Source organism: Bufo bufo, chromosome 1 (assembly GCF_905171765.1).
Source record: "Bufo bufo chromosome 1, aBufBuf1.1, whole genome shotgun sequence".
NCBI lineage: Eukaryota > Metazoa > Chordata > Amphibia > Anura > Bufonidae > Bufo > Bufo bufo.
In genome coordinates this window covers 599523637-600677069 of record NC_053389.1, presented here as the reverse complement: position 1 = coordinate 600677069, position 1153433 = coordinate 599523637, and the positions used below count along the sequence as shown (strand labels likewise).

At 43.9% G+C, this 1153433-nt stretch overlaps 3 protein-coding genes and 2 long non-coding RNA genes across 6 annotated transcripts; 3 read left to right on the top strand and 2 right to left on the bottom strand.

Annotated features, from left to right (window-relative positions):
• Nucleotides 1-68994: 68994 nt before the first annotated feature.
• Nucleotides 68995-69940, bottom strand: LOC120985503. Its single transcript, XR_005775527.1, has 3 exons — nucleotides 69880-69940; nucleotides 69685-69796; nucleotides 68995-69021 (listed from the first exon to the last, which is right to left on the bottom strand). It is a non-coding gene; the product is annotated as an uncharacterized LOC120985503 (long non-coding RNA).
• Nucleotides 69941-84477: 14537 nt separating this feature from the next.
• Nucleotides 84478-85271, top strand: LOC120985492. The gene is made up of 3 exons (XR_005775516.1): nucleotides 84478-84515; nucleotides 84844-84913; nucleotides 85215-85271. It is a non-coding gene; the product is annotated as an uncharacterized LOC120985492 (long non-coding RNA).
• A 173750-nt stretch (nucleotides 85272-259021) lies between these two features.
• Nucleotides 259022-260362, top strand: LOC120986072 (the record flags this gene model as incomplete). The annotated part of the gene is made up of 2 exons (XM_040414395.1): nucleotides 259022-259992; nucleotides 260278-260362. Coding segments are annotated over 2 exons (1056 nt in total), but the record flags the coding sequence as incomplete, so codon positions are not given.
• Nucleotides 260363-305252: 44890 nt separating this feature from the next.
• SND1 (staphylococcal nuclease and tudor domain containing 1) lies at nucleotides 305253-932869 on the top strand. Of its 2 annotated transcripts, none has more exons than XM_040413516.1 (24): nucleotides 305253-305449; nucleotides 321144-321293; nucleotides 349749-349869; nucleotides 351433-351511; nucleotides 358568-358731; nucleotides 364598-364689; nucleotides 366500-366658; nucleotides 366776-366882; nucleotides 370632-370722; nucleotides 394489-394602; nucleotides 459982-460071; nucleotides 510203-510303; nucleotides 558938-559048; nucleotides 585471-585543; nucleotides 628113-628254; nucleotides 714620-714729; nucleotides 819060-819248; nucleotides 876435-876576; nucleotides 919068-919191; nucleotides 923142-923211; nucleotides 927372-927485; nucleotides 927570-927773; nucleotides 932098-932142; nucleotides 932348-932869. In XM_040413516.1, exons 1-24 carry the CDS (start codon nucleotides 305384-305386, stop codon nucleotides 932411-932413), a joined length of 2724 nt encoding a protein of 907 aa, XP_040269450.1. In that variant the 5' UTR covers nucleotides 305253-305383; the 3' UTR covers nucleotides 932414-932869. The 2 variants fall into 2 exon arrangements, with proteins under 2 accessions (XP_040269450.1, XP_040269449.1); XM_040413515.1 differs by having other exon boundaries at nucleotides 459979-460071.
• On the bottom strand, nucleotides 757821-761090 carry LRRC4 (leucine rich repeat containing 4). The gene has a single exon (XM_040413518.1). It carries the CDS (start codon nucleotides 759744-759746, stop codon nucleotides 757821-757823), a length of 1926 nt encoding a protein of 641 aa, XP_040269452.1. The 5' UTR covers nucleotides 759747-761090.
• Nucleotides 932870-1153433: the final 220564 nt, after the last annotated feature.

The following is a 1153433-nucleotide window of genomic DNA, read 5'->3' as shown; positions in this document are numbered from 1 at the left end:
ATGTTCTCATCACGGGCATCTATGCCCCTTTTGATGCAACCCATTATCTTAGTGGCCTTGGCAGCAGCTGCCTGACACTGGTTTTTGCAGCTTAGTTTGCTGTTTATTAAAATTCCTAGATCCTTTTCCATGTCAGTGTTACCGAGTGTTTTACCATTTAGTATGTACAGGTGACTTGCATTATTCATTCCCATGTGCATAACTTTACATTTGTCAGTGTTAAACCTCATCTGCCACTTATCTGCCCAAGCCTCCAGTCTATCCAGATCGCTCTGTAGTAGTATACTGTCCTCTTCAGTGTTAATTACTTTACACAGTTTAGTGTCATCTGCGAAAATTGATATTTTACTATGCAAGCCTTCTACAAGATCATTAATAAATATATTGAAGAGAATAGGGCCCAATACTGACCCCTGAGGTACTCCACTAGTGACAGTGACCCAATCTGAGTATGTACCGTTAATAACCACCCTCTGTTTTCTATCATTGAGCCAGTTACTTACCCACTTACAGACGTTTTCTCCCAGTCCGAGCATTCTCATTTTATATACTAACCTTTTATGTGGTACAGTGTCAAATGCTTTGGAGAAGTCCAGATACACGACATCCATTGATTCGCCGCTGTCAAGTCTAGAACTTACCTCCTCATAGAAATTGATTAAATTAGTTTGGCATGACCGATCCCTCACGAAGCCATGCTGATATGGCGTTATTTGCTTATTTCCGTTAAGATGCTCTAAGATAGCATCTCTCAGAAAACCTTCAAACAGTTTACCCACAACAGATGTTAAACTTACCGGCCTATAGTTTCCAGGCTCTGTTTGTGGACCCTTTTTGAATATTGGCACCACATTTGCCATGCGCCAATCCTGTGGGACATTCCCTGTCAGTATAGAGTCTGCAAATATCAGAAATAAGGGTCTGGCTATGACATTACTTAATTCCCTTAGGATACGGGGGTGTATGCCATCCGGTCCTGGCGATTTGTCTATTTTAATCTTTTTAAGTCGCTGTTGTACTTCTTCCTGGGTCAGACAGGACACTTTTAATGGGGAATTTATTTCAACATTCAGCATTTCATCTGACAGTTTATTTTCCTCAGTGAATACATTGGAGAAAAAAATATTTAACAGCTTTGCTTTCTCCTCGTCGCTCTCTGCGACTCCCGCCTTATTACTCTTTAAAGGGCCGACACCTTCAGATTTATACTTTTTAACATTTATATAATTGAAGAACATTTTAGGGTTAGTTTTACTCTCTTTGGCAATTAATCTCTTTACATGTTCTGTTTTTTTCCTTATAGTTTTTCAGTGCTTCCGTGCTACCCTCCTGTTTTAGTGTTTTATATGCTTTCTTTTTGTCATTTATTGCTTTCTTTACAGTTCTGTTTATCCACATTGGTTTCTTTTTGTTCCTTAACCTTTTATTCCCATACGGTATGTACCTCTCACAATGAGCTTTTAGGATGCTTTTAAAGATGTCCCATTTTGTGGCTGTATTTTTATTTGTGAGGACTTTATCCCATTTAGTTAGGCCTATGGCCTCTCTTAGTTGGCTAAATTTAGCTTTTTTGAAGTTAGGTATTTTTGTTCCTCCCTGTAGAAACGCTCTTTTGAATGATAATTGGAAGGTTATTACTTTATGGTCACTATTTCCCAGGTGTCCCCCAACCTGCACGTCTGTTGTTCTGTCAGGTCAATTGGTTAATACTAAGTCCAGTATGGCCGTCCCTCTAGTCGGATCCTGAACCAGTTGGGAGAGATAATTGTCTTTGGTTATTGCCAAGAATCTGTTTCCTTTATGAGATATACAAGTTTCAGTTTCCCAGTCTATATCTGGGTAGTTGAAGTCCCCCATAATAACCACCTCATTATGATTTGCCGCCTTGTCTATCTCATTTAGTAGTAGATTTTCTGTTTATAGTAAACTCCTATTAGTAATTTATTGTTGTTTTTAGCTCCATATATCGCTACCCACAGTGACTCCACATGTTCATGTCCCTCACTTATATCTTCCTGGAGTGTGGGCTTTAGACAGGACTTTACATAAAGGCAGACCCCTCCCCCTCTCCAGATTTGACAATCCTTTCTAAACAGACTGTAACCTTGTACATTAACTGCCCAGTCATAGCTATCATCCAGCCATGTCTCAGTTATTCCCACTATGTCATAGTCCTCCTCACACATCACTAATTCCAGTTCACCAGTTTTATTAGTCAGGCTTCTGGCATTAGTATACATACATTTGAGAGGTTTATGTATATTTTTTACCCTACACCTTTCCTTCTGAACTGTTCTAGTCCCTCCTTCCATTCCTCCCCCAGTCCCACTACCTTGAGTGATTTCACTATGGAGGTATGTGGGAGCTTGGCTGTAAGTTATATCTTAGCACATCTCAGACCGTGTTCACACTCCATAGGTAGTCTGGTGGAAGGAACCCATGCCACACTGAGATACCTTGACGGTGGTGCAAAAGGGCTCCGATGTGTTCCTGACTGGAATACATTGGCTAAAGTCTCAGCTCTTAACATCACCTTGAGGGATTAGCCAGAGTTGTCAGTTGCATATCATTGTGGTGCACCTTTCGCAGTGATTTATGTATTTTTATATTTGCATCCCCACACTATTTAATCTTGTGTAGGATGCCATTCTGGTGCATGTGGTCCGCTGCCGACATCCTCGATTGTATGCATTTTTGCTAGGGACTGCCGTTAGCAACGGATCACATGCGGAGGAATTGCTCCCCCGGCGATAGGCTGAGGATCATCCCCCAGTCTGTCCTTGTCTACTCATCCCAGCAGGTGCCATGATGTCACTGGGACCTGCTAGGGAGAGCGGGATCAGGAGAACGAGACTAGATGAGTATTACTCTGAGTATTTCTATTTTATTTACTCACTGGGGGCCTTCACTAATATTAGGGGGAGCACTACTGTGAGGATGGATTAATGGGGTATAACTACTGTGTGGGGGCACTAGAAAGGCATAAATACTGAGTGAGTGGGGGTCTTGGCAAGTGTGGGTGGTCTCGACTAGCTATAAGAGGGTAAGTTGCAGGGTAAGTTGCTTGGGGGGATGGGGAACCCTTTTCTAGTTACACCCCTGATCCTTGATGTATTTTGTAGCATGCTACATAAATAAAAGGAAGGAATAAATATGAATAAAAGAAAATGAAGGGAATAAAAGATGGTGTTTCTATGGATGAAAACAGCATATGTCCACAAATTTATGGTTACTATGAAAATAAAATAATATTCATATAAAGGCAAGGTATGCCTGGCAGATTGAGATAATATGAGACTATGAATTTAATCATTTGTACACTGTTTCCTATCATTCTGCAAAGTACTCCGTGTCCTGTGCCAGATTGAGTTTCATGATGTACTAAATTCTCATAGCATAGCAGAGAACCGCAAGATGCTTATTCATGTACTTTCAAAGAAAATGTTGTAATGCCTGTTCACATACTGTAGTTGCTAAATTGTCAAAACTATTCTCACTAATGGGTGCTAATGGGCAGTAATTGTGGCGGTAATTGTCTTTTTAATTTTTAATTAGATTGCAAACGTTTCATGGATTGTTTGATCTTGATGGCTAAACTATAGTCATATATACATAGGTCAGGACGATTCGCGAACGCGATCAAATGTTCGCGAACCACAAGTTCGCGGCGGGCCCCATTCACTTTATTGGAAGGCGAACCTGAAAAACCATCAGGTCATATTTGCAGCCAGCAAATATTTACTATAAGTGCACAAATCGTCCCATAACATGGACAGTGACATACCAGAGGGGGATCAATGGCAAAAATTCCCACAAAAAATATGTATTTTAATCAGGGGCCATTTTTATGCGTCTTAGGCTACTTTCACACTCGCGTTTCTGGGTACGCTTGTGAGATCCGATTCAGGGCTCTCACAAGCGGCTCAAACGGATTAGTTCAGCCCCAATGCATTCTGAATGGATAAGGATCCGTTCAGAATGCATCAATTTGGCTGCGTTTGGTCTCCCGTGCGTTTTTTAGATGGTCACTAAAACGCAGCTTGCAACGTTTTGGTGAACGTCTGACGATGCGGAGCTAATCGGATCCGTCATTACTTACAATGTAAGTCAATGGGGACGGATCCGTTTTTCACTGACACAAAATGGTGCAATTGAAAACTGATCCGTCCCCCATTGACTTTCAATGTAAGTCAAGACGGGTCCGTTTTGACTTAGACTTTTTTTTAATGAATAATGCAAACGGATCTGTGCAGATACAAGACGGATCCGCACCAAACACGAGTGTGAAAGTAGCCTTAAAGGGAAACTCTCAAAAATGTACCCTGCTGGAGCCTAGAATTTTTTTATTTTAGGCCACAGGAGTACAGGCACCACACATTAGGCATTTACCAGACAGAAAACATCAAGTGATTATGTGGCTGGAGGTATATTAGACGGTCAGTGGATAACAATTTTACTGCAGGCCAGTGGAGTACAGGCCCCAAAAATTAGGCATTCACCGGACAGAAAACATCAAGTGATTATGTGGCTGGAGGAATATTAGACGGACATTGGATATCAATTTTATTGCAGGCCAGTGGACTACAAGCCCCAAAATGTATTCATTCACCGTACAGAAAAGAACAAGTGATTAAGTGGCTGAAGGTATATTAGACGGTTAATGGATATCAATTTTAATGCAGGCCAGTGAACTACAGGCCCCAAATATTATTAATTCACCAGACAGAAAACATCAAGTAATTATGTGGCTGGAGGTATATTAGACGGTCATTGGATATCAATTTTACGGCAGGCCAGTGGACTACAGGCCCCAAAAATTATTCATTCACCGTACAGAAAAAAACACTTAATAATGTGGCTGGAGGTACATTAGGTGGTCACCATATAACAATTTTACTGTGGGCCAGTTAGATTACAGGCCCCAAAAATTATGCATTCACCGTACAGAAAAGAACAAGTGATTATGTGGCTGGAGGTACATTAGGCGGTCACCGTATAACTATTTTACTGTTGGCCAGTTAGATTACAGGCCCCGAAAATTATGCATTCACCGTACAGAAAAGATCAAGTGATTATGTGGCTGGAGGTACATTAGGCGGTCACCGTATAACAATTTTACTGTTGGCCAGTTTTATTAAAGGCCCCAAAAATTATTAATTCACCGTACAGAAAAGATCAAGTCATTATGTTGCTGGAGGTATATTAGTACAGGGTGGGCCATTTATATGGATACACCTTAATAAAATGGGAATGGTTGGTGATATTAACTTCCTGTTTGTGGCACATTAGTATATGTGAGGGGGGAAACTTTTCAAGATGGGTGGTGACCATGGCGGCCATTTTGAAGTCGGCCATTTTGAATCCAACTTTTGTTTTTTCAATAGGAAGAGGGTCATGTGACACATCAAACTTATTGGGAATTTCACAAGAAAAACAATGGTGTGCTTGGTTTTAACGTAACTTTATTCTTTCATGAGTTATTTACAAGTTTCTGACCACTTATAAAATGTGTTCAATGTGCTGCCCATTGTGTTGGATTGTCAATGCAACCCTCTTCTCCCATTCTTCACACACTGATAGCAACACCGCAGGAGAAATGCTAGCACAGGCTTCCAGTATCCGTAGTTTCAGGTGCTGCACATCTCGTATCTTCACAGCATAGACGATTGCCTTCAGATGATACGAGATGTGCAGCACCTGAAACTACGGATACTGGAAGCCTGTGCTAGCATTTCTCGTGCGGTGTTGCATTCTATTAAGGTGTATCTATATAAATGGCCCACCCTGTATATCAATTTTACTGGAGTCCAGTGGAGTACAGGCCCCAAACATTAGGCATTTACCGGACAGAAAACATCAAGTGATTATGTGACTGGAGGTATATTAGACGGTCATTGGATACCAATTTTACTGCAGGCCAGTACAAATACATGCAGAAAATACAAATGTGATAGCACTCTGCATCCAGCATTCTGCCCTGCCTCCATGCTGGATGAGGCATTGGTGTACATTTTGGTGAAAGCGTAATAAGCCACTCACCACGTCAAGGTCGCCTCTATTGAGTGGTCCCTAACACTAGTTCCTACCTGTTTATGGGCCATGACAGTACAAATACATGTCAAATACATATGTTTAAAATAACAAAAAAAAAATATTGGATTAAAAACATGGCTAACAAAATCTGCAATGAGCAGGACCGTGGTACGGTTACACTGACGCCAAATTATGAAGTGGGTCAGGATATGGGTATAATAGTCTATAGTTTGTTCGTGACGCCAATTGCAGCGTGCGCAGGGTACTGTCACAGGGCCCTTTAAAGGTGTTATACCTCATGTCTCAGGTTAGGAATGCCAGAGTGCTGTAATGTCTCTGTATGGTAGTAGTAATTGTGTCAACGGTGTCTCCTACCTGGGGACAGCTGGACTCCTGGATCCTGGCTCACTAGCAATAAATTGAGTGTTTTGATAGTAGGAGTAATAGAGGAATTTGCAGCAGAAATTGAGATCCAGACCTTTGGTAAAGTTCAAACTTGTCTTTACTGAGGGTAACTTTCATCCAAGCAAGGTACAGCTTTTGTCTTAGGTCCCAGCAGGTATTGGCAATGGTTGGCAGGAATTTATCTTCTGCTCTAACAACCTGGAGCATGCAGGAAAGGACGTCTGCTTGTTAGCTCTATACTGTGGCAGGAATTTGGCTTTTGCACTTTCTATCTTCTGCTGTATGGGGACTGACTAGCTGAGAAGGAATATGGCTTCTCCTGGGTCTCTGGAACTTGACTCACAGTTATCTTCTCAGGGATGCTTTCTTCCTGGAACTGGAGTTTGTCTGCTTGCTTCATCCAGCTGAGGCTGCAGGGCTCAGGCTGTGGATTTGATCAATGTCTCAGCCGAGACAAGATCCTGGCTTTCTTCCCTATATCTGGGAGCTCCTAACACACACAGCCGTCCCCAAGAGGGGTGGCTGGCACACTGCCTCTAACTTCCTTCCCTCCCCATGCTGCAGGATATGTGCGCAGCCCACTCTGCTCACAGAGGGGGAGCTAAGCTGGAATGAACTATTCCAGCTTAGAAATACTAAACTGAACCTAAGTCCTTACCAGACCGTTGCTGCTATCTGCTGGTGAACATGAAAAATGACAACAATAATTCGATTTAACAAGATTTATGCACATCTGTGAATGACATAATGTAAAATTACATCAGATGACTAGGTTAAGGCTAGGAGATTGTAGCGGGGTAAAAGAGTTTAGTAACACAACTCTGGGGTGTTACATTCTCCCTTTGTTCGAGTTAAGCCGCCCTCGGCTTATGCTTAGGAGGGGAGGAACCAACTCTGGGGTACCCAATTAAATACAAAGTGCTGCATGTATTACATATAAGGACAAACAAAGACTAACACATAACAGCTACTCTAGGTTCCTGCCCGCATGAGTAGGGTGTCCTAAGTAACAGTTTTCCTCTCGGTATAACCAGTGAACCAAACGATCTGCACTAAGCACTCACTACTGACTGACTTTGAAGTGTTCCGGATCCTAACTCTGTAGTCCCACCATTATGTAGTGAAATGCCCGCAAATGGAAGGGTGGCTTTATCCTGTATTCCCTTCCCTGCACCAAAGTAAAAATATAAGGCTTATAGCACGATCACTATGGTGACTATGGGTAGCTAAAATGGCACTAAGGCTTGAGGTACCATGCCTTAGGCAAAGGCGCAGAAGGGGAGGTATTAGCGTCTCCATGCACTTCTGGCAGTCACAGGAAGAGGGTATGATAATCCCATGAAACTCCTGGAAGACACCTCAGGATGGGAGCAATCCTGAACAAATAACAAACGGGAAGGAGGGGTCAAAAACTCCTCTAACCATTCCCGAAGCAGCGGGGTTACCTGTGTAGTTACTAGACCTGCCGGGACTTACCACTTGGTCCTACCCTGGGTACCTATGGGTATATAACACCGGGTGTAGGCCATTAGTATTAAGCGTCTAGATAGGCAGTCCATTTAAAGGGGGGGGGGGAGAGACAAGAGCTGTAAAGCAAGGCACACAAGAGTAAGTTGCTACATATCTGGTTAAGTGCAAAAGTAAGTGCAATTTTACAGTAAGTGCAATAAGGTCACATTGCGACACCTATAAAAGAATACACACAATGGGCATATAATACTTGAACATTACATAACACGTAAACATTTAGACAAAATTAGTGCAAGAATATCACATAGAGATCACAAAGAGCTCAGGTATACGTTTGAGTTTTTTCGTTGGGTGCAAGCTTTTAACGTTGCATAACCTGTAAAACAGTGCAAATATATTATGCATTTGTTAGTGTAATAATAATAAGCTCAAATATAGCTTGAGTCCTTTTTCTTTTGAAGTGCTTTAAAGTTGAATCCTCTGGAAACAAAAGTCACTATGTTAGAGCATCTAAACGGAAATAAGCAAATAACGCCATATCAGCATGGCTTCATGAGGGATCGGTCATGCCAAACTAATTTAATCAGTTTCTATGAGAAGGTAAGTTCTAGACTTGACAGCGGCGAATCAATGGATGTCGTATATCTGGACTTCTCCAAAACATTTGACACTGTACCACATAAAAGGTTAGTATATAAAATGAGAATGCTCGGACTGGGAGAAAACGTCTGTATGTGGGTAAGTAACTGGCTGAGGGATAGAAAACAGAAGGTGATTATTAGTGGTACACACTCAGATTGGGTCACTGTCACTAGTGGAGTACCTCAGGGGTCAGTATTGGGCCCTATTCTCTTCAATATATTTATTAATGATCTTGTAGAAGGCTTGCATAGTAAAATATCAATTTTCGCAGATGACACTAAACTGTGTAAAGTAATTAACACTGAAGAGGACAGTATACTACTACAGAGCGATCTGGATAGACTGGAGGCTTGGGCAGATAAGTGGCAGATGAGATTTAACACTGACAAATGTAAAGTTATGCACATGGGAAGGAATAATGCAAGTCACCCGTACATACTAAATGGTAAAACACTCGGTAACACTGACATGGAAAAGGATCTAGGAATTTTAATAAACAGCAAACTAAGCTGCAAAAACCAGTGTCAGGCAGCTGCTGCCAAGGCCCATAAGATAATGGGTTGCATCAAAAGGGGCATAGATGCCCGTGATGAGAACATAGTCCTACCACTTTACAAATCATTAGTCAGACCACACATGGAGTACTGTGTACAGTTCTGGGCTCCTGTGAACAAGGCAGACATAGCAGAGCTGGAGAGGGTCCAGAGGAGGGCAACTAAAGTAATAACTGGAATGGGGCAACTACAGTACCCTGAAAGATTATCAAAATTAGGGTTATTCACTTTAGAAAAAAGACGATTGAGGGGAGATCTAATTACTATGTATAAATATATCAGGGGTCAGTACAGAGATCTATCCCATCATCTATTTATCCCCAGGACTGTAACGAGGGGACATCCTCTGCATCTGGAGGAAAGAAGGTTTGTACACAAACATAGAAGAGGATTCTTTACGGTAAGAGCAGTGAGACTATGGTACTCTCTGCCTGAGGAGGTGGTGATGGTGAGTACAATAAAGGAATTCAAGAGGGGCCTGGATGTATTTCTGGAGTGTAATAATATTACAGGCTATAGCTACTAGAGTGGGGTCGTTGATCCAGGGAGTTATTATGATTGCCTGATTGGAGTCGGGAAGGAATTTTTTATTCCCCTAAAGTGAGGAAAATTGGCTTCTACCTCACAGGGTTTTTTTTTTTGCCTTCCTCTGGATCAACTTGCAGGATGACAGGCCGAACTGGATGGACAAATGTCTTTTTTCGGCCTTATGTACTATGTTACTATGTTACTATGTTACTTGTGATCCAATGGGAATAATAGAGTTAATTGTAATCCAATAAAAATTGTATAAAATAGCATATAAAACACGTATAAAAGCAGCATAATGAGAGCCATAGTTTAATAAGGCTATCAAGTAACCTGAGAAAGGGGATAAAATTATGTAAACTTGGACATAAGGGGTTAAAGTAGTTGGGGGGAGTCCTCACAAGGGTGGCCATCCAGCTGAGGCTGTACCTAGTGGCAACGGAGTAAAACACAAGTGGCCAACAGTCCCTCAGTTTTCAGGACCAGTCCACACTGTGGCTCCCAATAGTCCTTTATTTTTAGAAAGGAGAATTTTTAGAGAAGGACGTCCAGGTCCTCCTCGCTGCTGGAGCTACTAAATCTCATTAGAGGGCGCTCCTGCTTCTGGTAGCTCAAGGTTGCAGCAGTAGTGGTGTGCCACTGCCCTCTTGTGGTGTCTTTTGGAATTGACCGAGCAGTCAGCCTGGCAAAGGCTGCAGTGACCTGCTGCAGACCGGGATCCCTAGCAGGTGCAGAGGTGGTTAATACCTCCGGCTGAAGGGGCTCTGGCAGGCAAACTGAGGGTGCCTGGGGCAGCTTCCGGGGCAGTACGTATGGCTGCACCCTGGGGTTCAATGTCAGCACAGAATTATTAATCTGGCCCACCCGTAGTGTTGGTGGCGCGGCCAGGTCAGGGATGAGGGGCTCCGGTTCTGGCCGGTGCTGTTCTTTGAAGTGCATCCTTCCATCTGGGGCCTCCTGAAGGTAGCGTACTCTCCCTGCAGAGCCTGGGTCCTCCTGCCAGGTCTCTGGGGTCAAAGCAGGGGACAATGGTTTGGCCAGTAAGGTCACACCGGAGGCGAAAGGGCCTTGGATGGAGCGCATGGGGGTATATTCCACCTGATCCCCCACGTACAGGTTGTGACGAACCTGGGGCAAGTAGGAGCACTTGACAGAATGGTGGCCCACAAATATTTCTTCCCCACTGTAATTGTCTTGCAGGAATCCAACTCCTCTCTCTACTAAGAACCAGAGTTCGGGTCACCTGGCCGGGGGTCATCTAACACTTGCTGCATCTCCTCTCTCACTTGGTACAGGGCATGAGGGTGGAGCCCAGAGGGAGGAGTCTTCACTCCCTTGGCTCACATTGCAAAGTTCTTGGTGGGCAGACTTGAGAGTTCCCGCTTCTAGGGGGGTGTATTCGGCATTTTCGCGCTCTTGAGAGGGCGTTCTTGAGTTTTCCCACTTCTTCAGGGCATGGAGAAGCGGCGCCATTACATGAATATGGAAAATTAACACTTTGAGTGCTGGTGCGCACTATGTAGCGCTTTCTGGCACAGCAATTAAGTCAATAAAGTCAATTTTTAGGGTTTTGCACAATCCTCAGGCCTTGTAGCAGTGTTAAACATGCAATTTGATCCTTTTAAGGCACACAATTCGATCCGGTCCTGTTGGCACACAGTTGGGTCTGGTTTTGGCAGGGATAGGCACACAATTCGATCCGATCCTGTTATGGCACACACTTCTATCCTGTTCCAGTGACCCCAAATTTGTAATGAGCAGGACTGTGGTACGGTTACACTGACGCCAAATTATGCAGTGGGTCAGGATATGGGTATATTAGTCTATAGTTTGTTTGTGACGCCAATTGCAGCGTGTGCAGGGTACTGTCACAGGGCCCTTTAAAGGTGTTATAACGCACGTCTCAGGTTAGGAATGCCAGAGTACTGTAATGTCTCTGTATGGTAGCAATAATTGTGTCAACTGTGTCTCCTACCTGGGTACGGCTGGACTCCTGGATCCTGGCTCACTAGCAATAAATTGAGTGTAGTGATAGTAGGAGTAATAGAGGAATTTGCAGCAGAAATTGAGATCCAGACCTTTGGTAAAGTTCAAACTTGTCTTTACTGAGGGTAACTTTCATCCAAGCAAGGTACAGCTTTTGTCTTAGGTCCCAGCAGGTATTGGCAATGGTTGGGAGGAATTTATCTTCTGCTCTAACAACCTGGAGCTTGCAGGAAAGGACGTCTGCTTGTTAGCTCTATACTGTGGCAGGAATTTGGTTTCTGCATTTTCAATCTTCTGCTGTATGGGGACTGACTAGCTGATGAGGAATATGGCTTCTCCTGGGTCTCTGGAACTTGACTCACAGTTATCTTCTCAGGGATGCTTTCTTCCTGGAACTGGAGTTTGTCTGCTTGCTTCATCCAGCTGAGGCTGTAGGGCTCAGGCTGGGGATTTGATCAATGTCTCAGCCGAGACAAGATCCTGGCTTTCTTCCCTATATCTGGGAGCTCCTAACACACACAGCCGTCCCCAAGAGGGGTGGCTGGCACACTGCCTCTAACTTCCTTCCCTCCCCATGCTGCAGGATGTGGGCGCAGCCCACTCTGCTCACAGAGGGGGAGCTAAGCTGGAATGAAGTCCTTACTAACACATTGCTGCCACTTGCTGGTGAACATGGAAAATTACAGCAATTATTGGAGTTAACAAGGTTTTATGCACATCTGTGAAGATATAATGTAAAATTACATCAGATGACAAAGTTAAAGCTTTTAACAGATTGTAGCAGGGTAGAAGAGTTTTGTAACACAACTCTGGGGTGTTACACATATACAAGGTGGAGTTCCAGCACGTCGGGCAGTTACAAATCAGACGTCTGATGGGCAAGTGGTGTCGCCGCTGAATGTCAGCAAGGTGAGCCATGGCTGTGTATGATCTTCTAAAATGGCCAGGAAAATCCTGGCCTGCTGCAAGATGCCCTGGACCCCGGGGTATTTGGCAACAAATCACTGCACGACTAAGTTCAGGACGTGTGCCATGCATGGCACGTGTGTAATTTTGCCCTGTTTCAGCACGCTCAGCAGATTGGCACCGTTGTGGCCCACCACTTTACAAACTGTCAAATTGAGCGTGGTTAGCCACTGATTGGCCTATGACCGCAAAGCTGAAAGCAGTGCAGGACCGGTGTGGCTCTTGGCTTCCAGGCACAACAGCCGCAGCACAGTATGGCAACATCTCACCTGGCACGTCGACTAGGTTCTGGGGGGGTGCAGGTGAAGAGGCAGTAGCAGTGGAAAAGGAGGAGTCAGCCGAGGAGGAGACTGAGGATGGAGTAGGAGGAGAAGAAGAGGCAGGCCTGCAAGCAATCCGTGACGGTAACACCAAATCCACACAGGTGCCACAGATTGCATACTTGACAGCCATCAGAAGGTTCACCCAGTGGGCAGTAAAAGTTATGTACCTTCCCTGCCCGTGTTTGCTAGAACACGTGTCTGTGGTCATATGTATCTTGGCACCGACACTGTGTGCCAGAGATACATTCACTTGCCGCTGAACATGGCCATATAGCTCTGGGATGCCCTTCTGGGAGAAATATTTCCTTCCGGGCCAAGGACCTTCCATTGCGGTGTGCCAATGGCCAGAAATTTTCTAAAGGCCTCCGAGTCCACCAGTTTATATGGCAGTAGTTGGCGGGCTAGCAGTTCCAACAAGCTGGCGGTCAGTCGTTGGGCAAGAGGGTTATCCGGAGTCATGAACTTTTTACGTTCGAACATTTGGGCCACGGAAGCCTGCCTTTTGCCAGATGAACGCGACGACGGCATGGTGGAAGGTGGAGGACAAATGGGAGGAGAGACGTGAAGCACCAGGAGTGTGGCTTTGTGGGTTCTGACAGTGTTGCTCCCACTGGGCTCGGTGATGGGTGGCCAGGTGCCTTCTTAAGGCGGTCGACCCTAGCTGAGTGTTGGGCTTACCGCGACTTATGCGTTGACAGCACAGGCTGCATATAGCCACACTATTGTCAGCAGCTGACACGTTAAAAAAGCCCACACTGCGGAGCCATGTGCCAGTATCCTGGGAGAGCAAGATGTGACCGTGCATGGTGGAAGGCTCGTTCCAGATACATTTGCAGTCTGCTTTTTGCCTCCTGTGTACTACCAGTTCTGCCTGCTTCTCCTCCTTCTATCTGCTGCTCAGTCTCTCCCTCTGAACTCCCCTCCTCTTCTTCTCTTGTGGGCACCCACGTGACGTCCATCGACACGTCATCATCGCCACCTTCACAACCACTGACATTAGAGATCTCGAAGTAGGCAGCAACAGCGGAGACCACCCTCCTTGGGCTGATCTGGGTACTGTCGTCAGACTGCTGGGTGGCGGCCGTTGCTACCTCCTCTTCCTCATCCCATGCCAAAAATGGCTGCGCATCGGTAAGGTCTGGGAATGGATGGGAAAATAATTCCTCTGACTCGAGTGGAGGGGCTATGGTGGTGGTGGTGCACACAGCAGAGAGTGAGGAGGGTGCTGAAACAGAGGATGAGGAGGGTGCAGAAGCAGAAGGCTGAGTGAGCCACTCAGCCAGCTCTGGTGCGTCCTTTGACGTAATCCCATGCACCTTCTCCAACTTTCTACTTAGGCTCTGGCCTGGTGCACCTGCCCGACCCCTACCACTCCTGCGGAATGGCCTGCCTCTTCCTCTGCCTGTCATTTTCAAAATGACCCTGTGACTAAGTCCCTATAGAAGACCAGTATTTGTTGAAGCAGGTATATAGAACCCCTTTAAGATTATTTGCTGGAAACAGGTATATCAAACCTCTTAATCATTTTTTTGGGGGGCAACAGGTATATCACACCAGATGCAATTAGTTGTTCCACTGTCGTTTGTCCCTCTGTATAGCTGCGGTATCTCAGCAGAACCACACACAACTGTTGCACAATACAAATGCACTATATGGAAATTATATTATAGGTATATCACACCGCTGCCTAAATCAGTCTTTTGGGGGGGCAACTGGTATATCACACCAGTTGCAATTAATTATTCCAATAGCGTTTGTCCCTCTGTATAGTTGCAGTATTGCAGCAGAACCGCACACAACTGCAGCACAATACAAATGCACTATAATATACTCAATGACTCTTTGAGGCACAATTGCTGCGTGGTGTGAATTACCACTGTTGTGGTAAATAATAATAGTTGTAATCCACTCGCATCAAAGTTTGTGTAAGGAAAAAGGTGAATCCCTTCTCTCAGCCCCAGTCAGAGAGAGACACCAATGTTACCATCTTGATAGAAAATTATGAGCAACTCCCTCCGCCCTGCTCAGTCTGCTCACCTTTTATTTACTAACAAAAGGTGTAAAAGGGGCTGGCACAAGACAAGGATACAGGAAGTTATAACATGCAGGAAGTGATGTCAAAGGACAGGGCGGGGCAGTCAATGTGGCTAGGCAGACAATGCACACGCCCCATCCCTGTATAAGGAAGGATGAGTCATGTCCATTGTCTGATCAGCCAGGTGGCCGCCCACCCCCCATCACTGTCAGCATGGACCTCATTCAATACTGCTCAAAGGTGATCAGTATCTAATAAAGATCATTCTACTGGTTCCCATAGGTTTGAAATTATCTGCGAGACATTGCTACAGCTATTGTCAGTATACGGTACTAGTATACCGACAAGGCATATATGCATGTCCTAAAAGCAGATATGTCTCCAAGCCAATGAGAAGGTTTTCATATTGACGGTTTTGCCACTGGTCCTGATTCAGCCAAAGTACCCTCTGCTAGAGCGCTCCTTGGCTAAATCAGAAACAGGGAAACAGACACACATCCTAAAGTAAAATGTCCGCATAATAAAATTTCCACAACACCACCAACACCGCAAGGTGACTTTTTGCTTGTTTATGACTGCTTGTTTTGTCACTTGCCTAAAGGATGATGGCTGACATGGGGGGCTGATCTGAGGCATTGGAGGTCTGATCTGAGGTCTGATTAACATTGGGGGTCTGATTGCTGGTCTGACCTGAGGTGCAATGGAAAATATTTTTTTCTTATTATCCTCCTCTAAAACCTAGGCACGTCTTATGGGCCGGTGCGTCTTAGAGGGCTAAAATACGGTCCTCAAGCCAGCAATTGTCTGAAGCAGAGAGAAGATACCAGGACCACACAGAGGAGAAGCCAGCGACTGCAGACGGGACCAGGGCCAGGTGAGCTGCGAGGGGGGGGGCGCCAAAATGTAGCTTCGCTTGTGTTGGCAAAAATCCTTGCAACGGCCCTGATAAAGCCTATGCACTAAGTGAAAGGGCTGCCAAAAACTACAAGGAACCGGCGCTCCAATACACCTTTTGTTACATATAAAAGAGGGCATCATACACATAGAATGTGTCGGCAGATAAGAACCATTTGGCCCATCTAGTCTGCCCAATATACTGAATACTATGAATGCCCTTGAAAAATTATCATTAATGGCCTGCTGGTGACCCTCAAAAACATTAGGCGCAAGGGCCTGCTGATCTGACCTTCTAAAATATCAGGAGTGAGGGCCTGCTGCTGAGCTGACCCTCTAAAACATTAGGGGCGAGGGCCTGCTGGTTAGCTGACGCTCTAAAACATTATATGCGAGTGCCTACAGATGAGAAGACGCTGTAAAACATTATATGCGAGTGCCTGCAGATGAGCAGACGCTGTAAAACATTATATGCGAGTGCCTGCAGATGAGCAGACACTCTCAAACATTATATGCGAGTGCCTGCAGATGAGCAGACGCTCTCAAACATTATATGCGAGTGCCTGCAGGTGAGCAGACGCTCTCAAACATTATATGCGAGTGCCTGCAGATGAGCAGATGCTCTCAAACATTATATGCGAGTGCCTGCAGATGAGCAGACGCTCTCAAACATTATATGCGAGTGCCTGCAGATGAGCAGATGCTCTCAAACATTATATGCGAGTGCCTGCAGATGAGCAGACACTGTAAAACATTATATGCGAGTGCCTGCAGATGAGCAGACGCTCTCAAACATTATATGCGAGTGCCTGCAGATGAGCAGACGCTCTCAAACATTATATGTGAGTGCCTGGAGATGAGCAGACGCTCTAAATCATTATATGCGAGTGCCTGCAGATGAGCAGACGCTGTAAAACATTATATGCGAGTGCCTGCAGATGAGCAGACGCTCTCAAACATTATATGCGAGTGCCTGCAGATGAGCAGACGCTCTCAAACATTATATGCGAGTGCCTGCAGATGAGCAGACACTGTAAAACATTATATGCGAGTGCCTGCAGATGAGCAGACGCTCTCAAACATTATATGCGAGTGCCTGCAGATGAGCAGACGCTCTCAAACATTATATGTGAGTGCCTGGAGATAAGCAGACGCTCTAAATCATTATATGTGAGTGCCTGCAGATGAGCAGACACTGTAAAACATTATATGCGAGTGCCTGCAGATGAGCTGACGCTCTAAAACATTATATGTGAGTGCCTGCAGATGAGCAGACGCGCTAAAATAAATTTTAGTTGAGGGCCTGCAGTTGAGCAGACCCAGTAAAAAAAATTAGAGTAGAGGGAATATATACAATCTTGATGAGGAGGAGGAGCAGAAAACAAGATTCAACCATACACTCTTTTGGTGGTGGAAAAGGGAATACACTACAGTAGATTGAGTAAATTATTAATGATATCTGAGTCAACCTGTCAGCATTGCCAGTGGACAAGCGGATACCAGTGGCGTAGGGATCGCCATAGCAACCATAGCAGTTGGTATGGGAGCCCTACGCCACTAGGGGGCTTGTCCGACCGCATTCATTTATTATTTTTTTTATTAACACTACACAGGCAGCCAGGAGGTGGCGTAACTACCGGGGAAGCAGCTGCTTCGGGGCCGACAGTTTATTTTCAAGTTAGTTAAATATCGATGTCTTAATGTTCAGGCCCCCTCGCTAATGTGATCTAATCTTACTGTATTCTAAAGTCTCCTGATGTGTCCCTCCAATGTATGAGTGTATCAGAGGCAAAGCATTTACCCTCACAGCCATAAAGGAGGCATTGCAACTGATTGAAAAAATTTGACACTTCTACTGTTATAGCTGGCTAAGTGTACATCTATACACATGACAGCTGCCCCAACACACCCAGCACTGCTATATTTTTATATGACAGCTATCCCAGCACACTCAGCTCTGCTATATCTCTATATATGAGCAGCTGTCATGTGTATAGATGTACACTTAGCCAGCTATAACAGTAGAAGTCTCATAATTTTTCAGTCAGCAGCAAGGCATCTCTTATGGTCTTGAGGTTAGATGCTCTGCCTCTGATACAGAAGGTCGTGGGTTCGAATCCCAGCAGAAACCTTTTCTGAAATACAAGCACTGGACATACAGGGCGGGACACAGGAAGAGGCTGCATTGCATCGCTGACATGGAGGTAAGTAAAAGTGTTTATTTTTTTTTTTTTTTAATACCCGACTGTTACTGCCATGGGGGGAGAGGGGGGCACTTGATACTGGCACATGGGGGGAGGGGGGTTGGCACCTGACCTGATACTGGCACCTGGGGGGGGGGGGGGGGTTGGCACCTGATACTGGCACATGAGGGGGGGGGGAGAGGCACCTGATACTGTGGATGGCACTGTTTAGGGGAGGGGGATCTGTGTATGGCACTATTTCGGGGAGGGGGATCTGTTGATGGCACTATTTAGGGGAGGGGGATCTGTGGATGGCACTATTTAGTGCAGGGGGGATCTGTGGATGGCACTATTTAGCGGAGGGGGATCTGTGGATGGCACTATTTAGGGGAGGGTGATCTGTGGATGGCACTATTTAGGGGAGGGGGGATCTGTGGATGGCACTATTTAGGGGAGGGGGATCTGTGGATGGCACTATTTAGGGGAGGGGGATCTGTGGATGGCACTATTTAGGGGAGGGGGGATCTGTGGATGGCACTATTTAGGGGAGGGGGGATCTGTGGATGCACTATTTAGGGGAGGGGGATCTGTGGATGGCACTATTTAGGGGAGGGGGGATCTGTGGATGGCACTATTTAGGGGAGGGGGGATCTGTTGATGGCACTATTTAGGGGAGAGGGATCTGTGGATGGCACTATTTAGGGGAGGGGGGATCTGTGGATGGCACTATTTAGGGGAGAGGGATCTGTGGATGGCACTATTTAGGGGAGGGGGAATCTGTGGATCACACTATTTAGGGGAGGGGGGATCTGTGGATGGCACTATTTAGGGGAGGGGGGATCTGTTGATGGCACTATTTAGGGGAGGGGGATCTGTTGATGGCATTATTTAGGGGAGGGGGATCTGTGGATGGCACTATTTAGGGGAGGGGGGATCTGTGGATGGCACTGTTTAGGGGAGAGGGATCTGTGGATGGCACTGTTTAGGGGAGGGGGATCTGTGGATGGCACTATTTAGGGGAGAGGGATCTGTGGATGGCACTATTTAGGGGAGGGGGATCTGTGGATGGCACTATTTAGGGGAGAGGGATCTGTGGATGGCACTATTTAGGGGAGGGGGATCTGTGGATGGCACTATTTAGGGGAGAGGGATCTGTGGATGGCACTATTTAGGGGAGGGGGATCTGTGGATGGCACTATTTAGGAGAGAGGGATCTGTGGATGGCACTATTTAGGGGAGAGGGATCTGTGGATGGCACTATTTAGGGGAGGGGGATCTGTGGATGGCACTATTTAGGGGAGAGGGATCTGTGGATGGCACTATTTAGGGGAGGGGGGATCTGTGTATGGCACTATTTAGGGGAGGGGGATCTGTGGATGGCACTATTTAGGGGAGAGGGATCTGTGGATGGCACTATTTAGGGGAGGGGGGATCTGTGTATGGCACTATTTAGGGGAGAGGGATCTGTGGATGGCACTATTTAGGGGAGGGGGAATCTGTGGATCGCACTATTTAGGGGAGGGGGGATCTGTGGATGGCACTATTTAGGGGAGGGGGGATCTGTTGATGGCACTATTTAGGGGAGGGGGATCTGTTGATGGCATTATTTAGGGGAGGGGGATCTGTGGATGGCACTATTTAGGGGAGGGGGGATCTGTGGATGGCACTGTTTAGGGGAGAGGGATCTGTGGATGGCACTGTTTAGGGGAGGGGGATCTGTGGATGGCACTATTTAGGGGAGAGGGATCTGTGGATGGCACTATTTAGGGGAGGGGGATCTGTGGATGGCACTATTTAGGGGAGAGGGATCTGTGGATGGCACTATTTAGGGGAGGGGGGATCTGTGTATGGCACTATTTAGGGGAGGGGGATCTGTGGATGGCACTATTTAGGGGAGAGGGATCTGTGGATGGCACTATTTAGGGGAGGGGGGATCTGTGTATGGCACTATTTAGGGGAGGGGGATCTGTGGATGGCACTATTTAGGGGAGGGGGGATCTGTGTATGGCACTATTTAGGGGAGGGGGGATCTGTTGATGGCACTATTTAGGGGAGGGGGATCTGTGGATGGCACTATTTAGGGGAGGGGGATCTGTGGATGGCACAGAGGGGGGGGGCCCATAATTTTTTTTTGCTATGGGGCCCATGCATTTCTAGCTACGCCCCTGGCGGATACGCTTAAAAAAATACACGCTCAGACAAAACCCTGGCGGCAGGGCAGGCCAGCACCTCCAAGGCGTAGAGCGCAAGTTCGTGCCACGTGTCCAGCTTGGACACCCAGTAGTTGTAAGGCACTGAGGGATCATTTCGGACGCTGACACAGTCTGCTATGTATTCCTTCACCATCTTCCAAAACTTTTCCCTCCTTGTACCACTAGGCCGTGCTTCAGGGTGAGGTTGCATGGCGGGGTGTCATGAAAGTGTCCCATGCCTTGGAGAGTGTTGCCCTGGCTTTGTTGGAACTGCTGTGTGGTCCCATTGTCTCCCTTCCCCGTTTACCTAAAGAAGTACGGACTCTGCCGCCGGTTTTGTCAGATGGAAAATTCTGGAGCAATCTCCGAACAAATTCCTGTGGTGGAGAGGACGAGTAAAATGGTGCAATACCAGAAGGTATGAGAGATGAGATGTTCTCTTTGTATGTTCTCACCTAGTAATCCGTGTTCTCTAAAATGCGTATAACGCGAGGGTCGCGGGAAAGGCAGCCTAACATGAATTCAGCCATGTGTGCCAGAGTACCAATAGGCAAGACGACGAATGTCGACATCAGGATGACTCTCCATCTCCTCCCTCCTCCTCTTCTGCCCATCCACACTGAACAGATTGAATTAAAGTTCCATGGGTACTACCCTCTGTAGCAGAGGCAACTGTCTCCAGCTCCTCCTCCTCTTCATGGTCCAATTCGTGCTGAGAAGACGAACTGTGGGTGGTCTGGGTATCACCCTCTGTGATGTCCTCCCCCATTTCCTCGTCTGCCACATTCAGAGCATCGTCCTTAATTGTGAGCAGCGATTGTTTGAGTAGACACAGCAGTGGGATGGTTACGCTGATAATAGCGTTATTGCCACTAACCATATGTATACCCAAAACTGACAAATCAGGACAGCAATTTGTGTAATATAGAATAACAAGTTTTTATTAAACATATACTTATTTAAAACATTTATAGAAATCCATATATATTAGCAGCATTAGTCACACAGGAATAATATCCACAGATCTGTCACTTATAATACATATAACTAGCAATTAGTCTCCCAGGCTGTGGGTAACAATAAATCCCAGCCCTCAGTTATTACATAAAGTGCATAGTGCCACAAAATGCAAATCACATACAGGAGAGGAATGCAGTAAAAAATACAGACCAAGACAGTCCTGGATCCCAACACTTGTTTCGCAGTCGCTTTCTCAAGGGATAAAGTTTGAGTAGACACAGCAGTGGGATGGTTACGCTGATAATAGCGTTATTGCCACTAACCATATGTGTGTATTCATCAAAGTTTTTTAAAACCTCACAGAGGTCTGACATCAATGCCTACTCCTCGCTTGTGAATAGTGGCAGTTGACTTGAAAGGCGACGACCATGTTACAGCTGGTATTCCACAACTGCCCTCTGCTGCTCACAAAGCCTGGCCAACATGTAGAACGTAGAGTTCCTCACAGTGCACAACAGTCGGTGAGCTGGAAGCCGCAAGCGTTGCTGCAGCGTTGACAGAGCGGCTGAAGCTGTGGACGACTTGCGGAAATGGGCACACACGCGGCGCGCCTTCACTAGTAGCTCTGGCAAATTGGGGTATGTTTTTATAAACTGCTGAACCACTAAGTTTAAGACGTGGGCTAGGCATGGGATGTGTGTCAGGTTGCCAAGCTCCAAAGCCGCCACCAAGTAACGGCCATTGTCAGACACCAAAGCTCTGCGGCGGTGTGCTGTTTGTCCCCTAAGCAGATCAGCTTCAGCACGTCCTGTTGACGCTTACCCACAGCAGTGCTACACTGCTTCCAGCTAGCGACTAATGGCTGACTGGTACTGGAGGTGGAAGAGGAGGAGGATGAGGCAGAGGAGGAGAAGTAGGGGTTGGAGCCAGTAACATAGCTGCTGGCGGAGACCCTGATGGACGTAGGGCCCGCAATCCTGGGCATGGGTAGCACCTGTGCCATGCCAGGGTACGACTCACTCCAGGCCTCCACCACATTCACCCAGTGTGCGGTCAGGGAAATGTAGCGTCCCTGGCCACCAGCACTTGTCCATGTGTCCGTGGTTAAGTGGATTTTCCCAGTAACTGCATTGGTCAGGGCACGGGTGATGTTCTGGGACACATGCTGGTGTAAGACGGGCACGGCCCACCGTGAAAAATAGTGGCGGCTGGGGACTGCATACCGAGGGACGGCAGCCGACATCAGGCTGCGGAAGGCCTCAGTGTCTACAAGCCTAAATGGCAACATTTCAAGGGCCAGAAATTTTGAAAGTTGACAGTTTAGTGCTATGGCCTGTGGGTTGGCTTTTGCGCTTGCGTTCAAATGACTGTGTTATGGACATTTGGACACTGCGCTGGGACAGGGAAGTGGATGTTGTTGCTGATGGTTGATGCAAAGGTCCAGGTGCAGGGCGAGAGGCATCCGGGCCTGCATTTTGAACAGCACGTAACACAGGGGAAGAGGAGGCAGTGGTGTGACCTGCAGACCCAGATTGTGGACCCAGGCGTTCGTCCCACTTATTAGGGTGCTTGGATGCCATGTGGCGGATCATGCTGGTGTTGGTGAGGTCGCTAGTGTTCACGCCCTGGCTAGTTTTGGTATGATACAGGTTGAAAACTACCACTCTTTTGTCCTCTGCACTTTCCTCAAAAAAGCGCCATACTGTGGAACACCTACCCCTTGGCAAGGTTGATTTATGCATGGAGGTGCTCGGTGTAACGGCCTGTTTTGTGTGGGCCGACTTCTCCCTTTTGCAACCCCACTGCCTCTTCCAGCCGGTGCTGCGGATCCCTCCCCCTCTGTACTGCTGTCCTCGCTCGGCTTTTCACCTTCCCATGTTGGGTCAGTGACCTCATCGTCAACCACCTCCTCTTCCACTTCCTCACTCTGCTCATCCTCCTGACTTGACCTAACCACAACCTCAGTGATTGACAACTGTGTCTCATCATCATCCACCTCGTGAACGAATGATTGCCATTCACCACCGTCATCTTCTTGAGACTGTGAAGGCTCAAGAGGTTGGGAATCAGGGCACAATATCTCAGGTACCTCTTCAAGCGTGCTGGGCGCGAGGGCCAAATGTAATAGTGGCGCTGGAAAGAGCTCCTCAGAATATCCGAGTGTGGGATCACTCGTTTGGCAAGCCTCTCCATGGTGGGAGGAAGGATGATCTGAGTGAGGATTCGGTTGACCAGACTCTTGGCTACAGAGAGTGGACTTAGTGGAAGAGAGGGTGGTGCTTAACTGACTGGAAGCATTATCTTCAGCAATCCAACCGACCAACTGTTCGCACTGGTCCGGCTTGGACAGTGTTGTCGTGCGCCGCCCAGCTAAGGTGGACATGAAGCTGGGTACGGTTTTCTTAATTTTTTTTTTGTGGGGCACTGGCAGCAGGCACAGTTTCATTGCGCCCAGTGCCACAGCCTCTGCGTGAACCATCAGCATCACGCCCACTTCCCAGTCCCTTAGTGCTCGCCTTCTTCATATTTATGGATTTGTTACTGATTGTGACGCAGTTTTTTTTACTGTCCACAAAACACAGTTTTCAGATGCAGTACAGTATATGACACAGAACAGCACAGATTGTAGACACTATTTTAGCCACAGATTATTGGAATCTGCAGTACAGACACTATATTATTCCTAATATATGGCCCCAACAACCACTGATGGTGTTCAAATGAAGAGCACTGAGATTAACAGATTAAACCGCAGACAGCAAAAATGGGTTCAGTTTCTGGGAAATATATAGATTTTTTTTTTTTATTCACCTTTTTCCCAAGATAAGGCCCTCAAAACCACAGACGATGTTCAAATGCAGAACACTGAGATTAACGGATTAAACCGCAGACAGCAAAAATGTGTTCAGATTCAGTAAAATAAGTATATATTTTTTTTCACTTTTTCCTAAAATAAGGCCCTGAAAACCACAGACGGTGTTCAAATGCATAGTACTGAGATTAACGGATTAAACTGCAGACAGCAAAAATGTGTTTAGATTCTGGGAAATATGTATATCTTTTTTTTCACTTTTTCCTAAAATAAGGCCCTGAAAACCACAGACGGTGTTCAAATGCAGAGCACTGAGATTAACGGATTAAACCGCAGACAGGAAAAATGTGTTCAGATTCTGGGAAATATGTATATATTTTTTTCACTTTTTCCCAAGATAAGGCCCTGAAAACCACAGACGGAGTTCAAATGCAGAGCACTGAGATTAACGGATTAAACCGCAGACAGCAAAAATGTGTTCAGATTCTGGGAAATATGTACCATATTTTTCGCCCTATAAGACGCACCGGCCCATAAGACGCACCTAGGTTTTTGAGGAGAAAAATAAGGAAAAAAAAAATTGAACCAAATGGTGTGCTTTTGGTGGGTTTTGAACTAATGGTGGTCTGTGGATGACACTATTATGGGGGATCTGTGGATGACGCACTGTTATGGGGATCTGTGGATGACACACTGTTATGGGGGTCTGTGGATGGCACTATTATGGGGGCATCTGTGGATGACACTGTTATGGGGGCATCTGGGGATGGCACTGTTTTGGGGGCATCTGGGGATGGCACTATTATGGGGGCATCTGAGGATGGCACTATTATGGGGGCATCTGAGGATGGCACTATTATGGGGGCATCTGGTAATGGCACTGTTATGGGGGCATCTGGGAATGGCATGACACTGCTATGGGGGGATCTGTGGATGACACATAGCATCTTATGCTATGTGTCATCCTCAAATCCCCCCATAACGGTGTCCCTGTGTAGTGAATCACCCCCAATACAGGGGGTGGGGGTCGGCATCTTGTTTTGTAATGGCAGCGGGGCCCGGTGCAGTCACTGTATTCTACTACACCGGGCCCCGCTCACTGTGGTAATCATATAGGCAATGTTAAACTGTAAATTCATGTAAATTCATCTCCAGTCCAGGCTGTAGTATGGTACTTACTACTAACTTCCATAGCAGGCATGAGGCCGGGCGAGCGGGCGGGAGCCGGCAGTGTAACTCACTATGTCACGCGCCTGCTCCGCCTGCTTCATTCATAAAGTGGGCGGAACAGGCGCGTGACGTAGTGAGTTATGCTGCTGGCTCCCGCCCGCTCGTCCTCCTGCCTGCTATGGAAGTTAGTAGTAAGTACCGTACTACAGCCTGGATTGGAGATGAATTAACATTGCCTATATGATTACTACAGTGAGCGGGGCCCGGTGTAGTAGAATACAGTTACTGCACCGGGCCCCGCTGCCATTACAAAACAAGATGCCGGCCCCCAGTCCCTCCTCCCTCCTGCTGATACACACGCCGGCTGCGCTGTGCAGCAGGGCGGCAGCGATGTATCAGTGTAAAAGACGCAGTGCTATTTTCCCCCCACTTTTGGGCGGGGGGGGGAGTGCGTCTTTTGTGAGATTCTGGGAAATATGTATATATATATATTTTTTTTAACTTTTTCCCAGTATATGGCCCTAACAACCACTGACTGTGTTCAAATGCAGAGCACTGAGATTAACAGATTAAACCGAAGACAGCAAAAATGTGGTCAGTAGAGATGTCGCGAACATAAATTTTTAGTTCGCGAACGGCGAACACAAATTTTCGCAAATGTTCGCGAACGGACGAACCGGGTGAACCGCCATAGACTTCAATAGGCAGGCGAATTTTAAAACCCACAAGGACTCTTTCTGGCCACAATAGTGATGGAAAAGTTGTTTCAAGGGGACTAACACCTGGACTGTGGCATGCCGGAGGGGGATCCATGGCAAAACTCCCATGGAAAATTACATAGTTGACGCAGAGTCTGGTTTTAATCCTTAAAGGGCATAAATCACCTAACATTCCTAAATTGTTTGGAATAACGTGCTTTAAAACATCAGGTATGATGTTGTATCGATCAGGTAGTGTAAGGGTTACGGCCGCTTCACAGTGACAGACCAAACTCCCCGTTTAACGCACCGCAAACAACCGCAAACAGTCCATTTGCACAACCGCAAACTCCCCATTTGCACAAAGTTGGATACCAAGCTAGCCATGTCCCGTTCCTTGTCCTCACTGATGTCATTGAAGGTCTCTTCCTCCACCCAGCCACGTACAACACCAAGGGTCCCCGAAAGGTGACAACAAGCCCCCTGGGACGCCTGCTGTGGTTGGTCTTCCACCTCCTCAAAGCCACCTTCCTCCTCTGACTCCTCTTCTTCAGACTCCTCTCTCTGCATTGCCTCTCTCTGCGTTATTATAAGGTGTGTTATGTTGTTCTATTCTTATCAGTTTAATCCCTGTTACGTCCCCTATCAGGTGACGTGTATATGGCATTGATTTTAGGAACGGGAAGATGGAAAAAGATGCTTGGTCGGTCCTCCTTCTTCAAATTTGGGGCACTGCGCGTGCAATCTAATGTGCCACCAGATAGTTGTGGTGTGTTATGTTGTTCTATTCTTATCAGTTTAATCCCTGTTACGTCCCCTATCAGGGGACGTGTATATAGCATTGATTTTAGGAACGGGGAGATGGAAAAAGATGCTTGGTCGGTCCTCCTACTTCAAATTTGGGGCACTGCGTGTGCAATCTACTGTGCCACCAGATAGTTGTGGTGTGTTATGTTGTTCTATTCTTATCAGTTTAATCCCTGTTACGTCCCCTATCAGGGGACGTGTATGGAATAGATTTTAGACAACCGCAAAGAGTTGTCAATAGTTGACACACTCATGACATAAATTTTATACCTCTATGCGTCAATCTTGGTGTAGTTATGACTGTGCTCGTGCGCACGTTTGGGAGATTGCAGGCGATGGGGGTTTTACAAAGCCTATGGTCGTGCTGAGGTAGTTCAGTGACAGTTAAGTGACCCAGAAAACAATGATTCTGCAGTGTGGGCCCATTGTTGGCCTAGTAGGCTTTAATGATCACCTTAGATGATCACAAAGAAAATGTATGTTTTTTCTATGCAAAATTATCCAGCCGTTCCCTTTTGGTCTGTTCACAATGAAGCAACGACCTTATCATCTGGGGTGTGCCAACATTGCCATTGCCAACACACTCATAGAGGTGGTCGCTTCATTGTGATACGCAAGCCTCTTCACCACGACAAGGTAGCGACCACGAAGGGGAATTGACACATGTATGTGCCTTTTTTTTTGTTTGGTTTTTGAAGCCACAGTGCAGCACCAGAGGCCAGAAAAATTAGGCATGTACACATGCCTGAAAAATTAGGTATTGTCATCCGGCCAGAAAAATTGCTGTTTGTTTCCCAGGCAGAAAGTGCCCTAAAACATTGCGACTTGAACCCTAGTTGGTGGCGGATAAGTCACTCAAGTCATCCGGCATTCAGAGATAAAATACAGCAGCGTGTGGACCATTTTTAGCCCAAGGCAGCTCATTTGATCAGGCCTTTTTTAGTTGAATGTATCGCCAACTGTCAGTCCCTTCGGGATTCATCCCTCATTCATCTTAATAAAGGTGAGGTAATCTAGACTTTTTTGACCTAGGCGACTTCTCTTCTCAGTGACAATACCTCCTGCTGCACTGAAGGTCCTTTCTGACAGGACACTTGAAGCGGGGCAGGCCAGAAGTTCTATCGCAAATTGGGATAGCTCAGGCCACAGGTCAAGCCTGCACACCCAGTAGTCAAGGGGTTCATCGCTCCTCAGAGTGTCGATATCTGCAGTTAAGGCGAGGTAGTCTGCTACCTGTCGGTCGAGTCGTTCTCTGAGGGTGGACCCGAAGGACTGTGGCGATGCGTAGGACTTAAAAAGCTCTGCATGTCCTCCATCAACAACACGTCTGTAAAGCATCCTGTCCTTGCCGGCGTGGTCGTGGGAGGAGGAGGATTACTTTCACCTCTTCCCCTGTTAGATTCCCCTTGTGCTGTGACATCACCCTCATAAGCAGTGTAAAGCATACTTTTTAATTTATTTTGGAACTGCTGGATCCTTTCCGACTTGCGGTAATTCGGTAACATTTCAGGCACTTTCTGCTTATACCGGGGGTCTAGTAGCGTGGACACCCAGTACAGGTCGTTCTCCTTCAGTCTTTTTATACGAGGGTCCCTCAACAGGCACGACAGCATGAAAGACCCCATTTGCACAAGGTTGGATGCCGAGCTACTCATGTCCCGTTCCTCGTCCTCAGTGATCTCACTGAAGGTATGTTCTTCCCCCCAGCCACGTACAACACCAAGGGTACCAGATAGGTGACAACGAGCACCCTGGGATGCCTGTTGTGGTTGGTCTTCCTCCTCCTCCGCAAAGCCACATTCCTCCTCTGACTCCTCTTCCTCACACTCCACTTTCAGCGTTGCCGCAGGTCCAGCAAGCGATGCTGATAAGGCTGTTTCTGGTGGTGATGGTGACCACAACTCTTCCTCTTCCTCTTCACGCTCATCTATGGCCTGATCCACCACTCTTCGCAGGGCACGCTCCTGGAAGAAAACAAAGAAAACAAATGGTATGATGTTGCTGATGGTGCCTTCGGTGCGACTGACTAGGTTTGTCACCTCCTCAAAAGGACGCATGAGCCTACAGGCATTGCGCATGAGCGTCCAGTAACGTGGCAAAAAAATTCCCAGCTCCGCAGAGGCTGTCCTAGCACCCCAGTCATACAAATACTCGTTGACGGCTTTTTCTTGTTGGAGCAGGCGGTCGAACATTAGGAGTGTTGAATTCCATCGTGTCGGGCTGTCGCAAATCAAGCGCCTCACTGGCATGTTGTTTCGCCGCTGGATATCTGGAAAGTGCGCCATGGCCGTGTAGGAACGCCTGAAATGGCCACACACCTTCCTGGCCTGCTTCTGGACGTCCTGTAAGCCTGGGTACTTATGCACAAAGCGTTGTACGATCAGATTACACACATGTGCCATGCACGGCACATGTGTCAACTTTCCCAAATTCAATGCCGCCAACTAATTGCTTCCGTTGTCACACACCACTTTGCCGATCTCCAGTTGGTGCGGAGTCAGCCACTGATCCACCTGTGCGTTCAGGGCGGACAGGAGTGCTGGTCCGGTGTGACTCTCTGCTTTCAGGCAAGTCAACCCCAAGACGGCGTGACACTGCCGTATCCGGGATGTGGAATAGCCCTTGGGGAGCTGGGGGGGTGCCGTTGATGTGGAGCAAGATGCAGCAGCAGAAGAGGACTCAGCCGAGGAGGTTATGGAAGAGGATGGAATAGGAGGAGTAGAGGAGGTGGCAGCAGGCCTGCCTGCAAGTCGTGGCGGTGTCACCAACTCCTCTGCAGAGCCACGCATTCCATGCTTGGCAGCCGTCAGCAGGTTTACCCAATGCGAATTGTAGGTGATATACCTGCCCTGACCGTGCATTGCAGATCAGGTATCAGTGGTCAGATGGACCCTTGCCCCAACACTGTGTGCCAGACATGCCATTACTTCCTTTTGCACAATCGAGTACAGGTTGGGGATTGCCTTTTGTGCAAAGAAATTTTGGCCGGGTACCTTCCACTGCGGTGTCCCAATAGCTAAAATTTTTTGGAACACCTCAGACTCCACCAGCTTGTATGGTAAAAGCTGGCGGGCTAAGTGTTCAGACAAGCCAGCTGTCAGACGCCGGGCAAGGGGGTGACTTTGTGACATTGGCTTCTTACGCTCAAACATGTCCTTGACAGACACCTGACTGTGGGCAGATGAGCAGGAACTGCTCAAGGCGAGAGACGGAGTGGCGGATGGTTGAGAGGGGGCAAGGAGGACAGCAGTGGTTGACGTGGCTGAAGATGCTGGACCAAGAGGAGGATGGCGGCTTTGAGTTTGTGTGCTGCTTGTACTCATGTGTTGATCCCATAGGCGTTTGTGAGGTGCGATCATGTGCCTTCGCAAAGCAGTTGTACCTAGGTGGGTGTTGGACTTCCCACGACTCAGTTTCTTTTGGCACAGGTTGCAAATGGCATCGCTGTTGTCAGAGGCAGACACACACAAAAAAATGCCACACTGCTGAGCTCTGCAATGACGGCATTCTGGTGGTGGCAACAGCATGCGTAGATTGGCGTGCTGTCTGGCTGACCCCGGGTGCCGATGCATGCTGTGTGACTGTGCCACTAGCTCCTTGCAACGACCTCCCACTGCTTCCAATTCGTCTCCTCCTCCTCTCTGTCTCCCCATCCGAACTTTCCCCCTGTTCTTCTTCTCTTCTAGCGGGCACCCACGTGACATCCACGGACACATCATCATCATCAACCGCTTCACTTGTATCTGACAACTCAGCAAAGGAAGCAGCAGCGGGTACAACATCATCATCATTACACCGTACTTCCATGTGTGTAATGCTGCCTGACTGAGACATATACCCGTTATCTACATCCTTTGGCAATAAGGGTTGCGCATCACTCATTTCTTCCAACTGATGTGTAAATAATTCCTCTGACAGATCAAGTGAAGCGGCTGTGGTGCTAGTGTTGGTGGTGGCGGCAGGCGGGCGAGTGGTAACTTGAGAGGTGCCCGAAGCTAAGCTGGAGGAGGATGGTGTGTCAAGGTTCCGAGCGGAAGCTGTAGAAGATTGGGTGTCCTGTGTTAGCCAGTCAACTATGTCCTCAGAACTTTTCGAGTTCAGGGTACGTGGCCTCTGAACACTGGGCATTATTCTAGGGCCAAAGGGAATCACAGCACCACGACCACGACGTAAGTTGTACTTAAGTTGTACTATGCGTGCAAGCTACTGTTACACCAGTTATGAGTGGCACTGTGCACTGGCAGAAGTTGGCAGAGTAGACGCTGTAGGCCTGACACACATGCTTGCAGACAACTAACTGCTATTCAATCTATTACAGTCAAAATTTTATTTTATTTTTAAATGTGCACCACTGTTACACCAGATATGAGTTGCACTGTTGTGACACTGTGCCCTTGCAGGCCCTGAAACGCACACTTGTGAAGGAAAATGACTGCTATTATTTCAGTCCAAAAAGTTTTTTTTTTTTTTTTTTATGCAAGCTATTGTGACACCAGATATGAGTGGTGGCACTGGGCAAGTGGGCACAGTATACGCTGTGAGCCTGACACACACGCTGGCAGGCAGGCAACTGCAATTAGATTACACAGGGAAAAAAAAAGAAGCAGACTGATGTTCTAGCCCTAAAAAGGGCTTTTTGGGGTGCTGTCCTTACAGCAGAGATCAGATGAGTCCTTCAGGACTGTAGTGGACACTGAATGCACTAGCCTAGCTATCGATTTCCCTATTAAATCAGCAGCAGCTACACTGTCCCTCCTCTCACTAAGAATGCAGCTTCCAAATGAATCTAAAATGGATGCTGTCCAGGAGGTGGGAGGGTCTGGGAGGGAGGGTCTGCTGCTGATTGGCTGGAATGTGTCTGCTGACTGTGAGGTACAGGGTCAAAGTTTACTCAATGATGACGAATAGGGGGCGGACTGAACATCGCATATGTTCGCCCGCCGCGGCGAACGCGAACAAGCTATGTTCGCCGGGAACTATTCGCCGGCGAACTATTCGGGACATCTCTAGTGGTAAGATTCTGGGAAATCTGTATATATAGATTTATTTATTTTTTCCACTTTTTCCCAATATATGGCCCTGAAAACTAAAGATGGTGTTCAAATGCAGAGCACTGAGATTAACGGATTAAACTGCAGACAGCAAAAATGTGGTCAGATTCTGGGAAATATATGTAAATTCTAAAAAAAAAATAAAAAAATGGAACTTTGCACTTTCAAATTGCTGCCAACACACAAAAGAACTTTTGGGTCTTTGAAACGTCTTCAAAATGAGTAATTTGCGATCAAATTCTCCTTAGACTCTCTGTCCTTTCCTAACAGCAGCTCTCCCTGACTCGCAATGAGCCGAACCCGCGTGACCGGGTCTATATAGCACCCGATGACGCGTTCCAGCCAGCCAATCACTGTAATGCCAGTAGAAAACATGGCTACTGGCATTACAGTGATGGCAATACTTACCTGCACGTTTACTGGCTGCTTAGCAGGCGCCAAACGTGCAGAGAGGAGACTCAAGCATGGCGCTCGAGCACATGTGGTACTCGGCCGAGTACCGCCATGTGCCGAGCATAGCGATGTTCATCACTAATCACGTGATTTGGTAAGCTCCGATCATGTGACCGTGCGGTCATGTGACACAAGACATCACCGCTACAGAGTAAATCCAGGCAGAGATTGCCACAGTAGCGTTCATGTGACCAATGTTTCTCCGTCACATGATCTACACATCTCCAGCCCACATTCACAAAGCACACATGACAAATCACATGTCATACATATCTAAAATATATATATATTTTTTTATATTAAATATATTTTATTTTGCAAGTAGTAGATCTACAGTATTCCATTTTGGTGTCACAAAACATTAATACATGTAGTTATACAGTGATACTTAGTGTCATCATATACCAAATCTTTTAACCCCCCCTTCCCTCCCTCCAACCCCCCCCTTTTTTTTTTTCCGCGGAGCTACTGTCTTTACACCTAGTTTGGTCATTTCAGGTTGCCCCATATCCGCATCCAAGTTGCCTTTTTTCCTGCTGTTTGGGCAAGGATACATTCATATTGCTTAACCCTGTTCATCCGTTCCATCCACTCCTGAAAATTAGGGTATTCAGAAGTGCCCCAATACTTTACAATTAATATTTTGGCCAACGCAATGCCCGGAGCCAGAGTGTCTGCTCAGTTTTATTTTGGTCTATCTCTGGGAATACACCCAGGATAGCATAGTTAATGCAAGCCTCATATTTCATGGGGGAACTGTCCCGCAATTTCCAGAATATTTTAGTCCAGTACTCTGTTATCCCTGGGCATTCCCAAAGTACATGTATATAGTCTCCTCTATCTTTATTACATTTATAACAGTTCTGTTTCCTATCGTTGTAGATGGTATGTAAAAAGGATGGTGTATAATAGAGACGAAGTATAATTTTCAAAAGGATCCATGCATGGGCCGCGGAGACCATCGATCTTTTAATATTTCTATACACCGCGTTCCACGGGATAGGTTCCCCATTCTGCAGGTCCTTTTCCCATTTAGCCTCACTTCTAAATATAATTGTTTTAGTGTATTCATATTTTAATTTTGCATAAATGTGTGATATGGAAGTGTTAGAGGTCATATCATAACAGAAATCTAAAAAGGTGTTCCTTACAATATTTAAGTAATTCTTATTCTCCGTGTAGTGAATAGCGTGTCGTAATTGTTCATATCTGAATTTATCAATAAATCCTAATTTAATTTCAGGTAGGATTTTATTTAAAGGCTTAAGCTGTCCTTTATGAAACACTTGTGCAATAAGGCATATCCCATATTTTTCCCAATATTCAACATCACCCATTAACATAACTTGTGATAAATGTGTATTCCCCCACAGTGGGGTATAGTGAACTGCCTGGGTTACTCCAACCATATATCTAAGTTGTTGCCAAATGTACCCGAGCATCCTACCGAACGGGTTCATTATTATTTTCTTCTCCATGGTGCCCGTTTCGAGAATGTGAAAGAGATCCTCCCAGGGTCTACAGTGCTCCCCATAAATAAGCCGAATGCATTTATTCTTTCGATTCCTCACGCACCATCTCAATTGGGCGGCTATATATTATCCCTTTAGAAAAGGAACGGAGAGTCCGCCCTCTTCTTTGTATAGATAATGTATCTTAATTCTGACTCGTTTGCGCCCCCATATTAGTTCGTTAAAGAGGGACTCTAACTTATTGAAGAATTTATCTTCTATCGTTATTGGGCTAGCATTGAATACATATAATAACATTGGAAGCAACGTCATTTTTATAAGTGCTATGCGATTGATTTGTGACAGGGGGAGTTTAAGCCATGTTCTAATTTTTTCCTTAACTCTATCTATTATTGGAAGTATGTTCAGTTTCGTATAATTTTCCAATTTGGTCCCTATCTGGATACCCAGATATAATAGAGAATCTGCTGGGGTCAGTATACTAACTCGGAGATTGTGACCAGGTGGAACCGGACGTTTTAATGGCAAGAATTTTGATTTCTCCCAATTTATCTCATATCCTGATAGGTACCCAAATTCATCAAGACTATCCATAACCCTGGGCAAATTCATGTATCCTCTCCCCAGGAATAGTAACATGTCGTCCGCATAGAGACTGATTTTATCGTCCTCTCCCTCACACCCAAAACCGGGTATTTCCCCATCTGCTCGAATCTTACACGCCATTGGCTCCAGAAACAGCGAGAAGAGCAAGGGGGAAAGGGGACAGCCCTGGCGTGTTCCGCGTGTCAAGGGGAAAGGGGCAGAGTGCGCACCATTAATTCGGACCCTAGATACTGGGTTTTGATACAAAATGCGAACCCATTTAGAGAAGTATTCGCCTATTTTAACCCGTGACATTACTCTCCAAAGGAAGGACCACTCCACCCTGTCGAAGGCCTTAGCGGCATCCAAGGACAGGATGGAGCAGTCCTCCCCATCCCCCATCTGAACATTCAGAAAGGCCCTCCTTACATTATCCTGTATATTCCTTTTCGGAATAAACCCGGTTTGATCCGCGTGGATGACTTTGTGGATAACTGTTTTTAATCTGTTTGCTAACAGTTTGGCCAGGATTTTATAATCTGTGTTTAACAGAGAGATGGGGCGATAAGATGCAACTGACAGCGGGTCTTTCCCTTTTTTAGGGATCAATGTGATGGTTGCTTCCATCCATGAGGGGGGAAGAGAACCCATTGTCCAGGATTGATTTAATACCTCCAACATTTGAGGAAAGATCATTCCCCCATGTTTTCGGTATATTTCAAATGGAAAACCGTCCATCCCTGGGGAGGTATTGCCCTTAATGGTTTGCAACGTGGTTTGTAGCTCATTCAGTTGAATAGGTCTGTTCAGCCAGTCAATATCTTGTTGATCGAATTCAGGAATCTTGATGTTATCTAAATATTGATCTATTTTTTCTCCCTGGTTTTGGGGCCCGGCTTTATATAGCATTGAGAAATATTGGGTAAACTCCCTTAGAATATCGTCGGGATCTCGTATAATGGTTCCCGCCTCAGTCCTAATTCCGGTTATATTATTACTCCCCCTTTGATTCTCTACTATCATAGATACCAGTCTGCTTGGTTTCCCGGACTCGCTAAAGGTTCTCAACCCAGAGAAGAACATTTTATTTTGTGCTTTTTTAAATAGGTATTGTTTATATTCATCTTGTATTTTTTTTAATTGATGTTGTTTTTCTGGGGTACATATCTAAAATATTTAATATCAATCTCGCCACTCCTGTCATAATTAACCTCTTAGTATTTAGAAACAAGGAAGATATAATAGTTAATAGATATAAGTAGATCAATAATGGGTATCAAATTTTAATTAATAAACTAATGATCATAGGGTCATCCACCTCTGGTCACATTAACTCATGCGTCCCAGATGTATCTGAAGGCCGCACAGGTTGTTCAGTGTCCGTGCCCAGACATCGAATCCAACCGTGCCTGACACTCCCCATGTCACTCTGAAGACATAGAATATGTGAAGATGGAAGTCATTAGGACGAGTCCAATTCCCAACAATCGAACTGTATGACCCCGACCCACATCTCCCACCAAAAAAAGGGGCAAACATAGTATGTCCCAGGTCACAAATCTGGGACCCTGGTCCACCTCTGTGTATACCCCACATCATATAAATGTATATAATCTGCTAAAACCCATATTGAAGACTACCATATAGCATAATAATGCCGTATACAATTAATAAGTGTCCATCACAAGGGGAAAAGAAGACAAAAAATGGCAGATCAATTAAGTAATTCAATCCATCTGTATTAATAATAGTTGATGTAGAGAATCCTCATGAGTATCAAGGATCCATGCCGGTCTTTGTCTCTTGAGGTTCAATATTCTTTTTATTCTGCAAGAGATCACAAACGTAAAAACCAGAAGCAAGAAGACGCAAAAGAGGAAAAATGTGGACAACAAACAGTGGTAAATATCTCATCTCACATGAAAAATTGAGTGTTCTGTCCAAAAGCTTAAGTTTTTATCCCAATCAAAAAACGGATTGGTTGCAACTCGAGATAGATTTGCATAAGTTCTTCAGGAGACTAAAATTTAAGGCTTGGTTTATGTCACAAACTAAAGAAGTGGACTGTACAAATAGGACTGAGCTAAGATTATCTGTTTTTGACTTATAGCGTATGGTACCATTGATCTGTTTGTAGAAGCTGTAATGAGAGATATCAATGTTTTGAAAACAGGTGATACTGGGGATTTACAACACCCAAATATAACTAGGGTTGAGAGGGAAGCACTTATGGCTCTTGTCGATGACCACGACCTCACCATCAAGTCTGCTGACAAGGGTGGTGCGGTCGTGGTCATGGACACAAGCCACTATGTTGATGAAGCAATGAGACAATTGAATGATAGGCAGGTTTACAAGAAATTGACATATGACCGCAAGTGGGAAATAGAAAAATGTTTAAAGGGTTTGCTTGATAAAGGAATATGGGGAGGTTTTATTGACGATAAGTTGAAATTATTTTTGACAGTCGTATATCCCAGAACACCAGTTCTATATTTGACAAATCCACCTGGGAGACCAATTGTCTCTGCCAGGGACTCCCTGTTTAGTAATGTTTCCATATTCCTGGACAAGGTGTTAGGCAAGATTGCAATTTCAGCTAAATCTTATATCAGGGACACTTCTGACTTCTTAGTTAAAGTCAGGGATACACAAATGCCTTCTGGGGCTATACTGGTGTCCTTGGATATTGTGAGCCTCTATACCAGCATTAAACACAAGCTTGGGCTTAGAGCAGTTAAACACTTTCAGATTCAGAATATACACTGGAATGTCAAAGTTTTTTGCTCAATTTACTTCAAGCTGTTTTGATCACCAATTATTTCCTATTTGGAGATGATTTTTACATGCAAATGAGGGGAACTGCAGTGGGTTCGAATGTGGCACCGACTTATGCCAATTTGACTGTTTCTTACATGGAGGAGATGTCTGTCTGTGTCCTACCACTTTGACCATATGCTGAGATGGTGAAGATACATAAACGACATCTTCTTCATTTGGACATATACTGAAAATGAGCTCTTGGAGTTTTTTCTTCCCTCAATTCCATTGATGAGGATATTCAATTTACGATTCATTATTCGAAAGAGTTACAATACGAGATACATTTCTTAGATACTAAAATCACCTTAAAAAATCAGGAAATAGAAAGTAATATATATGTGAAACCATTTTTTACACCAACAAAGCAAGTCTGAGTTAAAAATAACGAAAATATATCTTTATTATTTCATAATGATTAACATCTCAATATTAAAATGGTTGGTGATACAAACACATACAAGGCTAACATTGCCCTAGCAGGGAATACATGCTAATGGATAAATATAAACATATTGCTGGACAATTAATCCACCTAGATATACATGCATATTTAATTAGGACCAAAATAAAGTGCAAAAGTGCATATGATCGTTTCACATATATATCATATTGCAGCCCACGCATAGTCAAATAGCATCCACATGTACGATCCTACAAAAATATACATTCATATTATGTTAGAACCAGAGTAAAGTGCAAAGTGCATATTCTGATTTCACATATAAATTCTATTATGGCCCACACAGAATCAAACAACATTCCATATGTATGATCATACCTAAAAATCTGCCTCCTCCTCTTTGCCCTATAGACAGTTTCTAAGGGCAAAACAAATTGTAAGTGATCTAGACCAACTCAATCAAACATTGAATAAAATGAAAGGTTATTTTGAGGAAAGGGGATGCCCAATAAGCATCCTGAATGCACACATAAGGAAAATGGATGAACAAAATGGTGAGCAACTTTTAACAACAAAGAAATTGTCTAAAAATTGGACTAATAGAATACCATTGGTTATTACATATACACATAATAGCTATAGGGTGAGGAATATCATTAACCAGCACTGGTCCATTTTAAAATTGTTAAAGTGGATGAATTTAAAACTCTACCTCTCATGTCCTACAGACGGCCCACAAACCTAAAAAAAAATTGGTATGTGCGGATGTTGGCCCTTTTAAAAAAATTGGACAGAGCTTTTTGAATACTCCAAAAATAGGATGTTACCCATGTTTAAACTGTATCAACTGTAAATATATCTGTAAGGGTGGTGTCTTTATACATCCGGCTACTGGTAATAAATACAAGATTAATTCTTACTTGACATGTAACACCACACATGTCATCTATGTGTTGTGGTGTCCTTGTTTATTGCTATACGTTAGAGAAACAACATTAGATTTTAAAACTCGGTTCAATCAGCACAGATACACAATTCGTAAAAAACAAATGAATCTACCAGTCTCTAAACATTTCACAGAAGCTGGCCACAGTGAAAAAGATATAAAATGGATGCTCATAGATCATATCCTGATTTCATGTAGAGGTGGAAATAAGGTGTTATTTTTTAAAAAGCGGGAAATCCACTGGATTCTGAAACTTAATTCACTTAAACCAGTGGGACTTAATGTCGAGTTTAGGCCATGAATATGTGCATGAGCTGGGTTCTTCTTGCATGAATTTTTTCTGTCTCATTGTCCTAGAATTATATGTAGGGTGCAACCTTATATTAAATGTACATTTTGTGATCTCTTGCAGAATAAAAAGAATATTGAACACCAAGAGACAAAGACCAGCATGGATCCTTGATACTCATGAGGATTCTCTACATCAACTATTATAAATACAGATGGATTGAATTATTTAATTTATCTGCCATTTTTGTCTTTTTTCCCCCTTGTGATAGACACTTATTAAATGTATACGGCATTATTATGCTATATGATAATCTTCAATATGGGTTTTAGCAGAATATATACATTTATACGATGTGGGCTATACACGAATGTGGACCAGGGTCCCAGATTTGTGACCTGGGACACACTATGTTTGCCCCTTTTTTGGCGGGAGATGTGGGTCAGGGTGATGCAGTTCGATTGTTGGGAATTGGACTGGTCCTAAGGACTTCCATCTTCACATATTCTATGTCTTCAGAGTGACATGGGGAGTGGCAGGCACGGTTGGATTCGATGTCTGGGCACGGACACTGAACAACCTGTGCGGCCTTCAGATACATCTGGGATGCATGAGTTAATGTGACCAGAGGTGGATGACCCTAAGACCATTAGTTTATTAATCAGAATTTGATACCCATTATTGATCTACTTATATCTATTAACTATTATATCTTCCTTGTTTCTAAATACTAAGGGGTTAATTATGACAGGAGTGGTGAAATTGATATTAAATATTTTAGATATGTATGTCATGTGTGCTCTGTGAATGTGGGCTGGAGATGTGTAGATCATGTGACGGAGAAACATTGGTCACATGAACGCTACTGTGGCAATCTCTGCCTGGATTTACTCTGTAGCGGTGATGTCTCGTGTCACATGACAGCACGGACACATGATCGGAGCTTATCAAATCACGTGATGCGTTCCACTGAGAGCGGAATCTGCAATGCACACACCGCGCATGCGCAGTTAGCGATACACCACGCCAAGTACCTCATGGAGACCAGTGATCCTATCCAGGTTATTGTTGTTCAATTTAAACTTTTTAATCATGATTTTAATCTACACCTGCACACTTATTAATCAATTGATATGCACTTCATTATGAATTATGTTATTTATATGAAGTATTCATTTTTACTCATAGAATTTTACCCACTATCATGTTTACCTCCTAAATTAATTTGTCAATATTTATATTATCATGTATTTTATGTATTTATGGACACTATGAATGGATTTTTATACACAATTGTGTTAATTGAATGATATTGATCACCCTATTTATATGCTTCATGCACCCACTATGTGTATCACTGCTTGAGAAAGGTTCCAGTGTGTGGACCAAAACGTTGCTATTGGTGAATAAATCTACACTTTTTTTTTTACTAAAAAAGGAGGTGGATAAGGGTTTACATATATAAATATATACATATATATATTGTGACAGGACCAGAGGGAAAGTGGTAGAAGGAGTCTACATTTCACCTAGGTTCCTGTCCTATACATTCTAAAAAAGCAGCCAGGGAATTGACAGCAAGGAAAACTAGGTTTTCTCTTTGCAAGGGTTTTGTTAAAACCTGGTTAGAAGGGCCTGGCTGCTTGGAGCAGGGAGAGTTGGGTGGGTCCCTGCTCCAATTAGCCACTCCAGGTATTCAGGGTAACTGTGGCTAATCACCTTGGAACCTGAGTGTGCTATAAAAGGGCAAACAGCTCACTAGCTGATCTCTCTGCTCCTGGGAAGAACCCTGCTGGGTGAGTGAAAAAACAACAGTGTGTTTTGTTGATGGAGCTGGGCACAAGGCTCAGTTTCATGTAGTTAGGGACTACTGCCTGTCTAGAAGTAGTGGCCAGACGGCCAGGTATTTCACTTGTTTTAAACTGTTTTGTTTAATTCTTTTTTCTGCAAAAGTCAATAAAACTGGCTGAGGCCAGTTGCACCATACTTGCTTGGACTGGACTGTGCTTTGTGCCTATAGCGCCCGTCTATCCCAGGAGACGGCGGTCCCGTGAGCCAATCCCGCTACAATATATATATATATATATATATATATATATATATTACACTGCTCAAAAAAATAAAGGGAACACAAAAATAACACATCCTAGATCTGAATTAATTAAATATTCTTCTGAAATACTTTGTTCTTTACATAGTTGAATGTGCTGACAACAAAATCACACAAAAATTTAAAATGGAAATCAAATTTTTCAACCCATGGAGGTCTGGATTTGGAGTCACACTCAAAATTAAAGTGGAAAAACACACTACAGGCTGATCCAACTTTGATGTAATGTCCTTAAAACAAGTCAAAATGAGGCTCAGTAGTGTGTGTGGCCTCCACTTGCCTGTATTACCTCCCTACAACGCCTGTGCATGCTCCTGGTGAGGTGGCGGACGGTCTCCTGAAGGATCTCCTCCCAGACCTGGACTAAAGCATCTGCCAACTCCTGGACAGTCTGTGGTGCAACGTGACGTTGGTGGATAGAGCGAGACATGATGTCCCAGATGTGCTCAATTGGATTCAGGTCTGGGGAACGGGTGGGCCAGTTCATAGCATCAATGCCTTCGTCTTACAGGAACTGCTGACACACTTCAGCCACATGAGGTCTAGCATTGTCTTGCATTAGGAGGAACCCAGGGACAACCGCACCAGCATATGGTCTCACAAGGGGTCTGAGGATCTCATCTCTGTACCTAATGGCAGTCAGGCTACCTCTGGCGAGCACATGGAGGGCTGTGCGGCCCTCCAAAGAAATGCCACCCCACACCATTACTGACCCAATGCCAAACCGGTCATGCTGGAGGATGTTGCAGGCAGCAGAACGTTCTCCACGGCGTCTCCAGACTCTGTCACGTCTGTCACATGTGCTCAGTGTGAACCTGCTTTCATCTGTGAAGAGCACAGGGCGCCAGTGGCGAATTTGCCAATCTTGGTGTTCTCTGGCAAATGCCAAACGTCCTGCACGGTGTTGGGCTGTAAGCACAACCCCCACCTGTGGACGTTGGGCCCTCATATCACCCTCATGGAGTCTTTTTCTGACCGTTTGGGCAGACACATGCACATTTGTGGCCTGCTGGAGGTCATTTTGCAGGGCTCTGGCAATGCTCCTCCTGTTCCTCCTTGCACAAAGGCAGAGGTAGCGGTCCTGCTGCTGGGTTGTTGCCCTCCTACGGCCTCCTCCACGTCTCCTTATGTACTGGCCTGTCTCCTGGTAGCGCCTCCATGCTCTGGACACTACGCTGACAGACACAGCAAACCTTCTTGCCACAGCTTGCATTGATGTGCCATCCTGGATAAGCTGCACTACCTGAGCCACTTGTGTGGGTTGTAGACTCCATCTCATGCTACCACTAGAGTGAAAGCACCGCCAGCATTCAAAAGTGACCAAAAATCAGCCAGGAAGCATAGGAACTGAGAAGTGGTCTGTGATCACCACTTCTTTATTGGGGGTGTCTTGCTAATTGCCTATAATTTCCACCTGTTGTCTATCCCATTTTCATAACAGCATGTGAAATTGATTGTCACTCAGTGTTGCTTCCTAAGTGGACAGTTTGATTTCACAGAAGTGTGATTGACTTGGAGTTACATTGTGTTGTTAAAGTGTTCCCTTTATTTTTTTGAGCAGTGTATATTCAGTACAGACCAAAAGTTTGGACACACCTTCTCATTCAAAGAGTTTTCTTTATTTTCATGACTATGAAGGCATCAAAACTATGAATTAACACATGTGGAATTATATACATAACAAACAAGTGTGAAACAACTGAAAATATGTCATATTCTAGGTTCTTCAAAGTAGCCACCTTTTGCTTTGATTACTGCTTTGCACACTCTTGGCATTCTCTTAATGAAATGGTCTTCCAACAGTCTTGAAGGAGTTCCCAGAGATGCTTAGCACTTGTTGACCCTTTTGCCTTCACTCTGTGGTCCAGATCACCCCAAACCATCTCGATTGGGTTCAGGTCCGGTGACTGTGGAGGCCAGGTCATCTGGCGCAGCACCCCATCACTCTCCTTCATGGTCAAATAGCCCTTACTTTCAAAGTTTTCCCAATTTTTTGTCTGACTGACTGACCTTCATTTCTTAAAGTAATGATGGCCACTCGTTTTTCTTTGCTTAGCTGCTTTTTTCTTGCCATAATACAAATTCTAACAGTCTATTCAGTAGGACTATCAGCTGTGTATCCACCTGACTTCTCCTCAATGCAACTGATGGTCCCAACCCCATTTATAAGGCAAGAAATCCCACTTATTAAACCTGACAGGGCACACCTGTGAAGTGAAAACCATTTCGGGGGACTACCTCTTGAAGCTCATCAAGAGAATGCCAAGAGTGTGCAAAGCAGTAATGAAAGCAAAAGGTGGCTACTTTGAAGAACCTAGAATATGACAGATTTTCAGTTGTTTCACACTTGTTTGTTATGTATATAATTCCACAAGTGTTAATTCATAGTTTTGATGCCTTCAGTGTGAATCTACAATTTTCATAGTCATGAAAATAAAGAAAACTCTTTGAATGAGAAGGTGTGTCCAAACCTTTGGTCTGTACTGTATATATAGTATTGAGTCTTGGAGTACCGCACTCCTGTTGGGTTCACTGGTGCGTGCAAGGACTTATTCAGTCGTACTATAATAGTAAGAAGATTGCAGCACACAGTTTTTCTTGTTGCTATTAAGTTTTAATTTTCCCCCAAATTTTTTTCATCACATAATTAGAGTTCCGGTGCACTAATCACAGCTATGGGCATAGAAGAAAACGACCAGACGTTTCGGCCTTTCACGGCCTTCCTCAGTGGTCTTAAATTTTTTGTGCTGTGTGTCAGGGGTTCTGCGCCGGATGCTAAGCATCCGGCGCAGAACCCCTGACACACAGCACAAAAGATTTAAGACCACTGAGGAAGGCCGTGAAAGGCCGAAACGTCTGGTCGTTTTCTTCTATGCCCATAGCTGTGATTAGTGCACCGGAACTCTAATTATGTGATGAAAAAAATTTGGGGGAAAATTAAAACTTAATAGCAACAAGAAAAACTGTGTACTGTATATATACACTGCCCATCCCAAAATAAAGTCGCCACCAAAAATATTTTGTTGGACAGCCTTTAGCTTTGATTACGGCACGCATTTCCTTTGGCATTGTTTCAATAAGCTTCTGCAATGTCACAAGATTTATTTCCAACCAGTGTTGCATTAATTTTTCACTAAGATCTTGCATTGATGATGGTAAAGCCTTCTCCAGCACATCCCAAAGATTCTCAATGGGGTTAAGGTCTGGACTCTGTGGTGGCCAATCCATGTGTGAAAATGATGGCTCCCTGAACCACTCTTTCAAAATTTTAGCCCGATGAATCCTGGCATTGTAATCTTGGAATATGCCCGTGCCATCAGGGAAGAAAAAATCCATTGATGGAATAACCTGGTCATTCAGTATGTTCAGGTAGTCAGCTGACCTCATTCTTGGAGCACATACTGTTGCTGAACCTAGACCTGACCAACTGCAGCAACCCCAGATCATAGCACTGCCCCCACAGGCTTGTACAGTAGGCACTAGGCATGATGGGTGCATTACTTCATCTGCCTCTCTTCTTACCCTGATGCGCCCATCACTCTGGAACAGAGTAAATCTGGACTCATCAGACCACATGACATTCTTCCATTGCTCCAGAGTCCAATCTTTATGCTTCCTAGCAAATTGAAGCCTTTTTTTCTGGGTTGCCTCACTGATTAGTGGTTTTCTTATGGCTACACAGCTGTTCAATCCCAATCCCTTGAGTTCCCTTCGCATTGTGCATGTGGAAATGCTCTTGCTTTCACTATTAAACATAGCCCTGAGTTCTACTGTTGGTTTTCTTCGATTTGATTTCACCAAACGTTTAAGTGATCGCCGATTACGATCATTCAGGATTGTTTTCCCGCCACATTTCTTCCTCGAATACGATGGGTCCCCACTATCCTTCCAGTTTTTAATAATGCGTTGGACCAGTTCTTAACCCAATTTTAGTCGTTTCTGCATCTCCTTAGATGTTTTCTCTGCTTGATGCATGCCAATGATTTGATCCTTCTCAAACAGACTAACATCTTTTCCACAACCATGAGATGTGTCTTTTAAGAAATGAGAAGCAACTCATTGCACCAGTTGGGGTTAAATAACTTATTTCCAGCTGAAAGATAATCGCCCATGCAGTAATTATCCAATAGGAGGCTCATAACTATTTTCTTAGTTAAATCCAGGTGGCGACTTTTTTTTTGGACAGGCAGTATATATAAATATATATATATATATATATATATATATAGAGAGAGGAAAAGTCAAGGCAGCACTCCTAGTAAAGTTGGTTGGGTGCCAGCGGCGACAACACCTTGCCAAGGTGTACAATATAGAAGAAAGAAAGACACCGCAGCACATCCGTTGAAGTGAAAAAAGTGGGACCCTTTATTCACCTGTGCGACGTTTCAGTCCGCTTACTGGGACCATTTTCAAGCATTGCTTGAAATGGTCCCAGTAAGCGGACTGAAACGTCGCACAGGTGAATAAAGGGTCCCACTTTTTTCACTTCAACGGATGTGCTGCGGTGTCTTTCTTTCTTCTATATATATATATATATATATTTATTTCTTTTTTTGCTGTGATATGGTATGTCTTATATGGCATATTTAATGTTATCTATTTATTATGGGATGTCCTCCCAGAGGGGAATTTTACATAACGGTATCTGTGAAGATCTTTTATGTAGTTTAGGATTAAGGAAGCTTTGGGTTACCAGGAAACCATGGCTCCAATTGTATAATATAGGCAATTGACTGTTGTCGGGTGGATAGAAGAAGCTGTGAATGGTAATCATGTAATGGGAATGTTTGAATAGTATTTTACATTTCTTAATTTTTCTATAACAATCAGGTCTTAATTTCGCAAATAAACTATTTTACATTTACATAGTTACTTAGGAGTGAAAATAGTTCCATCAAGTTCAGCTTTTCAAAAACCAAAGTGTTTCCTACAGATAAGAAAAATGCAACCTTTGTAGGCTATTTTGCATCACAGGGGGAATACAATCACCCCACAGAGGCAGTAGGATAATCTTATTGGCTCAAGTTAACATTGTTCACCCTACACACTCCTTATTAAGAACATTCACTACCTTTATTCATGAAATAAGTCATTGCATTTGAGATTACGGTCGTATAGTATTATCACCAATGTTTTTGCATGAATTAGAATTAAAATAAACAGTAAAAACTAAAACCTAATAACTATGAAACCGCTGGTGATATACAATTAAAAACTGGAGAAGATTTAGTAATTATTATAATAATATTAGCTTTTCCCTGTGCAGCATTGACCACATTCTTCATCACTACCACAATTGGTAAACTAATGATACACGGGTTCCACTTCCTTTTTACTACACATTTGAAAATGTTGAAATAAGTGGAGCAAGGGTTTCATAAATATACAATTTAGCCCAAATTCCATATTTTTTTAAATCTATTTATGCAAGAAGACTGCCATTAACACATTGATAAATCTGCCCAATTGTATGTATAAGATGTTAGTGCTGTAAGCTAATAAGCTGTGTACACAAGAGGAAAAATACAAATTCCCCATGTACATAATAGGCTTTCCAGTGTTTACAAAAACCATAATCAATGTCTATAAATATGTAATTTTAGTAACCATTTGCCAAACATAATAGCTAGATGATATGTGAACTTCTAAATGGGTTGAACTGTATCTTCCATTAATAAGATATCATGTATTCCCCATCAAAAACTGAGTTATAATCAAGAATTACATAATTTAAGGGATCCAATCATAGTGGAGAGCATCACAGCCAGGGAGAAGGCAAGCTTTTTTTTTTCTCCCTGCCTGTGGACACTCTCCGCTGTGATTGGATCGCGGCAAAGCCAAGGAGAAGGAGACACCCTTTGAGAACCCTGGCAATCTCCTCCCTGTACCGATGCTGAGTATTAGCATACTGAGCGCGAAAACTTCAGGAGGGCGCAGCAGTGATTTAAAAAAAAAAAGGTGGCAGCATCAGTGGGAGGTACCCCACAAATACAGGTATTTAGCTCCTATAAGTAAAACAGACGAAAGGTCCTCTTTAAGGTAGTTTCCCATCCAAGTAGAAAAAGGTTGGTGCAGCACTTTATACAACTATAGCTACTTTGCTGCAGTATAATTTATCAGATAAGAATTATCTTTATCAGATAACAATGGTATTTACAGCTCTTTCCTGCCTATAAACAATATTTTATATGTACAGCTTTTGAGAACTATTTTTTTTTCTTTTGTCCTAAGAAAATGGCAAACTAGATATTATTTTTGCAAAAGCTGACAGAAGATCATCGGTGTCCAAGACTAAAGAATAACACATGAAAATTTATTATTGGAGAATGTTACACTAATCCAATTGTTTTTTATAACTTTCCTATAGATCACTACAAAATACAATTTAACTGTCTCTTTTCATAAATCAATAGAGCATGTGAATATGCAAAACATTGTGATATAACTTATTAAGGTAAAAAGGCATCGTCTTTACCATCTAACAGCCTTTCCCAGTCTGCAAACTATATGAAATGTTCAGAAACATTTAAGTCAGAATTTTGATAGACTTCTGAAACATAAGAGGGGACATGATTAAAGGGGTTTCTATCACTTCGTATGCCATAATTAGCTGTCAGACACTAGCGATCCGCTAGTGATCTGCACTTGCCAACCATCCTAATATAAGAGCTTTTTGGGCAGACCGTTTTGCTAAAAAAATCACTTTAATAAATATGCTAATGAGCCTCTAGGTGCTATGTGGGCATCATTAGCACCTAGAGGCTCCGTCAACCTTCATACACAGCCACCGCCCAGCGCGTCCCTCCAGCCCGCCCATCTCCTGATGGAATGCGATCCTCCGTGTGACGCAACGGACGAATTCTCGCTGCATGCGCCGTGCGCGGCTGTATTTGGCGCAGTGCGCAGAGAATGTCTGACCACTTCCCTGCTCAGACATCTCCACTGCGCCTGTTCTTGGAGCACTATGACGTCATCGGCGCAGGCGCAGTGGAGATATCTGAGCAGGGAAGCGGTCAGACATTCTCTGCGCATGCGCCGAACTACAGCCGCGCACGGGCGCAAGCGCGAGAATTTGTCCGCTGCGTCACACGGCGGATTGCATTCTCAGGAGAGGGGCGGGCTGGAGGGACGCGCTGGGCGGTGGCTGAGTATGAAGGTAGACGGGAGCCTCTAGGTGCTAATGACGCCCACATAGCACCTAGAGGCTCAATAGCCATATTATAAAAGTTATTTTTTTAGCACAACGGCTGCCCTAAAAGCTGATATAGTAGGATGGTTGGCCAGAGCAGACACTAGCGGATCGCTAGTGTATGAGAGCTAATTATGGCATACAAAGTGATAGAAACCCTTTAACCTATATACACTGTAAATACACTGCTCAAAAAAATAAAGGGAACACTTAAACAAACACAATGTAACTCCAAGTCCAATCACAACTTCTGTGAAATCAACTGTCCACTTACGGAAGGCAACACTGAGTGACAATCAATTTCACATGCTGTTGTGCAAATGGGATAGACAACGATGGAAATTCTAGGCAATTAGAAAGACCCCCCTCAATAAAGGAAGGTTCTGCAGGTGGTGCCCACAGACCACTTCTCAGTTCCTATGCTTCCTGGCTGATGTTTTGGTCACTTTTGAATGATGGCGGGTGCTTTCACTCTAGTGGTAGCATGAGACGGAGTCTACAACCCACACAAGTGGCTCAGGTAGTGCAGCTTATCCAGGATGGCACATCAATGCGAGCTGTGGCAAGAAGGTTTGCTGTGTCTGTCAGCGTTTTGTCCAGAGCATGGAGGCGCTATCAGGAGACAGGCCAGTACATCAGGAGACGTGGAGGAGGCCGTAGGAGGGCAACAACCCCAGCAGCAGGCCGCTACCTCTGCCTTTGTGCAAGGAGGACAGGAGGAGCACCTGCCAGAGCCCTGCAAAATGACCTCCAGCAAGGCCACAAATGTGCATGTGTCTGCTCAAAACGATCAAAAACAGACTCCAAGAGGGTGATATGAGGGCCCGACGTCCACAAAGTGGGGGTTTTGCATACAGCCCAACATCGTGCAGGACGTTTTGGCATTTGCCAGAGAACACCAAGATTGGCAAATTCGCCCACTGGCGCCCTGTGCTCTTCACAGATGAAAGCAGGTTCACACTTAGCACAAGTGACAGACGTGACAGAGTCTGGAGACGCCGTGGAGAACGTATCTGCCTGCCTGCAACATCCTCCAGCATGACCGGTATGGCATTGGGTCAGTAATGGTGTGGGTGTCACGGCTGAGGATGGGGGAAATCCTCAGCCGTGTGAGCCGGTGATGTTTCGGCTGCTTGGCCATGAAGACAGGATTAGGAGCAGGTCACCTCCTAAGGCATCCCTAACCTGACCCTAGCATCCTAGCTGCATGGGCCAACCTTGATGGTAGGGGAGGGCCCATGCTCCGGAACCTAAAAGTCCCTGCTAGCCCTCAAGATGACCCTCACCTAGGAGCTAAGTTAAGACAAGCCCACTCCTCCTAGACAACGGAGGAGCAGGAGTCTCAACGGCCAAGCTGCAGGAAAAGGGGAGACATAAACAGCTCTATGGATATGGCAGGTGAACAAAGAGTTCCACCTACCTGCCACAGCCTTGCTGACTGGATCCCTGTGTTAGCAGGGTGCAGATCACAAGCGCATCCCTACACAGGGACCCAGATCCATAGCTGCACAAAATCACATATAAAAATCACACGGACATCACACATAACTGGAATAAACTAAAGCACAATATGGTTATGACATAAAGGTTTATGACCACAGGGGTGGCTCTTACTGGCAGGTAATAAATACATGAGGCTGCTCTCAGCTAAGCATGGCTGAAGCAACCTGAAGGCCTGCAAAAGCAGTGAGGCTTTATAGGCCAAGAAGCCACACCCCACAGTCGGACACACCCAGTGATCACACACACTAGGAAGGGGATTAACCCTTCCAACACCAGGGAAGGGAAAACACCACTTAAAGGGAACGTGCACACAATAACATAAAACACAGTGCACACATCCACACATCACACACAAAACCGCATGCGCAGCGTAGCGAGCTGCATGGCACAGCTCAGCCTGCTACGCTGCCACATACATACTGTTGCCAGCGGCAACCACAGGTGAGGCCAATACCACAGCCCTCACCTGTGATTGAACACCAATGAAAACCGCTGACAACCGCATGCGGTTCAGGAGTCACGGTCATAGCCATGGCCGTGACACTCCCACCCCTCAAAGCCCCCCCACCAAAAAAAGACACGTGAGGGACTCAGACAAGGGGATAGGAGAAGGGGACGTCCACTCTCAGTGCCGGTTCTAAAAAGGGGTCGCTGTCAGCTGCATCTCTCCCGGCTCACCTAGCCAGTCCGACGAGGACTGCAGCCCCGCACCAGCAACAAAGAGAAAAGAACCACTGAGAGATGGACGAGGGGACTCTCCACTCACGACCCCACTCCAGTCGCTGCCAGCAGACACCCCTAACCAGCACGCAGCTGGACTACTTACGGAGTGCTGCCAGCAAACGACCAGAGATGGGAACATGGAGAGGGACGAGGGATCCCCAACACGGACACGGAAGGTGAGGTGGCGGGGAATACGCCACCAAACCGTCCGTTAACGGAGAACCCCAGGAACGCTCTCCCTCCGGAGAACGCGCATGCAGGCCACAAGGATATGGCACTGCAATGCTGCACCCCTCTTTCGAAGGTGTGCAACTCGCACACCAAACAAACACCCTAGTGCTATAAAATCAGGGGGACGCCAAACGAGGCAACGGTGAAGGGAAGGCGGGGAAACGCCACTCACCGCGCCGTCAGAGGCGAAACCCCCAGAACGCTCTCCCTCCGAAGAGCGCGCATGTAACCTTCGCAGAGGGCGGTACATGCTTCCCCTCTTTCGAGGGGATGCATTACTCCCCACCCCTCAAGACCCCTCCCAACAACCAAAAGGGGAAAGTTGGTGAGGCATAACAAACAAGGGAGGGGTGGGGGAGGGGAAAGACAAACAAAAAGGGGACACCAACACGGACCAACGGTGAGCTGGGAATGCCACTCACCGCGCCGTAAATGGTGAAAGCCCCATAACGCTCTCCCTCGAGAGAACGCGCATAGCACCCACCCGTAGACAGCAGTGCATGCTTTACCCTCTTTCGAGGGAGCGCCACGTAAGAAGCGACTGTGGTCATACTGTCACGGCTGAGGATGGGGGAAATCCTCAGCCGTGTGGAGCCCGGTGATGTTTCGGCTGCTTGGCCATGAAGACAGGATTAGGGAGCAGGTCACCTCTAAGGCATCCCTAACCTGACCCTAGCTCCTAGCTGCATGGGCCAACCTTGATGGTAGGAGGGCCATGCTCCGGAACCTAAAAGTCCCCTGCTAGCCTCAAGATGACCCTCACCTAGGAGCTAAGTAAGACAAGCCCCACTCCTCCTAGACACGGAGAGCAGGAGTCTCACGGCCAAGCTGCAGGAAAAGGGGGAGGACATAAACAGCTCTATGGATATGGCAGGTGAACAAAGAGTTCCACCTACCTGCCACAGCCTTGCTGACTGGATCCCTGTGTTAGCAGGGTGCAGATCACCAAGCGCATCCCTACCACAGGGACCCAGATCCATAGCTGCACAAAATCACATATAAAACATCACACGGACATCACACATAACTGGAAATAACTAAAGCACAAATAAGGTTATGACATAAAGGTTTATGACCACAGGGGGTGGCTCTTACTGGCAGGTAATAAATACATGAGGCTGCTCTCAGCTAAGCATGGCTGAAGCAACCTGAAGGCCTGCAAAAGCAGTGAGGCTTTATAGGCCAAGAAGCCACACCCACAGTCGGACACCCCAGTGATCACACACACTAGGAAGGGGATTAACCCTTCCAACACCAGGAAGGAGAAAACACCACTTAAAGGGAACGTGCACACAATAACAAAAAAACACAGTGCAACACTTCCACACATCACACACAAAACCGCATGCGCAGCGTAGCGAGCTGCATGGCACAGCTCAGCCTGCTACGCTGCCACATACATACTGTTGCCAGCGGCAACCACAGGTGAGGCCAATACCACAGCCCTCACCTGTGATTGAACACCAATGAAAACCGCTGACAAACCGCATGCGGTTCAGGAGTCAACGGTCATAGCCATGGCCGTGACAGTGGGGTGGCATTTCTTTGGAGGACCGCACAGCCCTCCATGTGCTCGCCAGAGGTAGCCTGACTGCCATTAGGTACTAAGATGAGATCCTCAGACCCCTTGTGAGACCATATGCTGGTGCGGTTTGCCATGGGTTCCTCCTAATGCAAGACAATGCTAGACCTCATGTGGCTGGAGTGTGTCAGCAGTTCCTGCAAGACAAAGGCATTGATAGTATGGACTGGCCCGCCCGTTCCCCAGACCTGAATCCAATTGAGCACATCTGGGACATCATGTCTCACTCTATCCACCAACGTCACGTTGCACCACAGACTGTCCAGGAGTTGGCAGATGCTTTAGTCCAGGTCTGGGAGGAGATAGTGTGTTTTTCCACTTTAATTGTGACTCCAAATCCAGACCTCCATGGGTTGAAAAATTTGATTTCCATTTTTTTATTTTTGTGTGATTTTGTTGTCAGCACATTCAACTATGTAAAGAACAAAGTATTTCAGAAGAATATTTAAATAACTCAGATCTAGGATGTGTTATTTTTGTGTTCCCTTTATCTTTTTGAGCAGTGTATATAAATGGCCCACACACAAATATGGTGAAAAACTGTTCCAAATAAAATTCCCTCAAAAGGGGGCACTGCCTTCGCTTGGAGAAGAAAAAGTTAGTTCAGTCCCCAGTCAACAAGGCTTCTTTATTGTAGAAATGTGAAAATCATGGCAGTTAAACAGGGCAGGAAACAGAGATGCTATGTGAGCTACTCAAACAAACTTAAACACAGCACAGGTATGCAGGAGCGCACCAACAGGGGGAAGGGGGCGTCTAACGTGTCTGGACCCCAGCTAGACCCCAAAAAAAAAAGATTCCATTATGGGCGCACGGCCAATTAGGTGAGGCGATCTCCTTGGGCGGCGTGGGCCCTCAATCTAAGTTGGGGGGCGGTGGCAGGCATCTCTATATTCATCTGTATCGCCTTCTCAGGACAGCGATGCAGATGGACGCTGGGCAGAGTAGGGGAGAGGTTGTCTCCTTTCCCTGTTCCTATAATAGGCTGCAGACACTAGTGTCTCCAGCCTTCAGAGGCTGGCACAGGTGGCATACAGTGCCGGACACAGGCCGGAGAGGCCTGCATCGTATCGCTGACAGCCACATAGAGGTAAGTTTTAGTTCTTTTTTTTTAGTTGGCACAATGCAGGAGAGAAGAAACTATGGGGGCATCTAGGGGCATTAAGAAGGGGCATTTTTCCTGGAAAATTATAGGGGGCACTATGTGGGAGAGGAGCAACTATAGGGGCATTTGCTGGGGGCACCGAGAAGGGGCATTTTTTTACTGGCACATATATGTGGGAACTATGAGAAAGGGGGAGAGGAGCACTATAGGGGCATCTGTGGGGGTATAAGCAGGGGTATTTTATATTGGCACAATATGGGGGCACTATGGGGAAGGGGGAAAGGAGCACGATAGGAGCATCTGCTTGGGGCTCTAAGAAGGGGTATTTTATACTGCCACATCTACTGGGGGGCACTATATAGGGGAATTTCATATTGGGACACCGTATATGGGGGGGTACTATGGGGAAGGAAGAAAGAGGAGCACTAAGGGGTCAATCTACTGGGGGCACTATATAGGAGCATATTTATCCTGGCACATTACGGGGCACTATAAGGAAGGGAAAGAGGCGCCACTATGGGGCATTTACTGGGGGCATTATATGGGTTTGTTTTATATTGGCATACATTATGGAGACTCTATGTGGACATTAGCTCAACTGTGGGCACTGAGAGGGGGTATTTTTTGTACTGCCACACAGAACGGAGGCATTTTTGTACTAGTTCAAATAATTAAGGGGACTTTTTTGCACTGGCATACATTTTAACACCTGAAGGACACAGCCTTTATTCACCTTAAGGACCAGCCATTTTTTGCAAATCTGACCAGTGTCACTTTAAGTGGTGATAACTTTAAAACGCTTTGACTTATCCAGGCCATTCTGAGATTGTTTTTTCGTCACATATTGTACTTCATGACACTGGTAAAATAGAGTAAAAAAATAAACTTTTTTATTTATAAAAAAAAATACCCAAAATTTGCCAAAAATTTTGAAAAAATTAGCAAATTTCCAAGTTTTAATTTCTCTACTTCTATAATACATAGTAATACCTACAAAAATAGTTATTACTTTACATTCCCCATATGTCTTACTTCATGTTAGGATTATTTTGGGAATGACATTTTATTTTTGGGGGACGTTACAAGGCTTAGAAGTTTAGAAGTAAATCTTGGAATTTTTCTGAAATTTTCAAAACCAACTTTTTAAGAACCAGTTCAGGTCCGAAGTCACTTTGTGAGGCTTACATAATAGAAACCACCCAAAAATGGACCCCATTCTAGAAACTACACCCCTCAAGGTATTCAAAACTGATTTTACAAACATTGTTAACCTTTAGGTGTTCCACAATAATTAATGGAAAATAGAGATACAATTTAAAAATGTAATTTTTTGGGCAGAATTTTCATTTTAATATTTTTTTTCCAGTTACAAAGCAAGGGTTAAAGCCAAACAAAAACTCAATATTTATGGCCTGATTCTGTAGTTTACAGAAACACCCCATATGTGGTTGTAAACCGCTGTACGGGCACACGGCAGGGCGCGAAGGAAAGGAATGCCATACGGTTTTTTGAAGGCAGATTTTGCTAGACTGTTTTTTTTTTTACACCATGTCCATTTGAAGCCCCCTGAAGCACCCATAGAGTAGAAACTCCCATAATAAGTGACCCCATCTAAGAAACTACACCCTCAAGGTATTCAAAACTGATATTTACAAACGTCGTTAACCCTATAGGTGTTCCACAAAGAATTAATGGAAATAGAGATACAATTTCAAAATTTCACTTTTTTTGGCCAAAGATTTTTCATTTTAATATTTTTTTTCCAATTACAAAGCAGCCAAGCGAAACTCACTAATTTATGGCCCTGATTCTGTAGTTTACAGAAACACCCCTATGTGGTCGTAAACTGCTGTACGGGCACACGGCAGAGCACAGAAGGAAAGGAATGCCATAGGTTTTTGGAAGGCAGATTTTTGCTGGACTGGTTTTTTGACACATGTCCCATTTGAAGCCCCCTGATGCACCCCTAGAGAGAAACCTCCAAAAAAGTGACCCATTTTAGAAAACTAGAACGGGATAGGAAGTTTTTGTTGTACTAGTTTAGGTACACATGATTTTGGTTGCTGTATATTATCAATTACATTTTTGTAAGGCATGGTAACAGAAATAGCTGTTTTGGCAAGTTTTTTTTTTTTTGTTATTTACAACATTCATCTGACAGGTTAGATCATGTGTATTTTTATAGGGCAGGTTGTCATGGACGCGGCGATACCTAATATGTATACAATTTTTTTAGTTATGTAAGTTTTACACAATGATTTCATTTTTGAAACAAAAATAATAATGTTTAGTGTCTCCATAGTTTGAGAGCATAGTTTTTTCATTTTTGGGCGATTATCTTAGCTAGGGTCTCATTTTTGCGGGATGAGATGACGGTTTGATTGGCAGTATTTTGTGGTGCATATGACTTTTTTGATCACGCTTGCAATTACACTTTTTTACACCGTTTTTATTTTTAATTTTTACGGTTTTCACCTGAGGGGTTAGGTCATGTGATATTTTTATAGAGCCGGTCGATACGGATGCGGCGATACCTAATATGTATACTTTTATTTATGTAAGTTTTACACAATATAAATCATTTTTTAAACAAAAAAAAAAATCATGTTTTAGTGTCTCCATATCTGAGAGCCATAGTTTTTTCAGTTTTGGGCCTTATCTTGGGTAGGGTGTTTATTTTGCGGGATAAGATGACGGTTTGATTGGCACTATTTTGGGGTGCATATGACTTTTTGATCGCTTTCTATTCACATTTTGTGATGTAAGGTGACAAAAAATTGTTTATTTAGCACAGTTTTTATTTTTTATTTTTAACGGTGTTCATCTGAGGGTTAGGTCAGTGATATTTTTATAGAGCCGGTCCGATATGGACGCGGCGATACCTAATATGTATACTTTTTTTTTATTTATGTAAGTTTTACACAATAATATAATTTTTTTAACAACAAAAAAAACATCAGGTTTTAGTGTCTCCATATTCTAGAGCCATAGTTATTTCAGGCTGCAAATGGGGCAGGAGGCTTCAGCCTGGTGAGAACGGCCGAGGGGGGCAGCAGGCCATGGGGCGGGTGGCAGATGGTGGGGGGAACCACAGATTACGAGCAGGATCCAAGAGGGAGGAGAGGGGGTGAAGGCTTCTGGCTGTAGCCTGCTGTTGTCTATTATATATTGTAAAGCAGGCAGTGCAGCCAGGGCAGGCCCTCCTCTCTCTGTATGATGTGTACAGCCGTGGCTCCTCCACCCGACCTACACACCTTAATATCGTGCAGCTCCTCAAAAATATAATTTCAGCTGTATAGTGTTGTTGGGAGTGGCCTATTATATATGGGATGGGCTTATAACAATGGGCAGGCGCCTAACATTTTGCATTTTGTTTTCTTTTGGACCCCCCAGAGACAAAATGTCTGGGTGCTTTCCTGCAGGTATGTTACAGTATTGTTTCACACAGTTTTTTTTTTTTGCTACGGTTATTGTTACAGCTGTCTACTTTTAAAATGAACCACAACTTCCCCCTTCTCTCCACATAATTTCCCTCCCTCCTTCCCTCACCCATTTCAGTTCACATACACTTTTTTACCAACATACATCAACCTGTCCATCTTCCTCCATGGTGCAGCATAAAAAACACCCATACAAATCATTCAACCACTGTTGTCTCTTTCTGTTCTGTTACTATCTGCAGGGGATATATGTTATGAAACCCTGGGCCTTCCTCTATTGCCAATTTCAGCTTCTCATCTGCCACACATAGAAACCCAGAAAATCTCATTAATATTTTACTATTCATTTTCTCCAGTCTCTTTTAACTGTGCGCTCTGGAATGCATGGTTAGTTTGTAACAAACTCCCCACAATCATGACTTCTTCCTCTCACACTCTCTGAACCTGTTGGCCCTTACAGAAACCCTGGCTTCAACACTCTGACACTGCTTCCACTGCCGCCATATCTTATGGTTGACTTCACTTCTCCCATACCCCCAGACCTGATGACAGACATGTGGAGGAGTAGGCATACTACTTTCTCCACAATGCACGATTTCAGGTCATTAACCCTGTTACCTCTCTCACATTCCACTCTTTTGAAATCCATACAATCAGACTCTTCCACCCATTTCCCCTGCGAGTTGCAGTTGTCTATTGTCCCTAGCTCCACCACCAATTCCTGAATCACTTTGCTGCTTGGTTTCCTCACTTCCTATCTTCTTGAATCACCAACTCTTATGGGTGATTTTTAATATCCCCATTGATGATCCTATCTCCCCATAAGCCTCTTACTTTCTTTCTATAACCTCCTCTCTTGGCCTATCACAACTGACTTCCTCGCAAGCACGAACAGGGCAATACATCTAAATCTAGTCTTCTTCCTCACTGCCTCAGTCCTCAAACTTTAGTAACTCATTCTTCCCACTTTCTGACCACAATCTTCTTTCATTTACTATTAAGACGTCTGCTCTTCTCATGACAATTCTACTTTTCACATTTATATAAATCTACACACCATTAACTGCCAGCAACTTATTGACACCCCAAAGTTAGCTCTTACCCCAATCTCTTCCCTCTCCAGTCCAGACTGGCTGACAACCATTACAATCATACCCTCCAAAACACCCTAGATGAAGCAGCTCCAATATCAATCCGACCCTCCCGACCAAGAACACAGCAACCCTGGCACACACCTGAAACACGTTTTCTCCGGCGGTGCTCCAGATGTGCAGAACGCTTATGAAGAAAATTGTGAATATCAGCAGACTTCCTCCATATAAAATGTATGCTTAAAACATACAATTCGGCCCTCAACACTGCCAAACAGAAGTATTCCACCATTCTCACTCTCAAATACCAAAAACGACTCTTTGACACTTTTCATTCCTTCTAAGCCCTAAAGTTCAGAACCCGTCACTGACCACTGATGTCAAGCCACTTACTTCAGAGATAATATTAGCAATATCAGGAGAGAAATTTTCTCCAAGTCCACAACCAATTTCAATCCTCCTCCCTCCCCACTTCCACATGCTCTCTCTCCTCTTTTGACCTTATAACAGATTAAGAAGTCTCCAGGCATCTGTCTTCTTCTCTACCCACGACCTGCAGCAGTGATCCTATTCCCTCACCTTTCTTCAGTCCCTCTCCCCAGCTATCATCACCTTACCTCAATACAATATTTAACCACTCTCTCTTCTGGTATCTTTTTGTCCTCTTTCAAACATTCTGTTATAACCCCACTACTAAAAAAATCTCTTGACCCGACCTGTGCTGCCAACTACCGACCTGTTTCTTTTTTTTTTTTAACAAATTTTATTGGCAGAAAATGACATATTGTACATGAGTTGACATGTCTCATCATTACATATCCAATTTCACCAGATTGTTCGATAGAAAGACATTAGCAATATAGACAATCATTTTCTCCATTTTTGTTATTTTTATGCGCTGAACACGCCCCTCCCCCAAAATCAAAATAAAAACTATATCCCCAACTATGGAAATTAGCTCCTTATGGCTTATCGTGTGAGTCTCCTGTTGCATAAACCTGAATTCCATAACTCACTCCTCTATCTCATCCTTCTTGCCACTCACTGTCTAGCCTTCCAAGCGTACCCTTTGTTTTTCTATAAGAGATACCACTGAGTGCCCAGGAACGGGGCTACCAGCTCCTTTATCTCGTCATGGGGTAAGTTATCTTAACAATGAAGCTTCTCCATTTGTTGAAGAAATTCTTTGTGGCTCTAACTTTACATTGTTCTGTGTCTAACCTTTCCATGTACATTAACTGTTTTGCTATACCCAACACTTCCTCCAACATGGGCACCGAAGGATACAGCCAATGTCTCAAAATACTTTTCTTTACTGACAATAACATTACATGTATCCCCTTGATTCCATCACCTGCGAGGAATTCCGTCTGGATCCATCGGGATATAATGAAAGATACATTGTTGAGGAGAGAGATCCAATCCAACATTCCAAATCTCTTTGATCTGATTTACTACTTCATTCCATAGTTGGGATAAGGACGGACACTCCCAGAGGCCATGGAGAAGATTAGCCTAAGGCCTCTTCACACTTGCGTTGTTGGGATCCCGGCATGCACTTCCGTTGCCGGAGGTGCCTGCCGGATCCGTAACAACGCAAGTGTACTGAAAGCATTTGAAGACGGAACCGTCTCCAAATGCGTTCAGTGTTACTATGGCAGCCAGGACGCTATTAAAGTCCTGGTTGCCATAGTAGGAGCGGGGAGGCGGGGGAGCGGTATACTTACAGTCCGTGCGGCTCCCCGGGCGCTCCAGAATGACGTCAGAGCGCCCCATGCGCATGGATGACGTGATCCATGTGATCACATGATCCATGAGCTTGGGGCGCCCTGACGTCACTCTGGAGCGCCCGGGGAGCCGCACGGACGGTAAGTATGCTGCTCCCCGCTCCCACTACACTTACCAAGGCTGTCAGGACTTTAGCGTCCCGGCAGCCATGGTAAACTATTCAGAAAAAGCTAAACGGTCGGGTCCGGCAATGCGCCGAAACGACGTTTAGCTTAAGGCCGGATCCGGATCAATGCCTTTCAATGGGCATTGATCCCGGATCCGGCCTTGCGGCAAGTCTTCAGGATTTTTGGCCGGAGCAAAAAGCGCAGCATGCTGCGGTATTTTCTCCGGCCAAAAAACGTCCGTACCGGAACTGAAGACATCCTGATGCATCCTGAACGGATTTCTCTCCATTCAGAATGCATTAGGATAATCCTGATCAGTATTCTTCCGGCATAGAGTTCCGTCGTCGGGGCTCTATGCCGGAAGACAATAACGCAAGTGTGAAAGAGCCCTTAGGTAGCTGACATTTTGGACATGCTCTGAGATAATGTGCCGGAGCATCCTTGTAAGATAGATCAAAAGCATATGTTGCCTTATGAAGGATCTTGAACTGCATCTCTCTCCAATCTTCGCAGGTCACAGCCTGTCTCACTCCTCTAGCCCCGCCCTCAACTTTGCTGTCAATGAATCATCTTAAGTTCCATACCGACCTGTTTCTAACCTCCCCTTCAGCTCTATATTCCATGAACGTCTCGTCTACTCTCACTTAATAAGCTATCTGTCATGCCCTGCTCAGGTTTATGTGCGGAGGTCTGCCAGATTAGCAGCACGTGTGTAGTTTTTTTGTTTGTTTTGGGGTTTGGAGTTGAGCTGTTTCCACCTTCCTTTAGGTGCACTGGGTGGGGTCGTTTGTGTGAGTTTAAATTACGCCCCTTCCAGTGTCTGTGCGGGTTATAGCTTCTATCTTGCTCTGAGGAAAGGTGGAGTTGCTGTTTCTGCTCAGCTACAAGATAAGTTGTTTTTTGTCTTCCTTTTTGTGTGTTCTGTCTAGGCTGTTAGAGAGACACCTGCCTCCTCCAGGTCCGGAGGAAGCAGACTGCCTCTTTCCCCCCTTTCCACCATCTTAGGGACTTTAGGGAATCTACAGCCTTAGGCACAGGGGCACATTGATTCCCACCTTTCAGGTTTGAACCTGGGCACAGAAGTCCAGGGAGAGCTGGTAGGGAATTGTCAGGAGGTGACCTTTATTTCCAGCTTCTGGCCTAGACGCTTGTTTTGTGGATTTCCTGTTGTTTTGTATCTTGTATCCTACCCAGCGTGACATTATAACCCGCCAATACCTAGACTGGCAATTTCTCAGCTGCTTTCAGATGGAGTCAATTGATGCGTTAAGTTGATCGCATGCAGGGATTATCCCTAAGGTTTCTGATTTGCGTAATTCTGTCGCACGGTGTCAGAATACTCTGGCATTAGGTGGATAGGAGGAAGTCAAATTTATGGGGAGCCTAGAGTTGCTCTCCCGATAGATTTTAAGGGGGTGTGGATGACTTATCCGCTTTAGAGAGTCATGCAAGCTTTATTTTGGCTGCGGCTGTCTTCCATCTGGTCATGAGAATCAGAGAGTAGGGATAATCATATCCCTGCTTAAAGGGGACACGCATCCTCTGCCTTTTCTCTGCCAACCGGTCTCTGGCTCACTGGTCGGTGGATGAATTTTTAAAGCCTTGGGATTAATTTATGATGACCCAGATCGGGTCCGATTAGTGATGAGCGGGAGGTGCTATATTCGATTCGCGATATTTTGCGAATATTCGATTGAATATTCGTCTTATATTCGTCTAAATCGAATATTCGTCATTATGCTATTTATCGCGAATATATTCGATTTAATTAATCGCGTATCGTGATTTTGTGTATTTTACGATTATTCGCCATATTGCTATATATTCTTGTTTTAGAATATGACTAGGGATGAGCGAACCCGAACTGTATAGTTCGGGTTCGTACCAAATTTTTGGGGTGTCCGTGACACGGACCCGAACATTTTCGTAAAGTCCGGGTTCGGTGTTCGGCGCTTTCTTGGCGCTTTTTGAAAGGCTGCAAAGCAGCAAATCAACAAGCGTCATACTACTTGCCCAAGAGGCCATCACAGCCATGCCTACTATTGGCATGGCTGTGATTGGCCAGTGCACCATGTGACCCAGCCTCTATTTAAGCTGGAGTCACGTAGCGCCGCACATGTGGTTATTTTGTGCTATATCCTACATCAGCTGCAGGCTGAGCCTGTGTCACCGAAGTGCATTTAACCATCAACAGTCTGGTTATTTTTTGGCCATATACTACATCAGCTGCAGGCTGAGCCTGTGTCACCCAAGTGCATTTAAACCATCAACAGTGTGGTTATTTTTTGGCCATATATTACATCAGGGGCAAGTTGAGCCTGTACCCAGCGCCTAAAAATAGACCTGACATTTCTATTCAACCAAATCTGCACAGTTTTAGCTGGTCAAGTTATTTGTAGTGACCGTAAAAGCAGACTTTTTGTTCTGGGTTGAAAAAGCATTCCCAAATTGCCCATTCTGAAAATTACTAGTTTGTGGTATTTGAGGCCTACTTGAAATCTATCCCAAAAAGAAAATCTTACATTGAAGGTATTGATAGTGTCATTCAGAAAAACCTAAGACACACGCTAGCGTGCTGATAGAAGTGTCATTCTGTGATTAAACCTATAACTGTCACACAGCGCAAAAAAAAAACAGGTCTCACATCTCTATTCAACCAAATCTGCACAGTTTTAGCTGGTCAAGTTATTTGTAGTGACCGTAAAAGCAGACTTTTTGTTCTGGGTTGAAAAAGCATTCCCAAATTTGCCATTCTCAAAATTGTGGTGACGGGAACAATGAGGAAAACATCTAATAAGGGACGCGGACGTGGACGTGGACATGTCGTGGTGGGTGTTAGTGGACCCTCTGGTGCTGGGAGAGGACGTGGCCGTTCTGCCACAGCCACACGTCCTAGTGAACCAACTACTCAGGTCCCAGTAGCCAGCAGAATTTACAGCGATATTTGGTGGGGCCCAATGCCGTTCTAAGGATGGTAAGGCCTGAGCAGGTACAGGCATTAGTCAATTGGGGTGGCCGACAGTGGATCTAGCACGTTCACATTATCTCCCACCCAGTCTTCTGCAAAAGCGCACAGATGGGCATGAAAACCAAGCCCATCGTCTGTCACATCACCCCCATGCATATCAGGGAAACTGTCGAGCCTCAAGTTATGCAGCAGTCTCTTATGCTGTTTGAGACTCTGCTGCCAGGGTTTCCCAAGGGCATCCACCTAGCTCTTCCCCAGGGGTGGAAGAGATAGAATGCACTAACGCACAACCACTTATTTTTCTGATGATGAGGACATGGGAATACCACCTCAGCACGTCTCTGATGATGACGAAACACAGGTGCCAACTGCTGCGTCTTTCTGCAGTGTGCAGACTGAACAGGAGGTCAGGGATCAAGACTGGGTTGGAAGACGATGCAGGGGACGAGGAGGTCCTAGACCCCACATGGAATGAAGGTCGTGCCACTGACGTTCACAGTTCGGAGGAAGAGGCAGTGGTGAGACCGAGCCAACAGCGTAGCAAAAGAGGGAGCAGTGGGCAAAATCAGAACACCCGCCGCCAAGAGACTCCGCCTGCTACTGACCGCCGCCATCTGGGACCGAGCACTCCCAAAGGCAGCTTCAGGAGTTCCTGGCATGGCCACTTCTTCAAACAATGTGCTGACGACAAGACCCGAGTGGTTTGCACGCTGTGCATCAGAGCCTGAAGCGAGGCATTAACGTTCTGAACTTAGCACAACCTGCATGACCAGGCACCTGCATGCAAAGCATGAACTGCAGTGGAGTAAACCCCTTAAAAACAAGGAAGTCACTCAGGCTCCCCCTGCTACCTCTTCTGCTGCTGCCGCCTCGGCCTCTTCTGCTGCTGCCGCCTCGGCCTCTTCCTCCGCCTCTGAGGAACGTTTGGCACCTGCCGCCCCAGCAAACATGGATGTACCACCAACACCACCACCTGCGTCACCAGCATCTCAACCATGTCACACGGCAGCGTTCAGCTCTCCATCTCACAAACATTTGAGAGAAAGCGTAAATTCTCACCTACCCCATCCTCGATCCCTGCCCTGAATGCCAGCATTTCTAAACTACTGGCCTATGAAAAGCTGTCATTTAGGCTGGTGGACACACACAGCTTCAAACAGCTCATGTCACTTGCTGTCCCACAGTATGTTTGTTCCCAGCCGCCACTACTTCCCAAAGAGCCGTGCCTTCCCGCACAAACAAGTGTCCGATAAAATCAAGTGTGCACTTGCGCAACGCCATCTGTGGCAAGGTCCACCTAACCACAGATACGTGGACCAGTAAGCACGGCCAGGACGCTATATCTCCCTAACTGCACACTGGGTAAATGTAGTGGCGGCTGGGCCCCAGGGCGGAGAGCTAATTGGCGCACGTCCTTTCCGCCGCCAAGGATCGCAGGGCAACATTCTTTGCCTCCTGTCTCCTCCTCCTCCTACTCAGCTTCCTCCTCCTCTTCTTCCACCTGCTTCATCCAGTCAGCCACACACCTTCACCACCAACTTCAGCACAGCACGGGGTAAACGTCAGCTAGGCCATTCTGAAACTCATATGTTTGGGGGACAGCCCCACACCGCACAGAGTTGTGGCGGGGTATAGAACAACAGACCGACGAGTGGTTGCTGCCGTGAGCCTCAAGCCCGCCTGGTGGTGTGCGATAATGGGCGAAATCTCGTTGCAGCTCTGGGACTAAGCCGGTTTGACGCACATCCCTTGCCTGGCGCATGTGCGTGAATTTGGTGGTGCAGAAGTTTCATTTCGCAACTACCCCGACATGTCAGAGCTGCTGCATAAAGTGCGGGCCGTCTGTTCACAGGCTCCGGCGTTCACACCCTGCCGCTGCTCAGCCTGGCTGCGCTACAGCGTAACGTTCGGCCTTCCCGCTCACCGCCTCATATGCGACGGTGGCCCACCAGGTGGAACTCCAACTTGCATTATGCTGGACAGGCTGTGCGAGCAGCAGCAGGCCATAGTGAGTTTCAGCTGCAGCACGCACGGGTCAGTCGCACTGCGATCAGACACACTTCACCACCAATGACTGGGCCTCCATGCAGACCTGTGTGCCCTGTTGCGCTGTTTCGAGTACTCCACCACATGGCCAGTGGCGATGACGCCGTATCAGCGTTACAATACCACTTCTATGTCTCCTTGAGAAAAGCACTTAGGGCGAGATGGAAGAGGAGGTGCCCAGGAGGAAGAGGGGGTCTTTTTAGCACTTTTCAGGCCACCTCTCGAAGTGACTCAGAGGGAGGTTTTTTGCAACACCAGAGGCCAGGTACAAATGTGGCCAGACAGGGCCCACTAGAGGAGGACGAGGATGAGAGGAGGTGGGAGGAGGATGAGGATGAAGCATGTTCACAGCGGGGTGGCACCCAAAGCAGCTCGGCCCATCACTGGTGCGTGGCTGGGGGGAAACACAGGACGATGACGATAACGCCTCCCACAGAGGACAGCTTGTCCTTACCTCTGGGCAGCCTGGCACACATGAGCGACTACATGCTGCAGTGCCTGCGCAACGACAGCAGAGTTGCCCACATTTTAACGTGTGCGGACTACTGGGTTGCCACCCTGCTGGATCCCCGGTAGCAAAGACAATGTGCCCACCTTACTTCCCTACACTGGAGCGTGAGAGGAAGATGCGCGAGTACAAGCGCACGTTGGTAGACGCGCTACTGAGAGCATTCCCAAATGTCACAGGGGGAACCAGTGGAAGCCCAAGGCGAAGGCAGAGGAGGACAAGAGGTCGCCAACGCAGCTGTGGTCACGCCCATCTCCTCTGAGGGCAGGGTTAGCATGGCAGAGATGTGGAAAAGTTTGTTAGCAGGAGGAGATGTGAAAACGTGTTAGCAGGAGGCAACATTTCACTAACATGGTGGAACAGTACCTGGCACACCCCTCCACGTACTGACTGATGGTTCGGCCCCATTCAACTTCTGGGTCTCCAAATTGTCCACGTGGCCAGAGCTTGCCTTTTATGCCTTGGAGGTGCTGGCCTGCCCGGCGGCCAGCGTTTTGTCTGAACGTGTATTCAGCACGGCAGGGGGGCGTCATATAGACAAACGCAGCCGCCTGTCTACAGCCAATGTGGACAAGCTGACGTCATAAAAATGACCAGGCATGGATCCCACAGGACCTGTCCATCCCTTGTGCAGATTAGATATTACTACCTCCCCTTAACAATATATTATTCTCTCCAGGGCACTTCCTCATTCATACTATTTTTAATTTCATTTTACCATTATATTGCGGGGCAACCCAAAGTTGAATGAACCTCTCCTCTGCTGGGGCCGGGGCCTAAATGTGTGACAGTGGCCTGTTCCAGTGGTGGGTGACGTGAAGCCTGATTCTCTGCTATGACATGAATACAGATTCTGCGCTGACATAAGGCCAGATTCTCTGTTACGGGACCGCTCTCCTCTGCCTGGGTGCCTGGGCCTAAATGTGTGACAGTGGCCTGTTCCAGTGGTGGGTGACGTGAAGCCTGATTCTCTGCTATGACATGAATACAGATTCTGCGCTGACATAAGGCCAGATTCTCTGTTACGGGACCGCTCTCCTCTGTCTGAGTGCCGGGGCCTAAATGTGTGACAGTGGCCTGTTCCAGTGGTGGGTGACGTGAAGCCTGATTCTCTGCTATGACATGAAGACAGATTCTGCGCTGACATAAGGCCAGATTCTCTGTTACGGGACCGCTCTCCTCTGTCTGGGTGCCGGGGCCTAAATGTGTGACAGTGGCCTGTTCCAGTTTTTGGATGACGTGAAGCCTGATTCTCTGCTATGACATGAAGACAGATTCTGTGCTGACATAAGGCCAGATTCTCTGCTATGGCATGAAGAGACTGATTCTGTGCTGACATGAAGCCAGATTCTTTGCTATGGCATGAAGAGACTGATTCTCTGCTGACGTGAAGCCAGATTTCTCTACTATGGGACCTCTGTCCAATTGATATTGGTTCATATTTTTTTTTTAATTTTAACTTTAATTCATTTCCCTATCCCACATTTGTTTGCAGGGGATTTACCTACATGTTGCTGCCTTTTGCAGCCCTCTAGCTCTTTCCTGGGCTGTTTTACAGCCTTTTTAGTGCCCAAAAGTTCGGGTCCCATTGACTTCAATGGGTTCGGGTTCAGACGAAGTTCGGTCGGGTTCGATCCCGAACCCGAACATTTACGGGAAGTTCGGCCGAACTTCTCGAACCCGAACATCCAGGTGTTCGCACAACTCTAAATATGACGAATATGACGAATATTCTAAAAAAACAAAGTTATAGCAATATAGCGAATATTCGTAAAAATACACATATAGAATGAAATTTCACTAAGTAGTGCCATAACAAAAAAAAATTGTCAATTTTTTTTGTCTCTTTCTGAATCAGAAAGAGACTAAAAAAGTAGACAAAAAAAAATTATAGCACTAATTTGTGAAATTTCAGTCTATGTCTAATTTGCGAATATTCGCTATGTTGCTAAATATTCTTGTCTTACAATATGACGTATATTCTAAAAAACAAATATATAGCACTATATCACATATATTCGTTTTTTAGAATATTATATTTTTCCCCGCCAATTAGTACAGTTATTGCCTTAGGCATACTCCTCCCCGTCACCATGGGGAACGCCTGGTGGTTAGAATATACCATCGGATCTGAGTTAGATCGTGAAAACTCAGATCCGATGGTATATTCTAACCACCAGGCGTTCCCATGGTGATGGGGGACCTTGAAGTTAGAATATACTGCCAGGGGCGCTGTGATCCGCGCAATTAACCCCTCAGTGCGGGTTAATTGCCGGATCACAGCGCCTGTGTGCCCTCCTCCCAAGTATTAAAATAATTGGTGGCCAGTGCGCCCCTCACCCCTCTCCAGTATTAAAATAATTGGTGGCAGTGGCCACAGGGGGTCCCCCTCCCCCCCCTGGCAGTGGCCACAGGGTCTCTTCTCCAACCCCCCCCCCCCCCTCGTCATTGGTGCAGCAGGCAGTTCCGATCGAGTCCCAGCGTAATGGCCGGGCTTCGATCAGTTACCATGGCAGCCAGGACGCTACAGAAGTCCTGGCTGCACTGATTAGTTAATCACTCAGCAGCATTTACTTACCTGCGGGGCTCTCCTCCTTCTGAGAACTCACAGGTCTATGCAACGCATTGCTGAAGCATATGCGGCGCATAGACCTGTGAGTTCTAAGAAGGAGGAGAGCCCCGCAGGTAAGTAAATGCTGCTGAGTGAAACTGCCTGCTGCCACCAATGACGGGGGGGGGGGGGGGGGGCAGGAAGGTGGACCATGTGGCCACTGCCAGGGAGAGAGGGGGACCCTGTGGCCACTGCCACCCATGATTTTAATACTGGGGGGAGGGGGGTTAGGGTGCACTGGCCACCAATTATTTTAATACTGGGGAGGTGGGGGGGGGGGGGGGGCACACAGGTCGCTGTGATCAGCGCAATTAAACCCGCACCTGAGGGGTTAATTGCGTGATCACAGCGCCTGGCGGTATATTCTAACTTCAAGCGTCCCCGTCACCATGGGAACGCCTGGTGGTTAGAATATACCATCGGATCTGAGTTAGATCGTGAAAACTCAGATCCGATGGTATATTCTAACTACCAGGCGTTCTCATGATGACAGGGACGCTTGTCGGGGAGGAGTATGCCGAAGGGCAATAACTGTACTAATTGGGGGGGGGGGAAGGAGAAAGAATATTCTATAAAACAAATATATGTGATATAGTGCTATATATTAGTTTTTAGAATATTCGTCATTTTTTACCATCTAAACTCTTGATTCCTCCCTGTTTCTTGCTTGTGGGCCAATGAGTCATTGGCCCACAAGCATTTTAAGCAGGAAGGAATCATGTGTTCGGATGGAGAAAATGACGAATATTCGATATAACGAATATATAGCACTATATTCGCGAATTATCGAAGTTGCGATATTCACGATTAATATTCGCTAAGGCGAATATTCGCGCTCAACACTAAGATCCAGCACCAGAACCAAGCTCATCACATACTGAGCACAATGAGCCCCCTGAATATAAAAGTGCACACACAATGCCCCCCATTAATCAGTGTCCATATAGATCAGAGCCACATAATGTGCTCCCAATTACAGTATGCAGTTGAACAGGAAGACTCAGGAAAACTCTGCTCGAACAGAGACGGTGGTGTCAGCACGCGACAGAGAGGTAAGTACTGAGGAACCCATCTTGCCTACACAGGTCAGAAAGCTGCTGGATTTTCAGAAAAGGTCAGAGAACCCCTTTAGTGTAAATCAACATCCATGTAATAAATGATTATCAGAACCAGGCTTGTCTAGGGTTTTCTATTCCTTTTATTACAGAACTTCTGCACTGTGGTCATTTCCAGGAAAATAAAAGTAGAATTGAAGCTACTAAGGTGATTCCGCAGGTGGAGGTTACTGGGATAATGCTGAAGACATTGCTCTAGTTAGTAGACTCCATGGAACTCTTCTTTCCTATAAGACAGAAGACACATAAACCCATTCCTCTCTGCTGGTTCTGGCACATCAGTCTGACCGTGTAGGCTGACCCTTAGGCTACATTCACACGTCAGTATTTTTCTATAATCCGATTTTCTGTCCGTTTTTTGCGGATCCGTTGTTCCTGAAAATGTTTCCGTATGTCATCCGTATGTCATCCGTTTTTTGCGGATCCGCAAAAAACGGAAACATGTATAAATTTCAATAAGCAAATAAGTTGTTTTGGATTTCTTAAAAAAATAAAATTTAAATGTCATTTCCAGGACGGATTCCGTATAAAACGGATGACATACGGAATGACATCCGTATGTCATCCGTTTTTTGCGGATACATTGACTTTGTATTGTACCAGGATCCGATTTTTCAGGAAGAGAATAGGACATGTTTTATATTTAAATGGACATGCGGAACGTAACAACGGAAACGGACAGCACACATTGTGCTGTCCGATTTTTTCCAGGACCCATTGAAAATGAATGGGTCCAGATCTGGTCCAGATCTGTTCCTGAAAAAACGGAACAGATCAGGAAAGAAAAAACGGACGTGTGATTGGACCCTTACCATTATGTTTCTTCTATGTACATCAGACCTAACACATAGACATTGAGGTCTATCTGAATAAGAAATGCAGGTTATTACCGGTTTTGTGTCACTGGGTCGATGGAAATGCTTGTAAAGTCCATTTTCAGTTTCTTGTAGGCCATGAACTGCAGGGCTCCATCTGATGTTCCCAGCAGGCCTGGTACAAACCCTACAGATATAAGACATAAAGGTTACTGATGGTAAAGCCTGACATCTATGATGATTGTAGGACATTATAGAGACACTGATTACCTTGTGCAGGAATTTCTTCCTGCCCATACATTGTAGTAAGAGCATGGAACATTTCCTTTTATCATGAAGGGTCAACACCAGCATTGTACTGAAGAACAAGACAAGTAAAAAAGGGTTAAGGCATTTGCATGAAAGAAATGATGCAAGAAATGAGTCTCACAAGGAACATACCCAAGACAACAATTATGGTCTGAACAGTGTAAGTATAGCGGTGCAGTGGTTAACACTTGTACCTTGTTGGCCTGTGGCCATAGGTGAAAACTGTGTGGCAGATTTGTTGCACATGATAGACTTATATCTTCCATTCATCTACTCACATCAATGGAACTGATTTGACCTATAAAATACCGCAGTACGAGGCACACTCACTCTGTATGTACAGTGGGATGCGAAAGTTTGGGCAACCTTGTTAATCGTCATGATTTTCCTGTATAAATCGTTGGCTGTTACGATAAAAAATGTCAGTTAAATATCATATAGGAGACACACACAGTGATATTTCAGAAGTGAAATGAAGTTTATTGGAATTACAGAAAGTGTGGCTATAATTGTTTAAACAAAATTAGGCAGGTGCATAAATTTGGGCACTGTTTGTCATTTTATTGATTCCAAAACCTTTAGAACTAATTATTGGAACTCAAATTGGCTTGGTAAGCTCAGTGACCCCTGACCTACATACACAGGTGAATCCAATTATGAGAAAGAGTATTCAAGTTTCCCTCCTCTTTTAATTTCCTCTGAAGAGTAGCAACATGGGGGTCTCAAAAACAACTCTCAAATGACCTGAAGACAAAGATTGTTCACCATCATGGTTTAAGGGAAGGATACAGAAAGCTGTCTCAGAGATTTGAGCTGTCTGTTACCACAGTTAGGAACATATTGAGGAAATGGAAGACCACAGGCTCAGTTCAAGTTAAGGCTCGAAGTGGCAGACCAAGAAAAATCTCGGATAGACAGAAGCGACGAATGGTGAGAACAGTCAGAGTCAACCCACAGACCAGCACCAAAGACCTACAACATCATCTTGCTGCAGATGGAGTCACTGTGCATCATTCAACCATTCGGCGCACTTTGCACAAGGAGATGCTGTATGCGAGAGTGATGCAGAGGAAGCCTTTTCTCCGCCCACAGCACAAAAAGTGCCGCTTGAGGTGGGCTAAAGCACATTTGGACAAGCCAGCTTCATTTTGAATAAGGTGCTGGTGGACTGATGAAACTAAAATTGAGTTATTTGGCCATAACAAGGGGCGTTATGCATGGAGGGAAAAGAACACAGCATTCCAAGAAAAACACCTGCTACCTACAGTAAAATATGGTGGTGGTTCCATCATGCTGTGGGGCTGTGTGGCCAGTGCAGGGGACTGGGAATCTTGTCAAAGTTAGGGACGCATGGATTCCACTCAGTATCAGCAGATTCTGGAGACCAATGTCCAAGAATCAGTGACAAAGCTGAAGCTGCGCTGGGGCTGGATCTTTCAACAAGACAACGACCCTAACACTGCTCAAAATCCACTAAGACATTTATGCAGAGGAACAAGTACAACGTTCTGGAATGGCCATCTCAGTCCCCAGACCTGAATATAATTGAAAAATCTGTGGTGTGACTTAAAGAGAGCTGTCCATGCTCGGAAGCCTTCAAACCTGAATGAACTAAAGATGTTTTGTAAAGAGGAAAGGTCCAAAATATCTTCAACCAGAATCCAGACTCTCATGGGAACCTACAGAAGCGTTTAGGAGGCTGTAATTTCTGCAAAAAAAGGATCTACTAAATATTGATTTCATTTCTTTTTTGTGGTGCCCAAATTTATGCACCTGCCTAATTTTGTTTAAACAATTATAGCACACTTTCTGTAAATCCAATAAACTTCATTTCACTTGTCAGATATCACTGTGTGTGTCTCCTATATGATATATTTAACAGACATTTTTTATCGTAACAACCAACGATTTATACAGGAAAATCATGACGATTAACAAGGTTGCCCAAACTTTCGCATCCCACTGTATGGCGCTCGGTCTGAATACACAATGCAGGGGGTGCTGCGCTCTAGTGAATATAGCAGCCCACGCAGGGGTCAAGTCCTGAGAAAAAAAAGTGTGGGAAATCACCCAAGATCCACTGCCACCCCGACCCCTTCCCCCCAAAAAACAAAAATATATATATATTTCACAGAAAATTCAGTGCAACATAAAACGTAAACAAAAACTGGAATTTGCGCTATATGTCTGTTCAGACATAATTAGTCTCTTTCATATTATAAGCTCCCCTTATATATTATTTACTTACAGTTCTGAAGACTCAGGGGTGCTGGCAGGCTTGGCCTCAGGGGTGCTGGCTGGCTTGAACTCAGAGGTGCTGGCTGGCTTGGCTTGGCCTCAGGGGTGCTGACAGGATTTGCCTCAGGGGGGCTGGCTAGCTTTGCCTCAGGGGTACTGACAGGCTTGGCCTCAGGGGTGCTGACAGGCTGTCACGGATGAGAGTGGGGGAAACCCTCATCCGTGCGATGTTATAGGAATAGGAAGCTGCTAGGCCAGGACAAAAGAATTAGGGAGAAGGTCACCTCCTAACGCGTCCCTAACTCTGACCCTGACTCCTAACTGTATGAGCCAACCCAGATGGTAGGAGGGCTCATACTCAGGAACCTCGGGTCCCTACTAGCCCTCAAGAGATCCCTGGACTAGGAGTAGGGTAAGACGACCTGTTCCTCCTAGACACGGAGGAACAGGAGTCTAAACTGGCCAAGCTGCAAGGAATGGGAAACATCAAACAGCATAAGGATATGGCAGGCGAGTGAAACACTTCCACACCTACCTGCCACAGACACACTGACTGGAACCAGTGCTCAAATGCTGTTGTCCACACCAAACACAAAAGGACACAGCACACAACATAACTCACACAGGAAACCAGATCCATAGCTGCAATAGGGTGAAACCCCACACAGACAAATCATAACATCAGTACATATATTTTATGACCACAAGGGTGGCCCTCACTGGACAGATGGTATAAGACCAGGAGGATGACTCCAGCATAATGCATGGCTGGAGTACCCCTCAGCTTCAGGTCTCAGCAGAGGCTAAATAGCCCAAGTAGCCACACCCACACAGACACACACTGGAAAGGGAATTAACCCCTCCAATACCAGACAGGGTAGTGAAGCCACTTAAATGGGAAGTGCACACACACATAAACCCCGTGCACACCAAACAGGGAAAGTGCACACATATAACACAAGTTGCCATAGGCAACCGCATGCATAGACAGTGAGCAGCCCAGCAACAAGCTCAGGCTGCTACACTGCCAACAACACCATGTTGCCAGCGGCAACCACACGTGAGACAATATACAAACTGCCCTCACCTGCGGTAGACAACGAACCTAACCACTGGCAACTGCATGCGGCTCAAAGAGTCACGACCATAGGCCGTGACACTCCCAGCCTTCAAAGCCCCCCTACCAAAAAAAAAAAAGGAAACTAGTGAAGAACTCAAAACAGGGATGGGAGAAAGGAAAAAGTAGGAGAATCAGCGTCAGTGCATACGAGTCTCCCCAGGACTGCTGCCAGCCCCTGGAGCAACACCCCGGAACCAGGGCGCCGACTGCCAGCCTCTGGAGCAACACACAGGAACCAGAGACCAGCAAACAAACAGCCCGGAGAGACCACACTGAACACTGCGTCACTCTCCACTCACGTTCCCACTCCAGTCGCTGCCAACAGCCACTCCTAACCAGCACACAGCCGGAACACCCACGGAATGCTGCCAGCAGACGACCAGAGATAGGGACATAGAGAGGGACAAGGGATCACCAACACGGACACGGAAGGCAAGGTGGCGGGGAATAAGCCACCAACCGTGCCGTTAAAGGCGAACCCCATAACGCTCTCCCTCCGGACAACGCGCATGTATGCCGAAATGCTGGCAATACATGCTGCACCCTCTTTCGAAGGTAAACCACGCAAGGAGCCATTGTGGTCATACTGTCACGCATGAGAGTGGGGAAAACCCTCATCCATGCGATGTTTTAGGAATAGGAAGCTGCTAGGCCAGGACAACAGAATTAGGGAGCAGGTCACCTCCTAACGCGTCCCTAACTCTGACCCTGACTCCTAACTGTATGAGCCAACCCAGATGGTAGGAGGGCTCATACTCAGGAACCTCGGGTCCCTACTAGCCCTCAAGAGATCCCTGGACTAGGACCAGGGTAAGACGACCTGTTCCTCCTAGACACGGAGGAACAGGAGTCTAAATTGGATAGGCTGCAAGGAACGGGAAACATCAAACAGCATAAGGATATGGCAGGCGAGTGAAACACTTCCACACCTACCTGCCACAGACACACTGACTGGAACCAGTGCTCAAATGCTGTTGTCCACACCAAACACAAAAGGACACAGCACACAACATAACTCACACAGGAAACCAGATCCATAGCTGCAATAGGGTGAAACCCCACACAGACAAATCTTAACATCAGTACATATATTTTATGACCACAAGGGTGGCCCTCACTGGACAGATGGTATAAGACCAGGAGGATGACTCCAGCATAATGCATGGCTGGAGTACCCCTCAGCTTCAGGTCTCAGCAGAGGCTAAATAGCCCAAGTAGCCACACCCACACAGACACACACTGGAAAGGGAATTAACCCCTCCAATACCAGACAGGGTAGTGAAACCACTTAAAGGGGAAGTGCACACACACATAAACCCCGTGCACACCAAACAGGGAAAGTGCACACACACATATAACACAAGTTGCCATAGGCAACCGCATGCATAGACAGTGAGCAGCCCAGCAACAAGCTCAGGCTGCTACACTGCCAACAACACCATGTTGCCAGCGGCAACCACATGTGAGACAATATACAAACTGCCCTCACCTGCGGTACACAACGAACCTAATCACTGGCAACTGCATGCGGCTCAAAGAGTCACGACCATAGGCCGTGACACTGGCTTGCCCTGAGGGGTGCTGGCTGGTTTGGCCTCAGGGGTGCTGGCTGGTTTGGCCTCAGGGGTGCTGGCAGGCTTGGCCTCAGGGGTGCTGACAGGCTTGGCCTCAGGGCTGCTGGCAGGCTTGGCCTCAGGGCTGCTGGCAGGCTTGTCCTCAGGGGTGCTGGCAGGCTTGGCCTCAGGGGTGCTGGCAGACTTGGCTTCAGGGGTGCTGGCAGGCTTGGCCGGGCAGAAGGAGTGTGGGAGACTGTGAGGCCTTTTTTCTCCAAGCTGCTCTGGAAAAAAAATATTTTTCATTACACCTCAGGTCAGACCACCAATCAGACCCCCGATGTTAATCAGACCTCAGCTAACAGCCCAAATACGATCCCCAAAGTTAATAAGACCCTAATAAGACCTCAGATCACACCTCAGCTCAGACCCCAATATGAATGACCCCCAATCAGATCTCAGTAAGAGCCCCATGCGCCATAGCAGCCCCCAGTAGCCTCATAGCAGCCCCCAGTAGCCTTAAAGCAGCCCCCAGTAGCCTCATAGCAGCCCCCAGTGCCTCTCACCAGCTCCCAGTGCCTCTCCATCAGCCCCCAGTGCCTCTCTATCAGCCCCCAATGCCTCTCACCAGCCCCCAGTGCCTCTCCATCAGCCCCAATGCCTCTCACCAGCCCCCAGTGCCTCTCCATCATCCCCCAGTGCCTCTAACCAGCACCCAGTGCCTCTCCATCAGCCCCCAGTGCCTCTCACCAGCCCCCAGTGCCTCTCCATTAGCCCCCAGTGCCTCTCCATCAGCTCCTAGTGCCTCTCACCACCGGCCCCCCAGTGCCTCTCCATCAGCCCCCAGGCCCCCCAGTCAGTGCCTCTCCATCAGTCCCCAGTCAGTGCATTGGTGGGCAGTGCCCTCCCCGGTATTAAAATCATTGGTGGGAAGTGCGCCCCCCCTTCCCCGGTATTAAAATATTAAATTCATTGGTTGGCAGTGCCCCCTCTCCCCACCCCCCCCCCCCCGTATTAAAATCATTGGTGGGCAGTGCACTCTCCCCGTATTAAAATCATTGGTGGGCAGTGCACCCTCCCCGGTATTAAAATCATTGGTGGGCAGTGTGCCCCCCCCATCATTGGTGGCAGCGGAAGTTCTGATCGGAGTCCCAGCAGTGTAATGCTGGGGCTCCAATCGGTTACCATGGCAGCCAGGACGCTACTGAAGTCCTGTCTGGCTGCCATGGTCAGTTAGTCAGCAGTGTAATGCTGTAATGCTGGGGCTCCGATCGGTTACGCTACTGAAGTCCTGTCTGCCATGGCCAGTTACTCTGCAGCATTATACTTACATGCTCTGTGGCCGCCCGGTGCTCCTTCTTCTTGTAACTCACAGGTCTGTGCGGCGCATTGCTTATGCTTATAGCAATGCGCCACACAGACCTGTGAGTTACAAGAAGAAGGAGCAACTGGGCGGCCACAGAGCATGTAAGTATAATGCTGCAGAGTAACTGGCCATGGCAGACAGGACTTCAGTAGCGTAACCGATCGGAGCCCCAGCATTACAGCATTACACTGCTGGGACTCCGATCGGAACTGCCGCTGCCACGAATGATTGGGGGGGGGGGGCGCACTGCCCACCAATGATTTTAATACTGGGAAGGGCGGGGGGAGGGCGCACTGCCCACCAATGATTTTAATACTAGGTAGGGCAGGGGGAGGGCGCACTGCCCACCAATGATTTTAATACCGGGGAGGGGGGGGAGGGCGCACTGCCCACCAATGATGCAGCGTCCCCATCACCATGGGAACGCCTCGGATGTAGATTATCCGATCCGAAAACTCCGATCTGATGGTATATTTTAACTTCAAGCATTACCTACAGAGGACCAGAAAGCGGTGAGTACAAAACCTTCACCGCTTCCTGGTACTTTTGCCCGGCGTTAAAGATGGGCGGCCCTGAAAGGGAACCGCGTTCCTGCTATGAAAAAAGTGCAGGAACGCTGTTCCCACACGTTCCCGCAGGACTCGAGTTCTGAGCCCACGTTATGGATCACAGAGGCTACGCTCCCCACAGCCTACAATGGAGAGGCAGCTGGCAATGGAAAGGCCGGGTATCTCAGGTTATGGGGAGTACCTCCTCGATGATCCAGTGAACATGGGGCATGGCTCGTCCATGCCATAGGTGGGATCCCGCACCATAAATGTATATGATGGAAATACCCCTTTAAGCTCTATTCCATCATTTTACTGGGATTCTTATAGTAATAGCACTACAAAATGTATGACTAGAGTACAATGGAGGGAAAGCAGGCTGACAATCAATGTGACCACTTTTATAGCACCCAGCAAGGTTGTCACCCCAGGTTTTCATGCACTGATGCAACCCACCCCATCTGGTACTGCTGAATAACTAAATGAGTTTACCTTTAGAAGCCTTGGAAAGATGAGTATCATCTACTGTAGGAACAGCAATGGCCGCCAAATGAAACAGCAGAGCAGATTTATATCTAATGACAGGTCACCACATCTTCAGTCCAGTCCTGTCTTGGGGTGGGAGTTGGGTGACAGAAGCCCCTGCCTTTCTCCAATCAGATGAGAATATAAAGATATTAGTGTTTTTATGTAATGTTCACTTACAAGAAGTAAAGCCTCACCTCACAGATTTGGGGTAAGCCCCTAAGTCTCTGCCTTAATTTACTAACAGGAGCAGAGATCTTGAAAATGGTGAGAAACTTCACTACAAAGCATATTTGAAAGCTACATGTGGTATCATTAAATTGTTAGGGGTACTACAACCCCCAGCTTGCCCAGCATATATTTACATAAACATTACATAGAGGCAGTAATGGATCATATAAGCACTGTGGTTGTACCTGTAAAGCAGATCTTAACCAGGTCCTGCGGGTAGTCCCTGCTGAGGCCGGCCATCAGGTTCTCGTACTGGCCATTTCTGAAGAGCTGTCTCACTATTGTGACCGGGGAGGAGGTGGGCAGTGCTGGCTCAACAGCTGGTCCGGATAAGGTGGCCATGTGGATGTCCTGATGTTGGCACTGTACACATATTACATCTAGGGCCCGTAGGCTTGAAATGCAGCCCTGGCACACAGATACCATAGTGCAACACAACATTCTTGCCCATTGGTGCCGGACAAACACCACATTACAGTACAGAATATTTCCCCAGAAGTGCCAAACACCACAGTCCAGCAACATTGTACTCCCTCCAGACCCTCCCCTATTTCCCAAAGCTTTTTCCCCCTCCCCTACTGGGGGAAATGATGAGATGGGGGAACTGATGGAAATGGGGAAAACTAATGGCATGGAGGGAATTGATGGAACTGGGAGGATCTGATGGCACTGGTGGGAACTGATGGCACTGGGGTCAGATGGCATGGGGGGGGAATTGATAGCACTGGGGACAGATGGCATGGGGAGGCTGATGTCAATGGGGATGGATGTTATGGAGGGGCTGATGGCACAGGGGACGGATGGCACGGTGGGGCTGATGGCATGGGGGACTGATAACATAGGGGGGGTTGATGGCACTAGGAATTTATTGCATGGGGAGACTGATGGCATGGTGGACTGATGAGAGTATTTTATTATGAAACAAATCGATAACTGCAGCGCTACCCCATTTCAACCCCTCCACTACTGGCCGAAGCATTTCCCACCCCTCCCTCATTGGCCGAAGTATTTCCGCCTTCCCACCCCTCCCCCATTGGCCGAAGTATTTCCCCCTTCCCACCCCTCCCCCATTGGCCGAAGTATTTCCCCCTTCCCACCCCTCCCCCATTGGCCGAAGTATTTCCCCCTTCCACCCCTCCCCCATTGGCCGAAGTATTTCCCCCTTCCCACCCCTCCCCCATTGGCCAAAGTATTTCCCCCTTCCCACCCCTCCCCCATTGGCCGAAGTATTTCCCCCTTCCCACCCCTCCCCCATTGGCCAAAGTATTTCCCCCTTCCCACCCCTCCCCCATTGGCCGAAGTATTTCCCCCTTCCCACCCCTCCCCCATTGGCCGAAGTATTTCCCCTTTTCCACCCCTCCCCCATTGGCCGAAGCATTTCCTCCTTTCCACCCCTCCCCCATTGGCTGAAGCATTTGCCCTTTCCACCCCTCCCCCATTGGCCGAAACATTTCCCCTTCCCACCCCTCCCCCATTGGCCGAAGCATTTTCCCCTTCCCACCCCTCCCCCATTGGCCATTTCCCTGTTCCCACGGGCATCTGACTTTTTACCTTACCACTCCTCCCCTACTGAGATCAGAATTTACCCCCTTCTCACTGACATCAGAACTGTCCCCCTCACACCCCTCCCACACTGACAGCAGCACTGTCCTTCTTCCCACTTCTCCACCGCTGACAGCAACACTTTCCTCCTTCCCACCCCTTTCCCGCTGACAGAGGCATTTCCTACATCTTACCTCTCCCCCACTAACAGCAACAGTCTTCTCCAAAGTACCCCTCCCCACTGTCAGCAGGACTCTCCCCATTTTCCCCCTTCCTAAACTAGCAGAAGCAGAGATGATGGAGGTGAAAGGGAGATTTTCAGGTCCTTTAGTTCTTGACGCCATAGAAACTGCAATGGTTTATGGCAGGCGGCCCCCTGACTGACCAGCCCACTGGGAATCTGTCACGTGGGGGAAATTACAAGTCCAAGCTGGGTTAATGGCCTAAGTCTCTGCCTGCCAGCAAAACCGGTGCTGCCATTACCCATGTGAACTATGGTCAGGAAGCAAATCTATTCTGAGTAAACTAGAGTAAATATGCATGTAGTATGCAGACCATTCAATTCCAGTCCAGGGATAGAAGAGCCCACCATAGTTCTGTCCTTTATGGTTAAGGTGTGCAGAAATCCCAGTATATAAGGCACTGAAAGGGATCTACCCAGAGGTAAGGCCGGGAGAGAGGCAGACTGTCCTGCAGTCATTTACAGTAAGGTACCAAATCGGCAGGCAGAAGAGTAGTCAAAAACAGTCAGGGTCAGGGCAGGCAGCAAGCAATCGTAGTCCAAAAACAGGCCGCGGTCAGGGCAGGCAGCAAACAATCATAGTCTAAAAAAACAGGCCGAGGTCAGGGCAGGCAGCAAGCAATCATAGTCTAAAAAACAGGCCGAGGTCGGGGCAGGCAGCACACAATCACAGTCCAAAAACAGTCCGGGGTCAGGGCAGGCGGCAGTAAAAACACAGTCCATTAGTCAAGCCAAGGTCAAAACCGAAAAGTCAATCCGAAAAGCAGCTGTGCGCTAAGATGGTACTCACGCTCTGCAGGGGACTCCACCACTACATTTTTTTGAGGCAGAAGGAGATTTTCCCGTGGTATTCCCGGTAGTGGAAGATGACATCACGGGTAAAGGTGTACCTGAGATATTCTCCCTCATGCGTCACATAGGAGTCCCGCACATCCACCAATGGTCTGGTCAGCATGGCTATCATGTTCTTCCGAGACGCATAACTGACAGGGAGCCATTGTGGGAAGTTATTCAGCTGTCTCGCAGTGACCTTAATACGCGGTGGTAAGGCGTCAGGCACACTGCGGACTCTAGATGTTCCTGCTGCTCCTCTCGGGGATGGTGTTTTCCCGGCAGATGGTCTACTGGCCCATGAGGGATAGGTCTGCTCCTCACCTGGTGTTATGGTGGGCTGTGGTACCCGATGTTCCTCTGTCTCTACTTCTGCCGCACAGGTGTTATCGGCAGGTGGTGGTGCCGGAGGTAGTGGGGGTCCTCCTTGCAGTCGAAGGTATCGGCCAGGTTCCTCCTGTCTAGGTATTTCAAACAGTGTTTTAAAATCTGGCACGATACCTTCTAATCCAGCTGTAAGATGGTTATAGCCAGGTCTTCTTGGCTTCCGGCTGTACGGGGGCCTCCGGGAAGGATGGAGATGTCTCCGGGCTGGAGTTTTCCTCCAGCCCCCGTAGCAGCCATTTGGCTGCCTCTCCCACAACACACCTAGAAAAAGTGTGAGGGGTGGGGGGGGCAGACAAACAAAAAAAAAAAAAACCGCAAAAAAATATAAATAAAGGGAAATAAGCAAATCGCTCGCTCTGCACAAGTCTCAACAGCTCCTCTCTCCACGAACCTCAACTCACTCTGACCGTTAGGACAGTTGGAGGTCTCCAGGGCAACGCGTCTATGATGTCATGCTCGGCAACGGGAGCTAATGCAGGGAAACGGTGGTGTTGCCCATGGCAACCAAAGCCATCCTAGCTGTGTAGGCTAGAAAATAGTAATCTGTATGGATTGTTATGGAGCATAGTGTAGATTTTCAGAAACTGAACCTAATGTAGGAGGGCATGCTGGGATCTGTAGTGCATATGAACTGTGCTGATGACAGTTGTAATGTAAAATAACGGTGATTTTCTTCCAGTGAGGGGGATGGGAGAGAAGTGCTGGTCTTGTCCTTAATATGGCCACAGAACCAGCACTACTTCCAGCTGTGACTCGGGCGCTGTCAGTGAGGAGGAGGCAGAGTACTGCACCTCCATGCTGTCCCCTCCTCCTCTGAGATCCGCAGGACAGGCACACCATTTGCCAGTACTGCCTCTTGTTTTCTATTGGCTGCAGCCTCCTATGACACGTGCTGCCAGCCAATGACAGGGATCCTGGACTAGATGTTGGGCACACCCCCCTGTGTATTAGTCACAGGGACAGGCCCCGCCCACCAGCACGGAGCTTTTCTGGATCAGGCTGGCTGCTTGTGAATACAGCCCGAGCTCTGCAGTCTGCACTGACAGGGAAGGAGGGCAGAGGGACCTGGTGTCTGACTGTTCTCTGCCCCCTGGAGCTGCTGGGACAGGGGGTAATGGCCCCTTCTTCTCCACACTGCCTGCCAGGCCTGCTGTTCCTCTGCTGCTCCAACAGGTTAAATAGTATGTAATGTAGTGGTACAGGTGACAGCATGGGGATGGGTGGAGTAGTGACAGCAGGGGGATAGGAGGAGTAGTGACATCAGGGGGGAGGAACAGTGATACAGGTGACAGTAGCAGGATCGGAGTAGTAGTGGTACAGGTGACAGAAGAGGGATGGGAGGAGTAGTGGTACAGGTGACAGCAGGGGGATGGGAGTAGTAGTGATATAGGTGACAGTAGAGGGATGGGAGTAGTAGTGATACAGATGACAGCAGAGGGATGGGAGTAGTAGTGGCAGGGCCGGCCTTAGGTGTCCAGGCGCCCTGTGCGAGCTAACCTTGTGGCGCCCCCCCCCCCCCCCCAAAAAAAAAAACACTGCTTGTTGCTGGCATCATGGCATAGGCTGGCTGACTATCCAACCAAGTAGTTACCAGCCCACACACCCCAAAGGCCGGTGTAATGTCATACTTCCCTACTTCGTGAGATTTCCCTACCCTCGTCACTTCCGGTCGCACCGGACATGACGTGAGGAGGTGTGCAGCGCCGCGCAGGCGCACAACGTCAGGTTAGGGAAGTTTCACAGCAGAGTGCGCATGCGCCAGGAGTCTCGCCGGCGGTTAGGGAAGGGAAAAATTACGTACGGGCCAGTGCTTTTTCCCTACCCTAACCGCCGGCGAGGCTCCCAGCGCATGCGCACTCTGCTGTGAAATTTCCCTAACCCATCGTTGTGCGCAGTGCGCCCCCCCCAGTATAATAAACATTGGTGGCACAGTGTGCCCCCCCAACACCCCAGTATAATAAACATTGGTGGCGCAGTGCGCCCCCCCAACACCCCAGTATAATAAACATTGGCGCAGTGCGCCCCCCCAACACCCCAGTATAATAAACATTGGCACAGTGCGCCCCCCCCACACCCCAGTATAATAAACATTGGCGCAGTGCGCCCCCCCAACACCCCAGTATAATAAACATTGGTGGCGCAGTGCGCCCCCCCAACACCCCAGTATAATAAACATTGGCGCAGTGCGCCCCCCCTCAATATAATAAGCATTGGTGGCGCAGTGCGCCCCCCCCTCAATATAATAAACATTGGTGGCGCAGTGCGCCCCCCCTCAATATAATAAACATTGGTGGCGCAGTGCGCCCCCCCTCAATATAATAAACATTGGTGGCGCAGTGGGCAGTGCCAATGAGGGTTAAAAAATAAAAAAATAATTAACTCACCTCCTCCAATTGATCGTCTTCTGTTCTTTCTTCATGACCTGTCAAAGGACCTGTGGTGACATCACTGTGCTCATCACATGATACATCACATGATCCATCACCATGGTAATGGGTCATGTGATGAGCTCAGTGACGTCACCACAGGTCCTGAAGAAAGACCGGCAGCTACACGATCAACTGGAGGAGGTGAGTTAATTTTTTTTAATTATTTTTTAACCCTCATTGGCACTTCCCACTGAGCCACCAATGTTTCTTATACTGGGGGGGCGCACTGAGCCACCAATTATGTTTGTTTCTTATACTGGGGTGTTGGGGGGAGGGGGGGCACTGTGCCACCAACGTTTCTTATACAAATACAGGAGGCGGGTGCTGGAATCAAATAGCCGGCACCCGACCTCTGTGACAGGGAGCTGCGATCAGCGGCAGTTAACCCCTCAGGTACCGCACCTGAAGGGTTAACTCAACTGCAGCTGATCGCAGCTCCCTGTCACAGAGGTCGGGTGCCGGCTATTTGATTCCGGCACCCGCCTCCTGTATTTGTATTCAGGTCAGTTTTCTTCATTGGTGGCGCAGTGGCCACAGCCCCTCCCCTCCTCCTCCTCCTGTCTCTCTTCTTATTGGCAGCGGCGGGGGCAGCAGGCAGGTCAGACAGGGGAGGGGGAGATGGAGGGGGCGCCCCGAGGGAGAACACAAGTACAGCCTCGCCTGCCGCAGATTACATTGCGAGCTGTCGGCCGCCCAGCGCCCCTGTTACTATGGCGCCCTGTGCGGCCGCACAGCCCGCACACCCCAAAGGCCGGCCCTGAGTAGTGGTACAGGTGACAGCAGAGGAATGAGAGGAGTCGAGACAGCAGGGGGATGGGAGTATCAGGGGGTGGGAGTAGTAGTGATACAGGTTGACAGTAGCAGGATGGGAGTAGTAGTGGTACAGGTGACAGAAGAGGGATGGGAGGAGTAGTGGTACAGGTGACAGCAGAGGGAGGAGCGGAGTAGTGGTACAAATGACAGCAAGGGAATGTGAGTAGTAGTGATACAGGTGATAGCAAAGGGATGGGAGTAGTAGTGGGACAGGTGACAGAAGGGGATGGGAGTAGTAGTGGTACAGGTGACAGCAGAGGGATGGGGGGAATAGTGGTACAGTTGATAGTAGAGGGATGGGAGGAGTAGTGACACAGATGATGGGAGTAGTAGTGGTACAGGTGACAGCAGAGGGATGGGAGGAGTAGTGACAGTTGATAGTAGAGGGATGGGAGGAGTAGTGACACAGATGATGGGAGTAGTAGTGGTACAGGTGACAGCAGAGGAATGCGAGGAGTAGTGGTACAGGTGACATCAGGGGATGAGAGTAGTAGTGACACAGATGACAGCAAAGGGATGGGAGTAGTAGTGACACAGGTGACAGTAGAGAAATGGTAGGAGTAGTTACAGCAAAGGTATGGGAGTAGTAGTGGTACAGGTGACAGAAGAGGGATGGGAGAAGTAGTGGTACAGGTGACAGCAGAGGGATAGGAGGAGTAGTGGTACAGTTGACAACAGAGGAATGAGAGGAGTAGTAGTACAGGTGACATTAGGGGGATGAGAGTAGTAGTGATACAGATGACAGCAGAGGGATGGGAGTAGTAGTGACACAGGTGACAGTAGAGAAATGGTAGGAGTAGTTACAGCAAAGGTATGGGAGTAGTAGTGGTACAGGTGACAGAAGAGGGATGGGAGAAGTAGTGGTACAGGTGACAGAAGAGGGATGGGAGTAGTAGTGGTACAGGTGACAGCAGAGGGATGGGAGGAGTAGTGGTACAGTTGACAGCAGAGGAATGCGAGGAGTAGTGGTACAGGTGACATCAGGGGATGAGAGTAGTAGTGATACAGATGACAGTAGAGGGATGGGAGTAGTAGTGACACAGGTGACAGAGAAATGGTAGGAGTAGTTACAGCAAAGGTATGGGAGTAGTAGTGGTACAGGTGACAGAAGAGGGATGGGAGAAGTACTGGTACAGGTGACAGCAGAGGGATGGGAGTAGTAGTGACACAGGTGACAGCAGAGGAATGGGAGGGGTAGTTACAGCACAGGGATGGGCGTAGTAGTGGTACAGGTGACATCAGGGGGGTGGGAGTAGTAGTGATACAGGTGACAGTAGCAGGATGGGAGTAGTAGTGGTACAGGTGACAGAATAGGGATGGGAGAAGGAGTGACAAGGATGATGGGATGGTAGAAGTAATGATACAGGTGCAAGAAGAGGGATGGGAGGAGTAATGGTACAGATGACAGGTGACAGAAGAGGGATGGGAGTGGTACAGGTGACAGAAGAGGCATGGGAGTAGTAGTGGTACAGGTGACAGCAGAGGGATGGGAGTAGTAGTGACACAGGTGACAGCAGAGGAATGGGAGGGGTAGTTACAGCACAGGGATGGGCGTAGTAGTGGTACAGGTGACAGCAGGGGGGTGAGAGTAGTAGTAATACAGCTGACAGCAGAGGGATGGGAGTAGTAGTGGTACAGGTGACAGAATAGGGATGGGAGAAGGAGTGACAAGGATGATGGGATGGTAGAAGTAGTGATACAGGTGAAAGAAGAGGGATGGGAGGAGTAATGGTACAGATGACAGCAGAGGAATGGGAGGAGTAGTTACAGCACGGGGATGGGAGTAGCAGTGGTACAGGTGACATCAGGGGTATGGGAGTAGTAGTGATACAGGTGACAGTAGCAGGATGGGTGTAGTAGTGGTACAGGTGACAGCAGGGGGGTGGGAGTAGTAGTGATACAGGTGACAGCAGAGGGATGGGAGTAGTAGTGGTACAGGTGACATCAGAGGAATGAGAGGAGTAGTAGTACAGGTGACATTAGGGGGATGAGAGTAGTAGTGATACAGATGACAGCAGAGGGATGGGAGTAGTAGTGACACAGGTGACAGTAGAGAAATGGTAGGAGTAGTTACAGCAAAGGTATGGGAGTAGTAGTGGTACAGGTGACAGCAGGGGGGTGGGAGTAGTAGTGATACAGGTGACAGCAGAGGGATGGGAGTAGTAGTGGTACAAGTGACAGCAGAGGGATGGGAGTAGTAGTGACACTGGTGACAGCAGAGGGATGGGAGTAGTAGTGACACTGGTGCCAGTAGAGGGATGGGAGGAGTAGTGACACAGTTGACAGCAGAGGGAGGGGAGTAGTAGTGACTGCGGAGGGATGGGAGTAGTAGTGACAGTTGACATTAGAGGGATGGGAGTAGTAGTGACACAGGTAACAACAGAGGGATGGAAGTAGTAGTGACACTGGTGACAGCAGAGGGATGGGAGGAGTAGTGACACTGGTGACAGAAGGGGGATTGGAGTAGTAATGACACCTAATGGGATGGGAATAGCAGTGACTCAGGTGACAGCAGCATGATGAGAGAAGTAGTGGTACAGGTGACAAGAATGGGAGTAGTAGTGACTGGATAAAAGTAGTAGTGATGTGACAGCAGAGAGATGGGAGTAGTAGTGGAATAGGCGACTGCAGAGGAATGGGTCGAGTAGTGACTGAGGTGACAGTGATGGGAGTAGTAGTGACACAGGTGACAGTGACAAGAAGGGAGTAATGCTGGCACCGGTGACAACAGAGGGATGGAAGTAGTAATGACAGTGATGGGTTTAGAGTAGTAGTGACACTTTTGATGGATAGGAGTAGTAGTGGTACAGATGATAGGATGAGGTTAGTAGTGACACAGGTGACAGGATGGGAGTAGTAGTGACACCAGTGACAACAGAGGGATGGGAGTAGTAGTGACAGTGATGAGTTGGGAGTAGTAGTGGCACAGGTGACAGTAAAAGGATGGGAATAGCAGTGACACAGGTGACAGTAGAGGGATGGGAGTAGTAGTGACACAGGTGACAGGATTGGAAGTAGTAGTGACACATATGACAGTGAGAGGATGGGAGTAGTAGTGTCACTGATTACAACAGAGGGATGGAAGTGGTAGTGACAGGTGACAATGATGGGTTGGTAGTAGTAGTGGCAGGTGACAATAGAGTAATGGGAGTACCACTGACACAGGTGACAGTGATAGGATGGGAGTATTAGTGGCACAGGTAATAGCAGAATGATGGGAGTAGTGATGGGAAAGGATTAGTAGTGGCAGGGGTGATAGAAATGGGATGGGAGTAGTAGTGACACAGCTGACAGCAGAGAGATGAGAGTGATAGTGACTGAGGTGATGGGATAGGATTAGTAGTGGCACAGCTGATAGCAGGGGGGCAGTACTGGGGGAGGCAGATAGAATATTAATTGTGAAATAGTAGCAGGCACTTCTCTCCTTGTTCATTAGATCAGTTGTTTTATGTTCCAGCTTTATTTTCCTACTTATGTTGATGGTTTATTTTACATAATTTACTTATTTTACATGTACGGCCCAGGGCGGGTCTTAGCTCCCGCTCACAAACGCAGCAGGTACATTAGCTAGGGTTACCACCAGTCCAGTATTTCACCAACCAAGCTGGTATTTTCCTCTGCCAGGCAGTGCTGGTATTTTTTTTTTTTACCAACAATAATAATTGGCTGTATTTTCTGGCCTGCACTAGTATCTGGTCAGATCACATAGTGGGCCCCATTATAATAGTGATCAATTTGTATGTATATCTCCAGTAATGCAGGCTGAGGACTGCTGTGCAGGAGTAGTTGATGCTGCCCAGCGGTCCGCGTTCTGGCGAGGTTACGTTAAAAAGACCCTTGGAAGCCATCACCCGACCATAATCCTGCCCTCCACCTCCACACTGCTCCTCTTCTGCAGCCTCCAAATAGGAAGGTAAGCGACCAATCTGCGTGTGTCTATATATGCCTATGTATGTGTATAAATATATGTGTATATATATATATATATATATATTACAGTCCAGACCAAAAGTTTGGACACACCTTCTCATTCAAAGAGTTTTCTTTATTTTCATGACTAAGAAAATTGTAGATTCACACTGAAGGCATCAAAACTATGAATTAACACATGTGGAATTATATACACATAACAAACAAGTGTGAAACAACTGAAAATATGTCATATTCTAAGTTCTTCAAAGTAGCCACCTTTTGCTTGGATTACTGCTTTGCACACTCTTGGCATTCTCTTGATGAGCTTCAAGAGGTAGTCCCCTGAAATGGTTTTCACTTCACAGGTGTGCCCTGTCAGGTTTAATAAGTGGGATTTCTTGCCTTATAAATGGGGTTGGGACCATCAGTTGCGTTGAGGAGAAGTCAGGTGGACACACAGCTGATAGTCCTACTGAATAGACTGTTAGAATTTGTATTATGGCAAGAAAAAAGCAGCTAACTAAAGAAAAACAAGTGGCCATCATTACTTTAAGAAATGAAGGTCAGTCAGTCAGCCGAAAAATTGGGAAAACTTTGAAAGTAAGGGCTATTTGACCATGAAGGAGAGTGATGGGGTGCTGCGCCAGATGACCTGGCCTCCACAGTCACCGGACCTGAACCCAATCGAGATGGTTAGGGGTGAGCTGGACCGCAGAGTGAAGGCAAAAGGGCCAACAAGTGCTAAGCATCTCTGGGAACTCCTTCAAGACTGTTGGAAGACCATTTCAGGGGACTACCTCTTGAAGCTCATCAAGAGAATGCCAAGAGTGTGCAAAGCAGTAATCAAAGCAAAAGGTGGCTACTTTGAAGAACCTAGAATATGACATATTTTCAGTTGTTTCACACTTGTTTGTTATGTATATAATTCCACATGTGTTAATTCATAGTTTTGATGCCTTCATAGTCATGAAAATTAAGAAAACTCTTTGAATGAGAAGGTGTGTCCAAACTTCTGGTCTGTACTGTATATATATATATATATATATATATATATGTGTGTTTATGTGTGTATATATATATATATATATATATATATATGTATATAAAATTTGTGTCTGTATATGCATATAGGTATCTATTGTCTATATATGAACATAGGAAGACAGGCACTCTATATGAGGTCACCAGCCGATATCAACAAAGGACAAGGGATAGTGTGTATATGATAAAAACTATATTTATTTGGGTAGTAATAAAAACGTTATCAATATAGGTCACTCCCAATGTACAGGGAGAGGAGTGGGTGGTGTAAAATAGATGAATGGATAAATGAATAAAGAAAAATAATGTGAAAATGTGATGATAAAACACCCTGTATTGGGCTATAAGTCCAGAATCATGGTATGTAGAACTTTAAATATTAGACAAATATAGTCAATAGTCTGAGATGGATTCAGTTGATTAAAATAAGTAAAAAGTTAGTACAAAGATCTAAATTGTGACAGGTTTAAATGGATATATCAGCAGCATTCCAGATCCGATGTATATGTATACACAGCTATGCAAAAGTTATTTTCAGCGAACCTGTGCCTGGTGGCGACCCACCTAAAATTGTCTATCTGGTCGCTGTTACCTTTCTGGAGGATCGTCGGTTCTTCTATGAGGGTGTCTCCGCACAGGATTCTCTGTGTGCTGTGGATGCTTAGTGCGGTTATGGATAGACTGGGCCGGCAGCACGGTTGCAGATGGATGCGATGCCTATGAATGTATTTGTCTATAAATAACTATTATATTGTTCTGACTATAAGACGCACTTTTTCACCATAAAAGTGGGGGAAAATGGCAGTGCGTCTTATACAGCGAATGCTAATGTCTACTTCCATAATGGAAGCTGTCATTAGTATGCAGGTGGTGCAGGGAGCAGCGAATACAGTGCTGTGCTGGCCAGATGTTGCACTCCATTTTTTTCCAGAACATTAGAAATGCTCCTCTTATCATTTTTGAGGAGTATTTTTAGCCAAGTAGGAGTACGAAAGTTGTAGTAATTCGAATACATAATATGTAGGCCTACATAATGTTATGGACCTGTTCACGTCTGCGTTGAAAGCTACGTTCGTGGCTGTGTTGCAGATTCTGTTAAAAAGACCGGACAAAAAAGTCTTGCATGCAGGACTTTTTTTTCTGCTAGAAAGACAAGATCCCAGACGGAAACTGAACGGACTCTATCATAGTCAGTGAAGTCTGTTCGGCTCCATTATGTGCTTTCGTTGTTTTGCTGACCTAACGGAGGAGAATGACAAAAATAAATAGCCGTGGTGTGAACGTGCCCTAAGAGGTTGGTATTCATGCAGGGGAACCATCACTAGTAAAAAAACATGTCTCCCCTCCGTACAGCCCCCTCCAACATATAATCCCATGTAAATAACTTATCCCCTCTTGTCAACTTCTCCAACATGCTGTACAGTCCCACGTAAATAACATCTCTCCAATCCTGTCAGCTTCTCCAACATACAGTCCCATGTAAATAAGTACCCCCTCCCTCTAGCTCCTCCAACATACAGTCCCATGTGAATAACCTCTGCCCTCCAGTCAGCTTCTCCAACATACAATCCCATGTAAATAACATTGCTGCCCTATCCAGCATAGGATTAGTAAGCCCCTGGGGGTCTGGAGTGAATGCACAGCAAGCTATTATAGCCAAGTGATAAAGTACAGTCCAAAATGGTGTATCTTCCCTGTACTTTATCACTTGGCTATAATAGCCTCTCTGCATTCACTCCCCCCTCCCTCTCCCCCAGGGGTTTAGAGACCCCAGACAGGTCCCCTTCCCAACATTAAAAAGTAACTACAGTTTTATGAAACTTTTGATATGTCATAGAGACATATCAAAAGTGTTGATGGTGGGGCTGCAGCTATCGACTATTTTTGTAATCGAGTATTCTATCGACTGATCCAACGATTAATCGAGAACTCTAATAACAAAAAATTTATTAAAAGAACATTTTTCTTTATAAAAACTCATCATCTTCCCACGTGCCATCAGCTGCCCCCCCCCCCCCGTCCCATCAGGTTCCCCCATGCCATCAGCTTCCACCCAGTGCCATCAGCTGCCCCCTCAGTGCCATCATCTGCCCCCCCCCAGTGCCACCAGGCTCCCCCTAGTGACATCAAGCTGCTCCCCAGTGCCATCAGCTTCCACAGAGTGCCATCAGCTGCCCCCAGTGCCATCAGGCCCCCTCTAGTACCATCAGGATCCCCCTAGTGCCATCAGGCTCCCCCTAGTGCCATCAGGCTCCCCCTAGTGCCATCAGCTGCCCGTCAGTGCCATTAGCTGCCCCCTCAGTGCCATCGGCTGCCCCCCAGTGCCACCAGCTTGCCCCCAATGCCATCAGGTGCCACCAGCTTGCCCCCCAGTGCCATCAGCTGCCCCCCAGTGCCATCAGGTTCCCCCCAGTGTCACCAGCTTGCCCCTCGGTGCCACCAGCTTGCCAGTCAGTGCCAACAGCTGCCCCCTCAGGCCCTCCAGCTGCCCCCTCAGGCCCACCAGCTGCCCCCTCAGTGCCACCAGCTTGCCCCTCAATGCCACCAGCTTTCCCCTCAATGCCACCAGCTGTCCGCTCAGTGCCATCAACTGATGCTGCAAATTTGAGTGGCAATTGTGTAGGGGGGGAATGGTAAGCGCGATGCTGAATCCTTGCCCCGGGTGCAGGAAAGCCTAGCTACACCTCTGCAGTAAGGTCCCAGCAGTCATGTGATTACTGAGGACTAGGAATCTGCATGAGCTGCTGGGCCTTAGCAGACCCAGATGAGCTCTGCTGTGAGGTTGTAAAGCCCTATACGACTTCTCTGAGGGCTGTATTCTCCCTGTAACTGGGGCTACTATGTCAGCCTCAGCTACAGGTAAAATCAGCAATAAATAAATAAAAAAATGTAATGGTAGAGGGGGTTTCCGGCATTTTACTACTGATGTCCTCTCCTCAGGATAGGTCATCAGTATTTGATTGGTGGGGGTCCGACAACAGGGACCCCTGCCGATCAGCTGTTTGAGAGGGCCCCTTTGAGTGCCGCAGCCTTCTCACAACTTTTCCCAGGCCATGTTCGTCGGTCAAGTGGCCTAGGCGCAGCTCAACCCCATTAAAGTGAATGGGGCTGAGCGTGATACCGAGCACAGCCTCTATAAAATGTACGGCGGTGTGATTGGTAAGCTGCGAGAAGGCTGCGGCTCTCACAGGAGCACCGGGGGCCTACTAAAACAGCTGATCTTTGGGGTCCTGGTGTCGGACTCCCAAGATCAGATACTGATGACCTATCCTGAGGATAGGTCCTCAGTAGTAAAATGTCGGAAAACCCTTTTAAATGTTCCCCAAAAGTTGTGTATGACCTTATTGGGGGCACAAGGTGTAAAAAAAAGTTCTGTTACACATTGTGCTAAAAATGTTAAAACATGCTATTTTTCCCCTAAAACAAAAAAGTGCAAAATGTATTTAAATCACCAAAGCAAAAAAAAAAAATGATAATACATTTTTGCTTTTAAAGATGATGCATGTACTGGAAAAAAAATGGAAAATGCACCTGGTCAGGAAGGAGGGTAAATGGCCTGATCTTGAACTGGTTAAATAAGTTTTTTTGATTTTACCAAATTAATATTCTGTCACACTTTTTCCTAAATTATGTCCATAGACTGTTGAGAAAGTATAATGGCTCTCTGTGCCAGGTGAGAAATAGGACCTGCAAATTATTTTAGCTTTCTTTTGTCCTCTTACCTTCTGTACTAGTTTGTAACTGGTCTTGTTCATGCTTATTGCATTTGTTTTGTATTATGTATGTATATCCCTCTTCATATGTACAGAGCCATGGAATGAATGGCGCTCTAATAATAAATAATAATCCTAATCTGTACTCCCTATCACCAGCTGTGTCCCCAAAGTTTATTTTCCTCCTTGGAATTTCATATAAGTCAGGAAAAGAACGCTCACAATCTTTTCTGTAGTAAAAGACTGGTTTTCTTACACTCTAGACTGATAGGCTGAGTTCACACGAGCGGATGCCGTGCGTGGCATCCGCTCCGTGAAAGAGTGCCAAGACCCGATGCAGACTGCAGAGGCACGGAGCATTAACATGACTGATAATGCTCCGTGCCTCTGCAGTCTGCATCGGGTCTTGGCACTCTTTCACGGAGCGGATGCCACGCACGGCATCCGCTCGTGTGAACTCAGCCATAAAGTGTTCCCTACAGATCTCAAGTAGATTGACTACAGAGCTTGGTTAACCATTCATTTCTATTCAACTGGTGTTGTCATTCTTTAGATGTCTCACCCGTTAGTCCTGAAAGACACAAAGAGAGGAAATAACTTGCTTCTACAGTGTCTGTGCATAATGCAATGTGTGATAGAAAAAAAACAAAAAATAACAGAAGTCTCTCTCAGGACTATTCCATAAAACGTGTTAATGGATATCTCCACCCAAATGAAAAAAGTGACTTTAGGTGTAGCTAGATGAATGTAATAAAATAACCAAATATTACTCACTTTCAGCTCTCTGGCCCTCCGTTCTTAACCCCTTCACGACTGCAATCCGTATATATACGTGATAGTTGCACATGCCCCGTGCAGCTACCACGTATATAAACGTTCTGGCAGCTCTTTAATCCAAGCGCTGCAAAGCGATTGGATTAAAGCTTCTGGCCCTGCCCTGCTGCTGTCACGGACAGCATACAGTGCAGTAATGCCGGCAAGGGACCAATCAGAGTGGCCCCTTGCCGGCAATCGATCCGATTGGTTAGTCTGTGCAGACTAACCAATCGGATCGAGGCAGTGTTAAAATGCTGGTTTCAGGCTCTGATCTGCGCTCTGCAGATCAGAGCCTGAAATCAGGTAAGGGCTCTTTCACACTTGCGTTGTCCGGATCAGTCGTGTACTCCATTTGCCGGAAGTGCCCGCCGGATCCGTAACACCGAAAGTGAACTGAAACCATTTGAAGACTGATCCGTCTTCAAAATGCGTTCAGTGTTACTATGGCAGCCAGGACGCTATTAAAGTCCTGGTTGCCATAGTAGTAGTGGGGAGCGGGGGAGCAGTATACTTACCGTACGTGCGGCTCCCGGGGCGCTCCAGAATTACGTCAGAGCGCCCCATGCGCATGGATGACGTGATCCATGCGATCACGTCATCCATGCGCGTGGGGCGCCCTGACGTCACTCTGAAGCGCCCCGGGAGCCGCACGGACGGTAAGTATACTGCTCCCCCGCTCCCCACTACACTTTACCATGGCAAACAGGACTTTAGCGTCCTGGCAGCCATGGTAACCATTCAGAAAAAGCTAAACGTCGGATCCGGTAATGCGCCGAAACGACGTTTAGCTTAAGGCCTTTCAATGGGCATTAATTCCGGATCCGGCCTTGCGGCAAGTGTTCAGGATTTTTGGCCGGAGCAAAAAGCGCAGCATGCTGCGGTATTTTCTCCGGCCAAAAAACGTTTCGGTCCTGAACTGAATACATCCTGATGCATCCTGAACGGATTTCTCTCCATTCAGAATGCATTAGGATAAAACTGATCAGGATTCTTCCGGCATAGAGCCCCGACGACGGAACTCTATGCCGGAAAAGAACAACGCAAGTGAGAAAGAGCCCTAATGTGTCCTGAAGCCCCCGATCTGTGCCCCCTTCTTGAAGCCCCCGATCTGTGCCCCCTTCTTGTCCTTGTCCTTCTTCTTATCCTGCCCCCGATGCGGTCCGCCCCCTCCTGCCCCGATCTGTAATTTGTAAAATGCTGCCCCCCCTCCCCCCTTTCCAGCGCTGCCCCCGATCGATCCCCCTTCTGTGTGCGATGGCGGCGGCTCCATTCCTGAGCCGCCACCATCAGCAGCGTGTGTCAGCTCTATGCTGACACTGCTGTAACCCCGTAGATGCCGCAGTAGCGGCATCCATGGGGTTAATAGACAGAGGGGGCTCCCTCTCTCAACCAACCGGACGCTTTGCAAAGGCATCCGGTTGCCATGGCATAGGCGTCCGGTGCTGCCACCTACAGGGCATCTGATTGTATTATACTTTGCAATGCAAGAGCATTGCAAAGTATAGTACAACCATCAGCCCCACTGGATCTTCAAGATCCAAGAGGGAACTGATAAAAAAAAATTGAAAATAATAAAAGTAAAAATAAATAAATAAAAATGTAAAAAATAAATTGCCTTTTCGTATAAAACAAAAAAAAAAACACACATTAGGTGTCACCGCGTCCGTAACGACCATCTCTATAAATATATCACATCATCAACCCCGTCCAATAAACACCATAAAAAATAAAAAACGGTGTAAAAAAATAAGCCATTTTTGTCACCTTACATCACAAAAAGTGCAACACCAAGCGATCAAAAAGGTGTATATACCCCAAAATAGTACCAATCAAACCGTTACCTCATCCCGCAAAAAATGAGCTCATATTTAAGACAATCGCCCAAAAAATAAAAAAGCTATGGCTCTCAGACTATGGAGACACTAAAAGAAAATTTTTGGGGTTTCAGAAATGCTATTATTGTGTAAAACTTAAATAAATAAGAAAAAGTATACATATTGGGTATTGCCACGTCCGTAACGATCTGCTCTATAAAACTGTAACATGACCTAACCCCTCAGATGAACGCTGTAAAAAAAACTAAAAAAAAAAACTGTTCCAAAACAGCCAATTTTTTGGCCACCTTGCCCCATAAAGTGTAATCAAAAAATCATATGTACCCAAAAATGGTACCAATAAAAACCTCAACTCTTTCTGCAAAAAACGAGCCCCTGCACAAGACGATCGGTAGAAAAATAAAAACATATGGCGTTCAGAAAACCAATCCAGCAAAATCTGCCTTCAAAAAACCATACGGTGTACCTTTCCTTCTGCGCCCTGCCGTGCGCCCTTATATCATTTTACGACCACATGTGGGGTGTTTCTGTAAACCGCTGAATCAGAGTAATAAATATTGAGTTTTGTTTGGCTGTTAACCCTTAATGTGTTAAAGAAAAAAATGTAATAAAATAGAAAATCTGCTAAAAAAGTGAAATTTTGAAATTTCATCTCCATTTTCCTTTAATTCTTGTGGAACACCTAAAGGGTTAACAATGTTTGTAAAATTGGTTTTAAGTAACTTGAGGGGTGTAGTTTCTACAATGGGGTCATTTTTGGGGGGTTTCCACTATGTAAGCCCCACAAAGTGACTTCAGACCTGAACTAGTCCTTAAAAAGTGGGTTTTGGAAATTTTCTTAAAAATTTTAAGAATTGCTTCTAAACTTCTAAGCCTTGTAACGTCCTAAAAAAATTAAATAACATTTCCAAAATGATGCCAACATAAAGTAGACATATGGGTAATGTTATGTAATAAATATTTTATGAGGTATCACTTGCTGTTTTAGAAGCAGAGAAATTGAAATTTAGAAAATTGCAAATCTTTAAAAAATTTTGGTAAATTTGGGATTTTTTATTAAATAAAGGTGATATATATTGACTCAAATTTATGACTGTCATGAAGTACAATGTGTCACGAGAAAACAATTTCAGAATGGCTTGGATAAGTAAAAGTGTTCCAAAGCTATTACCACATAAAGTGACGCATGTCAGATTTGTAAATTTTGACCTGGAAACTGGGGCATCAATGACCTTTGGTCATGAAAGGGTTAAGGATACCTTATCTGGGGCCCTTTGAATACAAGTAATAGAGAATTGTTTGCATATTATATGAACTCTAATACAACTGAGATGCACTAGTGTTAGGTACAGGACAAGCGTTTGACATTCTTTTGGACAACCTTAGATGTCCACCGAGGAGGATAACTTTTCTCCATCGTGTGTAAGCAACAAGAAATAAAATATACCACATATACCAAATATAGAAACCAGTAAAATATACACTGCTCAAAAAAATAAAGGGAACACAAAAATAACACATCCTAGATCTGAATTAATTAAATATTCTTCTGAAATACTTTGTTCTTTACATAGTTGAATGTGCTGACAACAAAATCACACAAAAATAAAAAAATGGAAATCAAATTTTTCAGCCCATGGAGGTCTGGATTTGGAGTCACCCTCAAAATTAAAGTGGAAAAACACACTACAGGCTGATCCAACTTTGATGTAATGTCCTTAAAAAAAGTCAAAATGAGGCTCAGTAGTGTGTGTGGCCTCCACGTGCCTGTATGACCTCCCTACAACGCCTGTGCATGCTCCTGATGAGGTGGCGGACGGTCTCCTGAGGGATCTCCTCCCAGACCTGGACTAAAGCATCTGCCAACTCCTGGACAGTCTGTGGTGCAACGTGACGTTGGTGGATAGAGCGAGACATGATGTCCCAGATGTGCTCAATTGGATTCAGGTCTGGGGAACGGGCGGGCCAGTCTATAGCATCAATGCCTTTGTCTTGCAGGAACTGCTGACACACTCCAGCCACATGAGGTCTAGCATTATCTTGCATTAGGAGGAACCCAGGGCCAACCGCACCAGTATATGGTCTCACAAGGGGTCTGAGGATCTCATCTCGGTACCTAATGGCAGTCAGGCTACCTCTGGCGAGCACATGGAGGGCTGTGCGGCCCTCCAAAGAAATGCCACCCCACACCATTACTGACCCAATGCCAAACCGGTCATGCTGGAGGATGTTGCAGGCAGCAGAACGTTCTCCACGGCGTCTCCAGACTCTGTCACGTCTGTCACATGTGCTCAGTGTGAACCTGCTTTCATCTGTGAAGAGCACAGGGCGCCAGTGGCGAATTTGCCAATATTGGTGTTCTCTGGAAAATGCCAAACGTCCTGCACGGTGTTGGGCTGTAAGCACAACCCCCACCTGTGGACGTCGGGCCCTCATATCACCCTCATGGAGTCTGTTTCTGACCGTTTGAGCAGACACATGAACATTTGTGGCCTGCTGGAGGTCATTTTGCAGGGCTCTGGCAGTGCTCCTCCTGTTCCTCCTTGCACAAAGGCGGAGGTAGCGGTCCTGCTGCTGAGTTGTTTCCCTCCTACGGCCTCCTCCAGGTCTCCTGATGTACTGGCCTGTCTCTTGGTAGCGCCTCCATGCTCTGGACACTACGTTCACAGACACAGCAAACCTTCTTGCCACAGCTCGCATTGATGTGCCATCCTGGATAAGCTGCACTACCTGAGCCACTTGTGTGGGTTGTAGACTCCGTCTCATGCTACCACTAGAGTGAAAGCACCGCCAGCATTCAAAAGTGACCAAAACATCAGCCAGGAAGCATAGGAACTGAGAAGTGATCTGTGGTCACCACCTGCAGAACCACTCCTTTATTGGGGGTGTCTTGCTAATTGCCCATAATTTCCACCTGTTGTCTATCCCATTTGCACAACATCATGTGAAATTGATTGTCACTCAGTGTTGCTTCCTAAGTGGACAGTTTGATTTCACAGAAGTGTGATTGACTTGGAGTTACATTGTGTTGTTTAAGTGTTCCCTTTATTTTTTTGAGCAGTGTATTTTCTAATGTATATTGTAATCAAAGGTGTAACATGTAAACATGGGGCCCTATAGCAAAACTTGAAATGAGGCCCTACTCCACCATGACCACCTTTAGCAGTCCACAATATGGAAAGTTTAATGTTTATTTTGCTCTCCCCAGATATAATGCACACAGTGATGTCACAGTAAGAGGATAACGCTCATAGTGAAGTCACTGTAAGGGGATAATGCTCAAAGTGATGTCACAGTACTGGGATAGCGCACAGAAAGGGTGATGTCACAGAAAGGGTGGTATGACAGTACAGGGATAATGATCACAGTGATGTCACAGTAAGGGAATGATGCTCACACTAGTGTCACAACAGAAGGATAATGCATACAGTGATGTCGCAGTAAAAAGATAATGCTCACAACTATGTCACTGTAGGGGTATATTGCACACAGTGATATCACAGTAGATGGATAATGCCCACAATGATATCGTAGTATGGGAATAGTGCTCACAATGATATCACAGTAAGGAATTAATGGTCGTAATAGTGGAGTAATGTTCACAGTGATGTCACAATACAGGGATAATGCACACAGTGATATCAGAATAGAGGGACAATGTTCACAGTGTTGTTATAGTACAGGGATAATGCACACAGTGATGTCACAATAGTGGTATAATGCTCACAGTAGTCACAATACAGAGATAATGCACACAGTGACATCAGAATAGAGGGACAATGTGCATAGTAATGTCACACTACAGGGATCGTCTACTTTGTAATGTTCAGCACAAGGATTATAAAAACATTAAAGATTACTACAATATCAAAGATTTATACACAACATGATATGGTAAAGGAAAAAATCTCTAATGATGTGATGTGCTGGTATACTGTACACATGATATTGTACTACATGAATAATGAAAAAAGTGCTGCCGCAGAAATGGATAATGCACATGGCAGCATTCAGTTTTACACACCCCCTTGCTTAGGGTACTTTCACACTAGCGTTATTCTTTTCCGGTATTGAGTTCCGTCCTAGGGGCTCTATACCGTAAAAGAACTGATCAGTTTTATCCTAATGCATTCTGAATGGAGAGAAATCCGTTCAGGATGCATCAGGCTGTCTTTAGTTCAGTCACTTTTACAGTCTTTGGACGGAGAAAATACCGCAGCATGCTGCAGTATTTTCTCCGGCCAAAATTCCGGAACACTTGCCTGAATGCCGGATTTCCATTGAAATGTATTAATGCTGGATCCGGTATCAAGTGTTCCGGTAAAACGAATCCGGTTTCCAGGCAGACCTTTAAAAATGTCAAAAATAATAAATACCGGATCCGTTTTTCCGGATGACACCGGAAAAACGGATCTGGTACTGCAATGCATTTGTCAGTCTGCAAATGACATGCGTTTCCATACAGGTTTCCTGATCAGACAGGCAGTTCAGGCAACGGAACTGCCTGCCGGAATCAAACAATACCTAAGGGTACTTTCACACTTGCGTTTTTCTTTTCCGGCACAGAGTTCCGTCCTAGGGGCGTTATACCGGAAAATAACTTTTATCCTAATGCATTCTGAATGGAGAGAAATCCGTTCAGGATGCATCAGGATGTCTTCAGTTAAGGCCTCTTTCACACGGGCGTGTGCGCCCCGTTGCCGTATTGCGGACCGCATTTGTGGATGCGCAATACATGGGTGCCGTTCCGTGGGCATTCCGCATCACGGATGCGGACCCATTCACTTCAATGGGTCCGCAGATGCGGAATGGTGCGGAACGGAAGCACGGAGCGGAACCCTACGGAAGCACTATGGAGTGCTTCCGTGGGGTTTTGTCCCGTACTTCCGTTCGGCAAAAAGATAGAACATGTCCTATCTTTTTGCGGAACGGCCGGGTCTGCGATCCGCTGTGACTGCCCCACGGACTGTGCTCGTGTATTGCGGCCTGCATTTTGCGGGCCGCAGCACGACCACGGGGCGCACACGCCCGTGTGAAAGAGGCCTAAGTCTCTTTCCGTCCAAAATTCCGGAACACTTACCGGAATGATGGATCCGGCATTTTTTTCCATTGAAATGCATTAATGCCGGCCCAGATCCATTTTTGTGGTCTGCACATGCTCACACTGCTAAAAATTTGAAAAAAATAAATGCCGGATCCATTTTTCCGGATGACACCGGAGAGACGGATCTGGCATTTCAATGCATTTGTCATACGGATCAGGATCCTGATCCGTCTGACAAATGCCATCAGTTTGCATACGTTTTGACGGATCCGGCAGGCAGTTCCGACGATTGAACTGCCTGCCGGAATCCTCTGCCGCAAGTGTGAAAGTACCCTTAGACATTAAAAAACTGCACCATTTGAGTGGAAACGGGCCCCCTTAGAAGTTGGGCCCCAAAGCAGGAGCTATGCCTCCTACCTGGTAGTTCCGCCCATGGTTGTCATATAGATGACAAATTCTTCAGGAACTTGTTCTGTCTGTTGTTCAGGGTCTCTCCTGAATCAATATGATGTGCCCTCTCTTTACCCTATGGAGGTTATATCATCCTAGTCTTGGTCAAATACAGCAAGAACAAGTAGGTGATGGTATAAAGGTAGGTACTAGGTACACACCACTATAACTATAAAAATAACCAGGTAGCAGAGCGGCTATGCGTACTGTGCATGCCACGCAATGTGGCAGAGACGGCCTGAGGCAGAAAACTGCCTTGAGAGTGGCAAGGAAAGTTTATTGCAGTACTCATGGTTAAAGGGGTTGTTTAAGAAGGAAAACGGACAACACATGCGATCCGCCTGCAATGTGGGGCGCTCACACGTACTTTCTACGCATCCATCCAATCATTTACATGTTTGCCTTCCTGCATTAAAGGGAACCTGCCATCTGCCTGCAGCACTACCTGAGAAGTACCGCTAACACTGACTCTAAATCGCCATTTGAGGGCTCAAGCATACGGCCGTTGCCGTTTTTGCAGTCTGCAAATTGCAGATCCACAAAACACAGATACCGGCGCGCGTGCATTCCGCGGAAAAGAATGTCCTGGCCTCTATAGAACAGTCCTATCCTTTTCCGTAAAAGGGACAAGAATAGGACATGTCCTATTTTTTTGCGGGGGGACGGAACAGACGTGCGGACAGCACACATCATTTGGGTCCCATTGAAGTGAACGGGTCCACATCTGACCCGAGAAAATGCAGATCGGATGCAGACCAAAAATATGTTTGTGTGCCGAAGCCCTTGTATATACTACCACCCATTCCAGCTGCAAGCTGCCGCTGTAATATATTGACAGGACTCATGAGCTGCACGTACATAATGGATCTCATGAGTCCTGTCAATATAATACAGAGGCAGTTTGCGGTGGCACAGAGGAGGAATGGATGGGGGGCAAATATACACATCCGAAGTAGCGATCCAGCGTCAATGCCAGCAGAACTACTCATATAGTACTGAAGTTAATAGAGCTCCAGGAAGGTATCCCTCAATCTTATATTAAAGGGGGACGTACAAGATGAGAGAACTAGGTCTGCTTCCTTTCCCAGAAACAGCGCCACTCTTGTCCATGGGTTGTGTCTGGTATTGCAGCTCAGCCACTGTGAATTGCATTAGGTTGAACAGCATTATCAGACACAGCACATGGACAAGAGTGGTGGCATGACTCTAGCTTTCAGAGGATGGGGGCCCCATAGCAAAGATAAAAACTACCGGTAGGTCCCTTTCAGGTTCTACTTGACCCCACCACACTACTAATTAACCAGAACTCATGGCTCTGGTACCCCTGTCCCTGTTTCATACCTCAAGCACATTTTCTGCTTCACTTTTTGTTTTCAGCACCTGTGAATGGGGATGAGATATCATTTTCCAGTGTTATTTAGGCAGGGTTCTGAATCTCCTTAAAGAGACCAGTCCTGTATGGAAACTTACTGGAAGTGCTCCATGGGAAAATAATATGCAATGAGGTATCTCCCAAGAAAGAGAACCATCTCGCCAGCGCCACCCTTCTGTATGTAGGGTTAAAGCATGCACTGCGTAATCATCCAAGTGTAAGTGGCTCCCTTACTAACAAGCTTTAGGATTTGACAACGGAATATAGCCAAGCCAGATATTCATCCATAGACAGCCGTTTCGGGGTGATTGCCCCTCATCAATACAGAGTAGGATTCTGGCTGACAGTGTGCTGCTTCCAAGGCATCCAGAATCCTACTCCATCCTGACGAGTGGCAAGCACCCCGAAACTGCTGTTTACGGATGGATATCTGGCCTGGTTATATTTAGTGATGAGCGGCAGGGGTCATATTCCAATTCGCGATATTTCGCGAATATTTCGTAGAATATTCGTAGAATATTTGCAAATTCGAATATTCGTTATATTCTACGATTTTTTTTTACTCAAAAAATCTGCAAGGTAATGATCGTGTAATATGCGATATTTCGTGTTTGAATTTTCGAATTTTTATTGCAAATTTTTCAACTTTTAGACAAATAATATTATAGATAAATTGAATTAGAGTTAGTGACTTTTAAAAATACCTTTAATCATGATAGTGCGGGTATAGGTATGTATACACTGCGTGCAGAATTATTAGGCAAATGAGTATTTTGACCACATCATCCTCTTTATGCATGTTGTCTTACTCCAAGCTGTATAGGCTCGAAAGCCTACTACCAATTAAGCATATTAGGTGATGTGCATCTCTGTAATGAGAAGGGGTGTGGTCTAATGACATCAACACCCTATATTAGGTGTGCATAATTATTAGGCAACTTCCTTTCCTTTGGCAAAATGGGTCAAAAGAAGGACTTGACAGGCTCAGAAAAGTCAAAAATAGTGAGATATCTTGCAGAGGGATGCAGCACTCTTAAAATTGCAAAGCTTCTGAAGCGTGATCATTGAACAATCAAGCGTTTCATTCAAAATAGTCAACAGGGTCGCATGAAGCGTGTGGAAAAACCAAGGCTCAAAATAACTGCCCATGAACTGAGAAAAGTCAAGCGTGCAGCTGCCAAGATGCCACTTGCCACCAGTTTGGCCATATTTCAGAGCTGCAACATCACTGGAGTGCCCAAAAGCACAAGGTGTGCAATACTCACAGACATGGCCAAGGTAAGAAAGGCTGAAAGACGACCACCACTGAACAAGACACACAAGCTGAAACGTCAAGACTGGGCCAAGAAATATCTCAAGACTGATTTTTCTAAGGTTTTATGGACTGATGAAATGAGAGTGAGTCTTGATGGGCCAGATGGATGGGCCCGTGGCTGGATTGGTAAAGGGCAGAGAGCTCCAGTCCGGCTCAGACGCCAGCAAGGTGGAGGTGGAGTACTGGTTTGGGCTGGTATCATCAAAGATGAGCTTGTGGGGCCTTTTCGGGTTGAGGATGGAGTCAAGCTCAACTCCCAGTCCTACTGCCAGTTTCTGGAAGACACCTTCTTCAAGCAGTGGTACAGGAAGAAGTCTGCATCCTTCAAGAAAAACATGATTTTCATGCAGGACAATGCTCCATCACACGCGTCCAAATACTCCACAGCGTGGCTGGCAAGAAAGGGTATAAAAGAAGAAAATCTAATGACATGGCCTCCTTGTTCACCTGATCTGAACCCCATTGAGAACCTGTGGTCCATCATCAAATGTGAGATTTACAAGGAGGGAAAACAGTACACCTCTCTGAACAGTGTCTGGGAGGCTGTGGTTGCTGCTGCACGCAATGTTGATGGTGAACAGATCAAAACACTGACAGAATCCATGGATGGCAGGCTTTTGAGTGTCCTTGCAAAGAAAGGTGGCTATATTGGTCACTGATTTGTTTTTGTTTTGTTTTTGAATGTCAGAAATGTATATTTGTGAATGTTGAGATGTTATATTGGTTTCACTGGTAAAAATAAATAATTGAAATGGGTATATATTTGTTTTTTGTTAAGTTGCCTAATAATTATGCACAGTAATAGTCACCTGCACACACAGATATCCCCCTAAAATAGCTAAAACTAAAAACAAACTAAAAGCTACTTCCAAAAATATTCAGCTTTGATATTAATGAGTTTTTTGGATTCATTGAGAACATGGTTGTTGTTCAATAATAAAATTAATCCTCAAAAATACAACTTGCCTAATAATTCTGCACTCCCTGTATACCAACATTGTGTACTACAAATAGACAAAAATAATTTTTTGAAAGGGGAGTAGTGACCCCAACAAAAAAAATATACTTTCAAAGGTGACGAGATAAATCAGCCTAAAGGTTCGAGACCAAAAGAGCAGGGTCTAAAAGAGGGCAGGGCAGACGAAAGCTTAGGCTACTTTCACACTAGCGTTCGGGTGTCCGCTCGTGAGCTCCGTTTGAAGGGGCTCACAAGCGGCACCGAACGCAGGCGTCCAGCCCTAATGCATTCTCAGTGGAGGCGGATCCACTGAGAATGCATCCGCCTGCCAGCGCTCAGCCTCCGCTCCGCTCAGTGAGCGGACACCTGAACGCTGCTTGCAGCGTTCGGGTGTCCGCCTGGCCGTGCGGAGGCGAGCGGATCCGTCCAGACTTATAATGGAAGTCAATGGGGACGGATCCGCTTGAAGATGACACCATATGGCTCAATCTTCAAGCGGATCCGTCCCCCATTGACTTTCAATGTAAAGTCTGAACGGATCCGCTCAGGCTACTTTCAGACTTAGAAATTTTTCTAAGTTATAATGCAGACGGATCCGTTCTGAACGGATGCAAACGTCTGCATTATAGGAGCGGATCCGTCTGATGAAACATCAGACAGACCCGCTCCGAACGCTAGTGTGAAAGTAGCCTTACCCTACATGCCCTAGACACTGCTTAGCCCAGGGTGACCCCCTGATGGTGGAGGCTCCCTGTTCCCGAACCTATTGCTATCCAGTCCCTACACACACCCTAATCAGGGAAAAAGGATGATACAGAAATATTAACAAAAAATAATAATTAATAAATGGAGAATGGACGGTGGTCCAGATAAAATGTACGCCACCAACCCTCTCAAGACTGATACACAAACCTCGACGCGTTTCACCTGAGACTCGTCATGCTATCAGTAGGTAGGTATGTAGTTGGAATAAATCCAAATGTCAAACAAAGATGATATATAAGAAAGATACTTAGCTAAAAAGGCCCGGTAAAGGAAGGCACAGGTTGTTTGGTTGCCAGGATGGAAATATACAAAGTCCATCAATGATACATGTTTTGATGCAGGCCGATTTCCCACAAGAACCTGGTCCGGGCCCAGCTAAAGAATATTATAGCACTATATTAGCTAAATTGCTCTATATTCGTTTTTTTTTTCCGAATATTCGCTATATTGCTATAACTTCGTTTTTTCGAATATTCGGAATATTCTAAAACAAGAATATATAGCAATATAGAGAATATTTGAAAAAAACGAATATAGAGCAATTTAGCTAATATAGTGCTATAATCTTCTTTGTCTAATAGTTGTAATTTTTTTCTCATCTGAAATTCAGATTGGAAAAAAATGACAACTATAAAAAAAAGATTATAGCACTATATTAGCTAAATTGCTCTATATTCGTTTTTTTTCCGAATATTCGCTATATTGCTAAAACAAGAATATATAGCAATATAGCGAATATTCGAAAAAAAAGAATATAGAGCAAAATTCGCAAACACTACTACTCCTAAAGTCAAGTATATTGCAGCCTTCTTATTGGCCCACAAGCTAGAAGCAGGGAGGGATCATGTGTACTGATTAAAAAAAATATATATTCGAAATTCCGAATATATATCACTATATTCAAAATATTTGCGAATTTTCAAAGTACCTATATTCGCGATAAAAATTTGAAATTCGAATATTCGTGATCAACACTAGTCTCGATGGCGGAATCAAAGTTGCGTAACTTATTACAAGGAGAACATACTGCAGAGGCGTACTGCGTTGAGTTTAGGAGATGGGCTACGGAGTCTGAGTGGAATGACCCCGTGCTACGTAGTCAGTTTTGTCAGGGGTTGTCTGAGAGATTGAAAGATGCCCTCGCTTTTCATGAGTTTTCGGATACATTGGAGAATGCTATGTCTTTAGCAGTACGGTTAGATAGACCCATTAGAGAGAGGTGTAAGGTTCCTTCCGCGTGAGGGATACCTTCTGTGAGTGGTTTCGTCTTACCGGTTCCCCAGGGTAATATGACATGTAATTCTGGGGTAGGGGAGGAAGCCATGCAGCTGGGTCAGGTGTCTTTCCGTTCTGGTAATAGGAACTTTAGGAGGTTGCATAAGCTATGTTATTACTGTGGAGAAAGTGGTCATTTTGTTTATGCTTGTCCTTTTGTTAAACCGCATGTTGATGATAAAGAACCACAAAGAGGTTTACATAAAGAAAAAAAAAGAACATCCCTGACTCTTGGTAGTGTGAATAGAGTGTCGGAGCAAGCAGGTATGCAATGTCCCTGCAATACTCGTTTTCTCCTTCCAGCTATGGTGGCGCTAGACTCAAGAAAATTTTATTTTGAAGTATTCATTGACTGTGGTGCTGGGGTAAACCTTATTGATTTTCTTTTTCTTCAAAATCTGGGCTTAAGTACTTGCACTTTAGAAAGAGAGATTCCGGTGTTCGCAATTGATTCTTCTCCTCTTTCTCAAAGGAGTCTCACTCATATTGCTCATGGTATTTAGTTAAGGGTGGGTGATTCACATGTTGAGATCATTTCTTGTTTTGTCATGAAGGACTTGCCTGCTCCTATGGTCTTAGGTTTACCGTGGTTGATAAAACATAACCCAACTATCGATTGGCAGGCAAGGCAGATCATTGGTTGGAGTTAATTTTGTTCGGACAATTGTCTTAGTGCGTCTATCTCAGGTGTGTCTACTACGGTTCTTCTACCTCAGTATCTCTCAGATTTTGCGGATGTCTTTTCAGAGGGTGGGGCTCAGGAGTTGCCTCCTCATCGTGAATATGATTGTCTGGTTAATCTCATCCCAGGAGCTAAGTTGCCAAAGTCTCGGCTATACAATTTTTCTCAACCCGAAAGAGAGGTCATGTGGAAGTATATTGCCGAGAGTTTGGCAAAGGGTCATATTAGGCCATCTAAGTCTCCGGTCGCAGTTGGTTTATTCTTTGTAAAGAAAAAGGATGGATCGCTTAGACCCTGTCTGGATTTCTGGGAATTGAACCGCATTACGGTCCGTGATCCGTATCCCCTTCCTTTGATTTCTGACCTTTTTGATCAAATTGTTGGAGCCAAGGTGTTCTCCAAGTTATATTTAAGAGGGGCCTACAATCTGATCAGAATCAAGGAGGGGGATGAGTGGAAAATGGCCTTCAACACGCACGAGGGTCATTTCGAGAATCTGGTTATGCCTTTTGGGTTAACTAACGCGCCAGCAGTGTTTCAGCGATTTGTCAATGACATTTTCCATCATCTTGTGGGAAGGTTCATTGTAATTTACTTGGATGACATACTAATTTACTCTCCTGATCTGAAGACCGATCAGGATCACGTGAGACAGGTTTTGTCGATCCTTCTGGAGAATAGATTATATGCTAAATTGGAGAAATGTGTGTTTTCTGTCAGGAGCTTCCGTTTCTGGGATATCTGCTTTCTGACTCTGGTTTTCGTATGGACCCCGAAAAGGTCCGGGCTGTTCTGGAATGGGACCGACCTGAGAATCAGAAAGCTTTGATGCGGTTTTTGGGGTTTACCAATTATTATAGAAAATTTATCTTGAACTACTCTACCATTGTAAAACCTTTGACCGATATGACTAGGAAAGGCGTCGACTTCTCTGTCTGGTCGGATGAGGCATTGCAGGCCTTTTCGGCTATTAAGGAATGTTTTGCGTCTGCTCCCATTCTCATGCAGCCCGATGTGGCTCAGCCATTCGTGGTGGAGGTGGATGCATCAGAGGTGGGGGTTGGTGCAGTGTTGTCGCATGGTTCATCTCCTGGCAAATGGCGTCCGTGTGCTTTTTTTTCCAAGAAGCTCTCGGTCGCCGAGAGGAATTATGATGTAGGAGATAGGGAATTGCTGGCCATCAAATTGGCCTTTGAGGAATGGCATCACTGGTAGGAGGGGGCGTCTCATCCCGTTACGGTATATACTGATCATAAGAATTTGGCTTACCTGCAATCTGCCAAGCGTCTGAATCCTAGACAGGCTAGATGGTCACCGTTCTTTACTAGGTTCAATTTTGGGGTTACTTTTCGCCCGGGGGTTAAAAACATCAAGGCAGATGCATTGTCTCGTAGTTTTTCTGGGGGAAGTGATTCAGAGGATCCTGCTCCGATTTTGGCTGATGGGGTGGTCGTCTCCGCTCTGTACCCCAAGTTGGAGATGGAGGTGTTGGGAGCCCAGGAGAGGGCTCCTGATTCTTGTCCCCCAGGGAGGTTGTTCCTGCTGGACTGTGATACAAGGTATTCAAGGAACACCACGATACTGTCCTTGCTGGACATCCTGATGGCAAGTCCACCTTTGATCTTATTTCCCGGAGGTTCTGGTGGCCCGGGTTACGTAAAAGTGTTGAGGACTACGTAGCAGCTTGTGAGACCTGTGCACGGTCAAAGGTTGCTCACACTCGACCTTCTGGTACACTTCTTCCTTTGTGTATTCCATCTCGTCCTTGGACGCACTTGTCTATGGACTTTGTTACTGATCTGCCGAGTTCCTCCAGGAAAACTGTGATTTTGGTGGTTGTGGACCGTTTTAGTAAAATGGCTCACTTTGTATCGTTAGCTAGTCTGCCCAATGCTAAGACTCTTGCTCAGGTTTTTGTTGATAACATCGTTAAATTACATGGCATTCCCTCGGATGTGGTTTCTGATAGGGGCACACAGTTTGTTTCCAGGTTTTCGAGGGCATTCTGCTCTCGTCTTGGTATTCAACTTTCGTTCTCTTCGGCTTTTCATCCGCAATCGAATGGGCAGACAGAGTTTACTAACCAAAACCTGGAGACCTACTTGAGGTGTTTTGTGGCTGAGAGCCAGGAGGACTGGTCCTCATTCTTATCCCTAGCAGAGTTTGCCTTGAATAACCGTAGGCAGGAGTCCACGGGTAAGTCACCATTTTTTGGCGCATACGGTTTTCATCCTCAGTTTGGTACCTTTTCTGGGACTGGTTCCTCTGGGATGCCAGAGGAGGAGAGATTTTCTTCTGCCTTGTCTTCTATTTGGCGGAGGATCCAAGTGAATTTGGAGAAGATGGGTGAGAGATATAAGCGAATCGCTGACAGGAGACGTATGACTGGTCCGGACCTGTGTGTGGGTGATCTGGTGTGGTTATCTACTAAAAATATTAAACTGAGAGTACCATCTTGGAGACTGGGTCCAAGATTTATTGGACTTTACAAAATATCTGCGGTTGTCAATCCAGTGGCGTTTCGTCTGGATCTTCCGCAGACCTGGAGGATCCATGATGTGTTCCACAGGTCTTTACTGAAGAAATATGTGAAACCGGTGGAACCATCGCCATTGCCTCCTCCCCCTGTTCTGGTTGATGGCAATTTAGGGTTCGAGATCTCTAGGGTTCTCGACTCACGTGTTCTTCGGGGTTCCCTTCAGTATCTGGTACACTGGAGGGGATACGGCCCCGAGTAGAGGATGTGGGTTCCGGCTGGGGATGTTAGTGCCAGCCGACTGGTGAGGGCCTTTCACAGGGCCCACCCGGATAAAGTTGGGCCGGGGTGTCCGGAGGTCACCCGTAGAAGGGAAGGTACTGTCATGCCCTCCTCAGGTTATGTGCGGAGGTCTGCCAGGTTAGCAGCACGTGTGTAGTTTTTCTTGTTTGTTTGGGTTTGGAGTTGAGCTGTATCCGACTTCCTTTAGGTGCACTGGGTGGGGGTCATTTGTGCGAGTTTAAATTACGCCCCTTCCCAGTGTCCTGTGCGGGTTATAGCTTCTATCTTGCTCTGAGGAAAGGTGGTGTTGCTGTTTCTGCTCAGCTACAAGATACGTTGGTTTTTGTCTTCCTTTTTGTGTGTTCTGTCTAGGCTGCCTCTTTCCACCATCTTAGGGACTTCAGGGAATCTACAGCCTTAGGCACGGGGGCACATTTATTCCCACCTTTCGGGTTTGAACCTGGGCACAGAAGTCCAGAGAGAGCTGGTAGGGAATTGTCAGGAGGTGACCTTTATTCCCAGCTTCTGGCCTAGACGCTTGTTTTGTGGTTTTCTGTGTGTTTTGTATCTTGTATCCTACCCAGTATGACACTATCTCTCTGCAAACTCTCTTGACCCCTTACAATCTGCCTTTCACCCTCTCCACTCTACAGAAACTGCCCTTACAAAAGTGTCTAATGATCTCCTGATAGCAAAAAGGAATGGCGATTATTCTCTACTGATTCTTCTGGATCTCTCTGCATTGTTTGATATACCGTAGACTACAAACTCCTCCTCACCATGCTCCACTCAATTGGCCTTAAGGGCACTGCTCTCTCCTGATTCTCTTTCTATCTCTCTGGCTACTCCTTTAGTGTGTCATTTGCTGGCTCTACTTCATCTCCTCTTCCACTTGCTGTTGGCGTTCCTCAGGGTTCAGTCCAAGGTCCTCTATTCTTCTTCCTCTACTCACCCTCCATCGGACACACTATCAGTAGATTTGGCTTTCAGTACCATCTCTATGCTGATGACACCCAACTTTACACTTCAACCCCTGACATCACCCGTGCTTTACTCCAAAACACCAGTAATTGTCTGGCAGCTGTCTTTAACATTGTGTCCACTCTGTATCTAAAACTGAACCTCTCACAAACTGAACTTCTTGTCTTTCCCCCATCTACTAACCCACCTAAACTTGATATTTAAATTTCGGTCTGTGGCACTATCATAACTCCTGGGCAACAAGCCAGCTATCTTGGGGTCATGTTTGGGATCTTTCCTTTGCTGCACCTCAAGAATATCTTTAGAAGCTGACATTTTCTTACAGTGGAATCAACCAAAACTCTTGTTGTTGTTTTGATACATTCTCATCTGGACTACTGCAACTCATTACTAATCGATCTTCCTCTCACTAAACTCTCCCCCCCTTCAGTCTGTCCTATATGCAGCAGTCACACACTGTGCTGCCTGCCCCAACCTTTGGACTGTTTTCCGGAGTGAACATACTATGCCTGCCCTGATCTGAGTTCGTTAATGGACTACAATTCTGCTTGTCCCCTTGGTGCTAGGCATCTGTGTCTCTTGACCTGCCTGGGTTAGCTGTCACTGAACAGAGACTACTACAACAGGTAGCAGCCTAGTGGTTCCCCTGCAAAGGAGTCCAGATCCCTGTTCAGGGGTTAAAGGCTGAAGACCAGGTAGTCACTCTGATAATGCACTTATAAATAACCTCAAGCCAAATCTGTTCAGTGAAACAGTGGGTCCATACCTATTTTATGACACTGCTTCCCATTGTTTTCAGTGGGAGGCAGTAACTGATGCCTCTTTTTAGTGCACTAAATAAACAGTGTCCTGCCGTGTCTTTCCTTGTCCATCTTACTGGAAACAGCCCTGAGACTTTGGTGGGTGGCCACACACTGATCATCCCCATTAAATAAAGATAATCACCATGTACAACTGCAGCAGAAGCCAATGTTGCAACCTGAGGCACAGTCAAAATACTTGTTGGATTTTTCCTGTGAGTATTTTACCAGTATGAATATACCCAAAGGACTTATGTATCTATCAGGTTTCCATTTTTTATATTGAATAAAATAGAAAAGCAAACGTTGCTATGCTCCCCATGCAAAAGGAACCTGATGGTAAACAGGGTAAACAGATCCATACTTATACATAAAATGTGGAAGGTTAGTATTTATATATATATATATATATATATATATATATATATATATATATATTTTAAGGAAAGAGGGGTGATTTGAACTTTTTTTTTTTTATATATTTGTAAAAACTTTTTTTGCACTTTTTTTAAGTCACCTTGGGTGACAATAACTGCCAATCATTCGATTGCCCATTGTATTCAGTGATGGCTAAATAGCCATCAATGAAGACTTCATTTGCACTATATCAATACAAGGCTGCAACCTAGTGGCCTGTATTGGTATATACATCTAATTGACTCTGAAGCCTGCTTGAGGCTTCGGTCAATTAGCTCAAGGTAACAGGTTCCGGTCTGCCCAGATGCCTTATGGCTGATAGCATACATGTACTGCGGGTCTCTGCCATTTAAAATAGCAGAAACCCCGCGACTAAAGTGCCCGCTGCACGCGCGAGTAAGGTGCCCGTTGCACGCACGAGTGGGCGCCATGTTTAGGGATCGGACCCATGATATACAGCTACGTTATGGGTCCTTAAAGGGTTAATTCTTAATCTGTATTGTGTTGGGCAGAGACCAGACAGCTTTTCAGCTTCACTGCGGTGTCAGTTTACAGCTACTGCAGTCCATACAGGTATATGGAGAGGGAGGAGGAGCAGGAGGGGGCAGCTGCAAAGACAGGAAGAGGCAGAGACACAGAGATGCTATTGCAGCTTCTAGTATGTGTTTACTGTCTGACCCCAGTGCTGTAATCACAGCAACACTGCTCAGTAAGGCCTCATGCACACGACTGTATTTTTTTGCGGTCCGCAAAAACTGGTTCCGTTTTTTCGTGATCGTTTTTTCGTCCGTGGGTCTTCCTTGATTTTTGGAGGATCCACGGACATGAAAAAAAAGTCGTTTTGGTGTCCGCCTGGCCGTGCGGAGCCAAACGGATCCGTCCTGAATTACAATGCAAGTCAATGGGGACGGATCCGTTTGACGTTGACACAATAAGGTGCAATTTCAAACTGATCCGTCCCCCATTGACTTTCAATGTAAAGTCAGGAGTTAATATACCATCGGATCGGAGTTTTCTCCAATCCGATGGTATATTTTAACTTGAAGCGTCCCCATCACCATGGGAACGCCTCTACGTTAGAATATACTGTCGGATAGGAGTTAGATCTGAAACTCAAATCCGACAGTATATTCTAACACAGAGGCGTTCCCATGGTGATGGGGACGCTTCAGGTTAGAATACACTAAAAGAACTGTGTACATGACTGCCCCCTGCTGCCTGGTAGGTGCTGCCAGGCAGCAGGGGGCAGCCCCCCCCCCTTGTAGTTAACACATTGGTGGCCAGTGCGGCCCCCCCTCTCCCCTGTAGTTAACTCATTGGTGGCCAGTGGGCCCCCCCCTCCCCTGTAGTTAACTCGTTGGTGGCCAGTGGGCCCCCCTCCCTCCCCTGTAGTTAACTTGTTGGTGGCCAGTGGGCCCCCCCTCCCTCCCCTGTAGTTAACTCGTTGGTGGCCAGTGGGCCCTCTCCCCTCCCTCCCCCTCCTAATTAAAATCTCCCCCCCATCATTGGTGGCAGCGGAGAGTACCGATCGGAGTCCCAGTTTAATCGCTGGGGCTCCGATCGGTAACCATGGCAACCAGGACGCTACTGCAATCCCGGTTGCCATGGTTACTTAGCAATTTGTAGAAGCATTATACTTACCTGCGAGCTCCGATGTCTGCGTTCGGCCGGGAGCTCCTCCTACTGGTAAGTGACAGGTCATTAAGCAATGCGTCACTTACCAGTAGGAGGAGCTCCCGGCCGGACGCAGACATCGGAGCTCGCAGGTAAGTATAATGCTTCTACAAATTGCTAAGTGACCATGGCAACCGGGACTGTAGTAGCGGTTGGCCACCAATGAGTTAACTACAGGGGAGGGAGGGGGGGCCGCCAGACTGGCCACCAATGTGTTAACTACAGGGGGGGGGCTGCCCCCTGCTGCCTGGCAGCACCTGCCAGGCAGCAGGGGGCAGTTATGTACACAGTTCTTTTAGTATATTCAAACCTGAAGCGTCCCCATCACCATGGGAACGCCTCTGTGTTAGAATATACTGTCGGTTCTGAGTTTTTACGAAGTGAAAACTCAGCTCTGAAAAAGCTTTTATGCAGACGGATCTTCGGATCCGTCTGTATAAAAGTAACCTACGGCCACGGATCACGGACACGGATGCCAATCTTGTGTGCATCCGTGTTCTTCCACGGACCCATTGACTTGAATGGGTCCGTGAACCGTTGTCCGTCAAAAAAATAGGACAGGTTATATTTTTTCGATGGACAGGATACACGGATCACGGTCTCGGCTGCAAAACGGTGCATTTTCCGATTTTTCCACAGACCCATTGAAAGTCAATGGGTCCGCAAAAAAAAAACGGAAAACGGCACAACGGCCACGGATGCACACAACGGTCGTGTGCATGAGGCCTAATGCTGTTTAATGGCCTCCTTGCAGCTGCATCTCAGCATGTGTTACAAAAAGCTAGGGGAACAGGATCTCTTTTTCTCTCTGTGTGCTGTTCATTGAGACATCACAGCAGCTAGTTAAGGGACAAATAACAATTTGAGATGGAGCCTGCAGAGGGAAACTGGTGAAAAATACAGAATATAGGTCATGTAAGCCACATATAGTGTTATTCCTCATGTACACACATATTAGGTTAGGCTAATTTCACACTTGCGGCAAAGTGATCCGGCAAGCAGTTCCGTCGCATGCAAACGGACAGCATTTGTAGACGGATCCGGATGCGGATCAGTCTTACAAATGCATTGCAAGAACGGATCAGTCTCTCTGGATGTCATCCAGAGAAACTGATCAGTTATATATTTTTTTCACATTTTTACCGGTCTGCGCATGCACAGACCGGAAGGACGGATCTGGCATTGCAGTATTTTTAATGCCGGATCCGGCCCTAATACATTTCAATGGAAAATAATGCAGGGATCAACTGATCCGGATCCGGAGATAATACCGCAGCATGCGTCCAAAATGCTGTTCAGTGACTGAACTGAAGACATCCTGATGCATCCTGAATATATTTCTCTCCATTCAGAATGCATGGGGATAAAACTGATCAGTTCTTTTCCGGTATTGAGCCCCTATGATGGAACTCAGTGACGGAAAAGAAAAACGCTAGTGTGAAGTACCCTTATTCTGAAAATTTGCCTGAAATGACAGGCGTGCTTTCAGTCTGTTTTTTTGTGGTTCACATGAAAGGCTAGAATAGACTGGTTTCTTTATTGTCCACAGTATTCTTGAAAGCCAATATGAAATGAGATAGCTACCAATGAATTATCTGTTACTTTTCTATATTGTCCAGCCATGCCAATTCTGATCTTTGTCTTACAGACACATATTTCCAGGTTTTTTATCTTTGCGTTTTTAAGTGCTTATGTACTGCACGTCTTGCCTGGTGGATCCTTTGTTATTAAAAAAGCAGTAAACCTGAAGAACAAAGTAAAATGAAGGAAGTGTTTCTAATAAAAAAAATAAAACATGCCAATATCATCCACACATACAGTGCATTCGGAAAGCCTTCAAACCCTTTCCCTTTTTTCCTATTTTGTTAATTTGCAGCTAATATAAAACAAAATATATATATATATATATATATATATATATATATATATAAAAATATAGTGTATCCAAAGAATAGGCAGCACTCCAAATGTGGTAAAAGGTGATGACCTGTTTATTCTCAGGCAACGTTTCAGCCCACACACTGGGGCCTTTGTCAAGCAATTACAATAGTGTCTCACATGGGTATAAATACGCGAATCTAGTCATGTGATAAAAGTGAGTCATTTAACTATTCAGTGATCAGTGATTCCAACTTTGAAGCAACACATATGTCCTCCCTTAGAATTCACAATTATCAAGTGTAGGACCAAACAGACTTGAAAGAGACCGGATTAGATAGTGGCACAAGCGTAGCATAAGACAAACCATCCTAGTCAGGACAATCGATCAAACGCAGATGTCTCTGCAGGTGACAAGACACGCTAGTGTCCCATCCCTGGTGGTAAACATCAACACCGTCCACATACAAACCGATCCCAAATGCCAAGTCCCTAAAGGTCTTGTACTAGAAAAACCGGGACCGGTTTGTATGTCGACGATGTTGATGTTTACCATCAGGGTACTCTTGTGCCACTATCTAGTCCGGTCTCTTTCAAGTCTGTTTGGTCCTACACTTGATAATTGTGAATTCTAAGGGAGGACATATCTGTGCAAAGATGTCACGAGGGTATCAAGAGCCACGTCTGACTCCGTTATACCCGGGGTCAGGAGGTCGCAGCGGGTGGCTGCGCGCTCTATATCTAAAGATCACGTTGTTTCTTAGTGATTGTTTTCTGTGTTTGCCTTGCTATCCTTTTTGTCTCAATCAGGGATCCATAGCTTCTCCTCCTCAGCTGTTTCTTGTCTGCCACTCCCAACCTCCTTATATTCTCCCCTCACTCTTCTCTAGTTGCCAGTTATAGAGCTTCCTGCCTGGACATCTATACTGACCCACTGGAGTTGTGAATCCTGGTTGTCGTTCCAGAGTGCTACCCTCCGGATCCCTGTTGGGCTTCTTGTTGTCTCCTGTTGTCGCCCACCTGGGATTATATGTTGAGTTTGTATTGTCTGTCTTTCCCTTGGTGTTTTCCTTCAGAGCTAGTGGTGCGGACTAGTGTTCCCACCGCCCTGTTCACTATCTAGGGCTCAGCTTAGGGAAAGCCAGGGCTTTAGGCACGTGATCGGCGTACGGGTGAGGAACCCGTCTAGGGACGTCAGGGCAGCCAGGTGCCAGCCGCTAGGTGAGTCAGGGGTCACCACCTTCCCTCTCACTTGGGCAGGGCCTTCCTTGTTCCCTCCCTCTGTGTCACGTATGTGATAGTCACACCGACCGTGATAAAAGATGTGGATTCATTGTCATTTTGGAGAAGGCTTATCAATAAATTGCAGTCTTTGGGCTTGGACTCCCATATTGTTGAATGGATTAGGCAGTGGCTGAGGGACAGACAACAGAGGGTTGTACTCAATGGAGTATATTCAGACCAAGGTCTTGTTACCAGTGGGGTACCTCAGGGATCTGTTCTGGGACCTATATTGTTTAATATCTTTATCAGCGAAATTGCAGAAGGCCTCGCTGGTAAGGTGTGTGTCTTTTTGCTGATGACACAAAGATTTGTAACAAGGTTGATGTTCCTGGAGGGATACACCAAATGGAAAAGGATTTAGGAAAACTAGAGGAATGGTCAAAAATCTGGCAACTAAAATGTAATGTTGATAAGTGCAAGATAATGCACCTGGGGCGTAAAAACCCAAGAGCAGAATATAAAATCAGTGATACAGTTCTAACCTCAGTATCTGAGGAAAGGGATTTAGGGGTCATTATTTCAGAAGACTTAAAGGTAGGCAGACAATGTCATAGAGCAGCAGGAAATGCTAGCAGAATGCTTGGGTGTATAGGGAGAGGCATTACCAGTAGAAAGAGGGAGGTGCTCATGCCGCTCTACAGAGCAATAGTGAGACCTCATTTGGAGTATTGTGCTCAGTACTGGAGACCATATCTCCAGAAGGATATTGATACTTTGGAGAGAGTTCAGAGAAGAGCTACTAAACTGGTACATGGATTGCAGGATAAAACTTACCAGGAAAGATTAAAGGACCTTAACATGTATAGCTTGGAAGAAAGACGAGACAGAGGGGATATGATAGAAACTTTTAAATACATAAAGGGAATCAACAAGGTAAAAGAGGAGAGAATATTTAAAAGAAGAAAAACTGCTACAAGAGGACATAGTTTTAAATTAGAGGGGCACAATTTTAAAAGTAATATCAGGAAGTATTACTTTACTGAGAGAGTAGTGGATGCATGGAATAGCCTTCCTGCAGAAGTGGTAGCTGCAAATACAGTAAAGGAGTTTAAGCATGCATGGGATAGGCATAAGGCCATCCTTCATATAAGATAGGGCCAGGGGCTATTCATAGTATTCAGTATATTGGGCAGACTAGATGGGCCAAATGGTTCTTATCTGCCGACACATTCTATGTTTCTGTCAGGTAGTCACACGTTGTGATGACAAAGGCAAAAAAACTCTCCCTTTTTGAACATGGTCGGGTTGTTGAACTGCATAAGCAGGGTCTCTCACAGCGCGCCATCGCTGCTGAGGTGGGAGGCAGTAAGACAGTCATTTGGAATTCCTTAAATGATCCTAAGGGTTATGGAACAAAAAAGTCAAGTGGAAGACCCAAAAAAATTTCATCAGCACTGAGCCGGAGGATCCAATTGGCTGTCCGTCAAGACACTGGACGATCCTCGACCCAAATTAAGGCCCTTACTGGTGCTGACTGCAGCCCCATAACCATCAGACGGCATCTGAGACTGAAGGGCTTCAAAAACAAAAAACCTCTTTAAAGACCTCGTCTCCTTGAACGCCACAGAACTGCTCGTTTGGACTTTGCAAGAGAGCACCAAACATGGGACATTCAAAGGTGGAAGAAAGTTTTATTCCATGATGAGAAAAATTTTAACCTTGATGGTCCTGATGGTTTCCAACGTTACTGGCATGACAAGCAGATCCCACCTGAGATGTTTTCTACGCGCCACAGTGGAGGGGGCGCCATCAGGGCTGGTGCAAGGATTTTTGCCACCCTAGGCAAAAGCTAATTTTGCTGCCCCCTTGACTCCACCCATTGACCACACACCCTTTCCCGCCCCTTTCCCCACCCCTTTTTCAGCCACCAATTGCATGCAACATTTAACTATGGTCGTGTACCCTGTGCCAGTCTATGGTCATGTACCCTGTGCCAGTCTGACTATGGTCGCGTACCCTGTGCCAGTCTGACTATGGTCATGTATATATAATATCCAGCCATTGTCTGCCACCTAGTACCATCCCAGTGATGCCAATCACTCTGCGCTGTTCAGCAGGTTGGCACACCAAACACGAGCAGTGCCACCTATTCACTGCCAGGCGCCATTCAGCCACTGTCTGAAATCCTGTGCCACCAGGACAACATAAAACAGTATGCTGCCTTGTGCCCTCTGCCAGTCTGGCACTGTCCTGCACCCTGTACCATTCATAGCCCTTTAGACAGTCTTTGCCACCTATTAGGCTCCATGTGCCACTGCTGGGCACCCTGTGCCAGTCAGAATCTATGGCCCCTAGTCAAGCAGCAGGTGTGCCCTGACCCCTGTACACAAGTGTGTGCCACCCTGCTGTCACTGTCCTGCAGCCTCTGACACCCTAGTGCAGGTTGTCAGAGTGCGGTTGCCAGGGGTGCTCACCAGGTTCTGCTCCTCGCTGTGCTCCAGGTCCACATTGCCTTGGCTCTTGCCAAGATCATGTGTCTTTGGCGCGTGATCCCGCGAGACCCACCTCTGGAGGTCACTGGTCTCGCGGGATTGCGCGCCCGAAGTCAGGGCCGGTGCAAGTATTTTTGTCAACAGAAGCAAATGTACATTTTGCCCCCCCCCCATCATTTCACATTTCTCCCCCTCATGATTCATGTCCATTTCTTGCCCCCCCCCCCATCATTTCACATTTCTGCCCCTCATGATTCATGTCCATTTCTTGCCCCCCCATGTGCTAATATCATAGTGCCATCCTCTCCCCCTGCCCCCTAATGTGCCAGTATCAAGTGCCTCTCTCCTCCCCCCTCCATGTGCCAGTATCATGGCACCCAAACCCCCCTCTCCCCCGTGGAAGTAAAGTAACAGTCCGGTATTTAAAAAAAAAAAAAAAAACACTTTCGAACTCACAACCTTTCACATTAGAGGCAAGGCATTTACCCACACAGCTATAAAAGCAGTGTAGCCAGTTACTTAAAAAAAAAAAGTTAAGTAGCAGTCCAGTATTTAAGAAAAAAAAAAAAAAACACTTTCAGAAAAGTTTCTCCAGGGATTTGAACTCACAACCTTTACACATCAGAGCAAGGGATTTACCCTCACAGCTATGAGAGCTGTATAAATAGATACTTAAAAAAATAAATAAAAATAAGACTTCTACTGTAGATAACTTTGATAGTGTACATCCATACACATGACAGTTGCCCCAGTACACTGTGTATGGATGTAGCAGAGCTGGGTGTGTTGGGGCAGCTAACATGTGTATGGATGTACACTAGGTATCAAAGTTACCTACAGTAGAAGTCTTATATATATATATATATATATTTTTTTTTTTTAAAGCAACTGGTAATACAGCTTTCATAGCTGTGAGGGTAAATGCCTTGCCTCTGATGTGTAAAGGTTGTGAGTTTGAATCCCAGGAGAAACTTTTCTGAAAGAAAGCCTAAATGAGATTTAAATACACCAGGGTCTCGTAGCTGTGTGTCAGCTGCGTGCCGCTCTCTCTGCCCGAAGTGAACAAACTCATCGCAGCGCATCCGGCCGGCAAGTACAGGAACAGAAGGAGATGATGACAAGTAGGGGGAAGGGTGCGGCCGGCGCCCCCAGGCAGAGTGCGCGCTACGCGGTTGCCTACTCTGCTTATGGGTGGCGCCGGCCCTGGGCGCCATGATGGTCTGGGGTGCTTTTTCCTTCAGTGGAACAATGGAGCTTCAGGAAGTGCAGGGGCGTCAAACGGCCGCTGGCTATGTCCAGATGTTGCAGAGAGCATGCCTCATGACTGAGGGCCCTCGTCTGTGTGGTAACAACTGGGTTTTTCAACAGGACAACGGACTTCTTCCAGGAGAATAACATCACTCTTTTGGCCCATCCTGCGTGGTCCCCTGATCTAAAACCAATTGAGAACCTTTGGGGATGGATGGCAAGGGAAGTGCGGCCGTCTTCACCACTTGGAGAAATGTTCCCACTCACCTCATGGAAAAGCTTGCATCAAGCATGCCGAAACAAATTTTTGATGTGATAAACAATAACGGCGGAGCTACTCATTACTGAGTTCATGTTTGGAAGTTAGATTTCAGTTTTGAGGGGGGTTTAGTTTTTTTTTTGGAGGTGTGGTCCTAAACATTTGATCAGCTGAAAAACAGCCTGTTTCAGTTTATTCGTTGTTTTCATTAAATTGAATGCTCCAAAAATGTTTTGTCTCACTCCCATTTCTTTTTGTTGCATGTTGAAGCTCTACTTGGAACCTTGTTAAGATCCAGCCAACATAGGTTGCGCATGCGCAGAGCAAGGGTCATCTACCGGCGGCCATCATGGAAGATGGCAAAGTACGGGCGCCAGAGGAAATCTCTCATGTAGCTGTGTATAATAAATGAGGAATAACTGGATAGCCATATAATGAATGAGGAATGACTGGATAGCCATATATAAATCGATGAGCTATACCCAATTACAGAGGAACCATATATACATTTAGGTAGGTGGGACAAGTGCACCGCAACACATTTGCATTGTACTTTAAATCAATAATAGACGATAGGTCACCTATATGAGACACATAAGTTATAGGTGCTGGGGGTCATAGCAGATGGACCGTGGAACGTGCTTGGCGGATGTCTCCACGCCAGGGCCGGCCTTTGGGATGTGTGAGCTGTGCGGCCGCTCAGGGCGCCATGGCACCAGGGGCGCCCGATGGCCAGGGCCGGACTGTGCCGACAACGAGGAGGCTCCTTGGCCGGTGTAGCGACTGCCACAAACACCGGCCTTCTCTCACCTCCCGGCAGCGCCCTTACTACTTTATAGATGCCCTGCCTGTGTCACAACTTGCACGCTTCTCATTTACGAGATTCGAATCCGACAAATCCCAGGCATAGTCAACTGTATTGCCATCCTCAGGAGAGGGAGAGATGTGTCTGCTGGGATTCCCCACAACCTTCTGTATCAGAGGCAAAGCACTTACCCACACAGCTATAAGAGCTGCATAGCCACTGACTGAAAAAATATGAGACTTCTACTGTAGACTCTGTTATAGCTGTAATAGCCAGTGTACATCCATACACATGAAAGCTGCCCCAACACACCCAGCACTGCTATATCTCTATATGACAGCTGCCCCAGCACACTCAGCTCTACTATATCTCTATATATGACAGCTGCCCCAGCACACCCAGCTCTGCTACATCTATACACATGACAGCTGCCCCTGCACACTCAGCTCTGCTATATCTATATATCTCTAAGTATTACTATACAGTAGATAGATAGAGATATAGCAGTGCTGAGTGTGCTGGGGCAGCTGTCATGTGTATAGATGTAGCAGAGCTGGGTGTGCTGGGGCAGCTGTCATGTGTATAGATGTAGCAGAGCTGGGTGTGCTGGGGCAGCTGTCATGTGTATAGATGTAGCAGAGCTGGGTGTGCTGGGACAGCTATCATATATAGAGATATAGCAGAGCTGAGTGCGCTGGGGCAGCTGTCATGTATGGATGTACACTAGCTATCAAAGCTATAAACGAGTCTACAGTAGAAGTCTCAGATTTTTTCAGTCAGTGGCTATGCAGCTCTTATAGCTGTGTGGTTAAGTGCCTTGCCTCTGATACAGAAGGTCATGGGGGGGGGAAGGTGGCACTATGATACTGGGACATGGGGGGGGGAGAGGCACTTGATACTGGGGGAGATGGCACTTTTCTGAAATACAGGCCAAATTAGAATACACAAGCACTGACTCCATATATGGACATGGAAGTAAGTATAAAAGTGTTGTTTTTTTTTTAAATACCCGACTGTTACTGCCACATGGGGGGAGCGGGAGGCACTTGATACTGGCACATGGGGGGGGAGGGGGGTTGGCACCTGATACTGGCACATGGGGGGGTTGGCACTATGATACTGGCACATGGGGGGAAGGAGAGAGGCACTTGATACTGGCACATGGGGGGAGGAGAGAGGCACTAGATACTGGCACATTGGGAGAGTGGGGGTTGGCACTATGATACTGGCACATATGGGGGGGGTGGGAAGGAGAGAGGCACTTAATACTGGCACATTGGGGGGGGGAGATGGCACTATGATACTGGCACATGGGGGGAGAGAGGCACTTGATACTGGCACATTGGGGGGGAGATGTCACTATGATCCTGGCACATGGGGGGGGGAGAGAGGCACTTGATACTGGCACTTTGTTTTGTGGGGGGGGGATGGCACTATGATACTGAGACATGGGGGGGGGGAAGAGGCCTTGATACTGGCACTTTTTTTGGGGGGGGGGAGATGGCACTATGATACTGGGGGGAGAGAGGCACTTGATACTGGCACATGGGGGGGTATGGCACTTGATACTGGCACATGGGGGGTGGGAAGGAGAGAGGCACTTGATACTGGCACATGGGGGGGGAGATGGCACTATGATACTGGCACATTGGGGGGAGAGATGGCACTATGATACTGGGACATGTGGGGGGGAGGAGAGAGGCACTTGATACTGGCACATGATGGGGGGCATCTATGGGGACACTTACTGGCACATTATTGGGGGGCATTATGGGGGTCCCTTTTTACTGGCACATTATAAGGCCCTTAATCATACCCAGTGTTACCCATAGCCAGTCTCCTGTTCCCATTAATCATACCCTGTCACCTTTGCCCAGTCCCCTGCCCTTCTTAATCATACCCAGTGTCACCCTTACCCAGTCCCCTGCCCCCTCAATTAGACCCTGCCCCCCTTAATCATACCCAGTGTCACCCATAGCCAGTCCCCTGCCCCCCTTAATCATACCCTCGAGAAGAATAAGACCGGCACTCGCTCTGATGAATAATCTTGTAGATTTATTCAGTCACATATTACATTATAGTGATGCGTTTCAGCAACTAAGTGCTTTCATCAGACTGTATGTAAACATCTTACAGCTAGCTCTTGTATATATACTAAATAAAGACAAAGGAAATGGCATCACATTGTTTCATTAGACTCCTCCCATAGCTGAATCTCTGCGGAGTGTACGTGAATCAACACAGGTGAATTGTGTTCTCTGAAACATCTAGTTTCGCTATAGAGAAAAGTAAAAGGAAAACATAATTACAGGTAATCGCATCACATGAAACCACTGACATTATAATCTCGATTTAGGCCTTTTGGATCCATGGTTTGTAATCGATGGATCCAATATGCCTCTCTTTTTAGGAGCAATTTATTTCTATCACCGCCACGTCAAGGTAATGTAACACCTTCTATGACCTGATAGCGTAATTGTGATATAGTAGTGCCTTTTCATTTATATGATATGTACTAGTATTGAGTAACTACTGGATGAACAGAGGAGTCGAGTTGAGGGTCCACAAGATGTTAAATCCATTCAATCACCACGGATTCCACTGGTGGTTAAATACCACCCTTGGATCCAAAGGGTAAAAAGTATAGTCAATAAACATTGGCAGGTAGTTTCGAGATCCTATCCCCAAATTGACGAATTTCAGAGACCCCTGATGATGTGCTTTAAAAGAGCAGAAAATCTGCGTGACAAGATTATTAGGGCAGATATAGGCAGTAACAAGAGTAGCCCTAGACAGATTACATTATCCACCCCCAGACAGGGCACATTCCCATGCTTGAATTGTGTGAATTGTTCGAGTGTCATTAAGGGTGGTTACTTCTCACACCCACATTCTGGCGAACAAATCCCTATCAGAGGGGTATGCACTTGCGATAGTCGATTTGTAATATATATTCTCAAATGCCCCTGTGGTTTATTATATGTGGGGGAAACCTCCATGAGAAATAAAGATCGATTAAGTAAACATAAATCGACAATTAGAAAAGAGAATTTGTTACTCCCACTACCGTATCATTTCCATCAAAAGGGACATACTATATCACAATTACGCTATCAGGTCATAGAAGGTGTTACATTACCTCGACGCGGCGGTGATAGAAATAAATTGCTCTTAAAAAGAGAGGCATATTGGATCCATCGGTTACAAACCATGGATCCAAAAGGCCTAAATCGAGATTATAATGTCAGTGGTTTCATGTGATGCGATTACCTGTAATTATGTTTTCCTTTTACTTTTCTCTATAGCGAAACCAGATGTTTCAGAGAACACAATTCACCTGTGTTGATTCACGTACACTCCGCAGAGATTCAGCTGTGGGAAGAGTCTAATGAAACAATGTGACGCGATTTCCTTTGTCTTTATTTAGTATATATACCAGAGCTAGCTGTAAGATGTTTACATACAGTCTGATGAAAGCACTTAGTTGCTGAAACACGTCACTATGATGTAATATGTGACTGAATAAATCTACAGAGCGAGTGCCGGTCTTATTTTTCTCGAATTATCTATTGGGATTCCTGCCTGCAGACACGTGCACCGCCAAATCTTTGAGCAGTGCCGACCTTATTTGGATTAATCATACCCTGTCATCTTTACCCAGTCCCCTGCCCGCCTTAATCATACCCAGTGTCAACCAAAGCCAGTCCCCTGCCCCTTAATCATACCTAGTGTCACCCTTATCCAGTCCCCTGCCCCATTAATCATACCCAGTGCCTGTCACCCTTAATTTAAGGGGGGCAGGGTCTAATTGAGGGGGCAGGGGACTAGGTAAGGGTGACACCTGGTATGATTAAGAAGAGCAGGGGACTGGGTAAAGGTGACAGGGTATGATTAAGGGGGGCAGGGGACTGGCTCTGGGTGACACTGGGTATGATTAAGGGGGGCAGGAGACTGGCTATGGGTGACACTGGGTATGATTGTACTTTACCTTGGTAAAATTACTACATTGAGCACATGAGAGACATGGATATGTGCCTCTTTTAGGAGAGCCTGTGATGATGGTCTGAATACTGTTGTCCTTACTAGTCCCAAGGTCCGATTTGACAAGCATATCCCTGATATTTTTAGCCCTCTTATAGGACATCAGTGGCATTTCATGAAAAATATTGGGGAAATTGCTAGTCAGGATGTGCCAATGTTTGTACACAATCTTTTTAATATCCATACTCTGATGGGAGAATGTTGTAACACACGGGATACGTTTCTGAATTGATTTTTTAGTTAGTGGTTTAGGCGTCAGCAAATTACCTCTTGGCATGTCTGCTACTTTATGAGTGTGTTTACGAAGAATTTGGGCAGGGAAACCCCTCGCAAGGAACTATGGATGGGTCTGAAACAATACGCTTATCTCTCATCAATTGTGATAACGACCGAATGAGGCCCGGGGGATGAAAGCTGTTAAACCTAAGTGGACTATTTTTGTCCGTCGGTTTTGTGTATAGGTCTGTTGTAATAATGTTGTCTCTTACCTTGAGGCAGACATCCAGGAAGGAGATTTCCGACCGACTGAAGCTTAGAGAGAGAGAGATGGAGGAAACGCTGGAATTAATAGCCTGATGGAAGGCGAGTAGGTCTTCCTGTGTACCCTGCCAGATGCAAAACACATCGTCAATGTATCGAACCCAACAAAAAGCATATTCATTGAACTAACATGGGGATGGACCACTTTTTCCTCATAAAAGTTAATGTAAATAACAGCAAACGTGGGCGCTACATTACAGCCCATCGCTGTCCCGGCTATTTGTAAATAAAATTGATCCTCAAACAGGAAGTAATTCCGTTTGAGGACAAAGGATAATAGGGACAAAATTAATTCTTGTTCAATTATAGAGAATTCCGCCTGCTGTTGTAGGGAAATTTTGACACACTCAATACCTGCATCCGTGGGGATGTTGGTATACAGACTGGTTACGTCCATAGTGACTAAAAAGGGGTCATTACTGTCACGGAACCATGAACCAGACGTACAACAAGAGATAAGTGAAAATAAGAAGGCTTTATTGAAAATAAAGCTGTAAAGCAAAAGTCCAAACGAATGGTGAAACCGAAGCAGAGTCTTTGAGAGGCCAGAGATCAGGAACCAGAAGGGTAGTCAGACGAAGCCAGGATCAGGAACCAGCAGGGTAGTCAGACGAAGCCAGGATCAGGAACCAGCAGGGTAGTCAGACGAAACCAGGATCAGGAACCAGAAGCAGCAGCAGTCTTAGAAGCATGTGAACACAGGAGGACCAAGCAAGGAACTGAAGCCACAGACCTCCTATATATATGAGCTAGGCATCCAGCTCCTCCCAGTGGGAAGGAGGAGCCGCAGGGTGGAAGGCTACAAGAAACCCAGAAACCAAGATGGCCGCCAGCACATGTCAAACGAAGGAGAACAGCAAGAAGGTAAGACCATGACAGTACCTCCCCCTCAAGGGCCCCTCCTCCGCGGAGCAAAAAACGGTTTCTGAGGGAAGCGTGCCTGGAAGGCTCGGAGCAAGGCAGGAGCATAGACATCTGCGGAGGGAACCCAGGAACGCTCCTCTGGACCATAACCACGCCAATGGACCAAAAACTGCACCCGACCGCGGACCAGGCGTGAGTCCAGGATATTGCTCACCTCATACTCCTCATGATTGCCCACTCGGACCGGACGAGGCCGAGGAATCGAGGAAGTGAAACGATTACACACCAGTGGCTTCAACAGGGAGACATGAAACACGTTAGAGATCCGCATGCCAGGAGGAAGCGCAAGGGCATAGGCTACCGGGTTTACCCTGCGAAGCACTCGGAAGGGACCAACAAAGCGAGGCGCCAGCTTGGGAGTGGGCACTCGAAGGTTGAGGTTGCGGGTGGACAACCATACACGGTCTCCGACCTGGTAGGAAGGAGCAGGCGCTCGTCTGCAATCAGCCTGGAGTCTCTGGCGCTGCGCAGAGGCCTCAAGGGACTTCTGGATCTGTACCCAAGAAGCACGTAGGACGGAAAGGTGATCCTCCACCGCCGGAATATCCTGGGGAGAGAATACCTCCGGTAACACGGCAGGTTGGAACCCATAATTGGCCATGAAGGGAGACGTCCCAGAGGAAGAGTTCACCGCCGTGTTCCTGGCAAACTCAGCCCAAGGCAGAAGGTCAACCCAATTGTCTTGGTGATCGGAGACATAGCAACGAAGGAATTGCTCCAAGGCCTGATTGGATCGTTCTGCGGCCCCATTGGACTGAGGGTGGTAGGCCGAGGAGAAGGAGAGATGAATCCCCAACTGGGAGCAAAAGGCGCGCCAGAACCTGGACACAAACTGACTCCCCCGATCCGACACAATCTCCTTGGGCAAACCGTGCAACCGGAAGACCTCCCTGGCAAAAATCGTGGCCAACTCTTGTGCAGAGGGTAACTTCTTGAGAGGAACACAGTGGCACATTTTGGAAAACCGATCCACAATCATGAGAATGACCGTATGGCCTCGGGATGCAGGGAGGTCCACAATGAAATCCATCCCCAGGTGTGACCATGGGCGCTCCCCGGTGGCTATGGGTTGCAGAAGGCAAGACTTACTCTGGGCACAAACGGAGCATGCCGCTACATATGCGGCGATGTCGGAACGTAGGGAAGGCCACCAGAACAGACGTGAAACAGCCCAGGACAGCTGATTCTTTCCAGGATGCCCCGCGGTCTTGGAGTTATGGTAGGTTCGCAACAACCGAGTGCGCAACTCCTCAGGCACAAAACATCTGCCGTTGGGTCTCCCAGAGGGAGCACCAGATTGAGCCGCCAAAATCTGCTCACCCAGGGGAGAGGTCAGGCTGGTGCGAATGGCGGCCAGGATCTGATTCGGAGGTATGACCGAAGTCGGAATCGACTCCTCCCTGGACAGCTCGGAGTACTGCCGTGATAGGGCATCCGCCCTGATGTTCTTGGAACCGGGTAGGTAGGAGACCACGTAATTAAAACGTGACAAGAACAGAGCCCATCTGGCCTGACGTGGTGTCAATCTCTTGGCCTCAGAAAGGTAGGTCAGATTCTTATGGTCCGTCAGGATGAGAACCGGAACCACCGAACCCTCGAGCAAGTGCCTCCATTCTTTAAGGGCCTGCACGATGGCCAATAACTCCCTGTCACCAATCTGATAGTTGCACTCCGCGGAAGACAGTTTCCGGGAGTAAAACCCACAAGGAAGCAGAGGACCCTCTGGTGTTCTACGCTGAGACAGAAGGGCGCCTACTCCCGTCTCAGACGCATCCACCTCGAGGACAAAGGGCAACCCAGGGTTGGGATGCGACAGAATCGGAGCCGACACAAAAGCGGACTTTAGGGCCTCAAAAGCTCGGATGGCCTCGAGCGGCCAGACCTGGGAATTACTGCCCTTCCTGGTCAGATCCGTGAGAGGCTTGGCCAGCATGGAAAAGTCCCTGATGAACTTCCGATAATAATTGGCGAAGCCCAAAAAGCGCTGCAGGGAACGAAGACCACTGGGCTGGGGCCACTGTAAGACAGCCGAAACCTTCTCAGGATCCATGGAGAACCCCTCAGCGGAAATGATGTAACCTAAGAAGGTTACCTGGGATCGGTGAAATTCGCATTTCTCAAGCTTACCGAACAGCTTGTTCTCTCGTAACCGTTGCAACACTCGTCTGACATCCAGAATGTGGGCCTCCATGGATTCAGAATATACCAAGATGTCATCCAAATAGACCACCACACACTGCTGCAACAGGTCACGGAAAACATCGTTGACGAATTCCTGAAAGACTGCGGGCGCATTGCACAACCCAAAGGGCATAACCAAGGATTCATAATGACCGGTCCTGGTGTTAAACGCGGTCTTCCACTCATCGCCCGCCTTGATCCTTACCAGGTTATATGCCGCCCTCAGGTCGAGTTTGGTAAAGACATTGGCCCCTTTAAGGCGATCGAACAGCTCGGAAATCAAGGGTATCGGGTAAGCGTTCTTGATCGTGATGCGATTGAGACCCCTGTAATCGATGCAAGGCCTCAACTCACCGCCCTTCTTTTTCACAAAAAAAAATCCAGCCCCTGCCGGGGACGAGGATTTGCGAATGTGTCCGCGTGAAAGCGCCTCCCTCACATACTCCTCCATGGCCTCATTCTCCGCTACCGACAGTGGATAGACTTTGCCACGAGGAGGAACGGCACCAGGTTGTAACTCTATGGCACAATCGTATGGGCGGTGCGGAGGTAGGGCAACCGCGCGCACCTTATCGAATACATCCCGGTACTCCTCGTATTCAGGAGGCAACAGAGAGTCCGAGGAAGTACACAGCAACTTGACAGACCCATGGATGCAACTAGCCCCACACTGCGGTGACCACGAGAGGATCTCGGCCGATCTCCAATCGAAAGTCGGATTATGCTTCTGGAGCCAGGGGTACCCCAAGACCACCGAGTAGTGTGGAGACGAAATAACCTGGAGACAGACCGACTCTCTGTGAACGGCACCAATGGCTATCCCCACTGGAAGGGTCTCATGAGTCACGTGTGACGACAGAAGGGGTTTGCCGTCTATCGTCTCAAGAGCCAGTGGGGAACCTCGAGCCTGCAGAGGAATGGAATTGGCGGCAGCGAACACACTATCAATGAACAAACCACCAGCACCAGAGTCCACCAACGCCTGGGTCGTCACCGAGCCCCCGACCCAGGAGAGGACAACAGTGATCAGTGGTTTGTCAACACGGGAAACCGGGGACGAGGAGACTCCACCCAAGATCTGCCCCCGACAGGATCTCAGGTACGAGCGTTTCCCGGACGGTTCGGACATGTCAACCGAAAATGCCCACCGAGACCACAGTACATGCATCGACCCTCGCGTCTCCGGAGTACCCTCTCCCCCCCGGACAGGCGAGCAAACCCCAGCTGCATGGGTTCACCCCCAGACAAGTCATCCCCAGGAGGCGTGGGAGGAGAGGGAAGCACGGGTGGGACAGCAAACGTAGGCGCCAATCTGTTAGAAGACCTCCGCAGGCTCTCCTTAAAGGAAGGTCTCTCCCTGAGTCTGGTGTCAATCAAAATCAGGAAAGAAATAAGAGACTCGAGCTCCACTGGTAGGTCCTTAGCTGCAACCTCATCCTTCAAGGCATCCGAGAGACCATGAGAGAAAGCAGCGACCAGAGCCTCATTATTCCAGCCCACCTCTGCTGCCAGGGTACGAAACTCAATGGCGTATTCAGCTACGGATCGTGAACCCTGTCTGATGGACATAAGGAGCTTCGCAGCAGAGGCAGCACGAGCCGGCACATCGAATACCTTCCGAAGAGAAGCAACAAAACCGGAAAACTCGGCAACCACCGGATTGTTGTTCTCCCATAAAGGGCTGGCCCAGGCCAAGGCCTTGTCCGAGAGCAGCGAGATCAAGAAGCCCACCTTTGATCTCTCAGTAGGAAAGGCATGTGGCAGCAACTCGAAATAAATGCCCACCTGGTTAAGGAAACCTCGGCACTGAGTTGGCTCTCCCCCAAAGCGCTGTGGAAGAGGGGCAGAACCGGTCATACCCCGAAACACCGCAGGCGCAACAACAGGTGTCGGGGTAGACTCTGGCGCAACAACCGGAGCGGCAGTGGGAGCGACAACCGACCCATCGGCAACGGGAGCGAAATGAGCCGTGCGTTCAAGCAGGGTTTGCAACGCCACAGCGAACCGACCCAACAGGTGATCCTGCTGATCAAGTCTGGCAACCAGCATGGGTAGCGAGGATGGCCCTGTACCGTCAGAACTCATGGCTTGGTCCTAATGTCACGGAACCATGAACCAGACGTACAACAAGAGATAAGTGAAAATAAGAAGGCTTTATTGAAAATAAAGCTGTAAAGCAAAAGTCCAAACGAATGGTGAAACCGAAGCAGAGTCTTTGAGAGGCCAGAGATCAGGAACCAGAAGGGTAGTCAGACGAAGCCAGGATCAGGAACCAGCAGGGTAGTCAGACGAAGCCAGGATCAGGAACCAGCAGGGTAGTCAGACGAAACCAGGATCAGGAACCAGAAGCAGCAGCAGTCTTAGAAGCATGTGAACACAGGAGGACCAAGCAAGGAACTGAAGCCACAGACCTCCTATATATATGAGCTAGGCATCCAGCTCCTCCCAGTGGGAAGGAGGAGCCGCAGGGTGGAAGGCTACAAGAAACCCAGAAACCAAGATGGCCGCCAGCACATGTCAAACGAAGGAGAACAGCAAGAAGGTAAGACCATGACAATTACCTCCTAAGTTAACCTTTTGGATTTTCTTGAGAAAATCCGTTGTATCCTGGATAAAAGATTTTCCATTTTGGGCATAGGGTCTGAGGAGGTTATCAAGCATTTTGGCTGCTGATTGGAACACCGAGTAGCATCCTAAAACCATAGGCCTACCGAGGGGGAGGGGGGGGGGTGTTTCCCTGTTTTTATGGACCTTAAGTAGGGTATAAGTTACAGGTATACGGGGATGTTGTGGAGTCAAATATTCCACCATCTTTGTGGTAAGAATTCCATTTTTATGAGCATTCCCTACAATCTCGGATAACTCAATGAGGAACTCCCTGGTGGGATCAGGATCTAGGGGTAAATAGGTCAAGGTAAAGGCTCTTAGGAGATAATAGCGGGGTAGTGGAGTGTAGTAGCAAGACTCTGGGGTGTTATATATAGTTTTCCAATATCAATCTGCACTCAATACTCCCTAATGAGAAAGTTTCAAACAGAATTTTAGAAATTTTGCAAATTTATTAAAAAGAATAATTGAAAATTTTGCATGGGCATAGGTACTCTCAGACCCTTTGCTATGGGGAGAAGGGCCTTAGTAAGAGAGGTGACCAAGAACCCTGTGGTCACTCAGGCTGAACACCAAAGATCCTGTGTGAAGATGGGAGAAACTTCCAGAAGGTCAACCATCACTGCAACACTTCACTAATCTGGGCCTTATGGCAGGGTGCCCAGAACAAAGCCTCTCCTCAGTAAAAGACACATGAAAGCCTACCTGGAGTTTGCAAAAAAAGGACTCTCAGACTTTGAGAAACAAGATTCTTTTGTTTGATGAAACCAAGATTGAAAATTTTGGCCTGAACTCTAAGCCTCGTGTCTGAAGGAAATCATGCACTGCTCCTCACCAATGCTATCCCTACAATGAAGCAAGGTGGTGGCAGCATCATTCTGTGAAGGTGTTTTTCAGCAACTGAGACAGGGATACCAGTCATGGTTGAGGGGATAATGAATGGAGCAAAGAACAGAGATATTCTTAATGAAAAACTGCACTAGAGTGTTGTGGACCTCAGAGTGGGGCAAAGGTTCACCTTCCAACAAGATAAGATAAGATGCCTTTATTGTCACTGTACAATACAATGTACAATACAATGAAATGTTGTTTGGAGCAATCCTAGATGCCATGGACAGAGGAACAAGAACTGACATTTAAACTAAAGCATTACACTAGAAAAAAACAAAACATTGCACTAGAAAGCATTACTATTCACAGTTCACAGCATATATACACTCACCTAAAGAATTATTAGGAACACCATACTAATACGGTGTTGGACCCCCTTTTGCCTTCAGAACTGCCTTAATTCTACGTGGCATTGATTCAACAAGGTGCTGATAGCATTCTTTAGAAATGTTGGCCCATATTGATAGGATAGCATCTTGCAGTTGATGGAGATTTGAGGGATGCACATCCAGGGCACGAAGCTCCCGTTCCACCACATCCCAAAGATGCTCTATTGGGTTGAGATCTGGTGACTGTGGGGGCCATTTTAGTACAGTGAACTCATTGTCATGTTCAAGAAACCAATTTGAAATGATTCGAGCTTTGTGACATGGTGCATTAGCCTGCTGGAAGTAGCCATCAGAGGATGGGTACATGGTGGTCATGAAGGGATGGACATGGTCAGAAACAATGCTCAGGTAGCCCGTGGCATTTAAACTATGCCCAATTGGCACTAAGGGGCCTAAAGTGTGCCCAGAAAACATCCCCCACACCATTACACCACCACCACCAGCCTGCACAGTGGTAACAAGGCATGATGGATACATGTTCTCATTCTGTTTAAGCAAATTCGGACTCTACCTTTTGAATGTCTCAACAGAAATCGAGACTCATCAGACCAGGCAACATTTTTCCAGTCTTCAACAGTCCCATTTTGGTGAGCTTGTGCAAATTGTAGCCTCTTTTTCCTATTTGTAATGGAGATGAGTGGTACCCGGTGGGGTCTTCTGCTGTTGTAGCCCATCTGCCTCAAGGTTGTGCGTGTTGTGGCTTCACAAATGCTTTGCTGCATACCTTGGTTGTAACGAGTGGTTATTTCAGTCAACGTTGCTCTTCTATCAGCTTGAATCAGTCGGCCCATTCTCCTCTGACCTCTAGCATCCACAAGGCATTTTTGCCCACAGGACTGCCGCATACTGGATGTTTTTCCCTTTTCACACCATTCTTTGTAAACCCTAGAAATGGTTGTGCATGAAAATCCCAGTAACTGAGCAGATTGTGAAATACTCAGACCGGCCCGTCTGGCAACAACAACCATGCCACGCTCAAAATTGCTTAAATCACCTTTCTTTCCCATTCTGACATTCAGTTTGGAGTTCAGGAGATTGTCTTGACCAGGACCACACCCCTAAATGCATTGAAGCAACTGCCATGTGATTGGTTGCCTAGATAATTGCATTAATGAGAAATAGAACAGGTGTTCCTAATAATTCTTTAGGTGAGTGTATATAGCAAGAGCAAAGTAAGAAGTGCTTATGAGTATATATACACACTGATCAGACACCACTGCAGACAAGAGGTCATCATGGGTTCATGAATGTAGCAGTCACTTTCAGTCTGTGATAGTTTCTATCCTAGGAAGGGGCAATAGTCTCTGAGCATTTAGGAGACTGATTGCTTTGGGGTAAAAGCTGTTCTTCAGCCTAGTGGTGCGGGCATGTAGGGCTCTAAGACGCCTACCGGAGGGTAGGGGAATGAAAAGGCTGTGGCCGGGGTGAGTTGGATCCCCGCAGATAATTTTTGCCCTGTTTCTGCAGCGAGCAGTGAAGATGTCATCCAGTGATGGTAACTGAGTACCAGTGATTCTGCCAGCCATTCTGATGATGCGCTTGAGGGTCTTCTTGTCCTCAGAAGAGCAGCCGGAGTACCACACTGTAATGCAGTATGTGATAACAGATTCTATGGTGGACCTGTAAAAATTGACTAGCAGCTGTTTTGGGAGTTGTGCTTTCTTCAGACTCCTCAGAAAATAAAGCCTCTGAAGGCCTTTTTTGGTAATTTCTGTTGTGTTTTTTATCCATGACAGGTCCTGACTAATATTAACTCCCAAGAATCTGAAACTTTGAACTATCTCCACGTTTCCACCATTAATGCTAATGGGATGGTGTCCATTTCATTTCTTCTTCCTAAAATCCAGAATTAGCTCCTTTGTTTTCTTGGTATTGAGTATGAGGTTATTGTTCTTACTCCATCTCTCTAGGTTCTCAATCTCTTTCCTATAGGCTGTTTCATCATTGTTGGAGATCAGGCCTATCACGGTCGTGTCATCTGCAAATTTTATAATGGTATTGGTATTGTGAATAGGTTTACAGTCATTTGTGAAGAGGGAGTAAAGGAGAGGGCTCAACACACAGCCTTGCGGTACCCCAGTGTTTAGTGTTAAGGATGAAGAAAAGTGCTTGCCCATGCGTATGACTTGTGGTCTTTTTGTAAGAAAATCTAGTATCCAGTTGCACAGGTGTGAGCTGAGACCCAAGTTGTTCAGTTTCGTTGCCAACTTATTGGGAGGGATGGTGTTAAAGGCGGAGCTGTAATCAATGAACAGCATCCGCGCATAGCTGTCTCTCTGCTCCAGGTGTGACAGCGCAGTGTGAAGGGTAAGTGAGACAGCATCCTCAGTTGACCTATGTGCTCTGTATTCAAACTGGTATTGGTCCATGGAGGTGCAGATCTTGCTCTTCATGTGCATGAGGACAAGTTGTTCAAAGCACTTCATAGCAATAGGAGTGAGAGCCACCGGGCGATAATCACTTAACAAGACAATGACCCTACGCACATAGCCAAGACAACAGTGGCTTAGGGACAACTCTGTGAATGTCCTGGAGTGGCCCATCCAGATAGTGATGTCCGGTTCATGAACGAATCGTTCATTTGAATCGATTCATTTCAGTGAACCGGAGGAGTCGATTCATTTGAATGATCCGATCCGTTTGAAACGGCTCTTCTACACAGACAATGAATGCAGACGCTCAGCTCACCACCTCACGCTGGCAGCAGGAGCCTGAGGGCGGGACTGGGGAGGAGTCAGTAATATGATCTTAGAGTGGAAGAGCTGCTTCTGCCAGCCCCGCCCCTCCCCGCCCACCAACCAATCACCGACCAGAGCTGAGGGGGCGAGGCCAGCACAGCACACTGCAGCTCTGACTCGAGTCCTCGGAGCCGTCTGTACAGGGAGTCTAAAGGAATCGAATGAGTCACAAGAATCTAAAGATCCGACTCAGTCAGTGACTCATTCGATTCAAGAGCCGAGAGTCACTAGAACAGGTTACATTACACTGAGGCTGTCGGCTCTTGTTGCAGCAGTGATAAGGTTAAGGGACAGGAGCAGAGATAAGAGAAGGGACAGATGACAGAGTTTAGATTATAGGTTGAATTAAATTAACCCTTTAGAATCAAATTGACTTCTCAAGAGATATATATGTTAAAGGCATCTCATTCAGTAGCTATATAACTAAGGGTGGGTTTACATGAGATGCCTTTAACATATATATCTCCTGAGAAGCCAATTTGATTCTAAAGGGTTAATGTAATTCATCCTGTAATCTAAACTGTGTCATCTGTCCCTTCTCTTATCTCTGCTCCTTATCACTGCTGCAACAAGAGCCGACAGCCTCAGTGTAATGTAACCTGTTCTAGTGACTCTCGGCTCTTGAATCGAATGAGTCACTGACTGAGTCGGATCTTTAGATTCTTGTGACTCATTCGATTCCTTTAGACTCCCTGTACAGACGGCTCCGAGGACTCGAGTCAGATCTGCTAGTGTGCTGTGCTGGCCTCGCCCCCTCAGCTCTGGTCGGTGATTGGTTGGTGGGCGGGGAGGGGCGGGGCTAGCACTTACGAGTCAGCTCAGCAGTCTGACTCACCAAGTGAACCGAAGATCCGATTCATGAATCGGTTCATTTGAATGAGCTGATTCAAATGAACCGATTCACCTAAAAGAGCCGAACTTCCCATCACTACATCCAGAGCCTCGACTTGATCCCAATTGAACATCTCTTGATAGAGCTGAAAATCGCTGTCCATCGGCGGTCCACATCCATGACAGAGCTTGAGAAGATTTGCAGAGAAGAATGGCAGAAAATACCCAAATCTAGAGGTGCAAACCTTGTAAAAGGTCCAAATATTTATGTTAATGCAATATTTTAGTTTTTCCTTTTCAATAAATTATCAAAGATTTTGTTTTTCCTGTTTAACTATGGGGTATTGAATGCTGAATGAAGGGAATTTTTTTTATTTTTTTTGTATTTTAGCACAAAAAAACATAACAAAATGTGAGAAAAGTGAGAGTATGAAGTTTTTCCGAATGCATTGTATGTATATAAAAATATCAGAATTTGGTGTATGTAAAATATAGTACTGATCACGTGCAATATATTTTCTGGACTACCTATTAATAATTTTACAGGAAAACACTACAGTCAGTCTTTCCCCAACCTGAAAATAGATCACATTTAACTTCATGGACTATAGATCACAGTACCTGTGTTTCCTACGTCATTACCTTATGAACAATAAGCCCAGTTTAAGGTATTATCAAAGACAGAATAGCAAGTTCACAGTATAACAAGTATACAGTATAAACATTTTATCTGGTCAGTGATTAGTCTACATTCATACTAGCCTTTTTGTTTTCCGCTATTGAGTTCCGTCACAGGGGCTCAATACCGGGAAAAAACTGATCAGTTTTATCCTAATGCATTCTGAATGGAGAGCATTCCGTTCAGTATGTATTAAGATGTCTTCAGTTCAGTCCCTTTTATGTTTTTGGCCGGAGAAAATACAGCAGCACGCTGCAGATTTCTCTCCGGCCCAAAATCCTGAACACTTGCCAGAATGCCGGATCCGGCATTATTTTCCGATTGAAATGCATTAATGCTGGATCCGGCCCCAAGGGTTCCGGAAAAACAGATCTGGTTTTGATGTCTGTGCAGACCTTTAAAACTGTGAAAACGATAAATACTGGATCAGTTTTTCAGGATGACAACCGGAAAGACGGATCCAGTATTGCAATGCATTTGTCAGATGATCCGTCTGACAAATGCATCTGTTTGCGTCCGGATTGCCGGATCCAGCAGGCAGTTCCAGCGACGGAACTGCCTTCCAGAATCCTCTGCCGCATGTGTGAAAGTACCCTAAAATAAAATGGTAGAAGTGCAAGATTACGCCAGATTAGTGAAGACAGCACTTCTTTTGGGACCCTTGTTGGGAGCCCAGATATAGATGTGGATTTGACTCCACAGCATTCTTTCACTCTTCTAAATTGATAAGTTATACTCATCAAACCACCGGTTTATATACTCCTCAACATTAAAACTGCAAGACCAAGAAGGTATAGTTGTTGAAATATGGAAATCACAGGATTGATAGACATATTAATGACATGCCAGAGATAAAAAAAAATGGAAACAAAATATTTAAAACTTTCAATTTATTCAGTATTGTGTATGAGCGCCAAAAATACCTGCACTTACACACCTTGGCATTCTATCAATGATGTTATTAACCCCTTGGCGTCCTTCACCTTACATGTACAAAGGAAGTTGCCACTTTAAAGATGGCACCTGCTCAGTTAGCACAATAGCCACCAGGTTTCTGCTGTCTCAAACTAGCTGATCGCATACATTTAACCCTTCAGATGCCATGGTCGATTGTGACCACAGCATCTGTCCGGAGGAGGGATCTGCCCATAACAACGTTCCCCTGCTGAGATTAGGGAACCTGTTAGGCTGGGTTCACACGGGCGAGATTTCCGCGCGGGTGCAATGCGTGAGGTGAACGCATTGCACCTGCACTGAATCCAGACCAATTCATTTCTATGGGGCTGTACACATGAGCGGTGATTTTCATGCATCACTTGCCTGAAAATCGCAGCATGCTCTATATTGTGCGTTATCACGCAACGCAGGAGCCATAGAAGTGAATGGGGCTGAGTGAAAATCGCAAGCATCCGCAAGCAAGTGCGGATGCGGTGCGATTTTCACGCATGATTGCTAAGATGACAGTCTATTCACGGTATTATTTTCCCTTATAGCATGGTTATAAGGGAAAATAATTGCATTCTTTTATACAGAATGCTTAGTAGAAGGTCAATTGAGGGTTAATAAATAATAAAAAAAATTAACTCACCTCCTCCTCTTGATCGCGTAGTTGCCGATCTCTTCTTACTTCTTTAATCATGAGCTGCCAGCTAAAGGACCTGTGGTGACGTCACATCACATGGTCCAATCACATGGTCCGTCACCCTGGTGATGGACCATGTGATTGGACCATGTGATGAGCTCAGTGACGTCACCACAGTGTCACGGATGGTGTTGCAGAAAGCTGGAACTTATAAATAAACATCCGACTGGCTTGATCCCAAACTAAGGAGCATATGGGTGAGCCCTATAAAACCCCTAGAGCTCTCCCTGACTGCTATGCCCATGCAAAGATCTTTAGCGTAGACGATTGCATGTCCACGTACCTTATACTGTCTGACACCTGAAAACCCTATAATAGTGAGGGGACACGACCACCGGCTCCCTGCACTTAATACGGACGGAGTCAGGGTCACCTACAATCAAGCCAGCAAGTAAACACAAATAAAGGAAACAGACTTATCTGAGGAATCAGGAGCATCCAGCAGTGAACAACTCATCCAGGAAGAAGTATAAACCTCAAAGTGAGGCAGTATGGGAGGGAATATAAAGGGAGACAATCAGTGCAAATAGATGACAGCTGGGAGAAGGAAAGGAGATGACAAAGTGAAACCAAAACAAAGAACTTCATGCAAGAGGTAGCGAAGAACGTATAACAGACCTTCTCACAGAGCTGGCGGTGACACAGGTCCTTTGACAGGTCCTGAAGAAAGAACAGGAGACCGGCAGCTACGCGATCAATTGGAGGAGGTGAGTTAATATATTTTTTAACCCTCAATTGACCTTGTACTAAGCATTCTGCATTAAAGAATTCTATTATTTTCCCTTATATTATATTATCCCGGGGTAAAGGCTGTTTTGTATGCGGTTGCTATTACAGCATGATTCGCCGAGCGCCTCCCACCACGGCCAGGTCATCTGATCGGGAAACGATCACGTGTTGTTGTCACGTGACCCGATCAGCTGATGAGATGACGTCAATGGGCGGAGAATGGGCGGAACAGGACGGCTTTTTAAATGAGCCGGCGAACTCACCCTCGTTGCAGCTGCCATACGCGGAATGCCGAGGCGTGACACCCGCACCCCTCTGTGAACAGTTGGTGTATCACGACTGTACAGATAAGTACCTTGCTGACTGCATGTGCTCAAACATTATCGCTGTACAAGCGCTTTCTGGCACATAGCATTGAACGGCTTTTGAATATCATCTGGTGGGTGATAATACACCAGCAAAGCTGATCCAATGCTCAAGAGACAGCTTCTTCAGTTTCTCTGAGTGCAATTCAGGTCATTTGTATTGTCTTATACCTGGACTTTATTTAAACTGGTGGTCTATCTGTTATACTATGCTTTATGAGTGACTTTTGAACAGATAGTCACTTTATTATTTTTGATGATTGATGAATTAAACTAGCGACCTTCAAACAGGTGGTCACTGGTTAGTTTGAATGCTTTTTAACCAAAATGATTCTAGAACCAGCTACTTGATAACCTTTGAGTCTATGACCCTGAATATAGGCGGTCGTAGGGGGGTTTTTTGAGTCCTTTTTGGTGAAAAGACAATATTTCTGTGTATCATTAGTGTGGCTATTGCTCTGGATACTTGAGAGCTACCTTTTACAGAAATTGATACATTGGACTGAACTTGTGACATCTACAATTCAGTCAAATTTGTGACCAGTACATTTAAAGGTTGTAGTCCCCTGAAGATTTGCTAACCTTCAAGGAAACGCGTCGGGACATTCTTTATCAACTTGGGACCCACTATTGATCCCTGAGCACTGTACCTATATAGCTTATTCATCGCAATTATATAGGTTGTCTCAAATATATATATTTTTTATTTTTTATATATTTTTTGTTTGTCAGTCTTTATATACTGCCCTCCTTTTTCTGATTTAGTTTGCTGTCCTCTAGAAATAGGGACCACACTCTATCTCTCGGACAAAGCTGGGCAGTCCATGTCTAGGTAGGGCTATCCAGGGTTAGTGATAGATGTATAGTGTGTTGAGGAGTTAGGATAAGGGACATCTAGGGCTGTGACCCAGCAGTGTGTCCCTCTTACTACGCATCCTCTCTTCTCAGCCTATCATTATATCTGTCCCTTCCTCCTTTTTGGTCCATTTTCCTCTCTCTAAATTGGCATGCCAACGGAGAGTTGTATGCAATATCCCAATTGCACTCAGTCTAGAATTATTATTTTTTTCTATATATCAAGGGCCCATTATTTAAACTTTTGATATAATTAAATGTTAAGTATTAATAAAGCTACCCATATTGTGAATATTCTTTTGGACTTTAGGGTTTAGCCCACTTTAATAGTATCGGTCTGACCAAAACCCTTATCTTGGTTGTGTCAATTGATATTATTTTCCCTTATAACCATGTAATAAGGGAAAATAATTACATCTACACACCATCTAACCCAAACCTGACCTTCAGTGAAGAAGTTCGGGTCTGGTTACCACATTCAGTTTTTTATCACACGCGTGCAAAACGCATTGCACCCGCGCGATAAAAACTGAACAACGGAACGCAATCGCAGTCAAAACTGACTGAAATTGCATACCTACTCATGAGGGTTTGCCACAATACACCCGGGACGCATCCGGATCCAAAACGTGACGCCCGTGTGAACCCAGCCTTAGATTACAGTAAAGCCTCTTTCACACGAGCGTGACGGATTAGGTCCGGATGCGTTCAGGATGGGTTCAGTGAAACTCGCACCATTTTGCAGGCAAGTTCAGTCAGTTGTGTCTGCGATTGTGTTCAGTTTTTTTCCTCGTGGGTGCAATGCGTTTTGATGTGTTTTTCACGCGCGTGATAAAAAAACTGAAGGTTTACAAACAACATCTCCTAGCAACCATCAGTGAAAAATGCATTGGATCCGCACTTGCTTCCAGATGCAATGCGTTTTTCACTGAAGCACCATTCACTTCTATGGGGCCAGGGCTGCGTGAAAAACGCAGAATATAGAACATGCTGCGTTTTTCACGCAATGCACAAGTGAATAAAGTATTGCATCCGGTTTTTAACGCATGTTACTTAGCAACAGTTGAAGGTAGATTCCACAGGAAGTGAGCATTTTCAGTGTCTGCCTCATACAGTCAGGTCCATAAATATTGGGACATCGACGCAATTCTAACATTTTTGGCTCTATACACCACCACAATGGATTTGAAATGAAACGAACAAGATGCAGACGGTCAGCTTTAATTTGAGGGTATTTACATACAAATCAGGTGAACGGTGCAGGAATTACAACAGTTTGCATATGTGCCTCCCACTTGTTAAGGAACCAAAAGTAATGGGACAGAATAATAATCATAAATCAAACTTTCACTTTTTAATACTTGGTTGCAAATCCTTTGCAGTCAATTACAGCCTGAAGTTTGAAACGCATAGACATCACCAGAAGCTGGGTTTCATCCCTGGTGATGCTCTGCCAGGCCTCTACTGCAACTTTCTTCAGTTCCTGCTTGTTCTTGGGATATTTTCCCTTCAGTTTTGTCATCAGCAAGTGAAATGCATGCTCAATCGGATTCAGCTCAGGTGATTGACTTGGCCATTGCATAACATTCCACTTCTTTCAATTCTGAAGCATTTGGCTGAATATGAGCAGATAATATTGCCCGAAACACTTCAGAATTCATCCTGCTGCTTTTGTCAGCAGGCACATCATCAATAAATAGAAGAGAACCAGTTCCATTGGCAGTCATACATGCCCACGCCATGACACTACCACCACCATGCTTCACTGAGGAGGTGGTATGCTTAGGATCATGAGCAGTTCCTTTCCTTCTCCATGCTCTTCTCTTTTCATCACTCTGGTACAAGTTGATCTTGGTCTCATCTGTCCATAGTATGTTGTTCCAGAACTGTGAAGGCTTTTTTAGATGTCGTTTGGCAAATTCTAATCTGGCTTTCCTGTTTTTGAGGCTCACCAATGTTTTACATCTTGTGGTGAACCCTCTGTATTCACTCTGGTGAAGTCTTCTCTTGATTGTTGACTTTGACACACATACACCTACCTCCTGGAGAGTGTTATTGATCTGGCCAACTGTTGTGAAAGGTGTTTTATTCACCAACGAAAGAATTCTTTGGTCATCCACCACTATTGTTTTCCGTGGTCTTCCGGGTCTTTTGGTGTTGCTGAGCTCACTGGTGCGTTTCTTATTTTTAAGAATGTTCCAAACAGTTGTTTTGGCCATGCCTAATGTTTTTGCGATCTCTCTGATGGGTTTGTTTAGTTTTTTCAGCCTAATGATGGCTTGCTTCACTGATAGTGACAGCTCTTTGGATCTCATCTTGAGAGTTGACAGCAACAGATTCCAAATGCAAATAGCACACTTGAAATGAACTCTGGACCTTTTATCTGCTCATTGTATTTGAGATAATGAGGGAATAACACACACCTGGCCATGGAACAGCTGAGAAGCCAATTGTCCCATTACTTTTGGTTCCTTAACAAGTGGGAGGCACATATGCAAACTGTTGTAATTACTACACCGTTCACCTGATTTGGATGTAAATACTCTCAAATTAAAGCTGACAGTCTGCCGTTAAAGCACATCTTGTTCATTTCATTTCAAATCCAATGTGGTGGTGTATAGAGCCAAAAATTTTATAATTGTGTTGATGTCCCAATATTTATGTACCTGACTGTACTACCTGTGTGGAGCTGTTTTCTTGGAGGTATTGCTGCCCTTGCTGAGCGCCATACAACTTGCCAAGGCAAGCCAGCAAGCCTCTGGATGTTGAGAAGCTGATCGTGGTGGTCCAGGAGAGGCCCTGCCTTTGGGACAGCAGGTCTGGCGACTACCATGACCGATATAAAGATGCCGCCTGGGAGAAAATAGCATAGGAGGTGTTCTCCAGTGTTTGGTCCTGAACCAAAGCGTATTACTTTAAGTAAGTGCACTGTCCATATATATATATACTCACATGTGTAGCCAAACTTCAGCGTCCCATGTCGAGTACTGCGTAGGCGCCGGCGTACATCCTAGGTAAGCAAGATTCCCTCACGTCCCGCGCATGCGCACCGCACTGGATATGTCTGTTTGTGAGGTAATCAGTCACTGCGCATGACCAGTAAATTGGGATCTGACGTTGTTGTAATCCTGTGACCATAGTAACCATTATCGTGTGCGGCAAATGAAAACAAAAATCATATGAGACCGGAGGGTGTCAATAACGGGACACACACTAAGCATCAACTTAAGTGTATTAACCCCGTCGAGATAGGGGATCAGGGGCAAGCCATTGTACCTGTTCCCAACCACTACATCCCCGATGACACATGAATATAAATAAGGGGATAGTGCATGGTCGTGAATGCTCCACACCGGTGCGCACAACCCAATTAGGGTGTAAGCCCCTGTGCGGAACCGAGGACAGGGGCACCTTAGTGTCATCTCTCCTCCGCTCCCTCAACCATCGACCAATACACGTCCCCTCAGCCAAGTTCACATAACATTGCCATACCACACAATGGAAAATTATATATCAATGTCAAATCCCCTTGTCCTCTGGTCAATTGCATATTTTTAATATAAAGACAATGGGCCAGATTTATCATTACTCTGACAGCTCACTCCACTTTCACATATGGCTAAAGTAAGTTTTAGCCAAGTCAGATTTATGATCGGCCCTTTAAGACTGTAATAAATGTGGTTTGACGGTAGCAGTTTATCCGTCAGTAAGCAGCTTTACAAAAGTCGCACATTCTATTAAAAAGTCTCATAAGATAAGCATGGTCCTCACTGGAGTGAAATTGCGCATTTTTTTGCGACTTTTTAAATAGTCCCAATAGTAAATCTGTCTAGAGATTCATTTACATAAGAAAACACGCCCACTTTCAGAAAACTGGCGAGCATAGTGCAGAGCAGAAAAAGTCGCAAATTTGTGCGCAGTTTTAGCATTTGCGCATTTTTTTGCGACTTTTTCACTCCATTATTCTGACTTGAGCTAATGATAAATCTGGCCCAATAAATATAAGTAGAATAAAAAAAAACTTGCATGGGTACATAATCACATGGAGGTTTCATGTCAGGCGATGTCCTCATGATCAAGACAATGGGTTTATCACACTCCGGTAACACAGGCAACCCCAGTTATAATTCACTGGGTAAGCTGAAGGTCCAGCACCACAAAACATAAACCAAAATAAACACCTGCCCGTCTGGGCTCCGGCTAAGGCCTCATGCACACGACCATTGTGTGCATCCGCGTCCGTGGTTCCGTTTTCCGTTTTTTTTCGCTGACCCATTGACTTTCAATGGGTCCGTGGAAAAATCTGAAAATGCACCGTTTGGCAGCCGCATCCGTGATCCGTGTTTCCTGGCCGTGAAAAAAATAGGACCTGTCCTATTTTTTTCACGGTCAACGGTTCGCGGACCCATTCAAGTCAATGGGTCCGTGAAAAATCACGGATGCACACAAGATTGTCATCCACGTCCGTGATCCGTGTCTGTTTTTTGACTTAGATTTTTTTTTTTAATTTTTCATGTCCGTGGATCCTCCAAAAATCAAGGAAGACCCACGGAAGAAAAAACGGACACGGAACAACGGAAACCGTTTTTGCGGACCGCAAAAAAAAACGTCCGTGTGCATGAGGCCTAATACAGTGAAGTTCCTAACTCACCTATTGAACACAGTTCACACAGAGAACTCGGCTTCTCTAGCCAGCAGGGCAGCCAGCTTCCCAGACTTCCTCCAGGCATCACTCCCTCCCTCCTGACAGCCTGGACTGTGCTTTATTTCCCCTTGACGATCCCAGCTGTTCCAATAAAATCCAGCCCATAAACTTAACATAACTGTCTCAGCAACCTACACATTGCTGAGACCATTTTAATCTTCTGGATTTTATTTACCTCACCCAGTTGAGGAAGCTGGGTGGGATATACACCCCTTCCAGGACTTTACCATACACTTTTCTGTTCACCTTACCACATATCCCCCCCCCCCCCCCTTCTTCTCCAGAGCGGAGGTCTGGATATTTTTAGCCAACAAGCAGTGTATCCTGGACAAAGCATCTGCGTTCCCCTGTAATTTCCAAGGCCTATGTTCAACCTTGAAATAAAAATTTTGCAGGGAGAGAAACCACCTGGTCACTTTTGCGTTTTTCTCCCTGTTTTGTTTCATCCAAGTTAAAGGAGCATGATCTGTTACCAATGTGTAAATAGAATGAAGTGGCTCACTGCTGTTAGCGGGTGGTACGGTGCTGCAAACTAAAACTGAGGACACCCCACCTCAATGTGAAAAATATACAAGAAAATGATGGAAGTGAGCACTCACTCTATGGCAATTACTCAGATTTATTGGTTAAAAATAATGTTAAAATGCAATACAATTTATAAGAACAATGATAATAAAATTATATAATTAAATGGTCAACCATATAAATGACACTTATGGAAATGCCGCACACATCATATATGGAGGATTTAATCACTATGCATAGATGGTACTCCAATGGTGGCCTGGTGAACGAATAAATATATATAATAGTGCAAAACCTAATCAATAGTGAATAACTCCAGTGATACAAGGTGATTAGTAATATAACACATATATATTTGTCCCTGTGGTCAGGGTAATGAAATAATAATGTCCATAAAGTGAAAAAAGTGAGTCAAAAAATATATAGACTTGTAAAAAAGAAAAAAGGGAGGGGACATCCGTTGGAGCCCTGCACAGACGTATACGTTGGTATATTGAAAATCCTTCCTATGCCAAATATCCGGATCGATGTGTTAGTTCATATACTGAAACCGCATCAAAACACTTTAACCGCTGGTTATATCCAACTGTCAAATAATTGGTGTGTACATAGCAGATATCCGGATCGGTGTGTTAGTTCGTATACTGAAACCCCATCAAACACTATAGCCGTTGATTGTGTTTAACTGTTAAATAGTTGGTGCATATAAACAGTCTGTAGTATCAACTCGGCTCTTAGTTCTGAAGAAATAGGTTATCTTACCTCCTGTGGTATTCTATCAGAGGATCTCTTCCTTAGTACGCTGCAGGACATGTGCTGGAGACGCTGCTCCGTCTTCACAGCTGGCAAACTCTGACAATCTAGCCGAATCTCGCGATGTTACGAGTGGGACTTCCGTCCGGTCTCTCAGATATTCAAGGCGATTCAATTGTTACAAAGTTGCTTTCTTCGGTTTGATGGTTCCTCTTTATAGCATGGCCATGCAAAAGTTCCTTCAATGGAGGTTTTAGCAGAGTGTCTGATTGTACAGACGCGTTTCGGGATAATTCCAATCCCTTCCTCAGTGGTTATATGTGGCACTCCTAACCTCCTCCTTTTTAAACGTTGACCAAGTCCTCTATAAGTCCCGGTTAAATGATCCAGAATTGGGATGTTTTTGTTAAATTTCACCATGATGCGGTTATATTGCGTTTTTGTTGCGTTTTTTTTTTTGTTATTGATGCGTTTTTATTTGCATTTTGTTCTATTCATTGCGATCAATGCCCCTGTGTCAAGGGAACTTGGTAAAAATATGTACAAAATTATACAATATTAAAATTTCAATAAAAATATATGAAAATTTGCTGTATCATAACAACAAATGCAAATAAATGTGCCTGCATAAAATAGTACAAGGATCCAGTATAATCAATATCGATGTTGTTGTGTAGACATGGGGTGGGTTGGATTGGGCGGGGGTCCCAAACCAGAGGGCGGGTCCCAGCGCCGATAAACAGCCAAGCTTGGGACCCGCCATCGGGGATGGGGCCCCGGCCTTATAGGAAACCAAACAACTCCATGTCTGAATTCAGTCCGAATGGTAGTAAGGATCCGAATTCATAAATCTGTGTCACGACCGCTATCCCAGCAGCAGTCGTGTCGCACCAGACGGAGGGGAAGGGGGACCCTTATCTACGGATGGGAAATAGAATGGCCACCCCTGACTAACCCTAAGCTGGCACCTGTCTGCCCTGATACCCTAGACGGGGTGTGAACCCGTGAGGCGAGCAGGATGCCTAAACCCTCAGTCGCCCTAACAAGACTGGACTGGGGAAAGGCCGATGGGAGCGCTAGTCACCATCACTCACGTCTAGGAAAACAACAGGGGAAGACAGCAACAAACAAACAACAGCAGAGATAGACTTATCCAGTCACGAGCAGAGAAGGCGATCCCAAACACGACAGTCCACGCTGGACAAGAGCTCCACAGCAACACCATCAAACGATCTCCTTCCAAGGTCAGAGTAGCACTGGAAGTAAGGACTATATCTGGCAATGACTGCAAGTGAAAGTGAAACTAATATAGTAGCTGGGAGTGGCAGACAGGACTCACCTGAGAAGGATGCCTACAAACTCCCAGTCAGGACAAAAAGGTTCACAAGGCAAAACCCAGATGACATACCCTGAACCACGGAGCAAACTCACAAGCTATCGCGAGTAGCAAGTCGCTGCGACCTTCTCCTCCCAGACCTGTCTGGATCAGTCACAGTCGTGACAGCGGATCACAGCCCCCTGTAAGAGATCGGGTGCTGCCAGGCAGCAGGGGGCAGTTATGTACACAGTTCTTAGTATATTCTAACTTGAAGCGTCCCCATCACCATGGGAACGCCTCTGTGTTAGAATATACTGTCGGATCTGAGTTTTCACGATTGTGAAAACTCAGATCTGAAAAAAGCTGTTATGCAGACGGATCCGTTCTGAACGGATGCAAGCGTTTGCATTATAGGTGAAGATCCGTCTGTGCAGATACCAGACGGATCCGCACCTAACGCAAGTGTGAAAGTAGCCTTACTCTCCATTCAGAATGCATGGGGATATGCCTGATCAGTTATTTTCCGGTATAGAGCCCCTGTGACAGAACTCTATGCCGGAAAAGAAAAACGCTAGTGTGAAAGTACCATTAAAGGCTATGTACACCTTTGGGGGCAATTTTTTTTTTATTATTAACGCATTGTACCCCTTTTCAGCTAAAAATATTCTTTAGATTGGTCTTTAATAAAAAATATGGCTTCTTTTGTTCTGTACAGAGCTAAGATGCTCTAGTAGCAGCCTTTGGTTTTTCTGTCTTTTCAGTCAGACCAGGAGCAGATGGACTTCTTATCTCTGCTCTCTGACATTATAAACACTCATTATAGCTCAGTTCTTATCTTACTGATAAGAATGTGGCTTAAATAAGTGGTTATGACCTCTTAGTTTAGAAAAAAGGTTTATTAGATGGCCGGCACAAAGTGAAAGTGAAAGTACCAGTCACACAGCTAAAAAAACGTTAACCCTTTGTGACAGAACAGCTCAATATTTTTAATAAAGGCCATTTAAAAAAATATATATTCATAGCCAAAATTGAGTAACATGCAATAATTTAAAACATTGCCTTCGAAGGTGTACATAGCCTTTAAAGGAGTTCTCCAAGACTTATACAGTATACTGATGTAGTGGCTGTTACTGAGACGTGGTTCAATGGGAGTAATGACTGGGATATAACAATACCAGGGTTCTCTCTATACAGGAAAGACAGAAGGCAAGAAGGGGGAGGGGTGGCCCTGTATGTGAAAGATAGCATAAAATCAAATTTGATACAAGTTAGCAAGAACAATTTAGAGTCAATTTGGGTTACCTTGCAGCTTGATAATCATAAGATAACTCATGTAGGTGTGATATATAGACCACCTAGCCAAGTCAAAGAATTCGATGACCTGCTAGTTGAGGAAATAGCTAAAATGACATTGAAGGGGGAAGTTATCATTATGGGAGACTTCAATCTTCCTGATGTAAACTGGAAAACCAAAATAGCTAGTTCTGCCAGGAGTACAGATATTCTAAATTCCCTACTGGGATTATCTCTACAGCAAGTAGTTGAGGAGCCAACCCGGAAGGAGACCATTTTAGATTTAGTATTCACAAATGGGAATTTGGTATCTGATATTACTGTAGGGGAAAGCTTGGGATCTAGTGATCACCAGTCAGTGTGCTTTACTATAAGTACAGTGATGAGTCACACCACACAAAAACAAAAGTTTTAGATTTTATAAAAACGGACTTTTCTAAAATTAGATTAGTGGTATACGAGTCCCTATCAGATTGGAACAGTTTCATTGGAGTCCATGAGAAATGGGACTACTTAAAAGTGGCACTATTGAAGGCAACAGAAAATTGCATTAGGATTGTCAGTAAAAGCAAAAAAAGGAAGAGACCACTGTGGTACTCAGCAGAAGTGGCCAAAATCATTAAAAACAAAAAGATAGCATTTAGGAATTATAAAAAAAAAAAAAAAACGAGGATGACAGGCAAATTTATAAGATTAGACAGAGAGAGGCCAAACAAGTTATAAGAGCTTCTAAAGCACAGGCAGAAGAGAAATTAGCTCATTCAGGGAAAAAAGGCGATAAGGCATTCTTCAGATACATAAATGAAAAAAGGAAACTAAAACAAGGAATTACAAAATTAAAAACAAAAGAAGGAAGGTATATGGAAGAAGATAAAGAACTAGCTGACTGCCTCAATGAATACTTCTGTTCAGTTTTTACAAAGGAAAATGAAGGAAAAGGACCTCAGTTAGGAAAGAAGACTAATGAATATATTGATGCATGTGTCTTTACAGAGGAAGAGGTTCTAAGTCAGCTGTCTAAAATTAATACAAATAAGTCACAGGGGCCTGATGGGATACACCTAAAAGCTATTAAAAGAGCTCAGCGGTGAACTAGCAAAACCATTAACAGATTTATTTAACCAATCACTGGCAACAGGAGTCGTCCCAGAAGATTGGAAATGAGCAAATGTTGTGCCCATTCACAAGAAAGGTAGTAGGGAGGAATCGGGCAACTATAGGCCAGTAAGCCTGACATCAATAGTGAGGAAATTAATGGAAACCATACTTAAGGAGAGGATTGTGGAACATCTAAAATCCCATGGATTTAAAGATGAAAAACAGCATGGGTTTACTTCAGGGAGATCATGCCAAACTAATCTTATTGATTTATTTGATTGGGTGACTAAAATAATAGATGGCGGAGGTGCAGTAGACTTTGCTTATCTAGACTTTAGTAAGGCTTTTTAAACTGTCCCACATAGAAGGCTTATCAATAAATTGCAGTCTTTGGGCTTGGACTCCCATATTGTTGAATGGATTAGGCAGTGGCTGAGGGACAGACAACAGAGGGTTGTAGTCAATGGAGTATATTCAGACCATGGTCTTGTTACCAGTGGGGTACCTCAGGGATCTGTTCTGGGACACATATTGTTTAATATCTTTATCAGCGAAATTTCAGAAGGCCTCGATGGTAAGGTGTGTCTTTTTGCTGATGACACAAAGATTTGTAACAGGGTTGATGTTCCTGGAGGGATACACCAAATGGGAAAGGATTTAGGAAAACTAGAGGAATGGTCAAAAATCTGGCAACTAAAATTAAATGTTGATAAGTGCAAGATAATGCACCTGGGGCGTAAAAACCCAAGAGCAGAATATAAAATCAGTGATACAGTCCTAACCTCAGTATCTGAGGAAAGGGATTTAGGGGTCATTATTTCAGAAGACTAAAAGGTAGGCAAGCAATGTCATAGAGCAGCAGGAAATGCTAGCAGAATGCTTGGGTGTATAGGGAGAGGCATTACCAGTAGAAAGAGGGAGGTGCTTATGCCGCTCTACAGAGCACTAGTGAGACCTCATTTGGAGTATTGTGCGCAGTACTGGAGACCATATCTACAGAAGGATATTGATACTTTGAAGAGAGTTCAGAGAAGAGCTACTAAACTAGTACATGGATTGCAGGATAAAACTTACCAGGAAAGATTAAAGGACCTTAACATGTATAGCTTGGAAGAAAGACGAGACAGAGGGGATATGATAGAAACTTTTAAATACATAAAGGGAATCAACAAGGTAAAAGAGGAGAGAATATTTAAAAGAAGAAAAACTGCTACAAGAGGACATAGTTTTACATTAGAGGGGCAAAGGTTTAAAAGTAATATCAGGAAGTATTACTTTACTGAGAGAGTAGTGGATGCATGGAATAGCCTTCCTGCAGAAGTGGTAGCTGCAAATACAGTGAAGGAGTTTAAGCATGCATGGGATAAGCATAAGGCCATCCTTCATATAAGATAGGGCAAGGGGCTATTCATAGTATTCAGTATATTGGGCAGACTAGATGGGCCAAATGGTTCTTATCTGCCGACACATTCTATGTTTCTATGTTTCTATCCTCTGAATAGGTAATCAGGATCTAATTGGTGGAGGTCCAACACTTGGGGCCCCCACCGATCAGCTGTTTGAGAAGCCAGCAACACTTGCTGCTTTTCCCTAGGCCAAGTGATGACAAGTTCATCGGTCACATGGCCTAGGTGCAGCTCAGCCCTATGGAAGTGAATGGAGTTCCACTGCAATACCAAGTACAGCCTCTGTACAATGTACAGTGCTTTTCTTGGTGAGATAACAGAAGGCTGCGGCCAGGGGCGTAAAGATCGCGGTCGCAGAGGGCGTGACCAGCGAGGAGAGGGGGCCCACTGCAATCACATGTAATGGGAGTGCTCTGACGGGGCCCAGCATGAAGTACAGTGACAATACCGGGCCCCATCAGAGCGCTCTTCAAACATGTATAATATGCGCCCCAGGCGCAGAGACAAGAGGGGGAACAGAGGCAGGGGGGCACAGAGGCAAGGGGGGCGCGCACGCACTCGGCAGTTCTTGTCACTGCCGGGTTGTTGTCTCCAGAGTGAAGCAGGGAGCCCTCTCGGCCTCCAGCACAGCCAGCAGTGCGATGTGAGTGTGGGAGCACGTCATCAGGGAAGAATGTAAGTACCGTATTTTTCGCCCCATAAGACGCACTCCCCCCCCCCCCCCAAATGGGGGAAAAATGCCCCTGCGTCTTAATGGGGCGAATGCTGACATTTTTACATCGCTGGCTGCGATGTATGCGAGAGCGGGGAGGGACTGGGAGGAGTAGCTGGGGGCCGGCAATAGCGGCGGGGCGGTGCAGACACTGCAGTCCGGCCCCGCTGCTCCAGTGCTGCACTATACAAATATAAAATGTCTCATTTAATTAAAAGTGATTGCACATGCCCCACCCCCCACTCCTAATATTACCGTACATCCTAACCGTTTCTGTAGAATGCAGGCAGGCCGGGCGGGCGGCAGCGTAACTCCCTGATGTCACGTGCCTGCGTTGTACAGAAGCTGTTAGGATGTACGGTAATATTAGGAGTGAGGGGACATGTGTAATCACTTTTAATTGAATGAGACATTTTATATTTGTATACTGCAGCACTGGAGCGGCGGGGGGATCTGTGGATGACAGTTTTATGGGAAACATCTGTGGATGGCACTGTTAAGGGGTGGGGGGTCTGTGGATGGCACTGTTATGGGCTGGGGGTCTGTGGATGGCACTGTTATGGGCTGGGGGGTCTGTGGATGGCACATATATAACAGTGCCACCCACAGATCCCCCATAACAGTGCCATCCACAGATCCCCCCTGTAACATTGACATCCACAGATCCCCCCTGTAACAGTGATATCCACAGATCCCCCCTGTAACAGTGACATCCACAGATCCCCCCTGTAACAGTGCCAGCCACAGATCCCCCCTGTAACAGTGCCAGCCACAGATCCCCCTGTAACAGTGCCAGCCACAGATCCCCCCCCTGTAACAGTGCCAGCCACAGATCCCCCCTGTAACAGTGCCAGCCACAGATCCCCCCTGTAACAGTGTCAGCCACAGATCCCCCCCATAACAGTGTCCTTCACAGATCCCCCCATAACAGGGCGTCATCCACAGATCCCCCCATAACAGTGCGTCATCCACAGATCCCCCCATAACAGTGCGTCATCCACAGATCCCCCCATAACAGTGCGTCATCCACAGATCCCCCATAACAGTGTCACCCCCAGATCCCCCCATAACAGTGTCCTTCACAGATCCCCCCCATAACAGTGTCATCCACAGATCCCCAGTAATAGTGCCATCCACAGACCACCATTAGTTCCAAACCCACCAAAAGCACACCTTTTGGTTAAAACATTATTTTTTTCTTATTTTCCTCCCAAAAAACCTAGGTGCGTCTTATGGGCCAGTGCGTCTTATAGGGCGAAAAATACGGTATGTGTTTTTTTGTTTTTTTTTTCCATAAAGCTGCAGACTGGAGGCAAAAGGGGGGCAACCACTAGAGTGAGTGGGCACAAAAGTGGGCATCTTTACTGAGGGGGAACCTAATCTGGAATAACTATTGTGAGGGGGCACCTAATCTGGCATAACTACTTTGAGGGGGCACTAATCTGGCATAACTACTGTGAGGGGGCACATATGTGGGCATAACTACTGTGAGGGGGCACATATGTGGGCATAACTACTGTGAGGGGGCACATATGTGGGCAAACTACTATCAGGGGGCACATATGTGGGCTAACTACTGTGAGGGGGGCACATAATCTAGCTTAACTACTGTGAGGGGGCACATAATCTAGCATAACTACTGTGAGGGGGCACATAATCTAGCATAACTACTGTGAGGGGGCACATAATCTGGCATAACTACTGTGAGCAGGGCATATATCTGGACATAACCACTGTATGGGGGGAACATAATCTGGCATACCTACTGTGAGGGGCACATATATGGCCATAACTACTGTGAGGGGGCACATATCTGGCATAACTATTGTGAGGGGGCACATATCTGAGCACAACTACTGTGAGAGGACACATATCTGGCATAACTACTGTGTGGGGGCACATATTTGGCCATAACCACCGTGAGGGGGCACATATCTGGCATAACTACCATGAGGGGGCACATATCTGGGCATAACTACTGTGAGGGGGCACATATCTGGCAATAACTACTGTGAGAGGGCACATATTAGGACATAACTACTGTGAGGGGGCACATATCTGGGCATAACTACAGTGAGGGGGCACAAAAGTAGGCATTGCTACTGTGACAGGAACAAAGGTGGGCATAACTGCTGTGAGGGGCCACAAGGTGGGCTTCATTACTGTGAGGGGCCACAATGTGGGCATTAGTACTGTGTGGTAGCACTTAGGGGAAATGTCCTAGATTACCCTGCTATACATTGGCATAGCTCAGTCTTACATACCAGCACAGCGCCCCCTGCTGGTGATTTCACAGGGGAAGTCAACATCCCTTCCTTATGTGATTATTCTTTTTTTCTCTATCACCACAGGGACCTTGTTCTGGATCTAGTGGACATCACACTGATGCCAACGACACCCTGGATGAGGTAGGACCAGATTTTATTAGTTCGGACTGGGTGAGTGTAACCATGCATTGGGCTTAGTGTAAAAAAAATTGCCGCCTCTTTGTATAAATTGGGATGGGGGGCCTGATCAAAAATTTGCACTGGTGCCCATAACACTCTAGTTTCACCACTGGCTGCAGTGCTCACACAGGTGATCGGCACGGGTGTCAGATCTCCAATGATCAGATACTGATGACATATTCAGGGGATAGGTCATTAGTATTTAAGTATCGGAGAACCATACGGGGAGGCGCTGCGGCATGACGTAAGCAAACGGGCGTGCAGCGGTCCCCCCCCGCCTCCAACGCCGGTTCCGGCCCCTGATGCAGCACGGGCAATGCTGCTGCTGAGCTGCCCAACCCCCTGCTGAGACACCGACGCACTTGCCGGGCTTGCCGGACCGACTCCTTGCCGTGCTGGACGCTGCCGCTTTGTTCGCCGAGTTGGCGTCGGAAGTCCGTGGTTCACATCTGCTCCAGGCTGATCCAGGTTGTATTGAAAACGGCTGCCCCTGCTGGCTTGTCACTCTATGTTGAGCAGTCTCCTGAGGTCCCGCTCGTTCAGAGTAGAAAAATTGTACTGTGAGTGGACGTCCTTTCCATCCCTCTATTCTTGAGAGCCCTGTCGGCTTTGAGCTGTATACTGAGATGTATACTGAGAACGGGTGTCTGTTCACCGCCCTATCTGTCTCACCTGCCTTGTCTGCTGAGCTGTTCTGAAGATGCAGGGAGCTGTTTGATCTGGAAAGGTCGCTTCCTTACCCCACTGTTGCTGCTGTTCTATCTGCCTGCTGTTTCACCCCACGCTGCTTCATCTGCTAGTTGTTCTATTTGATCCACCAGTGGAGTCACCCTGAAAAGTTGGGGGTACAGTTGTGGGGTTCTGCCCTGGGTGCCGTACCAGTACCAGCGCAGCCTCTGTTTTATTGCCGGACACCATACTGTCATGTTCTGATATTGCTCTGTCACCCCTCTGAACCCCTGAATCTACGAGCTCCAGGTGGCCATGTCGGTCTAACATCTAGTCACCCTGAAAAGTTGTGGGGGTCGTACAGTTGTGGGGTTCTGCCCTGGGTGCCGTACCAGCGCAGCCTCTGTTTTATTGCTGGACACCATACTGTCATGCTTTGATACTGCTTTGTTACCTCTCTGACCCCTGAATCTACGAGCTCCAGGTGGCCATGTCGGTCTAACATCTAGTGAGTAAGTGAAGGCCGCTGAATAACGTAGGCGGACCACGCCGAAGACACCTGGAGAATCCGACTCAGAAGTCATCCATGATCCAGGAAACTAGGAAATCAAGAAACAGGGAGATCAAGGATACGTAAGACCCTCTGTTTTATTTCCCTGTGCCATAAGACATTCATGACTGTTTGTTTAGAAATACAGAGATTCGCGTAATATAAACCCTGAAAGCAATCGTGCAAGAGGAGGAAGGGGGGAGGGGGAAAAAAAAATAAAAAAAATAAATAAATTCAAAACAAAAAAATAACAAAATGGCTCCTAAACTACCTAACAGAAAGTCCACGGGAACATCCTCACCAAAAGGGGGCGCAGTAAGGACGCAGTTAGACAAATATCTCAAATCCCCACCCGCATTAACTAAGACAAGGAGTAATCAGAAACAAACACTGCAGATGGAGGATCATGAAGAGAATGAAAATCCACTAAACAGGGCAGGAGAAAACAGGGCATTAGAAGCAGATAGCCAGATGAGCAATATTGATCTTAAATTAGCGGGTATACTGGAGGCAGTCAAAACAACTAATCAATCATTAAGTACCCTGACAACGACGGTGGCAGCAGTGCAGAGTGACATCTCAGTAATCCGAGACGACTTAAACAAAATGAGGCAACGTATAAAAGAGTATGAAACGTTGACTACAGAACTGCAAAAAGAATCCAGTCAGATAAAAAAAAGGATAGAAACAGTAGAAAACGATAATAAGGCACTGAAAGAAAAAATGGCGGATTTGGAGGACAGATCTCGGAGAGATAATCTCAAACTAGTGGGTTTCCCGGAAGGAGCAGAGAGAGACGACCCCACAGGTTTCATTCAAAAATGGTTGTTAGACCATGTAACAGCCACAGAAGCAGCTGTAACACTTATAGTGGAGAGAGCACATCGCATCCCAATAAGGCTACTTTCACACTTGCGTTGTTCTTTTCCGGCATAGAGTTCCGTCACAGGGGCTCTATACCGGAAAAGAACTGATCAGGTATGTCCCCATGCATTCTGAATGGAGAGTAATCCGTTCAGTTTGCATCAGTATGTCTTCAGTTCAGTCGTTTTGACTGATCAGGCAAAAGAGAAAACCGTAGCATGCTACGGTTTTATCTCCGGCTAAAAAAACTGAAGACTTGCCTGAATGCCGGATCAGGCATTTTTTCCCATAGGAATGTATTAGTGCCGGATCCGGCATTCAGAATACCGGAATGCCGGATCCGTCCTTCCGGTATGCGCATGCGCAGACTGAAAAAAAGGTGAAAAAATAAATGCCGGATCCGTTTTTGCCGGATGACACCGGAAAGACGGATCCGGCATTTCAATGCATTTTTTCGACTGATCAGGCATTTTTAAGACTGATCAGGATCCTGATCAGTCTTACTAATGCCATCAGTTAGCATACATTTTGCCTGATCCGGCAGGCAGTTCCGGCGACGGAACTGCTTGCCGGATCTCTCTGCCGCAAGTGTGAAAGTAGCCTAAGAAAACCCCCACCAGGGTCAGCACCAAGGCCATTGTTAATTAAAATGGCTTCCTCAAGAGATCGGGACTATATCCTTCGGTGGAAAAGAGACAGATACAAACGTCGAAATACAACGATGCTAATATAGAAATATACCCAGACTTTTCCAAAGTTACGCAAGATAAAAGAAGAGAATACAAGGATGTTAAAAAGAGATTGATACAAGCTCAACTAAAATACTCCATGATGTATCCCGCGAAATTACGGGTTATCTACAAAGAAACAGTTCAATTCTTCTCCAACCCAAGGGATGCAGTTCATTGGATGGACTCTAAGGGCATAAAATAATTTGCTTGTGGTGTCGTGGGGTGGGGAGCTGGGGAGGTTGACGGCGGAGGGAAGGGGGGGATAGCCTATAGTCAGAGACCTATGAGTCACACTTTGCGACTCGCAGGTCAGCATGGAAGCGGGGTTTGGGGGGGGGGGGGACTTTTTTCCGCGGGGAACCGTCAAGGTATTGAGGGAGCATCGTTGGGGGTGCCCCTGCCCTTCTGCCCAGTGCTGTCCTAAAGATAGGGGGGACTAAAATAAAAAAATTTTAGAAAAAATGTCAAGAATACTTACATGGAACATTCGCGGCTTTGCGGATAAAATTAAGAGATGTGCAGTGTTTGATTTAGTCTCTAGACATTTACCAGCAATAGTGGCCTTGTTAGAAACACACCTTACAGCTGAAAAAGTGACAGCGCTCGGCGGAAGGAGATGGGCCTCTCACGAATATCACTCTTGCTACTCCACATATTCCCGTGGAATTAGCGTTTATGTTCACAGACAGGTAGATTATGTCCCAATAGAACAACTAATTGATCAAGAGGGCCGGTATATTTTTCTTCATTGTCATTGTCATTGGCAGGGGCAGAGGAGAATTATTGCCTTTATATACATTCCACCCCCTTTTACAACAACTGTGTTATGTAAACTGATGGATTATATTTCAGCACGAGAGGAGTGCCCGGTGCTGGTGGTGGGCGACTTCAACTCGGTCATGGACATTAAAATAGATAGGATATCTACTATAACCAATTATGAACCAAATCCTGGCTCAAGCACTCTACTATTCAGAATGTGTAAAGAAATGGCATTGGTAGATATATGGCGATCTCTCTATGGAAATAAGCAAGTATTCTCCTGCTTTAGCAAGACATATAGGTCCATGTCGCGAGTTGATCTGGCCCTCGCCAGCCCTGGGCTCATTAATAGGGTTAAAAAAATGAATTATGAACGTCACGGTGTCTCTGACCATTGCCCGGTTATGGTAACATTGGATAGCCATAATAAGTTAAACAAAAACAGAATTTTTAAACTCAACCCCCACTGGATGACATTAATAAGGGATGTGGATAAGATTGACGAAGAAATAAAGCTCTTTTGGAGTGATAACGTTAATTCAACACACATTCACATGGTTTGGGACTCGCTGAAGGCATACCTCCGGGGTATATATTCACACCAAATTAGGAAACAGAAAAACGTCTTCGCCCAAAGTCAAAAAGAACTAGAAGGTACGCTCGATCAGTTAATGAACGAGATTACCCATGTAAACACCCTAGAAAAACAACTCCAATTAAAAAAAGTGCAAGATGAATATAAACAATATCTATATAAAAAAGCACAGAATAAAATGTTTTTTTCGGGGTTGAGAACCTTCAGCGAGTCCAGCAAACCAAGTAGACTGTTATCCATAATAGTAAAAAATCAAAGGGGAAGCAACAACATTACGGGAATTAGGACAGAGTCAGGAAACATTTTACGAGACCCTGACGATATCCTAAGGGAATTTACCCAATATTTCTCGATGCTATACCAAGCCGGGTCTAAAAATCTGTGAGGAAAAATAGATCAATACCTAGACAACATTAAGATTCCTGAATTTGACCAACAAGATATTGATTGGTTGAATAGACCTATCCAACTGACCGAGCTACAAACTACGTTGCAATCCATTAGGGGTAATACGTCCCCAGGGTTGGACGGTTTTCCATTTGAAGTATACCGAAAACATAAAGGAATCATCCTTCCCCAAATGTTGGAGGTATTAAACGAATCATGGATAATGGGCTCCCTACCCCCCTCATGGATGGAAGCAACCATCACATTAATCCCCAAAAAAGGGAAAGACCCGTTGTCAGTTACATCTTATCGTCCCATCTCTCTGTTGAACACAGATTATAAAATCCTTGCCAAACTGTTAGCCAACAGATTAAAATCAGTTATTCACAAAGTTGTTCATGCGGACCAAACCGGGTTTATCCCCAAAAGGAATATACAGGACAACGTAAGGAGGGCCTTCTTGAACGTCCAGATGGGGGATGGGTAAGACTGCTCCATCCTGTCCCTGGACGCGGCTAAGGCCTTCGACAGGGTGGAGTGGCCTTTCCTCTGGAGAGAGATGTCACGGGTGAAAATAGGCTAATACTTCTCCAGATGGGTTCGCATTCTATATCAAAACCCGGTATCCAGGGTCCGAGTCAATGGTGAATATTCTGTTCCTTTCCCCTTGACCAGGGGAACGCGTCAAGGATGCCCCCTCTCCCCCCTGCTCTTCTCTTTGTTTTTGGAGCCAATGGCATGTAAAATCAGAGCAGATGGGGAAATACCGGGTTTTGGGTGTCAGGGAGAAGCTGAAAAAATAAGTCTCTATGCGGACGATACGTTACTTTTTTTGGGGAGAGGGCATAAGAATTTGCCCAAGGTTATGGAAAGCTTGGACGAATTTGGACGCCTATCTGGATAGGAGATAAATTGGGAAAAATCTAAATTTCTCCCATTAAGACGTCCGGTTCCGCCCGGTCATAATTTTCGGGTTAGCATACTGACCCCAGCAGACTCCTTAACATATCTGGGCATCCAGATTGGGACCAAACTGGAACACTACACGAAATTAAATATACTCCCAATAATAGATAAAGTTAAAGGGAAAATCAGAACATTGCTAAAACTTCCCCTGTCACAAATCAACCGCATAGCTCTTATAAAAATGACGTTATTACCAATGTTACTATATGTACTTAATGCTAGCCCAATAACGATAGAAGATACGTTTTTTAATAATCTAGAGACCCTCTTTAATGAACTAATATGGGGGCGCAAACGAGTTAGAATTAAGATACAATATTTGTATAAAGAAGAGGGCGGAATCTCCGTCCCTTTTCTAAAAGGATATTATGTAGCTGCACAAGTGAGATGGTGTGTGAGGAATCGAAGGAACAAATGTATTCGGCCTATTTTTGGGGAGTACTGTAGACCCTGGGAGGATCTTTTCCACATTCTCAAATCCGTTTTTTTTTAGAAGAAAACAATATTAAATCCATTTAGCAGAATGCTTGGGTATATTTGGCAACAAGTTAGACATATGGTTGGAGTATCCCAAGCAGTTCAGTATACCCCATTGTGGGGGAATGCACACTTACCACAAGTTATGCAACTGGGTGATGTTGAATACTGGGAAAAATATGGGATACACTTAATTGCACAGGTGTTTCATGGAGGACAGATTAAGCCCTTAAACGAAATCTTACCCGACACCACATTAGGATTTATTGATAAATTCCGATATGAACAACTACGACACGCTATACACTATACGGAAAACAAAAATTATCTAAATATTGTACGGAACACTTTTTTAGATTCTTGTCAAGACATGACATTTAACACTTCTATATCTCACATCTATGCAAAGTTAAAATATGAATACACAAAAATGATCACATTTAGAGGTGAGGCAAAATGGGAAAAAGATCTGCAAAATGGGGAACCCATTTTGTGGAATATTGTTTACAGAAATATTAAAAGATCGTCGGTCTCCCCCGCCCATACATGGATTCTTCGGAAAATCATACACCGTCTCTACTACACACCAGCATTATTGCATACCATTTACAAAGATAGAAAACAGAACTGTTATAAATGTAACCAAAATAGAGGAGACTATAAACATTTGCTGTGGGAATGCCCGGGGATAAAAGATTACTGGATCAAAATATTTCGGAAACTGCAGGACAGTTCCCCCATGAAATACGAAGCATGTATTGATTATGTGATCCTGGGTACTCTCCCAGAGACAGATAAAAACAAAAACTGAGCAGATATTTTGGCTCCGGGGCATCGCCATGGCCAAAATAACAATTGTTAAACACTGGGGATCCACGAAATATCCTAATTTTCAGGAATGGATGGAGTGGATGAACAGGGTTAAGCAATATGAATACATTCTCGCCCAAACAGCGGGGAAAAAGGCAGCCTGGTTGCGGATATGGGGTAAATGGAAATGATGACGGTCGCTCCGCGGAAAAAAGGGGGTTGGAGGGAGGGAAGGGAGGGTTAAAAATAAGAGGGAAATTCAGTATAAGATGAGATGATGTACTATTATACTGCTTTGCAATAGCAAATTGGAAGATTGTGGATTTCTACCTTTTGGAAAATAAAAATGCAAAAAAAAAAAAGTATCGGAGAACCATTTTAATCTGTAACAAAAATGACATGATACGTCAAATCTGTTATGTCCTGTGATAGTACACATGTAATTTATTTAATTCAGTCCGGTATTTGCCAATTACAATATGTGGGAAGCATTACTGGATCAGCTAGGAGAAGCATAAGTAAATATATGACAAAGCTAATCCCACAGATAGGAGTTTATCCGGAGCAGCAAAGCACTTTGTTTACACACAGCAAGGTATAACAGGTACGTTCAGAGCTATTATCATTGAAAAGTTACACAAACCTCTACATATGGGGGAATGGGAAGATCTAATTAGATATAGGGAAGCATATGGGATATGGACTCTAACGCCTGTAGGTAGGGACAGACATGGACAGTGAGTGGAACCCAGCCCACTTTCCCTACCTACTTGCAGTTCAAGCCCCCTAGGTAATAAGACCGCAACTGGTCAACAGTCGCTATGCTACTAAGGTGCAGAGACAGACAAACACCAAGAGACAAAAGTTACACACAGGGATAGTAATATGAAAATGGGACAGAAACAGGCGGACAACGCAGTACAAAAATGATAGACAGAGAGTAGTCAAAAGACAAGCCGAGATCAAATACCAGACAGAATGCACAGTACAAATCAAGTGAGACAGAGAGTGGTCCAAAGATAAGACGAGGGCAAAAGCACAAACGAATCCAAATTAATTCAAGAACCAGGCACTGGCATATGGCCAGAAAAGGGTTTAAATAGAGCACCGAGTCCTAGGATCAAAACCTGATAGGTCAAGATTTGGCGCTCCATTATTCAGAACACTAGCACACAGGAATAGAGCAGCTGAGCAATCAACCCACTACTAGTCTCCCTAACCTCTTCAGGACACATGACGTACCGGTACGTCATATTGTCCTGGTACTTAAATCATTGAGCAGGCACCTTGGCTAGATGCGCCGGGGGGTCCTGTCACCCCCCCCCCCCCCCCATGTCGGCAATCGCAGCAAACCGCAGGTCAATTCAGAAACTTCAAATAAGCTTTATTTTAATGTTTAACCCCTCCCGCTGCTGCCCTCTTCGTTATCTGCCGGTGGGCGCAGCGGGGGGGGTGCGGGGAGTGCGGCAGGGAGGGCGGACGGGCAGGCAAGCGATTATCCGCCCGCCCCCTCTCTCAGGATAGCCGAGCGGTTTGCAGAGTGTCAGCAGATTGCTGAAACGCCTAACATGCCATGCGTTTAACCCCTTCCATGCCGAGGTCCGTAAGGACCGCTGTATGGAAAAGGTTAAGAGGTTAAGAGCCCCCCTCCCTCCCCATCACCCACTGCTCTGCAGTCGCAGCGAGTGATGGGTACCATGGCAATCGGACGCCTTCATAGGCGTCCGGCTGTCCATGGTACTGATCAGAGGCTGTCCATGGTGCTGATTAGACTTCTGCTAAAGGCAGAAGTCTAATCAGACTTTGTAAAGTGAAAATACAGTACAGTACACGATATAGTGTACTGTACTGTATTATACAGACATCAGACCCACTGGATCTTCAAGAACCAAGTGGGTCTGGGTCAAAAAAAAGTGGAAAAAAAAGTAAAAATCAAAAAACACATTTATCACTGATTAAAAATGAAAAAAATAAAATTCCCTACACATGTTTGAAATCACCGCGTCTGTAACGACCTGATCTATAAAACGGTCATGTTACTTTACCCGAACGGTGGACGCCATAAAAAAATAAATTAAAAACTATGATGAAATTGAAATTTTGCCCACCTTACTTCCCAAAAAAGGTAATAAAACTGATCAAAAAAGTACCAATCAAACCGTCACCTCATCCCGCAAAAAATGAGACCCTACCTAAGATAATCGCCCAAAAACTGAAAAAACTATGGCTCTCAGAATATGGAGACACTAAAACATGATTTTTTTTGTTTTTGTTTCAAAAATGAAATCATTGTGAAAAACTTACATAAATAAAAAAATAGTATACATATTAGGTATTGCCGCGTCCGTGACAACCTGCTCTATAAAAATATTACATGATCTAACCCCTCAGGTGAATACAGTAAAAAAATAAAAACCGTGTAAAAAAAGCATTTTGTCACCTTACATCACAAAAAGTGTAATAGCAAGCGATCAAAAAGTCATACGCACCCCAAAATAGTGCCAATCAAACAGTCATCTCATCCCGCAAAAATCATACCCTACCCAAGATATTTGCCCAAAAACTGAAAAAACTATGGCTCTCAGACTATGGAGACACTAAAACATGATTTTATTTGTTTCAAAAATGAAATCATTTCGTAAAACTTACATAAATAAAAAAATTGTATACATATTAGGTATCGCCGCATCCGTGACAACCTGCTCTGTAAAAATATTATATGATCTAACCTGTCAGATGAATGTTGAAAATAACAAAAAATAAAAACGGTGCCAAAACAGCTATTTCTTGTTAACTTGCCTCACAAAAAGTGTAATATAGAGCAACCAAAAATCATATGTACCCTAAACTAGTACCAACAATACTGCCACCCTATCCTGTAGTTTCTAAAATGGGGTCACTTTTTGGAATTTGTACTCTAGGGGTGCATCAGGGGGGCTTCAAATGGGACATAGTGTCAAAAAAAACGATCCAGCAAAATCTGCCTTCCAAAACCGTATGGCATTCCTTTCCTTCTGCACCCTTCTGTGTGCCCGTACAGCGGTTTACGACCACATATGGGGTGTTTCTGTAAACTACAGAATCAGAGCCATAAATATTGAGTTTTGTTTGGCTGTTAACCCTTGCTTTGTAACTGGAAAATAATTATTAAAATGGAAAATCTGCCAAAAATGTGAAATTTTGAAATTGTATCTCTGCTTTCCATTAAATCTTGTGGAACACCTAAAGGGTTAACGACATTTGTAAAATCAGTTTTGAATACCTTGAGGGGTGTAGTTTCTTAGATGGGGTCACTTTTATCGACTTTCTTATGGGACATGGTGTCAAAAAAAACAGTCCAGCAAAATCTGCCTTCCAAAAACCATACGGCGCACCTTTCCCTCTACGCCCTACTGTGTGCCCGTACAGTAGTTTACGGCCACATATGGGGTGTTTCTGCAAACTACAGAATCGGGGCAATAAATATAGCATTTTGTTTGGCTGTTAACCCTTGCTTTGTTACTGGAAAAAATTGATTAAAATTGAAAATTTGCAAAAAATTCTAAATTCTGAAATTTTATCACCATTTGCCATTAACTCTTGTGGAACACCTAAAGGGTTAACGACGCTTGTAAAATCAGTTTTGAATACCTTGAGGGGTGTAGTTTCTATTATCATTTTTGGGTGATTTCTATTATGTAAGCCTCACAAAGTGACTTCAGACCTGAGCTGGTCCCTAAAAAGTGGGTTTTTGAAAATTTCAAGATTTGTTTCTAAACTTCTAAGCCTTGTAACATCCCCCAAAAATAAAATATCATTCTCAAATTGATCCAAACATGAAGTAGACATATGGGGAATGTAAAGTAATAACTATTTTTGTAGGTATTACTAGGTATTATAGAAGTAGAGAAATTGAAACTTGGAAATGTGCAATTTTTTAGAAATTTTTGGTAAATTTGGTATTTTTTTATAAATAAAAATGTTTTTTTTAACTTCATTTTACCAGTGTCATGAAGTACAATATGTGACAAAAAAACTATCTCAGATTGGCCTGAATAAGTCAGTGTTAAAGTTATCACCACTTAAAGTGACACTGGTCCAATTTTCAAAAAATGGCCTGGTCCTTAAGGTGAAATAAGGCTGTGTCCCAAAGGGGTTAAGCACACTGCATCCTGTTGCTAAGGAGTAAAATTTGTGACAGACTTTTTATACCAGAGTTCCAAATGGAATATATTACAAAACTGATTTAAGTTATCTATTTTAATTTCTTATTCCTTGAATAGGCAAAAATGTCATTGGTATATGAAAAGTTAATACAATGATCCACCCCTACCAAGTTCTGAAGCTAGAGAGCGGAGGGTATCAAATGGAGGTCTCTTTCATTTCAAAGTATGCTATGGCTAAGAACCAGTGTACATAGGTTCAAGGATAGGATCTACAATAAAAGGTTTTTATATCTTTTTTTTTGCACTTGAATGCTGGAGCTGGAGTTTCCTTTTTCCTAGACTGTTCACAATTATCCACTGCCAAGATGGCATCTCCTGGAACATTATGGAAAACAGCATATCAAGCGGTAACATAATGAAGTATGCTGTGGGGCGTGGCCTGAGAGCGCATGGAGTAGGTCGCACCGCACTGAGCTCCTGCAGATATCCTGACTTTAGAGTGGTAGCAACCCCCTAAATCGCTGATCCTTCCTTACCTGATGGTTGAGAGGCGACAGGAGGGTGCTGTGGTAAATTTCTGAGTGCCGACATGCCGAGGAAGTCCGGTAAAGGGCCGCGATCTGACAGGCCAGAGGTGAGCCGGCATGGTGCCGAGGAAGAAGAGGGGCCGGCCTTACAGCCCAAGCTGAGACAGACTGCGGCCACAAAGCTGAGCAGGTTTGCTCGCACGGATAGCGCTGGGGGAGACTGGGCCGAGGAAAAGGAGATGGACGCTCATACCTCCTCTGGACAGGAGGATGGATCCACTGATGGGGAGGCCCTAGATGCGGTGAATTGGCCGCCATTAACCCCTGCACGGCCGGCAAAAGACGCGGTAGGCCCTAAAGCTGTGGTTGATGCAGAGCCTACTTTAAAAGATATCATGGCCGCTGTGGCCAGTTGTAACAGCACACTGAAGGTGCTTACAGTGCAAGTTAGCAGCTTGAGGTCGGATGTGTCTTTAATTAGGCATGACCTACACAAAATTTCAGAACGCACTTCTGAATTGGAGAAGAGGGTGTCCACCATTGAGGACGTTATTCAGCCTTTGCAAATGGCGGCAAAAACAACTGCTAAAGATATAGCTGCTTTATACGCCAAAACAGATGATCTGGAGAACAGGTCCAGAAGGAATAACCTGCGGATTGTGGGTATGCCAGAGAAGACGGAGGGGGATAATGCCACCGAATTTGTGGAAAAATGGTTGCATCAACTATTTCATGAAAAAGGTCTATCCTCATTATATGCGGTGGAGCGGGCGCACAGAGTCCCCATGCGGCCGCTTCCGCCTGGCAGACCTCCCCGTCCCATACTGGCGAAGATCCTGCATTTTAAAGACCGGGACACTATCCTGCGGCAATCAAGGGACAATGAGGAGATGGTCCTGAATGGGGTTAAAGTGTCCATATTTCCGGATTATTCCAACGAAGTGCAGCGGAGGCGAAGTAGATTTATGGATATAAAGAAAAGGCTGAGAGCTCTACAAGTCCAGTACGCTATGCTGTTTCCTGCTAAACTGTGTGTGGTGGCATTGGGATCCACCAGATTTTTTGAAGATCCGGAGGAGGCGGCGCAGTGGCTGGACGTCCACGAGCGACAATTGAGAAGTGGAGCCCTGGACACTTGAAGGAGGCAGATATATGTTTCTTATGTTCACTTTATATATGCATTTGCACTCTAGGATTGCTTTAAATGTTGCACCAGTTAAGGAGTGTATTATGTAATGCTACCACATGGTAGTTCCTGAGGAGGGAGCAGGCGGTAAAGAAAGTAAAATGTATTTCTCAGATGTGGGGAGGATTCTCTACCTGAGGAAATGTGTTATAAACTGTTATGTTTATTGTAGGTTGGGGGGCAGGTTGCTCTCGGATTGCCCTGTTTTAATGTGTGAAGTGGATACTGAGGGGACAGTGATCCCCAGTTACAGTAACCTGACTACGAGAGGGAGGGAGGGGGGTGGGAGGGCAGGGATAAGGTTGGGGGGAAGGGTTAAGGTCTTGAACTATGAGCGAATGTTGTCTGAGTGGGCTGTGAGATTCAAATATGGTTTGAAGTTTCACCATGTCACAGGTGATTAGAGTCTTAAGTTGGAATGTGAGAGGAATGGCAGATGCACGGAAAAGGCAGTGCATTTTTCAATACTTGGGGCGGTTTCAGCCGGCTTTATGTTGCCTTCAGGAAACGCATTTGACTGGAGAAAATTTACACTGGATGAGTAAAAATTGGGTGATCCATGTGTTACATTCAACTCATTCCTCTCATTCTAGAGGTGTAAGTATGATTGTGCATAGTAGTATTAGGTATGAACATATGCAGGATTGTGTGGACGCGGATGGCAGGTATGTGTGTGTTGTGTGTAAGGTGGATGGAATACAGGTGGTGCTGGTGTCTGTGTATGTGCCTCCACCGTTTGCTTCCCCATTAATAAGAGAGATCATGGGCTTTGTGGCGGACTTCCCTGGGTTGCCGTGGCTATTGGTGGGGGACTTCAATTGCACGTTGAATGACTCCCTAGATAGATGTCGGGTGGAAGGAGCAGGTGGTTCACCGGGGAGTGCGGCTCTCAGGAATATTTTGGGTGAAGTAGGAGTACAGGATGTATGGAGATTGCGTAACCCAGATAAGCGTGAATTCTCGTGTAGATCAGCCACGCACCATTCGCTATCGCGTATAGATTTGGCCCTTGTTAACGACATAATGCTACCACTGGTTAAGGATGTCGTTTATCATCCTCGGTCGTTGTCGGACCATTCTCTGGTGCAGATTGACTTGTGCCTGGGGGTGCTCAGACAGGGACCGAGGCTGTGGAAGTGTAATTCTCATTGGCTGAATGTGTTGGGTGACCTGTCTGGGATTTCTCTGGAAATTAAGGAATTTTTTGATATCAATACAGGGTCGGCTTCGATACCAGGTGTATGGGACGCCATGAAAGCATTCCTGAGGGGAGTTCTGATGAAAGAAATTAACAAACATAAATCCAGATCCAGGGAGGCGGATGTTAAGGCACATGTACTAGTGGCTGAGGCTGAGAGAGAGTTTAGTAGATCCCCCACCACGGTTAGTAGTGAGGCGCTGGCGGTAGCTCAGGAGCAGCTGAGATGTCATTTAGTCCAGGCCGCAGATAGAAAGAGAAGCTTTTATCGTCAGAGATCTTTTGATGAAGGAGAGAAGGTGGGTCATTTGTTGTCGGTGGTCTCGCAGGCCCAGAGGGGCTCCTCTTGCATTCAGGAACTGAAAGATGACATGGGGAACAGTAGCCAGGACACAAAAGGAATATTAGATATTCTAAAAAGCTTTTATGTATCTCTATATACTTCCACTGGATCTAGTTCTGATGAGGCTCTGAATGATTTCCTAGGGGAGGCACAGTTATCGGTGCTGTCAGAAGAGGATAGAGAGAGGCTGGAGGAGCTGATTACACTTGAGGAACTGGAAGCTGCACTTGGGGACATGGCAAGTGGTAAGGCGCCTGGAGCTGATGGTCTCCCAGTAGAGGTATACAAAAAGCTGCAGGGGATATTACTCCCTGAATTACTTAAGGTGTTTGAGCACTCATTGGAGGCAGGTTCGTTACCACATTCGATGCAGGAAGCTATAATTGTGGTTATACCTAAACCTGGAAAGGATCCTAAAATACCGGATTCCTACAGGCCAATTTCACTTCTCACGGCTGATGTTAAGCTCCTGGCGAAGGTGTTGGCGAACAGGCTGTCCAAGGTGATTCTGACCATAGTACACCCGGATCAGACGGGGTTTATGCCAGGGAAATCGACGGCTATTAATCTTCGTAGGCTGTACACTAGTTTAAATATTCCGGCGGATAACAGTGGAGACAGGGCCTTGCTTGCGCTTGATGCCGCTAAGGCGTTTGACAGTGTGGAATGGAGGTATTTGTGGGGGGTCCTGAGAACTATGGGCTTTGGTGAGCGGTTCATTCAGTGGGTACAGGTCCTGTATTCTAGAGCTAATGGAGGGTTGTCAGATTGTTTTCCCCTTGCCAGGGGCTCCAGGCAGGGATGCCCATTGTCGCCCTTATTGTTTGCTCTTGCAATAGAGCCGCTTGCGGCGCATATTCGCTTATCAACAAGTATAGAGGGGTTTAGATACGGCGAGCTGCACAATAAAGTGGCTATGTACGCTGATGATACTCTACTTTTCATGGGCGATACTGGTGCGTCCCTGGATGCGGCCATGGCATTGATTGACAGATTTGGTAGCTTTTCTGGACTTCGGATAAATTGGCAAAAATCCTCTTTGATGCCAATTGATGGGCAGGCCCTGGCAGGCAGACAAGTAGATAGTTTGGTGCCCTGGGTGGATAAATTTAAATATCTGGGATTACATATAACACCGAGGCTATCGGATTTTGAAGAACTTAATCTGTCCCCATTGCTGGCTACTTTTAGGCTTAAAGTGAGGTCATGGTGTAGACTCTTTCTTTCGGTGGTAGGTAGAGTTAACCTTTTAAAAATGGTTATGATGCTCCAGTTGCTATATGTACTGAATAATGCTCCCGTTTGGATCCCTCTGGATAGATTCAAGAAAATTCACTCTATATTTAGAGATCTTACTTGGAAGTATGGACAGGCTAGGATCAAACTGGAGACATTACAGTATTCTAAGTCGGAAGGAGGCCTAGCTGTCCCTAACGCATGGATTTTTTTTTGGGCTTCCCAATGTCAGCATTTTAAGGGATGGATTGATCTACAAGCACCGGACATGACTGGGCAGATATTGCAGCATTGGCTGGGCAGTCGTGACCTCATGGGCATTCTGGAAGGCTCAGGAATGCATGCAGGGAGGGAAAAACTCCCTCTTATTGAACTTATGAAAAAAGTTTGGGCAAAAGTGAAGCAGCTAAGAGGAGTGGGAGGTATTAGTGAACTTTCTCCTATTGGAAAGAACCACTTGTTGCCAGAACTATTTGCCATACCAGGACTTAGGAACTAGGAAACTTATGGAGTGACGAGAATTGGACAATTAATTAAGGACAAGATATGTAAGTCATTTCAAAACCTGCAGCAGGAATTTAATATCCCTAGGGAGTGGTTCTATAAATATCTTCAAATAAGGCATGCCCTTGAGGTCACGTTGCGGAAAGGATGTGAGATAGCTCAAATGGAGGTGGTTCATAAGCTTGTTCTTCCGACAGGGGGAGGAAAAAGAGGGCTGATATCACAGGTGTACGCTCTTTTACTGGAAAAATTCTTAGAGGGATATCCGCTTTCAAGAATGAAAAAATGGGAGGCTGACGTGGGAGATATGTCTAAGGATAAGTGGGAAGATATATTGGAAGGAGTCCCCAAGGTGTCCTTGAGTGAACAGGGCAAACTGTCCCAACTATTTATCATACATAGAGTATACAAAACACTGGTGTTCCTGAAAAAGATAGGAGTGAGAAGTGATGACAAGTGTCCAAAGTGTATGGAAGATGGTGCAGACTTGTTGCATATGCTGTGGTCTTGTCCAGTAGTTGGTAATTATTGGGAGGATGTTAGTAATATGATTAATAGCAAACTGACATTGAAAATTCAAAAAGATCCTAAGGTGTGTATTCTGGGGTATGTGTCTGAGATTGGAGGGACTGAACTGGTTAAGGTAGCTGTGGGGAGATTGCTATATGTGGCCAGGAAACTGATTGCTATGAGGTGGATCCAGGGAAGTCCGCCCACACTGAGTGAGTTTGAACGGAAGGTGCATGACATGCTGATACTTGAAAAAGGGGTGTATGTGAAGAGAGGGTGTCCTCAGAAGTTTGATAAAATGTGGAGTGAATGGTTATCTCATACCCATGTGGTTATATAGGCTCGTGACGGTCAAGACCAGTTGTTAGGGTTGGGGGGGTTAGGGCAGGGTGAGGGGGGGAGGGATGTTGGGAAGGTTAAGATATTGGTAATTCTATGTCTAAAATATTTGTTTTAGCAAGTGTACACGTAATGTATAGATACGTGTTAAAACTGCGTGTTGGTAACTCTATGATTACTGTTGTTCACTGATTCCACACGGTGGATAATGTAAAGAAAGGAAAACACAACGTATTGTTTTATGTTTTACTATGTATTTATTGTTCAATAAAAACGATTTGATTTAAAAAAAATGAAGTATGCTGAGCTGAGCCAAAGGACTGCCCGCAAAAGCTGATTTTATGTGCCGCATAAATGATGCGGGACTGGAAGATGGAGGAATGGGAGCCAGCACAGGAGCAGTGGGGAGCAGTAAATAGTCAATTACTCCTTCAGTTAATAGATAATTACTCTTGGAAAACCCCTTTAAAGAGAACCTGTCACCACAAAATGCAATGCAATCTGCAGGCAGCATACTATAGAGCAGAAGGAGCTGAGCAGATTAATATAGAGTTTTATGGGGAAAAGATTCAGTAAAACCTGTAATTTATACATTTATACTCTGCTTTTTCCACTTCCTGCGATGTTATAAGTGATAGCATTATATGTATAAAGGGTGCATACAGAGATAGCTGTCAGTCACTGATAACCCCTCCTCCGTGGAAAATGCAGAGATATAAAGGTTATAAATTTCAGGTTTTACTGAATCCTTTCCCACAAAAATATATATCAATCTGCTCAGCTTCTCCTGCTCTATAACATGGTGATGTTAGATTGCATTGCATTATGTGGTGACAGATGCTCTTTAAGCCACAAAAAAACGTATAAAGCCACCTTAATAAGTCGTTATTTTTTCATAGTTATATAGTGAATACGGTTAAAAAAAAAAGGCATAAGTTAAGTTCAACCAATGGATGTGGGGATATGAATTCCATGTATGGCGCTTTCACAATATGGTGCACACTCTGCTCACTTTTTCAGTATTTTTTTTTAATATAATGTAAGGTGTGCCAAAAGTCAGCAAATGATTCTACAAAACTCAAGCTCACCTGTGTACCTGAGCTAGTAGATTACCATGCTGTGGATCTTGCGTTTTGCTATGAGTAAGGACGTTTAATTGTCCAAAATACGCCAGAGATTCTAGGGGTGCCATGTCCCCACTTTTTGAACTGCCATGTTCTTATGTATCTTTAAGACCTTAGTGACCACCCATACCCTTTTTACGGCGGTCACTAAAGGGCCTTAGGCAGGGCCATCTTTAATACTGATTGGACCCTGGGCAAGAATTTACTTGGGCCCCCTGGGTTCCGCCTTCCCACACTGTAGCATGCAATCATGCCCTCCACCACAACACACACACAAAAAAAAAAAAAATCCACACACTGTCACGGCGGATAGTATCTCAGATATACACACAACCAAATAAACAAGTGTCTAGGCGAGATGCTGGGGAATGGTCACCTCCTAGCATATCCCTGACTTCTGTCCCTACGCTGCTAAGCCCACATTCAGACCTCTATGGTAGGAATAATGTGTCCTCTTGCCTGGACTGCAAACACCCTAGAATCCCTGAGATGGTGAAAGGGGAGAAGGGGCAGAAGACACACAAACAGCCTAGACCGCAAATAACAAAAACAGAAACCAAACTTATCTGAGCTGGAACAGACAATCCTTCCTTCCTTGAATCCAAGGCCAGACTGAATTCTATAACCCGCGCGGCCCTCTGGGAGTGAAGGCAATTTAAGCCAATGACCCCACCCAGAGCACCTGAAGGAAGGCGGATCCAGCATGATTCCAAAACAAAACAAAACAAATGGTTAGACACGTGCTGCCAATCTGACAGACCTCCGCACACCATCCGAGCAGGGCATGACACACACCTCATAGAGTAGTAAACTTTAATAATGATGAGTGGCCAGTAATGTAAATACTGCCTTCTTTCTGAAAAGGCAGTGCTTACATTAAAAAGCTTGCAGAGACATGCTATAGCCACCAGAACTACTACGTTTAGCTGTTGTGGTTCTGGTGACGATAGTGTCCCTTAATATAGAGGGGGGGGGAAGAATCGGCACAAAAGTATCTAATAAAATGGCTATATAATTATTCAAAAAATTTTAAAAACACAACTTCTGACACAGATATATAGTATTTTGCAGATTATTATTATTTTTTTTACAATGTGCAGATAGTACTGTACTACTAACCCCTCCATCCACCCCTACATACAGGGTAATACAGCACCACATACCTCTTACATCCAGTGACGTCTCCTTTGATGTAGATGTTCTCTTTCCTCATCTTCTCCTTTCAGACCAGACCACCATTTTTCAGCCATTTCTCGTCTCTGCAGTTTGGCAAACAAAATCTTAGCTTACTACTTTTCCATTATCCTCCCATCTTCTGGACAAATCATCCTACCACCCCCAATACTGTGCCGCTGTGCTCCCCATTACTATACTGCAGAAACAGATAAACCCCCTGATAATACTAGTACCACACAGATAATGCCTCCAATAATTATTGGCACACAGTGCCCTAAAATAACTGTGCCCAGCAAATATTGCCCCTGACACTAATAGTGTAAACACAATGTCCCCAAAAAATAATTGTGGTAAGCTGATACTGTGCCAAGGTGTCCCCACAGTAAAAGTGCTCCCATAAGTCCCACCAATAGTAAAAATTATCTGCTATAGCACACATGGTAGTAATAGTGCTCCTACAGTGCCCCCAACATGTCCCCACTGTGCCCCAGAAGTAATAATGCTCCCATAGTGCCCATACTAGTAATCATGTTCCCCATAGACCCCAGTAGTAATAAAGCCCATTATAATGCCCCCCTGTAGTTATAATTCTCCTTATAATGTGACAGTACAAAAAATACCCCATTTTAATACCCTCATTTGAGCTAATGTCCCCATAGTGCCCCCATAATGTGCCAGTATAAAATACCCCTATATAGTGCCCCCAGTAAATGCCCCATAGTGCTCCTCTCCTCCTTCTTCCTAGTGCCCCCCATAATGTGACAGTATAAAATGCCCCATATATAGTGCCCAAGTAGATACCCTCAGTGTCCCCCATAATTTGCAAGTATAAAATACCCCTTCTTAGTGCCCTCCATAGATGAGCCCATAGTACTCCTCTCTCCCCTTCCCCATAGTACCCACCATAATATGCCCCAGTATAAAATACTCCTATACAGAGCCCCCATATAAAATACCCCTTCTCTGTGGCCTCAGTTGAAGCCCACATAGTGTTCCTCTCCCCCTCCCCCATATAAAATACTCCTTCTTTGTGGCCTCAGTAGATGCCCCCATAGTGCCCCCAATAATGTGCCAGTAAGAAGTGCCCCCATAGTGCCACCCAATAATGTGCCAGTAAATAGTGCCTCCATAGATGCCCCCCAATAATGTGCCAGCAACAAGTGCCCCCATAGATGCCCCCCAATCATGTGCCAGTAACAAGTGCCCCCCTATATGCCCCCCAATCATGTGCAAGTAACAAGTACCACCATAGATGCCCACCAATCATGTGCCAGTAGAAAGTACCCCATAGATGCCCCCCAATCATGTGCCAATAACAAGTGCCCCTATAGATGCCCCTCAATCATGTGCCAGTAACAAGTGCCCCATAGATGCCCCCCAATCAGGTGCCGGTAACTGGTGCCCTCCAATCATGTGCCAATAACAGGACCATATAAAAAAAATAAACACTTATGCTTACCTCCATCAGGCTGGCAGCAATGCGATGCAGGCCTCTTCCAGCCTGTGTCCCGCGCTGTATGGCTCAGGTGGCGCGATGACGTCATTGTGCCGCCTGCATCGGCCTATGATAGGTTGCAGGCCTAGTGCCTGTAGCCTATCAGAGGAACGGTGAAGTGAGATGCCTCTCCCACCCCTGCCCCGCCGCAGCACTTCCATTTGTATCGCTGTCCTGAGGACGGCGATACAGATGACTATGGAGATGAGCACTTCCACAATGGAAGCGCTCATCTCCCTGTGTCCTGTCGCCGCCCCCCGCGTCACCAGTGGCCAGCGGAGCTCAAGAAGCAGCTGCCTTGGGCCCCCCAGGAACAACTGGGCCCGGGGCAGCTGCCCCTTTTGCCCCGCGTTAAAGATGGCCCTGGCAGGGGCGGACAGCGAACTTAAAGTGGCCCTGGAAAATAAAAAAGTGGCCCTATGTCCTAGGCAGGTCCAGACTGACAGAAGGCAGGACCAATATAAGTTGGCAGGGCCATCCACACTGTAGAACTGCAGCACAAAATACCACCCAGCAGAATCAAATACACAGTGCAGCACAAAATACTGCTGCCCCCACCGCAGCATTCAACTCTATGACAGTCCTGAGGACGGCAATACAGATGAATGCTGGAGGGCACTTTGTTCTGGCAAACAGGTGCATAAGTACTAGACGTTCTTAGCATTAATTAATGCTGAGAGCATCAGATCGTTATGTACCCGACTGACGACCATGAAGAGGGCTTGGGTGCCCCCCTGGGCATCAGCCCACTGAGAAATTTCCTTGCAGGATACATGGCCAGATCGCCCCTGCCCATGTGGTGATTGGGGGTGTTGTGCTGGGTCAGAGCTGTAGTTCCTATGGAGGGCTGCAGGGGGCAGGGTTCCATAGGATAACAGCAAATAAAGCTTACATTTAGGGCTCATGCACACGATCATATGTATTTTGTGGTCCCCAAAATACGGATCCGCAAAAAATACGGATGACTTCCGTGTGCATTCTGTATTTTGCGGAACGGAACAGCTGGCCGTTCATAGAACAGTACTATCCTTGTCGTAATGCGGACAATAATAGGACATTTTTTATATTTTTGCAGAACGGAAATACGGAAACGGAATGCACACAAAGTAACTTCAGGTTTTTTTTTGCGGACCCAATGAAGTGAATGGTTCCGCATACGGTCCGCTAACAAAACGGAACGAACACGGAAAGAAAATACTTTCATGTGCATGAGCCCTTAGGGATGAGCAAATTTCATATTTTGAAGTTCGCGTGCGGGTTCGTGTGGTGGTATTTACTGAATTGCGTTATGGATTATTTTACCACGGACCATAATACAATTCCATGACGGAATACATAACGGAATTTCGTCATAATAGAAGTCTATGGCCTGCATAACAAATCTATCCGGTTTACATTATGCTGCAGTCCATCACACGAACCCGCACGTGAACTTCAAAATATGAAATTCGCTCATCCCTACTTACATTGCTTGCACTGCACAATACAGTGTAAGCCAAAAACAGTCTGAAGAATGCCCATTTTAGCCTCCTAGGGGGGCTAAAAAGATTGAATTTTTTTAAATGTAAATAAATAAAAAACTATCTGATTGAAAAAAATTAATAATAAATATGAAAAATAACAATAAATTAGATCCTTAGAATTAAAATAAAATAAAAAAAACTATAAAAAACATAAAGATCATAGCTATTGCCGCATCCCAAAATGCCTGAACTACTGAAATTCTAAAATATTTATCCCATATGATGAAACGTGTAACGAAAACTAAAAATCGAAATGACTGGTTCGTCATATTTTTATCGCTTCACTTACCAAAATTTTTTTTTAATATAATGTGATTAAAAAGTCGAATACACTCCAATGGTATCAATAAAAGCTACAGATTGTCCCACAAAAAATTAGCCCCCATAAAGCTCCATAGACATAATTATAAAAAAAGTTATGTTGGTCAGAAAATGGCGATGAAAAGAAAAAATAATTTCATTTCAAAGTTTTTATTTATTCATTTATTTTTTTCAGTATTAAAACACAAGAAAACGATATAAATGTGGTATTGCGGTTATCATTGACCCAGAGAATGAAGGCAATGGTGAGCTTTACTGCATAGGGAATGCCATAGAAATAAAATCACTACCATCGTATGCCATATTAAGTGGTGCCATTAGACAGTACAACTTTTCCCACAAAATGTGCTAATATAGCTATGTGAACGGAAACAAAAATAAATAAATGTATGGCTCTAGGAAAGCAGAGAGAAAAAAATGAAAACGCAAAAACAAAACATTTTCTGAGACTCAAGACATTAAAACTGAAAATAAGGGGTTGTCTCATCACAGACAATGGGGGTATATCGCTAGGTGCGGCTTCCACCGATGGGACCTGCACCTATATCGAAAACGGAGGCCCAAAAGTGGTGGAGGGCGCAGCCACCCTCCATTCATGATCTATGGGGCCACCGAAAATAGCCGAATGCGGGCTCGGCTATTTCTGACGGGCCCACAGAAGTAAATGAGAGCGGTTGCCGGTCATGCGCGGTGCGCTCCCATTCACTTCTATGGGGAACACGCTTGGTGGTGGCCAGACTTGAGTCCTCTAGCCACCACTTTGCGGGGCTCCATTCCTGATATAGGTGCGTTTCCCAGTGGTGCGCCGCAACATGCGACTTCTCCCCACTCACGTCAGGTCTAAAATTGTGCAGATACATATGTATCTGCACATTAAATATTGAGAACCTACGTATTTTGGATCTTCTGGTTGGTGTTTTGCACCGAGGGATGTTCCTTTGCCTTGGCAATTTCCAAATCTTCTTGGGGAATCAGGGAATCCGATAAGAAGAATTACATCCGTGGCTGCAAACCAACTGATCCTGGGATCTATATTAGATCCGATAAGCTTTTTCTAGAGTTGTGCCTAGGGTTAGCACAACTCCTAAAGGTGAGCCTTCCATTTGGAGCAAAATATATATCCCATCTATACGATACTACCCTATGGTGCGCCTTTCTTCTACCAGCAGACATTGCCTGTATTACTGATACTACGTCTAAAATTGTGGGCGGGGAAGGGGACTGGCTGGTGGGCCCGTCTCCTTCACCATTTTCTACGCCTGTTTTAGGCATAGAAAAAGGTCTAAATGTAAGATAGCTCATAAGCTGTCTTACATTTAGAACTGGCGGAGGATCCGCCGAAGTTATGAAGAGGGCTTTATTAAAATGCCAGTTTTAATAAATGTGCCCCATAAGATCATGAAAATGATCTAAAACTGGGAAAGGAGGATCTCTGCTTCTTCCCCCTGTATACCAGGCTGGCTGAAATCATAGCCGACTGAAGGGGGGGCTTACTTCATCTTGCTCTGTCCCTGTATAGCAAGCTAAGCTTTAAAATATAACCTTCATCTAGCTGCAATACAGCCAGAGATAGAGCCTTTAGAAGCCAGGTTTGGAATGCCAAACTGGTTTCTAAAGGCTCTATATCTAGATTGTTTTATCCTCCCCACCTTCCAAGATCTGTAATTTTTTTTTCTTTAATTCACTTAGCCATATGAGTTTGTTTTTTTTTTTTGCAGAACAAGCTGTATTTTTAATGGCACCATTTAATAACTTTTATTGGAAAACAGGAAAAAATGTACAGTATTTGTGCAATAAAATTGGGAAATGTAATTCCACCATGGTTTATTACAACCTTATTCTGCAGATCAGTACAGTTATGGTGATACCAAAGTAGACGGAGGTATGAGAAGTCAGATGGTCGGGATCAGATTAATTTCTGAACCCAGTCATTGCCAGTGTGTGTCTGTTTGATACAGCCGCTTAACCGTCATGGAGTAAAAAGGGTTTTCCAAGATTTTTATAACTGATGACCTATCTCTTGGAAAGGTCATCAGTACCTGATCAGTGGGGTCCCACATACGGGACCCCCCGTTGATCAGTTGTTTGAGAAGGCAGCAGGGCTCCTGTGAGCGCTGATGCCTTCTCTCAGCTCACCAAGCACAGTGCTATACATTGTATACCGACTGTGCTTGGTATCATGCTCGGCCCTATTGATTTGAATGGGGTTGAGCTGCTCCTAAGCCACATGACAGATAAACGTGTTGATATTGGCCTAGGAGCAGTGATGGCTAACCTCCGGCACTCCAGCTGTGGTGAAACTATGACTCCCAGCATGCGCCATTCATTTCTATGGAAGCCAAGCAAGTGTGCATCTTGGGAGTTGTAGTTTTATCACAGCTGGAGTGCCGGAGGTTAGCCATCACAGGCCTAGAGAAAGCTGTGAGAAGGCTGCGGCGCTCATAGGAGAGCCAGTGACTTCTTAAACAGCTGATCGGCGGGGGTCCCCAGGTGTCAGACCCCCACCAATCAGGTACTGATAAAGTTATAAACTCTCGGAAAACACCTTTAATGCTTGTATTGTTAGCTTTAATACAAGACATGACTTAGAGCTCAACCTGCTAGATGTAGCAGGGCTGAAGTTATAATTTTAAGTAATCTCTGCTTTGGACAACCTCTAGTTGTCAGGAAGTTCCCTTCAGTGTTACATTTCTCTGCAGATACACCACAGGGGGAATTAAGCTTTGCACTATACCACCCATTCAAATCTGTCAGGCTGTTACAGCAGCTGTAGAGAGAAATATAAAAATGCTATTGGCATTAGAATATGGCAATACAAAGAAAAAAAAATTTCAAAGTTTTTAAATTTTTTAAAAGCAGTAAAAATAATAAACTATATAAATTTGGTATTACAGTAATCATACTAACCCGAAAAATAGGGTTGTCACTTCTACTGCACAATTAATTGTCATTTTTTCCCCAATTTCATCACACAAAGAATTTTCCCATATGTAAGCTATGTTAAGATAAACAGTGCCATTAAAAAATACAACTTGTCGTACAAAAAACAAGCCCACTTACGGCTGTAAACAGAAAGTGAAAAAAATTGTGTCTCTAGGAAGGCGGGCAAGGGGAAACGAAAATGAAAAATTACAAATAGGCCCTGTCCTGAACAGATTAAAGGGGTTGTGTCATCTCAGACAATGGGGACATATTTATGGCTCAGCTATTTTTGGTGGGCCACTAGGAAGGCTTAGTGATGGGCAGATCTGGCACCTCCAGCCACCACTTTGTCAGCCTCATGTTAGGCTTTGTTTTAGGAACAGGTGCAGGTCCCAGAGGTGGGCAATGGGGGCATATCCTGGAGACGGGAATATCCCTTTAAGTAACAGGTAAATAAGGCTCTGCAGCATGTAGTTGTTTACATGAAGACCTCCCAACTGTCAGACATTCTATCTCTATGGTAACGGACTCGTCCACCAGTAACCGATATATTACATAGTAACAGCAAAACTGCGTCAGTTTATATTCACAAATCTGTGAAGTGAGGAGGACCTAAGAGCCGCCAGTATGACCGAAAGAAGATCATCCAGAACAAATAAAGGGAACCGATACCAGGAATTCGTTTCCAACGGATTATTAAACTTTCTATGGGAAAAAGAGAAAACCCGTAAGTATAAAATAAAGATATAGTACAAACATACAGAAAACTTCCTTTAGGGCACGGCCACACGGTCAGGTTTCCTGATGCAGTTTTGGAAGCCAAAATCAGGAGGGGTCATAAAAGGAGAGAAAGACAGATACAACTTCAATGGGTCTGGTTTTTTTTGCGGACCCATTGAGGTGAATGGTTCCGCATACGGTCTGCCAAAAATAAACGGACACAAAAGGAAAATACGTTCATGTGCATGAGCCCTTAGTAGATATTCTGTATAACCATTAAGATAGAGCTTCCTTATAAGAGTAGAGGACCAAGTGGAAGAATGTCCAAGGCAAATGTTAACCCAAAATTCTGCTCCTATCACTTTCTAAACAGATGAATCTCTTAATATTGTACATTTTCTCCACTTTTAGCTGTCCGTCCAGTTGCACGAATACCCAAAAAAAGAAGAAGAACCCTAAAATATTATCTTGAAAGGGCAGCAAAAATACCCGAGCTTGGAGAACCTGGACTGGAACTAGAGATGGCAGTTTACACTAAGTAAGTGACTATAAAATACCTGCTGCTTCATGTGCGAATTCTCATATCTCTCATCTTAATACGCCTCACCATTCATTGTGTCATCTAAACAGGTTGGAATTTGCCGCCATTCTCGGCCTGGTACCTACAAAAAAGATTGAAGAGGAGAAGCCAGGAGCACCCGACCGGTGAGTTATCCTGAATGATGGCACCAATTTAATTCTTTTAGACTTGTTCAGCTGGGAACAGCCTGCCAAATCCATCACTGCCGGGGGCAACTGTGCGCTGCACTATTGACTATAACGATGACTGGTGGAGATCCGGCCGGGAAAATATGCGGATTAGCGACTGGACAAAGATCGCTGCATATTTGCCAGGTTGAGGCTAAATCCCCAACAGTCTCCATTACAATGGATGGGGCCGGACGGAATTCTGGCAGCGCACGGTTGCGCCCGGCAGTGACGGATCCATCAGGCTGTTTCCAGCCGGAATAGCCTGTGAGATCTGCTTAAAATGCAGATGTGAAACAGGCCTTACAGAGCATAATCCTGAAATCCTAGTTCTTGTCCCTTATTCCTATAGAACTATATAATTCCTATATTCTTTTTCAGTCTGGAAGATCAAAAAGTGGAAGAAAGCGACACAGAGGGAGCCGCATGTATCATCTGCGAGCCTCCCCCTGTGAAAAGACCCAGACTGGACTAATAGGGATGAGGTGAGACAGAGCACCAATGATGTCTTCTGTTCTGTGTCGGGGATGGAAGATGAGGACCCCACTGTACTAGTCCTCTTGGACTGTTACTTGGGGGGATATAGTCCATATTACAACACAGAACACAATCACAAACTCCTCATGTGAACATTAATATGAGGGGATTGCTCCTCTTTAATCACAAGTCACGTCTGATTGGAATCATATAGGAAAATGACATCTAATGTTACAGAGTGTGACAATGACTGACACATCAGAGGGGTCGGGAATGTTATAAAGAATTATAAATATATGTATATATATATCTGCTGTGAATCAAAGGGGTTGTCTGACTTCAGCAAATGGCATTTATCATGTAGAGAAAGTTACTACAAGACACTTACTAATGTATTGTGATTGTCCATATTGCCTCCTTTGCTGGCTTGATTCATTTTTCCATCATATTATACACTGCTTGTTTACAGGTTATGACCGATCTGCAATCCATCAGCTGTGGCTGTGCTTGCAAACTATAACACAAGACGCCGGCGTCTCTGGTTGCTGGGACCATGGGAATGTGCATAGGCTGGAGCTCTTTCCTATAGTGTGCAAGCACAACCACCGCTGCTGTATTGCAGGGTGGTCATAACCCCTGGATATGGGCAGTGTATAATGTGATGGAAAAATGAATCAAGCCAGCAAATGAGGCAATATGGACAATCACAATACGTTAATATGTGGCATGTATTAACTTTGCATAATAAATTTGCTGAAGTGAGACAACTACTAAGTTTTTACTAAGATGTCTTTAAAATGTTTTCTTGTTCCAGGTGGTGACATCCCCCAAAACACCAGGGGAAAGATCACTAGTCACTACCAGTACATCCACAACCAACTACACCTGACCAGTCTTTACCTGACTTGTCACCAGAACTGCCATTATTTTACAACATCTGCCACCAGTTTCAACCATTAGTTTGCTTCAGTCACTGCCAAGTACCACCTGTCATGAGAAGCTACCACCAAATAAGCCCAGCTGCCACTACCACCATCTCCCACCATCGACTATAAGAAACCACCAGATTCTGCCAGCCACCACCAGCCACCCCTGAATACCACAGCCACCATCAGTTTCCTTCAGTCACTGCCAAGTACCACCTGCCATGAGAAGCTACCAGCAAGTATGACCACCTACCACCGTCTCCAACCATCAACTTTAAGAAGCCGCCACGACCGGTCACCACATTCTGCCAGCCGCCACCAGCCACCCAAAATACCAATGCCATCATCAGTTTCCTTCAGTCACCGCCAAGTACAACCTGCCATGAAAAGCTACCACCAAATACAACCAACTGCACTACCACCGTCTATACTATCAACTATAAGAAGCCACCACAACCTGTCACCACATTCTGCCAGCCGCCACCAGCCACCCAAAATACCAATGCCACCATCAGTTTCCTTCAGTCACCGCCAAGTACAACCTGCCATGAAAAGCTACCACCAAATACAACCAACTGCACTACCACCGTCTATACCATCAACTATAAGAAGCCACCACAACCTGTCACCACATTCTGCCAGCCGCCACCTGCCACCCAAAATACCAATGCCACTATCAGTTTCCTTCAGTCACCGCCAAGTACAACCTGCCATGAAAAGCTACCACCAAATACAACCAACTGCACTACCACCGTCTATACTATCAACTATAAGAAGCCACCACGACCTGTCAACATATTCTGCCAGCCGCCACCAGCCAACCAGGAATGCCACAGCCACATCAGTTGATATTACCACTATGCAAAACCTCTCGCCTGCCACCTTTTATTTTATATTTGTTTGTAGTTAGTATTTGTTTTATTGTGTCTTATAATTTTTTTTTTATATATATTTGTATTTATATTTTGTATATAGTGTAAATAAGATATATATTTATTTTTTATATTTTTATTTATATATAATGTAAATATTGCAAATAAGATATCTATTTTCATATATTAATTTTTTATATATTTATTATATATTTTTATTTATATTTTGTATATACTGTAAATATTGTAAATAAGATAAATCTATTTTTATACCAAAGCAAAGGAGTGAGTTGTATTCTTATTACTTTGTAAAGGTTATCTGCCCAGGGGATGTTACCTAATAAAATGTAAGGGCTGTATTAGACAAGTAGATTTTGTACAGATAACGATCGAATAGTTAACTCATTAACGTTCAAAAAAAATCACATTACACAGAGCAATGGTCGTTAAGTCCACCATACACTAAGGCTGGGTTCACACTTGAGCGTTTTACAGCGCGTTCAAACGCGCTGTAAAACGCTCAACACATGAAAACCAATGCTTCCCTATGGCCCTGGTTCTCACTTGAGCGTTTTACAGCGCGTTTGAACGCGCTGAAAAACGCCCTACGCTCAAACAAGTTCTTGAGCTTCTTTGGGGCGTTTTGACGCGCGTTTGCAGCCATAGGACACTGCTGTCAATCACACAAACGCGCGTTGGACAAAAACGCGTGACACAAACGCGCGTTAAACGCGCATATCAAATACGCTCAGGTCTGAACCCAGCCTCATACAACTACAGTCTGCTCTTGTAACGAGCGGGTGACAACTTATTACACACTCAGGTATGCGCTTGATGAAGGAGAATTTTTAACTATGCTGAAAGATCACGATCAGCGAGAGTCATACGATTTTGCAAAGATTGCACTTTTGTGAATGATATGATTTTTCGTTTGATTCTTGCAATGTCTAATACAGGCCTAAATCGAATCAAGATTTCCCTAGTGTAGTAAAGTAGGGAAGGGGTTAATCCCACTAATCCCAATGGTTGTGACTCTTTCCCTTGTGGTCTATGGTAGAAGAATAAGCTAAGGTTTCATTAGGGGTGATTAGAGATGAGCGAATCGATTGTAAATGATCCAAATTCATCTAAAATCTTGAAAAAATTCGGATTCCAGACTGATTAAATTTGTTAGATTCTATTCTGATGAATCAAGTCAGAAGACAGGGAAGACGGGAACTGCCCTTCAAAAAGGGCCGACCCAGCGATTAGCTGTTTTTGGAACTCCCATAGCGGTGAATGGAGGGACGCCACACTTGCACTTTGGAGACAGGAGTGGACACTACATAATCTTCACACAGGATAGACAACATAGGGTCCATTATTATCGATTGAAGTGAATGGTTCTGCATACGGAACGGACTAAAATAGTTGCGTATCTGTTAGTAAATAAGCCCCACTGACTGTGTGAAGAAGGGCTCATGCACAAAGCCATAGTTTCGATCCACATCTGATCCAAGTTTTTTGCGGATCATATGTGGACCCATTGATCTCAAGGGGGCTGCAAAAGATGCGGACACCATACCCATGTGCTGTCCGCATCTGCACATCAATTCCTCGGCCCCCATTTGCGGACAAGGGTAGGACATTTTTACAGAAGTACAAAAAAAAAACATGGTGCCTTGCAATCAGCCAGGATATACGGTATGTTGAAACACATTTAACCCCTTCGGTAATCGCTCTACTCAAAGCTTTATCATAATTTAAGTCATTTTAAGTATAGTTCCTGCTCGTGGGCACCATAGCCATCGGGTCTCTGCTGTTTAAAACAGCAGAGGCCCAGGGCGAATGCCGATCGCAGACATTTTACCCTTTAAATGCCATGGTCATATGTGGCCACAGCATCCATCTAAATGATGAAAACTCTGCAGCACGTGGTTCCAAGCCAGGAACGGCTCACCCATGTGCAGGGGCCAGGGCCGTCTTTAATATTGATTGGACCCTGGGCAAGAATTTACTTGGGCCCCCTGGATCCCGCCTTCCCACACTGTAGCATGCAATCATGCCCTCCACCACAACACACACACAAAAAAACAATCCACACACCTCATAGAGTAGTAAACTTTAATAATGATGAGTGGTCACTACAGGTGTTCCTCGGCAGTAATGTAAATACTGCCTTTCTTTCTGAAAAGGCAGTGTTTACATTAAAAAGCTTGCAGAGACATGCTATAGCCACCAGAACTACTACGTTGAGCTGTTGTGGTTCTGGGGACTATAGTGTCCCTTAATATTGAGGGGAAAAAAAGAATCGGCACAAAAGTATCTAATAAAATTGCTGTATAATCATTCTAAAAATTAAACACAAATATATAGTATTTTGCAGATTACTTTTTTTTTTTTTACAATGTGCAGATAGTACTGTACTACTAACCCCTCCATCCACCCCTACATACAGAGTAAGACAGCGCCACATACCAGAGTAATACAGCGCCACATACCAGTGACGTCTCCTTTGATGTAGATGTTCTCTTTCCTCATCTTCTCCTTTCTGACCAGACCACCATTTTTTAGCGATTTCTCGTCTCTGCATTTTGGCAAACAAAATATTAGCTTACTACTTTTCTATCATCCTCCTATCTTCTGGAGAAATCTTCCTACCACCCCCAATACTGTGCCACTGTGCTCCCCATTACTATACTGCAGAAACAGATAAACCCCCTGATAATACTAGTACCACACAGATAATGCCTCCTTCAATAATTATTGGCACACAGTGGCATCCATAGATGCCCCCACAGTGCCCCCAAATAATGTGCCAGTAAGATGTGCCCCTATAGATGCCCCCCAATCATGTGCAAGTAACAAGTACCCCCATAGATGCCCACCAATCATGTGCCAATAACAAGTACCCCCATAGATGCCCCACAATTATTTGCCAGTAACAAGTGCCCCCATAGATGCCCCCCAATCATGTGCCAGTAGCAAGTACCCCATAGATGCCCCCCAATCATGTGCCAATAACAAGTGCCCCTATAGATGCCCCTCAATCATGTGCCCGTAACAAGTGCCCCATAGATGCCCCCCTATCATGTGCCAGTAGTAGTACCATATAAAAAAAATAAACACTTATGCTTACCTCCATCAGGCTGGCAGCGATGCGATGCAGGCCTCTTCCAGCCTGTGTCCCGCGCTGTATGGCTCAGCACTTCCCCGCCGCAGCACTTCCATTTGTATCGCTGTCCTGAGGACAGCGATACAGATGACTATGGAGATGATCGCTTCCACAATGGAAGCGCTCATCTCCCTGTGCCCTGCCGCCGCCCCCCACGTCACCAGTGGCCAGTGGAGCTCAAGAAGCAGCTGCCTTAGGCCCCCCAGAAGCCACTGTGCCTGGGGCAGCTGCCCCTTTTGCCCCGCGTTAAAGACAGCCCTGGCCTTAGGCTGGGCAGCAGCTTTTTCACGTGAGAGCTGCAGTCCTGCTCTAATAGCGTGACGATACGGGCTGTTAAATGCTTTACATGCCGCTGGCAATGGTGCCTGCCGCATGTAAAGTGCTGACAGAGGGAGCAGACTCCGTCTGTCTCCCATCGGCACCCTGCAAATGCGATCGCAGGGTGTCGATGTGTGTAAAGACAGGCTGGGGTCTGATGTAGGCCCCAAGCCTGCCTTGAGTAATTTACAGCAGACTTTGAATCTCTGGCGCAGCCTGCTGGTTAATGTCAGTATAGCACTGATATTAAAATGCAATGCATGTCCGTAATGACCCAGACTTCATAAATATCATGTAAATTATCTCCTATGGTGAATGCCGTAAAAATAAAAAAGAAATGACAGAATTGCTAATTTATTAGTTGCCACAAAAACAACTTATTAACAAGCGATCAAAAAACATAATTTACTCCAAAATGATACCAATGAAAAAAAGTCATCCCGCAAAAAGCAAGCCCTCACACAACTCCATAGAAAGAAAAATAAAAAAGTTATGGGTCTTGGGATTCGGCAATGCAAAAAGATTTTTTCCTTTTAAATAAAGGGGTTTTATTGCATAAAAGTAGTAAAACGTAAAACAAAAAATGTATTTGGTATCATACTGACCCAGAGAATAAATATATTATGTTATTTAAAACGAAAAATGACATAAAATTTATACCATACAGTATTGCTGTTTTTCCCATCTCCCTCCCAGAAAGAGTTAATAAAAGTTAATCAGAAAGTGATGCGTACACCACAATGGTGCCATTAAAAACTACAAATTGTCCCACAAAAAACAAGCGCTCATACAGCTATATAGCTGAAAAAATAAAAACGTTATAGCTCTTGGAAGGCAACAATGCAAAAAGGAAGAAAAACACTTTGTCAGTAAGGCCCAAAACAGGTAGGTTACAAAAGCTACATCTACACGACGACATTTGTCGCGCGACAATTTTTATAATGGCAGTCTATGGTGTCGCACTGCAACAAGCAACATGCTGCGACTGCGACGCAACAGTCGCAAAAAATCCATTCGAGATGGATTTTTCTGCGACTGTTGCGTCGCAGTCGCAGCATGTTGCAGTGCGACACCATAGACTGCCATTATAAAAATTGTCGCGCGACATTAGTGCTACAAATGTTGCAGTGTAGTTGTGCCCTATCTGTCAAGTCGCGCGACAAATGTCATCGTGTAGACGTATCCTAAAGGCTGCGTTCACATCACCGTTCAGTCTTTCCGTTCTCCTGCTCCATTATAGGAGCAGGAGAACATCAAGGATGGATTCGGCACATAACTGAGCTGAACGCGGCCTACGGACCCCATAGACTATAATGGGGTCTGTTAGGTTAGGAGACAAAAATTGTGCATGCAGGAATTTTGTCTCTGCTTCAAAAATCTTCCTCTGAGCGGAAACCTAATGGACCCTATTATAGTCTATGGGGTCCGTAGGCTCCGTTATGTTCCGATTCCGTCCTTTCCATTCTCCTGCTCCTATAACGGAGCAGGAGAACAGAAAGGCTGAACGGTGATGTAAACTCAGTCTAAGGCCCCTTTCACTCGGGCGAGTATTCCGCGCGGATGCGATGCGTGAGTTGAACGCATTGCACCCGCACTGAATACCGACCCATTCATTTCTATGGGGCTGTGCACATGAGCGGTGATTTTCACGCATCACTTGTGCGTTGCGTGAAAATAGCAGCATGTTCTATATTATGCGTTTTTCACGCAACGCAGGCCCCATAGAAGTGCATGGGGCTGCGTGAAAATCGCAAGCATCCGCAAGCGAGTGCGGATGCGGTGCGATTTTCACGCACGGTTGCTAGGAGACGATCGGGATGGAGACCCGATCATTATTATTTTCCCTTATAACATGGTTATAAGGGAAAATAATAGCATTCTGAATACAGAATGCATAGTAAAATAGCGCTGGAGGGGTTAAAAATAAAATAAAAAATAATTTAACTCACCTTAATCCACTTGCTCGCGCTGCCGGCATCTCGTCTGTCTCCTTCTTTGCTGAACAGGACCTGTGGTAAGCATTCATTCCAGGACCTGTGGTGACGTCACTCCGGTCATCACATGATCCATCACATGATCTTTTACCATGGTGATGGGTCATGTGATGGATCATGTGATGACCAGAGTGACGTCACCACAGTTCCTGGAATAAATGCTCACCACAGGTCCTGTTCAGCAAAGAAGGAGACAGACGAGATGCCGGCAGCGCGAGCAAGTGGATTAAGGTGAGTTAAATTATTTTATTTATTTATTTTAACCCCTCCAGCGCTATTTTACTATGCATTCTGTATTCAGAATGCTATTATTTTCCCTTATAACCATGTTATAAGGGAAAATAATACAATCTACAGAACACCGATCCCAAGCCCGAACTTCTGTGAAGAAGTTCGGGTTTGGGTCCCAAACATGCGCGATTTTTCTCACGCGAGTGCAAAGCGCATTCCAATGTTTTGCACTCGCGCTGAAAAATCGCAGGTGCTCCCGTAACGCACCCGCACATTTTCCCGCAACGCCCGTCTGAAAGAGGCCTAAGAGTACTTTCACACTAGCGTTTTTCTTTTCCGGTGCCAAGTTCCGTCCTAGGGGCTCAAATCCAGAAAATAACTTATCAGTTTTATCCTAATGCATTCTGAATGGAGAGAAATCCGTTCAGGATGCATCAGGATGTCTTCAGTTCAGTCTTTTTGACTGATCAGGCTTTTCAGAAAACCGTAGCAGGTTGTATTCTTACCTCCGGCCAAAAATCCTGAACACTTTGACTGAATGCCGGATCCGGTCTTTTTCCCATTGACTTGCATTAACGCCGGATCCGGCGCCGTGTGTTCAGTCAAACCGGATCCGGCTTTTGCATGTTAAACCCGAAAAATGTGAAAAAAAAAGTTAAAGTTCATAAATGGCGGATCTGTTTTTTCAAATACATTTTTTCATTGTGATCAAAATCCTGATCAGGATTCAAATGTAATCCGTTTTCACACGTTTTTCCGGATCCGGCGGGCAGTTCCGGTGTCGGAATTGAACGCCGGATTTAAACGCTAGTGTGAAAGTAGCCTTAGGGGTTACTAAAGCTGAAAGTTGGATTTTTTTCAGGTGCTGGATCATCTTTATTGGATTGTTTATTCAGCAAATGATTGTCAGAAGTGTACACTAAAAAAGTATACAAACCAAACGTATGGTAAACATTTGCATATGTTTTACACATATTTAGATTTTTTTTTCTCCTTTGGTCTTAATAATTAAGCGGTTACAGTAAGGTTACATGAAATTTTCCATGCTGATTTATCCCACTGGACCTATGAAGGAATCCATAATCTCCTGATCCAGCTCTCAGTTCTAGCTTTCTAGCTCCCAGACTGCTTCACTGGACTTTTGGTGCCTGTCTGTCAATTTCCTGCACGGCCACATGTTATGTGCACTGCTGCAGCCAATGACTGGCCTCAATGGTGACATGTCTCCAAGTGGCCTATATAAATCTGCATAACCCCTTTAAGCCACTGCCTATACTATTATAAAGTAACTTTAATGTATTGCACAAATATGTTTTTCCCATACATAACAGTGGGATATTTTAAAGGGATTGACTCACAGCAAATTGCATTTATGAAGTAGGGCACGTACTAATGTATTGTGATTGTCCATATTGCCTTCTTTGCTGGCTGGAATTTTTCCATCAAATTATACACTGCTTGTATCCAGGGGTGACCGTGCTTGCTCACTATAGGAAAAAGGGCCTTTCTCTGGTAGCTGGGACTGCGGAACTATGCATAGGTTAGTGATTTTTGCTATACTGTACAAGCACCACCACAGCTGCTGGATTGCAGGGTGGTCATAACTCCTGAATACAACAGTCTATAATGTGATGGAAATATGAATCCAGCCAGCAAAGGAAGCAATATGGACAATTACAATACACTAGTAAGTGCCTTGTATTAACTTTCTCAACACAATAAATGCCAGTTGCTGAAGTGAGACGACCCCTTTAAGAATATGTTTCAATTTGTTCCTTCTTTACAGCTTTTGCAGAGTATAATACAAGCTATAGTACATATACACACCCAGTGATTTTTGGTGCATCCTTAGTAGAAAGTGATTGTGAGACCTTTCCCAGCCCAGTGAGTGATTGACAGCCTCCTTCATACTCATGCTGTTGTCAATCACGGACGACTAGCTCATCAGCTAGTTGCCAAAGGACCTACCTTACTGAAAGGGGGTTAACCAAACTGAACAATTGCTTGTCTTCATGTTTAACAGGAAAAGTAATTAATCATTTTGTTTCAGTGTAAGATCATTTCATTAAGTGATCAAGTGGTTACAATTAACCCATATATACGGATTTGTTAAAAATTCTGTCATTTAAAATATTTTAAAAGGGTGTTAATTGATCAGCAGTTAAATGTGGTGTACATATGTCTAGAAACCACACTTATACTATTCAATGTCCACCTGAGAACAGGTAAAAAGACTCATGAATCCTGGTCCCATCTCCCCCACCTGGACAGAATAAAGAATGCAATACATCTGCATCACATTGCTGCTACCTACAGACAGCCCTAGAAAAGCTGCAGTTTAAGGGCTTATGCACATGACCGTGTGCGAGCCATTCTGTGCATTGGGGACCGCAATTTGCGGTCCCCAATGCACGGCAACATCCGTGCGGCGGCCGCAGACAGATCCAGAGTTGAATGGGTCCGTGATCTGTCCGCACCGCAAAAAAGTAGTGCATGCACTACTTGTTTGCGGTGCAGAGGCACGGACAGAAAACCCACGGAAGCACTCCGTAGTGCTTCCGTTCCGTGCCTCTTTTCCGAATCTCCCGGATTGCGGACGCATTGAAGTGCCTGTGTATTGTGGACCTGCCGTATGCGGGCCGCAATATGGCCACGGGAAGCATACGGTCATGTGCATAAGCCCTAAATCTAGGTAAAACTTCTGTTCAGGAGTCTATGGAAACTAACACAATGAACTTTTTTACATCAAAAGAAATATTCAAATACACAGAAAATCTTCACTAAAGCCCAATGTATCCTGCATTATCAATGCTACCAGTTCTGTGTGCTATAGATCTTTACGTTTAGACATGGGACATCCACACATAATGGAAAAAATCTGCATCGAGATGGGATTAAGTGGTGGCCTCAGGTGGCCAGTTTACGGAAACAGAAGCAGAATAAGCTACTCCAGGAGTTACAGAAGTAGCATAGTTTATTCTGATGTGGTTTGCATAGCTTCAATTCAATGCAATGGGAGGTACGGAAACAGCGGAGCACCGGAAACACGACTGTTTCCATAAGCCTGGCCACCAGATTAACAGTGAGATGGGACAACCCTTTTAGTGGTAGAAACTGCTTCAAAACTATTGGGGTTTCCAGTCTCTATATAACTTTGGCGTATCCAGCGCCAGTCTAATTGTAAGCCAGATTCCTTGCTGTCTTACATATAGACCATTTTCCATGCCTAAAACAGGCGTAGAAAATGATGAATGAGACGGGCCTGTCCATCCATCCCCTTCCACTTTTTTAGACCTGGTGTGAGCGAGGAAAAGTCAAAGATTGCAGCACAAATAACCTTTGCAATGCAATCTATGCCAGAAATACGCCTAATGTAGAAGTATTTCTGGATAGTAAAAGACCCCCATTAACTTTCCCACACAGAACTTTGGTGATGCTGTACAGAATTCTGTATGGTTCCCACACAGCAAAAAAAAAGTCCTCAAATATGTTGTTTTGGCTTATCATCAGGTCATTTGTGTAGGACAGGGTGGGTAGGAGCTATTTTATACTTTGCTTTTAAAGGGGTTTTCCAGGAGTTTTATACTGATGACCTATCCTCAGAATAGGTCATCAGTATCTGATTGGTGGGGGACCAACTCCTGGCACAGCTGACAATCAGCTGTTTGAAGAGGCCGCAACACTCCAGTGAGCATCATGGTCTCTTTCTAGGCCAGTGACGTCACATGAATTAGTCCGGTGTCAAGTAGCTATATGAGTGTATGTGTGTGTGCATAAGGATATTGGTCCTGTGGCAATTAGCTATATATGTATCCAAGTACACCAATTCTGTGACAATTAGACATATATGCATATACACATGTACTCAGATATGTTGATCTTGCGGCACTTAGTAATATATATGTATATATACTCAAATGTACTGACTCTATGGTAATCGCTCCTTCCTGACACTATATCCCTAACTTGCATCATGTTCAGCCCAGTGATGTTTTGGTAGTACTTGATCTTTCATATATCTCAATATCACCGGGCTATGTAAACTATAATCCTGTCTGGTCCTCTCTCTTTCTTTCCTTTCTTTTTAGCATTTTTGTTTAATTATGTTATAATGCCAGTGAATTACGTCACACAATCATGTATATCATTATAATAAAATTATGTATAGCATTTCTAGATGAACAGAGCACCACATTTTCTGATTATGGTAGCCTATTCACTATCTAAGATGTAAATCATGTTAATGATTATTTGTACAAATCATGTAAAAAAAATAGTTTTTCTTTTTTTTATTATTTTTGTTATGAAATGTACAGTACAGACAAAAAGTTTGGACACACCTTCTCATTCAAAGAGTTTTCTTTATTTTCATGACTATGAAAATTGTAGATTCACACTGAAGGCATCAAAACTATGAATTAACACATGTGGAATTATATACACATAACAAACAAGTGTGAAACAACTGAAAATATGTCATATTCCCAGTTCTTCAAAGTAGCCACCTTTTGCTTGGATTACTGCTTTGCACACTCTTGGCATTCTCTTGATGAGCTTCAAGAGGTAGTCCCCTGAAATGGTTTTCACTTCACAGGTGTTCCCTGTCAGGTTTAATAAGTGGGATTTCTTGCCTTATAAATGGGGTTGGGACCATCAGTGGCGTTGAGGAGAAGTCAGGTGGATACACAGCTGATAGTCCTACTGAATAGACTGTTAGAATTTGTATTATGGCAAGAAAAAAGCAGCTAAGTAAAGAAAAATGAGTGGCCATCATTACTTTAAGAAATGAAGGTCAGTCAGTCAGCCGAAAAATTGGGAAAACTTTGAAAGTAAGGGCTATTTGACCATGAAGGAGAGTGATGGGGTGCAGCGCCAGATGACCTGGCCTCCACAGTCACCGGACCTGAACCCAATCGAGATGGTTTGGGGTGAGCTGGACCGCAGAGTGAAGTCAAAAGGGCCAACAAGTGCTAAGCATCTCTGGGAACTCCTTCAAGACTGTTGGAAGACCATTTCAGGGGACTACCTCTTGAAGCTCATCAAGAGAATGCCAAGAGTGTGCAAAGCAGTAATCAAAGCAAAAGGTGGCTACTTTGAAGAACCTAGAATACGACATATTTTCTGTTGTTTCACACTTGTTTGTTATGTATATAATTCCACATGTATTAATTCATAGTTTTGATGCCTTCATAGTCATGAAAATAAAGAAAACTCTTTGAATGAGGTGTGTACAAACTTTTGGTCTGTACTGTATCTCTAAGTTTTCGTTAAGTAAATTATGTATAATGATTATGTATTCTGATGGTGTATCTTTATCTTTTTGTAGCTTGAAGGAGGGCACCAAAATTAGGCCCGAAACATTGTAATAAATGTAAGAAATGTACAACTGGTGTTGAAATCTGAATAAATAAAAACTAAACTCTTGAATACCACTCCTTTGGTGTGCTGTCTCAAACTCAATAGGAACGTCACATGAATTTGTCACATGGCCTTTCTGCAGCTCATTCCCATTCAAGTGAATAGGCCTGGCCTGCAATACCAAGCATAGCCACTATACAATGTATGGCACTGTGCTTGTCATGCTGTGAGGAAGCACAGTACTAATCAGAGCTCTGTGGCATATTTAAACAGCTGATCAGTGGGGATGCCGGGTGTCATAAACCCCCCCCCACCCAATGAGAGTGTTAGGCATAGGCCATCTGCCATACCTCCCACTGCCTCACCTGTCATTTCCCCAGCATCTGCCATCCCCACTCTTCCTGCGGGCGCCGGCGCTCTGGAGTCTGGCCGCCAGTGGCGCTGCGAGGTGGGTGCAGGCCGCAGCGGGTGACACCAGTCTGATGGGGTGTAACCTGTCGGACCCAAGTTCCTAACACCACTAGCACCCGCCCCCTTGTACTTGTGTCGCTGATCTGATCCTGTACTTGCCGGCTGCACAGCCATGAGTTCAGTCACTTCGGCGCGCAATCCCGCGAGACCCGTGACGTCCTGAGGTGGGTCTCGGGGGATCACGCGCCGCAGGACGGGATTGTGCGCCAAAGACACTGAACTTAACTGAACTCATGCTCGCGCAGCCGGCAAGTACAGACTCTACAGGATCAGCGACACAAATACGGGGGGGCGGGGGGGGGGGGGGGGAACTACATAATGGAGGGCAGTCTGGGGGCAAAATTAACTTGTGTGGGGGCAAATTACTTAATGGAGGGAAGTGTGGGGGCAAACAACATAATGTGGGGCAGTGTGGGGGGCAAATTACATAATGTGAGGCAGTGTGGGGGCAAATTACATAATGTGAGGCAGTGTGGGGGGAAATTACATAGTGTGAGGCAGTGTGGGGGACAAATTACATAATGTGAGGCAGTGTGGGGGGCAAATTACATAATGTGAGGCAGTGTGGCGGGCAAATTACATAATGTGAGGCAGTGTGGGGGGCAAATTACATAATGTGAGGCAGTGTGGCGGGCAAATTACATAATGTGAGGCAGTGTGGGGGGCAAATTACATAATGTGAGGCAGTGTGGCGGGCAAATTACATAATGTGAGGCAGTGTGGGGGGCAAATTACATAATGTGAGGCAGTGTGGGGGGGAAATTACTTAATGTGGGGCAGTGTAGGGGGCAGTATTACTAATTAGGGCATTCTAGAAGGGAATTACTATTGGTGGGACTATGAGGAGCACTATTACTATGGGGGCACTATTATTTCTTCAGGATAGTATTTGTGGTATTGGGGCCGGGGCACAGCGAGCAGCAGGATAACACTGTCGGGACTGCAGGTTGGGGGATGATGATAGAAAAGTAAGGACACTAAGATGTCTGTGTGTCACACTCTGCAGAGACGAGGCGGCTGAGAGAAGTGTCCGGACCGAATGGAGAAGATGATGACAGAGAAGATCTACATTGGAGGAGACGTCACCTGGGGGCCCTGGACGTGAGAGGTACGTGCTGCTGTATATGTGCAATGCTGCTATTTTATGTTTTGCATATGAGAAAATGTTTACAATTAAAATGTTTTAATTAAATGTTCTATTTTACTATTTTTATTATTTGGTCGAAAGGCTGATTGTGGAGGAGGGGGGGTTGTAACGGGACTGCTGTAGAATATCTAAAATTAGCTGGTCAAGTAAAATGTTGCATGCAACAATCATTAAATAGGTGGCCGACAAAAAAGGGGCTGGTCAAAGGGCGTGGTCAATGGGCGGAGTCAGGGGGCAAAATTAGCTTTTGCCTAGGGTGGCAAAAATCCTTGGACCAGCCCTGCCCAGCTTCTCCTGCCATACTGCCTGCTGCTCCGCCACAGGGGGCAGGCACACATCTGCCAGGCGCATCCTCCATGCTCCATCCCATGCTGGCGTCCCATATGGGTGCATGTCCGCCGCTTTCTGTCATTTATGCATCTAGGAGCATGTGCTTCCTGCCTCCCAGCACGGCCGCAGCTTCTTCTCCTAGGAATTTGCCTGAGCATTGAATTACTAACAGTAATGGCAAAGGTGTTCTGTTCTTATCTCCTGTGTTTGACCCAGCTTGTTTGACCATTCTGTTTCCCTGCCACCTGCACTGACTACTGGATCTGTCTAACCCTGAGCATGTCTGATCCTCTGTTCCGCACTACTATCTGATACCGGCTTCTGACCTCTGGCTTGTCTCTGACCACGCTTCAGCCTCTGAAAATCAACATTATCATCTGCTGTCAACCATATTAGCTAATCCTGTAGGTAGTGGTTCAGTTTCTCTCTTGCTGCATTCTGTCCTGTCTCCTGTGAGTGTGCTGAATAATACCCTAGGGCAGGGGTACTCAAGTACTTTTTGTAAAGGTCCACATTAGGGATGAGCGAATCGACTTTGGATGAAACAGTCGATTCGCATAAAACTTCGTTCTAATACTGTATGGAGCTCCTATTGGCTCAAATGAGCCGAAGTTATTACTTTGCGAAGTCTCGCAAGACTTTGGGAAATAGCAATAACTTTGGCTCATCTGAGCCAATACATTCTAATACTGTACAGTATTAGAACAAAGTTTTATGCGAATCGACTTCGGATGTTTCATCCATAGTTATCCTGGGTCCGCTGTAGGATGAAGGTCCGAGCTGCAAAACAAAACAAAAAAAATATATAAGGAGGGACAACACCATTGGCTTGTAGCACTAATTTTACAATAATCTACACCTCCAAGCCCACCTAATCTCCTTTCTGCCAACCAAACTGTAAGAATGTCCTTTCAGTGCCCCCTAACAATAATGATGCCCATTTAATGCCCCTCAGAAAGTATCATATCCATTTAGTGCGCCACAGAGTATGATACCCCTAAGTTCACCCTCACAGCAGGATTATCCCTTGGTGCCCCCACACATTATGATGCTCCTTAGTGCCCATGGCACATTGCAATGCCTCCTTAGTTCCTCCCCACAGAGTATGAATATCCTAAGTGCCCCCTCATAGTAGTAATGCCCCATCTGTGGCCCTTCACAGTTGTAATAATCCCCATTGTGCCCCCTTCATAGTAATAATCCCCATTGTGCCTCCTTTACAGTAATAATGCCCCTTAATAGTAGTAATGCCCATTGTACCCCCTTAATAGTAGTAATGCTCATTGTGCTCCATTCACAGTAATAATGCCCATTGTACTCCTTCACAGTAATAATACCCTCTGTGCCCCCTCCATAGTAAAAATCCCCATTGTGCCTCCTTAATAGTAGTAATGCCCTCTGTGCTAGTAATGCCCATTGTGCCCCATTTACAGTAATAATGTCCTCTGTGCACTGTGCCCCCTTCAGAGTATTAATGCCCTCTGTGCACTGTGCTCCCTCCAGAGTAGAAATGCTCATTGTGCCCCCTCCAGCGTAAAAATGACCATTGTGCCCCCTTAAAATTAGCAATGCCTATTTTGCCCCCTCCAGAGTAGAAATTCCCATTGTGCCACCTTCACATTTGCAATACCCATTGTGCCCCCTTCAGAGTAGAAATTCCCATTGTGCCCCCTCTAGAGTAGAAATTACCATTGTGCCCCCTCCAGAGTAGAAATGCCCATTGTGCTCCCTTCAGAGTAGAAATGCCCATTGTGCCCCCTCCAGAGTAGAAATGCCCATTGTGCCCCCTCCAGAGTAGAAATGCCCATTGTGCCCCCTCCAGAGTAGAAATGCCCATTGTGCCCCCTCCAGAGTAGAAATGCCCATTGTGTCCCCTCTGTGTTAAAAGAAAAAAAAAACAAAAAAAAAAACATTACCTACTCACCTTGTCCCGTTCCTGAAGCTCACAGTCCTCTCTCCCCTGCAGACACAGATTGCTCTGCAGCACTGTGTGGGCGGAGCTTATACAGATTTCCTGACTGCAGGCTCCGCCCACACAGGCCAGCAGCGCGATCTGTACCTGCAGGCTGAATGGTGGAGCAGGAGAAGTCTTCCTGCTTCACCATTCAGAGTGCCGCTGGCCTGAAAGAAGGGAGGAGAGCGGGGAGCTGAGCAGTGAGTGACAGTACCGCAGCTCCCAGCACTCCAGCAATGATCGCTTCCATCTGTATTGATGGAAGCGCTCATTGCTTCTGGACTCTGGCACCCCCTGAGAGCTGGCACCCGGTAGCATGCAGGGGTCCGGACAGCTGGCAACAGCGGTCTGGATTCAGACCACGGTCCACCAGTTGAGTACCCATGCCATAGGGATTAATGGCTGCCATCCCTTGGTTGACACAGAGAATCCACACTATCTCTAGTTTGACCAGCGGGTCCCACCCACTGGTCCTAACAGAGATATTGATGACCTGTCCTGAGGATAGGTAGGCCATCACTATTGAATTCCTAGATTACCCCATTAACTTTTACATTTTTCCCTTAGGTATGATAGCTCGGGAAAAAGAATTGTCACATCTGCATTGGATGCATTGATGGTCTATCTTCAGGATAGGTGATTAATATCAGATCAGAGGGGGTCTGACTCCCAGCACCCCCACTGATCAGCAGTTTGAAGAGGCCACTATGCTAACCAGAGCTCTGGTGAATGCTGTGGGCCCTCACAGCTCACCAAGCACAGTGCCATACATTGTATAGTTGCTGTGCTTAGTATTGCAGGTCAGCACCATTCACTTGAATGGGAGTGAGCTGCATCTAGGCCACGTGACTGATGTATGGTGATGTCACTGGCTCAGGAAGAGGCCTAAGCGCTCACTGAGCACTGGGGCCCCTTCATACAGCGGATCAGCAGGGGGTAGGACCCCCGCTGATCTGATATGGATGACCTGTCCTGAGGACAAGCCATCAATATAAAATTCCCGGATAACCCCTTTAAAAATGTTTATTACCGTATTTTTCAGCCCATAAGATGCAGTGGTGGTGAAATGCCCCTGTGTCTTATGGGGCGAATACTAATAAAGCGCTTCCATTTTGGAAGCGCTCATTAGTACCGGTGAATGCGGTACTCACCGCTTCCTGATCCTCGGCGGTCTGCTGTGAAGGCTATGCACAGTGTGAGGGTGCGCTGTGACTTCATGCTGTGCGCGCCGGGTCACAGCACAGCTGACGGCAGGAAGACAGAGCGCGCTGGAGGTGAGGAGCGGCGGCGTCCAGGAGCAGGAGAGGTAAGTGGGTTTTTATTTTTTTTGCTCTGTGGCACTGGGAGTCATACTGGGGGCATAATAAATGGCACTGGAGGGATAATAAATGGCACTGGAGGGATAATAATGGGGGCTCATAAATGGCATGGGGGCTCATAATGGGGGCTCATAAATGGCATGGGGGGCTGATCTGAGGTCTTACTGGGGTCTTTTTAACATTGGGGGTATGATCTGAGGTCTGATTAAGGGGCTTATTAACATTGGGGGTCTCATTGTGGCTGTCAGATGAGGTCTGATTAACATTGGGTGTCTGATTTTTACAGGTGCATCATAGAATCTGTTATCACATACTGCATTACAGTGTGGTAATCCGGCTGCTCTTCTGAGGACAAGAAGACCCTCAAGCGCATCATCAGAATGGCTGGCAGAATCACTGGTACTCAGTTACCATCACTGGAGGACATCTTCACTGCTCGCTGCAGCAACAGGGCAAAAATTATCTGCGAGGATCCAACTCACCCCGGCCACAGCCTTTTCATTCCCCTACCCTCTGGTAGGCGTCTTAGATCCCTACATGCCCGCACCACTAGGCTGAAGAACAGCTTTTACCCCAAAGCAATCAGTCTCCTAAATGCTCAGAGACTATTGCCCCTTCCTAGGATAGAAACTACCACAGACTGAAAGTGACTGCTGCATTCATGAACCCATGATGATCTCTTGTCTGCAGTGGTGTCTGATCAGTGTGTATATATACTCATAAGCACTTCCTACTTTGCTCTTGCTATATATATATATATATATATGCTGTGAACTGTGAATAGTAATGCTTTCTAGTGCAATGTTTTGTTTTTTCTAGTGTAATGCTTTAGTTTAAATGTCAGTTCTTGTTCCTCTGTCCATGGCATCTAGGATTGCTCCAAACCACATTTCATTGTATTGTACATTGTATTACATTGTATTGTACAGTGACAATAAAGGCATCTTATCTTATCTGATTGCTGGCCTGATCTGAGATCTAATGAAAAATATTTTTTTTCTTATTGTCCTCCTCTAAAACCTAGGTGCGTCTTATAGGGCGAAAAATACGGAAATACAATTACATTCCTGGTGGAGAGCACAAAAATATTTTCTGCTATGTGTCATACAAGCAGGCTTAGAATTCTCTTCTCTGAATGTCACTTTAAAGACCGCAGACCATGTATTATTCCGATTGTATCCCTAATTTATAATTATCTAAAATGAATGTGTGCGTAATGACTTTGATGTATCTCTTTTATTCATTTTCCTCTTTTCTCTCTGCGTTAAAAGGCTTACTACACAAAAGAAAGGCATTGGCCTTCAAAGGCTATGGACACCTTTGTGCACAAAAAATCAACAAACCCATAATGCAGCCCATAATAAAATTGCACTAGTTTGCTTACTGTTATCAGCTTTGCTTCACATGCACTCAGAAATGTTCTTCTATGAGTTTTGCTCAGTGCTGTCATCTTCTGTGAGGCTCTGTGGGCGTTCCTGTTGATTTCACATGCACCAACACAGCTCTGCTGCCCCACCCACACTACACCCTGTTACATAGCACAGCTCTTGCCCCGCCCCCACATCCTGTTACATAGCACAAGCTCTGATGCCCCGCCCCCACATCCTGTTACATAGCACAGCTAGTTTTGTCCCATGCCCCGAATGTCCTGCCTGCCTGCTAGATACAACTGTATTGCCGTACACAGAACGGCAATACAATTGAATCTAATACACTGGGAAGAGATGAAGGACCTGTGGTGACATCACAGGTCATGTGATCAGCAAAACAGGCTGTGATAGGATGACCTGGATGATGTCACATCATGTGACTGTCACGGCTGAGGATGGGGGAAATCCTCAGCCGTGTGGAGCCCGGTGATGTTACGGCTGCTTGGCCATGTAGACAGGATTAGGGAGCAGGTCACCTCCTAAGGCATCCCTAACCTGACCCTAGCTCCTAGTTACATGGGCCAACCTTGATGGTAGGAGGGCCCATGCTCCGGAACCTAAAAGTCCCTGCTGGCCCTCAAGATGACCCTCACCTAGGAGCTGAGTAAGACAAGCCCACTCCTCCTAGACACGGAGGAGCAGGAGTCTCAACGGCCAAGCTGCAGGAAAAGGGGAGACATAAACAGCTCTATGGATATGGCAGGTGAACTAGAGTTCCACCTACCTGCCACAGCCTTCCTGACTGGATCCCTGTGTTAGCAGGGTGCAGATCATAAACGCATCCCCACACAGGGACCCAGATCCATAGCTGCACAAAGGGAGACATATAAAACATCACACAGACATCACACATAACTGGAAATAACTTAAGCACAATATGGTTATGACATTAAGGTTTATGACCACAGGGGTGGCTCTTACTGGCAGGTAAAAAATACATGAGGCTGCTCTCAGCTAAGCATGGCTGAAGCAACCTGAAGGCCTGCAAAAGCAGTGAGGCTTTATAGGCCAAGAAGCCACACCCCACAGTCGGACACACCCAGTGATCTCACACACACTAGGAAGGGGATTAACCCTTCCAAAACCAGGGAAGGGAAAACACCACTTAAAGGGAACGTGCACACAATAACATAAAACACAGTGCACACATCCACACATCACACACAAAACCGCATGCGCAGCGTAGCGAGCTGCATGGCACAGCTCAGCCTGCTACGCTGCCACATACATACTGTTGCCAGCGGCAACCACAGGTGAGGCCAATACCACAGCCCTCACCTGTGATTGAACACCAATGAAAACCGCTGACAACCGCATGCGGTTCAGGAGTCACGGTCATAGCCATGGCCGTGACACTCCCACCCCTCAAAGCCCCCCCACCAAAAAAAGACACGTGAGGGACTCAGACAAGGGGATAGGAGAAGGGGACGTCCACTCTCAGTGCCGGTTCTAAAAAGGGGTCGCTGTCAGCTGCATCCTCTCCCGGCTCACACTAGCCAGTCCGACGAGGACTGCAGCCCGCACCAGCAACAAAGAGAAAAGAACCACTGAGAGATGGACGAGGGGACTCTCCACTCACGTCCCCACTCCAGTCGCTGCCAGCAGACACTCCTAACCAGCAAGCAGCCGGACCACCTACGGAGTGCTGCCAGCAAACGACCAGAGATGGGAACATGGAGAGGGACGAGGGATCCCCAACACGGACACGGAAGGAAAGGTGGCGGGGAATACGCCACCAACCGTGCCGTTAACGGAGAACCCCCAGGAACGCTCTCCCTCCGGAGAACGCGCATGCAGGCCACATGGATATGGCACTGCATGCTGCACCCTCTTTCGAAGGTATGCATACCGCATACCAGACACACACCACGTGTAATAAAATCAGGGGGACGCCAAACAAGGCAACGGTGAAGAGATAGCGGGGAAACGCCACTCACCGCGCCGTCAGAGGCGAAACCCCCAGAACGCTCTCCCTCCGAAGAGCGCGCATGTACCCCTTCGCAGACGGCGGTACATGCTTCACCCTCTTTCGAGGGAATGCATACTCCCACCCCTCAAAGCCCCTCCCAACAACAAAAGGGGAAAGTGGGTGAGGCATAAGAAACAATGGGAGGGGGGGGGGAGGGGAAAGACAAACAAAAAGGGGACACCAACACGGACAACGGTGAGCTGGGAATGGCGGGGAATGCCACTCACCGCGCCGTAAATGGTGAGCCCCATAACGCTCTCCCTCCGGAGAACGCGCATGCACCCCATCCGCAGATAGCGGTGCACGCTTTACCCTCTTTCGAGGGAGCGCCACGTAAGAGCGACTGTGGTCATACTGTCACGGCTGAGGATGGGGGAAATCCTCAGCCGTGTGGAGCCCGGTGATGTTACGGCTGCTTGGCCATGTAGACAGGATTAGGGAGCAGGTCACCTCCTAAGGCATCCCTAACCTGACCCTAGCTCCTAGTTACATGGGCCAACCTTGATGGTAGGAGGGCCCATGCTCCGGAACCTAAAAGTCCCTGCTGGCCCTCGATGACCCTCACCTAGGAGCTGAGTAAGACAAGCCCACTCCTCCTAGACACGGAGGAGCAGGAGTCTCAACGGCCAAGCTGCAGGAAAAGGGGAGACATAAACAGCTCTATGGATATGGCAGGTGAACTAGAGTTCCACCTACCTGCCACAGCCTTGCTGACTGGATCCCTGTGTTAGCAGGGTGCAGATCATAAACGCATCCCCACACAGGGACCCAGATCCATAGCTGCACAAAGGGAGACATATAAAACATCACACAGACATCACACATAACTGGAAATAACTTAAGCACAATATGGTTATGACATTAAGGTTTATGACCACAGGGGTGGCTCTTACTGGCAGGTAAAAAATACATGAGGCTGCTCTCAGCTAAGCATGGCTGAAGCAACCTGAAGGCCTGCAAAAGCAGTGAGGCTTTATAGGCCAAGAAGCCACACCCCACAGTCGGACACACCCAGTGATCTCACACACACTAGGAAGGGGATTAACCCTTCCAAAACCAGGGAAGGGAAAACACCACTTAAAGGGAACGTGCACACAATAACATAAAACACAGTGCACACATCCACACATCACACACAAAACCGCATGCGCAGCGTAGCGAGCTGCATGGCACAGCTCAGCCTGCTACGCTGCCACATACATACTGTTGCCAGCGGCAACCACAGGTGAGGCCAATACCACAGCCCTCACCTGTGATTGAACACCAATGAAAACCGCTGACAACCACATGCGGTTCAGGAGTCACGGTCATAGCCATGGCCGTGACAGTGACCAGTGCAGGATTGGACCGGAGTGAAGAGGAGAAGGAGCCTAATGGTGATTACTGTACAAGAGAAAAGGTAAGTGAAGGGAGAGGCAGAGCAATGCTGGGAGTTGTAGTTATTTAACCACTTAAGGACCACAGGTTTATACCCCCTAAAGACCAGGCCCTTTTTTACAAATCGGCACTCCACAACTCAATTGTAAAATTTTGCAAAAAAAAACGACATCCATATATAAATTTTGCTCTAAATTTATTGTTCTACATGTCTTTGATAAAAAAAAAATGTTTGGGTAAAAAAAAAAATGGTTTGGGTAAAAGTTATAGCGTTTACAAACTATGGTACAAAAATGTGAATTTCCGCTTTTTGAAGGAGCTCTGACTTTCTGAGCACCTGTCATGTTTCCTGAGGTTCTACAATGGCCAGACAGTACAAACACCCCACAAATGACCCCATTTCGGAAAGTAGACACCCCAAGGTATTCGCTGATGGGCATAGTGAGTTCATAGAACTTTTTATTTTTTGTCACAAGTTAGCGGAAAATGATGATTTTTTTTTATTATTTCTCTAAGTCTCATATTCCACTAACTTGTGACAAAAAATAAAAACTTCCATGAACTCACTATGCCCATCAGCGAATACCTTGGGATGTCTTCTTTCCAAAATGGGGTCACTTGTGGGGTAGTTATACTGCCCTGGCATTCTAGGGGCCCAAATGTGTGGTAAGGAGTTTGAAATCAAATTCTGTAAAAAATGGCTGGTGAAATCCGAAAGGTGCTCTTTGGAATGTGAGCCCCTTTGCCCACCTAGGCTGCAAAAAAGTGTCACACATGTGGTATCTCCGTATTCAGGAGAAGTTGGGGAATGTGTTTTGGGGTGTCATTTTACATATACCCATGCTGGGTGAGAGAAATATCTTGGCAAAAGACAACTTTGTATAAAAAAATGGTAAAAGTTGTCCTTTGCCAAGATATTTCTCTCACCCAGCATGGGTATATGTAAAATGACACCCCAAAACACATTCCCCAACTTCTCCTGAATACGGAGATACCAGATGTGTGACACTTTTTTGCAGCCTAGGTGGGCAAAGGGGCCCATATTCCAAAGAGCACCTTTCGGATTTCACTGGTCATTTTTTACAGAATTTGATTTCAAACTCCTTACCACACATTTGGGCCCCTAGAATGCCAGGGCAATATAACTACCCCACAAGTGACCCCATTTTGGAAAGAAGACACCCCAAGGTATTTGCTGATGGGCATAGTGAGTTCATGGAAGTTTTTATTTTTTGTCACAAGTTAGTGGAATATGAGACTTTGTAAGAAAAAAAAAAAATTATCATTTTCCACTAACTTGTGACAAAAAATAAAAAATTCTAGGAACTCGCCATGCCCCTCACGGAATACCTTGGGGTGTCTTCTTTCCAAAATGGGGTCACTTGTGGGGTAGTTATACTGCCCTGGCATTTTCCAGGGGCCCTAATGTGTGGTAAGTAGGTAAATGACCTGTGAAATCCTAAAGGTGCTTTTTGGAATGTGGGCCCCTTTGCCCACCTAGGCTGCAAAAAAGTGTCACACATGTGGTATCGCCGTATTCAGGAGAAGTTGGGCAATGTGTTTTGGGGTGTCATTTTACATATACCCATGCTGGGTGAGAGAAGTATCTTGGCAAAAGACAACTTTTCCCATTTTTTTTATACAAAGTTGGCATTTGACCAAGATATTTCTCTCACCCAGCATGGGTATATGTAAAATGACACCCCAAAACACATTCCCAAACTTCTCCTGAGTACGGCGATACCAGATGTGTGACACTTTTTTGCAGCCTAGATGCGCAAAGGTGCCCAAAATCCTTTTAGGAGGGCATTTTTAGACATTTGGATACCAGACTTCTTCTCACGCTTTGGGGCCCCTAGAATGCCAGGGCAGTATAAATACCCCACATGTGACCCCATTTTGGAAAGAAGACACCCCAAGGTATTCAATGAGGGGCATGGCGAGTTCATCGAAATTTTTTCTTTTTGGCACAAGTTAGCGGAAATTGATATTTTTTATTTTTTTCTCACAAAGTCTCCCTTTCCGCTAACTTGGGACAAAAATTTCAATCTTTCATGGACTCAATATGCCCCTCACGGAATACCTTGGGGTATCTTCTTTCCGAAATGGGGTCACATGTGGGGTATTTATACTGCCCTGGCATTCTAGGGGCCCTAAAGCGTGAGAAGAAGTCTGGAATATAAATGTCTAAAAAATTTTACGCATTTGGATTCCGTGAGGGGTATGGTGAGTTCATGTGAGATTTTATTTTTTGACACAAGTTAGTGGAATATGAGACTTTGTAAGAAAAAAAAATAATAATTCCGCTAACTTGGGCCAAAAAAATGTCTGAATGGAGCCTTACAGGGGGGTGATCAATGACAGGGGGGTGATCAATGACAGGGGGTTATCAGAGAGTCTATATGGGGTGATCACCCCCCTGTCATTGATCACCCCCCTGTAAGGCTCCATTCAGATGTCCGTATGTGTTTTGCGGATCCGATCCATGTATCCGTGGATCCGTAAAAATCATACGGACATCTGAATGCAGCCTGACGGGGGGGGGTGATCAATGACAGGGGGGGTGATCAATGACAGGGGGGGTGATCAGGGAGTCTATATGGGGTGATCACCCCCCCTGGAAGGCTCCTGGGAGACGCCTGTATGTGTTTTGCGGATCCGATCCATCTATCAGTGGATCCATAAAAATCATGCGGACATCTGAATGGAGCTTTACAGGGGGGTGATCAATGACAGGGGGGTAATCAATGACAGGGGGGTGATCAGGGAGTCTATATGGGGTGATCACCACAGTCATTGATCACGCCCCTGTAAGGCTCCATTCAGACGTCCGTATGCGTTTTGCGGATCCGATCCATCTATCAGTGGATCCGTAAAAATCATGCGGACATCTGAATGGAGCTTTACAGGGGGTTGATAAATGACAGGGGTGTAATAAATGACAGGGGGGTGATCAGGGAGTCTATATGGGGTGATCACCACAGTCATTGATCACGCCCCTGTAAGGCTCCATTCAGACGTCCGTATGCGTTTTGCGGATCCGATCCATCTATCAGTGGATCCGTAAAAATCATGCGGACATCTGAATGGAGCTTTACAGGGGGTTGATCAATGACAGGGGTGTAATCAATGACAGGGCGGTGATCAGGGAGTCTATATGGGGTGATCACCACAGTCATTGATCACGCCCCTGTAAGGCTCCATTCAGACGTCCGTATGCGTTTTGCGGATCCGATCCATCTATCAGTGGATCCGTAAAAATCATGCGGACCGCGGAATGGAGCTTTACAGGGGGTTGATCAATGACAGGGGGGTAATCAATGACAGGGGGGTGATCAGGGAGTCTATATGGGGTGATCATCACAGTCATTGATCACGCCCCTGTAAGGCTCCATTCAGACGTCCGTATGCGTTTTGCGGATCCGATCCATCTATCAGTGGATCCGTAAAAATCATGCGGACATCTGAATGGAGCTTTACAGGGGGGTGATCAATGACAGGGGTGTAATCAATGACAGGGGGGTGATCAGGGAGTCTATATGGGGTGATCACCACAGTCATTGATCACGCCCCTGTAAGGCTCCATTCAGACGTCCGTATGCGTTTTGCGGATCCGATCCATCTATCAGTGGATCCATAAAAATCATGCGGACATCTGAATGGAGCTTTACAGGGGGGTGATCAATGACAGGGGGGTAATCAATGACAGGGGGGTGATCAGGGAGTCTATATGGGGTGATCACCACAGTCATTGATCACGCCCCTGTAAGGCTCCATTCAGACGTCCGTATGCGTTTTGCGGATCCGATCCATCTATCAGTGGATCCGTAAAAATCATGCCGACATCTGAATGGAGCTTTACAGGGGTGTGATCAATGACAGGGGGGTAATCAATGACAGGGGGGTGATCAGGGAGTCTATATGGGGTGATCAGGGGCTAATAAGGGGTTAATAAGTGACGGGGGGGGGTTGTAGTGTAGTGTAGTGGTGCTTGGTGCTACTTTACTGAGCTACCTGTGTCCTCTGGTGGTCGATCCAAACAAAGGGGACCACCAGAGGACCAGGTAGCAGGTATATTAGACGCTGTTATCAAAACAGCGTCTAATATACCTGTTAGGGGTTAAAAAAAACACATCTCCAGCCTGCCAGCGAACGATCGCCGCTGGCAGGCTGGAGATCAACTCTCTTACCTTCCGTTCCTGTGAGCGCGCGCGCCTGTGTGCGCGCGTTCACAGGAAATCTCGGCTCACACGAGATGACGCCAATCGGCGTTAGCGTAGCCTGGGGGAGCCGCCACAATGACGCCTTTCGGCGTTAGCGCGGCGGCAAGTGGTTAACTGGGATGTATGTTAGGGCTGAAGGGAGGGATGTTATTGACATGGAACTGTGTGCTTGAGGTGGCTGGGGGAGGGAGTGATGTTATTTACATGGGACTGTATGTTGAAAGTGGATGGTGGGGGGGATGATGTTTATGTACATGGGACTTAATGTTTAGGTTACGTTCACACTTGCGTTTGGGGATCCGCTTGTGAGATCCGTTTCAAGGCTCTCACAAGCAGCCCCCAAATGCATCAGTTTAACCCAATGCATTCTGAATGGATGCTGATCCATTCAGAATGCATTCGTTCGGCTCCGTACGGCCCCCCTTTCTGTTTTGGAGGCGGACCCCAAAATGCTGCAAGCAGTGTTTTTGTGTCTGCATGGCCTTGCGGAGCCAAACGGATCTGTCCTGACTTACAATGTAAGTCAATGGGGACGGATCCCTTTGCATTGACACAAAATGGTGCAATTGTAAACGGATCCGTCCCCCATTGACTTCCAATGTAAGTCAGGATGGATCCGTATTGGGACTTAGAAATTCAAATCTAATACAAACGAATCGGTCCTGAACGGATGCATTCGTTTGTATTATCGGTGCGGATCCGTCCTGTACAAGTACAGGACAGATCCGCACGAACGCAACTGTGAAAGTAGCCTTAGGGGGTGATGTTTACATGGGATTGTGCGTTGGAGGCGGCTGGGGAGGAGGTGATGTTATTTACATGGGACTGTATGGTGGAGGGAGGATTATAACTGCAGGGGGCACTGCAGATCCAGGGGACATTATAGGCGGTCTTATTACTACTGGGGGCTCTATAGGAGGGTCTTATAGATCCGCCTTTTTTCTACTAAGCGCACTATGGGGGCTTTATTACTACTGAGGGGTCTGTAGGGAGCTTTATTACCACTGGGGGAACAATAGGGGGCCTTATTTCTACTGGGGACTCTGTGAGGGTATTATTAATATGGGAGGGCTCTTCTAATAATGGGGGCATTGTTGAGGAGCATTATCACGGTTGGTGCAGTGTTACTAATAAGGGCATTCTAGAAGGGAATTACTATTGGTGGGACTATGAGGAGCACTATTACTATGGGGGGCAGTAATGTTTCTTCCGGATAGTATTTGGGGGTATTGGGGGGGGGGAGGTTAGGGGCGTAACTAAAGGCTCATGGGCCCCGGTGCAAGAGTTCAGCTTGGGCCCGCCTTCCCTCAGTGCTTTGTGTGTCTTCTTATGCGGCACAAGTGTCTTTGGGCCCCTTCAGGCTCCTGGGCCCGGTAGCGACTGCTACCTCTGCACCCCCTATAGCTACACAACTGTGGGGGGGGGGGGGGGGGGGGGCACAGCAAGCAGCAGGATAACACTGTGGGGACTCCAGTTGGGGGATAATGATAGAATGTGAGGAAGCTAAGATGTCTGTGTGTCACACTCTGCAGAGACGAGGCGGTTGAGAGAAGTTGTCCAGACCGAGTGGAGAAGATGATGAGAGAGAAGATCTGCAGAGAAGATGATGACAGAGAGGAGACATCACCTGGAGGCCCTGGATGTGACAGGTAAGTGCTGCTGTATAGCAAGTACAGCAAAGTGCGGGGGCGGGCAACATATTTATTGGGGCTTGTGTCGCGGATCTTTTGAGACCCTAGCAACGCCCCTGTAGCAGCCACTTACATGTAGGCTGCTGGAACTACAAAGTGACTTGGTAGTAAGATTTCATTCCAATCCACAAGGCGAGTCTTACAGTATGCTACAACCTGTAATCAGCAGATCTATTTCTCACTTTCCATTCTGTATAAAGTCTATTATTTGTAGGCACAATAGATATTTCTGCTGATAACGTTAGTGCAGCGATCTACAGTCAGAACCATGGCGTTATAAGCAGGATATACATCTCATTACTGACAGCTCTCACTACCTGCACTCTCTTCGGAATACAGTATTGTGTGCAGTCCGCACAGTGAGCGCTCACTTTTCCCACACAGATAAGTACAGTGCGACGAGAGTTATCAAAACTGGTGTAAAGTACAACTGGCTTAGTCGCCCATAGCAACCAATCAGATTCCTCCTTTCATTTTCCAATGAAGCTGTGAATGAAAGGTGGAATCTGAATGGTTGCTATGGGCAACTAAGCCAGTTCTACTTTACACCAGTTTGATAAATAACATATATATATATATATATATATATATATATATATATATATGAAAAAAATGACAGCACTGTCAAACACTTTATTCACCGCTGTGGTCGCAATGTTTTCAGCTCATTCAGAGTCTTTTTCCAACCTATGAGCTAAAACATTGCGACTAGTGTTTCAAGTTCGGCGTACAAGGTTCAGGTAATCTAAGAATTCCGTTATGGATTCCGCTACCACGGACCATAAGGGTCCATTCACACGTCCGCAACTGTTTTTTGCGGTGCACAAATTGCGTATCCGCAAAACACGGACACCGGCCATGTGCGTTCCGCATTTTGCGGACCACACATGGCCAGCACTATGAAAGAAATGCCAATTCTTGTCTGTGGCTGCGGACAAGAAGAGGACATGCTCTATATTTTTTTTCGGGGCTGCGGAATGGAAGTGCGACCCCATTGAAAATGAATGGGTCTGCACCCCTTCCGCAAAATTGTGGAACGGATTCGGACATGTGAATGGACCCTTAGTTAGGCATCATGCACACGGCCGTTGTGCGGCGGCCGGGACGGATCGAGACCCATTCAACTTGAATGGGTCTGTGATCTGTCTGCACCGTAGTGCTTCCGTGGGGTTCCGTGCCTCTGTTCCGCACCGCACCTCCAGATTGCGAACCCATTCAAGTGAATGGGTCCGCATCCGTTATGTGGGGAGAACACGGCCGATGCCCGCATATTGGGGACCTGCTGTTTGCGGGCTGCAATACGGCCACGGCCGGGTGCATGAGGCCTCATAATCCGTGGTAGCAGAATCCAAAACGGAATTCTTACATAACCTAAACCTTGTATGCCAAACTTGAAACACAAGTTCGCTCATTCCTAGTTGCGACCACAGGGGTGAATAAAGTGTTTTTCTTTTCACAAATTTTTTGTGAGAGTGCTGCCATTTCTTTTATTCTTATATTGTCCTGGATTTGTTTCCTGATCCATTGGCCTGCACCGCCATATTGATATTTGGCCTGATGTGCTGCCATTGAGATATAGAGATAGATTTTATATATTGTAAGCATCCAAAGGGTGAGGTTATTGATGGTAAGTATGTGTCACTGAGGCTGCTGCTCTCAGTGATGTAAGTCCCGGAGGTAAATGGCAACCAGTGATGTTAGATCGCTGAGTTTGTGGTAGCTGGAATTTGGGTCCGGGATTAGGAGTGACTGAAGAGTTTGGGTGGGAAGGTCACTCCCGTACTCCATCTCCTGTGTTACCACCTCACCCAGCTGGAAGCTAATTTAAAAGACACACTGTCAGTATGTGTTTGGTGTTGGTCTGCAGAGGACTTAGGAGCATTCCTCTCCACAGTGTTCCTGAGAAGGGAAAATACAAGATTCTTCACAAAGGTGACTCCTGTATTTTGCCTTTTTAAAAATTGAACTGTTATATGACACACGAGGGCTGAAGATAAGTGCTTTATGTGACTGAACTTTGATGGGCTGAAGCCAAGCCATCCTGTTGGAACAAATTTGAGTTGTGTTTTTTCCAATAAAACCCTTATGTTGCATCCAATCCTGCCGACTGCCTACCATTTGTACAGCTAATCTCCACAATATATATATATATATATTATAACATAAGCAGCACTGCAGAGCCAAAGTACAATAGGGTGCCAGCAGATGTTGAAGCGATCCAATCTCCAAAAAATTGTAGAAAAAAGAAATATTCCACGGCACTCCAACAGAAGTAAAAATGAATGTGATTTTAATTCACCAATGCAACGTTTCGGTCCACACACTCTAACCTTCCTCAAGCAGTGACAAACATAGTAGGTATAGCATCATATGCACTCACCTAAAGAATTATTAGGAACACCATACTAATACGGTGTTGGACCCCCTTTTGCATTCAGAACTGCCTTAATTCTACGTGGCATTGATTCAACAAGGTGCTGATAGCATTCTTTAGAAATGTTGGCCCATATTGATAGGATAGCATCTTGCAGTTGATGGAGATTTGAGGGATGCACATCCAGGGCACGAAGCTCCCGTTCCACCACATCCCAAAGATGCTCTATTGGGTTGAGATCTGGTGACTGTGGGGGCCATTTTAGTACAGTGAACTCATTGTCATGTTCAAGAAACCAATTTGAAATGATTCGAGCTTTGTGACATGGTGCATTATCCTGCTGGAAGTAGCCATCAGAGGATGGATACATGTTCTCATTCTGTTTACGCCAAATTTGGACTCTACCATTTGAATGTCTCAACAGAAATCGAGACTCATCAGACCAGGCAACATTTTTCCAGTCTTCAACAGTCCAATTTTGGTGAGCTCGTGCAAATTGTAGCCTCTTTTTCCTATTTGTAGTGGAGATGAGTGGTACCCGGTGGGGTCTTCTGCTGTTGTAGCCCATCCGCCTCAAGGTTGTGCGTGTTGTGGCTTCACAAATGCTTTGCTGCATACCTCGGTTGTAACGAGTGGTTATTTCAGTCAACGTTGCTCTTCTATCAGCTTGAATCAGTCGGCCCATTCTCCTCTGACCTCTAGCATCCACAAGGCATTTTCGCCCACAGGACTGCCGCATACTGGATATTTTTCCCTTTTCACACCATTCTTTGTAAACCCTAGAAATGGTTGTGCGTGAAAATCCCAGTAACTGAGCAGATTGTGAAATACTCAGACCGGCCCGTCTGGCACCAACAACCATGCCACGCTCAAAATTGCTTAAATCACCTTTCTTTCCCATTCTGACATTCAGTTTGGAGTTCAGGAGATTGTCTTGACCAGGACCACACCCCTAAATGCATTGAAGCAACTGCCATGTGATTGGTTGCCTAGATAATTGCATTAATGAGAAATAGAACAGATGTTCCTAATAATTCTTTAGGTGAGTGTATATAGGGTGAACAATTTACAGCATGATTAGTGTAATTAAGTAATGTAACGGAACGCCTAGCACCCCGACCGGGTACCTCCGTTGATAGGTGCTCCTAGTGCTTCCAGAGGACTCCAAGCACTCCACTTGACACCGTCAGCACTGCAGACCCCATGAACCGCCGAAGCTTGGTGGAGGTCTCGCCGTCTCCTACCCACCCTGGACCTACGACAAGGCTCCAGGCTCCAGTGGGTGAACCTCTCCTAAATGCAGAGACAGGAACCAGGAACAAGCTCTTACAAGAGCTTATACTCAGGGGAGTATTGTGATATAGCAATCCCCAAGAGTGTAGTTATCCCATTCCCCAAACATGAGCCAAAACTTCATGAAGGTATAAAAACAGGAACTCTCTTTAATTGAACACACAAGCATTGATTTATACACATCTTCCGACAAGGTTACCACCCACAGGGTTTTGTAAAAACAGCCAATCACATGCATTTACAGTATTCAAACCTTCCCAGCAATTGTACACAAAATCCCCTTCCCTCTGTCTGTAACGCAATCAACAAAATACAATGAGCATTGTCTGAGACGCAATTAACTAACACACTGGCATTGTCTGAGACGCAATCAACAAAATACAATTACCAAACGTAATTGGCTAACTTAATCACTCACAGACAGAAAACACACATTTTTCCCCAAAACACAGAAAACACCCCAAAACCCCACATACCCCCATAATGTATACATCCATGGATAGCTCTGATCTGGGTGAACAACATATCCAAAAATCACCCAGATCCGAGCAGGGGTTCCCGAATTCCATAGAAGTCACATTTGGCCTGCCGCAAGCATGGCTTTCCTGCCCAAAACAGTTCCACAGATTTAAGCTGTGCGGCCGGTCTGTCTTCTCCTTCAAAGTTAGTATGGGCCATAATCCTGGGGCAGGAGGCTGGCAAACAGCCCCCTCCAAAACACTGTGGCGAGGTTGGTTTCGCCACAAGTAAAAACATAACTAATAAAACATTCAAACGTAGCATAGTGTCCATAAATGTATATCAATAATGCCATCTTTTATATAGATTCATCTAATGTTTAAAATACATGTGAAATAAATACATAAAATAAATAAAAATATAATTCATACTCAGGTGAAGATAATTCATAATTAGTGCTCAGGTGAGAAGATACGTGATAATTAAAAACATATATCATAAGCCAGTAGTGATTACCTCAGCAGACATGAGGATCTCGGTGTGGACTATGCTTGACTGCGTATGCGCAATGTGTGTTTTCAACTACCGCCCAGGTGGAACACACACGTCGCTTCCTCCTCCGGACGTCATCAATAGAGGCTTCCCAGGGAGTTAAGTGGCATACATAAATCGACATGTTCCAAATCACGCGACCGGAACTCCTGTCATGCAGATCCTGGTGACCACCTGACTTGTAGCAGGCGATACAACACAGCATCCAAAGACAGAGTTCAGTCACATCATCGGATCTGTCAAAAGTTTAGATTGCAAGTCCCTTTGCATTCCTATCTCATGTAGATACCCAATCCCATTAGATCATACCAACAATAAAAAACTAAAGTTATTACTATGGCCAAAAATGTGGAGCGTAGAATCGAAAATGAAAAGATATATTATATGATTAATTTACATAGAAGAGAATAGAACCAACCTCGCTACACCACATAGTGAGTGTGGGAGAAAAGCCGGTGATGACAACAGTGGTAGCCCCAAAGCACACGAGGCATGGGACCCACCACTATCTGTCAAAATACTATCCCATATATATATATGTATCTCTCAGGGCAAAGAGATGAGTATGTCCAAGAATCCACTATGTCAATGGAGTCATTTGACATCAGGTCACACTTCCAATGCGACCCTAATGTCTCTGGGGGTGGCGCTGGTTATCCAATATCTGAAATTAGACAATGGACCCACCAATGGCCACCACTCTCCATATCTGACACTATGTGGGTACGTAGGATACATGTATACCGACCTTGTATTCTCTCCCCAATAGAAACAGGGGTCAGAAGTAGGATTCTACAATGTCCCACATAATTACCAAAGCATCAAGCACAAAAATGCATACTATAATAAATACAGTTATAATGGGAGAGGAAATTAAATAGAGACAAAAAATACATATAGGACCTAAAATATGCCTTTATTTAGAGTAGTTCAGTCTTGATATATATCCTCATGTCTGTAAGGGGTCACCACTGGTCTTCATTGCTCTTCAGTTGTAGCAGCAATGTAACTTCTGTAGAAGAAAAAAAATAAAATTACAAAGGTTGTACCCACACAAAACCACAAGATGATGGTACATGACAGTATTCAAATGTTCCCAATGAGGGATTCATATCTCAAATTCTGTCACGGCGTGGTCTAGGAGGCGGGCACGTCCGGAGCGCGCACGCATCATCAGCGCGTCCAGCGTCGTCCGCGCTCCTGATAATACTATGCACGCCCCCCCGCGCGTCTATGCGCATTCATGAGAATGGTTTTAGGGCTGAGCGCCAAGCTGATCACCCGGCGCTCGGCTGTGTAGTCTGTGTGGAGTCATGTGACGCTGGCCACGTCACATGACCACTCTGGCTCCCTATTTAAACAGGCAGTCTGCTGGCCACAGATTGCCTGTTATTTAGGTTCCACCTGCGACTTTGTCTTTCCTGGCGTACTTACCTCCTGCTGAATTCCTGACGATCCTCTGCCTGCTCCTTGTGTACTTTGCTACTCTCCTGGTATTCTGACCCCGGCTTCCTCCTGACGATCCTCTGCTGACTCCTTTGGTACTTCACGACTCTCCTGGTATTTATGACCCCGGCTTCTCCTGACAATTCTCTGCTTGCTCCATTTGTACTTTGTAGCTTTCCTGGTATTGACTCGGTCCGTTCATGTTCTGTTGTTTGTCTGTCTGTCATCCCTGCACTTATTCCAAGCTAGGGATTGCCGTCCAGTTGTCCCCTGTCTTTAGGACTCGCAAGGCAAGTAGGCAGGGCCAGGAGTAAGGGTGGAGCGCAGTGGTCACTTCCCTCCCCCTGTGTGTGTGTACGCGATCGTTACAAATTCCCTATACATCTCATGTACAAATCTATGTACAGTCGTGGCCAAAAGTTTTGAGAATTACATAAATATTGGAAATTGGAAAAGTTGCTGCTTAAGTTTTTATAATAGCAATTTGCATATACTCCAGAATGTTATGAAGAGTGATCAGATGAATTGCACAGTCCTTCTTTGCCATGAAAATTAACTTAATGCCAAAAAAACCTTTCCACTGCATTTTATTGCTGTGATTAAAGGACCTGCTGAGATCATTTCAGTAATCGTCTTGTTAACTCAGGTGAGAATGTTGACGAGCACAAGGCTGGAGATCATTATGTCAGGCTGATTGGGTTAAAATGGCAGACTTGACATGTTAAAAGGAGGGTGATGCTTGAAATCATTGTTCTTCCATTGTTAACCATGGTGACCTGCAAAGAAACGCGTCCAGCCATCATTGCGTTGCAGAAAAATGGCTTCACAGGCAAGGATATTGTGGCAACTAAGATTGCACCTCAATCAACAATTTATAGGATCATCAAAAACGTCAAGGAAAGAGGTTCAATTCTTGTTAAGAAGGCTTCAGGGCGTCCAAGAAAGTCCAGCAAGCGCCAGGATCGTCTCCTAAAGAGGATTCAGCTGCGGGATCGGAGTGCCACCAGTGCAGAGCTTGCTCAGGAATGGCAGCAGGCAGGTGTGAGCGCATCTGCACGCACAGTGAGGCGAAGACTTTTGGAAGATGGCCTGGTGTTAAGAAGGCCAGCAAAGAAGCCACTTCTCTCCAAAAAAAACATCAGGGACAGATTGATCTTCTGCAGAAAGTATGGTGAATGGACTGCTGAGGACTGCGGCAAAGTCATATTCTCCGATAAAGCCTCTTTCCGATTGTTTGGGGCATCTGGAAAAAGGCTTGTCCGGTGTCACGAGGGTATCAAGAGCCACGTCTGACTCCGTTATACCCGGGGTCAGGAAGTCGCAGCGGGTGGCTGCGCGCTCTATATCTAAAGATCATGGTGTTTCTTAGTTATTGTTTTCTGTGTTTGCCTTGCTATCCTTTTTGTCTCTCTCAGGGATCCGTAGCTTCTCCTCCTCAGCTGTTTCGTGTCTGCCACTCCCTACCTCCTTATATTCTCCCCTCACACTTCTCTAGTTGCCAGTTATAGAGCTTCCTGCCTGGACATCTATACTGACCCACTGGAGTGGTTAATCCTGGTTGTTGTTCCTGTGTGCTACCCTCCGGATCCCTGTTTGGCTTATTGTTGTCTCCTGTTGTCGCCCACCTGGGAATATATGTTAAGTCTGTGTTGTCTGTCCTCCCCTTGGTGTTTTCCCTTAGAGTTAGTGGTGCGGACTAGTGTTCCCATCGCCCTGTTCACTACCTAGGGCTCAGCTCAGGGAAAGCCAGGGCTTTAGGCACGTGATCGGCGTACGGGTGAGGAACCCGTCTAGGGACGTCAGGGCAGCCAGGTGCCAGCCGCCAGGTGAGTCAGGGGTCACCATCTTCCCTCTCACTTGGGCAGGGCCTTCCTCGTTCCCTCCCTCTGTGTCACGTATGTGATAGCCACGCCGACCGTGATATCCGGAGAAGAAAAGGTGAGCGCTACCATCAGTCCTGTGTCATGCCAACAGTAAAGCATCCTGAGACCATTCATGTGTGGGGTTGCTTCTCATCCAAGGGAGTGGGCTCACTCACAATTTTGCCCAAAAACACAGCCATGAATAAAGAATGGTACCAAAACACCTTCCAACAGCAACTTCTTCCAACAATCCAACAACAGTTTGGTGAAGAACAATGCATTTTCCAGCACGATGGAGCACTGTGCCATAAGGCAAAAGTGATAACTAAGTGGCTCGGGGACCAAAACGTTGACATTTTGGATCCATGGCCTGGAAACTCCCCAGATCTTAATCCCATTGAGAACTTGTGGTCAATCCTCAAGAGGCGGGTGGACAAACAAAAACCCACTAATTCTGACAAACTCCAAGAAGTGATTATGAAAGAATGGGTTGCTATCAGTCAGGAATTGGCCCAGAAGTTGATTGAGAGCATGCCCAGTCGAATTGCAGAGGTCCTGAAAAAGAATGGCCAACACTGCAAATACTGACTCTTTGCATAAATGTCATGTAATTGTCGATAAAAGCCTTTGAAACGTATGAAGTGTGTGTAATTATATTTCACTACATCACAGAAACAACTGAAACAAAGATCTAAAAGCAGTTTAGCAGCAAACTTTGTGAAAACTAATATTTGCATCATTCTCAAAACTTTTGGCCACGACTGTACAAATCCATGGTCTGAAATCAACATTCAATCCATTTGATTTTAATGTATTTAATCTAACAATCCACTCTATTTCTCATTTTTTAACCGCCTCCGGACCGCCTAACGCAGGATCGCGTTCCGGAGGCGGCAGCCCTGCACAGAGTCACGCATATACGCGTCATCTCGCGAGACGCGAGATATCCTGTGAACGCTCGCACACAGGCGTGCGCGTTCACAGGATCGGAAGGTAAGCGAGTGGATCTCCAGCCTGCCAGCGGCGATCGTTCGCTGGCAGGCTGGAGATGCGATTTTTTTAACCACTAACAGGTATATTAGACGCTGTTTTGATAACAGCGTCTAATATACCTGCTACCTGGTCCTCTGGTGGTCCCTTTTGTTTGGATCGACCACCAGAGGACACAGGCAGCTCAGTAATAAGTAGCACCAAACACCACTACACTACACCCCTCCTGTCACTTATTAACCCCTTATTAACCCCTGATCACCCCATATAGACTCCCTGATCACCCCCCTGTCATTGATCACCCCCCTGTCATTGATCACCCCCCTGTAAGGCTCCATTCCGACGTCCGTATGTTTTTTACGGATCCACGGATACATGGATCGGATCCGCAAAACACATACGGACGTCTGAATGGAGCCTTATAGGGGGATGATCAATGACAGGGGGGTGATCACCCCATATAGACTCCCTGATCACCCCCCTGTCATTGATCACCCCCCTGTAAGGCTGCATTCCGACGTCCGTATGTTTTTTACGGATCCACAGATACATGGATCGGATCCGCAAAACACATACGGACATCTGAATGGAGCCTTATAAGGGGGTGATCAATGACAGGGGGGTGATCACCCCATATAGACTCCCTGATCACCCCCCTGTAAGGCTCCATTCAGACGTCCGTATGTTTTTTACGGATCCACGGATACATGTATCGGATCCGCAAAACACATAGACGTCTGAATGGAGCCTTACAGGGGGGTGATCACCCCATATAGACTCCCTGATCACCCCCCTGTCATTGATCACCCCCCTGTAAGGCTCCATTCCAACGTCCGTATGTTTTTTACGGATCCACGGATACATGGATCGGATCCGCAAAACACATACGGATGTCTGAATGGAGCCTTATAGGGGGGTGATCAATGACAGGGGGGTGATCACCCCATATAGACTCCGTGATCACCCCCCTGTCATTGATCACCCCCCTGTAAGGCTCCATTCAGACATTTTTTTGGCCCAAGTTAGCGGAATTTTTTTTGTGTTTTGCGGATCCGATCCATGTATCCGTGGATCTGTAAAAAACATACGGACGTCTGAATGGAGCCTTACAGGGGGGTGATCAATGACAGGGGGGTGATCACCCCATATAGACTCCCTGATCACTCCCCTGTCATTGATCACCCCCCTGTAAGGCTCCATTCAGACATTTTTTTGGCCCAAGTTAGCGGAATTTTTATTATTTTATTTTTTTTCTTACAAAGTCTCATATTCCATTTTTAACTTGTGTCAAAAAATAAAATCTCACATGAACTCACCATACCCCTCACGGAATCCAAATGCGTAAAAATTTTTAGACATTTATATTCCAGACTTCTTCTCACGCTTTAGGGCCCCTAAAATGCCAGGGCAGTATAAATACCCCACATGTGACCTCATTTCGGAAAGAAGACACCCCAAGGTATTCTGTGAGGGGCATAGTGAGTCCATGAAAGATTGAAATTTTTGTCCCAAGTTAGCGGAAAGGGAGACTTTGTGAGAAAAAACTAAAAAGAATCAATTTCCGCTAACTTGTGCCAAAAAAAAATAATTTCTATGAACTCGCCATGCCCCTCATTGAATACCTTGGGGTGTCTTCTTTCCAAAATGGGGTCACATGTGGGGTATTTATACTGCCCTGGCATTTTAGGGGCCCTAAAGCGTGAGAAGAAGTCTGGGATTCAAATGTCTAAAAATGCCCTCATAAAAGGAATGTGGGCCCCTTTGCGCATCTAGGCTGCAAAAAAGTGTCACACATGTGGTATTTCCGTACTCAGGAGAAGTTGGGCAATGTGTTTTGGGGTGTCATTTTGCATATACCCATGCTGGGTGAGATAAATATCTTGGTCAAATGCCAACTTTGTATAAAAAATGGGAAAAGTTGTCTTTTGCCGAGATATTTCTCTCAACCAGCATGAGTATATGTAAAAAGACACCCCAAAACACATTGCCCAACTTCTCCTGAGTACGGCGATACCACATGTATGACACTTTTTTGCAGCCTAGATGCGCAAAGGGGCCCAAATTCCTTTTAGGAGGGCATTTTTAGACATTTGGATCCCAGACTTCTTCTCACGCTTTAGGGCCCCTAAAATGCCAGGGCAGTATAAATACCCCACATGTGACCCCATTTTGGAAAGAAGACACCCCAAGGTATTCCGTGAGGGGCATGGCGAGTTCCTAGAATGTTTTATTTTTTGTCACAAGTTAGCGGAAAATGATGATTTATTTATTTTTTATTTTTTTCTTACAAAGTCTCATATTCCACTAACTTGTGACAAAAAATAAAAACTTCCATGAACTCACTATGCCCATCACGAAATACCTTGGGGTGTCTTATTTCCAAAATGGGGTCAATTGTGGGGTAGTTATACTGCCCTGGCATTTTAGGGGCCCGAATGCGTGAGAAGTGGTTTGAAATCAAAATCTGTAAAAAATGGCCGGTGAAATCAGAGAGGTGCTCTTTGGAATGTGGGCCCCTTTGCCCACCTAGGCTGCAAAAAAGTGTCACACATCTGGTATCACCGTACTCAGGAGAAGTTGGGCAATGTGTTTTGGGGTGTCTTTTTACATATACCCATGCTGGGTGAGAGAAATATCTTTGCAAAAGACAACTTTTCCCATTTTTTTTATACAAAGTTGGCATTTGACCGAGATATTTATCTCACCCAGCATGGGTATATGTAAAATAACACCCCAAAACACATTGCCCAACTTCTCCTGAGTACGGCAATACCACATGTGTGACACTTTTTTGCAGCCTAGGTGGGCAAAAGGGCCCACATTCCAAAGAGCACCTTTCGGATTTCACCGGCCATTTTTTACAGATTTTGATTTCAAACTACTTCTCACGCATTCGGAAAATGCCAGGGCAGTATAACTACCCCACAAGTGACCCCATTTTGGAAAGAAGACACCCCCAGGTATTTCGTGATGGGCATAGTGAGTTCATGGAAGTTTTTATTTTTTGTCACAAGTTAGTGGAATATGAGACTTTGTAAGAAAAAAAAAAAATCATCATTTTCTGCTAACTTGTGACAAAAAATAAAAAATTCTAGGAACTCGCCATGCCCCTCACGGAATACCTTGGGGTGTCTTCTTTCCAAAATGGGGTCACTTGTGGGGTAGTTATCCTGCCCTGGCATTCTAGGGGCCCTAATGTGTGGTAAGTAGTTTGAAATCAAAATGTGTAAAAAATTACCTTTGAAATCCTAAAGGTGCTCTTTGGAATGTGGGCCCCTTTGCCCACCTAGGCTGCAAAAAAAGTGTCACACATGTGGTATTGCTGTACTCAGGAGAAGTTGGGCAATGTGTTTTGGGGTGTCATTTTACATATACCCATGCTGGGTGAGATAAATATCTTGGTCAAATGCCAACTTTGTATCAAAAAATGGGAAAAGTTGTCTTTTGCCAAGATATTTCTCTCACCCAGCATGGGTATATGTAAAATGACACCCCAAAAAACATTGCCCAACTTCTCCTGAGTACGGCAATACCAAATGTGTGACACTTTTTTGCAGCCTAGGTGGGCAAAGGGGCACCTTTCGGATTTCACCGGCCATTTTTTACAGATTTTGATTTCAAACTACTTTGCACGCATTTGGGCCCCTAAAATGCCAGGGCAGTATAACTACCCCACAAGTGACCCCATTTTGGAAAGAAAACACTCCAAGGTATTTCGTGATGGGCATAGTGAGTTCATGGAAGTTTTTATTTTTTCTCACAAGTTAGTGGAATATGAGACTTTGTAAGAAAAAAAAAAAAATCATCATTTTCCGCTAACTTGTGACAAAAAATAAAAAGTTCTATGAACTCACTATGCCCATCAGCGAATACCTTAGGGTGTCTACTTTCCGAAATGGGGTCATTTGTGGGGTGTTTGTACTGTCTGGCCATTGTAGAACCTCAGGAAACATGACAGGTGCTCAGAAAGTCAGAGCTGCTTCAAAAAGCGGAAATTCACATTTTTGTACCATAGTTTGTAAACGCTATAACTTTTACCCAAACCATTTTTTTTTACCCAAACATTTTTTTTTTATCAAAGACATGTAGAACAATAAATTTAGAGAAAAATTTATATATGAATGTCGGTTTTTTTTTGCAAAATTTTACAACTGAAAGTGAAAAATGTCATTTTTTTGCAAAAAAATCGTTAAATTTCGATTAATAACAAAAAAAGTTAAAATGACAGCAGCAATGAAATACCACCAAATGAAAGCTCTATTAGTGAGAAGAAAAGGAGGTAAAATTTATTTGGGTGGTAAGTTGCATGACCGAGCAATAAACGGTGAAAGTAGTGTAGTGCAGAAGTGTAAAAAGTGGCCTGGTCATTAAGGGTGTTTAAGCTAAGGGGGCTGAAGTGGTTAAGTGCCAAAATCCTATTCCCTCCTCTACGCGAGGTTGGAATATAGTCAATAATCATACACTTAACATTTTTCTCACAGTGACCTGCTTCTGTAAAATGTTGGGATACTGGTAAATCCATTCGCTTCTTACGGATTGTATATCTATGTTGGTTGAAGCGTGTTTTTAAATCTAATGTAGTTTCCCCTACATATAGTAGATGACATGGACACCATAAAACATATATAATGTATGTAGTGTCACAAGTTAAAAACAAGTTAATTTTATATTTTTTTCTAGTCATCGGATATGTAAAAATGGTTCCTTTACATACATATTTGCAGTTTACACAATTCAAACATGGGTAACCATCCATTTTTGGAGTTCTTAAAAAGGTCTGCCCAGTTTTTCTTCTGAGACCCTATATCTGCACGTACCAAGTTTGTGGGACGTCTATAGGACATAAGAGGTAAGTTTTTAAATCCTTCTACTTTATCTAACCCTGATTTTAAAATAGCCCAATGTTTGTGTATAATATTCCTCACTTGATAGCTGTTATGTGAATACGTAGTAATTAGTGGAATTCTATCCATTATTTTTTTGGGTGATTCTTTTTTTTTTGGGAAGTATTTTTCTGTATGAGTAGATCCTCCCTTTTGTATTACTTTATCCTCTCCCTATGTGTTCCCAAGATGGATTTAGGGTACCCTCTCTCTTTAAAGGAATCCTATCTAAGGCTCGTTCAAGTTGTTCAGGGCAGCTAATAATTTGTTTAGCTCTTAAAAATTGACTAAAGGGCAAAGATTTAATCATTGAATTGGGATGTGCACTATTGAAATGTAATAGTGTATTTCTATCCGTTGGCTTAATGTAAATATTGGTCTCCACTTTTTTGTCACTTTTGTATCCAAAAATTGGATTTCCTGTTTTGAGGATTGTATAGTGAACTTGATGTTTTCATCTATATTGTTCAGAAAGGAAAATAACAACTCCAGATCTGTGTCAGTGCCCGTCCATATGAAGATGTCATCTATGTATCTCCACCACTTCAGTACATAACCAAAGTGGTGGGACACATAGATGCACTCCTCCTGAAGTCAGACAGGAGTCGGTACATGGGAGAGTGGAAAAGACAAGTAGCATGCCTTTGCAAGAAACTAGAGTACCAAAACCTATTGCTCAGGCAACTTCCCACTGAGGAAGGTCCCTTTAATATTCGAAGGTGGCTAGCCATTGGCTGGGAGGACCAAGGTGTGCAGGGGCGGACTGGGAAAAAACTAAAAGTGGCCCCATGTTGTAGGTAGGAAAAACAAGGCAGGGCCAACAGAAGTAGATGGAGCCATCAACACCATAGTGCAGCACAAAATACTGAAGCCACCCGCTGTAGTATTCAACTGTATTACCATCTTATGGACGGTAATACAGTTGAATTCAGGAGGGCACCTGCAGCCACTAGCCAGGTGCATGAGTACTTGATACTCCTAGCATTAATTTATGCTGAGAGAATCAGATCATTATGTACCTGATCGGTAGCAGTAAGGAAAGCTTGGGCAGGCCCCAGGGCATCAGCCCAATGGGAAACTTCCCTGTAGGATACATGGCCATTCCACCCCTGGCGTCAGGTTGTTACTTACCTGGCTGGCGGCTGTGAGGAGGACTCAGGTGGCCGCCAGGGCATCAGCCTACAGGGAAGTTTCCCTGTAGGGTCTATGACCAGTCCATCCTCTAAAGCCAAAGAGAGGGAGCAAGCACATGCCCTACAGGCGAATAGTAAGAGCCAACAGGAAGCAAAAGTAGGAGAAGGACACAGCCACTGTGGACTGGCAGAGCAACATTACAATGATGTCCGCTGGGGTCACCCACTATAGCCAGTCCTTATGGCATGGTTGCTGGGTAAATGTACCAAAATCCCTGATTACAAGAAGTTTCAGCAGTTAGGTTTGTAGCATACATTTAGAACGGTGGCTTTTTTTCACTGGGCAACCCATAACAGGAATATAGCATGTTGATCCTTTATTACTTATGTATCAGTGGTGAAAAGTTATCTGGATATCATACCTTCTTTACCTTAGTCTACATTTTTGTTGTATATGTACAGATTTTTATTTATTTTATCTGAATTATTTGAAATCTGACATTAGAGTCATATGAAGGGCATTTATTAGGGAGTAACTTTTAATAAATAGGTTGTATTTAAAATGTATCCATCTGTGAAATCTACCAGAAAGTGAGAGTGGCAGCCAATATCAGTAAATATCTGCTGAGCCTTGGGCATACATCAACACTAGAACATCCTTTATGTGCTGCTACGATCTCCTGATACCTATCACTATTGTCAGTTACACTCCTCATGGTGCTTCCAAATGTAGCATGAGCTCTTCTATCCAATGGCTTTAGCATTTCATCAGAAACTGCTGGACTCTCCTATCTTCATGCCATGTGCTTGTCTGGTTTTTGTTTTTGCTTTTTGGGGGTGGGGGGATTCACTAGAGCTCAATAAATACAAGCTACTTATAATGAAAATAGGTGAAGCTAACTGTTCCAGCATCATGGATCATGTGCATTGGTGAAGACCAGCATTTTCAGCCTTGGATGACAAACATATGCATTTCTATATGAGACAGTTCAAGTTGAGGAAGGTTATTAGCAATGAACAAAGACATAGCTTTGATGTTGTGAACAAAACACTCCACTTGCTAGTAATTGTATATTCAATTGCTCTGCAAAATGTGAAGCACAATCCTGCAAAATCATTTCTGCATCCTATGATAAGCGTGAGATTTGTCAGAAAACACTTTTGAAAATTCCATTGTTAGGCCTCATGCACACGACTGTTTTTCGGGTCCGCATCCGAGACGCAGTTTTTGCGGCTAGGGTGCTGACCCATTCACTTCAATGGGGCCGCAAAAGATGCGGACAGCACTCTGTGCGCTGTCCACATCCTTTGCTCCGTGGCCCCGCAAAAAAAAAAATAGCATGTCCTATTCTTGTCCGTTTTGCGGACAAGAATAGGCATTTCTACAATGGGCCGCCCGTTCCGCAAATTGCGGAAGGCACACGGGCGGCTTCCGTTTTTTGCGGTCAGCGCGCTCATGTTCCCTCAGCAGTACAGGGGACTTTCTCCATCCCCCTGTGCTGCGCTGCCAATGAGGAGGGGTGGGCGCACTGCGCCACCAATGATGATTAATGTCTAACACAAATACAGGAGGCGGTGCCCAGCCTATATTACAGGAAGCTGCAATCAGCGGCAGTTAACCTCTCAGGTGCGGCACCTGAGGGGTTAACTGCCGCTGATCGCAGCTTCCTCCTATATGGTGAACGCCGTAACAGAAAAAAAAAATCTTAAAAAATGAAAATGCACAGAATATAGGTATAAGTTATTGGCTATTGGCCTGAAAGTTCACAGGTTACGGTATCGGCTCTAAAAAAAATCAATATTGGTCGATCCCTACTTAGGACCCTTTCACATGGGCGAGTTTTCTGCGCAGGTGCAATGCGTGAAGTGAATGCCTAGCACCTGCACTGAATCCTGATCTATTCATTTCAATGGGTCTGTGTACATGAGCGTTGTTGTTCATGCATCAGATCTGCGTTGCGTGAGAATCGCAGCATGTTCTATATTCTGTGTTTTTTCACACAGCCCTGGCCCCATAGAAGTGAATGAGACTTCAGTGAAAAACGCATTGCAATCCGGATGCAGTGCGTTTTTCACTGACGGCTGCTGAGATGTTTGTTAATTTTCAAGTTTTTTTTTCACGTGCGTGAAAAACGCATCAAAACTGATTGCACCTGTGCAGAAAAACTGAAACTCTAAATGCAGGTGCAGACAAAACTGAATGAACTTTCTTGCGAAATGGTGCAAGTTTTACTGAATGCATCCTGAACGTATCCTGACACAATTGGAAATCTCACACGGGCGAGATTTCCGCGCGGGTGCAATGTGTGAGGTGAACGCATTGCACCCACACTGAATCCGGACCCATTCATTTCTATGGGGCTGTGCACATGAGCGGTGATTTGCGTTAAATTCGCAGCATGCTCTATTTTGTGGGTTTTTCATGCAACGCAGGCCAATAGAAGTGAATGGGGCTGCGTGAAAATCGCAAGCATCCGCAAACAAGTGCGGATGCAGTGTGATTTTCACGCATGGTTGCTAGGAGATGATCGGGATGGGACCCGATCATTATTATTTTCCCTTATATCATAGTTATAAGGGAAAATAATAGCATTCTTAATACAGAATGCTTAGTAAAATAGGGCTGGAGGGGTTAAAAAAAAAATATATATAATTTTACTTACCTCATCCACTTGTTCGCGCAGCCCGGCTTCTCTTCTGTCTTCTTCTTTGCTGTCCAGGAGGAAAAGGACCTGTGGTGACATCACTGTGCTCATCACATGGTCCATCACATGATCCATCACCATGGTGATGGATCATGGGACGGACCATGTGATGAGTGCAGTGACGTCACCACAGGTCCTTTTCCTCAAAGAAGAAGAAAGAAGAGAAGCCGGGCTGCGCGAACAAGTGGATTAAGGTGAGTTAAAAAAAAAAAAATTAACCCCTGCATCACTATTTTACTTAGCATTCTGTATTAAGAATGCTATTATTTTCCCTTATAACCATGTTATAAGAGAAAATAAAATCTACACAACACCTAACCCAAACCCGAACTTCTGTTAAGAAGTCCGGGTTCGGGTTTGGGTACCAAACATGCCGATTTTTCTCACGCTCGTGCAAAACGCATTAAAATGTTTTCCACTTGCGCAGAAAAATCGCGCATTTTCCTGCGCCGCACCCGCATCCTATCCAGCCCAAATCCATGATGCCCGTGTGAAAGAGGCCTTAGGGTGTCTTTACTTTCTCCAACTGGAAGCATATGAAAGTAGGATCAGGCATTTGGATTCCAACTTTTATTCTCAAGGGGTATAAGCCACTGACAGAGGTGTCTGGCAGCAGTTCATTCCCCTCTGCTTATTGAGAACACTCCCTATTGAGAACTATCATGTGTATGGGGCAAGCTGGCCATACACATAAGATTATGACTGGCAGATCAATTGGTTGTCAGATAATATATCCCACCATCAACATGCCTGAATAAAAAAGCAGATTAAGCACATACATTTAAAAATACGTTGTAATCAATCAATCAATCATGCCATACACATAGTTTTAGACAAAAATTTCCAATATGACAGAACACATGTGCAGATTTGGTGGAAATTTATTTATAGTGTCTTTTAGAATTTGGGGGAAATGGTGCAAATTGCGTCAAATTTATCACAAAGGTGTAACATGCCTGCTAGGTACGTTAGACAGCATTCTCTTCCCTATACATCTTACAGCTGGTATACGTACACCAATATTTTGTGCTATAAAAAGGTATTAGTCTTACTAACTGAAGTAACCTTAGGAGGATTGCCAGTGTGGTGTACCACCATCAGAAACCTCACAACAGGATCCTTCAAATGTAATTTATTAAAATGTTCAGGTCAATGCATAGTGGATATTGAACTGCCAAGTACACAATATTTCTTTGGTTTATCTTATGATATGAGTTTGCATTGTAAAGTTTGGCGTTTAAAGGGGTTATCCAATTATCCAATCCCCCCCCATGTGCCGGCCGCTCACACAAAATATACTTACCTAGGTCCCCACTATGTGTGCCGCTCCTGGCCCCTGCACTGCCGCTGCTGCTTCTCCCTGTGCGCAGATGAAAACATCCGATGTTGGGGGGGGGGGGAGCAGCCAATGGCAGACGGGGATGGGGACAAGCCTCCAAAGCGTCACCCGCGATGCTAGGGAAGCTCGTCCCCTTCTGCCATTGGCTGCTCCCCCCGACACAGGATGTTTTCATCCGTGTATAGGGAGAAGCAGCAGCGGCAGTGCGGGGTAAGTATATTCCCTGTGAGGGGCCCGAGACATGGGGGGGAAGAGGGGGCGGGGGAGTTTGTGATATTGGATAACCCCTTTAACTTTTATGTAAAGTGCTCCATGTAATATTGCATTCAAATGATCACACCAATCAGGTAAAACTCAGCACTGAATGTTCTATATGCTACAAGAAAATTTAGACTAGCACATTCATGGTCACAGTTGCATATCCATAAAGCAAGCATACAGAGAACTAATAAAAGCATTGCTGCACGTTTCACATGCAAACAATAGAACTGAGAAATAGGGATCATTTTAAATTAAAGTGGTATTATACCTACTATAAATAAAAAAATAGAAGCTCTTTGCGCACATTTTTGATCAAACTTGTGTCGGGCGTCAAGGAGGGTACCCATCTGCGGAAGCCACCTTGATGTCTGGTAGATGGGCCCGACATACATTTGATCAAAAATGTGCGCGAAGAGCTTCTATTTTTTAATTTATAGTAGGTATAATACCACTGCCTCAATGAATACTTCAGTTCACTTTTTATAAAAGAAAATGAAGGAGAAGGACCTAAGTTAGGAAGGAAGACTAATGAATCTTTTGATGCATGTGTCTTTACAGAGGAAGAGGTTCTAAGTCAGCTGTCTAAAACAAAAAAAAAACATTAACAGATTTATTTAACCTATCACTGGTAACAGGAGTCGTCCCAGAAGATTGGAAATTAGCAAATGTTGTGCCCATTCACAAGAAAGGTAGTAGGGAGGAATCGGGCAACTATAGGCCAGTAAGCCTGACATCAATAGTGGGGAAATTAATGGAAATCATACTTAAAGAGAGGATTGTGGAACATCTAAAATCACATGGATTGAAAGATGAAAAACAGCATGGGTTTACTTCAGGGAGATCATGCCAAACTAATCTTATTGATTAGTGACTAAAATAATAGATGGCGGAGGTGCAGTAGACATCGCTTATCTATACTTTAGTAAGGCTTTTGATACTGTCCCACATAGAAGGCTTATCAATAAATTGCAGTCTTTGGGCTTGGACTCCCATATTGTTGAATGGATTAGGCAGTGGCTGAGGGACAGACAACAGAGGGTTGTAGTCAGTGGCGTACATATAGGGGTCGCAGTTGCGACCCCTATATGCGACCCCTATATGCGCTAAAGTAGTTCAGATCCGAATCCGAATGAATCTCTCTTCTAAGTTCTTGCGGTCAGCCGTCAGCGACGGGCAGGAGCGAGCACGGCGTCTGCGTCAATACCGTGAGACCATTGAAATCCTGCGGCAGGTCTCGCGGGAACATGCGCGCGCCTGAACTCGCGCAGCAGACGGGACCCGGACGGGAGAGAGACGGAGAGCGAGGAGACAGTTCACTTCCCTTCCCGTAGTGCAGCGCCGCAGCAGCCGGTAAGGAAAAGCCCTCTGCTCTGCCGACTGCCGTGACTTGGAGTAGTGAGGGCCCCCCCCAGGCTCCTGACTGGGAGGGGGGGGGGGTTAATGAACTGGCAGGAAAAGCCTGCCTCAGCACTGACTAGAGTAGTGAGGGCCCTGGCCTGCGATGACCAGCCCGGTTGTGGGGCGAAAGCTGAATTTATTGATGGGATGGGGGGGGTTTGAGCTGACAGGAAAAGCCTGCCTCAGCACTGACTGGAGTAGTGAGGGTCCTGGGGGCCCTGGCCTGCGACGACCAGCCCGGTTGTGGGGGGGGGGGCTGAATTTATTGATGGGATTGTGGGGGGGGGAGTTTGAGCTGGCAGGAAAAGCCCGCCTCAGCACTGACTGGAGTAGTGAGGGCCCTGGGGGCCCTGGCCTGCGATGACCAGCCCGGTTGTGGGGGGGGGGCAGAATTTATTGACATATAATGTACATACCTCCCAACTCTTACCCCTGGCAATTTGCTCAGAGGTAGAGCTTGGCAGGACAGCAAGATTGGCATTCAAAATCAGACTTTACTGCACAAAGTGGTACTATTGGGACTGGAGGCATGTTGGGTGAATGGTAGGGGAGGTAGTGGGGGTGGGTGCGGCGGCGGGTTGGGGGGGCCCATGGATCAGTTTCGCACCGGGGCCCCATGGATTGTGTGTACGCCACTGGTTGTAGTCAATGGAGTATATTCAGACCATGGTGGCGTAAAAACCCAAGAGCAGAATATAAAATCAGTGATACAGTCCTAACCTCAGTATCTGAGAAAAGGGATTTAGGGGTCATTATTTCAGAAGACTAAAAGGTAGGCAGACAATGTCATAGAGCAGCAGGAAATGCTAGCAGAATGCTTGGGTGTATAGGGAGAGGCATTACCAGTAGAAAGAGGGAGGTGCTCATGCCGCTCTACAGAGCACTAGTGAGACCTCATTTGGAGTATTGTGCGCAGTACTGGAGACCATGGGCCAGATATATCATTAGGCTAAGTCACTTTTCTGGAGTCAAAAAGTCGCAAAAAAATGCGCAAATCAAAATTTTGCGACTTTTTTGCGACTTTTTGAAGGCAAGCGCTAAGCACTCCAGTTTTGAGAAAATGGGCGTTTTGCCTTATGCAAATGATTGGCAAGACAAATTTACTATTGCGACTTTTTAAAAAAGTCGCAAAAAAGTCGCAAAAAAGTCCCAATTTCACTCCAGCGAGGACCATGCTTATCTTATGAGACTTTTTAATAGAACATGCGACTTTTTCATAAAAACGTGCGACTTTTTCATCAAGATGTGCGACTTTTGTAAAGCTGCTTACTGACGGATAAACTGCTACCGTCAAACCACATTTATTATAGTCTTAAAGGGCCGATCATAAATCTGACTTGGCTAAAACTGACTTTAGCCATATGTTAAAGTGGAGTGAGCAGTCAGAGGAATGATAAATCTGGCCCCATATCTCCAGAAGGATATTGATACTTTGGAGAGAGTTCAGAGAAGAGCTACTAAACTAGTACATGGATTGCAGGATAAAACTTACCAGGAAAGATTAAAGGACCTTAACATGTATAGCTTGGAAGAAAGACGAGACAGAGGGGATATGATAGAAACTTTTAAATACATAAAGGGAATCAACAAGGTAAAAGAGGAGAGAATATTTAAAAGAAGAAAAACTGCTACAAGAGGACATAGTTTTAAATTAGAGGGGCAAAGGTTTAAAAGTAATATCAGGAAGTTTTACTTTACTGAGAGAGTAGTGGATGCATGGAATAGCCTTCCTGCAGAAGTGGTAGCTGCAAATACAGTGAAGGAGTTTAAGCATGCATGGGATAGGCATAAGGCCATCCTTCATATAAGATAGGGCCAGGGGCTATCCATAGTATTCAGTAAATTGGGCAGACTAGATGGGCCAAATGGTTCTTATCTACAGACACATTCTTTGTTTCTATGTTTAATTTAGAATGATCCCCATTTCTCAGTTCTATTGTTTGCATGTGAAATGTTGTGCAGCCATGCTTTTATTAGTTCTCTGTTCTATATGCTAGATGGCATTATGCTATGAGATTGTAATCCATTGTAGCACTCTCAGTTTTCATTTTGTGATTGAAGCACAGTTCAAGGTGTAAAAAAAAAAGCCCTTTATGTTCGAGCAAGCCTTTCCTAGTCAGTTATTCAAGTGAATGGAGATGTACTCATCTGCTCTGCTGTGGAATCTCTTACCTGTTCATATCAGATTTCTGTTGAAACCACATTACTTTAAAAATAAACAACGTTTGATACATCATAGCGACATATCTAAGGTTTTGATAAGTGGTGGTCCGAGTGCTGAGACCTCCACCAATCACTAAAATGGGGCAAAAGAAGCACTCATACAGAGAACTGTCTCTCCTCATTGCAGGAGATGGACTCGAGATGGGCTCCTAGACGTTCTTTTGAGACGTTCTGTGTGGGCACTTCTTTCTCCTCATTTTGGCAATTATTGGGAGTCTCAGCAGTTGAACCCACACCAATCAAAACCCACTATGACAAATCAAAAGTTGTTTTTTTTTTAACTTTAATACAGAGACACTTTAAAGTGTACTGTAAGGGATCGCGCTCTCTCAGGGGGTCACAGTCACAGACTTTTTCGCAGACAACCGGATTTAATGTCCAAACTAGTGCTTTATTGTGGCACTTCAGCACAAATATCAAATAAACACCTGCCCGTCTTTGCTCTAACTAATACACAGTAGTTTTCCCTGACTCACCTCTAAGCACAGGATCTCAGGCTCCAAGCCTTAGCAGGTCTTCTCATCAGACACAAGTCCACACTGGAAGGGATCGGCTTCACATAGCCCCGTGGCCCCTCAGCCACATACTGTCCAGCAGCCTCCAGGCTGTGACCACACCAGCACCCTTGGGGGGAGATGGTCCAGAAGTCCTCCCTACTCTGACTGTTCTGCCTCTAGCAGAGAGAGGTTCATTTCAGTTCATGTCCATTTCAAATTCATTCTGCTGCAATTTCTGTATTCCTGTAGTTATTAGTTAGGTAACAGCACCATCTAGCAGTGGTACAAATTTATTGCACCTTGTTTTCTTGTTAATAAAGATTATTGCTTTGTGGGAGGTGCTAGGCATTGTGGGTAGTGCAAGGCATTCTTTGAAGGAGAAGCCCCAGTCTTCAGTCTACATATAGACTACAGGACATCAGCAGAGCTGTTCCATGCAGTTCTCCTTCTTAAACTCCACCATCTTTGTGCAATTATATCTGGTGAGTGAGATCTACCTTGTTTCAGGGACATTGTTATGCAGAGGTGTTTAGTTAGGTATAAGTGTCACTCAGGGAGTTATTTCTGGTAGCTAGACATGCAGTTCAATCTATAGGCAGCCATTTTGGACATATGCTTTCTCTGTCAATGTATTACTGTACATGCTATTCTATATGTTTTACTTACACAAGCCATTTTGTATTATTGTACCAATTCACAATCCTGTTGACCAATAAACAAGTTAGACTACAGAAAACAGTCCTCTTATTCAGACTGCACACTGTGTGAACGTGCATGAAGACAGAACACTGACCGTGCGACCCTCTTTCTGTAGGCATCGCTGGGCCCCCCAACAGCACCCTTGGGGGGAAGATGGTCCAGAAAGCTGAAACGCCTGCAGCTTTCTGGATTTTATTTCTCACCCAGCTGAGGTATCTGGGTGGGATATACACACCTTCCAGCACTCATACCGTACACATCACCACAGTACCTAAACTTTTAAACATTTTGGGGGAGATTTATCAAAACTGATGCCAAAAAAAACTGACTTACTTGCCCCTAGCAACCAATCAGATTCCACTAATCATTTCTCAGAGCTCCTTTGCAAAATGAAAGGCTCACTCTTACTGGTTGTTATGGGCAACTAAGCCATTTTTTCTTTGCACCAGTTTTGATTAATCTCCCCCTTTATTATTTTAAACCGTCACAAATACACTAAAATAATGATTTTTGTAAAATGTTTTATAGTAATTAATTTTACTGTTTTACTAACAAACCTTTCTCCTTTCTGTAGCGCTTGTCACTGTAGTGCATACAGAATCCGTACAATGTACAGTATACTACAATGCGTGCTGCAGTGAGCACAAGACTGGCATGAGCACACATCGCTGTTCCTGCCTGTCCTCGCTCAACTGAAACCTCAGCATAAGGCTCCATTCACACGTCCGCAAAATGGGTCCGCATCCGTTCCGCAATTTTGCGGAACGGGTGAGGACCCATTCATTCTCTATGGGGACGGAATGGATGTGGACAGCACACAGTGTGCTGTCCGCATCCGCATTTGCGGAGCGCGGCCCCGATCTTTGGGTCCGCAGCTCAGCAAAAAGATAGAGCATGTCCTATTCTTGTCCGCAGCTGCGGACAAGAATAGGCATTTCTATAGGGGTGCCGGGCGGGTGTGTTGCGGATCTGCAACACAGCACGGACGTGTGAATGCAGCCTTACACATCTTGCACTGATGTGCTATACCAGGATTTAGTGGCAGATGCAGTGATGTGCTATGCAGAGCTCCAATAAAGCATGGCATAGTTATTAAACGAAAATCGAAAAAAGTTTTAAAAAAATTATTCAAAGTTTAAATCACCCTCCCTTTAAAAATTTTACATACAAAAATATATTAACAATAATAATAATAATAATAATAATAATAATAATAATAAAAAACATCAGGAATCGCTGTGTCTGAAAATGTCTGAACAATTAAAATATATATATTTTTTAAAATTCCTGTCCGGTGAATGCCATAATGGAAAAACAATGAAAAACACACAATTCGCCATTTTTTAGTTTATCTCCCCCCCCCCCCCCCAAAAAAAATTAAGTGATTAAAAAGTCGTAAGTACTACAAAAATAGTACCAATTCAACAACAGTTCATCCTGCAAAAAGCAAGCCCTCATACAGCTTGTGGACGGAAATATAAAAAAGTTATGGCTGTCAGAAATGGTGATGTCAGAAATGTTTTTTTTTTTTTTTAAAGTAGTAAAATAAAAACAAAAAAACGATACAATTTTGGTATCGCCGTATTTTTATCGAGCCACAGAATAAGGACGTCAGGTCAATTTTAGATTCCAGTAAGCACTGTGATGTCAAAACCCCCAAAACTTCTGCGGAATTGTGTGTTTTTTTTTTATTTAACCTCACAAAGAATTTTTTTACGGTTTTCCAATAACAGACATGGTAAATTCAATGGTGTCCTTAAAAAACACAACTTATCCCGCAAACAATAAGCCCTCATATGGCTACATAAACGGAACATTAAAAAAGTTATGGCTATTGGAACATGTATAGGAAAAAATGAAAATGCAAAACCAAAAATAAACCCTGGGTTTAAGGTTTGGGTACATTTCAGGCTACTTTCACACTAGCGTTCGGGTGTCCGCTCGTGCGCTCCGTTTGAAGGGGCTCACGAGCGGCCCCGAACGCATCCGTCTGGCCCTAATGCATTCTCAGTGGAGGCGGAACCACTGAGAATGCATCCGCCTGCCAGCGCTCAGCCTCCGCTCCGCTCAGTGAGCGGACACCTGAACGCTGCTTGCAGCGTTCGGGTGTACGCCTGGCCGTGCGGAGGCGAGCGGATCCGTCCAGACTTACAATGTAAGTCAATGGGGACGGATCCGCTTGAAGATGACACCATATGGCTCAATCTTCAAGCGGATCCGTTCCCCATTGACTTACAATGTAAAGTCTGAACGGATCCGTTCAGGCTACTTTCATACTTAGAAAATTTTCTAAGTTTTAATGCAGACGGATCCGTTCTGAACGGATGCAAACGTCTGCATTATAGGAGCGGATCCGTCTGATGAAACATCAGACGGATCCGCTCCGAACGCTAGTGTGAAAGTAGCCTTAAGGCTGGGTTCACACGGGCGTCACGTTTTGGCTCAGGATGCGTCCCGGGTGCATTGCGGCAAACCCGCGGGAGTAGGGAGTAGGGAATGTGTTTTGCACGCGCGTGATAAAAAACTAAAATGTGGCACCCAGACCCGAACTTCTTCACAGAAGTTCAGGTTTGGGTTCAAGGTTGTGTAGATTTTATTATTTTCCCTTTATAACATGGATTTATTTTTATTTTTTTAACCCCTCCAGCTCTAATTTACTAAGCATTCTGTATTCAGAATGCTATTATTTTCCCTTACAGGCTACTTTCACACTAGCGTTCGGGATTCCGCTTGTGAGTTCCGTTTGAAGGCTCTCACAAGCGACCCCGAACGGATCCGTACAGCCCCAATGCATTCTGAGTGGATGCGGATCCGCTCAGAATGCCTCAGTCTGGCACCGTTTGACCTCTGTTCCGCTCAGCAGACGGACACCCGAACGCAGCTTACAATGTAAGTCAATGGGGACGGATCCGTTTGAAGTTGACACAATATGGTGCAATTTCAAACGGATCCGTCCCCCATTGACTTTCAATGCAAAGTCTGGACGGATCCGTCTGACTAACTTAGAATTTTTTCTGAAAGATAATGCAGACGGATCCGTTCTAAACGGATCCCATCGTTTGCATTATAGGAACGGATCCGTCTGTGCAGACACCAGACGGATCAGCTCCGAACGCAAGTGTGAAAGTAGCTTAACCATGTTATAAGGGAAAATAATAATGATCGGGTCCCCATCCCGATCGTCTCCTAGCAACCATGCGTGAAAATCGCAACACATCTGCACTTGCTTGCGGATGCTTGCGATTTTCACGCAGCCCCATTCACTTCTATGGGGCCTGCGTTGCGTGAAAAACTCACAATAAAGAGCATGCTGCGATTTTCACGCAACGCACAAGTGATGCGTGAAAATCACTTCTCGTGTGCACAGCCCCATAGAAATGAATGGGTCCGGATTCAGTGCGGGTGCAATGCGTTCACCTCACGCATTGCACCCACGCGGAAATCTCGCCCGTGTGAACCCAGCCTAACTGTCTCTCTCCTTATTGAGATGATAAAATAATATATTTGTGGTGCAATTGTGTTTATTGATCACTGTGGGTCAGGAATAGTTGCAGCTAGCCATACTTATTGTACAATGCAATGAATGGCTGTAGAGATTGGACTGGCTGGGGTCACTAGTACAGGCATCACTGATAATTAGTAGCTCTCTGCTCTGGCTCAGATTTTAAATCTATTACCATAATAAAGTGTCCTTTTGTCACCGTATGTTATTTAAAAGAACAATTTATAAGCATTTGGTAAAAGGTTTTAACACCTGGTTAAAGTCGAAGATGCTCCCAGGTCACCAGGAAATCTAGCTCTGAAGAAAGCATCTTGATTTGTGGCAGAAATTGTAGCACACACTTGCCACGCCAAATATATGAAGTTCATGCACCAATATTTTCTCTCATTTACGGCTTGCTAGACATGAGCTTACTTTAGAAAACTTTTTGTCTAGTGCTATTTTGCACCTTTTTTTTTTGCTGAATACGTCCACAGATTTTGGCACAAAAATTAACAATCTTCTAGTATAAAACTCTATGGCACATTGGGGGAGATTTATCAAAACTGGTGCAAAGAAAAACTGTCTTAGTTGCCCATAGCAACCAATTTGATCCTTTCATTTTCCAAAGGCGCTCTGGAAAATGAAAGGTTGCGATTGGTTGCTTTGGGCAACAGACCGTTTTCCTTTGCACCAGTTTTGATACATTTCTTTCATTGTGTCTCATATTTCCTTCACCACTTTCTAAACCAAAATCATAGCTTTACACACATTTACCAATCCAGGTCGGAAATTTGCACAAACTAAAAATGGTGCAGGCACAATGATTGTGATTTATCATAGATGGGTGGTGTATATCGATCTATAATAACCCCGTGCACTGCCGGAGGCTTCTACTGATTTCATAGTTCTTCTACGCCAGAAAATTGTAGTTAAAGAAGATAGATGTGGCGGGGTGCTGGTCTCGACCTCTTCTCGCCCTTCAAATAAACGCTTTTCAGGGAAATGTTGGAGAAACTGAACTTGCGCAAAACATTTTGTGCTACTGGGGTAGAAAAATGTTGCAAACATCCAGTTAGAGACTCTTTCACACCAAAAAATATATGATAAATTAGGCCAAATATTCTGGCACAAGTCTTAAAGGAGTTGTCATAGTTCTGAAAAAAAAAATTAAGCACTGTAAGGCCTCCTGCACACGAATGTGCGCCCTGTGGTCGTGCTGCGGCTTGCAAAATGCGGGCCGCAATGCACGAACACCATCCGTCGGGCAGCCGCGGCGGATTGTGGACCTATTCACTTTAATGGGTCCGTGATCCGGCCGTTCCGCAAAAAGATAGGACATGTTCTATCTCTTTGCAGAACAGAAGTACGGGACGAAACCCCACGGAAGCACTTCGTAGTGCTTCCATAGGGTTCCGTTCCGCACCATTCCGCATCTCTGGATTTGCGGACCCATTGAAGTGAATGGGTCCGCATCCGTGATGCGGAATCCACATGGAACGGTGCCCGTGCACTGTGGATCCGCAAATGCGGTCCGCAATACGGCAACGGGAAACCTACGGTTGTGTGCAGGAGGCCTAAGGGCTCATGCACATGGCCATATCCTGGTTTGCGGTCCACAAATTGCGGGTCTGCAAAACACGGATACTGGCCATGTGCGTTCCGTATTTTGTAGAACGGAGCATCTAGACCGTAATAGACCTGTCCTATCCTTGTCTGTAGTGCGACATGTTCTATATTTTTGTGGATGCCACAGAATGGACATACAGATGCAGACAGCACATGGTTTAAATTTTTTTTTGTCCCATTGAAGTGAATGGGTCCACATCCAACCAGCAAAAAATGTGGATCGGATGCGGACCAAAAATACGTTTGTGTGCATGAGCTCTTAATCTGAAGTTAGCAATATATACATAAGCTAAGCAAGTTTTAGAGAATTTTTTTTTTTCATTTCCCTAGTTCTGTTCTGGCCCTTTGTTGACATGCAGTTGCAGAGCTGTGGGGCTATATACTATAAGAACAATCTTTGAGGTTTTCCTCATAAATATTTGTTGGTGTCAAAAACTGACTTTCCTCTCTCCGTGATCTGCAAAGGGAGTGAATAAAAGTGCTGCCCTGCCAGCAGTCTGATTGCTAAGATACTCATATTGTATGTGTGGGACTACAAGTCCCAGCTGTACAGTACAATGACATTGCTGATACACACAGAATACACCCCCCTACCTGTTCTCGTACAATGCTCTGCAGACACTTCCTCAAAGCCAGCAGAAGAGTACAGAGGAGAGGACTCCTCAGGTCAGCTCTGTGTCTGCAGGGTGAGAAGAGAGGGAGAATCCTGTGCACAGCATTTATCTCCTCAGTGCCTGGAGAGGAGGTAACCTTGCAGCTGCTAACTACCTGAGACAAAACCTCCAACCCAGATTCTGTGCTGCTGATGGTAGAAGGGGTTAAACTTTGCTGAACAGTCCAGTGGGAGGCGAGACACAGGGCAGACAGCTCAACCAGCAGATCGGGCAGTAAAGGGGTCGTGGCCAGCAGATCTTGCAGTGCAGAGGGCGTGACTTGTCACTCCAACCAGCACAGCATTCATAGTGAGGTTGTGTGCACAGAGGCAGACCTGCTCCCTCCTGCTTCCTCAGGCTGGTGCATAGAACGTCATCAGAGCAGGGAAATAAGATGACATCACAAGTCATGAGACACTCAGATAACTAGGAGAACAGGGCCACTGTAGATGAAGAAAGTGAATAGTAAACCCCTTAAATTTGGTTAGTTAGTAACATACAAAGACCAAAATAATTACTTGGACAACCCCTTTTAAAGGCTACTTTCACACTAGCGTTCGGAGCGGATCCGTCTGATGTTTCATCAGACGGATCCGCTCCGATAATGCAGACGTTTGCATCCGTTCAGAACGGATCCGTCTGCATTATTACTTAGAAAATTTTCTAAGTCTGAAAGTAGCCTGAGCGGATCCGTTCAGACTTTACATTGAAAGTCAATGGGGAACGGATCCGCTTGAAGATTGAGCCATATAGTGTCATCTTCAAGCGGATCCGTCCCCATTGACTTACATTGTAAGTGTGGACGGATCCGCTCGCCTCCGCACGGCCAGGCGGACACCCGAACGCTGCAAGCAGCGTTCAGGTGTCCGCTCACTGAGCGGAGCGGAGGCTGAACGCTGGCAGGCGGATGCATTCTCAGTGGATCCGCCTCCACTGAGAATGCATTGGGGCCAGACGGATGCGTTCGGGGCCGCTCGTGAGCCCCTTCAAACGGTGCGCACGAGCGGACACCCGAACGCTAGTGTGAAAGTAACCTAATAAAGCTACCCTACTATGCCTGAACCCTATATTTGTCTAAATACTTGGGAAAAGATCCTGGGGTATACATAAAAATTATCCATAGGACTAAATAGGTCTGTTTCAGTGTTTCTGAAAACTGTGCAGTGACTAAAGCTGGCCATAGACAATAAATATTGTCTGAAACAGCCGACTCCCCACTTATCAGTCATTAATTGGCCATATGGCTAATCAAACACAGACGTCACATAACTAGTCTGAGGTAAAATTAGCTGATCCACATCTAGTTGGACATTGTAAGTGTGAGGCTTTTTTATTCAGCTCCCTGCTGTATCTGATGATATTAAACTATGCGTTACATCTATGGTTGTAAATCTTTGTAACAAGATTGGCTGATTTGTCATCCATCCGTCATCTGGATAAAAACTCAGATTTTTTTTTATCCTCTCTTTACAGTAGTTGTAAACATCATAATTCACTTTTCCTCGCAAAGAGGAATATCTTCAGAAATATATGAACTTTAGCCTCCAGTCCTTGCACTTCTGTCTTCTAGTGAGGCTTGGTAGAATATTGGCCTTGTTTTTACAATACAAATGTATTGCTTTAACTAAGTTAAAGGGGTATTCCCATCTTGGAGATTGGGTGCATATTGCTAGGATATGTCCCCAGTGTCTGATAGGTGCGGGTCTCACCTCTGGGTACTTAGAATGGAGCCTGCAAAGTGCCAGAGGGCGCACAGACGGCCACCCGCTATTCATTTGTATGGGACTGCTAGCGCTCGGCTATTTTCATAAGCCCCATAGAAGTGAATGGAGAAATTCCCAGTCATTTTGATGGGACTTCCGAAAATAGCCGTTCTATGTATAAGTGCATATACCCCCATGTCCAAGATAGGAATAACCCTTTACCATGAAGCACATTATTAAAAATATATCCCTAAGAGCAATCATTAGAGGACCTGTCACTGTATTTCACAAGTAATTTTGTATATATCTTACATTTGATGAGGCTAGTGTAACCAATTGACAATCCATGTCAGAATGACTGTGTAATTCTTTTTGAAATTTTTCAGTCTAATATTATGAGTCCAGCTGGAGATAGAGAGCTCATGAGTCATGTTGTATTCTCAAGCTGAAAATAATTGCCACCCAGGGAGCATGGCGAGCTCCCTTCAGTGTACCTCCTCCCCTCCTGCTGCTGAAATCTCCAACTGCTTAATACAAGCTACACTGAAAGAATTTGTCAGAGGATCTCGGGAGTGAGGAAACTCGAAGGAGATGTACTGTGCATGCGCCAGTTACAAGATCTACAGGGCATGTGCAGGATTACTGGGCCAGGCAAGAGCACAATGAAGATGTGTCACGATACTAGTGGAATACTGCTGGAATCCAATGGCAGGGACGAGGCCTAAACACAGGAGGCACTGGAGTCTTAAACAGGAGGTAGCTGGAATGCAGATGAAGGCAGGGATCCAGACGAGAGGTCAGGGGAAAACCCAGCGAGCGGTCGGCAGGTGTCAAGGAGTAGCAGGGTAAACCGCAAGGAGAAGGAACAAACCAGAGAGCAACAAGTTCCAGGCGAGAGTACTGCACAAGCAGGAGCTAAAACACAATACTCAAGCAATGAGTAAAAGGCTTGAGATACCAGTTTGGCTCAATCATTGCTATGCTCAGCACTTCACAGAGTTCGGCTGAACACCACGTGTGCTCGAGTCAGTGTATTTAAATGTAATTTAGCTTCTATTTCTGAAAAGTTTCTGCTAGGATTTGAACTCCCAACTAGGTACATTAGAAGCAAGGACCTTATCCACTCGGCTATAAAGCTGAATGCTAAACGGTGTCAGAAAAACCTCATAGTAGTTTTTGCTTTAGTGAGTATTCCTATTCAGCAGAAGACTTATTTTATATTTCTGTTCAGGTTAACATGTAGCTGTATAGGGTAGTGGTTAACATCCTTGACTCTAATAACTAAGGTTGGGAGTTCAAATCCCGGCAGAAATATTTCAGAAATAGAGATTAAATTTATATATTTTATATTTTTTTAATAATTGTAAAAAATGTATGGCACAAGATAAATGTGTAATTACAAAAAAAAAATAATACTACTGTTTTTAGCCATAATATATTTACATATATTATAATATATTATAGATTCTAGATATACAATAATATATGTAAATATATTATGACTAAAAACTTATATATAAATGTTTCTGCCGGGATTTGAACTCCCAACCTTGTACATTAGAGGCAACTTATATATAGCCATAATATATTTACATATATTATTATATATTTAGAATATATAATATATTATAATATATGTAAATATATTATGGCTAAAAACATCAGTAGTATATATATTTTTTTGTAATTACACATTTATTTTGTGCCATACATTTTTTACAATTACAAAAAAAATATATAAAATATATAAATTTAATCTCTGTTTCTGCCAGGATTTGAACTCCCAACCTTGTACATTAGAGGCAAGGATGTTGTTAACCACTACACTATACCGCTATATGTATTCCTGCACAGAAATATAAAATAAGTCTTCTGCTGAATAGGAAAACTCACTAAATCAGAAACTACTGAGGTTTTTCTGACACTGTTTAGCATTCAGCTTTATAGCTGAGTTGATAAGGTCCTTGCCTTTAATGTATCAAGGTTGGGAGTTCAAATCCCAGCAGAAAATTTTCAGAAATTAGATTTAAACACACTGGGGTGTCCCCAAGCACTGACTCTATATATGGAGTCAGAGCAGGGACTCCTAAGCCGAACTAGAGTCCCGTCACCCTCCCTTCTTCAGAGCAGGGGGTGCCTGGGGTTCTTCCATTGTGCTCGGGTGCTTGGTAGAACACCCGGGCATTGCGAAGTGTTCTACTCGAGCACACAATGTGCTCGATCAACACTAGCTTGAGAGGTTTATATATGAAAACAGGAAGTAAGATGGCACCTAGCTGAGACACAATCCACCATCTTAACTGAGGAAAAACTTAAGGGCAAGACTGTCTGAACTAAACAGATATAGCAGGGTAATTCCTGTCAGTCAAGGCCTCTCTGTGCACGGAAGTCCTGATTAGCATATCAATTAAAAGTTATTTATCTCTGCAATGTCATTTCAGATTTGGGTGATTAAAATATTGTTTTAATCAGCAGGATCAACCCTACCAGACTGGAAAAGAACAAAGGTTTCAAAGAACAAAGACAACAAAAACTACAATGATAAAAAAAAGCTGAATGAAAGGAAAAACCCACTTGCCCCGGTTGCTACGAGTATACAGTGCCAATAGGGGCAGATTGAGAATTTAAAGTGGCCCTGGAAAAAAACCTAAAATTGGCCACATATTGTAGGCGAGTTCAAATTTACAGAAGATGGGACAACACAAGGAGGTAGGGCCAACACAAGCCAAAAGTCTAGGGAATAAGATCAATGAGCTTGAGGCTATAATGGCATCTGAGAATATAGATGTAGTGGCGGTTACTGAGACGTGGTTCAAGGGGAGTAATGACTGGGATATATCAATACCAGGGTTCTCTCTATACAGGAAAGACAGAGAAGGCAAGAAGGGGGGAGGGGTGGCCCTGTATGTGAAAGATAGCATAAAATCGAATTTGATACAAGTTAGCGAGAACAATTTAGAGTCAGTTTGGGTTACCTTGCAGCTTGATAATCATAAGGTAACTCGTGTAGGTGTTATATATAGACCACCTACCCAAGTCAAAGAATTAGATGATCTACTAGTTGAGGAAATAGCTAAAATGACATTGAAGGGGGAAGTTATCATTATGGGAGACTTCAATCTTCCAGATGTAAACTGGAAAACCAAAATAGCTAGTTCTGCCAAGAGTACAGATGTTCTAAATTCCCTACTGGGATTATCTCTACAGCAAGTAGTGGAGGAGCCAACCTGGAAGGAGGCCATTTTAGATTTAGTATTCACAAATGGGAATTTGGTATCTGATATTACTGTAGGGGAAAGCTTGGGATCTAGTGATCACCAGTCAGTGTGGTTTACTATAAGTACAGTGACTGAGTCACACCACACAAAAACAAAAGTTTTAGATTTTAGAAAAACTGACTTTTCTAAAATTAGATTAGTGGTATACGAGTCCCTATCAGACTGGAACAGTTTCATTGGAGTCCAGGAGAAATGGGACTACTTAAAAGTGGCACTATTGAAGGCAACAGAAGATTGCATTAGGCTTGTCAGTAAAAGCAAAAAAAGGAAGAGACCACTGTGGTACTCAGCAGAAGTGGCCAAAATCATTAAAAACAAAAAGATAGCATTTAGGAATTATAAAAATAAAAAAAACGAGGATGACAGACAAATTTATAAGATTAGGCAGAGAGAGGCCAAACAAGTTATAAGAGCTTCTAAAGCACAGGCAGAAGAGAAATTAGCTCAGTCAGGGGAAAAAAGGCGATAAGGCATTCTTCAGATACATAAATGAAAAAAGGAAACTAAAACAAGGAATTACCAAATTAAAAACTAAAGAAGGAAGGTATATGGAAGAAGATAAAGAACTAGCTGACTGCCTCAATGAATACTTCTGTTCAGTTTTTACAAAGGAAAATAAAGGAGAAGGACCTCAGTTCGGAAAGAAGACTAATGAATCTTTTGACGCATGTGTCTTTACAGAGGAAGAGGTTCTAAGTCAACTGTCTAAAATTAATACAAATAAGTCACAGGGGCCTGATGGGATACACCCAAAGCTATTAAAAGAGCTCAGCGGTGAACTAGCAAAACCATTAACAGATTTATTTAACCAATCACTGGCAACAGGAGTCATCCCAGAAGATTGGAAATTAGCAAATGTTGTGCCCATTCACAAGAAAGGTAGTAGGGAGGAATCGGGCAACTATAGGCCAGTAAGCCTGACATCAATAGTGGGAAAATTAATGGAAACCATACTTAAGGAGAGGATTGTGGACCATTTAAAATCCCATGGATTGAAAGATGAAAAACAGCATGGGTTTACTTCAGGGAGATCATGTCAAACTAATCTTATTGATTTTTTTGATTGGGTGACTAAAATAATAGATGGCGGAGGTGCAGTAGACATCGCTTATCTAGACTTTAGTAAGGCTTTTGATACTGTCCCACATAGAAGGCTTATCAATAAAGTGCAGTCATTGGGCTTGGACTCCCATATTGTTGAATGGATTAGGCAGTGGCTGAGGGACAGGCAACAGAGGGTTGTAGTGAATGGAGTATATTCAGACCAAGGTCTTGTTACCAGTGGGGTACCTCAGGGATCTGTTCTGGGACCCATATTGTTTAATATCTTTATCAGCGAAATTGCAGAAGGCCTCAATAGTAAGGTGTGTCTTTTTGCTGATGACACAAAGATTTGTAACAGGGTTGATGTTCCTGGAGGAATACACCAAATGGAAAAGGACTTAGGAAAACTAGAGGAATGGTCAAAAATCTGGCAACTAAAATTTAATGTTGATAAGTGCAAGATAATGCACCTGGGACGTAAAAACCCAAGAGCAGAATATAAAATCAGTGATACAGTCCTAACCTCAGTATCTGAGGAAAGGGATTTAGGGATCATTATTTCAGAAGACTTAAAGGTAGGCAGACAATGTCACAGAGCAGCAGGAAATGCTAGCAGAATGCTTGGGTGTATAGCAAGAGGAATTACCAGTAGAAAGAGGGAGGTGCTCATGCCGCTCTACAGAGCACTAGTGAGACCTCATTTGGAGTATTGTGCTCAGTACTGGAGACCATATCTGCAGAAGGATAGTGATACTTTGGAGAGAGTTCAGAGAAGAGCTACTAAACTGGTACATGGATTGCAGGATAAAACTTACCAGGAAAGATTAAAGGACCTTAACATGTATAGCTTGGAAGAAAGACGAGACAGAGGGGATATGATAGAAACTTTTAAATACATAAAGGGAATCAACAAGGTAAAAGAGGAAAGAATATTTAACCATTTCCCATCTGGGCCCTTTGCCCCCTTCCTGACCAGGCCAAATTTTGCAAAACTGACATATCTCACTTTATGTGGTAATAACTTTGGAACGCCTTTATTTATCCAAGTCATTCAGAGATTGTTTTCTCGTGACACATTGTACTTCATGATAGTCATAAATTTGAGTCAAAATATTTCACCTTTATTTATGAAAAAATCCCAAATTTACCCAAAAATTGGAAAAATTCGCAATTTTCTAAATTTCAATTTCTCTGCTTTTAAAACAGAAAGTGATACCTCATAAAATATTTATTATTTAACATTCCCCATATGTCTACTTTATGTTGGCATCATTTTGGAAATGTCATTTTATTTTTTTAGGACGTTAGAAGGCTTAGAAGTTTAGAAGCAATTCTTCAAATTTTTAAGAAAATTGCCAAAACCCACTTTTTAAGGACCAGTTCAGGTCTGAAGTCACTTTGTGGGGCCTACATAGTGGATACCCCCATAAATGACCCCATTGTAGAAACTACACCCCTCAAGGTATTCAAAACCGATTTTACAAACTTTGTTAACTCTTTAGGCGTTCCACAAGAATTAAAGGAACATGGAGATCAAATTTTTAAATTTCACTTTTTTGGCAGATTTTCCATTTGAATCAATTTTTTTCTTTAACACATCGATGGTTAACAGCCAAACAAAACTCAATATTTATTACCCAGATTCTGCGGTTTACAGAAACACCCCACATGTGGTCATAAACTGCTGTATGGGCACACGGCAGGGCGCAGAAGAAAAGGAACTCCACATGGTTTTTAGATGCCATGTCCCATTTGAAGCCCCCTGATGCACCCTTACAGTAGAAACTCCCAAGAAGTGACCCCATTTTGGAAACTAGGGGATAAGGTGCCAGTTTTATTAGTACTATTTTTGGGTACATATGATTTTTTGATCATTCATTATAACACTTTATGGGGCAAGGTGACCAAAAAATTGGTTGTTTTAGCACAGTTTCTATTTATTTATTTTTACAGCGTTCACCTGAGGGGTTCAGTCAAGTGACATTTTTATAGAGCAGATTGTTACGGACGTGGCGATACCTAATATGTATACTTTTTCTCATTTATTAAAGTTTTACACAATAATAGCATTTTTGAAACAAAAAAATTATGTTTTAATGTGTCCATGTTCTGAGAGCTATAGTTTTTTTTATTTTTTGAGAGATTTTCTTATGTAGGGGCTCATTTTTTGCGGGATGAGGTGACGGTTTTATTGGTACTATTTTGTGGGACATACGCGTTTTTGATCACTTGGTGTTGCACCTTTTGTGATGCAAGGTGACAAAAATTGCTTGTTTTGACACAGTTTTTTTTTTTTTTTTTTTACGGTGTTCACCCGAGGGGTTAGGTCATGTGATATTTTTATAGAGCTGGTTTTTACGGACGCGGCAATACCTAATATGTATACTTTTTTTTATTTGTTTCACTTTAACACAATAATAGCATTTTTGTAACCAAAAAAATGATGTTTTAGTGTCTCCATGTTCTAAGAGCTATAGTTTTTTTATTTTTTGAGAGATTTTCTTATGTAGGGGCTCATTTTTTGCGGGATGAGGTGACGGTTTTATTGGTACTATTTTGTGGGACATACGCGTTTTTGATCACTTGGTGTTGCACCTTTTGTGATGCAAGGTGACAAAAATTGCTTGTTTTGACACAGTTTTTTTTTTTTTTTTTTTTTTACGGTGTTCACCCGAGGGGTTAGGTCATGTGATATTTTTATAGAGCTGGTTTATACGGATGCGGCGATACCTAATATATATACTTTTTTTTTTTTTACATGTGAAACTTTTTTTTATTTTTTTATTTTCAACCTTTTATTTTTATTTTTTTTATTTTACACTTTTCGTCCCCCATAAGGTCATACAAGACCTCTGGGGGACATTTACTTCCCTTTTTCTTTTTTTTTTCACTGTTGATTTCTCCTGTAACTGGGGCTGACATAGTAGCCCCAGTTACAGGACAAATACACCCCTATAGAGGCTGTACAGCAGCAATCCAGCGCTGTACAGCCTCAGAGCAGGGCTGATCGAGGTCTCTGAGAGACCTCACACAGCTCCTGCACACTCCGGTCACGGCGGTCACATGACCGCCTGGCCGGAACAGGAAGCGCACAGCGCTTCCTTCTCTGCAGACACAGCGCTCGGTGAGCGCTGTGTCTGCAGCGATCGTGAAGGCAGGGACACCTGGGAACTGTCCCTGCCTTGTCTTAGGGTTGCCCTGCTGTCACTGACAGCGGGCAACCCGATCAGCAGCTGCACGATTAGCGTGCAGCTGCTATTTCTGACAGGACGTTTTAAAACGTGCTGTCAGAAATAGACGTCCACCCATAGGACGTTTATAGTCTATGGGCGGACGTGAGGCGGTTAAAAGAAGAAAAACTGCTACAAGAGGACATAGTTTTAAATTAGAGGGGCAAAGGTTTAAAAGTAATATCAGGAAGTATTACTTTACTGAGAGAGTAGTGGATGCATGGAATAGCCTTCCTGCAGAAGTGGTAGCTGCAAATACAGTGAAGGAGTTTAAGCATGCATGGGATAGGCATAAGGCCATCCTTCATATAAGATAGGGCCAGGGGCTATCCATAGTACTCAGTATATTGGGCAGACTAGATGGGCCAAATGGTTCTTATCTGCCGACACATTCTATGTTTCTATGTTTAAAAGTAATCAGGGACAACAGAAGTAGACTGGGCCAGCAATACTGAATACTGAAGTGCAGCACAAAATATCACCCCAGCAAAACCAGATACCACAGTGCAGTATAAAATACTGCCCTATCACCATTCTGAGGACGGTGATACAGTTGAATTCAGGAGGGCACCTGTGGCTGCCCCTTTTTATAGTCCACGCCCTCTATATAAGGGTCATACTTTATTTGGACTCTACAAAGTCCATCTCCATTTTTTACAACTCGTGGCCCCTCTTTTTATAGCCACCCTCTTTTTACAACCCAAACTACACGGAGCAGGGGCACTAGAGAGGGAACCTGGGTATGGGCTCCTTGGGGCAACAACAATGCGTAATAGACAAAACATGGTGAGGGGGCACTTATTTAGGCACAGACATACCTTAACAGTTTGTACTGTACATTGAAGGGGTAACACAGAGAATTAATAGGATAGGCCATCACTAGCTGATTGGCAGGGAGTCCAAAATCCTGCACCCCTTCCTGATCAGCTGTTTGGCAATAGCTCCAGCAACAGACATTTGCGTCAACTCTGTAGTGGCCTGAGCTTATCTCTGCAGTGCTGCTCCAACTGACTGCAATGGGAGCTCAGCTGGAGCTGTCTGCTTCTGGCGCTGGAGCTGTTGCTGAACAGCAACTCAGTGGGAGTGCAGGGTGCTGCCAGTTGAGCTTAGATCATCACTTAATAAGGTGAATAACCCCTTTAAGATAGGTTTATTTTGTGCCAGGATATTGTGCCTGCGCCATTTTTACTTTGCATAAAATGTATGTTTTGGATTGTTAAATGTGCCTAAATATGGCTCCCAGACAGGTTGACCAGCCAGGCTTGGCTGTTCAGCATAGCAACCCTCCTAGAACAGGAATGCACTGGATCCTGGCTGGATAAATTCCTGACACTTACTAATTAAGCTACTGTGCACAACAATGGAGATTAATGGTCCCTTTTACACTGGAAGATGATCTAGCAGATTGTTGGGAAAGGAGCGTTCCTTCCTGACAATCTGCTGATCACTAGTGGAGGAGACCTGTATTTACATGCAGTGATCTCCCCCAGAGTATGAGTAGGATTGATTGCTAATGCTATCGCTCTTCCCCATACTGTCTCGTTGTTTCCTGGCAGCGGATCTTGTTTATATAGCACAATTTGCCACTGGGAAATTATGATCTTTTGTGCCAAATTTATCACAGTGGCTAATACTGGATGATGAAGTTGGTGCATGGTTAGATACCATTGTCTAATAATGCATTTACACTGCCTGACCGAGCAGGCAATTATCAGGAAGGGAATGTTCCTTCCTGATAACTACCTGCTCATCAGTGGTGGAAAGAGCAGCATTTACATGTAGCGATCACCTACACTGTATGGGGTAGTTATTGCTTATACAGATTCTTCATACAGTTCCTCATACATCTTCCTCATACAGATTCATTGAGCAGCAAACTCCTGTTCACACAGCCGATCTGCTGCCCAGAAACGATGATTTATTGTGCTGCATAAAAGATCATTTCACCTGATGAACGTAATTCATCATGTGATCAGCAGCACATTTGCATAGGCTTATTTATCGGGAACAAGCGTTCATACTAACATTTGTAATGCCCCAGAGGTGTATTGCCACCTTCCACACCTCCCCACTGTCTTCTATGGTTAATATAATGTCATCATATATATTGATTTCCAGGTCCTGTATAATGTGCATATTCTTTTCCATGTAAATGTTATGTTCAAGTGTAATATGCCTGGTTCACCAGCAGATGGCGGCAGTAATGGCAGAGCTACCTTGTCTAGAATGGAACCTCTTTCCATGCTTGCTCCCTCAATGGAGGAGTTTTAGTTAGTGAAAGAGCAGTTTAGTTTATCCCCTGCTAAGGGAAGGCTGTGTTCCAGCCAGCAGAGCACCTTCAGCTCTGCTGGACTTAGAGGCCCAAGCTACAAGCCTCAGAAGCCAGGGAGAGAGAGCCCCTCTGGATAAAGATAGATACAGACCAGACTACATAAAGTAAAGTACAGAGGAAAAGAAAGGAAAAGATTCCTATTTAAGCCTGTTAGCACAGCAGAACCAGAGAGCAACAGATGTAGCATAGCCGAGTGTGTTTGCCTGCCAGAATTAACGCCAAAGCCTGCTGGTAACCAAGATAAAGTTGGAAGATTGTTTCCTGATGAAAGTGTATTCAAGTAAAGCGGTTATCAACTCCAACACAAGTCTGGACTCTCTTTATTTCATCACCTCCTTCATCAACTACCCCTTGCGCTGCTTCGGACGACAGCACCTGGGTTCCGGGATATCCAGGTTGGAGCACTGTGACACATGCACAGCCACATCTAAAGGGACATTATGGGCTACCCTTACAGCACTCTGGTATTCCTACACCTGGGTACCACCAACACCATCTACTTAAGGGGACTCCGTTCCTTGTTGCTTCAATGCAACTGGCGTCACAACAAAAAACACTAAGGAGGGACTCCGGCCCCCAGCTGCCCGTTCGTCGCACATTTATTCCTGACAATTGGCCCAACAGTTGGGCCAAGTAAATGCTCCTTAAAGGGGTTTTCTGGTAGGTAAAAGTTATCCCCTATCCTGTCACGAGAACGGGTACGGGGGCCGCACAACAATACTGCCACAGAGTTTTTACGTTATAAATTTTGCGGCTTTTTGGCACAATAGATTTATTGTCTGGGTCAGTACGATTTAAGGGCTCATTCACACGATCATATGAATGGGTCCGCATCCGTTCTGCAATTTTGCTGACAACATCAGTGGTTCCGTTCCGCGGACCTGCAAAAAAATATAGAGCATGTCCTATTCTTGTCTGCAATCGCTGACAAGTATAGGCATTTTCTATATAGCGCGGGCCCTGTGCGTTCCGAAAAATTCTGAGCCAATACATTCTAATACTGTATGGAGCTCCTGCTCCATACAGTATTACTATGGAGTTTTATGCTTCATCCAGTTGATTTGCTTATCCCTGGTGGCCAGCAATAAACTCTCTAAATATTCTCACCAACACAAAGGTAGACCATTTTCAATAATCACCAATAACCTCCATGAAGAAATGTTGGGAGTTCTGTCCACAGGAATGCAACTGTTTGCTGATAAGAACTTGCAGCACGCATGGTTACCGAAGAGAGAACACAATCTTCACCGATAGCGAGATACAGTTTGCTTGGACAGGATGCAGCATCTGACTTAATTCCCATCATAGTAGGTTCTGATGAACAACCCCTTGCTTCCTTTACTTCTGTTTCGGCTGCATACACTGTGACCTGCAAAATACGCATACCTTCAGTGTGCAATCTTCTTTTTTCTCAGTCCCATTGATAGAAATGGCTATTATTGTCCGCAAAACAGACACGACTAGGACATGCTCTATAATTTGCAGGACGGACATACAGATGCGTACAGCACACACAGGGGACATCTGAATACTGTCTGTTTTTTCTTTTTTCCTGCAGCCCCATAGAAATGAATGGATCTGTGTGCGGTTTTTGAAAAATTTAGATCGGATGCAGATTCAAAATATAGTTGTGTGCATGCGGCTTATATAAGTAAAAACAAAAGCTCACATTTACTAATGTCAGAGAACCTAGATTTTGCTGTAAATTGAGCAAAAACGTGGAGCAATTTGGTGCATGTATGTTTAGATAAATTACCTACTCCTATCATCACAGGGGGTGTGGCTTATTGGAAAAGGGGCGTGGCTAACCTAGAAAATGAGCACCACATTTATCATCCAGCCTGAGCCCCTGTGATAAATCTGGTGGAGGTCTAGACAGCCTGTCTAAGCTTACACTGTCTACAGGCTTAGTAAATCCTCCCCAATATTCCTAGAAATAATAATTAACATATGATTTTGCAGGTAGAGATGGGCAGTGACCACAGATATGTCTTTTTACTGACTAAACAAAGACCGCTGGCTTTAATCAATGATTATATGTACCCAAAATGGTGCATTAAAAACTATAACTTGTCCTTCAAAAATTAAGCCATCATACAGGTACCTTGATGGAAAAACTAAAAAGTTATAGCTCTTGGAAAGAGATTATCAAAAAATGTGCGTGGTCACTAAGGGGTTAACTTGTATCTTTATATTTTATCTAGCTCAGGTCTTGCTAAGGCTGGCCATACACATTACATATGTCATTTAATCTGTATGGGGGCTTCACAGCTATCTGGGGAGAAGAGGATTGGGCAGTTGGATTTAAACATGCCTGATCCTTTTGTTCTCAGAGAGATAGGCCACTGCCAGGTGAGTCTGACAGCAGCTTTCTTCTCTCTTCACCCCATTCAGGTCACACAGACACTTGTCCGAGCTGAGCTGATATGTGCATAAGGGGGCTGAAATAGATAGCTGTAGACCAAATGACCGTTCAGCCAACAGCTGTCTAAAGGGGGTGGTCAACTTAACTGCAGCCCAACTTTACAGTTGCAAAAATAAGTATGTGAACCATTTGCAATGATATGGATTTCTGCACAAATTGGTCATAAAATGTGATCTGATCTTCATCTAAGTCACAACAATAGACAATCACAGTCTGCTTAAACTAATAACACACAAAGAATTAAATGTTACCATGTTTTTATTGAACACACCATGTAAACATTCACAGTGCAGGTGGAAAAAGTATGTGAACCCCTAGACTAATGACATCTCCAAAAACTAATTGGAGTGAGGTATCAGCCAACTGGAGTTTAATCAATGAGATGAGATTGGAGGTGTTGGTTACAGCTGCCCTGCCCCATAAAAAACACACACCAGTTCTGGGTTTGCTTTTCACAAGAAGCATTGCCTGATGTGAATGATGCCTCTTACAAAATAGCTCTCAGAAGACCTACAATTAAGAATTGTTGACTTGCATAAAGCTGGAAAGGGTTATAAAAGTATCTCCAAAAGCCTTGCTGTTCATCAGTCCACGGTAAGACAAATTGCCTATAAATGGAGAAAGTTCAGCACTGCTGCTACTCTCCCTAGGAGTGGCCATCCTGTAAAGATGACTGCAAGAGCACAGCGCAGACTGCTCAATGAGGTGAAGAAGAATCCTAGAGTGTCAGCTAAAGACTTACAAAAGTATCTGGCATATGCTAACATCCCTGTTAGCGAATCTATGATACGTAAAACACTAAACAAGAATGGATTTCATGGGAGGATACCACAGAGGAAGCCCCTGCTGTCCAAAAAAACATTGCTGCACATTTACAGTTTGCACAAGAGCATCTTGTCGTGCATTTTCATAAATGTACAATCTTATCTAAAGATATTATAGTCTAAATAGCAATGCCCATTGCCTTTAAGTGTAATCACAGATTGAACCAGAGTCTGATATTTCTCTATAGGATTGAAACAGGCTGAGATGAGGTTATGCTGAGTTCAATTTGGGAACATGTTTGTGGGGACATAGAGTATATTGTCTTTTAAAATTATTGTGAGCAGATGTAGTATATCCATTAATACTATAATGGGCCCTACAGACATGTATCTGTGAGAAACAACAATTTGAATAGCAATGTATTATTTTACTTCATTACAAAATCATTAGGGAAGTCTACTTTGTAGGAAGCATTAGGTGTATGAATGTCCCATTCATGTCTTCATAATTATATTCTATATATTCCTGTGTGGTGTATTTAAATTTGCAACATATCTTAACCAATGACTTATATAATATGTCATCTATGTATAACAGTGTATCGATGTGTGTATATATATATATATATATATATATAATTTAGAATATATATTTTATGCCGTATATATCCCACTGACCATATAGACTTTTAAGGTTTAGAAAAGTATTGGAGTTGCCTTCCTACTAATTGGTTTTCATGAGGAGAGCTAAATATTATTAGCCAGCCATGTAGGCAAGTTAATGAATCCGGATGTTAAGTAAAAGGAACCATTGTCCATTGTCCCTAAGAAGACAGTAGGAGATGGTGACTCCAACATGTCTAGATTAGGGGTAATTAAAATGTCGGGAAGAAACCCTTAATACTGATGTATGTTCAAGAGGTTAATAAGGTCATTATTAGATATTTAGAATTAATGTTGGAATTGTTATGTAGTACAACAGTGCCATCTAGAGGTAAATTGATAATAGTATGGCATTTTCACCAGTGTTCCAAGGGTTAAAATGACATCATTGGTATCTGCATACGAACACACCCATCTTGTCTGATTGGAGATCCCTAATCTAGAAGGGGAGGAATTCTTAGATAACATGGGGTATAAACTATGCATGTAAGAGGTTAGGGGATCTATCTAGCTATCTATCCAGCTATCTACACTCTTCAACTGAAACAACTGCAACTAACAATTTACTTCAACAACAAAAAGAAACTTGGATTAATTTTTGTTCACTGGAAGAGTTTTGAGAACTGATTACACCCGAAACCTGTCCATCCTTGACTTGGTAACGTATGTTATATTTTGCTTGTGATATTATTAAGATATTCCTCTCAGCGTATAGTCAAGTGTTTCCATATTGTGGGAACGTATAGTGTTAATCACCTCCCTAATGCTAGTTGTCCTCTTAGCAAAGATGCATATTGCTAATGGGAGATTAGACATTATCTGAGTAGAGGAAAACTCTGGGAAATTATATTTCCATAGTCTGGTTGCTGAGTGGGATATAATATCATATTAATATCATTTATATTTTTGATTGTCATAGGCTGAGACAGAGTCAAGGGACAACATTTATTGTTCTTGTATTAATCTGTATTTTGTCATGTTATAACCTGTTGGTAAACAGAAAATCCTGAGCTTGTCTTGATGTATTAAGTATTGGTCTGTTTGATAAAGAAATTATCATTTATTTCTTATCATATGTTACTTTTAATAATTCTGTGCTGGTGAGAAAGTGATAGTGGATTATACCACCATCTAGTGGTGGTTTATTGGTACTGCGTCAATTTGTCTATCCATTGATCTTATGTCAGTTTTATATTGGAATTTTACTCATCTATAAATAAATTGTTACATATATTTTGCATAATTGATTGCCCCTTTGTTTTCATTAATTGCATAAATTAAATTTAGAGTCTCAAGATAAAAGAAAGGCGTTTTATGTCCGCCTAGTGGATTTCCTGACTGATTTCCATTTTTTATTATTTTATTAATTTTTATATTTTTATATAAAATATTTATATTTTATATAAAAGATATACCTTGACATATATGGAGGCCCCAGCGAGATCTTGAGATATTTCTATAAATTATTTATGCAAATAGTGAAAAATTCTACACTTCTTCTTAGCTTGTTATTATTATCTGTATTGATTATTACTTATTGATCAGAATAATGAGTGTAACAGGCAGCGGCCCAGGTAATAGCCAGGCTATAGCAGATAGTCCATCTGACCCAGGAAAGATAATATCTAAGGTTATCGGATATGTTTATTCCCGTTTGAAATTAGATAAAAATATAGATGAATGGACTAATGAGCTGCAGGCAAGAGCCTATGAAGAACGTGGGGATATATGGAAGTTAGGTGGCATGGTTGATAGTTACCTGACATATATGGATTTGGCAAATGATAATTCCAAGAGGGACCAACACCTCTTATCTGCATTGCCACCTGTTTTGTATGCATTGTTTGAGGTCAGTACTCTTTCTAAAGATAGGTATGAGTCTATAATGGGTACAAAAAGATACGTATCCAAGATGGAATCAGAACTAAAATCCGCAGAAGCGATGATCAAAGACTTAGAGTACAACCTTAGTCACAGCCATGATGCATACCAAAAGGCAAAAAATGATTTAGAGGATTTATATCGTCAGTATTCCAAAACTAAGCAGACAGATGGATCAGCCCATAATATAGTCAATGCTGAAAGGGACCCATCTAACGCTGTGGGATCTCCTGACCCTCCATGTCTTACTCCCCAACATCCAGACATGTCATCACATGCTCCTAAAGCAGGCCCCATCCAAGACACTCAGCAACCTGAAAGTGTTGGTGTGATAACACAGGAGGCATTAACCCAATTGAACCAGGCATTGCAAACTGTAACCACCTTACTAGGTGCCAGTAATATGGAAGCCCCTAGAAGTGTCTCTCCTCATATTCCCTTGGATAGACATGTTAGGGTTAGGGTTAAATCACCTGTGCAATATGTGTCTCATGAGAGTGGGGAAAGCGCATGTGAGTCTGATAGTGATGTGGGAAAGCATGTATCTTACTCCCTGCCACGCAGACAGATGTTTGCCCACAAAGAGGATCAGGGTCCCAGGCGACCATCATATGCTGAGGTGGTCTCTAGGAAGAAAAATTACCAGTATTCAGAAAAGGATCAAAATTCATCCAGCATAATTAAGTTTTTAAATACCACTGTGTCCAAGTTCTCTAAGAAAGGTTCTTCTCAGATAGCGAATCACTTAGAACTGTATGAATCCACTATGGATTCTTTAAAATTATACTCTGATGCTGACAGAATCAGATTCCTTCCATGGGCATTTGATGATAAATATCGTCATTACTTTACCTCTTTTAGGGAGAGAGGAATTCAAGATTGGCCAAGTGTTTTGCATGAAGTTAAACTGGAATTCGGACCTTACCGAACCATTACTGCTGCAAAACGGGACATATATAAGCTTACATGTAGGCCCAATCAAAGTCCCCGTGAATTCCTCTCTATCCTTAAAAATGCCTATGGGTTAGCATATAGATCCCCAAACTGGGAATCTGAAGAGTTTAAGCAGCTGTTCTATGACGCTATGCCAACCCAGATCAAACTTAGCCTAGCCAGAGATCTGGATATTGAAGCTCCCTTGGATAGGTTGGTGACGGCTGCCACCACGCTGTATAATATCAGTGAATGCCATGAAACAGGTGAGAGAAGATTTAAAAAATCCCCAGAGCAAAATATAGCTGAAGCTAAGGTAAACCCTAGCTTGGGATTTGAAACACAGCCACGTAAGTATTCTCAGTCTACAGGTCCTGTCCAACAAACCCAGCAAACACAGGTAAGACCCAAGCAAACCAAGCCCCAAAATCCCAACGGGTCAGAGGGGGATAATTCTGGTGCTGGGAGGTCTAACTACCGTCCATATTACAATAATGGTCCCCAATATAGGTCCTATTACAATAGGGATTCCCAGGGTTACAGACGCTGGAATAACAGGCCCAGACAACAGAGGGAAGATAGGCAGGAACCCTTAAACTCACCTAGGAGTAGGTCACCCACCAATAATCAGGGCGCCTCACAAAACCAAAATATGCGCAAACCAAACAGGTTTGATCAGCTGGCAGAACAAGTGGCCCAGTTGAATGACATTGTGAGAAAGTTGTCCCAGGTATCCCCAGGAAAACAGCCTGAACCTTTTTTAGGGGCAACTCCAGGTCCCAGCTCAACATCATAAAGCAGATTGGGCCGAGTCCGAACCCAGACCACTGCAAGGCCATTAAGATGGATGTGAAAGAATCTGATGTGATTACTAATACCACTTCTCCTTGCAGTACCCCTGACCCTAAGATTGGGGCCAGGGGGGAGGTGTCTAATATTTTATTTGTCTTACAGTCTAATCGTGTCGATCCCTGCGACCATGCATCTATTCCAGAGTGTGATCCCATCATTCCAGCCTCTTGTCATGAATCAGCTGTAAACTGTGATATAATCCAGTTTTCCCCAAGGGTGGGGGCCGATGCTGCTCCTCCAACTTCTCCTGTGAGACACAGGAATGCAGAGGTCACGAAGCTGCAGAGAGGTCAAACCCTACAGAGGAATCATATGAGTAAACATTCTAATTTCTTGTGTGATTTATTCCAGGTTGACGGCCGATATTTTGTGGAATCATATCTCCAAAATGAACTTATCGGACCAATCAAAAGTTTACTCGACACCGGATCACAAGCCACCATCTTATCATATAGTTATTTCCAAAAGATTATGGATCTGACGACAAAGAAGCCGAGATTAAGATCATTTGATGGCTCTTTGATAAGTGTAGGTGGAGATGCTTTACAGGTAAAAGGTACATCATGGTTGACATTTAGAATTGGCAAAAAGACCATTAGACACCCCACATTGATTGTGGATCTTCCATATGATCGGCTGATCATAGGAATTGACCTTATGAAAAGGTTGAGTACCATAATAGACTTCATTAATGAAGCAGTCTGGACTCAGGTGAAGACACCCATTGCATATGAATTCTCTTGCAATGCACAAACACAACGCAGTTGTCACGTGATTGAAGAGAGGCCTAACTCGATTGAAGTTCATTTCAGGAACAATCAAACGCCGGATGTCACGATCCTAAACAATGGTAAGCCCGAGGAAGCTGTCAACGGTGCCGCTCACATCATTACCATCCAGAGGGACAGAATCGAAAAGGTAACCTTGGATGATGATGTATTAACTATTTCTCTTGAAGGAGGAAATCACAAAGTCGCGGACCTGACCAAACATACTCAATCCATGGTACGGATTGAAAAGGTCAATGACAATTTATTGATTCCCATACAAGTGAACAATATAACCCGGGTGAAATATGCCAAACTGGAACTGAAATCCGAAGCCAGCTACATAAGCCTAGGACTCTTAAAACAGGTCCCCAATCCTAAAATGATTAAAAGTTTCTCTCCACAGGAACAATGGGTTCATGATCTGGATGGAAATTCCCAGAGTCATAATGTGGTTGCAAGATGTCTTTTGTCTATCTCCATCGGAAATAAGACCACGGAACACGTTTTCATCGTGATAAATGGACCACGATACCAAATGTATATAGGTAACGACCTTCTACACAGATTTGCTGTACAGATTGATCTGGTGAATAAAACCTTATGGTCCAGATTACCAGGAGACCCAGAGGGATTCCAGGATGTAGAGCAAGCTTTGAGAGGGGGACAACAGATGCCCTATGCCGTAAGTATTGAGGTTGCTGAAGAGGTTGAAATCCCTGAAGGATGCAAACCGTTTCTTCTCCCCATTCAAGTGAAGAAGGGACAGAAACTGAAGAATGCAGATGCCTTGATCTGTTTATCCAACCGGATGCAACAACTCGGCCTAAAGTTAAAGCCTACTCCCATGATAAACGTCCATCAGGTTCCATTACAGATGGTAGTCCATAATATGATTCCCCATAGCATATCTTTGCAAAAGGACACCGTAATTGGTTTAGCTATGGAATCAGAATACTACACTTTTGGATTCCAGAATGATGTTATTGGACTTATTCCTGATGAATACCTGACGGAAGAACAGGTAGTAGAACAAAGTTTTTCCTCAACCCCTGAGGGGTTATTCAATATACACTCTGTTTATCCTTTCAGCTCTGAAGAAGGTACATGCCACATCGAAGAAACATCATTGGTTTTCAACCATGAGATCGATGAGAGGGAGTACGAATCCTGCCAACAAGGAAAGGATAAGGTACACTACACCCAAAATGACTTAACCAGTGAGCTTGAAGAAGCCTACGAGTTAAGTCAGCCGGAAATCTTTTCAGAATTTCAGGAGCGGGTGGAGGAACAAGTCTCTATAGCTGATGCATGCTCCGATGAGTCAGAGCGTCAACAGCTAAAGGAGCTCTTCACAGAGTTCCAGGACATGTTCGCCAAGGATTCTTATGACTGTGGAGAAACAGACATACATGTTGCAAGGATCCAGACGGATCCAGATGCACCCCCTGTCTTTGTCAAACAATACCGACTTCCGCTGGCGGCTTACGAGTCACTATCGGAAATCGTTAAAAACCTGGAGAGGAGGGGCATTATCCGTCCAATACACAGCTCGTTCAATCATCCGATACTTGGGGTCCTCAAACCCAATGGTCAATTTCGTCTCTGCTCGGACCTAAGACAATTAAACAAACGTGTTTACATGTCCGGATGGCCCGTGCCGTATATTGACCAATGTTTGGCACAAATTCAAGGATCAAAAATCTTCACCGCCCTTGACTGTGCACAAGGATACTGGACAATTAAAATTGACGAGAGGGATCAGTACAAATTGGCCTTCACATTTGGAAAGCAACAATATGCATGGACCCGACTGCCCTTCGGGTACATAAATGCGGGCCATGAATTTGCTGTGTTCATGCATAAGGCAATGCCTGATGCCACTGAACGAGGTACCTTATCCTATGTGGATGACATCCTAATCAAAAGCACAACTTTTGAGGAACACATTGTAGAACTGAGGCATGTACTAACCCAGCTGAGCAAAGCTGGTGTGAAACTTTCTTTTCAGAAGGCTCAATGGTGTCGTGCCAAGGTCAATTTCCTAGGTCACGAAATCACTGCTGATGGAATCAACCCACAGAAGAAGAAGGTGGAAGCAGTGATCAACACCAAGTCACCTACAAATCTCAAGGAGTTGAGATCATTCTTGGGCATGATGAACTATTCACGTAAGTTTATAGATAATTATGCCGAAATTACAAAACCTCTTTTGCAGTTACTGAAGAAAGGAGTAAAATGGGAATGGAGTGAGCGTCATGAGCAAGCTGTGAATGAACTCAAGGCCAAACTTATCCAGGCTCCATGCCTTGCCTATCCAGAAGGGGGAAAACCTTTCTTCGTGGAAACAGGTTTCACTGACAAAAGCATGAGTGCAGTCCTTTTCCAAAAACAGGAAAACTGGAACAGAATCATTGCCTATGCCAGCAAATCCTTGTCACCAGTAGAGGTAAAATTCAATAGCTGTGAGAAAGCCTTACTGTCAACTGTGTGGGCTTTACAATATTTCAGGAGTTTTATCCAAGGTGAAAGAATCATTGTGGAGACTGCACACCAACCGCTGCAATACTTGCAGAGTGATCGGATAAGGGATGGAAATCTGTCAAATAGCAGGATAACCGCCTGGACGATGTCCTTAATGGGATGGCCATTGGAGATCAGGTATAAACAAAATAATAAGAACCCGGTTGCTCAAGGATTAGCTGAACTCCATGATTGTACCAATGCGGAACATCAAGGTGAGTCACAGGAGAATGACTTCCTGGAGGAACAATCATCATCCCCATATAAATCTTACGAAGAGGAGTACTGCAAATCATTACCATGTGTATATGTAGACGGCTGTTCCTTCCATACCGATGTAGGATCCGAACACACGCTGGTTGCAGGTGTCGGAATCGTGTGGAATAATATGTTCCCAGAGATATCCGTTGGATACAAAATTGGTTCCAAAAGCAGCCAGGTTGCAGAGCTTACTGCTGTGTACAAAGCCGTACAAATGGGTATCAAATATGATGTTAAGGAGTTTGTAATCATCACAGATTCTGATTATATTCGTAATAGCTTTGTGGAATATTTCCCCGGATGGAAAAGATCCAACATGATGAGAAGCAACAACAAGCCAGTCAAGCATGGTAAGATGTTTTGTAAGATTGACGAGATGGTTACCACCCACGGTCTTACAATTTACTGGAAAAAGGTAAAGGGTCATTCAAAGTATCCAGGTATGGATAAAGAAGGGAATGACCTAGCAGATTCCCTCGCCAAACAAGCAGCCATTGACGGAGAAGTCTTTGACGTTGATGACCTCATGGGAACTATGCAAGTGGATGCAACGACAAGAAGTCAGGCCCAAAAGGGAACTAAAGCTAATGTGTTGCAATGGAGCCAAGATTCCCCTAGTGAGGATCTCATTGCAGGCCAAAAGGGGGATCCAGTTATTGGTCTCTTTTATAACCACATTCTGGATCCACAGAATTGTCCCATAAATACAGAAGACTGTGATGGTAAGGAGGAGTTACGGATTTTGATGAAGGGTAAGTCCCAATTCTCATTACAGGATGGATTGCTGATAAGGACCTCAAAGAACGGTATCACGCAATGGGTAGTACCCGCAGCGTATCGAGGTCTGATGCTACAACATGCCCATGATGCCCCAACAGCTGGACATCGAGGTGAGAAACTAACATACGAGTTATTACGGGACTACGCTTACTGGCCGCATATGTTACAAGACGTACGAACATATTGTCAAGGATGTCTAATATGCCCTCAATTCCAGCCACAAGGACCCACTCATCGGGCACCACTGATGAAAAGGGGGATGTCCATGCCATGGTCAGACATCCAAATTGATTTCATTGGACCAGTAATCACATCATCAAAAGGCAACAGATACATGTTAACCGTAACTTGTTTGTTCACAAAATGGGTAGAATGTTTGCCGTGCAAAACATGCAGTTCAAGCGTATGTGCATCTCTGCTCATTAACCACATATTCTCCAGGTTTGGTCTTCCCCAACGCATTGAGTCCGATCGTGGAAGTCATTTTACTAGTGAAGTGATGACAAAGATGTGGGAAATACTGGGGGTAAAAAGGAAGCTGCATATAGCTTATCGGCCAGCCTCTAGTGGTGGAGTGGAGCGCTACAACCAATCCATCGTGAACGTTCTAAAAAAATTTGTCAATGAATCTGGTAAGGACTGGGATGTCAAACTACCTTTGGTTCTTATGGCCATCAGGGCCACCCCAAGCGCAGCAACCAAACTTTCTCCCTTCGAGATGATCACAGGAAGGAAGATGGTGTTACCCCAGCATTTATTATACAGGACAACAGATCATAATTTGATAAATGCTACAACATCGCATCAATATGTGGAAAATTTACGCAAGCACTTTCAGCATGCTTTTGCGTTTGCCCAGAAGAATATAGAGAAAGCCGCAGTGAGTGCGAAAACATACTACGATCTGAAAACTACTCAGAAGGAGTATCAAATTTCCGATCAGGTTTATCTCTATAACTTCGCTCGGGATCAAGTGAAGGAGAGAAAATTCTTACCTTCATGGAAAGGACCTTATGTCATTATTGAAAAGTTGTCACCAGTGGTATACAAGATAAAAATCCCTAAGGGGGATGAATTTGTGGAAAAATGGGTGCATATTAATCAATTACGTGTTTGCCATCCTAGCTCATGACTTCGAGAGATAGGAGTCTGAGGAGGAGAGGTAAAGAGATTTTACAGTTCCAGCTAAAGACGGAAATTAGGATTGGTATTGTATGAACAAACGTGTATACTAACCCATTCTCACATGTGTTTCCTCTATAACTAAACATCTCTTAACTAACCTCTAAAACAAGGAACTTGCCCTGTTCAAGAAAAGAACCTATGCCAATCAAAAATATATGATAGCATTAACTCTTTTCTTACAGGATAAAAAGTGAAAGATGCATATATTCATATTTTGTCATACAATATTTTAGGCGCAAGATGCCGACTAAGATCATTGCCATCATCTATGTCATCCTAATCTTGGGGAAAGAATTCCACGCCGAGCCGATTGTTGTGCCAGGTCCTTCATCCGGAATCATGCTGCAGGACACCGCGGGATTCATTCTGACGAACAAGAGGATTTTGTCCCAGAAGATTTACATCAGCCTGGATCCACGCGTCTTCATCGAAAAACAATTCAACGTGTCTGAGATCCTGTCACCGGATATCCAAACCTGGTACCAAACGCATATCGGATATTCCCAAGAACGGATTACGCAAATACTGGAACAAGCGAGAAAGACCTTGACCAGAGAGCAGCTTTCTACGAGTCAAAGACTGAGACGGTTTATTTCTGCCATTGTTGCTGCTATAATCTTTAGCGTAGTGGGCGCTGTCATTGCCACAGGTGTAACAGTTGCCAATTCCATCTCCATTAAAACATTGGAACTGGAGATCGGTTCACTGAAAAGTAACTTATTAAGTATACATGCAGAGATTGAGAATCAAAACAAACATTCATCGAACTTATATCCTGTTTTGCAAGATCTATGGAATGGTTGAGTTTGTTAACCATCCAAACAGTGCGTTGGATAAGATTATTCAAAAAGACTTTAGGTAAACTATGGCTAAAACACCATAGACAAAGTCTGCGCGCCGTGACCCATGAAGAAGACATATGAAAAGTTTTTGACATTCCAAATATATTCTCACTTTGTGGAATATTTTGGAATGAAGGGGGATTTGTCGTGCATTTTCATAAATGTACAATCTTATCTAAAGATATTATAGTCTAAATAGCAATGCCCATTGCCTTTAAGTGTAATCACAGATTGAACCAGAGTCTGATATTTCTCTATAGGATTGAAACAGGCTGAGATGAGGTTATGCTGAGTTCAATTTGGGAACATGTTTGTGGGGACATAGAGTATATTGTCTTTTAAAATTATTGTGAGCAGATGTAGTATATCCATTAATACTATAATGGGCCCTACAGACATGTATCTGTGAGAAACAACAATTTGAATAGCAATGTATTATTTTACTTCATTACAAAATCATTAGGGAAGTCTACTTTGTAGGAAGCATTAGGTGTATGAATGTCCCATTCATGTCTTCATAATTATATTCTATATATTCCTGTGTGGTGTATTTAAATTTGCAACATATCTTAACCAATGACTTATATAATATGTCATCTATGTATAACAGTGTATCGATGTGTGTATATATATATATATATATATATAATTTAGAATATATATTTTATGCCGTATATATCCCACTGACCATATAGACTTTTAAGGTTTAGAAAAGTATTGGAGTTGCCTTCCTACTAATTGGTTTTCATGAGGAGAGCTAAATATTATTAGCCAGCCATGTAGGCAAGTTAATGAATCCGGATGTTAAGTAAAAGGAACCATTGTCCATTGTCCCTAAGAAGACAGTAGGAGATGGTGACTCCAACATGTCTAGATTAGGGGTAATTAAAATGTCGGGAAGAAACCCTTAATACTGATGTATGTTCAAGAGGTTAATAAGGTCATTATTAGATATTTAGAATTAATGTTGGAATTGTTATGTAGTACAACAGTGCCATCTAGAGGTAAATTGATAATAGTATGGCATTTTCACCAGTGTTCCAAGGGTTAAAATGACATCATTGGTATCTGCATACGAACACACCCATCTTGTCTGATTGGAGATCCCTAATCTAGAAGGGGAGGAATTCTTAGATAACATGGGGTATAAACTATGCATGTAAGAGGTTAGGGGATCTATCTAGCTATCTATCCAGCTATCTACACTCTTCAACTGAAACAACTGCAACTAACAATTTACTTCAACAACAAAAAGAAACTTGGATTAATTTTTGTTCACTGGAAGAGTTTTGAGAACTGATTACACCCGAAACCTGTCCATCCTTGACTTGGTAACGTATGTTATATTTTGCTTGTGATATTATTAAGATATTCCTCTCAGCGTATAGTCAAGTGTTTCCATATTGTGGGAACGTATAGTGTTAATCACCTCCCTAATGCTAGTTGTCCTCTTAGCAAAGATGCATATTGCTAATGGGAGATTAGACATTATCTGAGTAGAGGAAAACTCTGGGAAATTATATTTCCATAGTCTGGTTGCTGAGTGGGATATAATATCATATTAATATCATTTATATTTTTGATTGTCATAGGCTGAGACAGAGTCAAGGGACAACATTTATTGTTCTTGTATTAATCTGTATTTTGTCATGTTATAACCTGTTGGTAAACAGAAAATCCTGAGCTTGTCTTGATGTATTAAGTATTGGTCTGTTTGATAAAGAAATTATCATTTATTTCTTATCATATGTTACTTTTAATAATTCTGTGCTGGTGAGAAAGTGATAGTGGATTATACCACCATCTAGTGGTGGTTTATTGGTACTGCGTCAATTTGTCTATCCATTGATCTTATGTCAGTTTTATATTGGAATTTTACTCATTTATAAATAAATTGTTACATATATTTTGCATAATTGATTGCCCCTTTGTTTTCATTAATTGCATAAATTAAATTTAGAGTCTCAAGATAAAAGAAAGGCGTTTTATGTCCGCCTAGTGGATTTCCTGACTGATTTCCATTTTTTATTATTTTATTAATTTTTATATTTTTATATAAAATATTTATATTTTATATAAAAGATATACCTTGACAATCTGGATGTTCCACAGCAGTACTGGCAAAATATTCTGTGGACAGATGAAACCAAAGTTGAGTTGTTTGGAAGAATCACATAACACTATGTGTGGAGAAAAAGAGGCACAGCACACCAACGTCAAAACCTCATCCCAACTGTGAAGTATGGTGGTGGGGGCATCATGGTTTGGGGCTGCTTTGCTGTGTCAGGACCTGGATGGATTGCTATCATCGAAGGAAAAATGAATTCCAAAGTTTATCAAGACATTTTGCAGGAGAACTTAAGGCCATCTGTCCACCAGCTGAAGCTCAACAGAAGATGGGTGTTGCAACAGGACAACGACCCAAAGCATAGAAGTAAAATACTCCTTCTGGAGTGGCCCAGTCAGAGTCCTGACCTCAACCCGATTGAGATGCTGTGGCATGACCTCAAGAAAGCGATTCACACCAGACATCCCAAGAATATTGCTGAACTGAAACAGTTCTGTAAAGAGGAATGGTCAAGAATTATTCCTGACCGTTGCTCACGTCTGATCAGGGGCGTAGCTAAAGGCTCATGGGCCCTGGTGCAAGAGTTTAGCTTGGGCCCCCCATCCCTCATTGCTTTGTGGCCAGGGGCAGGGGAGCACATTGCCTTCCTGCTGCCTGAGGCAAAAATTTTAACTGCACCCCCCACCATGCCAAATTCTTGACCTAATACCTTCCCTCCAGCCAGAGGTGTAACTTGACCAGCATGCACCTTCTATAAAACAGATGTCTTCTCATGTGGTACAAGGGTCTTTGGGCACTGCTACCTCTGCACCCCCTATAGCTACGCCCCTGCGTCTGATCTGCAACTACAGGAAACGTTTGGTTGAAGTTATTGCTGCCAAAAGAGGTTCAACCAGTTATTAAATCCAAGGGTTCACATACTTTTTTCCACCTGCACTGTGAAGGTTTACATGGTAAGTTTTAATAAAAACATGGTAACATTTAATTCTTTGTGTGTTATTAGTTTAAGCAGACTGTGATTGTCTATTGTTGTGACTTAGATGGAGATCAGATCACATTTTATGACCAATTTGTGCAGAAATCCATATCATTCAAAGGGTTCACATACTTTTTCTTGCAACTGTATATAGCCTAGTTCTCCAAGTCTATTATATATGATATATTTTCATCTTATAGGTAATGTTACCATATTTGTGCTGATTTGAGAAAACTTTACATGGAAAGTTCTCACTGCAGTAAAAAAGAACATTGCAATTTATATGACTGAATAAAAAATGTACAGTGTAATGTATATCATACCTCCCATCTTTTAAAAAGTCCAAAGAGTGACACTATCAATGGCGAGCATAACACACAAAAAAATAATTGGAAGCCATGCCTCTAACTGCAGCCAATATACAGTATATCTATATTTGCCTCAATCCTGCCCAGTCCCCTTTGCACCTGACACAGCCTCAGACCATAACCCTAGCCTTAAACACACCTTAGACCCTCTTCACAGTAGCTATTCCCTGTTAATGTCCCCACACATCAGAATGCCCCCTTTAGTGCCCTCACACAGTAGAATGCCCCCTTTAGTAGTCTCACACAGTAGAATGCCCTCTTTAGTGGCCTGACATAGTAGAATGCCCCCTTTAGTGCCCTCACACAGTAGAATGCCCCGTTTAGTGTCCTCACACACAGTAGAATGCTCCCTTTAGTGGTCCCACACAATAGAATGCCCTGTTTAGTGGTGTGACACAGAAGAATGCTCCCTTTAGTGCCCTCATACAGTAGAATTCCCCCTTTAGTGTCCTCATATACAGTATAATGCCCCCTTTAGTGGTCTTACACAGTAGAATGCCCCCTTTAGTGCCCTCACACACAGTAGAATGCCGCCTTTAGTGGTCCCACACAGTAGAATATCCCCTTTAGTGCCTCCACACACAGTGGAATGCCCCCTTTAGTACCCCCACACACAGTAGAATGCCCCCTTAAGTCGCCCAACACAGTAGAATGCCCTCTTTAGTGGCCTGACATAGTAGAATGCCTACTTTAGTACCCTCACACAGTAGAATGCCCCCTTTAGTGCCCTCTCACACAGTAGAATGCCGCCTTTAGTCGTCCCACACAGTAGATATCCCCTTTAGTGCCTCCACACACAGTGGAATGCCCCCTTTAGTACCCCCACACACAGAATGCCCCCTTAAGTCGCCCGACACAGTAGAATGCCCACTTTAGTGCCCCCACACACAGTAGAATGCCCCCTTTAAAAGTCCCACACAGTAAAATACCCCCTCTAGTGCCCCACACAGTAGAATGCCCACTTTAGTGCCCCCACACACAGTAGAATACCCTCTTTAGTGGCCTGACATAGTAGAAAGCCCCCTTTAGTGCCCTCACACAGTGGAATGCCCCCTTTAGTGCCCTCACACACAGTAGAATGCTCCCTTAAGTGGTCCCACACAGTAGAATGCTCTGTTTAGTGGTGTGACACAGTAGAATGCTCCCTTTAGTGCCCTCATACAGTAGAATGCCCCTTTTAGTGCCCTCATATACAGTATAATGCCCCTTTAGTGGTCTCACACAGTAGAATGCCCCCTTTAGTGCCCTCACACACAGTAGAATGCCGCCTTTAGTGGTCCGACACAGTAGAATATCCCCTTTAGTGCCTCCACACACAGTGGAATGCCCCCTTTAGTACCCCCACACACAGTAGAATGCCCCCTTAAGTCGCCCAACACAGTAGAATGCCCTCTTTACAGGGAGTGCAGAATTATTAGGCAAGGTGTATTTTTGAGGATTAATTTTATTATTGAACAACAACCATGTTCTCAATGAACCCAAAAAACTCATTAATATCAAAGCTGAATATTTTTGGAAGTAGTTTTTAGTTTGTTTTTAGTTTTAGCTATTTTAGGGGGATATCTGTGTGTGCAGGTGACTATTACTGTGCATAATTATTAGGCAACTTAACAAAAAACAAATATATACCCATTTCAATTATTTATTTTTACCAGTGAAACCAATATAACATCTCAACATTCACAAATATACATTTCTGACATTCAAAAACAAAACAAAAACAAATCAGTGACCAATATAGCCAACTTTCTTTGCAAGGACACTCAAAAGCCTGCCATCCATGGATTCTGTCAGTGTTTTGATCTGTTCACCATCAACATTGCGTGCAGCAGCAACCACAGCCTCCCAGACACTGTTCAGAGAGGTGTACTGTTTTCCCTCCTTGTAAATCTCACATTTGATGATGGACCACAGGTTCTCAATGGGGTTCAGATCAGGTGAACAAGGAGGCCATGTCATTAGATTTTCTTCTTTTATACCCTTTCTTGCCAGCCACGCTGTGGAGTACTTGGACGCGTGTGATGGAGCATTGTCCTGCATGAAAATCATGTTTTTCTTGAAGGATGCAGACTTCTTCCTGTACCACTGCTTGAAGAAGGTGTCTTCCAGAAACTGGCAGTAGGACTGGGAGTTGAGCTTGACTCCATCCTCAACCCGAAAAGGCCCCACAAGCTCATCTTTGATGATACCAGCCCAAACCAGTACTCCACCTCCACCTTGCTGGCGTCTGAGTCGGACTGGAGCTCTCTGCCCTTTACCAATCCAGCCACGGGCCCATCCATCTGGGCCCATCAAGACTCACTCTCATTTCATCAGTCCATAAAACCTTAGAAAAATCAGTCTTGACGTTTCAGCTTGTGTGTCTTGTTCAGTGGTGGTCGTCTTTCAGCCTTTCTTACCTTGGCCATGTCTCTGAGTATTGCACACCTTGTGCTTTTGGGCACTCCAGTGATGTTGCAGCTCTGAAATATGGCCAAACTGGTGGCAAGTGGCATCTTGGCAGCTGCACGCTTGACTTTTCTCAGTTCATGGGCAGTTATTTTGCGCCTTGGTTTTTCCACACGCTTCTTGTGACCCTGTTGACTATTTTGAATGAAACGCTTGATTGTTCGATGATCACGCTTCAGAAGCTTTGCAATTTTAAGAGTGCTGCATCCCTCTGCAAGATATCTCACTATTTTTGACTTTTCTGAGCCTGTCAAGTCCTTCTTTTGACCCATTTTGCCAAAGGAAAGGAAGTTGCCTAATAATTATGCACACCTAATATAGGGTGTTGATGTCATTAGACCACACCCCTTCTCATTACAGAGATGCACATCACCTAATATGCTTAATTGGTAGTAGGCTTTCGAGCCTATACAGCTTGGAGTAAGACAACATGCATAAAGAGGATGATGTGGTCAAAATACTCATTTGCCTAATAATTCTGCACGCAGTGTAGTGGCCTGACATAGTAGAATGCCCCCTTTAGTGCACTCACACAGAATGCCCCCTTTAGTGCCCTCACACACAGTAGAATGCCGCCTTTAGTGGTCCCACACAGTAGATATCCCCTTTAGTGCCTCCACACACAGTGGAATGCCCCCTTTAGTGCCCTCACACACAGAATGCTCCCTTTAGTTGCCCCACACAGTAGAATGCCCTGTTTAGTGGCGTGACACAGTAGAATGCTCTCTTTAGTGCCCTCATACAGTAGAATGCCCCCTTTAGTGCCCTCATATACAGTATAATGCCCCCTTTAGTGGTCTCACACAGTAGAATGCCCCCTTTAGTGCCCTCACACACAGTAGAATGCTCCCTTTAGTGGCCCCACACAGAATGCCCTGTTCAATGGCCTGACATAGTAGAATGCCCCCTTTAGTACCCCCACACACAGTAGAATGCCCCCTTAAGTCACCCGACACAGTAGAATGCCCACTTTAGTGCCCCCACACAGTAGAATGTTCCCTTTAAAGGTCCCACACAGTAAAATACCCCCTCTAGTGCCCCACACAGTAGAATGCCCACTTTAGTGTCCCCACACACAGTAGAATGCCCTCTTTAAAGGCCCCACACAGTAGATTGCTCCCTTTAGTGCCCCCACACACATTGGAATGCCCCTTTTAGTGGTCCCACACAGTATGCCTCCTTTAGTGCCCTCGTATACAGTAGAATGCCCCCTTTAAAGGCCCCACAGAGTAAAATGCCGCTTTAGTGCCCCCAAACACAGTAGAATGCCCCCTTTAAAAGCCCCACACAGTAAAATGCCCCCTTTAGTGCCCCCACACAAAGTGGAATGTCCCATTTAGTCCCCCCCCACACAGTAGAATGCCCCTTAAGTCACCTGACACAGTAGAATGCCCACTTTAGTTCCCCCACACACAGTAGAATGCCCCTGTCACCGCCAGTTCTGTGAGAAGATCTGGCAGACGTTCTTCTCTACCTCTTGTATGATGTTCTTTGTTTTGGTTTCACTTTCTCATCTCCTTTCCTTCTGCCAGGTGTCACTTATTTCGACTAATCGTCTTCCTTTATAATCCCTCCCATACTGCCTCACTTTGTGGTTTATACTACTTCCTGGATGAGGTGTTCACTGCTGGAGGCTGCTTCTGTTGTTTGTTCAGATACGTCATTTACTTTATTGTGTTTCCTTGCTGGCTTGATTCTAGGTGACCCTGACTCCGTCCGTATTAAGTGCAGGGAGCCGGTGGTCGTGTTCCCTCACTATTATAGGGTTTTCAGGTGTCACACAGTATTAGGTACGCGGGCATGCAATCGTCTACCATACAGACCCTTGCATGTGCATAGCAGTCAGGGAGAGCTCTTAGGGTTTTATAGGGCTCACCTATAAGCTCCTTAGTTTGGGATCAAGCCAGTCGCTCGTTTATTTATATGTTCCAACTATCTGCTAACTTCATCCGTGACAGCCCCCTTTAAAGGCCCCACACAGTAGAATGCCCACTTTAATGCCCACACACACAGTAGAATGCCCACTTTAGTGCCTCCACACACAGTAGAATGCCCACTTTAGTGTCCCCATACACAGTAGAATGCCCCCTTTACTGACAGCCCTTGCATTGAAGATAAAATTTAAAAAAGACACTCACCTTGCACTGTTCCCCCTGCGAATGGTGCTCATCCTGCTCTCTCCACCAGCAGATGCAATGAAGGGATGCCATCCTGCCCGTTGAGGAGAGCACAAGAGCGCAGAGGAATGATGATCATTTCCTTGCCTCAGCACTGTCAGTCAGCCCTGCAAGCATGATGCGATAGCCAGCAGTTGAATGTTGGAGCAGTGAGCGGACAGCTCCATGCTTCCCCATCAGGGTTGCACCTAGCCTTTTTGCTGCCTGAGGCGAAAACTGAAATTATGCCCCTCTCCAATGAAATTTTTTGAACATAACCCCTTTGCCACAATTTTCTGCCTCGCCGGATTTGGGATGGATGGGAGGTATGGTATATATTTTATCTACAACATTTTAATAGCATGGCTACCTACATTATTCTGTGCCAGATGCTTACCTGTGAGCTTCTCTTGGCATGCACTTGGCCCACAGAAACACTTGGGTATATTACAGTACAGGTTAGTTTTGCTGTGCAGAATTCCAGCTATAAGTGGAATATGATTGAGTATAACACTTGCTAGAGCTGCTACTTAAACATGAAAGCTAACATCTAACTACTGCTCCTCATAAGCCTGATGCAGACAAGGAATGCACAAACGTCCAATCATCAATAAATGATTTGAAATGGTAATGGGGGCTTTTTAAAGGGAATGTGTCATCAGAAAATTACCTATTGTTTATATCATATTTTTGCATTTAACATATATATATTTTTTAATTTCTGGTGAGTTTTTGAAAACATTTTTCTTGTCACTATATTTTTAAAAAAAGTATATAATCCTGCAATTTTTGCACTGGCCACTAGGTTTAATAATAGGTCATAATTTCCTGTTCAGTACAGGTAACTTTTCAGTAGTCATTCTCATTATCACTACAGGCACGATCACAATGACAAATAACACCTCTATCTAGATAACACAGAATCATCCATTCACAATAGGTAATATCACAGCTTATCAGCCCCTGCCCCCTCGACAGGTCACAAAGCATGCCTAGGAAACTCTTCCATAGAAGTCAACAGGGTCCCCTCCTGTCCATTGTGTCTACAGCCCTTGCAGCACTCCAAGGCCTCAGTAGGGTAAACTGAATCCCAGTAGCGATCCGGTGTTGGATCCAGGCTCATCATATATGGAGAGAGAAAATCTGCAGCACTCAGTATAGCAATGTTTGCTGCTTGTTGCTGAAATAAAATAACCATTGCTTGAAGTGGACGAGTGCTGCCGATTTTCTCTCTTTTCGTATATATGCTTTCAAAAGACAGGAAGTCTTCGGCTAGATTCACACTAGCGCTGTGAGATCTGGCAGAGAGCAGCTGCCAAGTCTCTCTGGATTCGGCATTGCCAGAAGCCACATCGTTCCCGTTCAGCCCCATTAAACTAGAGATCCACCCACAACCAGCAAATATGCCGAAAAACGGTCGGACAAAAGCTGCTGCGCGCACCTTCCCTGACATGTCTCTTTTAGTAACTTTTTTCTTTCCCCGTGTAGTAAAAATTATAGAGCATCTATTCTTATGATCATATCATGTGCCATTCCTGTATTATTCCTGCTAGAAGTTTACAAATAAATTGCCAGCAGTCTGCAGTAAGGCTAGGTCTACACGATAGTCGCAACTACACTGCAACATGTGTCGCACATTAATGCCGCTTGACAATTTTTAAATTTTTATAATGTTAGTCTATGGTGTCGTACTGCGATATGCTGCGACTGCAACGCTACAGTCGCAGAAAAATCCATCTTGAATGGGGTTTTTTGCGACTGTCGTGTTGCAGTCACAGCAACTGGTAACACCTATCTGTGAGCACCGCGGCCTTCTCTCTGTTTTTCCTAGGCCATCGTTCACATTCCCAAGGAGCAGCACAGCCTCATTCAAGTGAATGGGGCTGAGCTGCGATACCAAGCACAGCCGCTAGTATGGCTCTGTGCTTGGTGAGCTGTGAGACCCCCACCGATCAGATACTAATGAAAAAAATATCAGAAAACCCTTTTAAGGTTGTGAAATCTATTAGGTGCCAAATAGAGTCACTCAAAACTGAGTATTTAGTTTAGTAAGGTCACCTAGAGAGGGACGGAAGCCAGATAACTGGTTAACAAGTAACTGTTCACTGTTTACCTACAGCTCAGCGTGGAAGAAACGCCAATGTACGACTTTGCATCATTTTAGAACTCAATTCAGGTGCAAGAAGAATGAATGACTTGTCTGGTCTTTTACACCTAAAATCTTCTAATTCTGGCAAGTGCTCATTTAAATGTACGTGCATAAAACGGACTACTGCAATTTACCATATTGCATATTAGACTGACCATAGATGTGCTGACCCGGTCCTATAACATGGGTTGCACGCTCCCATTGTATTGCTCCATTAGGTTGCTCTTAGACAGGCAGATGTAGGCATAGAGCTGCACCAAAACACCAAGTTCTGGCGAAAGATATGGTAAATCTATTGGCAGTCTGCCTGCTATACTCCACCTACTTCTCTCAAAGTGACGAGCACAAACTAGTGCATAAATGAGTCTTGCGCCAAAACGCGCAACTTGTACACGCCAGATTCTGATATACAGCCTTCAAACGTGGCATAATACAGCATATGAATAAAGTCTAAAAGGGAAAATCTAAATGACATTTTGACGTAAGTCTGTCTTTGGTCTGTCAGGTTGCGCCAAATGTATGAAATGGCGCGACTGCACGCGTTGCGGATTATGCACGTTTTTATTTTTCCATGGGGATTCTTGTGCGTAAAAACCACAGTACCAGCAAAGAGATTACACAAATCTCATGTACATTTTGCTTCTTTGTTCTATGTGGAAATTGACCTGCCATGTGAATTTAGAAATCTGCAGCAGGTCAATTATGGTTGTGATTTTTGGTGCGGATTTCACATTTTTTCAAATTTTCTTTTGGAAATTCATGTAGATCTTCTGCATGTTTAGGTGACTGTGGCGCACCGCACATATATTTTAAAGTACGCTTGGGGCTTGCCTGGTGTAGAGTTGCAACATTTTTGTGACTCTCATGAATGTCGCTTAAGATAAATGAGATTTAAAAGTGCTCTAATCTGCAAATTTGGATATTATCCAAGCCCCATTTTGAAAGAGGCATGGGGTAGTGCAGGAGTCTGAAAGTCACAAAATTTTGCACAAAATAGTGCATGCGCCAGCACATGTAATGGGCATAATCTGAGCGTTCTGTAACAGGAAATCTCTGGCAAAAGTTTTGCATTATAGTAAAACGATTTATGAAGTGCAATCTACTATACATCTATCATGCTGTTTTCTCCATTCATATGCTAAGTTTTGCTCCATTAGAAGCAGATTGCAGGTTATCAGATAGGTACAGTTCAGATTTTAACTGTGCATCTTTCAGCCAGGCAGCACAAACCACTACTTGTACAGACTCTGGCACCATAGCAAATTTTTAAACGCCCCCCTCCTTGAGCAAATTACTTGCACTTAAACGCCTTTTTCTAAAGATGTAAAAACACAGCATTTTCATATAACTGCCACTTGGGGGAGCTCGGTGCGAAAAGATTATTTCAGCTTCCAGTAAATTTAAACTGCGTAAATTCTTATAAACTGAGCTCCCTCTAGTGGTGGCTGCAGGCAGCCAGCCTTATAATAGAAGGGAAGGAGAATATTTATCAATGTATTTATGCTAGCTGCTATGGTAGACTTGTGGTCCAGTGCCAAGTGCCCCAGATGCCACCAGGAAAATGCCAACTTCTGGCATATGATAAGTGACCCCATCTCTCTATTTCTAGAGGGATGTCATTCAGTGCCTCAATATCATCATGGCGACCACTCTGCCACATGATCCACTACTATGATTATTTTAGGTGATGGGTGACATTCAATGGCCCCATCATCAGAGATACTCTTCCTTCCTACTATAGCTCAGTAATATTGGAAGGGATGGAGCCAGTGTAAAGGTCCACACCCTTGGTGGAGACACTATATCGTCGCAATTGGACGACCAGGTGAGTATTCAATTCAAATTTCTCTTTATTCAAGGTTGACAGCGTGTTTCGGGGCAGATAATACTCCATTTTCAAGTCTAAAAAACATATGTGTATATACAAGCGTGTAATAAGAAATGCGAATACAAAACATTAAAGGCAGCTAAAATGGTTAATAATCATGACAAGAACGAGGATAAGGTTAGTGTTTGATAAGTCTTAGTTGCAAAAAAACTATTCATAATAGTTAATAATTGATTATAGTTAATAATAATAAAGGGAAAAGCAAAAATTGTACAGGTGTTAATATGGATTAAAATATCAATATATAAATAAATAGAGGAATAAATAAATAAATATATATACACATCAGTATGCGGCTAAAATTTAATAGAGGTAATTGCGTTAAAAAAAAATCTGGGGTAAATGCCTAATGTATACCTGAACATACATATATAAATATATAAAGAGCAAAAAGAAGGCAGCACTCCAAGTTGTGATAGAAAAGTGGACGATTTATTCACCCAACCAGTAGCAACGTTTCAGCTCTCTCTATGGAGCCTTTGTCTAGCTGAGTAACATGTGCAAAGTAAGGCTACTTTCACACTAGCGTTCGGAGCGGGTCCGTCTGATGTTTCATCAGACGGATCTGCTCCTATAATGCAGACGTTTGCATCCGTTCAGAACGGATCCGTCTGCCTTATAACTTAGAAAAATTTCTAAGTGTGAAAGTAGCCTGAACGGATCCGTCCAGACTTTACATTGAAAGTCAATGCGGGACGGATCAGTTTGAAGATTGAGCCATATAGTGTCATCTTCAAATGGATCCATCCCCATTGACTTACATTGTAAGTCTGGACGGATCCGCTTGCCTCCGCACGGCCAGGCGGATACCCGAACGCTGCAAGCAGCGTTCAGGTGTCCGCTCGCTGAGCGGAGCGGAGGCTGAACGCTGGCAGACTGATGCATTCTGAGCGGATCCTCGTCCACTCAGAATGCATTAGGGCTGGACGGATGCGTTCGGGGCCGCTTGTGAGCCCCTTCAAACGGAGCTCACAAGCGGAGCCCCGAACGCTAGTGTGAAAGTAGCCTAACATACATAAATAGTGGCAGTGATTAACAAGATTCCAAATTAATTCATAATACAATGAAGTGCAAATGCATAAATAGTACAATCGCATTGGTAATGTAATTCATTTATGTTCAAAGTTTAAATCTGCTAAAACATAAGTGTAATCATAAAAATTCCATAGCATAATTCATACAGTGCAAAGATCATGAAGTGTACATAATTGATATTTAGTGTAAACGTGAACAGGTGCATTAACGTGATACATAAATGAAAAGTCTAATTAAAAACCTTTGAATGGATCAATATTGGCCGAGAAGACATGGTGGAGACTGCTGGCGTCCGGAAGGAGCGTCTGCGCATGCGCCGCTCTGTCTATTATCGCGAGACACATACTACTGATGAGCAGCAATGAAGACCACAACAAAGATGGCCACTATGGAAACATCACATTCGGGCGCATGCGCGTGCCAGCACTGCCGCCCATACAAAATTAACGACACATAAGGTGTCAAAAAGCACCGCAGTAGATAGCAGAAGAAGCTGATCCATACATCAGGGACCAGCGATTCAATGCCGGTCATCAATGGGACATCTATACCAGCAGGAGGGTGCGGCTGCCACACCGCCACCAACCTGCTATCTAGAATAGTCAGCACATCTGCTCCGTGTCACACATTACCACAAAATGAGTGGGGTCCACAATTGTGGATCAACCACACACAGTGGTGGGGAGTGCACGGATTCACTGCATCGGTGATCATAATAGTAAACATGGCAACCACCCGTCTGACAAGATGCCACCCAAGTCCCAATAAGGGGGGGCTGGAGTCGCATCAAGTGCAGACAGGGGCTGTCATTGACCTGCTCAACAAAATATAATGATAAAATTATAGAAAGAGGGATCGCCAACACAGTTCCTCCAGTCTTCACCATATATGTCCATTCCTGGTATATATTCATCATATTATCCTATATAGGGAAAAGGAGAGAGGAAAACCAATTAATATATAGCACATGTTGTTTTTCATATACACAATCCGAGCAAAAGAGGATAAGCATGACCGGTAATTAGACAACCCTAAATTCCACATTTAAGCCCTGTGGCTTCAAAGTACCAAGAGTATAAATCCAATAGAGCTCACGTCTCTTTAGTAGTTTCGTTCGATCACCACCTCGTCTTGAGGCGGATATTTGTTCCAGAATTATAAACCTTAAATCATTTTGTGTATGTTTTGCCTCAGTGAAGTGCTTTGACACAGGAAGATCCATTTTTTGTTTTCCAATCGAATATCGATGTTGATTGAGATGGGTTTTGACGTCCCATGTGGTCTCACCGATGTATAAAAGGTTACAGGGGCAAACCAGCAAATAGACAAAATAGACAACATAAGACGAATCGCATGTTAAATACTGTCTGATTTTAACCCTCTGTCCTGACACCGGGTAAACAAATGAGTCACCTCTCGACATCAACTTGCAATTAACACAATTTTAACACGGGTAACAACCCTTCCTGGTTGACCCAAAATATGTCTCACACGTCTGTCGGACTTCACCAATCTATCACCCAGATTACGGCTGCGTCGATATGAACAAAGGGGTGGGGATTTAAATTCCTCAACCTTCTCAAAATTACTGGTTAAAATTCGCCAATGTTTTTTAATTATGGCAGCAATACTTGCACTATTAATACTGAACTCCGAAACAAATGGGATTCGAGACTGGGACCGTTTGATGTCACCTAGTCCCCCCCTAATGGTCTCTTTGGTAAGAGGTTTGACTCTGTTAACGTGTTCTCGGATAAGTTTTTTTGGATATCCACGTGTTTGGTATTTACACCCCATTTCTTGTAGTCTATCCTCTATTTTTGTCGGGTCTTGCACAATTTTCTTCACTCTAAGGAGCTGACTAAAAGGAAGTGACCTTATCATAGGTTTTGGGTGATGACTCTCAAAATGCAATAAAGTGTTTTTGTCTGTGGGTTTTACATATAAATCCGTCACTAACTTATCATTCTGGATGCTAACCTGAGTGTCCAAAAATTGTATGGTTTCATCAGAATGTGTTTGTGTGAACTTGACACTGGGATCAATGGTATTCAAAAAACTGTGGAAGGCGATGAGGTCTTCGGTGGCGCCGACCCAAATCAGGAAAATGTCGTCGATGTATCGCCACCACCCCAGCACATGGCTGAAGTGGTGGCACACATAGACAAAAGTGGTTGTGTGTGGGAACGCTAAAAAAGACCAGGTAGTTGGCGCCAGAGACCCTTGAATGCAGGTGAGGGATAAAGGTGGATCCCTACGGACCCTATGATGTTGGCACACTTTAATAAGTGTAAGCCCAAAGAATATTTAAAATCACGTATTTTAAAATAAATGCTATCATATGCAAATTGTATAAAGTCACGAATGACCACATAAAAACAAATAAAGGTATAAGAAAATATATATTAATTATATTAAAGATGACTCACTTCACCCAGGAGGGTAATGTGGGATAAAGCTCAAGACACCCACACCACACCTCCTGCGCCTGGGTCGCCTGTAGAGATGTCAGATTTGGATCAAAGCACACTCAGGAGTCTTATCCTTTTTCTTTCTCTTTATTCCGAATTATTCTGAATAATTCAGAGTCAGGATGAACCTTAACAAAGAACTCAAAAATTGTTGACAATCAATACTATATTGTGTCTTGTGCAGGACCTGCTCAATGACCCGTATGCCTAATTCATGTTCTATGGAAGTATATAGGCTTACCACATCGAATGAGGCCAACAGTGCCCCTTTAGGTATAGATAGATCATCAATCTTAGTCAAAAAGTAATTAATATCTCTAATGTGGGATCTTGCTGATAAGGCAAAAGGACATAAGACTTTATCAAGAAAAATGGCTGCTTTACAAAATAATGAATCCATCCCCGAGACGATGGGACGTCCCGGGGGTTGAGTCAGAGACTTATGTATTTTGGGTAAAGTACTGTATATACAAACCGGATTCCAAAAAAGTTGGGACACTATACAAATCGTGAATAAAAACTGAATGCAATGATGTGGAGGTGCCAACTTCTAATATTTTATTCAGAATAGAACATAAATCACGGAACAAAAGTTTAAACTGAGAAAATGTACCATTTTAAGGGAAAAATATGTTGAATCAGAATTTCATGGTGTCAACAAATCCCCAAAAAGTTGGGACAAGGCCATTTTCACCACTGTGTGGCATCTCCCCTTCTTCTTACAACACTCAACAGACGTCTGGGGACAGAGGAGACCAGTTTCTCAAGTCTAGAAATAGGAATGCTCTCCCATTCTTGCCTCTGACTGTTCAATCGTCTTGGGCCTTCTTTGTTGCACCTTCCTCTTTATGATGCGCCAAATGTTCTCTATAGGTGAAAGATCTGGACTGCAGACTGGCCATTTCAGTACCCGGATCCTTCTCCTACGCAGCCATGATGTTGTGATTAATGCAGAATGTGGTCTGGCATTATCTTGTTGAAAAATGCAGGGTCTTCCCTGAAAGAGATGACGTCTGGATGGGAGCATATGTTGTTCTAGCATATATTTTTCTGCATTGATAGTGCCTTTCCAGAAATGCAAGCTGCCCATGCCACACACACTCATACAACCCCATACCATCAGAGATGCAGGCTTCTGAACTGAGCGTTGATTACAACTTGGGTTGTCCTTGTCCTCTTTGGTCCGGATGACATGGCGTCCCAGATTTCCAAAAAGAACTTCGAATCGTGACTCGTCTGACCATATAACAGTCTTCCATTTTGCCACACTCCATTTTAAATGATCCCTGGCCCAGTGAAAACGCCTGAGCTTGTGGATCTTGCTTAGAAATGGCTTCTTCTTTGCACTGTAGAGTTTCAGCTGGCAACGGCGGATGGCACGGTGGATTGTGTTCACTGACAATGGTTTCTGGAAGTATTCCTGAGCCCATTCTGTGATTTCCTTTACAGTAGCATTCCTGTTTGTGGTGCAGTGTCGTTTAAGGGCCGGGAGATCACGGGCATCCAGTATGGTTTTATGGCCTTGACCCTTACGCACAGAGATTGTTCCAGATTGTCACGAGGGTATCAAGAGCCACGTCTGACTCCGTTATACCCGGGGTCAGGAAGTCGCAGCGGGTGGCTGCGCGCTCTATATCTAAAGATCACGTTATTTCTTAGTGATTGTTTTCTGTGTTTGCCTTGCTATCCTTTTTGTCTCTCTCAGGGATCCGTAGCTTCTCCTCCTCAGCTGTTTCTTGTCTGCCACCTCCCTATTCTCCCCTCACACTTCTCTAGTTGCCAGTTATAGAGCTTCCTGCCTGGACATCTATACTGACCCACTGGAGTGGTTAATCCTGGTTGTCGTTCCTGTGTGCTACCCTCCGGATCCCTGTTGGGCTTATTGTTGTCTCCTGTTGTCGCCCACCTGGGAATATATGTTGAGTCTGTGTTGTCTGTCCTCCCCTTGGTGTTTTCCCTTAGAGTTAGTGGTGCGGACTAGTGTTCCCATCGCCCTGTTCACTACCTAGGGCTCAGCTCAGGGAAAGCCAGGGCTTTAGGCACGTGATCGGCGTACAGGTGAGGAACCCGTCTAGGGACGTCAGGGCAGCCAGGTGCCAGCCGCCAGGTGAGTCAGGGGTCACCATCTTCCCTCTCACTTGGGCAGGGCCTTCCTCGTTCCCTCCCTCTGTGTCACGTATGTGATAGCCACGCCGACCGTGATACAGATTCTCTGAATCTTCGGATGATGTTATGCACAGCTGATGATGATAGATGCAAAGTCTTTGCAATTTTTTCGCTGGGTAACACCTTTCTGATATTGCTCCACTATCTTTCTGCGCAACATTGTGGGAATTGGTGATCCTCTACCCATCTTGGCTTCTGAGAGACACTGCCACTCTGAGAAGCTCTTTTTATACCCAATCATGTTGCCAATTGACCTAATTAGTGTTAATTGGTCTTCCAGCTCTTCGTTATGCTCAAATTTACTTTTTCCAGCCTCTTATTGCTACTTGTCCCAACTTTTTGGGGATTTGTTGACACCGTGAAAATTGGAATCAACGTATTGTTCCTTTAAAATGATACATTTACTCGGATTAAGCGTTTGATCTGTCATCTACGTTCTATTACAAATAAAATATTGCCATTTGCCACCTCCACATCATTGCATTCAGTTTTTATTCACAATTTGTTTAGTGTCCCAACTTTTTTGGAATCTGGTTTGTAAAATAGGTGTAGCCGGCTTATCACAGTACAAAAATGAAAAAATATTCTCATCAATTATACCTTTTTCCTTAGCTCCAATCAGTATTTCTTTAAGCTCTCTCAGTAACACAAACTTCGGATCATTGTAAATCCTTTCGTATACCTTAGTATCTGCAAGTTGCTGTCTGATTTCAGCTACATAGGATCTGGTGTCCATGACCACAACCCCACCACCTTTGTCAGCAGACTTGATGGTGAGGTTACGGTCCGAAGCCAGATCTCTAAGTGCCGTCAACTCTGCTGAGGTCATATTAGCGAATATAAGTGGTTGCTGAGATGTTTCCTGTTTGAGACTCTCAATGTCGCGTTTGACTGCGAGACCAAAAGCCTCAATAGCAGGATGATCTATTGCTGGAGTAAAATATAAATATATATATATATATATACACACATACACACGCACAAATTGTATGTGCATGTATGTTAGTGTGAGGAATACCCAAGGGAAACCATAGCACGCTGTTTAAAACCAGATATATTGAAAGAATTCATAAAATAAATATAATTAATATTAATAAAATTAGTTGTTTATTGTTTGGGTTCCAAATGATGATATTTTGTATATAGTATAAAGCGATTGTTAATTGATGGAGTGGGTGAATGTGGCAGGAATGGGGTGTGTGTAGTGTATGGGGAGGGCATGTGTATGATCAGGGCCGGATTAAGAGCATCATGGGCCTGGTGCTGAGGATTTTGCTGGGCCTTTTTATGGAACTGCACTCAGTGTCTTAATTACATATATATTTTATCGATACCATTAAAGTATTTTGTTCCTGCAACTACCCCGTCATTTGGCGTCTATCTTGGCAACATGGAGGGGGACCACGGGAGGGGGACCCTGAGGGTGGGGCACCCTCAGGGCACTATAGTTTCAGGAAAACCGCTTTGTTTTCCTGACACTATAGTGATCATTTAACATGACTATGAAGATTACTGTTTTCTAGCTGCTGTGGACTGTGGACAACAGCAGCTAGAAACAGTAATTTTCATAGAGCTGTGTTATGATTTATGGACACAGCACTCAGCATGCTTAGCCAGTCAGATAGAAGGCTGGCTAAGCATGCTGAGAGCTGTGTCTAAATAACATCACACATTAAAGGGATTCTGTCACCAGGTTTCACCCCTGTCAGCTAAAAATATGCTGATGTTCAGGGCGTCTTCACGATTCCTAATGTGTGCTTATAAATGTCATCTGTGGGCTTATTTAGCTAAAAAACAGCTTTTACTAACCTGTCAGTCAAACAAATAAGGTGCCCAAGGGGATGTTAATGGGTGCAAGATGCCGGCCGCACCCACCGCCGTTCGTGCCCAGCGCCGCCTTTCCGGACTTCTGCGCCGCCTCCTAATCCTCTGTGCTGCCTCTCGCTCTCCCCCCTCCCCCCTCCTCCTGCTGTAAGATCTCGCGCATACAGGGGTTGAGCGAAGTGCCAGCGCATGCGCACTTCGCTGTAAGAAGCCAAATGGAGAAGTCTGCACGGGCGCATCAGGCAGAGCCCTGTGCGCACGCGCGAGAGCTTACAGCAGAAGGAGGGGGGAGGGAGGTAGAGCGAGAGGCGGCACAGAGGATTAGGAGGCGGTGCAGAAGTCCGGAAAGGCGGCGCTGGGCACGAACGGCGGTGGGTGCGGCGGGCATCTTGCACCCATTAACATCCCCTTGGGCACCTTATTTGTTTGACTGACAGGTTAGTAATAGCTGTTTTTTAGCTAAATAAGCCCACAGATGACATTTATAAGCCCACATTAGGAATCGTGAAGACGCCCTGAACATCAGCATATGTTTAGCTGACAGGGGTGAAACCTGGTGACAGAATCCCTTTAAAGAAATTACTGTTTCTAGCTGCTGTGGACTAGCTGTGGACTGTGGACTAGCAGCTAGAAACAGTACTTTCTTTAATGTGTTATGTTATAGAGACTGAGCTCTCAGCATGCTTAGCCAGTCAGTAATTCTCATAGTGCTGTTATGATTTATGGACACAGCTCTCAGCATGCTTAGCCAGCCTTCTATCTGGCTGTGCTTCTTGAGAGTCACAGTCCACAAGCTCAGAAACAGCCTGTGGACTGTGACTCTCAGGATGCAAAGCCAGATAGAAGGCTGGCTAAGCATGCTGAGAGCTGTGTCCATAAATCAGAACAGCACTATGATTGCCCTCCCTTCCAACTGGATGAGTTTATCTGATACCTGCCCTGCTCCAGAAGCTCCTGCTGTCTCGCGGGCTGGTGTGGCTGAGCGCTGTGGGCCGTGTGCTGGTCGAAACTGCTGAGCAGGTTGTACACAGCGCAGCGTGCAGGAGGGATAACCGCGGGCGCACTGAGGTCATATCCAGCAGGCCGGCATTACAGGAACCGCACCAGCTGCTCTGACGTCCTCCCGCCGGATATCCTGTGACGTATATATACGGCGGCAGGACGTCAGAGCAGCTGGTGCTGTTCCTGTAATCCCGCGGCCCGCCGAATATGACCTCAGTAGTGATGGGAAGTTCGGATCTTTCAGATGAATCGGTTCATGAATCAGATCTTCGGTTCACTTGCTGAGTCACTGACTGCTGAACTGACTCGCAAGTGAACCGAAGACTCTAGGTGCCGGTGCGCATGCGCAGATGCTATCCATTCGATTCACTTGCTGCTGCTGACTCAGTCGGCTCTTCAGCTCTCTAATGAGTGAGTCCGGATCAGGAAGAGTGATTGATTATAGTGATAGTGAAGGGAAGCTGAGGCTGACGCCGGACAGGAGGACTCAGGAGCTGTCCCTGTGGTGTGCATTGTTGTCTGTTGTGCATTGTTACCCACAGTGACAACAGTCTGACACTGACAGTAGTACAACCAACCAAGTGAAGTGAAATGTGAATGCAGGGAAAACTATGTGCTGAACTGATAACAGTATTACAGTAACACAGTCACTGGCTGATAATAAAATAGTCCCCACAGTCCCCACTTAACGGAATCCATAAAGGAGATGTGAACCCACCCTTAGTTATATAGCTACTGAATGAGATGCCTTTAACATATATACACTGCTCAAAAAAATAAAGGGAACACTTAAACAACACAATGTAACTCCAAGTCAATCACAATTCTGTGAAATCAAACTGTCCACTTAGGAAGCAACACTGAGTGACAATCAATTTCACATGCTGTTGTGCAAATGGGATAGACAACAGGTGGAAATTATAGGCAATTAGCAAGACACCCCCAATAAAGGAGTGGTTCTGCAGGTGGTGATCACAGACCACTTCTCAGTTCCTATGCTTTCCTGGCTGATGTTTTGGTCACTTTTGAATGCTGGCGGTGCTTTCACTCTAGTGGTAGCATGAGACGGAGTCTACAACCCACACAAGTGGCTCAGGTAGTGCAGCTTATCCAGGATGGCACATCAATGCGAGCTGTGGCAAGAAGGTTTGCTGTGTCTGTCAGCGTAGTGTCCAGAGCATGGAGGCGCTACCAGGAGACAGGCCAGTACATCGGGAGACGTGGAGGAGGCCGTAGGAGGGCAACAACCCAGCCGCAGGACCGCTACCTCCGCCTTTGTGCACGGAGGAACAGGAGGAGCACTGCCAGAGCCCTGCAAAATGACCTCTAGCAGGCTACAAATGTGCATGTGTCTGCTCAAACGGTCAGAAACTGACTCCATGAGGGTGATATGAGGGCCCGACGTCCACAGGTGGGGGTTGTGCTTACAGCCCAACACTGTGCAGGACGTTTGGCATTTGCCAGAGAACACCAAGATTGGCAAATTCGCCATTGGCGCCCTGTGCTCTTCACAGATGAAAGCAGGTTCACACTGAGCACATGTGACAGACGTGACAGAGTCTTGAGACGCCGTGGAGAACGTTCTGCTGCCTGCAACATCCTCCAGCATGACCGGTTTGGCATTGGGTCAGTAATGGTGTGGGGTGGCATTTCTTTGGAGGGCCGCACAGCCCTCCATGTGCTCGCCAGAGGTAGCCTGACTGCCATTAGGTACCGAGATGAGATCCTCAGACCCCTTGTGAGACCATATGCTGGTGCTGTTGGCCCTGGGTTCCTCCTAATGCAAGACAATGCTAGACCTCATGTGGCTGGAGTGTGTCAGCAGTTCCTGCAAGACGAAGGCATTGATGCTATTGACTGGCCCGCCCGTTCCCCAGACCTGAATCCAATTGAGCACATCTGGGACATCATGTCTCGCTCTATCCACCAACGTCACGTTGCACCACAGACTGTCCAGGAGTTGGCAGATGCTTTAGTCCAGGTCTGGGAGGAGATCCCTCAGGAGACCGTCCGTCACCTCATCAGGAGCATGCACAGGCGTTGTAGGGAGGTCATACAGGCACGTGGAGGCCACACACACTACTGAGCCTCATTTTGACTTGTTTTAAGGACATTACATCAAAGTTGGATCAGCCTGTAGTGTGTTTTTCCACTTTAATTTTGAGGGTGACTCCAAATCAAGACCTCCATGGGTTGAAAATTTGATTTCCATTTTATAATTTTTGTGTGATTTTGTTGTCAGCACATTCAACTATGTAAAGAACAAAGTATTTCAGAAGAATATTTAATTAATTCAGATCTAGGATGTGTTATTTTTGTGTTCCCTTTATTTTTTTGAGCAGTGTATATCTCCTGAGAAGCCAATTTGATCCTAAAGGGTTAATTCAACCTGTAATCTAAACTCTGTGTCATCTGTCACTTCTCTTATCTCTCTGCTCCTGTCAAAGGCGTACATAGAAATCACTGGGCCCCATAGCAAGAATCTAAATTGGGCCCCCATTCCCCTTGTATAGCCCCTCCCACTACCCATTCCAGGCCTCTCTCTTTGTTCCATGAACTATGTTCGCTGCTGTTTTATAATTTTTGCCATCAGGGCCGGATTGGGATTACAAAAGAGGTATAATAGATACAGTGTGTACAGATGTATAGTGTATACAGCAGTGTACTGATATGTGAGGAACGTGGTATAATATATGCAGTGTGTTCAGGTATATAGTCTATACAGCGGTGTACTGATATATGAGGTATAAATTACAGCTCGTACCTCACATATCAATCCAATACTGTATATACAATATACCTGTACACACCATCTATTATACCTCGTACCTAACATATCAGTACACTGCTGTATATACAATATATCTATACACACTGCATATATTATACCTCGTACCTCACATATCAGTACACTGCAATATATATTATATATCTGTACATATTGCATCTATAATACTGTTTAATATATGCAGTGTGTGTGTGTGTGTGTGTGTGTATATATATATATAGATGTGAGGCATACAAGGTATAATACTGTAGATGCAGTGTTTATAGAAATATGTGGTCAGTTATGCATTATAGTCACTGTGTGTGTGAAGTACATGAGGTAGTGGTCACTGTACCTGTCTGAAGTATTATACATGAGTGAGCAATGAGTAAAAACAGGGCATGGAGGGGGGGTAAATGATGAAAAGTGGAGGACCTCCTCTTACCAGTCTGTATGGATCAATGCAGAGCTGATTGTGAACTTCTAATACTTGCTGTTAGGGGTTGAAGGACCTGTGATGATGTCATCACAGGTCCTGGCAGATGTACCTTTCAAACCTAGGAACTACACCATTTTTGGTGCAGTTCCTTTGCTAGATTCTGCAGGACCTGTGATGTTGAAGATGATGTCATCACAGGTCCTGACAGATGCCCTGTTCTAACCTGGGAACTACACTTTACACTGTGCAGTTCCCTTACAGGACCTGTGAAGACTCCCTGTACTACTCAGATGACTCAGAGCTGCTAGTGCTTGCCTTGCCTCAGCTCTGATTGGTTGGTGGGTGGGGAGGGGAGGGGCTGGCAGAAGCAGCTTCCACTCTAGGATCATATTACTGACTCCTCCCGAGTCCCTCCCTCAGGCTCCTGCTGCCAGCGTGAGGTGAGCGGCTCTGCATTGTCTGTGTGCTGCTATGTGACGCTGCGCTGTGTACAACAGAGGACTTTTAACCCTCCCGACGGCCTTTTGGCTGGCAGATGGGCCTATTTTATGGTAGGGGCCTGGAGCTGCAGCTCCATCAGCCCCTACGTTAATCCGGCCCTGTGTATGATGGAAAGAGACTAAAGCATAAGAATAGAAACAGGTTTATTGTATACAGAATGCCAATGTTTGATTTTAAGTGTGGTGTTGTGTGCAGACTACAACATAACACAACAACACAATATGACAAGTTGTGTGTTGTGTAATGAATCAGTCAGCACAAGGTGAGGAATGGATAGATTTCTTGAGAGAGGAATGGGTACGGGCTGGGGGCCGAAGATAGGAGGGTAGGGGGGAGCGGTAGATATATTGAATCGACAGGGCGCGCTAAAGTGGGTGAGAAAAATTTATTTATTATGTTTATTCTGCGCATCGTGATACGCACTGGGGGGGGGGGGGGGGGGGAGAACAGTGATATGGTGGAGGAGGCCGGCCGCGGGTGGCGGAGTTCGGGTGCTGGAGGAGAGACTGAATGGTCTTGCATCTTCTCCGCTAAGCAGTGGGAGGCACACCGTGACAGCCGCGCCGCCGTGGTTGAGAATGTCAGTACGGGTGCAGTTGGGGTGATGGGAGTTAAGGGATCTTTCACACTTGCGTTCTTGTCTTCCGGCATAGAGTTCCGTCGTCGGGGCTCTATGCCGGAAGAATCCTGATCAGTTTTATCCTAATGCATTCTGAATGGAGATAAATCCGTTCAGGATGCTTCAGGATGTCTTCAGTTCCGGAACGGAACGTTTTTTGGCCGGAGAAAATACCGCAGCATGCTGCGCTTTTTGCTCCGGCCAAAAATCCGGAACACTTGCCGCAAGGCCGGATCCGGAATTAATGCCCATTGAAAGGCATTGATCCGGATCCGGCCTTAAGCTAAACGTCGTTTCGGCGCATTGCCGGAGCCGACATTTAGCTTTTTCAGAGTGGTTACCATGGCTGCCGGGACGCTAAAGTCCTGGCAGCCATGGTAAAGTGTAGTGGGGAGCGGGGGAGCAGTGTACTTACCGTCCGTGCGGCTCCCGGGGCGCTTCAGAGTGACGTCAGGGCGCCCCAAGCGCATGGATCATGTGATCACATGGATCACGTCATCCATGCGCATGGGGCGCTCTGACGTCACTCTGGAGCGCCCCGGGAGCCGCACGGACGGTAAGTATACTGCTCCCCCGCTCCCCGCTCCTACTATGGCAACCAGGACTTTAATAGCGTCCTGGGTGCCATAGTAACACTGAACGCATTTGGAAGACGGTTCCGTCTTCAAATGCTTTCAGTACACTTGCGTTTTTCCGGATCCGGCGTGTAATTCCGGCAAGTGGAGTACACGCCGGATCCGGACAACGCAAGTGTGAAAGAGGCCTTAGACAGTTAACCCAGGGCTGATGGAAGGAGCAGTGGGGAAAAGTGGGTGATGGAGGTTACCTGTTGTGCTGGTAGCTAATGATCGTAGGTGCGTCCTGCTTCCAATGATGCTGGGCACGATAGCAAGCTGGACGGAGCGCGCCATTTTTTTAAAGGGAACAGGGAAAGTGAACTGAGGTTGATTTATGGTGGGAGGGAGAGGGACATGTACATTGATTTGGCGGATTGGTGACAGTAAGGAGGGGGCTGGTGTGATGGAGGACGTAGGGAGGGGGAAAGTCTTAATGTTAAACGTTCGCCGGTAATGTTACTAATGAAATTGGACTTCCATGATGATATATTTAGGCAGCATTTGCACAAACGGTGGCCAAATTTGTAGCTGCCACAGAGTTTTGGAAAGAGAGACATGAATGGAGTTGTTTTCTTCTTTCTGCGCAATTTGCTGGGATCTAGAATATTCTTGAGTGTACGGGCCCTTCTGAATGTCAATTGTGGCCTAGGTTTTATGTGGTCTTTCAGGAACGGATTTGCCAGCAGGATCGGCCAATGTTTGGTGAGGATGTCTCGTAAGGCTTTTTGGTTTGTGTTATAAGTGGTGATGAATAAGGATCTGAAACCCTCCGCTCTTTGTGGGGCCTCTTGTTTTTTTCTTTTTGGTACTAAGCATTCTTGTTGGGTAAGTTTATTCGCCCTTTCGAATGCTGCATTGATGATGTTGTCAGGGTAACCTTTGTTCAGGAACCGGCGAGTGAGGATATGGCTTTGGGTCATGAAATCTTGGTTGGTGTCGTTTCTTCGGATGCGTTTGAATTGGCTGAAGGGAATATTATTTCTCCACTTTTTGTGGTGTGAGCTTTTGTAATCAAGGTAACTATTCCCATCAACTTTCTTGAAAAACGCTTTTCTTGTTTCAACCAAACCATTTCTGGAGGACAGCGTGAGGTCTATGTATTCGATGCTCGTACCAGAGTGGTTTGCTGTAAAAGAAAGACCGAAAGAGTTGTTGTTGAGATGTCCAGTAAAATCAGTTGCCTCTATGGCGCTACTGTTCCATATGATTAACAGGTCGTCTATATAACGCCTGTAAAAAATGATATTTTGCGGACGTGTGAATGGTGAATGGACCCTTAAAGGAGTTGTCTCATCTCAGACAATGGGGGCAATCACATTTACAACAGGAGTTATAATGTATGGGGGAGAGAGCTGAAAACTGGTTATAATGTACGGGGGGGGGGGGGGGGTAGCCACTGTACGGATCAGTCCTGGAATGTGCAATTATGTGGGTCCTATGGGAAGCTGATATTTCTCATTGAAGTGGGACGTAGTTGACTTGTATGTATGATTTATTTTACGCACTTATATAGTGCTGAAATATTCCACAGCGCTCTACAGATACTGGCATCAAGCTGTCCCCAGTGGGGCTCACAATGTAAGGTCCCTCTCAGTAGGTCTTTGGAGTGTGGGCCAAAACCGGGGAGAACATACCGACTCCATGCAGATGTTGCCCTTGGTCAGATTCATGCTGCCCCACATCAATCTGGTCCAAATCAATTGATCCTACTCTGTTTGGTCGTAGTTAGAGGTTGCCAAGTTGGGTAGCTTTTCTTTTGATTTTTTTATTTGATCTATTGGTGTCCCCAAATCATTTGGGCAAGATTGAAGTTGGAACTTATGTGCACAACCCTGTTCTCATCCAAGATAGGTCAATCATTTAAACCCTGGCCAATCACTTTCAGTGAAGAACAGGCAATCATAATTCACTCCAACTATTGCTCCAGACATTGGTGAATTCCTGGGGGAAATTTGCTTCTAAAACCGCACTAGCCACGGTACTAGGCCCTCATACACCCTGGCCTACCTTCTTATATTGGGTCCTTACCGGCCTTCCAGGTTTCCTCCCCTTCACAGATCTTAATTAAAGACATATTCAGGGATTCAGCCCTTCTACCCTTCAGTGATCTATCGCATATCTCTTCCGACTCCCCAGGTCGCTAGTTCAGATACCTCCAACTCCACAATTTCGTAAGCTCCTTGGCTCCTGGTTCGCAACTATCCGCCCCTCTGACTAACTTTGAAAAACTCTGCACAGCAGCGTCAGGACCTTGTCATGGCATATCTTTGATCTACGGTCTGATTGGTGCCGGGGAGGTAGGGGATGGCACGTTAACCGAACAGTTGAAGGATGTGGGGTTTGTGCCTGGTTGGGAGGGTGAATTAGCAGTTACCATTTCCGCTGAACAATGGAATCACTCCCTTCTGTTCACTCATAAGTCAACGGTTTCTTGCCGCCTACAAGAGTTGAACTATAAAATCCTTACACTGTGGTATAGGACTCCGGTCAAGCTACATCAGTTTTATCCCTCTGTTCCCAATACATGTTGGCGATGCCACGATGCAGTGGGCTCCATGCTCCACATCTGGTGGGGCTGTCCTGGGGTCGCCCCCCTGTGGCAGGATGTTTTTGCTCTATATAACGCTTTGTACCGGACCTCTATATCACCGTCTCCTCAGATAGCTCTACTTTCTATCTATTCGGGTAGAATTCAACTTGTCAAGAAAGGTGCCCTTAGGCTATTTGTGCAGGCTGTGAGACAGATCATACCACGCCAGTGGAAATCAGCAGATAGCCTGCGGAGACTTACTTGGGTCCATGCACTGGACACGGATGGAAGAGCTGAGAGCTGAGGCCCACAATCAGACGCGTTCCTACTCGCAAACATGGGACCCTTGGCTGCAATTCAGAAGCTCTCCTCGATTTCACACTGGTAGTTGTACCTGGTGAGTTCAGGTTTCTTTTTACACATCCCCTTCCCCCCCCCCTGCATTTCCTTCCCTCCCGTTTTCCAGCCCCTTGTCTTGGTCTTATATGTTCAGACTCATCACACTTATTTGCATACTTATGATAGCCATGTTTCCTTTATAATTGGGCACAGGTTATATTGCCCTTTTCCTCACTTGTTATGTGACTTTGTATCTCATTTTCATTTTTGCTTCAATAAATATGATTAAACCATAATTCACTCCAACTATTTAGAACACAAGGCCTAGTAGTCAAGTTTTATAAATACTATAATCACACATAATTGTACCTAGACATTATTTGCTTTAGGGTCTACTGCAAATGTGTCATTTTATAGTCCAAGACAAATCATGACTTTGATGTGACACTACATCGATACAGTTAAGAACGCACTAAAAGTGTGAATCATTAAATATGCCTGTTAGCATACTTCATGCTGTAAATGAGGGTTTACGAGCTCTCCTGACCTGTTACCTGCTTGTAGTTTCAAAACTGTGTACCTTCCTCAATCGGCGGTGCTGCACTGAGTCCTCCAGTGTTATTATTTTCTATATGTCGCCCATTTCCCATTCTAGAATTTGTGGGGACATTAGTCCAAGTACCTAATATGTAACTGTGGCTGTGCATAGCCAAGGGGAGCAGCCACATGCTCCCTGTTCTTAAAGGGGAGTAATCTTCACAGCTCTGATGTTGTCCAATCAGTGTAGATAGAGTCAGAACAGTGATGACCACTACCCTTGAGAACAGAGTGCCACTGATTGTCCCTTATGCATGGCCACAACTGTATATTAGGAATTAAGGGCCCCAATTATTCTGGGGGAGGGGGGGGGGGGGTGTTCATAGAAAGAAAAAACAACGGAGGAGTCAGTGAAGCTCAGTTTTCAAAGTTCAAGAAGTTAAAAAGGTCCTCAAGCTTGATAAAGAAAAAAAAACGGTCGAAACGTCCCACGTCAGTTTTGGTGAATTGAAGATTACGGAGTGCTGCAGTCCCTCTTTTACTTTTTGGAACACATGGGGTGCTAAAGGCTGGTACCCACCACTGCAAGCGCCACCACTAAACCTAGTGCCTTTGCCGTAAGTGCTGCTACAAACACCATTTTTCCCTTTCAGTAGTAAGAATGAGTGATCAGACAGGTCCTCTGATGGATTTAAGACAGAGCAGCCTATACTATATGTGAAAACACATGGGCTGTAGAGGAAAATAATTTCTATATAAAGTCTTATTGGAAATAAACATGTTTAACCTCAAAATAAGTACAATGCAATAATAATAGAGGTGTTCACAGCATTTAAAGGGGCTGAGTGTAGAATATTGATGACCTGTCCTCTGGATAGTTCAATATCTGATCAATAGGATTTGCTATAAATGTTCCAATAGATTAGGATTCTCCCATATCAGTGAGTGGAGATCTAGCTGTGCGCGCACAAGCCCCCCTTTATTTACTGCCACTGGACTTATGAAAATTGCTAAGCCAGCACGGGTTCCAGAGGTGGGACCAGCACTTATTGGACATTGATATGCCATAAATCTCTCAGATGGGCCAAAACGTGACACTGAGATTGCTGGGTTTTGAGAAAAAACACCATGGACCACACCAAAAGTGAGCAAAAAGCTACAGCAATGCTCTGATTGTAATGCATTTTACATTTCACAGTTTCAGGTAACAGCAAGAAAGTTAAAAAAAAAAGCCACAAAAATAAAGCATTTTTCTTAAAAACACCATTTGTTAAACCACCTAGCGTCCATTGTTTAGTACAGTTATTAAATGACAGGACCAAAACTAAGCTAGCATTGCTGTCTTCTGTTACTTATCGTCATGACTTAAAGGGAACCTGTCACCGGGATTTTATGTATAGAGCTGAGGACATGAGTTGCTAGATGGTCGCTAGCACATCCGCAATACCCAGTCCCCATAGCTCTGTGTGCTTTTGTTGTGTAAAAAAACAGATTTGATACATATGCAAATTAACCTGAGATGAGTCCTGTATGTGAGATGAGTCAGGGACAGGACTCATCTCAGGTTAATTTGCATATGTATCAAATCGTTTTTTTACACAATAAAAGCACACAGAGCTATGGGGACTGGGTATTGCGGATGTGCTAGCGGCCATCTAGCAACCCATGTCCTCAGCTCTATGCACAAAATCCCGGTGACAGGTTCCCTTTAAAGAGGTTAGGCAAGTCATAGGTAGATCTAGCGGGGATGCAGGGGGGTGGTGGACCCAGACTCTTTTGCATGTTGAAGTCCACCAAGTGAGGAATTGGGAAAGCACAACTTACAATGCAGGATACTGACACAGTTGAAACTTGTCTTAGGGCAGGGAGTCCCTGCCCCTCACTGTCTTGTAGGCTTATACACTGCTCAAAAAAATAAAGGGAACACAAAAATAACACATCCTAGATCTGAATTAATTAAATATTCTTCTGAAATACTTTGTTCTTTACATAGTTAAATGTGCTGACAACAAAATCACACAAAAATTAAAAAATGGAAATAAAAAATTTTAACCCATGGAGGTCTGGATTTGGAGTCACACTCAAAATTAAAGTGGAAAAACACACTACAGGCTGATCCAACTTTGATGTAATGTCCTTAAAACAAGTCAAAATGAGGCTCAGTAGTGTGTGTGGCCTCCACGTGCCTGTATGACCTCCCTACAACGCCTGTGCATGCTCCTGATGAGGTGGCGGACGGTCTCCTGAGGGATCTCCTCCCAGACCTGGACTCAAGCATCTGCCAACTCCTGGACAGTCTGTGGTGCAACGTGACGTTGATGGATAGAGTGAGACATGATGTCCCAGATGTGCTCAATTGGATTCAGGTCTGGGGAACGGGCGGGCCAGTCCATAGCATCAGTGCCTTCGTATTGCAGGAACTGCTGACACACTCCAACCACATGAGGTCTAGCATTGTCATGCATTAGGCGGAACCCAGGGCCAACCGCACCAGCATATGGTCTCACAAGGGGTCTGAGGATCTCATCTCGGTACCTAATGGCAGTCAGGTTACCTCTGGCGAGCACATGGAGGGCTGTGCGGCCCTCCAAAGAAATGCCACCCCACACCATTACTGACCCAATGCCAAACCGGTCATGCTGGAGGATGTTGCAGGCAGCAGAACGTCACGTCACGTCTGTCACATGTGCTCAGTGTGAACCTGCTTTCATCTGTGAAGAGCACAGGGCGCCAGTGGCGAATTTGCCAATCTCGGTGTTCTCTGGCAAATGCCAAACGTCCTGCATGGTGTTGGGCTGTAAGCACAACCCCCACCTGTGGACGTCGGGCCCTCACATCACCCTCATGGAGTCTGTTTCTGACCGTTTGAGCAGACACATGCACATTTGTGGCCTGCTGTAGGTCATTTTGCAGGGCTCTGGCAGTGCTCCTCCTGTTCCTCCTTGCACAAAGGTGGAGGTAGCGGTCCTGCTGCTGGGTTGTTGCCCTCCTACGGCCTCCTCCACGTCTCCTGATGTACTGGCCTGTCTCCTGGTAGGGCCTCCATGCTCTGGACACTTCGCTGACAGACACAGCAAACCTTCTTGCCACAGCTCGAATTGATGTGCCATCCTGGATAAGCTGCACTACCTGAGCCACTTGTGTGGGTTGTAGACTCCATCTCATGCTACCACTAGAGTGAAAGCACCGCCAGCATTCAAAAGTGACCAAAACATCAGCTAGGAAGCATAGGAACTGAGAAGTGGTCTGTGGTCACCACCTGCAGAGCCACTCCTTTATTGGGGGTGTCTTGCTAATTGCCTATAATTTCCACCTGTTGTCTATCCCATTTGCACAACAGCATGTGAAATTGATTGTCACTCAGTGTTGCTTCCTAAGTGGACAGTTTGATTTCACAGAAGTGTGATTGACTTGGAGTTACATTGTGTTGTTTAAGTGTTCCCTTTATTTTTTTGAGCAGTGTATAAACCTACAATGTTGTTATACAACAAACAACAAAAGAATGCCCAAAATATTCCAAAAATTTAATTTCTTTAATTGTAATAGACATATCATGATTTATAAAATACTAAAAATAACAAAAATAGAGAACCAGCAGAAAGGCGGATGCCTCAATCCACTGGCCTATGCCGCTGTTACCCCCCAAAAGATGGAAGACATGTCAGTTATAACGATGGTGTGTATCAAGGTGATTCCACATGAAGTAGCACTAATAATGCTGCAACTGGTGAGTGGAAAACATATGGTCATCACCCTGGTGCATGACCACCAGACAGGGCTCAACTCAAAATACAGTTGAGAAAAGATAAAGCAGAGGCTAGAATCTAGCAAAAGGGGGAAAAGTTAGACCCTCAAAAAATAACAATTCACAAAACCTTATAATAAAGGGTATAGAGGAGCCCAACAAATAACTACTAATATAAATCAAAGCATACCACAAGACATGATGGGGGGTGAAAAACAGCAGGCACAGGTCAGGATAAGAACCTGGACGCGCGTTTCGCTTCAGCTTCGTCGGGAGGTGAGTAAGAATGTAGCCATATCCACCTATTTATATCTCCCATGGATCCCAAGCACATGTGGTCTCAGTAGAAAATCACAGCAGCTGATGCCTAATATTGAGCGCTTCATACCTGATGATGCACGCCGAGCCCACAATGGCGACGCTGCACTCGTCAGGAGGAGGGTGGAACACACGCTATGCTTTCCAGCCTGCCTCCCAAGGAAGCGTAGCGGCGTCCCCATGTGACCCGGCGCACAGCGCATCACAGCAGAGCGCTGCATCAGCTGATCAAGTAAACAAGATACCACAGTACACGGAATGTATCCAACGCATCCACCCCAGTGGTAGGGAATCATGTATATAGGATCTATATGGGAGATACTGATCGTTCAAAGGACAAGGGTGCATATATAGATGGATATAGATATAAATATTTCCAAAGGGGTAAATGCATCTTTCCATGATCACTGCATAGCGTGCCCAATTACAACATATATATTACATAATTCGACCGAAATATGAGCCCTCAATTGTTCAATCACAATACGAGCTCTAAAATGTTCAATCAAGAAGATAAAAAATACATGATCAGTAAAATATATAGACATGAGAGATACGCAATATAAAGTATACAATGTACACCATACATGACACGATTAGACTACATTGCCTATTTAGACCCCGATGTATAGGAATGAGAAATACATAATAAAAAATATATAATGAGACCCTGATATATAGGAATGAGGAATACATAATAAAAGATATATAATAGGTATAGCTTGCTGCTTTTTCAAGGCTGCTAATCTAGTGCTGGTCTAATCAAGTGCTGATCTGCAAGTGCATTGGAGATATTCAGGAGATACTCAGGAGGTGGATACAATCTAAACAAGTAAGATTTGTTTGTTTAAATCCCCCCCCCACCTCCTCTTTGCAATGGCAGACCTGGTTCTGTGCAGGAATTGTTGTGCTTTTATTTCAGGTTCCACTCTTCAGAGGTTTGGATACTGTCTGATCTGTAGACAGTTCTCCATAATGCAACAGGAAATTACCTTTTTGAAATATGAGATTTGTAAATTAACCATTAAGCAAACTCAGACTGAGAACATTGCAATGCCACTGCCACAGAGGCCCCCTAGAAATGGAAGATTGGTTACTGTAGGTTCTGGTAGACTGAGAGTTGTGGATAGAAGGCATAATTAATTTGCAGCACTTTCAGAGTGCAAGAGCAACATGGCGGATGGCTCAAGCACACTGGGTGAGAAAAACAATCATCTCCCATGCCTAAAGTATGCAAGACTGCAGCCAAAGACAAAAAGGAGAAGGTGAGGACTGATAGTAAGCGGCTGTTGGTGGGCGATTCCATCATAAGAGGTGTGAAGTTTGAGGAGAATGGTGTTGTAAGATGTCTCCCTGGTGCTACCGCTAGCAGGGATAGACGACGGATCCTTAATATTGTTAGGCAAGCAAAACAGGAAAGGGAAGTGGATGTTATTGTCCATCTGGGGACAAACGATCTGGCTTGCAATGAGGTTTCAAAGGTGAAAGAAGCTTTTCACACACTTGGAAAGGATATACGGGAGGTTGCATCAACTGTTTCATTCTCTGCAGTTTTGCCTGTGCATAACCTTCAGCATGACAGGAAGATGCGCATTAAGGAATTCAATGTATGGCTTGGTGAATGGTGTCGGAACCAAGGGTTTGGCTTTGTGTCTCATGTTAGCTCTTGTTGGAATGGAAAAGAACTGTACAAGAAAGATGGTTTGCATCTTTCTCTCAAAGGAACGAATGTCCTCGGTGAACAGTTCCAAGTATTTGCTAAGGAGCATTTAAACTAGGAAAGGGGGGCAAAAGAGTGATAATCCAGCAGTCCGACTGCCCCCCGGAACAATGCCAGAAGATGCCAGTAGCACAAAGGTTAAGAAATGACAAGCTCAGATTTTTATCTACAAATGCTCGCAGTTTAGGGATTAAGATCAATGAACTTGAGGCTATAATGGCATCTGATAATATAGATGTAGTGGCTGTTACTGAGACGTGGTTCAAGGGGAGTAATGACTGGGATATATCAATACCAGGGTTCTCTCTATACAGGAAAGACAGAGAAGGCAAGAAGGGGGAGGGGTGGCCCTGTATGTGAAAGACAGCATAAAATCTAATTTGATACAAGTTAGCGAGAACAATTTAGAGTCAGTTTGGGTTACCTTGCAGCTTGATAATCATAAGGTAACTCGTGTAGGTGTGATATATACACCACCTAGCCAAGTCAAAGAATTAGATGATCTACTAGTTGAGGAAATAGCTAAAATGACATTGAAGGGGGAAGTTATCATTATGGGAGACTTCAATCTTCCTGATGTAAACTGGAAAACCAAAATAGCTAGTTCTGCCAGGAGTACAGATATTCTAAATTCCCTACTGGGATTATCTCTACAGCAAGTAGTTGAGGAGCCAACCCGGAAGGAGGCCATTTTAGATTTAGTATTCACAAATGGGAATTTGGTATATGATATTACTGTAGGGGAAAGCTTGGTATCTAGTGATCACCAGTCAGTGTGGTTTACTATAAGTACAGTGACTGAGTCACACCACACAAAAACAAAAGTTTTAGATTTTAGAAAAACTGACTATTCTAAAATTAGATTAGTGATATACGAGTCCCTATCAGATTGGAACAGTTTCATTGGAGTCCAGGAGAAATGGGACTACTTAAAAGTGGCACTATTGAAGGCAACAGAAAATTGCATTAGGCTTGTCAGTAAAAGCAAAAAAAGGAAAAGACCACTGTGGTACTCAGCAGAAGTGGCCAAAATCATTAAAAACAAAAAGATAGCATTTAGGAATTATAAAAAAAACAAAAACGAGGATGACAGGCTAATTTACAAGATTAGGCAGAGAGAGGCCAAACAAGTTATAAGAGCTTCTAAAGCACAGGCAGAAGAGAAATTAGCTCAGTCAGGGAAAAAAGGCGATAAGGCATTCTTCAGATACATAAATGAAAAAAGGAAACTAAAACAAGGAATTACAAAATTAAAAGCAAAAGAAGGAAGGTATATGGAAGAAGATAAAGAACTAGCTGACTGCCTCAATGAATACTTCTGTTCAGTCTTTACGAAGGAAAATTAAGGAAAAGGTCCTCAGTTAGGAAAGAAGACTAATGAATCTTTTGATGCATGTGTCTTTACAGAGGAAGAGGTTCTAAGTCAGCTGTCTAAAATCAATACAAATAAGTCACAGGGGCCTGATGGGATACACCCAAAGCTATTAAAAGAGCTCAGCGGTGAACTAGCAAAACCATTAACAGATTTATTGAACCAGTCACTGGCAACAGGAGTCGACCCAGAAGATTGGAAATTAGCAAATGTTCTGCCGATTCACAAGAAAGGTAGTAGGGAGGAATTGGGCAACTATAGGCCAGTAAGCCTGACATCAATAGTAGGGAAATTAATGGAAACCATACTTAAGGAGAGGATTGTGGAACATCTCAAATCCCATGGATTGAAAGATGAAAAACAGCATGGGTTTACTTCAGGGAGATCATGTCAAACTAATCTTATTGATTTTTTTGATTGGGTGACTAAAACAATAGATGGCGGAGGTGCAGTAGACATCGCTTATCTAGACTTCAGTAAGGCTTTCGATACTGTCCCACACAGAAGGCTTATCAATAAATTGCAGTCTTTGGGCTTGGACTTCCATATTGTTGAATGGATTAGGCAGTGGCTGAGGGACAGGCAACAGAGGGTTGTAGTCAATGGAGTATATTCAGACCTAGGTCTTGTTACCAGTGGGGTACCTCAGGGATCTGTTCTGGGACCCATATTGTTTAATATCTTTATCAGCGAAATTGCAGAAGGCCTCGATGGTAAGGTGTGTCTTTTTGCTGATGACACAAAGATTTGTGACAGGGTTGATGTTCCTGGAGGGATACACCAAATGGAAAAGGATTTAGGAAAACTAGAGGAATGGTCAAAAATCTGGCAACTAAAATTTAATGTTGATAAGTGCAAGATAATGCACTTGGGGGGTAAAAACCCAAGAGCAGAATATAAAATCAGTGATACAGTCCTAACCTCAGTATCTGAGGAAAGGGATTTAGGGATCATTATTTCAGAAGACTTAAAGGTAGGCAGACAATGTCATAGAGCAGCAGGAAATGCTAGCAGAATGCTTGGGTTTATAGGGAGAGGCATTACCAGTAGAAAGAGGGAGGTGCTCATGCCGCTCTACAGAGCACTAGTGAGACCTCATTTGGAGCATTGTGCTCAGTACTGGAGACCATATCTTCGGAAAGATATTGATACTTTGGAGAGAGTTCAGAGAAGAGTTACTAAACTAGTACATGGATTGCAGGATAAAACTTACCAGGAAAGATTAAAGGACCTTAACATGTATAGCTTGGAAGAAAGACGAGACAGAGGGGATATGATAGAAACTTTTAAATACATAAAGGGAATCAACAAGGTAAAAGAGGAGAGAATATTTAAAAGAAGAAAAACTGCTACAAGAGGACATAGTTTTAAATTAGAGGGGCAAAGGTTTAAAAGTAATATCAGGAAGTATTACTTTACTGAGAGAGTAGTGGATGCATGGAATAGCCTTCCTGCAGAAGTGGTAGCTGCAAATACAGTGAAGGAGTTTAAGCATGCATGGGATAGGCATAAGGCCATCCTTCATATAAGATAGGGCCAGGGGCTATCCATAGTACTCAGTATATTGGGCAGACTAGATGGGCCAAATGGTTCTTATCTGCTGACACATTCTATGTTTCTAAAACAGCATAAATAAGCTACATGATTAAACCCTAATATGATTAAACCCTAAGTGCAGGCCACTTTAGGCCTTGGGGACCATGCACAGGATATCAGTGTGCCGACGCAGGTGAAGTGATGACATCTCTGCATTGCGTCATCTGTGCCAGGACCCTAACTATGCAGACAAGAGGATGTCTCACTGTGCTGATTTGGGGAGGTTGGGGTGAGTATAAGTTAAACTTTTTTTTTTCCTGGGACACAAAGTAAGGGGGCCACATAAGGCCTTATTTCTTATTGAGGGGACATTATGACTTTTATAGGGTCTACTCAGGCACTAATTCTTAAAAGTGAAAATCATGGGGCATTATTACTTTTTAAGAGGGTACTCAGGGAAAATGAATGCCTCGTTTTATGGGGCATTAATACCTTCAAAGAGGCATAAAGGCGGTATTATTACTGTCTATGGGGCTTAATGAGAACACTCTCTAGGGGGTACTATTACTTTCTAGCAGGTAGCAGCAGACTGGGGAGTTTGGGTACCATGGGAAAAGGTAGGGAGGATTCTGGAAAACTTGGGGGGCTAAGGACATCTCTGTTGCAAACTCAACAGATACAAGTCATGGATGGAAGAAGTCATCATGGTAATCAGGGCCAGATGCAAAAGTGAATAACACCAATCAAAGAACATGTTTGTCAACTATAAGTTGCATTTGCTTATACAGTCTGCAAAGCACCTATGTAACAAGAATATCTACCTCTGTATGGGAATAATATTTCACATCATGTGCAGATCTTAATTTGGGGTTCACCCCTTTAAACATAACATTTAAAGGACAGAACAAGTTCACACATTCACTGAGCTACGAATGTGGCGCCACAAAACTTTCCCCAAACAACTCGTCTGGCATCTAGAGCTCTTAGTAGCTCAAGACACACGTGCTGACGTGTCCTTCCTACCAAAGCAACCCGGAAGTACAAGCCCCCAGGAGGCGGGGAACGAGCGTCATCCTGAAACTGCTCTATACCTGCCTTTGTATTTGGCGCATGCGCGGGTCGCGCGGAGGGGGCGGTTCGATAAATAGCGGCTGAACGGCGGCGACACTTTCTCTCAGCCAGTCAGTGTGTGAGGGAAGCAGCAGCAGTTCCCGGCCCGGTCTTTCTTCTGTCCGCTTCGTCGTTCTGTCAGTCACGTCATGGCTTCCTCCGGAGTTCAGAATACGTCAGCGACACCTACCTTGCAGAGAGGCATTGTGAAGATGGTGAGCTAGCCAGAGGACCGGCTCCAGCTGTGGCGACTGTGGGGGGATAGTGGGCTGAGGTGCTCGTCACAGGATGCTGTCCGGGCATGGGAATGTGGCTGCCAGGCGCTGCCCGGGGGGCATTTCCGGCGGTGCTGGCACTGGACGAGCAGAAGTTTCTTGGAGGAAGGAAAGTTGTGTGGAGTTGTGCGCTGCTCGGGCCGGGCGGTCTCCGAGGTACAAAGGACACGGCTTGTTCCCAGCAGCTGGAGGCTGAGCCGCCGCGTGCACTTACTACGGTGACCGGCCTGTGGCCCGCCAGGGAACTACAAGTCCCAGCATGTCCCGAGCAGCTGGTGCGGTCACTGGCAGTGCTGTTAACTCTTGCCCGGTGTCTCTGCCGTGCTGCGCCATAGCTGTGTACATGGCCACTTTGTAGGGTGTGTTGTTGCCATCTTCACAGGCTGGCGGCACATGGAGAGGCTCTTTACTAGCTGGTGGCAGGTGTCCAGGTCCTGAGGGAAGTGATGGTCTTTGTAGTATCTGGACGGCTTCCATTGTAACAGTCAGCACATAGTAACCTTCTTCTGACAGCGCAGGTCATCTGTGGAAGCACAGGCATGGTGACTGGTTATAATGTATGGGGGGGGAGCCCTGGAGACTGGTTATAATGTATGGGGGGGGGGGGGCCCTGGAGACTGGTTATAATGTATGGGGGGGGGGGGAGCCCTGGAGACTGGTTATAATGTATGGGGGGGGGGGAGCCCTGGAGACTGGTTATAATGTATGGGGGGGGGGGAGCCCTGGAGACTGGTTATAATGTATGGGGGGGGGGGAGCCCTGGAGACTGGTTATAATGTATGGGGGGGGGGAGCCCTGGAGACTGGTTATAATGTAGGGTGGGGGGAGCCCTGGAGACTGGTTATAATGTATGGGGGGGGGGGAGCCCTGGAGACTGGTTATAATGTATGGGGGGGGGGGGAGCCCTGGAGACTGGTTATAATGTATGGGGGGGGGGAGCCCTGGAGACTGGTTATAATGTATGGGGGGGGGGGAGCCCTGGAGACTGGTTATAATGTATGGGGGGGGAGCCCTGGAGACTGGTTATAATGTAGGGGGGGGGGAGCCCTGGAGACTGGTTATAATGTAGGGGGGGGGGAGCCCTGGAGACTGGTTATAATGTAGGGGGGGGGAGCCCTGGAGACTGGTTATAATGTATGGGGGGGGGGGAGCCCTGGAGACTGGTTATAATGTATGGGGGGGGGGGGGCCCTGGAGACTGGTTATAATGTATGGGGGGGGGGGAGCCCTGGAGACTGGTTATAATGTATGGGGGGGGGGGGAGCCCTGGAGACTGGTTATAATGTATGGGGGGGAGCCCTGGAGACTGGTTATAATGTATAGGGGGGGGGGGAGCCCTGAAGACTGGTTATAATGCACTGTACGGATCAGTCCTGGAATGTGCAATTATGTGGGTCTTATGGGAAGCTGATATTTCTTCTCATTGAAGTGGGACATAGTTGACTTGTATGTATGATTTATTTTACGCACTTATATAGCGCTGACATATTCCACAGCGCTTTACAGATACTGGCATCAAGCTCACAATGTAAGGTCCCTCTCAGTAGGTCTTTGGAGTGTGGGAGAAAACCGGGGAGAACATACTGACTCCATGCAGATGTTGCCCTTGGTCAGATTCATGCTGCCCACATCAATCTGGTCCAAATCAATTGATCCTACCCTGTTTGGTTGTAGTTAGAGGTTGCCAAGTTGGGTAGCTTTTCTTTTGATTTTTCAAAGGGCTAATGTACAAGATCTACTTTCACATGCAGAGTCTGTCTGCATAAGGTACTTTCACACAAGCGTTTTTCTTTTCCGGTATTCAGTTCCGTCCTAGGGGCTCTATACCGGAAAAGAACTGATTAGTTTTATCCTAATGCATTCTGAATGGAGAGAAATCCGTTCAGGATGCATCAGTTCAGTCCCTCTTATGTTTTTTGGCCGGAGAAAATACAGCAGCATGCTACAGTTTTCTCTCGGGCCGAAAATCCTGAACACTTGCTGGATTCAGCATAATTTCCACTGAAATGTTTTAGTGCCTGATCCAGCATTAAGTCTTCCGGCAAAACGGATTTCCGGTCTGCATATGTGCAGACCTTTAAAAATGCAAAAAAATGAATGCCGGATCTGTTTTCTGGATGACACCGGAGAGACTGAACCGGTATTGAAATGTATTTGTCAGATGGATCCGCATCTTTCTGACAAATGCATCCGTTTGCATCAGCATTGCTAGAATACTCTGCCGCAAGTGTGAAAGTACCCTTACACATAGAATCCACAGTAGGTACTGACCCATTAAAGTCAATGGGGTAGATTTGCCAAAACTGGTGCAAATAAAAACTTAGTGGCCCATTACAACCAGATTTCACCTTTACATTTTCCTCTGGAGTGCTGAAAAATGAAGAGGAATATGGTACCAATGGGCATTTAAACCAGGTTTTATTTTGTGTGAAGGTGGAATGGACATACAGATGTGGACAGCCTCATTGGAATGTGTACATTGGGCTTTAGCATGTGGGTGGTTTCGGTAGTGGACTTGGGTCTGAGCATCTTTTGGTTGCAGGGGCTAGATAATGGGCATCACGTTGTGTGAGGGGATATGTGGATCAGAGCAGCAGTTACCCAGGTTGCAGTGGAATGGTTGCAGCAGATTATTTGCGTAGGTGTTTAACTTGGTTATTTTTTTTTTTTAATGCCCGTCTTAACCCATAGAGGACCCATGCAGTGCATGTACGGTGCAGATGTCCGTGACTTAAGCACCAGCGCCGTACAGGTACGGTTCTGATCGGGCGGATGCAGGACACGCACACCCCTGATCTGCGGCAGGGGTCTGGCAGTAACTGATAGCTGGACCCCTGCTGCATGCACCATCATTGGTGAAATCACAGATGCTGGCGCATTAACCCTTGATGTGCCGTGGTCAGCTCTGACCGTGGCACCTGTCATGTCCTTGCGGGTATCAGAGCTTTCATCGGCCACCGTGCTGCTGTGATGGGGTCCTGATGGCAGGAAAGGCAGCCCGATTCCTTTCTTAGGCATCGTAGCTGCCTTCCGGGAGAGCCTGTAAGATCCAGCCCCCTGGATCTCAGACAAGCAGGCTGTAGTTTTATTAGTCTGTAATACACTTACAGCCAATGCATTACAGAAGTATTGTGATGCTTTGTAAAGGAGATCAGACCCCCCAAAAGTTGAAGTCCCAGAGTGGAATAAAAAAAGTAAAAAAAAAAAATGGTTTTACAAAAGAGAAATTTAAAGTTTCAAGTAAGTGTCCTTTTCACCAAAATAAAGTAAAAATGGAAAATACGGAAGCAGCAATACCCAATATGCATACTTTTCCCTATCGGCTGGCTCTATAAAAATATCAATGACCTAACCCCTCAGGTGAACACCGTCAAAAATAAAATACTGTGCTAAAACAATTGTCACCATACATCACTAAAAGTACAACACCAAGCGATCAAAAACGCGTATGTCCCCCAAGATCATACCAATCTGACCGTCGCCTCATCCTGCAAAGAATGAGAACCTACGACAATCTCCCAAAAATAAAAACGATGGCTCTCAGAATATGGAGACACTAAAACATTATTTGATTGTGTTAATTGTAAAAGAAAATAAATAAAAAAGTAGACGTATTGGGTATCGTTGTCTTTAACAACCTGCTCTATAAAAATACCACGTCACCGAACCCCTCAGATAAACACTGTAAAAAAAAAGAATATAATAAAAACTGTCAAAGCCAAGTGATCAGTCATATACACCCCAAAATAGTGCCAGTCATCTCATCCTGCAAAAAGATACCCTACCTAAGACAATCACCCAGAAAATAAAAAAAACTATGGCTCTGACTATGAAGACACTAAAATGATTTTTTCTTTGTTTCAAAAATATTATTGTATAAAACTTAAATAAATAAAAAAAGTAGACATATTGGGTATTGCCCTCTCCGTGACAACCTGCTCTATAAAAATACCACATGATCTAACCTGTCGAACGTTGTAAATAACAGAAAATAAAAAAGGTACCAAAACGGCTATTGTTACTTTGCCTCACAATAAGGCTACATTCACACGTCAGTATTTTTCTATATCCCGATTTTCGGTCCGTTTTTTGCGGATCCGTTGTTCCTGAAAATGTTTCCGTATGTCATCCGTTTTTTGCGGATCCGCAAAAAACGGAAACATGTATAAATTTCAATAAGCAAATAAAGTTGTTTGGATTTCTTTGAAAAAAAATAAAATATTTAAATGTAATTTCCAGGAACGGAATCCACATAAAACGGATGACATACGTAATGACATCCGAATGTCTTCCGTTTTTTGCGGATCCATTGACTTTGTATTGTACCAGGATCCGAATTTTGCAGAAAAGAATAGGACATGTTTTATATTTAAATGGACATGCGGAACGGAACAACGGAAACGGACAGCACACATTGTGCTGTCCGATTTTTTTATTTTTTTTTCCAGGACCCAATGAAAATGAATGGGTCCAGATCTGTTCTGCAAAAAACGGAACAGATCAGGAAAGAAAAAACGGATGTGTGAATGGACCCTAAGTGTAATAGAGCAACCAAAAATCATATGTACCCTAAAATAGTACTAACAAAACTGCCACCATATCCCGTAGTTTCCAAAATGGGCTCACTTTTTGGGAGTTTCTACTCTAGGGGTGCATTAAGGGGTCTTCAAATGTGACATGGTGTCAAAAAACCAGTCCAGCAAAATCTGCTTTCCAAAAACCATATGCCTTTCCTTCTGTGCCCTGTTGTGTGCCCGTACAGCAGTTTATGACCACATATGGGCAATAAATATTGAGTTTTGTTTGGCTGTTAACCCTTTGTTACTGGAAAAATGGATTAAAATGGAAATCTGTGGTGAAATTCTGAAACTTCATCTCAATTTTCCATTAATTCTTGTGGAACACCTAAAGGGTTAAAGTTTGTAAAATCAGTTTTGAATACCTTGAGGGGTGTAGTTTCTAAAATGGGGTCATTTTTGGGAGGTTTCTATTATGTAAGCCTCACAAAGTGACTTCATAACTGAACTGGTCCTTTAAAAAGCGGGCTTGAAATTTTTCAAAAAATTTCCTTATAAACTTCTAAGTTAACGTCCCCAAAAATAAAATGGCATTCACAAAATGATTCGAACATGAAGTAGATATATGGGGAGTGTAAAGTAATAACTATTTCTGGAGGTATCACTATTATAAAAGAGAAATTGAATTTCAAAATTTTTATAAATATTTTGACAAAAATTTACCATGGTCATGAAGTACAATATGTGACAAGAAAATGATCTCAGAATGGCCTGGATAAGTGATCACCACATAAAGTGACACGTGTCAGATTTGCAAAAAATGGCCTAGTCCTTAAGGTGAAATATGGCTGGGTCCTGAAGGGGTTAACCATTCCAAAAATTATCAGAGAAACCCTTAAATCCCTTTACTTGGAAGTTAGTGTCTGTGACACCAGGCAGACACGGCATCTGTTGCGGTGGTTTAAACATAAGACTTTCGTGGCTGTAAGTGGCATTATCTAATAAGGCTATTTTCACACTAGTGTTGGTGTGATCCGGCAGTTCTGTCGTCGGAGCTGCCTGCCGGATCCGCCGATCAGTGTGACAACTGACAGCATTTGTAGACGGCTCCGGATCAGTCTACAAATGCATTGCAAGAACGGATCCGTCTCTCTGCTTGTCATGCGGATGGACGGATCCGTCTTGCAGTATTTTTCACAGTTTTCCCGGATTCGTCCTTCAGTTGTTTTGCACTGCTGGATCCGGCACTAATGCAAGTCAATAGGAATTAATGCCGGATCCGGCATTCCGGCGACTAATCCGGCCAAAACGCCGGACAGTGACTGAACGGAAGGCATACTGATGCAAACTCAACGGATTTCTATCCATTCAGAATGCATGGGGATATGCCTGATCAGTTCTTTTCCGGCAGAGCCCTTTTGACAGAACTCTATGCCGGAAAAGAATAACGCTAGTGTGAAAGTACCCTAATATCTGCCTTCCTTGAAGATATTGGTAGCTGTTTGAATAGTAATCTGGACCTACTTTAGTTTTACTGAACATGTCCATTGAGTGACAGGTTTAGGGAATGTTCAATCATCAAGCTTCTATTAATGTCCTTCCCGTATGTAATGGTTCTGCTCTGCACTGGGCTGCAATAAGACACTGGCAGCAGATTTTGGGTTATATTGGATGACCATTCTGACATAATGCGTTGTCTGGGTGAAACTGGGAAGTATGTTGCTACAATGTGTCAGCAGCGATCCAGTATTTATATGAAATACCCTTTCTAAGGTATCTTGGAACATCTGTACATGTGGGATATACCTACAAGACTTCAAGCAGAATCATGTATATCCCACATGTGCAGATGTTCCCAGATACATGATTCTGCTTGGTCTTGAAAGTAAGACATTTGTACTGGGTAATTAGAGGTAGTGAAGAATCTCTTCAGCTCATTCTGATGCTATGTGGTTGAATAGTGTGTGTTCCCTTTATTAGGCTACTTTCACACTTGCAGCAGTGTGATCCGGCGGGCAGTTCCGTTGTCTGAACTGCCCACCGGATCTGCCGCTGACTGAAAGCATTTGTGAGACGCATGCGGATCCGTCTCACAAATGCATTGCAAGGACGGATCCGTCTCTCCGCTTGTCATGCGGACAGACGGATCCATCTTGTATATTTTTTCACATTTTTACTGGTCTGCGCAGGCCTGAAGGACAGATCAGGCATGTCTTCAGTTTTTTTTCGCCAAAGATAAAACCGTAACATGCTACGGTTTTATCTTTTGCCTGATCAGTCAAAACGACTGAACTGAAGACAGCCTGAACGGATTACTCTCCATTCAGAATGCATGGGGATATGCCTGATCAGTTCTTTTCCGGTACAGAGCCCCTGTGACAGAACTCTATGCCGGAAAAGAAAACCGCTAGTGTGAAAGTAGCCTTAGCAGAGAGAGGCTGACTAAAGTTATACAAGGGGATTACTTACTAGAAAAGAGAAATATCTGCCTCCATGATCACTGCTTAGGGTGCAAATTCCCCAGTTGAAATCCCTAGACAGGTGTTTCACACATAGTTGTATATAACTCTTTACCCCTTAAGCCCTATTTGACCTTAAGGACCAGGCCATTTTTTGCAAATCTGACCAGTGTCACTAAGTGCTGATAACTTTAAAACGCTTTGATTTAGCCAGGCCATTCTGAGAGTTTTTTCGTCACATATTGTACTTCATGACACTGGTAAAATGAAGTAAAAAAAAAATCATTTTTATTTATAAAAAAATACCAAATTTACCAAAAATTTGTAAAATTTTTTAAATTTCTAAGTTTCTACTTCTCTAATACATAGTAATACCTCCAAAAATAGTTATTACTTTACATTCCACATATGTCTACTTCATGTTTGGATCATTTTGGGAATGATATTTTATTTTTTGGGGATGTTACAAGGCTTAGAAGTTTAGAAGCTAATCTTGAAATTTTTCATAAATTTTCAAAAACCCAATTTTTAGGGATCAGTTCAGGTCTGAAGTCACTTTGCGAGGCTTGCATAACAGAAACCACCTCAAGGTATTCAAAACTGATTTTACAAACTGTTAACCCTTTAGGTGTTCCACAAGAATTAATGGAAAATAGAGATAGAGAGATATAGATATATCTTTCACTTTTTTTGGCAGATTTTCAATTTTAATTTTTTTCTGGTTACAAAGCAAGGGTTAACAGCCAAACCAAGCTCAATATTTATGGCCCTGATTCTGTAGTTTACAGAAACACCCTATATGTGGTCGTAAAACGCTGTACGGGCAGACGCAGGGCGCAGAAGGAAAGGAATGCCATACGGTTTTTGGAAGGCAGGTTTTGCTGGACTGTTTTTTTTTTTTTTGACACCATGTCCCATTTGAAGCCCCCCTGATGCACCTCTAGAGTAGAAACTCCAAAAAAGTGACCCCATTTTAGAAACTACGGGATAGGGTGGCAGTATTGTTGGTACTAGTTTAGGGTACATATGATTTTTGGTTGCTCTATATTACACTTTTTTTGAGACAAGATAACAAGAAATAGCTGTTTTGGCACCGTTTTTATTTTTTATTTACAACATTCATCTGACAGGTTAGATCATGTAATATTTTTATAGACCAGATCGTCACGGATGCGGCGATACCTAAAATGTATACTTTATTTTTTTTATGTAAGTTTTACACAATGATTTCATTTTTGAAACTAAAATTTTTTAGGGGGAAACTTTTTTTTTTTTTTTCACTTTATTTTTTTGTCCCACTTTGGGACTTGAACTTTTGGGGGTATATTCCTTTACAATGCATTCCAATGCTTCTGTATTGGAATGCATTGGCTGTATGAGTAATACTGTGTGTATTACTCATACAGCTTCCGGGGCCTGTATGAGTAATACACACAGTAGGGTGCTGGATCTCACAGGCTCTTCACCGGAAGGCAGCGCAGATGCCTCAGGAAGGCATCGCGCTGCCTTCCATGCCATAGGGTCCCCCCCACAGCCCCATGGGGACCTGATGACACTGCTGCCGCCGCCGCCCGCACCATAAAAAGCCGCAGGTCTGAATTGTCCTGTGGTTTGTGGAGATCGCCGACATGTGGGGGACACGGGACCCCCCCCCCCTGCGCATTTAGCCGAGGTGCCTGCTTAATGATTTGAGCAGGCACCTTGTTCCGATCACCGGGCGGCGGTGATCGGAACAACACATGATGTACCGGTACATCATGTGTCCTTAAGGCAGGGCTTGACAAATTTCCTTGGAATCTAGGAGCCAGCTAAAAAAGTTAGGAGCCAGGCGGAGCCGCGTCATAAAGCCCGCATAGTGCCCCCCCCCCCCCCCCCCACTTCTCCATAGAGCCCCCCCAATAATGCTGTATACCATGTTACATATACCGCCGCTCCGTCCCCGGACCCTATTGACTATAATGGGGACGGGGGTGGAGCTCCGGCGCAGCATGGCAGTTCGCGGTGAGAGGCCGCCGGACTAAAAAGTTGGACATGCAGCACTTTTACCATGCACTGCCGTGCTGCGCCAGAGCTCTGCCCCCATTATAGTCAATGGGGACAGAGCTGCGGTCCAGCGAAACAGCGGAAGGACTGATCCGACAGGGTGAACAGCCTGCCGGATCCATCCTGCCGCAAGTGTGAAAGTACCCTTAGTTCTATAGCTACTGAATGAGACAGAAGAAGGGATGCCTTTAACATATAGATCTCCTTGAGAAGCCAATTTGATCCTAAAGGGTTAATTCACACTGTAATCTGAACTGTGTCCTGTCACTGTCACTTCACTGCTGCAAAAGCATCAGCACAGCCTCAGTGTAAACTGTTCTAGAGTCTGACTGTTCTTTTAACTCAATGAATCGAATGAGTCTCTAAGTCGGATCTTTAGATTCTTTAACTTGTGACTCATTCGATTCATTTCTATTCTAACTCCCTGTACAGACGGCTCAGAGCTGCTAGTGCTTGCCTCAGCTCTGGTTGGTTGGTGGGAGGGGAGGGGCTGGCAGAAGCAGCTTCCACTCTAGGATCAGATTACACTCCTCCCGAGCCCCTCCCCTCCCTGCTGCCAGCGTCTCTGCTATTGTGTGCTGTGACAGAGCTGTTTCACACGGTGCTGCCTCCGGACAGAAGGGCAGCTCCGCACCCATCGCCCGGGCACCTTTGAAAACGGGCTGACAAATACCCAAGCGCCAGGACTAAATTCCTGGTCGCCATGGCGACCTGGCGCCTGGGATTTGTCGAGGCCTGCCTTAAGGGGTTCTGCGTGTTTTTTATTTTATTTTTTTAAATAAACGGATTATCCTATGGATAACATCTGATGAGCGGGGGTCCGTGGCCTTCTCGCTGTTTACCGCAGGCCCAGTGACGTCACGACTAGTATCTATTGGCGGGGCTAAGCTCCATTCAATTGAACAGGCCGTTGATGCTAGTCATGACTTCACTGGGCCTGCGGTAAACAGCGACAAGGCCGTGGTGCTACTGCCAGCGGCGCTGCCTTCATTAACAGCTGTCGGACCCCTGCCGGTCAGATGCCGATCTATCCAGAGGGTAGATCATCATTTAAAAAAACTGGAGAACCCCCTTTAAGGTGTGATCTTTAGGGGTAATGTTTTCCTGGTGGTCTGCCTATTGCTTTTTGAGGTCTAGTTTAGGTGCTGGAATTGAATGTTACATGGAAAAATCAATGATTTAATGTCCTGGCAATCTCTGGATGGAATGGGCTTACATGTTAAGGCTACTTTCACACTTGCGTTCGGGATTCCGCTTGTGAGTTCCGTTTGAAGGCTCTCACAAGCGGCCCCGAACGGATCCGTACAGCCCCAATGCATTCTGAGTGGATGCGGATCTGCTCAGAATGAATCAGTTTGGCAACGTTTGGCCTCCGTTCCGCTCAGCAAGCGGACACCCGAACGAAGCTTGCAGTGTTTTGGTGTCCGCCTGGCTGTGCGGAGCCAAACGGATCCGTCCAGACTTACAATGCAAGTAAATGGGGACGGATCCGTTTGACGTTGATACAATATGGTGCAATTGCAAACGGATCCGTCCCCCATTGACTTTCTATGTAAAGTCAGGAGTCCCTATTAATATACCATCAGATCGGAGTTTTCTCCAATCCAATGGTATATTTTAACTTGAAGCGTCCCATCACCATAGGAACGCCTCTGTTAGAATATACCATCCGATTTGAGTTAGATCGTGAAACTCAGATCCGACAGTATATTTTAACACAGAGGGTTCCCATGGTGATGGGGACGCTTCAAGTTAGAATATACTAAAAGAACTGTGTACATGACTGCCCCCTGCTGCCTGGCAGGTGCTGCCAGGCAGCAGGGGGCAGACCCTCCCCCCCCCCCTCTCCCCTAATTAAAATGACCGACCCCCCCCCCCCCCTCCTATTGGTAAGTGAGAGGTCTGTGCGGCCCATTGCTTATAGCACAGACCTTTCACTTACCAGTAGGAGGAGCACCCGGCCGGACACAGACATCGCAGGTAAGTATAATGCTTCTAAAATTGCTAAGTAATAACTACTGGCCATCTAGGAGTTAAAAACAGGGGGGAGGGGGGGGGCTGGCTGCACTGGCCACCAATGAGTTAAAAACAGGAGGGAAGGGGGGGCTGGTCGCACTGGCCACCAATGAGGTAAATACAGGGGAGGCAGGGGGGTCTGCCTCCTGCTGCCTGGCAGCACCTGCCAGGCAGCAGGGGGCAGTCATGTACACAGTTCTTTTAGTATATTATAACTTGAGGTGTCCCCATCACCATGGGAACGCCTCTGTTAGAATATACTGTCGGATCTGAGTTTTCACAAAGTGAAAAATCAGATCTGCAAAAGTTATGCAGACGGATCCATTCTGAATGGATGAAGCGTTTGCATTATAGGAGCTGATCCGTCTGTACAGACACCAGACGGATCCGCTCCGAACGCAAGTGTGAAAGTAGCCTAACACTTGCCTATCCTGTAGCGGAAATTGGGATGACTTGAACATCAGAATATTCCACTATGAGGACACCTGTACACACGATCAGACATTACATAGTAAGGTACATGCACACAGCAGTGTAGTTTATGTGGACTGCGTTTCCATACCCAAATCCACGTGTAGATTGCCCCAGATGTTGCCCTCTACATTGCACTACAAGTGCATATGAAGAGTTGACGTGCTGTGGAGTTCAGAATCTGCTTCTGCGCAGTGTACATTTTGTAAATCTCATCTACTTGCAGGGGTATATTGGGAACTAAAACTGGCCCATGTTGCGGGTGGGTCCAAATTGAAAGAAGGCAACATAATTGGGCAGGGTAGGAGGGCTTATTGAACCAAATACCATAGTGCAGCACAAAATATTGCCACCTGTGCTACAGTATTCAACTGTAGAGCTGTCATTCAGGATGGCTGCTGGCCAGGTGATGTACCCAGCTTGTGGCTGTGACGAGGGCTTGGGTGGCACTCCTAGGCACTGGCCCACTGGGAATTTTCCTTGTAGGGTCTATGGCCAATCTGGTTTTTACTAGTAAATTTGTGCAGTATTGTCAGGCCAAGTAACTAAGGGTCTTGGAGCACTATAAAGATACCTACTGAAAGGGAGCAATGCAGGAGAAGTAGGAACTGACTTTCTAACATTAGGTCACCCTGTTTGTCATGGATTTTCATTAAAGGGGTTCTCTGGGCTTTTAATATTGATGACCTATCTTCAGAACAGGTCATCGATATCAGATCAGTAGGGGTCTGACGCCCCTGCCGATAAGCTGGTTAAAGGGAAGGCCACGCTGATCTGATATAGAGGATAGGTAATCAATACTAAAATCCTGGAAAACTCTTTAATGATTAACTGATAACATTTTCAGAATTTAGCCCAAGGGGCTGCACTAACCTTCTTAGAGCCCAGCCACTCCCCCTGTGAAGGAGCCCAGCACCGCCTGTGTCCGCCGAATCTCCTCCTTTTTTCAGTTCGATGCTGTAATCTCTCGATGTGCATGCACAGTTCCTTCCCTGATTCGGAGGGAGCAGTTGGTGCCGGGCTCCTTCACAGGGGGTGTGACTGGGCTCCAATAAGGTTAGTACAGCCCCTTGGGCTACTTACCAGGCTAGTTTTACAAATCTATAAAAGCACACAGATATGGGATAAGTATATTGCGGACATGCTAGCGGCGATCTGTCTGCAGCTCTATAGGCTAAAACGAGGTGACAGAATCCCTTTAAGCCAGGAACTGGCTTGAAAGCAGGTCTGCTTCTGCCCTTGGGTGGTGTGGACTTCAGCTTCTGGCTGATTTCCTGAGGCATCTGCCTCTTAGGCCAAATGCACACGATCAGGATTGTGTATGGAAACTCCACCCCATAGGTCATGTACATTGTGTTCTATGAAAACTTTGAAATTCTCATGCACACAATTCGGATTTTCTTAGTGTGTATTTTGACCTACGGTCCGTATTTTAAAATCCGCAGCATGTCAATTTATTTTTCTCCTTTCACTTCAATGGGGAGAGTAAAATCCACATGTGGAAAATCTGCACCAGTTGATGCGAATTGACTGCATGGATTGTTTGCACATAAATCCTGACCAAGGTGCATCTCACGCTAGCGCAAGGCGATCCAGACTGACTTACAGGCAAGCCAATCTTGATAAGTCTTTAATATATTTTTAAACTGGAGTTGGTACATTTCTTCCAACTCCACCAGAAACTAGCTTTGACTCTGACTCAACAGCCCTGAATACAAGAACATCTTAATGGAGTGCAGGTCCTCCCAACAGGGGTAGTGAATCAATGGGCAAATTGTGTAATGCACTAAAAATGGTTCTGTCCCATGGGGGATTTCAGGCTGTAGAAGAGTTCTAAACTAGAACTTCCTGATAGTTGCTAAAAAAAGAGACTAACCGCAGGCATTTTTGTGGCATTTTTGCACAGGGTTTTACCACCAGTTTTCTTCATGGCATGTTCCCTCTATAAAGAAAAGAGATGAGATCTGCACACCCTGGGTAGTGGGTGCTCGTAGAGGACATGCGTCAATTGATTCCTAGGAGAAATCCACGGCACACCATTTTTTCTTCATCAGATAGTGTTTTTAATACAGTGGTTTTTAAATCATTTTTTGGTTCCATCCAAAGCAAGTGACAATGCAATATAATTGGCCAAAAAGTAAAACCCCAACGTTTCGGTCGGCAGTCGACCTTTATCAAGGGATCTGTGGCCTAAGTCGTTTCAAATTGTGCTCTGTTTTTTCGAGAACACAAACGTCACTTGCTTTGGATGGAACAAAATAAGATGTAAAAACCACTATGTATTAAAAACACTATCTGATGAAGAAAAAATGGTGTGCCGTGGATTTCTCCTAGGAGCCCTCTATAAAGAAGGCAACGGCAAAACACTCGGAAGAGCCAAGAGCTACTGCATAGAACACTGCCACTAAAGAAACTAAAAGCCGCCTTAATGTACAGATGTGGCAAATACAAAGACCTGTACGAACTCACCCGGAGGTTGTTTCTGTGCTGCACTCAACTAGAATTGTCTGAGGACAGACTGTTGCACTCCAAGTGTTTGCAGTGTTAATGTCAGGTGCCAGTTGTACCTCTGAGACCTGATCCCTTCTCCAGAAGAGGTGCCCCTGAAATGAAGAGCAGCCTTGTATGCCCAACTACCCTCCATCTGCCCATATGGGAGTTTTGAAAATAGACGACCGCTGGCTCTATTTCTGACCGTCCCACAGCAGTGAATGGACAAGTGGCTGTACATTGGTGGTGTGCTCTCCAGTCACTGCTATGGGACTTGCTAAAATAGCCAATCGAGCTGGCTGGAGAGCAGTCAGCGCATGCAATGTGCTTTATAACTTGGGTGTGCAGGTCTAACCTCTGAGCTGCACCTATGTGACATTGGCATATCCTAGTGATATGCCACTAATATGGGATGGGCCCACCACTTTACTACTGTATTGATTGGAGTGCTATAATTCCATAATATCTGAATTCCCTTTTGATGGGGTTTAGACAGTGGATTTGCAGTGCAATGTGAATCTACAGCAGTTGACGGGATGCTATTTTTGAAGCCCCTCTACGTTACCAGAAACATTTAGTGTGAGAATCAGAGCCCACTGCAGACTTCACCATCTATAACCGCCTGCCAATATTTTTTTTAAAGTGGCCACCGGACACATTATGGAAATACCTCCGAGCGCTTCAGTTTTGCATCATAATGTTGGAAAAAATGTTTAAAAATTCCTTTGTGGCTGCAATTGACCTATTCAGGACCTGAGACGCCCCTCCACAAAATCAATGTTGAGGCTGTACTGGGTTCTGTTTGTCAGGTTTTGTCTACTTCCACAGATCTTCATGTGTTCATAAAATCTACAGTGATGTGTAGTCAACATGAGGACTGGTTAGGTGCCAGGGAGGGATTAGATATGCTCATATCAAATTCTGATACCTTTAGTAGAAGTAGGACCCCTGCTACCCATCTCTGTGCCAATCAAAGTGTGTGTATTAGGCTACTTTCACACTAGCGTTCAGAGCGGGTCCGTCTGATGTCTGCCCAGACAGATCCGCTCATATAATGCAGACTTGGGATCCGTTCAGAACGGATCCGTCTGCATTATATTGAAGAAAAAATTCTAAGTGTGAAAGTAGCTTCAGACTGATCCGTCCAGACTTTACATTGAAAGTCAATGGGGGATGGATCCGTTTGAAAAATGAGCCATATTGTGTCAACTTCAAACAGATCCGTCCCCATTGACTTACATTATAAGTCTGGACGGATCCGTTTGGCTCCGCACGGCCAGGCGAACACCCGAACGCTGCAAGCAGCGTTCAGGTGTCCGCTTGCTGAGCGGAGCGGAGGCTGAACACTGCCAGACTGATGCATTTTGAGCGGATCTGCGTCCACTCAGAATGCAATTAGGGCAGTACGGATGCGTTCGGGGCCGCTTGTGAGCCCCTTCAAACGGAGCTCACAAGCGGACACCCGAACGCTAGTGTGAAAGTATCCTAACTTTGCACAGAAGGGGAAAAATTACTAAACAGGCTATTACACATGCAACTGCCCATCTACTACACCTGATGGGTTACCTATGTCCTTGGCAGTATAGGGGTTTAAGGTGTTGACACATTCACAGGACTCATTATTACTTTTATTTTACAGGTCCTCTCTGGATGTGCCATTACTGTAAGAGGCCAACCACGTGGCGGTCCGCCCCCAGAGCGGAACATCTACCTAAGTAACATTCGTGCTGGAGCTCTTGCACGCAGAGCAGTGGCCTCTCAGCAAGATTCCAAAGATGTCCCTGATGAGGTAGGTTAACTATTGATGAAGGAAGTGACCTTTGGGGCCCAATTGCCTAAAATGTTTTTTTTTTTGAGTATTGTTAAATTTAAGTCTACATGACTACTGGATTACTGGTATTTAAATTCCTGATGCTGCTGGCCAGCTATATAAATCTATCGTCACGGACTATTCTCTCCTCCCATCGTTCACTTGTTAATGCGAAGAAGCTTGACACCTTCCTCTGTATCCTGAGCTTAAAGGGGTAGTCTCATCAATATCTGATCAGTGGGGGTACAACAAGGGTTTAGCCAGCAGAGTGCTGCTTCATTAGGCCTTTTTCGGATGAGCTAGTGTCTCGCCTGAACTTCCAGCACTGCTGGGGTCGCCTAGCATTATATTGCTTTGTGATGCTACAGTATGTAATCCTTACAGTTCTGGAATGTATTAGATGACGCTGACATAATGCTGTCAGTGTTGTGCAATACATTACAGAACTGTAAGGGTTACATAGCATCATTAATCAATATAATGCTATGCGGCCCAGGCAGTGCTGGAACATCAGGCCGGGTGCCTCGCTGTGGGTCCACTGCAAGACACTTGTTTGTCTGAAAGGGGCCTTGTGTGTAATGACTATTACTTGCTCTGTTCACTTGATGGCTGTTGGCCCAACAGGAATTTGAGTGGAGTGAGTACTTGTAATTACACTACGCCACTGCTCCACAGGAGACATTGCACAGTATAATGAACAGGTGCTGCCTCCTCTTGAACCAGCTGATTGGTGGGGGGTCCTGGGTGTTTTTGTCCCCTGTGGATCAGATATTGATGAACTATCCTGAGGATAGGCCATCAATATAAATTCCTGCACAACCCCTTTAATGACACACTCATTTTGAAATAAAGTGGAATAGTCTTAGTGCACCCTCTGTGCCATATCATATACTTGTGTCCATGAGGATGGAGGAAAGGTATGTGAGCTTCTATGCCTTTGCATGTTTCAGTTGTTCCCCACATGGTTACCTTCAATCATTGCTTAAATGGGGCTTTTTCATTTTATGTGAAACTTGTCGCTCCAGACTCATAAGTCCAGAGGGGAAGGGGTTTGAGCATGGAGCCCATATTACATGCCACTATAGTGGTGACTTGTCATTTCATATAAGATGTGCAACTTTTTTTTTTTTTTTGTAGGTATAATGTACTTTAACCCGTTAAGGACACAGCCTTATTTCACCTTAAGGACCAGGTCATTTTTTGCAAATCTGACCAGTGTCATTTTTATAAACAAAAAACTAAATTTACCAAATTTTTTTTTTTTTTAAATTGCAAATTTCCAAGTTTCATCTTCTCTACTTCTATAATGCATAGTAATACCTACAAAAATAGTTATTACTTTACATTCCCCATATGTCTACTTCATGTTTGGATCAATTTGGGAATGATATTTTATTTTTGGGGGATGCTACAAGGCTTAGAAGTTTAGAAGCAAATCTTGAAATTCTCAGAAATGTTCAAAAACCTACTTTTTAGGGACCAGTTCAGGTCTGAAGTCACTTTGTGAGGCTTACATAATAGAAACCACCCAAAAATGACCCCATTCTAGAAACTACACCCCTCAAGGTATTCAAAACAGATTTTACAAATGTCGTTAACTCTTTAGGTGTTCCACAAGAGTTAATGGCAAATGGTGATTAAAATTTCAGAATTTCAATTTTTGGGCAATTTGAAGCCCCCCTGATGCACCCCTAGAGTAGAAACTCCAAAAAAAGTGACCCCATTTTAGAAACTACGGGATAGGGTGACCGTTTTGTTGGTACTAGCTTGGGGTACATATGATTTTTGGTTGCTCTATATCACACTTTTTGTGACGCAAGGTAACAAGAAATAGCTTTTTTGGCACAGTTTTTTTATTTGTTTTTTGCAACATTCATCTGACAGGTTAGATCAGGCATCCTCAAACTGCGGCCCTCCAGCTGTTCCAAAACTACAACTCCCAGCATGCCTGAACAGCCTACAGGTATTAGCCTACAGCAGGGCATTGTGGGAGTTGTAGTTTTACAACAGCTGGAGGGCCGCAGTTTGAGGATGCCTGGGTTAGATCATGTGGTATTTTTATAGAGCAGGTTGTCACGGATGCGGCGATACCTAATATGTATACAATTTTTTATTTTATTTTAATTTATGTAAGTTTTACACAATGATTTCAGTGGGGTGGGGGGGGGGGGGCTGTGGATGGCATTATGATGGGGGGGGGGGGGGGGGCATCTGTGGATGGGACTGTTATGGGGGGGGGAGAGTCTGTGGATGACACATAGCAGTGTCATCCACAGATTCCCCCCCCCCTCCACCATCATAATGCCATCCACAGATCCCCCCCCCCCCCCACCACCATCATAAAGCGCCGTCCACAAATCCCCAACCCCATAACAGTGTGCCGTCCACAAATCCCCAACCCCATAACAGTGCGCCGTCCACAGACCGCCATTAGTTCAAATCCACCAAAAGCACACCTTTTTGGTTAAATTTTTTTTTCTTATTTTCCTCCTCAAAGACCTAGGTGCCTCTTATAGGGTGAAAAGTACAGTACTTTTTTCCCCTCCCTAATGATTGAATGAATCACTGCCTTGGGAAACTTGGTATAGGACCTGCTGGCTAATGTGACAGTGAAGAGGTTGTACACAAGTCTCTAAGCAGAAGTGAGAACTGTTCTGCTCGGGACACCACAGCCATACCCTTATACCAGAGTAGAGGCTCTGAGCACTATGGAGTCGGAGATTGGTTACTACTATGACAAAAGCCTACTACTAAAAGTAAAAGCTTGCAATTGACAGAAATAAAAGCTAGTTTTGTTGGGCTGGTACCAGGAATATAACTTTAATGATGCTCCTTTCCCATGTAACACTACCAGGGGTGCAGAGGTAGCAGTTGCTATTGGGCCCCGGAACCCGAGAGGGCCTGAAGACACCAGTATTATAGAAAGTGCATGCTGGTCAAATGACACCTCTGACTAGAGGGAAGGAGTTAAGTCAAGAATTTGGCATTGTGGTGGTTAAATTTTTCCTCATGCAGCATTATGGCTGTGCTTCCCTGGTGACAAAGCAGTGAGGGAAGGGGGGGCCCAAGCTGAACTCATGCACCAGGGCCCATGAGCATTTAGCTACGCCCCTGAACACTGCCATAGGTAAATCTAAACTTCCCTGGAACCAATGTTGTGCAAATGGTGGATGTCCTCAGGAAAAAATGGGTGACTAAGCAAACTTTCTTTAGCACAGCTGTTAACTTTCCCATCACACTTTTATTTTCTGCTAAACTGATCAATTTTTGCTCATACTTCTTAGAAAAGTGAATGTTTAATGGATACATAGGAGTTCATGGCTTCTATGGAAAAAAAACCAACCAAAAGTGCATTGAGAGAACTTACGATATCCCATTTCTTTAAAAACTACTTCCCTGTTGAGAATGTAAAAAAGTGAAAGCACCCTAAAGCAGCCAAGCCAGGGAATTGTAAAGCTCATCGCAGTCCTGTATAAACATTACGGCTGTCTATGTATCTATAGCGCTTTCAGTGAATGCTGCCTGATGTTTGCTATTAATGGGAGTACAGTGCCCTCTGCTGTTACATTTTGGAATTATAACTGTATATTAAACACTTGTAGGTCACATTTTGTCTGAGATGCTAAAATAAAGTTGTGTTTGAGAAATGGAGGGGCACAACTGCTGGGAGAATGTAGATTTTAAACCTCTGACTTCTCTGCAAAATCCTTTTATTGAGTATGGTGGAGGGGGAAACATTCCTTATCTTTGCCTCCTTTTCTGCATGGGTCAGGAATACAGCCCTTAAAGTGATTGTCACCAGTAAACAACCTATTTAAATCACATTTTTATCTAATGTTTTTAAAGAATTTTTTGGTTTTCAATTTTCCATGTCACCTCTACATTTGAACAAAACATAAAATCCTGCTGTTGTCACACAGGACACTGAGCCTAATAAATGACATTTCATGGTCTGTACGGACCACTTTACTGCAGTTATCTGCTTATCTGTCAGTCTAATGATAGCATGTAGGTGCATAGTTAAGATGGGATCCACCTTGTCAAATCTTATCTATTCTTCCCCTGTACAATGACCTCTGCACAGGTCACAGAGCATGCCTAGAAAACTCTCCCATAGAAGTCACTGAGGTCCCCTCCTGACCATTATGTCTATGGCTATGTGACTGCTGTAAAGCACTGTTATTAATGCTTTCAAAACGGCTCAGGCAAAATGTCAGACCCCCATAATGTTTTTTTACTCCATTTTATCCAAGTGTCTCTTTGCTTATACAGGATATGTTCATATCTCTTGTTGGTATCTACCAACTTTAACCATGTATTAATGCTTGGAACATCTTGTGCAAACCAAGAGCGTCCTCTTTAGGAGTCTTGCCAGGAACATTATCTTAAACAGAAGATTTTTTTTTTTATATTGATGACAACCCACCCTGGGAGGATCCCCTAATACCCAACATTCAACAGTAAAAGGAATCCGCACATTCAGTTTTCTCTCTAGACAGTTTATGAATAGTCCCACAGTATTGTTTCAACTTTAAGCATGACCAAAACATATGCAAATAATCTGCATCAGGAACATCACACCTAGGACAATTAGAATGATTCCTAATACCACATCTTTTAAGCCAGAGAGGAGTAACGTACAGTATGTAAGAAATTAAACTGCACCAAAACGTGATTGAAATGATGAGAAACCAGTTTTAGATCCTGAAGTAGCTTCTCCTGATCCTCCACGTGAGTCATTAAACATTCATTTTGCCAAGCCCTCTGTCCAGGAGACAAAATATCACCAAATCGTGCTATAAGTAAACTTTTATAAAGGGGAGAATCACCATCTTAGGGATACTCTATCTGCCTTCGATAGAGATAAGCGAAGCCAAGTTGTTATTTTAGACCTTAGCTTATTTATCAATGAAATCAAGTTGAGCGGGATAAGATCTTCCACCCTAGGAGAGATTGTAATTCCTAGATACTCAAAAGAGTCAGCAATTTTTAAAGTGTTAATAGGGGCTTCATTTTGGAATGAAAGGTTATCTAAGGGCATACTCCTATTGTCCAAGGGCATGAGGGTAGTTTTTTCCCAGTTCACATCCAGACCTGAAACCTCTCCAAACTGATGTATCGTTTGAATGATGCTCAACTGTGTAGATTGTCTGAACTTAAAACAAAATATCATCTGTATAGAGAGACATTCGGTCTTCAATTCCTAATATCCCAAACCCCAGGATCCTGTCTAACTCTAGCAGCCAAGGGTTTAATATAAATATAAAAAGAGGAGAAAGTGGACATCCCTGGCGAGTGCCTCTAGTCAAAGGAAAACTTCTTGTAAGATGACCATTTATATTCAATCTTGCGGTAGATCTATACAGAAGTTTTATCATATTAGTAAACCTAGGGCCAAAGCCCATCTTATGAAGCGCTCTCCACAGGAACCTCCATTCCACTCTATCGAAGGCCTTTGAGGCGTCTATAGACAAAATAGATTGTGTATCCCCTGCCGGTCGTCTGTATATTAGTAGAGACTATGTACCGTATTTTTCGCTTTATAAGACGCACCTGATGATAAGACGCACCTAGATTTTTGAGGAGGAAAATAATAAAAAAAAAATTTTAACCAAAAGGTGTGCTTTTGGAGGGGTTTTGAACTAATGGTGGTCTGTGGGTGACGCACTGTTATGGGGGGACCTGTGGGTGACGCACTGTTATGGGGGGACCTGTGGGTGACGCACTGTTATGGGGGGACCTGTGGGTGACGCACTGTTATGGGGGGACCTGTGGGTGACGCACTGTTATGGGGGGGACCTGTGGGTGACGCACTGTTATGGGGGGGACCTGTGGGTGACGCACTGTTATGGGGGGGACCTGTGGGTGACGCACTGTTATGGGGGGGACCTGTGGGTGACGCACTGTTATGGGGGGGACCTGTGGGTGACGCACTGTTATGGGGGGGACCTGTGGGTGACGCACTGTTATGGGGGGGACCTGTGGGTGACGCACTGTTATGGGGGGGACCTGTGGGTGACGCACTGTTATGGGGGGGACCTGTGGGTGACGCACTGTTATGGGGGGGACCTGTGGGTGACGCACTGTTATGGGGGGGACCTGTGGGTGACGCACTGTTATGGGGGGGACCTGTGGGTGACGCACTGTTATGGGGGGGACCTGTGGGTGACGCACTACTACGGGGGATGTAGCATCATATATAGCATCTTATGTAATGGGGGTCACTATTCACACAGGGACAATATACTGTGACACATCTGATACTGTGACCAGCATAAGATGATCTTATGCTGGTCACAGTATCATGTGTCACAGTATATTGTCCCTGTGTGAATAGTGACCCCCATTACACCACAGGGCACACAGTAGACTTTATATGTAAAATCTTTTAATGGCTCTGCTTTCTTCTATACCAGTACTCACTATGAAAGCAGCAGTCCGGCCAGCACGTGACGTCACTCACTCAGTCAGTCACGCTCCTGCCAGCTTCATTAATGAAGTGGGAGGAGCATGACCGAGTGAGTGACGTCACGCGCCGGCAGGACCGCTGCTTTCATAGTGAGTACTGGTATAGAAGAAAGCAGAGTGTAATGAAGCCGTTTTCATATGTAAAGTCTATAATCTTCAAGCAGTGTCTCTGCTTTAAACTAGGGCAATCCTCTGTAGTGCAACTCACTATGAAAGCGGCAGGCAGAGCGGCAGCGTAACCTCGCGATTCTCACTCATTAATGCTCCTCCCACTTCCTTCCCATGAATGAGCGAGAATCGTGAGGTTACGCTGCCGCTCTGCCTGCCGCTTTCATAGTGAGTTGCACTACAGAGGATTGCCCTAGTTTAAAGCAGAGACACTGCTTGAAGATTATAGACTTTACATGTGATAATTACCGTGAGTGGGGTCCGATGTATTACAGTACAGTGACTGCATCGGGCCCCGCCGCGAGTGTTGCCAGCCTCCGTCCCCTCCTCCCACCCCTCTGATACATCGCGGCTTGCGATGTATCAGCGTGACCAAAGTAAACATGGCAGTGTTCGCTTTATAAGACGCACTGCCATTTCCCCCCCACTTTTGGGGGGGAAAAAGTGCGTCTTATAAAGCGAAAAATACGGTAAATTGTCATGGGTCCCTTTCTTAGGCATAAAACCTGTTTGGTCTGGGTGTATAATTGAGGTCATAACACTAGATAACCTCATAGCCAAAATCTTAGAAGTTTAACATCTGTATAAAGAGAGGTCTATATGACCCCAAATCATTAGGGTCTTTACCCTTCTTTAATACCAGTGTAATGACTGCCTCGGTCATTGTTTCTGGAAGGGATTCCTCCTTTCTTGAATCGGTGAGTGCAGTCTCCCTATACTTACGATAAAACTCATACGGGAATCCATCCGGTCCAGGAGAGGAGTTCCCTGAACAGGCTTTAATTACATTGTCTATCTCTTGAAGGCCTAGGTCATCTCAAGATGTTCTTTTTGACTATCTGTAAGAACTGGAAGGAAAATAGAATCCAAGTACAAGTCACACATCCTCTGGATGAACACTGATTCATATAATTCAGAAAAGTAATTTGTAAATGTTTCCATAATTCCCTCCTGATCTTCAATAATAGTCCCATCCTTAGCACGAATGCTACGAATCTTTCTTTGGGTCCTGGCTAGCTATTACCCTAGCCAGCATCTTCCCTGGATGCCCTGCCTCAGAAAAATATTTTTGTCCTCTAAACAACCTCTGCCAGATCTGGCAATCTGCATGCAAACAGACAACATTTCTAGACTGATGCGGATGCGGATCAGTCTCTCAAATGCATTGCAAGAACGGATTCGTCTGTCATACTGACAAACGGCTCTGTTTCTATTTTTTTTTTTTCTTTTGTTTTTTAAGGTTTGTGCAGACCGGAAGGACGAATCCGGCATACAGGTAAGTGTTCAGTTTTTTTGGGCTGGAGTTAAAATCGTAGCAAAGACTGAACTGAAGACATGGGGATGAAACTGATCAGTTCTTTTCTGGTATTGAGCCCCTAGGATGGAACTCAATACGGGGGAATGGTAGTGTGAAAGTATATACTTACAATCATTGTTGGGAAAGGCCACGTGCTGAAAATTTCAAAGCTTTATTAATACAGACTCCTCTAACCTTGTCCCAACAAACATCAGCCATGGGTTCTTCTAAGCAGCTACTTAACACTTCAGGAAGTTTTAGCAGACTTTGGCGTTGTGGTACATTGTTCTACTGTTCAGCGACACCTGCACAAATATGGCCTTCATGGAAGAGTCTTCAGAAGAAAACCTCTCCTGTGTCCTCACCACAACATTCAGCATCACAATTTTGCAAAAGAACATCTAAACAAGCCCGGTGCATTTAGGAAAATTCCTGTGGACCGATGCAGTTAAAATGGAACTCTCCAACCATAAAGAAGACTTTTCACCTTCCACTGAGGAAGGGGAAAGGAGATCCCTGAAACGCGTTTGGGCTTTTCAAAGACATCCCTAACAAGTGACCCCCACTGGAAGTTCGTCTACTAATATCCAGAGATACACAAAGAAATTGGAGCACTCCAAAGATAGACCCAGATTTTCAGCCATTCAAACTGGTCAGTACAAGTATGAGTTCACCTCTCGTGATATTACACCCTGATCGTATAACCGGATCTGAGATTTGTGGATAACTATCGAGAGAGACCAGAGACGAACGAACCAGGTGGGACACTAATCACTGAGAACCACGTGAATAAATACTGTGAGTAAAAATCTAAAGGATTGAATATTGGGACTGCAGGATAATCGACATTCACCTGTGAGTAACAACTTGGTGTCCCATTGGATACTTTATTGAATATTTATATCGGACAATTCCGAATATTTGAAAAGGTGCCTTGCATGGATTTTGCATGTTATATTGCATACAAGAAAGGAATGCCAATACTATTATAAGGAATAGACTGACACTTTTAGCTTGCAATATTTTTGCACATTCAGGACGTATGGTCCCTTTCTTTTTGGACTTTTTTTTTTTTTTAGTTTTTTGAAGTTTTAGGTATTTTTAGGGACTGATATTGTCTCCGCTGCAGCGATTGTTACTTTAATATTGTATTGTGATGTTGTATTTTAATATATTTTGCCAATTAAATATTGTGTAACAACACTATTACTATTGCTCTATTTCCATGCGAGGGAGTGCCAGTCTCATACTACATAATTATGGTATTACCTTTGTAGGGTGGCCCCCACTGATGCCATGGGTATATATTTTTTTCCGAACCCCCTTCCCTCCCTGTTCATCTGCTGTGGTCCCCTGTTATTTTGGCGCGCTGTAACTTCACAACAGGGCAGAGATGCAGTCTTCTGCTGTGGGCGTCTCTTCTCACTGGCTGAGTGTGATCCAATCAGAGCGGACCGCTTGCAGTGGCATTAGTGGGGGCTGCCCTCCAAGGTAATACCATAATTGGCCTATGTCTAAACTGATGAAAGCATGGAGTGGATCCATCATGCTTTGGGATTGTTTCAGCCAATGGCATGGGGAACCTTCAGTTAGAGGGAAGAATGGATTCAATGAAATTCCAGCAAATTCTGGAAGCAAACATAACACTAAATGTAAAAAGCTTAAGAGGATGGCTTCTACAAATAGTCAGTGCTTCTAAACACACCTGAAAATACACAATAGACTACCTCAAGGTGCAAGCTGACTGTTTTACCACGGCCCTCAGTCCCCTGATCAGAACATCCTTGAAAATCTGTGGCTAGACCTCAAAAGAGCAGTGCATGCAAGACATCAAGGAATCTCACAGAACAAAGACTTTTGCAAGTAGGAATGGATGAAAATCTCTTAAGAATTAAAACTCTTGGTTGGCTACAAAAGTGTTTACAAGCTGACATTTTTCAAAGGGGTGCTGCTAGGAATTAACAATACAGGATGGTCAAAGTTTTGCTTAAGGGTACTTTCACACTAGCGGTTTTCTTTTCTGGCATAGAGTTCCGTCACAGGGGCTCTGTACCGGAAAATAACTGATCAGGCATATCCCCATGCATTCTGAATGGAGAGTAATCTGTTCAGGATGTCTTCAGTTCAGTCGTTTTGACCAAGGAAAAGATAAAACCGTCGCATGCTACGGTTTTATCTCCGGCAAAAAAAAACTGAAGACTTGCCTGAACGCCGGATCCGGCATTTTTTCCCCATAGGAATGTATTAGTGCCGGATCTGGCATTCAAAATGCCGGATCCGTCCTTCCGGCCTGCGCAGACCGGTAAAAATGTAAAAAAAATACAAGACGGCTCTGTCTGTCCGCATGACAAGCAGAGACAAATCCGTCCTTGCAATGCATTTGTGAGACGGATCCGCATCTGTCTCTCAAATGCTTTCAGTCAGTGCCGGATCTGGCGGGCAGTTCCGATGACGGAGCTGCCCGCCGGATCACACTGCTGCAAGTGTGAAAGTAGCCTAAGCCCCTTTTTTTTTTTTTTTTTTTTTTTTTTTCCTTTTCTATTGTGAAAATTTAAAATATTTAATATTGTTTCTGCTTCAAATGCAAATGGAATTTTTTTGATCAACTCTATGCCTTTTGGAGATCATGTCATCAACAACTTGCTTAACTGTTCACAGTAACTAATTGTGACCATGGGGGGCCCACTGCATGCCACTGCAGCTGACTTCTGTCATCTGAGCTAAAGGGTAACAGCTGACTGGTGGGGGCTGTCAGACCCTTGCTGATTTGATACTGATGATGCATCTTAGTATCTTATGAAATTTCAACCAGTGTTCTGGTCCCAAAAGCTTAAAGGGTTTTTCCAGCAATTGTTAGCTACTGCCTGCAGCCTGCCCCCTAAAACAGAAGATACTGGCTTTAGCAGTGATGTGCTGCTTGCGACCACATCATAACGGAAACTGGTTATAGGTTGACAATGTGGCCATGCACGGTCAGTGCTGTGCAGGTAAGTGAGTTTCCTGATTCAGGCAAGTGGGCATTAGATGAAGTGATTATTGCTGGGCACCCATTTTAAAGAGCCTCCATCTCATGGTTAGCTGCTTTTAAAGACCCCAAGAACACAAACTGTGGATGGTATTTGCCAGGAGCTCTTGATGCAAGATGTCATCCCATAAAGAATAGCTAACAATCTAGCTCTAGTCGAGTGGCAGTGGTTCTCGTAGAGCTATAACCTACTTTTCTGTGTCTCTGGAGCCTTGTAGTAATCACAGCAAAGTCTGCATTTTTGTTAAATGGGTTTTTGTTAACTTTACATTTGTCCCCCTGAATCTTTAGAAATTACAACTGTGACAGCAACTATGTGGTTAGAGGTCACTGAAGTTTGTAGTGGAAATACTGAAGACAAAGTTTTTTGCAATAAAGTCTGTCCCATACAACTGCTTCTCAGTCTGAAACTTAAATGAAATCTTCATGTCTATGTATTGATCTGTGCTGTGATCAGCTATACCCAGCTTTGTGATTCAGAGGCCTATGGGGTCACTTTATGTACTGTTTGTTAACCATTTGTATCAGTTTAGTATAGCTAGACTAGTACAGGGTAATTAGAAAATAACAGTCACAGAAAACACATAGATTTGCGTTCACTATTTAGTGATCCTATGTGATGGCAAGTGCCCTATATAGTGAGATACCCATTCAGTGTACATAAGCATACACGAACAAAGGATAAACTGAGACTAGATGGGTATAGTAGAAAAAAATATACATATACTTTATTAAACAATACATAAAAATCATTATTTAATTGGGTGATATGTCACCTCAGGTGTAGTCCACCTTTTTATTTGATATGATTACATACAAAGAATGGGGCAAGGAGGTCAAAACTCAGCTATACCTCCGCTAAGATTCACAAATGGCTAGAAAAAGTGCAAGTGCATATCTCAAAGCTTGTAACATATATACTTGTAAGACCTGTTTCACATACAGAAAAGTTCTCCACATATATCACAAATTTTCACAATTTAGGCTGATAGACACATGTATCTCCACTGCATCAAATTAGGACATACAGTGGGGGAAATAATTATTTGACCCCTCACTGATTTTGTAAGTTTGTCCAATGACAAAGAAATGAAAAGTCTCAGAACAGTATCATTTCAATGGTAGGTTTATTGTAACAGTGGCAGATAGCACATCAAAAGGAAAATCGAAAAAATAACTTTAAATAAAAGATAGCAACTGATTTGCATTTCATTGAGTGAAATAAGTATTTGAACCCTCTAACAAAAAAAGACTTAATACTTGGTGGAAAAACCCTTGTTTGCAAGCACAGAGGTCAAACGTTTCTTGTAATTGATGACCAAGTTTGCGCACATTTTAGGAGGAATGTTGGTCCACTCCTCTTTGCAGATCATCTCTAAATCCCTAAGGTTTCGAGGCTGTCTCTGTGCAACTCTGAGCTTGAGCTCCCTCCATAGGTTTTCGATTGGATTAAGGTCCGGAGACTGACTAGGCCACTCCATGACCTTAATGTGCTTCTTCTTGAGCCACTCCTTTGTTGCCTTTGCTGTATGTTTTGGGTCATTGTCGTGCTGGAACACCCATCCACGACCCATTTTCAGTTTCCTGGCAGAGGGAAGGAGGTTGTCGCTCAGGATTTCACGATACATGGCTCCGTCCATTTTCCCGTTTATGCGAATAAGTTGTCCTGTGCCCTTAGCAGAAAAACACCCCCAAAGCAAAATGTTTCCACCCCCATGCTTGACGGTGGGGACGGTGTTTTGGGGGTCATAGGCAGCATTTTTCTTCCTCCAAACACAGCGAGTTGAGTTAATGCCAAAGAGCTCTATTTTGGTCTCATCAGACCACAGCACCTTCTCCCAGTCACTCTCTGAATCATTCAGGTGTTCATTGGCAAACTTCAGACGGGCCTGCACATGTGCCTTCCTGAGCAGGGGGACCTTGCGAGCCCTGCAGGATTTTAATCCATTGCGGTGTAATGTGTTTCCAATGGTTTTCTTGGTGACTGTGGTCCCTGCTAATTTGAGGTCATTAACTAACTCCTCCCGTGTAGTTCTAGGATGCTTTTTCACCTTTCTCAGAACCATTGACACCCCACGAGGTGAGATCTTGCGTGGAGCCCCAGAGCGAGGTCGATTGATGGTCATTTTGTGCTCCTTCCATTTTCGAACAATCGCACCAACAGTTGTCACCTTCTCTCCCAGCTTCTTGCTAATGGTTTTGTAGCCCATTCCAGCCTTGTGCAGGTCTACAATTTTGTCTCTGACATCCTTGGACAGCTCTTTGGTCTTTCCCATGTTGGAGAGTTTGGAGTCTGCTTGATTGATTGATTCTGTGGACAGGTGTCTTTTATACAGGTGACTAGTTAAGACAGGTGTCCTTAATGAGGGTGACTAATTGAGTAGAAGTGTCTAACCACTCTGTGGGAGCCAGAACTCTTAATGGTTGGTAGGGGTTCAAATACTTATTTCACTCAATGAAATGCAAATCAGTTGCTATCTTTTATTTAAAGTTATTTTTTCGATTTTCCTTTTGATGTGCTATCTGCCACTGTTACAATAAACCTACCATTGAAATGATACTGTTCTGAGACTTTTCATTTCTTTGTCATTGGACAAACTTACAAAATCAGTGAGGGGTCAAATAATTATTTCCCCCACTGTACATGTGTATAGCGCACAGACCCAGCCCCACATGGGAAAAGGGACTAGTGCCTGAAACGCAGCAAAAAAGTGCATGTTCTCATCTATTATAAAGAGTAGAAACAGTGTCCCATAAGGATGCATGAACGTGCATGTCTCCTCAGGGGCAGATGGAAATAACTACTAGTGCCAAAGTGGAGCAATGCAAGGACACGCACATACAAATATATGCACTCTAGAAAACAATCGAGTGACCATATCTAGATAGAAACAATCAAGATATCAAACAGTTACTAAGATCGATTCCTGCACTAAAAAACATAGCTGAATCAGGCTGCAGAACCATAAGCTGACAAAGCAAAGAGGAGCCTCACACTATAACATTGCATACAGGGGTAGTTTTCATCATACAGTAAAAGTGGAAATATTTTATGGAAGGCATTTTCTAAATGAAAACAGTCTGAGACCCTTTTTGTTTTTTTTGCATTTGTCCACTTCTTGCACATGCAGAAGATCTACTAGCCTGGCCACCAGTGTGCCATGTCTTACAACTCAAGTAGTCCGCCTGGGCCTGTATGTCATTAAAAGCCTTTATGATTTCATGTGAAGAGGAAGACCATGCATGCCAGTCCAGGGATTATATTGGCTGTAATATGGCCCACCATGGTAGGGCAGTTCCAGTTTGTATTAAAAGCTTGCTGAACATGTTTTGCTGTAATATGCTTCTGCCCTGCCTTTCGTTATAAAGGCCCTTTTGTCTTTAATTCTTTACTTGCAAAGTATGCTAGGTCTCCATGATAAGGTTTTAATTCAGTTTTTAGAGCTGAAAACAGAACTGGAAATTGTTAAACATACTATCCTTTGGATGATCGTACCTGGTTTCTCTCCAAAAGCTGCATCAGACTTCCTGAACTGCCTTAAAGGGGTTGTCCACTACTTTACAGCGGATGCCTAGCCTTAAAGGTGTATTCCCATCTCAGACAGTAGAGGCATCGCTAGGATATGTCCCCATTGTCTGATAGGTGTGGGTCCCACTGATGGGACCCGCACTTATATCAATAACAGAGAGGGGAAAATGGTGGCTGAAGGACCCTGGGTTTTCTGTGTTCCGGCCACCACCAAGTGCTCTCCATGTAGTAATGCATGGGAGTGCACCGCGCTTGCGTGGCCACTTCTACTCATTTCTATTGGGCCAAAGGAAATAGCTGGGCACATGCTCAGTGTGCCCTCCATAACTTTTGGGGCTCAGTTTTCAGTGTGGGTTCCACCCCCTATCAGACAATGCCCCCATTGTCTGAGATGGGAAAACCCCTTTAAGATAGCACATCAAGATCTTATCAGTGGGGATTACACACCTGCACCCTGTCAAAAAACTGATTAAGAGAAACTGTGGTGCTGTCCATTGTGCAATGGATGGAGCTTGTAACTGCTGCACTGCCCCATTCGTGTCAGTGGGAATGGCACTGCAATAATCTGCTCTGGCCACTGCATAATAGATGAAGCTGTGTTTTTCTTTTTTTTTTTTTTTTTTTTACTGAAGAGCAGTATCTGGTTTACACCTTCCCAATCAGACATGGAATCTGATGACTCCATCAAGTAGGCCTCACTTTAGTCATGCATTACTTTAAAATATTTGTCTTTACAAAATAAAAAAAGCAAAGCATAGTGATGTACTTCACACCATCTAGCACTCTCTGCCTTCCCTGCCGTCACCATCTCACTTCAGCAGCAGTGTGAGCAGGTAATCAACATGAATACACAATTCAGTGCATTGTGAGTTTCCTAGGAAGGGCAAGAAACTGCTTTACAGAGAATAGGGTCCTCTCTCCTGAAGAATCCTGGAAAACAGGGCATAAGAGCAGTCTTACTAGTGTGGCCCTAGCAATGGGGTATTTATAAGCTATGTACAGCATGCTCTAAATGTTCATTGAATCCCTTCTTATAGGGATGTCAGACTGGTAAAAATATCCAGAACATGGTCCAAAATTTAAATAAAAAAAGCGTCACCATTGCCAGTTAATAATTGCCCTAAACTGTGACTGGATATGTTATCAGCAACTGCTTTGGGGGGTCCAATACGCTTGACTCCTGCCAGTCAGCTGTTTGAGAAGGCATACCCCAGGCCACATGACTGATGATTGTGACATCACTGACCTAAGGTAAGTAGCAAGAAGGCTGTGGCCCTTAAAGCAGTGTCAGGGCCTTCTCAAACAGCTGATCAGCAGGGGTCCCGGGTGTCGAACCTCCACTAATCAGGTATGGATGACCTACCCAGAGGATAGGTCATGAGCGGCAAGCAGTTTGATAACCCATTTAAAGGATAACTAATATTTTTATCAAAAAATCAATTCTACCATATAGTGAGGTACATAGTATTGGGACATAGACAGAATTATAAAATTTGGCTCTATAGACCACCACAATGGATTTGAAATGAACAAGATGTGCTTTAACTGCAGACTGTCAGCTTTAGGCTGGTTTCACACGGGCGTTGCAGGGACATGCGTGATTTTTCCGCGCAAGTGCAAAACATTGTAATGCGTTTTGCACTCGCATGAGAAAAATCGCGCATGTTTGGTACCCGAACTTCTTCACAGAAGTTCGGGCTTTGGATCGGTGCTCTGTAGATTGTATTATTTTCCCTTATAACATGGTTATAAGGGAAAATAATAGCATTCTGAATACAGAATGCATAGTAAAATAGCACTGGAGGGGTTAAAAAAAAATATTTAAAATTAAACTCCCCTTAATCCACTTGCTCGCGCGGCCCGGCATCTCTTCTGTCTTCATCTGTACTGTGAGCAATAGGACCTTTGACATCACTACGCTCATCACATGATCCATCCCCATGGTGATGGATCATGTGATGAACGCAGTGACGTCATCAAAGGTCCTATTGCTCACAGATGAAGACAGAAGAGATGCCGGCTGCGCGAGCAAGTGGATTAAGGGGAGTTGAATTTTTAAATTTTTTTTTTTTTAACCCCTCCAGTGCTATTTTACTATGCATTCTGTATTCAGAATGCTATTATTTTCCCTTATAACCATGTTATAAGGGAAAATAAATAATAATGATCGGGTCTCCCTCACGATCGTCTCCTAGCAACCGTGCGTGAAAATTGCACCGCATCCGCACTTGTGCAGCCCCATTCACTTCTATGTGAAAAACGCAATGCACAAGTGATGTGTGAAAATCGCCGCTCATGCGCACAGCCCCATAGAAATGAATAGGTCAGGATTCAGTGCTGGTGCAATGTGTTCAACTCGCGCATCGCATCCGCGCAGAATACTCGCCCGTGTGAAAGGGGCCTTAAAGGGAACCTGTCAGCGGGATTTTGTGTATAGAGCTGAGGACATTGGTTGCTAGATGGCTGCTAGCACATCCGCAATACCCAGTCCCCATAGCTCTGTGTGCTTTTATTGTGTAAAAAACCAGATTTGATGCATATGCAAATTAACCTCTGAGTCCTGTCCCTGACTTGTCTCACGTACAGGGCTCCTCTCAGGTTAATTTGCATATGTATCAAATCTTTTATTGTGTAAAAAAAAAAAAAAAAGCACATACAGCCATTTGAGGGAATTTACATCCAAATGAGGTGAATGGTGTAGGAATTGCAACAGTTTGCATATGCGCCTCCCACTTGTTAAGGGACCAAAAGTAATGGGACAGAATAATCCTAAATCAAACTTTCACTTTTTAATACTTGGTTGCAAATCCTTTTCAGTCAATTACAGCCTGAAGTCTGGAATGCATAGACATCACCAGACGCTGGGTTTCATCCCTGGTGATGCTCTGCCAGGCCTCTACTGCAACTTTCTTCAGTTCCTGCTTGTTCTTGGGGCATTTTCCCTCCAGTTTTGTCTTCAGCAAGTGAAATGCATGCTCAATCGGATTCAGGTCAGGTTATTGACTTGGCCATTGCATAACATTCCACTTCTTTCCCTTAAACTCTTTGGTTGCTTTTGCAGTATGCTTTGGGTCATTGTCAATCTGCACTGTGAAGCTCCGTCCAATGAGTTCTGAAGCATTTGGCTGAATATGAGCAGATATTACCCAAAACACTTCAGAATTCATCCTTCTGCTTTTGTTAGCAGTCACATCATCAATAAATACAAGAGAACCAGTTCCATTGGCAGCCATACATGCCCACGCCATGACACTACCACCACCATGCTTCACTGATGAGGTGGTATGCTTAGGATCATGAGCAGTTCCTTTCCTTCTCCATACTCTTCTCTTCCCATCACTCTGGTACAAGTTGATCTTGGTCTCATCTGTCCATAGGATGTTCCAGAACTGTGAAGGCTTTTTTTTTTTTAGATGTATGCCACTGCAGCTGGCCTTCCTGTTTTTGAGGGTCACCAACCAACTCTGGTGAAGTCTTCTCTTGATTGTTGACTTTGACACACATACACCTACCTCCTGGAGAGTGTTCTTGATCTGGCCAACTGTTGTGAAGGGTGTTTTCTTCACCAGGGAAAGACTTCTTCGGTCATCCACCACAGTAGTTTTCCGTGGTCTTTTGGTGTTGCTGAGTTCACTGGTGCGTTCCTTAATGTTCCAAACAGTTGTTTTGGCCTAATGTTTTTGCTCTATCTCTCTGATGTTGTGTGTTTTTTGTTTTTTTTTAATTCTATATTTTCAGCCTAATGATGGCTTACTTCACTGATGGTATCAGCTCTTTGGATCTCATCTTGAGAGTTGACAGCAGCAGATTCCAAATGCAAATGGCACACTTGAAATGAACTCTGGACCTTTTATCTGCTCATTTAATTGGTATACTGAGGGAATAACACACACCTGGCCATGGAACAGCTGAGAAGCCAATTGTCCCATTACTTTTGGTCCCTTAACAAGTGGGAGGCACATATGTAAACTGTTGTAATTCCTACACCGTTCACCTGATTTGGATGTAAATACTCTCAAATTAAAGCTTACAGTCTGCAGTTATAGCACATCTTGTTTGTTTCATTTCAAATCCATTGTGGTGGTGTATAGAGCAAAAAAATGTTAGAATTGTGTCCGATGTCCTAATATTTATGGCCCTGACTATGTTACTGCTGCAGCAGCATTATGCATAAAGCAGTCTTTAGTTTCTTCACTTACCACTGTTTTACTTGAGTTTTCCCCTTTTAGTTACCGCTGTTTTGAATCCTACATTATGAGGCTCTTCTCAAGATGGATCCTCTGCCAGTTCTGAGGCCAAAACTGCATTCCCTCAGGTCACATATAAACTTGCTGTAGCCAGCAGCTTCCTGCCAGCCAATCAGATTGGATTACTGAGAGACTGATCCTCACTCTGACGCCTAACGCAGGTATGCAGTGTGAAGGACCGCCCCTCTGTCTTCCTAGCCATAGACGGATGAGCTATAGCAACTGTCTTTTTAAGGGAGCAGTGGAAAGGGACAGGAGACCTTAATGAAAGCTGTTATTATAAGGTAATTACAGATCTTTTGGCAGACTAACTCTGGTATACATGCCTAGCTCTAATAAACTAGCAAATAAAAAATGACCGTTATCCTTTAAGGCTACTTTCACACCTGCGTTAGGTGCAGATCCGTCTTGTATCTGCACAGATGAACCCGCACTTATAATGCAAATGCTTGTATCTGTTCAGAACGGATCCGTTTGCATTACCAGTGAAAACGGATCCGTTCCCATTGACCTACATTGTAAGTCAGGACGGATCAGCTTGGCTCTGCATCATCAGAGCGGAATGGAGGCTGAACGGAGGCAAACTGATGCATTCTGAACGGATCCTTATCCATTCAGAATGCATTGGGGCTAAACTGATCCGTTTTGGGCAGTTTGTGAGAGCCCTGAAACGGATCTCACAAGCAGACCCAGAAACGTCAGTGTGAAAGTAGCCTAAAGGCTGTGTGACTAAGGCTCCATTCACACATCCGCAATTCCATTCTGCATTTTGTGGAACGGCATTGCGGACCCATACATTTCAGTGCGGCCCCGATCCGAAATTGCGGACCAGATCCTGAATAAAATAGAACATGTCCTATTCTTGTCCGCAATAGCGGACAAGAATAGGCATATTTTCTTAGTGCCGGTAATGTGCGGTCCGCAAAATGCGGAACGCACATTGCCGCTGTCCGTGTTTTGCAGATCCGTGAATGGACCCCTAGTCTAATAAAATGATAGACGGGTTATCCCCAGTGATCATGAGAACAGGGAGTGTCCAATGATAAGTGATGGTTCGCATGTGTGACTGCTGTTCCTTTCACTTGCATTGGCTGTCTGAAAAATAAACTTATTAAAGACTGGGATAGAAGATACTTTTAAAGAGGACATGTCACCACAAAATGCAATGCAGTCTGAAAGCCCCATTTTATAGAGCCGGAGAAGCTGAGCAGATTGCTCTATAGTTTTTGTAGGAAAAGATTCAGTAAAACCTGTAATTTATACACTTTTCTCTCTGCTTTTTCTACCTCCTTTGAGCAGCTATTGGTACAGGAGGGAGGAGTTATCAGAGATGGTATCGTGTGTGTATAAGTGAGCATACAGAGATAGCTGTCAGTCACTGATAACCCCTCCCTCCTGTACCGATAGGGCTTTAAATGTAAAAATTTACAAGTTTTTCTGAATCTTTTCCTACAAAAATATACATCTGCTCGGCTCCTTCTGCTGTATAACATGCTGAATGCACTGCATTTTTTTTTAATTTTTATGGCAGGTCCTCTTTAAAAATAATATAAATCTATGTAGGAATAAATGATTATAAATTTTTGACTTAAATGATGTAAAGCTGTTTTCTCGCCCAGTTTCCTTGGGGGACACAGAAGACCTTGGGTATAGCTCATCTCCATAGGAGGCGTGACACTAAGTGAAGACTGTTAAGCCCCTCCTCCACAGCTATACCCTCAGCCTGGAGAGAGAGACTGCCAGTTTTTTGCTTAGTGTCCAAGGAGGCAAGACACTCCCTGGTTTCTCCTTGTTTAAATTTTAGATTTTTACTTTTTTCTTTTCTTTTTGTTCCAGATCATCAGGGATAACAGAGACGCACTAGACCTCTCTGTTCTCCCGGGGTTGAGCTGCGCCAGTGCCGGTCACCCACACTGCTGCCTCCCCCACAGAAGACAAGGTGGATCAGGGCAGCCCAGCTCCCCTACATCCCGCCAGCGCAAGGGTCGCCCGCACGCCAAGTCCCTCTTCCAGCGTCCTGCCACTACGGTGCCAGTAGCTGAATGGGCGACCCTGCTGGAATGGACCGAGGGTGAAGACGGCTGTGATAAGAGAGAGGCTTCTCCAGCCCTACGTCCCTCACCCCCCCTACCCTGGTCTCCTGCGTGCCTGACCCCCATACTGGGCCTCTAGTCCCCTGCTGGATCTATGCTGGCCCCTGGGGGCAATCTCCTTCTGCCCCCCCCCCCCCCCCCCCCTGCTTGGCTCCCATAGACATGCAGCCAGTGGCTGTCTCCACAGCCAGCTACAGAAGCGGCAACATAGTTTATTTCTCTATTGGCACAGGCACCCGGTCTCTGGGTCCCCCCCCCTACATCTCCTACCGGAGTGTTGCTCCAGGCCTGAGGCTCCTGACTGCTGTGGAGTAAGGCCTCGCCTCCGGCCGACATTGGTATTCCGGTGCGGCCGGGCGCTGCAAAAATCTTAGCCCAGGCTCCGTGGCCTGCTAGGCCGCCATTCCGAGCCCCTGACTCGGCCGGCGGGGTGGGCTCCCGCGGCCGGCAAGCCGCCATTCTGGGCCCCTGACTCTTCCGGCCGGCGGGGTGGGCTCCCGCGGCCGGCAAGCCGCCATTCTGGGCCCCTGACTCTTCCGGCCGGCGGGGTGGGCTCCCGCGGCCGGCTTTGGGCTTGACTTGCAGGCCCTGGCCGACCGTCGGTGGGGCTCCGCAAATTTTGGCCCAGGCTTCGCGGCCTGCTGGGCCGCAATTCCGACCGGCCCGCGGGGTGGGCACCCGCGGCCGGTTTGATGCGCCGCTCCGCCTCAGATGCCGGCGGTATATACCGGGCGCCGCAAAATTTAGACCCCGGCTTCACGGCCCACTAGGCCGCAAAATTCCGGCCTCTGGTGGAGGGGGCGGGAACTTCTCCAGGCGCGAATTCTTCCTGCCGGGAGGTTCCTCCGCCCCCAGGGGATCGCAGCGCCGCCCTCCAGGCCGGATCCATGTTAACCCTTTGGGTACAGGCCGGATCCCAATGGGCCTGTATGGCTGGCCCCCCTTTTTCCTGACTACTGTGCCCCTATATGGTGGCCCCCTTTAGCCTCAAAGAGGCTGTGTTTTAAAAAAAAAAAAAAAAAAAAGAAATAATAAAATATATATATATATATATATATATATATATATATATATATATATATATTTCTTTTGGACTGCGCAGGACGCTGCAGCCTCATCAGTACTGCTGCATGTCTGCATGCCCTCTTTCCACAGGCGGCATAGTGTTGCGCTCCCAACCTGCGTCGCTGCTAGGGCATTTCCCCTTTTAGGCGGTTTTCCTGCCCTCTTCCAGGATACGGCGCTGGCCAAGTGCATGCGGCCCTTCCGTAGGCAGCATTCATCATCTCTCCAGTTATGGTGCCTGCCATGTGCATCCCCCCCTCCTAGGCGGGATACTGCACTCTCCCTGGCTGCCGGCTGGCCATGTGCATGACCCCCTTTTAGGCGGAATACTGCACCTTCACCGGATACGGTGCTGGCCATGTGCACGACCCCCTTCCATAGGCGGAATGCTGCACTCTCTATGGATTTGCTGCCGGCCATGTGCACGACCCCCTTCTCTAGGCGGAACGCTGCACTCTCACTGGATTCACTGCCGGCCATGTGCGTGACCCCCTTCCATGGGCGGAACGCAGCGCTCTCACTGGATTAGTTGCCGATCATGTGCATGACCCCCCTTTTTAGGCGGAATACTGCACTCTCACTGGATACGGTACTGGCTATGTGCACGACCCCCTTCCATAGGCGGAACGCTGCACTCTCTCTGATGGGCTATGATGTACTTATGTACTATGTTACTATGCTGCACTCTCACTGGTTTCGCTGCCGGCCATAGGCATGACTCAGGCAGCATACATACATCCCTCTGTCTGTGGTTGTTTTCTCGCAGGTACGTTACTGGCCATGTGCATGTACCCCATACATGGCGGGGTGCTTGCACTCTCGCTGGATCCGCTGTCGGCCATATGCATGACCCCTCTTCCGTGGGCGGTGTACGCACTCTCGCTGGATTCGCTGCCTGCCATGGGCATGCCTTCCTTCCTCAGGTGACATACACACATTCTCACTGACTGTGTTTGTCTCTCACCAGTACGTTGCTGGCCATGTGTATGACTCCCATACATGGCGGGTGCCCGCACTCTCCCTGGATGAGATGCTGGCCATGTGCATTACCCCCCCCTTTTTTTTTTCTGGGCGGCATGCTACACTCTCACTGGATACCTTGCTGGCCATGAGCATGGCCCTCTAACATGGGTGGAACGCTTGCACTCCCATTGGATACGGTGCTGGCCTTGTGCGTGACCACCCCACATTCCATGGGCAGAATTTGGCACGCTCATGAGATTCACGGCTGTCCTTGTATGGCTGTGCTGGACTTGTACATGTCCCCCTTCCATTGGCAGAGTAGTTGCACTCTTGCTAAGTCAGTGTTGGGTGTATTATTGCACACTCACTTAATGCTAGGATAACCCTGTGCATGTTCCCCTTTCACTAGGTGGACCTCCTGCGTTCCTGCTGGATTATAGGGTATGTCCTGCTTCTCTGAAGTAGGTACGGCCTTAGGCATCACTCCCTTTTGGGACCGGCCTTTGCACTCTTGCCGACTGCAGTTTGCCAGATACAATTTCCCCCCTTTCGGGGCGGACTGCTTGCGTTCCATCGCATGCTATACTAGGCTTGTGCATAACTCCCTTGCAGGTTGCACTTTGCAATTACGTACATGCTGTGGCACTCTGTGGCGAGCCCCCTTTTTCGCTGAATTAACCTTTTTGCAGTGAGCGGACGTTCTTGTGCGTTGTTTGGGCCGTGTATGCCTTCTCCTCCTGTAGGTGGGTTGGCCTTCTCACTGCTTACGGGCTGCTCGTACGTATGCCTCATCTGCTTCCTGCGGCATACTTTTGTTTTCTTGGGATACGATGCTTGCCGCAAGCCTTGCACTCCTCTATAAGGAGTTCATTCTGTCCACCTGACCCGGACGGGCTCTACTTGCTCTCTGCTGCACGGAGCTGGGTGGTACTCATTCATTTAGTTGGCCCTTCATCCCAGGGAGTGTTCGTGGTTCCTAGATGCGTGCCCATTCGTCCTTCTGCGGTATTGCTTCCCTGCGCTAGTGGTCACATGGTCGAGAGTGCTGTTGTCTGGAGCGCCCCTCGAATTCTTCGTTGGCTCTGGCAGGACTGCGGTTCCCTTGCCTGCTGCAATTTCCTCCTCTTCGGATGTAGTGTGGTATGAGTCCTTCCTCTTGGCTCCTCTACGCTTCAGTCTGATCTGCTACCAGGTGCGGGCCGCTTTTCTCGGGAAGGTCACCCAAATTCGCTTGGGTGCTCGATTATCCAGGTCGGAGGACCCCCACCTTGGGTTCTTCAGGGTATTCGCCTTCTGCGAGGCGGTGAACCGGGCATCTCACAGTGTAGCAGGGTTCTGCTTTTGAGCTGTCCTATGGCTTCCCTGTTGCCCACTCCTCCGTTTGGTTGGAGGGGGTTATGCCGGCCTCTGTCTCGACTACCTTATCTCGCCGACTCTGTTTGGCTCCCGCTTGGTACAGATCACTCCGATGTGGCTTCTGTCCCGCCAGACTTCAGAGGCTGTTCCTTCACTGTCCTCCCCTCTGGGGAGAGCATGGTTGTTCATGTAGATGGTTCCGGTGTTCCTTTTGGCCTCGTACTGTCTCCCTTGTTCACACTGGCTGTATTAGCTGTGCCTATTTACCGAGTCTACCGCGTTCTGTCCTCCCGCTGAGTGCAGATTGCGTGGTCCATTCTAAGACAATGGTCCTGCTGTAGACTTACCTTCTCGGTAACTTGGGGGGACTACCTTTCGGTCCAGATTGTCCTTTGATCTCCCACACCGGGACTGTAGAACATGGCTAAATCAGCATGGACTTTAGCCTGTCTTGTCCTGGCATCTGGCGGATACTGGGCGGACCCTTTGGTTCCGTTCCGTCTGTCCTTCTGCTCCCCCACTCGGGTGGATACGGGACAACGTTGCTCGGGGGCCGACGGGACCAGTTTTGTCGACTTCTGCCCGTGTTACTGGTCTGCGCCTGATCACATTGGGTTTTCGCCCGCTTGCCAGGCGACTCCAGCGGGTTCGCTACTGTCCGCTCCTGGCTGTATTTCGTCCAGGATCTGTCGTAAGACTTATGTTTTTTTTTTGTCTGGGGTTCTGTGGGAAGCTGTGCATTCCCCACTCTGACTTTTTCTCTCCCCATGGTTCTGTCTTTTTTCCAGTCCGGCCTGGACCTGCGACTGGGGTTCCTTTACTTGAGGTGTCAAGTGTCAGCGCTGTTCTTCCTCTTCCAGCGTTCCCCGGCCCTCTGGGCCGGTCAAGACCTTCTTACTCGAAATGGCTCTTTGGTTCCTCTGTACTGTCCTTCGGTACCGCCCTGGGAACTACATACTGAGCTCTCGGCGCTCCAATCTTTTCCTTGGAGCCGTTACAGAAGTTCTCTCTACCCCGCCTGTCCTGTACGGTTGTGTTTCCGTATCAGTCGTGTCTCTGACGGGTGCCTGAATGGCCCCTTTTTGTTCTGAGCCTTCTGTCTTTTCCCAGGACAGGGCTGTTTCTACATTCCGTTCCTTCCTTCTGAAGGTGGTGTTGCCTTTCGCTTCAACACTTCACCGGTTTGGACGTTGTTTGGGCCTTGCCGGTTTTACTTGGAGATCTCCGACTCTTGTCGACGTTCGGTCTCTTGGGTTTCCTGGAGGTCCGCGCTTAGAGTTGACGGACTCCAGGGTGGTTTTCCTCCGCTTTATCAGATTGGCTATTACTGAGGTTACCGCACCGAGGGCAGGATTCTGCCTTTGCTGTCACCGTTCATTTCACCAGAGCGGTCGGTGCCTCCTGGGCCGGAGGCATTGGGCTTCGGCCATGCATTTGAGCAAGGCGGCCACAGGTCTTCCTTGCACGCTTTACAGAGTTCTACAGGGTGCATACTCTGGCTTCGGCGTATGCTGCCTGGGTCTGCAGGCGGCGGTTCCTTGATGCCTTCGGGTGCTTCGCCTTGGAGCTGTGGTCCCTCCCCTTTTGGACTGCTTTTGAACGTCCCAAGGTCTTCTGTGTCCCCCAAGGAAACTGGGCGAGAAAACGAGATTTTTGTATAACTTACCAGTAAAATCTCTTTCTCGCTCGTTCCTTGGGGGACACAGCACCCACCCATTCATTGTTTTTCTCTACACGGTTTCCGAGTTTGTGTTACCCGTTGGGTAGTTGGCTTGTTGGTTCCTTGTTGGACTTTGCCTTTTCTCACTGCTTGGACACGCAACTGGCAGTCTCTCTCTATCTATCTATCTATCTATCTATCTATCTATCTATCTATCTATCTATCTATCTCTATCTCTCTCTCTCGGCTGAGGGTATAGCTGTGGAGGAGGGGCTTAACAGTCTTCACTTAGTGTCACGCCTCCTATGGAGATGAGCTATACCCAAGGTCTTCTGTGTCCCCCAAGGAAAGAGCGAGAAAGAGATTTTACTGGTAAGTTATACAAAAATCTCGTTTTCCAGCTTTGCATTCATACTTCAGTTAAATGGAGTCTGTCAGCAGTTCTGACTGTGCTAAACATCTGACAGCAGGGGTGGCGGGGAGAGCCTAGTGCTGTCAGCAGTTTAGCAGTCTGAACGATTAAGACCGTTGTTAGGAAGGTGTCACGCACAGCTCTTTGTGGCAGGTTTTTATTTATGTCAAAGCTGGGGAAGGGGATTCAGTAGGAAAGAGAGGCTTTGTCTCAAAACAAAAAACCTGACACTAAAAAGCTGTGTGTGATAACATCCCTAAATATTTTGCACCTGACCATGTAAGTTTAAATGGATGCTGATAAATATTCACAAGTTCTTCCCAGTCTACTTCATAAGTAGCTGATTCAATTGTTACCCCGATCTTTGTTTAGAGCCCTTAGAGTACAGCCTCATGACACCACAGAACTGCATGGCTCTGCAGGCTATAGCGGTATTGGCTCTTAGCGGGTTTATTGCATGATTGATGTAAAAAAAGAAAATTGGACATCATAGTACATGACAGTCTAACAAAGCTAGAAACAACCCTATACCTCACCTAGAACCAGTTGAAAATTTAAACCGTGTTCTTTTCCTAATTTCTCAGTCCAACTCAGTAAGGTGGTCATACAAACAGCAGATGAATTTTCTTGAATAACTCAGTGGATATACTAAAAAACTATTATAAAAAGATACTACTATGGCTTCCTTCGAAGACTTGTCATCTTAGAAAGAACGACGCGCTAACTACAATGCTTACCCTGGCCAAGCTCCTTATCCCACTGCACTGGAAATTGCAGCACCTTCCAACTGTTAATGAATGGTTATCTAAACTGGATCTGAGCTGTAGAATGAATGAACTTTTTAAGTTGGGAACTACATACATATGATAACAACATCTCTCAGATCTGGAACCCCTGGCTGAATTTCAGAGCCTCATCCTCCTAAGCTCGCTCATCACTAACATCACAGTAAGGCCACCTATACTTCCCCCTCAAAAATCTTTTGCCATCCCTCAATAACTTATTGGATCTTTTAGCTAACTTTTTCCTAGAACTCTACCTCCTCAAACTTAGTAGGAACTTCGTAGTTCGGTTTATTCTTTCCTAGATGTTATGACTTGCACTCATCTTAAGAGAGTCTATATTGCCCGATACCAACTTATCAGCCTTATGCCTGTTATTTGAAATAATTTATATGGCCTATTATCATAATGTTTTGCAGGTGGTCGGCCTCTTTTTGTAATGTTTCACCCAAAGTCGATTTGCTCATCCCTAGTCATGACCCACAATGCAAGTCAATGGGAACGGATCTGTTTTCTCTGACGCAATAGAAAACTGATCCGTCCCCCATTGACTTTCAATGGAGTTTGTAAGGAATATCTTATTCTCTTCCCTAACGGTGTGTCCCTTAACACATGATTTCAGTGGCCAGCTTGAATTAAGCCTTACCGGTACCGGGAGAATGAAGAAGATAGACCACATGAACACATGTCTATTTCCAATCCATTCTGGTTTATTCACAGCTGGCAAACAGTTTTAATAGAGGGGGTTGAGCTTCCTTTACATCCAATCATATGTTAGCATTAGTATTTGACCAATAGTATGGTCACACATAAGCTCTGCATTAACATCATAGCTGACTCCTAGTAACAGCATTTGACCAATCAGGTATATACACATAGGCTAGCAAGTACTTGAGTCAGATGTCCTTTTATGGCTAGAAGGCTGTTCATACTTTCAACATGTATGGATTTCATGAAACAGTTTAAGGAAGTGTCTCACATTCCATAGGGGGGAGGGAGGTTTTGTAGTGCACTAACCAAATGTAATACACGTGGCTAAATGAGACAAAATGGAGTCACATATATCCCATCAGAGTTCATGGCTGATCCGTCTTGGGAATGAATCCGTTCAGAACTGATGCAGATGGTTGTATTATCAGTAACTGAAGCGTTTTTGCTGAAGCCTGCCGGATCCAGCAAAAAACGCTAGTGTGAAACTAGCCTTAAACAGATCATACTCCAAAAATTAAAGACCGATACACTTTAACACCGACGTTACAAATAAATGGGCCATGGGCTGCACTGAGGAATATGGGGCACACTACAGTCATATTGCATGCAAATATTTGATATTGTCTCTAGTTTTAACTTAACTTTTTCTTTGTTTCAGCCTTGGGCCTTTCCAGCTCGAGAGTTCCTGAGGAGAAAACTTATTGGAAAAGAAGTCTGCTTCACCATAGATCACAAGATCAATGAGGAAAGATACTATGGGACAGTGTTTTTGGGCAAAGGTATGATTTCTAATGTTTATGGTCATCATTGGAGGACTTGTCACCAGAATTCACTATACAAACTGCATACTAATGAGGCTGGTGTACTTGCTTTAAGTGTCCATGTCAGAATGGCTGTACAATAGTTCTTTGAAAGTTTTTGCACCTGATTTTAAAATGATAATTTTAAGAGCCGTCCTAGAGTGAGCGAGCTCGGTATTCACAGCCAAAATCCATCTCTTTCCACCTAGCATAACGAGCAAGCTGCTTGGTTGCTGTGATCAGTAGTGGCCATGGCCTTGAAGTGAGGGGCCTATGTTACACCACTGAACTTCAATGGCAAGTGGGAGCATAACCATTGCTTCTGCGTCTGCCACGGACAGTCTATTAGCTCCTGATAGTGGCAATGTTTAATAGACTGAGTGAAAAACGACTGTTTGATTTATCTGTCACATGTTCAATTCCCTATATAGGACTAACAATGCTGTATAATAAGAAAATTGTAAGTTAAGCATATCCAGTCAATGCTGGACTGAGTAGTGCAGCAAGATACGGTTTTATGTAGCCTCCCCCCGCCCCCCATGACTGAAACCTTATAGACTCAATTATGGTGAATGCAGAACTATGGGAATCGGCAGCAGATGGGACCATAGCTTTATTCCTCACAAAATGGTGCCCTATTTTTATTTTTTTTGTCATTGAAAAATAAATTTAAGAAAAGCTTAATATTTATCATGCACTATAAACTGCACACAAACAAATTCTAGAATTGCTGTCTTTTTGTTTGTCTCGTAAGAAAAGTAACAAAACCTTCAAAAGGTCATATTAACCTCAAATGGTACAAGTGAACATACTTCTCATCTCGTACTACAATAAACAAAGCCCTTCAACAGTTCCAGTGAAGGAAAATGCATTGCATGCAACATATGCCATTGGGCATCTATGTTCAGGAGAGCCGACCCTGCACATATAGTGTGCTGCTCCTAGTCACCTCCATGTGCATCAGCAACCAGTGAGAGGAGGAGCACACACACCTATATGTACCATCTAATCAAGGCGACTTGTTTGATAGGAGGGGCAAAAGTGCTCAGGAATGCTACTCCCAAGATAAAATAGAAGGTGAAGGTGCCAGTCCCTCAAGTGTATATTACAAATTAATCAAAAATTACAGAAAAAGATACAATTATTTTTTCTTTCTTTCTGTGATTAATTTTATTTTTTGTTACTAAGAGGGTAGTATGTTCTGAAAAACTTTAAGGAAACAGGTTATAAATACTGATGACCTATCCTTGTCAATATCAGATTGGCGATGTCCTGACATTTTTGTAAACGGCAGCCACAAGCACCAGAACTCACAAAATGGAGCCGGAGGCATTTTTAATGGCTGTGCTGGGTTACACAGCGATTACACAGAATGGAGCTGTGTAGTTCTGGTGCCACAGCTAGGAAAAATAACTGATCAACTGCTTGGAGTCAGACCCCTGCTGATCGGATTTTGAAGACCTTATTCCTGTTAACCACCTTTTTAACATCTGGTAGTGAATGTCTGCATTGACTCTTCTATTTTAAATGTTATGTTCCTAGATACTTCGGGTGAGAACATCGCGGAATCGCTACTTGCAGAAGGGCTGGCCTCTCGACGTGAAGGTGCAAGAGCAACAACGTAAGTGCATGTCATTGGTTAGTCTACAATTCGGTTCTTCTTTACTATATCATGGAAAGTATGGAATTCCCAGAAAGGTTATATTTTAACAGTTTCTCCTGAGCAGACACCTTTCAGCATCTGCTGCATAGTGGCTAAGGCATAGACTGTAGATCCAAGAAGCAAGCCATGTGGTTTAAAGACTTGCATTAGGGCTCTTTCACACTTGCGGCAGGACGGATCCGACATGCTATTCACCATGTCGGATCCGTCCTGCCGCTATTTCGCCGTGCCGCCGGACCGCCGCTCCGTCCCCATTGACTATAATGGGGGCAGAGCTCCGGCACAGCACGGCGGTGCACGGCAAAAGCCGCCGGACTAAAGTCCTGCATGTCCGACTTTTTTGTCCGGCGGCTTTCACCGTGCACCGCCGTACTGCGCCGGAGCTCCGCTCCGTCCCCATTATAGTCAATGGGGACGGAGCGGCGGTCCGGCGGCATGTGAACAGCATGTCGGATCTGTCCTGCCGCAAGTGTGAAAGAGCCCTTAAAAAATAAATTATTTTCCAGAAAAAGTATTTTGTTGAAGGTTAATATAGTTTGCCAGTAAAGACAAACATTTGTAATGCTCTTTTCTCAGACTCAAAAGCACAGTGATAGTGATTGTGTGGCTGGCACGATTTCCTGGAAAATAGGTGGCTACCATATAGGTGCATGTCAGCAACACACAATATACACGAGTCAATTTTGCAGGAAACCAATTTGCCTCATTAAATGTGTGTAAAGTATACAAAGGGCTTATCCATCAATTAATATTGATGACCTATCCTCAGGGAATCAATATCAGGTCAGCTGTTAGAAGAGGCTGGGTGCTCTGTGAGAACTGTGGCCTCTTCCTAGGCCGTGTAACATCAGCATACATCAGTCATATAGCCTAGTTGCAGCTCAGCCCTGTAGAAGTGAAATGCGTCTGAGCTGCAATATCAAACACAGCCGCTGTACTAGGGACTGCACTGTGGCTGAAGAGATGCAGGGAGCAGACTGCACTCACCAGAGCTCCGGTCAGCGTGGCGGCTCCCTAGAACAACTGATTAGTGCGGGTGTCAGGACTCTGACCACCGCTGATCTGATAATGATGATGCATGCTGAGGATAGCACCTCAGTCTGTATAGCATTACCTCACCAAATGTAAAATCACCTCAGTCTATTCAGATCTCCCCTTAGCCTTCGGGGGGCTGTGTGGAAGGCTGTAAAACATAGACGAATTAAACTAGGAATCTAGAACATAAATTCTATTACTCAAACTTGGCACCTCTCTGAGATATTTAAAGGGTTTGTCCCACGATAAATATTCAGCAGTTTTCAAACCAGCACCTGGATATCAATACATTTGTAATTGCATGTAATAAAAAAAAATTTGAATTGTCACGAAGATATTCAATAAAATCTATCTCTATAGCGCCACCAGTTTTTCCTTATTTCCTTGTCCTACTCACTGAGAAGGCCGCAGATGCTCAATTTCATCCTTCCACTGCCCCCTGAGCTGTGATAGGGAGAGCTGAGACACGCCCCCTGAGCTGTGATAGGGAGAGCATGGACACGCCCCCTGTACAGCAGCAGAAAATACACTCCCCTTGAGCTGTCAGCTTGATATAAATCTAGCATAATCATAATAAAAATAAATATACAATTTTCCGCAGCGCTTTACAAATTCATAGGGTTCATGTACAAAACAAAACTAACTGGCTAATATACAACTGAAACACTAGGAGTCAGGGCCCTGCTCGCAAGAGCTTACAATCTATGAGGAATTGGGGGTGACACCTAAGGTAGTCGATTGTGAGAAGTAGGATTTTGAGACATTATTGAACTGACAGGAGTGGTGCCGGCCGATCTGGTTTGGGACTACTAGAGGATCGAGTTTAGGCCAGAGGAGTTGGTGGGGGGAGGTTTAGTCGGGGAACGGTCAGTTTAGGTAGCTTGATGAGCCTGCCTGAAAATATGTGTTTTTAGGCACGTTTGAAGGTGGAGAAGTTGTGAATTGACCTAGTATTCCGGGGCAGAGTATTCCAGAGAGTAGGTGCAGCTCGAGAAAAGTCTTGAAGACGCGAGTGAGAGGTACGAATTATGGAGGTTATTAATCTTGGGTCACTAACAGAGAGCACGAGTAGGGTGGTAGATGGAGATGAGGGAGGAGATGTATGGAGGTGCAGCACTGTGGAGGGCTTTGTGGGTGAGAAGTTTGAACTGTATTCTGTGGTGGATGGGCAAACAGTGAAGTGACTGGCACAGACTAGTAGCAGCAGTGCAGCGGTTGGATGGATGGATAGATGAGCCTGGCTGCAGCATTTAGGACAGACTGAAGGGGGGAGAGTTTAGTGAGAGGGAGACCGATTAGTAATGCGTTGCAGTAGTCAAGTCGAGAATGAATCAAGGAAACAACAAGAGTTTTTGCAGTTTCCACCGTAAGAAAAAGGCAGGTGCAGAAATGAATGAATGGGGAGATCTATGGATCCATGTGAAGTACAGGGCTGGTTCTTGCTTTGTTAGAAAGAGATTGTGTACTATATGATGTCTGATTAGTCATGGGATAACCCCTTTGACTTTCCTCACTGCCTCCAAGAATTTGCTATTGGACATTACAGGGAGGAGATATAAATGGAGAACTAAAACTCCCTGCATTTCCAGGCTGCTATTATGTGATTTCGGAGGAAATTACAAGGAGGAGATAAAAAAAATAAAACTAAAATACAACTCCCAGTATGTCCAAGCTGATATTGTGTCCTCATAGGGCATGACAGGGAGAAGCTGTTAGAGAAGGCTACAACTCAAAGCAATTCTGTGGCTGTTGCACTGAATAGTGATTGTGCGTGCAAGGATTGTATGTCGCTATCTTTTCTTGCACACATAACCACTGAGGCCAGTGTGTTATAAAGAACTGGTTCCTGTCACTTCTGGTCCACCGGGGGCTGCGTTGCTAGAACACAAGGCGCTTTGCAATTATTTTTATTTTTTTTCTTAGTTAGGCCTCTTTCACACTTGCGTTGTTGGGATCCGGCATGCACTTCCGTTGCCGGAGGTGCCTGCCGGATCCGTAACAACGCAAGTGTACTGAAAGCATTTGAAGACGGAACCGTCTTCCAAATGCTTTCAGTGTTACTATGGCACCCAGGACGCTATTAAAGTCCTGGCTGCCATAGTAGGAGCGGGGAGCGGGGGAGCGGTATACTTACAGTCCGTGCGGCTCCCCGGGCGCTCCAGAATGACGTCAGAGCGCCCCATGCGCATGGATGACGTGATCCATGTGATCACGTGATCCATGCGCTTGGGGCGCCCTGACGTCACTCTGGAGCGCCCGGGGAGCCGCACGGACGGTAAGTACACTGCTCCCCGCTCCCCACTACACTTTACCATGGCTGCCAGGACTTTAGCGTCCCGGCAGCCATGGTAACTATTCAGAAAAAGCTAAATGTCGGATGCGGCAATGCGCCGAAACGACGTTTAGCTTAAGGCCGGATCCGGATCAATGCCTTTCAATGGGCATTAATTCCGGATCCGGCCTTGCGGCAAGTCTTCAGGATTTTTGGCCGGAGCAAAAAGCGCAGCATGCTGCGGTATTTTCTCCGGCCAAAAAACGTTCCGTACCGGAACTGAAGACATCCTGATGCATCCTGAACGGATTACTCTCCATTCAGAATGCATTAGGATAATCCTGATCAGTATTCTTCCGGCATAGAGTCCCGACGACGGAACTCTATGCCGGAAGACAATAACGCAAGTGTGAAAGAGCCCTTAGACCTGACAACCCCTTTTTAAAGAGGACCCGTCACCTCTCCAGACATGTCTGTTTTAGGAACTACTTGCATTCCCCATGTAATAATTCTGGAGCATCTGTTATGACTCTGTGCCATTCCTCTTTTCCTATTAGTTTGAATCACCAGCAACTTTCTGTAAGGGTCCATTCACACGTCCGCAATTTCGTTCCACATTTTGCGGAACGGAATTGCGGACCCGTTGCGGATCCACACTTCCGGTTCCGCAATTCCAATCCCGAAAAAAAATAGAACATGTCCTATTCTTGTCTGCAATTGCGGACAAGAAAAGGCATTTTCTATGAGAATGCCGGCGATGTGCGGTCCGCAAAATGCGGAACGCACATCGCCGATGTCTGTATTTGTGGATCCGCAAAACACACACTGACGTGTGAATGGATCCTAAAGGTTACAAGTGTGCCCCTGCACAGTCTGACACTGGCAGCACTGATTAAACAGAGTGGGGCACACCCGCTACTGGTAACACCCAGCAGTACCGTTCCTGTAGACTGCTGGCAATTTATTTGTAAACTTCTAGCAGGATTAACAGGAATGGCACAACACATTCATAAGAATAGATGCTGCAGAATGGGTGTTACGTGAGAAATGCAAGTCGTTACTAAGACAGACCTGTCAGGAGAGGGGACGGGTCCTCTGCAGTGGATTGTAGGTATGCAGCACGTTCCTATCTGTTGTGCAATTTTGCAGTGTAAATAGTGGCATCTATGGGCCAAATCTATATATAACACAATTTGCAGGCTAGTTCTGCAGTTTTTTTTGGCATGATTTTATAAAAAAATAAAAATAAATTCAATTTATTTTTAATTACCATAGACTACAACCAAAGTTTACTATGTAAATGCACCCTGATACTTATTGCATTACACGTGGATTTAATATAATTAAGTACGTTGCCATTCTGCATGTTGTACTATAAAGGTTCTGTTTGTTGTATGTAGTGTTTAAACATCTGAACCCCTTTCCAGCATGCAGTTAATTTTGGGCACACCTGACAGGCACATCCCCTTCGCAATATCTGATCTCATATGTATGGCCTGCTTAAAGGGCTTTAATTTTAAGAAACCTTTATCTCTCCAGCTGCCCTAGTCTGTAACAGTTCCTCGGTGGTATGTAGATTTATCCGTCTCATAGGAGCTGGGGAAATACTCCATTAAGCATCTTGTTCCTCATTATGTGCATATCCACAGCCCCATCATTTATCATGCGTGATCCCACGTGGTTGGTGGTATTTGTATAGCTTTGTTCCATGATGAGAGTTGCATGTTAAACATCACCGAGGAATGGACTGTACGGAGCCTAAAGTGCACAGACTTACAATAGTCATTTAATTAGATCTCATTAACCCTCCACGGCTCTGCCATTTAGCTCACAAGTGCTTTTTGCCTTTGGCAAGTTCAGAATCCACTATATTGGTATACAAATGTCAATGATATGTACTTATAAGGGTTTTATCTTGGTGGTAATGAGTAGACATTTTGCTCCAGGAGTGGTTTGAATGAGGGTAGTGTTTCTAATAGGTAGCAGACTAATAATGCAATCATCTAATTATCTTCCCTTGATTTAATCTCTTCAGTGTGAGAATGGCTGTTGGTCTTCTCTGTGTAGGACTTGGGCCTGGTGTTCGGTGGGTTATTAATGTGTCGCTGCTTATATAGCTTCTGACTTAATTATTTTTGCGGAAAGCTTGCACAACTACTTTATGGTTATCTTTTGAGTAATGCAATGTAATTTGGACACAGAACTGTAGGTTTCTGCAAGTATAGTTTGTAAGATTCTCAAGATTGGGAGATTACTTTCTTCCTTCCAAAATGCATTACCGATCCTGGTGGTATCCAAAACACAACAGGTAAATTGGTACCACTGGTGGAGAATGCAATGTTGGACACTGCTCATATGAGGCATTCATGTGCAACGTAGATTGTAATGATTTCTTGTTGTGCTCGTATAGTATGCTTGCATATGTTCTAGTGGGCTGCATTTTGCTATTCCACTTGTAGCCGCATCATTGGTGTTCCTGTACCACTATGATCAGAACAGTCTTTCAAGGGATCACAGTGCAGATGCAGAATGATTTTTTTTTTTTTTTTGTGATTTCATATAAAGCACTGTCGTAGAGCTGAATAGTGAGCATGGGTAAAAGACACCTAGGTTTTAGAGGAGGAAAATAAAAACACTCTGTTCATCAGACCTGAATCCCCTGTGAAGACAAGGTTGACAATCTCTACCTGGGAAAGCAGGGTAGGTAAACCACCAATATGGCCTTTACCAGCTGTTGCCCAACTTTCCCAGACTTTCATCAGACCTCAGATTAGACAAAAAAAATAAAACTTGTCTCTAAGGCCCTATTCACACAACCGTATTTTTGGTCCGCATCAGATCCGCATTTTTTGGGGATAGGATGCAGATCCATTTATTTCAATGGGTCCATAAAAAATGCGGACAGCACACTGTGCTGTCTGCATCTGTATGTCCATTCCGTAGCCCCGCAAAAAAGATAGCATATGCCCTATTGTCTGTTTTGCGGATAAGGGTAGGCATTGTTACAATGGATCCGCAAAAAAAAAGTGGATGCAACATGGACATCATTCGTATTTTTTGCAGACTGTAGAATACATACGGCCAAGTGAATGTAGCCTTACTCTGATCATTGCTGTCTCAGTAAATCCAGAGTTCTTTCTGCAGCGCTGTACTATTACCTGATTCTGTCAGGACACAGCACAGCAAGCGTTAGGCAAAAGACCAGGGAGTGGTGAGTAATACTAGCACTAGCAGCACTACACTCGCCACTCATCGCACCTCATGTTTACTAAAGAGCGCTTCCATAATGGAAACTCTCATTAGTATTCACTTTATAAGAAGCTCTGCCATTTCCTCCCTCTTTTGGGAAAAGGTGCGTCTTATAGAGTGAAGAATACGGTAACTTGAAATTTAATAGCTACTAGATGGCTTTCTCAATTGCTGAGTAGGACTGCCCTCTCTGTAGCAGGGGTGTAAATAGAATGTAGGTTCCCACCAAACTATATCAATCTGCTCAGATCCTCTTGTTCTGTGAAATGCAATCTTCTGATGATGCTATGCTCTGCATGACTGATTCTTCACTTAAAGGGAGAAATGAAGTGCTGCACATTTGATGTTCGACTGAATGACATTTTGAAAACTGTTAAGAAATCTTGTAGGTTACGTTGGTAACGGCTCCTATGTTTCTAGATTACGTTAACTTGTGTGTTTTTTTTTCTCTTTTACAGGCCTGAACAATGCAGGTTGGCAGACATAGAAGAGCAAGCAAGATCTTCAAAGAAAGGAATTTGGAGTGAGGGAGGGGCTGGTTCTCAAACTATCCGGGAAATGAAATACACCATCGAAAACCCTAGGCATTATGTGGATTCATTGCATCAGAAGCCAGTGAATGGTAAGCACAGCTTCTTTTATGCACTTGTGTTCCCTGTTGCACCAACTAATGCCTTATTCACATGCCAGTGTTTTGGTCAGTGATTTCCATCAGTGGTTGTGAGTGAAAACCAGGCGTGGAGCCTCCACAGATTTAAGTTATAAGGGAAAGATCTGCACCTGTTCCGTGTTCAGAACTGTACCTGGTTTTGGCTCCCAAATCACTGACCGAACACTGGTGTGTGAATGCGGCAGCAATGCTTGGGCATCCAGAAGATTGGAAGGAAAGCCCTAATGATGAGCTCCTCTATAATCACCACTACACTGAATGGAAGAATCCATTTAACATCTGTCAACACGTAGCGGAATAGAGACAAATATAAATGGCAGAATTCCGTGTCTTCATTGGATTTTGAAACCTAACTTATTTATACTTCCAACTACAGTGATTCTTTTTTTTTTTTTTTTTATATTTTTTTTTTTGTGTGGGATGAACTATAGTTTATAATGGGTACAATTTTGGGGTGCTTAACATTTTTTGTTACCTTACCTGTGCAAAAAAATGTATAAGTTAACCAAGGCAATTGAGGTGTCGGCATACTGGATACATTTTATATTTAAATCGTTAGGACAGTTAGCTATTTTTTTTTTTTAATAATGTAAAAGGGAAATGGGGTGATATAAGTATTTACTTGCAGCATCTGAGGGGTTAAGTGACTGGAGTTGGTGTTATGTCCTGCACATATATTTGTGTGGAGCAGTTGGCAAGGGGTACATAGGGACACTGTAATTCAAGGGACATGATGAAAAACTGCCTTGTGTATGTTCCCTTACTGACTGGTCCATTTCACTTTTGTGTAAGTGAATGTTCTCCCCCTCCCCTTCTACACTTCCCTGGACTTCAGACTCGGCACTTGTTTGGCGCACAGCTATTTCTTCCAGCTCGTCCCAGTTCAGTGTTTTTTTTTTTAGTAGTGGGGAGAGGGTAGTGAGCTGCAGCCAGACACCCCTGGCGGCTGCTTGTCTACTTTGAAATTCTGAATGCTCATCCTTCTAACATATGATTTTGGGGAATGAGTTGGCATACCCCCTCCTCCCCTCTATACATACTTGAGTATGTTAAGATGGAGCTACAGCCTCTTTAACTATTTTGTTCATTTGGGGCTGGTTAAGAATTAGCATTTAGTTTTGGTTGGAAGGCTTATTTTAAAATGCCGTCTTAAAGCTCTTCTGATGATTCTTGTGAAGGTAACCCAGATTAATACCAGTGTTCAGTGTTTTTTCAAGTGCTGAGATAAAATGAGCTTTACTTAATCCTTGGTGGGGTTTAGTGCCGCTCTGCCTGTAGCGGTGAGATGACGTATATTAATGATTGAGCTCTTAATAGTTTCTGGCGATAGCTGAGCTCCGTGAGTAAAAAGTGTGGTGGCTTGGCTAACATCTACTTTATTAAACTTAATTTTTAGTATATGGTCTGCTCTTTCAGGCAAGTAGACAAGATGCACACTTTTGACAAATGCTAGTTTAAAGGGGGTTGTCTCATCTTGCTGTTACTAGGGTGATCTGAGACACAGCCCCGGTGCTCGCTGTCTGTGCATGGAAACTACTGAAACAGGGTAGCAAAGCAAGCTATGTGGTTTCTCTAACTCAGAAATAACATGGCTTGCTGTGCTACCCTGTTTCCATAGTTAACATGCAACGCAATGGGAGCTACTGAAATGGCACGCGCCAGAGCGCCCTGCTTTTTCCTGGCCAGCTTCTAGACCGGTCTGTCTTGTCTCTCCTTGGTAACGGCGAGATCAGAAAGCCCCTTTTAGGCTTTAAAAAGTTTCCATCTTGGACATGTATGCCAGTTGGGGGCATAGTTCCCTGGTTGCCACTATGCCAGGAAAGTGGCTGGATACATTGTCACTGAGAATAAATTGAAGTCTATAGGGGTTAAATGTTTTAACCCCTTCCTGCTGAATGTGTCCACGTGTTCTATGGTTCCTTTTCACTGGTTCGGCTGAGAGCACATGTGTTCTGTGCTTATGAGGCACCTGACGGCAGCGTTCCTCCCTTAAGAGTGAAGGATCAGTCAGGTTTAAATTCGCAGCTTCTTCAAGGTAGAAACAATGTGAGGATAAAATTTGCTGCTAATTTTAAAATCTGCACCACAGGTCAATTTCCACAGCGGATTTTGCACGCAGCATGTGAATGAGCTTTAAATCTCACTTTGCTGTTACTGTAAAATGCTGTGGATTTTCCACATGCTGTTCTGCTCTGGAAAATCTGCAGGGTTTACATCACATATGGTTGTTTTAATAGAAGTAATGGATCAAGGAACTTGCTCTGCAGAATAGGCTTTGGAAAGCTAGCCCTGTATTACCCTGACTGATGTGCGGGCACTGCAAGTGCTGATGGATGATGCCACTTCCACTGGCTCTCATTTTCACCGGACTAATTGCACAGGTCAGTACAAGCTGAATGTGGGAGAAACGATCGCTGCCACAGTCGTTCCTCCCTTATTTGGTTCTGCTAATTATCATAGTAACATAGTATATAAGGCCGAACAAAGACATTTGTCCATCCTGTTCGGCCTGTTATCCTGCAAGTTGATCCAGAAGAAGGCAAAAAATCCCCTGTGAGGTAGAAGCCAATTTTCCCCACTTAAGGGGGAAAAAAAAATTCCTTCCCGACTCCAATCAGAATAACTCCCTAGATCAACGACCGATCTCTAGTAGCTATATCCTGCAATATTATTACACTCCAGAAATACATCCAGGCCCCTCTTTAACTCTATTAGTGAATCCACCATCACCACCTCCTCAGGCAGAGAGTACCATAGTCTCACTGCTCTTACCGTAAAGAATCCTTTTCCATGTTTGTGCACAAACCTTCTTTCCTCCAAACGCAGAGGATGTCCCCTCGTCACAGTCACAGTCCTGGGGATAAATAGATGATGGGATAGATCTCTGTACTGACCCCTGATACAATTATACATAGTAATTAGATCTCCCCTCAGTCGTCTTTTTTTTCTAAAGTGAATAACCCTAATGTTGATAATCTTTCAGCGTACTGTAGTTACCCCATTCCAGTTATTACATTAGTTGCCCTCCTCTGAACCCTCTCCAGCTCTGCTGTGTCTGCCTTGTTCACAGGGGCCAAGAACTGTACACAGTACTCCGTGTGGTCTGACTAGTGATTTGTAAAATGGTAGGACTATGTTCTCATCACGGGCATCTCTGCTCCTTTTGATGCAACCCATTATCTTATTGGCCTTGGCAGCAGCTGCCTGACACTGGTTTCTACAGCTTAGTTTGCTGTTCACTAAAATTCCTAGATCCTTTTCCATGTCAGTGTTACCGAGTGTTTTACCATTTAGTATGTACGGGTGACTTGCATTATTCCTTCTCATGTGCATAACCTTACATTTGTCAGTGTTAAACCTCATCTGCCACTTCTCTTCCCAAGCCTCCAATCTATCCATACCCATCTGTAGCAGTATACTGTCCTCTTCTGTGTCAATTACTTTACAGAGTTTAGTGTCATCTGCAAAAATTTATATTTTACTGTGCAAGCCTTCTACAAGATTAATAAATATATTGAAGAGTATAGAGCCCTATACTGACCCCTGTGGTACTCCACTAGTGACAGTGACCCAATCTGAGTGTGTACCATTAATAACCACCCTCTGCTTTCTATCACTGAGCCAGTTACTTACCCACAAACGTTTTCTCCCAGTCCAAGCATTCTCCAAAGCATTTGACACTGTACCTCAAAAGATTACTATATAAAATGAGAAGTCCAGATATAAAACACCCATTGATTCACCACTGTCAAGTCTAGAACTTACCTCCTCATAGAAACTGATTAAATTAGTTTGACATGACCAATCTCTCATGAAGCCATGCTGGTATGGCGTTATTTGCTTATTTTCCTTGAGGTACTCCAAGATAGCATCTCTTAGAAAACCTTTAAACCGTTTTACTTACGACAGATGTTAAACTTGCCATCCTATAGTTTCCGGACTCTTTTTGGAGCCTTTTTGAATATTGGCACCACATTTGCTAAGCGCCAATCCTGTGCAACACTCCCTGTCAGTATAGAGTCTGTAAATATCAGAAATAAGGGTCTGGCTCTGACATTACTTAATTCTATTAGGCCTCTTTCACACGGGCGTCGTGTGTGAGGGCCGGATAGGATGCAGGTGCGTCATGGGAAAATGTGCGATTTTTCTGCGCAAGTGCAAAGCGTTTAATGCATTTTGCACGCGTGTGAGAAAAATCGGCATGTTTGGTACCCAGACCCGAACCCGGACTTCTTCACAGATACTTCATAGATTTTATTTTCCCTTTTATAACATGGTCATAAGGGAAAATAATAGCTAAGAATGCTAAGTAAATTAGAGATGGAGGGGTTAAATTTTTTTTTTTTTAATTTAAACTCACCTTATCCACTTGTTCGCGCAGCTAGGCTTCTCTTCTTTCTTCTTCTTTGACCTGGGAGGAAAAGGACCTTTGGTGACATCACTGCGCGCATCACATGGCCCATTACCATGATGATGGATCATGTGATGAGCGTAGTGACGTCACCAAAGGTCCTTTTCCTCCCAGGTGAAAGAGAAGCCTGGCTGCAAGAACAAGTGGATAAGGTGAGTTTAAATTTTATCAAAAAATTTTTTTTAAACCCCTCCATCACTAATTTACTTAGCATTCTGTATTAAGAATGCCATTTTCCCTTATGACCATTTTATAAGGGAAAATAATAAACATCTGGTCCCCATCCTGATCGTCACCTAGCAACCATGCGTGAAAATCGCACCACATCCGCACTTTCTTGCGGATGCTTGCGATTTTCACGCAGCCCCATTCACTTCTATGGGGCCTGCGTTGCGTGAAAACGCACAATATAGAGCATGCTGAGATTTTCACGCAACTCAAGTGATGCGTGAAAATCACCGCTCATGTACACAGCCCCATAGAAATGAATGGGTCCGGATTCAGTGCGGGTGCAATGCGTTCACCTCACGCATTGCACCCACGCGGGAAAACTCGCCTGTGTGAAAGGGGCCTTAGGATACGGGGGTGTGTGCCATCTGGTCCTGGCTATTTGTCTATTTTAATCTTTTTAAGACTCCGCTGTACTTCTTCCTGGGTTAGACAGGGCACTTTTAATGGAGAATTTACTTTTACATTCTGCATTTCATCTGACAGTTTATTTTCCTCAGTGAATACAGTGGAGAAAAAAATATTTAATTGCTTTGATTTTTCCTCATCGCTCTCTGCAACTCCCCTATTACTCGGCAGCAGATTCCTGATTACACGGGGGGATGTGCTGCCGATAATCGGGCATCTTTTGCATGTGATCAAATAAGGCCCAGATGCAAATATAACAAAAATGGCGGAAGCCCCAAACAGCTACTATGCTACTAAAATGTTAAATAGACACGGATCACTCTGTGTAATGACTTTATAGGCTGAGATTCACTTTTTAAATGGAATTGCTGAAATTAATTTTTTGATATTCTAAATTGAGACGCACCTGTATATACGTTGTAAGGCAGTCTACCACACTTTTCTGTGTAGTGAAAATGCTGGAACAGAAAACCAGTCTGAGTCCAAACAACTTCAATCCTCTAAGCTCTTAACTGGTAAAGTGAATGTATCTATCCCAGTATACATTTAATACAGTTTTTTGGTATTCTGATAAATACCCTCAATCAAAAGTCCTGCTGAGGGCTAAAACACGATGTGAATGCAGCCTGTCATTTCAGTCCTACATTTATACACACTGTAGTGACTTGGGAAAACCGCATACACACTAAAGTTCAGAATATGCAAGATGTGAGTGCTCCACAAAATTTTAAATGCTTTGTTAGTTATGAAATATCAATGCTTGTTTTGCAGCCATTATTGAGCATGTTCGAGATGGGAGTGTTGTGCGAGCCCTTCTTCTTCCTGACAACCATATGGTGACTGTCATGTTGTCTGGAATCAAGGTATGAAACACTTAGACCTCACTGCAACAGTTTTTACTAAAGGTTTGACTGAAATCTTATGGTGGATTTAGACAAGTGGATAATCGTTTAGGCTGGTTTCACACTGCCCACACCGCCTTCCGTGAATTGGCCGGACACAAACCGCTGCAGCAGTATTTTTCTGCCGTTCTCAGCATATTTACTGGGTTTTGGTCAGATCTCCGCTGGACCCAATAGCATTGGATCCGCCAGGCTGTTCCCGACCGGAACAGCCTGCCAAATCTGTATATGCTAGTGTGAAACTTAGGCGATTAATGACAGTTGCATTTAAAGCTGATAATCTTTGCATAAAATTGCTGGTAATTTATGTACAGATTCACTCATATGCAATTGTGTACATGACAGAGGATCTTTGTTGTATTTCTACAGCAATGATTTACATGAGACGCCTGTTTTTACGTCATTCACGTCATTGAAAGATCACACTTTACATGACCACAATTCAGTAATGACAAGCGATAATATTCTTTCTCATAAGCTATTTGACAAGTGTTGAAGTGTTTTTCAGTACAGTCGTTCAGTGGCTACATACACTTGCACTACACGATTATCGTCCAACATGAATCATTTACGTTAGAATTGTAACTATCTAATAGTCAATCTGCACATTTTTGTAACAGATATTTGTGAGCAGCTTCAAGCTTATCTACAGCAGTTGCTGAGTAACAAAAATTGGCTTTTCTCTGTAATGAATTACTATATATAATTTTTTATTTTTTTTTAAGCTTTGTGTGCAGAGTTACTGCTGCCTAAAGGTTTTGGGAAGTACGTAACCGTTCATGTAGCGGCAAGAAACTTTACTGGTCTCTAAAAAGAAATAGTTGTGAAGGAAATCTTGTTTGTTACAGGCTGAAGTCTAAAAATGCACTAAGCAATAGTAGTAGTTACATTTCATGAACTTTAGAGAGCCTGTTGTAAATTTTCTTTGTAGGTTGGCTTTAAAGAGGACCCGCCACTCCTGACATGTCTGGTTTAATAGCTACATGCATTCCCCATGTCATAACAATTCTGGAGCCTCTATTCCTATGGCTTTATGTTGTGCCATTACTTTATTATTTCTACAATTTAGTGTGTGTGTGTGTGTGTTAAGGTCTATTCACACGACCGTATTTTCAGTATGCATGTGGGCCCGTTCACTTCAATAGAACTGCAAAAGATGCAGACAGCACTGATCACATCAATATGTCTGCTCCCCGACCCCCAGAAAACATGGAACAATTCTGTTTTGTGGACAAGAATAGGCATTTCTATCATCGGGCAGGGCGTTCCGATCCACAAAATGTGCAATGAACCTGGCCGGTGTCCGTGTTTTGCAGGTCTGCAGTTTGTGGTTTGCAAAAACTGATACGGTCGTGTGAATGCACCCTTAGGGAACCAAAAACCACAGAACAGGAGGAAATGTTGACTATCTCTGAAGGCTTCACTTCTGGTTTTGGCTCACAATAACTGATGGAAATACAGTAACTGACCAAATAACTGAATTATGAATGTGGCTCTGCGGTTGACATAGGATAGCAGATATGCTCCGTTTGAGGATAGACCATATATTATCCTGGACTCGTAGAGCGCCTTGGCTTAACCTCTATAGCAGAGGATACCTGACAGATCCACAGTTATTCTGTAGCTGGGATATTGCTATAGTTATGAAGAATAACTAATTTTATGTAAAATCTTCGTCTAGTTACCACATATTGCTGCATTGTATGAAAGATATGATGGTTTATAATTAAGGATGTGTCTTTTTCTGAAGTCTGTTCTATTTATTTTATAGTGCCCAACATTCAAGAGAAATGCAGAAGGTAAAGAGGTTCCAGAACCCTTTGCTGCAGAAGCAAAGTTTTTTACAGAGTCGCGTTTACTGCAAAGAGATGTACAGATCATTCTAGAGAGCAGCCACAACCAAAATGTTCTTGGCACCATCCTTCATCCGGTATGTAACTTTTTTGGGTGAGGAGGGGGAATACATTTGCATAGATCTTGGGTTAGAGACTTTTAAGTTGTGTTTTTTTTCTAACTATGGCATGAAACTTTCCCTTGCATTCTGCAGAACGGAAATATCACAGAATTGCTTCTGAAAGAAGGTTTTGCCCGTTGTGTTGATTGGTCTATAGCGGTGTATACCCAAGGCTCTGAGAAGCTCCGGGCAGCAGAGCGGTAAGTCTATGTGATCACATTAGGTTACTTTTTTGGTTACTTGGCCAGGTTGTATGGTTTGTGATGGTCTACACGTAAAGTAGGTATAACAAACTCTGTAATCTGATCCTTTTATCCTGTATTCCTCCCTAGGCCATGAACACCTTTGCAGATTTAGTATTTTTTGAATTGTGTGCATTATGGGGAAGGGAGGAATAAATTGCCTTTAATTAAAAATGTTGCTTAATTTTGGCTTCTGCATCTGGCACATCCAAAGTAAGAATAAATTATGGTCCATAAACCCTTGCCCGCATACAGTAGAATGGGGGAAAAAGATGATGGGGGCAACATAGGTGCAGTATAGGTCATTCCATGTCAAGTGGACCAACCTAGAAATCGACCCTCTCCAAATTGAATAAAATTTTGCACAGATGTTCCCTAGGGTCCTAAATAAAATTTTACAAAATTTTTCATCTGGGCTCCAGAGTTTCAGGCAGCTGGTGATGGTCCAGCTGTAATGCACTGCTTGCTGCGTAACCCAACTTTGTCAAGGCACAGTATCTTAATGTACCTATTTTGAATCCGTGCATAAACTTCACTACAAGGAGACATTTTTGGTGGCCTCCTGTCTGACAGGCTGGTGAGCCAGAAACATAAGATTATGTAGTGCTGCTGAGCTTGTTATCCTAATATAACTTTTAGCTATATTTCTATACACATATTCTAATTAATTGTGGGTTGCCATTTTAAATTGGCACATTTATCATCGATCTTGCATTGGACGACTCCACTACTGCCAGTTCAACAGAATTATTGCCAAGGAGCAATTTCCAACAACCAGACAAGATACCAGCCATGGGTGTCCAAGTTTTATTGAAGAAAAACAAAGTAAAAACGCAACATGCATACTAAAATCTCGAAAAATACTGATTTCGCAAGACTTCTCTTCCAATCTTTCTCAAATTTGACAGTTCTGAATTTCCTGTCAATGTTCACCAAAACATCTTGTGAGAAGACATATTGCCTGCCAGATGATGTGGGTGCATCAAGGGAAGCAATGACATGCTCTTCTGGGACCCAGCAAGTGTCTCTGCGGGAAGGCCAGTAAAATGACCTTGCAGGACCATGGGGATGCAAGAAATTGATTAAACCATCATGCTCCTCAATTGAAACTTCACATATATTACCAATCCACCAGGAGTCATCATAGGTGCAAGCTATGTACTGACCAGATGGAAGACAGAACACTTTGAGGACAGATTGACATTCAGGTTCCAGAACACTTGCAATAAATGAGGTTGCATCATTCGAAATTTTGCTAACACAAATATTAGTTGTATCAATGGGTTTGAACTGATGGTGCTCCCTTGTCCCATTAACAGTATGACCCTTGCATCAACATCATCTTAAGGCACCAAACTTTGCAAGGAGACTAAGACTAGGTAGTTTTACTAACCTGCCAAATCAGCCTCCTAGCTTAACTACTTAAAGGGCTTCTGTCACCCCCCCATTGTGCAATTTTCATTAGCCGACATAAGCTATTTGCTAATGTCAGCTGAGTGCAATCATACATGTCCTACCTTTTTGTCTGTGGCTCATTTCTTGTAAAAATCGTACTTTTATAATATGCAAATTTCTTCACTACCAGCAAGTTGGGTGGTTACTTGCTGGTAGCCGCCGCATTCTCGGACTATAAACACGCCCCCTCCTCCACTTGATAGACAGGGCCAGCGAGCGCTCTCCTCCTCCTGCTGGCCCCGCCTGCTGCTGAATTCCTGTGCCGTAACGTTCCTCAATCGGTGCAGGCGTACTTGGTGAAGGACGCGCGCTTGCCAGCTCCTTCCTCAGTGCGCCTGCGCCGATTACCTCGCACTACACCCGGAAGAAAAGACTGCAGATTATCGCTGATGCTGGCAGTCTTCTCTTCCGGGTGTAGTGATGTAATCGGCGCAGGCGCACTGAGGAAGGAGCTCGCAAGCACGCATCCTTCACTCAGTACGCCTGCGCTGATTGAGGAATGTTACGGCGCAGGCGTGGGAATTCAGCAGCAGACTGGGCCAGCGGGAGGAGGAGAGCGCTTGCTAGCCCGGTCTATGAAGTGGAGGAGGGGGCGTGTTTATAGTCCGAGGATGCGGCGGCTACCAACAAGTAGCCGCCCAACTTGCTGGTAGTGAAGAAATTTGCATATTATAAAAGTGCGATCTTTACAAGAAATGAGCCACAGACAAAGGTAGGACATGCATGATTGCACTCAGCTGACATTAGCAAATAGCTAATGTCTGCTAATGAAAATTGCACAATGGGGGGTGACAGAAGCCCTTTAAGATACTGTGCCTTGACAAAGTTACCACTTTGGGTTACGCAGCAAGCAGTGCATTACAGCTGGTCCATCACCAGCTGCCTGGAACTCGGGAACCAACAGAGGCCCAGATGAAACATTTTGTAAGATTTAACTTGGGACCCTAGGAAACATCTGTGCAAAATTTTATTCAATTTGGAGAGGGTCAGATTTCTAGGTTGGTCCACTTGACATGGAATGACCCATATGCTTAATAAATCCAGTGTCACAAATTAGATTATGAATACTTTATTGTAGCTTTGGCTTTTGAGGGTGCAACTGATCAGGAATTTGGCATGCTGTAACATTTGTATGGAAATCGGTTCTTAGTTTTTTCATGTTTGCTGACTGATTATTGTACAGAAGTGTAACCTGCAACATTTTCTTCTGATGCCTATGATTTGTAGACGTCAATAAGTGAGTCATCTGTTTGTTAAAGCTGGTAAAGGTGGCGGCTCGTTGCTGATATTTCTTACTTTATAGTTTCCTTGGAGACTAATGGTACATTTTTAAATTCCAGCTATCCCATAGCGTTGAATGAAGTGGCTGCACAGGCATGACCGATGCTCCATTTAAATGTGGGAGCATTGGGGCCCCTGTTTTCTTCATTGATGGGGTAGCAGTCAGGTCCCTACTGATCTGACATTATCCCTTATTTGCAGGAATTTTTTGGGACAACCGTTTTAAACTGGTCTGTAATGGGGCAGCATATTGTACAATTCCTCAGAGGTCTCCTTTTGCAGAGGATTGGGCAGCAGTATTCCCAACCTTTAGGCCTATTGCACACGACCGTATGTCTTTTTCAGTGTTTTGCGGTCCGTTTTAAACGTTTTTTGTTTCCGTTGTGTTTCCGTTTCCGTTCCGTTTTTCCGTATGGCAAATACAGTATACAGTAATTTCATAGAAAAAATTGGGCTGGGCATAACATTTTCAATAGATGGATCCGCAAAAAACGGAACGGATACGGAAGACATACGGATGCACTTCCGTATGCATTCCGTTTTTTTGCGGACCCATAGACTTTAATGGAGCCACGGAACGTGATTTGCGGCCAAATATAGGACATGTTCTATGTTAAAACGGAAACGGAATGCATACGGAGTACATTCCGTTTTTTTTGCGGACCCATTGAAATCAATGGTTCCGTATACGGACCGCAAAAAACGGCCAGTAAACGGGAAAAAAAAAACGGCCGTGTGAAAGAGGCCTTAGTCCCAACCTTGCATATTAAAGAAGTGATTCTTAAAAGCTACTCTGAACTGAAACCATGTGTCTATAGCCTGCTAAAAATGGAAGAGCTATACAATGGGGCATCTATGATCCGTTGTAAACTGTTTCTAACTTACTAGCCTGTCATTGTAGTCTGCCCTTAAGGAGGGAGAGAGAACTTGTGAGAAATATATTATTAATAATTTTATTTAATTTTCTTTAGTTTTGCTAAAGAACGCAAAGTAAGGATCTGGCGAGACTATGTGGCCCCCACTGCCAATATGGATCAGAAGGACAAACAATTTGTGGCGAAGGTAAGTAGCTTAAAACATAGCCTCATTCCTAGGTGAAGTTGCATTAGTGCTTCCCTCCTGCGTATTTGTTTCAGTACATTGTGTGACTCTTGGTTATGTCTGCCTTTGAGTCAGTGTTTCTTTAATGCAGAGAATTCCCATCTGGATAGAAACCTCTGGGACCAGCTCTTGCCCCAAGAATGGCACCCAACAGTGCATTGCAGTGAATGGAGAGGTGGCAGTGCATACACTGCTCTGTACCTTCACTGCAGTGGGACTTCTGAGCGCGCTTACTTGCCCATTTTTGGAAGTCTCCCTAGGGGTAACTGGAGGCTGCATTTGGACAGCCACCTCACCGATCACTGCAGCATGCAACAGGGTCCTGCTCTTTAGATGGGAGTAACTTCCAAGGTTGGCACCGGCCAACGTTTTTGGCATATTCTGTTTATACATAAATGTCTGGATGGCAATGCACTTTTAACCCTTCAACAGTGTGTATGTAATAAAATTCTGCATATACAAGTCTATTGTCCAGGAGCAAGAAATGTGACTGTTTGCCAGTAGATGGCGCTGTCCACCAAGCCTTTGGTATTTTCAGCTAGCACTGCACCATAAAGGTGCGTGTTCATTTCTAATAAAGTTTCAGTTTCAATTGTAATTCACAGGAAGTGTCAGTCTTGCTTTCTTGAATAGTAAACTAAACCGAGTGGGATGGTAAATGAAGGTTGCGGATTATGTAAACTGTGCATAGAACATTAGTCATCTCCTCATCTTGCGAAAGGAAGTTTTTGCTTTACCTTGCAGAAGTGTGGCTAACGTAATTGCCAGCTAACACAGGGTTTAGCAAATGTCCCAACAGGACTAATTTTGTGGAGCAAGCAGACATTCTGCACACAGTTGCGTTTGATAATAAGCTTAGCGAGTCTCCTCTGTAATAGCGACTGGAAGACTCTTTTTCCACGTTCCCATTTTTTGCTAAGGGTTTTATTTGGCATTTAAAATGTAATGTTCCATACAGACTGCAGAGGAAATTGACACATGTTTTAATGAAGGCATCTCATGACCATCAATTTCCTTGCTCTGAACATTTTGCTGTCATGTGTAAAGCGCCCTGCTTCATCATGGTCTCTTGGCACCTTACAATGGGAGGCTGCATATCTAAATTCAGATCAAAGAGCATAGCAAGGCATTGGTATTAAAGATCTCTGATTAGCCACACCATGAAATATTCCAGCGCTTTATCACACTTCAAATTGTATCCCTCGTGTAGAAGTACCCATTGTATTAGTCTGATGTTGACCGCTTCAGGACCCTGCCGTTTTTCACCTTAAGGACAAGGCCATTTTTAGCTAATCTGACATGTCCCTTTGTGTTAACTTTAAAACGCTTTTACTTATCCAGACCATTCTGAGATAGTTTTCTAGTCACATATTGTACTTCATGACAGTGATATATATTTGTATGTATGTTCCGCGAAAACTCACACAACCATCCATTTCAACCAAACTTGGTATACACATCCCTTGCTACCTGAAAATAAATCTTGCGGGGGTCTCAGATCTCTAGGACGTACTGTTCCTGAGATAAAAAAATAAAATGACCTGCATTATCCAAGCCTGCAAGTCTTTCACTTAAAGGGTTTCTACCACAAGATTTTGACCTATTTAGCTGTCTGACACTAGCGATCTGCTAGGGTCTGCTGTACCTAACCGTGTTCTTGTATTACCTTTTTGTCTGCTGCGGTTAACCTTAAAAACATACTTTTATTGATATGCAAATGAGCCTCTAGGTCCTATGTGGGCGTCTTTTCAGCACCTAGAGGCTCAGTCTACTCACCATGTCTGCCGCCCATCTCGTCCCTCCAGCCCGCCCCTCTCCTCTAGATTGACAACCTACTTCGCTACATCTCGGCCGAATTCTCGCGCCTGCGCCATGCGCTTCTGTATTCGGTGCAGGCGCAGTGACCGTCGGACCTCTCCCTGCGCCGGCATCTTCGGAGGGACGAGATGGGCGGCAGACATGGTGAGTAGACTGAGCCTCTAGGTGCTGAAAAGACTCCCACATAGGACCTAGAGGCTCAGTTGCATATCAATAAAAGTACGTTTTTAAGGTTAACCGCAGCAGACAAAGATAATAGAAGAACACGGTTAGGTACAGCAGACCCTAGCAGATCGCTAGTGTCAGACAGCTAAATAGGTCAAAATCTGGTGGTAGAAACCCTTTAAATCCTAACTGCCATACACACGGTCACATGTCCCTTATCAGCCAATAGAAGCTCTCAGGTCCTACTCCAGGTTGCCATAACAACTTATGACAGGTTTAAGCAGTTCGCAGGTCCTTAAATATAAAGACATATGACGGCACAACTATACTGCTACATGCAAGGGGGGCAGGGGCCACTGTTAGAAGCGCAGTCACTGTTAAAGGGGCGGTCACCGTGAAACTCAATGTTATTTAATATAAAATTACAATAAATATATACCAGAGCAACGCCGGGTCATCAGCTAGTTTTTATTTATAAAAAAAATACATTTACACAAAATGTCAACAAAGTTGCAAATTTACAAATTTACTTTTAAAATGGATAGTAATACCTCCAAAAATAGTTATTACTTTACCAAAAATTTTGGGACGTTAGAAGGCTTAGAAGTTTAGCAGCAAATCTTAATTTCCAAAACCCAAATTTTTAAGGGCCAGTTCAGTTATAAAGTCACTTTGTGGGGCTTACATATTAGAAACCACCCATAAATCGCCCAATTTTACAAACTACACCCGTCAAGCTATTCAAAACTGATTTTACAAACTTTAACCCTTTTAGATGTCCCATGAGAATTAAAGGAAATGGGAATTAAATTTCAAAATTTCATATTTTTTATTTATTTTTTGCAACACATCAAGGGTTAACAGCCAAACAAAACTCAATCTATTACCCTGATTCTGGAATTTACAGAAACGCCCCATATGTGCTCAAAAACTGATGTATGGGCGCACAGCAGGCTTCAGAGTGGAAGGGGCACCTTTATGGCTTTTGGAGAGAGGTTTTAGCTGGAATGGTAATTGGGAGATATGTTGCATATGAAGATACCCCGAGGGGGGGGGGGGGGGGCCCTACAGTGGGAAACCCCCAAAAAGTGGCCCCATTTTGAAAAGCACACCCCTCAAGGAATCTTTCAAGGTGTGTAGTGAGCACTTTGACCTCAAAGGTGTTTCCTTGCCTGATGAATCCTGGCATTGTCATCTTGGAATATGCCTGTGCCATCAGGGAAGAACAAATCCATTGATGGAATAACCTGGTCATTCAGTATGTTCAGATATTTAGCTGACCTCCTTCTTGGAGCACATACTGTTGCTGAACCTAGACCCGACCAACTGCAGTAACCCCAGATCATAGCACTGCCCCCACAGGCTTGTACAGTAGGCACTAGGCATGATGGTTGCATCACTTCATCTGCCTCTCTTCTTACCCTGATGCGCCCATCACTCTGGAACAGGGCAAATCTTGACCACAGACCACCTTCCATTGCTCCAGAGTCCAATCTTTATGCTCCCTAGCAAATTGAAGCCTTTTTTTCTGGTTTTTCTCACTGATTAGTGGTTTTCTTACGGCTACACATCGATTCAGTCCCAATCCCTTGAGTTCCCTTTGCATTGTGCGTGTGTAAATACCTACTGATGGGCTGATCTGAGGTCTGGGGGTACTGATGGGCTGATCTGAGGTCTGGGGGTACTGATGGGCTGATCTGAGGTCTGGGGGTACTGATGGGCTGATCTGAGGTCTGGGGGTACTGATGGGCTGATCTGAGGTCTGGGGGTACTGATGGGCTGATCTGAGGTCTGGGGGTACTGATGGGCTGATCTGAGGTCTGGGGGTACTGATGGGCTGATCTGAGGTCTTATGGGGGCTCTGGGTGGGCTGATCTGAGGTCTTATGGGGGCTCTGGGTGGGCTGATCTGAGGTCTTATGGGGGCTCTGGGTGGGCTGATCTGAGGTCTTATGGGGGCTCTGGGTGGGCTGATCTGAGGTCTTATGGGGGCTCTGGGTGGGCTGATATGAGGTCTGATGAAAAATATTTTATTTTCCTACTCTAAAATCTGGGGTGCGTCTTATAAAGCGAAAAAATACGGTAATCTTACTTTCACTATTAAACATAGCCCTGAGTTCTACTGTTTTTCTTTGATTTTGATTTCACCAAACGTTTAAAGGGAACCTGTCACCAGGATTTTGGGTATAGAGCTGAGGACTTGGGTTGCTAGATGGCCACTAGCAAATCCGCAATACCCAGTCCCCATAGCTCTGTGTGCTTTTATTGTGTAAAAAAACGATTTGATACATATGCAAATTAACCTGAGATGAGTCCTGTACGTGAGATGAGTCAGACCTTGAAAATATGACTCTTTTCTGGTCACACAAGTAAGATATGACTCATGTTAATTTGCATATGTAACAAATCGGGTTTTTTACACAAAAGCACAGAACTATGGGGACTGGATATTGCGGATGTGCTAGCAGCCCATGTCCTCAGATCTATACACAAAATCCAGGTGACAGGTTCCCTTTAAGTGATCTCCGATCACTAACATTCAGGACATTTCTTCCTCAAATACGATGGGTTCCCACTATCCTTCCAGTTTTTAATAATGCGTTGGACAGTTCTTAACCCAATTTTAGTAGTTTCTCCAATCTCCTTAGATGTTTTCTCTGCTTGATGCATGCCAATGATTTGACTCTTCTCAAACAGACTAACATCTTTTCCAAGACCACGAGATGTCTTTTGACATGGTTGTTTAAGAAATGAGAAGCAACTCATTGCACCAGTTGGGGTTACATAACTTGTTGCCAGCTGAAAGATAATCGCCCATGCAGTAATTATCCAATAGGAGTCTCATAACTATTTGCTTAGTTAAATCAAGGTGGAGACAGTGTTTTTTTTTTTTTTTTGTTTTTTTTTTGGGACACGCAGTGCATTGGCTGTCAGCTTTTATGCTGACAGCCTGTCTGTGAGACCCAGCCTAAGGGGCTAGACTCGCAGGCTTCCGTAGAAGGATGGGTATCGGGCTTGCTTTCTCTGCCATTGTTTCCACTGCAGTGGGGGGACCCGATGAAGATGCGGAGGGCACCCGTACCCTCTGCAAACCCTGTGCATGCCACAGTCAGGGGTTATTGCATCGGCATCTGTGTTTTCACTGATTCCGGCGTATGCAGCAGGAGTTTGGCTGTCAGTGACTGCCGGGTCCGTGCCGCTAATCAGCCCGCGGTACATGTACGGTGCTGGTACTTAAGTCACATCCACCAGCGCCATACATGTATGGCAAGGTTTCTCTACAAGTTAAAGAAGCACATAAACTTTACTATTTAATGCCTAATCTTATATTTAGGTGAGATTCTTGGCTTTTATTTTTCTCTACTATATATATTTTTTCCACTATAGTCTGATACAAGTTTAGGGTGCCTACTGGGTTTTGATCACACATTTTGGATGTAACAAAACCTTTTTTTAAAAAAAAATATTTTTTATCGATCACTGCATTCACTTCGTAGGATAAATATTTCTATATTTTTATAGTTTAAATATTTTCAGATACCACAATACTAATTAGGTTTATTTTTATATTTGGGATGGGGAAAGGGAATATTTTTTATTTATTTATTATTATTATTTATTATTATTAAAATTATTTATTAAAATTATTATTATAATTTTTTTAAAGCTTATTTCTATTAGTCCTTATGGGGGACTTGGACATGCGGTCTTTCAACTTATACCATAGACTGCAATAGTTCAGTACTGCAGTTTGTGTATTCTGCAGACCTCCTGTTAATCTGCCAGAGTAAAGGCAATTAAAATAACAGGCCTGGGAGTCTTCCCAAGGCTGCCATAGAAACTCCAAATAAGTGTCCCGTTTAGCACTCATTGAATTAATCAATTTATTACATTGCAGGATACATAACATAAGGGCTGTTGCTGTTTTCAGGAAAAAAATGAGGAACACTTTTTTGGTTCCTTAATTTCCTATTGCCCCTTGTGAAAATTAAAAGTTTGGGGCTAAATCAACATTTTATTAGACATTTTAATTCACTTTCACTGCCAGTGGTTTTTAAGTTCTATGTAATACAGGTTGGGTCAAAGAGCTCACTATACCCCTTAAAAAATTCCTTAAGGGTGTCCTTTCCAAAATTGGGTCATATTTTGGAGGTTTCAACTGTAGAGTACCTTGGGGTCTCTTCAAATGCAACATGGCCCCTGAAAACAATACTAACAAAATCTGCCCTTCAAAAGCCATATGGGGCTCCTTCTTTGTTATGACCACATATGGATTGTTTCTGTAAACTGCAGAATTAGGATAATAAAAGTATTGCGTTGTCTTGCTGGGTTTCTAAAATGGGGTCACTTACTGGTGGTTTCTATTAGGTCAGCCCCTAAACTGGTCCTTTTTAAAATAGTCAGTTTGAGGAAACTTTATTGAAAGTTAAAAAAAATTTCATCTAAAATTATACTCCTATTAATGTCCTAAAAAACACTTACAGAACAATGCAAACATGGAGTAGAGTAAAGTTAATTTTGTGTGGTATTGCTGAATTAAAAGCAGAGAAATTCAGATTTCGAAAATTGCAAATCTTTCCAAATTTTCTTTTTTTTTTTTATAAAGATAAAGCATATCGCCCCAAATTTACCACTTGCACAAAGTACAATGTTTAACAAATTATTTCAGAAACTCTTGGATATAGCTAGTTTAACACTAGCGGCAGGGGATTCCTGCAGGCTTCGGCCTGCAGTACCTTTAGTCCAGCTGCCTCTGTGTGCTGCCTCTGGAATTCCGCCCCGCCCCCATTATAGTGAATGGGGAAGGAACGGCAGTCCGGGGGCACACGTGAACTGGCGGCAGGACGGATCCGACAGGCTGGTCACCTGCCAGAACAGCCTGCCGGAGTCCCCTGCCGCTAGTGTGAAACTAGCCTAAGTAAAGGATTCCAAAGTTAAAACCACATAAATTGACACATCAGATTTGCAAAGTTAGGGGCATGTTTATTGAGACTGGCATTTTGGCACCTTTTTTTTTTTTTTTTCAGCATTCATCTGACAAGGTAGATAATGTGCAATTTTTATAGAGCAGGTTGTTACGGACGCAATGATCTCAAATAGGTCTACTTTCTTTCTTTGTTTTCAGATTTACATAATAAAGCATTTTTGAAAAAAGTGTTTTTTGTGTCCATTTTCTGAACGCCATATTTTTATTTTTCAGCCGATTGTCTTGTGCAGGGGCTTGTTTTTTTGCAGTAAGAGTTGGTTTTTATTGGTACAATTTTTGGGTACATATGATTTTATTAATTTTTTTTGATTATTCATTATTACACTTTGAGGCAAGGTGACCAAAAAATTGGTAATTTTGGCACAGTTTTTATTTTTTTTCCAGCGTTCACCTGAGGGGTTAGGTCATGTGATATTTTTATAGAGCAGATCGTTACGGACATGGCAATACCTAATATGTATACTTTTTTTTTTTTTCTTTAAGTTTTACACAATGACCTTTTTTGAAACCAAGTCTGAGAGCCTTATCTTTATTTTTTGACCGATTTTCTTAGGTAGGATCTCCTTTTTTCTGCGATGAGGTGACTGGTATTATTTTGGGGGGGGGGGCATACGCCTTTTTGATCTCTTGGTGTTGCAATTTTTGTAATGTAAGATGACAAAAAATAGCTTTTCTGGTACTGATGTGTGTATATGTATATGTGTGTGTGTGTGTGTATATATATATATATATATATATATATATATATATATATATATTTACGCTGAGGGGTTAGGGCATGTAGTATTTCTTATAGAGCAGGTTGTTACGGATGTGGCTATCTAATGTGGTGTGTGTGTTTTTTTTTTTTTTTTTTTTTTTTTTTTTTTTTTTTTTTTTACTTGAAACTTTATTTTTTATTAAACACTGCTTTTTATATTTTTTTTCTTAACATTTGGGGGTCTGATCACCCTCTGCAATGCATTACATCTGTATTGTGTGTTTTCACCGATGCCAGCGCATACAGCAGGGGTCCGGCTAATGGGAACAGCCAATCCCCTGCAGCTGATCAGGCGGGTGCAGCTCCTGTACCCTCCCGATCAGTGGGCCGTAATAGTTTGGAGCTGGGGGGACAAGTCACGTGCCATGAGGCGCTGGTTGAGAAGGGGTTAATGAGCCCCTACGTTGGTGGTGGATGGCTGAAGGTATGTAGAGGTGCCGGCCTCTACATAACTTTGGCATATCCACCGCCGATTCTAAATGTAAGACCGCTTCTTAGCTGTCTTACATTTAGACCATTTTCTATGCCTAAACCAGGTGTAGAAAATGATTAATAAGACGGACTGGCCTGCCTGTCCCCTTCACTTCCCATGCCACGCATACTTTTTTAGACCTGGTGTGAGTGGGGAAGAAGTCGCAGAATAGGCAGCAATTTTGTGCCATCTATCTGGTTATAAATGACCCCTTAGTCTATTTGGAAGGTTAAAACTGGTGTCTTGAAGGGTACTCTGTGTGCATTGTTGTATTTGCTGCAGACTCTTAATAGATTAGACTGTCTTGATCGGTCTATTCAGTGACTAGAACTTGTGGGCAAAGTAGTTCCTTGGAACAAGTTCAGTTAAAGGGGTTATCCGAAGTCTAAAATATCCAATCCCCAGGCCCCTTGTATACATTATACTTACCGTACCTGCTCCCTGGCACTTGGGTCGCTCCAGATCCCTGCACGACCGCCCCTGCATCTCATTTTAGCAGCTAGGGAGGCTCTTCCGCGTGGCGGCCTACTATTGGCTGCACTCCCCCAATGCCAGACGTTTTGATCTGCACAACGGGGAGATGCAGCCGTACGGGTATCCGGAGCAGGTAAGTATAATGTATATGAGGGGTCTGAGCATTGGGTGGGTGGGGATTTTTATAATACAAAATAAATTAATCACCAGTCCGCAACAATGCTGTGCTGCAGGTCCGAAAAGTGTTGTGGGGTCAGTCACGCTTTAAACAGGTATGAATATAGAGTTCGGACCGCGCATATCATCAAGGCCAGTATGCAAACAATTTTTCCTTCTTCCTTCTCCCTTTTGAAAGAGAACCAAGGGCTGCAAATATCCTATATATGGATATCCTGCAACTAGGGGTGGGCGATATGGCCTAAAATTTATATTGCGATATAATTTTAAGCATATGCGATACATATTGCGATATATTGTTTTCTATATTGGGGGGGGGGGGGGGGGTGTTTTAAACTTTTTTTTTTTTTTTTTTACTTTTTATTTAATAACTATTAGCCTCCTTAAGGGCTAGAACCCTTGTCATATTCACCCCAATAGAGCTCTATTAGGGTGAATAGGACTTTACACTCTCCCTGCTGCCCTGTGCTTTGTGCACACAACAGCAGGGAGCTGACCATGGCAGCCAGCCTCTCATGTGCCCCCCCCCAGCCTCTCATGTGCCCCCCCCCAGCCTCTCATGTGCCCCCCCCCCAGCCTCTCATGTGCCCCCCCCCCAGCCTCTCATGTGCCCCCCCCCCAGCCTCTCATGTGCCCCCCCCCCCAGCCTCTCATGTGCCCCCCCCCCAGCCTCTCATGTGCCCCCCCCCCAGCCTCTCATGTGCCCCCCCCCCAGCCTCTCATGTGCCCCCCCCCCCCAGCCTCTCATGTGCCCCCCCCAGCCTCTCATGTGCCCCCCCCAGCCTCTCATGTGCCCCCCCCTCAGCCTCTCATGTGCCCCCCCCCCCCCGGTAACTCAAACCCACCCCCCCCTCACTCCCTCCCCAGTATTAATCATTGGTGGCAGTGGCCACAGGGTCCCCCTCCTCCCCCCCCCTAGTTCATTGATGGCAGTGGGCAGTTCCGATCGGAGTCCCAGCAGTGTAATGCTGGGGCTCCGATCGGTTACCATAGCAGCCAGGACGCTACTGAATTCCTGGCTGCCATGGTATGTTAGTGAGCAGCATTATACTCGCGTGCGCCGTGGCCGCCGGGCGCTCCTTCTCATAGGTCTGTGCAGCGCATTGCTAATGCTATAAGCATTAGCAATGCGCCGCACAGACAGAAGGAGCGACCGGCGGCCACGGCGCACATGAGTATAATGCTGCTCACTAACATACCATCGCAGCCAGGACTTCAGTAGCGTCCTGGCTGCTATGGTAACCGATCGGAGCCCCAGCATTACACTGCTGGGACTCCGATCGGAACTGCCCACTGCCATCAATGAACTAGGGGGGGAGGAGGGGGACCCTGTGGGATATGGCCGGCCACAGTCCCTCCCCTCCTCCTCCTACTCTGTCCTCTCCTCATTGGTGTTCAGCGGCAGCCGCGCACAGTGGGGAGGGAGGGACTCCCTCCTTCTCCCTCCACTGTGCCGGCCGGCCGGCTCAGGAGTAAATGGTGCGCGCAGAGAGCGCAATCATATCGCGGTCCGGTGATATAGGCGATATGGCGAAAATCCATATCGTGGCCCAAATTTATATCGCCTATATCGCCTTTACCGCCCACCCCTACCTGCAACTAATAAAAGTTAAGATAGTGTAAGTCTAAACCTACTTATCAATTGAATTTCCTTTCTTGAGCAATGTGTATTGATGGGCCCTATTCAATTCAAGAAGCAGACATCGCAGCATTGCCATTCTGAATCCAGCAGTCTGCAAAGAAGTGCTCGATGCCACTAGACACTTTCTAGGTAGGACTTTAATCTAGCTACTGCACAGAATTTCCTGTACACGTTGAATGGGCGGTAGACAATATCTTAAAAATCCCTTTTTTGTATGACTTGCTGTAACACTTGCTATGATTTACTCCTCGATAGTCATTAATTCCAATTTCTTGTGTGAAACCAGTCATTCTGTGTCTGTGTTCTTGCCTCTCAGTTTATTCAAGCCTGAAAAAAAAGGGGTTTGCTAAATCGCTTGTTAAAAAAAGACAAGTGACTTCTTATTCCCTCCCTAGCATTGCTCAGTTGCTTTTTACTTTGGGCTGTCTTTTATAGTCCTTTTTGGGAGTAATTCCATGTTACTGTTTTATCAGATTTTCAGTAATGATGCTGCTTGTATCATCAAACCATTACAAAGCCCATTATAAGGCAGGTAATGTTGTGTGCAATCTCCTTTGCAAGCTTGTCTATTAACTCCCTTAATATGATCGCCATTTACCTAGCATCTCCTCCTAAAAATAGTTCCTTGTATTTCATTAATTACCAGTGGTAAACCATGTTGGTCAGGTTTTTTTCTCGCAGTAAGGCCTCATGCACACGACAGTATCTTTTTGCGGTCCACAAAAAGCTGTTCCGTTGTTCCGTGATCCGTTTCCGTGTGATACTTGATACTTGGAGGATCACCAGACATGAAAAGTGAAAAGTCAAGTTTGCCTTGCAAATGATAGGAAAAAGCGGACGCGGATAACAATCTTGTGTGCCTCCGTGTTTTTTTTCATGGACCCATTGACTTGAATGGGTCCGCGAAGCGTTGTCCGTGAAAAAAATAGAACAGGTCATATTTTTTTGACTGATTTGAAACACGGATCACTGACGCGGATGACAAACGGTGCATTGTCCGAGTTTTCAACGGACCCATTGAAAGTCAATGGGTCCGCAGGAAAATCATGGAAAACGGAACAACGGACACTGAACACAACAAGGCCTAAGGTCTCATGCACACGACAGTGTTTTTTCAATGTCAGTGATTTGGCTTCAGTGGTCTGTGTCCGATTTTGCTTCAGTTGTATTTCCTTGTCTTCCTTTTTTTTTGTAATTTTATTGCACCAAGGTCTTGTAGAAAAAAAACTGACACGGATGACATACCAGTTGTGCATCAGTTTTTTTTGACGGACCCATTGACTTGAATGGGTCCATCCTCCACGGACAAGAATAGGACCGGTTATATTTTTTTGAAGGACTGGGATCACGGACGCGGAGAAAAAAACGGAGGACTATCAGTTTTTTTTTTTCACAGCTCCATAGAAATTAATGGGACCTCCGGTAAACTGAAAAATGACGAGCGGATGCACACAACGGTCGTGTGCAGGAGGCCTAAATGTGTATTTCCCCCGTAATAGATGTAATTTTTTTTTTTTTACATTGTTCTTTTAGAATATAAAACCTGTGTGCCGCAAGTAATTAACAAATGTGTAGCAAAATGCATCCTGCTGTAGTGTAATTTAGAATTTTGGGCAGGACAATCTGCCATCATTTACTGATTCAGTATATTGCGGAGTACTGAAGTACACGTGCACCACTGCATAATCTTGAATGCACAGGGTTGAGCCTGCACTGTAGAGAACAAATTGGTGACTGACACATGGATATGGAAATGGGGTGTAGTTTGCCAAAATGTTCTAGTTTATTAGCTGCAGCATGTTGTGGGCGCTGTGATCTTGGACCTGTGTGTTTTATTTTTATTTTTTTTAAGCTGTGAGCTGCTAATACCTACCCACTGCAGATAGACAGAATTCTTCCTATGCACAGTAATAAACAAGGCAGCAGTCTGAGAGCAGAAGAGACTTCTTGTAATGAACCACTCCGAATCAGCTGGTATCTATTGCATGAATGTTGCAAACATAAACCTTCAAAAAGTGTGTGTATGTGCCATGTGACTACAGTGCGTGAGTGAAGCGCTTGCTATTACTTTCGTTCCATGGTCTCCCGCCAGCCTGCGCTGCACTGTATCCTGACGTATGCACATAGTCTGGATGTAGCGCACATACATGCGCACTATGACCTGACCCTGTGTGACGTCGGGGGGACAGTGCAGCGTGTGAAGACCGCTGGAGTGTTGGCAGCGCCCCTACAGGAGAGGTAAGTATTGTATTTCACTGGTGCTGGGGACTGATGGCTAGGAGGTAGAGATGGTGACACTGGGGGTGGGGGGGGAGAGAGCCTGATGGCACTGGGAGGGGAAGCTGATGGTGCTGAAGAATGATGGGGGCTGATTTATTTTTTTTATTTTTTTATAAAGGAACATTTTTTATTCCCTTTTTTTATTTTTATTATTAGAATACTTGATTACAAAAATCAGTTAGCTGCAGCCCTAAAATATATATTTATTAGACATACACTCCATCTTTCACTGATACCTGTTTCTAAGGGCTTTAACTTGTGCTCACACCCCCTTCTATGTTGGCAAAAACTGCCCATAGAATATATAGCTACGTAAAATGATTTTGACTGTGGTAAACACTGTTAAAACAGCAGTTTGCTTTACTGTGATTGCTGTGGTTTTGTGGTGGGCTTTGGCCTCAGATTTAATTCTGTGAGGTCCTGTCTGACCACAGATCTACGGGCTTGTCTTTACCTGGCAGGAACTTGCAGCATAATGAATCACTTGTGCTGTAAGTTTAGGTCAATCAGTGGTCCCTCCAGGTAAGGTCAAGTTCACATTTCAGTTATTTTGATCCGTTATTGCGCACCAAAACCAGGTTTGGGTCAAAAACACAGAACAGGTGCAGATCTTTCTATTACACCTGATCTCTGTGAAGGCTTCCCTACTGGTTTTGGCTCACGATAACTGATGGAAATAACTAAAGTGTGAGCCTAAAAGCTCATTCAGACAGCCATATGTTTTTTGTTCCGCATTTAATTTCAATGGGGCTGCAAAAGATGCGGACAGCACACAGTGTGTTGTCAGCATCCGTTCTGTTCCACGGCCCCACAAAAAATATAGAACATGTCTTATTGTCCGCAATTGCGGACAAGAATAGGCATTTTCTATTAGAGTGATGGCCATGTGTGGCTTGCAAATTGCGCAACGCACACGGGCAGGTATCTGTGTTTTGCGGACTGCAAAACGCATACGGCAGTCTGAGCCCTTATGCAGCTGTTGCATGAAGTGCATTTCCTGGACTAAACATGCTTATGTGAAACCAGCCTTACTTATGGAGTTTGCCATAGACTTCGCCTTTTTGAGAAGTAAACCTAAACAGAAGACATGCTGAGGATTTGCAATATCTGGATTTCAACATGTATGATCTTGTAATTTTTAAAGGAATTCTCCCCAAGCAACCTGTTTCTCATGTGTAGAAGTCATGTATTGTCTCCACTTGCAGAGCTGCCTTTAAATCCTCTTGGACACGATCGTGTGTCCCCTGTGGCCATATTGCGGCCCGCAATACACTGGATACCGGCCGTGTGCATTCCGCATCACGGATGCGGACCCAGTCATTTGGGAGTACTTTTACTACGGAGTGCTTTCGAGGGGTTCCGTTCCGTGCTTCTGTTCCTCAAAAAGATATGACAAGTTCTATCTTTTTGCAGAACGGATGGATCGCGAGCCGCATGTGGCTGCGATCCGCATGTGGCTGTCCCATGGTCTGTGCCCGTGCATTGTGGACGTTCGTGTGCAAGAGGCCTAAGAGAAATATGTGGCAGAGGTGTCTGGCAAACAAATCTCTAATTATTGAGAGCACATGCATGTGTATGAGGGAGGGGGGCTGAGAGCAATAGCTGTTGGCTACATGTATGAACACATCTAGAGCTCATTAAGGTGGTCGATGGTCAGGACAGACAGCTCATGGAATGAACACTGACCCATTAAAGTCAACGGGTCACTTCCCATGTGCATGGACCTATAGAAGAAAAATCATAGCTTGTATCATTAGCTCAGATAATCATCCCCCCCCCCCCCCCCCCCCCCTCAAGGTTCATTCACTTAAGTGAGTGGATCTGCAAGGAAAACATAGGACACAAACCTCATCTGCACCTGTGTTCCCGTCTGTGAGTTTAACATCAGTTATCTGAACAAACCTTAAAGGGGTTTTCTGGGTTCAGGGCTGAGCCTGGGTCTCAGCGGGTTATTTATAGACTACATATTAGTGGAGCGTTTCCAGGTCCCGATGCTCCCCCTTGGTTGGCTGCATCGAGCAAGGCTCTGTATTGTGCCAGTGATGTACTGGGCTTCGCATCACTACTGCCCAGCTCGGTGACGTCACCAGCTCAGATGGGCAGTCTATAGCGCTGTTATGGAGGTGGGTACTATGCGATGCAGGGTGACAACTGGGAGCATCAGAGCAAGGAAATCCTCATATGCTCCACTAATATGCAGTCTATAAATAAAGAACAGCGTATACCCAGGTTCAGCCCTGGACCCGGAAAGCAATTGTCATCCGAGAATTCAAACTGGAAAGATCCTGCATGCATGAGGGTTGGTCAGCCCCGCCTGACCTCACACTAGCTGCTGTTAAAATCCAACTCCCAGCATGCTCTGTTCACTTCTATGGGAGTTCTGAGAACAGCCAAGCAAGTGTGCATGCTGGGAGTTGTTGTTTCACCACACCTGGAGTGCCGAAAGTTGCTGATCCCTGTGATATAGGATCATACTAAAACTAGCCATACAATTCAGGGTTTCATTTGATGTCTGTTAATGTCTGAGGGCACCACAGACCTTGCTGGTAGATGACTGAAATCAGAATCTGCAAAAATACATATATGGACAGTTTTTTAGTCGGAATCCATAAAAATAAAATGAATGGAAAGTTTCGACTGACAGTCCGGTAACGAGGCTGACGGATGGCAGCAGAACCTCTCTCTGCTTTTTATTTTTATTCTAACAATCATAAGCCCTCCAGGGAGAAACTGTTGCTACATATTAAGTAACTGGCAAAGAAACAGTTAAATCTTTTATGCTGTGCATCCCAGGTATACGGTTTCTGATGTAGCTTTCTTAATTTGGTGGTTTCCACGCCTTGTAGCTGTGGTCACGTTTTGTCTGGGTCCACTTGCCCTGTCAAAGCTGATGAATTCCTTGTATGAAGTAAACCAGTAGGGAGGTATATAATTGGCCTACATGTTGGTAAATCTTTCCGCCTCCAAATGAAGATAAACTGCAGCAGGGCATGTCTGTTTCAGAAGATAGCCTTTGGGTCACGTGCATAGTAAATGTGCACAGCTTAATCCGATATGAGCTTGTAAAACTATATGCTATATACACCACATTACATGCTGTAAACTAGATGCCAAGTGTCCTGGTTGCTTAGTGCCACGCTGGTTATTCATTTAAACCCATGTGTATTAAAGACTGCCTTTTATTAGGTGATCAGTCTAGGGTTATAGCTAGTTGGGTTTTTGTAGGTTTTGGCATTGAAGAATCTATAACATAGATATTTTTAATTGGCAGCCTGAGTATGATCAATCAGTTTTCAATCTGACCACTGAGCCTAATAGGCAGACACTTTACTGTGGCAATCCCTTATCAGCATAGAAACATAGAAACAAAGAATGTGTCGGCAGATAAGAACCATTTGGCCCATCTAGTCTGCCCAATTTACTGAATACTATGAATAGCCCCTGGCCGTATCTTATATGAAGGATGGCATTATGCCTATCCCATGCATGCTTAAAGGGATTCTGTCACCACATTTTACCCCCTACAGTAAAACATAGCTACTTGTAGGTCTCCCTGAGCTGTATTAAATGAGTGAAGTGCGCACTTTGCACGACGATGCCATTGCCTGTAGTCCGCACGGGCACAGACTACAGTGTGTAGTGTGCACGTGCAGGATTTCAAACAGGCTCAGGGATTACGTCAGCGCGCCGGCTCTTGAATATATTATATTGGAAGTGGCGCTGGACTCAGGAAGGCGGTGCTGGGCACCGGACCGAGGGGTGCGGCTGGGCACCAAGTTAGGAAAGGATATCCCCTTGGGCACCTTATCGAAGTCATTAGCATATCACTAAAATCTATTTTATAAAGAAATACATCAAGACTTAGTTAATAAGGGCATCATTTAATACCGCTACGGGAGTCCTACAAGTAGCTATGTATTACTATAGGGGGTAAAATGTGGTGACAGAATCCCTTTAAACTCCTTCACTGTATTTTCAGCTACCACTTCTGCAGGAAGGCTATTCCATGCATCCACTACTCTCTCAGTAAAGTAATACTTCCTGATATTACTGTTAACCCTTTGCCCCTCTAATTTAACACTATGTCCTCTTGTAGCAGTTTTTCTTCTTTTAAAGGGAGACTGTCAACACATTTACCCCTTTTTAACAGTTCCCATAGCGCTTTTTGCTGCAACACAGATGATTAAAACGGTACCTGTATATGCTTTTGTGGACTTGTAAAACTGCCAAAAACGAACTTTGATGCATATGTAAATGATGGCTCGCAAGTGCCCAGGGGCGGCGTCCACCGCGTTGGTGCCCAGGCATCTCTGCCTCTTCGGCTCTTATCCCCGCCCAGCCTCTTCCTCTGCCCGCCCATCTGTTTTCTCTCCCACTCAGCGAGATCCCGCACCTGTGCGCTGACTTCCTTGGCTGGGGCATGCGCATGCGCCGGCTAACGGATCATACAGGTAAATTTACCTCTGTGTATGATCCGTTAGCTGGCGCATGCGCATAAACTACTGCGATGCCGTACCAGCAATGGGCATCGCAGTGTGCATGCCCCGGCCAGGGAAGTCAGCGCGCAGGTGCGGGATCTCGCTGAGGGGGAGAGAAAACAGATGGGCGGGCAGAGGAAGAGGCTGGGCGGGGATAAGAGCCGAAGAGGCAGAGATGCCTGGGCACCAACGCGGTGGACGCCGCCCCTGGGCACTTGCGAGCCCTCATTTACATATGCATCAAAGTTCGTTTTTGGCAGTTTTACAAGTCCACAAAAGCATATACAGGTACCGTTTTAATCTGTGTTGCAGCTACAGCGCTATGGGAACTGTTAAAAAGGGGTAAATGTGCTGACAGACTCCTTTTAAATATTCTCTCCTCTTTTACCTTGTTGATTCCCTTTTATGTATTTAAAAGTTTCTATCATATCCCCTCTGTCTCGTCTTTCTTCCAAGCTTTTACTCTTTCCTCATTATCAAAGGGATGATTACAATGAAAATTATACTCTATATAAATGGCACAGCTCACCTCCTCATACAGCGTGCCTTGAACACTCTCCCATAGAAGTCAGTGGCCCACATTTACTAATGTGGGTGTGCCTGCATTGTGATACTAAGTGCAGGCATGTTTTTGCCTAGAGGAGGCTTTGGCTAAAGCTGTGCCAATTTTGTACCACAATTCTGGTATAAAATTCTCTAAAACTAAGCCAATCAGTAGTGGGTATAAAGTTAGGGTGATATCTATTAATCTATTTTTGCTAATTTTGTGGCATAACTGGGTCTCAAATTTTGTTGCGTGCCTTTTGTGGTAAAATTTGTGACTTAACCCAACTTGTGCCTATTCTCCAAAAATGTCAGGAAAAGCATTTATTCTCCACGCTGGTTTGTAGCTTGGAAAATAGCTTAAATCTATGGCCTCAAGTGAAAGTAAAGTTTAGCCTGTTGCACGGCTATTGCCAAAATTGTGTGGAGGCCTGCAAGGAGGAACTTGAGACTTGTGTGGAAAGCGCCAGCCTTAATAAATGTCCCCCTATGCTTGCACCCCATGTATCATCCAGCCTAAGCCCCTGTGCTAAACTAACGGTTATGGATGAGTCAGCATTTTTTTTGAGGGGGATCATTATAGGCTACCTTTATATTGGGTCTATGTACTTTTTGTAGCAATATTGTAACCTTGATGACCTCTAAATCTGGGGCAGGTATAGACGGCCTGACAAAATACAGGCTAATGGAACAGCAGATTGTCTGTCTGGAAGAAAGTGTTCCTTCCCAACAGTTGGCTGCTTGTTCAGTGACTGAGACCGCTGCATTTATATGTAGCGATCTGCTTCACAGTATGAAGACGAGGGATCGATATTGTCATGACTTGTCCCTATGCAGAGTCATTGTTTCTGGGCGGAAGATCGCTGTTTAGACATAATTGGTGTGCCTACACAAATGCCAGGAGCACCTGATGAATTTGTGAACTCAAGTGACTAGAGCTTTGCCCAGGCCATTGATACTAGTCATGGCGTCACTGGGCCTGCGGTAAACAGCGAGAAGGCCGCGGCGCTACTGCCGGCCTCGCTGCCTTCTCAAACAGCTGATCGGCAGAGGTCCTGGGTGTTGGACCCCCGCCGATCAGATTCTGATCTATCCAGAGGATAGATCATCAGTTTAAACAAACTGCAGAACCCCTTTAAGGTTACGCCATGTATATGATTAGTAAAATCTGCTCCACAAAGTCATCTCCATGCTTAGTCACCTAGTCCATGTGGCTGCTGCTCCATAATCATGTACCAAAAAAACAAACTATAATTTGAAGACAAAAGGCTATTTTATCCGTATCTGGCTTTAATTGGTAAAGGAGTATATGGGGGATACACTGCCTCCAGCAGAGAAGAGTCGAGTGCAGTTTTCTCACGTGTTTGTGTAGGTGGTTCCTGAGCTTTTGATAATGCTCTATTGTGAATAGACTAATATTAATTGTCAAGCAGAAGCTGGGAAATGAGTATAAATTGTAAAGGTGTGTGTGTGTGTGTGGCCTCCACGTGCCTGTATGACCTCCCTACAACGCCTGTGTATGCTCCTGATGAGGTGGCGGACGGTATCCTGAGGGTTCTCCTCCCAGACCTGGACTAAAGCATCTGCCAACTCCTGGACAGTCTGTGGTGCAACGTGACGTTGGTGGGTAGAGCGAGACATGATGTCCCAGATGAACTCAATTGGATTCGGGTCTGGGGAACGGGCGGGCCAGTCCATAGCATCAATGCTTTCGTCTTGCAGGAACTGCTCACACACTCCAGCCACATGAGGTCTAGCATTGTCTTGCATTAGGAGGAACCCAGGGCCAACCGCACCAGCATATGGTCTCACAAGGGGTCTGAGGATCTCATCTCGGTACCTAATGGCAGTCAGGCTACCTCTGGCGAGCACATGGAGGGCTGTGCGGCCCTAGAAAGAAATGCCACCCCACACCATTACTGACCCAATGCCAAACCGGTCATGCTGGAGGATGTTGCAGGCAGCAGAACGTTCTCCACGGCGTCTCCAGACTCTGTCACGTCTGTCACATGTGCTCAGTGTGAACCTGCTTTCATCTGTGAACTGCACAGGGCGCCAGTGGCGAATTTGCCAATCTTTGTGTTCTCTGGCAAATGCCAAACGTCCTGCACGGTGTTGGGCTGTAAGCACAACCCCCACCTGTGGACGTCGGGCCCTCATATCACCCTCATGGAGTCTGTTTCTGACTGTTTGAGCAGACAGATGCACTTTTTTGGCCTGCTGGAGGTCATTTTGCAGGGCTCTGGCAGTGCTCTTCCTGTTCCTCTTTGCACAAAGGCGGAGGTAGCGGTCCTGCTTCTGGGTTGTTGCCCTCCTACGGCCTCCTCCACGTCTCCTGATGTACTGGCCTGTCAGCTGGTAGCGCCTCCATGCTCTGGACACTACGCCGACAGACACAGCAAACCTTCTTGCCACAGCTCGCATTGATGTGCCATCCTGGATAAGCTGCACTACCTGAGCCACTTGTGTGGGTTGTAGACTCCGTCTCATGCTACCACTAGAGTGAAAGCACCGCCAGCATTCAAAAGTGACCAAAACATCAGCCAGGAAGCATAGGAACTGAGAAGTGGTCTGTGGTCACCACCTGCAGAACCACGCCTTTATTGGGGGTGTCTTGCTAATTGCCTATAATTTCCACCTGTTGTCTATCCCATTTGCACAACAGCATGTGAAATTGATTGTCACTCAGTGTTGCTTCCTAAGTGGACAGTTTGATTTCACAGAAGTGTGATTGACTTGGAGTTACATTGTGGTGTTTAAGTGTTTTTTTGAGCAGTGTATGTATATCTATCTATCTATTCCCCCCCCCCCCCCAATACCCTGCAGTAATAGAAGCTGAAGTAGTTAAGTAGTTTGGCTTCTCTAATAAGAGTTGATCTGGTCACCACATTACCTTGTGAACCCTCATTAATCAGGCCTCACACTGGCTGTGCCGTGCGCTCCATTTCTCACTTGATAAGCGAATGTTTGCCCTTTACTGACAAGCTTTTAATGAAGGCAAAATTCAGCACTTAGCTGAGTAATGTATGGAGTGCAGGTACTTTAGTCCATGAAGTCTGCTGTGTTTTAGGCATCTGGTCTTTTAATGTGGTGAATGGGTGTAATACACTTTGGTAAAATCAAGCTACAAATGCTCATTTGAATGGCTAAAATGAATGCTGCTTTTGTAAGCACAGGTTTTTTATTTTATTTATCCTAATACTTCTTTTATTAGGCTACTTTCACATTTTGTGTTTTTTCCTTTTCAGGTTTTGAGATCCGACAGAAGATCTCAAAACAGGTGAAAAACGCTTTCAGTTTTGTCCCTATTCGTTGTCAATGGGGACAAAACTTAAGAAACCGGAATGGAATGCGTTCCGTTCCGGATTGTTGCATTCTTTAACCGGACACATAACCACTGCAAACTGCTCTTTTGTGTCTGGTTTGCGAACAAACTAAACAAACCTGTCCAAAAAACGGATCCAGTGCCCATTGACATGGTGTTAGTGCCAGATCAGGTTTATTCATTTTAGATGTAATACATCTGCATCTGAAAGTAACGGATGAAGCCAGTTGTATTAAATCGAACTGTAGCATTTTCCTCCCGTTTTGAGATGCTCTATCAGGTCTCAAAACCTGAACTGAAAATGCATATGTGACTAGCCTTAGGCCTCATGCACACAACAGTTGTTTGGGTGTGCATCCGAGCCTTCAAAAGATGCGGACAGCACTCCGTGTGCTGTCCACATCCTAGGCTCCATTCCGCGGCCCCGCTAAAAAAATATAACATGTCCTATTCTTGTCCGCGCTTTGCGGACAAGAATAAGCATTTATGTTGCCGGCTTCCGTTCCGAAAATTGTGGAAGGCAACACGGGCGGCTTCCGTTTTTTTGTGGATCCGCGGTTTGCATGAGGCCTTAGAGTTGTTTTTTTGTTTTTTTACACAGTTATAGGGTAACTTATGTTTTCATAAAAAAAAAAAAAAAAAATCTATTTTAGCATATGTTACTGCTGCAGCAGCATTATGCCTAAAGCAATCTTTAGTTTCTTCACACACCACTGTTTTTCCTTGAGTTTTTCCCCTTAGTTACAGCTGTTTTAAACATTTACAGCATAAGGACCTTCTCAAGATGGCTCCTGCCAGTTCTGAGACCAAAACTGCTTTCCCTCACTTCCCATACACACTCTGAAGCCTAATGCAGGCAAGCAGTGTGGAAGACCTCCCCTCTGTCTTCTGTTTATACTAAAAGGAAGACAGACAAGCCCTAGAAATTGTCTTTTAAGGGAGCAGTGGAAAGGGACAGAGGACATTAATGAAAGCTGTTATAAGGTAATTACAGATCTTTTGGTAATCATTGGCAGACTAACTCGGGTATACACATGCCTAGCTCTAATAAACTAGCAAAAAAAAAAAGTTACCCTTTTAAGTTTAGTGAAATGTGCTGCAGCACCAGTTGTGAACTCAACACTTTTTTGATCAAGTGGTATAATGCAGGTGGGAGTTGAACATATGCATTACGGATGCTGTGTGTCCCAGGTGCATTTTGTGTTCCTTGTTCAGTTAGCACGGCAGTGAAGGCAAAAAGTTTCTGTAAAAGCTGCAGTGTTTCTCCCTGGCTAGCCTGCAGCTTGCGGCAGCGGAGGCATTCCTTTTTAAAGCAGAGCCTCACCCCTCCATGTTCTATCTGACAAGGTAATTGTGATGTGTGACAGACCGGGACTTTGGGTGTTGTATGCTTGCGTCCAGTTGATTCATTATTGCAGTTCATTCTAGTTTAGGCTAAAAAGCATTTTTTATCCTTTAGAGCTGCTCTGAAGGTTTACTCATTATGTAACTCTTGTCTCACTGATTTAAGTTTAAAGAGCAACTAAACTTTTATACAAATTTTTGTTGTCCCTAACCCCTAAAAAAACTTTTTCTAATATACTTTATTTTTCTATCTTTACCGTACTTTTTCATCCCTAAAGCACACTCAGTTCTTCCTACACCGCTGAGCTGTCAGCGTAGTACGGAGTTTTCATTTTATGAATGGGGCAGCAGCACAGGAGCGTATATTGCTGCTCCTGCCCGTGCTCCCTGGACTATTACTAACTGCTGGCATAGCACATGGGTACCCTGTACCCATCTACTGTGCCAGGGTTAGCTGAGCGGGCTCCTGCTTCTGCCTGCTTCGCTAAGCTGAGAGCGCTGACATGCAGTTCTCTTAGCTGAGCGGAGCAGGCAGAAGAACGGTAAAAATAAAGTATATTAGAAAGATTTCAAAAGATCAGATTGATGTTCAATTAAAATGGGTTTTCTCACTTCCGCAAATGGCATTTATCATGTAGAGAAAGTTAATGCAAGGCACTTACTAATATATCGTAATTGTCCATATTGCCTTTTTCATTCATTTTTCTATCACATTATACACTGCTCGTTTCCAGGGGTTACAATGACCCTGCAATCCAACAGCGGTGGCCGTGCTTGCACAGTATAGTAAACATTGCTGGCCTATGCCCAATCCCTCAATCCCAGCTACCAGAAAGGCCGGCACTTTTTCATGTTGTGTGTAAGCACGGCCAACGCTGCAGGAATGCAGGGTGGTCGTAAACCCCAGGAAATGAGCAGTGTATAATGTGATGGACAGAATGAATGCTCTATGATCACCAACACTGGTGGATGTCTGCTGTGCAAAATAGCAGTGGCACCCTTGAGCTCCTAAACCATCATCCACTTTACATGTGCGGCAGATGTTGTGAAGGGGTTATATTATTGACTGTTTCAGTTTAATGGATGATGACAGATGATTTAATGGTTCAAATATGCAAAATCTTGAATAGCTTTAATTTGTTCTTAAATGGAAGGATTGTTAATAGCTTTTAAGCTGTAGGAACAGAAAAGCAAAAAAGCTCAAAAAAAACCCAAATCTAAATGGCTAAATGGACGTTCAATAACCTGACTATTTCCTTACAGGTTGTTCAAGTGTTAAATGCAGATGCTATGGTGGTGAAGCTGAATTCTGGAGAGTTCAAAACCATTCATCTTTCCAGCATCAGGCCTCCCAGACTTGAAGGCGAAGGATCTCAGGTAATAACAGTGACTGGTAGAAATGTGTGCCATGGCTGACTTTGTTATTCATACCGTTGACTTTATAACTTTTAACACACCACGACATAGTTAGTTGTGGTGCAATGTACATACTGTGGAGCGTTCACATATACTGAGCCCGCACCATACAATGCCGGCGGCGGCTGTGTAATAAAGCAGACACTCAGCCGCAATGACTGGCATTGGGGTACTTGAACACTAGCGTTTTTCTTTTCCGGCATAGAGTTCCGTCCTAGGGGCTCTATACTGGAAAAGAACTGATCAGTTTTATCCCCATGCCTTCTGAATGGAGAGCAATCAGTTCAGGATGTCTTCAGTTCAGTCTTTTTGACTGTTCAGGACGGAGATAATACTGCACCATGCTGCAGTTTCATCTCCGGCCCAAAAAACTGAACACTTGCCTGAATGCTGAATCCGGCAATTTCTTTTTGCCATAGGAATGTTTTCGTGCCGGATCCGTCCTTATATAACGGATCCATTTCTCCAGATGACAAACAGAGAGACGGATCCGTTCTTGCAATGCATTTGTAAGACTGATCCGCATCCGGATCCGTCTACAAATGCTTTCTGTTTGCATGCAGATTGCCGGATCGGGCAGGCAGTTCCGGCGACGGAACTGCTTTCCAGATCACACTGCCACAAGTGTGAAAGTAGCCTTAGTGATGATGCCGATCCCAGTCATTTAATCCCTCAGATGTTGTGGCCATACCGATCTCAGTATCCTTGAGGATAGGTGGATGGAGTGGGCTTCCTTTGCCTTCTATTCGGCACTTCTGTGACATCGCAGGGCTTTGATAATTAGCTATGACGGCTTGGACCCTTGAGAAAGTTGCAGGGCAGTTATGGCTAACTGTCTGAAAAGCTGTGTTCGAGGCGCGACTTCTCAGACTGCCTCTGAGAATCCCACTAACTGTCGGCATTACAGAGTTCAGTGCTGCCAGATCCCCATTCAGTACTGCTGGAAAAATAGCTCTGTATACACTGGGGATCTGGTGGTGTCGGTTGTGGTGTCTGCTCCTGTGCCAGAGGAAGCAACGTGAAAGGTTCATCTAAATCTAATAGTTTTCAGATGGGTGCCAAATTGTGCCCTGTCCCTTTTGATCAGGTTGGCTCAATGTCATTTTTGCCAACTCCTTCCCGTGACTATTAAAGGGTTTCTGTCACCCCGCAAAACTCATTTTTTTTTTTTTTTTTTTGGATAGTTAGATTCCTCATAGTGCGATATAGCAGAATATAATGCTCTTACTTACTTTCATGCGGCCGATTCTTTATAAAACGAACTTTTATAATATGTAAATGAGGGCTCTATCAGCAAGTAGGGCGTCTACTTGCTGGTAGCTGCTGCAGAAATCCGCCCCCTCGCCGTGTTGATTGACAGGGCCAGCCGGGATCTCCTCCTCCGGCCGACCCTGTCAGTAATTCAAAAATCGCGCGCCTCGTGTCATTCGGCGCAGGCGCTCTGAGATGAGGAGGCTCGTATCCTCAGCACTCCCTCAGTGCGCCTGCGCCAATGACGTCTTCTCTTTCGGTGATGTCATCGGCGCAGGCGCACTGAGGGAGTGCTGAGGATACGAGCCTCCTCATCTCAGAGCGCCTGCGCCGAATGACACGAGGCGCGCGATTTTTGAATTACTGACAGGGTCGGCCGGAGGAGGAGATCCCGGCTGGCCCTGTCAATCAACACGGCGAGGGGGCGGATTTCTGCAGCAGCTACCAGCAAGTAGACGCCCTACTTGCTGATAGAGCCCTCATTTACATATTATAAAAGTTCGTTTTATAAAGAATCGGCCGCATGAAAGTAAGAGCATTATATTCTGCTATATCGCACTATGAGGAATCTAACTATCCAAAAAAAAAAATGAGTTTTGCGGGGTGACAGAAACCCTTTAAGTGTGCCTGCTATACGGCCTACCCCTCCTTCCAATGCACTTTTTGTTCTGATGGTTTTTATTTTGCAAAAGCTTCACATCCAGATTCTGTACAGCATGAGCCCGCCTGTGTAAAAATAGGACTTATGAATTACTCATTTTCCAAGCGTCCTGTACTGACATTTTACCTAACACTGCATGTTTGCTTGGCTGAAACACACAGCTGTTATGTCTTAGTATATGCTAGATTCAGATTGTTCGCTGCAATAAGTTGTAATGGTCCTAGATGGGCATGTTGTAGCCAATATGTAGTCTTTAAACCAAAGCGTGAGGATAGATGAGGAATACAATGAAGGCTCCATTCTATAGAACAGTCGCTGGTCACTGAATCGGCTTCACTACTTTTTTTTTTTTTTTTTTTTTAAAGGATGCATATAAAACAATTTTCCTAAATGGTTGACCTTGTGTACATCTACCTATTGTAGACCCGGATGGCCGGTGGCACGAGCAGGTAGCTGGTGCAGACCTTTCACACTCCTTGTATGTTTTCCAAGTGCATCCAGTAACATTGCAATACTAATTGCTGTTTAATAGCTCTGGACTGCCGTTTGGCTCCTTGCTGCATACCCAGCTATAATTATAATTGGCTTTGGTTGAATATACTTCGTTTTACCTATTCCACGCTGAACTGTTGTAACGCTGCAAATCTGTGCTCTGTTCTTTTGGCTTTTCCCCACTCATACTGATGCAAATTTAAAACCCTTTGAGACCTTCAATCTCTCATGCTGTATTATCACTCGCTTTCTTAAGCCCAGTAACGAAACATGCATGCTTTATAGGTAAAAATAAAGCTGCTCTGCTAACATGCTATAGAATACAGTGCAGCTTCTGATGAAATCAGTCATTTAAGCAAGCTCCTTAACATACATGTTGGGGGCATCCGGTAGCGTTCAAATACACGCTTACTCACACGTCCATGTCAAGCCTGTATTACACCTGCCAATTTTTCAGCAGATAATGGCTAATGAGCGTTCGCATGAGCGCTTATTATTGGTCATCTTGCAGTGTAATACTGCCGCAGATTGCTCGTTCATCCAGCAACCCAAATCTAATAATGATTGTCTGCCACAACATGCCACAGATCAAAGCAATATATAACTCTTTCCAGTAGGACTAAGGCTACTTTCACACTAGCGTTCTGCTGTCCGCTCGTGAGCTCCGTTTGAAGGGGCTCACGAGCGGAGCAGAACGCTTCCGTCCAGCCCTGATGCAGTCTGAATGGATGCGGATCCGCTCAGACTGCATCAGTCTGGCGGCGTTCAGCCTCCGCTCCGCTCGCCTCCGCAAGCAGCGTTCAGCTGTCCGCCTGGCCGTGCGGAGGCGTGCGGATCCGTCCAGACTTACAATGTAAGTCAATGGGAACGGATCCGCTTGAAGATGACACCATATGGCTCAATCTTCAAGCGGATCCGTCCCCCATTGACTTTACATTGAAAGTCTGAACGGATCCGCTCAGGCTACTTTCGCACTTAGAAATTTTTCTAAGTTATTAATGCAGACGGATCCGTACTGAACGGAGCCTCCGTCTGCATTAATATGATCGGATCCGTTCAGAACGGATCCGATCAAGCGCAAGTGTGAAAGTAGCCTTACACCAGGACTTAGGGCTCTTTCACACTTGCGTTGTCCGGATCCTTCGTGCACTCCATTTGCCGGCGGTGCCCGCCTGATCCGTAACAACGCAAGTGAACTGAAAGCATTTGAAGACGGATCCGTCTTCAAAATGCGTTCAGTGTTACTATGGCACCCAGGACGCTATTAAAGTCCTGGCTGCCATAGTAGTAGTGGGGAGCGGGGGAGCAGTATACTTACAGTCCGTGCGGCTCCCGGGGCGCTCCAAAATGACGTCAGAGCGCCCCATGCCCCGGGAGCCGCACGGACGGTAAGTATACTGCTCCCCCGCTCCCCACTACACTTTACCATGGCAACCAGGACTTTAGCGTCCCGGAAGCCATAGTAACCATTCAGAAAAAGCTAAACGTCGGATCCGGTTATGCGCCGAAACGATGTTTAGCTTAAGGCCGGATCCGGATTAATGCCTTTCAATGGGCATTAATTCCGGATCCGGCCTTGCGGCAAGTGTTCAGGATTTTTGGCCGGAGCAAAAAGCGCAGCATGCTGCGGTATTTTCTCCGGCCAAAAAACGTTCCGTTACGGAACTGAAGGCATCCTGATGCATCCTGAACGGATTTCTCTCCATTCAGAATGCATGGGGATAATCCTGATCAGGATTCTTCCGGCATAGAGCCCCGACAACGGAACTCTATGCCGGAAGACAAGAACGCAAGTGTGAAAGAGCCCTTAGTATAGTTTTAAGGTACTTCACTGGACTGAAATCCACAGTGGAAAACGTCCCTCTTCTGCAGCGTAATCCATCAAAATGTCAGTTTCCAAATGGCTTCAATGGGGGAAAAACTCCACTACATGCACATGGTGATGTTACACTGCTGGTATTTCAAATCTGCTTCAGAAGTGGCATGTTGCTACTTTGAAGGAGTTATTCGGCACTAAATCAGACTCCCCAATGTGGCTGACCTGAGGTGGTGACGATACTCTTTGGGTCACCGCTGCTGGATTTGGTTTGTGTAACTCCTGAACCTGCAGTGGTGAGTGGGAGTGCTGGTTCAGAAGTCCCACAGACCAAATCCAGCGGTAGGGACCAGGTGAGTCTTTCCACTCCTGTGCGTCAGCCACGTCTGGGGGTTTGATTTAATGCCTGTTTTTTACAGCTAAAATAGCTAGCGGTTTTATTGTGTGTTTTTGATGTCTGCTTAAGGCTACTTTCACACTCGCATTTTGGGCGGATCCGTCATGGATCTGCAAAAACTGATCCATTACAATAAAACAACCGCATGCATCTGTCATGAATGGATCTGTCTGTATTATCTGTAACATAGCCAAGACAGATCCGTCATGAACTCCATTAAAAGTCAATGGGAGACGGATCTGTTTTCTATTGTCAGAGAAAACGGATCTGTCCGCATTGACTTACATTGCGTGCTAGGACTTTTGGCTCCGCACCACATCTCGGACAGAAAAACGCTGCAGGCAGTGTTATGGTGTCCGCCTCCAGAGCGGAATGGTGACTGATCGGAGGCAAACTGATGCATTCTGAGCGGATCTTTTTCCATTCAGAATACATTAGGTCAAAACTGATCCGTTTTGGACCGCTTTTGTGAGCCCTGAACGGATCTCTGAAACGGAAAGCCAAAACGCTAGTGTGAAAGTAGCCTAAAAATGCACTGTTTAGAGGCAGATCAGCCAAATAATTTGCCACTATTTTTTGCGCACAGGTTTTATCCGTGTGAGCTTACACTCAATTTCATATGCACATGTTTTAAGGCCTTATGCACATGACTGTGGTTTGGCGCCACATTCACTTCAGTGGGTCCGCAAAAGATCTGTGTGCTGTCCGCATCCCTACCTCAGTTTTACCTTCCTGGAAAAAAAAAAGAATCGTGGACCAGGATAGGACTGGTCGATTGAGAACTCGACCTGTTCTGCAAAATGCGGAATGCACACAGCCGGTATCTGTGGTGTGCACGAGGCCTAAGAATGAGACTACAGCATCTTATACGGTAGTACAGTGAGCTTTGCTGTTTTACATAATCCTGGCCACCTCCTTATTTAATTGCAGCCTGGATACAGCAGGCTGAGGGGCCCATGTAGAGGTGTGCCTCCACGAGTTGGCCCCTGAATCAATGGATTTATGGTGTATCTAAGAGTCCTTTTTAACCCCTTATGCTGATGAATAGTACTATAGTATAGTAGTACTAGATTAAATCATGGACTGAATCCTTGTGATTTAAACACCTGTTAAACACCTGCTTCCAATGTGAATAGGTCAAGTAGTCAATTGAAATAAAGTGACTGGGAATGAGTTTGTCAAGCCAATTATTCTTCGGACTGGCTTGCTGCATGAAATTGCTACACACAACGTAGAGTCTCATGTAAAAAAACGATCTGCTGCTCCCAATAACAATGTGAAATCTGCCAGCTTTGATTCCACACATATTACAGTTGTTAAATGTTGAGGAAGCCCTGAAGGACTAAATATTTATGGAGAACTGCCATTAACATTTTAAGTGATTAAAGCTGACCTTGAATGTGTTTCTCTTGTCATTTCCTAACGGTTGAACTGCGGCAGCAGCAAAATACCTCTCTTAAAATCTGACAGCTATCAAAGCGCAGCTGTCTGAAGTGTCCATCCGAACGGCAAATGCATGATTCATTTTTGGGGTACAGTTTCCCCTGTAGCTCAATGAATCCATTTTTACAAGAATCCGAAGCCAGATTAAGATACTGAATGTCTAGTGTGGATTGTTATTTTGCTGATTTTATAAAATTACAATTTTTGACTAGGGGGGCTGGCTAGATTTAGAAAGACGTTGTTGTCCCATTATCCATGTAACAGCCGGTAAACATGGTAGACCCCTTTTCTTAAGGGGTTGGCTGGTTTCCTATATTGATTGGTGGGGCTCCGACTCCCTTCGATCAGTTCTCTTCTGTTTACCTGCTTGACATCATAGATGTGAGCAGGTGTAATTGCAGCTCCTCCCTCCTATTCACTTCGATGGGAAGGAGTAGTTCTTCTCCTTCTACTCCTTTCCATTAAAGTGAATGGGAGCAATAGACAGCAGGTAAATAGTGAAGAGAATCCAGTGCTTGTACCAGGACAGCACTGCCCACCAATGAATTTAATACCTGGGAGGGCGCACTGGGGGCTAGAAAGGCAAAAGATAACTACACATAAATAAGACACATGAATTAACGCTCCACAATCCAGCCACTTCCTAAAGTGTATGTGATAGGAGGAGGGCGTGTTTAAGTTCTGAGAGCAACCATTTGTTGAGGTGCAGCAGCTAGTGCACGAAGAGCTCAATGAATTGTGGGTAGTAAGGGCAGGCAGGATTAGCCTCAGGGCTGTGGCCAGTGGCAGCCATCTTAACAGAATAGTGAAATTGCAGTTTTATGCAGACTGGTTGCTAAGAGCTGAATCTTCTGAAATGTGGGGTAAGCAAGTCTAATAGTTAGTGATTCTGGAATATCATGGTAGTAGTAACTACATATATAAAAATTGAAATTGGGGTCCAAATGTGACGGTTATCCTTTAAAGTTCAAACCGGTAACAGGCACTCTTTAGAATAGTACAATCCATGCTTTAAACATGAAATAAAATGATTCACAGGACAAAGTGCAGAGAAAAAGCTGTTCGAATACAAGCAAAAAGAGGATTTAACCCCTTAAGGACACAGCCTTTTTACACCTTAGGACCAGGCCATTTTTTGCAAATCTGACCAGAGTCCCTTTAAGTGCTGATAACTTTAAAACGCTTTTACTTATCCAGGCCGTTCTGAGATTGTTTTTTCGTCACATATTGTACTTCATGACACTGGTAAAATGAAGTCAAAAAAATAATTTTTTTGCACCAAAAAATACCTAATTTAACAAAAATTTGGAAAAAATTTGCAAATTTCAAAGTTTCAGTTTCTCTACTTCTGTAATACATAGTAATACCCCCAAAAATTGTGATGACTTTACATTCCCCATATGTCTACTTCATGTTTGAATTGTTTTGGGAATGATATTTTATTTTTTGGGGATGTTATAAGGCTTAGAAGTTTAGAAGCAAATCTTGAAATTTTTCAGAAATTTACAAAAACTCAATTTTTAGGGACCAGTTCAGGTCTCAAGTCACTTTGCGAGGCTTACATAATAGAAACCACCCAAAAATGACCCCATCTAAGAAACTACACCCCTCAAGGTATTCAAAACTGATTTTGCATACGTTGTTAACCCTTTAGGTGTTGCACAAGAGTTATTGGCAAATGGGGAGGAAATTTGAGAATTTCATTTTTTTGTCTAATTTTTCATTTTAACCCATTTTTTCCACTAACAAAGCAAGGGTTAACAGCCAAACAAGATTGTATCTTTATTGCCCTGACTCTGCCGTCTACAGAAACACCCCATATGTGGCCGTAAACTACTGTACGGGCACACAGCGGGGCGTAGAGGGAAAGGTGCGCCGTTTGGTTTTTGGAGGGCTGATTTTGCTAGACTGTTTTTTTGAAGCCCCCCTGATGCACCCCTAGATTATAAACTCCATAAAAGTGACCCCATCTAAGAAACTACACCCCTCAAGGTATTCAAAACTGATTTTACAAACTTTGTTAACCCTTTAGGTGTTGCACAAAATTTTATGGAAAATAGAGATACAATTTCTAAATTTCACTTTTTTGGCAGATTTTCCATTTTTTTATATATTTTTTCCAGTTACAAAGCAAGGGTTAACAGCCAAACAAAACTCATTATTTATGGCCCTGATTCTGTAGTTTACAGAAACACCCCATATGTGGTCGTAAACAGCTGTACGGGCACACGGCAGGGCGCAGAAGGAAAGGAATGCCATACGGTTTTTGGAAGGCAGGTTTTGCTGGACTGTTTTTTTTGACACCATGTCCCATTTGAAGCCCCCCTGATGCACCCCTAGAGTAGAAACTCCAAAAAAGTGACCCCATTTTAGAAACTACGGGATAGGGTGGCAGTTTTGTTGGTACTAGTTTAGGGTACATATGATTTTTGGTTGCTCTATATTACACTTTTTGTGAGGCAAGTTAACAAGAAATAGCTTTTTTGGCACCGTTTTTTTTTTTTTTTGTTATTTACAACATTCATCTGACAGGCTAGATCATGTGGTAATTTTATAGAGCAGGTTGTCACGGACGCGGCGATACCTAATATGTATACAATTTATTTTTATTTATGTAAGTTTTACACTGATTTCATTTTTAAAACAAAAAAAATGTTTTAGTGTCTCTATAGTCTAAGAGCCATAGTTTTTTCAGTTTTTGGGCGATTATCTTAAGTAGGGTCTCATTTTTTGCGGGATGAGATGACAGTTTGGCATCTATTTTGGGGTGCATATGACTTTTTGATTGCTTGCTATTACACTTTTTGTGACGTAACATGACAAAAAATGGCTTTTTTTACACCGTTTTTTTTTTACGGTGGTCATCTGAGGGGTTAGATCATGTGATATTTTTATAGAGCCGGTCGATACGGACACGGCGATACCTAATATGTATACTTTTTTTTTTATTTATGTAAGTTTTACACTGATTTCATTTTTGAAACAAAAAAAATCATGTTTTAGTGTTTCCATAGTCTAAGAGCCATAGTTTTTTCAGTTTTTGGGCGATTATCTTGGGTAGGGTATGATTTTTGCGGGATGAGATGACGGTTTGATTGTTACAATTTTGGCGTATATGCGACTTTTTTGATCACTTTTATTATCTTTTTTGGGAAGTAAGGTGGGCAAAATTTCAATTTCATCATAGTTTTTTATTTTTATGGCGTTCACCGTTCGGGTAAAGCAACATGACCGTTTTATAGATCAGGTCGTTACGGACGCGGCGATACCAACCATGTGTAGGGAATTTTATTTTTTTCATTTTTAATCAGTGATAAATGTGTTTTTAGATTTTGACTTTTTTTTTTTTCACTTTTATTCACTTTTTCTTTGACCCAGACCCACTTGGTTCTTGAAGATCCAGTGGGTCTGATGTCTGTATAATACAGTACAATATATATTGTACTGTATTTTACACTTTGAACAGATCTATGCCTTTTAGCACAGATCTGTTCAGCACCATGGACAGCAGGACGCCTGAGACGGCGTCCTGTTGCCATGGGAACCTTCCCCGTCTGCTCAGTACTGCTCAGAACTGCGCAGACGGGGAAGGGTAAGGAGGGGATCTGTCGGGGGGGGCTGTCTGGGGGCTCTCTCCCTCCCCATCGGGGGGCTGCAAAGGCACAACAGCCCCCCGATGGGAGAGGGAGGGAGCTCCCTGCGCTGTTAACCTTTTCCATACAGCGGTCCTTACGGACCGTTGTATGGAAAGGGTTAAACTGCTGACATCGCATCGCAGATGTCAGCCGTTTATACCAGGGTGCCAGCAATGTGCTGACACCCTGGTATACCCACTAGAAGCCAACGATTATACAAGGGGAGGCGGGCGGGGGATCGCGATCCCGCCTGCTGCACCGCCATCCTCCCGCACCGCCCGCAACCCTCCCCCTGCACCTCCCGCCACCATAAAATCATTCGGGGGTGCAGGGGGGGGGGTGAATAAAACGTTATTTTGGGCAAATAAAGTTTCTGATCCCCGCGGTCAGGGACCGCGGGGATCAGAAAATACAGAAATCGGCGGTTTGCCGCGATCGCCGACATGGGGGGGGGGGTCACGGGATTCCCCCGCGCATTTAGCCTAGGTGCCTGCTCAATGATTTGAGCAGGCACCGACTTCCAATCACCGCCGGCCGGGCGGCAGTGATCGGAACAACACATGACGTACCGGTACGTCATGTGTCCTTAAGAGGTTAAAGAGTATCTCATGAAGGCTAATCAGTTTTCTGCAGAGACCTCAGTGCTTGTATGAATGCTGCTTTCTCTAAACTGTTACCTGCATGATGTTTGCATTGCTCCATCCCATTCACTTTAGTCTGACCCCCCCCCCCCCCCCACCTCCCTGATCTGATTTTGATCTATCCTGAGGATAGGCCATCAATATGGGACACCAGACAACCCCTTTAAGGCCCTAATCTGCCTCCTCATATAAACATTGGACAGCTTTGCAGATCATGCAGTGTATATTCTGAATCACTTGGTGGCAGGATAAATTTGAGAACCAAGCCCCTTTTTCAGTAGGCTAGCTGTAATTTGTGTAATTAGTTTGAATGGGAGCTTGCTGTTTTCTCCTTTTGTGTTTAAGCATGCTTAGATCCGACAGGTAGCTATTCTGACTACAACTGTCAATTCATGCAGGGATTTGCTATAACATCTGCTATAGCTGGGAAGAGATGCACCTAGTGGCCTGCATAAAACACATGGCATCTTCCAAACTACCCATATGACCCTTGTGACTTTCCTGTCAAATCCCTTGTTCTTGCGATTTGTAAATTGCTGAGTCCTCTAAATACCTCTGGCCTGTTTTATTTCTGTGATATCTTAAGTCTCACGCCATAAACTGTTAGATGATACGGTTCCCTGTCGTAATAAGGCAGAACAAGCCTATATGCAAATTGATATTGTTTAAGTTGTAGATGTGACTAATCGCAGCCTTTGCATCTGGGACCACTTATGTATGACCTGTCGGGGAAAGATGATTGCTCACTATACTGTTCTTCTGCATTTTAAATGAATATAATGGCATGCAGATAAATATAATTTCTTATACAAATTCCTGGGTGTCATAAAGGAAATAAAACAATGTCATGATGAAGTGATATACATCATGCAGTTGTGTCTCAAGAAATTAGGATATCATTGCTAAGATTTAAAGCATTTATTTCTTTTAATGTTTATTATGACTTACAGCTAATGAAAATTAGGATATTGTGATTCTATTCTATATTGTAGACTAATCAGCTAATCAACACAACACCTTCAGAGTTTACCTAAGCCTTTAATTGTCCCTCAGTCTGGTTCAGTAGGCTGCACAATCATGGGGAAGACTGCTAACTTGGCAGTTGTCCAGAAGATGGTCATTGACCCCTTCCACAAGGAGGGTAAAGCTGCATATACTGTACATGCATGCAGTAGTACGGTGGTTTTACCCATAAAATGCCCATGCTATTTGGATGAATCTTTCAGCCACTCACCTTGTAGTGCAGATCAGCAATGCCTGCATCAATTTTGTTGAATGTCATTTGAAGTAACAATGACCCAAGAAAGACCATTATAGGCTGAAAATATTGAGGCGGATTTACTGTGCTTGTAGATGTCATAAACTTGGGCTGTCTAGACATGAACATTATCACACTGGCTCAGGCTGGATGATGAATATGGTGCTTCTGTCTAAGGCAATACCAGAAATCTAGGCCAGAATTGTGGCACATTATAAGCAATGTCCCTTTTTGGGCTAGGCAGAAACTTTTTAAAATCTGACCAAATTGTGTCACTTTGACACAACTTATGCCCAAATCTAAGTAAATTAATTTGGTCTGTTTTATCCTGAGACCAATGTAGCTTGAGGGACCACTTTCTTTACTGTTAAGGATATTCTATGTTCTCTTCATCTGGCACTTTCTGTGGTGGTAAAAACCCCTTTTAATGTTATATGGATAATTCAGGGTGGTAATTCATAGCTGTTTTTCTGTTCCCTGAATACTGTCATTTTCTCAAATAAGATCTCTGTAAAATGGAAATATAAGTGAACACTGCTTGCCTGTTTATTGCTATGCTTGATGTATTTCTCAGAGCGTTCGTAGCAGTGGAGTCCTGTAGTAACACATGTGTTCTATGTAACATTATGTAACTGCTGGAGTTCACAGTTCTGTGGGTCTAAAGCTTCCTCTCGTATTATATGCTAGGTGTTTTAATGTGGTGACAAATAAAACGTCATGTCATTAGCATAGGTTGTTAGGTTTACAATTGCTGAAATGATGAAAATATTGGTAACAATCGATTTTAAACTAGGAAATGCGTTACTTAAAGAAGAAAGTAGTGAAATACTGTGCTTTATTTGCTGCAGCGCTAAACGCAATGGCTTTCTTTTGCCCAGGTTATTTTAAAGCTTTAAATGACCATTTTAGTTAACATGGGTTGTGTCCTGAATTTTGTCCAGTGCCATTTTCGCATTACATGGATGTTTTTTATTCATTTTTATTTTTTATATTTTTTTCCTTTTCCAATGGATCTAATGGGTTCCTAATAATAGATTCATGAATTTGAATTCCATAGACCACGTTCAGCTTGGCACTAAGGCTTTATAGTGCTGTTCAGCCTTTCTGGGGGCTGTATCCTCCATGTAACTGGGGCTACTATGTCAGCCCCAGTTACAGGAGAAGTGAAGTTAAATGTCCCCCAGAGGTCTTGTATGACATTATGCGGGAGACTAGGTAAAATAAAGTGTTTTACAAAAAATTATTTTTACATGAAAAACAAAACACTTTTTCCCCCATTAAGTCCTTGTTCTAAATTCCATGAAACGCCTGTTGGATCAAAGTGCCCATTACACCCCTTTAAAAATTCCTTGGGTGGTATAGTTTCCATAATGTGGTCAGTTTTGGGGGTGTTTTCACTGTGGGCTACCTCAGGGTTTCTTCAAATGCAACATAGCACCCTAAGACCCCTTTGAACGCATTGCACCTGCACTGAATCCTGACCCATTAATTTCTATGGGGCTGTGCACATGAGCTGTGATTTTTCACGCATCGCTTGTGCGTTGTGTGAAAATCGCAGCAAACTCTATATTCTGCGTTTTTCACGCAACGCAGGCCCCATAGAAGTGAATGGGGCTGCGTGAAAATCGCAAGCAAGTGCGGATGTGGTGCGATTTTCACACATGGTTGCTCGGTGACTATCGGGCTGGGGACCCGATCTGTGTTTTCCCTTATAACATGGTTATAAGGGAAAATAATAGCATTCTGAATACAGAATGCAAAGTAAAATAGTGATGGAGGGGTTAAAAAAAAAAAAATTAACTCACCGAGTCCACTTAATCGCGTAGTTGCGGATCTGTCTTCTGTAATGTTGAGCTGCCGGCTAAGGACCTGTGGTGGAGTCACATCACATGATCCAATCTCATGGTCCCTCACCATGGTGATGAACCATGTGATGAGCACAGTGACGTCAACAAAGGTCCTATTCCTGTGCACAGCTAAGAAGACAGAAGAGATGCCGGCTGCGCAATCAAGTGGATTAAGGTGAGTTTAATTATTTCTTTTTAACCCCTCCAGCCCTATTTTACTGAGCATTCTGTATTAAGAATGCTATTATTTTCCCTTTATAACCATGTTATAAGGGAAAATAATACAATCTACAGAACACCTAACCCAAACTTCTGTGAAGATCGGGTTTGGGTACCAAACATGTCGATTTTTTTTTTTGTGTGCAAAACGCATTAAATGTTTTGCACTCGCGTGGAAAAATCGCACATTTTCCCGCAACGCACCCGCATCTTATCCGTGCAAAAAACATGACGCCTGTGTGAAAGAGGCCTAAGACCATTCCAGCAAAATCTGCCCTCCAAAAACCATATAGTGCTCTATGCAGTGTACCCATACAGCAATTTATGACCAAATATTGGATGTTTCTGCAAACTGCAGAATCGGGGTAATACCAGTAAATATTGGATTGTTTAGTTGTTAACCGTTGATCAGGATTTTTTTAAATTAAAATTGGATATCTGCTAAAGTGAAATTTTGACATTTAACCTATTTTGCTTTTAATTCCTGTGGAATACTTAAAGGGTTAACATTTTATTAAACCAGTTTTGAATAGCTTGAGGTGTGTAGTTTCTAAGGCTACTTTCACACTAGCGTTTTTCTTTTCCGGTGCTGAGCTCCGTCCTAGGGGCTCAAATCCGGAAAAGAACTGATCAGTTTTATCCTAATGCATTCTGAATGGAGAGAAATCAGTTCAGGATGCATCAGGATGTCTTCAGTTCAGTCTTTGACTGATCAGGCTTTTCAGAAAACTGTAGCATGTTGTATTTTTACCTCCGGCCAAAAATCCGGAACACTTTTACTGAACGCCGGATCCGGCCTTTTTCCCATTGACTTCATTAACGCCGGATCCGCTGCTGTGTGTTCCGTCAAAACGGATCTGGCTTTTGCATGTTAAACCTGAAAAATGTGAAAAAAAGTTAGTCCATAAATGGCGGGTCAGTTTTTTCCAATGCATTTTTTCATTGTGATCAAAATCATGATCAGGATTCAAATGTAATCAGTTTTCACACGTTTTTTCCGGATCCGGCGGGCAGTTCCGTTGACCTAATTGAACGCCGGATTCGAACAACGCTAGTGTGAAAGTAGCCTAAAATGGGGTCATTTATGGATTGGTTCTATTATGTATGCCCCACAAAGTGCCTTCAGAACTGAACTGGTCCTTTAAAAAAAATTGACTTTAGAAATGTTCTTAATTTCAAAAATTCCTTCTAAAATTCTAAACCTCCTAACAGCCTAAAAAAAAAATTACATTACTAAAATGATGCCAGCATAAAGTAGACATATGGGGAATGTTAATAAATATTATGCTCCTCAAAGTGACTTCAGAACTGAATTGGTCCGTAAAGTTGATTTTGAAAGTAACTTAAATTCCCAAAATTGCTTCTAAAATTCTAAACCTTCTAACGTCCAAATAAAATTAACATTACTGAAATTATTCCAACATAACGTAGACATGTGGTAAATGTTAAGTATTTTGAGGTGTCACTACCTGTCTTTAAAACCAGAGATAGAAATTTTGAAAATGGTGAATTTTTCCAAATTTTCTGTATATTTTATTTTTTAAATAAAAGTAAAACATATTGATTTAAATTTACCATTTAATATGGTGTGCAATGTGTCACGAGGAAACAATCTCAGAATGGCTTGGATAAGTAAAAGCGTTCCAAAGTTATTACTACATGATACATAACATGTCAGGTTTGCAAAATTAGACTTGGTCAAGATGGGGGCTAATGGCTGGGGCTTGAAGTGGATAATACATGCAGTAACAGATTTTTCTACAAAGCCGGCTGAATATGGTGAAATGTATTTTCCATTTAATGGGTGATTTTAAAGGGTTTGTCCAGGATTAGAAAAACATGGCTACTTTATGCCAAAAAACAGTACTACTACTGTCCATGGGTTGTATATGTGGCTGAGCTGTAATACACCCAACCTGTGGACAAGGGTGATGCTGTTTTGGGAAGAAAGCAGGCATCTCTAGGGGGGGGGGGGGGGGGTTGCTTTAGATGCTGCTATCTCCTGAAAGCAGAAACAGAAATATGCAACTGGTTTTGTTTGAAAGCTGACATTCCAGGCTTTCATACAAGAAATTAAAGTCCATGCAACAGAGGAGAAATCGCTGTTAGAAATCGAGCTGGCAATAATCGAGGGTAAAACCTGCTTTTACTTTCACCCAAAGGTTACATGCACATGAACGTTGTTTGTTTCCGTATCCATTCCGTGGTTTTTTTTAAATTTAATTTAATTTTTTTTAATTTTTTTTATGCGGACCCATTAATTTCAATGGGTATGCAAAAAATGCGGACAGCACAGTGTGCTGTTCGCATCAGTATGTCCGTTCCGTAGCCCTGCAATAAAATAAATAGAACATGTCCTATTCTTGTCCGTTTTAGGCATTGTTACAATGGATCCGATTATAATTATTTTTTTTTTTTGCGGACCGCAAAAAACATACGGTCGTGTGCATGTAGCCTAAGCTGCATTTACAGCATCCTGATTTCTATCAGTGATATCTTCCCCTGTACTGAACATATTGCTGTCATTCTGGTATTGTCTGAAAACTGGTACCTACGTATCTGTAGCTGTTACCGAACCAGAGATATGAGCAGAAAAGCAGCCCCCCATCCCCTTCAGTGTAGAGGAGAATGAGGGAACAGCTGCAGAGCTGACAGGATGCAGGAGGATAGAAAAAAAAACTGTAAAAATATATAGAAATTTGGCATTATCACTGTACAGACCTACATAATAAAAATTTTTACCACAGTGAACGCCGTAAAAATTGCCACAAAATAATGAAAAAATTGCTGTTTAAAATATTAAGTTATTTAATACACAATATATACCACAAAATAATAATAAAAAAATAAAAAAACTAATCCTGCAAAATAAAGAACACAAAGGGAGAAAATATTATTGGTTTTTAAAGCTAAAATGAATGTCAGGGGTTAAAAATGCAATAATTCCCCCTTAGTTGTGCATTAACCAGATTTACTGCAGACACACATTAAAAATCTACTATAAAAAAAGTGACATTTTTGGGAGGGTTTTTCCAATTTTAACATGACTGTTGGGCCTCTTTCACACTACCGTATGGCTATTTCAGTGTTTTGCGGTCCGTTTTTCACGGATCCGTTCCATTTTTTTTGCTTCCGTTGTGTTTCTGTTCTGTTATTCGTATGGCATATACAGTATACAGTAATTACATAGAACAAATTGGGCTGGGCATAACATTTTCAATAGATGGCTCCGCAAAAAGCGGAACGGATCCGGAAGACATAAGGATGCATTTCCGTATGCATTCAGTTTTCTTTTTTGCGGACCCGTTGACTTTAATGGAGCCACGGAACGTGATTTGCCGCCAAATATAGGACATGTTCTATCTTTGCACGAAATGGAATGCATACGGAGTACATTCCGTTTTTTTTGCGGACCCATTGAAAAGAATGGTTCCGTATACGGAACGCAAAAAAAGCCCGCAAAATGTAAAAAAAAAAGGTAGTGTGAAAGAGGCCTTAGGAGGTTAAACACACACAAAGCCAGAATACACCTAATTATCAGGACAATGGTTTGATTGATCATTCTTCTAAACTCATTGTGCCAGACTAAACTGGCAGATCAGGAAGGTACTAAAAAAAAAAAGTAAAATATCCTTATTTGGCTGCTCATGCCATGTACTTGGATTTTTTTCAGATTAAAATTCAACTTGACAATTTTGTAGTCTTAAATCAGTTTGGATGATCTTGTCAGAATCGGCTGTTTAGACCCACAGGGTATGGTCTCACATGTTACAGCTTTCCGAAGTTCACCAGATACTGCTGTTCACAGCCAGAAACTCTGCACTCTGGAGGCATCACATTATAGTCAATGGGTGGTCTGTCTGTCTGAACAGCATTATCTGGCTATGCCTGATAGGATGAACTCCAGCAGGCTGTTCTCATCCGGATCAGGCAAAACCGGACTTGTGAAACTGGTCAAAATCCACTGAGCAGTTCCAGAGATTGAAGTTATTCTTTATGCAAATTATGGATTCAGCCAGAAAAGGGGAACTCATTTTATTACGTATACTCGTTCACGGTTATCTGTGATTACGGTACCTGTTGAAAAAGCAAAACACTCCCCCATAGGGTGAAATAATCTTTCATGCAGCACATTAAATCATTTCTGGGCAGCAGATCATGGCGCGTACACACAGATCTGCTGCCCGGAAACAAAGAATCTGTGTGAGGACAAGCTATGGCAGTAGCAGGTCTTCACCTCCACTGACTAGCGGGGATTATCGGGAAGGAATGGTCCCTTCCCAATAATGGCCCACTTGCTTGGCACGTCTAAATGCACCATAAGCGCCTCTGCTTTCTACCGCTTGTTTTGTAGCTTTGTCAAAAGCTGACCTGTCCCTATTTTTTTTTTGTTATCTATATATCTAACATTGGGTATTCTTTCTGCTCTTCTCACCTTGGTATGCATTTCACATGGGCTCCCATTTTTACCCTTATTGTATTAAACAAGCATTAAAAAGATTAGTTTAAAAAGCTAAGTGGTTTGTGAGCACTACAGTACATCAGCAAAGCTACTGCTCAGCATTTTACAATCCATTCAACAATTGTAACCAAATTCTTTTTAAGCCAAGGTGAACTGCGTGGGAGAAATGTTAGCTGACATCCCAGGAACTATTCTATTGGGTTTTATAGAAGTGTCAAGGTACTGAGTACGCTATGAGGGGTCCTTTAGTAAAACACCTATTTCTTATGCAAGTCTTGGTAAAAGGTCTGACTGAGTGAAAGTGCCGCCAGTGCAAGTTTTTTGATGCTGACAATCAGATGTGGATTCCAAAAAGAGTATAAAAGTAGATACATCTCCACTTTTTTTTAACCCACTCCAGGTTTTGGTTTCAAAATTTGCATCATAAAACCTGAACGTGTGGCAGCACCCTGAAATGTGGGCAGTTTACGAACGGTCCATTTGCACGACCGTATGAAGGAGTCTGCATCCGTTCCACAATTTTGTCCACATCCATAGTTCCATTCTGCAGCCCAGCAGAAACATAGAGAATGTTCTATTCTTGTCCGCAATCGCAGACAAGAATAGGCATTTTCTATGTAGTCCCGGTCATGTGTGGTCTGCAAAATGCTGAACGCACAGGGCCACTATCTGTGTTTTGCCAACCATAAAAGACTTGCGGTTGTGTGACAGTAACCTTACAGGCAAGGTCCTTCTAGTTTGTCGCATCTGGCTGTGATGGCCCCTCCCCTTCTTTGAAGGTCCATCCACTTTTTAAGAATTTGTGAGACCAGTGCAGAATTCCCAAACTTTTGTGCAAAATGCTGCTTGCCCAAATCCTTAAGGTATTGGAATATTCAATCAAGTTTAAATGCCTCGCAGCCCTTTTACTTCTGTGAAGACTGGGTGATGCTAATATGGCAACCAGTACATATTTCAGCACTTGTAGTTGCTATGTACCTGTTACTGATCGTATGTGTAGTTGCGGTACGCCACATTGGGGACTGGAATGGCATCATGATTAAACAGAGTGTTAAGGCTACTTTCACACTAGCGTTCGGAGCGGGTCCGTCTGATGTTTCATCAGACAGATCCGTTCCTATAATGCAGACGTTTGCATCCGTTCAGAACAGATCCGTCTGCATTATAACTTAGAAAAATTTCTAAGTGTGAAAGTAGCCTGAACGGATCCGTCCAGACTTTACATTGAAAGTCAAGGGGGGACGGATCCGTTTGAAGATTGAGCCATATAGTGTCATCTTCAATCGGATCCGTCCCCATTGACTTACATTGTAAGTCTGGACGGATCCGCTTGCCTCCGCACGGCCAGGCGGACACCCGAACGCTGCAAGCAGCGTTCAGGTGTCCGCCTGCTGAGCGGAGCGGAGGCTGAACGCTGGCAGACTGATGCATTCTGAGCGGATCCGCGTCCACTGAGAATGCATTAGGGCTGGACGGATGCGTTCGGGGCCGCTTGTGAGAGCCTTCAAACGGAGCTCACAAGCGGAGCCCCGAACGCAAGTGTGAAAGTCACATAACGTGGATGAAGGGAGCACCTTATTAGCTCTGGTTCCTTCATTTTGAACATTTATGAGCAAGTAGACTTCTAGGTGCATTGGCTCCCCAACTTCCAGGAGGTGCCTTGCTCTCATATATTTAGTAGTCTGTTAACATTTAGCACTCTGCTGTGAACATTAAGATATATATATATAATTTGCTGTCTTTCTGGTTCATATATTTGTGCCCTAAAAGGGTCAAGCCTGCTTTCACATCTGTTTTCTAGATGTCCTTTACTAGACATCCCTGGTAGCAGGGAATGATGAGTTAATGTTTGCTATTGCAGCATGTAAATTAGAGGAATAAGTGTTTAGAAGTATTCTCCAACTAATTGAGGCCTAAGGAAAAAACTATTTCATTGATGGTTGCTGAGCCTTACTAAGTTGGCCAGTCGGGCACTAGACGGGTTACAAAATTATTAAAGTGCTCATTTCCATAATCGCCCATTAAATGATCCCCCTAAAGAACCAATTATTTTCTGCATCCAAATGTGCAAGGTTTTCCAGTGTAAAATCCGTTAAAAGCATATTTCACAGGAGCAGGACTTGTCGTCAGCAGGCATGCAGGATTTTCAAAGCAATAAGCTTCATGTACTGATTTGCATTTATATAGTTGGTCTTCTCGTGTTCAGCGTGCATATGTAACAGCGGCTACTGGCACATACCTTACAATGCAGCCCTAGCATTTAATTACACCATAGAAGGCTGCGGTCGTCTTTTTTTTCTGGTCATTTTTCGGTCATGCCAGTAAACAGATTCTCATTGCCATTTATTGGCTATATCTAGGTTAAGAGTGCACCAGAATATTACTAAACAGTAGCAAATATCTACAGTGTTTAAAGCAATAAGCACTATTGGCAAAGAAACTAGAGCATGAAAAAAAGGATAAAAATTGCAAAGAGATGTATGTACTGCTGCAAAAGAGGTGAAACTAAAGATTATTGGAATGCATAGATGACAATGCATCTAAAGTTAAAGGTTCCTATACCATTGAGTCAGCGGCCCAAACCCATTTCCGTGGGACTAGGTGACTATTGTGTTGTGTCCTGACCCAATAACAAATTATTATAATTGGTTCCCTATTTTGTGAACTGTCATTTTGTTTTATAATGTGTCGTTTCGCGTGAATGGGGCTATAATGGTGACTGTTTTGGTTGGTGTGTTTTTTTTTTTTTTATTACTTTTTTTTTTGGCACTTGTTCCTTTTTTTAAATTTTTTTTTATTTTTTTTACTTTCTAAAATGTCCCCCATGTAGGCTTTTTTTCCCCCTTTCTTTTACCCTTTTTATTTGTAGTTTTATGTTTGTTTTTTCTATATAAACTAGCCTGCTATGGGGGCTTTGTACAAAGCAAGTTGATCTGGGTCTACTGACCCTGTAGCTCTGCTTTCATCTAACGTGTTGATAAACAGATTCTGCCTTCTCCTCGGCTAACCCACTGTCTGACCTCCAGGGACCCGTCCTGCTAGAGTGCAGGGATTGTAATGCTGCGTAGTGCGGTGCTCTAGGCAGAAACACAGCTGATGGAACAATCGGCTGTGTTTCTTCCCAGCAGGGCGGAGGCCGCAAACCTTGGCTCTGGTAGCTGTGCGTGGCCCATTTCATGCGGTGAGTGGGCCTATGCATCTTGAGCAAAATGTATACAAAGTGCCTCATGTACAGTTTATAATCTCTGCTGAGAAGCATTAGATTAAGGCCTCATGCACACGACCATTCTGATTTTTTGCGGTCCGCAAAAAACTGAAGCCGCCCGTGTGCCTTCCGCAATTAACGGAATTGCCGGCCGTCAATATAAATGCCTATTCTTGTCCGCAAAGTGCGTACAAGAATAAGACATGTTATATATTTTTTTTTTAGCGGGGCCGCGGAACGGAGCAACGGATGCGGACAGCACACGGAGTGCCGTCCGCATCTTTTGTGGCCCCATTGAAGGGAATGGGTCCGCACCTGAGCTGCCAAAACGGGGCATGAGGCCTAATGCCTGAATGTGTGATGCCTGTCATTTTCTGTAGTGTTGAGAACAAAATCCGTTTTCAGTTGTTTTTTTTTTTTTTTTGTTTCTCCCAGAATTTTTTCTGAAAAAAAGATATAATTGCAATACAGATGAATCTGATACACATGTTCTGACATCTTTTTCTAAAGAAGCCTATGTATTGGTTAAATTTGATCAGATTTTTGAGTAAAAAAATCTTATCAGGTGTTAGGCTACTTTTACACTAGCGGCAGCCTTCTCCGTCAGCTGAACTGCCTGCCGGATCAGTGCTGCCGCTAGAGGTCTGCTCCGGCCCCATTCACTATGATGGGGGCGGGCCGGAGTTCCTGCGGCAGCACGGCAAAGGCCGAGAGGCGGCGGAATAAAACTAGGACATGTCTGGCGGCACACGTGCACTAGCAGCAGCACTGATCCGGCTGCCGCTAGTGTGAAAGTAGCCTAACTAAAAGCATGGTATGAAAAAGCTGTTCTAAAAAGCCACACCGTACAAAGGATTTAGCAGGTTTTTTGTTTGGTGTACTTGTGCTTCGTTCTGGTCATTGCAGATGATGCGGTTTCTTTGATTTAACTGATGGCCTTCAAGCTTTATTGCACATTTGATTGAGTTAAGATTTGTATGTACTGTGTATACTTACTATTGTAAAGTACAAACACATGGCAGAAAACACATTACTTTACTTTAAAAACAGTTTACATTAAACTTTCATGGTAATGGCCACATGAGAGCTGCTTTATCTCAGAATGGTAATGAGACCTCTCTCTGTCTATGGTCAGATTTTTTATCCACAGCTTTTTCCTGGAAAGGAAGGTTGCCAATCTCTGACACAACTTGCATTTTAAGTCGAATTTTCACTTTTCTGGGTGTCACAACTGGCATGTTTGTTTCATTGCTTCATTTCAGTTTAGTAATGACCTTAAAGATTTGTCACCCCATCACCTAGAAGTTAATTCAGCATTTTATAAAGCCCCGGAATGCAAAATCCTTCTGTCGCATTGCTTAAACTGCAGTGCACATCGGTTTTCTCATGCATGAGTAAGCGCTGACCTTTCACAGCCTCATCTTCTACAAGTAACTGATCTGGGGATGAGCGGCCTGCTGTAAAGAAATGAAAGAAGCACAAAATGTTTCCCCTTTTTCATGCTTTCAAAGAAAGGAGTAAAATAGATTTTTATATAGTATTTTTTTTTTTAAAGATTTTAAATGGTTGTGTAAGATCTCCTAGGTCAAGTAAATTTAAAGCCGTTCACTGACATGGACTTCAGAATTAGGGCACACAACCTTTTGTTTGGTCTGCATTCGTTCCTCACTTTTTGCGGATCTGATGCGGACCCATTCGTTTCAAGAGAGCATGTCCTATTCTCATCAGTTTTGCAGACAAGGATATGATATTTCTGTTGAAGCTGGGATAGCTGTTCTGCGGATCCAGAATATGCAGCCATGTGCATGGGCACTTACAGCATGGTTTGCTAAAAGTCCCATTCAGGTGAAATTGCTCTTGGAAAATGGTGGCAATGTGGTGCCATTTTGCAGCGACTTCATGAGGGTTGTGTAAAAAAATAATATTAATGTGACCTGCAAACCTTTTTACATGACGTGTGACATATAAAAGCTAGTTTTTTATTGAAGCCCCATCACAGAACTCCAGCTGTTGAAAATTTTAATGTTTTAAGGTGAAAAAAAGGCCCATCTGATTCTGAACTGCCACTGACCACACCACATTGTGAAGGTGCCTGCCAAGCTGAGCGTTAACTGAAATGACCTATTGTTTAAATCTGATTTTTATGTTTAGTGTATTAAGAATTTTTGGCGATTTTTTTTTTTTTTTATATTTAATTTTTAAATGAAACCCAGATCCTGCAGTTTTCATACTGGCCACTAAGCCTAATAGGTGCCACTTCATGTTCTGTACAGTTAACTTTACTGCAGTTATCTGCTTGTCTGCCCTTTTTAAAGGGCGACTGGGCAGTTCTTGGCCAGTTTACCATTAATGAGCGTTCACAGGAACGCACGTTGGCGATGATCAGTGTAATAATGCTGCTGATTGCCTGATGAATGAGCATTTTTTTTAAAATTAAAGCATACATAAAAATCGTTTGCCGGCGACAGATTGTGCTGTCTAATCACTATTTGCTGTCTGCATTCAACTAGACAGCATGGGGATGAGCGATGGCATAACAATTGCTCCTCCCCAAGCGGAGGAGATGGCTGCATGTAATAGCAGTGGTATGCTTTGCTAGCTTGCAGGTGATTCACGGGAAGGAGTGCTTCCTTCCTGACAATCGTCTGCAGAATCGGGCTTTCTTAGGCTACTTTCACACTTGCGGCAGTGTGATCCGGCTGGCAGTTTGGTCGTCGGAATTTGCCGCCGGATCCGCCGATCTGCCGCTGACTGAAAGCATTTGTGAGACTGATCGGGATGCGGATCCGTCTGACAAATGCATTGCAAGGACGGATCTGTCTCTCCGCTTGTCATGCGGACAGACGGATCCATCTTGTATCTTTTTTTTCACATTTTTACCGGTCTGCGCATACGCAGGCCGGAAGGAAGGATCTGGCATTCCGGTCTTTTGAATGCCAGATTCGGCACTAATACAGTCCTATGGGAAAAATGCCGGATCAGGCATTCAGGCATGTCTTCAGTTTTTTTTGCCGGAGATAAACCCGTAACATGCTACGGTTTTATCTTTTGCCTGATCAGTCAAATCGACTGAACTGAAGACGTCCTGAACGGATTACTCTCTATTCAGAATGCATGGAGATATGCCTGATCAGTTCTTTTCCTGTATAGAGCCCCTGTGACAGAACTCTATGCCGGAAAAGAAAACCGCTAGTGGGAAAGTAGCCTAATACAGCCTTAATCCTGCCTAGTAGGATATCACCTCTCTGTGTGTAGATGAGACTGGATCCACCACTCTCAATAGGTGATGTTACATCTCATCTATTCTTCCCTTGTACAATGACCTCTGCACAGGTCACAGAGCATGCCTAGAAAACTCTCCCATAGAAGTCACTGAGGTCCCCTCCTGACCATTATGTCTATGGCCAATGGGGCTGCTTTAAAGCAATTTTCTTGGTGTGTAAATGCTATTTAGAACAGCCCGGGCAAGATGATGATGATCAGAAATCAATAAAAAAAAATCTACAATCAGAAAATAAAAACTGATTAGGAAAAAAGATGTTAATATCCAGATTAAGATTTTGGAAATTACCTTTGAAATTCATAAGGAAAGATGGCCATAATTGGGTTTTCCCTTGAAGGACTGTGTGGTGAGCTGTCTGTGCTAGCATTGCATACAGATTGAAGGCTGTTGTAGAGCACCCCTGTGTTCTCATAGGTGTCTAACAAGTAACTTAATATTCCCATTCTGGAGTGGCTAGAGTGCATAGTGTATGATGGAAGGGAAGTCTGTCAGATTTTACTGTACATGGAAGTCTTAATAGACCAGCGTCCACATTGTAAATGGGGCTGTCCACAATGCCGCTATGTATAGCTGACCCAGAGTACAGTACATGAAGTATCTTCAGGCTCCTTCAAGTGTCTGTTTTAAGTGTGGAGGTGTCTGCTCTCTTAACAATCTCTGATAAGCCTCCATGCATCTCAGAATTTTGCTTCCTACACATCTCGATATAATGAATGAGCCTGGATGACATGGTGCTCAGCAAAGGCCTGTTTTTTTCCCTTTCATGTAGCTTTTAACCTCCATTTTCTAAGAGCTCGTGAAACCTTTCAGTGTGATTTGTTGCACAAATCGAAAAGATATTTGCTATCCTATTCGAGTAGAGAAAATGTGATCCTAGGTACAGTTTCACGTGACTACTGTATTTCATCACGGAAAAGTGGGCCGATATGTTCTAGCGTTCTCTCTACTGTTTAACCCTTGCTGCCCTAATCCTTTGTAGAGGACTCCTTGCATTGTGGTTCTTGTATCAAGTGCCTTTGTGTAGCTCTCATTGTGACATGAACAATTTGAAGCATGGCTAAAATAAAAAAATGCAGTAGTGTTCAATGTAAATGAGAGGAAATGAGGTGTGAAGGACTCTGAACGGCAACTATTTATATCCCATATTCTCTGCTGGCTTGTGTTACATAGCTGCTGCCGAAGAAACCATTTTGAGGCTAAATTTGTCACCTTAGCTATTGAATGTTCTACACGATAGTTGTGTAGGTGTCTTTTTAACTTCATTTTTTTTTTTCATGAGTACTTGTACGTTATGTCTTGTCAAGGATAACTGTTCACTAGTTGCATCATATATATGAAGGTTATAATTTATTGCAAGACGTTAAGACCATTACTTTTAATAGGGTTGTCCAGGAGTTTAATATTGATTACCAATTAGGCAAAAAAATTTGCTGCATTTTGTAATGGCTTTTGTTAATTCAGCGCAAACTCTGGGGATGTAAGTACAAGCTGTGTGGAGGAACCTGCAGTATTCAATTGAGTATACAGTAATTACATAGAAAAAATTGGGCTGGGCATAAAATTTTCAATAGATGGTTCTGCAAAAATGGAACGGATACGGAAGACATACGGATGCATTTCCGTATGTGTTCCGTTTTTTTTGCGGACCCATAGACTTGAATGGAGCCAAGCACCGTGATTTGCGGACAAGAATAGGACATGTTCGATCTTTTCACGGTACGGAAATACTAAAACGGAATGCAAACGGAGACACTTCAGGTTTTTTTTTTGCTGAACCATTGAAGTGAATGTACTTTGTGGTCTTTCCCTTTTTAATAATATCTAAATTTGAGTATAAGCCAATAGACTGTTACAAGTTTCTACATTATCGTACCATACCATGCCCTCTTACTTAGCAGGTACTGGTGGAAATGCAGCCTGAAGTGGTATATAGTCGGGCACATTTTTGACTCAAATGATGGAGCCTAGACTTAAACAAGCAATCAATGTTAGGGGGGGGGGGGGGGGAATATGTTGTGGTGGGCATTGTAAATTGTCACTAATGAAATTTTTTTTTAATACATCACATTTTGAACTGGTTATAACTATACGGAACATCGAAGTGTGATTTCAGGACTATATGAGCAGCGATCTCATAATTCTTGACATCTTCACTACTCCCATATAAAACAATGCTCCCAAATTTGGCAATATATCTACAGGGGTCTATTTCTGGGGTCTTGAGTAAAAGGAGTTTGGTATTGGGGAAATAAACTCCTCTGGCGAACTGTTGAATAAATTGAATCAGAAAAAAACCAAAAAAACTTGTTGGGTTCACACTAGCATTAGGTGATCCAGCAGCCTGTGTCGGTAGGCACTTCTGGCATAATGCCAGCTGTCAGTCAGATCCCATTGTAGTTAATGGGGCAGTGTAGGTGAGCTGTTGTATCTGGCAATGCTGGATATGAGGAAATCTGACAGGCTGTTCTCTGCCTGGATGAGGATGGAATATTGGGGTGATGAATGGGGGTGTCAGTCCTACAGACAGGAGACAGAGTTGGTTGTTATTGGCGATGACCCCACACAGAAAATACAGGGGATCGATGTGAGTGACACAATAGCAGGAGTTACTCAGGTTCTGAAGGGTTGCTGTGGATAGCGGCAAGATATTGGGGTGGTGGAGGGGGTGTCGGCACCACAGAGAAGGTGCAGGTGGATGGTAAAGAACATACAAGGGATGATCAGACAGAATACCAAGTGCAGCACTTTTGAGCTCATACTCAAAGTGCTTTACATACTGTAGAAACAGGCAGTCAGAGTGGGCGTAGAAGAAATCCTGCCTTTTCAGTTACATTGACCTGTAGCAGCGATTGGTCCTCCGACAGTTATGGTCTGCTATTGATGACAACAGCTGTTACTGTCTGGTCATGCCATGAATGTACAGCATTGTGCTTGCCATGCCTTTATATTTACAGCAATGTGTGAAGGGATTCCAGCGGGTCCTTACAGCAGCCACCATAGCACCTGACTCCCAGCAGTCTGACAGCACCCCTGCCGCCAGGCCTAGCCTCTGGTGTCACAGCAAATAAAACTGTACAAATGTGGCCTCTACAATCATAAAGGGCATGTGTCATCAAAAAATGACCTATTATGTAAATCATGTCCTTATGGTAAGCATATTTTAGAGAATTTGGGTATGTTTAATTCCTCCCTCCTGTCCATTGTGTCTGTGGACCACAGTGGCTGCTGTGAAGGGCAGCCGAATAATCGTGTTCAGAAATTAGAATTTACAAAAATCTGTAATCAGAACAGATTAGAGGGAAAAAAATGTGTAGCTATTTTCAACTTGCAGAAGAAATTTTAGGTGACCGTTTCCCTTTTTAAGTAATGTAAACCAGTTGATGATTCAAGCAAAAGGTAGGACATGGTAATGGATTGAACAATCATCTGAAGAACGCCTAAGGCGTCCACTGCAGCCTTACCACATTTAGCTTTTTGACTTTCTATAGCGACACAGATGGAGTCAGTTTTTCTGAGTAACATGGAGTTTCAGAGTCTTATTTGAGAAATTGCTGCCATCTATAGATACTGTTTGAAGAGTGTATTGGTCTTCAATCTCGTGTGTGCATTGTACTTCATGATGAAGTTTTAGTCAAATTTAGGAACACTGCCCACTCAGGCATGGTGCTCTTCAATTACTCTGCCCAACACAGTCCACCACATCTCCTGGAGCAAGTCCATCCTTGCACAGGGTAGTGATGCTGTAAATACCCCGCGTGTGTCTGAGCGTGAACTAAATGCAGGTTTTTAAAGTCACAGCAGATGTGGATGGTCTAGTTTTTACGTTCTGGGTTTAGCAACAAAACACTAGTTCTGAGAACCTTCTGGAACGTATTCCTTAGCTTCACGTGCTTTGTCCTGTAAAAAAAATGTGCATCTATAAATCAGGTAGTGTATTTGATATGATATCAGCTTTGATATGGCGCGTATGAGTTGCTGCACAGTCTTTATCACAGATCCAGTGCTCAGATTTGATTTAATTGTGTATTTTATTTTATTTTTTCCCATTCTACCATTCTGATCATGTTCATCTAGTAATAAAGGGAGTTTTGGTCTACTGAGTAAAATGCCCAAGTGGGACAAAGAAATGGGATTTTACTTGTGCATTGATTGTCCTTGGGTAAATGAAGGTAAAGTGATTAGACCAGCTTTAATTGAGAAATTGTTTCCTGTGTCCTTTTGGAAGCTGGTCAGGCGATATCTTGCCCTAATCGGTAGTACAATATCTATCTAATCCCCCGGCTGCATCCACTTAGCTCCCTGACTGTTCTGGTGCTATTGATTTTGTCTCTGCAGAGGAGAATCTTCTGCCATGCCCTTATCTACCTGTTGAGTGTTTGCCTTTTACTTTAGCTCATGTGCAGCCAAGATAATCTGATTTTGGAAAACGCTTATCTATACTTGAAAACATCAGCTAATTAAAATTTCATGAGGCTGCCGTACCGTTCTTAGACTGATAAATGTACTGTATATTACACTTGTACAATGTTTGCTGACTTGGATGCGCTATGGGTCTGTAGCATCTGAATTGAGCAGCACTAATGTAAGGCTAACCATGCACATTGGGTAACAGTGGGGCCCCTGAGAACAGTTCTCCATGTATCTCCCTAGAGCGCAGAAGGATTGTGTGGTTGTTGAAATCCAACAACCCGAGCTTTCTCTTCCCTGACCCCTGCTGTCACGTCCGAGTAAGAAGACCCCCATACATGTTAGGTGAAGTTCAGCTAACCATTTGCTACCTACCTGATATCCAGTGACCTGTATGTAGACATTTGGTAAGACATCAATACATGCTTTCTTTAAAGGATACCTGTAATCTCTCCTGATTGTATGTTTTAGCAACTTTTAACCCCATTGCAATAACAATTGTGGAGTTTTCTGTTCTTTTGACTTTGTTGCACTATTCGTTTATTATCCTTGCTTGAAGTTAATGAACAAATATATAAGCCACTTGCAATGAAGGTCCATAAAGTTACCAGTTGGCGGTGTGTCCCTGCACAGTATGACTCTATCCAGTTAGCACACTGTTGGCACCCATATTGACCATCATTGCAAGCTGCTAGCGATTCATAATTTCTCAAAGGAATTAAAACAAATAGTTTAACAGAGTCGGAAGAATAGATGCCCCACAATTATTGCAAGGGGGGTGAAAGCTGTTGCTAAAATGGACAAGTCAGGAGAGCATAAGGGTCTGCAAATTACAGATCCGCAAAACACGGATACCGGCCATGTGCGTCCGCATTTTGCAGACAGCACACGGCCGGCCCTATGATAGAAATGACTATTCCTGTCCGCGGTTGTGGGCAAGAATAGGATGTGTCAAAACAGCTGGTATGGCCCGAGCACTCGCATCTAGATTACCAGGTAAAATAACAATTTAGTAAAAATTCTAAAACCTATGAGCATATAAAATTCTAACAAAGTCAGAGGTAGTTAGTATTCCAACAATGAAGCTGATGTTGCTGCAGATACATGCAGATGTATACAGGTGTATATAAGATGGCAAATATAGATAGCAAATTATAGTGTCTTGTTCTAGATAAAATGTCTTGCTCTGGATAAAAATGTATTTAGTGCACTTAGTACCGCAGGATCCTCAATGGCATCTATCGTCACTTTACAGGGGTATATTCCTTTAAAAGCATAATCATTTGTAAAAGCTCAACCACAGCATGTGCAAATATACTGGCATAAATGTTCTGTAACACAGCGTGGTACGGCATAGCGTCCGGCTCTCTGTGGCGTCCCACTGGGCCTGGACTGCCAATACCACGATTACCTCTCCAGACGATTTTCAGATTTGTTTCTTTTCCCAGTAAGCGGAGCAGGTAAAAAGTAAATCCGTGTCCTCAACAGTCGTAGGACCTGTGGTATATCACATGCTGTGTCACGTGACGTGAGCTTGAGGGCGGGTAGTTCCAAGTGGAATGTTCGTTTGGCTAGCCAACAAAGTCCAGTAAAGGATTAAACTTGATGAAAAAGTCCTTCTTGGCTGGGCAGGTATCGACCATATGCGTTTCGAGACTTACTCTTGGCCCCTTCCTCAGACCACTGAGGAACAGGCCAATTGTGCCCGGTCCATACTAGCTGTTATGATGATTTTCATTGTTGACGTGGTGGATCAATAGGACCTAGCATCACCTTCCTTGTTATTGTGGGGTGAGCCAGCATATCAGTTTCTTCAAGAATCGGACATGCTCTACCATTTTTGCAGGGCTGCCTTATCTTTTGCGACTCCGTTGAAATGAATGGCTCCGCACCCCTTCTGAAAAATTGCGGAACTGATACAGACCCAGAACAGACGTGTGAATGGACCCTTAAGCTGAAGCCTGTATTGATCTCTGTGGAATGCATTGATCTCTGTACTATGATGCATTGATGAGATTTTGTGCCAAGAGTGATGCAGGGGATGGCTGGTCAATCAAGCCACAGTGGGAGGTAGAAGGCAGTGGTCCTTCAGTGTGCTTAAATCCTAATTTGCATAAGATGAAGATCAAGACTTTACAACAACAGATTTGACCGCAAAAGGTATGTTTCTAATATATGGAGCCAACTCTGTTAGGTTACTTTCTCATTAGCGTTTTGGCGGATCCGTCATAGATCTGCAAAAACGCTTCCGTTACAATAATACAACCGCATGCATCAGTCATGAACGGATCCAGTTGTATTATGTCTTGTATAGCCATGACCAATCCTTCATGAACACCACTGAAAGTCAATGGGGGACGGATCCGTTTTCTATTGTGTCAGAGAAAACTGATCTGTCCCCATTGACTTACATTGTGTGTCAGGACGGATCTAGCTTGCTCCGCACCACATCCTGGACAGAAAAACGCTGCTTGCAGTGTTATTCTGTCCGTCATGGGAACGCAACCAAACTGAATGCATTCAGTTTCATTCAGTTATGTCGGACTATGAATGGGGACAAAACTGAAGCGTTTTCTTCCACTATTGAGATCCTATGACTGGTCTCAATAGCGGAATTGAAAACACTAGTGTGAAAGTAGCCTTAGTGATTTTGGAGCTGACAGGCTTGATTTAAAGCAGCATTCCTGATTGTCATAGGATCATATCCTTTTAGATTTGAAGGCTATGGTTAAATGCATTTAAATGATCGCCCTTTATTAAAAATTTTATTTTTTCTACTGCTGCCTACAAGTTTTCATATCTAGACTGCTCTCCATTAAAAGTTGTCTGGAGTTTGTCTCAAGTCCCTTTCTTTCCTCTGATCAACAATTTTCTAAGCTGATTTATGACCGATACAAAGTTTATTACTGAAACTCCTTTATATCTGTGTCATTGGCTCAATTAGGAGCCTCTGTTGCAGATTCCATCAAAAATGAGGCGCAAAGTAGTGCAGCATGCTGAGTCCTTTTTGTCAGGTAAAGTTAAAAGGTCATCTGACTAAGGCTACTTTCACACTAGTGTTCGGGGCCGCTTGTGAGAGCCTTCAAACGGAGCTCACAAGCGGCCCCGAACGCATCCGTCCTGCCCCAATGCATTCTGAGTGGATGCGGATCCGCTCAGAATGCATCAGTCTGGCAGTGTTCAGCCTCCGCTCAGCAAGCGGACACCCCAACGCTGCTTGCAGCGTTCGGGTGTCCGCCTGGCCGTGTGGAGCCAAACGGATCCGTCCAGACTTACAATGTAAGTCAATGGGGACGGATCCGTTTGAAGTTGACACAATATGGCTCAATTTTCAAACTGATCCGTCCCCCATTGACTTTCAAGGTAAAGTCAAAACGGATCCGTCTGAGCAACTTTCACACTTAGAATTTTTTCTAAACTATAATGCAGACGGATCCGTTCTGATTGGATCCAAACGTCTGCATTATAGGAGCGGATCCGTCTGTGCAGACACCAGACGGACCCGCTCTGAACGCAAGTGTGAAAGTAGCCTAAGCCTGTCGGCTTTTAGTCACTGGGATATGTGGGACACTGCTCGTCAGCCATGCGCGATCTGCTGCTTTTGTAGTTCTACTCATAACTGTGTTGAAGTTTTCACTGCCTAGCCCTGAGGGCACAGCAGTTGTAGAGAGCAGAGTCTCTAGGTGTAACTGCAACGCCCCCGTTGCTCCTAGAGGCTCATTTGCATATAGTAGAACATCATTTTTCTCAGCAATGTGGGCACATATGAACATTGGACCAACACAGATGTCTTCAGCTGCCATGCGCACATATAACAGGTCAGCCAGTTTCATAGGAACAAATCTTACAGATGTCCTTAAAGGGATCCTGTCACCGGGATTTTGTGTATAGAGCTGGGGACATGGGTTGCTATATGGCCGCTAGCACATCCGCAATACCCAGTCCCCATAGCTCTGTGCTTTTATGGTGTAAAAAATAAAATAAAAATTGTATACATATGCAAATGAACCTGAGATGAGTCCTGTATGTGTCAGTGACAGGACTCATCTCAGGTTAATTTTCATATGTATCAAATCTTTTTTTTTTTTACACAATAAAAGCACACAGAGCTATGGGGACTGGGTATTGCGGGTGTGCTAGCGGCCATCTAGCAACTCATGTCCTCAGCTCTATACACAAAATCCCGGTGACAGGTTCCCTTTAAGGCTTCATTCAGACGTCTGTATGAATGGTCCGGGTCAGTCTGTATGCGGAACTGGTGCGGACCCATTCATTTTCAATGGGGCTGGAAAAAATGCCGACAGCACACAATGTGCTGTCTGCATTCGCGGCCCTTAACTTCGTCTGCGGCTCCACAAAAAAATAGAACATGTCCTATTCTTGTCAGCAATAGCTATTGTAGTGCAATTATATTATGTGCACATGGCCAGTGTTTTGCGGATCCGCAAAACACTTGGGCTGAGTTCACATCAGCCTTTCTGTTCTCCTGCTCAGTTATAGGAGCAGGAGAATAGAAAGGACTGATTCGGCACATAACTGAGCCTACGGACCCCATAGACTATAATGGGGTCCGTTAGGTTTCCGCTCAGAAGATAAATGGTCCCCATTATAGTCTATGGGGTCTGTAGGCTCCGTTCGGCTCAGTTATGTGCTGAATCCATCCTTCCTGGAAAAGCTGAACGCTGATGTGACCAAAGCCTTAGACGTGTGAATGGACTAACACCCACCGTGGGGCAGCCACAGCGGATCGCGAACCCTTTCACTTTAATGCGGAACAGAATTACGGGTTCCGTTCCGCACCATTCCGCATCTCCGGATTTGCAGAACCAATGAAGTGAATGGGTCTGCATCCGTGATGCAGAATGCACACTGAACAGTGCCCGTTTATTGCAGATCCTGTCAAATGCGGTCCACAATACGGCCATGGAGTGCACACGTTCGTGTGTGTAGGAGGCCTTATTGTCCGCGTTACGGACAAGGATAGTACTGTTCTATTCTGCAAAATATAGAATGCACACGGACGTCATCCGTATTTTTTGCGGATCCATTTTTTGCGGACAGCAAAATACATATGGTCGTGTGCAAGAGGCCCAAGAAGGTGGATGGGATGCTGGGAAACTACTGAGAATGTTCACCACTGACTGCAGGAGAAGGTGGTCCAGAAAGATTAATAGTAGGGGATGCTACCAAAGAGAAAAATGTACAAATTTATATTTTTTATTGCATGTATATTGTGATTATACTGCATTTGACATGCCCTATTCATTTCATACAAAAATTTAGGGGTAACACCTTTAATTTGATAATACAGTGATCCCTCAATATACAATGGCCTCGGGATACAATATTTTCAACATACAATGGCCTTTTCTGACCCATCGTAAGTTGAAACCAGACTCAACATACAATACGTCAGTATCAGATCCAACCAATCAAGGCCACTTCTGTGGTAAAATGGCTGTATTAGGCTACTTTCACACTAGCGTTTTGGCTTTCTGCTTGTGCGATCCGTTCAGGGCTCAGTCACAAGCGGTCCAAAGCGGATCAGTTTTGCCCTAATGCATTCTGAATGGAAAAAGATCCTCTCAGAATGCATCAGTTTGCCTCTGATCAGTCACCATTCCGCTGCCTGCAACATTTTTCTGTCCGCTTGACAAAACTGAGCCAAACGTCCTGGCACACGCCGTAAGTCAATGGGGACGGATCCGTTTTCTCTGGCACAATAGAAAACTGATCCGTCTCCCATTGATTTTGAAAGGAGTTCATGACTGATCTGTCTTGACTATGTTACAGATAATACAAACTGATCCGTTCATGACTGATGCATGCGGTAGTATTATTGTAACTGATCCGTTTTTTGCAGATCCATGACAGATCTGCCCAAAACTCGTGTGAAAGTAGTCTAATATTGTAACTTGAGGGACCACTGTACTTAGAAGGGATGTATTCTTGCTAGTTCTCTATTTCAGGATTTTAGGATGAAGGTTATTTAAATCCTCTTCGGACTTTAGTGCTGTTAATTTCTGGAGGAAAAAATGTCTAAGGCCTAATGGACGCAAACTTAGTTTGGTTACGCATCCGAGCGTTTTTTTTCTTCTGCAGCTTGGATGCAGACCCATTCACTTCAATGGGGCCTCAAAAGATGTGGACAGCACTCTGTTCTGTGTTGCCACAAAAAAAATAGAATATGTCCTATTGTCTGTTTTGCGGCAAGAATGGGCATCTTTTTTCTGGGTGGCCCATCCAACGCTCACGGGCGGCATCTGTGTTTTTATGGATCCTCAATTTGCGGACAGCATAACAGTGCGGTCGTGTGCATGAGCCCTAAGAGTGTGAATGTGACCTTGTGGCTTTATCTTATTTAATTGAAGAAAATACTGCCTAAGGCCTCCTGCACATGACCGTAGGTGTCCCGTTGCCGTATTGCAGATCTGCAATACACTGGCACCGTTCCGTGTGCATTCCGCATCACGGATGCGGACCCATTCACTTCAATGGGTCCGCAAATCTGGATATGCAGTATCGTGCAGAACTGAACCCTACGGAAGCACTACGGAGTGCTTCCGTGAGGTTTCGTTTCGTACTTAAGTTCCGCAGAAAGATAGAACATGTTCTATCTTTTTGCGGAACGGTTGGATAGCGGTCCCACTAAAGTGAATGAGTCCGCGAACCGCTGCGGCTGCCCTACGGTTGGTGTTGGTGCACGGCCACAGGGCGCACACGTTCGTGTGCAGGAGGCGTAATATGGAACTTGGTACACAGTTGTAAACTTTCATTACCCGGTCAGCCTGCCCTTCTATGAAGGTTGTGGCCAGGGTCGAACTGGGAACTTAAAGTGGCCCTGGAAAACCTACTAAATGTGGCCCCGTTTTGTAGTTTGGTCCAAGTTGATGGAAGGCAGGACCAGCAATACCATATTGCAGCACATTATACCACCCCAACAGAGCCAAATACCAAAGTCCATCACAAAATACTCAGGCAGCCTTCTGGGCATCGGCCCACCGGGAAATTTGCCTGTAAGGTCTATGGCCAATCCGTCCCTGGTTGTGGCCACCCTGTGATTTTTAAGTGACTAGTGTGAATAAATGCTGCCATATAGTGTTACTAACTATGCTACAGCTGGAACATTGATATCAATATGATTGACAATGCAAATAGTTTGAAGACAGTACAGCATCCAATTATGTATCTGCAGCAGGGAGTCTACTGATGATGGTGATTAAGATGGGGCTCTGTGAGCGTTCAGTCATGTAGTTAGGGTTTTCTTTAATTGGCCTTGGCAAATGTTTTTCGAATAAGTGTGCTCTAATAACCTCTTAATAAGTCTATTAAAGTGGTATGCTATTTTCATGATCAGTTCTTGAGGGATGCCTAATTTAAATGTAGAAATAGTTTGGCTTCCACCCTTGGGAACCAGTTGTATATCAGGCTCTCTTGTTTCTATTTGACACTCCCATTATGTGTAAAGTGTCCAACTCCCCATACACTCTCACATGGGTCCCTAGGGCTAGGTCTCTTCATAATTTAAGGGTACACCACATGGAACGGCTGAGCTGCGCTTGGGATGCTGTGACATCCTATTACAAAGGCATTATTTTTTTTGTCATTGGTAATGGCCGCTTGTTTTGTGGGTTACCTCACTGCCGTTACCAATTAAGTCAGAAGAAACTATGCATTTGTAATTTAATAGGACGCACATCTGCTCTGTGCATTTATACCCTTGCAGCTGCAGTCCATTGGTAGTATGCAATCTTGTGGACTGCAGCAGTCACTTGCTAGTTAAAACAATGTATAGCATTATGTAAGTATCAACAAACTTTACAGTCCCTATTCAACTTTTCATCATTTTAAAGGGCATCTGTGAGCAGATTTTACCTATGAAGCTGGCTGACCTGTTACATGTGCACTTGGCACCTGAAGGCATCCGTGTTGGTCCCATATGTGTCTGCATTGCTGAGAAAAATGATGTTCTACTATATGCAAGGAGCAACGGGGGTGTTGCTTTTGCACCTAGAGGCTCCACGCTCTGCAGCTGCGGCACCCTCTGCACTTTGACAGGGCAGTGTATACATCTTCATGCTTGATCCTAGGTGTAATGACAACGCCTCCGTTGCTCCTAGGGGCTCATTTGCATATATTAAAACATCATGTAACAGGTCATCCAGCTTCATAGCTGCAAATCTGCTGACAGATGCCCTTTAAGCAATTAAAATATTTGATTGCCGAATTAGGTTTAGCATTATAAAAACTTTAAAGGGGCATTCATACAGCTTTTTTTAAATGTATATAAATATTCTTGTCCAATCTCTTGTCCCTGGTTCCAGATATATTGCTCATGCATGGAGTCGAAGCTGTATTGATTAGAAGATGGCTGTCCATGTATCTGTAGTATGTCAACACTTCTTGATATGAATTTGATGACCTATTCTCTAAAGGTCTGGAGGTGTTGCACCCCCACTGATCAGCTGTTTTTGTCTGCTGGAAACAGCTCCGCTCCTGTTCAAGTCAATAAATGTCCTGTGTGAACCCAGGCCCTAAAGATTTTGAGGCACTGGAAAAATAGGATCTACTTTTCTAAAACTCATTGCGATTTGAGGCTATCTGCAGGCATTGCAGATTTTGAGATTTTGTGTGGATTTTAATGTGTAAAACCCACCACGTAAGGCTACTTTCACACTAGCGTTCAGAGAGGATCCGTCTGGTGTCTGCACAGACGGATCCTCTCCTATAATGCAGACGTTTGGATCCGTTCAGAACGGATCCGTCTGCATTATAGTTTAGAAAAAACTCTAAGTGTGAAAGTTTACAATTGAAAGTCAATGGGGGACGGATCCGTTTGAAGATTGAGCCATTTAGTGTCATCTTCAAACGGATCCGTCCCCATTGACTTACAGTGTAAGTCTGGACGGATCCGCTTGCCTCCGCCTGCGGAGCGGAGGCTGAACGCTGCCAGACTGATGCATTCTGAGCGGATCCGCATCCACTCAGAATGCATTGGGGCAGTACGGATGCGTTCGGGGCCGCTTGTGAGAGCCTTCAAACAGAGCTCACAAGCGGAGCCCCGACGCTAGTGTGAAAGTAGCCTAATAAAGTACCAAGAAAGTGAATGAGATTAGCTTTATTTATTATTTTTTCCTTCTTTTGGAAATTGACATTCACATTGCTGCTTATCACAGGCAGGATTAGTGTGTGTGTGTTTGTGTGTGTGTATATATACTCCCCACCATTCACAATAGGTGATTGCCAACGTTTCTCAGATCTATTCCTTCCGGGCCTCTGCACAGGTCCGAGTGTACCTAGAATATTCTCCCATGTCAGTGAGGTCCCCTTCTATCCTTTGGGGCTCCTGACGGCTGCTGTAAAGCGTACCTCTGAATGCTGTTAACTGGTCAGGCAACATGGCCACCTGTTTAGAACCATGTTCAGGAAAAAAAAAAATATAATACAATCAGAAACTAAAAACTGATTACGATGAAAGGTTATAAAAACAGTAATGTATTCCGTTTTAGTGGGTCAATGACAAAAGCAGTTTGTTAAATGATTCCGGAGGTTAGAGACTTCAAGCCTTGGAAGATTGTCTCCAGGATAGATCACCAATATTAGATGGGTGGGGAACAGTCTCCCGCACCCCTGCTGATCAGCTTTTTCAAGAGGCAGCAGTGCTTGGTGAGCCCCATGACCTCTTCCTAGGCCACTGATGTCACATTCATCAGTCTCGTGGCCTGGTCACATTTAGGTTAATGGGGCTGAGCTGCTATACCAAGCATGGCCCTATACAATGGATGGCATGGAGCTTGATGAGCTGCGAGTAGGCTGCAGCGGTCACAGGATAGGTCATCAGTATTAAACAAACAAACCTATTTAAAAACCAGCAATACCTAAATTCATTTTTAAAAATGGCGCTTAAATAATGTTTTTGAACTGATACTACTTCTCATTTGCTTTGTAATGTAGGTCATCTGCAGACTGCAATTATCAGTATATCAAAGAAGTATCAGTACATATATGGTTAATAATTTGTGCACATATATATGTTTGTTTGAAACAGCAATGCTTTTCTCATTTAGGAGCAAAATGGTGATAAAATCATGGATTAGTGAAAACGAGGTCACTATAAAGTGCTAGCTAATGATTCAGCAGCATTCGGTGGAGTGTTATCTGTGCGGGGTTGGGAGCTTTCCAAGAAGGAACATTAATATGTCCTCTGAGCTTATAGAAGATGAGATGGGCTTGGCTTGCTTTACAGACTCTCAGCGCTGCACTGTTCTGTAATAGAAATTCATGGGAAGGCAAGCAATGCATTTACATTTGTTTTCCCTCAATGAAAGCACAATGCCCAGTCTTAGGCTTGTTTCACACTTATGGCAGACTGTTCTGCAATAGAATGATGGGAATCAACCGGACAAAAACCACTGCGTACAGCGGTATTTGTCCGGCCGATTCTCAGCATATTTGCTGCATTGTCGCCAGATCACCACCATTATAGTTAATGGGATCGGGTGGCATTCTGGTTGCATCTGGCAATGCCGGATCCAGCAGGCTGCTTCCGGCTGGTTCAGCAAACGCAAATGGGAAACAACCCTTATTCTGGCTATACATATTAGACCTGTAATGGCTAACCTCTGGCACTCCAGCTGTGGTAAAACTACAACTCCCAAGATACACACTTGCTTGGTTGTTCTCAGAACTCTATAGAAATGAATGGAGCATGCTGGGAGTTGCAGTTTCACCACAGCTGGAGTGCCAGAGGTTAGCCATCACTGCATTAGGCCTCATGCACACGGCTGTTGTGCGGGCGTTTCGTGCATTTAGGATCGCAATTTGCGGTCCCCGATGCACGGGCAACATCTGTGGGCCGACCGGGACGGATTGAGACCCATTCAACTTGAATAAGTCCGTGATCCGTCCGCACCGTAAAAAAAATAGAACATGTTTTTATTTTTTGTTGTGCGGAGGCACGGACAGAAATACCACGGAAGCACTCTGTAGTGCTTCCGTTCCGCAACACATCTCCCAGATTGCGGACCTGTTCTAGTGTATTGCGGACTTGCTTTAATACGGCCAGGCAACAGCCGTGTGCAAGAAGCTTTAGGGCTGTTTCACACGAGCGGATGCCGTGCGTGACATCCGCTCCGTGAATGACAGCCAAGACCCGATGCAGACAGCAGAAGCACGGAGCATTAACATGACTGATAATGCTCCGTGCCTCTCTGTGATCTCTTTACTACGAAATCACAATGACAACTTTATCTCACTGTGATTTCGTAGTAAAGAGATCACAGAGAGGCACGGAGCATTATCAGTCATGTTAATGCTCCGTGCTTCTGCTGTCCGCATCGGGTCTTGGCTGTCATTCACGGAGCGGATGTCACGCACGGCATCCGCTTGTGTGAAACAGCCCTTAGACGGTTAGCAGAACCCATTGAACAACCCCTGGAATCCTAGAACAGGGATCAGCAACCTCAGGCACTCCAGGTGTTCTGAAACTGCAACTCTCACAATGCTCCATTCACTTCTATGGGAGTTGGACGAACAGCCAAGCATGGGAGTTGTAGTTTCATAGGTACTTTAAGTATATACCTTTTGCTATACACTTCTACATATTCTCTTCTGGTCAGTTGGATTATTTGTAGTTGTGGGCAGGGGGGGAGGAGTTCCCTTAACTTCTCATGGGGATGAAAAGTTTCTGTGGTGGTTCCAGGGGTTCCGTATGCGTGCAAATAAATGTGGTGTGTTTTGTTCCCAGTGCGCAAGTTCTACATTATAGATGTGGTCGCATTTGGTTAGCCGGGGGAGTAACTGTCGAATCTTTTTAACTAACAGATCCTGCGCAGCCACTCTGGTTCTCCCTCCCGAGTTGGAGCAGTGACATCTCCAACATGTGATTGCAGGGGAACCAGAGTGGTGGTGTGGGATCTTTCAGGTAGGTACTTGCCTGTTCTTTTATTTCAAGCTGATCCTGGTGTTTGCCGTGTTAAACAGTCAAGGGATTCATACGGCTAGTTAATGCATTTCAGTATAGGTCATTTCATTGCTGGATGCCTTTTACAATATTTAAGATAATTAAATTTAAGATGCAAAGTAAGAAACGCTGACAATTCAGGATTGTTGTGATAAAAAGTGGTGAAAGCTTTCAAATATGAATTAAGGATTATCCATTTTACTACCATACAAATGAGACATCTATAGAAGCTAAATTAGATTAAGCATTTAATCTCCGCCATAGACGCCATTGATGTCGTTTTCCACACACTTAATACTAATCCTTTTCTTTGCATACTAAGCAAGTCACTTTATATAATAAAGCAATTAATAAAACTACTTTTGGGAATGACCAAGAGTAATGTACTTGTGTATGTTGAGATAGATGGATATATACATCTATCAAATTATATATATATAATTTGATAGATGTATATATCCATCTATTATTTTTTTTTAAATAAAGCAGATGACAAAGGCTTCACTGCAGTTCAAAGATGTTGGAGTTGGGGCTCATGCACACAACTGTGTTTGTTTTTTTATTTTTTCCCACGATAGGATAGATTAGGTGCCAGCTGTTCTACAAAATATGGAATGCTCGCGGCTGGTATCAGTGACTTGCGGCCTGCAAAACCCCCAATGGTCGTGTGCATGAGCCTTTAGACTAATGGGCTATAGTTGAATAGACCTGAGGATACCTGAGTTTATTCACATGCTTAAGAAATAGTCTCAAACTTCTCAGCTGGAAATCTCCTGTTCCTCTGGTGTTTTAGCAAGAAACACATGGATTTCTGAAAATGCCATTCAGATGCCACAAATCTGCTGTGTTGGAATATACCATCATTGTGAGCATGACCATTGTACATTTGGGTATTAAGTTTATTGGCTTTTGAATTACTATTTCACTGAGGAGAGTGGACTAAAGCCTCTTTCACATGTGCGATATGGATTATGCCAGTATCTCTTAAGAAAAACACAACTGATCAGTTTTGTCTACAATTGCGTGCAGTGTGTCCTTTTTTTTTCCATCTGGATTTATCCAGATTCCATGCGTTTTTCACACATATGAAGAATAGCAACCTACATTTCCTAGAAACAATCAGTGAAAAATTGCATTGCATCCGGATTGCCTTCAGTCTGTCACACAAGCCCCATTCACTTCTGTGGAGTCAAAGCTGCGTGAAAAATACAAAATATAGAACATGCAGCAAATGTTTTAAATTTTTCCCCTGGACTCAAAGATGAGCAGTGATAAACAGAAGTACTCGTGTGCACAGATCCATTGAAGTGAGTGGGTCAGGATTTAGTTTGAATGCTATGCATTTTCTACATGCACCACATACAGATAGAAAAAGCTCACTCATGTAAAAGAGGCCTGATGGATCACTAGTGGGGTCCTTGGAACACTTTTTAGGTTCTAGGAATTTATAAAGGGAATTTTTAGGGTTCTTTTTTTGGAATTGGGTCAAACAGTTTATTTTTAGTTTTGTATTTTAGTTTTGTTATTATAATTAATATATATTAATTTTTTTTTATTTTATTTTTATAATTTTTTAATGAAGGGGGAGGGAAATTGCTGAACCCAAAAACTCACCAAAAGAAATGCCTCCACCAGTGTCGCACAGTGTTCTCTGAACAACCTAACATTTTGGTAATTTTTTTTGACATACTTTTTTTTTTTGCAACAGCCAGAATCTTGCTGAAAACGTATAGGGAATTAAAAGGGTCATCCAGGAATAGATAATGATGACCCATCCTCAGGATAGGTCGAAAATATCAAATCAATGGGGATCCAACACCCTGGCTCAGCTGCAATAACAAGCACAGCCACTATACAATGTACAGCGCTGTGCTTGGTGAGCTACGAGAGTCGGCTGCACTCAACAGAGCTCAGGGGAGGGTGGTGGATCCCTGTAACAGCTGATCGGCAGGGTGCCGAGACTCAGACACCTGCGGATCTGATAATGATGGCCTATCCTGAGGGTAGGTCATTATTATCTATTCCTGGATAACCCTTTTAATTCCCTATATGCTTTCAGCAAGCATCTGGCTGTTGCAAAAATCTGCCTATTTTTTTTTTTAAGGTAATACTTACCAAAATGTTGTGTGTTTTGAGAAAATGCTGTACACGAGTGTTGGAATTTGGTGGAGTTTTCCTTTTAAGCACTATGGAGGAGACTTGCTATTCCCCATGGCTTTAGTATTTAGTCTCTACCTTTTGAATAGATTAAGTTGCATCTGGCATTTTTACACTACCCTCACCAGTTTCTGAAAAGAGGGCATGGTGTGGGCTTGGCATAAATGACTGAAATCTATTCCATCCAAAAGTGGAAGTATATCTGTCTGGTCCAGATTGCTGGAGGAGGCATCCAAAATATGTTGAGGCCTGTTCTTCGTCATAAATTACATACTCCCTTCAGTAGCGAAGGAGCTGCAAAGACTGTTGTAGCACACACTGGTCTTGATAAATCTGGGTCTATATAAGGCCTCATGCACACGACCGTTGTTTTATTCCGTGTCCGTTGTGCCGTTTTTCACGATTTTCTGCGGACCCATTGATTTTCAATGGGTACGTTAAAAACTCGGCTAATGCACCGTTTGTCATCCGTGGTACCAGTCCGTCAAAAAAATATAACCTGTCCTATTATTTTCGCGGAAAACGGTTCGCGGACCCATTCAAGTTAATGGGACTGCTAAAAAACACGGAGGCACACAAGATTGTCGTCCGCGTTCGTATTTTTTCCCTATAATTTGCATGGCAAACCTGTCTTAGATTTTTTTTTTTACTTTCCTTTATGTCTGGTGATCCTCTAAAAATAAAAGACACACGGAAACAAAAACGGATCACTGAACCCCATTTTGCGGAACACAACAACGGTCGTGTGCATGAGGCCTAATGCAAGCAAAAGACTTGTTGTACTTCAAAGGTTGATTTTTGGCCAACGGGCTTTCTTGAAGGTTATTGCTAATGCCTGTGCTGTAGCTTACTGTAAACTCTAAGGAGCTGCCTGTTATAATGAAGGGTGTGAAGGTGATATATTATAAAGGTCTCCAGGCGATTAAGTGTGCCTGGGCAAGTATTTGTTATCTGCTACGGAGTCCAGCAATTTTCTTAATGCGTGTGTTATAATCTTCGAGCTGTTGGCAGTGTGAAGCAGTACAGTGAATTGTCCTGGCCATCTGTCCTTGTTACTGCAAAAGTCGTGATGCAGATTCTAAAAACATCTGCATGGCAGAGATCCCTGGTACGCAGACATTTTAAGGAGGGGGCGACGAGGAAACAAAATTGGTCTGCTTCTCATTTAGTTAATGTGTTACATTCAGCAATGCAGAAATACCCAGCTGTCAAATGAGAATGATCAAGTAAACTCCTTACATCACCTTCACAGGTGCCCTTTCTATGCACTTCTCTGTATGGGAGTTCTCAGATAAATATCCTTTATAATCTTTTTGGCTAATCTGGAATTACATCACTATCATTGGTAAAGAGGGTCACCTCTCCTGACATGTCTGTTTCGATAACTACAATACTTGCATTCGCTCTTATGACTGTATGTTGTGCTATTGCCCTCATTCATGCTTGAAGCTCATGAATGAAATGCCAGCAGTCTGCTTTAAAGTTCCAACTAGGTGTTACCAGTTAGGGGTCGCCCTGCAGTCTGACACTGGCAGCATTGATTGGGAAGTGACCTCCCCCTGCAGATATTGGCTGGCCTCAGTGGTGACAACTTTGAGAAATGTTACTTCTGAGGCCAGTCATAGACTGCAGTGGCATACATAAACCCATCAATGTGGACATTGATGGACACAGACCAGTCAACGGAGTTGGTGAGTGGATTTTTGCACAGGTACAGCTGATTGTAGGTGCAAATTGAAAAAACAAACAAAAAAAAACTGCCTCAGAAAACCTGAATATGTGCAGCCAACTTAAACCATGGAAGCGAATTGTAAGTTAGAAAATGGTTTGCCTTCTGAAAGATGGCATGCTGTTACTTTTCATTTTCCCAATGTGAACATACAGCTTTATAAAATTTGGCTGTGAAGAAGGCTTTTCTAATGCCAAGTGTTAACAGGAAAGATTTAACATATTGTATGCAAATTGAGGTTGTGTGTTTGTAATTTAGCACTAATTGCTGGATGAGTCCTCAAGAGTCAATCACTTTTGATTGAAGACAGTTTCTAATGTGAGAACATGAACTTGTCCTGACATTAATTTATGCATCTATTTATTTGTATTATAAATTTCAATAAAGATGTATTTTTGGATATATTTGTGTATTATATTTTTGTATATGCGGAGTGTCTGGGTTTGTTCCATCTAGGAGCTATTCATTTTTGACACTTGCATTCTATTCGTGCTGTACAACCGTATTCCGGTTTTGTTTTTTCACTCATTGGTATCCCATATATTTCTGAACATCTGTGCAATCTACAAAGGTATGGAGTGAGCACCCCACCTCTTAAAGAGGACATGTTACCGCTCCTGACTAGTGATGAGCGGCAGGGGCAATATTCGAATTCGCGATATTTCGCGAATATTCGCCATATATTCGAAAATTCGCGAATTCATGATCTCCAGGCATTATTTTCTTGATTGCGAAAATTCGCATAAAATGCGCCTAAAATTTTCGCATAAAAATTCGCATGAACTGGTATTTAAAAAAAATATCTAATATTCGCGATTACGAATATATTTAGCGATATTCTAAATATTCGCGAATTCTTGAAGTGCCGATATTCGCGACTACAATTCGCAATTCGAATATTCGTGATCAACACTACTCCTGACATGCTTGTTTTAATAGCTACATGCATTCCCCATGTAATAACCATTCTGGGGCCTCTATTCTTATGGCTCTATGTTGTGTCATTCCTTTATTATTTCTACTAGAAGTTATGAAGGAATTGCCAGCAGTCTGCAGTAAGGGTTCTGAGGGTTGTTAACAAGTTAGAGGGGTGTACCTGCACAGTCTGTCAATGGCAGCACTGATTGGATAGTCAGACTGTGCAGGTACACCCCTCCAACTGGTTGCAGTAAGGGTACAGAGGGTGGTAACCAGTTGGAGGGGTGTACCTGCACAGTCTGACTATCCAATCAGTGCTGCCATTGACAGACTGTGCAGGTACACCCCTCTAACTTGTTAACAACCCTCAGAACCCTTACTGCAGACTGCTGGCAATTCATTCATAACTTCTAGTAGAAATAATAAAGCAACGGCACAACATAGTCATAAGAATAGAGGCCCCAGAATTGGTATTACATGGGGAATGCATGAAGCCAGACGGTGGAGAAAGGTCCTCTTTAAATCCGTGCCTGCTTGTGTGTGTGCAGAGCTGGCTTTCAGGGAATCGGGGCTGCTTGGGCAAAGTATGCCTATATGTTGCAGTCTAACGTTAGAGGAGTAAGGAGTCCACTCAGCCTCCAAGGGAAGGCTCAAAACATGTGAACAGAGTCTAAGATTGCAAAACAAATAACCAAACTCATTTCTCTTGCTCTTAAAACATTTACTTTGCAACAGGACTGGAGTTATACTGTTTATTGCTTCTTAACTTTCCAAACATTGGTTATAACATGGCCTTTATTAGCCTTTTTTAGTGCCTGTGACCTTATGCGTTAACTTGTGAACCCTTTATATCTTAGGCTTCGTTCACATCACCGTTCAGCCTTTCCATTTTCCTGCTCCGTTTAGGAGCAGCAGAATGGAAAGGACTGATTCGGCACATAGCTGAGCCGAACGGAACCTAAGGACCCCATAGACTATAATGGGTCCATTAGGTTTCCGCTCAGAAGATGATTTTTTGAAGCAGAGACAAAAGTCCTGCATGCACGACTTTTTGTCTCCACTCCAAAATCATCTTCTGAGCAGAAACTTAACGGACCACATTATAGTCTATGGGGTCCTTAGGTTCCGTTCGGCTCAGTTATGTGCCAAATCCTCCTTTCCTTTCTCCTGCTCCTAAACGGAAGATGGAAAGGCTGAACGGTGATGTGAACGAAGCCTTATTGTGATGGTCCCAGGCGCGTCTTAGTCTTTTCAATGTAGTTAGTGACCAGTGCTCACAGCAGCACCCTCTTTGAACTTGTTCTCTTCTCCTGGAAGCTTGTAGCTAGATGTGCTGGAATGAACAGAGGTGAGGTTTCACAGCTATAGCCTTTTTATCTATGGTTCCAAAGACCTTATTATAGATATGAAGAATTTCCTCCCTTCAGATTCCGTGCAGTTAAGAACCACAGCCGATGAGAATTGCTCCACCTGCACAAGCTATTTTTATTAGGTATACATTCCACCTTCCTGACAAGTTGGGTACAAAATAGCGCAAGCCATTATGGCCAAATCTACAGGTTTTTGGCAAACACTGCCCATAATACTTTCAAAAGCTTTCAGTGAAGCTTGTTTGGCAGGCGGCTATTCCTCCTGACCCCTGGCTCACTAGTGTTCATGGGTTTTCAGTGGGGAAAGGGGAAAAGTATATAATGTTAGGTCAGCACTACTCACATACACTACATAAATGGCTACATGGTCATCTGTGGATCTCCTGTGAGGTGCTCAGTGGTTCATAGCCGCAGAAATATAATGTCCAGAAGAAAGATCCAGATCTCACGGCACTTCTTCCAGTAAGGTATTCCATATCCTTTATTTGTGGATACATAGCCATAGGGGAAAGTAGCTCAGAACCTCTTTGGAGATAGTTTGGTGGTGCTTTTGGCAGGCTTGGTCTACTTTCAGGTCTGACTGCCTTATATTCCAAAATGACTCCACAGTTCTGCGAAGTAAGCAAATGTCAGATCTAGGCTTTAAAACGAGAATTCCTCAACTATGCGTTCCCTCGTCACAAATTAAGGCATGATTCAATGTTATTTAAAGGTACGACTACGCAGTGATTTGGGGTTTGACAAATGTCAAGCGCCAAGTATCTCAGTGTAGCAATGCAGTCATAGAAATCAATGGGGGTTGCAGCCCGACTTACAGGTTTTTGTGTTAGCACAACCCCAGAATCTCAAAATAAAATCCCACAATGCAGGATTTCTTGAGATTCTGGGATCCTGGTTGCAGCAAATGTGCGAGATGAGCTGCAAGCCAATTTGTGTCTATGGCTGTGCTGTTACACTGCTACTTGGTCGCATGACATGTGTCGTGCCCAAAATTGTTGTCTAGTTACACCCTAAAGCTGCTGGACTCTGAATTGTCCTAAAAGCAAGAACCACAGGCCGGTGTATACAGAATGCCTTATTGTAGCCTCAAATCCCCAAACACAGAGCAGATAGAAGACAGATTGGATGTGCTGTGGACATATGGTTAACACCTTCTCATGCGGCGGAGAAGAAAGAGTTGCTTGGAGGACAGTCACCCCTCCTCACAACCCCCTTTAATTTGTCTGGAGCTGTCAGTCATGCTCTGATGTGTGGACATCTAGGGCAACATGTGTCCCTTAGGCAGCCTGTGTACACTTTGTCATAAGCTGCATTCCCGAGGTCTCCAGTGACCTCTGAAGACAGAATATTCATTGCACAGCTAGCATAATTCTCTCATACGATACATATGCTATTGCAAGAGGCTATATGAGCCTTTTGACTGCTTTCTATCATGGCACTCATACAGAACTAGAACTGTGTACTATTATCTGCCTAGACACAATTTCTTGCAGATGAATAAACAGAGCGGAGAGTATTGGTATTATTACAGAAGTCATACAGAGTCTACTGCAAAATCTCTTGTAGTCGATCAGATCACCTTGCACATTTTATGAAGCTGCATTTATTCTACATTGTTTGGTTGCCGTGTTGGTTGTTTATAAAAATGACAAACCTCTATTGCTTCACAATGCACCGAGGCAGAAATGAGCGAATATGTAGGCTAATTTTATACTTTTTTTTCTAAAAAAAATTATTTTTTCCCCGGCGCCTCCACAACGGCACTCCAGGAGGAGGGTGTCCCCGCCTCCCCAGGACAGGAAACAACGTAGAAGCTTAAGTTTAAAAGGCCCCCTCCCCTTACCTGCTTCAGTTAATGAGATAGGACTCGGTTAGTTATTTGGTTCAAAACTGTATTGATATAATGACAACATAACATAAGTAACATAATATTCCACATAAATTATACCACTTGGGTAGGGAATCCAGTGCCGTTGTGGAGGCTATTGGAAAATCCAATTACCGGTAAGAGTAATCGTCTCTATTCTTTTGCTCTCCATTAAGGAACTTTTTAGTCCAGGGCGTAATTCCCAAGTAAACATAATCTGGACATGCACTGTGAACATGGTATGCAAGTATTACTGCTTAAACTTGGTTTACCGTTGTATTTGAAGAAAGTATTCACTGTTTATAATAAAACGATTCCTTGTTCTTTTACAAATCGGAAAGGTTTAATTTCATTGCTTGCTGGCAGTGATTGAAAATATTGACTTGGACAGACCATGCGAAACTGCTGACGGCCTTAGGCTACTTTCACACTGCCGTTTCTGGGTCCGCCTGTGAGATCCGTTTCAAGGCTCTCACAAGCAGCCCCAAACGGATCAGTTTAGCCCGCAATGCATTCTGAATGGATGCGGATCTGTTCAGAATGCATCAGTTTGGCTCCGTTCCGCCTCCATTCCGCTCTGGAGGTGGACACCAAAACGCTGCTTGCAGCATTTTGGTGTCCGCCTGGCGGTGCAGAGCCAAACGGATCCGTCCTGACTTACAATGTAAGTCAATGGAGACGGATCCGTTTACATTGACACAAATATGGTGCAATTTTAAACGGATCCGTCCCCCATTCACTTTCAATGCAAGTCAGGACGGATCCGTTTGACTTACACTTAGGCCCCTTTCACACGGGCGTTGCGGGAAAACCTGTGATTTTTCCGCGCGAGTGCAAAACATTGTAATGCGTTTTGCACTCGCGTGAGAAAAATCACGCATGTTTGGTATCCAAACCCGAACGCTTGGGTTAGGTGTTCTGTAGATTGTATTATTTCCCCTTATAACGTAGTTATAAGGGAAAATAATAGCATTCTGAATAATGAATGCTTAGTAAAACATTGCTGGAGGGGTTAAAAAAAAAATATTTTTTTTTTAACTCACCTTAGTCCACTTGATCGCGATGCCCGGCATCTCCTTCTGTCTCCTTTACTGAACAGGACCTGTGGTGAGCATCCATTACAGGTCAAGGACCTGTGGTGACGTCACTCCGGTCATCACATGATCCATCACCATGCTAAAAGATCATGTGATGGATCATGTGATGACCGGAGTGACGTCACCACAGGTCCCGTTCAGTAAAGGAGACAGAAGGAGATGCCGGGCATCGCGATCAAGTGGACTAAGGTGAGTTAAATTATTTTTTTAACCCCTTCAGCACTATTTTACTATGCATTCTGTATTCAGAATGCTATTTTCCCTTATAACCATGTTATAAGGGAAAATAATAATGATCGGGTCTCCATCCCGATCGTCTCCTAGCAACCGTGCATGAAAATCGCACCGCATCCGCACTTGCTTGCGGATGCTTGCGATTTTCACGCAACCCCATTCACTTCTATGGGGCCTGCGTTGCGTGAAAAACGCAGAATATAGAGCATGCTGCGATTTTCACGCAACGCACAAGTGATGCGTGAAAATCACCGCTCATTTGAACAGCCCCATAGAAATGAATGGGTCGGTATTCAGTGTGGGTGCAATGCGTTCAATCGCGCATCGCATCCGCGCGGAATAGTCGCCCGTGTGAAAGGGGCCTTAGACTTCAATTTTTTTTTTTTTTTAAGTAAGTTATGCAGACGGATCCGTATTGAACGGATACCAGCGTTTGCATTTATAGGTGCGGATCAGTCTGTGCAGATACCAGACGGATCCGCACCTAACGCAGGTGTGAAAGTAGCCTTAGTTCACACGAACGTGTGTGATCCGTGGCAAATTGCAGGCCGCAATACACGGCCACAGTTCTGTGTGCATTCCGCATCACTGATGCGGACCCATTCACTTCAATGGGTCCGCAAATCTGGAATTGCGGAACGGGACCTCTCGGAAGCACTACGGAGTGCTTCCGTGGGGTTGCGTCCCGTACTTCCGTTCCGCAAAAAGATAGAACATGTCCTATCTTTTTGCGGAATGGGCGGATCGCGGACCCATTAAAGTGAATGGGTCCGCGATCTGATGCGGCTGACCTACGGCCGCCGATCGTGCATCGTGTGAACTCTGCCTAAGTTAGGCGTCGGCAAGAACAGGAAAGCCATTCCTTTTTGTGGAAATTTTATTATCTCGTTCCATGAAGGTGCTGCCTCCTTATGAAGTGCCTAATAGTACTAAACTATGACACTAAACCCATTCCAATAGCCCTGCCATTGCTTGTTGGTTATGTGCTGGTATACTGCTGAGGACTGGCTGCAGCGGTCATGTACTGTATACTGTGAATAAGCAGTATCATGAAGACCGGCTCAGCGGTGCAGAGAAAGGTGTTTGTTGTTTTTTTTTTTTTGGAGTGCTTGACTATTTTACTATTTGTAGTTAACACTTTTTTTTTCTTTTTTTTTACTGTTTTAGTTTGGGGCATAAATGCTCCAAGATTGCTTAGCACAGCAGTTGTGCCCACTACATATGAGGCAGGCAACGGAAGAGTCTTGTTTGACAGCTTCTGTCATTTTTCAAAGGGAGACTGGCGGCTCCTACCTTTCAGCAGTTCTCTGCAAGAAGCCTATTGTCAGGCTGAATATCTGTACACGGCTGCAGAAAGTAACAAGAGATTGTTTTACTTGCTTTTGATATGTATGAGAGATGGGATATTCCTTCTGAATGTCCCTTTATTTAAGTAGTTTATCAAAGTGTGTCAGTCAGCAGGCTGTCAGTTTAATATCTGTATAGATTAGCGGTATCAGAATCATTCCAGAAAACAAGATCACCTCTCTGCCCTGCCAGGCTCTTCATGATATTGCTGCTCACCGGCCTCTCTCCTTGACAGGCTGTCTTCTATTAATGGTAGGAGGTGCAGTCATTCCTCGCATTAATGTAGGCTAAATGGAGCAATGTCATTGAGGTTAGAACTGCTTGATAAATGCAGCGTGCCATCTGCTTTTTTGATTAAAATCATGTACACCATCAATGAGGGATGCTTTAAGTCGAGCTAGCTTGGTCCAAAACGACGACAAAGAAATCAATAGGCAACGCTATAAAAGTAGAAGTTACTCTAGTCGGGTAAATGCTAAATCGGTGAATTAAAGGGGGTTGTCTAGGTGCTAAATGTTCATGACATCCGCCATATAATAACAGATTGCTGGGGGTCTGATACCCAGAACTCCCGCCATAGGAAATAATGGTGGAAGAAGCCAGGAGCGCAGCTCTGTCCACTGTGTAGTGGCCGTGCCGGCTTTGGGCAACTCTGCTCCCATTCTATTTTCTTGGTGACTTGTCCTGAGACTAGGTCATCCATATGTAAAACCTGGAAAACCACTTTAATGCTAGCCTTAGCTATAATGCAGTTTTTGCCTTTTCTTGTAAAAGAAGGTGAGGGTTAATGCATTTTTGGTTGATATGGTGTGGTAATGCTGGTATATGAAGGCTCCTCATTTACTGTAGTGTACATATAGGAAAATGCTGCATTGTCCTTCTTTCTGCCGAATACTAACACTGATTGGTGTTCTTCGGTTGGTTTTGTCAAATTTATATAGTTTGTGCAGTGGTTTTCATATTTCCTACCCATCTCCTCTGAAGAGTGACAGATCTCTGGAAGTGTGGTTGGACATGGGTCTCTATTGTGTGTTAGAGGAAGCTTCGTGCAGGCCATTATTGACCGTGTGATATTGTTTCACTGTTCCGATATGGTTTGATGCTTTTGCCAATATCAATTGACAACTGTATTTTGTTCACCAGTTGATAAACTGCTATTTCAATTTGCCCCGTTACAGAGCGCCACTGGTGGCCAGGAGACGTTAAAGTCCTTGGGGACATTGATGTTCTTGACTGCTTAGTATGACTTATGTTTTAGCTTTCCCTTTTAGCATTTCAGGCTGGAGTGTAAAAAGTAGGGCACGATGAGCTGCTTTATGTGCAGTTTCTGATTTCCCTTGTAGCACAGGTTCATGCCAGCCAGAAGGTGTGTAAGGATACTTCAGTGAGGTGAAAGGAGGCATTAACCTTACCAGCATCATATTGCGAGATTAGCCCAAATAGAACCGACTGAGAAAACATTACTGCACATGGCTTATACCGTTTTATGTGGAATCTACCAGGCTTACTTTACTCTGTTTTAGCTATGTTCCCTTTCAATCCTGAAGAATGGTGAACTTGAGACCACTATTGCCTGTATCCACAAAGTGTTGACTGTCTCCACCATTTTGTCCACCCTGGCCTTTATGTGCAATGTTATCTTGGTCTTTATCAGACAGGAAAAGTAGATAAATAGACACTTTTTGCACTTGGAAGGCCACATTCTTCTTTTTTTTTTCTTCTTTTCCTGGACTCCTCAGGATGGATAAGCATGATCTATTCTGCGTGTTCATCATAGGACACAAATGTCATGTGAATTGTATGGAGGTTTTATTACAGCACTCTAAATTGTATGTTTTTGTCCTCTACTGTACCTTTTTTATATGCCTCTTCTTCATGCACCGGTCATTAATTACCTCAGTGTCTGAGAGGTTAGTCAGGGGTAGGGTTCTCCCTCCAGTTGCACACCCCAAAATAAATAGAGCAGTAAGTCATGCGTGTGCCCTGGTGCTCCACTCAGCTTTATGGGACTGCTGTAGATGGTGCTCTGCAGTCCCATAGAGCTGGGGGTATGGGGCCCCCATTCTCATGACCAGTGATGTTCCCAGCAGTTGCACCCGATCTAGTAGTTATCCTGTATCCTGTGGATAGGGGTGACTATCTAACTGGAATACCTCTTTAGTAGCAAGTACAGAGACTCCCCATAGAATGCAATTTTAATAGCACGTCATCGCATGTCTAAGACCCTAGTGGGACAAAACTGTAAAACGAGCTTAAAGTAAAAAAAACTAACAAAAAAACCCGAATAGAATTAGTCTGTCTTTTCCAATTCTACATATGAAAATAAAAAATGAGCATAATTTATATTGCATCTTAAAATATTGATTAAAATTGCAGTTATCCTGCAGAAAAAAAAACTGAATAGCGATCAAAAAGTTTTATGTAACCCCAAATTGTACCATTAAAAACTGCAGCCAGTCCCTCAAAAACAAGCCCTTGCACAGCTCTGTAGAAATGTAAAAGTTATGGCTGTCAAATATGGCGATTGTGAAATCGTACTGGCCGCAGAATAAGGTCATAATGTCATTTTAAGCTTAAAAAGCCATAAAACTCCAAAAAGTATGGGGGTATAATTTTTTAAATTTTTTTAAAAATATTATATCCTGTATTCTAATACAAACTGTTACAAACTAGGACTTCTGCAAATATGAAGCCTGCATGCGGCTTAGTGAGCACTAGGAAAGCAGGGGCGATCAAACTGAAAAATAACATTTTGGCCTGGTTAATGCAGGGGACTTTTCTCATGGATTCTGTATAGAACACACTAGTTGTGGCATGCTCCATTGAATCTTATCTACAGATGTGTTTTCCCCTATAGACATTGCTTCTGTGTATTATGGAGCTATAAATATGGCCACACAGAGAGGACATGCAGCTTTGTACTTGAGTTGTACGTACTCTGCGCTGCCATGCCCCAACGGGACATTTGAAGAGCGCTATACTTGGCCGCTCCTGGGCTGTCTTTTTTCCTCATACGTAAACTTCATTCATGGGTGGTGTCACGTGTACCACCGCAGCCCACAACTGGCCTCAGCGGTGATGTATTCTCATGACTGCTGGGTCATGTGCAGCTTGGGTACATGTCGCCACTGAGGCCAGTTATTAGCTGAAGGTGCACACCTGACCCCATCCATGCATGAACCAGACACTGGGGCTCTGTGGTTCCCAGGCTGTTTTCACCAAATGGAGTGTCAGGGAGGAGGAAGTAAATATAGCTCTCCTCATGGGTCCTGCTCGTCATGGGGGACATTTAAAAATGAATAATTCTGGGCAACCCTTTTTTAATGCTAGAGCTGCTTGGGTGTAAGTAAATGCTTCTCATTATGTAAAATTGCTGGCTTTTACTGTAAACTGGGACTTGTGTTTAGATGATAAAAGTAATACTGCCAATTATGACAATCATGGTACATTAAAGGCATATTTAGTGCCATATAAATGTGAAGTCTTGTACATCTGTGTTTTTCATTCTGTAATAGTCACATAAACATGGATAAACATCTATATTTACTTTCAGCTCTGCATGAACCTTACACAGCTTTGTATTCGTGTGCACTGCTCCAGCTGTAGAATTTTTCCAAGCATAATAACTGAAGCATACATATGGCACCACTAATCCGCTGTATGAGTTTGGCGCCCTGTGGGTCCTCAAAACCACTTCAGTGGCTGTCAGTATCCCCCTGTTCAAGCTAATGATGCCTCAAACCCTAGCTGGTGGATTGCACTGAAAAGCAATGCTTGCATTTTCAAGTAGATATATCTTGTTACTTTACCCACTTTAGGACTGGCCTGGTTATGGTCTTCAGGACAAAACAAGTTTTTTCTGACACTGATAACTGGTACAATATACTGCAATACTTTGGCATTGCAGTGTACTTTAACTGTTAGTATTACGCTGACAACCAGACTATTAAGGTATGATTGGCTTCTGTAGATGGTAAGCCTGGACGCCATGTTTTAACCTATGGTTGTCAAATCAATCATTGCCTTTGCAAGGGAAGGGGGGGGGGGGGGGGGAATAGGTTAACTGTCAGAAGTGGTGTTCTCCTTGGATCCTTGATGTATACTTGTCAGGGTGCAGGAAGGGCTTAGAGGTTGTATGGATTGGCAAAACATTGCTGCTTTCTTCCAGAAACAGCATTACACCTGTAGTAGTTGTATATCGTACAGAACCTGTAGACAGGTGTCATATTTTTATAAGAAAGCAGCCTTGTAAATACATAGCTTAATGTTCGATTTACGTGAATATCTCTTATGATTTTCTCCTGACAACTGTGCTTGGCGGCGGAAGCAATTTGATGAATGATTAGTTCTTTTTAATTTTATTTTTAACCTAATAAAATGGTACATGGCTTTTTTTTTTTTTTTTTTTTTTTTAAGTCTCTGATGATCAGATTGTTTGTTTATTTGAATGCGCCATTAAAGTAAAGCTCCCGGCAACCTTTTTATTCTCTGACCTGCTAGAAAGTGAAATAATTTGACCAACTATTTGATCTCCAACTGACACAGGACAGGAAGTCATTTACTTCTCTATTCATTCCTATGAGATAGAGTGAGGCTCCTATAGGAATACATAGAGAAACTGACTTCCTGTCCACACATAAGATGCGGTGTCAGCAGTTGGAGAGTCTGCTGATCACATGACACAGCTGAGGATCAGAAGGGAGGTTATAACTCACAAATACAGGCACTGATAAGAAAATTTACATTCACTACAGATTACATTATGTACCTTTCTAGCAGTTCAGAGAATAACCTTTTTGGGGGAGAGGACCCTGCCCTCGAGAGCTTACACTCTACAAGGAGGGTAAAAGCTGCTCATTTGGTTGTGTGGTGCATCATACTCCTCTCAGGTGGTAAGCATTCTTGAAGGGGTGGGTTTTCAGGTTGCCTTTGAAGACTTGGATTTTGGGGGAGAGTCTGTGCTAGGGCAGCAAGTTCCAGAGTAGGAAAGAGGTATGTGAGGGATCTTGTAAATTTCTTGAAGAACAAAGGAGGATGTCTTGTGAGGATTGGAGATTACATGTGGTTATGTGTCTGGAAAGCAGGTGAGAGATGCAAGGAGGGGATGAATTGTGGGCGGCCTTTAAAGGGATTTTGGGTATAGAGCTGAGGACATGGGCTGCTAGATGGCTGTTAGCACATCTGCAATATCCAGTCCCCATAGCTCTGTGTGCTTTTATTGTGTAAAAAAAAACGATTTGATAAATATGCAAATTAACATAAGAGTCATATCTTACTTGTGTGGCCAGAGAAGTCATATTTTCAAACTCTGACTCATCTCAGGTTAATTTGCATATGTATCAAATTGGTTTTTATACACAATAAAAGCACACAGAGCTATGGCGACTGGGTATTGTGGATGCGCTAGCGGCCATCTAGCAACCCATGTCCTCAGCTCTATACCCAAAATCCCGGTGACAGGTTCCCTTTAAATATAGTTAGTATTTTAAACTGTATTTGCTGGGCATTGGGTATCTAGTGAAGGGAGTGGCAGACAGGAGATGTGGATTGCAATCTGCTTCTAGTTTCAGACTTAACATGTTGTTTCTTCCCTTCCAGTAATGCATGCTGGATGGTCTGCATGTCCAGGATGTTGCTGTATTTACTAGCTGTCATGTATCAGTAAACTTCCTGCCTGGACTGATCTTTCTACAGCCCATGATCATCTCTCTTGTGTGAACACTAATGGTTAGGTGTGTGAGACTGCTTTGTGTGCACACTTTTCCCCTCATCTACATTGTACTGCCCTATATCCTATGTTCTGCCCCTCCTTAAAGTAAATACTTTACCCTCTCCACACTGATCTACGGTGTACAATATCCTCCCCCTCCCAGCTGCAAGAGTACTGCACTGCTAGCTTGTTCCCAGTTAGGACCTGTTTACACTGGCTACTAATCGGGTGATGCTTATGAACAGTTTAGGCTACTTTCACACTTGCGTTTGGTGCGGATCCTTCATGGATCTGCACAGACTGATCCGTTCCGATAATACAACCGCATGCATCCGTTTAGAACGGATCCTTTTTTGTTATCTTTAGCATAGACTGATCCGTCTTGAACACCATTGAAAGTCAAACGATCCGTCCCTATTGACTTACATTGTGTGTCAGAATGGATCCGTTTGACTCAGTTGAATGGAGGCAGAACGGAGGCAAACTGATGAATTCTGAGCGGATCCTTTTCCATTCAGAATGCATTAGGGCAAAACTGATTCATTTTGGACTGCTTGTGAGAACCCATGATAGATCTCACAAACGGAAACCAAAACGCCAGTGTGAAAGTAGCCTTATTCCCAATCATTGCCAGTTGGTTAAAGATGCATTCATGTTGAACAATCATTCCTTCTGTACAAGGATTGTTACTGTGATCGTTCATCCCCATACAGAGTCCGCATTTATTGCACATCCCTGTTTGGTAGCACTATTTTATATGTAAAAAAATGGGGCACTCTCTTAAGCAAAAAGGGATCTTTAATACATATAAAATACAATCAATTCACAATAGAATAGATATCTAAACAATAAAATGGATATACGGTTATTCTGTGATAGCAGCGGATGATAAATAAGACGGAAATCCTAAAATATGGTTAAAAAAGCAAAAATATTATAAAAATACATTAAATTAAATTTGGATTTATTTGAACAATTTACTGCTTCAATATTTCATATGTGAAAAAATATAAAGGAATACCAGTTAATATATGTTTTGAACAACATTGAATATTTAAACTGGAATACCTTTTGGGATCTATATTTATGCTGACTGTAATTTAATGTATTTTTATAATCTTTTTGCTTTTTTAACCATATTTTAGGATTTCCGTCTTATTTATCATCCGCTGCTATCACAGAATAACCGTATATCCATTTTATTGTGAAGATATCTATTCTATTGTGAATTGATTGTATTTTATATGTATTAAAGATCCCTTTTTGCTTAAGAGAGTGCCCCACTTCTATTTTTTTACATTTATTCTACTTTTCAGACTGGGTGCTGTCTGTTAGTGGGAGCACCTCTGTTTAGATCACCACCTCATCCGAGTGCGACATTAGTTTATACTATTTTATATGCTGCACAAATGACTGGCCTCTTGGCAGACAAGCTTTTTGATCAGCAGCACATTTAGATGGGTCAGTTATCGGAAAAGGATATCAAGGTCCTCATAGGAATATTTTGTTCCCAGTAATCTTCCTGATATTTTGCCTATGTAAATGGGTCTACAGCAGCTACATGGTAGAACGTTAATTGACTGCTCAGAAAATTGCTTAATTTTGCATTTAGATAGCTACTACAAAAAAAGGCAAATCAATCTAAAGGTGCCTATAGCCTTTAGGAAATATACAGTAGCATGGCTTATTTTATTTACCTTTTTTGTTTCATAAGGAAGTTTTAATAAAGGCAAAGGTATAATTTGTACGAAAGCTCTTTATAAGTTAAAACATTGGACTAATGGAGAATCTGGTGTAGAAACTGTACTCCTTGCACATTGGTGAATTTTTATAAGCACTCAGGATACCGTAAATGCTGTGGTGGTCAGTGACTAGCCAATGCACGGGTAGCTTTAAGAGCATTGGCTGGGTCAGACTCCATCATATTTCACCCATTTATCACCCAGATGTTGAGCAGTTTAGGTTTAGTTAATTTCTTTAAAAGGCTAGCACCCCCACTGTCCAAAATGGCGAAGTACGGAAAATATAAGCCATTTAGTCTTAATTAATTTTCACACATAATCCTCTGTGAAGAAATAGACATGTCTCATCTGCAGCTAACATTGAAAAAAATGTCTTGGCAGTAGAACAAACCTGCAAATTGAGCTCAGTCAGAGGCAGACAAAGTGGAATAGGATTTGTAAAGCTGGCTGCTGGTTCCAAGTGTTGTAGGAAAGAACATGCTTAAGTTGCATGAACATCCTGCCTTCCATTCTGTGGGATGCCTCGTGTCCTCCCTGTGTTAATGGCTCCAAGACAGCTTGTAATGCTCTTTCTGTGATGTAATGGTATCTTCTTGCTCTGTTTCAAACCGTTTTGTTTTTCCTGAAAAAGAAATATCCTGCAGGCCTTTTTCTCCTTCCTTTTCTAAAGCAGTTGCCGGTTTTGTTCATTACTCATACTGATGGCTGAGACGATGCGATAGTGCCTCCAAAATATTACTATTGCAATTCTAGGTACACAAGTTGTTGAGAGATGAGCCCTGGGAGTTGACCATAAATGTATGAAATGGATCGCTGTATGTTAACCATTTATCACTGCCAAGCAAAGCTTAAAATTCCGTCTTCACTTCAAGATCAACACCTGGTCCTAAAACAAAAGTTGTATTGTAGGGTGTAGTACATATGTGTCTCGGTGTAGTGTGCTTATGTGGAGGTGTTCAGCAGCACGGTGTATGCTCAGTCTTGGATGGACGTAAATGTCATTTGTGGGAAAACCCCTTAGGCCCCTTTCACACGGGCGCAATGCGTGAGGTGAACGCATTGCACCCGCACTCAATCCGGACCCATTCATTTCTATAGGGCTGTGCACATGAGCGCTGATTTTCACGCATCACTTGTGCGTTGCGTGAAAATCGCAGCATGCTCCTCTTTGTGCGTTTTTTACGTAACGCAGGCCCCATAGAAATGAATGGGGTTGCGTGAAAATCGCAAGCATCCGCAAGCAAGTGCGGATGCGGTGCGATTTTCACGCACGGTTGCTAGGTGACGATCGGGATGGGGACTCGATCATTATTATTTTCCCTTATAAATATAACATGGTTATAAGGGAAAATAATAGCATTCTGAATACAGAATGCATAGTAAAATAGGGCTGGAGGGGTTAATTTAAAAAAATATATAATTTAACTCGCCTTAATTCACTTGTTCGCGCAGTCTGCATCTCTTCTGTCGTCTTTCTTCAGGACCTGGGTAAAGGACCTTTGATGACGTCACTACGCTCATCACATGGTCATTCACATGATCCATCACCATGGTGATGGATCATGTGATGAGCGCAGTGACGTCACCGCAGGTCCTTTACCCAGGTCCTGAAGAAAGAAGACAGAAAAGATGCCGACTGCGCGAACAAGTGGATTAAAGAGGACCTTTCACTTGTAAAAACAATGTGAACTAAGTATGCTGACATGTAGAGCGGCACCCGGGGATCTCACTGCACTTACTATTATCCCCGGGTGCCGCTCCGTTCTCCCGTTATGCCCTCCGGTACCTTTGCTCTGTAAGTTATAGTAGGCGGTGTCTGCCCTTGTCCTGTGGGCGTCTCCTTCTCCTAGGCTGCAGCGCTGGCCAATGGCAGCGCACAGCTCACAGCCTGGGAGAAAAAAACCTCCCAGGCTGTGAGCTGTGCACTGCTATTGGCCAGCGCTACAGCCTAGGAGAAGGAGACGCCCACAGGACAAGGGCAGACACCGCCTACTATAACTTACAGAGCAAAGGTACCGGAGGGCATAACGGGAGAACGGAGCGGCGCCTGGGGATAATAATAAGTGCAGTGAGATCCCCAGGCGCCGCTCTACATGTCAGCATACTTAGTTCACATTATTTTTGTGAAAGGTGCTCTTTAAGGTGAGTTAAAATATTTGTAATTTTTTTTTAGCCCCTCCAGCCCTATTTTACTTAGCATTCTGTATTCAGAATGTATTATTTTCCCTTATAACATTGTTATAAGGGAAAATAATAGCAATCTACACAACCTTGAACCCAAACCTGAACTTCTGTGAAGAAGTTTGGGTCTGGGTACCACAGTCTGTTTTTTATCACACGCGTGCAAAACACATTGCACCCGCGCAATAAAAACGGAACGCAATCGCTTTCAAAACTGACTGCAATTGCCTACCTACTCGCTCGGGTTTGCCGCAATGCACCGGGACGCATCCGGACACGCTCGTGTGGAAGAGGCCTTAAAGGGTTTCTATCACTTCGTTTCACCTATTTAGCTTTCAGACACTAGCGATCCGCTAGTGTCTGCTTTATCTAACCATCCTAATATAAGAGCTTATTGTCCTGCCGTTTAGCTAAAAAAATAACTTATATAGATATGCAAATGAGCCTCTAGGTGCTATGGGGGTGTGATTAGCACCTAGAGGCTCCGTCTACCTTAACAAACTGCCGCCGCCCAGCGCGTCCCTCCAGCCCGCCCATCTCCTCCGGAATGCGATGCTCCTCGTATTCGGCGCATGCGCAGTGAATGTCTGATCGCTTCCCTGCTCAGACATCTCCACTGCGCCTGTTCTTCGGAGCACTATGACGTCATCGGCGCAGGCGCAGTGGAGATGTCTGAGCAGGGAAGCGATCAGACATTCACTGCGCATGCGCCGAATACGAGGAGCATCGCATTCCGGAGGAGATGGGCGGGCTGGAGGGACGCGCTGGGCGGCGGCAGTTTGTTAAGGTAGACGGAGCCTCTAGGTGCTAATCGCGCCCCCATAGCACCTAGAGGCTCATTTGCATATCTATATAAGTTATTTTTTTAGCTAAACGGCAGGACAATAAGCTCTTATATTAGGATGGTTAGATAAAGCAGACACTAGCGGATCGCTAGTGTCTGAAAGCTAAATAGGTGAAACGAAGTGATAGAAACCCTTTAAAGTATAACTGTCGTATATATATTTTTTTGGAGTATTGGATTGTGGTGATTAATATCACCTTGGTGGCCCTATTTCAACTTTTCCACTGTGTATTCAATTAGCCCTTAATTCCACATTTTTGTTCCCTGTACTGCCTACTTTTACCTGTGCTTAAAATAGGGTTGCTAGGCATGGTCCGAGCACCCTGCGTGCATGGTAACATTACTGACAGCCAGGGACTGTAAGTAAATTATTAAAGCCAGGTCTTCCCCAGCAGCTAACAGTGCCTGAGCTGTGTGCACTTCTCCCTGTCCCTGCACTTGGCAGACGCTCCCTCACTCAGCAGAGCTGGAGAATGCAGAGTTGAACCAGCGCACAACAGGGAAGAGAGATCTGCCATCTGCTCAGTTTTTAAATGAAAGCAACATGTGGTAAGAGGACCCCTTTGTGCTGCAGGAGATTAACCCTTTAGGGGGGAAGGCTCTGGTTACTGCCACTTTTGGGGGGCTATTGTTGGCTAGTGAGGGCAGGCGGGATTAGCCTCAGGGTGAGGGCAGTGGCGGCCATCTTAACTGAATAGTGAGACTGCAGTTTTATGCAGACTGGTTGCTATGGGCTGAATCTTATTAAATATGGGGTAAGTCAGTCTAATAGTAACTGATTCTGGAATATCATGTTATTAGTAACTACATATATGAAAATTGAAATTAGGGTCTAAATGTGACAGTTATCCTGTAAATAGGTTTATCCACAGTATAGGTGATGTATGTCCGATCACGGAAGGCCTCAACTCATTGTCCCATACCCCACTGACTAGGACGTGGTGGTCCTAAGCAGCTGCTTTTCGCTGCAGTCATGTAGAGGAGCAACTTGAATGGTGGAGAATGGATGCCCCTTAATTCAATGTCTTGAACTGACAAAAGCTGGGGGTTGTATTCCTCATTGCACTGCAATGAATAACTGGGGACAAAAGTTGCAAACAAATATGGTACCGCTAAGACTAAGAATTCCCTTGTCTGTGAAACGCACACAAGCCTTTGTCCCAAGGCTCCTAGAGACTTTCTTCGACTTAGCTTTTCATCAGTCAAGTAGTCATTGAATCTGGCAGTGCTCAAACATATTGAAACTTCTGCAAGAATAGGTGGCCTAGGGACCCCCCCTTAGAGATCTGGCCTTCAGAAATCTGCAGTATGGATAGATAGTAAATGCCCAATACTGGATGACCTCTTTAAGGCTACTTTTACACGTTTTGGGCGGATCCGTCATGGAAGAACTGATCCGTTACAATAATATACAACTGCATGCATCAGTCATGAACAGATCCGTTTTGTATTATCTGTAACATAGCCAAGATTGTGTCAGAGAAAACGTATCCGTCCCCATTGACTTACATTGTGTGCCAGGAGGGATCCGTTTGGCTCAGTTTCGTCAAGTTGACAGCAAAATGCTGCAGGCAGTGTTATGGTGTCCGCCTCCAGAGCAGAATGGAGACTGATCGGAGGCAAACTGATGCATTCTGAGCGGATCCTTTTCCATTCAGAATGCATTAGGGCAAAACTGATCCGTTTTGGACCGCTTGTGACTGAGCCCCGAACGGATCTCACAAACGGAAAGCCAAAACGTGAGTATAAAAGTAGCCTAAGCAGGCAGTGATCCACTTAGGAACGCTGAGGAACATTGTACTAAACTACACTAAACCGTTTAGGCCTCTTTCACACCAGCATGACGGATTAGGTCCAGATGCGTTCAGTGAAACTCGCACCATTTTGCAAGCAAGTTCAGTCAGTTTTGTCTGCGATTGCGTTCAGTTTTTTCCGCGCAGGTGCAATGTGTTTTGATGCGTTTTTCACACGCGTGATAAACTGAAGGTTTACAAACAACATCTCTTAGCAACCATCCGTGAAAAACGTACTGGACTCCGGATATGATAAGTTTTTCACTGAAGCCCCATTCACTTCTATGGGGCCAGGGCTGAGTGAAAAACGCAGAATATGGAACATGCTGCGTTTTTCACGCAACGCAGAACTGATGCGTTAAAAAAAAAAAAAAAAACTTGCTTGTGTGAAAGGGGCCTTAGACTCCAAACTGAGACATTTTACCTGCGCTAGTGCATTGCATGGAGTGTCACCTCCTCTTCACACAGCAGACTGATAGGATTACAGTGTCGGACTCCCACTGATGGGATAGGTAATCAGTTTAAAGCCCTTGGACAACCCCCTTTTAAAGTGCATTAAGCCCATGGGGGAATCCACAGTATGTTATCTGCAAAACGTTGTCTATATGAATAACCAGAAACTTTTTTTTTTTTTTTGCCCACATCACACCCCATCCTCATAACTGATAAATCAGAGTTTTCAATTTTCCCACCTTTTTTAAATCCATTGGCACAACACATGCAATAATCCTACCTAAAAGGAATGAAATAATATCTTTTTTTGTAACCTTTTCGAGAATGCCTGACACGGGATACTGATTGATTGCCAGAGAAATTCATTATTTCTGGACACCCAAAGTCTTTGACCATTTAATGAAAGACATTGCTCTTATATCTTTACAAGTCCTTGTTGATTGAGACCAAATCCATCCCCATAATCGTATGAAATGTCTTGAGCTGTTTTTTTTTTTTTTTTTTTCGAAGCACCTTCCTGTTGTCTCAATTTTGGGTTAAAAATACGAGAAAATTTTTAGGTATGCTCACTTACATTTTGTGCAGATAATATATGGCAGGCAGTATTTGCCTTAGGCTACATGCACACGACTGATGTTCCGTATGTTTTTTTTTTTTGCCTATCCTTGTCCGCAAACTAGAAAAAAATAGGACATGCGCAAATTTTTATTTTATTTATTTGCGGGGCAATGGAATGGACATACTGATGCGGACAGCACACATGAAAATGAATGGTTCCGCATCATATCTGCAAAAACAGGAACGGAAACTAACAACGTTCGTGTGCATGTAGCCTTAAAGGGGACCTGGTCTTCCTAATCAGTTGTATGTTACATTTATGCACACTTTGATTTACGTATCAACCTTTATTTCCCAGCAGGATAAGAACAAGAAGCTCCGTCCACTCTATGACATTCCATATATGTTTGAGGCCAGAGAATTTCTGCGCAAGAAGCTAATTGGAAAGAAGGTAAGATTTAATTCTAAATAAGTCTAAATGGATTTAAGCATTTTCAAGTTTTATAATGGAGGAGTGGTACCACTCTACAAGTGTACCATAAAGGCTTGTGCAAGCAGCCATATTCCTGATCTGTAATATGGCAGCCATAGAAATAGCTGAACCCAATCTAATGTACTCTGTATGAACATCTTCCATACAGAGATTTAAGCTTTCAGTGTTTGCTGCTTTGCATGCTTTTTTCAAACTTTTTTTAAATTTATTTTTTATTGCTTTACTCTGGACAATGTGCTGCTGTATTGTTGCGCCATACTACACCATACATTGATGGACATTTATTAGCCCCTTTATGCCACTATTATGGTGTAATTTGCAGATTATGCTGCACACCATGTGTACCATAATTTGTGAGTTTTTACACTAATTTCAACTTTTCCAAAGTGCGTAAAAGGGATGGAGCTTGGTAGAAGGGCGGGGGTTCGCGCAGTCCGTGGTGTTTCCTATATCTTTCGCCAGTAGCTAGCGTAGACTCCATATTCTGGCATACAGCAGGGCAGAGATGCGCCTAATTTGTTAAGAGGCGCATATCATGTCTCCGTTGTCTGAAAGAGTGAAGATTTTATTTCATTATGTATTTTTTTAAACGTTAGAACAATTCAATGCTTTGCTTTTGTTGTGGCCTATTTGAACCGGAAAGAGGAATAGAGTCAAATCTGCGTAGCTTCACCTGCAGTGTTGGAAGTAAATCTACATTCTAGACAGTCATTACGTGTTCATAATTGGCATGTAATTAGATATTTAAGCTAATTAGCTGATGCTTGTTAACCTTTTTAGCAAATATGGCAAGTTGTTGTTTCCTTAACGGTTGACTGTTAGATTAGAAATTGCCAGAACTTTGCTGAGCCACTTATGAAGAGTAGTTTTATTTCATTTTTATCCCCTTTACATGTTGCCAATGGCTTCACTTTAAAAAGGGTTTTATGAGAGTTTGATATTGATGATCTGTCTTAACCACTTCCCGCAACTGTATCGCCGAAAGGCGTCATTGCGGCGGCTTCCCCAGGCTACGCGAACGCAGATTGGCGTCATCTCGCGTGAGCCAAGATTTCCTGTGAACGCGCGCACACAGGGGCGCGCCCGCTCACAGGATCGGAAGGTAAGCTAGTGGATCTCCAGCCTGCCAGCGGCGATCGTTCGCTGGCAGGCTGGAGATGTGATTTTTTTTTTAACCCCTACCAGGTATATTAGACGCTGTTTTGATAACAGCGTCTAATATACCTGCTACCTGGTCCTCTGGTGGTCCCTTTTGTTTGGATCGACCACTACACTACACCCCCCCCCCCCTCTGTCACTTATTAACCCCTTATGAACCCCTGATCACCTCTGATGACCCCATATAGACTCCCTGATCACCCCCCTGTCATTGATTACCCCCCTGTAAGGCTCAATTCAGAGGTCCGTATGATTTTTACGGATCCACTGATACATGGATCGGATCCGCAAAACACATAAGGACGTCTGAATGGAGCCTTACAGTGGGGTGATCAATGACGGGGGTGATCACCCCATATAGACTCCCTGATCACCCCCCTGTCAGGCTCCATTCAGACGTCCGTATGTTTTTTATGGATCCACGGATACATGGATCGGATCCGCAAAACACATACGGACATCTGAATGGAGCCTTACAGGGGGGTGATCACCCCATATAGACTCCCAGATCACCCCCCTGTCAGGCTCCATTCAGATGTCCGTATGGTTTTTTACGGATCCACGGATACATGGATCTGATCCGCAAAACACATACGGACATCTGAATGCAGCCTTATAGGGGGGTGATCAATGACAGGGGGTTATCACCCCATATTGACTCCCTGATCACCTCCCTGTCATTGATCACCCCCCTGTCGGGCTCCATTCAGACGTTCGTATGTTTTTTACGGATCCACAGATACATGGATTGGATCCGCAAAACACATACAGACATCTGAATGGAGCCTTATAGGGGGGGTGATCAATGACAGGGGGGTGATCACCCCATATTGACTCCCTGATCACCCCCCTGTCATTGATCACCCCCCTGTCATTGATCACCCCCCCTGTAAGGCTCCATTCAGACATTTTTTTTGGCCCAAGTTAGCGGAAATATTTTTTTTTATTATTACAAAGTCTCATATTCCACTAACTTGTCAAAAAATAAAATCTCACATGAACTCACCATACCCCTCACGGAATCCAAATTTTTTAGACATTTATATTCCAGACTTCTTCTCACACTTTAGGGCCCCTAGAATGCCAGGGCAGTATAAATACCCCACATGTGACCCCATTTCAGAAAGTAGACACCCCAAGGTATTCCGTGAGGGGCATATTGAGTCCATGAAAGATTGAAATTTTTGTCCCAAGTTAGGCTACTTTCACACTAGCGTTCGGGTGTCCGCTTGTGCGCTCCGTTTGAAGGGGCTCACGAGCGGTCCCGAACGCATCCGTCTGGCCCCAATGCATTCTCAGTGGAGGCGGATCCACTGAGAATGCATCCGCCTGCCAGCGCTCAGCCTCCGCTCCGCTCAGTGAGCGGACACCTGAACGCTGCTTGCAGCGTTCGGGTGTCCGCCTGGCCGTGCGGAGGCGAGCGGATCCGTCCAGACTTACAATGTAAGTCAATGGGGGCGGATCCGCTTGAAGATGACCCCATATGGCTCAATCTTCAAGCGGATCCGTTCCCCATTGACTTACAATGTAAAGTCTGAACGGATCCGCTCAAACAACTTTCACACTTAGAAAATTTTCTAAGTTTTAATGCAGACAGACGCATCCGTTCTGAACGGATGCGAACGTCTGCATTATCAGAGCGGATCCGTCTGATGAAACATCAGACGGATCCGCTCCGAACGCTAGTGTGAAAGTAGCCTTAGCGGAAAGGGAGACTTTGTGAGAAAAAATAAAATAAAAATCAATTTCCGCTAACTTGTGCCAAAAAAAAAAAAATTCGATGAACTCGCCATGCCCCTCATTGAATACCTTGGGGTGTCTTCTTTCCAAAATGGGGTCACATGTGGGGTATTTATACTGCCCTGGCATTTTAGGGGCCCTAAAGCGTGAGAAGAATTCTGGGATCCAAATGTCTAAAAATGCCCTCATAAAAGGAATGTGGGACCCTTTGCGCATCTAGGCTGCAAAAAAGTGTCACACATCAGGTATCGCTGTACTCAGGAGAAGTTGGGCAATGTGTTTTGGGGTGTCATTTTACATATACCCATGCTGGGTGAGATAAATATCTTGGTCAAATGCCAACTTTGTATAAAAAATGGGCAAAGTTCTCTTTTGCCGAGATATTTCTCTCACCCAGCATGAGTATGTGTAAAAAGACACCCACACATTGCCCAACTTCTCCTGAATACGGCGATACCACATGTGTGACACTTTTTTGCAGCCTAGGTGGGCAAAGGGGCCCACATTCCAAAGAGCACCTTTAGGATTTCACAGGTCATTTACCTACTTACCACACATTTGGGCCCCTAGAATGCCAGGGCAGTATAACTACCCCACAAGTGACCCCATTTTGGAAAGAAGACACCCCAAGGTATTCCGTGAGGGGCATGGCGAGTTCCTAGAATTTTTTTTGTTTGTCACAAGTTAGCGGAAAATGATGATTTTTTTATTTATTTATTTTTTTCTTACAAAGTCTCATATTCCACTAACTTGTGACAAAAAATAAAAACTTCCATGAACTCACTATGCCCATCACGAAATACCTGGGGGTGTCTTCTTTCCAAAATAGGGTCACTTGTGGGGTAGTTATACTGCCCTGGCATCCTAGGGGCCCAAATGTGTGGTAAGAAGTTAGAAATCAAAATGTGTAAAAAATGACCGGTGAAATCCGAAAGGTGCTCTTTGGAATATGGGCCCCTTTGCCCACCTAGGCTGCAAAAAAGTGTCACACATGTGGTATCTCCGTACTCAGGAGAAGTTGGGGAATGTGTTTTGGGGTGTCATTTTACATAGAAATATCTTTACAGAGAAATATCTTGGCAAAAGACAACTTTTCCCCTTTTTTTTTTTTATACAAAGTTGGCATTTGACCAAGATATTTATCTCACCCAGCATGTGGCACTTTTTTGCAGCCTACAGTAGGTGGGCAAAGTGGCCCACATTCCAAAGAGCACCTTTCAGATTTCACCGGTCATTTTTTACACATTTTGATTTCAAACTACTTACCACACATTTGTGCCCCTAGAATGCCAGGGCAGTATAACTACCCCACAAGTGACCCCATTTTGGAAAGAAGACACCCCAAGGTATTCGCTGATGGGCATAGTGAGTTCATAAAGTTCTATGAACTCACTATGCCCATCAGCGAATACCTTAGGGTGTCTACTTTCCAGAATGGGGTCATTTGTGGGGTGTTTGTACTGTCTGGCCATTGTAGAACCTCAGGAAACATGACAGGTGCTCAGAAAGTCAGAGCTGCTTCAAAAAGCGGAAATTCACATTTTTGTACCATAGTTTGTAAACGCTATAACTTTTACCCAAACCATTTTTTTTTTTTACCCAAACATTTTTTTTTTTATCAAAGACATGTAGAACAATAAATTTAGAGAAAAATTTATATATGGATGTCGTTTTTCTTGCAAAATTTTGCAACTGAAAGTGAAAAATGTCATTTTTTTGCAAAAAAATCGTTAAATTTCGATTAATAACAAAAAAAGTAAAAATGTCAGCAGCAATGAAATACCACCAAATGAAAGCTCTATTAGTGAGAAGAAAAGGAGGTAAAATTCATTTGGGTGGTAAGTTGCATGACCGAGCAATAAACCGCTAAAGTTGTGAAGTGCCGATTTGTAAAAAAGGGCCTGGTCACTAGGGGGGTATAAACCTGTGGTCCTTAAGTGGTTAAGGATAGGCGATCAATATCAGAGGCTGGTCTGACTCACAGCGCCCCTGCTGATCAACTATTTGAAGAGGCCTGTGGCCTCCTCAACTTGCAAACCACAGCACCATTCCTTGTATAATGGCTGTGCTTGATATTGCAGTTCAGGCCTATTCATTTGAAGTGGCTGAGCTGTAGATAGGCCATGTGACCAGTAAATGTGATGTCACTTGCCTAGGAAGAGTGTCGGACACCAGCGATCAGTTATTGATGACCTATTCTGAGGTTAGGCCTTCAATATTTAACTCCCAGAAAGCCCCTTTAAGTTATTTTGTGGGGAGAGAGCTGCAATACACACATCTGAGAATCACAAAGCAAGCCCCTGCATCGGAGGTAATTCTAGTAGATTTCTGATATGTTTACTGGCAAGGGGAGTTCATGTGAATTAAGTCGGCGCTAGACAATAGGATTCTGTTCACAGCCTCAGTGGCATCAGCCTATTCCACTGCGCTGTATGTATTTGTGTGCCCCAATGGTGCGTCAAGCAATGACATTCTAAATTCAAAGTAACTGAACATAGGGGGTCATTTATTATACTGAAATATGCCTATATTTGACGTATTTCAGGCGCAGATTGCAGTGCAACTGTTAGTTGCGCCGCAATCTGCCACTTCTCCCCACTCACGCTAGGTCTAAAAAAGGGGATGGGGAAGCGGTGGGGCCTAGGCGTAGAAAAAGGTTTAATTGTAAGAAGGCTTCCTAGAACTGGCGCCTCTACAGAACTGCAGCGGATCCACCGCCAGCTTAGGGGTTAATTAAGACCGGCGTCTAATGTTTATGCTGTGTGAGCAGAAACAGGAATTCACGGAGGGAAACCTACTCTTAATATGGGCAGAATGTGCAAACCCCAATTAGGTATTGTCTACAGCTTTACAATATTCTGACACTGTTTTATATTCAGATGCAGCAGATTTTGGTATTGATAGCCTGTCCTCGGGAGAGGTTATCAATATCTGCTCAGTAGAGGTCTGACTCGCAGCACACCCAGCATTTGGCTGTTTGCAGAGGCTGCAGCGCTCCATTTATTGAGCGTTACATGGCCTGAGCCGCACTACCAATCGCAGCAGCTATTCAATATGATCGGTAAGCTGTGAAGAGGCCTCAGTGTTTACTGGAGCACTGCAGACTCCAAGTAGCTGATCAGATGAGGTACTAGGAGGTGGATCTTCACTGATCGGGTATCGATGACCTGTCCACGGGATAAGCCATTAGTATCAGTCCGGGACAACCCCTTTAAAGGGAGTCTATCACCTCATATTCACCAATATAACTAACAGCATTGCCCCACAGAAGATTGCAAAATCATTCCAAACATACCTGTGTGTACTTTGTGTGCAAAGTGAACTGATTCTGACACAATCTGTATTGAATGTGTGCAAGAGGCATTGGAGTACCTTCACGCTTGCGTTGTTTGATTCTGGCAGGCAGATTCCAATCCGGCAATCTGTATGCAAACGGATACCATTTGTAGACTGATCCGAATGTGGATCAGTCTCATAAATGCATTGCAATACCGGATCCGTCTCTCCGGTTGTCATCTGGAAAAACGGATCCGGTATTTATCTTTTTCACATTTTTAAAGGTCTGTGCATGCGCAGACCGCAAAGCCGTATCTGGTTTTTTGGAACAATCTGGTCCGGATACCACATTAATGCATTTCAATGGAAAATAATGCCGGATCCGGCAGTTCAGCAAGTGTAACGGAATTTTAGACTGAGAAAATACAGCAGCATGCTGCGGTATTTCAGTCCAAAAACCGTACAGTGACTGAATTGAAGACATCCTGATACATGCTTAACGGAATGCTCTCCATTCAGAATGAATTAGGATAAAAATGATCAGTTTTTTTTCCCCGGTATTGAGCTCCTAGGACAGAACTCAATACCGGAAAAGTTTAACACAAGTGTGAAAGTACCCTTAGTTTGATGCAACGGTTTTTAATTAAGTGTCGATTTAATAATCCTTAAATGTGTAGTTCACTTTTCTGCAGTTCTCTTAAATCACCTGTTAAAAAGCCAGACACAGATATTGTGGGATCCCCCATTCACAATAGGTGATGTGCCCAGCTTACCTCCTCCCCCTCCCTGCACAGTGACCTCTGCACAATTTTTATTTTTATTTCTATTTTTTCAAATAGGTGTCCAGAGACTTGCTTTATCAGATCCTACTCTTCAGAGCAGCAGACCAGGCAAAATGTTTGCCCTCATAATATATAGAAAATGGTATATAACATGTAGTCAAAGAAAAAAGATCTTAACATAGTCTCTTTAATATTAAATCTACTGTGTTTATTGCTGTCTGTTACTCCTTGCCGTTGTAGATCACTTGCATTGAATTGTGACAGTGCCACATGTAAATTCCTGCAAATGGCACAAGTGCATTGTTACATAAAAATTCTCTAATAGCCATGTACTGTCTATTTATTCTAGGTTTGGGGTTTTTCATTCAGTCATTCTTTCTGGTGGTTTTTTGGTGGTTTGTTACAGAGAAAGGAGCAATGGCTATAACATATAGCTGCAGGCCTGCCCGCTGGCTGATGCATCACATATTTACTAAGAACAGAAGGTTAAGTGTATATGGCTTATTTTTTCAAAATCGTTGCCAGGTAGAGCAGTATAGTGTTCATTTACTTAAAGAAAATCTTCAAGATGAGTCCCTCCTTTTGATGGGCAATTTGAATTTATCTGCAGAGTTAAAGGGAACCTGTCATCAACTTTATGCTGATCTCACTGAGGGCAGAATAAAATAGTGACAGAAATGCTGATTTCAGCGGTGTGTCACTCATGAGCTAAATGTAAGTGGTTGCTGAGAACCAGCATCATAATCATTGCAGCCCAGGCATTGAAAAGAGTCAAATCTACCTGAGAAGAGTCCTGGTTATACATAATCTCCTGCTCTCTCACCCATCTGCTGATGATTGGCAGTTCTCTTCTAGAGAGAAAGGGAGAAAACTAGGTAGAAGCCTGTCAGTCATCAGCAGGTGGCAGGAGAGCAGGAATTCATGAATAACCAGGACTCTTCTCAGGTGGCCGTGACTCTTTTCCAGGCCCAGTCTGCAATGATTGTGATGTTGGTTCTCGGCAACCACTTACTTTTAAATGACCGCTGAAATCAACTCGCCTGTCTCTACTTTATGCTGCCGTTAGTATGGGCAGCATAAAGTTGATGACAGGTTCCCTTTAACCAGAACAGAAGTGCTGGTCCACACACAGCAGTTGTTTCTGCACGCTCTGTAGGTCGCTTGGAGTGCTGCTCTACTGACTTCAGGCCTTTTTAATAACCTGTCTTGTTCTGTCAGGTCTCCCATTAGCGTATATGCTGCTGTGTTCTTTTTTAGGTTTGCTGCTGCCTAACTGATATTTAATGCGTTTATCCTTTCCTCATTGCAGAAGAAGCGAGCACAGACATCTCAGTCTCATCTGAGGCTGTTTTGCGTAAGAGTGCTTGCTCTCTCCAGAACATACATTTATATGTATATTTTTTAGTTTGATCTTTAAAATGGTTGTTTTCCTGTTTTGATAAGCTCTCTTGTACAATAGCTACAGTCAGGTCCATAAATATTGGGAAATCGACACAATTCTAACATTTTTGGCTCTATACACCAGCACAATGGATTTTAAATAAAACGAACAAGATGTGCTTTAACTGCAGACTGTCGGCTTTAATTTGAGGGTATTAAGGGACCAAAACTAATGGGACAGAATAATAATCATAAATCAAACTTTCACTTTTTAATACTTGGTTGCAAATCCTTTGCAGTCAATTACAGCCTGAAGTCTGGAACGCAAAGACATCACCAGACGCTGGATTTCATCCCTGGTGATGCTCTGCCAGGCCTCTACTGCAACTGTTTTCAGTTCCTGCTTGTTTTTTGGGGCATTTTCCCTTCAGTTTTGTCTTCAGTAAGTGAAATGCATGCTCAATTGGATTCAGGTCAGGTGATTGACTTGGCCTTTGCATAACATTCCCCTTCTTTGGTCATTGTCCATCTGCACTGTGAAGTGCCGTCCAATGAGTTCTGAAGCATTTGCCTGAATATGAGCAGATAATATAGCCCGAAACACTTCTGAATTCATCCTGTTGCTTTTGTCAGCAGTCACATCATCAATAAATACAAGAGAACCAGTTCCATTGGCAGCCATACATGCCCACGCCAGGACACTATCACCACCATGCCTCACTGATGAGGTGGTATGCTTAGGATCATGAGCAGCTCCTTTCCTTCTCCATACTCTTCTCTTTTCATCACTCTGGTACAAGTTAATCTTGGTCCCATCTGTCCATAGGATGTTGTTCCAGAACTATGAAGGCTTTTTTAGAGGTCGTTTTGGCAAACTCTAATCTGGCCTTCCTGTTTTTGAGGCTCACCAATGGTTTACATCTTGTGGTGAACCCTCTGTATTCACTCTGGTGAAGTCTTCTCTTGATTGTTGACTTTGACACACATACACCTACCTCCTGGAGAGTGTTCTTGATCTGGCCAACTGTTGTGAAGGGTGTTTTCTTCACCAGGGAAAGAATTCTTCGGTCATCCACCACAGTTGTTTTCCGTGGTCTTCCGGGTCTTTTGGTGTTGCTGAGCTCACCGGTGTGTTCCTTCTTTTTAAGGATGTTCCAAACAGTTTTGGCCACTCCTAATGTTTTTGCTATCTCTTTGATGGGTTTGTTTTGTTTTTTCAGCCTAGTGATGGCTATGGAACAGCTAAGAAACCAATTGTCCCATTACTTTTGGTCCCTTAACAAGTGGGAGGCACATATGCAAACTGTTGTAATTCCTACACCGTTCACCTGATTTGGATGTAAATACCCTAAAATTAAAGCTGACAGTCTGCAGTTAAAGCACACCTTGTTAATTTAATTTCAAATCCATTGTGGTGGTGTATAGAGCCGATGTCCCAAAATTTATGGACATGACTGTACATCACGTTTTTGTCACACGGTTAAAATATACATGGGGGATGAGAAAGCATTGTATATTTTCCATCCTGCAGAGTCCAGCCAAAAAGTACATTAAAGCTGTTCTCCAGAAAGAAAATGAAAATACTTAAATATTACTTTAAGTGTTCTTGCATGGCAAGACCACTTACTGTTATCTCGCATATATATTATCATTATAGCCAAATTTACCACTCTAACTCCTCCCACAGTTTTTACACTACATAGATAGTAATATAGCAAAATGTGGGGATTGTTCCCGATTGGTGTGCTATCACTTTGTGGAACGTTTTGCCAAATGGTTCACGAAATATCGACGTTTTTCTGGCGAAATTTGGTCCCATAGGAATGAATGGCAGAATGTTCAAAGCAAGAGTGGGAGCTGAAAAATCAGGACATGATCTCTAAACTGCCACCACTACATCATGTTCAATCCCACCTACACAAATCTTATACCAAAACGTTCAGCTATCCCTGCTGCTACTAAAAATGTCCACGGCTAAGCCATAGTCCTGACAGTTTTCACAATTTGACCATTTGTTTGTATCTCACGCCGTCCATTGACATTTATTGAAACTCCACTCTAGCCACCTCAAATTTGAAGGGCAATTTCTAAACTACGACTGTGCCTTCATTTTTAATATGTAGGTATGGGTCTTGTGATTCTTACAGTATAAAGCTCTTCGCTGTAGGATTTATAATTTTTAAACTACAACTGTTTGAAGATGGCAACCGCCAGTGAAGTGACCTCTCTTTACTGCTGGGACTGGGGTGTGCTTTCTATTGCTGTGTCTGTACAGAAGTCTGAGGGGCTCTTGTATCTATAGGAACAGAGGTGGGCGGGGATGTCATGTGACTGCTCCTCTGAAGATGCTTGCTGCAATGCATGCTGGGATATTTACTTTCACTTTACGGCTGCTCCTCCCACACAGCCTGTCTGGGGAAGCTCCTCAGGAGAACATGCCATGGTGAAGAGATTAGAAAAATTACATATAGCCAGCACATTTAGCATGATATAAATACTTCATAGTTTGGGCTATTGTCTGGGGCACTTTGGATTTTTGATACTTAGGGTGGCCAACCCCTTTAAAAGTTTGGAAATAAGTTTTATACAGTGGAGAGTATTTGAGGTGTTTCAACTAGCTACATTTATGAAAAGAAATTACAACTGTGTGAATATAATCATGCCATCTAAAGGAAAGAGATCTAAAGCTGCAAAGATAAGCTGGACTAAACTAGACCTTTCATACCCACGCTTTCGGGGTCCGGAGCCCCACAGCAGCCTAGTGGAAATTGACGTTTGTGATATTCGGGATCCGGAGCCCCACAGCAGCATAGTGGAAATTGACGTTTGTGACCGTGAATGTGCCCAGGAGGTACATAGTGATGTGGTGTCACACGCTTAGAGCCTGCGGAAACTGGGCATGAGCGTTGCCAGGAAACAGTGGTTGTGAACACAGATTATCATTAAACAGCACACGGAGCAATCATCAGGAGAAATAAAATGGCTGCCGTTCTATTAGCGCACACAAAACCTGTCCTAATCACATAGCAGGACAAGTTACTTCACAACACCTGAGGTAGAGAGCTGCCTCATCAACTGTCTGCTCTGCTAGTCAAGGATTATGATCCTGAATACAGTTTAATATGATCTTCAGCTGAATCTCTGTAGGAATGGAGTTCATGAGGAGACATTAAGTACAGCGAGGAGGTGGGGATGTGGCTGATGAGCACCTGCACTTGGATGCTGTCTCCATTACCACAGTCTGTCCCCTCTTTACTTCATGTCTCCACATGAGCTCCAGTCCTACAGAGATTCAGCTGAAGATCATATTAAACTGTATTCAGGATCATAATCCCTGACTAGCAGAGAGGAGGATGAGGCAGCTCTTTACTTAAAGGGACACTGACAGGGCCAAAAAGCATATTTAGGTATATATATGACATTACAGGACTTATAAAGTGTATTAGAATCATCTAAGTATCCCCCCTGTCAACCTTATAAATACAGTAAAATGAAGTTTTATAACCTGTTTGAATCGTGTTCAATCTGCCCAAGGGGCGGCGTTTCATCTCAACTTGCGCCCAGCCAGCCTCGCTACAACTGCCCTTTGAAGCGCCGCCCAGCTCATCAATATTCACTTCGCTGGGCGGCTACTAGTGTCCCCGACTATGAGCTGGAGGCCGATGCCCATAGGATTGTACTGGGCATGCGCCGGATCTTGTGTCGGGGACACTAGTAGCCGCCCAGCGAAGTGAATATTGATTAGCTGGGCGGCGCTTCAAACGGCAGTTGTGGCGAGGCTGGCTGGGCGCAAGTTGAGATGACACGCTGCCCCTTGGGCAGATTGAACACGATTCAAGCAGGTTATAAAACTTCATTTTACTGTATTTATAAGGTGGACAGGGGGGATACTTAGATGATTCTATTACACTTTATAAGACCTGTAATGTCATATATATGCCTAAATATGCTTTTTGGCCCTGTCAGTGTCCCTTTAAGTGTTGTGAAGTAACTTGTGCTGCTGTGTGATTTAGAACAGGTTTTGTGTGCACTTATAGACAGCGGCCACTTAATTTATACTAATGATTGCTCCCCAGACAAAACGAGATATTATAACTTATGATAGGTATTTGGGAATATATTTATAATAATGTAATTTTAAATTATATTCAATTATTTAATCATTTTCTTAATCCCCAGAGAACCCATTACCTCCTCCCCCTCCCAAAAAAAATAAGTGGAACCCTATGGTAAAGGATATATAGTACATACATTAAACGTACGATCAAAAACGTGAACATAGCCTTAAGGACCTTTTTCCACGGACCGTTTTTTTTAAATTTATTTTGGACAGATGATCGTGAAGGAAGCAGACTATCCCGATCACTGTCAGATGATCAGCAGACATGAGGGGTGCATTTACATGGAGCAGTCGCCTCTGCTGTGTTGGGGCGAGCACAAGAATCGGTCATCACTTGTCCCCATAGGAAATCATTGTTCCAGTACAGTGGATCACTTTTTATACACCATGATCTTCTGCACAGGAATAGTGATTTTTCCATGCCCGCGGACAAACGTGATCACCCAATGAATGAGTGTACGCTCAGGTGATTGCTGAGACATTTTACACTGTCAGATTATTAGGAACAAGCATTTATACAAATGTTCTGCCCCAATAATGTGACAGTCAGTCAATGTAAAAGGACCCTAGCCATACACATTAGATTTGTCAGTCACTTTCTCCGCCAACGGCTTCCCCTCCATACCACCGTGTCAACATACATGCTTTGCTTGGCATTGTGTTTTTAATAGTGGAGTGGAATAAGCCAATACAAGACACATCTGGAAGCAGCACATCTCTGAGAAAGAAGTATTTATCATGTTGAAGTCCATAAGCACACAGTTCTTTGCGGTTTTAAGGCCTTCCATACACACTAGATTGCTGGACCTGCCAAATTTTCAGTTAAGTCCACCTCAATCTAATGTGAATGTCAGCCTACAGATTACACCTGTGGTTCTGGGTGAGCCATGTGCTGACATGGAGCAAGCCTTCCTTTTATATTATATGACCCCAAGAAGGATCAGGTGTATAAACTACCTGGCAGTGCTACTCATGTCAGAAAAAAGTTATCAGATTTAGTCGAACAACTCCTGGAACTGTTAGTAGGATAACCTCTTGTAAATAGAATAGATCACTTCAAGTGAAGTATTGCAATAAACATGCAGTAAAAATATGTATATTATGTACAGTACTTCTATCTCTGGTAGTGCTCTTTGCTGTTTCTTTTTTTTAATCCACCTTCTCCTGCGTTCATTGGTGGACTCATATTCTCTTGAAAATGGAGTAAAATTTTTGGGATGTTACTTACCATATGAATTTGTGGGGCTATATAAGTTTTCTTAATTGCAATGCATCCTGGGAGATGCAGGCGTTTTGATTGTCCCATGTGATGACTATCAAACCCTGTCCACCCACAGAAATTGAAGAAAATCCTGCAGTGGCAAAAAGTCAAGGTCTTCTGACTTGTATCAAACATTACATCATTGTTATAATCACTCCTGTTTTCCTTAAAGGGAACCTGTCACCAAGCAAATGCAGTACAATCTGCAGGCAGCATGTTACAGTGCAGGAGGAGCTGAGCAGATTAATATATCGTTTTCTGGGAAAAGATTCAGTAAAACTTGTATTTCATCCATTTAAATTCATGCTCATTCTGGGCTTTGAAGTCAAGGAGATGGTCTTATCAGTGATTGACAGCTATCTGTGTATACACAGTGATGGAGAGAAGGCTGTCAATCGCTGATATGGCCGCCTCCTTGACTTCAAAGAACGGAATGTGCAGAAATGAATGAAATATTGCTTATACTGGATTTTTTTTCACTTAACTGTATATCAATCTGCTCAGCTCCTCCTGCTCTATAACATGCTGCCTGCAAATTGCACTGCATTTACATGGCGAGAGGTTCTCTTAAGGAAAACGGGAGTAGTTATATAACTAGGGCTGCAACGATTAATCAAAGTTATCGAATAATCGGCCGATTCGTTGCTATGCGGTGTGGGAGCGGGCGGTCAGGGCACTTAACCGGTAGTAACTTTTACTTCAACTTTAAATCAGCACATCTTATTAACTTACAATGAAGCTCCGTTAAAAGGCAGAGCGGGCGGCGGCGTTACGTCACTTACTTACGTGACGCGCCTGCTTCATTCATAAAGTGGGCGGAGCAGGCGCGTCGCGTGAGTGAAATTATGCCGCCGCCCGATTTTGCCTTTTACTGGAGCTTCATTGTATTTGTAAGGTAATAAAGATCATACAGCTGATTTAAAGTTTAAGTAAAAGTTACTGCCAGTTAAGGAATAGTCTGAATACTGATGTGGCTTGTGTATTGGGGGATCTGTGGATGGTACTGTTATGGGGGAGATCTGTGGATGACACATAGCATAAGATGCTATATAGTGTTATCCATAGATCCCCCCCCCCCCCCCCCCCCCATAACAGTGCCATCCACAGATCCCCCTCCCATAAGTGTACCACTGCCATCCACAGATCCCCCTCCCCATAGCCGTGCACAGATCCCCCTCCCCATAACAGTGTCATCCACAGATCCCCTCCATAACAGTGTGTCCTCCACAGATCCCCATAACTTGTCTTTTTTACATTGTAATGCATAATTTTTATAATTATGTAACTCCTAAATTTGTTTTAATAAGGCTTTTGAACATAATTTTTCAAGTAAAATCATATAAACCCCTTTGTCATTTTGGTGGTTTTTCCCGATTAATCGATGAAATTATTGACAACTAATCGACTATTCAAATAATCGTTAGCTGCAGCCCTAGTTATAACAGTGATGTGATATTCAAACACCATGTTCAACTGACAGGTTGCCTTTAACCAATGGGCATTAAGACCATACATAACACCACTATCACTCCTGTTCCCCCTCATACATGTACCTGCTCAGCTCATATTCTCAGTAGGAAGCTGCTGCCAGACGTTTGCAGCAGGTTGTCCCATAGAACAAAGATATTGAATTGTTGAAATCAAACTGCCTGATTATCTCGCACAACAGCGGATGTCGGGAGTCGTCCATACACAGTAGATGGTTGGCTTTGGTAGGATCATCCGAGATGCCTCTAATGTGTACAGGGTGATTTGAATCTCATGTGATCTCTGACTGTAATGATGCATATTTTCAGCACTGATTCCACACAAAAAATGTGCATTAAACTGTACTCTTAATAAATAAGGTTTTTGAAATCCCAGGGAAGATTAAGTTTATATTGCCTCCTTTTGGCCATGACCTTGTTGTTGTTTTCTTGCTTAAGAAAATTATCAGAGTGGTGCAGATGTACACAAGAAGCCAAACGTGTATCAAGGTCCAATCCTCCATCCAGGAGTAAGGAACCTCAGCCTGTCACTTGACGTTAAGCCTGAAGAACAAATGGTTGCCTGATCCAGTAATTATTGCCTTTAAGGGGCCATTCAGACGGCTATAGTGCTTTGCGGATCTGCAAAACAGATACTGGCCGTGTGTGCGCAATTTGCTGACCGCACATGGCTGCAATGATAATAGAAAATGGCAATTCTTGTCTGAGATTGCAGACAATAATAGGACATGTTCTATCTTTTCCGCTGAGCTGCGGAACGGAACAGCGTGTGCTGTCCACATTTTTTGCGGCCCCATTGAAATGAATGGGTCCACACCCGTTCTGCAAGATTGCGGAACAGATGCGGACTCCTTCATACGGCAGTCTGAATAAGCCCTTACAGTGTGAAAGTGGTCACTTTATTTTCATATCTCCATTATGATTTTTACAGGTTCTGATACCCTCAGAACACCTATATAACCCCTTTCAAGACCTTGTGACTTTCCGTTTTTACGCTCTGCCGTCTTGAAGCTATAAAGTTTTATTTTTCCATATTGTGGACAAGAATGGTGATTTCTAGTGAGAAATGCAGACTGCACACAGAACGTATCTGTATTTTGCAGACCATAATATGGACATGATCGCGTGCATGAAACCTAAAAGGAATGTGTATTGCATTGCGTACATCTCTCTCCTGCAGTCTGTCTGAACAATGCCATTGCATTGTATCCTCTTAAGTGAACAGTCAGCAGAGAACACTGAATATTCAGCCAAGATTTTCTTATCTTTTTTAAATATGCTGTTACCAGCATGAGTACTTCTGAGCTTTTGCTGTGACTGTAGTAGCATAGCTTTTACTGTGACTGTAGTAGCATATGCTTGGCCTCCATGGTTTTCCTTTTGTTGGAGATGAGAAGCAAAAAAATTCATGTCTTGCAAGTGTCCTTATCTGGATTCCACTGAGACACTTCCAGCCCTGTGTTGCCTCTCCCTACTTTTACAAAACATTTGACATGGGTAACAAGCAGCAAATCTGTCTTACCATCCACACCAGAGGCATATTCTCTAAAGTACACTGCTCAAAAAATTAAAGGGAACACTTAAACACAATGTAACTCCAAGTCAATCACACTTCTGTGAAATCAAACTGTCCACTTAGGAAGCAACACTGAGTGACAATCAATTTCACATGCTGTTGTGCAAATGGGATAGACAACAGGTGGAAATTATAGGCAATTAGCAAGACACCCCCAATAAAGGAGTGGTTCTGCAGGCGGTGAGCACAGACCACTTCTCAGTTCCTATGCTTCCTGGCTGATGTTTTGGTCACTTTTGAATGCTGGCGGTGCTTTCACTCTACTGGTAGCATGAGACTGAGTCTACAACCCACACAAGTGGCTCAGGTAGTGCAGCTTATCCAGGATGGCACATCAATGCGAGCTGTGGCAAGAAGGTTTGCGGTGTCTGTCGGCGTAGTGTCCAGAGCATGGAGGCGCTACCAGGAGACAGGCCAGTACATCAGGAGACGTGGAGGAGGCCGTAGGAGGGCAACAACCCAGCAGCAGGACCGCTACCTCCACCTTTGTGCAAGGAGGAACAGGAGGAGCACTGCCAGAGCCCTGCAAAATGACCTCCAGCAGGCCACAAATGTGCATGTGCCTGCTCAAACGGTCAAAAACAGACTCCATGAGGGTGATATGAGGGCCCGACGGCCACAGGTGGGGGTTGTGCTTACAGCCCAACACCGTGCAGGACATTTGGCATTTGCCAGAGAACACCAAGATTGGCAAATTCGCCACTGGCGCCCTGTGCTCTTCACAGATGAAAGCAGGTTCACACTGAGCACATGTGACAGACGTGACAAGAGTCTGGAGATGCCGTGGAGAACGTTCTGCTGCCTGCAACATCCTCCAGCATGACCGGTTTGGCATTGGGTTAGTAATGGTGTGGGGTGGCATTTCTTTGGAGGGCCGCACAGCCCTCCATGTGCTCGCCAGAGGTAGCCTGACTGCCATTAGGTACCGAGATGAGATCCTCAGACCCCTTGTGAGACCATATGCTGGTGCGGTTGGCCCTGGGTTCCTCCTAATGCAAGACAATGCTAGACCTCATGTGGCTGGAGTGTGTCAGCAGTTCCTGCAAGATGAAGGCATTAATGCTATGGACTTTCCCGCCCGTTCCCCAGACCTGAATCCAATTGAGCACATCTGGGACATCATGTCTCGCTCTATCCACCAACGTCGCGTTGCACCACAGACTGTCCAGGAGTTGGCAGATGCTTTAGTCCAGGTCTGGGAGGAGATCCCTCAGGAGACCATCCGCCACCTCATCAGGAGCATGCACAGGCGTTGTAGGGAGGTCATACAGGCACGTGGAGGCGCCACACACTACTGAGCCTCATTTTGACTTGTTTTAAGGACATTACATCAAAGTTGGATCAGCCTGTAGTGTGTGTTTCCACTTTAATTTTGAGTGTGACTCCAAATCCAGACCTCCATGGGTTGAAAAATTAGATTTCCATTTTTTAAATTTTGTGTGATTGTCAGCACATTCAACTATGTAAAGAACAAAGTATTTTAGAAGAATATTTCATTAACTCCGATCTAGGATGTTATTTTTGTGTTCCCTTTATTTTTTTGAGCAGTGTACTTTACTTTAGACCCAATAAAACAACATTATGTGAGTCATGGCGTGTGCCTCCGTGACTTTCTGGGGATATGATCAGATGTGGGCTTGAATATATTTCAAGGAGCAGGAGACTCAACATACTACATCTATGCAGTCCTGGGTCTCTACTCTGCAGATAAGTAAAAGGAAGACAGATTTATTCCATGGCTTGCTTATGGGGCAAACTGGAGCATTGTAAGATGTGCATTATACATACGTTTTTATGTATTGCTTTGATTTTGATTTTGTTTCTTTATAGGCAGTCTGCAGTTTATGCTTAAAGGGGTATTCATCAATTACCTAATTCAATGTAAATTTCACATATTTACCGTTCAGTAGTTTTAAAACTAGTTTTCTTCCTCTGCTGTCCACTGTGTTTTCTCATAAATTACCATGACATTGACCTGTAGATCCGAACCTTTGTTAGGTCGAGCATGCTCAGTGTGTTGCTAGCAGTTCTCTGGCTAAATGTCTTGTGAAACAAAGGGCATGTTAGTGTGCTAGTGATTACTGATTAGAGGGGGCGTGACCGGACTGTATATCAGGCAGCCAATCAGTAAACATCAACACTCACAGCAGGAAAGCTGGGGATTGTAGTCTTTGAAGTTTTATCAGGGAAGATCAGGCGCCATGATGCTCAATGAGTTGCAGGCTCACACAGGAGCTAGACAAATGGATTGCTAGGTAAATTGAAGCTCTGGTTATAGGTATGGGTTCTGGTTGGGTCACAGCTTGCAGCCTTAATGCCGTTTTTCAAAAATTTACTTTACTAGAATATCCCTTTTTCAACTGACAATTTTATGTAAAAAAAATTAAAATAAAGCTTTAAGAAGTTATAAAAGTGTGATGGGTCTGTGTCGCACCTTACTGTGAATGGAAGTGCTGGAAAAGCCTAATGTGAGAGCATGGCTGTTTTCTATGGTCCAACCCTCTGATGAAAAACTGACCCCCCCCCCCCACTTCAACCTATCAACCCTGGGTCATAAAAGACCCCTTTAATCAACTTTTAACTGTATTATTGAAATTTGGACCACTTTCTGCTCTACACTTTTTATCACAGAAATTTGGTAAATTGCATGAGGTTTGCGAATAACCGGATGTATTGCATAAGGTTTGTGCTGTTTAGGATGCCTACAGGTTGGGGCTGCCATCAGGAATCCCAGGCTTCATACAGTCGGTTCTCTATGTCTCCTGCCTTCTAGATTGTACCACCTTATTTTGTGGCTGCCTTGAGAAATGCACATATCTGACTTTTATGCATCTTTTATGCATTACGCTGTATTGGTTGGGAAAGAAAAAAGACCAAATGTGGTCAATGAATTAAACATGCCCCATAGTTTCATGTTATTGCTTGCTGCAATGCTACCACATACCTTTCTCCAGGTTTTCTCTTTAAAGGGGTCATCAGAGATGATTAGAAATCTTTTACAAGCCCTCCAATAACCTAAAATAAATATCGTGTTGTACACAACCCTTTCTCCAGTGCCGTTCTCTGTGGCACGGGTTTATCCTCCTATATAAGAGATGAGACACTTCAGCCAGTCGCTGACCTCAGTGGTGTAGGCCAGTTGTCTGCGGGAAGTATGCTCCGTATGGGATCATGATTTCTTGTCCTGGACTCTGCTCTTGTAATGAGACCTCACGGCATTTTATAATTGATAATTCTGTGTGTCCCTGCCTGACATCATTTGTAATGAGTTGTACTCCCATACTGCAGTTAGTACTGTACATTAGAGCTGATGTCAGGCATGGACATATGGTGTTAGAAGTCATAATGCCAAGAGGTCCCATCACAAGAGCAGAGTCCAGGACAAGAAATCATGATCCCTTACGGAGCGTACTTGCCCAGACAACTCGCTAGTCTGAAACTGGCCTTGCTGAGAGGTCATTGGCTGCAGCAGTGACTCTTAGTGGCATGTCCCAGCTGCAGTTTGTAAAGAAGCAGTGGAATGACTGGACCAGCACTGCGGAGAACTGCGCCGAAGAAAAGGGTGGCTTTTTAGGCTATTGGAGGGCTTATCTGAGATTTTAAATATTGGACAACACCTTTAATGCTACCACTGTAGTGTTTTCTTGACTGTCAAATTTAAAATGGTTCTAATGTCATTCCAGTTGTCAGAACAGCTTGTTCTGTAGATACTTGGGCATAGATATTGGTTTGGGGTCCTCTCTAAATCTCTGCCCATGCATCAGGACTTCATACTTCACATACTGTGTTATATTGCAGTTAGCCAGTGACATCTCCAACCCTGGGAGCTCTTGAGTTTATTTACTTAAGTGTTGATCTTGTTCTGCTTGGTTAATAGCATTGATCCTGGTCATTTGTGCTCATTCACAGTAATATGTAGGAAGCTGCTTAAGTAGATGATCTATTGGCTTTGCTTTTGTCCAGAAGCTGTTTTGGCAACCATATGTATTCAAAGATTATAGTGGCTGTAATGTTCTGAGTATTTAAAAAATAAATAAAAAATGCATATGGTTTTCAGAAGGTTCCCAAATTGCATCTCATAAGAAAAAAGGTTCAGACCTGAAAGCTAGAGCAAAGCACGACTGAATGTTTCTCGTCAGCTTTCTCCTTTTTTTTTTTTTTTTTTTTTTTTTCAGAACACATGCATGCTCCACCACACACAGATCTAGAGATCTGTCCATTCATCGCTTCTATTGCGATGCTAGTTTTCTTCAAGCTAGGAGCTAAGGGGTGTGTTCCTTCTGCTGCAGCTGTCAATCACCGCTCAAGAGTTGTGCTCTTACTACTGTAGCTCCTTGTGGCTTTCACAGCTTCTAAAAGAAGATTTGGCTGGTGGCAGCTGAAGTGTTGAACTGAGCGTGTGTGACCTGCTCAGTAGGGCATGCACTTTGCTATACACCATGTTTCAGTGTGGGGACGAGCGATGACTATAGTTGGTGTCTCGTCCCTCTACAGTAAAGGAGATCGCTGCATGCCGACTGTCGGGAAGGAAGCATTTGGCTGTACATCGGAGCATCTAAACCCGCCTTTTAGACAGGTAGAATGTCTGGCAGATGTATAATAAAGTAAGGACTCATGCACACACCTATTTATTTCTCGTACTTTTTTCCATTGGGGGACACAGACCATGGGTATAGCTTAGAGGTATTAGTAGGAGGGACACTATGCAAATACAAAATAGCTCCTCCTCCTTGGGCTATACCCCACCAGGAGGAACTCAGTCTTTGCTTAGTGTCTGGTGAAGGAGGTTGACACTTCCTGATTAGTCTCCTTTTTGTTATTTTTTTTCTATATGGGGATGCAGGTCGGCATGGCGCCTTCCTGGTCCCCCATGGAGTGCCTGCCGCCGTCGGTTGGACGCTGCCTGGCTGCCTCCATTATCCCCCAAGAAGGCAAGTGGATCCGGGCTCGACCTGTCAGCTCCGGCATCCCACCAGCTCCTGGGTCACCTGCTGCCACCCTCCACCAGAGCACTGCACTCCTGGGCAAGGAGTCAGAAGTCTGAAGAGGTGCATCCCTGCTGGTCCTGGAGTCGAGGGAGAAGATCTGCAGGAGCAGATAAGTATGAAGCTGCATGCCCCCCCCTCCCTCCCTCCCTCCCTCCCTCCCCCTCTGCACTGAGACCTATGGGCCATCTGGATGAATGGGGACTGGGGTGATTCATCTGTCTGGGGCGCACACTGGCACCTGTGTGGGAATTTGGAGGCATTTTATTAATCCAGGCTTCCTCTTATGCGGCACGTCTGATTAGAGCGGCGCCAGTGCGGCGCCGCTCCACTATAATACAGCGGCACTCACCAGCGGCAGATCTCCGCTTTCTGGGTTACCTCACCTTCCCCTGCACGAGCGGCCATACTGTTTATTAACCCCCGCTGCGCCACGTTCGGCGCCGGGGGCCTTTTACTTCAGTAGCCCTGGGACTGGAGCGCGCGCTTTTTTTGCGCCTCTATGACGCGTCTAGGGGCGGAGCCTTTCACTTCGCTCCGGCTCCCTCCTCTGCTACTGTGAGCTCTCCTCTTGCGGGGGGCTGCTCTCCTGCGCTGCTCCTCTCTGGTGATTTCTGTGCTGTGCCTGAGTGGTAGGACTGTCAGCTTCTAGCTGCAGCTATACTTTTCTTTGGTTGCCATCATGCCAAAACCTAAGTCTGTTAAGACCTCTTCTCAGACCCCAATAGGGTCCTGTATAGAGTGTCTTCTTCCACTTTCGATCACTGGTGCCTCCTGCCCTGACCCTGGACAGTCACACTTCTCCCCCTTCTCTTGCCCAGACCAGTCCCCCCCCGGTCACTGCGGAGTCTGCGGCTCCCGTTTGGGCATCCGCCATGTCCAGTGCGGCCGCTGATTTGGCCTTATTCGCCAAGATTGTCCGGCTCGGACGAGGTCACGGAGCGGAACCTACCGCCTAAGCTCTCCACCATGGTGGCTGATCTAGTAGCAGCTGTCCGTGACACCTTTTAATCTCCAAGGGGATTCTCCTCCTTCCACTAGGAGGGAGTTCGCCCTTTTTCCTCCCAAGAAACCGGAGGCTGCTGCTTTTCCAGTCCATGAGGAATTTTCCGCTGTCATATCCAGGGCATGAACAGTCCTAATCAAAAGTTTTCTGCCACGAAACGCATGGATACCCTCTATCCTTTCCCGACGGACAGCGTGGAGAAGTGGTCAAAAACACGGCCCTCCCTGTCCTGGACGGCTCCTCTCTACAGGACGCTGTGGACAGGCGCCTAGATTCTCTTGCCAAATCCATATTCTCACTGGCGGGCACATCCCTGCGACCTGCCTTTGCCACGGCATGGGTGGCCAGAGCTCTCTCAATGTGGCTGCAGCGCCATCACCAGGACCTGGCGGACCAGGGTGCGTTTGCGGACACACTGGATTTGGTTCTCCAGATGTCTCAGGCCTCCAAATTCCTCTGCGAGGCTTCCATGGACATGGGTTCCCTTTTTGCCTGCATTTCAGCCCTCTCGGTCATTCAAAGCAGGGAGGTCTGGTTGAATGTATGGGACGCCGACGCTTCCTCCAACCTCCCCTTTTGAGGGTTCCAGACTTTTTGGGGCTCAACTTGATGAGTTCATCTCTGCTGCTACTGGGGGCAAGAGCACTCCTCTCCCCCAGCCTAGATCTAAGCGCCGCTTTCGGGCTAGGACTTCCGGTTCTCGGTACCAGTCCTTTCGCCGCTTCTCTTCCAACAGGACAACGCAGGGGGGGTCACAGGACTCCCGAAAGAAGCCGTCCTTCAAGCCCCAGCCTTCCTCTCTTATCAGCAGGTTTGGAGGGCTCATGTTCAGGACGCATGGACAATATCCTGATAAATGCCCCGTCGTGTCCGCAGGCTGAGGACAGCGTCCGGATCACTGTTCAGACTCTGGAATAGTTCGGCTGGATAATCAATTTCCCAAAGTCCTCTCTCCTCCTGTCCCAGAAGCTCTCCTTTCTGGGGATGATTCTGGACACCTCGCCCGCCAGAGTATTCCTGCCAGTCTCAAAGTCCTCCCAGATCCGGAAGGCAGTGTCGAATCTGCTACGCTCCCCACGCCTCTCCTTACGGGACTGCATGCGGGTCCTGGGTCTTATGGTGGCCTCTTTCGAGGCTGTTCCATATGCCCAGATTCACACTCGCTCGTTGCAGCGGGAGATACTTTCCCTCTGGGACAAAACCTCTCGGGGACTGGACGATCGCATCCGCTTGTCTCAGCGGGTTCGGGCAGCTCTCCCGTGGTGGCTGTCCCAGATGAACCTGGCGTCAGGGAGATCCTTTCTCCCGTTCTCCTGGACGGTCGTCACCACCGATGCCAGCCTCCTCGGTTGGGGCGGCGTTCTCCAGTCTCGCACGCTTCAAAGGGTTTGGTCGGTGGCAGAATCTCGCTTTCCGATCAATATTCTGGAACTGAGGGCGATTTTTCACTCCCTCTCCCATTGGACTCCTCTCCTTGCAGGCCTCCTGGTGAGGATTCAATCGGACAATGCCACGGCTGTGGCCTACATCAACCTTCAGGGCGGGACCCACAGCCGGATGGTGATGCAGGAGGTAACGAGGATTCTGACGTGGGTGGAGTCGCACGTTCCAGTGTTGTCATCAGTCTACATTCCAGGAGTGGACAACTGGGCAGCGGATTTTCTCAGCTGCAACAAGGTAGATCCAGGCGAGTGGTCTCTGCATCCAGATGTGTTCAAAGAAATCTGCCGCAGATGGGGCTGTCCGGATGTGGACATGATGGCGTCCAGGCTCAACAACAAGCTACCGGTGTTTCTGGCTCGCCCCGGGATCCGAGAGCGTACGGGTTGGACGCGCTGGTGTCTCCGTGGCAGGACTTCAGTCTCCTCTGTCTTCCCTCCTTTTCCTCTACTGCCGAAGGTTCTCCGCAAGATCGAGGTGGAAGGGATCCCGACCATTCTCGTCGCCCCAGAGTGGCCTCGCCGCGTGTGGTTTTCAGACGTGGCTCGGATGCTAGCGGACGCCCCGTGACCTCTTCCCGACAGAAAGGACCTACTGTCTCAAGGCCCGCTCTTCCACCAGAATTTACGGTCTCTTCGTTTAACGGCGTGGCTGTTGAATCCGCCATCCTGAAGAAGGGGTTCTCGAATTCAGTGATTCGAACCATGATCAGAGCCTGGAAGCCGGCTTCCTCCCGAATTTACTATCGTACCTGGAAGGCCTTCCTGACCTTTTGTGAGTGCTCGGGGTTCCCTCCCCTTCGCTTTTCCATACCGATGGTGCTGTCTTTTCTTCAGTCCGGCCTTGAGATGGGACTGTCGTTGAGTTCCCTGAAGGGTCAGGTTTCTGCGCTGGCGTCTTTTTTTCAGAGGTCCCTTGCTCTTATGGGTCCTGTGAAGACTTTTCTTCAAGGGGTGGCACATTCGGTTCCCCCGTATGTTCCCCCTTTGCCGCCTTGGGATCTCAATTTGGTCCTGCGCACTCTGCAGACGGCCCCCTTCGAGCCTCAGAGAGGTCTCCCTGACTTTTCTCTCCTGGAAAGTGGTCTTCCTTGTGGCCATAACTTCCATCAGACTGGTGTCGGAGCTGGCCGCTCTTTTCTGCCAGGAGCCTTTTCTGGTTTTTCACAAGGATAAGGTTGTGCTCCATCCGGTTCCCTCCTTTTTACCCAAGGTGGTCTCTCCCTTCCACCTTAACGAGGATCTTGTCCTGCCCTCCTTTTGCCCTTCTCTGGCAAACCCCAAGGAACGCGCTCTACATTCCCTGGATGTCGTCCGGGCCTTGAGTGTATCTCATGGCTACCGCTTCCGTCCGCCGTTCAGACTCCCTCTTTGTGATTCCCGAGGGACCTCATAAAGGTCTGGCGGCCTCCAAGGTCACTGTGGCGCGATGGATCCGCTTGGCTATTTCCGCGGCTTATCGCGCTCGTTGTAGGGTTCCCCCGGCTCGGATTACCGCTCACTCCATTAGAGCGGTGGGGGCTTCCTGGGCAAGGAGCAACCGTGCCTCTGCGTCTCAGCTGTGTAAGGCGGCCACTTGGTCGTCCTTGCATACCTTTACGAAGTTCTATCATTCTCTGGCTTCGGCTGATGCTGTCTTTGGTCGCAGGGTTTTGCAGGCTGTGGTTCCTGTTTGACCGTTGGACGTTCCTCCTGGTGGTGTTGATACTTTTTCCCACCCCATGGACTGCTTTAGGACGTCCCATGGTCTGTGTCCCCCAATGGAAAAAAGTACGAGAAAAGGAGATTTTTTGTGAAACTCGCCTGTAAAATCTTTTTCTCGTCTTTTCCATTGGGGGGACACAGCTCTTGCCCATTCTGCCTGTTGCAGGAGGGGTTTTCAGTTCAGTTCAGTTCAGTTTCTGTTTGTGGTCGGACCTTATGGGCTTGGTCCGATGGCTTCCATTATTTTTTTCTTGGCTCCTTCTCCTACTGCTTTTGCAACGCCTGAGTTCCTCCTGGTGGAGTCGGGGGGGGGGGGGGGGGGTTTAGCCTTAGGAGGAGGAGCTCTTTTGTATTTGCATAGTGTCCCTCCTACTAATACCTCTAAGCTATACCCATGGTCTGTGTCCCCCAATGGAAAAGACGAGAAAAAGATTTTACAGGTGAGTTTCACAAAAGATCTCATTTTTCCGCGTCAGTTCCTTTTTTTTTTTGCAGACTATATGGGGAACCATTCATTTCAATGGGTCCGCAAAAAAACTGAAGATACTCAGTGTATATTCTGTTTCTGTATGTTCGTATTTCTGTTCTGCAAAAAAAATAGAACATGTCCTATTATTGTCCGCATTACGGACAAGGATAGTACTGTTCTATTAGCGACCAGCTTTTCTGTTCCGCAAAATACGGAATGCACACGTACTACACCTGTTATTTTGCGGATCTGTTATTTTGCGGATCTGTGTTTTTGCGGACTGCAAAATACATATGGTTGTGTGCATGAGCCCTAAATCAAATATCCTGCTTAGTTATTAGTCCTTTGTGTTAAATATTATTAAAATAATGTTTCGGCAAACACTTTGAACTGATTGTCCACTCCTTTACAAGTGATGGCCCCTTCTAGGATCAGTGGAGGTCTGACACTCTGCACCCTATCAGCTGTTTGCAGTAGTTCAGTCACCAAAAGTCTTCAGCCAAACTACCCAACTCTGTGTTCGGTCGACAGAGCGGGTTACTGTAACACTGCTCACATTGAAGTGTTGGACCCCTGCAGATCCGATAGTGATGGTCTATCCTTAAGGTAGGCCATTACTTTTAAATAAGTGGACAACTCCTTTAAGGCCTCATTCTTGTAATGGAATAAAGCACCATGCTTTAGGTTCAAAATAACCGTGAGAAGTCCTAAAGTTGCAGCTAAAACGCAACTACCTTTTATTCAGTCTTCAGTCTCTAAATTCTCACAGAATATTTAGAAGGAAGTGATTTTCTTCTGTTGCTCAGTAGGAGGTGCACACTTCTGTTTGTGATTGTGGTGTCGTGTCTTCCTTCCAAGCAAAGTCTTGTCTTGAAAATGAAAATAACCTGGAGTCATCCTAGCCAGCTGAGCAGCTGTAGGATTCTGCTTCGCTGTTGAGAGATTGGATTAGAGCTGTTGACTCAGTTATAGAATGGTGCAGAATAGATATCAATCCCAATGTTTCTTCTTCCTCTGGATTAATTTGATGAAATGCCCCAAGTGCTTATGTGTTAATCAGAGTGCTCCCCAGGGAACTGGACATTGTGAAGATATAAAATGTAGAGTTGATGTGAGGTTACTTGTGGATGCCTTCACACGGATTCTACAAATCAATCTCTGATGTGCTCTTTATTTCTCTGTGTGGACTGTTACTGCTCATAGCTTTTTGTAGTAGCACAAATGGTTTCAGCTCTAGTGATCAGCTTCAGGGTAAAACATGTTTTTCCTGCAAGTGGTGCTGTGGTCTTGAATGAGGATCTTGATAAGCAGTAATTTTAAGGCTTTATTGAGGTGGATTTACACTGCCCGATAATTGGGCAGATTATCGAGAACAAACGTTCCTGTGAACACTCGTTCCCGACATTCTGCCTGTCTAAATATGCCGCCGATCACCTGAAGAACCAGCGAAAAAGCTTGTTCTAAGATTGATCCTTTGGTTCGTGCAGGCACCACCAATTATCGTTTTTGGTAACAGATAGTCTGGTCTAAACAGCGATCTGCCGCCCCGAAACAATGATTCAGTGTGGGGACGAGCGATAACAATAGTGATCTCTCGTCCTCATACAGTGAAGGAGATCGATGCATGCCGACTGTCTCGAAGGAAGCTTTCGGCTGTACATTGGAGCATCTAAACCCACCTTTAGACAGGTAGAACGTCTGGCAGATGATCCCTAACTAGCTATCATAGTAATGCTTGTTAGCGTTCAGGCAGTATAATACTGCCGTCTATTACCCAACGAATGTGCAAACACTTTAAACAGGTTTAAAAATCATCATTTGCAGGTAAAAAATTATTCAGTATGAGGATTAGCGATGCAGGAAATTGCCGGGAAGGAATGCTTCCCTCCCGACGATCACCTGCTTGATCTAGGTGTCTAATACAACCTTTTTAGAGGGTTTAGCTGTTGGATTCATTTTTTTTAAAGGCACAGAAAAGTTTGACATATGAAATAAATCCCTCTCCTGAATGTTCTCCACAGCTCCTGTCCTGTCAAAATGTAAAACCATTTTGACATTTCCTGATCTCTACATCATACTGGGAAGCATCAGAATTGGAGCGATATGGGACACATGTTTTTTTTTATTTTATTTCTTCTTTAATATACCAGCAACTCTTTGGGTTCCATGCTATACTCTTAGCATTTTTGAAGATTAGACGATTAATAATTTACTATAAAGGCTCATGCACACGACCATATGTATTTTGCGTTCTGCAAAACACTGATCCGCAAAAAATATTAATGATGTCCGTGAGACATCCGTATTGCATCTGTGTTTTTTTTCCTTGACAGCCTATTAACCACCTCCGGACCGCCTAACGCAGATTCGCGTTCCGGAGGTGGCAGCGCTTCGCACAATCACGCATATACGCGTCATCTCGCGAGACGCGAGATTTCTCTCAAAGCCGGCCCGCGCATGCGCATCGCGGGCTGGCAAAATTAAAAGAACAAGTTCGTCACCAGCCTGCCAGCAACGATCATTGGCTGGCAGGCTGGCGATTTTCAAAAAAGTAAATATGATCTGTTATATGGCTTGTCTGCTCCTCTGCTGGTCCTTTTCGTCGGTTGGATCCAGCAGAGGAGCAGACTGAACTGTGAGTACACCAAACACTACACCTTAGCCCCAGATCACCCCCCCTGCACCCCAATTAACCCTTTGATCACCCCTTTAAACGCCCCTGTCAATCACTATTGAAAGGAAAAAAAGTGATCAGTGTAAACTGTCACTTTTTTTTTTCACTAGTATTGGCTGTTAGGTTTTAGGGATAGTTTAGGCCCCTTTGGTAGGTAGTTTAGCGTGAGTTAGCGCCCAGCCCACCGCACCGCAGTCACTTATTCGCTGTTTAGCGTATCGCTAATCAGCATTTGTACTTTTATAGTATCTGTAAGTGATCAAAACTGATCACAGTCAGATCTATAATAGTATTAGTGTCACCTTAGCTCGCCCTCCACCCAAAACGCAGTGTTTGCCCGATCAGGCCTGATCGGTCGCCCACACGTGCGTTCACCCACGCCCGCCCCACCGCAGTGACAAAAAATATATATTTTTTTGATCACTGCACATTCATTTTACACGCACTGTGGCGATAAAAAAAAAAATCAGTTTTGATATTTTTTATCAACCGCAGCGGCCTCCGGTACCTCGCTAGCCTCCCCTTCGTAAGACAGGCTTGCTTTTTTTCTTGGGTAGTCTCAGGGAATACCCCTAAATTTAGTAGTCCAAAATGTCAAACAGGGGGTATTCTTCTGAAGAGGCCTACAGGATTCTGACCCAGTCGGATGAGTGGGAACCCTCATCTGACGAATCTAGCGGGTCAGAATATGAACCTGTAGAAAGCAGTGGCTCTCTGACCCAAAGTTCGGACGAGGAGGTTGAGGTCCCTGGCAGCACCAGGCGTACCCGGCCCCGTGTCGCTAGACCACAGGTTATGCAGGATCCGCTTCAAGAGCAGCAGAGTGGGGCTGTCGCTGCCGGATCACGTGGTGAGGCATACACCAGCAGCGCAGCCCTCCCTGGACCTAGTACCAGCACTGCCGTACAACATGGTGACGTGGCGAGCACCAGAAGGGCAGTTGAAGCTGGTACGGTGGCACGTGCAGTAGTTACCCCGTTGCAGCCACCGCACAGACAGGCCCGTAGAGCCCCTAGAATCCCTGAGGTGCTGGCAAACCCTGATTGGCAGTCACCAACTTCAGCTGCACCATTAGTTCCCCCTTTCACCGCCCAGTCTGGAGTTCGGTTTGAGACGGCTCAAATCGGTTCGGCCCTGGGATTTTTTGAGCTGTTCTTGACTGCGGAGCTCTTGGACTTAGTCGTGGCAGAGACAAACCGGTATGCCACACAATTTATATCCGCCAACCCGGGAAGCTATTATGCCCAGCCTTTCCGGTGGAAACCAGTCCAAGTTTCCGAACTTAAAATTTTTTTGGGCCTTCTCCTCAACATGGGCATGACAAAAAAGCATGAATTGCGGTCATATTGGTCCACGAACCCGATTCATCACATGCCCATGTTCTCTGCTGCTATGTCCAGGGCACGATTTGAGGCCATCCTCCGTTTCCTGCATTTTAGCGACAACACCACCTCCCGTCCCAGAGGCCACCCAGCTTTTGACCGGCTCCACAAAATTCGGCCCCTCATAGACCATTTCAACCAGAAATTTGCAGATTTGTATACCCCCGAGCAAAACATCTGCGTAGACGAGTCCCTAATACATTTTACCGGGCGCCTTGGCTTCAAACAATACATCCCAAGCAAGCGTGCCCGGTATGGGGTCAAATTGTATAAGCTCTGTGAAAGGGCCACAGGCTATACCCACAAATTTCGGATCTATGAGGAAAAAGATCAGACCCTGGAGCCGGTCGGTTGCCCTGACTACCTGGGGAGCAGTGGGAAGACAGTCTGGGACTTGGTGTCACCCTTATTCGGCAAGGGGTACCATCTTTATGTGGACAATTTTTACACAAGTGTGGCCCTCTTTAGGCATTTGTTTCTAGAACGGATTTGCGCCTGTGGCACCGCGCGAACTAGTCGCGTGGGCTTCCCCCAACGGCTTGTAACCACCCGTCTTGCAAGGGGGGAGAGGGCTGCCTTGTGTAACGAAGAACTGCTCGCGGTGAAATGGAGAGACAAGCGTGACGTTTACATGCTCTCCTCCATTCACGCAGACACAACAATCCAAATTGAGCGAGCAACCCGTGTCATTGAAAAGCCCCTCTGTGTCCACGACTATAATGCGCTCATGGGAGGGGTGGACTTCAATGACCAGATGTTGTCTCCGTATTTAGTTTCCCGCAGAACCAGACGCTGGTATAAGAAGGTGTCTGTATATTTAATTAAATTGGCGCTGTATAATAGTTTTGTTCTCTACAGTAAGGCTGGGAGAACAGGATCCTTCCTCAAATTCCAGGAAGAGATCATCGAGAACCTCCTTTACCCAGGAGGTTCCGTCCACCAGTGTAGTTAGCCGTCTACACGAGCGACATTTCCCCAGTGTCGTTCCTGGTACCTCAACCCAACCGTCACCCCGAAAAAGATGTCGTGTCTGTAGCAGGAGTGGAATAAGGCGTGACACCCGCTATTTCTGTCCTGACTGTCCTGACCACCCTGCCCTATGCTTTGGTGAGTGTTTCCAGAAGTACCACACACAGGTACACCTAGCATAGGGATTGCATCTCACAGGACAGGCACACAGGGCTATTAGGGCCCTTTTACTCACAGCTGCTGCAAACCTCTCCTTTCACCTGGGATAAAGTGCATAATGTACTTCGCCACATCTTTGGGCGATTTGCGCTTTGCACATTGTCCCATGGGGAAGGAGAGGTTTGTTCTATAAAGGTAAAAAAAACTAAACAAAAAAAAAATTACCGGTTAAAAAAAAGTTAATATGTTCTGTTCTAAAGTTAATAAAGTTATTGCGTTGCGGCCTGGTTTTTTCTTTTTTGTTTTGTTTTTTTTTACCTTCCAGGTGGACCAACCGATCGACTAGCTGCAGCACTGATGTGCATTCGGACAGAAGCATTGCGCTGCTGTCAGATTACACGCAAGTCGGTGTATGCGGCGCTGCAAGACGAGATTTCTCCTCTGCAGTAAAAGATACGTTTGCCGAGGCATATGAGCTGAGGAGGTGGCGGTGTTCATATACTTTGGCAAACACTTTGTATATATAAAAAAAAAAATCCCGGCAATGATTTATTCATCCACATCGATTGATGTGAATGGAGAAATCGGGTTTGCCAGGGCATACGAGCTAAGTGGGTATGGATGTTGGGCGGAGCTCCTATGTCCTGGCAGACGCCTTTCCCCTCCTTTTTCTTTTTTTGGCAGAGATTTTTTCATCCACATTGATCGATGCGAATGAAGAAATCTGTGCCGTTCATTTTTTCTTTCAGCCCAGAGGCTGAACGGAAAAAAAAATCTCATTACCTGTATGCTCAATATAAGGAGAATAGCAGAAACTCCTAATGCTGGGCATACATGTAATGATTGCGGAGACCCTCAAATGCCAGGGCAGTACAAACACCCCACAAATAACACCATTTTGGAAAGAAGACACCCCAAGGTATTCGCTGAGGGGCATATTGAGTCCATGAAAGATTGAAATTTTTGTCCCAAGTTAGCGGAAAGGGAGACTTTGTGAGAACAAAATCAAAAAAAAATCAATTTCCGCTAACTTGTGCCAAAATTTTTTTTTTTTCGATGAACTCGCCATGCCCCTCGTTGAATACCTTGGGGTGTCTTCTTTCCAAAATGGGGTCACATGTGGGGTATTTATACTGCCCTGGCATTTTAGGGGCCCCAAAGCGTGAGAAGAAGTCTGGTATCCAAATGTCTAAAAATGCCCTCCTAAAAGGAATTTGGGCACCTTTGCCCACCTAGGCTGCAAAAAAGTGTCACACATCTGGTATCTCTGTGTTCAGGAGAAGTTGAGGAATGTGTTTTGGGGTGTCATTTTACATATACCCATGCTGGGTGAGATAAATATCTTGGTCAAATGCCAACTTTGTATAAAAAAAAAATGGAAAAGTTGTCTTTTGCCAAGATATTTCTCTCACCCAGCATGGGTATATGTAAAATGACACCACAAAACACATTCCCCAACTTCTCCTGAATACGGAGATACCAGATGTGTGACACTTTTTTGCAGCCTAGGTGGGCAAAGGGGCCCACATTCCAAAGAGCACCTTTCGGATTTCACAGGTCATTTACCTACTTACCACACATTAGGGCCCCTGGAAAATTCCAGGGCAGTATAACTACCCCATAAGTGACCCCATTTTGGAAAGAAGACACCCCAAGGTATTCCGTGAGGGGCATGGCGCGTTCCTAGAATTTTTTATTTTTTGTCACAAGTTAGTTCAAAATGAGGATTTTTTTTTTTTCATACAAAGTCTCATATTCCACTAACTTGTGACAAAAAATAAAAACTTCCATGAACTCACTATGCCCATCAGCGAATACCTTGGGGTCTCTTTCCAAAATGGGGTCACTTGTGGGGTAGTTATACTGCCCTGGCATTCTAGGGGCACAAATGTGTGGTAAGGAGTTTGAAATCAAATTCTGTAAAAAATGACCAGTGAAATCCGAAAGGTGCTCTTTGGAATATGGGCCCCTTTGCCCACCTAGGCTGCAAAAAAGTGTCACACATCTGGTATCTCTGTATTCAGGAGAAGTTGAGGAATGTGTTTTGGGGTGTCTTTTTACATATACCCATGCTGGGTGAGATAAATATCTTGGTCAAATGACAACTTTGTATAAAAAAATGGGAAAAGTTGTCTTTTGCCAAGATATTTCTCTCACCCAGCATGGGTATATATAAAATGACACCCCAAAACACATTCCCCACCTTCTCCTGAGTACGGAGATACCAGATGTGTGACACTTTTTTGCAGCCTAGGTGGGCAAAGGGGCCCATATTCCAAAGAGCACCTTTCGGATTTCACTGGTCACTTTTTACAGAATTTGATTTCAAACTCCTTACCACACATTTGGGCCCCTAGAATGCCAGGGCAGTATAACTACCCCACAAGTGACCCCATTTTGGAAAGAAGAGACCCCAAGGTATTTCGTGATGGGCATAGTGAGTTCATAGAACTTTTTTATTTTTTGTCACAAGTTAGTGGAATATGAGACTTTGTAAGAAAAAAAAAGAAAAAGAAAAAAATCATCATTTTCCGCTAACTTGTGACAAAAAATGAACTCACTATGCCCATCAGCGAATACCTTAGGGTGTGTACTTTCCGAAATGGGGTCATTTGTGGGGTTTTTCTACTGTCTGGCCATTGTAGAACCTCAGGAAACATGACAGGTGCTCAGAAAGTCAGAGCTGCTTCAAAAAGCGGAAATTCACATTTTTGTACCATAGTTTGTAAACGCTATAACTTTTACCCAAACCATTTTTTTTTTTACCCAAACATTTTTTTTTTTATCAAAGACATGTAGAATAATAAATTTAGAGCAAAATTTATATATGGATCTCGTTTTTTTTGCAAAATTTTACAACTGAAAGTGAAAAATGTCATTTTTTTGCAAAAAAATCGTTAAATTTCAATTAATAACAAAAAAAGTAAAAATGTCAGCAGCAATAAAATACCACCAAATGAAAGCTCTATTAGTGAGAAGAAAAGGAGGTAAAATTCATTTGGGTGGTAAGTTGCATGACCGAGCAATAAACGGTGAAAGTAGTGTAGGTCAGAAGTGTAAAAAGTGGCCTGGTCTTTCAGGGTGTTTAAGCACTGGGGGCTGAGGTGGTTAAATCGCCCACATAGTGATGATAATACTCCTGCCAAAGATTATTTGAGCCATAATGCCCAGGTGCCAGTTTTTCCACAGTAGGATCTGGAGATGCCAGCAGCTGAGTCATGTTCAAGTGGACCAGGAGCCACAACTGGCCTAGACCGATTGAAATGAGTTAGTGGGGCTTACCGAACCGGTATCGCCAAAGAATGCAGCTTAGTCAAGAGACAATGCACTTTCTTGGTATTTTAGCTTTTTTTTTTTTTTTTTTTTTTTAATAAAAAAAATTTAAAATAAAATCGGTAATCTTTCAGAAAATACAGTGATCTGTATTTGTACATTATTAAAGATGCATTCATACAACTGTATCTATGTATTTTGTGGTTCACTGCAAAAAATACTTGTGATGTCTGTGTTGTATGTATGTGTATATATCAATGCCTAAGGCCTCTTTCACACTTGCGTTGTCCGGATCCGGCGTGTACTCCACTTGCCGGAATTGCTCGCCGGATCCAGAAAAACGCAAGTGTACTGAAAGCATTTGAAGACGGAGCCGTCTTCAAAATGCTTTCAGTGTTACTATGGTAGCCAGGACGCTATTAAAGTCCTGGTTGCCATAGTGGGAGCGGGGGAGCGGTATACTTACAGTCCGTGCGGCTCCCGGGGCGCTCCAGAATGACATCAGAGCGCCCCATGCACATGGATGACGTGTCCATGTGATCACGTGATCCATGCGCTTGGGGCGACCTGACGTCACTCTGGAGCGCCCCGGGAGCCGCACGGACGGTAAGTATGCCGCTCCCCGCTACCCTTTACCATGGCTGCCAGGACTTTAGTGTCCCGGCAGCCATGGTAACCATTCAGAAAAAGCTAAACGTCGGGTCCGGCAATGCGCCGAAACGACGTTTAGCTTAAGTCCGGATCAATGCCTTTCAATGGGCATTAATTCCGGATCCGGCCTTGCGGCAAGTCTAAAGGATTTTTGGCCGGAGCAAAAAGCGCAGCATGCTGCGGTATTTTCTCCGGCCAAAAAACGTTCCGTTCCGGATCTGAAGACATCCTGATGCATCCTGAACGGATTTCACTCCATTCAGAATGCATTAGGATAAAACTGATCAGGATTCTTCCGGCATAGAGCCCCGACGACGGAACTCTATGCCGGAAGAAAAGAACGCAGGTGTGAAAGACCCCTAAGACAAGAATAGGATGTGTTGTAACTTTTTTGTGGAGCTGTAGGACGGACATACTGATGAGGACAGCACATAGTGTGCTGTCTGCATTTTTTGCGACCTCACTGAAATGAAAGTCCGATCCAGTAAAAAGTGGATGTGTGATTAGGGCCTAATGTAGATGCTTCAGTAGATAATGTCTGTTAGAGAGCCAGCTTAATTAACACATTTATAGGCAAGAAAATGAAAGATTAAAGGCTTTTAGGTATCAGTGAGTTCAAATGGAAGCTGCTCCTGGAACAGTGTTCGTGCAGTGGCAGGTGAGTTGTCTTGTGTAGGTGGCATTCTCTAGCTGTGTGCAGTGCTGAAGATGGCAGCGTAAACAATAGAATGTACCTGCTGTCCACATATCTTAGAAGCCAGACTCGTCTGTTTATGTGGAGGTGAGGAGGATTTCCGATTTCTATAGCCTGAACGCTGCTGCTTTGCTTTAAAGCCTTGGCAGCTGGGTGTAATGTTACATTGTCATTCTGAATCCTGGTGAAACGGCTGCTCTTACTTCAATGTGTTTTGATGCCTGATAATGGAAAGGTGATAGATGCTGAAACTATTCAGAATTGCTCAGTTCCCCTGTTGAGATGTATTTCTATTCTGATGTAGGCAGGTTATCATCTGTAGTCTCCCCCAAGCCCCCCAATTCTTTATACCAATGTGTTTTCAAGAAGACCCAAAGCAGTCTGACTAGAGGTAAAACAACTTGTCAGCCACTCCTGACTTAACACTAACCTAGCCTCTGTCATCTTCGTAGCATTTTGACAAATAGTATTTGTGGATTGCTCTACAAGTGGCAATATTCATGACAGTTGAAGATATTCAGTGATTTAATTGAAAAATCAGAAGTTCATTGCCAGATCCCTCAAACATAACCATACATGAAAGGATAATAAATGGAGGGGTGGGTTCACTTCTAGACTTTTTAGTTGAGGTTTTTCTTTTTTAAAGTGGACCTTTCACCGATTATTACACTATGAACTAACTATACAGACATGTAGAGCGGCGCCCGGGGATCTCACTGCACTTACTATTATCCCCGGGCACCGCTCTGTTCTCCCGCTATGTCCTCCGCTATCTCCGCTCACTAAGTTATAGTAGGCGGAGATTCCAGTCACTAAGTTATGGTAGGCGGAGTCTGCCCCTGTTCTGCTCTAGCGCTGGCCAATCGCAGCGCAGAGCTCACAGCCTGGGAGGTTATTTTCTCCTAGGCTGTGAGCTCTGCAATGCGATTGGCCAGCGCTACAGAAGAACAAGGGCAGACTCCGCCTACCATAACTTAGTGAACGGAGATACCGGAGGACATGGCAGGAGAACGGAGCGGCGCCCAGGGATAATAGTAAGTGCAGGGAGATCCCCGGGCGCTGCTCTCCATGTCTGTATAGTTAGTTCATAGTGTAATAATCGGTGAAAGGTCCTCTTTAAATAAAAATGCAGCTCCAGATGTTAGCTGAGGGTCTATGGGAAATATCAATCTTGGGCCACACAAGGATGGATATGGAGATATCTATCTATCTAGCAAGAAAATGATAGCGGGCAGACACTGTTTGCAAAAAAGCTTAAAAACCGCCACAAACGCAGTTGCCCTTTTTAGTTCTGCTGGTCACTGCCTTTCCCACATCAGATTACTACAAGGTGTCTCGCTTCAAAGTTAAACTTCCCAATATACAGTGACAAAGATTTGTATTGCTCTTTTCTGGCAGAGGCTCGTGCAGGGATAGTTAGTTGTGTGCCTGGGGCGACTCCCTGGGAAGTCCATGGCTGCCATAGTGGCACTCGTATGCAACACAATTTATACAGAGTGCCAGTCACCAAGAAATACTGGGGCATTTTGGACATCAAACCTGTAGTTTTCGATGCATTTCTAGACTTGCTTTAAATACAGGCTGTAACTGGCAACCATTACAAAACATAATGCAGTTTTAACCACTTCCCGCAACTGTAACGCCGAAAGGCGTCATTGCGGCGGCTACGCTAACGCCAATAGGCGTCATCTCGCGTGAGCCGAGATTTCCTGTGAACGCGCGCACACAGGCGCGCGCGCTCACAGGAACGGAAGGTAAGAGAGTTGATCTCCAGCCTGCCAGCGGCGATCGTTCGCTGGCAGGCTAGAGATGTTTTTTTTTTTAAACCCCTAACAGGTATATTAGACGCTGTTTTGATAACAGCGTCTAATATACCTGCTACCTGGTCCTCTGGTGGTCCCCTTTGTTTGGATCGACCACCAGAGGACACAGGTAGCTCAGTAAAGTAGCACCAAGCACCACTACACTACACTACACCCCCCCCCCCCCCCGTCACTTATTAACCCCTTATTAGCCCCTGATCACCCCTGATCACCCCATATAGACTCCCTGATCACCCCCCTGTCATTGATTACCCCCCTGTCATTGATCACCCCCCTGTAAAGCTCCATTCAGACGTCCGCATGATTTTTACGGATCCACTGATAGATGGATCGGATCCGCAAAACGCATCCGAACGTCTGAATGAAGCCTTACAGGGGCATGATCAATGACTGTGGTGATCACCCCATATAGACTCCCTGATCACCCCCCTGTCATTGATTACCCCCCTGTCATTGATTACCCCCCTGTAAAGCTCCATTCAGACGTCCGCATGATTTTTACGGATCCACTGATAGATGGATCGGATCCGCAAAACGCATCCGGACGTCTGAATGAAGCCTTACAGGGGCATGATCAATGACTGTGGCGATCACCCCATATAGACTCCCTGATCACCCCCCTGTCATTGATTACCCCCCTGTAAAGCTCCATTCAGACGTCCGCATGATTTTTACGGATCCACTGATAGATGGATCGGATCCGCAAAACGCATCCGGACGTCTGAATGAAGCCTTACAGGGGCATGATCAATGACTGTGGTGATCACCCCATATAGACTCCCTGATCACCCCCCTGTAAAGCTCCATTCAGATGTCCGCATGATTTTTACGGATGCACTGATAGATGGATCGGATCCGCAAAACGCATCCGGACGTCTGAATGAAGCCTTACAGGGGCGTGATCAATGACTGTGGTGATCACCCCATATAGACTCCCTGATCACCCCCCTGTCATTGATTACCCCCCTGTAAAGCTCCATTCAGACGTCCGCATGATTTTTACGGATGCACTGATAGATGGATCGGATCCGCAAAACGCATCCGGACGTCTGAATGAAGCCTTACAGGGGCATGATCAATGACTGTGGTGATCACCCCATATAGACTCCCTGATCACCCCCCTGTCATTGATTACCCCCCTGTAAAGCTCCATTCAGACGTCCGCATGATTTTTACGGATGCACTGATAGATGGATCGGATCCGCAAAACGCATCCGGACGTCTGAATGAAGCCTTACAGGGGCGTGATCAATGACTGTGGTGATCACCCCATATAGACTCCCTGATTACCCCCCTGTCATTGATTACCCCCCTGTCATTGATTACCCCCCTGTCATTGATTACCCCCCTGTCATTGATTACCCCCCTGTCATTGATTACCCCCCTGTCATTGATTACCCCCCTGTCATTGATTACCCCCCTGTCATTGATTACCCCCCTGTCATTGATTACCCCCCTGTCATTGATCACCCCCCTGTCATTGATCACCCCCCTGTCATTGATCACCCCTCTGTAAGGCTCCATTCAGACATTTTTTTGGCCCAAGTTAGCGGAATTATTATTATTTTTTTCTTACAAAGTCTCATATTCCACTAACTTGTGTCAAAAAATAAAATCTCACATGAACTCACCATACCCCTCACGGAATCCAAATGCGTAAAATTTTTTAGACATTTATATTCCAGACTTCTTCTCACGCTTTAGGGCCCCTAGAATGCCAGGGCAGTATAAATACCCCACATGTGACCCCATTTCGGAAAGAAGACACCCCCAGGTATTCCGTGAGGGGCATATTGAGTCCATGAAAGATTGAAATTTTTGTCCCAAGTTAGCGGAACGGGAGACTTTGTGAGAAAAAAATTAAAAATATCAATTTCCGCTAACTTGTGCCAAAAAAAAAAAATTTCTATGAACTCGCCATGCCCCTCATTGAATACCTTGGGGTGTCTTCTTTCCAAAATGGGGTCACATGTGGGGTATTTATACTGCCCTGGCATTCTAGGGGCCCCAAAGCGTGAGAAGAAGTCTGGTATCCAAATGTCTAAAAATGCCCTCCTAAAAGGAATTTGGGCACCTTTGCGCATCTAGGCTGCAAAAAAGTGTCACACATCTGGTATCGCCGTACTCGGGAGAAGTTGGGGAATGTGTTTTGGGGTGTCATTTTACATATACCCATGCTGGGTGAGAGAAATATCTTGGTCAAATGCCAACTTTGTATAAAAAAATGGGAAAAGTTGTCTTTTGCCAAGATATTTCTCTCACCCAGCAAGGGTATATGTAAAATGACACCCCAAAACACATTCCCCAACTTCTCCAGAATACGGCGATACCACATGTGTGACACTTTTTTGCAGCCTAGGTGGGCAAAGGGGCCCATATTCCAAAGAGCACCTTTAGGATTTCACAGGTCATTTACCTACTTACCACACATTAGGGCCCCTGGAAAATGCCAGGGCAGTATAACTACCCCACAAGTGACCCCATTTTGGAAAGAAGACACCCCAAGGTATTCCGTGAGGGGCATGGCGAGTTCCTAGAATTTTTTATTTTTTGTCACAAGTTAGTGGAAAATGCAGATTTTTTTTTTTTTTTTTTTTTTTTTTTTTTTTTTTTCATACAAAGTCTCATATTCCACTAACTTGTGACAAAAAATAAAAAATTCTAGGAACTTGCCATGCCCCTCACGGAATACCTTGGGGTGTCTTCTTTCCAAAATGGGGTCACTTGTGGGGTAGTTATACTGCCCTGGCATTCTAGGGGCCCGAATGTGTGGTAAGGAGTTTGAAATCAAATTCTGTAAAAAATGACCTGTGAAATCCGAAAGGTGCTCTTTGGAATATGGGCCCCTTTGCCCACCTAGGCTGCAAAAAAGTGTCACACATCTGGTATTGCCGTACTCAGGAGAAGGTGGGGAATGTGTTTTGGGTTGTCATTTTACATATACCCATGCTGGGTGAGAGAAATATCTTGGCAAAAGACAACTTTTCCCATTTTTTTTATACAAAGTTGGCATTTGACCAAGATATTTATCTCACCCAGCATGGGTATATGTAAAATGACACCCCAAAACACATTCCTCAACTTCTCCTGAATACAGAGATACCAGATGTGTGACACTTTTTTGCAGCCTAGGTGGGCAAAGGGGCCCATATTCCAAAGAGCACCTTTCGGATTTCACAGGTCATTTTTTACAGAATTTGATTTCAAACTCCTTACCACACATTTGGGCCCCTAGAATGCCAGGGCAGTATAACTACCCCACAAGTGACCCCATTTTGGAAAGAAGAGACCCCAAGGTATTTCGTGATGGGCATAGTGAGTTCATAGAAGTTTTTATTTTTTGTCACAAGTTAGTGGAATATGAGACTTTGTAAGAAAAAAAAAAAAAAAAATCATCATTTTCCCTAACTTGTGACAAAAAATAAAAAGTTCTATGAACTCACTATGCCCATCAGCGAATACCTTAGGGTGTGTACTTTCCGAAATGGGGTCATTTGTGGGGTGTTTGTACTGTCTGGCCATTGTAGAACCTCAGGAAACATGACAGGTGCTCAGAAAGTCAGAGCTGCTTCAAAAAGCGGAAATTCACATTTTTGTACCATAGTTTGTAAACGCTATAACTTTTACCCAAACCATTTTTTTTTTACCCAAACATTTTTTTTTTATCAAAGACATGTAGAACTATAAATTTAGAGCAAAATTTCTATATGGATCTCGTTTTTTTTGCAAAATTTTACAACTGAAAGTGAAAAATGTCATTTTTTTGCAAAAAAAATCGTTAAATTTCGATTAATAACAAAAAAAGTAAAAATGTCAGCAGCAATGAAATACCACCAAATGAAAGCTCTATTAGTGAGAAGAAAAGGAGGTAAAATTCATTTGGGTGGTAAGTTGCATGACCGAGCAATAAACGGTGAAAGTAGTGTATTGCCGATTTGTAAAAAAGGGCCTGGTCTTTAGGGGGGTATAAACCTGTGGTCCTTAAGTGGTTAAGTTATCCTACTCTGCTTTCTGTGTACTTGAATTCTGTTTGTTGCATTTAGAGATGAGCGAATTTCAGGTTATGAAATTTGTTCACGCTTCGTTTACTGGTATGCTGGAGGGGCCAAAAATGGAATATATAGTCTTGTGAAAAAATTAGGACACCCTTTGAAAGCATGTGGTTTTTTGTAACATTTTTAATAAATGGTTATTTCATCTCCGTTTCAACAATACAGAGAGATTAAAGTAATCCGACTAAACAAAGAAAACTGAAGAAAAGTCTTTTCAAGATCTTCTGTAAATGTCATTCTACAAAAATGCCTATTCTAACTGAGGAAAAAGATAGGACACCCTTGCCCCTAATAGCGAGTGTTACCTCCTTTGGCTGAAATAACTGCAGTGAGACGGTTCTTGTAGCCATCTACCAGTCTTCGACATCGGTCTGAGGAAATTTTACCCCACTCCTCAATGCAGAACTTTTTCAGCTGTGAGATGTTTGAGGGGTTTCTTGCACGTACAGCCCTTTTCATGTCACCCCACAGCATCTCAATGGGATTCAAATCTGGACTTTGACTTGGCCATTCCAGGACTCTCCATTTCTTCTTTTTCAGCCAATCTTTGGTTGATTTACTAGTATGTTTTGGGTCATTGTCATGTTGCATGGTCCAGTTCCGCTTCAGCTTTAATTTTCTAACTGATGGTCTCACATGTTCTTCAAGCACCTTCTGATACACAGTAGAATTCATCGTGGATTCTATGATGGTGAGCTGACCAGGTCCTGCTGCAGCAAAGCAGCCCCAAACCATGACACTTCCACCTCCATGCTTCACAGTTGGTATGAGGTTCTTTTCTTGGAATGCTGTGTTTGGTTTACGCCAAACATGTCCTCTGCTGTTGTGTCCAAATAATTCAATTTTGGACTCATCTGTCCAAAGAACATTATTCCAGAAGTCCTGGTCTTTGTCAACTTTATCGCTGGCAAATGTCAGTCTGGCCTCGATGTTTCTCTTGGAAAGCAAAGGTTTCCTCCTTGCACACCTCCCATGCAAGTTAAACTTGTACAGTCTCTTTCTGATTGTAGAGGCATGTACTTCTACATCAACAGTAGCCAGAGCCTGCTGTAGTTCTCGAGATGACACTTTAGGGTTTTTGGATACCTCTTTTAGCATCTTGCGGTCTGCTCTTGGGGTGAACTTGCTGGGGCGACCAGTCCTGGGCATGTTGGCAGTTGTTTTGAAAGCCCTCCACTTGTAGACTATCTTCCGGACAGTGGAATGGCTGATTTCAAAATCTTTTGAGATCTTTTTAAATCCCTTCCCAGACTCATAGGCTGCTACAATCTTTTTTCTGAAGTCCTCTGACAGCTCTTTTGCTCTCACCATGGTGCTCACTCTCACTTCAACAGTCAGGAGCACACCAAACTAAATGTCTGAGGTTTAAATAGGGCAAGCCTCATTCAACATGCAGAGTAACGATCTACTAATTATGTGCACCTGGTGTGATATACCTGTGTGAGATCTGAGCCAATTTAAGAGGGAATACATGTGAGGGTGTCCTATCTTTTTCCTCAGTTAGAATAGGCATTTTTGTAGAATGACATTTACAGAAGATCTTGAAAAGACTTTTCTTCAGTTTTCTTTGTTTAGTTGGATTACTTTAATCTCTCTGTATTGTTGAAACGGAGATGAAATAACCATTTATTAAAAATGTTACAAAAAACCACATGCTTTCAAAGGGTGTCCTAATTTTTTCACATGACTGTACAGTTGGGGCCAAAAATGGAGTTTATACATTTGGGGCCCAATTCAAAGTTTGCCCTGGGTCCCATAGAGCTCTAGTTACGCCACAGATAAATAGCAGTTGCTGAAGTGAGACAACCCCTTCATGGAAAATGTGGCTACATTTTTCCCATGTAGGAAAATGGCAGTTTTGTCTGATAACTCAACATAATGAATATTCCTCCATTTATACCACTACACTATCTTTTTTGTGTATACTTGGCATTTTGCAAGCTTGGCTCCTAAAATCCTTGTATACAGTCATGGTTACGTCTTTGCTATTCCACCATAATGTGTTTCTTGCTGCAATGTAAATATTCGTACCTCCAGTGAGATTACTGGCTTGGAGTGACATTGTGTGTTCTATACAGTGACACTCTTCCTCATTCTGTAGTCTTCCTCTGGACAAGCCTCCTCAAGGGAGTTTTACCACCAGTAGAGATTTAATTCACAGTGACTCTGACTGATTGACCTTGGAAACTCACCAATGCATATAATCAGCAATGCGTTTCACAACTCAATACCTCCTCTGAGCCTGCCTTGTTGCCTTATTCCTAGATGGTCAGAAGAAGCCCATGGGAAAAACAAGAGAAGATAAATTAAGAGTGTTCTCGTGTATGGACTCTCTGAACTAATAGCAGTTAAGCTGTTTGGGACTGGCAAGGGGCTAGGTTTGGCTTCTCAAATGCATTCTCAAAACTACTGATATGCCTTCATATAATGCCCAAATTGGCATAATTAGATTTATTATGTAGAATTTCAGTACATAAAAATCACTTTTTACTTTTTATAAAGTTCTCTTTAATTGAAATAAGGTTCTTAAGGATCCTATGGCTTTTCCTTTTTATTTTTTTATTTTTATTTACGCTTTGCCCACAATTTCCGTGAACATTTCAACTCTACCTTGTATGTATTTGTCTGGGTTTCCTTCTGCATAAAAGTACTGTAAGTATGCTTATCTGCCTACAGGGTGGAGGAATAAACCAGAAGTGGACAGTTGTGTCTAGAGGCGTTATAAAATAAGAGGATTCTCTGTGTATTAAATGTAAAAAATGTTTGTCGTGTTTTACTGTTGCGCTGGTGCCCTTGGGCATATTTCTCATAATGCATCGTTCACTTTGCCTCCTGCCCTTTGGCACTCTCTGTTCTTGAGGTGTCCTTTTTAGAAGATGAGTACTTCAGTAATAAAAAAAAATCCAAGATCTTTGTAAGATGGGGTTAGGAGTGCTGGAGATGTTTTGTTTCTCTATTAGATAAGGATGAACTGGCTGACCTTCTTAGATCATACTTTTTTATGTTTGTTGCTGCTTTTTTGTGCTCCATTTTAACCCTGGTGATCTCGTCTTCATTTTATTATGTAATTTATCGAATAAGGTAAGCGGGGTTACATCGGAAAGTCTGCCATAACTTTGCAGCATAATGCTAGTGCCACTTACTGACTTGATAATTAGTCAACATGTTCTTTATTTCTCATGCATGTGTGCCTTTGCAGCCAATACTCCTGATTAGAAAGTACTACAGTTTTAGTTTCTGAAACATCTATGCAAATCTGTATATTTTTGTGGTTACAAGCTACAATTTTTTTTATATCCTAAAAAGTTGGTCACTGTACAATACTTGCCAAGAATATAGGCCTACCAATAATTTAAGACCGTTACTGGCCGGGGTGTTTACTATAAATTTTGCAAATACCTGTAATATGGCCTAGCTGGTAAGGGTACTTTCACACTTGCGTTTTTCTTTTCCGGCATAGAGTTCCGGCCTAGTGGCTCAATACCAGAAAAGAACTGATCAGTTTTTATCCCTATGCATGCTAAATGGAGAACAATCTGTTCAGGATGCATCAGGATGTCTTCAGTTCAGTCTTTTTTGAATGATCAGGATGGAGATAATACTGCAGCATGCTAAGGTTTTATATCCGGACCAAAAATACTGAAGACTTGCCTGAATGCCGAATCCGGCATTTTTTTCCATAGGAATGTATTAATGCCGGATCCAGCATTCAAAATACTGCAATGCCAGATCTGTCCTTCTGGTCTGCGCATGCGCAGACTGGTAAAAATGTGAAAAAAAAAAAATCCAAACAGATCTGTTTGTCCGTATGACAAATGGACAGACGGATCCGTTCTTGCAATGCATTTGTAAAACTGATGAGGATCCTGATCACTCTTAAAATGCATTCAGTTGCCTGCCGGATTCCTCTGCCGCAAGTGTGAAAGTAGCCTTACTCATTCAAAACATGTAGAGATTGCGGTATTTGTAAAGCATTAGGCAGGTCAATAACTCATTGCTGCATGAATATCTGGTCAAGTTTCTTGAGCCAATTATGCACTTTTTAATAGGTACTTTGGGATATAGGTGCAGGTGTACAGAGACTTAATTGCCCAAAGTAATGAAGCATGATGACCTATTACTTCTCTTTGTGATATGCCATGTAAGCTGCTTTTCAGTCAATATCCCCTTAGGTTTCCTTTATATATTTTATAAAACTGAGTGAATGCTTGTTTGCGCACTAGTTTCCCACCTCCTCCCTAGTACAGTACTGGATTGTGCTACCGTTTATTAATCTGGCATATTTTTCGGGAGGCTAATATGATTCTTGTGGAACTTGGTCTATTCTCACACAGCTCTCGCACTGAACAGCAGTTAAAGAATTGACATTCTTGATGCAGTTTTGTAGTCAGTTCTGCAGCTTTGGATCTTCTATTCACATGACCAATATGTACATAGGGTTTTGTGTATTTTTAGCTGTTAAAATTGCTGACAATGCAGTGTGAGACAGGAAAATGGTGATGGCATTATCCCTTTATAATATCCTCAAGCAAAGTAGGTAGACACAGCTCCAGTGGGGCTGCATTTAGATAGGGGGTTGTCCAAATGGGACAACTTATCTTTGTAATACATAAAGGTGACTAATATATACCGAAGCGGGCCTTTTCATAACCTGTATATATTTCGTTTTTTTCCTTGTCTATTTTTGAACCTAATGTCCTTCTTTTGTGGGAAGAAGCTTGTGCTGAGCACTTGCACATGAGAAGCAGTCCTTCTCTGTCCTTCTCTGTTCATTCTACTTTGCCATAGATCACTGTCGTGACCACTTTGGCAGATTTCTGTAATGTGGTATTTCGTAATTCTCATTCTGATTGAATTGTGCCTCAATAAAACGTTCTTGATATTGTAAAAAGCGCCATGGTTTTGGAATTTGCAGGCTAGAAAATTGATTTGGATATGGATAACTAAACAGGGAATAGGTCAGTATTAGTGCTGTGAGAGGGGAAATCACATCTGTTAGCAGTTTTCAGACAGCCTCACGTGCCACCGGATCACAGCCAACGTTCTCAAACAGCACGAATACTGACCTATTCCCTGACTATCCAAAACCCAATCGCACTTAAACTGCATTATTTAACCTGTTCAATTGTCTATTGCCTTAAATTTGTTTGCACCTAAACATTCTCTAACAACAAAGATTTAGTGGAAAACCATATTTACCATTGGATTTGATCTTGAATGTTGGAAAAGCCATAAGTTCTACCACCAGTCGTCATGGGTTAAAGTCTGGTGGTACGCTTAAATTGCCCAAGGCTAGGTCCACATTTTTAGGCCTCATGCACACGACCGTTGTGTGCATCCGTGGCCGTTGTGCCGTTTTCCGTTTTTTTTCGCGGACCCATTGACCCATCCGGAAGAGAGGGGAGGCCGCACACTGGCCACCAATGATATTACAATAGAGGGGGGGAGGGGGGCCGACGGAGGCCGCACACTGGCCACCAATGATATTACAATAGAGGGGGCTGCACACTGGCCACCAATGATATTCAAACTGGGGAGGGGAGGGGGGGGGCTGATCTCTTACAGGGGGCTATGATACACACAATTAACCCCTTCAGGTGCGGCACCTGAAGGGTTAATTGTGCTGATCACAGCCCCCTGTAAGATCAGGGGCTGCCAGGAAGCAGGGGGCAGTCATGTACACAGTTCGTAGTATATTCTAACTAGAAGCATCCCCATCACTATGGGAACGCCTCTGTGTTAGAATATACTGTCGGATCTGAGTTTCACGATGTAACTCAAATCCGATGGTATATTCTAACATAGAGGCGTTCCCATGGTGATGGGGACGCTTCAAGTTAAAATATACCATCGGATTGGAGAAAACTCAGATCCTATGGTATATTAACTCCTGACTTTACATTGAAAGTCAATGGGGGACGGATCCGTTTGAAATTGCACCATATTGTGTCAACGTCAAACGGATCAGTCTCCATTGACTTGCATTGTAATTCAGGACGGATCAGTTTGGCTCCGCACGGCCAGGCAGACACCAAAACGACTTTTTCCATGTCCGTGCATCCTCCAAAAATCAAGGAAGACCCACGGACGAAAAAACGGTCACGGATCACGGAAAAACTGAACCCGTTTTTGCGGACCGCAAAAAAATACGGTCGTTTGCATGAGGCCTTAGTGGAGGTTCCAGCAATCCTAGAATCCATAAGAGACCTTGATCCTGTTTATAGCCAATGGGATCAGACAAGCGCCATTAGTGGCCAGCATATGCTGGATCCAGACTTGCAGAAGAGCAAAAGTGAACAACACTGCAGATGGGAATCTAGACAAAGGTCCTCTATATAATAAAATACACCAAAGTATAGTGCAAGCAAGTAAATGAGCACAGATGATTTGGTTAATGTTTTCATTTAGGGTACTTTCACACTTGCGACAGAGAGATCCGGCAAGCAGTTCCGTCACCAGAACTGCCTGTCGGATCAGGCAAAACTTATGTCAACTGAAGGCATTAGTAAGACTGATCAGGATCCTGGTCAGTCTTAAAAATGCCTGATCAGTCGAAAAAATGCATTGAAATGCCGGATCCGTCTTTCCGGTGTCATCCGGCAAAACAAATCCGGCATTAATTTTTTTTCACCTTTTTTTCAGTCTGCGCATGCGCAGACCGGAAGGACTTATCCGGCATACCGGTATTCTGAATGCCGGATCCGGCACTAATACATTCCTATGGGAATTCAGGCAAGTCTTCAGTTTTTTTCGCCAGAGGTAAAACCGTAGCATGCTGCGGTTTTCTCTTTTGCCTGATCAGTCAAAACGACTGAACTGAAGACATCCTGATGCATCCTGAACGGATTACTCTCCATTCAGAATGCAGTTCTTTTCCGGTATAGAGCCCATGTGACGGAACTCTATGCTGGAAAAGAAAAACGCAAGTGTGAAAGTACCCTTAGGCCCCTTTCACACGAGCGAGTTTTCTGCGCGGATACGTTGCGGGAGGTGAATGCACGGAATCCTGACCCATTCATTTCTATGGGGCTGTTCACATGAGCGGTGATTTTCACGCATCACTTGTGCGTTGCGTGAAAATCGCAGCATGCTCCTCTTTGTGCGTTTTTCACGTAACGCAGGCCCCATAGAAATGAATGGGGTTGCGTGAAAATCGCAAGCATCCGCAAGCAAGTGCGGATGAGGTGCGATTTTCACGCATGGTTGCTAGGAGACGATCGGGATGGAGACCCGATCATTATTATTTTCCCTTATAACATGGTTATAGGCGAAAATAATAGCATTCTGAATACAGAATGCATAGTAAAACATCGCTGGAGGGGTTAAAAAAAAACAACATAATTTAACTCACCTTAGTCCACTTGATCGCGTAGCCCGGCATCTGCTTCTGTCTCCTTTGTTGAATAGGACCTGTGGTGAGCATTCATTATAGGTCAAGGACCTTTGATGACGTCACTCCGGTCATCACATGGTACGTCACATGATCTTTTACCATGGTGAATCACCATGGTAAAAGATCATGTGACGTACCATGTGATGACTGGAGTGACGTCATCAAAGGTCCTTGAGCTATAATGAATGCTCACCACAGGTCCTATTCAACAAAGGAGACAGAAGCAGATGCCGGGCTACGCGATCAAGTGGACTAAGGTGAGTTAAATTATTATTTTTTTTTTTTCACCCCTCCAGCGATGTTTTACTATGCATTCTGTATTCAGAATGCTATTATTTTCCCTTATAACGATGTTATAAGGGAAAATAATACAATCTACAAAACACCGATCCCAAGCCCCGACTTCTGTGAAGAAGTTCGGGTACCAAACATGCGCGATTTTTGTCACGCGAGTGCAAAACGCATTACAATGTTTTACACTCGCGCGGAAAAATCGCGGGTGTTCCCGGAACGCACCCGCACATTTTCCCGCAATGCCCGTGTGAAAGAGGCCTAACTTGTGTAATCATATCCTTTATCCTATGTTTATTTCATTTTAAAGCATCTTTCCGGCTTTTTCCCCATTTTATCTTTTAGGTAAATGTAAACGTGGATTACATCCGATCAGCTAGTGCCGCCACAGAAACGACTCCAGCGTTTCCTGAGCGTACCTGTGCAACCGTCACTATTGGTGGCATGTAAGTAACTTCTCAGTGAAAACTTTGCTATAATTGATTGGTTTATGGCGTATTGCTTGGAGTAGGTGGAAAAGTGCTTCCTTACCCTTTCATCATTAAGTCCCTGATTAACACAATATCATTGAATGTATTTTGCTGACATACAGCTTTTCCAGTAAGTTTTCTACAAACCCACTATGACATGGATGCCAAGATCCTTCTGCAGCATCTGCATTTTGGACATTTTTTATTTTTTTTATTTTCTTTCTTATCCTTACTGTGTGACAAGTCTTCACGGTAAGGTTTTATAGTATGTGTTCCTGGAAATATTTTAGTAATTTGTCATAGGTACTTCTCCATAGCAGCTAGTCTTGGAAAGTGCTCTTGACCATACTGTTTTTCCCACAGAAAGCCCTTTATGAGACAATAGAGCATTTTCCCAGGAGCTGCTAAGCCGACTGGAACCTGGAAATTGCCCTTATCTGCCAGTTGCACACAAATTGAGACATGTGCTTACAAAGTCAGTTCTTCCAAAGGATTAGCTTAGTCTGTTTTTTGTAACCCCTTCTGCATCCAAGTGATACAGCAGAAGAGGGCCTATAACAGAATATCCTCACGGTCTTGGTTCTGAGGTGAATGTTTTGGGGTTGTCCTGCAACTGCAGACCAGTCCTTTTGACAGTTTGTATGAAAAATGTTTGCCTTCTCTACACTTAGTGTTATCAATGCTTAGTACTTAACATATAGAGCGAGTTACTGCAAATGGGTAGTTTGGGAACTGGCAGACTGTCTATAGGAGGTTATTGGCTAAAGGTAGTTTTAGACCAGTCCATGGAGTGGCTGATTGTCACGAAAGGACACATTCCATTTCTATTAGTCTGTTTTCCCATCATCTGAAGGCTCATGTATAGCTCTTTTCTGTTGACCTCTTAAACACTAATTAGCACTAATCTGAGTTTTCTAGGTGCATTCAGGCACAGATGCCTGTTACCTTTGCACCTCTTATAGTTACACTCCTGCTTGTTAAGTCCTAGCCTGTGCATTATTCGCCCAATTAGAATAATTCTGCTGCTTCAATCTTTGGAGGCTGAAATGGAATATAGTAACATGCTATGAATTAAGGAGAGACTAAATTCTGCATAGGCGCAAAGAGAGGAAAAAGCAAGCTGATCCTCCCATAGGCTGAGATGGGTAAACATATAGTAACTTAACCCCTTAGTGACCACCCATACGTGTGTTTACGGCGGCCCAGTCTAAGGCTACTTTCACACTGCCGTTTCGGGTCTGACTGTGAGATCCGTATCAAGGCTCTCACAAGTGGCCCCAAACGGATCAGTTCAGCCCCAATGCATTCTGAATGGATAAGGATCCGTTCAGAATGCTTCAGTTTGGCTCCGTTCCGCCTCCATTCCGCTCTGGAGGCGGACACCAAAACGCTGCTTGGTCAATGGGGACGGATCCGTTTACATTGACACAATATTGGTGCAATTGTAAACGGATCCGTCCCCCATTGACTTTCAATGTAAGTTAGGACGGATCCGTTTGACTTACACTTAGACTTTTCTTTGACTTTGTTATGCAGACGGATCCGTACTGAACGGATACCAGACTGATCCGCACCTAACGCAGGTGAGAAAGTAGCCTAAGCGCTGCATGGGTCCCCGGCTCTCACATGAGCCGCGGCCCTGCCCTAACAGCCCGGACTGGCAGGAGTGCCGATCCGGGCTGTTTAACACTTTACATTCTGTGTGCAATGGCGTTTCCACATGTATTGTGGGGTTCCGATGTGTGTGAAGGCTGGCTGGGGTCTCATGTAGGCCCCAGACCAGCCCTCAGTAAATGTAAAATACGCTTTTCAATGAAAAAAATTGCAAAAAAATAAATCTTGTTTGGTAATGACCTGGACTACATAAATATCAGGTAAATTATCCCCTACGGTGAACGCCGTAAAAAATAAAATAAAGTGTTCTTAGGTGCCACCGAAAAAATGTAATAAGCGATCAAAAAGCGCCATTTACTCCTAAATGGTACCAATGAAAAATACTAGTTGTCCCGCAAAAATCAATCCCTCACACAACTCCTTTATTAAAAAAAAGGTGTTTTATTGCAGTAAAACATGAAAAAAAAAAACAAAAAAAAAAAACCTGTGGTATTGCTGTAATCATATTGACCTACAGAATAAAGATGTGTTATTTATGCCTAAAAATAAATGCCGTAAAATTTATAATGTAAAAACGCTGTGGCAGTATTGCTGTTTTTCCCATCTTCCTCCAAGAAAGAGTTAATAAGTTCATCAGAAAGTTGTGTACCCCAAAATGGCGCCATTAAAAACTACAACTTGTCCTGCAAAAAACAAGCCCTCATAAAGCTATATAGACAGAAAAATAGTTATAGCTCTTGGAATGCGATGATGAAAAAGGAAAAAAAATATACCTGGTCAGTAAGGCCCAAAACAGGCTGGTCACTAAGGGGTTAACATTGCTGGCAGTACATGCCTTGCTGAATATACTGCACAATGCAGACCGCAATCCCACTTAGGTCCATATATATTTGGACAGAGACAACATTTTTCAAATTTTTCTTCTGTACATTACCACAATGGATTTTGAACAAAACAATTTTAAGTTCAGACTTTCAGCTTTAATTCAATGGGATGAACAAAATGATTGCAAAAAAATGTGAGGAACTAAAGCATTTTTTTTTATACTCTAACCCTTTATTTCAGGGGCTCAAAAGTAATTGGACAAAATAAATAAATTGTAAATAAAATGTTAATTTCTAATACTTAGTTGAAAGCCCTTTGTTAGCAATGATTGCCTGAAGTCTTGAACTCATGGACATCACCAGACGCTGTGTTTCCTCCTTTTTAATGCTCTGCCAGGCCTTTACTGCAGCGGTTTTTTCAGTTGCTGTTTGTTTGTGTGCCTTTCTGTCTGAAGTTCAGTCTTTATCAAGTGAAATGCATGCTCTATTGGGTTAAAAAAAGGTATAGGAAGGAACCGCAGCACTCCAATCTTCAATCTAATTGTGTGTTTATTGACACTGAACCAAAGCAACGTTTTGACTTTACAAGTCTTTTTCAAGCTATACATGAATAGTGCAAGTGAACAAATCTTATTGAGCCATCTATACAGGGATTGGTTAAGCAATTACCACAGAGGAAGGTCAACTCCTCCCCCTCCTCAGTGCTCGCATAGTGACATTATCATATACTCATCACATTGTATAACTATCACATTAGTGCATACTTGTATCATCAGACACTTATGTCAGAGCTGTACTGAATAGTAGTCAACAGGACCACGCGGGAAAGACTGCGTCTCCAGCACTCTATTTCGCTTGCGCGGCTTCTATGAATCGAATAGCGGCCGAGACAACACCCACTTCCGCTCACCTGACTGGAAACTGAGGTCGCTGTCAGGACGCTGTAGCCAGCGCCAGTCAGCTGATCTGTCACGTGCCTACAAGCGTCCTGGTAACATAGCAACCCCCCGGTCTTCTTCCAAACAACTGCAAATTCATTCCAAATACATTGGAGATCCATTTAATCGCATGAGTATATTCAGAGTGCGCCGCTTTCCTAGCCCAGTCAGTTACCACAAAAAAACATGTACATATATATACACATAAATATACATAACGACAGTGGATAGCCCACCTACAGTCTGGGACCGGCTATATATACACAGGCTCATCCAAACAATGAAACCTATACTGGCACTGCCGGGTATGCAAGGAGGTGTACCATAAAAAGCTTGTTAATGACCATGGTAAGAGGACTCCTGGGTATAAAACCCCAATCCATGTGGTGGGGGAAATTTATAAGGCGTGTGTATATATATGTGTGTGTATGTATATATGTATATATGTGTGTATGTATGTGTGTGTGTATATATATATATATATATATATATATCAATGGATCCCTCCACCAGAGTACAACGCTAACTAACATTCACACCTGGGGACCAAAATGAGAAAATCTCTCCGTAGGGAGGTATGCTGCCCTGATATAGGCTCCAACTGGGTCCAAAATCTATCAGGAGGGCCCCTCCCCATGTCCCCTTCATACATGTTAACATTTAATCCATCCACCTCCTCGGGATTAAATAGTGCCTACCCCCTCATTTTTAAATATCCTGAGCTCCCCTGTATAAACGATCCATAACCCATCATGCCCATAAACCACAAGGTCAGAAGAAGGGAGGGTAAATGGGTCTGCCAATATAGAGGCACCTATACATAGTACATTCCCCCAATTGCATAAAACCAGCAGTCCAGTGATGTTTTCAATCGTTCAATTAGCCAGTTCCTCGATTGCATCTGTTGACATCCACCTATAGCTCTGACATGTGTCATACGAAAATCTGTGAAATCTAAAAAGAGAGAATTTAAAACAATAAGCACGACTCTTCGTCGGGTAACTTCACTTATGTTACATTAAAAACTTTTACGTAAGTGAATGAACTGAGTGGGGGGCACTCTATAACTGGAGACACATGAAAGGTAAAAATAATAATTTATTGAATAGAACACTAATTGTTAAAAATATGAGGAAGGGGTACCTTTAACCCCGAAACGCGTCTGGCACTGAACAGTGAGGGTTAAAAGAATAGCGGTTTTAAGGATAATCCGAGATTACCTACAACAAAACAGTGCAAGACATTTTTTCCAGCTGTAATACCTGCTGTTGAATACGGAACCAAGGACACGCCCCCTGGAGTCGCATGACAGTCAGGTGATACGTCACGAGGGGCATTGCGGACCACGTGGGACGGCTCACAGGTTCTGCAACGAGAATCTGCGTTACCTAAATATCAGGAAGATGTCATCAATATACCTCATCCAACCCCTCACAAATCGGTAAAGGGTGGATGGGTATATAGATGACTCTTCTACGTATGTCATGTATATGTTTGCATAAGTTGAGGCTAGGGGTGGGCGTCTGGGCGATATAGACGATATGCGATATAAACTATATAAATCTGGCCAACGATAGAGATTTCGTTTATATTGCCCTATTGCAGTAGAACATGACATGCGCCGCTCTCGGCACTCACCATGTTCTCCTGAGCCGGCACAGTGGAGAAGGAGAAAGTCCCTCCCTCCCTACTGTGTGCGGCTGCTGCTGACCACCAATGAGAACAGACTAGGAGGAGGAGGGGAGGGACTGTGGCCACTGCGCCACCAATGAGAACAGAGAGGAGGAGGGGAGGGACTTAATACAAACGTAGCCTGAGGGATTAATTGCGGCAGATCACGGCGCGCAGTAATAGAGGCCAGGTATGGGATATGGCTGGCATATGCAGGCAGCTACATTTGTATTCGGGCATATTAACTATATTCATTGGTGGCGCAGTGGCCACAGCCCCTCCCTTCTACTCCCCCTCTTCAAAGTATTACATTAATTGCGGGCCTCCCCCCCCCCCCCTTCCACACGATTAAATCATTGGTGGCAGTGGCCCCAGGGTGGTAGCTTATGATCGGAGCCCCAGCAGTGTAATCGCGGGGCTCCGATCGGTTACCATGGCAGCCAGGACGCTACTGAAGCCCTGGCCGCCGTAGTCAGCTCCCTGCTGCTGTGTGTACTATGCACATGGCAGCAGGGAGAGTGTGAAGTCCTATTCACCCTAATAGAGCTCTATTAGGGTGAGTAGGACAAGGGTTCTAGCACCTAAGGAGGCTAATAGTTATTAAATAAAAAGTATTAAAAAAAAAAAAAAAGTTTAACCCCCCCCCCCCGAAATATAGAATATATCGCGATATGTATATCTCATATCGCACAGGCTTAAAATTATATCGCAATATAGATTTTAGGCCATATCGCCCACCCCTAGTTAGGGCCATATTTGACCCCATTGCAGTCCCCCAATACTGGATATAAAACTCCTCAAAGCGGAAATAATTACAGGTCAACAAAATGTCCAACAGGGAACACACAAACTCGCACAACTCCGCTGGATAGTTAGTAGATACCAATGACTATCGCTTCTAGACCCCGTTCATGTTCAATGCTGTTATACAGTCAAAGGACACTACTAGCCTGTCTCTCACTGAATGTGATGTCTCTCAATTTATTAAGGAAATCTGTCGTGTCTCTCATGTAAGACGCGGCCCCCGTTGCTGATGTTCTGAATAGTTTATCCAAAAAGATAGCTGCGGGAGCAAACGCAAACGCAGAGGCTTTAGCAAATTCTTGTGAATCTCGGGCAACGTGTACAGTATTGGTGTTACCGGATGTTGTTGTATGAGAAAGGAATGCAATTTTCCATCAATAAGATTATTAGCATAAGCATTATCAACCAAGATCATTATCTTTCTCATAATCTCAAATTTTGGATCCATATTAAAGGGGTTGTCCGAGTTATGAAAAAAAAAAAAAAAAAAAAAAAAAAATATATATATATATATATATATATATATATATATAATATAGCACTGAAATTCTGATGGGCAGCAATATATAACTAAGCTAAGCAAGTTTTATGCAAAAAATAAATATATATTTCCTCATTTCCCTGGTCCTTTCTGGCCCTTTGTTTACATGCAATAAAAACAACCTCTGCCCCTCCCTCTGCACTGCTAAGGGAGTGAATGTAGGACTACAAGTTCCAGCTGTATAATGACACTGATAATACAAACAGGATCTTCCCCCTACCTTCTTGTTCAATGCTCTCTAGTCCTTCAGCTCCTGTGCCCAGAATTGTCACTGCTGCAGATACCCAGTGTGTGCAGCTGAAGGGGTTAAGAATCCTAGGAGAGAGGCAGTGAAGGGGGCGTGGCCAGCACAGTGATGTCTCGTTTACAGGCTTGTAAACTAAGTTTATCAGAGCAGGTAGAGTAGCTGACCTCACAGGTCATGTGACCCTCAGTGAAATCTGAGAAACCAGCCACTGGAGATAAAGTGAGTGAATTGGAAAGCTGTTACATTTGCCCAGTTAGGAACATAGAACAAAAAAATAACTCAGACAACCCCTTTAGGCTACTTTCACACTTGCGTTGTTCTTTTCCGGCATAGAGTTCCGTCACAAGGGCTCTATACCGGAAAAAAACTGATCAGGTATGTCCCCATGCATTCTGAATGGAGAGTAATCCGTTCAGTTTGCATCAGGATGTCTTCAGTTCAGTCGTTTTGACTTATCAGGCAAAAGAGAAAACCGTAGCATGCTACGGTTTTATCTCCGGCTAAAAAAACTGAAGACTTGCCTGAATGCCGGATCAGGCATTTTTTCCCATAGGAATGTATTAGTGCCGGATCCGGCATTCAGAATACCGGAATGCCGGATCCGTCCTTCCGGTATGCGCATGCGCAGACTGAAAAAAAGGTGAAAAAATAAATGCCGGATCCGTTTTTGCCGGATGACACCGGAAAGACGGATCCGGCATTTCAATGCATTTTTTCGACTGATCAGGCATTTTTAAGACTGATCAGGATCCTGATCAGTCTTACTAATGCCATCAGTTAGCATACATTTTGCCTGATCCGGCAGGCAGTTCCGGCGACGGAACTGCTTGCCGGATCTCTCTGCCGCAAGTGTGAAAGTAGCCTTAACCGGTCTGCACACTTCCCTATCCTGCAACTGACTCCTAATCTCTGCAACATTTTTATCCGTGTTTATGATGACAATCACTCCTCCCTTATCAGCCGCTTTGATGGTTAATTCCTTATGCCAGCTGAGAGAGGGGAGGGCATCACTTTCTTCCCTGGTCCGATTGGAACCCCGTTTATCTAGCATATGTTTCCTCAACTTCATGATATCCGATCTGACCAGGGAAATATATGTGTCAACCGCCTTATGACTAAGCGGAGGCTGAAAGTCACCTGCAAGATGTAGGCCCAACTCCCTGAGTGTAAGCATACTGTGTTCTCCATCCATAGTGCCTGCTGGACTAGACCTGTTCATCAGCTCTTGATCATTCAAGAACACCCTCAGTTTAATCAGTCTAAAGAAATTTTGCAAATAAATTTCATTTTGAAACCATCAGTTAGTTAACGGGCAAAAGGACAACCCCTTATTTAACAACATTAGTTCACCATGTGTTAATTCATATGATGAGATATTTACCACCAATAATGTCCCATTCAGCAAAAAAAGGAGGAAACACAGCAAAATTTTCAAAATGCAAGCACCACACCTCAAATCAGCTCCAGGCCTTTTATGTGCTTAATTGAGAATGAAATAATGAAGGAATTGCCCACACCTGTCCATGAAACAGCCTTTTAGTCAATTGTCCAATTACTTTAGGTCCCTTTTTAAAAACTGTGTGCAACATGTAAAGGAGCTGAAACTCCTAAACCCTTCATCCAATTTTTAATTTGGATACCCTCAAATAAAAGCTAAAGGTCTGGACTTTGTCAATGTCCATTATATAACTAAAACTTGAATATGTTTTAGTAAACGGGTAATCAAAAAAAAATTCTTTCAGTGTTCAAATATATATGCACCTAACTGGATATCTGAGGCCATACATAGATAGCGCAGCTTTTTCCATCTTCACCTTTGAAACCAAGGAGACAAAAAGATGTTCTGAGCTATATAAAACTGGGCTAGATTACCCTTTTATCACTCTGTTTACTGCTGGGCCTTTGAGATCACAACAGCGCTAATATATTTCTAAAATATCCAGTTATACTCCTGGCTTTAGGCTGTTGCTAAAGTTAGACATGGTGCTAGTGTTTACACCCTGAGCTTTGTGTATGAGATGAAAGCTGCACTTGAGGATTAAACTGTCTGACCTTTATTTTTTTTATTTTTTTTATAGTCCTCCCTGGAATTTTTAATATGTTTTGTTCCATTCTGTAATTTAATTGTCAAAACGAGCTGCATCTTACTAGAACATTGGTCAACTTGAGGTATTCTTGGACACAGTGGCCATTTGACATTTTTGCTACTGAATCATGGCAAAAATGTTGCTATTTTGCTTTGAATTTGTCCTAAACGTGTTATGTTGTGGTAGTCGCGGCAATAATCCCCCATGATTGCTACATTTGAATATGCCCTTATAGTGGAAATTAAAACGGAATCCATTCATTAGCCTGAGACTTCCTGTACTGAGCATGTAGGTAGTCTTCATGCATCTGAAATTTTTATTACACATTGCCATACCCTATACCAGAAAAATGGTGTATTCTTATATACTGGTCAGACTGAAGAGCACATCAGATTTAGCTGGGAGCTTTTTTCAAAACTAAACAATTTGGCATTGTTTTAGAAGCACAAAATGTTGTATGAACGACGCCTAAGACAGAAATCCCCTCTATCTTTTGAGGAAAGAAAAGATGTGCAACTTCCTAATGTTTCAGTCCCTCGCTATTTTCAGAATCCATTTCCAGACTGTGAACAGCTGGAAAACGTAATCTAATGCTTCTCACAACTGAGAGTTGGCTACAGATCTGTCGTTTAGGCCACTGTCTGGTAAATGACATCTCTACCTATTCTTAAACATCATTGCAAACTATCAGATCTGGAGACGTCTGCTGCTTTATCACAGGGGATTGCCTGGTGTCTCCCTGCATTGTGTTTCATTAGGTTTTCAACCTATGGATCTAAACTAAAATGTTCTCGTATATTGACAGCACCACAGACGTTGGTGAGTGAAATGCAAAGCATATATTTGGTTCATCTTTCATTGTACAAAGATTTATTTACTTCAAAAAAAAAAAAAAAAAAGCCCTTTACACATAAGAATGCTAGTGGTAGACCCCCATCAATCAGTTATCTCCTATCCTGCTTGTCTCAATCAAGTAAATGGGCCGAGCAATTGCAATTTTACTGCCTTGCTGCTATATTCTAGACTGTGTGCACTTAAAGGCTATGCGCATGCCATTTAGTAATTTTGGCCTACATATAATTTTTTAATTTGGTGTTTATTAGTCTGTATCTGTATATTTACAGATTAGTACACTTTCTGTTCAGAAGCCCTGACCGCTCATGTTTAGCCCTTTATCTCTGGGCTTCTCACAACTCAAACTAAGGCCTCATGCACACGACCGTTGTTATATTCCTTGTCCGTTGTGCCGTTTTTTGTGATTTTCTGCGGACCCATTGACTTTCAATGGGTCCGTTGAAAACTCGGCTAATGCACCGTTTGTCATCCGCATCCGTGATCCGTGGTTCCAGTCCGTCAAAAAAATATAACCTGTCCTATTATTTTCGCAGAAAACGGTTTGCGGACCCATTCAAGTCAATGGGACCGCTAAAAAACACTGAGGCACACAAGATTGTCATCCGTGTCCGTTTTTTCCCTATCATTTGCATGGCAAACCTGTCTTAGTTTTTTTTTTTTTTTAAAACTTTCCTTTCCTTCATGTCTGGTGATCCTCCAAAAATAAAGGAAGACACACGGAAACGGATCACGGAACAACGGCACCCCATTTTGCGGAACGGAACACAACAACGGTTGTATGCATGAGGCCTAATAATGGGTTTTTGAGCTGTCAGGAGTTCAGAGATCAGGGCTGCACATGCTTCTGTCAGGACTCGCTGTGAACAGAAAGCCTTCTATTCTGTAAACAAAAACTGAAATCTGTGTAGAGAAAAGTGCTAAACATTTTTAATAAACAGTATTGGAAAAAATGATTTGTAGCCCAAAAAGAGTAGAATGCAATAAAAAAAAAATTGCCCCAAAGATGTCCTTAGCCTTTATACAATGAAGAGGATGCAGTACTCGCATGAGTGGCGTGATTCCTTCAGTCATCCACGGGGTTCCAAGAGGCCGATCCACGCTGTTCTGGAATTGATAACCGATGTTGAGGATAGGTCATCAATATCGCACTGCATAACCCCTTTAAAAAGTTAGTACTCCCCCTTTAAGGGAAAACTCCGGTTGTACAGTTGTCTAAGGGCTCCAAGTAAAAGGAGTATGTTCCTATACATGTATAATGTACAATGTTTTGCAGGCACCGTGGATCTTAAAATCATTGAATATTGGTTACTACAATGTATTTTCAGGGGTGTAGGAAAAAAATATCATTCAGGGGTTCTGGAAGCTGCACTCCAGCTTAAGAGTTATAGGTTTGCCTTGCAGGGCATGCTGGGATTTTAATTAATACCAAAATGTTTACTGCAGCTGGTCTGAGCCCCTGGGTGCTGTGCGGTTGGAGAGTTTAATGCTTCGAATAGATTAATTGTCAGATAAGCTTTATGACCTTGCAGAATTTCTGAATCGGATCATCCCAAGCTGGGGTTAGAAGACTTTGATATTAACACAGGTTTTCTTTGTATCACTGTCACATGGATTGGATGTGTATCATGTTGCTTGTAGTTCCTGGAAATGCTGAAATATTATTTATCCCCATCTGACACTGAAGGTCTTTAGTGTCCTGATCTACTTCAAGTAGCAGTCCGCCTCATCTGCCTTCTTGTATAAACTTATTTTACTGAGCTTACTGCTAGCACTGAACAGAAGATGCTAGAGCTCAGTATTAGGCCTCATGCACATGACCGTTGTGTGTTTTGCGGTCTGCAAATTGCGAATCCACAAAACACGGATGGCGTCTGTCTGCATTCCGCAATTTGCAGAATGGCACAGACAGCCATTAATATAACTGCCTATTCTTGTCCACAAAACTGACAAGTATAGGACAGGTTATATATTTTTTTTGCTGACCACGGAACTGAGCAACAGAGGCGGAAAGCACACATAGTGCTGTCAGTATCTTTTGCAGCCCCATTGAAGTGAATTGGTCGGCATCTAAGCCGTATAAACTGTGGTTCGGATGCGGACCAAAGCAATGGTCGTGTGCATGAGTCCTTAAAGGATAACTGTCACACTTGGACCCTAATTTCAATTTTCATATATGTAGTTACTAATAACATGATATTCCAGAATCAGTTACTATTAGACTGACTTACCCCATATTTAATAAGATTCAGCCCTTAGCAACCAGTCTGCATAAAACTGCAGTCTCACTATTCAGTTAAGATGGCCGCCACTGCCCTCACCCTGAGGCTAATCCCGCCTGCCCTCACTAGCCAACAATAGCCCCTCAAAAGTGGCAGTAACCAGAGCCTTCCCCCCTAAAGGGTTAACTCCTGCAGCACAAAGGGGTCCTGTTACCACATGTTGCTTTCATTTATACACTGAGCAGATGGCAGATCTCCCTTCCCTGTTGTGCGCTGCTTCAACTCTGCATTCTCCAGCTCTGCTGAGTGAGGGAGCGTCTGCCAAGCGCAGGGACAGGGAGAAGTGCACACAGCCTAGGCACTGTTATCAGCTGCTGGGGAGGACCTGGCTTTAATCATTTACTTACAGTTCCTGGCTGTCAGTAATCTGACTTTGCACGCAGCGTGCTTCTGCGTCCTCCGTCCTTCAACAGATAGACGGACCATGCCTAGCAACCCTATTTTAAGCACAGGTAAAAGTAGGCAGTACAGGGAACAAAACTGTGGAATTAAGGGGTAATTTAATACACAGTGAAAAGTTGAAATAGGGCCACCAAGGAGATATTAATCACCACAAGCCAATACTCCAAAAAAAAAAAAAAAAAATACGACAGTTATACTTTAAGGGCAAGTTTGTGTTTGGACTTTGTTGTAGTAATCTCAATTTTTTATTTTGTTTCTGTACTTTTGAGTCTAGAGTGACTTGTTAGGCTATTTTCACACTAGTGTTTTTGCTGGATCCGGCAGGGATCAGCAAAAACGTGTCCGTTGCTGATCATACAACAGTGTGCATCCATTATAAACGGATCCGGTTGTATTATCTTTAACATAGCCATGACGGATCCGTCATTTACTCCATTGAAAGTCAATGGGGAAGAATCCGCTTTCTATTGTGGCAGAGAAAATGGATCTGTCCCCATTGACTTGTATTGGGGGTCATGCCGGATCAGTGTTGCTCCGCATCCCAGGACTGAAAGCAAAATACAACATTGTTGCATTTTGCTCTTCGGTATGGGAACGCAACTAAGGGCTCTTTCACACTTGCGTTGTTGTGTTCCGGCATAGAGTTCCGTCGTCGGGGCTCTATGCCGGAAGAATCCTGATCAGGATTATCCCCATGCATTCTGAATGGAGAGAAATCCGTTCAGGATGCATCAGGATGTCTTCAGTTCCGGAACGGAACGTTTTTTGGCCGGAGAAAATACCGCAGCATGCTGTGCTTTTTGCTCCGGTCAAAAATCCTGAACACTTGCCGCAAGGCCGGATCCGGAATTAATGCCCATTGAAAGGCATTAATCCGGATCCGGCCTTAAGCTAAACGTCGTTTCGGCGCATTACCGGATCCGACGTTTAGCTTTTTCTGAATGGTTACCATGGCTGCCGGGACGCTAAAGTCCTGGTTGCCATAGTAAAGTGTAGTGGGGAGGGGGGGGCAGTATACTTGCCGTCCGTGTGGCTCCCGGGGCTCTTCAGAGTGACGTCGGGCGCCCCACGCGCATGGATGACGTGTCGCATGGATCACGTCATCTATGCGCATGGGGCGCTCTGACGTCATTCTGGAGTGCCCCGGGAGCCGCACGGACTGTAAGTATACTGCTCCCCCGCTCCCCACTACTACTATGGCAGCCAGGACTTTAATAGCGTCCTGGGTGCCATAGTAACACTGAACGCATTTTGAAGACGGATCCGTCTTCAAATGCTTTCAGTTCACTTGCGGTTTTACGGATCCGGCGGGCACTTCCGGCAAATGGAGTGTGAAAGAGGCCTAAACGTAATGGAATGCATTTTGGAGCATTCCGTTCTGTTCAGTCCAGTTTTGGTTTTGTCCCCATTGATCATGAATGGGGACAAAACTGAGGTGTCCCCCCCCCCCCCCCCCCCCTGATATTGAGACCCTATGATGATCTCAATACCGGAAAACTTAAACTCTAGTGTGAAAGAACTGGAAATGTAAAATGTAAAAATCACCCTTACACAGAAAAGTTAATTTGTGTTTTATACATGAGCCATGTCGCTGTGTATATTACCCTTGTAGGATACTTGCAGGCAGATAAAGCACTGCCGTTGTCTGCGTGAAGGATGATGTTCTGGAGGTGCTTTCAGGATTTCATGATTTCGGATATTTTGTGATTGTCAGGGCTCCTGCTCTATCAGCTGTTTTGGGCTAGTGGCAGAAACTGTGCAGTAGGCAGACTGTTTAGTCCACTGTGGCTTCCAGCAGCTTCACTCCCATTCCCTTGCAGCTGAGCTGCAGTACCCAGAACATTGTGATTCTGTCCACCATATAGTTCCCGGGCCAGCCCCTGCCCCGATCGGCGGATTGGCAGTTCTGTAGCATCCCCACCAATCTGATTTCTATCTGTCTAGAGAATAGGCCATTAATATCAAACATCTGGAGAGTCTATATCGTTGTTACGGACTGTAGAGTGAATTTCACATGCAATTAAAGAAACTAGGTAGTTTATGCCGCCCTAACAATGGACAACATGAATTACCCATAGGACCTCTTATTATAAACTGCTAAGGTTTGTTCTGCAACAATCCCACATTTCATAGAAAACTTAGATTTAAAAAAAGCACAGATTAGTACTCAGGGTGGTTCGCCTATGCCTTTTTTTCCCCATCTGGTGCATGTATGGCATATCCCAGGAATCGAAATTATGGTATGGGCTCTGATCTGTTCTAGTTTTGGCCTGTCACCAAAAAATGTGGTTTGTGGTTAATTGAGCCTGGAAGAGAATAGAGCGGGTGCTGCTGTACTTATGCATGGGGCTTTCCTCAGCATCGTATCCACTAAAAATATTGTGCCAAAACAGACTCCTAAGAAAAATGGAGAGGCCCTTTTGCATGCATTATGTATACCTATTTTAGTTGTTGTGACACTTACAGGTTGTCTACTATCTCTTTATTATTTTATTTTTTTAACCCCTCTGATTTAACCTAATAATATGGTCCCCCATGATATGGTTCCTATTGTGCCTCTGACTATTCAGAGACTTGCATCTTGTGATTGAGCTTTAGCCTGTATCCTTTACCTTCTGCTTGTGATGGTTTCTCCTTGTCGGCTCATCCAAGAAGAAAGCAGCAGAGTGAATCTCCCAAAAATATTCTGGCGGTCCTGCACCAAGCACATCCAGTAGACACGGAGTCCTGAGTCTTATAGCTCGGCAGCTAATCGCTGTATGGACCCTCCTACTACATAACTGCACCCCCTGTCTCCTAGGGCCAAAATAATATTTTCTGCAGAAATCGTTACTCGGGAGCAGAACTAAAGTAATTTATTGCGATAATGAGATATCTCATGATAAATACCCATCCAACAAGGAGATGTTATACTGTATGAGGGCCAGCAGGGGATGTTATACTGCAGGGCTGGCCAACCTGCCGCTCTCCAGCTGTTGTAAAACTACAATTCCCACCATGCCCTGCTGTAGACTGATAGATGTAGGCTGTCGGGGCATGCTGGGAGTTGTAGTTTTGCAACAGCTGGAGAGCCACAGGTTGGCCATCCCTGTTATACTGTATAAGGGTTAATACTCTCCATGGGACTCATGACCTGTGTATTCCCTTTAGGTCTAGTACATACCCCACCTCATGCATCCACATCTATGTGCTCTATATTGCGAAGTAACTTGTGGGATAGCGGTCGCACAGCAGTATATCATGTATTTATGCCACTACCAGAACACTGCTTAAGGCACCACTACTCTAGTATATGGGCTCTGTAGCAACAGCTAGTGCTGCACCACAGTGCACTCCCTCTGCAGTAAGCTCCCTCTTCAGCCTGACAGTTTCCTCGTCAGTGAAACTACATGTCCCAGCAAAACCCTCCAGTAGAGCCTCAAACGAGGAAGCATATGGACTAAACACAATGCCCACTCGTACTTTATTATGCTTCTCATACACCACTTCTGAGGAAATGGAGTGGGAGGGCGGTATGCGCGCCCGTGCACTTCTCCCATATGACGCCACTTTCTTGTCACAAGCTGGGGAGACTTCAGCATCTACTGTTAGGCTACTTTCACACTAGCGTTGTTTGAATCCGGCGTTCAATTCAGTCAACGGAACTGCCCGCCGGATCCGGAAAAACATGTGAAAACTGATTACATTTGAATCCTGATCAGGATTTTGATCACAATGAAAAAATGCATTGGAAAAAAACTAGGGATGTCCCGATACCAGTATCGGTATCGGGACAGATACCGGACATTTGCACGAGTACTTGTACTCGTGCAAATGTCCCCGATACCACTGCAGATACCTGTGCGCCGCTTCTAAATGTGTCTGTGTCTGTTCGCGGCCTGCCCCTGCATCTCGCACAGCAAAAACAGCTTCTTCTTGCTCCCAGTCTCCGCCCCTCGCCCTGATTACCAGCGGCCTCCGCTGTCCCCGGCTCCTCGCATGTTTAAGACTCCGCCCACAGCCATCCGACGTGACCAATTCTGCATGTGGTGTCTGGAAAGAGACTTTTTCCCGCGGCTGCTCTGATTCACACTTTCCGCAGCGGCCGCCACCGTCTCCATACAGTAGAACGTCTCCTTGTGGCTGCCCCCATACAGTAGAACGTCTCCTTGTGGCTGCCCCATACAGTAGAACGTCTCCTTGTGGCTGCCCCCATACAGTAGAACGTCTCCTTGTGGCTGCCCCCATACAGTAGAACGTCTCCTTGTGGCTGCCCCCATACAGTAGAACGTCTCCTAACTCTCCTTGGAACCTCAAGTGTTTTTTTTATTCATGTTGCCCATGACTTTGCCCACAGACATCTGATACACTGCCTCTTGTACTTAAACAATGTTATAGTTTTGTTTTTGGGCCTTTTGGTTGGTCTGTGGTCACAAAATACATGTGTGTGTATTTTTTATTGTTAAAATTGGTATCGGTGAGTACTTAAAAGTATCGCTACTCGTACTCAGTCTTAAAAAAATGGTATCAGGACATCCCTAGAAAAAACGGATCCGCCATTTATGGACTTTAACTTTTTTTTCACATTTTTCGGGTTTAACATGCAAAAGCCGGATCTGTTTTGACAGAACACACGGCGCCGGATCCGGCGTTAATGCAAGTCAATGGGCGTTCAGTCAAAGTGTTCCGGATTTCTGGCCGGAGGTAAAAATACAACATGCTACAGTTTTCTGAAAAGTCTGATCAGTCAAAAAGACTGAACTGAAGACATCCTGATGCATCCTGAACGGATTTCTCTCCATTCAGAATGCATTAGGATAAAAATGATCAGTTCTTTTCTGGATTTGAGCCCCTAGGACGGAACTCGGCACCGGAAAAGAAAAACGCAAGTGTGAAAGTACCCTTAGCCTAGCACGTTGGTGATGTGTAGTTCATAAGGATCACCAAACGGCACATGCTCAGATGCCACTGCTTCATGGAGTGTAGCGGCGCCAGTTTTAGGGTACTTTCACGCTAGCGGTTTTGTTTTCCGGTATAGAGTTCCGTCCTAGGCCCTCAGTACCAGAAAACAAACTGATCAGTTTTATCCTAATGCATTCTGAATGGAGAGCATTCCGTTCAGGATGCATCAGTTCAGTCCCTTTTTCCGTTTTTTTGGACAGAGAAAATGCTGCAGTTTTATCTCCGGGCAAAAATACTGAACACTTGCCGCATTTCCATTTAAATGTATTAGTGCCGGTTCCGGCAAAACGGATCCGGCTTTTCTGTCTGCGCATGCACAAACCTTTAAGAATACAAAAAAAAATATTAATACCGGATCCGTCTGACAAATGCCATTAGTTTGCATCTTGATCTGCCTGCTGGAATCCTCTGCTGCAAGTGTGAAAGCACTCTTAGAAGCAGGGAGCGTTTTCCATCCGCCCCTATGATGCCATTAAAATATTGCAGTATTTAAGAAAGTGATATCGCCATATTGCTGTATTTTTTATTTTTTTGTATCGCCGTATATCATGGATACTGGTATATTGCTCAACACTAATCTGTAGTAGTGCAGTGCAAGGTATACACTGGTTGTGAGACTGGGAATCCCAGTGTATAGAAATTAAAATGGATGGATGGAAAGAGCTTGGATGAAACAAACTGTCCTACTAGAATGTTGTGGTACATTAGCTTCTGTGCAGAAAAGTGCGCCATTTACTAGTGACCACTGAAGGTTGTACATGTATTAGGTCTTTAAAGACTCTTTCTTTCAACTATGTATGTAAACCACAAAAGGGAATCTGCTGACTGTTTTCTTTGTGGTGTTGTACAGTTTGTACACAATATACAGTACAAAACAAATCTTACATATAGGAGACAAAAATGGCAGTGAGATGCAGAATTCTGACAATGAGGAGGAAGAGTTATTGCAGAATACAAAGTGGCAGCTACAGCAAAATGCAGACTGACGGGATGTGAGCTGACATTGATGGGGGTACGGGCCGGCACTGCAGAGATAAACACCTGGAAGCAGATGGAGTGAGCTACATGTGAAAGGCATCTGTCAAAACCGGTTGAAGACAAGTATTGTAGGTTGCGCAGAGACTAATATTACCCTGCTAGGCACGGATTAAGGGATGATCTGTCACAGCATTAATAGACAGTCATAGAATTTTACTGATCTTTCATTTTGCAGTACAGGTTGCCCTGGACACTACAGTATCTATTATAGGGCCACAGTGTACCTTTCAATACTTCTGTTACACTGGTGCGATAAATGTCTGTTAATTTCTTTGCCCTAGTGTCCTCAACAAGTTAACCTTGTTGCATCGCTTGGCCAATATTGTTGATTTTTCTTCTATTTCCAGAACATGGTTATGAGGGCGGCCATCTTGCCTGAGATGGTGGTAACTGCATTTAGAGAGATTTTTATACAGCAGCCACCATGGGCCATAGACACAATAGACAGGAGAGGACCCCACTGACTTCTAAGGGAGAGTTTTCTAGACATCCTCTCATCTGTGCAGAGGTCAGGAGGGAGTAGATAAGCTGTGATATCACCTATTGTGAATGGTGGCTCCTGTGTTATCCATCTATATATGTGATATTATCACAGACAGTATTGCAATGACCGATAAGACAACTGCTGAAAAGTGGTCTCTACCAACAAAGAAGTGGTGTCGATTTTGTTAAAGAAATAGTGACATGGAGAATTAAATATAACAAGAGCAAAAGTTCTTTAGTATTCTGTTTTAAAAAGCTTGATTTACACATTGGATCATTTTCGGACGAGACATTCCCTTTAAAGGATTAGGTTGTGTTTTTCTCCTGTAAACTGTTGTGGTGATGGCAAGGGACATTGGGTATAAGTTTATAAAGTAATTAGGAGTCTGTCAGCAGTATAGCGATGCAGTGAATTAGCGGCTCTGATGGAGTCCTTTCCCTGACAGGGTTGATACATATTTATCACCTGATCAGGACGAGAGCCGCCGCTCCAGCCTTGTAGTTTACGTGGCAGTGTAAATGGAAATGTGCAAAGGGCTGTAATAGAACCTCTCTTGATCTGTTCCACCAGTGGGACTCTTCCTATATTTCTAGTGTTGTAGAAGCGGTAAAGTGCAAAATAATCCATCCTTATGCTAATTTTGGGGAGCAGATGGTACACCGTAATAGTTATGCAGAAACATTTGCTGTAGATGAAATGAAGTTGCACTCTGAGATTTTCCTTCCTTCGCTGGGAATGCAGTGGGGAGATGTTCCTTCTCCTCTCTGATTTGGGGGGTCACTGTGGCACACAACACAACATGTACGAGCTTGCTGTCTATGAATGGAGGTGCCTCCCTATTATGATTTAGCATCTGTTTTTATATGTTAGCGTGGTAGTATAGCCAAAGTAGTTTGGCGCCATGTTAGCCAGAAAGATCTGTGATAAATACTTTAGTGTTAGACAAGTGTTCTAGCTTGGCTGTTTCCAAGCTTTCAGAGCACAGATGCTCCTTCATTGGGCAGTGTACAAATGAAGGACTGTGAGACAGGGTGAAAGCATCTCAGATGCTTAGTCCCTTTGAGATATCATTGCTGAGGAGCCCTGGTTGAAGCCGTATAATAGAATAGAAGCAAATCTGAATGGTTTTTCTTAAAGAATGCAAAGCCCCGCTTTCCTTCGCGGATACTGTATGCTTTATATGTGCAGTGTTAGCCTGCAGTGTGCTACAGGGCTTAAGAGGGGGTTTTCTTTGCTAATTGGGCAGGTTTTTGTTTATTTTCCTAGTTCCTGCCTGCTTTGGGGCTGGGAGTTAATAACTGCAAACATCCGTCTGCTGCTTTCTCTCCGTTACCACCTCTTGACGCGTGGCAGCAGGTCTTTCAGTCTGTCAGCAAGTTAATGACCTAAGCTCCCCTGGTGGCTAGGAACACTTTAGAGCTGGCACCTGGTTAGTGCCTATCTTCTTGCAGTTTGGGGATAGCTCCCAGCTAAATGAAGTGTACCTGTGGCAATATTTAATGTAGTTCTTTGTACACAATCGACTTTCGGGGATCTAACCTCCTGTAATAAAGAAGGTACCCTTCCATATCATGTAACTAGTAGTGTCATTTACAGCTGCGTTACGTGCAGCGTCTGTGGTACTCCATTCATATGAGGGCTTTGAAACCATCAGCAGGTATAAAATATTGTAGTGTCTTCTGGAGCCTTACAGGACAGGCTCGATTTTCTATATTCTGTGGGGGACACTTATGAATACGGGCTTACTCGCTGTCTGTTCTGTACTATATTCTTCCACATGGCACATGCCTATTGGGGAATATGAATAGAAATCTGCACTGTAATTTTGATGGATTAAACCATTTAAGCAAGGCAGTTTAATGCCAATGGGATTGAGCTTTGTGGAGAAGGCACATTTGCTTTCTAGAAGATTTCACTTCTGCCCATGATATTTTGCACATGGCTTGCAGTTTCTTTGCCTCTTGCAAAAAAAAGGGGAGGTTTATCAAATTGGTGTAAAGTAGAACTGGCTTAGATGCCTATAGCAACCAATCAGAGTCCACCTTTCACTTCTCGCAGCTCCTTTGGAAAATGAAAGGAGGAATTGGATTGGTTGCTTTGGCCAACTAAGCCAGTTCTACTTTACACCAGTTTGATAAATCTCCCCCAATGTTTCTGGAGAGAAGTGGAATACATATAATAATAATCAGGATCATGCTTGGTTGGTGTGTTGCAAAAAAATTATTTGGACTCGAGATACAAATCGGACTTCAGCTGTAACGTATCATACACTGAAAATTTAGTCTACATTCGGATAAGCAAAATTAAAATAGTCCGTGTTATGGCCGCTACGAAGACTAAATGGACCATTCACAGATGATATACGTGTGCTGTCTGTTTTTCTTGTGGACCATTTCATTTGAGCGGTCAAGTTTTGCACAAATGCTGTGATTTTCTCTGCATGGGAAATCGGAGTGTGGATCAGCCCATTGACTGAGCGTTCAGACAGCACCTAGATGAAAGCATCACTCTTGATCCTCTATAGTTAGTCATTCATTAATTTGTCTTCTATGGCACACTTGTGTGAATCAGTGCATAAAGATACCATTACATGAACAGAAGTGCACAAGGTTAAGTTGAAGGCCTTTATCAGAAATCTCAAGATGTCCTAATAGTCCTGAATAAGATGTTCTTTTTTTGAAAGAGGATATTACAGAGATGGAGTGTGGTTTAAAGTGTCCATCCACCTTCAGTAGCTGCTGGCCAAATAGACATGCAACAAAAGAAAGAAAAAAGCATTAATCGCATATCCCCATGCTATGCATTGATCTAGAAATGGAAATCACTTCTCAACGTATATAATAGTATACCAAGTCCTAATCTACATAGCATACGTAGGTCATTAGTATACGTTTTGATCAAAATGCATAGGCCCTCTCTTCATCCCTTTTTAAAGTCTGTTAATTGCTGACATGCCTTCATCTAGCAGGCATAGTGAACACTTTAGAAAGAGATGACAAAAAACAATAGCCCAGCATGCTGCTGGATGCTGTGGCTAATTTATGACGAGGCGTACACAGTCATAATTTAGGCCCATCGTATGGCAGTGCGTGCGCCTGAACTGGAATCCGTGGCAGCCTCCGGCTGACCTAGACTTCAGTTGCCTTCCATACCAGGAAACTGGCATATTTCCAGCTCTGATATCTTCACTTTCTGTAGATTAGCAGCTCATCAAGCACCTGTATATTCCTGGAGTGCATTGCAGTCAGTACTTAACCCCATCCTCCCTTGCATAGAAAATAAGTCACACAAAGCTCAGTGTTTTTCAGTGGTATGCAATGCTCTTTCCCAATTGACCTCTTCACTGTCCGTTTCTGCCCAGCAGAACGGGGGCCGCGAACCATGGCTCTGGGGGTTGTGCGTCCCTGGTCTAGCTACTGTAGCTATATATTTCTATGACTTAGATGAACTGTCTTGTATTTGTTTCTCATGGAGCATTGTCAATACTTCTCCATACCTTTTAAGTAAGCCAGGACTCTCTCTAAGGAGATTCAGCACCCTGCCTAAGACATATGAGTAGAAATGAATGCTGTCTAGGTCACTCCACTATGAGAACTACCCTAGCACTGTGGGAAGCAAGGGATCAGGGCAGCTACTGCACATGTCAGTCCGGCACTGATTGCAGAAGATGGATCACAATTTCAGCTACATTGGAAACGGCAAGGGGCACTACCAGAGAGGGAAGTGTAACGTATATTAACACATTATACTTGCTCTATTCATTCCATAGCAATACTTTGTGTGATGACCCCTTTAAAAGGGTTATCTAATGAGAAATGTAAAAAATGAAAATTGGACATCATATAATAAATGACAATCTCTTTATAACAAAGCTAAAACAAGCTCTCTACCTGACCTGCATCCTGTGATCTGTCCATTCATTGCTCTGCTCAAGGGCCCTGCGCTATCATGGGGAGTGTCCTTTCTGCTGCAGCTAGTGGCAGTTGTATGCTAAAACTGAGAATGTATGTCAACCTCTGTGAGCTGGACAGAGTTTAGCAGCAGAGCAAGCAGCAAGTGGCGCTACAGAGATTTTGGTGAATAGCTCAGTGACTGTGCTAAATTTTTAATGACCAGCATTTACAAAAGTATTCAGATCCAGGTGCTGGTTTGAAAAAAATTTCAAATCTTCCTGTGATAAGCGCTTTAAGTGTACAGTATAAAGACTCCTGAAGATTCCTGGCATTTTTTGGTAAATTTGTGGAGAGCAGTCTGTGATTCAGAATGATTTGATTGTAATTTTAGGCCAAAGTGTACTGCGGAACCTCGCTCCCATAAGAGAACAGGGAGGATGTTCAGCTGTTAATAATCATAATCGGTGAGCATTAAAATTTAATGAGCATGTTAAAATGCACATCTTAGCAGAAACTTAGACTTCTAATAAGGCTGCTGTCCATAAGGAACCTTCTCCCAGCAGTCTTGTGGCTTTTTGCATCAGAAATTAGTTTTTTTGTGCTTATTTTGTTATACTGGCTGGAGAATAGAGGATCTATATCTTGCAACACTCATGCAACAAAGCAATTAAAGTTTTCGTATAACCCCAAGTTTGGCTCTTATATGTAGGAGGTAGCAAAATTCCTGGAATATTTATCCATGTCGTACCTGCAGAAGATGGACTACTTTTTATTATGCAGCAGGGTGGATATGATTTAAATCAAAATGATTTAAATCACGATTTAAATCACTAGTCAGTAAGGCTTGATTTAAATCATAGTTTTCTACATAAAGACTAATTCTTGCTGGTATAACTTATAATATGCAAGAAGATGAAGATTTTTAGAATAACAACTTTTCATATTAGTTTGATTAGGTTGATTCTGCATTCATAGGTTTGTAGAAGTTAGGATTAAGGTCTTTTTCTCAACTCTGTTCATGTTATAACGTTTTTGCTGTGAAGAAGAGGCATGTGATCTCTGCTGAGTCAAATTCAGTTTTGAGAACTGCAAAAGTTAACCAAGCATCTGTGATAATATCTTGTAGGCAGAGAAACTGCCCAATAATCTTAAAAAAAAACCATCTGGAAGAGCATGACATTGTGAATGGATTAATGGAATTTATTTACCAAAATAATTACACATATAGAAACCTAGAATGTGTCGGCAGATAAGAACCATTTGGCCCATCTAGCCCATCTAGTCTGCCCAATATACTGAATACTATGAATAGCCCTTGGCCCTATCTTATATGAAGGATGGCCTTATGCCTATCCCATGCATGCTTAAACTCCTTCACTGTATTTGCAGCTACCACTTCTGCAGGAAGGCTATTCCATGCATCCACTACTCTCTCAGTAAAGTAATACTACCTGATATTACTTTTAAACCTTTGCCCCTCTAATTTAAAACTATGTCCTCTTGTAGCAGTTTTTCTTTTAAATATTCTCTCCTCTTTTACCTTGTTGATTCCCTTTTATGTATTTAAAAGTTTCTATCATATCCCCTCTTGTCTCGTCTTTCTTCCAAGCTATACATGTTAAGATCCTTTTAAAGGGCTTCTGTCACCCCACTAAACTCATATATATATATATTTTTTGTGTACTTAGAATCCCTATCATGTGATATATCTATACATTGTTATTAATCATTTTCGTTCAGTAGATATGTCAAAAAACATACTTTTATTATATGCTAATTACCTGTGTACCAGCAAGTAGGGCGTCTACTGCTGGTAGCAGCCTCAAAAAACCGCCCCCTCCTCCTGTTGATTAACAGGGCCAGCCGCGATCTCCTCCTCCGACTGGCCCTGTCAGCATTTCAAAAATCGTGCGCCTGTGTTGATTCGGCGCAGGCGCTCTGAGATACGGAGGCTCTCCTCCTCAGCACTACCTCAGTGTGCCTGCGCTGATGACGTCTTCTCTTTCGGTGACGTCATCGACGCAGGCGCACTGAAGGAGTGCTGAGGAGGCGAGCCTCCTTATCTCAGAGCGCATGGAGGGGTTAAAAATGAGTTTAGTGGGGTGACAGAAGCCCTTTAATCTTTCCTGGTAAGTTTTATCCTGCAATCCATGTACCAGTTTAGTAGCTCTTCTCTGAACTGTCTCCAAAGTATCAATATCCTTCTGGAGATATGGTCTCCAGTACTGAGCACAATACTCCAAATGAGGTCTCACTAGTGCTCTGTAGAGCGGCATGAGCACCTCCCTCTTTCTACTGGTAATTCCTCTCCCTGTACACCCAAGCATTCTGCTAGCATTTCCTGCTGCTCTATGACATTGTCTGCCTACCTTTTAAGGCCTCTTTCAGACGGGCGTTGCGGGAGCGTTATGGGAACAACCGCGATTTTTCCGCGCGAGTGCAAAACATTGTAATGCGTTTTTCACTCGCGTGAGAAAAATCGTGCATGTTTGATACACGAACTTCTTCACAGAAGTTTGGGCTTGGGTTAGGTGTTCTGTAGATTGTATTATTTCCCCTTATAACATAGTTATAAGGGAAAATAATAGCATTCTGAATACAGAATGCATAGTAAAATAGCGCTGGAGGGGTTAAAAAAATAATAAAATAATTTAACTCGCCTTAGTCCACTTGATCGCGATGTCCGGCATCTCCTTCTGTCTCCTTTACTGAACAGGACCTGTGGTGAGCATTCATTATAGGTCAAGGACCTGTGGTGATGTCACTCCGGTCATCACATGATCCATCATGTGATGACCGGAGTGACGTCACCACAGGTCCTTGACCTGTAATGAATGCTCACCACAGGTCCTGTTCAGTAAAGGAGACAGAAGGAGATGCCGGGCATCGCGATCAAGTTGACGAAGGTGAGTTAAATTATTATTATTATTATTATTATTATTTTTTAACCCCTCCAGCGCTATTTTACTATGCATTCTGTATTCAGAATGCTATTATTTTCCCTTTTATAGCCATGTTATAAGGGAAAATAATAATGATCGGGTCTCCATCCCGATCGTCTCCTAGCAACCGTGCGTGAAAATCGCACCGCATCCACACTTGCTTGCGGATGCTTGCGATTTTCACGCAACCTCATTCACTTCTATGGGGCCTGCGTTGCGTGAAAAACGCAGAATATAGAGCATGCTGCGATTTTCACGCAACGCACAAGTGATGCGTGAAAATCACCGCTCATGAGATCAACCCCATAAAAATGAATGGGTCGGTATACAGTGCGGGTGCAATGTGTTCAACTCACGCATCGCATCCGCGCGGAATACTCGCCCGTGTGAAAGGGGCCTTAGTCTTTTGAAATAATGACCCCTAAATCCCTTTCCTCAGATACTGAGGTTAGGACTGTATCACTGATTTTATATTCTGCTCTTGGGTTTTTACGCCCCAGGTGCATTATCTTGCACATCAACATTACATTTTAGTTGCCAGATTTTTGACCATTCCTCTAGTTTTCCTAAATCCTTTTCCATTTGGTGTATCCCTCCAGGAACATCAACCCTGTTACAAATCTTTGTGTCATTAGCAAAAAGACACACCTTACCATCTGCAATTTCGCTGATAAAGATATTAAACAAGAATTTAATAACAAGAAAAATAAAAAAATAATTTGGTATACTGGGCAACATTCACTCAGGTATTGAAGCACTATACAGCAACCCCTCTGCAAATGTCTGTTAATAGCTCTTTATCTGACAACTTTGAAATATCAAATGGCACCCGCCAAGGCTGCCCTTTCTCCCCCCTAGTCTTCGTATTGTCCATGGAACCCTTGGCAACAGCTATTAAACAAAATCTAGATATTAAGGGGATAAAAGTAGGCCAGCATGAATATAAACTAGCTCTTTTCACGGACGATATAATCCTAACCCTTACAGACCCCCAAAATTCATTAAGCTTTCTTTGAGACTACTTCTACATTTAGCAATTTATCCTACTATAAAATCAATCAAGACAATAACGAGCTTTACCTTTAGGCCTGAATCCAACTCTCTTAACCCCTTAGTGACCACGCACATTTAAAAAAAATTGCATTCCAAGAGCTAGAACTTTTTTGTTTTTTCATAAATGTACTTGTAAGAGGTCTTATTTTTTGCAGGACAAGTTATAGTTTTTAATACACCATTTTAAGTACATGTAATGATTGATTAAAGCCAGCCGTTTAGCTAAAACCCCCTTTGTTTACGTCAGTAAAAACACGTATGGGTGGTCACTAAGAGAGCTGCAATCAGATCACAACTTAACAACAATCAGAAATATCATATCTGGGCATACAGGTGACGTACCCTTCAGTCAAACTTCCCTAAGGCTACTTTCACACTAGCGTTGTTTGAATCCGGCGTTCAATTCCGTCAACTGAACTGCCCGCCGGATCCGGAGAAACGTGTGAAAACATATTACATTTAAATCCTGATCAGGATTTTGATCACAATGAAAAAATGCATTGGAAAAAACGAATCCGCCATTTATGGACTTTAACCTTTTTTTCCACATTTTTCGGGTTTAACATGCAAAAGCCGGATCCGTTTTGACGGAACACACGGCGCCGGATTCGGCGTTAATACAAGTCAATGGGAAAAAGAATGGCTTTCAGTCAAAGTGTTCTGGATTTTTGGCCGGAGGTAAAAATACAACCTGCTACGGTTTTCTGAAAAGCCTGATCAGTCAAAAAGACTGAACTGAAGACAAACTGATGTATCCTGAACGGATTTCTCTCCATTCAGAATGTATTAGGATAAAACTGATCAGTTCTTTTCCGGATTTGAGCCCCTAGGACGGAACACAGCTCCGGAAAAGGAAACCGCTACTGTGAAAGTACCCTAAGGGCTCTTTCACACTTGCGTTGTCCGGATCCGTCGTGCACTCCATTTGCCGGAGGTGCCCGCCGGATCCGTAACAACGCAAGTGAACTGAAAGCATTTGAAGACGGATCCGTCTTCAAAATGCGTTCAGTGTTACTATGGCACCCAGGACGCTATTAAAGTCCTGGCTGCCATAGTAGTAGTGGGGAGCAGTATACTTACAGTCCGTACGGCTCCCGGGGCGCTCCAGAATGACGTCAGAGTGCCCCATGCGCATGGATCACATGATCCATGCGATCACGTCATCCATGCGTGTGGGGCGCCCTGACGTCATTCTGGAGCGCCCCGGGAGCCGCACGGACTGTAAGTATACTGCTCCCCCGCTCCCCACTACTACTATGGCACCCAGGACTTTAATAGCGTCCTGGGTGCCATAGTAACCATTCAGAAAAAGCTAAACGTCGGATCCGGTAATGCGCCGAAAGGACGTTTAGCTTAAGGCCGGATCCGGATTAATACCTTTCAATGGGCATTAATTCCGGATCCGGCCTTGCGGCAAGTGTTCCGAATTTTTGACCGGAGCAAAAAGCGCAGCATGCTGCGGTATTTTCTCCGGCCAAAAAACGTTCCGTTCCGGAACTGAAGACATCCTGATGCATCCTGAACGGATTTCACTCCATTCAGAATGCATGGAGATAATCCTGATCAGGATTCTTCGGGCATAGAGCCCCGACGACGGAACTCTATGCCGGAAGAAAAGAACGCAAGTGTGAAAGAGCCCTAAGCTAGCCACTGAAATTGCGAAAGACACAGCTGAACTCTCAGAAAACATGATATCTTGGTTAGGTAGGATAGCAGCATATATAATGCTGCTCCTGCCGAAGCTACTGTACCTCTTCAGATCGCTGCCAATTAAAATGCCGAAAACCTATTTTACAACTGTAAACTCCAAAACTGAAATCCTTCATTTGGAGTGACAAAAAAAAACAAAACAGAATTGCCTTTAAAATTATCACGAGGCACCACAAGAAAGGAGGCCTGGGAGTCCCACATATACAGAACTATTATTTTTCTGCGATATTAGACCAATTATCTCATTAGTGGTTTGACAACTCTAACAAGCTATGGGTCCAAATAGAAAATAACTTAGGTGGACAGATCTCTATGCGATCTAGACTGTTAGCAAATATCTGGGGTTTTTCTCCTCCTTCTCCTCCAAAAGGTGTCTGACAACACATGAAAATGGTTCCTCAAGCAGAGAAAGGGAAAAATACATTGCCCTTTATCTGATTCCCCCTTGGAATTTTTACAAGACTACATTCCTAATAATTCCTTGACGGGCTGGAAGGACCTTGGTATCGCCAACCTCCAAGATTTTTTTGGAGATGGGGTATTCACTTCTTTTACAGACCTAGAAAACTAAATTTAAAATAGAAAAAGAGGACTTTCACAAATTTTTAAATGTAAGGGAGTCCACCGTCAAACATAAAATATCTGATAAGAAAAACCCACAAAACATGACCTTGACTTCCAAGTTATTTAGGAAAGCTAGAGGAATCTTGATATTCTATAATGAGCTAGCAGAAACACAAAACATGTCCATAAATACGTATATGTAGAGGTGGAGGGAAGACCTACAGATAGAAATTGAACTGCCTGAGTGGCATAATCTATTCTCTAATATCTACAAATATTTCAGCAGTGTCACCCACAGAGAAGCTTTGATTATTACTTATCTAAGATGGTACTACACACCTAGTAGGCTACATTTAATATATCTAAACACTTCAGATAGGTGTTGGAGACAATGTGGAAGGAAAGGTACCTTTTTACACACTCTATGGGAATGTGATGCAATTAGACCTCTCTGGTCAGCCACAAGGACAATGTTAAACTCTATTCTGGGGTACCAAATAAATATATCTCCACAACTAGCACTATCCAGTTGAGCATAGATTTATAATAGCGCATATGGTCATGGCTACCAAGCTGGTAATTACCAGACACTGGTTATCCAGAGACACCCCACACGTACAAGAAGTTTTGCGAGCAGTCACTATCACCTGTTCATACGAGAGAGTAACTGCCCGCGTTCAAAATAAAATTCCTTCCTTCCAATATAGATGGAATAGTTGGATGGATAGCCCTTTTTTTTAACGATCTCAATTTTGAGTATCTGAGAGAAAAACCTGCACGTTTATTTGTTATTACATTATTTATTACATTATAGCTATAGTTTAACAATAATTTCAATTATTGCAATACTGGCAATTCAGAAGATACGAATCACATACGACAATTACATGGAAAATCATTGTGCTCTACTTTGAGCATGACATGCCTAAAAACGATCTAATTCTATATAATATTGTTATAATTCCACAATGTTAATAAAATCTACACTATCAATAAACTAATTGTATTAATATAACCTACGACATAAAGGCTGAAAATGTATGAGTATTTTCTTTCTATACAATATACAAATATTGTTAAATTCCTTATCTTTTGTAACTTGTATCATATATAACTGTAAAATCAATAAAAAGATTGTTACAAAGATTTTAAACAATATAGGTTCCAGAACCGATCCCTGAGGTACCCCACTGGTAACAAGACCATGGTCTGAATATACTCCATTGACTACAACCTTCTGTTGTCTGTCCCTCAGCCACTGCCTAATCCATTCAACAATATGGGAGTCCACGTACAGCCTTATTCTACATAATTAAAAAAAAAATAATCTTTATTTCCTGATGGAATAACCTTTTGGATGGTAATATATTTTCCTCAAAAAGCATTTTATTTAAAAAAATCATAGATTTTTATCCACCCTGTTATGCAGTGAGGTCCGTATAGGACAAGGACCTAGTCTGTGTTCTGTGAGGCACAGACTAGAATAGTAAATGCATATGCTGATTTACTTTGTTAAAAAATTCCTTCCAGAAATTCCAACTTCCAGCTCCTACAAAACTGAGCGTTAATATAAAGCTCCAGGTTTACTAATTTGGTGTATGTATGGAGACTAATGTCCTTAAGATGGCTTTACTGTTTTTTTTTTTATTGGCAATTTCTTTAACTTTTATGCAGTCAGATATTTAAAGTGTATAGGGCTTAATGAAATGCACAGCTGTTCTGCCCAGCAGGGTTAGAAAATAATTCCAATTCATTCTGCCAGAGTCTTGGTATTTCTCAAGTGGTTAGTGGGGTTATAGCACCATCTAGCGGTGTTAAGTTGTTTAAAACTTAGTTTTTTCTGTTGCAAAGACTACTGCATTGTGGGAGTGCAAAGCATCCTGGGAAAGAAGTCTCCAGGATACATAAGCAGAGCTGTCCTATGCATGTCTCTTTTTTTAAACTCCACCATCCTTGTATAAGCATATCTGGTGAGAGATCTACCTTTGTTTCAGGGACATGTTATGCAGAGCTGTTCAGCCAGTTGTAATTGTTACTCAGGGAGTTGTTACTACTGTTAGCTAGACATGTAATCCTATGTATAGGCAGACATTTTACCATGTGCGTTCATCAGGCAAATGTTATAGTACATGCTATCTATACTTATACTTGCTATTTGTATTCTTATTGTTTTACCAATCAAACAATCCTGTTTTTCCAATAAACAATTAAGGCTACTTTCACACTCGTGTTTTGTGCTGATCAGTCATGGACGGATCCGTTCCGAAAATACGTCCTTCTGCATCCGTTCAGAACGGATCCGTTTGTATTATGTTTAACATAGTCAAGACGGATTCATCTTGAACACCATTGAAAGTCAGTGGAGGATGGATCCGTTTTCTATTGTGCCAGATTGTGTCAGTGAAAACTGATCTGTCCTTATTGACTTACTTTGTGTGCCAGGACGGATCCGTTTGGCTCAGTTTCATCAGACGGACACCATAACGCTACAAGCAGCATTTTGGTGTCAGTCTCCAAGGCGGAATGAAGACTGAACTGATGCATTCTGAGCGGATCCTTTTCCATTCAGAATGCAAACTGATCCGTTTTGGACTGCTTGTGAGAGCCCTGAACGGATCTCACAAACGGAAAGCCAAAACGCGAGTGTGAAAGTAGAACAGTCCCCCATCAGAGTCCTCTTATTTGAAAGACAGGAATGGTTTATGCTGAATGTCAGATTGCACACTGTGTGAACGAGTATGAAGACAGAACAGAAACAGACTTTGCATTTATACAAAAAAGATTGGGCAAACCCTAAAGGTTTTGTTTTTTTTCAATTTAGCCTTGAAACAAACTGCTTGTTGGAAGATGCAGCAATTTTATAAAATGTGTGCTAAATAAAGATAAACAAGGGTGTTAAATTGCATTTTTATGACTTTATTGCACAGAGCGTGATGCGGCTGACTACCATTTAATGGTTCCAATAGACCATTAAGTATATTTCTAAGAGGTCTGTCGACTTCTGGAGAGATGTCGGATTAAACATTTTTTTTTTCCCTTCTTCCCTGTCCATAAGAGCACAACAGCTCAGCAGCTTCACTCCCACCCCTTAAGTGAGAATTTTATAGTACGCACAAAAAATGCTGCAGAGATAGATTTGGGAGGGCTATTTCTGTACTGAAAAAACTAACGTAAGCTACCTGGGGATTGAACCCAGGCCTTCACTGATGTTGTCCAGGTGCCTTTTTGAAGCTGATCCATCACTAACAAGGCTTTATTAACTCTGCTACTAGAAGCTGCACTATTAGCTAATTCTACTCAAAATTGCTGAGCAAAAATATTTAGAGGTCTGACTGAAATATGAATCACCTCTGTTCAGTGCAGGGAGCTGATCTGTATGAAATGATGACTCAAATGTAATGCAGGGAACAAAGGTATGAATGCAGAATAGTACAACAGATCTGTCAGTCTAGACCTGGGACGTTGGTGTGGAGCTGCATTTATATTGGTATCATTAGATGTGGCTAACTTGCTATTCCTTTTATAGTATATACTATAATACAATAGTATTTAGTCATGGTTAAGGATTAGTTACAGATCCTTACATTATGGACCAACCTTGGGCATATTAACTCAAGAAATAAAAAAATAGTGAAATACTGAACCCCAAATTACTTTAATCGGTTAACGCATGCAAAGATGCCAGCTTGTTTTTAATAGTTCATGCATTTTGGAAAAAAATACAATAACTTCATTTTGCAGAGGCAGTTAACATTCATGTGATTGCTTCCTATGTTCCTTTTTGCTGTTTTATGTGAAAAACGTAACAAGCAATATGAATTGTTTTTGGGTGCCTTCACACAGCAGATTTTTCTGCAGAAATTGTGACACTAAAAAGCAGTTCCATCCATTTTTAAAGGGGTTGTTTTGGTGGGATACCCTTATGCAGGGACAAAAAAAAAGGAGTATATGGAGAAAAACGCCACAAAAGAAATGCGTGGCTTGTAGTGCGTTTTTATAATTTCCTAAGGTAAACACTTGGATTCTGTGTCTTTCCGAAAGAAGGGCAAAAAAAGCGAAGAAAAAGCTAAATATAGAGCGGTTTTCATAACATTTTGTGACATGCTGTCTGCAGAGTTTAATTTGGCAGTTTTGGAGGTTGTCGACTGTCCTCTGACACTGCGAAGGCCTCTTGCATATGTACCCATTGAACTTAGAGGTTTTCCGGGTTCAGAGCTGAACCCTGACAAGACCATCGGAGCAGTTCATGCTCCGATGCTCTCCTTTGCCCTGTGCTGAATCGCGCAGGGCAAAGGCATTTTGTAGAGTTCCAGTGACATGCTGGTAGCAGTGAGCCCGGTGACGTCACCAGTACTCATGGGTGGGCTTTAGCGCTACCCTAGCCTGTAAAACGGCTAGGGCAGCGCTAAAGCCCGCTCATCAGAGCCGGTGACGTCACCAAACACACTGCTGGGCGGAAGCTTCTGCCCGGCAGTGTGTTATAGTAAATAAAAGAGCCCTTACCCTGCGTGATCCTGTTCAGGGCAAGGGAGAGCATCGGAGCATGAACTGCCCTGATACTCAAGTCAAGGGCGGCTGCCTGGGTGAAATTATGGGTATGTCCGGGTTCAACTCTGAACCCGGACAACCCCTTTAATGTATTGACACATCACTGGTTTTCCACAGACCATGAGTTTGTGGTGACGGCACAGAAGCATGCGCTGTGTATGTCCTGGATTACACCACGCAACAATGATTTTGCTACTGAGAGAAAAACGTGATTTATACTAAAATGAGCACGCTGATTCCAAATATTAACTCTAAATTTGCCTGACACGTCTAGATTTTAAGTTATACATGCAAAGCTTATTCAGTTATAATATTAATGCTTTATATTGGAGATATTCCAATGGACATGTCCAGACCTGTTCGGACGCACTCCGGCTGATGTTAGCAGTAAGTATATAAGGCAATCTGGACCGATTTTGATAGTGATCTGTTATAGTGCTATCAGTTTTGAAACTTAAGATGGATAAATGCAAATGTGTTAACGATCCTGCCAATTTGCTATTTTTTGTCACTTCAACTACCCAATATTTTTTTAAATAAAGTGATCAAAAAGTCGCACACACTTAAAATTGGTATCACTGAAAAGAACAGATCGTCCTTCAAAAAATGAGCCCTCACACAGCCCCATTCAAAAAAAATTTCCCCTCAAAGGTTTTCATTTCTTTTTCAGTATTAAAACACAAGTGTGGTATCGTTGGAACTGTACTGACCTGGAGAATGAAGATAACAGGTCAATTTTACCGCATAGTGTACAGTGTAAAAAAATAAATAAAAACCTTTTTTATCAGATTTGCATCCCCCCCCCCCCATACTACCCCATTTAGAATTTTTTTCCCCCGCTCCCTACTACATCTTATGACAACCGTAAATGGTGCCATTGGAAAGTTCAACTTGTCCCGCAAAAAATAAGCCCTCATAAGGCTATATGAATGAAAAATTTAAAAAAGCTAGGACTATGGGAAGGCGGGGAGTGAAGAATTGTAAATCCCAGGGTCCTTAAGGGGTTGAACTTAACTAGATTTTTTGAAATGTTGTTATTCCATTACATTTTCATACACTGTTTACTACTCAAATTTTGATTTAGATCAGGAAATTGGAGTAAAACTCGTTCTGTTCAAAATTATTCAATAAAAATGTAATACTTTTATGTACCCAAAATTTGTAAATTCAGCAACAAACAGGACCAATTTATAGGTATACGAATGTAAAAATTAAAGGTATTGCTCTTACAATGAGCAGATTTGTGGTGTGTGCAAAGTGAATATTAGGAATATCTAAAACGGGTGCATTTAGGAATGTGATACTGAGGACGAAGCGCCACTTGTCAGGTGATTAGTGACATCCTCATTACTGCAAATGTGTTAATTATTGGCGACTTGTAACAGTTTGTTCTGCTTACACGTTCTCCCTTTTCAGCTATGTATTATCCATTCATTTCCCTGCCTGTAATTGCAGGAGAATTACAGATGCACTCAGTGAAGGGGAATTTATGAATTTGTTTAAAGCGGCATACTGTAATCTGAGCCAAGTCTAACACATTTCTCTTGCGCTAAACGTATAATTGGCATATGGGATTTCTAGAGCAGACATAGCACGTTCTCCCATCCTAAGGTTGTAACACTGGTAAGGCTACTTTCACACTAGCGTTTTTTGCGGATTCGTCATGGATCTAAAAAAACCCGCTTCCGTTACAATAATACAGCAGCATGCATCCGTCATGAACGGATCCGGTTGTATTATGTCTTCTGTAGCCATGATGGATCAGTCAAAGTCCAAGAGGGACGGATCCGTTTTCTATTCTGCTAGATTGTGTCAGAGAAATGGATCCGTCCCCGTTGACGTACATTGTGTGCCAGGACGGATCTGTTTGGCTCCGCTTTGTCATGCGGACAGCAAAACGCTGCAGGCAGCATTTTTGGTGTCCCCCTCCAGAGCAGAATGGTGACTGTTCGGAGGCAAACTGATGCATTCTGAGTGGATCCTTTTCCATTCAGAATGCATTAGGGCAAAACTGATCCGTTTTGGACCGCTTTTGTGAGCCCTGAACGGATCTCAGAAAAGGAAAGCCAAAACGCTAGTGTGAAAGTAGCCTTAGCTGGTAAGGTAACACCAATGATGGCAAACTCTAAGCAACATGAGCTAAGTGTCCCTTAGCTACTCAATGTCCCTTGACTCTTTTATATGTTTAAATAGAACCTAACCTAAAACTCCATTGTAAAGAGAATAAATTGCTAAATATTCAAGGAGCAGACCGTCGGGTTTGAATGCAGTTGTAGACCGTTTATTTTTGTCCATTGTTTGAGTTGTAATTAGGCCGCAGTCATTAGTAAGGCTGATGAACGGAAGTAGCAGTTATTCTAGATTTCAGCAGACTTTTAAAAATGTATAAAAATATCTAAATGGATGCAAGTTATGATAATCTGAAGAAGCATGCTCTTCAGAATTACTGTGCAGCTCAATTTGAACTGAATGTAATGAGTGGTCCGGTGTCTATTCTGTCATGGATGACGAACCCACGTTTTCAGACACACATTCACATGGCATTTCTACCCAAAATGTCTGATTTATAACAACGCCTCAAAAAATGGACAATTGCAATACACACCGTGGTGTGTGCAACAAATACTATGCAAACGCCTATTAAAGACACACCACAATATAGTATGAAAATAGAGAATTTTTATTAAATCATGATTACAAACAAGCAGGCAATTGAATGTCTCTGCATATTAGAGGGACTTTTTTTTTTTCATGCAGCACTGCAAGGGATAATTCATTCTTTGATTCTGTGCTTAGCTGCTTGACTAGTGAGCTGTGAACTCTCTGATATAGCTGTGCTGCTGACTTGACTTCCTTGCCTGAGCTATAGGTCTGAATAGATCTTACCAAGTCTCTCCAGCTTGCTAGAGTCTGTAAACCGATTTAATCCATGTCAGCCTGTCTACCGACTCCTGCCTGATTTTTGGATTCTGACCCTCCTCTTCTAGTCTGACTTGTTCCTGTTCATCATACTGACCCTGCCTCTTGTCCTGACTCCTGGACTGTTTAACGGATTCACACCCTCTGCCTGTTTATTGACTGTGTATTGTCTGACCCTTGGTGCCATGCACAGAAGTCTGATCTCTGTGGGTCAGCAGCCAACAGAACCAGAACTATTCCAAAAGGTAGCAGCCTTGTGGCTGGCTGCCTTGTAGTAAAGCCCAGATCCCTATATAGAGTTTAAGGCCTCTTTCACACGAACGATACGGATTGGCTCAGGGTGCGTTCAGGGAAACTCGCACCATTTTGCATTCAAGTTCAGTCAGTTTTGTCTGCGATTGCATTCATTTTTTTCCGCGAGGGTGCGATGCGTTTTGATGCGTTTTTCACATACGTGATAAACTGAAGGTTTACAAATAACGTCTCTTGGCAAACATCAGTGAAAAACGCATTGGATCCGCACTTCCGGATGCAATGCGTTTTTCACTAAAGCCCTATTCACTTGTATGGGGCCAGGGCTGCTTGAAAAACACAGAATATAGAACATGCTGCGTTTTTCACGCAACACAGAACTGATGTGTGTGGGGGGGGGGGGGGGAGTGTACATAGACCTATTGAAATTAATGATTCCCCCCCCCCCGAAGCTTGAAGAGAATACCATGCCTCTGAGTATAAAAGATCTCTAAGTTCTCTAAGGACACTTGTGCTGTGTACATGAACCCTGATAACTAATTTTTTTATGCCTCTTGAAAATGGAGGTAAAAGGTTAGCATGTTCTCTGTATATTTCAAACCTCCTTCCTTTCTGTGAACAGTTTGAGTCCACATAGCTCCTCGTATTTCATTGTTTAATTATAAACCTGATGGCTGTAATGCATTTTTCAAAGTGATTAATTGCGCAAAGGCATTCAAGTTGACATAATGTAGACCACACTCTTGATGCCTGCAAAATTCAGAGATGATATTGGCATTAATTGTGTGTTAACATTTTGTGAGTAGGGGTAGGAGCAGATGACCTCCAACTCCTTGCAGGAATTGAATGACATGTTTTCTCCACTTCATTTTAGATTATCTGCTAAGTTGCTTTTACTAGGTACACCCTGGAAAAACGCTAGAAGATACTTGACTAAAGCTTGTGAAATTTTATATAATGGGAATAAAATTAACTTTGCATATGTTAATAGGTGTCCAGTGTTTTGCATGCATGTACATCTAGTCCTACAAGTGTTTGTGTGAAAATCTTAAATGCATTAGTTATGTTACCAACATGGTGGTAAGAACCACCATTTCAGTCCATGCTTGTTTTAGAATAGATGTTGGTAAAACCCAGCACTGATTTTTGAATCTTATAATGTGGTGGCCTAGTATCTTCTTGAGAGATTAGGGCAGATGGCATTTTATCTGCTGCCTTAAAATATTTTACCTTGTTTAGGTTATTGAGTCAGAGACCTTCTCATACTGTGATATAAAATCTTGGCTGCACAACTGTTAAAAGGGTTGTCACTTTAGCAAATTGGATTTATGTAGAGATCGTTAATATAAGGCACTTACTAATGTATTGTGATTGTCCATATTCGCTCCTTCTCTGGCTTCATTCATTTTTCCATTGCATTATACACTGCTCGTATCCAGGATTAAGGCCCTATTACACGGGCAGGTAAAGCAGACTATTGTCCCTCCCGCCAATCACCTGCTCGCTAGAGGAGGAGACCGCTGCATGCTCGTCCCTATACTGTCTCATTGTTTGCCAGCAGCAGAGCGCCTATTTCATGGCGTGATCTGCCTCCGGCAAATCATTATTTTTCAACATGTTTGCCAGCAGTATTACTCTGCCAGATCGCTAACTAGTATTCATACAAACACTCGCGATAATCTTAACAATAATCTGCCCATGTAATAGGGCCTTTACACATGATGAGCTTGAACCTTCCCTGCCATTTTACTGCTCATTCAGGTTACATTATAGGGACAAAACATCTTGTATATGCAACACTACAGGTTTTTGGGTTGTCCTAAAACAGAGAAAGCAACATGGAGTCCAACCTCTACATAATTTATAAATCCTCCTGCATTTGACAAGTTTTTAGGTCATTGAGTAGACTAAGGCCGAATGCACACGGCCGCGGAACACTGACGTGAGCGGTCCGTGGTATCTCGTCCTGGCATCCTGCTGACAGCAGGAGCGCACGGCGTCATCATTGGTTGCTATGATGCCATGCGCTTCATGCCGCCGCTGCACTACAGTAATACACTTGTATAGATCATACCATTGTATTACTGTAGTGCAGCGGCGGCATGAAGCACACGAAGTCATAGCAACCAATGACTCTGCGCTCCTGCTGTCAGCAGGATGCATGCCAGGCCGGGATACCACGGTCCGCTCACGGCCGTGTGCATTCAGCCCAAAAAAATAAAAAATTGAAGTCAACTAGTGTTAAGTGGTTTCACTGGAAGAATGTGTGCTCCAAGAGCATGCATCTGACAACATTGGGATTCTGTGGCTTGTGTTGACTTGCATTTCCTCTTATAACGTTGTAATGTATGCAGTGTTCCTTTAGTGGCATTAAATGGAGTGAGAAATTAATGAGCCTTTTTGTCACTTCATTGCTCGCATTGTGTTGAAGAAACTGATATCTAGGTGCCATCAACAATTATCTGATTTATTTAACACCAGGCAAAGTGATCTCTAAATAGAGGGCACTGTTCTTACTTTCTGGGCTAGTGCACAGACACAACCATGGTGAATATGCTTAGAAATTTGATATAGGTTAACTTCATTTTCATAATTTCCCATGTTTTGGATGTTGCTTAGCATTTTCTTATAGGTTTTTCTTATTTTAAGCGTTTGTCCTATCCACATGACATTCCATAAATGTTTAGTAGGCGCAGCACCTACGTCTAGTACCCTTCTATGTGAGCTAGGCAACATGGGAAATAGACATCCCTCTGTTCTGTCGGCTATCCAGGGTTCTCATTTTTGGGTGTCAAACAACCTCATGATTCATGGAAGTAGGGTTGTTGCGGGTATCAAAATTTTGATATCCAATTGATACTTTTGTCCCAGTATCGATATGATACCGGGATTTAAATTTTTTTCGATACTGGGCTGCGCTGCTGTGCAGTCTAGTATGTCTGAACATGAGCGTGCTGCTGTCAGCGCGCTCATGTTCCCTCAGCAGCACAGGGGCGAAGGAAGCAGTCTCTCCCTCCCCCTGGTGCTTCTGCTGCTGCCACCAATGAGGAGAGAGGGGCGGGCGCACTGCGCCACCAATGAAGGGACTTTTCCTGGGTCCAGACTTAAAGTAGCAGGCTACACAGAGCGCTGCCCAGAGATGTCCCAGCACTTTCTGTTCGCCCGGAGCAATGGGGAGGAGACATCAGCTTCTCTCCTGGGCGTTCCTTCTCCCTGCGCTGGGCTGCGATTGGACAGCGCTACAGCCAGGGAGAAGGAATGCCCACTAGAGAAGCTGATGTCTCCTCCCCATTGCTCTGATAGTAATTAGCATATGGGGCACAGCGGGCGAACGGAGCCGCGCCCAGGAATAATAGTAAGTGCTGGGCCGCTCTGTGTAGCCTGCTACTTAGTCTGGACCCATATAAGATAGTATTTAACACATAATACAGGAGGCAGGGTGCCGCCTATGCGATTCTGCTGCCGGCACCTGACAGGGAGCTGCGAACAGCAGCAGTTAAGCCCTCAGGTGCGGCACCTGAGGGGTTAACTGTCGCTGATCTGCTGCCAGTACCCGCCTCCTATATTAATGGTTAATTATCATTGGTGGCGCACTGCGCCCTCCCCCAACACCACACCCCATTAAAATCATTGGCACAGTGCGCCCGCCCTTCAACCCCCCAGTATTCAAATCATTGGTGGCAGTGGCCACAGAGTCCCCTCCTCTTAATTGGTGGCAGTGGCAGCTTCTGATCGGAGCCCCAGCAGTGTAATCCTGCGGCTCCGATCAGTTACCATGGCAGCCAGGACGCTACTAAAGCCTTTACTGCCATGGTAATATTAGCAGCAGGGAGAGTGTGAGGTCCTATTCACCTTGATAGAGATCTATTAGGGGGAATAGGACAAGGGATTAGAAGACCCCAGGTTCTAGCCCCTAAGGGGGGAAATAGTTCTTGTGTAAAAAAAACCACAATATTAAGTATAAATCACCCCCTTTCCCAATTTCACATATAAAATATATAAACAATAAATAAACATATCGCCACGCCAGAAAAGTCCAAACTATTAAAATATAAAAAAAAATCTATGCAGTGAATGCCGAACAGAAAAAATAAATAAATAAAAGCTGCGCGATTTGCCATTTTTTTTAAATGCAGAATGCACGTGGCTTTTTTGGTTTATTTTTTTTCGCGTGGTATCAAATGGTATCGAGTATCTCAATACTTTTTTATGGTATCGAAATCGAATCAAAAATTTGGTTTCGCAACAACTCTACATGGAAGATTTTATATATATATATATATATATATATATATATATATATATATATATTTATATTTATATTTATTAGGGGTGGGCGATATAGGCGATATGCGATATAAATTTGTGCCACGATATGGATTTTGAGCATATCGCCGGACCGCGATATGATCGCGCTCTCTGCGCGCACCATCTTCTCCTGAGCCGGCACACTGGGCACAGTGGAGAAGGAGAGAGTCCCTCCCTCCCCACTGTGCGCGGCTGCCGCTGACCACCAATGACAAGAGGAGGAGGGCATGGACTGACCGTAAATCATTGAGTTTTCACGATCTCAGTGAGCGCGTGAAAACTCAAATCCGATGGTATATTCTAACCCCCAGGCGTTCCCATGGTGACGGGGACGCTTGCCTGGGGGTTAGTTAGAATATACAGGGCCACGCCGCTGACAGTAGAACATTTAAAAACTAATCAGTAACTTTAACTTTATTCATTGGTGATCTCTTTACTGTATACCTTACTAGGTCTTAGCTCCGGTAACAGCAGGCAGTGCGGGCGGGCGGCGCTCACTCACTGACATCACGCGCCTGCTCCTCCCACTAGGCGGCGCAGGCGCGTGACATCAGTGAATGAGCGCCGCCCCCCGCACTGCCTGCAGTTATCGGAGCTAAGACCTAGTAAGGTATACAGTAAAGAGATCACCAATTAATAAAGTTAAAGTTACTGATTAGTTTTTAAATGTATTCCTGTGAGTGTCGGGGGGGGGGGGGGGGGAATCAATCTGTGGATGGCACCGTTTGGGGGGGGGAAATCTGTGGATGGCACTGTTTAGGGGAGGGGGGGTGTCTGTGGATGGCACCGTTTAGGGGAGGGGGGGGTGTCTGTGGATGGCACCGTTTAGGGGAGGGGGGGTGTCTGTGGATGGCACCGTTTAGGGGAGGGGGGGGGGGGGGTGTCTGTGGATGGCACCGTTTAGGGGAGGGGGGGGGGGTGTCTGTGGATGGCACCGTTTAGGGGAGGGGGGGGGGGGTGTCTGTGGATGGCACCGTTTAGGGGAGGGGGGGGGGGGCGTCTGTGGATGGCACCGTTTAGGGGAGGGGGGGGGCGTCTGTGGATGGCACCGTTTAGGGGAGGGGGGGGGGGCGTCTGTGGATGGCACCGTTTAGGGGAGGGGGGGGGTGTCTGTGGATGGCACCGTTTAGGGGAGGGGGGGGGGGTGTCTGTGGATGGCACCGTTTAGGGGAGGGGGGGGTGTCTGTGGATGGCACCGTTTAGGGGAGGGGGGGGTGTCTGTGGATGGCACCGTTTAGGGGGGGGTGTCTGTGGATGGCACCGTTTAGGGGGGGGTGTCTGTGGATGGCACCGTTTAAGGGAGGGAAGGGGGGTGTCTGTGGATGGCACCGTTTAAGGGAGGGAAGGGGGGTGTCTGTGGATGGCACCGTTTAGGGGAGGGGGGGGGGATCTGTGGATGGCACCGTTTAGGGGAGGGGGGGGGGATCTGTGGATGGCACCGTTTAGGGGAGGGGGGGGGGGGATCTGTGGATGGCACCGTTTAGGGGAGGGGGGGGGGATCTGTGGATGGCACCGTTTAGGGGAGGGGGGGGGGATCTGTGGATGGCACCGTTTAGGGGAGGGGGGGGGGATCTGGGGATGGCACCGTTTAGGGGAGGGGGATCAGCTCCCTGCTGCTGTGTGCACAAAGCACAGGGCAGCAGGGAGAGTGTAAAGTCCTATTCACCCTAATAGAGCTCTATTAGGGTAAAAATGACAAGGGTTCTACGTTCTAGCCCTTAAGGAGACTAATAGTTATTAAATAAAAAGTAAAAAAAAGTTTAAACACGCCCCCCAAATATAGAAAACAATATATCGCAATATATATCGCATATCGCACATGCTTAAAATTATATCGCAATATAGATTTTAGGCCATATCGCCCACCCCTAATATAAATATATAAATATATATATATATATATATATATATATATATATATATATATATCTCTATCTAAAGAAACTAACTGTATTGACATAATCATAAAAAGCTGATCACACTTTCCTATTGGCCAGAAAAAATTAAATAAAATAGATCTATATCTTATGTTCACGATTTGCAGGCAGAAAGAATTGCAATCCTCCTACAAACCCAAGACTTGCTGTTATAAATATTAGACTGGTTATTTGTCCACTATATGTCAAAAGGAGGATTGCAATTCTTTCTGCCTGCAAATCGTGAACATTTGATATAGATCTATATTTGGTTATTTTTATCTTTTTTTCTGGCCAGTTGCAATATTCTAGAAATCAGACTTGGAACGACCAACTTCTCTGGCTATGGCTGATGGGGTCACCCCTTTGGCCTTCATCTGGACAACCTGCTGCCGGAGGGTTTCAGTCACTCTGGAACGGCACACAATTTTGGCAAAGTCAGTGAAAACTGGAAAGTTGGGCTCCATTCACACATCCGCAATTCCATTCCGCATTTTGCAGAACGGAATTGCGGACCCAAACATTTCTATGGGGCCGCACTTCCGGGTCCGCAATTCCGATCCTGAAAAAAATAGAACATGTCCTATTCTTGTCCGCAATAGCGGACAAGAATAGGCATATTCTCTTAGTGCCGGCAATGTGCGGTCCGCAAAATGCGGAACGCACATTGCCGCTGTCCGTGTTTTGTAGACCTGCAAAACGCACACGGATGTGTTAATGGACCCTTAGGCTGCCAGTTAAATAGGGTTTGTCAGATCATTAAGGAAATTAGCACCAGTTGCCAGATTAACACCAATAAGGCTACTTTCACACTAGCGTTCGGGGCTCCGCTTGTGAGTTCCGTTTGAAGGCTCTCACAAGCGGCCCTGAACGGATCCGTCCAGCCCTAATGCATTCTGAGTGGATGCGGATCAGCTCAGAATGCATCAGTTTGGCACGGTTTGCCCTCTGCTCAGCAGGCGGACACCTGAACGCTGCTTGCAGCGTTCGGGTGTCCGCATGGCCGTGCGGAGGCAAACTGATCCGTCCAGACTTACAATGTAAGTCAATGGGGACGGATCCGTTTGAAGTTGACACAATATGGCTCAATTTTCAAACGGATCCGTCCCCCATTGACTTTCAATGTAAAGTCTAAAGGGATCCGTTTGCATTATCAACAAAAAAAAATTTTTTTTTCTTTTTTTTTCATGGTAATGCAAACGGATCCGTTCTGAACGCATCCTAAGCGTTTGCATTATAGGTGCCGATCCGTCTGTGCAGATACCAGACGGATCCATACCAGACGGATCCGCACCTAACGCAGGTGTGAAAGTAGCCTAACTTGGAAGTATCTGAAAGTGTTCTCTAATTTTGATCAGTGTTTTTTTTTTCAATTATCTAATTTATATTTTTATTCTGTGCTTTAGAATAAATACAATTTATGAAATCTTAAAATACTGCTATTTTGCTCATGTTAGGATATATTCACATAGGACTACTCTATGACCTTGACATTTCAGAAATTGTGTGTTCTCTCATTTTGATCACCCCTGTATATATATCTTCTATTTCTACTAAACCGACGGTGGGTGTGTCGTGGAGTGTGCACCTAGAACATAATTTTAGGCTGGTTGAGCCACAGACTTAAATTGTTTCATCGTTATGATTCATGACTGTGGTCTCACTTTGTGATATCTCTGCTCTCAAGTGATTTGAGAATCCTGTCTTTAATCAGTGGCTTTTTTTTTCCTTATTTAAAACCATCTTGGAAAAGGTTTCTTTTGTTGGTGTTCATGCATTTATTTCCTATATGCCTGTTCATTGTGGGAACCGGACCTTGCCAACTGAAAGGTGTGGGAATGAAAACAAAAAAAATTCTGAAATGTCAGAAACATGTTGTGGATAATTACTTTTGCTCAGTGAACCTTGAACCAGGCTGGCACAGGCAAAATCCCAGACTGCGTTTGCAAAGAATGTTTTCAGGAAAGCTACATGATGCATCCTGTCCCCTTCTTCCAACGTAGCTTTTCTGTGTAAGAATTTAATGCAAAAGTAGTGGCTGGTCTTCAGTGCTCGAAATCTGGTGGGAAAAGGGGTATGAGAGAAGAAGTAATCTATAAAAAAACATCACTTTTTTATATATTGCTTTTTTCTCTTGGGATTTGTAGTTCTTACAAGCAATTTATGATGTTTTTTTGTGTCAATTACTATTTTAATTTTTCAATTCTAAAGTTTTGCTTCAGATACTGTAAGTTTCAGTGGTGTAATATAATACGCAGCCTCATTTAAGGAGGCTCTGTCACCAGGATCAACCCTATTAAACCATACATACTGCCACCATACTTTCTTTTCTTTGTATACTAAACAGCTGTAGAGAAATCTGCATTTTATGCATATGCATTTTAGCAATTGGAGCACCAGGAGGCAGGCTGAATCATTTCAGCACTGCTATGTAACACCCCCTGTGCTCTGCACACTCCCCCCTCCCCTTGATTGACAGGGCTAGACATGCTGAGGCCAGCATCTACATGTCATATACACTATGTACTATAGCTTCACCACACTGAGATCTGCTCAGAAAGCTAATCTACATATTACTGCTTTATTCACAGGCATGATATGATTATAGACACCAGTAATATGTGCTAGCTTATAAGCATTGAAAAAACATGCTTCTGTATGTGGTAATGCGATAGCTTGGTGATAAGCATTTGGTTTTGCATGTAGAGATCCCAGGTTTGAATCCCATCAAGGTATTTTTCTTCAGATTATTTTTTCTTCCACATTTAACCCTAATAATTCTATAGAAAACTAATAAATATTAATAGTTTCTTTATAATCATATATTGTCTGTGAATAAACAATTGGTTTCAGGTTTCAATGCCTTTTATTATTAATTATATGATTATATAATTTATTATAGTATAGCCTTTTATTATGGGTTAAAAAAGAGAAAAAAAATAAACATAAACTTTTTCTAAGTCTCTCTGGGGAATTGAACTTAGGATTTCTACACGCATGAGAGACCACTTACCAATAAGCTATAGCATTATCACATAGAGATGAATGTTTCTATGCTTATAAGCGAACACATATTACTGGTGTCTATAATCACATATTGTGCAGTAATATGTACATTAGCTTTCTGAGCAGATCTCAGTGTGGTGAAGCTGTAGTACATAGAGTATATAATATGCTAGGACACAGCTTTGACCTCAGCATGTCTAGCCCTGTCAATCAAGGGGAGGGGGTAGTGTGCAGAGCACAGGGTGTATTACAAAGCAGTGCTTAAACGATTTATCCCCACCTCCTGATGCTGCCATTGCTAATTTGCATATGAATAAAACGCAGATATCTCTGCAGCTGTTTAAAACTATACCTTTCTTTTATCTGTGTGCTGATCAGCATGATAAGTTTGTCTAGTTTAATATGCTTGATCCTGGTGACAGAGCCGCTAAAGTGATAGCTTGCGTGGCTTAAACCCGTTTTATTTCCCTGATTTGGATTAGTTAAAGCACCACGTAACACTACTGTTTTGAACAAGTCCAGTTTGGGATTTGGCTGCAGAGGGAAACCACTTTTGATGCCTCTTTTAGTCTAGAAAGCAGCTAGAGCTGTGTTGTTAGACTAGTTTTAAAGGGACACTGACAGGCCAAAACAGCATATATAGTTAGATATATCACATTACAGGTCTTATACAGTCTTTTAAAAGCATATAAGTATCCCCCCTGTCCACCTTATAAAGAGCGAAATATAAAGTTTTATAACCTGCTTCTGCGGTCAGCAATCTGCCCAAGGGGCAGCGTTTCATGTGAAAACCCGTTCTAGAGCCATGTGGGAACATGGTGCCCGCTTGCACGTGCAGCGCCATGGCCGGCAGATTCTATGCTGTTTAAAACTGCAGAGAACTGCGGCTAATTACCAAGACCGGTAATAATGCAGATTGCGGTAATTAAATGCTTTAGATGCTGTGATCAAGTGAGATCATGGCATCTAAATGTGCAAAAACCCAGAAGCTAGGGCTTCCTACCGATGACCTGTTCAGCCAATTGGGGCATCGGTAGTTGCGCTAAACCTTGCTGACGAGGCCGAAAGTGTTCATGCTGCAATTCTTATTTTGGCCACCAGATGGCAGGCCAGGATACGAAATGAGCAATATTTAAGTTTAAATCGCATTTTAAAAATCCCTAATAGAACAAAATTTAAAATTAAAAAACATAATGTATTTGAAGATGTTGCTTTAGCCTTTTGTGGAGGGGAGTGATCAGCATGCAGGGAGAGGTGGAAGATTAGATCTAACTTTTGGTCCTGTATGGGTTTAGATCATCCCAGGGAAAGGGGTGACATTAAAGGCTATGAACACCTTTGGGGGCTTAATAATAATAAAAATAATGGATTTAACTTTTTTTTAATTATAAACTTTACATTTTTGTTCAGAGTTAAATTGTCACTACATTTTCACACAACTTTGCATAAATCAGTAGTACAAGTGACCATACGAAACTTTGTAATATGTCTTATCCTAGAAAAATGTCTAGAGTTACCAGCTATTCAGCTTTGGCTTGTTTACCTGTTGCATCTTTGACAAGATTCAAGGATCTAGACAAAGGTTTGTTAGTCGGTGTAACCTCCCTGTATACATTAAATAAAGGTATGGAAATGTTTATGCAGTACAGCCAGGATATTCCAAAACGAACACTGATAGCTTTCAAAAATGTTAGTTATGGGAGGACTGGCACCTGCCTGACTTAGAGCCAGTTTAAAGAATATGTTGAATTCTGAGAGGGTTCTCTCAGTCAGTTGCCTCAATTCACTTACACTGGGGACGGAGTATGTATGTGCAAGTTTCCCTGTCTCTCTCCAGTGTAAGAGAATGGAGGCTGCTTATGGTCAGAACTAGAGATGAACGAATTTCCTATTTTGAAATTTGTTCACACTTTGTTGGTTAAAGGTCAATTGCTTTATAAATACCATTACCATGAACCATAACGCCATTCTATGACGGAATGCATAACGGAATGCCTCTAAAGGTAATTCTGTCTTAATAGAAGTCTATGGGCTGCAAAACTGATCCGTCCGTTTCCGTTATGCAGGGGAGTTCTCTCCTGCATAACGGAAGCTGGCCATAGACTTCTATTATAAAGGATTTAATAACGGAATTGGGTTATAGTCCGTGGTAACGGAATGTATAATGCAATTCACCTTTAACCAACAAACGAAGTGTGAACGAATTTCATAAGCGGAAATTAGCTCATCTCTAGTCAGAACCCTCTATCAGTGGCCATGTTCCCAGCGCAGCTTTGGCTAACAGGTCAGCGGACGTGCATGTTAACATGATTCATAATAAACCATTGGACATCAGAGCTGCTATTTATTTATTTATTTTTTCTTTCTCTCATAATGTGGATTTTTATTAGCACATAGCGTTCAAATTTTCAATAATACAGAAAGGAAGAAAAACGAAAAGCACGAAATGGTATGACATTGCTCATACAGAGTCATTTGGCATACCATCAAAATGGGAACATACACAATGAGAATAGCGTGTAGTAGTACAGGTAGAGCTACTAGTTTAGTAATGCTTATTACGAGCTGCGTGCATGTGCTGTCAACAGCGTAAGACTTGTAATATAAACTGACCCAACCCCTTTAAGTATGGAGCATAAAAAAGCTTTCAGTATGCTGCCAAGAAAATGCAGCTACATAATGTCTACTTTATTTGTTTTGCAATACAGTTAAAATGTTGTGGTAGTACTCAGCTGTATGCGGAATTATAACTATTTTTTCTTCTTCTCCCTTAGTAACATTGCAGAAGCCCTGGTTAGCAAAGGCCTAGCCACTGTGATCCGCTATCGTCAGGATGATGATCAGAGATCTTCTCATTATGATGAGCTATTGGCAGCAGAGGCCCGGTAGGTACCACTTGCTTAATGGGTATTTTGTTACAGGTAATGCTCTACATTAAATTTAATTATGTGGACAGCAAATTTGAATATTTCTCTTAAATGTTATTTTCTAATTCTTGACTGTTCTGTATATCAAAATTTTCTTTTTGGGCATGTCATGTGCAATTCTGAGCGAGACGTTTTTCCGCTCTCAGTAAGCTGGTCTCTAGCTTTCAAGGACACCATCTACATAGCGTTTCAACTACTGAATGTAATTTGTTCTCAGTTCTTGGAGCAGAACGTTTACAGGTAAACAAGTTATATAGTGTATCTACTCATTTTCGCCTGTGATTTTTGTTTTACAGTTCATTTCTGAAAAAAATGTTCTTCACATAATTCAAATGACTTCTTTGACACTTGAAAATGCATGTTTCATTTGCTTTAAAGCGAAACTAGTCAAAACCTAAGGTTGCCAATTTAATCTTCAGACTTCCAAATTCAAGAGTAGACCGTAATAATTGAAAGTGCCTGTCCAAATATAGTGTGTGGACCTCATCCCCTTGGCAAAACCTCAAAATCGCACAATTATCTTCCATGATTGCATGTTTTACTTTTAAGGTGTTGCCTACTTTGGGCGTCTTCACTTGATTTTGAAAGGTCCCTGACTATAAACCGAAAATGAGGGCGCAGTTGGTGTCTAACTGCCATGGCCACTCTGCTGCAGTAAATAATTTGGGGACTGAGGAAAACTGTCCTGGTTGGGCAATGGAGGAGAACCTCACTCGGATGCAAACAGACCTCCTGCTGCTGTTATTGGTGTTTTCTCTCAGCTATCTGATTCACATCTACACTGCTCTGTACTTTTCTATAATGTCTTTCTTGCTGCGTCTCTTTGATATTCTGCTCTCCTGTCACTGTGTTCAGTGCATGGGAGGCATCATACAGTTGGGATCAACATTATTAGCGCCCCTGAATATTGAGTATACAATGTAAAATTGCATATACACATACATACAGCTCTGAAAAATTGAGGGGTGCACCACCAATGAGGCCAGGTGAAGCGATCGCCTCAGGCAGCACCAGGTAGGGGCAAGAAAGGGGCAGCGGAAGGGCCATGGTTAATGAGCGCTTTCATTGTGGCAAAGGGGTTAGGTTAAGAAATTGGCACTGTAGTGGGGGGCGGTTTCAGTTTTTGTCTCAGGCAGCAGAAAGGCTAGGTGCACCCCTGTTGAGACCACAACAGTTTATTTCTTGTCATAATCTCCATATGTACAGCAGCCATTCCATTGTTCAGCTTTCCCGGGTGCCTAAATGTTAAAGAAGTACTCCACAAAAATTTGTGTTCTCTGACCTGGTAGAAAGATACATGATGTAAACTGTAATGAAGGTAATCTTTACTACATATTTGTGAGTTATAATCTCCTTTCTGATCCTCAGCAGTGTCATATGGCCAACACTGACCAACTGACTCAGGATAGGAAGTCAGGTATTTCTCTATTAAATCTTATGAGACTGACTGAGGCTCCCATAGGAACACACAGAGAAACTGGCTTCCTATCCAGACATAAGATGCTTTTGTTACTTGTAGAGTCAGTATGACACAACTAAGCATCAGAAGGGAGGTTATAACTAACAAATACAGTCTCTGGTAAGAAATTAACGTTCACTACAATTTACAGCATGTACCGTTCTAACAGGTCAGAAAAAAATATTTTGTGGCAGCGCTTTGTTTGCTTACCGTATTTTTTGCCCTATAAGATGCGCAAAAGTGGGAGGAAAATGGAGGTGCGTCTTATGGGGCGAAGGCTGCAATTTTTACACTTATACACCGCTGACTGCAAGCTGCACAGTGCGGCCAGCGTGTGTATCGGCGAGGAGGGGCTGGGGGGCGGCCTTTAGTTTTGTAATGGCAGCGGGGCCCGGTGCAGTCACTGTATTCTTTTGCACCGGGCCCCGCTCACTGTACTAATGGTATCTACTGTAACTGCAGGCATGCAATGGTTAACAGTTTGATCCTGCACTGAGCAGCCTGTACTTACGATCATAGCAGGCTGGAGGCAGGATGCTGGGCGGGCACTGGCAGCGTAACTTCCTATGTCACGTGCCTGCTCCGCCCACTTTATAAATTAAGCAGGCACGTGACGTAGGAAGTTACACTGCCAGTGCCTGCCCTCCTGCCTGTTATGATCGTAAGTACAGGCTGCTCAGTGCTGGATCGAACATATCTATAGTTAACCATTGCCTGCCTGCAGTTACAGTAGATGCCATTAGTACAGTGAGCGGGGCCCGGTGCAATGGAATACAATGACTGCACTGGGTCCCCGCTGCCATTTAAAAACTAGTGTAGATGCCAGCCCCCACCCCCTGTATTGGGGGTCATTCACAGTCGCTGACACTGTTATGGGGGGGGGGGGGGGGGGGGGATCTGTGGATGTCAACTAGCATAAGATGCTATTTATCTGTCATCCACAGATAGCAGTGTCATGCCATCCACAGACGCCCCCATAACAGTGCCATCGTCCACAGACGCCCCCATAACAGTGCCATCGTCCACAGACGCCCCCATAACAGTGCCATCGTCCACAGACGCCCCCATAACAGTGCCATCGTCCACAGACGCCCCCATAACAGTGCCATCGTCCACAGACGCCCCCATAACAGTGCCATCGTCCACAGACGCCCCCATAACAGTGCCATCGTCCACAGACGCCCCCATAACAGTGCCATCGTCCACAGACGCCCCCATAACAGTGCCATCGTCCACAGACGCCCCCATAACAGTGCCATCGTCCACAGACGCCCCCATAACAGTGCCATCGTCCACAGACGCCCCCATAACAGTGCCATCGTCCACAGACGCCCCCATAACAGTGCCATCGTCCACAGGCGCCCCCATAACAGTGCCATCGTCCACAGGCGCCCCCATAACAGTGCCATCGTCCACAGACGCCCCCATAACAGTGCCATCGTCCACAGACGCCCCCATAACAGTGCCATCGTCCACAGACGCCCCCATAACAGTGCCATCGTCCACAGGCGCCCCCATAACAGTGCCATCGTCCACAGGCGCCCCCATAACAGTGCCATCGTCCACAGGCGCCCCCATAACAGTGCCATCGTCCACAGGCGCCCCCATAACAGTGCCATCGTCCACAGGCGCCCCCATAACAGTGCCATCGTCCACAGGCGCCCCCATAACAGTGCCATCGTCCACAGGCGCCCCCATAACAGTGCCATCGTCCACAGGCGCCCCCATAACAGTGCCATCGTCCACAGGCGCCCCCATAACAGTGCCATCGTCCACAGGCGCCCCCATAACAGTGCCATCGTCCACAGGCGCCCCCATAACAGTGCCATCGTCCACAGGCGCCCCCATAACAGTGCCATCGTCCACAGGCGCCCCCATAACAGTGCCATCGTCCACAGGCGCCCCCATAACAGTGCCATCGTCCACAGGCGCCCCCATAACAGTGCCATCGTCCACAGGCGCCCCCATAACAGTGCCATCGTCCACAGGCGCCCCCATAACAGTGCCATCGTCCACAGGCGCCCCCATAACAGTGCCATCGTCCACAGGCGCCCCCATAACAGTGCCATCGTCCACAGGCGCCCCCATAACAGTGCCATCGTCCACAGGCGCCCCCATAACAGTGCCATCGTCCACAGGCGCCCCCATAACAGTGCCATCGTCCACAGGCGCCCCCATAACAGTGCCATCGTCCACAGGCGCCCCCATAACAGTGCCATCGTCCACAGGCGCCCCCATAACAGTGCCATCGTCCACAGGCGCCCCCATAACAGTGCCATCGTCCACAGGCGCCCCCATAACAGTGCCATCGTCCACAGGCTACCATTAGTTCAAAATATTTTTTTTCCCTTATTTTCCTCCTCAAAAACCTAGGTGCGTCTTATGGTCTTATAGGGCGAAAAATACGGTATATAAGCAGGACGGATTTCTTATGTCATCTAGCCAAATCTGGCATCCCTCATTGTGGGAAAGCTGGATTACAAGTCTTGTGCATCTGTACCCACTATCCAGATAATGCTACCCTTGCATTATTCAAGTAACCCTTTATGCTGTGAATCCTGGTCAAATCTTCTGGCACTTCTGGCAAATTTTTATTTCAAATGCATAAAAACATAATTGTGCAATACAAAAAAATGTATAAAAAAAAAACACATAAAAAAAGCTTAAAGGGTGGACTGAAGTGAGACAGCCGAGCCTGGGTTCCTCTAGAGCAGTGGTCGGCAAAGTGCGGCTCGCGAGCCACAAGCGGCTCTTTAGACCCTTTAATGCGGCTCTTTGGTGCGGGCTGGCGGGTGGGCGACCGCGCAGCCATATTGTGCCACTCAAGCTGCTTGTAAAATGTCAGTCATACGCCTGCTGCCCTCTCTGTCTGCTCCTTCCACTTTATGAATGAAGTAGGCAGGCGGGCCAGGAGGCGCATGACTGAGGGAGAGATGTCACGCTGCGCACAGCAGCAGAAGGGCGGGCAGCGGCGCTCTAGTTCGGCTGCAGATGCCGGCCATGTGAGGAGTGGTGAAGAGCGAAATGTCCTGCAGCAGAAAGGTAGGAGCTGCCCCCGGTGTGTGCACAGCGCCGGGCACTGCACCGGCCCCGCCGCAAGTGTCCCTGCCTCCTCCCTTCCCCCCACTAATACATTACTTTACTTACTGGAGGGCACTTATGGGGGATATCTGCGGATGACTCACTTATGGGGGATATCTGCGGATGACTCACTTATGGGGGATATCTGCGGATGACTCACTTATGGGGGATATCTGCGGATGACTCACTTATGGGGGATATCTGCGGATGACTCACTTATGGGGGATATCTGCGGATGACTCCCTTATGGGGGATATCTGCGGATGACTCCCTTATGGGGGATATCTGCGGATGACTCCCTTATGGGGGATATCTGCGGATGACTCCCTTATGGGGGATATCTGCGGATGACTCCCTTATGGGGGATATCTGCGGATGACTCCCTTATGGGGGATATCTGCGGATGACTCCCTTATGGGGGATATCTGCGGATGACTCCCTTATGGGGGATATCTGCGGATGACTCCCTTATGGGGGATATCTGCGGATGACTCCCTTATGGGGGATATCTGCGGATGACTCCCTTATGGGGGATATCTGCGGATGACTCCCTTATGGGGGATATCTGCGGATGACTCCCTTATGGGGGATATCTGCGGATGACTCCCTTATGGGGGATATCTGCGGATGACTCCCTTATGGGGGATATCTGCGGATGACTCCCTTATGGGGGATATCTGCGGATGACTCACTTATGGGGGATATCTGCGGATGACTCACTTATGGGGGATATCTGCGGATGACTCACTTATGGGGGATATCTGCAGAGGGCACTTATATAGCATCTTATGCTATATATGTGTCATCCACAGATATCCCCCATAAGTGCGTCATCCACAGATATCCCCCATAAGTGCGTCATCCACATTACATCCACATCTGCAGACAAGTTTAATAAAAGTAAAAAATTATAAAGATGATAAAATGAAATAATAATCAAGATCCAAATAAAAGAAAGTACATATAAAAGTATGTAAAACACATTCTGGGCTCATGCCCACGAATGTAAGGGCGCCGTGCCTGTGCTGCGGACCACAAATAGCGGTCCGCAATGCAAGGACACAGACCATGGGGCAGCTGCATGAGGATCGTGGACCCATTCACTTGAATGGGGTTCGCGATCCGCATCTGACTGCCCGCACCGCAAAAAAGTAGCGCATGCTGAAGTGAATGGGTCCATGATGCGGGCTGCACACAGCCAGAAGCACCACGGAAGCACTCTGTAGCACTCATATCCCGGATCCTGGACCCATTGAAGTGAATGGGTCCATGATGCGGGCTGCACACAGCCGTGTGCAGCCCGCATCATGGACCCATTCACTTCAGCATGCGCTACTTTTTTGCGGGCACGCGGTCGTGTGCATGAGCCCTAATAGTCCTCACTGGTACTGTTGACGCAATATTTTAGGTTTTAAAAATGTGGATCTCGAAAGAAATTCCAATCGTGGTTTTGGCGATATTTGGCTCAGTTGACCAAAAAGTTTGCCCACCACTGCTCTAGAGCAGTGTAGATCCAAGAGGTGCGGTACTGCTGTAAAAGGGTGAGTGAGTACACGTCTATTTCCTTTTTTTTTTTTTACTTTACCCATTATGCAAGGGCCCTGAAAAGCAAATCTACCTGGCTATGGCAGCCTTTAGGAATGGGGAGCAGGACTTGCCTTAATATATTTGGTGTTCTTCAGTCTTACAGCTCCACATGGCGGTAACCCAGCTTTCCCAGCACCCTAAAAAAAAAAGCAAATCTGCCTAGCTATGGGCCCTAGTTGAGAATGGGATTAATTTTGATAGATTTGATTTTCTGCAATCTATTAGCTTCTCATGGTGGTAACCCAGCTTTACCAGCACCCTGAAAGGCTTTGAATTTGCCATGGGGATTCATACTTGGATTTTCCAGGCTCCTGGCTAGGATCCTTTTGGGCGGATCCCTCATGGATGTGCAAAAACGGATTCGTTATAATACTACAACCGCATGCATCCGTCATTAACTAATCTGTTTGTATTATCTGTACCATAGCCAAGACAGATCCGTAATGAACTCTATTGAAAGTTAATGGGAGAAGGATACGTTTTCATTGTGCCAGATTGTGTCAGAGAAAACGGATCCGTCCCCATTGACTTAGATTGTGTGCCAGGATGGATCCGTTTGGCTCAGTTTAGTCAAGCGGACAACAAAACGCTGCAGGCATCGTTTTGGTGTCCGCCTCCAGAGCGGAATGGTGACTGGAGGCAAACTGATGCATTCTGAGAAGATCCTTTTCCATTCAGAATGCATTAGGGCAAAACTGATCCGTTTTGGACCGCTTGTGAGAGCCCATGATGGATCTCACAAACTGAAAGCCAAAATGCTAGTGTGAAAGTAGCCTTAGTAGTTAATAAAACCACTTTCCAGTGAGGTGACAAGCAGTAATGTCCAGTAATTATTGTTAAGTGGCTGGTTGTCCTTCTACTGTAGCAAGTGACATTTATAACTTGTAGGTTTTGGATTAGCCCTAGCTATGACCTTAAGCTTGGATCAGCAACCTTCAGCACTCCTGCTGTTGTGAAACTACAACTCCCAGCATACACGCTTGGCTGTTCCTGTAATTCCCGTAGAAGTGAAAGGATCATTCTGGGAGTTGTAGTTTCAGAACAGCTGGAGTGCCAGAGGTTGCTGATCCTTGACTTAAAGAATGACTGACTATTTGGGTTTGCATTTCTGTCCAAACCAGTAACATGAGCATTTAACAGGATAACTACTGTATTTCTTTGTGACACAGTTTATGTAGAAGTTAAGAATACTTAAAACTTTTTTCTGGTGATAGTTTCTGGAAAGGCGTATTGGCTGCATCAGTGGCTTGGTGGTCATTTGTGGGTCACTGTAACACTTCCTCCTTCCAGGCTGCGGAGCCTTTCACGATCCATGTTCTTAGAAAGCAATCATTGGAGTTTTTTGATGAGTTATTGTTTTCAAGGAAACACATTTCACTGCCTTTTTTTTCCCTCCCTCTTTCTTTCCTAAAACTGCATTTATGGCCTCATCTTAATGAGTTGGAGTTACTGGCAGACATAAAGTCATGCTGGCTACCCAACCAAGAGATAAAATAGAAATTGGATGGCTCAGGAGAAGTTCAGGCAGTATGTAGTTTTTCCAGAGTACGGAGAGAGACAAACGTAGATTTAATCACTTTAGAAATTAGATTATATTAACACTTGAATAATTTTCAATCTTGTGTAATACATTGTCTCTGGACTGTTTTTACTTTCTATTTCACCAGTGTGTCTGCATACCGTATCTACATATTTTAATTCCTCCTGTTTGAGTTCTAGATGTTTACATGAAAAGCTGTGATTAAGTTTCTGTTTTGTACATCACCTTTTTTCCCTATTGACATCAACAGATTTGCCAACGTTTGTGTTGGTAAATTTGGGTTATTTGACACACCCAACCCAGAACACCTTATTTTAAATGGGGTTTACTTAAAGGGGTTGTCCCACGAAAAATATTCAACAGTTTTCACACCAGCACCTGGATCTGAATTCTTTTGTAATTACATGTAATAAAAAATTTACTGAGCTACTTAAAGGGAACCTGTCACCTCCAAAAAAACATCCCAAGCCGGCAGCAGTACCTGAGAGTAGCCAGCAGCATGTTTGTAACGATCATTTTCTTCCTATTGGCAGATAAAGCAAAAGCTGTAAAAAAAAACGTTCTTTAATCCCCTGCCGGCGCGCTTCTCCACACATGCTTAAAGTCACGGAGGCAGCGGCCTCCTTGCTTAAAGTCAAGATAACCACGCCCCCTTCCCTGCTCCTTCGCTGTGACAGTTTGGCTGGCTTTGCTGAACTGCTGGATGTCGGTCACAGCGAAGGGGCAGGGAAGGGGACGTGGTTACCGTGACATGAAGCAAGGAGGCCGCTGCCTTCGTGACTTCAAGCCTGACTAGAAAAGCCTGACAGCTTTTGCTTCATCTGCCAGCAGGAAGAAAATAAGTTACAAACATGCTGCTGGCTACTCTCAGGTACTGCTGCCAGCTTGGGATGTTTTTTGAAGAGGACAGGTTGCCTTTAATAAAATGTATATGTTTAGCGCCATCTGCTGTTTTTTTTTTTTTCTTATTTCTTTAACCTGCCTACTGAGAAGGCGGCACATGCTCAGTTTCATCCTTTAACTGCCTCCTGAGCTGTGGGGAGAGCATGGACACGCCCCCTTAGCTGCAGCAGAAAAGACACTCCCATAGAGCTGCCGGCTTTATATAAATCTAGTAGATCAATGAAGTCAATTCACTTGAGAAGAGTCATGATTATTAATAATCTCTTGCACTCTCACCCATTTGCTGATTTGCAGTTCTCTCCTAGATAGAAAGGGAGAAAACTAGGTAGAAGCCTGTCAGTCATCAGCAGGTGGGCGGGAGAGCAGGAATTCATGAATAACCAGGACTCTTCTCAGGTGGCCGTGACTCTTTTCAGGCCCAGTCTGCAATGATGGCGATATTGGTTCTCGGCAACCACTAACTTTTAACTTTTAAATGACAGACCACTGAAATCAACTCACCTGTCTCTATTTTATTCTGCCATTAGTATGGGCAGCATAAAGTTGCCATAAACTGTTGAGGAACACCTAAAGGGTTAATAAAGTTTGTAAAATCAGTATTGAATACCTTGAAGGGTGTAGTTTCTTAGATGGGGTCACTTTTATGCAGTTTCTACTCTAGGGGTGCATCAGGGGGTCTTTAAATGGGACATGGTGCCCAAAAAAAAGGCCATCAAAATCTGCCTTCCAGAAACCATACAGCATTCCTTCCCTTCTGCGCCCTGCCGTTTAGTCATACAGCAGTTTACAACCACATATGAGGTGTTTCTGTAAAATGCAGAATCTGGGTAATAAATATTACGTTTTGCTTTGTTACTGGAAAAAAACAGATTAAAATGGAAAATTTGCCCAAAAATAGCTGTTTTGGCACTTTTTTTTTTTTTTTTTTTTTTTTTTTTACTGTGTTCATCTGAGGGGTTAGGTCATAGGGTATTTTTATAGAGCAGATTCTTACGGATGCAGCAATACCTAATATGTCTACTTTTTAAAAAATTTATTTAGGTTTTACACTATTATCCTTTTATAAACAAACAAAAAAAAAAAACATTTAGTATCTCCATAGTCTTTCAGTTTTTAGCCGTAAACTAGGGGCTCATTTTTTGCAGGATGAGAGGACGGTTTTATTGGCACTATTTCTGGGGGGCATATGACTTTTTGATCACTTGCTATTACACTTTTTGTGATGAAAGGTGACAAAAAACCCCCCCCCCTTTTTTTTTTTTTTTTTTTTTTTTTTTTGGACCGTGTTCATCTGAGGGGTTAGGTCATGGGGTATTTTTATAGAGCAGATTCTTACGGACGTGGCGATACCTAATGTCAACTTTTTTTTAATTTATTTTAGTTTTACAAAATAATATTTTAGAATTAATTTTTTTGTGTCAAGTCTGAGAATCATAGTTTTTTTTTCGATTGTCAGTGGCTAAATGGAATTAAAATTGGAGAAGGGGATTATACATTTAGTACTCCATGAAAGTGTGGTACTCCCTGAAGCAACCGTTAATGTAGAGGCCCAGATGATCGGGGCACGTGTCACACTGAGTGGTGGTGTCCTTCTGTATCCCCCTCCTGTGTCACACTCTGCACTTTTTTTTGGCACCGTCCCTTCTTTCCAGTATGGGGTACCACACCTGGAAAGTGTTGGCCAAGGACGATCCGGGCGCCTCCAGTTCCCGAGGTACTCCGGCCTGCTCTTTCCCGTTCAGAAAAGATTAGGGCTTTGAGGACTGCCTCATAGAACTGAAGGAATTTCCCTGTGTTGCCAGAGCTCTGGGACAGCACAAAAGAGTTGTACAAGGCAACCTGTACCAAGTAGACCGGAACTTTTTTGTACCATGCCCGGGTTTTGTGCATGGCATTATATGGCTTAAGGACTTGATCAGAGAGATCAAATCCTCCCATATACAGATTGTAGTCGACGATGCAATCTGGCTTGAGGACAGTTGCTGCGGTACCTCGCACAGGGACAGGGGTGATGCCGTTACCGTGAATTGTGGACAGTACAAGGATATCCCTCTTGACCTTATATCTGACCAGCAACAGGTTTCCACTGGTAAGGGCATGGGTTTCACCCCTTGGGATAGGTACCTGGAGGGGGTAGGTAGGGAGGCTGCGTTGATTTTTCCGCACGGTCCCACAAGCAGACGTGGATCTGGCGGCCTGGGACAGGAACAAGGGGATACTAGTATAAAAGTTATCCACGTACAGGTGGTAACCTTTTATCTAGCAGTGGGTGCATAAGGTCCCACATAAGTTTCCCGCTAACACCCAGAGTGGGGGGACATTCTGGGGGTTCAATACGTGAATCTTGCCCCCTCGTACACACAACTTGTAAGTGTACCCTGAGGTACTCTCACAAAGTTTGTACAGCTTCACGCCATACCTCGCCCGCTTAGAGGAAACATACTGGCAGAAAATGAGTCTCCCCTTAAAAGCAATGAGAGACTCCTCAACCGCGACCTCCCTTCCTGGTACATAGGCCTCCAAAAACTTGGCCCCAAAGTGATCGATGACCTGCCTGATTTTGTACAGGCAGTCATAGGCAGGATAACCTTGGGGGGTACATGCTGCATTATCTGCATAATGCAGGCATTTCCGGATGGCCTCAAACCAGGTACGTGTCATGGCCGTACTGTAAAGTGGGGTCTGGTAGAGGACATCCCCACTCCAGTAATGCCGGACACTGGGTTTTTTGACTAGGCCCATGTGCAGCACGAGGCCCCAAAATGTCCTCTTCTCAGCTGCACTGACCGGAGTCCAGCCACCGGCCCTAGCCAAAAAGGAGCCCAGGTGTTGAGCAATGAACTGTTGGGCGAACACGTTAGTTTGCTCCACCATCAGATTCACAAAGTGGTCACTAAAAAAAAATACTAAAATACTCATATTCAGTGAAGCCCACTGTGGGAATCTGGATTCCTGCTTGGCTAACAAAATCGGGAATCGCAGGCTCAAAATGCTCTGGGGTATACCAGACAAGTTCACCGGTAGGGGGCTCAGGTGGACTTATCTGGTGGGCCGGAAAACTAGTACGAGTCCCAGAGCTGCTCGTACTAGTGTGGGCCACAGGGTCCCTAGTATGGCGGTCCCCTTGCTCCGCCTGGCGGCGTCTCCACAGCCTTGGGGGCTCATCATCACTAGATGATGACGCGGATGACAAAAGGAAAGTGGGGTCATCCTCGTCCTCACTAGGACTCTCAGACTCGGAGGCAAGCTGGGTGTATGCCTCCTCGGCCGAGAACATCCGGCGGGCCATAGAGGTGTGTGTGTGTGGGCACGGGTGTTCGCGTACTTATCCCTAAAACTAACAGGGAAAAAAATAAATAATAATAAATAAAAAAAGGCCAAAAAATTGAAAAATAAAAAAATGTAAACTTGCTGATCAGCGGTGGGGTGTGCGATGCGCTAACAGTGGCCGGACGCTAAGAGTGCTGGCCACAGTCCGCGTTAATAAAAATGCTTGCGCCCGAAAAAATTTGTGTGAGGGGAGGGGAGGGACCAAGCTGCAGCACTGCTGTGCTGTGGACCCCAGACACCCGATTAGGGTGATGCAACAGTTAACTTTTTTTTTTTTCACACAACATTGTCCCAGGGTGCCTGCTCAATGATTTGAGCAGGCACCTTGTTCCAATCGCCGCCTGCTGGCCGGCTGTGATCGGAAATACACAGGGCGTACAGGTACGCCCTGTGTCCTTAAGAGATTAACTTTTTTCCTTGATCATATTTGTTCCCTTATTGCAAACAAAACGATAACTTTGTCTAATTCTTCTGTGTGTGTTGCTGAAGGTCATAAATTTTCCTTGCTTTTCTGTTGCTCCTGTAACATGAGTCACCTGCAATTAAGTATTAGAGGCAATAGATTTAGGGTAGTATATCTTTGCAGGCTACTCTGCTCAAGGGCATACTTCTTGTATGTTCTGTGGTTTTCTTATAATTTCCCCATCTAAATGAGCAATTTTAGTCTTTACATGCCCAAATGGAAGTTGCTATTCAAAGTACTATAGATAGGGTTCCATGAGACATAGGATGGGCATCATGGAACTCAGACATAAGTAGACTGTGCCCTCTCATTGGTGTCATTGAAAGGTATCCTATGAAGGTTAACTTGGATTTGCCTTGGCGATTACATTTCCAATCACTACTTTGGAGTATGAAATATAAAGAAGCTTTATCAGATGTCAAATCTCTCTCATTTAATTGAAAGTTCTGAAGATATTTGTGAAGCAGGCAGTTCTGTTATATCCCATCAAGTGGGTCAGTAACAAACTCTTCATTTATGCAATTATTTTTTTTTCTTACTGGTATCGCGCACATGTTAGCAGATGCTTTTCATCAAATTAAAGGCTTTATATGGATTTGGTTGCTCTGGATAGATTAAAAAATTTTAAACTTACAACGGCCTGACCTTGGCCTGAAGATGGCTTGTAGTTGACCCACGTATGAAACTGATGACCATCTATACTTGTTAAGGTGTACTTTTTCACATTTACAAAGTACTATAGCTACAACATAGGCTTCTCAGACCAGTTAATGAAGCTTTCTTCAACATTCATTGCAATGATGTACTATACTCAATAACCATTTGCTTACATTTCCAGTGGCAACAACCTGAGCCATGTGATTTAAAACTTGATGTGGTACACCCTGTCCAAATGTCCCGTTACACCAGATGGATGCCTTCAAAGGTGATTGCAAGAAGGGGAAACGCCCTCTGAGCCAGAACAGACTCACTCTTATACTTTCATCTGAATAGCTGCAACTGAAACATTATTCCTGTCGACGATCTATATTGCCATACATATACATGCTCAGCTTGGCAAAGCATGCATACATAGGGAGTGGGGAGAAAGCAGCTGCCAGACATCTCTAGCAGCAGCTTATTTCCTGAGAGCAAAAGAACTGCGCAGTTGAAATCAAATATATCCGATCCTCATCTCCCCTGAAATCCGGGGTCAGAGAGTTGGGAGACTATACACGTTAGATGGTTTGTCAAAAACTGCGGGTTAGGCCAACAGGTCTTGTATATTTCCATCCTCGTACTCAAATTCCCATGCAGTGCTGTTTCCCATTTAGAGGTTGCAATGAATAAGGGGGCACAACTGAACAAAAAATCTATTGCAAACTAAAACTCAGTCTTTTAACACCTTTTTGCCTCAATGTATGCATCCATCTTTTGTCAGTCTAACCGTTGTTTTAACATCCGTTTTCTATCCATTTTTAAAAATCTTTTAAAATGGATGACTTTCATTGTCTTTTTATTTTTAACTTCGCTCCCTTTAAACCTCTCGGTATTTATAATGGCCCTCCAGGGACGGACTGAGAATTTAAAAGTGGCCCTGGAAAAAATACAAAATGGCCCAGTTTTGTAGTCTGGTCCAAAGTGATGGAAAGCAGGGCCAGCAGTACCATATTGTGGTACATTATACCACCCCAACAGAGCCAAATACCACAGCCAATCACAAAATATATGTATATTGTAAAGAGTTGTCTCTTCTGTGATTTAAACCCACTCCTGGTTTTGGAATACAACTATGGATGGAAAATACTCACCATGTGAAAGTGGCCTATTCATAAGTCTTTATGGTCTGCAGAAACAAAAGATCATAGGAATGTTCCTCTTCACATAGTGAAAAGGCTACTTATCAGGGATGTAAGTTCATCTGCATGGTTATAAAAATAACCATATAGTCTTCCAGGCATCAGTGACGCTTTTCAGCCAAATACAGCTGCGTGCAATGTTATTTTTCCAGCCTAATGCCAGCATCTATGCCTTAAAGGGGTTCTCTGGGAATTAAGAAAATGAAGATATTTAAAGGGAAACTGTCATCCACTTTGTGCTGTCCATACTTACGGCAGAATAAAGTAGTGACAGGTGAGCTGATTTCAGCGGTTTGTCATTTATAAGTTAGGCGAGGTCTACATGACAACATTTGTCGCGCAACATTTTGTTGCACTAATGTCGCGCGACAATTTTTATAATGGCAGTCTATGGTGTCGCACTGCAACATGTGACATACTGCGACGCAACAGTCGCAGAAAAATCCATCTCGAATGGATTTTCTGCGACTGTTGCGTCGCAGTCGCAGCATGTTGCATGTTGCAGTGCGACACCATAGACTGCCATTATAAAAATTGTCGTGCGACATTAGTGCAACAAAATGTCGCACGACAAATGTAGTCGTGTAGACCTAGCCTTAAAAGTAAGTGGCTGCCGAGAACCAACATCACATTCATTGCAGACTGGGCCTGGAAAAGAGTCATGGCCACCTGAGAAGAGTCCTGGTTATTCATGAATTCCTGCTCTCCCGCCCACCTGCTGATGACTGACAGGCTTCTACCTAGTTGTCTCCCTTTCTCTCTAGGAGAGAACTGCCAATCATCAGCAGATGGGTGAGAGAGCAGGAGATTATGTATAACCAGGACTCTTCTCAGGTAGATTTTACTCTTCTCAATGCCTGAGCTGCAATGATTATAATGCTGGTTCTCGGCAACCACTTACCTTTAACTGATGTTTGACACACTGCTGAAATTAGCATTTTGTCACTATTTTATGCTGCCCTCATTACAGTCAGCATAAAGTTGGTGACAGGTTCCCTTTAAATATTAGTTTATTATAAATATATTCTCAAATACGGTGTAAGCAAATATGAAGGGGCACACTCAGAAGGGAAACACAAATGGTAGTAGTAATATACTTAAATATTCTAAAACCAAACCTCTAAAAAATATGTAAAACATTAGTAGTGAATAGCGTATTGGGATCCCCACTTATGCACACAATGTAGTGGAGGTGCCTGCGTTTACATACACTCACTCAATATACCGCTATAGCCTGAAACAGCCACTGTGAATTCTATTAGAACATATGGCGACGTGACGGCAATATCGATATGTCCCAATCAGAGTACTGCTTCTGTTAGGCGTAGATCCTGTTTTTATATCATTGGCACTATAGACGATGCAAGGCTGCGCAGTAATTGTGTTGCAACCTGATTAGGACAGGTTTTGTGTGTACTGATAGGACGGCGGCCATTTCATTTCGCTTAATGATTTCTCCCTAGACAAAACAAGCCATTCTAGGTAATGAAAGGTATTTGTGAATATATTTTATTATAAAATATTTAAGTATTTTCATTTTTTTTTTTTATTCCTGAAGAACCCCTTTAAAGCAGTGATGGCTAACCTTTGGCACTCCAGCTGTGGTGAAACTACTACTCCCAGCATGCTCCATTTATTTCTATTGAGTTTTTTCAGAACAGCCAAGCAAGTGTACATGTTGGAAGTATTTTTACCATAGCTGGATCGCCGGAAGCTTTTCATTACAGCCTTAAATGATTCTATTATAGTAAGTGGGGACCAGCTATGGTAAACTCTGGTAGTGTTCCTCTTCCAGAACAGACTACCAGAGTTTATGCTGTAGATATGGACCTACCATAAACCATGTAGAGGTCTGTAGTTCTGATTTGACATAACTGATGCAGAATTGTTAAACATGTTGTTAGGCCAGTAGGGATGAAAATGAGCTGTTAACAAGCTCTGCCTCTAATGCCACCAGATGTAAGGCAGCTATTCTATAAGTCCATGTTTGACTCTTTAAATAGGCCTTGAGACATGACTTGGATAATAAATAAGCCAGCATCTAATCTGCAGACAGCTGTTTTGGGGTGATTGTCCTTCATCAGTGCAGAACAGAGAGTTCTGGCTAACTGGGTGAGAGGCCTAGGTCAGGATATGGGGGAACGCAAGGGGAGTTAGGCGAGTATTCATGGTGCATTATCTTTCCTCCTTTTATTCCTGTTGATGAAGTAATTTATCCTTAGCCAGTTTGTTTTTTGAAGATAGAACAGGTATAGTTTTCTGTTCACTTTCCCTTTATTTGTAACCAGTTGCCATACTAGAAGGACCGGAGAAGATTATCTACCTGTAGTTAAGAGTGGAGCTTAACTTAAATCCAACAATGGCCAATTTCACAGGAGAGTATGCAGTTTGAGACATTCACTTCATGTGTCACAGGTATTATCCTGTCCTGAATGCTGCTCCTATGACATGCCCGACCTCAACTCTTAATGAATTGTACTGATATAGTGCCGTCAGTACAAATCATCAGGGTTGAGGTCGGACAGGAACACATGGCATTATAAAGTCATAATGCTGTGGGTACATGTCATAGGAGCAGAGTTCAGGACAGAAGAAAACTGAATACACTCTCATAAAATTGGCTTATTTACCATTGACACTGACTGCATATATCACATATATAGAGAAAATATGTATTTACAAATATATATTATTTCATTATCTGCAAGTCAAGTAATACAGATTAAGGCTACATGCACACAAACGTATTTTGTTTCCGTGTCCTTTCTGTTTTTAATGTGGATAGGATGCGGACCCATTCATTTCAATGGGTTCGCAAAAAATATGGACAGCACGTCGTGTGCTGTCCACATCAGTATGTCCGCTCCGTAGCCCCTCAAAAAAAAACATGTCCTATTATTGTCCGTTTTAGGCATTGTTACAATGGATCCGCAACAAAAAAACAACTGTTGTGTGTTTTGCGGTCTGCTGATTGCGGATCTGCAAAACACGGATTGCGGAACAGCACGGACAGCCATTAATTTAACTGCCTATTCTTGTCCGTAAAACGGACAATAATAGGAAAGGTTATATTATTTTTTGTGGACCACGGAACGGATCAATGGATGCCTAAGGCTACATGCACACGAACATTGTTTTTGGTCCGCATTTGAGTTGCAGTTTTTGCGGCTTGGATGCAGACCCATTCACTTCAATAGGGCCACAAAAGATGCGGACAGCACTCCGTGTGCTGTCCGCATCCGTTGCTCTGTTCCATGGTCCGCAAAAAATATATAACCTGTCCTATTTTTGTATGTCTCAGTTATATTAATGGCTGTCCGTGCCGTTCCGCAAGTTTCAGACCGCAAAACACACAATGGTCGTGTGTATGTAGCCTAATATCCATTTTCACTTGGGGAAAAAAATATTTTTTCGCTTTGCTAAAACGGTTGGTGGGAGCCAGATGTTCAGGATGTATTTCCGGCTAAATATGCTGGAAGAAGCACCTCTTACTTCCCATTTCTCTGACTGTATGCACTTTTAGAGGAAGCTTACAGGCCGCTCTGTGGTTGCTGTGGAGACCCCAAATTTGGCAGGAAAGCATAGAGCTGCCTTGGAAAGGAAGTCTTTATAGCAGTGAAATGCAAGAATTAACAGAATTCCAATTTTTTTTTGCCTGTGGAGTGTTTGTTGGCTCAAATAATGTTCTGGAAAGTGTTCTTGCTTCTGTAATCTGGAAGTTAAAGCCTCTCATTGTTCAGAAAGGAAGAATTGTCATTCAGAGCTATAAATAAGGGGTTTCTAAGATGCTGCACATAGACCATGTGAATGCACCCAGCAGCTTGATAGCTGAACGTATTTATTTCAATGCCCTGGCTTTTAACCCTGCACATTCATCATATTTGGAGGTTGATAAAAGTTGATGCTCTAATTTGAGCTTCAGTTATTGATAAATGGCTGAATAATTTCAGCATAAATGGAAACTGTACGGTAGGACTGCAGTAAACGATTATTTTAGAAATTGAGTATTCTCTGGATTATTTTTTTTAATCATTAATCGAGTAATCTAATAAGAAAAAATGAATTAATAGACTGTTTTCCTTTATAAAAACTCATCAGACCCCCTACCATCAGTCCCCAACACCCTTCGTTCCCTTTGTGCGATCATCCCAAGTGCATAATTTCCCCCGGTGCCATCAGCTCCACTATCCCCCTGGTCCCATCAGCCCCTTCCCCCAGTGCCATTAGCTCCTTCCCCCGCCCTGCTCCTCCTGACACCCAGAGTGCACAGTGTAATTGGTTGCACCAACTTGCCTTTCCAGCAGGAACGCCGCCGACACTCCATCGTTGAGTGGGAAGTAGCATGTCAGGTCAGTGCGGCGCGGGACTGTGGAGTGTCTGGTGGCCCCCTGCTGCGAATTTGCATTGCAGATTTTTTTTGTGTCGAATTACTCGATTTAGGGTACTTTCAAGTTTCACACATGCGTCAGAGTGATCTGGCAAGCAGTTCCGTCGCCGATCCGGCAAAACGTATGCCAACTGATGGCATTTGTAAGACGGATCAGGATCCTGATCCGTCTTACAAATGTATTGAAATGCCGGATCTGTCTTTCCGGTGTCATCTGGGAAAAACAGATCCGGCATTTATATTTTTTTCGATTCGGCATTCCGGTACTAATACATTCCTATGGAAAAAAAAATGTCTGATCATTTAGTCAAGTGTTCAGTGTTGCTGCGGTTTTATCTCTGTCCTGATCAGTCAAAAAGACTGAAATGAAGACATCCTGATGCATCCTGAAGGGATTGCTCTCCATTCAGAATGCATTAGGATAAGGCTACATGCACACGACCGTATATGTTTTGCGGTCCGCAAATGATAACGGATGACATCTGTATGCCATCATTTATTTTATTTTATTGTGGATCCATTCTTAACCATGCCTAAAACGGACAAGAATAGGACATGTTCTATTATTTTTTTGCGGGGTGGACATACTGATGCGGACACCGAAAAAAACGTTTGTGTGCATGTAGCCTAAAACTGATCAGTTCTTTTCCAGCATTGAGTTCCGTCCTAGGGGCTCTATACCGGAAAAGAACTGATCAGTTTTATCCTAATGCATTCTGAATGGAGAGCAATCTGTTCAGGATGTCTTTAGTTCAGTCTTTTTGACTGATCAGACAAAAGATAAAACCGCAGCATGCTGCGGTTTTATCTCCAGCCAAAAACACTGAACACTTGCCTGAATAATTCAGCATTTTTTCCATAGGAATGTATTTGTGCCGGATCCGTCCGCACAGACAGAAAAAAAGGTGAAAAAATTTAATGCCGGATCAGTTTTTCCGGATGACACCAGAAAGACTGATCAGGATCCTGATCAGTCTTACAAGTGCCATCAGTTGGCATACGTTTTGCCGGATCGGCGACGGAACTGCTTGCCGGATCACTCTGCCGCAAGTGTGAAAGTAGCCTTAGTCGAGTACTCGTTGCAGCCCTACCGGACGGATTTGTTATGCAGCCCATAGACTTCTATTATGATGGAATGAATAACGGAATGCCTCTAAAGGCTTTCCGTTATACATTCCATCATAGAATTGCGTTATGGTCCGTTGTAACGGAATCCATAACGCAATTCTGCTTTTGCCACCAAACGAAGCGCAAACTAATTTCAAAATATGAAATTCGCTCATCTCTACTCCTGTAGTCTAGAATCACAAAAACAGTATTACTGCACCGCTACCACTCTACCTCCCACTCAAGCGTATTGTGGTTACACCACCTCCTCGTGTAAATGGTATCCCAAATATTCCAATACGGACTGTTTTTGAGCAGATGTTCATACTCCATAGAAATTTTTTATTGCTGACTAGAACCTATGTTATATAACTATACAGTGTCATAGATTACTCGTTGCCTGCCCTCTGGTTAGAAAAGCACACATTCCAGTCTAGCTGAAAAATGTACAGTCAGGTCCATAAATATTGAAACACCGACACAATTCTAAAATTTTTGGCTCTATACACCACCAAAATGGATTTGAAATGAAACGAACAAGATGTGCTTTAACTGCAGACTGTCAGCTTTAATATCAGGGTATTTACATCCAAATCAGGTGAACGGTGTAGGAATTACAACAGTTTGCATATGTGCCTCCCACTTGTTAAGGGACCAAAAGTAATGAGACAGAATAATCCTAAATCAAACTTTCACTTTTTATTACTTGGTTGCAAATCCTTTGCAGTCAATTATAGCCTGAAGTCTGGAATGCATGGACATCACCAGACGCTGGGTTTCATCCCTGGTGATGCTCTGCCAGGCCTCTACTGCAACTGTCTTCAGTTCCTGCTTGTTCTTGGGGCATTTTCCCTTCAGTTTTGTCTTCAGCAAGTGAAATGCATGCTCAATCGGATTCAGGTCAGGGGATGGACTTGGCCATTGCATAACATTCCACTTCTTTCCCTTAAACTCTGTGGTTGCTTTTGCAGTATGCTTTGGGTCATTGTCCACCTGCACTGTGAAGCGCCGTCCAATGAGTTCTGAAGCATTTGGCTGAATATGAGCAGATAATATTGCCCGAAAAACACTTCAGAATTCATCCTGCTGCTTTTGTCGGCAGTCACATCAATAAATACAAGATAACCAGTTCTATTGGCAGCCATACATGCCCACGCCATGACACTACCACCACCATGCTTCACTGATGAGGTGGTATGCTTAGGATCATGAGCAGTTCCTTTCTTTCTCCATACTCTTCTCTTCCCATCACTCTGGTACAAGTTGATCTTGGTCTCATCTGTCCATAGGATGTTGTTCCAGAACTGTGAAGGCTTTTTTAGATGTCGTTTGGCAAACTAATCTGGCCTTCCTGTTTTTGAGGCTCATCAATGGTTTACATCTTGTGGTGAACCCTCTGTATTCACTCTGGTGAAGTCTTCTCTTGATTGTTGACTTTGACACACATACACCTACCTCCTGGAGAGTGTTCTTGATCTGGCCAACTGTTGTGAAGGGTGTTTTCTTCACCAGGGAAAGAATTCTTCGGTCATCCACCACAGTTGTTTTCCGTGGTCTTCCAGGTCTTTTGGTGTTGGTGAGCTCACCGGTGCGTTCCTTCTTTTTAAGAATGTTCCAAACAGTTGTTTTGGCCACGCCTAATGTTTTTGCTATCTCTTTGATGGGTTTTTGTTTTTTTCAGCCTAATGATGGCTTGCTTCACTGATGGTGACAGCTCTTTGGATTTCATCTTGAGAGTTGACAGCAACAGATTCCGAATGCAAATGGCACACTTGAAATGAACTCTGGACCTTTTATCTGCTCATTTAATTGGTATACTGAGGGAATAACACACACCTGGCCATGGAACAGCTGAGAAGCCAATTGTCCCATTACTTTTTGGCCCCTTAACAAGTGGGAGGCACATATGCAAACTGTTGTAATTCCTACACCGTTCACATCATTTGGATGTAAATACCCTCAAATTAAAGCTGATGGTCTGCAGTTAAAGCACATCTTATTCGTTTGATTTCAAATCCATTGTGGTGGTGTATAGAGCCAAAAATATTACAATTGTGTCGATGTCCCAATATTTATGGACCTGACTGTATGTCCTCGCACACCAGCCCAGTATATGCCAGGAAACCTTTTCCAGAATTGGACTTGTCATAAACCTACTTTAATGACCCTGGGAGGTCTTCTGAGCAACTTGCCAATGACTGAATGTGCACTCCCATCACTGCATCTCTATTGGACATTTTAAGTCATATTTCTTGTGTTTTGTTCAGAAATGTAATTTTTTAAATAGGAAATCTATGGAATGCCGCCTTTGAGAAAAAAACCACACACAGCACATGCTGTTTTTTCTTTTAAACGGAACTAAGGCTTCTTTCACACCTGCGTTTAGGTGCGGATCCGTCTGGTATCTGCACAGACGGATCCGCACCTATAATGCAAACGGATCAGTTTTGACTTACATTGAAAGTCAATCGGAGGCGGATCCGTTTTCAATTGCACCATATTGTGTCAGTAAAAACGGATCCGTCCCCATTGACTTACATTGTAAGTCAGGACGGATCCGTTTGGCTCAGTTTCGTCAGACGGACATCAAAGCGCTGCAGGCAGTGTTTTGGTGTCCACCTCCAGAGCGTAATGGAGGCTGAACGGAGGCAAACTGATGCATTCTGAACGGATCCTCATCCATTCAGAATGCATTGGGGCTGACCTGATCCGTTTTGGCCCGCTTGTGAGAGCCTTGAAACGGATCTCACAAGCGGACCCAGAAACGGCAGTGTGAAAGTAGCCTTAGAGAGCAAAAAATCCAAGGAAACAATATCAAAAGGTCAATGCATAGAAAGTTTGTAGGGCATGCTATAATTTCATGTTGGCAAACATGCAGCATCTGTCCACGGCAGTGTCTTGCACCAGCTATAACATGTACAGGGAGCCTTAGGCTACATAAGAGAGATGCAGGGATTTCCCTTCCTCTTCTTGGCTGTACTACCACTTTTGTTTAAAAAATAAATCTAAAGGGTTTACACTTGGACAATAAGCTTAAAGAAAGCTGAACAAAATCTTAGCAGTGTGTTACAGTACAAGTAGGATACTGCTTAGTGCTATTAGCATGTTATAGCTCGGAGGATATGCACGTTAACAAACCCCTCTAGTAAATTGTATGCGGACAAGTATAGGCATTTCTATAGGTGTGCCAGGCGGGTGTGCTGCGGATCTGCAATTTGCGGGTCTGCAACACACCACAGACGTGTGAATGGAGCCTAATGTGTTCATTGACACTCGTCTGTTGAAATGAGCTTGTGAATGTCTGCAGGAAAGGCCCAATCCTTTTACCTATGGGCTCATTGAGTCACATATGAGCTGGGTATGGACAGAGACTCAGCGTGACCGCAGTTCTTCTTCCTGCCAATACAGTACAGAGGGTGGGGGGCTCTGGACAGTTGGATGGTTTCATCCTTGATGGAAAGGGCTGAGTACAATAGATTACGAGACGACAGGTGGTAGAGGACTTGAGCGAACACAGGCTATTTTTAAAGCATTGTGCTGCTTGGTTAGCTACTCAGGCTTGGAGCCTGCAAAGACCTAAGTGAACGGTTGCTCTGCTGACTCCTTTGCTGCCCTATCCCGACTTATTTCAGGGTTCTTTAACATTAACGTTCCTGACCATTGTGCATCTTCTCTTTCTACATTAGCATATGATCTTCTCCTTCACTTGCTATATTATATGTATGGTTATTGCTTTCCAGTGAATGGCAAATGGGTGTTAATGTCAGCTCGTTGGCACTTGCTAATTTGTTTCCCCCGTCTAATTGACCAGTCGTTCTTGTGCGGATTCCCTTGGAGAGCTATGCTCTTTACACCTGAGAGAATTTTTCCCATTAACTCCACAGCACAAGCTTGATACTTTGAATTTCAATCCTCTCCCTGTGATTAAGCAGTCATAGGAATTAAAGAAAAGAAGGCATTATTACTTTTTATGTGTAAAATTGTGCCTCCCAATCAAACGGTTGTCTACGGCGGGGGATATGGCTTTTCTTTTAGAAATGTGTGCAACTGCTCCTGCAGGGCAGTGTAGCACTCTGCTTACACAGTATGAACATGCGTTGTATCCCGTCTTCTCCTCACTCCTCTGGTTCCAGCTGCTGTGACAGACTGAGGATTACATGGCATGCCGACGTTTAGCAGGATTTGCATATTCACAGATGGGCTCATCAGTTAAGAATTACATATCTGTAAACAGTGCGCAAAGAATCTTAGAGAGCATATGATTGTAATGGATAATGGTTATTATATTGGCCCCTATTAGATGCACTAGCTGTGGCTCCACCTTGTGGTGATCGCCCATAAATCTCCTTGCATTTAGTCCTCTTTCAGATGAACAATGTGGAATTCGCCAGAATTGTCGGTGAAAACGGACGTTTTTCTTTGTTTTGCTTTTAGTGTGTTTTATGTGAATCAATTTTTTTTCAAACGGTTGCCATCTGTTTTTTATGTGCATGCAGAGTAAGGCCTCATGCACACAAACGTATTTTCTTTCTGTGTTCGCCCCGGGTTTTTTTGCGGACCGTATACAGAACCATTTATTTCAATGGGTCCGCAAAAAAATGGAAGTTACTTTGTGTGCATTCCGTTTCTGTATGTCCGTATTTCCGTTCTGCAAAAATAGAACATGTCCTATTGTCCACATTACAGACAAGGATAGTACTGTTCTATTAGGGGCCAGCTGTTCTCTTCCGCAAAATATGGAATTCACACGGACGTCATCCGTATTTTTTCCTGATCCTTTTTTTGCGGACTGCTAAATATATATGGTCGTGTGCATGAGCCCTAACTGATAGAATCTTCTTGCAACTATCAATAAAAAAACATCCTTTAGTGTGCTCTATTTTTTCTTTTCCTTGGCTTGAATGAGGAAGTTCTGCCTGAAAAACTTCAACTCAGATTTTAAATCTGCAGCGTGTCCGTTTACACTCGCCCTTGACAATGCATCGTGTGAAATCCTTCTCAAACCCACACTAAAGTCTGCTACAAATCTTTATGTAACACATATGCAGACTTTGCAGCAGATTAGTTCACTTATTACTCATATTTTTTTTTTTTTTGCGATTCAATTTTTAGCAATTTTTTCAGGTGCTTTTTAAGTGCTATATGTACTATATAGTATGTGAAAAAACCCACCCTGTGTTTTGGGGAAAAAAGAAATCTTTATGGACTAAAAATGCACCAGATATTCAGAAAAAAACCCTTCATAGTGCATTTTATATTTTACTACTGGCTTTCAGCAAAAGTCTGGTCCCTAGGATATGGATATAAAATTGGTCTGTAAGATGTTTGTGTGCATTTTCTCCTATTAGGGAAACAAGTGGAAACAATTTAGTAAAATGCCTGTGTATGGAAATTTCCAGTCTTTTTCTTTTTGGAGACTAATTATCCTGCATCAATTTTCAATCATAGCTGTAAGCTTAAAAGGGTTAGCCCATCTTGCGTATTGCCGATATGCCACCAATGTCACAGGTGCGGGTCCCACCTATGGGATCAAATAGCTTGGCTATTTTCAGCACTTCCATAGAAGCGAATGGAGGATACCCGTGCTTGCACTGTGTGCCCTCATTCACTTTGGGTGCCCACTTCTAGAGATAGATCTGGGTCCCAGGGGTGGCACTTATCTGATATTGGTGACATATCCAATTGATATTCCACCAATGTATGATGGGTCAACCCCTTTTAACCCTTAGTCTACTTTCACACTCGCGTTTTGGCTTTCCGTTTCTGAGATCTGTTCAGGGCTCTCACAAGCGGTCCAAAACGGATCAGTTTATGCCGTAATGCATTCTGAATGGAAAAGGATCCACTCAGAATGCATCCGTTTGCATAAGTTCAGTCTCCATTCCGTTTTGGAGACGGACAGCGTTTTGGTGTCCGTCTGATAAAACTGAGCCAAACCGATCCGTCCTGGCACACAATGTAAGTCAATGGGGACGGATCCGTTTTCTATGACAAAATCTGGCACAATAGAAAACCAATCCGTCCTCCATTGACTTTCAGTGGTGTTCAAGACGGATCAGTCATGGCTATGTTAAAGATAATATAAACGGATCCGTCCATGGCGGATCCGCTCAAAACGCGAGCGTAAAAGTAGCCTTAGGACATTGACATATCTCTAGCATACGCCATCAGTGTCAGAAAGGTGCAGGTCCCATGGCTATTTCTGGTAGTCCCTTAGTAGTATATGGAGAGTTAGCTGTGCTTACATAGTGTGCTCTGCATTTACCGCTATGGGGCTTAAGAGTGCACCCTGTGTTCTCTAGGTAGGAGCAGGTCCCTTTCTCACATCGTAGGATATGCAATCTGTGTCCCAGACGTACCAACCCCTTTAATAATCTGCCAATTTAATGGTATGGCAGTTGATTGACACATCATAATATATAACCGCCTCATCAATGTCTAATAATGCAGTGTTTTCTGTAGGAAAGATGTAAGATTGGGTCTCAGTTTGTGCCAGCATTAGTGTTGGAGAATGCAGGCTGTTTTACAGCTCTGCCAGTAAAATGAAATAAGACGCAGAAGTGAATGCACATGATTAACTTTTTTTCTCATTTTTCAAGTTTTATACAGATTTTTTTCTGCCTTGTGATCCATCATTTAACTGTTCTGTGATGCTTATAATCTTTCTGCTGTTTCACCTTAACAGAGCCATCAAGAATGCCAAGGGACTTCACAGCAAAAAGGAAGTTCCAATACACCGGGTGGCAGACATTTCTGGGGTAAGGCAGATTGTTGCACTAATCTGAAGTGTATAATAAAAAATAGATATATCTATATATGTTATGGGCTGAAGAATCACAAGAATGTTCCAGTTGTGAATAGTATACAGCATGTAGTGTCTAGGTTGTTTCATGCTAAGCACTGCATTTACTATGTTAGAAGACGACATCTGTAAAAGCTTTGTATTTGTAGTTTTTGTAGTAAGTCTCTAAGATGCTATGTCTTGTTACATTTCTTGCCAAAATTATTGGGATTGTGGCAAAACTGCAAAATATTTGCCATTATCACAAAACGTGAATTGTCTATATACTGTCAAACATGAAAGAATAACACAACAGGCAATTGGACTGTGCCATGTAGCTGGAGGTGGATTTTGCTGGTGCTGGAGAAGGGTATGGCCAGGTGGCAATTTCCAGAAAAATTGTTCAATCACTGGTTGCTGTCGGTGGCCCACAAGCAGCCGCCTGTACAGTCTGTGTACCCTCTGGCGTCCTGCACACGCAGATTAGGCTACTTTCACACTTGCGTTCGATGCGGATCCGTCTGGTATCTGCACAGACGGATCCGCACCTATAATGCAAACGCTTGCATCCGTTCAGAACGGATCAGTCTGCATAACAGCTTTTTCAGATCTGAGTTTTCACATCGTGAAAACTCAGATCCGACAGTATATTCTAACACAGAGGCATTCCCATGGTGATGGGGACGCCTCAAGTTAGAATATACTAAGAACTGTGTACATAACTGCCCCCTGCTGCCTGGCAGCACCCGATCTCTTACAGGGGGCTGTGATCCGCACAATTAACCCCTCAGGAGCCGCACCTGCGGGGTTAATTGTGCGTATCATAGCCACCTGTAAGAGATCAGGTGCTGCCAGGCAGCAGGGGGCCAGACCCCCCTCCCTCCCCAGTTTTAAATTCATTGGTGGCCAGTGCGGCCCCCCTCCCTCCCCAGTATTAAATTCATTGGAAGCCAGTACTGCAGTAGCATCTTGGCTGCCATGGTAACCGATCGGAGCCCCAGCGATTAAACTGGGATTCCGATCGGAACTCTCCGCTGCCACCAATGATGGGGGGGAGATTTTTAATTAGGGGGGGGAGGGGAGGCCGCACTAGCCACCAATAAATTTAATACTGGGGAGGTATGGGGGGCCGCACTGGCCACCAATGAATTTAATACTTTAATACTGGGGAGAGAGGGGGGGCCGCACTGGCCACCAATTAATTTAATACTGGGGAGAGGGGGGGGGGGCCGCACTGACCACCAATGAATTTAATACTGGGGAGGGAGGGGGGGCCGCACTGGCCACCAATAAATTTAATACTGGGGAGGGAGGGGGGGCCGCACTGGCCACCAATAAATTTAATACTGGGGAGGGAGGGGGGCCGCACTGGCCATCAATGAATTTAAAACTGGGAAGGGAGGGGGGTCTGGCCCCTGCTGCCTGGCAGCACCTGATTTCTTACAGGGGCCTCCATTCCGCCTCCAGAGTGGATTGGAGGCGGAACGGAGCCAAACTGATGCATTCTGAACGGATCCTTATCCATTCAGAATGCATTGGGGATGAACAGATCAGTTCGGGGCCGCTTGTGAGAGCCCTCAAACGGATCTCACAAGCGGAACCCCAAACTTAAGTGTGATGGTAGCCTTACACAGGTTTTTCTGCACAGATTCTTGTTCAGAAAAACTGTAGCATAATACAGCACTAGCAGAATGCATGGGATATTAGACTTATCTCATGTACAGTTTGCTTTTTCATTCTGTGGGGAAGCTGACCTGAATTCAAATATATTAACGTCCTCAGAACAATAGTTTCATACTGTGGAGCAGGTGGCGGTACTTTGTGCTGCACTGTGGTATTCGGTTCTGCCGGGGCGGTATATTATTCTGCACTATGGTATTGCTGGCCCTTCTACATATGTTGGCCCTGCCTAATTATTTCGCCCTGCCTTCTGTCAATTTTTTTTTTCTAGGGCCACTTTTAGTTCCCAGTCCACCATTGAAAAGAGTGAAAAATGCAGCAACAGTGGACATACTGCAGACTTCAAAATCCACCCAACACATTAATTTCCGCATTTAGGGTACTTTTACACTTGGGTTGTGAAGATCCGGCAGTGTGCAAACGGATAGCATTTGTAGACTGATCCGGATGCGAATCCGTCTAACAAATGCATTGAAACACTGGATCTGTCTCTCCTGTATTTTATGTATTTTTTTTTTTTTTTGCATTTTTAAAGGTATGCGCATGCGCAGACTGGAAAACCGGATCAGTTTTGCCGGAATACTTGGTGCATTAATGCATTAATGCATTTCAATGGAAAATAATTCCGACAAGTGTTCCAGAATTTTGGATGGAGAGAATACAGCTGTAAGAATACCGACCAAATACTGTAAGAGTGACTGAACTGATGCATCCTGAACAGATTTCTCTCCATTCAGAATGCATTAGGATAAAACTGATCAGTTTTTTTTCTGGTATTGAGACCCTAGGACGGAACTCAATACTGGAAAAGAATAACGCTAGTGTGAAAGTACCCTTAAAATAAAAACGGTGTACATGAGATTTTTACATGGGTAAAACGCGTGTAATCCATGTAGTGTGCAGGCTTGCTTAAAGGGATTGTCTCACTTCAGCAAATTACACTAGCGCTTTTGTTTTCCGGTATTTAGTTCAGTTCTAGGAGCTCAATACCGAAAAAAGTTTATCCTAATGCATTCTGAATGGAGAGCATTCCGTTCAGGATGCATCAGTTCAGTCCCTTTTTATGTTTTTTGGACGGAGAAAATACCGCAGCATGCTGCAGTTTTATGTCTGCCCAAAAATATTGAACACTTGCCTGAATGCTGGATCTGGAATTAATTTACATTGAAGTGTATTAGTGCCAGATCCGGCATTAATTGTTTCGGCAAAACGGATCCGACTTTTCGGTCTACACATGACACCGGAGAGATGGATCCGGTATTGCAATGCATTTGTCAGACTGATCCGCATCCAAATCCGTCTGACAAATACAATCGGTTTGCGTCCGGATTGCCGGATCCGGCAGGCAGTTCCGTTGACGGAACTGTCTGCCGGGATCCTCTGCCGCAAGTGTGAAAGTACCCTCATAGAAGCCACTTACTAATGTATTGTTATCCATATTGATTCCTTTGCTTTCTAGATTAATTTTCCATCACATTGTACACTACTCGTTTCCATGGTTACGACCACCCTGCAATCCATCAGTGGTGGTCACGCTTGCACATTATAGGAAAAAGCACTGGCCTATGTGCGCTCCCACGATCCCAGCCACCAAATAGGCCAACGCTTTTTCCTATATTGTATAAGCACAGCCACTGCTGATGGATTGCAGTGTGGTCGTAACCACGGAAACTGGCAGTGTATAATGTGATGGAAAAATGAATCCAGCCAGCAAAGGAAGCAATATGTTTAATAATATATTAGTACGTGCCTTGTATTAACTTTATCTACATGATAAATGTCACTTGCTGGAGAGAGACAAACCCTTTAGGGCTTATTCACATGACCGGATGAATGAGTTCGCATTTGTTCCGCAATTCATTTCAGTGGGTTCGCAAAAGATGCTGACAGCACACTGTCATTCCTTGGCCCCGCAAAAAATATAGAGCATGTCTTATTCTTGTCAGCAATAGGCATTTCTGTAATTGGCCGTCTGTTCCATTCTGCAAGTTGCAGAACGCACACAGGTGGCATCTGTGTGTTGTGGATCTGCAATTTACAGAGGGTCCCTTAATCTTTTGTCTGATAGAAGCCCTCAGTAAAAGCACCCAAAATGTGATCCCTAAGGCCCCTTTCACACGGGCGAGTATTCCGCGCGGATGCGATGCGTGAGTTGAACGCATTGCACCCGCACTGAATCCCGACCCATTCATTTCTATGGGGCTGTTCACATGAGCGGTGATTTTCACGCATCACTTGTGCGTTGCGTGAAAATCGCAGCATGCTCTATATTCTGCGTTTTTCACGCAACGCAGGCCCCATAGAAGTGAATGGGGTTGCGTGAAAATCGCAAGCAAGTGCGCAAGGATGTGGTGCGATTTTTCACGCACGGTTGCTAGGAGACTATCGGGATGGAGACCCGATCATTATTATTTCCCCTTATAACATGGTTATAAGGGAAAATAATAGCATTCTGAATACAGAATGCATAGTACAATAGGGCTGGAGGGGTAAAAAAATAAATAAATATTTAACTCACCTTAGTCCACTTAGTCCGCGCTGCCGGCATCTCCTTCTGTCTCCTCCTTTGCTGATTGTAGGAACAGGACCTGTGGTGACGTCACTCCGATCATCCCATGATCCATCACATGATCTTTTACCATGGTGATGGACCATGTGACGACCGGAATGACGTCACCACAGGTCCTGTTCCTACAATCAGCAAAGAAGGAGACAGAAGGAGATGCCGGCAGCGCGATCAAGTGGACTAAGGTGAGTTAAATTTATTTTTCATTTTTTTCTAACCCCTCCAGCGCTATTTTACTATGCATTCTGTATTCAGAATGCTATTATTTTCCCTTATAACCATTTGTAAGGGAAAATAATAGCAATCTACACAACACCGATCCCAAGCCCGAACTTCTGTGAAGAAGTTCGGGTACCAAACATGCCGATTTTTCTCACGTGAGTGCAAAACGCATTACAATGTTTTGCACTCGCGTGGAAAAATCGCGCGTGTTCCCGCAACGCACCCGCACATTTTCCCGCAACGCCGGTGTGAAAGAGGCCTTAGGCCCCTTTCACATGAGCAAGTTTTCCGTGCGGGTGCAATGCATGAAGTAAGCGCATAGTGCCTGCACTGAATCCTGACCCATTCATTTCAATGGGTCTGTGTACATGAGTTTTTTTCACGCATCAGTTCTGCGTTGCATGAAAAATGCAGCACGTTCTATATTCTGCTCTGGCCCCATAGAAGTGAATGGGGCTTCAGTGAAAAACTGATGGTTGCTAGGAGATGTTTGAAAACCTTTTTAGGTTTTTTATCACGCGCGTGAAAAACGCATCAAAACAAATTGCACCTGCTCGGAAAAAACTGAACTGAATACAATTGCAGACAAAACTGACTGAACTTGCTTGCAAAATGGCGCGAGTTTCACTGAATGCACCCTGAGCACATCTGGACCTAATCCGTTACGCTCGTGTGAAAGGCCTTAGGCGCCTCAAGGTCCACCATGTTCTTGACAATGTTTCATTATCGGAATCTCTTTGATTTATTCTTGTCATTAGCCTACTGTTCCATTCAGAATACAAACTGCCCAAAACGGCAGTGTATAGACTGCTGACATTCTATAAGAAATTGAGTTTTTCTTGCAGCATTGCAAGTTATTGGTTTTCTGTTTCTTTTACTTAGAATTCAAAATGCAATTGTATTTCCCTATGGTTTTCAGAAAAATCCCACTGTTGTGAGCGTATTCTCTAATTGTAGTCTGTATTTTCTATTGTCCCATTCCTATGCCCAAAATCACTGTGCAATACATCTCATGCTGGCACAGCTTGCCATCATATCCAATTTACTAATCATTTAGTGATTCCTGTGTGATTGCTATTTCCCAGACTGTTTTTCATTCCCATCAACCTGCTGTGCGATGGGACTCTGATATGCAGCTGCCCTCACTGTTAATTGCATAGTTAGATTTGGGAATCCAGTAATGCGCTGACAGTGTTGTAAGAGCTTCTACAACATGATACAAGTGATCTTGCTTTGGAAATTATAGCCTAGCTTGAAACACTGTGAAGTTACAGTTAATCAGAGTTAAATTTATTTATTTTTTATTTTTAAACATTTCAGGAAATAATTAATAGTCCTTCTTCGGGTTAAAATGTAAGGGTCATGTACAGTTTCACACCAGTGGCTGACCATGGAGACCCTGCATATTCATCCTTTTTTGCTCCCTCAATGAACTCTAGTATTGCTTCAGTGTTTTCTACAGACCACCTGTTAAGGCCTGCTTCACATTACAATGAAAGTAATAGTAAAAAAATGTAGTCCTGTAACCGGGAGTGGACTGGCCATAGACCCTACATGGAAATTTCCCAGTGGGCCAGTGACCAAGGCGCTTCTCACGGCTGCTATCCATTCTCTGAACATTTAATTAATTATGGAAGCATTAATGGCCCCTAGCCACAGGTACCCTCTTGAATTCAACGGTATAATTGTCCTCAGTATGGTGATAGGGCAGTACTTTATGCGTATCTGGTTTTGCTGGGGCGATATTTTGCTCTGCACTACAGTATTGCTCGCCCTGCCTACTTGTGGCTTGTTTGTCTCGCTTATTTGTGTTACCCTACCTTCTGTCAGTTTGGTCTCACCTACAACATGGGGCCATTTATAGGTTTATCCTCCATGGACAAGTTCCCAGTCCTTCTGTGCATCTAATAGTGCTACAATACAGTAAATGTTAAACATAAACAAAGTTGTAAATGAGAAACAGTAACCCATGTTTTTTCACATTTATTGAATAGTGTTTAAACACTTAAAAAAGTATCCCAATACCCCTCAATTGGTTGTCAAAGATTTAAGAAGTGAAGCTAAAAGCACTAAAATTCAAAAATAATGATTAAAAATAGTAACCTAATAAATCTCCCTGCCCCTCCAGTCTTTCGTTTGCTGCAGTGGTCATGAGCTAGCTCAGGCATGGCCAACCTGTGGCTCTCCAGCTGTTGTAAAACTACAATTCCCACCATGCCCTGCTGTAGGCTGATAGCTGTTGGCAGTCTGGGCATGCTGGGAGTTGTAGTTTTGCAACATCTGGAGAGCCTCAGGTTGGCCATCCCTGAGCTAGCTGTACATATAGGTAAATTGCTGCTAGAGCCGATCACTGGCCTCAGTGGTGATAATAGTGTATGTCATGAGACTGCAGAAGCCAATGACTGACTGCAGTGGTCAACTGGATGTATAACATCAGCCAGCTTTGCAGGAAAAGAACACGAGAAAGGCAGGGACCTTGGGCATGGGGGCATTGACATTGCAGCACCAGTGAATTTAACATTACTGGTTAGTTTTTTTTTGTTTTACTACTGTTGGCGTCATTTCTTAAACTTTAGACAGCCACTTTAATAGTGAATAGCACAAAAAGATTAAAATATTTTTGAGAATTCCACCAATAAAAAATTTATAAATGAAACAGTAATGTACTGTACTTGTACCCCAAAAAATGGAGCCTAAAAATATGTTACCTGCATATCAAAAAAGCATCAACTACAGTGAAACTTTAAGTTACGATCGCCAAAATAACATTGCAAAGTTGTCCTCTAAAGAGATAGTCTTGATGACCAGTATGCGTAGTATGGCGGTCTCCTCAGAGCTGTTCTTTTGGAGAAGTTTCACACTCTCAAATCTAGATATAGCTATAGATATATTTATATATTAGCTGATTGTGAGCAGCCAAAAACACCCATTGACTACGTTTTGACAATAGTAACTTTAAATGATCAGTGTACTTTCACAAAAGTTTGCAGAAATCAGTAGTACAAGTGAATATAACAAACTTTGTAATACATGTCAGTGCTCCAGACTAAAAAAATTACCTTCATTCAGGAGACAAATAAAAAATTTTGTCGCCAAATTTAAATTCATATATAATTGATATAAAATATTGCCTCATTCACACATCCAGTGTTTTGGTCAGTGATTACCATCAGTGATTGTGAGGCAAAATCAGGAGTGAAGCCTCCACAGACATAAGGTATAAGGGAAAGATCTGCACCTGTTCTGTGTTTAGAGCCGCACCTGACTTTAAATTGGGCTTTATCTTGTACTTATGTACTATACAGAGAAGTGGCACAATATGACTTTTATCTAAAGGAGGACTATTGGGACACTATCCACTTATCTCTACTAATGCTATATGGATTGATGCTCCAGTATTTGATAAGGGCTTGCAGGACTTATAACCCAGTATAATTCTTTGCATTTATTTAAATTTATAGTTTTTCATCCTCTGATTTCTTGCTTACAGTACCTTGACATACCCTATATATATGTGTGTGTGTGTGTATGTATATGACCCTATATGTGTGTGTGTGTGTGTGTATATATATATATATATATATATATATATATATATATATATATATATAATCACTTCTCAAAAAAATAAAGGGAACACAAAAATAACACATCCTAGATCTGAGTTAATTAAATATTTTTCTGAAATACTTTGTTCTTTAGGGCTCTTTCACACTTGCGTTGTCCGGATCCGGCATGTACTCCACTTGCCGGAATTACACTCCGGATCCGGAAAAACGCAAGTGTACTGAAAGCATTTGAAGACGGAACAGTCTTCAAAATGCTTTCAGTGTTACTATGGCACCCAGGACGCTATTAAAGTCCTGGCTGCCATAGTAGGAGCGGGGGAGCGGTATACTTACAGTCCGTGCGGCTCCCGGGGCGCTCCAGAATGACATCAGAGCATGATCACATGATCCATGCACTTGGGGAGCCCTGACGTCACTCTGGAGCGCCCCGGGAGCCGCACGGACGGTAAGTATGCTGCTCCCCCGCTCCCCACTACACTTTACCATGGCTGCCAGGACTTTAGCGTCCCGGCAGCCATGGTAACCATTCAGAAAAAGCTAAATGTCGGCTCCGGCAATGCGCCGAAACGACGTTTAGCTTAAGGCCAGATCCGGATCAATGCCTTTCAATGGGCATTAATTCCGGATCCGGCATTGCGGCAAGTGTTCCGGATTTTTGGCCGGAGCAAAAAGCGCAGCATGCTGCGGTATTTTCTCCGGCCAAAATACGTTCCGTTCCGGAACTGAAGACCTCCTGATGCATCCTGAACGGATTTCACTCCATTCAGAATGCATGGGGATAATCCTGATCAGGATTCTTCCGGCATAGAGCCCCGACGACGGAACTCTATGCCGGAAGACAAGAACGCAGGTGTGAAAGAGCCCTTACATAGTTGAATGTGCTGACAACAAAATCACACAAAAATAAAAAAATGGAAATCAAATTTTTCAACCCATGGAGGTCTGGATTTGGAGTCACACTCAAAATTAAAGTGGAAAAACACACTACAGGCTGATCCAACTTTGTAATGTCCTTTAAAACAAGTCAAAATGAGGCTCAGTAGTGTGTGTGGCCTCCACGTGCCTGTATGACCTCCCTACAACGCCTGTGCATGATCCTGATGAGGTGGCGGACGGTCTCCTGAGGGATCTCCTCCCAGACCTGGACTAAAGCATCTGCCAACTCCTGGACAGTCTGTGGTACAACGTGACGTTGGTGGATAGAGCGAGACATGATGTCCCAGATGTGCTCAATTGGATTCAGGTCTGGGGAACGGGCGGGCCAGTCCATAGCATCAATGCCTTCGTCTTGCAGGAACTGCTGACACACTCCAGCCACATGAGGTCTAGCATTGTCTTGCATTAGGAGGAACCCAGGGCCAACCGCACCAGCATATGGTCTCACAAGGGGTCTGAGGATCTCATCTCGGTACCTAATGGCAGTCAGGCTACCTCTGGCGAGCACATGGAGGGCTGTGCGGCCCACCAAAGAAATGCCACGCCACACCACTACTGACCCAATGCCAAACCGGTCATGCTGGAGGATGTTGCAGGCAGCAGAACGTTCTCCACGGCGTCTCCAGACTCTGTCACGTCTGTCACATATGCTCAGTGTGAACCTGCTTTCATCTGTGAAGAGCAAAGGGCGCCAGTGGCGAATTTGCCAATCTTCGTGTTCTCTGGCAAATGCCAAACGTCCTGCACGGTGTTGGGCTGTAAGCACAACCCCCACCTGTGGACGTCGGGCCCTCATATCACCCTCATGGAGTCTGTTTTTGACCGTTTGAGCAGACACATGCACATTTGTGGCCTGCTGGAGGTCATTTTGCAGGGCTCTGGCAGTGCTCCTCCTGTTCCTCCTTGCACAAAGGCGGAGGTAGCGGTCCTGCTGCTGGGTTGTTGCCCTCCTACGGCCTCCTCCACGTCTCCTGATGTACTGGCCTGTCTCCTGGTAGCGCCTCCATGCTCTGGACACTACGCTGACAGACACAGCAAACCTTCTTGCCACAGCTCGCATTGATGTGCCATCCTGTATAAGCTGCACTACCTGAGCCACTTGTGTGGGTTGTAGACTCCGTCTCATGCTACCACTAGAGTGAAAGCACCGACAGCATTCAAAAGTGACCAAGACATCAGCCAGGAAGCATAGGAACTGAGACGTGGTCTGTGGTCACCACCTGCAGAACCACTCCTTTATTGGGGGTGTCTTGCTAATTGCCTATAATTTCCACTTGTTGTCTATCCCATTTGCACAACAGCATGTGAAATTGATTGTCACTCAGTGTTGCTTCCTAAGTGGACAGTTTGATTTCACAGAAGTGGGATTGACTTGGAGTTACATTGTGCTGTTTAAGTTTTCCCTTTATTTTTTTTGAGCAGTGTGTGTGTGTATATATATTTTAAGAATTTTTAACCGTGGATTCATTGTTGGAAATAAAATATTTCTATATCTCCAGTTCCGGGTGAAGAATGCCTGTTCCACCAGAAGTTATATAGTTTCATAGTTCTTACTAGGGCTGTTGGGTATACCTGGAACATGAACACCTAGGTCCACTAGTTAAGTAGGGTGAACCGCTATTTACAAATTATACTGCCGCTAGTGTGGACGGATCTGTTTTCTATTGTGGCTGATGGTGTTGGAGAAAACTGATCCGTCCCCATTGACTTGCACTATGGTCATGACTGATCCGTTTTGCTCCGCATCCCAGGATTTAAAGCAAACTACAACATGCTGCGGTTTGCTCTCCGGTATGGGAACGCAACTACATGGAATGGAATGCATTTTGGAGCGTTCTGTTCAGTTTTGTCCCCATAGACCATGAATGGGCACAAAACGGAAGCGGTTTTTCCGGTATTAAGCCCCTATGACTGATCTCAATACCGGAAAACTAAAACGCCCGTGTGAGTAAGTAGCCTTAAAAGACCAAGATGGGCTATCAGTTCACTGAAGCATGATTCGATTAGCCAATGGAAGTCTGGAATGAGCAGCAGAATTACAGAGACAGACATGAGTCAGCAGTTAAAAGTAAGTTGTGTATCTCACTGCAAGCAGTTTATTCACATCTATGCTGCCCAGTACTTCTCTGTAATGTCTTATATGGGCCTTCTGAGATGTCTTATATGGGCCTTCTGAGTGAAATTTAGGAAGCAGAATTTCCTGTGTATTTTATTGGCAGATATGAACAACTAGTCTCCACCCACCAGCTCAAAGACTGTTTAAAATTTTATCTGGAGCCTACAGAGGAGAAATCTGCAAGGGCAAGATCATATTGGCCAGATAAAGTGCTTTAGGTCAAGTATACACAACACCTTAACAAAAAATTCCAGTTAACTCACTGTACACCGTTTTTTTTTTTTTTTGCCCTATAAGACGCATCGGTCCATAAGACTCGCGCAGGTTTTAGGAGGACAATGAGAAAAAAAAAATTTGTGTTACACCTCAGGTCAGACCAGCAGTCGGACACCCATTGTTAATCAGACCTCAGCTGACAGCCCCAATCAGACCCCCAGTGTTAATAAAAACCCTCAATCAGACCTCATATCGGCCCCCAATGCCATAGGTCAGCACCCCCCCCCCCCCCCCCCCCCCCCGCCTCATAGGTCAGCCCTGCATAGCCAACAGCCAAGGATCAGGAAGCGGTGAGTACAGAGCTTTCACCACTTCCCAGTTCTCCGGTAAGACGCAGGGGCGCTGATTAGCATTCACCCCATAAGACGCAGGGGCCTTTCCTTTTTCTGTGATTTTAGATATTTCATGTACACATCTTCCCATTCTCCTTTCCTATAATATTACTTGTTACTCGCTTTACACATGTGAAGTAGTCATTGCATTCTAGCCCTGCAATATCTGTCTAGCTATGAGGACTTAAAGGGGTTGTCCGGGATCGGGGACATTGTTGTAAGGATACAACAAGCACATAAATAATACATGCATTCCTGTCCTACCTTTGCCATAGTTTTCTGATGCCCTGTATTTATTTCATAAATGCTCCACCGGAAGTTCAGATTGTCAAAGATTCAGTGATGTACCGGACTCCTTACTGGTGTGCTAAGCCTCTTCTGCTTAGCAAGGAGCACGGTGACGTCACCAGGGCACAGGAGCGTTCTGGAGCTAGCAAGGAGGCTGTCAGTAGGAGGGAAATGTCAGAGCTAAACCACGCTCCTCTGTGAAATCACCGGGCACAGAGGGCGTTAGTCTGGGAAGAAGGAGGCAGTATTTGGAGGAGGGAACTCGCCTCACTAAGGGACCCCCCCTTCTGCCGATGATGTCACCGGCCATAGAGGAGCGTTATTAGGAGTAGAAGGAGGTTCTATTGGAGGAAAAAAAAACTTTGCTATTTAGCATACTGCACGACTCCCATAGTCATTTGCAATGAATGGGATGTGCTACAGTATGGGTGCTAACCATGCCTCCCATGTCCCTACATGCCAGTCCGATCGCTCCCTGACACTATTAGAGAGCAGATGCATGGAAGCAGGGAGGGATTCAGCTTGTAGGCTTAGAAAAAGGTGGTTTTAGGGGAGAAATACTGATGAGTATGAGTGGCAGGAGGTGGAATACTGATTAGGGGAGTGGTGAGGTCCAGCTGCAGAGTCACGCGGCCTTGTGGGACCCATAAGGTAGTGTGGCTGGAAATGACTTAGTGCAGGAGCTTCTATGTAAACAATACTGACAGCAGTATTAGAGACTCATAGGAGCAAAGGGGATGAAAAAAAATACACAGAGCATCAGGATGACTTTACTATGTAATGTCAAGGTGATTATTAACGTTTTTAAAAATTACTTTGATCCCGGACAACCCCTTTAAAGGGGTATTCCCATCTGGGACACTGATGACACATTGCTAGGAAATGTCATCAGTGTCAGATAGGTGCAGGTCCGATATCTGGGACCTGATTCGTTCTCCAGAATGGGGCCCCAGAAATGGAGAGCACACAGTACATGCGCATTTATAATCTCCATGTTGAGAGAAGTACTCCGCTTACTATAACTTATTCTCTATCCACTGGACTGGCAGAGATGTCAGAGACGGCGTTCGGCTATCTTTAGTAGTCTCGTAGATAATGAATGTATCTGCAGGGTATGTGCTTGAGCTGCCGCTCCATTAGATGATAGTTATCCTGTCCAATAAGAAAGCCAATTTTAAAGGGGGTTATCCCATGACACCCACTGGGGATTGAGACGAGTTTGACAAGTTTCTAGTAGTTGCCTTAACCTTTTTCAAGATATTTGTTTGCTGTCCGTGAATAAAAGCATATTTTTTTTTCGTTCTTTCAAAAACTGCTAAAATCCACGTCACTAGAACTATTCTCAGCTGAGCAATCAATACGACTGTATCCAGTCTAGGCAACACTGTGTAAATACATTGTTGTAGCTGCAAAAGCCTTGATACTTTTCTACAAGTTACCGCTCTGAGGTCGAGGGTTTTTTTGTTTTTGTTTTTGTTTTTTTGTTACACAGCAATTCCTATCTACATAGTATTGTAGCTAACCTGAAAGAGTTAAACACAGGAGCAGTTTTAGACCTCTAGCTTTAGATCATTTTTAGCTTACTATCCATAATCTGCTTTTTCAATGTCAAAATTTCACATATGGTTACGTTTTCCTCTGAATATAGGTTATTTGGAATCTCCTCACCTATTTGGTAGGCTTTGATTACATCATTTTCTCTTCTCGTCTTCTGTGTCTGGTACCTCTCCATGTGCACTGTCTCCATTTTCATCTCAGTTTGTGTCTTTGCACATCTGATTGCTCCTTCAGCTTTCTTCTGTTTCCTAGTTTGATGGCAACTTTTCTTTTACTGTATAGTGTTCTTTCTGGAGCATGTGCAGCAATGTTCCCACATCACACCTGGCACTAAGATTCTTTGAATATTTAACTGCTAGTTTTTTTTTAAAAAACACTTTTTTAGTGGCTTTGGTTGCTTCACACTTTTCCAAAACTGGTCTGTCTGGGCCCTTAATAAAATAATTTTTTATGTCAAATGCTCTGGGGCTGTGTAGAAATTCTTTTAGTGATGCATGCTGCAAATATTCTCTTGTGAGATCAGTCTCTGCATACTACACACTTGTCCATACATGGTGAGTGTGCTGCGACCTGCAATAAAAAATGCCCCCAATGATTCTTTTTATTTTTTATTTTATTTTGTGGTCCACAATGCATGGGCACCGACTGTAGGGCCGCCACATGCAGACTCATTCATTTGAATGGGGTCCGTCGTCCACACTGCATAAAAGTAATGCATGCACTACTTTTTTGTGGTGTGGAGGCACGGACAGAAACCCCAAGGAAGCACTCCGTGGTGCTTCTGTGCCTCAGTTTCAAGTGAATGGGTCCGCATCCGTGATGCGGGATGCACACGGGCGGTGCCTGTTTATTGCTGACCCGCAATACGGCCACATCCGGGCAATGGCTGTGTGCATGAGGCCTAGACCTTATACAATAATTTGTTTTGTGGTACCCATTCAGGCATTTCCTCATTAGACATTACATAACAAACATCACAATTTCAAAAGTACTTAAAGGGGTCTTTCGGTTGTTAGAAGTTATAACCTGTATACAGGATAGCTGATAACTATTTGATTGGTAGGGGTCCTACCACAAGAACAGGGACCCCATATATAAAATGAACGGAGTGGCAAGTCGAGCATGTGAACTGCCGCTCCTTTAATATCTTTTGAGAGTTCAGGAAATAGCAGAGCTCTGTAATCTGCCATCTCCAGCAGTGGCAGTGTGCATGCTCTACCTGCTGCTCCGTTCATTTCAGGGGGCTCTTAGGAGTATGGGACTCCCATTCTCGTAATTGGTAAGGGTCCCAGCAGTAGTCTCCATCAATCTAAATTCCATCACCTATCTTATATATAGGGGATAACTTTTTAATGCAATATCCTTTTAAAGTGCAGGAAAATATAACGTATGTAAGGGATCATCTCTTTTCGGGGGGCCACACTCAACGATATCTTCGCAGACACTGTTATAATGTCCAAACTTTGCTTTATTTCAGACACTTCAGAAAAGCACAGGTTACGAAGTCGCAGCTTCAACTTATCACGTGTCACATCCACACAAAATAGCAAACCCTTGCCCTGCAAGGCTCTAACTCAAGCATCCTCAAACTGCGGCCCTCGAGCTGTTGTAAAACTACAACTCCCACAATGCCCTGCTATAGGCTGATACCTGTAGGCTGTTCAGGCATGCTGGGAGTTGTAGTTTTGCAACAGCTGGAGGGCCGCAGTTTGAGGATGCCTGCTCTAACTCAACACTATCCCTGACTGACCTAGAGAGCCTTGTTCACACATGGAACACAAATGCGGCTTTCCACAGCCATACAGTCCAGCAACCTCCAGGCTGTGACACTTCAATACCTTTTGGGGATATTGTGGCCCAGTAGTCATCCCGCCTCTGCCCTTGTGATCATTGTTTCACAGGCGTCACCGCGTCCCCCAAAGTTCAGGCCATCGCCTAGCCTGGTGGCCCCTCAGCCAACCCGGCTGAGACCACTCGCACAGAGCCTCTGCTACAGGATCACACACACTTCCCCCAGACTGACATTCTGGGAGGCGTTTATGCCGGCTGCAGGCCTCACCTGCGAACGCCTCAGGTAGAAGGGAATACCCGTGCCGAAGGGTGTGGATTGGCAGATCCCACTGACAAGCCTACCCGCCAATCCAATTAAAATCCAGCCCAGAATTAATAAGCAAAACTGTTTTAGCAAACTATGCTTTGCTGAGTCCACTGCCACACTCTGGATTTTAGTTGTCTCACCCATCTGAGGTACCTGAGTGGGACCTACACGCCTTCTAGCACTGTTCACATTACCACAGGTAACCTCACCTATGCGTACTTTTCAGTAGTTCAGCATGTCACATAACAGTTAAACACTTTGTAACCAGCCACTGCAACATCGAATGTTAATAATCTTTTTTTTTTTTTTTTTGTGGTAAACTTTCACACTAGCGTTAGTTTGATCCGGCAGGCAGTTCAGTCTTCGGAGCTGCCTGCCGGATCCGCCGATCAGTATGACAACTGACAGCATTTGTAGACTGATCTGGGTGCACTAATGCAAGTAAATGGGAATTAATGCCGGATCCAGCATTCCGGCGACTGATGAGGCATTTTGGATGGACATATTATGTCCGGCCAAAACGCCTGACAGTGACTGAACGGAAGGCATACTGATGCAAACTGAACTGATTTCTATCCATTCAGAATGCATTGGGATATGCCTGATCAGTTCTTTTCCGGCATAGAGCCCTTTTGACGGAACTCTATGCCGGAAATGAATAATGCTAGTGTGAAAGTACCCTTACTGCTGCATGTGAATGTGTGTTAAGAACATTGTAACCTTTCACACTATATTTCCTGAGCAGTGGTGTTTTGTGTTTGAGTAAACACTTGTATTCCCTATAAAATAGGAATCCTGGATCACCACCTAGAAATGTACAGTTGTGGCCAAAAATTTTGAGAATGAGATAAATATTGGAAATTGGAAAAGTTGCTGCTTAAGTTTTTATAATAGCAATTTGCATATACTCCAGAATGTTATGAAGAGGGATCAGATGAATTGCATAGTCCTTCTTTGCCATGAAAATTAACTTAATCCCAAAAAAAAACCTTTCCACTGCATTTCATTGCTGTCATTAAAGCACCTGCTGAGATCATTTCAGTAATCGTCTTGTTAACTCAGGTGAGAATGTTGACGAGCACAAGGCTGGAGATCATTATGTCAGGCTGATTGGGTTAAAATGGCAGACTTGACATGTTAAAAGGAGGGTGATGCTTGAAATCATTGTTCTTCCATTGTTAACCATGGTGACCTGCAAAGAAACGCATGCAGCCATCATTGCGTTGCATAAAAATGGCTTCACAGGCAAGGATATTGAGGCTACTAAGATTGCACCTCAATCAACAATTTATAGGATCATCAAGAACTTTAAGGAAAGAGGTTCAATTCTTGTTAAGGCTTCAGGGCGTCCAAGAAAGTCCAGCAAACGCCAGGATCGTCTCCTAAAGAGGATTCAGCTGCGGGATCGGAGTGCCACCGATGCAGAGCTTGCTCAGGAATGGCAGCAGGCAGGTGTGAGCGCATCTGCACGCACAGTGAGGCGAAGACTTTTGGAAGATGGCCTGGTGTCAAGAAGGGCAGCAAAGAAGACACTTCTCTCCAAAAAAAACATCAGGGACAGATTGATCTTCTGCAGAAAGTATGGGGAATGGACTGCTGAGGACTGGGCCAAATTCATATTCTCCGATGAAGCCTCTTTCCGCTTGTTTGGGGCATCTGGAAAAAGGCTTGTCTGGAGAAGAAAAGGTGAGCGCTACCATCAGTCCTGTGTCATGCCAACAGTAAAGCATCCTGAGACCATTCATGTGTGGGGTTGCTTCTCATCCAAGGGAGTGGGCTCACTCACAATTTTGCCCAAAAACACAGCCATGAATAAAGAATGGTACCAAAACACCCTCCAACAGCAACTTCTTCCAACAATCCAACAACAGTTTGGTTAAGAACAATGCATTTTCCAGCACGATGGAGCACCGTGCCATAAGGCAAAAGTGATAACTAAGTGGCTCGGGGACTAAAACCATTGACATTTTGGGTCCATGGCCTGCAAACTCCCCAGATCTTAATCCCATTGAGAACTTGTGGTCAATTCTCAATAGGCGGGTGGACAAACAAAAACCCACTAATTCTGACAAACTCCAAGAAGTGATTATGAAAGAATGGGTTGCTATCAGTCAGGAATTGGCCCAGAAGTTGATTGAGAGCATGCCCAGTCGAATTGCAGAGGTCCTGAAAAAGAAGGGCCAACACTGCAAATACTGACTCTTTGCATAAATGTCATGTAATTGTCGATAAAAGCCTTTGAAACGTATGAAGTGCGTGTAATTATATTTCACTACATCACAGAAACAACTGAAACAAAGATCTAAAAGCAGTTTAGCAGCAAACTTTGTGAAAACTAATATTTGTGTCATTCTCAAAACTTTTGGCCACGACTGTATATATCAATTGATAAAATGGAGTATGCATAAAGTCAGTGTGGAATAGACATTGTGAGAGCATGTAGTTACAGTACAGAAACACCTGGTAATGTATTTAAGAGAAGATGCTCCAAAACTGATGAGATGAGGTATGCAGGCATGGTTGGAGAGGTAGAAAAATATTTGTAAACTGGGATTCAATAAAACGTAACCTTTACTAGGTCAATTAAAATAATTGTCACACTGGGTGAGAGACGACATAGACAACACTTACAACAGTAAATTCCTCCACTGCATCAATTCATATTCATATTCCATTTGGAAATAATAAAAAAGAGAAAAAGATGGGTGGATCTCACCTCGTCTGGGCGGGGTCCAATTGTGGAGTATGGTCCTGGCAATGGTCTTACCTTGGACCTGTGTGACAAGGTGCTGGTGTGGTGTTGGCACGGTGTGTTATCCTGCAAGGCCCTATTATGGCTTTCCTACCTGCCTAGAGGGATAGGGACTCGTAACAAGCCTGCCTACCACAATGGAGCACCCGCCCCGACAGGGGCGACCCCACACCGAGCCTTTCCCTCAGTATGGGTCTTAATCCTATCAAGCCCTAACTACAACGCCCTACATGCCATGTTTCTGTCACTTCTGGACATCATTAGGGGACTTCATATGTATATTCCAGGGCAACTACAAATATAAGTTATAAACAAACACTCAATATAGGTCACCAGTATTTGAGCGCCGCACGCAATGTGACTAATCAACAGCCGCAGTTTACTTACTCAGAATCAAGGTGGTTTTAGCCTCGTATTCTTAGGACAAGATGATGGATAGATCTTGTCCACACTGATGCAGGGGAAGTGTCCCTTGTCAGTCCGTGTCTCACCCAAAGTAACGGTGATTTGGGTGAGCAATGGATGGTTATTAGCCGCCTCCTCTTATACCTCTACTCCCGATGTGTGTACGCCCCCTGTGATCATTTGACTCGCCTGTCCAGGTATCACAGAACACTTGTGATTCGGCGTGGAACGCACGCCACTCGCGTGCGTTCCACCGGACCGGAAGTCAACGTCACATGATGCGGCTGAACTGGAAGTGAGGTCAGAGCCGAGGTCGGAGCGTTGACCTATATTGAGTGTTTGTTTATAACTTCTATTTGTAGTTGCCCTGGAATATACATATGAAGTCCCCTGATGATGTCCAGAAGTGACAGAAACATGGCATGTAGGGCGTTGTAGTTAGGGCTTGGGTGCTCCATTGTGGTAGGCAGGCTTGTTACGAGTCCCTATCCCCCTAGGCAGGTAGGAAAGCCATAATAGGGCCTTGCAGGATATAACACCGTGCCAACACCACACCAGCACCTGGTCACACAGGTCCAAGGTAAGACCATTGCCAGGACCATCCTCCACAATTGGACCCCGCCCAGACGAGGTGAGATCCACCCATCTTTTTCTCTTTTTTATTATTTCCAAATGGAATATGAATATGAATTGATGCAGTGGAGGAATTTACTGTTGTAAGTGTTGTCTGTCGTCTCTCACCCAGTGTGACAATTATTTTAATTGACCTAGTAAAGGTTACGTTTTATTGAATCCCAGTTTACAAATATTTTTCTGCATTATTTGGGTGTAATTACATACCACTTACAGTAACTAGTAAGAGTGGTATACCTAAATTGTTTGATCTTAAATGGTTGGAGAGGTGACTGATCCTCTAATCATGCACTGGTGGGATAGTCTAATACAGTACTTACTAGTTACAACAGGCAAAATAGTGATCTTCCTGCAGAGACCCATGTATGCACAGGCTTCCCCTTTTTCATTTTCTTTCTACAGCTATGTACTCAGATTTCTTATTGAGATGGAAGTCCTCTTCAACTTTCATGGCTCATTGATGTTGTTTTTCAGTTACTGTTCACTTCCTACACAGTTACATATAGTGCAGTAAAAAGTTGTTCCCCTTTGTATTGGCTGTGTACATGCAAGGCGCATAAGATTTATTGGGTTCCTTCATTGTACATTTATGTGCAGTAGCCTGGCATAGGGTGAAAGAAGTGTCTGATAAGTGGAGAAAGAAGCTTTTTTTTCTGTAAGATGAAATTACAAAATGTATGAAAGGGAAGCAAAAGGTACACATGCCTGTTTCCCTTTTGCAAACTGATATCTAAGTTTTTGCAGCATCTTCTTTGTTTCAGCTTTTAGAACTCTAAAGAAATAAAAATGCTTAGTGTTTATTTAAAGATTCTTTTGATCTTTCATCATTGTTCGAGCAAGCAAATTAGAGCTTGTTCATATAGATCTGACTTGTTACGAGTCTTTAGCATTCTTATTTAAAGCTATGAGAAAAGTCAACACCATATCAATTTCTTCAACCAAATTTGAATCCTCTGCCAACTTCCTCTACAAGTATATGATGTTGAGCAGCCCAAGCTATTTTTTCTTTTTTATTTATGCTGATCAGTTTATACACATCCTATTGAGAAAAGCAAAACTAACGTGAAGACTTGGACTGTTTTTTTTTTGGTTTTTTTCGTCCATTAATGCGGTCTTCAAACCATACTAACATTCCTACATCATGGTGGCTTTGGTTACCACTGTTGTCCTTCAACACTGATTAGACAAAGGATAACCTATACATGATGTCTGTATGCTCTTCCTGTGTTTGCACGACATTTCTCTGGGTAGTCCGGTTCACTCCAATAAACGTACTGGTAGCATACTGTCACCTTTTGAAAGACTAAGGCATCATGGTGACTCACTGTGCGTGATGTGATCTCGTGCAAGCGTGCAGTGCAACCTTGCACATATACAACACCAATTCCCAAAAAGTTGGGACATTGTGTAAAATGTAAATAAAAATTGAATCAGGATTTGCAAATCTTGGACACTTTATTTACTATAGATCACAGAACGCACATCAGATATTGAAAGTGCGACTTTTTACCTTTTCATGAAAAAAAATTAACTCATTTAGTACTTGACGGCAGCAACTCCTCTACCATGTCTACCATTGTGCAGCATCCCCTCTTCTTTTAACCATCTGTAAACGTCCAGGAAGTGAGGAGACCAATTTCTGGAGTTGAGGGAGAAGAGTGTTGTCCCATTCTTGTCTTATGTAGAATTTTAGCTGTCCTCCTTTGTCAGATTTTTCATTTCATGATGTGCCAAATGTTTTCTATTGATGAAAGGTGTGGACTGCAGGCAGGCCAGCTCAGCACCTGGACTCTTCTTTTGAGAAGCCATGTTGTGATGGATGCAGTATGTAGTTTAGATTTGTCTTGCTGAAATATGCAAAGCCTTTCCTGAAAGTAGTTGTCTGGATTGGAGCATATGTTATCAGACCTGTTTTCTGGATCTTGTTGACGCATGGCTTCCTCTTTACATGATACAGCTTTAACTGGCATTTGTGGATTCCACGGCAAACTGTGTTCACAGACAATGATTTCAGATTTTCTGCTCCTGAGCCCATGTAGTGATTTCCAGTACAGAATCACACTACTTTTTAATGCAATGCCTCCTGAGGGCCAGTTGATCACAAGCATCCAGTATTGACTTTCGGCCCTTTACTTTGTGCACATGGATTTCTCAAGATTCTATTATTTCAAAAAATAAATAAATAAATCGGATGGCCAGCAGTATATAATAAGCAAGCTTTAGGCAAAACAAAATTACTCATTTACCTACTTATGTTCTGGCCCTCTGTTTACATGCAGTTGCATGTAACTGACTTATTTGCCTATTAAAAAAAATACACCAGATTCAACAGTCCGCCAGCTACCTTGTTTCTGTTGTGTCCCATTGATTGGGAGTTCGGTCTACAGAGACGTGTGCAAAGATTTGTTACATATTCCAAATCTGTGGGTGGTATTGATGATCTGTTGACTTGAATGAATTAGGAGTAATAGTGAGCAGTCTATAAAAGGTCAGTTTCCTACTGTGCATAAAAACACTGCTGACCTTTCTTCTTCGCAAAAACGGTCACCATTTCCCATTTGTCAGTAGTTAATCAGTATTTTCTTTGATCGGTTTTCTTAAACTTCCATTTGAAATATAAATGTGTATCGGAAAGGAATATTTAGTAAAACTGTTTTAATAAGATATCTTAGAAATTGAACTATTTATTTTTTTTCAAATTTCTTTAAATTGATCAGAATTGTACAATTGAGTATGACTACATACATTGTAATTCACAAATGTCACAAGAACATAAATGTAAATAAAGGTAACATGTCTGACACCATTTTTAGGAGATAATCTTATCATTCTCCCTAATATAGAAAGTGAAAGCCAGAAAATTAAGATTGAGCTTAGTCTTGTAAAACTGAGTATTAGCAAACCAAAACGATGTGTAAACATTGAAGTAGTGAATAAAAGATGAGGAATAAGGAAGGATCAGATGGGGGAAGAGGGGGAGGTGAGGGGTCAATGTGGCCAACTATTCTCCACTAGATAGCCATACAGATCTGTGACAAGGACAGAGTGGGAGCCCAAATTATTGCTCCTCTTTGACTGTCTCAGTGTTTTTCGTAAGTGACAGAATGTGGTCCATATGTTTACATTGATAGGGCTGCCCAGATTGGATGGGGTGTCTATGGCACTTTGTTAGGTCCTGATGCACGGTATTGTTTCCAGGGTCCCCAATGTTTCATGTATCTTTGGTGGTTCCTGTTTTCCCACTCAGCCAGTTCTTCAAGGCGACATATTTGGTCCACTTTATCTACCCAGTGCTCTAAAGTGGGGGGTTCTTTACTAAGCCATTTGAGAGGGATCAACAGCCTTGCCGCTTGTAATAGATGGGTGGCTAGGTCATTCCTAGCTAATTGCCAAGTATCATTTGGAAGCCATAATGGGATTGACTCTGGAGTTAGCTTAAAGGGAACCTGTCATCAACTTTATGCTGACCATACTGAGGGCAGTATAAAATAGTGACAGAAATGCTGATTTCAGTGGCTTGTCACACATCAGCTAAAAGTAAATGGTTGCCGAGAACCAGCCTCATAATCTTTGCAGCACAGGCCTTGAAAAGAGTCAAATCTACTTGAGAAGAGTCATGGTTATTCCTAATCTCCTGCACTCTCACCCATCTGCTGATGATTGGCAGTTCTCTCCTAGAGAGAAAGGGAGAAAACTAGGTAGAAGACTCAGTCATCAGCAGGTGGGCAGGAATTCATGAATAACCATGACTCTTCTCAGGTGGCTGTGACTCTTTTCCAGGCCCAGTCTGGGATCATTGTGATGTTGGTTCTCAGCAACCTCTTACTTTTAACTTGTATAAATGACAGACCTCTAAAATCAGCTCACCTGTCTCTACTTTATTCTGCTGTTAATATGGGCAGCATAAAGATGATGACAGGTTCCCTTTAATATTATTCGAGGTAATCAGATTAACCTCTCTCGTTAACTTTTCGCAATAATTTGAAATCTTTGGGCAGAACCAGATGATATGGCTGTGTACCCTCCCTGCCATCACATCTCCAGCACTGCTCCCATGATTGCAAGCCCAGTAGAAACATTTGTTTCGGGGTATTATACCAGTGTGTCATCAATTTATGAGTGTTCCTGGATTCTCACACATCTGGAAAAACCATGAGAACAAAAGTGAATACATAGTATTTCTGTCTCTCAGAGAAAGACTTAAGTTCCTCTGACCATTTTGAAACATATGCAGGACTCCAAAGTAAAAAAATTATTTGGTTTGCAGAGATCTGTTGCATTGTAAAGTACAAAAAAGTATTCTAATGCTATGCTTATTATATATTGGTATTGGCAAATACATTTTGTACATAATTATTTAGGCCTGTCTGCCGTCATGGCGATCTCTGTAAGACTGGAACCTAGCACTAAATTCTACCTGTTATGTGCCATGATGTCTACCATACAATTCAGGGAGTGTAAGTTCCACATACATGCTGGGCCCACCTTAATTTTTGTCATCTTTGGTGCCAAAATAGCCTCCATTATATCCAACATGCATGCCGAGCCCACTCCACACCTCTCCTGGTGCCAAATGGCCACCAATTAATGCAATTAGAGTCCACCCTATGCAGGAGTCCCTCTGCTTTGGTTAGCTCAGAGTGAGTTATACTGTATAGAGATCCGAAGATCGGGATCAATTGAGCTGGTAGGAGAAGAGATGGGAAACCAGGAATGTCTTGATCTATAATAGTGGCTGTTATCACTGACAGTACCTTTTTAAGAAGAGGACTACTTGTAGAGGCCTGAGACTCCCAGTCCCCATAGGCCCACCAGCTGATCAGATGTTATAGTCTCCAATTCTAGTTCAGTACCTAGGACTTGATTAATTGCGATATTAAGTTGGAGCCAACGTTTTAGATGAACTGCTCTATAATAGGTTACTGGATCAGGGAGGTCAAAGCCGCCATGTTCCTTCCTCAGCACAAGTCTGCTATATGCTAGACGCGCTTTCCATAGTGCAGATGCAAACTTAATCTGTCAATAAAAAGTGCATGGTAACATGTATCTGCAGCATCTGTAGGACATAAAGCAATTTGGGCATTATGAAGGTCTTAAGTAAATTCTTATGACCCATCCAGGAGATATAAGTGACCCGGAAGGATTTTAAGTAGGCCTGAATCTCCCGTAACAGTGGCGGATAATTGAAATGGAAGATCCTCGTAAGGTCCGAGGGAATCTTAATGCTAAGATAGGTGAGGTGTGAGGTCTGCCACTTAAAGGGGGTGGTTGAGCGAAGTCTAGACACTACCGAGGTAGGTGCTGTTATATTGAGCGCCTCTGATTTAGTATGATTTATTTTGAAGTTAGAGCGTTCCAAACTTCTCAAAAAGGTCTAGTAAAGGAGGTAAGGCATGTGCGGGATTAGCAATGAAGAGGAGTAGGTCATCTGCAAAGGCAGCTCCATGATAAGTGGGCAATTTATTAGGTAGATGGAGTCCGTGTATTTGGGGGTGTTCTCTAATGGCTTGTAATAGCTTCTCAATTATTAGAAAAAAAGTCCCATTTGTAATAGGAAATGCAGAGAGGGTACCATTGACTCTGACTCTTGCACTAGGAGACCTATATAATGACATTATGGCATTGACAAAGGCAGCAGGTATGCCAAATTTCAAGAGTTTTCTGCATAAAGGTCCAGCTGACCCTGTCAAAGGCATTTTCTGCGTCGACACTAAGAAGGACCAATGACTGTTTAGATGCCTTTGCTTAGCAGATGGCATTAAGGATCCTACAAGAGTTGTGATTCCCCTCCCTTCCTGGAACAAACCCTGCCTGTTAGGGATTAACTAGCTTGGGGAGAATAGAGCTCAGCCGAGAAGCTTTGCCTATATTTTGACATCTACATTTAGTAGTAATATGTAACTCCCACACTGCTTTGGATCTTTCCACTCTTTGGGTAAGATGGTAACGACTGCTTCTAAAGCCTGAGGGTGCAGGGTGGCACCTGACATTAGGTACCCACACCATTTTGTTATCTGAGGAAGAAGGATAGACAGGAATTTCCTATAATAGCCCATTGGGAAGCCATCTGGGCCCGGGTTTTTCCCCAATGTCATTGACTTTATCTTCTGTTACTGGTTGGAGCAGAAGCGAGCAGTCCTCAGGGGTGATCCTCATAAGGTGTAGCGCATCTAAAAAGCCATCAATGAGCTCGCCAGAACTTTGCCCCATTGGCTCCCTCTTCTTCCTCAAACCATAAAGCTGGGCGTAAAATTTCTGAAAAGCAGCTGCAATATCAGTAGTTTTCGATACTTTACAACCCTGAGCCAGTTTGATTGAATGTATGAAGGTGGCATCCTTACGCTGCTTCAGGAGGCAAGACATAAGTTTTGTGCCCTTGTCCCCATGAGCATAAAAGCGAAATTTAGAGTATTGATAGGACTTAGCTGATTGTATATTGATCAAGTCTCTCAACTGTTGTCTCAAATTGACCAGCTCCTGATGTGTCTGCAGAGCTTTAGTCCTCTTGTGGAGTGCTTCAATCGTAGCTATTTGTGACCGAAGGGAGTTCAGCAGCTTTTGCCTTTCTTTTTTCAGTTTGCTACCTAGTAAGATCAGTTTCCCACACAACGACCGTGGGGCAGCCGCAGCGGATTGCGAACCCTTTCACTTTAATGGGTCCGTGATCCGCCCGTTCCGCAAAAAGATAGGACATGTTTTTTTGCGGAACGGAAGTATGGGACGAAACCCCACGGAAGAACCATTTTAGTGCTTCCGTGGGTTTCCGTTCAGTGCTTCCGTTCCGCACCATTCAGCATCTCTGGATTTGCTCACCCTTTGAAGTGAATGGGTCCTCATCCGTGATGCGGAATGCCCATGTAACGGGGCCCGTGTATTGCGGATCCACAAATGCGGTCCGCAATACGGCAACGGGCAGCACACGTTAGTGTGCAGGAGTCCTTATGGTGTCACCCAGCAGTTTCTCCTGAAAGAAAAGGGCTAGCTTCTGTTACATTGCCTGCAAGTCTACATTCTTATCCAGTAATGTCTCATTCAGGCTCCAAGACCATGTTCTAGCTGACAAGTTTTGGAAGCATAGGGATACCTTCACTGGTGCACGATTGGATATAGTAAACTGCTCTATATTGTCTGAATGCAGTTTGTCAATATGTCTCTCTGAGACAAAGATAGTCTAGTCTCTGGAACGTGTTGTGCACATTGGAGAAGAAGGTATAATCTTTAGTAGTTGGGTATATGAGTCGCCATGCATCAGTTAAGCAAGTATCTTTTTGTTTTATGTATGCGCCCTAGAGAAACTTGTGCCTGTGGAGGTATCAAGAATAGGTGAAAGGGCGATGTTAATGCAACCTCCTACTATACGGATACCTTCAGCGAACTGGTGCAATTTAGACAGTGTGACTTTGAGCCATTGTAATAGGCCTGTATTGGGCGCATATAGACTTGCAAGCGTAAGAACATCCACTCCTATTTTACCCTTAACAAAAATATAGCGTCCCTCAGGATCCGATTGTGTGAGGATATGAGTAAAGGGTAAATTTTTTGAGATGGCAACACTCGCCTCTCTAGACGCGCTGACCCGAGCTATGGAACCCCATCTTAAACTACGCTTGTGGCAAAGACTGGATATGCTCTGCTTTAAAATGTGTTTCCTGAAAGAAACCTATATCTGTCTTGGATTTACTTAATAGATGACCTACTTGAGACCTTTTTTGCGGCATGTTCATGCATCGTACATTGTAAGTAGTAATCAACAACTATCAGACCAAGTAATTCTGGTGAAGGGCACTTGGTGGCACCCTGGGAGGGAAAAACCCACAGACAGGCCTTGGCATCTGTCCATCTTGTGAGTAAAGAACTGCCTGAGAACATGTTGAGCGTCCTCTTATGTGTCTAAAAGTCAAGCACTTTAATGGCGGTATACATTACCACTCCATGTGCCAGTTTGAATAAACCAATGTTGATCTAACAGTTCAAGTGGTGGTTTTCCTGGGGCTGGGTGACTTCGTTTTCCCTGCCACCGACCAGGCACCGAGATCTGGTAAGGTCGGCAACGGATCTTGGTGCGTGGTTACTGCCAACCAGGATGGGATGACCAGTGGAGATATTTGTAATAGAGACCACGCTGCTGGGAGATCTGCTGGCGTTCTAATGGTGCACCTTTTCCCACTTTTGGTGAAAGTAAGGCCAAAGGGAAAAAGCCACCTGAAAGCTATGTGGCTGATCTTCACAGTGCTCCAGACAAAAAAAAATTAACTAGGTGCCATTGGCTCCTAAACTGAAAAATATAGGAGCCAAATAAAAATTGTATTTGCCAAATTTAAATACATATATAATTATGATTTAAAAAATAGCCTCATTCACACATCAGTGTTTGGTCAGTGATTTCCATCAGTGATTGTAATCCAGAACCAGGATTGGAGCCGCCGTTTATCCAAACCAGCATGTAACACAGGGCTCAGGATTAAATGGCTCAAGTGAAGGGCCTTCTGAGCTCATTTCGGTTTAGATCCTCCTGTGTAGAAATGTGAATTGATTGCATACTTTTGATTTAATTCTGTTTTGGGCAGATAAACCTAAGTTCACATGGGATTCTACTTTTCAATAGTACCATCCTGGGGTATATATAATTTATTGATAAACTTTTATTAAAGCAGTTCTGATATTGATGACCTGTCCTGAGGATAGGTCCTCAATAGTAAAAGCCCAGAGTACCCCTTTAACTTTTTATGGGGAACAAAAAAGACAAAAAAAATAACTTTCCATGCCTACCATCACCTAACTGAACTTCCAGCACCGATGGGGGTTGCCTAGCATTATAGTGATTTATAGTAACCCTTACAGTCCTGGAATGTATTAGATAACAATACATTCCAGACTTCTAAGGGTTACATAGCATCATAAATCAATACAATGCTATGGGACCCCGGCAGTGCTGGGAGCTCAGGCCACATGTTCTCCCTGACACGCGCTGTGAGTCCAATGCGTGGACCTCGCTCGTGTGAAAGGGACCTAAAAGGGAATCTATAATGTATACAGCACCTCCTTCCTCTCTTGTCCCTGGTTCAGCCCTTCTGTGTTCCCTGTGTGTCACCGCCAGTTCTGTGAGACGGTCTGACAGACGTTCTGCTCTACCTCTTCTATGACGTTCTTTGTTTTGGTTTCACTTTGTCATCTCCTTTCCTTCTGCCAGGTGTCACTTATTTAGACTAATTGTCTTCCTTTATATTCCCTCCCATACTGCCTCACTTTGCGGTTTATACTAGTTCCTGAATGAAGTGTTCACTGCTGGAGGCTGCTTCTGCTGTTTGCTCAGATAAGTCTTTTCCTTTGTGTTTCCTTGTTGGCTTGATTCTAAATGACCCTGACTCCGTCCGTATTAAGTGCAGGGAGCCGGTGGTCGTGTCCCCTCACTATTATAGGGTTTTCAGGTGTCACACAGTCTTGGGTACGTGGGCATGCAATTGTCTACCATTGAGACCCTTGCATGTGCATGCAGTCAGCTCACCTATATGCTCCTTAGTTTGGGATCAAGCCAGTCAGTCGTTTATTTATAAGTTCCAGCTATCTGCAACTTCACCCGTGACACTGTGGTGCTTTACTACTTTATGGTCCCTGCTTCATAGCAGCCTGATCTTCAGTGAGGGCCTGTCTCCTGTGATCCTGTCTCCGGGTTTCAGAGCAGTGTAGTATCCACAAGAAGGAGGCAAGGAAGTGTTCCGTGAAGGGAGGAAGCTGGTGGAGGGGGAACAGCACAGGGGCCTCCTGATAATATACCAGCTATAGTATGCAGCCAGTTAGACTAGCCAATTTACTATGTGGATGCCGAAGTGTTTAGGAAGGCAGAGTATTGTACTTGTGTACTAACAAGCTTGCCGTCCTCTCTGGCTGGATGTCGGGGGATTGGCTCTTCTAACAGACATGCCTTGCGTGGTGTGTCTGCTGAAGGAAGTTTTTTTTTCTTTTTCTTTTCTTAAAGCTGCAGCATGGCGGTGGAACAAGTCGCAAATGGCGAAGAGACTGAAAAGTCTTATCGCTATTTGCAAATTCCTGGTCGCATTGGTTGCCATCTGGACCACTGCTTCAAGTGGTCCGTTAGAGGAGGCAGTAACCGTCTCTTGTATAAAGTCGAGGGAGCTATGTCTTGAAAGAGAAGAATGCGCTCGCCTTCGAATTGCAGATCTTCCTTCTCTTAGCAGCTTTCAGTAGTGCAGCCGTGTCCAGGGAGCTGAGGAGGCCGCATAGTATGTCTCTTGGAGGGTCCTTCTGCTTTGGTACCGGCTTTAGCACTCTTTTAATTCGTTCCACTATGATTTTATGCATCTCTCTTCTTCCAGCAGGTCAGTGAAAATGGCGGTCACGGCCTCCAGTAGTTGATCGTAAGCTATGTTTTCAGGCACCCTGCGAATCCGAATATTATTTCGGCGGCTGCGGTTTTCCTGGTCTTCAATTAGAGCAAATGCTGTGTTGTGTTGAAGTAGTCCATTAGTGTGGCACAGCTCTTTCCCAGGGCAGTGTTAAATGAAAGTATGGACGCCATATTTGTTTCCAGGGCTTCTACTCTGTGACCAAGGTGTTTAAGGTCACTTTTTATCTCTACCAGTTCTCTCATAACAGGCGTTATGGCTTGGGACAGAGCTTGTTTTAAGAACCGCTAGGTAACTTGTGCGGGATCTCTTGTCACACTGGTCAGTCGAGTCCGACAAACTGCATCTGAATCGGCTAAATTTTCTCTTCCCTTCCGGCGCCATCTTGCGCGCGCAAGTTCCAGGGGAAGCAGCAACTTTGTTAAGATATCTCTCCATGTCGGTCCCGCTGCGGGCCGGTCTCGCTTGTTCTTTCTGGTCTCTGGTTTTGTCCTTGCCTATTTTCACCATCTTAAAGTGAGGTGAGCAGCTTATATGGCAGTAACACAGGCCTGTGATGAGGGATGCTGTGCAGTCAGGCTCCCCCCCCCAAATCGACCTTTTTGTTTTTAACATACTAGTTTACCGCCTAAAACTTTAAATATTTTATGTTGATAATGTGAGATGCTGAGAAGCAATAGATCAATACATAGCATGTGGAAGTGCAATTCTTTGATTTTGTTTCCTGAGTCTGCTTATAAAGTGAGTTTCAGTAGCCTTGCATGTATTTGAAAAAAAAGTCTGGTTATCATCCAAAAATATTTAAATATTTAGGTTGTCAAAGGTTTACTGAAAGTACCCAAGCACATGTTTAAAATAAACCCCTTTGAGGGAACTGATTTAAATAAACTTCCTCAACTAGGAACTGTCAGCAGGTGAGGAGGTCAATCGCACCTTTACAAACTGGACTTTGATTCCACAATTGACAACCGTAGTAGTCTCCTGAGGTGGATTTGAAAAAAATAAATAAAATACATGGAAATATGAAGGCAGAACTTTAACATCTCTTTCCTGCTTAATCCCCTTCTGGCTTTGGCTGAAAAACCAAAAATGGGCCTTGAAATGTCCTCCAAAAAACTGTGAACCTTCCCTTAACCATCCTGCCTAAGCCCCTTTTTGTGGCTCTACATCCCTGAATCTGAAGTCTATGTAAGAAAGCCCAGTGTTACCGTCATGTACTGCAAAGTGACAGCTAATATGGCTACATTGAATAAATGCTGTATTGATTGTCCTTACCTCTCCTATAACATACAGGCCCACGTTTACTTATGAGTGCACCTAGATTGTGGCGTAAATTGCACCAAAAAGTCACATAGTTTGGCGCCTCTAGGTTTAGAGTTTCTGAGCATGGCCTAAGATGTGATGAATTTTACTACAATTCTGGCATTAAATTCTCTCAAAGTAAGCCAACAAGTAGTTGATCTAGTTTGTGTCCATCCCTGCACCTTCTCTTCCAGCCTGAGCCACTGTGATAAATCTAGTTACGGTCTAGACTGCCATTTATTAAACAATCTATAGAATCAGTAAATCTTTCCTAAAATGTTAAGACTTGGTCAGGTGTTGCCTATATCATGCACCCAACCTCATCCCTTTCTTATTAGACCTTTTGGGGAAGTTTCCCAGCATCCTGCCCCAATTGTATTAAAGGGATTGTCCTAGTGGAGAGACCATCAGATTGCTTACAACCCTGTTCTTGCAGCCCTTCCCCCTCAGCAAACAACGGATTTAGCAAGGTAAGCTATGACCAAATCTAGTGTTACATAGTGACAATGCAATTCTGAATCGGGGGTTCCCGTGCAGGGTCATATGGACAAAGATTTTCTTCATAAAACAACATCTTTAAGCATGCACTTTGGTTTTGAGCATTTTATGGTCTATAAGGAATCTGTGACAATTGGAGACGGGTTGATAGAATTGTTTGTCACTTGCTATGGCTTCTGCTCTCCACCCACAATCCCCCTGTAGATTAGACGGCATGGTCTTAGAGCAGCAGTGCTCAACCTCCATGCAATTACCAGGTTATTAGATTTCATATTCCATCAGTCAAAAACATGTAATGTTGTTACATTCTCACTTGGCTAATCCCTTTGAGGTCTGAAGGCGTCTGATCGAATAGTGAACGTTACAAGAACTGAGCTTCTAAGGCTTGGTCTTCTCCAGTATGAGTTGCTTACATTGGTGATCATATTCCACTTATCAGACTCCGGGGGGTAGGGTTATTTAATAAAGGCTTCAACGTCTGCATGCCATCTCTACTGTATGAGCACCATCTAATCAGAAATCTGGTATGCTGTGTTTATTACGTCTGTGTTGTCTAATCTGGATGCCCAAAATCCTAGTAACCTCTTACTGTCCATATAATAGGATTTTCTTTAAAGGTAAACCCACGGCTGCCTTGATTAGTTTTGTGCCATAGGAAGAGAGGGTTAACATTGCTCCTTACTGCTGGCTTGCCTTCTATTTTCAGATTAGCCCTGCAGCTTGAGCATATTAATTCGGCAGAAGTGCTGATCTGTCTATCACTGTATTCCCAGCTCGGTAACTTGGCTAGTGCTCAGCGTGCCAAGCCTTCCCACCGTATGTTGATGAATGTCACTGGAGCATCCACCTAATCAGTATACAAAATATTGAAGGTCTTTCTCTGTTAAATTATTCCTGGAAAGGCTTGATGCCATTTGTAATGGCAAATGCCATCAGTTAAAGCACAGCTTTTTTGGGGGGCTGTATTGGCCATTGCTGGGGCATCTTATAAGTCCTGGCTACCTAGGACTTGTGCTGGATAACATTGTCAGGATTCAGTTTTGGGCATTTCTACAGCTCAATGATTGTAATCATTGCCCAGCCTCCACTTGGCATGGTTTGAAAACTTTCAGTCAGATATTTGGGCTAGAAGCCTGTTATCAATGACCATTTCTTAAAGGGTCTGGCGTATTAGGCTACTTTCACACTAGCGTTTTGGCTTTCAGTTTGTGAGATCCATCATGGGTTCTCACAAGCGGTCCAAAAGGGATCAGTTTTGCCCTAATGCATTCGGTCTGCCTCCATTCCGCTCTGGAGGCGGACACCATAACACTGCCTGCAGCGTTTTGCTGTCCGCCTGATGAAGCCAAACGGATCCGTCCTGGCACACAATGCAAGTCAATGGGGACGGATCCGTTTTCTCTAAAACAATCTGGCACAATAAAAAACGGATCCGTCTCCTGTTGACTTTTAATGGAGTTTATGACTGATCCGACTTGGCTATATGTTACAGATATTACAAACGGATCTGTTCATGACGGATACATGCGGTTGGATTATCTGAATGGATGCGTTTGTGCCGATCCATGATGGATACGCGCAAAAAGGCTAGTGTGAAAGTAGCCTTATCATGTTTATCCCAAATTCTGTTATGCTCCTGTCTAAAGCTATCTATTTGTACTGCAGAGAATGCCTTTAAGAGTCTGATTATTACATGTTACCGCGTATCCTGCCTGCAGGCACATGTAGACCATGTAATGTTCTCAGTTTTAGCACAAGTGATAAATGTAGCAACCTGCAGATACAAAGTCTAAGCAGCCAATAAAATGTTGTAGGGAGCAGTGTTAAAATATTGCTGTAGAGAAGGCAAAGGGAAATCAATGCCTCCTGTTGAGAAGGAGAATCTGGCATGTGTTTATTAGGCAATGTGCGTTTGTCTTACTTAACAACACTTTGTATCTCCAGGCTGTAGAGATGAGCCAGTGTCTTCAGTGCTAGAAAGCTGGCAGGAGAACTTTTATTAGAAATTACTGCGCTTCTAGTTGCAGGCAGGCTGCTGTCTACATAATATAAATATGTCTAGATGCAGTGCTATAGTCAAATCTGCTTTTTTTATATTTAAAAGGGAAACGGTCCTCAGTTTTGCTATCATGCGTTAGGTCAGCGTTCAGCAATCTCCAGCACTCCAGATGTTCTGAAACTGCAACTCCCAGAATGCTTAGTTCACTACAGTGAGTGAGGACAGCCGAGCGTGTTTGCATGCTGGGAGTTGTAGTTTCACAGCAGGTTGCCGATCCTTGCTTTTGGTCATATCAGGACCTTTCAAAATGGCATCCCTATTTGTCCCCACTGGCACAGCATAACTTATAAGCAGAAGTTTTAAAATATCCCACGCCAAATGTAAAGGAGGTCTGACGTGTCTGCTGGGTACATACCAGGCTTGAAGGTTGTCCATAGTTTTTATAGTCTTGTCGTCCAGTCTAATCCAAATCTAGCTCTGGTGCCATACTGCAGTAAACTGGTGCATGCTGTAGAGAGAGGCTTCAATTCCCTGCTGCGTATGTGCCAGTCCCCATCTACGTTTCAGGCACTGCGCAAGTATCTTAACATTTTCTAATGCCTCTCCAGCTGGAAACCATATTATGTTTATCAGTTTAATGTCAATTAATCCATAATGCTTGTACTGCTGCTATAAATGAGACTGCATGCGGAGTATCAGTGTAATTTGTGACAAGAAATTTGTTTCCGTAGAAATTAATGTAATTTTCTTGTAACTTTTTAAGTGTTTAGAATTAGCTGCAGTAAGGTTCTTTAAAGGGATTCTGTCACCTCGTTTTCAGTTATACAGCTGCGGACATGCACGGCTAGAATGCCGCTAGCATGTCCGCAATATACCTATCCTTTAGGGCTTTGTGCTTTTTATTTTGTTTAAAAAATGATTTTAGAGTTATGTAAATGAGTCTTGTAAGGTGCCCAAGGGGCTGTACAAATCTTCCTGGTGCCCAGCCACGCCCCCCGTGAAGGAGCCCAGCACCGCCTGCGTCCTCCAAATCTCCTCCTTTCGACATAGTTAGATTGCCGTAATCTCGCGATGCGCGAGCTCACGCATCCGCAATGCCGGTATAGTGTTCCTTCCCTGTGCTGGCATCAGCCTCAGGGAAGGAACTGCGCATTGCGAGATTACGGCAATCTGTGTCGAAAGGAGGAGATTTGGAGGACACAGGGGGGCGTGGCTGGGAACCAGGAAGGTTAGTAGAGCCCCTTGGGCACCTTACAAGACTCATTTACATATCTCTAAAATCATTTTTTAAACAAAATAAAAGCACACAGCCCTATAGGACCGGTATATTGCGGATATGCTAGCGGCGATCTAGCCGTGCATGTCTGCATCTCTAACCAAAAACGAGGTGACCGAATCCCTTTAAGTAGCCGGTGAACATCCTTGTATTAAGATTGCCCTATTAGAATAGTTCTGTGCATCAATTGTCGATCCTTGATGGACTCTATCTGCTTTGTGATGTCAACTTACAGTAGCCATACTGAGGGATTCTTCCTTAAAATTCCTGCGCCATCATGCTTTGGCAACTGTCTGTGGTATAAGACAACACAATGATTGAAACCTTGCTTGCTCACTGACCTTAAGGCCCCTTTCACACGGGCGTTGCGGGAAAATGTGCGGGTGCGTTGCGGGAACACACGATTTTTCCGTGCGAGTGCAAAACATTGTAATGCGTAATACCCAAACCCGAACTTCTACACAGAAGTTCGGGCTTAGGATCTGTGTTCTGTAGATTGTATTATTTTCCCTTATAACATGGTTATAAGGGAAAATAATAGCATTCTGAATACAGAATGCAAAGTAAAATAGCGCAGGAGGGGTTAAAAAAATAATAATAATTTAACTCGCCTTAGTCCACTTGATCGCGCTGCCCGGCTTCTCGTCTGTCTCCTTTGTTGAACAGGACCTGTGGTGACATCACTCCGGTCAACACATGATCCATCACCATGGTAAAAGATCATGTGATGACCGGAGTGACGTCACCCACAGGTCCTGTTCCTGTAATGAATGCTCACCACAGGTCCTGTACAACAAAGGAGACAGACGAGAAGCCGGGCAGCGCGATCAAGTGGACTAAGGCGAGTTAAATTATTATTATTATTTTTTTAACCCCTCCTGCGCTATTTTACTATGCATTCTGTATTCAGAATGCGATCATTTTCCATTATAACCATGATTTAAGGGAAAATAACGATTATCTGGTCTCCATCCCGATCGTCTCCTAGCAACCGTGCGTGAAAATCGCACCGCATCCGCACTTGCTTGCGGATGCTTGCGATTTTCACGCAACCCCATTCACTTCTATGGGGCCTGCGTTGCGTGAAAAACGCACAAAGAGGAGCATGCTGCGATTTTCACGCAACGCACAAGTGATGTGTGAAAATCACTGCTCATGTGCACAGCCCCATAGAAATGAATGGGTCGGGATTCAGTGCGGGTGCAATGCGTTCAACTCGCGCATCGCATCCGCGCGGAATACTCGCCCGTGTGAAAGGGGCCTTACTGTTAGGCCTCTTGCACATGACCGTATGCCCTCCGAGACATACGGTCCATGAGCGGGCCATATGTCCAGGAGCGGCATTGATTGTGTACACGGGAGCACACAGCATCATAGATTACAATGATGCTGTGCATGTTGGGCTGCCCGCGGGACTATTGTCCCGCACTTATATGATCATATGAGTGTGGGACAATAGTCCTGTTTATAGTATAACATGAATACCAGCAGTCTGGTAACATGTAGTCATAAGAATAGATGCTCCAGAATTGGTATTACATGGGGAATGCATGAAGCTATTAAACCAGGCATGTCAGGAGTGGTGACAGGTCCTCATTAAAGTGCAAGCTGCATAGTGCAGGAAGCTTTTGAAGCCCATTTTCAGAACAAAGTTAAATCCTACCTTCAGTGTAACCCAATACTCTGACCACATTCACAAACTAAATCTGCTTTAAAAAGAGTAAGCATTATTCTTAGCTGAGTCGGTGGCAGTGTGAAACGCCATTAACATTTCCAGCCTAGCACTGAAGCCACTATAAGAGCACAGTTTTCATATTCAATCAGTGACCGTTGTTCTCTGCATATACCAGGATGACAAGGATACAATGCGTCCATCCACTGTAATACTAGACATTTGGACATAGAATGTTTGATGGGAACATTTTATTCTATAATCCTGGTCACTTGACACTTACTGGGAGAAATCTGACGTCATGGATACATACATGAGTAGATAGTGGATTTTGGTTCCTTTCAATATATTTCAGATATTGCAATTGTTTTTGTACATAAAACGTTACTAAATTGAAATTGAAGTGTCAGATTATGTTTAGAGGTTGTCCATCAGGATACATTTTTATATAAGGGGCAGAATGACATTTAGGAAAAAAGTGCTACCTTTTATATAGTATTAGTTATTGGATCCCTTCTGGTTTCCACTTTCCGGTCCCAATTAGACAAACGGGAAAATGTTCATGATGCCCACACAGCCAATCAAGGGTGGATCAATATTGTGGCCAGTGATTGGCTGAGCAGGCATCTCCTGTGTCAAGCAGGAATCAGGAAGTGTATACTAGTTTGGACCCGATAAGTGTAGGAATGGCAGTGATTGTGGACCTGTTGGATGAATGCTTCCCATCCAATAATATCGAATTGTGAAGTGCTGCGTAATATTCGGGCTACACCATGAAGATTGTTTATTTTATGCACTTATATAGCGCTACTATATTCCGCAGTGCTTTACAGACATTAACAACCAATTGTCCCCAATGGGGCTCACAATCTAAGGTCCCGATCAGTATGTCTTTGGAGTGTTGGAGCACCCGCAGGAAAACCACACAAACACAGGGAGAACATACAAACTCCATGCAGATGTTGTCCTTGGTCGGATTCGAACCTAAGACCCCAGTGCTGCAAGGGTTAAGACCTTAAAGGGGTTATACGGTTTACAGATATGATCATGTACATCTTCACGCTTTTTTTTTTCCAATTTGAATTCTCCTGACCCATTTTCACCATATAACCAAATCGCTCTGGTTTACCACCTGTAAGTAGCACTTCCTGTTACTGTATCCAACCAAACCCATGATGCACTTCTCTGCCGCAGCTTCAGTACCACCCCTAACACCCAGCTAGTGTATTGCTCCTCCCACTTAGCTAGTTTCTGCTTTGACACACCCATGGACATACCTTCACAGGAAATAAGAGCTGCATGGACATGGTCATGTGACCACAGTGCATAAGGGACAGAAGCAATTAAGGTAAAAACATATACATTACAAAAGTGATCTTTATATATGGTTATTTTAAAGGATGTTGATGCACCTTGAAATCCCCTTTAAATGATGGTTCTGAACTGCGTGATGGACTCAATCTACCCTGCTCCAGCTGTTTGACAGGGTCTCTGTAAAATTAACTAGGAAAAGGCCTCTCAATCAAGATTAGATGTTTTTTTATTTTTCGATTCCATTTTGAGCAGCTTACTAAAAGTGTCGCCCTTTTAAGGTGGTCATGATTAACAGCAAGTAAATCTCTTAACAGTCTCTTTTGAGGGGTGGCAGGAGAGTTGCATACAAGTAACAGCAGGTACACTGGCTCGCACTCTACAAGGTCTGTACATATCCCGAAGCACTAGAGACCTGGCACTTTGTGCTGCATGAGAGCCTTTGAATGGGAGCTGCAGACAATGTTATCATCTAAGCACAGTATGTACAGGACAATAACGTGGGAGAACAAATTTCACTGAGAGTCTGAACCAAGAGTGAGAACCCAACATAACCTGTGCAGAAGCGGCATGAATCGTGTAGTGGATGAAGTCTTTGGGATTTTCTGCTGTGGAGTTCAGGGCTGCCCTGTATTCATCGTACACGGAGCATTGTCTGTGCAGCGCCTTCATTGTAACTCTAATGTTGCCAAAATGCATTTTGGTTGTAACCTGTGATGTTTGAAAATTATGTTGTCAGAAGGTTTCGATTACTATGTCTACCAGATAGAAGTACTAGAATTGTCAATGATATTTAAGTGTAGATACCAAGGCAAGGTATATTTTCCAGGATAGGGAAAAGTCCTATGAAGACAGGACTGTGACATTAACCTGCATGGTTATTAAAGTGGTCATGGCAGCAATGAGGTTTTCTTGAAAACACCAGGTTGTCAATGAGAGCTGTAAATGATGTACATCTTAGGCTACTTTCACACTTGCGTTTGGAGTGGATCCGTCTGGTGTCTGCATAGAGGGATCCGCTCCTATAATGCAAACGCTTGCATCCGTTCAGAACGGATCCGTCTGCATAACTGGTTTTTATAGATCTGATTTTTCACTTTGTGAAAACTCAGATCCGACAGTATATTCTAACACAGAGGCGTTCCCATGGTGATGGGGACACTTCAAGTTAAAATATACTAAAAGAACTGTGTACATGACTGCCCCCTGCTGCCTGGCAGCACCCGATCTCTTACAGGGGGCTGTGATCCGCACAATTATTGTGCGAATCATAGCCCCCTGTAAGAGATCAGGTGCTGCCAGGCAGGAGGGGGCAGACCCCCTCCCTCCCCTGTATGAAATGTGACCGGTGCGGCCCCCCTCCCTCTATATTCATTGGTGGCCAGTGCGGATTCCCAGGATTCCCCTCTTCTCCCCCCCCTAATTAAAATCACCTCCCCATCATTGGTGGCAGCGGAGAGTTCCGATCGGAGTCCCAGTTTAATCGCTGGGGCTCCGATCGGTTACCATGGCAGCCAAGACGCTATTGCAGTCTTGGCTGCCATGGTTACTTAGCAATAAATAGAAGCATTATACTTACCTGCGAGCTGCGATGTCTGTGACCGGCCGGGCGCTCCTCCTACTGGTAAGTGACAGGTCTGTGCTATAAGCAATGCGCCGCGCAGACCTTTCACTTACCAGTAGGAGGAGCGCCCGGCCGGTCACAGACATCGCAGCTCGCAGGTAAGTATAATGCTTCTATTTATTGCTAAGTAACCATGGCAGCCAAGACTGCAATAGCGTCTTGGCTGCCATGGTAACCGATCGGTGCCCCAGCGATTAAACTGCGACTCTGATCGGAACTCTTCGCTGCCACCAATGATGGGGGGGGGGGGGGGGTGTTATTTTAATTAGGGGGGGGAAGAGGGGAGGCTGCACTGGTCACATTTAATACTGGGAATCCGCACTGGCCACCAATGAATATGGAAGGAGGGGGGCCGCACTGATCACATTTAATACTGGGGAGGGGGGGCCGCACTGGCCACCAATGAATATAGAGGGAGGGGGGCCTCACTGGTCACATTTAATACTGGGAGGGAGGGTCTGGCCACCAATGAGTTAAATACAGGGGGGGGGGGGGTCTCAGTATATTCTAACTTGAAGCGTCCCCATCACCATGGGATCGCCTCTGTGTTAGAATTTACTGTCTGATCTGATTTTCACTATCTAACTCAAATCCGATGGTATATTCTAACATAGATGCGTTCCCATGGTGATGGGGACGCTTCAAGTTAAAATATACCATCGGATTGGAGAAAACTCTGATCTGATGGTATATTAATAGGGGACTCCTGACTTTACATTGAAAGTCAATGGGGGACGGATCTGTTTGAAATTGCACCATATTGTGTCAACTTAAAACAGATCCGTCCCCATTGACTTGCATTGTAAGTCTGGACGGATCCGTTTGGCTCCTCACGGCCAGGCGGACACAAAAACGTTGCAAGCTGCGTTCGGGTGTCCGCCTGCTGAGCTGAACGGAGGCCAAGCGGAGCCAGACTGAGGCATTCTGAGCGGCTCCGCATCCACTCAGAATGCATTGGGGCTGTACGGATCCGTTCGGGGCCACTTGTGAGAGCCTTCAAACGGATCTCACAAGCGGAACCCCGAACGCAAGTGTGAAAGTAGCCATAGCTTGTATACAACTGCAGGTTCAGTGCACTGTGAAATATAATTAAGCTGGAATCAAAATGACAGACATAGGACACATGCTTGGTAACACATGCTGACATTACTGATCTCTTTGGGCATGTTCACATATTAAGATTATATGTTTCCTCCACCAATGTGATTGGTACAATGGACCCATGTACAGTGCCTCTTCATATCCAGTGGGACATTAAATCCAGTGGTCAGATGGCCACATGACTGATCCATAGCTTACAATGGATAATCAGTGTTAGGATGTGTTCTTTCATGGAAATTATGGAAGCTGAAACACATAAATTGATAATAGCAGGACAATTTGATGATTTATTGATTATCATCTAGACAAAGTTACTACAAGGCACTTACTAATGTATTGTGATTGTCCATATTGTCTCCTTTGTTGGCTGGATTCATTTTTCCATCCCGTTATACACTGCTTGTTTCCATGGTTATGACAAACCTGCAATCCATCAGCGGTGGTCGTGCTTGTACACTATAGGAAAAAGCGCTGGCCTATGCGCACTCCCATGGTCATGGCCATTAGAGAGGCTGGCATCTTTTCCTATAATGTTTAAGCACAGGCCCAGCTGCTGGATTGAAGGGTGGTCTTAACTATGGAAACGAGGAGTGTATCAAATGACCAGTTGTCATGCAAGGGAATCTGGTCACTGCTGTGGCGCTCTGATTGGCTGCAGCGTAGTAGCGTACCCTCCTGTCACAGGATGTTTTCAGTGCTGCAGGGAAAGGAAGAGCAGACTCTGAACCCAGCGGCAGGGACCTGGTAAATATGATCTCCGCCGCGGGTCAGCCTCTCCAGGAGGTCTGTATTAATGTTGAATAACCCCTTTAAGATGTATTATCTATTGCAAAGACTAGTCATTTACATCTGGGAGAAGAGTATCTTTTTACTTTGTGTTACAAGCTAAGCAAGGCAATGGTCTTGTTAGTAGAAAGGAAAATTGACATGGATTTTTCTAACTGTTGTCATCTTAGGAGTGTGCAGTGCAATACTGCTGGTATTTCAGTTATCACAGCAGACATATGTAGACCTTAAAGGGGTTTTCTGAGATTTGTATCCTCAGTCAGCTGTTTGAAGGAGTCTCGTTGCAGGTTACCAAGCACAGCAGCGTCCATTGGATATGGCTGTGCTTCGTTTCGCAGCTCAGCCCTGTTCACTTGGTTAGAACTAAGCTGCTCCTAGGCCATGTAACTGATGAAGGTGACATCGCTGGCCCAGGGACAAACTGCAGTGTTCACCAGAACTTCACAACCTATTCAACCAGCTGATCGGCGGGGGTTCTGCGATCTGATATTAATGACCTATCATGAGGATAGACTATCAAAATCTCAGGCAACCCCTTTAAGCCAATTGTTGGTTATGGTATGTCAAATGGAAATTGCTATGGTGGTTCTTCAGCCTATTTTGACTTGCAGCACGATTTCTGTGTAAATGTAGTGATGTCGGGACACTTTCTTTACTACATACTTTTCAGTAGTCACTGTCCATCAGCGACGCAGGCTTACAATAGACTGCATATGACTGCTTGGCAAATAGATATAGACCAGAGACCCAAGTTCTAGATTCAGAGCAGAATTTGGCTTGACACCGGATGACTGTTTAAAGTTGGCAGACAGAGAAAATGATTTTGTTATTGACCTATATCAGCAAACTTCAGCACGTCAGCTTCTGTGAAACTACAATTCCCAGCATACACAGGTACTCGACTGTTCTTGCAATTTTCATGGAAGTGAAAGGAGGATTCTGGGAGTTGTAGTTTCAGAACAGCTGGAGTGTTGGAGGTTGCAGATCCCTGACATATATATTATAAATCCAAAAAGCTCCATTGGTTAAGACCATTGGCTGATTAGTCATAGGCTCCGTGATCAATAATGTTCAGTAGAAGACTGTATTTTATTCTCTCCACTTTATATCCATTGTAGTTCTTCTTGCTATGCAGGTTGACCTAATGTTTACTATGTAAATGTTTTTTTCTTTAATTTCCCAGGATACCCAGAAAGCGAAACAGTTTCTCCCTTTCCTGCAGAGAGCTGGGCGTTCAGAAGCAATTGTAGAGTATGTGTTCAGTGGGTCCAGGCTCAAGCTTTACATGCCGAAGGAAACCTGCCTCATCACCTTTCTCCTGGCTGGTAAGTGAGCAGGGTACAGTCCCGCATTGTTCTGTTCTACATCCATTTATTTGCTCACTTGAATAACCTGCCACCTCCATTTTTTATTTTTTTTTTTGAGAAAAATGTTCTTTAGCAGAGTGCATACTAGCTGTTAACGTGTTTAAGATGGACATTAGCTGACCGCTCTGGTCAGCACTCAAGTGCCCATATGGTTTGCCAATAGAAACGCGTACACTGAAGCATAAACCTTCAAGGATGCAGTTTTTGCTATTTCATTTGTCAGGAACTCCACACTAGTGGCCTAAAAGGGGTATGCTAGTCTCTGTACTGTAGTCTACTATTTGGCCATTACTAGTCTACATGCTCTTTGGACGACACATCATACCTTGAGTTTCCAACCAGAAGAAAGTGTGCCATCGTGCAATCCATCTCTTGTAGATCTCTATTGGCTTCACATGAGCTGTGTGTCAGGGTTTCAGTTTGCTTGCTCTGTCAGTGCTCCAGAATGCACTGGAATTGAAGGCTGACATAAGGGAGGATGTGAACTACACTGAGACTCCTGTAAAGGTTTCCAGATTGGGAAATCCCACTGTTTGGTGGCTTGAAGGGAAGTACAACAAGCCCATTTTGTTCATTAATGCAGGCTACAGAACTGACAGCCACTAGGACGAGGGAGGTCCGCAACCTTCGGCTCTCCAGCTACAACTCCCAGCATGGACACTTGGCTGTTCTTGTAACTCCTACAGAAGTGAAAGGAGGATTCTTGGAGTTGTAGTCTCAGAACAGCTGGAGTGCTGGAGGTTTCTGATCCCTGCAAAAAATTAAAAAATTCTTTACTGCTAAAACCAGTTTTGGACTTTGTTGCTGGTGTCTTTACTGATTCCTCAGGCCTCTGCAGTTGTCATCTATACGGGCCTTAACCACCTCAGCCCCCAGTGCTTAAACACCCTGAAAGACCAGGCCACTTTTTACACTTCTGACCTACACTACTTTCACCGTTTATTGCTCGGTCATGCAACTTACCACCCAAATGAATTTTACCTCCTTTTCTTCTCACTAATAGAGCTTTCATTTGGTGGTATTTCATTGCTGCTGACATTTTTACTTTTTTTGTTATTAATCGAAATTTAACGATTTTTTTGCAAAAAAATGACATTTTTCACTTTCAGTTGTAAAATTTTGCAAAAAAAACGAGATCCATATAGAAATTTTGCTCTAAATTTATAGTTCTACATGTCTTTGATAAAAAAAAAATGTTTGGGTAAAAAAAAAATGGTTTGGGTAAAAGTTATAGCGTTTACAAACTATGGTACAAAAATGTGAATTTCCGCTTTTTGAAGCCGCTCTGACTTTCTGAGCACCTGTCATGTTTCCTGAGGTTCTACAATGCCCAGACAGTACAAACACCCCACAAATGACCCCATTTCTGAAAGTACACACCCTAAGGTATTCGCTGATGGGCATAGTGAGTTCATAGAACTTTTTATTTTTTGTCACAAGTTAGCGGAAAATGATGATTTTTTTTTTTTTTTTTTTTTTTTTTTCCTTACAAAGTCTCATATTCCACTAACTTGTGACAAAAAATAAAAAGTTCTATGAACTCACTATGCCCATCAGCGAATACCTTGGGGTCTCTTCTTTCCAAAATGGGGTCACTTGTGGGGTAGTTATACTGCCCTGGCATTCTAGGGGCCCAAATGTGTGGTAAGGAGTTTGAAATCAAATTCAGTAAAAAATGACCTGTGAAATCCGAAAGGTGCTCTTTGGAATATGGGCCCCTTTGCCCACCTAGGCTGCAAAAAAGTGTCACACATCTGGTATCTCCGTACTCAGGAGAAGGTGGGGAATGTGTTTTGGGGTGTCATTTTATATATACCCATGCTGGGTGAGAGAAATATCTTGGCAAAAGACAACTTTTCCCATTTTTTTATACAAAGTTGTCATTTGACCAAGATATTTATCTCACCCAGTATGGGTATATGTAAAAAGACACCCCAAAACACATTCCTCAACTTCTCCTGAGTACGGGGATACCAGATGTGTGACGCTTTTTTGCAGCCTAGGTGGGCAAAGGGGCCCATATTCCAAAGAGCACCTTTCGGATTTCACTCCTCATTTTTTCCTGAATTTGATTTCAAACTCCTTACCACACATTTGGGCCCCTAGAATACCAGGGCAGTATAACTACCCCACAAGTGACCCCATTTTGGAAAGAAGACACCCCAAGGTATTCCGTGAGGGGCATGGCGAGTTCCTAGAATTTTTTATTTTTTGTCACAAGTTAGTGGAAAATGATGATTTTTTTTTTATTTTTATTTTTTTTCATACAAAGTCTCATATTCCACAAACTTGTGACAAAAAATAAAAACTTCCATGAACTCACTATGCCCATCAGCGAATACCTTGGGGTCTCTTCTTTCCAAAATGGGGTCACTTGTGGGGTAGTTATACTGCCCTGGCATTCTAGGGGCCCAAATGTGTGGTAAGTAGGTAAATGACCTGTGAAATCCGAAAGGTGCTCTTTGGAATGTGGGCCCCTTTGCCCCCCTAGGCTGCAAAAAAGTGTCACACATCTGGTATCTCCGTACTCAGGAGAAGTTGAGGAATGTGTTTTGGGGTGTCTTTTTACATATACCCATGCTGGGTGAGATAAATATCTTGGTCAAATGCCAACTTTGTATAAAAAAATGGGAAAAGTTGTCTTTTGCCAAGATATTTCTCTCACCCAGCATGGGTATATGTAAAATGACACCCCAAAACACATTCCCCAACTTCTCCCGATTACGGAGATACCAGATGTGTGACACTTTTTTGCAGCCTAGGTGGGCAAAGGGGCCCATATTCAAAAGAGCACCTTTCGGATTTCAAAGGTCATTTTTTACAGAATTTGATTTCAAACTCCTTACCACACATTTGGGCCCCTAGAATGCCAGGGCAGTATAACTACCCCACAAGTGACCCCATTTTGGAAAGAAGAGACCCCAAGGTATTCGCTGATGGGCATAGTGAGTTCATGGAACTTTTTATTTTTTGTCACAAGTTAGTGGAATATGAGACTTTGTATGAAAAAAAAAAAAAAAAAAAAAGCATTTTCCACTAACTTGTGACAAAAAATAAAAAATTCTAGGAACTCGCCATGCCCCTCACGGAATACCTTGGGGTGTCTTCTTTCCAAAATGGGGTCACTTGTGGGGTAGTTATACTGCCCTGGCATTTTCCAGGGGCCCTAATGTGTGGTAAGTAGGTAAATGACCTGTGAAATCCTAAAGGTGCTCTTTGGAATATGGGCCCCTTTGCCCACCTAGGCTGCAAAAAAGTGTCACACATGTGGTATCTCCGTATTCAGGAGACGTTGGGGAATGTGTTTTGGGGTGTCATTTTACATATACCCATGCTGGGTGAGAGAAATATCTTGGCAAAAGACAACTTTTCCCATTTTTTTATACAAAGTTGGCATTTGACCAAGATATTTCTCTCACCCAGCATGGGTATATGTAAAATGACACCCCAAAACACATTCCCCAACTTCTCCTGAGTACGGCGATACCAGATGTGTGACACTTTTTTGCAGCCTAGATGCGCAAAGGTGCCCAAATTCCTTTTAGGAGGGCATTTTTAGACATTTGGATACCAGACTTCTTCTCACACTTTGGGGCCCCTAGAATGCCAGGGCAGTATAAATACCCCACATGTGACCCCATTTTGGAAAGAAGACACCCCAAGGTATTCAATGAGGGGCATGGCGAGTTCATAGAAATTTATTTTTTTTGGCACAAGTTAGCGGAAATTGATATTTTTTATTTTTTTCTCACAAAGTCTCCCGTTCCGCTAACTTGGGACAAAAATTTCAATCTTTCATGGACTCAATATGCCCCTCACGGAATACCTGGGGGTGTCTTCTTTCCGAAATGGGGTCACATGTGGGGTATTTATACTGCCCTGGCATTCTAGGGGCCCTAAAGCGTGAGAAGAAGTCTGGAATATAAATGTCTAAAAAATTTTACGCATTTGGATTCCGTGAGGGGTATGGTGAGTTCATGTGAGATTTTATTTTTTGACACAAGTTAGTGGAATATGAGACTTTGTAAGAAAAAAAAAAAAAAATTCCGCTAACTTGGGCCAAAAAAATATCTGAATGGAGCCTTACAGAGGGGTGATCAATGACAGGGGGGTTGATCAATGACAGGGGGGTTGATCAATGACAGGGGGGTTGATCAATGACAGGGGGGTGATCAATGACAGGGGGGTGATCAATGACAGGGGGGTGATCAGGGAGTCTATATGGGGTGATAACCACAGTCATTGATCACGCCCGTGTAAGGCTTCATTCAGACGTCCGGATGCGTTTTGCGGATCCGATCCATCTATCAGTGCATCCGTAAAAATCATGCGGACATCTGAATGGAGCTTTACAGGGGGGTAATCAATGACAGGGGGGTAATCAATGACAGGGGGGTGATCAGGGAGTCTATATGGGGTGATCACCACAGTCATTGATCACGCCCCTGTAAGGCTTCATTCAGACGTCCGGATGCGTTTTGCGGATCCGATCCATCTATCAGTGCATCCGTAAAAATCATGCGGACGTCTGAATGGAGCTTTACAGGGGGGTAATCAATGACAGGGGGGTGATCAGGGAGTCTATATGGGGTGATCACCACAGTCATTGATCACGCCCCTGTAAGGCTTCATTCAGACGTCCGGATGCGTTTTGCGGATCCGATCCATCTATCAGTGCATCCGTAAAAATCATGCGGACGTCTGAATGGAGCTTTACAGGGGGGTAATCAATGACAGGGGGGTAATCAATGACAGGGGGGTGATCAGGGAGTCTATATGGGGTGATCACCACAGTCATTGATCATGCCCCTGTAAGGCTTCATTCAGACGTCCGGATGCATTTTGCGGATCCGATCCATCTATCAGTGCATCCGTAAAAATCATGCGGACATCTGAATGGAGCTTTACAGGGGGGTAATCAATGACAGGGGGGTGATCACCACAGTCATTGATCATGCCCCTGTAAGGCTTCATTCAGACGACCGGATGCGTTTTGCGGATCCGATCCATGTATCAGTGCATCCGTAAAAATCATGCGGACATCTGAATGGAGCTTTACAGGGGGGTGATCAGGGAGTCTATATGGGGTGATCACCACAGTCATTGATCATGCCCCTGTAAGGCTTCATTCAGACGTCCGGATGCGTTTTGCGGATCCGATCCATCTATCAGTGGATCCGTAAAAATCATGCGGACGTCTGAATGGAGCTTTACAGGGGGGTGATCAATGACAGGGGGGTAATCAATGACAGGGGGGTGATCAGGGAGTCTATATGGGGTGATCACCACAGTCATTGATCACGCCCCTGTAAGGCTTCATTCAGACGTCCGGATGCGTTTTGCGGATCCGATCCATCTATCAGTGGATCCGTAAAAATCATGCGGACGTCTGAATGGAGCTTTACAGGGGGTTGATCAATGACAGGGGGGTAATCAATGACAGGGGGGTGATCAGGGAGTCTATATGGGGTGATCAGGGGTGATTAGGGGTGATCAGGGGCTAATAAGGGGTTAATAAGTGACGGGGGGGGGGGGTGTAGTGTAGTGTAGTGGTGCTTGGTGCTACTTTACTGAGCTACCTGTGTCCTCTGGTGGTCGATCCAAACAAAGGGGACCACCAGAGGACCAGGTAGCAGGTATATTAGACGCTGTTATCAAAACAGCGTCTAATATACCTGTTAGGGGTTAAAAAAAACACATCTCCAGCCTGCCAGCGAACGATCGCCGCTGGCAGGCTGGAGATCAACTCTCTTACCTTCCGTTCCTGTGAGCGCGCGCGCCTGTGTGCGCGCGTTCACAGGAAATCTCGCGTCTCGCGAGATGACGCGTATATGCGTGACTGTGCGCAGGGCTGCCACCTCCGGAACGCGATCCTGCGTTAGGCGGTCCGGAGGTGGTTAAAGTAGTCTCCAACTTAAGCCTGCATTACACAGGCCAATTGAACAAGCAGTTGTAACATAGTAACATAGTACATAAGGCTGAAAAAAGACATTTGTCCATCCAGTTCGGCCTGTTATCCTGCAAGTTGATCCAGAGGAAGGCAAAAAAACCCTGTGAGGTAGAAGCCAATTTTCCCCACTTTGGAGTCTGGAAAGAATTTTTTATTCCCCTAATCAGGCAATCAGAATATCTCCCTGGATCAACGACCCCTCTCTAGTAGCTATAGCCTGTAATATTATTACACTCCAGAAATACATCCAGGCCCCTCTTGAATTCAGGAGGAAAACGTTCCCTCCTGGCAAGCGCTTGCTAGCTAGCGGAGGTGACTGCTGCTATTACATGCAGGCGATATCCTCCACAGTATGGAATTTCTAATGCCATTGATTGTCCCCATGCCGTCAAACAATTTTTAAACATGCCTAAAAATCACAATTTCCCGATGAACGAGCAGTTGGGCCAACAGCTACAGTATTACGCTGCAAGATGATTGCTAATAAGCATTCATATGAACGCTCGTTAGCAATCATCTGCGGAAAAATTGGCAGGTATAATATTGCCTTTAGTCATGGACTTGTGTAATTCTAACTCATGTGGATTATCTGAATTTCTGGATTATTGTATACAAGCTTAATGGAATTTTATGAGATCACTTTTTTTTTTTTTTAAAGGTGATCTATCTCCACGATTCTTCACCATGATCTTCAGTAATACGTGATTTTTACTGTGCATAAAGAACCCAAAACGCCTTTTTTTATTTTCCTACAGCGCTGTTCCCCTGCTTTCAGCCCTCAAAGCTGCGCTGAAAACCCTGACAGTGGGGGAATGATGGGCAGTAGGAAAAGTGGTGATCTAGGTGATTGTGACAGATTTCCTCATTTGTACCAGTCTATTCAAGGTGACTTGAAGGGGACAAATATTATATTTTACTTGTTGCATACATGTCAATAGAAATTAGTATTTTCTCACCAAAATACACATGTTTGGGTCATCCTGGTAAATCCTATTTAGTGGCCTCCAAATCCACTGATCATTTTGCAATCTGATCTGATGAGCTGTTTCTCTCTTTACAAGTTCTCCATGCTTTCCTTGTCAATAGCTGGAGTGATGCAGCAGTCTAGTTATTCTGTGCATCCTGCACTTTCATGTACGGAGATGGAGAACTAGGTATAGTTACTAGGGACACCACTGACATTACCTACAGAGCTGTAATTGCTGTTAAATCGCAGAGGAGAACTTTCCTCACGTTTTTGATTATTCTTCTAGACCGCTTTTTTGGAAATATCATTGTCTGTTCAGCTAAGCAGATTAGTGTGCATTCATAGGTATTATATGGGCTGAGAGAATCGCTGCTGTCCTTGACCATATCTGTAAGGCAGTGTGAGGAAACGTCCTCATTTCAGTAACCATTAAAAATCGGATGTTTTTATTTTTTGGATATTTTATTTTTTCTGAACTGAAGGTTCTGATGGCAGCGGTTAGAAACCCATTGATCTGGTGCATGTCTTGGTCAGGCAGTGGTTAGATCTCAGAAGATCTTGTCTATCTGCTGGGAAATCGATAATTTCCTGGCAGTGGTGAAGGTCTTATTAAATGGAGTTAAGTCCGTTTTCATTTGTAAAGAAATATAGGATGTCAAGGCAAAGTGAGACCTTACTCCATGCTCATAGCTTTGCATGTCTGCTGTCAGACAAGGTGTGGAATAGCGCCTCTCCAGGATAGGCCTACCTAGTGTTGAGCGAAGCTGTACTGATGTTATTCAATGAAGTCATGCGCGACTTCGCAAATAATTTACTTTGGCTCATCGGAGCCCATTTATAGAAATAAAAAAGACATTTTAATCCTCTGAACCATATTTTCCTGCTCCTGTAATGGTGTTAAAGGGAATCTGTCACAAGCCACCTCTCTAGCCAGCTGTTTGCATAGACGCACAGCTCTGGTTCAACTGATTATAAGGGACTATTCACACGTCCGCAATTTCAAATTGCAGACCCATTCATTTCTATGGGGCCGCACAATGTGCGGCCCGGCTCCAGAAATGTGGACCCGCATTTCCGGGTCCGCATTTCGGTTCCCGAAAAAAGATAGAGCAAGAATAGGCATATTCTATTAGTGCCGGTGATATGCGGTCCGCAAAATGCGGAACGCACATTGCCGGTGTGAGTGTTTTGCGCATCCATGGATCCGCAAAACACAGTACGGACGTGTGAATGGAGCCTAATGCTGTTTTTCTTTTGTTGACCTGAGGCTCAGTTCCTGAGTTATACTTTTCTTAATATGCAAATTAGGCCTATGGTGCAAAGAGGGCGTCATCATTGCTCTTGTTGCACCCAAGCTCCCCTCATTTCTGTGACCATCCCCTCACTCACTGCTTTACCACTATCTGGCTCTGTCGATCAAAACAGTGAGTGAGGGGATGGTCACTGAAATGAGGGGCGCTTGGGTGCCACAAGAGCAATGGTGACGCCCTCATCGCACCATATCCTTATTTGCATATTAAGAAAGTGAGTCTGAACTTGGAAAAGGATTCCCGGATCAGCAAAAGAAAACCTATTTTATTCAGGTGAACCACAGCTTTGTGTCTATGGGAGGTCGCCGGAGACAGATTCCCTTTAATGGCACAGTCTGGTTTCCCTCCTAATTAACTTGCCTGATTTTCAAGAACCACAAATTGCCTGCACAGCTTTGTCGCCCTGCCTTTTGTCGTGTAGTTCAGGGAACCTGTTGCTCCGAAGTCATTTCACTCAAGTGTTTCTAAACGTTCTGAATTTGAATGGCTGCCTGCTGCCAGTGTTGGTGTCTGCAGGTTACCGTGTTCAGAGTGCGGATGAGGTCTGCTTAAATGTCAGCAGATAGAGGGTCCGCCCTGTGTGAGTATTACTTAACCCTCACAGTGGACCAGTCAGTGTAGAATATGATTTGGTACCAAGGCACAGTAATGTACTTTGTATTAAAGGGGTTGTCCGAGATATTCATATTGATGGCCTCTCCTCAGGATAGGTTATCAATATCAGATAGGTAGAGGGGGTCTGACACGCAGGACCCCCACCGATCAGCTGTTTGAAAAGATTGTAGTGCTCCTGCAGCCTTCTTGCAGCCTTCTTGCAGCTTACCAAGCACAGCACCATCCATTGGATAGTGGTCGTGCTTGGTATTGCAGCTCAGCCACATGCTCGATGAACGTGACCTCCCTGTCCTAGGAGGACACTGCCTAGGATAGGTTATCAATATCAGAATCTTAGAAAACCCCTTTAATGTTTTCTAAAGTCTTTAGCTGATATTTTATGTATCTGAATATTGGTCTGATGGTTATGAATACCACTGACCGTTTTGCGTAGTCTCATTGGTGATGATATATTCGTTACCTGGAAATGCAGCAAAGCTTTGCATTTTATTCATGTTGGACATTCATTGGCGCTAACAAGCTGCATATTTCATTTATTATCCAGGGAACGAAAGCCTCAATTAGATTGGTATGTATTGCCAGTGGAGGGAGATGAGTCTGCGGAGTATTTCTTAAGACCTACTGCCCTACGGATCATTCTTGGAAATGCTTTCCTGCTTTTAGTTTTTTATTCTTTCTCTATGCTGAATATAATGACGAGCAGCCAGCAAATTTCTGTTGGTTAAGAGCGGTATTTGGTTAATAAACACATTTTCTTGGCACATTTTCTCATGTGACACACATTATGGTAATCCAGCAAGAGTGAACGTCTGTTAGTACAAAAGTGAATTACCCTTTTGGTTTTATTTTTTTTGGCAACATCTCAAGTAAGCAGTGTATGACTGAGGAGCTTAATACAGGCAACGTGCAGTTATTGTTATATGTGGAACTGAGGAGCATCCGTCAGATTGCTTCCTGAGCTGCTGTCCCAACTAACAACCTCATGATTTTATAAAATTATACCTCAAAATTGAAAATCTTGAATTATTGTCTACTTTTTCCAGGGACCCATTGCTCACCCAGTGTTATTTTAGAATATTGGAAGCTCTGCACGAACACTGGCAGATAGCAGACCATTACTAGCCGCACATATGCTAGTAACAGCACATGCATGCAGCCAGTAATAAGCATTACTAAGCTATCAGCACTGATGTCCAGCCGTTTTATATGTATAATTCATTATTACAGGCAGGTCCCCTGACCTGTGTGCCGGTGCTGTGCTGATGATTGAGGATCCTGTCCATCAGTCTCCTTTCATTTACACTGGGGATGGACTGCGCATGCAATAGTTCCCCTGTCCATCTCCAGTACAAGTGAATGGAGGCTGCTGATTATTATTAAAGTATTGGACATCACTCTTGACAGTTTAATAATGTTTATTACTAGCTGCGTGCACATTTATTGGAAAAATGCGTTAAATACTAGTTGGAAAATCATATTTACGAAGTGTTTAGGCTACTCTTTCCCACACAAAATAGTGTCTGTAATCAGCAAGCCTAGCTTTAGTGTCCCTTCAGACAGGACTAGTTTATTAATTTTTTGCACCATGTTGTGTTTGATGTGGTGCTTTTCAGTAGTGGATTCATTGAAAGGCTGTTTACTCATTCTCAACAGAGGAGTGGCAGGATTTTTAAAGGGAATGTGTCATCAGAAAAAGACCTATGGTTTAGATCACATTTTTGTGAGACATATTTTTTGTAGAATTTTTGGTGAGGTTTTTTAATTTTTCGATGTCGCCATCTAGCGCTTTTTTTTTTTTTTTTAAATGTATATAATCCTGCAATATTCAGACTGGCTTCTAGGTCCTCATAAGTGATGATTTCTACAGGTAACTTTTCAGTAGCCATTATTTTCATCACAGGCAGAAATACAATGGCAAGTAACACCTCTGTATGGATAACACAGGATCCACCATTCACAATAGGTGATATCACATCTTATCTACTCCCTCTGACCTCTGCACAGAGCATGACTCAAAAACTCTCTCCCATAGAAGTCAGAGGTCCTGTCCATTGTGTCTATGGCCCTTGTAGCTGCTGTCAAGACAGTTTTAACATAATTTAAGCCTAGTGGCCATTGTGAAAATTGTAAGATAATATCCTTTTTTTTAAATAAATTACTTGATTGTGACATGGAAAAATTAATAAAACTCACCAAAAATTCTAAAGGATGTTTAACATAAAAATTTGATTTTTAAACAATAGTTCTCATTCATTTTCTGTGTATACATGTAGATACTTGTTTTTGGAATACGGTAATTCATATAGAAGTCTGACATTCCATTCCAAATCAGTAGATGCATAGTCATTGGGAAAAGTATCCCTTATTGAAGGGAGGTCAGGTTTGAACGGCAGTTTATTTGTACTATTGGAAATGAAATTGGCCCCGTGTATATGAATGAGCCTCTGTAAGCCGCTTCCTGGTCTCTGAATTGGGGGGCCACGCGCCTCATGGAGAATGTAGGACTGCTTTCACACAACATTTTTTTTATTTTTGCATACATTGACCTCACCCAATGGCATCCAAGTAAAAATACAAAAACAAAAAAAAACTGTGCGATGCAAGTTTTTATTATGTGAAATTTTACTCTTTATAAGTTTCACGCCTGTATCAAGAGTCATACTGTGTTGGGGGCAGGGGAAGCAAGAGTCCTAGGTTTTCTTAGCGTTCCTGGTAGCATTTACATCGCTTTTTAAGTAATAGACAAATATTGGGGAGATTACTTAATGGCGTTATACAAACTATGGCGCATGCACAGTCTGACACTGCACAGTTCATTGGGTAGTGTCGCTGTGTAGTCATACACCCCCAACTGGTAGCCCCCAGATGGACCTATTACAGACTTTTAACCATTCCTTCATAAATGTTTAGTAGAAATAAGAGGAATGACCTAACATAATTGAAATGTTCCAGAATAATGGGGAATGGAGTAGTTACTGAAACAGACATGTCCGCAGATCTCAGGTCCTCCTTTAAAGTATCGCTGAGGTACTGAACCTATATTTTATGATCTTAATATAATTTTAATGTTGATGCCTGCATTATTTGTGATGTATAAAACCCTGGAGATGCTCAGCTCCCATGTGCCTATTCAGCCTGCTTTTGTATTTCCAGGACTTCTCAGCCACTATTGCACCTGATTTACCATCCAGAAAGCTAGGCATTAGTTCACATTAGTGTTATATTAACAGCTGGAGAGATCCGGTTCTACTATGCAGTTGTAATTTCTACATTGCCTTTCATTCTCCATACTTGCTTTATTTGACATAGCTGCAACCACTGAGATTGGTGAAGGATGCCTTATGCACCATATACCGCTCCCTGATGTGTGTGGTTCACAGTCGTGGCATATGTACGCACCATGTGTCTTTCCACTTACCATTTGGGTAACATGGTTTGGTTAAATATGGGCAAGCTCGTCTGATGTGGAAAACAACATCTTCTTAAAAGGGTTTTCTGACATTCCGGTTCTCCCCCCCCCCCCAGCATACAGGTGAAACTCGAAAAATTGTAATATCGTGCAAAAGTTCATTTATTTCAGTAATGCAACATTCAAGACTTTATTTGTTATAATTTGGATGATTATGGCTTGCAGCTTATGAAACCCCAAAGTCTCAATTTTGAGGTCCCCTTTGCTCAGGGGGTATGGATTAATTAGCTGCCTAGAGTGTGACACTTTGAGCCTAGAATATTGAACCTTTTCACAAAATTCTAATTTTAAGTTGCGTTACTGAAATAAATGGACTTTTGCACGATATTCTAATTTCACCTGTATGCTGTGTGATCCTGCCAGAGGAGCGATCACACAGCATATACTGATTTATAAGACTGTGAGTTCCTGAGTGTCCTGGAATCTGTTCTATTATAGCGACAGCATGTCAGTGTACAGTAACTTACAGGACTCAAGGCCACATAGCATTATAAATCATTATAATGCTGCGCGATCCTGTCAGAGGGGGTGGGGGGGGGGGCAGAACCGGACCTCACACTGACACATTCTGCGAGTTTCACATATTGAACTCTGTCGTCCATGTCTGCTCTTAGAAAAGCCATTATGAAGAGCTCACAGTAAATCCAGACCACTGTTGGGTGCGATTGTGGAACTCCCAAATGGGGACCATTCATGCTTGGAATGGACACAACTGTATGTATGTAGTTGGTCCTGTCTGGCGAGTCTCAACCTTTGCCATTGGTTGCATTTCACTAGCTGCATCTGTTTTGAACATACACACTCCATTATTGCATTTAGCTTTTTGCTGATCTTCCTGCTCCTGTGTAGAACACGTTTCTGCTGTCTTGGCACCCAGCTGCCAGCTAGATTGCATTTTTTTTTTTCTCTTTTCTTACTACACAGCTATTTACTCCTTTCTGCATGCTCATTGCTCCCCTCTGGGTACACTGGATGAATGGAGGAGAAAGGACTTGGTGAGCTGTTCAATCACTGCTGCGTGAGTTTACACCAGTGGGACAGAGGCCTGTTAACTATTGTTTGGCACTTTGTTTTTATAGCAGAACTGAGAGCAAAGGGAATGTGTCACCAGCAATTTTTTCTGCCAGTTAAAACCAGATAGCAACAAATATTCCTTTTTCTAATCTTTTTATTTTATGATTGCAGATTTTATTATTCTGTTTCCTGGACATTATTATGGTGGCTGCCATCTTGCCTGAGCTGTTCTTAACCGCATTTACAAAGCATTAAAAATTGCTTTACGGCAGCCCCATGGGCCATAGACACAGTGGTCAGGAGGGGACGTGGGCAGAGGTCATGTACAAGGAAAGAATAGATAAGATTTGACAATCGCCTATTGTGAATAGTGTATCCTGTGTCATTCCAAAGGTCCCTTTAGGTGGGACAATACAGCAGGCGAATGTTGGGAGGGAAGCGTTCCTTCTCGGCAATCGTCTGCTCATCAGTGGGTTTGACTGCTGCTATTACATGCAGGAGGAGCGATCGCTAATGTTCTCTCTCGTCCCCATACTGAATCCTTGTTTGCCGGCAGCAGAGTCTGTTGCCAGCAATCAGCGATTTTTGTGTCCGCACAAATGATCTATTACCTGATGAATGAGTGCTTTGCTCATTAATCGGCGGCACCTTTACACTGCCTGATAATAACTAACGAGGGTTCCTATGAACGCTAGTTAGCGCTCATCTGGCCCGTGCCTGCCCGTAATGATATGAGCTTTGTGTACAGATAAGCAGGTAACAGCAGTAAAATAATCTGTGCAGACCTAGAAGTGCCGCCTGTTAGGCTTAGTGGCCAGAGCGAAAACTGCAGGATTTTGTTTTTTCTTTTAAATAGAGATACTAAAATGAAAAATTTATAAAGAAAAATCACCAAAAATTCTTAAAAAATATTTAAATCGCATTTTTATGTTTAACATTGGTAATTTTCTGATACATTTCCTTTAAAAGAACAGTTGGTTAGAAAGGGGTATAATTAAACTCAATATTCATAGAAAACTATTTTTATTTAGGATTTTCTTATTTTTTTATTCTATATCAGTGGGCACAGAGAGAAAACTCCTATATATTTAGGTAATCCATTGTCATTTGTTGGTATAATAGATTGTATAATTGGGATCCTAATATATCGGCTCTATTCTCCTGATGGACCTAGTTAAAGATGTCCACCGCTTGCACTTATCAGTGTAACGTGTGGTGCTCTGTCTAATGCCCTTCCTCACTGGTTGTAGTGATGGTCAGACTGAGAAAGTCAGCAAGGCTGTTTTTCATGCTAAAAGTTCAAACAAAGGAGAACCAAAGGACCAGGGCAGGAAGTAGAATACTTGGAGTGACTTCAAAAACTGATATCTAGAAAACCATTTTACTTTTTTTTTTAATATAATTCGCTTGTTAATGTGTGATTTCTCTCACCCAGCATGGGTATATGTAAAATGACACCCCAAAACACATTGCCCAACTTCTCCTGAGTACGGCGATACCAAATGTGTGACAATTCTTTGCAGCCTAGGTGGGCAAAGGGGCCTACATTCCAAAGAGCACGTTTAGGATTTCACAGGTCATTTTTTACACATTTTGATTTCAAACTACTTACCACACATTAGGGCCCCTAGAATGCCAGGGCAGTATAACTACCCCACAAGTGACCCAATTTTGGAAAGAAGAAACCCCAAGGTATTTCGTGATGGGCATAGTGAGTTCATGGAAGTTTTTATTTTTTGTCACAAGTTAGTGGGATATGAGATATAAATCATCATTTTCCGCTAACTTGTGAAAAAAAATAAAAAATTCTAGGAACTCTCCATGCCCCTCACAGAATACCTTGGGGTGTCTTCTTTCCAAAATGGGGTCACTTGTGGGGTAGTTATACTGCCCTGGCATTCTAGGGGCCCTAATGTGTGGTAAGTAGTTTTGAAATCAAAATCTGTAAAAAATGCCCTGTGAAATCCGAAAGGTGCTCTTTGGAATGTGGGCCCCTTTGCCCACCTAGGCTGCAAAAAAGTGTCACACATTTGGTATCGCCGTACTCAGGAGAAGTTGGGCAATGTGTTTTGGGGTGTCTTTTTACATATACTCATGCTGGGTGAGAGAAATATTTCGGCAAAAGACAACTTCAATTTTTTTTATGCAAAGTTGGCATTTGACCGAGATATTTATCTCACCCAGCATGGTTATATGTAAAATGATACCCCAAAACACATTCCCCAACTTCTCCTGAGTACGGCGATACCACATGTGTGACACTTTTTTGCAGCCTAGATGCGCAAAGGGGCCCAAATTCCTTTTAGGAGGGCATTTTTAGACATTTGGATCCCAGACTTCTTCTCACGCTTTAGGGCCCCTAAAATGCCAGGGCAGTATAAATACCCACATGTGACCCCATTTTGCAAAGACACCCCAAGGTATTCAATGAGGGGCATGGCGAGTTCATAGAATTTTTTTTTTTTGGCACAAGTTAGCGGAAATTGATTTTTATTTTTTCTCTCACAAAGTCTCCCTTTCCGCTAACTTGGGACAAAAATTTTAATCTTTCATGGACTCAATATGCCCCTCACAGAATACCTTGGGGTGTCTTCTTTCCGAAATGGGGTCACATGTGGGGTGTGCCCTTGCATTTTAGCGGCCCTAAAGCGTGAGAAGAAGTGTGGAATATAAATGTCTAAAAAATTTTACGCATTTGGATTCTGTGAGGGGTATGGTGAGTTCATGTGAGATTTTATTTTTTGTCACAAGTTAGTGAAATATGAGACTTTGTAAGAAAAAAAAAATAATAAAAAGATTTCCCCTAACTTGGGCCAAAAAAATGTCTGAATGGAGCCTGACAGGGGGGTGATCAGGGAGTCTATATGGGGTGATCACCCCCCTGTCATTGATCACCCCCTGTAAGGCTCCATTCAGACGTCCGTATGTGTTTTGCGGATCCGATCCATGTATCCTTGGATCCGTAAAAAACATACGGACGTCTGAATGGAGCCTTACAGGGGGGTGATCAATGACAGGGGGGTGATCAGGGAGTCTATATGGGGTGATCACCCCCTTGTCACTGATCACCCCCCTGTAAGGCTCCATTCAGACGTCAGTATGTGTTTTGCGGATCCGATCCATGTATCCGTGGATCCGTAAAAAACTTACGGACGTCTGAATGGAGCCTTACAAGGGGGTGATCAGGGAGTCTATATGGGGTGATCAGGGGTTAATAAGGGGTTAATAAGTGACAGGGGTGTAGTGTAGTGGTGTTTGGTGTTACTTATTACTGAGCTGCCTGTGTCCTCTGGTGGTCGATCCAAGCAAAAGGGACCACCAGAGGACCAGGTAGCAGGTATATTAGATGCTGTTATCAAAACAGCGTCTAATATACCTGTTAGGGGTTAAAAAAATCGCATCTCCAGCCTGCCAGCGAACGATCGCCGCTGGCAGGCTGGAGATCCACTCGCTTACCTTCCGATCCTGTGAATGCGCGCGCCTGTGTGCGCGCGTTCACAGGAAATCTCGCGTCTCGCGAGATGACGCATATATGCGTGACTGTGCCTGCAGCTGCCGCCTCCGGAACGCGATCCTGCGTTAGGCGGTCCGGAGGCGGTTAATGGCATACGGCAAATGGCGTAACGGGGAAAATAAATTAAAACAACCAATTTGCTATCTTTTGTCAAGTCAACTACCCAATAACTTTTTTTTTTATAAAAAGTGATCAAAAAGTCGCACACACTTCAAATTGGTATCACTGAAAAGAACAGAAATATAAATTCATTTTTTTCCCTCAAAGGTTTAAAAATTATTTTTTTCAGTATTAAAACACGAGAAAAATTATACAAGTGTGGTACCGTTGTAACCGTACATACCTGGAGAATGAAGATAACAGGTCAATTTTACTGTATAGTGTACAATGTAAAAAAATAAAATACAAAACCTTCTACTTTCCCAATTCTACCCCATTTGAAAAAAAATTCCGCTTCCTACTACACGGTATGCAACCGTAAATGGTGCCATTACAAAGTACAACTTGTCCTGCAAAAAATAAGCATTCATAAGGCTATGTGAATGGAAAAATAAAAAAGTTAGGATTATGGGAAGGTGGGGAATGAAAAACGGAAACGCGCAAATGGAAAATCTCAGGGTCCTGAAGGGGTTAAAGAGGATGTGTCACCTGTATTTTTTCTTCCTGTTAAAATGAGATGGGGACTTCCTGATTAATTTGGCTGCCTCACCTGTTACCAGCATTTAGAGATGCTTTACAGCAGTCACCATGTGCCATAGTCACAGTGGTCGGGAGGGGACCTCATTGACTTCTATAAGAGCCTTTTTCCAGGCATGCTCTGTGCCCTGTACAGTTGCCAGGAGAGAGTAGATAAGCTGTGATATCACCTACAGTAATTGATATCTGTAACTGTGCCTGTGATAATGAAAACTGTTGAAATGGGATCTGTATAGACAAAGTGATGTTGATTTATAATGCCCACGGCAGCAGATGTTTTCATCCGCGCGACGGGGTGATGCAGCGGCAGGCATCAGAAGTGACAGGGGTGCCGGGGAGCGGGTTAAGTATGACCAGTATGAGGGGCCCAGGCATTATAGAGGTTGGATAACCCCTTTAAGCTTATTAGCCAGTGTGAAAACTGTAGGATTTTAAAAAATATATATAGACTGTGGCCAATAATTTGTTAAACCTCTTTACCATTAAACCCTGATTGAAGCTATGAGCCCTTTTCTGATGCATTCCTTTTTAATGGTACATTTTTCTAGATTTTAAAGAAAAAATTCTTTGATCTTCTTTTCCCATCTTAGGCTACTTTCACACTAGCGTTAATATTTTCCGGTATTGAGATCCGTCATAGGGTCTCAATTCCGGGAAAAAAAGCTTCCATTTTGTCTCCATTTATTGTCAATGGGGACAAAACGTAACTGATCAGAACGGAATGCTCCAAAATGCAGTCCGTTCCATTCTCATACCGGAGAGAAACCCACAGCATGCTGCAGTTTGTTTTCCGTCCTTGGATGCGGAGTAAGATGGCTCCGTTATGACCCACAATGCAAGTCAATGGAGACAGATCAGTTTTCTCTGACAAAATAGAAAATGGATCCGTCCTCCATTGACTTTCAATGGAGTTCATGACGGATCTGTCTTGGGTATGTTACAGATAATACAACTGGATCCGTTCATAACTGATGCAGACGGTTGTATTATCAGTAATGGAAGCGTTTTTACTGAACCCTGCCGGATCCAGCAAAAACGCTAGTGTGAAAGTAGCCTAACCCTAAGTTCACACTTGCGCGTTTTACAGCGCGTTTCTACGCGCTGTAAAACGCTCAACAAGGAGAAACCAATGCTTCTTTATGGGAATGGTTCTCACCTGGACGTTTTACAGCGCGTACGATCGCGCTGTAAAACGCCCGACGCTCAAAAAAGTTCTTGGACTTCTTTGGGGCGTTTTGTCGCGCGTTCCCGTACATAGACTTTCGGGAACGCGCGAGAATGGGCGTTCGCTTGTCTCTGTATGCGCGATTGTAAACGCTGGTACAATCGCGCATACAGAGCGCTCCATCGCGAACGCTCAGGTCTGAACCCAGCGTTAATGATTACTGTGTGTGTATAGCTATGTCCATCTGTAGCCCTTTTATAGTGGCATTTTGCTTTTGTAGGTCATCTGTAATTTTTCTAGAGTCTTTTCAGGAAAATGTGACAACGGAGGGGTTAAAATCAGCCCAGAATGGCATGGTGCCACAGGAGAATGGGCAGTGGCTGTGCCTGGAGCGGTGTTGATGCAGTATTCCGGTGTTCAGGGCAGAGGCTTCAGTTCTCTTCACATCCTGGCTGTGCGCTCACTGCAGAAACCTGGTCTCCTAGCTGCAGACGCACAGCTCTGCATTTTTAGAGGCCAAATTCATTGTAAAGGGCTGACGAACGGTTGCTCAGATACAGGAGAAGGTGCTCATTTATATACCAGTAGCTGGGTGGCAAATCCCTCCTGATTGTCCTTGCCAGGGAATATGACCCGATTAGGAGAGATGCATGTTTTAGGCAAGAACTTTGCACTGCCGTGGCTGTGGCGCTAATGAATCAGCCAGACGTTGGTGTGATTGTGTTCCCTGTGTTTCCATCCTTAATTAAGCAATTATAAGGTCTGCTGATACTCACAAATTCCTTTTGCTTTCTATAATTGGATAGCATTTTTATGCAAATTCAGTTTAAGGGGACAATCTGAAATTTTGGGATCTCTGCAATGAGTCACGATCATGCCGCTTTACGCTGTGCAGAATTAGCCTTGTTAAGAAAACATTATGCTGAGCAATTAACCTCTTGTAAGAGCTGCTGCTGTAGTGGGTTCCTTTCATGATGAAGCGGCATCAAACCACAGAGGGAGTGGTGTTTCCAGGGAGCAGTGTGTCCCCCCCTCCCCTTTTATGTGATCATTGGCTTACGTAGTATTTGGCAGCACAATCTCCTGGAAGATGTCAATGTAAAGCTCTCGTATTAACTCTAGGTGTCATTCTTGCGCTCGGTTTCCTGGTTGTGCGCCTTGCTGTAATTTTTGGAAATGCATTTGTGTAATAATTGTTACAAGACAGCTAAGACAGCTTAGAATGTGATTCTGAAGTGAGCTTTTTCACTGACTGTGTGGCTTCTCTTTTAACGGAAGGCTGATCTCCTGGTCACAGCCAGCAGATGGCGATATTGCAAGTTTTGCAAAGCTTCCTTTGTAATTAGTCGTCTTGGTCCAAGTTGATCTTGCAGTAGTGCTCTCAGCTTTTCTTTATTGTATTTCTTCCTCTTCTCCCTTTCAGCCTCCAGTGTGACTCATCCCTCCAGAACTGTATCTGCATGCCAAATGATTGGCTTGTAATTCAATTAAGGGGAACCTAAGGACTATCTCTCAGCAGTGCTGAAGTTCTTATAGCCCGTTACATCATTGTTAGGATTTTTCCTTTTGAAGTCGGTGAATTTTAACCCTGGTGTGAAGCCATGCTTTCACATGAGTCGCAGTAACGACACACGTGATGCTTATATGTAGACCTTTATTTAATGGTATGGTACTTGATGAGATGAGACAACCCTTGTGCGGTTTTCAGACTTTGCCGTGAATATGCTGTTTGTAACTGTACAAAGGGAGCTGCAACATTAACCCCTTAAAGCATTGGACATGCTTCTTTGTGGAATCAACCACTGCTGCGTTTATCATTGATTGAGGAGTCAACAAAAAGTACATTTTATATTTTTCTTATTTTAATTTATAGCATACTGGCAGTTATAGATGTGTACATGAGGCTATGTTCACGTGCTTTATTTTTTTTTTATATATAGTGTTTCCTCAATAATAATTTCTCGCGTAGAGTCATGCCGCACTATTATGGCCCGAATTGGGTCACTGGTGGTATGGTGTGCAGTTAGCTCCTAGGCTTCTAGTGCAGACTGCTGGTGACTGGCATGGTTTGTCAATGCAGGTGATTTGGAGTTTCACCAAAATATAAGCCCTGACTATTGTACAGATCTATCACAAAATTAACCCCCTTAAAGGGGTTGTCCCACAAAAAATATTCTACATTTTTTCAAACAGCACCTGGATCTGAATACTTTTGTAATTGCATGTAATTAAAAATTTAGCATAGCCACTGAGTTATTCAAGAAAATGTCCAGCTCATCCTTCAACTCCCTCCTGAGCTGTGATAGGGAGAGCATGGACACGCCCCCTTAGCTGCAGCAGAAAAGACCCTCCCCTTGAGCGGCCAGCTTGACATGTTGCGTTCATACAGCCATATGAGGGCTTTATTTTTTGCAGGATAAGTTGTATTTTTTAACCACCCCAGGACCGCCGTACGCAGGATTGCGTCTTTGCGGCGGTCCTGTTGTTCTGGGTGGACGCGCCGGTGCGTCCTCTCGCGAGACGCGAGATTTCCTGTGAACGCGCGCACACAGGCGCGCGCGTTCACAGGATCGGAAGGTAAGCGAGTGGATCTCCAGCCTGCCAGCGGCGATCGTTCGCTGGCAGGCTGGAGATGTGATTTTTTTAACCCCTAACAGGTATATTAGACGCTGTTTTGATAACAGCGTCTAATATACCTGCTACCTGGTCCTCTGGTGGTCCCCTTTGTTTGGATCGACCACCAGAGGACACAGGTAGCTCAGTAATATGTTGCACCAAGCACCACTACACTACACCCCCCCCCCCCCCCCGTCACTTATTAACCCCTTATTCACCCTTGATCACCCCTGATCACCCCATATAGACTCCCTGATCACCCCCCTGTCATTGATCACCCCCCTGTAAAGCTCCATTCAGATGTCCGCATAATTTTTACGGATCCACTGATAGACTGATCGGATCCGTAAAAATCATACGGACGTCTGAATGCAGCCTTACAGGGGAGTGATCAATGACTGTGGTGATCACCCCATATAGACTCCCTGATCACCCCCCTGTCATTGATCACCCCCCTGTAAAGCTCCATTCAGATGTCCGCATGATTTTTACGGATCCACTGATAGACTGATCGGATCCGTAAAAATCATACGGACGTCTGAATGCAGCCTTACAGGGGAGTGATCAATGACTGTGGTGATCACCCCATATAGACTCCCTGATCACCCCCCTGTCATTGATTACACCCCTGTCATTGATCACCCCTCTGTAAAGCTCCATTCAGATGTCCGCATGATTTTTACGGAACCACTGATAGATGGATCCGATCCGCAAAACGCATACGGACGTCTGAATGAAGCCTTACAGGGGCATGATCAATGACTGTGGTGATCACCCCCGTCATTGATTACCCCCCTGTAAAGCTCCATTCAGATGTCCGCATGATTTTTACGGATGCACTGATAGATGGATCGGATCCGCAAAACGCATCCGGACGTCTGAATGAAGCCTTACAGGGGCATGATCAATGACTGTGGTGATCACCCCATATAGACTCCCTGATCACCCCCCTGTCATTGATTACACCCCTGTCATTGATCAACCCCCTGTAAAGCTCCATTCAGATGTCCGCATGATTTTTACGGATGCACTGATAGATGGATCAGATCCGCAAAACTCATCCGGACGTCTGAATGAAGCCTTACAGGGGCATGATCAATGACTGTGGTGATCACCCCATATAGACTCCCTGATCACCCCCCTGTCATTGATTACACCCCTGTCATTGATCAACCCCCTGTAAAGCTCCATTCAGATGTCCGCATGATTTTTACGGATGCACTGATAGATGGATCGGATCCGCAAAACTCATCCGGACGTCTGAATGAAGCCTTACAGGGGCATGATCAATGACTGTGGTGATCACCCCATATAGACTCCCTGATCACCCCCCTGTCATTGATTACACCCCTGTCATTGATCAACCCCCTGTAAAGCTCCATTCAGATGTCCGCATGATTTTTACGGATGCACTGATAGATGGATCGGATCCGCAAAAATCATCCGGACGTCTGAATGAAGCCTTACAGGGGCATGATCAATGACTGTGGTGATCACCCCATATAGACTCCCTGATCACCCCCCTGTCATTGATTACACCCCTGTCATTGATCAACCCCCTGTAAAGCTCCATTCAGATGTCCGCATGATTTTTACGGATGCACTGATAGATGGATCGGATCCGCAAAACTCATCCGGACGTCTGAATGAAGCCTTACAGGGGCATGATCAATGACTGTGGTGATCACCCCATATAGACTCCCTGATCACCCCCCTGTCATTGATTACACCCCTGTCATTGATCAACCCCCTGTAAAGCTCCATTCAGATGTCCGCATGATTTTTACGGATGCACTGATAGATGGATCGGATCCGTAAAAATCATCCGGACGTCTGAATGAAGCCTTACAGGGGCATGATCAATGACTGTGGTGATCACCCCATATAGACTCCCTGATCACCCCCCTGTCATTGATTACACCCCTGTCATTGATCAACCCCCTGTAAAGCTCCATTCAGATGTCCGCATGATTTTTACGGATGCACTGATAGATGGATCGGATCCGCAAAACTCATCCGGACGTCTGAATGAAGCCTTACAGGGGCATGATCAATGACTGTGGTGATCACCCCATATAGACTCCCTGATCACCCCCCTGTCATTGATTACACCCCTGTCATTGATCAACCCCCTGTAAAGCTCCATTCAGATGTCCGCATGATTTTTACGGATGCACTGATAGATGGATCAGATCCGCAAAACGCATCCGGACGTCTGAATGAAGCCTTACAGGGGCGTGATCAATGACTGTGGTGATCACCCCATATAGACTCCCTGATCACCCCCCTGTCATTGATTACACCCCTGTCATTGATCAACCCCCTGTAAAGCTCCATTCAGATGTCCGCATGATTTTTACGGATGCACTGATAGATGGATCCGATCCGCAAAACGCATCCGGACGTCTGAATGAAGCCTTACAGGGGCATGATCAATGACTGTGGTGATCACCCCATATAGACTCCCTGATCACCCCCCTGTCATTGATCACTCCCCCTGTCATTGATCACCCCCCCTGTCATTGATCACCCCCCCTGTCATTGATCACCCTCTGTAAGGCTCCATTCAGACATTTTTTTGGCCCAAGTTAGCGGAATTATTTTTTTTTTTTCTTACAAAGTCTCATATTCCACTAACTTGTGTCAAAAAATAAAATCTCACATGAACTCACCATACCCCTCACGGAATCCAAATGCGTAAAATTTTTTAGACATTTATATTCCAGACTTCTTCTCACGCTTTAGGGCCCCTAGAATGCCAGGGCAGTATAAATACCCCACATGTGACCCCATTTCGGAAAGAAGACACCCCCAGGTATTCCGTGAGGGGCATATTGAGTCCATGAAAGATTGAATTTTTTGTCCTAAGTTAGCGGAACGGGAGACTTTGTGAGAAAAAAATTAAAAATATCAATTTCTGCTAACTTGTGCCAAAAAAAAAAAAATTCTATGAACTCGCCATGCCTCTCATTGAATACCTTGGGGTGTCTTCTTTCCAAAATGGGGTCACATGTGGGGTATTTATACTGCCCTGGCATTCTAGGGGCCCCAAAGCGTGAGAAGAAGTCTGGTATCCAAATGTCTAAAAATGCCCTCCTAAAAGGAATTTGGGCACCTTTGCGCATCTAGGCTGCAAAAAAGTGTCACACATCTGGTATCTCCGTATTCAGGAGAAGTTGGGGAATGTGTTTTGGGGTGTCATTTTACATATACCCATGCTGGGTGAGAGAAATATCTTGGTCAAATGCCAACTTTGTATAAGAAAATGGGAAAAGTTGTCTTTTGCCAAGATATTTCTCTCACCCAGCATGGGTATATGTAAAATGACACCCCAAAACACATTCCCCAACTTCTCCTGAATACGGCGATACCACATGTGTGACACTTTTTTGCAGCCTAGGTGGGCAAAGGGGCCCATATTCCAAAGAGCACCTTTAGGATTTCACAGGTCATTTACCTACTTACCACACATTAGGGCCCCTGGAAAATGCCAGGGCAGTATAACTACCCCACAAGTGACCCCATTTTGGAAAGACACCCCAAGGTATTCCGTGAGGGGCATGGCGAGTTCCTAGAATTTTTTTATTTTTTGTCACAAGTTAGTGGAAAATGATGATTTTTTTTTTTTTCATACAAAGTCTCATATTCCACTAACTTGTGACAAAAAATAAAAACTTCCATGAACTCACTATGCCCATCAGCGAATACCTTGGGGTCTCTTCTTTCCAAAATGGGGTCACTTGTGGGGTAGTTATACTGCCCTGGCATTCTAGGGGCCCAAATGTGTGGTAAGGAGTTTGAAATCAAATTCTGTAAAAAATGACCTGTGAAATCCGAAAGGTGCTCTTTGGAATATGGGCCCCTTTGCCCACCTAGGCTGCAAAAAAGTGTCACACATCTGGTATTGCCGTACTCAGGAGAAGGTGGGGAATGTGTTTTGGGGTGTCATTTTACATATACCCATGCTGGGTGAGAGAAATATCTTGGCAAAAGACAACTTTTCCCATTTTTTTTATACAAAGTTGGCATTTGACCAAGATATTTATCTCACCCAGCATGGGTATATGTAAAAAGACACCCCAAAACACATTCCCCACCTTCTCCTGAGTACGGAGATACCAGATGTGTGACACTTTTTTGCAGCCTAGGTGGGCAAAGGGGCCCATATTCCAAAGAGCACCTTTCGGATTTCACAGGTCATTTTTTACAGAATTTGATTTCAAACTCCTTACCACACATTTGGGCCCCTAGAATGCCAGGGCAGTATAACTACCCCACAAGTGACCCCATTTTGAAAAGAAGAGACCCCAAGGTATTTCGTGATGGGCATAGTGAGTTCATAGAAGTTTTTATTTTTTGTCACAAGTTAGTGGAATATGAGACTTTGTAAGAAAAAAAGAAAAATTAAAAAAATCATCATTTTCCACTAACTTGTGACAAAAAATAAAAAGTTCTATGAACTCACTATGCCCATCAGCGAATACCTTAGGGTGTGTACTTTCCGAAATGGGGTCATTTGTGGGGTGTTTGTACTGTCTGGGCATTGTAGAACCTCAGGAAACATGACAGGTGCTCAGAAAGTCAGAGCTGCTTCAAAAAGCGGAAATTCACATTTTTGTACCATAGTTTGTAAACGCTATAACTTTTACCCAAACCATTTTTTTTTTACACAAACATTTTTTTTTTATCAAAGACATGTAGAACAATAAATTTAGAGCAAAATTTATATATGGATGTCGTTTTTTTTGCAAAATTTTACAACTGAAAGTAAAAAATGACATTTTTTTGCAAAAAAATCGTTAAATTTCGAATAATAACAAAAAAAGTAAAAATGTCAGCAGCAATGAAATACCACCAAATGAAAGCTCTATTAGTGAGAAGAAAAGGAGGTAAAATTAATTTGGGTGGTAAGTTGCATGACCGAGCAATAAACGGTGAAAGTAGTGTAGGTCAGAAGTGTAAAAAGTGGCCTGGTCTTTCAGGGTGTTTAAGCACTGGGGGCTGAGGTGGTTAAGGGCACCATTTAATTTACTGTGTCAATTACAAAATGGAAAAAAAATACTTTGTGGTTTAAATTGATAGAAAAAAAACCACACAATTCCAACGGGTTCTATGTGGTAATATTGACATGACGTCCGTTCTGCAGCCCAATATGAATACGACAATGTGAAACTTGTATGGGTTTTTTATTTTTGTTTTACTATTTAAAAAAAAAAAAAAAAAAAACTTTGAGAAAATCTGAATATTCTTTAAGTTTGTATTTTTTTTATATTTTTTTTATTTTAAATCTTTTATATTTTCATCCACAGAGCTGTATGACTGCTGTTTGCAGAATGAACTGTTGTTCTTATTGGTACCATTTTTGTGGTACATACAACTGTTTGATCATTGTTCAAATTTTTTGGAGGGGAGAATATGACTAAAAAAAAATGGCGAATTGTGGGTTTCATTTTTATTTTTTTTCCGTTAGTGTTCACCGCACAGGAATTTTTTATTTATTTTTAATAGTTCAGACATTTTCGGATGCAACGATACCGGATACATTTATTCTTTTATTGTAAATAGATTTTTATATATAAACCCTGGAAAGTTTTTTTTTTTTTTCTTTTTACCCAAATAGAGATCTATTAGGGTGAATAGGATATTTACACTGTCCCTGTTGCACTGTGCCTCCTGCACACAGCAGCAGGAAACTTACCATGGCAGGCCTGGAAGGCTTCAGTAGCGTCCAGACTGCCATGGTAACCAACCGGAGCCCCGCGATTTCACTGCCGGGGCTCTGATCGGAAGGCAGAGGGAGCCGCATCCCTCTGTCATACCTCACAAGTGCTGTGATCTGTGTTGATTGCGGCACCTGAGTGGTTAAATGACTGGGTTTAGGGGGATCGCTGTTCCCTGTCATTGTGGCCAGGTGCCTGCTGAAGCCTATGATACAGCCAGAACCTGCCGCATATGGAGCGAGCTCACTGCCGCAGCCCACTCCATACATTGCCTCAACCACACGTACCCATACATCACTGTAGTTGAAGCTTTTTTTTTTGGGGGCATTAAATATTTATGTTCCAGATAGGTCATCAATATCGGATCAGTGGGGGGTCGAACTCCAGGCGCCGCCGCTCAGCTTTTTGAAAGGGCTGGGATGCTTGGAATGTTTAGAAGGTGCACTTGGTATTATAGCTCAATCATTTGAACCTGGATAGGACTGAGATGCAGAAATGCGATGTGACCAATGGCTGTGATTAGGGATGAGAGAATCGACTCGCAGGACTTCTGGTTATGACTTCAGAAATAAATTTCTACTGTAATTTCGACTTTTCCTCCAAAGTCGATTCGCTCATCCCTAGCTGTGATATCACAAGCTGACAATGAGACCGCAACACTTGCCTAAGCGCCATGACCCCGTCAGGTGGCTGAGCAGAGGTGCCGGGATTCAGACTTTAACATATAGTTGAATTCATTTTGTACTGATCCGGAGATAAAATGCTTCTAAATTGCAGATTTTATTACAAGTGCCTTTTTGTGGAAATTTTTTTATAACTTTTTCCCCTTCTCTGCCACCCTTGGCACTTTTACTAAAAGGAGCTGTGAAGGTGGCAGGGAGTTCAGGCGTCAGGCTCTCTGCTGGCGTAACTTTATTTTCTGTTGCACAGAACTTCTGAAGGTACGCCTTATAGGCTGTGTTAAAGGGATTATCCAATTTCACAAACAGCCCCTCCATGTGCCGGGCCCCTCACAGGTAATATACCTGCCCCACTCCCTACTCTGCTCCTGTCCTCGCATCGCCATTGGCTTCCCACCCCCCAACACCAGATGTATTCATCCGTTTACAGGGAGAAGCGGCGGTGCGGGGACCAGGAGCAGCACAGGGAGTGGGGCAAGTATATTACTTTTGAGGGGCCCGTCACATGGGGGAGGGGGGGCTTTTTGTGAAATTGGATAACCCCTTTAACATCAGGATTTCGTCCCGTGTTTTAATGTATACGCATGACAAGCTTGTCCCACTACAGTTACAGTTAACAGCACTGTGTGGCTCCAGCGCCATAGCTACACCCGAACAGCTGAAAGGATGGGGTGTGGAGTAATAAACCCCTGCCAATCAGCTAGATATGGCCTAGCCTTAGGATAGGCCATCAGTTAAATGCTGGACAATCCCTTTAAATGATCCTTGTGCATTGTATGTCAGTAGGGGTCTGTTATCAAGACGCGTGTAAAAAAACGCCACTCCTAATGCTTTCCCCCATGGTGTTCTGCATACTGGTATAGAGTTCAGCGAATAGCGGTATGTGTTAAGCTCCTTGCTTTGCTTTTGAGGGTGTTGTTTTAAGCAATATTCCTTGCAAACAATACTTCAAAGTAGTGTCATTCAGTCTTATTTTAAATGTAACTTGTTCCCATTTGCCAAAAGTGGTACACCCCAACAGGCACCCCGGTATACTCTAACGCATATAGGTATCAACCACATTGCACTCACACCATATATATTAAGTTGCACCATTTCATGAATGACAGACTTAAAAATGACACAAAAACTACCGCAAATGCTAAATGTTCCCCTTTGTGTATAAAGGACGTCCCAAAATGAGCCATAGCTTGTGCTCTTTTATTAGAGGTCAGGCAATTTGTGGAAATGTCTCTGCATTTGAGTTGTTTTTCAACCTCCATGGTCTTATATGGGGAAAATTACAGGAACTTCTGCTGAAAAGGTAACCTTTCAGTTTCACTCACCTCTAGTTTTTACACTGTGCCTAAAATACGTGAATGGCAAAGTTAGCACCTGGGTAGTGCAGCGTTATATTCTGGTGTTTTTCTGAGGGGATCCCTGTGTGATACATCATGCATGTTGCATGAGGGGAACCCCTCTCTCCGCAGTGACTGCTCCCGGAGACTCCTCTGCAGACAGAAAATAGTGTGCTTCAATACCTGCTAATGGACAGCTCTGGGCCGCTTCAACGTTCCAAGATGTTATATTTAATCCCAGTTTCCATGGAAACCAACATCATTGCATTCTCCCTAATCACAGGTTTGACTTTATATGAAAAAAAAAAAGTCAAGTTAACAAAAAGAAATGTCTCCCAAAGCAGACTATAAAAAAACAAAACATGGGTCATTTTCCAAAGTAGCAAAGTCTCTTGTGGCAGACATTAAAAAAAAAAAAAAAAGTAATATACATATTTGGATAGTTTGTATCTCATATTCACAAATAGGAGCAAAGTGGCGGAGACTCCTTCCGGAGAACTTGACGGAGGTAAGTGACTTCACGATGTGATAGACAGGACTCTGCACAACCAAGTTGTGTATAGTATAGTCCCTGACCTTCTATGCCCATTCTGTACCCAGGACGTTTTATACTCATGAACCTACTGTAATAATTTCTCCTCTTTAGGCCAGTATTTTCTTTCATGTGCTTATAATAATTGGTTGCAAAGGTTTGCGTACATAAAACTTGCTAGGACAGGCCATCATGATGCTAAAAATGAAGTGCTGCAGCTCTGTTCCCCTTAGGTTCTTCCCTGCCTAGCTTTACTTCCGGCCACCCACAGCTCCTTTCAAGTCAGAGGGGCCATGCTGCAGTTTCCTGCCCAGCTGGTGATGGGATGTGCCCGAGTGCTGGGAAAAACTGCAAAGTGGACACAGCACTGCAGTCCATTAAATTTCAAGATTGTGGGGGCCTGACTGAAGAGATCACTCATATGCCATGTGATTTAAAATGTTGTTGAATATTGAGGGGTTATTCCCGGACTTTCAATGGTGGCCTCTTGGGCACACTTCCTAGTGTGGCCCGCCTTGCAGAGGCTGTTGTGCACACCGGATCTCAGTCACTGGCTTCCAGCTCCTTTGTTTCATTTGGACCACTGCTGCCTTTGGGTCTCCCCACGTCAACATCCAGTTTGATGCAGATTATGTGACCGCTGCAGGAGTGACGTGTCTACCATGTATCATGTCACTGGGCTATATGATGCCTTAGATGTCACCGCTAGTGTTGAGCGAAGTGTTGAGCGAACGTTTTCAGGTTTGGCGTACAAGGTTCGGGTTCTCTAAGAATTCCATTATGGATTCCGCTACCACGGACCATAAGTTATAATCCATGGTAGCTGAATCCATAATGGAATTCTTAGATAACCTGAACTTTGTATGCCGAACTTGAAAACAGAAGTTCGCTTATCCCTAGTCACCGCTGCAGTGGCCATGTGACCCTTGTCAAACTAGATGTTGACCTGTTGAGAGCTGCAGTGGCCTGGGGGTATGTGAAGAAACAAGGGTCAGGTAAGTAGGATGCCCTCCACAGGTCTGTCCACAGTGGGAGGGAAGGGGGGGAGATCTACCCCAGAGCCCTTCAGGGGTGCCCCACCTCTTTCATATTGATGGCATATCCTTAGAATAGGCCATCAATATCAGGTTGGCAGGAATAAAAGGGCAACAATACACCAGAACTAGCATTCCTTATCCCTACACTTTTTCAGCTGGGACATGTACGGCAAGCTCAGTTCCAATTACATAGCTAGGACTGAGTGCGTTTTTCTCCTGCTAGGCAGTTTACAAAGCTGTGCTGTTTCAGTGCACCACGGCTTCTCCATACAGCTGGTCAGTGGGAATGCCGGGAGTCTCCACCACACTGGTATTGATGAGCTATCCTGAGGTTAGATCACTAATGTTAGTCCTGGAAAATCCTTAACCCCTCAAGCACACAACTGTATTTTTCTTAAGTGTGCTGTCTGTATTTTTTGTCCACTGACCCATTCTTTCCTATGGGTCCATGCACACATCTGCATTTTTTATGGATCCGTGTGGCCGTTCCACAAATTATAGAACATGTCTTGTTCTTGTCTGTATTGTGGACAAAAATAGCAATTTTCTTTTTGATGGGACTGAGAAAAATTTGTCATGTGCATGGACCGCATCCGTATTTCGTAGAATTGCAATTTGCAGACCACAAAACTGATACGGTTGTGTGCAGAAGGTCTTGGGGTACAGCCAGATTTCCTGATGCAGTTTTGGAAGCCAAAATCAGGATTGGGTTACAAAAGGAGAAGAAAAAAAAAAAAAAAACTCTTTTTTGAAATCTCTCATGGTTTTGACTTCCAAAACTGCATCATGGATCTTTTGTCCCACGAGGTCACCACCTGTTTACAAACCCCACCTCCAATATCTTGCTCCAGATCCAAGACTGTCCGTTTTCCTTGTCCTGGCTCATTGATTTGTGCTATAAACTAATTATCATTTCTCTGTGTCTAGGACTATTCTAGATACCGGTGTAGTTATTAAGTTCAATATGTGAATGATCCCTAAAAACTAAGTACTGTTGCTGACATCTCTGTGCAAATGGCATAATCATGTTTTTGTGAGTAGGAGCGGACTAATGACTTCCAAAAAAAATAAATATAAATATAAGCAGCATTCTATTAGTGGCAAATGACACTGCAGCACTATGCGACCGGCCTGGTAGTGCGCTGCACTTACTGTATTGTGAGCTTAGCATATAATTGCCAATAAGTGCTGCCCTCTAAAATGATATAGCCACTTTGCTGTCAATTTGGAATCCGGCGGTTACATATGCCAACCTCTGACCCAGCCGAGCCCTGCGGTGATCCTGCTCCAGCATTCATTTGTATTCAGCAGGCAAATAAATGAAAATGTGCTTTTTATTTATCGTCATCCCATTTGTCAGGTTCCCAAGCACTGTTTTCTCTCTGGGTATATATGATCTTAACCTTTGCTTCACCGAAGAACTGTACTTGATTCCTTTTGTGATTTTATGTAATACTGTGAAAACAAAGAACAATGACCAGGCTGTTATGTAGGGTGAGTTTTTATATATCTGATATAAATTCTTTTTTCCTCTACCATAGTGTTTTCACTAGGAATACATTTTCCGAACACTTGCGTGCGTCTTCAAATGCCAGTAAGAGGTCCTTGATCTGTCCTCTTCTGCCAAGCCAGGTGGATGCCCACATTTCCACAAGAGAAGACGGGTGGAAAACCAGTTTTCTGCTATTAAGACTTACATGGAGTTATCCCCCAGTTTTTCTGGAGCTGTAAATTACCCAGTTGTGCAGTGATTTGTGGGCAAGGATTATGTTGCAGCATAGTTGGGCAGGGGCTGAAAGCTGGCTGACAATCGCTGTGGCTTCTGGAATGGATCCCATTTTGGGTTTTCACCAAGGCCTATACTGACTGATAAAATAGTTTTTGGTCCCCTATACACTTAGAAGAGTTGGCAGACCCTAAATAAAGCCTATGTGCAGCTTCTCACCCCAACCATCAGCTGCTATTTCCTTGGGTAGCCACATCTAGGTATATAATTCACCAACATCGGCCATACACTGCATTTACGTGCCTGGTCCGTGTTTGTGAAAGGAGGTTGGCTGATCACGGAGGCTAATGTGCCCCTAAAGGGAATACGAACAGGAGTTTCATCCTGACATAATTCATCCTCCTCTATGTCCTAGCTAAATCAGTACTTTTTTTTTTTTTTTTAATCAAGCAAAAACCTAGGCTTACGTGAACATAAAGGAATATATTGGTGCTCTAATTCTCATTTTCATAGGTATTTATAAAGTCTGCTTTAAAAAAAAAAAAAAAAAAGGGGTTTACTTGCTACCATTAGGTTGCATGTAATAAAGTTTGGCCCATACACTATTCAGTAGCAGGTTATCAGTGTGACCTACACAATTGTGTGCCTGAAGGGAAACCATATCTTAAGGTTTGCAATTTACATTTCAGTTTGGCCAGATATACTTGATCTTTCCATCCCATTGCCCCTGGTGGGAGTACAGCCACTTCACACCCACATTGTATATTTGTGCTGTTCCTGATAAAGAACATGGGTCATGTGGGAGCAGAAAGCAATAAAGTGACCGCAGAGTTCAGGCATCTCTGTAATTGTAGCCCTGAGAGTACGTCAAGGTCATTTGGTCATCTTTCCATCTGCTGCGTGCCCACAAATGCTTACCACCACAGTACTCTAAACAAATTGATGCTGCTTCGTGGTGACATTGTCTTATCCCTCCAACAAACTACTTTGACCTTATATTGCTGTAAGGTGCCTCCCTAGGATTTTTAAGCCTTCAACATGCTTTATCCATGAATAAATCTGATTGGTAACCTAAGCCACCAATATTTTTTTGATGCCGGAGGATAGGACATGACATTCAAAGTGTCACCTCCATGTGAATACATGGAAACTTATTAAATGTTACGTGGGAAAGTAGCATCTTTCCCTTTCCAGCCACCTGTGGTTTCCATTTACCTGCTTGCAGACCTTCTTTCAGAAATTTTCTTAGGGGCCATCTATACAAGATTTTGCCCTCTGAATTTGGTTAAGACACCATGGCAAACACCGCCTTATGGCTGGGCAGAGACCAGCTCATTATAAGGTTGTGTTGCCATTCATACGACCACAGTTTATTGCAACAACCGTGCCAGTAAGCCAGTAAAGAACATATCCTTTGTTTACATGGTCATGGCAATAGAACTTGACACCACTTCATTGAAAATAGTAGGGGATGGTTTATGCCATATTCGGCTTACAAGCATCTGTCACCATAGTAGTTTTCCTTCAACATATGTTAAACATAGAGCAAAAATGTGATGTGAACTCAGCCCAAGATGTCATGCACCTGACTGTATTTGTGAAGCCTTTCATTTCCATGGGACCACAAAAATGGGATAGCACATGGATCTCATATGTGTGCATCTGTGCAGCCATGCTGCAAATTATACATGTCCTATTGTCTGTTTTGCAGACAAGAACAGGCATTTCTACACTGATGCCTGCAGAAAGTGTGCGCACACACACACCGCATCTGTATTTTGAGGATCCTTGATTTACAGATTGCAAAATGGATACAATCGTGTGCAGGAGCTTGTCTTTAGTATATGGTAGTTGAAGAATAAAGGAGTTTAGGGCTTATCTCACATGGATAACCACTTTTTTTTAAAAAGAGATGACAATATTCTGTCCTGATAGGGCATATGAACAGTGAGTATCTGTGATGAGACAACCCTTTGTGATATATTCAGGTTAAGGTGTGGTTTAAAAAAACTAAAAAAATGCATGTGTTTTTACCACAATTTGCTGCTACTTTGCAATGTATAATTGTCTCCGTAGTATGTGGCCTGTTGTGAAAGCACTGAAAAATGTCGTAAAACAATATTGCTGAATTTCATATGGCGGTTTTAATGCAGCTTTTAACCTCGCCTCGAACATTGCACCTTCAGCCTGTAGTCTTCTCATCCTGTGTTTGACTTTTGGTGTGAGAATGGAAGGCTAATGAGCAGTGGCATGGTAGCAGGTAGTGATGAGCGAAGCGAGCTTTAGATTCTAGATCCGAAGTCACTTTGCTCAAAACTTCGGATTAATGCTGTACGGAGATCCGTCTCCATACAACATTTAAATATATGGACTCCGACAAGGCGAAGTCAGTTATTCCCGAAGTCTTGTTATACTTCGTTGAATAACTTTGGTACTGTATTTTCCTGCGTATAAGACTACTTTTTAACACATGAAAATCTTCTCAAAAGTCGGGGGTCGTCTTATACGCCGGGTGTCGTCTTATAAGCCGGTATACGGCGTGCTGAAACTTACTTCCTAGCCGGACTGGAGAAGCTGTTCTCCAGCTTCAGGGACAGACGCCCTCTAGCTAAGTTACCGTGCGCTGCATCCCGGCCAGCCGCTCCTGAAGTAGCCCCCTATCCCTGCTCTCAGTGGTTTTCTCATGTCGGCAGTATCACATTGCGTACTACCGCTCAGATCGTCTTGAAGATAGGGAGGACTGGGCAGGCAGGGAGAGCTGACCCACACAATCCAAGCAGGCTTTGTATGCAGTGTGCACAGAAAATACCGGTACATCGCTTGCCGTGATTGGCTGATTGTTGTCTACTGGGTTGGATTGGCGATTCTGAGGGAAGGCAGGGGGAAGCAGGAGCATCTGCACTTCAGCCAATTCTAATTTTGGAACGGCGGATCTCGAATGAAGTTTGGTGTGCATCTTATCTGTGGTGAAAAAACAGTGTCTATCCGGGGAGCAGATACATGTGGTGGTGAATACAGTACAGCACCAGTATCTGTACTGGTTCATACAGTACAGCACCAGTACATACAGTACAGTATACAAATGGCTAATAGTCAAGACCCCATCTTGGCTCTACCAGCAAGAATAAAGAAATATGATGCCCGTTTCAAACTTAGTTGTAAACTTTGCCATGGAACATAACTGCGCTGCTGCAAGACAATATGGAGTAACAGAAAAGATGGTTCGGGACTGGAAAGCAAATTAAAAAGCATTAGAGTATGCCAAGGGGTAAGTGTGCATTAAGAAGAGGCACCCCACATTGGCCAGAACTCGAAAAACATGTAGCAGACATGGTGAATGAGCATCGCCAAAACGGTTATGTGTGACACAAAATAAAATACGTTTGTTTGCACTTCAGTGGGCCAAATCTAACCCAGATCACAGCAACAGATTTAAGGCCACTGTATCCTGGTGTACTAGATTCTTGGAAAGGCATAATATGGTACTGAGGCAAAAGACGAAAATTGCACAACAATTACCTGCAGCTCTTGATGCCAAAGTAAATAGCGTTTGAGGGGTAGTCTTATACGGTGAGTATACCCCAAACCCTATATTTTAACTGGAAAAGTTGGGGGTCGTCTTATACGCCCAGTCTTATACATCGGAAAATACGGTATTTGATTTTTAAAGTGGAAAACCACTTTAAACTTGGATCCGAACTCTGCTTCAGTTCTAAGGTACCAGTAGGGACACCTGTCTAGCTCCACATAAGTAAGAGCTGACCTTCAACAGAATAAGTGAAAATAAACACAGGGGTTCTTAGGGGTGTTTATATTGATTGCCTATCCTTAGGATTGGTCATTCATATCAGGTTGGAGGGGATCAGACTAAACGACTCTGTCCACTAAACAGTTGTAACCGGTTACTCCAGTGCTCCTCCCACAGCTCCGTCCACTACACAGGGCTGTGTAGTTTTGGGACCGCAGCTGTGACTGTTCAACCCCTGCCAAACTGAAATTGATCAATATAATAATCCTGGAGAACTCCTTCTTAGATGTAAAGAGTTTGGTTTCACGCTGCCATAATGACAGCAACTGGTACATATGCCTTTAGTGAGCCCAACTATAATCTTCGTAGGGTTAAATCTACTGGAAGTTCTGTACATTTGAACAGAGGATTCCCAGTGTTTGGTTGTAAAATTTATGGAAATATGTGGCTGTGTTACAGCCATGTGAAACTAAACTTTGAGACATATGATAGGATTGTATCTAATACACCTCATAATTGCTTAGAGTTTTGAAGTAACACTTTGGACCTCCTTCAGAACAGCAGCAGTTTGCCTTGGCATAGACTTTAGGAAAAGGACCTCAGTTAGGGAGGAAGACTAATGAATCTTTTGATGCATGTGTCTTTACAGAGGAAGAGAATCTAAGTCAGCTGTCTAAAATTAATAGAATAAGTCACAGGGGCCTATTGGAGTATATTCAGACCACGGTCTGGTTACCAGTGGGGTACCTCAGGGATCTGTTCTGGGACCCATATTGTTTAATATCTTTATCAGCGAAATTGCAGAAGGCCTCGAGGGTAAGTTGTGTCTTTTTGCTGATGACACAAAGATTTGTAACAGGGTTGATGTTCCTAGAGCAGAGATTAAAGGGGTTTCCCAGACCCTTGAAGACCTATCCTTGAGAGAGATCATTAATATCTGATCATTGAGGGTCCAACACCTGAGACTCTTGTTGTTCAGCTGTATCCTCTGATGCTGGAACTAGCACTAAGAATGGAACAAGAAGCACAGCTCTGTTCAAAGTGTGGTCACCGTGTTGGGTTACTGCAGCTCAACTAATTTCAAGTAACCCAGCATGGCCACTACACTGAATGAAGTTCTGCCTCCTGCTCTATTCGGGAGCTAGTTGTGACGCTGGAAGCTGCAGGGAACAACTGATCTGTAGGGGTGCGAGATATTGTGCCCTCACTAATAGGATATTAAAAGGGTTGTGCCATAAATTATTTTTCACTTTATAGCTTATTTTCATAAATTACTCTAGCTCCCATTCCTCCTTGGATTTTTTATTTACCTCAATTGCAGTTTTCTCTTATCCCCCATGCTTGAATCCTACTTCCTGGTTTGTCACGTGTCTGCTGTCCCATCATTTCTTAGGGAGGTGAGATGTGTTCTGACATCAGCAAGACATGATACACTAACCACACCCCTTGTTTTTACCAGTGACACTTCCTACGTCCTACATTACAAGGCTTCCATGCAGGACGTAACCTCCAGAAAGTGAATATCAAAACAGGTTTGCCACAGGGACAATGGTTGGCAGTTTTCATAAATGGTGGTATAAAAGGGATATAACAGCGATATCTGTTGGGCAGGATACATTTTATATTAGTGGGACAGCCCCTTTAATGACCTATCCTGAGGAAAGTCATAAGTATTAGGAGCCTGGAAAAACCCTAGTACTCAAGGAGAAAGATCAAAAGAAAATAAATGGTATCCTCTGTCAATACCGACTTAGGGCTCTTTCACACTTGCGTTATTGTCTTCCGGCATAGAGTTCCGTCGTCGGGGCTCTATGCCGGAAGAATCCTGATCAGTTTTATCCTAATGCATTCTGAATGGAGAGAAATCTGTTCAGGATGCATCAGGATGTCTTCAGTTCCGGAACGGAACGTTTGTTGGCCGGAGAAAATACCGCAGCATGCTGCGCTTTTTGCTCCGGCCAAAAATCCGGAACACTTGCCGCAAGGCCGGATCCGGAATTAATGCCCATTGGAAGGCATTGATCCGGATCCGGCCTTAAGCTAAACGTCGTTTCGGCGCATTGCCGGAGCCGACATTTAGCTTTTTCAGAGTGGTTACCATGGCTGCCGGGACGCTAAAGTCCTGACAGCCATGGTAAAGTGTAGCGGGGAGCGGGGGAGCAGCATACTTACCGTCCGTGCGGCTCCCCGGGCGCTCCAGAGTGACGTCAGGGCGCCCCAAGCGCATGGATCACGTGATCGCATGGATCTCGTCATCCATGCGCATGGGGCGCTCTGACGTCTTTCTGGAGCGCCCCGGGAGCCGCACGGACTGTAAGTATACCGCTCCCCTGCTCCCCGCTCCTACTATGGCAACCAGGACTTTTATAGCGTCCTGGGTGCCATAGTAACACTGAAAGCATTTGGAAGACGGTTCAGTCTTCAAATGCTTTCAGTACACTTGCGTTTTTCCGGATCCGGCGGGCACCTCCGGCAACGGAAGTGCATGCCGGATCCCAACAATGCAAGTGTGAAAGAGGCCTTACTGTATATAACATTTTGGAGCTCCTGACTCAGGTGCTTTAAAGGGAACCTGTCACCTGGATTTTGGGCATAGAGCTGAGGACATGGGCTGATAGATCGCCGCTAGCACATCCACAATATCCAGTCCCCATAGCTCTCTGTGCTTTTATTGTGTAAAAAATGTATTTTATAGATATGTAAATTAACCTTAGATGAGTCCGGTCTCCTCCATGCTTGAGAGATGAGTCCAGCGTTCTGACTCTGAGCCCATCTACGCCCACTGTGAAGGAGCCCAGCACCGCCCCTCATCCTCCGAATCTCCTCCTTGCTCCCCGACGTCACAAAGCTAGAGCGCCGTAATCTTGCGATGCGCATGCGCAGTTCATTCCCTAAGGCTGATGCCAGCACAGGGAAGGAACACTATGCAGACACTGCGCATGCGCTAGCTCGCGCATCGTGAGATCACGGCGCTCTAGCTTTGTGACGTCGGGGAGCAAGGAGGAGATTTGGAGGATGCGGGGCGGTGCTGGGCTCCTTCACAGTGGGCGTGGCTGGGCTCAGAGAACGCTGGACTCATCTCAGGTTAATTTACATATCTATCAAATTGTTTTTTGACACAATAAAAGCACACAAAGCTATGGGGACTGGATATTGTGGATGTGCTAGCGGCAATCTAGCAACCCATGTCCTCAGCTCTATACCCAAAATCCAGGTGACAAGTTCCCTTTAAGCTGACCTTCAGTATTAATGTATGATGGAATTGAAAAGCCATTGATATAATTGTATAAAGGGAGACCACAAAAACCTGTCTCTGGTTTGTTTCCCTCTTGGCAGGGAGTCAGCATTTTGCTTAGCTGAATGAGATGTTGACATGGGGGTTTTGATTTAGATAAACTGTATATCAGTGCAATTGGTGCCACATATCCTGCTTAGTAAATTATTTCTAATTCATGAGTGGTATATTAAGACCTTTCAATAACCAGAATACAATTAGAGGCTTATCTTCTCTACAATGAACATCCTTGTGACCAGCTTTTCAAATATGCCATAAATGATTTGACTTGATTATTATCCATAACTGTGCACTGGCTTAGTGATATAAGAGAGCCAGTATATTTTATTAGTAAGGTCTTACAATGGAGCAAAGATGATTAGTAGAAGAAAATGCAAATCATTAGAAAAGGGGAGCGAGAATTTGGACAGTGTCAGCAGTGATCCAGCTTTATATAGATCCTGTATTTCTTTCAGAATGCTCAATGGTGCTTTTATTGAGGACAACTGAATAGAGAAGTGTGGGGCATTTAGGCTTTTCAAATACGCCATTGCATTAGAACAGCAGCTGCGCTGTGCCAGATTCCTTCTAAAGCACACCCACAATCCTTTACTGCACAGCATTGCTGCACTCTTAACCCTTTTGTCGCCCTGTTTAATTTCTTGACTTTATGGCACTGTTACAGGCAGCTTATTTTAGGCTTAAATGTAAGTACGATTCAAAATGGACTTTGTATACTATGTGCTTATAGCACTTATTTTCAGTCTATGCATTGTCAAGCATTTAGATGTGCAATTACATTTTTTGTGTGTAAATTATATAAAACCTACAATAGTTAGGTGGATTGAAGTGATGAAAATTTGTGGTTTCACCACAGCAGGAGTGCCGGGCATTGCTGATCCCGGCCTATGAAATATAGAAAATGCCACCGATTTTAAACAAAGGCTATATTGACATTTTAAAACACAAGGTTCAACAGTAACCCGGAAGTGTCCTTATTCCTTTGAGGTAGCACTAGCATTGCAAAATGCAGGGGGAACTGCTGACAGAAACTTTGGCTGCAGCCTTACACACACTAGGTGTACAGTGTGTGCTCCTGACTAGAGATGAGCAAATCGATATCGGATGAAACATCCAACGTCGATTCGCATAAAACTTTGTTCTAATACTGTACGGAGCAGTAGCTCCATACATTATTAGAATGTATTTGCTCCGATGAGTCGAAGTTATTGCTTTGCGAAGTCTCATAAATTAATTTGTACTGTAGAAAACCATTTCCCGAACTCTGGCTCTGTTCCAAGGTACCAAAGTTTTATGCTCATCCCTACTCCTGACCTGTATCAGCAGTGTAGTCTTATTGAGGTATGATACTGGCAGCAGGGGGGGGGCCCTTTTAGGAAGGGGGGCCCTGATCAGTTGTCAAATTTAACAACCCACCACCTAATCCTGCCCTGATTTAAATTAGATGTACAATGTAAAGTTAATATGGTCTCTCTTTAGGTGCAGAACTGTAGATGTTGCTTTTGTTCCCAAGGAACTTGAGAAGAAGACTCTTAAGTTTTCATTTACTAAGCTCTTTTTACTCTGCTACCAGCGCTGACTTGGATAATTGGAAGTCAGAAATTCTTCCTGCAATCAAAATATCACGTCTTATGAATAAAGCAAAAGGGAAGCGCTCATTCAAGGGGAACGAGAGCTGATGGGCTTCTTTATTTTCTCCTCTTCTCAGTTTTCTAGAAAATCTTACTCTGGCTGGCATGGCTATTATGGATGTGATTGAAGGAGTTCCTGTATGCAGATCAAGACTGAAGTGTGTTGTTTTTGCGTTAAAAATCTAGCATCTCAACAGGGGATCTCCTTCCTGCTCAATCTTTAATCCCTGTTTCAGAAATTCTGCCTAGTTCGGGAGTGCTGTGTGGAGTATTAATCCTGCTGAGATTAGTCCCTCGCTGATTTTAAGCAGCTCACTTTAGACTTTTTTTTTTTTATGCCATTAAAAACATCAACTTTCTGTGACTTTTTTTTTCTTCAGTTTATGGTTAGCTTTGACTTTGCAGCCCATATAAAGTGCATTTACTACATGTTCACTGCTAAAGAGTTTAGGAAAAAGCTTTATGGTTGATACGGTGTTGAATATATTTCAGATCAATCAGTCTGGAAAGGAGGTATGCTTAGGAAAGCGTTAGCTGTACCAACAGTGTAAGCTACAGCTGCTCCTGGGAGCCTGTGCTAGTAGCTGCGGAGATGTTCAATATGAGAGTGGTGCCCAAGGCTTGTGGCATCCCATGCAGGGCCAGTAAAAACTTGGCATGTCAAGGTATGGTGGCAAACCATGGAGCATAGCCATCTGTTCCCCTCATGTCAGGAAATGCTGTAACTGAAGTTTTTTTTATTTTTTATTTTTTTACCTTCAGCTTTTATAGCGTAAATGTTTACTTCTGAACATATTTGTGGTAGTAAGAACATGTGAAGAGCGCAGTATCTATGAAAAATGCTTACGACCACAGTAACCAAGTTTAACACATCTCTATGACCAGCTCTTGGTTAAGACTCTTCAGGCACCTGGTTGACACAGATGATGGGGAATATCTAGTGTACACATCATATTTCCTGACTACTTCTTGTGAGCCACAGATGGCTGGATGTGTGATGAATTTGTCCTTTTTATGTATGATCACTATTTTTAAAAATGTACTTTAAAATTTGAAACCGAAGATTGACAGCAGAAAGAGACCCCATGGTCCATCTAGTCTAACCTTGTACTCTTTAGGCATGCCTTGGATAAAACATGTCATATATCCAAAGATTAAGGAAAAATAATGTGTCACTACAAAATGCAATCTGACAGCACCCATGTTATACAGCAGGCGATTCAGTAAAACCTGTAATTCATACATTTATATCTTAACTGTTCACAGCAGGTGGAAAGGCTATCACTACAGGTAGGAGGTGTTATCAGTGACTGGCTACCTTTTGTATGCACACTTATCAGCGATTGATAGTATTGTGTGTATAAGTGTGCATACAAAGGTAGCCAGTCACTGATAACACCTCCTTCCTGTACCAATAGATTGTCTCAAGAGGTGGAAAAAGCAGAGATATAAATGGCACAACATATAGACATATGAATAGATGTTGCTGAATTATTACATGTGGAATGCATGTAGCTTTTAATCAGACATTTCAGGAGAGGCGAAAAGTCCTCTTTTAAAGAGAATATGTCCCACAAAATACAATGCAATCTGAAAACACCCTGTTGTAGCAGGAGGAGCTGAGCAGATTAATATATTTTTGTGGGAAAAGATTCAGTAACCAGTAAACCAGACATATCAGGAGTGGCGAAAGGTCCTCTTTAAGTTCACTATTTAGAAGAATTCCCAACCTCGCCTGGTTGCTAATGTGTGCGCTGAATATTTGCTTAGTGTGTGTCTATACAATATTTTAATCATGGTCCATATGAAAAAGGGATGGAGTGATCCCCTCTGGACATGATTTTGAATATTTGATTTAGTAAACTGTTCCTTTCCTTGAGCTGTGTCCAGAAGACAAGCAACTGTTAATTTTTTTGCATCATATGGCTGTTCGTATCCTTGCTGTACATATTCTCATGGCTCTCTTGAAATAGGTTGTGTTTGGCCCATCTGGGAAGTCTGCCTCTACACACACACACACACACACACACACACACACACACACACACACACACACACACACACACACCTTGATTGGCTGAAAGTTAAGATTACATATGTCATATTGCTCATGTGGACAGATTAACCAGTGTTAAAGGCTATGTACACCTTTAGAGGCAATTTTTGTTTGATTGCATTTTACCCGTTTTTGGCTAAAGAAATCATATTTTCAATTGGCCTTTATTAAAAATATTAAGCAGCTCTGTCAAAGGTTTAACAAACTTTTTTTTTTTTTTTTTCTGTGACTGGTACTTTCACTTTGCGGGTCATCTTATAACCCTGATTTCTAAACTACAAGAGGACATAAACACTTATTTAAGCCACATTCTTATCAGCAAAATAAAAACTGAGCTATAATGAGTTTTTTATAATGTCAGAGAGCAGAGAGAAGGACCCATCAGCTCCCCAACTGACCAAAAAGAGAGAGAATCCAGAGGCTTCTACTAGAGCATCTCGGCTATGTACAGAAAAATGGCTCCATATTTTTAATAAAGACCAATTGAAAAAAAAAGATTTTTAGCGCAAAATGAGTTCAATGCAAGAATTTAACAAAAATGCCCCCAAAGATGTACATAGTCTTTAACTGCTTACCAACTGCCTAACGCACGGATGTGTCCTGGCGGCGGTCGATTCATTCCTCCTGGACGCATCCGTGCGTCATCTCGCGAGACGCGAGATTTCCTGTGAACGCGCGGCAGGTAAGCGAGTGGATCTACAGCCTGCCAGCGGCGATCGTTCGCTGGCAGGCTGTAGATGCGATTTTTTTTTTTTTTTTTTAACCCCTAACAGGTATATTAGACGCTGTTTTGATAACAGCGTCTACTATACCTGCTACCTGGTCCTCTGGTGGTCCCTTTTGCTTGGATCGACCAGAGGACACAGGCAGCTCTGTAATAAGTAGCACCAAGCACCACACTACACTTCACCCCCCCCTGTCACTTATTAACCCCTGATCACCCCATATAGATTCCCTGATCACCCCCCTGTCATTGATCACCCCCCTGTAAGGCTCCATTCAGATGTCCGTATGTGTTTTACGTATCCACGGATACATGGATCGGATCCGCAAAAGACATATGGACGTCTGAATGGAGCCTTACAGGGGGGTGATCAGGGACAGGGGGGTGATCACCCCATATAGACTCCCTGATCACCCCCTGTCATTGATCACCCACCTGTAAGGCTCCATTCAGACGTCCGTATATGTTTTGCGGATCCGATCCGTGGATCCGCAAAACACATACGGACCTCTGAATGGAGACTTACAGGGGGGTGATCACCCCATATAGACTCCCTGATCACCCCCCTGTCATTGATCACCCCCCAGTAAGGCTCCATTCAAACGTCCGTATGTGTTTTGCGGTTCCGATCCGTGGATCCGCAAAACACATACGGACCTCTGAATGGAGCCTTACAGGGGGGTGATCACCCCCCTGTCATTGATCACCCACCTGTAAGGCTCCATTCAGACGCCAGTATGTGTTTTGCGGATCCGATCCGTGTATCCGCAAAACACATATGGACCTCTGAATGGAGACTTACAGGGGGGTGATCACCCCATATAGACTCCCTGATCACCCCCCTGTCATTGATCACCCCCCAGTAAGGCTCCATTCAAACGTCCGTATGTGTTTTGCGGTTCCGATCCGTGGATCCGCAAAACACATACGGACCTCTGAATGGAGCCTTACAGGGGGGTGATCACCCCCCTGTCATTGATCACCCACCTGTAAGGCTCCATTCAGACGCCAGTATGTGTTTTGCGGATCCGATCAGTGTATCCGCAAAACACATATGGACCACTGAATGGAGACTTACAGGGGGGTGATCACCCCATATAGACTCCCTGATCACCCCCCTGTAATGCTCCATTCAGACATTTTTTTGGCACAAGTTAGCGGAAATATTTTATTTTTATTTTTTCTTACAAAGTCTCATATTCCACTAACTTGTGACAAAAAATAAAATCTCACATGAACTCACCATACCCCTCACAGAATCCAAATGCGTAAAATTTTGTAGACCTTTATATTCCAGACTTCTTCTCACGCTTTAGGGCCCCTAAAATGCCAGGGCAGTATAAATACCCCACATGTGACCCCATTTTGGAAAGAAGACACCTCGGTATTTTGTGAAGGGCATAGAGTTCATGTAAAATTTTATTTTTTGTCACAAGTTAGCGGAAAGGGAGACTTTGCAAAATGGGGTCACATGTGGGGTATTTATACTGCCCTGGCATTTTAGGGGCCCTAAAGCGTGAGAAGAAGTCTGGGATCCAAATGTCTAAAAATGCCCTCCTAAAAAAAATTTGGGCCCCTTTGCGCATCTAGGCTGCAAAAAAGTGTCACATCTGGTATCGCCGTACTCAGGAGAAGTTGGGCAATGTGTTTTGGGGTGTCATTTTACATATACCCATGCTGGGTGAGATAAATATCTAATGCCAACTTTGTATAAAAAAATGGGAAAAGTTGTCTTTTGCCGAGATATTTCTCTCACCAAGCATGGGTAAATGTAAAATGACACCCCAAAACACATTGCCCAACTTCTCCTGAGTACGGCGATACCAGATGTGACACTTTTTTGCAGCCTAGGTGGGCAAAGGGGCCCACATTCCAAAGAGCACTTTTAGGATTTTACAGGGCATTTTGTACAAATTTTGATTTCAAACTACTTCCCACACATTAGGGCCCCTAAAATGCCAGGGCAGTATAACTACCCCACAAGTTACCCAATTTTGGAAAGAAGACACCCCAAGGTATTTCGTGATGGGCATAGTGAGTTCATGGAAGTTTTTATTTTTTTGTCACAAGTTAGTGGAATATGAGATTTTGTATGGAAAAAATAAATAAATAAATCATCATTTTCCGCTAACTTGTGACAAAAAATAAAAAGTTCTATGAACTCACTATGCCCATCAGTGAATACCTTAGGGTGTCTACTTTCCGAAATGGGGATATTTGTACTGTCTGGGCATTGTAGAACCTCAGGAAACATGACAGGTGCCCAGAAAGTCAGAGCAGCTTCAAAAAGCGGAAATTCACATTTTTGTACCATAGTTTGTAAACGCTATAACTTTTACCCAAATATTTTTTTTTTTTTATCAAAGACATGTGGAACAATAAATTTAGAGAAAAATTTATATATGGATGTCGTTTTTTTAAAAAACATTTTACAACTGAAAGTGAAAAATGTCATTTTTTTGCAAAAATTTCGTTAAATTTCGATTAATAACAAAAAAAGTAAAAATGTCAGCAGCAATGAAATACCACCAAATGAAAGCTCTATTAGTGAGAAGAAAAGGAGGCAAAATTCATTTGGGTGGTAAGTTGCATGACCGAGCAATAAACCGTGAAAGTAGTGTAGTGCAGAATTGTAAAAAGTGGTCTGGTCATTAAGGGTGTTTAGGCTAGGGGGGCTGAGGTGGTTAAAGAAGCTCTATCACCAGGATCAACCCTATTAAACCAGACATACTGCCTGGTAGGGCTCATCATGCTGATTGAAACTTTACATTTCTTTTGTCTGTATGATAAATAGCTGCAGAGAAATCTGATGATTTTATTTTTATTCACATGCAAATGAGGGGGGTTAAATCGTCTGAGCACTGCTATGTAACATCCCCCTATGTTTTACACTCTGCCCCCCTCAAAGAATCCTCTACTTTATGCACAATGATTGCCTATAGACAAAAGGTCCAACCTTTATACATAGAATAAATCCTTAGAAAAGGACCTCGGCTGAGTACATATAAAACTTAACTTTTACTTATGATAGTTAAAATAGAAGACCCCCATGGTGCTCAAATCAACGGTGAAGATATTAAAAGTAGAAAAGAAGAGAAAAATATAAAAAATGTTCCTAGAACAGTAGCTGGTAATATATGGAATAGTCTTACCGATGTGTTGGAATGTTACTCAGGTAAGTACCTTACAACCGTCCTAAATATTCATGTGGCGGGGTCCGTATAGATGCTGTGATTCTGCCGGGGACAAAATACTACTTAGCCCTCACATTAATGCCCTAAACAATTGGTTGGGATAGGGGCTGTGCCATCCCTGCCTAGCATAAATACGGAGCACCTTCCCCAATATCGACGACCCCGTCTGGAACCTTTCCCTTATAGGGGCCTATTCCTTCAACATATCCCTAACTTTCGTGTCCTAACATGACATGTTTTGTCCCTTCCAGGGACTCATCAGGGAATAAGTATACAGTTGGAGGGAGAACTGTTTTGAAGATCAGAGACGTCCAATTTTAATAGACCCTTCCTGATGTAGCAGGCATACCAAGATGACGCTGGTCAATGCCTGCAGGGGGCATGGGGAAGTGTCACCCAAAGCCCACATCTCACCGCCAAATATCAAGGAGGAGAGGGCAGTCAATTCACATAAAACTTTGTTCTAATACTGTGCCTTGGAACCGAACCAGAGTTCGGGAAATGTTTTTTTTTACAGTATAAATGAATTTCTGAAGTTATTATGCGAAGTCTCGCGAGACTTCTCAAAGTAATAACTTCGGCTCATCGGAGCCACTACATTCGAATTCTGTATGGAACGCTCGCTCCGTACAGTATTGAAACAAAGTTTTATGCGAATCGACTTTTTCATTCAAAGTCAATTCGCCCATTCCTAGTAATGTTTATAGCCTGGTGGTCATTGGGGGTGCCAGGAGTCAAACTCCACCAATCAGATACTGATGACCTATCCTGAGGATAGGTCATCAATATTATTCTCCCCAAAAAAACCTCTCATCTTAGTGCTAGATGCTTGTGTGTATCCTAATGATGCCTAACAGTGCTGTGACTTCAGGTTGTATTTCACTGGGTAACACTGACAGTTTGTTTGTCTGTTTTTATCTCCGGCTTATATCTTGGTTGTGGTCTTGGCATGAGCTGTTCTCAAAAAGGGATATTGCATGCCAACATTCATTGTTTGGCATGGCCTGCTTTTGCGACAGTTGGCCTTGCCAGCCTTTCCTTGCTTCAAAACCTTGAAAAATGTTAATGCCACATCCTCTTATCTGCAAAATAAGAAACCGCAGCTCTCTGTCTAAGGCTACTTTCACACTCGTGTTTTGGCTTTCTGTTTGTGAGATCCGTTCAGGGCTCTCACAAGCGGTCCAAAACTGATCAGTTTTGCCCTAATGCATTCTGAATGGAAAAGGATCCGCTCAGAATGCATCAGTTTGCCTCCGTTAAGTCACCATTTCCGCTCTGGAGGCGGACACCAGAACGCTGCCTGCATCTTTTTGCTGTCCGCCTGACGAAGCAAACGTTTTCTGACACAATCTGGCACAATAGAAAACGGATCTGTCCCCCATTGACTTTCAATGGTGTTCAAGACTGATCCGTCATGGCTATAGAAGACATAATATAACCAAATCCGTTCATGATGGATGCATGCCGTTGTAACGGAAGAGTTTTTGCAGATCCATGACTGATCCGAAAAAACGCTAGTGTGAAAGTAGCCTTAAGTGATCTTGTTGGTGACAACTGGGTCAATAGCTTTGAATTTTTTTTTAGGTTTGATGTGGTATAGATCACAGTGGATATTAAAAGTCTACACACCCCTGTTAAAATGTCAGGTTTCTGTGATAGTAAAAATAAAAAAAACTTTTTCCACCTTTAATGTGACCTATAAACTGTACCACTCAATTGAAAAACAAACTGAAATCTTTTAGGTGGAGGGAAGAAAACAAAAAAAAACTAAAATAATGTGGTTGCATAAGTGTGCATACCCTCTTATAACTAACTGGGGATGTAGCTGTGTTCAGAATTAAGAAATCACATTCAAAATCATGTTAAATAGGAGTCAGCATACACCTGCCATCATTTAAAGTGCCTCTGACTAACCCCAAATAAAGTTCAGCTGCTCCAGTTGGTCTTTCCTAAAATTTTCTTAGTCGCATCCCACAGCAAAAGCCATGGTCCACAGAGAGCTTCCAAAACATCAGAGGGATCTTAATGTTAAAAGGTATCAGTCAGGAGAATGGTACAAAAGAATTTCCAAGGCATTTGATATATCATGGAACACAGTGAAGACAGTCATCATCAAGTGGAGAAAATATGGCACAACAGTGACATTACCAAGAACTGGACTTCCCTCCAAAATTGATGAAAAGACGAGAAGAAAACTGGTCTGGGAGGCTACCAAGAGGCCTACAGCAACATTAAAGGAGCTGCAGAAATATCTGGCAAGTACTGGCTGTTTGGTACATGTGACAACAATATCCCGTATTCTTCATATGTCTGGGCTATGGGGTAGAGTGGCAAGACAAAAGCATTTTTCTTACGAAGAAAAAGATCCAAGCCAGGCTACATTTTGCAAAAACACATCTGAAGTCTCCCAAAAGCATGTGGGAAAAGGTGTTCTGTTTTGATGAAACCAAGGTTGAACTTTTTGGCCATAATTCCAACACTGCACATGACCAATAGAACGCCATACCCACAGTGAAGCATGGTGGTGGCTGTTTTTCTTCAGCTGGAACTGGGGCCTTAGTTAAGCTAGAGGGAATTATGAACAGTTCCAAATACCAGTCAATATTGGCACAAAACCTTCAGTCTTCTGCTAGAAAGCTGAACATGAAGAGGAACTTAATCTTTCAGCATGACAATGACCCAAAGCATACATCCAAATTAACAAAGGAATGGCTTCACCAGAAGAAGATTAAAGTTTTGGAATGGCCCAGCCAGAGCACAGACCTGAATCCGATTGGGGTGATCTGAAGAGGGCTGTGTACAGGAGATGCCCTTGCAATCTGACAGATTTGAAGTGTTTTTGCAAAGAGTGGGCAAATCTTGCCAAATCAAAATGTGCCATGCTGATATACCCAAAAAAGACTGAGTGCTGTAATCAAATCAAAAGGTGCTTCAGCAAAGTATTAGTTTAAGGGTGTGCACACTTCTGCAACCATATTATTTTATTTTTATATTTTTTCTTCCCTCTACCTAATAGATTTCAGTTTGTTTTTCAATTGAGTGGTACAGTTTATAGGTCACATTAAAGGTGGAAAAAGTACTGAAATGATTTATCTTTCTCTAATTTTTATTTCTCAATAATGCAATTATCTAGTCAACCAATCACATGGCAGTTGCTTCAATGCATTTAGGGGGGTGGTCCTGGCAAGACGGTCTCCTGAACTCCAAACTGAATGTCAGAATGGGAAAGAAAGGTGATTTAAGCAATTTTGAGCGTGGCATGGTTGTTGGTGCCAGACGGGCCGGTCTGAGTATTTCACAATCTGCTCAGTTACTGGGATTTTCACGCACAACCATTTCTAGGGTTTACAAAGAATGGTGTGAAAAGGGAAAAACATCCAGTATGCGGCAGTCCTGTGGGCAAAAATGCCTTGTGGATGCTAGAGGTCAGAGGAGGATGGGCTGACTGATTCAAGCTGATAGAAGAGCAACGTTGACTGAAATAACCACTCGTTACAACCGAGGTATGCAGCAAAGCATTTGTGAAGCCACAACACGCCCAACCTTGAGGCGGATGGGCTACAACAGCAGAAGACCCCACCGGGTACCACTCATCTCCACTACAAATAGGAAAAAAAGGGCTACAATTTGCACGAGCTCACCAAAATTGGACTGTTGAAGACTGGAAAAATGTTGCCTGGTCTGATGAGTCTCGATTTCTGTTGAGACATTCAAATGGTAGAGTCCGAATTTGGCGTAAACCGAATGAGAACATGTATCCATCCTCTGATGGCTACTTCCAGCAGGATAATGCACCATGTCACAAAGCTCAAATCATTTCAAATTGGTTTCTTGAACATGACAATGAGTTCACTGTACTAAAATGGCCCCCACAGTCACCAGATCTCAACCCAATAGAGCATCTTTGGGATGTGGTGGAACGGGAGCTTCGTGCCCTGGATGTGCATCCCTCAAATCTCCATCAACTGCAAGATGCTATCCTATCAATATGGGCCAACATTTCTCAAGAATGCTATCAGCACCTTGTTGAATCAATGCCACGTAGAATTAAGGCAGTTCTGAAGGCAAAAGGGGGTCCAACACTGTATTAGTATGGTGTTCCTAATAATTCTTTAGGCGAGTGTGTGTGTGTGTGTGTGTATGTGTATATATATGTGTGTGTGTATATATATATATATATATATATATCTATCTATCTCTACCTGTTTGAACATTACATTCTGTTCTTGACAATGTTGTAAGATCTGAGCATGCTCAAAAAGTATACTCTTTAGAATTAGCTTCTTGTGGCATTCCTACATTATGTAGCTGCTCTGTCAAAAGAATGACCTGCGTTACTGGTCAGAAGGAGTTGGGGGTATTGTATGTTGAGACTTTAACTGTGGAAAGCTGGTGATTTGTTTTGAAGCCCAAGATGAGAAAAAAAAAAGTGACCTGGAGAAGAATAAGCACAAAAGGTTATCGGGGGTCATTTACAAAGACCGTTTTATCTTTTTTTATGCTGGCTTTTGTTTCCCCTCTGCTCTGGTGGAGAATGCACCTAATTTTTGACCAGGCTTATGCATCGTCATAAATTGGCCGCACTGCTACCATTCTGCAAGTCTGGAGTAAAAACAACTCCAGCCTTTGACTGGAATAGTTTTACTACTATCTTTTACGTGGAAACACGTGTAAAATTGGAAATATGTCGGGGATGATCCCCCAGTCCCCCACTGCGTTCTTGTCACTCCTTCGCCCCTTTTTTTGTGAGCCTCTATTTCATGAGGCAGCAGCTATAATCGTTAACACTCAATGACTTGTGCATCTGAAATGTGACTAGTCAATCCTTGGGAACTCTCAGAACTGAGATTTCTCTTGATATACTAGTTAACTGATGCTCTTGACTTTTCTATGTGAAGACCTGCTTTGCCAGTTTTATTCGATACGGGTAGAATGTCTTCCTATTTAGTAAAAAGTGTGACTCCACTGGCCCATTTATTTATTTATTTATTTATTTATTTTTTCTCGAACACATCTTGATAAGGCACCCATACTACACTAGTTTAACATTTAATTACCAGTGCTTGTTTTTTAGCCTCCTGACGTAAACTAGCCATATTCACCAGTGTGGATCCCCGGACACTTCTCCATGACGGCAGGATCTCTGCTCCAGCAGCTGCCTGTGCAGGGACTAATGTAGGGACTGGTTATGTGATTTCTTAGGCCCCATTTACTTCTCCGTTAGGTTTTCTGGCACAGACCAGGTTGCTGGAGATTGCAGGGTTCATTGTTGCTGCTTTCTCATCTGAGCACTTTCTGTGAACATTATACCAAGAGTTGTGTACAATACTCTTGGACTTGGCGCTTATTCAGACAAGCAATGTAAAACTTGTCTGTGTCTAATGGATATGGATATGGATATATATATATATATATATATATATATATATATATATATATATATATATATATATATATATAATTTTTTTTTTTTTTTTTTGAGGTCCCATTGATTTGAATAGGCTAGTCCAGGGGTCTGCAACCTTTAAGACATAAAGAGCCACTTGGACCATTTCCGAAGGAAAAAAAAAACTGGGAGCCGCAAAACCATTGCGACATTTAAAACAAATATAACACTGCATATATTGTTTCTTACCTTAATGCTATATACAGGATCGTGCAGTCAGCTGTCAATCTGAAGAAAAAAAGGACTTTTTCACTTAACAATGTAAAATATATTTTTGCAAATTAATAGCTAATTAAAATATTTAATTTACCTTTACCAGACCACCCCCAATCATGTGCCAGTAATACCAGACCCCCCTCCAATCATGTGCCAGTAATACCAGACCCCCCTCCCATCATGTGCCAGTAATACCAGACCCCCCTCCCATCATGTGCCAGTAATACCAGACCCCTCCAATCATGTGCCAGTAGTAATACCAGACCCCCCCCAAATCATGTGCCAGTAGTAATACCAGACCCCCCCAATCATGTGCCAGTAGTAATACCAGACCCCCCCAATCATGTGGCAGTAGTAATACCAGCCCCCCCCAATCATGTGCCAGTAGTAATACCAGCCCCCTCCCAATCATGTGCCAGTAGTAATACCAGACCCAGCCCCCTCCCAATCATGTGCCAGTAGTAATACCAGACCCCCCCCCCAATCATGTGCCAGTAGTAATACCAGACCCCCCCCCAATCATGTGCCAGTAGTAATACCAGACCCCCCCCCCCCCCAATCATGTGCCAGTAGTAATACCAGACCCCCCCCCCAGTCATGTGCCAGTAGTAATACCAGACCCCCCCCAATCATTTGCCAGTAATTCCAGGGGCCCCCCAAAATTCCCCAATCATGTGCCAGTATAATACCATTATGTGCCAGACTGCCAGTTAAAAAAAAAAAAAAAATAACACTTCCTCTTTGGAGCGATGCGATGCAGGCCTCTTCCGGCCTGTGTCCCGACTCCAGCGCTGTACGGCTCAGGTGGTGCGATGAAGTCATCGCGCCGCCTACGCCGGCCTCTGATAGGCTGCCGGCCTAGTAGTGCTGGCAGCCTATCAGAGGAACAGGAAAGGGACACACCTCCCTGCCCTGCTCATCTGCACAGCCTTCTGTTTGTATCGCTGTCCTGAGGACGGCGATACAAACAGATCACTATGGAGATGAGCGCTTCGCTTCCACAATGGAAGCGCTCATCTCAGTGCCTGCCCAGCCGCCGCCACACAGTGCCTGCCCCGCCGCCGCACACACACTGCTCATGCCCATGCCGGAGCCGCGGCAAAGGTTCAAAAGAGCCGCGGGTTGCTGACCACTGGGCTAGTCTGCTGGGAAATCAGACTGAAGTAGTGCATGCTGCGCATGTTCTTCGCACGGACCATTGGTCTGTGTAGAAAATCCGGCATGTAAAATGACTCTAACTGTAATGTGTCAGTGTTCAGTCCAGGCGCTGTCCATTCCACGCACAGACAGCCCATGGACATCAGTTTTGCTTGTCTGACTAAACCCTGTATTAATAAAACTCAAAAGCGATGACCTCATGACCGAATAGTTGAGCAACAGTTCATCTCGTCTGTCTGCCACCAAATCTAGCAAGTGCCTGCATTTTCCAGGGCCGCATTTTACTTTTCAGTTGTGTGCACAAACTCTGCCAAGCTGTGGGCTGCAGCTCCCAATTAACACCACTTAACAGCTGTTATATAGCAGAGTTGTCTCATGTAACATCAATTAAAATGCTAATTCCATTCGGTTTGCTGCCCACCACCAGGTAGACATTTATGATGGACTACAAAGCAAAACTGAAATAAATGACTCACAAAATATAATTAAAAGTAATTAACTAATTGAAGTGAAAAGCATATATGACAAGAAAACACACCTTGGAAGACATGGCTTATGTAAAGGGTAGTAGTTTGCGCAGTACTAGTATACTTAGTTGTGACCAGGGTATGGTTTATTACTAGCTGACGGTTACAGCCACATGAGGTTAGTAAGGGTTCTCAAACACAACAATATGCACTTGCATTTTTTTGGCTCAGAAAGTTTGTCCACTAGCATTTTATTCATGGCATGTTTACCGTATACAGAAGGATGATGTGAACACCACCAACTATAGCATGTTGAATTTCTGAAAGGTCAAAGACAAAAATCACCACCTAATTAACCACTTAAGGACCACAGGTTTATACCCCCCTAGTGACCAGGCCCTTTTTTTTTTACAAATCGGCACTTAACAAATTTAACGGTTTATTGCTCGGTCATGCAACTTGGCACCCAAATAAATTTTGCCTCCTTTTCTTCTCACAAATACAGCTTTCTTTTGGTGGTATTTTATTGCTGCTGAGATTTTTCGTTTTTGTGATATTAATCAAAATAGACCAATTTTTTTTTTAAAAAAGTGTATTTTTAACTTTTTCTGGTAAAATTGTTCAAATATAATTACATTTCTATACAAGTTTGTGTCAGAATTTATTGTGCTACATGTCTTTGATAAAAAAAATCCAATAAGTGTATTTATTGGTTTGCGCAAAAGTTATAGCATTTACAAACTATGGTACAAAAATGTGAATTTCCGCATTTTGAAGCAGCTCTGACTTTCTGAGCACCTGTCATGTTTCTTGAGGTGCTAGAATGCAAGGATAGTATAAATACCCCCCAAATGATCCCATTTTAGAAAGAAGACACCCCAAAGTATTCGCGGAGGGGCATGGTGAGTTCATGTATGATTTAATATTTTTTCACAAGTTAGCGGAAAATGACACTTTCTGAGAAAAAAAAAAAAATAGTTTCCATTTCTGCTAACTTCTGGCAAAAAAAATTAAAATCTCCCACGGACTCACTATGCCCCTCAGTGAATACCTTGGGGTGTCTACTTTTCGAAATGGGGTCATTTGTGGGGTGTGTTTACTGTTCTGGCATTTTGGGCGGGGCTAAATTGTGAGCAACCCTGTAAAGCCTAAAGGTACTCGTTGGACTTTCGGCCCCTTTACGCACCTAGGCTGCAAAAAAGTGTCACACGTGGTATCTCCGTACTCAGAGAAAGTAGGGCAATGTGTTTTGGGGTGTATTTTTACATATACCCATGCTGGGTGAGAGAAATATCTCTGTAAATTGACAACTTTGTATAAAATTTTTTTAAAAAGTTGTCATTTACAGAGATTTTTCACACACAGTATGGGTATATGTAAAAATCCACCCCAAAACACATTGCCCTACTTCTTCTGAGTACGGCGATACCACATGTGACACTTTTTTGCAGCCTAGGTGCACAAAGGGGCCCAAATTCCAATGTGTACCTTTAGGATTTCACAGGGCATTTTTACGCATTTGGATTCCAAGCTACTTCTCACGCTTTAGGGCCCCTAAAATGCCAGGGCAGTATAAATGCCCCACAAGTGACCCCATTTTGGAAAGAAGACACCCCAAGGTATTCCGTGAGGGGCATGGCGAGTTCATAGAAGATTTTTTTTTTTTTGGCACAAGTTAGCGGAATTTTTTATTTTTTATTTATTTTTTCTTACAAAGTCTCATATTCCACTAACTTGTGACAAAAAAATAAAATTTTACATGAACTCACCATACCCCTCACGGAATACCTTGGGGTGTCTTCTTTCTAAAATGGGATTCACTTGTGGGGTATTTATACTGCCCTGGCATTTTAGGGGCCCTAAAGCGTGAAGTAGTTTGGAATCCAAATGCGTAAAAATGCCCTGTGAAATCCTAAAGGTACTCATTGGAATTTGGGCCCCTTTGTGCACCTAGGCTGCAAAAATGTGTCACACATGTGGTATCGCCGTACTCAGAAGAAGTAGGGCAATGTGTTTTTGGGTGTATTTTTATATATACCCATGCTGGGTGAGAGAAATGTCTCTGTAAATTGACAACTTTGTATAACATTTTTTAAAAAGTTGTCATTTACAGAGATATTTCTCACACACAGGACGGGTATGTGTGAAAAGACACCCCAAAACACATTGCCCTACTTCTTCTGAGTACGGCGATACCACATGTGACACTTTTTTGCAGCCTAGGTACGCAAGCAAAGTGGCCCAAATTCCAATGAGTACCTTTTAGGAGGGCATTTTTAGACATTTGGATTCCAGACTTCTTCTCACGCTTTAGGGCCCCTAAAATGCCAATGCAGTATAAATACCCCACATGTGACCCCATTTTGGAAAGAAGACACCCCAAGGTATTCCGTGAGGGGCATGGCGAGTTCATAGAAGATTATTTTTTTTGGTACAAGTTAGCAGAAATGGATTTTTTGGGTTTTTTTCTCAGTCTCCCTTTCCGCTAACTTGTGACAAAAAGTTCAATCTTTCATGGACTCAATATGCCCCTCAGCGAATACATTGGGGTGTCTTCTTTCCAAAATGGGGTCATTTGTGGGGTGTTTGTACTGCCCTGGCATTTGAGGGTCTCCACAATCATTACATGTATGACCAGCATTAGGAGTTTCTGCTATTCTCCTTATATTGAGCATACGGGTAATGAGATTTTTTTTCCGTTCAGCCTCTGCGCTGAAAGAAAAAAATGAACGGCACAGATTTCTTCATTCGCATCGATCAATGTGGATGAAAAAATCTCTGCCAAAAAATGTGCCAAAAAAAAAAGAGTGGAAAGGTGTCTGCCAGGACATAAAAGCTCTGCCCAACATCCAAACCCACTTCAGCTCGTATGCCCTGGCAAACTCGATTTCTCCATTCACATCAATCGATGTGGATGAATAAATCATTGCCAGAATTTTTATATATATATATATATATATATATTTTTTTATACAAAGTGTTTGCCAAAGCATATGAACACCGCCCCTCAGCTCATAAGCCTCGGCAAACGTATCTTTTTTACTGCAGAGGAGGAATCTCATCTTGCAGCGCCGCATACACCGACTTTGTGTAATCTGACAGCAGCGCAATGCTTCTGTCAGAATGCAAATCAGTGCTGCAGCTGGTTGATCGCTTGGTCTACCTTAAAGGGTTTCTATCACTTCGTATGACATAATTAGCTGTCAGACACTAGCGATCTGCTAGTGTCTGCTCTGGCCAACCATCCTACTATAATCACTTGTGGGGCAGCGGTTTTGCTAAAAAACTAACTTTTATAAATATGCTAATGAGCCTCTAGGTGCTATGTGGGTGTCATTAGCACCTAGAGGCTCCGTCTACCTTCATACACAGCCGCCGCCCAGCGCGTCCCTCCAGCCCGCCCATGTCCTCCTCCGTGTGACGCAGCGGACGAGTTCTCGCGCATGCTCCGTGCGCGGCTGTATTCGGCGCATTTGAGATCTCAGCTCGGAGCGGTCAGACATTCAATGCGCATGCGCCGAATACAGCCGCGCATGTGCATTGAATGTCTGACCGCTCCGAGCTGAGATCTCAAATGCGCCGAATACAGCCGCGCACGGCGCATGCGCGAGAACTCGTCCGCTGCGTGTCACGGAGGAGGACATGGGCGGGCTGGAGGGACGCGCTGGGCGGCGGCTGTGTATGAAGGTAGACTGAGCCTCTAGGTGCTAATGACGCCCACATAGCACCTAGAGGCTCATTAGCATATTTATAAAAGTTAGTTTTTTAGCAAAACCGCTGCCCCACAAGTGATTATAGTAGGATGGTTGGCCAGAGCAGACACTAGCAGATCGCTAGTGTCTGACAGCTAATTATGTCATACGAAGTGATAGAAACCCTTTAAAGCTAAAACAACAAAACCAAAAAAACGGGCAGCACCGCAATAAATTTATTAACATCAACTTTTATAAACTTTATATAACATTTGAAACAGAACATTAACTTTTTTGCTTACCTGTGATTTTTTTGTTTTTTACCTTTAGAGGACAAACCTCTCCTTCCCCATGGGACAATGTGCAAAGCGCAAATCGCCCAGAGATGTGGCGAAGTACATTATGCACTTTGTCCCAGGTGAAAGAAGAGGTTTGTAGCAGCTCTGTGAAAGGGTCCTAAGACCCCTGTGTGCCTGTCCTGTCACGCGATCCCTACACTAATAGTGTACCTGTGTATGGTACTTGCGGAAACACTCCACTATGCATCTGGCAGGCTGGTCAGGACAAAAAACAGTAGTGTGATGCCTTATTCCAGCACTGCTACAGACACAACCTCTTTTTCTTGGGTAACGGTGAGTTGGGGTACCAGGATAGACACTCGGGAAGTGTCTGTCATGTAGCCGGCTAACTATATCAGGGACTTGGGGCATGGACCCTCCTAGATACAGGAGTTCCGAAATGATCTCTTCCTGGAATTTTAGGAAGGATCCCGTTCTCTCAGCCTTACTGTAGAGAACAAAACTATTATACACAGCCAATTGAATTAAATAAACAGACACCTTCTTATACCAGCGTCTGGTGCGGCGGGACACTAAATAGGGAGCCAACATCTGGTCATTGAAGTCCACCCCTCCCATGTGAAAGTTATAGTCGTGGGCAGAGAGGGGTTTCTCAATGACTCCAGTTGCCCTTTCAATTTGTACAGTCGTGGACAGAGAGGGGTTTCTCAATGACTCCAGTTGCCCTTTCAATTTGTACAGTCGTGTCTACGTGAATGGTGGACAGAAGGTAAACGTCCCTCTTGTCCCTCCACTTCACCGCGAGCAGTTCTTGGTCACACAAGGCAGCCGTCTCCCTCCGTGCAAGTCGGGTATTAACGAGCCGTTGGGGGAAGCCCCGGCAACTAGGTTGCGTGGTGCCACAGCATTGAATTCCGACTATATGTAAGTGCCGAAAGAGGGCCACGCTTGTGTAAAAATTGTCCACGTACAAGTGGTACCCCTTGTGGTGTAAGGGTGACACCAAGTCCCAGACAATCTTGCCAGTGCTCTCTAGGTAGTCAGGGCATCCGACCGGCTCCAGTTTTGAGTCTTTTCCCTCATAGACCCTAAAACGATATGTATAGCCTGTGGCCCTTTCACAGAGCTTATACAGTTTGACCCCATACCGGGCGCGCTTGCTGGGGATGTACTGTTTGATGCCAAGGCGCCCGGTAAAATGTACAAAGGACTAGTCTATGCAGATGTTCTGATTGGGGGTATACACATCTGCAAACCTGGATGACAAATGGTCTATGAAGGGCCGATTTTTGTGGAGCTGGTCATAAGCAGGGTGGCCTCTTGGGTGTCAGGTTTTATTGTTAGTGAAATGCATAAAGCGCATGATGACCTCAAAACGTGCCCTGGACATAGCAGCAGAGAACATGGGCGTGTAATGTAATACATTTTTTTTTAGTTAGACCCATGCTGAGGATAAGCCCAAAAATATTTTAAATTCAGAAACTGTGACTGGTTTCCACCGGAAAGGCTGGGCATAGAAGCTTTCCGGATTGGCGGTTATATACTGTGTGGCGTAGCGGTTGGTTTCTGCCACAACTAAGTCCTAGAGATCCGCGGTGAAGAACAGCTCAAAAAACTCAAGGGCTGATCCTAAATGAGCTGTCTCCACGCGAACTCCAGACTGGGCGGTGAGAGGGGGAAATACGGGTGCGGCGGAAGCAGGGGATTGCCAATTTGGGTTTGCCAGCACCTCTGGGAGACTAAGGGCTCTACGGGCCTGTGAACGTGGTGGCTGCGACGGGGGAGTTACTGCACGTGCCACCGTACCAGCTTGAACTGCCCTTCTGGTGCTCGCCACTTCACCAGGGAATACGGCAGTGCTGGTAGAAGGTCCAGGATGTGCTGCGCTGCTGGTGTATGCCGCACCATAAAGATCAGCACTAGCACCACTCTGCTGCAAATGAGGCTCATCACGCGGGGTATGCAGAACACTTACATGGGGTCGGGTACGCCTGACCATAGCAGGGACCTTAACCTTGTCATCTTGATATTCTGAACCACTGGATTCAGCGGGTGAGGCGTCCCCATCGCTTTCATCCATCAGGGCCAGAATCCTGTAGGCCTCTTCAGCGGAATACCCCTTTTTTGACATTTTGGGCTAACTAAATTTAGGGGGTATTCCTCTGAGACTACCCAGGAAAAAGAGCACACCTGCCTAGTAAAAAGGAGTGCTTGCGAAGTAAAGCTGCGATCACTAATAAAGATCCAAAAAGCTCAAAAGTGATCTTTATAGCGCCACAGCGATTTTACGGTGTTTTTGCAGTGATCAGAAAAAAAAAAATTGTCACTGCGGTGGGGCGGACTGAAAGCAAGTGTGGGCATAAGATCAGGCCTGATCCGGCGAACATTGCGTTTTTTGTAGAGCCTAAGGTGACCCTAATGTACTGATATAGATCTGATTGTGATCTGTCTTGATCACTTACAGATACTATATAGTACTAGTGCTGATTAGTGACAGCGATGACGCTAATCAGCGACTAATCAGTGACTGTGGTGCGGTGGGCTGGGCGCTAACTACCTAACAAGTAGCTAACTAACAGGGGGGTGATCAGGGAGTCTATATGGGGTGATCAGGGTTTAATAAGTGACAGGAGGGGGGGTATAATGTGTGTGGTGCTTGGTGCTACTTACAGAGCTACCTGTGTCCTCTGGTGGTCGATCCAAGCAAAAGGGACCACCAGAGGACCAGGTAGCAGGTATATCAGACGCGATTTACAAAATAGCGTCTGATATACCTATTTGGTTATTTTAAAAATCTACAGCCTGCCAGCAATGATCAGCGCTGCCAGGCTGTAGTTAAACTTGTATACTGCGCAATCCTATGAACGGGCGGTCCTGTGAGGAAATCTCAGGTCTCACGAGATGACTCCAATAGGCGTCACTGAGACCTGAGAGCGCTGCCGTCCGGACGCCACGGCAAGTGGTTAACAAAAAAAACAGTAGCAATTAAAACGCTTGTGTCCTATGTTTCATATTAACCATAAACCATCAGCTAGCTTCTGAAACTGCTATTTTTACTTGGATAGTGGCCATTTAACTAAAGCGCAACCAACTTCACTACCCATATGATGCTGAGCTTGTATAGACAATTCATGAGAATACATGAGTTGAGCTGCAGTTATTGGGCTGGTATAGCTTAAAGGGAACCTGTCCCCTGGAAAAGACAATTTACACTAATCACAGTACCTTAAAGTATCTCTCATAGTGTGCCCAAAGATGTATTCATATCTTCTTTCTGCGTTGTGCTGTCTCATAAAATCGACTTATAAAACTGTGTTTGGCACCTTTTTGAAGTCGTGCTGAAGTCACGGGGGCAGCGGCCTCCTTGACTCAACCGTCAGATAAGCCCGCCCCTATGCCGCTGCTCTGCATATTGATGGACATTTTTCCCTGTAGCCGTGACAGCGCTCTTCTCGTGCATGCGCCGTGCACGCCTGCCGCAGCGCGGTCTCGGCTACGGCTCCCTCCCTCCCTGGGATCTGCATGTTCACTGCGCCTGCACTGCAGTGCAAGCAGACAGTGATCGCGCTCATGCCGCAGGGGAGAAGCGATGGGTGCGAGCGCGCTGTATAGGAACGGCGCAGGCACAGTGAACAAGAAGATGCCAGGGAGGGAGGGAGCCGTAGCCGGGATCATGCTGTTGCAGGACACGCATGACGCATGCGCGAGAAGAGCGCGGTCACGTCTACAGGGAAAAATGTCCATCAATATGCGGAGGAGCTGCATAGGGGCGGGCTTATCCGATGGTTGAGTCAAGGAGGCCGCTGCCCCCGTGACTTCGGCACGACTTCAAAAAGGTGCCAAACACAGTTTTATAAGTCGATTTTATGAGACAGCACAACGCAGAAAGAAGATATGAATACATCTTTGGGCACACTTTGAGAGATACTTTAAGGTACTGTGATTAGTGTAAATTGTCTTTTCCAGGTGACAGGTTCCCTTTAAGAGGTGTGCGTTTTCCCCAGAAATGGTGTCATTCCTGTCTATAAGCTGTCCCTTGTATTGCTGCCTAGCCCCGTTCAAATGAAGTGAGCCAAGCTGCAATACCAGGCTCAGCTCGTGAACCCGAGTGACGTTGCCTAGGGGTGTGAGGGGATGGGGGTCTCCCTACACTGCTCTACAATTCCATGGTAATGTTGTGATCCTGCTATGATAGCCTATGATCTGCCACAATGGCTGAGGAGCCTGACAGGAAAACTCACCAATATGTAGTATATATAGGCAAGTGCCAGAGCGTAGTGAGGCCTAACCCCCCTAGGCAGCTCTACAAGAGGAGGCAACCATTCGTATTCACATTCTAGGACAGGTTGCTGGAGCCAAATTAAAATCCTTACGACAGAAACCCCCGTTTTGCAGTGTTTTTTTTTTAACAGCGTTTTTTCATGGTTATGGGAATGTACCCTAAGTGATTGTTATGTTCTATTTGATTTCTGATTTTCATTATTTCCGTGAATTATGGCTTAAACCCCGTAAGTGTTTGCATCTTTCTATCCAGTTAATTTAATTAAGTTTAACAGATTTCCTTCAGCATAATTGCGTTTGGGAAGCTTGCATTTAAGACTGCTCTTCTCATGTACTTTTCCACATTGTCTATTGTGCTGGTGTTATTGTTCTTTAACTTTAATAGGCTTTCATGCATACAATGTGCCGGTAATGGCTCTGCCTCGTCCTCAGTGCAGGTGCACTCTAATTTATGGCTTACAGTGTGATTGTATGGGTACAGCCTCTAGTGACGGATTTGTTGCAGAATTTTTTTCCGTTTAATATCTTCCCTCCATTTATCTGAAGGGGGTTGTTTTGGCAGTAGTCGCTTGGGTTTCTGCAATAGGGCAGTCGCATAAATGTTTGCTACATATCTGCTGAGCATGAAATTATAGGTGTCAATAAGAATGTGGCCAGCTCAGACTAGTATTTCATTTTTTATATATTTTTTTATTTATTTATTTATTTCAAATAAAATAAAACCTAAAGTTGCTGAAACATTTTGCCATAGTGTTCTTTTGATGCTCAGTAGCATAGCATAAGGATAAGTATCCTCCGGGGTGTATCTGAATGGTTGACGTGGGCCTCATTGACACTGTAAGGTTAGTCATTATGCATTAGCCCACTGCCAATTAGCATTATTTTGCATAAGAATTTCCTGGTTGGCTGCTTCATATCGTATCTCTACAGGTGGGTTTCCCTTTTGTGGTTCTACACCAGGCATCCTCAAACTGCGACCCTCCAGCTGTTGCAAAACTACAACTCCCAGCATGCCCGAACAGCCTACAGGTATCCGCCTACAGCAGGGTATTGTGGGAGTTGTAGTTTTACAACAGCTGGAGGGCCGCAGTTTGCGGATGTCTGTTCTACACCATTCCTGTCTCTGGTACTGCCCATCAATTCTGTCTATTCCTAGAGACTGCACTTGTGGCGTTTCCTTTAATATTTCTGAAAGACTAGAAATGAATTCTGCATCGCTGCCTAGAACGCAGACAAGCCTGTGTACTACACATTCAGCAGGCCTCCTGAGAGTGTCTGTACCCTGTGACATCTCTATCTCTGCTTCATTTGTCATTTTAGCTCCTTTTATCACTCTAAGTCTCTGTTGCCTTGAAACAGCAGAGGTTGATGCATTTGCTGTTTAACTCCTGCATGTTTTGCAGTAAAGTGGCCATTTCTATGGCTTTAAAGTACATGTGGGTTCTGTACGAGCTCATGTTTTTGGCTTCTCGCTTTCCTGACTCATTGAAACGCAGATCATGAAAGAGTCTTGATTTGAGGAACCTTCCTGCATTGCAATTAAAAGTTGAGTGTTTTAAAGCAGATATCCAATCTCACAGGATTATCATGTTTAAGCTAACCTTTCAAAGTGCCTGCATCTGGTGTCACAGCTTCATTAATGCTGGCATTACAGCCTCAAAGTTTCCCCCCCAACAAAATAAACCATGTACTCTGATGTTTCATCTTTTATTAGTTCTTTCTGAATAAGGCCTCATTCACATCTGCCAGATCCAGCGTCGACCGATCCCCATGGACTAAAATGAGATCTGGCGGTGATCCGGCCAATGAATGCAGGCATCCAAATCTCCAAAACGGATATGTGAATGCAATTTAACCTGTCCCAACATTCGAGCGGAAAGTGTTTTTTTTTTTTTTTTTCATATTTGTGATAACAATGCTGCATTATATTCTACTTATTTAAAGTACATCTATGTTCAAGAATAGAAACTTGGCTGAGTTGAGGTTGATTTTATAAAGCTGGTATTGTATACCTTATAACTTTTGAAAAGCTGAAAGAGGACAACAACATTGGCGCACACCTCCACCCAGTGCTCATCTATGCACACCCAATCCTACCCAGTCCTGTTAGTGCCATAATAGCTATAACCTCTTTGTGCCACCTGCTTGGTAGCTAAGCCTTACACCAGAGAAGCCCCTTAGTGTTACTAAAATAAGTGCTCACCTAGCCCCATTCACCTGACGAATGGAACACATCATGCTCTCCCCAGCAGCAGGCGTGAAGCAGTGAGGAGAGTGCACAGACCAATTTCCCTGGCCACGTAATGATCCCTGACCGTCCTGCTACAGATGAAATTGGGACATGCTTCAACCGACCTGGGACCATGGGACTTTACCGTCGGATCTAGAAAGGTCAGGAGGCATATTTTCCCCCATGCTTCATAAGCATACATACGGTAGTTCCTGCTCTCTTTTGCTCAATGTTTTTTTTTATTGAATTCAACATATGTCTGGTTATCCTTGGTAAAGATCATATTTAGTAACTGAAGGCATTTAACCACTTTCTCTACTGTAACTAAAGATTTGCTATGTAAAGAATCAGAACGAGCTAGACTTTCACGAACCATCTGCTAAAGTACCACACTTTTTAGATTACAAAATATGTCCATGATGAACCTTGTGCAAATTATTGTTGGTATAATTAACATTTCACAGTAAAATCTGCTAAAATAAGCATAGTGAAGCAATTTGTCATTTCAGATGGACATCTGAACCTGCATAGTGTGTAGGGATGTTGGTTGACAAATTCATATGCATACCATTGTGACTGAGGTTGTTCATGGGCTCAGATGGCAGTGGATGCTGGCGCCTGTGCAATGGGCTGACACCAACCTTGCTGGAGGAAGAAGTAGTGTAAAAAAAAAAAAAAGACATAAAGCATGTTCTATAAACATTCTGCCCAAAGCCACTCGGGAGGAACTCTGTGCACGGGAATTTATAAAGTTACCGTTGAAGGAATTGAAGCTGTAAAAAAAAAAAAAAAAAAGAAATAAATATTTGCACTGAGCTTGCCCTACTGGCAGCTGCGTGAAGATGCAGTGTTTCATGTCAGGAAGAAAAGGTGATCAGATCTGAACCCCAAAGCCATTGCCTGGTCTTCCTTCATGGGATGTGAATCATTGCATAGTATTCTGAGGTATACACTTGTATGATTTCTAACCATTTCTTTTGAATTCCAGTTTGTGTATAAGATTTGTAATATAAAATGCTGCATAAGAAGCCTCATTTGAGTGAACTTGGATGCTGTATTTGTTTGCCTTATCACATTCCAATAATCTTATCTGAACAGCAAGAGAAAACAAAGGAGACATTCCAGTTTTTGTTTTATATAATAGGAAGTTATACAATTAAAAAAAATATATGTATTTAAAATTTTGCTTAAATACCAGTTTTTTCACTGTATGTGTTTACCTAGCAGCTTGTTTCTAGATTATTTGTAAAATGGCTGCTTGTCTTTAGGTGAGGTCATGTTAATAAAGTTAACCTTAAAAAAATACTGACACAACACATACAGAGGAGACGGAACAAGGTCAGATCTGCTTCAACACAGACTGACAGACAAAATGAGGTGCTGCTCTAGGCAGTAATACTGTGTATACTGTATACATGTTATGCACCTTAAACTGCTATTCACCTGACATCCATCTGGACAGTTAAAGGGCTTATCCCATGATTAATAAAAAAAAATGAAAATCAGACATCATATAACAAAGCTAGAACCAGTCTTGCGCCTCACGTGGATCCAGAGATCTCCCCACTCATTAACATGCTTGATCTTTTCTTCTGATTAGCCAAACTGGAAGTGTCTGCCAGTGGTTTGCCCTTATTGAGTATACATGTGCGGTCAAACCAAATTTGGGGTAGTTTAGAAGAGAAAAAGTCCAAAAAGGTAACTTGTGTGTGGCGGCTTTAGGACATCTAAAAGATGCTGTATGTGAAAGGGTGCGACTCTAATTTCAGTCTGGGCTGATAAATGCTGCAACTTGGTGAAAATGTCATGTCAATATAGAAGAGAAATCCTCGTCCATGACAAGACTTCAGGCTGTTTTTAGGGCATTTGGAAGGGTCTACTTATTACTAGCACTAAAGTGGTCTCTGAGCCTATATACGTTGATGCTCAATAAACAGTTAACGAATATATGGTACAGAAATGTAAGACCTCTATCCGATGTATAATGGCAGCCACAAACTGCTTTTATATGGGCACAGGCAGGTCCTAATAAACCTGAAAATAAACTTTCCGCAAAACCTCCTACTTGTAGTCAGAACATCATTCACAACCATCACATTAAAAATGTAAGAAGTGTGATATGAGTACATTGTCAAGGCCTTGTTTTGCTGTTGCGTGTACATTATATTTTATTAATGCATCAGACGACATAAATTAAAGTGCAGTGGTTTCAGACTTCACGCACGCGCCATGAGGGACTAGGTTTCATCCTTTTCTGGAATATAGTCTTGTATGCTTCTGTTAAAAGCACTTCAGTAGCTTAACAACCTTGGATTACCAGGGCAACATATAAATGAAATCACACTACCACGTTAAACATGTTTTGCTACTTTTTGGGGATAAGTATTCTGCGGACCTATTTGTTAGGCATACAACTTTTTTTTTTTTTTTTTTTTTTTTCCTGGTCAAATACCACTGTAGAAATTGCACATCTTTCTGATGTGTGTAGTAACTGTTTAGTAAATGTATTCCTGTCATTTAAAAAATGACTGAAGAAATTTGCATTTGCCCCAAAAAGAAGTAAAAAGTCCAAGAAACCTCCTGCAACACCATAGTAATGTGGTAATTGACATAGATTTCCATCGTAGTTTCATGTACTTACAATGTTTTCTGTAAATGCTTCATAGTATTGGTATGATATGGTATAATATCTTATTTAGACTATCACAGCAAAATAATTTTTTCAGCTATTTTCAATTATTTTGTTTTCAACTTGTCCAGGATCTTTAAGTTTTTAAATCCCATCCCCTACCAGCAGACTTGTAAAGAGAAACACTTACCTGCACCCCACTGCTCTGTTCTTGCATCCTAGCCCCTGGTGTATCTATACTGTACTTGTGGTCCTCGCACGGATAGGGTCAGTGCTCTGCTGCAGCCATTGACTGGTCTCAGTGGTGTAAGGGTATCCAAGCTGCACGTGACTCTGGAACCCCCAACTAATGCAAAAACACAGTGTCTGACAAATTAAGTGCTGAATTTCTACAACCCTGTCTTGAGTGCTATGGTCCTGGAAGTTTGAGTTTCTGAATGATTTGTTTGACTCGGACTCACAGGACTGTTGTGATGCAGTGTTTCCAGAATACATAGGTTAATACCCCTACAGTTGAGCAATACCTACTCTCTTAGAGAATGACAAAATACAATTTTACAGTGCTATCATTTTACAATGGTATAATTAAAAGCAATAGTGCTAGAATAAAATAAAAAAACACACACTGCTTACCACTTCAGTCTTGTGATCTTCCACCAATCCTGAGATCTGGTCACATGTATTTCCGGCATCACTGCTTCTTGATGCCAGTAAGTGTAGCCCATGGCCACTGATGGCTACAGCATGTCATCGATGGCAGCCTGTAAACAAAGACTGGTGGGGCGCTTCCTGGACATTCGTGCAGGATTAGTGGGTGTTGAAAGATCAAAGTGGTTTATTTAAATCCTTCAAAAAATTTACAACCCTTAAATCCTGTTTTTATAAATGATAAAATGCTGGATTGCAATTTTAGCCTACTTTAAAGGCAGAGCCATGGAGAACCCTTTTATGATGAGCAATATCAGACTTTTCCCATATTACAAATATGCCCTTGCCTAAGGCCTCCTTAACACATTTCAGTGTTTTAAAGATGCACTAAACTGGTGACAGTCAATTTTTGGATCCGTTTTGTTGGAGGTTTAGGCCTCATTTACGCATGTGTCTCCATGGTGACATCCATGACAAGTGTTTATCTGTAAAGATGTGTGAATGGTCAGTGTGTCTGTTTATGCCCTCTATGTGTCATCTGTGTTCCATGTGCACAGCTGACTGGAAAGTGGGTTTTCAGAGCATCTGCTATCATTGGTTAGTGAATGTCCCTGAGAGAACACAGGGGCCACTAGTGTTCTGATACTGTTTGTCAGGGATCCAGAGACTTAAAGGGGTTGCCCCACGGAACATTCTACAGTTTTCAAACCAGCACCTGGATCTTAATACTTGCATGTAATTAAAAAAAATTAGCATAGTCAGAGTTAATCAATGAAATATATCTGTATAGCGCCATCTGCTGTGTGTTTTTCTTTCTTATAGCTTTGTCCAGCTCACTGAGAAGGCCGCACATGCTCAGTTTAATGCTTTAACTGCCTCCTGAGTTGATAGGAAGAGCATGGACACGCCCCCTTAGCTGCAGCAGAAAAGACACACCCCTTGAGCTGCCAGCTTGATATAAATCTAGTAGATCAATGAATTGGAATCTCTGGATCCATGTGAGGTATACAACTGGTTCATATACTATATGAAGTCAGATTTTTCCATTTTTTACATTGGTCATGGGACAACCTCTTTAAGTGGGCATGTTGGGTTTGCATCATGTACCAAAATAATGCATGTTTTCACTTCCACTGACCCACAGTCCTTGGAAAAACAAGGATTTGTGAATAAACCTTTTTCTTTTACTTATTTATATAGCGTGAACCTGTTCGGCAGGGCTTTATAGACCTTATCACTTTCTGTTTACAATGGAGCTCACAATCTAAATTCCCTATCAGTATGTCGTTGGAGTGTGGGAGGAAACCAGAAGAAAATCCATGCAAACACGGGGAGAACATACAAACTCCATGCAGATGTTGTCCTTGGTCGTATGAAAACCTGGCACCCCCGCTCTGCAAGGCACCAGTGCTAACCACTGAGCCACCAGATTTGTGTGCTATCTGATTCACTGATGTGTGAATGAGGCCATATTGGAGAATGTACACACATGTAGAGGACTTCATATTCTCTTAGTAAGCACCAGCAAAGCAATCGTCTGGCCTCTGTTTTTAGCAAAGACATCAAAACACCCCCAAAAACCCAATGCTCTGAATACAACCTAAAATGTTGTGTGGAGATGAGCATGTCGTCAAGGCAGGTATCTTTACAGAGGATGGGTGTCCACTATTAGAGCTGGCTTCACTCTAGTGGGAGGTTTCAGCTGATATTTACTGCCACTCAATGAATCAATCTTTTGTGTGGTTATAAAAAGGGCATCTGTCAGCAGATTTGTACCTATGAAACTGGCTGACCTGTTACATGTGCACTTGGCAGCTGAAGGGTCTGTGTTAGTCCCATGTTCATATGTGTCCACATTGCTGAAAAATGTTTATATGCAAATTAACCCTGTTCTCCTTGCAACTCACGTGCCATCTCCCCTGTGATTGACAAGGCCAGGCATGATGGTGTCATCACGCCTACTTGGCCCAATCATTTCGAGGGCAGAGCTGAGCCTCTAGGTGTAATGACAACGCCCCTGTTGCTCCTGGAGGCTCATTTGCATATATTGAAAACATAATTTTTCTCAGCAATGCGGGCACATATGAACATGGGAACAACACAGATGTCTTCAGCTGCCGAGTGCACATGTAACAGGTCAGCCAGCTTCATAGGTAAAATCTGCCGACATTAAAAATGACCAGCAAATTGTAATTGGTGATCAGTTTGCTTGCTTCTGTAACCAATCACTCAGCATTCCTCTTGCTGCTCGATGCAGATGCTTTTGGCACTGAAGAAGTTAATTTATTATCCCTAGCAGAGGTAAGCAGATCTGCAGTTATTTAGTTTTAAGTCTTATCAGAATAGCCAGTGATGCGATTTCTTTATTTTTTATTTTTTTTCCCCTTCTCAGCTTATTTCCTTCAGGGCACCTCATCTCTTTCCCGTCCCGTCTCCTCCTCCCCTCCCAAAACACACACATTAAGCAATTTTTGCTCTGAATGGCTGAGATTAAATAGGATTTGCTTCAAAGTTTCACTGAATCCCAGCACTGGGCAAAATTGATGTGAACTAAAAAGGCTCAATTAAGTGTGATCCTATTCCATTCTGACTTAGATGGCAGTAATGAAGGCACAGAAAGATAAGACTCCTGTCTCTTTCTTTTCTTCTCTTTTCTTTAAATATGTCTGAAAAATAAAGCATTACAAGTGTTAGATTTCCCCCGAGCATCTGTGGAAAGCCTCAAAACTTCCTCGTTGTGTTTTCTCAGTTTTACTTTTATTAGACAGTTGTGTATTGCTACACATTGTCAATGAAAGGGTTTCGACTGGTCATCCTTTCCATATATACCAATGATAACAAGGACAGATCACTTAATGGGTAATTAGCAGCACATTGCTGCCCTGTCCTGTTGATTAATGTTGCGGATTCAAATTGCACCTATCTAATTAGTCCCATATTAAACTACAGTTTGAACAATTCATGCCATTAGAAGTGATGCCTGGCGATTTACCGCTTCCCAATACGTTATTGCTGAGGCATAGTAGTGAGGAGGATTGCTGTAATGCTCAACTATGGCAGCAATCCCTTGCTAAATATGTTCCTTCACCACCAGTCTCTTGTCCAGGGAAAGCAGCCTTTCATGTGCCAAATCTTTAAAAATTGGGAAGAATTAACCTGTAACCGATCCTTTTATGCCCTTGGTGTATAGCAGAACTGTGTGTTGGGTAGCAGAGCTGTCTCCCTTTTGCCACATAGTTATCTGTATGTTGACTTCAGTTATAAGGACGATCTTTTCAGAGCTGGGCTGCATTCATGCTCTACAGAGAATCTGCACTTCCTAACCCCTTCCCTAGGAAATACATCCGTTCATTTTTGTGCATTATGACTTCAGATAAAGCTTTTTTGAATGTGATGCGGTCAAGTATCTTACGGTTCATGCTCTTTCAAATGGGGTGAGACGGTCATCGGTGTAAATACTGAGCAGCTTTGTGGTGATCCATGCTCACCCCTGTGGTCTCGACTTCTTTTGGGGATCCTATTGTTCTTATGTCATTGCCTAGACAGATGTTTTCTATAGGGACTTATTCATTCTACATCTCCAACCTGTGTCCAGACGCACCAGTTGTCATGGATACACTATGGTTTAACCCACCAAAGCTGGAACCTCTTCTGCCGGAGATGTATTCTTATATATGCTAAGAGGGTGTGCAGACCCTCCCTCCATTTAGTCTCCTTGAAATGCCCGCAGTCACAAAGGATGTGAAATTCCTCTACACCAGACGGTCCCTCCCCACCTTTTCCTGTATTCCCTTCCCACACTTAGTATGAGAAACATCCAGGAGACTGCAGAAGTTGGTATATTATAGCAAGATGTCTTCATCTTTACTGCATATCAATCCAAATTCATGCGTTCCTTAACTAGCCGTATCTGTACAACGAGAATGATAAGTTTGATGTGCTACCTTTCTTTCCAATGTAGATCTTTAGTGCCTAGAATGAATTTAACGCATTCTTTGGTGTGCTTTAGTCCTACACTGTGCTATAGTCTCTTTACTCATTTGAGATTCTACCAGTAAGATGGTGCACCACAGTGTTGGGTGTTTTGCACTCTATTTTTATATATGTAAACCATCAATCCTTTCCTTCCCTCTGCCGAAGCAAAGCGCTCCTTGAATGCTGGTGCGGAGGCTGAGAATAATAGAAGCTCACATCTGATGCATCTTATGAAAACCTGTTTGCTCCCTGACATGGCTACTTACAGTCACCGTGAGTGCTGTTGTAATTGAATGTGAGTCATCAGTAGGTGTGCATTAGACTCTCGAATTCTAAATTCCTCACCATATCTGTCATTTTAATAACAGAAAGCCAAAAACTTTAGTTTAATAATACTGTTTGACAGATTCATACACTTCCTAAATAAACAGTAATGTTGAAATCCTCGGCACTGGTGTTTTTTTATATTTTTCTTATTAAATTAGGCAGCTTGTTTATGGTTGTTATTTTCTGCCATCTTGCCGTTGTAGACCCTGTGCAATTCCTTCACATAACTAGCTGTGCTGCTTTCTCTGACATAGCTGTTGATCTAGCTCATGTTGGGCTATGTTCACTTCTGTTAGAGGATTCTATCACCGATTTCATCAAATTTGCCAGAAAAGTCAGCATGCAGTTTCTTAACTTGAATGCCTGTATACCCAAGTGACTGCTGAGGCCAGTGATTTGTTGCATAAGTCACATGGTTAGATGGGCACAAAACTAAAACTAAGAGAGGAAAGACCAGTGGAGGGACTGTTAGGTATTGGTTCTTTTAAGTTTCGCAAACCCTGCCTGTGTCCTGGTTATGATTGGACAACCCCTTTAATTTACTACATTTTACTTTTTGTAAAGTACGGTTACTAGCAAATGAACTTAAAATTCATAAGTAGCTTTTGGGTGTGAACTATTAATTTAGGAGGTGCCATGCCGTTAATCCTTGACATATGCTTGTATAGCTTGCATATTTCACACCTCCTGTTATTGTGTAAACATCCCCGTTGTTGCCAGCTATTAGACATTCCATTTATTTCATCCTTGTTTAAACAGGAAATAAAGCAAACCTTTTTTATTGTTGTCAGTCCTTAGAGAAGGCTGCCTGCTGTCTGTGAACAGCGCTCCTTAGATTGCTACAAAGCAATGGGTTTATTGGTTTGATTTTATACTAAAACACGACAACCCCTTGATGTGTGCGTAAAATTCAAATATCCATTTTTTTGCATGTTACTTGTTTAAATAGATAAAAATGATTTGTCTTAGGTTGGTATCACACATGCCAAAAGTGGATCCAACAAGAAGTATGAGGCGATTACCCACATGGCAGTTTACAATACAGTGTAAGTAAATGGGTATTCAAAACCACATCCACATGTACTAAAAATTGTACATAAAAATCTGAGCAAGCATGGGTTTTAAGTCCACAGCAAAAAAAGGTGCAGATTATCAACAGTGCTTTTCCTTGCTGGGTGACCAAATCTGCATTCTGTTGTGGATTCGCAGGCAAGTTTTCTGTGGAAGTTCTCTGCCATGTGTGAGCTTAGGTCTAATACTCTTATATTTCTCATTCCGTTCAATCTGCTTCCTGATCTGGATCAAAAACTACATGTGTAATTCCAGCCTTGGAGACCCTCCAAACTCGCACTGCCTTTATAGTCTGAGACAATCCCCCTGTTCTCGAAACAGCCAAAACTACTCACAGGAGCAGCAGGAGTGCCTCAGACTACTCAAGCACAGTGTACCCAAGCAGGTTGGCCATGTTGGGGGGAAGCAGAGGGGCCTGGAAATCAAACACACCAGTTAACCCTGGAGCTTCAGAAAATACAAAGATCAACTAAACTGATGTCTGCTCTTAGTTGTGTGAAAAGATTAAAAGAATTAAACTGATTTAGTCTTGAAGAGGCATCGGGGGGGGGGGGGGGGGGGGGTGGACTTGGTTAACTTATAAAAATATATAAATGGCTCTGCAAACATTACATCTGGACTGAATCCTGACTCCTTCATTTCAATGGGTCTATTCACGGTGAGAGTGTATTTTTCACACGTCTCCCTGATCGTGCAATCTTTACACATGGTCCCAGGATCTGGCCTCAGTTCAGATCCTGACCCTTCCAGTACAAAACAGCAACTAACTACCACACCAAAATTATTTCCTCTGTCTTCTCATCACTCCCTCCAACAGATGGATAGGTAGGGAAGGGAACACTCCCCTACCACATTCCAAGGTGATCTGTCTCCGGCCTCCCCCACCCCCCTCACAGGCACATTTATTGAATGGTTTACACCTGAACTGATGGCGCACACATTAGATTTAGTATAAATTATGGCAGAAACTGGAGTAAGGTAGACTTAAAATTTCCACCAGCTCACAGCTAGCATAGATTTGACTTTCTAGAGCACCGACTTCCAGGAGATGCACCAAACTTAAGAGGCCTGTGCTTCATACATTTGGTGCTTGTTTCGCTGACTTCCTTTATACAAAGCTTGGGTATGTAATACTACTCTTGTTATATCTGTGCCATTGTGTGTGAACCCCCCTAGTACTTGTAGGAGACCTTCATAGGGTACATTGTGTTCTGCATTTTGCGGACCGCTCATGGCCAACCCTATGATAGAAATGACTATTCTTGTCCACAATCGCGGACCTGAATAGGACATGCTCTATTTTTTTTTTGTGGGGCCGTGGAACGGATGTACAGATGTGTATCTTTTTCAGCTGTTGAAATGAATGGGTCCTTATCTGTTCCGTAATGTTGCGGAACAGATGCAGACACAAACCTATGGTCGTGTGAATGGGCCCTTATTAATACAGAAATGTATGTCTTGCAGTATGCCGCCCTCTTGGTAAGCAGCCTCATTTAGACACTGCTCCAGTCTGTGTTTGGGCTGATCTTCCTGACAGTAGCCTAGGTAAGAATGCCTATTTCTGTATGACGGAAGATGAGCTGTGGATGCATCCATTCTGAATGTGTAATTGTTCAGCTGAGAATAGCTCATTCCCCCCCCCCCCCTCTTAAAATTCAGGTGCTAGTGAACCACTGACATTTAGCGTGCAGAGCATTCTATATGGATGTAGGGCGACGAGAGGCGGGGGATATCATCTGAATTGCTGCAAGCATTTTTATCACATTTCACCTTTTTAAAATGCTCTTAAATGACTATACCACCATTCAATGCTGACAATTTTCCCCCATAAATCTGTAAATGGTGTAAGAGGTGCAGGACTGTAAGGGGTTTTTTCTCTTGTAACCTCTGGACTTACATTTGTACATGTGCCGATGGGTTAGTCATTGGCACATATAAGCTATACTAGTATATGACCGTTTACAAAATCTGTCAGTATATGGCTACATTTTGAAGTTAGCTGTCGGTGGCTTCAGGGTTAACAGGCCTTGAATGTTTGCAGGAACATTTGCTGTTCTTTTCACTAAGGTGATATTCCATCCAATCTCCCATAACTACTCCCTTTCTCAGAGCCAATTAAGTAATAAAATGGGCTCTCGCCCTCCTTCAGCATCACCTCCTTCAGCATCTTTAAATCTGTTGCTCATCACATGATTTCTAAGTGGCAAGTCAACAAATTGTATCTGACGATGCCCAGAGCTGCTTGGCTGACTGACAACTTCATGACTTGCTCTGTGAGAGATGAAAGGGAAAAGCCTTTTACTATATTGACTCCACCAAACCGTAGTCATCCAAATGCTCCTTTTTTCTTTTTTTTTCCCCCCCAAAATGTAAATTTGGTTGCCTGGAGCCAGTGTCAATAGTATGTGAGACCCATTGCTTACCGGTTTCTTCTGCAATTGATGATTGCTGTAGGTAATGAGCTACCATTGTATACATAGCCTCTACCTTAGCGATGTCTTGTTATGTTCATTGGCGAGCCGGTTAGTAATGCAAACCTTATAATGTGCTCTTGCCTAACCTGGCAAAATTATTATTTCAAATAGGAGGAGGCTGTTCTTGTCCCTTTTAGCATTTCCATTAGGATCATACTAATAGCAGTCTAGAACCTAGCACACAGTAGTTCCTCAGTTCTGTGATGTCCAGTAGATGCCGCAAAAGGTTGAAATGGAAAAGATCTGAATTATTTCTGTTATGCTGCGTTTGCAGCTTATTAGTGTATAATGATCATTTATTCCCTGTGTACAGCAAACAGCTATTCACCTCTGTGTAATAATAGTAATAAGCATGGACCACATCTCTGGCTGCTACTCTGTATGTGAGAAATGAATGGGTATTGTTTGTGGCATTGTAAATGTATGGCTTTTTTCATTAAAACGATCTGCATTTTACGATTTAAAGTTCGACTGAAAGGCTGGATTTATGGACCTACCCACTTTACTTTCGTAGATGTTGTGTCAGTAAGCCTTGCTCTTCATTCTTTTCCACAGCAGTGTTCATGAGTTCTTGTGAGGCATTTTTGAGATTTTAGCACCTATATCCGGTCTACAACACCTGGACCTCTCTGTTGTATTAAACTTAGATCACCATAGGATTCTATAATTATTCTTAGAGCCCTCTATGTATCCCAGCTTGTCTTACAAAATTCATTGTCTCATAGCCAAATTGAAAGGAAAAAAAAAATATATATATAAGGCTACTTTCACAGTAGCGTTCGGAGCGGGTCCGTCGGATGTTTCATCAGACGGATCCGTTCCTATAATGCAGACGTTTGCATCCGTTCAGAACGGATCCGTCTGCATTATAACTTAGAAAAATTTCTAAGTGTGAAAGTAGCCTGAGCGGATCCGTCCAGACTTTACATTGAAAGTCAATGGGGGCGGATCCGTTTGAAGATTGAGCCATATAGTGTCATCTTCAAACGGATCCGTCCCCATTGACTTACATTGTAAGTTTGGACGGATCCGCTTGCCTCCGCACGGCCAGGCGTTCAGGTGTCCGCTCACTGAGCGGAGCGGAGGCTGAATGCTGGCAGACAGATGCATTCTCAGTGGCTCCACCTCCACTGAGAATGCATTAGGGCCGGACGGCTGCGTTCAGGGCTGCTTGTGAGCCCCTTCAAACGGAGATCACGAGCGGACACCTGAACGCAGGTGTGAAAGTAGCCTAACCAGGGAAAGTGTGTGTTTGGGGAATGTTACAGTCCTTTAAAGGGGTTCTCCCATAATAGAGAAAAATTTTTTTAATAATTAAATATTTTATTTTAAAAATATTCCCAAATACCTTTTATTAGTTTATAATAGCTCATTTTGTCTAGGGAGCAAGCATTAAAATAAAATGGCTGCCGTTCTATTAGTGTATACAAAACCTGTCCTAATCACACAGGAGGACAAGTTACTTCAGGACACTGAGCTAAACCGCTGCTTCATCCTCCTCTCTGCTCTGCTTGTCAGGGAATATTATCCTGAATACAGTTTATAATATGATCTTCAGCTGAATCTCTGTAGGACTGGAGTTCATGAGGAGACATGAAGTACCGAGAGGACTGACAGGATATACTGTGATAATGGAGATTGCATACAAGTGCTGCTGCTCATTACCCACATCCCCACCTCTCTGTACTTCATGTCTCCACCTGATCCCCATTCCTATGGAGATTCAGCTGAAGATCATATTATAAACTGTATTCAGGATCATAATCCCTGACAAGCAGAGCAGAGAGGAGGATGAGGCAGCTCTTTAGCTAAGTTTTGTGCAGTAACTTGTCCTGCTGTGTGAGTAGGATGGGTTTTGTGTGTACTAATGTAGGGATGAGCAAACTTCCTATTTTGAAGTTTGGGTTGGGGTATATGCTGAATTGCATTTTGGATTTTGGACCATAACGCAATTCCATGGCCTGCATAACGGATCCATCCGGTTTTCGTTAGGCTGGACTCCTCTCCTGCATAATGGAAACGGGACGGATCCGTTACGCAGGCCATAGACTTCTGTTTTGACAGAATGCCCCTAAGGCATTCCGTTATGCATTCCGTCATGTAATTGCGTTATGATCCGTGGTAACGGAATCCATAGGACAATTCAGCATATACCACAACACGAACTCCATCTTCAAAATGTAAGGTTTGCTCATCCCTAGTCAGATGGCCTATTACACACACAGATCTTTTATTATGCACCCCAACTATTGGTCTGACTGGACAGAAATTGTTGGTGTAATTCAGGCCTAAGGCTAAAATGAGTTGGCACTAAGAGGTTTCAATGCACTTCAGTCCCCTGAGTTGTACAGTTAGATTTACTTGAGACATAACTTTAAAATCTGCAGTAAAAAGGGACATTTTCCGGAACTTCACATTTTTCCAATTTTAATGACTGTTGGGGAGTTAAAGGAGTCTTCTGTCTTTTTTAGATATTTATAACCTCTCAGCTGAATAGGTCATTACTATTAGATCAGTCCGCCTGGCACCGACGGTAATAAGATGTTTGCAGCAGCAGCCGCCAGAAACGTAACCGGAAGTGGAAGCAGAAGGCTGTAGTTCCAGAGTACTGCAGCTCAGCTCCCAAATGGGTGCTAGCCACCCACTAGTGATTGCAGGTGGCCAACTTGTTCACAAATCAAATGTGAATGACATCTCTGGATGGCAGCTCAATAGGTTAAAAAGACAAGTCACAAGTCGATGTCTAGTTTGTTTGACCTGGGCTTCGATTAATGGGATGCAGATCTGTCATTTGTCATGATCAATTTTACATGTACTGCATCCAACAACCTTTCCATCGGTGTCTGACCTGCGGTCAGTGTCTGTCACTAAATTTCCAGCGTAGGGCCGCTTTAGATAAGGTGTTGCCCATTGTGTATGTATGTTATATATGTTACTTTTATGTTAACTTCTAGACTATAAAGGTTTGATGTGTAATCACAAATATCCTGAAAGTAAATGAGCAAAATCTAGCAGATTTGGTTTAAGTGGTTTTATTTTGCTTGTTAACCACAGAATATATTTTCATCTGAGAAGAGATCATGCCAGAAGGAATACTAATGTAGTGTGGGGTTGGGAGGCAGTAAGCAGAGACCCAAGATTGTGTCCAAAATGATAAAATACACAAATGTTTCACTGAACAAAAATGGTATGTAACAGATTACTTGTGTAGGGAGCATGTAATCAACAACCTGATAGGAATCCATTTGCCTTCAGCCTGTTCGTCACAGCCAGTGACTACCATTGTACAGTGCATGTAATCCACTTCAAGCTGGCCATACATTTTAGAATGCAGTCACAGAATGCTTGTTCAGCTGACACCTCAGGTTCTCCTGAACCCTCCATAGAAATGCTTGCTTCGTTGAGCATACATATATTCTCGTGGGAGAGAAGAGTAAGCTGCCGTCGGACACAGGTGGGAGATTTGATCCCCAAAAACAAAAGGGTTGAGCATGTTGAAATCCAAATTCCCTATCTGCTGTCAGGGTACAAGTATGGGGTTACCCTTACAAATTAGATGGTCTGTCATTTATTAAAAGGGGTGTAAGGTAGCTGTACTTTTGTAATGTATTCCTTTTACCTTTATTCCTCCTATCTTCCATTATGGGTTGTGGTCTCATGACCACATCCATGCAGCTCATTTCCTGTGATGTCATGGTAAACCAGCAACAGGGGCAGTGCTACGGGAGTGTCTATGTAACCATCTGGTGGGAGGAGCTATAATCTACCTACTACGTTAGAGGCGGAGCTGTAGCAGAGAAAGAAGTGCATCATGGGTTTGGTTGGATACTGTAACAGGAAGTGCTACATAAAGGGTGAAAACTAATTAGGGATTTATTTACATGGTGAGAACTGGTCAGGAGAGTCCAAACTGGAAAAAAAAATAGTGAAGAGTATATCTGTTAAAAACCATAGTATTCAGTAGTAAACACCTTTACTGGATTTGGCAAGCCTGTTTCTTTGGTTCTCTAGGGCATAAGCTGCCACCAGAAGAGTTTGGCCAGTGGCGTTCCGTGCGCAAATTTTAGAACGCATGCTTAGCTGAGTGTGTATTGGGAAGGGGGGCTTCTGGAGAGATGCTTGTTGGATAAGCACTGACTGAAAGAGCTATGATTGTAGAAAAGGGTCCTTACATTTTCCCTCCACCCATCCTTTCAATTCAGAGCACACAAGTGCCATAGACACAGCTTACTTTTCTAGGGGAGAAGTTAAAATCAAAAAATATAAATTTTTCGGCTCAGCATATATGTTGGATTCTCCAAGCCGGCCAACTTCTTCCTGACCTCTGCACAGGTCGCAGAACGTTCCTTGAAAACTCTCCCATAGAAGTCAAATAGTTCTCCTCCAAACCATTGTCTATGGCCCATGTGGTTGCTGTAAAGCCTGTTGATAAATGAAATTAACAGCTCGGACAAGATGGCATCCCCCATAATCACATTTAGGAAATACAGGTAGAATGAAATCTACCACCAGAAAATACAAAGATGAAAAGGATATGTATCACTATCTATCTGGTTTTAACCTGAAGAAACAAATTGGTGATGCATTCCATTTAGAGGACCTGTTGGCTCTTATGTCATGCTTGTTTTAATATCTATTTTACATGAAATAATACAGGAAAATGTTTTCTTAGAATTGCGTCTCTGGTTTTCATCTTGGAAATGTATGAATAAATGGACATTTGGGTTGTCACCATTCTCTTTTTCTATAGGTTGTCTGCCTTTCACTAATGGCATAGTAACACCTAGTTGTCAACTTATCCATAGATTTTCAGAAGTAATATCAAAGGAATGGCACCTTGCAGAGTTCTAAGATGCTCTAGAATTGTTTTATGGCAAATCCAAAGATTTGCAAATATACTGTAGATTTCTGGATAGCTAACATGTCCCCTTTAATGGTTCCCACAATGAGGCACTCCAATAAAAAAATAATTCTCTGACCTATTAGAAAGGTACATGATGTAAATTGTAGTAAAAGTAATCTTCTTACTAGTGACTGTATTTGTGAGTTATCCCCTCCCTTCTGAGCCTCAGCGGTGTCATGTAGGTCGCAATAACGCCTGTACAAGCGCCATAGACACCTGTTCAGGCCATTTTACTCCCTGGAAAAAGTCTAAGGCGTACCGATACGCCTTAGACTTTTCCCTGCCATTCATCAGCGCTGTGAACGGCATGGGCAGCGCAGCGATGATGCTGCTGCTGCCTGAAACAACCAATGACAAAGCTCCTTACAGTGAGGAGCTTTGTGATTGGTCAGTTTGAGTGGCTGCCGGAGATTATGGCACACTGCTCTGAAGTAACTAGGAAGGAGGTGCACGCGATAGTCACTGGCGGGGTAAGTGGCCTTGCTGCAGCGCCTTGTTTTAACTTGTTCAGCCTCACATGCTGTATGAGGCTAATCCGACTGTGAACACATGGATATGTGAGCTATAGCGGTGCTCGTCCACGGTGTGCGCCCTGTCAGGGACCAGCCCTGCTAGTAGTAACTGTTCGCTAACTCCACAGTTCGCACAGGTTACCCATAAGTGACGGCCGGCAGCATGGGGAGTGTTGTGTCACCAACAACGTTTCAGTTTCCCGCGCTTATCTGTAGTTTACAGCTCCTAATGTGCAGGCGGTGTGCATCATGAGGACGGGAATACAGTACAGCTGTTACCTATAGCAACCGAAGGCAGCCTGCTCTGTAATTAGAGGAAGCAGCCGCCGTCTGTTCTTAAGTCAGTCTGGCAGATTGGCACTGTTCTGGGGGTAATGTGGCTGATGGGGTTATGACTTAAGAACAGACGGTGGCTGCTTCCTCTAATTACAGAGCAGGCCGTCTCCAGTTGCTATGGGTAACAGCTGTACTGTACTCCTGTCCTCATGACGCACGCTGCTGCCCCATGGTTACTTGATGGGCCTTCAGGGCCTAATATGGCTGGTACTGTTCTGCCTGGGGGTAACATGCCTGGCCCATGTGATGGATGGCAAACCCCAGTGACCGGCGGCACAGAAACAGCAGCAAAAATTTAAGGGATTGTCCCAAGAGCAAGACTTTTTACCTATCCATACTTAACCCAGAGAGCACTAGAACATGGTAACCAAGGTGGGGCCCCCAGCGATCATGTACTTGAAGGGGACATGTCTGTTTTGGTAAAAACTTGCATTTCCCATGCAATAACAATTCTGAAGAGTCAATTCTTGTGACTCTATATTGTACCATTCCTCTATTATTCCTACTAGAACTTATGAACAAATTGTTAGTAGTCTGCAATAAAGGTCCAGTGGGGGGTTACCAGTTGACAGCACTGATTGAATAATATCAGGCGGTCCCAAACAGATCAGTTTGCATTCTAATGCATTCTGAATGGAAAAGGATCCGCTCAGAAAGCATCAGTAAAGTCTCTATTCCGCTTTGCAGACAGAACAAAACGCTTGCAGCGTTATGGTGTCCGTCTGATGAAACTGAGCCAAACGTATCCGTCCTGGCACACAATGTAAGTCAATGGGGACGGATCCGTTTTCACTGGCACAATAGAAAACAGATCCATCCTCCATTGACTTTCAATGGTGTTCAAGACGGATCCGTCTTGGCTATGTTAACGATAATATAAACAGATCCATTCTGAACAGATGCAGACTGTTGTATTATCTGAACGGATCCGTCCATGATGGATCCCCACAAAACGCGAGTGTGAAAGTAGCCTTACTAGTAAGAAAATTACCTTCATTACAGTTTGCAGCACTTTCTAACAGGTCAGAATAAAATCTTTGTGTGAATGCATCTTTAAAGTGAATAAATGGAGACTGCTTAAATATTCGGTGCATCGGGTGTCCAGTAATAGACATTCAGTACAATGCACAGTAAGATCGCTGAGGCTTTTGAATGAAATCTACAGTAAATGTATTAAAATATTAGCGATCACGCAAAGGTTTTATTTATGACAACAAAGCAAAATCTGGCAAGTGAGCATTTAGTGATGGGAGTAATTTGGTCTTTTATGTAGCCTTTTCAGTAGCATCTGGAAAACTGTAGCGCCATAATGCAGTTTTATTAGAGCTTTCCTCATCACTAGCCGTACAGGGTTATCCACCCTCTTAAATGCTGTTTTTGTTTGCAGTAATATATTGAATTTATATTGTTGCAACAGAATTTCTGCTTGTACTGTACTTGGCGAACAGCTGCCTTGTTCTCATCCCCTCTCTGACCTTTAAATTATCTGTCATATTCTCCCAAAGCTAAAACATAAATCAATGACATCCATTTCATGTGCTCTTATAAAAATATATAAAATATGAATTAATAATGTTCCAACGTCCTATAGGATAGAATTAATCGATTGCTAATGGCTATGAAGTAGCAATTGCAAATGAAAATACAAGCGCCCACATTAACGTAATTTCTTTTAAAGACCTTGGTCTATTGCTCAAAAGAAAATTGTCCAGAGACAGTCATTCAGGTGAGGAGCTTGGGGTGTACAGGTAGACTGCTGGTGTCCATGTATGTGATGCTGCAGAACTAGAATTTGACTCTTTTGGAATATGTGTGTGTGAACATATGAGAGCAGGCACTCTGAGATGCTGACACCAAATGCGAAGGTATTTCTTTGTGCTGCCTTCATTATGTGAGATTGATATTTGACAAGGTGACCTGATGCAGGTCGGTGGCTTCATTGATACTTTGTGGTTCATTAGACATTGCCTGCATTACTGTCTTTTCGTCAGCGTATTCATTTGATTCGCCTCCCCCCATGAGTGCGGTTTACATATGAATATGCCCATGGGACTTGCATGCAATGGATTTGCTACCACTGATATGCATGCAGCGAATCCACTGTGTTTTACCTTAACAGCAAAGTGGCTGACATGTCAGGACCTCTTTTCCATATGCTGTAAAAAAATAAAAAATTGCAGGGTAAATTGACCCGCAATCCACAGTATCTCGTATGCTGCAGATTTCATCCTTTGCAGTGCGGAGGGGAAGATCTACAGTGGAATCTGCACCCTTTGTGGCAGATTATCCACAGCAGAATTTCCACTGACTTTTCCTGCTATTTTCACTGTCCATCTGTCCTGGATTTTGCTGTGGATTTCACCCTAATGTATGACAAAAGGTGAAATCCATAGCATAAATAAATATGCTGTGCAGCTACAATCTGCACTGCAGATAAATTTACACTGCAGATTTTATTCTTTAATTCTTATTCTGGTGCCGTAAAACACTGGATTCTTCGCATGCAAATCTGCAGTGGTAAATCTAGTGTTTGCGCCCCCATGTGACCATATGTTCACACAACATCTTTTGACATGGACACCCGTGCTGAAATCTTGCTGGCGGCCGTGTGATTTCTTACCCGTTTCTGCCTCCCATTCATTTCAGTGGGCTGCAGCGCTGAGGATCACGGAGCAGTGACTTATAACTGTGGCCCTGCTGAGAAGGGAGATGTCCATTCGAAGTGTCCAATCTTCGGCGCTGCCTCCCATTGAAATGAATGGGAGGCAGAAAGGACCCCACTGCTGGCAGTATTTTGACGAGATTTAGGCTCGGCTGTCTGCACCGAAATTCCACAGGAAAAAAAAATCCTAGTGAACGGCTCTTTAGAGTTTTTCTGGTATTCTGTGAAAGATGATGAAAGTATCATAGCATACTAGTGATGCCAGATGAGTATATGTCTATCACACCATAACTGTAGATATCTGCTAAATTGCTAAACTATGTAATAAGACAGAACAAAACATGCAGTTCTGTGTGCAGCGTCCCATCTTCAGGTGAGTACATAATCTCATTCTGCAGCTGTCAAATTGTAGTTACCGTATATTGGAAGTTCTCATTTGCCACGTTGTGCCTGAAGAAGAAGAATAATAATAATAAAATAAAAAAATAGCTTTCTTGTAACTATGGATATCCAGTTTTAGATAATTACATACTACTTTATTCTGCAGTGTTTTTTATGATTATGAATGCCCTGGCTGCTGTGTATACCACAAATACACGGAGGCAAATGAGCAGCAATAAAGTGAGACATGTTTGCTTTCTTCCTGAAACCGCACCGAATCTGTCCATGGGTTGTCTGGTAATGTAGCCACATTGAGGTGAAGCGGGGCTCAGCTGAAATACTGCATAAAACTTGTGGACTGGTATGGCGCGGTTTCTGCAATTAAATACAACAATATACTCATCTCTACCTTCTGGGTCCAAGGAAACCTTTTCAGTCTACTTTCCTGACTTGTATTCAAAGCGGTTGATTTGCTTTTGATATGTATGTATGTATGGTTGGGTAAAAACAAATGTGTGATCCAGAGTTAGAACTGTCTCTGCTCTCAAGAGGGACATTCTATTTTAAAATCTATGTTCAATACAAGTCTGTTTTGGTAAATAGTTTTTTGGTCCTGAGGCCTATTGCAAGTCAAATTGTCAAGGTATTGTCCCAATGGAAGAAAAGAAAATCGGATATTATATATAGTGTATGATAATGTCTTTCTAACCAAGCAAGAACCAGCCCTGCACCTCACATGGATTCAGGGCTCTCACATTCATTGCTCTGCTAGATCATCTTCAGGCTCAGGGAGCGTGTCTTTTCTATTGCAGCTCTCTCTATCACAACCAATGGGAAGTGTCTTTTCAGTTGCAGCTCTCTTCCTGTATGATCTGGACCTTTCACCGCTCCTGACATGATTGTTTTAAAAGCTACATGCATTCCCTATGTAATACCAGTTCTGGAAAATCTATTCGTATGGCTCTATGTTGTGCCATTCCTTTATTACTTGCACTAGAAGTTATGAATGAATTGTTAGCAGTCTGCAGTAAGGGTACAGAGGGGAGGTAACCAGTTGGGGGGGTGTACCTGCACAGACTGACTCTATCCAATTAGTGCTACCATTTTCAGACTGTGCAGGTACACGCCCAACTTGTTACCACCTCTCTGTACCCTTACTGCAGACTGCTAGCAATTCATTCATAACTTCTAGTAGAAATAATAAAGGAATGGTACAACATGTAGTCATAAGAATAGATGATCCGGAATTGTTAAATGGGGATCTCATGTAACTTTTAAAACATGTCAGAAGTGATGAAAGGTCCTCTTTAAGGATTCAACTAACCATGTGTGTCTACCTCAGGATGTGTCTGAAGTGGGTGGAGAACTAAGGAAAGAACAGACAGCAGGTGGCACTATTCAGATACATTTTATGAATAAATCAGAGGCTGATTTGATATGTAACTGCATTATGTAAAATTCACTAAGTATTTATATCCAGCTGTTTTAAAAATGTTGAATTTTTCATGTGACAACCCCTTTAATGTGTCAACTTCAAAACCTCATTTTATTTCTAAATCAGCATTTCTTTGATGCTCTTATTATAGACTTAAACCAGTGTGTTTGATTAAATCCTTTTAGGTATTGAATGTCCAAGAGGTGCTAGGAATATTCCTGGTGTGGTTCAGGAAGGGGAGCCTTTTAGTGAGGAAGCCATGATGTACACGAAGGAGCTAGTACTGCAGAGAGAGGTAAGATACTGACCAGTAACACGCAAATGTGTTTGTTACTTGTCTTATTGTTCTGTACGTCTTCTAGCAGTTGTGAAGCTATAGACCAATATATTTTAATTCCTTATAAGAAGCCATGTAGACAAGTTAATATTTGATGTTAAGCCAACTTTTCTACAAAGAACTTTTACTCAGGTTCTTAAAGGAACTGTCTGCTTTTTACTACTGCTGACGTACCCTCGGTGGGTCAACCACACACATAATTTCTGGTTCTTTGAGTTCCTGCCTGACCACAAGTCTTTTTTACTGCACTCACAGCATTACACGAGTACAGTAGACCTACAATACAGCAGGAACTTGCTTCGTAATCATTATGTAAACTGGTGTACAGGAAAACTGGCTTAGTTGTCCATAGCAACCAATAAGAAATAACCTTTTATTTTCTAGAGGCGCTCTGAATAATGAAAGGTGGAATCTGGTTGCAATGGGCAAATTAGCCAGTTGCCCCAGTGTGTTTCCCAGGCTGAACAGTGCAGAACTAGCTTAAGACCTTTAAAGAGGACCTTTTCATGTTTTTTTAAATTTATTCTAGATAAATGCCTTTTCTTGCAGGGTACCCAGCTGATGCTGCCACCCTGCCTGTTTTTTTTTTTTTATATTGCTCCTACGCACCGCTGTGCCCCCCTGCAGTTTTCCCGCTCAGTATGTTAATACTGAGCATCGGTACAGTAAGGAGGAGCCAGGGTTTCTCAATGGGTGTCTCCTTCTCCCTGGCTGTGCCCAAGGTCCAATCACAGTGGTGAGCATCACAGCCAGGGAGAAAAAAAATCTCCCCTTCTCGCTGGCTGTGACGCTTTCCGCTGTTATTGGATCGCGGCACAGTCAGGGAGACGCCCATTGAGAAACCCTGATGTCTCCCCCTCCCTGTACCGATGCTCTGTATTAACATACTGCGGGGCGTACGAGCGATATTTAAAAAAACAGGCAGGGTGGCAGCATCAGCGGGGGGGTACCCTGCAAGTAAAGGTATTTATCTAGAATAAAAAAAATAAAAATGAAAGGTCCTCTTTAAGCTGGTTTCAGTCTTTTTGGGGGGTGTTTTAACCATTTTCTTTTTGTAATAAAACAAGAAAAAAAACCTGTGGGTCCAGTCCTTTAATGTATAGAAGCAGGTTTCCTTTAATCTCTACAATAATAAAGTCAAGGATACGCGCTTCCGAAATGATCCAAGATAGTACAGTTGTTTGCTAGGCTTTGTTTCCTGATCTCTGGTGCAGATCTTGTTATAAGTCCGTTCTACAAAGAGGATACAGGCCATATAGTGAATTACCACAAGTCAAGGGCTTGAAAAAGCTTCATGCGTAAACTAGGTCGGGCGGATCTCAGCTGGATGTAGCATTTTATCTTTGTGATATTAATTTGGGAATTTGTGAGTATATTAAACATTCTTATGTGTCTTGCCATAGTTCACTACAGTGGTCCCTCAAGTTACAATATTATTTGGTTCCAGGACGACTATTGTATGTTGAGTAATCGGTTCCAAAGCCCCACGATAAAAAGAAAATGAAGATTTAAGACAAATAAGCAGATAACTAAGACTGATAAAACAAGTCCTTGCATATAACAGTCAGGAATGGCTGCTAAGTAGCAACTAATCCATCTATTTTACCAGAGAAGGCGCCTGAATTGGTTGTATCCAGAGGCTATCTTATCTTGAGGGATCACTGTAAATGGCCCTGTATTCTTTGTAGAAGGGGCTTGTAATAAGATCTGCTCCAGGGATCAGGAAACGCAGCCTAGCGAATAACTGGTGTGAACAACACCGTTTTCCTATGTTGGTATACCTGTGTTTTTGTCTTTGCGTTTTGTGCATTTAAAGGAACCTGTCACCGGGATTTGGGGTATAGAGCTGAGGACATGGGTTGCTAGATGGCCGCTAGTACATCCACAATACCCAGTCCCCATAGCTCTGTGTGCTTTTATTGTGTAAACAAACTGATTTGATACATATGCAAATGAACCTGAGATTAGTCCTGTCCCGGAGATGAGTCAGGGACAGGACTCATCTCAGGTTAATTTGCATATGTATCAAATCGTTATTTATTTACACAATAGAAGCACACAGAGCTATGGGGACTGGGTATTGTGGATGTGCTAGCGGCCATCTAGCAACCCATGTCCTCAGCTCTATACACAAAATCCCGGTGACAGGTTCCCTTTAAGGCTACTTTCACACTAGCATTTTCAATTCCGCTATTGAGATCCGTAATAGGATCTCAATAGCAGATGAAAATGCTTAATTCTTCCCCATTCATTGTCAATGGGGACAAACTGAACGAAATGGAATGCACCAAAATGCATTCCGTTCCGCAAGCAGCTTTTTACTGTCCGCGTTGTGGTGCGGAGCAAGACTGATCCGTCCTGACACACATCCGGCTGCTGATAATGTTTCTTTTTAATGTTTCTTTTGCAATTATATTCATATTTTATGAGCACGTCTGTGAGTTTCGCATACTTAAGGTGGATTTGCTTTGCATGTGTTTCCTGTGCTCTCGGTATGTCGCGTTGAAGTATGGCACAGGTAATATGGTCGTAATGGGTATTGCAACAAGAGTGTCAATAAAATTGATTTGCGTGAAGATTACCAATGACTGTATCCCAAGTATGCTTTCCATTTCCCTATAAAGAGGTCACTTTAAAAATAGCAGACTTGAACAGCCGTTGGCAGTAGTCCAGGGTTCTAGGTGCTGTTTCTGTATTTGCAAGGTTGCTTTGAAGGACCTAAATCTTGATATCACAAGAGCCGATTAAGTGACTTTATGTTCACAGAGCACATGAATTGGTTCAGACTCTGGTAAAGTGAATTTCAGAGAAATGGGAGGGGGGGGGGGGAGAGAAATGGCACGTGGACTTACCAATTAGTCATTTTTGTGATTGACTCCTTTTTTGTTTTCTTTTTCATTCATATTTTCTTCTTTGCTAAGTCACCAGCAGCCTGACTTCTTTCATCTGTTCCTCCTCCTTTCATTTCCCTCGTCTCATCCCCGTTTCTCTCCAGTGAGCAGTTACACACACCGCTTTTACAGATGTCCTGATCTGACGGATCGTTCACGGTTCTGAGGTGTTGTGGGAGGAGTCGTTGTTGAATCGCACTGTTTCAGGCTGAAGCCAATTAGTTACAAGCTAATTTTCTAGACTGTTTAATGCCAAAGAATCTTCTAAAAAAAAAATGTATTTCTTTAATCTGCTGCCATCAGCAAAAGAGTTTCCTCCGAGACCCAGATAATCAGCTCTTATCTTTCAGGTTCTTCCATACAGAATGCTTGCTCCTTTATATTACAATAGTGTTTCAGACGCCCTTCCATTGCGTAAGGGGGGTGGCGACACTTGGTCATCTTTCTTTTATTTATCACATTTAAATGTAATTGATCCAACCTAGATTAGATTGAGGTCAGATAATACGTCCATTTCTTAATCAATGGTATTGATTTCAGTTGTGCAGATAAGCGGGATTCTTCTTCCTTGTCTGGTTACTGTATAGTGCACCTAGTATCCAACATGTTCATGGCTGACGCTGCTGGTTTTAGGGTTTCTTTTTTAGACCTTCCAAATTAATTTGTGTTGCTGTCTACAGATATCTAGGTGAAGGACAAGTCTGCCTTAAGAAATATTCCTTAGGCCAGGTTAACACAATGCATTTTTCTATGTGCTTTAGCTACAGTTAGATTGAATTTAAAAGCATTGAATCTAAAAGCAGTAGTAAAGTGTTTCCTTTTGGTTGAAATAACCATTTGTCAACACGCATAAATGGCTAATCCACATGTACAGATAGTATTATGGGTCAGTAATGTGAAGCACTGTGGCGGTTATTTATTAAGACGGCATTTTAGACGCCGTTCTTAATAACCAAAGTTATTAAGAGACGCAGTCTAAATGTAAGATGGCTTCCTTTGCTGTTTTACATTTAGACCTTTTTCTGCACCTAAAGCAGGCTTAAAAGTTCATTCAATATTTTCTAAGACCTGGCGTGAGCGAGGAAAAGTTCCAGATTTCAGAGCAAATAAGGCTACTTTCACACTAGCGTTTTGGCTTTCCATTTGTGCGATCCGTTCAGGGCTCTCACAAGCTGTACAAAACGGATCAGTTTTGCCCTAATGCATTCTAAATGGAAAAGGATCCGCTCAGAAAGCATCAGTTTGCCTCCGATCAGTCACCATTCCTCTTTGGAGGCGGACACCAAAACGCTGCCTGCAGGGTTTTTCTGTCCGACATATGGTGCGGAGCCAAACGCACGGTTCCTCCATTGATTTTCAGTGGTGTTCATGGCTATAGAAGACCTAATACAACTGGATCCGTTCATGACGGAGGCATGCGGTTGTATTATTGTAACGGAAGCGTTTTTGCAGATTCATGACTGATCCGGGGGAAAAAAAAAAAAAAACGCTATTGTAAAAGTAGGCAAACTTTTCTCAAATCTGACCTTTCCATGATCTTCACTAAATTCAAGCCTGTTTTTGTTGTATTCTGCTTCAGCCTAAAGAAGCATTTACACGTGCCAAGGAGCAGCAGATTGTCAGGAGGGAAGCGTTCCTTACTGACTGGCTGCTCGAGGAGACCGCTGTATTAACATGCAGCCATCACCTCCGTAGTATGAGATGAGGAATAGCTATTGTAGTCGCTTGTCCTTATACAGCTGCATTATTTCTAGGTAGCGGATCGCTGTTGATGAACCACGGTCTTAAATGCGCCAATATTTGACATCTTTTGCGGCCCCATTGAAGTGAATTGGTCCGCATGCGAATACGGACAAAATACACGTTCATGTACAGGAGCCGTTAAAGAAAGAAAAATCCACAGTGGTCACTGAAATAACTTCAAACTGACAAAAGTACCAAAAATTACTGAAAATCAGCTAATGAAAATCAAATATTGCTTTTGAATTGTGGTTCAACAGAATAATTTACAAAACAAACTAATGAAACTGGTCTGGACATAAAATAGTGATACCCTTAACTTAATATTTTGTCGCACAACCTCTTGAGTCAATTGATACAATCAAGTGATTTCCAAATGAGATTCCTGCACCTGTCCACAGGTATTTTGGCCCACTCATTGTGAACAAACTCCTCCAGACTGCATGTTTCAGCTCTTTCCAAAGATGTGCAATAGGATTTAAATCAGGGCGCATAGAACACCACTTAAGAATAATCTAAAAAGTGGCATGTATGTTTGTAAATGACCCCCAATGTTCTTTTCTTTGTATGCTTCATCTGTGAACATGGCACTGATGTGATTTGCCAAAAAGCCCCAGTTTTGTTTCATCTGTCCAAAGGACATTCGCTCGGAAGCTCTGTGACTTGTCAATATGCATTTTGGCAAATTTCAGTCTCACTTTTATGATTTGCTTTCAACAGTGGTTTCCTCCACGGTAGTCCGCTTTGGCCAAGACGTCGACTGATGGTGCGATCTGACACTGATGTACCTTGACCTTGAAGTTCACCTCTAATCTCTTTGGAAGTTGTTCTGAGCTCTTTGGTTAACATTCATATTATCAGTGTTTTCAATTTGTCATCAATTTTCCTCTTGCAGCCACGTCCAGGGAGGTTCATTACAGTCCCGTAGACCTTAAACTTGTGATTAATGTATGCAACAGTAGTAACAGGAACGTTAAGCTGTTTTGAGATTGTCTTGTAGCCTTTACCTTTTAACATGTTTGTCTATAAAAAAAAAATTTTTTTATCTGAGACAACTCTCTCCTTATCTTTCTTTGGTCCACGTTCAGTGTGGTACACACCATTGACCTGCTGTGTGGATTTAGAAATCTGCAGAATGTCAATTGTTTCTGGGGATTTTTAGTGCAGATTTCACCCTTTGCAATGCACTTGGTGAGATCTGGGCAAATTCGTAACAAACAGAGAAATCCACACGACAATCTGATCAGACATTCTGTATGTAAACCTGCACCTGCCCAGGTAGCTATGCGTGGTTTATCCCACTGCTTTTTGTGGCAGTTTGTGATGTTTTTTTTTTTTTTTAACCAAAGCCAGATGTTGGTTAGAATCAAATGAAAAATATGAAGGAAGGGCTTCTCTTTTCGCTGCATCCATTTCTGGCTTTAGCTAAAAGAAAAAAACTGCATAAAAAAGCTACATGACACCACAATAAGGCTCCATTCACACGTCCGTGGTGTGTTGCGGACCCGCAAATTGCGGATCCGCAACACACCCGCCCGGCACCCCTATAGAAATGCCTATTCTTGTCCGCAGCTGCGGACAAGAATAGGACATGCTCTATCTTTTTGCAGAGCTGCGGACCCAAAGATCCGGGCCGTGCGCCGCGGATGCGGACAGCACACTGTGTGCTGTCCGCATCCATTCCGTCCCTATAGAGAATGAATGGGTCCGCACCCGTTCCACAAAATTGCGGAACGGATGCGGACCCATTTTGCAGACATGTGAATGGAGCCTAAAGGGATCATTTCAACTGGTCAGAATGGGCCAAAAATTTAAATATTTGCCTCATTGCTCCCGTTCCAGTCCCCCTGCTCACCATTGCTGCTCTCAGGCTCTTGGCTGAATCCATTTCCATTGTATTGTGCCCAGGGGGAGGTGAGTAATAGATTTTTTTTTTTTCCCCATTCTGTTTTTAAAAGAAATAAATTACTATGAGTTGAAAACCTGGCACCCCTTAAATAAATTTTCATTGATTCGTCGTCCGACATTTCGTATTACTTTCCAATATTGTAAGGGCTCATGCATATTGCAGTGATGATCAGATATAATTTTACTGAGTCAGTGTATATTCAAAGCATCTTGCCCATATGCTGGGGCTTTGAAGCGACTTTTGGTTATGTAACATCAGCAGTAAAATCGCAACCTTAATGTTTTACTATGGGAGAAATGGTTGAAATTGTTATTGTAAGTTGCCTGAAACTTTTCCTCCATAGTGGAAGTTTTTCTGTAGCTTATGATTTTTCCATGACTGTTACATGATCAGATGGGGTTTTTGAGTCCCCATCCATACCATGTTCTTTAGAGAAGACTGACCTTGTAGCCTGGTGATATAGCCATGCAGATAATTGGTTTTCAGATGACTTTCAATTAGGTTCTCTATGGTGTAGAATTTACATTCACAAGGTTATTCATCTTGCATGCTTTTTTTTTTTTTTATGGTTGTGTCCTTCGACAATATATCTTGCTGAAGTTTGTGTGCAGACTTGGTTCCCATGATTATTAGCAGGAGCTAATTTTATAGTGTTGGTAATGAATGAAACATCATTTTTTTTATTTTAATTTTTTTTAAACTTTAGGTAACATGTTGCATGCTGGCATGTAGCCGCTTTCTTTCCTGAAGCTTCTTTGAATTCTGTTCAGAGTAATAGCATACACGGATCTTTCTTGGACAAGATTTTAAATTGTTCTGTAATTGTCTTTTTTTGGAATTAACTAGATTTGTCCCCCAGATTTTGCATGAATAGTAAGCTTTCAGAATCATCTGCTACTTTAGGGATCCATACACACATGAACCTTTTTAATTGAAAAACAAAAAAAAACAGGTTGCTTCCTGTTTGCTAAAAAAAACGAACACAAAAACACAGCACACAATGGGACACATTTATTAAGACCAGCATTTTAAATGCCGGTCATAATAAACCCCTGCGCTGGCGGTGGTTCCTCCGAAATTTGGTGGAGGCGCCGGCCTCTTTATAACTTTGGCTCCTCCTGTCTCTCCCCAGCAGGGGACAAAGGGAGGTTGTAGTGATGTGGAGGAGATCTAGCTGAATTTCGGAAATCCATTCTTCCCTCTACCCGTGAAATGTTCCGCTTGCAATTGGCTGCCACACATCCCCAAAGCACAATTGATCCACCCCAATGCTAATGGTTGGAGAGGTGTTTTTTTTTCATGAAATTCTGTGCCATTTCTCTAAACATACCTTTTTCTTATTGAGGCCGGAGTTCTATTTTAACCAGCCCATGGGACTTGTTCCCCAAAAGATCCATCAGGCTTGTTTAGATGTTCTTTTAAAAACTTCTGACACTGAATTTTGTGGTGCGGATGTCTACTGTTGGCTTTTCCATGAAGGTCATATTTGTGCAGGTGTCATTGGACAGTAGAACAATGTGCCACAACTCCAGTGTTTGCTAAATCTTCCTGAAGGTCTTTTGCTGTTAAGTGGGGGTCTCTCTTTGACTTTATAACAAACCTACGAGCTATTGTATTTTCTTGGTCTCTCAGACCTTCTCTTGACCTCCACTGTTCCTCTTAACTGCCATTTCTTAATTACATTTCATACTAGTAAAATGGCAACCATAAAATGCGTTGCTGTTTTCTTCTAACCTTCTCATGCTTTGCGAGCCTCAACCATCATCATTTCATAGTGTTAGGCAGCTGCTTAGAAGAAAGCGAGACAGTTTTTTTTTTTTTTTTTTTTTTTTTTTTTTTTAAAGTTGGAGGAGTCTGGGTATTTATAACGCTTTTAAATTTGCAGCACCTGGCTTTTCCTATGATGATTGTGAACAAGCTTAACTCTAATAGGCTAAAACTTTGCATGCCGCAGTATATCCAATAATGATCCCGAGAATAAGTAGTCCCTAATTCCTCTCTCTGAATGGACAAGTCAGTCCACCACTCCATACAGTACAGTCAGCCCTGTAGAAGTGAATGGGGCGGTGGACAGATATGCGGACTACTGCTCCATTCAGAGTTAGGGGTCCCCTCATTTTTGGGACCTTTGTGGTCACACCCTATGCAGTCTCACATTTATTGCGAATCCTGTGGATCGGGGATGGATAATTTTCATAAGATAACACCTTTTAATACATCCCTCAAGTCAGTAGGAGATCTTTGTCCAAAAGCTTTGTCAAGTTTCTAGAATCCTTACAAACTATATTTATGGAGCTCGCCATTTCATAGTTCCTCCTCTCAGTAAAGTGATGCATAAGGAAAGAGAATTGGTTGGACTACTAATAAAGCGGAGGGACTGTAAGGCTACTTGGCCACCTCTTTCTCCCACTGCTTGCATCCTTGGTGCAGAGTTTTCTGCAATGTGTGTACTTCTTTCACAAGGTGTTGGGAAGATCAATAGCAATTCACCTTTTCCCTTATTGATTAAAGTGACAGGGAGAAAAATGATCGGCTGGAGCAGGCCGTTCATCATGCCAGATTTGGTTACTGCGTTGCTATGACGCTGCTGCTGGTCACATGATCCGGCCTCTTGGCTGCTCTATCTTCAAGTACACACATACAGATGATATGAATTAGTATTCAATGAAATAGAAAGCTCTTAAAATGTGTGTAAATGTTAGTACTAAATATCAGTTAGCTGCCCTGACATTGGCCATTTTTAATAAATGCTTCCCCGTAGCATTAAAATGATATTTTCTTAGAATTCTGCATAGTGCCATTCCTCCAAAGAATGAGTTCATGTCACAATTCCCCTCATCAATAGGGTGTCTCTACAAAGTCTGGGACTATGTAGGGCCACTCTATTGACAATTGGGAATAGTAACACTCAACTGCCTGTTGTTTGCACATTATTAAAGGCATTTACACATGGAGCAGATAAACTGTGGGTATTCCTTCCAGGCTCCAGATAAATCTGCAGCCTAGTACAGTAGCAGCAAAGTGGACAACATCTTACCAAATCCCTTCAACTTTGTTGGAAAAAGATTTTACAACAGTGTGGTGCAGATCTGCACTACTTCTATCATTATTGTAATGCTCAGGGCAAAATCCACAGCAAATCTGCTCGTTGCAGCAAAATCTGTGGCTTTTTATATTTTTTTATTTGTTCCCCAAGTATAGATTCACAGGGAGTATTTTCAGTGCTGAAAAATACCTGATGCTGGATCCGCATAAGGATTTTTTTGCATGCGTTTTTAATGCAGCTTGTGGTATGGTTTCAGCTAAGAGTTTTCTCTCCTGCGCATTTTCTGTAGAAATTCTGGGTGCAGAATCCTTATCACGAATAGGCAGGACACTTCTGTTTTCTGCTGTGTAGCTTTTAATATGGTGCACATTGCATGCTTTAGGGCAGATACTGTGTATCCATATGCCTCCAATTTTGTATGTAGACACGCAGATTTTTTTTATCCTTGTGGAATATGTGAGATATTTACAGTTTCTGCATCTGACGGAGCATGAACGTGTATGTGCATGTGGATCACTGTTTGCTGTGTATGTGCCGCCATGCAAGGTCTGCGGATAGCGCTATCACAGCTCAGTTTGAAGTACCTACAGTATATTGTAGAATTTTGATCTGTGCCATCTTCCATGTGACACTCTTGGACAATTTGTTATTATGCCAAATGAATAACTTTCCATTTAACTCTTAATTAGCACTATTTAACTAGTATAGGATGTATATACAGCGCTGTTCAAAGGTTTTAGGCAAGTGTGAAAAAATGCTGCAAAGTGGGAGTTCCTTCAAATTAGAAGTGTTAATAGTTTATTTTTTTTCAAAATTAACAAAATGCAAAGTAAATGAACAAAAAAGAAATCTAAATCACCTCCGTATTTGGTGAGACCACCCTTTGCCTTCAAAACGGCATCTATTCTTCTAGCCAACCTCGGGGAGTTTGTTCTAGACATTAACCACAGACGTTCTGTGGATGTAGGCTTGCTCACATCCTTCTGTCACTTTATGTAATCCCAGACAGACTTGATGTTGAGATCAGGGCTCTGTAGGGGCCATATCATCACTGTCCGGACTCCTTGTTCTTCTTTACACTAAACATAGGTCTTAATGACATTGGTTGTATGATTGGGGTCGTTCTGCTGCAGAATGAATTTGGAGCCAATCAGAAGTCGCCTCATGAAGGGTGAGTATCTGCTTGTATTTCTCAGCATTTCCAGAACTCCTTTTTAATTGATAAATATATTAACCATATTAACCCTTCTATTTTTTAAAACGTTTGTTACTTTGCCGCACACCTGCCTAAAATGTTTGCACAGTACCGTATGAATCACTAACAGACCAAGCAGCAGGCAGATATCTTGCCACTAAGGGTACTTTCACACTTGCGTTTGATTCCGGCAGGCAGTTCCGTTGCCTGAACTGCCTGCCTGATCAGGCAAACTGTGAGCAAACGCATGTCATTTTTTCTGACTGATCAGGCATTTTTCAGACTGATCAGGATCCTGATCAGTCAGAAAAATGCATTGCCGTACCGGATCCGTTTTTCTGGTGTCATCAGGCAAAACGGATCCGGTATTTAATTTTTTTCTCATTTTTAAAGGTCTGCGCATGCATTCAGGCAAGTCTTCAGTATTTTTCGCTGGAGATAAAACCGTAGCATGCTACGTTTTTCTCTTTTGCCTGATCAGTCAAAATGACTGAACTGAAGACATCCTGATGCATCCTGAACGGATTTCTCTCCATTCAGAATGCATGGGGATATGCCTGATCAGTTCTTTTCCTGTATAGAGCCCCTGTGACGGAACTCTATGCCGGAAAAGAAAAATGCTAAGGCCTCTTTCACACTTGCGTTGTCCGGATCCGGCGTGTACTCCACTTGCCGGAATTACACTCCGGATCCGGAAAAACGCAAGTGTACTGAAAGCATTTGAAGACGGAACCGTCTTCCAAATGCTTTCAGTGTTACTATGGCACCCAGGACGCTATTAAAGTCCTGGTTGCCATAGTAGGAGCGGGGAGCGGGGGAGCGGTATACTTACAGTCCGTGCGGCTCCCGGGGCGCTCCAGAATGACGTCAGAGCGCCCCATGCGCATGGATGACGTGATCCATGCGATCACGTGATCCATGCGCTTGGGGCGCCCTGACGTCACTCTGGAGCGCCCGGGGAGCCGCACGGACGGTAAGTACACTGCTCCCCCGCTCCCCGCTACACTTACCATGGCTGTCAGGACTTTAGCGTCCCGGCAGCCATGGTAACCACTCTGAAAAAGCTAAATGTCGGCTCCGGCAATGCGCCGAAACGACGTTTAGCTTAAGGCCGGATCCGGATCAATGCCTTCCAATGGGCATTAATTCCGGATCCGGCCTTGCGGCAAGTGTTCCGGATTTTTGGCCGGAGCAAAAAGCGCAGCATGCTGCGGTATTTTCTCCGGCCAACAAACGTTCCGTACCGGAACTGAAGACATCCTGATGCATCCTGAACGGATTACTCTCCATTCAGAATGCATTAGGATAATCCTGATCAGGATTCTTCCGGCATAGAGCCCCGACGACGGAACTCTATGCCGGAAGACAATAACGCAGGTGTGAAAGAGCCCTAATGTGAAAGTAGCCTAAAAATGTGTACCTTTTTGCTACGCCCTTCAATTTGTGTACTGCTATGGTGGTACAGTTTTAGGTTCTTCCTTTGCCACGTGGCTTTGTGGTCTGTAGAGGATAGTTGTTTACCCTGTTTAGAGACTGCTGTAGAAGTAAACTTCCACCATTCTGCATCTACGTTCTGTTTCCTTTCTTTGCGACGCAATCAATTAAGAAACAGTCTGAAGAGCAATTCTCTGTAACACAGTGTGAAAATTGCCATCTGGAGCTGGTATAGAGAAAATTTGTCTTCTGTTTCAGTCCATACTGTCCTTACTCTACCTTCCAAAAGAGGAAACATGTCAGTAAATGAGATTTTCTCTGCTGGTTGATACATGCATGCTGCCTCTCGCCTCCAGGCACCAGCTGTGGTTTCAGTCCCTGAATTTGGGGGACTGTGTAGAAAGAAAAAAGTGTTATAGAGATATATATAATAAACCGGAAAAGCCCTCTGGCAATAAGCAGGCAGGAGCTGCATGGTCACTTATGTTTCCAATCTTTTTGGGCAGTTTAGTGGAATAACATGATTAATGGTGTGTATACAGGTGTAGCTTGTAAGTGTAAGGACACCTGCTGAGGAGCATAAAGCACGCTAGAAAGTAAGAGTTGTGGACTTTTATTAGACCCTACAAGGATCATATTCTTTTGCACAGGACATTTGTATTAAGGCAGTGCTATAGAATGTGAAGTTATTATTTGAGAGAACATGCTGAATTATTTTTTTTTTTTGTGTATACTATACTATAGACTCAAACTGTCATTATGTCAGTTATCTAATACATTCCAGACCTCTAAGGGTTACATAGCATCCCGAATCAATATAATGTTATGTGGCCCCGGCAGTGCTGGAAGTTCAGGAATTTCAATGGTTCCGCAAAGAAAACGGAATGTACTCCGTATGCAGTCCGTTTCCGTATTTCCGTTTTTCCGTTCCGTTGAAAGATAGAACATGTCCTATATTTGACCGCAAATCACGTTCCGTGGCTCCATTAAATTCAATGGGTCCGCAAATAAAAAGGAACACATACTGAAATGCATCCGTATGTCTTCCGTATCCGTTCCGTTTTTTGTGGAACCATCTATTGAAAATGTTATGCCCAGCCCAATTTTCTCTATGTAATTACTGTATATGCCATACGGAAAAACGGAACCGAAATGGAAACACAACGGAAACAGAAAAACGGAACAACGGATCCGTGAAAAATGGAACGCAAAACACTGAAATCTACATACTGTAGTGTGAAAGAGGCCTTAGGCTACATTCACTCTTCAGTATTTTTCTATATCCCGATTTTCGGTCCGTTTTTCGCGGATCCGTTGTTCCTGAAAATGTTTCCGTATGTCATCCGTTTTTTGCGGATCCGCAAATGGATGGGTCCAGATCTGGTCCAGATCTGTTCCGCAAAAAACGGAACAGATCAGGAAAGAAAAAACGGACGTGTGAATGGACCCTTAGGGTGAGATCCTCTGTGGACTGACAGTCTATCACAGGCATGCTCAACCTGCGTCCCTCCAGCTGCTGCAAAACTACAACTCCCAGCATGCCCGAACAGTCTACAGCAGGGCATTGTGGGAGTTGTAGTTTTATAACAGCTGGAGGGGCTGCCGGTTGAGCATGCCTGGTCTATTATAATTTACACCAAAGAACCATCATAAGTTATAGCTGAAATTTAAGGCCAGTTTCACATGGAACAGCCTGCCGGATTGCCATCTGGCCCCATTAACTATATTGGGGTCTGGCGGAGACTAATACCGTTTTCTGTTAGGCTGAATCCTGGCATTATATGCACGAACAGCCTGCTGGAAGGCTGTGCCGCTAGTGTGAAATTAACCATTAACTTCAGTTAGGCCTCATTCAAATGACTGGATTTTCAAGCCGATTCCGATCTGCATTTTTTAGTGGACTGAATGCTTCCCCTTTCACTTCTGTGGGGCCACAGAAAATGCAGAAAAACATGTCCTGTTCTTGTCAGTTTTTTGCGGATTGACAATGGGGTCTGCAAAAAGTGCGGGTATCCGTAGTTTTGCGGGTCTAGGATTATGTGCATGAGGCCTTAGTTGGACATGGGAGCACAAGATGTGACAAATTTTAAGTCATTCGCAGCTTAATACATTTTGCCCATTTACTCCATCAGACTTTTTACTAGGACTTAATAAATCTGCCCTTATATTTTCTGTGGTTAATGCAGGAGATCCATCGTGTATTGCCCTTTTTTCATAAAGAGTGAAGTGGATGGATTTTTGTTTTCATTGAATACCTGCTCTTGTAACCCATTGACCACCCATTGTGGACTAATCTAGGGTCTTTGACATTATTTGCACAGTTGAAAAGGAAAAGCAATACTGCATAATATTATGTAAAAAGGTACGGTACATGGTTTCTCAGCATGTTTAAGCTAAAGGGTGCTATTCCCTAACCAGCTCTGTGACTTAAAGAAGAACTACAACACTTCCTAATGCATTGTGGGAGCCATGGACAGAGTGCCTATTTATTTCTATTTTATTCCTTGGTAAAAAAAATGCGCGCGCGCTAAGCCCGCAGAGAGCAATTCCTATACAGAGATTCATCTACGCATTTAAACACTTTAAACAGTCAGAAAATAAATAAATGATGAGGCTCTGTCCACATTCAACTCTGGTGTAGGGGGACCTGGCGAGGTCCGTAATCTTAGCAAATGCAGTGGCATTTTTTCTTTCATGAATCTTAGTTTTGGCAGGAGGAGATATTTATGATGAAGTTTTTGAATTATTTGTGGGTTTGAAAGTAGTGCATCCTTAATTAAAGATTAAGATTTTTCTATAGTTTTGTATTTCCTTTGCTTCTTCATCCTCATTTATACCGTTTGGAATATAATAGTCCTGCAATAGCCTAAAATTAAAAGTCTAGTTTGCAAAGCGCAGCAGTTTTGTTTGTTAGGCTGCTCAGCCATGATGACATATCATAGGCAGGATCAGATCATTACCATCTATTGTAGTGTGTTGTAAGGCCTCACCCCCCCCCCCCCCCCCCCCCCCAAGCTAGTTCTGCAAGAGGAAGCTGCCAGTCCCGCTCACATTCTAGGACAGGTTGCTTGTGGCCATTTTAAATCATTCCCAGAGAACCCTTTTGCAACAGCCCTTCTAACTGTACTGATACTACATCCCTGCCAGAAACCATAACTAACCATTTAGAAACTTAGGGTGAGTTTCATGAGCTATCGCAAGCTTTTAATATGGACCATAAATGGCAGATGCAGCCAGTTTTATTCCCTATAGGAAAGTAGCCAAATAAATGTTTATTTAAGAGCAGGTTGTAAATTTTAGAATGTGCAGTCTTGTCTGTTCTCTTGAAAATGTCACCTACTACAGTATATTGGGAGATGTGAAATCCCTAATTGTTTAACCTTTTGAACCCATAATGAAATTGGAATGGTTATACTTTCAAGGTCAACAAAATATGTAAGGGAACAGACCTTTAACTTTAAAATTCTAACTTTCCAGTGATTGTCTTGTAAAATAATGTCCAGTAACAATTCCCTTTCCTTTGCAGATGTGAGCAGGACCTTATCCTATAGCAGTGATGGCTAACCTTGGCACTCCAGCTGTGGTGAAACTACGGCTCCCAGCATGCTCCATTTATTTCTATAGAGTTCTGAGAGCAGCCAAGCAAGCGGGGCATCTTGGGAGTTGTAGTTTTACCACAGCTGGAGTGCCAAGGTTAGCCATCACTGTCCTATAGGATGGAGCTCTTTATGCACAGTTACTGTGTCCTTTGTGTGCATGCTGAGGGTGTTGGCCACTTTCTGGTTACTGCTGACCAGTGTGTATGTAAGGTGACTATATGGGTCTTTTTAATATAACCTTTGTTGATATTCTGTGCTGTTTGCTATATTCCATAAACCATGTCCCCTCATTGGGCAAATCTTCTGTGCTGTCCGCATAGAGGTCCTGTCTATAAGATGGCTGCTGATGTAGTTTCATGTGACCAGACTCATCAGTCTCTTCCATTCAAACACACTGCACCTGCACTAAAATCCCAACAGTGTAGATGGCAGGTGCATTGTATTTCAATTTCCTGTCACATGACCCTCCATCAGGATCCATTTTTGAGGACAAGACCTGTGTGTGTGGACAGCACAAAAGACTTGGCCAACAATAGGGCATACCTTAGGAAAATGGCACAGAATGCTAAGAAAGGCTATACGGTCATCTTACACACACGGATCAACAATAACCAGAAAGTGGCCAATCCCTTTAAGCGTTCTAATATCCTCTGCTTGTTTTTAGCTGTCTAACAAACTCAGATATTCTGTCTAGTTTGTTTCTATGTTTTTCGCATTTTTGATCATGGGGTTTACGATACCGTAGGTCTTCACATACAGTAAACCATAGATGCTCAAAATAGCGAATTCACCCTCATGATGTCACAGTTCTTTCCAAGAGTCTGTACTTTGCAGTTATACGAACTTGAGTTAATGTCTTGTCTCTGTAACACGTTGGAGCCTATTATAATCCGTTTGAGTACATTAATTTCAAGTGATTTAGGCCTAGTTCACGCAGTCAGTGTTCGGTCAGTGATTTCCATCAGTGATTGTGAGACAAAACTAGGAGTGGAAGCTTCACAGACATAAGGTATAAGGGAAAGATCTGCCCCTATTCTGTGTTTGTGACCTGCATCTGCTTTTGGCTCAAAATCACTGATGGAAATAACTGATCAAAACACTGAAGTGTGAACTAGGCCTTAGACTGAGAAACCAAATGTAGTCCGAACCTCCTTTTAAGCATTTGTTTTTCCTTAATGAAGAGCATCATTGGCTTTGAGTGTTATTTGTAAACTTTGAGTTTTATGACTTTTTTTGTTTTTTTCCAGAGCTTTTTTGGCAATTCAAAATCTGAAAATGTTACCAGCATATTTAGTAGCCAAGCTGTTAATGGTCCTTGTAGAAGGTTAGAACCTGCCTTACGGACCTTTCTGTATCTCCTGCTAGCAAGCCTTTGTGCCTGGAGTCCGTTCCAGAGTAGTGGAGATCCGCAGACACAGTGGCACGCTAATGTCTGTGTGCTAGCTGCCAGCCCGATAATCTGCATGCCAGTATTGTTCCTTTTCAGAGCTCAGGAATCTTCCATCTGCTGTACTGTGTGACATAGCAGAACACCACCAAGCCCAACTTTCAGATGTACACGTTGTACTATCCATACAATAGCAGCGTTTTGCGTAGAGTACATACTCGATATGACAATGTAATTATTACTCATTCTTTTGACGTCTGAAACCTTAATTGATATACTGCTACATCTCCTCATGATGCCTATTTCTGAGCTATGTAAAATGGTTTTCTACAGAAACAGGAAGCTAAAGCCCTATCTTTGATGGACCAACTAACATAATCCTGTTAGGCTACTGTGTAAGGTCAGGGATATGTTGACACTACAAGCCTGTGACCTTTTTCTAGATCCATGACTCCAGTGGGTAGCATTTACTGCAGAGCGCCCAGGGCAGTTCATTTTGGGGACACTTGGTTTTATAGCACGTGACAAATTTCAACTTTTTTTTTTTTTTGTATTGGTCCTTCTCCTACTAAGGAAGTACATTTAGGAGTGTCTAAACTGGCTTCCAGGTCACTTCTCTAGCTGTCAGTTCCCTTTATTCCCACCATAATGAATGGGAAATCTCATTAAAATACAAAGGACATTTTCTTAGTTATTCCGTATATTTTTACGTTGTGTGATCACTTTCTTATTACTTATGAACGTTTTTAGAGTTTTTTTTTTTTATGTGTAATCTGTAATTTAAAAGTGTTGTCCAAACCCCTAATAAGTTATTGAGCACCAAGAATCTGTTTAAAAGAATGAGAAACGCACACTCTTCCAGAAAGCCTCTCTTTTCCAGTGTGGAGGATCCAATCCCCGCTACTCCTGGTCTCTAGCAGACCACAAGTGAAGATGGCCCTGGTCACATAGTCCACTGTATCCATTCACTGACCTCAGCAGTGACATGTCCCAGAACAGCATATGACTGCAGAGGCTTAGCGCTCTGGGACACTTCACCGCTGAGATTTCACATTCATCATGGCGGCATTAAAGGGACTTGTTAGCTAGAGAAGTGACCTAGAAACAAGTTTAAGCAATAAATAGTTCGAAGCAGCACATCAGTACCTCAATCCGGATTTTCAGAGTTGCAACTGCCAGTCAAAGACTTCTGATCCAAAGGGGTCAATACGATAAAGTCCACAAAGAAAGCGATGGCAGCATCTCCAATCCAAAAGGCTTTATTCACACGTGGTGCATAGAACAGTACAACAGTCCACAAACAGCAACGTTTAGGCTACATAGTAGCCTTTATCGAGCCATTTTTGAAGTGTCAGGCAGGAGTACTTAAAGTACACTTAGACCCACCTCTAATATCAATCTACCAATAAAACAATATATTACAACATATTATTACGTGTTAGTTAAAACCACCAATGGGCTTTATACATATCATAGACGTCATCACCTTTCACCAATCAGTGATATACCCATTACCTCAATAAGGATGGCTGCAGCTGGGCACCCCACCATGCGAGCTCTCGTGTCATCCTGGCGTTCTCCTAATCATAATGCACACACTCGGAAAAAGCTCCAAGAGCCCAGCCTCCGAAATAGGTCACATGATCACATCGCTCCAGCCCATGTGACCTGCAGTGTCATCACCACTACGTGATGTGCTCAACGGACCCACATGACCTGTAGGGCAATATCGGCTAAGTCAATATGAAGGCTGGAATGCACCTGGTTCCCCAATCTAGCGAGATATAAATCGGTGAATATAAAGAAATTTTTGTCAGTGACTTTGACACATCCCTTAGAAACTACGTGGTCTCCTAGTAAGCTGGAAGATCCACTTAACTCAAATTTTTAGATTATGATGGATTCGGGGATACATAATATAAGAGTAGGTGGGTCGCTATAGCAACAATGACGCCTCTGATGTGAGTAGGTCAGGAGATCGGTGCTGTAGGTCATGTGGGTCGGATTGAAGCATATGACTTAGCTGATATGGCCCTACAGGTCATGTGGTTCTGCTGAGCACGACGTAGTGGTGATGACACTGCGGGTCACATGGGCTGGAGCGATGCGACCATGTGACCTATTTCGGAGGCGGGACGCTTGGAGCTTTTTCTGAGCGTGCGCATTATGATTAGGAGAACGCCAGCAGGATGACACGAGAGCTCGCATGGTGGGGTGCCCAGCTGCAGCCATCCTTATTGAGGTAATGGGTATATCACTGATTGGTGAAAGGTGATGACATCTATGTTTATGTATAAAGCCCATTGGTGGTTTTAACTAACACAGGTGATATGTTGATATATATAGTTTTATTGGTAGATTGATATTAGAGGTGGGTCTAAGTGTGCTTTATATACTCCTGCCTGACACTTCAAAAATAGCTTGATAAAGGCTACTATGTAGCCTAAACGTTGCTGTTTGTGGTCTGTGTGTACTGTTCTATGCACCACGTGTGAATAAAGCCTTTTGGATTGGAGATGCAAGTTTAGTCATACCTATATAGATGTTTTTGGTAGGAGCAGGACCGAGAAACATGTTATCTGTCCAATGGCAAGTGTCAAAAACCTGTTAGGCTAAATCTGTCATCTCCATTTCTGATTTTTCGACCTTCTCAGTAGTAATATACTTTGTCAGGAGAAATATGCAGTAAAGTATATGAAAGCAAACAGTAAAAACCCAACAGTATTGATTTTTCTCATGATTGGGAGTTTTTTTGTTTGTTTTTTTCTTTCAGATTTTTAATGTTCGGCTTGATTGTATGTTTTTGCTTCCACTCCTAATCACTGTGTAACTACAGGTTTGTGATGATTGCTTTCAATTTCTGTCACAGGCAGTTCAGTGCCATTTCTCTTTCATAGTAAGAGTTCCCTATACAGTTTTAGATCTTTTGACAACATAGTGAGTCAGTGATCAATTTGGGTGCTGCTCTCGATATTCTAAGAAGGTAGAATGTGAATTATTTTTTTTGGCCAGCGCTTCTGCTTGTAGGAGCTGTTCAGCCTTGCAGTGTCACAAAGCTTGCTCACGAGAGCCAGTCTTGCCTTTGTGAAGCCGCATTTGCTTTTGAGATGGATGCTGAATTCTAAATGGCCAAGTAGGCTTTGCTTGATAGTCAACCTTTTCCCTTCATGCTGTCAGTGTCCACTGCCTAGTCCGTCAGTCTTCGAAGAGGAATGGTTCATAGCAAACATTCGCAGTGTTAGAAGCTCACATTACTTTCATTACTTACAGCAGCATAATATTGGTTAATAATCACCTCAAAAAGACTTGAATTCATTATAGCCTATTTTTAATCTATAGGATCCATATTACCACCTGCATTATAATGCAAGACTACTAACTTTGTTTTTAAATCAGATTATTTTTATTGAGATTTTCAAAGCATTTTATAAGACAAACGAAACAGTCCCCCCCACCCAATACCCCAACGTTCTGGATCCAGGTAGAGCCCCTCCAAAAGTCTATCCCAGAGAGCGTTCAATACAGAAATGTATCAGTTATACAGTATAGCTGGACATCTGGCACATACACCTCAGGCACATATTGCATGTCATTAATTCAAATATATCAGTACATTACAAAGACTACTAACTTAGTGCTTTTTAATATAAGGACAGCTTTGTAAGCTATTACAGCTGACTTGTGAGTTTGTCCTTTGCTGTCCTGCTCGCTTGTCACTGACCTGGCAATATACTACACATGCGTTCTCTCTTCCAAGATTTTGCTCAGTGGCAGGTAACCTAAAAAGCTTCAGACGTGCTGATGAGCCCTGACAGACGGCCTACTTAAACCCATCACTGTCCTTCTCACCTTTCCACAAAAGACAGAACTTGTTCTTGCTGACAGCTACCTGCCTAGCCACTTTCCTTTGTACGATGTGTTTTGAACTGCATGTTTGACCAATTCTTTTATGAACTCATGCTAAAAATTAATTCAGTCCCTATAGTGAATGGATTTAACCTCATCATTGAAATTGCTGTGCAGAATATTCCCATCAGCAACATCTCAAGCAGTTTTTTTTTTTTTAATATGATACTTGGGAAATAATTCACTATGAAAAAAAGCCTTTTTTATAGGCCTTTGTATAGCCTATAAATTGTCATTTGTTTTATTTTACGGTTTTCTTCTATGCCATTTATTAGTCTGTACGTATTAAGGCCCTATTCCACCTGAAGATAATCGTTCAGATTATTGCTAACTAGCATTTGTATGAATGCTCGTTAGTGATGATCTGGCAGTGTAATACTGCTGCCAATTACCTGATGAACGGGTTTAAGTATCCTCGTATGTCGGCGGCAGACTGTGCTGTATAATTATGATCTGCTGCCGGCAAACAGATTCAGTATAGGGACGAGCGATGGTTTAACGATCGCTCCTCCCCATACTGAGGAGGGAATCCCTGCGTTTAATAGGGCCCTTAGACATGACATCTGTTTACTGAAGCTCAAAGACTATCTGCAGCCCAGCTCACTTACATATTCAGATAGATTTTACACTTGCTGACAATAGTCAATGCTTTTTAATAGCCTAACATCTGTTAGTCACTGCGCACGACCTCCACTAGTGGGGAGAAAGGAAGTTTTGTGTTCTCCATTGTGGACCATTGACGTGCAGCAGTCTTCTGTGTCTTTGCAGAGTGATGCTCTCTGAATTGTCAGTCCCAGTATTCTGCAACATTTCTCGTCTTTTGACCCAGGTTTAAAGGAGTAACTGCTGAGAAGTAAGCCCTGTGATCCCGATTGGTCCCCTCGTTCAGAATCCCCACATAAGCCCTTGGACTAAATTTACACGTGTGTCCAGTCCAGGAAACTGCTGTGTGATGGCTCCATCACGCTGCTCCACTAACCCAAACTCGCATCATCATAATGATATACACTGTTTTGAGTTCCTTTTGTCCTTCTATGAATGCGGTAGACCCACGGTCAGGCAGGTATTAGCAGCATCATAAATCATTGATGCTGAGATTGTCAGAGGAGCAGTGTTCAGTCTGGGAAATGAGGCAGTCACATGAAGCGTGTTTCCCTGACTGAACGCGCTCATGGGAAACTGGCCTTTTGGCCAGCGAAGAGGGCCACTAGAAAGCGTTTCCTATTCTGGATGACTTGTTGGAGATGGGTATAACTTCACGGCTAGTGCTCAGAACTTTGCATTAATTATGACAATTCCTTGTTCTGTTCTTGTCACCTTCGATACAGTTTTATTTGAAATGTGTTTATACATTGTTTTATTTTTTTTTATTTTTTTGGACGGGCCTTACATTTCCAGAGGTTGTCAGCCTTGCTAAAGTCCTCGCCAACTAAGTTGTATAGTGAGCCACCACAACCTACCACTAAGTTGTATAGTTGTACAATGACCTCTTCCAGTCATATTTTTAATTTTCATTCCAGGTTTGAGATCATCCCTACATGACACATAATGGTGTATGCCGAGTTGGCTGAAATGTTTCAGATATTCTAGATAAAGGGCTTTAACAGATTGAGTCTCGTTCCAGACAGTGATCACAATTTATATGTCCTGTGCTAAACTTGGCTTTTTTATTTTAGTTTTTTTTTTTCAGCTGCTAAAATGATAATTTGTGCGTGGATGCGGCAGGAGACTCAGTCTGGCGGCACACAAGATCGGCTGTCTAAGCCTGTGGTATCACTGGGTATAGAGTGTAACGATGCCAAAAGTATGCACTTGTAATCAGACAGGATCCTGGCTGCCTTTTTAACATAACCTTTGTATACAGATCACATAAACAGCAATACTCAGCAGCAGTTGAACCGTGAACGATTTAGAAAAGGGGTATAGCTGTTGAATTAATGCTTCCAAATAAGAAAGAATAATGTTGCAGACTGCTCCGAAAAGGTTATAACCATTCAGGTCATAGTTATATTCATGGCTTTTGACAGAAGGGTGACTGTTCAGCAGTATACATGGATTACACTTTGCACTGCCTGATCTGAATTTTTAAAGAATGTTGCTCTGTTTTCAGGCAGACAGGACAGGGTGTGGGATGAGGAGGGGCACATACACAAAGGCAAGCAGCTCAGATAGGTCTGTGGTTACATTGTAGTCAGGCACAGGATGCAGCATTGCACATCTTGACATAGAATAGGCAATGGAAATGACTACTATGGTGGACCACCATAGTTTCTGGCTAATATGCATGCCTGCATTCTGTTCATAAGTTTGCCATGTCCAAAGAAAGAAACCGTTGGCCAAGAACTTGTGTGACAGTGGCTCCGAATCCGGACATCTTTAGGACTTTGGTGTGGCAGGCCATTGGAGTATCATATGAGAACTTGACCCTTTTTTTTCCCAAAGAAATTGCTATCTGGTAAGGCACTAATAATCTAAGCATTAGAAAGGCTCTTATCCAGTGAAGACTATTACAAAATGAGACTTTCGGGAAAATGTTCTTTGACCGTTCCTGCTCTGCACTTTTTGTCTGACCACAGTAATATGCTGCCGGCTAACTGGGACGAAAATACCAAGTGTGTGATTTGGTCAGTTTCTGAAACTTATGAGGGAATGAAATTAGAATCATTTCATTGTCCATAGCCTCATTTCACCTACAGACTGCAATGGTGCTACAGCAATGTTACAAGCTGCCAGCCATGACATGGGTATACTGCCTTCACGGCTTTATTTTGCAGGTTCTGCCTTGAAACCCTAAGGGCACATACACATGAAGCAAAACTGACGTTAACAACAGCTAAACTCAATTTTTTGTGGCCATTTTGCATTTCCTTGCAATCTATCTATTTTTAATGTCTGTCATCTGTTTTGCATCCATTTTTAATGGCCGTTAAAAAATGGATGAATTTCATTGGCTTTTTTTTTTTTTTAACCCCACCCATGCAGTGCCTCAAGTATATATTACTGCTACCCGCAGTGTAAATTAATGCCCCCATAGTGCCCCTAGTATAAATAATGGTCACATTTGTGCCCCCAGTATAATTGTCCTCCTTAGTATCCAGTATTGAAAAAAAAATATAAAAATACAGTGAACAATAAAAGAAAACAATCACCACTGGCAATGCTCCTCATTGAAAGCAGCGGGATTTGACGCTCTGAGATGTGTTGTCACATGATCCTGCTGGGAGCATTAGGTCCTTATCACGGTCGGCGTGACTATCACATACGTGACAGAGGGAGGGAACAAGGAAGGCCCTGACCAAGTGAGAGGGAAGGTAGTGACCCCTGACTCACCTAGCGGCTGGCACCTGGCTGCCCTGACGTCCCTAGACGGGTTCCTCACCCGTACGCCGATCACGTGCCTAAAGCCCTGGCTTTCCCTAAGCTGAGCCCTGGATAGTGAACAGGGCGGTGGGAACACTAGTCCGCACCACTAGCTCTAAAGGAAAACACCAAGGGAAGGACAGACAATACAAACTCAACATATAATCCCAGGTGGGCGACAATAAGAGAGTACAAGAAGCCCAACAGGGATCCGGAGGGTAGCACTCTGGAACGACAACCAGGATTCACAACTCCAGTGGGTCAGTATAGATGTCCAGGCAGGAAGCTCTATAACTGGCAACTAGAGAAGTGTGAGGGGAGAATATAAGGAGGTTGGGAGTGGCAGACAAGAAACAGCTGAGGAGGAGAAGCTACGGATCCCTGATTGAGACAAAAAGGATAGCAAGGCAAACACAGAAAACAATCACTAAGAAACAACGTGATCTTTAGATATAGAGCGCGCAGCCACCCGCTGCGACCTCCTGACCCCGGGTATAACTGAGTCAGACGTGGCTCTAGATACCCTTGTGACAGTACCCCCCCTTTCACGAGGGGCCTCGGACACTCAGGACCAGGTCTCTCCGGATGAGAGGTATGGAAAGCCTGAATTAACCTGTTGGCGTTTACCTCTGACGCTGGAACCCACATTCTTTCCTCGGGACCGTAACCCCTCCAATGCACCAGATACTGAAGAGAGCGGCGGACCCGACGAGAATCAACAATTCTGGCTATTTGAAACTCCAGATTACCATCCACAATAACAGGAGGAGGTGGCAGCGGTGATGGTTCTAGAGGTGGAACATACTTCTTGAGTAACGATTTATGGAAGACGTTATGGATCTTAAAAGTCTGAGGTAGCTCCAGGCGAAAAGCCACAGGGTTAATGACGGCTACTATTTTATAAGGACCAATGAACCTAGGGCCCAGTTTCCAAGAGGGAACCTTCAACTTAATATTCCTAGTAGACAACCACACATAGTCATTCACCCCTAGGTCCGGACCTGGTGACAGTTTCTTATCGGCCATGCATTTATATTTACCACTCATCTTTTTCAAGTTAACTTGCACCTTCTGCCATACCGATGAAAGAGATGAAGAAAACCTTTCCTCTTCGGGAACCCCAGAAGACCCCCCCACTTTGAAAGTACAAAATTGGGGATGAAAACCGTATGCACCAAGGAATGGTGACTTGCCAGTGGACTCCTGATAATGATTATTTATGGCAAACTCAGCTAAAGGTAAATCTGATGACCACAACTCTTGGTTTTCAGACACAAAACACCTTAAATATGTTTCTAGGTTTTGGTTGGTACGCTCAGTCTGTCCATTCGACTGAGGATGGAAAGCTGAGGAAAAGGACAAGTGTACCCCCAAACGGGAACAAAAAGCTTTCCAAAACTTAGAAATAAACTGGGTTCCCCGATCCGAAACCACATCGGAAGGGACCCCGTGAAGCTTCACGATTTCACTGATAAACACCTGAGCAAGAGTTTTAGCATTAGGAAGTGCGGGTAGCGCAATAAAGTGTACCATTTTGCTAAACCTGTCTACTACTACCAAAATAACTGTTTTACCCGCAGACAACGGTAAGTCAGTGATGAAATCCATTGACAGATGTGTCCATGGCCTATTGGGGATAAAAAGAGGCAATAAAGACCCTGCTGGACGTGTATGAGAGACTTTCGCGCGTGCACAAGTAGAGCAAGTAGACAAGAAATCCATTACATCCTGACGCAACCTTGGCCACCAAAAACGACGAGATAATAGCTCCAAAGTTGCTTTACTACCCGGGTGCCCAGCAAGTGCCGAATTATGATGTTCTTTTAATAATTCAAGACGCAGGTTTAACGGTACAAACAATTTCTCTGAGGGGCAAGAGGCCGGGGCGTCCCCCTGGGCCTCTAACACCTTTCCCTCTAGAACAGAGTGTACAGCAGAGACAACCACTCCTCTTTGTAAAATAGGTACCGGATCACTAGCATTACCCCCTCCAGGGAAACTACGAGAACGCGTCTGCCTTGGTATTTTTTGCCCCAGGACGATAGGTGATTACAAAGTTAAATCTGGTAAAGAATAGCGACCACCTAGCTTGTCTAGAGGTGAGACGCTTAGCCGATTCTAGGTACAGAAGGTTTTTGTGATCCGTAATCACCGTGACGGGGTGGATTGCTCCCTCTAAGAAGTGACGCCACTCTTCAAGCGCCAGCTTAATCGCCAACAGTTCCCTATTTCCAACATCATAGTTATTCTCTGCAGAAGATAATTTTTTGGAAAAGAAAGCGCAAGGGCGCCATTTGCCAGGAGACGGACCCTGAGACAATACAGCCCCCACTCCCACCTCTGACGCATCTACCTCAACAATAAAAGGCTGGGAGACATCAGGTTGAATTAGAACAGGTGCCGAGGTAAACCTCTCTTTTAGAGAGGAAAATGCATTTTTAGCGGCGTCAGACCATTTAGAAAAATCAGTCCCCTTCCTAGTCATGTCGGTAAGGGGTTTAACGATCACTGAATAATTTTTAATGAACTTTCTATAGAAATTAGCGAAACCCAAAAACCGTTGTAGGGCTTTAAGGTTCTCAGGAAGATCTCAATCTAAAATTGCCTGGACCTTCCCAGGATCCATACGGAAACCTGAAGCAGATAATAGATATCCCAGGAACTGTATTTCCTGAACGGCGAAGACACATTTTTCAATTTTCGCATATAATTTATTCGTCCGTTGGACCTGCAGTACTTGCCTGACATGCACCTCATGTGTTTTCAGATCAGCCGAATAAATTAAGATATCATCTAGGTATATGACAACAAACCTGCCGATGAGATGACTAAAAATATCATTAACGAAATGTTGGAAGACAGCGGGGGCATTGGTCAGAACGAAAGGCATAATTAGATTTTCATAATGCCCCTCAGGGGTGTTAAAAGCTGTCTTCCACTCATCCCCTTCCCTGATACGAATCAGATTGTAGGCCCCCCTAAGATCAAGTTTGGAGAACCACCTAGCACCCGCAATCTGATTAAAAAGGTCAGGAATGAGAGGAAGAGGGTATGGGTCTCGGATGGTTATCTGGTTTAGCTCACGAAAATCTAGGCAAGGACGCAGGCCCCCATCTTTCTTTTTAACAAAGAAAAACCCTGCAGCCACGGGTGAAGAAGAGGGTCTGATGTGAACCTTAGCCAGACTCTCGGAGATATAATCTTTCATGGCTTGTCTCTCGGGACCCGAAAGATTATACAACCTGGACTTGGGTAATTTTGCACCGGGAATCAGGTTAACCGGGCAATCATAAGGACGATGAGGTGGTAGCTTCTGACAACCCTTTTCAGAAAAAAGTCCGAAATAAATGTAGGTAGGGAAGCTATGGAGGCGATTAAGCAATTGTTATTTAAGCAATTCTCTCTGCAATGCTCACTCCACTCCAATATCTCCCTGGCCTGCCAATCCACCACTGGATTGTGCGCTACCAACCAGGGAAGACCCAATACCACAGGAGAGGGAAGGCCCTCCAGAACGTAACATGAAAGACACTCATTATGGTGGTCCCCTACCCGAAGGTGTAAATTATGAACAATGTGGGAGAGGTTTCTCTGAGACAGAGGAGCCGAATCTATAGCGAATACGGGAATAGGTCTCTGCAGCGTACAGAGAGACAAACCCATAGTGCGGGCAAAATGGGCATCAATCAAATTTACCCCTGCTCCACTGTCTAGAAAAAAAGTAATAGACTCCGTCTTAACACCAAAAACAATAACCGCTGGTAACACAAATTGAGATGTTCGTATGGAGGAAACGTATACCCCCCGGCTGACATCCTCCGCACAGCCTGGGGTTAGTAGTTTTCCGACGGTCTTTTGTTTTTGAGAAAGGAGGGACAGACATTAATGAAATGACCCTTCCCCCCACAGAAAAAACAAGCCCCCCCCCCTACGGCGAACCTCAGGAGGACGGACCTGACGAGAAGTTCCGCCTAGATGCATAGGCTCATCTAAGTCAGTACAGACTAATTGTTGCTTGGGAGAGGTAACCAATTGCTCAGGAATTTTCGATCTCTCCCTAAGACGTCTATCTATTCTGATAGAGAGGGACATAACAGCATCAAGGGAAAGGGGGGTCTCATACAGCGCCAGTGCATCCTTAACCCTTTCAGATAACCCAGAGCAGAACTGACTCCTGAGAGCCGGGTCGTTCCACTGAGTATCCGTAGCCCACCTACGGAACTCTGAGCAATATTCCTCTGCTGACCGATCTCCCTGTAGGAGTCTCCGTAACTTCGACTCAGCCAGGGCGACTCGGTCAGGGTCATCATATATGAGACCCAAAGCCCCAAAAAATCCCTCCACTGACCGGAGAGTCTGGGAACCAGGGGGTAACGAGAACGCCCAGGATTGTGGGTCCCCCTGAAGCAGGGAAATGACAATCCCAACCCGCTGTTCTTCATTACCTGAGGAGTAAGGGCGCAACTTAAAGTATAATTTGCAGGCCTCACGGAACGTTGCAAATTTGTCCCTTCCCCCTGAAAATCTGTCAGGAAGAACAACCTTGGGTTCTGTAACAACCTGGTTACCCATAGCAACCGCTGGGGGTGCGGTCTGCTGCATTTGCTGCTGTTGTTGGAGGACAGACGCCTTCAATCCTGCCACCTCCAAAGACAGGCCTTGAAGCTGTTTTGCCAAGGCAGCAATAGGATCCATATTGGATTCTAAGTAGAGAAAAAAAAACAACAAAAAGAATTTTTTTTTTCTCAAAAAGTAAAGGCCAGTTATAATATCACGGTCGGCGTGACTATCACATACGTGACACAGAGGGAGGGAACAAGGAAGGCCCTGACCAAGTGAGAGGGAAGGTGGTGACCCCTGACTCACCTAGCGGCTGGCACCTGGCTGCCCTGACGTCCCTAGACGGGTTCCTCACCCGTACGCCGATCACGTGCCTAAAGCCCTGGCTTTCCCTAAGCTGAGCCCTGGATAGTGAACAGGGCGGTGGGAACACTAGTCCGCACCACTAGCTCTAAAGGAAAACACCAAGGGAAGGACAGACAATACAAACTCAACACATAATCCCAGGAGGGCGACAACAGGAGACAACAAGAAGCCCAACAGGGATCCGGAGGGTAGCACTCTGGAACGACAACCAGGATTCACAACTCCAGTGGGTCAGTATAGATGTCCAGGCAGGAAGCTCTATAACTGGCAACTAGAGAAGTGTGAGGGGAGAATATAAGGAGGTTGGGAGTGGCAGACAAGAAACAGCTGAGGAGGAGAAGCTACGGATCCCTGATTGAGACAAAAAGGATAGCAAGGCAAACACAGAAAACAATCACTAAGAAACAACGTGATCTTTAGATATAGAGCGCGCAGCCACCCGCTGCGACCTCCTGACCCCAGGTATAACTGAGTCAGACGTGGCTCTAGATACCCTCGTGACAGTCCTGCTGCCTGTGCATATCTGTGGTGAGTATTTTCTTCATAACATAAATGGCCGTTAGGTGGGTGCACTTCCATCTAAACAGTCTTCAAAGGCATTTGTGTCCCCATTTTCACCAATATAACTAACAGCATTGCCCCTCAGAAGATTTTAAGCGCATTCCAAACATAACTTTGTGTCTTTATCCGATGTCCAGGAATATCACTTTTATTCTGCTGCAAAACAGCTCCCAAGGTGCCCAGCTGTGCGAACTTTGCTGTTCCAAGTGCCAGCGGGGCACTTGGCAGGTGTTTTTCAGGCGTTGTGAGGTAATGCTGTCAGTTATATTGGTGAAGATGGCATGACAGACTCCCTTTCAGGCTACTCTTACACCTGAGGCGTGAATGCATCCGCAGTGCCAGCCAGCCCCATTAAGTAAAAGAGATCTGGCTGCATTCCGGCAAAAATGCAGCGAATCGTCCAGACCCAAACCACTGCATGCTGCGGCTTGCGTCCGGCAGCGTCTGCCTGATCAGGCGTCTGGCTATCCGTGCCACAGGTGTGAAAGTAGCCTAAAAGTGGGACCGTTGATTTGAGTCCATCTAGCCATCAAAACAGCCAGAAATAGAAAATGTCCTATTTTGTGGATCTGCAGTTTGCAGACCACAAAATACATAGTCATAGTCATGTGCATGAGGCCTAAAGGGAATCTTTGCTTTGTATCCATTTCAGTTAAATCCACGTAGAAAATCTGCCACTGAAAGTGCCCATGTACCAGGATGACTTTTTACAACCTAGAACAATATACATTTTAAATTACTGTATTCAGTAAAATTCATGTACTGTAGAGTATTCTGTAACTGCAGCCATAACACACTGTGGTGAAGCTCTAACAGCAATAATAGCCTGTGAGACATTGACAGAATACAAACTGCCTGGTGTCTGCATTCCGTCGAAGGGCAGCCATGAACATGTAGAATTAATTCTTACACCGTGCATCTGAAGTCTTCAGACATTTTTTTTTTTCCCCCTTACATTTTATGTTGTGGCCTTGTGATAAAATAAAAAATAAAAAAATTCTCCCATCATTTTGCATTCAATACTCCATAGCCCAGCCCTAAATTTCTTAGTCAGTCATACTTAAATGGAAATCTGAATATGTAGACGTGATGTGTGGTAGTCCCATATGTGGTCCACTCTCCTTCACTATGGCTTCGTTTTAGAGATGGATGCGGGTCTCAGAGTTTGGACCCGCACTTATCAGACATTGGTGGCATATCGCTAGGATATGCCACCAATGCTTGAGATGAAACAACGCCCTTAAATTTAATGCATTAATTTGCTGTTGATCTCCATATTCCTTAAATGACTAATCACCAAGCGATCTGAAGTAAATAATTAGCGGACATTGTGGGCACTGGTTCTGTGGTTTATAGCTCTTGAGGTTCATAGTGAAGTTCCATATGGATGCAGTTTCAAGTGCATCCCACTCCTGTCTTCGAGTACATCTCTTTTCATGTCTAATACAGCGCTTCTCCGCTTCTTGTGTAAGCACATTTATTCCCACTTGTCCAAGTGCTTTCTTGTGTATAAACCTACTATGTTGTGTACTTTTTGCTGTGTTTATCAGGCTGCACTTCATATTCTATCTACTTCCTAGCAGCATAGGGATTCTAATCTAGCACTGTCATGTCTCTGAGATATATACTCCAAATTGATTTGCAGTGTACATGTGTGTTTGATTCTGTGTATAGAAATATTCTGATAAGCTATGATATTAAAGCCAAATTCCACAACACACACACAAGTAGAGATGAGTGAATCGTTCAAAACTCTGTTTAGTTTAGATTCTGCTTAACTGGTTGACCAATTTGATTGTGTCTGATTCTATTCTATGGGAATCAAAAGTGCTCGAATTGGCCTGCACTGAGGTCTCCTAGGAATATATATTTTTTCTCTCATGTCTCATTTTTCTTTTTCTTTAATCTCCCTCTCCTCAAAATTTACCCCAATCAATTGGCAAAAATGTGTTTTCATATGCAGCTCAAGTTTTTACATACTTGTTGAAAAATCAGCATAAGCTACACGGTCATGTGCATTTACTCTTAAGGCCTTATGTACATGGCCGTTGTTTTGTTCCTCATCCGAGCCGCAGTTTTTGCGGCTCGGATGCTGACCCATACACTTTAATGGGGCCGCAAAAGATGCGGACAGCAATCCGTGTGCTGTCCACATCTGTTGCTTTATTCCGTGGCCCCACAAAAAAAAAAATAACCTGTCCTATTCTTGTCCGTTTTGCGGACAAGAATAAGCAGTTATATCAATGGCTGTCCATGCCGTTCCGCAAATTGCGGAACGCACATGGACACCATCCGTATTTTGCAGACCGTAAAACACAACTGTCGTGTGCATGTAGCCTAAAGTGAGTTTCTCACCAGTTTTATGGTGTCCCAACTAAGGACAACATAAACTAGTGACAGATCCTCTTTGTAAAATGCTGGGTCACTTTCTTTAATTGACCTAGCCAAAATCTTGTATTGAACCGTTCCAGCACATGCCAATGAGTCCCCATATTCATGAGCATATGGTTCTTACCGCCCACTTGCTGCTATTTCATATGGAGGAAACCTGTCAGTCAGAGGTAGGTGGGTGGGATGAGCCGTATGCTCATAAATATGGGGACTCATTGGTATATGCTGAATAAAAGAAGTGCTTCTACTAAGCTGCTGAAGATTATGTGAGCCTCTTGTCTGTAAGTGCACTCTTTTGAGAGAAATGCCTCTAGCTGTGCAGCTGAAACAGGGAGTACTATGGGTGAAAGACATTAGGGAAGCCTAAAAAAGAGCTGTTCCTTCAGCTATGATTGTTCAAAGAAGCACAGCCATTATGCAAACTGGTACGCTTTTAAGGTAGGTGGCGTATGTAAAAGTAGCTCAATGTTTCCTAGCGGACCATTACCCAAACTATCACATTGCCTTTCCATCTTGCCTTATTTCCATAGTGCGTCCTTATGCTATATCATCCTCACATAAGCACCATACATGCACCTGGGCACCCATTTGAAGTAAAAGAAAATGTTTCATCAGACTAGTCCCACATTATTCCATTGTTCATATGCCCGTTTGTAGGTGCTTTCAGTGGTGGACAGGGGTTAGCATGGACACTCAGACTGAACTTCAGCTGTGGAGCCTCACACATAGCTGCAATTCATTGCATGTTCGGTCATCCTTTCTGTTGTAGCCAGCAGCAATTTGTGCTATACTAGCTTTTTTTTTGTGGGATTGGACCCGATGGGCTAGCCTTCACTCCACATGTATCCTTGTCACCTGTGAACCTGTCACCAGTTCATTGCTTGTCCTTCATTGAACTCCTTTGGTAGGTACTAACCACTGTGTACCAGGAACACCCCACATGACCTGCCATTTTGGGGATTCTTTGGCAGGGTTGTCTAGCCATTACTGCTTGGCCTTTGTTGGCGTTGCTCAGATCATTATGTTAGCCCATTTTCCCTACTTACAACACATCAACTTCAAGAACTGACTGTTCACTTTACCAGTCAATGTCTACTGCCTGTCTTGCTAAAATGCATATACACTTTAGTCTTGTATTGTAGTCTTTGCATGTGCCATATATTAGACTAGATACAGGATGCACATTAGTATCAAGCACATCAATGTGATACGCACAGAAGACATAGTAAATGTCTTTGTAATGTGACAGGAACATCACATAAAATGTCAGAACTCAGCCTGTCTGTGAGGCTCCTTTTTTGTTATCTTGCAATAAACCACTCAGCAGGAATCAACAGAAAAGCAGATTGTTTGCATTTTTAAGCATTTCTGTTGCCGAAGCATTTTCAGTTTGCCTTCAACAAAATGTATTTCTATCAATTCATGTCCTGTGGATCTCTGCAGATGTGCAAGCAGACTGTATAACTGCTTTTTCTCTTTCACTCGCTGCTTTGAAACCCAAAGCTTGGTTTAGAAAAAAAAATAAAAATAAAAAAGCCTAATATCCATCTTAGGGTACTTTCACACTTGCGTTGTTGGATTTCGGCAGGCAGATCTGTCCAGCAATCTGTATGCAAATGGATACTATTCGTAGACGGATCCGTCTCACAAATGCATTGCGATGCCGGATTCGTCTCTCCGATTGTCATCCGGAAAAACTGTCCCGGTATTTATCTTTTTCACATTTTCAAAGGTCTGCGCATGCGCAGACCGCAAAACTGGATCAGATTTTCCTAAACACTTGGGGTGGGATCCGGCATTAATGCATTTCAAAGGAAAATAATGCCAGTTCCGGCAAGTGTTCCGGAATTTTGGTTCCGGCAAGTGTTCCGGAATGCTGTGGTATTTTCTCCGTCCAAAGACCGTACAGTGACTGAATTGAAGACATCTTAATGCATACTGAATGGATTGCTCTCCTTTCAGAATGCATTAGGATAAAACTAATCAACCCCTAGGACGGAACTCCAATACCGGAAAAGTTTAACGCAAGTGTGAAATTACCCTTAACAGACAGCAGGGCAAGCAAACTACATGGGGTCCAGAAAGTCGAGCGAGCCCCCAGTCTACCAGTTATGTTGGCTAACAGAACTTTTCCTTTAAGTATTTGATTTCCTACTGTTGTGATTTGTGATGCTTTCAAATCCTACAAAGTCCACCTACTTATCAAAACTCTTGATGCTGTGTGATTTGACCTACGTCTCTAGTTGTAGTCCAGGAGAGGTTGCACTGGTCACTCACAACAATTGCAGTACTAAAAGAACAGCAGTTATCACTTGTCTCGAGATGGGGACCATGGTAAAATAAAAGTGCAGAAGGCAAACCTGCCTTTAAAGTGAGCTCTAAAGGAATCGTCTCGCGTAGACCATTGCAATTCATTGTGCCCGTTGGCAAAATCAACTGGAGGTTGCCATTGGTCACAGCATGGAAAATGTAATATAGTTTTAAAAGCGAGAGCCACTGTTATTATGGATCATATGGCTCCTGTACTCTGTAATAGGGCACATGGAAAATACTTTATTTGGGTTACCTGATGGATATGTGCTTCTACACGTAGTAATAAGCCAAACACAGAAGTGCATCTGTCCATCACAGGACTAGGACAGGAATTAAACAGTGGGGGCTCTGACTGCAGGCAGACGTCTTAGAAACCATGAGGGATAGGTAGTAATTGAAGGATTCTTATGTGGTCTTGTAAATGCATGTTAGGTGGTCCCTTATTGTGATGTAAGACATTGCATTCAATACTGCCTTGTGTGGTGTAAGGGTTTGATGCGTTCACGCTGCTCCACTAAGGCCTAGGTTTGTATTTTTGAAAATAATTTGTAGGTTGCTATTCAATTGTTAAATTCTCACTTTGGCTTTTATAAGTAAATGTAAGATGGGTGTGCATGGCCTTTTCTGTGCTCGCGCTTCTTAATCTGAAGTGATTTGCAGGCTTATAGCCTAGAGTAAATGGCATCAGGTAAACACCTTATTAAGATAAACCTAAATTTATTTGTCGCTTTCAAGTAGTCCTGCAGTACATTGTAGTACAGTGAGTTGTAGGCCTTCTGGCAACAAACTCTTTAAGAGAATATATGGCATGTGATACAATTTGTAGCGGCTGAATGAGACTGAGAAATGAGGGTTTAAGATTTGTCATGCTTTAGGAAGGAAGAGGAATAAAAAGCTGCATAGATGGCATAAATTGTAATTCCTTTAAATCTTTGCAGAGATTTTCCTTTGAATATACGTTTTATGCCAATTTTATGATTAAAATTGCATTTTATATTATAGATAATGCTTAAGTTTTTTAATATTCTGCCTGAAGAGCTATATGAAATGTGCTGTTGGGAACATGTGTAACGCATTTTGAGCCATGGCCTTTAACCCTATTTTAAGCTAGATGTGAAGAGTTACTCTAGAACCAGGTAAAATCTTAAGTCCTATGCAAGTGTACATGTGTCCAATTCAGAGGGACCCAAGTTTTATTTTCAGTATATACAGCATAATACAGCAGTATTCTTTGAAACTATTCAATCCCTTTCTCTTGAAAGTGTACCAAGTCAATACATGATGTCCCATAGGTATACCATGCATTTATCTGCCTGCATTATGCCATCCCAAAATTTTTGATGCCCACACCATCATCGGGGTCATGAAGCTATCTTTCTATGATTTTATCAACACCAGTCTTTACCTTTCCATACCCTTCTCTGTCCTGAATCTTAAAGAGAATTTCCACACACAGCTTACAAAATGACCAGGTATATGTATGTGAGAAGGGTGGTAATTGTTTTTTACTTAGGGATTTTGACCTTCCTCTTTCTAATTGCAATTTCTTAGCAAAATTAAGAGGTAACCAATGCATTTGAGCCATGGTGCACATGTTGGGTGCCCATGGTACAGATTTTGCATTGGGGCCTAGGAACTCTGTTATAGCGCTTCTAGACTGGGAAACCCTCTTCATATGACCAGACAGGTGGCAGGGGTTTAAAAATAAAATAAATTTGTACCCAGAGCAGTTTCCAGTGCCGAACTCCCTTGACCTCTGCTTTCGTGTCCCACTGGAACAGAAGTGTGGTGTACCATCTACACATTCATTACTGCTGTTGACAAATCAGTGGCTTCATCAGTGACATATACAGGCAGCCAACAGCTATGGCATGAGTGTAGGTGGCATTTTCATACTTCTGGTCCAGCAGAAAAGTGACCCCAACAGAGTTGTATGTTGCTATGAATTTATGCCTAGTGTGAGTTTGGATTTTGAATACAATTTTCTGTTTGGCACTTTAGCTTGAAGTGGAGAAAGTTCTGTGTCCAGTTTCATAAGGAAGCATGCAAAAAGATTTCTATATAAGTCCATGGGAAAAAATAAATCATGTTAATTATTGCATGTTAAATTTTGGAAAAATTGTCACGTCAAACCACTGCGTCATGAGCCGAACTTTCACCTTATTTAACAGGTTGGAGTAGAATAGTTTTTCGACCACTTTGTGGTGATGCGTGGCCCTATTGCTCTCCCGGTAAAGTTTATAGGTTTCCTCTCTAAAGACCTAGACCTAGCAGCTCCTAAAGAAAAATCTACTGGCGTGGAGGGCCTCATGGTGTGGTGTATGACCTTGGGATTCTCTCTGGTGGTCTTTGTATCTATACTATGCACTGCACCCTCAAGTCCTGCACAATTAACTAGTATCAGTTTTTTTTCCCCCAGAGGTTTCGTTTTAAGATGGTCATACATGGTTCAGGATTTATACCAATAGACAGTAGGTTTCATAGAAAATGGTATACAGATTTACAGAAATTTGTACTGTATATTTCTACATTCTAATGACCATGTATCAAATAGGATTATATTGGGAGAAGTATTTTGAAATGTACTAGTATCTAAGGGATGGAGCAGACTAATATCTTCACTGCTGGCCTTCATTTTCCAGATTGTAGTTTGATCAATAGTAGTGAGTATCACTTGTATTGGTACATTTCCAGCTAGAAGTCCAAGAGCCTGTAGTAGAATGTGGTACCAGTTTTACATCCCTACAAGTGGCCAATTAACATCTTTCACATCATTTTGTGGCCTTCAAGGTCAAACTGATCATAGACTACTGCAACAGCCTCCTGAAAATAAGAAAATGCAAGCAGTGTAGAGCAAGTGCTGGGAGCAAAACAGTAAAGACATTGTTCTCCAGCCCTAATTATTGACACAGCAATATTCTAACAATTACTAGATACAAGATCCTGGAACTGAGCTTTTCTTTTTAACCTGGGATCTGACTTTATGGACAGGAGGGAGTTAATTGGAATGAAATAAAAACCCAGGACTACATCAGAGCCAGGATACAGAGAAACAAGTCCCTAGCCTCAGCGTGCATAGCTTACAAACATTTCCAAGGCGGTTCTTATATATTATTTAAACTGTTCTTGTCATGTAGCTATGAGCCATTAACAGTTTCACGACTTTAAAAACAAGAACGTGAATTTTTTTTATTTTGTTTTTTTTATTCATTGGTGCAGCAAAATCAGCATCTATTGTCTTTTTTTATAAATTGCAATTAGGGTACAGCCACAAGGTCAGGTTTCCTGATGCAGTTTTGAAAGCCAAAAATCAGAAGAGGATCATAAAAGGAGAGAAATTATAAAGGACAGATACAACTTTTTGTCCTTTTAACCAACAGGCATCCAGTTCAATATGCTGTTTATGGCTTATGGAAACACAATTCATTTCCTGATATAATTATTGTCCATCTAGCTATGAAAATGAAAACTTGACTGCTTCTGAACTGTGTGCAGTGTTTCTGGTAGTTAATGACAATAATTTCAGCCATGTTATAGTCCCCCAGAGGGACCATCCCCTACTACTTCTGAGATGCCTCTGACAGTCGGCCACAATTTGAGAACCCTTCTCTCTGATGTTACTTGGTCTACTGTGAAGTGTGCTTAGAACTTCTTTTAGTTAGGAGGGCTATTTGATTGGTTTATCACAGGGCATGCCTTTTCTGAGGCACCCAGCAATCTGCTGTAATCTTTGTGAGAACTAAGTGCCAAATCTCCCTACAGTGCCATCACAGGAGAAATGGAGTATTACACAGTATCCTATCAAGTCAGTGAGTTGTCCATGGGATGCATGGACGTGTTGGCTCCTCCAGAGTGGGAGATACCCTTAGTAACCACTCTGCTGTGGATAATTGTTGGGTGTTCTGAGCAGAGCACTTCCCTGTATTAAAACAGAATTTGCTAGCAGTCTTCTGATAGATATATATATATATATATATATCTATCACCCTTCAGGACTATTATTTAAATGGCTTACAAAATATAAAACAAGGAATGCTTGGATGTTGTAGTCAGGTGGTGATAACTATGAAGGAATAGCTTTCAATGAAGTTGGCTATGCACCAATTTGGGTACATAGCCAACTGCATTGATAGCTATTCCTCAACAGAAAAGCAGAGTAGTTCCTTACGGTACCACTTTTCACTTGTTTTCATACATGTCCCCCATGGTGTTTAAAGTGTCTTCTTGGTTTTGTATTTTATGATGCAATAACAACAAAAAAATTTTTTGTTTTTATCATGATTTCCCTTTACATGCAAAAGGTAGCATCTCTTATCAGATAGATACGACTATGTCCTGTACCTTTTTGTTGGTCTTGGACTTCCTGACTAATCACGTGTGCTTCCTCTTGACTAGCACACATGGAAATTTCAGTTTTGTTAGTGCTCAGCCATAGGATATTCCCAACCACTTTTCACATGTTGTATTCTGTCCCATGGACTGGGGTAAGGGGGAAGCCATAAGGGGCAAATCTTCTTTACTGTTTACTGTGTGTGTGATTGATTTGACAGGCTTTTATTGAAATCGTGAAGACTAGAAAATGCCTTTAGTCAATGTCGCAGTTTTAATGCGCTCTGTGAGAGTCATACCCTGAATAATGAGGAATGCTCTTGAATATTTTGGTGTAGGCTTGGTTCACATGTGCGCTGGAGCTTCTGTTAAGAACTACAGCAGGAATAGGCTGCAGAATGTATGGATACCAGTGGCACCTGGCGGACCACATTGTCTTTTAATGGGGGTCAGTCAGGTTCCAGCTATGTCAGTCATTTTGACGGGAAAAATGGTGTTGCATACAGTGCTGTTTTTTCCTATTAAATGACTGCTTCTGCAACAACATAGATGTGAACAGCACATCATTTTGACATGTTTTGGCAGTATGCTATATAGAAATTTGCATCCGGTGTATGGCTTTCTGGAATTAACTTGCCCAGGAGGATCTTTTCTGGTGTTTTCATAGTTTAATATAAAAACCTTATTTGTCATTTAAAAACAGTGCCCATAGTGATTAAGTATGGAGTTCTTTTTAACTTATTTCTGCTTTTCAGATATAGTTTTTCAATCCAACAAAAACAGTAATGGTATGATCCATACCTCTGGCATGTTTTTAGAATCTAGTCATTTGGGCTTTATCATGTGTCATGTCTCCAACACGTGGTTCATACTGGGAGGAAGGCGCTTACATTAGCACATACAGAAAGTGAAGTTACAGATTTACTTATTCCCCTCTTTATTCACTAGATGGCAGAACCTTGTTCATCTGCCTCTTAAACACCAAATAAATCTAGAAGACAAGAAACTATAAGGTATTTAGCTGCAGCTTTAAAGAAAGTGGATCTTTGGCCTACATATTGTGCTGAAGATAGTTGGGTTTACAGCTTGTTTATGCAAGTTCTAGTACGTGTACTTCTCTAACTGGCATGACAAAACCACTTAATGGCCAATTTCCTTTTATCTAGTGTATTTTGGATCGTATTGGGAAATACCACTAAATGTCCTCAAGTTCTTCCCTTATTGCTTCTTCTCTAATGCCATTCATGGGATTGTACAAAATGAGAAAAATCTGGCTGATTTCTTTCAGAAGGCACACATGTCCATGGGTAGCATCTGGTCTGGCAGCTGAGCTGCATTGAAGTTAGTGTGTGAGCAGCATTACCACATATAACCTGTGGACAGGTAAGGCTCTGTTTTTGATAGAGAAGAACCTGTCTGCTTTGTAATTGTTGTCTAGAGGTAGGCTAATGGGGGTCTTCATTGGCAAGCCTATTGGAAAACAATTGTCCACTGGAAAATCGGATTACCTGGTAGCTTGCTGCCCTTAGGCCACAATCACACTATTCTGTTTCTTGTATTGACTACTTGTTTTGGTTAAAGGGAAGTTGTCAACCCTAAAATGGTACAAGAAGTTTCCTTTACTCTTTCTCAACTTTTAAGATCCACTTTTTCCTTTTGCTAAAAATCCTTCCATCAAAACCCACTACTACAGACCTTTTCCTTAGGCACCACTTTTCTAAGATACAATTGTGTGTGGTTGTTTGATCAATGTAAGATTGAAACCCTGATACTTGCCTGGCGTTGGCCTTTTGAACACACTTTAGCAGAATGCAGGCACTCTACCCAGTTGGCATGATGATATACAGTTGAAATGAGTGCCACTACATGCTTACTGCCAGTTTCATTAAACATACTGAATGAGCCAGACTCGTAGGCCACTGAAATGAGTGACACATTTTTGTGACAGGCTTCTGCAAGTAGTATTTTTACCTTGTTACCCTTTATCCTCTGCATACAATTAATGTATCCTTAAAGGATTCATGTGTCTGAAACCTGGCAGCTGCATTTAAGGTGCTGCCAAATATGCTGCAATTCCATTGCAAAATGGAAATTTCATAAGCTACCTAATCTCAAATGCATATTGTGACTTGGTGCATTGGACCCTCATGGACTTCATCACATTATCCAGCAGCATGTTCCAAATGATAAAATTCCCAATTTACTGAGCCCAAGACAAGTGCATTAGAAAGGACACAGGACGTATTAATGGTAGTTACTCAGAGGTGACATCTATCAGCTGGAGAGAGGGATGCCACATACTGTGGTCTTCTGAAGAACTTAGTATGACCTTGTAGGCAATTTCTTCACTTCAAGGAGAAACTATGAGAATATTTGACAATTTAATAATGGTTTGTGCTCCATGTCAGAATATCATTCTATAATATCTGTCAAACGTCAACATACCACAACTTGGCGATGAACTTTCAGGAACAGATGTTATTGTCCATATTCAGGTTTTTCATAAAATTATATTTCATACATTTTAAAGCGCTGCATAGATACATTCAACTCGAACACAGTTACAAATTGCATGACATGCCCACTGTGCCAGGGTAATGGGTCTTATAGCCATGCTTCCTCCTTGAAACATTACAGTTTAAGCAATACATTTTTCACCATGGTGATAAATGGAGATGTTTTTAATCAATGCAGAAAGAGTGAGAGAAGCAAAGTCGTTCTACCCCATTTCCGGTTGCTAGGATTTTTATCTGCAATATTTAAAGCCTCCATAACACCCTGTACCATATGAATAGGCCTGCAGCACCCTGAGCTGCAGATTGAATTACAGACCCTCCTTGATGGGAAAAGCATATACATAAATATAATATCTCTACAAACACATCTTTCCCCACAATCTGTACAGCTGCAGTTCCCTTTCTGATCATGCAGTCATTTGTCAGTATTCTTGCCATTTGATCTCATAAAAAATAACACATTTACCTGTCAGCGAGTCACAGGTTGAGATGCATTGCATGTTGCACTGAGCTCAGATGATCTTGCATAATGCAGATTTTGCTTTTGTGGCAGTAAAATGTCAACAGAGGCCATACACTATAAATGGTATCCTATCTTTTACACCACGCTGAGTCAAGCAATTAGAAAAAAAAAAATCTTAACCCTTTGCGTTCTGCATAATCGAGCTGGGTGCTGCAGACTGTTGACAATGGTTAGTACTGTTTGGTGCCCAAGTAACCTTTTGCTTTTACACAGTTAATACAATTTGTTTGCTCATTCACAAACCTAAGTAGCCTGACAAAGGGTTAATTAGATCTGCAGGAGTTTGGTGCAGAGTGGAAAGATGCGCCAGCTTTTTAGCATCCTGCATCGTGGCTTTGCCATAGTTGTATATATCAAAGCAGAACAGACTGCCCTCCACCCAGTTATTTTTCGTAACCCTTTTTCGTCCGTGTCTTTAAAGTCTTGGACAACCAAAACTAGACACCTCTCGCTTGATGCCCCCCATACAGTCTATGAAAAATAATAGATGACTATATATACTATAACAAAAATAGATTTTTCCCTCAGTCTTCAAAAAAGATTTTTTTATTGCATTTAATTTTTTTAACATTTGGCACAGTACAAATTTGTGGTGCATTTTCCTCTTTTTTAATAAGATAAACCTGCAAAGATTGGTCTGGGACTTCTTAACAAAAGAATTCTCCTTAGAAATGGGGTGTTGCTCCTGTATTGAGCAGCGTTTTTGTTTTCTGTGAAAAACAGCAGATTGCATTCATGGACAACTCATCGTTTCTGATTAAAACAGGGCTAAGCCTTGCATTTTAGTCATTATGGCACATTGTCAGCATATCTTATATATTTTTCTGCCTAACCATCATAACTCTTCTTAAATAGAACTTACAAGTTAGAAAATATTTTTAAATTTTAATATAATCTGTTTCTGTCATCAGCCCATAGATTTAATATATAAGCATTTACAAGAAAACAAAAGTGTCTCTCTCTCTTTCTGTACAAAAGTTGATGTCTTTTTGTGCATTCTATTGCATTTTAATTTGAAAAAAGTCATATTTGAGTTTCCTGTACCTTCTCTTTTGTGTGGGTCTGAATTATATAAGGTTCAGAGATAGTTGTAATTGTGGAGTGTAGAGAATTACCGATACTGTTAGCCGTCCAATGGGCCCCATGGTGTGCTGGCTTATAGGCGTTATAGTTCATATGGTCGTGAATGGTTGGCAAAACTACTGGCCCCTCACCTGATATTCCAGTTGGACTCCCACTTGGGATGTCCTCATCCACTTGAATTATCTCGACAGTTCGTGCAGCTGCTACAGTGCTTCTTTGTTGATGCCGCTTTCTTAGTTTATAAAACACAATTAGCATGGCAGCTGCCAAAAGTGTGACTGCCACAAAGCAACCAATGATTATTTTAGTCGTCTTCATTACCTCATCCAAGCTAGTTTGTGTTTTGTCTCCAGCGTCTAAAGTTGGGACTGCCACCTGTTTTGGCATTTTGGTGGTTTGGACGAGCACTGTGGTGGTAGTGGTATATGCTGGCTGATACCCAGTGGAAGTGGTTGGCACTGGTTTGATTATCATTGAGATGTCTTCAGGAGCCATATCTGTAGTCTCCACAGTGACTGTAGTGAAGAAACTGTAGTTGGAAGTGTTGAGCTCTGCAGTACTGACATTGAGATAGGCCGAAGCATTAGAGTTTCCCGCCACGTTAGTAACCATGCAAGTGTAGACTCCAGTGTCGGTAAGCAGGACGTGTGAGAAGTTTAATGTTCCATCATTTAGTATAGAGATTCGTGGATGGTTGGAAGCGTGGCTCAGCACAGTACCATTAGGTAGCAGCCACCTAACAGACGACATTGCTGAAGTTCTACATTTGAGTTCTGCCATTCTTCCTTCTGAGATATTTAAATCCCTAGGAGCGTCCATAATAAAAGGGGCTGAGCACTGGAACGATGAGTGGTCCACCTCAACCACGTACTTCCCCTTCATGTGCGGTGGGGAATGACAGCGACCACAGCACGTGGAGTTGGTTGGAATATATTCTCGGAGCCACGAGGAGAGCCAAAGAACATCACAGTCACAGTCCCATGGATTGTGGTGCAAGTGCAATTCCACCAAATATCGCAAATGGGCAAACAGGTCATGTGGAAGGGAGGATAGGTTGTTATGGGCCAGGTTTAATTCTACTAAAGATGTCAGGTCATCAAAAGCATTGCGCTCTATATTATTTATCTGAGAGTTCATAATCCATAGCTTTTTTAGTGCTCTTAATCCATGGAACGATCCTGGTTTGATTTCAGGAAAGTTGTTACCAGAGATCTCTAGTTCCTCTAGTCCTATCAAGGGTGTGAGGTTTGGCATGTCTCTTATATTACACATTCCAAGGTTAAGATACTTTAGATTGTACAACCCCTCAAATGCTCCCTCAGAAATGTATTCCAACTTTTTTAGCTCTCCTAGGTCCAGGCGCATAAGTGAGGGAACTCTGTTGAAAGCATAGGATGGGATGCTCTCAATTGGGTTATTCCTGAGCCACAATTCTCTCAGTTTAGAAAGATACTCAAATGCCCCACTAGGTATTAAAGTCAACCTGTTGTCAAACAACTCCAAAGTATTGAGGCTAGCCAACCCGTTAAATGCCCCAACCTCTATTTGTCGGATAATATTTCTACCAAGTTGTAGAACTTCTAAATGGTGGAGATGTCTGAACGTGTCAGCTTGGATCATGTGGATATTGTTTTCCATGAGATTGAGGTACCTTGTGTTAGATGGGATACCTTGGGGGACTTCTGTGAGGCCACGGCGCGTACAAACAACCTTGCTAAACTGATTGCTACAGGAGCAAACGGAAGGGCAGTTTTGTTGCCCTGAAAATGCTGCACATGGGATCCACACTTGCACCATGAGGTAGATTACAGAAAACAGGACGGCCTTCCAGGTATGGTGCACAGTTACCAGCCACAAGAAATTCATGATGTGGCACGTTCATAATTCACCATCGTCTGGGATTTGGGATGGAAACGAGAACGTGGCCCTACCCAGGCTTCAGGAGGCTACAAATTCCCTTTTCCATCTACACACTGGTGGGAGTGGTGGTCATCAAAGGTGGGGGTGCTAGATAATGAAGCAGTTAGCCTTTTCCTTTTGCTAAAAACATCAACTTATAATGCATTGAAAAGACAGAAAAGCAAAATGTTAAATACCTAGGGAAAGAACATTTCAGATTCCTCACGCCAATGCCCTCCTCCAGAGAGCTGGATTATCAGTCCTTCCATAAATTCCTTAATTTTATTAGCCAGATCTATGGATGATGGAGTTGATTTAAATATTAAGACAAAATGGCTCCTTAAGTAAATCCCAATGCAAGAAAGGGTAAAAAGAAAAATAACCTTAAGAGTAATGCAAGAAGGGAGTGAGGCCCACTTGGCTATGCAGGTGCATCATTCTGTTGCTCCCCCGGGACTGGTGCCTTTTGCAGTTCAGCTATTCGTCCTTTGATTCCACTGCTGTCTCTGCCAGAAGACTGACGATAATCCATTTCTGAGAGAAGCTGGAGACCAGGTATCGGTTGGTTTAAAAAAGGAAGCAAAGAATGGTTAACAACCCCAAATATTTGAAATCCTCTGTATTTGCTTTGAGCGATGCTTTCAGTTGCTCAGTCTAATTTTCCATGGATATTCCTTAGATACACAGGCTGTCTGCAGGATTCTGATTTGTACAAAGAGAAAGGCAGCACATTGCAGGCATTGACTGTTTTTTTTTCTCTCTCCTTGCTGTTTTTTTTTTCCAAACTAGCTTTGCTTTCCAAGCTGTGGATGCAGCAGCTGCAGCCTGCCTCTTGCACACTTAGCAATAATCCATTAATATCTCAAAGGAAAGCGAGTGAAGGGGGGCAGTTTTGTGGAAAGGGTGATAGAAAGAATGCTGGAGAGGAAACCACACACACACCTCAGTGCTTGAGCCCTTGATTTGAGATTGGTCCGAAGAAGGGACAGGTTTCACAGCCTTTCTTCTGCCTCGTGGAAATCCCACTGTAGCTCCTTTTGTTGTGAGGTAGTGAGTTGAGGGGTTCTCCTCGTTTTGCCTTGAATTTCTTGTCCAGTGGTGGTAGCAGCAGGAGAGCAGGCAGCGATATCAGAGCCCCGTAGCATTTTTCTCTGCTAATAGTCCTCCTCTCTCCCTGTTTGCTTGGTGTTGGAAACAGCAGCCAACCAGCCAGGCTGCTCTCTCATCCTTTCGTCCTTCAGTCAGAACGTGGATGTACTGCTGACGCATACTGTTCTGAGCTGAACATTAGCGTGATGCAGTGCTCCTATGTATTCACACAGCTCCCCTCCCACTCCTCCTTTTTTTTCTTTCCCTCTAGGGGTTAATTCTCAAAGCTTCCAGCTAAGTTGCATTGGCTGTTTCACATTCCCTTCCCCCTTTATCTTTTCTTTCTCTGTATCTAAGAGGAGTTATTAAAACGGAGCTGGCAGTGAGAGTTTTAAGAGTCCACAGCTTGCAGAGGCTGACGCTGTCCTGGTTCCTGTTCAGTGAAATCCGTTAATGATGCTTCTCAAGTGCAGTTGCTTTTTTTTTTTTTTTTTTCTCAGATTTTTTTTTCCTCTTCTGTTGGTCTGTGTTCCATCCTTGCCTTTGCCTGCACTGGGATAAATGCAGAAATGAGGTTTCAGCTGCCAGCGGCAGGAAGGATGTGATTGGTTGTTCTGCCCGTGCAGCGTCATCAACGCCAATTGCTGACTTTGCTTCCCTTTTGACGGCAGGGGTAATCTTCACCCCCTGGTCCGGTTCCCACCCTTCTACCCCTGTCTCTCAGCTCGCTGTATTCACACCCCCAAGTTGGGAGAAACAATCAGAAGCTGCAAGGATTCACCGGAGTGCTGGGTTGGGGGTGGGGGATGTCTTTGGTAGTAAAAGGAATGGTTCATGCCTGCTAAAGCTAGTGCTGTACCATATCCTAGCTACCAGCCAGAATGTTTAACCCTTGTAGTACAGACTGGGTGGTGGAGTTGAGTGACATGTGGGATCTGCAGAACTGCAGAGCTGAGGAGGCTGGCTTTCCAATCTGTGACCTGTTCCCTCACACACTCATCAAGCCAACCTGTGAATCACACTGGCTTATTGCTGTGGAGCTAGCCTTGAGAAGCTGCATCTTCTCCTATATTACTGTCTCCCCCTATGTGCGTCTGTAAGGAAATGCCTGCTGTATTCCACTCCTCGTCAGGTGGAGGTAAAACGATTGACGGAAGCAAAGAACATCTTCACCTACCCCTGGTCCACGAGTGTTCTGCAATGCTCCTGCACTACTCAACTTCACGTTGGTAAGTTCCATCGCTTGTAACAAGTTAGATTGCCCTCACATTTCTATTGATCTTCAGTGATTAGGACGCTTGCTTTAATGTCCCTGTGAAGTTTTCGGTGCTTACCACATCTGCAGTATTTGCAGAGACTTTGTTTATGTTCTTGCTTTCCCAGCAATACATTGATTTTCTTCTTAAATCTGACCTTTTACATTGCCTCTCTGAGGGTTTCTTGCAGGAATTCAGATTAATATCAAGTACAGCTGAACACTTTCAACCTTTTCTCAAGTCATCTTGTAATAGTTGGAAAGCACCCCCCCCCCCCCCCTTCTTACCCTCTCTGTCTCAAAAAGCCCTAAGGAAAGATTACATTTGTAATTATTTTTAAAATCAGGTTATATTGGACTGAATTTCCAAATTATTAGAATGTGGAGAGGAAAAGTAAATAGTGGGGAGATTGTAAAAGTGTCCTCGCTAATAGGGTTCACTCTAATCCGATTAGGACAGTGTCCAAAACATGTAAATAACTTGGCTTTCTGGAGTTCACTTCCGCATTGGTGCTCCGGTTTCTCCTCCAGTCCATATGGCAAGGTGCAGAAATCTGCATGCGAGTCATCCATCTCATACAGTAAGGAGGACAGTATTGAGGTCTAGTCAGTTATGTGGTCCTTCTTAAGCAATAAACTATTTGTTGCAGGTCTTAGAGATGAACTTTCAGTTGCTGTTACACCATGAAAGTGTCTGCTAGAAAAGGTGATCAGTTTAACACTTTCTCCACCAGAGGGACCTGAATGACATTTTCGATATAATGTATATTTTTTTCCATTGTCTCTATACCTTGTGGTTTTAGGAGTACATTTTAAACTGCCATACATATTCAGGCTTGCCCATTTTTACATGTGTTGTGGAGAAATGACTAAACATGACTGTATTGGCTCTATTGTCTAGAAATACAGTAAGTTTATGAAAATGGTGCTCATTTTCCCCACAACAGCCAGCCTTCTGGCATAGTCCATGTAACATTACTATTCACTGGGTTTAGTGCTGAGTTCACATTTTGTATACTATTCACAGTCCCTTTGTCCCATTGCTGTATAGAATGGTGTCTGTAACTAATGCATTTATTCAGCCTTTTTTTGGATTGAGGAGACAATAGCCCTCAAGTAAGAAGCAGCTTGGTATGCTATAGGCTGGGTAAGCTTGTTTGTGGATTTCCTGCAGCAGAACCATTGAGGACTCCTTATGTGGGCAGCAGTCCTTTTCTACAAGCAATTCTTCAACAGAAGCCATGTTGAGAACTGCATAGGGGAGAAGAATCTGCTTTTCAGGCGAGATGCAGGCAAAAAAAACCTCTAGTATGAGAAATGAAATCTGGTTTACATGATGCCATGTTATGATCATGCCATTCTAATTATTTCTTCACTCCCCTGATTGTCCATAAGTGGACCAGTTCCATCATGCATCTCTATTAATGTGGATGGCTTTTAGATGTGTTGGTTTTGCATGAAGGTGATTTCCTTCTTCGGTGTGAACCTTCATTCATTCTGACTATTGGAAGCCACGTTCTGTCTTCTCTCTTCCCTCTTCCAGTCTGCCATTCTGTACTGTGTGTATCTATTAAGTATCACCCCATGATGGTAGTATGGGCTAGAAAATGGACCTTTTGGGTTCTTGCACAGTATACAGATTGTTTCCTTCCATGGTGACCTTTTGTTAATGTAGCTGCTGGATTTCCTAGAAAGCAGTGGATCCTAAAGATTGATTTCCACCTACATTTTACACATCTTTTATCTGTTCAGCTGCACACTGCTTAGACTATCTCGCTATAGTGGAACTTATAGGGTGGGCTATCATTAGACCTTTATAAGGCCCTAGGCTGCATTGAGGTTAAAGGTTAGGACTTCACAGGGCAGGAGCAATGAATTATTCCTAATTGCCTCTCAATCCCTAATCCTAGCTCTTCTGTTTATTAAGAGAGAAGTCAGAATTGTCTGCCATGTAGAGTTATTAATGCCACAGTAACAAGCCACACTTGGGTGCCATCTCTACCCTTGGCAAGTTACTGCTAAGCAGGGATTGTCTTGGCTGTGCATTACCTCACGCCTGATCTTGCAAGCTTAGAGCAATAATTTTTGTAGCCTGTCTCTTCAGATCTTGTAGCTCTTAGAAAATGTTACTTTAATGACTGTACTGTACTGCGACTGTATAATTTCCTTTTTAAAGGTTACCCTTTTTTTTTTTTATATATATATATACACAAGTGGAATAAGGCATAGATGTCAATGAGGGTTTGCTTTGATGCTGCCAAATTCCCTAAAGAGTGGGCATTGTTTTATGAGCAGCTTTATGTATAGTTGTTTAAATGCTGGTTTGCTTTACCTGCCGACATCTTGTCATTTACAATTATGCAGAATGGGGAAACGGAGGCTGGATCAATTACAGTAGTTCCCGGGAGAGCTTATTATAATTTATAAAACATTAGCAGATTAACTGCACCCACTCACTCACTATAGTTAGCATTCTATGTTCCTCTCACTCCATTTGATCCAAGCTTATAATGGCCAGGACTGCTCCACATTTAGCATTTTATTTTGTTTGCCTGTTAGAAGTTGATTTGACCTTTCTGAATGATTCAAGAGGTTTTTGTGTACTTACTGTAATTTATGTAGACAAATAAAAGTTCCTTTTACCCGAGGACTGTCTGCTGCTTCTTAATCTTAACACTTCAAGTACTGTATATGATGACCAGCACTTCTGTGAGCCCAGCTCTTTGCAGAGCATTTCATGTTTCTATGAGGGCAGGCCAAGTATGAGCTAACCTGCGGGCTAATGGCGCAGAATATTAAATTTAAAGGCAACTGGCGTGGATTTATGGAAACGCATTTCTTGCCAAGATGGAAAGACCTCATCCCTGATAACCCCTTAGGGTACATGCACACGTTTAGGATTCATGTGCGTAGAATCCGCACTGAAATCCGAAGGTGTTTACAGGAAAATCCATGCGGTCAATCCGTGTCAATTGATGCGGATTTGCTGCAGATTTTCCGCATGTGGCTTTTACTAAGTGAATGAAGAAAATCAGTTCAGGAAAAATAAAATAAATTGAAATGAAATTTTAAAATCCACACTGTCTAATTCTCATAGAATACAATGTACATGACCTACGGCGCGAAAATCCGCACGCAATCCTGATAGTGTGCGTTTAGCCTTAAAGATATATTTTCCACTTGGCAGATTTGTCTGCAACTGAATGTCAGTTCCATGTGTGTTTCTACAGCATGGAAGGGAATTTCTTCTAGTCCCATTCATATGACAGAGATAGTTGCAGATGTTACTGCAGCATGTCTGCCATATAAACATACCCTTAAAGAGGGACGCTATACCCAGCTTAAAAAAAAAAAAAAAAGACGACCAACAAAAAAAATAACACAATCTCCCTCTTTGTCTTTAATTGCACTTGTTTTGTCAGATATCCTGGTTTGATTTCGGGAAAGTTGTTACCAGAGATCTCTAGTTCTTCTAGTCCTATCAAGGGTGTGAGGTTTGGAATGTCTCTTATATTACACATTCCAAGGTTAAGATACTTAAGATTGTACAACCCCTCAAATGCTTTTTTAGCTCTCCTAGGTCCAGGCGCATAAGTGAGGGAACTCTGTTGAAAGCATAGGATCGGATGCTCTCAATTAGGTTATTCCTGAGCCACAATTCTCTCAGCAATTTGCGTAACGGAACGGGCGGCCCATTGTAGAAATGCCTATTCTTGCCCCAAAACGGACAAGAATAGGACATGCTAATTTTAAATTTGCGGGGCCACGGAACGGTGCAACAGATGTGGACAGCACACAGAGTGCTGTCTCCATCTTTTGCTGCCCCATTGAAGTCAATGGGTCCGCACCCAAGCCGCAAAAAATGCGGCTCGGATGCAGACCACAAATACGGTTGTGTGCATGAAGCTTAAAAGTAGAGAGAGGGGTATTTTTCTCTTAAGATGTACTACAAAGTTTATTTTTTAATTTGATTGTACTATTAAAGGGGCATACCCCTTTCAGACATTATGACTTATTGCAAGGGACCTCGTGTGGGATCCTTTCCTATCTCCATAATGGGACCCCTGAAATGAGCAGAGAGAGCAGTTAGGGTGCTGGCACACAGTGCAGTTCTGCCATGCATTCAGGATGCAGTTTACAATGTAGCCAGTTTAGCAGCCTCGTTAAACCCTGGTGTTATGCATAGTGGGAATGATTTAATGAGGACCTGTCACCCCTCCTGACATGCCTATTTTAATAGCTACATGCATTCCCCATGTAATAACAATTCTGGAGCATCTATTCTTATTGCTCTGTGTTGTACCATTCCTTTATTATTTGCACTAGAAGTTAAGAATGAATAGCTACTGGCCTTCAGTAAGGGTACAGAGAGGTGGTAACCAGTTGGGGGGGGGGGGGGGGTGTACCTGCACAGACTGAAAATGGTAGCACTAATTGGATAGAGACAGTCTGTGCAGGTAGACCCCCCAACTTGTTACCTCCCCTCTGTACCCTTACTGCAGACTGCTAGCAATTCATTCATAACTTCTAGTGCAAGTAATAAAGGAATGGCACAACATAAAGCCATAAGAATAGATGATCCAGAACTGTTATTACATGGGGAATGCATGTAGCTATTAAACCAGACAGTGGAGAAAGGTCCTCTTTAAGTAACCAACTTTTTACAATGATGAACTGCATCCTAACTGCATGTCAGAACTGCACTGGGTGCTGAAAATGGTCACTCAGCTGTTTTTGGAACTCTTGGTGATGAAGGGCAAACCATGCATGTGTGGTGTGCTCTCCTTCACTTCAGGGGCCCGTTGTCTAGATAGCTGCGGGTCTATAGGGTGGGACTTGCACCTACGTATTTAACATTAATGCCATGTCCTAGAGATATGCTATCAATGTCCCAGATGGGCCAACCCATTTAATTTATGCAGAGTTTGTTAAAGCATAATGTAAATAGGAGGGAGAAGTGGACACCTATTTTACAGGATGAGGCCTGGTGTAATTTATATAAATTGCCTTCAGATAAGGGCTGGGCGAGTTTGCAAAAATATATATAAAAAAAAAAATTACATCCCTATAGAGGATTTTCTTATTTTTGTTAATTAAACTTAAAAAGGCTTTATAGACCACCCGTGCAGGGGTTACTGTAGATGGTATCCCTGTTGCATCCGTGTTTTTCACAGACCCATAGACTATAATGGACGTGATGGATCAGTAAACACAGATAAAATAGAGCATGCATATGTGCTAAAAACACGGACCTATGGACGGTGCTAAAACACTGATGTCTGAATACACACATTAAAATGAATGGGGACGTGTGCTGTCCGTGGAGAACACGTACAGCACATGTCCGTGAAACATTGACGTGTGAGGCTTTAAACTGATTTCAGCAGGCTGTCAGTAAGTACTTTTAGAGCATCGACATGCCACATCCAGCAGCATGCGCCAATGCTGCAAGGGGGATGACGCTCGCAGTAGTCCCCCCCCCCCCCCCGTCTCCAGACTCTGATAGGTTTCTTTCCTATGCGTAACAGGAAAAAAACCTGTCATTGTGAGGTCGCAGGGACAGCGAGCCTCGTCTCCCTTGCAGCGCTGGAGTGCACTGCAAAGTTCTACGAGTACTGACTGCTTGCCTAGAAGTGACAGACCGCTGAAATCAGCTACACTACGCTGCCCTCAGGGAGGATAACCTAGAGGTGACAGGTTCCTTTTAACATTCCCCTACAAAATCTAACGCTGGCAGTGTGGATTGGAGTGTCACAATGAAATAGCCCCAACTTGTAACACCCACTTGTCAATTTATTCATACATTTCTAGGAGTAATGACAGAGGAACAGCACAATGCAGAGTTGTAAGAAAAGATACCAAGAATAATTTCATGGGAAATAGAATGATTTTCAAAAAGACCTGTCAGCTGGCGACAGATATTCTTGAACTCCCTTTTTTGGAACACTTGCAGCGTCGTAGCCATCAGCTAGTTTATGGCTAATCCATAGCCATGTGCAAGTGCATCTGCAGATAAAGAAATAAAGCAGATCATCAGCACAATTGTCCTCCTCAAAGTCCTATGTGAAGCAGTACTTATTAAGCCATATGCAAATGAATAAGATTTTATTTTTAAGCTCAAAGGACCTCAGTGCAGTACCAGTTATGCCCTGTCCATTTCTCATAACGCCTTGCCTGGTAAGCAGCAGTCCTCATTCACTAAAATGATTGTTTTATATATATAAAAAAAAAAAATCCAAATCCATTAGTGTTTTGGGTTTAGTCCAGATTAGGGGATTAGCAGATCTGGATTTAGCATTTTTGTCCCTGCTGAGCTGGTTAGTGTAAGTATGCTAATGGTGGAAGCAGGGATGTAAGAATTTCTACAGTCTCCTGCCAGACTAAGTATGCCAGCTTTTCTTACAGATTTTTTTTATTTTCTTTATTTTATTTTTTATTTCATTGCACCGTTGCAGATCAGGAATCATGCTGGCCAAGACTGGGGATTTGCCTGCCAGGGTTGCTTAGATTTTGTGGAATATGATTGGGCTTTGACCAGTGGCCAAAGAGTTGGGATTTTGAAATGATGTAAGTGGTGGTGTGTTCTGCTCTTGTTATGAGTGTGTAGGTTTGTGTGGTTTTTTTCAGTATGAACTATGTTTCCATGTTCTGCAGTGCTAGATTCCACAATGTGAGATTGACAGCTTCCTGACCTTTTTACGTTTAATGGTAATGTTGTATTTCCTAATGCACTGACTAGTTGATAGTCTGCTCCCGGAGATCAGGCTAGGTTTCGGCTCATTCCCGCTAGTGCGAGTACACTGAAAGTCTTCCGGAGTACATATGGCTGTTAGGGATCTGATTTTTAAATAAGCTCAGACTGCTGGCCAGCACTGTTTCTTCCTAAGGAAAGGGCTACCATGACTGATACGTTGCCTTTCAGCACAGGGACCATGGTGGCAAGTCCTTTCAGAGGAACCTCAGCTTGATGCTTCTGTTAACAAGGTCTGGTTTCTTTCCACTATTGTACGTAGGATTGACTGTGTATGAACATGGGCACAGCTGTATTATAGATGCCTCCATAGAGCTCTTTCTGCCCATACTATGCCTCCAGTTCCTCCTATTTTTTTCCTCTCAGATTCTGTGAGAATCAATGTAGAAATGTGGCATACGAAATCGCATGCGAAAGTTTATTGCAGGCACCATACAGCTACACAGCGAGTGCTTATGAAGACCATAATACAGCGTGTTGGACTTCACCACTGCAGCCAATTAGTGTCCTAAACTGTACATAGACTGCTCTATGCAGGCACGTCGCTGCTACTGTTTCAGCACAACTAGCGTTGCGAGTACCACACCAGTGCTGCTGTGGACAGCGCTGGAGAAATGTTGTTTTTTTTTTTTTTATATGTAACACACTGTAGGGATTGTCCAAAATGTTTATTCATCTTGGAAAACCCTTTAAGGACTTGTTTCACAGTGGACACGTACAGCTTATCCACAGGATAGGTAAAAAAAAGTGAACCCTTGGAGTCCCATTGATCGCTAGAACAAAAGCTCCATTCAAAGTGTGTGGGACCTGAGATTCTTACCAATAGGCCAAGCCACTTGCATGCTCTTTCTGGCCACAAATTTCTTTAGGTGAACATGGACTCAATGGAGGATGCACACGCAATGACAGCATCTGTCTCTGCAGGCAGTGTTACTGAACATCACCGTTATGTCTGGAAATGCTAGTCGGATTGCATCGCCGTAAATGTGAGAAATTGTTATGCAGGTAGCAGCTTAATTATATGCAGGAGACCAGGAGTTGTTTATTAGCATGGCTTGAGATGCATTCTTGATGCAGAAAACCATTCCCACTAATCAGTACACCCCCCTCCCCCCCTTCGATGTTCTTCTACACCCTGTAATTAAATGGAGTGTGCTGATTGAGACAGCTTAACGCATCGGGTTTCGATGACTAGGTCTTATGTTTTCTGAAATAATGTGGCATTAACATCCTTGGTTGGACTTTTACATTTAGAGCAGCCTTCGTGGTAATGCATGCTCAGAAATTCTCTATAATCATGTCTGAGCAGCTATGAATCGTATTGCGATTAGATATTTTATTAACAGATGTAGGTCGGGTGCAGCTGATTTTAGATATTCTGGGTAAACCCAGCTTTTTAGCTGCAGACAGTACACATTCCTATTAACTTGGAACCACACAGCAGTGCATCACTGGGCTGTACATTTATAACCCAATGAACTGTGCAAGGTATGTTATTCCAACTTTTTCAGTGATTAAGCATATATCAAATGGACATCTGGAATTATAACTGTGCTGCATGGCTTTGGAACTTGGCAAAGCTTCCAACTCCAGAAGAAGGGCTTTACTACAAAGCCCACATGTACCAGTGCCCAGAATATAATTATACCAAGCTTGGTTGTGTTAAAATCCCTTTAGCTTGTACTCTGATAAGCTTAGCTTTCTTAATGGCAGCACGATTTTAATTGATTAATCATTTCCTTGTTTAATCCCTTTTTTTTCCTGTCCATGGTGCATTTAAAAAATTGTGGATGGTAAAGTTCAGGGGGTTACAGGTTTTAATTGAGGAGATCCCGTGGTGTACAGAGACTTTCAGGCAATGTTCCTTAGGGAAAAATGATGCGAATGAACTCTCCTTTAGTTAGACCATTACCAGCCAAACCAGGGACAAGGTTGATAGGAGTACATGTTACACTTTATTCATGTTTCTCTGCTTTTGGTACTCCCCATACACATTATGCTGAGAACGTCAGGTTCAGCCGACAGTTGAATGTGTATGGGTAGCTCCCAACTATCCTCCCAACAGATGTCGACGGAGAGGAGGATTGGGTGAACTGATTATTTTTGCCCAATCCCTTTTTTCACCCAGGGGATATGATGGAGTCGGGATCATTTGGTCCACAGTTGTTGAATGTGTGTGTCTGCCTTTAATTTGCTAAAAAACCAAGGCTGTACATGGTGCATTTGCCTGCATTACGCTAATGGATTTGGAAGTGAGCAAGGTTTAGGTCGTCGTTTTAGGATTTGGGTTAGATTCTGCACCTAAATCCTGTCAGGATCCTTTAGCACGCCACTAGCAATGCATGTGAGTAGGAATGGAAATGAACATACCAGACCTGATAAGTCTCTCTCTAGACTATCCTCCCTTAAAGACGTGACTCCTTTGGGCCTTAAAGGGGTTTTCTGGTAAAAATTATTTTTTGAGCAGGTTCCTGCAGCATGGCCCCTGAAACAGAAGATTCATACTTGTGTTTCGGTGGTGCGCGCTGCCTCCACTCTCTCTCTCTCCAGCTTCCAGTCTCGGCACTGTTTACATCTGGCTAACTATGGGCATGGTGCACTGCTCCAGCCAATGACTTGATTCAGTGGTCATTCGGACACGAAGCATGTCACCACTGAAACCAGTCATTGGGTGGAGTAGTGCGTGTGACCATTCCTGTAGCCAGCTAGATGCAGACAGTACTGAGAGCAAAGTGGATCAGGTAAGTATGAATCTTCTATTTCAGAAAACCATTCTGCAGGATCTTATTGAAAAAAATAATATATAATTTGTAGGAAAACGCCTTTAAGGGTCCAAATTATTATTATTTTTTATTATTTCTTTCCTAAAGCATGACTCTTCCCATTAGCGTAGTTGTATGGGGGCTTGTGTTTTGCAGGATGAGCTGCCATTTTCTAGGCCACATACATATAACTTATTGATTTATTTTTTATTAATAAAGTACAGCATCTGCATGGAGTTTTTTATGTTCTAGGCATGTTTCTGTCCTCCGGGTACTCTAGTTTCCTCCCACACTCCAAAGACATCCTGATAGGGAACTTTGTTTTGTTTAATATTTGCTCCTTTCTCTGTCTTGTAAATCGCGTGTTAGCTTTATTTAGTTGGTAAATACAATTACAGCAATACCACATTTTGAGGACATGTTTTCTTTGCGGGGAGAACTGTAGTTTTTATTCGGGTCCTAAAAACGTTTTGATCACTTTTATTAATCCATTTTATAGCATTTTATAGTGGCGACGTGACCAAAAAACAGTTTTTCTTTGCTATGTTGTCCACTCAATCACTTTGTGGTTAAATATCATGATACTTTTATGGAGCAGGTCGTTATGGACATATTATGTATATTTTTTGTTTTTGATTTTTACACAAAGCCTGTTAGAGTTCATTTTATTTATTTTTAAATATTTTAACCTCCATGACACAAATGTGTGTAATGGCGTGGGAAGCAGCTATTCTCTGAGCTTAATGTCAGAAGCGATACATTCTCCTTTTGTCGATGAATGGATACTTACCATTGAGAAGTACTCAACAGTGTAACTGTACAGCAGTGAGGTTTGGAGAGCATATTTGTAATTCCATTACTTGTATAGATACTATGTATACACTGTGTTAGCAATAGAGCATTGCCCTATTCATCTCCTTTCCCTTTTATATTGTTTGTTTGGGTCTTTTAAGGCTACTTTCACACTAGCGGCACGGATCTCCGGCAGGCTGTTCCGTCAGGTGAACAGCCTGTCAGATCCTTCCTGCCGCTAGTCACCGTGTGCCCCCGGACTGCCGCTCCATCCCCATTGACCATAATGGGGGCTGTGCAGAGTTCTGGCGGAGGAACGGCAGCTCACGGCAAGAGGCTGCCGGAATAAATGTCGGACTTGTCGTAGTTTTATTCCGGCAGCCTGTCACCGTGCGCTGCCGTGCCTCCGCCAGAACTCTGCACGGCCCCCATTATAGTCAGTGGGGGTGGAGTGGCAGTCCGGGGGTACCCGGTCACTAGCGGCAGGACGGATCAGACAGGCTGTTTACCCGACGGAACAGCCTGCCGGAGATTCATGCCGCTAGTGTGAAAGTAGCCTTAAATGTTCTAGGATGAATGTTTTCAGTATTATGTTGGCTATTTATGGCGGTCCTAAATAGTAAAGTGTTTCAAATCCCCTGATTTGTAATCTTGAATCTATCAGTGGTTCAGCACTGACCTGAAGGACACAATCTTTAGATGTCTGTCTGACTTGTGTGGCCCAATCAAATTTATCTAGAAGCTCCTGATCCTGTAACTTTACAGCTTCCTACGGCTAATAATGTCAACCGTTTTTATGCCCATGACAGGTCATTTAAGATACTGCAAAAAAAATAATTCTGGAACGGCAGTTTTGCAGTTCTAGAGGCAAGAGATGAGCCACTTTCCTTAATTCAGTGTTTGAGCACCATAAGAAAAGGGTGAGACTATCTTACCGATTGCCACGCAGTAGTTTAACATGAAGAGATGCCTAGTTATCATAGTGCCAATTTCTTACCTTTTTACTTCATGCAGGTTTCTAGTTGGAATCCTAAAACCTATTTAAATGGTAAGTATATTTTCAGAGACATGTTACAGGTTTTGAACAGTAGAAGTCTGTGACCTGCTCCCCCCAACTATTACTTTTAACCGTGGTATAAATGGTGGTTGCCTCTCCATTTCGTCTTGCCATTTGTCAGCGCTCCTCAGAAAGCCACGTATGTTTTGTGCAGACATTTAAAGAAAATGCTAGACAGTAAGTCAGTAATTGGAGCAATAGCCAAAGTTTAATAACTTGGAGGTAGCAATTATGCTTTGGCCATTTTTGTGAAAGTGCAGCCATATTTTCACATTTTGGATAGCATTTTCAGTAGGTGATAAAGCGGTCTCAGATTGCCCTGCCTCCACATGCGTTACCCTGCAGCTCTGCTTGTTCACATTAAGTGCTGTGTATAAGCGCCGGTTTACCAAGAAGCCAGTGCGTGTAAAGAATATTCCTGTTCAAGCGTAGAGGATTTATAAACTACGAGCAATAAAATAGGGAAGCAGGCTTTTCATAGTTTTGTTTGGTTGTAGGTTTCGTTTTTAGTTCTTTCTTCCACGTTGAACTACATATTGTAAGTGCTATAGTGCATTTAAAATGACAAACTTTATCTGGAGATTTATATTACTTGATGCCTGCTTCACTCAAAAGCATTGACTGGTTCTTCTTGATGTCCATTAGGTGCTCCCAAGGTTATTTCCATCTGAGGCTTGTTACAGTTTAGCCTTTAGATCCTCTAAGGCTACTTTCACACTAGCGTTCGGGGCTCCGCTTGTGAGTTCCGTTTGAAGGGGCTCACAAGCGGCCCCGAACTGATCCGTACAGCCCCAATGCATTCTGAATGGATGCGGATCCGCTCAGAATGCATCAGTCTGGCTCCGTTTGTCCTCCGCTCAGCAGGCGGACACCTGAACGCAGCTTGCAGCGTTCAGGTGTCCGCCTGGCCGTGCGGAGGCAAACGGATCCGTCCAGACTTACAATGTAAGTCAATGGGGACGGATCCGTTTGAAGTTGACACAGTATGGCTCAATTTTCAAACGGATCCGTCTCCCATTGACTTTCAATGTAAAGTCAAAACGGATCCGTTTGCATTTTTTTTTTTTTTCATGGTAATGCAAACGGATCCGTTCTGAACAGATCTAAGCGTTTGCATTATAGGTGCGGATCCGTCTGGGCACATACCAGACGGATCCGACCTAAACGCAGGTGTGAAAGTAGCCTAAAACAAATGTTAAAGTAACTACAGATGGAATTCCTAACTCTTTTCCCACTGTGTAATCCTCTAATTCAGCATCCGCTGAATATGCTCATATTTTAGGACACATCAAGTTGTGCCCCCCCCCCCCCCCCACCCCTGGGGAAGAAAAAGGTTACATTTTATTTATGTGTATTAAGAGTTTGTGGCATTTCTCTCAAAGATACACTTGTAATCCCATTTACAAAGGTTTCCATGGGGATCTCAAAGTCTATAAATCATGTGCTAGACTGTTCCTTATATCATGTATGCTTCATATATCGAAATATGTTCCCCTGTCAGCAATCTGTGAGCCTTACAGGGTCCTCATGCCCTGCACACCACCTCCCTTGTAGTGGCAGTGTAATTACAGCTGAACAGGTATAATTGCACTGCACTGCCTTCACAAAGCAGGTAGGTGCAGGTAAACGTTGAGCATGCAGCGCTTGCACAAGCATCATAGCCCCTTTAAACAGCTGATCCACGGGGATGCAGCTCAGGGTTATGAAGACTGACATCTAAAACGCTGGTCTTAAAGGGGTTATCAGATATCTAAAATATCCCCCCAATGACAGGCCCTTTGTATGGATTATACTTGCCTGCTCCCCGCCACCTGTGTCCCTCCGGACAGGGACTAGCCCCCTTGAGGCTTGTTACTGTTGCGGCCTGCTATTGGCTGCTGCCCCTGTCCCCGGATGTTTTGATCCGAGTGACGGGGAGATGCAGCGGAGGCTGTGCAGGGATTCAGAGCCACGCAGGAGCAGGTAAGTATAATCCATACAAGGGACCAGGCATTCAGGTTATATTTTAGATATCGGATAACCTCTTAAAGGCATTCTGTCACCAGGATTTCACTTACTGAGCTGTTAACATGACCACATCAGTCTCCATGATTTATATTACAATATACTAGTATTACTGTCCTGTGTCTTGTAATTTGTCTATAAAATCACTTTTATTAATATGCAAATTACCTAAATAAGGAGCTCAAGGGGCTTGTCCTCTGTCCGTTGGAGCCCAGCCGCACCCCTTCTCCTTGAGCCCAGCACCGCCCCACTTCTAATTTATTCACTCCTCATTGCCGACCTCATACATATGCCTGGTGCGCTGTAATCTCGCATGCGCTGTGGATAGACCTGTCAGTGCTCGAGTGGTGTCCTGGCATCGGCCTCACAGAACACATTGCGCATGCGCTAACTGGTCTTTCCACAGCGCATGCGCGAGATTACGGCGCACCAGGCATATGAGGTCAGCAATGAGGAGTGAATAAATTAGCAGTGGGGCGGTGCTGGGCTCAAGGAGAAGGGGTGCGGCTGGGCTCCAACAGACAGAGGGACAGCCCCTTGGGCTCCTTATTTAGGTAATTTTCATATTAATAAAAGCCATTTTATAGAATAATTACAAGATACAGCGCAGTAATACTAGTATATTGTAATATAAATCATGGAGACTGATGTGGTCATGTTAACAGCTCAGTAAGTGAAATCCTGGTGACAGAATCCTTTTAATAGACTGGCGTTTTAGATGTCGGTCATAACCCTGCGCTGGCACTTGACGCACCTATGTTATGTAGAGGCGCCGGCCTCTACATAACTTAGGCTCATCCACCGCAAGACTAAATCCCCACCTTTTTTTTTTTTTTTTTTAACTGGCATAATTGCCGTGGATGGGAAGAAGTCACAGGTTTGGCCTCTAATCTCATTTGTGTCTGAATCTGCGACAGATACAGCATACGCCATAAATGACCCCCCAAAGTTCCTAGAAGGTTTAGCCAGAGAGTAAACAGTGTCCATAAGAGCTGCAGTGTTGTGTTTGACTCTAGTGAATGTGTACTGCACAACTGTACTGAGACAGTAACTTCACGTTATTTCTAACTTTAACGTCTTATAATTAGAAACCTGGTAAATAAAGCTAAAAGGTGCTAATCCATGAAAAATAATGGGAATAGATTTTAGAAGTTAAAATAGTTGCAGGTCCCCTTTTTGACCAGCTGTATGATGATATTAAGTCACAGCTGCTGTGAAAGTTTTTTCTACATTTAGGTGGGCTGGGGGAGTGTCGGGGTGCAAAAGCAGGTCTTTGTAAATGTGCCCCAATATGTTTATACAATTATTGCAGACTGAAGGGAGACGCTGAGGTGATGTCTCCCTGCAGACTTCAAAAGTGTGTGGTCTTGCGAGTTACTGTATAGGGGTTTTCCATGGATTTTACGCTGACCTATCTTCTATTATCTGTTTGAGAAGGCAGCGGTGCTCGCAGCAGCTTCTCACAGCTTTCCCTAGGCCAGTGACATCATGTTCATAGGTCACATGGCCTTGGCGCAGCTCAGCCCCATTGAAGTGAATGAGCACAGCCACTAAGGCTACTTTCACACTAGCGTTTTTCTTTTCCGGCATAGAGTTCCGTCCTAGGGGCTCTATACCGGAAAAGAACGGATCAGGCATATCCCCAGGCATTCTGAATGGAGAGTAATCCGTTCAGGATGTCTTCAGTTCAGTCATTTTGACTGATCAGGCAAAAGAGAAAACCGTAGCATGCTACGGTTTTATCTCCGGCGAAAAAAACTGAAGACTTGCCTGAATGCTGGATCCGGCATTTTTTTCCATAGGAATGTATTAGTTCCGGATCCGGCATTCAAAATACCGGAATGCCGGACCTGTCCTTCCGGTCTGCGCATGTGCAGACCTTTAAAAATGAGAAGAAAATTAATACCGGATCCGTTTTGCCTGATGACACCAGAAAAACGGATCCGGTATTGCAATGCTTTTTTCTGACTGATCACGCATTTTTCAGACTGATAAGGATCCTGATCAGTCTGAAAAATGCCTGATCAGTCAGAAAAATGACATGCGTTTGCTCACAGTTTGCCTGATCAGGAAGGCAGTTCAGGCAACGGAACTGCCTGCTGGAATCAAACAACGCAAGTGTGAAAGTACCCTAAACTTTGTACAGCATTGTACTCTGTTTGCAGAGTCACTGCACTACTGCGAGCGGCGGCGCCTTCTCAAACAGCTGATTGGTGGAGGTCCAACACTCGCGACCCCGCCAGATACTGATGTGTCCAGAGGTTAGGTCATCAGTATAAAAGTCCTGGAAAACCCCTATAAGATATATCTTGCGAGGTCAAGCTGAAGAAAGGTCATTCTGATACTGTCCATGATGACTGGACATCTTCAGTGGTGAAGATATCTCCACCTGAGGAAAAGTTCACCGGTTGCCACCTTCTTTTGCAAGCCATGCACAGTTTGCATTTATGTTGCAGTCATTGAAGGGCCGGTAACATGTATGCCAGGTATAGTTGTGTTTTCAAAAGTTGACAGGGTGAGAAGTGTACTTGCAATAAAAATGCATCAAACTGTTGATTTCTGGAGATAACTTGTCATTGGTATCACCCCTTATTTATTTATTTTTTATTCATCTCGAATCCTGTGTCCACCTTTATCAGCAGAGGAGCAGGCATGTGTTCAGCCCATCATTTGCGTGCTATGCACAAATACTAACCTGTAGTGCATCCAGTTGAAGAAATGCTTTATTACTGCATTTACTGTATATTGCAATATAGTTGATTTCATGTATTTTTATTTTATTTTAAATGGAATGTTTTTCATGTGATAACCCATTTAATAGATGGCAATCAAAACATACTAAAGTTTGTTAGTTGCGCTGCCTGACACCCACGTGCTCAGCAGTGTAAACAATAGGGACAATACAGAATGAGGTTTATTCTTCTTTTGTCATATTGAGCAATGAAAAAAAAAATCTAATTACACTTTAAATATGCACTTACTACCACACAGTTTTTAAAATGATAAAAACTTTTATTTTTTTTTATTTTTTTTTGAGCCTTGCATTAAGGTAACAATTGTGTCTATTAATGGTAGTTCTACAAAAGCCTCTGTAATGGTAAATACAAATGCTGTGTGAGGAATAAATCATTTCTTTCTGCCTCTACTTAAAATGTATTTCGGTAATTTTTTTTTCTGTTATTTTGTTGCATCTCAGAGGACTGGTATGTGCCTTTAGATGGAATGGCAACTTAAATGAAGGTGCTGCGTTGTTGCATACTAGGGTCCGTGTGGGTGTTGTAAATCTGTGAAGGATTGCTTTGGCCTCTTTTACATCAACATTAGAGCTCACCGGTAGGCAGTTCCGGCAGAGAACAGCCAGTTGGAGCCCTCGATCTGGCATTGCCGGATTTTACAACAGTGCCAGTCAGCCCCATTGACTATAATGGGATCCAGCAGAGATCCGACAAATACAGTACAGACCAAAAGTTTGACACACCTTCTCATTCAAAGAGTTTTCTTTATTTTCAGGACTATGAAGGCATCAAAACTATGAATTAACACATGTGGAATTCTATACATAACAAACAAGTGTGAAACAACTGAAAATATGTCAGATTCTAGGTTCTTCAAAGTAGCCACCTTTTGCTTTGATTACTGCTTTGCACACTCTTGGCATTCTCTTGATGAGCTTCAAGAGGTAGTCTCCTGAAATGGTTTTCACTTCACAGGTGTGCCCTGTCTGGTTTAATAAGTGAGATTTCTTGCCTTTTAAATGTTGTTGGGACCATCAGTTATGTTGAGGAGAAGTCAGGTGGATACACAGCTGATAGTCCTACTGAATAGACTGTTAGAATTTGTATTATGGCAAGAAAAAAGCAGCTAAGTAAAGAAAAACGAATGGCCATCATTACTTTAAGAAATGAAGGTCAGTTAGTCAGCCGAAAAATTGGGAAAACTTTGAAAGTAAGGGCTATTTGACCCTGAAGGAGAGTGATGTGGTGCTGCGCCAGATGACCTGGCCTCCACAGTCATGGTTTGGGGTGAGCTGGACCGCAGAGTGAAGGCAAAAGGGCCAACAAGTGCTAAGCATCTCTGGGAACTCCTTCAAGACTGTTGGAAGACCATTTCAAGGGACTACCTCTTGAAGCTCATCAAGAGAATGCCAAGAGTGTGCAAAGCAGTAATCAAAGCAAAAGGTGGCTACTTTGAAGAACCTAGAATATGACATATTTTCAGTTGTTTCCACAAGTGTTAATTCATAGTTTTGATGCCTTCATAGTCATGAAAATAAAGAAAACTCTTTGAATGAGAAGGTGTGTCCAAACTTTTGGTCTGTACTGTATGCTGAGATTGAGACGGGCAAAAACCGTTGCGTGCTTATTTGCCGGGTAGCGTCCGAATCTATGCTGAATGCAATTATAGTAAATGGGGTACACTGTTACATCCAGTTATGCCAGATTCTGAGAGCTCCACCAGGCTGTCCTCTTCTGGAACCTGTGTTTAAAAAAAGGGGGGAAAAAATCCCTGAAAAAAGAGAGCGTTAATCTTAGACTTCCCTTGGACTGTATATACAAAGGTGGTCTTTCGAACAACAGCCGGGCGCCAGCAGGGAGGAGAGAGCAACCACTAGTGAGTAGGTAGGCAGGTAGTGGTAGGCTGCCAGGAGTGGCTGAGTATACAGCAATGATAGCTGTATAAAGTAGTGATAAAGCATAGAGGGGGGAAAAAAAACTGAACAAAAAGAACCCAGCCACAATGTGGGCGCCAATCACCTGGGTAAGGTGAAATGCAGTATAGTAAAAGGAGACCAAATGAATATTATAGTGTTTAGAGTCTGTTTTTCAAACCATATATGGTCCGTGAACCATAGGACGGCCGTGTGCTATAGAGGAACAGTCTGTGAATAAGACCTCAGTATATAGCAGCATATACAAGTATATTAAAATATGGATAAAATAGATAAAAATATACATAAGTAACTCACTTCACATAAGTAACTATATATATATATATATATATATATATATATATATATTTTATCCCTATTTTTATCTATTTTATCCATATTTTAATATACTTGTATATGCTGCTATATACTGAGGTCTTATTCACTGATTGTACACGGCCGTCCTATGGTTCACGGACCATATATGGTTTGAAAAACCGACTGTGAACACTATAATATTGATTTTGTCTCCTTTTACTATACTGCATTTCACCTTACCCAGGTGATTGGCGCCCACATTGTGGCTGGGTTCTTTTTGTTCAGTTTTTTTCCCCTCTATGCTTTATCACTCTTCTGGAACCGCCTGCCGGAGAGCTCCAACGTTGATGTGAAAGAGACCAAATCGATTCTACACAGACGAAGATCACCCACACGGACGGACCCCATGAGGAGAGAGTTCTAACGTTAGTGTGAAACTAGCCTTTCTTTTTATAACCTCACTAGGCACAGAATGCGCAGTGGATTAAAGGGACTCTCAGTTCTGCGCTCTGTGGAAAACTTCCGAAATGGAATTTGCACATTACTTGGCATGTTGTAAAATAATGCTGCAGATTTAAACCACAGTTTTCACCCTGTGACGCAGACGGTAAAATCTGCAGCAAAATCTATGTGTACCTTATGGATTTTCCATGCTCAAGTATATCCGTGTGGATGTATTTTTCCCCTTTTGCAAAACAAAGTACACACAGTTGTGTTACTAAGACTCAACATAACTAGAAAATGGTTGACATCGATTGTGACTTTCTTTACCCAATTAAATTAGGAAGAGCGGCACAAATAAGTGACCTGCTGTCCAGACCATGAGCATAGGCCATAAATGCAGGTTTGGGGCCACCAGTGTATTCTTATGCTTCTGGGGATTAGCGTTTTAAAACTGCTTACATCAAAACCATTTGTTGCCATCTTAAGTTAAGGAACATCCGAATTGTCAGCCATGTGTCCCGGACTCGCTTCAAGTGACTTTTGGGCACATTGCACCTATGACGCCAAGTACGCATTCACTTCACTGTACTTGCAAGACATGAGCTGCTGGGGCCAGTTTTGATTTAGACAAGTTTGGAATAGAAAACTAAACCCCCAGCTAAAAAAACAGCCTTGCTGGTGTAGCCTTAAAGGGGTTTTCTGAGGCTTATATACTGATGACTTATCCTCTGCATAGGTCATCAATATCTGATCAGTGTGGTTCCGACACCTGGGACCCTTGTCGGACTAAAAAGTCAGACATGCAGTACTTTTAGTCCGGCGGCCTCTCGCCGTGCCCTTCCGTGCTATGCCGGGATTCTGCCCCCGTACCCATTATAGTCAATGCGGACGGAGCGGCTGCACGGGGAAATGGCGGCAGGACAGATCCGACAGGGTGAACAGCCTGTCGGATCTGTCCTGCCGCTAGTGTGAAAGTACCTAAATACCGGATCCGGCATTTTTTTCCATAGGAATGTATTAATGCCAGATCTGCACATGTGCAGAACGAAAAAAAGGTGAGAAAAATAATGGCCGCATCCGTTTTGCCGGATGACACCGGAAAGACTGATCCGGCATTGCAATGCATTTTTCTGACTGATCAGGCATTTTTAAGACTGATCAGGATCCTGATCAGTCTTACTAAGGCTGGGTTTACACGGGAGTGACTGATTTGTTCAGGATGCGTCCCGGGTGTATTGCTGCAAACCCGCGCGAGTAGGTACCCAATTGCAGTCAGTTTTGACTGCGATTGCGTTCCGTTTTTATTGCGCGGATGCAATGCGTTTTGCACGCGCGTGATAAAAAACTGTCTGTGGTACCCAGACCCGAACTTCTTCACTGAAGTTTAGGTTTGGGTTCGGTGTTGTGTAGATATAATTATTTTCCCTTATAACATGGTTATAAGGGAAAATAATAGCATTCTTTAATACAGAATGCTTAGTAGAAGGCCAATTGAGGGTTAAAAAATGTAAAAAAATTAACTCTCCTCCTCCAATTGATCGCGTAGATGCCGGTCTACTGTTCTTTCTTCAAGACCTGTCAAAGGACCTGTGGTGACGTCACTGAGATCATCACATGGTCCATCACCACGGTGATGGACCATGTGATGTGACGTCACCACAGGTCCTTTAGCCGGCAGCTCATGATTAAAGAAGTAAGAAGAGATCGGCAACTACGCGATCAAGAGGAGGAGGTGATTTAATTTTTTTATTTTATTTTTTAACCCTCAATTGACCACCTACTAAGCATTCTGTATTAAACCATAACCATGTTATAAGGGAAAATAATACAGTGAATAGACTGTCATCTTAGCAACCATGCGTGAAAATCGCACTGCATCCACACTTGCTTGCGGATGCTTGCAATTTTCACGCAGCCCTATTCACTTTTATGGGGCCGGCGTTGCGTGATAAACGCACAATATAGAGCTTTTTGCATTTTTACATCCCTACGGTTTTTAAATATGGGTGGCTAAGTGGGTCTGGTTAGCTGTGTTAAGGAGTTTAAAATATTTGCACTCACTCCAGTAAGAGGGTGGAGTAGGAAAACTGGAGTAGCTTTTCTAGAAAAAAGTGTTAGGTTTAAGGTTAAAGGGGTTCTGCACTTTGTTTAAACTGATGATCTATCCTCTGGATAGTTCTTCAGCATGTGATCGGCGGGGGTCAGACACCCGGGACCCCCGCCCATTAGCTGTTTGAGAAGGCAGTGGTGCTCTAGGAGTGCCGCGGTCTTCTCACTTTTACCGCTGGCCCAGTGAAGTCACGACTAGTATCAACTTGCCTGGGCGGGGCTAAGCTCCATTCAAGTGAACAGAGCTTATCCGCGCCCAGGCCATTGATACTAGTCGTGACGTCACTGGGTCTGCGGTAAACAGTGAGAAGCGCCGCTGCCTTCTCAAACAGCTGATGGGCAGGGGTCCTGGGTGTTGGACCCCCGCCGATCAGATGCTGATGATCTATCCAGAGGATAGATCATCAGTTTAAGCAAACTGCAGAACCCCTTTAAGACAAATTTTCAAACATGAGACAATTGATAAATGTGGCATAAAGCCACCAACCCAGTCTCTAGCAAAACTAACTTAAGATACAGGGAGTGCAGAATTATTAGGCAAGTTGTATTTTTGAGGATTAATTTTATTATTGAACAACAACCATGTTCTCAATGAACCCAAAAAACTCATTAATATCAAAGCTGAATATTTTTGGAAGTAGTTTTTAGTTTGTTTTTAGTTTTAGCTATTTTAGGGGGATATCTGTGTGTGCAGGTGACTATTACTGTGCATAATTATTAGGCAACTTAACAAAAAAACAAATATATACCCATTTCACTTATTTATTTTTACCAGTGAAACCAATATAACATCTCAACATTCACAAATATACATTTCTGACATTCAAAAACAAAACAAAAACAAATCAGTGACCAATATAGCCACCTTTCTTTGCAAGGACACTCAAAAGCCTGCCATCCATGGATTCTGTCAGTGTTTTGATCTGTTCACCATCAACATTGCGTGCAGCAGCAACCACAGCCTCCCAGACACTGTTCAGAGAGGTGTACTGTTTTCCCTCCTTGTAAATCTCACATTTGATGATGGACCACAGGTTCTTAATGGGGTTCAGATCAGGTGAACAAGGAGGCCATGTCATTAGATTTTCTTCTTTTATACCCTTTCTTGCCAGCCACGCTGTGGAGTACTTGGACGCGTGTGATGGAGCATTGTCCTGCATGAAAATCATGTTTTTCTTGAAGGATGCAGACTTCTTCCTGTACCACTGCTTGAAGAAGGTGTCTTCCAGAAACTGGCAGTAGGACTGGGAGTTGAGCTTGACTCCATCCTCAACCCGAAAAGGCCCCACAAGCTCATCTTTGATACCAGCCCAAACCAGTACTCCACCTCCACCTTGCTGGCGTCTGAGTCGGACTGGAGCTCTCTGCCCTTTACCAATCCAGCCACGGGCCCATCCATCTGGCCCATCAAGACTCACTCTCATTTCATCAGTCCATAAAACCTTAGAAAAATCAGTCTTGAGATATTTCTTGGCCCAGTCTTGACGTTTCAGCTTGTGTGTCTTGTTCAGTGGTGGTCGTCTTTCAGCCTTTCTTACCTTGGCCATGTCTCTGAGTATTGCACACCTTGTGCTTTTGGGCACTCCAGTGATGTTGCAGCTCTGAAATATGGCCAAACTGGTGGCAAGTGGCATCTTGGCAGCTGCACGCTTGACTTTTCTCAGTTCATGGGCAGTTATTTTGCGCCTTGGTTTTTCCACACGCTTCTTGCGACCCTGTTGACTATTTTGAATGAAACGCTTGATTGTTCGATGATCACGCTTCAGAAGCTTTGCAATTTTAAGAGTGCTGCATCCCTCTGCAAGATATCTCACTATTTTTGACTTTTCTGAGCCTGTCAAGTCCTTCTTTTGACCCATTTTGCCAAAGGAAAGGAAGTTGCCTAATAATTATGCACACCTAATATAGGGTGTTGATGTCATTAGACCACACCCCTTCTCATTACAGAGATGCACATCACCTAATATGCTTAATTGGTAGTAGGCTTTCGAGCCTATACAGCTTGGAGTAAGACAACATGCATAAAGAGGATGATGTGGTCAAAATACTAATTTGCCTAATAATTCTGCACGCAGTGTAGTACCCTCATGATAAATTGCTCCCAATATTTCCATTGGGGTGCTGTCCAACTTTAGAATGGACAGCTCACGGACTGAACGCTTACCCATTCTCTATTGAATGGGTTTTTTCACAATCCCACTGTAATTTTCTCACATGACTCAAGTGAATGGGTTTGAAGAAAAACTGCATACAGATTCCATCCTATTGCCGGTCTTAGAAGAGCCTAACCATAAGTCGTCTTTTTTAGTTGATGTCTGTGTATTTTTTGCAGACAGTGGTTTTATCTGCAAATAAGTTTGGACCTATGCTGATTTGTTCATACCTCTAATGTGACAGAAACATCCACTGCCCAAGCCACTATGTTACAGGGGTTATCCCCTAAATTGAAAACTTTTACTCATCTGGAGGACATTCTTTCCTCAGAGCTCATCACATCTCCCAGGATGCAATGCAGTTAGTTCTAGATAACCCCTTTCTCCCCTGCATAGAAAAGTGCCTCACATATAGCCCCAGAAATACATGTGGCATGGAATGCCCTCGCAGTTTCCTTCTCCACTGTCTAGAGAGATTTAATATAGAACTAGAGATGAATGGATGGTGCTGCTTCAATTGATTCACTGAGATGTCTTCACCTGTACTGGGAGGAGAAAGGCAGCAGGAAAGCAACTGAGCTCATTAGTCCAGTACTGAATGCAGGAGAAGGTGGACCAGAAGAATAAACGGCAGGGGGCGCTACAAAACAAGAAAATGTAACATAAATAAAAAAAAGTGAACAATGGTTTTTTAATGTACTTTATTTTTCGCCCCTTAAGACACACTTTCTTCCCCCAAAGTGTGTGTGGGGGGGGATGTCACTGCATTTTATGGGGCGAATATTAATGACTGCTTCTATTATGGAAGCGCTCATTAGTACCGGAGGACCAGGAAGTGGTGAATGCAGCACTCCCCGGGCTCTGTACTCACCGCTTCCTGGTCCTCTGCCGTCCGTTGTGCTGTGGCTGTGCACTGCGTGAGGGTGTTCTGTGACCTCACGCTGTGCGCATCGGGTCACAGCACAGCCGCGGCAAGAAGATGGGCTGGAGGTGAGGAGCAGCGTCTGGAGCAGGAGAGTTAAGTGAATTTTTTCAGACTTGGGGCCTGATATATGGCTGTGGGCTGGGGCCTTATATATGGCTGGAGGCATGGAGCTTTGATCTGAGGTCTGATTGGGGGTCTGAGCTGAGGTCTAATGAAAATTTTTTTCTTATTGTACTCCTCTAAAATCTAGGTGCGTCTTATAGGGCGAAAAAATACGATACCTATGCAGTAGTACATAATTGGAAATTCCTATTCATTGCATAGTAATACTTTTTTGGGATATCCCCATGAGACTGGCCAAAGCTTGATGGAGGATCAGGCTTGTTGAAATGAATCTGCTTGAACCTGTTATCCTCTCATATCTGCTATCGGAGAAAAGCTGGAAGGCCCCATACACATAATGTAAATGTGTATGGCTGGGCCACCTTTATTCTATGCACAAAGTGTCATGATCCGGACCAATCCTGCATGTTTGTGTGGGATCAGCCATCACAAAATGTAATGCAATTTGAAAGCACCCTATTCTAGACCAGGAGATGCTGAGCAGATTGGTCTATATTTTTGTGAGAAAGGATTATCGGTCCAGGGAGGAGTTATCAGTGATGGCATTGTGTGCATACAGACATGGCTGTCAGTCCCTGTTGACACCTCCTCCTGTACTGATAGCTGTTCACAGGAGGTGGAAAAAACAGATACATAAATGTTCTAAATGGCAAGTTTTACTGAATCTTTTCCCACAAAACTATATATCAATTTGCTCGGCTTCTCCTTCTCTATAAGGCCCCTTTCACACGGGCGTTGCGGGAAAATGTGCGGGTGCGTTACGGGAACACCCGCGATTTTTCCGCATGAGTGCAAAACATTGTAATGCGTTTTTCACTCGCGTGAGAAAAATCGCACGTGTTTGGTACCCAAACCGGAACTTCTTCACAGAAGTTCGGGCTTGGGATCGGTGTTCTGTAAATAGTATTATTTTCCCTTATAACATGGTTATAAGGGAAAATAATAGCATTCTGAATACAGAATGCATAGTAAAACATCGTTGGAGGGGTTAAAAAAAAAAAAAAACATTTTTAACTCCCCTTAGTCCTGGCATCTGGTGACGTCACTCTGGTCATCACATGATCCATCACATGATCTTTTACCATGGTGATGGATCATGTGATGACCGGAATGACGTCACCAAAGGTCCTGTTGCTGCACAGAGATCAGATGAAGGGAGAAGGAGATGCTGGGCTACGCGAACAAGTGGACTAAGGTGAGTTAAATTATTATTTTATATTTTTTTAACCCCTCCAGCGATGTTTTACTATGCATTCTGTATTCAGAATGCTATTATTTTCCCTTAGAACCATGTTATAAGGGAAAATAATAATGATCGGGTCTCCATCCCGATCGTCTCCTAGCAACCGTGCGTGAAAATTGCACCGCATCCGCACTTGCTTGCAGATGCTTGTGATTTTCACGCAACCCCATTAATTTCTATGGGGCCTGCGTTACGTGAAAAACGCACAAAGAGGAGCATGTTGCGATTTTCAAGCAAAACACAAGTGATTCGTGAAAATCACCGCTCATGTGCACAGCCCCATAGAAATGAATGGGTCGGTATTCAGTGCGGGTGCAATGCGTTCACCTCACGCATCGCATCCGCGCGGAATACTCGCTCGTGTGAAAGGGGCCTAACATGGTGTTTTTATGCATTTTGGTGCATGGTGCCAGGTCCATCACATTAAATTAGGAAATGTCAGTTTTTTAAATCCCCTTCTTGATCTGACGTTAGTACTGAGCACAAATCTAAAGATACATTTTAACCTGATGATCCCAAAAAAAAATGCTAAAGAACTTAAGGGAAATACATTCATGGTTATTCAGTAAAGGAGAAAAGAAATCTTTTGAGATAATAAGTTTTCCTCACGGTTTCTTTATAGTAGATGTGATTCTTTCATTTAGGGGGCTAGGAAAGGTCACTTCTGTCTACAAACAGTTATCTCTAATAATCAGAGTGCACCCTGTGAATAATTTAGAGCTCCCCTATCTTCCTGTTAACCATTTGAGTGGCAGTAGACTGACGCTGTAAGTGTGATGTGGTTTTCAATGAAGACATTCTTTTACTGTTTTAGGGTATTTTCACACTAGCGTTTTTCTTTTCCGGCGCTGAGTTCCGTCCTAGGGGCTCAAATCCGGAAAAGAACTGATCAGTTTTATCCCCATGCATTCTGAATGGAGTCCGTCCTTCAGGATGCATCAGGATGTCTTCAGTTCGGTCTTTTTGACTGATCAGGCTTTTCAGAAAAACGTTGCATGTTGTATTTTTACCTCCGGACAAAAATCCTGAACACTTTGACTGAACGCCAGATCCGGTCTTTTTCCCATTGACTTGCATTAACGCCGGATCTGGAGCTGTGTGATCAGTCAAACCGGATCCGGCTTTTGCATGTTAAACCCGAAAAATGTGAAAAAAAAGTTAAAGTCCATAAATGGCGGATCTGTTTTTTCCAATGCATTTTTTCATTGTGATCAAAATCCTGATCAGGATTCAAATGTAATCCGTTTTCACACGTTTTTCCGGATCCGGCGGGCAGTTCCGGTGTCGGAATTGAACGCTGGATTAAAACAACGCTAGTGTGAAAGTAGCCTTACTAGTCTTTTTTATCTTGCACATGGCAACTTTGTACCGAATGTGGATATTTGACATTGAACCTATATGTTCCCACGGTTCTCCTTTATAATTCTTCCCATTATTCTTCAACAATGCAGAGGCATTCCTTTAAAAATTGTGACAATGAGGTCTCCATTAATTTTGTGGGATATAGTTTTGTCCTCTTGTATCAGTCTGCATCCGATCTGCATTTTGACAGGAAGCAAAGTTCTTGAAACTGAGGAATTGCTGCAGACTGTATGTTTGAAAATGTGTGTAACTTTGTTACAAGCAACAAGGATTTCTTGGCTGCCTACTCCTCTTCTTTTTACTAACAGTTTTTGGGAAGAAAGGGATGAAAATTATCTCTGAAGCTCTGCCTCTAAGGCCACCAGATTTATGACAGCTATCCTATAAGTCAATGTTCATGTATGGCCTATAAGTCTGTTCACATCGACTAAAGGAGTTGTCCCATGACCAACATATAGTACATGAAAATCTTTCTAACAGATCTGGAACCAGCCCTGTACCTCACATGGATCCAGAGATCTCCCCATTCATTGCTCTGCTAGATTTATATCAAGCTGGCAGCTCAAGGGGAGTGTCCTTTCTGCTGCAGCTCTCTCCCCATCACAGCACTGGAGGCAGCAGAAGGAATGAATCTAAGCATGTGCAGATCAAAGAAGTCGGGGAAAAACGAGCAGTAGGTCGCACTATACAGATGCATTTTATTGAATAACTCTGTGACCGTGCAAAATTTTGAATTACATGCAATTGCAAAAGTATTGATATCCAGGTGCTGGTTTGAAAACTGTATAATATTTTTTCGTGGGACAACCACAACTGGTGCTGTTCCAGACTTCTCATTATGATGTGCATCCTTATTTACCAAAACCATAAAGCCCTTTAATATGAGCTACATTTTGTTTCTGATTTCAGTTAACAATTTTAGATGCTGTGAAGTTTTTGTTACAACGTACTTTTGCTGGGTAGTCTACCACCAAGGCTAGTTTCACGCTAGCGGCAGGGGAATCCGGCAGGCTGTTTCCACGGGTGAACAGCCTGTCGGATTAGTCCTGCCGCTATTTCACGTGTACCCCCGGACTGCCGCTCCGTCCCCTTTGACTATAATGGGGGAGCGGGCGCAGTTCCGACGGTAGCGCACGGCGAGATGCAGTTTGACTAAAAGTACTGCATATCGTACTTTTAGTCTGGCTGCCTCTCGCCGTGCGGCCGCCAGAACTCTGCCCCGCCTCCATTATAGTCAATGGAGACAGAGCGGCAGTCCGGGGGCACACGTGAACTAGCGGCAGGACTGATCCGACAGGCTGTTCACCCGCCGGAACAGCCTGCTGGACTCCTCTGCCGCTAATGTGAAAGTACCCTCACATCTTACCACTCAGAACTTTCTTTTCTGTCTCAGCAGGCAGTAAAGTTGCTGCCGCTCGAAGTACTTATTCTTTATAGAGAAATGCATATTGTGTCATTGTGCTCTCCTGTCAGTAGTCATAGCTAATTGAAGAAACCACATTTGTTTGGAGACCTTTATGGAGGTGGAGGTGGTCAGCTTTATGAAAGAACATTAAATAAATCCATAAAATGAATAAAAATAGGTGGCTTGTAAAAAGGATTTAACATGTTACAGAAATGGGTTAGCGCATCACTTCACACAATGCGTCATCTCTGATTATTCTATATATATCTATACAAAAATCAATACACTACTTGCTTTTCAAGGCTCCAGATATAGTCATTTCTTTTTATTTACAGAACCTCTTTAATGTGGGGCATTAATTCAGCAATGAAAAATACTAAACTCTGGAAATCATTCAAACCAGGAAGTACATGGTCTGGCTACTTGACTAGCAGAAATTGTGAATCAGTCCTTTGTGAATGAGGCAGATATCTTACAGGTCATTAGTTTCTTTGGGCTGTAAAAAGGTTATCCAGGAATACATTTTTCGCAGTGTCTCCCCTGTCAGGCCTTGCTACACTGCTCAAAAAAATAAAGGGAACACAAAAATAACACATCCTAGATCTGAATTAATAAAATATTCTTCTGAAATACTTTGTTCTTTACATAGTTGAATGTGCTGACAACAAAATCACACAAAAATGGAAATCAAATTTTTCAACCCATGGAGGTCTGGATTTGGAGTCACACTCAAAATTAAAGTGGAAAAACACACTACAGGCTGCTCCAACTTTGATGTAATGTCCTTAAAACAAGTCAAAATGAGGCTCAGTAGTGTGTGTGGCCTCCACGTGCCTGTATGACCTCCCTACAACGCCTGTGCATGCTCCTGATGAGGTGGCGGACGGTCACCTGAGGGATCTCCTCCCAGACCTGGACTAAAGCATCTGCCAACTCCTGGACAGTCTGTGGTGCAACGTGACGTTGGTGGATAGAGTGAGACATGATGTGCTCAATTGGATTCAGGTCTGGGGAACGGGCGGGCCAGTCCATAGCATCAATGCCTTCGTCTTGCAGGAACTGCTGACACACTCCAGCCACATGAGGTCTAGCATTGTCTTGCATTAGGAGGAACCCAGGGCCAACCGCACCAGCATATGGTCTCACAAGGGGTCTGAGGATCTCATCTCGGTACCTAATGGCAGTCAGGCTACCTCTGGCGAGCACATGGAGGGCTGTGCGGCCCTCCAAAGAAATGCCACCCCACACCATTACTGACCCAATGCCAAACCGGTCATGCTGGAGGATGTTGCAGGCAGCAGAACGTTCTCCACGGTGTCTCCAGACTCTGTCACATGTGCTCAGTGTGAACCTGCTTTCATCTGTGAAGAGCACAGGGCGCCAGTGGCCAATTTGCCAATCTTGGTGTTCTCTGGCAAATGCCAAACGTCCTGCACGGTGTTGGGCTGTAAGCACAACCCCCACCTGTGGACGTCGGGCCCTCATATCACCCTCATGGAGTCTGTTTCTGACCGTTTGAGCAGACACATGCACATTTGTGGCCTGCTGGAGGTCATTTTGCAGGGCTCTGGCAGTGCTCCTCCTGTTCCTCCTTGCACAAAGGCGGAGGTAGCGGTCCTGCTGCTGGGTTGTTGCCCTCCTACGGCCTCCTCCACGTCTCCTGATGTACTGGCCTGTCTCCTGGTAGCGCCTCCATGCTCTGGACACTACGCTGACAGACACAGCAAACCTTCTTGCCACAGCTCGCATTGATGTGCCATCCTGGATAAGCTGCACTACCTGAGCCACTTGTGTGGGTTGTAGACTCCGTCTTATGCTACCACTAGAGTGAAAGCACCGCCAGCATTCAAAAGTGACCAAAACATCAGCCAGGAAGCATAGGAACTGAGGAGTGTTCTGTGGTCACCACCTGCAGAACCACTCCTTTATTGGGGGTGTCTTGCTAATTGCCTATAATTTCCACCTGTTGTCTATCCCATTTGCACAACAGCATGTGAAATTGATTGTCACTCAGTGTTGCTTCCTAAGTGGACAGTTTGATTTCACAGAAGTGTGATTGACTTGGAGTTACATTGTGTTGTTTAAGTGTTCCCTTTATTTTTTTGAGCAGTGTACTTACTAATGTACTTGAATTACTTTTTTCCATCTTGCTTCGGAGAGTGGTCATGTACTGTCCACTGATGTCATGACCAGGCCCTCTGTCATAGTCACTAGATGAATTTTCCTATCGGACTCATGTGATCTTGATCAACAAGCAGGGTAGGCGGAGTCCACTGCTTGTCATATTGCGGCTGTGTTGAAGGAAAAATTAGGAGAAGACAGCACAGGGATGATTGAGGGTGTAGTGGGCGGTGTTTTTTGCCCAGGGAAGGGTGTAGTAGGGGTTTGCATTTTTGTTTGATCTTGCAGCACACAGCACTATGGGAAGTGTTGTAGCTGCAGCTCATCTACGCCCACAACGTGGAAGTTCAGATTGTAAATAATGGAGCGTAGCGGGAGAATGGAGATTGAAATGAAGACTCAGGAAAAATTGACAGGTAGACTATTACACCTAGATTTTTACACAATTAAATGCCTACGGAGTGCTTCCATGGGGTTTCGTGCCTCAGTTCCGCACCGACCTTCCATATTGCATATTGTTTGTGGCCTCACAATACGGGCACGGCCACCACACCACACGGTCGCATGCATGAGCTAGAACACTGCAGGTTATACAGTTGAAGGAGGTTGCCTGATTTTGTCATTATCAACACAGATTATATTTGTACATGCAGTTTGATGTTGTAGTGGTTGTCCATAGTTTAACCATAGTCCTTTAAAAGACAAAAACAACACTGTTAGTAGGGAACGGAAGTTGGATTTAAGGCAAGGCACAAAAAAATCTCATCCATAAACATGGTGTTGTAAAATCCAAGAGTTTTCGAACTGTAAGTGTATTGAAACACAGGTATTAAAGGGGTTATCCCATTACTAACGTAAAAAATTAAAATCAGACATCATATAGTACATGGCAACCTCTTTCTAACCATGCTAGAACCAGCCCTGTACCTCACATGGATCCAGAGATCTCCATTCATTGCTCTGCTAGATTTATATCAAGCTGACCGCTCAAGGGGAGGGTCTTTTCTGCTACAGCTCAGGGGGCGTGTCCATGTTCTTCCTATCACAGCTCAGGAGGGAGTGGAAGGATGAAACTAAGCGTGTGTGTCACGATGAGGTGTGGGAGGAAACACCACACCAAACACAAGAGGGAGGGGGGAGGTAGGTATCTGGCCTAGAATCTAGGGAGTGGAAAAGGGTCACCACCTAATGAATCCTAACCCTAGTCCTGACTGCTAACCGGATGAAAGGACCTCAGTGGTAGACCATTCATTCACTGGAACCTAAAGCCTGACTACCCTGAGGTAGTGATGGGGCCCAAAGACGACCCGTTCCTTAAGCTGAAGGAACAGGGGTCTTGACTGAGACCAGAATATAGGGGAAACAACACAAAACCAATACGAAGGAATGAGACACTTGTCTCCTGTGGTGTTCCTACTCTTTCTTCTACTTCAGGAGTTAAAACACACCAGCTCTTCAACTTGCAAATGAAGCTTTACACCGCAAGGAGTGAAGGGAGTAGCAAAACTTAAATAGTAATGACCACTATGCTGCACCTGACTAGAGGTGTGGTCATTACCATCAACAACAAAGTGAAATTGAAAGAGGCTGTCAGATGACATCACGTGCAGACAGCCTCTCCAACCTTCTAACACCTAGCCTGGGAGTGACTGTGACAGTGTGGCCTTCTCAGTGATCAGGTAAAAAAAAAAAACAGCAGGTGGCGCTATACAGATACATTTTATTGAATAATTCAGTGGCTGTGCTAAATTGGTAGTTACATGTAATTACAAAAGTATTCAGATCCAGGTGCTGGTTTGACAACTGTAGAATATTTTTCGTGGGACAGCCCCTTTAAAATGAAACCTCATGAATTGCCACTATCCAGCAGAATCTTTTGAGGGGAGCACACTTACATGTTCCTCAGGCTACTTTCACACTCGCGTTTTGTGCAGATCCGTCATGGACGGATTCGTTCAGATAATACAACAGTCTGCATCCGTTCAGAACGGATCCGTTTGTATTATCTTTAGCATAGCCGAGACGGATCCGTCTTGAACACCATTGAAAGTCAATGGAGGACGGACCGTACTGGCCAGACCCTCACGCAGATGTTAAAAGCTGAGACTTTATCCAATATCTTCTAGTCAGGATCATATCGGAGCCCTTCGCACCCTGTCAAGGTATCTGTGTGGTGTGAGTCCTACCGCTAAACTACCGATCCTGTGTGAACACAGTCTGATAGGTGCTAAGGACCGACTCACAGCCAAGCTTCTACATTCCTCCATAGTAAGATCCCTAATACAATGGGAGGGAGGAGGCGGCTTCGAGCCCCACCTATAACAGGCCATGTGACACAGGCTACAAGGTGCACCAGAATGTTACCAATGACAAGCATTAGCACATTCAATACATGTAAAGAGAAATCACTGAATAAAGTGGCCTAAATGGGAGGAAATGCTCAACACCAACTGGCGTGTTTATAATCGGGGGAGCAATTCCTCCCCATGTGATCCATTGCGAACGGCAATCCCCAGCAAAAATGCATACAATGGAGGATGCCGGCAGCGGACCACATGCACCACAATGGCATCCTACACAAGATGAAATAATGTCTTGATGAAAATATAAAAATACATAAGTCACTGGCTAAAGCAGGCATCCTCAAACTGCGGCCATCCAGCTGTTGTAAAACTACAACTCCCACAATGCCCTGCTGTAGGCTGATACCTGTAGGCTGTTCAGGCATGCTGGAGGTTGTAATTTTGCAACAGCTGGAGGGCCGCAGTTTGAGGATGCCTGGGCTAAAGTCTCAGCTTTTAACATCAGCGTGAGGGTCTAGCCCAGGGATGGGCAAACTCGGCCCTCCAGCTGTTTTAAAACTACAAATTCCTTCATGCCCTGCTGTAGGCTGATAGCTGTAGGCAGACTGGGAATGATGGGATTTTTAGTTTTGCAACAGCTGGAGGGCCGAGTTTGCCCACCCCTGGTCTAGCCAGTATGGTCAGACGCATATTATTGTGGTGCACCTTTTTTCAGTGATTTTATGTATTTTTTCATCCACTGTGTATTTATGTATTTTCATCCACACATTATTTCATCTTGTGTAGGATGTTTTTGTGGTGCATGCGGTCCGCTGCCGGCATCCTCCATTGTATGTATTTTTGCTGGGAATTGCCGTTGGCAACGAATCACTTGCGGAGGAATTGCTCCCCCGATTATAAACACGCCAGTTGGTGTTGAGCATTTCCTCCCATTTAGGCCACTTTATTCAGTGATTTCTCTTTACATGTATTGAATGTGCTAATGCTTGTCATTGGTAACATTCTGGTGCACCTTGTAGCCTGTGTCACATGGCCTGTTATAGGTGGGGCTCGAAGCCTCCTCCTCCCTCCCATTGTATTAGGGATCTTACTATGGAGGTATGTAGGTATTTGGCTGTGAGTCGGTCCTTAGCACCTATCAGACTGTGTTCACACACAATAGGTAGTTTAGCGGTAGGACCCACGCCGCACCTTGACGAGGTGCGCAGGCCTCCGATATGATCCTGACTGGAAGATATTGGCTAAAGTCTCAGCTTTTAACATCAGTACGGCCAGTCGCATATTATTGTGGTGCACCTTTTTTCTGTGATTTATGCTTTCAGATTGCATTGCATTTTGTGGCAACGGTGCTGTCTGTCATGTTGTGTTCGTAATGTGACCACATCTGTGCCAGGATGCAGATTGGTATAATGTGCCTCTAAATGTAGTTTTATGGATTCATGATAAACTGCTGTTTAGCTGTGATCAGTGTGAAGACCACATTGTTCCATACAGTATATTGGAGCAGCTTCGCTAGCTGCGGCAATAGGACTAGGAACCAAACCGGAGTCTCCCATCAAGGCTGTTCACTGGGTGTTTAATTATTGCTTCCTTTCATTACTAGTAACACATCTTGTAATTCTACTACTGAAATTTGCCTATCGGATGGTGTTTTGGGGAAGCGAATAATAAAATCGGACTTTTAATGATTGGGGCAGTAGGCATGTGTAGTTGGCATAACTTGTGTATGCGAGATTAACCTCCACCCAGCTCCTGACTGCCTTTATAATGTTGCATCTATGGATGTGAGTCGCTTGCCAGTCTCCTGCGACGCTATGTCTGACATTCCTTGTGGTGCTGCTCCCATCTTTAATTTTAGGTATTAAAGAATGCATTCGTTCCTCTGTGCCAAAAGCCATGTTTAGGTGACCATAAATCACTTTCCCGTCTTCCTGGAAATGCATGGCCGTAAAACCTCTCCCCTCAATATGAATTCTTAAGGGCCTCATGAACAGGCAGCAGGCACAGTTGTAATTCGCACATAATATTTTTGCCTCTAAATTGTTTGCCATTTCTGCGACAGATTTTATGAAGTAAATGAATCATCGGTGAGCTTTTATTTTAAGCCTCTTCACTGCTAAATAGAGCTGAGATGTTCTCCATTACAGTGTGAAGATGACAAGAGCCGAGTACACAGGGAAAACATGTAACAATATAGGCGTCATTTAGTAAATTGCATAGCTGGTGGTCTTGTGTCATTTTGATTCTACATTGGCGAATACATGACTTTTAAATAAACCACTTTATTTTAAATGGCCTCTTATAGCTCTCTCTAAGCAAATATAATATGCAAAGCTTCTCTGCTAATGTAAGGGAAATCTTCGTTGCATATATGGAATACTGCCCTTTTTTATTTCCTGTTCTAATCAACCATTTCCTAATACCTTTTAGTATTACATTCTGTGCAACCCTGTAGAGAACAGGCTGATTTTCATCTTTGTATTTTTGTTTTTACTCTTCCTGCATTCGAAGAGCCATAGCTTTTTTTTTTTTTTTTTTTTTTTTTTTAACATAGCCATGTAAGCTTTTTTATTTTTGTTGAAAAAGTTGTATTTTTAGTGGCACCCTTTAATTTACAATATCTTGTTTTTTTAAAAATGAGAAAAAATTCTTGATGGAGTGAAATTAAACAAATTTAATTTGCCTGTGGTTTTTGTTTTGTAAAATTCACTATGCTCTTAAAATGGCATGGCCACCTTATTCTGCCAGTATTATGATACTGAATTTATGTTGTTTAAGTGTTTTTACTAATTTTAAAAAAAATAAGAACATTTCATATATATTTGGTTTGCCATTCACACACCCTTAACTTTCTTTCGGTCTTTTTTTGTGTGTTGAATACGACTTTTTATTCTATTTGTTTGGATTAGTTGACAAAAATCTGTACATCACCAATTTTTTACCCTTTTGCTGCTCACTGCACTTGATAAGTATATTTATTTATATTGGTAGTTTGAGCATTTTCAGATGCTGCAATGCCAATTTTAAAGGGAACCTGTCATGTGGATATTTGATTATAATCTAACTAATTATATACAATCATTAACTACTAAAAAGTACCTTAGATGTATTCACTTACTGGTGTGACAGATGGTTACCTCATAATATACACACAAAGATGCTGCATGCTGATGAGCTGGTTTGAGTCCAGCGTGATGTCAGTGAGTCCAGCGTTTATTTAATTCAGAGATATAGCCACTCCCCTGCCCACCTGCTGCTGATTCATATGGAAAAATAACTGTCAATCAGGGGCTTGTTTGCATTGAGTATTATTTTTATATATTTTTTTTATTTTAATTTTTAGTCTCTTAGGGGACCTGAACAATGTGATTGATTGATCATTAATACGATGAACTGTGGTAGTATATTATTGCAGTCTGTCGGATTTTATCTGGAATCCTATTGAGCACAGTTTGTTGTGGCAGACTTGGGAGCCTTTACAAGGCCCTAGGTTGCCGTAGCACCAACTGGAACCCTGTGATACTGCTGCCAGAATCCTACTGGAGAACAAAGGGCGCCTCATCCCTCCTATTGTCTGATGCCTCGGTCAATATTGACTGCACCATCTGAGTGATAAAATGGTCAGGATCGGACTTCTTTCCGATCACGGTTATTGCTGCAGGGTGTCATCTGTATTATATAGCTGACACCCATTGCATATGCAGTGTCTTGGCTAGTGAACCCGCTCCATACTTCCCCTGCATACACGCATAATAGTTTCTACAAGCCAACATAACCAGTGTATTGTTTAGTGTCGTGCCGTGGTGATAGTATTTGAGGAAGCAGTACACCTGGAATTTTCATTTTCAAGTTTTTCTGAAGTCAGTGATTATTCAGCTTTTTAAAACTGATGGCCAGTCATTAGGATAAGTTCATTTGTGGCAAATGTGTTGCAGAAATTGTTGTGGCTGTCCCATTCATCTGAGCCATAGTTAGATGACAGGACTGAATGCAGGTACAATGATGGGTTGAGATAGACTCCAGCTGTTTGTGGGTGGTATAAGGTCTTGTTTACACATTAGTGAATCAGACATGCTGTCTGTGTTCTCTACCGACTGCACATGTACCCATTGATTTTAATGTGTTTGTTCACACATCGGTGGTCAGTGGAAAAAACAGAGTCATGTGTGATGTGGACCAAACACGCCCTTTCAAGTCTTTTTGTGTGCAAAATACCACTGACACAACACGGATGGCATCTATGTTCTGTCGGTCGTTTTTCACAAACCATTGGTAGGAGATGGCCTGGAAATAAATTTTCTGCCTGGCAGTGTCCATGGAGGGCAAAGATGACACACGGACAGATTTTCCACGAATGCCAAACAGACACGGAAACGTGAACGAGACCTAACATGTTATAGCTATACATGGTATAGTGTAGGAATAATGTTTTTTGTTTATATCTTTGGTGATTAGTCCTTAAAGGGGTTGTCCAAGTTATTTTTATCGATGACCTGTCCTCAGGATAGGTCATCAATATCAGATCGGCAGGGGTCCGACAAGTGTATAGGAGCGATCCGTACCATTGAAATGAATGGGACGGCTTGGGTGCAATTACACCTGCTCATCGCTGCAGATGTAACGGCTAGAAGGTAAACAGTGAAGAGGATGCAGCGCTGCCACGGCGCGCACCGTCTCTTCAAACAGCTGCTCAGCGGGGGTGCCGGGTGTCGGACCCCCACCGATCTGATATTGATGACCTATCCTGAGGATAGGTCATCAATAAATATAACTTGGACAACCCCTTTAAAAGATATCTGCTACCATGAAAATGCAGTGCAATCTTTCCGGCAGCGTGTCATAGAGCAGGAGGAGCTGAGCAGATTGATAGATAATTTTGTGTAATTAATAAGCTATTAATTTACATACTTGAATATAAACGCTTTGACAGGCAAAGCGATTATTTATATTCTAGACATTAGACATTAATTTGGCTTTGGGTGCTCCAAGGGCAGTGCACCTTGATCCAGAGGTCTAAAAAGGTGAGCCACTGTAACATTATAATTTACCTACTTAATTGTTCTATGCTTAGAACTCCTATGCATGGTCCTACGTAGTGAACAACCGTGATGTATATACATGCACAGCTGTCAATCACTTATTAGGACCGACCACATGACTCCCAAGCAGGGAAGTAAAGAAATTACAAGTTTTGTCGACTCATCTTCCAGAAAACTATATATCAATCTGCCCAACTCCTCCTGCCCTATATCATGCTAAATGCATTCTTGTGTGACAGGTTCCTTCTAAATTATCCAGGTTGTTGAAGTAACAAACACATTATATGCACTAAAGTGCATCATGTAAAATGTCACTCCTGACATTGCCAGTTGTTCTGTGGCAGTGCAAAAGTTAATGAAGTCTAGGAGACTGGTGGGACCCCCTAGCCTAATGTTGCATTAACAAATAGCCTAAGCTTTTCATCTTGAAAGTGTTCATCCCCATGAGGGCAGTGATTTCAGATCAAGTGTTCCTTGCACTACATCGATGCCGATACTTCCTTTGAAGTACCGTCCCCACAGTCCATTTTGGGTTTGTGGTTCTAAACAGTGAAAATAACTTCATTTTTAACATGTTGGTTGATGGAGCAAGCCGCAAAGAAAATCAATGGTGGTTTCCTTCATCATGCTAATGCACAGTCAATACAGAAAAGCTAGAAGATATGACTTGTAGAAGTAATTGATCTTGCTGACTTTTCCAGCATAACATATAATGGCTACCACTCATCTCCCCAGAACAGCAGTTATTCTATGTGTGCTTACAAAGCGCTATGTCTGTATTCAAAGCTGCACCCGAAAGTTGGTATATGGAGCCGCCTCACCTCAATTGTCTATCCTTGATAAATTGCCGTTTGGAATACAAGCCATATTTTTCCCCATTTATTCTTTTGTCAGGTTGCTTTGCTGAAAATTGACCACAGAATGTTATTGAATTAATGCATCAATTGCATTTAGGCCTCGTTCACATCTCCATTTTCCACGGGCATGCAATATCTGCATTTTCCACGGACAGCACGTTTACCCATGGACTTTTAATGTGTGGTTTTCCACTGACTGTGGATCAGTAGAAAAATCACTCAGCCATGCACTAATTGATTCTTGATACGTACCAATCATGTCCATTGAAGAACCACCAATAGCAAACACAGATGGCACTCAATGGAAGGTTTTTGTTATTAGGTGAGGTTTATTTTATCCACAATCCAGTGAGGTCCACAGTATTTAATGATATGCAGAATGTGATATTATCATAGCTGCATACTATTATCATATGTAATCTGGACCTCCATGAGATTGTGAAAAAAGAACTGACACAAGCTTCCAGTGAGTGCCATAGTATCTTCTATTTTTATTGTTTGGCCTTACAAGCCGTCCACCTGGCACCACCTAATACTAAGTGCCATTAACGTATACAACGCTGATGGCATCCATGTCCTGTCAGTGTTTTATAGACCACTGGTAGGAGATGCTCTGGAAATACATTTTCAGCTGAGCAGTGTCCATGGAATTTGGATGACAAATGGACCAAACGTGGATTAAGGAATACCATTTCTTATTATATACATTTATTCCTTTAACAAAACATAAAACCTCTCGCTATAGGATAGTCTAGCGACTGTTTGTTTAATGACATTTAGCTCTCTGATGACACATTCAAGCTTGAGGTGTTTTTTCTTCTAAGGGTATGTTAATTTAATGCGTTATTAATTGCTTTATAGTAACGTTGATCGAATACGAAAGTCAATAACAGGATAACACTTTAGCAATTTCCTTTTGCTAATTTATTAATATGATATGTCTTGCTGGATTAGAGAACCTTCCAACGGTTTCATGCTGTACATTTCATGCACTATTAATGGAAGTCAGAAGTGTCACACCGCTGAAGAGCCAGGATGAGAGTCAGGGTGGGTCATGCCCGGCTACTGCCAGTCTGCTTGGAAGAACAAAGGTGGAATTAATGTGTCCTTTCTAGAGACCATGCTTGTATTTCACGGTGTTGGAGTATGAACAGGTTTGCCACTTGGGTTGTGGTGCCTTTTTGTATCCTTAACCAATCTTATGTTTTTGCCCACTGTTCAGTTCTTGAAAAGTCTCCATATTTCTACTATGTAGTGTAAGGGATTGCTCCCTAAAGCAGGGCGGCGATGACAGATTCCTTCGCAGACAACAGGAATAAAGTCCAAACAATGCTTTATTTTATGGCACTTCGGCAATTACAGTTGAAGTTATAACTCGCTGGGTAAAGTGAGGTTCCATCATCACCAAAACATAATCCCAACAAAATAAACTCATGCCTGTCTGGGCTCTATTTAATACAAATTTGTTTCTAGCTCACCTTTTGAGCGCAGGTCACACTCAGGGAATCAGGCTTCACTTTCAAGCAAGGCAGCCAGCTTCCTAGGCTTTTTCCAGGCATAACTCTTTCTCAGACTGACAGCCTGGGATGTGCTTTTATTTCCACCTAACGATCCCAGCTGGACTACACCTGGGGATCCCTCAGGCTAGGAAAAAGCATGCCCTGAAATGGGGGTGGACTGGGGAGGTCCCAGTACCAAACCTACCTTCCCAGTCCAAATAAAATCCAGCCCTTGAACGTTAACAAAAAATGGCTCCAGCAACTATGTATGCTGAAGCCAGCGCCATCTTCCTGGATTTCACTTACCTCACTCAGTTGAGGAACCTGGGTGGGATATACACCCCTTCCGGGACTTTACCATACACTTTTTTTTTTAAAAAGATAGTTTTTATTGTAACAGAAAGTGCCACATTTCATATAATATCCAACATGTAACACACAGTAGAGTTCTATATAACAGTGTATTATCACCCATAATGTCTAAAATATTACTTTACCATACACTTTACCACAGTAGGTAGGTAATTCTAACACTGTTTTATGGCCACCTTGAGGATTGACTTTCATGGAATAGCTACCATCACAGACCAACCATAAATGACACTGGTGTGAGAAGTCAATGTGATAAATCTTTAACAGTTGGCAGATTCATCATTGCCTTGCTGTGCGAATCATTCTCTGCTTTATATTTAAGGGGTATTCCATCTCCTAAAGTGATGGCATATTGCTACAATAAATCATCACTTGATCATCAGTGGGTTTCTGAGGAAAAATGGGGTGCTGAGTTGATTGGACACTGTTCCCCCTGCACCATGGGGCCTTCAACGTGTGTATAACAACTGCGGCACATCTCCATTAATCTGAATGGGGCGTACTACATGCATAGTTGGATGGATGAGAATAATGAATCAGCACTACATCCCTTTGGATGTTAGGATCACTAATCGTAAGGTCATGGCATTTCCTAGCGATTTTAAGATGGAAAAAGTATTCTTGATGCATTCAGTTATGAGCATGCCTTGGGGTACTAGTCTACGCACCTTTCTCTGGACAGTGAAGGATGTAAATATTATGAATGGGAATGGAGTGCTACAAAGGTTTCCATGAACCCCAACCTTTTGGCTTCTGTTTTGTGTCATTTTGCAGAATGCATCTGGTAAATCCGTATTTGCTTGCTAATAGATAAGACTATAATTTATTGCTGTGCATGATCCAAATTAATAGTGAGAGAGAAAGCTTGGTCATGCTCTCCAATGTTAGAAAGGTTCTGTGTTTGCTCTGGATAATTTTACTTTTTATAGGCAGTTCAATTTGGGACTAGTTTCTTCTGTTCCGAGGCATGTTTAGTGGTGGTTGTAATAAGCGGAGGTTATTGGTACCCAGGGACGTTCTGGTTCAAGAAGCTGGCAGCTCCTGTGAGATGTGCCATATCATGACGCAGTGCATAATGTCTGTATGCACTCCATGTATTATATCTACCCCGTCAGGCTGAAAGTTTTGCAGAAACTGATTGTGCTTGGACTTATCTTTGCTTGAGCGCATGAAACTGCAATTAAAAAGCTGGCCAAATTGTCAAGGGAATCACAAATGAATAAATAGAGCTTGCTCGAGACGTAAAAAGTCACTTCCTCATGGTCTGCTTGTGTGGTATGGAGAGCTGTCTTCTCTTTAAACAAAAAAAATAATAAAAAACTTTGGCTTCAATACGCAGGACTTATCTTTCCATTAGTCATAAAGGACCGTTGAACTCACCGCTTCATATAATTCTTCATTGACTTCCATAAAATGTGCCTGCTTCTTATGATAACTCATATTCTGCATGTTGTATTACGTTTTTCAAGTGCCTGCATTTCCTGCTCTGCTTTACCATGTTCTCATGTTTCATGGGGAGAATCTCTGTAAAACAACATCTAGAGGAGCAAGGCTGAATGCTTTTTCTTGATTTTGTGTGGCGTCCAAAAGGAAAAAGTTGGACTATGGCTCAGTATGAGCACAGGAGTGCCCCGGAGATTCTTAGTGGTTGTATAGAACTATAAAATGGTAGCGTGCCGGAGTGATAGATCATGTTGTTGTGTTGCATGTTTTTTTTTTGTGATTGGGGAGAGAGTTTGAAAACTCCCCTTCCTTTGATGCATTAGGAATTCTGCATCTATTCTTTCTGTCTTTATAGCTTGCGAATGCTGCAGACACAGGGAGAAGAAAAAGTATCCTTTCAATGCAAGAACTTTGCCACTAAAATGTGTGTATGGGTAGGATGTTGTGAGTAAAGGGGTTTAATACGGATGACCTCCCCATGATGGTCCAACTCCCGGAACTCTCGCTGATCATCTCAAGAGGCAGCAGAGCTCCTGTGAGCACCATGGCCTCTTCCTAGGTCTGTGACTTCGGCTTCATGGCTGAGGCACCACTCAGTCCCATTCAAGTGCTACACCAAGCACAACCACTACACAATGACTCGTGCTGTGCTTGGTGAGCTGCATGGCCGCAGCCTCTTCAAACAGCAGATCGGTCGGGAGTTGGACCCCCACTGATCAGAGATATAGTGATGACCTGTCCTGAGGATAGTTTATCAGTATCAAACACTTGGACACCCCATTAAATGAAATGATATATGAATCTTCATGGTTTCCATTTTTTACCTATAGCACCACGGTTGCCAGGATTGGCAGTTTTGTATCAGATTTAGGTTTGCTCAAGTATGTGTGGCACTGCATTGCTCTGCAGTCATACTCCATGTCAGTTATGCTGTAACTTACACATAGTAGAAAGAGGAATAGATTGGGGGTTTGAGAACATTTGTGTACCGGTCTGAGGGCTTGCAGTGCTGGCCAGTGAGTCATTCGTCATGTTACTTGTGTAGAACATAAATTGTAAAACATCTTGATACAGAAAATGACAGCGTTTCATTTATCCTCTTATCTGTTTCCTCCAGGGTATGGCCGTCATGGGCTTGGTCTGGAATAGCCCCCTTTATGATTCTTATATGTTGGTTCCTGGGATGAAATACTTGCATTTATTTTCCTATATTCCTTTGATTTGTGTGACATTTGTAGAATACGAATTATTTCTAGGCAATTTTGTATTCTTCTCCACCTCAAAGACTTGGTAACAGTCCTGCAGAGTTGCTAATGATCCCGTCACAAGTAAGTTAGAGTGGACATGTGGAGCCTAGCTGAAATATGAAGGCCAGGAGCTCTCTGGGGTGAATTTAGCACAAGTGACAGCTCCTACAATTTATTTGCACTTTCATGAGCTATTTACTGTAGGGTAAAAAGTCCATGCCGGCATTTAGACAAACTATAGTGGTAGGCTGTTATCAACACTTGTTTCCAGCCATACCTTGATTTATTTTGTGCAGTGAGAGTTTGCCAGAAATTGCATTAGGGCCAAAACTCTGCCCTGCTCGCTTCCTACGGGCTCTTCTAAGACACCCTCAGAAATTTAGTTAATTGTTAAACTTTATATGCATTTTATAATTGTCCTCCCACATATCTAATATCAGAACTACAGTGAGGAGTGTCAAATAAGGATAGTAACCAAAATACCGGGAAAAAAAATGGTAGCATTGCAGATGGGCGGCACCCAAGACGCTGTACTAGTGGCAGCTCTTCCACTGCTCCTAGAGGCTGTTGAATATCATCCACTGAATACTTAGGCTTCTTACAATTAATATTAATCAGATCTAGAAGATCTGTCTGGGGGCAGTGTAGGATGGAGTGGGCGATGCAGAGCTGTGTACGTATTGCGTGGAGTCGGAGAATGCCTGTGCTTCCTGCTTCCCCCGCCTCCTACCCAGTGATTGACAGCGCTCCCTGCTCACACTCATACAGGAAAGGCTGTCACTGTGTGTGGGCCTGTGAGCAGGATTCAATACTGATGTTTCTTATTGAAACTTGTGCGGATAATGCGGGGGAATGAAATTATCAAAATAATGGCATATACTGGTGGTCACAGCGGCCCTGCTCCGACCGAGAGGCAGTTGTTTACATCTGCCGGTAATTGTCATCGTTCTCCGTTCCTCCAGGGTTTCACCTGGCACTGATTGTTCACCATTGTTCCAGGAGTATCGTGACACCATTTGATGCCATCCATACACGATGTCATTGTCTTCAATTTATAACCTAATTAGCAGGAGCGCACTTTGTATTCATGCAGTAAATAAAGCAGAACCTCTCATTACCAGCATGTCGAGCTGTTGTGAAGGATAAAGGCTGGCCCCTGTGTGATAACAGCATCTTTATGCGGCAAAGTCAAGATTTTTTTGAACTTTTTTTTTCTATTTCTTGTCTTGTTAGGCATGTGTCCCTGATAAATGTGGAATAATTTGAGATGCGGTCTAGTAGACTGTCCCCATAGATTGCAGAAGCAGGACTGTTTGAAATGATTTTCATTATTCATGCTACCGTTGCACTTGTGTTTTTCCAACACCTCCCTGCCATCCCATGCTTTACAACGCACTATAGGGCCCTATAGCACTGGTCATCCTGTTGTCCCTGGTTCATGTATTAAAGGGACCAGTCACCATTTCTGACATCTCTATTCTAGTAAATAATTGTATCCCCATCCTTTGTATCTGCACACATTCTTTCCAAGCACTCTGTTTTTCAGTTTTTTTTTGTTATTTCTCTGAGAAAATTATTAATACATTGCCAACTGGGTGGTCACCATTTAGTTTACCAAAGGGGTAGGCCTACACATTTTGACCCTGGTAGCTTTCAGCTGGAAATATTCATAACTTTGTGGTATGAATAATAGAGGAATGGAACAAAGAGTTGCAGAGAGGAAGCTGCATAATTGTTCTATTATGGAGAATACAGTTTACAAAAACAGGCATGGCTTAGGTCAGATAGGGGGTTTGCATGATAACTTGTAAAATAATAGTTATTGTATTCTGTGACCGAAAATCAGTATAAAATAATGTGTGAACCCAGCTTAAAAGGGTTGGCCGCTTTTTCCACTTAATTTCCTAAATTTGCTGCACTCTCTCACTATTTTACTGTCTGCAGATCCCGAACATGGCCCATGAGCATCATGTGACAGGACGTAATAGTCAGCGGCCTCCTGAATAACACTGCGCACAGCAAGGGAAACTAGTATGTGTACAGTGCGATGCACATTGTGCAGTGGTTACTGCGGATGGGCGCGTTTGGTCACATTCGCCTCAGTGGATGTGTTGGGACTGGAGCTCTGTGCACTGGTAGAGAAGACTGTACTTAGGAAAGTGACCTCCCTTTCTCAAACTGTTTGCATAGACACATAGTTGTGGTTCACCTGACTAAGAGCCCATTTTTCTTTTGTTGAGGCGGGACTGCATTCCTGAGTTATGACACTTTTTCTTAAAATGCAAATTTGGTCCTTTTGTGCAACGTGATAGTCACCATTGCTCTTGTTGCACCCAAGCTCCACCTGTTTCTGTGACCAGCCCCTCCCTTGCTTTGATAGGGCCAGATAGTGGCAAAACATCCAGGGAGGGGCTGACCACAGAAATTAGTGTAGCATTGATGCAACAAGAGCAAAGGTTATGCCCTCATTGCACCAAAGGCCTAATTTGCATATTAAAAAGCATCATAACCATGCAACAGAGCCTGGATTAAAAAAAGAAAAACTGTGTTTTAATCAGGTGAACCTCAGCTAGTGACGGATTCCCTTTAACAAGAGGTCAGCCTTTACAAATGAAGACCTACATGCAAATGAGCCTCTAGGAGCAACGGGGGTGTTGCCATTACACCTAGAGTCTCTGCTCTCTCTGAAACTTCCGCGCACCCTGCACTTTGACAGGGCCAGGCAGCGTAAATCTCGTCATGCCTGGTCCTGTCAGAGTACAGAGGGCGTAGCAGTTGCAGAGAGAGCAGAGACTCTAGATGTAACGGCAACAACTCCATTGCTCCTACAAAATCCTACAAAAATATTTTCTCAGCAATGTGAGCACATATGAACATGAGACCAACACAGATGTCTTCAGCTGCCGTGTAACAGGTCAGCCAGTTTCACAGGTACAAATCTGACAGATGCCCTTTAAGAATTGTCACACAGTAAGAGGTTTTGTCTGGGAAAACAGGTATTTTCCTCCCAGCATGTGCTGCTGGGCTGATTTACAGTCAGGTGAGGTCAAATACTGGACCGGATTTTAAGTGCCCGTCCGTGTTTTGGCAGCACCTGGCTGTCCTTTAAATAGGCAGCTGGGCTTAAAAGCCATGTCTCTGTGTTGGGATCTGGGAGCCTTGTGTCTGGGTGAAGGTTTGCTACCTGTTTGGCATTAAAACAGGTTGGTGCTGCTATCAGCAAGGACTCTTTGAGGCAGAATTGCCGCATGTAGACTCCAGCAAAAACAACCCATTAAAACATATTTTATTAATTCTTATTAAAATTGTTACCCCAAAAATAATTAAGGTGACGGTCAGTGATGTTACATTCAGATATATTTCATATACTTCAGATAATAGGGATGAGTATCAGGTGGAGAGTAGTGAATTCTTTTCATAGAAGACCCTATTCTGTTCCTCATCCCATAGATGGCCCCTAATTCTATACTGTGTCCGCTAATCCTGTCTACCAGAGCGAGTGGCCAGGGTATTTCCCTCCGACCATCAATAAACAAGCGGGTCACAGGCCCCCCCACTCTTCTCCCAGCACACAGGCACTTCATGTACAAATGGTGCTGTGTGGATGTGCCTTAGGTCATCTCTGGAGCTGGAGTCTCTAATGGAAAAACAATCCACATTTACTCCTTCGCTGATTAATTTTGCTTGCTGGTACATTCATTTTTCATAATACACAATAAGACAAATTAAAAGCTAGTGTGTGCGTGGGGATGTATCATCTGAAGGTCGCCCTCCCCTGCCCTGAATCCTGGCGATTTACTGCAGCTAGGGGCCATATTTCTAGCACAGCCACAATTTATTTTATGAAGTCATTTATTTTATTTATTTTTTCAGCTTTGGCAAGACACAAAAGTTGCATATTTCAGGGAGTTGTCAGGAAAAGTGCCCTGTTTCAAGGTTTTACGAGAGGATTATTTACTGAAGCAGCAGAATTCACAGCTAATGTCAGGCAGAAGTGTTGAGGACAGAACAAGCATGGTTCATTACGGCAGCTCCTTGTCCCGCTCCTGGCCAACGAGAAGATGAATGGACCTGCCGCAGATCACCTTAACCTGGCACCTGCTCTTCTTCCTGTCACATTGACATTGATATGTGTCCATTCATTATGTCCTATGTATATAGCAATATTTTTAGCATTTTCTATGGACCACAAGGTAAACCTTTTGTATGGGAATTCACCACTATACTGTTAATATTCTCATTCCCCCCCCAGAAATCTGCTGGTGATTTCATTGGATGTGCTTATGTTTCTTAAAGGGAACCTGTCACCTGGATTTTGGGTATAGAGCTGAGGACATGGGTTGCTAGATGGCCGCTAGCACATCCACAATACCCAGTCCCCATAGCTCTCTGTGCTTTTATTGTGTAAAAAAAACTGATTTGATACATATGCAAATTAACCTGAGATGAGTCAGAGCTTGAAAATATGACTCTTCTCTGGTCACACGAGTAAGATATGACTCTTTTATGTTAATTTGCATATGTAACAAATCGGGTTTTTTACACAATAAAAGCACACAGAGCTATGGGGACTGGATATTGCGGATGTGCTAGCGGCCATCTAGCAACCCATGTCCTCAGCTCTATACACAAAATCCAGGTGACAGGTTCCCTTTAAAACATGAGCATACTTAGAAGTCTTCTATCTTCCCTTGTTTGGTAATTTGCAGATGAGTCTTTTGTGGAATTTTGTCAAAGGTGAAAACTGTGGAAAACTGCATGTGGTCAGTGCTTCCATATTGTGCCTCCAGTACATAGCCAGCCACAGAGCCCCCACTAGCTTCTTTCACACAGCCCTCATGGTGGACTAGCTACCTTCCCCTCCTGTAGCTTGCTTCACCATGTGAGCAGACTTGGAAACACCTAGGACACATTTAAAGGGGTTGGCCACTTTCCGGCAACTGGTGACCAATGTGTATGTAACATGACTATATGCTAGTGCTGGGCGACTATGGCAAAAAATATGAATAATGAAAAATGCATCAAAACGGAAAAAATTTGCGCAAATCCAGACAAAACTGACTGAACTTGTAAAATGGCGTGAGTTTCACTGAACGCATCCTGACACAATCCGTATAGTTCATGTGAAAGAGGCCTTAGGATTTTAAAATGTTTTTAAAGTCCAGGTGATTACCAAATTAATTCACTGAAGTCTCGTGTAATTCTGCCTACACAGAGGCAATACATTTTGATGCTGTACGTGGAAACCGCATTAAAACCAAAGTGGATCTCTGATCTGAAGCTCAGTTCGCTCACCACTACTAACATCTTTGGTGCAGTCCTCCCATGCTGTCTAAGCTGCCGACAAACAATCATTCTGTATGGGAGATGAGGAATAGCATTAGCGATCGCTCCTCCCCATACTGTGGAGGAGATGGCTGCATGTAAATGCAGCAGTCTCCTTAAGTGAAGCGCAAGCGCTTGCTGGGAAGGAAAGCTTCCTTCCTGACAATTGTCTGCTAAATTGTGCAGTGTAAAGGGGCCTTCAGGCAGATATGTAAATGATTACACACATGGGGCATAAAAGTGCTTCCCCAACTGCCCTATAAAAAGGCCCTCAGAAGCCACTTTTGGATAGTGTGCCTCTTGGTGAGAGATTGACTGCTACACATGCCTCTCCAACACACTCAAAGACATTTTACCCAGTAGGCAGACTGAAAGATGGCGCATTGTTGTACTGAGAGAAACAGGATGGTTGTTTTGATACATTCCAATGTTGTCATCAATGAAAAATCTGGACTGCTACAGACTGGAAACATATGATCTTATTGACAAATCCAGGTTCTGTTTTGGGTCCAGTGACACTCTGGGTCAAGTATGGAGACTTCATGGTGAGAGGTTCAATCCTTCCTTTGCTGTAGAGCGACATACTGCTCAAACTGCTGGTGGGGTGATCTGGGTCGCCATTGCATATGATGCCATTCACCCCTAGTAGTGATGCAAAAACACTAACCGCTCAAAGATATGTGCAGGGCATCCTGTGGCCACATGTTGCATCTTGTGACAGGGCTTCCAACTGCCATTTTAAGCAGGATAATTCTTTCCCCTACACAGGAAGCCTTTTTGCGGACAACAATAGGCAGTTCTGTTAGGAAAATGCAGCATGCACGCAGCCGGTATCCTAAATTTGCGGATCCACGGTTTGAGGACTACAATATACATACGGTTGTGTGCATGAGGCCTTATGCTTACCCACACACAGCAAGGATTTCCCAAGAATGTCTCCTCCAGATTCCAACATTTCCTTGTCCTGCCCGGTAACCAGATTTATCGCCAACTGAGCATTTATGGTGCCTGCTAGGACGCCAGCTTCAGCAGCCTATGAGTGTGCAGGATATACAGGCCTGGCTGCAAATGTGCTCACAATACCATACATGACCCATATGCCTTCATGTTCAGCCGTATCTCACCTTGTATCCAGGCTAGAGGTGGTCCAACAGAGTACTAGAGCCTCCTTTCACTTTTATAGTTTTCACCAATAAACTTATCATTTTGCTTTAATATTATAATCATTTACATTTATCATCATTACATTCACACATATTCATTCACACTTAGGGTACTATAACACTTGCGTTATTGGATTCTGACTGCCGGATCCGGAAATCTGTATGCAAACGGACAGCATTTGTTTCCGGATGCGGATCAGTCTGACAAAAGCATTGAAAAACGGATCCGGTATTTATTTTTTTCACATGTTTAAAGGTCTGCGCATGGTCAGACTGGAAAACCGGATCCATTGATATATTTCAATGGAAATTAATGCCAGTTCTGGAATTTTGGCCGGTGAAAATACCGTAGCAAGCTGCGGTATTTTCTACGGCCAAATACCATAAGAGGGACTGAACTGAAGACATTCTGATGCATCCTGAACGGAATGCTTTCCATTCAGAATGCATTAAGGTAAAATTGAAGCGTTTTTTTCCGGTATTGAGCCCCTGTGACAGAACTCAATACTGGAAAACTTTAACGCAAGTGTGAAAGTACCCTTATTCGATCCAACAATAATTGTTTTGAATAGAGGGCTTAAGGTTTTTTTTTTTTTTCTCTTAAAATGTACAATTCTAGAATACTCTGGGTGGAGCACTGATCGATCTTTGCTGTAGCATAATCACACTTCTGAAATGTCACAGCTAGGAAATATTTTTTTTCTCCTATTGACAAATCTTAAAAGCAATGGTTTCCCTCTTTGCATGTTACACTGATTAGTGGTGTGCTATAGACGGTTAGTACCACTGTTTCTACAAAGGTTAAACATATTACTACAATGTAAAACATTATCAGATGCTAGTGGGTTTCTGAAATCCATTTACTAGGTCCAGGGAGTGGAAAGGGTTACCCCACCTGTTAGGGGCGGTGATTAGAAGAAAAAGCTTCTCAGCAGAGGCTTTCTGGATGTTCGAACTGGGAACATGTTTTCCAACCGGCCTCAATAGAAGATATGGTTTAATTTTGCAATACCAGTAATGTCTTTTTGCTGTTAGGTTTTAAACGGCATTTTTTTGTATGGCGTTTATGTAAAGTATCTTTTTTTTCTTTTCTTTCTTTGTTCATCATTTCTTGCTCGTATGTATTGGATGTTATAGAAATTTTCCAGGTTTTATTTATCACCCGAACTTGAAAATCACATGACACCATAGTCCTTTCGGACAGGTGTGATGGGGGTTAGGTACTATTGTAATGAGTAAGGATTGTGGGGTCCGATACGTGTAAACTGTGTACCCAGTGTTGTTTGGAAACAGATTTTGTAACCGCATTAAGTAAAGGATCAATAATTTTAGAAGCTGGACTTTACTTTTCCTTTCCAAGTTGATTCATCCATGTCCGGGATGTGTCCGTGCTTCGAGGTTTATACACTACACCTGCTTAGTGCAGGTGTAGTGTCCATCAGCAGCCATCTTATGGACAGGACCTTATGGACAAGCCTAGCAAGCGGGCATGGCTTATGAAATATAGAGAACCGCACAGAATATCAACAAAGCCTATATTTGTAATTGTGATAGTTATCTTACATACACATTGGTCACAAGTGGCCAACCCCTTTAATTCCTTCTATACTACAATAAATGCAGATTGCGTTGGTGACAAAGGAAAAGGGCAGATTGATGGGTTTATGCCCTGCCCAGTACCTAAACTGGGTCCCCGAAGCTGTTAGTGTTAATACCCATTAGTTATGTCCTCGGTGTAGACATTAGGCATTACATTGCCGGGAAAAAAGAAAGAAGAAATCCTTTATTGGGATGACTATCTTAAACATACTTTGTCAATCTATAAAATATCAGTGCAACAGTATAATAAAACTTGCGGAAGCTATCTTTGTAGATGGAAATTTCAACCTAGAAAAGCTTGCCATAAAGTTGAGCCCATATTTCTAGCAAGACTCATCCAGGTTAATAGACCTTATATACAGTCAGGTCCATAAATATTGGGACATCGACACAATTCTAACATTTTTGGCTCTATACACCACCACAATGCATTTGAAATGAAACAAACAAGATGTGTTTTAACTGCAGACTGTCAGCTTTAATTTGAGGGTATTTACATCCAAATCAGGTGAACGGTGTAGGAATTACAACAGTTTGCATATGTGCCTACCACTTGTTAAGGGACTAAAAGTAATGGGACAATTGGCTTCTCAGCTGTTCCATGGCCAGGTGTGTGTTATTCCCTAATTATCCCAATTACAATGAGCAGATAAAAGGTCCAGAGTTCATTTCAAGTGTGCTATTTGCATTTGGAATCTGTTGCTGTCAACTCTCAAGATGAGATCCAAAGAGCTGTCACTATCAGTGAAGCAAGCCATCATTAGGCTGAAAAAACAAAACAAACCCATCAGAGAGATAGAAAAAACATTAGGCGCGGCCAAAACAACTGTTTGGAATATTCTTAAAAAGAAGTAACGCACCGGTGAGCTCAGCAACACCAAAAGACCCGGCAGACCATGGAAAACAACTGTGGTGGATGACCGAAGAATTCTTTCCCTGGTGAAGAAAACACCCTTCACAGCAGTTGGCCAGATCAAGAACACTCTCCAGGAGGTAGGTGTATGTGTGTCAAAGTCAACAATCAAGAGAAGACTTCACCAGAGTGAATGCAGAGGGTTCACCACAAGATGTAAACCATTGGTGAGCCTCAAAAACAGGAAGGCCGGATTAGAGTTTGCCAAATTACATCTTAAAAAGCCTTCACAGTTCTGGAACAACATCCTATGGACAGATGAGACCAAGATCAATTTGTACCAGAGTAATGGGAAGAGAAGAGTATGGAGAAGGAAAGGAACTGCTCATGATCCTATGCATACCACCTCATCAGTGAAGCATGGTGGTTGTGGGCATGGATGGCTGCCAATGGAACTGGTTCTCTTGTATTTATTGATGATGTGACTGCTGACAAAAGCAGCAGGATGAATTCTGAAGTGTTCGGGCAATATTATCTGCTTATATTCAGCCAAACTCATTGGACGGTGCTTCATAGTGCAGATGGACAATGACCCAAATAGGGGTGGGCGATATAGACGATATAGGCGATATGCGATATAAATTTGTGCCACGATATGGATTTTGAGTATATCGCCGGACCGCGATATGATCCTGAGCCAGCACAGTGGAGAAGGAGAGAGTCCCTCCCCACTGTGCGCGGCTGCCGCTGACCACCAATGAGAACAGAGGAGGAGGGGAGGGACTGACAGTAAATAATTGAGTTTTCACGATCTCAGTGAGCGCGTGAAAACTCAAATCCGATGGTATATTCTAACCCCCAGGCGTTCCCATGGTGACAGGGACGCTTGCCTGGGGGTTAGAACATACAGGGCCACGCCGCTGACAGTAGAACATTTAAAAACTAATCAGTAACTTTAACTTTATTAATTGGTGATCTCTTTACTGTATACCTTACTAGGTCTTAGCTCCGGTAACTAGTGATGTCCGGTTCATGAACGAATCGTTCATTTGAATCGATTCAGTTCAGTGAACCGGAGGAGTCGATTCACTTGAATGATCCGATCCGTTTGAATCGGCTCATCACAGCACACAGACAATACAGCTCACCTCACGCTGGAGCAGGAGCCTGAGGGCGGGACTGGGAGGAGTCAGTAATATGATCTTAGAGTGGAAGCTGCTTCTGCCAGCCCCTCCCCGCCCACCAACCAATCACCGACCAGAGCTGAGGGGGCAAGGCAAGCACAGCACACTAGCAGCTCTGACTCGAGTCCTCGGAGTAGTGCAGGGTCAGGGAGTCTAAAGGAATCGAATGAGTCAAAAGAATCTAAAGATCCGACTCAGTCAGTGACTCATTCGATTCATTGAGTTAAAAGAGCCGAGAGTCAGACTGTAGAGCAGGTTACATTACACTGAGGCTGTCGGCTCTTGTTGCAGCAGTGATAAGGAGCAGAGAGATAAGAGAAGGGACAGATGACACAGAGTTTAGATTACAGGATGAATTAAATTAACCCTTTAGAATCAAATTGGCTTCTCAGGAGATATATATGTTAAAGGCATATATAGGCAGTACTACTGAATGAGATGCCTTTAACATATATATCTCCTGAGAAGCCAATTTGATTTGTGGGATCTGTGGATGGCACCGTTTAGGGGAGGGGGGGATCTGTGGATGGCACCGTTTAGGGGGGGGGGGGGGGGATCTGTGGATGGCACTGTTTAGGGGAGGGGGGGGGATCTGTGGATGGCACCGTTTAGGGGGGGGGGGATCTGTGGATGGCACCGTTTAGGGGAGGGGGGGGGATCTGTGGATGGCACCGTTTAGGGGAGGGGGGGGATCTGTGGATGGCACCGTTTAGGGGGGGGGGGATTTGTGGATGGCACCGTTTAGGGGAGGGGGGGGGATCTGTGGATGGCACCGTTTAGGGGAGGGGGGGGGGGGATCTGTGGATGGCACCGTTTAGGGGAGGGGGGGATCTGTGGATGGCACCGTTTAGGGGAGGGGGGGGATCTGTGGATGGCACCGTTTAGGGGAGGGGGGGATCTGTGGATGGCACCGTTTAGGGGAGGGGGGGTGGATCTGGGGATGGCACCGTTTAGGGGAGGGGGGGTGGATCTGGGGATGGCACCGTTTAGGGGAGGGGGATCAGCTCCCTGCTGCTGTGTGCACAAAGCACAGGGCAGCAGGGAGAGTGTAAAGTCCTATTCACCCTAATAGAGCTCTGTTAGGGTGAATATGACAAGGGTTCTACGTTCTAGCCCTTAAGGAGACTAATCGTTATTAAATAAAAAGTAAAAAAAAGTTTAAACACGCCCCCCCAAATATAGAAAACAATATATCGCAATATATATCGCATATCGCACATGCTTAAAATTATATCGCAATATAGATTTTAGGCCATATCGCCCACCCCTAGACCCAAAGCATACTGCAAAAGCAACCAAAGAGTTTATGGGAAAGAAGTGGAATATTATGCAATGGCCAAGTCAATCACCTGACCTGAATCCGATTGAGCATGCATTTCACTTGCTGAAGAAAAAACTGAAGGGAAAATGCCCCAAGAACAAGCAGGAACTGAAGACACTTGCAGTAGAGGCTTGGCAGAGCATCACCAGGGATGAAACCCAGCGTCTGGTGATGTCCATGTCTTCCAGACTTCAGGCTGTAATTGACTGCAAAGGATTTGCAACCAAGTATTAAAAAAGGGAAAGTTTGATTTATGATTATTATTCTGTCCCATTACTTTTGGTCCCTTAACAAGTGGGAGGCACATATGCAAACTGTTGTAATTCCTACACCGTTCACCTGATTTGGATGTAAATACCCTCAAATTAAAGCTGACGGTCTGCAGTTAAAGCACATCTTGTTTGTTTCATTTCAAATCCATTTTGGTGGTGTATAGAGCCAAAAATGTTAGAATTGTGTCGATGTCCCAATATTTATGGACCTGACTGTATAATATTTTTTTCCCTAAAAGCTCTGCTTTACAGAAGAAAATGGGGAGCTCCTGTATCTTTCTTTGTCTTCATCTTAGTAGAATATATTTCCTAGGCTTATTTTTCTTACTAATTAAAACCACATACTGGAAGACATTATCTGTTTATTTTCTGAATTTAGCTTTCATAATTCTTCTGTACATGATTATGGGGTGGTCATCTTTCCTGAGCTGCAGCCCTGTAACAGTGGCTCTGACATTTGTTTCAGCAGCTGCATGGACCGTAGTAACCTGTAATTTGGAGAGAACTCATTGGTTTCTATGGGAGAGCGTTCTAGAGCTCAGTGTATAAGCATTTTTAGTTTTCATTCAAGTTCCTTCAAGTTCAGTGGCAACTGTATAAATTCCTATGCACAGAACTCCCCATGGCAATGGTTATCTTATGTAATTACATTGAGCAATATGGTGTTCAGAAACGGTGCCATGCTTCTGAAGAACCTGTTTCACTTTTTGCAGCAGTCTGGAAAATTGGGTGAGGCAGAATGACATCTTCCTTAGGGCCCATTCACACTACCGTATGGCTTTGCGGATCCGCAAAACACGGACACCGGCCATGTGTGTTCCGCAATTTGCGGGCCGCAACCATAATAGAAAATGCTTATTCTTGTCCGCGATTGCCGATAAGAATGGGACATGTTCTATCTTTTCTGCGGAGCCGCGGTACGGAATAACGGATGCGAACGGCACACAGTGTGCTGTACGCATCTTTTGAGGGCCCATAGAAATGAATGGATCCGCAGACCTTCCGCAAAATTGCGGAGCGGCTACGGATCCGTACATATGGTCGTGTGAATGGGCCCTAACTAACATCTTTCTTGACTTAATAAAAGAGAATCGTATGTTGGCATACATCTCATTGCGGGGTGCCATACAAATTTTTGCAATGAGATGTCTGTACACCTCTGTCTGTGACTTATGCAAAGGTCCGCTATTGTGAATGATGGATCTTGTGTTATTTATATGTATTACCTTTCATTGTATTCATGCCTTTGATGGTAATAAGATGACTGAATGGAAGGGATCGCTACAGATTTAAGGCTCAGTGATCAGCGTGAAAACTTCAAGATTTTTTATTTATATTTTTTTATTGTAGAAAGTGACATGGATATATTAAAAAAATTGACACATTGAAAGGACTGAGGACATGAATTGATTGTAGCTTAATGCATGGAAAATGAAGATGCAGGCCAAAACATTAAAAATCTGTCCTCTCCATCTCTTAATTTATGACTAGTATGGTCACTTAGGTTCATTTTGTCCTGGCAAGTGTGTCTCCATGAGACGTTTGTGTTCTCTTTGCAAAGTAATAAATTGTGATGCTCTTATTTGGGGTCCGTGTGACACAGGTTTATTTACAAAAAGCAGATTCAAAGTTCACGAACATTGAACCACCTCCCTTTCACCTTGTGAGGTTTATGGACTTTGGGATGTCTTGGTGTGTGCTATTTAGCATGTCATCCTGTGGCCTCTTCCTGCGCTCCTTGGTTACAGGATAGATTGATTACTTTACTGTATCTTTGACAAGGGCGATAGCTCCTGCTATGTCATGTGTGGTTTGAGCATCTGAATCTGACTGTATTGATTATCCTCGCTTTCTGGAACACAGCTGTCATTGGTAGGCAGCAATTTGTTGTTTTTTGTTAGTTTTTTTCCATGCCAGTAGGATAAAGTAAGCTCAATAAAGTAGAAGATGGGATTGACCTGTACTTTGGAGTGATTTAAAGGAGGTCATCTACGGTATAATACGTGCACTGTAGTTGGGGAGGCCATGTGCCTTTACCGAGACTCATTTGGGAGGGTTTACATGGAGCACTAATGGCTGACTGCTTTCATTGTCGGTCTATTCACACTTTGTGGTCAGCTTCCCTTTTTTTTATATATATATATTTTTTTCATTCTCTAGAAGAAAAAAGTATGCTGAGCAGCTGTAACATGCATCTCAACAGTTAACTACAGGAGAACTAATTGCATCTTGTTTTTTCCAGGTGGAGGTGGAAGTGGAAGCAATGGACAAGGCCGGTAACTTTATTGGGTGGCTTCATGTGGATGGTGTCAACCTGTCAGTTGCTCTTGTGGAACATGCCCTTTCCAAGGTCCATTTCACTGCAGAGCGCAGCAACTACTACAAGACTCTAGTGTCTGCAGAAGAAACGGCCAAGGAAAAGAAAGAAAAGGTAGGCACAGGTTTCCTGGGAGCATTTTACAATTTTCTGATAGATTCAAATCCCCTTTATAGACTTGGATCTAAAAGATAACATACTGTCTACTTATAGCTGCTAGAAGGAGCTTACTGCATATGCTGTTCATACGTCGTTTTATTTTCTAATTCAATATGCAGTATGCTCCTAAACTTCCTCTAGTGGTGGCTGCAGGTAACCAGTACGTTCTCTGGGAGATCTGTCTCTATATAGGCGTTTTAGAGCTCCATCCTTTATAAATGTTAATCGAGTTGGCAAAGTTTTGTACCCTAAATATTACATGGTAAATGGTAGCCAAGTCTTTGATTTTTTTCTTCCCTTTTTTGAAATTGGACTCTTTATCCAGACTGCAGCATATATGAATAGATATATTCTTTAATAAAATAAATGTTGCTTTGTATTGCCCAATATGTACCGATGACGGTGAATGTGAAGAATGTACTATTTATTGCTAGTGACTAGAAAGGTGAACGGTGACAGAGGTAGATGTCATAATCGGACAGAACAGGCTTGGTACAGTAAACTAATATTGACAACCATTATCTGGCCAGGACAACTTGCACCATAGGACTTTGTAGCCACAGTCTGACACAGAGCACAGAATGCGGAGCCAAACGGATCCATCCTGACTTACAATGTAAGTCAATGGGGACGGATCTGTTTCACTGACACAATATGGTGCAATTGAAAACTGATCCGCCTCCCATTGACTTTGAGTGTAAGTCAAAACGGATCCGTTTGCATTATCATGAACAAAAAATAAAAAAAAAATTAACGCAGGTGTTAAAGTAGTCTAAGCCTGTTCGACATTATCCTTTAGATTCTTTAAAGCAGCCATGCTCAACCTGTGGCCCTCCAGCTGTTGTGAAACTACAACTCCCACAATGCACTGTTGTAGGCTGATAGCTGTAGGCTGTTCTGGCATGCTGGGAGTTGTAGTTTTTCCACAGCTGGAGGGCCGCAGGTTGAGCATGCCTGCTTTAAAGCATCCTTTATACCTGATGTTAGTGGAGAGGCAGCCATAAACCCACTGTCGCTTTTTATTGCAGTGAGTCAGATTTCGGAAAACAAGAGGGTCCTCATTTTGATTCTTAACTTATTCTATAATGTCAAGTGGTCATACGTATTTTAACCTTCAAGGAGTTTGTCTGGTTTCCTATTTGGATGACCTATCCTCAGGATAAGTTCTCAATATCAGATTGGCAGGAGTGCTACTTCCGGCACCCCTGCCAGTCAGCTGTTTGAACAGACTGCAGCACTCATATGAGATCTGTGTTCTCTTCTCTATTTACCTGCTCGCCCCTGAAATTGCTGCAGTGAGCAGTGTCCTTAAAATAGCTACAACTGCTCTTTCCCATTCAAGTGAATGGGATGGCGGGGCTTTAATTTCACTGCTCTGCCACTGTAATATTGATGGCAAGCAGGTAAACAATGAAGAGAATGCAGCACTCGCAGCAGAGCTTCGTATTGTTAAAACAGCTGATTGGTGGGGTGTTGGGAGTCGGACCCCACCAATCTGATATTGATAACCTATCCTGAAGATCAATCATCAATATAGGAAACAAATGACCCCTTTGAAAGGATGAACAACTATTACCAATGTGATTAAAGTTAATTACATTGCAAAGCTTTAAAGAATAAAAATTCGTAGTTCGTGTTCGTAGATTAGGAGAAAACTTTATCATAAATGGGATTACTGTGTGACTGCAGTTTTTAAATGGTTGTGAAGTTGATCATTCGTGCAGTGTGCACTTGTGGTTTCTCATTTTCTTGGAGGTGACAGGAAATCTGTAGTATGATTCTAATCTCCGGCAAGCTGTTCCTGTGCTTCTGTAAATCCCATTTCATACAAACGCCTGCTTAGCATTGTAAACCTGGTTAAAAAGGCTAAACTCTGCATTTGGGAGTCTCAACAGATGTTGATCTCTTTGACACACAAAAGTTTGAATCAAAGATCTGATGAAGATTTACGTTCATTAAACCAGGCTAAGGTTGGATTATCTGGAAAAGCTGTGTCACTAAAACAAACTGCAGACTCTTGTGAATGATAAGAGGTTATTAAATGGGGTTATAGAATGAAGGCCTCTGGATGGGGATGTTAATCTCCATGTAATGCTAGCTATACATAGAAGAGAACCTTTGGTTTCTAGATCTCTCAACATAAACATGTACGCTCACAATGGCTTGCATACGGCGTATACAGATGTATCCCCCCCCTTACCTTCACTTGAATTTGTTAATAGACGTAGATTTTTCCTAAAATCAGTTCAATGCAGTTTTGCAACATGCTAGAAAAACTCTTGACAGGCTACAGTTCACAGCACAGCCCTGAGTGGCCACGTAGACACATATTGGATAGAGATCTTGTGACACTATCTCAATATTCTATTTTCTTGAAAAGCTGTTAATCTTTTAACCCCTTCTACCCCGGTCCAGTTTTCGCCCTTCTGCCCAGACTATTTTTTGCAAATCTGACATGTCACTTTATGTGGTAATAGCTTTGGAACACTTTTATTTATCCAAGCCATTCTGAGATTTTCTCGTGACACATTGTACTTCATGATAGTCATAAATTTGAGTCAATATATTTCACCTTTATTTATGAAAAAATTCCAAAGGTACCAAAAATTTATAAAAATTAGCAATTTACACAATTTCAATTTCTCTGCTTATAAAACAGAAAGTGATACCTCATAAAATATTTATTACTTAACATTCCCCATATGTCTACTTTATGTTGGCATCATTTTGTAAATGTGATTTTATTTTAGAACGTTAGAAGGCTTAGAGTTTTAGACGCAATTCTTATAATTTTTAAGAAAATTTCCAAAACCCATTTTTTAAGGACCAGTTCAAGTCTGAAGTTACATAGTGGAAACCCCCCATAAATGACCCCATTTAGAAACTACACCCTTCAAGTTACTCAAAACTCGTTTTACAAAGTTTGTTAGCTCTTTAGGTGTTCCACAAGAATTAATGGAAAATGGAGATTAAATTTCTCAATTTCACTTTTTTGGCAGATTTTCCATTTTAATCCATTTTTTTCTTTAACACATTGAACAAAACTCAATATTTTTTACCCTGATTCTGCGGTTTACAGAAACACTCCACATGTGGTGGTAAACTGTTGTAAGGGCACACGGCAGGGCGCAGAAGAAAAGGAGCGCCATATGGTTTTTGGAAGGCAGATTTTGCTGGACTGGTTTTTAGATGCCATGTCCCATTTGAAGCCCCCCTGATGCACCCTTACAGTACAAACTCCCAAAAAGTGACCCCATTTTGGAAACTAGGGGATAAGGTGCCAGTTATATTGGTACTATTTTGGGGTACATATGATTTTTAGTTGCTCTATTATGTTTTTTTTGAGGCAAGGTAACCAAAAAATGGCTGTTTTGGCACAGTTTTTATTTTTTACAACATTCATCTAACATGGTAAATCATGTGCTATTTTTATAGAGCAGGTTGTTACGGATGCAATGATATCAAATAGGGATGTCCCGATACCAGACATTTGCACGAGTACTTGTACTCGTGCAAATGTCGCCGATACCTGATGGCCGTGCAGCGGCAGGTCCCGTGTCCCAGATTATCAGCGGTGGAAGCGGCGGCGGGTCCCGTGTCGGCTTCCGTGCGGCTGCACTCCCAGCCGATCAGCGTTGTGACGGCAGCGTGTCCCAGCTGATCGGCGTGGGGGCGGGACTTCTGTGCGGCGGCTTTTAAGTCCCATGTGGTTGCCTAGCACTGGGAGGAAGTTAAAGCCATTTCCTCCCAACACTCTGGTGCATCCGAATCAGAAGGATTACAGCAGGCCAGGTGGGTATGGTGCATGAAATGGAGGAGAAATTCAGTTAATTTCTCTCCATTTTATGTTCAACAGTGAATATAAAATAAGGTGTGGGGGGGGCATATAATAGTGATTCCCAACCAGTGTGCCTCCAACTGTTGCAAAACTAAACCTTGTAGTTGTAGTTTTGCAACAGCTGGAGGCACACTGGTTGGGAAATACTGTTATATGCCCATTCTCTCCCCTCATTTGCCCATTCCCTTCCTTATATGCCAGTGTTTCCCAACCAGTGTGCCTCCAACTGTTACAAAACTTCAACTCCCAGCATGCCCACACAGCCAAAGGCTGTCCGGGCATGCTGGGAGTTGTACAAAGTAAAAGTAAGGCAGTTGTCCATAGCAACCAAATTCCAGCTTTCATTTTTTTCATTGCTATCAGCATCTGCTCCGCTGTTTCTTTGTACAGGGTTTGCTGTAAAAACATTACCACACAATAATTGGTATCGGTGAGTACTTAAATAAAAGTATCGGTACTCGGTCTTAAAAAAATGTTATCGGGACATCCCTAATATAAAATATGTCTACTTTCTTTGTTTTACATATTAAAGCAATTTTGGGGAAAAAAAATATGTTTTTGTCTCCATTTTCTGAACGCCTTATATTTATTTTTCTGCCGATTTTGTCTTGCGTAGGGGCTCATTTTTTGCAGGAAGAGTTGAGGTTTTTATTGGTACCATTTTTGGGTACGTATGATTTTTTGATAATTCATTATTACACTTTATGGGATAAGGTGACCAAAAAATTGGTGCTTTTGGCACAGTTTTTATTCATTTTTATAGCGTTCATCTGAGGGGTTAGGTCATGTGACCTTTTTATAGAGCAGATTGTTACGGACGTTGCAATACCGAATATGTGTACTTATTTATTTAAAGGGAGTCTGTCACCTACCTGACCGGTTTCCAACAGGTGACATTGTTCAGTGGGGCACAAAGACATTACACAGATGTTACCCGTGGTTAGTTCTTCTGATGCTTCAAATCGCCCAAAAAGTATTTTTTATCATATGCTAATGAGCTGTCGCAAGTGCCCAGGGGCGGAGAGTTTTCTGAACGTGCACAAGTTCCTCCACCTCACTCTCGCCTAACTCCGCCCCTCAGTAAGCTCAGGCCAGCCCTGTGGCTCTGTGACATCATATTTCCCTGTAGGCTGTTCGCGCATCACTGCCGGGCCCGGGCATGCGAACTGTTCTGCCCACTGTGGTCAGAGGCACAGAGATATGCAGTGCGCATGCGCCAATTTCACGCCAGTAACTGGTGCATTCCTATTCCTGTCCCTCTTTATATCGCACTCCATATCCCTGTCCCTCTGCCCACAGTGGGCAGAACACTGTGCATGCCCGGGCCCGGCAGTGATGCGTGAACAGCCTACATGCTCAGAAGTCCTTTGCAAATGTTCAGGGAGTGCTCAGTCTAAAGGAGGGAGCTACCCTCCAAACACAGTTCATGTAAATTTAGACTAGCACATGTATAGTCACCGGTGCGCATCCATAAACCTACATACAGACAGCAAGCAAAATATGGCGGCACACTGTTATACATGCAGGGCTTCTGAGCAGAGTATAAATATAGCTGGTTCTTACACCGCCATGAAAATTGTAAGCTTAGCCTAGCCCCAGGAGATGCAGTTCTGTTAGGCCTCTTTCACACGGACGTTGGAAGAAAAGGTGTGGATGCGTTGCGGGAACATGTGCGATTTTTCCGCGCGAGTGCAAAACATTGTAATGCGTTTTGCACGCGCGTGAGAAAAATCGGCATGTTTGGTACCCAAACTTCACAGAAGTTCGGGCTTGGGATCGGTGTTCTGTAGATTGTATTATTTTCCCTTATAACATGGTTAAGGGAAAATAATAGCATTCTGAATACAGAATGCATAGTACAATAGCGCTGGAGGGGTTAAAAAAATATAATTTAACTCGCCTTAATCCACTTGATCGCGCAGCCCGGCTTCTTTTCTGTCTTCTTCTTTGCTGTGTGCAGGAAAAGGACCTGTGGTGACATCACTCCTGTCATCACCTGGTCCGTCACATGATCTTTTACCATGGTGATGGATCATGTGATGACCGGAGTGACGTCACCACAGGTCCTTTTCCTGCACACAGAAAAGAAGAAGACAGAAGAGAAGCCGGGCTGCGCGATCAAGTGGATTAAGGCGAGTTAAATTTTTTTTTTTTATTTTTTAACCCCTCCAGCGCTATTGTACTATGCATTCTGTATTCAGAATGCTATTATTTTCCCTTATAACCATGTTATAAGGGAAAATAATAATGATCGGGTCTCCATCCCGATCGTCTCCTAGCAACCGTGCGTGAAAATCGCACCGCATCCACACTTGCTTGTGGATGCTTGCGATTTTCACGCAGCCACATTCACTTCTATGGGGCCTGCGTTGCGTGGAAAACGCACAATATAGAGCATGCTGCGATTTTCACGCAACGCACAAGTGATGCATGAGAATCACCGCTCGTGTGCACAGCCCCATAGAAATGAATGGGTCAGGATTCAGTGCGGGTGCAATGCGTTCACATCACGCATTGCACCCGTGCGGAATACTCGCCCGTGTGAAAGGGGCCTTAGTGTTAGGGACCCATCTGCAAAAGCCACCATGATGTTGGTAGATGGGCGTGACACAAGTTTGATCAAAAATGTGCTCAAGGAGCTTTAATCCAGAATGATCCCTAGTTTTATTGTTTAAATGTATAACCGTGTGCAGCCATATTTTATTTACAGCGGGGAACTAGGCAGCGTTCAAGTGCATAGAGTTTGTGTGTTTTCCTCATGGACTGACCACATCCATCGAAAGATGGTATCCAAAAGGAGAAGGCTTTACATCAAGAATTTATTTTAGGGTTATTTAACACTTCTTAATTAGATCAGTGCGACTCCGCTGGAGGTTAACAGCCCATTGGTTGCAGTCGATAGCAGCATTTTGGGATTTGGTTTACCTTTCATCAGGCTGCTGGTAGAGCTGGAGTATAAGAGCAGCAGTTGTGCTACTGTAGTAGTATTTAAACAAAAAAAAAATAAGCTGAATTCAGAAAGTGTGTGTGTGTGTGTGTGTGTGTATGTATATATATATATATATATATATATATATATATATATATAATATTTATATATATTTTCATATTAACTTACAGAAATCACAACAACAAAAAATATATGGCTGCAATCATGTGCCACATTTGTTGCAGAAATTTTGGGGCAAAATTCACATGCTAATTTAGCTGCAGAAATGCTCTGGGTGTGAAATCCGCAACGGAAATTGACCACTCCACAAATCAAGTTATGTGTAGATTGCCGACATTTTCTGTAGCGTATGGATGAGTTTTTAAAATCTCACTCACTTTATGATTCGGGGGTATTCTCATCTGGGATGTTTCTTGCTATATCCACAGGATATATCTGATAGTTGCAGGTCCCCTTTCCTGTCTCTAGGACGGGGACACGGCGTTGCTTTGGGACTTGTGAAAGTAGCCGAGCGTGCTCTGATCCAAATAAAAGGAGAGCGAAAACTGTATAAAGTTTTGGCAACAACAACGGCGCCCAAATAGAAAAAGATTGTTAGCTGCGGTGTCCACCACACTAGTAACAGCATCACAACACAACATGCTGCAGTTTGTCCAGTTCTTATACTGTTAAAAGCTCTGATTACTGGTGTCCTGGAGTGATCAGTGTGCCTCTTCTCTGTATTGTGTAGCCCTCATTTATGATCCAAGCTTCATGTATTATTCTGCCTGTAATTTCCTGTTTTAAACAGCACAAATCAGCATTTTTCTTTCCACTGTTCCGCCTGAAAGCAAAATGTCAAGTTTAGGAGTTCTGTTCTGCTGAAATACACAAACGTCTTTGTCTTTGTTGTACCCTGCTGTTTACCAGTTGGGGATTATAACGGTCACGTATATCTGCTGTCAGACCTCCTGTATGCCACCATCGTTGTTATTAATCAACCAAAAATAATCAATAAAATGGCAAAATCAGGGTTTTGGTGCTGCCACATGCAGAGTGTGAACTCCTCAGTGGGTCGTGGGTCTACATATGCACCTTGCAATTTGAGCGTTTTTTTGTTGTTGGGGTCAGTAAAGAAATCTAAGCATGAGGGATCCCAGATTATTTCAAACGCATCTTGATAGCTTGAAGTCCTCTCTTTAGGAGTGTTAAAGGGGTCAACCACTTTCTGGCTACTGTTGACCAATGTGTATGTAAGACAATATAGCACTTACCAATATAGCCTTTGATATTCTAGGTTGTTTTGTTATATTTCCCCTTGTTGGGTAGATCTTCCGTGCTGGCTGCATAAAGTTTTTGTCCATAAGATGGCTGCTGATTGAGGGTCATGTGACCAGACACATGACTCGGCCTAATCCATATACACTGCACCTACTCTCAACTCCCAACAGTGCAGATGGCATTGCAGTTTATTTGAATGGAGGTGACTTGTCTGGTCACATGAACCTCCATCAGCAGCCATTTTATCGACAAGACATCTGTGTGCACAGCACAAAAGACTTGTGAAAGTGGCCAGACGCTTTCAGGCATACTTTCAAATAACTTTAAAGAGTAAGCTGCCATCTGTGTATACCTCAGTGATGGCACTATATCTGACCATATAGGACCTGTATTTAGCATGTTTTGGGCAGTAATTCTCCTTTGCAAACTGCATTTCTAATCCTCAGTTGTCTCTGAGCTGGTGGGAAGAGACTAGCTGTAATGTCTGCCCATAGACTCCGCATACAGGCAGCAGATTCTGCTCCCTGTCTCTTACTTACACAAATTAATTTAGAAGCACCATATAGGACCTTATAAAGAAGTACTGAGTTGTATAGCTGTGAATAAAGCACTTTGGGAGAGCTATAACATTTACTATTAGCTGCTGAGTCTGCTGAATCAGTCCTCTCTCCTGCCAGCTTTATTGTTTAAGCGCTTCCTCCCTGCTCCTCACTCCTCTCCATAGACTATGGGATGATGTAGTGTGGTCCTTCAGTGAGTAGGCAGCTAGTCTTTGTATCACAAGACAGGCTTCTCAGATATTTAATAAAGATAGTTTAGAAAAGGGAGGGAGGAAAAAACGAATTACTCTAAAATAAGGTATTTTTTTCCTATGATAGCATATTACAAAGTATCTTATATTTACTTTTTCTATTGATTTATGCAAAGTTGTCTGAAATTAGCGACCATTTAAAGAATTTCATATCATTTAGTGATTAAGGAAGAAAGTCTGCAAAAGGTTTGTCCAATGGCTAACAACTGAAATGTAAAAGTTTGAGCCTGAATTATTATAATTGTTTTATTATCCCCTATAGGAGTGACCGGATCAGAGTTGCGCTTCCTGCAGCGCCATGACATCTTGTCTGATCGCATACTTTAGGTTGCTCTCCTGCCGGCCTCTCTCCCTTAGACAGAGCAGGGTTTATGACATAGCTGGCTAAATTTCATGGCCGTTAATTAACATGTTCTGTATCGCTCCCCCCCCCCCCCCTTCCCCAATTGCTGCAGATGGGTATAGCTATTATGCTCCTTGCCTCCATCTGAGAGGTCGGGGCTAGCAGCACAGTGATCTGTGTGATTGGCAGACAGGATGTGGTGCTGTCAAAGGAAGAGCCATGTAGATCCTGTCACATGACCGGTGAGAAGAGTGGACCTCTGAGCCAAAATGGAAAATGAGTGCTGATGGTTGAGTGAGTTCTATTATGTCCAAACATTTGCAATGTTTTATTTTGGTGAGCAGGTATCCTAGCCTAGCTGTTCAAACACTTTCACTTTGAACAGGTCCTCTTGACTCTCCTGACCAGTGTTTCAGTAAACACTTGATTTTTTTCCTCAAAAAAATAAATAAAAAACAACAGTTATGGATATTTTATTTAGACCTATTGTCACTGATATTTCTCAAGATGACAATTGGCAGTTCAGTTCACCTTGTCAAAGGTCTTTATGTCTGACACTGTCCATTTACAGCTATGTCATTGTGTGCAGGGACCCACCTACAAACGGTAACGACCATTTATTAATTCATACAGTTACTGGATATCTGACACGGGGAGGAGGAAGACTTGGTTTCGGCACTTTTTGCACCTGAATAGACAGGTTTGAAAATGGGGCACGGCTTAGAGGAGTCTTTAAAATGGCATTTACTGAAATAACATCTAATTAGAAACACTTTGGGTGACTAATTAGCCAATATCACTGCAGCCAAGATCAACCACCCAATTTAAAATAAAACCTTTAATAGACGCTCTAAAAGCTCAACAATCTTCTACTCTAGTATACAGACACATAGTCAAGAGGCCAATGTCAAACGCCGTATTGTAGTGGATTTTTAGATCAATTACCAGTCAGTAGAGGGTCATTCCCAGTTATTTTCCAGTTTCTTTATTGATTCCTCTGCTGTCTAGGTTGTAGCTTTAAGTGGCAAATGGGTTCAGTTGGAAAAGTCTGCATCTCCAGTGTGCTCCCCCTGCCTGACTGTGAGGCGCCCTCCCCAATGAAGGCGTCCCTACTCACTGATGGCTCTTCTATTGAGCCACTGTTAGGTCCTGAAAGTGAGAAAATAAGCCAGCCAAGAAGTGGTGTAAAGAATAGAAAAGTCACATATATCACCCAATCTATCATGATGCGTGAGCCATTGTGATGAATCTGGCGGATCTTCAACCTGCCTAGTCTAGTTTTAGTCTAAATTTAAGACTGTAATAATCTCCCCCATTGTGCTGAGACCACTCGCCGTTGTGGAAATATGGGTCTGATAGGCTTAATAGATCGGAGTAGTTTGAAATGGATCTGATGGAACTGGATGTCATGGGGAGCTGCCAAGTCTCACCTAAATAATTTACTGGAGAAACAAGCACTTGATGATATTGATTTTAATGGGTTCTTGTGAATTGCTTTGGGGTGTGTGTTCCCCCTTTAATACAGTAAAAAAAGAATCGTGAAATCATGAAGTTGCTACCTATTTTCAGCTTGCAGACACTCCGAAGGTGGTAATGTCAGATCAGAGGCTCTGGGAATAAAACAGGAGAAGTCGTGCAGAGAAGACAGCTTGTGTTTAAACAATCTATAATTAGTGGGAACTGGGAGGACGGGCGACATGTAGTGACATGGGCCACGTGGCATTGTCTGCATCAAACCTGAGCCACCACTCTGTAAATGCCAAGATTTAATCAAGATAACAGCACTTAATGTCTGCCTGAGATGCACACATGGTTAATAAATACCGCCCACATGCTGGCTCAGTCATCTGTATTGTTACAATCATGCACTGCACCAAAAGCGTCAATATTGCAGTATAACCCAAGGTATTTATCAGGTAAGGTCTTTAAAGGTTCTCAAAGGGAAAATGTATAGCTATATAATGTGTAAGTAGTATATTAGAGTTCATCTCCCAAACATCTTACATTTATTTGTGGTTTACATACCGGATTGGGAATAAACTTATGCACTTGTTTAAAGTGTGACTAAACCTTTGAAGAAACAAATGGAATTTTGGAGCATGGATCCATAGAAAGCTATTAGGCATCCGTACTCCAGAAGCTGAGCATAGCCAAAGGTGTACAGCTCTCTGAGCAGCACAGTTGACCCTTCGTTTTTCCCTCAACGGTTTAGGCTACTTTCACACTAGCGTTTTGGCTTTCCGTTAGTGAGATCTATCATGGGCTCTCACAAGCGGTCCAAAACGGATCAGATTTGCCCTAAGGCCTCTTTAATACGGGCGTTGCGGGAAAATGTGCGGGTGCGTTGCGGGAACACCCGCGATTTTTCCGCGCGAGTGCAAAACATTGTAATGCGTTTTGCACTTGCGTGAGAAAAATCGTGCGTGTTTGGTACCCAAACCCGAACTTCTTCACAGAAGTTCGGGCTTGGGATCGGTGTTCTGTAAATAGTATTATTTTCCCTTATAACATGGTTATAAGGGAAAATAATAGCATTCTGAATACAGAATGCATAGTAAAACAGCGCTGGAGGGGTTAGAAAAAAATAAAAAATCATTTAACTCACCTTAATCCACTTGCTCGCGTAGCCGGCATCTCCGTCTGTCTCTTTTACTGTATAGGACCTGTGGTGAGCATTAACTATAGTTCAAGGACCTGGGATGACGTCACTCTGGTCATCACATGGTACGTCACATGATCTTTTACCATGGTGAATCACCATGGTAAAAGAACATGTGACGTACCATGTGATGACCGGAGTGACGTCATCCCAGGTCCTTGAACTATAGTTAATGCTCACCACAGGTCCTATACAGTAAAAGAGACAGACGGAGATGCCGGCTACGCGAGCAAGTGGATTAAGGTGAGTTAAATGATTTTTTATTTTTTTTTAACCCCTCCAGCGCTGTTTTACTATGCATTCTGTATTCAGAATGCTATTATTTTCCCTTATAACCATGTTATAAGGGAAAATAATAATGATCAGGTCTCCATCCCGATCGTCTCCTAGCAACCGTGCGTGAAAATCGCACCGCATCCGCACTTGCTTGCGGATGCTTGCGATTTTCACGCAACCCCATTCATTTCTATGGGGCCTGCGTTACGTGAAAAACGCACAAAGAGGAGCATGCTGCGATTTTCACGCAACGCAAAAGTGATGCGTGAAAATCACCGCTCGTGTGCACAGCCCCATAGAAATGAATGGGTCGGTATTCAGTGCGGGTGCAATGCGTTCACCTCCCGCATCGCATCCGCGTGGAATACTCGCTCGTGTGAAAGGGGCCTAATGCATTCTGAATGGAAAATGATCTGCTCAGAATGCATCAGTTTGCCTCCATTCAGTCTCCATTCCGCTCTGGAGGCGGACATCATAACACTGCCTGCAGCATTTTGCTGTCTGCCTGACGAAGCGGAGCCAAACAGGTCCATCCTGACACACAATGTAAGTCAATGGGGACGGATCCGTATTCTCTGGCACAATAGAAAACTGATCCATCTCCCATTGACTTTCAATGGCGTTCAAGACAGATCTGTCATGGCTATAGAATACATAATACAACTGGATCCGTTCATGACGGATGCATGCGGTTGTATTATTGTAACTGAAGCGTTTTTGCAGATCTATGACGGATCCGCAACAAACGCTAGTGTAAAAGTAGCCAGAGTTACCTTTGTAACCCTATGGGAAGCCATATGGCTTATATGATGGCTGCCACTAGGGTTCCTCATGGCACTTCAAGGGTAGGTCTGTGGGGATCTCATGTGTTGGGGACTGAGGGTGCAGTCATTGAGGCAGCAACAGAGCATGATGATGGTTTTAGAGAAAGTTTTGGTATAATTTAATCATTGATGAGTTAAATTTTGGGCTTACATGTTGTTGTTTTTTTGGGGTGGGGGGGGGGATTTCCCCAACCCTCAAATTAATTTTTCAAAATGTTCTAACCGTGTCCTGCATAGCTTACAACTGGCCCCCAAATACCTGTACCAGTGATTTGCCTCTTTCACTATAGTAGGCATACCAGGCACTTGCTGGTTTTAGGACCTTGTGGACTTCCAGTCTGGCCTTTCGGGTCATACTAGCCTACAAGTTTCGTGCATCCTAGCGCTGACATGTCATCCAGCTGTAGTATCCAGTTCCTTAACCCCTTAAGGACCGGGCTAATTTTCACCTTCAGGACCAGGCCATTTTTTGCAAATCTGACCAGTGTCAATTTATGTGGTGATAACTTTAAAACGCTTTGACTTATCTAGTCCATTCTGAGATTGTTTTTTCGTCACATATTGTACTTCATGACACTGGTAAAATGGAGTAAAAAAAAAAAAACATTTTTATTTATAAAAAATACAAAATTTGCCAAACATTTTGAAAAATTAGCAAATTTCCAAGTTTCAATTTCTCTACTTCTATAATACATAGTAATACCTACAAAAATAGTTATTACTTTACATTTCCCATATGTCTTCTTCATGTTAGGATCATTTTGGGAATGACATTTTATTTTTGGGGGACGTTACAAGGCTTAGAAGTTTAGAATAAATCTTGAAATTTCTCAGAACTTTTCAAAAACCAACTTTTTAAGGACCAGTTCAGGTCTGAAGTCACTTTGTGAAGCTTACATGATAGAAACCACCCAAAAATGACCCCATTCTAGAAACTACACCCCTTAAGGTATTCAAAACTTTGTTAACCCTTTAGGTGTTCCACAAGAATTAATGGAAAATAGAGATACAATTTCAAAATTTCACTTTTTTGGCAGATTTTCCATTTTAATATTTTTTTTCCCAATTACAAAGCAAGGGTTAACAGCCAAACAAAACTCATTATTTATGGCCCTGATTCTGTAGTTTACAGAAACACCCCATATGTGGTCGTAAACTGCTGTACGGGCACACGGCAGGGCGCAGAAGGAAAGGAATGCCATACGATTTTTGGAAAGCAGATTTTGCTATACTGTTTTTTTTTTTTTTTACACCATGTCCCATTTGAAGCCCCCCTGATGCACCCCTAGAGTAGAAACTCCAAAACAGTGACCCCATTTTAGAAACTACGGGATAGGGTGGAAGTTTTGTTGGTACTAGTTTAGGGTACATATGATTTTTGGTTGCTCTATATTACACTTTTTGTGAGGTAAGATAACAAGAAATAGCTTTTTTGGCACCGTTTTTTTTTTTTTTTTTTTGTTATTTACAACATTCATCTGACAGGTTAGATCATGTGGGATTTTTATAGAGCAGGTTGTCACGGACGCGGCGATACCTAATATGTATACAATTTTTTTTATTTATGTAAGTTTTACACAATGATTTCATTTTTGAAACAAAAAAAAATAAAAAATCATGTTTGTGTCTCCATAGTCTGAGACCCATAGTTTTTTTTATTTTTTGGGCCATTGTTTCATGTAGGGGCTCATGTTTTGCAGGATGAGGTGACTGTTTGATTGGTACTAATTTGGCGTACATGCAACTTTTTTGATCACTTTTATTACCTTTTTTGGGAAGTAATGTGGGCAAAATTTCAATTTCCTCATAGTTTTTATTTTTTTTATTTTTATGGCGTTCACCGTGCGGGGAAAGTAACCTGATCTATAAAACGGTCATGTTGTTACGGACGCGGCGATACCTAATATGTGTAGTGTATTAAATTTTTTTCATTTTTATTCAGTGATGAAGGTTTTTTTTTCTTTACTTTTTTCACATTTTTTTTACATTTTTTTGACCCAGACCCTCTTGGTTCTTGAAAATCCAGTGGGTCTGATGTCTGTATAATACAGTACAGTTCACTATATATTGTATTGTACTGTATTTTACTTACACTTTGTCTGAACAAATCTATGCCTTTAGCCTGAGAAAGCGTCCTGTTGCCATGGGAACCTTCCCCGTGTGCCACAACTGAGCAGACGGGGAAGAGGAAGGAGGGGGGCTCCCTCCCTCTGTGACCCCATCCTGTCTGGGGGCTGCAAAGGCACAGCAGCCCCCCGATGGGAGAGGGAGGGAGCTCCCTGACTGTTAACCTTTTCCATACAGCGGTCCGTACGGACCACGGCATGGAAAGGGTTAAACGGCTGACATCACAGCACAGATGTCAGCCGTTTATACCAGAGTGTCAGCAATGTGCTGACACTCTGGTATACCCACTGGACGCCATTGAATATTCAAGAGGAGGTGCACCGCCTGCAACCCCCCCCTGCACCACCCGCCGGCATAAAATCTTTATTTTGGGCATTTCAAAGTTTCTGGTCCGCGGGGATCAGAAACTTCAGAAAGCGCTGCAAACCGCAGGTCTGAATTGACCTGCGGTTTGCTGCGATCGCAGATACGGGGGGGTCACATGACCTTCCCCCCGGCGTTGACAGGATGCCCGCTGAATGATTTCAGCGGGCATCCTGTTCCGATTAACCCCCGCCACGCCGCAATCGCGTTTTAAACTCATGACGTACCGATACGTCATGTGTCCTTAAGGACTAGGGAAACATGCCGTATTGGTACGTCATGTGTCCCTAAGGGGTTAAGCTACTTTCACATCTGTGCCTTGGTTTCCAGTTGGGAGACCCAGCAGAGGATCTCAAAACCGGACCAAAACGGTTCAGCTTGATTTAACACATCAGGATGCATCCGTTCCGTTAGGATGCGGTTGTAATCTTAATGGGACAAACTGGATCCATCACTAAAAGTAATGTAAGTCAATGGGTGATGGGTCTGTTTTTTTTTGTTTTTTTAGGATCTGAAAAAACTGCATCCGGCACTATTGACTTTCATTATTTTTAGTGACTGATCCGGTTTATTCCGTTTGGATAGCTGACACAAAACGGAATGCTACCAGAACGGAATGCATATTGATGCATCCTGAACGGAGCATACCCCATTCACAATACATTGGCCCTAAACGGAACCATTTTGGACTGGTATTGAGATCCTCTGCTGGGTCTCAAAACCGGAGTGCCAAAACACTGATGTGAGAATAGCCTTAGTGTTCCACTTTGCCCACTCACTCTATCTTCTACCGCAGACCCAGTCTGTCTCTCACTTTACCCATGCTTGTTGATGACAGAATGCTGGCATCAGTAGTGAGGTGCTTGTACACTCTCTGAAATGGAAGATCACACAAAAAGTTGATGGGCATGACCAATCAGATTCCACCTTTCGTTTTTCAGAGCTCCTTTGAAAAATGAAAAGTGGTATCTGGTTGCTGTGGGCTGCTAAGGCTACTTTCACACTCGCGTTTGGTGCGGATCCGTCATGGATCTGCACAGACGGATCCATTCAGATAATAATACAAACGTCTGCATCCGTTCAGAATGGATCCGTTTGTATTATCTTTAACATAGACAAGACTGATCCGTTTTGTTCAGTTTCGTCAGACAGACACCAAAACGCTGCAGGCAGTGTTTTGGTGTCCGCCTCCTTGGCGGAATAGAGACGTAACGGAGGGAAACTGATGCATTCTGAGTGGATCCTTTTCCATTCAGAATGCATTAGAATATAAACTGATCCGTTTTGGACCGCTTGTGAGAGACCTGAACGGATCTCGCAAATGTAAAGCCAAAACGCCAGTGTGAAAGTCTAAGCCAGTTTTGATAAATCTCCCCCCTAGAGTTGAAAGTTGTGGCGTACATGCGTGCATAACTGCCACTCCATCCAAATGAAGTGATCCCCGGGGCCCAGGAGTTAGAAACCTGCTGATCGGACACTTGACCAGTGATGAGCGGCAGGGGCAATATTCGAATTCGCAATATTTCTCGAATATTTAGGTGAATATTCGTCATATATTCGCGAAATCAAGAATTCGTGATCTCCAGTCATTATTTCCTTGATTTGGAAAATCGGCATTCGGAAAATTAGCGAAAAAATTTGCGGTACAAAAATTTGCGATCAACACTACTCCTATAGGCAACATTCCTATTTGTTGCTAGGGATGTTGCTAAGTGCCGATATTCGCGATAAATTCGCATATTAGAATTTTCGTGAATATATAGCACTATATTCTAAATATTCGCAAATTCTCGAAGTGGCGATAGTCACAATTAAAATTCACGATTCGAATATTCACGATCAACACTAGACTTGACCCCTATCCAGAGAATAGAGGTTAAGTTATGGTTATGGGACAACCCCTTTAAGACACTATTCCTCACTCTGAGGGTCACAGGTTATACATATATGGTTTTGAAGTTTTTGGTCATAGAAAAGATTGTATGCAGAAGATGATATGCATTCGCATTTATACATTTTGACCACACAATATATCATGGATTGACAGAGATCTGTATGAAAGGTCATGCATTCCCCACTAGAGAAGGACCTGATTTATAGAGGGTGTTGTTGCAGTCATGTAAGTCATAGCTTTCATGCAGTAAAACTGATATATGGTGTTAAGATAATAAATCTGTATTTTAGTCATGTGGCATGACCATGGATAATGATTTAATGATATTACAGAACGTTTTAAATTGTGGCTTCCCTGTCACAGATTCTACAAGACGGAATTGCGGCTGGAAGATTGTCTACTGCAGTCTTCTGCGTTTCCCCTGTGAACGTGTCTTGACTAGGTTCTCCCTTGTAACCTATTTTCCCAAGCATTACATGTATTATGAAAAATTGCAGGTTCTGTTAAAAGCATCTGGTCTTGGCTCTTAAGTCTGAACATGACATCTATGCAGTGCACTTATGTTCTTCCTTAAAATGAACCCAGCATTAAGTGTTATAAGGGCTGAACTCCTGGTGAGAAGCCATGCTGAGATTTGGGTGCTTTCTAACATTTTAAGGCCTCTTTCACACTACCGTTTTTTTTATTTTTTCTGTTTTGCGGCCCTTTTTTTGCGTTCCGTATACGGAACCATTCATTTCAATGGGTCCGCAAAAAAAACGGAATGTACTCCGTATGCATTCCGTTTCTGTATCTCCGTTCCGTGCAAAGATAGAACATGTCCTATATTTGGCCGCAAATCACGTTCCGTGGCTCCATTAAAGTCAATGGGTCCGCAAAAAAAACTGAATGCATACGGAAATGCATCCGTATGTCTTCCGTATCCGTTCCGTTTTTTGCGGAACCATCTATTGAAAATGTTATGCCCAGCCCAATTTGTTCTATGTAATTACTGTATATGCCATATGGAAAAACGGAACCGAATCGGAAACAAAAAAAACGGAACAACGGATCAGTGAAAAACGGACAGCAAAACACTGAAATAGCCATACGGTAGTGTGAAAGAGGCCTTAAAGGGAGAATTGTGCAGGTAGAGGATGTTTATATTGTAACTTAGTCAATTTAGAGCAGTTTCTTATTAGGTTTAGTAGCATTGCATGTTTTTACCCTCTGTTCAACAAAACTTTACATTTTTTTACCTGCCTCTCAGGTAACAATTCATAAATGGAATATAAGCCATTTTCTTCTCATCTTTTCTTCACGAAGTGTGGACTGTGCCCCAGGTGTGGAAAATCCTTACAGCCAGTGACGCACAGTTGTAAGTGCTGTCAAGATGTTAAAGGGCATCTGTCAGCAGATTTGTACCTATGACACTGGCTGACCTGTTACATGTGCACTTGGCAGCTGAAGGGTCTGTGTTAGTCCCATGTTCATATGTGTCCACAATACTGAGAAAAATGAAGTGTTAGTATATGCAAATGAGCCTGTAGGAGCAACGGGGGCGTTGCCATTACACCTAGAGGATCTGCTCTCTGCAGCTGCTGCACCCTCTGCACTTTGACAGAGCTAGGCATAATGACATTTACACTGTCTGGTCCTGTCAAACAAAATGCAGAAGCTGTGACCGTTGCGGATAGCTAAACCTCTAGGTGTAATGACAACGCCCCTGTTGCTCCTGGAGGCTCATTTACATATATTAAAACATAATTTTTCTCAGCAATGCGGGCACATATGTACATGGAAACAACACAGATGTCTTCATCTGCCAAGTGCACATGCAATAGGTACAAATCTGCTGACAGATGCCCTTTAAACTAGCAATACAGTAGTGATGTAAGGACTAATGTACTTGGTGAGAATTTGTATGTTAGGATTATATCCTCTCTTGCACAACAGTATACAGCTCATATGCTTTTTACCCCCACTGCATATCTTCAGTAATATCCAGATCCGTATTCAAGCATCTGATGCTGCCACTTGGAAGGATAGAAAAGGATCCATATGTATACTATGGCATACTAATATCTGCCTGTCAAGACCTTCAGTATGTGACAGAGAAATTATACTCTCTGATATGATGGGGTGGGGACATTCAGGTTATCCCTTCCTCTGGGGTCTTGTGCAGTTTTGTAGGGAGAGCAGAATGTATGTCTCTCCCTGCTGCCTGTCGACATATCCCCCACTGGCTGACATGAAAGCCCGCTGAAGGGATGAATGCTTCAACCTGCTGTATTGAGCTAGGTCTTGTTTTAGAGCTAAGACTTTAAGCTTTAAAAGACGGGCATTGTGGTTCTAGCCATGATAGAGCCTTTAGATACCAGGCTTGTGAGTGAGATCTGCAGATAATACATTTTAGCTGCTATATAGCCTGAGATATAGCTATTAGTAGCTGCTGGGCCTTCCCTTGGTGTATGAATGAGTGTGTGTATGTGCACGTGTGTGTGTGTGTGTGTGTATGTGTATGTATATGTATATATATACACTCACCTAAAGAATTATTAGGAACACCATACTAATACGGTGTTGGACCCCCTTTTGCCTTCAGAACTGCCTTAATTCTACGTGGCATTGATTCAACAAGGTGCTGATAGCATTCTTTAGAAATGTTGCCCCATATTGATAGGATAGCATCTTGCAGTTGATGGAGATTTGAGGGATGCACATCCAGGGCACGAAGCTCCTGTTCCACCACATCCTGAAGATGCTCTATTGGGTTGAGATCTGGTGACTGTGGGGGCCATTTTAGTACAGTGAACTCATTGTCATGTTCAAGAAACCAATTTGAAATGATTCGAGCTTTGTGACATGGTGCATTATCCTGCTGGAAGTAGCCATCAGAGGATGGATACATGTTCTCATTCGGTTTACGCCAAATTCGGACTCTACCATTTGAATGTCTCAACAGAAATCGAGACTCATCAGACCAGGCAACATTTTTCCAGTCTTCAACAGTCCAATTTTGGTGAGCTCGTGCAAATTGTAGCCTCTTTTTCCTATTTGTAGTGGAGATGAGTGGTACCCGGTGGGGTCTTCTGCTGTTGTAGCCCATCCGCCTCAAGGTTGTGCGTGTTGTGGCTTCACAAATGCTTTGCTGCATACCTCGGTTGTAACGAGTGGTTATTTCAGTCAACATTGCTCTTCTATCAGCTTGAATCAGTCGGCTCATTCTCCTCTGACCTCTAGCATCCACAAGGCATTTTTGCCCACAGGACTGCCGCATACTGGATGTTTTTCCCTTTTCACACCATTCTTTGTAAACCCTAGAAATGGTTTTGAGTGAAAATCCCAGTAACTGAGCAGATTGTGAAATACTCAGACCGGCCCGTCTGGCACCAACAACCATGCCACGCTCAAAATTGCTTAAAGGGAACCTGTCACCAGGATTTTGGGTATAGAGCTGAGGACATGGGTTGCTAGATGGCCACTAGCACATCCACAATATCCAGTCCCCATAGCTCTGTGTGCTTTTATAGTGTATAAAAACCAATTTGATACATATGCAAATTAACCTGAGATGAGTCAGAGCTCTAAAATATGACTCTTCTCTGGTCACACAAGTAAGATATGACTCTTATGTTAATTTGCATATGTATCAAATCGGTTTTTTTACACAATAAAAGCACACAGAGCTATGGGGACTGGATATTGTGGATGTGCTAGTGGCCATCTATCAATCCATGTCCTCAGCTCTATACCCAAAATCCCGGTGACAGGTTCCCTTTAAATCACCTTTCTTTCCCATTCTGACATTCAGTTTGGAGTTCAGGAGATTGTCTTGACCAGGACCACATCCCTAAATGCATTGAAGCAACTGCCATGTGATTGGTTGACTAGATAATTGCATTAATGAGAAATAGAACAGGTGTTCCTAATAATTCTTTAGGTGAGTGTGTGTGTGTATATATATATATATATATATATATATGTATATATATATATACAATTATATTTTTTTTTTATTGAAATCTGTCATTAAAAAAACTAAGGGTTTTTCAGTCCAGTTGAACCCAGCTGTAGGATAGTCAAAATCGGGGCAGACTGTCTATAGACCTTAAAGGGAAACTTCCTGGTGGGCCAGTGCCAAAGGGTCTGCCGGATCCTTCCTCACAGACATCAGCCAGGTAAGTAATGACCTCACATTTACCTCTTGACTCCTGAATTCAACTGTATTGCCATCCTGAGGCAACTGGAGTAGAAGGACAAAACGTGGCAGCTGATGCCTGCCACCACAGGGTAGCTGTCATAAAATAAATTTAGTCATAAAAGAAGGCAGTTTTTGGGGAGGCATTTTGTGCTAATGAGTGCAGTATTTTGCGATGCATTGTGTTATTTGGCTCTGCTGGGGTGGTATAATGTGCTGCAATATGGTATTGCTGACCCCACCCAGAAAGCTTCATACGTTATGTTGTGGATAGCTCAACCCCATTCTAAAAAATGGGAGCTGTTATGACCATTATGTGTAACGAGCAATCTCTTCTGTTACCAGCTGATTGGTGGGGGTGTTGGACCCCCACCAGGCTAATATTGACCTATCCTAAGGCTAGGTAATCAATGTCGGAGTCCTGGAAAACCCCTTTAATGGCATACATCCTAGTGAAAGATCAGTCTAAAAAATGTATTTTGCATAATCTGACAGTGTACACTACAGTAGTCTGATCAATATGATTGGATAATACTGAAATAAATACACCAAAGCTGATCTAATCGTAAATTGGGTGATTCAGCTTCATGGTGCATAATTTCATCTGAATGTTGCAAAGCCTCTCAAGATATTGAGAAGTCATTGTTATTCACATTGTACAATCAGTACCGTGTATAATCACTTCATCATTTGTAATAAGATGAAAAAAAATTACAAGAGCTACTGCAAAATTAATATTGAAAAAATGTTGATAAAATAGTAAAATGCTTTGATCTTCATTTTCCAGTCTTATTGATGTTACACTAGAGAATATATTGCTTGTCTGATTTGATCCTAGAATTGGAAAAACTAGATAAGTGCATTTTCATGCAAACACGGAAGAGGTGATTATAACATAGAAAACAGAATACAATTCATCACTTCCAAAAGTAAAATTCAATTCTTTATTTTGAAATCTTATAAAACTTGTTGCATACTATAAAATACGGAATGCCGTAGCCAGACGCATTTCAAGCCTGTTTTTACTCCTAGCACGGTCACCTACTTTAGGTAATAACTGTAACTATAGTAACTATAATATTATACATATTAATATCCTATCACCACATAGCCAGAACATGTCTGCATTGGTCTTTGTTCAGATCAGCAAGTGGGAAATCTTACATCCTTTTGAGTTTTGTATTACACTGTTTCTTTTTCTTCCATTCTTTTCTGTAGGAGATGAGTAAACTGCGTAGTATACTTGACTGTTTCTGTAAGCCCAACCTCCTCTGGCTGCTGCATCAGATTGGTATTCTAATCTAAGCCTTAAATGGCTGAGATGGGAATACCACTTTCAGTCTTGTAAATTGTGAGGTAGGACCTCCATGGATAAGTCTTAGGGGCTCATTTACTATTCGGAAGTACTCAGAAATTAGAAATTTTTCAGACGCAGATGACTCAACGGTTCGATTCCAAGACAAGTGGTACCTTGGAACCGAGACTTTGCAAAGTAATAACTTCGGCTCATCAGAGCCAATACATTCTAATACTGTACTGAGCGCTCACTCCGTACAGTATTGAAATTAAGTTTTATGCGAATCAACTTCGGATGTTTCATCCGAAGTCGATTCGCTCATCCCTAATCTCCACATTCATTGCTCTCCTAGATTTATATCAAGTTGAAAGCTCAAGGGGAGGGTCTTTTCTGCTGCAGCTGAGGGGGCATGTCCATGCTTTCCTATCACAGCTCAGGAGGTGCTTGAAAGATGGAACTAAGCATGTTCTGCCATCTCTGGCGCCATACAGATACATTTTATACAATAACTCAGTGTATATGCTAAATTTTTAATTGCATGCAAATTACAAAGAAGGCTGCTTGCCTTCTTCCTTCCTGTTGCCTCCTCTTCCACATGATGTAAAAGAAAATGTGATTCCTTAGATTCCAGGCCACCTTCTTCCATTGATCCATGGGTCCAGTTCTGCTGCCCACTGATGTATTTTAGTGGTGGACAGGGGTCAGCATATGCATATCTTGGCTGGCATGATTTTTTTCACCAGCTTTTCTGTGGATTGGACCAGACAGGCTAGCTTTCACACCACACACGCATCAGGGGGCTTTACTAGTTATCCTTCTTCTGGCCACTCTTGCTAGATACTAATCACTACATACCAGGAACACCCCAAAAACTTGTCATTTTAGAGATATTCTGAACCAGTTGTCTAGCCATACCAATCTGTATGCAGCTTTTATGCAATTTGGTGCAGATTTTGCTGCTGTGGATACGTCCCTTGTGGACAAGACCCATATAATACTGATATCTGCTGTGCTGAAACCTTGGTAGGTAGAAGTGGACCGTTTCCCCTGCAGGCCTGGGATGCATCTTTTGTGGGATTCAGCAGTATTCGGCTGCTGACTTTGCACAGTGCACACAATCCAATGTACTTTCCAGCCCTCTGATTATTACATTGGATGGAAAGTTGAGATTGAGTCTTGGCTCGGCTGCTCCCTCCCCCTTACGAACCATCTGGGTGGAACTTGCCATATGTCCTGCTGTGGGTATCTGAGCTCAGATTATGCACAGTTTGGCAAATCTGCCTCTTAAATGAAGACTCCTCCCTGCTCTTCTATGAACATAGTGACATTAATATATTTTTTGCTACATTTTACCGTTGATTCTTAATACACAAACGAGGAACAAGCTTTTAAAAACAAATCTGTAAAGGAGTGGTGTGACAGGGAGTCGTTTTTGGGGATTATTATATTTTTTTTTACATGTCGATGTTTGGACAAGATTAATTTGATTAACATTGTTTTTTTGCTTGACTGATCGCCTCGAACTCTTTCTTTAACTAAGCGTGTGGACCATTGCCAGTAGCAGTCCGCAATCCTTCAGTTCATTCATATGTTTATATTTCACGCTGTGTTGAGCATGTAGGATTGCAATGCAGAGAGTTACTGTACATCTGAATTGACTGGGCATGCACCAGCCATGCATTATATCAAAGTGCCCTCATAAATATCCATAAGTAGGTAGCCGCTAATCCAGCTCTAGATAATCGTGATGTATGGTAACGCAGCAGGACATTAGCCACTGAGTGTAATAATGTCTAAACTCATCCAGCAATGGATCACAGTATGTATAGATGAGCCAAAGATCACTGCATATTTCTACAGCCCGAACTCTAGTCCTTTTCAGGTGGGATGTCTGTGCTCACAATGCAAATGCCCCACCAGACTGGCTTACATTGGATGTCCTGTGGCTAAATCACCAGCAGATGTCATGTTGAAGATGGAGTGACTTGTTAACGCTTATTTTACACATAGATAATCTTCGTACTTGTGGTCATCACTCGTTTGCTTTTAAATCGTTCCTTCTTACTTGATGTAAAGATGGGGGACAGATGCTTGGTCAAAAGGCAGGTATGAGATCGTTAGCGAGTAGACAACTCCATATTATGTGAATGAATCTATTGTTGAGGAGGGATAATTTTCTTTTGCATGCTGAGAGATAAAGATAAATGAGAAACGAGCGATTTGTCGCTTGTTTTGTTAAAGTATGATCGATTCAATCACACAATTCTCGTTCATTTTCGCTCGCATGTATGAGAACCTGTACGATATTCGCTCTGTGTAATTGGGCCTTTAGTATGAATTTTAAGCATAGACACAATAAATTGGTACCCAGTGCCAATTATTGTGACTATTTGCTCTGAGTTGCTATTCCTTCCTGAAGTGAATCGCCATGTTAGGCTACTTTCACACTAGCGGCAGGACGGATCCGACAGGCTGTTCACCCTGTCGCGATTTCGCCGGACCGCGTTCTCCGTCCCCATTGACTATAATGGGGACGGGGGCGGAGCTCCGGCGCAGCACGGCAGTGCCGGCGAAAGGCCGCCGGACTAAAAGTACTGCATGTCCGACTTTTTAGTTCGGCGGCGTCTCTCATCGCGAACTGCCGTGCTGCGCCGGAGCTCCACCCCATCCCCATTATATAGTCAATGGGGACGGAGTGGCGGCACTGCGAAATAGCGGCAGGACGGATCCGACAGGGTGAACAGCCGTCCTGCCGCTGGTGTGAAAATACCCTTAGAGAGCAGTAAATTTTATTTGGCTAGGCACATCTACAGTCAGGTCCATAAATATTGGTTCTAAAATTTATGGACACAATTCTAAAATTTTTGGCTCTATACACCACCACAATGGATTTGAAATGAAACAAACAAGATGTGCTTTAACTGCAGACTGTCAGCTTTAATTTGAGGGTATTTACATCCAAATCAGGTGAACGGTGTAGGAATTACAACAGTTTGCATGTGTGCCTCCCACTTGTTAAGGGACCAAAAGTAATGGGACAATTGGCTTCTTAGCTGTTCCATGGCCAGGTGTGTGTTATTCCCTCATTATCCCAATTACAATGAGCAGATAAAAGGTCCAGAGTTCATTTCAAGTGTGCTATTTGCATTTGGAATCTGTTGCTGTCAACTCTCAAGATAAGATCCAAAGAGCTGTCACTATCAGTGAAGCAAGCCATCATTAGGCTGAAAAAACAAAACAAACCCATAAGGCCCCTTTCACACGGGCGTTGCAGGAAAATGTGCAGGTGCGTTGCGGGAACACCTGCGATTTTTCCGCACGAGTGCAAAACATTGTAATGCGTTTTGCACTCGCGTGAGAAAAATCGCGAGTGTTTGGTACCCAAACCCGAACTTCTTCACAGAAGTTCGGGCTTGTGATCGGTGTTTTGTAGATTGTATTATTTTCCTTTTATAACATGGTTATAAGGGAAAATAATAGCATTCTGAATACAGAATGCATAGTAAAACAGCCCTGGAGGGGTTAAAAAAATAATAATAATAATTTAACTCGCCTTAGTCCACTTGTTCGCGGCCCGGCATCTCCTGGCTTCATCTGATCTCTGTGCAGCAACAGGACCTTTGGTGACGTCATTCTGGTCATCACATGATCCATCACATGATCTTTTAACATGGTGATGGATCATGTGATGACCGGAATGACGTCACCAAAGGTCCTGTTGCTGCACAGAGATCAGATGAAGCCAAAGGGGGGGCCGGGCTACGCGAACAAGTGGGTTAAGGTGAGTTAATATTATTTTTTTTTTAACCCCTCCAGCGATGTTTTACTATGCATTCTGTATTCAGAATGCTATTGTTTTCCCTTATAACCATGTTATAAGGGAAAATAATAATGATCGGGTCTCCATCCCGATCATCTCCTAGCAACCGTGCGTGAAAATCGCACTGCATCCGCACTTGCTTGCGGATGCTTGCGATTTTCACGCAACCCCATTCATTTCTATGGGGCCTGCGTTACGTGAAAAACGCACAAAGAGGAGCATGCTGCGATTTTCACGCAACGCCCAAGTGATGCGTGAAAATCACCTCTCATGTGAACAGCCCCATAGAAATGAATGGGTCGGTATTCAGTGCGGGTGCAATGCGTTCACCTCCCGCATCGCATCCGCGCGGAATACTCGCTCGTGTGAACATTCTTAAAAAGAAGGAACGCATCGGTGAGCTCAGCAACACCAGAAGTCCACGGAAAACAACTGTGGTGGATGACTGAAGAATTCTTTCCCTAGTGAAGAAAACACCCTTCACAGCAGTTGGCCAGATCAAGAACACTCTCCAGGAGGTAGGTGTATGTGTGTCAAAGTCAACAATCAAGAGAAGACTTCACCAGAGTGAATACAGAGGGTTCACCACAAGATGTAAACCATTGGTGAGCCTCAAAAACAGGAAGGCCAGATTAGAGTTTGCACAACGACATCTAAAAAAAAGCCTTTACAGTTCTGGAACAACATCCTATGGACAGATAAGACCAAGATCAACTTGTACCAGAGTGATGGGAAGAGAAGAGTATGGAGAAGATAAGGAACTGCTCATGATCTTAAGCATACCACCTCATCAGTGTAGCATTGTGGTGGTAGTGTCATGGCGTGGGCATGTATGGCTGCCAATGGAACTGGTTCTCTTGTATTTATTGATGATGTGACTGCTGGCAAAAGCAGCAGGATGAATTCTGAAGTGTTTCGGGCAATATTATCTGCTCATATTCAGCCAAATGCTTCAGAACTCATTGGATGGCGCTTCACAGTGCAGATGGGACAATTGCCCAAAGCATACTGCAAAAGCAACCAAAGAGTTTTTTAAGGGAAAGAAGTGGAATGCTATGCAATGGCCAAGTCAATCACCTGACCTGAATCCGATTGAGCATGCATTTCACTTGCTGAAGACAAAAGTGAAGGGAAAATGCCCCAAAAACAAGCAGGAACTACAGACACTTGCAGTAGAGGCTTGGCAGAGCATCACCAGGGATGAAACCCATCGTCTGGTGATGTCTATGTCTTCCAGACTTCAGGCTGTAATTGACTGCAAAGGATTTGCAACCAAGTGTTAAAAAGTGAAAGTTAGATTTATGATTATTATTCTGTCCCATTACTTTTGGTTCCTTAACAAGTGGGAGGCACATATGCAAACTGTTGTAATTCCTACACCGTTCACCTGATATGGATGTAAATACCCTCAAATTAAAGCTGACAGTCTGCAGTTAAAGCACATTTTGTTTGTTTCATTTCAAATCCATTGTGGTGGTGTTTAGAGCCAAAAATGTTAGAATTGTGTCGATGTCCCAATATTTATGGACCTGACTGTATTATCCAACAGCATCTGCTTTACACAAGCTTATGACTTTGAGATGGTGTCCTGTACAATGTTAAGTGTGAGGCCACAATTTGCAGTCTTGAAAAAAACACTGATTTTGCAGCAGTCAAAAATGCAATAACCACAATATAAACATTGGGGCAGAGAATTTGGTGCATGGTTACATCCTTTTGTGTCATCCTTTGGATTACTTTATTGCAGTTGTATGACTGAATTGTATCACAATTGGCACAAAATGTTACATTCAGGCCACACCCTTTCCTGAAAAGCCACACCCCCTTTTCAGAATGGATGCAGATAACTTCTCTAACCCTAGATACACCATTTACACCAAATTTTGGAGATCTCATATAGTTTTTCCTCAGTCTGATTCCCTACAAGGAAAGAGGTTGAAAATTATATTTCAGAAATATAGTTGTCGCTGATTCCCCCCTACTTCCTGCTGTGATGAGGTTCTGAAAAGGGACATGTGACCACTGCTGCCAGTCACTGGTGAAGTAGAGAACTTATTTTTATTTTCAATGCTGAGACGTTTTAAATATTTAGTTTTTAAAATCTGATCTCTAAGATGCTATCCATTTTGTATGATAGTTTTTTGCTCTTTTGAAGTGTTCGTAAAAGTGGCATGTCGGTGTTAAATTTCTCCATTTTACCTGTCAGGCGTAATTAAAGAGGTTGTCCCAAGATATAAACTTAATTTGTATCCACTAACTTATCATGGAGTTGTGAGTTGACTTCTGGGACCCCCACCTATCTTGAGGACTTGGGTCCAGAGTTCTCTAAATGAGTGACGCGTTAGTTAAGCATGTGGTATTCATTCTATATGGCACTGTTGGAAATAGCCAAATACATCCCATTAAATGCCGGATTAATTTTCACACAGATATCTGCTAATTCTGACAGACCTTATGGGCATAATCGGGTCTGTAGTGTCCTTTTTGATTCTAGAAGAAGCGAATGTGCTCTGTTTGCTGTCCAATATAGGAACCCCTGATAGGAGAGAAGTCTGATATTTCCTCCTCACCAGGTTACCAGTGTTTAACAGCACTAGTAAGTACATGCACAGTGCCAGTATATTCTCTGAAGCCACTTTAATTACCAATTATGCCTGACAGGTGCTATTGATGCAGGTTGATGTCTCTGCTTCTTGTGACAGGAGACAGACGTGATACATTAGCATACGTCTCTTTAATTCCCATGGCGTATCATATTCCCCCTTGTTATGCTAATTATCTTTGGTGGGGCAGTAGGATCTCTATACAGCCTCCATCAGTTTCGTAATTCAACACGTTCTTCATGATGATCGCTTTTGCTACAAATTCTCCTGATTTCCCCCAAGGGACCTCAAATAATTATTTAAATTCCCCTTATATTAATTAAATTAAATGCTGCTTCACCACCTCAGGGGTTGCACACTTCATCTGCAATTTTCTTGTCCCAGCATATATTTGTGAAAATCGCTTGTGATGGCTGCTGGAGGATCCTTTCTAAAATATGGAGCCCGGTATAACCTCACTTGTATTTTATTTTTTTATTTTTTTATTCATACCCGAGTCAAGAAAAACACAAAATATGCCACTTACACTATACTTTGGGAATATGAATTTACATGTATGTATGTTTTGCATTTTCCCTGAAAAGTAAGCCCACTAATAGAAGGATGCACCCGATTTTAGGCTACTTTTACATCTGTGTTTTTGCTGGATCTGGCAGGGGATCAGCAAAAACACATCCGTTCACTAATAACACAACCGGATCCGTTCTGAACTGATGCAGATGGTTTTATCTTCAAAATGAACAAGACAAAAAACTGATCCAGATTTTCTGTGTCTGAAAAACGGATCCAGCACCATTGACTTACATTGTTTCATACCGGATCCATCTTGCTCAATATTCCAGACTGTACACAAAAATACTGCTTGCAGCGGATTTGTGTGCATAATGGGATCACAACCAAATGGAACAGAATGCATTCTGGTAAATCCGTTCATGTTCCTTTAGTTTTGTCCCCATTGAAAATGAATGTGCAGAAAACTAAAGCGTTTTGATGCAGTTTTGAGATCCTGTCACTTGCATTTATCCGTTCTGGCAGAGAGCAGCCTGCCGGAATTCAGGTCTAGCAGGATACTGCATTTTACCACCCGACCCCATTGACTATAATGCCAGGTTCTCCTCTGCTGAGTGAGAGCTGTAGCATCTAACCAGCTGTCACAGCAGAAGGTGGCTGTGAAACCGCTTACTGCAGAGAGCACTTCACAGTAGAGCACCGCCTCCAGTGCTCTTGCAGAAGCAGAACCTGTCAAAATAAGGCCAGACTCGGTCAAGCCAGTTCAAGGGTGATGTCCCATTCTGACCTCTGCTCCTCAGACAGAATCACACAGCATTACAATGATTGTTGTGTGTCCCTGAACAAGGCTCCGGGTCCAGATGGATTACACCCAAGAGTGCTTAAAGAGCTCAGTTCAGTCATTGCTGTGTCCCCGTTTATAATTTTTGAAGATTCTCTAGGTGATTGGTGCAAGGCAAATGTGGTGCCCATATTCAAAAAAGGATCTAGGTCCTCCACAGGTAATTAAAGACCAGTTTAGGGCTACAGTAAATGATTATTTTAGAAATCGAGTATTCTACCGATTATTTTTACGATTAAACGAGTACTCTAATAAGAAAAAATGAATTGATAGACTGTTTTCCTTTATAAAAAAAACTCATCAGACCCCCTTCCATCAGTCCCCTACACTTTTCGTTCCCCCCTGTGCGATCAGCCCAAGGGCATCAGTTCATCCCAGTGCCAACAGCTACGTTCTCCCCAATGCCATCAGCTCCCCTGTGCCATCAGCTCTCCCCCACCCTAGTGCCATCAGCTCTCCCCCACACCAGTGCCATCAGCTCCACTCCCCCAGTGCCATCAGAGCCCCCTCCAATGCCACCAGCTCCTCCCCCAATGCCACAAGATCCCCCATGTCATCAGTTGCTCCCCCTCCAAAGCCACCAGCTCCTCCCCCAATGCCACCAGCTGCCTCCACTACCATCAGTTTCCCCACTCCCCCTCCTAGCCATCAGTGCCCAGCCATAGCGCCAGTGAACTAAAATGTCCTGACGATGTGTGTACGTCAGTATCCAGTGCAGTGTTGTGTGAGCAGGCGGGTGACCACGGAGCGTGAGTAATAGCAAGCTTTACACTCACATTCTGTGGTCACATGGCACAAACAAATCATCAATTCGAGGATTTTTTGGTGTCAAGTTAATCGATTAATTCGAGTAATCGTTTCAGCCCTAGACTAGTTAGTTTAACTTCAGTTGTGGGGAGAATGTTAGAAGGACTCTTAAGGGACTGTATCCAGGAGTATGTGACTGTAAATAATATTATAAGTGCTAGCCAGCATGGGTTTACCAAGGACAGAAGTTGTCAGACTAACCTGATTTGTTTTTATGAGGAGGTGAGTAGTAGCCTGGACAGAGGTACGGCTGTGGATGTAGTGTTTCTGGATTTTGCAAAGGCTTTTGATACTGTCCCTCTCAGATGCTTAATAAGTAAAGTAAGGTCTATTAGCTTGGAAAGTATAGTCTGTAATTGGTTTGAAACCTGGCTGAAGGACAGTGTCCAGAGAGTTGTGGTCAATTAATCCAATTCAGAATGGTCCGGGGTTATAAGTGGTGTACCCCAAGGTTCAGTGCTGGGCCCTTTAATAATTTATTTATTTATTAATAATATCGAGGATAGGATTAATAGCACCATTTCTATTTTTGCAGATGACACTAAGCTGTGTAGAACTGTACAGTCTATGGAAGATGTCCATAAACTACAAGCTGACTTGAACACTATGAGTGATTGGGCATCAACTTGGCAAATGAGGTTCAATGTGGATAAATGTAAATTTCTGCATCTTTGTAGTAATAATCTCTGTGCATCATATGTCCTAGGGGATGTAACACTGGGAGAGTCACTTATAGAAAAAGATTTGGGTGTCCTTGTGGATGGTAGATTAAATTAAGGCATACAATGTCAATCAGCTGCTTCTAAGGCCACCAGAATATTGTCATGTATTAAATGAGGCATGGACTCGCGGGGCAGGGATCTAATACTCCCACTGTACAAAGCGTTGGTGCGGCCTCATCTGGAATGTTCAGATCTGAGCATCAGTCCATAGAAAGGACGCAGCTGGAAAAAGTACAAAGGAGAGCGACTAAAATGATAAGGGGCATGGGAGGGTCTTAGTTATGAAGAAAGATTAAAAGAATTGAATTTATTTAGTCTTGAGAAGAGACGTCTAAGGGGGGACATGATTAACCTATACAATTATATAAATTGGCCATACAAAAAATACAGTGAAAAACTGTTCCATGTCAAATGCCCTCAAAAGACACGGGGGCACTGCCTGCGACTGGAGAAGAAAAAAGTTCAGTCTCCGGAAGCGTCAAAGCTTTACTGTAAGAACTGTGACTCTGTGGAATAGACTTCCTCAGGAGGTCACAGCAGGAACAGTGGACAGATTTAAAAAGGGTTTAGATGAATCCTAAAAGTAAGCAACTTTAATGCTTATGAAAACGTGTAGAAATCTGAGTCTCACTTCCTTCTGGGATTCGCTTCCCCACCGATTCCTTGGTTGAACTTGATGGACTTAGCCAGGTCCATAAATATTGGGACACCGACACAATTCTGAAATTTTTGGCTCTATACACCACCACAATGGATTTGAAATGAAACGAACAAGATGTGCTTTAATTTGAGGGTATTTACATCCATTGTGGTGGTGTATAGAGCCAAAAATGTTAGAATTGTGTCGATGTCCCAATATTTATGGGCCTGACCATTTTTTTCCCCAACCGTATTAACTATGTATGTAACTATGTATCCTGTATGCGCTAAATTACACTGCCTGCATTACTCCAGAACAATTTAGTAGATTGGAGGCCTGCCAGGGACACATCTTTATAAATCAATATAATGCCATGCAATCCTGCCATAGGAGCAGAGTTCAAAAGGGAAAATCATACTTGCACACGCAGCGAGTTTCTCACATTGAACTCTTTTTACACACTACGCCTGATGGGAGAAGCAAGTCCCATTTGTTTCTATGGGGCCAGGGCGGCGTGAAAAAAGCACAATATAGAACATGCAGCCCCTTTTTTTTTTTTTTCCTGAACGCAGAGATGATTGATCAGTGATAAACAGTGCTCATGTACTCATAGCCATTAAAATGAGTGTGTCAGGATTCAGTCTAGATACTGTCAATTCACACCACTCAGAGCATTCAGACAGTAGGTTTGTACTGCCTTGCCCAGCCTATACCTGGTGCGTTTTGCAGTTTCACCTTACTTCTGTTCCTTTATAGTGTTGATCATGAATATTCGAATCGCAAATTTTTATCGCGAATATAGGCACTTTGAGAATTTGCGCATATTTAGAATATAGTGATAAATATTCGTAATTTCAAATATTCGAGATTTTTTATTTTATTTTATCAGTACACATGATCCCTCCCTGCTTCTAGCTTGTGGGCCAATGAGAAGGCTGCAGCATCTTTGACTTTAGGAGTAGTGTTGATCGCAAATTTTCGTAATGCGAATTTTTATCGCAAATTTTTCAATTGCCGAGTAAAAACATGATTCCTCACTGCTCTTGCTTGTGGGCCAATGAGTCATTGGCCCAAAAGCAACTTTAGCAGGGAGGAATCATGACTTTAGATGGGAAAAATGACGAATATTCAAAAAAACAAATTTATAGCACTATATCGAATATATTTGTTTTTTTAATATTCATAATATTCTAAAACAAGAATATATAGCAATATAGCGAAAATTTGAGAAAAAAAAAACTAATATGGAGCAATTTACTAATTTAGCTAATATAGTGCTATAATCTTCTTTGTCTAATAGTTGTCATTTTTTTCTCATCTGAAGTTCAGATTGGAAAGAAATGACAACTATAAAAGCACTATATTAGCTAAATTCTCTACATTTGTTTTTTTTTTGTTTTTTCGAATATTCACTATATTGCTATATATTCTTGTTTTAAAATATTACAAATATATAGCACTATATTGAATATATTATTTATTTTGAATATTAGTCTTTTTTTCCCATCTGAAGTCATGATTCCTTCCTGCTTAAGTTGCTTGTGGGCCAATGACTCATTGGCCCACAAGCAAGAAGCAGAGAGGATTCATGTTTTTACTCCTCCATTGTGAATTTTCGTAATGCAAATTTTTCAATCAACACTCATGACTTCAGATGGGAAAAAAATATGAATATTCTAAAAAACGAATATATAGCACTAAATTCTATAGTGCTATATATTCTTTTTTTGACCCACACCTGTATTGATCGTGTAATATTCGCATATTACGCGATCATTACCTTGCCGATTTTTCGAGTAAAAAAAAATTGTAAAATATAACAAATATTCGAATTTGCGAATATTCTAAAAAATATTCGCTAAATGTCGCAAATTAGAATATGGCCCCTGCCACTCATCACTATTCCTTTAGTAATGTAGGAATATATATAAATACCTTACATTTTAAGCTCACTAATGGCAATGTTCACAGGAGCATGATTTGGAGAAAATGTGCAATAGCGCTCTGCCACGCATTTAGTTTTTTATAAGATTAGTGATTGGTGGGGCACTACTTATAAAAAGGGAGATGGGAATACCCCACTAAAATTAAAAGGTAATATGGTTTCCTTTGTTGTGGTACAGACAGAAAAAAGTGAATGCTTAAGTCTAAACCGTGTAAATTATCCATTTGAAGCATTATTACACAGTTAAATATGTATTGCAGTGAATGACACTCTTACCAGCAATATATAATCTGCAAAATAAAAGGGTCACTTATCCTAAGAGAGAATTTTCTGTACTTAGTGGTGATGGCCTTCCTGTTTCTAAATGCAGAACGGCAATCTGGTACTTTACAGTATGAAGCGGATTTTGCGGCAAGATAACTTCTTTTTCTCCTGTTGCTTATATTGCCGTCCACGTATTCTGCAGCCTTGTACAGAGATTTCAGTCCCCCTCCCAATGCGACTCACAATCTAAAGTTCTTTGCAAACGAAGGCCAGTTTTAATGGCCACTGGTGGGAGGTAACCCACACTACCCCTGGATGTCATAGAGGGATATGCCCTTAGGATTCTACTCTGAGCCTGTGTGGACTGCTGTTAATATAGTCAGATTGTACATGCCACACTCTTATCTACAAATTGATCAGATTAACATACTGTATTTTCCTGCGTATAAGACCACTTTTTAACACCTGAAAATCTTCTCAAAAGTCGGGGCTCGTCTTATATGCCGGTATTCGGCGTGCTGAAACTTACTTCCTAGCCAGACTGGAGAAGCAGTCCTTCTCCAGCTTCAGGGACAGGCGCCCTCTAGCTGAGTTACCGTGCGATGCATCCCGGCCAGCCGCTCCTGAAGTAGCCCCCTATCCCTGCTCTCAGTGGTTTTCTCATGTCGGCAGTATCACATTGCGTACTACCGCTTAGATCGTCTTGAAGATAGGGAGGACTGGGCAGGCAGGGAGAGCTGACCCACACAATCCAAGCAGGCTTTGTATGCAGTGTGCACAGAATTGGCTGATTGTTGTATACTGGGTTGTATTGGCGATTCTGAGGGAAGGCAGGGGGAAGCAGGAGCATCTGCACTTCAGCCAATTCTAATGTTGGAACAGCGGATCTCTAAGGCTACTTTCACACTAGCGTTCGGGTGTCCGCTCGTGCGCACCGTTTGAAGGGGCTCACGAGCGGCCCCGAACGCATCCGTCTGGCCCCAATGCATTCTCAGTGGAGGCGGATCCACTGAGAATGCATCCGCCTGCCAGCGTTCAGCCTCCGCTCTGCTCAGTGAGCGGACACCTGAACGCTGCTTGCAGCGTTCGGGTGTCCGCCTGGCCGTGCGGAGGCGAGCGGATCCGTCCACACTTACAATGTAAGTCAATGGGGACGGATCCGCTTGAAGATGACACAATATGGCTCAATCTTCAAGCGGATCCATTCCCCATTGACTTTCAATGTAAAGTCTGAACGGATCCGCTCAGGCTACTTTCATACTTAGAAAATTTTCTAAGTTTTAATGCAGACGCATCCGTTCTGAACGGATGCGAACGTCTGCATTATCGGAGCGGATCCGTCTGATGAAACATCAGACGGATCCGCTCCGAACGCTAGTGTGAAAGTAGCCTAATGAAGTTTGGTGTGCATCTTATCTGTGGTGAAAAAACAGTGTCTATCTGTGGAGTAGATACATGTGGTGGTGAATACAGTACAGCACCAGTATCTGTACTGGTTCATACAGTACAGCACCAGTACATACAGTACAGTATACAAATGGCTAACAGTCAAGACCCCATCTTGGCTCTACCACCAAGAACAAAGAAATATGAAGCCAGTTTCAAATTTAAAGTTGTAAACTTTGCCATGGAACATAATAACCGCGCTGCTGCAAGACAATATGGAGTAACAGAAAAGATGGTTCGGGACTGGAAAGCAAATGAAAAAGCATTAGAGTATGCCAAGGGGTAAGTGTGCATTAAGAAGAGGCACCCCACATTGGCCAGAACTCGAAAAACATGTAGCAGACATGGTGAATGAGCATCGCCAAAACGGTTATGTGTGACACAAAATAAAATACGTTTGTTTGCACTTCAGTGGGCCAAATCTAACCCAGATCACAGCAACAGATTTAAGGCCACTGTATCCTGGTGTACTAGATTCTTGGAAAGGCATAATATGGTACTGAGGCAAAAGACGAAAATTGCACAACAATTACCTGCAGCTCTTGATGCCAAAGTAAATAGCGTTTGAGGGGTAGTCTTATACGGTGAGTATACCCCAAACCCTATATTTTAACTGGAAAAGTTGTGGGTCGTCTTATACGCCGGAAAATACGGTAGTTTTTTAACCCCAAAGCAGGCCTTTATAACTAGGTCATTTATTAAAAATTTTTTCATGGTCTTGCAAGAGCTATAACTTTTGTTTTTCAGTCAATGTACTGTAGTTGTATCGGGATCTGTTTTTTGCGAGCCAAGTTGTAGTTTTATTGCCACCATTTTGGGGTAAACATAATTTACTGATTAACTTTTAACTCTTTCTGGGAGGGGGGTGGAAAAATTGGCAATACTGCAACGGAGTGTTTACACTCTTAAATTGGGGGGGGGGGTTACCACTTAAAAAAAAAAATATTGTGCAAAATGTTTTTGCATTGCCGCCTTCCAAGACACATAACTTTTTATTATTTTACTTTCTACAAAGCTGTGTGAGGGCTTGACTTTTGCAGGACACCTTGGGGTATAATAACACTTTTTGTTCACTTTTTATTACTGCTTTCCGTGGATATAATGGAGGCCATTTTGGCACCAAAAATGACAGAAATTCAGGCGGATCCAGCATGCATGTGGAACCTGCACTTTCTGAATTATATGATAGCCGTCATGGCACATAACAGGTAAAATTTAGTGTTAGGAACCCGTCTAACTAGAGATCGCCTTGACGTGCGGCAGACGGGCTCAAATAATTTTGTACAAAACGATTTGCCAAGCATCTCTAACTTATTAGTATAGCATTTGCAATTATGATGCAATTTTGTACTTTATTTGGTTTGCAGTGAGCTGTTGCATTGCATGTTTTGTTTAACAGTCTGGTTGATCGTATAGTTCCAAATCTCAAACTGATCATATTCTACATATTTCTGATGGACTCTGAAGTATTTGTCAACTAGAAAAACCACGTTCAGAGATCAGCCAAAAATGGCAAGGCCATCTTCACGTGAAACACTAATTCATAGACAAATGGAAGATAATTTTCTGCCTTGCTGTTTGATCTTGGTTTCTATTGGTGCAAACCTATTTTATACAAATGATCTTCCATATATTGCCAATAGCTGCACCCTTAGAGTTTGTCAGGTCAACTTTGTTCTTGTGGTATACACTGTCACTGCTTAACCACTTCAGCCCCCAGTGCTTAAACACCCTGAAAGACCAGGCCACTTTTTACACTTCTGACCTACACTACTTTCACCGTTTATTGCTCGGTCATGCAACTTACCACCCAAATGAATTTTACCTCCTTTTCTTCTCACTAATAGAGCTTTCATTTGGTGGTATTTCATTGCTGCTGACATTTTTACTTTTTTTGTTATTAATCGAAATTTAACGATTTTTTTGCAAAAAAATGACATTTTTCACTTTCAGTTGTAAAATTTTGCAAAAAAAACGACATCCATATAGAAATTTTGCTCTAAATTTATAGTTCTACATGTCTTTGATAAAAAAAAAAATGTTTGGGTAAAAAAAAAAAATGGTTTGGGTAAAAGTTATAGCGTTTACAAACTATGGTACAAAAATGTGAATTTCCGCTTTTTGAAGCAGCTCTGACTTTCTGAGCACCTGTCATGTTTCCTGAGGTTCTACAATGCCCAGACAGTACAAACACCCCACAAATGACCCCATTTCTGAAAGTACACACCCTAAGGTATTCGCTGATGGGCATAGTGAGTTCATAGAACTTTTTATTTTTTGTCACAAGTTAGCGGAAAATGATGATTTATTTTTTTTTATTTTTTTTTCTTACAAAGTCTCATATTCCACTAACTTGTGACAAAAAATAAAAAGTTCTATGAACTCACTATGCCCATCAGCGAATACCTTGGGGTCTCTTCTTTCCAAAATGGGGTCACTTGTGGGGTAGTTATACTGCCCTGGCATTCTAGGGGCCCAAATGTGTGGTAAGGAGTTTGAAATCAAATTCTGTAAAAAATGACCTGTGAAATCCGAAAGGTGCTCTTTGGAATATGGGCCCCTTTGCCCACCTAGGCTGCAAAAAAGTGTCACACATCTGGTATCTCTGTATTCAGGAGAAGTTGAGGAATGTGTTTTGGGGTGTCTTTTTACATATACCCATGCTGGGTGAGATAAATATCTTGGTCAAATGCCAACTTTGTATAAAAAAATGGGAAAAGTTGTCTTTGCCAAGATATTTCTCTCACCCAGCATGGGTATATGTAAAATGACACCCCAAAACACATTCCCCAACTTCTCCCGATTACGGAGATACCAGATGTGTGACACTTTTTTGCAGCCTAGGTGGGCAAAGGGGCCCATATTCCAAAGAGCACCTTTCGGATTTCACAGGTCATTTTTTACAGAATTTGATTTCAAACTCCTTACCACACATTTGGGCCCCTAGAATGCCAGGGCAGTATAACTACCCCACAAGTGACCCCATTTTGGAAAGAAGAGACCCCAAGGTATTCGCTGATGGGCATAGTGAGTTCATGGAACTTTTTATTTTTTGTCACAAGTTAGTGGAATATGAGACTTTGTATGAAAAAAAAAATAAAAAAAAAATCAGCATTTTCCACTAACTTGTGACAAAAAATAAAAAATTCTAGGAACTCGCCATGCCCCTCACGGAATACCTTGGGGTGTCTTCTTTCCAAAATGGGGTCACTTGTGGGGTAGTTATACTGCCCTGGCATTTTCCAGGGGCCCTAATGTGTGGTAAGTAGGTAAATGACCTGTGAAATCCTAAAGGTGCTCTTTGGAATATGGGCCCCTTTGCCCACCTAGGCTGCAAAAAAGTGTCACACATGTGGTATCGCCGTATTCAGGAGAAGTTGGGGAATGTGTTTTGGGGTGTCATTTTACATATACCCATGCTGCGTGAGAGAAATATCTTGGCAAAAGACAACTTTTCCCATTTTTTTATACAAAGTTGGCATTTGACCAAGATATTTCTCTCACCCAGCATGGGTATATGTAAAATTACACCCCAAAACACATTCCCCAACTTTTCCTGAGTACGGCGATACCAGATGTGTGACACTTTTTTGCAGCCTAGATGCGCAAAGGTGCCCAAATTCCTTTTAGGAGGGCATTTTTAGACATTTGGATACCAGACTTCTTCTCACGCTTTGGGGCCCCTAGAATGCCAGGGCAGTATAAATACCCCACATGTGACCCCATTTTGGAAAGAAGACACCCCAAGGTATTCAATGAGGGGCATGGCGAGTTCATAGAAATTATTTTTTTTTGGCACAAGTTAGCGGAAATTGATATTTTTATTTTTTTTCTCACAAAGTCTCCCGTTCCGCTAACTTGGGACAAAAATTTCAATCTTTCATGGACTCAATATGCCCCTCACGGAATACCTGGGGGTGTCTTCTTTCCGAAATGGGGTCACATGTGGGGTATTTATACTGCCCTGGCACTCTAGGGGCCCTAAAGCGTGAGAAGAAGTCTGGAATATAAATGTCTAAAAAATTTTACGCATTTGGATTCCGTGAGGGGTATGGTGAGTTCATGTGAGATTTTATTTTTTGACACAAGTTAGTGGAATATGAGACTTTGTAAGAAAAAAAAAAAAAAATTCCGCTAACTTGGGCCAAAAAAATATCTGAATGGAGCCTTACAGGGGGGTGATCAATGACAGGGGGGTTGATCAATGACAGGGGGGTTGATCAATGACAGGGGGGTGATCAGGGAGTCTATATGGGGTGATCACCACAGTCATTGATCACGCCCCTGTAAGGCTTCATTCAGACGTCCGGATGCGTTTTGCGGATCCGATCCATCTATCAGTGGATCCGTAAAAATCATGCGGACGTCTGAATGGAGCTTTACAGGGGGGTAATCAATGACAGGGGGGTGATCAGGGAGTCTATATGGGGTGATCACCACAGTCATTGATCACGCCCCTGTAAGGCTTCATTCAGACGTCCGGATGCGTTTTGCGGATCCGATCCATCTATCAGTGCATCCGTAAAAATCATGCGGACATCTGAATGGAGCTTTACAGGGGGGTAATCAATGACAGGGGGGTGATCAGGGAGTCTATATGGGGTGATCACCACAGTCATTGATCATGCCCCTGTAAGGCTTCATTCAGACGTCCGGATGCGTTTTGCGGATCGGATCCATCTATCAGTGCATCCGTAAAAATCATGCGGACATCTGAATGGAGCTTTACAGGGGGGTGATCAGGGAGTCTATATGGGGTGATCACCACAGTCATTGATCATGCCCCTGTAAGGCTTCATTCAGACGTCCGGATGCGTTTTGCGGATCGGATCCATCTATCAGTGCATCCGTAAAAATCATGCGGACATCTGAATGGAGCTTTACAGGGGGGTGATCAGGGAGTCTATATGGGGTGATCACCACAGTCATTGATCATGCCCCTGTAAGGCTTCATTCAGACGTCCGGATGCGTTTTGCGGATCGGATCCATCTATCAGTGCATCCGTAAAAATCATGCGGACATCTGAATGGAGCTTTACAGGGGGGTGATCAGGGAGTCTATATGGGGTGATCACCACAGTCATTGATCATGCCCCTGTAAGGCTTCATTCAGACGTCCGGATGCCTTTTGCGGATCGGATCCATCTATCAGTGCATCCGTAAAAATCATGCGGACATCTGAATGGAGCTTTACAGGGGGGTGATCAGGGAGTCTATATGGGGTGATCACCACAGTCATTGATCACGCCCCTGTAAGGCTTCATTCAGACGTCCGGATGCGTTTTGCGGATCCGATCCATCTATCAGTGGATCCGTAAAAATCATGCGGACGTCTGAATGGAGCTTTACAGGGGGTTGATCAATGACAGGGGTGTAATCAATGACAGGGGGGGTGATCAGGGAGTCTATATGGGGTGATCACCACAGTCATTGATCACGCCCCTGTAAGGCTTCATTCAGACGTCCGGATGCGTTTTGCGGATCCGATCCATCTATCAGTGGATCCGTAAAAATCATGCGGACATCTGAATGGAGCTTTACAGGGGGGTAATCAATGACAGGGGGGTGATCAATGACAGGGGGGTGATCAGGGAGTCTATATGGGGTGATCAGGGGCTAATAAGGGGTTAATAAGTGACGGGGGGGGTGTAGTGTAGTGTAGTGGTGCTTGGTGGGACTTTACTGAGCTACCTGTGTCCTCTGGTGGTCGATCCAAACAAATGGGACCACCAGAGGACCAGGTAGCAGGTATATTAGACGCTGTTATCAAAACAGCGTCTAATATACCTGTTAGGGGTTAAAAAAAACACATCTCCAGCCTGCCAGCGAACGATCGCCGCTGGCAGGCTGGAGATCAACTCTCTTACCTTCCGTTCCTGTGAGCGCGCGCGCCTGTGTGCGCGCGTTCACAGGAAATCTCGGCCATCGCGAGATGACGCATATATGCGTGACTCTGCGCAGGGCTGCCACCTCCGGAACGCGATCCTGCGTTAGGCGGTCCGGAGGTGGTTAAGCTATGTAGTTTTCCTGCTAAGCTATGCCAACTTACCGAGCAAGGAGCAAAAAATTTTAAACCTGGTTCAGGGCAGGGTGGATTCAGTTGGCTGTATGTATTTTGCGGTCCGCAAAACTCAGATCCGCAAAAAATACGGATGACATCCTGTTGTAACAATGCCTATTCTTGTCCACAAAACAGACAAGTATAGGACATGTTCTATTTTTAATATTTTTTTGCAGAACGGACATATATGCAGACAGCACTGTGTGTGCTGTCCGCATTTTTTTCGGCCCCTTTGAAATGTATAAGTCCGCATACAATCGGCAAAAAATGTGGATCAGATGTGGTCAAAAAGTACGATCATGTGAATGGGGCCTGATCCTCTCTAGAATGTAGGCGTCATTTTATAAATTAGACACTGTAAAGATCTTATAATAAATCTGGAGCACCACCTAATAGTTTACTGACTTTGCGACAGAATTTTGTGTAACTGTACTTCCCAAAATGACACATTACAGAAAAGTCGCACCCCTTTTCCGTGAAGCTGCACCCCCTCAGTGGATGATGTGCAGTAAATTATTTTTTTGGGCTTGGTTACTTCATGTATATACAGGTGAAACTCAAAAATTTTAATATCGTGCAAAAGTCCATTTATTTCCGTAATGCAACTTAAAAGGAATTGCATTAATGCAGCTTAATATTAGAATTTCGTGAAAAGGTTCAATATTTTAGCTTCAAAGTGTCACACTCTAGTCAGCTAATTAATCCATACCCCCTGAGCAAAGGGTACCTCAAAATTGTGACTTTGGGGTTTCATAAGCTGTAAGCCATAATCATCCAAATTATAACAAATAAAGGCTTGAAATATCTCGCTTTGCATGTAATGAGTCTTTCTCATATGTTAGTTTCACCTTTTAAGGCTGCTTTCACACTTGCGTTGTCCGGATCCGTCGTGTACTCCATTTGCCGGAGGTGCCCGCCGGATCCGTAACACCGCAAGTGAACTGAAAGCATTTGAAGACTGATCCGTCTTCAAAATGCGTTCAGTGTTACTATGGCAGCCAGGACGCTATTAAAGTCCTGGTTGCCATAGTAGTAGTGGGGAGCGGGGAAGCAGTATACTTACCGTCCGTGCAGCTCCCGGGGCGCTCCAGAATGATGTCAGAGCGCCCCATGCGCATGAATGACGTGATCCATGCGATCTCGTCATCCATGCCCGTGGGGCGCCCTGACGTCACTCTGAAGCACCCTGGGAGCTGCACGGACGGTAAGTATACTGCTCACCACTACACTTTACCATGGCAAACAGGACTTTAGCGTCCTGGCAGCCATGGTAACCATTCATAAAAAGCTAAACGTCGGATCCGGTAATGCGCCGAAACGACGTTTAGCTTAAGGCCGGATCCGGATTAATGCCTTTCAATGGGCATTAATTCCGGATCCGGCCTTGCGGCGCATGCTGCGGTATTTTCTCCGGCCAAAAAACGTTTCGGTCCTGAACTGAAGACATCCTGATGCATCCTGAACGGATTTCTCTCCATTCAGAATGCATTGGGATAATCCTGAAAAGGATTCTTCCAGCATAGAGCCCCGACGACGGAACTCTATGCCGGAAAAGAACAACGCAAGTGTGAAAGAGCCCTAAGTTGCATTACTGAAATAAATGAACTTTGCACAATATTCTAATTTTTCGAGTTTCACCTGTATGTCTAAAATAAGTAGCCTTAAAAGTAAATGTGGGCCAATGTGTGTAGGTCATGGTGCAGTGGAAATGTTATGTAATTCCATATGGCTACCAGATGGATTCCACCTTATTTTTTTACAAGCGCTTTTGCAGATTAGTGAATGGGTACTGTACAGAGTGAACTGAGGAGGCTTATGTCTGACACTTTTGTTGTAAGTGATCCGTGTTCTTGGTTTTCAAACCCCACAACCATTTACATCATATTAAATGTACCAAAGGTTCACTTCATGGTATAGATCACCTTGACACTTATGTGCATCTTTTGCCGACTTATAATTCCTTATGCCTGGAATTTCCTTCCCTTCATAAAGTTATTCGTGCAGCAACATTTCCTGCACAAATAAAAAAGACTGGCCCGTTAATCCTTCTGGAGAATGCTACCCTGAACGTATGTTACTTGAAATGAGTATACCCATCAACTACATCACACATTTTTTTTTAAATATGATTGTAGCCTTTAAACCTTTAAAAGGAAAACTCCATTATGCCCCCACAATCTTTATGAACACCAAATTGCCATACTGGTAAGGATACTGCGATGGAAATGGCATATACACACACACAGGCCCTTATGTCAGGCCGCAGGTGGAAGAGTGCCAGAAGATTAACTATTTTCATATTTTATTAACACAAGCCTGTTCAGCAGAATGTCACACCACATTAAATGGAAAATGGCATTGTGCACTCCAGATTACCTCTCTCTGCCATCCATGCCATCAGTGTTCAGAAAATGTAGCTTTGATGGTCTTACTTTTTATATTTTTCCTTACTCTGCATGATGTCTCTCTCCTGACATTACTGGGCCTTACAGTGCACTTTCTTGGGATGCATTTCAGACTAGACAGATGGTCATATGCAGGGCTGGCTAAACTGGCTGGAGACTGCGTAAAATATTTCTAGGCATTACGTTGAGCAGAATTGTTACGAATTTAACATAAATTTGTCTGCTAAACGAACCCAACGTGTTAGCGATTTTATTAGGGACAAATCGTGTAAAAAAAAATGCAGCGCCATTTTACTGTGGAAATATGTACGGAAAACCGGAAAGAAGGAGGATCACATGAGCCTCATTGGGAGGGCATGACCTGATTGTCTTAGAGGCTGGCTAAGATCCTCATCAGCCACTCGGGGAAAGAATTGTAGCAGATCCTGTTGCTGACAATGCAATAGAATGCCATTCTGTGTTTCACTTGTGACCTGACTGCATGTGTTGTGACAGTGTTTGCCAAAAAGCAATTGCGGAACAGACACAAGCCAGTAATCAAGCTGAACTAGGGACACACACAATAGTGAGAGAACAGGGAAATATAGTTGGGTATATTTTAGCATTGAAAATTAGGGACTGATCACGGAGTTCTGTGTTGTCATAATTCCTATAGTTTGCTTGTAAGTTCCATCCTCATACAGATTTTTTTTCCTGTATATTGACAGTCAACCCTGTGTGTGTGTGTGTGTGTGTGTGTGTGTGTGTGTTTTTTTTTTTTTTTTTTTCATAGAAGGATTATGTCAAGGTCACCTGAGTCTGACACCAGGGGAAAAACCGCATTACTCCTGCTCCTTGCAACCCCAGGGAAGCCTTTCAGTTGCATCAACTCTGTCTTCTTCTGTGCCCCTTCCTAGTGGGGCTTCTTCCTTTTTTTCCAAAATCTCCACACACTTTAATAGATACTTAAGAGTCTCTTTGTTGATGACTTGTGCGAGAACAGTTGGGGAGGGTGGTAATTATGTTTAAGAGAACCTGGGAGCCAAATCGGGGTGCTGAGGAGGAGGGTTGTGGCCATGGCAACAGCAATAAAGAGCAAAGCCAACATGGTGCCAGACCCTCCCAAAAAACTGCCAGGGCCACATCTGCTTTTATTGTGTTTTTTTTCTCGGGAACTGGTGATACTGCTGATACTTTGATCATCTAAGCCAAACTCAGCTGCTGCTAGCTCTGCACGAGTATCTCTCATCTGGCAGTTTTTCTCGACACTGCCGGAAGACCAAAGCATTGCGGTGTGCCAGATCTGCAGGATTAAAATAAGCTGTGGAGGTATATGCACACATAGACACCTCAGCTTTATTGCATCACTGGAAGCGGTATCACCAGATCCTGTAGAAAAATAGAAGTGGCCACCAGATAGGAAAAAAAGACTGTCCTTCTCCTGGTCTCCTTTGCGACAGCCAGGCCATCTGTACAGTGTACTGTATACAGTACCCCTATCTATTACGGCTTCACCCACTTGAATTATTTCTCCGCCGCCCTGTCACCAGACATCGATAAAGAAATTCACAAAGTAAAAACCAGCACCATTCTTAAAAGCTGTGACTATCCTTTAATTTTGAGTACAGCAAGCTCATACAAATCACGGCCCCTAGAAACGTGTTTCGGACAAACTACATGTCTGGTACCTGTAATGATAAGGACATGTAGTTTGTCCGAAACATGTTTACAATCCGGGTGCTGCCATTGTATGTGTTTTTTTTACTTTAAATAAAGGATCGTCACAGCTTTAAGAATGGTGCTGTTTTTTACTTTGTGGATTACAAAAGGTCGAGAATTGGACTACACCCATGCACATCTGCTACAAAAAAGTTACTCGTGAGCTGCAGCTTACTTTTGCATATGAATTATCGATAAGGGAATGTGTGTGGCCAGGAAAGAACTGTATGTGCCCAGCAATCTGATGGTGTGCATTTTTACTCCTACCTGGTAAAGTTGCTGGAGGTGCAGTCTCTGCTGTACCTTTTAGTGGATTTCTCTGCCTTTAGAGAGCTGATGTTTTGCATACTGCCTCTCTGAAAGATACCTAGCCACTGTCATTTCTCCAAACGAGCCAACCCTGCCTTGTATTGTCATTTGGTGGGAATCTGAACTGCTTGTAATTCTCGATGAGCAGCAAGGTGCACGCTATGTTGGACACCTGTAGCAGGGGCAGAACATGTTTTTCATGGCCCAGTGGGTCAATGTTTTGCAAAGCAGCACCACAGCAACAATGCCAGATCCTATTGCCACCTCCATGTTTATGTCCATCTAGTTCTCACAGCAGGTGCTTATCTACTTCCTCCAAATTCTCCACCATGGACATTTTCTCGTCCTCAACAGAAGCAGGGCAGAGTGTTTCTCCCACTCTTAGGGCGGTTTCACAGCAGCGTGTGCAGTCTGTTAATCACGCTTCGTGTGTGAACGTAATTTTCCATTATGGATACTGCTCGTCTTGCAGGAGTGCACTGCATTATAATGATTTATAATGTTGTGTGCCTCTGCATGACCTTATTGCTACAGAGTCATAGTGTCTGCTTTTATGTCATGTAGAAGGAAGGTCATGCAGAGGCACATGGCATTATAAATCGGTATAATGCCATGCACTCCTGCTAAATGAGCAGTTTCCAGAACGGAGCATCATGCTTACACATGGAGCGTGATTTACAGACTTTACATGTTTTTGTGAAACAGCCCTAAAAGGGGTTCTCCGGGAATTAGGGAAATGAAAATACTTAAATATTACTTTATTATGAATATATTCTCAAATACCTTTCATTATTTATAATGGCTTGTTTTGTCTAGAGAGTGATCATCAGGGGGAACAAAATGTCCGCTGTCCCATTAGTTCACACAAAACCAGTCCTGATCATACATGAGGGCAAGTTACTTTACAACACTGAGGTAAAGAGCTGCCTCATCCTCCTGCTCCTCTCTACTTCTCAGGGATTATGATCCTGAATACAGATTATAGAAACTTTAGCTGAATCTCTGGGGAATTTAGTTCATGAGGAGACATGAAGTACAGAAAAGACGGACAGGACAGACTGGTAATAGTGCTGCTGCTCATTAAGCACACCTTACCCTCCTCTCATATCTCCACATCATCTCCATTCCCACAGAGATTCACCTGTATTCAAGATCATGATTCCTGACAAGCAGAGCAGAGAGGAGGATGAGGCAGAACTATGGCTCATTGTGGTAAAGTAACTTGCCCTCCTGTGTCATTAGGACAGGTTTGTGTGTTCTGATAGGACAGTGGCCATTGTATTTCTCCTAATGATTGCTACCTAGTCAAAACAAGCCATTCTAAGTAATGAAGGGTATTTGTGAATATATTTTTTATAAAATAATTAAGTATTTTCATTTTTTTCAATTCCTGGCGAACCACTTTAAAGTGAAGCATCGCCATGCTCTGTTGGAGCTGATCAGCCTAGGTGTGAGTAGCCACACAGTCAATCAGTTGCTAAGTTAGCAAACATCCTGCTGGCTGTCTACCCACCAATTTCAACTGGGCGAGGTGATCAGCAGCAATGGCAGGAACATTTGACTGCACTGCTTTTGGGGGAAATAACACATGCTCACATTTCAGTAGGGACAGCTGTGGCATCAATGATGTCATCACCCTGATATTTATCTTATAGCCGTCGCTTGCGCTGATGCAAAAACAGATGGCTGAAGAACAGCTTCCACATCTTGCTGGATGCTCTGCAGCTGTTGGGGACTGAGAGAGTCCCATGTAGGAGAAAGTGGAGGGTGAGGATAAGGAGCAGGAGTACAAGGCTGGTGATGACCATGACACTGGCCGTGATGACCAGTCTTCTCAGTGGGGGGCAGAGCCAGAAGGCACTGGGTCCTCGGACATGCCGGCGAGCATGGCAAGCTGCATGTTTGCTTCTGTAATGACGGGTGTTTTCTTGCCATCGAGCAAACTGATGATTACTGGATAGCCATTCTTTTGGACTCTCACTATGAAAGCAAAATGGTGGAATATTCTCTTGTTGCCGAAAGGGAGGCCAGATTGCTGTACTACCAAGGAACACTGAACTTAGATTGCCATGGCTTGTGACGAGCAGATGCCTGCTAACTGCGTGCCTGACCAGTAGGCCCCTCTCTATCTCTTGCCGAGTCACCCACCTCCCACTGTTTCCGCTACTGCAAGCAACAAAAGCCGCAGTAGCCAGTTCACTCACATGATGGCGCAGATTTTTTGTGTCGCGCCATGCTGACACGAATCAGCAAACAGACACGTACTTCCTGAATTACCAGGTAAAGTTCTACCTAGACTGTGGCTTTTTTCTGATGTGTTTTCTGACTCCATGGACTTCTGGGCAGGCAGGTTGGAACAGTGGCCCAAACTGACTCAGTATGTCCGCTCTGTACTGTCTTGTCCTGTCCTCTCAGAGTGGGTTTACAGTGCAGCAGGTGGCGTCATCACACCCAAACGGATAAAGTTGTCCTCCGCCAGTGTACAAAACGTCAATTTTGTCAAAATAAATGTGGCATGGGTCCATGAAGATTTTCAGACACCTGGCTGAGGCTGATGAATAGATCTGCCATTGCTAATGGTGGCTATTTATCGCCAGCCCTGTGATGCGCTGTCTGCCTGCCTACCATCATGTTGTGTACCATATGGTGGCTGCTCAGAGTGTCATATACCAATTTTCAGTTCAATTAAAAGTCTTTTGATTTGTGTAAAATAGATAACATCATAAATCAAATAAAAATAATAATTATTTTGACGCATATGACAAGAAACGATCTTCAAGAAGTTCGCTCATCTCTAGTCCAGATAATAAATACTGGAGTGTAACTCAAGGATTGAATTTTTTTTATACTTTGAGCCGGAGATGTTCAAATATTGATAGTGGTAACTGAGAGCACATAGCACATTAGATTGTAGTGTCTAGTAGCTCCTGACATTGATTGTGATCAATAGTACAATGTACTAATGTTTACTTATCTCCATCGGCTGTGTACTCAGTTTACATGAAGACATTGCGCCAGTTTACTTATACCATGTCCTTTTACACTGTGTATGGCACAGGCTAGAAGGGAGCAAAAAAAACTCTACACCTGTAGCAGGGTCCTGACCTGTGGCAAACAGTCTGTAACCTAAACTCTTCTGTTTCTGATGGAGGACAGCATATGCTGCGAACAGATGGGCCTCACTTCGCAAAATCTGTACATCTTCATTTCAGCCAGTGATAAATATAGATGTGCCAAAACAATAAAGATAGAAAATCCCTTCGATGAACACATGCACAAGGGAGACAGACGAGGGGGTGTATGCCTCTTACCCACCATCCTAAATACTAGCAGAGCATGTCTGAAAATATTACTACTAAATGAGGCTCATTAATAAATGCTGGGGAAAACCATCACTGGTGTCTGCAGCTAGACACGTTCCTGTAGTGCCATGTTGTAGTCTGTTCCCGATCTCATACAGTGTCTCTTGAACTGAATTGATTTCATTGATCCCATTGTTTTCCCTTCCTGGTTATGTGACGATGGAGTATTTTCAGCATTCAATCGATTCCTTTATTCCTCTGCAAGAAGTAAATTTATCAAAAAGAACTGGGTTCTTCTAGGACCGTAGGTCAGATACACATCGGTAGTTTGTCTGCTGTATGTCTTATCTTTGCGTTTTTCATACACATATGGTACATGATCTCTCCTTACCTTATGTACTAGAGGTGACGACAAATTAGTCCACCACACCTCTCCCTGACTGGAGGTGGGGTCAGTGGACATTAAAATCTGTTTAGAAAGACCATATCATATATTATTTTTTTAAATTTATTCTTTTTATGGAACTGGCATGTGTGTGTTTCTTTTAGATAGGAAAATTGGATTGATGTGACTGTTTACGATCTTTGTACTGCACTGCAGAATATGACGGTGCTAGAAACAATTCATAAATAGGGCTTGCTGACTTTATTAAAAAAAATACCACACAGAAATCACTTGCCAGCATGTTAAACCGTATGTACGTACTGCCTCAAAATGCCACCCTGACGAGTGGTGAGGAGGCTGTAGACAGTCTGCTTGGATGGAGCACAGCTGTCCTGCCTGTTTCACATGACTGCCAGGAGAGCTCAGAAAGGGGGCAGTTTCAGTAACCCAAGTACATTACAGAGGTGGAATTGGGGGGTTGAGACAATGGAGTGATCCCAAAATAAGTATGTTCCTGGGATACCCTTTAGTAAATAAACCTTGAATAAGTATATGATCTATATATCTGTTTTGTCGTGCCTTTAAAAACACAAAACTCATTGGCAGAATTTTTTTTTAAAATGCTGTGCCAGTCTTATGGGCCCTGTGCTGCTGTAGCTGGCATTCAGTTTGACTAGGCGCAGGCCTCATAATAAATTGTCTCCTCCGGCAATCCATGTGCCAGACTGAAATCCGCTCCATCTCGTAGCTGGTGTAGATTTCAGTCATTTATGCCAGTTTCTAATGTAAATGATGACACATGTGCCTGCTCCCATGGCCCCACCTACACCTGGCCCTCAACATGCCCCCTTTTTGGAAACTGGCGAGAGTAGTGTAAGGTGCATTGGCATTTTACAAGTCTCAAGACTGAGTTTTGTGACTTTTTACCAGCAAATCCATGACTCGGGGAGTAATAAAGTATTAAAATGGTATGCTTTTTTTCTGGACTGTAGTGCTGGTCGTTGCCATTATGTCAGGGTGTCTGCTCAGGCGTATCGGCTTGTGAACTGTTTGTGTCCTACATCACCGGTAGTCCCTCATAAAATGACTGTGCAGAGCAAAGCCTCGTTTCTCAGCACACAGAATAAACTTTTTCATTACTTTTCATGATTTCTGCTCTTATTCCCACCCATGTTCTTTCATTGCCAAGCTATGTCCGCTAACCTTGTGTGGTAATACACCATGACAACCCCACATGCCAAGAGAAGCCTAGTCCAGGCAGACCAGTCTGTAATTAATTACATCACATTATTTTCATCGTGCCTCCCGTCACAATTTGTTTGATCAGATTTTCCTCTTTGGCCTGCTCAGAGAGGAAGCAAAATCAAGTGTAAAATACAGAAAAATCATGACTGCATTGTGACTTAAAAAAAAATGTTTCTCGTAATGCAACTGTTATTTTTAAAAGCTCAACATCCATATTCCATTAATAGAGGCCTGAGAGAAATCCAGCTGGATATATCAGCATAATCAATGATCAATTAACTTAAAATGCTTGCCTGCCTGGTCATATTAGGAGGTGGTTTGCCCAGTACAGCTTTGTGATTAACCATCCAGACACTCTGTAAGCTCGGCAATCTTTCATAGCTTAAACAGCCTGCTGCTCCATACATTTAAGATGGCATATTTTATTTTGCAGACATGGCAAAAAAGTAGCTTTCTGTACTTTGCCCCACTTAGAATACTAATGATTTAAAGCAACCCTCCAGGCTCCCCCTTACTAAGGCTCAGTTGATGTGCAGCAATTACCTGATAATAATATATATTTTTTTGTAGCTGGTGGTTTAGTGCCCGTGCTTCATCATTCTGGCCTTGCTGTAACAGAAACCCAATGTTTGTAGTTGGACTTTCTTGTGAGCCAGTAATGGACACCCTGTCAGCACGGTAGCCAGACTGTGGTCACATATGAGAGCTCTAATGATGGTCAGTGGTGACGCAGGATAGCGCAACATGAGTCACGAAAAAATCCAGACCTGATGGATTTATTTTTTGTCGCTACTCCTTTGACTGTAATATAAGTCTTGTGCAAGCTGTGGTAGCTCGATACGTCACCATGTAGATCCAGTCAAATGGAGCTGAAATACCCGAGCTGGTGATCATCCACTATATTTAATAACTTGCAAGTTACCTTGAGTTCCTGAATGGTTAGTCTCTAACAGACAGCAGAGAAATGAGAATCTCAGAGGTAAATTATGTCAGTGGCGTATTACAGCCACTTATAAAATAATTTGCTGCTGGTTGAGTAATTTGTCCATGACCACCTTTACAACGAACTCAAATAGATTTCTTGTTAGTATAATCTGAAAGAATACGATGCCCCTCACTCATCTGTTTCTTTCTCCTTCAATTTAAAGCAGTGTTCCTCAACTGCAGTCCTCAGGGCCCACCTGCCGGTCATGTTTTCAGGATTTCCTTAGTATTGAGCAGGTGATACAATTAGTGTCCCTGCATCAGGACTTACCACAGTTGTTCATTCTGTGGGATATTCTCAAATCCTGACCGGCAGGTGGGCCCTGAGGACTGGCGTTGAGGAACTCTGATTTAAAGGGTTTGTTGCATCACAGACTTTCCCCTTTGGTGTGGTACAGCAGATGCCAATTTTTGTGCTGGGAAAACCGCTGCCAGCCAGGCATTTAACTGCCGAGGCCGTAACACTCATTCATATGGCTAGCTCTGGTTAAGAGTGGGACCTCGGCATGTACATATTTCAGAGTTGGGAATATGGACAGAGTTTCACCTGATGGAACAACCCCTTTAGTGAAGAATGATCTCGCACATGCTGCTATCTCTGGAATAGATCCGGGATTCCTTGGAGCACACCGTCAACAGGGCATGCCACGGTAATCATGGCCAGAATTTACCAAGGGGCTTTTTTTTTTTCGGACTGAACTTTGCATATTCCTTATTAAAACACCACCAGGTGTCCACGTGGAAACCACCTCCCATTGTCTTCAGTAGGAGTACGTTCTTGCAGCCACAGTTTGTCATGTTCATGAAACGCTTATTCTGTTCAAAATGTGTTTTACAGTGCAAGTAACATTTTCCCAGGGGCTGGTTGTCTACCCTAAACAATAGGTTTATCTTTGACGTATACACTACATACCCCTGGGTGCTTGCATCTCATTGTGTTCTTATATAATGCAGCTAGTACTAGGACAGCGCAACAATGCAATGTCACATTGCCCTACGCCGCACCTACAGGATTTCATCCTAACATTGAAAAATATATAATACATGTAGTTTGGCATGTTTTCCTCTTCCATCATGCTGCTTAGGGTCATTTTACATGAATTGCACAATAAATAGCGCCAGTCGATAATATATAGCAAGTCAATTGGCGCAGTTTATCGGCACGTATACAGTAGTGATGATGAGTTTACTTACTGCAGTTTGCATTGAAGCGATTAGTAGATGTTTGTATGCAGATGACATTTTTTTTTTCGTGGTATGTCAGTATAAAAGATGAAACGCATGAGTTGTCATTTGACCATAATGTCATAAAGATGGCAGCATAGTCACCCAGCTTCCATAAAAATGGACCCGATTCCAGTTTGCCCAGTGCTGCTACTTGTTATAAGGTTAGCTGTTATCCTATCCACCATTGTGATGGAGCACAAAAGCTGCAGTCACTTGGGGAATCGGGACTGGTGATTGTAGGGTTTTATAAAGCATTTTTGAAATGTGTCACTTGGATGTAGGAGATTTTATTTTTTTATTTTTTTTATTTTATTTTTTTAAACTCCTTCCATTTCCCCAAAGCCTCTGAATACTGGGATAAATGAGCTGCAGGAAGGATTGATGTTTTGACAAACCCGTAAGAAATGTGTTTAGATATTTCTAGTAAAATACTGATTCCTTCTCTACCTGCATTACAAACTGGTGATGGGATACAGTGATGGATGCGTTCCAGCGGACCAGATACCTTCTCGTTCATCAAATGATCCTTTTAATTACATCCCTTTGAAAATCTCCTAAGTGAAATGGATTAACAAATCTGAGGAACCATATGGGTCAGATTTTTCTTCTGGAACAGTCACCTGTATTTTGGAGTGAGGGGGGTAGTCATCTCTTTGACATAGTTGAATCTCCTCCGTGTTCTGCGCTGGCAGACACAGTGGGATTACCAGCACGTGTTGTGCTTGTATTTAATACAAACTGGCCACTTTGCTGTAGCACATATACATCAATTCTCATATTCTAGATGAATCTCTGCCAGCCCCTTTGTTTCTCCTCTTGTCTTGCTCCTCGCCCCTTTATTTCTTGCTGCCTCTTTCCATTATTCTCATAGCATCCTGTCTCCAGCTCTACCCTTTTTCTCTCTCTCTCCCATCACTTCTCTCTTCCTCTCTCCCTCCCTTTCTCCGCGTTGTGCCAAGTTGTGTAGCTGCTCGATGAAACTCTAGCTTCCCAGTCTTAAATCAACTCCCACAGACAATAAATCCTACAGGCTGAATTGTATGATAGGAGTTAGAAATGACTGGTTGCATTTAAGATGTAATATTGCAAATTGGCTGCATTAGCAGATGTTCAGCTGCTTCTTCTGGAAGGGGTTAGATCAGATTCTCTGGGTATAATAGCAGTATGCTCTGAAAGCAGAGTACATCCAGTCATTACACAGCCAGGAGCTTCCACTTTATTTTCCATTAAAGGCAATCCACTAGGTTTTGTGTATCGGAGCCATCACTAGCAAGGTCCTCAGCTCTTACATGGGTGAATATCCATATCTCTCTCCCCATTGTCCATAATGATGGGCTGCCTGTTTCCAAACCTAATCTTTTTGTAAACTTGACAAGCACAACCTGCTGGACGCCCCAAACACAAAATCCGAATTGGCTCTAGAGTGAGTAGACCTCACACATACCTGTTTACAAGCAGTACTGCTGCACGGTGACGTTAGTGACAACAGTACAGTCAGGGACGCGGGATGAAAATCGTGTATTGGTTTTTCATTAGACAGTCATATGCAGTTTTACCAGTTTAATGACACAATTAAAGTGCTGGTTTGTAACAGTATATTGTCTACATTGTTTCAAGGGTAAACTAATGGGCTAACGGCATGAATCCCATCCTTTTCCAATCACCATGAGCTCAATCATGGTTGTAAAGCCTGATGAAAGGAGCTGTAATTGAATGCTATATCAGTTAAATATTGTCGCTGAATAACCTTTAAGGGTGTTCAGTGTGCATTCATAAATGATTCCTTTATTATATGTGAATTTTCCATGGACTTGTGACTAGTGTATGTATAAACCTCACATGGTAGTTTCGGAGCCTGATGACTACGCATACAGTAAACCATAACTTAGGCCACGTTCACATATGCACCTAGAACTCCGGCAGTTTGTTCTGGCGGAGGAAAAGACTGCCGGAGTTCACCGAATCTGGCATAGCCGGCTACACCCATTCACTGTAATGGGATCCGGCCTCATATAGGCCGGCTTTTGGCTGGCCAAAAAATGCTGTTGTCCAGCCGAAAGCCAACCTATATGCCAGATCCCCTCTGCTAGAACAGACTGCTGGAGTTCACAGCGCATATGTGAATGCAGCCTTAGGGTCACTTCAGCCTCTGCGGATGCCGTAAAAATGACAGAAAAGAAGTCATTGGGGTCCATCATGTAATGGATCCAGCACAGAATGTGAGTAGAGCCTTACCGTTGCTGCAGGAGCAGTCTTGCCTTCTAGTCTCTGGTCCTAAGTTCCTTCGACTGTGCTGACCCCAGGCGGACATGTGTTGCTTCCTGCAGATGCAGTGTCCCCGCAGCAGCCGTGTACTGTATATCGCAGAACATTGTACTGCTGACTTCGTTTATAAGAGAAAGACATGAGGATGTTCATATCAATTAATGGTGGACAGAAATCTCCAAATAGGGTCTGTTACATAGCCCTTCCATAGTTAACTCTTGTGTTACAGTGGTATGCTATTTTTCTTTGCACTTCCCCACACAAACGCATGTCGCCAAAGATCCTGCGGTACACGCTTGTGGATATTGGGGGGTTGCTTTTTATCTGTTGATGATCTTGAAGATACTGCATGGCAGCTGGGCCTGCTCCTCTAGTGGAGAGAGGGTGTATAGAGCCACTAATGCTTCTCAGGAGTAATTAGCATCTCTGTCCGTTCTCATCCATCACTCTGCCTTCTCTCCACCTGCTGGGGACTATGTCATTTCCAAGTTATTTTTGCTGAGGTTATAGAGGACGGTTTTGACAAGGAGAGGCTGTACCCAGGCTTGTGCAATGTAGATCCCTTGTATACAGAGTGGGGTAGTTATTTCTGTTAGGCCAAGAGCACTGCTAGTAAATTGTATTGCGGTACACATGATCACATGCAGTGCTGGTGTTCAGGATTGCAAGATATAGCGTGTGTATGTGTAAGACATTTTTTTCTGATTATGGCAGACTTCTAATTGAGTTCTCTCCCTTCAGCTCATCAAATCTAATGCAGTTTTGCAATGATATAATGTGCAATATGTTGCCGTAGAGCCCTAGTCTTAATGGATCGATTTCCTCTTTTTTTTTCCACAGATCTGGTTAAAGTTTGAGGAGCAGTCTGTAGAAGAAGTAGTTGCCGTGGTGGAGGAGAAGGAAAGAAATGCAAATTATAAACCCGTCCTGGTTACGGAGATCACAGATGATCTGCACTTTTATGTTCAGGATGTTGAGACAGGTAAGGAGCTCCCTTTGTCATACGGTCTTACAGTTCTTCTACGGTCATAGCATTCGGTTCCTTCTCCCTGAGAAAGTCCTTTTGTAAACTTTGTTCTTTGCCTTCACATTCTCACTGTGCCAGTTTATAGCCTCATAAATTGAAGGCACTGCTGCTCTTGGCTAGGCACAGAATTCATTAAACTCATTAAGTGAACTTTGGGTGCAATATTAGGGCAATACATAACTGTGACACATGGTTAGAAAGAATTCCAGGAAAGGTCATTTCTGTCATTGGCAAAAACATTTTAATATCAAGCAAAAGGACATATGTACATTAAACTAATCGGTTATATTTCGGAGAGGACATCTGATTTTTTTTTTTTTGATTTTTTTTTTACAGTATAGTTAATCTAACCGTAAGCCTTAGAGGGAATATTGTAGAACTGATATTTCTTGAACAATTTTTCCTATTGCTCCCTTGTCTTATGACATTTGAATATGCTTTACAGTGAATTAGCAACTTCCACAGTCATCCACAAGAGTCTATTGTATACCATCAATATACGGGTTGGATATACAGAAATCTGTTTGAAAATGTTCATATTTCAATCTTCCCTAAATTTCCATAAAGATGGTCTTCTGTCGGGGAGATCAGCCGTCCTTATTGCATTATCCTTATTACGGTAGTAATTAAAACCTATTCAGTCCACTGTCCGCCTTGGATGCCGTGGTGTAAAAGTCAAAGCAAACTTCCAAGTAACATTGTGGGAACAGGGGTCAATTTGAATATGATTTATCCAAAGGTGACACTGAATTGCTCCATATTTATCGAAGGCCAGCACCATTTTTAATCTTTGCCTGCAACATATTCAAAAGATTTAAGAAAGTGTTGTGAAAAAAACAACTTGCAATAGTTGCTTTAAATTAATCATTGACTTGCATCAGTTTTTAGAGCATAACCATAGTACACTTTCAGATGACTTTTCAGAAGAAGCTGCCCGTGTGTACATGATTAAAAGTGGTATTTCTGACCATTATATGACTGCAGGCTCCATCGCTAATTCTCAGTTCCCACTCAGCTAGTGGGTGAAAACTAGCAGTTATGTCCTATATACCACACATGAAATTCTGCTTCCAAACTCACTTAGAATCATCATATAGTACATTTGATTAAATTATATACTGATCGGTATAGATGTGAATACAGTACTTGGGGTCATACATATATAACCCTTTTAGCTGTTCCAACCTCTGTAACTCTACTGCAGTTCACTCCTTCTCCCTCTCCTTTCCATTGACCCATTCCATTGATTTCAATTAGCATGCATTCTAAAGCATATTACATGTTACATATGTGGTCAAGCGACTGCAAATGCACACAGTTTACCACTAGCTGCCAGACTGACCCTGTACTTGCAAATTGATACCACACCAAATATGGGAGCAATATGGCAATTACCAGTAAGCCGAACATGTTTACGATACCTTGGCCTCAAACATGTACTACCACCCCAAGAGCAGGCAATTATTAGTCTTATTAGCAGGTTTGTTTTCTATCGGCTCTGCCAAACTCCCTGGAATTCCTTGGTAAGTCCTTGTCCTAAGGACTTACCTAATATCGGAGTGTTGGAACCATAAAACCTAAACCCCTACTTACAGATCTAAACAGGACCATTATTTTCATCTGCTTTCAGGTCCAGGGGAGTCTGTTGTTGAATGTGTTCCATAGATGTAACGTTTTGTCTATTTTTTTTCTGCAGAGCAAGAACATGACCCCTCCCTAGTCAAACCTTCTTCCTATCCACCGAGCTTCTCCTTGTTTTATTTTTTAATTAGCCTCGTTTAATTAAGGCAGCGTTATTAGTTGAACAGAAAGAGGTCCATGTAGCCTTGGGCTATAATAAACTCACAGCATCTTTCTTCTTCTGTGATAATAGTCTCCAGTGTGATGGCAAATGAGAGGTATCAGAGTTGTTTGGTGGCATAGCTAAAGCATTTGGTGGGGAAGGGGGGGTTAGGAACTCACTAGAGGTGTAGGGATGACACAGTTAAATACGAACAGTCTCCCAGCGGACATCTGGCATGATCTTATTGAGACATGTCATGTAGAGAGGATGCAGGGAGGCTAGATATTAAGGATGAAGCAATTAATGGAATATTGTGAAATGGCTCCAGACAGTTCTGTATTTTTTTTTCCAGTGTTTTACTTTTTCTTCCTGTTTTAATATTCAGATATAAAAATAATGTTCATACAACTTTGTATTATTTTATTTAATTTGAGCACACATCATTACACTGTGAACTCAAGCATCACATACCTATGCACATATGCTAGTTGAACATCTCATTCCAAAGCCCTGGATATTAAGATGTCCAAGTTGGATAACCTTTACTCTCATGCCCTGTTTGGGCACTTGAATGAGTGGTTACCTTATTCAGTAGCCTCCTCTATTAGCCTGAAAGAACGGTTCAGATGTGCCATATGAATGTGTTACATGGCCTATGGATGATTATTTCAATGAGGCATTTTTCCTTTAATCCTCTCTCTTTTAGGCATCCCAATGCTTTTATTGTATGATGACACTTAAAGGGGTTTTCCCAGATTTTGGTACTGATGACCTATCCTCAGAATAGGTCAGAAGGCACCAGCATTCCTGTGAGCCCTGTGGTCTTCTCGCAGCTTACGAAGCACAGCACCGTACATTGTATAGCGGCTGTGCTTGTTATTGCACGCATCCCCATTGGACCTGCTGTGCTGTCATTATCTTACAGGACTCATTCTGATCCAATGTTGAGGGTTTATCCCAAGGATAGGCAATCAATCGCAAAGGAGTGAACAGCCCATTTAAAGGAAAACTCCTTATTTTTGCTCTTCATTTTGCAGTTTTAAAGGGGTTATTCAACAAAAAGTATTTATCAGCTATCCACAGCATAGGTGATGTGTAGTATTGCATAAGGTCCCCAAGTCTCTTCTCTGAATCGATCACTAGGTTGCATGTCGGTTTACCACTCCATTTACTTCAGTGGGATTGATATAGCAAATAGTGGTGGTCTGACTTTCGCACTGCTACCACTCTATTCAGAGAGGAGGAACTTAAGGACACCTTATTCTTGGGCTTGCTTGGTGTCCCAACAGTCCCCCCAACCCCATTTTCTAATATCTGTCACCTAATAAGTAATCATTTTGGTGGTATACTCCTTTTAAGGCTTTATGCAGTTAAAGAATGTTTTCTGCAATGTATTGGAAAGGCCATCCATACGTTACAATGGTTTTCTGAGATTTTAAGACTTAGGCTCCATTCACACGTCCGCAATTTCGTTCCGCATTTTGCAGAACGGAATTGCGGACCCATTCATTTCTATGGGGCAGCACGATGTGCTGCCCGGACACGGAATTGCGGATCCGCAAAAAAATAGAACATGTCCTATTCTTGTCCGCAATTGCGGACAAGAACAGGCATATTCTATTAGTGCCGGCAATGTGCGGTCCGCAAAATGCAGAACGCACATTGCCGCTGTCCGTGTTTTGTGAATCCGCAAAACACGTTGCGGACGTGTGAATGGAGCCTTACAGTGCCTTGCAAAAGTATTCACCCCCTTGACTTTTTTCGTATTTTTCGTATTTTCAATCTAAGTTGGTGAAGTGAAATAAGAAAAATATATAAATATATAAATAAGGCCTCATGCACAGAACCGTTTTTTTTTTAAGGTCCGCAAAAACGGGGTCCGTAGGTCCGTGACCGTTTCTTCGTCTGTGGGTCTTCCTTGATTTTTGGTGGATCCGTGCGGAGCCAAACGGATCCGTCCTGAATTACAATGCAAGTCAATGGGGACGGATCCGTTTGACGTTGACACAATATGGTGCAATTGCAAACGGATCCGTCCCCCATTGACTTTCAATGTAAAGTCAGGAGTCCCTTTTATACCATCGGATCGGAGTTTTCTCCAATCCGATGGTATGTTTTAACTTGAAGCGTCCCCATCACCATGGGAACGCCTCTATGTTAGAATATACCATCGGATTTGAGTTAGATGTGAAACTCAGATCAGACAGTATATTCTAACACAGAGGCATTCCCATGGTGATGGGGACGCTTCAGGTTAGAATATACTAAAAGAACTGTGTACATGACTGCTGCCTGGCAGGTGCTGCCAGGCAGCAGGGGTCAGACCCCCCCTCCCCTGTATTTAACTCATTGGTGGCCAGTGCGGCCCCCCTCCCTCCCCTGTATTTAACTCATTGGTGGCCAGTGCGTCCCCCCTCCCTCCCTTGTATTTAACACATAGGTGGCCATTGCGGCCGGCCCCCCCTCCCTCCCCTGTAGTACTGTAGATTTATTGGTGGCCAGTGGGCCTCCCCCTCCTAATTAAAATCTCCCCCCCCTATCATTGGTGACAGCGGAGAGTACTGATCGGAGTCCCAGTTTAATCGCTGGGGCTCCGATCGGTAACCATGGCAACCAGGACGCTACTGCAGTCCTGGTTTCCATGGTTACTTAGCAATTTTTGGAAGCATTATACTTACCTGCGAGCTGCGATGTCTGTGACCGGCCGGGCGCTCCTCCTACTGGTAAGTGAAAGGTCTGTGCGGCGCATTGCTTATAGCACAGACCTGTCACTTACCAGTAGGAGGAGCGCCCGGCCGGACATAGACATCGCAGCTCGCAGGTAAGTATAATGCTTCTAAAAATTGCTAAGTAACCATGGCAACCAGGACTGCAGTAGCGTCCTGGTTGCCATGGTTACCGATTGGAGCCCCAACGATTAAACTGGGACTCCGATCGGTACTCTCCGCTGCCACCAATGATGGGGGGGGGGGATTTTAATTGTGAGGGGGGGCCCACCGGCCACCAATGAATCTACAGAACTACAGGGGAGGGAGGGGGGGCCGGCCGCACTGGCCACCAATGTGTTAACTACAGGGGAGGGAGGGGGAACCGGCAACACTGGCCACCAATGTGTTAAATACAAGGGAGGGAGGGGGGGCCCACTGGCCACCAATGAATTTAAAACTGGGGAGCGAGGGGGGTGTGCCCCCTCCTGCCTGGCAGCACATGATCTCTTACAGGGGGCTATGATACGCACAATTAACCCCTCAGGTGCAGCACAGTTCAAAGTATATTCTAACTAGAAGCGTCCCCATCACTATGGGAACGCCTCTGTGTTAGAATATACTGTCGGATCTGAGTTTTCCCGAAGTGAAAACTCAGCTCTGAAAAAGCTTTTATGCAGACGGATCTGCGGATCCGTCTGTGTGAAAGTAGCCTACGGCCACGGACCATGGACGCGGATGCCAATCTTGTGTGCATCCGTGTTTTTTCACGGACCCATTGACTTGAATGGGTCCCTGAACCGTTGTCCGTCAAAAAAATAGGACAGGTCATATTTTTTTGACGGACAGGAAACACGGATCACGGATGCGGCTGCAAAACGGTGTATTTTCAGATTTTTCCACAGACCCATTGAAAGTCAATGGGTCCGCGAAAAAAAACTGAAAACGGCACAACGGCCACGGATGCACACAACGGTCGTGTGCATGAGGCCTAAAACTGTTGTTTAGGAATAGAAAACAGAAAATTGGCATGTGCGTATGTATTCACCCCCTTTGTTAGGAACCCCATAAAAAGCTCTAGTGCAACCAATTACCTTTAGAAGTCACATAATTAGTGAAATGATGTCCACCAATGTGCAATTTAACTGTTACATGATCTGTCATTACATATACACACCTTTTTTGAAAGGCCCCATAGGCTGCAACACCTAAGCAAGAGGCATCACTAACAAAACACTGCCATGAAGACCAAGGAACTCTCCTAACAAGACTGATCCGCACCAATTATGCAAACGCTTGTATCCGTTAATAGCGGATCCGTTTGCATTATTCATTCAAAACAAAGTCTAATTCAAACTTACATTGAAAGTCAATGGGGGACGGATCCCTTTTCAATTGCACCATATTGTGTCAGTGAAAAACAGATCCGTCCCCATTGACTTACATTGTAAGTCTAGAGTCATCTGTTTGGCTCTGCATAGTCAGATGGTCACCAAAACGAGACAAACTAAGAGAGAGCCGCCCACCAAAACTGGGGCAGCACAGAGACCTTAGGTAACCCTGGAGGAGCTGCAGAGTTCCACAGCAGAGACTGGAGAATCTGTACATAGGATGACAATAAGCCATACGCTCCATAGAGTTGGGCTTTATGGCAGAGTGGCCAGAAGAAAGCCATTACTTTCAGCTAAAAACAAAAAGGCCCGTTGTGAGTTTGTGAAAAGGCATGTGGGAGACTCCAAAATATATGGAGGAAGGTGCTCTAGTCTGATGAGACTAAAATTGAACTTTTCATCCATCAAAGAAAACGCTATGTCTGGCGCAAACCCAACACATCACATAACCCAAAGAGTACCATCTGCACAGTAAAACATGGTGGTGGCAGCATCATGCTGTGGAGATGTTTTTCAGCAGCCGGGACTGGGAAACTGGTCAGAGTTGAGGGAAAGATGGATGGTGCTAAATACAGGGATATTTTTGAGCAAAACCTGTACCGCTCTGTGCGTGATTTGAGGCTAGGATGGAGGTTCACCTTCCAGCAGGATAATGACCCCAAACACACTGCTAAAGCAAGACTCGAGTGGTTTAAGGGGAAACATGTAAATGTGTTGGAATGGCCTAGTCAAACAGAAAATCTGTGGTCAGACTTAAAGATTGCTGTTCACAAGCGCAAACCATCCAACTTGAAGGAGCTGGAGCAGTTTTGCAAGGAGGAATGGGCAAAAATCCCAGTGGTAAGATGTGGCAAGCTCATAGAGACTTATCCAAAGCGACTTGGAGCTGTGATTGCCGCAAAAGGTGGCTCTACAACGTATTGACTTTAGGGGGGTGAATAGTTATGCACACTGACTTTTTTTGTTATTTTGTCCTATTTGTTGTTTGCTTCACAATAAAAAAAATAAAATAAAACATCCACGTTAATTCCAGGTTGTTGGGCACCAAAATACGAAAAAAAGTCAAGGGGGGTGAATACTTTTGCAAGGCACTGTATGACGAGGGATGAGTGAAATTGTGTTTTACAAGTTCTGATTTTATTACAATTCTGTGATGGATTCCGTGACCACAGGCCTTAACAGAATTCTATGACTGAATGCCTTTAGAGGCATTCAGTCATAATAGAAGTCTATGGGCTGCATAACAGATTCATCTGGTTTCCGTTATGCAAAAGTCCTCCCAGGCTGTAACTGGGAACTAATGTGAGCAGCTCGGCAATGAGGGAGCACAATATACAGCAGTCAGGGGACTACAGAGGAAGAGCAGCAGTGCATGCTGGAAACTGTAGTCTGCTACGCACATGGGCTGCTGAAGACAAGCGCACTCGGGTTGCACAACAAAAGACCTAAAAGCCTAAGTATATAACGGTTAAAGTTTTTCTTTTAAAGCAATAAACCCAATGAGGCAATTCTAGTTAAGTCAACAGTACAATTTGTGGATTTAATAAAGTAGTAGCTCAATAGGTAACGTGTCCCTGTACTTTAAAAAAAAAACTTTTGATATATTATAGTGACCCATCAGAGGTTTTGATCTGTGGGGTCTGGTGCTGTGACAACCACCAATTACTAGAATGAGGAAAGGACGACTGGCACAGAGTTTCTTTGCTGCCGCAGACCGACAAGATGGGTTTATAGACTTTAGACTGAGCCTTTCTATAGAGAGTCCGCTTCCTGTATGAGCACTCACTACTTTCACCTTATTTTAACGATAGGCAGGGCTTTAAGCACTTGGACTGCCCGCTGATGTGATATTTCTCCCCCCCCCCCCCCCTTTAAAGTACAGATACACTTTAAAGGAGTTGTCCCATGACCTATTTGGGCACATAGGCATCCTAGATGAAGGAAACTCTGTAAATGTGTTGTCTCCTCCTTTCTGGCTTATACATTCCATGTTCAGGCAAAATGTATAGTGAAGTAAGGCTTCTCGCGATATCAGAAGGTTACTGCAGGTCTGGCTTCACTAACCCCACAAATGGCAATGGGCTGATTGCCATGCCGGCTTTTTTTATTTATTTATTTTTTAAAGCGCTCTTGGTTAAGTTAAACAAGAAGCAAAAAATTTTGTTCACTTCAGTTTATCTATTTCTTAAAAAGAAAAATCTTCAAATTTTATAAAATTAAGGAAATTAACTTTTATATGCTATGGAGTACATTAGTGTTCTCTTCATATACACTTGTGACCCTGAAGATCTTGCTAAATATTTTCAACAAGCAAGTTTTGGATTAAAGTTCTTGCTGAACTTATGGCCATGACTTTTTTTTCTTTGTTTATGACCTTTAAACCAAAAGCTGAACACATGCCATATAAATGTATGGCTTACATCAGCAGCTAGAGATTTAATAAATCTTTGACTCAATAGTTTCATTATTTAGAGGTTTAGTGCCTTAAATATTAATGCTACCTCTATTATAAGTTGTCTAAAGAGTGGAGCAACACTGTAAATGAGAACATTTGCCTCCTGTTAAAGCAAAATGAAGCAGGCTGTTACTTTGTCATGATCAGCAAAGCTCAACAATGAGGATATGTCATGAGTGGTACCTATAAACAGCCAGTCTCATGCGTTGGGAACCTTTTCTGAAACTGTGGGGAACATTTATTAAGACTGGAGCTTTACATGCTGGACATAATCTGTTGGCATCAAATGTTCCACAATCGCACCTCACTGGTAATAACTGTGGTACCTCTGTGCACATCCATGCGCGAGGGGACATCCTCTGCGTCTGGAGGAAAGAAGGTTTGTACACAAACATAGAAGAGGATTCTTTACGGTAAGAGCAGTGAGACTATGGAACTCTCTGCCTGAGGAGGTGGTGATGGTGAGTACAATAAAGGAATTCAAAAGGGTCCTGGATGTATTTCTGGAGCGTAATAATATTACAGGCTATAGCTACTAGAGAGGGGTCGTTGATCCAGGGAGTTAGTCTGATTGCCTGATTGGAGTCGGGAAGGAATTTTTATTCCCCTAAAGTGGGGAAAATTGGCTTCTACCTCACAGGTTGTTTTTTTTTGCCTTCCTCTGGATCAACTTACAGGATAACAGGCCGAACCAGATGGACAAATGTCTTTTTTCAGCCTTATGTACTATGTTACTATGAATTGAAATCTATGCCAGAATGAGTGCTGGTGTAGGTTTCAGCTATAATCGACAACCGTTTCTATGCTGGTTTGAATAAGTGCCAAGTAGAACGCAAAACCCATAAAAAAGAAGCTGCTGAAATTTTGCAGTTTCCACCTCTTTCACAGTGTCCTGGGTGTCCATTGAAGTGTAATGGCATTTCTGGTTTTGACACTGTGGTCATGCTTGTTTACATTGATAGAAAAGTCGATCCACAGCTGAAGATGGTGGAGCTGAGCGGAAAGAGGTACTTCTCTGACTGCAGGGAATCTGCTAAAACTGCCTTCTGTAGGAACTTGCAGATGTCCATGCAGAAAGGGCTAAAGACGAACATTACTTAGTAGGTTAAGCTTCTTTTTTTTTTTTTTTTATTATATTTTTTTTTCCAGTGTTTTACTGGTAAAATCAAACTGTTTAAGGGTCCATTCACACGTCCGTGTGTGTTTTGCGGATCCGCAAAACACAGACACCGGCCATGTGCGTTCCGCATTTTGCGGACCGCTCATCGCTGGCACTACTAGAATATGCCTATTAGAATAGGGCATGTTCTATTTTTTTCGGGAATGGAAATGCGGATCCGGAAGTGGGGTTCGCATTTCCGGATCTGGGCCGCACATCGTGCAGCCCCATAGAAATGAATAAGTCCGCAATTCCGTTCCGCAAAATGCGGAACAGAATTGCGGACATGTGAATGGACCCTTATAGTGTCTTATAGTGCTGTGCTGCATTCTGGCCTAAAAGCTATGCTTGTAGTGGCATGGCACACTTGTCTCCCACACGATAGGGTCCAGTAGAAAGAAACACATTGGGGTTGATTTATCATATTCTCACTCTAGAATTCTGATTTAAAAAAGTCACAAAATATGGCTTTTATGGATTTCTTGTGAACAAATTTTGATACTTTTTTGAAATTTTACACCACTCACTCCAGTTTTGATATATGGGTGGAAAAGTGGGTGTGGTTAGCTGTGTTAAGGAGTTTCACTCGAGATTTATCATTGAGACTTTTTTTTAAAAACAGCAAAATAGTTGCAATCTCACTCTAGGAGGAGGGTGGAATAGGAAAGCTGTAGTAGCTTTTCTAGACAAAAGTGTTAGGCTACTATAAGACAAATTTATCATACCAAATACATTTGATAAATGTGACAAAGTACACCAATGAAGACTCGAGCAAAACTGGCTTCAAATATTTCCCTTCTGACAAATCCCCCCACTTGTACAATTTTGTATGAAATCAGTGGCATACAGAGACTTCTATGGGTGCTCCATTATGGCCCCTTGTTACTGAGCAAAAAAAAAGCCCAATGCTATTGCCGCTGAATGGACACTAATCCTCGCTGCCATGTTCCAAAATCTAGTGGAAAGTCTTTGCCAGAGACGCTGACCTGCTTTCCTTGACGCAAGAGGTCAAGTCTCCGTCGTGACATGCTATTGGCTGCACCCTCCCATCGCTGGATGTTGTGACCTGCACGACTGGGAGTTGCAGTGATGGCCGGGCAAGGATCTGGAAGGAGACAGGCGTCAGGGACCAAGTAAGTATTCTTTGTATGAAGGTAGGGGGGGTTACAGGTTTGGATAACCCCTTTAAGGATCTATTCTGGAGTAAGCAGCACACCAAGACAAGTTACACATGGCGAATGTGTTTATTATTCAGAATTTAGCTTTTCTCTCATTTGGCTAATTAAGTGGGAATCTGCATTAAGGCAAGTGGTATTTGCCTTTTAACATGATTTAAACTCAGTTGAAGGGATTGTATCCAAAATATTTAATCTGTGAGCTCTGCAAGTGCTCCTTTTAATGGGTATTATGATAGTTATAAGAGGAGCGCTGGCAGCTGTTTGGCTCTCTTACAAATGACAGTTTTGGTTGGCAGAGAGTTGGCTGCATGGTGAAGAGATTCTCTGAGACGCACACAGTATGTACAAGAAAGTAGAGAAGCTCTATTGTTACAAGGTCATCGAAAGTGCAAAGTCATCCTTGAAGCAAAGGCACCATCTGGAGAATCTGGTGTATACTTTTTACATAGAAGTCACGTTGTCTCCTGTGTCTTACACTGCAGGAAGTTGTTGCATCAAGGTACCTCTCTACGAAGGATCAGCTACTTGGTGGGTAGCCTTGAATTTTGTGGCATTAAGTTCACACACATTTGAAAAGTGTCATCATTGTCATTTTAGATAAAGGTGTTCCTGATTCTTCCCTGAACTAACTTGGTATTTGTTAACAAGATTTTTAAGAGGTTCTGCAGGATTTATTTGGAAAAATATTGCTTTCTCACCAGATATATTCTAGCAATATCCTAGAATAAAAGACTTTGAACTTTGATGCCCAGTCTGATTACCATTGCAGAGCTTGCCTTATAATGTGGACATGTCAGGCTCACAGGAGAGACTATCAAATCCCTACTGGCAGCTCTGACACCTCCCCTCCCCACCTAGCTCCATATTTCTCAGTATTCCACCCCACCTTGTATAGAGTGCTGCTAAAAATACTACTAAGAGACCAGTCTTGCAGTGATAAACTGTTTAGCTGGAGTTATGAAACTCACATTACTCATACTACTGTATGCGTGTGCTGTGTGCAGAATCTTCAGTGTATTTCTGAGATACAGATTCACACTGCTCCCCCCTGCCTGCAACAACTGACAGGAACAAGCAGGAGGCAGGGGAAAAAAGCTGAAGCTTTGTCATATAGCATACACTGAGACACTACAGTATGCATTAGGCCTGTTTCGGATAGGCAGATTTTTCATCCACATGCTATCGGTATTCATAGTAGACTTCTCAGAGTGTGGTTCAATTGTACACAACTGTTTTTCCACCTTATTGGTCTGTACATAGAAACTCGTAACATGCACACTTATTGTCAGTTTTTCTGGAGAACGTTAATGGATGATTTAGTTATTTTACTATCTCTGCAGTTCTTCTTTATCCTATTCCCCTATTCTGTTGGTCCCTTGGTATTTCCTTCCCAAAGCACTATGTTAAGAAAGAAATCAGTTGGGTCACAAGTCCAGGCAATGCTCTTGAGTATTTGACAAACTGACACAGTTTACTCATCTCTGGTCCATTGCCCAAGATATTCACTTGAGGTTTTTATATCAGCTCTTGAGTTTCCTTTATAAGCTGTAAGCTCCAGCGAGCAGAGCCAGCACACCTTGTATCTGACATTTTCATATTGTCATTAGAAAATGGGATATTGGAAGAAATATACTTTGCTGGGATTCCAGAACTACGATTTGTTTTATTTTTCGCCTACTTTAACTGCTATATAGTTATGTACAGTGCCTTGAAAAGTATTCACCCCCCCCCCCCTGACTTTTTTGGTATTTTGTGTCTCTCAACCTGGAATTAACATGGATTGTTTGAGGATTTGCATAATTTAATTTACAGAACATGCCCACAACTTTGAAGATGTTTTATTTTATTGTAAGCATACAACAAATAGGACAAAATAACAAAGTCAATGTGCATAACTATTCACCCCCCTAAAGTCAATACTTTGTAGAGCCACCTTTTGTGGCAATCACAGCTTCAAGTCGCTTTGGATAAGTCTCTATGAGCTTGCCACATCTTACCACTGGGATTTTTGCCCATTCCTCCTTGCAAAACTGCTCCAGCTCCTTCAAGTTGGATGGTTTGCGCTTGTGAACAGCAATCTTTAAGTCTGACCACAGATTTTCTGTTTGACTAGGCCATTCCAACACATTTACATGTTTCCCCTTAAACCACTCGAGTCTTGCTTTAGCAGTGTGTTTGGGGTCATTGTCCTGCTGGAAGGTGAACCTCCGCCCTAGCCTCAAATCACGCACAGAGTGGTACAGGTTTTGCTCAAGAATATCCCTGTATTTAGCACCATCCATCTTTCCCTCAACTGACCAGTTTTCTAGTCCAGGCTGCTGAAAAACATCTCCACAGCATGATGCTGCCACCACTGTGTTTGACTGTGCGGATGGTGTTCTTTGGGTGATGTGATGTGTTGGGTTTGCTCCAGACATAGCGTTTTTTTTGATGGCCGAAAAGTTCAATTTTAGTCTCATCAGACCAGAGCACCTTCCTCCATACATCTTGGGAGTCTCCCACATGCCTTTTTTGCAAACTAACAACGTGCCTTTTTTTGTTTTTAGCTGAAAGTAATGGCTTTCTTCTGGCCACTCTGCCATAAAGCCCAATTCTATGGAGAGTACGGCTTATTGTCGTCCTATGTACAGATCCAGACTCCAATCTCTGCTGTGGAACTCTGCAGCTCCTCCAAGGTTACCTTAGGTCTCTGTGCTGCCTCTCGGATTAATGCCCTCCTTGCCCGGTCCGTGAGTTTTGGTGGGCGGCTGTCTCTTGGCCGGTTTGCTGTTGTGCAATGTTCTTTCCATTTGGTTCTCCTGGGGATCATCAAAGATTTGGATATTTTTTTATAACCTAACCCTGACTTGTACCGGATTTTTCGCCCCATAAGACACTCTCCCCCCCCCCCCCCCCAAAAGTGGGGGGGAAATGCCCCTGCGTCTTATGGGGCGAATGCTGCCATTTTACATCGCAGTCTGCGATGTATCAGCGGGAGGGAGGAGGGGCCGGTGTCATGCAGATGCGGCGGGGCAGATGCGGTCACTGTACTCCGGCCCCGCCGCTCACTCACTTCCTTAATGCCTAAACCTTTTATAATAACTTTAATTGAGGTTCCGATGCCCAGCCCCATCTGTACTACTTACTAAATGTCCTGTAGCAGGCAGACCAGGGCGGCCGGCCATAACTCACTGATGTCACGTGCCTGCGCCGCCTACTTCATTCATAAAGTAGGCGGCGCAGGCACGTGACATCAGTGAGTTACGGCCGCCAGCCCTGCTCTGCCTGCTACAGGACATTTAGTAAGTAGTACAGATGGGGCTGGGGATCGGAACTTCAATTAAAGTTATTATTATAAAAGGTTAAGGCAATAAAGCTGTGAGTGAGCGGCGGGGCCGGAGTACAGTGACTGCATCGGCCCCGCCTCATTTGCATGCCACCGGCCCCTCCCACAGGTTTAGCTACGGTATATTAGGGCATCTGTGGATGCCACTATTATGGGGTGCGGGATATGTGTATGGCACTGTTATGGGGTGGGGGATCAGTGGGTGACACATGTATAGCAGTGCCATCCACAGATCCACCCCCCATAGCAGTGCCATCCACAGATCCACCCCCCATAGCAGTGCCATCCACAGATCCACCCCCCATAGCAGTGCCATCCACAGATCCACCCCCCATAGCAGTGCCATGCACAGATCCACCCCCCATAGCAGTGCCATCCACAGATCCACCCCCCATAGCAGTGCCATCCACAGATCCACCCCCCATAGCAGTGTCATCCACAGATCCACCCCCCATAACAGTGCCATCCACAGATCCACCCCCCATAACAGTGCCATCCACAGATCCCCCTCCATAACAGTGCCATCCACAGATCCCCCTCCATAACCGTGCCATCCACAGATCCCCCTCCATAACCGTGCCATCCACAGATCCCCCTCCATAACAGTGCCATCCACAGATCCCCCTCCATAACAGTGCCATCCACAGATCATCCCCCCATAACAGTGTCATCCACAGATCACCCCCCCCCCCCCCATAACAGTGCCATCCACAGATCCCCTATAGTAGTGTCATGCACAGACCACTGTTAGTTCAAAACCCACCAAAAGCACACCTTTTGGTTAAAAATAATTTTTTTCTTATTTTCCTCCTCAAAAACCTAGGTGCATCTTATAGGGCAAAAAATACGGTACTTCTCTACAATATTGTCCCTTACTTGTTTGGAGAGTTCCTTGGTCTTCATGGCAGTGTTTGTTAGTGATGCCTATTGCTTAGGTGTTGCAGCCTTTGGGGCCTTTTAAAAAAGGTGTGTATACGTATGTAATGATAGATCATGTGACACTTAGATTGCACACAGGTGACATCATTTCACTAAATATGTGACTTCTAAAGGTAATTGGTTGCACTAGAGCTTTTTATGGGCTTCCTAACAAAGGCGGTGAATACATACGCACATGCCAATTTTCTGTTTTCTATTTCAAAACAATAGTTTTATTTTTATTTTAACTTAGACTATTGTGTTCTGATCCATCACATAAAATTCAGATTAACAAAACATTGAACTTAAGTCTGTAATGTAACAAAATACAAAAAAGTCAATGGGGGTGAATACTTTTGCAAGGCACTGTACATAGTATCTAGAATTACATTTAATCTCTGCAAAGGGAAATGGACAAGTCAGTGCATTTTACCACCACTCTAAGTGTTTTTTTCATGTAGAAGATGGGATACTGTCGCAACAGTAGGTGGTGTCCCTAAGTACAGAATGGCCGGTTGAACTACCCTGATCACTAGCCAACCCCTAGCAATTACCATGTTCTCCCTACATGAGGTAGTGCAGATAGACTTCACTGCTCTCCTCTATATGAGGGGGTTCTCCTAGATATCAGAATGTGCCTATAGTTTGGAGATTTTTGAAAGATAAATCTGTTTAATGTGAAGTCGAACTAAATTAATCTGTAGGGTGCTGCATTGTATAACCTTGTTCTCTACCCCTTCTCCTATTTTTATTATATTATAAAAGTACCTTTTAGTTGTATTATTAACACTCACGGACGTGTTAATGGACCCTAAATGTACAACTTGTGTCCTGGCACAGTCTGACACGGTCACTGTGCCTGGATACCACCCCCCTCACTGGTAACACCCAGTTGTATGTAGCTTTTAGCCAGAATAATAGAGGACTGGAGCATTCTAGTCATAAGAAGAAACACTGCCTAATGATACTACTTCTGCCCTATCTAAGAGACCAGGCATGCAGTGATTTTAGTAGATGAGACCCTACGCTGACTTGTGGAATACAATTATTTACTAAGCCATGTCAGGAGTTGGTGACAGGTCTACTTTATTTCTATGGAAACATACAGGTCATGTTGGTGTATATTTAAACGTGGCAATTCCATTGAGTTTCTGCAGCAGATTTTTGTAGTCACTTCTACAAAAACGCAGGAAAGACTGTGGTGGAGATATTGTGAAAATGACACCTAGATCTTTATTAAATAAAAAGTCAGGTTTTCTTTCAGTTTAAATCTCACGCCTATGGCTCTGCTTTCTTTACTGCTAATTAGCAACCAAACGGATAAAACTTCAGTTCTGTAGAAGTTATGTGTTGGTATTTGCAATTTTCTTTTCTTTTCTTTCTTGAGATGCGTCCTTTTAGTGTATGTGACCCCTGTTTATTTTCTTTTGCAGATGCTATGGAAGCATTAATGTGTGCAAGTGCCATATTAATCAGAGGGCTTAGAGAAACTAGGTCTTGGGAAGCTAGTGGAAAATTGCTGTTTTCAGCTCTTATTTCAGAACATAGTCCCAGCCAGTAAAAGCTCCATTACTGTCCACGGAGCCATCCTGGGTCACAGTAATACTAATAATGCTCTCTAATGTGCAATATACAAACATTACGAGCAAGAAAAGCCATTTAAATAAACATGACCCTTTAATTTGCCTTCTGCAACTAGATTAAGTTTCCCCTTCGATCGCTTTTTTTTAATGGTTTAAAATTATTTAGATGAGGCTCCCAAAGGCGCAGGGCATTGCTGCATGTCTTGGTTACAGATGCACACCATGCTGAAAGGTTTCAGAAGTATTGTTTTGTGCAGGAATTATGGAGTTTAGGGAAATAGACCAGTCCTGCCTCTTTCCGTGTATCTAATCTGTATAAATAACAGGCAGGACATGTATAGAACATTTGTTTTACATGTATATATGAACTTGTAACCTTTAGGCCACATGCACACGAACGTTGTTTGTTTCAGTGACCGTTCCGTTTTTTTTGCGGATAGGATGTGGACCCATTCATTTCAATGGGTCCGCTAAAAAACGCAGACAGCACGCCGTGTGCTCTCCGCATCAGTATGTCCGTTCCGTTGCCCCCCCCCCCCCCCAAAAAAATAGTGCATGTCCTATTTTTTTTGTAGGAAAAAAAAAACGAGTGTCATACGGAACGTCATCTTTTTTTTTGCAGACCGCCAAACGCATACGGTCGTGTGCATGTAGCCTTACTGTGCTGTACTTACTGACCTCTACTACTTCTTCTGCATTGCCCATACACCGTTCAGCCTGGATGCTAGTTGGGCTTGTTTTATCCATATGACCTGGCCAGTGTGCGCAAGGTCTTCTATTCTTTTTTTATTTCAAAGGTTTTTATTGTTTTTCAATATAGCAGTTACAACCATCAATCAGTCTCATATTAGTCAAGCATGAAAATCATCCAGGTTATACAAGTCTTGCATTACAGGACTGAATCACATGCATGTCTGTAGTCCAAAATCTAACAGCAGAGCACTAAACCAGAACATAAATAATAATTAACTGAAAACACAGTATGAGTGCGTCTAAAAATAAGAACATGAACTAGAGGTGTAAGTGCGATTTTCAAAGATGCAGTGTCCTGGCTGTCAAGATCTGGCGAGTGGTAATGACCAGAGCGCAACGGAAGATTATCCCCGCTTACGATGGTGGAGCTAGGTCACATACCAGCGACTAGACATCCATGCCGTCCATACGGAGTTGTATTTTGACATGGAGGACTGTTGTGTGGCAAACATTTTCTTGTACATACAGGTGGGATTTACCAGAGCAACCACCTAGGCTAACATGGGAATTTGAAGGCTTTTCCATTCATTTTTTTTTTTTTTTGTGGGATTAAAAAGTGTCAGACAGTCTGCAACATTTAGTTCAGATCATGTGGCTTCATCAGGTAGCTTACGCTTCATTGCTTTCAATAAAAAGTAGCTTGGACCAGCCAGCTGTGATATGAAATATTGAGCAAGCCGCTAACATTTTAATGTTAAAATCCTCTCTTTGAGAACCCAACAGTGGAAGGAATGGCAGGAACATGTGAGAGAATTGCATAAATGTCCTAACTGTTTCATAGTTAATTCTCAAAGTGGCTGAATGGGTGAGCAAGTGTGTGTATATTAGAGAGTATCTGTCACTAGCGACCTCCCTATCAAACTGTTTGCATAGACACATGGCTGTGGTGCACCTGGTTAAAAACGCATCTTTTGTTGATTTGAGGCTCCGTTCTCAAGCTTTACCTTTTCTTAATATGCAACTTAGGCCTTTGGTGCAATGAGTGCATCACCATTGCTCTGGTTACATCCAGGCTCCACTCATTTCTATGGCCAGCCCCTCCCTTGCTGCTTTGATTGCCATGACCAGGCAGTGGCACAGCTGACAGGGAGAGGAATGGAGCCTCGGATCAGCAAAAATAAGTGCTTTAATCAGGTGAACCACAGCTATAAATACATAATGTCATATCCATTTAGAATGTCTACAGGGATTCGAAGATTAAAGGCTATGGGCACATTTGCTATGATTTTTGTTTTAATTTTTCACTTTCTTCCAAATTGCTAAATCAAGCAACTTTCTAAATAGGCTTTACTAAAAAGTTTCCAACCATATAGATTCTGCAGAGTGTGTATAAGTGCGGGGGGGCTAGGCATGATGGTCTTCACTACCTGGCACTTTCAGCCAAAGTGGGGGTGTGGCCTATTGGAAAGTGAGTGAAAGCCTCTGAGTGCAACGGCAATGCCCTTGTTGTAGCCAGGGTCTAATTGGTACATTATTAAAATGTTTTTTCTGCAGTGCAGCCACTGAGCAAGCTGGGACCATCACAATTAGATTCAGCAGACAAGGGCACATATCCTGTGTCAACTGGTTTTATTGAGAGGTAACTAGTGACAGCTTTCCTTTACCTTTTTATTGCATACTTTCGGAGTGGTACTATTCAACGTGGTACTCGTGCACCCTTACTTTAAAGAAAACCTGTCATTGGTGGTCATACTGCCCTTACCATGATTCAATTAGCTGTATTTTAGAGAAATTATGGTTTTAACACTTTCCCACGCCAGCCTAAGAGGAGAAGTATCCACTGGGCCTCTCCCTGGTGGCTTCTCAACCAGCTTGGGTAATTGTTTCTCCGTATTTGTGTGCACTTGTCAGTCCATCTGAGCTGGGTGAGGGTTGACAGAGTAAACATTTTTTAAAATATCTGGGTTTACATACCATATATAATGTTGGCTGACCCCACCTATGTGAAAGGATCCACAATCAAACGAACATATTTAATATGTTTAGTGTTTTGCCTCCAAAGGAGATAACTGCCCCAGGTGTGTTGTAATTCTACTTGTCTCCTTTCCCATATTGAAATAGCATGCACGACTGAATGGAATTTGTATTGGGTAAATGGGAATGGTTGAGATGAAAAATTGGTTATTGGCCAGCTTTAGGGTATAGTCACATTTACTGGTACTTCCTTGCAATTACGACTATTATTGTATTATGTGCCACAGTTTTACCTAATGCAAAAAATTAAATTGGATGGTAAAATCTTACACGTTCACTAAAATGGAAGTTCAGGAAAGTACAGTAAGTTACCACTATGACAGAAGTGATACATAAGCGAAATGGAAAATTCATTTTTTTTATGGTGGGGGGAGGAGGGAGGCCTCTTGCTTTCAAATCTGCAGATCCCGTCCCTCTTGTATTGATTTCAGAGGGGAGAAACCTTGCGTAGAAAACCACATGATTTTGAATAAAAGTGGCGACCTGAGAAACCTAGCATATACTATACATCAATTAACCATAACAGTAATATAGTGTATAGTGCTTAATATAATGTAGGTCCATATGAAGCCACCAAAACAGCTCTGTCCTATCAAGGCATGGATCACAAGACCTCAGAATGGTATCTCGCACAAAGATTTTAGTAGCAAAGCATTATAAGCGCTATACATTGTTAGGCGGGTCCGCCATTCGTTGATGTTTTTTTCAGCACATACCACAGATACTCAATCATATTGAGTTCTGCAGAATTTGGAGGTCAAGTCAACACCTTGAACTCTGTCATGTTACTCAAATTCCTGAACAATTTTTGTAGTGTGGCAGGGCACACTATACTGCTGAAAGAGGCCACTGCCATTAGGAATACCATTGACCTGAAGGGCTGTACTGCAACAGTGTTTTGGTACGGTAGGTGATATGTGTAAATGTAATATCCACATGAATGCCGGCACCAGCCTTTTTCCAGCAGACCATTGCCCACAACATCCAACTGCCTGTCAGCTTGACCTTCCCGTAGTGCATCATGCCATCTCTTTCCCAGATAAGCAACACACATGCTTTTGGCCATCTATTTGGTGTAAAAGAAAACATGATCATCAGACCAGATCACCTCCTTCCATTGCTCCATGGTCCAGATCTGATGCTCATGTGCCCAAAGTAGGCACTTTTAGTGTTGGATAGTGGTCGGCAAGCTGTGATGCACTGTGTGTTCTGACACTTTCTAACACAGCCAGCATTAACTTTTTTCAGCAATTTGTGCTACAGAAGCTGTTCTGTGCAATCGAACTAAACGGCTAACCTTCACTACCCATGGGCATCATAGAGCCTTGGCCCACCGGTTCAGTTGTCCTTTTTGGACCACTTTTGCTAGGTACAAGGTCACAAGACCTGCAATTTTGCTGATGTTCTGACCCATTCGTATAGCCATCTCAACTTGGCCGTAGCTGAGCTACTTATGCTTGCTTATTTTACCAGCTCCCAATACATCAACTTCAAGAACTGAATGGTCGCTTGCTGCATAACTTACTCCACCCCTTGACGGGTGCCATTGTTAATGATAATCCATCTATTCATTGGCCACCTTTTAATGTTATGGCTGAATGGTGTATGTGATATATTGTAAAAATCTAGACATATTTCTGCTCATCCTCCGGGACTGCTGCCTGCTTAACAGGCAGTTTATATCTATTTGCTACATTGATGGGAGAGAGAATACCTTGTTTATGGATTGTATGCACTTGCTACATGAAATTTTAAAATCTAGTCATGCATAATGCAGATGCCACAAAAATTTGACCTTGTCTGGAGATATTTAGATTGCTTGCAATAGCAGCTAATGTAAGGGAAGACACTTGATGTCTCTGTTGATCCTACCAGGATGATGCTAGGCCGGGGAAACATGTTTGTTTTGCTTTTGTTTGACATTGGCACTGAGCAGAACTGACAAGCAATCTGTGAGTGGAGGCACCAGGGCTGAGGTAGCTTTGTCCTGTCCTCCTAGTCTGTGCCACAGAAAATTGAGATCCAGCAGCATGCACATTCTTCACTTTGTAATGATGCATATATTACACCACTTTTTTTTTTTTTACTAAATATTTTTTCAATCGCTCACTGTAAACTGCCTTTTGTCTCCTTTACACATGGGTTTCATTATTCAACTTTGTGAGAATCTGCAATTTCACTTTTAGTGGGCGATTCATTGAAATTGTAATATTTCGTGGCCAACTGAAGTTCTTAAAACTGACTCCTAATATTTTGCAAAACAAATCACTGAGTGCAAATGAAGAATTGGTTCTGGTATCCTTGAGAGAAAGTATAAACCAATAAATATTAAGGAACCTTAAGACTTAACTTTTAATAAATATCAGATACAAAAAAAAACGCCCTATAGTGCTGGACGAACAGAATACACACGGGCAACGATATCACCCTCAAACAAATGGGCGTATGACATCCACTAGATACACCCAATATTGGAACGTATTGATATCTGAATAGAGCTGCGATAAATTAAGGTAGTAGCAGGGACACAAAGATGTAGTATGAGGTACAGTAGGCGGCTAGAGACAGGGACAACTTCAATACTTTCTCTATGTCAGCCCTATCTAAGCCTCTGCCCAGGGACAATCCCTAATGGTTGGATCTCCCTGTCCTCGTACCTGCCCTGCTTAGCCCTAAATAGAAACAGATCCCCATAGGGGGAATAAATCGATACAATTAGGAAAAAAAAAAGTACCAATGTACCTAAAGTTGTAATAAATAACCCAGTCGCGTTTCCCCCTTCAAGGGTTCCTCAGGGTGTTGTCAGTAGCTGAATACATATCAAGAAAATAGCTCAATACATAGGTAGCTGGGTACATATAAGAAAAAGCTGAGTCCATGAGAATCATAAAGATGGAGCGCTAGACCTATAGATAAAGGACAGTAGCTGAACACAAATAACTCATGAGAATCACATACTAAATCCGTAAATCAAAACTGAAAATGTTCAGGACTGATATAATTCCAAAGGGATTGTAAAAGATAGGCAGACCTTAGGATGAGTGCTAGGTACATCAAGAAAAGGAGCTGGTCGCATCACATCTTTCCCATAATGCTGGGGGAAGAAGATTCCACAAGTGATGCGCTCCTTCCACGTACCGACTGCCTCCTGCCCGATAGATACTGCGGCAATGTAAGACTCTTAATATTTTATTGACAAGATTATCAAACCTTTTAATTGGAATGGATTCTGTAGAGTGGCTTTTACGACCGCCCTAGCCCTCTTTTATTGATACCCACTGAGTGTTTCGAGCGTTACACCAACTTGAACATCTACCAGCCATTTATCTGCAACCAACAGAGACTAGTAAATATTCTCTTAGTCTCCCGATGTTAGAGATATATAGATCCTAGCTGAAACCACTGATCCAATGTGCTGTTATGTTTCTTCTCCTGTATGAATGGACTGTTTTATTTCCCAGTGCTTTTCCAGTGCTTTCCTCATATTTCAACAACTAACTAGTTACTACATGAAGTGTGGATCTAGCTGTGTCCTTCCCTTTCTTTCCTCTTGGCTCAAGACTTCCTGAGATGAGTGGGGAGGTGAATAGCTTTGAAAATAAACCTTTTTATGTTACTGAAAACAGCCAATAAAGTAACTCGAGTAATTTTTGTTTTCCAACGCTGGTTGTCTCATACAAGATGAGGAAGGACATATCTATATTATCATTGGGTCCCCCTGGAAAGACCATGCTACATAGTTATCCAGTTTCCCCTATGTAAATCTGCATAATTCCCCATATACTGTCCATTATTACTTCTGCCTCATTGCTTTCCAGTCACATTGGTCATGGCTGTTTGAATCTAAATGACACAGTTGCCCAGTTTGGAAAGAGTTAACCAGAGACCTCTTCCTGATGGTGCAGCCCCTGCATTAACTTTGTTTAATGAAGTGTTCCCTTTCTGCCAGCACAATTAAGAACATACAGAAGCCTCATTTAGGTCTTTCATCTAATGTGGTCTCTGAGGATAAGCAGGGCTCATCAGCTTGACTGAGAAGCATTGCAGATATTTTCAGATTGGGCACCTTCTGCTTCTCCCGGCAGTTATTCCGCTATTTTTACATGCAATAGGATTTCCTGTTGTTGCTTTTTCATTGCTAACAGTGTTTCTTTGCAAGAGGTGGGGTTCTGGGATCAAATCTAACCAGCGCAACGTTTGAAAGGAGTTTGTATGTGCCTGCATAGTTTTTCTCCTGGCACTACCAAGCTTGAGCAACCGATTGCCCTCTTTCTAGGTTGCATGTGTAAGATGGGGAGGTGATGTAAGGTATTAGTCTGTATACAGCACTATATAACAGTGATGGCTAACCTTCGGCACTCCAGCTGTGGTAAAACTACAACTCCATAGAAATGAATGGAGCATGCTGGGAGTCGTAGTTTCACCACAGCTGCAGTGCCGGAGGTTAGCCTTCACTGCCATATAGCATAACCTACTCACAGTTGGATGCTTAATGTTTTGTTGTTCTAGGAGTTAAGCTGCCGTCAGATGTCGGGCAATGGCTTTTCTCCATGTCCACATTGAATCTGATTTTCTTGTTTATGTGGAATGGAAACCTCAGTAGAACCCAACAGACCCATTATACGTCATTAGGGTCCATTGTGAGACATATGGTACAGTGTCCTGTCTTCCGTTAGAATTAGAAGTCACAAAGCTAATGTGACCAGAGCTTTAGGGTTATTATCAAAGCCAGTCGTGGGATCAAGGGCCAAAAATAAACCCATGGCTAAACAGAATAAAAAATGTTTCACCTCTAATTACCATGCAGGTAAAGCTTTAGTTGGATTCAGTGGCAAATAAAAATTACCATGGGGGCACCATGAATTGCCAAGGAAATAATCAGCTATGATCTTAAAATATTAAAGCATGGTAACCCTCCAGTGCATGCAGCAAGTTCACACACTGGATCCACTGACTAAATGTCAGCACAAATTCTGAATTACAAGTAGATCATGATGTCACACTTCTACGTTTTTGCCTCATCATAGTCCACAATAGTCCAAAGTTGTTGGCTTTCCGCACAACCACATTTACTGCCATTAGGCGTGATAGAAAAACGTGACATTTGTGCTCATAATTCCTTAGTAGGTAAAGTAAATGTACGTTGTGATATAATCATACATATAGTGATTAAGCTTTGCATTCTGCTTTGTATTTCGGTTCATACCAGAGTGCTGATACCCATAACACACTTAATATCCAGACAAAGTCAGGCACTAATAAGGATTGGTTTGTTAAATATGTATCCATTAGATCATAAATTTAGCCTATTGTGTTTCTCACGTATGCACCAGAGGTTAGGTTTTAGGCTACTTTCACACTTGTGTTGCTGTTTTCCGGTATTGAGATCCGGCAGAGGATCTCAATACTGGAAAAAACATTTCCGTTTAGTCCTCATGCATTCTGAATGGAAAGAGATCCATTCAGGATCTCTTCCGTTCCGTTAGCATTCCGTTTTGTAACCGGACACAAAACCGACACAAGCTGTGGTTTTGTGTCCGGTCATAAAAGCAGGAAAAAAACAGATGCGCTTGTGTGAAATCAAGACTGAAAAATGGATCAGTCACTGAAAACAATGTAAGTCAATGGTGAAGGAACAGGTTTTTTTTTTAGGGGCCAAAAAACGGATCCCTTGGCCATAGACTTTCAATGTATTTAGTGTCGGATCTATTTTTCCATTTTGATTTCACACAATCGCATCCAAATGGAGCGGATGCATCCTGATGTGCAAAATCAGAGCTGATCTGTTTAATTCCGATATTGAGATCCTCTGCTGGATCTCAATATCTGAATTAACAATGCAAGTGTGAAAGTAGCCTTAAAAAGGTCATATACGGTCCTGATCAAAAGTTTATATATAAATATATTTATATATATTTAATCATATTTAGCATGGCTGGATCTTAACAAGGTTCCAAGTAGAGCTTCAACATGCAACATGAAAACAACGAATAAACTGAAACAAGCTGTTTTTCAGCTGATCAAAAGTTTAGGACCACACCTCCAAAAAAAAAACGAAACCTCCCCAAAACAGAAATCCAACTTGCAAACATGAACTCAGTAATGAGTAGCTCCGCGTTATTGTTTATCACTTCAAAAATTCGTTTTGGCATGCTTGATGCAAGCGTTTCCATGAGGTGAGTAGCAACATTTCTCCAAGTGGTGAAGACTGCTGCACGAAGGCCATCTACTGTTGTCCATTTTTGTAAACTTCCCTTGCCATCCATCCCCAAAGGTTCTCAATTGGATTTAGATCAGGGGAACACGCAGGATGGGCCAAAAGAGTGATGTTATTTTCCTGGAAGAAGTCCCTTGTCCTGCGGGCATTGTGTACTGTAGCGTTGTCCTGTTGAAAAACCCAGTCGTTACCACACAGACGAGGGCCCTCAGTCATGAGGAATGCTCTCTGCAACATCTGGACATAGCCAGCGGCCGTTTGACGCCCCTGCACTTCCTGAAGCTCCATTGTTCCACTGAAGGAAAAAGCACCCCAGACCATTATGGCGCCCCCTCCACTGTGGCGCGTAGAAAACATCTCAGGTGGGATCTGCTTGTCATATTAGTAACGATGGAAACCATCAGGACCATCAAGGTTAAATTTTTTCTCATCAGAGAATAAAACTTTCTTCCACCTTTGAATGTCCCATGTTTGGTGCTCTCTTGCAAAGTCCAATTGAGCAGTTCTGTGGCGTTCAAGGAGACGAGGTCTTTGAAGACGTTTTTTGTTTTTGAAGCCCTTCAGTCTCAGATGCCGTCTGATGGTTATGGGGCTGCAGTCAGCACCAGTAAGGGCCTTAATTTGGGTCGAGGATCGTCCAGTGTCTTGACGGACAGCCAATTGGATCCTCCAGCTCAGTGCTGATGACATTTTTGTTGGGTCTTCCACTTGACTTTTTTGTTCCATAACCCTCAAGATCATTTAAGAAATTCCAAATGACTGTCTTACTGCGTATCACCTCAGCAGCGATGGCGCGCTGTGAGAGACCCTGCTTATGCAGTTTAACAACCCGACCATGTTCAAAAAGGGAGAGTTTTTTTGCCATCACAACGTGTGACTACCTGACAGAAAATGACAATGAATCCACATCTTTGCACAGATTTGGCCTTTTAACCACCTCCGGACCGCTGTACGCAGATTCGCGTTCCGGAGGTGGCAGCCCTGCGCTCAGCGACGCATATACGCGTCATCTCGCGTGAGCCGGGATTTCCTGTGAACGCGCGCACACAGGCGCATGATCAATGACTGTGGTTATCACCCCATATAGACTCCCTGATTACCCCCCTGTCATTGATTACCCCCCTGTCATTGATCAACCCCCTGTAAAGCTCTATTCAGATGTCCGCATGATTTTTACGGATCCACTGATAGATGGATCGGATCCGCAAAACGCATCCGGACGTCTGAATGAAGCCTTACAGGGGCGTGATCAATGACTGTGGTTATCACCCCATATAGACTCCCTGATCACACCCCTGTCATTGATCAACCCCCTGTAAAGCTCCATTCAGATGTCCGCATGATTTTTACGGATGCACTGATAGATGGATCGGATCCGCAAAACGCATCCGGACGTCTGAATGAAGCCTTACAGGGGCATGATCAATGACTGTGGTTATCACCCCATATAGACTCCCTGATCACCCCCCTGTCATTGATTACCCCCCTGTCATTGATCAACCCCCTGTAAAGCTCCATTCAGATGTCCGCATGATTTTTACGGATGCACTGATAGATGGATCGGATCCGCAAAACGCATCCGGACGTCTGAATGAAGCCTTACAGGGGCATGATCAATGACTGTGGTTATCACCCCATATAGACTCCCTGATTACCCCCCTGTCATTGATTACCCCCCTGTCATTGATCAACCCCCTGTAAAGCTCTATTCAGATGTCCGCATGATTTTTACGGATCCACTGATAGATGGATCGGATCCGCAAAACGCATCCGGACGTCTGAATGAAGCCTTACAGGGGCGTGATCAATGACTGTGGTTATCACCCCATATAGACTCCCTGATCACCCCCCTGTCATTGATCAACCCCCTGTAAAGCTCCATTCAGATGTCCGCATGATTTTTACGGATGCACTGATAGATGGATCGGATCCGCAAAACGCATCCGGACGTCTGAATGAAGCCTTACAGGGGCGTGATCAATGACTGTGGTTATCACCCCATATAGACTCCCTGATCACCCCCCTGTCATTGATTACACCCCTGTCATTGATTACCCCCCTGTAAAGCTCCATTCAGATGTCCGCATGATTTTTACGGATGCACTGATAGATGGATCGGATCCACAAAACGCATCCGGACGTCTGAATGAAGCCTTACAGGGGCATGATCAATGACTGTGGTTATCACCCCATATAGACTCCCTGATCACCCCCCTGTCATTGATTACACCCCTGTCATTGATTACCCCCCTGTAAAGCTCCATTCAGATGTCCGCATGATTTTTACGGATGCACTGATAGATGGATCGGATCCGCAAAACGCATACGGACGTCTGAATGAAGCCTTACACGGGCGTGATCAATGACTGTGGTTATCACCCCATATAAACTCCCCGATCACCCCCCTGTCATTGATCACCCCCCCCTGTCATTGATCACCCCCCCTGTCATTGATCACCCCCCCTGTCATTGATCACCCCCCCTGTCATTGATCACCCCCCCTGTCATTGATCACCCTCTGTAAGGCTCCATTCAGACATTTTTTTGGCCCAAGTTAGCGGAATTTTTTTTTTTTTTTTCTTACAAAGTCTCATATTCCACTAACTTGTGTCAAAAAATAAAATCTCACATGAACTCACCATACCCCTCACGGAATCCAAATGCGTAAAATTTTTTAGACATTTATATTCCAGACTTCTTCTCACGCTTTAGGGCCCCTAGAATGCCAGGGCAGTATAAATACCCCACATGTGACCCCATTTCGGAAAGAAGACACCCCCAGGTATTCCGTGAGGGGCATATTGAGTCCATGAAAGATTGAAATTTTTGTCCCAAGTTAGCGGAACGGGAGACTTTGTGAGAAAAAAAATAAAAAATATCAATTTCCGCTAACTTGTGCCCAAAAAAAAAAATTTCTATGAACTCGCCATGCCCCTCATTGAATACCTTGGGGTGTCTTCTTTCCAAAATGGGGTCACATGTGGGGTATTTATACTGCCCTGGCATTCTAGGGGCCCCAAAGCGTGAGAAGAAGTCTGGTATCCAAATGTCTAAAAATGCCCTCCTAAAATGAATTTGGGCCCCTTTGCGCATCTAGGCTGCAAAAAAGTGTCACACATGTGGTATCGCCGTACTCAGGAGAAGTTGGGGAATGTGTTTTGGGGTGTCATTTTACATATACCCATGCTGGGTGAGATAAATATCTTGGTCAAATGCCAACTTTGTATAAAAAAAATGGGAAAAGTTGTCTTTTGCCAAGATATTTCTCTCACCCAGCATGGGTATATGTAAAATGACACCCCAAAACACATTCCCCAACGTCTCCTGAATACGGCGATACCACATGTGTGACACTTTTTTGCAGCCTAGGTGGGCAAAGGGGCCCACATTCCAAAGAGCACCTTTAGGATTTCACAGGTCATTTACCTACTTACCACACATTAGGGCCCCTGGAAAATGCCAGGGCAGTATAACTACCCCACAAGTGACCCCATTTTGGAAAGAAGACACCCCAAGGTATTCCGTGAGGGGCATGGCGAGTTCCTAGAATTTTTTATTTTTTGTCACAAGTTAGTGGAAAATGATGATTTTTTTTTATTATTTTTTTTTCATACAAAGTCTCATATTCCACTAACTTGTGACAAAAAATAAAAACTTCCATGAACTCACTATGCCCATCAGCGAATACCTTGGGGTCTCTTCTTTCCAAAATGGGGTCACTTATGGGGTAGTTATACTGCCCTGGCATTCTAGGGGCCCAAATGTGTGGTAAGGAGTTTGAAATCAAATTCTGTAAAAAATGACGAGTGAAATCCGAAAGGTGCTCTTTGGAATATGGGCCCCTTTGCCCACCTAGGCTGCAAAAAAGTGTCACACATCTGGTATCTCCGTATTCAGTAGAAGTTGGGGAATGTGTTTTGGGGTGTCATTTTACATATACCCATGCTGGGTGAGAGAAATATCTTGGCAAAAGACAACTTTTCCCATTTTTTTATACAAAGTTGGCATTTGACCAAGATATTTATCTCACCCAGCATGGGTATATGTAAAATGACACCTCAAAACACATTCCCCAACTTCTCCCGAGTACAGAGATACCAGATGTGTGACACTTTTTTGCAGCCTAGGTGGGCAAAGAGGCCCATATTCCAAAGAGCACCTTTCGGATTTCACTCGTCATTTTTTACAGAATTTGATTTCAAACTCCTTACCACACATTTGGGCCCCTAGAATGCCAGGGCAGTATAACTACCCCACAAGTGACCCCATTTTGGAAAGAAGAGACCCCAAGGTATTCGCTGATGGGCATAGTGAGTTCATGGAAGTTTTTATTTTTTGTCACAAGTTAGTGGAATATGAGACTTTGTATGAAAAAAAAAAAAAAAAAAATCATCATTTTCCACTAACTTGTGACAAAAAATAAAAAATTCTAGGAACTCGCCATGCCCCTCACGGAATACCTTGGGGTGTCTTCTTTCCAAAATGGGGTCACTTGTGGGGTAGTTATACTGCCCTGGCATTCTAGGGGCCCAAATGTGTGGTAAGGAGTTTGAAATCAAATTCTGTAAAAATTGACCTGTGAAATCCGAAAGGTGCTCTTTGGAATATGGGCCCCTTTGCCCACCTAGGCTGCAAAAAAGTGTCACACATCTGGTATCTCCGTACTCAGGAGAAGGTGGGGAATGTGTTTTGGGGTGTCTTTTTACATATATCCATGCTGGGTGAGATAAATATCTTGGTCAAATGCCAACTTTGTATAAAAAAATGGGAAAAGTTGTCTTTTGCCAAGATATTTCTCTCACCCAGCATGGGTATATGTAAAATGACACCCCAAAACACATTCCCCACCCTCTCCTGAGTACGGCAATACCAGATGTGTGACACTTTTTTGCAGCCTAGGTGGGCAAAGGGGCCCATATTCCAAAGAGCACCTTTCGGATTTCACAGGTCATTTTTTTACAGAATTTGATTTCAAACTCCTTACCACACATTTGGGCCCCTAGAATGCCAGGGCAGTATAACTACCCCACAAGTGACCCCATTTTGGAAAGAAGAGACCCCAAGGTATTCGCTGATGGGCATAGTGAGTTCATAGAACTTTTTATTTTTTGTCACAAGTTAGTGGAATATGAGACTTTGTAAGAAAAAAAAATAATTAAAAAAAATCATCATTTTCCGCTAACTTGTGACAAAAAATAAAAAGTTCGATGAACTCACTATGCCCATCAGCGAATACCTTAGGGTGTGTACTTTCCGAAATGGGGTCATTTGTGGGGTGTTTGTACTGTCTGGCCATTGTAGAACCTCAGGAAACATGACAGGTGCTCAGAAAGTCAGAGCTGCTTCAAAAAGCGGAAATTCACATTTTTGTACCATAGTTTGTAAACGCTATAACTTTTACCCAAACCATTTTATTTTTACCCAAACATTTTTTTTTTATCAAAGACATGTAGAACAATAAATTTAGAGCAAAATTTATATATGGATGTCGTTTTTTTTGCACAATTTTACAACTGAAAGTGAAAAATTTCATTTTTTTGCAAAAAAAAATCGTTAAATTTCGATTAATAACAAAAAAAGTAAAAATGTCAGCAGCAATGAAATACCACCAAATGAAAGCTCTATTAGTGAGAAGAAAAGGAGGTAAAATTCATTTGGGTGGTAAGTTGCATGACCGAGCAATAAACGGTGAAAGTAGTGTAGGTCAGAAGTGTAAAAAGTGGCCTGGTCTTTCAGGGTGTTTAAGCACTGGGGGCTGAGGTGGTTAAAGGCATGTGGTCCTAAAATTTGGATCAGCTGAAAAACAGTCTGTTTCAGTTTAATCGCTATTTTCAATTAATTGAATGCTCAAATTTTTTTTTGTCTCACTCTCATTTCTTCTTGTTGCATGTTGAAGCTCTACTTGGAACCTTGTTAAGATCCAGCCATGCTAAATATGATTTTTTGCCATTTTTGAAGTGGTCTTAAACTTTTGATCAGGACTGTACATATTGAGAATGGAGCAAAGTTGCCCTTTTATTCCTTCTCAACTATGTCTGTGAGGGGTTAATCAGGTTGTTCCGGTTTTGCTTTATTGAAATTAATACTAAGGTAGCTTATAGGGGGGTCCCCTCTTCCCCCGGCGTTGCTTTGGTCAGCATTTATAAATGTGTTTCTCTTTTCCTCAATGCATCTTCTCTCCCTCCTTTCAGTTTATCCATGCTGGGTGCTGCCAACACTGCAAGTTCAGCCTCATTTGTTAGGCCAGCACCCGTATAAATTTCATTTCCCTGGGGAATGGATGTGCATTGTTTGAGTAAACCTTAGTCTCTGGTGCTTCCCACTGTACTTGTCCATCCTTTGAAGTACTTTGAAGGTTCTTTCACGGCATGTTCAGTAATAGGCAGCATGCTGTACTGCCGTAGCATTGTAAAAGCAGCAATAAATGCATCGGCATTGCAGTTTTCCTCTGTGATCCAATGCATCTAAAGGAATAAAGTTTTTAAAGGGCTTATTTAAACGGTTATAGTTTTACTCTCCAAAAAAGAAATACAGAATACCCCCATCAAATTGCAGTTACATTATTTGAACAGGGTAGTTTAAAGGGATTGGTTCACTATCTCATACCCCACAAACTGCTGTAATGATTAGTCTTAAAGGGATAGTCTGACTTAAATGAAAACTTCCCCAGTGCCTCTAAATGCGATAAAATAATAAATACATATATTTGCCACCATCTCCCACGGTGTCCAGTGCTGCCACCCCGGTCCTCACCTCTGGTTTGCTTTTCCAGGCTGCAGCAATGACAGTCACATATGGCACATGACCACTGCAGTCAGTCACTGGTGTGAGTGATATACAGATTGAGACTGCTTATCAGTTCCATACCCACTCTGCAGCTTATTATGAATATCATATTCCTCTTTGGCTGCCTGTCACATTATTCAGCACACAGAGGAATCTTCAAGGACTGGTGCAATTTCAGTACTAAGTAAAGGCACTCATCATAGTGCCTGCTGATGTGATGAGCGGGATTTGATGGACTGCTGGGGATGTAGGTAGCAATCCCACCATAAGTCACAGAAGATGGGCAGGGTCACCTCTGCCACATTACATAAAGAGGACCCCCCGGCTCTGCAGTAACACTGCGTAGACTCCAAGTTCCTGCCCATTGTAGGATTCTAGAAGTGGCTAGCTAGTGAGTACCCTCATAGTGTTCCTAGTGCAGATGTCAAAGCTGGTGGCCAATTCTCTTTAAACCCCATTCACTACAGTGTGACTTTTGGCCAGTGTGCTGCCTTAAAGTGCATTACTTATGCAAGTTGTACTAGGTAAAACAAACGTGTTACTGGCTATGGAATGGCTTGCGTACAAAATGCAGTAACTTAATGGCACAATGTTATGCAAAAGTACTCGCTTCCATCCAGATGCCCCTGCACATGTGCACATTTGTCACACTTGAAGGTTTGTGATGGTTCAATAAAATGCAATAAATATCCTGAATAATTCAGTTCTTAAAAGCTCGCATCACCCACGTGAAATAAATTGTTCCCTTAATTTACTCGTTCCCCTAAGTCTCACAATTGAACACCATTTGTACTGATACGCTGTATGCCGTATCCTGGTTTCCTCTAAATGTATTCACTCTTACTTGGTAGCGACTATCTCACCTTCATGGTATCTACAAGAACACTATAGTTGTAGAGAGGAGTGTAAAAATTGGCTGAATGGCTGGGTTCACATCTGTTTTGGCAAAAGAACAGACGGCTGGAGTTCACCGTATCCAGCATAGCCGGATTCCACAATGCACCGCCAGATCCCAATTCACTGTAATGGACAAAAAATGCTGTGTGTAGCACTCCGGATACTTTGAGTTCAGGCAGTCTGTTCCTTCATGGTAACAGACTGCCAGAATTAAATACGCAGATGTGAACCCAGCCAATGGTGTATGGCTAACCTTTTTACAGTGACCTCGTGAAGTGATCTCTGCCAAAACTACAAGGTTGGCGTACCAAGTAACTGCAGTACTAACTATACTGAATGAGAATATCCAGTGGAAACCACTTAGGCCTCTTTCATACGATATGGATTGTCAGGATTTGTTCAGGAGAAAACTCATGGTTTTGCACTCAAGTTTAATTAATTTTGTCTGCAAATACGTTCATGGATGCAATCAGTTTTGTTTTGCACACGCGTTAAGAAAAACTGAAGAATAACAGTCTACATCTCCTAACAACCATCAGTGAAAATAACCGGAAGCCTACTATTTTTCACGCAAGGCCTATTCACTTCTATGGAGCCAGAGTTAAGTGAAAAATTCACAATATGGAACATGTTGCGATTCTTCCTGAACGCAGAGACAGGGCTGTGGAGTCGGTAGATATATGCTCGGACTCCCCGACTCTCGGACTCCCCTGTATTTAATATGCGAATGTATTTTATACATTCCTTGAAGGAAAGTGTTATACAATACAATCCAGAACTGTAAGGGTTACATAGCATTATAAATCAATATGGTACTATGGGATCCTATCAGGGCTACGTAGGTCAGGACAGGAGCTCTCGCAGACGCTCTACAAGTTCAACACATTGAATTCGCTCATGTGAACCAGCCTTGCTCTTCCGTCCTCACTGGAGAAGAGATTGGTTTGAGCTGTGCCAGAGACTAGCTGGTCTAATACATAGGCACACTAGTAAAGAAGTGGTGGCATCTAATAACTGAACTATACTTACCCATAAAAGAGTCTGGAGATAGATAACAGGTTTATTTGCACCTCATACAAAAACTAGGTGATCTTGATAGACACTGCAGATGCTGTCAGAGGTCTCTCATGCAGTTGTCGCAGGTGCCAGGTAGGGTCACCAGACACTTACCTCTGGTGTCAGTGCCACCTACTTGTGATCTGTTTTATATAGAGAAAAAGGCATTGTAGTAATATACTGCATAATACAAACTACAAATTGGCGTGGTATTAAAAAGCAGGAAGTGCTCAACCCCATATGCAGTGGTGCATCTAAACCGGGGGGACGGGGCAGATCCTGCACTTGTGGTCCGCTGCTAATGGCAATCCCCAGCAAAAATGCATACAATGGAGGATGCCTGCAGCGGACCACAAGTACCACAATGGACATCCTTCACAGGATGGCAAATGTGTGGATGTGATAAACAGTATATATAATATAACAAAGACAGGTGCACTCTGCGGTCTTACTAAGCCTTACTGCGGTCTTACTAGGCCCTCAAACTGGTGTTAAAATTGAGAGATTAGCCAACATGTCCTACGTGAGGACATGTCTGAGCACGAGCACCGCGCCAAGGTTTCTCAAGTAGCTCGGGACCTAACGCTAAACCTACCTGGGCCGTGTTGGCGATACCAGGAGCCAGTGGGCGAATTACAGGAGCGCAAGGTCCGACTCAAAGCAATCTCCCAGTAACCTCCAGCATGTGACCATGCATACAATGGGAGGAGGCAGAGAGCTCTGAGCCCCACCCAAGAGCTACTTGAGAAACCTTGGCACGGTGCTCGTGCTCAGACATGTCCTCACGTAGGACATGTTGGCTAATCTCTCAATTTTAACACCAGTTTGAGGACTTAGTAAGACCGCAGAGTGCACCTGTCTTTGTGTTATATAATATACTGCATACTAGGGTTGTTGCGGGTATCGAAATTTCGATACCCAATCGATACTTTTGTCCCGGTATCGATACGATACCGGGATTTCCGTTTTTTCGATACTGGGCTGCGCTTCTGCGCAGTCTAGTATCTCTGAACATGAGCGCGCTGCTATCGGCGCGCTCATGTTCTCTCTCAGCAGCACGGGGAGAAGGAAGCTGTCCTCCCTCCCCCTGTGCTGCTGCCGCTGCCGGCAATGAGAAGAGAGGGGCGGAGGAGGGGCGGCAATGAGAAGAGAGGGGCGGAGGAGGGGCGGCAATGAGAAGAGAGGGGGTGGAGGAGGGGCGGCAATGAGAAGAGAGGGGCGGAGGAGGGGCGGGCGCACTGCGCCCCCAATGATAGGATTACTATCGGAGCGATGGGAGGAGACATCAGCTTCACTAGTGGGCGTTCCTTTTCCCTGCGCTGCGATTGGACAGCGCTACAGCCAGGGAGAAGGAACGCCCACTAGTGAAGCTGATGTCTCCTCCCATCGCTCCGATAGTAATCAGCAGCATGTGGAGCAGGAGAGGAGACAGTAATGGGGCACTGCGGGCGAACGGAGCGGCGCCCAGGACTAAATGGTGAGTGCTGAGACATCGCTGGGCGCCGCTCTGTGTGGCCTAATAGTGAAAGTCTGGACTCATATACAGTAGTCAGTCTTTAACACATACAGGAGGCGGGTGCCGGCAGCAGAATCGCATTGCCGGCACCCTGCCCCTGACAGGGAGCTGCGATCAGCGGCAGTTAACTGCCGCTGATCTGCTAGTACCCGCCTCCTGTATAAAGGGGTAAAATCATTGGTGGTGCAGTGTGCCCCCCCCCCTCAATCCCCCCATCCCATTAAAATCATTGGTGGCACAGTGCGCCGGCCCCTCTCAACCCTCCAGTATTAAAATCATTGGTGGCAGTGGCCACAGGGACCTCTCCACTCCCCCTCATTGGTGGTGCAGTGGCAGCTTCTGATCGGAGCCCCAGCTGTGTAAGCCTGGGGCTCCGATCGGTTACCATGGCAGCCAGGAAGCCCTGGTTGCCATGGTAACATCCCTGATGCTGTGTGCACAAAGCACAGAGCAGCAGGGACAGTGTGGAGTCCTATTCACCCTGATAGAGATCTATCAGGGTGAATAGGAAAAGGGATGAAAGATCCCAGGTTCTAGCCCCTAAGGGGGGAAATAGTTATTAAATAAAAAGTGGAAAAAAAAAAAAACACTAAAATATGAAGTATAAATCACCCCCCTTTTCCCAATTTCACATATAAAATATATAAATAAACATATTACATCGCCACGTCAGAAAAGTCCAAACTATTAAAATATAAAAAAAAAATCTAGGTGGTGAATGCCGGAACAGAAAAAATAAAATAAAAACTGCGCGATTCGCCATTTTTAAAAATGAGGAATGCACGTGGCTTTTTTTGTTTATTTTTTTCGCGTGGTATCGAATGGTATCGAGTATCGCAATACTTTTTCATGGTATCGAAACCGAATCAAAAATTTGGTATCGCAACAACTCTACTGCATACAATAAACGTGTATATAAGAGCCTTGTGCCTCTGTATTCTGATCCGAGCCCTGTCCCATGGTTGGGAGCCCATGCTGTCTATTTCCACAGCAGAATGCAAAGTGATGTGTTTTACTGAAGGATAATGCCACTGTGCACTGTGACCAAAAAGCTGTGCATTCATTACTGTACAGTAGATGTAAGTAATTCTATGGTAATTTTTAAGTCTTAGTTATTAAAAACCTAAATGTAATTTTTTTCCACCTGAAGAGAAGGGCATTAATCTAAATTAACTTCAATATTATTTGAATGGAAATATCCCTTTCAGAGAATGTAGAGCATTTAGGGCTGTATTTAAATTTATCCTCCTGGTGCACAGTGTATTGTCTTTACAACTCCCAACAGGAGAACAATTCCCAACACAATTATGATTATGAATACAATCTGGACCTGGTCTACAGAACAAAGTTGTTCTACCACCTTACGTACCCCCCCCCCCCCCCCTCCCTTGACTATTGTCATCACCACACAGGCACTGTTGCAGCTGGAGCCTGGGTGTTCCACTGACAGTGAATCGAGCACTCATTAAGACAGCCGTATGCTGTCCCCAAAAAATGCTGATCTTTTTTTTTTTTGCGGATTAGATCCTGACCCAATCACTTCTATGGTTCCCTTTTCTTCCATTCCATGGCTCTGCAAAATATATGAAACATGTCCTATACTTGTCAGTGAAAATCAGGACGTGGCTCCATGGAAGTCTATGGGTCCGCAAAAATACGGAATGCTATCCGTTTTTTTTGCGGACATGGCGAACTGTCCGCAAAAGAACAGATCCGCATTTTTGCAGATGGCATACGACCATCTGAATGAGCCCTAACTGTGTGTCAGATCCTGGACCAACATGTCGTAGAGTGGGAGAGGCTGATCAGATTGATATGTATTTTTTTTTTTTTATGGGAAAAGATGCACTATAGTTTGTAACTCATTGTCCGCTTTAGGCCTCATGCACTTGACCATGTGTATTTTTTGTGTTCCACAAATTGCCATCTGCATTTTTATTTGCAGACCCATTGACTTCACAGGGTACATGGTACAATACACATTCTTCTTGTGGCATGGACACACGGATGCAGAAAGTGCAGAGAATCTGTGTGCTTTCTGCATCAGTTCGAAGTTTGATGCAGTTGTGTATTTAAAGTATTAAATGTCAAGTTACCCTTTACTACATCTGTATATAATGAGGTGGTCAATTTTGTAACAAATGGTCATTCATGATGCTGGAAATTTAGTCTGCCAGTTGAGATACATTGTGTCAATGCTCAAGACAGCATCAAACAGTGTGGAGTGTCCATGAGTCTGCCAGGTCTCAGAGTAGACATTGACAGTGAGTCTTATGGCCAGGCAATGCCTTCTGGGGAAAAAGGATATGCAGATTAGCTCTCTTCCAAGAGAAGGAAAGCCATCTCTGTACTGGCACCTATAGCTACCCCTGCAGTCAATTCCAGCTCTTTAAATGTGGTATTCCAGTGTGATAATAAAAAATATATATATAATGGGGTCGGAAAGGGCAAAAAGAAAAATTGGCGAGTGCTCACCTTGCTCATGCCACACCACTGATGGTTGGATTCTTCTCCCACCCCTGCTCCTCTCCTCTCTGGCTGGTCACACTGCAAACAGCACAGTCACTGGCTGAGGCAGATCACTACTCAGTTTATTTTTGCGCTTTTCAGACCCATTTTTATTTCAAGTTATTTAAAATTCTTGCCCCTTTAACTGGACATGCAACATGACTAAATATTAATCAAACCAAGAGCCTTTTCCAAAAGGAGCCCTTGCCTTATAGGGTCACTACATCCACTAGGTGACACGTGAGTCTGTCAGTTTCTCTAGACTTCAATGTTAAGCAGTACTGCTGCTCCCGGTACTTTCTGTATGTCATGTTTACAGTGGATACGACTGGAGCTTTTAGCAGTATCCTGCTGACAATTCCCTGTGTATCGTAGAGTGCAGTATTCCAAGTTTTGCTGGATCAGCAGGATGAGCACTTGCTGAGATTTTTCCTTTTTTATCCATGTTGCCATGGCAACAGTCATTGTGTTTAATGAAGGGTGAGACCAGTGAGGTGAGAAGAACCAAGGTGGAATGACTTTCTAGCTGACCAAGCATTGTAAGAACAGAAGAAATAATCTTAGGCAATCCTCATATAGATCACCTCAGCACTCGGTCACCACCATTGTTTGTTAAACCATAGAAAACAAGGCCTTTTCCATTTAATTATCTTTTAATATGGACTGCCCATGTTAAAACTTTTGTGGAGAAGCTACCGTATAATGGTTACATTGAGGTTTTGCAAAAATGGTACTTGGCATCTCTAATGGCTTTGCTGCCCTTTTTAACCTGCTTGGGCATGGCTGCTCTTTCCACCCGTTACTTACGTCTTCTTTTCTTAGCCTACTGGTTTGATGCTGCTATTGTGAATACAATATTGAGGATTTCCGGCTTTAACTAACCATTTATGCCCTGTGAGAAAGAATGTATTTTTATACTGGAGTACATACATTGTGTGATAGGGACTATGACAATAACGAAGAGTAAACTATCGGGTAGTAAGAAGCTGCCAGTCACTTCATGAAATACATGGAAACCCTTTTGAGATTACCACCCAGAATTGCATTGAAAAAAACGTCTTTTAGGCTATCTTCTCAAAGAAGATGTCCTGTATGCACAACGAATGTTGGGCTCAAAATATGTCACTGGTGCACTGGTCTGAATGAGGGAATGTTCTTCATGAAGAGATTGGCCCTGATTTGTCATAGTCCGGTGGCCTACGCTGGACTATAACCAGACTTGCAGCATCTGGCAGTCTGTGCGTCTGAACTGAGATCTACACTAGCCCCATGCTGGTGTAGATTTCAGTGTTCTTCTATGCCAAAAAACTGTCAGACTATGATAGCCCTGCCCCTCCTAGCCCTCACCACGAAACAGGAAAGTGGCAAGGCTGGCGGATTAATGGCCATTGAAAACTGTGTGCAAAGCAAAATGTAGCGTACTTTAATGATAAATTCTTCCCACCGTCGTTTGAAGAGGGTCACTGTATTCTATATAGGTGACCCATGGCTACTAAGAATTTTATAGGTAGGGTAGATATGGCCCTCCTCGCTTATGTTTAACTAGTATTGGCTGCTGAATACTGGAACCCCTAACTCTAGTGCCAAGGTGATGCCAACAGAGTAAGGCTAGTTGCACACTAGCGTTTACAGATCCGACAAGCTCTTCCGGCTGGGAACAACCTGCCGGATCCAGCATTGGACACTGCCAGAATGCCGTCCGGACCATTAACTATAATGGGGTCTGGTGGTGATCCAGCTGCAACTATCATGGTTTTTGTCCAGCCAATTCCCAGCATTCTATGCCTAAATGCTGTGCTGAGAAAGTGAAACTGGCCTTATAAAGGTACAAGTTTCTTTATGAATTGTTCATTATTATTATTTTTTTTAATGAAGTTCCTGTTCCTTATGTTTCGTTCCAAAGCATTGTCTGTAAATTTGGCCTGTAAATCTCGATTTGATGTGTTAATCAGAAAAGGCAGCTTTTCTAATTTGGCCCCATAGAGAGGACTTCACGCTCTCCTGTGCTATTGTTGACCATCGCAGCTTATGTTCTGTTTCATTTCCAGTGCCTTAAATCTCCAGTAAATACATCAGCAGTGCTGAGTGACTGTAGACCATGTATGAATTGAAAATCTGCCTTCTGACTGCAGTAAGCGTTACTGCCTTGGCAAAGGGTTGAATTGTATCCATGGTTCTGCATTGTGAAGCTGTTCCAGATGAATCCACAGGTGTGCATGCTGTTGCATCATATCATACAAAGCCCAGCGAGGTCCACCATTATTCTGGAGCCAGTGTTACTTTGCACCTGCACCGATTACGCTCCATTCCCCCTGTTTATCACTTAATTAAATCCACATATTAATACACAAGTGTCCTGCTGTAAGCACTCTCTGATGCTTCTTTCTTGTGTCTGCTCAAAAGCTGAGGGAAGCACAATGTTATCTGTGTCTGCAGAAGCACATGGCGTGTGCAGATCACAAGTAATGGGCCTTTTCACATATTACTGTTTGCCCCGGCGGTCAGCTGGATGCGTTTGGTCTGAGTTTGTCTGCTAAACACCCATCGCATTGTGTAGATTTCTTCCAATGTGTGCAAGATTTCATTTGTCCTGTTCTTGCTAGGCTCTGGCTGCGTGTCTGAGACGTGTGCTTTAACCGTAAGGCTTCGGAGGCCAGACAGTTGTGGAGACTTGAAGAAAACAAGTTAATATTTCCAGACAATTTTCCATATTGAGAAACTGAACTTGGTCTATGATGCTGACCCCTACACGCTGCTCTCAGCATTCACATTAAGCCACACACCCACAGTCTTGTATGATCAACACAGCAGTCAATATCCAGCCTTAATTAGCCCCTGGTGGGGAGATGCCTAGTCTCAGGGTAACACAATACACCCTCACTAGAGTAACTGACATGTTTTGTGACTTTAAAGAAAACGGAGACTGAGTGGTGTAAAATGTTTTTTTTCAAGTAACTCCAAAACGTTGCAAAGACCTATTTTGTGTCTTTTTGAATGCCAATGCAGGACTTGATAAATGCCTCCACCCCTCACCCTCCAGTCTTTTCAGTGTGTGTCCTCAGTTTCTGATCTATTCCTGGCTTTTGACTTCAAAAACTACATTACAAAAGCTGAAACTTGGATACCTAGACTTTCACAGGGCTGCTTGTACTTATTGGCACTTTCAAAAAAAAAAATCTATTTCTGTGAAAGTGCAAACTTTGTCATCTTGTCCCTTTATCAATAAAGGGTTATTTTGCCTTGAAGATGTTTGGTATGATAAAGCCTTTGGCTTAAGATTTCCTTCCTTATTTTGAGTCCTTGTCCTGCTCAAGGGTCTGAGCATCACATAACATAGTAGAAGTGGCTCCGACATCACTGCTACTGGGAGTCATATGATTAATCCTTGTGATCTTTTTTTTTTTTTTTAAAGGGAAACTATCATCAAGTTTATGCTGCCCTCACTGATGACCGCTTGAAGTGGTGAGACACATGAGTTCAGTAGTGTCATGCGTGAGCTAAAAGTAAGTGGTTACAGAGTGCCAGCTTCGTAATCAAAAAGAGTCCCGTTTACCTGAGAGGAGTCGTGGTTTTTCATGTTTTTCTGCTTTACACACCCACCTGATGATCATTCAGTTCTCCCCTAGACAGAAAACTAAGATAACGGACAATCGTCAGCAGGAAGGTGGGAAAAACAGGAGATCATCATCAGGTAAACGTGACTCTCTTCAGGAACGGGCTTCTTCGATGACCAAGCTGGTTCTCGGCAACCACTTCCTATCAGCGTGTCTGTCATTACTTTGTTGCCATGAGTAAGGGCAGCATAAAATTGATGACAGGTTCCCTTTAACCCTTATAATGACCCCCCTTCATGCCTGGACCCCTCATACTGGTTATATTTACCCCGCTCCCTGGCACCTGCGTCTCTCCTGATCCCTGCACGGCTGCCACTGCATCTCCCCATTGCGTGGACATCTGGCGAACGCTTTGGGGGGCTTTGGCTGGAGAGCCGATAGCAAGCCCGTGACGGGGACAAGCCTCCCTAGTGTCATCCCATTACGGACTGCTATTGGCTGCTCCCCTGATCCGCGCGACGGGGAGATGCGGTGGCCGTGCAGGGATCAGGAGCGACGCGGAGAGCTATAATCTATATGAGGGGGTCATTATAGGATTTGGATAAACCCTTTAACATCTCTCGGCTGTATGACGTAAGCATATTCTTTATTATATGTTGTCTGTCATTGTTTGTGTTCCATTCTGCAGGTACGCAACTTGAGAAACTTATGGAAGGCATGAGGAGTGAAATTGTGAGCAATCCCCCATTGGAAGGGTCATTCGCCCCACGCCGTGGAGACTACTGCATTGCAAAATTTGTGGATGGAGAGTGGTAAGTCTGACAGTTTAACAATTTCATGTTGACATTTTTCTGTAAACTGCAGTTAAAGTGACCCAACCTCAAAGACACAAGTCAGCCATTCCATCACATTTCTGCAATACTTATTTGGAACAAAAAAAAAATCTGGTCTTCAAACCCATCAAATGTAAGTAGGTGAGACAGATTGTGAGAGAGCTATTGATAAGAAAGTACCTATATCTCCACCCCGAAACCAACAGTCTTCAGTCCTGTGCGGCCATTGCAAGGATACAAGTCATTAATAAGAAGGAAGCTTTTTCAATATTCCTGCACACATTCTAGCTCAGCAGTGTAGGAGATGGATGAGGGTTGCACTGCTGCTGATCCCTTAAGACATTCAGATGCTGCTTGCTTGGTCAGTCTATGGTGTGCTACACCGTGTAGCAGCTCCTTAATGGCCAGCGGTCTGCATTTCTCCATAGGTCTCTGCTTACAGAATAATTTAATTAGCCATTTGTTTATATTAATATTACAACTAAGCCAATATCTCCAAATTACTAGTCTGGTAATGGTATTTAATGCAGAGAACAGCTGCTGCTATAAAAAAAAAAAACAGTTTCCAGTGTAAAATCACTTACATATGAAGGTTTTAATATCCTTGGATTCAAGCGAGATACATAAATCCAAATATTGCTGACATTATCCAAATCCTGTATTAGCCCTTGTAAATCACCATGATTATATGTTAGTGTTTGCCCTACCTGTACTTCCATAGTGAGGATGTGTAAACCCCAGAAATACCTCTTTTGCGTAAAATTAAAAGGGTAGTCTTGCTGATAATTTTTTTATTTATTTAATTTTTAAACAAGCTGAAATCTGTATTGCTCCCAGTCCGACGCTTACATAGGCCCTCCCAGATACCTTTAAACAAGCAGGAACTGACCACACTGCCAGTCACTGGCTGCAGCATTGCCTGGCCTTTAGAGATGAGCGAATCGAAGTCGAATTCGTTTAGAATTTCAAGAAAAATTTGATTCTGAACGAATGCGAATTTCCTCTAGCTTCGTGGTAACGAATCACAATTTTTCCTAAAATGGCGGCTACTCGTGTGAAGACATGGGCAAGGAACTCTGGGAAGGCGGAATGACCCATAATGCAATGCATGCAGCCAATCAGCAGCCAGCCAGCCCGGTGATGTCCCAGCCCTATAAATACGGCGGCCATCTTAGATTCTGCCATTCACCATCGTACTTTGTTCAGGGACAGACGTTTCAGGCGCTAGGGAGAGTGATAAAGAAAACATCATTGTGAAAAACAAAGCATTTTATAAGTGCACAATAAGGATAGGGAGGAATCTTAGTGCAGGGGCTAGGGAGAGTCATACAGAAAACATTGTTGGGGAAAAAATTTGCTCTAAAAACATTTATTGTCAGTTCAGTACAATACGAGAAAAATAGACGCTGTTCACATTTGGTGTTATTTGCGCTAAAAGCGTTTCTTGTCATATTTCCATAGAAAAATACATGCCGTTCACATTTGGTGTTTGTGTTAAAACCATTTGTCATATTTCTAGAGAAAAACATATAGACACCTATGTGGAATCAGCTGACGAGGCTGTAAAAGGAGTGCGCTTCTTTACGCTAACATCGACCTGTAAGGCTGAGTTCATACTTGAGATATTTGGTCAGATTTGGCCCTGTGACTGCCCAAATAAATGACGTGCGCAGTGATTCTCAGAGTGACGCCTGTCATCTGCGTGTCATACTGACTGACGGTATTATTTCACTACCACAGCAGACTCCCTATGCGTGTTACAGCAAGGCAGTGTTCTACACCACTACAAAGGCTCCCTGAAGCCCGGAAATAGCAGTTTTTTCAACGCGATTCATCGCGAATTAATTCGGATCGAAGCAAATTTTTCCGGAAATTTCGGTGAACCGGCCGAATCGAATTTTTTAGAAATTCGCTCATCTCTTTCTGTTGTGTTGAGAAGGTCCGGCAGCAGACTGAGCGGTGGGGGAACGGTAAAATTACTTATTTTACACAGGTCTGAGTTTGTGCTTAAAAAAAATAAAAATAACACTTTAGCAACCAAATAATCCCTAAACCACAATTGTCAATCTAGACTGTAAAGCTGATCATACACATAAGATGGCAATCGGCCAGATAACTGTTTAGGTGATGCCTGTCTCCCGGACTCATCTGCGAGGGCTCATGCACACGAACATGGTGTTTTTTGCGGTCCGCAAAAAAACTAATGCCGTCTGTGTCCCTATTCTTGTCCGCGGGGTCACAGAGCAACGGATGCGGACAGCACACAGAGTGCTGTCCGCATCTTTTGCAGACCCATTAAAATGAATGGTTCCGTGTACGGGGTCAAAATGCGGCCAGTATACGGAACGCAAAAAACGTTTGTGTGCATGAGCCTTAAACCTGTAGGTTTAGCTCAACCAAGCATTTGTGTTTGTCCAGCGACAGATGACAGGACATTAATGTATATGGTGTTCATACTGTGCGTGACTCCATAGTGAGGCGCATAAGCTGCTGCAGGATATCCTAGTAATTGAAGACTCGGCCATATTGAGGTTTCATAGTCTCGCATTGTGTCATTTGCTTGCACAACATTTGCCTTTCTTGATGTATAACGACTGTTAATGTCCACTGTTCTTAGTACTGTACACATCACAGGGTATGTTTTTGTTTTTTGGCTTTTCGACAGTCAAATCTTTTGTTCTACAATTCATAGTAACCCATTAAAAACCAGAGTGATGGTTGCCCTGTTCAGGAGAATGGATGGAGCCTTTTCTTCCTCTCATTAAACACCAGTAGACAGAGCTGATAAATGAGGACACGCATGTTGCTTTAGAGTTTAGTTTTTCCACTGTGAAACGTCTCTGATTTTAAATGTCTTTTAAAAGGGGACATCAAATTCCCAGACATATCTGTTCTCTAATTATAGCTGCTGTTTAGTATATTGGCTTTAAACAGCATACATCAATCTATTAATTAGCCACACAGTATTATACCCCTAGGACGTGCTACACGGCATGTACGCGTGCCAGATTCTAGTTTTAGTTTTTTTAAGCTTTTTAGGGTGGCAAATGTTGTAGACTGGCATAGAGATTTGGTGTTTTTTTTTCATATATCGTCACCATTAAGAGGGGTCGACTTGTAGGAAATAACTGACAGCTGGTCTCCTCTCTCTTGGTACGCACACATGCACACCACATACCTTATCTTGTTGCTTGGTAATTCTTCTCATGTCTGGAATTGCTTAATTCTGGGTCTGCATGCGTTCCTCTCATGTCTCCTGAGTTGAAGGGTCATGAAGCATCATGGCTGTAGCATATTGTTAAAGCAGGCAGATATTTCTGTGATTGCAAGACTATCTAGAGATCCATGTTCTCGAATGATGTTTAAAGTTGTTCTCCAATTTGGAAATCCCTACTTGTTAGAAGGGTCCCTTGGCGATGTTCAGATGCCCCAGTGGACGACTCCTGGTAGTAGGTGTTCAGTTTGCCTGCAGCACCCTCACTGAGGGAATTTAGCATTACACTCTGTCCGTTCAGTTCAATATGTTATGTATGTGTGATACTGGATAGGTCCACCAGAGCAAGAGATGATGTTTGTAGCGGAGAGCAGAGTATCCTAAATAGGGGACTTCCTGCTATAAATGCCAAATTGATTAATGGGGTGTATGAAAATAGTTTGACGGTCCCCTTAACTATCCCAGGTGTCAAGTGATTAGAGGCAGTGTAAATGGCCACAGCCGATCAAATGCTCTAAATTGGAGGTAGGATCTCAGACAGTGATGTAGCCTACATAGTTATGTACCCCTAATTAACCTATGTGTATGCCATTATTGAAGCTCAGTTTGTACTTCCGCTCAATTACTGATTTAGTAGCTATAGCTTCTGGAATTATGGAAGTAATGGCCAAACAAGTACCTACTTATTATTTTTTATTATTTTTTGTCCTTTCAGGTACCGAGCTCGTGTGGAGAAGGTTGAGTCGCCCTCCAAGGTTCATGTGTTTTACATTGATTATGGAAATGTGAGTATCCACTTGTCTTAATTATGTTATTATCCACTATATAAAATGTGTTGCAAGTAGAGCTAATGTGTTGAACATCAGTTTTTGTAGCTATCAATGTGAATTATATTGTACTGCATATTTTACTTCAAGACTGTGCCTGTACCGTACCTATCCATGGTAGCCGTTACCTACCCTATTTACTAATGCTGTTGGTTTTAGTTTTTGACCTGAATTATCTTACTTGAATAAGATAAACGCTTATGATTAAAATGGCGTTTACTTGGCAAACTCTTTGGCATCTGGGTACGATATCTGCAGTTATTGAATGAATTAACAGCAGAGAACTGTAGGCCTCATCTGTAGTATTATCCTGCTGCAAGCCACCCAGCCATGAGGCGCCCTCAGCTTTTCCTCTTCAGTTCTCCTATGACTTATTATCCACTTTTGGACTATTCATATCACTGCCTTAGTAAAGCAGTAATCAGCGGCTTTGATAGTACATATCTGTATAGTGACACTTGTAAACCTCAATGCATTGAAGCTGTTTTATATGAATTTGTTCCTGACCCAGCATTAACTACCAGTGACCTCACCTGAATAGCGGATGATATTGTATTCTAAAGCATTAACCGGCTGAAGGGATTAGGAAGCCGGCTCTTTCCGAGCTCAGAAGGAGATCTAAATCTCCTAGGTCTCTGTATAATATTTATTACATAAATACATTTTCTGCATGGTCCCAGAGGACTCCTAAAAAGAGCCCAATTTAATATATTGAATCCGATTGAATCTATTCTTCCTGCCGCAGTGTGAAGTAGGGCTGTGTCCCCTTTAGGGCTGAAACGATTACGCGATTGAATCGAGTAATTTGACTCAAAAAATCCTCAATGCAAATTTTTTGCAGCAAGGATTCATTTGTGTCATGTGACCACGGAGCGGGTGTGAAGCTCTTGCTATTACTCAACGCTCCGTGGTCACCCGCCGGCTGGCACTGAGCAGGATCCTGACACATTGTCAGGACATAGTGCCCATAAGCGCGCACTATGACCTGATGCTGTGTGACGTCAGGATAACAGTGCAGCGTGCGGAGAAGATGATGGACGAGCTGTGGAGTGGCGCCTCTACAGGAGAGGGGGAGAGGGTGGCACTGAGGGGGCAGCTGTTGTCATTGGCAGGAGAAACTGATGGCACAGGGGGGTTGATGAGTTTTTACAAAGAAAAACATTCTTTTAATTAGTCTTTTGTTGTTAGAGTACTCGATTAATCATTGGATTAAGGGTTCATTCACACGTCTGTAGAATGTGTCCGGAACAGTGCGGACACATTCATTCTCTATGGGGCCGGAATGGATGCACACAGTGTGCGGTCCGCATCCGCATTTCCGGAGCGCGGCCCCGAATAGCGGACAAGAATAGGCAGTTCTATGGAGGTGCCGAGATCCGCAATACACTACGAACGTGTGAATGGATCCTAATCGATAGAATACTCGATTACAAAAATAGTCGATAGCTGCAGCTCTAGTCCCCTGAGTAAATTTGGTCTGTTCACAAAGTACAAACCCATTCACATCATTGAGAGATGAACTTTCCCACCACCATACAGAACAGTCAGTGCACCTAACAATTATGTGAGGAATTACATGTTATGTATTTAATGTGGCAGATGAACTACTAATGCATGATTTTTCCATCATGCTGTTTTTTGTCTTTTTGTTTTTTTATTATTTTGCTGTGAACGCCTTAAACTTTTGTAGATTTTGTTAGCCTAAGGCCTCATGCACGCATTTTTTCGGCCTCCGTTCCGTTTTTTTTGCGAATAGGATGGGGACCCATTCATTTCAATGGGTCGGCAAAAAAATACTGATAGTTCATCCGTTTGTGTTCCGCGTCAGTTGTCCGTGTTTCCCCAAAAAAATAGTGCATGTCCTACTTTTTTCACATTTGCGGACAAGGATAGGCATTTCTTACAAGGGATCTGTGGGAAAAAAACGGATACTCCAAAAAAAATGGGTTCAGCATCCATTTTTTTGCGGACGCATGAGGCCTTGTTCAGACAATACATCAGACCCAAAATAATTTTGATTGGCTCATGATGTAAACATGTAACGCTCTGCTAATACTTATACTATGGTGGAATTTCTTTTAAATTTCATTTTTTTTTTATTCCTCTTTGCTGTGTCAAAGTTCTAATTTCCCCACTTACCGCTTTCATACTGCTTGAAGGGTGACATTTTTTTTTTTTATGCCACTGTGGTTTTTGATGTTTTTTTTTTAACCAGTCATAAGTGGATCAAGCAGTTCATCCTTTATATTTCTCATGCTCTTCCAATCCCATGTCTAGCTTTGACAAAAAAAAAAAAACTACATGAAAAACTACTTCAGAGCTAGTTTTTTTTTAAATCAACTGCAGTGTATTTTTACAATTCTTTTAGGCTACTTTCACACTTGCGTTCAGAGCGGATCCGTCTGGTGTCTGCACAGACGGATCCACTCCTATAATGCAAACGATGGGATCCATTCAGAACGGATCCGTCTGCATTATATTTCACAAAAAAATCTAAGTGTGAAAGTTAGTCAGACGGATCCGTCCAGACTTTGCATTGAAAGTCAATGGGGGACGGATACGTTTGAAAATTGCACCATATTGTGTCAACTTCAAACGGATCCGTCCCCATTGACTTACATTATAAGTCTGGACGGATCCGTTTGGTTACGCACGGCCAGGCAGACACCCGAACGCTGCAAGCTGCGTTCAGGTGTCCGTCTGCTGAGCGGAACGGAGGCCAAGCGGAGCCAGACTGAGGCATTCTGAGCGGATCCGCATCCACTCAGAATGCATTGGGGCTGGACGGATCCCTTCGCGGCCGCTTGTGAGAGCCTTCAAACGGAGCTCACAAGCGGAACCCCGAACGCAAGTGTGAAAGTAGCCTTATTTAGTGTTGGCAGAAAAATGAACGTTGGCATCTGACTAGCTACTTTGAGGCACTGTTTTACTTTACTTTAACACTGAGTTTTGAACGCAACAGGCAAGGAGTGTATTTGTGGAGACCCAGAATAAGAGCTACATGTTCACACAAAACTCTTCCAATTATATAGAGAAATACTGTAATTATTAAGCAGGAAAAGTTGGTTCATTCTGTGGTCTAGTCATTAGGAGACAGTGGCCTACGTGGTCTCTCCAGTAGGTGACTCAAGGCTGCAGAATCACATTAGATCCTTGATTGTCGTGCACAATCATCGTTCCTCTATACAATAGAGGGTACACTTTAAGGAGCACAACCAGCAGAGGTACTGTAATTAAAGTTGAAATGCCTTTAGGACATCTTGGTATGACCAGCATCTCCATATACTTTCTGTCCGTAGTAGACATTTTCTTACCATTAGTTATCTGTATGTACTTTTGTATTAGGGCTGTACGGCAGTGAAATCACTTCTTCTAAAAACAATATTCATGATCCCTGCAAGCTATATGAAGAAGGCAGTCTTGCACATAGAGACAGATGTATTATCATTGTAACATGATTGGTCCAGACCCTTAGAGCATTGTGATCACATTGATGCCTGTTGTTTGCAGCACTGCTGTTTACTTGTAGTTGGTTAATTCTTTTAGTCCAAGCTCTTAACATCTGCAATGCTGAGCTCTTACAGTTATTCCCAATCCGAATTTTCTAGATGTATCCACATCCCACTTTAGATCTTCTTTTCAGTTTATGACTTCATAACATGGTTTTAAATTGTCTCTAATTTTCACATAGTCAACAGAGCTATTTGTTCCCCCTCCTCACTGGGGGCAGGCGCAGGCCGCAGGCTGCTCAGCAGGGCAGCTATGAACTTGCAGCAGAGATACCGCTCCGGCCCCCGGATTGCCCCTCAGCTAACATGTATTTTTGTTCTTGACATCGTTTCATCTCCCAGCTGCCGGCAACCGCCCTCAGCCTGTGATTGCCAAGATGAATCCCTTCGTTGTAACCTCTGTATGAATATGCATGCTTGCAGGGTTTTACTGTCTATATATAAATTAAGTGAGGATGTTGATGGTGGACTTACGCCTGCTCAGCTTTTCCTGTAATGTTGGAGAATGTGATCTGGTTTTCCCACAGTCTCTTCATTTGGCTGTGAAATGATATTTGGCATGTTTCAGCTCAGTATTTCACCTGTCATACTGCTGTCCCATCTTTACAGAGAGAGACTGTACCCTCCACTCGCCTGGCGACCCTCCCTACGTCTTTCAGTGTTCGTACGCTCCCCGCACAAGCTATAGAGTATTGTTTTGCTTTCATTCAAGTGCCACAAGACGTGAGTATACTGCCCAGTAACTTGGGTAATCTGCACCTATGCACTTGTTTAGTGGTCATTCATGACTGTTTCTTGACTTTGCAGGAAGACGCTCGTACAGATGTTGTGGATAATGTGGTGCGCGATATTCAGAACGCTCAGTGCCTTTTGAATGTGGAATATGCAGGTGCTGGCTGTCCGCATGTGACCTTACAGTATGCAGATTCTAAGGAAGATGCGGGCCTGGGTCTGGTAAAAGAGGGCCTGGTCATGGTGGAGGTGCGCAAAGAGAAACAGTTCCAGAAACTGGTGAGTAAATCTGATTTAGTAAAATTGGTTATTACTTTGCATTTAGATAACGTCTTATCAGAAATTATTTGGTAATTGACTACATTACCAGGCACCTCCGCTAATCAGCTGATTTAAAGGGAAGGCCGTGCGCCATTTGAGCGCAGCCTTCCCTTGTTTGTTTTACCAGCTCGCCGTCGTCAGCGCAGTGGTGAGCAGGTGTAATTACAAGATGTCCCATTCACTTCTATAGGATCTGTTGTTCCTATTCAAAAGTATAGGACCGAGCCATCCCATTGGAATGAATGGGATGGCTTGTAATTACACCTGCTCACCGCTTTGCTGTAAACAGCGAGCAGGTAATCAAGGGAAGGCTGAGGTCTTCCCTTTTTCCAGCCCATCGGCAGGGGTCCCCGCCCACCGATCTGATATAGAGTATAGGCCATCAATATTATAATCCCTTTTAATTTTATTATTATTTTTTTAACCTTTTGACATCTCCAAAACTGCAATCTATATTTTCTTTTTCTATCTTTGTCTATTGGCTGCCATTCACTGGTTATATACAGTCCTGATCAAAAGTTTAAGACCACTTGAAAAATGGCAAAAAAATCAGATTTAGCATGGCTGGATCTTAACAAGGTTCCAAGTGGAGCTTCAACATGCAACAACAAGAAATGGGCGTGAGACAAAACATTTTTTGAGCATTCAATTTAATGAAAACAATGAATAAACTGTAACAGGCTGTTTTTCAGCTGATCAAAAGTTTAGGACCACATGCCTTTAAAATGCCAAATCTGTGCAAAGATGTGGATTCATTGTCATTTTCTGTCAGGTAGTCACACGTTGTGATGGCAAAGGCAAAAACTCTCCCTTTTTGAACGTGGTCGGGTTGTTGAACTGCATAAGCAGGAGAAATGCTCCCACTCACCTCATGGAAACGCTTGCATCAAGCATGCCGAAACGAATTTTTGTAGTGATAAACAATAACGGCGGAGCTACTCATTACTGAGTTCATGTTTGCAAGTTGGATTTCTGTTTTGGGGGGGGTTTAGTTTTTTTTTGGAGGTGTGGTCCTAAACTTTTGATCAGCTAAAAAACTGTCTGTTTCAGTTTATTCGTTGTTTTCATTAAATTGAATGCTCAAAAAATGTTTTGTCTCACTCTCATTTCTTCTTGTTGCATGTTGAAGCTCTACTTGGAACCTTGTTAAGATCCAGCCATGCTAAATCAGATTTTTTGCCATTTTTCAAGTGGTCTTAAACTTTTGATCAGGACTGTATGTTTACCCTCCCCTGTAATCACTAAAAACTTACCCCAATAAATTATCTTTAACAAGCTGAGACAGTGTGCATCATAGAGACATATTGGCAGCCATTCACTGGTTATATATGTTTACCCTCCCTTGTAATCACTAAAATCCTCTTTAACAAGCTGAGACAGTGTGCATCATATTGGCAGGGTTCCCCGCTCTTTGCAGACCCTTACACCACTGGTCTTAGAGTATTCCTGATCAATGAAAGGAAAATGGTCGGTTTTAGAAGTTTTTGGTAAATAGCAATGGGTTTAGTAGCATGCTACTCTGCAGTGCCCAGTTTTTCCAGCATCTGAATAGGATTTACAGAAACAGTGCTTCAGCGTATGTTATTGCCATCTGTATGACCCTAGGATACTTATAGCCTGAACATGAAGTGACAACTGAACATTTTGCAAGACACTTGTGTTATGCTAAAAGAAATCCTACCATATTGTTTATATGATTTGCATCGCTTTATTCAGCACTCACCAGATAAAACCACCTATGGCAAGAGATGCTTCCAGTGGTAACCTCTGGTGCAGCTTTACAGACTAGAGCAGTAGGTCTGCATCATCCACATATCTTAGCGAGGCTGTCCACAGCAACAGCAAGGACCTGGTAAATTAGTATCACTTAATGCTTTCTCCACACTGTAGATGAACTAGGCTTCATAGTGTTGTATAGTGCATCATTGGACTTGTCATTCAGCTACTCCTGTAACCATAGTGTAACACCACACCGGCCACTTCAGGACACAAAAACTGGAGCTGACAAATTGGAGCTCCCGAGTCCCAACCCTCCCCCTGCATAACTCGATAGCTCATTAACGGACTTATTTACAAGAGGAATTTTAATTGATATTCAGCTGTAGTTATTGACCACTGTAAGCCCCAGTGCTCAACTAATGTAAATCAATACAGTGAGAACTGGGTGCAGTCCTTGTAATGGCACAGACATGATGAAGTGTGTCAGGAGGAAGCCAACAAGTGACTGTTCTCATACTAAGTACTGCATATAGGAGGTAGATCTTGTGCCTGGAGGGGGCCGTATTTTATTCTTTACAAAAAATAAAGGCGTAATACCCAAATGATTATATCAGCAATTTATTTTTGTATTAAATACTTGCATACTAGATCATAGCATTACAATATGCAGTCAGCTAAAACCTTTATAGAGAGAGAAGGTTTGAAGCCTAGATGGCATGGCCCACTACATTTGATTTGGTAGCCATCAGGCAATACACCATAAAACAAACATGTATATATTGTCTAAATAATACAGGCAGAGTAGCCCTCCTTCCACATGCTGACCTCAATGATATAGCATACTCGTGTGTACTCCATGTACTCCATGTGTTATAAATGATAGATGTCACATTATTTAGACTGGTGACATGCTATACATATTCTATAACATGGAACCTCCAGCTTTATGGCAGTTACATAAACCAAGGACTCTTTATTTTCTTCCTGCATTTACATGTACGGCCATGATCTTTAATACCTTTTTATGTGGACTTTCTGTAATATTTTAGCATTGCCCTTTTTTTTTCTCCCATTTTTGCCCACGTCCAGAGTAAGGAAAGTGTAATGCACAATTCGTTCTCCCCTTCTAGTCGTCTGTTCTAATCTCTTGCCAAAGAACAGCTAAAGGAATGTTTTGATTGATTAAGGACATGTTGTAATTATAGGTAGTGTTGCAGGTCATAACCTTAATGCATACCTCTCACTAGAACTGGTCACTTTAATTAAGGGCAAAATTAAAACTAATGGCAGCTAATTTTGCCCAGTAAATGGCCACCCAGTCCTCTAATTGTGGAGAATAATGGAACTTGTCGGCTGCATTTTTCTTGTGAATTGGCATTTCTAAGATGCTCATGGTGGGGGTAGTTGGCTGTTTTCATTGGAGTGTCAGCATGGCAGATCTGATTATTCTTATGTAGTTAATAGCGATAGAAGAATATACAGTAACTTCAGTTCAGCTTCCTTCTACCCAACAATATGTATTATGTATAGGTAAGAATATTCTCCCTTCTCCAGGTATGAGTAGTGTCTATAGCTGGCGGAGCATATTTCTGTCATCCTTGTCCGCCCCGCTTAAAACCATTGCCTTCCCCTTCTTGTTGGATGATGTTGAACAGGGCAGCAATGACAGGGGGTGCTGTGCTGGGTAGTCATTTTAAATTGGTTAACCTCGTTCCAGCAAATAAATGTTATTCATTATACAATGTAAAGTTATCTAATTTTCCACTTTCTGTATCAATTCCACATTGTTCTCTTGGTTGCAGTCATTCAGTTGGAACAGTCCCTGTACACTTCCAGGAAATAAAACTGTGGATCAACAGCAGCTTGGTTTCTACATACCTCCAAAAATCTGAGTGGTCATATAATTAAAGGGCTTGTCAAGTGGGGAATTTTTTTTGGTAAAGGGCTCAGAATGGATTAGAAAAGAAAAAGCAGTAATACTCACCATCCCAGTCCATTGACACTGCCATTGTGATGCTTACCGGGTTCCACCTTGCCTCTGTTCTGGTCCTGTCTTAAGACACAAAAAGTGCATGCTCTATCACTGGCATCAAAGGTGACCCACCTTTTGTTTTAAGCCATTCTGAGTCCTTTGCCGAAAATATTCTCCCACTGGACAACCCGTTTATGTTGTTGCTTCTATAAATATGGATTACTGCCTGACTGAATAATGTTCTTTTATTTTAGAAGCAAGGGTTAAAAGCTTAGCTTTTCAGATCATGTTCTGTACTTGGCTTTCTTTGTTGGCAAAACCAAATTGTCTTCTGCAAGCTTCTGTAATCAGTAGCTTTGTTGGGCTCAGTTACAGCTCTGCAATCAGAGGATATGTTGGCTTATTCGTTCCACTGAGTCTCACACGCTCATGGCTGACACAGTAACCTCTTCTCAATAGACGCGTAGATTCCCAGTATCACAGCAGATTACAAGTTACACTTGCTGTATGTGAATCACACAGAATGCATTAGTACGATTATGTATAAAAAAAAACTGAGCATATGAATGTTCCTTTTCTGTCTTCCTGCAGGTTGCCGAGTATTTGAGTGCTCAGGAATCTGCTAAGTCTGCAAGGGTAAGTAACTTTTATACTTAGCTGTGGAAAAGCTGACTGAGCCTCCTTTTCTAGGTATTGCCTCTTCGTAGATTGTTTTATAGAGAGAAATTGGCCCGTATTGTTTTAGGAAATAGTCTCACTTTGCTTGTGATTGGTAAATGTACATGTATATGTGCTCTTGTAGACCCAAGGCGTGTTTACTAGGTTTCTTTTTCTTATGTAGTTGAACCTGTGGCGTTATGGAGACTTCCGGGCCGATGATGCCGATGAGTTTGGTTACAGACGTTAGGATGCCATTCCAAAGATGACAGAGACCCCTCCCTCTTCCTGGCTTTCCATCTCTCGCTTCCTGAGAAGAGCCGATCCAGCAAATAACACTGCATTCACTGGAAGAGGATTGCAGGGTTCCTCCTGGACAAGTATTTGCATCAATTGAAAACTTCCCAAATATCAGTGTAAACAGTTCATACAACATCTGCTAATTTTTAAGTGTTTGGGTATTATTTCCTTTTTTATTATGGAATATGAATTTACGTGGGCTGATAGTTTATTTTTTTATTTTTTTTTCTTGTAACTCAGTCCTTTTTCCACAAATCATGTTCTGCAAATTAAATCATGATGTTTTATCTGTCCAGTCCTTTATATCCCTTTAAAAATGTAATTGTTCCCTCCCACATCCAGTGTCCAGGGTCATATGTTTTGTCTTGTGTATTTAATGGCTCAATAAAGTACAGCGTTATAAGTACACAGTGGTGTGATGTAATGCAGAGATCTGAAAAATGTGCGTATAATTGTGATCTAAATTAGACAGCCGCTTCAGCATATACCTCTCTATAACCAATGTAGAAAAGAATATACTGCAATACAGCACATACATTTACATTACACAACATTTTCTAGATAACTAGGTAATTGGCTATCAAGCAAGATTATTTGTCTACAGTGACTGTTTTTGGGTATTTTTGCTTGTATTAAAACCTTGTGATGCTTGTCAGATATACACATGTACAAAGAAAACAAAATAGAAGTATAGAATTTGCTACACACAAATTTAGTTCTAAATGAGTTAAGCCAAAACCTCACACACCTACATACAGTTGCACAGTCCAGTATCCATATGCCACATCTTTCTATAGTTGCACAGATTGGCTTCTATGAGGGGTCTATTAATAGGGAATGGTCACCAATTTTTTTTAAAATTGGTTTATATATTTATATAGAGCTAGTTATCAGATCTCCTTCGACCTTCTTTATGGAAATTTTTTTTTTTTTCTCAGTGGTGATCTTTTAATGACTTTTGTATTCAAGAATCTTCTTCCCAAAGTCCTTCAGTGTAAAATCACCTTTGATCCATACAGGGTATAACATACTCATTATTATTATTATTTTTAAACATTTTGAAACCACAAATTCACATAAAAATGTAGCATCAGTGAAACATGGTCTTACTCTTTACAGGGAATTGCTTAGACCATTATGCAAACAATCAAGTTTATTCCATTACAGAATTGGTGTCAAGTAGAACCTAAAAGAGAACTAGATCAACACACAGTTCGGTGGTGAACTCGAGGCCAACCATGAATAAAATAAATTGAAAATGTGGTTCAATCATAGTGGAGTGGAAAATTGAGGAAAGGAGAGCAAAATATATAAATTGATGGAGAGAGGGGGAGAACTAAATTAAATTCAATGTCTGAGAGCAGTCCAGTATTAATGGATACCATACACCTGTGAGGGACATGTGGATGAGAGCATATTGAATTCCCAGAAGTTAAATCTTTTCAAATTTCTTGTGTGCGTTAAGAAGAATACAGGTTAGTTTTTCGTTGCTGGAGATTTTATTTTATGGAAGGGAACTGAACCTTTTTGTCCCGGTCCATTTGTCTGTCTTGCAACTAAAAGATGAAAGGTAATTGAAATTGCATATAGGTAAGAGAAGGGGGGTTAAGATGAAATGGGGCTAATTTGTGATTCTTGTGTATAAAAAAAGACATGCAATCTCTGGAGTAGGCCGACAACCTGAGTTCAAAACCTGTTTGACTTGGGACAGGATCGCCAGTTTTGTAAGGAATCGCCTATCACGAAAGGATGTGGTGGGACTAATACCAATGCAAGAACTTTATATGCTGTTTCTATAATGGTAACATTAAAGGGGTTGGCCACTTTCTGGCTACTGTTGACCAACGTATATGCAAGATGATTACATGGCACTTACTAATATAGCCTTTGATACTCTGACATTTTCTATATTTCATTAGCCTTGTCACCTTGTTTAGCATATCTTTTCTTCTCTCCACATAGAGGTCCTGTCCATAAAATGGCTGCAGATGAAGGGCCATGTGACCACATCACTCGGCCTCCCCCATTAAACACACTGCACTTGCGTTAAACTCCCAACAGTGGCAAGTGTAGTGTATTTTAAAGGAGGAGACTGATTTTCCTGGTCACATGACTCCATCAGGATCTATTTTGTGCTCAGGACCTCTTTGCGGACAGCACAAAAGACTTGGCAAACAAAGGGCATGCCTTATGAAATATAGAAAAACGCAATTAATAGTAACAAAGGCTGTACTGTACAAATACATTGATCAAAGCTAGAAAGTGGCCAATCCCTTTAGACCAATAGGAAACTGAATCTCACATGAAAGTCTGCTATGATTATGATTTGTCAAGATCTTGGTGCCATTTATCAACATATGCATGGGACATTTGTTTATTAATAAAGAATATTAAAGGGGTATTCTGCTTGTTATACCTCTATCCACAGGATAAGGGGATAACTATTAGATTGAGGTTCTTGGATCCCCTACTGATCACAAGAATGGATACATTCTGATCCCCCGAAATGAATGGCCAGTCAGGTTGAGCATGCACACATCACTCACTATTTACAGAACTTCCACAGAGATGAATGGAGCAGCAGTTCAACCTGCCCCTCCTCGTGCTGGGTAGGGTTCTCAGCAGAAGAACCCCCACTGATCAAATATGTATCCCAGTCCATATTATAGAGCAGTGATGCCCAACCTACGGCCCGCGGGTGGTTTAATGTGAACGCTGCTCTGGTTCGGACCAATCTTATATATATCTACAAAGTCCTTTTAAAGCGCTCCAATTTTTCTTTAATATCGATAAAGGCTTTTAGTAGATTATTCCATCGATCTTGGCTCTTATTTCACCAAAAGCGTTTCAGAGTGTTTGCCACTCCTTTCTCGGTGCACCGCCAGGAGCAGGAGAACACGTGGGACGGCAGCGCACGAGATCATAGCAAATAACGGCAACCTCCTCACATAGAAGATACGGAGGTAAGGTGCACATCCACACTATACCACCAACTGTAAGTAATGTATGGAGTATAATAAAAAAATAAATCATACCATCAAATAGCTGAATATGTGGCCACAGTGACTGACACAAAGCTGTCACACAATTAATCACTATATATAGTGTATTACACCATAAATGTGGAACATATAGTCAGAGGATTGAAATATTTGAACAATCACTCTGTTTTTTCCAAAGAAGGACTGTTACAAGAAACTGTTATATTGAATACAAGGATGGACATTATGTACTAAAGGCCTTTAGTCCTCATTTTATAGATAGGTCGATTTTGAAAACCTTACAGTACAGTGAATAAATGATATGCTTTAAGTGGGCTGTCGTTTCTGTCATATATATATATATATATATATATATATATATATATATATTTATATAACACACCACTTATTTCATCTATAGCAATACTGGGGAGGCTGTATGTTTGATAGACGACACATTATGATGACTCCTACTTACCTATGATATTTAATATTTTACTATACTTTTTAAATTTGTCATTTTTTATATTATATTTTTTTAAAATATTTTACTATGTATGTATTTGAGATGTGTTAGATCACATAGGGAATGTGTTTACAATAAACAGTTTACAGAACTTAGAAGTCTCTGAGCAATCCTAGATGAAGTCTGCCTATCTAATCTATCTATACCTTATTCCAAAGACGGTAGTGGTTAATAAGTTGGCTCACAGAAATATTTTAATTTGTCAGACCCTGAAGGAGTGTTGTGATGTCAGGCTCAAAGGTTGGGGGTGTAAATGGTTTTGAAGCCATAGTGGAGTACAAAAAAGTGGAACTTGTACTTCATGAAATGGTGATCCATATACAGTTAGTTGTGTTAAAAATAATAGCAGTCAGACATCACTAACCTGATCAATAACTGTTTTTGGTAGAAATTATATTTCCACATGGCAAATAATTTACTAGCAGGTATAGTAGAGTAATAGAAATCCAACTGACCCAACAGTCATGCCATGCATGCTGCTGATTCTGTGTAATTGAATCACTAATCGAAAGGGGCATGTTCAAAATAATAGCAGTGTGGAGTTCAATTAGTGAGGTCATTCATGCTTTGAAAAACAGGTGGCAGTTATTGCCCTTATTTAAGAAAGGAAGGCAGCAAATCAATAGAGAAGAACTGTGGAATGTAGTCCAATCATCCTGGGCTGGAATACCTGTTCACAGGTGCCAGAAGTTGGTTGACTCCATGCAACACAGATGTACAGCGGTTCTCAGAAACAGTGGTTATACAACTAAATATTAGTTCAGTGATTCAAAGTAAAGCAAAATCTTCAAACATTTCTCAGTTTATATAGTGAATGTTTTTAAAGAAGAATACAAACACTGCTATTTTTTTGAAAAGTCTAATTTTTTTTAGAGGAACAACAAAAATTTGATTATTTTTCTTCATGTTCTGATTTGGAATACAATGTGTAGTGTTCCCAATGCATTTGTGTGTATGGAAAAAAAGCTTTTAGAAGGACTTTGAGCTTTATTCACTTTTTTTTTTTTAATCTCTTTTTATTGTCATTTTCATAACTGAGATAAGTCTCACATTTAAAAGTGATCACAAAAAGTGTAAACAAGAGTTACAATAAGGAAGGTGAGACAATTAAAGCCTCTTATGAGTGAAGGTAAGTCAGGGGTGATAGGGTGAGGGTCATGGGGGGGAAAGGGGGGGACAATAGAGGTGAGAGGGGTGAGGGTACATTTGATAACACAAGTATGAATGTAAATCATTACAGTATTTCCAAACAGGTCCACAATCAACAGTATCATTTACAAATTGCAACTTCAAGTAAGAGAATGTCAACCTGGATGGAATATACCGGTTGGATCATAACTAGTACTCCCATCCTGAGGTCTAACTAGGGCATAAATAATAAACTTTGAACTGTCGATAATATTGAAGGAACTGACGATCTGGAACAGTCTTGCGCAATCCAAGGGGAGATAATATGTGTTTGAGTAGTTAGTGATATTTCCTATCTCGAGGTCACACGGATGTCTATAGAAAGAACATTGTGATGGACTAGGGTTGACTGGGGGGATGCCTATAATCCTTCCAAGGTTTCCATAACTTATCAAATTTTTCATGAGTTCTGTTTGACCAACTAATTCCTCCATTAAGTAGATTTGATCTACCTTAGAGTGCCATTGTTCTAGGGTCGGGGGTGTGGGACTAAGCCATTGAAGTGGAATTAAGTCTCGCCGCCTGGATCAGCAAAGTAGCTAGGTCTTTAGATGAGGGGTACCACTGATTGGTTGGAAGCCAAAGGAGTATTGATTGGGGGGAGAAAACCCTGTTAGATTGACATATCTTGTTAATTTCCTTCCCAATCAGATCCCAGAACGGGCGGATTTGAGGGTGTCACGACCACCCCCGTTTAAATCAGACTTCTGACCGCCAGGACGCCCCAGCGTGGAGAAAAGCCCAAACAGTCAATCCTGCACCCCCCTTATTTTCTGCTGCCACCACGTTCGTGAGTGAACGACTCTATAATTGTAGGGATAGGGGTTCGGACCACTCACAGATCAGCCCCACTATCACACTACAAGCTAACCCAATCGAGTCATAAAACAGTTATGTCTCTAATATCAGTCTACTCTAAAACAGGTAGGTCTCTTCAGGGCGTACGAGTACTTTGTTGCAGTGGAGCTTAGAGCAATAAGAGAGACAATTTAAAAGATATGAAAATATCTTTTACTATAAGTAACACAGAAGTGAAACAAACAATGCATACAAAAATTTACAGAAAAATATTACAATTGCAAGCTGGAATCATGTGGAAAATAAACAGGGATAAAAAGAGAAATACTATCTTGGATTTTGCCTATGCAAAATCCAGGCACAAACTTACGTTCCAACGGACAGCCTATCGGCGATGTGACCACAGGGCAAAAAGCTCCCCTCTCCCATTGCGCACTGACCTTTATGCCCCATTCTGTGGGAGGGTAAGGGGGGTTGGCCCAGCCAATCGCTGGCCAAGGGCTGCACGGTGGGTGTTCCTGAAGGAGGGTTTTGGGAGGGCTTATTCGCCCCTCCCTGCTGCTGGCCAGGCCACTTTTCCCTAATTTTACAAAAGAGGCCCATAACTTTGCCGGCGTAATAAATATGAAAAACCGGGCACTTGTGCGGGGTCCCCCATGATTTTCTGGACGATTCTATGGGTGACACCCCACCTCTCTCCCCTCCAGGTGACTAGTAACCCATTTTCCAGTCTGGGAAGACCCCAGAGCTGCCAAGTTTGGACTCTCCTGGTTCCTCTGGGTGAGAGGTGCACTTTGAGGGTACCTACATTTTTGGGTCATAATTCCATATAGCCCCAATATGCTTTTTGGGGTTCTCAGAGCACGGTTTACATGTCTCTCCTATGCGCTCCCCCCTCCCAGCTATCTCTGCTTCTGATGTGTAAATTGAGCAGGCTGCAAGGAAGGGCCAACTAGCATGTGTTTAGCTTTCATGGTTTCAAGGTGGGCAGGAGACGCATGGGCTGGGGTCTGTCCTTAGAAGCTTTCCAAGGTGTGAGGTGATCTCAGCAGGGGGTGATTGGAGTCTGTGGTCTCCAAAGGGCTACAGGAACGACCATATATGGACATCCTGTTCCCAGATTAGACGTGGTTAATTTTTCTAAACTGACAGTCATTTTATAATAAGATCCGGACAGGGACGTGACATCGCGTCACAGAGGGCATGACCAAAGGATATGTCCCAGAGAACCAGTGTGAGCTGAGCATCTCTAGCACACATCCGACAGTGATAGGCCCATTACAAATAGTTTTTGAGGGTCATTGTACCAGCGTGTTATTGTCTTATGAGTGCTCCTGTAATTTTACGCATCTCGAAAATCCTTGGGAATTTCGATGTATGCGTGCGATCTCCTGAGCGGAGATGGATATATTGAGATCTTTTTCCCAGGATCTGATATAGGAAGGAACCACTTGGTCTAAGGGGGTAATCAGCGCCCTGTACAGGGTAGATATGCAGTGTTTCGGGCAAGATTCCAACATGGATAGTCTCTCAAACCACGTGGGGTCTGCCTGGGCCCGAGTATTAGACAGTAAGGTCTTGAGGGAACTCTGTAGTTCCTGGTTTGCTATGAAGTTGCTTTCTGGAATGGCTTGAGAGCAATAGTTTGGGATATTATCAGCTGAACCGACCTCTTGGAGCAGGGAAGAGATCATGCTATTCTTCAACCCCTTCCAAAAATAGGGTAGGTCGTGGGTGTGTGTGCAAAAGATAAGGGATATACTTTGCAGGTAGGGTCTGGGGTGGGGGCTGCTGTTTGGTGTAAGGACCGTATGGTTTGGTATATACCCTTTGTGAGGTTGTGTGGGGTGGAAGAGGTGTTACACAGCCCCCACAGACCCGCCGATTGAACATCTGACAGTAGGTCTGCCTCAATATCCGAGCCCAGTATTCTATATTTTGGTATGCACAGCTGTAGCCACCTTTTCAATTGGATCGCTTTATAATAGTGCTCCACATCCGGCGACCAAAACCTCCGTGAGCTCTGTGCCTTATAAGTTTGAGGAAGGAAATCCTGGGTTTCTTACCCCTCCATAGAAAGATCGTAAAGGTTTGTCTGACTGTTTTGAAAAATGACTTTGGGAGAGATATCGGTACCATTTGTAACAGGTACGTGAGTTTGGATAGGATATATGTTTGTAGGAGGTTCTTTCTACCTATCCAGGACAGCCACGGCAAAGCAAGAGAGCTCAGCTGCTCCTGAATCTTTTTCACTAATGTAGAATAGTTTAGTTTATATAGAAGGAAGGGGTCATTGGAGAGAGTTATCCCTAGATATGGTAGAGAGTTAGGGTTCCACTTAAAGGGAAAGCTATCTTTTAATAAATGAATCGTTTGGGTCGAGAGGTTAAACCCCATTGCCTCCGACTTAGAATAGTTTATTTTAAAATTGGACAGTTTGCCAAACTCAGAGAAGGTGTCTAAGACATGTGGGAAGCCTTTTGTGGGATTCGATATCAAAAGCATAAGGTCGTCCGCAAATGCAGCACACTTATGTTCCGTTTTACCAATCGTTAGACCCCTTATACGTGAATCATCTCTGAATGCTTGTAGCAGTGTTTCCATTACAAGTATGAAGAGAGAGGGCGACAGGGGGCAACCCTGGCGTGTCCCATTTATGATGGGGAAGGGCTCCGACAGTGTGCCATTAACTTACTCTTGCTCCTGGGGATCCATATAAAGACATGACCTCCGCGTATAAAGGGATCTGGCACTCCAAACCTATGCAGAGTTCTTTGCATATATAGCCAATTTACTCTATCAAAGGCCTTCTCCGCGTCTGTGCTGAGGAGGACCAGCGGAGAAGACCTCCTACGCACCCAAAAAGCTTAATTTATCAATCTACACGATTGGGAGTTCCCCTCTCGTCCCAGTACAAAACCTGCTTGTTCTGGGTGGACTATCTTTGGTATGAGGGGGGCAAGTCTAGAAGCTAGGAGTTTAGCCCATATCTTGACATCTATGTTTAACAATGATATGGGACGATAATTTCCACATTCTTTGCTATCCTTCCCTTCTTTGTGAATTATGGTAATAGTGGCCTCCAAGGTCTGTTTTGGTAAGGGGTTCCCATCTAGAAGTGCCTGGCACCACTTAGTTAGTTCTGGGGTTAAGACGGATAGAAATTTCTTATAATAACCTACTGGTAGGCCATCTGGCCCCGGGGCTTTGCCCATAGGCATTGAGCTAAGGATTTTAACAACTTCACCTTCTGTGACCGGTTTAAGGAGAGAGGAACTATCTGTTTCCTGTAAACTGGGGAGGTGCAGGTTTGTCAGGAAGCTAATCTATTAACTGCCTCTTCATGTCCTGAGTATGTTCTGTGTGTGGGGTCTGGTTAGGGGGGTCAATATTGTACAATTTGGAGTAGAACGAGCAGAACTCCCTTGCAATATCTTTAGTCGTGGCTACCTGTGTCCCTTTATCTGTTCTGATTGCGGCAATATGTCGTGTCTTGTTTATTTTCTTTATCATGTGTGACATCAAGCGGTTGCCCTTATCCCCATGGAGATAGAATTGGGCTTTGGAGTATTGATAAGCCTTAGCACATCTGATGAGGAGTTCTTTTAGCTGTATCCTAAGGGACTCAAGCTCGGCCTGTAGTGGCAGAACAATTGATCTTTTCTGCTTTGTTTCTATGGAGGTTATTTGTCCTATCAAGGAGTTTATTTTGTTCTGCCTCTCTTTCTTGATTTGAGAACCTAGGGCTATAAGTTCCCCCCGGATGTAGGCCTTGTGTGCTTCCCATGTTATAGTTTGCGACGTATCCGTGGGGTCATTATCTTGGAAGTATAGTGCGAGTTTTTTTAGCAATATTGGAAGAGTGACGCTCAGAGTCCAAAATGGTCTCATTGAGACGCCACGCCCACTCCCTAACAGGTAGGTTAGCAAAGGAAAAAGTAGTGGTCACCGGAGCGTGATCATAAACAGTGATGGGGTCTATAGTTGAATCACGCACCATGTCTACATGGGATTGAGAAATAAATATGTAGTCCAGGCGTTTGTATGTATGGTGTACTGCTGAATAAAATGTGTAGTCCCTGTCAGAACTGTGTATAATCCTCCATGTATCTATTAGTCTGCATTCCTTCAATAACAGCTGGATGCCTCCTATCGTCCTTTGGGATTGAGCAGTGTCACCCATGGATGCATCTAATGAGGGATTGAGCGAGACATTGACATCTCCACCTACCATTAGGATTCCTTCCGCAAAATCCCTGAAGCTCTTGAGGGTAGATTTAATCCATTTGTGCTGACGCGTATTAGGCGCATTAAGACACGCCAAGGAAACCGTAACCTGGCCTACCTTGCCTTTCACGAATATAAATCTACCTTCCGGGTCCAGTTGGGTCCCTGAAGTCATAAAGGGTACATTTCTACTAATGGCTATGCTGACCCCTCTGGCGTCTTTGTGGTATGTGTTGTGAAACCACTTAGAGAATTTAGATTTCGGCAGGTTGGGAACCTTCCCATTCTTAAAATGTGTTTCCTGTAGGAAACATATGTCACTTTTGCTTTTTCTTAACATGGTGAAAATCTGAGAGCGTTTCTGAGGTGTATTAAGACCTCTCACATTGAAGGTGGTCACATTAATTAACGCCATGAGGGGTCAACAGGGTCCATCATCGAGATAAGTATATTGGTCACCCAAGTTAATCTGCACCAGAAAGTGTAATTGGGGAGAAACATAAGCACGAACATGTGTCTCAATAACATTGAACACAATCCTTGGAGCAAGGATGATGTGGTGTACTGCGGATAAAACCGCCACATCGGGATGTGGGGGCGGGGGATGGTGCCAAAAGAGCATCCTAGCCCGGGTCCTCACATCCATGCTCCTAGAAGCTAATGTATAATACCTGAGAGCTATGAAACTCAATAAGGAGAGCAAAAGATGAGATATAACACAGCAGTGTAAACATAGTGGGATAAACTCGGATCACAGCATGCCTGTTATGAGACTAAGCATAAGGTTATTTATGAGCCTGTGTACTAATAAACCATTTTGATTCAGAGGGTGTAGGTGGCTTCCGGAGTATCCCACCCCTGTGAGTGGGCCTCAGCAGAGTGAGAATGGCACTTATTCACTGAGGGCTTGAATATTGGGGTCTGTGCCATGTCAGATACCCGCATTGTTGGTGTATTAGGCAACGTAGCATACCCTTGAGGTATCAGCAGAGTCTGTACTCTTAAGGTGTCAGCAGTGTCTCTCATAGGGAAGAAGTTAGTCATGGACTTTCAGGGCTAACTCACTGCCATTTCCAGTGTACCAGGAGCCAAGAGGAGCAACGGTTATAAGCACAGACTCAGTAGAGTAGATCATCTGTTGCTGTGGGCCTATTGATGGTCAGCCCGTCTTTTGTTGTTGAATTTCGGTCTGGCAACTGTCTTCCACGGTTCACTTGGCGGGAGGCAAGGCAGTTTGCCCGCAAGAGAGTCTACGGGTAGCCAAGAGTCTATCTGGACTGGTGCGACCCCCAATATGGACCAGGCCTCAGATAGGTCAGAGGGATTGCGCACAACACATCTGCGGCCATTTTTAGCAATGGACATCCCGAAGGGGAATAGCCATTTGTACAGAACTTCCTGGCTTCTGAGCTGTTCCGTAAGGGGCCTGAGAATTCGCCTCTTTGCTAGTGTGGAGGGCGCTAAATCTTGAAATAGGAGAATAGAGTCAGTGTACCTGATATCTTTGGTGTTTCGCGCGGCTTGCAAGATGGCAGCTGTGTCTCTGTAGCTTAATAGCCCACATACCACGTCTCTCGGGGGTTCATCCGCTTTGGGTCTGGACCTGAGAGAGCGATGGATCTGCTCTATAACAATGGAGGCTGCTCTTTATTCCCCCAGCAGATCTGTAAATATCTTCATGGCGGCTGACTCAAAGTCTTCAGTTGCCACCAGTTCTGAAAGGCCTTTGAGACGGAGATTCCTCCTCCTACCTCTGTTTTCTTGGTCCTCTATCATGAGGTGGGTAGTATTCAGCGAGGAGGCATGCTGCTCCAGCGTCTGTTCGAGTGCAGCACTATGCTCAATCATGCGATCATGGCGAGATTCCAGCTTTTTAACACGCTGGCCTAGAGATCTCATCTCATGGCTGAGGTCATGTATCTCCTTCACGAGCGGCGCGATCGATTGTTGCAGCGTGGCTTTAAAGAAAGCTTTTGTGAGGGCGCCACTATCTTCCTCTTGGTAGTCTCCCGCGCATGACACCGCATCGCTTTCTACATTTTCTTCGTCCGCCGGAATCCTGTCTCCCTCGTCCCGCGCCATCTTGGAAGCGCGCGCTGGGGACATGACGCTCTTCTTGTAGAGGTATTTGTCCATCTCCGCCGGGTTTTTCTGCGAGCTGGAGTGCCTAGGAGCTTCTCTGGGTTTGTCTCTCCAATTTTTACCATATTGTCTCAGGTATTCCTGTATATAAGCTGAAGAGCACGGACTTTAGAGGAAGGAGATCTCTCCTACAGCTCCGTCTCCATCAGCGGCTAGGCTCCGCCCCCCCTTCACTTTTTTAAACACGCTGCTATTATTTTGAACACAACTGTATGAAGAGATGGAATTAATGGAAGCAGTAAAAAGTCTGTGCGCAGAGCTCTCACTAGTTGCAGCTTCAGTTTTGGGTAAGTTGAATAACATTTGGGGTCACCTTGACTGGTAAAATTAGTTTTGGGAGTAATGTTTAGTGTATTTCTCATGTACACATGTACATTGTACTATTGATCAATGCAAAGTTTGTTGAAAGTTTAGCTACTGTATGCTTTAAACCGTCACTTTTAATATAAAAACGAATGGTTTGCCACGTCCTCTAAGAATGAGATGAAACAATCCCTCCAGGCCCATTGTTAATCTTTCCTAAACCTTTTCATTCAGCCAGGGCAAGTCATTTGTTATGCAGCCATTAGCTGTGCCTAGCAGTATGCCAATACACGTGAACACATTTTTAACTGGTATTATGCTTCAAGCAAAAGAGAAGAAAATATGTATTCACTGTTTAATGAATGGATATGCAAATCCCAAATATGCTTTGTGATTCAATTCTTCAGTTATATTCCTCCCCCCCCCCCCCCCTTTGTAGATTTCACTGTAACTGGGGCATACTTATGAGCTGTAGTTACAGGGGAAACTGCTATATATTCTGATATTACTCGCAGTCAGAGCTGACTTAGTTCTGCCACTCAGAGGTCACCCAATGATTACTTGATTCCAGTAGGGCCAAATTTGCAACATGTCTTCTCTCCCACAGATATATTCCTACATATTTCACTTATTGCAATGCAGTGGGAAAACAGTCTGTGGCAGAACTCATATGTAACACACACAAAATCCCCAGACACTACCCATGGAAAAGAATGAATCTGCTTCTGTGGAAGCAGATCCTATTTTTAATCCCTGAAACACCTTTTAAAAGCAGGGCACTTTGTAGGAAAAGCCCATAAAAAAAAACATAGAGCATCATCATTTGAATTACTGCACATTTGAAAGATTTGTAGCTCCAGTTTAGGGGTGGGCGTTATGGCCTAAAATCTATATTGCGATATAATTTTAAGCATGTGCGATATGCGATATATATTGCGATATATTGTTTTCTGTATTGGGGGGGTTAAACTTTATTTTTTTTATTTATTTTTTACTTTTTATTTAATAACTATTAGCCTCCTTAACCACCTCCCGACCGCCTAACGCACGGATGCGTCCGGAAGGTGGTTGATTCATTCCTCCTGGACGCATCCGTGCGTCATCTCGCGAGACGCAAGCTTTCGGTCAGAGCCGGCCCCCGCATGCGCATCGCGGGCCGGCAAAAGTTAGAGGACAAGTTCGTCACCAGCCTGCCAGCCACGATCATTGGCTGGCAGGTTGGCGATTTTCAAAAAAACAAATCACAAGCCATATAACAGATCATATTAGTAAATATGATCTGTTATATGGCTTTTCAGCTCCTCTGCTGGTCCTTTTCGTCGGTTGGATCCAGCAGAGGAGCAGAGATCACAGTGAGTAGCACCAACAGTACACTTTAGCCCCAGATCACCCCCTGCACCCCAATTAACCCTTTGATCGCCCCTGTCAATCACTAGTGAAAGGAAAAAAGTGATCAGTGTAAACTGTCACTTTTTTCTTTTCACTGGTATTGACTGTTAGGTTTTGGGGATAGTTTAGGCCCCTTGGTTAGGTAGTTTAGGGATCAGTTAGCGCCCAGCCCACCGCACCGCAGTCACTTATTCGCTGTTTAGCGTATCGCTAATCAGCATTTGTACTTTTATAGTATCTGTAAGTGATCAAAACTGATCACGGTCAGATCTATAATAGTATTAGTGTCACTTTAGTTCGCACTCCACCCAAAACGCAGTGTTTGCCCGATCAGGCCTGATCGGTCACCCACACGTGCGTTCACCCACGCCCTCCCCACCGCAGTGACAAAAAAATTATTTTTTTTGATCACTGCACATTCACTTTACACGCGCTGCGGCGATAAAAAAAATCAGTTTTGATATTTTTTATCAACCGCAGCGGCCTCCGGTACTTCGCTAGCCTCCCATTTGTAAGACAGGTTTGCTTTTTTTCTTGGGTAGTCTCAGGGAATACCCCTAAATTTAGTTGCCCAAATGTCAAACAGGGGTTATTCTTCTGAAGAGGCCTACAGGATTCTGACCCAGTCGGATGAGGAATGGGAACCCTCATCTGATGAATCTAGCGGGTCAGAATATGAACCTGTAGAAAGCAGTGGCTCTCTGACCCAAAGTTCGGACGAGGAGGCTAAGGTCCCTGATAGCACCAGGCGTACCCGGCCCCGTGTCGCTAGACCACAGGTTGTGCAGGATCCGCTTCAAGAGCAGCAGAGTGGGGCTGGCGCTGTCGGATCACGTGGTGAGGCATACACCAGCAGCGCAGCCCTTCCTGGACCTAGTACCAGCACTGACGTACACCATGGTGAAGTAGCGAGCACCAGAAGGGCAGTTGAAGCTGGTACGGTGGCACGTGCAGTAGGTGCCCCGTCGCAGCCACAGCACAGACAGGCCCGTAGAGCCCCTAGAATCCCTGAGGTGCTGGCAAACCCTGATTGGCAGTCACCAACTTCAGCCGCACCATTAGTTCCCCCTTTCACCGCCCAGTCTGGAGTTCGGGTTGAGACGGCTCAGATCGGTTCGGCCCTGGGATTTTTTGAGCTGTTCTTGACTGCGGAGCTCTTAGACTTAGTTATGGCAGAAACAAATCGGTATGCCACACAATTTATAACCGCCAACCCGGGAAGCTTTTATGCCCAGCCTTTCCGGTGGAAACCAGTCCAAGTTTCCGAAATTAAAATTTTTCTGGGCCTTCTCCTCAACATGGGTCTAACTAAAAAGCATGAATTGCGGTCATATTGGTCCACGAACCAAATTCATCACATGCCCATGTTCTCTGCTGCTATGTCCAGGACACGATTTGAGACCATCCTGCGTTTCCTGCACTTTAGCGACAACACCACCTCCCGTCCCAGAGGCCACCCAGCTTTTGACCGGCTCCACAAAATTCGGGCCCTCATAGACCATTTCAACCAGAAATTTGCAGATTTGTATACCCCCGAGCAAAACATCTGCGTAGACGAGTCCCTAATACATTTTACCGGGCGCCTTGGCTTCAAACAATACATCCCAAGCAAGCATGCCCGGTATGGGGTCAAATTGTATAAGCTCTGTGAAAGGGCCACAGGCTATACCCACAAATTTCGTGTCTATGAGGGAAAAGATCAGACCCTGGAGCCGGTCGGTTGCCCTGACTACCTGGGGAGCAGTGGGAAGACAGTCTGGGACTTTGTCACCCTTATTCGGCAAGGGGTACCATCTTTATGTGGACAATTTCTACACAAGTGTGGCCCTCTTTAGGCATTTGTTTCTAGAACAGATTTGCGCCTGTGGCACCGTGCGACCTAGTCGCCAGGGCTTCCCCCAACGGCTCGTTACCACCCGTCTTGCAAGGGGGGAGAGGGCTGCCTTGTGTAACGAAGAACTGCTCGTGGTGAAATGGAGAGACAAGCGTGACGTTTACATGCTCTCCTCCATTCACGCAGACACGACAATCCAAATTGAGCGAGCAACCCGTGTCATTGAAAAGCCCCTCTCAGTCCACGACTATAATGCGCTCATGGCAGGGGTGGACTTCAATGACCAGATGTTGTCTCCGTATTTAGTGTCCCGCAGAACCAGACGCTGGTATAAGAAGGTGTATGTATATTTGATTCAATTGGCTCTGTATAATAGCTTTGTTCTCTACAGTAAGGCTGGGAGAACACGATCCTTCCTCAAATTTCAGGAAGAGATCATCGAGAACCTCCTGTATCCAGAAGGTTCCGTGGCCCCATCCACCAGTGTAGTTAGCCGTCTACACGAGCGACATTTCCCCAATGTCGTTGCCGGTATCTCAACCCAACCGTCACCCCGAAAAAGACACCCTCGTGTCTGTAGCAGGAGTGGAATAAGGCGTGACACCCGCTATTTCTGTCCTGACCGCCCTGCCCTATGCTTAGGGGAGTGTTTCCGGAAGTACCACACACAGGTACACCTAGCATAGGGATGACATCTCACCAGGACAGGCACACAGGGCTATTAGGGCCCATTCACCCACAGCTGCTGCAAACGTCTCCTTTCACCTGGGACAAAGTGCATAACGCACTTCGCCACATCTTTGGGCGATTTGCGCTTTGCACATTGACTTATGGGGAAGGAGAGGTTTGTTCTATAGAGGTAAAAAAAAAAAACACCAGTAAGCAAAAAGGTTAATGTTCAGTTCAAACAGTTAAAGTTTATATGTTCTGTTCCAAAGTTAATAAAATTATTGCGTTGCGGCCTGGTTTTTTCTTTTTACCTTCCAGGTGGACCAACCGATCGACTAGCTGCAGCACTGATGTGCATTCTGACAGAAGCATTGCGCTGCTGTCAGATTACACGCAAGTCGGTGTATGCGGCGCTGCAAGACGAGATTTCTCCTCTGCAGTAAAAGATACGTTTGCCAAGGCATATGAGCTGAGGAGGTGGCGGTGTTCCTATGCTTTGACAAACACTTTGTATATAAAAAAAAATATATAAAATCCCGGCAATGATTTATTCATCCACATCGATTGATGTGAATGGAGAAATCTGGTTTGCCAGGGCATACGAGCTAAGTGGGTATGGATGTTGGGCGGAGCTCCTATGTCCTGGCAGACGCCTTTCCCCTCCTTTTTTTTTTTTGGCAGAGATTTTTTCATCCACATTGATCGATGCGAATGAAGAAATCTGTGCCGTTCATTTTTTTCTTTCAGCCCAGAGGCTGAACGGAAAAAAAAAATCTCATTACCCGTATGCTCAATATAAGGAGAATAGCAGAAACTCCTAATGCTGGCCATACATGTAATGATTGCGGAGACCCTCAAATGCCAGGGCAGTACAAACACCCCACATCTGACCCCATTTTGGAAAGAAGACACCCCAAGGTATTCGCTGAGGGGCATATTGAGTCCATGAAAGATTTAAATTTTTGTCCCAAGTTAGCGGAAAGTGAGACTTTGTGAGAAAAAAAACAAAAAAAAAATCAATTTGTGTCTTCCTTTACAATACCCAACTTTTGCCCCCTTATATAGAGCTGACATATATTCCTCATCGCTTTACCCAATGGGGCTCACAATTTCACAATCTAAATTCTCTGTCAGTATGGAGTGTGGGAGGAAACCCATGCAAACACAGGGAAAACATACAAACTCCATGCAGTCACTTTTTGCATCCTCTTTGAACATTGTTAATTTTGAACCCCTCATAACGTTATTAGGGTAGGTTCACACTAGCGTTAGGGATTCCGTTATAATATGGTTATAACGGAATCCATAGGATGGAATGCAAAACGGAAGTCTTTAAGAGGCTCCGTCCTAATAGAAGTCTATGGGAAAACATAACGGAACAGTCTGGGTCCCGTTAGGCAAGACGGAAAACAAAGTCCTGTCGACATGGGACCATGTTATAACGGAAAGCCATAACGCTAGTGTAAACCCACACTTACTATATATCTATTGCCTGCCTTGCTTGCATACAGGGCTGTCATTTTTCCAAATTCTGCTTATGGCTGGCAGTTCTCATTTGCAGCTGTGGTTTAACTGGTACAAAATGTTAATTCCATACAACACCAGGTTACGCCGGGTGTACGTCATAGAAGGTTTTTTCAAAGTGTTGTTTACATCAGATATGGTGCACTATTTGCTCTTTTTTTAATCTGTAAGGAAACCATGACAGATATACAGTAAGTTAATGGTTTCTGTAGTCTGTCTAGGATGGCAGTTGGTAACTGTGACAAATGTGTTTTTAGATGGAACTGATAAATTAGGAGGCATGTCCCTTCAGTCCCAACCCATAAATATGTCCTCATTATGCTGCAACAGAAGTTTCCATTGTTACTTTAAAAATGTTTTCCACTTTCTTAATAAATTCAGCTTGGAGACAGATTGTTTTTCCTGTGAGGAACAGGACATGTTGGAGAGCAACTTCTAATATCCTAATAGAAATCTGGGGATGTGCCAGGGTGACAAATCAGCAGATGGCAGATAAAATTTAAGATCTAATTATATATCATTTAATTCCATTCAAAACTAAGTTTGTTTAAGTGACTGAAACTGTTCCTCAATTATCTAACCACAGATAAGTTATGTGTCCTTTCATCCTGTGTTGCATCTTTACTTGTTTTCAAGATAAAGATTACTATAATGAAAGCATAGTATGAAGTGGGCAAACACAGCCTCCTCCTGGTGTCAATGTGATCATCCCATGTGTAGCAGCCTGTATTGTAAAGAAGTAGTTAAACAAAGGTGTGTGTGTATGAGTGGTTTGCTCTAGAGATGCATGTCGCCAGGAGTGGGTGTTGCAGTCATTTGTATGACTTTTTCCTGGTTGTAATGACAATATTGTTCTATTGTAAGCATATACAGTCCTGATCAATAGTTTAAGACCACTTAAAAAATGGCAAAAAATCATATTTTACATTGCTGGATCTTAAGGTTCCAAGTAGAGCTTCAAAATGCAACAAGAAGAAATGAGAGTGAGACAAAACATTTTTTGAACATTCAATTAATTGAAAATAACGATTAAACTAAAACAGGATGTTTTTCAGCTGATCCAAATTTTAGGACCACATGCCTTTTAAAAGGCCAAATCTGTTCAAAGATGTGGATTCATTGTCATTTTCTGTCAGGTAGTCACACGTGATGGCAAGGGCAAAAAAAACCTCTCCTTTTTTGAACGTGGTCGGGTTGCTGAACTGCATACGCAGGGTCTCTCACAGCGCGCCATCGCTGCTGAGGTGGGACGCAGTAAGACAGTCATTTGGAATTTCTTAAATGATCCTGAGGGTTATGGAACAAAAAAGTCAAGGTGAAGACCCAAAAAAAATTCATCAGCACTGAGCCGGAGGATCCAATTGGCTGTCTGTCAAAACACTGGACGATCCTCGACCTAAATTAAGGCCCTTACTGGTGCTGACTGCAGCCCCATAACCATCAGACGGCATCTGAGACTGAAGGGCTTCAAAAACAAAAAACGTCTTCAAAGACCTCGCCACAGAACTGCTCGTTTGGACTTTGTAAGAGAGCACCAAACATGGGACATAGATGGGTGGAAGAAAGTTTTATTCTCTGATGAGAAAAAAATTAACCTTGATGGTCCTGATGGTTTCCAACGTTACTGGCATGACATGCAGATCCCACCTGAGATGTTTTCTACGAGCCACAGTGGATGGGGCGCCATAATGGTCTGGGGTGCTTTTTCCTTCAGTGGAACAATGGAGCTTCAGGAAGTGCAGGGGCGTCAAATGGCCGCTGGCTATGTCCAGATGTTGCAGAGAGCATTCCTCATGACTGAGGGCCCTCGTCTGTGTGGTAACGACTGGGTTTTTCAACAGGACAACGCTACAGTACACAATGCCCGCAGGACAAGGGACTTCTTCCAGGAGAATAACATCACTCTTTTGGCCCATGCTGCGTGTTCCCCTGATCTAAATCCAATTGAGAATCTTTGGGGATGGATGGCAAGGGAAGTTTGCAAAAATGGACAACAGTTCCAGACAGTAGATGGCCTTCGTGCGGCCGTCTTCACCACTCACCTCATGGAAACGCTTGCATCAAGCATGCCGAAACGAATTTTTGAAGTGATAAACAATAACGGCGGAGCTACTCATTACTGAGTTCATGTTTGGAAGTTGGATTTCTGTTTTGGGGGGGTTTAGTTTTTTTTGCGAGGTGTGGTCCTAAACTTTTGATCAGCTGAAAACAGCCTGTTTCAGTTTATTCGTTGTTTTTATTAAATTAAATGCTCAAAAAATGTTTGGTCTCACTCCCATTTCTTCTTGTTGCATGTTGAAGCTCTACTTGGACCTTGTTAAGATCCAGCCATGCTAAATATGATTTTTTTTTGCCATTTTTTAAGTGGTCTTAAACTTTTGATCAGGACTGTATATTCTCCCAGTCTGACAAATGAAATGCCAGTCAAGTATGAGGAATATTAAAACATTGATGTAATAAGCAGTGTGTATTGGGAAATGCATAAAAACGAGTGCAGCTGGAAATAATAAAGTGCTTCCTTTTATGAACCAGCTTAAAAAATACCTGCAATGTGAACAGCAAACATGTTTGTAGTGGAAATGAGGGTGTTACAGTGCTGGCAGATCTTTTTCATGCAGTACAGAAAAACATACTTGACTACACTTTTCATTACAGAGACGTCTATCAAAGGAATGTTCAGTCTAAGGCCTCTTGCATACGACCGTGGATTGGTTCCGCATCCGAGCCACATTTTTTGCGGCTCAGGTACGGACCCATTCACTTCAATGGGGCCGCAAAAGATTCGGACAGCACATGGAGTTGCTCCGTTCCGTGGCCCCTCAAAAATTATAGATCGTGTCCTATTCTTGTCCGTTTTGCGGACAAGAATAGGCATTTCTATAAAGGGCCATCTGTTCCGTACCACAAATTGCGGAAGGCACACGGGCGGCATCCATGTTTTGCAGATTCGCAATTTGTGAACCGCAAAACGTGGCACGTTCATGTGCAAGAGGCCTAAGGTATACTCTTTCACTTCAGCAATGTATTTATCAAAATGCTATACAACTGCACATTCCATGCATTTGTTTGTTTCACATTCCAGGAGATTTCCATGGTGTATATGCCTAACATAAACCAACATCATAATGTGAACGAGCCGTTGTATTCACCATAAAAATTTCTTAAACCCGATGATGACCACTTTCCGTACATGTGCAGCATGTGGTGCTGGCCTTTAATCCAGAGCACTGTACATGTATGGCATGGGGTTAAAGCTCTGATCTAGCCATAACAGGACAAGTTCCTGAAAAAAAAAAGATAGAAACAGTTTATAACTGCTTCTGCTTTCTTTTTTTCTTGGGCACATAGAGTCTGATGAGCACTATGCAGTGAAGAGAGGCAGCAGCAATGTTTTTCTTATTGGGCTTGGCGATCATTTCATCTCCATTGGGCTGTCTCCAGGCATAGAAGAGCTGCTGGGTCTTATGCTAATTTCACACAAGCGAGTTTTCAATCCGGTTGTGATGCGTGTACCCAATATATAGCATGCAGACTGAATACTGACCCATTCATTTCATTGGGTCCGTGTACATGAATGTAATTTTTCATGCATAATTTCTGTGTTCTGGAAAAAAAAATTGCAGCACGTTCTATATTGTGCATTTTTACCACAGCCCTGGCCCCATAAGTGAATGTGGCTTGCGTGAAAAATGGCTGCAATGTGTCTTTCACTGATCGTTGTTAGGAGATGTTGAGTGGTGTTCAATTTTTTTCATGCGCATGAAAAACACATCAAAACTGCATCTGGTTTGAAGTGCAAAAAAAAAAAGAATAAATGTTCCCCAGAGTTTTTATATGACCTATTGGGTGATATGAGGGAGATTTTCCATAAGGGAATTTTTGTAGTCCATCTTGCTAGACTAAAAATTATAAACTCTTTATTAGGTCTCAAATACCGAAAAATAAATATCAAGCATACTGCATACACAGATTTATATAAAAATAAATCAATATTTTATTAAATATAAGTTAAAATTTACAAACATAATATTATATAGACAGATCAGCCACGTGGAGGAGCCACAACATAGGTCACAGACACTAATGTAAGCATGTAACAGCAGTGAATATAAGTATAAACCAAAATATGGCCCTGCATACATAGTGTCCGCTTCCTCAGGGGGAAAAAAATTATGAAAATGGGCCAAGTATATCAGATGTTACACAACACTTGATAAATTTGGTGCATCTAAGTCCACATGCATATGGAGTGTAGTATGTGTGTATTTTTGAGTGGAAAATCCACAACTTAATACATTACCAGCTAAGTAGATGATCCTTTCAAATCTTATCTACAAGATGCAGAAATTGTATTTTCCTGTAAATAGTCCAGCAGCATGTCAGTCATTTTCAGATCAGATTTTACACTTTGCAATGCAAATTGTGATATCTGGTGCAAATCCACATCAAAATTTGTGGACTCAACAACTCACGTGGAGTAGTGCATGTGGATTTTGGCACAGAAATGCAGCAAAATCCATATTTGCTACTAACACTGCCTAAAATTCTTGAGATGTTTCTCCACTTTCTATTTCACCTCTTTACTGAAGTAAGATTAAGAATACAACAATTTTTACAGTTATTTCTGCCTTAAACTCTGGCTTAAACTTTTTGAAGTTAGTGTTCTGGACTACAGGGCTTGATAAATTCCTCTCATTATGTGGCAAAAAATGATATATAGCCACGCCCCATCTTCAATGTTCTTACTAGAGGAACGAGGTTGTTGTCCAAAATCTCACGATACATTGCCCTATCCATCCTCCCTTCAATACGGTGCAGTTGTCCTGTCCCCTTTGCAGAAAAGCACGCCCAAAGTATGATGTTTCCAACCCCATGCTTCACAGTTGGGATGGTGTTTTGGGGGTTGTACTCATCCTTCTCCTTCCTCCAAACACCGCGAGTGGAGTTCTATTTCGGTCTCTTCTGACCACATGACCTTCTCCTATGCCTCCTCTGGATCATCCAGATGGTCATTGGCGAACTTTAAATAGGCCCGGACATGTGCTGGCGTGAGCAGGGGGACCTTGCGTGCCCTGCAGGATTTTAATCCATGACGGCATAGTGTGTTACTAACGGCAATCTTTGACACTGTGGTCCCAGCTCTCATCAGGTCATTGACCAGGTCCTCCCATTTAGTTCTGAGCAAGTTCATAGGTGATCAAATACTTATTTCATGCAATAAAATGCAAATAATGATTTAAAAATCATACAATGTGAATTTCTGGATTTTTTTTTTCAGATTATGTCTCTCACAGTTAGGCCTCATGCACACGACAGTGTTTTTTCACGGTCCGCAAAACGGGGTTCCGTGATCCGTTTCCGTTTTTTTTTCCGTGTGTCTTCCTTGATTTTTGGAGGATCACCAGACATGAAAAGTAAATAAAAAATCTAAGTTAAGTTTGCCTTGAAAATGATAGGAAAAAAACGGACACAGATCACGGTCGCGGATGACAATCTTGTGTGCCTCCGTGTTTTTTCACGGACCCATTGACTTGAATGGGTCCGGGAACCGTTGTCCGTGAAAATAATAGGACAGGTCATATTTTTTTGACGGACTGGAAACACGGATCATGGACGCGGATGACAAACGGTGCATTTTCCGTGTTTTCAACGGACCCATTGAAAGTCAATGGGTTTGCAGAAAATCACGGAAAACGGAACAACGGACACGGAACCCAACAACGGTCGTGTGCATGAGGCCTTAAAGTGTACCTACAATAAAAATGACAGACCTCTGCATTCTTTGTAGGTGGGAAAACTTGCAAAATTGCCAGTGTATCAAATACTTATTTTCCCCACTGCATGTATTAATTAGAGATTAGCGAATTTTATGTTATGAAATTCGTTCACACTTCATTTGGTGGTAAAAGCAGAATTGCGTTATGGATTCCGTTACCACGGACCATAACACAATTCTATGACTGAATGCCTTTAGTGGCATTCCGTTATTAATTAAGTCATAATAGAAGTCTATGGCCTACATAATATTTTTATGGGGTCCTGGGAAAAATAAACCCTCAGGCCCGTCCTTAATAAAGTAACAGAGTTTGGTGAGCTTATCATTTGGAAGAGGTTCATTGATGACTGCTGGATTATTTGGAGGGGAGAGGAACAGGGCCTTTTGGATTTCATAGGTAATCTGAATGTAAATCAATGGAATCTCTCCTTTACAAGTACTGTCAGTAAGAATATCATCAATTTCCTCGATCTAACTATATTTGTAGAAGATGACCATCTGAAGACAAACGTTTTTCAAGGAGACTGATGTGAATGGGTATATAGACACTTCTAGCTGCCTAGGGGCAAATAAAGAGGGTGTATCATAATTGTTCGAAAGAGGAAGATTTTAAGACGCAGAGTGAGGCTATCAGTGAGCGATTTGTAGAAAAGGGATACCGGAGAGAGGATCTAGTGAAATGTAGGAAAGAAATAGAAGGAAAAAGTGAAAAAAAAGGAAGTTCATTTAAACTAGAAAAGGATTTCCGTTTTTCTTTTATCACACAATTTACGGTGCAGGCCGGGATTATTTAAAATGTGATAAGAAAAAGCTGGTCAACCTTGAAGAATGATCCGGTATTGGGGAAAAATATCCTGGATCAACCGAGTGTGATTTTTAGGAAGGCTCCCAGTCTTCGCACTAGACTAGACCACAGTTCAATACATTTTGAGGATCGAAGAAAAGGAAATAAATTCACCTGGTGCAGGTTCTGCCTGCCATGTCAGAATAGGAAAAAAGAAAATGGGACACACAGATTATAATCCTGATCCTTCTGGTTCGAATGCACAAAGTAAAGGGGCTTATCACCTGTGAGAGTGTAGGGGTGGTCTACATGTTGGAGTGTCCATGTGGCCTCCAATATGTAGGCCACACTTTGAGAAAATTGAAGGTGAGAATTCAGGAACATGTCAGGAATAGAGTTGAGCGGACACCTGGAAGTTCGGGTTCGGCTGAACTTGAAAAAAAAGTTCGGGTTCGGCTGAACTTGAAAAAAAAGTTCGGGTTCGGGACCCGAACTTGACCCCGAACTCCGTTGAAGTCAATGGGGACCCGAACTTTTGGGCACTAAAATGGCTCTAAAATAGTCCTGGAAAGGGCTAGAGGGCTGCAAAATGTGCTTAAGAGCATGACAACTGTTCTGCAAACAAATGTGTATAGGGAAATGACTTAAAATAACATAAAATACAGAAAAATTTAAAATAACAATCTGGATCTAGGAGTAGGAGGTTGAGGAGGTGGTGGATGTGGCGGTGTAGGTGGAAGCGGCGGTGAAGGAGGAATAGGTAGCCAACACAGATTTGTGTTATTTGATATTTTTAAATTGGTGTATCCCCCAAAATATTGGGACATATAACCAAATAAAACAAAGAATAAGTGCACTTGAGTACAAGAATGGATGGTTGAGGCTGGTATAAATGTCTATTCTGCACAAGGTATGGACAAGTCCTGTGGGATCCATGCCTGGTTCATTTTAATAAACGTAAGCTTGTCCACATTGGCTGCGGCCTGTGATAATGCTCTCTGCCGTACTAAACACACGTTCACACTATACACTGGCTGCAGGGCAGGTTAGCACCTCCAAGGCTGACAAAGCTTTTCCACATTTTGGCCATGCTAACCCTGCCTTCTCAGGTGCTGGTGGTGCCCCAGCTGTGTTGGCGACCTCTGCCTTCGCCTTGTGCTTCCACTGTGCCCCCGCTGTCAGGTGGGAATGCTATCATCAGCGTGCGCTTGAAGTCGGCATCTTCCGATCAGTAACAGATGTTTTCACTAAATTTAGTTCCCTGTCAGCAATGCAGAGCAAGGGTTCATTCACGGCAAAAGGGGGTTCATGTCACCCAGCAATACAACAGAGGATTTTGAGAGATTTAGGCCCCAGTCAGCAATGCAGAGCAGGGGTTCATTCACGGTAAAAGGGGGTTCATGTCACCCAGCAATAGAACAGGATTTTGAGAGATTTAGGCCCCTGTCAGCAATGCAGAGTAGGGGTTCATTCACTGCAAAAGGGGGTTCATGTCACCCAGCAATACAACAGAGGATTTTGAGAGATTTAGGCCCCTGTCAGCAATGCAGAGCAGGGGTTCATTCACGGAAAAAGGGGGTTCATGTCACCCAGCAATACAACAGAGGATTTTGAGAGATTTAGGCCCCTGTCAGCAATGCAGAGCAGGGGTTCATTCACGGCAAAAGGGGGTTCATGTCACCCAGCAATACAACAGAGGATTTTGAGAGATTTAGGCCCCTGTCACCCAGGCACGGCAGGGGTTCATTCACAGCAAAAGGGGGTTCATGTCACCCAGCAATACAACAGAGGATTTTGAGAGATTTAGGCCCCTGTCACGGCAGGGGTTCATTCACGGCAAAAGGGGGTTCATGTCACCCAGCAATACAACAGAGGATTTTGAGAGATTTAGGCCCCTGTCACCCAGGCACAGCAGGGGGTTTGTATACCCTAAAAATGGTAAAATGTCACCCTACAATTGAAAATAAGAATTTTTTCAATTTAGGGCGCTAAAATTGGCACTTTTTTAAAATTAAAATGGCTCTAAAATAGTCCTTGAAAAGGCTAGAGGGATGTAAAAGGCAGTAAAATGTGCTTAAGAGCATGGCAACTGCTCTGCAAACAAATGTGGATAGGAAAATAACTTAAAATGAAATAAAATAACTAAAAATTATTAACCTGCAACTCAGAGAAGGAGGTGGATATGGAGTCGGAGGTTGAGGAGGCGGTGAATGTGGTGTTGTAGGTGGAGGCAGTAATGGAGGAGGAACAGGTAGCCAACAATGTTTTTTTATTTTTTATTGGGGTAGGTAGCCCCCAAAATATTGGGACAAATAAAAAAATAATCATCGCACTTGACTTGAGTACAAGAATGTATGTTTGATGGTGGTATAAATGTCTATTCTGCACAAGGTACAGACAAGTCTTGTGGGATCCAAGCCTGGTTCATTTTAATGAATGTGAGCTTGTCCACGTTGGCTGTGGACAGACGGCTGCGTCTGTCTGTAATGACGCCTCCTGCCGTGCTAAATACACGTTCAGAGAGTACACTGGCTGCAGGACAGGCCAGCACCTCCAAGGCATACAGGGCAAGCTCTGGCCATGTGGACAATTTGGAGACCCAGAAGTTGAATGGGGCAGAACCATCGGTCAGTACGTGTAGTCGTGTGCACAGGTACTGTTCCACCATGTTGTTCAAATACTGCCTCCTGCTAACACGCTCCATATCAGCAGTTGGGACCGGTTGTTGCAGCGAGGTGACAAAGCTTTTCCACATGTCGGCCATGCTAACCCTGCCTTCTGAGGTGCTGGCGCTGACACAGCTGCGTTGGCGACCTCTTCCTCCTCCCCTGCCTTCGCCTTGTGCTTCCATTTGTCCCCCGGCGTCAGTCGGGAATGCTCTCAGGAGCGCGTCTACCAGCGTGCGCCTGTAGTCGCGAATCTTCTGATCACGCTCCAGTGAGGGAATTAAGGACGGCACATTGTCTTTATAACGGGGATCCAGCAGGGTGGCCACCCAGTAGTCAGCACACGTTAAAATGTGGGCAACTCTGCAGTTTTTGCACAGGCACTGCAGCATGTAGTCGCTCATGTGTGCCAGGACAAGCTGTCCTCTGTATGAGGCGTATCGTCTGCGTCCTCCGTATCCCCCCCAGCCACGCATCAGTGATGGGCCCGAGCTGCGTTGGATACCCCCCTGCTGTGAACATGCTTCATCCCCATCCTCCAGTAGTGGGCCCTGGCTGGCCAAGTTTGTACCTGGCCTCTGCTGTTGCAAAAATCCTCTTTCTGAGCCACTTCTAAAAGACTGGCCTGAAAGTGTTAGAGATGACCCCTCTTCCTCGTCCTGGGCCACATCCTCTTCCATCATCGCCCTAAGTGTTTTCTCAAGGAGACATAGAAGTGGTATTGTAACGCTGATAATGGGGTCATCGCCACTGGCCATGTTGGTGGAGTACTCGAAACAGTGCAACAGGGCACACAGGTCTCGCATGGAGGCCCAGTCATTGGTGAAGTGGTGCTGTTCCGCAGTGCGACTCACCCGTGCGTGCTGCAGCTGAAACTCCACTATGGCCTGCTGCTGCTCGCACAGTCTCTCCAGCATGTGCAAGGTGGGTTCCACCTGGTGGGCACGTCGCATATGAGGCTGTGTGCGCGGGAAAGCCGAAGTTACGCTGTAGAGCCGACCGGTGGCAGGATGAGAACGCCGGAAGCGCGCACAGACGGCCCGCACTTTATGCAGCAGCTCAGACATGTCGGGGTAGTTGTGAATGGATTTCTGCACCACCAAATTCAGCACATGCGCCAGGCAAGGGATGTGCGTCAAACTGGCTAGTCCCAGAGCTGCAACGAGATTTCGCCCATTATCGCACACCACCAGGCTTGAGGCTCACTGGCAGCAACCACTCATCGGTCTGTTGTTCTATACCCCGCCACAACTCCTGCGCGCTGTGGGGACTGTCCCCCAAACACATCAGTTTCAGAATGGCCTGCTGACGTTTACCCCTGGCTGTGCTGAAGTTGGTGGTGAAGGTCTGTCGCTGATCGGATGAGGAGGTGGTACAAGAGGAGGAGGAAGCCGAGTAGAAAGAGGAGGCAACAGGAGACAAAGAATGATGCCCTGCGATCCTTGGCGGCAGAAGGACGTGCGCCAAACAGCTCTCCGCCTGGGGCCCAGCCGCCACTACATTTACCCAGTGTGCAGTTAGGGAGATATAGCGTCCCTGGCCGTGCTTACTGGTCCACGTATCTGTGATTAGGTGGACCTTGCCACAGATGGCGTTGCGCAGTGCACACTTGATTTTATCCGATACTTGGTTCTGCAGGGAGGGCACGGCTCTCCTGGAGAAGTAGTGGCGGCTGGGAACGACGTACTGTGGGACAGCAAGCGACATGAGCTGTTTGAAGCTGTCCGTCTCCACCAGCCTAAATGACAGCATTTCAAAGGCCAGCAGTTTAGAAATGCTGGCATTCAGGGCAAGGGATCAAGGGTGGCTAGGTGGGAATTTACGCTTTCTCTCAAAGGTTTGTGAGATGGAGAGCTGAACGCTTCCGTGTGACATGGTGGAGATGCTTGGTGACGGAGGTGGTGTTGTTGGTGGCACATCCTCTGTTTGCTGGGCGGCAGGTGCCAATGTTCCTCCAGAGGCGGAGGAAGAGGCCGAGGCAGCAGCAGAAGAGGGAGCAGGAGGGTCCTGAGCCCTTTTTTGGTTTTGAAGGTGCTTACTCCACTGCAGCCCGTGTCTCGCATGTAGATGCCTGGTCATGCAGGTTGTGCTAAGGTTCAGAACGTAAATGCCTCGCTTCAGGCTCTGATGGCACAGCGTGCAAACCACTCGCGTCTTGTCGTCATCACATTGTGTGAAGAAGTGCCATGCCAGGGAACTCCTTGAAGCTGCCTTTGGTGTGCTCGGTCCCTGTTGACGGTGCCCGTCAGTGGCACGACCTTCATTCCATGTGGGATCTAGGACCTCATCGTCCCCTGCATCGTCTTCCACCCAGTCTTCCTCCCTGACCTCCTTTTTGGTCTGCACACTGCAGAAAGACGCAGCAGTTGGCACCTGTGTTTCGTCATCATCAGAGACGTGCTGAGGTGGTATTCCCATATCCTCATCAGGAAACATAAGTGGTTGTGCGTCAGTGCATTCTATGTCTTCCACCCCTGGGGAAGGGCTAGGTGGATGCCCTTGGAAAACCCTGCCAGCAGAGTCTTCAAACAGCGTAAGAGACTGCTGCATGACTTGAGGCTCATACAGGTTCCCCGATATGCACGGGGGTGATGTGACAGACTGATGGGCATGGGTTTCAGGCGCCACCTGTGCGCTTTCTGCAGAAGACTGGGTGGAAGATAATGTGAACGTGCTGGTCGGCCACCCAATTGACTAGCGCCTGTACTTGCTCAGACCTTACCATCCTTAGAACGGCATTAGGCCCGACCAAATATCCCTGTAGATTCTGGCGGCTACTGCGACCTGAGGTAGTAGGTTCAGTAGGACGTGTAGCTGTGGCAGAACGGCCACGTCATCTCCCTGCACCAGAGGCTCCACCAACACCATGACCGCGTCCCTTATTAGATGTTTGCTCATAGTTAGCGTTCACAAAGCAAAGTAAAAAGTGGTTAAGTATGTTAAAGATATTTAACCACCAATATAAACCCTGATGTAGGGTATTGCACTCTATTTATTTATTTTTTTAACTCTATATGACAGCGGTATTTGTGGCCTAAATGTGACACTCACTTATGCACGTCTTTTCCCAGATGTGCAGTATATTAGAGGGTTTTTTCACCCCAGTATGCCAAAGCCGTATTTATGGCCTAAATGTGACAGTGACTTATGCATGTGTAATCACTGATGTGCAGTATATTAGAGGGTTTTTTCACCCAAGTATGCCAAAGCCGTATTTATGGCCTATATGTGACAGTGAATTATGCACGTGTAATCACAAATGTGCAGTATATTAGAGAGTTTTTTCACCCCAGTAACCAAAAAGCTGTATTTCTGTCCAAAATGTGACAGTGACTTATGCACGTGTAATCACAGATGTGCAGTATATTAGAGGGTTTTTTCACCCCAGTAACCAAAAAGCTGTATTTCTGTCCTAAATGTGACAGTGACTTATGCACGTGTAATCACAGATGTGCAGTATATTAGAGGGTTTTTTCACCCCAGTAACCAAAAAGCTGTGTTTCTGTCCTAAATGTGACAGTGACTTATGCACGTGTAATCACAGATGTGCAGTATATTAGAGGGTTTTTTCACCTCAGTATGCCAAAGACGTATTTATGGCCTAAATGTGACAGTGACTTATGCACGTGTAATCCCAGATGTGCAGTATATTAGAGGGTTTTTTCACCCTAACCAAAAAGCTGTATTTCTGGCCTAAATGTGACAGTCACTTATGCTTGTCTAATCCCAGATGTGCAGTATATCAGAGGCTTTTTTCACCCCAGTATGCCAAAGCTGTATTTCTGGACTTGCAGATAGCCTATGCTGGTGCACTATCATTGCATAAAATGGCTGCCGATTATGTATTGATATTGACTAACTGAAGAAAAAAAAAGTTAGTTTTCAGCAGTAGTTGGCTCAGGGCAGGCTTAAAAAAATTGTGCACTGCACCCACAAAACACTTTTTCTGTAGATCGCAGAGTACATAAACCAGTTCTTGATCAGAAATTTTCCCTGATCTCTCCCTCACAGCAGCTGCAGCCTCTCCCTACACTAATCCGAGCAGAGTGACGGGCGGCTATACGTGATTCCAGCTTAAATAGAGGCTGGGTCACATGCTGCAGTTGGCCAATCACAGCCATGCCAATAGTAGGCATGGCTGTGATGGCCTTTTGGGGCAAGTAGTATGACGCTTGTTGAGTGGCTGCTTTGCAGCCTTTCAAAAAGCGCCATAAAAATGGCCGAACCCCGAACCCGAACTTTTACGTAAATGTTCGGGTTCAGGTCCGGGTGCCAAAAACCCTAAAGTTCGGTACGAACCCGAACTTTACAGTTCAGGTTCGCTCAACTCTAGTCAGGAATATAAGAAAGGGATTGGAAATGCATAGTGTCTCAATGCATTTTAAAACTATGCACCAAAAAAATCTGAGTGGCTTGTTATTTGTCGGAGTTGAACTGGTTAAACCACATTGGCGGAAAGTAAATTCCATTATGCAGATCAACAGGAGGGAGGTTGAATGGATCTATAGGATGGGTACATTACAACCTAAAGGGATGAATGTAGAATTCGACCTTAAACCCTGCCTTACCTGAAAGAAAAGTCCTCACCGCAGTATCCATCGGAGCTGTTCAAGGACCTTTGGTAGTATTACTGAGGGACTCGGATTGGTCCGAAAGGATCATGTGTGCAATGATGTATCCGAATATCTGTGAATGGAAGCAGGCGGTCCTAGGGTGTGTCACCATGAAGGGATGGGGATTGGTTAAAGTGATCATGTGGGATATGAAGTATGTTTCTATCCGTGAATGAAAGTAGGCGGTCCTAGGATGTGTAGTTTGCTATTGGCTGGAATAGGGGTCATGTGGGAAGGAAGGTCCTTTCTGAACGGGAGAACTTTTTGGAATATGTCTTGAATTAGGTGTGTTTCGCCTATTCTTAAATTTGAAGGAAGATTATGTATGATTGTTTTTTATGATTTTATATGTATACCTATAGGATGTATATTGTATTTAGGGTTTTATATATTGATTATGGATATGTATTGTATGGGAAAGAGCTGGATTGGCTATGATGTTTTAATGGAGGTTTGGTGGATTCCCACCTGTGGGTTTAAAAAGAATGCCCCTGGAAGGGCGGAGGAGATACCCCTGACGAAGCTTTTTGAAGCGAAACCTGGGTCGAGTGATTGATATCTTGTACACTGCTTGTGACCCGCTTTTATCTTGTAAGTACAATAAAACCTTTGTAGTTTTAATTCTGTCATTGTACTTAACTATCTGCGGCAACCTTGATCCTCAATAGGAGTGCACAAAGGAAGGAGAAATTGGATCGATGTGACCTGAATGCTTTCCCATATCCAGTGATATTTGCTTGATTTGGAAAGGAGGGTTTTCTGTATGTTCTGGAGCAGCGTGGTCCACCTGAAAAACGTGCATAACGGATCCGTCACGTTTCCGTTATGCAGGAGAGGACTCCCTTGCATAACGGAAACAGGACTGATCCGTTTTGCAGCCCATAGTCTATTATTATGACAGAATGAATAACAGAATGCCTCTAAAGGCATTTAGTTATGCATTCAGTCAGAATTGTGTTATGGTCCGTGGTAACGGAATCCATAACGCAATTCACCTTTTACCACCAAACAAAGTGTGAACGAATTTCAAAATATGAAATTCGCTCATCTCTAGTGTGAATATGAAAATAACCAAATTAGGGGATGCATTTTAATTTATTTTTGTGCCAGTTTGCAAATTTAAAGAATGATTTGCAAAAAGAAAACAAAAAAAAAAACATGTCGCCTAAAAATCATCACAAAAAGGATATGGTCACCCAGCAAATAAAAGTACCGTAAGCCCTGTTAAGCCATTATGTGCGCTAAACACAAAAAAAAAAAGTCATTAAATATTTAAATATAAACTTTGTTACAGACAGTTTCATATGCATTCCCAAGAAACTATATCAAAGATTAATCTATATGGATTCACTTCCTGCTGTACAGCCCCCTGTGCATTGCCATACAGTCTCTGTGCCAGTTTGCATGAGCCCTTACTGTGTAAAGGTGTAAGCACAGATATAAGTACTACAAGCAAATGATGACATGCACTACAGGAGGGTCACATCATGCAACATTGATGTGACAGGTTAAGAGGGAGTAAACCCCAGAGAGACGAGAATAAAACAACATTCTCTGAAATCTGTTACAGGTATATCTTTTTTTTCAAAAACTTCTAAGTGGGTTGAGAATGTTCCTACTCCTTCTTACTGTACATGAATTTCTGTCCTTTTGACAGTCATTCTAAGTTACAGTGACAGCACCAACCATATAAGACTACTATGTGACTGTTTTTCATGAAAATGTGATTATGTAAAATGCTAATTTATATGTGTAAAGCATTGTGATATGCTATTGATGATACACCATGTGTTGTGCCTTAGGATGCTGAAGTGAGACGTCAGTATGATACTTTAGTAATGTATGCAGCTATGTACAAAATTGGTGATGATGTTGCAGGTGAACTGTCAAATGGAGATGGTGCCCAAATACCCTCAGAGGGAATGTCTATGGGTGTTGCAAGTATGTATGTGTGAACCCAACTGTTGAGAAACTGCACAGTAAAAGGATGGCAAGCAATGTTACAGGCCAAAATGTTTGGCTGAGTCAGAGATCGGTGTATGTAGGGGATTACGCCCAGGATTTCTACACGTGCTCTGTAGCACGATCCTTCCATCCTAAGGTGCCCACGTCAACCATGTGGAAAAAACTCGCAGAAAGCTGAGAGAGCATTGCGTCCACTGGCATAGAAATTTCCAGTTACACTGCAGTGGTAATTAGCAAGTGGGGTTGAATGACTCTCACAAATTGGTGTGCTGCACCAGGGCCCAAATAGAGGTTGAAGCAGTGATGCCTGCAGTGGTGGGAAGCGTTAAGCAGTGGCAGCCAGCCATGAACCTTGCCCTTGCACCTGTGAGTACTCAGAGGCCCTGTGATGGGCCAGGTTGGGAGGAATGGACCAGTCAACTTATAGCATGAGCTGTATTACAACAGCTAAAATACGCTTTTTCCCCCTCCACACTAAATTGTTAAAACTTCACCTTTATTGTTCAACATTAATACCTAAATCTAACAATTAAGTGAGAAACCTAAACATTAAAACTTTCAGGGTGAGCTGTTGCTCTCTGACAGAGATTCTGTATACACTTGAATAGCGTCTGTGGCTGCGCGCTGCCACCCGCGCTTGCATTAATTAACTCTACTATTTGTATTCATACAATGATGCTCACTACCTGGGCTAAAACATAACTCAGAATCTGCCCCCCGACATGTTTCGCAGAGTAACCGGCGTCTTTAGGGGCTGACCAGTCAACTTGGCATATAGACTAACATTTGGGAGAGATTGGCTCACAGGACTGTGCCAAGCAGAGACAGTCATGTGCAGAGAGCTGTTACTTAGAGTGTGCCATCTTTAGCCTGAGTACAGTGGTGCTATTTGGAGATTAACCACTGTCTAGAGCAAGCACCATCTTTATCACTGCCACCAGAGGCACACTCCTCCCCTGGGCAGAGTTGTTGACACCCACTGAGTTGGGTGCCTAACCAGAGGAGCAAGTAATCCTGTTGCCACCAATAAAGATGTAGAGAATAAGCCTGTTGCGACCAATAGAGATGTAGAGAATAAGCCTGTTGCCACCAATAGAGATGTAGAGAATAAGCCTGTTGCCACCAATAGAGATGTCGAGAATAAGCCTGTTGCCACCAATAGAGATGTAGAGAATAAGCCTGTTGCTACCACTAGAGATGTGGAGAATAAGCCTGTTGCTACCACTAGAGATGTGGAGAATAAGCCTGATTCTTCAAAGAGACTTTATAACTACAAGGCCAATTCCTTCCTGTGAGATTATTTTATTCATTAAAGGGGTTATCCAGGAAAATATATTTATGAATTATCCTCAGGATAGGTAATCAGTATCACATCAGTGGGGGTCCGGCACTTGGGACCCCCTCCATCGGCTGTTAGAAGTGACCTCGAGCATCACAGCCTCTTCCAAGGCCAGTGACTTCACTAAACGTCAGTCACATGGCCTAGGTGAAGCTCAGCCCCTTTCAAGTCAATGGGACTGAGCTTCAATACCAAGCACTGCCACTATACAGTGTACGGCGCTGTCCTTGGAAAGCTGCCGGGAACCTGAATCGCTCACCACAGCTTCGGTGAGTGCAGCACCTCCCTGAAACAGCTGATCGGTGGGCATGCTGGGACTCAGACCCCTCCCTGCTGATGTGATAATAATGACCTATCCTGAGGATAAGTCATCATTATCTTTCACAGGATAACTCCTTTAAGCCAATTGTCTCTTGTGAGACTTGGCCTTAAAGATGCTAGATAAGGTCTTCCCTTTGCAAACTCACAAAAAAGCCTTGTGGCCAGCTGCCATTAATGACACGGCACTCATGATTTATTTAGGTTTTATATTCATATTTTTACTCTTTCTGCAGTTTTGAAGTTTGTCTTCCCTAAGGGAGGTTAGCCTTAAATGATTATGACCAGGACTGACACAGTTTTGCTGACTCTGTAATTAATGAGAAACCTGGAAGGTTGAGTTGGGAACATCAGTAAGATATTTGACTTTTATGTGTGATTAACCACTTTAAGGTGCAGTGTTTCTTACGTCAAATGTATCTGCTAAACAGGGAGCATTTTTAGTAAATAATTAAAAACTATTTTGCTCAAGTGTCAAAATGTGACATTTTGTAACTACTAAAATTTCAATAATCAGCACAGCTGATATGTATAGAACTATTATACATTGCAATATTCTCAAATAATCTCCTGAATATTTGATCTCATACAAATTAAATGTTTCACATACTGTATTTGAAGCTAAGGATTTCCTTCAGCACCTTTCCACATTTCGTACTTCTAACAGTGAGGTGTGATTATTTTGAGCTTTTACAACACAGTTAATGATATTTGTTTTATCTTACTGTCATTGCAAAAATAAGCAAATGTGAACGTACACAAACAAGAGCTCTGAAACTTACATGTTATATCCACAGAATATACTATAATAACACAATGGACATGGTATGTTTAAAACACTTTGCATAAATCAACAGTACGGGTGAATATAAGAAACTTCATAATATATATTATCCGAGAAAATGTCCTCTTCTCCCAGTAGCAGCTCCATCCTCATTGCCCCTCGCCATAGATTTCTATGGGCAGCATGTTTGTGTCTTTCTGCACTTCCTCCCCCCCCCCCCTCTCCCTCCCTTCCCATAGACTTCTATGGACAGCAATTAATATGACCCTTCAGTAAACTTGTAGTCTGTTTGTCTCTGGACAGATTTAGCAGGGGATATTAGTTTAGGAGAATAGATGGAGGAGAAAGAACCATTTTCTCTGATAAGATAGTTTCTTATGTTCACCTGTACTATTGGTTTATTAAAAATTTGTTGACTGTATAGTGACCGTTCATGGATAGCTTCCTGAAAATAGCAGTGCCACCAGTAATGCACCTAAATATACTGCCACAGATACTGAGTCTTGAAATTCTCAGTGCCACACATAGTACCCTTGAAATTATCAGTGCCCCCTGAAAATAGTCACAGTATGTGAGTGGCTACTCTTACCCTGGCGATATATCACCTTCCAGCAATTGTGTGTCAATCACCCTTATTTGGGGCCGTAAACTATTCCTATACTGGCTAATTGTACCCTATTCTGTGCAGTAGCCCCTACACTTTTTCACTGGTACATTTATATCAGCTCATCAGGGAACGCTTCAGCACCATAACAGCAAAGAATGAATGCAAAACGGCAGTGGCAGGTAGTACTACAATGAACCAGCTTTTATATCCAAAGCCTCAACTATACTGGGGGCAGGTCATGCAAGTAAGCCAATGGGAGTGAAGATGACACTTCAAAGTAGTAATAGCCCATTGGTCAAAAGTAGGTAAGCCTCCAAAAGGTCCTCCCTTCTAAATTACTATAGAGACATTTCTGTGCATCTCCCAGCCATGTGTTCCTTTCACATACCAATCCAATCGCTAGACACTATGTAGGTATCTTACACTAAACAAGAAATAAAGCTACATAAGAGGCATCACCTATGACTAAAGGCGCTTAATATAAAAAAATATAATAATCAGCACCTACTTTATTACTAGAAATAACATGCAAACCCCATGTAGATATTGTCCCTGGCTGGATTTGAACCAAGGACCCCAGCTTGGCAGGCATCAGTGCCTATGGTATAAAAATATCACTGACTATTTCTTTAGGGATTATTATTATGCATAGATATAACCTATAAGAATGCTCTAAGTAGATTGGTGCTTAGTGTTGACAAACAATTGTTTCATGTTAACTTCAAATAAAGCAATCAAAATCAATATTTTCATTCTGTCATTCTAGTGAGATGGATTTCGTCCTGTAAAATCCATCGACATTCTACCTGAGATCCCAATTGTGACCCCTGCTACTAGGTGATATAGTTGTAATGGCAATAAAGCGCCCCCTGAAAACCATGCCACAAATATTGTCCCCATGAAATCTCAGTACCACCTAAAATTTATACCCTACATAAAGCACCTAGATAATAATAAAGGCCACTTTAAGTACCCCTCATACTGCTCACCTCAGGAGCAATCCAATATAGTGTGTACTGTATAATCTACAAAAGAATAAATTGTAAATGCATTTATATATAAAATTGTAAAGTAGTTCTCATTGGAGGACATACCTTTGAAAGATCTCAACATCCTCTTGGCTTGTTTGGATCTGCATAAAAACTAAATATTGTGTAGCTAAACATACATTATAAACTACAGAGAACCCAGGGGATTTCATATGTAAACTAAAGATGATGTGTTATAGTAACACACCCATGACCTAATGTTATCTAAGGAATAGGACATTTGGATTCCATAATGGGTATGGAGTTTTGTAAGCCCTGCTGCTTTCCTGAGCTATATGTACAATATGTAAGAAGTTATATTCTTACATAAGAATGCATTGCTACTACTGTGTTTTTCTTGAATTAGATTCCCCTCCATGAATTTTCTCTCTTCTGCCGACCCTTGAATTAATCAAAATACTTAATCTCAACTGTTTATTGCTCATACTCTTATACTGACCAATTATTCTCCCATGCAACTCAATTAGCTCACTGTACTCCCCTTGGGACTGTTCATTCTGTAGAAAGCTTGAAGCAGAATATCTTCCTAAACTTGGTGTAGTTTCCTTTAAAATGAATAATTAAGGAGAATTTCTGTGTAAGTTATAATCTAGCCAATGCTGCTCAGGAGGAAATTAAAAGACTTGGAGTGTGTAGATAAATATTAATTTTTGGTTCTCTGAACTATGGAATCAGAGATTCTGTGCGCAGAGAAATCTGAATTCATTGGCTGAAATTTGCTTTCTATAAAAGTGTTGTATGTGGATGTTATATTCCCAGACTGTAATGATCTATCAGTATTAGTCCTCAGCGATAACTTCAGTAATGGTCAGGACGGAACATGTACCTGAATACATCATGATGTTCAATAGATTGTAGACTGAGATGACGATGCAGGACTTATTTTGCGTTAACAGGAAAGAGAATACAATGTGTGTGTTTAAAATAAATGGAATGACACAATAAAGAAGAACCTTAGAAAATATTTTTTTTTTCCCCATAGCAATACCAGTAATTAAAGGCTGCTATGGACACCTTTAAATTAATTTTTTTTATTGTCCATTTGCTTTTGAAAAGTAAAAGAAATAAATAAAAACTTTTTAAATTGTCTTCAATAGTCTGTGTCACCATCGCATAATTGGTTATGCTGAAATTCTCTTATACACTGAATGGTCACAACCATCTGGTAGCACCTCTTGACCTTCAGAACCATAGCAATTTGACGTGGTATAGATTATACTAGGTCCTGATATTGTTCTGCAGGAATATTGGTCCATATGGACTTTTCTGGTCAGGACTTGCAAGACATGGAGAGGAATGGTGCTGCAGTGTTCAGCACTGACAGTAAGTATACAGGAACATGAAACACTACTGTCAGTGCTGAACGTTCTAGCACAACTCCCCTCTATCTTTGCACTGTGTCTCTGATTAGTATTTTGAATATAGTCAGAGGAGCGGGGCTGCAGTGGTCAGTGCTGGCAGTAAGTGTACAGTCGTGGCCAAAAGTTTTGACACAAATATTAGTTTTCACAAAGTTTGCTGCTAAACTGCTTTTAGATCTTTGTTTCAGTTGTTTCTGTGATGTAGTGAAATATAATTACACGCACTTCATACGTTTCAAAGGCTTTTATCGACAATTACATGACATTTATGAAAAGAGTCAATATTTGCAGTGTTGGCCCTTCTTTTTCAGGACCTCTGCAATTCGACTGGGCATGCTCTCAATCAACTTCTGAGCCAATTCCTGACTGATAGCAACCCATTCTTTCATAATCACTTCTTGGAGTTTGTCAGAATTAGTGGGTTTTTGTTTGTCCACCCGCCTCTTGAGGATTGACCTCAAGTTCTCAATGGGATTAAGATCTGGGGAGTTTCCAGGCTATGGACCCAAAATGTCAACGTTTTGGTCCCCGAGCCACTTAGTTATCACTTTTGCCTTATGGCACGGTGCTCCATCGTGCTGGAAAATGCATTGTTCTTCACCAAACTGTTGTTGGATTGTTGGAAGAAATTGCTGTTGGAGGGTGTTTTGGTACCATTCTGTATTCATGGCTGTGTTTTTGGGCAAAATTGTGAGTGAGCCCACTACCTTGGATGAGAAGCAACCCCACACATGAATGGTCTCAGGATGCTTTACTGTTGGCATGACACAGGACTGATGGTAGCGCTCACCTTTTCTTCTCCGGACAAGCCTTTTTCCAGATGCCCCAAACAATCGGAAAGAGGCTTCATCAGAGAATATGACTTTGCCCCAGTCCTCAGCAGTCCATTCACCATACTTTCTGCAGAAGATCAATCTGTCCCTGATGTTTTTTTTGGAGAGAAGTGGCTTCTTTGCTGGCCTTCTTGACACCAGGCCATCTTCCAAAAGTCTTCGCCTCACTGTGCGTGCAGATGCGCTGACACCTGCCTGCTGCCATTCCTGAGCCAGCTCTGCACTGGTGGCACTCCGATCCCAGCTGAATCCTCTTTAGGAGACGATCCTGGCGCTTGCTGGACTTTCTTGGACGCCCTGAAGCCTTCTTAACAAGAATTGAACCTCTTTCCTTGAAGTTCTTGATGATCCTATAAATTGTTGATTGAGGTGCAATCTTAGTAGCCACAATATCCTTGCCTGTGAAGCCATTTTTATGCAACGCAATGATGGCTGCACGCGTTTCTTTGCAGGTCACCATGGTTAACAATGGAAGAACAATTATTTCAAGCATCACCCTCCTTTTAACATGTCAAGTCTGCCATTTTAACCCAATCAGCCTGACATAATGATCTCCAGCCTTGTGCTCGTCAACATTCTCACATGAGTTAACAAGACTATTACTGAAATGATCTCAGCAGGTCCTTTAATGACAGCAATGAAATGCAGTGGAAAGTTTTTTTTGGGATTAAGTTAATTTTCATGGCAAAGAAGGACTATGCAATTCATGTGATCACTCTTCATAACATTCTGGAGTATATGCAAATTGCTATTATAAAAACTTAAACAGCAACTTTTCCAATATTTATGTAATTCTCAAAACTTTTGGCCACGACTGTACTATGCTTCTGTATACTTGCCATCAGAGCTGAATGCTGCAGCTGCGCTTCTCTTCCTATCTGCCCCGCTTAAACCAGAGACAGGGGCGTGGCTAAAGGCTAATGGGCCCTGGGGCAAAAGTTCAGCTTGGGCCCCCCTTCCCTCAGTTTGTGGCAAGGGGCCGGGGGGCACCTAACCTTTCTGCTGCCTGAGGAAAAAATTTAAATGACACCCCCCATGCCAAATTTTTGACCTAACCCCGTCCCTCCAGCCAGAGGTGTAACTTGACCAGCATGCATGTCTTTTTATGTTCCACAAGGGTATTTGGGCCCCCTCAGGCTCCTGGGCATGGTAGTGATTGCTATCTCTGCATCCCCTATAGCTATGCCCCTGACCAGAGACATGCTGGGAAGGTAGATGGAAGCATTGCTGTCAGAGATCAGTGCCGGCAGTAGATAAAATGTCTGCAGGATAGCATGTCACATCACTTCTAATAATGCACATTACATAAACATACATAGTAGGCAGGAGGATGGAGGCAGAGGCTGGGGCAGGGAGACCAGAGGCAGGCTGAGAAGCCTGTCTCTGTATCACATAGTTAACTGGCGTTTTCAACATTCAGTAGAATGCTGAAAACAGATTCTCCGTAGCAACGCCCAGTTAGAGGGTTGCTAGTGGGAGACTTTACATCCGGTTTTCTAAAAAGTATTACAATCTCCCTAATATAGTGTATTGCATAAATACACTTGCATTTATAAAGTGACAGCTACACTCTCAGCCTTCTCACAGAACAGAGAAAAGGTTGGAGAAAAGTTATATGAGAGAAATGAAAAACCCACTTTGTAATCTGAATTGGAATACTGTGATTTCCTCTTTTGGGTTAAATTTTATATTGAGTCAAACTAACTATAAATTGATGTTCCTTTAAGTGCGCAAGTTAAAATTCGTGCCAAGCACTCCATATAAATTTTCACCCCCAAAGTGCCCTATATGAGAAGATAACCCTATTTCTGGCTGTGGCGGTAACCTGCGACAGCCTGCAATTGGCTGCAGTGATCAAATGCCCCATCAGTGCTGGAGCAGGAAGAAGATAGTGGCGATAGACCAGGCAGCATCATTAGAAGGGCAACAGGGGATCCTTCAGGTGATCATTGCTTTTTTGTTTGCATTACTACCCTCAGCAGTTTGGCTCATATAATTTTTATCTGCCACAAAACCTCTAAGGGATGCAAGAGAAGCTTTACATTCATGTGCACTCAGTGTCAATGTGTTTTTTGTATAGTTTAGAGATATCAGATGTTCATGTGATCCAATACACAAAGACACAAACTGTCAGTTCTTTACATTGGGATATTAGTACTGCAATATATTCAACATCATCTTCCTGGTTAGCTGAATGCGCTTAAAACCCATATCAGCTTGCTGGTTGAGGAGGCCATCTGTATTACTGTGTATATATTCCCTGCCATATTTGTATGATTTGCTGCTGGTTTATCCTGTTGCAATTGTCTTGACAAATAAGGGCATTCACCTACGAGAGACATCAATATTAGTGATGATCGAGCACCTTAATGCTCAGGTGCTCTGGCCGAACACATCGGGTATAATGGAAGTCAATGGGAGAACCCGAGCATTAAACCAGGCACCCCCTGCTCTGAAGATGGGAGGGAGCTTGGTTCATATGTAAAGTTCAGAAATTGATGGAAACACCACTGAAACGGTTCGTGAACAGCATGGGGAGGATGTCTGGATACATCTTGGACTCCCATGTCACTGCTGGGAGCGATGTTGTCCGAGTAGTACACCACTTTTACAGACTGACAATAATACGCACAAAACCAAAGATAAAATCAATTGTAGAGTAGAAACTGTTAGGAAACATTCTTTCCTGTATATTTAATTGTATATAAAGTGCAAGTTCAGCCAAAAATTTTGTTGATTTTCTGAACTGGACCCATGATTAAGAGGGACGGCCGGTGGCATCCGTATTGTACCGCTAGAGGTGAAATTCTTGGACTGGCGCAAGATGAACCACAGCCAAAGCATTTGTTGCCACGAATGTTTTCATTAAGCAACAATGAAAGTTGGAGGTTGGAAGACGATCCCACAGGCGATCCGGCGGCGTTATTCCCATTACCCGCTGAGAATTTTCTGGGAAAACAAACTTTTTGGGTTCCGACGGGAGTATGGTTGCAAAGCTGAAACTTAAACTAATTGACAGAAGGGCACCACCAGGAGTGGAGCCCACGGCTTAATTTTACTACACACTGGAAACCTCACCCGGCCCGTACACGGAAAGGATTGACAGATTGATACCTCTTTCTCGATTCTGTGGGTGGTGGTGCATGGACGTTATGAGCGGGTGGATCGAGATGATTTGTGTGGTTCATTCCGATAACCAACGATACTCCTCCGTGCTAAGTAGTTACGTGACCCCCAGTGGTGAGGATTCTGTTGACGAGACTCTTGGCTACTGAGACTGGACTTGGTGGAACACAGGGTGGTGCTTAACCTACTGGAAGCATTATCTGCTGCAATCCAACCGACCACCTGGTTGCACTGGTCTGACTTCAAGAGTTTTGTCTTGCGACGCCCTGCAAACTGGGACATGAAGCTAGGTATCGTGGATGATTGTTTTCCCTGTACTCTGGCAGCAGGCACAGTTTCAACGTGCCCAGGGCCACGGCCTCTGCATGAACCATCAGCATCACCGCCACTTCCCCGTCCCTTAATGCTCGCCTTCTTCATATTAACTGTTATATGCACCCTTGACACACAAGATGTGGCACGGATATCACAGTTCACAGGAAGCACAGCATATGGAAAAAGTATATTGCGGTATTGCACTTTACCAAAGTGATAGTCCATAAAAATAAATAAATATACCGCAGCACATCCGATAGGTGAAAAACAGTGGGATCCTTTATTCACCCATGCAATGTTTCGATCCGCTTGCTGGTCCCAGCAAGCGGATCGAAACGTTGCATGGGTGAATAAAGGATCCCACTGTTTTTCACCTATCGGATGTGCTGCGGTATATTTATTTATTTTTATATTACATTGCTGCCACCACACACAATAGTCCTTAAAAGGACTTTTGGGGTCTTTGAAACTTTTTTCAATGAAATAGATTGCGATCACACTACCTACACTATCTATCCTTTCCTAAGCACAGCCTCCCTGACTAATAATGAGCCAAACACGCGCCATCGGGTGCTATATAGCACCCGATCACATATTCAGGCCAGCCAAACACTGTAATGCCAGTAACAAGGCTACGGCATTACAGTGATGGCAGTACTTACCTTCACATTTATTGGCTGCATAGCAGCCAAGAAACATGCGGGGAGGAGACTTGAGCATGGCGCTTGAGCACATGCTGTACTCGGCTGAGTACCGCCAGGTGCAGAGCATAGCGATGCTCAAGCCGGACAGCAGTTCGGCCGAGCATGCTCGCTCAACACTAATCAATATCTTGGATGAGTACTTACCGCTCCTCTGAGTCTAGGCCAAGCTATTTCATCTGCTGAATTCTAGCTCTGATCCCAGCAGTTTCTAAATTATAGGCTGTTATCAATCTCTCTCTGCTTGTCACCCACAGTTAGTATTTATTACATCCCATTATCAGCAACTTAGCACATGGGATGTTTGAAGATGGCATCCTAATGACATAGCCACAAACACGCATGGTCAAATCGCATTGAATGGGTAAAGTTGTGCAGATACATGTACTGCCAATGGAAGAAACCTCTATTGTATGCATGTGCACATATCATTTAAAAGGGGATATTCTAAAATACACCATTTTAGTTAATAGAAGCACCATTCATTTAGTACCTTCCAGGGCAGAAAAGGGCTACAAAGAACATCTCTCACTGCAGAGGATTCAGTGCGTCCTTGACAATTTTGTAATGCTTTCTTCTGTGCTGGAGCTGGTGGTCCATTGAACATCTGTTGCGTGGCCCATGCCACTGTCTCTGGCAGCAAGTAACCTCATGATCAGCTTATTTTTATTGATCGCAACAGAAACTTGAAGCTTTATTGTCATAAAATCACAATATCAAGAAAATCTGCTAGACTGTATAATGCCTTGATGGAGGAGTGCATGACTTAGACCAGGGATGGCCAACCTGCGGCTCTCCAGCTGTTGCAAAACTACAACTCCCAGCATGCCCAGACCACATACAGCTATCAGCCCACAACAGAGCATGGTGGGAATTGTAGTTTTACAACAGCTAGAGAGTCGCAGGTTGGCCATTCCTGACCTAGACATTCATATAATACCAAAGACAGAAGTAATCCACAGAAATCATGCACTATGCATTGCATTAGCTTTTCTTGGCATGTCCCTTTAACGCATGGGTGAAGACATGCATATTTTAGGTAGTGGAGCTTGTAGTGCCAAGACAGTGACTGAAGAGGCACCTGGAAGGTTTCTGCTTCTTTAACATCACTTCTACTTTTATTGAATCTAAGCAGCTTTTTACATGAAACATTTAATATTATAAGCTTGAGGAGCAGTTGGTTGCATTTAAAGGTCTTTTACTACCTGTATGAATCATTCTATATTAATTCCCTGTGAAGCATTATATATTCAAGGTGGCTCATTCTGTGCTTAGGTTCAGCAGTCGCAGCACAGAGATTTACTTTATAAAGAGACTGGATTTATTTTTTATTTTTTTCAGAAATGAATCTTTGATGTTTGATTTTCAAAGTATTTCCCATAATCTTAATTTAACTTTTGGTAGGATGGAATATTTGGAAATCTGTTGGCTTTGGGAAACTGAGTACTGGACTTCTACTTTACACAACATATTAAGAAACAGCTGAACATTTTGTCTTGTTCCCTGTCATATTGCTGACCAGTATCAGCTATCAGCTACATGATAGTCATCAATGCATAAAATTCCCAGTTGGCTTCAGGCAAAGTCCCTTGTGCTTCTTGCTGTTTATCTGGACGAGGCCGTTGGACAATACAATGGGACAGATTTAGTAATCTATGTAGACAGCGTAAACTTAAGGCCCCTTTACAACGATAGATATAGCATACGTAGGCGCCTGCTTGTCAGTGAAGGAGACCGCTGCAGTTACATGCAGTGATCTCCTCCACAGTATGGAGAGGAGCGGTTGCTAATGTCATCACTAATCCCCATACACAATCATTGTTTTCTGGCAGCAGAAGCTGTTTAGACATTACGATGTCCTGCCAGCAAACGATGATTTAGGTGTCCACACCAATGATCTTTTATGTGATGAATGAGCGTTTTGCTCGTTCATCGGGTAAGCTGCAGATCCTTTTGACTGGCTGATTATTGCTAACGAGTGTCCATACGAACACATGTTAGCAGTAATCTACCGAAACATTGGGCAGTGTAAAGTGCCCTTTAGGCAGTCTAAAAAGAGCACCAAAGTTATCACGTAGGCTTGTGCTGTAAGATAAGTTATTGCATGACTAAACACTTATAGCTTATAGCTTTACACAAACTATTTGATGCAATTTTGGTGCACGTTGTTGCATCTTAAAAGGTTTTATCCAACCCCTATAATACCTGCCAAAATGCCAGGCACCACATACAGGTTATTCTTACCCAGCTCCCCAGCACCCGCATCGCTCCTGATGCTTGCATGGCCATCACTGCATTTCCCCATCGCGCAGATCAAAATAGCAGGCTGCGACGGGAATGAGCCTCCATAGTGTCACCCGCAATGCTAGGAAGGCTAGTTCCTGTCACGGCTTGCTATTGGCTGCCCCCCATCACCGGATGTTTTGATCCGCACAACGGGCAGATGCAGTGGCAGCTGTATGGGCATCAGGAGCGATGCGGTTGCCAAGGAGCAGGTAAGTGTAATTTATATGAGGGGCCTAGGCAATAGAGGGAGCATTATAGGGGTTGGATAACCCCTTTAAGCCATGACCTTTCCCAGCTAAGCCACATCCTTTCCTAGGTAAGCCACATGGCTCATGGAGTGAGGAGCAATGGATTATGTTTAAATATATCACAATACCAAAATCTACAAAAAAATTAGCCAACAAACCCCAAAAATATGAAAAATCATAGAAGTCTTTAATTTCTTATCAAACATGGCTCAGATTGACCATCTGTTTTTCTTGTCCTGGTAAAACATTTTATCTGTGTTCCATTGCTTCTGATTTACCTTAATTATTGCACACATAATTTGATTTTTGTATTCAATGGCTTCATTTTTTTCTTCCTTTATTTGAACTCATTATAAGAAGGTTTGAATAGAAATGCACTTTCTCATTATCCTCAAAAAATAAGCCAAGGAGTGTGACAGAAAATACGACTCTTAATAAGCTTTCAAGCATCTGCTTAAAGAATCTGCCGGGGAATTATGCAAGAAAAGTATGTTGTCATTGTAATTAAATTGTTTATGTGTATTGGCAGATTTAGGACTAAAGCCCATGTTAATATAGATACCAGCTTGCTTAGTAATTCTCCTCATGACATACAGCTGTTTGGAGTCATACCAGTAACCAAAAAATAGCTGAACAATCATCCTTGTGGAAGGGCAGGCCTATTCCATTCAGGTATGTGTTTCATTAACTAAAACAGGCCAGTAGAATACCTATAGTGGTCATAGTGCACCCTGTGTTACATGAGAACAAGAGGACTATAAGTGGGTAGTAAGTATGTATGCAAGTTAGGCTACTTTCACACCTGCGTTCAGGTGTCCGCTTGTGAGCTCCGTTTGAAGGGGCTCACGAGTGGCCCTGAACGCAGCGTCCCGCCCTGATGCATTCTCTATGGAGGCGGATCCACTGAGAATGCATCAGTCTGCCAGCGTTCAGCCTCCGCTCCGCTCAGTGAGCGGACACCTGAACGCTGCTTGCAGCGTTCGGGTGTCCGCCTGGCCGTGCGGAGGCGAGCGGATCCGTCCCCATTGACTTACATTGTAAGTGTGGACGGATCCGCTTGAAGATGACACCATATGGCTCAATCTTCAAGCGGATCCGTCCCCCATTGACTTTCAATGTAAAGTCTGAACGGATCCGCTCAGGCTACTTTCAGACTTAGAAAATTTTCTAAGTATTAATGCAGACGAATCCGTTCTGAACGGATGCGAACGTCTGCATTATAGGAGCGGATCCGTCTGATGAAACATCAGACGGATCCGCTCCGAACGCTAGTGTGAAAGTAGCCTTAGGCTTTGATAGAAAACTTTCTTTCTCTGTAACTAAAGCGTGTAGCTTACATGGCTCCTACAGTGTACAAAACCTCCTGTTCATAATTGGGTGGTGAGGTGAGGCCCAGATTATTATTATTATTATTTATTATAAAGCGCTATTCATTCCATAGCGCTGTACATATGAAAAGGGGGTATACATACATAATACAGACAATTGCACTAATCATAACACAAGACGAATTTCAAACTGGTACAGAGGGAGAGAGGGCCCTGCCCGTGAGGGCTTGCAATCTACATGGTATAGGAGAAGGACACAGTAGGTGAGGGTGAAGCTGGTCATGGCGGTATAGAGGGAAGCAGGGTCACTGGTTGTAGGCTAGTCTGAAGAGTGGGTTTGGAGATTATGCTCCAAAGCAAGTTTTTTGAGGAGCAATTGTCTCAAGTATGGATGTAATGGAGTTTGTGCATTCCATCTATCGAGGCGGCACCCCTGGTAGCGAAAATCGCCCACCACACCCACATTTGTGACTTCCTTACTGTGACTCAGCTTTTCTTTTGCGGCCAAGGACAAGTAAGTCAGTATGATGAAATTACAAGCACTTGCATTCTACCCACCATCCCATGTAGATGTTATCTTCTCAGTTGATGTCACTATAGCAGTCACGTGCCTATAGTGTCATCACGTGCAGCGAAGCCTAGAAGTTCAAGCATTACACCTCCAGCACCGACCACCCATGCTATAGGTTAGCACTCATTGTGACTTCACCTCCCATCTCCACCCATTTTTGGCCTTAGAGGGCACACAATAGGCAACGTCACAGACAGTGCCTCTTATGATGCCATCACCATCCTTAAATTGTTCTGGGGCCACACATAGTAATGCGCTGTGGATTGTTCTCATCAGAATATCCACAGTGAATGTGGCCAAAAAACCGTCGCTGTGCAGAACAACTCAAATTAGCAGTTTTGCATCGCAGTGGGACTTCTTAAACCTTTGATTCGTTTGCGATTCGTTTACTGGTAAAAGCAGAATTGCATTATAGATTCCGTTACCACAGATAATAACGCAATTCTATAATGGAATGCATAACGGAATGCCTTTACAGGCATTTCCGTTATTCATTCTGTCATAGAGAAGTCTATGGGCTGCGTATCGGATACGCCCGGTTTCCCATTATGCAGATGAGTCCTCCCTGCATAACAGAAATAAAAAAAAGAGGGTTAGTCAGCACCTCCCAGTGCGCAGGTGCACGCCGCCATGGCAAAGACCTAGAGGAAAAAAGGAGACAATGCGGCAGCACTCTGCAAATCAGACAAAGTACAACAATGCTTACAAAAATTATGGTGCTAATACTACGCTTAAAAAGCGAGATGCTTGGTCAATGCATTTTGTACAAAACCATCTAAGCCCGTATGCCAAACGTCAAGGCGATCTCTGTTACACGGGTCCGTAACACTAAATACTACCTGTTATGCGCCATAATGACCGCCATAAAATTCAGGGAGTGTTGGACCCACATGCATGTTGGAATCCACTCTGCCTTTTTCCGTTTTTTGTGCCAAAATGGCCTCCATTACAAGGGATGCAGGTACCAACATGCATGCTGAGCCCACTCTATACCCTGGATCCAACATGCATGTAGGTCCAACACTCCCTTGTAATGGAGGCCATTTTGGCACAAAAAACGGAAAAAGGCAGAGTGGATCCAACATGCATGTGGGTCCAACACTCCCTGAATTTTATGGCGGTCATTATGGCGCATAACAGGTAGTATTTAGTGTTAGGACCCGTGTAACAGAGATCGCCTTGACGTTTGGCATACGGGCTTAGATGGTTTTGTACAAAATGCATTGACCAAGCATCTCGCTTTTTAAGCGTAGTATTAGCACCATAATTTTTGTAAGCATTGTTGTACTTTGTCTGATTTGCAGAGTGCTGCCGCATGTCTCCCTTTTTTCCTCTAGGTCTTTGCCATGGCGGCGTGCACCTGCGCACTGGGAGGTGCTGACTAACCCTCTTTTTTTTGCAGATTTACATTGCTGGAGATGTGGCACTCCAGCGAGTCGTGCACTTCCTGATTAGCCTGTCTGCCCCATAGGCCTGATTTTAATTATTTTCAGTATAAAGCTGTGGCCTGCTCTCACTACATCATTGGAAGCTGTTTAGCACCAGGAAGGGTATAGAGTGGGCTCAGCATGCATGTTGGTACCTGCATCCCTTGTAATGGAGGGCCATTTTGGCACAAAAAAACGGAAAAAGGCAGAGTGGATCCAACATGCATGTGGGTCCAACACTCCCTGAATTTTATGGCGGTCATTATGGCGCATAACAGGTAGTATTTAGTGTTAGGACCCTGTAACAGAGATCGCCTTGACGTTTGGCATACGGGCTTAGATGGTTTTGTACAAAATGCATTGACCAAGCATCTCGCTTTTTAAGCGTAGTATTAGCACCATAATTTTTGTAAGCATTGTTGTACTTTGTCTGATTTGCAGAGCTGCTGCCGCATTGTCTCCTTTTTTCCTGCATACAGAAATGGGACTGATCCGTTTTGCAGCCCATAGACTTCTATACATTCCATCATAGAATTGCGTTTATGGTCCGTGGTAATGAAATCCATAATGCAATTCTACTTTTACTAGTAAACGAATCGCAAACAAATTTCAAATATTAATACATTATTACAAATTAATACATTGATACTGTACTAAATATTTTACTGTATATCACTTTTATAGGGCTCCTCAGAAGCATACAGATAGAATTTATTTTTCCATGTGAATTGTGCATGCTACATTGGACGCTGAATTACATAATAGTGTTGTATGGAATCACCTCATAGTGGACATGAAGTTCCATTCATAGTATAGAGGCCAGAACTACATGGTGACCCTTTGCCATAACATGTGCTACATTGCCAAATATTGTAGTGTAGCTCTGCCTGCACCTCAACTAATGAAAAACAATTGAGTTGCGTTGGACCAGCACAGTTTAGATTATGCGACTATCATGGCATGGTCTTGTTTCCAATGCAATTGTGTGATTTGTGTTGTGGTCATAGTGGCCATATAACCCCGTCTTAAGCTGCAGACACTCAATATGCCTCCCATACAGCTTCCTGCACACAGCTCTACTGTGTGCATGAGACCAAATGTTCAATCCTATTTGAAAACTACAATAGGACAATTTTCCTATACTATCAAAGTCAGTTCCCTTGCCTCTGTATATCTTATAAGGTTTGCTAGTTCTCCAGGTAATGCTTTTCTTCAGTACCTTATAAACTTGCTAAAACAATGAACACCATGCTGATTACCAAACAGCCTGCGTATTCATCGCCTTGTGGAATTCAGATATCAGGCAGACATCCTTCTCTAATGCAAAGTAAAGCGTTATGGATCTGCTTTAGCTGTTCTGCTCCAAACTTCATGAGCACAGCTATTATTTTGCCCATCTCATGGGGTCTTGTTCATCAGCTCATTGATTACTTTCTACTTTTCCTCTTCTAAACATGTTCCTACCTAGTACTAGTGCCTCTGGTCATTTCTTGCTTCTCATTCTTGCTGAACTCAGCAGCACTGATTTACTGGGTCAGATAATATTTTGACTGCAGGGGAATGTGGACTATGGTGGCCATTGGGACTTGAGCCTGCCAGAATGGGAGCTGCTCCTACTTAGTGGCTGCCCACTCTCAATCATAGAGGGGTCATCCCACATGTAGACCATGTGGACAGGGGTTGTCTTCTATGACAAAAATGACAGAAACTTTCTTAAAATAATGTGGCAGTTCTCTTCCATCTTCAAAACCTTGGGTCAGATTTACTGTCTACAATATCAAAAACTTTCTAACAGTAAATCCAATAGCTCTGACAATAATGGACCCCTAAAAAACAAGGAGCTTAAGGTCTTATATACAGAGAGGGTGGGCCCTCAGAATTATTTCCTCTGGTGGCCCAAAGCACATTTTAGGTAAGCCCCAACCTTTTTTCAGCCGAGGAGTTAAAAGGTTGTAAAAGTGACTATAAACAGAGTGATAAATGCAATGCAAAGCATGTACGCCAGTTTTTTGGAGCAACTTTTTACCACAAATGTCCCACATTTTCAATATAAAATCTGTCCTCTTGTTCTGAATCTTGGATAATATATTCAGCCCCGCTTGTTCTTTATTGCCAATGAAAATATCTTGATTGACAATTTCAGTTTTCTGCCATGTCCTTTATTGGTAGCATAAAATATAACTAAAGCATCACTTATCACTATCTGCCATTTCTGTCTATGTAATGATTGTCTACCATTGCATTTCGGGGTATTTCCAGAGATTTTGGTTTCTAATAGTTTTCATAGTGATTTATTTTAAAAACTTGTTTTCCCCTATCAGATTCCTATTGAAGGTTCTCAGGACCTAAAGGGGTTGTCTCACTTCAGCAAATGGCATTAATCATGTACACAAAGTTAATGCAAGGTTTAGCATGCCGGGGCTACCTATGGAGGATGCATGCATGAGCGTACTAGTGATAAGGTGCCGAGGATAGTAGTACTCACGGTTTAGTTGTCCCTTGGGGCCGGCAGTGCAGTGGATGGGAAGACAGCACGAAATCCTACGGGGCACTCTCTGTTGCAGTGAACCCCAGCCAGATGTTGGTTGAGGTGCCCTTGATGGTAATTGGTGTAAGGTGCTTTTGTGGCTGGGCCCCTGGTTCGTGATGCCAGCACCATTAGGTGCAAATGTTGGTGGTAGTAGTTGAAATGATGATATAGAATGAGGGAGACTACAGCTTTTAACAAACTCCCAGTACTTTACTGAAGCTGTTCCACAGATCATGAAGGTATGCAACAGTCATTTACATAAAGGCAGCTTTCAACAGTGATTCACATTAGTTCCCAGAAGTTGCATAAGGAATCGTCCTCTATAACAATCAGTCTTTCTCTCTCTTATTTCTCCAGGTTGGAGGGATAAACTATCTCTGTTGTACTGTTTAATCCTATACTTCTGTATCCTCTTCTAGGAATACTATACTCAGACAAATGGCCTTTTTGTCTTTAATTATAGTGGGTAGCTTGTAGCTTTGAATCTCTCCACCTGATGCAAAGGAGTCTTGAGTCTGATAAATGACAGTTACCTTCCTTTGTCAATATCCTCATTCCCTCTCTGGGTTGCCTATAGATACTGTAATCTTTTTCCTTTTATGGGCTGGTGCAGGGAACTAACTATGGAGGTTTTATATCTCTGCAAAATGGCTGCTGAGGTTCAGCTTGTCCTCAGACATCATCACACACTGACCTTCTTCTTCCTGCCCTTCTTCCTCCCTGGGAGGCTTGTTAGAACCCCCCCCCCCCCCCCCCCCCTATGCATCTTTATGAGAACAGATTTACAAGCACAGTTTACATTAAACACAATCACAACATTAAGCAGTGTGTTTCAGAACACTTCAAAGGCACTTACTATTGTATAGCGATTGTCCATATTGTCTCCTTTGCTGGCTGGATTCCTTTTTTTTACTATCACATTATACACTGCTCGTTTCCATGGTTATGGCCAACCTGTAATCCATCGTGTGGTGCTGTGGTTGCACAATATAAGAAAAGGCACAGGTGACTGAGACCGTGGGAGTGCGCATAGTTCAGCACTTTTTCCTATAGTGTGCACGTACGGCCACCGCTGTCGCTTTGCTGGGTGGTCGTAATTATGGAAACCAGCAGTGTATAATGTATCTAGCCAGCAAAGGAGGCAATATGGACAACCACATTACATTAGTAAGTGCCTTGAATCAACTTTCTCTACATGATAAATGCCATTTGCTGAAGTGAGACAACCCCTTTAAAGTGAAAGTTCATGCACACAAACCTACCAGTGTATTTGCAATAAACAATTTGTCCATAATCAATAAACAGCTATGTATAGGAATGGCAGCCAAATTATAGGAGCGTACTATTTGTAATTATCATAGTTGAATATGGTGCAATCAGTGGTCATTTTTCACATAGGCTATGGATTCTGCATACCTTTTTTTCTTAAATACATGCAGTGTATTCAAAAACTGTGTTTCATGTACTATAATATTGTATCTCTATCTAAAGGTACTGAAAAAAAAATCGGAATATACTTATTTATGAGAACATTTCAGATTTGAAAAGTGTGAATGTGATGGACTTTAGTCTTAAAGGGGTTTTTCCAAGACTTTAATACTGATGACCTATCCTTTGGATAGGTCATCAGTATCTGATCGGTGGGGGTCCAACACCCTGGATCCCCGCCCATCAGCTGTTTGAGAAGGCACCGGCGCTTGTAGTAGTGCCACGGACTTCTCACAGCTTAGCCTCATCCATGTGATGTCATGTTCAATGGCCTATGCTTACGCACATTTGTCGATCTACTCATTATTATCAACACGTAGTGTATAAGTAACCCCTTCACTACCGAGCCACTTTTCAACTTAAATCCCAGGCCGATTTTTGCAAATCTGGCATGTCACTTTATGTGGTAATAACATCAAGAGTTAACAGCCAAACAAAACCCCAAATCTATTACCCTGAATCCGGAGTTTACAGAAACACCCCATGTGTGCTCAAAAACAGGCTTCAGAGTGGAAGGAGCACCATATGGCTTTTGGAGAGTGGATTTAGCTGGAATGGTAATTGGGAGCTATGTCGCATATTAAGTCACCCTGAGGTGGCCCTACAGTGGAAATCCCCAAAAAGTGACCCCATTCCGGAAACTACACCCCTCAATGAATATTTGAAGGTGTATAGTGAGCACTTTGACCCATCAGGCGTTTCACAGAATTAGGAAACGCTTGGCTGTGAAAATGAAAAATTAAAAATTTTTCCAGAAAAAGTTGCTTTAAAACTCACATTTTTCACTTTAACAAGGGGGAAACAGGACAAAATGCAACCCACATTTTGTTCCCCATTTCCCCCCGAATATGCTCAAAAAATGATGTATGGATGCATTGCAGGTTTAAAAGGGAAGTAGTGGCCGTAGGGCTTTTGGAGGAAAGATTTTGCAGGATTGGCTTTTGGGAGCTATGTCGCATATGAAGACACCCTGAGATACCCCTAGAGTGGAAACCCCCCAAAAGTGAACCCATTCTTGAAACTAAACCCCTCACGGAATATTTCAAGATGTGTAGTGAAAACTTTGTCCTCAAAGAGGATTCATGGAATTGGCTGTGAAAATGAAACATTTATTTTTTTTCCAGAAAAATTGATTTAGGGCCCCAAATTTTTTCACTTTCACACGGGGGAACTGGAGAAAATGCACCCCCTAATTTATTGCCCATTTTCTCCTGATTACAGCAATACCCCATATGTGCTTGTATACTGCTAAATGGGCGTACCACAGGGGTCAGAAGGAAAGGAGCACCAAATGGCTTCTGGAAGGCAGATTTCACCGATATAATTGACAGGCGCCATCTTGCAATTGAACACACCCTGAGGTACCCCTAGAGTGGAAACCCCCCTAAAGTGTCCCCATTCCAGAAACTACACCCCTCAAGGAATATTTCAAGGTGTGTAGTGAGCACTTTTGACCAATCAGGCGTTTCACAGAATTAGGAAACGCTTGTCTGTGAAAATAAAAAATGAAAATTTTTCAAGAAAAAGTTGCTTTACACCCACATTTTTCACTTTCACAAGAGGTAAGAGGATAAAGTGCACCCCACATTTTGTTCCCCATTTCCCCCCCGAATACACCAACACCCCATATGTGCTCAAAAAATTATGTATGGGGCGCACAGCAGGCTTCAGAGTGGAAGGAGCACCATTAAGCGTTAGGAGAGAGATTTAGCTGGAATGGTAATTGGGAGCTATGTCAAAACACTTTCAAAATAAAATTGGCTGGCTCACAGTAATTTATTTGCGACTTTTATTAGATCCCCCCCATACATACAAAAGTCTGATAAACATTCTATAAGTTCTAAAAATTTCTACGCAAGTAACACTCATATATTATTAAAACATTATGTATATAATTTAATACATTAAATGATCCAAGTCCCTAAATGAGGAGCTCTCGCATTATTAGTAAAAAATATAAAAATAAAACTACAGTACACGCGGCTATAAGGTTAATGGAATAATCCTTGTGAACAGAGTTCTGCTTATATAATTGAAGTATATGCCTTTTCAGATATGCTGAATAGATTCCCGTTGTTATAAGTGACTCAAGACTTGTATGTTCAGCACAACTACACCTGTGCTTCAGAGTACTGTGTGCTGACTAAAATGTCTGTCCACATATATTGAAATGGTAGAGTTGGAAACACACTGGGTTAGTGCCAAAAGCGGTCTTTTTAATGCTACTAACTGCCGTTTTATCCTATCAGTTACTTGCTGTCCATGAGAGCGATGTCTGACCGTCGCACCTCCAGCAAAGATCATGCACTTCTTCAGATGTATTGTAATCAAGGTGTGAATGATAGTCCGTCCACATATGCTGAAGTACTGAACACTGAACTACAAACACACTGGATTAGTGCCAAATGCGATCCTTTTGTTATTACTCACGGATGCTTTGTTATCTCAGTTGCTTGCAGCCTATGGGAGCGATATCCGACTGCGGCACCTCCAGTGAAGATCATGCAGTTCCCAAATGCACTCAGTGTTCCAATAGGGTAAGCAGAATAAATTCAGATAAAAGTTCATAAATAAGTTGCTGTTCACAATATACACAATTTGCCGCCACCAAAGAAACATTGAATGTGTCGGCAGATAAGAACCATTTGGCCCATCTAGTCTGCCCAATATACTGAATACTATGAATAGCCCCTGACGCTATGTTATATGAAGGATGGCCTTATGCCTATCCCATGCATGCTTAAACTCCTTCACTGTATTTGCAGCTACCACTTCTGCAGGAAGGCTATTCCATGCATCCACTACTCTCTCAGTAAAGTAATACTTCCTGATATTACTTTTAACCCTTTCCCCCTCTAATTTAAAACGATGTCCTCTTGTAGCAGTTTTTCTTCTTTTAAAGGGAGTCTGTCACCTCCATATGGCCATATACAGTGCTTACATGGCTCTGTAGCACACCTATACAGATTGTAACGGTACCTTTGTTCTTTTCTTTAGACTTGCACCAGCAAATGAGCACTCGCAAGTGCCCAGGGGTGGCGTTCAGTGTGTAGGTGCCCAGGCTGCTCTGCCTTCTTTTCACTTTACTCCTCCCCAGTCTCTGTCTTTGCCCGCCCTCCAAGTCCTTTACGTCATCGCTAGGTCCGGCCGAGGGCATGCGCACTAGGTGAAGCGATGCAGTGCCCACAATGGGCATCACCGTGCACATACCTCAGCCCGGCAAAGCAGTGCACAAATTGGCCGGTGTTCTGCCAGATCTCTATACCTTGCGAAAAGTCTATACCGGAAGTGACGCGGCCACACAGGAATCGGGTGGGCAAAGGCAGAGACTGGGAGGAGTAAAGTGAAAAGAAGGCAGAGCAGCCTGGGCACCTACACACTGAACGCCGCCCCTGGGCACTTGCGAGTGCTCATTTGCATATGAATTAAACTTCGTTTTTCCTGCTTGTGCAAGTCTAAAGAAAAGAACAAAGGTACCGTTACAGTCCTGTATACAGGGCCGGTTCTATCATAAGGCAGCCCAAGCGGCTGCTTGAGGGCGCAGAGAAAGGGGGGCGCTGCCGGGGCAGAAAACAATTAACTTGCTAACTGTCTCAGTCACAGAGCGAGCGGCACGCAGCTGACAGGCTGAGGCAGCAGCCGCAGCAACACAAAACACACACACTGTGAGCTACGAGACCCTGGTGTTTTTAAATCTCATTTAGCATGTCTTTCAGAAAAGTTTCTCCTGGGATTTGAACTTGCAACCTTCCACATCAGAGGCAAGGCACTTACCCACACAGCTATGAGAGCTATATAGCCAGATACTTAAAAAAATAAATAAAATATAAGACTTCTACTGTAGATAACTTTGATACCTAGTGTACATCCATACTATGGATGTAGCAGAGCTGGGTGTGTTGGGGCAGCTGTCATGTGTATGGATGTACATTAGGTATCAGTTATTGTAACGGGGTTCCGAGGGTGCACTCGGTCCCCCATTGCCCGCAGACCTGTTGCTTAGCTTTGGGAATGAGGATCTGTGTTTGACCTCATTCCCAGGGCGGCTTTACTAGCTGGGTGGCTCCCTGCTCCTAGTCTGCCTTGAGCGCCGAGCTGATCACTCGGTGCTCGACTGGTTGGTCTGTCGGTCATGTGACGCTGGCCATGTCACATGACCCTCACTCCCCACTATAAATACAGGCAGCCTGCTGGCCACAGGTTGCCTGTTAATTTAGGTTCCACCTGCGATTTTGTCTTTCCTGGTGTACTGACCCCCTGCTGAACTCCTGACGATCCTCTGCTGACTCCTTTGGTACTTCACGACTCTCCTGGTATTTATGACCCTGGCTTCTCCTGACTATTCTCTGCTTGCTCCATTTGTACTTTGTAGATTTCCTGGTATTGACTCGGTCCGTTCACGTTCAGTTGTCCCCTTTCATTAGGACTCGCGAGGCAAGTAGGCAGGGCCAGGGGTGAGGGTGGAGCGCAGTGGTCACTTCCCTCCCCCCTGTCTTTGTGTGTACGTGACTGTTACAGTTATCTACAGTAGAAGTCTTATATATATCTATTTTTTTTTTAAACTGGTTATACAGCTCTAATAGCTGTGTGGGAAAGTGCCTTACCTCTGATACAGAAGGTCATGGGTTTGAATCCCAGCACAAACTTTTCTGAAAGACAGGCTAAATAAGAACACGAGCACAAAATCTTCAACACTAGAGGCTGGTGGGAACACAGGCCGGAAGAGGCCTGCATCGCATCGCTGACATGGAGGTAAGTATAAAAGTGTTTTGTTTTTTTTAAATACCGGACTGTTACTTTACTGCCTCGGGGGGGGGGGGGGAAGGGGGGGCTATAGGCACCATGATACTGGCACATGGAGGGGGAGGAAAGAGGCACTTGATACTGGCACATTAGGGGCAGGGGGAGAGGATGGGCACTATGCTATTGGCACATGGGGGGGCAAGAAATGGACATGAATCATGAGGGGCAGAAATGTAAAATGATGGGGGGGGGGCGCCAAAATGTAGATTCGCTTGTGTTGACAAAAATCCTTGCACCGGCCCTGCCTGTATAGGTGTGCTACAGAGCCATGTAAGCACTGTATATGGTCATATGGAGGTGACAGACTCCCTTTAAATATTCTCTCCTCTTTTACCTTGTTGATTCCCTTTATGTATTTAAAAGTTTCTATCATATCCCCTCTGTCTCGTCTTTCTTCCAAGCTATACATGTTAAGGTCCTTTAATCTTTCCTGGTAAGTTTTATCCTGCAATCCATGTACTAGTTTAGTAGCTCTTTTCTGAACTCTCTCCAAAGTATTAAAATCCTTCTGGAGATATGGTCTCCAGTACTGAGCACAATACTCCAAATGAGGTCTCACTAGTGCTCTGTAGAGCGGCATGAGCACCTCCCTCTTTCTACTGGTAATGCCTCTCCCTATTCACCCAAAAATTCTGCTAGCATTTCCTGCTGCTCTATGACATTGTCTGCCTACCTTTAAGTCTTCTGAAATAATGACCCCTAAATCCCTTTCCTCAAATACTGAGGTTAGGACTGTATTACTGATTTTATATTCTGCTCTTGGGTTTTTTACGCCCCAGGTGCATTATCTTGCACTTATCAACATAAAATTTTAGTTGCCAGATTTTTGACCATTCCTCTAGTTTTCCTAAATCCTTTTCCATTTGGTGTATCCCTCCAGGAACATCAACCCTGTTACAAATCTTTGTGTCATCAGCAAAAAGACACACCTTACCATCGAGGCCTTCTGCAATTTCGCTGATAAAGATATTAAACAATATGGGTCCCAGAACAGATCCCTGAGGTACCCCACTGGTAACAAGACCATGGTCTGAATATACTCCATTGACTACAACCCTCTGTTGTCTGTCCCTCAGCCACTGCCAAATCCATTCAACAATATGGGAGTCCAAGCACAAAGACTGCAATTTATTGATAAGCCTTCTATGTGGGACAGTATCAAAAGCCTTACTAAAGTCTAGATAAGCGATGTCTACTGCACCTCCGCCATCTATTATTTTAGTCACCCAATCAAAAAAATCTTTAAGATTAGTTTGACATGATCTCCCTGAAGTAAACCCATTCTGTTTTTCATCTTTCAATCCATTGGATTTTAGATGTTCCATAATCCTCTCCTTAAGTATGGTTTCCATTAATTTCCCCACTATTGATGTCAGACTTACTGCCCTATAGTTGCCCGATTCCTCCCTGCTACCTTTCTTGTGAATGGGCACAACATTTGCTAATTCCAATCTTTTGGACGACTCCTGTTACCAGTGATTGGTTAAATAAATCTGTTAATGGTTTTGCTAGTTCACCGCTAAGCTCTTTAAATAGCTTTGGGTGTATCCCATCAGACTTATTTGTATTAATTTTAGACAGCTGACTTACTACTTCTTTTTCTGTAAAAGCACATGCATCAAAAGATTTAATAGTCCTCCTTCCTAACTGAGGTCCTTTTCCTTCATTTTCCTTTCTAAAAACTGAATAGAAGTATTCATTGAGGCAGTCAGCTAGTTCCTTGTCTTCTTCCATGTACCTTCCTTCTTTTGTTTTTAATTTGTTAATTCCTTGTTTTAGTTTCCTTTTTTCATTTATGTATCTGAAGAATGTCTTATCACCTTTTTTCCCTGACTGAGCTAATTTCTCTTCTGCCTGTGCTTTAGACGCTCTTATAACTTGCTTGGCCTCTCTCTGCCTAATCTTATAAATTTGCCTGTCATCCTAGTTTTTTTTTATTTCTATAATTACTAAATGCTATCTTTTTGTTTTTAATGATTTTGGCCACTTCTGCTGAGTACCACAGTGGTCTCTTCCTTTTTTTTTGCTTTTACTGACAAGCTTAATGCAATTATCTGTTGCCTTCAATAGTGCCACTTTTAAGTAGTCCCATTTCTCCTGGACTCCATTGAAACTGTTCCAATCTGATAGGGACTCATATACCACTAATCTAATTTTAGAAAAGTCCGTTTTTATAAAACCTTAAACTTTAGTTTTTGTGTGGTGTGACTCAGTCACTGTACTTATAGTAAACCACACTTACTGGTGATCACTAGATCCCAAGCTTTCCCCTACAGTAATATCAGATACCAAATTCCCATTTGTGAATACTAAATCTAAAATGGCCTGCTTCCGGGTTGGCTCCTCCACTACTTGCTGTAGAGATAATCCCAGTAGGGAATTTAGAATATCTGTACTCCTGGCAGAACTAGCTATTTTGGTTTTCCAGTTTACATCAGGAAGATTAAAGTCTCCCATAATGATAACTTCCCCCCACCACATGCGTTTCGGAACTGTGTTCCTTCCTCAGTGGTATAAAACAAATGAATTAGCTGGGAACTATTTACTATAGTTAGTGTCATTCACATAATGCGATTTAAATAATTTAAGTTAAATTGCTAGTTGACTATTCAATACTAACATTATCAAAAACAAACAATTCCTATAGTAATTTGCTCACGCTTATAAGTATAGTATTTTTCTTGTATATACTAATTAATATAGGTGCGCCCATATCTCCGCTTCTACTCACGGGATACTGACTCCTTCCATGTAGTTCAAATGGTGCGTCTTACTGGTTTTGCACCTCTCACAATAACATAGTCAATTGTGATAAACTGCTTTTGCAATAGATAATATCACTGTTTAAAAGTGAACATATAGTTCGTTCACCACAATAGAACATCTCTTCATGTGTGGCTCACATCATATCTGTACTTGGCCACAGGTAGACATAGTTTGTGCAAACATAAATATATCGCACCTGCCTCTCCAAACGATGTTCACACAAAGTGTTTTATTGATGTTTCACCCTAATGGAAAATTCTACCTTACATACTATTATACTAGTGTATAGGATGACTCTAAACTGTATCTTTATCTATCTGGGATATCTGGATCCACAATACTCACATAGGGCATTTTTATAGGTAATCTCTTCCCTTTATACAATTTCCTGCATATGTGTCTCATACATAAAATCTTTACACTTGCTTTTTATGCTTTTATACCTTCTTTTTTATTTGGCACCCTCCCGGCATTGCCAAAACATTGCAATCCTCTTCTCCCATGGTATGTGGAGTCAATCTTATAAGGCATAATGCACTATGTTGGTTTCGGTGAGATGTCATTCACATACGGTTTACTAACTAATCTCTCTCAGGTGAATGTAATCAGTGTGGGTGAAAGTATGCCATGTCTAGTTCTTTTTAAACAGTATTCTCATGGAGCAGTATAAATTAATTATCTAAAAAGTTCTACGTAATATTTGAAAATACCATATAAAACAGCGCTAACCGAGTTTACAGCTTATGGATATTGTATTTTATATCGATCTTTTTCTTCTATATAATTCATCTGTACATTATAAATATTTTAAATATGCATTTAAACTATATGAAATATTTCTGAAATACTTAAAAAAATATTTCAAAAATACTTCAACAAATCCTTCAAAAACGACTTCAAAAATACTTAAAATAAATACCAAAAATAGGCCCAGAATCAGCTCATACTTGTTTGTGGTAATAAAGTGAGGGGAAAAACGCAGAGTGTGTCAAGGGGCTGCGTACAGACTAGCATTTACACGCTGTGTGAACTGTCCCCCACACTCATCAAAGAAATCCAAAAATGTATACTTCTGCATTCAAACATCTTGGCAACAAAGATCCAAACTCGTATATCTTCCTGGTTTTGCACCTAGACATCTGGGCAATAAAATCACCTCCCCTCCAGTTAGCAATAACTGTCTCCAATGCCGCAAATCTCATACCTCTTGGACTACTGTCATGACATAGTTTGAAATGATGAGACAGAGTGTATTTATCAGAGCCTTTTTTGATATTATTAGTATGGTCTGCAATTCTTATTTTCAAAGCTCTCTTAGTTCGGCCAATATATTGTCTCCTACATGGACAATCCACTATATAAATCACTGCTTTGCTGATACAGGTAAGTAGTTCTTTAATTTTCCATTGATACTTATTGGTTGTAGACTTAACTATATTTGTTTTCCTCTGGAAATTGGTCTGCTTGCAGTTTTGACAACTGCCGCATTTAAAAAAAACGCTCAATGTCAACCAATTTTTTGACACCATATTCAATTTAGACTTGGGATTTTTTACCATTGGTGCTATTTGTAAGTCTAGATTGGGTGCTCGAGTATTGGGGGTTGCATAGGAATTATAGGCCCCAATACTTTGTCCTCTTTCAATAAATGCCAATGGTTCTGGATTATTTTTGATTTTTTTTAATATTCTGTATTGAATGGTAGGACAAGTTTTGATGTGTCAATTGCTATCTTACTTTCAGTCATTGTCTTAGGTTTGAATGGTAAGACACTCTGAGGTGGCCCCACAGTGGAAACCCCAAAAAAGTGACCCCATTCCAGAAATGACACCCCTCAAGGAATATTTCAAGTTGTGTAGTGAGCACTTTGACCCATCAGGCGTTTCACAGAATTAGGAAACGCTTGACTGTGAAAACGAAAAATTTCATTTTTTTCCAGAAAAAGTTGCTTTACACCCACATTTTTCCTTTTCATAAGGGGTAACAGGACAAAATGCACCCCACATTTTGTTCCACATTTCCGCCCGAATATGCCAACACCCCATATGTGCTAAAAAATGATGTATGGGGGCACAGCAGGGCTCTAGAGTCAAAAATCTAAATATGGATTTTGCTGACCTGAATTGGCAGACATTTATTTTAGGTGCCATGTCGGATTCAATAAATTCCTGAGGTCCCCAGAAATGAAATGCCCCAAGAAGTGACCCCATTTCAGAAAGAGCACCCCTGTAAAAACATTTTAAGTGGTAGAAAGGGTACTTTTCAGAAAACAGGTGACTCACAGAAGGCAGAAATACTAGAGAAAGCATTTCACAGCACACATTTGTAAAAATGAAAAATTACTAGCAGACCCCAATTTTTCACTTTCACAAGGGGCTAAAGGAGAAAATGCACCTCAGTATATGTTCCCCATTTTCTCTCCATTTTTGCAATCACCCAATATGTGCTTATAGCCTGTTGTATTGGCGCACAGCAGGTCTCTAGAGGCAAAGTGCAAAAAATGTTTTTTGCAGGCCTTAATTGGCAGACATGTATTTTAGGTGACATGTCGCATTAAATAAATTTCCTGAGGTCCCCAGAAATTAAAAACCCCAAGAAGTGACCCCATTTCGGAAAGAGCACCCCCGTACGAACATTTTAAGGGGTGGAAAGGGCACTTTTGACCTAACAGGTGTTTCACAGAAATGAATATGTAGTGGTTGGTGAAAAGTGGATATGTAAGTTATGCAGACTAAATCAGAGATATAAGGTGGTAAAACTACAGGGTGCATCAAGGATGAAATGAAATTAATACTCCATGGATGAATGGTAGATTCTGAAACAATCTTTGATGCACATGTTTCGCAATGGTAAATGGTGTCTTTCCTTATCCCCCTTTTGGAACACACCCTGCATCTTTTTTGGGTCCTTCCCTTCCTCTCTGTTTGGGGGACTTCGCCAGGGAAATGTTGCCCTGGTACAACTCGTGCACCGTAACTTGCAGAAGTACTGGGGCCCTCCATTGGTTGATTTGGAAGAATTAGGGCCTTTATCACCACCTCTTGAAATTGTAGGAATGTTCTTGTCTGACCTCTAGATCTAAATAGTACGTATTAATTGTACAGCGCCATCTGTACGAGGTGCACGGCCAGTTTTTTGTACAACACTTTTGTTTTTCTTGTGGCACTGTAGGGCTTCAGAACTTGATCTGAAAGATCAACCCCGCCCATCTGCCTGTTGTAGTCCAGAATGCAGTCTGGTATGGGGACAGTGGTAGTGGTACCACGTACAGCGGCAGGGGAGCTGATATTACTGTGAATAGTGGTCAGTACAAGGACATCCCTCTTGTCCTTGCACTTAACCACCAACATGTTCTCATTGAGGAGAGCACAACTGTCTCCTTTTCTTAGTGGATGCCCTACCAGGGATCAAGGGAGGACTCTCTGATTTTTGCGTACTGTCCCGCACGCCACAGTACCTCTGGAACTTAGTGACCGGAACAGTGGTAGACTCATGTAGTAATTATCCACGTATAGATGGTAACCCTTATACAGCAGTGGGTGCAGTAAGTTCCACACTATCTTCCCACTAACTCCTAGGACGGGGGGGGGGGGGGGCATTCTGGGGGTTCAATCCGGGTGTCCCTCCCTTCATTAACCCGGAACTTGTGAGTGTACCCAGAGCTACTCTTACAGACTTTATACAATTTTATCCCACACCTTGCCCGCTTGCTGGGTAGGTACTGGTGGAATCTTACCCTCCCTTTGAAAAGTAACAGGGATTTGTCTATGCAGACATTTTGTTCTGGGGTGTACACTTCTGAAAACTTTGCATTAAAGTGGTCAAGACGGGCCTAATTTTGAACAGACGGTCAAATGCAGGGTCATTCCGGGGTGGGCACTGTGCATTATCGTTGTAATGCAAACACTTCAGTATTGATTCTAATCAATTACGGGCCATGGTATTACTGTAAATTGGAGTGTGGTACAAGATATCCACACTCCAATACTGATTAATCTTTGGTTTTTTACTATGCCCATATGCAGCAAGAGCCCCCAAAGGGTCATCATCTCTGCTGCATTTACTGGGGTCCAACCTTGGGGTCTAGCGTATGGCGATGTAGGGTGCTGGGAAATAAATTGCTGGGCGTATAAATTTGTTTGGGTTACCATCAAATTTATAAAATCTTCAGAGAAAAAGATTAAAAAAAAAAAAACAATTTCAGTGAAGCCCGCACAGTCTATCTGAATTTCTGAGTTGCCTGCAAACTCAGGAATTTGGGGCTGATAATTCTCAGGGGGTGGGGTTCACGTGGGCTCACTCTGGGGGACTGCCTCCTTTGCTACCCTGGGGCTCCTTCTAGAGGGTCCCTCATCAGCGGATGATGATGATGATGATGAGGGAGTAGAGGAAAGTGGTATCCTCTCCTCCCCCACCTTCGTATTGCTGTATAATCAGTGTATATTGATTATTTGTACAGCGGCCGTGTTGTTTCGATTCCGCGGTAAAACTGGCGAAACTACAGTAATGACGTGAGACGTCGGTTTTACCGCGGAATCGAAACAACACGGCCGCTGTACAAAGAATCGATATACACAGATTATACAGCAATACGAAGGCGGGTGAGTCTTTACACACCACAAGGGACACCTCTGGTGGAGACGCTGAAGCAACCATAAAGTGAGTAGATTCATTCATAAATACTTGCAAGTAAAGTAAGATATTTAGAATTTAAAGGATTGCCGTTTTTTCTTATATACGATCATATGGATGGACAGATCGAATAATATAACACACATATTCCTAATGATGAACTAAGTGATATTATCTATTCGACACTAGATCATTCGCACCGGTCTCAATTTATGAACTACTATACCATATGGATCGGCTTTGAACCTCTCGATTATATATCCACGAATGTCATCGCTTATTTAATAACTCGAATTTCTGTACGTTTTATGCATTTTAGCAAAATCAAGTTCTTAGTGGAAGTTGTTTGAACATTATTCATTATATTATTTCATATTGTTACGATTTTAGTATCCTTATATATGGTGAACTTATTCGTTTATATATGGTCAACTCATTGATTTTTAGCATTTATTCGAATTAAACATTTTTAATTTACCTACCATAAATCTTTGGTTTTAGATGTATTTTGGATGGTGAGTGCTTGTTTATATTTATTGAATTTACTATATACAGTACAGACCAAAAGTTTGGACACACCTTCTCATTCAAGGAGTTTTCTTTATTTTCATGACTATGAAGGCATCAAAACTATGAATTAACACGTGGAAATATATACATAACAAACAAGTGTGAAACAACTGAAAATATGTCATATTCTAGGTTCTTCAAAGTAGCCACCTTTTGCTTTGATTACTGCTTTGCACACTCTTGGCATTCTCTTGATGAGCTTCAAGAGGTAGTCCCCTGAAATGGTCTTCCAACAGTCTTGAAGGAGTTCCCAGAGATGCTTAGCACTTGTTGGCCCTTTTGCCTTCACTCTGCAGTCCAGCTCACCCCAAACCATCTCGATTGGGTTCAGGTCCGGTGACTGTGGAGGCCAGGTCATCTGGCGCAGCACCCCATCACTCTCCTTCATGGTCAAATAGCCCTTACTTTCTAAGTTTTCCCAATTTTTCGGCTGACTGACTGACCTTCATTTCTTAAAGTAATGATGGCCACTTGTTTTTCTTATTAGTAATCAAAGCAAAAGGTGGCTACTTTGAAGAACCTAGAATATTACATATTTTCAGTTGTTTCACACTTGTTTGTTATGTATATAATTCCACATGTGTTCATTCATAGTTTTGATGCCTTCAGTGTGAATCTACAATTTTCATAGTCATGAAAATAAAGAAAACTCTTGGAATGAGAAGGTGTGTCCAAACTTTTGGTCTGTACTGTATATATATATATATATATATATATATATATATATATATATACCACACTAACTGCAGTTCTTTTTTCACACACAAAAAAATGTAAAAGAAAAAAAACCTCAGATGTTCAGATGCTACTGAGCACACTACTGATCGGTGCTCTGTAGCATGCACACAGATTCTGCATGTGTGCGTGCAAAAACTGTAGTATAAAAATTCATTACAGTGAACACTGGCTAAAAATATAAATTATATCCTTATATTGTTAGTTCTTCTCCGGGGGTCATTCACACAAGTATCTTCGCCAGACACCAAGTTTAAGGTCCAAACATCGCTTTTATTTGGCACCTCAGCAAAACAAACATAAATCATACAAAATAAATACCTGCCCGGCTGGGCTCTAACTAAACAAGGTATCTTCCTGCCTTACTTAAAGCACCGTTTTCACACGGTAATTACAACCGGCTTTCCCAGCCCAGCTGTACAGAGCCCTGTTCACACACGGTCTCACATCCAGTACCTTTATGGGGGAGTGTGGCCCAGTAGTCCCTCCGACTCCGGCCTCGTGACCCTTGTATCATGGAGTCCCCCAATGCTCCGTGGTCCCTCAGCCAGCCTGGCTGAAACCACTAATACAGAGCCTCCAGCAGGACCCTGTTGCACAATGAATCTCCTTCCTCTAGACTGACACCCTGGGAGGTGCTTTATGTCAGCCCGAGCACCTCCAGCTGGTCTCACCTGTGGTGGAATAGGGTTGTGGACCGCACTATCCACCCCTTCCTTGCCTCTCACCTCTGTGAGATCTGTCACTATCTCACAATATATATATATATATATATATATATATATATATATATATACACACTCACCTAAAGAATTATTAGGAACACCATACTAATACGGTGTTGGACCCCCTTTTGCCTTCAGAACTGCCTTAATTCTACGTGGCATTGATTCAACAAGGTGCTGATAGCATTCTTTAGAAATGTTGGCCCATATTGATAGGATAGCATCTTGCAGTTGATGGAGATTTGAGGGATGCACATCCAGGGCACGAAGCTCCCGTTCCACCACATCCCAAAGATGCTCTATTGGGTTGAGATCTGGTGACTGTGGGGGCCATTTTAGTGCAGTGAACTCATTGTCATGTTCAAGAAACCAATTTGAAATGATTCGAGCTTTGTGACATGGTGCCTTATCCTGCTGGAAGTAGCCATCAGAGGATGGATACATGTTCTCATTCTGTTTACGCCACATTCGGACTCTACCATTTGAATGTCTCGACAGAAATCGAGACTCATCAGACCAGGCAACATTTTTCCAGTCTTCAACAGTCCAATTTTGGTGAGCTCGTGCAAATTGTAGCCTCTTTTTCCTATTTGTAGTGGACATGAGTGGTACCCGGTGGGGTCTTCTGCTGTTGTAGCCCATCTGCCTCAAGGTTGTGCATGTTGTGGCTTCACAAATGCTTTGATGCATACCTCGGTTGTAACGAGTGGTTATTTCAGTCAACGTTGCTCTTCTATCAGCTTGAATCAGTCGGCCCATTCTCCTCTGACCTCTAGCATCCACAAGGCATTTTTGCCCACAGGACTGCCGCATACTGGATGTTTTTCCCTTTTCACACCATTCTTTGTAAACCCTAGAAATGGCTGTGCGTGAAAATCCCAGTAACTGAGCAGATTGTGAAATACTCAGACTGGCCCGTCTGGCACCAACAACCATGCCACGCTCAAAATTGCTTAAATCACCTTTCTTTCCCATTCTGACATTCAGTTTGGAGTTCAGGAGATTGTCTTGACCAGGACCAGACCCCTAAATGCATTGAAGCAACTGCCATGTGATTGGTTGACTAGATAATTGCATTAATGAGAAATGGAACAGGTGTTCCTAATAATTCTTTAGGTGAGTGTATATACAAATTAAAAAATCACCAGCAGCACCATCCAAAAAAGGGGGAAACGGGTGCAGAGCCCAAGTATGGGAATAGGTGCTTACCCACTAGTATAGAAAGAAAAATTGGACTGCACTCCTGTAGACTTTCAAAATTGTCAGTGAAGAAACTTTATTCACCCATGAAGTGGCACGGAGCGACGTTTCAGCTCATACATGAGCCTGCTTGAGAAAGGCTCTTGTATGAGCCGAAACGTCGCTCCGTGCCACTTTATGGGTGAATAAAGTTTCTTCACTGACAATTTTGAAAGTCTACAGGAGTGCAGTCCAATTTTCCTTTATATATATATATATATATATATATATATATATATATATATAAAAACTATATATAGTTATATAAAGCCATAACTACCAATTCTTCTTTTTTAACCTAAAAATAAAAAAAAAGACCAAAAAAAGTGCACGGACCAAATGGCGTTCGTAAAAAAAAGATCGGGGGGACGGGAAGGGACAGGGATGGAGGGTGTTTTAGGGATCTGGAACAGCTGCAAATGAAAAAAAAAATCTGTGCAGCTATTCCAGAGGTTCTTCTTCTTTTGTTCTTTTCTTCTTCTTTCAGCAGGAAAGGGTTAATTCGCAGTGGTGGTGCACCACAAGTCCCAGCAAACCAACAGCAGCACAGAAAGACACAGAATCTCTCTGCACGCAGTCAGCAGCTAGAATGGGAAGTTCTGCCTCTTCCTGTGCAGCTATAGCGCTGCCATTGGCTGGAGCGCTGTTCCAGCCAATAGCAGCGCTGGCAGGAGAACCAAAACACTGGTGTCCCCTGCCTGACCTAGGAGGAGACAGTTGCTGACTTGTTCAGCACCGGTCACCTCCACATGACACCCCCCTTTTACCCTTTCCCCCTGCAGCTCCGTATCACAGCCGGAGCTGCGATGCGCATGTCTGCGGAATCCAGCCAATAGCAGCGATCGGGGCTGGTGGGGGCAGAAATACCCCCCTGTGCCCCTAGGAAACATAACTGCCTGCAGTACAGAGCAGCAATCGTACCCCGGTCACTGAGTGATTTCACTCAGGGGCCGGGTGTACACAGCGTTTTAGCTCTAGGGCGCTGGGATTTCAGACCCCGCTTCCATGTACGGCGCTGGTATCCTAAGGGTTAATAATGATTGACGCTTGAGATGATGGTAAATTAGTTATTATTGTTTATTTTTTATTTTATAACCCAAGCGCAGATGCATATCACTAATGAACCATGTAAATTGTATTTATTTCATATTATATTATTAATTTGTAATATATTTGTATCATTTTTATGTTTATGCACACTAGGGTACATTAGGTTATATTGGGTTTTGGTATCCAGTAACATGATTGTTCTAAATCTGTGGACTAAAGTACAGGTATTTTAAAGTATTTTTGGCATAAATCGTTTTCTTTATAAATTATTAATATTTAACGAATTCACTTAGTTTATTATAGTGATGCATCATGAAATGCATTATTTATTTATTCACTTTAAGTATTCATTTATAATTATTCATTACATATACAAGTCCTACATAATGTTTCTATTGTACAGTATTTGAAATTTGTGGTAGTATGTAAAGATTGATTTATATTTTATTTTTATAGTCTTACTTGTATTTTTTATACCCTGCTTGAAGTAAAAGGGGCGGGGCCGAAATTCCAAGCAGGGCCGCTATACAATGTACAGTCGTGGCCAAAAGTTTTGAGAATGACACAAATATTAGTTTTCACAAAGTTTGCTGCTAAACTGCTTTTAGATCTTTGTTTCAGTTGTTTCTGTGATGTAGTGAAATATAATTACACGCACTTCATACGTTTCAAAGGCTTTTATCGACAATTACATGACATTTATGCAAAGAGTCAGTATTTGCAGTGTTGGTCCTTCTTTTTCAGGACCTCTGCAATGCTCTCAATCAACTTCTGAGCCAATTCCTGACTGATAGCAACCCATTCTTTCATAATCACTTCTTGGAGTTTGTCCGAATTAGTAGGTTTTTGTGTGTTCACCGGCCTTTTGAGGATTGACCACAAGTTCTCAATGGGATTAAGATCTGGGGAGTTTCCATGGCCATGGACCCAAAATGTCAACGTTTTGCTTCTAAAGTTCTAAACCTTGTAACATCCCGAAAAAATAAAATGTCATTCCCAAAATGATCCAAACATCAAGTAGACATATGGGGAATGTAAATTAATAACTATTTTTGTAGGTATTACTATGTATTATAGAAGTAGAGAAATTAAAACTTGGAAATTTGCACATTTTTCAAAATTTTGGGTAAATTTGGTATTTTTTTATAAATAAAAATTCTTTTTTTTTAACTCCATTTTACCAGTGTCATGAAGTACAATATGTGACGAAAAAACAATCTCACAATGGCCTGGATAAGTCAAAGCGTTTTAAAGTTATCACCACATAAAGAGACACTGGTCAGATTTGCAAAAAATGGCCTGGTCTTTAGGGACCGGGCTCATTTTCACCTTAAGGGATTAAACCCACTCCTGCTTTTGGCTTACAAATACTGATCAAATACTGACTTGGTGAAAGAGTCTCTACGGATGCTCAAAATACCAAAAAAAAATGTTTTATGTTCTTCTGATGTATAAGAAGAACAGAAAAGAAACAGGGTCAATGTGGCCCCATAACACAGTGGGGAGGGGGGCCAATAGTGAACCCATAAAAGAGTGGGTATGGGTTCCAACAGCAGTGCCAGTAACAGGGACAATAGTGGCCCCATGACAAAGTGGGGAGGGCATCAGCAGTGACAATAGTTGCCCCATGACAGAGTGGGGAGGGCAGGCAATAGCAGTGGCATACAGCACAAGATCACAGTAGTAGCAGAACCCAAAAGCAAGGCCTAGTGGCATGCATATACTTTTAAAAATTCAATATGTACATGTCAGTAGGTTAAAAAGCCCCATTGTAGCAATGGCAGTAGAGGCATCAGATGGGTGGCAGTAACGGCTTATTTTGTAGAGTATTCCATTGTGGCAGCACACTACAGTATGAATATTAGTGGCAGAATGATTTATTCTGTTGAACCAGGCACCGGCATCTGGAAATCTGGGTTGATCCATGCCTGATTCATCTTTATGAAGGTTAGTCTCTCAACATTTTTTGAGGAAAGACGAGTTCTCTTAGGGGTAACTATTCCCCCTGCACCACTGAACACTCGCTCTGATGCCAAACTACTGGCTGGACAGGAAAGCATGCCCATGGCAAACTCTGACAGTTGTGGCCATACTTCAAGTTTGCATGCCCAGTAGTCCAGGGTATCGTGGATCATGTGTGACAGGGTGGAGTCCAAGTATGCCACCACATGCTGGCTGAAGTTCTGCTACATATCCTGCTGCTGCTGGGTGATTTCTTAAGTAGGCAGCTGAAGAAAATTGCTCATCGTAGACTGCACTGTCCTCCCCCACCACTCATGACAATGGAGCGTAAGCGCAGAGTGTCCCCCCAGTCAGACCTTCTTGAGGACGGGCGTTGGCGCTAGTAGACAGTGACCAATTGACTACACAGCATGTCTCTATACTAGTCCATTTTTGCATCCCTCTCAGAAGGTCTAGAAATGGCCCTATTTTTGACCAATAGCGAATGTCTAACAATGTGGATAGCAAGTAGTCATCCCTCTGCCAAATCATGACAATGCAGCTGTCACTACACAAGCATGACAGCATGCATCTGGTCATTTTCGCAAGGGACTCAGGGAGCCTCCCTGCCTCCATCCCCACTGCATACTGACATGTTCTGTTCGGGTCATCTGCGTCGTCTTTGTCGTCTCCCTCCAGCTCCTCATTCTCCTTATTCTCCTTCTGCTCCTCTCCTGTCCCTTGGGCAGATAAACCACCTAATTGTGTCTAAAATTCCTGGGCATTTATGTCCTCCTCCTAGTACTCCACTGCCAGTTAATCCTCCTTGGGACTCAGGTGGACATGAAATGGAGGTGCCACATCTTCTGTCTCCTCGCCAATCAGATTTGCCAGCATCCCCTCCAGGACGTGAAGGAGTGGAATGACAACATTCATCTCGTAGTTCTGCCGACTGACAAATAAAGTGGCCTCCTCAAAAGGCCTGAGCAAATGGCGCGTTTCACGCATGAGCTGCCACTGGCTAATGTGGAAGTTACACAGAGGAGTAGACCTGTCTATTTGCAGCATTAAGATATCATTCACCACCTTCCTCTGCTGCTCGTGCAGGCAGTCTCTCAACAGCGTGGAGTTCCAACGGGTGGAAATGTTGCATATCAGGAGATGTTGGGGAAGAGTATTTTGCCTTTGCAGCTCAAGGGGGGCGTGCTTTTCATGGTAAGAGTGGCTGAAGTGCATGTACAGTTTCCTGAACATTTTTAACAGCTCTTGCAGTTCACTGGAAGACTTGAGAAACCGGTTAACAATGAGATTGAAAACATAAGCCATGCAGGGCGCATGGGCCAGCTTTCCCTGACATAGCGCAGACAAAATGTTCCTATATCCAGTTGGCGAGGAGACAGCCAGTGATACAAAAGATAATATAGCAAGTGTGGGATCATATCAAAAAACCCAAAAATAGTAACGCCACAAATTAAAGTACAAAAACAACATCTTTATTAATCAATATAAAAGACAATAATGACAGTAATACAATGCAAGGTGTGTTGGAATTTAGAACAAAGACTCCCCCACAAACAAATGAACAAGTGGTCATAAATTAATAAATAGGTGTATAGCCACAAGATAACAATATCATATACCTAAGTATCTAAAGCACATGGTGCATTTGGCTTGCAGGCATAGCAAAGGTTCTACAAGGGGAATAACAAGCAGAGTATTATCAGCAGGATAATCACCAAAAGGTGAAACCACACTACATTTTAATTATTAACTTGTTTTGAAAACCCCATTCACATTTGCAACAATTGCCTGTAGCACAAAAAACAACAACCATGTGCAGGTAACAAAATGTAAACTGATGGCCCTAACTAGCAATACAAGCCAATCTATCTCTACAAACAACCAGTAAGTGGTACAATACAATCTGGTGCGCTTCTTCACCATAGTTACAATTTCATACGTTCACGCTGGCATGAACTCTACAAGACACTGAGAGGCCCAAGGACTGGCCCACCTTCTGCTCAGTGTACATGTGCAGAGCTGGTACAGCTTTTTTGGAAAAGTAATGTTGGCTTGGGACTCTCCACCATGGGTGGGCACAAGCCATCAGTTCTCTGAAATGAGTCAACTACATGGAAAGGGAGGGACTGTAGTACCAGCAACTTGGCCAGGTGCACGTTCAGCTTCTGTGCTGTTGGATGAGTGCATGCATACTGTTATCTTTTTGTAATTGTCTCGGCAATCGATTGTTGTCAAATCAACTAACGAGGAGTAGGAGGAGCAGCATCAGGGGTAATAGACATTGAAGTTATGGGAAAGAAGCTTCCTTTTGCTGACATTGTCTATCCCTGACTGCTGGTGCAGGCCGGTGGGAGATGCAATGGTTGCTACATCAAGCTGTAACACTAAGTGAGTGCCACAGTTTTCCCACGCCACTTTTTGGTGATGCTGTATGTGTTGATGCAGTGCCATCTTGCCAACATTATCACCCTGGCCGCACCACACTTTCTGCACACATATCCTGCATACCGCTACTCTACCAGCGACTTGGTGAAAAATTCTCACACTGCTGAGTATGTACGCGGAGACCACGCGGGACGAGGCTTTTTATTGGGCTTTAAAATCACTGGGAATGGCTATCTGGTGATTGGCTGGCTGTACGGCATTATGGGTCATATCATGTACCCGGGCTTCTTACTTTCATTTTGTAACACATGCAGCAGCCATTTTAGAAAAGAATCTGACTTGTTACCACGAAGCATGAGGAAATTCGTATTTATGGCAAATCTAATTTTTTCTAAACTTCTGATCCAATTCAACTTCAGATGCTTTGATTCGCTCAACACTGGTTATCAGTATAAAAATCTTGGAAAACAGGGTAGAGACTAGAATGGACATGTTGGACTGGGAGCAGTGAGGGATTAGTAATAAAAGTACGGATGTAGTAGAGATAACACACATGCTTTATGAGACGTGTTATCTAAACTAAATACGTTAAAGGGTTTCTGTCACCCTGCAAAACTCATTTTTTTTTTTTGGATAGTTAGATTCCTCATAGTGCGATATAGGAGAATATAATGCTCTTACTTACTTTCATGCGGCCGATTCTTTATAAAACGAACTTTTATAATATGTAAATGAGGGCTCTACCAGCAAGTAGGGCGTCTACTTGCTGGTAGCTGCTGCAGAAATCCGCCCCCCCGCCGTGTTGATTGACAGGGCCAGCCGTGATCTCCTCCTCCAGCCGGCCCTGTCAGTAATTCAAAAATCGCGCGCCTTGCGTCATTCGGCGCAGGCGCTCTGAGATGAGGAGGCTCGTCTCCTCAGCACTCCCTCAGTGCGCCTGCGCCGATGACGTCTTCTCTTTCGGTGATGTCATCGGCGCAGGCGCACTGAGGGAGTGCTGAGGATACGAGCCTCCTCATCTCAGAGCGCCTGCGCCGAATGACGCGAGGCGCGCGATTTTTGAATTACTGACAGGGCCAGCCGGAGGAGGAGATCACGGCTGGCCCTGTCAATCAACACGGCGGGGGGCGGATTTCTGCAGCAGCTACCAGCAAGTAGACGCCCTACTTGCTGGTAGAGCCCTCATTTACATATTATAAAAGTTCGTTTTATAAAGAATCGGCCGCATGAAAGTAAGTAAGAGCATTATATTCTCCTATATCGCACTATGAGGAATCTAACTATCCAAAAAAAAAAAAAATGAGTTTTGCGGGGTGACAGAAACCCTTTAAGCAAACACATTCAATTGCTTTTCAATGGCTTTTGTCTCAAGATAACTCGATGAGTTAAGAAATTTGAGTTAAGAGCTTGAGTGCTAACCCTGCTACATCTGTAGCACTCCTTTTTTTTATTGCATTCAGAAACTTTTTTTTTAGCCCCTTGTGGACCACCCATAATTTATATAGGTCTGGGCAGTCATCATTTACCTCTACAAGGACATTTATAAACATCTTTGCAGAGACAGCAGCCGGACTCCCCATTGAGAAGACAAAGCAGTTGTTTTTTTTATCATGCCTGTCTTTCTCATCACTGTATATAGTGTATAGAGATCATGAAATAGCGATGATATGATTGCTGGGTCCCAGGTAATATGTCAACCCTGTTACAGGAAATATCAACAAATTGTCATGTTAAAAGTCCCCAAAAGTCTTATGGCCTTATAGGGGGGCAAAACAAAATGATAATACAAAACAAGCCACCAGTAGCCCACCCCACATTTTCTAGCCCTGCCCCTGGTGACCGTAAACTATACATCTCCTATATCAAAACCATAAGAGAAAAAAGTATTTTACTTTGCAGTTTGCACAAAAAATGAAAAAAAAAATTCTATCTCTACTTTTCCCCCCACATTTTTGTGGTATAAAAAATAAAAACTAAACATTCAAAAAAGGCATACATTTTTTGTGCAATGTATCAATGAAAAAAAGCCAAATAGAAAACATATTTATTTTGAAGCCACATGTATCTGGTCAGGAAGGAGTCTTGAAGTAGTTGATGGATGTTAAGTGGCATTATGGTGAAGGAGTCATATGTATTTTCAGATACAAATGAGATGAATGAGAAGAACATATCCTGCTTGAATAAACTGCATTTCTGCACTGAATTCAGTTTTCATCCTTATTAATATTACCATTGAAAAAGCACAAAACAAAATGACATTGACTCTGGGAATAGAAAAGAGCAGCACATGTTTTATGTGTAACTACTATATAAATAAAGTTGCTAGGTCCTTAACAAGCAGATCACAGCTGTATATTTGATGCTTCAAAAGACACTTGCTCACTTAATTACTAAATGAGCTCCTGACAAGCACAGCACAACTGTATGCCTTTCATGTTTTCCCGCATGCCTAATCCACTTCCACATAAAACTTACATAGATTCCATAGTTTTCATTCTCACTTGATAACTAGGAAATAATATCATTTCTGCCCTGCTGTTAGGTTTGCTTTTGCGTGTTACATGTGTCTTCGTAGATTTTGTGCTTCAATAACTCCACGATGAAGCAGTTTCCATATATAAACGGCAAACGCAATACTCTTTTCAATAGTCTCATTTTGTATAGAAGGCAGTCTATATAATCACCTTCTTATCAGTGTGTCGGTTAGTATGTCATCCAGCCTGCAATGGCTAATACTGTACCTCCATGTTGTCCAATGTTAAAGAGAACCTGTCACCACAAAATACAATGCAATCTGCAGGCAACATGTTAGGCTACTTTCACATTAGCGTTTTTCTTTTCCGGCATAGAGTTCCGTCACAGGGGCTCAGCACCGGAAAAGAACTGATCAGGCATATCCCCATGCATTCTGAATGGAGAGTAATCAGTTAAGGATGCATCAGGATGTCTTCAGTTTAGTCATTTTAACTGATCAGGCAAAAGAGAAAACCGTAGCATGCTACGGTTTTATCTCTGGCGAAAAATACTGAAGACTTGCCTGAATGCTGGCATTTTTTTCTCCATAGGAATGTATTAGTGCCGTATAAATACCGGAATGCCGGATCCGTCCTTCCGGTCTGCGCATGCGTAGACCTTTAAAAATGAGAAAAAAATAAATACCGGATCCGTTTTACCTGATGACACTGGAAAAAACGGATCCGGTATTGCAATGCATTTTTCTGACTAATCAGGCATTTTTCTGACTGATCGGGATCCTGATCAGTCTGAAAAGTGCCTGATCAGTCAGAAAAAATTACATACGTTTGCATTTGGTTTGCCTGATCAGGCAGGCAGTTCAGGCAACGGAACTGCCTGCCAGAATCAAACAACGCAAGTGTGAAAGTACCCTTATAGAGCAGGAGGAGCTGAGCAGATTGATACATAGTTTTGTGGGAAAAGACTTAAAGGGACTCTGTCACCACTTTCCAACCCCCCCTTTTAAAAGTATTGTTCTCTCCATGGCGCCCTTGTGATTACAAAGGTGTTGTTATAACATAAATTCGCCGTCTCGTTTTGATAAAAATACCTTTTATCTAACCTGTCAATCTTGTGGATAAGGTGCCCAGGGCGTTTCTGAAGGTCTGAAGCTGCCGCCCGCCGCCGTTGGTGCCCAGCTCCTCCCCTGATCCTTTCAGCGCCGCCTGAATGTAAAGAAATCCGCCTCCGGCTCTCGCTGTGCGCACGCGCGGGATCTTTGAAAAGGAGGAGGGGGCACTGAGCGAGAGCCGGAGGCGGATTTCTTTACATTCAGGCGGCGCTGAAAGGATCAGGGGAGGAGCTGGGCACCAACGGCGGCGGCGGCGGGCGGCAGCTTCAGACCTTCAGAAACGCCCTGGGCACCTTATCCACAAGATTGACAGGTTAGATAAAAGGTATTTGTAACTGTCGCGTACACACACACACAGGGGGGAGGGAAGTGACCACTGCGCTCCACCCTTACCCCTGGCCCTGCCTACTTGCCTCGCGAGTCCTAATGACAGGGGACAACTGGACGGCAATCCCTAACTTGGAGTAAGTGCAGGGATGACAGACAGACAAACAACAGGACGTGAATGGACCGAGTCAATACCAGGAAAGCTGCAAAGTACAAATGGAGCAAGCAGAGAATTGTCAGGAGAAGCCGGGGTCATAAATACCAGGAGAGCAGAGAAGTACAAGAGGAGTCCTAAGAGAGTAGTCAGGTGGGAGCCGAGGTCACAATACCAGGACGGATGCGCAGTACAGGAGGATCAGGCAAAAGGATGGTCAAGGAACAGGATCCGGTAAGTATTCAGCAGTCCAACAAATAGCCAGGAACCTAGAAATTAACAGGCAACCTGTAGCCAGCAGGCTGCCTGTATTTATAGTGGGGAGTGAGGGTCATGTGACGTGGCCAGCGTCACATGACCGACAGACCAACCAGTCGAGCACCGAGTGATCAGCTCGGCGCTCAAGGCAGACTTAGGAGCAAGGAGCCACCCAGCTAGTAAAGCCGCCCTGGGAATGAGGTCAAACACAGAACCTCATTCTAAAAGCTAAGCAACAGTTCTGCGGGCAATGGGGGACCGAGTGCACCTTCGGAACCCCGTGACAGTACCCCCCCTTTTACGAGGGGCCACCGGACCCAAGACTTCAGGCGATGGCTTTTCAGGGTGTTCTAAATGAAATTTACGAACAAGTCTAGGAGCATGAACCTCCCTGGAAGGTACCCAAGATCTCTCTTCAGGTCCATACCCCTTCCAGTGAATCAGGTACTGCAAGGAATTACGCACCTTCCTGACATCCACTATTTTAGACACCACATGCTCGACAGCATCATTAACAAGAACTGGCGGAGGCGAGGCTTTTGATGGTACTACCGGTTCAAAATATTTTTTAAGCAGAGATTTATGGAACACATTATGAATGTGGAATGACTCAGGCAGCTCCAACCTAAAAGATACCGGGTTAATCACTTCCGTGATCTTATATGGTCCAATAAAACGAGGAGCAAATTTTTTAGAAGTTACCTTGAGAGATAGATTCTTGGGGGACAACCATACTTTATCCCCAACCATAAAGTTTACCCCCCTTGAACGTCTCCTATCGGCCTTGAGTTTTTGAGAACATTGAGCTTTTTCTAGGTTCGATTGAACCCGGGCCCAAACTGTGCACAATTCGGAGGAGAGTTTATCAGCTTCAGGGTTAGAGGAGAAGACGGACGACCCAGAATGAAAACGGGGATGAAAACCATGGTTACAAAAGAAAGGGGAGACCCCAGCAGAAGAATTGACACGGTTATTCAGAGCAAATTCAGCCAACGGAAGGAATTTGACCCATAATTGCTGGTCATCAGCAACATACAACCTCAGGAATTGTTCCACAGACTGATTAAGGCGTTCAGTCTGCCCATTACTCTCAGGATGGTAGGCGGAAGAAAAAGACAACGAAATTTTACATCTTTGACAGAAGGCCCTCCAGAATTTGGACACAAACTGCACACCCCTGTCCGAAACAATATTTTCCGGGATACCATGCAATCGAACAATTTCTTTCACAAAAATAGACGCCAGGGTTTTGGCATTCGGGAGTTTAGACAGGGGAATGAAATGGACCATCTTGCTAAACCTATCCACCACTACCCACACTACAGTCTTACCCTCCGCCAGCGGTAGGTCAGTTATAAAGTCCATCGAGATATGGGACCAGGGTCTACTGGGAATGGGTAGGGGTCGTAGGTTACCAGCAGGGCGAGTCCTAGGTGTCTTGGACCTGGCACAAACCTCACAGGCTGACACATAGGACTTGACATCCCTAGTTAGAGTGGGCCACCAATAAGATCTAGAAACCAGATCCTTAGTGCCCTCAACACCCGGATGTCCACAAAAGGCAGAATCGTGACACTCACCCAACAGCTGGAGACGAAATTGTACGGGAACAAACAACTTATCTGTTGGGGTGGATACCAGTGCCAGATGTTGTTCCGACCAAATGCGAGCCGAGATATCCTGGGTAAGAGCTGCTAAGAAGATTTTTGCTGGTAGGATGGATTCAGGTGGTACCTCAGTAGGTTGAAAAGCCTGGAAGCTCCGAGATAATGCGTCCGCCTTCACATTTTTACTTCCCGGCCTGAACGTGATGGAAAAATCAAAACGAGTAAAAAACAGAGCCCATCTGGCTTGACGGGGATTCAACCTCTTAGCAGACTCGAGAAACATAAGGTTTTTATGGTCAGTGACAACAGTTACACAATGCCTTGCCCCCTCCAGAAAATGCCTCCACTCCTCAAATGCCCATTTAATGGCCAGCAGCTCCCTATTCCCTATGTCGTAGTTTCTCTCCGTGGGAGAGAATTTCCTGGAGAAGAAGGCACATGGTCTCAGATTAGTGAGGCTGGCAGGACCTTGTGAAAGGACTGCTCCTGCGCCGTCCTCAGACGCATCCACCTCCACAATAAAAGGTCTCTCCTGATCAGGCTGGATAAGAATGGGAGCGCTACTGAATGCCTTTTTTAATTTTTCAAATGAAGAAATTGCCTTAGTAAACCAATTCTCCAAATCCGCCCATTTCTTAGTAAGGTCGGTCAACGGTTTAGCAATTACGGAAAAATTCATAATAAATTTACGATAGTAATTGGCGAAACCTAAGAACCGTTGTAAGGCCTTTAAGGATGAAGGTCTTACCCATTCCTTAATTGCTAGTACCTTACCAGGATCCATCTTGAAGGCGTGAGGAGTCAGAACATGCCCTAGAAACAGAATCTCCTGCACACCAAAGACACATTTTTCTTGTTTAGCGGATAGCTGATTCTCCCTCAACACCTCTAATACTTGTCTAACATGAGACACATGGGATTCGAAGTCAGGAGAGAATATCAAAATGTCGTCAAGATAGACAATAACAAATTTACCTAAGAACTCCCTAAGAATGTCATTCATGAAGTTTTGGAACACAGCTGGGGCATTGCTGAGTCCAAAAGGCATCACCTGATATTCAAAGTGTCCTACCGGAGTATTGAACGCCGTCTTCCATTCGTCTCCCTCCTTGATTCGGATTAGATTGTATGCCCCTTTCAGGTCAATTTTGGAAAACCAGGTTGCCCCCAGGACCTGGTTAAATAAATCCGGAATCAATGGGAGGGAGTATCTATTCTGGACAGTGATTTTATTTAATCTCCGGTAATCGATACATGGCCTAAGGCCACCATATTTTTTCTTAACGAAGAAAAACCCCGCCCCCATAGGAGAGACAGAAGGTCTAATATGCCCTTTACCAAGGCTCTCCTTAATATAATCTTCCATGGCCTTGCGTTCGGGCATAGAAAGATTATAAATTCGTCCTTTAGGAAACTTGGCCCCCTCTACTAGCTCTATGGTACAATCATAAGGTCTATGGGGGGGTAGAACCTCCGGGGTTGGTGATGAGAATACATCAGTGTAACGGCACGTTTCCGCAGACAAGGGGTTAAAATCCGTTTAGGCGATATGCCCCTTTCTGAGAGACAGGCACAGCTACTGCAGAACACCAACTCCCGAACTGGATACAAAGTAGCACTCCAAACTGGAACCTCACGAATAGCTGCTAGCAGACGAACAGGAAAAGCATACAATCCTGGCAATCGGTCTTCTAACAGCATACAGCGAATCCCCCCAATAATGAGACAAGGCTCCGTTTTGAGGGTCAAGCAGTGGTCTGACTGTACTTCATGTACAGCCTCTTTTATTCACAAAAAACAAACATAGTACTGCCCACAGGGGTTTGAAATACAACCAATCAGTATATTACAAGACATACAATGTAACTACAGCAACCAATCGTTCACGCCCCCAGAGGACCAGAATGAAGACTGTAACATAGGACAACATATCCCCACAATGCATCATGGTTTCCTCCTCTCTGTCCAGACAACCTGAAGAGCAATCCAATTATCTCTGAGGACAAAAGGAGATCGCCAATACACATGTGAGGACAACAGAACAGACATCACCATTTTAAACACACAATGGGACAATAGAAACACACCCAGCATATTCCCTCCCCTTATCCTGAGAGGAGACTCAATTATACATACAGTTAAACATACTTTCTACCCAACTTTCATAACTCTAAAACCATACATCACATTCACATAAAAATTACATATTCGCAATCAATCCATTCAGGGGAACAACATATTAAAAAATGGCCTGAATCAGACCAGGGGATCAAAAGTTAGTAAAATATCTTTTGGGCCCTGGCTGGCACATGGCTATCTGGCTCAAACCAGTTTTACAGAGCCCTCTTTCCTGGAGACAATGGGAAAATAATCAAATTATATCCAGGGATAGAGGCAGACTCCATTGAGCACATGGTTGCAAAAAGACATAAAATACAATAAAATACACAAGGTTACATTTACTACATAAAATAAAGACATGCAACATATCCCCAGATAGCTTAGGTCTGAGCGCATATTATTGAATGGCGCTCAGACCACACACATACAGTTCAATTGCCATGGAGCTTAAGTTTTGCATGGGCTGATGATAGGGCCCATAATCCTGGGGCAAGAGGCCAGCAGCCAGTCCTCTCCAAAGCCCAGTGGCAAGGTTGGTTTCGCCACACATCTCCCCCCCCCCAGGGAAGACTAACCAGGTACCTGACCTCACGCCGGTCGGTACCTGAGTTAGTCTGGCAGCCCACCCTCAACCCAATACTGGACCTGTTGCATTTGGTAGCCTGTCTCTGTCCAGTGAGTCCACCAAGGTTATGTTGGAAGCTGGTACTCCTGGTCTCTGTGTTGCTCCCTGGCTTAGAGTGGGGGTTGCTTTGTGGGCAGGTATCAGCGGTACTCTGCCCTGGTGCCAGCGCTACCACGGAAGAAGCCTGGTTGGAGCCTGGTTGTTGGAGGGGGAGACCGACTGTCTCTACCCCCTGTGCTGTAAGTGCAGAGACAACGGTCCCATCTGTACTGTTGTGGGGCTTACTGTCTCCCCCTGGTGCGTTAAGCTGCCGCTGGGGAGAGGGGGTAACGAGCTCCTCTCCCATACATACTTCTAGCCGCTGGGGAGGGCGACCGACCGTCTCCGCTCCCAATACAGTGTCCTGCTGCTGGGGAAAGGAGACTGGGCTCTCTATTCCCTGCTGGACCCTCTGCCGCTGGGGGACAGGACCGACTGTCTCTGCCCCCTGTAACTCCGCCTGCTGCTGGGGAAAGGAGACTGGGCTCCCAATTCCCAAAAAATCATGCTGCTGCTGGGGGGCAGGAACAACTACCTCTGCCCCCTGTAACTCCGCCTGACACTGGGGAGGGAGGACGCTGCTCTCCTCTCCATGCACTTCACACTGCCGCTGGGGAATGGAGACTGGGCTCCCAATTCCCTGCAGGACCGGCGGAGAGACCTCGGTCCCATCTCTACAGGCCACCTGGGGTCCTTCCCAGTAACATTCTACAATATCTGCCCAGCTGAATGGGTCTGGATCTGGGTCTGTCACCTTACCGTCCTGCTGAGCCTTCTCAATGGAGTGGAAGAGATCTCGGTAGTCCTGCTCCAGTTCCCACTCCAGGGTTGCTAGGTGAGCCAGGTCTTGCTCTACCTCATGGGGGTCATCCCACTCATGCCTAGCCTCCCTCTCATAGAAAATGTCCTGAAGTCTGGACTGTGCAGGGCTCCCGAAGTCAGGCTCTGCAAAGGACTCCCATAACAAGCCAGGACCATAAAACTCCTCTCCCTCTGGCTTGTCATGTTCAGCTGTCCAGGGTATATACTGTGCCATATACCACCAAAGCGCCTGGTAGGCATCCTCCAGCCATAGCTCCTGCCATACCCGGTGCTCTAGTTCCTTCACCCATTCCTCCAGGGGCTGCTCTCCCAGGAAGGGCATCCGCAGGGCCACTTGCTTCTGCAACCGCTGCTCTTCACTGGGGAGACTCTCACCCCGCTGGTATTGTAGATTATCCAGGGCCTGGTACCAGATGCCTTTCCTTAATGCATCCCGGCCATCCAGGTCCTCCTCCTCGTATAACACTGCTGGTTCCATCCTGCTGCTGTCAGGGACGCTGTACTGGGACATGTGTTGTCCTTAAATTGTAGAATCCACAGAAATGGTGTCTCCTGTAGCTGTCCTTCTGGCTGTAGGAACGATCCCGCTGCTTGCCACCAATGTAACGGACCGTTTCCGCAGACAAGGGGTTAAAATCTGTTTAGGCGATATGCCCCTTTCTGAGAGACAGGCACAGCTACTGCAGAACACCAACTCCCGAACTGGATACAAAGTAGCACTCCAAACTGGAACCTCACGAATAGCTGCTAGCAGACGAACAGGAAAAGCATACAATCCTGGCAATCGGTCTTCTAACAGCATACAGCGAATCCCCCCAATAATGAGACAAGGCTCCGTTTTGAGGGTCAAGCAGTGGTCTGACTGTACTTCATGTACAGCCTCTTTTATTCACAAAAAACAAACATAGTACTGCCCACAGGGGTTTGAAATACAACCAATCAGTATATTACAAGACATACAATGTAACTACAGCAACCAATCGTTCACGCCCCCAGAGGACCAGAATGAAGACTGTAACATAGGACAACATATCCCCACAATGCATCATGGTTTCCTCCTCTCTGTCCAGACAACCTGAAGAGCAATCCAATTATCTCTGAGGACAAAAGGAGATCGCCAATACACATGTGAGGACAACAGAACAGACATCGCCATTTTAAACACACAATGGGACAATAGAAACACACCCAGCATATTCCCTCCCCTTATCCTGAGAGGAGACTCAATTATACATACAGTTAAACATACTTTCTACCCAACTTTCATAACTCTAAAACCATACATCACATTCACATAAAAATTACATATTCGCAATCAATCCATTCAGGGGAACAACATATTAAAAAATGGCCTGAATCAGACCAGGGGATCAAAAGTTAGTAAAATATCTTTTGGGCCCTGGCTGGCACATGGCTATCTGGCTCAAACCAGTTTTACAGAGCCCTCTTTCCTGGAGACAATGGGAAAATAATCAAATTATATCCAGGGATAGAGGCAGACTCCATTGAGCACATGGTTGCAAAAAGACATAAAATACAATAAAATACACAAGGTTACATTTACTACATAAAATAAAGACATGCAACATATCCCCAGATAGCTTAGGTCTGAGCGCATATTATTGAATGGCGCTCAGACCACACACATACAGTTCAATTGCCATGGAGCTTAAGTTTTGCATGGGCTGATGATAGGGCCCATAATCCTGGGGCAAGAGGCCAGCAGCCAGTCCTCTCCAAAGCCCAGTGGCAAGGTTGGTTTCGCCACAATCAGAATATTCTCTAACAACAGAGGGTAAAGTATCAGACTTTACTGAGACCCCAGCCTGTACCACGGACAGGCACGAGTCACACTTAGGCCCCCATCTCACCAACTCCCCATTGGACCAATCTATAGTGGGGTTATGTAGTCGGAGCCAAGGCAACCCTAGTACCACCTCAGCAGGTAGGTTCTCCAGGACTAGAAGCGAACATCTCTCTGAGTGGCACACACCCACGGTTAGAGAAATCTCCGAGGTACATAAGCTCACCGTACCACCAATAAGAGGAGTAGCATCAATAGCCATGACATGGATAGAAGTTGGTAAGGCAAACATAGGAATACCCAATCTAACAGCATACTCAGAGTCAATAAAGCTAGCCGCTGAGCCAGAATCAATAAAGGCCTTACCCGGCCATTTATCTACTCCCAGAGAAATCGTAATGGGTACCGAAAGCTTACATTTAGAAAATTCAGGGTGTACCTGGTCTTTAGGTTGCCTTGCCTTAGGAGACTTGACAGAGAGGACCTTCTTAGGACACTGGTTGATCCAATGGTCAGAATCTCCACAGTAAAAGCATTCTCCACGTCTGCGGCGAAGATTCCCTCGGGTCATGCCAACCTGCATGGGTTCCTCGGTGGAGACCTCAGCATTGTCTCTGGGATAGGCCTCTGGCTGGACCACCATCTGGGAAGAGAACTGTTGTTCCTGTCGTCTCTCTCTAACCCGTCGGTCAAGTCGGACAACAAGGGTCATCATCTCCTCTAAGGTCTCTGGAAGTTGATAACTGACCAGAAGATCCTTTAATTTATCAGACAGACCTGACCTGAACTGACTCTTCAGGGCTGGTTCGTTCCATCCTGAGGGGACACACCACCTTCTGAATTGGGTGCAATAATCCTCCGCTGGTAAATTGCCCTGAACCAGTGCCTTTAGAGCCGTCTCGGCTACTAGTGCCCTGTCTGGTTTATCATAGAGGGTACCCAGGGCCTGAAAGAACCCCTCCACAGAATATAAACAACTGGCGCCAGCAGGTAAAGAGAACGCCCAGTCCTGGGGATCACCCTGTAATCGGGAAATGATAATGCCCACGCGTTGACTCTCGGGGCCAGAGGACACGGGGCGCAAACGGAAGTAAAGTTTGCAACTCTCCTTAAAAGAGAGAAACTTCTTCCGGTCTCCAGAAAAGGTTTCTGGGAGCTTAATCTGGGGCTCAAAATGCGGACTGGAGGCCTGAGGAGTGGAAGAGCCTTGCCCTAACTCAAAAGAGCTGAGTTTTTCCCCTAACTCCTGCACCATCTGCGTCAGATTAGAGACATAGTCAGTCAGGGTCACCAGAGGATTCATAATACAGGGGTTATTGGGCCTGTTAATCTGTAACGGTCGCGTACACACACACACAGGGGGGAGGGAAGTGACCACTGCGCTCCACCCTTACCCCTGGCCCTGCCTACTTGCCTCGCGAGTCCTAATGACAGGGGACAACTGGATGGCAATCCCTAACTTGGAGTAAGTGCAGGGATGACAGACAGACAAACAACAGGACGTGAACGGACCGAGTCAATACCAGGAAAGCTGCAAAGTACAAATGGAGCAAGCAGAGAATTGTCAGGAGAAGCCGGGGTCATAAATACCAGGAGAGCAGAGAAGTACAAGAGGAGTCCTAAGAGAGTAGTCAGGTGGGAGCCGAGGTCACAATACCAGGACGGATGCGCAGTACAGGAGGATCAGGCAAAAGGATGGTCAAGGAACAGGATCAGGTAAGTATTCAGCAGTCCAACAAATAGCCAGGAACCTAGAAATTAACAGGCAACCTGTAGCCAGCAGGCTGCCTGTATTTATAGTGGGGAGTGAGGGTCATGTGACGTGGCCAGCGTCACATGACCGACAGACCAACCAGTCGAGCACCGAGTGATCAGCTCGGCGCTCAAGGCAGACTTAGGAGCAAGGAGCCACCCAGCTAGTAAAGCCGCCCTGGGAATGAGGTCAAACACAGAACCTCATTCCAAAAGCTAAGCAACAGTTCTGCGGGCAATGGGGGACCGAGTGCACCTTCGGAACCCCGTGACAGTATTTTTATCAAAACGAGACGGCGAATTTATGTTATAACAACACCTTTGTAATCACAAGGGCGCCATGGAGAGAACAATACTTTTAAAAGGGGGGGTTAGAAAGTGGTGACAGAGTCCCTTTAATAAAACCTGTAATTCATACATTGATATCTTTGCATTTTCCACCTCCTGTGAACAGCTATCGGTCCAGGGAGGAGTTATCAGTGATGGCATTGTGTGCATACAGACATAGCTGTCAGTCCCTGTTGACACCTCCTCCTGTACTGATAGCTGTTCACAGGAGGTGGAAAAAAACTGATACATAAATGTTCTAAATTACAAGTTTTACTGAATCTTTTCCCATACAGCAGATTTTGCCTCTGTGAACATACTGACATCCAGCGGCATTTGTCAAGAGACAGGTTCCATCTTGGCACAGTCATGGCTTTAAACTGCTAGCCGCATGAATGGCAGCGTCGTTTCCTGTTGAAAACAATGAGAGGCAGACACCACTTGGAGTTTTCACGGGCCCTTATACACAGCACCTCAAAGTTTTTCCTTATTAAGCCATATTGCCATAAGCCATAACTGTTTTCCTCTAGAAGCACCAAAATATTGAACTATACAGACTCAGCTTTGCTCCAGTGGTATGGAGTCTGGACCATATACAGTAATCTCTGAAGATACCGTGACCTCAGGATATATTATTTTCAACTTACAATGGCATTTTCTGGGCTAGCGTATGTTGAAACTAAACATACAATGTCTGAGGCTCAGATCCAACCAATAAACAAGGCCATTTCACTGGTAAAACACCTTTCTTGGTTTTCTAGTAGCTTCTCCGCAGTACTACATGTTCTGTACTGCCCCCTATCTGTGCCAGGATGAGATGCTCCTTTGGAAGCCTGTCACGGGTGATGTTGCAGATAGCTGGAACTTATGAATAAACGTCTGACTGCCTTGATCCCAAACTAAGGAGCATATAAGTGAGCCCTATAAAACCCTAAGAGCTCTCCCTGACTGCTATGCCCATGCAAGGGTCTCAATGGTAGACGATTGCATGCCCACGTACCTATGACTGTGTGACACCTGAAAACCCTATAATAGTGAGAAGACACGACCACCGGCTCCCTGCACTTAATACGGATGGAGTCAGGGTCAGATAGAATCAAGCCAGCAAGGAAACACAATACATTAAAAGACTTATCTGAGCAAACAACAGCAGCAGCAGCCTCCAGCAGTAAACACTTCATCCAGGAAGTAGTATAAACCGCAAAGTGAGGCAGTATGGGAGGGAATATAAAGGGAGACGATTAGTCTAAATAGGTGACACCTGGGAGAAGGAAAGGAGATGACAAAGTGAAACCAAAACAAAGAAAGTCATGCAAGAGGTAGAGAAGGACGTCTGCCAGACCTTCCCACAGAACTGGTGGTGACAACGCCAGGTGAGCTGTGATACATGTATATACTATGCAAGACCCTGAATAAGTCACTGCCCTTACCATAGAAAGTGATTACAGCTTCCAGCATCTATTCCTGTGTGCTTTACATAAGAACTTGCATTGTCTGCCTTGGGGTATCTGTTGATTTTTGTTAAAACTTCACTTTGGGCTTTGGGACAAATTACTTGCTTTCCATAGAGTCATGGACTCAAGTTACAATGGTTTCAACTTACAATATTAATTGGTTACAGACAACCATTGTAACTTGATGGACCACTTGTACTTGTGGATTTGTACATTAACCCCTTCCCGACCGCAATCTGTATATATACGTGATAGCTGCACATACCCCGTGCAGCTACCACGTATATAAACGTTCTGGCAGCTCTTTAATCCAAGCGCTGCGAAGCATACAGTGCAGTAATGCCGGCAAGGGACCAATCAGAGTGGCCCCTTGCCGACAATCGATCCGATTGGTTAGTCTGTGCAGACTAACCAATCGGATCGCGGCAGTGAAAAAAATGCCGGTTTCATGCTCTGATCTGCGCTCTGCAGATCAGAGCATGAAATCAGGTAGGGTCCTCGTAATACCCCCCCGATCTGTGCCCCCAATCTGTGCCCCCAATCTGTGGCTGTGCCCCCCCTTGTGTCCGCCTGCAGGTCATCTCCTAGAGGCAGCTGCCCTGATGCGGTCCGCCCCCTCCCCGCCCCATGCATTCAGTCTAACCCGCCCCTCCTGCCCCAGCCTCCCTCAATATTGGCGGCCATACCCCCCGATACCCCCCCTTGCATCGCTGCCCCTGATCCCAGCTGCCCCCGATCCCCCTACTGTGTGTGATGGCGGCGGTTCCATTACTGAGCCGCCGCCATCAGCAGAGAGTGTCAGCTCTATGCTGACACTCTCCTGTAACCCCATAGATGCCGCGGTTGCAGCATCCATGGGGTTAATAGAGGGAGGGAGCTCCCTCTCTCAACCATCGGGGCTGCAGCGCTGTGATTGCAGCACCCGATGGTTGCCATGGCAAAGGTGTCCAGTGCTGCCACCTACAGGACATCTGGAAGTATTATACTTTGGAATGCAAGAGCATTGCAAAGTATAGTACAACTATCAGCCCCACTGGATCTTCAAGATCCAAGAGGGAACTGATAAAAAAAAAGTGAAAATAATACAAGTAAAAATAAATAAATAAATATGTAAATTAAAAAAAGAAATTGCCTTTTCCTTTAAAAAAAATGAAAAAATAAAATACACATATTAGGTGTCACCGCGTCCGTAACGACCGTCTCTATAAATATATCACATGATAGACCCTGTCCGATAAACACCATAAAAATAAAATAAAAAAAACAGTGCCAAAAAAGCTATTTTTGTCACCTTACATCACAAAAAGTGCAACAGCAAGCGATCAAAAAGGCTTATGACCCCCAAAATAGTACCAATCAAACCGTCACCTCGTCCAGCAAAAAATGATACCCTAGTTAAGACAATCGCCCAAAAAATAAAAAAGCTATGGCTCCCAGACTATAGAGACACTAAAACATCTTTTTTTTGGTTTCAGCAATGCTATTATTGTGTAAAACTTAAATAAATAAGAAAAAGTATACATATTAGGTATTGCCACGTCTGTAACGATCTTCTCTATAAAACTATCACATGACCTAACACCTCAGATGAACGCTGTAAAAATAAATAAATGAAAACTGTTCCAAAACAGCCAATTTTTGGGTCACCTTGCCCCATAAAGTGTAATAATGAATGATCAAAAAATCCTATGTACCCAAAAATTGTACCAATAAAAACCTCAACACTTTCTGCAAAAAACGAGGCACTGCACAAGACGATCGGCAGAAAAATAAAAAACATATGGCGTTCAGAAAACCAATCCAGCACAATCTCCCTTCCAAAAACCGTATGGCATTCCTTTCCTTCTGCGCCCTGCCGTGTGCCCGTACAGCAGTTTACGACCACATGTGGGGTGTTTATGTAAACCGCGTAATCAGGGTAATAAATATTGAGTTTTGTTTGACTGTTAACCCTCAATGTGTTAAAGAAAAAAAAATTATAAAATGGAAAATCTGCCAAAAAAGTGAAATTTAGAAATTTCATCTCCATTTTCCTTTAATTCTTGTGGAACGTCTAAAGGGTTAACAAAGTTTGTAAAATCAGTTTTGAGTAACTTGAGGGGTGTAGTTTCTACAATTGGGTCAGTTATGGGGGTTTCCACTATGTAGGCCCACAAAGTGACTTCAGACCTGAACTGGTCCTTAAAAAGTGGGTTTTGGAAATTTTCTTAAAAATTGTAAGAATTGCTTCTAAACTTCTAAGCCTTCTAACGTCCTAAAAAAATAAAATGACATTTCCAAAATGATGCCAACATAAAGTAGACATATGGGGAATGTTAAGTAATAAATATTTTATTAGGTATGACTTTCTGTTTTAGAAGCAGAGAAATTGAAATTTGGAAAATTGTGAATTTTTCCAAATTTTTGGTAAATTTGGGATTTTTTCATAAATAAAGGTGAAATATATTGACTCAAATATATGACTATCATGAAGTACAATGTGTCACGAGAAAACAATCTCAGAATGGCGTGGATAAGTAAAAGTGTTCCAAAGCTATTACCACATAAAGTGACGGATGTCAGATTTGTAAATTTTGACCTGGACACTGGGGCATCAATGACCCTTGGACATGAAAGGGTTAAAAACATATGTTCATCTTCAAGCAACAGTTTACAGTCTAAGTAACTGGTAGTACAGTTGTGTTCAAAATAATAGCAGTGTGTTTAAAAAGTGAATAAAGCTCAAAATCCTTCTAATAGCTTTTATTTCCATACACACAAATGCATTGGGAACAATACACATTCTATTCCAAATCAGAACATGAAGAAAAATATATCAGATTTTTGTTGTTCCTCTAAAAAAAAATAGAAGAAAAGTGATTAGACTTTTAAAAAAAAAAGTGTTTGTATTCTTCTTTACAAATTCAAACATTTCACTATATAACTGAAAAAATGTTTGAAGATTTTGCTTTCCTTTAAATCACAATATAACAACTGTTTCTGAGAACTGCTGTACATCTGTGTTGCATGGAGTCAACCAACTTCTGGCACCTGTGAACAGGTATTCCAGCCCAGGATGATTGGACTACATTCCACAGTTCTTCTCTATTACTTGGTTTTGCCTCAAAAACTGCATTTTTTTATGTCACCCCACAAGTTTTCTATTGGATTAAGATTCGGGAATTGGGCTGACCACTCCATAACGTCAATCTTGTTGGTCTAGAACCAAGATGTTGCACGTTTACTGGTGTGTTTGGGGTCGTTGTCTTGTTGGAACACCCATTTCAAGGGCATTTCCTCTTTAGCATAAGGCAGCATGACCTCTTTAAGTATTCTGATGTATTCAAACTGATCCATGATCCCTGGTATGCGATAAATAGGCCCAACACCGTAGTATGAGAAACATCCCCATATCATGATGCTTGCACCACCATGCTTCACTGTCTTCACAGTGTACTGTGGCTTGAATTCAGTGTTTGACAAACTGTCTCTGGCCACTAGACCCAAAAAGAACCATCTTTCATCAGTCCGCAAAATGTCTCTTTAGGCCAGTCAATGTGCTCTTTGGCAAATTGTAACATCTTCAGCACATGTCTTTTTCTCAACAGTGGGACTTTGTGGGGGCTTCTTTCAGATAGCTTGGCTTCACATAGGCGTCTTCTAATTGTAACAGTACTCACAAGTAACTTTAGACCTTCTTTGATCTTCCTGGAGCTGATTGTTGGCTGAATCCTTGCCATTTTGGCTATTTTTCTATCCATTTGAATGGTAGTTTTTCGCTTTCTTCCACGTCTTTCAGGTTTTGGTTGCTATTTTAAAGGATTTGCGATCATTTTAGCTGAGCAGCCTATCATTTTCTGCACTAATTTTTATGTTTTCCCCTCTCCAATCAACTTTGGAATGACCCATTTTACTCAGAATTTCAGACAGAAATGCACTGTAACCAGCATGTACAACATTTCCTGCCTTCCTTCCTTAAATAAGGGCAATAATTGCCACCTGTTTTTCAAAGAATGAATGACCTCACTCATTGAACTCCACACTGCTATTATTTTGAACATGCCCCTTTCACTTAGTGATTCAATTACACCAGAATCAGCAGCATGCATGTCATGACTGTTGGGTCTGTTGGATTTCTATTACTATACTACACCTGCTAGTTAATTATTTGCCATGTAGAAATATTATTTCTACCAAAAACAGTGATTGATCAGGTTAGTGATGTCTGACTGCTCTTATTTTGAACACAACTGTATATGCCATTACATACCTTGTTCTGATGTAGACTTTTACAGTTCCGCAGGTTGCTAATAAAACCAGTCAATTGGCTTGTTGACAAACACATCCCTAAGGGGGTTGTCCAGGGTATTTTGTCTTTAAATTCCTCACGACCCAACATTAACTGTTACATGATCAATTTTAACATGCTTCTTGCTACTCCATTCTGGCTCTATGGCTCCCTAGCTGTCGTCACTGCACTTCCAGTCCCCAGCTGCCAACCATCCAGAAATTTCTAAACAGTCCGTAAAAATATGGAACTTTTCTCCTGTGTCCGTGACAAAAATTAGATGTGTATGTGATTTTTTTTGAGGCTGCTGGTACTTGAGCAGGTCACTTTCATTGTAATTCTCAGCATTTTAGAGCTCACAGTAACTGCTGGTAATGTGTTCAGTATTAGTATCTGACCTAGAGACATATATCAATTATAATATTTAAAGTTCATGATAGTTTTCCAATTTGCCCATAAAAAATATTGTCTGCCTGTGCTTTTTTGATACATTGTCTGGAAAAAAAATTAAAATTTAAGTGGAGGAGGTAAGCATAGATCGCATTGTGGGTATTGCTGGGTGGAAAGTGGAATTCTGGGAAGAAAGGGATGCAACACTGACTTATGGGATATCTGCCTTACATCTAGTGGCATTAGAGGTGGAGCTTGTTAAGAGCTCATTTGCATCCTTTCTTCCCTGAATTCCAGAGGAGCATGCATGTGTCACGGCGCGGTGTGGGTAAATAACTCCACACCGACCATAAGAGGGAAGGGAAAAGGTACTAGGCCTGGAAACTAGGGAAAAGGGAAAAAGGTCACCACCTAGTGAATCCCTAAACTGAGCCCTGACTACTATAAGTATGAACAGACCTTGATGGTAGGAATGTTCATACGCTGGAAGCTAGGGCCTTATCTGACCCTAAAGGACCCTGGAAATAGTGTCAGGACAAGAGATGACCTGTTCCTTCCCAGCTGAAGAAACAGGAGACTCTCTCAGGCATAATACCAAAAGGTAGGGGAAAACCACGAACAAGAAATAGGGAAAAGACACTTAACTCCGAAGTATGCAGACAAGCAGGAACTCAGAGGAGAACCAGACACCGGCTCTTCACAACCTGAAAGGAGCTATCAACCGCATGGCATGATGGGTGAGGCCAGACTAAATAGAGAAGTAGGAATGACCACTTAAACTACACCTGAGACCAGAGGTGTGGTCATACCCAGTCACAACACAGAAACAAATGAAACCAGAGAGGCTGTCAGATCACATCACGTGCAGCCAGTCTCTTAGATCTTCTGACCCCTGTCACAGGAGAGACTGTTACAGTATGGCCTATAGGTCTCCTCACGCCGATTAAGGAGCTCATTTCCCAATGAGAGGTAGTACCCCCCCCCCAAATCCAGACTATAAGATTGTAAATCAAGATCACTGCAAGCTAAGTAGAGAAGGAGGATTTAACATCAGAAGCATAGGCCTTCAATGGGTCATTGATTGAGGAGGCTTACCCTGAGACTAGGGATGTGCGAATTGACTTCGAATGCTTCATCTGAAGTCGATTCGCATACAACTTTGTTGTAATACTGTATGGAGCGAGCACTCTGTACAGTATTAATATGTATTCGCTCCCATGAGCCAAAGTTATTACTTTGCAAAGTCTCGCGAGACTTCGGGTAATAACTTTGTAAGTTAATTACTACTGTAAAAAACTTTGCTACCGAACTTGGGTTTGGTTCCAAGGTACCACCTGGAACTGAACCCAAATTCGGGAAATGGTTTTTTAAATTAATTTACAAAGTTATTACCTGAAGTCTTGCAAGACTTTGCGAAGTAATAACTTTGGCTCATCTGAGCTATTACATTCTAATACTGTACGGAGCGCTCGCTCTGTACAGCATTCAAACGAAGTTTTATGCGAATCGACTTCGGATAAAGCATCCGAAGTCGATTCACTCATCCCTACCTGAGACCTCCCAACAGTCGGCAAAACAAAGTGACCATTTGTGCTCGGATCGGCTCATGCTGAGAGGGTACCCTACCTAAGCCTATACTCCACCCCCCCAACCTAGAAGCAGCAGAGTTATGCCGGAACTGCTTATCGAAGGGTAGCCTAAAGGGGGCTACCCCAATGATGAGACCTGAAAGAAGGGAGGGCTCCTGGGTGGGTTGAAATCGTTCGAACCGACAAGTGGGGGGAGGAGGGCCAGGTTTAAATAGTGAACGCCCCGCCTCCCCTCACACAAATGCGGCACTCTTAATTGCCTACCACTTGTGCTCGGATCGGCTCATGCTGAGAGGGTACCCTACCTAAGCCTATACTCCACCCCCCCAACCTAGAAGCAGCAGAGTTATGCCGGAACTGCTTATCGAAGGGTAGCCTAAAGGGGCCAAAAGAACCATGCATAGGAGTTAGAAAACTTGATAACAGAAACTACAGACCAAAACTCGAAAGCCAATGATATTTCGTATAAGGATCCGGGATATTACGCATGGAACACGCGGAACTGCGACGACCCAACCGTTTGATGACATGTACTGGCACCTAATGCATGGACGCCGTTGCTGCCGCGCCCATGCGGAAGGAATGTCCTGTGATCCAGCGAGGACCGACCCCTGAACCTGTCAACTAACCTGAATGTACGTAAGAAAGGCCGCGGTGGTTAGCCGGGCATTGCCTAGTTCGAGTACGGGAGAACATGCCGCTTGGACTAAATACTACGCAGCCAAGCCTCCAAGGCCTGCACCGGACACCATCTGCTGTCCGTGGGAAAGTATCTGACCGCCACTGGTTGCCCCGGCCGTGACGTCTTGGACGAGGCCAAGGTGAGGACATAGATGGACCCGCGCCGGATGAGCTGACCTTTCCGCAGGCACCCAGCCAGCGTATTGGTGCCCATGAGCTCGCCTGACCTGAGGAATCCATGGAAGGCCAGGTACAAGGCTGTTTCTACCAGAGCGCTAACCTGTGGGCCGAACGGTTTGCCCCTGCAGTTTGCCTGTCACGGCCTGAACAAGCTACCGGTAAATGGCTGACGCCCATGTCGTTTCACAACAGACATCTTGCGCAAACCCTTCAACGCCGCTTTGATCGGGTGGGCGGAGAAGAGTGACGGTAGGTCCGGATGTAGCCTGTACCAATGGTGCTGAATACCTGCCATGTATAGTTAACAATGCTATAGGACAAGTTTAATTGAGAGTGGCAAAAACCCTGACAAAGCCCAATAGGTGAGTGATAGGCCCCCTTTTTTTTTTTTTTTAATCTCCATGCGTGAGAGACTCTAATGGTGGAGTCCTGTGTGTAAACCTAAAGCGGAGAAGCCATGCGTGAGAGACTAATGGCGGAGCCATGCGTGAGAGACTAATGGCGGAGTCATATGTGTAAAACTAAAACGGAGAAGCTCTGCGTGAGGGACTCTAATGGCGGAGTCATATGTGTAAAACTAAAACGGAGAAGCTCTGCGTGAGGGACTCTAATGGCGGAGTCATATGTGTAAAACTAAAACGGAGAAGCCATGCGTGAGAGACTCAGATGGCGGAGTCATTTGTGTAACCTAAAACGGAGAAGCCATGCATGAGAGACTCTAATGGCGGAGTCATATGTGTAAACCTAAAACGGAGCAGCCATGCGTGAGAGATTCTAATGACGGAGTCACATGTGCCAACCTAAAACGGAGAAGCCAGGCGTGAGAGACTAATGGCGGACTCGTATGTGTAAAACTCACATTGAGAAGCCATGCGTGAGAGACTCTAATGGCGGAGTCATATGTGTAACCTAAAACGGAGAAGCCATGCGTGAGAGACTCTAATGGCGGAGTCATATGTGTAAACCTAAAACGGAGAAGCCATGCGTGAAACTCAGATGGCGGAGTCATATGTGTGAACCTAAACGGAGAAGCCATGCGTGAGAGACTCTAATGGCGGAGTCATATGTGTAAACCTAAAACGGAGCAGCCATGCGTGAGAGATTCTAATGGCGGAGTCATATGTGCCAACCTAAAACGGAGAAGCCAGGCGTGAGAGACTAATGGCGGAGTCGTATGTGTAAAACTCACATGGAGAAGCCATGCGTGAGAGACTCTAATGGCGGAGTCATATGTGTAACCTAAAACGGGGAAGCCATGCGTGAGAGACTCTAATGGCGGAGTCATATGTGTAAACCTAAAACGGAGAAGCCATGCGTGAGAGACTCTAATGGCGGAGTCATAAGTGTAAACCTAAAACGGAGAAGCCATGCGTGAGAGACTCTAATGGCAGATCCGTATGTGTAAAACTAATACGGAGAAGCCATGCGTGAGAGACTCAGATGGCGGAGTCATATGTGTAAACCTAAAACGGAGAAGCCATGCGTGAGAGACTCAAAAATGTATTTTTTTTTTTTTTTTCACTATCAACCACTTAAGCAGCTCCCGTATGGGCACAGCTCTGAGTACGAGCATGAAGAGCATGGTATAACGCAGATCACCTGCACGGACTAACTAACATCCTGTGCCTAAATAACCCCCTTGGAACCTAATGTACGGCCGGCAGCAGGAAGCCAGCCACCGCCTATGATCTGCTCCCCCTGACCGAGCCTAGTACTCCTTCCCCTGATCCCTGCCTACCTAACGGCACGGCGGCCCGTGCCAGACTTTATTGAAGATGAGGAGCCTTACCCCCCAGCCGCGTGGGGAGCTCACGCTGCTCCCTGGCAGAATGCACCAGTGCGGGGGAGCCCCCCTCCTCAGCTAGGGCCGACCCCCCGCCGGCTGGACACTCGTACCGCGTGGGGAGCAGCGCCACTCCCTGGCAATGTGCAACGGATCAGAGGGAGCCCTTCCTTTACCGTGGGCCCCAGCCCCCGCTGGTTTGAACCGTGTGCCGCGTGAGGAGCCGCACAGCTCCCTGGCATTGTGCGCCAGGCGGGAGTGCCCCCCCTCACCTAGGGGCTGGTTATTGTGACTGGAACCCGCTGGGAGACTGAAGCCTAACTGGACCTACCTGTGACCGTGAAGGCTGACCTCCCAGGCCGTGGCTGACCCACGTGCGTAGTCGTGACGCAACTACCCGTAGATGCCCACCCAGTGCCTGTAGTTAACGGGAGTGCGACCGAGTCTGTGGATGTGACCGACTAGCCCCTGTAGTCGTGAGGGGACCCTACATCGAGAGTAGCAGTAACGGACCATCGCCTGTAGACGTGGTAGTATTACCTCATGAGTCTGTTGACATGAGACTAATGCCTGCAGTCGTGGCCGGTCTTAATAATGAGTCTGTAGTCGTAACGGATTTGTGCCTGCAGTCGTGGCAGGGCTTTAGAGCGGGTCTGTAGTCGTGACAGACTGATGCCTTCAGTCGTGGCAGGATTTTATAACGAGTCTGTAGTCGTGACAGACTGATGCCTGCAGTCGTGGCAGGGCTTTATAACGGGTCTGTAGTCGTGACAGACTGATGCCTGCAGTCGTGGCAGGACTTTATAACGAGTCTGTAGTCGTGACAGACTGATGCCTGCAGTCGTGGCAGGGCTTTATAACGGGTCTGTAGTCGTGACAGACTGTTGCCTGCAGTCGTGGCAGGGCTTTAGAGCGGGTCTGTAGTCGTGACAGACTGATGCCTGCAGTCGTGGCAGGGCTTTATAAGGAGTCTGTAGTCGTGACAGACCTGGCAAAGCAACATTCCTATCTATACCATTATTATTATTTATTTTTATTTTTTTTTCCCCCCCACCAAAGGCCACGACTGTAGGCGCCACCCTGTAAGAGATGCGCCAGAGGCCTGGACATAATAGTCCACCATTCCCCGTCCCCCAAGCCTATGCAGGAGAAAAGAGGGGGTTGGCCCCCGAACCAACCCCCTGACTGACCGTATGGGCTTACGGGCGGCCCGGCTGCGTGCGCAAAGTGACGTGGCCAGCCCCCCTCCTTGAAGCCCTCTTTATATTTGATCCTTGAACATATTCCAAATTTTATTTAAATATTTTTTTTTTTTTATACTCCTGCCTTAGTACCTAGCCACTGTGCCTGAGCAGAGGAGCCCTGCACCTGGACTGCAGTACCAGTATGGGCCTGTAGGTGTCGACCATCCCCCGCCCTCTCTCAAGCCAGGACCTGCTGGAGCGCAGCAAGCCAGTGATTCCCTTCTAGGTTAGAATTAACCATTGAAATCATAACTTGTTATACAGTGCACATGTCTGAGTATCTGCTTATCTCGTCTTGCCTGAGTTTGGCGCAGTAAAGAAGACGAGTTTATTCTGCAGCGGATTCCTAGACATGACTGAAAGTCACATAAGCATGTCCACCTTCACAGCCTCGCTAATTGTAATTACCAGGAGAACGTGCATCAGGATCGGCTGCGAGGGATTTGCGCTCCGCCATGTGGAACATTGCATCCCGTGCCCACCGCTATCGACTATTTGTACAGGGAAAGCCGCGGCGTATTAATCGCCTATAGGTTTCGGCTTCCGCCCCCTGATCCTGCAGCTGGACCTCCGCTTACTGATTGCAGCTAATGAATAGATCCCTGTGTGAGCGGACGGCGTTTTCCTCTACGGCGGAACGTTCTGATACGGGAGTGAGTGATATATAACGCTGCGTCGTGGAGCCGACGGCCGGCGTGACCGATGCTCAGGGTATGCGAGAGGATGTCGTGACCCGTCGCTGCTGAGCCACAGGTGAGGGGTGCCTGCCTGGGGGACGCTGCATGTGGGAGCGGGGGTGCTTAGCGCAGGGCCTGGAGCGGATCGGGGTGCCTGTCTCGGGGTGCCGGAAGCGATCGGGAGTGTGGGCAGTCTCCAGCGCAGCTGGGGACCGGCAGCACGCTCGGCAGCCCTACATGTTATACATAGCGAGACGGGTGTGCAAGCCACCCTGCCTACCTAATCACCGTAGCGACGATCCCCTGATCCTCCAGTGACACATGCCCTTCTCTGGCACCAACCCACAAGCCGATTCGAAATCGTTCGAACCGACAAGTGGGGGGAGGAGGGCCAGGTTTAAATAGTGAACGCCCCCGCCTCCCCTCACACAAATGCGGCACTCTTAATTGCCTACCACTTATTGTAGTATTGCAGTGTTATTAACATTTTAGGGCTAGTCTTCATATTTATTTTCCCAATAACTATGTGACTATCAGGGCCCTTCTGTGCTGCAGTGTTGCTCTTAGATTCACAAACAGAGAAATGATGGTTCCTTATCACGTACTGTAGGAGTGCGCTGTGAAACTGAGAGTAGCATTTTATTTTTTTCTCTCAGACCATTTGAAAAGCATTTCCAGGAACATTTTCATAAGACACTTCCAAACACTTCATGTGTATTTTCAAGGAAAATGGCGGTATTTCAGTGCACTGGTGATTCGCTTCTCTCTGCACCTAACAATGTGATGTAACTATATGGGCTGCCAGTTCAGGAATGGATACATCATCATATTTACTATAATCAGCCCAGCTTCTGATAAATAGCGGGGGCAAGGCAGAAACTGTAGCTACATGGAATGAATCAGATCAATGCTCTTTGTAGAAAATCAGCCTTTTTGTTTCCAGTTTTTTGTAGAATTCCCTGTGTGATCAATAGCCGCTGAGGAGACTAATTAAGTGCTTCTCTTAAGCAGAGTCACACACAAGGCTGAGAGTTATTATATGAAGGTTTAACGGGATGCCCAAGACAGTTTCTGCCCTGGATAATGGAGAAAGATGCAGTTTACAAAAATAGGCAGAGGGCAAGCGATATAAAAATGGGAGATTCCCTTATTCTATAGCATATATACTTTATTCCTTCTCTTACCACAGCAGCATTTTTCAGGACACATGGGTGCCAGCTTAAAACTAAAATGTAAAAATTAGTTGTAATCCATAAAAATGCCACAGGTCTCTGATTTATTGCAGGGGATTTCTAGAAGAAAAAGTGCAGTAATGAGCTGTTAATGATAAATGAAGACACTTACCAATAGAATATATGAAGCTATTGTGTCAGGCAGTTGTAGAAAACCCACTGCCGTTAAAGGTCATTCATCAGACGTCACATACTATTTAAAAGCCTTTTCCGCTCCACTAAAAAGTATTGTGCTGGCATCACAGAAAACTCTTAGGGTACATACCGTGTGATGACAGTTTTCCGGAGTCAGACTGGCCCACCAGAGTACTAAAGGATCCTCTGGTGGGCCCAAGCTCTGACAATAATGGACCGCAAATAAAACAGGGCCCTTAAGGTCCTAAATACACAGACTGTGGGCCCCCAGAATCATTTCCTCTGGTGGGCCCAAGGGACTTCAGTCCGACAGTGAGGTTTTCAGAACCATTGCAGTCTATAGGGCTATTCACATGGCTGTTAATACTAAAATAGAACACGTCCCATCTTTTCATGGGCAGATGGACCTATTGAAACCAATGGGTTAGTTTTTAACGCCAATTTAGACGGAAGTGCTAACCATACACTATGCAAAAAAATAAAAAATACTTACCTCACCACAGATACTCACTTGCACTGCACTGCAATTGTGGAGCAAGGGTCCCTGTGTGTGCCTGTGGTGAGGTGAGTATTTTTTTTTTATTTGTTACCAAATGGGGTTGAGGGTGATGGTGGGGTGCATCATTATGTATTGAATGCACTGGTGGTGGTGGGGGGATTATTTAGACTGGGTATACTATGGGGGCCATTATATATATGCTGGGGGCACTATAGTGGCCATTATTTATAATGGGGGCACTATGGAGGTCAGTATACAACGGGGGGCACTGTGGGGGCATTAATATGTACTGAGGGCATAGTGGGGGATATAATATATAATGAGTGCACTGCAGGGGTTTGAAATGTATCAGTTTTTAATGGATGCTAAAAAAAAATGCTAAATGGATGTTAAAAACAGATGGACGGCTAGAAAATGGATGTGCACGCTGAAACAAAATAGACATTAAAAACTGACATTTTATTTGCTTTTAATGTCATTTTTTTTTCTCACTATTGTGAGGTACTTTAGGCTGGGGCTACATGAGCAGCTTTGGTGTAACGCTCGTCGTCCCACCAAAGATCACTGTGTAGCAGTGCAGCCATAGAACTGAATGGGAGTGCAGCATAATTTGCAAGTTGCCATGACCGTGATCCCCAAAAGAGGTTTCTAGGATCCCAGTTACTGAGGCTCATTTATCATGACAAATGTACAGAACCAATATAAAGCATTAACTGAGGACCATTTCAGAAGAATAGACTTTGAATGTTGCAGATATGTCACGGTAGGAAAAACAGTAATCCAGCAGGAAAGGAAACCCAGCAATCCAGATCTACATCACCACTGATGGTCCTGCGGAAGAAAGGCCTGTACAGGCTTCTTACTTGTTTCCTGCTTGGCACAATGGAATTATAGAAGCTTTTGAGGATGTACCCATTTTTGAAGACTAGAAATCAGCAGGGGTAGAGCTCCCCATATGAATAACCGGGAGTCATAAAGAATGTTCCGTGTATTCTTTAATAGCTCCTATTAGCCAAACCTCTTTAAAAATGTATGTGTGTGCCGTTTTTATAAGGCTCCATAGTCTGATCTGTTTTAAATTGTTTAAATCTGTATGGGGATGAGCGATCACATTATTGATGGCCTGTACAGAGGAAATGATTGCTGCAGCTCTCATCAACTTGACATCCTGTTTGTTCCTGATAATTGCCATATAAAGGCACTTTAACTACACAGTATGGTGAGTTTCTTCATTGATGGTTCAAATGGTTGGCAATTGATGTAGCTGATGTAGGCAACATGTATAACATGTCCCAGACACTACATACTTCTTTTGCATTTTCTGTCAAGAAGGACAATAAAGCACTTTAGACTTCATACACTGTCCTACTATACGTTAGTCTAGCAGTTTCACCCAAATGAAGATTAGCAGCTTTATTGTACGGTTGGTCAGTAGTCAGGCGTCAAGCACTTACGGGAAACCATGTTTTTCTTTATTGTTTTTTTTTTTTTGCTGCTAAAGCCTTAAAGGTTAAACAACCTTCTAAACGAATAGTGGGTCTCATGTATAAAACTGATTGAGACATCAGTGTCAATGTTTCATCTAGCCCTGATTGGTCCAGATGTGAAATTGGTTCTCTAAGGGATTGCGCAGATGGGATCTATGAAGTAATGCAATTTTTAACAGTTTAGGCTACTTTCACACTCGCGTTTGGTGCGGATCCATCTAGTATCTGCACAGACGGATCGCAACGGTAATGCGAACGCTTGTATCCGTTCATAACGGATCCGTTTGCATTATTCATTCAAAATGAAGTCTAAGTCAAAACGGATCCATCTTGACTTACATTGAAAGTCAATGGGGGACGGATCCGTTTTCAATTGCACCATATTGTGTCAGTGAAAAATGGATCCGTCCCCCATGACTTACATTGTAAGTCAAGACAGATACGTTTGGCTCCGCATAATCAGACGGTCACCAAAACGCTGCAGGCTGCGTTTTAGTGACCGTCTAAAAAATGCAACGGAGACCAAACGCAGCCAAATTGATGCATTCTGAACGGATCCTTATCCATTCAGAATGCATTAGGGTTTAACTGATCCGTTTTGGGCCGCTTATGAGAGCCCTGAAATGGATCTCACAAGCAGACCCAGAAACGCCAGTGTGAAAGTAGCCTTACAAGTCACTTTCATGCAAATAATCTGCAAAAAGTGACAACAATAAGATGACTTTTTCAGACCTATTTTTTAAATGAATGTTGAGATTTCATTGGTCACTATGACTTTGGTTAAATATATTTTCTATGTTTACTTTTCAAAGGACATAATCTGAGCCCTGCAACAATTTTAGCTGAGCATATCAAGAAGAGATTACTAACCTGACAGTTTATCTGTTTTTAATGTCCATCTTGGCCACCAGACTCGTCGCCCAACCAAAGATCACTGTGTAGCAGTGCAGCCATAGAACTGAATTGGGTTGCAGCATGACTTGTAAGTTACCATGACCCTGTCCCCCAGAAGAGGTTTCTAGGATTCCAGTTCAGGCTCATTTATCATGACAAATCTACAGAACCAATATAAGGCATACACTGAGGATCACTGCAGAAAAAATGACTTTGAATGTCAAATAATCTTAGTTAATTTTTTGAAAACCTAACTTTACAGTGTTAAAGGGGAACTCTCATCCTCACATTTATGGTACATCTACAGGATATGCCATAAATATCAAATAGGTGGAGGTCCCACCTGTGGGCCTTTCTTGTGGCCGATGTGAATAGCTACAGTGTTTTGACACATTTTTTCACATAACACCCACAAACTTAAATGTATTTTATTAAGATTTTTGTGATAGTCCAACACAAAGTAGCAATTAATCAATTATTTAAAATAATTTATAAAAAAATGATTACTTTATAAATAAAAGAAAGCTTACCTAAGGTGTGTCATTCCTTTAAAATTTTGGGGGTACTATCTCTCCTTAGGGAGAGCGAGCGCCTTAATTGGTGGGAGAAGGCTTACAGGCCATACATGCTGCACTGGAATTCTGGGAAGAAAGGGATGTAAATGAGCTCTTGATAAGCTCTGCCTCTAATGCCACCAGATGTAAGGCAGCTATCCTGCAAGTCAGTGTTCTACCCTTAAAATAGGCCTTGAGACATGATTTGGATATTAAATAAGCCAGAACCTCATCTGCAGACAGCAGTGCAGAGCAGAGAGAGATGCTTCTGGTGGTATTAGAGACAGAGCTTGTTAAGAGTTAATTTTCATCCCTTCTTCCCAGAATTCCAGAGGAGCATTTAGGATGCTGATTAAGGCGCTCTCCCTAAGGAGAGAGAGTACCCCCCAAATCCTGACTTAGGCCTCTCACCCAGTTAAGACAGTACTCTCTGCTCTGTACTGATGAGAGGCAATCACCCCGAAACAGCTGTTTGCAGATGAGGTACTGGCTTATTTAATATCTGGGTCATGTCTCAAGGCCTATTTAAAGGGTTGAACACTGACTTATAGTATAGTTTCCTTACATTTGGTGGCATTAAAGGCAGAGCTTGTTAAGAGCTTATTTGCATTGCTTTATTATTCATGCTAGAAGTTATGAATGAATTGCCAGCAATTTGCAAAGAAGGTCAGATAGATGTTCCCACTTGGAATTGTGTCCTTGCACAGTCTGACACTGTCATCACTGGATAGTGTCAGACTTTGCAAGGACATCCCATTAATAGTAACACCCAGCTGGACCTAGCCAGAATAATAAAGGAATGGCAGATTATACGGAACGAGCGTTGGTAGGAATGTTCGTCCCCAATAATCTGACCGACAATTGGGCCACGTAAACCCGCTGTAAATGCATGGAGATATAATAACATGGATAAGCAAATACATTAGCCTTGATGACATATCCTCCACATTACAGTTGAACAGTTCATGGTAACCCATGGCAACAGAACTCAATAAAGGATACAGTTTCTTCTGTAACAAGGACAAGGGACCATAACAGGGGCTGGTATTACATGTTGATTGGCTTTTATACTACCCTGAAGTAATCTGTACGGGGACAAACAAGATCGTATGGTCCCATACAGTTTCAATCTTGTCTGCAGGACATCCCTTGTTTACTCAGGGAGCTATGCTAAAGTAATTTTTAGGCTCACATAATAGATGTGTTTTTTGGTTCATTACTGTTATATTTACACAGCTCAGTGATTGGAAGCGAGTGTTCTTATGAACACTCATTCAGCCCGAGGACCTAAGTCTGTGATCACTTACCAAACAAGTTGTATTGATACAGATTCTGGTTATTGTAAATTCGTAATAATACTATTTTTATCATGCTTTAGGGGCTTATTGTACAACACCCACATGGTGTGACACTTTCGATATCACACAATGAATCAGACTTCCGATATCACACCTGACATCAGTACTTCTGCTAAATAAGGATTTTGTTGTTTTCACAAAGTGGGAGGATATTATGGGAACATTGCCCTTTTGTCATGTAATGGAGCCATGTTGCTTGAGTGGGTGTTTGAAACTGGCAGTGCACCAATCAGTCTTTATCATTTCTACTACATGTAGTTGTTATGGGTGGGTGGTTAGTTTTGATTTGGCAGAGCACTTGCACTGCTAAGAGACTATTCCAATGCCTGCTTAAAAGCTATGTAATTCCTTCAATAATTTGTTGCATGATTTATTGTATCTTGAATACATATTTATTAGATTTTTTTTTCAGACAGAAGTATGTCTACCAACCTGACTTGTTGTTTTGTTAATTTTTAGAAACCATGCAAAGTGAGTTCAATTACACTTTTGTTTGCGTCTGTTCTCTTTTTTTTTTATTTTTACATTATATATGTAATATTGACCTTCAATACATGGACATAGCTACACATGTGGCAGGCAAAGCAGTTGCTACAGAATCCAGAGGCGACAGGACTCACACGCAGAAATGTCACAATAGGCACTTACAGAACTGTAGAATTTTAAAAAAAATTGATCATGCTTTTAGCCACCACTAGAGGAAGCTCTTTACAGGAAGATTTAGACAGTCAGTACTGTGAGTGACCCCTTCTGGTCCTTGCAGGTAGGCCGAATGTTTAATATGGGGGAACTGATCATTCTTTTTGCACCAGGATTCTAGCAGAAAAAAAGGTGTCAAATTTTGATGCACACTATTTTTTACACAAAATGTTATGCACAGTTAACTACGTTAATTAGATGTTCACCAGATTTGTCAACTACAACTTAAAAAAAAAAAAAGGCACATTCTTACTCCAGTAGCAGGTGGGTGCAACATCCCTAGGCTGTAGTGTTATTTTTAATGATGATCCAAATTTATCAAACACTGTGAAATGTTTGATAAGTTTGGCACAAATTAAGTAGTGCAGACTCAAGCAAAACTGACTTTAAAAAATCCCCTCATAATAAATTCCCCCCTTAGTCTGTATGAAAGGAAGAAAATAATTTGGAGCACTACATAAAAAAAAAGCTATAACCATTAGAAAGATTGATAATCACAAGCACAGAATGTTTGATAGATTAAAATGAAAATTGAAATGATGTGTACTTTACTTTTGTACCTTTTACAGCAATAGATTACTATAGAATATACTGTTAGTTTTTTCATGATCCTAAATTACCAGAAAACTTTGGCAGTAACCTGTTACCCAACCAGAAGTCCAGGGATGTTAGACATTAACTCAATAAAACCCAAGAGCTCCACAGATATCACCTTTACCCCATCATCATTCTAGACCACTAGGTATTTACCCCTCTAGAACAATAAAGATCCTAATACTTTCAATACCCTCTAGACAACTATCATCAAACAGTTCCCACTATCCAGATCATATCTAAATAAATCTTACAGAAGTGAATAATATATTACATTATCAATTATACAAATTAGATGCTCTGCTCAGGGGCAATGTTGCAGATTCCACTAAAAGGAGTGGACAAAAAGTCTTTTTTGTTTCTACAAAAAAAAAAAGCAGACACCTGAACAGAAATTGAACAGACCCTATTATGTTACTCTAACAGAGCAGAACAACAGAAATCTCTAACTCAGTTGTGAACACGGTCTTACTAAATTCAGGATAAAACTGTTTCCCAAGAGCCACATATACTACCAATGTTTTGATTTAGTGGCCCATGCCTATGGCTTGGTGTAGGTCATGCACAGTTGTCCAGATGTTTAATGCTATTCTCTCTTATGGTTTTCCACTAGGTCCCTCCTGAAAATTCGGATATGACTTCTCTGTGCTGCTCCACATGCACAGAAGTTTCTGCAGCTAGTGTTAGCTAATGTGGCTCAGCAGACCAAATACTAAGCATATGTCCCACCAATGAGAATACGTGCAGACAGATAGACATCACACATAGCAATGCTGGATGGTCATGGGAAAAGTAGTATTCTATGTTAGAATGGGAGTCACTTGATAAGCTCTGATGGATCCCCATTTCATACTCTACATGCAGGCAAAAAGGATACTCTGAATATCAAATCATGGGTTCAGCAAAACCATTAGACTGCCATTTGCACCTCCAACTAGCAGCAACAATAAAGGATAAGGTTTTCCCCTCAATCTGCACTTAGTGTTGCATAATAAGAAAGGTCAAACAGAATTTTAGAAATTTAGAATAAAAAAAAGTAAAAACAAAAATTTTGCATAAATACAATGGGAATATGTCATCCTTAACTTTATGCCTTTTGGAGGTAATTTTATCTTCACCTTTCTTAAAGGGATTCTACACTTTTTCCTGGTACCCCGACCAATCAGCTGTTTGAGAACGTAGTGGCACTATCTATAGACCATGTAGAAGGGATCACAGTACTCTAGGTATGTGAAAAAAGTAGTAGATTTATGTGTCTGTATCCATAAAAATGCAATGTTTCAGCTCCCACCTGGAACTTCTTTAGTCACATTGTGATATACACATAGCGATCATTGATAGTGATAAAAAAATACATAAGCAATATCATTCAATTAATGATAGATAGACAATAATTAAAAAAATACCCATAGAAATTCATATAATCAAAATGCATATTAAAAAATCACACCAGATATACAAACCGGATTCCAAAAAAGTTGGGACACTAAACAAATTGTGAATAAAAACTGAATGCAATGATGTGGAGATGGCAAATGTCAATATTTTATTTGTAATAGAACGTAGATGACAGATCAAACGTTTAATCCGAGTAAATGTATCATTTTAAAGGAAAAATACGTTGATTCCAATTTTCACGGTGTCAACAAATCCCAAAAAAGTTGGGACAAGTAGCAATAAGAGGCTGGAAAAAGTAAATTTGAGGATAACGAAGAGCTGGAAGACCAATTAACACTAATTAGGTCAATTGGCAACATGATTGGGTATAAAAAGAGCTTCTCAGAGTGGCAGTGTCTCTCAGAAGCCAAGATGGGTAGAGAATCACCAATTCCCACAATGTTGCGCAGAAAGATAGTGGAGCAATATCAGAAAGGTGTTACCCAGCGTAAAATTGCAAAGACTTTGCATCTATCATCATCAACTGTGCATAACATCATCCGAAGATTCAGAGAATCTGGAACAATCTCTGTGCGTAAGAGTCATGGCCGTAAAACCATACTGGATGCCCGTGATCTTTGGGCCCTTAAACGACACTGCACCACAAACAGGAATGCTACTGTAAAGGAAATCACAGAATGGGCTCAGGAATACTTCCAGAAACCATTGTCAGTGAACACAATCCACCGTGCCATCCGCCGTTGCCAGCTGAATCTCTACAGTGCAAAGAAGAAGCTATTTCTAAGCAAGATCCACAAGCTCAGGCGTTTTCACTGGGCCAGGGATCATTTAAAATGGAGTGTGGCAAAATGGAAGACTGTTCTGTGGTCAGACGAGTCACGATTTGAAGTTCTTTTTGGAAATCTGGGACGCCATGTCATCCGGACCAAAGAGGACAAGGACAACCCAAGTTGTTATCAACGCTCAGTTCAGAAGCCTGCATCTCTGATGGTATGGGGTTGCATGAGTGCGTGTGGCATGGGCAGCTTGCATGTCTGGAAAGGCACCATCAATGCAGAAAAATATATTCAGGTTCTAGAACAACATATGCTCCCATCCAGACGTCATCTCTTTCAGGTAAGACCCTGCATTTTTCAACAAGATAATGCCAGACCACATTCTGCATCAATCACAACATCATGGCTGCGTAGGAGAAGGATCCGGGTACTGAAATGGCCAGTCTGCAGTCCAGATCTTTCACCTATAGAGAACATTTGGCGCATCATAAAGAGGAAGGTGCAACAAAGAAGGCCCAAGACGATTGAACAGTTAGAGGCCTGTATTAGACAAGAATGGGAGAGCATTCCTATTTCTAAACTTGAGAAACTGGTCTCCTCGGTCCACAGACGTCTGTTGAGTGTTGTAAGAAGAAGGGGAGATGCCACACAGTGGTGAAAATGGCCTTGTCCCAACTTTTTGGGGATTTGTTGACACCATGAAATTCTGATTCAACATATTTTTCCCTTAAAATGGTACATTTTCTCAGTTTAAACTTTTGTTCCGTGATTTATGTTCTATTCTGAATAAAATATTAGAAGTTGGCCCCTGCACATCATTGCATTCAGTTTTTATTCATGATTTGTATAGTGTCCCAACTTTTTTGGAATCCGGTTTGTAGTTACACCATAGTGCAGATATTGTTCAAATATTGTAAGTGTAGCATACTAATAATGCAGATAACATCCTTGGCGGAGAGAGAGGGATGACTTGCCAATTAGTATCCTCCAGTGGAATTCAAACTATATAAAAAAGCACGCTGAGCTGTATAGCATCGAACAGTGATATCCAGCATGGCATCACTTCCTGATCATGTGATTGTTCAAGATTAGAGTTGAGCGGACAACTGGATGTTCGAGTTCGACGAGTTCGGCCGAACTTGAAAAAAAAGTTCGGGTTCGGGACCCGAACTAGACCTGAACTTGACCCTGAACCCCATTGAAGTCAATAGGGACCAGACCTTTACCGCAATAAAATGGCTCTAAAATAGTCCTGGAAAGGGCTAGAGGGCTGCAAAAGGCATCAAAATGTGCTTAAGAGCATGGCAACTGTTCTGCAAACAGTTCATTCACGGCAAAAGGGGGTTCATGTCACCCAGCAATAGAACAGAGGATTTTGAGAGATTTAGGCCCCTGTCACCCAGGCACAGCAAAGGTTCATTCACGGCAAAAGTGGGTTCTTGTCACCCAGCAATAGAACAGACGATTTTGAGAGATTTAGGCCCCTGTCACCCAGGCACAGTAGGGGTTCATTCACGGCAAAAGGGGGTTCATGTCACCCAGCAATAGAGCAGACGGTTTTGAGAGATTTAGGCCCTTGTCACCCAGGCACAGCAGGGGTTCATTCACAGCAAAAGGTGGTACATGTCACCCAGCAATAGAGCAGACGGTTTTGAGAGATTTAGGCCCTTGTCACCCAGGCACAGCAGGGGTTCATTCACGGCAAAAGGGGGTTCTTGTCACCCAGCAATAGAACAGAGGATTTTGAGAGATTAAGGCCCATGTCACCCAGGCACAGCAGGGGTTCATTCACGGCAAAAGGGGTTCATGTCACCCAGCAATAGAACAGAGGATCTGGAGAGATTAAGGCCCATGCCACCCAGGCACAGCAGGGGTTCATTCACGGCAAAAGGGGGTTCATGTCACCCAGCAATAGAACGGTCACGACCATGGTCATGGTCGCGACTCCTGGACCCGCATGCAGTTGCCTGCGGTTTGGTCTGTTGTCAACCACATGGTGAGGGCTGCTGGTTTGTTGCCTCACATGTGGTTGCCGCTGGCAACATGTTTGTACTTGGCAGTATAGCAGCCCGAGCTGTTGTTAGGCAGCTTGCTGTCAAGTGCATGCGGTTACACCTGGCAACCTGTCTTTGTAGGTGTGCCTTTTGTTTGTATGGTGTGCACTTTCTATGTCTGGTGTGCACGGGGTTTATGATGTTTGTATGCACTGTGACACCTCCCTTCACTTGCGGTTGTCCACGGCAACGTGCGGTGTTGTCTGCATGTGATGGCAGTGTCTCGGCCTGCTGGCTGTTCCCCAGGACATGGTTGCCACGCATGTCGTTGCCGGCGGTAACAGGTGAGTGTGTTGTTTATGTGCTTTTCCCTTTTAGTGGCTTCACTACCCTGCCTGGTGTAGGAAGGGTTAACTCCCTTCTTAGTGTGTAAACACTGGGTGTGTCTGTGTGTGGGTGTGGCTACTTGGGCTATTTAGCTTCCGCTGGGTGCCTGTATCTGAGGGGTACTTCAGCCATGGTTTGCTGGAGTCATCCTCCTGGTAATATACCTTCTTCCAGTGAGGGCCACCCTTGTGGTCATAAAACCAATGTATGATGTCTAGTTGATGTGTTATCTTTTCCATGTTTATTACAGCTATGGATGTCCTGGTTTCCTGTGTGTTTTGTGGTGTGCTGTCTCCTTGATGTTTGTGTGGACAGCAATACTGGTGCATGGGTTCCAGTCAGAAAGGCTGTGGCAGGTAGGTTTGGAACAAGTGTTGTTCACCTGCCATATCCATATGTCTGTATGTGTTTCCCCTTCCTTGCAGCTTGACCAGTGAGACTCCTGTTCCACCGTGTCCTGGAGTAACAGGTCGTCTTACCCAGCTCCTAGTTCAGGGCCACCCTGAGGGCTAATAGGGACCCCAGGTTCCGGAGTATGAGCCCTCCTACCATCAGGGTCGGCTCATACAGCTAGGAGTCAGGGTCAGATTAGAGACGCGATAGGAGGTGACCTGCTCCCTAATTTTGTCGTCCTGGTCGAGCAGCGGCCAAATAACTTCTGGCATCGCACGACTGAGGGTTTTCCCCATCCTCAGCCGTGACAAGAATTTGAGAGATTTATGCCCCTGTCACCCAGGCACAGCAGGGGTTCATTCACGGCAAAAGGGGGTTCATGTCACCCAGCAATAGAACACAGGATTTTGAGAGATTTAGGACCCTGTCACCCAGGCACAGTAGGGGTTCATTCACGGCAAAAGGTGGTTCATGTTACCCAGCAATAGAACAGACTATTTTGAGAGATTTAGGCCCCTTTCACCCAGGCACAGCAGGGGTTAATTCACGGCAAAAGTGGGTTCTTGTCACCCAGCATTTGAACAGAGGATTTTGAAAGATTTAGGCCCCTGTCACCCAGGCACAGCAGGGGTACATTCACGGCAAAAGGGGGTTCATGTCACCCAGCAATAGAACAGAGGATTTTGAGAGATTTAGGCCCATGTCACCCAGGCACAGCAGGGGTTCATTCACGGCAAAAGTGGGTTCTTGTCACCCAGCAATAGAACAGAGGATTTTGAGAGATTTAGGCCCCTGTCACCCAGGCACAGGTTCATTCACGGCAAAAGGGGGTTCATGTCACCCAGCAATAGAACAGAGGATTTTGAGAGATTTAGGACCCTGTCACCCAGGCACAGCAGGGGTTCATTCACGGCAAAAGGGGGTTCATGTCACCCAGCAATAGAACAGACGATTTTGAGAGATTTAGGACCCTGTCACCCAGGCACAGCAGGGGTTCATTCACAGCAAAAGTGGGTTCATGTCACCCAGCAATAGAACAGACTATTTTGAGAGATTTAGGCCCCTGTCACCCAGGCACAGCAGGGGTTCATTCACGGCAAAAGTGGGTTCTTGTCACCCAGCATTTGAACAGAGGATTTTGAGAGATTTAGGCCCCTGTCACCCAGGCACAGCAGGGGTACATTCACGGCAAAAGGAGGTTCATGTCACCCAGCAATAGAACAGAGGATTTTGAGAGATTTAGGCCCCTGTCATCCAGGCACAGCAGTGGTTCATTCACGGCAAAAGGAGGTTCATGTTACCCAGCAATAGAACAGAGGATTTTGAGAGATTTGGCCCCTGTCACCCAGGCACAGCAGGGGTTCATTCACGGCAAAAGGGGTTTTTTGTCACCCAGCAATAAAACAGACGATTTTGAGAGATTTAGGCCCCTGTCACCCAGGCACAGTAGGGGTTCATTTACGGCAAAAGGTGGTTCATGTCACCCAGCAATAGAACAGAGGATTTTGAGAGATTTAGGACCCTGTCACCCAGGCACAGCAGGGGTTCATTCACGGCAAAAGGAGGAGGAGGAGCTGTGTTTCTGCCTCTGTGCTGCACTCTGTGAGAGGATCCAGAGCCTGATATCGTGTGCTGGGGTATACGCTGCCCTTTCCCCAGGGGGTGGCGTGTTCTCCAGGTATGGATCCTCGAGCCCCTGACTGCCGCCGTTTATCTACACGTGCCGGCAGCCATAATGGAACCCCGCGTGCGGCAGGAAGACCCCCTGAAACTGGAGACTTACCTCCTGATTCTCCAGCATCAAGAAACAGCGGCAATGTGACATTGGCGGCCAGTGGAAAGCCTCAGAGAACCCCGCAGCGTGCGGCTGCAAAGCCGCAGGGAACAGGTGATAGCCCCACTCAGACTGCGGGCAGGAGAGGAGCAGCAACCAGGAGCAGCAGAGATCCACTGCAGGAATCCCTGTGTGACTCCAGCAATGCACCGGGCGGGGTCAGGAGAGGTCCTGGGAGGAAAACAAGCCTAGGATCCTCTCTGAGCTCCTCTTCAGAGCAGATAACTCTGCACCCAGGAAAGCTGGATGAAAAAGAAAGGCCCGCTGCTGAGCAGGCAGCGGGTGAGCAGAGAGCAGAGCCGGCGGGTCAGGTTGCTGAACAAGCAGCCTGCAAAGTCTCTGGACCAGGAAAAGCTGCAGGAATGGAGCCTGGAACCCCAAAGGGTGAGGTATGTGAAGCTGGGAGTAGTGTTTCTGTGCCTCAGCCCAGAAGGGGTGCTTCAGGTGTAACTAGCAGTGACTTAGCTCCTGGTGTGGTTGCTGGTGTTTCTGGCTCTTCTCCTGGTATCTCCTCTGGTGTACAAGCTGGAGAGGCCAGGAGACTGTTTAATTGGGGTGTCATGAGTCCCACTGAAACACCCTCATTATACTCATCAAGGGTGGCGTATTTTTTAAACCAGTATGAGGAGGTAAAGAAGCAATTAAAACGACATAAATTGCAGTATAAGAATGTGAAAGTTCAGGACAACATGTTACCAAGAAGTAAAAAAGCGGTCCTCTCCTCCAGGCTGGAGAAGCTGGAGGAGGAGATTGCGACTTTGGAGGAAAAGAGGGCCTCTATAGTGAAAAATGGAGGGCCGTTTATGGAAAAATTTAAAAATGACTGTCGGTTTGAAAGCATGTCTGGCTCCAGTCCGTTAGGGCTGCGGTCTGGAAGCCAGAGGACGGTGAAGGAGTCGGCGGTGGAATCAGAGGTGGACTCATTACCGGGTGGCCAAGGGGACCCCTCTGAACCAGTTATGTCATCCTCTGGGGATGAAGGCAGGTCTGGGGGGAGACTAATGGTGGAGATCAGGCAGCTGGAATCCCCAGTGGGCAAATTGTATTTCGGTGACGAGGAGGTCCCAGAGGACGAGGTGGTAAAAGAAAAGAAAAAGAAGATCATAAAAGAAGAAGTATTACGTTTTGTGCCTTCTGAACCCATTGCTGAGCCCAGCCCGGTTCCTGTAGTGGAATCAGGCCAAACAGCACGGGAGAATGAATCTGAGATGGTGGCAGAAGGTGTCCCCCTTTCCTGCAGTGGAAAGGAGAACACAGGAGCAGACAGGGTTAAAACCCCTGACAGTGTTGCGGACAAGGTGAAGGATGGAATGGCTGCGGACAAGGCTCAGAAAAAGGCATTAGAAAGGGCCAGGGCAAAATCTGGAAGTAAAGAAACCATTAAAGTCTGTGGAGGTTGCAGAATCTTCAGGGACTGTGCGGGCTGCAGAGAGGGTGAGGGGTGTGGAGGATAAGAGGTCCTCTGCAGTTCCTGAAATGGGGGGCCCTTCAAACCCTGCCTTTAATGACGCCAGTACTTCTCTAGGGAACCCGACCAGTCTGAGGGGAGTGAAGAGCGATGGGATTGTAAGCAAGGTAAAAGATGTTGCGAGTGGTAACTTAGGAAGAGACGCAAATGAGAGTATGAATGAGAGTATGAATGAGAGTATGAATGAGGAAATTGTTACAAATAAGGATGGAAATAGTGAAATGAATGGCGAGGCAAATGAAGATATAACTGGTGAGAGTATGAACGAGGAATTGGTAGCTGCTTATGCAGCAGATACGGAAGTCGAGGAGGAAGAGGCTGAGGAAGAGGCTGACGGGAGGAGGCAGGTTGCAAGGGAAGCAGGGGATTGTGTAAGTCCAAATAGGAGATCATATGCTAGTGTGGCTGCAGGTGACTCTTTGCCCAGGGAATCAGGTAATGGTAACTTGCAACGGCGCCTCTTGGAGGCTTTGAGGAAGGGGAAAGAGACTTCCATGCAGGTGGAGGGTGAACCGGTTAACCTGTCTTTTTGGACAGAGAGACATGGTCTGAGAACCTTCCGAGAGGAAAGAGCGGGAGAGACCGTTTGGTCTCTCCCTACATCCGGGGGGAGCCGTAGGAATGTGGCCCGTCTCTCTTGGAGGAGTGAAGAAGCAACGCCTTCTAGGAAAGACGTTGTAGAGCTTCTCCTGGGGATGGGCTTTGTGGCAAATGACATCTTTGCCCTAATCCATCCCTACGGCACCAAGAGTTTTGATGTTAGTTTTGTTAGACCAGAGGGGCTTGAGCTCTTCTGGTCTAAATATGAACTGGCAAAGAACACCCCGGTCTGGCGGGGATTTTCTGTCCAGGCTATAACCCGCCAGACGATGGTCAAGAAAGTGACGGTATTAACCTGTAACGAATCACTTTCTAGCGTGGACATTATGACATGGCTCAGTCGTTATGGCGAGGTTGGACAATTCCCCGCCAAAGTTTTGGATGATCACGGCATCTGGTCAGGTGCCTGGACCTTCAGCGTAAAGCTGAGGGCACAGGGCAACTCAGTTGCTCATATCCCCTCCTCTGCTTTCTTGGGTAGAGATAGAATTATGGTTTTCTATCAGGGACAGCCGAAGGTCTGCTATAGGTGTGGTAGTCCCACCCACTTTAGCGCACAATGCGACGTTCGCAAGTGTGCAAAGTGTGGGAACATTGGCCATCTTGCCGCATCCTGTAGACGGATTCGGTGTAACCTGTGCGGGGACCTGGGTCATCCCTTCAGTCGTTGTCCGCTTGCCTTTTCCAACAAGGCTCAGGGACGGGCCCGGACTCAAGCGGATGCTAGCCATGAAGCTGGGTCTGTTGTTGAAGAAGGGCCTGCTGCCGGGACTGGGCCGGTTGGTGAAGGGACGAGTGCCGGTGATACCAGCACTGGAAGAAGCAGACAGGGTACAGTTAAGAACTTAAGGCCTTCCAAGATTAAACGGCAAGAAAAACGACGTAGAGATAGGGAGCAGGCGGCAGCTGGTCCCTTGGTTGATCCTCTGGCAGGCCTTTTGGCTGGGGATCCAGGTTGTAGCGACCCAGGGTACAGCGATGAGGAGGGAGGACCTGGGGTTCAGCCTGAGGAAGCCAACCTCTCTGCTACATCCGTATCCTCGTACGGCGAAAGCATGGATGAGGATTACAGGATGTGGTTGAGGGATAGGAGGAACAAACGGAGCAAGAGGAAAAAGAAAGGAGAGGGTCGCAAGCCCTCTCTGGAGTGGGATTCATCTGTCCCACTCACCCTTGACCAGATGCCAGAGGAAGAATTAGTCGGGGCCCCTCCTGTGGATCTCTCCAACCGGTATCAGGTCCTTGACGAGGATCCCCCAACTCCAGTTGGGGAGGAGGAGGATGTGGTACCGGAGGGCGCAAAGGCTTCCTCGCAGGTTGCCGGGCCCTGCCCTCCTTCTTCTGGAGGGGGGGCTAAGCCTGATTCCGTGGGCAAACAGAACGGTATGGATGTATCAGTGTGTCTGAAAAGGCAAAAGGAAAATGAAGGATCAGGAGATAATGATGAGGAGAGTGGTGGTGGAGGGGGGAAAAAGAAAGCTATCCAACTCGATCATGTATGATGGCGGAACTCACCCTGTTGACGCTAGCAAGTATTAATGTTGCTAGCATTAAGTCAGACGTGGCCCGTTTTATGGCCTTTGATTTTTTCAGCCGTATTGATGCTGATATTTTATTTTTGCAAGAGACCTGGTTAACAAGTGTTGAGTTGCTGGCGAAAGCCAAGCAGGAATGGCGGATCGGTCCGTCATTCTGGTCTCTTGCGGCCGAGCCACGTAGCGGGGTGGCGGTCCTTTTTAAAACCGCCGAAAGAGTAGAATGCAGGAGGATTATCGAGTTGGAAATGGGAAGGTGCCTGATTCTAGATGTCCTCATGGGAAGACAAGAATTAAGATTAATCAACATCTATGGACCACAAAGTAGGTGGGACCGTAAATGTCTTCTTATGAGGATTAAGCCTTTTCTTTTTACCAGCCGACAAGTGATCTTTGGAGGAGACTTTAACAATGTGACTAGAGTCTGTGATAGGGGGGTCCCCAGAGGTGGGCTGGATGCTGATGGCGTCGTCTTGAGTAGAATAGTTGAGGAAGCTCGTCTGGTGGATGCTCATTTACGGCACAAACCGGATCACGTGGATTTCACCTTTAATCAGGGAAATCGTAGGTCTAGAATAGATAGGTTTTATTTGAAGGAGGAGGCTGTTTTTTCGGCTTTACAAGCTGAGGAAGTGGAATTCTCCGATCACTGTTTAATTAGTTTCTCTCTGAATGTTACAGAGACTCCCCGCATGGGAAAAGGAATATGGAAGTTGAATTCGTCTCTCCTGGAAGAAGCGATGGTAAGACAATCCTTTGAGGATTTCCTTCAGAGCCAGGTACCTTTGGTGGACATGTGCAACAGTAAGTCGGAGTGGTGGGAGATGTTTAAAAAAAGGACGGCAAGGTTTTTCCGAAAGCTCTCTAACCTCAGGAGCTGGGACAGATACCGTCTGTACCAGGAACTGAGGAAGAAACTTGAAAGACTTGTGTCGACGGGAGATAGCCGCGAGGATATCTCTCGTGTGAAATCCTTGCTCAAGAGGTGTCAGTATGATAGGTACGCCTCTTTGGTTACCGAGAGGGATTTCGGGAAATACCGCTCGCCCGACCCTTACGGGAACTGTAAGATGGCAGTAAGAAGTAAATTAGTGTTGGGCCTGGTTGACAGTACGGGCTCCCTGAATAGGTCCAAATCAGGGATCCTGGAGGTCGTCAGGTCCTTCTACTCTCACCTCTTGGGTAGGAAAGAACTAAATCGGGACAGTCTTTCAGCTTTCTTGGCTGGGGCGATTCCCGGGGCGGGAATGGACCCCTCTCTTGATATTTTGACAGAACCTATCAGGGAAGAGGAAGTGAGACTGGCCATTGATGGGCTTAGGCCCAAAAAATCGCCAGGTCCGGGTGGCTTAACATCCGAGTGGTATAAGACTTTTAGGGAACAATTAGTTCCTCTCTTGACCGAGGTGTATAATGAATGTCTTTCCTCGGGCACTCTGCCAAGGTCAATGGGTAAGTCCGCCCTGATTCTTCTGTCAAAGGGTAAGGATCCGTCCCGCATTGAGAATTGGAGACCCATATCGCTTCTCAATGTGGACAGAAAGATTTTGGCAAAGATACTCTTCTGCAGATTGGCGAAATTTGCGCCGAAGCTTCTTTCGGGGTCCCAGCATTGTTCAGTTCCCGGGCGGAGCGCTTTTAGCGCCGTTCTCAGTGTCCGAGAGGCCGTGGAACGGGGCAGGGCGGGTCTTTGGAAGGGGCTTTTGTTATCCCTGGATCAGGCTAAGGCTTTTGACCGAGTGAATCACGAATACCTGTGGTCTGTCCTCTTGTGGTATGGTCTACCCGGGAGGTTTGTAGATTGGCTAAAAACCTTGTACAAAGGGGCCGAGAGTTTCCCGTTGGTTAATGGTTGGCTGGGTCGTCCTTTTGAGGTGGCTTCCGGTGTCCGCCAGGGATGTCCTTTAAGCCCTCTGCTGTACGTGTTTGCAATCGATCCTTTCATCAGAAGGGTAGATCGTGGACCGTTGGCGGGGATGAGGATGGAACTGGCGGTGGGGGGGCCATCTCTGAAGGTGGTAGCGTATGCCGATGATGTCTCTATTTTTACCTCTTCGGAAGAGGAGGTGGGATGGGTGATGTCGGAGGTGAATCGCTATTCGGAAGTTTCTGGGTCCCAGATTAACCGGGACAAATGTGAGACTCTCTGGCTGGGGGAAGGGGATCCTGTCTTCGATCTCCAGGGCACTCTTCCAGAACCCCAGAAATCAGTAAAGATCTTAGGCATCAACTTTGGCCAAGATGAGGATTATCATCAACAAAATTGGGAGGGTAGACTGAAAGATGTCGCCCAAAAGGTGGACCGCTGGAAGGGGTGGTCTTTATCCCTCAGGGAAAGGGTTCACTTGTGCAAAGCTTACCTGATTCCTGTGCTTTTATATCTGAGCAGTGTCTGTGTCTTGCCAGGCTCTCTCTGGGCAACGGTCTACAGCCTCTTTTTCCAGATGTTATGGGGAAATAGGCTGAACCTAATCAGGAGAGAGGTGACTTACCGCACAAGGAGACTAGGCGGGTTGGATATGGTCAACCCAGTGGTATTTTTAACAAATACCTTCTTGAAAATAAACATTGCAAATCTCTGGAAAGAGAGGGCTCCTTTGTGGGTAATTTCCTGTAGGGAATGGTTCCGGCCCTTCTTCCAGGAATGGGAGACAGGAGGGCGTGTGAAAGACCTGCGTGCGTCACATGGACATCTCCCGGCTTACGTTGCCCCGGTTCTGAAGATCATAAGGCGGTGGGGCCTGAGAAGGACTGAGATAGAGACCATGTCGAGGGGTTCCCTTGACAGGGGGGTCCTGTCTTCTTTCTTCCAGGCGCCGCTGGCCTTGAAGGATTGCCCAAGTCAGGATCTGGAGGGTGGGCTACTTTTGCTTAATTCAGAAAGGATCCCTAAGAAGGTTTGGGATGTGACTTGGCGCTGCTTTCATGGAAAGCTATATGTAAGGGATAATATGAAGTGCAGGAACCCCGAGGAAAGGGGTTGTCCCCGGGAGGGGTGTGGGGGCGTGCTGGAAAGCATGGACCACTTCCTGCTTCACTGTCCCTTTAATATAGAGGTGTACAAAAGGGTGGGGGCTTCCATCGGTTGGCCCAGGCTGGCCGCCTTGTCTTATGTGGAATGGGCCTATGGCGCATTCAAAGACCTTGGTGGGAGGGACCGTCGCACTTTATTTTTAGTCAGTGCAGTGGTTAGGCATCACATCTGGTGTGCACGGTGTCTAGTGTCGACGAGTCGCAAAATCCTCCCAGTGGAAACGGTACATAGGAACATTAGGGGTGACCTGGTGAAGGTGCGCTCTCTGGAGTATGAAAAGTGGGGGGACCCCAAGGCCTCTCGCCTGTGGAGGGGCTTTTGTTTCGGGGTTCCCTGACTGAGTAATACTCCTTGTCCTGGTGGTGGGCTGATCTAGAAGACACAGTTAGAGTTTTGTTTTGTTTTAAGAATAGGATGAAAAGGCTTACAGGCTACTGAACCATAGCCGACAAGTTGTGGGAAGTGTTCGGTGTTGTAGATTTTGGAAAGTAGTTAATTTGTACTGTATTATATTATATTAAGTTATGTTGTAATAATATGTTGTATTATATTAGTAGAGGTGTAGTGGGGCTTAGTTAGGTTGGGAGGGGGGTGTGGGTTCTTGTCACACAGCAATAGAACAGAGGATTTTGAGAGATTTAGGCCCCTGTCACCCAGACACAGCAGAGGTTTATTCACGGCAAAAGGTTTTTTTTGTCACCCAGCAATAGAACAGACGATTTTGAGAGATTTAGGCCCCTGTCACCCAGGCACAGCAGGGGTTCATTCACGGCAAGAGGTGGTTCATGTCACCCAGCAATAGAACAGAGGATTTTGAGAGATTTAGGCCCCTGTCACCCAGGCACAGCAGGGGTTCATTGACGGCAAAAGGGGGTTCATGTCACCCAGCAATAGAACACAGGATTTTGAGAGATTTAGGACCCTCTCACCCAGGCACAGCAGGGGTTCATTCACGGCAAAAGAGGGTTCTTGTCACCCAGCAATAGAACAGAGGATTTTGAGAGATTTAGGCCCCTGTCACCAAGGCACAGCAGGGGTTCATTCACGGCAAAAGGGGGTTCTTGTCACCCAGCAATAGAACAGAGGATTTTGAGAGATTTAGGCCCCTGTCACCCAGGCACAGCAGGGGTTCATTCACGGCAAGAGGTGGTTCATGTCACCCAGCAATAGAACAGAGGATTTTGAGAGATTTAGGCCCCTGTCACCCAGGCACAGCAGGGGTTCATTGACGGCAAAAGGGGGTTCATGTCACCCAGCAATAGAACACAGGATTTTGAGAGATTTAGGACCCTCTCACCCAGGCACAGCAGGGGTTCATTCACGGCAAAAGAGGGTTCTTGTCACCCAGCAATAGAACAGAGGATTTTGAGAGATTTAGGCCCCTGTCACCCAGGCACAGCAGTGGTTCATTTACGGCAAAAGGGGGTTCATGTCACCCAGCAATAGAACAGAGGATTTTGAGAGATTTGGACACATGTCACCCAGGCACAGCAGGGGTTAATTCACGGCAAAAGTGGGTTCTTGTCACCCAGCAATAGAACAGAGGATTTTGAGAGATTTAGGCCCCTGTCACCCAGGCACAGCAGGGGTTCATTCACGGCAAACGTGGGTTTTTGTCTCCCAGCAATAGAACAGATGATTTTGAGAGATTTAGGCCCCTGTCACCCAGGCACAGTAGGGGTTCATTTACGGCAAAAGGTGGTTCATGTCACCCAGCAATAGAACAGAGGATTTTGAGAGATTTAGGCCCATGTCACCCAGGCACAGCAGGGGTTCATTCACGGCAAAAGGGGGTTCATGTCACCCAGCAATAGAACAGACGATTTTGAGAGATTTAGGCCCCTGTCACCCAGGCACAGCAGAGGTTCATTCACGGCAAAAGGGGGTTCATGTCACCCAGCAATAGAACAGAGGATTTTGAGAGATTTAGGCCCCTGTCACCCAGGCCCAGCAGGGGTTCATTCACGGCAAAAAGGGGTTCTTGTCACCCAGCAATAGAACAGAGGATTTTGAGAGATTTAGGCCCCTGTCACCCATGCACAGCAGGGGTTCATTCACAGCAAAAGTGGGTTCATGTCACCCAGCAATAGAACAGAGGATTTTGAGAGATTTTGGCCCCTGTCACCCAGGCACAGCAGGGGTTCATTCACGGCAAAAGGGGGTTCTTGTCACCCAGCAATAGAACAGAGGATTTTGAGAGATTTAGGCCCCTGTCACCCAGGCACAGCAGGGGTTCATTCACGGCAAGAGGTGGTTCATGTCACCCAGCAATAGAACAGAGGATTTTGAGAGATTTAGGCCCCTGTCACCCAGGCACAGCAAGGGTTCATTGACGGCAAAAGTGGGTTCATGTCACCCAGCAATAGAACACAGGATTTTGAGAGATTTAGGACCCTCTCACCCAGGCACAGTAGGGGTTCATTGACGGCAAAAGGTGGTTCATGTCACCTAGCAATAGAACAGACTATTTTGAGAGATTTAGGCCCCTGTCACCCAGGCACAGCAGGGGTTCATTCACGGCAAAAGTGGGTTCTTGTCACCCAGCATTTGAACAGAGGATTTTTAGAGATTTAGGCCCCTGTCACCCAGGCACAGCAGGGGTACATTCACGGCAAAAGGAGGCTCATGTCACCCAGCAATAGAACAGAGGATTTTGAGAGATTTATGCCCCTGTCACCCAGGCACAGCAGGGGTTCATTCACGGCAAAAGTGGGTTCTTGTCACACAGCAATAGAACAGAGGAATTTGAGAGATTTAGGACCCTGTCACCCAGGCACAGCAGGGGTTCATTCACGGCAAAAGGGGTTTTTTGTCACCCAGCAATAGAACAGACGATTTTGAGAGATTTAGGCCCCTGTCACCCAGGCACAGTAGGGGTTCATTTACGGCAAAAGGTGGTTCATGTCACCCAGCAATAGAACAGAAGATTTTGAGAGATTTAGGACCCTGTCACCCAGGCACAGCAGGGGTTCATTCACGGCAAAAGGGGCTTCATGTCACCCAGCAATAGAACAGAGGATTTTGAGAGATTTAGGACCCTGTCACCCAGGCACAGCAGGGGTTTATTCACGGCAAAAGGTGGTTCATGTCACCCAGCAATAGAAAAGACGATTTTGAGAGATTTAGGACCCTATCACCCAGGCACAGCAGGGGTTCATTCACGGCAAAAGTGGGTTCATGTCACCCAGCAATAGAACAGAGGATTTTGAGAGATTTTGGCCCCTGTCACCCAGGCACAGCAGGGGTTCATTCACGGCAAAAGGGGGTTCTTGTCACCCAGCAATAGAACAGAGGATTTTGAGAGATTTAGGCCCCTGTCACCCAGGCACAGCAGGGGTTCATTCACGGCAAGAGGTGGTTCATGTCACCCAGCAATAGAACAGAGGATTTTGAGAGATTTAGGCCCCTGTCACCCAGGCACAGCAGGGGTTCATTGACGACAAAAGGGGGTTCATGTCACCCAGCAATAGAACACAGGATTTTGAGAGATTTAGGACACTCTCACCCAGGCACAGCAGGGGTTCATTCACGGCAAAAGTGGGTTCTTGTCACCCAGCATTTGAACAGAGGATTTTGAGAGATTTAGGCCCCTGTCACCCAGGCACAGCAGGGGTTCATTCACGGCAAAAGGAGGAGGAGGAGCTGTGTTTCTGCCTCTGTGCTGCACTCTGTGAGAGGATCGAGTGCCTGACATCGTGTGCTGGGGGATACGCTGCCCTTTCCCCAGGGGGTGGCGTGTTCTCCAGGTATGGATCCTCGAGCCCCTGACTGCCGCCGTTTATCTACACGTGCCGGCAGCCATAATGGAACCCCGCGTGCGGCAGGAAGACCCCCTGAAACTGGAGACTTACCTCCTGGTTCTCCAGCATCAAGAATCAGCGGCAATGTGACATCGGCGGCCAGTGGAAAGCCTCAGAGAACCCCGCAGCGTGCGGCTGCAAAGCCGCAGGGAACAGGTGACAGCCCCGCTCAGACTGCGGGCAGGAGAGGAGCAGCAACCAGGAGCAGCAGAGATCCACTGCAGGAATCCCTGTGTGACTCCAGCAGTGCACCGGGCGGGGTCAGGAGAGGTCCTGGGAGGAAAACAAGCCTAGGATCCTCTCTGAGCTCCTCTTCAGAGCAGATAACTCTGCACCCAGGAAAGCTGGATGGAAAAGAAAGGCCCGCTGCTGAGCAGGCAGCGGGTGAGCAGAGAGCAGAGCCGGCGGGTCAGGTTGCTGCACAAGCAGCCTGCGAAGTCTCTGGACCAGGAAAAGCTGCAGGAATGGAGCCTGGAACCCCAAAGGGTGAGGTATGTGAAGCTGGGAGTAGTATTTCTGTGCCTCAGCCCAGAAGGGGTGCTTCAGGTGTAACTAGCAGTGACTTAGCTCCTGGTGTGGTTGCTGGTGTTTCTGGCTCTTCTCCTGGTTTCTCCTCTGGTGTACAAGCTGGAGAGGCCAGGAGACTGTTTAATTGGGGTGTCATGAGCCCCACTGAAACCCCCTCATTATACTCATCAAGGGTGGCGTATTTTTTAAACCAGTATGAGGAGGTAAAGAAGCAATTAAAACGACTTAAATTGCAGTATAAGAATGTGAAAGTTCAGGACAACATGTTACCAAGAAGTAAAAAAGCGGTCCTCTCCTCCAGGCTGGAGAAGCTGGAGGAGGAGATTGCGACTTTGGAGGAAAAGAGGGCCTCTATAGTGAAAAATGGAGGGCCGTTTATGGAAAAATTTAAAAATGACTGTCGGTTTGAAAGCATGTCTGGCTCCAGTCCGTTAGGGCTGCGGTCTGGAAGCCAGAGGACGGTGAAGGAGTCGGCGGTGGAATCAGAGGTGGACTCATTACCGGGTGGCCAAGGGGACCCCTCTGAACCAGTTATGTCATCCTCTGGGGATGAAGGCAGGTCTGGGGGGAGACTAATGGTGGAGATCAGGCAGCTGGAATCCCCAGTGGGCAAATTGTATTTCGGTGACGAGGAGGTCCCAGAGGATGAGGTGGTAAAAGAAAAGAAAAAGAAGATCATAAAAGAAGAAGTATTACGTTTTGTGCCTTCTGAACCCATTGCTGAGCCCAGCCCGGTTCCTGTAGTGGAATCAGGCCAAACAGCACGGGAGAATGAATCTGAGATGGTGGCAGAAGGTGTCCCCCTTTCCTGCAGTGGAAAGGAGAACACAGGAGCAGACAGGGTTAAAACCCCTGACAGTGTTGCGGACAAGGTGAAGGATGGAATGGCTGCGGACAAGGCTCAGAAAAAGGCATTAGAAAGGGCCAGGGCAAAATCTGGAAGGTTTATAAAGACACCAGTAAAGAAACCAGTAAAGAAACCATTAAAGTCTGTGGAGGTTGCAGAATCTTCAGGGACTGTGCGGGCTGCAGAGAGGGTGAGGGGTGTGGAGGATAAGAGGTCCTCTGCAGTTCCTGAAATGGGGGGCCCTTCAAACCCTGCCTTTAATGACGCCAGTACTTCTCTAGGGAACCCGACCAGTCTGAGGGGAGTGAAGAGCGATGGGATTGTAAGCAAGGTAAAAGATGTTGCGAGTGGTAACTTAGGAAGAGACGCAAATGAGAGTATGAATGAGAGTATGAATGAGAGTATGAATGAGGACATTGTTACAAATAAGGATGGAAATAGTGAAATGAATGGCGAGGCAAATGAAGATATAACTGGTGAGAGTATGAACGAGGAATTGGTAGCTGCTTATGCAGCAGATACGGAAGTCGAGGAGGAAGAGGCTGAGGAAGAGGCTGACGGGAGGAGGCAGGTTGCAAGGGAAGCAGGGGATTGTGTAAGTCCAAATAGGAGATCATATGCTAGTGTGGCTGCAGGTGACTCTTTGCCCAGGGAATCAGGTAATGGTAACTTGCAACGGCGCCTCTTGGAGGCTTTGAGGAAGGGGAAAGAGACTTCCATGCAGGTGGAGGGTGAACCGGTTAACCTGTCTTTTTGGACAGAGAGACATGGTCTGAGAACCTTCCGAGAGGAAAGAGCGGGAGAGACCGTTTGGTCTCTCCCTACATCCGGGGGGAGCCGTAGGAATGTGGCCCGTCTCTCTTGGAGGAGTGAAGAAGCAACGCCTTCTAGGAAAGACGTTGTAGAGCTTCTCCTGGGGATGGGCTTTGTGGCAAATGACATCTTTGCCCTAATCCATCCCTACGGCACCAAGAGTTTTGATGTTAGTTTTGTTAGACCAGAGGGGCTTGAGCTCTTCTGGTCTAAATATGAACTGGCAAAGAACACCCCGGCCTGGCGGGGATTTTCTGTCCAGGCTATAACCCGCCAGACGATGGTCAAGAAAGTGACGGTATTAACCTGTAACGAATCACTTTCTAGCGTGGACATTATGACATGGCTCAGTCGTTATGGCGAGGTTGGACAATTCCCCGCCAAAGTTTTGGATGATCACGGCATCTGGTCAGGTGCCTGGACCTTCAGCGTAAAGCTGAGGGCACAGGGCAACTCAGTTGCTCATATCCCCTCCTCTGCTTTCTTGGGTAGAGATAGAATTATGGTTTTCTATCAGGGACAGCCGAAGGTCTGCTATAGGTGTGGTAGTCCCACCCACTTTAGCGCACAATGCGACGTTCGCAAGTGTGCAAAGTGTGGGGACATTGGCCATCTTGCTGCATCCTGTAGACGGATTCGGTGTAACCTATGCGGGGACCTGGGTCATCCCTTCAGTCGTTGTCCGCTTGCCTTTTCCAACAAGGCTCAGGGACGGGCCCGGACTCAAGCGGATGCTAGCCATGAAGCTGGGTCTGTTGTTGAAGAAGGGCCTGCTGCCGGGACTGGGCCGGTTGGTGAAGGGACGAGTGCCGGTGATACCAGCACTGGAAGAAGCAGACAGGGTACAGTTAAGAACTTAAGGCCTTCCAAGATTAAACGGCAAGAAAAACGACGTAGAGATAGGGAGCAGGCGGCAGCTGGTCCCTTGGTTGATCCTCTGGCAGGCCTTTTGGCTGGGGATCCAGGTTGTAGCGACCCAGGGTACAGCGATGAGGAGGGAGGACCTGGGGTTCAGCCTGAGGAAGCCAACCCCTCTGCTACATCCGTATCCTCGTACGGCGAAAGCATGGATGAGGATTACAGGATGTGGTTGAGGGATAGGAGGAACAAACGGAGCAAGAGGAAAAAGAAAGGAGAGGGTCGCAAGCCCTCTCTGGAGTGGGATTCATCTGTCCCACTCACCCTTGACCAGATGCCAGAGGAAGAATTAGTCGGGGCCCCTCCTGTGGATCTCTCCAACCGGTATCAGGTCCTTGACGAGGATCCCCCAACTCCAGTTGGGGAGGAGGAGGATGTGGTACCGGAGGGCGCAAAGGCCTCCTCGCAGGTTGCCGGGCCCTGCCCTCCTTCTTCTGGAGGGGGGGCTAAGCCTGATTCCGTGGGCAAACAGAACGGTATGGATGTATCAGTGTGTCTGAAAAGGCAAAAGGAAAATGAAGGATCAGGAGATAATGATGAGGAGAGTGGTGGTGGAGGGGGGAAAAAGAAAGCTATCCAACTCGATCATGTATGATGGCGGAACTCACCCTGTTGACGCTAGCAAGTATTAATGTTGCTAGCATTAAGTCAGACGTGGCCCGTTTTATGGCCTTTGATTTTTTCAGCCGTATTGATGCTGATATTTTATTTTTGCAAGAGACCTGGTTAACAAGTGTTGAGTTGCTGGCGAAAGCCAAGCAGGAATGGCGGCTCGGTCCGTCATTCTGGTCTCTTGCGGCCGAGCCACGTAGCGGGGTGGCGGTCCTTTTTAAAACCGCCGAAAGAGTAGAATGCAGGAGGATTATCGAGTTGGAAATGGGAAGGTGCCTGATTCTAGATGTCCTCATGGGAAGACAAGAATTAAGATTAATCAACATCTATGGACCACAAAGTAGGTGGGACCGTAAATGTCTTCTTATGAGGATTAAGCCTTTTCTTTTTACCAGCCGACAAGTGATCTTTGGAGGAGACTTTAACAATGTGACTAGAGTCTGTGATAGGGGGGTCCCCAGAGGTGGGCTGGATGCTGATGGCGTCGTCTTGAGTAGAATAGTTGAGGAAGCTCGTCTGGTGGATGCTCATTTACGGCACAAACCGGATCACGTGGATTTCACCTTTAATCAGGGAAATCGTAGGTCTAGAATAGATAGGTTTTATTTGAAGGAGGAGGCTGTTTTTTCGGCTTTACAAGCTGAGGAAGTGGAATTCTCCGATCACTGTTTAATTAGTTTCTCTCTGAATGTTACAGAGACTCCCCGCATGGGAAAAGGAATATGGAAGTTGAATTCGTCTCTCCTGGAAGAAGCGATGGTAAGACAATCCTTTGAGGATTTCCTTCAGAGCCAGGTACCTTTGGTGGACATGTGCAACAGTAAGTCGGAGTGGTGGGAGATGTTTAAAAAAAGGACGGCAAGGTTTTTCCGAAAGCTCTCTAACCTCAGGAGCTGGGACAGATACCGTCTGTACCAGGAACTGAGGAAGAAACTTGAAAGACTTGTGTCGACGGGAGATAGCCGCGAGGATATCTCTCGTGTGAAATCCTTGCTCAAGAGGTGTCAGTATGATAGGTACGCCTCTTTGGTTACCGAGAGGGATTTCGGGAAATACCGCTCGCCCGACCCTTACGGGAACTGTAAGATGGCAGTAAGAAGTAAACTAGTGTTGGGCCTGGTTGACAGTACGGGCTCCCTGAATAGGTCCAAATCAGGGATCCTGGAGGTCGTCAGGTCCTTCTACTCTCACCTCTTGGGTAGGAAAGAACTAAATCGGGACAGTCTTTCAGCTTTCTTGGCTGGGGCGATTCCCGGGGCGGGAATGGACCCCTCTCTTGATATTTTGACAGAACCTATCAGGGAAGAGGAAGTGAGACTGGCCATTGATGGGCTTAGGCCCAAAAAATCGCCAGGTCCGGATGGCTTAACATCCGAGTGGTATAAGACTTTTAAGGAACAATTAGTTCCTCTCTTGACCGAGGTGTATAATGAATGTCTTTCCTCGGGCACTCTGCCAAGGTCAATGGGTAAGTCCGCCCTGATTCTTCTGTCAAAGGGTAAGGATCCGTCCCGCATTGAGAATTGGAGACCCATATCGCTTCTCAATGTGGACAGAAAGATTTTGGCAAAGATACTCTTCTGCAGATTGGCGAAATTTGCGCCGAAGCTTCTTTCGGGGTCCCAGCATTGTTCAGTTCCCGGGCGGAGCGCTTTTAGCGCCGTTCTCAGTGTCCGAGAGGCCGTGGAACGGGGCAGGGCGGGTCTTTGGAAGGGGCTTTTGTTATCCCTGGATCAGGCTAAGGCTTTTGACCGAGTGAATCACGAATACCTGTGGTCTGTCCTCTTGTGGTATGGTCTACCCGGGAGGTTTGTAGATTGGCTAAAAACCTTGTACAAAGGGGCCGAGAGTTTCCCGTTGGTTAATGGTTGGCTGGGTCGTCCTTTTTGGGTGGCTTCCGGTGTCCGCCAGGGATGTCCTTTAAGCCCTCTGCTGTACGTGTTTGCAATCGATCCTTTCATCAGAAGGGTAGATCGTGGACCGTTGGCGGGGGTGAGGATGGAACTGGCGGTGGGGGGGCCATCTCTGAAGGTGGTAGCGTATGCCGATGATGTCTCTATTTTTACCTCTTCGGAAGAGGAGGTGGGATGGGTGATGTCGGAGGTGAATCGCTATTCGGAAGTTTCCGGGTCCCAGATTAACCGGGACAAATGTGAGACTCTCTGGCTGGGGGAAGGGGATCCTGTCTTCGATCTCCAGGGCACTCTTCCAGAACCCCAGAAATCAGTAAAGATCTTAGGCATCAACTTTGGCCAAGATGAGGATTATCATCAACAAAATTGGGAGGGTAGACTGAAAGATGTCGCCCAAAAGGTGGACCGCTGGAAGGGGTGGTCTTTATCCCTCAGGGAAAGGGTTCACTTGTGCAAAGCTTACCTGATTCCTGTGCTTTTATATCTGAGCAGTGTCTGTGTCTTGCCAGGCTCTCTCTGGGCAACGGTCTACAGCCTCTTTTTCCAGATGTTATGGGGAAATAGGCTGAACCTAATCAGGAGAGAGGTGACTTACCGCACAAGGAGACTAGGCGGGTTGGATATGGTCAACCCAGTGGTATTTTTAACAAATACCTTCTTGAAAATAAACATTGCAAATCTCTGGAAAGAGAGGGCTCCTTTGTGGGTAATTTCCTGTAGGGAATGGTTCCGGCCCTTCTTCCAGGAATGGGAGACAGGAGGGCGTGTGAAAGACCTGCGTGCATCACATGGACATCTCCCGGCTTACGTTGCCCCGGTTCTGAAGATCATAAGGCGGTGGGGCCTGAGAAGGACTGAGATAGAGACCATGTCGAGGGGTTCCCTTGACAGGGGGGTCCTGTCTTCTTTCTTCCAGGCGCCGCTGGCCTTGAAGGATTGCCCAAGTCAGGATCTGGAGGGTGGGCTACTTTTGCTTAATTCAGAAAGGATCCCTAAGAAGGTTTGGGATGTGACTTGGCGCTGCTTTCATGGAAAGCTATATGTAAGGGATAATATGAAGTGCAGGAACCCCGAGGAAAGGGGTTGTCCCCGGGAGGGGTGTGGGGGCGTGCTGGAAAGCATGGACCACTTCCTGCTTCACTGTCCCTTTAATATAGAGGTGTACAAAAGGGTGGGGGCTTCCATCGGTTGGCCCAGGCTGGCCGCCTTGTCTTATGCGGAATGGGCCTATGGCGCATTCAAAGACCTTGGTGGGAGGGACCGTCGCACTTTATTTTTAGTCAGTGCAGTGGTTAGGCATCACATCTGGTGTGCACGGTGTCTAGTGTCGACGAATCGCAAAATCCTCCCAGTGGAAACGGTACATAGGAACATTAGGGGTGACCTGGTGAAGGTGCGCTCTCTGGAGTATGAAAAGTGGGGGGACCCCAAGGCCTCTCGCCTGTGGAGGGGCTTTTGTTTTGGGGTTCCCTGACTGAGTAATACTCCTTGTCCTGGTGGTGGGCTGATCTAGAAGACACAGTTAGAGTTTTGTTTTGTTTTAAGAATAGGATGAAAAGGCTTACAGGCTACTGAACCATAGCCGACAAGTTGTGGGAAGTGTTCGGTGTTGTAGATTTTGGAAAGTAGTTAATTTGTACTGTATTATATTATATTAAGTTATGTTGTAATAATATGTTGTATTATATTAGTAGAGGTGTAGTGGGGCTTAGTTAGGTTGGGAGGGGGGTGTGGGGGGAGGAGGTGGGGTATATGTATATATGTGTATATAAGGGGGGATATATATATAAAAAAAAAAAAAAAAATGTATAAAAGGAAAATATAAAAAAATAAATAAAAATATGTGTGTATATATATATATATATGTGTATGTATGTATGTATATATATGTATATATATAAAAAAAAAAAAAAATAATAATAATAATTGTGTGTGATACAAACTGGTCGACCCCAGTCCAACTGGGGATGAACTTACGGACTGACAGAGCTCAGGGTTTTCTTTTCCCTTTGAACTTTGAGGGTGGTCAGTTTGTCCGTTTGCAGTGGGGGTTGGTGAAGGGTTTAATAGTTAGTATTTAAGTTAAGGTTTCTGCTTGTGTTTTGTATATTTGTTTTTTATATACGGCTGGCATATAATTATTACATTTTGTATATATGTCTGTATATATGTTTTGTATAAATGGATTTTAGATGAGCATGAAAGCATTTTAATATATAAATATGTAAAATAGGGGGTTTTGGGGTGGGAGACTGGTCGGGTAAGGGAATAGTATTTTTGCTAGACTCTGTGTTATGTCACTTGTTTGGTTTATTGCTATGTTTGGATAAGTTTTCCATTATGTAAGTTATTTATTTATATTTTAATAAAAAAGTCCAGCAATAGAACAGAGGATTTTGAGAGATTTAGGCCCCTGTCACCCAGGCACAGCAGGGGTTCATTGACGACAAAAGGGGGTTCATGTCACCCAGCAATAGAACACAGGATTTTGAGAGATTTAGGACACTCTCACCCAGGCACAGCAGGGGTTCATTCACGGCAAAAGTGGGTTCTTGTCACCCAGCATTTGAACAGAGGATTTTGAGAGATTTAGGCCCCTGTCACCCAGGCACAGCAGGGGTTCATTCACGGCAAAAGTGGGTTCTTGTCACACAGCAATAGAACAGAGGAATTTGAGAGATTTAGGACCCTGTCACCCAGGCACAGCAGGGGTTCATTCACGGCAAAAGGGGTTTTTTGTCACCCAGCAATAGAACAGACGATTTTGAGAGATTTAGGCCCCTGTCACCCAGGCACAGTAGGGGTTCATTTACGGCAAAAGGTGGTTCATGTCACCCAGCAATAGAACAGAAGATTTTGAGAGATTTAGGACCCTGTCACCCAGGCACAGCAGGGGTTCATTCACGGCAAAAGGGGCTTCATGTCACCCAGCAATAGAACAGAGGATTTTGAGAGATTTAGGACCCTGTCACCCAGGCACAGCAGGGGTTTATTCACGGCAAAAGGTGGTTCATGTCACCCAGCAATAGAAAAGACGATTTTGAGAGATTTAGGACCCTATCACCCAGGCACAGCAGGGGTTCATTCACGGCAAAAGTGGGTTCATGTCACCCAGCAATAGAACAGAGGATTTTGAGAGATTTTGGCCCCTGTCACCCAGGCACAGCAGGGGTTCATTCACGGCAAAAGGGGTTTTTTGTCACCCAGCAATAGAACAGACGATTTTGAGAGATTTAGGCCCCTGTCACCCAGGCACAGTAGGGGTTCATTTACGGCAAAAGGTGGTTCATGTCACCCAGCAATAGAACAGAAGATTTTGAGAGATTTAGGACCCTGTCACCCAGGCACAGCAGGGGTTCATTCACGGCAAAAGGGGCTTCATGTCACCCAGCAATAGAACAGAGGATTTTGAGAGATTTAGGACCCTGTCACCCAGGCACAGCAGGGGTTTATTCACGGCAAAAGGTGGTTCATGTCACCCAGCAATAGAAAAGACGATTTTGAGAGATTTAGGACCCTATCACCCAGGCACAGCAGGGGTTCATTCACGGCAAAAGTGGGTTCATGTCACCCAGCAATAGAACAGAGGATTTTGAGAGATTTTGGCCCCTGTCACCCAGGCACAGCAGGGGTTCATTCACGGCAAAAGGGGGTTCTTGTCACCCAGCAATAGAACAGAGGATTTTGAGAGATTTAGGCCCCTGTCACCCAGGCACAGCAGGGGTTCATTCACGGCAAGAGGTGGTTCATGTCACCCAGCAATAGAACAGAGGATTTTGAGAGATTTAGGCCCCTGTCACCCAGGCACAGCAGGGGTTCATTGACGACAAAAGGGGGTTCATGTCACCCAGCAATAGAACACAGGATTTTGAGAGATTTAGGACACTCTCACCCAGGCACAGCAGGGGTTCATTCACGGCAAAAGTGGGTTCTTGTCACCCAGCATTTGAACAGAGGATTTTGAGAGATTTAGGCCCCTGTCACCCAGGCACAGCAGGGGTACATTCACGGCAAAAGGAGGTTCATGTCACCCAGCAATAGAACAGAGGATTTTGAGAGATTTAGGCCCCTGTCACCCAGGCACAGCAGGGGTTCATTCACGGCAAAAGAGGGTTCTTGTCACCCAGCAATAGAACATTGGATTTTGAGAGATTTAGGCCCCTGTCACCCAGGCACAGCAGTGGTTCATTTACGGCAAAAGGGGGTTCATGTCACCCAGCAATAGAACAGAGGATTTTGAGAGATTTGGACACATGTCACCCAGGCACAGCAGGGGTTCATTCATGGCAAAAGTGGGTTCTTGTCACCCAGCAATAGAACAGAGGATTTTGAGAGATTTAGGCGCCTGTCACCCAGGCACAGCAGGGGTTCATTCACGGCAAAAGTGGGTTCTTGTCACCCAGCAATAGAACAGAGGATTTTGAGAGATTTAGGCCCATGTCACCCAGGCACAGCAGGGGTTCATTCACGGCAAACGTGGGTTTTTGTCTCCCAGCAATAGAACAGATGATTTTGAGAGATTTAGGCCCCTGTCACCCAGGCACAGCAGGGGTTCATTCACGGCAAAAGGGGGTTCATGTCACCCAGCAATAGAACAGAGGATTTTGAGAGATTTAGGGCCATGTCACCCAGGCACAGCAGGGGTTCATTCACGGCAAAAGGGGGTTCATGTCACCCAGCAATAGAACAGACGATTTTGAGAGATTTAGGCCCCTGTCGCCCAGGCACAGCAGGGGTTCATTCACGGCAAAAGGGGGTTCATGTCACCCAGAAATAGAGCAGAGGATTTTGAGAGATTTAAGCCCCTGTCACCCCGGCACAGCAGGGGTTCATTCACGGCAAAAGGGGGTTCATATCACCCAGCAATAGAAAAGAGGAAATCAAAAATTATTAACTTGCAACTCAGAGGAGGTGGATATGGAGTCGTAGGTTGAGGAGGCGGTGAATGTGGTGTTGTAGGTGGAGGCAGCAATGTAGGAGGAGGAGGTAGCCAACAATGTTTTTTTCTTATTTTTTATTGGGGTAGGTAGCCCCCAAAATATTGGGACAAATAAAAAAAAAGAAAACAAAGAATCATTGCACTTGACTTGAGTACAAGAATGTATGTTTGATGGTGGTATAAATGTCTATTCTGCACAAGGTACAGGCAAGTCTTGTGGGATCCAATCCTGGTTCATTTTAATGAACGTGAGCTTGTCCACGTTTGCTGTGGACAGGTGGCTGCGCTTGTCTGTGTTCACGCCCCCTGCCGTGCTAAACACACGTTCAGATAATACTCTGGCTGCAGAGCAGGCCAGCACCTCCAAGGCGTAAAGGGCAAGCTCAGGCCATGTGCCCAATTTGGAGACACAGAAGTTGAAGGGGGCAGACCCGTCATTCAGTTCGTGTAGGCGTGTGCACACATACTGCTCCACCATGTTGGTGAAATGCTGCTTCCTGCTAAGACGTTCCATATCAGCTGGTGGTGCTGGTTGTTATGGCATGCTGACAAAGCTTTTCCACATTTCGGCCATGCTAACCCTGCCTTCTGAGGTGCTGGTGGTGCTCCAGCTGCGTTGGCGACCTCTTCCTCTGCCTTCGCCTTGTGCTTCCACTGTGCCCTCGCTGTCAGGTGAGAATGCCACCAGCAGCGCGTCTATCAGTGTGCGCTTGTACTCGCGCATCTTACGATCACGCTCCATTGACGGAATTAAGGACGGTACGTTGTCCTTGTAACGGGGATCCAGCAGCGTGTCCACCCAGTAATCAGCACAAGTTAGAATGTGGGCAACTCGGTGGTCGTTGCAGAGACACTGCAGCATGTAATCGCTCATGTGTGCCAGGCTGCCCAGAGGCAACGAAAAGCTGTCCTCTGTGGGAGGTGTATCGTCTGTGTCCTCTGTATCCCCCCATCCACGCACCAGTGATGGCCATGAGCTGGTCTGTGTGCCACCCTGCTGTGAACATGGTTCCTCCTCCTGCATCTCCTCCTCCTCATTCTCCACCTCCTCATCCTCCAGAACTGTGACCTGGCTGGACAATTGTGTACCTTGGGTTTGTGGGTGCAGGAACCCACCCTCGGAGCCACTTGGGAATGACTGGCCGGAAACCCTACGAAATGATCCCTCTTCCTCCTCCTCCTGTGCCACATCCTCTTCCATCATCGCCAGGAGCGTTTTTTCAAGGAGGCATAGAAGTGGGATAGTAACGCTGAGAACGGCGTTATCGGCACTGGCCATGTTGGTGGAGTTCTCGAAACAGCGCAACAAGGAACACAGGTCTCGCATGGAGGCCCAGTCATTGGTGGTGAAGTGGTGCTGTTCCGCCGAGCGACTCACCCGTGCGTGCTGCAGCTTAAACTCCACTATCGCTTGCTGCTGCTTGCACAGTCTGGCCAGCATGTGCAAGGTGGAGTACCACCTTGTGGGCATGTCGCATATGAGGCGGTGAGCGGGAAGGCCGAAATTACGCTGCAGTGCTGACAGGCGAGCAGTAGCAGGGCGAGAACGCCGAAAGCGCTCACAGACGGTCCGCACTTCATGCAGCAGCTCTGACATGTCGGGGTAATTTTTAAGGAATCTCTGCTAACAGAATATAAATGTACATATTAAACTTGAATTTAACACTTGCAGATCTGGAAAATACTGTTTTTTGAAGAAAGAAAAGTGTGTTTTTAAAACCCCAGATAATGATAGGTGTATTTCTAGCTTAAATTGTACACTTACTAATACAGATGTTGTAGGTTGCCCAAAAAGTCTTTTTTTGCTAACAGAATATGAATGCTGTATATATTAAACTTGAATTTAACACTTGCAGATCTGGAAAATACTGTTTTTTGAAAAAAGAAGTGTGTTTTTCAAACCCCAGAAAATTATGGGTGTATTTCTACCTTAATTTGCACACTGACTAATCCAGATGTAGTTTGCCCCCAAAAAATGGTGATTTGCAATGTCCCAAAAGCTCAGATGCAGTGCTGGTGCACTGAGCATGCATAAAATGGCCGCCGCCACCCACCTAACTAACAGAATTATAAAAGTTATATTTTTTTTGGTCAATGGCCTCAGGGCAGGGTAAAACGATTGTGTCCTGCACCCACACAACTATTTCTAGGTAGATCGCTGAGTTAGATTCTCTCCTATTCTCTCCCGGAAATCACAACTCCAGCAGCATCCTCTCCCTACACTTGTAACAGCAGAGTGACGTGCAGCGCTACGTGACTCAAGCTTATATAGAGCCTGGGTCACATGCTGCTCTGGCTAATCACAGCCATGCCATTAGTAGGCATGGCTGTGATGGCCTCTTGGGGCAAGTAGTATGACGCTTGTTGATTGGCTGCTGTGCAGCCTTTCAAAAAGCGCCAAGAAAGCACCGAACCCGAACTTTTACGGAAATGTTCGGGTCTGGGGTCCAAAAATCCTAAAGTTCGGTACGAACCCGAACTTTACAGTTCGGGTTCGCTCAACCCTACTCAAGATATGACAAGACAAGACAAAGACATTTTTCACATTCCTGGAGTGATTTGATCCCTTCTATGTACTATATGGGACTATTTGATTAAGGTCTGGCTTGCACATACAATACTTTGAATCCTTCATTGCCTACTTGCAAAAACAAATGATTTCATTTTATTTCATATTGTCTTGCATTATCTCTGCTTTCCATGGAGTTATATTAATTTTTAAACCGATAAGATCATTAAATTCACGCTATTGTGTAATTGTATACAGCTGAGCAGGTCCCTCCCACTTGTGTATGTATATATATATATATACAGTACAGACCAAAAGTTTGGACACACCTTCTCATTCAAAGAGTTTTCTTTATTTTCATGACTATGAAGGCATTAAAACTATGAATTAACACATGTGGAATTATATACATAACAAACAAGTGTGAAACAACAGAAAATATGTCATATTCTAGGTTCTTCAAAGTAGCCACCTTTTGCTTTGATTACTGCTTTGCACACTCTTGGCATTCTCTTGATGAGCTTCAAGAGGTAGTTCCCTGAAATGGTCTTCCAACAGTCTTGAAGGAGTTCCCAGAGATGCTTAGCACTTGTTGGCCCTTTTGCCTTCACTCTGCGATCCAGCTCACCCCAAACCATCTTGATTGGGTTCAGGTCCGGTGACTGTGGAGGCCAGGTCATCTGGCGCAGCACCCCATCACTCTCCTTCATGGTAAAATAGCCCTTACTTTCAAAGTTTTCCAATTTTTCGGCTGACTGACTGACCTTCATTTCTTAAAGTAATGATGGCCACTCGTTTTTCTTTACTTAGCTGCTTTTTTCTTGCCATAATACCAATTCTAACAGTCTATTCAGTAGGACTATCAGCTGTGTATCCACCTGACTTCTCCTCAACGCAACTGATGGTCCCAACCCCATTTATAAGGCAAGAAATCCCACTTATTAAACCTGACAGGGCACACCTGTGAAGTGAAAACCATTTCAGGGGACTACCTCTTGAAGCTCATCAAGAGAATGCCAAGAGTGTGCAAAGTAGTAATCAAAGCAAAAGGTGGCTACTTTGAAGAACCTAGAATATGACATATTTTCAGTTGTTTCACACTTGTTTGTTATGTATATAATTCCACATGTGTTAATTCATAGTTTTGATGCCTTCAGTGTGAATCTACAATTTTCATAGTCATGAAAATAAAGAAAACTCTTTGAATGAGAAGGTGTGTCCAAACTTTTGGTCTGTACTGTATATATATATATATATGTATGTCTTTATCTGCCTTTATAACGCATTATACATTGCTTGTACAAATAAAACTTTTTTTTACCTTGATCAGCAACGCCCCATCATCTGTTTTTATTTTACTTCTTCTTGGATCTGTACTTGCAAAAAATGGCATCACCGAGGCAAGGGAAAAATTGAGGTGCAAGCCCAAAGGGACTTAACTAAATCCCAATAAATAGAGTGCAAAGGTCTCAAAAGGTTGTGCAACAAAATATTAAGTTAAGGGCACCATCATTTTTGTCCAGGCCAGTTGCATTAGGTTGTTTTTAAAAATTATTCTGTTGAAGCACAATTCAAAAGCAATGTCTGATTTTAATTAGCTGATTATTATTACTTTTATCAGTTTCAAGTTATTTCAGAGACCATTGTGGCTTTTTCTTTCGTTAACAGAAAGGTAAATGTAACTGATCCGCTTCCGTTAATGGACGCTTCCTAGCTTGCGCCGAGGACCACAAGCACCGCACTGGACACCACAACCACCGCAGACTCCACAACCGCCGTAGCTTAACTGGAGCCGCGCCGTCTTCCTTCCACCCTGAATAAACCTCCAGCATTCAGGACCGTGTGGGAAAGATCTCTCCTCCAGGGAATATGCAGAGCATAGCAATCCCCAGCGTGATACAGCAATTCCCTCCAAAAACGAGACAAGGCTGCGTTTTGAAGGGTTAGAAAAACATGAACTGAACTGAACTCTTTATTGAGGGCTACCCGCCCGTATTTATACAGGTCCCCACAATGCATCATGGTTTCCTCCTCTCTGCCCTGGAGACACCCAAAGAGCAATTCAATTATCTCCCAGGACAAAAGGAAATCACCAATACACATGCGGGAACAACAGGAGAGGAATCACCACCCAAATACACAAAATCCTCCCTTCTGTCTGGGATATAATTATGGATTAACATAACTATCACAGACAGTAAAAATACAGTTTTTAAACATACCCTGTAACTTTAAAACCATACATTCCATCTCCATAAAAATTACATATTTAAACTAGGCATACATCAAACATAAACACTTCCAAAAATCACACAAATCCCTCTAGCGGATCAAAAGTTTAGTGGAAGTCCATTTATGACCGACCGCAAGAACAATTTCCTGCCCAAAACAGTTCCATAGATTTGGGCTGTGCGGTCAGTCAATTTCATGCAGAAAAACGACTAACTCCCATCTTCAAACGGGACTTAGTCTCTGGAGCTGAAAGTTCAGTATGGAAGAAGGTAATATGTCCCGGGGCTATAGTCGTAGGGCAGGAGGCTAGCCATAAGTTTTCTACAATGCCCAGTGGCAAATGGCAGTTTGTCACACATCTCCCCTTTGGGGGGAAGACTAACCAGGCACCTAACCTTCTGTCGGTCAGTGCCTCCGTTAGTCGATCCACCAACCCACAGTAACCAGATGCCCGAGTAGCCCACCCACAATAAACAGGTACAAGGGTGACCCACCCACAAGAAACAGTTACTGCACCTGGGTATTTTGCTGTGGTGATGGGGCAACATGCTGTGGGGACTTGAGGGAGGGCAGAGGCCGACTGCACTCAGCCCAGCTGCCAGCTCTTCTGCTGGGGTGCTGAGCCCATAGTCCGGCTCAGTAGCCAGAGGAACATGGGAGTCAGTAGGGGTTAACATCGCCTCTGTTAACCCTGAGGCCACGTTAGGAGTTAACTGGGGAGGGGAATTTGTACTTACCCCCTCCTCCTGTTGTCCTGGTGAGGGTAGTGGGGGATCTGGACAGGCTGTCCCGCATCCCGGTAGGTCAGGCGCAGAGACCACGGTCCCATCTGCGCCGTCTGGGCGATTGGTGTCTCCCCTTGTTATGGTAAGCTGCCGCTGGGGAGAGAGGGTACTTCGCTCCTCTCACTGAAACACAGGCTGCCGCTGGGGAGGAAGGACGACACCTTCGGCCCCCTGGGGTACACACTGCCGCTGGGGAGGAAGGACGACACCTTCAGCTCCCTGGGGTACACACTGCCACTGGGGGGGGAGGACGACACCTTCAGCTCCCTGGGGTTCACACTGCCGCTGGGGGGGGGGAGGACAACACCTTCGGCCCCCTGGGGTACACACTGCCGCTGGGGGGGGGAAGGATGACACCTTCAGCTCCCTGGGGTTCACACTGCCGCTGGGGAGGAAGGACGCCACCTTCAGCTCCCTGGGGTTCACACTGCCGCTGGGGAGGAAGGACGCCACCTTCAGCTCCCTGGGGTTCACACTGCCGCTGGGGGGGAAGGACGACACCTTCGGCCCCCTGGGGTACACACTGCCGCTGGGGGGGAAGGACGACACCTTCGGCCCCCTGGGGTACACACTGCCGCTGGGGGGGAAGGACGACACCTTCGGCTCCCTGGGGTTCACACTGCTGCTGGGGGGGAAGGACGACACCTTCGGCCCCCTGGGGTACACACTGCCGCTGGGGGGGAAGAACGACACCTTCGGCCCCCTGTGGTACACACTGCCGCTGGGGGGGAAGGACGACACCTTCGGCCCCCTGTAACTCACATTTTTGCTGGGGCGCAGGGACGGAATACTTCGCTATCTCTGCCCGATATTCTGCTTCCTGCTGCAGATACTCCGCCAGTTCTTTCCTCACTTCCGGTACAAGTTCCTCTGTTAGGTGGGGCCCGTAGATAGCCAACCGCCTCTTCAGCATAGCGTCAAACCGTACGTGACTATACCAATAATCCAGCTCTGCTTGGTGTTCCCAGGATGCTGCTCCTTGCACTAGGGAAGCCATCCCACTGCTTGCCACCAATGTAACGGATCCGCTTCCATTAATGGACGCTTCCTAGCTTGCGCCGAGGACCACAAGCACCGCACTGGACACCACAACCACCGCAGACTCCACAACCGCCGTAGCTTAACTGGAGCCGCGCCGTCTTCCTTCCACCCTGAATGAACCTCCACCATTCAGGACCGTGTGGGAAAGATCTCTCCTCCAGGGAATATGCAGAGCATAGCAATCCCCAGCGTGATACAGCAATTCCCTCCAATAACGAGACAAGGTTGCGTTTTGAAGGGTTAGAAAAACATGAACTGAACTGAACTCTTTATTGAGGGCTACCCGCCCGTATTTATACAGGTCCCCACAATGCATCATGGTTTCCTCCTCTCTGCCCTGGAGACACCCGAAGAGCAATTCAATTATCTCCCAGGACAAAGGGAAATCAGCAATACACATGCGGGAGCAACAGGAGAGGAATCACCACCCAAATACACAAAATCCTCCCTTCTGTCTGGGATATAATTATGGATTAACATAACTATCACAGACAGTAAAAATACAGTTTTTAAACATACCCTGTAACTTTAAAACCATACATTCCATCTCCATAAATTACATATTTAAACTCAGCATACATCAAACATAAACACTTCCAAAAATCACACAAATCCATCCAGCGGATCAAAAGTTTAGTGGAAGTCCTTTATGACCGACCAATTTCATGCAGAAAAACGACTAAGTCCCATCTTCAAACGGGACTTAGTCTCTGGAGCTGAAAGTTCAGTATGGAAGAAGGTAATATGTCCCGGGGCCATAGTCGTAGGGCAGGAGGCTAGCCATAAGTTTTCTACAATGCCCAGTGGCAAATGGCAGTTTGTCACAGGTAACAACAATTTTTTCCATGTCTGTGTATGTGTCATGCCCTGCTCTGATTATGTGCGGAGGTCGGACAGAATAGCAGCACGTGTTTAGTTTTTTGTTTTGTTTTAGAGTCGTCCTGGATCCGCCTCCCTTCAGGTGCACTGGGTGGGGTCATTGTTTTAAATCTCACTCAATCCCAGTGTTCTATGCGGGTTATAGAAATCAGTCTGGCCTTGGAAGCAAGCAAGCAAGGAAGGTAGGATTGTCTGTTCCAGCTCAGATAAGATAAGTTTGGTTTCTGTTTTTGTTGTTTACTGTCTAGGTTGTTTGTGTGTCGTCTGTCCCCTCCAGGTTCTGAGGGAGCAGGCTGCTCCTATTCCCCTTTTCACCATCTCAGGGATTCTAGGGTATTTTAGCCCAGGCACGAGGACACATTATTCCTACCATCAAGGTCTGAATGTGGGCTTAGCAGTGTAGGGAGAGAAGTCAGGGATTTGCTAGGAGGTGACCCTTCCCCTGCTTCTCGCCTAGAAACTGGTTTGTTGGTTTATCTGTGTATCTGATATCCCGTCCGCCGTGACATTATAACCCGCCAATACTTTGACTGTCATTGCTCAGTGGTTTTGTGATGGCGTCAATTGATGCGTTAGTTGACCGCATGTAGGGGCTATCCCTAGAGGTTGCGGAGCTACGTGGTTCGGTCACGCGGTGTCAGAATGCTCTGGTATCAGGTGCAGGTCAAATTTGTGGGGAGCCTAAAGTTGCTCTTCCTGATAAATTTGCAGGGGGTACGGATGACTTTATCCGTTTTAGAGAGTCTTGCAAATTGTATTTTCGGCTGCGTCCATCGTCGTCAGGTGATGAAAGTCAGAGGATAGGTATAATCATTTCTCTGCTTAAAGGGGACGCGCAATCCTGGGCCTTTTCTCTGCCGCCCGGTTCTTGGGCCCTCCGGTCGGTGGAGGAATTTTTTTAAGGCCCTGGGATTAATCTACGATGACCCAGATCGGGTCTCAATGGCGGAATCGAGATTATGTAACTTATTACAGGGTGAAGAGGCTTACTGTGTTGAGTTTAGGAGATGGGCTACCGAATCAGAGTGGAATGATCCCGCGTTACGTAGTCAGTTTTGTCAGGGGTTACCTGAGAGATTGAAAGATGCCCTTGCTTTTCATGAGTACCCAGATTCTTTGGAGAATGCAATGTGTTTGGCAGTACGGTTAGATAGACGTATTAGAGAAAGGTGTAGGGCTCCCTCCGCGCAAGGGATCCCTTCTGTGAGTGGTTTCGTCTCTACTGCTTCCCAGCGTGATGTTACAGGTAACTCTGGGGTAGGGGAGGAACCCATGCAGCTGGGTCAGGTTTCTTGCCGTTCTGGTAGTAGAGACTTTAGGAAATTGCACAAACTATGTTACTACTGTGGGAAAAGGGGTCATTTTATTTTTGCTTGTCCTTTTGTTAAATCGCAGGTGGAAGAGAAAAAGAAAAAAAAAACGTTCCTGACTCTTGGTAGCGTGAATGGTGTGGTGGAGCAGGCAGGTATGCAAGCTCCCTGCAATACCCGTTTTCTCCTTCCAGCTATGGTGGTGCTAGACTCAAGAAATTTTTTTGTTGAAGTATTCCTTGACTGTGGTGCTGGGGTAAACCTAATTGACTTTCTTTTTCTTCAAAATCTGGGTCTAAGTACTTGCACTTTAGAAAGAGAGATTCCGGTTTTTGCAATTGATTCTTCCCCTCTTTCTCAAAGGAGTCTCACTCATATTGCTCATGGTATTCACTTAAGGGTGGGTGATTCACATGTTGAGATTATGTCTTGTTTTGTCATGAAGGATTTGCCGGCTCCTATAGTTTTGGGGTTACCATGGTTGACTAAACATAACCCAATTATAGATTGGCAAGCGAGACAAATCATTGGTTGGAGTGAGTTTTGTTCGGACAATTGTCTTAGTGCGTCTATCTCAAGTGTGTCCACTACGGCTTTACCTCAGTATCTCTCAGATTTTGCGGATGTCTTTTCGGAGGGTGGGGCTCAGGAATTGCCCCCTCATCGTGACTATGATTGTTCAGTTAATCTCATCCCAGGGGCTAAGTTGCCAAAGTCTCGGCTTTACAATCTTTCTTAACCCGAAAGAGAGGTCATGCGAAAGTATGTCGCCGAGAGTTTGGCAAAAAGTCATATTAGGCCATCTAAGTCTCCGGTGGCAGTAGGTTTGTTCTTTGTAAAAAAAAAAGGATTGATCGCTAAAACCTTGTTTGGATTTCCGGGAATTGAACCGTATTACGGTCCGGGATCCATATTCCCTGCCTTTGATCTCTAACGTTTTTGATCAGATTGTTGGAGCCAAGGTGTTCTCCAAGTTGGATTTGAGAGGGGCAATCTGATCAGAATCAAGGAGGGGGATGAGTGAAAAACGGCCTTCAATACGCACGAGGGTCATTTTGAGAATCTGGTTATGCCTTTTGGGTTGACGAACGCGCCAGCGGTATTTCAGCGATTCGTCAATGACATTTTCCATCATTTGGTGGGGAGGTTCGTGGTGGTTTACTTGGATGACATTTTAATTTAAGAAAAATATGGATGGGCACTCATATATGGAAATATAGGACAAAGTTTATTTAGAACATATATCACAGCAACAATAAAATACAATATTTAAAATAAATAAAAAATTGATATCTTTTAGGTGGAGATGAACCACGCAAAAAACTGCATATAATACGCACAGAAAACCGCATATGATGCGCACAGAAAAAAATGCTCCCTGTAGTTCTTCGGAGGGAGGACAAATGTGTAATGAATCTCCACCATAAAGCGGATATTGGTCCAAGACTTATATCAATATATAGATGGCACGTATATAACCAATTCCTAAAAACACACCAATGTTGCAATTATCCTATATTCAAATATAAAATATAAAATATAAAACGCACACACATGTGTTATAGCCACAGAGTGTTCATAGTTCATATAACATGTATCCAAGATTGGGTATGCAAGTAACACTCCACCTATAGTCTTTACAAAGTATCCAGTTTCCCTTGTATCCGCTAATGTTGCGGTTCGACTGGCAAGAAAAAGTCCTTGATATGTTGCTAAGTATAGTCTAGCAATTTGCTTCGTGAATTTTTACCCAAATATGGGCTTACCTTTGCCTGATTTTCAGTTTGGGACTTGCGGATATACTTTTACTCCGTGTTGAATGCCGGCGTCCCGGCTATGGAGTTCGTCGCGTCCCACGTGTACTTCGCAGCTGATTTCAAGCGCCGGCTCAATTTGAGAGTCACGTACTTACAGCTACTAGGCGCAGGTCAATGACGTCTTGAAGTCGTTCTAAGGTAAAAAGAGTCTTTTTATCTTCTTCTTTGTAGTGCACTTATGTCCATGGAAAGCGGGGTATTTGAGATTTCACACCAGACGTGTTTCGGGGAGACGCTTTCCCCTTCCTCAGTGGCATACCCCGACTTTGTAAATCAGTGCAATTTATACTTAATCTTGATCTTATTCAAAATCTGGTCTGGATCCAGAGTTACACCAAAAAGCCGATCTGGCTCAAATTTCTAAATGTCAGTTTTTGTTAATGTGGCTTGCTTGCGGTTTGCTTGCGATTTCAATGCGGCATTTTCCCAAAGATGCGTTTTTCTTGCAATTTTGTATTTATAGTCTAATCCATTTATAATTAATCTAATAGAACATCTTGTTCTGGAGTTATGGTCCATAATATATTATAATTGCCATTTACAACTTAAATATATAAAATACATATAGAAATACATATAAAATGATGTGTGTAAAAAGTATAAAAATACATATATGTTAAAAATGCATGTGAATATATATATACGTCAATTAATTGCAGATTTCCACAATTTCTATATATGGAGGGTTTATTCTCTAAATGTCTCTCTTCTGGGTCTATTACATCTAAAAACGCACCTGCGTTTTAGTTGCGTTTTCTTTTTACGAATTGTGTTGTATCATCTATCAATATTTTCATATATTTAACGGGTATCTTAAATATTTTGAGTACTTTAAATATAGAAGGAGGTTTATTCTTCATTCTTTATAGGGTATATGATGTAGAAAATGGGGGGCCCGTGTGGGGTAGAGGGAGAGTTGCAGTGCTGAAAGCAAACAGCCAGACATGCAACTCTGCATCGACACCCACACGGACCACCCTGTCATCATATGAACCCAAATATTTCTAATTCTGCATTTAATCCTTTCGGCAATAAACTGCCAAACTCATAAATTTTTCTGGATTCTGCCCTTGATAGTCTCTCAATCTGATTTCCTCCTCTCCAATGTTTGTCTACCATCTCCAGTGCCATGAAGGAGAGGCCCCTAGGATCCTGATTGTGTGCAACCTTGAAATGTCTGGACAGCGAATGTTTATCATAACCTTTAGTGATATTGTTCAAATGTTCAGCTATCCTGACTTTCATGGTGCGTTTGGTCCTACCTATATATTGTCTCCGACATGGACACTGGATCAGGTATATGACATTGGTGGAATCACAAGTGAGGAAATGTTTAATATTCATAGAGTGAGAGTTTTGTGTGGAGATAACTGATGTTGTTTTTTTGGGGAATTTAGTTTTCTTACAGCCCAAACATCTCCCACATCTAAAGAATCCTTTTGGTTGAAGCCAATTCATTATAGGGCCTCTTTTAGATTTTTCTTTTACTGAGGGTGCTATTTGTATTCCCAAATTTGGGGCTTTCGAATATATTATTTTGGGTATTGGGGGCAAGAGCAACCCTACAGTTTTGTCGTTATGCAAATGATGCCAATGGGATTTTATAATATATTCAATCTGTTTCGCTTGAATATTATATGGCAGAATAATTCGAAGGCCCAAATTTTCTTCCTCTTTTGATTTTTGTGATGGTTCGAAAAAGGTCTTTCTATCCAAGCTTTTTACCCTTACTAGAGCTTCACTTATAATAGATTCTGGATAGTCCTTTTCTGTAAACTGATTTTTCATAATGTTGGCTTCTTCTTCAAATTTTTTATCTTCCGTGCAGTTTCGCTTCAGACGGCGAAACTGCCCGAAAGGAACATTAGTTAGCCACTTTGGTAAGTGGCAACTTGAAAAGGGAATGTATCCATTCTTGGCCGTCGGTTTCTAAAACGTATTACACACATATCTATTTTCTCTTTTTGTAATTTCAATATCTAGAAATTCCACCTTTTCATTTCCAATATTGGAGGTGAATTTCTGATTATTTATATTTTCATTAATTTTATTTATGAATTCATCCAGATTTTCTTTGGTTCCACCCCAGATGAATATGATGTCATCTATGTACCGCCGCCATAGGACCAGGTCCGCCCCCAGTTCAGGGTCGATGTTACTAGCCTCCCATTGTGCCAAAACAAATTGGCATAACTGGGGGCAAACCTGGTACCCTTTGCGGTTCCTCTCTTCTGTACATAGAATTGATCAGAAAAGAGAAAATAGTTGCGATGCAGAATATGATTCACTCCCTCTAATAAATACTCAATTTGGTCCCCATTCCACGATTTGTTCTTAGATAGCTGTTCTTTCAGGGCTAGTATGCCCTGATCGTGGTTGATAATAGTATAGAGGGACTGGACGTCCAAGGTACCCATAATCCAATGGTCATGGACGTCCAGGCCCTCCAAAATACCCACAATCTCAGTTGTGTCACATACATAGGATTTAATTTTCTTCACTTCAGGTTGAAGCAAAGTATCTATGTACTGTGACAAATTAACTGTTAAGGATCCTATGCCCGAAATAATGGGACGGCCCGGCGGATCCACAATACTTTTGTGGACTTTTGGTAAACAATAGAAAACTGGTAATCTACCCGGTGTATCCACAATAAAATTAAATTCCTGTTGTGTTAAAATTCCCTGTTGTAATCCTTTTTTACAGAAATGGAGTAGGTCTTGTCTAAAGGTCTCCGTAGGATCTTTTTTTAGGCGGGTATATGTGGCCTGGTCTCCTAATTGTTTAAGGCATTTAGTATTGTATTGCTCTTCTCCCCAGATCACAATAGCTCCCCCTTTGTCCGCTGGACGGATAACTACCTTTTCATTTTTTTGTAGTTCCCTTATGGCATTCATTTCTCCATGTGTTAGATTATTCCTATATCCTTTTTTTATTTTTTATTTTTCCAAATCTGCTTCCACACTTTTTTGGAATGTGGCTATTTCAGGGCCAATTTCGGCCCTGGGGAATTTTTTAGATTTTTTCTTCAACTGCGTGTGAGTGTAGGAATCTTTTATTTGTTGTTCCACAATCGGTGGATTTTTAATGAAGTACTTTTTCAAACAGATTTTTCGAATAAATTTCTGGATACCTATATAGGTATCAAATTTATTCAAAGAAGCTGATAGGGTATACGGGCCCCCCATTTTCTACATCATCTCATCATATACCCTATAAAGAATGAAGAATAAACCTCCTTCTATATTTAAAGTACTCAAAATATTTAAGATACCCGTATAAATATATGAAAATATTGATAGATGATACAACACAATTCATAAAAAGAAAACGCAACTAAAACGCAGGTGCGTTTTTAGATGTAATAGACTCAGAAGAGAGACATTTAGGGAATAAACCCTCCATATATAGAAATTGTGGAAATCTGCAATTAATTGACGTATATATATATTCACATGCATTTTTAACATATATGTATTTTTATACTTTTTACACACATCATTTTATATGTATTTCTATATGTATTTTATATATTTAAGTTGTAAATGGCAATTATAATATATTATGGACCATAACTCCAGAACAAGATGTCCTATTAGATTAATTATAAATGGATTAGACTATAAATACAAAATTGCAAATATAACAGAGAAAAACGCATCTTTTTGAAAATGCCGCATTGAAATCGCAAGCAAACCGCAAGCAAGCCACATTAACAAAAACTGACATTTAGAAATTTGAGCCAGATCGGCTTTTTGGTGTAACTCTGGATCCAGACCAGATTTTGAATAAGATCAAGATCCAGTATAAATTGCACTGATTTACAAAGTCGGGGTATGCCACTGAGGAAGGGGAAAGCGTCTCCCCGAAACGCGTCTGGTGTGAAATCTCAAATACCCCGCTTTCCATGAACATAAGTGCACTACAAAGAAGAAGATAAAAAGACTCTTTTTACCTTAGAACGACTTCAAGACGTCATTGACCTGCGCCTAGTAGCTGTAAGTACGTGACTCTCAAATTGAGCCAGCGCTTGAAATCAGCTGCGAAGTACACGTGGGACGCGACGAACTCCATAGCCGGGACGCAGGCATTCAACACGGAGTAAAAGTACATCCGCAAGTCCCAAACTGAAAATCAGGCAAAGGTAAGCCCATATTTGGGTAAAAATTCACGAAGCAAATTGCTAGACTGTACTTAGCAACATATCAATGACTTTTTCTTGCCAGTCGAACCGCAACATTAGCGGATACAAGGGAAACTGGATACTTTGTAAAGACTATAGGTGGAGTGTTACTTGCATACCCAATCTTGGATACATGTTATATGAACTATGAACACTCTGTGGCTATAACACGTGTGTGCGTTTTATATTTTATATTTGAATATAGGATAATTGCAACATTGGTGTGTTTTTAGGAATTGGTTATATACGTGCCATCTATATATTGATATAAGTCTTGGACCAATATCCGCTTTATGGTGGAGATTCATTACACATTTGTCCTCCCTCCGAAGAACTACGGGGAGCATTTTTTTCTGTGCGCATCATATGCGGTTTTCTGTGCGCATTATATGCAGTTTTTTGTGTGGTTCATCTCCACCTAAAAGATATCAATTTTTTATTTATTTTAAATATTGTATTTTATTGTTGCTGTGATATGTTCTAAATAAACTTTGTCCTATATTTCCATATATGAGTGCCCATCCATATTTTTCTTACTTTTTAATCCAATTTTGAGGGGTGTCTCAAATTTTGGTTGGTGCACCTGCCCTGAGAGAGCAGAGGTGAGCGGATCTCTGAACTACTTGACATTTTAATTTACTCTCCTGATCTGAAGACCCATCAGCATCATGTGAGACAGGTTTTGACGATCCTTCGGGAGAATAAATTATATGCCAAATTGGAGAAATGTGTGTTTTCGGTGCAGGAGCTTCCGTTTTGGGATATCTGCTTTCTGACTCTGGTTTTAGTATGGACCCCTAAAAGGTCCGGGCGGTTCTGGAATGGGACCGACCAGAGAATCAGAAAGCTTTGATGCGGTTTTTGGGGTTTACTAATTATTATAGAAAATTTATTTCGAACTATTCTACCATTGTAAGACCTCTCACTGATATGACTAAGAAGTGCTCCGACGTCTCTGTCTGGTCGGATGAGGCATTGCAGGCCTTTTCGGCTATCAAGGAGTGTTTTGCGTCTGCTCCCATTCTGGTGCAGCCCGATGTGTCTCAGCCATTCGTGGTGGAGGTTGATGCATCAGAAATGGGCGTTGGAGCGGTGCTGTCGCAGGGTTCATCTCCTGGCAAATGGGTCCCGTGTGCTTTTTTCTCCAAGAAGCTCTCGGTCGCCGAGAAGAATTATGATGTTGGAGATAGAGAGTTGCTGGCTATCAAGTTGGCCTTTGAGGAATGGCGTCACTGGTTGGAGGGGGCGTCTCACCCCATTACAGTTTATACAGATCATAAGAATTTGGCTTAACTGCAATCTGCCAAGCGTCTGAACCCTAGACAGGCCAGATGGTCACTGTTTTTTACCAGGTTGCATTTTATGGTTACCTTTCGCCCAGGGGTTAAGAACGTCAAGGCAGATGCCTTGTCTCGCAGCTTTCCTGGGGGAGGTGATTCAGAGGATCCTGCTCCGATTTTGGCTGATGGGGTGGTGGTCTCCGCTCTGTACCCCGAATTGGAGATGGAAGTGTTGGGAGCCCAGGAGGGGGCTCCTGGGTCTTGTCCCCCAGGGAGGTTGTTTGTTCCTGAAGGTCTGCGATACAAGGTATTCATGGAACATCACGATACTGTCCTTGCTGGACATCCATGTTCTACACCGTAGGACATGTTGACTAATCTCTCCATTTTTACAATCAGTTTGAGGGTTTAGTAAGACTGCAGAGTGCACCTGTCTTTGCTATTATTTTGTTATATTGTTATATTGATTATGACATCCACACAATTGCTACCTTGTGTAGGATGTCTATTGTGGTACTTGTGGTTCGCTGCGGGCATCCTCCACCGTATGCATTTTTGCTGGGGATCGCCATTAGCAACAGGCCACAAGTGCAGGATTTGCTCCCCTAGATATATGCACGACTGCATGTGGGTTTGAGCACCTCCTGCTAATACCACGCTAGTCTTTTCAGTTTGTATATATAGAGATTCCTGGAGGTGTATAAACTCCAATTTAAATGTGCCTGTTTTCCATCTACAGGCCACATTTAGGTGCACCTGTCAGGCCTGGGACATATCAGCCAGTCTTGAGTGGGACTCGCAGACTCCTCCCTCCTCCCATTGCAAGCATGGTTACATGCTGGAGGTAACTGGTGAGTTGTTTGTGAGTCGGCCTCATGCTCCTGTAATTTGCCCACTGGCTCCTGGTATTGCCCATACGGCTCAGTTAGGAGAGTGTTAGGTCCCGGGCTACTTGAGAAACCTTGGCGTGGTGCCCGGGCTTAGACATGTTCTACACCGTAGGACATGTTGACTAATCTCTCAATTTTAAAATCAGTTTGAGGGTTTAGTAAGACTGCAGAGTGCACCTGTCTTTGCTATTATTTTGTTATAATGTTATATTGATTATGACATCCACACAATTGCTACCTTGTGTAGGATGTCTATTGTGGTACTTGTGGTTCGCTGCGGGCATCCTCCACCGTATGAATTTTTGCTGGGGATCGCCATTAGCAACGGGCCACAAGTTCAGGATTTGCTCCCCTAGATATATGCACGACTGCATGTGGGTTTGAGCACCTCCTGCTAATACCACGCTAGTCTTTTCAGTTTGGACATCCTGGTGGTAAGTCCACCTGTGATCTGGTGTCCCGGAGGTTCTGGTGGCCAGGGTTACGTAAGAGCATTGAGGATTACGTGACAGCTTGTGAAACCTGTGCTCGGTCAAAGGTTGCTCATACTCGACCGGCTGGTTCACTTCTTCCATTGTCTATTCCATCTCATCCTTGGACGCACTTGTCTATGGACTTTATTACGGATCTGCCGAGTTCTTCCGGGAGAACAGTAATTTTGGTGGTAGTTGACCGTTTCAGTAAAATGGCTCACTTTATTTCATTAACTAGTCTGCCTAACACCAAGACTCTTGCGCAGATGTTTTGTAACGGTCACGTCCACACACACAGGGGGAAGGGTAGTGACCACTGCGCTCCACCCTCACCCCTGGCCCTGCCTAATTGCCTCACGAGTCCTGATGACAGGGGACAACTGGACGGCAGTCCTTAACTTAGGATATGTGCAGGGAAGACAGACAAGACAAAATACGGAACATGAACAGACCGGGTCAGAACCAAGAGAGCTACGCAGTACAACGGATTAAGCAAAGAATGGTCAGGAGAAGCTGGGGTCAAATACCAGGAGAGTAGCGAAGTACAAGAGGAGTCCTAAGAGAGTAGTCAGGTGGGAGCCGAGGTCACAAAACCAGGATGTATGCGCAGTACAGGAGGAGCAGGCAGAGGATCGTCAGGGAACAGGATCAGGTAAATATTCAGTAGTCCAACAAATAGCCAGGAACCTAGAAATTAACAGGCAACTTGTAACATGTTTGTTGATAATATTGTGAAATTGCATGGTATTCCTTCGGATGTGGTCTCTGATAGGGGCACGCAGTTTGTCTCCAGGTTTTGGAGGGCATTCTGTTCTCGGCTTGGCATTCAGCTTTCATTCTCTTCGGCTTTTCATCCGCAGTCGAATGGACAGACAGAGCGTACTAATCAAAACCTGGAGACCTACTTGAGGTGCTTTGTGGCTGAGAATCAGGAGGACTGGTCCTCATTCTTGTCCCTAGCAGAATTTGCTTTGAATAACCGTAGGCAGGAGTCCACGGGTAAGTCGCCATTTTTTGGCGCATACGGTTTTCATCCTCAGTTTGGTACCTTTTCTGGGATTGGTTCCTCTGGGATGCCAGAGGAGGAGAGATTTTCTTCTGCCTTGTCTTCTATCTGGCGGAGGATCCAAGGGAATTTGGAGAAGATGGGTGAGAGGTATAAGCGAATGGCTGACAAGAGACGTGTGACTGGTCCAGACCTGTGTGTGGGTGATCTGGTGTGGTTGTCCACTAAAAATATTAAAATATTAAATTGAGAGTGCCATCTTGGAAACTGGGTCCAAGATTTATTGGTTCGTACAAAATATCTGCGGTGATCAATCCAGTAGCGTTTCGGCTGGATCTTCCGCAGACTTGAAGGATCCATGATGTGTTACACAGGTCTTTACTGAAAAAATACCTGAAACCGGTGGAACCATCTCCATTGCCTCCTCCTCCTGTTCTGGTCGATGGAAATTTGGAGTTCGAAATCTCCAGGGTTCTCTACTCTAGAGTTCTTCGGGGTTCCCTTCAGTACCTGGTACACCGGAGGGGATATGGCCCTGAGGAGAGGATGTGGGTTCCGGCGCTGGATGTCAGTGCCAGCCGACTGGTGAGGGCTTTTCATAGATCCCATCCGGATAAGGTTGGTCCGGGGAGGTACTGTCATGCCCTGCTCTGATTATGTGTGGAGGTCGGACAGAATAGCAGCACGTGTTTAGTTTTTTGTTTTGTTTTGGAGTCGTGCTGGATCCGCCTCCCTTCAGGTGCACTGGGTGGGGTCATTGGTTTAAATCTCACTCAATCCCAGTGTTCTGTGTGGGTTATAGAAATCAGTCTGGCCTTGGAAGCAAGGAAGGAAGGAATGTCTGTTCCAGCTCAGATAAGATAAGTTTGGTTTCTGTTTTTGTTGTTTGCTGTCTAGGTTGTTTGTGTGTCATCTGTCCCCTCCAGGTTCTGAGGAAGCAGGCTGCTCCTATTCCCCTTTTCACCATCTAAAGGATTCTAGGGTATTTTAGCCCAGGCACGAGGACACATTATTCCTACCATCAAGGTCTGAATGTGGGCTTAGCAGTGTAGGGAGAGAAGTCAGGGATTTGCTAGGAGGTGACCCTTCCCCTGCTTCTCGCCTAGAAACTGGTTTGTTGGTTTATTTTTATATCTGATATCCCGTCCGCCGTGACAGTATCTATGTGTATATCTATCTATGTATCTATCAATCTATAATTCATCCAAACTTTAAAAAAGAAAACCTAAAAACTCGTCTCTGTAGGAAAGTATAAAATGTCCAATTACCCTGCTGCCAATACAGAACCTTCTACATACACCTATTTTATCCTTTTCCCTTCCCTTGTAGATTGTAAGCTCTTGCAGGCAGGATCCTCTCTTCTTCTATACTACTTTGTCAAAAAGTTAAATGGATTGTTTCAGCAAATGGCATTTATCATGTAGACCATCTTGCTATAAGGCATACTGCTCATTTCCAGGGATTATGGCCACTGCTGCAGCACAAATATGAGGTGGCCAGGATGGGAGCTGCAACACATTCGCATCTATGCGCACTCCCACGGTTCTGGCTACGAGAGGTAGTTGCTTTTTCCTATAGTGTGCAAGCATGGTCACCGCTGCTGGATTGCAGGGTGGTCTGTAACTATGGGAATGAGCAGTGTATAATGTGATGGAAAAATTAATTAACCCAGCAAAGGAGACAATATGTACAATCACAATACATTAGTAAGTGCCTTGTATTAACTTTATCTAAATGATAAATGCCATTTGCTGAACTAAGACAACCCCTTTAATGTTTATTGTACTTTTTTATTTGATATTATGTATGTAAACCATTTTATATGTTCACCATCCTGGAATTAATGGCACTAAATAATAATAATAATATTTAAAAAATGTTGAATATTGAATATTTTAAGCTCAATTCTTCCAAATCTGTGTCCATTTTGAAGCTAAACTGGTAAAGACAACTTTTTTGCTCACATTCAGAAGCTGACGATTTTTAGAAATGAAAGCTTCCCGAGTTGGAAAACATTAAAAATTTATGATAAATAGCTAAAAAGAATTATACTAATCCGATTCCTAGTCTTCTTAGGGATGAATTTGTTATCAAGCTTTATTATGTGGCACTATTTTACAATGTGTAATCTGTGTTATTTATTGATCTCGTGCTGTCTGGTGCATTGAATCTGAGCCTCACTTTCTGAATTGGAAAACCCTGTGACTTATGCATTAGAGAAGATCTGCAAAGACGTAAATCCAGATGCTTAGCTTATGGCACTGCTTCATTGACAGAATCTTTAGCATATTTCCTTGGTTTTTTGCTGCCAGAGCATATCCAATAACTAACCACATATTTAAAAGATAAATCATAGTGTTTTAACAAATTGCTTGAAAATGAGCTGTGTGATAAAGAGCTTTTACTGGTAACTGTGGATATATCATTGCTGTATTCAGTTATCAATTTTTGCAACAGATTACTTGCTATTGAACATATTTTAGCATGGTAGAAACCCTTTTATTTTCTCATCACATTCTTTGCATCGCTTCTCATGAATTTCTTCTCTTGAATTTACTGTAATTACCTCTTATTACATATTTGAGCACATCCTTTATACAATCTGCAAGAGTTGCCATTGTAGTTCCTTTGCCCCTTCATCTAAAATGAGCTACATTAAATTTAAATGTTTTCTTGACACACAATTTTATGGATAATGTCATCTGGTTGGAAACGCATCACTGATGACATTATGAACTCCTGATAAATCACTTCTCATGCAAGAAATTGTGGTCATGAGAATGGAGTATCAAAGGCAATACTGTTAGCTCAAAGATTTTCTGAAATAGTTGGAATATATACCGGTTACAGCAACTTAGTTTTGCAGACTAGCATGAATGGATATTGCATATGTTAGGTAATATGTGCGTTCCCAGTATGAAGCCATGTAAGGCAGTGTTCCCCAACTCCAGTCCTCAGGGCCCACCTATGGGTCATGATTTGAGAATATCCCACAGAATGGTAATTCCTGATGCACTGACACTATATCATCTGCTCAGTACTAGAAAATCCTGAAAACATGACATGTAGGTGGGACTTTGATGTAAGGCATGTTATATATGTAAGGCTACTTTCACATCTGCGCTTTCCCTTTCCGCTATTGAGATCCATCATAGGATCTCAATAGCGCGGGAAAATGCTTCTGTTTGGTCCCCATTCATTGTCAATGGGGACAAAACTAAACTGAACGAAACAGAATGCACCAGAAAGCATTCCGTTCCATTTGGTTGCATCCCCACCGCGGAAAGAATAACGCTGCAAGCAGCGTTTTTCAGTCCGCGATGTTGTGCGGAGCAAGACGGATCCGTCATGACTCACAATCTAAGTCAATGGGGACGGATCCGTTTTCTCTGACACAATCTGACACAATAGAAGATGGATCTGTCCCCATTGACTTTCAGTGGTGTTCATTACGGATCTTTCATGGCTATTTTAAAGATAATAGAACTGGATGCAGACGGTTGTATTAGCATGACGGAAGCGTTTTTGCTGATCCATGACGGATCCAGCAAAAACATATATATAATGTAGGAAGGTGCAAGGGGCCGTCATTGATGGAAGGTATGTGTCAAAGAGATTCCTGGCCTCGGTGAGGTAAGAGCCCTTAGTTTGTTGTTAGTATGGCTGTAAAGCCGATCCGGGCCGCCTCTTACTGGGAGTAGTCAAAGTGCTGGGTGGGTGGCTTCTCCCCACGCTCCAGGCCGGGTCTTTTTTGGCCTATATAAAACCAAGCCAGCAGTCTCAGCTGGGTGTGGTTTATCCTCCATCTGACAGACAAGCTGGGGAGTCTCTGTGTTTTGGGACCTATGAATTTGTGCTGTGCTAAAGGGCTGAGAGCCACATGCCGGGAAACATACCCCTAAAGCCTGCTATGGACTGAGGGTGGAAAACTGCTAACCAGGTGAAGATTTTGCTCTATGGACATTGCATGGTGTGAACTAACGCCAAGACTGTGAACGATCATTTTGTTTTTCCTTATATGTGAATAAACACCGAACTGTTTAAGCTAAAAACTTTGTGATTGCCTCTATACTGCGTCCGTTAGTCTGTCTACCAGAGCAAAACCCCACAATTGGTGGCGGATGCGGGCGAAAGCAGTGAGTCAGGCCTGAAGGCCGAAAAGTTTTTTTGTTTTTCCCGGGCACAAGTGCATGTCCTATATTAAGCCGGCAAGGTTACGACCCGTGTCCCCGGATAAAATGGAGGTGGACGTGAAAGCCCTCGTGGAGGCTAACTTGCAGCAGCTGGAGGCTAACAAGCAGCAGCAGGAAACTAACCAGCCGCTATTACAACATGTAATGGCGTTGCAAGCAGCCGGAGCATCCCAGAACTTCCACGATGCCCTGAAAGCTGTCTGTGCGGCGATCCCTAAGATGTCCCCCTCGGATGGCGTTGAGCCCTATCTGGCGATGTTCAAAAAGGTGGCCATGAGGGAAAAGTTACCCCGAGACCAGTGGGCTGAGTTTGTCGCTCCGTTCCTGGCGTCTAGACCCCAGCAAGTGTTTTTTGATCTACCTGATGATCAAGCGGCCGACTACCCGACTGTGAAAGGTGGGATCCTGGCGAGACTGGGGGTGAATGTATTGGTCCGGGCTCAGCGGGTTCAGCCGAATTTAACTCGGCTGGACCTGCCAGACCACAATATTATGACCTGCTACATCGGTTGCAGAAATGGCTGCAGCCTGACATATTGACTCCCACTGCTATGCTGTACCGTCTGTTGGCGGATGTGTTTTGGAGGGCTTTGCCATAACCTCTCCAGCACTGGATCGGCCAGGTGTCTCCGGGTAATGCCTTAGAGATGGTCAACCTGGTGGAGCGCTACGAGGCCACCAGAAATCTTTTGGGAGGGGGCCAGTCAAACTCCAGAAATCTCCACCCCAGACCCGGTGGCCAGATGTATCCCCTGCAGACCCAGCCATGGTGGTTTGCTGGCGGTTTCACGAGCCTGGACACATAAGGGCCGACTGTCCCCATCGGAGTGAACCCGTGGGTACCAACTATGGCTACCGCCACTCATTGTATGCCAGGAAGCTGTGTGCCACAGGTACCTCCGAGACTGTAGACAATAGCCACCTGTGCCAGGTGGAAGTGGGGGACACTCTGGTGGTGGCACTGCTGGATTCAGGGAGCCTGGTGTCCCTGGTAAGAGCTGCCCTGGTGCAGCCCGTCAAGTATACTGGCCGAAGGGTCGGCGTTGTGTGCATTTGTAACATCCTGAAGTATGTCACTAAACTTCTGTTCCCCTGCTTCATAATGTTAGGTATATGCATAATGTCATCTGGTATAAGTTTGCATCATTTTTCCCATAATGTGCATTTTCCAGGTCTGTTGCACTGTATTTATGCTGTAATATTCATGTACACCAGCAGGTGGCAGCAGTATGTAGCAGAACCAAGCCAGTTAGTATACCTAGACTGGAATAGACCATTCCAGGCTAGCTTCCCCCTATCTGAGGAGGAGTGGAATGTTCCCACATCCTACTTCAGGAGGAGGATAGAAAGTTCTAGGCAGTGTACCAGCCACCCCCTGTTGGGGTAGGCTGTGTGAATAGGAGCTCCCAGAAACAGGGATCCCAACCAAGGATTCAGGCCTAACCTGAGGCCCAAACCAATCTTCCCAGCCTGCGTTCCTTACCTCAGCTGGATGACAAAGAAAGCAGCCATCTTCAGAACTACTAGATCTCCAGGACGCCACCATCATTCCCTGCGAGCAGTCCTGTAAGTACAGATTCCAAATACAAGGAGAAGATAAGTACCTCCATAGCTAGTCAGGCCCAAACAAGCAGAGGACAGATACCTGCCAGATTCTTAAAGGCGTATGTTCAGATGCAGAATATAGATATAATTCCTGCCACATATTGCCAATACCTGCTGGGACCCTAGACTATTGCTGTAACATTGTATGGATCTAGAGCTGCATAAGATAACCTCAAGTAAAGACAAGTTGGACCCTATTCTCTGTGTGGAATTCCATCATTCCTCCATTACTCCTATTTACAACACTCAATTTTGTTGCATGTGAGCCAGGATACAGGAGTCCAGCCGTACTACAGGTAGGAGACACCGTTGACACAATACAGAGACAATATCCCCCTCTGGCATTCCTAACCTAGTACATGAGCTATACCATCTTAAAGGGCCCTTCTACAGTACCTGCGCAAGCTGCAACTGGCGTCACGAACTTAGTTACACCTAAATCTGACCCACTGCATAGCAGCCCCAACTGACCCAGTGTCCTGCTCATTGCATCAAGTGGCGTCACGAACAGGATAGGATTGTATTGTGTGTCCATCCCTAAACAGCAGAACCGCATCTAATTGTGCCAAAAAACGGACTTAAACCGCATGCTGCACAGTATAACAATCATGGCTGAAGATTGTACCAAAACCGCTTAAAAAGTGATTGTCTTACTTGCATTGCTGTGCCAAAGAGAGCGCTGCACGTGTGCTGCAGCACTTGAAGAGTTAATTCCTTATTGTGGAGATTCGCCATATTCGCTTCAAGATGGCGCTGCATCTTCATGCTAGAAGACAAAGAAATCAAGAAACGCCCTTCCAGGGGCGCGAAAATGAGGAATACGCCCCCTAGAAGCGGGAAAATGTAGCTACACCCCCTCAGGAAAAGCGCGAAGATATCGAATACGCCCCTTCAGGAGCGGGAAACTTGGAGAACGCCCTCTATGGACTTGTCTATGATCTGGCCAGAGGTGATAAAAGCTCCACCCTCTGTGCCCCTCCTTTAGTTTTAGCAATCAGTGTGTGCTGGAGCACAGCGAAGATGGCCTATCCGCGACCAAGATGGAATGCCATGTCCATCGATTCGGAGGATGTCTACCCCGAACAGCCGATGGAGATCCGAGTCTCCCAACTAACACAGAGATGCGGACCCTCAGCTTTTGGCGCCAGACCGGCGGATGTGGATACTCCTGCGCACCAGACCCCCGCTGCATCCACCCTTCCTGAGCTACCGGAGATGCCTGCGCAGACCCACGATGAAGTCCCGATGCCTGCTAGCGGTGTTCCGGATCTGGTAATAGAATACCAGGAGGCTGTGGATCCCTCCGTCGTATACAGTGCACCAGCGGAAGGCGACGCATCTGCCCAGATGAACATGGACGTCGTACCCGCTCCCGCAGAGGCCGTCGCTGATGTCACTCCACCAGCAGAGAGGAAGCCAGTGAACCAGATGGCGCCCGAACCTCGGGAGGAACAGCCAAGGACACCGGAACCGGCCACGACATCAGGTAGGAGCTACCCCGCTCCCTGAGGCCCAGGCCCGATCCACGTCCGTTCCACCGCCACGTCCTGAGACCCCAGCACTGCCTATCAATCTTCGGCCTACCAGGCCAGAGCCACCTACTGGTGCGGTAGAGGCGGCTAGGGATTCCACTCCACCGCCCAGCTACAGCCAGCTCAGTAGCCTTAACCCAGAGGTGCCCCACGAAATTACCACATTTGCCCAGACGGCTTGGGAGTACAAGTCAGCCGTAGAAGAATGGGTGAAGGAGGTACTTGACAGTCCCCAATCTGGAGATTCCATCCTGACCAGGCGTACAGGAACCGTCCTATGGTTCTCTGTAGAAAGAGGCGTGGGTTTCCTCCAGGATAACCATTCAGGAACTGAGGTATTTGTAGGCCGCAGATCAGTTAAACGTCATTACTTGCCCCAGGAGAGGCACAACCTGTACATTGGGGATCAAGTTGAATATACCCCCATGCGGTCCATGCAAGGACTATTTGCAGCCGGAGTCACCCTGCTCCAGAAACCTCTCTCCCCTGCCATCACCCCAGAGACCTGGCAGGAGGATCCAGGCTCTGCAGCCAGAACCAGATGCCTCCAAGAGACCCCAGACGGCCGGCTGGTTTTCAAAGAAAAGGCACAACCAGCCCCTGCACCTTTAATTCCTGATCTGTCACCGCCACCAACCCTGAGGGTAGGACAAATTAATAACTCAGTATTGACCTTCAATCCCAAGGTCCAGCCATGCTTCATGCCCCCCTATATGCTGCCCTGGAAGCAGCCACAACAGCCACAGTCTAATGTACCAGCCCTTCCTGCACCAATGAAGCCAGAAGTTCTTCCCCTTCCTGCACCGGCTGTGGATCCCGGTCTGCAGCAAGCAACGGTTACGTTCTCCAGGTTGGCTGTCCAACCAATACCTACAGTCACAGGTAGAGGCTGCTGGCGCACTACAATCAACACTACCCTCAGCCACCAGCAGAGGCAGGAGTTAACTCTTATGCACTTCAGCAGCTCAAGCAGCGATGAAGAGCTGGATACCTACCTGTAGGGTGTCCCCACTAAAGAGAATATGCAAGTGACATTGTTTGGGAGCCACGCCATGGACTGATTGCCTGACGGGTGAGGACCTGTTGGCATTGTTGTGTGATGTTTTAACCATTTTGTTCCAGGTTGCCAGGTTTGTCCTCCTCCAGATGGTCATGTCAGTAAGGACTCCCCCCATCAGCACTAAACCCCTCAACATCCAAGTTCAGTGTTTTATCCCCTTTCTCAGGTTACCTGATAGCCTGCTGCTATTTTATAACCCTTTTAACCCTTTGGATTACAATTAACTTTTGCCCTGTGGATTGCAAAGGACTTTTCTACAAACTTCAAGCACTTTCAGGAATACGGACTCAAGGTATTGTTGAGCCTATCCTTGCACTTATAAAATTTGCACTATTTTATAAAAATGTTTGCAACATAAAAGCTTGCATTTAATTGTCATGCTATTTAATAACTTATGTCCTTGTAACCAGTTTACAAATGTTATGTAATGTTCAAGATATCCTGCCCATTGTGTGTATTATCCTTCCAGGCGCCACAATGTGAATTTTCAAATGATTGCACTTACCATTGCACTTAACAAAAAATGTAGCAACTTACTAAAGTGTGCCTTTTTACAGCTCTTGTTCTCTCCCCCCTTATACGGACTGTCATCAGAGGGACGTTGTACACCAATGGCCTACACCCGGTGATATATACCCATAGGTACCCAGGGTAGGACCAAATGGTAAGTCCTGACAGGTCTAGTTTCACAGGTACCCCTGCTGCTTCGGGAATCGTTAGAAGCCCTAGGCTGATCCTTCCCGTTGTTAAATGTTCCGGATTGTTTCCATCCGGAGGTGTCTCATTGCCAGAAGACATGGAGACGACGCATACCTCCCCTTCTGAGCCTTTTTGCCTAAGAATATAAGCCTTAGAGCCTTATATTCTAGCTTCCTCATAGACATCATAGTGATCGTGCTATAAGCCAAATTTCTTCAGGCTATAATGCAGGGAAGGGAATACAGGATAAAGCCACCCTTTCATTTGCGGGCATTCCATTACATAATGGCGGGATTACAGAGTAAAGACACCCCCATGCTTTCTTTGATGTTTAAAGGATCCAGAACATACAAAGTCAGTCAGTAAAGGTTTTGCTTTGTGCAGTTATAGGTTACCTGGTTATACCAAGATAAGGAAACTGTGTGTTTGACACCTTATGCTAGCGGGCAGGAACCTCGAGGAAACCGTTAAATGTTTTGTCTTTGTACGTCATTTATATGTATATTCACGCAGCACTTTGTATTAATTGGCTACCCAGAGCTCACTTCTCACCCGCCTATCTTGCGCCGAGGACGGCTTCACTTAAAGTAACGGGGTATGTAACATCCTGAAGTATGTCACTAAACTTCTGTTCCCCTGCTTCATAATGTTAGGTATATGCATAGTCATCTGGTATAAGTTTGCATCATTTTTCCCATAATGTGCATTTTCCAGGTCTGTTGCACTGTATTTATGCTGTAATATTCATGTACACCAGCAGGTGGGAGCAGTATGTAGCAGAACCAAGCAAGTTAGTATACCTAGACTGGAATAGACCATTCCAGGTGAGCTTCTCCCTATCTGAGGAGGAGTGGAATGTTCCCACATCCTACTTCAGGAGGAGGATAGAAAGTTCTAGGCAGTGTACCAGCCACCCCCTGTTGGGGTAGGCTGTGTGAATAGGAGCTCCCAGAAACAGGGATCCCAACCAAGGATTCAGGCCTAACCTGAGGCCCAAACCAATCTTCCTAGCCTGCGTTCCTTACCTCAGCTGGATGACAAAGAAAGCAGCCATCTTCAGAACTACTAGATCTCCAGGACACCACCATCATTCACTGCGAGCAGTCATGTAAGTACAGATTCCAAATACAAGGAGAAGATAAGTACCTCCATAGCTAGTCAGGCCCAAACCAAGCAGAACATAGACAGAGCAGAGGACAGATACCTGCCAGATTCTTAAAGGCGTATGTTCAGATGCAGAATATAGATATAATTCCTGCCACATATTGCCAATACCTGCTGGGACCCTAGACTATTGCTGTAACATTGTATGGATCTAGAGCTGCATAAGATAACCTCAAGTAAAGACAAGTTGGACCCTATTCTCTGTGTGGAATTCCATCATTCCTCCATTACTCCTATTTACAACACTCAATTTTGTTGCATGTGAGCCAGGATACAGGAGTCCAGCCGTACTACAGCTAGGAGACACCGTTGACACAATACAGAGTCAATATCCCCCTCTGGCATTCCTAACCTAGTACATGAGCTATACCATCTTAAAGGGCCCTTCTACAGTACCTGCGCAAGCTGCAACTGGCGTCACGAACTTAGTTACACCTAAATCTGACCCACTGCATAGCAGCCCCAACTGACCCAGTGTCCTACTCATTGCACATTCATGGGGACTTAAAGGACTATCCCACCGCCCTGGTCTCTATATCAACAGTGGCTGGAAGGTGGACTCAAAATTACCATATGAACTATGGGAGAGACTACCCCAGCACTATGGCCAGACATTAAATTTACCGATACCCGTGAGACAGATGTGACCCTAGCAGAATGGCCCAGCTAAGGGGGAGACCAATACCCTGGGAACCTGAGTCCGAAGGGCCAGTGGTAGGGGTGACTGCCACTTCAGAAGAGGGGGAGACAACCCCGCTAAGTGTGATGGTGGTAGACATGGAAGACTTGCTGCCAGGTCCAGAGCTAGCCGACTTCAATGTCTCCGGGGATAATTTTGGTACTGCACAACATCGGGACCCAACCCTATCCTGAGCCTGGGAAAATGTATCAATAATAAATGGGGAACCACAACAACTGGGGGCAGAGGCGGTGTTCCCCCGTTTTGTCATCAAGAGATGTTGTATCGAGTAAACCAGCTGCGAGGTAAATCCATTGAACAGTTGGTGGTGCCCCAGGCTTATCGCAAACTCATGTTAGAGTTAGCCCACCAGCATGTTCACAGGGGTCATCTGGGAATGCAAAAAACGCAGGACCGGATTCTACAGTGGTTTTACTGGCCCAGTGTGTTCAGAGAGGTAGAAGAATATTGTAAGTCTTGCCCAACCTGCCAGATAACGTCCCCTTGCCACATTTCCGTAGTCCCCTGGTACCCCTCCCGATTATCGAGGTCCCGTTCAAGCGAATCGCTATGGATCTCGTAGGCCCGGTACCGAAGTCTGCTAGAGGACACCAACACATCTTGGTTGTCCTCGACTATGCCACTCGGTACCCGTAGGCGGTGCCACTGCGGCATAAATCAGCCAAACTCATAGCTAAGGAGTTAATGGAGATGTTTTCTCGCGTGGGTCGGCCCCTAAGGAGGTTCTGACTGACCAAGGGACCCCGTTTATGTCCAAGGTCATGAGGGAACTCTGTAAGTTGCTCCACATAAAACAGCTATGGATGTCCGTGTATCATCCGTAAACAGATGGCCTGGTAGAGAGGTTTAATTAAACATTAAAAAATATGCTAAAAAGAGTGGTCTCTAAGGATGGGAGAGACTGGGACCTTCTTCTGCCCTATCTCATGTTCGCAGTGCGAGAGGTGCCCCAGGCCTCTACTGGGTTCTCGCCCTTCGAACTGCTATACGGCAGACACCCTCGCGGTCTGTTGGACATGGCCAAAGAGGAGGGAGAACAACAACCCACACCACACAGAAGTGTTGTTGAGTACGTCACCCAGATGCAAGGACGGATGGAAACAGTTTTACCTCTAGTTAGGGAGCATATGGAGGCAGCGAAGCGAGCCCAGAGTAGGATCTACTGTATAATCGGCAGGCTCAGGCCTGGACCTTTAACCCGGGTGATCGGGTATTGGTTCTGGTACCCACCAAAGCAGTAAGTTCCTAGCTAGGTTGCAGGGGCCCTACGAGGTGCTTGAAAAAATTGGAGAGGTAGATTACAAGGTACACCAGCCAGGGAGGCGAAAGCCGGAGCAGGAATACCATGTGAATCTGCTCAAACCGTGGAAAGATAGGGAAACCTGTACGGAAGATAGCCCACGACCAGGATTCCAAGGGGAAGCGGTTTCGGCCCCTCTGTCTGAAGCAAGGGAAGCGGCTTCCACAGTGAGAATTTCTGACAGCCTGTCCTCTAAACAGGCTCAGGAAGGCAGGGAGTTCATTAGTCGGAACACGGATGTGTTCTTGGACCTCCCTGGATGCACTTCCATAGTCCGACATGACATTATCACTGAGCCTCAGGCAAAAGTCCGGTTAAAACCATACCGGGTACCCGAGGCTTGGCGACAAGCCATCACGGAGGAAGTGAAGCTAATGTTCCAGCTAGGTGTCATCGAGGAGTCAAAAAGTTAATGGGCCAGTCCAATAGTCTTAATACCCAAACCGGATGGGACATTGCGGTTCTGTAACGACTTCCGCAAACTGAATGAGGTGTCCAAGTTTGACGCATATCCCATGCCCCGAGTGGATGAGCTTATTGAGAACTTGGGCCAAGCCCGGTATTTTTCTGTGTTGGACCTCACCAAAGGGTACTGGCAGGTACCTTTGACGGAGGCTGCCAAGGAAAAAACTGCTTTCATCACGCCAGAGGGGCTGTATCAGTACAAGGTATTACCCTTTGGTTTACATGGCTCCCGCCACGTTTCAAAGGCTAATGGACATTGTACTCCGTCCACATCGTCGGTACGCTTCGGCGTACCTGGACGATATCGTTATCCACAGCACCGACTGTGAAAATCACCTACCTAAAGTACAGGCTGTAGAGGACTCCCTTAGGAAGGCTGGCTTAACCGCTAACCAAAAAAAGTGCGCGATAGGGTTAAAAGAGACCAAGTAACTGGGGTATGTAATTGGGTGCGGAGTTATCAAACCTCAGGTGAACAAAATTGAGGCAATTAGGAATTGGCCCCGACCTGTCACTACTCGGCAAGTAAAGTCATCCTGTGTATGGTGGGGTACTATATGAGGTTTGTCCCCAATTTTGCTACAGTCGCTGCACCGTTGACAGGCCTTTTGAAGGGACGGAAGTCAGTGACGGTTCGGTGGAATGAGCAGGTGGAAAAGGCTTTCTCCGCTTTGAAGTCTGCCCTGTGTGGGTCCCCGGTATTGGTGACGCCTGATTTCAAGATGGAGTTTGTGGTACAGACCGAAACCTTAGAAGTAGGCCTCGGAGCTGTACTCTCTCAGGACATCAATGGGGAGGAACATCCTGCTGTTTTCCTGAGCCGAACACCGAGACTAGGTACAGTATAGTGGAGAGAGAGTGCCTGGCCATAAAATGGGCACTCGAGTATCTCCGCTATTCCTGTTGGGGAGAAAGTTCCATCTGGTGATCGACCACTCCCCTCTCAAGTGGATGAGCCAGGCCAAAGAGAGGAATGCTCGGGTCACCAGGTGGTTCTTGTCGTTACAAAACTTTATATTTTCTGTGGAACATAGGGCAGGCAGGTTACAGGGAAAATGCAGATGCCCTGTCCCGGGTACACTGTCTGGCAGGTGTTCACCCCCTCAGGGTTGAACAAAGGGGGTAGGTATGTAGGAAGGCGCAAGGGGCCGTCATTGATGGAAGGTATGTGTCACTGAGATTCCTGGCCTCGGTGAGGTAAGTGACGGTAGTTTTAAGTGTCAGCAGCAGCTAGTGCTGACTGACACTGTTTGTTAGTATAGGGGGGTGCGGCGGGTGCGGGCCGCATCGGGTGACACCAGTCTGATGGGACCCATTGGCTGATTATAATAGGGGCGTTCGGGTCGGTAGCCCCGGGCCAAGCATCCATGGGGGGCCCACCGCCGACCCGAACGCCCACATACTGCATCGGGGCACGGGAACGAATAGTTCCCTGCCTCACCACTAATCACTGCCATAGGCTTTAGGCCTAGTAGGTCTGAGGCCTATGCGGTAGTGAAATCCCGGCGCAGGCGTGCGTGATGACGTCATCACGCGCCTGTGCCGGGAGGGACGCAGGACAATGAAGAATGCGCGCCTGCCTCACCATGCCGGACACAGGTAAGTATTAGCTTTTAATTTTTTATTTTTTTTGTGTGTGCCAACTTTGGGGGGACAGAGGAGGACATTGGGCAGTGTGGTAGCAAATCAGTTCAGGGGGGGTAGTTATTAAATGGGGGCAAATCACTTCATGTGGGGCAGTGTGGGTGCAGATTATTACTTGGGGGCAAAGTACTTCATGGGGGGCAGTGTGGGGGCAAATTACTTTATGTCGGGCAGAGTGGGGGCAAATCACTTCAGAGGGTGCAGTGTGGGGGCAAATTCTTCGTGGTGGGCAGTATGGGGCCAAATTACATCAGGTGGTGCATTGTGGGGGCAAATTACTTCAGGGGGTGCAGTATGGGGGCAAATTACCTCATGGGGGTGCAGTGTGGGGGCAAATTACTTTATGGGCGCCAGTGTGGGGCAAATGATTTCATGGGAGTGCAGTGTGAGGGCAAATTACTTTATGGTGGGCAGTGTGGGGGCAAATTATTTCATGGGAGTGCAGTGTGGGGGCAAATTACTTCATGGGGGAGCGTGGGGGCAAATTACTTTATGGGCGCCAGTGTGGGGCAAATGATTTCATGGGAGTGCAGTGTGGGGGCAAATTACTTTATGGTGGGCAGTGTGGGGGCAAATTATTTCATGGGAGTGCAGTGTGGGGGCAAATTACTTCATGGGGGAGCGTGGGGGCAAATTACTTCAGGGGGTGCAGTGTGGGGGAAAATTACTTCATGGGGCAGTGTGGGGGCAAATTACTTCATGGGGGCAGTGTGGGGGCAAATTATTTCATAGAAGTGCAGTGTGTGGGCAAATTACTTTATGGGGGCAGTGTGGGGGAAATTACTATATGGGGCAGTGTGGGGAAAATTACTATATGGGGGCTGTGTGGGGAAAATTACTATATGGGGGCTGTGTGGGGAAAATTACTATTAGGGGACATTATTTTTGGGATCACTATACAGGCATTATTACCTGGAGCACAATATAGGGTGTTATTATTACTGGGGGCACTCCAGTGGACATTATAACTGCTGTAGACAGGGACCTTTGGGATAATTTATCAAACTAGTGCAAAGTAGAACTGGTTAAGTAGCCCATAGCAACCAATCAGATTCCACCTTTCATTTTTGACAGCTTCTTTGGAAAATTAAAGGTGGAATCTGATTGATTGCTGTGGGCAACTAAGCCAGTTCTACTTTACACCAGTTTGATAAATGACCCCAATTATGAGAAATCGAATGTGTCTGTGTAACAAACTCTGCAGAGACCAGATGCGGCTGAAAGAATTTGTCATGGTGGTCTGGGTCAAATGGAGGAGAAGAGGAAAGAGAAGGTCTGCATGACAGGAAATGTCACTGGAAGTTAGAGGCATGTGGTGCTGTATTCTCCTATATGTAGAGCGGGCTAAGATTTTAATTTGTAGATGTCACCTGCAGTCCTATGTAACAGCCCAGATAACTGTGCTAACTTTCTTTGTGCAGATAATGTAGTAGATGTTCCCTGCAGTCCTATGTAACACCCCACATAACACAATAATTCACTGTGTTATGTGGGGTGTTACATAGGACTGCAGGGAACATCTATGACATCTGTACACAGAGAGTTAGGAGATTGGTGGGGGTCTGACTCCTGGCACCCCCGACAATCTGCTGTTTGAGGAGACTGCAATGTTCCAGTGAGCGCCGCAGCCTCTTTGCTCCTTACGAAGCACAGCTCTGTCCATTTGATAGCACTGTGCTTGGTATTGCAGCTCAGCCCCAATCACTCAGATGGGATTGAGCTGCACCTAGACCACGTGAACGATGAAAATGATGTCATATGTCCTAGAAAGAGACTGTGACGCTCACAAAGCACCGCAGCCTCATCATACAGATTTTTTTTAAACTAAAATGGAGGGAGGGGCCCGTGTGGGGTAGACAGCCCCGGGCCTCACATGCACTTAATCCGCTTCTGGCCGGACCCAACACCACTAGCAACTAGCACCCCCCCCCCCGGTAAGCGATCTGACTGAATAGCCCCCCCCCCAGTCAGCGGTCTGTTTACTATCCAAACTCCTCCCCCCATCCTTACCGCTTGGGTCGGTCGGCAGGCTCAGTGAAGGACGTGAAGGGACGTCAGCGGCGGCAGGGCGGAGCTTGATGGATGTCCCCTACGTGACTCATCCGCACAGGTCAGAACACGATGACCACACGAAGAAGCGGTCACCAGAAGAAATTGAACAGCATTTGGTGTCTCAGCCAGCCAGCGAAAGTGGGGTGCACCTGACCTAGGTGAGCTGCTGCCAGGGGTAAAAGTGGGTGCTGGGGCTCTAAGCTTTGGGGGGGGGGGGGGGGGGCGGGGTGACATCATTTTTTACTGCACTGGGTGACACCAGCCCTAGCAACGCCACTGTGTAAAGCCGATCCGGGCCGGCTCTTACTGGTAGTAGCGAAAATGCTGGGTGGGTGGCTTCTCCCCACGCTTCAGGCCGGGTCTTTTTTGGCCTATATAAAACCAAGCCAGCAGTCTCAGCTGGGTGTGGTTTATCCTCCATCTGACAGAGAAGCTGGGGAGTCTCTGTGTTTTAGGACCTGTGAATTTGTGCCGTACTAAAGGGCTGAGAGCCGCATGCCGGCAAACAGGCCCCTAAAGCCTTCTGTGGACTGTGGGTGGAAAACTGCTAACCAGGTGAAGATTTTGTTCTATGGACATTGCATGGTGTGAACTAACACCAAGACTGTGAATGGTCATTTTGTTTTTCCTTATGTGTGAATAAACACCGAACTGTTTAAGTTAAAAACTTTGTGATTGCCTCTATACTGAGTCCGCTAGCCTGTCTGCCAGAGCAAAACCACACAATATACACAGTTGTGTTCAAAATAATAGCTGTGTGTTTAAAAAAGTGAATAAATAGAGTTGAGTGGACACCTGGATGTTCGAGTTCGATGGGTTCTGCCGAACTTCACAAAAAAGTTCGAGTTCGGGAGCCGAACTTGACCCCGAACCCGAACCCCATTGAAGTCAATAGGGACCCGAACTTTTGAGCACTAAAATGGCTGTAAAAAAGTCATGGAAAGGGCTAGAGGGCTGCAAATGGCAGCAGAATGTGGTTAAGAGCATGGCAAGTGTTCTGCAAACAAATGTGGATTGGGAAATGACTTCAAATAACATAAAATATGTAAAAATAAAAAATAATAATCTTGATCTTGGAGGACAAAGTCCATTTGGAGTAGGAGGTTGAGGAGGCGGTGGATGTGGCGGTGTAGGTGGAAGCGGCGGTGGAGGAGGAGGAGGTAGCCAACACTGGTTTTTGGTTTAAATTTTTTCGTTTTTTGTTCAAATTAGGGTACACCCCAAAACATTGGGAAATATAACCTGTTATAACCCCCTCCAGCCGTGCTAAACAAATGTTCAGACAACACACTGGCTGCAGGGCAGGCCAGCACCTCCAAGGCGTAAAGGGCAAGCTCAGGCCATATGCCCAATTTGTAGACCCAGAAGTTGAAGGGGGAAGACCCATCAGTAAGTACGTGTACGCGTGTGCACACATACTGCTCCACCATGTCGAACGTCCCCGTGATGTCCACAATCCAATTGGATATCTTCTCTATCAACTTTCGATGTTCTTTTCTGCGCCTACCATGTTGATCACAGTTAGCGGGGAATCAGGGTTCCACGCCGGAGAGGGAGCGTGAGAAAGGGAGACAATATTCAAGGGAGGTCAATGGCTGCAATGTGATCGAGCTGAAATGTGGGACAAATTATTAAACCAGAAGGATCGAATGAAAGGGCCAATTAAAGACGAATTTTACAAATTTAATTCCCTGTCACCTATGAAGAGCAGGGGTTTTTCATCGCCAGAAAAGGGTTAATGTCACCCACCAATGGAACAGGTGATTTTTAAAACTTTCGGTCCCTGTCGCCTATGCAGAGCAGGGGTTTATTCACGGCAAAAATGGTAAAATGGCACCCAATAATCTAACAGAAAAATTTGTGATTTTTTTTTTACCTGTCTACTAGGTATAGCAGTGGTATATCACAGCCAAAAATTGCTGAATTTCACCCGAATATGTAACAGACAAATTAGTGAAATGTTACCTGTCTATTAGGTAGAGCAAGGATATATCACACCCAAAAATTTGTGAATTTTACCCGAATATGTAACAGACAAATTTGTGAAATTTTACCTGTCTACTACGTACAGCCGGGGTATATCACACCCAAAAATTTGTGAATTTCACCCGAATATGTAACAGACAAATTAGTGATTTTTTTTTACCTGTCTACTAGGTATAGCAGTGGTATATCACACCCAAAAATTGGTGAATTTCACCAGAAAATGTAGCAGACAATTTAGTGAAATGACATAAAAAAAAAATAATACGTACAAATAAAAAAAAATGAACTTGAGGTGGAGGTCCATATGGAGTAGGAGTTTGAGGGGGCGGTGGACGTAGTGGTGTAGGTGGAAGCGGCGATGGAGGAGGACGAGGTAGCCAACACTGGTTTTTGGATTTAATTTAATTTTTATTTTTTTAACCACCTCAGCCCCCAGTGCTTAAACACCCTGAAAGACCAGGCCACTTTTTACACTTCTGACCTACACTACTTTCACCGTTTATTGCTCGGTCATGCAACTTACCACCCAAATTAATTTTACCTCCTTTTCTTCTCACTAATAGAGCTTTCATTTGGTGGTATTTCATTGCTGCTGACATTTTTACTTTTTTTGTTATTAATCGAAATTTAACGATTTTTTTGCAAAAAAATGACATTTTTCACTTTCAGTTGTAAAATTTTGCAAAAAAAACGACATCCATATATAAATTTTGCTCAAAATTTATTGTTCTACATGTCTTTGATAAAAAAAAAATGTTTGGGTAAAAAAAAAATGGTTTGGGTAAAAGTTATAGCGTTTACAAACTATGGTACAAAAATGTGAATTTCCGCTTTTTGAAGCAGCTCTGACTTTCTGAGCACCTGTCATGTTTCCTGAGGTTCTACAATGCCCAGACAGTACAAACACCCCACAAATGACCCCATTTCGGAAAGTACACACCCTAAGGTATTCGCTGATGGGCATAGTGAGTTCATAGAACTTTTTATTTTTTGTCACAAGTTAGCGGAAAATGATGATTTTTTTTTTTTCTTACAAAGTCTCATATTCCACTAACTTGTGACAAAAAATAAAAACTTCTATGAACTCACTATGCCCATCACGAAATACCTTGGGGTCTCTTCTTTCCAAAATGGGGTCACTTGTGGGGTAGTTATACTGCCCTGGCATTCTAGGGGCCCAAATGTGTGGTAAGGAGTTTGAAATCAAATTCTGTAAAAAATGACCTGTGAAATCCGAAAGGTGCTCTTTGGAATATGGGCCCCTTTGCCCACCTAGGCTGCAAAAAAGTGTCACACATCTGGTATCTCCGTACTCAGGAGAAGGTGGGGAATGTGTTTTGGGGTGTCATTTTATATATACCCATGCTGGGTGAGAGAAATATCTTGGTCAAATGCCAACTTTGTATAAAAAAATGGGAAAAGTTGTCTTTTGCCAAGATATTTCTCTCACCCAGCATGGGTATATGTAAAATGACACCCCAAAACACATTGCCCAACTTCTCCTGAGTACGGAGATACCAGATGTGTGACACTTTTTTGCAACCTAGGTGGGCAAAGGGGCCCATATTCCAAAGAGCACCTTTTGGATTTCACAGGTCATTTTTTACAGAATTTGATTTCAAACTCCTTACCTCACATTTGGGCCCCTAGAATGCCAGGGCAGTATAACTACCCCACAAGTGACCCCATTTTGGAAAGAAGACACCCCAAGGTATTCCGTGAGGGGCATGGAAAGTTCCTAGAATTTTTTATTTTTTGTCACAAGTTAGTGGAAAATGATGATTTTTTTTTTTTTTTTCATACAAAGTCTCATATTCCACTAACTTGTGACAAAAAATAAAAACTTCCATGAAATCACTATGCCCATCAGCGAATACCTTGGGGTCTCTTCTTTCCAAAATGGGGTCACTTGTGGGGTAGTTATACTGCCCTGGCATTCTAGGGGCCCAAATGTGTGGTAAGGAGTTTGAAATCAAATTCTGTAAAAAATGACCTGTGAAATCCGAAAGGTGCTCTTTGGAATATGGGCTACTTTGCCCACCTAGGCTGCAAAAAAGTGTCACACATCTGGTATCTCTGTATTCAGGAGAAGTTGAGGAATGTGTTTTGGGGTGTCTTTTTACATATACCCATGCTGGGTGAGATAAATATCTTGGTCAAATGCCAACTTTGTATAAAAAATTGGGAAAAGTTGTCTTTTGCCAAGATATTTCTCTCACCCAGCATGGGTATATGTAAAATGACACCCCAAAACACATTCCCCAACTTCTCCTGAGTACGGAGATACCAGATGTGTGACACTTTTTGCAGCCTAGGTGGGCAAAGGGGCCCATATTCCAAAGAGCACCTTTCGGATTTCACAGGTCATTTTTTACAGAATTTGATTTCAAACTCCTTACCACACATTTGGGCCCCTAGAATGCCAGGGCAGTATAACTACCCCACAAGTGACCCCATTTTGGAAAGAAGAGACCCCAAGGTATTCGCTGATGGGCATAGTGAGTTCATGGAAGTTTTTATTTTTTGTCACAAGTTAGTGGAATATGAGACTTTGTATGAAAAAAACAAAAACAAAAAAAAATCAGCATTTTCCACTAACTTGGGACAAAAAATAAAAAATTCTAGGAACTCGCCATGCCCCTCACGGAATACCTTGGGGTGTCTTCTTTCCAAAATGGGGTCACTTGTGGGGTAGTTATACTGCCCTGGCATTTTCCAGGGGCCCTAATGTTTGGTAAGTAGTTAAATGACCTGTGAAATCCTAAAGGTGCTCTTTGGAATATGGGCCCCTTTGCCCACCTAGGCTGCAAAAAAGTGTCACACATGTGGTATCGCCGTATTCAGGAGAAGTTGGGGAATGTGTTTTGGGGTGTCATTTTACATATACCCTTGCTGGGTGAGAGAAATATCTTGACAAAAGACAACTTTTCCCATTTTTTATACAAAGTTGGCATTTGACCAAGATATTTCTCTCACCCAGCATGGGTATATGTAAAATGACACCCCAAAACACATTCCCCAACTTCTCCTGAGTACGGCGATTCCAGATGTGTGACACTTTTTTGCAGCCTAGATGCGCAAAGGTGCCCAAATTCCTTTTAGGAGGGCATTTTTAGACATTTGGATCCCAGACTTCTTCTCACGCTTTGGGGCCCCTAGAATGCCAGGGCAGTATAAATACCCCACATGTGACCCCATTTTGGAAAGAAGACACCCCAAGGTATTCAATGAGGGGCATGGCGAGTTCATAGAAATTTTTTTTTTTTGGCACAAGTTAGCGGAAATTGATATTTTTAATTTTTTTCTCACAAAGTCTCCCGTTCCGCTAACTTGGGACAAAAATTTCAATCTTTTATGGACTCAATATGCCCCTCACGGAATACCTGGGGGTGTCTTCTTTCCGAAATGGGGTCACATGTGGGGTATTTATACTGCCCTGGCATTCTAGGGGCCCTAAAGCGTGAGAAGAAGTCTGGAATATAAATGTCTAAAAAATTTTACGCATTTGGATTCTGTGAGGGGTATGGGGAGTTCATGTGAGATTTTATTTTTTGACACAAGTTAGTGGAATATGAGACTTTGTATGAAAAAAACAAAAACAAAAAAAAATCAGCATTTTCCACTAACTTGGGACAAAAAATAAAAAATTCTAGGAACTCGCCATGCCCCTCACGGAATACCTTGGGGTGTCTTCTTTCCAAAATGGGGTCACTTGTGGGGTAGTTATACTGCCCTGGCATTTTCCAGGGGCCCTAATGTTTGGTAAGTAGTTAAATGACCTGTGAAATCCTAAAGGTGCTCTTTGGAATATGGGCCCCTTTGCCCACCTAGGCTGCAAAAAAGTGTCACACATGTGGTATCGCCGTATTCAGGAGAAGTTGGGGAATGTGTTTTGGGGTGTCATTTTACATATACCCTTGCTGGGTGAGAGAAATATCTTGACAAAAGACAACTTTTCCCATTTTTTATACAAAGTTGGCATTTGACCAAGATATTTCTCTCACCCAGCATGGGTATATGTAAAATGACACCCCAAAACACATTCCCCAACTTCTCCTGAGTACGGCGATACCAGATGTGTGACACTTTTTTGCAGTTAGATGCGCAAAGGTGCCCAAATTCCTTTTAGGAGGGCATTTTTAGACATTTGGATCCCAGACTTCTTCTCACGCTTTGGGGCCCCTAGAATGCCAGGGCAGTATAAATACCCCACATGTGACCCCATTTTGGAAAGAAGACACCCCAAGGTATTCAATGAGGGGCATGGCGAGTTCATAGAAATTTTTTTTTTTTGGCACAAGTTAGCGGAAATTGATATTTTTAATTTTTTTCTCACAAAGTCTCCCGTTCCGCTAACTTGGGACAAAAATTTCAATCTTTTATGGACTCAATATGCCCCTCACGGAATACCTGGGGGTGTCTTCTTTCCGAAATGGGGTCACATGTGGGGTATTTATACTGCCCTGGCATTCTAGGGGCCCTAAAGCGTGAGAAGAAGTCTGGAATATAAATGTCTAAAAAATTTTACGCATTTGGATTCTGTGAGGGGTATGGGGAGTTCATGTGAGATTTTATTTTTTGACACAAGTTAGTGGAATATGAGACTTTGTATGAAAAAAACAAAAACAAAAAAAAATCAGCATTTTCCACTAACTTGGGACAAAAAATAAAAAATTCTAGGAACTCGCCATGCCCCTCACGGAATACCTTGGGGTGTCTTCTTTCCAAAATGGGGTCACTTGTGGGGTAGTTATACTGCCCTGGCATTTTCCAGGGGCCCTAATGTTTGGTAAGTAGTTAAATGACCTGTGAAATCCTAAAGGTGCTCTTTGGAATATGGGCCCCTTTGCCCACCTAGGCTGCAAAAAAGTGTCACACATGTGGTATCGCCGTATTCAGGAGAAGTTGGGGAATGTGTTTTGGGGTGTCATTTTACATATACCCTTGCTGGGTGAGAGAAATATCTTGACAAAAGACAACTTTTCCCATTTTTTATACAAAGTTGGCATTTGACCAAGATATTTCTCTCACCCAGCATGGGTATATGTAAAATGACACCCCAAAACACATTCCCCAACTTCTCCTGAGTACGGCGATACCAGATGTGTGACACTTTTTTGCAGCCTAGATGCGCAAAGGTGCCCAAATTCCTTTTAGGAGGGCATTTTTAGACATTTGGATCCCAGACTTCTTCTCACGCTTTGGGGCCCCTAGAATGCCAGGGCAGTATAAATACCCCACATGTGACCCCATTTTGGAAAGAAGACACCCCAAGGTATTCAATGAGGGGCATGGCGAGTTCATAGAAATTTTTTTTTTTTGGCACAAGTTAGCGGAAATTGATATTTTTAATTTTTTTCTCACAAAGTCTCCCGTTCCGCTAACTTGGGACAAAAATTTCAATCTTTTATGGACTCAATATGCCCCTCACGGAATACCTGGGGGTGTCTTCTTTCCGAAATGGGGTCACATGTGGGGTATTTATACTGCCCTGGCATTCTAGGGGCCCTAAAGCGTGAGAAGAAGTCTGGAATATAAATGTCTAAAAAATTTTACGCATTTGGATTCCGTGAGGGGTATGGGGAGTTCATGTGAGATTTTATTTTTTGACACAAGTTAGTGGAATATGAGACTTTGTAAGAAAAAAAATAAATAATTCCGCTAACTTGGGCCAAAAAAATGTCTGAATGGAGCCTTACAGAGGGGTGATCAATGACAGGGGGGTGATCAATGACAGGGGGGGTGATCAATGACAGGGGGGGTGATCAATGACAGGGGGGTGATCAGAGAGTCTATATGGGGTGATCACCACAGTCATTGATCACGCCCGTGTAAGGCTTCATTCAGACGTCCGGATGCGTTTTGCGGATCCGATCCATCTATCAGTGGATCCGTAAAAATCATGCGGACGTCTGAATGGAGCTTTACAGGGGGGTAATCAATGACAGGGGGGTGATCAGGGAGTCTATATGGGGTGATCACCACAGTCATTGATCACGCCCGTGTAAGGCTTCATTCAGACGTCCGGATGCGTTTTGCGGATCCGATCCATCTATCAGTGCATCCGTAAAAATCATGCGGACATCTGAATGGAGCTTTACAGGGGGGTAATCAATGACAGGGGGGTGATCAGGGAGTCTATATGGGGTGATCACCACAGTCATTGATCATGCCCCTGTAAGGCTTCATTCAGACGTCCGGATGCGTTTTGCGGATCCGATCCATCTATCAGTGGATCCGTAAAAATCATGCGGACGTCTGAATGGAGCTTTACAGGGGGGTAATCAATGACAAGGGGGTAATCAATGACAGGGGGGTGATCAGGGAGTCTATATGGGGTGATCACCACAGTCATTGATCACGCCCCTGTAAGGCTTCATTCAGACGTCCGGATGCGTTTTGCGGATCCGATCCATCTATCAGTGCATCCGTAAAAATCATGCGGACATCTGAATGGAGCTTTACAGGGGGGTAATCAATGACAGGGGGGTGATCAGGGAGTCTATATGGGGTGATCACCACAGTCATTGATCATGCCCCTGTAAGGCTTCATTCAGACGTCCGGATGCGTTTTGCGGATCCGATCCATCTATCAGTGGATCCGTAAAAATCATGCGGACGTCTGAATGGAGCTTTACAGGGGGGTAATCAATGACAGGGGGGTAATCAATGACAGGGGGGTGATCAGGGAGTCTATATGGGGTGATCACCACAGTCATTGATCATGCCCCTGTAAGGCTTCATTCAGACGTCCGGATGCGTTTTGCGGATCCGATCCATCTATCAGTGGATCCGTAAAAATCATGCGGACGTCTGAATGGAGCTTTACAGGGGGGTGATCAATGACAGGGGTGTAATCAATGACAGGGGGGTTATCAGGGAGTCTATATGGGGTGATCACCACAGTCATTGATCATGCCCCTGTAAGGCTTCATTCAGACGTCCGGATGCGTTTTGCGGATCCGATCCATCTATCAGTGGATCCGTAAAAATCATGCGGACGTCTGAATGGAGCTTTACAGGGGGGTAATCAATGACAGGGGGGTGATCAGGGAGTCTATATGGGGTGATCACCACAGTCATTGATCACGCCCGTGTAAGGCTTCATTCAGACGTCCGGATGCGTTTTGCGAATCCGATCCATCTATCAGTGCATCCGTAAAAATCATGCGGACATCTGAATGGAGCTTTACAGGGGGGTAATCAATGACAGGGGGGTGATCAGGGAGTCTATATGGGGTGATCACCACAGTCATTGATCATGCGCCTGTAAGGCTTCATTCAGACGTCCGGATGCGTTTTGCGGATCCGATCCATCTATCAGTGGATCCGTAAAAATCATGCGGACGTCTAAATGGAGCTTTACAGGGGGGTAATCAATGACAAGGGGGTAATCAATGACAGGGGGGTGATCAGGGAGTCTATATGGGGTGATCACCACAGTCATTGATCACGCCCCTGTAAGGCTTCATTCAGACGTCCGGATGCGTTTTGCGGATCCGATCCATCTATCAGTGCATCCGTAAAAATCATGCGGACATCTGAATGGAGCTTTACAGGGGGGTAATCAATGACAGGGGGGTGATCAGGGAGTCTATATGGGGTGATCACCACAGTCATTGATCACGCCCCTGTAAGGCTTCATTCAGACGTCCGGATGCGTTTTGCGGATCCGATCCATCTATCAGTGGATCCGTAAAAATCATGCGGACGTCTGAATGGAGCTTTACAGGGGGGTAATCAATGACAGGGGGGTAATCAATGAAAGGGGGGTAATCAATGACAGGGGGGTGATCAGGGAGTCTATATGGGGTGATCACCACAGTCATTGATCACGCCCCTGTAAGGCTTCATTCAGACGTCCGGATGCGTTTTGCGGATCCGATCCATCTATCAGTGCATCCGTAAAAATCATGCGGACATCTGAATGGAGCTTTACAGGGGGGTGATCAATGACAGGGGTGTAATCAATGACAGGGGGGTGATCAGGGAGTCCATATGGGGTGATAACCACAGTCATTGATCACGCCCCTGTAAGGCTTCATTCAGACGTCCGTATGCGTTTTGCGGATCCGATCCATCTATCAGTGCATCCGTAAAAATCATGCGGACATCTGAATGGAGCTTTACAGGGGGGTGATCAATGACAGGGGGGTGATCAGGGAGTCTATATGGGGTGATCACCACAGTCATTGATCATGCCCCTGTAAGGCTTCATTCAGACGTCCGGATGCGTTTTGCGGATCCGATCCATCTATCAGTGCATCCGTAAAAATCATGCGGACATCTGAATGGAGCTTTACAGGGGGGTGATCAGGGAGTCTATATGGGGTGATCACCACAGTCATTGATCATGCCCCTGTAAGGCTTCATTCAGACGTCCGGATGCGTTTTGCGGATCCGATCCATCTATCAGTGGATCCGTAAAAATCATGCGGACGTCTGAATGGAGCTTTACAGGGGGGTAATCAATGACAGGGGGGTAATCAATGACAGGGGGGTGATCAGGGAGTCTATATGGGGTGATCACCACAGTCATTGATCACGCCCCTGTAAGGCTTCATTCAGACGTCCGGATGCGTTTTGCGGATCCGATCCATCTATCAGTGGATCCGTAAAAATCATGCAGACGTCTGAATGGAGCTTTACAGGGGGGTGATCAATGACAGGGGGGAAATCAATGACAGGGGGGTGATCAGGGAGTCTAAATGGGGTGATCAGGGGTGATCAGGGGCTAATAAGGGGTTAATAAGTGACGGGGGGGGTGTAGTGTAGTGTAGTGGTGCTTGGTGCTACTTTACTGAGCTACCTGTGTCCTCTGGTGGTCGATCCAAACAAAGGGGACCACCAGAGGACCAGGTAGCAGGTATATTAGACGCTGTTATCAAAACAGCGTCTAATATACCTGTTAGGGGTTAAAAAAAACACATCTCCAGCCTGCCAGCGAACGATCGCCGCTGGCAGGCTGGAGATCAACTCTCTTACCTTCCGTTCCTGTGAGCGCGCGCGCCTGTGTGCGCGCGTTCACAGGAAATCTCGCGTCTCGCGAGATGACGCGTATATGCGTCCAGGCGGAATGAATCAACCACCTCCAGGACGCGTCTGTGCGTCCAGCGGTCCGGAGGTGGTTAATTAGGGTACACTCCAAAAGAATGTGAAATATCCAAAATACAACAATGAGCAATTGCACTGTAGTATAACAATGGCTGGTTAAGGCCAGTATACATGTCTATTCTGCACAAGGTACGAACAAGTCCTGTGGGATCCATGCCTGGTTCATTTTAATGAACGTAAGCTTGTCCACATTGGCTGTGGACAGGCGGCTGCGCTTGTCTGTGATAACGCCTCCTGCCGTGCTAAACATACGTTCAGACAATACACTGGCTGCAGGGCAGGCCAGCACCTCCAAGGCATAAAGCGCAAGCTCAGGCCATGTGCCCAATATGGAGACCCAGAAGTTGAAGGGGGCAGACCCGTCATTCAGTACGTGTAGGCGTGTGCACACATACTGCTCCACTCCATAGTGTTGATCATGAATATTTGAATTGCTAATTTTTATCTCGAATATAGACACTTCGAGAATTCCCAAATATTTAGAATATAGTGATATATATTCAAAATTGTTAGTAAAAACTTAAGCAGGGAGGAATCATGACTTCAGATGGAAAAAAAGTGAATATATTCGATATAGTGCTATATATTCGTTTTTCGAATATTCATAATATTCTAAAACAAGAATATATAGCAATATAGCGAATATTCGAAAAAAACTAATGTACAGTAGGGCAAAAGTTTTGAGAATGACACAAATATTAGTTTTCACAAAGTTTGCTGCTAAACTGCTTTTAGATCTTTGTTTCAGTTGTTTCTGTGATGTAGTGAAATATAATTACACGCACTTCATACGTTTCAAAGGCTTTTATCGACAATTACTGTATATGACATGTATGCAAAGAGTCAGTATTTGCAGTGTTGGCCCTTCTTTTTCAGGACCTCTGCAATTCGACTGGGCATGCTCTCAATCAACTTCTGGGCCAATTCCTGACTGATAGCAACCCATTCTTTCATAATCACATCTTGGACTTTGTCAGAATTAGTGGGTTTTTGTTTGTCCACCCGCCTCTTGAGGATTGACCACAAGTTCTCAATGGGATTAAGATCTGGGGAGTTTCCAGGCCATGGACCCAAAATGTCAACGTTTTGGTCCCCGAGCCACTTAGTTATCACTTTTGCCTTATGGCACGGTGCTCCATCGTGCTGGAAAATGCATTGTTCTTCACCAAACTGTTGTTGGATTGTTGGAAGAAGTTGCTGTTGGAGGGTGTTTTGGTACCATTCTTTATTCATGGCTGTGTTTTTGGGCAAATTTGTGAGTGAGCCCACTCCCTTGGATGAGAATCAACCCCACACATGAATGGTCTCAGGATGCTTTACTGTTGGCATGACACAGGACTGATGGTAGCGCTCACCTTTTCTTCTTCGGACAAGCCTTTTTCCAGATGCCCCAAACAATCGGAAAGAGGCTTCATCGGAGAATATGACTTTGCCCCAGTCCTCAGCAGGAGTGGGCTCACCATTCTTTATTCATGGCTGTGTTTTTGGGCAAAATTGTGAGTGAGCCCACTCCCTTGGATGAGAAGCAACTCCACACATGAATGGTCTCAGGATGCTTTACTGTTGGCATGACACAGGACTGATGGTAGCGCTCACCTTTTCTTCTTCGGACAAGCCTTTTTCCAGATGCCCCAAACAATCGGAAAGAGGCTTCATCGGAGAATATGACTTTGCCCCAGTCCTCAGCAGTCCATTCACCATACTTTCTGCAGAAGATCAATCTGTCCCTGATGTTTTTTTTGGAGAGAAGTGGCTTCTTTGCTGCCCTTCTTGACACCAGGCCATCTTCCAAAAGTCTTCGCCTCACTGTGCGTGCAGATGCGCTCACACCTGCCTGCTGCCATTCCTGAGCAAGCTGGGCACTGGTGGCACTCCGATCCCGCAGCTGAATCCTCTTTAGGAGACGATCCTGGCACTTGCTGGACTTTCTTGGATGCCCTGAAGCCTTCTTAACAAGAATTGAACCTCTTTCCTTGAAGTTCTTGATGATCCTATAAATTGTTGATTGAGGTGCAATCTTAGTAGTCACAATATCCTTGCCTGTGAAGCCATTTTTATGCAACACAATGATGGCTGCACGCGTTTCTTTGCAGGTCACCATGGTTAACAATGGAAGAACAATAATTTCAAGCATCACCCTCCTTTTAACATGTCAAGTCTGCCTTTTTAACCCAATCAGCCTGACATAATGATCTCCAGCCTTGTGCTCGTCAACATTCTCACCTGAGTTAACAAGACAATTACTGAAATGATCTCAGCAGGTCCTTTAATGACAGCAATGAAATGCAGTGGAAAGGGTTTTTTGGGATTAAGTTAATTTTCATGGCAAAGAAGGACTATGCAATTCTTCTGATCACTCTTCATAACATTCTGGAGTATATGCAAATTGCTATTATAAAAACTTAAGCAGCAACTTTTCCATTTTTCCAATATTTATAAAATTCTCAAAACTTTTGGCCACGACTGTAGAACAATTTAGCTAATATAGTGCTATAATCTTTTTTTTAATAGTTCTAATTTTTTTCCAATCTGAACCTCAGATGAAAAATAAAATTACAACTATTAGACAAAGAAGATTACAGCACTATATTATCTAAATTGCTCTATATTTGTTTTTTTCCCGAATATTCGCTATATTGCTATATATTCTTGTTTTTGAATATTACCGAATATTCTAAAAAAGGAATATATTCATTTTCTAGAATATTCGTCTTTTAAAAAAAAATCTGTACAGTTGTTCTCCTTTGGCATACTCCTCCCCGACAAGCGTCCCCGTTAACATGGGAGCGCCTGGGGGTAAGAATATACCATCGGATCTGAGTTTTCATGATCTCATTGATTCTAATTACGAAAATTCGCATCACGAAAATTCGCAATCAACACTACTCCTAACGAATATTCAAATTCGCGAATATTCTACAAATATTCTACAAAATATTCGCAAATTCGAATATGACCCCTGCCGCTTATCACTAATGGCCATCAGCTGGTTTGGGTGCCACCCTGCTGTGAACACGGTTCCCCCTTTTCCATCTCCTCCTCCTCATCCTCCACCTCATCATCCTCCAGAACTGTGCCCTGGCTGGAATATTGTGTACCTGGTGTTCGTGGGTGCAGGAACCCACCCTCGGAGCCACTTGTGAATGACTGGCCTGAAACCCTATGAAATGATCCCTCTTCCTCCTCTGCCACATCCTCTTCCATCATCGCCTGCAGCGTTTTTTCAAGGAGGCATAGAAGTGGGATAGTAACGCTGAGAACGGCGTCATCGGCACTGGCCATATTGGTGGAGTACTCGAAACAGCGCAACAAGGAACACAGGTCTCGCATGGAGACCCAGTCATTGGTGGTAAAGTGGTGCTGTTCCACAGAGCGACTCACCCGTGCGTGCTGCAGCTGAAACTCCACTATCGCCTGCTGCTGCTCACACAGTCTGGCCAGCATGTGCAAGGCGGAATTCCACCTTGTGGGCACGTCGCATATGAGGCGGTGAGCGGGAAGGCTGAAGTTACGCTGCAGTGCTGACAGGCAAGCAGCAGCAGGGTGAGAACGCCAAAAGCGCGCACAGACGGCCCGCACTTTATGCAGCAGCTCTGACATGTCGGGGTAATTTTTAAGGAACCTCTGCACCACCAAATTCAGCACATGCGCCAGGCAAGGGATGTGCGTCAAACCGGCTATTCCCAGAGCTTCTACGAGATTTTGCCCATTATCGCACACCACCAGGCCGGGCTTGAGGCTCACTGGCACCAACCACTCATCGATCTGTTGTTCAAGACCCGTCCACAGCTCCTGCGTGGTGTGGGGTTTGTCCCCCAAACAGATAAGTTTTAAAACTGCCTGCTGTCGTTTACCCCTGGCTAATGATGGGAAGGATGAGGAAGCGGAGTAGGAGGAGGAAGCAACAGGAGGCAAACTGAAGCGCCCTGCAATCCTTGGTGGTGGAAGGACATGCGCCAAACTGCTATCCGCCTCAGGCCCAGCCGCCTCTGCATTTACCCAGTGTGCTGTAATGGAGATATAAGGTCCCTGACCGTGCTTACTGGTCGACGTATCCGTAGTTAGGTGGACCTTGCCACAGATGGTGTTGCGCAGTGCACACCTGATTTTGTCCCCCATTTGGTTGTGCAGGGAAGGGATGGCACGCCTGGAAAAGTAGTGGCGGCTGGGCACGACATACTGTGGGGCAGCCACCGCCATAAGGCTTTTAAAACTCTCCGTCTCCACCAGACTGAATGACAGCATTTCAAAGGACAGTAATTTTGAAATGCTGGCATTCAGTGCCAGGCAGGGGCGTCGCTAGGTTAAAACATTCGGGGCCTGGGCCCCGGATGTTTTGTCCCATGCCCCGAATGTCCTGCCTGCCTGCTAGATACAACTGTATTGCCGTACACAGAACGGCAGTACAATTGAATCTAATACACTGGGAAGAGGTGAAGGACCTGTGGTGACATCACAGGTCATGTGATCAGCAGAACAGGCTGTGATAGGATGACCTGGATGATGTCACCATCATGTGACCAGTGCAGGATTGGACCGGAGTGAAGAGGAGAAGGAGCCTAATGGTGATGTCTGTACATGAGGAGAGGTAAGTGAATGGAGAGACAGAGCAATGCTGGGAGTTGTAGTTATTTAACTGGGATGTATGTTAGGGCTGAAGGGAGGGATGTTATTGACATGGAACTGTGTGCTTGAGGTGGTTGGGGGAGGGAGTGATGTTATTTACATGGGACTGTATGTTGAAAGTGGATGGTGGGGGGGAATGATGTTTATGTACATGGGACTTAATGTTTAGGCTACGTTCACACTTGCGTTTGGGGATCCGCTTGTGATATCCGTTTCAAGGCTCTCACAAGCAGCCCCAAATGCATCAGTTTAACCCAAATGCATTCTGAATGGATGCGGATCCATTCAGAATGCATTCGTTCGGCTCCGTACGGCCCCCCCGTTCCGTTTTGGAGGCGGACCCCAAAATGCTGCAAGCAGCGTTTTTGTGTCTGCATGGCCTTGCGGAGCCAAACGGCTCCGTCCTGACTTACAATGTAAGTCAATGGGGACGGATCCCTTTGCATTGACACAAAATGGTGCAATTGTAAACGGATCAGTCCCCCATTGACTTTCAATGTAAGTCAGGACGGATCCGTATTGAGACTTAGAAATTCTAATCTAATACAAACAAATCGGTCCTGAACGGATGCATTCGTTTGTATTATCGGTGCGGATCCGGTCTCTTCCGCTCCAGTGTTTGGGAGATGGAGAGCTGAACGCTTCCATGGGACATTGTGGAGATGCTTGGTGACCTACGTGGTGGTGTTGCTGGCAGATCCTCTGTTTACGAGGTGGCAGGTGCCACTCTCACTCCAGAGGTGGATGAAGAGGCCGAGACTGCAGCAGAAGAGGATACAGGAGGTTTTTGAGGTGTCTACTCCACTGCAGCTCGTGCTTTACACTTAGATAAATAAAAATAAAAGTTATTTTTCTGCGTCACTGGGCTCAGGGCACAGAGTTAAACGCTTGTTGATTGGCTGCTCTGCAGCCTTTCAAAAAGCGCCATAAAATAGCCGAACACCAAACCCGAACCCGAACTTTTACTGAAATGTTCGGGTCCGGGGTCCAAAAATCCTAAAGTTCGGTACGAACCTGAACTTTACAGTTCGGGTTCTCTCCACCCTATGAATAAAGCTCAAAATCCTTCTATTAGCTTTTACTTCCATACACACAAATGCATTGGGAACACCTGCATCAAAACATGAAGAAAAATATATCAAATTTGTGTTGTTCCTCTAAAAAAGTGAATATTAGACTGTTCAAAAAAATAGCAGTGTTTGTATTCTTCTTTACAAACTCAAACATTTACTATATAAACTGAAAAATGCTTGAAGATTTTGCTTTCCTTTGAATCACTTAACTAATATTTAGTTGTATAACCACTGTTTCTGAGAACTGCTGTACATCTGTGTTGCATGGAGTCAACCAACTTCTGGCACCTGTGAACAGGTATTCCAGCCCAGGATGATTGGACTACATTCCACAGTTCTTCTCTATTTCTTGGTTTTGCCTCAGAAACTGTGTTTTTGATGTCACCTCACAAGTTTTCTATTAGATTAAGATCCGGGGATTGGGCTGACCACTTCATAACGTCAATCTTGTTGGTCTGGAACCAAGATGTTGCATGTTTACTGGTGTGTTTGGGGTCGTTGTCTTGTTGGAACACCCATTTCAAGGTCATTTCCTCTTCAGCATAAGACAGCATGACCTCTTTACGTATTCTGATGTATTCAAACTGATCCATGATCCCTGGTATGCAATAAATAGGCCCAACACCGTAGTATGAGAAACATGCTTGCGCCACCATGCTTCACTGTCTTTGTTTGGGGGTCGTTGACAAACTGTCTCCGGCCACTAGACCCAAAAAGAACAAACTTACTTTCATCAGTCCACAAAATGTTGCGCCATTTCTCTTTAGACCAGTCAATGTGCTCTTTGTAACCTCTTCAGCACATGTCTTTTTTTCAACAGTGGGACTTCTTGCAGATAGCTTGGCTTCACATACTGTACAGTTGTGGCCAAAAGTTTTGAGAATTAGATAAATATTGGAAATTGGAAAAGTTGCTGCTTAAGTTTTTATAATAGTAATTTGCATATACTCCAGAATGTTATGAAGAGTGATCAGATGAATTGCATAGTCCTTCTTTGCCATGAAAATTTACTTAATCCCAAAAAACCCTTTCCACTGCATTTCATTGCTGTCATTAAAGGACCTGCTGAGATCATTTCAGTAATCGTCTTGTTAACTCAGGTGAGAATGTTGACGAGCACAAGGCTGGAGATCATTATGTCAGGCTGATTGGGTTAAAATGGCAGACTTGACATGTTAAAAGGAGGGTGATGCTTGAAATCATTGTTCTTCCATTGTTAACCATGGTGACCTGCAAAGAAACGCGTGCAGCCATCATTGCGTTGCATAAAAATGGCTTCACAGGCAAGGATATTGTGGCTACTAAGGCTACTTTCACACTAGCGTTCGGGTGTCCGCTTGTGAGCTCCATTTGAAGGGGCTCACAAGCGGCCCCGAATGCATCCGTACTGCCCTAATGCATTCTGAGTGGACGCGGATCCGCTCAGAATGCATCAGTCTGGCAGCGTTCAGCCTCCGCTCCGCTCAGCAAGCGGACACCTGAACACTGCTTGCAGCGTTCGGGTGTCCGCCTGGCCGCGCGGAGGCAAGCGGATCCGTCCAGACTTACAATGTAAGTCAATGGGGACGGATCCGTTTGAAGATGACACAATATGGCTCAATCTTCAAACGGATCCGTCCCCCATTGACTTTCAATGTAAAGTCTGGACGGATCTGTTCAGGATACTTTCACACTTAGAATTTTTTTTAAACTATAATGCAGACGAATCCGTTCTGAACGGATCCAAACGTCTGCATTATAGGAGCGGATCCGTCTGAGCAGACATCAGACGGACCCGCTCTGAACGGTAGTGTGAAAGTAGCCTAAGATTGCACTCAATCAACAATTTATAGGATCATCAAGAACTTCAAGGAAAGAGGTTCAATTCTTGTTAAGAAGGCTTCAGGGCATCCAAGAAAGTCCAGCAAGCGCCAGGATCGTCTCCTAAAGAGGATTCAGCTGCGGGATCGGAGTGCCACCAGTGCCCAGCTTGCTCAGGAATCACAGCAGGCAGGTGTGAGCGCATCTGCACGCACAGTGAGGCGAAGACTTTTGGAAGATGGCCTGGTGTCAAGAAGGGCAGCAAAGAAGCCACTTCTCTCCAAAAAAAAACATCAGGGACAGATTGATCTTCTGCAGAAAGTATGGTGAATGGACTGCAGAGGACTGGGGCAAAGTCATATTCTCCGATGAAGCCTCTTTCCGATTGTTTGGGGCATCTGGAAAAAGGCTTGTACGAAGAAGAAAAGGTGAGCGCTACCATCAGTCCTGTGTCATGCCAACAGTAAAGCATCCTGAGACCATTCATGTGTGGGGTTGATTCTCATCCAAGGGAGTGGGCTCACTCACAATTTTGCCCAAAAACACAGCCATGAATAAAGAATGGTACCAAAACACCCTCCAACAGCAACTTCTTCCAACAATCCAACAGTTTGGTGAAGAACAATGCATTTTCCAGCACGATGGAGCACCGTGCCATAAGGCAAAAGTGATAACTAAGTGGCTCGGGGACCAAAACGTTGACATTTTGGGTCCATGGCCTGGAAACTCCCCAGATCTTAATCCCATTGAGAACTTGTGGTCAATCCTCAAGAGGCGGGTGGACAAACAAAAACCCACTAATTCTGACAAAGTCCAAGAAGTGATTATGAAAGAATGGGTTGCTATCAGTCAGGAATTGGCCCAGAAGTTGATTGAGAGCATGCCCAGTCGAATTGCAGAGGTCCTGAAAAAGAAGGGCCAACACTGCAAATACTGACTCTTTGCATAAATGTCATGTAATTGTCGATAAAAGCCTTTGAAACGTATGAAGTGCGTGTAATTCTATTTCACTACATCACAGAAACAACTGAAACAAAGAACTAAAAGCAGTTTAGCAGCAAACTTTGTGAAAACTAATATTTGTGTCATTCTCAAAACTTTTGGCCACGACTGTAGGTGTCTTCTAATTGTGACAGTACTCACAGGTAACTTTAGACCTTCTTTGATCTTCCTGGAGCTGATATTGGCTGAGTCCTTGCCATTTTGGCTATTCTTCTATCCATTTGAATAGTAGTTTTTCGCTTTCTTCCACATCTTTCAGGTTTTGGTTGCATTTTAAAGCATTTGCGATCATTTTAGCTGAGCAGCCTATCATTTCCTGCACTAATTTATATGTTTTCCCCTCTTCAATCAACTTTTTAATCAAGGTACACTGTTCTTCTGAACAATGTCTGGAACGACCCAGATTCCTCAGAATTTCAGAGAGAAATGCACTGTAACCAGCATGTACAACATTTGTTGCCTTCCTTCCTTAAATAAGGGCAATAATTGCCACCTGTTTTTTAAAGAATGAATGACCTCCACACTGCTATTATTTTGAACATGCCCCTTTCAATAAGTGATTGAATTACAGAGAATCAGCAGCATGCATGGCAAGACTGTTGGGTCTGTTGGATTTCTATTACTCTACTACACATGCTAGTAAATTATTTGCAATGTAGAAATATAATTTCTACCAAAAACAGTGATTGATCAGGTTAGTGATGTCTGACTGCTATTATTTTGAACACAACTGTATATATATATATATATATGGACTCATGATGTATCGAATCTTCAGCCCTTGAATCTGGAGGAAATTAATCTAATGTTTGTCTAGTCTGTCAGCATCTGGAAAATACCAATCGGCGTACATAAATACCAACAACTATATATTTCTATTGTATGGATGTTGTTGTCTTTTTGGGTTACTTCTGGCATCTATATTTGGGCTTCAGTGCTGGAGTTTGTTACTTTGATTTGTGCACTATTCTCCCCTAAAGAAAATTAACACTGAGGAAAAGCAAAAGGACCTCTTTTAAAGACCCACATCACCCTGTCGCTTATGGGAATATTCTTATCCACTCTTTTACCTCAGTTTTTTGTGGTATCCTTCTGAGGGACATTTCTTTAACTTTATGGTCAATATTACATTGCACATAATCATGGTTGAAGTGCACTATCTTGTATAGTTGTTAATAAATTGTATTAAATATTTGTAGTGATATCTGTCTGGTGATAGAGATGTGGACTACATTCTTTAATTCAGCTAAGAAAGCTCCCACATACTTTAGCTCTCAGACAACACCTTATCTTCTCCAGAGCACAAAGGTTCCATCCTACCCGAAAGAACACGCCTCCTTGCTACATCATATATGCTTTTTCTGCTGTTAGAGAACTCCATTACAAGATGGCGCCTATAGCTAGATATTTACATAGTTCACATACCACAGATAGTAAAACAATGCACAATGGGCAGATGTTAAGTGTTATCTCTTTTCTTATTTTGATGTTAGCCCATGTAACAATGCAACATGCCTCAGGGGGATTGCCCCTCTGATGACTTTATAAACTGCTGTACTTTCAGTAATAAAGAAGAATTTGCTTTGACTCCAGTGTGTGTGTCATAGTTATTTTCTTCCGTGCACGTTAAACCCTTGAGTTACTACTAATTTGAAGCAGTAGAGCAAACGTGATCGGCCCTGAGTTAGGGGCATCTTTATCACTGGGTACCCTTGTTATGACCTGCAGTGTACTAATGTGAGTCTAACCTTATGCATCAATTTAAAGTAATGGCACTTCTGTGACTCTTTTGTTGTTATTATTGACACTAATGTTGTTCTCTGCCTCCAATTGCAAGGGTCTTTCTGAAGTGTCCATTAGATTCCTGTCACGAAACCAGTGGGTGTGAACCCACTGTGCCATGTGTCCTACCTCCTCTAAGGGCGTTGTCTAAGTGAACCCCGCAATCTTAACAGTACCCCTGATGGTGGGGATAGACTTTCCTGAGGGGAACACAAGGTCTTGAGGAGGATAGGAACATGAGGCCACTGGTCCAGGCAGACCAGGAGGTACCTGAGAAAGGTACCAGAGGTACAGGCGTTATCAGCAGGCTGAGTCGTTACTAGGAGAAACAGTGCAGGACCGAAAGATGAGGCAGAGGTGAAGTCAGACAGGCAATAGGTCACGGCAGCCAGCACAGGTACAGGTCAGGCAATCCGGATCGGCAACTGGAGAGTCAAGGCAAGCAGGCAGGGATCAAACAGGTAGCAGAGTCCAGGAACACAAGTACGAGTCAGGAACATAGGAACACAAGCGAATATCAGGAACCTTAGCAGGACACAAGGACCTTGACACTGAGGCATCTGGGAAGGGGGCTGAGCCACTTATATATGTGCAGGGGGGCCAGGATTGGTTGGCGAGGTCACATAATCCAACCCATAAAACACAGGAAGTGACGCATGTCGGCCCTTAAGGAAATGCTGCAGGAAACAAGCAGTAAGCATGCTGTGGCCAGGGCTGAAAGGAAATACTGGCAGCAGGTCACCGCTAAACATGTCACCCGGGACCGCAGCGGTAAGCAGAGGAACAGCGGGGCACAGCAGGATCAGGGGAGCTAAGGACAGACAGGACAGGCTGCAGACAAGTGCTGCTGATAATCAGCCACATCCCCACCTCCTTTCTGTACTTCATAGGAGACATGAACTCCATTCCCACAGAGATTCAGCTGAAGATCATATTATAAATTGTATTCAGGATTATAATCCCTGACAAGCAGAGCAGAGAGGAGGACAAGGCAGCTCTTTACCTCAGTGTTGTGAAGTAACTTGTCCTGCTGTGTGATTAGGACAGGTTTTGTGTGTACTAATAGGACAGCGGCCATTTTATGTCCCATAATGATTGCTCCCTAGACAAAACAAGCCATTGCAACTAATATAAGGTATTTGGGATCATATTTATCATAAAGTAATATTTAAGAATTTTAATTTTTTTAATTCTCAGGGAACCCCTTTAAGCAAGTAAATTTAAAGCATCACCTAAGTTTTAAAATATATTTTGTAGTGTTTTAGAATCCTCTGATACTTCTAAGGTATTAAAGTGAAATTATACTTGAGTGCTTTTACTTGGTTGTTAATTGGTTCGATGCTTACAAATATACTGCAAGATCTTGGTTATTTTGTTATTTATTCTAATGAGCGTAACAAGGTTCTATCGAGTTTCTTCACAGTGACAAATGCAAAACTTTGATTGATTTGTTTCCAAACAAAGAGTAAAGAAGATTTGGTTTGCTTCACCCTGAATAGACAGCTTTGTTGAGAAATGGCTCAGTACAGGCAGTTAATATACCACAGAGTCATATAGAGCTTACAGGGAGTGCAGAATTATTAGGCAAGTTGTATTTTTGAGGATTAATTTTATTATTGAACTACAACAATGTTATCAATGAACCCAAAAAACTCATTAATATCAAAGCTGAATATTTTTGGAAGTAGTTTCTAGTTTGTTTTTAGTTTTAGCTATTTTAGGGGGATATCTGTGTGTGCAGGTGACTATTACTATGCATAATTATTAGGCAACTTAACAAAAAACTAATATATACCCATTTCAATTATTTATTTTTACCAGTGAAACCAATATAACATCTCAACATTCACAAATATACATTTCTGACATTCAAAAACAAAACAAAAACAAATCACTGACCAATATAGCCACCTTACTTTGCAAGGACACTCAAAAGCCTGCCATCCATGGATTCTGCATGGGCAGTTATTTTGCTCCTTGGTTTTTCCACACGCTTCTTGCGACCCTGTTGACTATTTTGAATGAAACGCTTGATTGTTCGATGATCACGCTTTAGAAGCTTTGCAATTTTAAGAGTGCTGCATCCCTCTGCAAGATATCTCACTATTTTTGACTTTTCTGAGCCTGTCAAGTCCTTCTTTTGACCCATTTTGCCAAAGGAAAGGAAGTTGCCTAATAATTATGCACACCTAATATAGGGTGTTGATGTCATTAGACCACACCCCTTCTCATTACAGAGATGCACATCACCTAATATGCTTAATTGGTAGTAGGCTTTCGAGCCTATACAGCTTGGAGTAAGACAACATGCATAAAGAGGATGATGTGGTCAAAATACTCATTTGCCTAATAATTCTGCACTTCCTGTAGAAGACAACAACTTAAAGGGGCTCTCCGGGTGTGTGTGTAGTGAAAATGTATGTAATGCAAGTTTTACAGAATTTACCTAAAAGGAAATGTAGGAGACCACGGCTAGTGGGACAACGCTTTTTTAGAAGCCCAGTGGAGTGATCAATATGAATTTAAGAGTTATGTGAATCACTGAAAAAAATGCACCAAAATGATATGCAACTGACAATACTAGCTAATTCCTCAAGCCAAAGTTAAATGCTGAGAACTTTGCCAATATCTTCCAGTCAGGAACATATCGGAGCCTCTCATGCAACATGTCACGGTGTCTCAGCAAGCATGGGGTCCTACCACTCAACTACCTGTGGTGTGTGAACAGGGTCTCCCTGACATCCTCCATTGTATGCATTTTTTGCTGGGGATTGCCATTATCTGCGGACCGCATGCGGAGGAATTGCTCCCCCGGTTATAGACACGCAACAGTGTCTGGGTTTGGAGCATTTCCACCCATTTAGGCCACTTTTTTCAGTGAGTTTTTGTCTTTATATGTAAGGAATGTGCCACTTCATTGTGGTGCTAATGTTCTTTTGCACTTGGTAGCTTCTGTGTCACATGGTCTGTTGTAGGTGTGGCTCGCAGCTTTATTCTACCTCACAATGCATTGCTGATTGGTGAGAGTCTGGCTGTCAGTTGGTTTCTAGCACTGTTCAGACCCTGTTCACACACCATGGGTAGTTGAGTGGTAGGACCCCATGCTTGCTTAGACACCTTGACGTGGTGCATGAGGGGCTCCGATATGTTCCTGACTGGAAGATATTGGCAAAGTTCTCAGCTTTTAACATCGGCTTGAGGAATTAGCTAGTATTGTCAGTTGCGTATCATTTTGGTGCATTTTTTTTCAGTGATTTGTGTGTATATATATATTTTCATCTGCACAATGTATCATTTTGTGTAAGATGTCCTTGTGGTGAATGCGGTCCGCCCCGGCATCCTCCATTGTACGCATTTTTTTCTGGGGATTGCCGTTATCTGCGGACCGCATGCGCTGGAATTGCTCACCCGGTTATAGACACGCAACAGTGTCTGGGTTTGGAGCATTTCCAACCGTTTAGGCCACTTTTTTCCAGTGACTAAGAGTTATATGAGTTTGAATACTTGTGTTGTATTTTCCCTTCTATGTCTGGTCCAGGCTGTATTTTACTGTAAAATCTGTATCATTATCTCAAGATTCAACCCCATTATGATTCAAGAACCCTTTACAGTAGAAGTCTTCTTACAGTGTTGTGCATATTCTATGATTAACCCCAATACAATGTTCATATCACTCTCTCATGGTCTACCCAAGTCAATGGCTACATCTTATTTTATGAATAATCTTCCTGCTAGCCCAGATACCCACTAAATAGATAATGCTATGAAGGTTGTGGGTACAAGGATACAAGTAGTGCGGAGTATTACAGAAAGTGAAATGATTAGGCTTTAGACAATCATGATATCATGTATATAGCAGCTCTGGGACCTCTTTCAATTTTTCATAAAAAATGCAAAAGGTAAAAGGGACCTTATATATGTATGGAGACATACCTTGAATTTCAGGTTAAAACCTCTTTTACTCAGTTTATTTCTACATAAAGCATATCTTGATAGAAAGTCTTTATTGCTTTAGAATGTTCCTCAAGAAACATAAGTATCCATTTGGGATCTAGTTATATGTATGATCCTTGTCTTCTTTCACCCCCCTCCCTTCACCTCTTCCCTCCATTGTCTCTCTTGTTCTCCATTTCAATTTTCATTTCAATATCAGATGTGCCTGAGTTATTTTTTTTCACCCTGAGAGCTATAACAAGCGAATCATATTCAAATAAGAACTGAGTCACAGTATAAAAAGGGCATGTTTGTGTAGCAGAGTAATATCTATTTACAGTCTTCCAGCTGCTGACATTTATGCCATACCTATCGCTCATTCTCTTCTTCCCAAGCTTATATTTCATTGAATGCACCTCTGATTCCTGAAAGGAATTAATCAAATTCCCTTGGGCTGCAGGATTCATTGAAGTAAAGTTTCTATGAAAGTAGACACACTGTGAAGAAACATTGGCAATCTAAGACCCGCTGTAATGTCTGGGGAATAAACTTGGATGTTACTAGAGTAAATATGTGAACTCTGCAAATAGTATATATAGTAGATATGGCACATTTTGTCAATATCAATGTAAATAATTACTATTTGAGTACACCTAGTATGCAAGCATGAACCATATATTTAATTTTTGTATGTGCTGGATTATGTGTAAATTAATTTCAGGATGCATCATCTTAACCTTTTCTGGTCACATAAGATGACATCAAGTGCAAATAGCATACAATCTACATATTTGCAAATATTTTAAAGCTTATTGCTCCTTGCAAAGGAAAAGTACTGCAGTATACATAATGCAACATTGAACTTGTTCCCATAACATCTTTGTTCTTAACTTCTTAAAGGGTTTCTGTCACCCCACTAAAGTGATTTTTTTTTTTTTGGGCTAGTTAAATTAGTTATATAGCGATATCTGAAAATATAATAGTGTTCCTTACTTTGATCCAGCAGTTTAGTCAAAAAACGAAGTTTTATCATATGCAAATTCGGTCTCTACCAACAAGTAGGGCGTCTACTTGCTGGTAGCTGCTGCAGAAATCCGCCCCCTCCTCTTGTTGATTGACAGGGCCAGCTGGGATCTCCTCCTCCGGCCAGCCCTGTCGGCATTTCAAAAATCGCGCGCCCGTGTTGAATCTGCGCAGGCGCTCTGAGATGAGGAGGCTCGTCTCCTCAGAACTCCCTCAGTGCGCCTGTGCCGATGACGTCTTCTATTTCGATGATGTCATCGGCGCAGGCGCACTGAGGGAGCTCTGAGGAGACGAGCCTCCTCATCTCAGAGCGCCTGCGCAGATTCAACACGGGCGCGCGATTTTTGAAATGCCGACAAAAAAAAAAAATCACTTTAGTGGGGTGACAGAAACCCTTTAAGTCAAGAGAGTGCAGTCTGTGATGAGCAAGGCTATTTCTCAGGCTCAGAGACACTCACTCAGTGACTTACTGTCATGGTCTTACCTGCTTGCTGCTCTCCTTCGTTTGACATGTGCTGGCGGCCATCTTGGTTTCTGGGTTTCTTGTAGCCTTCCACCCTGCGGCTCCTCCTTCCCCTGGGAGGAGCTGGATGCCTAGCTCATATATATAGGAGGTCTGTGGCTTCAGTTCCTTGCTTGGTCCTCTTGTGTTCACATGCTTCTAAGACTGCTGCTGCTTCTGGTTCCTGATCCTGGCTTCGTCTGACTACCCTGCTGGTTCCTGATCCTGGCTTCGTCTGACTACCCTGCTGGTTCCTGATCCTGGCTTCGTCTGACTACCCTGCTGGTTCCTGATCCTGGCTTCGTCTGACTACCCTTCTGGTTCCTGACCTCTGGCTTCGCAAAGACTCTGCTCGGTTTCACCATCCATTTGGACTTTTGCTTTACAGCTTTATTTTCAATAAAGCCTTCTTATTTTCACTTATCTCTTGTTGTACGTCTGGTTCATGGTTCCGTGACATTAGGACCAAGCCATGAATTCTGACGGTACAGGGCCATCCTCGCTACCCACGCTGGTTGCCAGACTTGATCAGCAGGATCACCTGTTGGGTCGGTTCGCTGTGGCGTTGCAAACCCTGCTTGAACGCACGGCTCATTTCGCTCCCGTTGCCGATGGGTCGGTTGTCGCTCCTGGACTCGCTCCTACTGCCGCTCCGGTTGTTGCGCCAGAGTCTACCCCGACACCTGTTGTTGCGCCTGCGGTGTTTCGGGGTATGACCGGTTCTGCCCCTCTTCCACAGCGCTTTGGGAGAGAGCCAACTCAGTGCCGAGGTTTCCTTAACCAGGTGGGCATTTATTTCGAGTTGCTGCCACATGCCTTTCCTACTGAGAGATCAAAGGTGGGCTTCTTGATCTCGCTGCTCTCGGACAAGGCCTTGGCCTGGGCCAGCCCTTTATGGGAGAACAACAATCCGGTGGTTGCCGAGTTTTCCGGTTTTGTTGCTTCTCTTCGGAAGGTATTCGATGTGCCGGCTCGTGCTGCCTCTGCTGCGAAGCTCCTTATGTCCATCAGACAGGGTTCACGATCCGTAGCTGAATACGCCATTGAGTTTCGTACCCTGGCAGCAGAGGTGGGCTGGAATAATGAGGCTCTGGTCGCTGCTTTCTCTCATGGTCTCTCGGATGCCTTGAAGGATGAGGTTGCAGCTAAGGACCTACCAGTTGAGCTCGAGTCTCTTATTTCTTTCCTGATTTTGATTGACACCAGACTCAGGGAGAGACCTTCCTTTAAGGAGAACCTGCGGAGGTCTTCTAACAGATTGGTGCCTACGTTTGCTGTCCCACCCGTGCCTCCCTCTCCTCCCACGCCTCCTGGGGATGACTTGTCTGGGGGTGAACCCATGCCGCTGGGGTTTGCTCGCCTGTCCGAGGGGGAGAGGGCACTCCGGAGACGCGAGGGCCGATGCATGTACTGTGGTCTCGGTGGGCATTTTCGGTTGGCATGTCCGAACCGTCCGGGAAACGCTCGTACCCTGAGATCCTGTCGGGGGCAGATCTTGGGTGGAGTCTCCTCGTCCCCGGTTTCCCGTGTTGACAAACCACTGATCACTGTTGTCCTCTCCTGGGTCGGGGGCTCGGTGACGACCCAGGCGTTGGTGGACTCTGGTGCTGGTGGTTTGTTCATTGATAGTGTGTTCGCTGCCGCCAATTCCATTCCTCTGCAGGCTCGAGGTTCCCCACTGGCTCTTGAGGCGATAGACGGCAGACCCCTTCTGCCGCCACACGTGACTCATGAGACCCTTCCAGTGGGGATAGCCATTGGTGCCGTTCACAGAGAGTCGGTCTGCCTCCAGGTTATTTCGTCTCCACACTACTCGGTGGTCTTGGGGTACCCCTGGCTCCAGAAGCATAATCCGACTTTCGATTGGAGATCGGTCGAGATCCTCTCGTGGTCACCGCAGTGTGGGGCTAGTTGCATCCATGGGTCTGTCAAGTTGCTGTGTACTTCCTCGGACTCTCTGTTGCCTACTGAATACGAGGAGTACCGGGATGTATTCGATAAGGTGCGCGCGGTTGCCCTACCTCCGCACCGCCCATACGATTGTGCCATAGAGTTACAATCTGGTGCCGTTCCTCCTCGTGGCAAAGTCTATCCACTGTCGGTAGCGGAGAATGAGGCCATGGAGGAGTACGTGAGGGAGGCGCTTTCACGTGGACACATTCGCAAATCTTCGTCCCCGGCAGGGGCTGGATTTTTCTTTGTGAAAAAGAAGGGCGGTGAGTTGAGGCCTTGCATCGATTACAGGGGTCTCAATCGCATCACGATCAAGAACGCTTACCCGATACCCTTGATTTCCGAGCTGTTCGATCGCCTTAAAGGGGCCACGGTCTTTACCAAACTCGACCTGAGGGCGGCATATAACCTGGTAAGGATCAAGGCGGGCGATGAGTGGAAGACTGCGTTTAACACCAGGACCGGTCATTACGAATCCTTGGTTATGCCCTTTGGGTTGTGCAATGCGCCCGCAGTCTTTCAGGAATTCATCAACGATGTTTTCCGTGACCTGTTGCAGCAGTGTGTGGTAGTCTATTTGGATGACATCTTGGTATATTCTGAATCCATGGAGGCCCACATTCTGGATGTCAGACGAGTGTTGCAACGGTTACGAGAGAACAAGCTGTTCGGTAAGCTTGAGAAATGCGAATTTCACAGATCCCAGGTAACCTTCTTAGGTTACATCATTTCCGCTGAGGGGTTCTCCATGGATCCTGAGAAGGTTTCGGCTGTCTTACAGTGGCCCCAGCCCAGTGGTCTTCGTTCCCTGCAGCGCTTTTTGGGCTTCGCCAATTATTATCGGAAGTTCATCAGGGACTTTTCCATGCTGGCCAAGCCTCTCACGGATCTGACCAGGAAGGGCAGTAATTCCCAGGTCTGGCCGCTCGAGGCCATCCGAGCTTTTGAGGCCCTAAAGTCCGCCTTTGTGTCGGCTCCGATTCTGTCGCATCCCAACCCTGGGTTGCCCTTTGTCCTCGAGGTGGACGCGTCTGAGACGGGAGTAGGCGCCCTTCTGTCTCAGCGTAGAACACCAGAGGGTCCTCTGCTTCCTTGTGGGTTTTACTCCCGGAAACTGTCTTCCGCGGAGTGCAACTATCAGATTGGTGACAGGGAGTTATTGGCCATCGTGCAGGCCCTTAAAGAATGGAGGCACTTGCTCGAGGGTTCGGTGGTTCCGGTTCTCATCCTGACGGACCACAAGAATCTGACCTACCTTTCTGAGGCCAAGAGATTGACACCACGTCAGGCCAGATGGGCTCTGTTCTTGTCACGTTTTAATTTCGTGGTCTCCTACCTACCCGGTTCCAAGAACATCAGGGCGGATGCCTTATCACGGCAGTACTCCGAGCTGTCCAGGGAGGAGTCGATTCCGACTTCGGTCATACCTCCGAATCAGATCCTGGCCGCCATTCGCACCAGCCTGACCTCTCCCCTGGGTGAGCAGATTTTGGCGGCTCAATCTGGTGCTCCCTCTGGGAGACCCAACGGCAGATGTTTTGTGCCTGAGGAGTTGCGCACTCGGTTGTTGCGAACCTACCATAACTCCAAGACCGCGGGGCATCCTGGAAAGAATCAGCTGTCCTGGGCTGTTTCACGTCTGTTCTGGTGGCCTTCCCTACGTTCCGACATCGCCGCATATGTAGCGGCATGCTCCGTTTGTGCCCAGAGTAAGTCCCCTCGGCACCTTCCGTTGGGCCTTCTGCAACCCATAGCCACCGGGGAGCGCCCATGGTCACACCTGGGGATGGATTTCATTGTGGACCTCCCTGCATCCCGAGGCCATACGGTCATTCTCATGATTGTGGATCGGTTTTCCAAAATGTGCCACTGTGTTCCTCTCAAGAAGTTACCCTCTGCACAAGAGTTGGCCACGATTTTTGCCAGGGAGGTCTTCCGGTTGCACGGTTTGCCTAAGGAGATTGTGTCGGATCGGGGGAGTCAGTTTGTGTCCAGGTTCTGGCGCGCCTTTTGCTCCCAGTTGGGGATTCATCTCTCCTTCTCCTCGGCCTACCACCCTCAGTCCAATGGGGCCGCAGAACGATCCAATCAGGCCTTGGAGCAATTCCTTCGTTGCTATGTCTCCGATCACCAAGACAATTGGGTTGACCTCCTGCCTTGGGCTGAGTTTGCCAGGAACACGGCGGTGAACTCTTCCTCTGGGACGTCTCCCTTCATGGCCAATTATGGGTTCCAACCTGCCGTGTTACCGGAGGTATTCTCTCCCCAGGATATTCCGACTGTGGAGGATCACCTTTCCGTCCTACGTGCTTCTTGGGTACAGATCCAGAAGTCCCTTGAGGTCTCTGCGCAGCGCCAGAGACTCCAGGCTGATCGCAGACGAGCGCCTGCTCCTTCCTACCAGGTCGGAGACCGTGTATGGTTGTCCACCCGCAACCTCAACCTTCGAGTGCCCACTCCCAAGCTGGCGCCTCGCTTTGTTGGTCCCTTCCGAGTGCTTCGCAGGGTAAACCCGGTAGCCTATGCCCTTGCGCTTCCTCCTGGCATGCGGATCTCCAACGTGTTTCATGTCTCCCTGTTGAAGCCACTGGTGTGTAATCGTTTCACTTCCTCGGTTCCTCGGCCTCGTCCGGTCCAAGTGGGCAATCGTGAGGAATATGAGGTGAGCAATATCCTGGATTCACGCCTGGTCCGCGGTCGGTTGCAGTTTTTGGTCCATTGGCGTGGTTATGGTCCAGAGGAGCGTTCCTGGGTTCCCTCCGCAGATGTCCATGCTCCTGCCTTGCTCCGAGCCTTCCACGCACGCTTCCCTCAGAAACCGTTTTGTGCTCCGCGGAGGAGGGGCCCTTGAGGGGGAGGTACTGTCATGGTCTTACCTGCTTGCTGCTCTCCTTCGTTTGACATGTGCTGGCGGCCATCTTGGTTTCTGGGTTTCTTGTAGCCTTCCACCCTGCGGCTCCTCCTTCCCCTGGGAGGAGCTGGATGCCTAGCTCATATATATAGGAGGTCTGTGGCTTCAGTTCCTTGCTTGGTCCTCTTGTGTTCACATGCTTCTAAGACTGCTGCTGCTTCTGGTTCCTGATCCTGGCTTCGTCTGACTACCCTGCTGGTTCCTGATCCTGGCTTCGTCTGACTACCCTGCTGGTTCCTGATCCTGGCTTCGTCTGACTACCCTGCTGGTTCCTGATCCTGGCTTCGTCTGACTACCCTTCTGGTTCCTGACCTCTGGCTTCGCAAAGACTCTGCTCGGTTTCACCATCCGTTTGGACTTTTGCTTTACAGCTTTATTTTCAATAAAGCCTTCTTATTTTCACTTATCTCTTGTTGTACGTCTGGTTCATGGTTCCGTGACACTTACAAGCTGTGAAGAAGACAGGAGAACTCATTGCCTTGCATATCACAATGGCAGCCAGTGGCATTGAAGGGGTGGGCTAGGACCACTTGAATCCAGGCTCCCCTACACCACGGGTCAAACTGTAGCTGTGTGGCCTGTTTCCACTGGAGGCACTGTCTACACTTTTCTTGCCCCCAATGAGAAACAGGTTTCCAAGAGTTGCTTGAAGGTCCCCATGCAATTTACAAACTATGGCTGGAACTTCTGATTGTTACTTGCCTACATAAATTAATGGGGTTTTCTGGGATTTTCATACTGATGGTTTACCCTCAGGATAGGTAATTTAAAAAAGATAGGCAGTTTGAGAAAGCTGAAGTGCTTGCTGGATCTCTGGTGAGCTCTGTGGCCTCCTCACAGCATAATAAGCATAGTGTTATTCATTTGATAGTGGCTGTACTTGTTATCGCAACTTAGACCATTCACTTGAATGGGACTGAGCTGCGCCTAGGCCATGTGATGATGAACATGACGTCTCAAGGCCTAGGAAGAGGCCTAGGAGCACCATGGCTTCTTAATACAGCTGATCATGCTGAAAGTAAGACCTTCTTCGATCTCATATGGAGGATAGACCATTAATATTAAAAATCCTTTAAAACCCCTTTAATTGACAGCACAGGTTGTCCATTCAGCAGGGGACCTGTTGTTTTGTTTTATTAAAATATGCATACATAAAAGTGAATTTACAGATCCAGATGTGAATAATTTTTTTATGATACTATAATTGGCACTTTGGAGCGCAGATGAAACGTGAGCTATTTTACCATGTGTTAGTGAAAGCAGAGCATTGCTGCACAGTAAAGGGAATTTCATGGGTTTCAAATAAATAGGAATTGCACTTGAAAGACATTGTAGTGTGGCAGGTAAGCTAATTTAAGAACAATTTATAATAAGACATCTTTTCACAATGTGGACATCATTCTTGGCTCCTGCTGTCAGTCTCGTATGCCCAGATTGTTTTTAGAGAGCGTTCACACATAAATATAAAATATTAAGCATGAAATGAAAGCAGTAAATAGACACCATTCCGTCAAGATAATTTAATTTGTACTTATGTTTATAGAGAGCAAAGGAGGAAGGCAGAAGAAGATGGGTTATACTCTATTCATCTGTTACTAAACATTGTTAAGAATTTATTTTGTCAATTCCAATTTCGAACTTGATTCCGAGCATTGTTTTGTACATTTCGGCTCTTTGAGTTATTCTTATTAGTTCACACTGAGCAGTTAAACATGATAATATTTCTGCCGTGCTCTTTATTGCAGAACAATTTATAGGTTAAGCTCAGTGGAAACATTGCTGCACTTTTAGTTAGTGAAACAGTGTCTAATGATTGCAGATGATGAACTAGTAAATGATATTCACATTCTCTTATTAATCATTTCTGCCTAGTACACAACTACAGACTTGCAAGTGTTTCTGAGACACAAAAGAAAATTTCTATAAATAGATAAAATGAAAATTTGGAAAACATATGATATGATGAAGGATAAATGGAATAATCTTATTGATTTTTTCTTCCTTCTGTCCTTGCTTCCTTCTTTTTTTCCTTCCCATAATATTACTGCATTCATATATTCTTTCTTGAACTTGAACCTTCTTCCCTTTCTTCCTACCTTCCTTCTTTCTTTCCTTTTCAGTTCCAGTTCTACTTTATACCAGTTTGATAAATGATCCCCATTATTCCTTCCTACTTTCCTTCTTACCTTCCTTAAACTTCTCTCCTTCCATCCATCCTTTCTTCCTTCCTCCATAATTCCCTCCCTTTTCCTAAACATATTATTCCTTCCTTCCTTAATCTTCCTTCCTTCATAATCCCCTTAGTGATGAATGATGTACTATGTACGTCATGATGTGGTGCTAGTTACCCAAGGCTGACATCAGCACCCGGAATACTCGGGCAAGTGTCGGGGCCCACAGCTCCTGTGGGAGCCCACTGCACAGCTGATTATAATTGTGAAGCACTGGAAGCAGGGCAGCTCTGTGCTAAAGGGGGGGGGAGGGGGGGGGGGGAGTCCGCCCCAGGTGCCCGCTCTCAGGGGTGCCAGAACACAGAAGCAATGAACGCTTCCATCAATACAGATGGAAACGCTCATTCCTGGAGCGCTGGTCCTGTCACTTACCGCGCAGCTCCCCGCACGCCTCCTCTCCTTCAGGCCGGCGGTGCTCTGAATGATGAAGCAGGAAGAGTTCTCCCCGCTCCACCATTCAGCCTGCAGGCACAGATAGATCAAGGAAAGGCAATTGTCGAGGCTCACCTGGTCCCAAGTTGAAATGGAAGCACGGATATTCGCCAGGAACTAAGCGATGGTAAAAGTATAAGTGAAAAAGGAGATCCAGCTTCCAAACAACATATAGATGCTTTAGTGAAAAGGTGCTAAAATCCAGACATCAATAAATTCTGATCCTTACTCATGACAACATGATGGTGTGAGACACTGGCCTTAAATAAGGGGCAGGTCAAACATATCAGGTGGACACAATCAGCACATAGCTCCACCTCTAAGATATAAAAACATATACTAAAAAAGAAGAAGACTTCAAAGGAAGCAATAACGTACCAGGGTCAGTAATGCAGTATGAGATCATGCCTGCGATTAAGACCCATTGATACACAGGTACCCATAGTGAAGATCCAATAAGATTCTCTATTTAAAAGAACTCTCCTATGATCACCTCCACGTTTAGGAAATTTAACTTGTTCCACCCCCTGCACAACAAGGCCACTGATATCACCTGTGAACTGACCGCAGAGACGTTCCTAGTTAGCGCATGCGAAATGTCAGAAATATGACGGCGAATCCTGGTTTTGAGGCTGTTAGAGGTGCAGCTTATATACTGTAGACTGCATTCAACTGTATATCCATTGCTTTTTTGGATTTGACTTTGGTGGGTAATGAATCCAATATAGTTACCCACACTTACCGCAAGGAGACTGCAGGAAACAGCACTCTCTTTGTGTCTTCATGCCATCTTGGCCATGTTGTTTGCAATATTCCCAGTGGCGAATTCATACCCCTCAGACGGAATTGCTCTACTGATATGAACTTCAATGAAGAGCTCAATTCAGTTGCTGAGCGTCTTGTTGCCCGTGGATACAGCAACAGCAGTCTGTCACAGGCCGCAGCACGTTTGAACTCCAACAGTGAGGTCCCTAAGAATAGAGCCCCAGTCTTTTCCACAAGCTATAGTGTTGAATACAGCAAGATCTGTCACATAATCAGAAAAAAACTGTCCTTATTGCGCATGGATGGACAGTGGTCTGATGTTCTCAGTTCTAATATTAAATGTATTGCCCGTCGAGCCCCTACTTTTGGCCAACGTGTTAGCCCTAGTTTGTTTTTGGATGACTCCCTGTCACAGCTGAGGATGGGGGAAACCCTCAGCCGTGCGATGCCAGAAGATGTTGGTCGCTGTAAGGCCAGGACAGAGATCAGGAAGCAGGTCACCTCCTATCATATCCCTAACTCTGACCCTGTCTCCTAGCCGTATGAGCCGACCCTGATGGTAGGAGTGCTCATACACCAGAAACCTAAGATTCCTACTAGCCCTCAGGGTGGCCCTCAACTAGGAGCAGGGTAAGACGACCTGTTCCTCCTAGGAACGGAGGAACAGGAGTCTCACTGGGCAAGCTACAAGAAAAGGGGACATAAACAACTTATGGCAATGGCAGGTAAATGCAACAAATATAGCACCGACCTTCCACAGACACAAAGCCTGGAACCCATGCAGAAGCGCTGCTGTCCACAAGAACACAAACGGACACAGCACACACCACACATCACACAGGAACCCAGGACCATAAGCTGCAATAAACAAGCATACCAAAAACACACCTTCATAACATCATGTGTGACATAAACTTAGGACCACAAGGGTGGCCCACACTGGCAGATGGTAAATAACCAGGAGGATGCCTCCAGCAACCATGGCTGAAGTACCCCTCAGCATCTGGTCTCCAGAAAGGCTTTATAGCCCAAAGTAGCCACACCCACACTCAGACACACCCAGTGTTCACACAGACAGAAGGGAGTTAACCCTTCCTACACCAGGCAGGGTAGTGAAGCCACTTAAAGGGAAAAGCACATAAACACACTCACCTGTTACCAACGGCAACAGCATGCGTGGCAACCATGTCCTGAGGAACAGCCAGCAGGCCAAGACACTGCCACCACATGCACACAACACCAGACGTTGCCGCGGACAACCGCAAGTGAAGGGAGGTGTCACAGTGCATACAAACATAACCTCGTGCACAACAAACAGACAAAGTGCATACACAAAACTACACGTTGCCAAAGACAACCGCATGCATGGACAGTGATCCGCCCAGCAACCAGCTCAGGCTACTCCACTGCCCAAAAACCACAAGTTGCCAGCGGCAACCAGACGTGAGGAAAGATACTAGCCCTCACCTGTGGTTGACAACAATACCAGACCGCGGGCAAATGCATGCGGCTCCCAAGGAGTCACGACCATGACCATGGTCGTGACACTTCCAGACACAGCAGAGTTGGTTACGTTTCAAGGGAAACTACAAATGCAGACATCGCATTTGCACTTGTTGCAAGCATATTTCAACTGGCCAAACTATTGTCTGTGTGTCCAATCAAAAAACTTTTACTTTGAAACAGTATATCAACTGCAATACTAGTTTTGTGGTGTACTGCATCACCTGCACGATATGCCGTCTACAGTATATAGGCTGCACCTCTAACAGCCTCAAACCAGGATTCGCCATCATATTTCTGACATTCCGCATGCGCTAACTAGGAACGTCTGTGCGGTCAGTTCACATTATGCGGCTTGTCATGCAGGTGATATCAGTGGCCTTGTTGTGCAGGGGGTGGAACGAGTTAAATTTCCTAAACGTGGAGGTGATCATAGGGGAGTTCTTTTAAATAGAGAATCTTATTGGATCTTCACTATGGGTACCAGTGTACCAATGCGTCTTAATCGCAGGCATGATCTCATACTGCATTACTGACCCTGGTACGTTATTGCTTCCTTTGAAGTCTTCTTCTTTTTTAGTATATGTTTTTATGTCTTAGAGGTGGAGCTATGTGCTGATTGTGTCCACCTGATATGTTTGAACTGCCCCTTATTTAAGGCCAGTGTCTCACACTATCATATTGTCATGAGTAAGGATCAGAATTTATTGATCTGAAACGCATAGACCTGATGTACATGTCTGGATTTTAGCACCTTTTCATTAAAACATCTATATGTTGCAGGCACAGATAGTGCTGCCAGCCTGTGTGGGTGGAGCCTGAAGCCCAGAAATCTGCATAAGCTCCACCCACACTGTGCTGCAGAGTGATCTGTGCCTGCAGGGAAGAGAGGTATGTAAGCTTCAGGAACGGGACAAGGTGAGTAGGTAATGTTTTTTTTTTATTATTTTTTTAATACAGAGGGTGCACAGAGGACTTTATTACTATGGAAGGGGCACAGAGGACTTTATTACTATGGAAGGAGCACAGCGGACTTTATTACTATGGAGGGGGCACAGAGGGCATTATTACTATGGAGGGAGAACAGAGGGCTTTATTACTATGGAGGGGGCACAGAGGGCATTTCTACTATAGAGGGGGCACAGAAAGCATTTCTACTATGGAGGGGGCACAGAGGTCATTACTAATGTGAAGGGGGCACAGTAGGCATTATTACTGTGAAGGGGGCACAGTGGGCATTATTACTGTGAAGGGGCACAATGGGGATTTCTACTATTGAGAGGGCACAGAAAGCATTTCTACTATAGAGGGGGCACAGAGGGCATTACTAATGTAAAGGGTGCACAATGGTCATTTCTACTATGGAGGGGGCATAGAGCCAGAGGGCATTACTACAATGAAGGGGGCACAGTCTGCATTACTACTATTAAGGGGGCACAATTACTGTGAAGGGGCACAGAGGGCATTACTACTATTAAGGGGCATAATGGGCATTATTAATGTGAAGGGGGCACAATGGGCATTATCACTATGAATGGGGAACCGTGGGCATTATTACTATAAAGGGGGCACAATGGAGATTATTACTATGAAGAGGACACAATGGGGATTATTACTATGAAGGGCGCACAATGGGGATTATTACTATGAAGGGGGCACAATGGGGATTATTATTACTATGAAGGGGGCACAGATAGGGCATTACAACTGTGAAATGGTGAAATGGGCACAGAGGGGGCATAATTACTGTGAGGGGGCACACATCTGTACAAAACTACTGTGAAGGTTGTAAAATGAGGGCAATACTACTGTGAGGGGGTACCATTTTTTTTTAAAGTATTAGGGGGAAGGGGTGCCAGAGAAAGGACCAGCCCCGGGTGTCTCCTATATGATATATTTAACTGACATTTTTTATCGTAACAACCAACGATTTATACAGGAAAATCATGACGATTAACAAAGTTGCCCAAACTTTCGCATCCCACTGTATATATATTTTAAAATTTTTATTTTGCAAACCGCTAACCCTAACACTAGTCCAAACAATATATATATATATATATATCCAAAAAATAGGCAGCACTCCAAATATGGTGAAAAAAGGTGATGACCCGTTTATTCCCAGCACAACGTTTCAGCCCACTCAATGGACCTTTGTCAAGCCTTGACAAAGGCCCCATTGAGTGGCCTGAAACATTGCCTGGGAATAAACAGGTCATCACCTTTTTTTACCATATTTGGAGTGCTGCCTATTTTTTGGATATATATATATATATATATATATATATATATATATATATATTGTTTGGACTAGTGCTAGGGTTAGCGGTTTGCAAAATAAAAATTTTAAAATATATATACAGTGGGATGCGAAAGTTTGGGCAACTTTGTTAATCGTCATGATTTTCCTGTATAAATCGTTGGTTGTTACGATAAAAAATGTCAGTTAAATATATCATATAGGAGACACACACAGTGATATTTGAGAAGTGAAATGAAGTTTATTGGATTTACAGAAAGTGTGCTATAATTGTTTAAACAAAATTAGGCAGGTGCATAAATTTGGGCACTGTTGTCATTTTATTGATTCCAAAACCTTTAGAACTAATTATTGGAACTCAAATTGGCTTGGTAAGCTCAGTGACCCCTGACCTACATACACAGGGGAATCCAATTATGAGAAAGAGCATTTAAGGGGGTCAATTGTAAGTTTCCCTCCTCTTTTAATTGTATCTAAAGAGTAGCAACATGGGGGTCTCAAAACAACTCTCAAATGACCTGAAGACAAAGATTGTTCACCATCATGGTTTAGGGGAAGGATACAGAAAGCTGTCTCCGAGATTTTAGCTTTCTGTTTCCACAGTTAGGAACATATTGAGGAAATGGAAGACCACAGGCTCAGTTCAAGTTAAGGCTCGAAGTGGCAGACCAAGAAAAATCTCGGATAGACAGAAGCGACGAATGGTGAGAACAGTCAGAGTCAACCCACAGACAGCACCAAAGACCTACAACATCATCTTGCTGCAGATGGAGTCGCTGTGCATCGTTCAACCATTCGGCGCACTTTACACAAGGAGATGCTGTATGCGAGAGTGATGCAGAGGAAGTCTCCGCCCACAGCACAAAAAGTGCCGCTTGAGGTGGGCTAAAGCACATTTGGACAAGCCAGCTTCATTTTGGAATAAGGTGCTGTGGACTGATGAAACTAAAATTGAGTTATTTGGCCATAACAAGGGGCGTTATGCATGGAGGAAAAAGAACACAGCATTCCAAGAAAAACACCTGCTACCTACAGTAAAATATGGTGGTGGTTCCATCATGCTGTGGGGCTGTCTGGCCAGTTCAGGGACTGGGAATCTTGTCAAAGTTGAGGGACGCATGGATTCCACTCAGTATCAGCAGATTCTGGAGACCAATGTTCAGGAATCAGTGACAAAGCTGAAGCTGCGCCAGGGCTGGATCTTTCAACAAGACAACGACCCTAAACACTGCTCAAAATTCACTAAGGCATTTATGCAGAGGAACAAGTACAACGTTCTGGAATGGCCATCTCAGTCCCCAGACCTGAATATAATTGAAAATCTGTGGTGTGACTTAAAGAGAGATGTCCATGCTCAGAAGCCATCAAACCTGAATGAACTAAAGATGTTTTGTAAAGAGGAATGGTCCAAAATACCTTCAACCAGAATCTAGACTCTCATTGGAACCTACAGGAGGCGTTTAGAGGCTGTAATTTCTGCAAAAGGAGGATCTACTAAATATTGATTTCATTTCTTTTTTGTGGTGCCCAAATTTATGCACCTGCCTAATTTTGTTTAAACAATGATAGCACACTTTATGTAAATCCAATAAACTTCATTTCACTTCTCAAATATCACTGTGTGTGTCTCCTATATGATATATTTAACTGACATTTTTTTATCGTAACAACCAACGATTTATACAGGAAAATCATGACGATTTAGGCTACTTTCACACTAGCGTTCGGGGTTCCGCTTATGAGCTCCGTTTGAAAGCTCTCACAAGCGGCCCCGAACGCATCCGTACGGCCCCAATGCATTCTGAGTGGATGCAGATCCGCTCAGAATGTATCAGTCTGGCAGCGTTCAGCCTCCGCTCCGCTCAGCAGGCGGACACCCGAACGCAGCTTCAAGCGTTTTCGTGTCCGCCTGGCCGTGCGGAGCCAAACGGATCCGTCCAGACTTACAATGAAAGTCAATGGGGACGGATCGGTTTGTCTTGGCTCCGCTTTGACACGGATCCGTTAGAAACCGTTCACGTCTCTGCGCATGCCCAGTAACTTCCTGTCCCTCCCCCTCATCGTCGGCCATTTTGGATTGTCGCCTTTGTGAGACTGGTAAGTGAAGTTTTGTCTGTTTGTCTATCTTTCTTTTTTTCTATCTATCTATCTATCTATCTATCTATCTATCTATTTCTGGGGGGGGGGGGGGCTGCTGGCACTTGGGAAGGGGTGTGTGTGTCTGGAACAGTGGGGGCTGCTGGCACTGGTGGTGGGGGCTGCCTTTATGGGGGGCTTCTGGCACTGGGGGGGCTGATGGCACTGCGGGGGGGGGGGGGGGGGCTGGAACTGGGGGGATCTGCTGGCACTGCGATTATGTTTGTGGCTGGAACTGTGCGGTGCTTCTGGGATTGGCGGGGTTTATGTGGCTGGAACTGTGGTTGTGGTTGCTGCTGGCACTGCGGGGGTGTGAGTGGCTCGAATTGGGGGGTCTGCTGGCACTGCGGTGGTGTTTCTGTAAGGAACTGCGCGTGCAGTGCTTCTGGCACTGCAGGGGTGTTTGTGGCTGGAACTGTGCGGTGCTTCTGGCACTGGCGGGGCTTATGTGGCTGGAACTGTGGTTGCTGCTGGCACTGCGGGGGTGTTTGTGTCAGGAACTGCACATGCAGTGCTTCTGGCACTGCAGGGGTGTTTGTGGCTGGAACTGTGCGGTGCGTCTGTCACTAGCGGGTTTTATGTGGCTGGAACTGTGGTTGCTGCTGGCACTGCGGGGGTGTTTGTGTCAGGAACTGCGCATGCAGTGCTTCTGGAACTGCAGGGGTGTTTGTGGCTGGAACTGTGCGGTGCTTCCGGCACTGCGGGGGTATGTGTAGCAGGAACTGTGGGGACTGCTGGCATTGGGGGGGCTGAAGGCGGCCGCGGCGGTGGGGGGGGGGGGCCGGGGGGGAAGTGGGAGTACTAGGAGATGAGCGCTTCCATTGTGGAAGCGCTCATCTCCATATCTAATCCATCTGTATCGCCGTCCTTAGGACAGCGATACAGATGCCTGTGCTGTGCTGCGGCAGGGGAGGGAGAGGTGTGTCCCTCCCCTGTTCTTCTGATAGGCCGCAGGCACTAATGCCTGCAGCCTATCAGAGGCCGGCTCAGACAAGATGACGTCATCATCACGCGCCTGAGCCGGGCAGCACACAGCAGGGACACAGGCCGGAGGACCTGCATCGCATCGCTGCTGATGGAGGTAAGTATCAGTGTATTTTAAAAAATTTTTTGGAGGGGGGGAGCTGGCACTATGGGGGCACTAAAGGGGAGAACGGCACTATGGGGCATCTGGTGGTGCTTTTTTTTTTAGGTGGCACTTCTTACTGGCACATTATGGGGGGGGCATGGGAGAGAGGAGCACTATGGGGGCTCTAAAGGGGCTTTTTTTTTTACACATTATGGGGGCACTATAGGGGAGAACGGCACTATGGGGCATCTGGTGGCACTATAGGGGCATTATTTGGGGGCACCATGGGGGAGAGGAGCACTATGGGGGCTCTAAAGGGGCTTTTTTTTTTACACATTATGGGGGCACTATAGGGGAGAACGGCACTATGGGGCATCTGTTGGCACTATAGGGGCATTATTTGGGGGCACTATGGGGAAGTGGGGGTTCTAAAGGGGCCTTTTTTTCTTATTGGCACATGGGGGCATTATGGCATCTGGTGGCACTAAGGGGGTATTTTTTACTGGCACATTATGGGAGGCACTATAGGGGAGAGCGGCACTATGGGGGAGTGGAGCACTATTAGGACATATGGTGGCACTTTGAAGGGGCATTTTTTACTGGCACATTATGGGGCGGCACCATGGTGGAGAGGAGCACTATGGGGGCATCTGGGGGGGTCTAAAGGGGCATTTTTTTATTGACATATTATGGGGGCACTATAGGGGAGAATGGCACTATGGGGCATCTGGTGGCACTATAGGGGCATTATTTGGGGGCACTAAGGGGAAGTGGGGGCTCTAAAGGGGCCTTTATTCTTATTGCCCCATTATGGGGGCATTATGGCATCTGGTGGCACTAAGGGGGCATTTTTTTACTGGCACATTATGGTAGGCACTATAGGGGAGAGCGGCACTATGGGGGAGTGGAGCACTATTGGGGCATATGGTGGCACTTAGAAGGGGCATTTTTTACTGGCATATTATGGGGGACACTATGGAGAAGGGGGAGAGGAGCACTATGAGGGCATTTACTGGGGCACTATATAGGGGTATTTTATACTGGCATACATTATGGGGACATTAGCTCAACAGCGGGCATTAAGCGGGGGTATTTCATGTACTGTCATATTGTAGGGAGAATTATTAGTACTAGGAGGTATTATGCGGAGCTTTGCTAATACTGGGGGGCTATGAGGAACATGATTACTAGTATGGGCACTATAGGGGCATTATTACTACTAAGTGTGCTCTGGCAGAGAATTATTTCTATTTTGGGGAGCCCTGTTACTTTGGGGGGCACCCTGCCACAGTATCAGCTTAGCACAATAATTTTTGGGGGACATTATCTTTATACTATTAGTGTCTGGGCGCAGTTATTTTTTTAGAGCACTGTGTGCCAATAATTGTTGAGGGGGGCACTATCTGTGTGGTAGTAGTATTTCCAGGGGGACTGTTTCTGCAGTATAGTATTGGGGGCACAGCGGGCACAGTATTGGGGGTGGCAGGAAAGGGTGTTCAGAAGATGTGAAGATGATGGAAATGTGGGAAACTAATGTCTGTTTCTTAATCTCTGCAGAGACGCGAGATGGCTGAAAAATCATCATGGCGGTCTGGTCTGAATGGAGAAGATGAGGAAAGACAACGTCTACAACAAAGGTGACATCACTGGATGTAAGAGGTATGTGGCGCTATGTAGGAGAGGAGATGCTCCGGCTCCTTCCCCTGCCATTTGCAGAAGGAGGATTCAGAGCTGGGTGAAGACGGTCAAGGGGGGCAGCAGGCCACGGGCGGGTGACAGATGGTGGGGGGAACCACAGGCCTTGAGCAGGATCAGGGGAGGGAGGAGAGCGGAGGAGCTTCCTGGCTGTAGCCAGCTGTCTATTGTACAATGTGAAGCAGGCAGATGTGTAGAGACAGGCCGCAATTATAGAATGTCAGCTGTACAGTGTTTGTTGGGAGTGGCCTATTATATATAGGAGGGGCTTTTAATAATGGGCGGGGCCCATTGTAATTTTCCTGCCGGGGTTTTAGAATCGCCAATTAAAGAATCAGTGCAACACACTACACCCCCCTGCACTTTTAAATATAAAGGAGGCTTTGAAAAATTTAATTAGCACAGCGCACTACACATGCCACATTTTTTTGCCTTTCGGACCCCCCCTAAACAAAATTCCTGGGTGCTCCCCTGTATACACACTTATATATATATATATATATATATATATATATATATATATATATATAAAATTTATTATTTTATTTAAATATATATTTAAAAAAAATAATGTTTGTTTCAGCAATCTGCACCTAGAGCCGCCAGCGAGGATCCCCCAGTCGCCTCCAGAGTCCGCGGGAATGAGCGTGGCGGTCGTAGACGTGTAAGTCTTGAATTAAGGAGTTTTAATTTGCATTTTGTATTAGAATTTACATTTAATTTTGAAATTCCTTTTTTTCAGGGTTCCGTAGGCTCCACCAGGGAAGATGAGGAGTTCGGGGTTCCTACCATCGATAACCTGCTCCTCATCCAACTGGTGGAGGCGCGTCCAGCATTATGGGACTACTCCGACCGCCACCACGCTGATCATCATCATACCCAGCGGCTCTGGAGGGACATCTGTGCGGAAGTTTTTGTGACCTGGGGGGATCTAAATGCGGCGGCTCAGGAAAAATATGGTAAGTAAAGCAATATGTATTTTAATACATTAATATAGTTCTTTTCCTTTCATCATGCTGATATAATTTTTTATGTTTTTTTTCTATAGTCAAACAGGTTACAACGCGTTGGCGATCTATCCGGGACCGCTTCAGGAGGGATTATAACAGGGAGGTTCAGGCCCCGGGTGTCTCCGGAGGAACCTCAGGGTCCCCATACATCCATACGGCGGCCCTGGGGTTCCTACGAAGGGCGATGGCACCAAGAAGGTAAATATTTTTAACAACTGTTAAACATTTTTTTGTAAAGGGGCTGTCTGAGAGTGTTTGGCTCCCCTGTTTTGGCCAGTCCCCTACAGTCAGAGGGACAACTGTTCTCTCCGTCTGAGTGTAAGGGGCTGTCTGAGACAGTGGAGTGTTTGGCTCCCCTGTTTTGGCCAGTCCCCTACAGTCAGAGGGACAACTGTTCTCTCATTCTGAGTGTAAGGGGCTGTCTGAGACAGTGGAGTGTTTGGCTCCCCTGTTTTGGCCAATCCCCTACAGTCAGAGGGACAACTGTTCTCTCCGTCTGAGTGTAAGGGGCTGTCTGAGACAGTGGAGTGTTTGGCTCCCCTGTTTTGGCCAGTCCCCTACAGTCAGAGGGACAAATGTTCTCTCCGTCTGAGTGTAAGGGGCTGTCTGAGACAGCGGAGTGTTTGGCTCCCCTGTTTTGGCCAGTCCCCTACAGTCAGAGGGACAACTGTTCTCTCCGTCTGAGTGTAAGGGGCTGTCTGAGACAGCGGAGTGTTTGGCTCCCCTGTTTTGGCCAGTCCCCTACAGTCAGAGGGACAAATGTTCTCTCCGTCTGAGTGTAAGGGGCTGTCTGAGACAGCGGAGTGTTTGGCTCCCCTGTTTTGGCCAGTCCCCTACAGTCAGAGGGACAAATGTTCTCTCCGTCTGAGTGTAAGGGGCTGTCTGAGACAGCGGAGTGTTTGGCTCCCCTGTTTTGGCCAGTCCCCTATGGTATACGGTAGACATAGCATAGAACATGGATGTTTTATTTAAAGAACAATTCCTAACTTTCCTTATTTTTTTCCTACAGAACTGCCACCGTCACTCGGGAGTCTGAACAACCTCCTGAGGCGGAACTGGAACAGATCGCCAGCGCCAGCCCTCCTGTCCCTCATGTATCGGCTCAGGATAATCCGGGTCCCCTACCGAATCCCTCCGCTCATCAGAGGCTCTTAGGATTTCGGCAAAATTTGAGAGCCCTGGTGAGCGGGCAGAGATCCGGTAGGCCAAATCGAGCTGATTATGCAAACCTTGTAGAGGTCGTTTCTGATGCTCTAGAAGGTTTTGCCCAACATCAGATGGAGTTTGGTACTGACTTGATTCGCCGCTGAGAGGGGGCGGAGTCGGCGTTTCAACGCAGCCCTAACTACCATTATGGGCTAAGCATGATCAGTTTGATGGACTCAATGACGCCCGAGCAGTTACATGAGTTCAAGATCATGCTAGAGAACGGGTCATGGGAAATTATGCACCGCCCCCAACCCCCACCCCCACCCCCATCCCACACCTATCCCCCATCCCACACCTACCCCCCATCCCACTCCAGTGGCCAGTACCGCCAACCTTTCCATTCCCACCCCCCCGAGCATGTGTTACCTTCTCTTTCTTATTCTTCTCCTGCTCAATATTTTCCTCCTACTTCTTTTCAAACTCCCTCCACCTCTACACATGCTCGGGTCCCCTCCTCCTCAGACCCTTCCTTTCTCCACACCCCACAATTACGCCCTCCATCCTTTCCTGTGGCCCGTAGTTTCACCTCGGTAGATCGCCAGGACAGGGGGGCTACCATTGCCAGCCCCAGACCATCTAGTCCACGACAGTCCACCTCCCCTCACCATTTTCAACAATTATAATTTTTTTTATTTTTTTTTATTTTAGTTTTGTATTGTTAAAAAAATAAAACTTTATTTATACTTTGCTATACAAACTGTGTCTGTCTTTTTATTGTCCTGTACAGGGTAACCTTGGCACTACAGCTGTGTTAAAATAAAAACTACCCTAGTCTCACTACTGTCCGTTTATTATAACAACCTTGGTAGTTTTTATATCAAAACAGCATTAGTGCCAATGTTGTTCAATCTTGCGCCCTTTCATATGAGCCCTTGTGGGAGTCACGGTCCATCAGCATCATCAGGAATTCATTAATAAATTGTAATTTTCCCGTTTAATGATTTCCCGATGACGCTCTAATATAACTAGTGTGATTACCACAAGGGACACGCAAGGGACATACAGTTTTTAAAAGGGGTATTCACATAGACAATGGGGGGATTTCGCTTGAATATGCCCCCATTGTCTGATAGGTGTGGGTAACATTGGTAGGACCCGCACCTATATCGAGAACAGAGTGGGGAGTACTGTGGCTGGAGGACAACAAATTTCCCGTGGTACGTCCACCACCAAGCGCTAATCCCTGCCTCTCCCATAGAAATGAATGGAGGGCGGCGGCGCAGTGTGACCTCATCCACTTTCTTGGCTCCGTTCTCAATATATGTGAGGGTACCAGCAGTGGGACCCGCACCTATAAGACAATGTAGGCATATCAGTGGTATGCCCCCATTGTATGAGATAAGAAAACCCCTTTAAAGCCTCTTGCACACGACTGTATGCCCCAAGAGACATATGGTCCCTGAGCGGGCAATATGTCCCGTAGTAGCATTGATCGTGCACACAAGAGTACACAGCATCATAGTGTACAATGATTCTGTGCAAGCTGAGCTGCCCGCGGGGATATTGTCTTGCGCTAATAAATCATATGAGTGCGTGACAATAGCCCAGGTTGCGGCACAACAGGATCAGCATCATGATCATCTTTACTCCCGTACGCACGATCAATGACGATCAGGGACATATGGCCCGCTAACGAACACTATACATCTTTAAGTGCATGTAGTCGTGTACAAGAGTCCGAAAGGTGTGGTCCATTATCAAAGCCGGACCAACTTTGAATTTCAACAAGATAACCCTGCAGAAATATAGGAGTATATCAACCCTGGGTTTCTGAATACATGAAGATGGAACCTAGAGATGCTACTTATTCCAAAACGGATCCGCTAAACGGATGGCAAAACGGAAACGAACGTGACAAACGGATCCGCAATACAGACGGATCCGTTTGAACGGATCCGCCTGTATGGCTTCCGTTTGTCTCCATTTAGTCAGTTTATTGACGGATCCGTTTGAAATGCATTTCAAACGGATCTGTGAAACGCTAGTGTGAAAGTAGCCTAACAAGGTTGCACAAACTTTCGCATCCCACTGTATATATATATATATAAAGTTGTAGTTTGCATCATATAAAATGGCTGAGCGTACGGCAGAGGAGGCATACACATTTATCTGTACAGAAAGTGCAAGCGAGACAGAACAGTTTAAAATTTCGTCATCATCCGTTAACACTAGTGATGACGAGCCACAGCAAAGTCGCAGACGAGACTCTTTGCCTGGCACTAGTGCCATTGATCCCGGATGGATGTCCACGGAGTCATATACTCCGTCTGTTCCAGAATTTAATTCTGTCACAGGCATCTGTTATGGGGTTTAGGGGGGTGGAATTTTTAATAATCTTCTTATCAGATGGTTGAACAGACCAATTTATATGCTGCTCAATTCATTGCTAGTCACCCCACCTCATATTACGCCAAGAATGGCGTATGGTGCCCTGTTGTTGTGGCGGACATTTTAACATTTTGGGACCTCCTTCTAAATATGGGTCTCATAAAAAAAAACACTATGAGATCTTATTGGTCATCTGATGTGTTGTATTCTACCCCCATGTACAGGGAAGTAATGACAAGACAGCGATTTGAGACAATCCTGGGATTTCTTCACTTCGCTGACAACACATAGTGCCCCCCACGTGATGACCCCAGCCATGACAGGCTTTATAAAATTAGGCACCTTATAAATTATTTCAATGAAAAATTTAAAGAGGAGCAGTCACTTGTCCTTTTTAAAGGCAGGCTTCAATTTTGCCAATATTTACCAAGGAAGAGGGTACGATTTGGGCTAAAAATTCATAAGATATTGTAAGAACAGATCTGGCTTCACCTATAAATTTAGAGTGTATGAAGGCAAAGATACCCAGTTTTGCCCACCTGAATGTCCCCCTTCCCTCAATGTGGCAGGTAAAATAGTGTGCAACCATAAAACAACAAAACCGCTGCACTCTCTTGTCTCTTTGTATCCTTTATTCCATCAAATTCATGCGACGTTTCGACCTGAGCGGTCTTTTTCAAGCAACTGATAATAGATCATTACCAGCCTGGTAATGATCTATTGTCAGTTGCTTGAAAAAAAGACCGCTCAGGTCGAAACGTCGCATGAATTTGATGGAATAAAGGATTCAAAGAGACAAGAGAGTGCAGCGGTTTTGTTGTTTTATGGTTGCCTACTTGGAGGGACGCTACGGACTGGCGTCTAACACCGCGTGCACCACCACATATAAGGCCAGTATACCCCTATGTGCTGCTACTCCTACTATACCGTTAGGTAAAATAGTGTGGTATCTTTTGCACCCTCTTTTAGATAAGGGGTAGCACTTGTACATTGACAATTATTACACCAGCGTACCCCTTTTCAGGTACCTTTCAGTCAGAAAGACAGTGGCATATGGCACCATGCGCCACAATCAAAAAGGCCTGCCCAAGCCTTTAGTCAACCAAAAATTGAAGTCTGGGGAAATAAAGGGCCTTTGCAATGGGGACATCTTGCTTGTAAAATATCGAGACAAAAAAGATGTCCTCATAATGACATCAATACATCCTGACAGTAACATCCATGTTCCTGTGCCCAGCACAAATACAACCGTCTGTAAGCCTGTTTGCATACAGGATTACAATAAATATATGGGTGGGTAGACCTTGCAGACCAAATGTCATGTTCCTAAAAGCAGGGAACCAAGGAACATATCTTGATTTTCAAGAACAAACCATTAAAAATGTAATATTTGGAGAGCAGCGCCAGGATAGCAGTGGGATAGCGTCACCTAGTCATGCCAGCAGAATTATCCCAGGGAAACATTTCCCATCAGAGGTGCCCCTTACTGCTAAAAAAAGCAGAGCCCAAAACAGATGTAGGGTCTGTTATAAGAATGGGATACGGCGGGATTCCATATATCAATGTGACACCTGTCCAGATAAGCCTGGACTTTGCATTAGGCAGTGTTTCCGCATTTACCATACTTCCCTAGATTATCAATTTAATCAATTTACATTTGTTTTACTTCTTTTATGCACTTTTGGACATTTTTAATTTATTATGCAATCCACAGTTTTTTAACACTCCACATTTCATTATATTATTAGCCAATTATAATTTGGAAGATTAGACAAACTCCAAAATGTAAAAATAAATTCTCATTATACCCTTAGATAATTACCGTAAAATAATACAATTCTCACTACACCCCTAGATGAATACTTTAAGGGGTGTAGTTTCCAAAATGGGGTCACATTTTGGGGTGCCTCACGATAACTTCAAATGCGACACAGCGCCTGGAAATTATTCCAGTGAAATCTGCCCTCCAAAAGCCATATTGTGCTCCATCTGTTCTAAGCTCTGCCTTTGTGCCCATTCAGTGGTCGACAACCACATGTGGGGTGCTGCCGTATTCAGGAGAGAATGGGTAACACATTTTGTGGTGAATTTTTCCTGTTACCCCTTGTGACAATGAAAAACTTGGGCCTAAAGTGAAATTTTTCAGTAAAATATTTATTTTTTCTTTTGTACAGCCAAGGTTTTCTAAATTCTATGAAAAGCGTATTAGGCCAAAGTGCTCACTACACCCCTTGAAAAATTCCTTGGGGGGTGTAGTTTACAAAATGAGGTTACTTTTTTGGGGTTCCACTGTGGGGAACCTTCCGGGTACCTTGAA

What these genes read in the sequence shown, in the direction of transcription:
- LRRC4 (XM_040413518.1), bottom strand. Translation starts at nt 759,746, where the DNA reads ATGAATTTCTTGTGGCTGGTAACTGTGCACCATACCTGGAAGGCCGTC.
- SND1 (XM_040413515.1), top strand. Translation starts at nt 305,384, where the DNA reads ATGGCTTCCTCCGGAGTTCAGAATACGTCAGCGACACCTACCTTGCAG. An exon ending in TCATGTTGTCTGGAATCAAG is followed by an intron (nt 364,690 to 366,499) that starts GTATGAAACACT and finishes TTTATTTTATAG; the next exon opens with TGCCCAACATTCAAGAGAAA. An exon ending in AGAAACAGTTCCAGAAACTG is followed by an intron (nt 927,774 to 932,097) that starts GTGAGTAAATCT and finishes GTCTTCCTGCAG; the next exon opens with GTTGCCGAGTATTTGAGTGC.